The sequence below is a fragment of the Microtus oregoni genome, unplaced genomic scaffold, assembly GCF_018167655.1.
Source record: "Microtus oregoni isolate MIOR12 unplaced genomic scaffold, Mior012 000028F_ref0000031, whole genome shotgun sequence".
Taxonomy (NCBI): domain Eukaryota; kingdom Metazoa; phylum Chordata; class Mammalia; order Rodentia; family Cricetidae; genus Microtus; species Microtus oregoni.
The window spans coordinates 18,343,518-19,492,500 of record NW_024543087.1 but is presented as its reverse complement, the minus strand read 5'-3'; the positions used below and the strand labels follow the sequence as shown (position 1 = coordinate 19,492,500).

Below are 1,148,983 nucleotides of genomic sequence, written 5' to 3'. Positions count from 1 at the left end.
CGGCAGGGCCTGCACAGAGCAGGCACAGTGTGCTTGATGATGGTAGACGGTTGGAAGGCAGGAAAAGACCAGGATCCAAACTCCTTAACAATCTGCCATCCTTCTTTAGGAATGGATGGCAGGATGCCCCCACAGAGACAACAGTGAGAGGGAGCACAGGCATGCAGTGCCAGCTGGGTGTGCTGCATAAAGTAAGCCTAAATTAGTAGTGTGCACCAATTTTTCTGCTCCACATTGTCTAGGGAGCCAGCTAAGAAGACTGAAGGTTGGGGTGACTTGAGAGCTGGGGTTCCACATGTGAGGTGGTACAGTACTTTGTTTCTCTTTTCGGCTTCTTGCATTTTGTGTAATGCCCTCAAGTTTTACCCATGTTGATGCGACCAGCAGAACGGCCTTATTTTTATAGTTGAACAATCTTCCACTGTGTGCGTGCAAGCATGTATTACCTTTTCTTTAACTGTTTACCTGTTGTTGATGGACGGTAAAAGTTGTTCCTATGTGCTGAGCATTTATGAACAAAATTACAATGACCAGGGCAGAGGGTACAAAGAGCTTCACTATGCCTTGATTTCATCACTTGCAAAAATAAAGGTGAAAATAGTTCCTCCTACATTGCTTATTTTGAAGATTAAGTGAACAGCATTTTAAAGTGTTAAGAAACATTCGTCACAAACTGTAAAAACAGCATGTGTTTAACATAATTTTTAATGTATTCCAATAGTTATGTATTTATTTTAATGTGCAATAGAACAAAATACAATTGGCATGATTTCAAGGATGTTTTTGCTTAGTATGAGGCTAAGTAAAAACTGTGGGTTGATTTTGTTTTTCTTAAAAATGATCCCCAGGCGGGCTGGCGGAGCTTGCCATGAGAAAAGTGGCTACAGCTTCCCACCAGCGGGAGGGCACGCACGGCGCGGGTGGTGGCAGCAGGTAACAAACAGATAAACACAGGAAATAGCCATAAGTATTTATTAAGGAAGAGGGAGAGAGAGAAAGAGAGAGAGAAGAGATAAAAGGAGAGAAAAGAGATAAAAGGAGAGAGAGACAGAAAAAAAACGCATACGCGTGTCAAGGAAACAGAAAAGGAGGGGCCCAAGATGGCGGCGGGCAGGTCAGAGGTAATGGAAGTGGGCGTGGCTTGTCCCTTAAAGTGACAGGAAAGCACAACAGATTTCAAACAAATATTAAGCAAATACTATTGAGGAAGAGTACGTAGGCTCGAGAAAAGCCAACTGCATGGAAGCCAGCAGCTGATGCAACCTCAGAGTTGTCTGACAATAGGGCATCTTAAGACCACACAAATGGTAAAAACCAAAAACCAAACCAAAACAAAAACCAAAGCCAGGCAGTGGTAGTGCACACGTTTTAATCTCAGCACTCCAGAGACAGAGGCAGGAGGCAGGTGGATCTCCATGGATTCAAGGTTAGCCTGGTCTCCAGAGTGAGTTCCAGGACTTCCAAAGCTACACAGAGAAATCCTGTCTCAAAAAAATAAACAAGCAAACAATAACAAAATAAAAATAATAAACCAGAAAAAGATTATCTCAAACCAGTTGGGGTCAACATGACCAACCAAGATGTCTGCTAATTCTGCTACTGCCTTTGCTTCAGCGTATCGCAGTCTCTGTATCATTAGCCTTGCAAATGGCTTCTCCCATTTTCAACGGACACCACAACACGTCCAGAAAATCCTCTGCAATGGCAGAAACATTTCTGGAGGAAATTCTGGCTGATTCCTGGAATTTCCCACCTTCCCTCCACCCTGTTCTACCTCAGGAACATAAATCTCTCACCCACTGGAGCTTTTACCCAAGAGTCTGGGTGGTGAGGGGTGAGGCACTTCTTTGAGAAGCAGAAATTCCCGGCCATGGGTGTGTACTTTTAGCCTTATCTTATCACAGGATTCTTGGGTGCGGGCTAGAACCTGGAAAGTGGGTTAGGTGAGGACTCTGCTTGTGGCCTCCAGCTCTGAGACCTCAACCAGCAGCCTTAGCACAGGAGACGCGCTGTGGAAATAGTAAAAGTTATGCCAGGAAAAAGTGAGTGATTAGGTTTGGGAAATTCCGAAAATGATGGGGGCCGGGAGGTGGTGTTTAGAATGATAATGGATCCAGGTCCCTGAAGGATTTCCTGAGACACAGGCGCTTAGTCTTACCACGTGGGAAGTCCCTTAGAAAATGAGCGTGATTGGTGACTACAATCCATTAGTTATCCAACAAACCGGTTTTTTTTTTTTTGAGTTCCAACATGGCCCCCTGCATTGGAGAGTTTCCAAAGGGTACTGCCTTTGAGGCACCTTGAGTAGAGTAGCCCCTTCCCTGATACACCAGTGACCTTATACCCTGTACTCAGTCTGCAAAGGAAGTGATTGGAATGATCTCTAAATCCCCCCAGGCACTGGGGTCCTTCAGTAAGAAGCAAGCACACTGCTCTACTGCTACTGTTGAAATCTCAGCTCCCACTGATGCCAAAGAGAGGAAAGAACAAGGAGTAAATAAAGCATACGCTCTGAGTCTTAGCTCTTCACAGTGTCAGGATTTGAACACTTACCCCTCGCTGGTGGGGCCTGGCCACATGTCCAAAGGCATTTCTTGTTTTCTAGTTGCCACTGTTAGAAACAAACCAATACTAAATCATCTTGGTGTTGCCCAAGGGAACACATAAGAGTGAAAGTGGCAATTTCTTTCCTCAGAAAGGGCACACCAGAGCCAAGGCCCAGCTATCAAGCAGTCAGAGGCAGGACATTCACTTGGTTGTTATTTTATTACCTGGAGTGAATGTCTTTTCCCTGATTGGATGGGGTCTGACTGTTTACCTTCTCTCCCAGTTGACTGGTTTAGAAAGAGTTGGTAAAAAAGAAAAGAAGGCAAAGAAGAAAAGGCTGCTGTTGCAGGCCGTCAAGTTCTAAGAATGCGGTGGGACCTTTGTGTAAACAGAAGTCTATTGGAGTTGGGGGGATTAAGAGGTTTGCATGAAAGTCGTACAAGGCAAGGGGATATGGAATATTGTGGTCGGTTGGCGATTCACCTTGCATAGAACAAAAATTTCTCCCACCATCATGTGAACATTTTCCAGCACACAGCCCACCGCCACAGACTTTCACCTTGCTATGCCTTGCCTTCTGTTACAGACCAAACGTCTCTACGATCATCAGCTAAAATGAATCTTTCTTCTCTTAAGTTGTGTGTATCAAGTATTTTGTCAATGATCCGAAGTAACTAATGTTCTCATTTTTAGTGCAAGGCAGGGTGTCCAAAAATGGGACGGAGTCTCTTCTCGCCACAGCCTTCATACGGATTGATTACTCCCCAAATTAAGATTCTTGAGAAAGACCTAAATAACGCAGAGGGCCTGAGCAACTGTCAGGAGGGACTCCCTCATAGATGCTTACACATGGGTTTCCATAGGAGGCCTCAGTGAATGTTACTCGGGAAGAGGAAGATGTCGATGAGGTCAAGAAACACCGGCTGCTGGAATTGGGGGCACACTTGGGAGTTAAAAAGAAGCTTTGGCAGTGGGACTGGGGTCGATAATTTAGTTAGTGAATTGTGAGCCTCTAGTGTCCATTCCTGTTTCTTGAATCAAATGAGCTTTCAGGGTGGACAGTACTGCAGGTTTCTGGTGAGTTGTGATATATATAACCTAGTATTTATATTACATAAGAGTGCCACTGATCATCTATTTTCAGCCGACAGAAATCATTTACAGTTATGGCTCAGGACAGCTGTCTCTCACCCATTGTTTTTGAGATATATTGAACCCCCTCCCCCCCATTAGTCAATGTAGTGCTATAGTTAGTTATCTTCCAAGCGCCAGTTTGGAGCTTTGTTCTGTGACAGCCTGGAGAACAATGAGGACCCATGTAAGTAGGAGCTGAGTAACCATGTTGGGAATCCAATCACTCATATTTTATCCATGTTCTCAGCTGTGGTGACACTAGTGGTTTTTCCTAGCAAGTCAGATTTGCTTTATACTGAATATAGTCAGCAGGAATGGAGCTTTGAATACTGGCCAGCCTAAAGGAGATTTTTCTGGGCCCTGTGAACTAAGCTCTTCAGATCCCTGTCTTGTTTCATTATAAATCTCCTCTACCGCTTCTAATGCCCAGACTCCTTCTAGGCAGCACTCCTAATTATAGCTCTTCTGAGTCACTGGAGGCTTTTAAGAATCAGAATGCTAAGAGACAGATACACTATAAAAACAAACTTACCTTACTGGGGGTATAGCTCAGGGGTAGAGCATTTGACTGCAGATCAAGAGGTCCCTGGTTCAAATCCAGGTGCCCCCTGTCCATTTCTGATTTTGCTTTAGAATATAGATTGAATTTGACTTTTATTATTCTCTGTGGTTCATGGATGACGGAAGAGTTAACAATTTCCCTTGAGTTATTTGGATATTATGAGTATCAGTCTAGGCTCTCCTAATGTTCACTGTCTTCTGCTTTTTTTTTTTTGTAGTAATTTTACAAGGTATGTGCTGTCTGAACTTCATTCATGGAGATGGATATTCAGGGATCATTAGTAACTTGTAAAAGTCCAAAGCTGCAAAGGGGAAGTTAGGATTTGATCTCAAGACACACCTTCCATGACCTCACTATTCTGCTCACGTTACCATTCTGAACTAAAACTCTGTCAGACTTGGTGACACATACCTGTCATCTCAGCACTTGGAAAGCAGTGAGGGGAAGATCTAGGCCATCTTTGGCACTGTAATGAGTTTGAAGCCAGTCTTGGCTAAGAGACGCCGATCTTAAAACCAAACCACCAAACAAATTCTTCTGTATGATGTTTCCAAGGTCCCCTGGTTCCTACAACATTCTTACTGTAAGGACATCCAAGGAATTTAGTGACAGTGTATATGTGTGTGTGTATATTTATCTTTCCCAATGTGGTCCACATTGAATAAATTTCCCCTTTCTGCTTTTCATTATGAATTTGGCTCTTTTATTGGCTTATTGTGGATGGGTGACTAAGCTTGGCTTGTTGGATCAGAGGCTGTGATCGACCTTAAGTTTGGTAGTATTCTGATGACATTCTGAGCATCTACTCTGCGTGGGAACTGTACAAAGCATGAACCCAGAGATGGCAGAGACTCAGCTCTCTCTGCTCCCGATCAGAAGGCAGGCATGAGCTGTGCCAGGTGTGCCAGGCTTAGCAGAGTGAAGAGGCAGCGATTACATTCATCAAAAGGAGGGGAGGTTAGGGGAGGCTTCGGAGAGAGAGGAGCTTATGGCCTGTCGGTCTCAGAGAATAATGTCCCACAGGTGGAGAGTGGATGAGGCGGGGATGGCTGGAGACAGATGGTGTAGGCAGTTCTTGGCAAGAGCAGCAGCAATGCATTGGGAGAGGCTAGAGCCAGGTCGCTGCTTAGAGCGTAATGTAGGGAGTGAGAAGAAGAGACAAGTAGAGATCAAGGGTGAATAGCGTTGTGTGCAGTCTAGGAGACTCAGAGTTTATTGGAAATGCATTTGCAAGGGGTCTGTAAATAGACTTTGTTTTCTGACAGGCTCTGAACACAGTGTGGGTGGAGGGGGCAATTGGAGGTTGGGACAGGGAAAGGGTGGCAATCGACTTGGGCAACCTCAAATGTAAAATCAACAGCACTTGGTCATTAGCTGGAGATGGGCACGACCCAGAGTTGCCTGAAATATTTGGCCCAGATGACAGTGGTGTCACCAAGCAAGACAGAGATGGGGAAGGTTTTCACATGATTAGATACGCAGGTCAGCACTCAGTCCTGAGCCTACACCAGAATCCTGGCCTGACAACCTGCTAATTCTGGGAGCTTCGACTAGATACTTCACCTATGTTGTGCCTCTATTTTTCACATGCCAAATGAGCACACTGTCACTAATGTTTTTGTTTTTTTTGTGGGATTTTTGTGGGTAAACATTCAGTCCATGGTGAGGCACACTGCAAATCACCAGTGCATTTGAGCTATTGTTCTTTCCAACAGAGCAAAATACATGGAGATGTAGGGCAGGAAGATAAGAAGCTTAATTTGGGGCACAACCAGTTTTGAAATTTGAGGTTCTCTTTGGGCATCAGAATAGAGAGGGTGGAAGTGGGTAATTTGGGGCTTTCAGAAAGCTATTGAGCCCCAGCCCCAGCTTCTTGCTGGTCACTCACTGGTCCTACAGTGTCTGACAAACAAGGCTGGTTTGTTACAATGATGAGCGCTTCTCTGACTTTTTGGCTCAGTCTTAGCCATGCACAGGATTGAAAGTTCTGAGATTAGAACCAAGGTACTAGGAATCTGGGGTGAACTGTGAACTTCCAACTATTCGTCTTTCTTCGCTTTGCACAAAACTGATGTCCCTACATGGAAATCTGGCGAAAGCGCGCACAGTACATGCACACAGCAACATTTGCCTGTAGTTTCAGAGTCAAGTGTGAACTTCTGAAGACATATGTGGACAGACCTGAGTCCAGATCCTTTCCTAGCTCCACCCTAGGAAAGGCGGCAACGCCTTATATGGTGGCAACATCTGCTTAGAACACTCTTTGACTCACCTGGAGCTGTGTGTACACCTGATGATAAAGCTCAGGAGCTGGGCCTGAGCTCTAGGGGGCAGGAAGAAAATAAATGCTTAAGTTCTGGGAACATCAGGAGGCGGTGTGCCGAGAAGCTAATCAGGGATGAGTCAAGTCCTAGAGGAATCTTAGGCATGAGAAGCATTTTATGAGGTGTGATGTAGGTCGTAAGAGCAGCACAAATATTTACAGGAGGCCTGAGTTTGCTGTGGGGGTATAGCTCAGTGGTAGAGCATTTGACTGCAGATCAAGAGGTCCCTGGTTCAAATCCAGGTGCCCCCTGTCATCAGGCTTTTTGTTTCAATCAGCAGCTTCTATGACAAGTCCTCACTAGGATACAGCAAACACTTGTCTAGAGCTCCAAGCTGAAAGGAGCATTTCCTCTGAGGTTCATGTTAACCTGTGCCTCACTGATTGCCTGGCAAGGGAGCCACAAGCTCACACACACACACACACACACACACACACACACACACATCTTACATGCACCTTTAGTTTTCCTTTTCTGTTGGGTCAATCTTATTAACCATACCCTTGGCAACTCCTTTCTTTAAGCTTAAAATAACTTAATTCTGCAAACAAGAGTTTTAAGGATAGTACAGAGAAGTCCCTTACTTCCCCATTAACATTGGTTAATCTCGTATAGAACCCTGAAATGTTTTTTAAAACTATCACTATAATTCATCTGTATTAAATAAATAAAGTTTGCCTGAAGATCAGAAAAGCAAACTAGTCAGCCACTGGCTCTCACCTCTACCTCAGTCTGAAATGGTGATCCTGCCACTAGGAATCTCAGAATGAGACGTGTCTGAGAGCTGTCTTCTCCTGTCTTATATCCTCGCTAGGACTGGGATGAAAGGCATGCACCGCTACTGCCTGGTTTCTATGGCAAACTAGTGTGGCTACTGGGATTAAAGGTGTGTGTCTCTGCTGCCTGGTCTGTAAGGCCAGTGTGGCTTTTTTACTCTCTGACCTTCAGGCAAGTTTTATTTAATAAAATACAAGTGAAATATCACTACAATGAAATAAACATTGGTACAACCCTATTAATCACACCACAAAATTTATTCAGATTTAAACTTCTTTGTCCTCCTCTTCCTCTTCTTTCCCCACCTCCTCCTCCTTTCTTTTCCTTCACTTTTTGGTGCTATTCTAGGACCTGGGCTACCACATTACTGTTAGGAATATTTCCTAATGCGAGCTCCCTGCCAATGCAAAATTTCTGATCAAGTCAAATCAAAACAAGCCAAACTAAGAAATATCCAGGTTTAATGGTAGTTCTGTGCTCTCGGGTGGCCCCGAGGGGGGAACCAGGAAGCCATACAAACGAGACCACTGGGAGGAAAAAAGGGAGACCATGTGTTCCTCTTTTGGGGACTCATTTAAATACCCTGGGAAAGTGGTACTGACCCTACCCCCAGGGAGAAGTCAGGACCTGGCCTGCTGGGATTTGGAGTCCAAACCAGGCCTGGGGGCTGGGATAGATGCCAGGGGCTGGGGCCTATGCTTTCAACTTGACAGTCACATTTACTTTCTATGTGCAGTGGATGGTGGTCAACACAGACACTCACAACTGGCCCAAGTGCAAAGAATAAGTAACAGGGGGGTGCTCAGCCACAGATTAGACATGTGTGCCATACATCTTCCCCAAGGCTCAGGAACCATGGACGAAGCAAGATTGTACAAACCAGATGTCAGAAAGGACTGGACATAACAAGACTTCTGCACTAATGAACTCAAAGCAGCTGCCTACATAAGATCAAGGCAGTCAACATTTTAGGGTGAAGGGTCATGATGGTTTAAATGGGAATGGCCCCAAAGACTCACATTTTTTAATGTTTGGCCACCAGTTGGTGGAACTGTTTGGGAAGGACTAGAAGGGGTGGCCTTGTTGGAGGAAGGGTGTGACTGGGGCAGGCTTTGAGGTTTCAAAACTGTATCATTCCTAGTTAGCTTTCCTTCTCTCTGCCTTGTGCTTGCGGATGAAGATGTGAACTTTTAGCTATGACTCCAGCACCATGCCTGACTGCATGTTGCCATGTTCCCTGCCATGCTAGTCATGAACTCACTTTCTGAAACTGTGAGCCCCAAAATTAAATGCTTTCTTCTATAATTTGCCTTGGTTGTGATATTTTATTTTTAATATTTTATTTTGTTGTTGGTTTTCTGTTTTTTTCAAAGATTTTTTTTCCTATTATATATACAGTGTTCTGTCTGCATGTATGCCTGCAGGCCAGAAGAGGGCACTAGATCTCATTACAGAAATGCTGTGAGCCACCGTGTGTTTGCTGGGGTCCCGGGTAGGTTAAGGAGATGCCATAGTTGAGGGGCACATTTTTCTCCTTAAGACAAACAGTCCTGGGATGCAGTAGCTCCTACATTTGGACAGCTTTGAGATCAAGCCATCCTTGCATGAGCTCCCATGCGATGGGCAGCTTGGAAACACAGCTTTGAGCTTGCTTAACTTTCCCTTCCTGCTTCCTGGGATGCACCCTGAAAAATTAATGCTTGTGTGCATGGAGGGAAGGGGGGAAGCCTATGGAGATTTATCCTGGTTTCTGTTTGATGTTTTCTTGAAGGTTGCTCTATCACAGGGGTTCTTAGAGAAAAATCAAAAGGCTCTTGATTATATTCCATTTTAAAAGAAAATGAATTGCACCCAGGCTTTCACTAAATAGGGTGCAGACTGGTCTCATCTTTCTTGGAAGAGAAATGACAAATAAAGCTCATTATATAGTACTTGATGGATTTTGTTTTACTCTGGGGCAAATTGGGCTTTCCTGCTTTGAAAGGACTATCCCTCTCTCATTGTAATGCAATTAGGAAGATTTGGGGGTGGGGGGGTGGTTTTGTCCCAGCTCTCCGCAGTGGTTTCAGGCCAGCTAGCTCACCCATCTGAGCGAGCTCTAGTTCCTTTTTTGATGTGCTTTAGGGTTAGCAATGGTTCACTCTTCCCCGAGTTCCACGTAAGAACCGAGTATGTCAATTGTGTGCACAGCATATAGTAATGACCCCGTAAATGATGGCAGTTCTGTTTTCAGCACCCCCACTCTATGTGTGCATGTATGAGTGAGTGTTCCTTAGCATCCGTATGGAAGCTCCAGACAATCCATGCTGGTGCAGTTGAGCCTGGGGGTCCACTAAAGCACTAAAGTCAGTGGTGATCTGTATTCTTCCCCTCAGAGCTCTGGGAGCAGAAGTTTCAGCTCCACTCAAGTGGGCTAAAGGCAAAATGTTAGCAGTGCTTTACCCTCGCAGACGCCTCTAGGGAGAATCTGTCCGTAGTACCTGTTTCCGGTTTCTTTGGCTCGGTGCCTTCTCTTCCGTCTTTAAAGGCAGCAGCACAGTGTCATCAGATGTCCCTGTCACATCCCTTCTCTGTGTGCGCTGTTGTGAGCAGCTGAGGGTAGCTGGGATGGCGAAGACTGTATCCCGGCTGGAATGGGATGCAGAAGGGCGAGGAAGTGGGGCGGGAAAGCAGTGCTCACAGTTCGCTGCAGAGTTCTGGGAAATGTTGACAAAGGGGAAGGTTTCCACCAATCAGGAACCTGACAGCCACGCCTCCTTTAATTCTCACTGCCACAGTTTGCAAGAATAAGACCAAGTAACGGAAAAACCTGCCCTTCCTCAGGCGGGTTAATCAGGGCTGCTAACAGGATTATAACGCAGGTAGCCGGGTTCTGAGCAGAAGCTGCAAGCAAGCCTTGCTACTGGAGCATGATTGGCTGCAACAGGCCTAGCCTGCCGTCTGTGCAGTATGCCAGTCGCCCAGAAGCTTTACCGGGCCAGATGGCACAGGCCTGTAAGCCCAGCGACTCTGGAATCTGAGGCAGGAAAATGGTGAATTTAAGGCTTGCTTGTGTTACAGAATTCAAGGTCAGCCTCGGCAGCTTAGTGAGACCCCGTGTCAACATGGAAAAAAAAAAAAGGCCGTGTGGAGTGCTTGCCCAACAACATTGTCCGAACATTTAGAAAATATCTTGAATGACTGCCCGACGTGTCATTCTTTCAGAAGGACGCAGGAATGACGTACAACATGACGTACAACGCATGACAACTGCCTTTTGCTTGCTAAAGCCTCTTCTAAGCTCGGCCCCCTTTCAGAAGGACGCAGGAATGACGTACAACATGACGTACAACGCATGACAACTGCCTTTTGCTTGCTAAAGCCTCTTCTAAGCTCGGCTAAAGAGCTCTGCAGTCAACTAAAGAGTTCCCACACCGGGAGTCGAACCCGGGCCGCCTGGGTGAAAACCAGGAATCCTAACCGCTAGACCATGTGGGAGGTGACGGCAAAAGCTCCCTCTTGAGGCAGTCGCTTGTGCAGCTGGGGCAGGTCGCCTCAGATCTGCCTCCCTGAGGAAAGAGTGTAGGGGTTCTTAGAGGTTGAAGGCTCTGGAGTGTGGGAAAGGCGATTAAAGCGCGGGAAAGTGAAGTGACTGTGGTCCATGTGTGCTCAGGAAAGCCTCGCTGCTCTCCCTAGGACACTCGGAGCAACAGCGTTAGCTGGCTCCGAGGATGAAGTTTTGGCCTCTGACGTCAGAAGGTGTGCGCCACCTGCACGTCTCAGAAAGCCAGTTTAGGTACCCTTTACTATGGTGGCCAATTTGCCAGAGGCGCGGTCTGTGACAAAGCTCATGGGATTTCATTGCTTAGAGAGCCGGGCCGTGAAACTGATGTCAAAAGCAACCAAGAAGGGCAGGTTAGTGGCCTAGCGCAGGCGTGACTGGTGCTTTTACTAGGAGCTTAACTGAAACCACTGACTCTGATCTGCGTGCTAAACTTGAAAATGAAATTTCAACAAGAACCCCGTGATCATAAGCGTGTTCAGGTTGGACGAGCGCTGTTACCGAGCATCACCGTTGGCAGGAAGCAAAGTTAGTTTTAGCAGCCAGGATGCTTGCAGAAGTCTCTCCCCCCAACCCCCGCCCCGCCGCCCCATTAGAGAATGATTAAGAAATCAGGTCAGTCTGGTGCATCTTCACTTGGCTAAGCAAATAACTGAAACAAAATTCTGCGAGATCACATCTCTAGGCCTAATAAAGTACACCACAATGTATTTGGAATAATTGTTGGGTGCTTAACCATTTGCCGACTCAGCGACTTATCGTCTCTATGTGCTGCGAGATCTTGTGCGATAGATCATAGAAGAGAGGGTTATTAAATTGCTACGTTCCCTTGCACCCCATGCTACTGTTAGACGTATATTGGGTACTGCAATCATCAAACTGCAAAGAAGAGGGCATTTCTGATAGTTAGATGCTTACTCGAGGAAGCTTGCCCCTCATCCCCGACTGCCCTGGTTTCTAAACCCCAGGGTATTTACTTTGGCTGACTCAAGATGTAGAAGAAACGGATAGAAGATGGCTGGAACCTGGTCTACAGAGCTAGTTCCAGGACAGGCTCCAAAGCCACAGAGAAACCCTGTCTCGAAAAAAAAAAAAAAAAAAAAAAAATGGCTGGGAGCCCAATGTCTCCCATGGACCTCTTCCGGTCCAATTACAAGGTGCCAGTTAAAAATGAGTCTCTGGGCCCCATCTAGAAAATCAGAGTCTCGAGATGCTTAGGAGTTTTAATTTTCAATAAGCTTCTCGTGCAACCATATAAACTAATCTTTGTGAATTGCCCGTTTGCCGTCAATGATGACGTCAATGGATGAGAGAGAGTATAGAGTCACATATACATGGCTCTTGCATTGCATCTGTAGAGGTGTCTGGCGCCAGGGTTTTTTGTTTTTTTTTTACATCTTAGTATCTAATGATGCAGGGCTAGCTGAATGGAGTAGCCAAAGATGAAATAGGTAAGAGTTAACAAAACATAGGGAAATTTGAAAACATTTCTCATGTGATATCTATCATCTGTCTATCTCTCTCATTCATTCATTCATTCATTCATTCACCTATCCTCTCTCTCCTCTCCCTCCTCTTGCTCTCCCCTCCTTCCATTCCCCCCCCCCCCCCCCCCCCCCCCCCCCCCCCGGCCCTCAGGCACCACCAATCTACCCAGTGAAACTGGAATTCCAAGCTGCAGGGCTGAATTCCTTGAAAGACTTGATGCAGTGTCCCAAAATTGCCAGAAGGGAGCAGCAGAGAGCTACCAAGGGGTTCCAAGAGGCCACGCGAACCAAGGTTGTCAATTAGAAAGACGTTGGCTTTGCAGCACCGACCAGGCTACCTGGGGAGTGTTTGCGAAGAACACTTCTACCTAAGCCACTCTTAGCCAGGAGAGAGCTGAGTCTGAAGGGCAGGCAGCCGTTTCTCAGGAGGAAAGACAATGCCCTGCTAGTGGGCGGAGAAGAGGGGCTGCAGCCAGGGATGCCAGCTGACGAGGCAGAAACTGGCTCAGGGGCGAGCACTGAGAGTGGGGTTATCAGGCAGCTCAGGAGCCCGGGGCTCTTCCCAGGCAGCTATCAGGACTCAGTATCCCAGTGGTTCATTGCTGTGATAAGATCAGGAAACAGTGAGCCACCAGCAATGAAACACGTAATTATAACACATTAACCTATGATTATGGAAAGGCCCGGAAGCCAACCCCTTACTGAGAAACCTTATGGTAGGTAGTGAGATCTTCCAGTTCTTTTTGGAAAATGCCTTTGCATAAAACGAAGAACTTAAGGAATACATGACAATATGTGATTAAATACTGCAATTACGGTACAATCGATACTTGCTCTAGAAGTTTCTGTGAAAGGAGAGATCACTGGAGGCTTCTCTAAGGAAGTGAAATTTGATCTGCGCAGTAATGGAAGAGGATGATTCAGAAAGCCCAGTAGGGGGAGCCCAGTGGTGGCTTGGTTTTCTGCAGGCCTGCCAGGACGCTTCTGTACACGTAATATATTGGGAAATAAACCCACCTTTTGGGCATTGATAAGCTGTGTTTTTCCTGGATGTTTACCACATGTTCTGAAGAACATAATTCACTTTCTTCAAGGATAAAGTGTATCATTAACTTTGGAAAAGTTAAATATGAATGGCACATACAACAGACACAGCAGCTCCCAGCGAGACCGTTTTCAGGGCACGTACGTTCACTTCTTTCCTAGAGCCAGCGGGAGCCCTATAACCTTGACTCTGAATAGACGTGGGTCTGCTCAGTTTCTGTCCAGATAAATAAGAATATACCTGGGTCTTTACAATGATGCTAAAGGGGTTAGCTGGGAACTCTGCAGGGAGAACCAGGTATGGTTAAGTCCATTATACAACGCAGGATACAGAAGTACATCTTCTGACTGCTTGTGGGGTTGTGATCAGCATTCACGATCGCGGCGCAGGGGGTAGTTAAAACTCAGGGTGTGGGCTGTCTTTGTATATCCTGTCTCTCTGGGCATGATTACTTTTTACTTTTTTTTTGTTGTTGTTTTGTTTTGTTTTGTTTTTCGAGACAGGGTTTCTCTGTAGCTTTGGAGCCTGTCCTGGCACTAGCTCTTGTAGACCAGGCTGGCCTCGAACTCACAGAGATCCACCTGCCTCTGCCTCCCGAGTGCTGGGATTAAAGGCGTGCGCCACCACCGCCTGGCTTACTTTTTACTTTTTATACATAATCACCCATAGATCTTCCCCCCCCCCTTTCTTGTGCTTACTTACACAATTGTCTAAATAACATGCCCTTTCCACGGAATTTTTGTAAAAGGCTTCCTAGTTTCCCAGGACATTTGCAAAACGTTAGCTTTTATTTGAGTTTGGAGACACAACAGATCTTGTCTGCCTCGTGTAAAACGTTTCTATTTTTAACATTTTCTTGTTTTGTGTATATGCCTAGATGCACGTGTGTTCACGTGTGTGCAAGTTCACTCACTTGTGTATACAGGTGCACATGCGCATGTCTGCATGCATGTGGAGCCAGAGGATGGCCTTGGGTGTCATTCCTCACGAGTTGTCCACATCATTTTTTTGAGACAGGGTCTTTCACTGGCCTGAAGCTCTTTGATTAGGCTGGGCTGGCCGGCCAATGAGCCCAGGAATCTACCTCAGCACCCGTGTCACAGATGTGTACACCATTGTTTTATTTACTTACTTACTTATTTTTTAATGTGAGTTCTGGGGATTGAACTTGTTCTTGCAAAGCAAGTACTTTGCTGACTGAACCGTCTTATATTTATTCTTTTTCCTCCCCTCCTCCTTCCCCTTCTTTCTCTTCTCCTCCCCCATCCCCTCTTTGTCCCCCTTCTCCTCTTCTCTTCCTCTTTTCCTCCTCCCTCCCTCCTCTTCTTCCTCCTCTTACCCTCCCCTCTCCCTCCAATTATTTGAGCAACTTGAAAGCAAACTGTTTTCCCACTGGTCGCAGTAAATCCCCGTGGCGATGACTTCCGTGGGAGTGGGAACGAGGTGGCGGGCGGAGCAGGAAAGCACATGCCTGTCACTGTGGGATGGGATCTGGGAATTTAGGAGACACCACAGAACTCCTGTGAAATTTTCTCCACTCTCAGAGGTGCTTTTCCTGAGAGGCAGGGCTGTACTGCCAGGATTCTTATCTCTCCCTCCCTCCTCTGTAGGTGTTTTATGGCAACACTGTTTCTCTCTCTGCTCTCGGATCAGGAGCCCCATAAATCTTATCAATGAATCCTTTTGGCAGGTCAAATTGCTTCCCATTTGGGATCCAGGTGAAAGCAAGCTACTCACTGGGCAGCACCAGCGTTGTGCCAGGGTGGGTCTCGGAAAGCACCTCTACGGTTCTTCTTGACAGCAGGAGTTAGCGGGGAGCTCAGAGGTAGTTACCTAGAGACTGCTAGTGAGATATGCAATCTTTTAAGAAGGTATTTATTCCCCTTAGACATTTGTCAGGGTGTCAGGGCATTCATAAACATTGGAGGAAGGGAAAAGAGAAATTACAGCTAATTATCTGAAGCTCTGTGAAAGAAGGGGAAGTTTAGATGTGAAGAAAAGAATTCCTTTCTAGTCTTACTGCCCCACAATGAGGGTAGCTACAGGCAGTTACAAATCTGCAGTCACGGCTGAACCCAGGTTGACTAAAGCCAGGCCAGTGAAAAATCATCTTTATAGGACTATGTGTCTTTTCTTAAAAAAAAATATTTATTTTATATATCAACCACAGTTGCCCCTCCCACCCCTCTTCCCAACCCTCCCCCCTTCCCCTAACCCACTATTCACTCCTTTAAAAGGGTAAGGCCTCCCATGGGAAGCCAACAAAGCCTGGCATATTAAGTTGAGGCAGGACCAAGCCCCTCCCTGCTGCATCAAGGTTGAGCAAGGCACCCCACTATAGGGAATGGGCTTCAAAAAGCCAGCTCAGGCACCGTGGATAGATACTGGTCTCACGCCTGGAGTCCTTCAAACAGACCAAGCTACACAACTGCCTTTGCTTCTTGTCTCCAGCCACGTGTGTCTTCGAAGTGGTGGTTGTGTTAGAGAACGTGGCTTCATGGTCTTGCCTGCTGTGTTGGGGGTGGGATTCTTGGGCCAGTACATGCATGGTTTTCTGGAACCATCCTGGTTTTGTCTGTGGCAGAGGGGCTAGGCTGGGATACTGTACAGCTTGGAGAAAGCCAAGGCCAACTAGTTCCATCTGGGGAGTGTTCAGCTGGCTAATGGCTACTGTTGACATTTTTTGCATTTGTGGCCAGTAGTCTGGTCTTTTTGGCTGCACTAGGTTTCCCTGTTAACTTAGTTACCAGCTTCCTGGGGTATGGTTGGTGCCCTTGTGCTCTAGTGGGAGCCACACTCTGTAGTTGCCTAGGTGGGACTCCCAGGTTGACTTTCAGGAGATAAGTGAAGCTGTTGAGGCCATCCACCGGAGCAGAAGGCAGCTTTGGGGAGTCATCAGAAGCCTTTGGGGAGTCAGCAGAGGTCTTTGGGGAGTCAGCAGAGGTCTTTGGGGAGTTAGCAGAGATCTTTTCCCATTGTCTAATTTTATGTGGGGCCAAGGGGCTCACTCATGCAAACTAAGACACATGTATCCCAGCATTGGCGGTCCGACCTAGACAGCATTTTCTCCTTAGGACATTTCCTTGACCCTTTCTTAACACACTGATGATGTCTAGTCTGAGATCCAAAGAAGGGAACTTAAGGTACATCTTACTGCCTTCTCTCTCTTTGTTCATTCTCCCAGTCCACAGTTTAGGGGGGGAAGAGACTTGGATTTTTCACTTCCTTAGCATTGAAATTTCTCCTACCTGAGGGCAGCCTCATGGAGAGCCACCAAATACTCCAAAGTAATCCTGTGGTATTTCACTGAATGTGCAGTCCCTAGGTGCACAGTGGCATCACCTGGGGATTTGTGGGCAATGAGGTCTCAGGCTCTACCTGGTTCTCATGGATCAGAACCTACGCTGTAACAATGTCCTAGGTGACTTGGGTACGCATCGAGATTTGGGAAGCACAGAGGTAGAGGAACATGTATGATTAGCTGACTTAGGCTTAGCTCTTACTAAGTTGGGGAGTTAAAGAGATTTAGAAAATTCCCTCTCTCCTGAAAAAGCTTGCTTCTATAAGCCGTTAAGTTGTTACAAAAATCCCATTTTGGATCCATGAAGCTGAATATTAACAGTTTTTCCTTTTATATTCTTGGTACAGCCACCAGTCACTTTCTCTAGGGAAATAAGCATTTCAGATCGATCAGGGCGAGTTCAGTGTGAGGAAATAAGGGAAAGATGCTCAGTCATGCTAAAATTATTTGTTTAACATTTGGAAAATAAGGAGAAGAAACAACGAGAGAAGAGATGAGGAAAACGCCGAAGTTCGTCACTATGCAACTTGTTATATTTGAATTTTTCTTGTTTATCTTTACCATGGCACTGAGCAGCTTGTTAGTAGGAACCTGAGTTAATTGATTTGTGTGGCTATATCTTATATATCTTAAAGCTTGTTTAAGATATCTTAAAGTAGGAGCATTTCACAGAAAAACTAGTTTTGGAAATGCTGTGAACCACATAATCCTCTTGCATACACACAGTAGACATTGTCATGAAGGGGTTGCCAAGTTCTGCCAAGAAATCCCTCCAGTTTACCTGTTGCTATCTCACGAGTTATCCTCTAGCATGCCGTACACTGTGTGTTCTCTACACAAATTTTAGAATATTTTAATCTAAAATCAATCTCTTGTATATGATCATCAAATCTGTTTGTGCTGTCTCCAAGCTCCTTCTGGCAGATCTTCCCTCATGCAAATTGACCAGTGTACCTTTCATGTCCCAAGCTTAGATGTGCCTTATATGTTCCCAGCCAGTTCAGAAGCCACCTTAGATGTTTCTGCTGAGATATCCCCGATAGTGAGTTCCATTGGATGAGAAAGAACCTGGCACCTCTCACACACATCCTAGCACGGGCTCTCAGGTTAGAGTCCTGAGATTCTGACTGACCAGTACGCGATTTGGATAGTTCCCATTGTAAATCTACCCCCTGAGTTGGCCATAGACATCTAGTGAGAACTGCAAGAGGCAAAGGCATGGTCTTGAAAATCAAGAAAGACACATAGTCTGCAGAGACTTGCTGTGTCCTTTCTTTGTGTAGTCTTGGAAATGCTTACAAATTATGTGTGATATCATATAGATAAGGCACATAGATGGATGCTTAGACTGAGGTCTAGAAGGTTCTTTCCATTTTTTTTTTTTTTGCAATGGGAAGGGGCTTAGGTGCACGCACAGAAAATAATCTTCATTCTATGGCAATACTTCTAGGCTAGAAGAGCTTCATGTATGTTCTATGCAACTAATTTTAATGACTATTAGAAGAAATTATTAGTCTTGCCTGTGTTCAAAAGAGTTGTGAATTTCTGAGGATGGGGGTGGAAGTATTGGTGTGGTCATGTTGCATGAATTCTAATTGGTCTTAATAACAAAAACCCAGAGCCATATGTAGTGGCAAATGCTGAAAGATCTGAGAGAGAAAGGAGAAAGCCATAGCTAACTCTTACCTTGTTAACTCCTCAGCTGAAAATGGCCGAGCTCCTGCCTCCTCCTGCCTCCTCCTGCCTTGTATTCCCCTCTCTGCCCAGCCATATCACTTTCTGTCTGTCTGTACAGACTTCCATACTTCTATGGTTAACTAGTGACTAACTCCACCCTCTGATCTTTAGGTACACTTTGTTAGAGCACAAGTAAAATATCATCACATTTCCCCATTTTTGTCAAAAATAAAAAAGGTTATAACTGATATAAGAAAAACTCTATACAGTAAGTAAAATAACGATGTACAATATATACAGGCAATAAATACATCAATGATATCTACTCCATTAGCAAATGACAAATTCAGAGAAAATACTTCATATCTATGCTATGATGATGAGTCGAAAAAGTTGCACCCAATTCACTTTCTATTCTAACTTGCATTTTACCAAAATTATCTTTTAATCTCTCTCAACTTTATACACATTATACCTCTTTAGGGAATTTCTTTTCTGAATCTGGTAACATGAAAAACTATAACTATCTAGTCTTCAACTCCATCAGAGACCCAAGAAAGAAATAACATTACCTGAGTAAGCAGGAATTACAAGAAAGTGATTTCCAAAAATGTGAGATATGACAAAAACAGTTGCCTACCTGGACAGTCACCTGAAGTTCCTCTGCAGTGTTGGGGCATCCATCTTCAGCCTATAGCCCTAGCATATCTGACAGACTTTTCTGTGAAGCAGGATATTCTGAAGGACTTCCCTACCTTGTCTTGGTAAAGTTTGACAGTCCTTTCTTTTGTGTTCTGCTTGTCCAATTTGCACTGAAAACTGTCAGCAGTTGAGGCAAGAGCACTTTCTTGCCCAGTGGCTAACTTTCACCACAAAGAAAGAAAACTCCATGTGGAGTTTCTTTGATGCCCATCATCTTCTCTGAAGTAGATTGGTGCTTCCAGGAACAGACATATCTCATTGTCATATAAAATAAAAGAACCTATCCTATTAAAACATCTTAAATGACATATTCTGTAGAGTTCTGAAGTGTTTGAAGAAACCTGTCTATCTAAAATATGCCTCTGTTTGACCTTGAAAACATACCTAATATGGTCACAAGTTTGATTGTAATGACTAACTACTAACTTGTATTTCTTTATATCCTAATTAGCTGGAAATGATAACTTTCAAGAACTAGAGATTTGCATTACATCATTAAATGAGGTATATAGGTACAATACCTTGAATAATATGAGAAATGTATGTACACTATGTTCTAACAAAATTAATCTCAAGTTTGTATCCATATATAATATATTGGATATATCCAATGTAATATATTTAAAACAAGTAGTTGCTTTTTTTTGTTTAAAAGTAGCTTCAATAATCTACCTTTTTATCCTGTTTCTATATCCCCTCTTTTCCTTTTCAGAATAGATGCAATAATCTACCTTTACATCCTTTACTGAATGCTGGGAGGAAGAAGGCAGAGTCATAGAGAAGCCATGGAGTCCCACCAGAGACAGATGCTGGTTGGAATCTTGCTGGTAAGCCACAGACAAATGGCGATACACTGATTACTAGAAATGGGTTAAATTAAGAAGTAAGAGGCTAGCCAATAAGAAGTTAGAGCTAATGGACAAAGCAGTGTTTTAAATAATATAGTTTCTGGGTGGTTATTTTGGTTCTGGGCAGCTGGGATGAGTAAGTGGCCTTCTCCTACATCCCACCTCTTGTGAAGGTGGAAATTTTCCATATTTCCTTTTAATAACAAATATAGAAGAATTCCAAGCACTGGTTGATTCTTCAATATGCTCAGCATATAGCTGCTCCTGTACCAGCTGTTCTAAGGCCTGCAGTTTCTCTATTGTTAAAGGTCATTGCTTAACCCATACAGGTTTGTCCATCAACCATTTTAAAGGTAGTGCTATTGATGCCTTTAGAAGATCAGCAGCTGTTGTGCCGTGTTCTTGTACTACCTGAATGGTCAGTGACTGTTCTTTATAATACTGTCTAATAATTTCCCAGAAACATGTGTTAATTTATGGTTCATTTCTAAGACTGGGGGGAATGTTAATCTGAGTATTCCATTGCTGTAATAAATCATGTCCTCATGAATTCATTCTATGTTAGCCATATATGGCTTTAATTTTCCTTGGTCCCTCTAGCCCTATATATTCTACCCATCTTGTTCTCTGTTTTACCTGAGATAACATTCAATCCCTAAAAGCTGAACAATTATGTCCTGAAGAGGCCATTTTGGATGCCAAGATTCTGGTGCAATTATTGTTACATCAGCATCTGTGTCTACAGATGTCTTCAATGAGAATGTCATTTATTCATATTTTTAATTTTGGTCTTTGTTCACTTATAGAAGTTTGCCAAAATATTTGCTTTATGGTTTTTCCTGATTTTTTTTGTTCTTTCTTCTGTAGCTTTTCTGTTATCCAAAGCAGTATGATTTTTTATAATAGGCATTAGGTCTTTTAATTGCTCTGGAAAGGAGTTTCCTCCATGGTTACAGGAAATAACTGAACTGAATTTGACTTGGGTCCCAAAGAGTTTCCTGATGGCAAAGAATTACCTTGACTGTCCCTTGTTGATCTACGTTCATTAGTCCAATGCCTGCCTTTGCCACACCTTCTGCATAATCCAGAAGGGATGGTGTTGTGTTTGAATTATGCTTAGAAAAATCATTGTTTCTAGGGATGCCCTGTTTACAATACCTTTTTAGGTGACCATGTTTGCTGCAATTGAAACACTTGACATTTTGATTTTTCTTAAAACCTTTGGAAATCACCTCTCCTATCCATGCATCATCATGGTCATGAGATTCAATATTGATTGTATCTTGAATACATTCTTCCAAGGGTGCTGATCTTGCCTTTAATGGCCTAATTATCCTTTTGTATTGAGAATTAGCATTTTCAGCAGCCAGGTTCAATTATTGTCTAGCTTCTGAATTTGGTATCATTGTATTTATTGCTGAAGTCAATGTTTGTAAGAAATATATGAAGGTTTCCTTTGGACCCTATATAGCTTTAGTAAATGATTCAATTTTCTTTCCAACTTCTTCAATTCTGTCCCAAGCATTCAAAGCTGCTGTATGGCATAAATCCAGGGTGTGGTCATCATATAGAGATTGCCTTTGTACATCAGCATAATCTCCCTCTCCAAGAAGTTGTTCTATAGTCATGGTGCCTGATAGTCAATAGTCAGAGGTTTCTTTCTGGGTCTGTCCATATGTCCCTTATGAGTGAAAAGCTTTTCCTGCGAGGGCCTAGGGCAGTGAGGCTGCACCTGCTCTCCACCTGAGTGCACCTGTTCTTGGACTTCCCTTGCCACTGGGTGATGGAAATAAGACAAGGGCATATAGAGACTGTTGGCTTCTGGTCGTTGGGATGATAGCTGGGAAAACGTTTGCTATTTGTCTAATACAGATGATGGTAGTCTCTAAGACAACCACTTATCACTGTCATGGGAAGACAGTCAGGAACAAACTTAATGAATGAGTGAGGATATGTTCACCCAAACTTGAATTATAAAGCCAGACATGCACTTGACCCCTTGGGCCACAGTTTGCTGTTCTGGCTAAGTGTTTCTTTATTTTATTTAAAAATATTTGATTTACTACTATGTCTTTGTGTCTGTCTGTGTGTATCTGTGTTTGTGTGTATGTATATATGTATGATGTATGTAAGTATGGGCACACATGTGGTACAACGTTTCTGTGAAGGCCATAGGACAACTACTGGGACTAGATTCTCTTCTTGCATTGTGGGATTCAGGGATCCAACTCCAGCCATCAAACTTGAATAGTAAGTGCCTTTACCTGTTGAGCCATCTTATGGGTCCGTGACTTTTTGTAATTGGTGTACAGGGATGCATGAAGCCCTTGGAGATGAACTGTGAAACTACTATATATTTTTCAGATATTCCCTCTACAAAGCCACTCACAAACCTAGGACACAAACCACTAAATTTTCATGTTCTTCATCTGTGTCATATTTCTTCAATTTTATTTACAGACAGGACAAAAATTTTTGATGTTGATAAATTGGACCCATAATAAAATTGCCTCTATCTTGCAAAATCCTATGTTTATTTTTGAATTTTCTTTAAAAAATAGAATGTTGAGGAAAATGAGTAAGTAAAATGGATTGCAGTAGATTAAATGGTATAACTTGTTTGCTTGCAAAAAAAAAGTACATTAAATTTGCAAGGCCAGGGCAGGAGAGACAGCTCAGGTGGTAAAATGCTTGCTAAGCAAGCGTGAGGACCTGAGTCTTGTCCCTAGATCCCAGGTAAAATAAAACAAATCCGGGACCAGCAAAGCACACTAATAATCTCAGTGCTGGGGTAGAGGCAGAGGCAGAGATTGGAAGGTGCCTGGGCCTCTCTGGAGAACAAGTCTAGCCTACTTGATGAGCTTCAGGCCAATGAGACCTCATCCCGAAAACCAAGGTGGACAGCAACTGGACCACAACAGCTGGGGTTGACTTCTGGCCTCAACCCCTCCCCTGCAGGCAGCAGCACACACATGGCCATGCACACATCCATGCATACATACCTGCATACATCTGTAAGGTCACTGAAGCCAATACCTGTGTGTTGTAGAGGTATCCACCTACCTACCATTCCGTAGAACAGCTGGGATAAGCCTGGATATTGCTCTTCCCTAGTGAAGCCACACTGTCTGCACAGAGCCTTCCTGGTTTCTGTGCACTGGAACATTTTTAACTTTTTTATTTATGCTTTGTGTCTTTGACACCATGTATCTCGATCCCATTCATTTATCCATCCCTTTGTATCTGCTCTGTGCCCTTGCAACTCTCCTCCAAAAAGATAAAATAAAATTTAAGAGAGAATAAGGGGGAAAAAAAGGAAAATCTCCTCATGGAAGCTGCAGTGTGACAAATGATTCACACAGTAAATCCTTTTATCCAAATCTTTACTTGCAAGTGTTCATTGTGGAGTTGTTGATCTGGTTCGAGGCCTCTGGTTTCTGCTACACTATCGATGCTGGACCCTCACTGAAACTCTTCTTGGATATCCTGTTGTTTGTCTGTTGTCATGGAGATCATGCAGCTTTGCTTCTGCAGGACTGTTTCCTTCATGTGCTCCAGAAATTCATAGTTGGGGTGGGTCAACTCATAATCCTGGTTCTGGCCTGGGAAGTTTCAGGGTTGGCTGGTATACCAGCTCTCCCAGTCTTCATCACCAGGGTGAACTGGCTAGCATCATCCTAGCTAGTTCACCCCTTGCAGCGATGAACAAGGGGCAGGACAAGCTCCCCTGTGCCCTCAGGGTGGGCTCTCCCACACCTACACCACCAGGGCCAGCTCCACTCTGTTGCCCAGGTGAGGTGCAGGGGCTGCTCGCCTGAGTGCTGCAGCTGGTGAGGGGCAGGGCCAACTCTCCTCTTGTAACCTCATGGTCAGCTCTCCCACCTGCCATAGGCAGTGAGGGGCAGTGGGTAGGGGAGAGGGGTAGGTGATCTCTCCCTGCCCACACCGCCATATGGCAGATGAGGGGAGGGCCCAGATCTGTTATGTCTATGTTTTTGGGTTAGTTCACCACACCCCTGTCAATAGGGTCAGGTCTACTGTGCTGCACAGGTGAGGAACGGGCGACTTTTCTGAGTGCTGCCCTGCTAAGGGGGAGGGTCAGCTCCCTCATTCCTTGCAGGTGGTGAGAAGCAGGGAGTAAGGGGGACACCATGTGACAGCCGAGTAGTGCGGACAGCTCTCCTATGCTCATAACTTTGGAACTGGCTCACGTATGCCTCTGCCAACAGGGTTGACTCTGTTTTGCCGCCCGCTGAGGTGCAGGGTCTGCTTTTCCGAGTGCTGCTGCTGGCTGGGGGAAGGGTAGCTCTCCTAAGGTTATGACCTCAGTGTCAGCTCTCCTACCTGCTTCAGGTGTAGAGGGGCAGCGGCTGGGGGGGGGCGTTGGGGAAGAGGACCTCTCCTCCCCCCTCCCCCTGTTCCATGCCACCTATGGCAGATAAGGGGCGGGGTCAGATCTCCTAAGCTCACCTGTGTCCCTGTCAACAGTATCAGCTCCACTGTGCTGTCCAGACAAGGTGCAGGGCTAACTTTCCCAAGTGCTGCAGCTGGTAAAAAGGGGTGGGGCGGCTCCCTCGCCAGCTGGGGGTGGTAGGGGCAAGGGGGGAGGGCATCTTTCCCTCACCCCCACCACTACACCGAAGATGAGGGAGGCAGTACCAGCTATGCCCCTCTCACACCCTCAGGGCCAGTTTGCCCACCCATGCTCTTGTTCACAGGGTCAGCTCTAAGGTGCTGCCCAGGTGAGGTGGAGGACCATCTTTCCTGAGGGCTTCAGCCGATGAGGGGCAGGACCAGTTCTCTTTAGTGTTACAGCCAGGGATGGATGGGGCCAACTGTGAACAGTCCTATCCTCTCAACCTTTGGTGGTATCAGGAGCCTTGGACATGAACACAGACCACAGCTACCTCAGAGCCATGAACCCAGACACGGGCCCCAGCAGCAGCCCAGGCCCAAATATCACCATCACCCTGGGTGGCAACCATGCCACCCTCCTCAGCCCTCTCCTCATCACTTTTCCCTTTTATACCTCTGTCCACAGGAAATGAAGCCCCCCCCCACCTCTGTCTCCCATACCACACCATACACGGGCTCACTGTAATAGTACCCATCTGCTTGGTGCCATGTGGACCAGAAGGCTCATGTTTTTTCCTAGAAGCCCAAGGGTGGACTGCCCTGGACCTGCGTGTGGATCTCTTTGCCCCACTCAGTCTGTCATGGCGTGGGTTTGGTGGGTACATGCTTCCTCCTTGGAGCCTGGGGCTGCATTAGAACATTTAGTGGCCTTTACCTCCAAACATGGCCCAGATTCTTTTCATTTTGTGACTCACCTAAGTTTTGTGCCTGCAGCGCTTCTTACAGATAAACTGCAGGTGAGGCGCCGGAGCGAGCTGAAAGAGTTGAACATGAAAGCTTGCCCGCTGGTCGCGATCCATTTTGCTGTGGGCTCTGCCAGACCACCCATCATCTAACGCTAAAACTCTCCTAAACAAAAGGCCAGAGTGACAGCGGAGACTTGGCCAGCACCAGGTCTGTCACTAGCACGGGGCTGAATTCTCAGACTTGAGAAGACAAAAACGTCCCCAGAACCTCTGTCCCTTAGCATCACAGGACGTGAAGGTTCTCTTTCTCCAGGGACCGGGGAGGTGGGGAACGCAGGCAGAGAATCCTGGCTGATGATGTAAGAATCCCTTCTTCAGTTCTCTCCTATTGGCTCTCCTCAGCTATAAAACATAGTAATTAATTTTCTGTCTGATTTTTTTCTCCCCAGACTGTGTGTGCCTTTGAATCTTCTCATTTCAATGCTGGTATAAAAGCGTATCAGCTTGTATTCTTGAGGTCTGCCAGGGGAAAAAATATAGCAAGCCACAGTTTTGATTTGGAGAAAACATCTTTCTAAGGCAGAAGCTGAGATTCGTTTTATTCCGATTGGTTCTTGCGAGGCGGCTCAAGAATGAGATGAAGTCTATTGAACATGTTAAAGGCTTTGAGGGATTCAAACAAAGACACACGATGGATTATCATAATACTTTCTTGATTTCAGTTTTGTGAGAGTAAGTTGTGTGAACCCATTGGCACGGAGGAGTTTTTAAAAGCAGTTTTTGTATATCTAGAACTCATTATGTGCAATACACTGACAGGGCAGATTTTATTTGCCTTTATTTGGATGTTTCTCTGTCTCGCTGCTGTTACCAAGGGTTGGGATTTAATTGATCACTCTCGTTCTCAAGCTCTAGTGAGGAAGGTTGCACAAGCCATTCAACTCGTTGTATGCCTTTTGGCCACCCAGGTGTGTTTTCTGTGACCAGACCAGTGAAGCCCCATTAGACCGTCACTGAGGGTGGAGCAGAGGCAAGGGTTCTCCTCTGACTTGGGACTGGAGACAGTGCATGCCGCTCTCACGGGGATGCTAAGACTGAGGTTTATGCCTAAACAGCAGAGCTCAGAAACGGAGAGGAAGAAAGGCCTCTTCAAAGGAATACCCCCAAAGCCCTGACTAACAAATCTCATTGACAAACTCACTATTATTAGGATGTGAGACACATTTAAGGATGTTTCAATCTCATTTTAACATATTATTGTTTAGCTACTCCAGTTCTGGTGTTGGTTCTTAGCTTTCTTGTCTACAATAAAATCTCAACAGGTTTGCCAGCTATGAGAAGGGCAAGTTTAAGCCGGGTATGGTGGGGTTCTTTCACAGTGAGTTCCAGGACAGTACTGTCTCTGCAGCCCCACTTTGTCTGGAATGTGTGGCCTGCCTCGTCCTCTCAAGTGCTGGGATTACAGGTGGATGTCACTGTCCCTGCTTTGATTTTTGGTTATAGCGACAGCCTGAGATGTTTCTTCTGTTGCATCCTTTTATTTTGGCCAGAGACACCTGGTATAGAATCAATACAATCCAGAGTGTCTTTCTCCAGAGGCATTTTCATGGTCTTTGTGAAATGCAGGGTGTTGGAAGAGGGAGGATGAGGAGGAAGGTAAGCAGTAAACAGTAAGGAGAATATCCCTGTTCAGGCCATGAGTTTCACTGGGCAGTTTGCCTCATTTGCATCAGGCTTAGGCGGCAACTTCCTGGATCACCCACTGAGTGGACTTGCAGGGGCCTGGGACAGGGCTTCCTTTCCCCCTCACAAGAAGGGGTCCAAGGAGATCCAAGATTATTTCTCAGATGTGATGCTGTCATGAGAAGAGCCAACAGTTCTCATAATGTCAGAGTCATGCAATAGAGGAAAAGAGGGTGGCCAATGCACTTTTTTCTGATGCCAACACTGGGTATGCGCGATAAAGGCTTTGAATATCCTGGAGTCCCAAGGCTTATGCTGGAGGAGATAGAAGGAGACAGCTCTGAGGAGCTAGTGCTCCAAGTCTCCATGGTGAGAGACAGACACATCAGCATGACTCACGAGCCGACCAACAGGTACAGTGAGAGCAGTCACGCCCTCCTGAGCTCCTTCATCTCAGGGGAGTGTGCGCCGCTTTACAGCTCACTTTAAATCGGTAGTTTCTATAACAACGGCGCCAACTTAAACAATGCGTGCTTGTCTCTTTGTTATGGGGGAAACAATGCTTCAAAGGCTTTGTTCTGCTTTATTAATCGCTTTCAAGCCTGAAAAAGATGTTCTGACTCCGAGCTTCAGAGGGGGACCGAGCCTGCCTCACTAGTCAGCTCCATGGGTTCTGAATTACTATTTTGGGGCCAGAATTCAGCCACCTCTGGAGACCAGAAACTCATTCTCTTTGTGTAGCTGTGTAATTAAATGCATTTGACATCTACAGTCTGGGCTGAGACAGCTAAAACTGTTAAGATTCTCTGAGGAGGGATGGCTATTCACGGGCTCTTTAGTGGAGCGGAGGGAGGATGGGTCGGGTTGCGATGTAAACATCTCTAATCATAACCAAATGACCACAGGTATCAGGATCATTTTTGACTTTTCAAAAAGGCTTCTGGGTCTTGACTCAATCCATTCCAAATTAGAGTTCCTGAGGACGGGACCCAGGAATCCAGGCTTTGTAGACACAGCTCCTTACCTGTGTGATTCTGACGCCCCTTCCCCAGTGACTAAGCTCATGAACTTGGTTTCTTTTCTGGTAGCTGTGATAAAGTCCTCTGACAAAAGCAGCTTAATGGAGAAAGAACTTATTTTTTCTCTCAGTTCAAGGTACGGTCCACGAAGATGATGAAATTAAGGCAGGGGTGGTTGAAGCCGCTGGACACCTCACAGCCGTAGTCAGGAAACAGAGGGATGAGTGCATGCATGCCTGCACTCAGCTTGCTGCCTTCACCTTACACAATCCAGGATCCACAGCCCAGAGAATGGTCCTATCCACGGTGGCCATTCTTCTTGCCCTGGGAAATGTAATCAAAATAATCCTCTCTGGCATGCCCCGGGGCACATCTCCCAGGTAACCGGATTCTGCCAGGCTGACAGCACTCAGCATCACATGTATCCTTTGTCCCATTGCTGTCAACTTCAGTCAGGGGAAGACTGCTCCTATGCCCATCAAGAACAATCAGTCCCGGGGGCGGAAAAGAAAGGCACGCTGATATTTGAATTCTGGTGGATTTGACAATTTAGGGATGTGGTAATGATGCCGATGGTTTATGATCTTGTTTTTGTGATCTTGCAGGCCTTCAAAATTTATTCAACAAACATTTGAACATCTATCAAGTTCCTCCTATATTGTAGGCAATGCACTAGGGTCTGTAGGTTCAGGGAATAGACACGTTCTCTTTCTGAGTAGTCACAGTCTGACAGATTTTTTTTGTTGTTTTATTTTGCTTTACACTGTATTATCTACATAGTGTAGCTCAAAGATATTAAATAGTTTACACAGTTGGACTGGGAAATTCATAAATGGGTCACAGTTCTGACCCCATGACTTACTGTACAGTGTTCTTTTTAGTCTGCATTCTATCTGTTTAGATGAAATGAGACCATTTTAAAAAATAGTCTAGATGTTGGCACAGGCTTTAATCCCAGCACTTGGGAGGCACAGGCAGGTGAATCTCTGTTGGAGGTTAGCCTGGTCTACAGAGTGAGTTCCAGGATAGTCCGAGCTACATAGGAAGACTGTGTTTCAAAAGATGCCTCCCCCCCTCCAAAGAAAGAAAGAAAGAAAGAAAGAAGAATCAAAACAAAACAATCCATCTTAACCTGAACACGCTGAGAACTCCACAACTCAGCCAGTTTGGTGTCCTACACCTGTAATCCCAGCACTCAGGAGGTTGAAGTAGGAGGATTATGAGTTTGGAGTCAGCCTGACTGTCTTAAAAGATGATCTCAACAAAACCCTTAAATACCCAAACAGCAAAAGAACCAAAATGTTGGATCACAGGGGTGTGCAAACAATGAAGTCTTGGAACCAGAAGCAAATTTTATTCCAGTCACTGCAGGGGTATGGGCCAGGTGAGGAGGAGGAGGGAGGGGAAGGAAGACCTTCCAGCTCCTGGGACCACAGGTTCGGGCTATGACAATGGGAGTTGGTTTTGAGCTTCTTTTTAATTGGTCAAAGAGCCTTTACAACCTTGAGGTCAGGCTTAAGGTCGTGTTATATTTTAAGACTTACACCGTTTGAGTTTAGGATGTTAAGATGTCTGTGAAAGCCTATGACCGACACAGCTGCTTTTCGTTGCCCCTGAAAGAATGCAAGGCAGACGGTAGAGTCACATAGGGGGACAGTTAGAAGTGAAGGGAATACAATGCAGGGGGTCCCATAGAGGCAATAGTTAGAAGCTAATCTTTGTCCACTGTAACTGCCTAACTTGAAATTGCCTAGCTGATAGGGCAGGAAGCGATGGTTAAAAGTTTACCTTTTGGGGGAGGGAGTGGGAACTGTGATTAGTATGTAAAATGAGAAGACAGTTTAAAAATAAATGACTAAATAAAGCTTACCTCTGTACATAGTGGCTGCCAGGATGTCAGCTCTTTTTTAAAATACTTATTTATTTATTATGTATACAGTGTTCTATCTGCATGTATGCCTGCACACACACCAGATCTCATTATAGATGGTTGTGAGCCACTATATGGGTGTTGGAATTGAACTCTGGACCTTTAGAAAGATCAGGCAGTGCTCTTAACCTCTGAGCCATCTCTCCAACCCCTAGGATGTTAGCTCTTGAGACAGAAAGCAAAACAATTGTTGAAAGATAACAGTGACTATCAGCTCCAATTTCCCCAGAAGGTGTTTAGGCTTACAATTTTATTTTTTGGGCTCTTCACAAAATAACTCAGATTTTGCATATTTCCTCAGGTCCGTCTTTGGAAAAGAGCACACTGTTTTCTTTAGAAATATGGTGCTAGTCCTTTATGATGACCATGTTTAGGCCTCGAGACTTTTTTTTTTTTTTGAATAAAAGGAAGGTTCTTCAGAAGTTTTCCTAAGTAAGTCCCCTTAAGGTGTAAAGAAGTCTCAAGTACTAAAATAATGTTGACTAAGAAGAAAATGGATATGGGGCCATTTAGCATAGGACTTAGGAGGCCATTAGGGGCCCCAGGGGAACAGATCCCAGAGGTCAGAAGACAGGGAAGTGGATAGGACCAGGAAGAGGAGGCAGACTGCTGGTTCCAGTCAGACCATCAGGACAATTGGGCAGGTGAGTGGCAGAAGCAGAGCTAGCCAGTGAAACTAGGCTAAAGAAACAGAGAATGGAGAGCACAAGCAGGAATGGCCTGGAGATGGAGTTCCTTCCATACATGGAGGAAGGGCTTCTGTAGATGGATATTCCAGCCATCCCAGTGGGAAGACCAAGACTGTCCGAAGACAGCTGACTGGTGCCGAATCTCTGTCTAGAATTGGTCTTCGTGTTTGCTGTCTCTTAGATGCCAAAGGCTTTGTTTCTCTGGCTTCCTCTTGCTTCACTTCCCCAACCAGAACGGAGTATGAAATAACTCACCACAGAGATTTGCTGCCTGGGGAACCATGTGGAAATTTAGTAGTTTACATTGACATTTACCACATTAACTTAATTCCCAAACTTAAGAGTTGGAGACTTAGACTTAGGCTCAGGTATGTACCTGTACAGGGTGAGGAGTTGGTTTGGAGGTTCTAAGTCTGAGTTGTTGACTGAGATGTGGTGGGAACTGGACCACTTTGTGACAGGAGGCAGCGGGACATCAAGAGAGAGAGACATCAAGATTATCTTGTTAAAGTAGCCAGTTGTTGGAGGTCTGGAAACCCCTGTGGCCATGGGCTGCAGGTAATGAAAGAGAACCTGTGTGAACCCATGAGATCTCCCAGAGAAGATGTGGGCTAGCGGCTTGTGGATCTCAGGACTGACCTAACTCTCTCTCCTGTTTTCATTCTTGACAGTGTTTTTCTGTTCTCTGACCGACTGTCTTTATTTCTATCACCCATATGTTCCTGGTTCAGTGAGTTGGTCCAGCCATAAAAAGTCTCAGCTGACACCCTCTCTGGACTCAGATCCACATCTATAATTGTTATGGTTTTTGTCTCTTTAAGAGACAAGCACACCCACTCCTGGTAACACCTGCCCCCCCTGACATCTTGGATCTCTTACTGTCCCTCTTTTGGCACACGTGTGCCTCCCTGCTTACCCCACTTCTCTGTCTTTTTCTTCTCTTCTCCTTCTTACCCCCAACTCTCTCTCTCTCTCTCCCCCTCCTCTAAGTAATAAATATCCAATTCTATTCTGTACAATGTGTCTATGTGCCTTCTACCCACTACCTGCTCACACCTGCCTGGGACCGCTGGGAGCTGCTTGGGACTGGCAGCCTGGGACTGGTTGCCTGTGGGCCTGCCTGCCTACTGCCACCAGGGATGCGCCAGCAGTTCCCGCTACCAGCTGCTTGGGACCTGCCAGCCCTGCCCCCGCTGCTTGGGACCTGGGACCAGGACCCGCCGCCAGCTGTTCTGTGGGCCCGCTGGGGATTTTTAAAAAAATCATAAAAATAACAGTATGTATTTTTGTTAACAAGCAGGCTAGCCTGGGCTTCTCATTTGCATGGTATCTAGGAATGGTTCTAAGAAAGAATTCAGGTCTTTTCAAGTACAGGCTGGGAACTGGCCTGAACTTACTGTAGTAACATTCCACAGGCCAAGCAAAGCATGAAACCGGGTCAGACGCAGGAGGCTGTGATGTTAGCAGGAAGAACTGCCGAATCCTACTGCAGACAGGGATGGATACATGGGGGAATAATTGAGGCCACTTTCTGCAAAGAGCAGGCAGAGGCAACAAATCGGAACCTAAGTCACTTTCTAGTTTGTGCGGAAAATCAGCTCTTCCCCGAGAGGCCGTGTCTGTTCAGGCACCCACTGAGTGAACTGGAGGCAGTGCAGTGATTACTGCTTCCCTGTTTGGTCTTGAGTTTGGAGAGCAGGCTTCTTGGTCCTGATTACCTTGAATATACTCTGTGGGCCTTCATATTTGAACAGCTTTTGGTAATTGCTTGCTACCCAAGGGAACCATTTCTGTGAGGAATGTAGAACACGGACTGAAGGAAGAATTCAAAAGATGCAAGCAAGCCTCATGGCTTCTGAGACAAAAATGTCACCCCAGCGCAACTCCTCCATCCCGACTTCTTGGGGAATGACCAACAGCTCCACAAAACCAAAGTAATTAAGCAGGCAGTTCCCTGGGTGAGTGTCTTGACAAACCTTCTCTGTAAAGACTTTTGCCTTCCTCCTTCACTGTGCTCATGGAAACTACCTTTAGGATTTCCTGGAGATGCAAACAACTGAAGGAGATCCCATTGCATTCCACGGGCCTCTCCCTGGGACGGCCCTTGAATATGAAATATGCCACAGCTTCTTTGCATGGCATGCGGTCACCATTAACATCCCCTGCCTGCCTTTTGTGAGAATTACAAACTAATTACAGAATGCATAATTAAGTGTTTTCTGAAAAAAAAAAGCAACTAAGTGTTTCTTTCTTTGAACTAGATTTTGCTACTGGTGATTGAGGGCATGATGTACTCTGAAATGGGAAAGGTGTGTTTTGAAACATACAGTTCCCTTTCACACACATAATACAAGGTTGGAACTTCAGGGCAGGTTTAACATTTCCTATCATGAAGACAGAGTTGATTGGAAACTTCTTCTTGTTCTCTTTGAGTTGATGGAGCAGGACTTGCACTCACTGGCCAAGGTATAGGTAGTGGGTCCATGAGACACACAGCGATGACTAGTGTCCATGGGACATTTTACAGTTGGTGAACATGCATTTTTACCTGGTATTATTTTTTGCTATTGCGCAAGATGCCTGAATTAAATTATAAGGTAGAAACATTTATTTGGGGGCATGGTGTTCGAGCTTTCAGTCCCTAGCTAGCGGACTCCATCATTCCTAGGCATGTGTTGAGGCAGAACATTGTGCTGGAAAGGGCTGATGGAACAAGGTTTCTCATTATGAGGTGTCCAAGAGGCAAGGCAGAGAGACAAATAGGAAAGAACCTGGACAAGCTACATCTTTCTAGGATATACCAATCCCTGTCCCCTGAGATCTGCTTTCTCCAGCTAGCTTCAGTTTCCCAATAATGTCAGCATTATTTGAGTCCATCAGAGGAATGATCCATTGATTAGGACAGAGGTGTCAGGATCTAGACACTTCTCAGTTGTTGGGGACCAGGCCTTTAGTACATATAGAAACCATCATTTATCTGTATCCCATTTAGTACTTTCAACAATCCCCTAAGGAAGGTATTTTCATCCCTGTTTTATAGTTGGGAATCCTGAAGCTCAAGGCATTTGCCTGACTTACTGTAACATGACTAGAAAAAGAATCGGTGAGGTCTCCAACAAGAATCAGGATCACTCTGGAATTCTATGGTTGTCTTCTGAGGAGGAGGGTGTCAGCTGGCTAAGTTCTATTTGGAGCATCCTTTCAGGTACCCCACGTCATCCCTGCAAGTCTTCTGAGTCTGATACAGTCCAGACATTCTCTTTGTGTTATGTGATGGTTCTCATTGCTCTGCAGACAACAGTAGAATAGTGGCAGCACCAGGCAAATAGGCAAACTCATCCACTAAAGCATGTAGATGGAGCGTTGCATCAAGGGATTGGAGCTGATCTTCGGTCTGATCTTGTAAGGTGATTTTCTCTTTAAAATAACAAAGGCAAACACACTGTACTTAGGTGTTAGGAATGTATTTCTTCCATTTATGCACCATAGATATGTATGCAACAACAATAAAAAAAAGGGAAGGATTTGAAAAGGAGCAAGGGGGTAATATGGGAGGGTTTGGAGGGAGGAAAGGGAAGGAGGAAATTATATAATTATAGTATAAAAGAAGTGATATAAAAACTAGCAAAAATCTGTAGACCTGGAGTTGTTCCAAAGCATTGCACTTACTGAGCCTGTCAATGGCTCTCTCTCCTCCCCATCATTCTGCCATCTCATTATCATGCTTGCTTTTGTCTTCATGAGATAAACAAGTGGATAAGGGTCTGAATAGAATAATCTTTTGTATGAAGAGTGCATCAGGTGGAAAAAGAAATGCCTGGCAAGCTCCTCAATGTCATTAGCCTTTGCTAATGTGATCAATCTAAATAGAAATCAGATATAAATCCAAACCACAATGAGATGCAGCCTCACACCTACTAGGCTAGATACAATAAAAAAGATGAATGTTCAAGGTGTGGAAGATGTGGGCTTTAGCATATTTCCCATGGGAAAGTGAAATGATGCCATTCCTTTAGGAAACAGATTGTTTTGTATATGTAATTTTACTATGTTAAAGTTAAAACCTTCCTTTTTCATTAGACAGAAAAGGGGAGATGATATTGGAAGTCCTTCTGTATATGTGTTGCTTTTGTTGGCTAATGAATAAAGCTGTTTTGCCCAATGACTTAGCAGAGTAAAGTCAGGTAGGAAATCAAAAAAGAGATAGAGAAAGAAAGTAGGCAGAGTCAGAGAGACACCATGTAGCTGCCAAAGGAGACAGATACCCAGAATTTAACTGGTAAGCCACAGCCTTGTGGTGATACACAGATGAAAAGAAATGGAGTAATTTAAGATATAAGAACTAGCTAGAAATACGCTTGAGCCATTGGCCAAACAGTTTGTAATTAATACAGTTTCTGTGTGATTATTTGGGTCTGGGCAACTGGAAATGAAAGAGCAGTCTCTGTTTACAGAATTTATTTTAATCAAACAAAAGTTATAGGCTAGACCTTTTATTATGGTCTTCACAAGAAAGAATGGATGAATCAGGTTAAGTAGGGTGAGAGATTCAGGATCGCCTGGTTTGAACAGTGGGCTCTGAGGGCATAGGGCTTTCTGGATTTTAGCCCTAGGATAATTAAAACTGGAACAGTGTCCTGGACTACCAGAGATGAGAAAAGGAGGCCTGCTGGTTTGTACCTGAGGTGTTTGCTCTCAAGCAAGCTATATGCAGTCCCTAGAGATTGATTAGCTCCCCAATCTCTCCTAGATCCACAAGATATTAAACATAGAAAACAAAAAGCATTTTCTTGGCAGATGCCTTGCCTAGCATGTCTGAGGCTTTGGGTTCAATCTTCAGCATTGAGAAACAAAGCATTGTGAATATGATCCAGATTCTCAACTCCAGTCCCTTATGTATACTGCAGGCCTCACATCCCAGTTTGGTCTCAGAATGCCTTGTCTAATGGCTCCTTTGAAGACCACGGAAGAGCTGAAGCTCAGGATCTTGGGTCTAATCCCTGATTCACAGCTTGGGAGATTTGAAGGTACTTCCCTGCTCCCTGGATTAAAAAATTTTGACTAACCAAGAAACACAGGATCAAGATTCCAGTCTGTCCCAACCCTAGTGCTTTGAACCCAATGAACAGCCATGTTGAAGCTTTAGAGCATGGGCCAGTTGGCTCTGGGTCAACTTCCAGCCAGCTGGTAGCACCAGCTCTAGGAATGAGGTGACACAGGCTATGCACTGAGCTAGGGTAGCTTTTTTTTTTCTAGGAAAAGAATCCATCTCGAAGGGGTTCTTTATCTCAGTAGACTGGGTATTGATGGGTAGTGCCTTTGTTTATGGCCTATGTCTGAAGCCTTCTGGGATTAAATAGTTCAAAGGAAGGAGTCTAGCCCAGTGTTTGAGATGTAATAATTCTTCCACAAATGTTAACTATTCCAGGAAACCATCACTTATGTGCCCAACTCAACAGAACACCAATAAGCAAGTTACCTGTATTACTGACTCAGGCTGTCCTGCATACCCCCACAGAATATATATGAGTTCAACAGAAAAAGTGGTTATGTAGGCTTTTGGTAACTGATAAGGCGTGGGACAAATGCTATGGAGAAAATTCCTGTTAATAGCCATTTTCATAATGCTCAGAGTAATATGAAAGAATAGTAGATATGTGCAAAAATATTTTAAATGACTGACCCCTACAGGGGAGCACAATATGCTAACTGAGTTAAAGTATGCATCACCTTTGGCAAAAATCTAGAACTAGATTCACAGGAATTAATACTTTTTAATGACAGAATAAAACCTTAATCTATTTAAGCACAGACTTTTATGTTGAAAGACATTCTTAGATGTATATTTTAAGATATGTCATACCAATTATTCCTTGTATTTTCTTTTTCATTATCTTGTTAGGATTGAGAAAGAAGATTATTTTTGAACTTGGAAACTATGTAAAAATAATGGATTTGCCCTGGTTCTCAATGAACCCTAGTTACTTTAGGGAAAGTCAGCTGGGAGCTAAGGATATTTTATAGAAATAATGAGTTTGTTTTGGCCTTTGCTCTCAGTTGCCTTGTGGGCTATTGGTTTTCCCGAAGTCTTGGCGGCACATCTCATATGGCTTCGGTTCCTCCACAGACTCTGCCTTCAGTCTCAGTCCCCTCATGCTATGATTTGCTGCAGTGGCCCTTTGAGGCCCTGTGCTGAGGCTGCCTGATTAAATCTTTGCTGCCTCTCTGGGGCCATCTCTGTCCAGAGACTGCTAGCTAAGCAAGGATCACCCATCACCTGAGAGCCCAGCACTCCTACCATCTTCTTGACAGCAAAAGTAGTTGGGAAGAACTAAAGCATCATTTACCCATTGACTCTGGCTCTCTTTCCCTGACCAAGCCTACAAAGCTTAGCAGTCAATCAGAGGAGAACGACCCGCTTCTCTCACCAGCATTTCCAGGCTACTGATCCTGGGCTGCTCTGCTGTTCTGGAACATCTTCTTGCTTCTCTTTCTTCAGGCTTGCCTCCACAGTCCAAGTCCGATGGTGCACATGAGCTTGGGACTATTCTCAGGCTCCCGGTGCTCCGTTACTGAAGGTCAAGTGACCATTAAATTGTCTAGCAGATCTTCTTGTTTTCTTGGAAGAAAGGCCATCCTGCTTAGATGGTGACAGGCCTATTTCTAGAAGATTCCTCAGTGTCTAAAAGGAAAACTTCAAGGCAATCTCTGTGGATAGGATTTTCAGCAGACACATCCCACTGTGGGTTCTGGGGTCTCACCTGGGTTGGAATCCTGTCTCTGCCATTTATTCACCTATGTAACCAGGCAAATACGTCCTAGGAAACCTAACTCATTTGTTTACTGGATATTATGAGCACTTTCTTGGTTTGATTCTGAATGGCAATCTTTTTGTGCGAACTGTTGGGTGGAGAATAGCTTGTGGTGATTAGTGCAGAACCAAGACAAACCCTTAGTCACCCTGGCAATGGATGGCAACTGCACTAATTCAAAACAAGACCAAGACCCTTCTAGACAATAAAACATGGGAGGCTTTTCTTAATTACTTCTGTAAAGCCAAAGGAAAAACAGAAGATGGACTGTCTTGAGTCTACTTCAAAGCATGAAAATTTGGACTAAAAGTAATTTGAAATGAAAAAATATATATACGCACATGTGCATATATACATACATACTTACGTACACACTTATATGAATGTGTATATATGTATATATATAGATACATGATACATATATATATGTGTGTACATTATATATATTTCCTTTGTATTAAACAGGGGAGCATAGGGGCTATCACTATGGAGGGGAATAACGTAGACAGATGCTCTACTCCCTATCTAGGGGAGCTCCTTCTTAAGGTTCTCAGATGAAACAGATAAAAATGCAGGGCACAGAGTCTGGAGACATGGCTCAGTAGGTAAAGTGCTTGCTATGCAAATATGAGAACCCAAGTCTGGCCTCACGTCACTCACATACGGAGTCAGGTATAGCCGTGGAGTGGTGTGTCTATAATTTAGTATTGTGGAAGTAGAGACAGGAGAATCCTGGGGTTTGCTGACCATGTAGGCCAGCTAGCCAGTACGCTCCAGTTCCAGTGAGTGACCCTGCCACAAAAAGTAAGGTGAACTGATTAAGGAAGATACCTTACATTGAGCTATGGCCTCCATATCAACGGGCACACACACACACACACACACACACACACACTAACATGTGATAACGTGTGTCTATACACATACAAAATGTGTAATACAGGATACCAAGTTAAATTCATATTCATAATAACTTATTAATGTAACTATTACTTGAATGTTACCGGATGTCCTTAGAACCCTAATCCTTTTATCAATATCTCCTCTTGTGAGATTCTTGTATCACGAGACTTTCTGAACATTGTACCAGAGATTTTGGTGTCTCTTATGTTCTCATTCAAAGATCAGTAGCGATGATTCTGCAACGTGTCTTCTAAACTGCACTCGAGGGTGTCTGCTATAATGAAGCTGTTATGTGTACTGATGGCAGGATGCTGGCTGGAAGGTTCCTACCTGACTCAGATATTGAGCATCGTTATAATCCTTATGAACAAGTCAGAATATACCAGCTTGTGTGGCTGGGACCAGCTCAAGAAAATGCTTGATAAATAATGGCACTTATTAATATCTGGCCCTATATCATGTGAATCTGCTAATCACCTGACGCCATCTGGGTAACGCTCACTCTGGGAGCAGCTTTGATGGAAATGCCCATTAATCACAACTGGGGCTTTGGGGCACTGTGATTAATGGAAATTGGTTGACAATATTTCTTTGGGAGACTGAATTACTTTGTGATAATTACTGGTCCATGAGTAAATCACACTCCCTCCCCCTTTATTAGTGCTTAGAACCACAGAGACTCGTAGATAATGGTGACTCAACTGTATTTCTCCAGGAAGCCATTTTTCCTGGACAGCTGGCATGTGTTGTGGAGGAGGTTGGGAAGCCTCAGTGTAACACTTCTCATCCTTGTAATCGAGATCTTCCTTAGAGTTTTTCAGTGTCATCTGCTTTTCTGAAGTAGACGTGATGAGGAAGAGATGGAATTATTAATGAAAACTCATCGAGCAGGAGAAGGGATTAGGGATGTGCACAAGGCACAAACTTTATGTAGTGAGGAGAAATAAGTATAGAAGATCTATTGTACAACATAGTGTTTACAGCCACCATGCATTGAGTCCTTACAAAAAGCTAAGACGGTTGTTTCTAAATGTTACCATCATAAAATGAATGTGAAACAATGTGTATGTTATTTGATTGACTTAGTCATTTTACAATGTAGCATGTTTCAAAACAAAAACATACGCGACCAATACAATGAATGCATACAAATTTTGCCAAATTAAAAAATGTTTTAAAAATCTTTTTGAAGTCTGCAGAACTGAGTAATCAACTTTTGATTGTTGGGGGGGCCCTCAAAAGACTCCTTCATATATTTTGTGGTTTTGTGGATTTACAATTGCCATAGTTCCCATTTCACAGATGGGTGTAAGTGGAGGGGCTTCCTAATGCAATTTCTCGTCTAGGATTAGGTTTTGATCATCTGCACACTGACATCTGCCCACTGCCACAGTCTGTCTGATGGCCTGACTTACTTACTAATTCTTAATAACAAGGTTTATTTTATTTCTTCTTTGAAATCGATGTTGTTCTAATTGTTTAAAAATTTTATTAGATTAAAAAACTTTCTCATATAGGTGCATATTGTATACTCAGCGTATTATTCCCACCCCTTTCCTTCCCCCACTTCCAATTTGTTCCTCTTGTTCTCTTAGACATTCCTATTTTCATTTCGTATATATAAACATGTTTTATATGACTCTACAAATACCAGAAACCAAAAAAGTGAGAGAAAATAGAAGATATTTGTTTTTCTGTTTTCTGAAACAGACTGGATTCACTTGGTATGATATAACTATGGTTATATCTATTTTCTTGGAAATGACATGCCCCCCCTTCTTCATTATGGTTGAAAACAATACACGGTGCATACACCACATTATTTTTTACCCATTCCACTGTTGTTGGGCAGGTAAGTTGGTTCTAGAACTTAATTATTCTGGATAGTGCTGTAGTAAACATTTATGTGCGCATGTCTCTCTCCTATGTTGACTCAGTTCTTTCAGCGGGTTTAGTCCACTTTTATGTTTTTGAGAAACGTCTTTACTGATTTTCGTAGAGAGTGGACTAGTTTGCATTGACAGTAGCAGTGTGTAGGGTTTTCCTTTTGTCCACATCTTCACTGATGAATCTTTGCTATTACTTGTTTTCTTAATGATTGCTACTCCAACAGGGATAAGATGGATCCCAGCGTAGTTTGGTTTGCATTTCTCTGATGGCTCATGAAGGTGAGCATTTTTTGTATGCTTATTAGCCATTTGTATTTTATATTTTGAGAACTGTCTGCTTATTTCATTAGCTCTCTCATTGACTGGTCTATTTGACTTCCAGTTGTTGAGTCTTTTGAGTTCTCTGTATAGTCTAGATATTAATCCCATGTTGGATGCACAGTTAGCAAAGACTTTCTTCCCTTCTACACATAGTCTGTCTTTTTACTGGGGTAACTGTATTCTAAACTTTTTAATTTCACGAGGCCTCATTTGTTTCCCAGGCGACTGAAGTTCTATTTAGAAAGGCTCTGACTGACTTTTGTGCTCCCCTTCCAGAACTGAGAAGTTTATTTCATCAGCACCCAAAGAACAAGTTAATTGTCCCAAGAAAAGTGTCATGGTAACGCAATATTTGATTAGATCACCATGGAAATAAAACCCATGACCAATTATGTACGTCCCGGTCACCAGTTGCTAAACAACCACCGCTATGTCATTGCTATCCCCACAACACAGAGCTTCTCTGTACTGTCAGTCTGTGTAGTTATTAACTTATAAAATAATGACCTCCTCTATTAATTCTGTGCCATCCAATGTAGAAGCGTTAAAGACACAAATCTACTGACTATTTTAAATTATTATATTTTTCTCTCACTTCTAGTTCACCCTCTAGACTTCCTGTTGGGATGAAACTTGGTCATCCAGCTCTCTACTCCTGTAGCCTGCCACTATAGCTTGTCTCCCATTATGGGTATCTTAGCCCTCTGGAATCGGAATCCCAAAGAGACTCTCTCTTCTCTAAGTTGCCTTTAGTCACGGTGTTCTATCATGGCATCAGAAAAGTAACTGATGCAGGGTTTTGGGGCAAACTGCACACCGAGGTCACAGCACGGCAACCTAGCGAGGCTGCACCAGAGTTCCTTGGGATGGCTTTAATTCACTCGTTACAGTACTAATACATACTGTCACCTATTTGTGAAATGCAAGTTTTTTTTTTTTTTTTGTGGGAGTGCATCTTTCCAAAAAGGGTTTTTTGGAGAAATTCACTTAGATGACTCAGAATAAAGAATAAAGCAGACCATTACACCTGGGTGGACAAAGCCACAAGCCATGGAAGTCTCTTGGTAGAACATCTTCATAAAGTACTGGCTCATTTTGGCCTTAAACCCGCTTTGGTTAGCCCTACAAAAGTACAACAGAGCTCATTAGCTCTTTTTTTCATATAAGGAACAATCAGAATCCACAAGGCTGAGGTCGCTTCTCAGTCCTTCGTTATCTCTGATGACAGCCGAGGTGAGCACACCAACGGACTCATCCTGGTTTCAGCCACTGCCTTAAATCCCAGCAGAACTCCTTGCAAAAGATATTCAGTAGATTTGTAAACAGTGACTGTATTAGTCAGGGCTCTATAGAGTAATAGAAATTATAGAATGAATCTCTATGTATAGAAAGGGGATTTATTAGAATGACTCGGAGGCTGTGGCCCAGTTAATCCCACAATGGCTGTCTATGAATGGAAAGCTCAGGCATCCAGTAGTTGTCCAGTCCATGAGGCCGGGTCTCTCAGCTGGCCTTCAGTATATTCCAGAATCCCAAAGAAGGAGGTGATGGAGGAAGGTCATTGGTTAATTATAATAAAGAAAACTGCTTGGGCTCATAGGTTAAAACATAGGTGGGAGGAGTAAACAGAACAGAATGCTGGGAGGAAGAGGAAGTGAGCTCAGACTCGACAGCTCTGCTCTCTGGAGAGATACCATGCTCCCCTCTCCTGGGAAGATGTGATAGCTCTGCTCTCTGAGGCAGATGTATGAAGCTCAGACCCAGGATGGACGTAGGCTAGAATCTTTCCCGGTAAGACTGATGCCACACAGATTATTAGAGATGGGCTAAATTAATATGTGAGAATTAGCCTAGAAGAGGCTAGATAGAAATGAGCCAAGCAGTGTTTAAATGAATACAGTTTGTGTGTTGTTATCTCGGGGCATAAGCTAGCCAGGCGGCCGGTGTGCTGGGGACACAGCCCTGCCGCTCTTATTACAACAAGGAGGGGCTAGTGCCATTGAAGAAATAAACCTACAAGTGAAGCTAAATCAATCTGGCAAAGGGTGAAAGCTCTTCTTCCATGTCCTTACATAGGTTTCCAAAGAAGGCGTGGCCCAGATTAGAGGCAGGTGTTTCCGCCTCAAAGATCCATATTAGAAGTAGATCTTCCCACTTAAAATGAAGCAAAAACTCCTCAGAGCTGTGACCATTTGGGGTTTTAGTTCATTCCCAATGTCGTCAAGTGGTAACTAAGTGCGGTCATCACCGCCACCAAGGCAGGCAGGCACAGCTTGGATGCTGGTGATGGCTGTGAAGCTTTAACTAGGATAATTGGCTATCCCCCCCCCCTCCACTCCCAAACATGGTTGTTCTTTTGCTTCATGGGAGAGGACCAGGGAATACCTAGCAGCGAATAAGTCTGGGTGAAAATGAAAGGTTGTATAGGGTTATAAGGTTCTTCAAATCACCAAGTCACACCAATCCCTGCTCTTAGTGTTCTTCGAAACAGGTCTCAGCAGCTCCGCTGGACACAGTCCTTTTGCTGTTAAATAGCGTGATTTCAGCTATCCCTGGGCTTTTTTACAACTGAAGCTGGTCTGCCGGGCCTTTTGTCTCCAGTGGTTCACTGGGAAAGAGTAGCATCATTCTTCTTTCAAGATGGCAGAGTCAGTCCATGTGGTGCTGCTTTTTCTGGGGGGGGGCTTTGAGGTTTTATTTTATTTTTTATTGATTTTTATTGAGCTTAACAGCAATGTGTGTATAACAAATACAACTCCACACTTCCACACACGCTTAGAGATCTCACCCGATACTTTGACTGTCACATTTTATCACCTCAAGAACTCTGGGAAATACTTAGTTCCTGCTTTTTACTGACAAGGAGAAAATTTGGCCTCATAAACATGGAAATGTCTTATCTAAAACAAATCCTAGTGGTAGTGAAGTGGGCGGGACAGCTCTGTATTATACAAAGCCTCTTTGCCTGTCTTCTCGGCATTTTGTTGTGTTTTGTAGGAGACATTTGAATGCTCTCTTTTATTCTTGTTCGGCAACTGTCTTCCCAGTTCCCCAAATATTGTTCTCCTCAGATTGCCTTGCTGTGTCCTTGTCCAGGAATCTACTTTAGTTCTTTGCCTTCTTGGAAAATATTAGCTCAATTTAATTTTGCAAAGATTGACTTTTGTTATATGAGTACGAATGTATGGCGGCAGGTGTGTCTGTGTACTGTAAGTACACCTGGTGTGCAAGGCAGCCACAACAGGGCTCTAGATCTGTTGGAACTGGGGCTACAGACGGTTGGGAACGGCTACGTGGGTGCTAGGACTCGAACCTGAATCCTCTAGAAGAGCAGTAGGTGTTTCTAACCAGTGAGCCATCTCTCCAGCCCAATCTGGACATTTAAAAAATTCAAGAACACCATAACATTCTCCGAGTTGTGACTTGGATGTTAAACATCCTTCCCAAAGCTCTTATATTTGAATACCCGGTCTCCAGCTCGTGGAACTGTTTGGAGAGGGCATGGACTCTTCTGGATGTGGGAGCCTATGTGATGGACATGGGGCTTGAGGGATTTTAGGCTGGCAAACTTCATCTCTGTATCTCTGCTTCCCGATTCCCTGAGATAAGCGGAACAGGTCTCATGGCAAGCTCCCCATGTCAAGGACCTGGTAGCTCCAGCTGCCATGCCTTCCCTGCCATTGTGGACTGTAGTCCCTGAGTAAGCCCCTCTCCTCTGTAGTTTCTGTGAGGTATTTTGGTCACAGCAATGTGAAACATAGCTAACATTCTGTGTGACCATCCCATAGCCACCACTTCATTCATAAAAGGCCTAGCAGACTATGCACGACCGGGATCTGATTTCCTATTTTTCTCATTAGGCTGTGAACAGAGGATGGGTAGCATATAGCACTCTTTGCCTTTGTATGGCCAACACCTACCCTCATACATCCAACTAAATAAACATCGTTAGAAAAGCAAGGGCCGCAGGTGCTCCTAATTCCCAGGCATAATTTGATTTGCGAATGGATCTTTCCTCTCAGTGATGGGCGCAGCATGTCCTCGCAGAGGGTGAACATATGACTTCTCCCACGGGCAAGACCATCTCACATAAAGATTCACAGTGATCCCATGAAGAAACCCAAAGCACATTTTAATCTCCACATGACAGTCACGTGAAGATCCTCTTTCTTCAGTGACCAGCTCTGTGGCTTCTACAACGTCTCGATGTTGTAGCGTTTATTAGCTTATTTATCTATACAGAGTTGTCTTGAATATCAAGTGCATCTGGTAGGATTAGTGGTCTTTATTTCTTGGAGAAATTTGAACAATAGTTTGTTCTTGACTCTAGAATGCTGGCCAATTTGAAAATTTCTCCTTTATAGAAATATGAAAAATTATTTTCTCAGTAAAACAAATTTCATAGTCATTGTGAATCTTACACTATCCCTCTCTCTGAGATAACATCACTTTTCTAGGTGAGAAAGAGGAATTACATGTGAATTGCCTTTGGGTTACTATGGATTCTATGGGTTACTGTGGATTATTATGGGTTACTATGAGCTGTTCTGACCGGAGCTTTCACATCTTTCTGGCCTCACATACAATTATGAGAATCACCTGTGTTCCCATTTAAGCAAGAACCTTCTAGCCAATTACTTGCAAAAAGGTGGAGGATCATATTTAAGAATCATAAAATAAATATCACAGGGTTGGTGTGTGTGGTTGGCACTGAGCTGCCTTCCCTTGGTCCTTGCGGACAGTTCTGACAGCACCTGGACGCCTGTGACCAATGTAAATGTCATGGCTTTCTAGTTTCCTTTTGCCTCCTTGAGAGCTAAGGGTAAAAATCACTGCTCATGGCGTAAAGGAATATTCTAACTGGCCCTCCCAGCTCCTGCTGCCTCCTTGGAATCTTCATGGTAACAAGGTTCAGGAAACAAACAAAATTCTTAGGTTGGTGGTAGGAAAAGTAGCCATGGCTTGCTCCTTGAAGACATGTCTGAGTTGCTGAACCAGCCACGGCCTCCTCCCCAGGGCTTGCTAAGCAGGCAGTGAACGGCTCTTGGGTTTAAATCAGTGTCTTTTTGTTACTTATTGCCTAATGCAAGCTGATGGAGGAGATGCAGGTGAGCACATCCGAGCCAGATTATGAGGCCTTCCTCTAAAAGGTCTCACGTCTCCTCTGCCTAAGCACAAGTTACTCATTCTTCATAAGGTCATCCTGCTTTCATTTGTCTTAGACCTGAGTTGTTTTCTGTGCCACTTAGGATCTCCCAAGAGCACTTTGCCTTAATGTTTCCAGGCAAGAGCAAGTAGCAGGTGAGCAGACGTCCCTCCTAGCAGTCTAATGGGTACTCCACTTCACTTTTCTAGCCTCGTGACTGGCTCTCGGGTCTAGAATATAAAATAGAATGAAAGCCACATGTGTAGTCTACAAAGGGACGTGCAATGTCATTGTGGGCAATAACCTGGCTGAAGTGTAATATAACGCTTCAAAAAATAAAGTTATATTTAAAGGAAAAAATTGTGTTCTTTCAGCTTTAAATTTTAAATGAATTAAAATTAAATCTAACTATTTATAGTTTCTCAGCTAGACCCGGTGATGAAGGTCTGTAACCTCAACACGAGGGAGGCTGAAGCAGGAGGATCACATGTTATAATCCTGCTTGGAGGAACAAAATTAGTTCAAGGCCAATGTGGGCAACTTAGTGAGACCATGTTTTTAAATAAAAGGTAAAATTAGGGTTGAGGATGTAGCTCAGTGGTAGAGTACTTGCCAGCCCTAGGTTCAAACCACAACACCTTAAATTTTTTTTTATTTATTATCTCCAATCATGGTCAGATTTCAAGCACTCAATAGCCATGTGTGGACAGCTTGGTGTGTCCTCCTGCACTAAGTCTTCTGAGAAGGGCAACTTCATGCTTTTCAGTTATCATTTTTTTCTGGGACCCATTTCTACATTCCCCAAGACTGAGTTCAGTGCCCTTCTTCTTCTTTGATAGTTCATGGTGTTAAGGGTTAGGTGTGGTGCAAGCACTTGTAAATCCAACACTTGGGACGGGGAGGCAGAAAGACCAGGAATTCAAGGTCATTCTCAGGTACATACATAGTAAGTTTGATCCCTGGACTACATGAGACCTTGCTTCAAAAACAAAACAAACAAACAAACAAACAAAAAAACAAATGCCAAAGCACATATAGTCCACTGGCTGTAACTAATTATTTGTTTGTGACTAGCCTTTTGCAGGCCTGGACTGTTTCTAGTTCACTGAAGACTCTCCATTGCTTACTACAGCAGTAGATACATAGAAGGTGCTCACTAAAATTTATTGATATTTTTAATGATTTTACACAGCACCTAAAAGGTGTGTTGGAGTTTTTTTTTTGTTTGTTTTTAATTCAATCCATGAATCCCTGATGTAAATCATAAGCATGGCCCTACAACCATCATTTAATCCTTATTCCTCTTTGCTTATTATAGCTTCCACCTAACTAGTAGTAGAAACCCAGTTTCTGTCTGTAGCTTTGCACTACTGATGGCTAAGACGGGGTGATCACTATCTGGAGGCCTACCTTCTTCCCTACTCACGGAGATGGAAAGTCACCTTCTGAAGATCTGCACCTGATTCTGCCAGTGAGCCTGCCCTGCTTCCTCAGTCTGCTCAGTGCCTGGGCTTGAGCTGAGCTCCTTCTGCCTCCATTCACAGCTGGGTGTACAATCAGCCTTGCCCCAGGGACCAAGTCCCACTGGCTTCTGCAGCTGGGTCCCTGTTGGATTGCTTTGTCTGCTTAGTCCTCTAGTTTACATCTTGTCCATGGTGTAGAGTAAGCTCTGCCTGCACCTTGGCTCGCTCAGTCCTGGAATTCCCCTCTTTACCTGCCAGAATTGATTTCCTTCCAGGGCTTTCTCCTTGTGTGTGTGTGTGTTTTGGGGGGTGTGCAGCAACAGGGGACACCTGCAGGAGGCAGCATTCACTGGCAGCCACTCTGGGTACCATGAGTTATTTTGACAACATCCCAGTAGATGGCGGCAAAATATTTTGAGCAGGCACTTTTTTTTTTTTTTTCTAGTTTCCACAAAATCCCCAAATAAGCTAGCACCTGCGCTGCTGATGGAGTCTGCCCACTAATCTAGCAGAAGGTTCTGGCCAGTTTCCTGCCTCTCTCATCTCACCCTGTATCCTTATAGTTAACTGGACAATGCCTGTCTTAGCTGTGATCAACAAGAAAAGCCTCACACTTGGAAAAGGAGCTGCCCCTCTTTATCAGCCCCCAACTTCTGTTGCCAAGATGCAGATGCAGCCCCATACTGTGTCATTAGCCTCAGGCCTCAGTTCTTGCTCTCTGTGATTCACCTGTAATGTCTGTGTTCTAGGGTGAGTCAGATTAAGACATCTTTTTCTTTATTTTTTAATTTAAAGAGATTTATTTTATGCGTGACTATTTTGCCTGCATGTATATATGTGCACTATGTGCATGTATGGTATCCTCTGAGGTCAGAAGAGGTGAGAGGTCCCTTGGAACTATAGTTATGAAAGTTGTAAACTATCATGGAGATGCTAGAAATGGAACACAGGTCCTTTGTGAGAGCAATGAAAGCCCTTAACTCCTAAGCCATGTCTCTAGCTCTGGATTAGGCTTCTTATATAGGGCACCAGTGTCTGTATGGGAACCAATGACACATGACCCTAGAAACAGAAAAGATGTTCTGTTCTATATGAGGTTGTTTCTTCTTCTCCTTCTTTTCCTCCTTTTTCCTTCTCCCTCTTCCCCTCGCTCTCCATCTTCTCCCTCCCCCTCTTCCTTTTTTTTTTTTTAAGAAAGCTACTGACTTAGTGGTTTCAAGATAACAAAGATGTCTAATTGACAATTTTCTTTCCAAACTGGCTTGTCTACCCTGCTGGCATTGCATCTAAGTGGGACATCTATGAAGCTGGAGACACCTTAGTGTGAAAGTTCGTTAGGAGGAAGCCACTCATCTCGCTGTTGACTCCGTGAGGAGAATCCATAACCCCACAGGGTTAGTGGTGGTCTCCATCCCTCAGCGGAGGGACTTCCAGGCAGGAAAACGCGGCAGCATTCATTGTGTTGTGTCTGTTTTGTTTCACAGAGCAGATGTTGTCTCAGAAAACCGTCCTTGCCTACGCATTTCCTGGAAAGGTGTCTGTCTCGAGGAGTGGAGCTGGTCATTAACTGTCTTGGTTATTTTAGAACTGCTCTCTTCTGGATTATTCCCTGGATGGCTTGGATGTCAAATCTGTTGTGGGGAGCGGGGAGTCTCAGCCTGCAGCACAGGACATCCGGCCTCTGACTTGGCATTGAGGGGATTTTTTTTTTCCTGATGTTTCTTCAAGAGCTGTGTAACAAATATGGCTTGAGTTAAAGGAAATTGTCTAATTGCGAGATGTTTCTATGCTGTGCAAGAGAGCTGGATGGGGAGGAAATCAATGTTTCTGCTGTTGGTCTGCATCAGCAAGTACGCATGCATCTTTGGGGGATTCATCCTTTCTGCACCAGCTTCTTGTATATTAAACGTGGGATATGGAAGAAGAGAGGTTCCCACAATTCTCTGTTAATGGGTGCTGTGTGACCTGGGAAGAATTTCCAATGCAAATACAGAATTTCTCTGAGCAAGGAGAGCAAACACCAGCTACTGTGTCTCCATGCTTTCAGGATAAATCCCATCTCTTCCCCTTCAGGTGGACATGGGCTAGGAAATCTCTCTCAGCACAGTGCGCATGCCAGTTCATTGATGTTGACCTAGACAGATCCCCTCCCCCCCCCGCTGCACTTGGTGTAAGAACCCCGAGTTCTATATCTCTCATCACTCTAGGGTTCTCCTCCTTCACAGTTCCCAGAGCTAAACGAATTGCTGTCATAGCTGAGCAGAGATGTCACCCTTGACTGCCAGCATATGTCAAAGAAGTGATGTCTGCATGTGAAAAAAGAATAAAATAAGCAGGAATGATGACATTTGTGCCAAACAGAGAGGAAATAAGAAAAAAAAAAAACCAGTTCTCCGTGCTTCTCAAGTTACGTACCCTCACATTGCAGTGTGTGGGCAAATTCCCCCTTGGGAATAACGTGTTAGCAATTCATGTTCTCTGAGGACAAGATTCACCTGCCCAAGGTTTTGTGTCCCGCACACCCTGTACTAATGTCTTGAATCTTATTTAGATACAGTACTGTGCACTTAACATTCATTTCACAATATCTGTTTTGGCAGTTGCTCTCAGTCTTTAGGAGTCACAGAATCACCCAAAGAACTTAACTAAAATTGCCATTTCTTGAGTCTCCTCTGCAGAGAGTCTGACTTAATAGAATGGAGTTAGTCACTAGGAATATGATCTTTTTTAAAAATTAGTTTCTTCAGGATGAGTGTTGTGACTCATTTCTGTAATTCTAGTAACCAGGAAGCAGAGGCAGGGGGATTGCTGTGAGTTCAAGGCCAGCTTCGTCTACCTAGTCATTCCCAGGCCAGCCAGGGCTATAAAGTGAGATCCAGCATGAGTGAATTTGATCCCTGGCACCCAGGTATAAAAAGCTAGGCATGGTGCCATGCACCTGGCATCTCAGTGCCGGGGAGGCAGAGAAAGGAGCATCTCCGAGGCTTGCTGGTCTACTAGCCCAGCTAAATACATGCACTCATTCCTTTGCCCTCTGCTCTTGACTGTGTGTGCGGCTACCTGGTCGTAGTTCCTGCCTAGTCCTGTCTGCAATGATGGACTGTAACTGGGAACTGTGATCTAAAAATAACCCTTTTCTCCCTTTTAAGTGGCCTTTTCCCAGGGTATTTTATCACGGTGACAAAATAAAACTGGAATAATGCTTTTCTCTCTAATGAGGCTCTGTGTCCCAGAGCCGTACTGAGATGGTTTGGGGAACTCTCCGCCGATGCTGTCGGACACTCTGGTCCTGAGAACCTTTCACAGCTACCATTCAACCCAGGGTCTTTCCATCACCCTTGCACACAAGCACAGCGACTCTGGGAACTTACCGTGTGATATTGGAGTGGGATCCAGAGGTCATCAGTAGCTGACACAGTTTTCCATTAAAAAGATTCTGAGCCTTTGAGGAATGATACAGAAAAAACAACCAATGCATCCCCTTTCACTAGAGGAGGAACACAAGGAGTGTCACCCATAATTAGTCTTTCTGTTCTTAATGTCCCCAAGCCAAGACTACAGATGGAGTCAGGCTGTTTTATCCACACTGTGGCATTCTTTATTGTCCTCCTGGGGAGCTAGCAAGAGAAGGTTGTGTTTCTTCTGCAACAAATCTACAAGTTGACACCAAAAATACTTAGGCTGGAGGCTTAATTTGAATATCTATGGTATAAAATTACCAGTGTTCACATCCCCTAGCATTTTCCTGACAAATTAATTGCCAATACAATTTGCAGCAGCGGGTGTGTGTATGTGAGGCACAGTGGGGTTGAAGGTTCAGCTTAGGAGCGGTAATTATGGGTGCCCTTGGCTGGGAAAGAGCCGAGATGATACTAAAAGAGCCTGTGTTTTCCGTAAGCAGCACCTGCTCCTTTGCCTGCTCTGTAGACCTGCGGATCAGAAAAACACACATATAATTTGGTCCATTAAATGTCTACCTTTGGCACACACGATTTAACCTCTTAATGATCAGGAGATCTGCTGCCGCCGTAAGCTCCCTGAACTACACTGTGGATTCCCGTCTGTTCTGAAGCCTTTGCTCTATTTATTTAGCCTTTTAAATCTTAAAAAATATCAGGATAAGGAAGCAAATGGCACAAACCTTCTCAGGTTGAGAGTCAACCAGGCTAAGAAGAGATTCTCTTTGGGTGTGGGTCTGAGGGAAGAGAAACTTTTGCTTCTGTCCTCATTTCTGAAAGTTCCTGGTCTCCTGGGGGACGGGGAGGAAAACCAGTCTTAGACGAAGCAGCCCTTCTTCCTGGTCTTCATCTCTGCCCTCGTCATCATTGTCTCTTTCTCCTCCATTTTCACAGCAGTGTTGCAGGTTACCCAGGCTGGTCCCGAACTTGCTGTGTAGTTAAGGATAACCTTGAACTTCTGATTCTTCTGCATCCACTGGTGCTGGGATGATAGTCATGTGATACTGCGCCTGTCTCAGAATCTGTCCTTCAGTGAAATAGTTTCTCCTTATGTATAAGCTTCTACAGAAGAACCATTTCTTCAAGATATATATCTTTAGATGAGATGCGCAGCTTCCAAGATGCAGAGAATTACAATGGCTGAGGGCGCAGCCCCAAACAGGGCCTGTGTACCACTTCCTTTAAGACCCAGGGAACATTTTAGAAGAGGGGTTGGGAAATGTCTGAGAGCCAGGAGGTAGAATGAAGGGCTGCAAAGCACCTTTCCGTAGGCTCCAAATAACTATTACGATTAGTAACTCATCACAACTATTTCACTTGCCCTTGGCTCACACAGGACTGGCTTATCAACGGTAAGTCACCAAAAGTGGAGGAACTCAAGGCTCCTATTCGTCACCTCTGAACTACTGGCTATTGAAAGACTCTGGAAGAGAGGGACCCCTGTCTTTAGCATCATACTTACTGCTGGGCTCACCAGGCTCCAACATAGTGTTCCAAACATGGTCACACAGGCCGCCCTGGTTAATCTCAGTAGTTCATAAAACAAGAGAAATAATCATGGACATAGGACATGTTTGTGAGTATGAGGGAGGGTTGACAGGGGTAGTGGAGAAGCAGGGGTGAGAATGATTGGTGTGAATTGTGCACATGTGCAAAGTTATCTAAAAGCAAATTTAATTAATAAATTCATGTTTTAGAATATTGACATTGTATTAGTCAGGGTTCTCTAGAGGAACAGAACTTATAGAATGAACACATGCACGCACACGCATGCACACACACACACACACACACACACACACACACACACGAGATTTATTAGAATGGCTGTGGTTCAGCTAGCCCAGCAATGACTGTCTTCCAACAGAAGGTCCAAGAATCCAGGAGTTGTTCAGTCTGTGAGGCTGGATGTCTCAGCTGGTCTTCAGTATATGCCAGACTCCTGAGGAAGTAGGTTCTAATGCTAGTGAAGGAATGGATTTGCTAGTGAGAGCGAGAGCAAGCAGGTAAAGAAAGCAAGTTTCCTTCTTTCAGGCCCTTTATATAGCCGGCCAGCAGACGGTGTGACCCAGATTAAAGGTGGTCTTCTCACCTCAAAGATCTGGATTAAAAGTGGGTCTTCCCACTTCAAATAATTTAATTAAGAAGAAATTCCTTACAGGTGTGCACAATCATTTGGGTTTTAATTAGTTCCAGAAGTAGTCAAGTTGACACCCAAGAATGGTCATTGCAAGCACATTTTACAGATTTCTTTTTGTCTGAAGGATTTTTTTAAAATAGAAATAAAGCATTTTAACATCCCTACGTGATGAAGAAGGAAGGCACACATTTGATTCCATTAAGGCTTGTTCTCGGGTTTTCCCTGTGATGTCAGCTGCTTTTAAAAATATTAAAGATTGAGTAAGGATGAGATAATATTTCTGGCACTCTGGTTCCTGGAATAATGGGATTGGAAGGAAGTGGATGAGGATGTGTGATGGCCAAGGTTAATGGGTAAGGATTTCATGCCACTTCCCAAAGAATTTGGATCTCGTGCCTCAAATGTCTCAGCTGCTGGGTTCCTGCCATCTTTCTTCACAGAGAAATTAATCCTCTGAGACTGAAGTTAACCAACCAGGTTTGAAAGATGCCATGGTCAAGTAGGACTATCTACTCCAGGACTTTTACTTAACAGAAAAACTTGTAGCCTTTGCTTGTCTTGAGGGTGTGTTAATGTCTTAGTCACTGTTCTATTGCTGTTAGAGACACAGACCCAAGTAAATGTATAAAGGAAGCATTTCATTGGGGGCTTGCTTACAGTTTCAGAGGGTTTGTCCAAGATCATCTTAGTGGGAAGCAGTCAGGCATGGTGCTGGACCAGTGCTTGAGAGTTTACATCATAATTCACAGTCAGCAGGTAAAGAGAGAGACACTGGGTCAGTCCTGGGCTTTTGAAACCTTGAAGCCCATTCCCAGTGACACACCTCCTCCAATAGACCTCTTCCAACAAAGGTTGCACCTCCTAATCCTTCCAAAATTGTTCCACTCCCTGGTGACTAAGCATTCAAATTTATGAGCCTATGGGGACCATTCTCTATCAAACCACCACAGTCCATCATGGTGGGAAGTCATGAAGACAGAAGCTTGAGGCCACACTGTATCTGCAGTCAAGAAGCAGAAGGAAACAGATGCTCATGCTCAGCTTGCTTCCCCTTTTTCACTCAGCCCAGGACCTTCATCTAGGAAATGGTGCTGCCCACAGTTAGGGTGGGTCTTCCCTCTTTGGTTGAACCTTTCCGAAAACTTCCTCACAGACATGCCCAGAGTTCTATCTTCCAGGTGTCTTCAAATCCCATTAAGTTGACAATCAAGATTAACCAACACACACACAACTATTTTGAAATGATTTCTTCATCTAGTGGATTATTTCATTATGGCCACAGAAAATCTGAAAATTCCATTTATGTGTAAAGAAGGAATTGCGCTATTTAGGAGTGAAGCATTTTGGTGTGTAATATAGCATTCTTCTCCTTCCCACCCATCATTCTTCTCATAAGCCCTTCACATTATTCCAATACAGGGCAATCCTGTTCCCAGTGGGTCTTCTGTCCCCAATAGCATTTGGTTGTATCAGTTTCCTATGACCATGTTGACCTCTTCTTTTCCTTTCCATGCTTGTCCAGCCTCTCTCAGACTGTGTGCAGCTCACAGACAGCAAAGGCTTAACAAAAGATTGTCTTGAAACAAGAGCTTGAGCCTAGTTGTGAGAATTGTCACAGTATTGACAGGTATGACAAGGTTAGGGGAACAATCACCTACTTTATGTGGATGCTGGCTCTGCATTTCTGATTTGGAAATTAACGTGCTATACAATGCTCACTGATTTTTTTGTGGTATGATAGCAGATATTTATTGCATACTTCCCATGAGCCAGGTATTGCCCAAATGGTTTATGCAAATGCTCTCGTTTAGCCCCCACAATCACCAGCTCTAAGGGGCGACTTTCCTAGCTGAATCTGCACAGGCGTGAAATCCCTGTACTTTGCTTGGAGAGGGAATTTGGTTTGGAATTAATATGCTCTTCCTGCCAGTGGCACACAATAACTCTTAAAATAAAAAGCAGGCAGCTGTTACTCTAACCACGTTATGTATGAGGAGACAGATTCTTAGGGAGGAGGAGTGCCTTGCCCAAAACCACACAGAGTGCAGGGTCCTGGGCCTTCCAGGTCACTTGAATTCAAATTGACTACACACTCTTTATTCCTAACAACTTTTTATAGAGATAAAATTACCATGCGCTACAATTTCCATATCCAGCCTGAACAATCTGATATGTGTTGGCTGGGTTCAATCTTTAGAGACACAAAGAAGGAAAACATTATCCAACATATCCAGGTATAATCTTTTAGAATGACAACATTCACGCTGTGATTTTTGTGTGCTGGAAGTATATAATTTCTACTTTGATGTTATAAGGACTCATAATTAAGAGATTTCATGGGTCTCAGCAGACATTCTGCACTTACACTTTTTTATATAGACATCATTTCTTTTATCGTCTGTGGATGATGTGTGTTCATATGTGTGAGTGTAGGCACACACATGCCACACTGTGTGATGTAGGTAAGAGAACAACCTTAGGGGCTGGTCCTTGATTTCCATTTTGCTGGGGACAGTGTCTTTCTTGTTCACTGCTGTGGAGTCAAGCTAACTGACTCACTGGCCTGTGGACCACTGGAGATTCTTCTGTCCCCACATCTATTTTCCCATAGGAGTGGTAGGATTACAGACCACGTTACTGCATCTGGCTTTTATATGCATTCTGGAGAGCCAAACTCAGGTTGTCTGGCTTCTGTGTCGCGCCATCTCCCCAGCTCTCCTTACACTTTTGAGCACTGCTGGAATTGCTAAAGACGGTACTGACTTGTGAAGCCGGTCTGGGTGCATTTTGCATTGGGAAATGGCCCTGAGTCTATGGAGATGGAGGTGCAAGGTTATGAAGAAAACTGATGTGCTTATGTCATTAACCTGAGAAAGGATGGAGGAGTTGTGATGGCCAGTATTTAAGGTCAACCTAACAACATCTAGAACCGCTTAAGAGAGAAACCTCTGGGAATGTCTGTGAGGGTATTTCTAGATCAAGTTATATGAGGTATAAAGACCTAGCCTAAATGTGGCCAGCAATCTTCCACGGTGCAGGAGTAGATACCCTGTGAATGTATCCCACTGAATAAAAATGAAAACAACGGATGGAAGGTCAACATTCATCTCTTTCTGGTTCCTAACGGAAGATGCAGTTGTCCAGTTGTCTCAAGCTCTCGCTGCCATGGCTTCTCTGCCATGATGGGAATGTGAACCAAAGGGAGCCCTTCCTTCCTTCAGTCGCCTTTGTCAACGGTCTTGTCCCGGCACTGAGAATAATAACCGATACCGATTTTCCCTGCTGTTGTGATTGTCAACAGTTTTCTCCTTTCTATTGCTGAGTAGTATTCCATTTTGTGGTTCTACAGTTTGTTTCATTATTTATATACTATTGATATTTGGAAAACTTTCAGATTTAAATACCATGTTGTTGACATTGAAGCGGATTTGAGGTGGAGGAAAAGAAAATGAACATTTATTGAGTGCTTATGAAAACATATAACGTATGTGATTTTCATATCTCCCCTAATGAAATAGTTATTAATCCTATTTTTAAATGAAATAGAGTGCTCAGAGAACTTGGCCATCTGCTGAAAGTCCTTTTAGAAGCTGGTGAGAGATGGGATATCAGAATTAAAGCCTGTGTGTCTCTTTCCCATTTACTCCTATTTCTTATTTCATTTCATTATTTTTTGTTTAAACTTCAGGAATCCATAAAGCAGGGCCCACCTAATCATCCTTATCTTTTAATCCAGGCATTCACAGTGCATCTACTAAGCACTAAGCTTTGTGAGGTGTATGGAAATATCAAAGAGCTGTGACCTTTAAGTCACCCTGAAGGGCTTCACAGGTCAGAAGAGCATCAGATAAGCATGGTTTTCAACTGTAGCTAGTGGGAAATTCTCTTCTACATGGCATACAAGTTTCCATATCCTTGCCAATCAAAGTGGGCCCCATGGACCGTCAGCATCAATGTCTCCTGGGAGTTTGTTAGAGATGAAGATTCTCAGGTCCCACCCAGACCCACTTAGTTAAGGGATTCTTATACGCAGCTTTTCTGACCTTACTACCCCCACCAGAGTACCATTGCTTTGGCTTCTAGGCAAGTCTATCTAGTTCCTACCTTAGGAGCTTTTGATCTCTCTTTTGTCTGATGGTTTCTTCCCTAATGTTTGCATGGCTCTATTTTATAATTCAGATTTTAAAAACATTATCACAGAGGACCTAAGAGTACAGACTTTAGGGGCCTATGTTTTGTTAATATTTCCCATGGCACATTTATTATCTTCTCATTAGAATAATAAGCACAATGAGCACAGGGAATTGGGACTGTCTCATTCATGGTTGTACCCCCATACTTAGAAGGCTGCCCGGCTCAAGTTAGGCATTCAGTAAGTATTTTATAAATCAGCAAATGAACAAACAATAGAGTTTCTTGCTGACACTGAAATTTCAATATGTTGATAGTAAAAACTAAGACTAGCCAGGCAGTGGTGGTGGCATGCACCTTTAATCCCAGCACTCAAGAGGCAGAGGCAGGCAGATCTCTGTGAATTTGACTGATCTACAGAAGGAGTTTTAGGACTAGTGCCATAGCTACTGAGAAACCCTGTCTCGAAAAACAAACCAACCAACCAACCAACCAACCAACCAACCAACAAAACCCCCCAAACAAACAGAAAAGTTAACGCTATTTGCAAATGTTTCCTATGTGCTAGGTAGACTTTGGGAGTTTACTGATTTAAACCTTTAAATTAATGTTCTCTGAAATTATGATTTATGAGTAAAGAGAAGGGAAACAATTGGTGGAGAAAAATCTTTCTCCTTGAACTTTGGGAAGGTGTGGTGATATTTTGTTTGGGATCTCACAAATAAAGCTTGCTTGAAGATCAGAGTGTGGAGCTAGCCACTAGTTAGCCATAGAGGCCAGGCTGTGGTGACACACACCTTTAATCCCAGCACTCAGAAGGCAGGTGGATCCCTGTAAATTTAAGGCCACACTAGATCCATCCAGTCTCAAAGAGAAACAGAGCTAGGCGGTAGTGGCTCACACCTTTAATCCCAGTACTTGGGAGTCACATACCTTTAATCCTAACATGAGAGAGGTGGAGACAGAAAGGGGTATGGCTGGGCAGAGAGGGAGGAATAGAAGGTGGGAGGAGACAGGAGCTCAGACATTTGGTCTGAGGACTTGTAGAGACCAGAATATCCCATTCTGTCTGAGGACTTTCTGTAGAGGTAAGAACTAGTGACTGGCTGCTCTGCTTCTCTGATCTTTCAGCTTTCAAAGCTAATATCTAGCTTTGTATTTTTATTATTATGACCAATTAGAATATATGCTGCAGGAAAATCAGGTGAGTTGATTTGTTAGGATAGCATCTGGTTGTTTAGGCAAGTCCCCTCATGAATGTGGTTGCATACCTTAAAAACATGCAAAAATGTGATTATAAGCTTTCCTGTTTATTGCCAGACTCCTACATTGGAGTGGTTGTTTTCGTGGGCGAAGATACTAGTTTGCAGAGGGTTTGTGCATGCTTTAAGAGCTGACTTGGTAGTTCTACTGCAGATCGTCCTGGGGTGAGATAGCAAAGGTAACCTCAGAGTTCTGATGAGACATCCTGGGTGGATCTCTAACACCTGTTCACAAAAGTCTTATAAAGAAGAGAACAAGATATAGAGTGATTTATGCTCAGTATACACCAGACAACTCAAACAAGACCTTAAATATCATATGGTGAGGCAATGCTACCCCATTTTACAGAATAAGAAAGGAAGATTCTAAGATGTAGATCTGTGCAAAGTTGTCCCCCTAGCAACCGAGCACAGTGGAACTCAGACAGGCTCTTTGTACTGTATTGCTGTCCTACTCCTAGGAAAAATTCCATCCTCCCTCAGAAGGATACTTCTGTTGCTATTGTTTCATATGAACAGTCTTCTGTGTGAGTCAGATTTTCTTTTGACTTTAGATATCACCCCAGAGACTAATAGTGTCATAAAGGATTCATGAGCAAGACAGGAGTGACTGTGCAAAACTCCGCACCTCACAGGCAGGAAGATATGCTTAGCTCGGAGGTAAGGAAACCCAGAAACAGACATTTTCTTTACCTCATAGACAGAACTGTGGCATTTTCAGTCAGAGATTACAACCAGAGTGAAATGGAGTCAACTTTGAAAGACCACCTACACTGGTTTCACCCCCCCCCCCCCACACAAATGCATATTCATTGTTTTAGCCAGGTGATGATGACCATAGTGAGGAATTAATTCAGACTTAACATCTCTCATACTATTTTGTCACTAGAGGATAAATTGATGCAGAGGACATTATTTTAGGAGGAAATATAAGTCTGTTTTTACAAAACAATAAATGAGGATTCTGGGATTACCATTTATTGAGAATTGTCCCTTAGGGACTGGACCTTGCGTCCAGCCAGTTGAAAACAGTGGGACGAGCAGGAGAGGTTGCATAGAAACGCCTCAGCCTGTAAGATTGCTACCCTTGAATTATAGCCATTTAATAAAGCTGCTCTCTGGGCCTTCATTCCCCACCTGCTTCCCCAGAAACCTTCAACTCTATAAGAAAAAACTAAGACAGTAATTTTAGATGAACCCAAGATGCTGCCAGATTTCCAGAATATTCCTTAAATATACTAAAGGACCATTGTGTAACAGGGACCCTGAATTTCTTTGCAAACTTCATGGAAATATCCCTAAAACAGAGTTTGGGTAATGCCCAGTAGATGGTGCTCATCATCAATTTAGTCAAAAAGTAGCCTGAGTTTTTACAGAGTTACTAAAATGTGATTTGATTTGAACTCAGAGACTTCCAGAAGACTAGAGCTTTGTAACAGGAATGTTTGTGCTCCTTACACATTAGTTTTCCTCAGAAATCATAATCCAAAAAGCATGAGGGAAAGTTGCTTCTCTCTCTTTCTCTTTCTCTCTCTCTCTTTGTGTGTGTGTGTGCATGCATATGTGTGTGTAAGACTCCCAAATCACCCATAGTCCAGAGAGGAGAAGATTCTCATTAGAGACTGTGTCTTCTTCCCCAGCTACTGGGTAGGAGTGTACCCCTGCCTTCTGTATACAATGGGCTCCCAAGAGATTTTATTGAGATCACTTGCCTTTAACTAAAAAGTCCCCTACTCCTTGAATTTTTCCCCCCTAAGTGGTGGCAAGGTGACCACGAATATCTTCTTAACCCCTGAGGTGCCTGGAGTTCGAAGCCCCATGCAATCTCAATAGGTACAAGTATATAAGTGTGTTCCAGGAGAACTCATCCTAAATTCTTCTCTCTGTGAGCTGATGGGGCCACAACAGTGAGCCTAGAAACAATAACCCAGCCAATCATTGTGAATTATAGAGGGGAATTTTGTAAATGTTGTTACTCTTAGGTGGGCCAGGGAGGACAATTACCCTTGAGGTGGTCCTTATCCTGCCCCCTCATCCAGAACTTTGAGATTTACCACATTTAAAACTGGGCTTTTCTTTCCCACAAACCCAAATCTCCTACTGTGTCTACAAGTTTTTTTTTTTTGATAATTGAGTAATCCCATCTTTTGCAGGTAAAGGGCCATAATATATTATCATATTCTAAACACAGGTTTTATTAAAAATCATTTATAAAGGATAACTCGGCGAGGGCTACTAAGAATGTAATTGAAAGGGTGGTGGAATCAGAGGAAAGCATTGCCAGCGGGCAAACCCCCAAAGTCTTTTAGAAATAGTGTGTTGCCAGAAATTTTTGGGAGTCTTGTCTGAATTGCACTATCTAAAGGGGAGATTGGAGTCCTCTTTAGGGCTTCTTAGTGTCATTAATAAAGAATTTAAGAACAGTGAATAAAGGAAGCTCAAGAACCATTTGATTAGAGACCCTAGCTGTAAATTTCAGCAGCTCCAGGAGGAGGGAGATGGAGAAGAGGAGGAGGAGGAAAACCATGTCCTTTGAATTAAGCTGGCATGGAGGTAAGTCGTACCTCAGACAGATGGAAAAATGGTGGGGAGGAGGGGATGCTCTAGAGAAGAAGTTATGGAAGCCCAAATTACCAGAGAAAGCACACTTCGGCTCTGGCCAATGTCCAAAGGATAGAGACAAAGGAAAAGAAAAAGGAAATGCTATAATCAGAAAGGCAGACCAACTCAGAACCTCATGGGGGTTCGTAGGTACTGTGGTAGGGGTCGAATTCTGGAAAAGAAAAGTATGTTGTCTCATCAAAGGGATAATAATTATTACCTCTTACAGCATGGTATAAAGTGACCCCCAACTTCCTGAGCAGCAGTTGCTTGGCCAGGAGAAGACTGGCTGTTCCAGCTAGACTGACCCTTAAAGGGGAGACAATGGTACTCTCCACTCAGAGATTAGGGAGCCGGGAGGTAATACCTTTTCCTCAATGAGCCTCTTATGCTGCCGTACCAAGTACATCATTTGCTTATCCTGAGATGAGATATGCCACCCTTTGTATACTCAGACCCTTTCTGATGCAAGCACAGAAAGGGGTCTTGCACTTGGCTCTCAAGAATATTCTGATGCCATAGGGTCTAGCTGACCCATCTGATTTTAGTACACAACATGTTTTCAGTTCTTTGATAATTTTTAGAGGGACTGAAACACTAGCTTTTAGTGTTTTAAAGAGGCAATAAGGCTGTGCTAATAATCATCGATTGCTAGATGTGTTTAAGAGACACCCTGCTGATACTTGTTTTTTTTTCTTACATTTTATTTAGTGTTGTGTGTTGGTTCTGTGCTGCCATTCTTTTATGCATATAATGCTCAATAAATATTTACTGAACACTCCCTATAGTCAAGTGCTCATCTAGATGACAGGCTGGCAAACCATGGGCCATGGGTCCAGTGCAGCTGAGGATCTGTTTTTGTAAATACAGATGTGTTCATGTACTTCGATGGTATTTGCAAGGCAGAAACAAAGCCCTGCTGTGGAATCAAGGTGGTGTATTCTAGGTATCAGGAAAGGGTCTCTTTGTTTGAATCAGAGAAAGGAAGCAAGATAGAAGATAAAGTTAAACAGACAGGCAGAGACTGGCTCAGCAAAGAGCCTTATGGGCCACAACTCCACATTTGTTCCAAGCACTTTGGCAAATTTTTAAATAGTTTGGACTAGAGTCGTGGCGTGGCCTGATGCATGATTCTAAAGATCAACCCGGGTGTTAAGAAATGGGCAAGAGAGGAAACAAAGAGGCTGACTCAGGAGGTGCAGCAGCGAGAATGGCATGTAGATTGATATGGCACAGTTTAACATTATGGGCTATGGAACATGCTAGTAGATAGGATGTGAGGTCTTAAAGCAAAAGAGCATTACATGTTACTGGTTGCTTTGAACTGAGCAAACTAGTAAAGGGTTGCGTATTTATCAAACTATAGAAAGATGAAGGTGCAACAAGTTTAGGTAGAAGATCAGATGGAGTTCATATTACACAAATTAGGTGGAGATGTCTGTTCAGATCCAAGTAAAAATGTCAAGGAAAGGCCAGAGAGATGGCTCCGTGGTTAAGACTGCTTGCTGCTCTTCTAGAATACTGAGTTCAGTTCCAAATACCCCCTATTGGGCAGCTCCCAGATACCTATAACTCCAACTTCAGAGGATCCAACACCTTCTGTCCTCCATCAGCACCTGCTTATGCGTGGCACACACACACACACACACACACACACACACACACACTAGAAAAGTTGAGTGAGCTGCCCAATATGCACGTTCTTAACTCAGAAGAGAGATGAGAATTGGAAATAGGGGTTTTCAGGCCTGTGTCAGGTGAGTAAGTATTGTCATAGTCATGTGACTGGAAGAGAACATGGAGGAAAATAATCCCAGTGTTTAAAAAGAGGAAGCATATAACTGGGTTTAAACACATCAAAGATAACCTCACACTCCAGACAGGAATGCATTAGATTCAGGTGCTAATTCCTGGCTCCTTACCAGCCATGGCTTGACCCTTTTACATCATTGGCTCCCTGACTTTGACTTTGACAAATCTTACAAAGCTATGCCTCTTCTAGCCTTTGATTTCAGCAGTAATTGTCCACTTAGGGGAACAAAGCAGCTTGATTTCCATGTCTTTTTATTCAGGAACATCTCTTTGCCTCCACCTATCCAGGTACTGGGCTGTAAGAGATCCATCCAGTATTGGGAAAGCCTTGCAGCTAGACTCACGGGACACCAGTAGAGACTCCTAGTTTCCCAGCAGTTTTGGGCCCTGTTCTGGCAATGCCACACACGTGGTGATGCTCTGGTGTCTGCAGTCACGTGGTTGCTGCTGTGTAGCATCCATCTCCCTGTGTCTGGAAAAAAGAGCTATCTTCAGAGAGGTCAGAAGAAACTTCCCAGGGCCCTGAAGCTCCATGTGTGACTGGAGAGTGGGCAGGAGGTTTAGAACTGGGCTCGTCTCGGATCACTTCTGTCAGTATTTTCAAATGGGCTCAGACACTAGAGCCAGCTGACCTCTGCCCCCATTGCATCATCCTCTCTCTGCTGGCAAAAGTGGATATGATATTGCAGCCCATGATGTGACTTGGCCACCAGAGCCAGTTTCAGAGGGTTCATGTCAGGCCACCTTGGACTTCTAGATGCTAAGATTCTGAATCTCCAAAGTGACTTAGACAAGTTAAGAACATATTTTGGACTTAGATTTCTTTGCCTGTGATATGTGAATAATTCCAGCCTGCGCTTATATAGGAGTTAAAGGAAATTACCTCTGCAGAAAAGTATCAGTATTAGCTCGTAGTATCAGTACTAGTTTCGGAACGTGGTAGACATTCCAGGGTTTTTTTTTTTTTTTTTTTTTTTTTTTTTTTTTTTTTTTTTTGTGCCCTGTTGTGCCCTGCATGGCATTGTGAAACGATGGGAAGCTGGAGCAGCCTTGGAAGATGGGGGGTGGCACTAGGACATGAGAAGGAAGATTTACATGTGGCCCTGGGGTGCTGCTTCTGATCCTGTAGCTCCTAAAAATTTCCACAGGTTTACTAATGTATTCCTTTTCTCATTAAAGATCCCATCCTGCCATCCTGCCCCCACACAGACACTAAATGCATCCGATTTAAACAGACTCAATTTGTTGTGTTCCTTTGGTGCTAGGAAGAGGCTCTGACACAGACAAGCATCAGATCCCCTTGCGGGTAGGACTATGATTCCAGGCTGGTTTCTAAGCAAGTCTTGGGGCATCTTGGAGACTGTCAATGATCTACAGGGCTGCTATGTCTGTACCATTAGAAGAGGTGATTCCGGACAGTGCATCTGTATTTACCCTCATGGGCCATCTTGAGATCTTACAAAAACAAATATCTTTAATTTATTATGTCTTAAGTGAGGTCTGAGGTTCTTTATGTGTTTTCAGTTCTTGGAAATTCTGACATTGGCTGCTTCAGAAAGTAAGTTTGAGTAGAAAGGATCTAGATGTAGTTAAGGTTTAAAAAAGCAATGATTTTTATTAGTCCAGATCTAGAAAGCCTATCTTTGTCTCCATCCATTTTTCCATGCGTGTAGCCATCCAATAAATACTTGTCTAGTGCTCATGGCTGGGTCCTGTGGCAGAGAGTGGGATTGCAGAGGGGGCGGGGAATATGGCTCATTGTGTTTAGAACACCGTGATATTCTAGCCAAGGAGACAGACACAAAAGCAAACATTTTTTTTTTTTCTCAAATCCACTCTGACCCAGATTCTTGAAACAGTTATTTCTTTCATGTCCTAAAAGCCCTTATCTATTCTCTGGCTAAATTCCTTTCATCCTCTCATACCGAGGCTAGCTCAAAAGACACACTGTGGGGAAGGAAGGTAACTGGCAGTTTTGTCCCAAGGGAACCAGACCTAAGCACCACGGAGTTCATTTGAATCTCAGCTGTTTGATAGCCACGAAATTCTGGTCAAGAGTCTCTATGCTATAATTTCTTCTCTTTGTTCAACAGTGAGGCTCGCAGCAAGCTTGCCTTTCACACACGATTGTTGTGAGCTTAAAGTGAGATAATGGATTAGGAGATTGTCGACTTATCACATGCAGACACGGTGTAGTACTATCTGTGATGATGGGAAATAATTAAAATTATGGAAATGCCTCAAAACAAGACTGCAGTAGGTTGGGACTCACCTTGTGAATCATCCCAGCCAGTGCCCGGTGAGCAATAATGATGTGTTTCCATGCCTAGGCTGCGTTAGTTAAAAGCTAATGGGCCCCGCTCCACAGTTCGTCTCCCAGGTGTGAGCAGGCTAAAGGCCACAAGGGCCATATTGTGCAACTCCGCGATGGAAGCAAACTGGATTGCCAAGCTGCCTTGGAGGGGAACCACATAAGCAAGCCTCTTGACCCCTATCACATTTTCTAAGAGGACAAAATAGACTCTTATGCGAAATGGTCAAAATTTCAGAGTTGCTTATTGCAATATATCCAGTTCTATCACGAGTATAAATGCAGTTAACCTCTTCAGATTGTCAACACATTCAGATATGTAAGCAATAATATAGCACAGGATCTATCCACACGTGTATTGTTATGCGTATGTTTGCTATTAGTGCTCTTACTCTGCCTGCTGTAGTATCACGTTTTATTATTATCACTTAGTAATATATGGGGCGTGTGTTCTATGTAGGGTCCTACAGCTCCATTGTGTCAGTTGGCTTAGGCTGTCAACTTGAAATAGCCTAGAGTCGTGTGAGAAGGCAGTTTCTATTGGAGGAGTGTCCTGATCATATTGTCTGTAGGTTATTGTCTTGATTAGTAATTAATATAGGAATACCTTCTGCTGTGGTAAGCTCCATTCCTCCGGCAGATGATCTCGAGCTAGAAGTGATAGCGGTGAGCTAGGCAGCAAGCAGAGTTCTTTCATAGTTCCTGTCCCCAAGACTTGGCCGTTATTTCTCTCAATGATTGTAACTTGCAATGTAAGCCAAGCAAACCATCACCTCCCCAAAGTGGTCTAAGGGTTTGATCAAAACACCGGAATGAAACTAGAATATACTTTATTCTTTTTTAGATTATTATTTTATTTTTGTTTTTTTAATTAATTGTTTACTAGAGATTATCCTGGCCACAGTTTCCCCTCTTTCCTTTCCTTCCGGTCCCTTCCCCCACCCCCTCTGTTCCCACTGCCCAATCCACTCCTCCTCCATTTTTGTCTAGGAAAGGGCAGCTGTCCCCTTCCCATGGATATCAACAAAACATGACATATCAAGTTGCAGGAAGACTAAGCACCTCCCCATGTATTAAGGTTCCGCAAGGCAACCCAGTATGAGGAGTAGGTTTCCAAAGGCCTGTAAAATAATGTGGGAGTCCCCTCTGTGCGCTGTGATTACTATTAGTGAATAAAGAAACTGCCTTGGCCTGTTGATAGGGCAGAATTTAGATAGGCAGAGAGGACTGGATGGAATGCTTGGAGGAGGAAGGCGGAGTCAGAGAAAGCCGCTAAGGGGCCGCTGCCAGAGTCAGACACGCCGGAACTTTTCTGGAAGGCCATAACCTCATGGTGATACACAGATTACTAGAAATGGGTTAAATTAAGATGTAAAAGTTAGCCAATAAGAAGCTAGAGTAATGGGTCAAGCAGTGATTTAATTAATACAGTTCTTGTGTGATATTTCGGGGCTAAGCTAGTCGGGTGGCCAGAAAGAACAAGAGGGCCCCCTTCCTACAGTAAAAGATTTGGAGACAGCCCCTGTTCCCATTGTTAGGAGTCTCACAAGAAACCAAGCTACACAACTGTCTCATATATGCAGATTGCCTGGGGCAGTCCTGTGCAGGCTCTCTGGTTGTTGGCTCAGTCTCTGTGAGCCCTGGTTAGTTGATTCTGTGGGTTTTCTTGTGTTATCCTTGACCCCTTTGGCTCCTACAATTCTTTCTTTCCCTCTGCAGGATTCCTTGAACTCTGCCTAATGTTTGGCTGTGGGTCTGTCTGCATCTGTTTCCATCAGTTGCTGGATGAAGCCTCTCTGATGATAATTGGGCTAGGCACTAATCTGGTCACAGGAGATGGCCAGATCAAGCTATGTATCTGCTATTCCTAGAAGTCTAAGCTGGGGTCATCCTTGTAGATTCTATTAATGGTGTCCTTTGCCTTATAGAAACTTTTCAATCTCATGGGGTTCCATTTATTAATTGTCAAACTTAGTGCCTGTGCTATTGGTGTTCTCTTCAGGAAGTTGCCTCCCGTGTCAATGTGCTCAAGATTATTTCCCACTTTTTCTTCTATAAGTTTTGGTAAATATATCTTCTTCTTTTAGTAGATAAGTATATTAGGTGTGTGAAAATTCCTTTATTGGTGGATAATCTTTTTTTCTTAAAATATTTGAGATAAGTCTGTTTGTATCTGTTCCTTGGAACATGTATGGTTGATATCTTAGATTAGGCACTTGGAAGTAAAATTGCTGAATTACCATGGTATACACATTTGAAATAAGAATAAGTCCTTCCAAACTACCTACTATAACCATATGAATCTTCTCCCACCTGTAGACTGTGAGTCTCCATCCCCCACATCTCCATATTAGTTTTTAAGTAGGAATTTCTAAGATTTGTTGTTTGTTTTTTAGTGTATAAGAAAATGCCTCCAAACAGTGCTCTGAAACCACTGCCATTGCACTCTCTTATGAGTCTACAGCTTATTGGATGCTGTTGGATGTGTCCCTACTCCTTGTTACATGATCAAGGGCTACATTTTTGGAACTCACTGAGCTAGCGAGATGGAGATAGCTCATCTCTTTAGTGTCAATGTTGGCTGTCTCCTCCATGTGGCTTAGATCTTTCACAGAAGAGCTGTTGGGTACCTGGAGAAGAAGCAGAGCTACCTATACACATTGGTCTGACCCCTGAACTTCAAGAATGCTGCTTTTCCTGTAATGCATAGATCAAAACATTCCTAACACCATCCAGACGTAGGAAGAGTGTACAAAGACATGGACATTGTTAGTGGAGGTATTAGCTACTTTTTGAATCACTGCAATCAAGGCTTCAACAGAAAGGATTGTGGCTTCTGCTTTCTATTCGGAGTACTTGTGTGGAACATTATGGAAGGAGAAGCATGTAGCAGGAAAACATGTCATCTCATGATGGACAGGAAGAGGGTGAGGAGGAGGGAGAAGGAGAGAGGTGAGTGAAATAGGCAGAAACAGGCTCCAAGAACCCCTACCCCACTGCCTTCTTTGTTCAACTGGGTCCACCTTCTTTCACTCCCTTCTACCAATGTTAGCACAATATAAATCCTCCCGTATTACTCACCCATTGGTTATGTCAGGGGCCCCATGATTCCATCATTACACACCCAGATATGAGCCTAAGCATTCCTGAACCCAATCAGTTTGCAAAATGAATCATTATAGCAGCCATTTTTAGGACTACATAGTTACCATACATTATCAAAATTGTATCTTCGACTCTGAATGATGTTGAAGAAATAGTATCTGCATAAAAAGAGGGGTTTAAAGTAATTGATTCTTGAAAGTTAAGTGAATGTGCTCATGGTAGTCAGGCTAGAGGAAAACAAATCATATTGGGGATTGTATCACCTCGAAGGCCAAAACGCCTACCGGTGACTACCTAGATGAACAGTAGCTAGGTTACAATTCTTTCCCAGTATAAATCTTTCTAAAGTATCAGTAGATGATAAAATGAAAAAAAAAATCAGGTTAAAATGCATGTCAAAATGAAAAAAAAATCAGGTTAAAATGCATGTCCAGCTATCTATTATACACCTGTGAGCTCAAGGTTAGATAGAAGAAGAAGTGTTCAGATTAAATGGCTCAGACGTGTTCAAGGTCTGCATTTTTCAGAGCGATAGTTTGTCCATTAATCTGCTTCTGAGATGGGATAGGAAGTGAAGTAGGCAGTAGGGGGTAGGGATTGTTAGAGGAGAGAGGAGGGGGCTGGAAACAAGTTCTTGTATACCACAGGCAGGTAGATCAGAAGCTTTTCCTGAGTTGGGCTCAAGATTTAGTCACACTGTTGGGCTGGTAAGTTTGGAATGCTGGGAAGAAAAGAACTAGAGAAGTTTGGGCAAAATGTGGCGTGGGGACATGTTTGTCTTCATCTCTTCGGCTGGTAGGAAGGGCCCTTTCTTTTAAAGTATTTGTGATCTCTGTTGTATTATTATTATTTTTTTTGGTAATAGATGATTAAACATGACATTTAGGGTTTTCCAAAAATGTTGGAATGCTGAACTAGAAAGATTTACCCAGGAACAATTTGGCGGAGTAGAGGAGGGACGGGGCAAGGAAGGGGGAGGGCTGTTCAGGGAGTGTCCACTCTGATGCTAAGCAAACAGACTTTTAGTCTTCTTTCTCTCTCTCTCTCTCTCTCTCTCTCTCTCTTTCTTTCTTCCTTTTTTTGGGGGGGTTGGAATTGCTTACTAGAATTCTTCATTGAATGGAAATTGGTATGTGATGTTTGGTGTTAAATTTCAACTTGATAGAATCCAGAATCACTGGGCATGCCTAATGAGGGATTAGCTTGATTTACTTAACTGAGGTCAGAAAAGCCACCCCACTATGGGTGACACTCTTCCCTGGCTGGGATCTTGGGTTGAATAGGGAGAAAGGGCGCTAAGCAACTGCTTGCATTTACTGCTCTCCTCTTCCTGACTGTGGATGTCGCATGACCAGCTGCTTCCCTTTCCTGCTGCCTTGACCTTTCCCCAGCACCCAGAGAAAAAATCAAGCACAGCGGCACACACCTATAATTCCAGCTCTGAGGATAGAGGTAGGGGCAGGGGTGGAGAGAAGCGGATCCCTAGGGCTTGCTGACCAGTCATTCTAGCCATATTAGTGAGTGCTGGGTTCATCGAGAGACCCTGTCTCAAAAAGTTAGGTGGAAAGCAACTGAAGAAGTTACCTGAAGTCAATCTCTGGCCTTTCTCCTGCACGCACGCACGCACGCACACACACACACACACACACACACACACACGCACACACGCACACACACACTCACACACACACACAACTTACCAACAAATTTTAATCTTCCCAGTCCCCAAAACCTCCACTGCCACTGCTTTGAGAACCAAGACTAAGATTTTTTTTTAAAAGAATGTTCTTATCCCTCAGTTATTATAACAAAACAACACTCTAAAGTCAGTGGCCTCAAGCCAAGCATCAGCTTCTTATAAAAGCCTATGAGCTGGGTAAGTGTTCCTCTGCTTCAGTCACTCTCTCCTGCAGCTGTGCTCAGTGGTGGCCCGAGTGGCACCCGATCATGGCACAGATAGCTCATATGTTTGGTGTTAGTTGCCTGTGGCCCGCTCCAGGGGCTCACTTGGGATGCTGAGCTGGTCTCTATTGCATAGCCTCTAGCAGACTAGCCTAAGCTTGTTCACACCCCAGTGAGAGGTTGCACACCCAGGCTCAGAAAGGGACGAATTTCAGAGCAGATCCAAATTTAAGTTGTGAAAAACCTCAATTCCATGTTTCAATCGGAGAAATTGCAGAGCCACGCTTCATAAGATGTGGATGCAGTAAATAGGCAGATCTGGGTCCAGTTGTGAAAATTATTTATTATATGCTTTTAAATACCAGAAACTCGGGGGTGGAGAGATGGCGCAGTGGTTAAGAATATATGTTCTTACAGAGGATCCAGATTCAACTCAGCATCCACATGATAGTTCACAACCATCTGTAACTCCAGTTTTAGGGGATCTGACATCCTCCTCTCCTGACCCCTCAGACAACAGGAACATATGTGGTGCACATATATACATGCAGGAAAAATACTCACACATACCAAATAAAATAAATCTGCAAAAATTAAAAAAACCAGAAACATTTTAAAGGTATTCTAAATATGGCCTTGTGACCTTCATACCATACTGGCTTCTTCTTTGTATTTGTGTCTGAAGCATCTGCCACCATTCTCTCTCTATCCATGAGACACTCACCTGTCTATCAGCTACTGCTTGGAGGGGCTAAGACTAAACAAGAGACTGGGTGGTAGGACCTACTGTGTGCATGAGGAGGTTGGTTCAGAGGAGCAGGTGCAGGCAAGAGAGGAGCAACGTGAAAGGAGGGGATGGGCTGACTTTCTAGAAATACTATCACATGGCATATATTAATTTTAATTTTATTCTCTGCTCTGTCGTTTCCCTGTCTGAAGGGACTGCATCCTCGAATCACAGAAGGGGCCAGCCAGAGGAGTAGGGACTCAAAGGGACTCAAAGCATACAGCAGAATAATCAGGGATAGGAAAAGGAAGTTAAAGAAAGCAGGAAAGGAAGAGAGTACTTCATGAGTGCCTCTGATACGCTGAGCTCTGAACTCTGAGGTTACCTTGTACTTCAGTTTCTTTGTAGCTCTTGTACCTATCACACAGTGAAATCCTTCCTTGTTAGAATAGTAAGTAGGGCAAAAGCACCGTGTTAGCATCCTGTCACGGAGCAGGAGGGGTGTCCCACTCTTCATCAGGATCTGGAGCAGTGGCTGAGGTTGACAGACATGTTCTTCAGTGATGTAGCCACTATCAACTTGCCCTTGCTTCTGGAAGAAAACCTAAATAAATTCAGTGGGTCACCTAGGGGAAAGCAATCGGGCTGAGGAGAAACCCCAAGTCAGCAGAGAGCTCATTTCACATGCATGAGGACCCGAGTTCTATCTTTAGAGCCCATGTAAACATGTCAGGCTTGGTGGTGATACATGACAGGCATAGTGGTGGTACACGTCAGGGATGGTGGTTGTACATGTCAGGCATGGTGGTGGGTACATGTTGGCATGGTGGTGGTACATGTCAGGAATAGTGGTTGCACATGTCAAGCGTAGAGGTGGGTATATGTCAGGCATGGTGGTGGGTACATGTTGGCATGGTGGTGGTCCATGTAAGGTATGGTAGGGGTATGTGTCAGGTATGAAGGTGGTATATGTCACCATGGTGGAGGTATAGAGCATGGCAGGGTATATGACAGGCATGGTGATAGTGTATGTGGGCATGGTGGGGGTGCATGGGATGGTGGGGGTACTTGTCAGGCATGGTGATACATGTCAGGCATAGTGGGGGTGCATATTGCTATGACAGGGTATATGCTAGGCATGGCGGGAGTACATATCAAGTATAATAAGGGTACATGTCAGGCATGGAGGTGGTACATGTCAGGCATGCTGATGGTACATGTCAGATACATGACAGGTACATGTCTTTTATCTGTCATTTGATTCTAGCCATTGGCTGGAACCATGGCTGGGCTCTTATCTTGTACATTTTCATGTGGCCTCTCCATGTGGTCTGGTACAGCTCTCTTGACAGTGGCTAGGACCTAAAAGTAAACAGCCTACGAGAACATGGTGGATGTGAAGGTGTTTGTACGATCTAGTTTCATCTCTGCTCTGTTGGTCATGGAAGCCAACCAACAGGGTTCTGCCAACATCCAAGCAAAAGCCACATCATAGATTCTACCCATTCACTGGAGGGACGGCAAGGTCATGGCGTAAGGGCAGAATAAGATGAGGGCATCGTTATAATAATCTTTGGACAACAGCCAGAGATAGTTGTTCCTTTTTCATTGCTCATGGTTGGGGTCATCACAACCTGTATCTTTCCTGGCATGAGAGTCTGGTTGCTTTGGCCCCATCCTGGGTAGAAAGAGAAGGCTCTGAACAAACATATTCTGTAAATGGAATAGACAGAACTCCAGACTCACTCCTGCCACAGCCAGCCGGACCTCTTTCTCTCCAAAGCTGTAGAAATCTGAGACCTTCTGGCCCCTGTCCTCATGTTATTAAAGAAACTTTCACCATCCCCGTGAATTTTAGTTGCCTTCCTGAACAACATGAATGTGATCTCTTTCAATGTGACTGCTTCATGCTGTTTCTCTAAAACAACAACAACAACAACAACAGAAGCTGGTGGCCCTATTTGGGAAGGTTATGCGACCTTTAGGGCATGGGGACTTTGTGGAGGAGGTTTGTCACAGGGGATGAGCTCTGAGGTTTTCTCTCTACTTCCATACTGCTCATGCAGCATGACAAGCAGGCCTCATGTGTTTGCTGCCATGCCTTCCCTGCCGTGATGGAACGTATCCCTCTCAACTGTAAGCCAAAGCAAAGCTTTCCTGTCTTACATTGCTTCTGTTGGAGTGACAGAAAAGAAATGATGATGGATCCTTTGCCCTACACCAAAGAGCAGGGCTTTGGACCAGTTGCCTCCCTCTCTGGTAGAACTTAAGCTGACCTCACAGAAGTCTTCTCCTAGAGATATAGGACAGGTAGGTAACGGTTCTGATGGTGAACTGGGACAACATGTTAAACTATTGCTTATGCTATGCCACTGAAGCATAGGAGTTTGATGGAAGGTGTGTGTGTGTGCGTGCGTGTGTGTGTGTGTGTGTGTGTGTGTGTGAGACAGACAGACAGACAGACAGAGAGATGTAGGTTAAAGGGAATGAAGAAACATGAGTAAGAAGTCAGGGTAAAAACAGTACTGATGGTGCGATGGTCCTGAGTTTCAGCTCCTTGTACTATCTAGTTGTGCTTCAAATTAGGTTTCAGAAAACCACTGCCACTTCTAGAACTATTTGTATTTGCTTGAGAAGTACCAAATGTACAAACCACAGTTGATCAAGATGTATTTCAACTTTATATAACATGAACTTGATACAATAGCTTAGATGAAACCCATTCATCTGAGCTGTCTTCCTAACCCCCACCAGACATAGCCTGGTGCCCCCCCCCCCCCCCGTCCTCCGAGACACAGCCTGGTGTCCCCCAGACACAGCCTGATGCTCCCCAGACACAGCCTGGTGCTCCTCAGACACAGCCTAGTGCCCCTCAGACACAGCCTGGTGTCTCCAGACACAGCTTGGTGCCCCCCAAACATAGCCTGGTGTCCCCTTGACATAGCCTGGTGCCCAAATTGCAGGATTCTTGATGAGTCTCACCTGTAATTTATTATTCTTTGAAGATGTTGAAAAGACAAGCACAAAGGTTGTAAATATCACCCTGGAAGAGACATTGGGTAGACAACGTGCCCCCCTCCCACGATGCAGAGAAGGGAATTGAGGACTAAGAGGGAGGTGACTTGCCCAAGGTTGGATATTAGCTAACTTGGGCGTGGGATTTGGGGATGAAAAATCAGTTCTGATTGCCATTCAGGGAGCTGAATCAGCCACAGCCCCCTGAGAGGGAGCCTGGAGCGGATTGAGGGAACAAATACATATTTTACTTCACTTTTCTCTGCACCTGTTGGTTCTCAGGGTCAGAATCTGTGTGGCAATCTTGCTGCCAACAGCGACAGTTCGGTGACTGTCCTGATTCAGGGGGCATGGAGAGTGGAGAGGTCAGATTCAATGTGAGCAAACGCAGCATGCTGCTGCAAATCTAGGAGCACAGGCCAGGTTACAGCAAGCAGACACATGGAAATCACTGTGGCTTTTCCCACCAGGGCAGGTGAGCCCACACCATGCTTTTTCCCAGCCAATTCCAGTTCCAGGAGGCTCATAGAGCTGTTTCCTTTCAACTTTTTATTCTGGAATTATTAAATGCATGCAGAGTAGATAAAATAGTCAAGGGATCCTTAGACAGCATTTAAGGAAGCTTTATAGGTATATAAAACAAGCAGTTGCATGCACTGAAAGCATGTAATTTGAAAGGTCCTGATGCACACACAGCTAAGATAATGGGTGTACATTTTAAGCATCCCTGACCACTAATATTTTTATATCCCCCTTGTAATCTGTGACCCCTGTGACCTCTTCCATCGCCTTTCTCCACTCTTCTTGCCCCTGTCTGCAGGAGATGACCATCTGCTTTCTGCCCCTCGCTGACTTGAAATCACCACTCTTGTAAGCAGGGTGGGAAGGTCAGTGAACTCATGTGTCACACACACATCTCTGGCCCTGCATGTGCTCCATCACGAAACACAAGAAAAAAATCAAGGCCATTTTCAAGATAGTGGCTTGAAGAACACAGACACAGAGCCAGTGTAAGTCTAGGGTTCTGTGACTGCCCCTGTTGTCACACCAGGATACAGAGTAAAAAGTTCAAGCTCACTTCTGGGCTTGAAAACCCATGAAAACCACCAACCCCTGAGTTTGAAATCCCACCAATTCATGGTCTTGCCCCAAGATCAGAACTTGAAATCCCACCAATCCCCAACCACGGAAGTCTCTACCTGAAAAACTCCTCCCCCAAGAAACCCTATATAAGCTCATCGCCTGTCAGTTCTCCTCTGTGTCTTGCCCATTCAGAGAAGCCATCCTTGTGTGTCTTTCTCAATAAATCTTTTGCATGAGGTCTGTTGTGCAGTGTGACTCTGTGGTATTCCTTGGATCCAGATGGCCAAGTTACATTTCCCCTCAGAGCTACAACACGTACAAAGGAGGCTACACTTGTGCCAACTCAGCACTTTCCCAGTGTATCACAATTGTCAAATGCCACTTGAATCGGCCCAGAACTTGTATTAGTCAGGTTCTCCAGTGAAATACAAACCACACACACACACACACACACACACACACACACACACACTTACTTGGAATCATTTGATCATTTGAAGAAACTGGCATCCTATAAGATGGTGTGGGGGTTTGAATGAGAATGACCCCCATAGACTCACATATTTAAATGTTTGGTTTCCAGTTAGTGGAAGTATCTAGGAAGCATGGTTCTGTTGGAGGAGGGGTGTCATTGGGGATGGACTTTGAGGTTTCAAAAGCCCATTCCATACAGACCCAGACTCTCCGTTTGCAGGCTGCTTATTCATCCGGATGTAAACTCTCAGTTACTGCTCTAGCACCATGCCTGCTCGCCTGCTGCTATGCTCCCTGCCATGATGGTCATGGGCTCACACTCTGAAGCTGTAAGCAAGCCCACAACTAAATGTTTTCTTTGGTAAACTGCCTTGGTCATGGTGTTTCTGCATAGCAGCAGAACAGTAACAAGACAGATGGTCGTGGTCAAGATTGTACAGCTTTGGTAACTGTATCCTGTTAACTTTAATTATGTTGTCTTTCTTACCTCCTGAGGCCTGGTTTTGAGGTTACCTTGTAAGGATAAAGTAAACAATTGCAGGCTCTCCCTTTCCCCCACTGTTCCTAGGATGCTACTGGCTTGCATCTCTGGCTGGAGCATGAATTAGGGATGGTCCTCCTACATCTTCTGGCCCCAGGCCGTGGCTGTGGGTGTCAACAGAGTTGAGTGCATGCAAAATATTTCAAAGCATCTTCTGTGACTTCCCTAGAAATAGCATGGGTCCCTGGCCCCCAGTCTGTAACTAAGCTCTAACCATCCAAGCTAAGCTACTACGTAAGGGCAGGCTGAGGCCCTTAGGGGAGAGGATTGAAATCCTGCCTGCTAAATGGCTGTTCCTTTTGCTTTCTTCTGTTAACCTTTAAAACAAACCTCACAGCCCATCAGATGGAAGTAAAAATAGCCTTCCTTGGCATTGAATAATCTGGCTTCCCTTGACAAAGAGGTCACAGATTCCCTTCCTTGGTGGTTTCTTCTTTTTGATTAACTAGGCAAATCTGTTGAGGAAAGCACATTCGACTGTTGTGAGGAAGAAAAATGGAAATGCTCTGGCAGAGGACATCTTTTTTTAAAGCTGCCTTCTTTGGGTGACTTCCATTTGATCTTCTAGAACCCGTGAAGTATAGATCTGTGGGTTGGAATGATAGCAACAGAACTAAATGTTTTTTATTTGTTTTTTAAAACAACTACAACGTACCAAATATGTCCTAATCACATTAGAAATTGAAACCCAAAGTCAGGAGGGGAGGATTCAGTGTTCCAAGTGTAAAGCCAGTGGATGCAAGCAGGACTTAGCCCTTCTTCCTGGCCTTGTACTCTGAGATCTTAAACTTCATTTCCTCAGCTGCAAAAGAGATAGCACCAGAATGTGAGCCTTTCTTTGGGTTCAAGGCCTCTCCATCCGTAAATATATTTCTAGTGGAGCACTTTACTAATCTTCAAATAATTAAGGATGAAGATGGACTTCAAAAGTCTGAGAAAATTAAAATGATTATTAGGTCTCATGTTTAATTGTCACACTGAGTTTAACTTGGTAATGGTAACATGACAGCTTACTGGGTTATTTCATTAATACTTTGGGTTCTAGATAAGACTTTAATTTTGAGTCAAAATAATTAGAATGATAATATTTATTTTTTCCAGTGCTAAGGCATTTCCTGTTGGTACAGCCAAAAATAATGTACTCACTCTATGATTGAAGAGCTTTGACAAATCTAGATGCCCATGTAATCATCACTGTAATCCATAGAATATATTTCCATTACCCCAAGAAATTTTCTTAGGCCAATTTTTGTGGTTGTCAGTTCCACTTTCCAGCTTCCAGACACTATAGATTTTTTTGTTATTAAGGATAGATTTCTCCTATAACCAATTTTGAATAAAAGAAGTCATATAATATATACTAATTGCATTTGACTTCCTTCACTTAGCAGAAAATTTCTGAGGTTTGTCCATGTGACTAGGAATAGTTCCTTTTTTGTCACTATGGTGTATTCCTTTCTTGGAATATGTCATAATTTGCTTATCTATTCACCTATAGATGATGGGCAGAGTTTAGCATGATTAATAAAAACCCAGAGACAGAAATTGGGGTTCAACCTGAAGGTCAGAAAAGCAAAACAGCCACTGACTCTTACCTCTACCTCAGTCTGAAATGGTGATCCTGCCTCCAGGAATCTCAGAATGAGACTGACTGAGAGCTGTCTCCTCCCGTCTTATATTCCTCTCTAGGGCTGGGATTAAAGGTGTGCGCCACTACCTCCCAGTTTCTATGGAAACTAGTATGGCTACTGCGATTAAAGATGTGTGTCACCACTTCCTGGTCTGTAAGGCTGATCAGCCCAGCTGTTTTACTCTCTGAACTTCAGATAAACTTCATTTATTAAAATACAGATGAAATATTATTACGTCAAAGGATGGTTGCTTCCACCTTGATGGGATGAGTAGGAGTGAAACTACCAAGAATATTTATGGGCAAATCTCTGTGTCATATTTTCTATGATTTTAGACATTATTGTATGTAAGCATATATTTCACTTTAATAAAAATTTGTTCAACTGCTTTCTTTAGTAATGACATCATTTTAGATTTCATCTGTAGTGAGTGTCTTTGCACTTTTTTCAACAACTTTTTTTTTTACAATTGTCATTGTAAATGTTTTAACTTCTTAGATGTTCTTACATGTATCAATGATCTTCCATCATCTTATTTATTTCCATTTCTCTATGGATCTCTTTACATGTGTACATGGTTGATTTGTACATCTTCTATTTTGAAATTTTTGTTTATATATGTTTCTCATTTTAATTGGTTCTTTGCTACTTTTAAAAATGAAGTGAATTAATACAGAATAGACGGTATCAGAGTGCATTACAGCTAGTAAACTTTGTTTCTAAACATAGACACCTTGTACCTATGTGTGAACAGATAAAATGCAAGCGTTTATGCTGGGGAGATGGCTCAGCAGGTCCAGTGGTTGCTATGCAAGTATGAAGGCCCGAGTTTCAATCCTAGCAGCGATGTAAAAGCTGGGTGTCATGGATCCTGCCTGAAATACTGTTTCAGGAAAGCAAAGACAGGCTCTGGGGACTCACTGACCATCAAGTCTAGACAAATATGTGAGCTGCAGGTTCAGTGAGAGACCATGTCTCAAAAAAAAAATAGCGTGGACAGTGATCAAATAAAACATTTAATAACAATGTCTGACTTCTACAGACACTGATACACACATATATGCACACATGCATACACACACATGCATGCACATGTGTGCACATACTCAATACAAGATGTATAAAAATATAACAAAATAAAATATATTAATAGTATGTTGCAATATTAAAAATATTTACCCCAATATTGTCAGATGTGTACAAAACAGTTACATTTATAACTTAAGTCAACTGAAAGTCATATTTCCCCATTCTCCCTGACCATCTCTTTATTCCCTCTCTTCTATCAGCACTAAGGATGGAATCTAGAACCAACACATCACAGTCAAACATCTGCCAATGAGCTGCATCCCTGGTCTTCTCTTGACTTTTTATTCTGAGATCAGGTCTCTGTAAATTGCTTAGCCTGGTCTTGAACTCACTCTGTCATCCAAGTAGATTCTTTAATTTGCAACCTTCCGGCCTTATCCTGCCTCCCAAATAGCCAGGTTTACAAGCCTCCATTAGGGCCAATTCAGATTTTCCGTTGTTTATCCCAAGAGCATTTAGTCCCATCTTAGCTCCTCTGAGATGACCTATCTATTTCTGCCTAAGGGCAGGGGCAGCCTCCAGCAGCACAGGGCTCAAAGGGAAATCCTCAGAGTAGCATACACTAGACTTTTCTATCTAAGAGGGGAAAGGGAAAAGATACATGCCCTCTTGATGGTTTCCTTCCTTATTCTCTATTCTTGTGTTCTTTCTGCTGTATACTATTTTCCTATAGCTTATATACTCCAACAAAGTTTTTCAGGCAATATAGAAATTACAATGTGGTTACATTGTTTTTCAAGGGAATGATTGCAGTGATACAAAACAAACAATAACCAGCATGTTTTCCATATCCTTTACATGATTAAACATTTTATGCATTACAGGTGGAAACAAAATTATCCCAAGAACATATATATATATATATATATATATATATATATATATATATATATCCATGCAGTCTAGGTTATCATAGATTAACTGTGTGGGCAAGCAAAGTATTCTTCTCAGTTAGGTCTTTTACTGGCAGAATGCATTTTGCAGTTACAAAGAAAGGGTCAATTATTATTTAATTTGAAAGGTAATTTGCAAGGTAATCGTAAAGAAATCACAAACCTAAACTTTCATACATATAAAGAGAATCAGTCAGCTCTACTTTAAATCTTTAGGGTACATATTCACTCATCAATTACTTTTTATCAGGTGATTGAGGTCAAAAATGGGTACAAGGAATTAATCATCACCTTTGTCATCAGCCAATCCTAGCAAGAAAAGCACCTTAACTATGATAACTGGGCTGTTTTGTTCTTGTTCTCTGACCTTAACGAGTTCCTCACTCAACTCTGTGCCTTTCTAAAACTTTAGATTGTCTTCTTGGGTTTTTCACCTCAAAGCTATTTGACAAAGACATCTTAGTCTGGCTTAAAGTCATTTTTAAATCTTTGTTTCAGCTATCGTGCCCTCTGAAACCTGTGAACACATATCCCAACATTAAGGTTAAAAGAATTTAAGCTAGTAGTGCTAACTGGGACTCAATTGTTTTTCTTAATCATTAACCTAAGCGACAGTCTATATGGCTCCTCCATAGAAACTCACTTGCGCTAGCTGTGTGACACTTCCTTGGCTATATTTTTATTCATCAAAACTCTATATAAACTAACATTTGCCACACCAACTCCAGTGTCATCTGTGTGACATGACATATGTCATTATGCCGGACGGGAGCTACGTGTCCCATGGGACTAGGCTTCCTGGAGGTCAATGGCAGACAGCCTGGTATTAGCCACAGCTGAGGCATAGATGGGTTTCTCAATTAGCTGGCTATGCGGGATATGAGCTTTGCACAGTCTCTTTTATAATAATGATATTCTATATATATATATATATATATACAAGACAAGGATTATCTCTTCAGGAACAGCTCTGGGATAAGGAAGCACAGTATGGGAATGTATAAGACTACAGCAGAACCTTTGTCATACACAGGGTGTATGATGAGCAAGGGAATAGATGGGTTAATGTTGATGGATAAAGACTGTTATATTATACTTTAAACTTTTTGGATAGGCTTGCTAGACCCCAACCCCCATGATGTCTGCTGCATAAGAAGGTATTAAAAAGTATAGTTCAACAGGTACAGAGAACTGATTAGGTATATTTGGTCACTAGATGAAATAAAGGGTTCGGAAGAGGAAGGGCCATGATAGCAATAATGAGACAGAAACTTTCTATTCATAAGATGAAACCACTTGCCTGAGGTTTACATTCCCAAGGACAAGATTTCCTCTTCTAAGGATGTTTTATGTCTAACACCCGTTCCTGATAATGTACTTTTCTTAAATTTTGCTGATGTGACTAAAAGAAGCTTTCATACTGTGCCAACTAATGATACATGACCTTCTGATTTGTTCTTTGTTTGAATACTATATAATGAAAACATAAATTCAGTAAAATCACAGCAGATTCCAACCACTCTCTTGTGTGTTGTGTCTGTCTGTCATTCGTCGAACTTGTGCCTTCCTGTTACCCTGCTCCTCCCACGGTCTAAGTGGCTCCCCTGAGCCGGTCCGTGGCAAACATTATTATCAATTTGACAGTACAGTTTAGGAATGAATCATTCTCATAATAATCCACAGGTAAAAATGCCCAGTAGGATGGGATGTTTCCATGAGATAAACACACTATATTACAGGCAGTGGCGAACCTCTCCATTCACACCATGGCAGATACTAGAGAAAGATAGCAGCAGCAAACATGTAAAAGTACAGCAGAATCAAAAGACATTCTGGGGTCTGGGGTCTTGGGGCCCTGCCTATCCGAGATTGGCCCATCAAAGAGTTTCCTCCTGGAGGGATGACACCTTACACTTCAATGGTCACTCGCTGCTCCTCCGAGAAGGCCAGGGCACCTATCTGCATTCTATTTCATCCATTAGACTGCCTTGGAGCTGTGCATCTGAATGGGTCTACAGTAAAGCTTTCCTCTCACCTGCTTGATTGCTAAGTGCTTGATTGCTGACGGTGGAAATCATCTCTAGCTATTGACATTTGGATTCATGAGAGTCGATGGAGAAGCATGGTAGGGAAAAAGTGTGACGTATGACAAAAAAAGACTAGGGCAGGAATAATATAGGTTACTTTATGCATCTTTAATATTCTATTTATGCACTTTAGTTAATTTTAATCAGTTACTTTTCAATTTGATAATAGCAGTTTCAGTTTTCCAGAAGATTTTAGAGATTATTAGCCATATTGGTTTTGGAACTTTGTACTGTGGGGGGAATTTACCCCTCTACTCTAGCTTTACAAAGAAAAAGCAATTGTCTCCGTGTGATTTCAAAAGGAGAGGAACTTCTCTGTTCATTCCTAAGATTTCTTCACATCAAAACTGAAGGCTAAAAGTATCCCTTTTATGGGTCTGAGTTGTTCAAGGGTTAGCTTTTTCCTGAATGTTCCCTGCCTGCAGGATATAGTTCTTTTCCATATTAAGCACCTAGCAATGGGGCATGCACATCCGCCCAGCAGGAAAAGCCGCTTATTGAGGTGCTGCTTAGCTTAGGGGAATCTCAGGTGAATTCCCGAACAGATCGCCAGGCTTCAGGGTTTAACACAGAACTTTGTTTCTGTCTGATGGAAGAATCTGGAAGGCTATTCCTAACTGGGAGGGAGCTGGGTCAGTGGGAGTCTGCTTTGCAATGCTCATGTACCATTGAAGAACCAAACCAATGCCATCAACTGTGTTCTTCCCCTTCTTCCCCTGACACTGACATCTAGCTAAAGGAAGCTGGAGAGTCATGTGACATCTGTGCTTCTCCTAGGCTGGATGTGAGGTTGGAAATAATGCTTTTGCTCACATATGATAGGCCGGAACTCAGCCTGGTGGCCTCAGCTAGGGCTCACATCCGGGTCTCAGGAGTAAGAGATGAGCTCTGACTTGATGTACAGTCTATGATTATTGCCACGCTGCTTTTTTAAAAATTATTATTTCTCATTCTGTCATTTCTTGTTGAGAAGACAAAACAGAGACTAAATGAACAAATGGAAACAGAATATTGAGGATGGCAACTATACCCAGCATGAGCGGCCTTCTTTCTCTCACTTGACCTCAAAGGGTCCTTAAGCCACCCTGCATACGGGGCTTCCAGTTCCTCTAGAACTCCAAGACCCAGGCAGTCACATGGGCGCTGGACCTGCCTGGACACTCTTACTAGTTGTATGTTTCTATACTGGTCAACTTTTGGGTCTCAACTTTAGGGTTTGCCCCCAAGTGTTCTCTGAACTCAAAGTCTAAATTTGGTCCCTCAGCTGTCAGTTCTCAGGTGCCTTCTACATTATCTTTGAGACAAGTTTCTTATTGCCCTGGAACTGTTCTACATAGGCTGCCTGCCCATCTCCACTTTCCATCTTGCAGATGCCCTACCATTTTACGTGGATTCTAGAAATCTAAACTTGGGGTTCTTATGTTTGAGAGGCAAGCACTTCACTAACTGAGCTGTCTCCAGCCCATAGCAATGGTTCTTCTTGACAAGGAGGGGGATCTTTGCTTTCACCCTCTCCTGAATATCTGGCAGTATTTGGAGATGTTTCTTGTCACAAGAGAAGAGGAAGGATGGTACTGGCATCTAGTGGACAAGAGGCTAGGGATGCTGCTAAAAAATCTCATGGTACCTAGAGTGGTCTCTAAGACAAGATCATCTGGCCCCAAATGGTCATAGTACAGAGGTTGAGAATCCCTACTCTTATCTGTGTTGATACATATAAATACAGTGTATTTGTGTGTCTATTTGATGCTGATCCCCCTGGCTAGACTGAAAGGATGCCAATTCATTGATTGCAGCCCTCACCGTGCCATGTGGCAATTGTTCAAAACTTTGTTCAGAAAAATTAAAAATTTCCAGAGATAATCCATGCACACACATATACATAGGCGTGTGTGCGTGCGGGTACACACACAAATACTGCAGTCCAGAATGGCCCCAAACTTGCAGCTCTCCTGCCTCAGTCTGGGATTCCTGCAAAGTGTCCCCACATCCGGCTTCACACTATTCCTGAAAGGTTCTGTGTTTGTCTTTCTCTATCATGTTGGCAGGACGATCTTGTCTGCTATTGCTGTTCTGTAAAATTTTAAACCAGAGAAACTAAAATCTACCTGTGTGTGCAATTCAGAGTGAGGGGGAGCCTCCAGGGCCTGCTTTCTGCTCCTCTGAGGCTCTTCTCTTCATGCTGCCCCGAGCCGCAGTGCTTGGCAGTGCCCATGTGCAGTCTCTTCATAGCTACACATGGTTTCTGGTTTCTGAGAAGGGACAGCATGAGTTAGGGGTGGGGCCATGTGAGTCTGTCTCTTGTCTCACTCCCAGGCCATCAACACCACCCCTTCCATTCCATCAAAGCTCACTGCTCAACATGCGGAGTCTTCCTTCTATGAGAGCTTGCCTTCCTATCAGACCTGAGGCTGACATGCCTGCGATGTGGGGACTGATGGGCATGAAGCACCAGAACAGACAGACAGTGCTCTGCTTTCCAGAAAAGTGTGGAAGTTCCATCAGTTTGTTTGGAAAAGTCCTTTGTTGTCAGTAGAAAAGGAGCAAGCGTTCACTAAAGGAAAACAAAAAAGAGGACTAGGCATTTTTATAAAAGCCATTCATACTCCTGCCTCCTGGAGAAGAAAACACTGTCAACATTCTTGAGCCTCGTCCCCCCAATTTTCTCTACATATAATAGCATGTGGGATGTGTATTTGTTGTTGGATCAAGCTCATTGTATGATTTTCATCTTTTCCTTTTTATTCACTGTTAGTGGAAGAATTGGGAACACTTTTTTTTAAAATTTAGTATGCTGTCAAATGGCTATATATGTTTCTCTCTCATCAGACTGAATTCTCATAGTAGGGCTGATAAGCCAAACATCATAAGCATTATTCAACAGGGCAGTTGTATTTCAAGTGAATAAAAGTTGATTTCCATTTCTTCTTGGGAATCTAGAGTGTTGACCAATTGATTACAAGTAGGAAAGAAAAACCGGTGGGAAACGTTAGCTTTTATGGAAAGTAGATTGGGTTGAGATGGTCTCAAGCAGACATTAACAGACCAAAGAGGCAGAGGGGCTGTAGATCTAGAGAGTAAGAGAAGAGGCACCTAAGACACACCCAGAGAGCAGTGGCCTTGACTATGTAATCTCTTTTCATAGATAGCATTGAGCTGCTTATGTAGATGAAGACTACAGCCAAGATCCCAGCTCCTGTCCTGATCCGAAACTACTGAGAAGGGACAACCACTAGAACTTGTTAGCATAAGTCAATGAGGGGTAAAGAGAAACACACAGGATCATGTCATATAGGCAGAGTTTCTGTTAGGACCTTAAACTCCAAAATAAACACACAGAGGTTTATATTAATTGTAAATGTTCGGTTGATAGCCCAGGCTTGTTACTACCTAATGCTCACATTTAAATTAGCCCATATGTCTTATCTAAGCTTTATCCTGTGGCTCATGGCTTGTTTCCTCATTTTCTACACATCCTGCTTCCTAGTGGATGGCTGTTATCTCCCCTGACTTTGCCTTCTTCTTCCAAGGGTCCTCTGTTTCTGGCTGTACCCTGTACTTTCTGCCTGGCTACCTAACCAATGAGAGCAATACACATCCACAGTGTACAGAAAGACGATTCCACAGCAAAGTCAAGTCTGAGTCACAACTTTTGTCAGGGTCCAAGCTTCCCATTCTCATTCCAGACATTTTAGTTTCCCCTTGTTCCCCTGGCAAGGCGTTAACTCCACAGTCAGGGAAACTGTAGTATTCCGGGTACTGCCAAGGCAGAAGCCATGAGGGAGATCTTATGTTCCTGGGTGGCAACTCTCCAGCGACCTAGTGATGGATGGCGGAGGCAGTTTTACAAGCCTGCTGCTGCCTTGAGCCAGAGTTCTGTATCTTAAATGAAGACGAAAACAAAACACTAGCACTTTCAGAAGGCCATGGCCAAAACAGGTCTTCCCGGGAAGCTGGGAGTCACAGATCAGGCAGAGGACTGACCAGCAAGATGGAAGGATGCATTCCTGACAGGCCTGAACCAGGTGAATCGCTGCTATATGATACTAATGCTTCTTAGGAATTAGGTACAAATCCTGGGTAGAAGAGGAGTCACTGTCAGCACGACAAAACTGTTATCAAATATTACACAGAAGGCAAGAAGGAAAGAAAAACAACTAATATTTATAGAAGTTTCATTAAATGCTTGGACCCTGTTTGGTAGCATCCATGAATAGTCTTGTTCATCCTACCTTATGAGGTGGGTGTGAAAGTGATAGGCAAACACATTTTATAGTGTGAGGAAAGGAAATTTCAGAGAAGCTATGCTGTGTGCTGAGGTCATAGAGCTGATTGGGGTGGGAACCATGATACAGAGGCTAGGTTGATGCCTCTGGTTATTATATACATAGAAATGCTTGGAACGTACAGGGCCTAGTGCACTTTGGGTGCAATTTATTCAGGAGTATTTATTAAGGTATGATATATTCAGGCAAAATTTATATTTTTAATACTTTACTAAAACACTTCTGGTTTTTACATTAAAATCCATCTTTGTAATAATCTCATCAAGTGTATAAACCTGTACAGCCATCACTCTAGCTCAGATTTTGAACATTTCTATCCAAGTCTACTTTTATGAAACTAGGACTTGTTAGAAAGTGAAAAGTGAAAATATTATATTCTTGGGGCTAGGCAGACAGCTCAGAAGTTAGGAGCACTTACTGCTCTTGCAGAGGACATGAGTTCAGCTCCCAACACTCAGAGCACAGAGTTTGCAACATCTGTAACTTTGGTTCCAGAGTGCTGTGGGATAATGTTCTTATTATCCTGCAAAGATTTGTCACTTGTATTGGTTTAATAAAATGCTGATTGGCCAGTAGCCAGGCAGCAAGTATAGGCGGGGCGACAAGACAAGATGAAAATGCCTCAGTGAGGAAAGGTACCAAGCCACGTGGTTAAACATAAATAAGAATTATGGATTAATTTAAGTTGTAGGAGCTAGTTAATAATAAGCCTGAGCTAATAGGATAACCAGTGTATAATTCATATAAGCCACCGTGTGTTTTGTTGCAACTGAATAGCTGTGGGACTGGGCAGGACAGACACTTCCACTTATACCAGGGAACCCAATATCCTCATTTTGTCTCTGTAAGCATGTATACACAATACACACACACACTATTACTTAAAAACACTATAATTTTATTGATTGCATATATACCTTTAATAGACTTTGGAGGAGGTATCATAGTTACCTTAAGTTGTCAACTTGACATGAACCTAGTATCACATGGAAAGAGGGAACCTTAACTGAACAATTTTCCAGATTATTCTGGCCTATGGACATGGCTGAGCAGCATTTTCTTAATTGCTAATTGATTTAGGAGACCCTAACCCACTGTGGGCAGTACTATTCCTAGACAAATGGCTTGGGTTGTGTAAGAAAGACAGCTGAGCAAGTCAGAGGGATCTAGCCAGTAAGCAACATTCTTCCATGATTTCTCTTTCAATTTCAAGCTTTTACCTTGAGTTCCTGGCTTGGTTTCTCTTGATGATGGACTGTAAGCTATGAGATGAAATAGACCCTGTCCTCTCCAAGATGCTTTCGGTCATGGTGTTGATCAGGTAACACAAAAATAAACTGGAACGGCAGAGAAGTGAGTGTTGATTTGGGGAACAACACCACCATTCAGCTTCCTTGAGTCAACCAGAAGCTTTCCAGAAGGGCAATTCTAGAAATCAACGGTGGCTGGAATAGCCATGTGATAGACCGGTGCACCAAGTTGTGTGGGGCCTCTGGTGCTTACCAAATATTTACCTATACTAGTTCTTTTTTTCCCCCAATGCTCTGACAAAAAGAAAGGAAGGAAGGAAGGAAGAAAGAAAGAAAGAAAGAAAGACAGACAGAAAGAAAGAAACAACGTAGTAGGGAGGGCTTAATTTGGTTTCAGTTTGAAAGTGTAGTCTATCATGGTGACCTTGCATCTGTCTGCAGTCAGAGTATAGAGGGTAGACAGGTAGTGGAAAGCTGGGTTATGGAACTCAAAGCTGGTCCCTGGTGACCCACTTCCTGTAACCACTTCCTAAAAGTTCCAGAGCCTTCCAAGACAGAGCCACCATCTGGGAACCAAGTTGGAAGAGCCTATGGGTGACACTTCAAATTCAGACCACTACTTTATGCAAGTTAAAAATCTTCAAACCACTGACCAGCTCTTATAAAGCTCCACTTAAATTCATTCCGGGATTGGTGAAGCATTAGGGTATAGGAAATTGAGATCATAGCTCTGAGTATATTACTCTTTCTTTGCCTACATCTGGCATGCTTTTCTAGTTATGACTTAAGGATCATATCCCCTAGGCAATGGCCTATGATCTTCTTCCTATCCTTTCCCAAGAATAGCTTATATTCTCCCATAAAATCTTACAATCATTGATGCTATGTAATTCTCCCTCCAGTATTGTATACCCTTAACTTATCCCAGCTTCTTCCCCACTAGAGTGTAAGTCAGTGGCACAAGACCTTTCCCCCTTTCAGTAGTAAAAGTGCATGCGGAGATTTCATCTCCATTCTGTTTCACCTGGAGAACTGAAAAGGTGCAGTAACTACTGATTAGAACACATTAAGAGTTTACTAAGAAGACTGGCTGCAAAAAGTGAGAGCTCATTGCTATTTCAAGGATAAAAGCCACCAGAAAAGGATCTAAAATTACGTTCGTGTGTGTGTGTGTGTGTGTGTGTGTGTGTGTGTGTGCATGCATGTGCGTGCATGGTGAAATAAAACAAAGAGCCAGTAGTTGTAGGATTGAGGGATGGAGAATTGTTTAAGGTTTCCAGATATACGAAATACTTCACAGGGCTCCTGGGGTTCAGCTGGTAAAGAGGCTTCCATTTATGAAAATCTCAGTTAGGATTTCAACGCCAACATAAGAATATGATGTGGTGGCACATGCCTGTAATCACAGAGCTGGGAAAGTAGAGACTGGAGACTACCTGGGACTTACTGGCTAGCAAGTCTAGCTAAATTGATTATCGCAGGTAGCAAGAGACTCTGTCTCAATAAAACAAGGTGGAGAGTGATTGATAAGACACTTGACTTTTCAATCTTACCAAAAGCAATCTACAGATTCAATGCAATTCCCATCAAAATCCCAACAAAGTTCTATAAAGACCACAAAAGAATGGTACTCAACTTCATATGGAAAAACAAAAAACCCAGGATAGCCAAACAATCCTGTACAACAAAAGAACTTCTGGAGGCATCATAATCCTGGACTTCAAACTCTATTACAGAACTACAGTAAAGAAAGTAGCTTGGTATTGGCATAAAAACAAACAGGAGAACCAATGGAATTTAACCAAAGACCCAGATATCAATTCACACACTTACAAACACCCGATTTTTGTCGAAGAAACAAAAAATATAAAATGGAAAAAAGAAAAGCATATTTAACAAATGGTGTTAGAATAACTGGATATCAACATGTAGAAGAATGTAAATAGATCCACATCTATCGCCATGCACAAAATTCAAGTACAAGTGGACCAAAGACCTCAACATAAAACCAACCACACTGAACCTCATAGAAGAGAAAGTGGGAAGTACACTTGAACAAGTTGGCACAGGAGACCACTTCCTAAATAGAACCCCAGTAGCACAGACACTGAGAGTTAATTAACAAATGGGACTTCCTGAAACTGAGAAGCTTAGCAAAGGACATGGTCAACAAGACAAAATGGTAGCCTACAGATTGGGAAAAGATCTTTGCCAACAACACATCGGACAGAGGACTGATCTCCAAAATACACAAAGAATTCAAGAAACTTGACATCAAAAGAACAAATAATCCAATTTTAAAAAATGAGGTATCTAAACAGATAACTCTCAACAGACAAATCTCAAATGTTTGACTCCAAGGGAAATGGGAAGTTCTAAACATCTTTAGTCATCAGAGACATGCAAATTAGAACAAGTCCGAGATTTCATCCTATGTCTGTCAGAATGGTCAAGATCAAAAACACTGATGACAGCTTATGTTGGAGAAGATATGGGATAAGGGGAATAGTCTTTCATTGCTGGCGGGAGTGCAAACTTGTACAGCTTCTTTAGAAATCAGTATGGCAATTTCTCAGAAAATTAGGAAACAATCTACCTCCAGACCCAGCAATATCATTGTTGGGTGCTGGGTTCTCCAGCAGATAGGGCTGAGGCAAAGGTGGTCCAGCTGATCTCTCCCTGGGGCTGAGTGGAATGGTGAGTGTCTACCACCCTGACCTCCCTGCTGGCCATGGGGGAGAAACACACACTGAGCTGGGAGTCTGTTGAAGCAGGAACTCACTTTATTGCAGCAGGGAAAGAACTTATATAGGGCTGTGATAGTGGGCAGGAGTCTTGGGATGGGGTGTAGATGGGTCACAGAGAGTCTAGATTATGTACATTGTGTTTTCTTTAAGCCAATGACCCTAGGTTTCCATTTAATAAAATTTAGCGTAACTCCAGGTCTCATTTTTAACATATGTGTGTGTGTTGCCTGAGAAACTCTTGTGTGGTATTTGCAAATGTTCCGTCCATAGCAATGAGATTTTCTTTTGGCTGCCATACAACTGTGTGTCATAAATTTTAATGAATACCTGCAGCTTTATTTTAAATAAGAATGTATCCTTAAACAAGGATTTAAGTTGCTTGTCTTCCTTCCTTCCTTCCTTCCTTCCTTCTTCCTTCCCTCCCTCCTTTCCTCTCTCTCTCTCCCTCCCTCTCTATTTTTTTTTTTCTTTTGAGATAGGGTTTCTCTGTGTAGCCTTGGTTGTCCTAGAGCTAGCTCTGTAGACCAAGTTCGCCTTGAACTTTCAGATTCACCCGCCACTGCCTCTGGATTGCTGGGATTAAAGGTGTGTCCCACCACAAGTTTTATACTTAATAGGCTGGCTTCCAGCTAATTCGTTTTTTACAGTTTGATACATTTATTTGGCCGCTGCCTCTGTCTGCATATGAGTGTGACAGTGCATTTGTAGAAGTCTGAGGACAGTTTTGGGAGATCAGACCTCTCCTTGGGTCACCAGGCTTGGCGGCTGTCACCTTCATCCACCCAGCCATCCAACAGCCCCAGCTGACTTATCTTCAAATACACGCTTTGTTTATCTTCGCACACACCAGCTAAATCCCTCCCATTGTTATTTTACTTCATATGCTAAAAAATATTGCTAACCTGTTGAGGGTTTTATTAATTGCTTGTTGGAAGCGAATGTGACTACTGCTGATTTATTTATCTGCTTGCTTATTTGATTGTTAGCAAGAGCAAAAAAGCAGGAGCCTTGCAGTCTGGTGATTTGGGAAGATAATATCTTCAATTATATTCCTGAGGATTTGTGTCTTTTCTGATTGTTTTTTTTTTTTTTCCTGGAATTTCTCAGCCTATTCGAGGGATAACATGGGAACCTCAGCAGAGTGCCTCAGTGATCAACAGTCTTCAACTTTGGCTGCAGAGGTGCGGTGACAGGCCACCACTGAGGCCAGTGGGCTGCTCTTCCCCCATAGCGCTCGCCAGGGTTTCATGTCTCCTGTCTGTCCTTAGCAAAGGATTTTATTCTATATTAAGATGCGGTGCAAGTTCAGGGTATCTGTGACATAATAGTTATTTGTGTTGGTCAGCTCTCCTTCCGAGAGCTGGTAATAGTACAAGGTCCCAGGGAGCACTTGGTGTAGCTTGGAGCCCTTGAGTAAGAGTCACAATAGGAAAATAAGGTGAAATGAACAGCTAGCAAAACTTGCAGTTCATCATTTTGGCAAGAAAAGAGATTATCATTTTAAATCTCAATGTTTCTGAGGCAGTGCCCTTCCTGGCTTGTGTTCCCATGGCCTCCCAGGCCTCCCAAGCCTGTGCAGGTGCCCCTGAGATGGCGCCTTGCTGAGGCACCAAGGGCAGTGAGAAGCAACACAGAGCCGGCACCTGGCTATGGTGAAACGGGGTACCTTGGGCAAGTGTGACAGAGGGGCTGGCCAGCTGCTCCAACCCTGGCCGGCCGCTCCCGTTTGCCCCAGCCCTTTGGCACAAGCCCCCACTCTCTACTACCAAGGCTAGGCTTTTCCTAGCTCAAGGCCTCACTAGGCCTGAGTTCCAGTTTAGTTTCAGTTTTGGTTTCTGTATGAGTCAGCACCACCGTTCCAGCCAATCAGGTTCCAGATGATCTAATCTCTCCCCCCCACTCCCCCCCAATAAAAGGAGCCTATGCTCCCCACTCAGGGTTGCAGCCATTTTGTTGTTTCACTGGCAGACTCCAGCATGTTGGAATAAATAATACTCTTGCTGATTGCATATGTGGTGGTCTTTGTGCTGCTGGGTGGTCCACGGACCCTAGCAGTTCTCGGGTTACCCCTTTATCATTAACCCCCCCCCCCCAACTCCATGCAACCTATACCTTATTGACTTGACCTCCAGACGCTTGGGTTGTCATTGACCTTCTCAGGTGATGGGCACACTAACACCACAGTTCCTCTCTTGTTTTACTTTTATCTATTGTTTTATGCACTGGTCTCATTTTCAACTACCTTTTGTCTGTGAACCTACTTCTTTGCAGGCCGCTTCTCTAACATATTCGCTATGTGTTACGGACCAAGTCTGGGGTTCTCGTGCTCAACCTGGATAGAAACTGTGGGTAGGATTTCTCCGCATTGAAAGACACCTGAGCCCTTCCCTGCCCTGGGTTTAGAGTCTGAACTGAAAGACTCAGAGTCTATAGAGCCTAGAGCTGGAGACTAATTGCTTGAGCTTTAGACCAATTGCTTCAGGCTTAAGAAGCCAGACCCTACTGCTCTTGGCTTTCAGGAGTAAGGCTTATTGTTCTATGCTTGAACTTTCAATAGCCTGAGCACTTGGCAGCTATTACAATCCTCAGCTTTCTTCAGTGGTGAACTGGGGGGAGCAGACACCAACCAGTAGCTGCAAACATCTGGTAGCATTGCCGTTCACAGACAGGCCCTGGGTAGGAGGGTCTTCCACCCATGACAGCCAGGTAAGGATTATCATGCAGCTTTCTCAAGGCACCAAAGGAGTGTTCAAAGCAGCTGTTGCTGGTAGGAAAGCAGTCCTAGTGGGATTGGCTAGTGAGAGTCCTTCACTCCAGGCAAGCAGAGCACAGAGAAGGGGCTTGCAGCTGTCAGTTAGGGAGTGAGGTTATCAACGTCCAACATCTCAGCTTACTTAAAGGGAAAATAAGCATTAAAAGGAGTGGTTGGAATAAAGAAATCATTAACACTGACTGATTTTATGGAATTCAACAATAGTCTGATAATACCTGACTCTTAACCCAGTGTTCTACAGAAATACAGCACCCTCCCCTCTGATCTATCTTATTGCCTTGAGTGCACACACATTCTTGGAAAACACAGTGAAAGTGAGTACGTGTGTGCATGCCTCTGTGTGTGTGTGTGTGTGTGTGTGTGTGTGTAGGCTAACACCTATGGTGTTATACTATAGCCTTCATTCTGGTTTTTGTTTTAATCACCCAAAATTAATTTTTTTGGAGATTTAGGCATGTTCTACATTTTTGTTTTAATCACCCAACATTAACTTTCCACGATTTAGCCATGTTCTACACACATTTAGTTCATTGTTTCTGCTTCCAGGTAAATATTCCACAGTTTGAGGCAGCAATGTATGTTATTCTTTTGGTCCCTGCCCTGGCCACGCCCACTCCTTTTAACCTCTGACCTCGCCCACCATTCTCTCTCTTTCTGTTTCCTCCCGCGGTGTACACAGGGGACTCTGCCTCTCTCCTCCTCTTTCTTCCTTTCTCTCTCTCTCTCTCTCTCTCTCTCTCTCTCTCCCTCCCCCTTTTTAATAAACATTTATGGCTATTTTCTGTGTTTATATGTCTGACCCCCCCCCCCCCCCCCCCCCCCCCCCCCCCCCCCCCCCCCCCCGCGTGCCTGCCCTCCTGCTGGTGAGAAGCTGTAGCCGCTTGCTCTCTGGTGCCGGACCCTAGAGCCGGCGCCCGGCACTGCTGGGACCCGCCAGAGTTTGCTGCGGGGCGGGGGAACCCAGGGATATTTTTTAAGAACAAGAATGTATCTTTCCATTTTTCCTAATGCTAGAGAAATCAGTTTACATCTGATTCTTTGCTTCCAAAAGCACAATTCTGATAACTAGTTCTTTTGATCTCAGACACGGACTTCTTGAAGGAATGAAATGGAAGGACATACACTCTTGTTTTCACATTGGACATAAAACTCCCATTCAGGTCACAGTTCCAGTCCTACTGCATGTGATTTTCATGCCAGCACAGCCTTGCCAGTCCCCTGCAGCACAGGACTCTGATGCATATTAAGTAGCTGATTAGCATATTTATCTTGCATTCTCTCCTTATTAGCTTTGCTAGCTTTGGGGTTTCCTTGTTTTGTGAATTGCCTAGTCATATTTTTGTCATAATTTTTATTCTTAATAAAATAACTCTTTGCATTTTTTTTATCAGATTGCATTTTGTTACAAAATCTACACTCACACATAGCAGTTAGTTGGTTTTCACAATATAGTGAGCACTTATATCTGCTTAAGTTTTTACCTGCTGACCTTGGCTTTCTACCAGCTGTTAGAGTCAATAAGTTAATATGCTTTCAGTCCAAATGATAATGGTGCATCTATTGGTTTGTACAGCCATGTTCTGGTAGACATGCCTTTCCCCCTAATCATTAGATATGCTTAATTAAGGGCAGACCATCTATGGTAGAGCTCTGAGAACTCTTGGTGATCTTCTGGTAGCTGTTGATCTAATCCTGTAAAAGGAATTTAAACAAAACCCTTCCTAAAATTGCAGCAGCGTCTCTGTATTTAAGGATCTATAGACCTGCTCATTCATCTAAGTAATAAAGTGCTATTGTTCCATACTGGACAGGAGTAGGCTTTCTAAACCAATGATGACATCTATATCTATCTATATTATTCATATCCATTTCATATCTATCTATCTATCTATCTATCTATCTATCTATCTATCTATCTACTTACCTACCTAATGCTTTAAGTTAGATGTGCAAATGCTGCTTTGTGTTGCTCTTAATAAGTGGAGGTAAGCTGTTCCTTCGTTTGGTCATTGGTATTCTTGGCAGGCTAGTGATTAATAATTGAAAGTTTACCTCCATTGGGACCTAAATTCATTTCAGAATCATAGCAAGTTTCACAGAGGAGCCTGTGTTCTGGAATCCGGAAATGAAGGATCCCAGAAACTTAAGAAGATTATGCTCTTGGTGTTTAGATGTGTCTAGAAGGGTGAGACTCTGTCCATCCCATTCCAGTCAAATTATCCCAATGATGCTGCTATCTGTGTGGTAGAGACAGTCTGTGTGGTGGTAATGATGTTGACATCGGGTGATTTCAGTTGGAGCTGAGACCTGCCAGTCCCAAGTGAGAGGACTCTGTTTTCACCTGAAGTAGGTCTATTCACCATCTCCTTCCTTGACCTTGGCACTTGGCGCTGAGAGAAAGTGCATGGCTGATAGTAGATTCTAGAGACAGGTTTGTTTCCTGTCTTTTCCATTCAGATAAACCAACTGTGGACTTTTGACAGTATGGCCATCACTGATGACATTTTAACATTTTCTTTAAGCTCTTATACAGGTTCTAAGAACATAGTGGGTCAGATCCACCAAGGCACTCCCATGCTTCTCAGCCACAGCCTCAGTCTCTCTGAGTCTCCCACCCTTCCTTGTTTGTGAACACGGACAACACACAATGACCTTGCCTGCTGTTCCAAGGATTAAATGAAACAATTGCCCTACCCCCCTCCCCCAGCATTTAGTCAACCACATTCTAAGTCCTTCACCACATTCTAGGTCCTTCGTTTGTTTTATTTCCTAGCTAATCACAAGAGCAAGTGGATTGCTCTGGAGGTGGGAAGCCGGTGTGATTTCAAGTCGGGCCTCCTTCTCAGATTCCTGTCAGGTACTCTTAAGCGCGTTCCTATTTTGACAGATGCTAGACTCTCTTTGCAGGCCCAGGGCTGAGGCAGCGCTGCTATGCAAATGAAGCCTTTGCAAGAAGAGCTGCTGAATGTCAGCAGACAGCGCTTCCGCCAGAGACTATTGATGTGCTAGCTGGTGCCACTGGTGCGCGAGCCTTCTGAGTACTTTTAAGACTTAAAGTCAAAGAGCTTCCAGGGTTTGCCAAGGCAGGCCTTATTTGGCACTGCGGCAGGGAGAAACAGCTGGAGGTCTGAGGACTGACTCAAGGGCACTGTGATGCAGATGTGGGCTGGGTTTCTTACACCCCAAGGCAACAGTAGTTTTGAGATAGAAGAGTAAATGGCAACCTTTGGAAAGGGAAGTGTTAATTCCCTCTTTAGGTGTGTGTGTGATGTGAAATTGTCCTGTTTTGTCCATATTGAGAGGCTCTTCTTAATTATTTTGCTTGGATCCATTTTCCAGGCCAGGACATCAACAGCTAGGTCATCACTCAAGGGTGCAAGGAGCTGAGGCCTGTCTAGGCAACATGCTTCACTAGAACATGCAGTCTGAGTCTGAGTCCTGAGAGCAGGTTGGACAGTGTTAGGTTCTGGTCAGAGTCTGAAAAGCTATGATGACGTCATCTTAATGTATCCCATTGGTTCCACTGTTAATCTCTTCAAGGATAGGAACACACATCCTTGTTTAACAGCTGTTTCAGCATCCCCCAGCCCAGCTGAGTTAACATGCAAGGTTACTACCACTATTATTATTTCTATCGTATTTATCATTACTATCATTTAAAATCTGGAAAAGCTACATTGTATATGAATTTGTCTATCAGATTAAAGAAATCAGACAGAATTATACAACTTGCTTATATTGTATAATACATATTACATAATACATGCTTCTGGATTTTGACTTTGGTAAGTGTATTGTTAGCAATTACCATGTAATGAACAACTCCAAAAAAAGATTCTCCACTGTATAAAAATAAGTACTTGTCTGTGCATTGTGGGATATTTCTGCTTCAATTCCCAGACCCTACATGGTGGCTAGCAATAATCTCTAACTCCAGTTCTAGGGAATCTGATCCCGTCTTCTGGTCTTTGTTGGTACTGCACACATATGATGCACATACATATGTGTAGACAAAACACTTTCATATATAAAACAAAACTAAATGAATCTTTAAAAAGATGTGGTACAGAAACTCCTAGAATACCTTCAAAGCCTTAAAAGGGAAGCAAATTGTATGAGGCCTCTGAAGGGCTAGGATAACTGGTATACTGTCTCTTTTATATATATATAATTGGTCAAAGAAAGTCACATGGGTAAGCCCAAAGGCAAGGGGAGGGGATATGTATTCTATTGATATATGCACACAAGTGACTTGCTTTTTTTCAAAATCTCATAACATAGGGCATGAATATGTGGGAAAGTGGCTAAAACCCGAGGGCAAAGATGCTAGCCAGGAATCAAAAAGGAGAGCCTAAATTCACTGAGGACCTATTTTATTAAATGTCTTCATGATTTGCTGTACTGAACTGTGGGCTCATGTTTTCCTCACATTCCCACAAGGCCAAGCATAATGGATAGGAAACATTTGAAAGATAAGGCAAGAACTGAAATCAAAGTGTGGAATCTGTGCTTTTAAAATATTTGTTCATGAAGAATAATATACATTTCCAAAACATCCAAACCATTAGGGTACAGCTTACAGAATTCTCATGAACTGAAAAAATGAAGTGCACGGTGTCTAAGTGAATCCTCAGAGTCAGCATCTCAAAACTCCACGTGGTGACAGTGTCTAGCTACTGTCTCCCAAGGGTAGCCACTGTGCCAGCTTCTAGCACTGCAGCTGATGTTTAGGACTCTGTGGAGCACACCTTGCCCTTTCTGAGGCTTTTCCCATCTCAGAAGCTCTCTCGCTATTCAGCGTCTTTTGCGTCCACATTTCCTACCGCCACAGATTTCTGCTGGGCGCTTTGACTTGGCATAGCAGAGGAGATGTGTTCTCTATAGAGCTGTGTTGTGTACAATTATGTCCAGGATGGGGAGGGGGGTGGTGGTCAGCTCTTCAGATCTTCTGTATCTCTACTGACTGTCTTAAGCTACTCATTCTGTCCCTTTTGGAAGATATAGGTTAAAATCTCCCACAATAATCTTAGAGGCAATTTGTGTATCTCCCTTTAGTTGTCAGTTTCTTAGTCACAACTTAAAACTGTTGTTATTAAATGCAGACAACATTTATAAACGTTATGTCTGTCTGACACATTGGTCCTGTTATTATTTTGAAAGGTCTGCAGCCTATCATCCCGTGTGTGTATGTATTTGTATTGTTTGAATATTTGTAAGTGTGTGTGTGTGTCTGTGTGTGTGAGTGTGGGTACACAGATCCCTGCACACATGTGTGCAGACTAGAGGTTTATGCTGGGCATCTTCCTCTGTCGCTTTCCACTTTAATTTTTGAGACAGGGTCTGTCCTTAAACCTGTCGCTCAGCGATGGGCTAGACTGATTGGCCAGTGAGTCTCAGGGACCCACTTACCTATGTTTTCTCCATCCCACCCTTCCCAGTGCTGAGGTTTAAGGTATATGTTTTTCACTCAGGTCGAGGTCCTCCTGATTTTACAGCGGGCACTTTGCCCCAATTCCCACCATTCTGTTTTGAAGAAGAACTAAAGGTGAATGACATGTTCTTTTTAAATATGGAGCTTGGTGTCGGGATTGTATGTCCTTTCCTCTAGACCAAAGATGGAATCTTTTTAATATGACAGTTGTATAGGCCAGCATCCTGAAAGAAAATAGCTAACATGCTTCAACGTTTTATGTAGTGGCATTTCACTTGTATTTTAATAAATAAAACTTGTCTGAGATCAGAAAAAGTAAAACTTTTTTTTAAACGTTGTCCAGCCTTATAGACCAGCAGCATACATGTTTAATTTCAGTAGACACACTAGTTTGCCATAGAAGCCAGGCGATAGTGGTACACGCCTTTAATCCCAGCACTAGAGAGGATTCTAAAATGGGAGGAGACAGTTCTCAGACACAGTCTCATTCTGAGAGTCCTGGAGGTGGGATCGCCATTCCAGACTGAGGTCAAGGTAAGAGCCAGTGGCCTGCTGCTTTGCTTTGCGGATCTTCAGACTGAACCCCAGTTTGAGTCCCTGGGCTTTTATTAATCCTGCTTCAGTTTTAGATGTTTAGGGTTTCCAGCAAAATGAACAAAGTATGAACAGAGTTCAGGGAACGAGCGAAGGTCGGAAAATGCCTACAGGCTGACAAGAGAAGGCAGAAGTTGTCCCCAGGCTTAGAGACAGAGGGGAATGAAAGAGTCCCTGGAGAGCAGAAGCGATGGGAGACTTGCTTCCCAACAGGAGCCGAGGCTGTTGAGGAAGGGGATGTGTTTTGAGTGGTAAGGAGAGGAGAGAGTGTGTGTGGGGGAAGACTGGAGCAGAAAACAAACGCCCCTTCTCGCTTTCTTATCCCCTTCTAGTCATTTCCATTGGCCAACTCCAGCTGGAAGCCAAAAAGAGAAAGGAATTTACTAATTCAACTACAGTGTTTAACCATCTTTCAGAACACAACCAGAGCAGGTCCGGGCTCCAGCATTGAGGAGGAGAAAGATTACTTAGGATGCTTGGGAACCGAGGTCCAGCAGGGTCCACAGAGCTCACAGGAGAGAGAGGATAGCGTTGACATGCTCCATTCCTGAAGGCAGACCACCCGGGTCAGCACTGTGCACCTGACATTTCCCTGTGGTTGCTGCTAGGTAACGACTCACACCCTGTACCTTGTTCTGCACCTCCAGAGTGTGATGGCAGCCTCTGACTCACGGTGCTGTTCTGTGAAGACAGGATGGGTGAAGGGTGTGGAATTCACGAGAGTGCTGAGTACAGCACACACCACAGAGTGGCATTTTTATAGTCCAATGATCAGAAGTCACACTTTCAAAGCTCGGCAGCATATGTGACAGATGGCTCTGACGTCTCGGTAACCTTGAACAATACAGAGGAGACTGGTTGACCGGATTCTGCTGTATGGACGGAAAGAGAAGAGCTCGTCCCTTGAGGAGCTTGGTGAATGGAGTAGGGCCCTGGGAGGGCAAAGCAAAGGCAATGGCCATTGTACTTTGCCAGGACTCTGACTGCTTTATCTTTTCCCAAGAGCGCGGACATGTGTATAAGGGATGATGCTAAAACAGCACTTCCAAAAACTTGACTGCTTGCTGACTGTAGATGTGAGGAAACCAACCACAGGAGGAGAAAGACAGAAAGAGTTGTTTACTCGTATACAGCATTTACCATCATTCATGTGTGCTAGTTACCAGTCAAATAAAGCCATCATCTCGAGTAACATGACAATAGTTAGCACTGGCTTGCCTTAGATGTGCAAGTTTTTATCTTCTAACATTTTAGTATTGCTACCTGTGTATGTATGTATCCAATGCATCATGATGGCTTCTGCCACACCTCCCATACCCTCTTACCTCTCTCCACTCCCTCTGATCCTCATTTCCTTCCCAACCAGCCTCTGTTTTATTCTCCCATCCTTCTTTTCCTATTTCCTTCCAGGCTCCATGCAGGGTGTCACAGCCACCGTGTGCTCATGACTGTAGTGCTCACATCACATCGATTGACAGTGTCCCCAGTTCTCCCTCCCGTGGGCTCTCACGGTCCACCCAAGCACTTAGCTCTGTCTTATTCTCACCACTTTGGCCAATGAGTTCCTGCTTTGACCGTTGCTCACCACCTGAAGAGGCTTCATTTTGTTAGCGTTAGAGAGTCAGCTCATCTTTCTGCTGGTGTTCAGCTCGCGGTCTCTTGGCCTTATAGGATGACAATCAATACAAGTTTAAAAAAAAAGCCAGTTGAACAGACATGTATTCTATTACTTCCTAGGATGCTGAGTGAGTCGGACTTAGCGGCAGTTCTCAGTAGATTAGGGCAGGACATTTGTCCCTGTAGTCCTTGCCAAAGCATTTTAGGATCCCTGGAAGAGGGCTCCTTTGTACCACTGCAGGATGGGATTAAGGAAAAGAGGCGGGGGCAATGCTGGGAACAGATGAGACTTAGGTAAATGTTCCTAGGTTAGTAGGTTGAGGTACCCTGCAAGACTCAATCCCCAAGTTTGTGCCTTTTAAATGCCATCAGACCTTCCTATTAGCATCAGGATACTGATGGACATGGTAAACACCACTCCCTCTGGGCTGTCTCTCCAGAATTTTCTTCTCCTTCTTTGCGCACAACCCAGCTTCATTGTTGTCTTCTCAGTAAGTGAGTCACAGGAACTGCGATGGATCTGGCCAATTAGAAATATGCTCAGTTGAAAACAAAAGGAAGGCTGACTGGGAGAGGACATTCATATATGGAGTTTGTCTTCCTAAGCTAATAAGCTCGCTGGCAGGCAGTGCGGAGCTGGCACAGTTGGCCTGCGGTGCCCCGAGAACCCAGGCCTTTCCTTCACATTCTCTACCCTAATTGGGTACTTCTCCATTTGTGCTTTTGTCAACACACTGCCAGAAAGATGGTTATGTGACCTCTGGGCACAGTGAGTGTCATAAGCAGGAAGCACAGTGTGCGGTGGGCGGTGGAGTGGCATTTCCGAAAGACAGCCCTTTTCATCCAGGCAGAGGTATGACTTGGCTCTCTTGCCCAGATGACATCAGTCATATCTTCGCCACTGGCATGCCATGGAATACAAGGGAGGTTGGGAAGTCATGTATTTTTAGTCGGCTATGTTGCCAACCTGAACAAATCAGGCTAGGAAGGAAGAAGTGTGGAGGGTGGCAACGGGCAGTGGAGAAATGGCCTTGGTAGATAATATTTAGAGTCAATGTGCGGGCCTATAATTTATCATGCTGTTTTCACAATTGCTTCTGTGTCTTTGCACAGATTTCAAGGTTATTTTCATACGGGAGGGGAGAACCCAGTAGACTTTTCTAATAGACAATGTAAACCTGTATTCTATCAGTGCCTCTATTGCTAAGTGTTGGGTACACTGTGCTTAGACATATCTTAGTGTGGCATAGGCAGACATGCGTCGTCATTCCGAGTTCCTGCCCTTGCTAGGCAACCCAGTGGGTAGTTTCAGGCAAAGGCGCTGGATGGAAGCCAGTAGGCATTTTAGTTTTCTCTCGCTGGTTTTTAAAAAATTTACAAAGAGAATACACAGGTGTGAGACGTTTGTCTGAGCTGCAGCGAGCAGTCGAGAGTGTAACTGGGGTGGAAGCTTCATTTCAGAAATGGAAACCGACCCTCTCGTCATTACAGGGAGAAAACAAAGACATGGCTAGTCTAACTTTGGTGTCTTGGATAACTTGTACATACGTTCTGGCCAGATTGCCTGGACATCTTTTTTTAAAGCCGCTGTCCCTAAAATATCATTTCTGTCTGTTTTTCCCCCTTTCAGATTAAGAGTCACAGACATGCCATTCCTCTCATCACGCCAGCACAATGGGGTCGAGGTAGAAGAACCATGACGCCATAGTAGTGTTGTGCCTTGCCTTTGAAGAGGCCCTTGACCTTCATGGCCTGTTCTACAAACATCACCGTCTTTATATATATTTTTGAGACAGGGTCTGTAGAGCCCAGGGTGGCCTTGAGCTTGCGAACCTCTTACCTCAAGTTCCTAAGTTTTGAAATCTGATCCCGACGATCACTTGGTGGTGGCAGACATGGCAGGAACATCAGGAGGCCCAGGATTCAATCTTGTATACAAGCAGCCTGGTTTTGAAAGGGCAGTAATCCATTAGGCGCTTACTGGATACCTATGCGAATACTGAGATTAACACCTGGAAGTTCACTTATGGAGCCTGCTCTAGACTGCTGAGGACATCGCTGGCCATTTGTTGACCACCTTCTGCTCCCCTCACCTTTTCTCTGCTTCTACCTTCACACCTTTCTGCTTGGCCATAGTTGAAGTCATTCTCGACATTCCTTTTGACCTCCTGTCCAGGTTATAAATATAGTTACTGATTCAACGGCCTTTCTCCTTCATCAGGGGAACCCACACACACCCGCCTAGTAACCCAGGGTCACTCATCTCTTATGAGAGACCAGTACACTGCTTCCTTTGTGTTGGCTTGCCTCCTTCTCATTAATCCACAACACAATTCTGCTCAGAGCAGAGCAATGACCAGATCTTTGCTTGCATCCCAGCATTTAGGATATGGAGCCAAGATTAACTGGGTTGACCGCAGGTCTTCTACCCAGCTTGTTACAGTGCCCACACAGCACCTGTCCCAGTCACACATCAGAAGCCAAACGTGTTCCCTTGATTTTGCTTTACAGATGTGTAATTAACTTTCTTCCATCTTCCTTGTAGGTATTTCTTCTCCCTTCTATTAATTCTGCCCGCTGGTCTCTGAAAGGTTTCTGTAAAACCTTTGTAGCCCCATGACTTCTGTTCTCCACCTGTCTCTGCTTGAGAATTAGCCGCTCAGAGCTGATCTTTTTCTGCTTTCTTGGACATCTTTTCTAACCCCAACCCCTCTGCCTCTGTCACTGGAACATTGTTCCTAATCCCTTTGCCTGGTTTTAATTTCTCTATTTTGTCTCTCGCAACGAAGCTGAGCGCTAATGAGGTGGAAACCTGGGAAGGCAAAAAGGCCCTGATGCCGGCAGGCCCTTGCTGTGTCTCTATTCTCGATTCCTCCTCTGCCTGCCAGCTGTCCCCACCATTCCCTTGCCTACTGTGGCTTCTGTAACAGGAAGGGCCATGTCCTATTTCTAGACGTGGTTTCTATTGACATCACTTACTAAGTTCTTCTCCAGTTGATAAGAATGGAGGAAGAACAGGTGGCCAGCTTCCTTGGCCCCGAGACAGGAGGTGGGAAGGCTGAATTTAAAGATCTGAACTCTTTTTGAGACTCTCAAAGTGAAAAATCATGTCTGGTTCCAGAGGGTGATCTGGGAAGCAAGGCTGTAGCTACTGGTTACTTTGAAGGATGAAACTGGAAGAAATGGAAGCCGAGATGTCATAGAGGTTTAGTAGAAGCACAGGCTAGATTTCCAGCTGTTGCTAATCAGATGCTTTTGTGGCTTGAAGCGTGTTCACTCACCTTTCTGAGCCTTGTAGCTGCCTGGGTACCAGTCTCTTTCCAGATTTAAGATGCTCAGAAATAAAGACCCTGGATCATTCCATCTCATTCCGAGTTTTGGCTAAGCTCTTTCACCTCTCACCCCCACGGTGTTTTGTAATTAGGACTCTGTTCCTCAGTGTTCCTCAGTACCCATGCTAGAAGCCACCTAGTGCCTATTCTCTCTCTCTCTCTCTCTCTCTCTCTCTCTCTCTCTCTCTCTCCCTTTCTCTGTTTTATTGAAGTAAAACTATGACTAGTGGAACATCCAACTTGAAAAGTGATGTTTCAATACATGTACACACTGAATCTACTGTAAATCAAACCAAGCCCACATCCATCATCGCACACAGTTGCCTCCTGTGTGAGAGAGAGGTGAGAAGACTTAAGATCTCTTCTGAGCGGGGCTGGAGAGATATCCCAGGGGTTAAGAGCATGGGCTGCTCTTCTAGAGGACCCCTGTTTCATTCCCCTCACATTTACAGTTAACTGTAAATCCAGTTCCAGGGGATCTGATGTCTTCTTCTGGCCTCCCTGGCTCCAGGCACAGACATACACGTAGGCAAGATACCCACACATAAAACAAAATAAAAATAAAACATATTTTAAAAGTCTGCTCTTAGCAAAGTTCAGGTAGCAGTAGTAGCAGTACAATATCGTGGGGTCTGGTGGTCTTGGGGAGCTCACTTGGCTACCACATCTCTTCGAAACACCAAACCTGAATTTGTAAATTGTTTCCACACTGTTTAAAGCGTGAGTCTCCCTGTTTGTAAACTGTTCTGGCAGGTTATGGCGGTTCTCAAATACAGTGTTTCCTAATTATCCAGAAGGTTTGTAGGACACATTTCTGTTTTCCAGAGGTCTGGTGGGACTTTTCTAACACATCCGAAAGGTCAAAGGGCATGCTGCTGCCGCTGGTGGTGGTGATCTAAGCCCAAGCTATTAGAATTTTGAAAGTGGTACAAGCTGAGATTTTGCATATACACATGAGTTTAAAGGGTATCTCAGTCATTGACTAATTGGTCAACTTATTACAGCTTTAGTATTGGTTTTCTCTTAAAATGGAACAAAACTTGCTTCTTATGGTTGATACCTCCTAGCACCAAGGTCTTCAAATCTGTCGTAATTCATTTCCTATTCTTTTCTTTCCTGCTTCCATTTGAAATCTCCTAGGAAAATAACCAAACAGTGGATTTGCTGTGTAGAGAGCAGCCATACTCTTACAAGTAGAGTATTTGGGGGCAGAGAATACACTAACAAGTTTTTGAAAGAACGTCATCCTAGAGGGTTGAATGAAAGCACTTCTGAACACCCAAGCAAGTATTCTCCAGAAGTCTTCCTCCCTACAACTCTCAAGCATAGCATGTATTTCCCAAAACAACATAGTTTGTCATGTACCTAACTGGGGCTGGATAAGGCCCAAGCTCCTTGAGGTCACAGGAAGTTATAATTCTTTCCTACTATTTGTAAGCATCTGAGATTACATAGGTGTATTGGAGTGGGTTACACAGGAGTATTTGACATTCTTACTATTGGATGAGTGACATGTTCTGTTAGCCTAATTGTGTGAGCCATAGTAGGCAAAAGGTAGTCCATGGCTTCTGGAGGATGTGACCAGAGGGTGGAATCTGACTACAGAAGATGGCCAGTTTGGGCATCATTTCCACTATTGCTAGGAGTCTTAGCTAGGATCATCCTTGTGGATTCCTGGGAATTTCCCTGACACCAGGTTTCTCCCTAGCCCTGAAATGGCTCTCCTATCAAGACATCTTTCATTACTCTCCTCCTCTGTCCTGCTTCCAACCCACTCAACCTGATAACTTTCACTTCCATAGTTGGACTTATTCTAAGATTTTCTTGGCAATTGTTTATTGTAGTGATTCCTTGATTTCTTTCTTGGCTTGCTTGTCATCTGTGTATTGGAAAGCCATTGCTTTGTGTGTTAATTTTGTATGCTGCTACTGTGTTGAATGTGATCATCAACTGAGTATTATGATGGAGTCAATACGGTCTTTTGTGTATAGAATCACATCATATGCAAATAAGGATACTTTTCCTATGTTTTTCTTTTCTCCTCCACTTGTCTTGTGAATTTTTCCTTTAATGAGTGTGAAATGTCCTCCTTCATTTCTTTTTATTTTTATTTGAAATCTATTTTTGTTAGATATTAGAATAGCTACACCAGCTTGGTTGTTAGGTCCATTTGTTTGGAAAACCTTTTTCCAACCATTTACTCTGAGGTAATGTCTATCTTTGATGTTGATAGGTGTTTTTCTTGTATGCAGCAGAAGAATGGACCCCGTTTTCGTATCCATTCTGTTCTTTTTATTGATGAATTGAATCCGTTGATATTTAGAGATCTTAATGACCACTGATTGTTAATTACTGTTATTATGTTATAGTTGTTGGTCGTAGTGTGTGTGTGTGTGTGTGTGTGTGTGTGTGTGTGTGTATGTATGTGTGTGTGTGTATTTCCCTTCTTTGGGGTTTATTGGTGTGGGATTATCTATTGCCTAGATTTTCATGAGTGTAGTTAACTTCCTTGGGTTGGAGTTTTCCTTCTAGTACCTTCTGTAGGGCTGAGTTTGTGGATAGATATTGTTTAAAGTTGACTTTGTCATGGAATATCTTGTTTTCTCCCTCTTATTATGTTCAAATTTTTGCTGGGTATATTAATCTCGGCTGGAATCTATGATCTCTTAGAGTCTATAAGAAGTTTGTGCAGGCCCTTCTGGATTTTAGAGTCTCTGTTTTTAGTCTTCTGATATCAGAGTCCCTGTTGAGTGCTGTGTGTAATTCTAATAGGTCTGCCTCTATATGTTACTTTGCCTTATCCCATTGCAACTTTTAATATTCTTTCTTTGTTCTGTGTTTTTAGTGTATTGATTATTATGTAACTTGTGGATTTTCTTTTCTGATCCAATCTATTTGGTGTTCTGTAAGCTTCTTTTACCTTTATGGGCATGTTCTCTTTAGGTTAGGGAAGTTTTCCTCTATGATTTTGTTAAATATGTTTTCTGGGTTTTTATGCTGAGATTTTCTCCTATTTTTACTATTCTTAGGTTTGGTCTTTTCATGCTGTCCCAGATTTTCTGGATGTTTTGTATTAAGAGTTTTGTAAATTTAACATTTTCTTTGACTGATGAATCTATTTCTCCTCTTGTATTCTTCAATGGATGAGATTCTTTCTTCTATCTCTTGCATTCTGTTGGTGATGCTTGCATCTGTAGTTCCTGTTCACTTACCCAGGTTTTCCATTTCCTGAATTCCCTCGGTTTGTGTTTTCTTTATTAATTCTATTTCCATTTTCATATCATGAATAGCTTCCTTCACCATCTGTTTTTTTTTCTTTCTTGGCTTTCTTGGAATTCTTTAAGGGATTAATAATTCTTTATTGGCTTCCTCTAATTTTTTCGTTGTATTTTCCTTGATTTCTTTAAGGGAGTTTTTCATTTCCTCTTTAAGAACCTCTCTTATCTTCATAATGTTCTTTTTGACGTCATTTTCTTGTGCCTCAGTTGTATTGGAATGTTTAGGTCTTGGTGTTATAGGGTAGCTGGGCTCTGATTATGTCATATTGGCTTGGCTGTTACTGATTGTATTTTTACACCGAAGTTTAGGCATGAAGTTTGGGATAATTAGATCTAGCCCCAGATGAGTTTGCCTTTTTGGATGGGTGGTTTGTTTGTTGATTTCTGTTTTCTTTTTGGTGTTCTAGTCTTGTTGCCTGGTTTTCTGACAGCCAGCTTGACCTCTGGTCTAGTTGAGAGTCTCTGTCCAAGGTTGGAGTTGGCTTTCTGGAAGTTAGCTTGGCCTTTGGTGCAGCATGGGGTCTCTCTTCTTCTGATTGGTGTGGTTGGCACCTGAGCAGCTGAAGTCTGTTCAAACTGGTGTAGTTTGTGTCTGCTGTGACTGGTGTGACTTGTTCCTGCTGTGACTGGTGTGACTTGTGTCTGCTGTGACTGGAGTGACTTGTTCCTGCTGTGACTGGTGTGACTTGTTCCTGCTGTGACTGCTGTGGCTTGTTCCTGCTGTGACTGGTGTGACTTGTTCCTGCTGTGACTGGTGTGGCTTGTTCCTGCTGTGATTGGTGTGACTTGTTCCTGCTGTGATTGGTGTGGCTTGTTCCTGCTGTGACTGGTGTGACTTGTGTCTGCTGTGACTGGTGTGACTTGTTCCTGCTGTGACTGGTGTGACTTGTGTCTGCTGTGACTGGTGTGACTTGTTCCTGTTGTGACTGGTGTGACTTGTTCCTGCTGTGACTGGTGTGACTTGTGTCTGCTGTGACTGGTGTGACTTGTGTCTGCTGTGATTGGTGTGACTTGTTCCTGCTGTGACTGCTGTGGCTTGTTCCTGCTGTGACTGGTGTGACTTGTGTCTGCTGTGACTGGTGTGACTTGTGTCTGCTGTGATTGGTGTGACTTGTTCCTGCTGTGACTGCTGTGGCTTGTTCCTGCTGTGACTGGTGTGACTTGTGTCTGCTGTGACTGGTGTGACTTGTGTCTGCTGTGACTGGTGTGACTTGTTCCTGCTGTGACTGGTGTGACTTGTTCCTGCTGTGATTGGTGTGACTTGTTCCTGCTGTGATTGGTGTGACTTGTTCCTGCTGTGACTGGTGTGACTTGTGTCTGCTGTGACTGCTGTGGCTTGTTCCTGCTGTGACTGGTGTGACTTGTTCCTGCTGTGACTGCTGTGGCTTGTTCCTGCTGTGACTGGTGTGACTTGTGTCTGCTGTGACTGGTGTGGCTTGTTCCTGCTGTGACTGGTGTGACTTGTGTCTGCTGTGACTGGTGTGACTTGTTCCTGCTGTGACTGGTGTGACTTGTTCCTGCTGTGACTGCTGTGGCTTGTTCCTGCTGTGACTGCTGTGGCTTGTTCCTGCTGTGACTGCTGTGGCTTGTTCCTGCTGTGACTGGTGTGACTTGTTCCTGCTGTGACTGGTGTGGCTTGTTCCTCCTGTGACTGGTGTGACTTGTTCCTGCTGTGACTGGTGTGACTTGTTCCTGCTGTGACTGGTGTGACTTGTTCCTGCTGTGACTGGTGTGGCTTGTTCCTGCTGTGATTGGTGTGACTTGTTCCTGCTGTGACTGCTGTGACTTGTGTCTGCTGTGACTGGTGTGACTTGTTCCTGCTGTGACTGGTGTGACTTGTGTCTGCTGTGACTGGTGTGACTTGTTCCTGCTGTGACTGGTGTGACTTGTTCCTGCTGTGACTGCTGTGGCTTGTTCCTGCTGTGACTGGTGTGACTTGTTCCTGCTGTGACTGGTGTGACTTGTTCCTGCTGTGACTGGTGTGACTTGTGTCTGCTGTGACTGGTGTGACTTGTTCCTGCTGTGACTGGTGTGACTTGTTCCTGCTGTGACTGCTGTGGCTTGTTCCTGCTGTGACTGCTGTGGCTTGTTCCTGCTGTGACTGGTGTGGCTTGTTCCTGCTGTGACTGGTGTGGCTTGTTCCTGCTGTGACTGGTGTGGCTTGTGCTGAGGCTTTCATTGTTGTTGTTGTTGTTGATTCTTTGTGGATTTCACACCATACATTCCAATCCTTCTTTTCTCCCTCTGCCCTTACAGCCTTCCCCCAAACAAAACAGAATCTCTAAATGAAATACCAGAACCTAAACAAAACAAAGCAAGCCAACAAAAAAGGAGGAGCAGCTCATTGTGGAAGCTGTAGTGTTTGCCATTCAGTCACACATTTCACCTTTTAGTCCATTCATCTTTACTTGCTGGTGTTCATTCCCATGAGTCACTGGCTTGAGGCCTCCTGTCTCTGCTACACCACTGGTAGTGGGCTCTCGCTGGGGCTTGTGTCATGGAGATCCTGCTCTTCTGGATCAGTAGGTTTGTCTTTTTCACCTGCTCCAACAGTTCACAGATTCAGTGGATGTTGGGGTGGTGCCAACTCATAGCCCTGGTTCTGGGCCTGGGTGGAAGCTGGATCATGGTCACTACCCAGGCGAATTCTCCAGCACTGCCCCAGCTAGCTCACCCAAGGCAGCCTACAGCAAGGAGTGGGCCAGTTCTCTTCTCTCAGGCCCTCAGATCCAGCTTGCCCACACTTACACCACCATGGCCAGCTTGACTGTTTTGGCCACGGGAGGTGCAGAACCCCCCTCCAGATTACTGTTGAGGGAATAAGGGGAGGCTTGGGGCTGCCCAGATAGGGTCCGAAGCCCACTCTCTTGTCTCCTGCAACCAGTGGTGGTCAGTAGCTCTCCCCTGCTGCAGATGGTAATGGGTGAGGAGGCAGAGCATCCTTCCCTCACTCATGCCACTCATGGGGGCCGGGGGTAGCTCTCCTGCTCTCACATCCTCAGGGGCTGCTCACCTATGTCCCTGACTGCAGGGTCAGCTCTTGAGTGCTGCCCCAGTGAGGTGCATGTCTGTGGTGAGGGCTGGGGCCATCTTTCCTGAGTGCAGGTGTCAGTTCTCCCCTGAGCAGTGGGAGCCAGCTCTCCGGCTACAGTAGCCAGCCAGGGACAGGGACAGCTATACTAGGGCCAGTGAAGAGTGGGGCTGGATCAGCACAGCATGGTTCCCATTGTAACGACGTAAGCGAATGCAGACAGATTGTAAAAATATATATACAGCTTTAATGGAGAAATAGACTTACAGAACCACCGTTCCTGTGGAGACCAGGAAAACAGAAGCGACGGCTGGGAGCATGCTCGCCAAATTTATAGGCAAACATTAGCCCGAGGCGAACATGCCCCCTTAGGGGCGGGACCTATTCCTACATCTCCCCTTTTTGTCTAAATAAGACAGAACTAAACCAAACACAACTATATACAATAATAACAAATAATAAATATAACAAACAATATTGAGAATAAAAGTTTTGCTAAACATTCTATCTTAAGGAGTCTAAATAATGTAGAGAGTAACTACAATTATATAATCTTCAACTCTGTCAAAGATCTGAGAAGGGAATAAATATTACTTAACAAACGAGATATATCCAAAATATGTAACAATTGACAGAGACAACTGACTACCTGGGCAATCATCCAAAGTCTCATTTGCAATGTTGAGTCAACCAACTTTGGCTAAGGCCTAACATAACTGACATACCATTATTAAAGGCAAGGAACTTTTCAAAACTATCTTACCCTGTCTTGGCAGGATATGACAGTCCTGCTTTATCCATTGATGCACACTCTGTATCTCTGTCAGTGGTTGAGGTATGGGCATTTCTTTGCCCAAAGGCCAGTTCTGCCAAAAAGAAAGGCTCCAGGTGGAGTGTCTTTGGTGCTCAACATTCTCTCGGGAATAGAGCGGTGTTGCTAGGAGCAATTGTGTCTCACTATCACGAAACTCTGAGTTAGATTAAAGGCCATTTTCCACAGCTCTTTGAAGAGGTTGAAGATTATCTAAACTGAGGATAATCTCTATATATCTAGAGAACCTGATTAGTCTGATTATAAATGACAAACTTAGATGACTATTTATCTATGTAATTCTCAATATCTATCTAACTTAAAGACTAAGACAATAAACAACTGTGTAACAAATGAAGATAATGACCTCCAAATATAAACACTGTACAAATATACATTGCAATATGGTAAATATATATCAATACACAAACATTATATAAGTATCTTAATCAGAGGTAGAAATGTACACTGCAATATGGTAAATATATACAATATATATTTATCAATACAATATATGTCAATACATAAAAATGTTTTAAACAGAGATAGAAACATGCATGCATACAATAGTCAATATAATTTAACTTTGTATCAATATACAAGAATCGATACCAATATATTTGTCTAAAAACAGTAACTCACAATTATAAATCTATTATCCCATCATTCCCTCTTTTTTTTTTTCCAAAATGATCCCTGAGCTTATAAAATTCCTCCCCCAACCTCCCAACCCCTAAATGATGTCCCTAAACCCAGGGGTAAATTTTACTGGGAGAGGGGACGTCGTCCTCTAGAATTACTTCCAGCTGTCATGGGGGCGACGTTCTTTCTGGGGGATCCTGTGAAAGTAAAATGATGGTTAAATTTCAAGATCAATGTCCTTTAAAATTGCAAATAGTCTCTGAGTATTTTGTGCAGGTCTGGCCAGAATGTTGTACAAGATTTGCACCATTTCAGCTAACCAAGTTGGGATCGTCTTGTGCAGCTGGTATCCAAAACAGGTCTTGTAGTAGCACTATCAGTATCATGACGTCATATCAACCAGGTAGAGTTGTTGTTGTGGGGCCCCATCTTCTTCCTGGAAACTTCAAATGTCACTTCAGGAAAAACTCATTGTTCATTGTGAAAAACTTAAACATTAGTCATATAGACATATATAGACATACATATATATATATTCAATGAAAGGCATGATAGATATATTCAATGAAAAGTATGATAGATATGAAGAAAAGCAAAGATGTTTTCTAAACTCATATTTCTTTCTGTCCCATATCATGGCTCTTGACATGAGACAGAAACTCCAGAAACTCTGGGTTTTTCTCTTACTAACAGGCTTGGAATTAGAGAGGGACTGAGCCAGAGTCCAACTTCAAAACCAGCTCTATATATTTATAAAGAAATGTTTAATAAGACATATATATATATGTATATAAATTAATACTTACAAAATGTGTCCATCCATCAGTAATTAAATATTCAGGGTCCCTCAATTTCTTTGAAGATGAGTATTTTCCTGTGGAGATAAGAAAAGAACCCTGCCTCCAACCTATCTGTATTTCTTACCATCAGTATGCTCGCCATCCTTATGAAAGAATTGTTATTTATCTTTTCCAAGTGGCCTCTCTTCTTCAAACCGAACCTTTATTAATTTTGATGGTATCCACAGGTATCTCACCTGTGGAGATAAGAGCAAAACCCCTTCCCCAACGTAGCACATCTCCTGGCTTCCATTGTGAGGTCAGCACATCCTTGAAATAAACTGGTTGATTTAGTTCAGTAGACTTTTCCATTATCCAATGTCTTTCTGCAGCCGTTGTTCCCTTCTCATTAGCGTTGAGAAAATTCAAGGTTAACAAAGCATTATGTAACCTATTTCTGGAGGTATTTTCCACCCCTTTCTGTTTTGTTCAACATATCCTTTATAGTTTGATTTGATCTTTCTATGACTGCTTGACCTGTAGGATTGTATGGTATACCTGTAACATGCTTGATATTGTAATAATCAAAAAACCGTTTCATTTTCCTAGAAACATAAGCAGGACCATTATCCGTCTTTATTTGTGTAGGTATACCCATGATAGCCGTGACTTCTAATAAATGAGTGATCACTGAATCAGCTTTTTCTGAACTTAAAGCAGTTGCCCACTGAAAGCCTGAATAAGTGTCAATGGTGTGATGAACATATTTTAATTTGCCAAATTCTGCAAAGTGGAACACATCCATCTGCCAGATTTCATTCCTTTGGGTGCCCTTTGGATTAGCCCCTGCAGGCAGTGGCGTTTAGTTATAGAAAGAGCAAGTAGGGCATTTCTTTACAATCTCCTTAGCTTGTTGCCATGTAATTGAAAATTATTTCTTCAAACCTTTGCTATTAACATGATGTTTTTTATGAAATTCAGAGGCTTGTAGCACACTGACAATCAATAATTGATCAATTTCTGCATTACCTTGTGCTAGAGGACCTGGCAGACCCGTATTGGATTGGATGTGTGTTATGTACATAGGGCAAAGCCTGTTCCTGATCAAATCTTGAACCTGGAGAAACAATGAGGTTAGTTCTGTATCATCAGGTATAAATTCAGCAGTTTCAATATGTAAAATAACTCTTTCTGCGTATTGTGAATCAGTGACTATATTAATAGGTTCTTTAAAATCCCTTAGCACCATAAGAATGGCATATAATTCCGCCTTCTGGACAGAATTATAAGGACTTTGTTCCACCTTACCCAAGTCTTCTGATTTGTAACCTGCCTTCCCTGATTCATTGGCATCAATATAGAATGTACGGGCTCCAGTTATTGGAGCATCACGGACGATTCGAGGAAGAATCCAAGAAGTTCTCTTTATGAAGTTAAGCCTCCTGCTTTTTGGATAGTTGTTATTAATGTCTCCCAAAAAATTAGCACAAGCTCTTTGCCATGGTTCATTATCTTCCCATAATTTCTTTAGTTCATCAGCAGTGAAAGGCACTATAATTTCTGCTGGGTCTATGCCTGCTAGTTGACGAAGTCTCAGCTTGCCTTTTATAATTAACTCAGAGACTTTCTCCACATAAGTTTTCAGTTTCTTACTTGGTTTATGTGATAAAAAGATCCATTCCAAAATAATATCATCTCTCTGCATTAAAATTCCTGTAGGAGAAATTTTTGATGGTAGTATGACGAGAATACAATCGAGCTCTGGACTCACCCTGTCCACATGTGCCTGCTGTAATTTTTGCTCAATCATTGTCAGTTCCTTTTCTGCTTCAGCTGTTAATTCTCTGGGACTGTTTAAATCTTTATCACCATCCAAGGTTTTGTTTAAATGAATTATTAGATCAGGTGTTATTCCAATAGCTGGTTGTAGACTGGAAATGTCTCCTAAGTCTTTGAAAGTCATTAAGAGTCCATAGGCGATCTCTCCTAATTTGTGCTTTTTGTGTCTTAATATTTTGCAGACCTATTTTGTAACCTAAATAATTAACAGAATCTCCCTTCTGAATATTTTCAGGAGCGATTTGCAATCACCATTTAGGTAAAAGTGTCTTTATTTCTTCAAACAGTCTGTTCAAGGTATCCATGTTTGAATCGGATAACAAAATGTCGTCCATGTAATGGTATACTATAGATTTGGGAAATTTCTTGCGTATTATTTGCAATAGTTGGTTCACAAAACATTGGCACAGGGAGGGGCTATTTAACATACCCTGGGGGAGAACGGTCCAGTGGTACCTCCTCGAAGGTTGAGAATTGTTATAAGTAGGCACTGTGAAGGCAAATTTTTCTCTATCTTCTTTTTGCAAAGGTATAGTGAAAAAACAATCCTTTAAATCAATAACTATGAGAGGCCATCTTTTTGGTAATAAAGAGGGCAAAGGAATTCCAGATTGCAGAGGGCCCATAGGTTGATTAACCTTGTTGATGGCCCTGAGATCTGTCACCATTCTCCATTTACCTAATTTTTTCTTAACCACAAATACAGGAGAATTCCAAGGGCTGGTAGATTCTTCTATATGTACAGCATCTAATTGTTCTTGTACCAGCTGTTCTAAAGCCTGTAGCTTTTCCTCAGCTATAGGCCATTGCTTTGTCCATATTGGTTTCTCAGTCAACCATTTTAGAGACAAGGCTGTTGGTATCTCTGAAGGCACATCAATTGCTTGTTCTTGTACAGCCTGAATGGCCGGTTTTCTCCACTTGTAATATCTTTTAATATTATTCTCAGAAATATAGGCTCTAGAAGTAGCAGGAATGTTAATTTTGGTATTCCATTGTTGTAATAGGTCACGACCCCATAAATTCATTGCAATATTGGCTACATATGGCCTTAATTTTCCTATTTGTCCCTCTGGCCCTATACATTCAACCCATCTCGTGCTCTGCCTTACTCGAGATAGGGTTCCAATTCCCAGGAACTGAACATTTACATTCTGAAGAGGCCAACACGGAGGCCAAGATTCTGGGGTAATGATATTTACATCAGCACCTGTGTCCAGCAGGCCAGTAATAAAAATGCCATTTATACACACTCTCAGTTTAGGTTTTGATCATTTATAGAAGTTTGCCAAAACACATGTAGCTTATCTTTCTGATCATTATTGCTTGTAACAGTAGGCATGGGGCTTCCTAATTGTCCCGACGAGGCACGTTCTCTGCAGAAACTGGAAATGACTGAACCATGTTTGCCATGGGGGCCTGTGAGCCCCCCCCCCAAGTTTCCTGACTGTATCAGGTTGCCTTGTCTATGTCTTGTAGACCTGCATTCATTCGTCCAATGTCTGCCTTTTTCACATCTTCTACATAAACCTGAAGGCTGAGTCCTCATATTTCTGTTATTTCTAGAAGATGCATTATTATTATTATTTCTGAAAGATGCATTATTATTATTATTTCTGAAAATCCGTTGTCTACAATTCCTTTACATATGACCCATTTTGCCACAATTAAGACATTTGGTATTCTGGTGTCTCCTTTTACCATTGGAAATTGCTTCTTCTACCCATGCTTCAGTGCCATAATCAAATGTTTCAACATTGAGTGTATGCAAGACCCATTCTTTCAAGGGCGCTGATCTGAGCTTTAAAGGCCCCAAAATCCTTTTGCATTCCACATTAGCATTTTCATAAGCCAAAGACTCAATCATTATACGTCTTGCTTCTGGGTCAGATATCCCTATTTGTACAGCCTTAGTTAATCTTTGTAAAAAGTCACTAAAGGGTTCTCTCTGACCCTGTTTAACTCTGACAAATGATTCCATTCTCTGTCCTGGGTCTTGTACCCTGTCCCAAGCCCTTAAGGCTGCTGTAGTACACATGGAGAGTGTGTTTTCATCCAAATTAGCTTGTTCCTGAGGGTCGGAAAAGAGTCCTTCACCTAGAATTTTATCTAGGGAAACGTCAATTCCCTTCGCTCTTTCCTGCTGTTCTAAAAGTCTAGCCTCTTGCCTGAATAAGCATTTCCATTTTAATTGCAGTCCACTCTCAAGTCCCGCAGAGCTCAGCAGGAGCCAGTCCAAGGGGGTTGCTCTGCTTGTCATGGCCCAAGATCTTAGCATCTCTTTAACAAAAGAGGCTTGCATCCCAAAAGTCATGACAGCCTGTTTTATTTCCTTGAGATCATTCATACGGACAGGCTCCCATGTATCCTCCTTGATGACCCTAGGGTTTCTGGAACCAATCACCTTCTCTGTTGTTATTACTGGAAAGGCAGGTAGAGCTGTAGGTAGAGCTTTGTGGAAATTGTCCCGGAGAGATTTACCCACAGATGTAGTTAAAATTTGCCTTTCTACCCTTTGCTCTTCTTCATCAGAATTTAGAAATTCCTCAATCTTTTCAATTCTATTCACCATTGCCTTCTGCAATGTCTGAATCTCTTGTCTAGAATTATGTTCCAAAGCCTTTACTGAGGATTCTAATGTATGAAGTTTGTCCATTAGAGATAACATCTCATCTTTGGACATAATTTTATGGCATAAACCGTGCCTTCTTGTATTGACAATCTTTCCGTCAATCTGTCATAAGCTTTAGACAAAATCTGATTGTCACATTCAGCAGTTTTGATTCTCTCAGTTAATGTTTCATTTCCTACAGAAAGGGACTGAAGCTTACCATCCAGATCAGCTGTTCCCTCTTCCATAGTAATGAATTTCTCCTTAACATCAGCCTGGAGAACTTCAAACTGATTCTTGAGAAGATTGTTGTCATTCTCAATTGTTTTTAAGCGTTCAATCTCTGCCTTAAGAATCCTGGATTCGTCTTGTAAAGACTTTATCATATTTCTATTATCAAACCATTTCGTGCCAATGAAAACTACGAATCCCAGAAGGATCCATAGATGTGGGGTGATAGACACCTCTTGTAAAATCTCCCACATGGTACAATTAAAAAAACTGTTAAATTCTTGAATACTAATGTGTTCAGACATTTTATTTATAAAAGAAAATTTTTTTACCTGCAATGATCGGTTCCTGCCAGTGGTGGTCTCTGTGTTTTTGGAGCCTGTCCTAGAACTAGCTCTTGTAGATCAGGCTGGCCTCGAACTCACAGAGATCCACCCGTCTCTGCCTCCCAAGTGCTGGGTTTAAAGGCGTGTGCTACCACTGCCTGGCCGGCCTCAAACTCACAGAGATCCGCCTGCCTCTGCTTCCCAAGTGCTGGGATTAAAAGGCATGCGCTACCACTGCCCGGCCGCCCTCAAACTCACAGAGATCCACCTGCCTTTGCCTCCCAAGTGCTGGTATCAAAGGCGTGCACCACCACCACCGTTCCCGCGGAGACCAGGAAAGCAGAAGGGAAGGCTGGGAGCATGCTTGCCAAATTTATAGGCACACATTAGCCCAAGGCGAACACGGCCCCTTAGGGGCGGGACTTATCCCTACATCCCATGACCCCCTATGCTAACCCAGGCCAGGACCAGCATCACAGACCCCAGGTGCAGCAGGACCATGGACCCAGAAATGGCCCTTGGCAGCAGCTCAGCCCAGCCACCACCATGGCTCCAGTGACATCAGAGACCACCCAGATCAGTAAGACCTGATATTTTTGCTGCCTTATGAGTTTTTTTTTCCTCTGAGCACTTTGACTTCTTTCATTTTTCATTTTGAGTTTTGTTTCTATTTAGCTTTTCCTCCAGATTTTTTTTTATTAAATTGTAATTTTGTGTCTTGAATTGTTTTTCATTATTTCATTCAACTATTGTTTGTAGTTTTATGGTCTTATTCAGGCATTTATTTTTATCTTCTTTGAGTTAGTTGACCATATTTATAATTGGTATTTTGAAATCATTGCCTTGTACATCATATAAATTGCTTTTCTTATGATGATGGGATTAATATTGTCTTGATTGTTTAAGTTGCTTGTCTTTTTACTATGGAACTTAGGTATCTGGAGTTAGATTGTTGGGGGTGTTTCTTAGTTTGGATATCTGGTCTCACCATTGTTGAGTTGGTGTTTGGGTCTTGTTTGGTGATCCTCTACTTGTTAGGCTAGAGACAAGCTGAATGTTGCTTCACGTTCAGTCTTGGGGCAACTCCGTGTTGTTGAAACAATGGGGTATTTTACGTTGTCCCAGCTCAGCTAGGGACAGGTGCAACTTCTTGGTTCAGGAAAAGAATCATCTGCAGTTTTAGAAGATTCCTGCTACCAGTCCTTGGAAGTCTGTAGCAGGCTTGCTGGCTTCTATAGGTGGCTCTTTTGTGGCAGAGATTATGGTCACAGTGAGAGTAGCAGTGAGGTGCACACCTGTAATGAGGGATAGGACCATCTTTCCCTAGTGCAGATGCCAGCTCTCCCCTGAAGAGTGGGAGGGGGCAGCTCTCTTGCCTTAGTATCCAGTGGGGGCAGGGTACAGGAGGGTGCATAGTCCTCACATGTGGAGGTGGGTGTGGTGGTGGCCTGCTTAGAGGTCCCTATCTGGGATCAGAGGCACAGGATATCACATGGCCCTGGAGTAATCTGGTGTGTTTTGATAGTGGACTGTCTCTCGTCCCTCTCTGGGTTTGATATGGCAGAATGCCACGCCGTCCATGGGTAGCATGGTAGGTGAAGTGGCTAGTGGATGGGTGAATAGATATTTTTTTCAAGATAAGTGGGAAACGAAGGATTTTCTGTGAAGATAATATTATAATGTTACCAATAACATGGACCATCCCCATCCCCAGCCCTGGGATTGTAGAATAAAATTTGCACATTGCTGTCATGGGCTTTCAGTTTTCAGTCCCTAGTTCGATACACTTTTAGGTTTTCTGTGAAAAGGTCAGACAAGCCTTCATCACCGTGGCCCTGGAGGCTGAGAAGCAAATCCAGATCCAGAGACGGCGGCGGTTCATCACCGCTTCACGAGTTAGGTCTCCTGGGGCAGCTCTCAGGCTATGAAGTGCTGCTGACACAACCCGGGAAAAAGGAGAACCTGCGCGTGGAGTAAGCTGAGGTCATGTCTGAACATCCCGAGCTCTAGGACTCAAGGGAATGTTTTGTGATGGATGCTGACATTATTTTCCTTTCCTTTTGCTTTTTTTTAAATCTTAGAATTACAAAACTAAAGAGAATAACTTCATAAAGTTGTTGGGTAAATATACTTCCACAAATGGACTCACTCTTACAAACTTGGTATAGTTTCTAGAATTCCTCTATATTTGTATAAATATATAAATATAAAAGTATAGAACATATATTTAATAACATTTCTGATTTATTTTTAGAAATTTTATATATTACCTATACACATCTTTCTGTGTGTTTTAAGTACTCTTTAGATTATTTATAATATTTATATAGCAGTTACCTTGCACTGTTTAGAAAGTGATGTCAATAATAAAATGTTCGTCCATGTTCAGCTGAGATGCATTCTTCTCTTAGGTATTATTTTATCCATGGTTCATTGAATCCAAGAACACAGAACCCTATATGAAGCGCTGGCAGTAAAGAGTCTTTCTGGTTAGATGGATACGTACATTTGATAAGCACAGGAAGGTAGGGGCTGTGAGTCAGCAGTGTCTCTGCACAAGCATGAAGACTCTGTTCCTAACACCAGCACCCATGCAGACATGAGGACCCTGCAGTTCAGGTCCCAGCCCGTCAGTCTTGCTGGATCTCGAAACAAATGGGATTAACTAAGGAAGATTTTGTCTTCTCAGAAAAGAGACAAAAGATGTAAAGAGAATCAAACTGAAATGCTAGAACTGAAAAGTGCCACATTGAGAGAATTTTAAAATGTGATGGGCTCGATAACCAAAGGGCGGCAAGGAAAAGAGGATCTGTGGGCTTTGTAAAGAGAGATTAGCAAAAATGACCGAAGAGCTAGCGTGGAGACACATACCGTTAAATAATACGCACCTTTGAGAGGAGGGCAAAGTGTCCCCCATCATTGTCTCCAATATTTTGGAAAGAGAGGTAAAAAAAATGAAGAAATAATCTCTCAAGTCTTCTAAAATTCTGCAGATAATATAAATGTAGAGAGGCTAAAGCTGAAAGGGACCAGCAATGGGTCCGAGAGCAAAGATCTCTTCAGAGATCAAAGAGTTTGGTTAAATACGGCCCTGCATTATTGCTGCAAAATAAAAGAGCCCAGAATTATTTATTCTGCTTAAATGTCCCCACGAATTAAGATAAAATAAAGGAAACCATGAAAATCTGTCTTCAAAAGAACTGCAATGAAAGTACTGCCGAAGAAAAGGCTTCAGATGGGAAAAGAACAGTGATAGCAAAACGGGCCTTTGAATACCAGTAAGAAAGCAAGAGTGGTGGAGAGCCCAGACATGACTGCCTGCTCCTTTTATCGCCAATGCTTGATGGCTGGAGGGTAAAGTTAAAACATTTTTGATGTGGTTTGCAATGCCTATAGATGTAATTGTTGTTCCTTTTGTGTGTTGAGGATTGAACTCAGGACCTCCCACGTACCTACAAATGTAATTATTATTGTTTTTATGTTCTGGGGCCTGAACTCAGGCTCTCCCCCATGCTAAGCCTGTCCTCTACCGCTGAGGAGCACCCCATCGTCAGCTCTTAGAACTGTAATATTTAAGACAATTATGTGTTAAGCAACGCCAAGGTGCTTACTTTCCACTAGTGGTAATAAAGTGTTCATACTGACAGATTGGTAAAGTATGACTAGGTATTTAATTCTCAGAACAAGCAATAAACTCTGTGTTGTGTATGTGTGTGTGTGTGCGTGCGCATGCTCATGTGCATATACCTATCCTTCAAAACAATACATGTACAGGGTGGTGGAATGTAAAAATCGGAAGAGGTGTCAGGAAGACTGTAAGAGCCAGAATCAGGGGAACTTTTCGGTGAAAGAGTCTCTCATAGAAATGGCTACAAACAAGATCTCACAATAGCAATATTGGTAGACAAGCTAACACAGAAGGAGGGTATCCCACAGACTCCCATCCCTGGACAAAGAACCAATGATTGCTGAGAGAAGGGGGATTAACTTCTTCCAGGGGTCCCCTAATGGTTGGTTCAATGCAAAATGCTCAATCCTAAAGCCATAACACAAGCAACGAAATGGCTGAGCAATTTGTATTTTTATATTTGTAGTTTATGTATTTTTGAATTTTTAGATTTTTATACACAGGCACACACACACAAATAATCTAGGAAGCAAAGTCTATCAGTCTGAGAGTGGGGGGACATGGGAGGAGCTTGAAGGAGGACTTTGGAGGGATGGGAGGGAAGAATGGGAGGGGGAAAAGTGATACAACTACATTTTAATTTAAAATGTATATTATCGTTAAAAAATACCTTCCAGAAATTCACAGGAAAGCAGGAAAGGAGAAACAAAACCAAAGAGGAAACATTTTAAGATAATAGTCTTAAAAATAACAAGAATTATATATCAGAATCTATATGAAAATATATTCTCATTGTGGTTTTAATTTTCATTCTATTATTAACTAATAATACTGAACCTACATTCTTATGCTTGACATTACAGTTTGATCTTTAGCATAATTTCTATTCATCTCTTCTGCCTATTTTCTAGCTTTTAAAGAGTTTTTTAAATTAGCATATGCTAATTATACATAATGGGTTTCATTATGGTATTTTCAGGCATGTACATGATGTATTTTGTTCATATTCCCTCCACCATTAACCTCTTCTCCTCCCTTCTGCCCTCCTTCCTCTTCCCAACTAGACCCTTTCTGCTTTTTAAATTACTATTATTATTGTTGATATTGTTTTTATTGATATTTTTATTATTGTGTGTGTGTGTGTGTGTGTGTGTGTGTGTGAGAGAGAGAGAGAGAGAGAGAGAGAGAGAGAGAGAGAGAGAGAGAGCTGATGCATTTCATCAGGGTTACCTACAGTACATGGGTGAAGATGATGACAGATGTGCTCATTCTATAGCAATGAAGAAAATAAAATGTCACTTTCTTCCTTGGCAATGATTAAACACATTGAAATTCTTAGGCAGGTGTGGTGGTGTCTCACAACTAAGCCCAGCTGTGCGCAGATCTTCTGTGTTAGTTGTAGCTGCCATGAATTGAGCAAACCGACCATTCCATGCCTGGGTGGTAGGGTTCCACAACATTCCACCCCCTCCTTCAGCTCTCAAATGATCTCTGTTCTTACTTCCATAATTTTCCCTCAGCCTTGGAGGGTATTCTGCAGATGGGCTATTGAGGGACGACTAGTCAGTAGACACGTATCCTCAGTGCCGGGAGCAGTCGTGAGTCTGAGTACTGAGTACTCAGTACTTGTGCTCGTTGCAAAACACAACATCTCTGACCAAAGCCAACAGGAGCAGTAGTCTGTGGGCATAAACACAATTATCTAGAAGACAATTTGATAGGCGTATTATTTCCATTTAGTAAAATAACCATGGTGGTTTCCCTGCTAGAGCCTATGATCTTTCTAGCTATGCACTTTTGACCAGGTTTGTAGCACTAGATATAGTAAAATCTTAAGCTCCTTCATGTGGAGTGGGACTCAAACTGAAGTTTGTTTTGTTTTATTATTTTACTTTGGAAGTTTAAGGGTTTTTTTGTATATTCTGGAAAACGAAATCTTGCCAAATATATAGTTCAATATTAATCTCCTACTGTATAACTCATGTTCAAACATTCCCTGGTTTATACCTCAGGATTTTAGTGTCTTCACAGCCTCTTTCATAGAACGAATGGGTTCTTAATTTTGATGTAATGTGTTTAGCATTTTTACAGTGTAGGAATTTAACCCCTTCTAATAATTTGCGAACTCGCTATATAGGAAGTTAGAAAGTGTAAAGATAGCAACACAGACTCATAAGGACCTCAGGAACATATACACACAATTGTGACCAACAGTGTTTTAAGAAAGGCATACAAAGACTTTCCACGGAGAATGAATGGACTTTCAACAAACAGACCACAGTGATGAAATTTTTTTTTACTTCCATTGAATGATTGTACCATATTTTATTAACCCCTATATCCTCTGAAGGATTTAAATCATATTGTAATTATAAATAAAGGTGTAAAAATATGTGTGGGTCTTAGAATGAATGTACAATGTCATTTCTCCTAAGAAATAGCTGGAGTGGAATTGTTGGATCACATGGTTTTATACACACATAGCTTTTTAAGTGACTGCTGAGTTGTTTTCTACAATGGTTGGCCCATGTTGGGTTCCTGTAAATACTGTACAAAGATCATCAACATCTGCACTTAGTGCTGGGATTATTTTGAAATTTCCTCTTTTATTATGCAGAGTAGAATCTCATTGTGCTTGTTTAAGGGTGTTTGTCTGTATTGGGTTTAGAGCCCAGGGCGTGTAGAGAAATCCTCCACTATGGAGATACGTCCCTTTCCTCAGTGTGGTTTTAATTTTTAGTCTTTTAAAGTATAAAGATCATGCACAATGGTTTTCATGAATAATTATTTAAGATCCATCTGTTTACTTTGGTGAAGTGTTTCAAATATTTTATTCATTTTTTTGTGAATTTATTGTTAATGCATCGTGAGTGTTCTTTATGTACATGAGTTAAGAATTCCATGTCAGAAATATAAGTTATGAGTCCTTCACCAAGCATGTGGCTTGTCTTTTCACTGTATATGTGCAGCCCACAATGCCCGTCTGCACTCAATGCGCTACCATACAGTTCCCGAGCTTCGGGAAAGGGGCTGGAGGTTGAAACACACAAACACTCACAGACAGACAGAGACATGGACCTCTAGTCACTGGTAAGAAGTCCTTTATTCAATAGCACTACGGAGGCTTACATACCCAACATAGTCAGGTGGACCAACAGGTGAAAACCTCATCCTCTGATCCTCAAGGCCAAGGTGACACGTGCTAGTGACGCAGAGCTGGTAAACAACTTTGACACAGCTTTCAGTAACTCAAATCAGAAGGAAAGTAAAGATCTCTAGCAGGGAAGAGCAGCTGGAGGCCAGGACTCCAAATGGTCCCAACATTTGTGCTGTGTCTTTCACTGGATAGCAGAACTTATATGTTCTGATGAAGGTCAGTTAAGCAATTGTTTTATTAATTGTGGTTTGGTATTAGAATTGAGACACTGGCCTAACCCAATGCCAGATATATTTTCTTTTCAATGTTTTCCAAGCTTAGTTTTTATTATTAGGTATATCAGCCATTCTGAGTTAATTTTTTTCATAATGTGTGAGGTATAAGTCAAGTTGTTTTAAATATGGATGCTCGGCTGTTACTAGCCCACTGATCTCTCCAGCTGTAACAACACTCTTTTCTTTAGTATTTTCAGTGAGCTTCTATTTTAAATCTTTTCTATCACTTTATTTCTACAACTTTAATTTGGTTAGCTTTCAATTTAAAGTCTTTTTTAGTATACTTGTTTTTATTTGCTCAATTCTGCATTTATTCGTTTAAACATTTAGTTCATGTTACTCTGTATCTGGTAATTCATATTTTACATGCTAAGTCATGATGGTTTCTATCTTTGTGCATTGGTGATGTTATACTGCGGGATCATGTTTAATTGATCTTATGAGGTGCCACAAGATGGAGTTGCTATCACCCGAGGGCTACTTCTATGTCTCTTGGGAATCTGACCCTGTTGTGTGTGTGTGTGTGTGTGTGTGTGTGTGTGTGTGTGTGTAGGTCTTCTCTCCCACCTTGCTTCAGAATCCATTTCCCTGTTTTGATGATGGCCTTGGTATTTATCCTTCAAACAAATGCTGACTTTTGTTCTCCTTGGTCATTATTCTGGTCAGGGCTTACAAACTATCTAGTGTGCCTCGCTTTGTCACGAGCTCAGCAGTGTTTTGAAAAGATTGATCGTGTGATTCACTCAGGATCTACTTATATTTTAATGAGCGTGCACTCCAGAATATTTATTAGCCTCACTGCAGACAGCAGGGATCTGTTTTATCCCTTTTACATGTTTCTTTTCAGTACCGAGCCTGGAAGCAGTCACAAACATCACATCTGGGTGTTTCGTTTCTGTTCAGTAATGATGAGAAACGTTATTTAGGGTCAAGTCCAAGGAATTCTCAGTTGCCTTTTGCTTGCCTTCCCAAAATGCACTGCCAGTCAGTCATCTTCAGAGGAGCCATAAGAAGGAGCGGTCTGAAAACAAGCCACGTGGTCCTCAGGACTGGGACCCTTGGGATGGAGAATTTTAAGTTCCTTTTACTAGGGCATCATGACAAAAGAAAAATCTGCTATCCCGTAGTAAGAAGCACCCATGACTTCTGGGCATTTAGCATCTATGAAAGGCAAATATAGTGACAGCTGGGAGTCTGGAAACTGCTCCCTATGGTAGAAATGTAAGTCTCCTCCACCTGAGAGAAGTCACTCAGGGCAACCAAGAACTGACCCCGGGGTGGACTCTACCATCTTGGAACAGTAGTCAGGGCACATAGCTATAGACCAGGTCAGAGGTCACGTCTCTAACAAGCAGGACGATTTTCTTCTCCTTGTGTTCTGTGCTTGGTTTTTCCCAGGATCTACCTTGTTCAGCACAGAGCTGGAGTTTCTCTCTAAATCTAAAGTCAAGTCTCCTTTTTTTTTGAGAAGAGAAGAGCTAATCGATTGAGTGCGCATCCATTTGGGATTTTCATCACATCTCTCTTCCCTCTTCCTGTGAAGGGACAGAAAGGGCTCGAGTTTCTAATAAAGATAACACTTTCTGACATTTGCTCAAAGTGTGCAGTGTTTTTGTAGGGTTACCAGATAAAATACAGAATGCCAAAACCACCACACCACCACCACCAAAACCCAAACAAACAAAGAAACAAACCCAGAACAAGGTGGATCCTGGGAAAGACCAAATACAAAACACAATGAGAAAAAAAAAATCTGCTTATTAGAAACCCAATGCCAGAAATATTTTACTATGTTTTCTTTTCAATGTTTTCCAAGCGTAGTTTTTATTATTAGGTATATTATCCATTCTGGGTTAATTTTTTTGAACTGGTGCTCCAGTTCTCTGCTCTGACTATAATTTCAAGACGTCATACAGAGTCCACAAGAATCAGTGCTTGGTTGCCTGAGCAACAACAAGAAAATCACAACTCTAGTCAAAAAACGTGTGTGGTGGTTTGAATGAGAATGTCTCCGATAAGCTCTGGTGTTTGCTATTTGGTCCCCTAGTTGGTGGAACTGTTTGGAAAGGATTAGAAGGTTTGGCTTCACTGGAGGAGGTGTATCGTTGGATGTAGGCTTTGATGCTTCTAATATGACCAGCTTTTTTCTCTCTGTTTTGTGCTTTTGGTTTGAAGATGTGAGCCCTCAGCATCTACTCTCAGTATCCAGTTCCTGCCACATACTGCCTCTGCTCCGCCATCATGGCCTTTTATCCCTTGGGAATCACAAGTTCAAAGAAATTATTTTTTTTGTAAGTTACTTTGTTTATAGTGTTTTATTACAGTAATAGAAAAGTAACTAATACAATGTCAAAGACATTTTTTTTTAAAAAATGTATTTTATCTTATATGTATGAGTGTTTTGCCTCTACATGCATGCCCAGTGCTGAAGGAGGCCACAGAACGGCACCAGATCCCCTGGAACTAGAGTTAAGGGTAGTTGTGAGTTACCACAACTCTGGTAGGTGCTTGAACTGAACCTAGGTCCTTTGCAAGAACAAAGAACAAGTGCTTTTAACTGCTGATCTCTTCCTCCCCCTTCCCTCCCCCTCCCTCCCTTTCCCCTCTCTCCAGGCTCTGTGTCAAAGAGGGTTACAAGTTTGAATCCCTGTCTTGTTTCTGAATGACACTTCTGTTCTGCGCATTTCTGGGCCCCACTGAGGATGTGCAGAAGCTCACCTGAGCTCCCTTTCTAGGGAAGAAGATTCGGCTCCTTTAGCACCAAAATATTTATGCACAGCCAAGCAGGAGCCCGAAAAGAAATTGTCAAAAGGTTTAAATATCCAGAAGCATGAGTGAGAAAATCTTACATCTTTGGCCATTTTTTTTTGCTCCCTCAGTTTGACACATAGCATGTTCAGAACAATGGCATCTCTAGGTGGCATATCGAGAGCCAAATCAAGAATAATAAGTGCTGTCCCCCTCAAACCCTTCCATAGCAGTTCTCACAATCATCTCTGGTCTCCTTTGAGCAAATGTCCTATAACTTAGTAATCTTTAATGCAACAAAGATATGATGCCTATTTTTCTCTAGCTTTAACAGCATGGAAATCTTAGTTCAAATAAAGCCATAGATGTGGCCATACGACAGTTGGAAGAGTTAAACATAGCTTCCTCGTGTGAAGCAATCTGTGCAGCCCTTTCAGTTGTGTCTGGAGATCTGACATGGCCTTTCCCTGGGCTCAGTGTAGTGAGAGCAGGGACAGACGATGCGAGGGCAAACAGTGGCCGTGGGTGGGATGTCACTGCAGCTCATACGTTGTCAAAGCCTGGACAATTTAAATACTGCCTATATTTTTTTTGCAATATCTTCATCTGTTTGTATTTTATCTTTCTTTAAATGAAGTCTTTTTTTCCCACTTAAAATAAACTTAGCCTTATGCTACTAAGTAATATAAACATATGACTTATCAAGTTTGGAATCAAGCTTGGTAAGTCACATGTTTGTTTTAAGGAAACACTAAATTATAAACATTTTAAATTTAAAAACAGTTTTGTGTGAGCAACCCCAAATCCAGCAGTACAGCCAGGCTTGTATGCACACAATAGTTTGAGAAATATCGGCTTATAGCAGGGGTCTGCAAATGTCAGATGACTGTTCATAGAAACTAAGTGATTCACGCAGCCTGTCCCTTCACTGCAGTATGGTCTCGTCTGCTTTTGAGATATAATGGTAGCATCGAGCAGGTCCTAGAGAGACTGCATGTCCCACCAAATAGGACATGATTAATAAGTGACACTTTAGAGCCAGGGTGGCAGGTGCTATCTTTGTTTGATTTTGTTCATTTCTATGATCAAGTCTTTCTTTTTGGATGTATACATGGCAGGTGGTTTGTGTGTGTGTGTGTGTGCACACGCGCAGATACTTATGTACATATGTGTGTGTGTGCATGAGCAGGTTAGAGGTTGACCAGGTGTATCTTCTATCATCTCTACTTTATGTATTATTGAGGCAGGGTCATGAAAATTTTATTTCAAATAAAGCTATAGATGATAGAACTCACTGTCAGTGAGTCTAGCAAGCCAGCTAGCTCCAGGGATCCCCTGCCACTGGCTTTAGGGATTGCAGGCGGGCCGCCATGCCGGCCTGGCTCTTTCATGGGATTCTGAGTATCTGACCTCCAGTCCTCACTCTTGCAGGGTACATCCTCTGAACCCTGCTCTTTAGGAGTATCTTCCATGAAATGAGAATGCTTGGCTGTTTGTGAAGACGGAACTAAAGAGATCTCGCTTGTGTGGACTGAGCCAGCAAGGTTGACCAAGCTTCATTGTATCTCTGCTGGCCCAAGGAAGGTGCACTTTGATCTGCTACGGAGCCTAGCTGTTTCATTATTTCACAGCCAGCTGGATTAAAAGTCCCTGCACTTTCCCCTTCTCCCATGATCAGGAGCAACACAAAGTGAGGTCTAAAACTTAAACGCTAACTAAAAAGAAACCCCAACACTGGTGTGGCTGCCATCTTATCTCCTGTATATGTATACCCAGCAGTTGTAGGCAGCTTCTGCTGGAGAGTGCTGGGCAGGTAAGCCGTGCTCATCATGTAAAGGAGAGGAAGAAAAACGTTGTCACCTGATAGTATGCTGTATGGAAATTTTTTGTTCAACCATAATGTGGTTGAAAAAAAACAAAATATTATGCATAATATATATATATAATATATATAAGTAAGTAAACAATGCCAATTTCAGTACCAAAGCAAAATGACTATGTGTGTGTGTGTGTGTGTGTGTATGTATATATATATATATAATATATTAGCATTTCCTCTGTAAATATATTTTAATTCTATTACAGTGATTGCAATCATCAGATGCATTAAGTTATTTAATATGTATCTTATTATAGTTTTTTTTTATTGAGAAAAGGGAAAAAAAAGTTTCCCCCTCCTCCCAGCCTCCCATTTCCCTCCCCCTCCTCCCACCCTTCTTCCCCTCCCCCCACTCCTCTCCCCCTCCCTCTCCAGTCCAAAGAGCAGTCAGGGTTCCTTGCCCTGTGGAAAGTCCAAGGTCCTCCCCCCTCCCCGTCCATGTCTAGGAAGGTGAACATCCACACTGGCTAGGCTCCCACAAAGCCAGAACATGAAGTAGGATCAAAACCCCGTGCCATTGTCCTTGGCTTCTCAGCAGCCCTCATTGTTCGCCATGTTCAGAGAGTCCGGTTTTATCCCATGCTTTTTCAGTCATAGAACAGCTGGCCTTGGTGAGCTCCCAATAGATCAGCCCCACTGTCTCAGTGGGTGGGTGCACTCCTCGTGGTCCTGACTTCCTTGCTCATCTTCTCCCTCCTTCCGCTCCTCATTGGGACCTTGGGAGCTCAGTCCAATGCTCCAGTGTGGGTCTCTGTCTCTATTTCCATCCATTACCAGATGAAGGTTCTATGGTGATATACAAGATATTCGTCAGTATTGCTATAGGATAGGGTCATTTCAGGTTCCCTATCCTCAGCTGCCCAAGGAACTAACTGGGGACATCGCCTTGGGCTCCTGGGAGCCACTCTAGGTTCAAGTCTCTTGCCAGCCCTAAGGTGGCTCCCTTAACTTAGAATTGTGCTTCCGTGCTCCCCTATCCAGCCTTCCTTTATCCCAATCATCCTGTTTCCCCAAGTTCCCCCCATCCTCCCCTTCTCACTTTTCTCTCCCCATCTCCCCTTACCCCCAACCCACCCCACCCCCAAGATCCCACTTTCCTCCCCGGCAATTTTGTCTACTTCCCATAGGCAAGAGGATAACTATATGTTTTTCCTTGGGTTCACCTTCTTATTTAGCTTCTTTAGCTTCACCAATTGTAGACTCCGTGACCCTTATTTATGGCTAGAAACCAATTATGAGTGAGTACATCCCATGTTCATCTTTTTGGGTCTGGGTTACCTCACTCAGGATAGTGTTTTCTATTTCCATCCATTTGCATGCAAAATTCGAGAAGTCATTGTTTTTTACCGCAGCATAGTACTCTACTGTGTATATATTCCACACTTTCTAATATATATACATATATATTAGCATTTCCTCTGTAAATATATTTTAATTCTATTACAGTGATTGCAATCATCAGATGCATTAAGTTATTTAATATGTATCTTATTATGTTATTATTATTAAACACTTTAGTATAAGCTTTTTTTTTTCAAGTTGTTTGTGGACTAACTAACTGAACTACGTAGAAAGTACTGAAGTGTTACAGAGAAGAAAATGTGTGTATGTTTGTGCACATTTGTGTGTGCACGTGTGTGTGTGTGTGTGTATTTGTGCACTATCTGGGGAAGGTAGGAATGTTTTTATAGAGGAAACTTTGTTTGGGTGTTGATGGATGAGGAGGAGCTTTCTCGGTAGAGAAGCAGATGAAAGGCATTCCATGCCGCAGGAACTGTCCTCGCAGGGAGTTGGGGACAGTGATAGGGCTTTGCTAGGCATTGGCTGCATCCTCACTGCCCACAGCAATCTTAACCTGTGGGAACCTCTTGGGCATAGGCTGTTTGGTGAAGCTGTTCTGTCAGTCTTTGCACATGAGCCACGCATTCTCCGGAAAAAGATGTTTCATTGTTTTTGGGTAGAGAATATGTAAGTATATGTTCTTATTTTCATTTCGGGACAGGGTCTCATGGAGCCCAGGCTGGCCTCAATCTAGTTGGGGATGACTTTGAATGTCTGATCCACCTGCACCTACATCCAGGATACTAGGGTTACAAGCATGTGCCACCAAATCTTGTCATGGAGTGCTGGGGACTGAAACCAGGACTTTGTGCACACTGAGCAGGCACTCCCGAGCTATATCCCTAGCCCCTCCTCTCATCACTGGCACATTGACTTGACTTACCAAACGACATGTATGATTAAGAGATGGAGGCTCATATTTAAGGAAGGAAACAAGACTATACCATGTGCACGATTGCTGGAAGAGTTTCCTCCCTGGGTGACTTTGGGACAGTGCAGTCTACCACACACCTGCTCCTCACACGTTGATATAGCATTTTGATAACCTTTATCTCATAGCCAGTTCTCCATCTGCCCCTGCAACATGAGCAAGGGCCTTTCCCACAGGGCTAGGACCCAGTGTTTCCTTCAGCTCAGCACATACCCCTTTCTCAGGACAGCATTTGTTTTATGTGAGTAAAGCAGACACATTAGTGTTTGTTCTAAGGATTCTATATTCAAGAACAGAGACCTTCATAGGACCCTTTGCTGGCATAGGTCGTAGGCACAGTTTTGGCAATTATACCATTGTTATAGAACCACAGGATAGCAGGGGAGTAGGGTCAAGGCATAAGTATGACCCTCCTAGTCTAAATAAGTTACATTGAGTGATACATTCTGAATTTGGCAGAGACTTATGTCTCTGGCAAATGTTTTATGTTCTCACAATGAGGCCTCTGGTTACATAGCCTGTGCCTTGGAGGTGGTGTGGGATGATGCCCCAGCATCTCTAAGATCAGTGTCATATGGAGGAGGGCTGAGGTGGTTCAACCACGAAAGCCCCACAATGGCCTCACTCAGTCTAGCAGTCTTCCTACGTGTCCTGAGAGTTTTGCACCACAATAAGGTCCATGTGTTCTTTTTATCTTTTCTGAACTCCTTCAGCTTGACATAGTTCCTAGAACCTTTAAATGCAGAAGTGGCCAGGATCTTACAGTCATCTGCTTCAACTCCTGCCTTCTATTTCAAGATGGAAACAGAGGTCCAGAGAGAGCAGCTGCGTTGTTTGCGAATGGACCTAAAATCCTGCACTGTCCCTTTCTTCCATGCCCTTCCCTCGTTCTCCCCTTTCCCGTCTTTCTCCCCTTCTCCCTTCCTTTTTGCAAATGCATATTAATTAGCTCCTGTGTATTCTACTAGATAGGTGGGAAATGTCAGAGAACACAATGGCTTAGGGTTCCTGTTTTCATGAGTCCCACATGCCTCTGGGGGTGGTAGACAAGAAACAATGCCCACATAGCTAATGATATCATGTGATGCAATTCAATGAGTGTGACGGGGAAACACCAGAGCAGAATTACTACAGGTAGGAGAGAGAAAGGATATGATTTTCAACAGAGTGTTCAGAGCCCTGATCAGTTCTAGAGTTGACATTTGAATGAAGACTGGAATTGAGTCTGTGTGTACATGGAGATGTGTATTCTAGGTAGAGGGAGCAGCTGGTGCAAAGGCCTCAAGGTGGGAGTGTGTCTGATGGGAATAGCACGGAGCCCACAGAGACTGGAGAGAGAGAAGGAAGAGTGGAAAGTGGGAGATGAAATCCGGGAAGTAGCTGGCTTACAATCCCATGGTCATGCTGTAAAGGAACTTGATTTTATTCCAAGTAGGAGAGGAAACCACTAGAAGGTATTCTAGCCATGGAATAACAGAATTTGATGGTGTTTATGGAGGATAAGTGTATCTACTGTATGAATGTAGATTATAAGATGGCAATTGGAGGATTGGGGAATCCAGGTGGGGTTCTTCGCACAGAAAGAAAAGTTATATTTTGCATGTGGATTGAGTTATGCTGTGATAAAAAGATATGCCATAAATAACTCCAGAATTTTTGACCTCCATGACAAGAAAGATGGGGACACTCTCAACTGGAACTATTATGTTTTGTTTCTGGATGGAGAAGGATTGAGAGACAAACCAGTTTAGTTTTAAGCATACTGGAAAGGAAACATTTATAAGACATCCAGGACGAGGTAAGCAGGCACCAGATGCTGAATCCTGGAATTAGCAGAAAGCTCTTGGCTGGAGATGGAAATTGTGAAGTGAATGTTGGATGTAGAGTGTCTAAATCCACAAGATAACATGAAACTGTCAGTGGGGGAGAGAGAGAGAGAGAGAGAGAGAGAGAGAGAGAGAGAGAGAGAGAGAGAAAGGGAAAGAGAGAGAGAGAGTCAATGGTGATTGTTATTCTTGGTTGTTGACTTGATGGGGATTAGATTCACCATGGAAACACATCTCTAGATAATATGTAGTCTGTGTGGGATTATCTGGATTAGTTTAATTGAGGTGAGAGACCCATTCTGAATGTAAGTGGTACTATTCCATGAGTGGGTGTTCAGGATTAAATAAAAAGGAGTAGTAACTGAGCAGGTTAGCATCATTGCTCTCTACTTCCTAACTGTGGTCATGTGACTAGCCTGTTCTGGTTCCATGCCTTGCTAGGCAGGATAGACTGACTACTCTCTAGGGCCATTAAGACCCTTCCTTCCTACAGTTATCTTGTTGGTTATTTTGTTGCAGCAACGGACAAGCAGTTAATGTAGTAACCAAGGTCCCAAACCTGGTACATCACAATTTTAGGAGTTCAGATATCAGAGAAGCCTGGAAAGAAAACAGATAATAAAATCTAGGAGGTCGCTGGAAGCCAGAAGAATGCACTGCCCTAGGACCCCAGGGAACAATATACATAAAACAGGGGGAGTGAGGAGTTTGTAGATGTTGCTAATGGATCAAAGGAGATGTGGGCAGAGGGCTGCATTTAACATGCCTGGGAGATGGGACTGGGAGAGCAGCAGTGGGGAAAGCTGAGTTGGAATAGATTCCTGCAATACCAGTGGCTCGAGCAAGGTCAGAACCCACACAGGATGAAACGAAGGGAGTTGAAGCTGCTTTACAAAGCCTTTGTGCTGTGGATTAAAAGTAATTCCTCTGGCAACAGCATTAGTAATAATAATAACTATTATTAATTGTAGCTGTACTGATGACAATAATTATAACATTAGCTACATTTGCCAGAGAACCATCTATATGCCAAGGACTTTATTACAATGAGCTCTTCAGACTTGAAAACTATGGAGTAATGTAGGCGTTTCAGTTCTCATATTTTTGGAAGTCAAAATGATGGTTAAGAGATATTAATTTTATAGAGATCACAAACGTATTAATAATGGAACTAGAATTTGAACCAAACAGACTAGGTGTAATAACCTATGCTCCATCTGCACCGTCCTTGCATCTGCCCTGGGGAACTTTGGATGACTGTGGTGAACTTCAGAGGCCTTCTTGGGAGATAAAGATGTTGGAGGTTTGGCGTGTCAAGGATCCTCTGGGATGAAGTAGTTGGCAAATTCCTGACAGCTCTCTTCCCTAACTTTGTGATCTAGAAAGTAAGTGTTATATGAAATCATAGGACGGTTGGGATATCTATTTCCCTGAGAAAGTGAGTTCCTTTTCTGAAGATTTCAGGTCAGCTGCACTTTGGAGCTCCGAGTCTCGCAGGTGGTAGCCTTGAAGCCTTCGCGTGAATGGGTGGAAAGGAGTTGAAGGCTGTTTAATTTCATTCTGGGAACATCCTAGATGAACTCATTTCCAGGTTGTAAATGGTAATTCTAAAAAACTCTGTGAAATCCATGCCCATGAAACACACACCAACCCTTTTATGAAACATGATTAGTAAAAACTCAGAGACAGATATTGGGGTTCAACCTGAAGACCAGAAAAGCAAAGCAACCAGCCACTGGATCTTATCTTGACCTCAACCCGAAAATAGGGATCCTGCCTCCAGGAAACCTCAGAGACTGAGACTGAGAGCTGCGTCCTACCGCTTTATATTACTCTCTAGTTTTGTGATTAAAGGCTTGCACCACTACTTCCTGGTTTCTATGGCAAGCCAGAGTGGCTACTGGCATTAAAGGTATATGCCATTGCTGTCTGGTCTGTAAGGCTGGCCAGTGTGGCTGTTTTACTTTTCTGATATTCAGGCCAGCTTTATTTATTAAAATACAAATGAAATGCCACTATGGTTTTCTATTCATTTGGCTTCGGGCACTATTAGATTTACCTGGCTGCTTAATTATGCTCTGTAAAGCCAGTATTTCAAGTATTCATATTCATCAGAGGCTTACATGGTCTAAAGTTGAATAACATTACAGAATTTATTACGGAAAGCAGGAGTGTATACTGTCTACCCATTTCTCTTTCTCGAGGGTTGACATATTCTAGGCAAATGGTCTATCAACTGAGCTACAGCATTTTGTAATGAGTGGAAGTTTCCACACTCATCATCCATTTGGCACAGTCTATAGATGCTTTTTCTTTTTTTCACCTGAAGCACTAGGCTGTTGGCATCTGCTGGGCTGAGGGTAGCGATCATGTTAAATATTCTGTAGTATAAAGATGGTTCCTCAGCAAAGATTTGTCTGAGCCAAAATGTCAACAATGCTGAGATTGAGAAACTCTTTTGTAAAGCATCCTTAGAGGACATTACATCCAGAAGCTTCCATGACCATGAAGCACTTCAGGTGGGACATTATATCCTCAAGACTTCAATGAATGGACATTCTTTGTCCCACCATCAGCCCTATTCTTTACTTTGCACCTTGATTGCCAACTATATTGCTGATGCAATATGTTACCAATGCATTCTGAACCCTACATGGTCAGGTACAAGACAGATAGTTGAGTAAGTAAAAATATTGCAATGGCCGAGATTTCCCCTTAAGTTACTTGGCTAGGGGGAATGTGCTTTTTGCTAGAAATAGACCCTGCTCTCTAAGATCACAAGATACAGTGAGCATATGCTCCATCCACTTCTTTTTCTTTTCAGTGATAGGTTCATGCCTTGCTTCTTGAAGTCTTTGTTTTATGAAGGCAATCTATAATCCTAGTCTGGCTTCTTGGGTGGCAGCAGCTCAAGGGCCACTGGAATGATGAGTGTGTCTTTCTTTGGACATATGTAAAAAACTAGATCACAGTGGCTGGTTTTCCCAGCCACAATGTTTACATTATTAGACTAAGACAACCTCTGTCTTTAAAATATCCTATGATTTTTAAACTTAAACTTTTTACGTCTATGTGAGTGTTTTGCTGGCGTGTGTGTATGTGTGCAATGTGCATGCATATCCGAGGCAACCAGAAGAGGACATTGGATCTCCCTGGAACTGGAATTGCAGGTGCTTATAGCTCCCATGCAGGTACTGGAAACTGAACGTGGGTCCTCTGTAAGAGCAACCAGACCTCTTAATAGCTAAGCCACATTTTCAGCTCCAAATTGAATAATTATTATATTAAACTTCTCTTAAAACAGTTATAAGTAATTCAGAATTAGTGTGCAGTGTTTTTTTTTTTGGCTAGAAAGCATTTTTTTTAAAGGGAAGAAAGAAGCAAAACTGGTTCTTATTGACAGTGTGTTGATTGGATGGCCCAGGTATTGGGTAAAGGTTCATTTCAATGCTCAGCATGCCTTCAGAATACAAGTGGATGACTAGAATATTTGAACCCTGACACATGGAATCATTGCCTTTTAAATTGTTGAATTTCTTGTAGAAACCACTCTGTTCTAAAAGGATGATATTTTTTAAAACTTGAGTGTCCAAGCAGATGATCTAGACAGTCTACCCTCCAGTGTGGGTCCATTTCTGTTAGCACATCTTGTGATTTTATGCATTATCTTTCTGTGTTCCAGATAACAACTTTCTCCCGTGGGCTTCACCTTGATCTACAGATACCCTGTCAGAAGCAATCCCTGTGTAACATGTGGGCCTGCTTGTTGGGGTTTTTGACCTGCCTGGTTCCCATAGTCGTTTAGCCCCAAAGAAAATCACACAGAGGTCTCCATAAGTTATAAACTGATTTGCCCATTAGCTCAGGCTTCTTAATAACTCTTGTAACTTATATTAGCCCATTATTCTTATCTATGATCGCCACATGACTCAGTACCTTTTTTAGCGGGGCAGGTCACATCCTGCTTCTTCAGTGTCTGGACAGGACTGGGGAGGAATGGGCTTCCTCTTTCCCAGAATTCTCCTGTTCTCCTTGACTTGCCTCTTCCTGTCTGGTTGTCCTGCCTATACTTCCTGCTTAGCTACTGGACAATCAGCATTTATTTAAAACATAATTGACAGAACAGAATTGTCCTACACCAATCCCTGGATACAGATTTTCCACTTCTATTGCAGAGAAATTCTGGTTATTTTGATTTGGCTCTTTTATGTCAGCTTAGTTATAGTTTCTCTTTCTCTCTGTTAATATTTAATCACTGTTGAAAACAGATACCCATTATCTTAGTTGCTGTGCTATTGCTGTGAAGAGACACCATGACCAACACAACTTATAAAAGAAAGAATTTGACTGGGGCTTGCTTACTGTTTCAGAGGGTGAGTCGCTGACCATCATAGCATGGAGTGTGGCAGTAGGAAGGTAGGCATGATGTTGAAGCAGCAGCTGAGAGCTTACATCTTATCTACAATTTGGCAGCAGAGAGAGAGAGCTAACTGGAATGACATGGGCTTTTGAAATCTCAGACCAAACACTAGTGACACACCTCTCCCAACAAGGCCACAGTGCCTAATTCTTCCCACACAGTCTCACAAACTGAGGACCATATGAGCCTTTGAGGATGATCCTCATTCAGACCACCATCCTTGTGGTCCAATCTAGATGGGAAAGATCTTGGCTTTGTTACATCTCAGCTTCGCTGCTAACTCATTGTTGAAAAATCCCACTCACCTTGTGCCAGAAGTTGTTCATCCAGAGAAGAATACCAGCTGAAACCCAGGGTCTTTGAAATGGTCAGAAAGTGCTATGAGGTAGACAGAAACTGTGGCAAGCAGCACCACAAAGCTAGAGACCAAAAATCACGTTCCAAGGGAAAGAAAATTCAAACTTAAAATTTCATTCAGCTGAGCAGAAGGGAAAAGACAGAAAAACAACTCTCCAACTGCCTCTAGGCCTGGTGTATGCTACAGCTACACATTTGCTCCTTGTTTAATCTTTGTCCTGGTAGGGGACAGATGGGGGCACCGTTATGTTCTAAAATAACATATGGAGATGCCATGTTGTGAGAAGGAATCTGCACATACACTGTAAATAGCGCAGTGCATATATGCTGGGAAGAGTGTCTTTGTTCTAAGTTGATCTAGATATAATCCAAATGGCCACACAGGAGGAGTGTGAGACTAGCAGCTTTGGTGTATGTGAAGCAGCCATCACACAGACAAAGATGGCAATGAGGAAAAGCTGTAGGAGGAGACAAGGGGAGACACACTAGCACCATGGATCTCACAGACAAGACTGACCACCTGACCAAAGACATAAGGCTAAACTTTGGAACAATTGAATGCCATTGTTTCTACTTACCACACAGTCTTCTGGTCAGCAATGAGATGGAGGAGGGATGCTAATCCCGTCTTCTCAGACTGCCATCTGGATAAAGTGCAATTTGAAGATTCAGTTCCTGCCTCTAATAATTGAGTTCTTGGTGACAGACAGCTGCTCCTGTATTCTGGTTATAGTCCTGCTGGGAAGACAATGGATTGTTCCTTTGTTAACTAATCTATTGTCTTTCCAGCCACTTACAGCATTTATTGCTAGGTGCCAAAGATGAGCTGGATTCATCAGATTCCTAGGAGACCGAGATGGAGAGAAAAGTAGAAAGAAGGAGAAGGGAGAGAGAGACAGGGGAGCACCAGAAGTAGAGAAGGGGCTCGAGATGATATAATGTGACATAATGGCACTTTGGACTTATCAGGACCTGGGCATCCCTGCATAGAGTCAAACAGGAGGATCAGAGAGAAGGTAAAGTGAGCACAGAGCTCATGAGAGGCTTGGGAGATGACACATCTGATCTCTATGGTTGTGGAGATTCTGTTAATTTTGCAGCTCCAGGTCAAGCTTCCTTACTGTATCCCCACCACACACGCACTTATTCTTTGGGGGAATCTTAATTAATATCATTGTACTATAAACAAACGGATACCTACTTCCCCAGCAAGCTTCTGCTAAGGGCTGCATGAAAGTCAGGTACTGTGTCTACAGATATGGATGGCATCAGACTATTTGGTTGAGATTTGCCTAGGGGCTTCTATTTGCACATTTTCTGACCCCTAAGTCTGTGAAGATGAGTGGCAGAGGCATTGCTGACCCTCTAGAGTTACGCACTGTAACTAGAACCAACCCATGAGCTATCGATGCCTGATCAATTCTCCTTCTTTCCGGTGTTCATTGCTGAACCTGCCTATTGTGAGGGAGCATTGGGTCTCCCTCCAGAGTATGTTTTCAACACTTACACTGGTGGGCAAGACCTCTGAAGAGAGCAGCCTACACTGGGAGGTTGTGTCTGCAAGGGACTGATGTGTGAGAGGTCACAAACTTGAAGCCAGGTTCTTGGGTGTCTTGTTAGTGGTGAATACCTCTCATCATTAGAGACCCAAAATGGTAGGAAAGAAATCTGGTGGGTGGGACTTTTTTCCTGGAGCACCTAATAACTAAGGTAGTATGACAAGAACACCACATCACAGATGACTTGATTGATGGCTAGGTCCAGTCATTCATTCTCTTGTTTATCATGCATACATAAAGTACCTGTCCTGTGTCTGGAACACAGCCCAAAATTCTCTTCTGCTTCTGTGAAATTCTTCAGCCATTCCATTTTCAAAAAATACACACATGTGCTGTGGCCAGATGTGAGGCCAAGAGGATGAACAGGAAGACTGAATTCCCAAGCTGTGCTGGAAAGGACCAGGACAATTAGATTCACTCTCTATTCCAAGTAGCCAGCTACGAGGAGTGATCTTGAGCTCTTGCAAAGGACGCATGAGCCTGTGAGTCAAGTTCATGTGTCAGAAGTTCCCTGTCGAAAAGACAAGTGAGCCAGAGCAGGGTGCTAAGCCCTTGACTTGGCCAGTGCCTGTCTAATAGTTAGGAATAATGAAAGGTATAATATTTATTTCTTGATTGTGTGGAGAAGCATATATGCTATCTGGGAAGTGTGTGGAGGTCAGAAGACAGCATTCAAGAATCCATTTTATCCTTTAACCATGTGGGTCCTGATGGAAGGAGGGAAGAATTGAACTCAGGTCACTAGATTTGGCAGCAAGCACCTTGACCTGCTAATCTATCTCACTGCCTCAAATTCAGAAAGTTTAAAGGCATCCAAAGAATAACTTTATATTCACTATAACCTCATTTCTAAGCACATCTCTGTAAATAAAATAATATTTTACTTATTTTACAATAAATATTTATCAAATGGTATTTATCTATATTTTTGCTACATATACATAGATTTCCCATTAATAAATTTATTTATTTATTTTTTTGAGACAGGGTGTCATACAGCCCAGACTGGCCTAAAACTCTCTACATACCTAAGGCTGGCCTTGAACTCTTGATCTTGCCGTCTCCACTTACCAAGTGTTGAAATTATGGGCATATGCTCCCATTCTGACCATAACATTGTATCTTGAGAACTTGTCTGTATTGCTAAATATATTTACAGCACAATTACAATGTTCTGCGTATTGCACTTAACTATTTAACTGATAACGTATTTCTATTGATTTTTATTCACTATAGATAGTAGTTCTGTGAATGCTGTCTCATTTTTGATTATTCATATCGATTCTTAGAGGAACTACAGGGGTTCATATGTTTTGACTTTTTGAAGCTTTTTTATCTATACTATCTGTGCTACAAAAGTTTCCTCTTTTTTTTCAAGGTAAAGTACCAAAGTGCACTTCCTCAGCATTGTATTTTGGCAGCTGGCAAAGGGTACTACCTCTAATGCTGTGTTAGCTGAGGACGTTCCCACTGTTGAATTAGTTATTGGGTCATCCTCAGGAGCCTGGGAAGACCCTGATCCTAAAGGTGAATGTTTATTACCCTGCTTTGAGTCCTCTGCCAGGAAAGATAGAGAAGAGGCAGCTGTCCAGAAAGTCACCAGTGCTGTCTGTGTTCTCTGATTTTTCTTCATCTTACTGCTGAGAGATGTTCTGAATGGTTTGTGCTCCCCTGCACCTCAGCACTCTCAGAAAACTTGTCTGGGTGGTGTACTGATTTCTTCCTTATCCTTCTGGTTGATGAAGAAGTAAGATGTTCTTGAAGATGATATGATTTGAAGCTGTTGACTGGAACTCAGGAAATATAAGGTTATTGCAAATTCCTTAACCGCTATGCATTTTGATTCAGACTAAAATTGGTGTAGGGGCCAACTTCCATCTTTTAATTCCTTGAGATGTATAGAGTCAAAGCCAGCAGTGTCATGAGATATTTCTCAAAATCTGTCACACATGCCTTTTATTTCTGAATCCAGCAAGTGTTTTTAGATGTAGAAGTATGTGCTATAAAGTGGACAAAGATTCCCAGTTTGTTGAAGCTGGGCAGACACCTGTCTTGTGTCTAGGTTGTACATACACAGACAGGTCTGTCTATATTGAGGACAAGAAAAATGGTTAACCAAGATGGCACCACAGCTGGGGTTATCTGCTTATTGGAATGAGTCAACACTTTATAGAATGGAACCACTTTCAGAAGCTGGAAGGAGATGCAGTTGAGGTGTAGAACACAGTAGCTAGATAATAAGGCATAAACCACTATATAGTATGATAACACCGCTGCAATGGGGGTAGATTTTATCGGAAAATGATGGTAATGGCTTAACAGATGAGTCCAGCACAATGTGGAAATAGATGGCTGTTGACTGAGATATCTGACCCATCCAGTCCTGCAGCTGTTAAGTCCCAAAGAAAACACACAGAGGTCTACATTTTTCATAAACTGGTTGGCCTATTAGTTCAGGCTTCTTGTTAACTCTTATAACTTACATTAGCCCGTAATTCTTGCTGTGTTAGCCAGGAGGCTTGGTACCTTTATCAGTGAGGTGTTTTCATCTTGCTTCCTCTGTATCTGGGTGCTGACTGTAGACTGAGTCTTTCCTCTTCCCAGAATTCTCCTTTTCTCATCACCCTGCCTCTACTTCCTGCCTGATCACCCTGCCTATACTTCCTGCCTAGCTACTTGTCAATCAGTGTTTTATTAAAATACAAATAACAAATCTTTATAGGGTCAAGACCATTGTCCCACAGCATTCGTACCCCCACCCCCGATTTTTTTCAAACCAAAAGCTCTGAATCTAATCTTCTTTATTTAGCTTTTTTTCTGGCCATTATTCATAACAACTTGTAACCAATAATCTAAACAAAGACAAACATCCATAATCCATTATTTAGGAATGTGGATGTAGTTTTACAGGCTACTTCCTGCTGATTGGGGGTGCTGATAATCTTATGGGAACCTAAAGATGAATTAGAATCATGATTAAGTCCTGACTGGAGTATTCTGTGAGGCTTGATCATCGCGGCCAGCAGTCTTGAAACTGTTCTGGATGTAGAACTCAGACATCTGGGCCATCTGCTCCTATTGGAGATTTATCAGGGAGTCTTCCTTGATCAAACCTGATTTTTCTTAGCCCAGAATAAATCCACAATCTCTTATTTCCTGTGGAAACAAAAGCAAAATCTCTTCTACAAAGTAACATACTGTTTGACTTTAATTTTGAAGTCAAGGCATTTTCAAAATGTATATGTTGGATTAATCCAGCAGCATTTATAATCAAATGTCTTTTAGCAGCTTTTACTCCTCTTCAAGTCATACAATTCAAAGGCAACACAATAATATACAGTATCCAGATTCTCTGTGTATTTTTCATCTTTACATGGCTTTATTTTAAACTCCATTTCTTTTATTTTTAGCTTTTGGCTTTTTGAGACTAGATTTCTCTGTGTATCTTTGGCTGTCCTGGCACTCATTCTTTACACTAGGTTGTCCTTGAACTCACAGAGATCCACCTGCCTCTGCCTGTCAACTGTTGGGATTAATGGTGTATGCCACCACACCCAATTCCCTCCCCCTCCTTTAAGGACTTTATCCTTCATCGTTTTTTTCTCCCAAGCTTACATTTAATTTAAACACACTGTAAACTGTTTAGAGGCTTTATTGTCTGAAACTATCTTTACTGTAAATCTCTTTTTTTCTGAGCACATGAGTCTTTAATTTGCTAAGCAATATGGCTAGGAATAAAATATTAGCTTTGATGACTGAATCCATTCCATTCTTTAGCTTTTTGAAAGTCTAGCCTCATGGAGGAGGTACTGATTGGAGCCATTTTTATTGCCACAACTCTATGGAGTTTCAAGGTCCCTGTCACTACCAAAATCATGCAGTCAGCTATTCATAAACACAATTTAAGTATTTTGTGGCAGGGCCTTATAAAGGGCTGCAAAGTTTTCTCAGCTAAAGTTGAGTCAGGAGGCCTCTCTTAAATGACATATGCTTGCCTCTAGTAAACAGAGCTCATCTGAGAATATGCTGCTACCAAGAAGCTGCACTTAACTCTGTTCTTTTGTGTCTAGAGTTGCTTCCCAAACTCTCTCAGGTTTTAAGTGGATTTAGTTGCCCCACGTTGGGTGCCATTTGGTGACTGAGATTTCTGTCTCGCCCAGTCCTGTAGCCGTTCAGTCCCAAAGAAAACACATAGAGGTCTACATTAATCATAAACTGGTTGGCTTAGTAGCTCAGGCTTCTTGTTAACTCTTATATTAGCCCATAATTTTTGTCTGTGTTGGCCATGTGGCTTGGTACCTTTATCAGTGGGGTGTTCTCATCTTGCTTCCTCTACATCTGGGTGATGACTGCAGACTGAGTTTTTCTTCTTCCCAAAATTCTCCTTTTCTCATTGCCATGCCTCTACTTCTTGCCTGGTCACCCCACCTATACTTCCTGCCTAGCTACTGATCAATCAGCATTTTATTAAAATACAAGTAATAAATCTTTATAGGGTACAAGACCATTGTCCCACAGCAGGTGGCTAGAGTGACCTGGCTGTAACAGTCAGTATTTCAAGGGATGTTTTTAAATGATTGAAGACAGCCAAACACAAATATAGGAATTGGGATGCTAGTTACCACCCAAAAGACAATGTTGAATAATGGAATATTGGGGCTGAGGATAACCTCCTGGCTCAGCTCTGACTCACTTCTCGGACAAGCCTGTTACTGAGGGGTCAGAAAAGGCCCTGCTGTAGGATGGAGTTATTGTGCTTGGGTTGGGAGCTGGGCAGGCCTGACTGCAGACTCTGAAGATAACACCAATAAAACAATTTCTGCTTTGTCCTTCCTTGTTGGGGATTACCATGGAATCTTTTGAGTGTGCACACTGCTTGTTTTAATCTGTTTCTGCTCTCTTCCCTTTTTGCATGCATCCTCTAAAAGCAATCAATCCCCCATTGAGGACAGAAGAGGTCAAGGCCTGGAATTCATAGAAGTCCTCCTGCCTCAGCCTCCTGAATGCTAGGCTTACAGATATGAGCCACTATGGCCAACTAGACCATTTACCTTTTCCAAAGCAGTTTTCCATGGTAGAGAAGTATCCTGTCACAACACAGTGTTTATCCAGTCCATAATAGAAAAGCTCTGTGCAAGCAGAACTTGGAAAACAAAAGCAAAGGGTTTGAATTTAAGGGAAGCATCATTGTTGTTTTCTCTCTATTGTGGCTAGACACTCTGCTCCTCAGAGGCTCTGCAGTGTTGAGTAGTGGGCAGAGTACAGACCAGGAGGCTGACAAAGCCAGAGCTTGAATTCAAATTGAAGCCCATGTGAACAGAAAAGCTCCTCCTTGTCATTTGTAAACTGGCATTGACTTTGTCAGCTCTCAGGATTGTTTGGTGTTTTCTGGACCAGGAAGTGGATATGTTCTGTTGAGTGAAAATGCCACACAGACAAAAATTGCAGCTGCTGAGTGTAAGGACAATTTAAATCGTTGATCCTCCACCTCCGCCACTAACTTTATCCATAATTGGTCCTCAAGCAAAGAGATGTTCTGAGGAGCCCGAATTCCCAGAACTAAGCCAATAAAAGGACAATATAAGGGGGCTTATAAGTCAGGGGTAGGGAGGAGCCAGCCTATAATCAATCCAGTTTCTTAATTAGGGTAATATTCATGGAAAGGAGACGGGGAGAAAGGGAGAGTGTGTGATTTTTGTATAGCATCTCCTTTCTTGTCTTAGAGTGGCTACCTCAATCCTTTGATCTGTCCAGCTCACCTTGGAGACTCTTGCTGTCTTTATTCTTATTTCATGCTATGTGTCGAGAGGACACATACAGGTCTACCAAATGCAATCAATTGTTCTACACATCACCACTGCCTGTCTTCACCACTCACACATAAGCACCTGGGTGAGTTCTCTTGTATGCCTGAGGTTGTCTCAGTCTTCATCCACACCACTGCGCATCCTGCTGCACCTGACTGCTGCAGCCTAGGCTTTGATGAATGGGCTCACCCTCATGTGCTGCTCGACTTTGTTGGATACATTTTATGACAGGTGTCCTTGTTATTAAAAAAATTGGTGTGAGAGGGAAAAATGTTTCTCCATGGGAAGAACGCCACATGTTTTTCATTTTTATGTTTTCTGAAATCTTTGGAAGGTGAAAAGGTGTATGCATGATGACTATTTCCATTTCGTAATTCCACAGTGTCCCTTAAGAGGACAGGAAAAAGGGGCAGGAAGGAAGTTAAAGGACTAAGTGCCACAGTGGTGTATGAGGTTATTTCCTTTTTACCCATTTAGAGATTATGTGATCTGGGAACCGTTGTTTGAGCCTCATTTGTCTTATGTGTAAAATTGAAATAAATACACATGCGTGTTTGAGAGGGAAACATATGATTAGCTATCTATAAAGTATGGACATATTTTCTTGCTGTCTCAAATAAGAAAGGGCTTTGATAATTTGTTGTCTTCTGCATTGTCCTTCCTCTCTCCTCTCACCCTTGATCAGAAGCACAATAAACATTTAATGTGGGAGGTTAGGCTTTAGCAGGCTTGGAAGACCATCTGCTAGAAGACTTCTAAGATTTATTCAAAATACAACAAAAATGCAAGAGACCAAGGCACACAAATGTACAGATCAGCACAATGCACACACACACACACATGTACGTGTGTGTGCATGCTCACAGACACCTGGGTGTGCATAGACATTACACCTGCACACACAGACTTCTCTCTTCCCTGAACATCAGCTGTGATTTCTTCAAGTTGTGAGATGAACAAAAAAGTTTGATTTTTCCCATGGCTAATTTTAACTCCACTTGGGAAGTGGAGCTGGTGCCACTGGAGCCGGCGCTTCCAGGCTGACTCAGGAGTTCATGGCAGAAACAGGACACCCCCGCAGAGACGGTCTCTTTGTCACAGAAATCAGGACTAGGACTCCATGGAGAGGGGCTTTGACATCTTCCAGTGCTGGATTATATGGGACCAACCCCTCAGTGCTGTTTCCACCAATGTGGTCTTCTATATTATCGTATGGGATGGCAGAGAAGACGGTAATCCCTATGTGTGTCCTTGGGATGTTCTGTCATCCTAATAGGGCAAGAGCCAGTCTGCAGGGCAACTCAACGGGCTCTTAATTGTCCAGAAAATTGTTACCCAATTACTGCTTGTAAAGATCCTATCTGAGATATTTACTGCTTAGTCTAGACTTGTATGGTTCAAGTCCAGTGTGTATGAGTATGTAGGCTGGGCTCCAAAATCCTTTCAACTCAAACAGAAGTTCTTTTATTTTTTAAGGCATGTGGGAGTGTATGTGAGTGCAGTGGCCACAGAGGCCAGAAGAGGGCATCAAAGGCCCTGGAGATGCAGTTCCAGCAAGTTGTGCACTGTTGCCCAACATGAGTGTTGGGCACTGAACCCTGGTCCTGAGCAAGAGCAAGACAAGTTCTTAACCTCTTAGCCATCTCTTTAGCCTTTCATTTTCCACCAGGCAAATCTTAGGTATTGATGTTCAGATAGGAGTTGAGAACAGGAGTTGGAAAGTTGCTTGCTGAATTACAGTTGCTCTTTGTTTCAGTTTCCAGACTCTGGGTACAATGGAACTACACAGAGTCAGATTCAGGTCCCACAAACAATTTTTGGTTCATGACCAGCATAGCCTGCAGTTGTACCTTCATCTATAGGGTGACCCCTATTCATTGCAACCCCTGGGGTTCTTATAGAACAAGGAGAGGGAAGCACTTACAGCTGCCTGGGCTGGTGTGGGTGCTGGAGACTGTCCTCCCCCTTGCCTGTCACTTCTCCAGGCTCCCTTTGTTGGCTTTCCTTCAATGACCCCTTCTTCACACAGCTGTTTCTTTTCAGGTCTAAACTGCTCAGGACTCTTTCAGTTATTTGTTCAGCTGTCTTTACACTAATCAGCATTACAGTAACAACTAATGGTGCACATCTTATGATTTATTTCAAAGAATAAATGGTATCTTACAGTTAAAATAGCATGGGGGCTTGGTCGATAGTACGTGAATATACGTTAGTAAAATGTATAACTTTCCTAATGAAGAGGGGAGAAAAAGGAAGGATGGATATATCTTGAGCCTCATATTGACTCCATCTGTAATTGTCTCTGAGGGCACAGCTCAGGGCACAACTGTCCACTCCAGTAGTCGTCAGCCCCTTACAAACACTATAGAAAACTCTCCAGCCAACTGCAACCTTGGCTGTATTCTGACCCAAACTGTTAATTGAATTTTTAGAGAACATTTCCCCAAGACAGTGTAGTGTTTCTGGAAGTTTCTTCCAGTAAAGTGGGTGAGCCTAGAAATTCTCCCTTTGACCAAGGAGCAGGCATGTCTTCATTGTAGTCTTTTCTGGCTCTAGCTTCAGATAACAACGGAAGTCAAGTATACTTCCCCCAACACACCAATGGCCATGTAGAACAGCATACGGCTGCAAATTACAACTCGAGGTGCCAATTCCTCAGTTCCCACCCTCTTTACTTACTGATAACACTGAAACTCTGGATTTTTCTTCCCAAGGGGACACAAAAATAATAATGCTAATAAAAGGGTAGAAATGTCTATATCTAAAAATACATTTGTGGCATATGAAGCATGCAGATCTTTTCACATGTATATAGAATGGGCCATTTAGCAAGAAAATATTATTTGCAAGTGCTTTCTTTGTGTCCATTCCTTAAATTCAGTATGTAGAGAATAGACGTGTATCATATGAACAGTGATATTTCTATTTCTTTATTTGTACAATGGAAGTAAAATGCCTTTTGAAACAGCAGGAGAAATGAATGCAGTGCTTTGTAGGCTAAGGGGTGTTTTGTTTTCCATCAAGGAAGGTAGAACTTTACAAATCTGTCTCAATGGCTTCTTGGAGGGTTGGCATCGAACTTGTTTTCTCCCAGGGCATCATTCTGAAGGAGAGAACACCAGTCAGGGACAGCAGTGTTGTTCTGCATGTTAAAGCAAAATCACGGCAGGGGATTTTTAATTTCTGAGGGCTGTCTGAAAAAAGGTTCCATTGGTGAGGGGTGAGGGAACTAGAAGACAGACAGATCGAGGGGAAGCTGTGGAGAACTGGGGGCCCAAGTTGGAAGGAAGCTGATGCCAAAGAGAAGCATCATAGCCCCAGGAGCATCATAGCCCCACGAGAAGAAAGGATGCATTTGTACCACAAATGCCAATTTTTGATTTTCAGATGAATGGCTATTGTCTCCATTCTATCGCTTCAAACCTCAAGTGGTGATTGTTCACATCAGAGGCAGTTATATTGCACTCTTTACCCTGTGCTGTAGATTTCTTTGCAGGACTTCTGTACAGACTATATTTTCCTTCCTCCTTTTCTGTTCTTCAAGTAGGAACCTTCTCGGAGCAGGGAGTGGAGAGCTGACTTCGACCTCACTGAGCACAGATGTGTGTCTCTCTGCAAAGCTCAGGCCAGGGCTGCGGGTGCTACAAGCCTCAGAATGCCCTTTGTTGACTATTTCTGCAGTACCCATCACAGGCCGACTAACATTCTACACACACAGGCACACACATGTCCAGACCACATTGCAACTGGATTTATTTTCTAGATGAGGGCTGAGTGGTGGTGAAGGAGAGCCCTACTTTCTCTTCCCCATGGCTGAGAAGACAAGATTTCATCTGGAGTCAACTGTTAATGGCCACCAGAAGCCCGAGAAGAATAGTGAGGCCGTAGTTGGACTGTTTTCAGTGCGGATCATAGTGATCAATTAACGATGCCTGCCGTGAGTGCGCAGAGTGTGGCTTGCATACTGCAACTTACCCAATGCTGTCCTGAGTACTCTGTAGGGCTGAGTGAGGGGATAGACACTCAGTAAAAGACTACTTTGCTGCATGAATAAAACTCATAAACACCCAAAGAACTTACTACTACTCCACTTTCTCTCTTTTGGAAAAGGAGATCGTGCCCATGGCCATAATGTTCGAATTTGTGTGTGTGTGTGTGTGTGTGTGTGTGTGTGTGTGTGTATGTGCATGAACATGCTGCAACATGTGTGTGAAGGTCAAAGGATAACCTTGAGTTTCAGTCTTCACCTTCCACCTTGTTTAAATCATGGACTTCTATTGTTCGTCACTGCATACACCAGGATAGCTGGCCCTGGAGCTTCTGAGCCTCCCACCTCATCATAAGAGCACTGGGATAGAAAGCACACGCTAAAGCTTGGATTTTGTGTGGGTTCTGGGGATTCGAAGTGAGGTTGTTGTATTTGCACGGCATGTGCTTCATCCACGGAGTTGTCTGCGCAGCTCTTTACTGAACACTCTTGGGAAAGGCTGGTTCGGGTGCATTGACAGTTGTGCTGGGACAGCAGACTTATAGACTCAAACTCTGCTGAGCCAGCCCTTCCTCCAGCCAGCACCTCTAAAAAGAGCATGTCTCCCCGTCTAGGTCAGAGCTAGCCTTTTCCCAGAGTCCCATGCACGTTAGGTCAGGGTACTTATCACAGTCTAATATACTTGCCTGCTTTCCCAGCTGTGTCCCTCCCTAAACCTTTAGCTTTCTTGAGTATTAAAGCAGTCATGAGGATGGAATCCCCTGTGCTTAGCTATATGTACAATATGCATAGGCTGAACGCCTGTGGACCTCGAAATCCCCATGTTGGAATTCTAACCCCACACTGTAGTGGTCTCTGGTATTTGGGGGAGGCAGGTCTTGAAAGTGAAGCCCTTGTGAATGGGAGACCCTTCCACTATGTAAAGACGTAGCCAGAAGCAACCACAGATGACAGAAATTGATCCCTTGTAAGCCTCAAAAACCATAAGAAATAAAGTGTTCTTGTTCATCACCCACCCAGAGTAAGGAATTCGGTCGCCACAGTCCTGGCTGACTAGATACAGGAGGTCCTTAATGAAGGCTGAAGGAATGAAAATCTGCTCCTTGCGGTAAAGTTGCCAGGCCCTTCCCCCACCCTTCCATTCCTACTTCCCAAGAGCAATCTGGAGGCAGACAGTGGGAATGTTATTAGCAAACATCCTTCTATACACTACCACATTACTAACCCTTTTGTTTTTAGAGAAACTTGTAGGCAGGGAGCCTCCTCTTTATTTCTTCTCTGGCTCTGTCTTCGGCTGTCTGTGAAAGTGATTGCACTTAACAGACAGGAAACTGCATTCCACCTCAGCTGTATCTGTATACCTGAGATCACAGAGCAGCTAAGGAGTGACTGGAACATAGCAGTAGAACGAGTGTTTTCCAGTTCTAATCCCAGAATGCACCTTGCCATTCGGACATAGAACAACTTGGTTAGTGTGGAATGAAGGAAAAAAAAAATGAGTGCAAAAAATGCTATACTAGGTTGAAGAAAAACTTACGATAGAAGCATTAAGTTCTTCCAGATACAGCTGTTTGATCCTGCTGTACCTTCTTATGGGCACGGACATCCAGGGGAGAACACACCGAGGGGTTTTAGATGCTGGTGACTATCCACAGGTGGTTGACCGATGGATCTGGCCAACAAGATAGTGGGTGCTCAGGCAGAGAGTGTTCTCTGTTACCATACGGATTAGGCGGTGTTTTGTAGAGGAATAAAACTCTGGAGATAGAGAATGTGTGTGAAGGGGGTGATGATAATGATGATGGCAATGATGATATTATTGGTTTACACCACAAGAGCTAGGAAGTGCAATGGCTGTCTCCACGTTAGAGAGGCAGAGGTCCTGGTAGCTGTTCACCAACACGCTAGACATCTCAGCTGTCTCAATGCTGCTCTGAGGGCCTGCGATACTCCAGGAGTGTCTCTGGTATTGAGTCCATTTTGGGAGGCCAGATGAGTTGACGGTGGTGGAGGAGAGTCACAGCAGTAGCAGGAGTGGCAGGGATGAACCCCTGTTAGATGGCCGTGAGCTCAGGCACATGTGTGCTGCTTTCTCCTCGACTCTTTATAACTTGACCATCAGTTGGAAGGTGCTTCCCACATGGAGGGTAGGTCTGTCCCCCTCAGTTGGCCCTCTCTGGGGATGCTCTTACAGACACGCCCAGAGGTACACTCCCTATATGATTCTAAATCCAGACAAGCTGACAGTCAGGATCAACCATCGGACCCTCTTTTCTAGGGAAAAGGAAGGATACAGGGTAAATCTTTAAAATCAGCAGAGTTGGAAAGTGTGCAGAGTATTAAGATTTAGTGTTGTGTATCTTAACGAGGGAGCCATACCTTATCTTGAGTTATAGCTCCGGGGGTGTCAAATTAGGAACTATTTTATGGTTAAACTATGGGACAGAAAGCTTTCAAGATCATCCTCTCTGATTTAGCATAGACGAAATCGTTGCAGATCCTCATCTAATAATCTCAGTGGCCCATCAGCCATTGCTCACACTCCCAGTCCTCAAGGAATTCCGATCCAGCTATCAGGTACCGTTGCCAGTTTCTCTCCCCTCGGGCTGTGTATAGTGACTCGGCATTGATGCTTTTGTTACCTTTCATTTCAGTGGGAGTTACACCATCCACATCTCAATCACTGATGGGAGACGACTGTAAGGTCAAGGTGAAATTTGACAATTGGTAATGGCTTTTTAATATACTTACCTTTTTCTCATTTTCTGCTCTAGGGGAAACCTGAGAAATACTCCTTGACTTTGGGGGTGGGCTTCTTGATTTATCACCATGTTCAACAATGTAACGGAGATGTCCTGAAAAAACACACTCAAAGGAGAATTCAAACCAACTGGGAGAAAACAAATGTTGTAGTACGTGCCCAGGATGTGGGATGTGGTGTCCAGAAAGTCAAGACTTCAAAGTCATCCTTGTTACCTAGTGAGCCTGAGACTATCTGGAACATGTGAGATACTATATTAAAAATGGAAGGGATTGTGGAATAACTATCTTAGGAAAGACTTTAAAAAGATAAAGACAGCTTTTATAAGACCTAGAGATATGAATAGCAGAGGGGATACATAATTTCAAAGAATATGAAAATCTTAATATGGACTTAGTCACCAAATTTCCTAAGAAATTGAGAGAGCTAATTTCCAGATTTTAAAGTCAGCCTTAAATTCACACAAGACCCATGTGAGACTTATAAAAGACCATGTGGAACCAGAAGGCTATCTCTCTTCCAGGAAATATGTGTGACCTTGGCTGATGACTCTGTAGAATGGCTGGAGGGAAGGTGTTGGGGTCGAGTGGTCAGTATCATGTGACTGTCGCCAAGGGAGGTCACCATGATGTTCCAAACATGAACTGGCCATACTAAGAAGCTGAAATCTTGACTGAATAATCATGAATTTATAGTTTATTGTTATGGCTGTTAACAACCTTAATATTCTTAAAAGTGTTTCATAAGCTACTTTCTAAAAAAATTTTTTAAAAACTGTGTGTGTGTGTGTCTGTGTGTCTCTGTGTGTGTTTGTGTGTTTAAATGTCCCCCAAATGTTCTAATACCTTAAATGTTTCATAGCAGAGATAACTGCTTAATTATACTTGCACAGCACCCTAGTTTGACAAGACAGTCTTGGGTCAGAATTTCTTAAACCCAAACATCTGTAGATGATGGCTGGTCTAGTTCTGTTCTGGTCAGACTTGTCAATTTGATACAAACTAGAGTTATCTGAAAAGAGACTTGATTGAGAAGTTGCCTCATCTGATCATGTGTGGGCAACTTTGCAGGGCATTTTGTGATTAATAATGTGGGTGGGCCTAGCCCACTGTGAGTGGTGTTACCATGCACAGTTGGTCCTGGACTGTTTAAGAGAACAGGCTGAGGGAGCCATGGGGAGCAAGCCAGCAAGCACCACTCCTTTGAGGCCTCTGCTTCAGTCCCTCTCTCCAGGCTCTGGTCTGAAATCCCTGCCCTGATTTTCTTCCATGATGGATCGTATGTGTTAAGCTGAAACAAATCATTTCTTCCCCAAGTTCTCTTTTGGTCACTTATCTTAACAGCAGGGAAGGAAACTAGGACCACAAGTTCAGTCTTTAAAGTTTGCAGTGGGGAATCTGAATCTAGTGTTGGTGGTTTACCTTGCTTCATTTCCCACTAAATATCTGGGGAGTTCTCTTATAGTCTCAGAATTCGGTAACAACTACAATTCTAGCCATTTTCTCATTGTTATTACTTTTTACTGGAACATTCTGTGTATTTTTAGGATATAGAATGTTTTACTTTATTTTAAGGAAGGTCGCTTCTATATATTTTAATATATTTTGTCCTATTATTGAATTTTCTATTTTGGTAATGATAACATGCCTTAGGCTGGCCATTTTCCTTTTTCTTTCAATTTATTATCTCCCCCCATGTTGTTTTGAGGCTACTTGTCTTTTTCTGTCTATGCCCACTGTGATTACAAATTCTCCTATATTTGTAATTGTTTTCAGCTGTGTCTGTTATGCTCAGCATTCCACCACAGGCTGTTTTGGTTTGTGACTAATTGTCTTGTCTTTGCAATTTTGATTTTCATCTGATCCTCTCCCCTTATCATCCTGCATGTGGTCTTGTCTCTAAACTGACAGAAATGTAACAGCATAAAGTATTTATTACCTGAGGGTTTTCTTCTGTGTTAAGATTTTGAGCAGTTTGGGGGATACTTATATATTTGACCTCTGCCTCTCCCCTTTCTCATTTGGTTGCAGTATATTCTTGTTACAACACTGTTTCCTTCCAATTTCTTTTTGAGTAATATGGAGAGATGTAATCAGAATTCCCACTTGTTTAATGGTGTAAACAGATTCTCCCTAACCATTCATTTGTCAGTGCCTTTGTTGAGCTACTGGGTGCATACATGTTGGGCACGTTTCTGCATTTGCGCACATGTGTTTTGTGAGTTCACATGTGTGTGTGCATGTGTGCATGTGGCAGCCAGAGGACAATGTCATGTGTCAACCATCATCCCTCTCCGCCTTATTTTTGAGACAGGGTCTCTCACTGAACTTGGAGCTCATCAGATTCTAAAGGTTAGCTGGTCAGTGAGATTTAGGGGTTCTCCTGTGTCTGTACCCCATCCTTGCCAGAGATGGTTAGAGGGGCAGGCAGCCACACTGAGTTTTTTATAAAGTAGATTCTGGGGATCAAGCTCAGGTTCTCATGCTTGTGCAGCAGGCTCTGTACCTACTAAGCAAACTCCCAAGTCCAAGAGCTACTTTTTAAATTGTAAGTTTTATTATTTTTAAACAGCCTGGAGTCCTGAGAGAGATTTTGGAGAGTTCTTCGTGGGTTGACCTGTAGCCTTTAAAGGACCTGATACCTCTCTTCTTTGGAGACCCTTTCAGATACCCTGCATCACGGCTAACAATCCTCGGCTGGTTCAGCCGCATATTTTCTTGCAGAGATGAATGGGGATGGGATTGTCACTTTTCTTTGCATCTGTCTTCTAAGTCATCATGGACCATGCTAACATGAAGTTGGTCAACATGAAGTTGCTGTTTATCTTATCATTTCTACTCATTGTCCTTGAACTTAGAGTTGTGTCTATTTCTGTTAGTAGAGGAAAAAACTAAAACAGTGTTTGGAAATTTTACTCCTGGTTCTTGCTCTGAGGGAAAAGTGAGTCCTCACATGGAGACCTGGGTGTACCACTGATACCCAAAGAAAAGGATTTTGTTGCTGTTATTGCAGTCGTCAGTCTTACTTGATTTTTGCTTAAGTTTCCCTTGTGGCTGGGGATGGTAGATATGCCATTTTCCTCCAGTTCTCTTGTTTCTCTTGGCCTTGATGGTGCCCAGGTGAAGTGGTAGCAGTCTGTCTGTCCCTTGGCGGAGTCTCTACAACTTCTGCCACACTGCTGACTGTGAACACCTGGGGCTGTTAGTCATGATGCTCAGGTTAACCGAGTCATATACTTTACCCATCATGCTGTGGAAAGCCACAGAAGCTCATCTTTCACTGGCCCTGCTGCTATTATAAAAATACTTTATTTAATATTCATACATGCATAAAATGTATTTTCATCAAATTCACTTTTCATTCCTTCATTTCCAAATCTTCCCTTATCTCCTCCAGCACACGTCCCTCCCAACTTCATAAGCTTGTTTGCTAGCTTCCTTCCTTCCTTCCTTTTCTCCCTCTCTCCCTTTCCTCACCCCTTCCTTCTTCCTTCCCTCCCTTCTTCCCTCACTCCTTTTCTCCCTTCTTCTCTCCTTCCCTCTCTCCCTCCCTTCCTCCCTCCTTCCTTCCTTCCCCCTTCCTTTTCCTTCCCTTCTTCCTTCCCTCCCTCCTTTCCTCCCTCCTTCCCACTGAATCCACTTGGTTCTGACTGTAGCTTGGGTGTGGACCATCTATTGGATCATGGGTAGCCTCTCAGGGCCATGAAGAAAACTGGCTCTCCATCTCCCAGCATCCAGAAATTGCCAGTAGCTCCTTGGATATGGGCAAAACATGAGCTCTTGCCCATCCATGCCATTATTTTGGCTGGGTTGATCTTGTGAAAGTCTTCTGCATGGTTTCATTCTGACTGTGAGTCTGTGTGTGCAATTGTGCTGTCCTGTCTGAAAATTACTGTTTCACTGTAGACATCCACTCACTCCGACTCAGGTGGGTAGGTGCTTTACTCCTGAGTCACCTCCCAGCCCAACACTAATGTTGGTGATGCAGTCTCCTGTGGGAATTCCAGATGTTGGAATACACTAACTGAAAGTTCTGCCAGAAAAGGCTTTTAAAACCATTCTTAAAAAAAGAATATCCACATTAAACAGTAAAAACAGAAAGGCTTGAAATCAAAAGGTATGTAAAAAAAACATGAGTTTCTCCACACCTCCATTTTCTTCCAATTAGTGTTAGATTAAATTTAGTCTTCATCACATGAACACATGAGATGTTTCCAAGGGCTTTAACCTCATTAAACTTTAGATATGAAAAATACCTCTTATTATGAAGATTATGGGGTCAAATTAAATGAGAAGACATATTCAAAACATTTACCACCCATTGGAACCTCTCTGGTGCTGGAAAATGGTTGTCTCTGCCCTCCCAACTCCTCCCTCTAACCTCTGCCTCTCCTTCCTTTCTGGTCTGCAGACCTGGCTTCCCTTCAGAGCTAAGAGGATAGAGGACTCGGTGCTCAGTGAAGGAAGGAGTTTGGGAGCCTGAGACACAGCTGAGACGAAAACCTTTTCACCTCGTACCATGATCTCCACCAAATTAAGTGGTGGGCAGCAGTGAGGCATCTGCCTTCAGATCCAATCCCTAGACAGTGAGTGTTACTTTCCTTTCAAATTCTTTCTGTGTGAAATGCAGGATATCATCAAGAGCAACTGGAGACTAAGCCAATTGTATTTCCAGGGAAAGGACTTGATAAGGCCCAGCGAGGGTAAATACGTATTAATGAAATGAAGACCCCTAAAGCCAAGGTGCTTGGGTTGAGCTTACTGAAGTGGGTGTATTTCCTTCTGGTTGCCCACAACCATCCACGGGGAAAAGGGAATGCCGGGCTGAGGGCTAGACTTCCTTCCTGACTGGACTGGAACCAAAGCTTTGCAATTCCTTGAGACTTGTTCAAAAGTGGCACATGACCATGATGACCTCTGTTGGCTGAGATGTCATCTTAAAGGTCCCTGAAAGAGAATGCTGAAAGGTCATTTGAGGGGCAGATAAGGGACAGTGGTGATCAGTTTGTAGCTGTGGAGGTGATGATTTAAGATGAGATCCTGTGGAAATATATCTCATGGGGAGATGATGAGCTGGACCAGGTTCTTGCTCTGTGAAACAGCCATTGCTTTTCCCATAGCAGCAGCCTGGGAATCTTCGGGAGAGCTGCTGTATATAGAGACCTACAGATTATATATAACAAACAGAACCATTCATTGATTAAATCTTAGATAATGGGAGATAAGCGTGGACCAATTATATTTCTGGTAACGAGTGAGTCACCTGGTAACCCAATTTCTTGCTCCCAAAGTATATGACTGTGAACATAGAATTGCTGTTAGGAAGGTTTGGTTGTTTCACTGATGTTTGAGGCAGGGCTGCTAGCCTAGTCTGATCTTAAACTCCAAAGTAGCCAAAGAGAACCTTGAATTTCTGGTCTTTTTGCCTCTACATACCAAGTCCTGGAATTACAGATGTACATCACCACAGCCATTTTATATGGTGCTGTAATCAAACTTAGGGTCTCATGCATGTCAGAAAAACACTTTACCAACTGAGGCAGATTCTTAGCCTCAATTGAGTTCTTACTTCAGTCTGAACAAATACCCTCAATGTTTGAGAGTGTTAAAGCTGTCAAGGATTATGGATTGTTGTATGAGGCTATAACATATCCTTATAAATGTTTTGTTTTTCTTAAGATATGGGGTTAGTGGATTCTCCTAAAATTTATATGTTAAATTCTATAGTCTGGTATCTTAGAATGTGACTGAATTTAGAGATAGGGTCTTCGAAGAGTTAATTTGAAATGAGGCCATTAAGTCAGGCTCTACTTCAATAACATATATTCTTACCATGCTTTCCCCCGATACCTGCTTTAGAAGGGTAGGAAAGGTGGACACAGATGTGCACACACAGAATTAAGGTGAGGAAAACACAGCAAATGGTTTTATGCAAACCAGAGATTAAGGCCAGAATGGAACCTTCCCTTGAAGCCCTCCGAAGAGCCCTGGTTGTTGTGTATTCTCCTGGTCTGATCCTAGGGGTCCTGGTCAATGGTTGTTGTGTATCCTACCAATCTGATCCTAGGAACCCTGGTCAATGGTCTCTGTGTACGCTCCTGATCTGATTCATAATGCTTTATAAATGTATCTCTCACCCATGAGCTTACTCGTGTTTCAGTGTGCCTGCTCACCAGTTTCTCAGGTCTTATGCCTTTCCCCATCTCCTTATCGCGAGTCCTTAAAATGTGTATTTCTTTCTGTGGTGTTGAAAGTTGGGAGAAAATTTTAACTATTAGAAATTCTGGTTGAATGGGAGGTACCGGAGATAATTTTATTTTTTTTAAAAATATATGATTTTAAATATTAACTTTGTGTTTTTACCTCTTCATGTCTACTCAAAGCATATTTTATTTATACCATTTATGAAGCTGGAGAAATGGTTCATTGGTTAAGAACACTTTATGCTCTTGTAGAGGATCTCTGTTCTCTTCACAGCGCTGATATGGCGGTGCACAAATGTCTGAAATTCTAGTCTTAGGGCCTCCTTCTGGCCTCCTTGGGCACTGCACACACAATATATATATATACAGGCAAAGTATTCATACACATAGAATAAAAACAAACTATTGAAAAGAGTTTTCCTATGTCTGTTCATATCAGAAGTGACACATAAACACAATGAAGACAATGTATTTAGTGGAAATTGTCTCCTATTAACTCAGAAATCTCTAAATTTAATATTTTAAGGAATTTTTTGCTAGTTCTGGTGAGCTAACACATTGTCTGACTACATTTCTGTGCTGACTGGAACACACATAAACTAAGTGGAGGGGGACTGGTCATCCAGATACTTTTGATCTTTCATCGTTGATACCTGCACAAAATCCTGCTTTCAAGTTACCATGGCTGTGGAAAAGATTCCTCTGGGAGAGTGATGACTGGGGGAGCAGGCAGCAGCTGCACAAACCCTCGTGACCTTGATGTAAGGAGAGTGGCTTCTGCTGCTCCCATCCTTCTGTCCAGAGCCATGGCCAAACAAGTCCTGTCTCTTAGACGTTTGATAACAGAGTCACCACCTTCGTCAGGAGTGTGGGTGCCTCCTGGAGATGCTGTGGTTGGCGACAGCAGTTGAGAGCACTGTGGGGAAGGAGTAAGTACGACCGAAGTTCAGGCTATGGGTGACGTCATAATGAAACCCTTGTTTTGTACAATGAACAAACCCTAAGAAAAAGCTTTAGATTTTGGAGCGTTTCAAACATCTTTCTTTTGGAGTTGGGGTGCTCAACCTCCAGAAGCAGTTTCTGCTTCCCACTTCCATAGAACCCCAAATTAACTTCTTGTGTCTGAAATAAAGGATAGAAAGGGGGTTATGTTAACTGCCGCTTAAGTCAGGCAGAGAAGCCCCCTCCCCCTTCATTGCCTGTGCCCTGTAGGGTCAAGATGAGCTTGGTCACAGAAGATGAGGTGGTGACAATGGAGGCTTCTTACTATGACATCCCGCACACATCACACAAGTCACTATTTCCCAACCCTCTTCAGGGGTGAGTAGGAAGCTTAACCTACAGCACAGATTAATGCATTACTCTGGCCTCAGAACTGGCTTTTTACTTGTCATGTGACTTTAAAAGATCCAATCAGGACTCATGAGCATTTTCAGCAAATTGCTTCTCCTTCATTCCAATGCCATCTACAAACTCATAAGCTCCGTTCTAGACCCACCGCCCAGGATCTCTCTTTGATGGTGAGCCATCTCTGCTTGGTGTGAAGGAGAGGAGCAGAGGTCAGGGGAATAGCAGGATACAGCTATGAATCCTCAAGTGGAAAACTGAGGAGAGGCCTCCAGCTATGGCAGAAGGGAGAGAGGTTAATACAGAAGGAGATGGAAGGAGAAGGAACAAAACTGTTTGATAAAGCCTCAAGAAACCTTATTATTTTATATTTAACTAAAATTATACACAATGCATATAAGTATATGCATACACACATATACATACACACACACATATATAACTTAAAGGAAGTTATGCTACTTGGGCTGACAGAGACTAACAGAAAACTCTGGGACCAGGCACAAGAAACCTCCTTCAAATGTTATGTCAGTGTAGTCCAAGTGACTCTCAAAGCAGTGTAGACTTTTGCTATTTCCCTTGGTTGCCTCTCAGAGGTTGAATGTAACCTCCTCTTGCTGAAGAAGTCACATACTTCAGACACAGGACTCGGATAATTTGAACTGGACCTGACCTAAAAGCCTCCTTCCTGCGGTCTGATTTTCACAGTATCAGACAATATTACACAGGCTGTCAAGGGCAGTGAACCAATTGACAGTGCTATCCTACAGCGACACCTAGGAACCACAGCAAAGGACCAGCATGTCAAGATGTGACAAAGACCCAGCAACTGTCTGAGCAGACCTAATGCCCACTCAGTAGGAGGGGGATAATCCCTGGTCCTAGAAACCTAACTAACTTCCCAGTAAATGAATGTAATATTAAATTCAACAGCCTGTGAAGTAAAAAATGGTATGTATCCATTACTTCCTCATTCTGGGCAAGCCCGAGTGCGTGTAGTTCTCTTTGCATCATGATCCAGGTGACATGAATTTAAAGGAAGAACGATTTATTTCATTTCAGAGGCTCATTAGTCAGCCTTCTTTGGAAGAACAGAGTTGAAAGAATAAAAATATATTACAAAGGGAACTTGTTCGATTGGCTTTCATGGGCTATGGGGTGGGTGGGCCAACAATGGTTGTGTGATACCCGAGAGGCTGTGAACCCAGTATCACCCAGTCTGAGGCTAGAGGCCTTGGCAACCCCAATCTGACGTTGAAAACTTGGAGGGTTCCTGGTTAGCCGCTGATCTTCAATAGCTGGGTTCAGACATCAGTAGATAGCAGCAGAGACGCATTGAGTAGATGTGGTTGCATACTGCTGGCAGGCAAATCACAACATTTTGTCTGGGCTGCAGCTGGAAATTGCCAGCCCCAGTGGGGAAGGGTTCTCTCTCTTACATAATCTTTCTGGGAATTAGCCTGGCTGCCCTTCCTGGAGTTGTGTCTTTGTTATTTCTAAGCAATATTAAGCATCGTAAGAGGTATAGGTCCATCATGCAAGGACATAGCAGAGTAGAGAAATTCACATCATGACCACCAGGAGGCAGAAAGAGGAGCATGCATGACCCAGGACAAGATACAGCCCCAAAGACACACCACTAGAGACCCCTTCCCCTAACTAAAGCCTACCTCCTACCTCTCAGCACTTCTCAAAAGTGCCATCAGATAAATGGACTGAACCATGCATGGAGTTAGAGCCCTCACGACCTAAATCATCTCTGAAAACATCACAGACACCTTTAGAGATAGATATCTCATCTTCTAGGCATTCATTCCCCCAAGTTGACAATTAAGATTACTAATAAAGGTTTATGGAGCTGGCTCACCGGTGTGTCCATGGCCAGTGGAGGGCTGATTGGGGTCTTGGTCTTGCCTGGGCTCCTCACACATCTGAGCTTCCACCGCAGCGGCCCATCTCTCTGGTCCCTCTCTCTCTGATCTTTTGTCAAGAAAGCCTGTGTGTGTTCTCATCATGGTGGCTGGGTAGAAATGTGCCAGGTGCCTCTCAAGCCTGGGCTAAAAATGGACAGAGTATTCCATCCACAGCACTCAGCTGACCAAATAAATCACAAGGCCCCCCAAGAATCAAATGTGTGGAGAAGGAGCCCTCCTTCCACGGGAGGAGCTGTGGAGGCATTTTTGCAAGGGGCATTCCCTGACAGCGGTTGTTTTTCAGAAGTCCACCCTGTTATTCTGCATTGTTGGGGGGATTTTCTAAGAACACAGCTGGAGGTATCTGAGACAGCAGCCGGCACACAGATGTGTGGTGCCTATGTCCACGTCTTTTTTCCTACAATAAGAAGCCAAGAGCAGGGGCCAGACACAGTCAGATCCTTCTGGCACACAGCAATAGGGTACTGAGCAGGGGCCAGACACGGTCAGACCTTCCTGGAACACAGCAATAGGGGTACTGAGCAGGGTTCAGACACGGTCAGACCCTCCAGGCACACAGCAATAGGGTACAGAGCAGAGGCCAGACAGGGTCAGACTCTCCTGGCGCCCAGCAATAGCGGAGCTGCAGGAACATAGCAGGTGGACTTTACAATGTGCGCGTGAGCACTGCTTATGCCTATTTCATCAGGCAAGTGTTCTCAAAAGGACTTTTCAAAAGAGCGAAATTACAGGCCTCGCTTTGAGGAAACCTTGGCCATGTGGTGTCTGTCTTGCCCTTCTTTCTTTTCTCCCCCAAGAATACCCGCTGGAATGGTAGGACTTTGCCTTCTCGTCTCGAGGGGAACAATGCGTTATTTTGGTCTGCCTTTGATCACCAGTGATTCACTCTAAAGGCAGCGCTGCTGGGGAAAAGTGCAGGAAGCCGACTTGCAATCAGAAAAATGACTATGTAAAAATGGCTTCCTCTGTCTTTCTGCCCTTATTTCTCTGGGAGTTCCCCCACCCCGACTTCCTAATCCTTGAGAACCAACCTGCCTTGGACGGCAGGCTGTGTCTTATTTATCTCTCCAGTATCCTCCCTGAGTTATGCCAGGCGTTAACTGGAGAGTATATTATTATGTAATTCGCCCAAAAGACTTTTCACTTAAGGCTGCCAAGCAACTGAAGTAGGGTCTTTACTTTTAAAAAGTTGCCCGAAATGATACATTAAATTACATTCCCACAATGGTAATTGCACAAAATGTATGGAAAACCTGAAAATTTGTCAGAACTCTCAAAGCAACTCCCTACATTTTATAATCCAAAGGAAACAAGCAAAAAAAGAAAACTTTTGGTCTTTAAATATAAAAGTTGAAAGCCAGCAAGATGGTTCATTGGGTATAGGTACCTCCAATCAAGCCTACAACCAGAGTTCCTTTCCTGGGACCTGTAGGATGAAGGGAGAAAACCGACCCTCAAAAGGTCCTCTGACCTCCACATGCGCACTGTGGCATGCACCCGCGCACCCACGCTCAAGTAAGTGTAAAAAAATATTTAAATAAACGTTGAATTTGTGATATCCTTAGATTTGCGGCAAGGTTTTAAGGATGTCCAGGGGTGTCTCATCTAATCATCAACCATTTTCCCTGTGTTAACAGATGACATCACCATGGGAGAGCTGTCATAGCTAAGTGACAAGTGACTAACGGCAGAATCCAGACTCCACATGACTCTCCCTGCCCCCCCCCCCCCCAATACCCACTCACTCGTTGTTCCCGGTGCAATCAAGGGCATCGTGCTGCATCTGATGACCACGTCTCCCCGGTAGCCTCTGTCCTGTGATGATTTCTCAGACTTCCTTGTTTTTAATGATGTGGACAGCTTTGAAAAGACTGGTGGGGGTGTTATAGAACATTTGGATCCTGTTGGTACTTTTCTTGTGATTATACTTGATTATGGGCTTTTGGGGTGAATGTTACAAAGTTGCCATTCTGGACATTCTTGTCATCATGTTGGTGGTTTTTGACATTCATGCTTGCCAGTGACTGCACTGTGTATAGTACTGAAAAACTGGAAACCAAGGCTTCACCACAGGGGAATAGCTTAGCACATGTTTTTGCTAACATGTTTGTTTTTTTTCTCATTTTTAAAAAATTATTTAAATGTGTTCATTGACAATTGCACACATATGTATGATGTATAATAATCACTCTTATCCATTACCAAAACTTCCCATTTCCCTATTACTTTTGTAGTTCTCCTCTTTCTCATGCCCTTGTCTATTTTGTTCTGCGATCGGCAGAGTCACCTAGAGCCTTCTATGTAACTGTGGGTTGGAAACTATACTTGGAAGCCTGGATACGCAGGGGAAGACAACGATTCTCCTTCTCCCAGACTGTCACTTGTCAATAATTCAGCAGTAGGGGGAAGGACCCATGAGTCCTGCCTTCTAAGATTGATTGTTTACAGTTTCAGTTTTGTGCCAACCCCATGCAGGTAACAGTAGTCATGGGTTCATAGCTGAAACGACTTATCTAGACTGCGACATTTCACTGTAGTCTTTCCTCTATCTTCTACACACTTCCCACCCCTTCTTCTGCAGGGTTCCCCGAGCCTTGGAGGGGGTGATGTAAAGGTCTTGTGTAGGACACCTATTCTCAGCATCTTGAGCCACCGTGGATCTCCTCTGAGAGCCTTTCCTGATCAATGCTGATAGTAGTTCTTGTCTACAGCAATAAAGTAGATATTTGGCATGCATTTTGATGCTACAATATGATGGGGGGAGAGTCTTCTGTTTTGTGTTAATTTCATTGGTTAAGTAATAAAGAAACTGCTTGGCCTCATAGGTTAAAACATAGGTGGGAGGAGTAAACAGAACAGAAGGCTGGGAGAAAGAAGCTGAGTCAAGGAGTTGCCATGATTCTCCCACTCCAGGCAGACGCAGGTTAAGATCATTCCTGGTAAGCCAGCTCTTGGGCTACATAGATTATTAGAAATGGGCTAGTCCAGGTGCGAGAGTTAGCCGAGAAAAGGCTAGATATAATAGGTCAAGCGGTGTTTAAAAGAATACAGTTTCCGTGTAATTATTTTGGGTAAAGCTAGCCGTGCGAAGCTGGATGGGAACGTAGCCCACCGCAGCTCCTTCAACACATCAATTTAGTTAAGCAACGTGAATTTGTTTCCTTTCCTATTTTTGTGTCAAAATATCATGACCAAAGCAGCTTATAAAATAAAGCTTTCCATTGGGCTTATGGTTTCAGAGGATTGGAGTTCATTATGGCAGAGCAAAGGCACTGTGGCAGGAACAGGTGAGAGCTCACATCTGGATCAGTAACCAGGAGGCAGAGACTCTACTGGGAAAGGCATGAGGCTTAAAATCTCAAAGTCCGCATGACACATCTCTTCTCACAAGGTCACGCCTCCTAATCCTTCCCAGATAGTTCCACCAACTGGGGTTGTTGTCATTCAAACCGCCACACAATTGTAGTAAGTTCCCCATTTGGGTTTATGACCTCCTCAGGCATGGGTTATTAACCAAGCTTACAATACCACGCATAGGTTCCCTCCCATAGAGTGAGGGCTTGGATCCAATCAGAGGGCAGTTGTTTATCCCATACCACGGTTGTGCCACTGTTGTATAGTGGGCACAGCTCGACTGGAAGATTGGTTTCTTGGGCTCATAGCATTCACAGCTGGGCAAGACCACTGATACCCTCCAATCCTGGCCCCCTGCTTAGCGCCTCCTGGCTCTGTGACAGCTAGTCAGCAGTGAGGGAATTACAGCTGAATTCCACTTTGCTTTTCTATATCTGACAAGAGCCTGCATTGTTTTAGGGGCCTCCTAGATCTCCTTGATCAGCTCCTGTGCAGGTATCTCACCTGGGACTGGAAATTCGGTTTAGCAACCCTCTGTGTTTAAGGGCAGCCTTATCTAGTCTTGTAGGGTAACTCCTTTATTATCTCTTTTCTGATTTGTGTTATAAGATAGGCTTCCATAGAGCTTTTTAATATGCCTTTTATTCCACTTAATTCCCCTCCTACAGCTTCATCTCCCCAATTCCCTCACCTCCATCCCCGCTTAAGCCTTCCCACTCCAATGTTCCTCTCTCTGTTTCCCTTTCGCCTGTGCTCTGCTTGCCCCCCCCCCCCCCAATTAGGAAAGTTCCCTAGCTATATCCCCTTTCTAGGTCCCTGGCTTTCACAGATACTCCATGTTAGACAAAGCTAAAGAGGGTTAGGACCCACAAAGAAGAGTGAATATCCAGCATCTGTTTTTCTTGTTCTGGGTTACTCAGCATATTTTTTTCTAGTTTTACCTACTTACCTGTAAATTCCTTATTTTAACAGTATTCCATTGTGTAAATGGATCACATTTTTATTATCCTTTCATCAGTGATGAACATTTAGGCTGTTCCCATCTCTTATCTACTGTGGGTAAAGTAGCAATGAATATGGGTGATCAAGTGTCTTTATAGCAGGGTATAGATTTCTTTGAATATATGCCAGTGAACTTTACATTGGGACATACAGTAGTTTTATTCCTAGTTTGTTGAGAAACCGCCAGGCTGTGGTTTCCATGCCTACCAATCATGCACCAAGGTTTACTTCCCCCCACATTCACAATAGCCCTTGTTGTTATTTGTTTTCAGGATGGCAGATCTTCTGACCAGGGTGAGATGGAGTAAATCCTAAAGCAATTTTCATCTGCATCTTCTTGATGGCTAAGGATGTTGAACATATTTTTAAGTCTTTGCTAGCTATTAGTAACTTTTCTTTTGAGAAATCTGTTTATTTCTATATCCTTTTTAAAAAAATAGAACATTTACTTGTGGGTTTTTTTTTTTTAGTTCCTCATATGTTCTAGAAACTGACCTCCTATCAGAAGAATGGTTGACACAGACTTGTTCCCATTCTGCGGGCTGCTTATTCACCCAATGGATAGTTTCCTTTGTTTTACAAAAGCTCTGCCTCAAAAAACTCAGGAAAGCTCATGTAATCTCTTAATTGCAATCCCCTATAAAACCAAAATAAAAAAGTTAACATACTTCTAACATATAATGGCACAGGATATAAATTACCTTTCTAAAACATAGGGAAGGGAGCACAGTGAGGAATACCGGAGCAAAGCAAGACTGAGAACCAGCTGGGCAGACTCCAGACTCTGCGTTTCCACATCTCATGTCAAAGCAATCTTCAGATCTCCAACTCCATTCAGTTTTGACGAACTGCAACACACTTCTTTCTCTTGGTTCCCCTTTCTGCTGACAGCAGCTTTCATTAGCCAAGGAGGCAAATCCCGTAATCCCTTTCTTCTATTCTTGACTCTAAAAGCCGGAGAAGCGCATGGCCGAAGCTGTCAAGTTCTGCTACTTGTTGGGGCTGGAACATGGTCCCTTTGTTCAATTACATATTCACCAACTTTTTGCTTTCCATGGTTTTCTTCACTGCTTAAGATCGGCTGTTCTGGAACTTGCTTTGTACATTGGGCTGACCTCAAACTGAAAGATCTCCCAACCTCTGCCTTCCCAGTGCTGGGATTAAAGGAGTACACCACCACACCCTTCTCTAAATTTTCTTTAATTCCTTTTCATAAATTGGAAATTTTACTGGGTGTAATCTTTTCTTGAGGTCATCATTCCCTTTATTCCATTTCTTAATCTGTTAATTTTCTTGAAGACAGGGTTAATCATCATTCCATCTTCTGGTGCTCCTTTTCTCCTCAAATATGCTTCCTTGCTCAGCTTGCTTCTTTTCGTTATAAATCTTCATTAGAGTTAACACTGATAATCACATGACAGCGTCTATACTGGGCTGTTTTGAGATTTCCTCTGCCAAAGCCTCAGAAAGACATTTGGACAAGGATAATATGCTGCCACATTATTCATCAAAGTATTACAAGGCCATTCTCTAGGCCACATACTAACATTCTTTCTTCTGAAACCTCTCGATCCAGGCACCCACAGTTCATATCCCACCCGGCACAGCTATCTTTCATGCTTCTACTAATATGGCCTATTAAGTAGCACTTAAAACATTCAACACTTTTCTAATCCATAAGGTCTAATCTAGTCCAAGGTCCATATTCCTTCAAACAAAAGCATGGTCAGGCCTATCACAACAACACACCAGTCCCTGCTACCAACTGCTGTCTTAGTTAGGGTTTCTAGTGCTATGAAGAGACACTATGACTGCAGCAACTCTTATAAAGGAAAAAGATTTAATTGTAGTGGCTTACATTTTCAGAGGCTTAGCCCATTATCATCATGGTAAGACATGGTAGCATGCAGGCAGGCATGATACTGGAGAAGTAACTGAGTTTCTTACATCTTGTAGGCAACTGGAATTGAACGGAGATATTGGGTGGTATTTTGAGCATATATGAGACTTCAAACCCACCTCTACAGCGACACACTTCATCCAACAAGACCACACCTGCCCCAACAAGGCCACATCTCCTAATAGTGCCACTTCCTATGAGATTTTGGGGACTAATGACATTCAGACTTTCACAGCATCTCATGCAGCCTGGGCTGATGTTGAATTCACTAAGTAGCTGAGAATAACCTTGAACTTTTGATCCATTTGCCTCTACCTCCTGAATATGGGAATTGCAAGTGTCTTCCATTACAGCTGGTGTACTAAGATAGGAATCACACCTAGGCCTTCATGCATGCTAGCAAGCACTTCACTTAACAACATCTCTAGTTCAACCATATTTTTTTGTCATAGCTGTTTATTTGTTATAGCTGTGTATTTTCTTGCTATTTCAAGTTATGATATCAATTAATATTTATTTCTCTAAATGGCAGATTGCAAAGTAGGATATGGAGAAACTTCCTTTAATACTTTGAAATATCTACATATGCATGTAGTCTTAGAACCTCTGTATACTACATCATCTCAACCGTCTGAGGAGGATATCCTCATCCTGAGCCTGCCGTTGACTCCCCAATGGTCTGCTCCTTGATGCTGGGTTACTATTCTCTGATGGGAGCTGGTGTTGATTGCTGTGAGGGCTCATAGATGAGAGCCTGTTCCACCTTGACTGGAGGTCAGAGAGTTTGAGCTTATTTTTGCTCTTTCAAAGTGGTTGTCAACAGATGTGGCTACAAACAAGAGATCCTGACCTAGGGTGTGGTAAATTAATACTTTGGCTGTAGAGGTGGATCCACTCTACCTGGACCAAAAATTGAAGAATTCAAGTCTGTTTCTTATAGACTTGTTATTGTTAATTAAATCTGTTGCTGCCCTGGATTCAGTATTTACTGAATGCCCCTCCCAGCACTGTTCTGTTTCTGTCTCTTATTTCTCTCATATCTCTATTCCCTTTGCTTAATAATTCTAATCTTCATGCTCCTACCCTGGAATGTATGAATGTTGCCAAGCTGGTCCTTGACACACTGCCACATAGGGGTTTGACTCCATGACCTAGGAAGCAGCAGACCTCTCCCAAGTGTATCAGTAACTTTTGTGTTCCTGCAACTAAACACTCAGGAAAAACGCCATAAAGGAGGAAGGGTGTATATTGGCTCACCATTTCAGATGGTTTGATTCCCTTCATGGCAGGGAAGGGAAACACAACAAAGCATCACATATTACAGTGACCGAAAAGGTAAACACAGGAAGGACATACTCCAAATGACCTACTCACTCCAAGTAAGCATCATATTCTAAGTTGTACCGCCTCCAATAATTCCATTGTATAATCAATATAACAACCAATGGATTAATTTATTCATTAGATCAGAGCCCTCATAATTTAATCCCCTCCACAAACACCCTCAAAGACTCACCCAGAGGTGCACTTTACTGATATCCTTGGTATTTCTTATTCCAATCAAACCTACAGGGCTGATCATTGCAAGAAACAACCAGCTCACATCAGGAAAATGCCTCTCCTCCCAGGTAAACCACATATTTCTCAAAGACATGTTCTGTATACCGAGGTCAGTGGTGCCCTCTAGATTTATTGTAGAGAAAAGAGATAGCAAACATCCAGATAACACACATGAAAGCATTTGATAGATGCTGGTCAAATCTGAAGAGTCATTAAGAGAACAGATGTAATGGGAATTGAAGGGAGCCTGCTGAGGCAAATCCTGTTCTTCCTTTAGGTCCCCTGTGTGCACATATGGACAGCCGCCCCCATAAATAACCTCCTGTGTGTTGGTTTCCTGGGCTCTCTGCCCAGAGCCCTTCTCCTCTAGTGATGGCAATGAGAGCGACTGTCTCTGTAGACTGTGGATGGAAGTTATTTCTAATCAAGGCTCCTTTGGGTTTTGATTCCTGTGCTATGCCTCCTTTGGAGCGCTAATGTCTTAAAGAATAAAGATGTTGTTTTGTGAATCTTGGTATCTAAAGTGGAATTTGGCCCATACTAGATGCTCAAGTCATCCAATTAACGAAAATAACAAATCTTCCCTAATATGACGCTCCCCATAAACTTTTTATCCTTCTTTCCTCTACCCCTTCTTGAGTCTGGCATCGTTTCCTCGTCCTCTGTTGACTAAGCCATTAGGACTGGCTATTAAGGATGTTTTCCACCTCCGGCCTTGCTATTCCTTCTGTCTTGAGTATGAATTCCCTCCAGCTCTTTTTTTATAGCCCACGGTTCTTATTAAAGAGGGCTTTTAGATCATCCCCTAGGAGCCATTTCCAAGTGACTACTTAGCTCATCGTCACAGGACTTACCTATGTTTATAGTCTTTCCTCTTCAGTGTTCCCAATCCGTTTGTGTCTCCTTCTTTGTTTCTTTTGAGTCCCCTCTGACTTGATTAATAAGCACTGTCTTGGTTATCATTGTATCAATGCAATGATATTATGAGGTTGGGCCTCTGAGAGGTGATGAGGTCACAGTTTCAGAAATCCTTTTATGAAAGCGATTTCACACACAAGTCAGTCCTCTTGTTGTTCCTCCTGCAATGCCGGGTGAAGTCATAACATGCATCCTCTTCCAGGAATACAGCAACAGTTGCCATCTTGGAGGCAGATAGAATGGACCTTCTCTGGCTGGGAGACCTTGTGGGTCTTGGACCTTCCAGCCTCTAGAGCTGAAAGGGATAAGTTTATATTCATTATCAATAACCACATCTTTGGCATTTGATTGCAGCAGCAAAATGAACCTAGACACAATGGCTCCTGTTTTTCATGACAGCACAGAGGAGGCAGAGACAGGAAGGTTGCCACAAGCGTGAGGCCAGCCTGGACCATATACCAAGTGCCAATTTAGCTTGAGCTGTAGAGTTAGACAATGTCCAAGAAAAATAATCTAGAGACAATAACCAAAGAAAATCATAATATAATTCTGAGTATTATAGGTTAACTAAATTTATTGCTGCTATTTTATGTGGCTGAGGAAATAGAATGGTGTGTTTGGGTTGCCTCTTGTTATTGGTGACGTTCAATCGGTAGAGAAAGGAGGAGATAAAATTGAAGATGCCTCCGTGTGGCCTTTGGAAAAGGACTCTCTTCTCTCCTTGAGTGAAGATGGGCTGGATATAGACTTAGGAGAAATGGTGGTATATGAACCTGTGATTGTACCAAAGGGCCACAGGGACATCTTAGGACTTAGTTAATTAGTGACACCAGATCCAAAATTTGGCTGAATCCCCAACTCCTGTTAGGAGGTATATATTTTCCTGGTGTGTCCTATTTTCACATATTTCTCATATACTTTTACTATATCAGGGTCGATTAGATACAGGTAGCTGGACAGAATTGGACATTTGTAGGCTGGAGGGTAAGGTGGCCTTAAAATAGGCCCTCACTCATCAAGGGGCAAGTGAAAGTTCCCTCTCTTTGAATTTAAGCTGTTCTTAGTGATCACTTGGTCTCAAATACCAACTTAACCATTTTTTTAAAATGTCTTTATAAAGAAATTCAGAAAATTTATTTCTTGTTTCTTAATAAACAGTTGAGACACTCAAAAAACTTCTCTGCAGTAATCCAGGTCATGGAGAATATCAGTTGTTTTCTGATGCTTTTTGTTTGGGGGTGTATGTTCAGTTTGCTTCCAGTTTCAGGAACTGTGCTCATCTCCTTATATTGACTGAGGTTTCTGTCCCATCCAATTCTGCAGCCATTTAGTCCCAAAGAAACACACAGTGGCCTACATTGATTATAAATTGGTTGGCTTATTAGCTCAGGCTTTCTTATTAACTCTTTTAACTCTTTTTTGTCATTTTATTTATTTTTTATTTATTTATTAAAGATTTCTGCCTCCTCCCCGTCACTGCCTCCCATTTCCCTCCCCCTCCCCCAATCAAGTCTCCCTCCCTCATCAGCCCAAAGAGCAATCAGGGTTCCCTGTCCTGTCCAAGGACTACCCACCTCCTTCCAGGTCTAGTTAGGTGAGCATACAAACTGCCTAGGCTCCCACAAAGCCAGTACGTACAGTAGGATCAAAACCCAGTGCCATTGTTCTTGAGTTCTCAGTAGTCCTCATTGTCTGCTATGTTCAGCGAGTCCGGTTTTATCCCAGGCTTTTTCAGACCCAGGCCAGCTGGCCTTGGTGAGTTTCCGATAGAACATCCCCATTGTCTCAGTGTATGGGTGTACCCCTCGCGGTCCTGAGTTCCTTGCTCGTGCTCTCTCTCCTTCTGCTCCTGATTTGGACCTTGAGATTTCAGTCCGGTGCTCCAATGTGGGTCTCTGTCTCTGTCTCCTTTCATTGCCTAATGAAGGTTAATATTCAGGAGGATGCCTATATGTTTTTCTTTGGGTTCACCTTATTTAGCTTCTCTAGGATCACGAATTATAAGCTCAATGTCCTTTATTTATGGCTAGAAACCAAATATGATTGAATACATCCCATGTTCCTCTTTTTGGGTCTGGCTTACTTCACTCAGGATAGTGTTTTCTATTTCTGTCCATTTGTATGCAAAATTCAAGAAGTCATTATTTTTTACTGCTGAGTAGTACTCTAGTATGTATATATTCCATACTTTCTTCATCCATTCTTCCATTGAAGGGCATCTAGGTTGTTTCCAGGTTCTGGCTATTACAAACAATGCTGCCATGAACATAGTTGAGCATATACTTTTCTTGTATGATAGGGCATCTCTTGGGTATATTCCCAAGAGTGGTATTGCTGGGTCCAGGGGTAGGTTGATCCCGAATTTCCTGAGAAACCGCCACACTGCTTTCCAAAGTGGTTGCACAAGTTTGCATTTCCACCAGCAATGGATGAGTGTACCCCTTTCTCCACAAGCTCTCCAGCAAAGGCTATCATTGGTGTTTTTTTTATTTTAGCCATTCTGACAGGTGTAAGATGGTATCTTAAAGTTGTCTTGATTTGCATTTCCCTGATCGCTAAGGAAGTTGAGCATGACCTTAAGTGTCTTTTGGCCATTTGAAGTTCTTCTGTTGAGAATTCTCTGTTCAGCTCAGTGCCCCATTTTATAATTGGGTTTATTAGCATTTTACAGTCTAGTTTCTTGAGTTCTTTATATATTTTGAAGATCAGACCTTTGTCAGTTGCCGGGTTGGTGAAGATCTTCAGTGGGTTGCCTTTTTGTTTTAGTGACAGTGTCCTTTGCTTTACAGAAGCTTCTCAGTTTCAGGAGGCCCCATTTATTCAATGCTGTCCTTAATATCTGTGCTGCTGGGGTTATACGTAGGAAGTGGTCTCCTGTGCCCATGTGTTGTAGAGTACTTTCCACTTTCTCTTCTATCAGGTTCAGTGTGTTCAGACTGATATTGAGGTCTTTAATCAATAATCAACTTTATATGGAAAAACAAAAAAAAAAACCAGGATAGCCAAAACAATCTTATACAATAAAGGATCGTCTGGAGGCATTACCATCAAACTCTATTACAGAGCTACAGTATTGAAAACAGCTTGGTATTGGCATAAAAACAGAGAAGTCGATCAATGGAATCGAATAGAAGACCCGGACTTTAACCCACAAACCTATGAACACCTCATTTTCGATAAAGGAGCTAAAAGTATACAATGGAAAAAAAGAGAGCATCTTCAACAAATTGAGCTGGCATAACTGGATGTCAATCTGTAGAAGAATGAAAATAGATTCGTATCTATCACCATGCACAAAACTCAAGTCCAAATGGATTAAAGATCTCTTATTAACTCTTATATCTTACATTAACCCATAATTCTTGTCTGTGTTATCCATGTGGTTTGGTACCTCTTATCAGTGAGACATTCTTATCTTACTTCCTCTTGGTCTGGGTGTCAACTGCAGACTGAGCCTTTCCTCTTTCCAGAATTCTCCTATTCTTGTTTCCCCACCCATACTTCCTACCTGGCTACTGACCAATTAGCATTTTATTAAACCAATACAGGTGACAAGGATACAAGACCGTTGTCCCACAATAACCCTATAAATGGGATATGGCATGATTTCAGTTAAATATGTCCCCACAGATTCATGTATTCGAACACTTGTTCTTCAACTGGCCATGTTGTTTTGGGAGGTTGTACATTAGGGGCAGATTCTAGCTGGAGGAAGTGGGATGCTGAGTGGTGGGACTTAAGGGGGTAGAGTCAGGCCTTGTTTTCTGTCAATTCTCTACTTTCTGATTCATGGTGTCTGAATAAGTAGCTACCCCAAGCTCCTGCCACCGTGGAGTGGCTCACTGCCATGCCTTCTACACCATGATAGACTATGCTTCCTCAAATTGGGGTCTAAATATGCTTATCAAGTATTTAATCACAATAATGAAAAGAATAATTAATACATGAGGTGGATTCTGTACCATTGAGCTACATTCTCAGTTCCTTCTGTCTTTAACATCACCATTCTGCTCTTGGAGAGATTGTGAATTTAAGTTCTTTAGTGATATTATTTATCTCTAATTTTCTTCATTAATTTATGTTCCATTTGCATGGCTTTCTTATTACATTAGGATGGGTTCATGAATTAGAGTGCAATTTGGTTCCTTTTCTTTCTTTTATGAGTTGCAAAAGGAAAAAATTAGTTAATTTCATTCTGAACTTGAAACCCTTTCTCTCTGCCCTTCACATCTTGGGTTCTTCAAATTGCTCTCTGCCCCTCTTCCAGATTCCGGTAATGAGAGCACCCCTCCAACTCATGTGAAATTCTCCATCCCTAGCCTGAATTCCCCCAAATTTCCAGAGAAAAAACTCATGTGTTTGTGATTGACAGTACCTCTGAGTCCATACAGATAAAGAGAGTTAATGCCTCTTTATGATAGGGAAGAGTGAAGCATGTTCAAAGATATGAGAGCAACTGGACTAAGCCTTGAGACGAGTAAGCACAAGCCAGAACCTAGTAGCGTGAACTAGTGGGTGATGTGGGAAGTCCTTCTGTATATGTGTTGGTTTTATTGGTTAATGAATAAAGCTGCTTTGGCCTACAGCAGGGCAGGATGGAGTAAGGCAGGGATTCTAAGCAGGCAGAGGAGGAAAGAAGGCAGAGTCAGGGAGACTCCATGTAGCCACCGAAGGAGACAGATGCCCGGGAACCTTACCAATAAACCACGAGCCTTGCAGTAAAATGTAAAATAAAGGAAATGGGTTAATTTAAGATATAAGAGTTAACTAGCAATATGCTTAAGTGATTGGCTAAGCAGTGTTTTAATTAATACAGTTTCTGTGTGATTATTTTAGGTCTGGGCAGCCGGGAAACGAACAAGCAGCCTCCGCCCACCAGTGGGATTTCATTAGGAAATGTGGCCAGCACCCATAAGATCTGGATGTGAAACTCACACTGGAGCTAGCTAGCTGTGCAGCCTTTGCCAGGCTACAATCCCTGGGGCTCAGTTTATGAAAAAAACAGATGATGATATGGGTGCTTAGTGTGTTGGATTGTCTTGAGAGGCCACCATGATGATGTCGTCAAGTCCCTAGCCCCAGTATGTTGTTTCACTTTTCTGTCCACACCCACCAACCTCCCTTCCAGGAAAAGTCATAGCTGCTTTTCAGCCGAGTGATAAACTGGAAGACATTCATCTCAGCTGCTGCTAATGCCCATATGCTCTCCTTTCGTCTTTTTTGGCATTTTGAAATGAGTGCTCCATAATGCTCTCTCTGGTGAACACGTTACTTTGTCTCCTTTAGCTAACATCAAGCCTTCTACTCTGACCAAATAAAGGAAACCAGAAAAGAGCCTTGTTTGCTTAAAACCATTAATACAAAGTTGTCCGCATAATGTTCCGAGGACATATAAATTAGAAATAATATTTGGTGTTAAGGAAGAAAAAGCTGAGATTAATGGCTTGAATCAATGGATGGCTTTCTTTTTCTCATAACAAACAAACCTGGAGATAATGGTTGTCTTCTGGGTATCAAAAGCCCAGGCTCCTTTTATCTTTCTGCTCAGCCTGCCTTAGCAAATGCTACTCTGTGGCCTTATAGTGTCGGACCCGCTTCACTCTGGGTAGAAGCAAGAGAGGGGCCACCGTGGGAAATACATGCTGCAGTGGCCTCAGTCACCCCGCTCCCTTCTGCAATGCTCCTGAACAGCCAGCAGCAGCGGAACCTCCCACAGTGCTGGCAGGCTTCTGTGTGGACTCTTCAAGATGTTAGCTACTAGCCACCCAGGACTTCCTGCCTTTTAGTATGGGCTAGGAAAACTGCAGAAACACATTTTTTAATTCTACTTAATGAGCGCAAATGTATTAGATCCGAGTCACGTGACTAACCAACCCAGAAGCAAGGCTGGAAATCATAGACTCGGGGGCTGGGAATACTGATCTCTTTCAGAAGATTGTGCTTTTCTTCATAAAACAAAACAAAACAAACAACAACAACAACAACAAAAAAGAGATATTAATAGAGGCAGGGAAACAGCAGTATGTACAAGGGGCTAGATGCATGTGAATGTTCCTTCAACCCAAAGGAATGAGGTCCTGAGGGCTTATTGCAGACACGTAATAGGAGATTTGTGCCTGGGAAGCAGGGTCCTAAGTCTTAGAGTCCATTCAAGAACCTGCTGTCTACAATGTGGAAACTGAGGTTCAGAAAAGTGAATGAGTTTTTCTTCATAGATGATGGGATGACCTGCCATGAATAACAGGCTCAATTAGCATCCATCCAAACACCATCGCAGGAAACCGGAAAGCCTCAGGGAGAAAATGCCCTGTGCTCATGGCTTTTAAAATTTAGGGAGGAAAAGCTAGAGAGATTTTGATGCCACCTATTGGCAGACAAACGTATCAGGTTCCCCTCCATAGAGTGACTTGTTATCGAGTATTAGAGGCATTGACAGGTCATACTGGGTCCTTGTAACCTCTGTCTCAGTTTGGAACATGTGATTCAGAATTCATTTGGCACACGAATTCTCCCTTGACTCTTCACATCTTAGAAAGGCTTCCCTGGAAAAGTCCTTTTTGCTTTCCAGCAACACCATCCACCTCAGCAGCGCATGGAAATATAAAAGGAAAGCTTATTCCCAGTTCTCAAAATTCCATGAAGTAGAAAAATAAAAAAGACACACCTTCGGGCTATAAATAACCCTGGGGTGAGATTCAAGGCTTTGCTTTGATCCACGGTCTCAAAAATAAATCCTGTTATTTACAGCCATCGCCTTGACTGGTTGAGTGTGTAACCATCCTACAGCTCAAAAGAAAGAAAACAGAGACTCCATTTCAAAACAAAATGCTCACCCTGACTCACTCAGGGAAGGAGCCAAGGTTTCTGATGCAGGGCAGCGACTCTCCGTCTGCTTTTTCCCTTCATCATCTGCCACCCTTAAAAATGCTCTCCACTGCACTGGGAAGAGTTCACATCCCTTCCCTCTTGTTCCCTGGCTCCCTTCCAGCCTTTGACTTGTCATCCTGATGGGTGAGATGCCTTTCATACTGGCACAGGACACAGAGCGGATGCCTCCCCTTATGTTATCAAACGGACCCAGCGAGTGAAGCCACCCAGAACTGAAGCCCTCCTTTCAGCTTGGGGAAGCTGGTGCCACCGAGTTCAGCAGCTTGGCTTTAGATAACCTTAACCATGGCTGTAGAACCCAGCAACACAGAATCCATGAAAAGGAGAGTCGGGAGGCGGTGAGTGACCCGGAGCAAAGGAGGGTTTGATTTCACAGTTGTTGGGGGGACTCTGGCTGGTTGGTGGGCAACTCGCTGCGGGGCAGTGATGGAGAAGACAGCCTATTAGCTGGTTATAAATTGTTCGTGCAGCTCAGCTGTGGGTTTCATATGCGAGGTGGGAGTAAGTTCTGCCCATGTGCCCTGCAAAAAGCCTCTTTGCATTTACCTTCAGTGTCATGCCTCAAGGGGAAAAAAATACCCTGGCATAAAGCTGCACACGTGTTCTGCGCACTGGCTTGCAGGCAACTGTTTCTAATTAGGGAACCGAAGCCTGCTGGCAGTCGCAAGTTTTGGTGTTGTGTTTAGTTAGCATGCCTATACAAAGGGGGAGGGGTAACTGTACTAGGGTTTTCTCTGTTGGTTTTGACTCTAACTTCTCCATCGTCCACGGTTAGTTGCTGGGCACCTTCAGAGCTTGTTTCAAGTAATATGCAGCAACTAACTGATTCACGGTCTGGTTATCCCAGCCCCCTGAATCAGGTTTGCGGTAGACATGATAAAACTTACTTGGGAAGGCTGCCTTGAAAATGAGATGGGCTGATAAGAAGAAATACTGGATAAGGAAATCACACGTGTTCAGCAAATCGCTACTGCCTTTCTCTTGCCTATAAAATAAGAGGTTTGTGTTAAATGGTCTATAAGACATTAAAAAACTTTTAAATTTAATAACTGTGTATTAAATTGTCTGCTAAGTGGAGATGCTCTCCTAGGTTTTGTGGTTCCAATCATGAACAAGTTAACAGAGGTGATCCCCTCAGTGGAATTTCAAGGTTAGAGTTCACAGTCAACATGCAAGGAAAACAAATTGGACCTTTTTTTCCCTTATTTCATCTCTGCAGATTTAGTCCAACACAGACTTCATCTCTAAGGCCATGTGCTACTGAATCCAATCTAGGAAGGATTGGCAGGCATGATGGTGACTGCAAATGGGTTTCCCAGAATCCACCCCCCTTCCCTAGGAAGAAACCCTGAGTGTTCCTGGGAGGTTAGTCCTTCCAGTGAAGTCTGTGTTTGTTATTTTGTTTCCAGGGGTGTTGTGAGCATATTTCAAGCTCCAAACCTGGGGCTTGTCTTTTATTGTGACCTCACATGCCAAGGCCTCAATGACTGACTTGTGCATAATCACATGACCCAAGTGTTTACTGTCAAGGCAAACCACAGGCACATGTGTAAGCTCCATGTGCAGCCAGATTTTCTCAGGGTTATTTTCCCAGGCTGTGATTTAATATGCCATCATAGAATGGCCTGTGAGGTGAATGGAAAAAGGAAAATGTTGATTTTTTTCCTGGAAGCTGTTTCTTCTCAAAAGTCTTCCCATTTCCTTTCTGGAACCATCAGTGAGGCTCCTTTGCCTCAATCCTGTCATTTATCCTTTTCTGGCCTTTGAAACTGAGAACTGTGGAGTGGTGTGAAGCTGACAACCAAGCCCTTCACCTAAAGAGAGATCTTGCTGTGTTGTGTACTATTTCAACAAGCAGAGAGGGAGACCCCTTTCTCCCGCACCCTGTGTGCTTGCCCATCATTTCTAACCCCTATGTAATTTCCAAGTCCAGAGAGAGAAACTTTTATTCATTTTACTTTATAGATTCTAAAGTCTAATTTATTCTGATTATGGCAATGTGCAGGGAGGTTTTGCTTGTCTAGTTTATCTACTTCTGCAGAGACAAATGAAAGCAGCCTGGTGTGTCTTTTCATCATTCCTTTGCCTGAATTTGACTTTGAATATGTTTATAACAGAAAAGCCATCATTTCCAAACTGCCTCCTGAGGACTCAAGATGTTGTTTAGCGGTATTACAAAGCAAAACAACAAACCCAGCCACTTCTTGTGTAAATGCTTAATACTGTGCTCAAAGTGCTTTATAATATGTGGCAGTGGTTGCGCCTTAAATAAGACCTATCATTTTGGTTTGGGCTTTTTGAAACAGCGTCTCTAACTGAAGCTGACGTCAAACCTCCTGTGTAATTCAGGGTAACTTCAACTTTCTGAGCCTTTCGCCCTTCACCTCCCAAATGCTGGGGTTACAGGAATGCAGTGCTATGCCTGACTTTGTATGATGTTGGCGCTTGAACCACAGAGTACCCTGTGTGTTAGGCAAGCATTCTACCAACTGAGCTAAAACCACAGCCGTAAGGTCTATTTTTAAACATACATCCTCTAAGCATTTATTTGTTGGCGAGGTTTTGTATTCACCAAAACATTCTGAGGTGAAGAGAAGACTAGCTGTCCATTCATTTATTCATGTCTTTATTGACATGTATGTATCAAATTAGTATTCAACGTCACCCCCACTTTTAGTGACAGTTGAGCTGGTCAAGAAGTTTCCTTGAATGTATGCAAAAACCAAAAAAGTATAGCTCCTATTCTCTTCTCTCTGCTCCTGTGATTTCACTGCTTTATCAGGGACTAAGGAGAAATGAATCACGTGCCTCCTGGGAGCTGGTGGGAGTTGCAAAGCTGAGCTGGGAATCAGGACTGAGGGCGCGGCAGGACCATGGAGAGCGCCAGGGCCGAGCTCAGGGCGGGGCGTCGCTCAGTCCCTAGAATCCCCCCAGGGGGCGCTGGAGAGGAGGTTTAGGAACTAGTATCTTGCCGGGCTGCTGGGCGCAAGGGTTTCGTCAGAAGGTGGAAATCTCAGAAGCTGCTATCTCCCACCCTCACCCCATTCCCTTCCTCCTTTCCTTCCTTCCTCACTCCTCTGCTCCCTCCCTCCTTCCCTAGTTCCTTCCTCTTTACTCTGCGAGTTTCCGAGCCTGGCAGCTCCCTTCACGCTGTTCACCTCTTCCCCCGCCCCCATCCCCAAGAATGGAGTCGGGGTTTCCAGAGCGACCAAACTCTCCTCCCAGCATCTTTATCTTCCTTGGCTGTTGCTAAACTGGCCCCAGCTGACCAAAGAGGGAGGAGGGAAGCCCGACCCTCCTAAGACCTCTTTTCAACTACACCATCCAGGACCTCCACTCCAAAGGCGGATTTTGTATCCTTGGGGGCGGGACAGACCTGTCCCGGGCTGAATTCTCTTTCTAGTCTCCGAGGCTGGCACACCCAGGTGAGTAGATGCCAACTCCGAGCCCCGCGTTCTTGCAAACTCGTCAGGGCTGCTGCGTAGCCAGACCAACTTTTGAGAAGCACTGGGTTTTTGCCCAGCCTGGCTTGTTTGTCGTTGCTGTTGTTCTGAACGGCGGCAGGACCAGCAGTCCTTCTTAAAAGGCAAAAAAAATAAAAATAAAAAAATTAAACTTTCAACTGTTTACATGCTTTCTCACATAACTCTACTCTCCCAGGTGGAGTGGAGAGGGAGACCCCAGGCGGGACCAAGGCACCTCGGTGAGGTCCGGCTGGGGAAGTCCTAGTGGCTTGGGGGGAGGATTATTATTGTTTTAGAAACGGGAAGGGGGAGGGGATCAGAGTCCAGGCTGAAGTTTCTGCTTCCCATCTGACAGAAAGAAAGGGAGAAAGGTGTGGGACATGGTGATGTTAGCCAATGGCTTGACCTCCTACTGTTTGGATCCATTCTTTGCCAAGAGGTCCTAATGATATTTAACCACGTCCATGACTCTCAGGCTTACAACTCACCCATGGATTTGCCCATGGATGTCTTTATTTGGCTCAGTCTCCAGGATTTGTTTTTTTCTTTTTGGTAAAATAAAATAGCAAGGTGGTAAAGAGGAACCAGAAACGCCAGAAAGTGGTTCCGACTAGATGGTGGTAACAGAATTACTAGAACTGAGTCCAAGGGGGTCCATTAGAAAGTGGTCCTCACAGAATTGAGTTGAACAGGGTCCAGTGGGAGCTGGCAGAATCTAAGAAATATTCTTAGGAATAGGCTCTTCTTCTTCCTCTTAGGGTAAGCAGGCTTCGAGGTTCCTATTCCCATTCTGTCTTCCAGGTTCTACTGGAGAAGAGAGAGGGGGCTGCAGGGGGCTGTAGACATGATGTAAGGACAGAGGCTTAGGGAAGATTACCTGTGAAAAGTCAGTGAGCTGGAGGAAGGAAATGAGAGCACCAGAGGTGAAGTGGGGGTGGGATGGAAGAGGGCACAGAGCCCTGGGAAAGTTTCTGAGAGAGGTACAGCCTCCTTCAAGCCCCCTTGCTGTGGACCAACCAGTTCCTAGAATCTCCCTGCCTCTGGAACCGAAATGCTTCAAAAATTCACAGTTTATCTTTGAAACACCGCAGACCAAGCCTAGGGCTTCCTCTTATTACTGCTTTGCAAGGATTTTCCAAGCGCTGCTCTGGTTTCTCATGGATCACTTGTTTTTCCATTTCCTGAACAGCGTTTGGGGCTGTCACAGAGTCCTTAAGTGTTCTCAGCTGGCAAGCTATCTCTTTAGCCCCTGCTTAAGTGTTCTTAAACTGAGACGAAACCCCATCTTTATTTAAACAAAACCCACAAAACCACCTTGGCTTCAAACAGAGCTCTCCTTACTCCCAGCCTCTGAGCACTCCTTCACAGTCTCTAATTTTAAAGGCATTTATGTTCGTTTTGCTTTATAGCAAAGCAGTTTAAGCCCCGCCCCTTCAAAGTTTCTTTACAATATAGGTAGGTATTTTTGCATCCATGGTGTTACTTTATAGTTCACAGTAACGGGGTAAATGTCCTAGCCATAGTTGCCTTAAAGCCAGTGTCAAAGAGCCAACTTTATTTAATGCCTTTCAAGTTTGGAAGACTGCATTTCTTAGCAGAAGATGAGACAAGACTCAGAGAGGCTTCTCTGAAATTAGATAACTTCTGATGTTTCCATTTGCCTCCCTGAACTGCCCCTGGGCCGAACTCATTTGATTTCCCTGTCTGGTAGGAAAGAGGGCTGGCCAAAAGTCCATTTAGCAGGTCAGGGTTCTGAACTGAGCTGGTCAAAGCTTCTTACATACACAGAGAGAGACAAAAATTGAGATGACGCTTGGGAAATATAGTTAGGACACCTGTGTGTGTTAGGCCAAAATTTTCTGACAGTTTCTCAGGTTCAAATTGAAACCACATCAGAAGTAGGTGATTCCCCCTGCACATTCTATAGAAAGATCTGTTGGTCCATAGTGAGGGTGGATACTGAAGCCTGGACAGTTGCCAGTGGTTGTATGAACAAAGCTGCCTGTGATGAAACCAATGCTCCACTCACACAGTCCCGTGTAAGAACTCCTGTGGCCATCGACTCCATTCTTTCCCTGAGTGGTCAGCCTGGTTTTTACTCTTCCCATGCAGGCCTTACATTGGCTCTTGGGCATAGACAGATTCTCAGCTCCTGAGCAGCAACTTTACTAGAACTTAGAAATGTTTACTTTAGGATAGATGGTCTGGGATTTGTGAGTTGCTTCTCAATTGTAAGAAAAAAGAAAAAAAGAAAAGAAAATGACTTCCCATTTATCTCCAGGTGTAGCTATGGGACATCTTGGTTAAATTGTCAGCTTCCTTGGAAGAGGACCCTGCTTTTTACAGGTTTTGGATTAAAAGTTGTCTTGTTGTAAAGGTTCTCTTCATCTGCATGCAGCATTTTGATGAAAAGGACCAAAAGTTGTGTGTGTGTGTGTGTGTGTGTGTGTGTGAGAGAGAGAGAGAGAGAGAGAGAGAGAGAGAGAGAGAGAGAGAGTTTTCAAAAATCTAATTGTTTGAGTCCATTATTATGAGTGAAAGCCTTCGGCTTACCTGACCGTGAGAAACTGGGTCAGCGTTGGAATCTTTTTCACATCTCTATTAGAATCTATCTTTTGAGACTCAGCTAAATGTATTTATAAGCTGTGCACCATGATTCCCCTTGGTGCCTGGAAGGTTAGGACCACCTTTACTCACACAGGGAGAGTCGCAGCTTTGGAGGGTTTGCGCCCAGAAGAGAGACTGAGAAGCACATTCTGAGGATGTCCACCAGGCTGATGGAATGTCAGTTTTCTAGCTGGGAAAAATCATGTGCTGATTCTTTGCATTCTTTAAATGTGATCAGATTTGTATTTCGTGGCTCTTGAAGAGGGAGAAGGAAGTAAATTCATTTCCTTTATTTGATCTTTCCATTTTTGTCTTCTTAATATTTTAAAACAAAACAAACAAACCCCTTTGGATCCATGGCAGTAACTCAAGTCACATTTCCTTGGCAACGGTAGTGATACACTGGAGTTATGAAATAGCAAGGCAGAAAATTCTAAATGCATTCAAAATAAAATGCCACCAGGTTCAGGACCATCCTCCAGGGCATTGAAATTGACCTCCCAGCACTCAGTAAGAGTTGTTTGCTTAAGCCAGTTGGTGGTGGTGGCGGCGGTACACGCCTTTAATGCCTCTGGGAGGCAGAGGCAGGTGGATCTCTGAATTCAAGGCCAGCCTGGTCTACAAGAGCTAGTTCCAGGCAGGACAGGCTCCAAAGCTACAGAGAAACCCTGTCTTGGAAAACAAAAACAAAACAAAACAAAAAAAGCAACAACAACAAAATAGTCAAAAAGAAAAGAAAGAGTTGTTTTATCCAGATCAAAACACAGATAGTCAGAGCTGGGTTTTTACTTTTATTCTTTTTAGAATTCTTCTTCTTCCTCCTCCTCCTCCTCTTCCTCCTCCTCTTCTTCTTTTTCCTCCTCCTCCTCTCCTCCTTCTCCTCCTCCTCCTTCTTCTGGAGGCATGTCATGAAAGTAAACAAGCTTGCCATTTCAAATCCATTCTCAAGGTTGGGTATGTAGAGGTTGGCATTATGTTGAAGACCAAACTCAGTAAGTGTGTGAGGGTCAGGTACATGATCACTCCTATGATATTTGAGCTAGGCAGTCTATAGTAAGGACTCAGTTGGCATCCAACTCACCCAATGAACATCTGCTAATGCTTGTGTCTACAAAACACAAACATGGTAGTGCCGAGATGAGCTCGTAGGCTTTTCTGTGCTAAAAATCTTATTCCTAAGTGGCTTCTGTTATCTTGTGAATTAATAGGATATGTCATATAACATACTTCATATATAAAATATTGTTTAACATATTTCTGAGTCAGTAAATCCCAATAAGTCCTTAATCTGTTTGCTGAGTTCTTTGAAAGCCTCCAAAGGACCACTAGCTGTTAGGTCAGTACGTATTGAGGGCCTTGAGGCTGCTCTTGTAAAGAGAGAGTAGGTGAGAGTATTCTCTTTTTCCAGTCCTGTTATTTTATTGTGCCCAGAGGTGGTGGAGGTCACTGACATAGCTCTGTGGCGGATTCACTGCTAACTGGCAAAGAATAGCTTAGCGTCCTGGAACTATGACTCTCCAGACTGGCTGAGCCTGAGGATAATCTACTGACTCTAATTGGACAGATGTGGAAATGAAAACTCAGGGAATTGACTTGTGCAGGGCCAGGAGTCTTATTCGACAACCGTCTTGATTACTCCTCTTGTCAAGAGACTCCAGTTCCCTGCAGGCCATTACGGCGATGGCGCCAATCCCTGGCGCCATGTATACTGATCATCTCGGTGGCGCATGAGTTGGAGATGATGGGGGGAACCCCCACCCCCACTGGGGTGTTTAGAGAAGCAGAATTGGGAGTTTATTACATTTTCTCTTGGAGACACTGCAATATTTACCCAGCAGATGTGATTACATTTGTACAAAGTCATTGTCTGCAGCCATTCCTGCTAGTGTGCATGCTCTGTGAAGAACTGTCCTTGCTGCATAGGTTTAGACATCTACTTTAATGTCACATGGAGTCAATAAAGTAAACAGAGATGTTCTAAGTGTTCAAGAGTCTAAGAATCCACGGAGGAATCTTAACTCTGCTTTAATTAAAGAGCTATTTAAAATGAGTAAACTTTCTCAAATGTTGCTTTTACATGCCTGTTTCAGAACACAATATATATAGCTTCATTATTCTTATTTTTAAAAGAAAAGTGGGTATTTTTTCCTTGGAAATATCGGGGTAATACAGAATTTCAATGGGACCCTGGAAAACTTCTCTGGCTTAAAGTGTATGGATGAAATACTTTCCCGTCTCAAAGATCTAGCTTTTAATGGATCAAATTACTTCTCTCTGAAAGTGTGTGTGTGTGTGTGTGTGTGTGTGTGTGTGTTGGGGGGGAGGGGGGATGAAGGAAGCCCAGAAGCTGCCTGGCTGGAGTTCAACTCCAGCAAGCCCAAAGTTGCCTAGATCAGGCTGGGCTTAGGAGGGTTAGCATGAGGATGGACTGTCGGTCGCTAGAGGGCGCCGGAGCACCGGCAGAGCCCACCTCCTGGGGCTCATGAGCCTGGCTTCTAAGTTCAGAACTGTACCCAGGTGCGAGGCACCCATCGGGGTTCTTGACTCCTCTGTCCCCCAGTGCAGGTCCCCTCTGTCTCTTCCACTCACTTGCTCATTAAGAGGGGAGCAACAGGCTCTGTTCCAAAAGCCACGGGTGAAGACACCGAGGAAAGGGGCAAAGCAACGTGTTGAAAGTCACAGCTGGAGGAACAGAGAGAGATGGCAGGGTGAGAGAAAGAGGGCCACCACTTGGTCTCTAGAAACCTGGACAGGGTTCTTTACAACACTCGTTACTGTTCGGTGTCTTTGTCTCCTTGTGTATCAAGGAACTTGGTCAGTGGAGGGTAATTCAGAGAGAGAAGGGTGAGTGGTAGAATCTTATCCAGCAGGCACTTGAACGTTTCCTATACCTACCTACCCACCTCTCTCTCTCCTTCCCCCCCTCCCTCCCTCCCTTCCTCCCTCCCTCCCTCTATCATCTATCTATCTATCTATCTATCTATCTATCTTCCATTCTTTATCTGTTTTTCTGCGACAGTGTTTCACTGTGTAGCCCAGGTTGTCCTCCAATTCTTCATCCTTCTAACCCAGTCTTCTAATATCTAGGATTATAAGTATGCTCCACCATCTTCAGCTACCCTTCTGTACCAAAATGTGTGTGTGATATGTATGCACACACACACACACACATGTATACCTAACAAATATATTCAACATATTATGAATGTGTTAATATTCATAAATCAAACCAAGTTGCACTACTGCCTTGTATCTACTAGTTTCATCAATACCATAATAAAATAAATGCTTAAGTAATTGATTTAATGCATTTATATGGAAAATGATTTGGAAAGAAATTCAATAGAAATGTAACAAGCATCCTAATCCCTAAATGGTATGTCTGAAACAATCAATCAAACCATGATTTCTATTTTAAAATATTTAAAGGTAAGACTGGGAGAAGAGATGGCTCAGTGGTAAAGAGTACAGGCTGATCTTCCAGAGGACCTTAGTTCAATTCCCAACACCCGCACAGTTGCTCCTAAAAGTCTGTAACTCCAGTTCTAGGGGATCACATGCCCCGTTGTAACACCTGCAGGTACTGCGCATCCATGTGGTTGACAAGCATTTATGCAGGCATAACAACCGTAAACATAAAATAATTTAAAAACTCTTTTGAATATTTAAAGGTATATATATATATGTATATATATATAGTCAATGTAGATACTATTAAAAAATAAGAACAGTAAAATACAGGATGTCTTATCATTGCCATTAAAATGACAAGTCCAACACCAGAGTGCAGGACTCCTCCTTTTATGCCTTTGTTTCTTTTTGTGTTGACTCAACAGGTGACTCAAAGGCAAAAGTTTAGAGACAAAATGAAAACCCCACTGGTTTGCACCTGACACTGTGTCACTGAAAACCAGGTGCCTGCACCTCTGCCCTCACGGTTAGTGCTCTCTAGCTAGAGCTGGGCTCTGGAGAACACCCTTCTGGTTTTCTAGATGAGGAAGACTGTTTTCTAGAACAAAAACGAAACTATGGCCAGACTTCTTCTGCATGTACCTCCTCAACTCTGTGATCTGTAGTGACTGAAAATCATATCCAGAGCAAGGGAGCATAAGAGGAAAATCTGGAAACAGTAGATTTGGGGGCCACTATTAACATTGACCATAGCTTCTGGCCTGATTTATTTCCTTCTATTTATTTATTTATTTTTGTATGCGACTAGGAATTGAACCTAGGACCTCACACGTGCTAGATAAGCACTTGCCATCGAGCTACAAGCCCAGTTTCTATGTTTCTTTTTGTTTTGAGACAGCATCTTACAAATTCCATAATCTGGCCTTGATCCTCCTGCTTCAGTCTCCCAAATAACTGGCATTTCAGGCCTGTACAATCAGGCTGGGTCTGGCCTGGGCTGATTTAATTTTAAAGAGATAAAAATGTATCTTCTATGGATGCAAGAAATGCGAGCCCCAGACAGCCCCATGAAATTAAGAACACCCTTTTCCTTAGTCATGATTCTATTGCTGTGAAGAGACACCATGACCAAGGCAACTCATAGAAGAAGCATTTAATTGGGATCTTGTTTACTGTTTCAGAGGTTTAGTCCATTATTATCAAGCCTGGAGCATGGATGGTGCTGGAAAAGGAGCTGAGAGCTATATTCTGATCTGCAAGGAGAGAGAGAGAGAGAGGGAGGGAGAGAGAGAGAGAGAGAGAGAGAGAGAGAGAGAGAGAGAGGCCTGTCAAGGGTTTCATTGCTGGTGACCAAGTGTTAAAATATATGGGCTTTATGGGAGCCAACATCCAAGCCATCATGCTCATCTCTTCTTCTAGGTGAGGGAACAACTTCAGTAAATTACAGATACATGAACCATCTGGAGCCCAGGTTACACCAGAGGGAGCTTCCTCAACTCTGGGCCTGGGTTTCAGCTCATCCTTCTGTCCCTGAAGAATGAGGGTAGATCCTCTTGTCTATTTCAGAGCTGACCTGAAAACTGTCAGCCTTCTAGCATTTCTGTTGTAATGAGGAGTGGCGGGGCTACGTTTCTGGCACCCAGCCACCTGCACGGCTAGCTTTATACCCGAAATAATTACACAGAAACTGTATTCTTTTAAACATTGCTTGGCCCATTAGTTTTAACCTCTTATTGGCTAGCTCTTACATATTGGTCTAACCCATTTCTAATATTCTGTGTAGCACCACGAGCTGGCTTACCAGGGAAGATCTTAACCTGTGTCTGTCTGGAGTGGGAGAATCATGGCGACTGCCTGATTTGGCTTCTTTCTCCCAGAATTCTGTTCTGTCTAATCCACCTACCTAATTTTCTGTCCTATCAGGTCAAGCAGTTTTCTTTATTTGTTATCCAATGAAAGCAACAGATAAGATACAAGACCCACCTCCATCATTTCCCCTTTTTCGGTTTAAACAAAAAAGAAAGGCTTTAAGTTTAACATAGTAAGATTACATATAACAAAACAGTTATCAAGCAAGAATTACAGTTACAATATTTATATCTATTTTATCTTTTATCATAACTAAGGAAAACTATAATTATCTATCCATTCTTCAACTCCATCAAAGACTCCAGAAGGATATAATATTACCTAGGTAAACAAGAACTAAGAAACTTCAAACTCTAGAAATGACAGAGACATCTCACTGCCTGGAAAGTCACCCAAAGTTCTTTTGTACCGTTGGGGCTTCCATCTTCAGCCTACAGGCCCATAGTATCCAGCAGACATTTCCATGAAGCAGGAAATTTCAAAGACAGTTCAGTCACTATCTGCTGTGTCCTGCAGAATGTCTCACAGACTCTTTTATGAGTCAGAAACCCCAAAAGACGTCTCATCTTTAGGCAAGTTCAGCAGTCCTCTCTCTGAGGGTTCTTTGTGTCCAGTTTATGCATCAGTCCAGGCAAGAGCAGTTTCTTGCCCAAATGGCTATCAAACTCCATAAGGATCCTCTTCGATGCCCATCTTCCTCTTGAAGTCGACTGGTGCTGCCAGGAGCAGATGTGTCTCATTTTCATGAAAAGCCCTAAGTTATTAAAATATCTTAAATGCCATGTTCTGTAGTCTTTGGAAGATATGAAGAATGCCTATCTAATTGAAATATATCTCTATATATCCAGAAAATCTAACTAACATGATTACAAGCTTGACTATTATCGATGATTATCCATCAACAACGTGTATTTCCTAATTATTCATTACATTTTTAAAATGAACTACACAATCACAATACCTTAATCAAGATTAGAAATATGCATATAATATAATGAAATTGACCTTAACTTAATACCAATAAAGCAAAATTTATACCAGTGTAAATTATTCATATCTATATCACATTTCCTTCAAAAGCACGATGGGATGGTGTGTGTATAGAACACTCTAGGTTCTTTGTGCTGCTTAGAGTATATGCCAGAAAACCACTGGGCTGTGATATGGTTTAATGAGGACAAATGAGTATTTGTAGACTTTTGGTCTACAGTGAAGGCTGTAACACTACAGACTTGCTTTCGACCCTGACTCTACCACTCTGTGGGTGTCTGGATTTGGCTGAATTGCACAGCCTCTTTATGTCTTATTCCTTCATTCATTAAAGAGTGGATGGGCAGACTGAAGGTAATCGGACAGTGGGCCCATCCTCACTATGTGCTAAGGGTTGCTTTTCTCTGACTTCTTCAGGAATATTTTTTTCTAACAGAGTCTCTCACCAAACCTGCCTCTCACTTATTTCACTAGACTGGCTGGCCAGCAAGACACAGGGATCCCCTTGTATCTGCTTTTCCAGTAGCAGGATTGCAGATGCTGGTCACTGTGCCTGACACTCAGGTCCTCATGCTTACGTGGTAGCCATCTGATCAGGCAAGGCCTGTCCCCAGTCCCCAAATAGTGTTGTTGCTTTTTTATTTTTTTAATTTATTTATTTATTAAGGATTTCTGCCTCCTCCCCGCAACTGCTTCCCATTTCCCTCTCCCTCCCCCAATCAAGTCCCCCTCCCTCATCTGCTCGAAGAGCAATCAGGGTTCCCTGACCTGTGGGAAGCCCAAGGACTGCCCACCTCTATCCAGTTCTCGTAAGGTGAGCATCCAAACTGCCTAGGCTCCCACAAAGCCAGTACGTGCAGTAGGATCAAAAACCCACTGCGATTGTTCTTGAATTCTCAGTATTCCTCATTGTCCGCTATGTTCCAAATAGTGTTTTTTAAAATAAGCAATTTTATTACTCACATTTGCTTTGCCTAAAAGAGGAAATTATTCATACACACATAATTGGTAAAAGTCATGTTGTATGGATTAGTTAAGCATAGTCTTGCTTTACAGATGATTTTTGTTCAATGTCCCATATAACTGGGGAGGAAAAAAAACAAATCTGGGGTCCTGGAGAGATGGCTCAGTGTTTGAGCTGCTTGCTGCTGTCACAGAAGGCCTGGGTTCAGTTCCCAGCGTGCACATCAGGTGGCTCACAGTCTCCTGTCATTTCTGCTCAAGGACCCCCTTGGACTCCTTGTGCAGCCATATGCACTGGTGCACATCAACCCATGCAGGCACATGCACACATACGCATCATTTAAAACAAAACGAAACAAATTTTGGATGCCCTCTCTCTCCCTCTCTCCATTCCTCCCTTCATTCCGTGGTTCTAGTACTGACCTTCAGCATTCCATGGTTCTGGGGCTGCAAACCAAGACTTTGCACCTCTAGACGAAGTATTCCACCACTGAGACACATCTGAGTTCCCTACTTTTTCCTCTTTCTTATGGTGTCATTGCTTTGTAATGTGAATATGTATGGACACACCAATCCCCAGGGTACATCACAAGCTCTTACAGGTAGCAACTATACATGGAAGGTTTTAAAAGATAAATTCAGAGAACCGAAAGTCAATGTACACAAAATACATCACTCCTTGGTATCCTTGGGCTATAGGTTCTAAGACCCTGATATCCATGGATGCTGATGCCATTGGAGGCTAACATCTTTGGGTTCTCACTCCCTTTTATGATACATTATTTGCATGTATCCTACACAATCCTTATATGTAATTATTTCTAGTTACTTTACCTAATAAAATGTGATTATTACATAAATAGTCTATGCTACTTAAGGCATGACGACAGACTAACTTATATTGTACTGCATTCTCTAAACATTTTCTGTCAGCTGATCATTGGTGTAGTTCACAGAGCCAGTAGGAAGCCCCTCTCCTCCACCTACCACCCTGTGTGTGCTCTTTCTGTAGCAAGCACACTGTGTGTAGCCCATGCATGGGCTCACCTGACATCTACTCTGTACCACTGAGATTTGTTTAGAATGCTCCCATGCCTGATTGTTTGCTCAAAATCACATGATGTGAGTAGATGCGTGAAGTTCTGCATGTCAGCATTTGTGGATTTGTCTGTAAGTACATTAGATATCCGGCTTGCAGATCATAGAATTCTTAAAAGGCTGATTTTCGTCCTCATAAATGTCCCACTCTATCTCTGTGCTGGTTGGGTTTTTGTCAATTTGACACACGGTGAAGTCATCTGGGAAGAGGGAATCTAATTAAGAAAATGCCTCCATCAGATTGGCAAGTCTGTGAGCCCTCATGAGTGAGGGTCCAGTTCACTTTGGGTGGTGTGCCACCCCTGAGCAGGTGATTGTATAAGAAAGTAAACTGAGCAGGCCATGGGGAGCAAGCCAGTAAGCAGTGCTCCTCTGTGGTTCTGCTTTGGTTCCTGCGTCTAGGTTCCTACCATGGCTTCCTTCAACAACGAGCTATGATTTAGACATATAAGGCAAATAAACCCTTTCCTATGCATGTTGCTTTTGGTCATGGTCTTTGTGATAACAATGGGAAGCTCACTGAGACACTCTTCAGGGCAATGCTCTGTATAGTCATATAGTCAGATAGGTTGCCTGAGGGTGATGGACATAAATTCTGAGTGACATGTCCCTGGGTTTAAGATTCTGGCTCTGCTTGTCCCGTTGAAGTGTCGTAGATGTGATCGGAGGATAACAACGGTGCCACGGTAACGGTGAGGCTTGTAGACTCATACTGTAGCTATTCTTGGCTGTGCACATCTCTCAAAAGGTAGCCTGAAGTGACTCCCTAATGGTAGTGGTTTGCTGTGTTGCAGGTAAGTTGGAAAAGTTGGGAGTGTGTTTATAAAGCCAATGAAATCAGCATCAAAACGGACACATTACACAGCTTCTTGCTAGCCAGTACCCCTCTGTCCTGTACCTCTTCTTCCTTTCCTCTCTTCCCAACCCCCGGCACAGAGATGATGCAACCAACACCCAAGTTGGGGGTTCTCCTCTAAGTTCAGAATTCCCGTTTCTCCTGGTTCCAGTTTTATTTCAAATGCAAGGGCATGCTTACCCCTGGCCTCAGGAACACAACTGAGCACAGAATCAGCCCTTGCCCTCCTCAAGGCTAGCAACAAACAGTTACTACATTAGACTTAAAATCTCTTAATCTGTGTTCAGAGGATGTCCAAGGCAACCAGCCATAGTGAGGATGGTGGGCATTCTCTTGTCATGAAAGTCCAAGTTGGTGAGATGACTTGGCTGTTAAGAGCATGTACTGTTCTTTTGAAGGGCATAATTGAGTAAATACCCTTGCTGAACAGCTCCCAACTATTTGTAACTCCAGCTACAGGGGACATACACATACACAGCAGACACATGAACACATGCATGCACACACACATGCACATGCGTGTGCACACACCCCGTTAGACATAAACCTTTTAAAAGAAAGTATCAAATACGGCCAGCCTAAAATATTATTTTCAAGCTGTGGATGTCACAGTTGTTGATGAACAGGAACCTTCTAGACGGATGCCTGAAACACAGTTGATTGATTGGCTCTCCACTTCTGACTCAGTACACTCAGGGCGGGAGCAAAACACTTTGTGGTTCTGTTTCCCAGGTGATGCTGAGCTTCTGGTTTAGAGGCGACACTCTGAGAGCAGGTTTCTTAAATATTTACTTAATATAGGCTAGTTATGTGTTTTCCCTCCTGTGCTTTACCTGGGAAGAACATTAGTGGTTTAAAAAACAAAAAGCAAACAGAAAAGGCCCTGGCATTTGTTGAGCACCTATGGCATTTACTGTGTGCCAGGTGCCTTCCAGGGTTCTGTGCACACATTATCCTGTTTTCCTCAGAGCCACACTGCTCAGTGGTCCAGGATTATCTATCAAGTGTCATGCAACATGCTGTATGAGGCTCTGGGGGACATAGAATGGGTGAGAGGGACATAGCCCTGCCCTTACGACTGCTCTATTTCAGCAGGGAAGATACACATGGGCAAATAATCGTAGGGGCAATGGGTTTGATCTGCACAAAATAAGCATCTCAGAGATGCTGGCTAACTTGACTGTGATTGCATACTGAACAAGGGATGCACGAGACAAAGGCAAGCACCATTTACTCCAAAATGTACAGTCCTGCTAAAACACGACGGCTCAAACTCTTCGTGAAGCTTAAATGCTTCAATGCTCCTTCCCACTCTTAGCAAAGATCTCAATGAGGTTTTGTTCATGTATGTTGCTATATTAGTATTTACTATATTATAATTAAAGGCACTCACCCTTTGAGGATTGCTGTATTAAATCCCGTTTCAAATCATAACACCTTTCCCAGACTCCGAGTCCTATTTTTTTTAATGACTTTTGGAACCATCAAAACTGAGAAATATCTTGTTTCCCCCCAAACTGGTTTTTTCCCCCCACAAGGCTCAGTTTTAAAGCCTTGCTTGCCTGCATTCTCTAATGGTGATTTCCTAAGCAAAAGGCCAGTGTGCTTTGAAGCTGTACTTTTCAGTATTGAAGTATTTGTTTGTATAACTGGAAAGCAAGAGTTAACCTGTCTATCACAGGCCAAACTAAGATGCAGTTTTGCTCTCCACTGAGGGAGTTCTGTCCTAGCTGAGGGCGCTTAGAAAGGTGACAACTCATATACGTTTGTGAAACGCATTGCATCCATGTCCCCCAGGGTACATGCCACTGAAGGGAAGCCCAGGAGGGCTGTCTGAGGGATCACTTATGCTACTTCAGTACATTGAGAGACACAGATTAATGGCTGCCCTGAAGAGGGAGGCCTTTTCCTCCATTGCTGCCCACTGGTCTATGTTTAATCGAAGGTTAACGGGGGAAGCACTGCATATCCCTATTATCTTAGTTCCTCATCTGATGGCACGAGGGGTTCTAGTAGATGTTTTCCCTTGACGTGTAATGGTCCATGGTTGTTGAGCATCAGCTCTGGCTGACTCCGAATGCTTTATGGTGTCGTTAAGTGCTAGTGAGTAAATGCAACCCAACTGGAGCTGACATAATTCAATGTACTTCTCAGCTGATGATCGATGAGTTCAAACCTCCGTCTATCCTAATAGAGAAATGAATGAGAGGGGTTCCTGTCTCAGGGTTGTGCGATTCTTCAGCGGTAACAGCTCCTTGGACGGGCAGTTAGGGCAAAGGGAAGGTGGTAGCCATCTGACTGTGACCTTTTTCATACGAAACATCTGGGTGGCTGGTTCCCGGGGCAGCTTTTAAAGTGTCTATCCAGATGTTTTATGTCACAGGCACCATCCGTCACGCAAATAAGCAGACCCACGACAGGCGATGCTGTGTGGCTGTTTGTCATTGTTCACAGAAGCTGAAATTTGCCTGCTGACCTCAGGCTGTGTGGGTCCTTTGGCGCAGCTCCTGTACGCACAGGAAATGCAGAGAGAGGAATGTATGCAGGAATACCCAAGCACGAGTGAGCGGGCTGGCAAGTCACGTCTTCTTGCCTTGTCACATCAAGCAGGAGTCTGTGATTTCTCCCATGAGGGCCATCTCTAGAACTCTTTTAACTTAGTTTCTCATGCTGTTTTTAGGATGTGAGCTGCTTGTTCAGAATTCCAAAACACTGGAATCAATAGGTCCAGGTGAACAATATATACCCTCGCTCAAAATAATGAGCCCCCTTGGGTTTGCAACTAGGCTGCCTGTGAGAGCCCCCTTTCTCCAGCAGGCACAGCAGGGGAGACAGCTGGGTCCTCCTTCTCATTTTCTCATCACCCCTGCCTGTAGATGCGCTCCTCTGTTTAAGGAAGCCTGAGAGTGAACCGGGAGCCTTCAGCAGGAAGGAATGAGAGTCATTTCCCATGGAGATGGGGCAGTGAGAGAGAACACGCATGGTACTGGTGTGCCTAAGCTGGGAGGAACAGAATGCCTAGGGAAGCTCAATGCTTAGTTCATCAGAGGGTACCAGTTTTACTTCTAGGCCTGGAAGGCCAAGTGACAATCCCTTTCGGATCCCCATGCCTTTCCCATCTTTTAAGTAATCCCAACTTCTCACTATGATCTAAACTCTCCAAATGTTCTGTTCTGTGTCTCAGAGAAGTTTGAGGTGAAATAAGACTTGGTTTGGGCAACTGGGGGTTGGCTGTACCCCGAAGTCTTTGTCAAATGTGATCTATTAAAACACGGGCCAGAAAACTCTAGCCTGTGATTAAACTGAATTATTTTTTGTAGATATTTCATTTTTTGTAAATTAAGTTTCATAAGAACATACCTATATCCATTCCTGCACGTTGCTTCTTCCACTTGACAACGGCAGAGCTGAAAAGCTGTGATACAGACTGACATGCCTGCCTAGCCTGCACTCTAGAATTCTGTAGAAACATCTATGAAGTCCTTTACTTAGGGTGTCTTGATTTGGCCATTGCCAGATAAGAAATACACTCGCTCTTCAAAATGCCCAAGGGAGTATTATCTCAAAGAATAGATGCTGGGTCAGATAACTAAGTGCCTGACCTTGGTTGCAGTGCTTGCACACAGTAGGTGCTTACGGTTTGGGTAACTGTCTGGGTGTAGATATGTGATTTGTGATGCATGATTTATCATTTTATTTGTAAGATCTAAATATCTTACTTTCTGATGAGCTCTTTTGTGCATGGTTACTCTGTAGAATACAGAGAGAGGAGATGGATAACAGGAGCATCCTCGGGGTCACTGTGCCCTAGTGTGCCCAACAGCAGCTGCAGTCTCTTGAGTCAGCCTCAGTCAGAGGAACTCAGCATCAGTTTGAATTATTAGATGGACACAAAGCCCATGAGTGTCTGCTGTCACAGTGTCTCACCTAGAGAGAGACAAGGGAATCTGGGGGTTGTCACAATCCTGCCTGGTGTTGGTTCTGACCTTATCTATAGTGATGGGGTTGGAGAACATGCTTACAGTGTGTAATCCACAGTTCTGTGGATTGACAGCCCTCTGTAACCACAGACTCGGAGTGCCTAAGGTCCCTTCACTCATGGGCCAAAATCGCAGGTGGAAATGGCGTTTCCCGTAGTTTCCAGAAATTACGGGGAAGACGGCTGTTATAAATTCATTGCTTGTGAAGAGGGGTGTGGAGCAGAAGTGGTAGCGAGGGTAGCCTGTAATGTGCTTGAACCTCCAGAAGAAAACGAGATTTGTCATCCTGGGAGACAGGCTGGTGTTCTATAGAGAACTCAGGGTAGCTGACTCTTAATTCAAAGAGTATGCTAGAGTTCCCACTGCCCTCTCTCCCGAGGAGACAGCCGGGGCTCCCATCTGCTCAACTCCATAGATTTGACCATGGAGTTATTTATTAATTCCGACATTTGGGAGGCAGCTACACTGGCTCAGCTGAGAGGGGAGCAGAGCTCTGGCTTCAGCCTCTGCATCCCACTACGGGGCTGCAGGGTTTTCCTTGTAGGCACTCCAACCTTAGGAGCACCGGGTGCAGACACAGCAACTCAGCCTGCCTCCCGTTTGTGGTAAGTGTCTCACTGCCTGTGTGGGATGGCTGGCTGAGGACAGGCAGATGGCAAGGAACCCTGGGCTGAGGCAGGGAAGCCTGCTCTTAGGATCTTGGCTTAGATAGGACCCTGACCACTTTTTCCCTTTTTGGAAAAAAACATAGAGGGATGAAATTTTGATTCTTGGATTCTTAAGTTCTAGTTTGCAATTGGCTTCCTTTAGAGACCGTGGTGGTGTGGGAATATGCTTAATGGTCCCAAGTTTGAATGGTCTTTCTGCTAGAAGCTGGCAGGTACAGACAGACATACAGACAGGTGGACAGTCACACTCAGGTATGCTGCTTGAATAGGCTGTTTAGTCTTTCCTCTTGAGAGACAGCTTTGGTTGAGGCTGTTTGTGTCTGAGAATTCTTGATCTTTTTAGAACTTCCAAACACTGTCAGTGATGGGGCTAGAGGCACAGAGGTGACTTTTTGGTCCAGGATGTGAAAACAAAAGTTATGTTTGTATGATAGATGGCTCCATACAGTGACATCATTGTGTCAAGGAAGAGAATGATGGCAAATTTTTCTGAAGCCCGTGATTTCCATTATTATTGTATCATTCCATTTTTCAAAGTATGAAGAGAAGCCCAAATTATCTGATTTTAAACCTCGTCTTCCATTCATATATGTGTATGTGTGTATATATATAATATATATACATATATTATATATATGCTGTACTAATGAACACTTCATCTAGTGTATTTTCAGATCATTTTCAGATGGATTATATCACAGGCAGTTATGATTATTATTTTGAATCACAACCTGGGTAGCTTCTCCAAGGGATTTATGACCTAAACAAGATCTTACTTTGAATCAGATTTGTTTAAATTTCTGCCCTCACAGCTCTATATCTATATCTATATCTATATCTATATCTATATCTATATCTGTTACTCACCATGAAGGGTTGTACCCTAAGATCAGGGTAAAACCTCAGTGGGGGGAAATGTTGCTGTTATTTTGTAAGGGCTAGGATCATTTTGTAGCTTGGGAATGAAGATGCTCACGTTTGAGCTCATGCGGCTTGAGCGCATGCGGCTGACCTTGTTTGTCAATGTTGATCCTAGCATAACGAACTTCAGAGCCTTCCTTCATTTCTTGTCTCATGGCACACAGAACAAAAGAAAGGTAATAGAAAAAATTTTTTCAAGATAAGACATGATTCATAAAGGCGACAGTCATGCCATATGTGAATAGTGATTAACGAAGTCTGCAAACTACTTTTTAAAATAAAGCGCTAAGGCAGATTATCCCATTATTTTGGGTGTCGGTGCTTGCTCACGAGCATTGTCCCGGTTTTCCTAAGCTTGATTTTATTCTGTAACAGTTGGATCTGTCTTCATATGCTCAGTGGCTTGTCTGGGTCAGAAGCCCTTTGGAAAAGGTGCTCCAAACCTGACATACGTATTTGCACTCCCAAGTCTTTGTACTACATAGATCTCCCGAACGTAGATGCTATCTACTTTTCCCTTTGAGAGTCCCTTTCTCATCATGAAAAATGTCTTTTAAAAAAGCGTGCCAGCATTCTTTATGTTGTGGCACTTGTTAGAGAGAAAAGGGGGCAGTAGGACTGAGAACACTGCGGAGCCTGGGCTGGTTTTGCTTTTAAGTCATTATGAAGAGCTGCATTATGAAGGTTTAGGTACTTACCTGTCTTCATTGTCTTGGGTATTCTTGTTTCCAGTCACTGAGTCCTCGCAGGGAGCTAGAGGAGAGATGTCACAGTCTAGGGGACTTGGCAGGGAGGGAGCCATGGATTCATGCCAATGAGTATCCTCAAAGGCCCTTGCCCTTGCCTGCCCCATGGAGCCTCTGAGCCTGGATTCCCTGATGGGCTGCGCAGGAAGCCAGTGGACTGAGAATGTCATGTGATTCCTTGGGACTAATAAGAGGAGAGGACCTCCCACCACAGCTCCTGGCGGAGGGCCAGTCCTGCCCTAGCTTTTGCTTATATATCCTTCAGCGCTTTCTATGCTGGGTCAGGAAATACAGCTTCCTAGAAGTGACTCCCGAAGATCCGTGACAGCTCCATACTCACAGGACACAGGTGTTAGCCAGGGAAGCACCAATCTAGTACTAGAAGTGATTCACACAGCCTTCTGGTGGTGGACCAACAAGCTTGGAACTAGGTGCTGTCCACCCTGTAAGGCACCAAGAGCTGTTTGGGAAATAGAGGAAGAACGAGAATAAACATGGAAGACTCAGAGGCACAAGGGTAAGTCCTTTCTGCACGTTTTTCACATTTTCCCATCCCCTATCCTTCACGATTCCCTTTTTGTCTTTACCTCCATTTTCTTTTCTTCCCTCATCCCTCTTTCTTGCCTTCTTCCTCCTCATCATTTAAATTAATCTCCTCTCTTTCATTCCTCCCATCCACTTGTACCTCCTTCCTTCAATTCAGACCATAATAGCTACACCTTTTGTTGTTACCGAGGGGCCTTTTTGACCCATGTTTACCTCCAGCCCCTCTTCCTGGCTTGTCTTCCTTAACCACACAGCCAGCTAGCACATACTGGACGTCTACTATGAGCTGTTAGTTCAGAAAAGAAGGCTGAAATGGTGATGGACTCTCCAGCGTGTTAAGATTTAGTTCAGGAACGTTGGTACAGATATGTGCAAAACTAAATAACCGCCATGGTTATGTAATCCTGCAAAACCATAACCAGGGCTGCAAGAGCATCTGAGCAATCTTGTTAGATGAGTTTCAAGAATGGAACAATTTTTCATGGTGTATGTGTGTGTGTGTGTTTATGTGTGTGTATCAATTTAATAGACCCTTTTAGACAGTGAATACAAATTTAATTTCTATGTGTTATTAATATTCAGAGAAGAGACAAAACCCCAGTCCTGGTCGGGAATGGATGTAGACAAAAACTCCATGTTATTGATGTATATTTTTGTTATTCCACTTTCCATGGGAAAATATTGCCCTTCCTCAGGGCTCCTGTGGCTGACTAACTTCCCTTCATTCCGGAGCATGAACGTAGTTCTCCTGAATGCTTCTCTTCAGCCAATGACAGGCACGGGGGTTAACCAGACCATTCCAAACTCCAGTTGGTCCATTTATATTGTGACTGGAAAATCCACTGATATAGAAGGTGAGGCTGAAGAGAAAGTGTGAAAACAGAGTCCCCCATCATAGGGGGAGAAATTCCAACCCATAATTTCTGTCAGATTTTTAGGTAACCAAAGCTCTCAAAGCTGAATCTGACCAATTAGAGCCCAGGGAGCCTAGAAGTTAAGATTTGGGTTAGTTTGTGCTTGGCATGGCATTGGATTTTTTTTTCAGTGTTAGCACTCAAACCTAGAACCTCTTACATGTTAGGCGAGTGCAGTGTCTCTAAGCTATACCCTTTACTTCTGTTTCTTCTTTATTGCAGCACTTTGGCATTGAAAAGCTTCAATTGCCTTGTCATTTGCATTGCCTAACTCTGTAGGTCAGAAAAAGTCTACAGTTTTACATGTCTGCTGACAGGTATATTTAATCTGCATTTGTGGTTTTCATAGTGGACGTGTAACTGAAGCCAATTCAAATTGTGGTTTTTCAACATCCCTCACTCATAGACGGCTATCTTAATGCTGCTATAACACCCGTACAGTAAGCGGATGCCCAAAGAGGAGAAAGTATGCCGTACTGTCCGCGCATCTGGGTCATCAGCATGCTTTGTCATATACCTGAGAACCTGACAAAATGCAGTGGGAATGACAAACTGATACCTCCAGATATAACTGTCAAATATGCTTTTGCCTCGGATGAGATGGGTATATAATGTGAACAGGGGGCACTGACGTGCAAATCTTCTATTATACCAAAGACAGAACATTAAATAAATATGCAACAAAAGTGTGCACCCTGGGAAACACCCTGTGCTGATGAGCGCTGGTCCTAGCCCTGTGTCTGCATCTCTTTCCATGGAAGTGCTTATATGGAATCCAGCTGAGGCGCCGTGTTATCAGCCTCACTATGGGAGCTGATGCTTCTAAGTTTATTCCCTCTGAGGCTAGCATTTCCCTGTGATTGCTCCATGTGATGCTTAGATGTCTTAGCCTTACCTTAGTGTTGCTGGGGAGATGGAGGGTGGTTGGGGGGTCTCTTCTGCTCATGACCTTTGGATTTTTGCCCTGAAGCAAAGGAAATAATCCCTTGATCAAATATTTGCTGTCTGCTTAGAATGTAAATGTTCTCCCTGCTCTGCTTCCATTGATTATTGAAAAGTTCATGACATCACACCGCCTATGATGTGTGTGCCGACTGTGGGTGTGTGTGTCTGCTGCGTTAGGAAAGATGCCTGTCAGTCTAAGAACACTGCGTGATTCCTAGAGTCTGTCTAGATTTTGCTTTCTCAAGTGAGACCTGGTTGAAAAAGTGGCCCTGTAGAGGAAGGAAGGGGGATGAGGTCTTTGGTGATGTATGTACCCCATCATGTGTTAGGATGGGGGTCATTAAATGGCAATTTGAAGACCACGCTCCTTCCTATGGTGAAGGGGAATTATTTGGATTAAAGTGATGTGGCAGAGTAAAGATGAGTTAAGTTGATGAGTTCAAGGCCAGCCTAGTCTACAGATGGAGGTCCAGTCTCAAAAAACAAACAATAACAAAAATTAAACCAGGATACAAGCATGAACTCTTTTGCATCTTGAAATAAATAAATTAAACATTTATCCTCAATTGTGAAGATGTATTAGGCAAAGAATAAAATGATAAATAAAATTAAATATTGGAGCCGGGCGGTGGGGGTGCATTCCTTTAATCCCAGCACTTGGGAGGCAGAGGCAGGTGGATCTCTGTGAGTTCGAAACCAGCCTGGTCTACAAGAGCTAGTTCCAGGACAGGCTCCAAAACCACGGAGAAACCCTGTCTCGAAAAAAACCCAAAAAAAAAAAAAACCCAAAAAAACAAAAAAAAAAAACCCCAACAAAACAATAAAATTAAATATTGGGTCAGCAGAATAAATTGACTTTTGTTCCCAATTTGATTAGAAGTGATTTAATAGAAATTCTAAGAAATCTTTAAACTATGGGATTTTTAAAAGAATACAGAGAATTTAATGAAATACATATATGATCAATTAAAAAATATTCTCGATTAAATAATGTCAGACCTATTACACATTATATTATTATAACCTCATGCAAAACCATCAGAGGTAATAGTAAAAAAGCCAAACCTAGCCAACTAATCGAAAACTGTCAAATGACTATTTTGTGAATGACAGAAACCAAGAACATAATAATTAAAAATCATATGGAATACAACCAAATTTTAATAAAATTAGGTTTTCTACTTGCTAGGCCAGTGTTAAAAAAAACCAACAGATTAAATAGTTTAAGGGAAAAAAAAACGAAACAAAAAAGAAAGAAAGAAAGCAGTCCAGTGAACACAGTCATACCTCTAGCCTAGGTTTGTTTAAGTGCTGGGGATTAAATCCATGGCCTTGAGAGTTCTGGGCAAATTCACTACCTCTGAGATAAACCCCCTCCTGCCCAAGTACCTCTTCCTGCTCCTGATCAGCTCCCCCACAGCTCTTACTGGAAACTCAGCAGCTTGATCCCCATCCTTCTCAGAAACCGAGGGTTCAAGAATGTGGAGCAGGCTCTGGGACTTTTGCTGGACCCATGCAGGAGGGTATCCCGTTTCTGTTCTCAACCCTTCAACAGCGGTAGCTGAAGAAAAAGCTTTCCCTTTCCCCTTTCTTCAGGTGTCCTGAGCTGAAAATACTGTTTTGAAAAGACAGCAGACATTGAAGCATGGTTTGTTTTCCACACATGGCTAATGCTGTCTGCACTCTGAGTTTATCGGTGCGACACTAGTACATGTCATTTTGAGCAAACCCCTTTCTACAGTGCAAGGTGGCTGTCTGCTAACACTGGGACACTCAACGCTCTGCACACAAGTTTCCCTGCCCAGGCTTGTCTGCCTCCACCTGCGCTCGCAGATTCTATATCATCTGGGGCTGCCTTTTTCATGGAGACCGTATTTCTCTCAAAGCCCCAGAACAAATTATCTGGCCCTTTATAAAAAAAAAATTGTTCTGATACTTAACAATTAGAAAGTTGATCCTAGAAGGAAGAGAAGGAAGTCCTGGTCAGCGTAGTTTGCAGGTAGAAGTCCACAGATAGGGTCTGAAGCCTCTTATGAGGTGAGGCTATAAAGGGGCACCTGGGCATGGTGGCATACGCCTTTAATCTTGGGAGGCAGAGGCAAGCAGAACTCTGTGAGTTTGAGGCCAACCTGGTCTACAGAGAGTCTGGGACAGATAGGGCTACACAGAGAAACACTAGAGAGAGAGAGAGAGAGAGAGAGAGAGAGAGAGAGAGAGAGAGAAGGAGAGAAAGGGAGAGAGAGAAAGGGAGAGAGAAAGGGAGAGAGGAGAGAGAGAGAAAGGGAGAGAGAGAAAGGGAGAGAGAGAAAGGGAAAGAGAAAGGGAGAGAGGAGAGAGAATATAAGGAGGCTTGCAGAAAACAGGGTGGGTGAGGGATTACCTGCAAGACGCCTGAGAAGAGCTCCTGCCACCTAAGTTTAGGATGCAAAGCTACTCAAATCCTAGTCGGATTTGTCCTTAATAATACGCCAACTTTTTTCATCACAAAAGCTACATATAATAAAACACTCCAGTGGACAGGGAGCTGAATAGATTTCTTTCAAATGAGGCTCTGTTCTCCCACAGCCGGGCCACGCTGGCTTTTCACGGTTTCAGAAAAAAAAATCTTGTGTGATTTGACCTTGCGTTTTTAAAGCATTGATCGTGAACTAGATGATTGGATTCCCTTGCCCCAGCAACCAGAATCTTTTTGCCACTTTGCAGGTGTTACGTTTTCTGGGTAACCAGCACTGTGTAAAAGGTCCCCAAGGAATCCACAGCCATGGCATGCTCACCCCCTCCATCATTAAGGAGGCGACAATGGAGATTGCTAACAATGAAGGGTGCAGCACAGGCTTTTGGACCAACAAAGATGGAAAGCTTTGGGTACTATTTCTTGTCCATACGTGGCTAATGTCTGTATTAGAAGGTTATTAGTGTGAACCCAGCTCTATGCCAAGTCATTCTTGTCATTTTGAACAAATGACAATGTTGCAGTGTGAAATGTCTCCTGTAGATGCCTCTGTTTGAGCACTTGGTCACTTGGTGGTGCCCTGTTAGAAACTTCAGGAGGTCGAGCCTCTCTGAAGGAAATGGGAGAGGCCCAGCTCCAAGTTCCATCCTTCTTCTTGATTCCTGCCTCTGGATACAAGGTGATCAGGTGTCTCCTGTGCCCGCCTCCATACCTTCGAGCCATGATGGGACTGTATTCCGTCCTAACTCACGATCCAAAATAAACCTGTCCTTCCTTAAGTTGCTTGTGCCAGTAATTTAAATAACTAACATGTTTTCTTAGCTCACAGGTGTCCTGTTTGCTGTCCTAAGTGTCTGGGACACTTAGACTCCACAGGAAATTGACGTGGTTCAGGGTTGCCCCACGCAGGTGGGCAGCACTGCTGACGAGCACACAGGAGCTCTGTGGGCTAGGGATCCTCTTGACCTGCCTCCTTGTGGGCTCCTCTTTACCCACGAGGGGGAAATCAAACTAGATAGTTTCCAAGGCATCTTCTGGCTCTTTGGCTTGGAGGCCTTCTGAGGCCATGGGCAGGGCTCTTCATGCTCTGTGGTGCTTCTAGCCCCCGGGGTGCCTTTGAAACCAGCAGGGAAACCAGTAGTCCAGGAAGTCCCTGGGGCTCGGAGAGAAGGGAGCTCTTGGATGTTCTAAGAACAGGGCTCTGGAGGCTGGAGGTGTGGGATGGGGCATGTATCAGACCTCAGGCACATGTGCCTGAGTCTGGACTAATTTTGCCCAACTTTGGAGCAAAGGAGAGAGAGCACAGCCCCTCAGGATCCAGGAGCTAGAGAAGCACCCATGCAGAACAGATTATGATCTTTTCCACCTTGCTCAGACCGGCGCTGGGATAACACCTGGCCTTTGCAGATTTCATACCTGGACCCAAGAGTGTGGTGCTTAGACTAAGGAAAGGGGATAGAGTCATTAAAACAGGTCACTGGGGGCCATAAGTACACAATGCTGGGGCTCCTCTTGCTGGGGCCAAAGAACCCTCCACGAAGAGAGATAACAGGTCTAGGCACACTCAAGTCAACCATCAGTTTCCTCCAATTGCCCAAGAAGACAGTCTATTTCTCTGGGGAAATGTGAGTGTGCGTGTGTGTGTGTGTGTGTGTGTGTGTGTGTGTGAGTGTGTGTGGTATGGATACCTTTTAAAAGAAAAGTAATTAGTTAGGTTTGCATTTGACCAAGGAACAAACAAGCTCCCTAAAGCCAGCTCCCATGGCTGCTGCATCAGGACATTTTACATTCAAAATTCAAACCCAGCCTGGAGGACTCTTTCTTCCCAGTGCACACTTCTGAGTGCTGCAGCTGCAGGCTAGAACAGTGCCCTGCTTTACACAGTAATGTATTTTGGGGTTCAGCACTCTTACACGTCAGGTCCCAGAACTGTTCACTATTGGAGACTTCCCTGAGCATCACAGGATGCCTGTGACACCATCCCTGGCCTCTAATGCATTTGTTGCCAGTAGCAGGCCTTTCCCCCAATGCTCTCACTTAGTGATAGCAGCATCCCAAGTTCGCAGACTTTTCCATGTCCCAGCCTCACCGCAACAAAAGGAGACTCAGTCACGTGGCCCACATGGACATCTGCCATCCAAAGAAAGGTGTAGAAATATATTTTAACTTGTGTTCCATTTTGTTTTCCTTTATACCAAAATTCTGTTGCTAATGACTTAGGCCCCTCTTCCTGGCTGGCTGAGATCCTGGTGTGTGTCACTAGGAAGCCTTTGCCTGGCTGGCACCCTCCCAAATCTCTCCAGCACTTTCTCTTTGAAGCCTGGAGCCTCCTAAGGAAGTATTAAGAGCCAGCCGACTATGAGAGCAGTGTGCTCGTCTCTGGGCTAAGTGCCTCTGCTCAGGCAGTAAAATGCTTCAGCGGCGTGAGCATATGGCATCAACACAGCTTCTGAAAGCCATCCTGGGAGGTTAACAAGCATAGAGGAAAGGGAGACAGGTTGTGCTAGGCTCAGAAAGTTGACAGACTGGGACTTCCCTTTCCTTAGGACTGGGCTGGCTTTCCTTAGGGTACTTGGTTCTGTACAGTCCATGCGTTATGTGCAAGAGGGTTAGTGCCTTGAAACTATGATGTATTGTCCCTTCAGTAAGGCTTGCTCCAGACCCTGACATCTGCCTCAGAGAGGGACTTGGAGCAGCCGTGTGGCCCAGCACTAGCCCTTATGTCTGAACACAGGGAGGCATCTACTTTCCATTAGGCAAAAGGATGTGAACAGCTCAGCAGCAGCCCACTACATTCTGTGTGCATGAGCTCTTCATGGTGACATCCATCACCTGGGCGACTCTCGGCAGACAATTAGCCTACGGGATTGGTCAGAGAACAGCTGTGGAGGTTGCACAGTTTAATAAGCCCAGGACGAACAAGGCTAGAAAAGGCCATTGGCATATTTTATCCAAAAAGCATATTGGCTATGAAGTTTCATGATCATACCAAAAGTGATCATACCTGGGTGCCGTCATCAAGGCATGATGATAATAGACATTTTTTTTTTTTGATACAGGGTTTCTCTGTAGCTTTGGAGCCTGTCCTAGAACTAGCTCTTGTAGACCAGACTGACCTCATACTCACAGAGATCTGCCTGCCTCTGCCTCTGGAGTGCTGGGATTAAAGGCATGTGCCTCCCAACTGATAATGGACATTTTAAAATTGAATTTATTTCTCCTTCTGCTCCTGATTTGGACCTTGCGGTTTCAGTCCGGTGCTCCAATGTGGAACTCTGTCTCTGTCTCCTTTCATTGCCTGATGAAGGTTAATATCCAGGAGGATGACTATATGTTTTTCTTTGGGTTCACCTTATTTAGCTTCTCTAGGATCACGAATTATAAGCTCAATGTCCTTTATTTATGGCTGGAAACCAATTATGAGTGAGTACATCCCATGTTCCTCTTTTTGGGTCTGGCTTACCTCACTCAGGAGAGAGAGCATGAGCAAGGAACTCAGGACCGCGAGGTGTGCACACACACACTGAGACAATGGGGATGTTCTGTAGGGAACTCACCAAGGCCAGCTGGCCTGGGTCTGAAAAAGCATGGGATAAAATCAGACTCGCTGAACATAGCGAACAATGAGGACTACTGAGAACTCAAGAACAATGGCACTGGGTTTTGATCCTACTGCACGTACTGGCTTTGTGGGAGCCTAGGCTGTTTGGATGTTCACCTTACTAAACCTGGAAGGAGGTGGGAGGTCCTTGGACTCCCCACAGGACAGGGAACCCTGATTGCTCTTCGGGTTGATGAGAGAGGGGGGAGTTGATTGGGGGAGGGGGAGGGAAATGGGAGGCGGTGCCAGGGAGGAGACAGAAATCTTTAATAAATAAATAATAATAAAAATAAAAAGAAAAAAATTGAATTTATTTATCATTATTATTATTGTATATGTGTATGCTGGCAGGAGAAATACAGCAAGGTGTTTGTGTGGAGGTCAGACCACAACTTTGCCTTTCTTTTCACCTTTATGTGAATTTTGGGGATCAAAGTCAGGTCATCAGGACTGCATTGTAAGTCACAATCTCACTGGTCCTATAACGGATAAATTCATGGGGTTTATTTTAGGAGTGGATCTTTTGGAATAAGTAAGAATCATTGGGAAAATGTCCCCCCTCTTCATTTCTTTTTTGAACCATGGTCTCATGTAGCCCAGGCTGGTCTTGAACTCCCTATTAGCTTAGGATGACCTTGAACCCTGATTCTCTTGCTTCCCTTTCCTATTTGCACAGTGCTGATGATGTAACCCAGGCCTTCACGTCCTCTGCCACCTGGGCTACATGCACAGCTTTACCTAGAAAAACCTTCTCAAGACATTTTCAGCGGGGATACTCTGAGCCATAGTTGAAGGTGGGCACTGTGCATGTATGTGACAAGGCATGAGAGTATCCGTGCCTTACCACATACATACACAGTGTGAATGTATGGGTCAGATGGCTCAGCTTAGTCACTTCCTGCTTAGAGTGAGTGGATGAGTTACTTAATATCCCTGGCCCTGGTCCTTTGTGGTTATAGATGATGCATTAGGTGTTGAAAAGCACAGAAGGCTCTTGATGATAGGTATCACTGTCACTCAGTGTGCTCTTATCTGTGGTGAGAAAATAGGTACCATGTCTCGATTTAGACTCCTCAATGGCTTACATATGTAATTATATATAATGTATATAATATATGTACATTTACAATATAATATATTATATACACATACAGTATGTATACATATATAATTATGTAAATGTGTATAAATACATATACAATACACATGCATATAAAACGTATTCACTTCACTGAATGCTTGGTACTGGGTGAGGAGGTTCTGTATCTTGGAATGCTTTCTTTCAGTAAGACTAGAAGACCGTATTTCAGACACCTGAAATATCTTCCTACTAAGTCTCTAGGGCTCCAGCTTTTCATTCGTTCCATGACCATTTATTGAGCACCTACTGTGTGCCAGGCACTCTCCTAGGGGCTTTGGATTCAGCTGTGAAAATAGACAAAAAACCAATGATACTTTTTTTTTAAAATAGTGTTTAAAACTTTTTTGTTTTAGTGCGTTGGGGTATGCGTGTGCATGTATGTGTATTAGTCTGGGCATATTCATGTAGAGTATCATGTAAATGTCTGATTTGTTCCCAATTTCTCTCCACCTTAATTTTTTGGGGGGGACAGGGAAAGGTCTTTCATTGAAAATGAAAGCTCACTGAATTGGCTGCCAGCAATCCTGCACCCCATGTTCTCTTGTCTCCTCCTCTCCCGGTGCTAGCCTTTTACATACGTGCTGGCGATTTGAACTCAGTCCCTCATGCTTGCGGAGTGATGCCTTCATTCACCCAGCCATCTCTTCGTCTCACTTTCTCGGAGGTTATGTGCCCAGTGTGGTTCTGCCATGCCGCCAGGAAAGAAGTCTGGTGCTCAACATTGTTAGAGCGTTTGTGAACAAACTGTGCCCTGCTCGTTCTGTGTTGGGTGCTGGGGAAGAAGGGTGTACTGAGAACAGAGATTCTGGAATCCAGCCTCAGTGGTGGGCGAACTGGATAACTGGTACATGAGCAATTAATTTGGAGACAGAAAATGCAGATTCATGACAGGTGTCTTGATAATCTTAGAATTTTTAAATACATTTCTGGATGAATAATTCATTAAGGCTTTTTACTGAGGCACGTCAAGGCATGGTGCCTGGAATATACTACGTAAGACTGTGCATGAATGAACAGTTCACTGAAGGAAGGGCTGCCATGTATGGTTGCATGGGTACTGCATGTGCAACTCCAAGGGCATCCCATTGAGATGGTGGTTGCGGGGCCAAGGACAGCAGCTCTGTTCATCATCTTGCTCACAGAGTCTCCTTAAGTCCATCCTACATCCGACTTACTGTTTGAGTGGCATCTCCCCACACTGTGGCAGCTTTGGAGTCTCCAGCCAGGGAGGTCAGTTTTTCCCTAGGTTCATGAAGTATAGCAGGGAGGGTCAGAACCCAGTTCCTGCGTGGAGAACAGAAAGAACAGCCCCTCCATGATGAACTGTAAGGGAGTCTTGGAAGCAGTCAGGTCTTTGGGGAGAAAGAGGAAGACACAGAAATGGAGATTTTCTAGGTCTTGGGCTTCCCATTGTAAGTTTACGAGCCCTTTGTCCTGTTTTCTCTTGCTGAAACACACCATATACTAAACTCTTCTTTTTCTCAGAAGACTTGAGAAAGACCCCAGGAAACACCAGCTGACCAAGGCTCTGGACACACTGCAGGCACTGTTGAAAATCAAGGGAGTCAGCAGAACTGGGGAGAAGAGAGACAGCTTCTATCGCAGTTTCTCTTTGAATATCTGCCCTTCCTTGGAGTCCGCAGTAAAAAATGTGTAATAGAGAACTGTGTGTAACAAGAGGGCCTGCTTGTTGGGGTTTTTGTCCTGCCCAATTCTCACAGCCATTTAGCCCCAAAAGAATCACACAGAGATTCTGTGTTAGTTATGACTGATTGGCCCATTAGCTCAGGCTTCTTATTAAGTCCTATAACTTACTCATTATTCTAGTATATTTTAGCCAAATGGCTCAGTACCTTTTTCAGCAGGACAGGTCACATCCTGCTTCTTTGGTGGTCTGGGCAGGATTCAGAGCAAGCTTCTTTCTTCCCAGAATACTCCTTTTCTCATTGCCCTGCCTCTACTTCTTGTCTGGTTGTCCTGTCTAAACTTCCTGCCTGGCCACTGGCCAATCAGTGTTTATTTAAAACATGATTTATTTATTTAAAACATGATTGACAGAATACAGACAATTCTGCACCAATGGTGGCTGTTGCTTCTCTCCTTACGTCTTGGGTAGTTGCGGTTGTAAGCAGGATTTTACACCTCCTGTCCTGTTCCTCCTCCTTAGAACAACATAAGAGGAAGGGAAAGGAGGACACTGCTGAGTCACACATGGGGTTCCTTGAATATTTCTCAAGATCCTGAGGGGAGTCTGCCTTTCTGTGGTCTGGGGGTGCCACATACAGTGAAACTGTGGGAACCCAGTCTCCAATGATGCTCCTTGCTCATCATTTAGTTAATTCTCAGTAAACACTCAGACAATTAGCTCCCAGGGGCCACAAAACATAAAACTGAGGCTTTCATCATGCTGGAAAAGGTATAGATAGCGATGGAGATGACGTTGAGGTTCTAGGAAATGAGGTTTTTGAGCTCTCTGATTTCAAGACGGTACGGTATGCTTCTTGCGGACACATCTGGCTCCAAGTGCTGTGAGCACCTCTTTGAATTTCAGAGCCTGTAGAACCTACAGATAATCAACTAGTGTTTAACAGGTTCCATGATGCCTTCTGTGCTGATCTTCCTAATAAAAATGGGGAGACTGAGGCAGAGATACATGCTGCACTCATGAATCCTTCCAAGGAAGAGATTATTACCAAAGTGTTGCATGTGAGGAAACTGAGGTCTTCAGCAATTGTGCATCCAGAGCGTTTGGTTCGGGATTTTTCATCTCCAGTAACTACTGTGTAACGTGTGTTCTTTATGCAGTATGAGTTCTTATGACCAGGGAGGGTGCTAGTTCCCTAAATGGAAGGAAGGCGATGATGGTCACACCCCCTGTGAATAGGTAAAGACAAGAGTGACCCCTACTTAGTCAGCAATCACACTGGTCAGGCATTGGGCTTGATTTTATATTCTGAGAGCATTTCAGTGAGGAAGGTACTGATTTCCATCCCATTTGACAGATGATGATGTTGAGGTCCAGAGAGACAAATGGCCTCTCCAAAGTCACACAGTTGTTAGAAGTGCCCCATCTTTTTGTATATGCATGCGTGTTGGAGGGTATGTTTGCACATGTATTTGCAGATACACATGTGGAGACCAGGGGGACATTAGGAATCTTGCTTTGTCATTCTCTGCCTTATTTCCTTAAGAGAAAGTCTCACACTGATCTTGGAACTAGGTTGGTAGGCGTTGAGCCCCAGTGAGCCTCCTGCACTCCTCCACCCAGCATTAAGACTGCAAGAATGCAGGGCCATGCCTGAGTATTTACATGGGTGCTAGGGATGCAAACTTAGGTCCTAATGCTTGAACAGCAAGTGCTCTACCGTGGAGCCAATCATCCCAGCTTCATACCCTTACATCTTTTTGTTTCCTGTTGGATTTTATGTTTCTAGAAATGATGATGAATTACTTCTAATTAATCCCTCCATCCCTCAAACTATCTGAAAAATATTTTTCTCTCCACTGAGAGAAATTCTTTGGCTTCCTATTCTTACTAGCCACGGCAGATGTCACTGGGTCAGACATTGGCCTCTGTGGAATGCTTTTCTTCCTATCTTCTGTACCTCAGGTAGACAGGTGAGAGGAAGGTGTGCAGCAGATGGCTGTCTTGGTGTTAGGTATAGCATCTCATAATCAAAATTCAGCATTGATTCATTTTGAGTGGCTTTGTTAGCCATCAGGTCGTGCCAACTTGACAAATCACCTCAATGGCTCGATACGATGGAGCGACTACAGCACATCTACCGCATTATCAGTGACCAGGGACTGCAGTCAGTGGAAGATCTGCCTCATGGTCAGCGCAGTGGAGCTGGGTGCCGGTCTGTTCTGTGCCAGCTGGAGAAGAGACAGCCCTTGCTCATCTCTGGGGCCTGGTAGGCTACAGAGGACGGGGAGGAGAGGAGTTCCTTTTGGTGGGAAGAAGGAGGAAGACCATGTTAAGGGCTCCAAAAATCTCCATTCCAACAGGGATGACTCTTATTTTATTGCTAACATGGAGACAGAACGAATTTGAGGCAGCTCTTGGATTTCCCAAGATGGAATCTACAGGTTTGCAGTTCGATTGGGCATGCAGTATTCATTTTGCTTCCATGGTAAACCACTGTCGATTTCCACTTGTCAGCTTGACGACCTGAAGCCCCTCAGTGCTGGTTACACCTCTAGCTGCTCTTGCCTTTCCTTTCCCGTCTGTCATCTTTTAGAACTGTTTGCCCCACACTGCCAGGAGTGCTTTAGTTCAGGGAATTGTGCATTTTCTTTAGACTGTCTCAGAAGATGACATGAGTGCTTGCCTTTAAAAACTGCCAGGACAGGGCTAGTTCCCATTAGACAGTTAAGCTCCTTCACAGTAAATGCTAAGCGTGCATTACAAAGTAGAAGACGACAAGGTACAGCACTCAGTTTGTCTCTCTGTTTGGCTCCTCTTTGTAAACACACACACACACCAGGAAATATTGACAGCCATTATTTATGAGCTTAATTTTTATTTTCTTTTCTGTAACTTTTCTAAATTAAAAAAGAATTTATATGAAAAATACCACCTTTATTGCTGAATTATGATATAATAAAAACGATACATTTCACACATGCATATTATCTGTTTGCCCTGTTTCTTTCTTAAAATTGCCCAGAGCGTGTAGGACCTTCTTAAGGAAAGACATACAAGGCAGGAAGAGAGAGAGGTGCCATTCAGAGATGGGGGGGGTATATCATTTATACCACAAGACCCAATTTAATCAGGGTCAACCAGCCCCTCACCCCTCTCCTCTTGTGCTTGTTTAGGTTAAGTATTCTCAGGCATCTTCTGATGGTTACCATATTGCAATTAAAATGCCGGGACTGGAGTGTTTTTGCATCTCCTTCCACAACCCCAGCTGTCAACAGCTGCCCCTGTTTAATAAGGACCCATATTGTTCCCTTCCATCAAGCAACTTTCAACTTTCTCAGGTGACAACGGATGGAAGAGAAAGACATCAGCTGAATTTTAATTTCATCTTGCCACTTAGAAAATACACTAAAGAAGTAGCCTTAGGATATCTTGCCAATGGCGGGATGATGACACACCTGTTGGAGGTCTGGTCACTGCCATCTTCTCATCCACAGTGGGATGCTGTGGGGCAGGAGAAGGACTGGTACCCAGAAGCATTTGATGAAGAGCAGAGAAAGGGCCCTTGGCTATAAATATCATCACATGCCAGCTGTCTCAGTCATGGAAGAAAGGAGATCTGAACCTCATTCACATGGTCCCTAAGAATGAATTAGTGTGAGTCTTGCAGGCTTTGTGAAAAGACAATGAGACTAGCACCCCAAAACTTCCCAACAGGCAAGCATTACTCCAGGCTGTAAAATTATTCCCTGTAACACGTGGCCCTGATACCCCTGACTTCTTTAACTGTAGAGTTTCCCTACAGTGGAAGCCATGACATCCTCTGTACTGGCTATGTTGTGGATGTACTTCTAAGCGTGATGTGTGGGCGCACACATGATCATCATACACAGAAGCCCTTCATGTGTCCATCTGTTACAGATGAGTAAACACACATGCTTCATCCAGAACCCATAGCTCATTTGTGAACTTGGTACTTCTTCAACCCTAAGAGGCACGTGGGACGCTTATAAACAAGCAAGCTCTCAGGTCTCGTGGCTGGAGTCTGAAGAGCCTGCCTTTCTGGACAAGTAGAAGGCTGTGAATCCAGGGACCACACCTCCAGTAAGAAAGGTGTAATCAACAGCTTGTCTCCCTAGGGATCACCAGCTATTCAAAGGGGCTTTGGAGAAGACTGGCTTCTGTAGTTTTTCCTTACGTGTTTTTTTCTTCACAAGCATAATTGTTTCTTATGTACACTTTGATGTGTAAATAACTCGGTTGGTTAGTTGGCTTGTTGATCTGAGATGTGTGTCACTATGCACCCATGGAGGTCAAAGGACAAACTAAGTCACCTGCCGTTTTCTCCTGCTGCCTTGTGGGAATCAGGGGATCAAACTCAGGGCATTGGAGGCCTCCAGTAAGTAAAAGAGCTTTTACCTGCTGAGCCAAGTTGGGTTTTGTTTTTTAAACCAGAATGGACTTTCCCGAGCAGGTGTCATTGACTGACTTTGTACAGGCTGGGCAGGTATACTTACACATGTCAATCCCTCTTCATTCCCCATAGACTGTGAGCTTCTGGAAGAAGACAGGCAAGGCCTGGATCAGGATTTGCTGTTCTCAACATGCTTATCATTTTGATTGTGGTCTGTTGGAATGAGCTTGGGAAAAATGCATTGCAGTAAGATGTAGCACAGAAATGTCAAGGAATTTCTGCTGGAACTTCCCTGCTTTGCACTCCTGCTTAAACTGGAGCTCAGTTTCTTTCAAGATCCCTGTGGTGTGACAGTTGGAAACACATTAATGAAAATCTCAGTCCACGTCACTTTTTCCCCCTCCCTTGAGGCTCTGTGGAAGTCAAAGGACAAGCTTCTCTGCCTTGGGGTTTAAAGTAAAACCCCCATGACCAAAGCAATTAGTCATTGGCCTCTGAGACTCCCCAGAGAAGGCTATAATGAGCTGTTGGGATGACTGGGTGGAGCAAATATGAGAAAGAAGATATAGGTGCTTGCTCAGTGGTGTGGGTATGGGCTCAGTGGTGTGGTAACGGGCTCAGTGGTGTGAGTACCGGATCAGTGGTGTGGGTATGGGCTCAGTGGAGTGGATACGGGCTCAGTGGTATGGGTACAGGGCAGGCAGATAATTTGCTGTTGAAGCTGTGTTGTGATGAAGCTCACCCATCTTACTGAGAGCAGCATGACCTGGGTTAGGAGAACTGAAGCACTTGGAAAAGCCTAGAGGGAGATGGTGATTCTCTTGTTCAGCAGCAGATGATCATGGGAAGTTAAAAATGTGAATGCAGTTGGCTTTGGTCTACTGGAGTTCACGAGGAGTGATACCAATAACCACATTGGAGTACCCTAAATAACCTTCACAGCCACACAGATAGCATCTTCTTGGATTCAGCCTTTAAATTTGTGGGGTGGATGGGAGGACAAAGGCATAAGACACCCCCCCCCCCAACCCCACCACCTGCTTCACGTAGACTGAGACACTTTCAAGACTCAGTGCTTGGAATCTTACACTCAGTATGGATGAGATTTTTTTGATTTGTTGTCTAATCTATCATCTATCTATCTGTCTGCCTATCATCTTTGTATGTCTGTGGGAATGCATATATCATGGGGCACATTGGAGGGTAGAGACAGCTTGCAGGGACAGGTTCATTCCTTCCACCATGTGGGTTCTAAGGGTGGAACGCAGGTCCTTAGGGTTGGTTTGAACCCCTGATTCCCACAAGCCTTTACCCACTGAACTATCATGCTGGCCCACTATTTTGCTTGGATTGTTTTTTATATACTGGGTATTGAATACAGGGCTGACACAGTCTGGGCAAAGGTCTACCACTGAGTTGTATCCTAGCCCTCCTTTTTCCTGGTTTATTTTAATTTTGAGACAGTATCTTACTAAGTTACTTACGCTGCCTTTGGACACACCCTATAGCCAAGATAGGCCTTGAACTTGTGACTTGTCTCATCTCCTGAGTAGGTGGGGTTACAGCTCAGACCTGCATCTCTCTCTTTTTTTTTTTAATGCTGAAAACCATAATACTCAGTCATCACATCAAGTCCAGTACAGTTTAGGGTGGTTTGTTGATGTTCTTTTGTTTTGCTTTTGTGTGTGTGCATGAACATATTGATGCATGCATGGAGTGCATGCGTATATGTGTGCACATGCATGAGGACATGAGAAGGGGACCTCAGGCTTGTTCATCACAGGACTGGGTGGTATTCCTCAGGAGGGAGCCACATACCTTGTTTGTTTCTGTGCTTCAAGATTTTCATTTTATTTTTAAAAATTATTTCTGTATGGGTGTCATGTATGTGTGTGTGTGTGCTGTGTGCCCCTGTGTGCAGGTGCTCGGGACCCTGCACATACGTAGAAGCCAGAGGAAAATGTTGCCTGTCCTGCTCGACCACACTCCACTGTATACCCCACTCTCATTGAACCTGGTGTTATTCTGGCTGTCAGCAAGCCCCAGCGATCCTCCTATCTCTCCCCACCCCCAGCACTGAACTTAGCACATTGTAGACACCTTTGCTTTTTAAAAACATGTGTTCTAGAGACTTAAACCCAGGTCCTTATGCTTGTATGTCAAACACTTGACCAAGTGAGCCCTCCCCTCAGTCTCAGCTTTGGATTTTGTTTTTTTTTCTGGAAACAGTTGCTATTCATGTTTGTGATGTTTTTGTGGTTTTTGTTGGCAGTCAGGTTGCCTTTATCATTTCATCTGTGGTCTATTGATTAAAATAACCACAGTGCTGACATTACGCATTCATCATAACCGGGTAAGGCTTCCCCTCTGCCCCTTCTGCGAAAGTGTTTTTATTTCTGCTCTTCTGAATTAAGATGAATCACGCTGCTCATCTGCTCAGCCTTCAGATCCTGTGGTGGACCTGTTTGACCTTCTTGCCCCCCAGCCAGCAGATGGAATCACTTGGCAGTCAGAAGCCAACAGAATCTGCTTTGCTTGTGTGTTCAAATCATACTGTGAAGACTGCCCTGCACCCCAGCTCTATCTTCTCTCTGACACATCTGTCTGTAAAGAGAAGAGAAGCTAGAATTAGAGACTAAAACCACTTTGCCTTGAAGTAGCCACACAGAGTGTCTGTTCTGGGCGGAGCTAAGCAAGGATCTTCACACTTTTAGGCTTTAGCTTCCCCTGTCTGAAAGATGTGATGGTCGCAATACTCAGCTTGGAGACTTGCAGGTGTAACAAGGGAGGTGGGGATGCTTTTCTCGCGGTTCATGTGTTTGTGTGTCCTAGAGGCCACTGCCTTGGGGCTTCTGCACACTTTCACTCTGTCTGCCCGTAGTGTTTTTCCACCCGCTCCCCAATTGTCTGCTCGCCCATCCCTTTAAGATTTTACTCAAGAATTTCCAACTCAATGAAGATCGGACTTTTCGAAACTTGACCACCTCCATTAACGCTCACCCTTCCCTCCTGGTCCATTAGCTACTTACCATTATCTAATCAACTGGGTGTCTCTTCCGAACTGGCTCTTGTTTCCCCTGGAAAGTCATAAAGTCAAGAAATTGTGTGCCCTGTTTTTATTCCTAATGCCTGGAGAGACAATAAATATTTGTTAGATTAATGTACTATGCTTAGTGCTTCTTAGCATCTCATAAGCTTCAGCCTGTGCCTGGGTGATCTCGAATTGCCTTCTCCTCATTTATGACCCAAGCTCCATGGCTGAACAGAGCAGATAAACACTTTCTGCTTTGCCTCAGAAACTCCCCATTGCCTGTCTCCTTCTTCTGCCTTTAAATCCCATTTGATGCTCGCGGTATGCCTTCTGGTCTCCGCCCCTGGTTTCTAGCAATCTCACATGAGTGAGGCCCATCTTCCCAACTGTTATTGGCAAGCTTCTTGCTAGCAGGAACAGCTCCATTCCTCCCATTCCTCTGTTTTCTTCTGCGTGCTGCTCTGAACGCAGTGGATGTTCGGTGGCTGCCGGAGCTGCCTCATTTTACACCGACGATGTGCTGTGTGACTTCGGGGTTTATCACTTACTAACTGGAGACCTTGGGGCCGGCTGAGGGGAGGAAAGGAAATATTGCTGTCTAGAAGCAATGCCCGCATGAGTGAAGTGTATTTGCTGTGTAAACCCGTCGGGCTGTGCCTCTCTATCCCACCACAGTGCTCACATTACTCTGGCCCAGAAGTTTAGAGTGGAAAAAAAAAAAGAAGTAACTCTAAAATTCAGAACAGTCTAAAGGGTTTTATGGAAAAGTCCCATGAACTTACCAATTAGGCTCTAGCATTATGATTTTAATTTAATTGCTTTATCTCAGCTCTCCCCAATCATCTACCCTTTTCTGTATTAAGCCATTATATTTGATGCATTTTGAAGTAAATGGCAGACATTGTATATTTCCCCTCATCATATCACCATGTGCTGAATCAGAGTATTGCAACTGGCATCCTGATATTTTCTAGTGTGCAATTATTTTGCTTTTTCTAGAACTTCATATAAATGAGAGCATGTGGCGAGTAGTCTCTTATGTAGATTGCCTATTCTCCAATTTGTTTCTCCGAGCTCCATCTATGTCATTATGATCTTGTTCCTTTTATGTCTTTGCACCGCTTGGCAGACATGATGAGCAAAGCGGCTGCTCGCGCATGTTGATGTGTGAAGGTTACCTTTACATCTCAGACACATACCTAGAAGAGAGCCTCCTAGGCCAGAGACTGCGGTGTTCCCATCGTACAGTAAATTATCCCACGTCTCATAGCATCTGCATGTATTTCCTCTTTCCTTGTTCAAGATGTTGTCATCCGTGTGTGATGCTTTCCCTGTTATTTACCATCATGCACCTGCCTCTTTCGCGTTATTCGTAACTCACTCTTCCCTGACCACTATTTCACAGTAATGACAGTGCCACCCCTAAGATGTCACTCTTTTCATTATATGCATGACATCTTTTTCCAACCATCTGATAATTCTGTCTGCTTCCATCATAGTATAAACTAAGGCTAGAGATCATCTACTAGTCTAATGTTGTCCAATAATCCCAGGATTCCTATAATAGTCTACTTTTAAATGTTTTAAAATATTCTATAAGTTAGAAAAAGCAGGATGAATAGGATAGTAGTCATGATGTAAATTTTTGACAGACTTGTAGACACAGGAATGATGAACAAAATCCTGAATTGCCAGTACCACATTCAACTTAGTCCCCACCATGTATGAACTGCACACTGTGTGGCTGGTAGATGCACATGTGGCAATGGCTTCTTAGTAGGTCAGAATGCAATTCTGCAAAATGTCCTCTTTCCTGCCTTGGCAGTTAATCTAGTTCCTAAACTCGGCTATTGCTAGATTTCATTACCTGGATACTAAATGAATCACAGCTGGGTGAGAGGCATCCAGGAAGAAAATACTGCTGGCAAACTGGAAAATGCCTGGGAATGCTTGTGAAGGGCCTAATTTCATGACTTTGACTTTCAGTGGTGCCAAATGTGTTTCTCCATGCTTGGCTTCTTGGGCTCCTTCTAACTGGGGGAAAAGGGTAAAGAAGGAAGTGTTTATTGTCCAGATATTGAGGGTGCATGATGGGATTTGTGATTGGACATGATTTTCTTGTCTTGATCATGGGTTGGTGTTCAGGACACATGTAATCACAGTTACAGAACATCTTTGATATTCAAGGAAAGCAAAAATTGGCATCTCTTTGCTTCAGATCTCCTGATGTGGCAGAGAAAGGTAAGAGAAATGATGTCTGGCGATATCTATGTCTAGAGTTTTGCTTCCTCCACCTAGCAGACTGTACTGTGCAGGATCTACTGACACTAGGAATTAAGAAGGAACTCTCAGTCTTTTAGCATCTCATGGTGTGGACAACTAGTGAGGCCATTGGGAGAGAATCCTCCCAGCATCTGCTTCTCCTTGTACTGACCATGAATATCCATGTGGTTGAGTCTCATAAACAGACATGATGACAGGCAACTGCTTCAAGGTGTAGGGGACATCACTATGAAAGCAAGGACAGAAATAATGCAAGAATCAGATGAGCATCATAGTTTTTGGAAGACTGTCTTCAGCAAGGCATGAGCTCAAAGTAACTGTCAGCACTGCTCAAGACTTGTGTAAGTCTGAGCTTAGGTACCATTTGTCTCTGATTAGGGAGTGGTTTGCATGACTCCATCCATCCCAAAGGTCTTATAGGTAATTAGTGATTGTTGGTGACAGAGAGACATTCTCTTCAGGGGTAGCAGTGTCATCATTGGGAAGGTGCCCATGCTCCTGTAAGGGACCCTAATGACCCTGACTGGGTCACAGAAGCAAACAAAGGTCAAATCAAACCAAAATCCATAGGAGGAGGAAGAAAATCAGTAGAGGCAGAGGGAGACAAGAGAGGGCAATGGAGAATAAATATGACCAAAAATATGTTATATAAATGTACAGCAATACCATGTGAAACCCATTATTATATAAAATCAGCACATGCTAAGGAAACATAAAAAATAAAATTGCGGTTCACACTGCTTCCATCCCCAGAACCAATGCTCACCCTTTATGCTTAATCTTCCACCCATGCATAGGCAGGAAAGAGTTGTTTGAAATGGAAGAAGCCATCTTCCATTGTGCCTTCCCATCAACATCCCACTTGCTTTCCTTTCCTTAATGGAGAGTAAAACTCACATTCAATTAAGACCTCACTCAACGAGGAAGTTGAGGAGAACCATGTCTGGCCAATTCCTTGGTTTGAGAGAGAAAGATAGATATTAATACCATCAAGACAGCTGGAAGGGAGAGGCTAGAGTTGAGGGTTGAGGGAATGCTGTGGGCTTGGTTCCTGGCAGGCATACTGTGAAGAATAGCATTCTCTGAGGTTCTGAAGGTAGACTCCTGTGATCCTCTGGAGGTCTAACTGTTCTTCAGTGCCGTGGTTTGCAAAGCAAAGCTGGGGCTGGATGTGAGTAACCCACAATCTACAGTATATATTTTAGGAACTAGGGCTTTGATCTTTTTGAATGATTAACTTATAATTTTCAAGGGCTTGTTGAGGTGATGGATTCTGGGAAACGACAATCTAGAAGAGAATCTGCATCACCACCAACTCCCATCTGATGCATCTTCAGAGTCACGTAACAGGAGCAATTGATGCATTGGAAGGCACTGGAGTCACCAGCCTGGCTTTTTGTTTTGTTTTGTTTTTGTTTGTAAAAAGAGCAGGACTTTGTGTCAAACAGTTTCTAAAGAATTCAGAAACTGAGCTAGGCATGTAGTTTGTTTGGTAAAGAGGATGCCTGCCTCATGTTCCCACAGCCCTGGTTTCAGTCCACCAAACCACATAAACCTGGCATGGTGGTTCATATTTATCATTATAGTGAAGATGAGAGATCGAAAGTTCAAGGCTTATATGTCAAAAACAAAACAAAACAAAACAAAACAAGCTAACAAACAAACCCCAAATCCAAACCAAAACAAAGCACACACATGTGTGAAAAGTGGGAATGTGGGGGAATCCAGAGGCCAAGAGGTCAGCAGTGGAGAATGTTGGGTGTGGTGGGTCCTATAATTCTAGCTCTTGGGAGGTGGATATAGGAGGATCAGGAGGTAAAGGTCTTTCTTTGCTAATACCAAGTTTAAGACTAATATTGGTTATATGAGGCCCTACCACAAACAAACAAACAAACAAACAAAAACCCCCAAACCAAAAATCAATGACAACCCCCAAGAATAAAAACCCCAAACAAACAAACACACAAAAACAACAAGGAAAGGGGGCTATGGATATGGTTCACTTGGCAGAATGCTTGACTAGCATGCATGAAGCTCAGTTCCCAGAAGTGGATAAACATAGGAGCAGTGAGGCCACCTGTAATCCGCATTCAGGAGGTGGAGGCAGGGGGATCAGAAGTGTAAGGTCATCTTTACTAGTTTGCTAGTAAGTTTGAATCCAAGCTGGGCTATGTGAAACCTGACTCAAAACAAACAAACAAACAAAATAGAGAGAGGGGAAGGAGGAGGAAGGGAAGGAAGGAAGGAAGGAAGGACAAAAGGAAGGAAGGAAAAGAGAGTAGCAGTAAGAAACTGGCTATGGGGAAATGAAATTCTGAATGTCTGTTGACAAAGAGTCCAGGGCTGATCTGTGGAGACCCAGTGGATCTTCTCCTGGGAAATTGCAGTTACTCCAAGGTCCTGGGTCTGGGCACCACTGACACTGGCAGTTCTGCTGACCCTGGGGGCGGGGTTACTCTAGGAGAGTGAGAAGAGGGGTGGGTTCCTTCAGGTCCTCTGAAATGACTGTTGATTCCGTTGCCTGGAGGTTTTCTTCCATCTAGGAGAGCTTCCATGTCAGAGGGGGGCAGGTAGGTGGAATAGGGAGAGAAAATGGAGGAGGGTCACACAGAATGCCTAGCACAGATGTCGCATTGTCAAACTGATGCAGAGGTACAAGAAGACCAGTGACAATAAGAGTACTTGGCAAATGGTTCTGTGGGTAAGTGGTTGCCATGCAACAGTGAAGAGCAGAATTGGGAATCACTAGAACCCACGTGAATGACAGGTGTGCATGGCAACCCTCCTGTAATTACAGGTTCTGAAAGCATAGCCATTGATGTGCTCTGGGTTTGACTGAGAGACCTGTCTCACCCAATCAGGTAGATGAGCCCTCACCAAGTGTCTGAGGTTGTGTTGAACGGTATTTTTAAATGTGATAGAAGAAGTACAGGAGAATAATGACAATGAAGAACCAGAGGACTGGCCTCGGAGACAAAGGGACAGAAATCATTTAAAGCAGGAGCAACAGGATGCACATATTAAAACAGTGAGGAATGCTCAGAACCCGGAACACAGACCCAGTCCCCTGACAGGCATTCTAGAAGGTCCACAGAGAGACGGATGGAAGACCGTCATTTGAAAGTAGTAAGAAACAGAAATTTCTGTAGTTTGAGGAACTCAGATCTATCGTCCAAAAGCCACCACCGAATTCAAAACAAAACAAAATTTAAAAAAAAAAGCCAAAAAGGGAAGAACAAGCTTGGAGTTTTAAAGCTCTTCGACGCAAAGTCAGGATAGGAGACATGGAAGCTTCCGAGTGGTCAAAACTACAGCGAGAGTAAGAGAGGGAAGCAAGAGTCAGACTGACTGGAAATTGCTGACCTCCAATTTTGAAAGCTATAGTACCATGCAAATAACATCTGTGAGAATTTGAAATTTTATGCCTCATAGTAGCCTCTCTGAAAAGGGTGTGCTTAGTATGAGGCCACATGACTTTTAGAAACGCCCACTGGTGACAGAGATAGAGCCAGGAAGACAGGCGCTCCTCCCCGGTCGATATTTTCATCGCAGCTTGGGTCACAGAGACGACCAAGCAGCACAGAATCCCCAGGAAAGCCTTGGATGTCCCTATTTCTCACTTCTCCTTTGCCACACCCAGTGTCATGGAGAACAACCCTGGGACACAGAACCATTTGAAAATGACAAATCTTAAACGGATTGCTGTTTTGTCTGATCCAACCGCTTCCTTTTTAAAGACTAGGGCAGCAGGAAGCAGTGAGTTTGCCCGCGTTTCACAAGCAACAGAAAAGCCAGGGTGGGAGCACAGAGCTTGCGTTCAGCAGAATGGGTCGTCCAAATTGAGCGATGTTTTCGACTTCTGCCCAGTAGATTTCTTTGCCGAGAACAAAGGGGCAGATTTCTGTTGTTTATATCTGAAGAAACCTAGGCCGCCCTCATGCTTCAGAAAGGCATTTGCTCCGTGGTCAATGAGTCGGTCTAGCCAGGCCTGGCTTTTCTTCACGGTGAAGTATCTCAGGCTTCCTCAACAGTGCTTCCCTGAGGACCACTTGTGCACCTATTAGCTCTAACCCGGCGGCAAACTCGCAGAAGCTCCCAGCGTCACTTTCAGAGTGGTTGTTTGCTTACTGCTCTCACTTGATACTGTGTCAGTCCAGAAATACAAATTGCTTAGCAAAGAGCACCCTCATTATGCCACTTAGCTGCTTAAAAAAAAAAAAAAGTTCCTTCCTCTGATGCTTGCAGGATGGCGTTTGCACTGCAGCTTAACGGTCAAGTCCCTGTTAAATGTGACAACTTTATTGCCATCCATCTAATTTTGAAAAATATCTCTACCTGTGGCCGTGCTAGACATTCCATCTTGAATGCCATCTCCCTGTTGTAAAAAAAAAAAATAAATCTTCATGTTGCATGCAATAAAAAAATTCTCCAGCTTCCTGCTTTAAATGAAAGACATGGGAATTGATGTTTATCTCATTCCTTCTGTGCATTGGTTCTGGAAGCTATTGTTTTATTTTGTTTGTTTGTTTTTCTAACCTGTAGAAACAGTCTTTTTCTCCCCCCTCCCTCCCTCCCTCTTTCCCTTCCTTTCTTCTTCCCTCCCTCCCTACTTACCCCCCATCCCTCCTTCTCTTTCTCTGGGATAGTCCTTTGTCTTTATTCACATAAACAAAGAAAAATGAAGCAACTACAATTACTTGATCGACGTTATATAGTTTCCTAGTAGCTGACTGAGGACCGAGGGAACTCTTCTGCTCACCCCTTTTCTGCTGGTGGTTGGAGCAATGTGCACCTGTAGCTGTGAGGATCAAGCCAGGCAGTGGGGGAGGAGTGGGGAAGTTGACTTACCAAGCATACCTTTGTGTTTGGGGTAACAGTCACTGTTACAATTATCTGAACATCTCATGCCTCAGAGGTCTGCCCTTTCCACTGCTGATAAAAACAGGTTTCAATATTAACTCAGTTTCTTTCCTGGTTGCTGTGATAAAATACTTTGATAAAAGCAACTTAATGGAGAAAGGGTTTGTTTTGGCTCTCAGATCCAGAGGGATAGAGTCCATCATGGCAGGGAACACAGCAGAACAGACAGGACGTGGTGGCAGTAGTGGGAGGGAGATGGTTGTATTGCGGCTGCATTGCTGAATGGGCAAGGGGCCAGGCTGTAAAGCCTGAAGGTCTCCCCCACACTTCACTTCCAGTGAAGTCCCACTTCTTAATGGTTCCAGAGCCTTTCCAAACAGCACCACCAATTTGGGGAACAAGTGTTTAAACTCTTAAGAGACTGTGGATTCAAACACATGAGCCTATGGGGGGGGGGGCATTTCACATTCAAACTATAACAAATATTCTGGGTAACACAGACACACACACATACAGACACAAATACACACACACACATACACACAGACACACACATACCACACACCTTTCGGGCAGATGAATTACAAGTTAGAGGGACACTAGAACCCAGGAGTCTTTCTGTAGGCAATGGTTTGCATCCAGCCATGATGGAGAGACAGGCTCTTATACCTTCTTGTAGCCTATTTCCCTCACCACCAGCCTGGCAGCACTTTAATTCTTTAAAGCAGACACTCTGTACATTTTAGAACGTTCCAGAAACACCGGTGCATACTTTCTAGCACTAAGATCCTAGGCTTTTCCATTTCTATATAGGAAGACACTTGAAGCGATGTAGCAGTTTCCTTCCTGCTCCTCTCCCAGCTCACAGATCCCACCTTGCAGGATGTCACACACAGTCCCATGAGGCTGGGGATTCCACACTATGTCCACACCTACTGAAAACTCTTACAGTAGTAACCCCTCAGGCGGATCTGCTCATCCTATCTCTGCAAAGCAAGCAGGTGACAACTGGGTTGAAAGGCAACAGATAAAGTGCCAGTCCAAACTGGTACCCTCACTCTGCAACCCCAAGTGAGACAAGGATGCTCTCAGGTACCTGTCTGTGCCTTCTCCCTCCTTTTCCTCTCCAGCTAATTCCTCCATTTCTTTGACACCACTGAGTGTCTCCTTTTTAGGCAGCATCTTTCTCTGCCTTTGCCACGTGCTGATTCCTCTCCCTTCTACTTGTTAGCTTTTTCATCTCTAGCCCCTCTGCCTTCCTGCCAGAGTTCACCGTATTTTTAATGGACGTTCTCTGCTGGTTCTCTTCCCTCTCCACCTCCTCTCTGTGTTCCTCCACAATCTCCCAGCTATAAATAACCCAAGGCACCCAACCTTTTGCTCTCACGGAGAAATGAATAATTAAAACTCCAAAGGAAGACACGTGGATTAAATCAGGCACTTGATTTCTTCAAAACACAGAGAGCATTTTATGGGGTCCTGTGCAAATGAATGAGTCACAGCCAATTACTTCAAGAGGGAAGAAAGTTGTGGTTTGTTTCCATCAGCAGCATATTAAAAATGGAGCTTGCTAATGAATGTCAGATATTAGGCAAGGATGACACTTCCAAACTCAGCAGCATGAGCCACAGAATCTCAACTATGACACGTGTGACGGTGGCAGTTCCCTGACCAATGGTGCTCTTTCTTTATGTTTCTTTTCCAAAATGATATCCTGCAAGGTGCTTCCTTGCTTAGTGTTCCCTGAACACAACTTATCTGTTGGGAGTGATATAGGTAGGAGCTGCGGAGAGAGCTCAGCTGCTAAAGTGCCTGCCATATAAGCACGAGGACCTAAGCTCAGAACCCCAGTACTCAGGTTTAAAAGTCAGTGCTGTGGCCTGCGTTTGTAACCACAGTACCATGGAGCAGAGACCAGCAGGTCCATGGAGCTCATTGGCCAGTCAGCCTAGCTTCTATGGTGAGGTCCAGGTTTAGTGATAAACCTGGGGGGAGGGCTCTCTGGCAGTGGGTTTGCTGCCAAGCCTGATGACCTGAGTCTGATCCCTGGAGCCTACATAGTGGAAGGAGAGGACTAGTTCCCAAAGATTGTCTTCTGTGTGTGTGTGTGTGTGTGTGTGTGCGCGCGCGCGCGTGTGTGTGTGTGTGTGTGTGTATGGTTGGTGAAATTTGATAATTGCAATTCTTCTTTCCTAGACTATATCGCAATAATGAGTTTGTGAGACAAATCCATGCTTACATCAGCAGACTTCATATAGATAATGTCTCAGGGATGGGTGGTCCATGGAGTTGGTGGGGAAGAATCCCAGGATTCCTAGCTGCCAAGCAGTTGCCTGGCTAAGGGCTCTGCATTAGCCCTCTCCTTTTCTTTGTCCTCAGGTTGGTTTTCTCTTAGAGCCCCATTGTTTTGTATCTTCTCTTTTGCTGACACATTCTTCTTAGACAGGAGCTGAGAAAGTGCAGGGGTCAGGATGTGCTCTCAAGGTCAGATCTGCTGCTTTGTGAATGAACTTGCTGGAAGAACTATAAAGCAGCATTTCCCTGCCAGGGGGAGTTTGAAGAACCTTATATTGGAATGAGAAAGGCCTTTCCAGAGACACTGATGGGAAAGTAGTAGAGGCTCAAGAGGGAATAGAAGTTTGATTCTTTGGTAACAAAGAGACACACAAACTTGAAGAAGTATTGATAACTTGCTGATATACTGCCCAAAGTCTCCTATCCTCAATTAGGACAACCAGTAAACTAGCAAAGAATGCCCAGGTGTGTGCGTGCGCGCGCGTGTGTGTGTGTGTATCTGCGTCAAGAAAAATGCAATAAGATGCAAGTTCCACCATAGAGGAAACTGCGAGGTGAACTTTTTTTTTGTTTCATATACTTCTTTTTTAGTTATTTATTTATTAAAGATTTCTGTCTCCTCCCCGCCACTGCCTCCCATTTCCCTCCCCCTCCCCCAATCAACTACCTTTCTCTCATTAGCCTGAAAGCAGTCAGGGTTCCCTGCCCTGTGGGGAGTCCAAGGACCTTCCACTTCCTTCCAGGTCTAGTAAGGTGAACATCCAAACAGCCTAGGCTCCCACAAAGTCAGTACGTGCAGTAGGATCAAAACCCAGTGCCATTGTTCTTTCTTGACTTCTCAGCAGTCCTCATTTTCCGCTATGTTCAGCGACATCCCCATTGTCTCAGTGTGTGGGTGCACCCCTTGCGGTCCTGAGTTCCTTGCCTACGAGGTGAACTTTAAGGACAAGTGGAAACTTTAAGCAGAAAAGAAGGCGATGTGTCTTCCACTTTATTGATCAGACTGCGCATCTGGCTAACACAGTCTTGATCTTGTTCTTTTTAACATTGATTAACTCCTTTAATGTACAAAGGACAATTTCATTATATCCCTCTCGACTCCCAGTAAATACATTACTGTAAAAGTTTAGGTCCTTGGGGGGAGGAGTCTGCGCTCATGAAGCTAATTACTTGTTTTAACCTGCTCAAACCTTAGAGACGGCTTTAGGGTCATTCTCAAAGACATAAGCCTTCAAAGGGATTTAATTAATTTCCTTTGCTTGCCTGTCTGCACTTGGTGGCCTGAAGGAAGGGAAAGTCTTTGCCTAACAGCAATTTGTTTTAAGGACGAACTGGAAATAAAAATCACACCCAGCTCAGCTCTTCTAGAACTTTCGGGAGGATGGGAATTGTATGCCTGAGAGTCTGGTTAAGGAGTCTGGTTGTCATGTATCACATGCCATGATAAGCCTTTTAGCCAGACTCCCAGGCTGAGTGTATGAACCAGTGTGTCTCCGATTCTTATGCCTTCTCTTGGGATCTTTTCCTTCTTTGCCTTGTCTTGTCCTACTTCGATGTGATACTTTTATTTTATTTTATTTTGTCACGTCTATTATTATCCTTTGGGAGTCTATTCTTTCTTAATGGGTCATAAAAAGGGGGTCGATCTGGAGGGGAGGGGAGGAGAGGTAGGGAATACTGGGAGGACTAGAGGTAGAGGAAACTGTAATCAGGATATATTATGTAAGGAAACAATGTAGGTTCAATAAAGGGAAAAGTGCATATCACGGCTGAGCAGGTGAGGGGCAGCTGTCAGGTTATAGGGGTGCTGCTCCATCAGACACACTCAGGCATTGGCATTTCAACTGTAATCCCGTTATATTTGGAATTTGGGGTTGTCTTTAATTCTTTTATGTAAGGTTACGAGTTACAGAAAGATCTAATCACAAACTCATTGGTATTTTTGGTTGTGAATGCAACAAACGTTAATCCTTCAGTCTGAAAAACGCACACCTGTACCTCCAGATATATGGGGCTTTGATTTTTTTTCTTATTAAAATTTTCCAGTTCTTAGCATGCAAATCTTGAGCATATATAGCTGCATAGTTTTTTTTTAACTCATCTGTACGTACGGCAGACTGTATTTTAGTACATTATAAATAGCACTTTTCAAAAATTTTAATTTCCTATTCCATAGTTAGCACCCAGAAAGACTGACTGTGTGTATATTCATGTGTGGTATATGTACATATTCCTGTGTGTGTGCGCACGTGTGTGTGTGTGTGTGTGTGTGTGTGTGTGTCCATGTGGGTACTTGTACATGGACACATGGAGTCTAGAGGCTGAAGTTGGGGTTCTTCCTCAGTTGCATGTCACTTTTATTTTTAAGTCAGATTGCCTCAGTGATTCTGGAACTCACTGATTCAGCTGGATGCCTGGGAGCTCCAGGCCTGTTTTCACCCTCACCTCCAAGAACTTTTGAGGCAGCGCTGCTGACCGAGCCATTGCCATAAATTCTATTATTTTATATTGTCTGTACATGCTTTTGTTTCTTCTGCTTTTGTGCTTTTTTTTTGACAGGGTCTCCCTGTATTAACCAGATTAGCTTCAAAACATTGAGCCTCTCTGAGGCTAGGATGGAGTGTTATTTGTTCCAGTAGACTCTTTGCCAACTTTTGGGATTTTTGTCACTTTCTGTGCAGTTGGGGACAGTTTGATCTCTTCTCTTGTAACCCAGATGCTTTTCTTTGCAGTTTTGCATGAGCAAATCTGCTGTGTACGTGGTTGAATATGAGCCCTGACTGCTTTTCACTCTTGGGATATTTAACAGGCAGTTTGACAGAAGTCTGGGGATCGTGGCTTAGGCCCAGGGCTCATTGCCTCGTCACATGTTTGGGCCGTGGCTTTCATCCTTGCTGTGTTGACAAAGGTAGTTTGCCCTAAGTGAGAAGTCCTTTCAGAGTTCAGGGTTGACCTGGGTGCTTAGTTTCCGCTTCTGCTGTCTTCAGCACACTGGATTATCCCTGCCTTCTTGCTTTCATGGAATCACGCTAGGGATTGTGGGAAGCCATGCCTTCTCCCCTACCATTCTTCCTCAAAAAACCGGTGGTTTTTGCTTCAGCAACCCATGCTTAAATGTTAGCAGCATTTCTCTGTGACTGTCTGCTTCTGGGAAGAAAATGCTGATCATGAAATACAAATTACAAGTGTCCTGTGCCCTTCTTTAAGGTCTTGAACCAGGCTAGTGTTTATCAATCTGCCTGGCATCACAGGAACACATCCAGTATGTGGTAACCAGAGTCTTAGGACAGAGTCTCCACTCTGTGGGGTGGGGCTGTGTCCAGCATGTCAGCTCTTCCCATTACCAAAGGACACAGGTGCAGCAGCCAGAAAAGGCTCAATACAGCTGTGCTGTGAAGACAGAAAACAGGCACCCCAGGCATCTCCTGGGTTCTGGCATGAGATTAAGCTTTCACCAGAAGAAGAACTGGGCCATAGAACAAGAGGTACACACTTCCGTAGTCTTGGTTAGAACATTGTCTAGTTGGTCCTTGTTGCAGTCCTGGTTCTGTGTAGGAGTCCAGGAATTTCTCCCGAAGGTGGAAATTCAGTTCCTACAAGATTGTTGCTCCTGCTTGGGGCTGATCTGTCTGGAGGTTCTGTTCCTAGAATCTCAGTTGGCAGCATGTTTAGAGCAGTGACTGCAGGCTTCAGGAAGGTTTTCTTTTTCTTTCTTTTTCTTTTTTGGTAGGTAAAGGTCTCAGAAAATGACCTTGTAAAAGCTGACAGATGACTCAATTTCTCTTCTGTGCCTTCTGTCTCGGAGGGGATAAGGTAGGCGAGGGATTACTAATGTTCAGACAGACACTTTGCAGGAGTTGCCTGCCTGTGTACAGCCTGCAGCAGGTGACTGACCCAAAGTAAGGGAGAAAGAGCCAAAGGAAGGTAGAGATGTCATGTGTTTGCTCTGCTGTCCGTGACTTCATGATGTCCCTGCCCAAGTGAGGAGTCATCATCCTTCCTTTCCTCTTAAATACTTTTAAGTGCTTGCCCAGCTTTCCTTACAGTGTACTATCCACAGCAGTGAAGTGAAAGGGTGGACCCATGACCTACGACCATGTGCGGCAGCTCTCATTCTCAGGAACTCTTCCGAAGAGTCCTGCTCCAACGGGGCTTTCTTTCTCTTTCAGCCTCCGTTTCTGTCATTCTTAGCATATATATGCTGGATGAATTATATTGGGACAGAAAGAGAAAATGACAGCAGTGGTTATTCTAATCTGTTTTTTAAAAAGTGGATTTCCAAATTGGATATTTATTTTATCACAGAGGATCCAAGGCATTGTAGGCCTTGTTCTGTTTCATCCTAGTCTTTCAGTGTGTGTATTCGCCGGGTAATAAGTTTCTTATACATATCACTAAGTATGTCCTTGAAATTCTTTATGCAATACATTTGTTGTTTGTTTTTTGGAGGTCTTAAAGGAGTGAAAAGAATAGGGGACATTTATTTTAAGCATAGCCAGCTTTTACTCCATCTTTGTGTAATGATAGCTATTTGGACTTAGTCACTAAAAGCCTGGGTAGAACTCAAACCTCGATTCAGTCCTAAGTGGAGAAATTTTAGGGGCCATTGAGTTGGCTCAGCAAGTGAGGAGCTTGATGTGAAAGCTGATGTCCCGAGTTCAGGCCCTAGGACACACGCTGGAAGGAGATAGCCAACATCTCTAACTTGTCCTCTGAGTGCCTCATGGACCTGTGTATGATGTAGCATGTGCACACCATGAACACGTGCATGTGATGCACACACACACACACACACACACACACGGTAAATAAATAAATGTGTTTATTACCTGAAGCCTTCAGGAAGGTTTTCGGGTGGGGTCTGGAACAGGACGTTGTAAACTTTGGCAAATGTTTCAGATACTCTCATTTCACCTTCAGTCTTGAAAAGGGGGTGAGGTGAGGTAGTACCAGTCCATAGACAGATACTTTCCAGGCTTAATACGCCTGCATGTGGCTCGAGGCAGGTGACTGACCCAAACATTAAAAAAAGAAATGGTTAAGGAAAATAAAAAAAAATCCTTCAAATGCAAATCCCAATTAGAGACTGAAATTACACTTTTGCAAACTGAAACTACTGATTGTGTTCTGTTTTAGAAATCTGAATAGATTAGAACATTTTATTTTTCAGAATGTAGTCATATAATTTACAAAAGTTGGTAGAGAAATGTTAGGATAAGCAAGTTGAGTAATAAGGTATGCTATCTTTGGACATGAGGTCTCGTTATGTAGCCTGGTCTGGCCTGGAATTCACAATGTAGATCCTACTAGCCTCAAACTCACACACACGGTGAAGGGCAGTAAAATGATTTATTTAATATAACAGTGTTAGAAAGATGAGTGGTTCAATAATCCGTTATGTTCTTTGGGAGATAGGAATATGAGCTTTTAAAAAAAAGATTACAGATTTGGGAAAGTCAGGAAGTCTTGGAGAAGCTGTGGATTGGTTTGTAAGGTGCTGAGAATGTCTTAGCTATCACGTGAGCAATTCCATTCCCATTATGAGATGTTCCTACCTGGGGGTACAGTCTTAATATAGATAAAATGCCCACAAGATTCTTTGTTCTTGGTAAGTCTAGGGAAATGATTGGAGATGTTCAGATGGTATCCTAGTGGTCTTGAATAAGACTTTGTAAAACATGGCGCTTGGGAATGCTTTCGTTTCTCCCATCTTACTGTCCTCAGCCTTGAGGAGGGAAGAGGACACCTCTTAAGCAATACACACCCCGTGTGCAAATTGGGCAGGAATCTGACCCAGAGTAAAGGAGACAGGCGCCAAATTCAGTCAAATATGCTATGTATCATGAATAATAAAAACCCAGAAACAGTATTGGGGTTCAAGTTAAAGATCAGAAAAGCAAAGCAGTTAAGTCACTAGAGAGTTCTGACCTCTATGGAATCTTCAGACTGGAAAGAGAGAGAGTTTCTGTCTCATCCTGCCTTTTATTCCTCTTTAGTGCTCATATTAAAGATGTCCACCATCACCGCCCAGCCTCTATGGCTAACTAGTGTGGCTGCTGGGATTAAAGGTGTGTGCCATTACTGCCTGGCCTGTGTGGCTGGCTAACTAATGTGGATAGCTTAGCATTCTGATTTTCAGGCAAGCTTTATTTATTAAAACACAATAAAATATCAATATAATGCTAAGGTCTGTCCTGAACGTGGTTATCTATTCAAGCATGTTCAGTCTCAAGTAAAAATCCCATGCTTCTAGAAGAGCAGCAACCCAGTCCTACAGTCAGTAGGCCCAGGTTCCATCCTAAATATTTGTAAACCAGGTCCACCCCTGTCTCTACAGAGGTCACTCTTTTCCAAGCTGATAACATCCATCTGGATCCTAGCCTATGTTCTGGCCCCCATCCAGTAAGTTCTCCACACTGTGGTTAGAGTGATCTTTTTAAAAATGTAAATCTGATTATGCCACCACCCCGTGCTTAAAACCTTTCAAAGGCTCCCCATCGCTTTTAAGATAAGACCAGAGTCTTTACTGTAGTTCCCCAAACCTGACTGTCTCTGCCCCTGAGTGGATCAGCCACCTCATTGCTTACCACCATCCCCCTATCCAGCCACACCTATCTTCATTCTGCTGAATGCGGCAAAGCTTTCCCTTCTCTTGTATGGATGGCGTGGTTCAAATTGGATGAATAAACATGTATGTGCTTTGTAGCCCAATACCCACAAACCTGGGTTAGAAAGGGAGCAGGAGTCGTCCCTGACTTCTTCATGTCTATTTTATCTGCTTGGAACACACGGCAGAGACCTACTGCAGGATTTATAAACCACAGATGTATTTATGAGACTACTTATTTGACTTCACCTGTGTGTCTTGCTGAAATGGAGCGTACAGCATGATGGTTACTTATGGCCTGATTTTGAGCAGGTAGAGTAGCGGCAGTGTGATAAAGACTAGAAGAACAGCTCCACCCTGTCATCCACAGAAGCTCATGGAGCTCTTTCCAGAGACCTTCCGCCCAGGGGAAGCTGGGATTCTTGACTGAAGGAAGAACTTTAGGAGGCATCCGTTTGAGGCCAAGATGGAATTTAAGCATAATTTTTAAGTGTGGGGAGTAATAAAGAAGCCCCTGGAAAAAGGACAAAAGACTTAAAAGTCTGGGTGTGGGATTCCTAAAGGTCATTCACCCTCAGAGGTATGCTCAATAGCCGTGTGTGTGTGTGTGTGTGTGGGAGAGATCTCAAGGTTCCTCAGGAACATTTTCTTTTTGGATAAATGAGAACAGACAATCGTTCCAGGCACGCATTCCAGGGTTACAGCTGTGAGGTGAGCTTAGCGAAAAGGATTGCAAGGCAAGTTCAGACATTTATTTATTTATTTATTTATTTATTTTATTTCTTAAAGATTTCTGCCTCCTCCCTGCCACTGCCTCCCATTTCCCTCCCCCTCCCCCAACCAAGTCCCCCTCCCTCGTAAGCCTGAAGAGCAATCAGGGTTCCCTGGCCTGTGGGAAGTCCAAGGACCACCCACCTCCATCCAGGTCTAGTAAGGTGAGCATCCAAACTGCCTAGGCTCCCACAAAGCCAGTATGTGCAGTAGGATCAAAAACCCATTGCCATTGTTCTTGAGTTCTCAGTAGTCCTCATTGTCCGCTATGTTCAGCGAGTTCTGGGGAGCGCAATAATTAAGAGCGCAATAATTAAGACGATAAGTTTTTGTTTACAGCAGAAACAAAAACTTATCATCTTAATTATTGCGCTCCCCAGAAAATTATAGGTTTATAGCTAGGAATGGAATAAGGCCATAGTCAAAGGTCATGCGTTACTATACAGTCATCTGCTCATTGCTAATTTAGCATCCTTTGGAAATCTTTATGTATAAGGAATACTGTCTCTATGTAGGCTGTCTTCTTAACAAAGGTTAACATCACTTGAATTCCTGAGGGTAATCTGGTCAACCAGTATCCAGAGGGGAATCCTTTCTCTTCTTATGTCTCCTTGATTTTTTTCCCCCATCTTTCTATCCCACACTGTTTACAGGGCTCAAAACAATGTCTGGTACATTATAGACCCTAGGTAACCATCTATAGTACTTTGACTGTACGTCACTCCTGACAGTGATCCAGAGCCTGTGACGCAAAGTGGGATCAGTTCTATCAGCATTCCTGGGAGTTTGTCAGGAATATAGAGTCTTAGAATCCAGAATCTCAGACTTTCAGGAGTTCCAAATCTACTCCCAGCAGCACTACTGTTTACATTATAGATATACAGCGAGTCTGTAAAAATACATAGTATTGTATAACTTTCTTTCCTTTTTTTCTTATTTAATTATTTATTTTGAGACAGGGGCTCGAACAGTCTAGGCTGTCCCCAGACTTGCTGAGACTGACCTTGCACATCTGATCTTTCAGCATCTGCCTCCCAAGGGCTGGGGTTGTAGGCATAAGTCACCATGCCTGCTGAAGTATACACTTTAATGTGTTGCCTCCTATATCAAGGGTCAAACATCTCTAGTTCACCAGATGGTTCATTCTTCCTCTCTCCAGAGGAAGCCACCAGCTGTGTTTCCATCACTATAAATTAGTTTGCCAGTGTTTCATGTTCTTGAGTCTATAAGGTGTTACTACAGGTGCTTAATATTTTAAAATTCTACCTGTTTTCAAAATGCCCGGGTCACTTGTGTATGCATCACATTTGAGAATTACTGCTGTGATGTGTTCACACTGGACGGATGTGGATACTAACTGACGCCAGGGTAGCACTCACCACTGTGATGTGTTCACACTGGATGGATGTGGATACTAATTGACACCAGGGTAGCACTCACCGCCGTGATGTGTTCACACTGGATGTACATGAATATCAACTGACACCGGGGTAGCCCTCACCACCGTGATGTGTTCACACTGGACAGACATGGATATTAACTGATGCTAGAGTAGCAGTCCCGGTGAATCTGGCTTAATTAGCCTCTGTACGGCTTGGACATTGGGGTTAAGAAAAATTCTCAGGGAATTCTAATTTGCAGCCTAAATTGGAAAACATTCCCTACCCATTCCTTGAGTTCTACATTGCATAGCTTCGTCTATCTTCCTACTCCATGCTGGCAAAGTATCGTTTTTTACCTCTCAAGAGTAAAGCAGGGCTTTCTCATTGTAGATTTGCCTGATTTTCTTTCTTTCTTTCTTTCTTTCTTTCTTCCTTCCTTTCTTTCTTTCTTTCTTTCTTTCTTTTTTATTGTTTATTGCCTTTTCTCTCACCTTCCCTAGAGCTTGGAGGAGATGCACTTAAGCTATTTGGAGCCCATAGGAGCAGCGATGTGCTAGAGCTAGCTCGTATTGTCTTGTGGTGGGCAATTGCATGATCACCCCACCCTCAGCTATGCATTCAGTGCATCGTTTTGGTGACTTGAACTTGGCTATAGTGGGAGTCTTTGCACCTTAGAAATCTATAAATAGGTTTTTTTCATCTTCCACGTCTTCCTAGGGAGCTGCATTTCTCCCATATATTCCCTATAGGCAAAGACTGTTAAAGAAGAGGGCTTGAACTCCCCAAGTTGTCACTTTTTCTAGTCTTTAATTTGTCATTTGTAATGACATGTGTAAGCAATGCTAGCAATGCTTGTAGCATCTGTGGGTCCTAAGAAGATGAATGAGATTATTGTGTTTCTTTCATCCAGTTTGGTTAGGAACCCTTAGAATCCTGTTTCCAATAGTTACTACTGCCCAGGTTTGTTTAAACCATTCTACACAGGGCTGCTCGTAGTTCTTGGAAAGGGAGTAGACACTAGTGATGGCTTTTATTATTGCATCTTCCTCAAGGCTTCTCACTAAATCTAGTGCCCTCCTGGAGTTGCCAGGCATGTCCACACACATAATGTATATACACACGATATGTATGATTTATTTAATTTCTATTCACTGTTGAGTTTCACGAATTCGAATTCAAACACTCAAAAGACATTGTCTATGTAAACCTTCAAGGCAGCAGTTCTCAGCAGATCCATTTCTGATTTCTGTCTCTTCTACTCTTTCAACCATCACGTGCCAGTTACAAAGCCTTTTAAATTTCATGATTCTTATCTGAAAAAATGAGTGTTAAAATATTTCTGGGTGTGTGATGGTTATTAAGGTAAAATGGTAAAGAACATAAGCAGCAACCTGGCAGAGTAAAACAGTACCTTAGGTTCATCCCCAGGAGCTGATCCCAAGACCAAGATTTGGGTACAAGTTGTTTGAGGAATTGTTATAGACTTAAGGCTTGTGCTTCCTCCCAATTCGTGTTTAAATTTTAATCCTCACTGTATTGCAATTAGGAGACAGAAGTAGGAAGCTCATGAGGCTGGATGAATGGGTTTAGTGCCTTTAGGAAACACAACCCGTGGAGATCTCTAGCTGGCCATATAAGGACACAATGAGAAGTTAGAAGTCTGTCACTTGGAAGAGGGCTTTACTGGTACCCAGCCTACTGGCCTTAAATCTCTAGCTACAGAATTATAAGAAATAGTTATCAATTGCTCATAAGCCTCCTGGTGTGTGGTGGTTGCCGACAGAAACCTCTGGGCTAAGACAGAGGCTAACCCGGTGAATCCTGGGGCTTAGGGTATAGGAGTGAGAAGATGAAGAAATGTATGTGTTCTTTGTCTTGTTGCTCTGACAAAATATTTGACAAGAAGCGGTTTGAGGGAGAGCCCATTTATTTTAACTCATAGTTAGAGGGTACAATCCATAATGGTGGAAAAGATGGAAGGCCACGGGAGTGGTCCTAGGTTGTGTTAGCACAATTGTGAGGCGCTTGTTCACATGTTAGACAATGAGGAATCATGTCAAGAAAGGGATTTGGCTAGAAGCTGCTAGGACCACAACCCGTAAGATCCACCCATGGTGTTCTGGTTTCTCTAGCTAGGATCTTCAGCCTAAAGGTGCTGGGACTCCCACAAAGAGTTCTATCAGCTGAGCACTGTGTCAACTTGGCGCAAATTGCCATCACTGGGAAGAGAGAGAGCCTCAACTGAGAAAACGCCACCATCAGATTCGCCTTTAGACATTTTGTTGGTTAATTATTGATGTGGGATGGCTCAGCCCTCTGTGAGCACTGCTAGCCCTGGGTAGTTGGTCCTGGGCTGTCTACGAGAGGGTCAACAAGCAGCACTCCTCCATCATCATCTGCTTTAGCTCCTGTTTCCAGAGTCCTGCCTTGGCTTTCCTGGAAGATGAACTGTGATGTGGAAGTGTAAAAACAAACAAACTCTTTCCTCGCCCAAGTTGCTTTTGGTCATAGTGGTTTGAAGCTGCAGCAGAAAGCTAACTAGAATAGTAAGCACCAAGTATTCCAATGCACGAGCCTGTGGAGGACATGTCACTACTAGGAACAGACAAACAATTCATCAACTCTTGCTGTTCAGGTACACATATATTTTCATGGTGTCAGGGGAAAAGATTAGGGCTTGGAACACGCCTGGTGAGAACTTAACTGCTAGGCTCCACCTTGGGCTCTGGTCACTGGTTGTTAATGAACTGCTGTCGCACATGTCCACAGGTATGAGCAGGTGAGGAACCAATGGCTGGAGAAAACACTTGACAAAGAACTGTGACTAGGTGGTGGCTGTTAGAAGGATGCGAGGACCAAAGGGATCCAGGCAAGCCCTGACACCTATGCTGCTCAATAAACAAGTTCCCATCACAGAAACTAGTCCATCAACTCCTGGGAGAGACGCAGAAGAGTTTTGTTAAAGGATTATTAGTTCATCTCCAAAGGGTCATCCGAGCTCTAATATTTACTAACATTTTGTGACATATTTTCTCTAACCAAAGAAACATTGCTGCTTTAATCCCTAGAGGGATTAAAGTCTAAGAAACCCTATGCAGTCTTCTCTTTTACTTTGGAAAAGGGTGTTGTACCTTTTAAACTCTTCTGAGATAAAGGATGGGTTTATTTAGAAGCATTGACTCAGTGCAAAGACCCCGGGGAATGAGCAGTTAGGAGGTCTCTGTGGGGACTTAGCCTGGTCACTGTTCTTATTGCCGTTTGTGTGGTCACTAAAAAGAGCAGAGTCTCCCCGAGTCAGCACTGAGGAGAAGGATCTGTTGCCTGGTTATGCTGTGAGAGAGAGCTGAAGCAGAGTCCTGCAGGAGGATTGTCACAGACGCTTAAGTCTACACACACCCCGTCAAGCCTTCTATCAGCAAACAGCGGCTTCTTGGTGGCTGTACTGTACTGTAGATCTGGAGTTCACTGCAAGGTTTGGTGTTATCTCAGGCTTTTCTTGCTTTGTGCTGAAGTGATTTGTGGTGTGAAGACACATTGCCTCTCATGGGATACCTCAGACACACGGCTGTCAATCAGCCAGTTCTGAGGTTTCCGTGCAGCACTGATCTTCGACAGTGTGGTAGCTACTGCCTGATTCATTTCCCGTTCTCGTGAGTTATTTCTGTGGCTCACGGGTTGTCAGCTGGGTAGAGAGGGGCCTGGTAGATTTGTAAAACATACCTCTGGGAGGGCGTTTCCCCTGAAAATTAGCAAAGACGGAGAGAGTTGCACTGAATGTGGGTGGCACCAATTCTTGAACTGGAGGAAAGTGGAGAAAGGTTGCTAGCATAGGCCTTTCTTCCCTCTGCCCTTCTCTCTCCTCCCCATCCAGTGAAGTGTTCCTGTGTTGCTGGGTCCTCTGCACCCTCCTGCCGCAAAAGACTAAAACCATAATATCAAGGAGCGAAAATAAATTAGTTTTTCTTTCCTTAAGTTGTTTTGCTAAGGTATTTCTCATTGGGATTAAATGTGACCAACACCTGGCCATGCTTCCTTGTCCCCAAATCTAAGAGACAGTCAAATAAATTGTCAGAGGGGGATGCTTTTGCCTCAGTATGACTACAGTATTCTGAATTGTATTCTACCCACCTGTAAGGCACTGGTCTTGAGATATTGAGCTAATTTACAGCTGAGTAGATATTTAAGTAGAAGAATCTGGAGCGCCAAAAAAAAAAAAATTGAGTGGACACTGTGAACCTTTAAAGAGCTCTTCTTCAGGGATGATGAGATGGGTCAGTGGTTCAGAGCACTTGCTGCTCTTACAGAAGATGCAGGTTCAACTCCCAGCACCCACATGGTGGCTCATAACCATCTGCAACTCCAGTTTCAGATGATCTGAAGGCCTTACTGACTTCCACAGGCACCAGGTACCTACATGGTAAACAGACATCTATGCAGACAAAACACTCACAATGAATAAATCTGAGTTTTGAAATTTAAAGAGGTCCCTGATAAATTAGGTTACTCAGTGTAAGTCCCACGGCTTCCCATCAGAGCAAATGATTTATAGTGTGTGTATCTCAAGATGCAATGTGGCATTCTGGCAACCAAATACTCAGAATGATGGGAATGTAAATTAGTCCTGCCAGGGTTTGTGTTTTAAATTGCAGCACACAATTTTTGTACATTTTAGGATCATCCCACTTATAGAGAGAAATAGCTACATCTCTCTCTCTTTTTAGTTTTTTTTTTCCAAGACAGGGCTTCTATGTGTAGCCCTGGCTGTCCTGGAACTCTTTCTGTAGACCAGGTTGGCCTTGTACTCAGAAATTCGCCTGCCTTTGAGTGCCGGGACTAAAGGCGTGTGTTACCACCACACAGTTGTGTTACCACCGCACAGTTGTGTTACCACCGCACAGTTGTGTTACCACCGCACAGTTGTGTTACCACCGCACAGTTGTGTTACCACCACACAGTTGTGTGTGTCACCACCACACAGTTGTGTCACCACCACACAGTTGTGCATCTCCTTTGGCTCCTTCACAAATTTAGAAAAATCCACAGTCGAACAGAATTCACTCTTAACAGCCTAAACTCGGGTACTTTTAGATGTTTAGATATTTCCAGGCTAAGGAATCTAAAATTCACCAACATCATTATTTGGTTCTTGTATGCTCTTAGTATTTCCTAGTTTTAATTTTTAGAAAGAGATTGAAAACTGACTTAGAAAACCAAAGAGGTAAGGAAATTAAACCCAGGAAATAATCAGTATCTTTTCCTTGCATTTGAAGGTTCTGTTTGCTCAACCCAGGATCAGGTAGCACTTTAGCAAAACCATGAGATTTCAGAATATCCACAAAGATAATGTGGCTAGAATATTTCTAAATAATATCTACTCTGTGTGTGTATGCATGTGTGTAAGACGGTTGCACTATAAGCCAATTCAAGGTCATTGAATACGATAAACATGCCTCCCAGAGTAATTTTTGGTCTTTTAAAAAGCAATATGTATTCATGTATGACCTAAACATATTCATATAAGCAAATAGCGATAGTGTACCATCAATGATACCAGCAATAAAGCACCTACATAATGAAGCCATGACCTTGTGTTAGCCACAAACTCTAAATCCCAGTAAAGGTAAAGAGGGCAAAGTAGGTTGGCTGCTAAGTGAATAAACAGCAATTGCCCTCAGCAAACCAATTGTTCCTTTTATGCTATTCCATTTTCTAACTGTAGCATTTCATTTCCTCAAGTTAAAGGACCTGCCTGTGTTTGTATCCTACGCGTAGGAAGCGCACAATGAATTGCTGCAGACTGACTGACTCTTGTGAATTCTGATATTTTCATTAACTTATCTCTCAGGATCAACTTATTCATATGTTTGAAGTGCTTTTGCTGAGTTATAATGTATGTGTATAACACTTGGCTCACCTAAATTGCGCCTTTGATAAGAACTCTGAATGGAGACATTTTTAGTGGTAACACAATTTATCTTGTAGGCTAGGCTGGGGAAGGAAACCAAGTGAGGTACATGCAGGAAATATCCAGGCTTCAGCAGTCACACCAAGGGTACTTTAAAACGCTTTCGATTGATAAGAGTGCATGTATTTATAATTATACCATAGCACGTAGCATTTGGACACGTAAGGATTGGGTAATGTTTAAGACAGCTCTTTCCTCAAATATTTCTTTTGTGATGAACACATTTACAACTATTTTCTTACAACATTTTTATTGGTTTTTTTGAAAATTTCTAACATATGTACAATGTATCTTGGTCATACTCACCCCTATAAGACCACCTCTAACTCCCCATGAGATTCCTCAAAAACATCTTTCTCCCAACTTACTTTTCTTTCTCCTTCCCTTTTCCCCTCCCTCCCTCCCTTCCTTCCTTTCCTTTCTTCTTTATTTTCTTCCTTTCTATTTATTTATTTTCATGACCCTACTAAGTCTAACTAGTATTGCCCATATGCATATGATTGTGGGGTCATATGAAGCACGTGAAACCCCCCAGTGACCATCCCTAAGAAAGAAGAGTGACTCGACCTTCTCTGGCAGCCATCAACTGCCAATAGCTCATCAGCCATGGGTAGCTCCTCCCCAATCCACACTGGCATTTTTAACTGGCTTGATCTTGTGTGGGTCCTGTGAAGGAAATATGGCTTTTTGTTTGTCTGTTTTTGTTTTGTTTTGTATTTCATTGAAAGAACTATTTATAGGTGATAGCTGAGACGCAACAACACGCCTGGTTTCCACTGGCATACAGGGAAACACATCAGCATGGCTGGTTTCTGTTGGTGTTTGGGGTGGGTGGTGGGAGGGCGTGGGCTCTATCAGGGGAAGGTGGCATATACATTAATAGATTTTTTCAGCCTGGACTATGACTTACCTTCCAAGTTCTAGTTGAGGTGTGAGATTCTCTTATCTTGTGCTGCTTTTCACAGTCCTGGAAGGTGCTGGGAAGCTAATTAATACTGTATTTTGTCTGTAGTGTAAAGGGGAACTGTGTCTCGCTTGGATGAAGTATTAGCCAGTGCACAGAGGACCTCCTCCAGGGACACACTCTACAATGTTAGGTGACTTCAGGAAGATGTGTGCTTGCAACCTATTTGTTGCCGTGGCCAGGATTTTTCAGGAGGGAGACTCTGATCTTCATGTCCCTCTTACAGTCTCCTTTACCTTCCTCCTTTGATTGCAAAGTATTGAAGTTTTACTGCTTAAAAAATTCCATTTGTATCTGACTTGCACTTCTGCCAAGATTATTAGAGAAAAGCATCAGGCAAGTTTCACCTAAAGTGGGCTTGGTAAGAACAGCATTTTCATTTAATACTTTAGTGTCTGACTTTTTTGTGTCTGTCTATGTAATTCCTCTGATTCATCGGTGTGTCCCTCTGAGCTTGCCTTACTCATGTTTCTAACAGCCCCTTCAGTCAGTGAGTTCTGTAGAGGACACTAGAGTCTCTCCTCTCATCTTTTGTCCCCCTCACCACCTTCACTGTCCGGAGAAAACAAAACCCCTAGTGTTTTCTTCCCTTGTGATGTCAGCCCCATAGTGTACACAGTGTGAGACCTTGGAGGAAAGTAGGTTAGGGACATTTTAACACAGCTTTCTGTTGGTATTGTTGGGTTTTGATCATCTAAAAAGAACTTAAAAATCTACCACGGACATACTGTTAAAAACATGAAACTCTCCAAAAGTCGGTCCTCCTCCAGTCTCAGACTATTTCCTAGGGTGTTAACACCCAGGCCAGCTCATGGAAACCTTGAGAAAACCTTCAAGGGTAGAACACTACGTTTTCACAAGAAAAGGAATGGTAGAAGAGTCTTGCAGTTTTTTTTTTTTTTAACTAAAAGTGACAGATTGTTTTCCGCTTTTCAGTCTAAGCCACCCTCTGTCCCCGCTGCCTCATGGGGAGGTGCTAATCTCTTTTACACTGTGTGATCAGCCCAATCGGTGGATGTTTCAGTGGCTTCATTTCTGACTTCTGTTTGCGTATTTTGTGGTAACGAGCCTGGCTGCTATTCTTATCCTTACGGAGTACTGTTTCCTCATAACCTGGCACGTTTGTTGCCTGAGTTCTATATACACAAGGCAGACGTGTCTGGGCATGGATAAACGCCTTTCAAACACCCCGTGTACTCCAGCATTAGAATGCAGGGTCTGTCCCTTCATTTCCTTTCTTTATATGAGCCCTTAGGACAGTGATAGGTATAACACCACCCTGATCTTTGTGGAGGGGTCACCTTTCATTTCCGTTTTATAGCTGTGTAGTTGCAGTATAGGCATTCACGCCCTGGAGAGGCAGCAAACATAGTTTTCTCTGGATATAAGACACACCGGGCTGGGGAAGCTGGAACCAGCCACAGAGAGGTTTCTTGTGGCTTTACTCAGAAGTTGAGACTGATAGGAACAGGAGATGCCTGTGGGTGATGCGTGCAATCCCTCATGCTCACAGTGAGGGACTGGACATCTAGGAATCATCAGTCTCAAGCCTGGATGTCAGTCAAGGATGCGGTGAATCACACAGTAAAGCAGTAGAAGTCAAGTTAACAAAAAGGAAAGGTCTGTTTTGTCCCGGATTTTTGGGAGCTTCAGTCCATGGTCATTTGGCCCATAGTTCTTGGGTTTATGGGTAGCAAGCCCATATGGACAAGAAAGAGTGGATTTGCGTCATCCATTCTCTTCATGGCCAAGTTACCCAAAGGAAAAGGAGTGGCCAGCCCAGCTGTCCCCTCAAGAGCCTGCCCCAGTAAAAACACTTTTTTAAGGTCCTACTGTTCAAAATTTCTGTTGTCCCAAAAGTGCCAAACTTTAATATATGGGCCATTGGAGACTTCTGAGGTGAGGACTATTGTCCTCCTTCAAGTGGGAGGCAGGGACCCCTCACTTCTCATCAGGGCTCTTATAACTGCACAGTAAAACCCGGTGCTCTCCTCTCTGAGTCTCCTGCAGGGCGTCTTCCCTGCTCATCATGTCTCCACTTGAACTTGGCTGGGTTTTCTTGACTTGAAAACTCGGAGTAGAAAGGAGCATGTATAAGCCACCTCATCCAACCTCAAGAACCTAATTAAAATTTGACCAGCAATTCCTTCTTGTAGAAGAGACTTTGCCACCTCCTCCTAGGCTCTTGTTTCAATTGTTGATGACTTCAAAGCCACTGCTAAGGCTTCGTGCTAGAACTTTCCTTTTGAAGGATGCCCATTCCTGTATTGCTCCTTTGCACCCCTTTTGTGCAGTCAGAGCCTATACTGGACAGACTGACCTGGCCCTTTTGGCGTAGTGTGTGTGTGTGTGGAGGGGAGCAGGCAGACTCCTTTTGTTGCCAGTGGTGACTATAATGGATCCGATCATTTTGAACTGGCCCTTTTCTCATTAGAGGACGGGAAGAGTAATGTTGCTTTGGTTTCTGCCTCAGCTAAATCTGCTTCCAGATGAGCAGCTCATCCTTCAGAGTCCTTTAAACTGAGGAGAGATTGGGAAGATGGCTTTATGTATTAGGTGTGTGCTTGTGTAAGTTATCTCTGTGTGTATACATTTACCGCATATGTGTACATGCATGTATTTATCTGTGCGTATATACATGCAAGTATGTGCATAGACAGATACACACAGGCATGCACACAGTAGATTTTACAATATATAATTGCAAAAGAAAGGAGTTGAGGACTTTTATAAACCTCTTGTCTAGAGAAATAGGGAGGTGTATGAAGACCCGAGGACAGAGAGTTCTGGCAAAGGCAAGTATATTTCTCATCCTAAAATGATATGTGTTCAACGGGATGACTTTTTTCTAAATATTCCCTTTCTTCCATAATGGATTTTAATGACAGCCCTTCCTCTGTATGTTTACATGGGGACATCTCTAAGGAAGCTGGTTGCCATAGTGATTAGAGACCAACTAGTCCAGTTCTTCAGATTTGGATAACGTTCTCTGAACAGTTGAGGTAGGGAGCCAGAGAGTGTTGATTTTGTGACTTGCTGCCTTGTTGATCTGTGCTTAATTCTTAGAGCAAAAAAGATCAGTGCTGGACTTGGTGATCCATTTTTTTAAATAAAATTTTTATATGTATGATGTGTATATCAGTATATGCATGATCACATATGTGTGTAGGAACATGTGGACATGTGTGTGCGGGAGATATGCTGGAAGTCTTTCTTGATCTCTTTCTGCTTTATTTACTGAGGGAAAAATCTATCTCTGAACCCAGAGCTTACTAATTTGACTAGGCAGGCTAGCCAGGCTTGTCCTGAAGAGCCCCTGTCTCTCCCTTCCTAGTGCTGAGATTACAGGTGGCCACTACGCCTGCCTGGCTTTACATAGGTTCTGGGAATCTTAATTCTGGTGAGCACCAGTAGGTACTTTATTCACCGAGATCTCTTGTAGGCCCCAGTTAATGCTTCAAGCATGTCTACTTTTCTCAGGTAATTGCTAAGTGGATGTAGAGATGAAAGGAAATTGACCTTAGGAACACAACTTCAAGCCTTCTCATGTCTTCCTAAAGCGTGTCAAAGCATTCCATCCAGATTTCTTTGTAGTCAGCTAACCCGCGTGGGAGAAGCTGGTCAGCATGGACCTACAGCATGAATGCTGGAATCGAATCACATGGGAAGGAGTGCCAGCTTTGCCACCAGCTCCATTATGAGACTTAAAGAAAATTACTGAACCTTCCTGAGCCTCAGCTTTCTGTCTCATTTTAAGGATGATGATATTATAGCATCTATTATTTAGAGCTCTACAGAAGAGTAAATTCACATATATATATATCAGAACCATGCCTCGGCCATTCTAGTGGTTGCAGATACGACAGATCGCATTGCCACAATTTCTATTGGTATTATTACACTGAATCACAGTAGGTAAAATTAATACCATTCCCATTTCCCACTACTCTTTAATAGATTCTGGGAGAATAAGAGCCATTAAGTCCACAGAACACAGGGTGAACAGAACTTTGAAATGACAGATCGATTTTTTTGAGATCCCTCAAAGTCTTCTGAGCAACTCCAGGTTTTCTTTTCTCTTCTGAATTTGTGGTTTAACTTTGGAGGTGGCAGTGATACCACTAACTAGTTATATGGCATTGCTTTCTCTGAGCCACCAGAAGCACTCTGAGTCTCTGCTAAGTCATCCTCTGCTGTTACTACTGGGAATGTTGGAGCCATTGGTGAATTGAGGAAGATGAATACATTGATGGGAAGCGACATAAGGCTGACCCTCAGGTGTAGATCTTTATCATGACTCAACTATAGAAGCATTTCAAATGTATTTAATAAAATAAAGACTGCCTGAAGATCTGAGAGTAAAAAAGTCCCACTGGTCAGCCTTACAGATCAGAGAGTATGGTAACACATACCTTTAATCTCAGTAGCCTTAATGATATGCACCTTTAAAGCCAGCAGCCACTCTAGTTGCCATAGAAATCAGGTGGTACAGGCCTTTAATCCCAGTGGTGCATGCCTTTGATGCCCAGCCCTAGAGAGGAATTTAAGGTGGGGTGAGACAACTTTCAGATGCAGTCTCCTGAGATTCCAGGAGGTAGAATCGCCATTTCAGACTGAGGTCGGGCTAAGAGCCAGGGGCTGGCTGTTTTTCTTTTTGAATCTTCATGTTGAGCCCCAGTTACTGACCCTGAGCTCTTATTAATCGTGCTTTACTCAGCAGTTTGGAAACATACACAACACCTTACAAATGGGTGCTGGAAACTCCACCCGCAGGAAACCAGAAGGCTTCCGTGCTCACATCACTTTCCAAGACACAGGAGAAACCTGGGAGCTCAGGCAGGATTCCATCCAAGTCAGACCCCGTGTTGTGTGCTTGTGGGAAGGTATGCTTTGACACCTGGGCTTTCAGGATACACTGGCGAGCCTGTTGATAACATCTGACCCAGCCTTTCCACATATAGAGGAGAAAGCCCACGATGGTTTAACACTGATTGTCAGCTGGACAGGGGTGAGAATCACCTGGGAGATAAATCTCTGGGTGTGGCAATGAGGAAGTTTCTAGATTGAATTAGGTGAGATTAGCCCACGATGGGTGGCACCACTACATAGGCTGGAGTTTGGGACTGAATAAAAAGGAGAAAACGAGGAGAACATCAGAATTCATCTCCCTCCTATCCTTGTCAGTGGGGACAGTGTGACGAGCTGTCACCTCTGTGCTGCCATGACTTCCGCTCTTGGTGGGCTGGACCCTGAAACTGTGAGCCCAAATAAAGATTTCTTTAAGTTGCTGTTTTCAGGTAATTTGTCACAGAAAGAAGATAGACAATCAATACAAAGAACTCTTGGGAACGTGAATGGCTTATTCAAGGTCAACAGAGAGAATTAAATGCAAGCCACTCCTCTGGCCTGGCCTAGAGCTGCCTCTAATAGCGAAGCTATTAAGGCCAGAATCTTGTGTACCGCTTGTCTTCTGCTCTTTGAAATCTGCTACCAGGTCTTGGTCTCACCTGATTCCAGACACTGATAGAGGACTACTCTTAGACATAAGGGCTAGGAGAGGCAACTTCATGCTCATCTAAGGTTCATGGTTTGGAGCGCTAACAGTAGAGACAGGGCTCTGTGCTCTAATCAATTCCATCTATTTATTTTAAGGGACATGAGTGGTCACTGACGATTGTCACTTATCCAAGTTCTTTGCCTTTCTTCTATGTCCAGGGAATGTCTGCTCTTCATGAGAGGATGAACCTCCATGTTGTCTGTGGTTGGGGGATTCATCAGAAACAAAGCTGTAGCCTTTCCCGTCTTTGCCGTATTTATCGTTAGCAATAAGGCCTTGATGAATGACTCAGCATTCTCGCTAGCTTCACAGTGCCTGAGAGAGCGGACTTGAGCATGCTCTGAGAAGCTAGCATTTTTCTTTTTGTTTTCAAACCTGGGGTGTGAAGATTCGAAGTTTCCTTAATCCTGGCCTTTTCCTTGGTTGTCATGTATTTTCCCTTCTCTTCAATGCCACCTCTCATCCATGTATTCATCCAAGTATTCCTCTAAATCCATTCACTACACTTGTCCCAACTGCTAAACCAGAGCTAAATACAAAGTGAACACAAGCAAATCACACCTACTCCCAAAGGAACAAGAAATGACAGAGATTGTTGGACTAGAGAAAAGAACTCATTCTAGAGAGATCTGCCTATCAGGAACTTTGATAAGAGTTCAGCTAACTGAACATGACTAACCACAGGGATTGAGAGGTTGGATATGGGGTAGAAGACTCTGCACATGATCCTCCTGGTGTTTACCCCCCTGCCAGGGCCTCTGATTGACTGCACCCAACTGGAAACCAAAGGGTTAGGTGTCATTGAGGTGGCCTAGACGGGTGGATCCCATATCTGAGGATTGTAGAAAAACTGGAGAGTCCATGGGATAGGCAAGGAAAATACCCAGAACATTGGGGTTTTATAAACGAGTCCTAATAACCCACCGTGCCTGGAGGGAAGACATTAGAGTTTGTAAATAAAGGGATTGCTGTTTTCTTCTAGAAGCTTAATGTGGAGGCTGAGAGCTTTGGATCCAATGATGCCTTAGACAATCAGAGAGGTCGTCAATAAGTCATGGTTCCATGGTGTAAGAAAGATGATTGAAAAGGCTTTTTCCATTCCTTCTAAAGAGACATGGAATTCTTTTTCTTTTCATATGACCTGGATATAATCTCATTTGGTCTGTTTTGGCTTTAAAAAAATAAAAGAAAAGCCTTAACAGATGTGAAATTCTAGCACTTACAAGTCTACATTTAAAGAGATCTTGCATCTCTAAGATGTCTTAGAAAAGATTTTCTTGGGAAACTTGCTCTACTCTATATGAGAAATTCAGCTATCCAAAGACCACCATCTTGACACTTGAATTTACAGACAAGGCCGAGCATGGGGGAAAATTATATATTTTATTAGTTGTCTTGAAATAAAAAGTTCATTAAAAAACTTTAACACATTCTATGCTCCTTACCCAAATGCTTCATCAAGACAAAAACCCTGGGAGGGTGGGGGAGAAATGGATTAGTAATTATGAACAGGGATTTCTCTTGCAGAGGACCTGAATTCTACTCTTAGAATCTATATAGAATGGCTCACAACCACCTGTAACTAACTCCAGAATATCCAATACCCTCTTTTGGACTCTATAAGCATATCTACTCACATGTAAATTCACCCATATTATTATGTATATATGACATATATAGCAAAATATAAATATTAAAAATGAATATATTTGTGCCATGCTAAATAGTGAGGTTAGACCACTTTTTAACAGAAAGTCTGCCAGGCCAATGTATAGTTAATGAGATTTAATGGAAAGGAAGCTTACTAAGAATATTACTAAAGTTAGCACTGGTCAGAGTACTACTGAGGTTCTTCTTCTAGGGTAACAAGTAAGCGCTGCACCCCTGTGACTTAGTAGAGAAATCCCCTTTTCCCAGTGGCTACTAATATGTGTATGGGAGGCAAATCTCTGCTTACCAGATGCACTCAGACAAGCATCATGACAAATGTCACAATGGCATGCACTTCCAAGGCCTCTAGAGCACTGGGAAAGTATAGTGGCGATTCATATAACCAGTGCTTCAAACTTCACTCAAAATCAAGTAGACGACCCCTGTTCTACTCACTGGGAAAAGAAAGCCATACTGAAGTGAGGGCCCTGGGGATGGAGGACCTTGAAATGCCTACAGGACATCAGCAGATACAAATGTCTGCACCTGTTATATAACACAGGTGCTTTGGTAAGGGGAGTCTAACAAAAACCAATGCGGCCGGGCGATGGTGGCACACGCCTTTAATTCCAGCACTTGGAGGCAGAGGCAGGTGGATCTATGTGAGTTCAAGACCAGCTTGGTCTACAGAGCTAGTTCCAGGACAGGCTCCAAAGCCACAGAGAAACCCTGTCTCGAAAAACAAAAAAAAAAACAAAAACAAAAAAAAAATCCAATGCGTATATTTTCTGATGCTGGGGATAGAAGGCGAGTGTGCTCCAACACTAAGGCAGGTTCCCAGCTTCAAATAGACCAACCAACAAACAGCCCATCTTATAGGTGGAAAACAGGCCTCTGGAAGCCAACCCCCCATTCAGGACCACAAAACAACTGAAGGAGGGAAGCTGCAGCCCGAATTCTTAGATCTGATATCGAGGTGTGTGTTGTTTGTTAGGACATGATGTTTATTAAGATGCTCACACCCTTTAGGAATTAGCAAGGTCAAATGAAGCAAAGGGAATTTAATAATTATATTTGCATTCTGGGGTCACTTTCATCTTAATAAAGCGGTTTGCTTCTCCTTAGACGTGTGCTCTGAAGTGCTTGGGCATGATTAGTGAGTCTCAGAGTCCCCACTGTGTTCAGATCAGGAAATAGCTCTGTCCTTGTACAGTTTAGTACACCGGAAGAAAGAGGATAGAAATATTTTAAGGAAAGGCTTGAAGGCACTTGAAGGGTATACTTATAAATTAATACGCAGTGCATCTCTTGACACTTAAACAAGGTGGTTTTTTTTTCCCCTCAAAAAATATTCCTTTTATACAGCCAGTAGAAAAATCTTGGAACTTGTTCAGATATAAATATATGTTATCCCAAGCAGGATTTGGAACCATTTAGAATGACAATTTTTATTTTTTCCTCTTTGAAGCAAGGCCTCTGGGAAACTGCCAAAAAGTTATTCTTATTCTCATATAAAAATGTATTTACACGCTGAGGTTTTTTTCCTTACAGTTTCAGTATAAATGCATTTCCTACCACAAGTCCATCTATTTGCTTAGTATTTTGTGGTTTAGGTAAATATTCAATTATTTAAGTACATAACACTGTAGGAGCATCTCCCAAACACAGCTGATTCAATGAATGGAAAGAGGACACATTTGAGATGCATCCGGCTTGTGATCTTTGTGGCTGTCACACACAAAAGTGAGTCTTGTTTTGCTCTGGGGTATCAGCACAATATTATTTTATTTTATTTTAATGTTATTATTCATCAGATGTAAACTGAGCCCAGGGGAACTGAGAGAAGATCAAATAGTAAATGAAAATAAAGTAGTGGACTGATTATAGCTGATAGATCTGGCCCCTAGAGCAGTGTTGACACATGCTACCCACTTTAGACAATAAGGGAAAGTTCTCTGATCATTTAGCCTTGATGGATCCCCAGATACTTGTTAAGCATGAAGAAAGAGAAACCACCCACCTCATACCCAGAAGGCAGTGTTTCCTAGTACTCTTTTCCTTCCTTTAGTTCTTAAAATATTTCCTCCCTCTTTTTACTTGTGTCTTTGAGGGGGTGATATTGTTGTCCCATGCAGGGCTAACCACTGTCACTTCTTAGCAGTTTGACCAGTTATGAGTCACGGTGTTTGTCATCAGCCACTGTACACAGAGACTTCACTGGCCAAGGTAGTCAGCAGTGCTAGCTGAAGGGTATACATCTAAGTATTTTGAAGACAGTTTGGCTACATATCCATTTAGCTTAATATCAAGTAGGTACTTTCATACACTGTGTTATGAATACAATGCACGAAACTGTCAAAAACTAAATTTAAATTAGCCACAGCGAAAAGACATGCAACTTGCTTTGGGGCTGTAGAAGAAGACAAGGCGACTGAAGAGCAAATAGGACTTTCCAGGGTTAGAAGCGGGATGTAGTTGAAGAGAAACTGCAGAGGCAGGTCGTGCGCCTGTGCATGGGATTCTGAGACCTTCAGGGAGCGCGTTCCTTTTTGTTGTTTGTGTTGGAAGCTAACAAGGCCTTTCATAACAGATAGATCCCAGGGCACAAGACTAGAATCAGAGACCTGTTATATCAGTACTAACATGAACATCTCCTTGAGAGTCAAGGATATTTTCAAATGAACTACCCCAGACATTGGTACCCACCAAAAATGGTTAGCAGGGTCAATGAATGAATGACTAGTAAATGAGGGAATTTAGTTTGTCCAGTAGGGATGGAGACAAGATAAGGAACTGATTAAGATTCTGTATATTGGATGGGGAAGACGTGGTGATAGGTACCCGAATCTGGGTCTGGGTTAAGGGAAAGAGAGGTGGGAGAGAGAAACCAAGTGACCTCTCTGAGATGTTTAGTGTAACGTGGTGATTCCTCTTGTGGCTCCATACTCTTTCATCTGGTGGTCTTTCTTCAGGACCAGGTTTTGAGGATTGTAGTGAGGGATCACGGGGCTCGTTTAGCCCAGGTGTCCTGCCTTTCATCTTCAGGGTTTGTGTCTTGAAGATGAGAAAAGGACAACAGGTAATAAAACTGTGCTTTTGGGAGATCAGGATCTGTTCCCTGTGATATCAATATGGGTTGGCTATAAATTGTGGCAGTCAGGCTGACCTAGTTATAATAAACTCTCTGGATTGAAAAATAATAAGTCAAATTCATCCCCAAAATAAATATTGTCACAAGGCATTATCAGCATTTCCCAAGCAATAAGAATTTCTGAATGTGATTATATATCTATTTTGTGCTAATTAGCATAAACCAATCCCTCCCTCTCATATACTTAATTAGCATAAACCAATCCCTCCCTCACTCTCATCTGCTTAACACAGAGTGTTATAGGGCTCACAATTCTTTTAATGCCATTTGGGGGCCATTTGAATGACCTATATTTTCAAAACTCAATAATAAGAATTACTACTTGAATTTATGATAGGGTTATAATATCTGAATAATATATACTTTTTGTTTGCCATTCATATCACCTGGGAAAGACTCTCTAGAAAGAATTAGGTCAACCTTACGTCAGTCTGTGGGAATGTCTGTGGGGGATTGATTGTATTGGTTTTACTGAGTGAGGCCTGTAGACCTGCCCATCCCTGATAGAGGCACTCCATGGCTTTGGGTCCTGGATTTCATATCTTTGTAGAGGTGAGCATGCATTTCATTCTTTCTACAATCTTGACTGTGGATGTGACTCATAACTTCAAGTTCCTGCGTTATTTCCCTGCAGTGATCTGCTGTAACCTGGAATTGTATACTAAAACCTTTCCCTTTGAAAGTTGTTTTTGTCCTTTTTTTTTCTTCCTTTTTTTCTTTTTGTGGGGAGGGCAAGGTCTCACATCTCACTCTATAACCCTGGCTGTCCTGGAAATGGCTATGTAGACCAGGTTGGCTTTGAACTGAGATCCACCTGCCTCTGCCTCCTCCTGAGCACTGGGGTTAAAGTCATACGCGCACTGCTAGCCCCTTTCAGAGTATTTTATCCCAGCAACAGAGATAGAACTAGGGCAGGCCTTTGCTATGAACTACATTTTCTTTTGAGAAGAACTGATGCTTAGATGGGGACAGAATTGATCAGGGCCACAAGGCTGGCATGCATAAAGGTCGGAGTGACACTCCAGATCTCTTGTTTCAGAGGCTGGGAGCTGCAGTGTTTCTCAAGCATTGATTGTGCCAGAGCCACTTGGAAGGCTTGCTGAAGCAGCTTCAAGCGCCTTTCCCACAGTTCTTCTGAATCAGCAGTTCTGGGGAAGGGCCTAGAAACTGACACTATGGCAGACTTTCATATGATGTTGTTGCGCTGGTCTGAGGACCACACCATAACCCCTGTGCAGTGCAGAGAAATGGGTTTCTAGTTAGGCTCTTGGGAGCTAAATACTGGCTTCATTACTTACTTGGGGAAAGAACCTGGGAAAACCCACTTTATCTCTGAGCTACTTATTACTCAGTACACTTTTGTCTTAGGGTTTCTATTGCTATGAAAAGATATCATGACCATGGCAACTCTTATAAAAGAAACATTTAGTTGGGCTGGCTTACAGTTCAGAGGTTTAGTTTTTGTGATGGCAGGAAGCATGACTGTATGCAGGCAGACATGGTGCTGGAGAAGGAGCAGAGAGTTCTGTATTATGATTCACGAGAGGCAGAAGGAAACTATGTATCCCCTGCATGTAGCTTGATCATATGAGACCTAAAAGCCTGCCCTTACAGTGACACATTTCCTCCAACAAGGCCACAACTCCAAAAAGTACCATTCTTTATGGGCCAAGCATTCAAACAAATAAGTCTTTTGGGGGACATTCTTATACAGACTCCCACAACCTGCCTGTTAGAGTTTCTGTGGGATGAGGTGGAACGAAGCTTCAAGAAAGCATGGAGTATAACAGTCACTGTAAATTTCCTAATTGTTTTTTTCTTATGAAATTATTCTTTCTAGCCTTTGTTCATTTTTTCTTTGCCAAGACCTCATATGTTCCATTTCTGAAGCCCCATTATTTTTGTTTTATACCACCTACATCAATTTTTATCTATCTCCCAGGTATTCATTTCTTCCTTTTTTATCAGTCCCTGCCCCAGCTCACATTTTTCTTCTCCCAACCAAAAGTAAACTGTTTCAAATCTTCTACTTCCCCATAGAAGATAAAGCCCAGCCCTCTCTCTGGCTTTTTGATTGTGCTCACTCAACTGTGAGTCCATTTGTCTTCTGCATGTCTACGATACAACCTAGAAGACATCGTGGGATCATTAGAGATCCCCATCTAGAACAAGTGTCTTCAGGATTGGGGCTATGTGCAGGAAACCAAAGCCTTCTGTTAGTGGGAGTCTAATCAGAACATAGTGAAGTGAATGGCTACATGAGGGAGCTGGACAGCTTGGAGTCAGAAGAGCCACAGCACCTGAGATGAATTACTTCCTATTAGGGGATTTCTTTTCCCTTAGAGAAAGTCCTGCGTTAGAATTATACATTTAAATGTACTGTATCCTTTTCTGTTTCTGTTGGTTCACTCTCTTTCCTTTCTCTCTCTCTCTTTTTCTTCTTCTTCTTCTTCTTCTTCCTCTTTCTCTTCCTCTTCCCCTTCTCCCCCCTCCTCCTCCTCTCCTCTCTCTCTCTCTCTCTCTCTCTCTCTCTCTCTCTCTCTCTTTGGTTTTTCAAGACAGGGTTTCTCTGTGTAGCCCTGGCAGTCAGGAAACGCACTTTGTAGACCAGGCTGCCCTCTAACTCTGAGATCCACCTGCCTCTACCTCTGCCTCCAGAGTTCTGGGATTAAAGGTGCATGCCACCATCACCCAAATGGAAAACCGTTTCTTATCCGACTGTTTGGTTGTGATGCTGGTAGCACAAGGTGTCTCCATAACAGGGCTCATGCCTGGGAACCTGTTGTCGAATGGGTAGTGGGCTGCTATGCTTGTGCACGCTGTGAAGAATTTCCTTTTTTGAAATCCCTTTGGCTCGGTTTGAGAAGGGATCATGTTTGTGTCAGGATCTGGCAGGTAGGCATAGAGACACTGTTTTTCTTTGATGGGGCTGCTTTCTCACAGTTTGAAGGATGCCCTAGATGCATCTGACAGTACTAGGGCTCCGGTGTTCATACTCAGAGGCAGTCACTGTTGTCAGCGATTTCTCTCTGACTTTCTACGTGGGGTTACTTTGCATCCCTGCTCAGTCTAAGTAGGACATGACACGGAGTGAGAGAATGCTTTGGATGCCAGCTGACCTTATACCCTGTTGTAGCAAAACGTGGCTTGAAAACATCTTTGAACTATTAGTGACTTTTAAGTATGCTTGGAAAATGTTTGGTTCCTGATGAGAAGAGTGTCCTTCCTCATCACTGTGATAAAATTCTAATGACGATTGTAACAAGTTTAGAAACTGGGGCCCTGGTTGTCTTTCCATCTATGAACAAATCAAGCAATAGATTATCTGATAGTTTTTACTTGCAAAAAATAAGAAGTTTCTCTCAGTCTTTACTTGAAGAATATCATTTGTATTAGATATATAGTATTCATTTGGGTTCATTTAAAACACTGAAAAACCATTCTCCTAGATATTGATATAGTTTCCAACTTACTGATATTTCAATAAATGTTTTGTCGAACTTCTATTCAGACATATACATTTTATATACATTCATGATAATTTCAATTAGTATGATAGCTAGTTTTTTGACAACCTGACATTGACTAGAGTCATTTTGGAGGATGGAACCTCAAATTGGGGAATTGTTTCCATTAGATTGGCCAGAAGGCAAGTCTATAGGTTGATGTGGGATTCCCCTCTGTATGCTATGAATACCATTGGTTAATAAAGAAACTGTCTTAGGCTTGTGCAGGGCAGAATAGAGGTAGGTAGGGAAAACTAAACTGAATGCTAGGAGAAAAAAGTGGGATCAGGAGAAGCCATGTAGCCACCACTGGGAACAGATGAGCTGGAACCTTGCCAGTAAGCCACACAGACTAATAAAAATGGGTTAAATTAAGATGTAAGATTTAGCCAATAAGACACTAGAGCTAATAGACCAAGCAGTGACTTAATTAATATAGTTTCTGTGTGGCTATTTTGGGGTTGAACAGTCGGGAACAAATAAGTGGCCTCCACCAACAATAGGTGTATTGCTTTGGTTAATGATAAATATGTGAGGTCCCAGCCCTCTGTGGGCAATGTCACCCCTGGGCTGGTGGTCCTGGGTTATATAAGAAAGGAGGCTGAGAAAACCACAGAGAGCAAGCCAGTAAGCAGCAGCCTCTATGGCGTCTGTTTCAGTTCTTGTCTGTTTGTTCCCACCCTAGCTTCCTTGGGTCCCTGCCCTGGTTTCCTTTAGTGATAGATTTATAAGCTGTAAGATGAAATAACCTCTTTCTTTCTCAAGTTGCTTTTTTGGCCAAGGTATCACAGCAACAGAAAGCAAACTAGGCCAGTTAGGAATCACAAAGATTGTAAAGTTTTTCCCTGGATTATATGGAAGGAGTGTGCTTTAACATATCATACATATTTCAAACTATATTTTAATGTAAACCATTTTGATATTAAGATTTGATTGACTGATAGAGACATAGGAAACCTCAGTGAACCAATATTCATAAAATTGACTTAGTACTAAAACATTTGATCCCATCTAAAATTATAGTAATATGTGGTTCTTAAGAGAAATGATCTTAAATATACCAAAGTTTTTATATGTGTTTCAGATAATACAGAAGAAAATATATTAGCTCAATTTACAGAGAGGAATTACTTTGATGCTGAAATGAATAGTGATAGTAAAAGAAAAATATGATTCAGTTAAAAATCACAAGTGAGTAATCCTAAATAAAACCATGTAAAATTTAGTGTAGTAGCTGGAGAGATGACTCAGTAGTTAAGAAGTGTAGGCAGAGATTTTTGTCAGAACCACGAGCTCCCCAAATAACTACACAGAGACTTACTGTTGATTATAAATGATTGGCTAATAGCTTAGGCTTGTTACTAACTAGCTCTTCCAAGTTAAATTAACCCAGGTTTCTTATCTACACTCTGCCGTGTGGCAGTACCTTTTTAGAACATGGCATTTTTTATCTCCTGTTTCCTCTGCATCTGGCTGGAATCTCTCAGTACCTAAGCTGGGTCTTCTGGATCACAGAACCCAAATGGAGGTTGTAAATGAATGTAAGGAAAATGGAGTATAGAAGACAAAGGCACACGATGTAATTGTGCTGCTGTGCTGGTCTCCACTTCCAGTTAAGTTGCAAAGACATTCAGCTACAAATATGCAGTCACATTCCCTCAGCTAATAGAATTCTCTCCAAAAAATAAAACTCTTCTTTTTTTTTTGACTATAACTCATAGCACAGAGACCTCATGCTTTGTACATCTGGCAGTGTGATAGTATTCAGTAGGTGGCTTATATAACATGACAAATACATCTATTGAAAAACCATGGCAAACTTCATATTGATGTAAGTTTAGATATAGTCAAGTATAAGAGAAGGTGCAATGCACACCATTCCACCTTCTATTCAAGATTTGACACTTAACAATGAACACAGGGTCTGGGGGTATAAGCCAGTGGCACAGTGAAAAGCCCTAGTTCAATCCTGAACACTTAATAAGTCAATCAATCAATCAGTAGAGAAAAAAAGTCTAGGATATAAACAGATAACCACAAGAGAGATGAAATATGTCATTTCTAGGTGGTGTCCATGAGCTTGCAGGGAAGGCAGTCTGCAAGTAAGGGACTATGCAGTGAGGGGCTGTGCAGTGAGAGGGTGTGCAGTGAGGGGGTGTGCAGTGAGGGGGTGTGCAGTGAGGGGGTGTGCAGTGAGGGGGTGTCCAGTGAGGGGCTGTGCAGTGAGGGTGCTGTGCAGTGAGAGGCTGTGCAGTGAGGGGGTGTAAAGTGAGAGGGTGTGTAGTGAGAGGGTGTGCAGTGTGGGGGTGTGCAGTGAGGCGGTGTGCAGTGAGAGGGTTGCAGTGAGGGGGTGTGCAGTGAGGGGGTGTAAAGTGAGAGGGTGTGTAGTAAGGGGGTGTGCAGTGAGAGGGTGTGCAGTGAGAGGGTGTGCAGTGAGAGGGTGTGCAGTGAGAGGCTGTGCAGTGAGAGGCTGTGCAGTGAGGGGCTGTAAAGTGAGGGGGTGTGCAGTGAGGGGGTCTGCAGTGAGGCGGTGTTCAAGAGGGCTGTGCAGTGAGGGGTTGTGCAGTGAGGGGGGTCTGCAGTGAAGGGGTGTGCAGTGAGAAGGTCTGCAGTGAGGGGGTGTGCAGCGAGGGGCTAACAATGAGGGTTTTGTACAGCAGGGGTGCAGTGAAGGATAGCCAGGGCACACGGGAATGTTGTCATTCACAACAAAAATGTAGCAGCTCTATGCTGGTCTATGATTAGTAGTTCCTGCCATAGTTATGTAGGGCTGAAAAACCAATGGAATCAACAGCAATTAAAAGAAAAGCTCAGAGTTTTTCAAGATAAAATATTAAAATTTCCAGTAGTGAACCATATACTAACAGCAATCAATTAGAAGAGCTACAGTTAAACATATAATTACAGTCACACAAAATTATAGAACACCTATGAATAAATTCATTCCCCACATGCACTGTGTCCTTACAGAGAAGATTACAGAACAGCTCTTAAAACTGCAACAGAGAAGATAGTAATTGATTCTTTTAAGGGTGTTAATTCTATACAGATTAACCTATCATTTTAATGTGGTCCCAGTAAAAATTCCAACAGGATTTTAAAAATTAAAAATGGAGGCTTTTCCAGTACCTAACTCTCTCTCTGCCGGCAGCAGTGGTTCAGTGTTAGCTGAACATAAATCCTGCATATACTGCATATATTGCTTGTGGTCATCTATGTGCGACATTAAGAAACTCAGGAGGCATGTATGAAAGCACACATTGTGATGGGGACAGTGTGCATACAGCCTTGGTGTTCTTCACAAGGGGAATTGGATGGAAACATGCTGTTCTTCTGTAGAGTGACTTCATTGCTTTAGTACTTTAGGGGTGGAACGCAGGATAACTGGCATCACCCTGTGATGTATATTCTGCGTTACAGCTGTGATGGTGCCTGTCTGTAATGCTCAGGAGGGAAAGACAGTAGCATCATCCATGAGAGTTCAAGGCCAGCTCGGTCTACATAGTAAATTCTTGCAACTCAGGGAGGCATAGCAAGGCCTTGCATATAAGATAGATAGATAGATAGATAGATAGATAGATAGATAGATAGATAATAGATAGATAGAAAGACAGACAGAAAGATAGATAGATAATAGAAGGAAGATAATGGTGAGTCTTGGGAGGGAGTTGTTTTGAAAATTTGAATAGATACTCCATGATACACCTTCTTGCAATGATATATAGAATGTGATGGTCTCTCATTTCATAAGGTCTAGAACTTACTAAAACCATAATGGCAGACCTTTTTTTCTGCTTCACAATGTAGCAAATAGTATGTGATATATTAATATTTACTGAACGAATGCTTTTACCTTTTACTTTTTAAGAATTACTTTTCATTATTCCATTTCAAGTCATCTTAAAACTCGACTCAGTGGTCAATACGCTATATGTATGCTATTTTAGTTCTTCATAAAGCATATATTGAGGTAAAATTATTCATTTATAACATAGGATATGCTTTATAAAATTATTCTGTTTGTTGTACATCTATTAGCCTGCTAGCAGCATAAGAATTTATGAATAGGGCACCGTGCATCCATCCTTTCTCTTTCTGAAGGATGGTAGCTTCTATGCACATCCTCACCTTTGGTGTCACTGTAAAGAGCAACAGAATAAATGAGCGTTGTAGGTTGGAAGAGCTTTAGACAGGAGCAGGCCCACGACTTGTGAGAAGGAAGAGGAAGGAAATGGGATTGTGTGGGCAGGACACATGATTAGCTCTGGGCAGGTGCAAGGACTAGGTGCCCAGCCTGGTCCTATATGCTACGCATGTTTCATTCAAGCACACCCCTACATAAAAGTGTATTCCCTTTGGAACTGTGCACTGCACCAACCCTTCATAGTCTATAAAATTGTCCACAGAGGAACATCTGCAGCCCAGGGTGTGCACATATGCGGGTCTTCATTTTCTCATTTCTGACTTCCCATCCACACACCACAGAGAACTGCCAAGTGACTTCTCCTACCGTCAGAGGAAAACTGGCATGTGGAGTTTTTGGAAGGATGGCCATGGTTTCAACACTGAAATATTCATCTTTGAAAAACACGTTCTTGGGAGGAAAAAAATTAAGATGTAAATTGGTCTCATTTAAATCTCACCACTTCCGTCACTCAGACTCACTAAGCTGGTAGAGCCCGGCTGGAAATGGCTGTTTCTCTCCTGCATCATCTGGAGGGAGGCAAGGGAACCCCAGCTGCTTCTGTCTGGGTCAGGATGTCAGCTGAGGAGAACTCTAGGCTCCCAGTGGCTACTCCTGCTAGTGTGGAAAGTATAACAGTAATGTTACTAATAGCCAGGTGCAACCTATGCACAGGGAAGACCCCATGGCCACCAAGCACCCTGCAACCTCTATGCCGTGCATCTCACTTGCTTTCCGGAAGGCAGCTCACCCAGTTCCTCCCCTTCTCAAATGACCAGGAAGTCATTTGTCACCTTCCACTGTAGAGGGGATGAAAGCTACCTGTTCTCTCTGGGCTTTGCCTGAACTGATTCGTTTCTGTTATGGAAAGAGGAAGAGGTCCAGCTTTGTCATTTAGGCAGTAAACCTCTGCCATCTGTTGCCCTTGGACCACAATGCAAACCTCTGACATCTTAGCTTTGGGGCACAACGTAAACCTTTGACATCATAGTCTTGAGGTACAACAGAAACCTCTGCCATCCAGTTAACCTTGGGACACAATGTTAGACCTGAACTTCCATTATACAGATGTCAGTTTTCAGTGCTGACAGTAGTCAGGGGTTAAAGGTTTCCTTTTGAATAAATGCTCCAAAAGTCTTCTGATGCACAGTGACACAAAATAATCTCATGCTTGCCTGTGTTGCATAATGTGATGTCACTGCAGCCTTGGTTCTGAACACATATGTGCAGTTTACACTACATTTATACCCTGTAGCACCAGTGCATGCTGTCTGTAACTATTTTGCCCAGAGTTGAGAGTTCTGTGTAATGAATCGCTGTGTTTTTACTGTACATGCAAAGTATTTTGCATTTGAAGAAATGAAATAGCTTTCTGACAGAAATCAAAGACTTGTTATGTTCTCTGAGCATATAAGTTACCAGATTAGTATATCTTTGGGTAGTATTGTGCTACAAAACAAGCAATGTATCTCATTAGTACGCAAACTGACTCTCCTCTTCAATGAGTGGAAAAATATATGTATATCAACAATTGTTTTAAACAACATTTCCTTATGATGTATTACCAGCGAATGTTTGATTTATATACCTGTTTTTATGTGCCTTTGTCCTCTGGAGTCATATAAAATTTTCTTAAAGTATATGGAAGGATGTGTCAGCTGTTGAAGAAGGTCAGTTAAGAACTGGTTTTGTAGACAATGCCCAGCAAGTCAGGCTTCATGAAGTCTGTGGTGGAAAAACAGTGGAGACTCAGGGAGACTCAAGGTCACACTGGTATGTACTAGAGTAATACTCTGCTGACAGAGGAGGTTGGTGCTCTGGAGGCAGAAGGGTGGAGAAGAGAGCCCATAATGGAGACCAAGTAAGAAACAGTGAAGACCAAGCTGGGGATAGTGGCTCATGCTTGTAATCCTGGCACTCAGGAGGTAACGGCAGAGGCATCACCAGTTTGAGAAGGCTACACTGCACCACAGCTCTGTCCTCTCAAAAAGAACAAATTGGATATAATCCCAGCATTTAGAAGGCGCTGGGGTGCTGTAATTCCAAGGCCAATGTCCTTTATATAGAAAGTTCCAGGCCGGTCAAAGTGACATAGCAAGACACAGCCCAAAACACCAAAAACATGAAGCTTGGAGTTGATGCACGTAACAGCTGCATAGGAGAGAAAAGGCTACGTGTACGAGATAAGTGAGCTTGTGGATCAGAGCTAACCAGAGCAGTAAGCAGAAACAGTGCTGGGGGTGTAGTCAGGGTGGCTGCTGTTGCTATGGTGATACTCATTAGATCTCGAGTCTTCACCAGGCCACTGACAGCTAAGCTCTCATCCCCCATGATGACCTAGGAGCTCTTATAGGTTCCCACTCTCTTGTCCATGATTTAAAATATTCTAAAACCCCGAAATTGAAGATATCCACACTCATTTGCATTAACACTTGACAAGACTTTTGGCTCCGCTCATTGGAAAATTCTGACCTGAAATGACAGGAGGCCAGCCATAACTTTATTTCTGTCACCTACAACGGGTCTCCAAGCATTGTGACTTGGTAATATTTATGTGTTTGCATGGTGCTGCTGAGACACTTCTGAAGACACCATCACACATACAGTGGATGTTCTATTGCCCTCTATGGGGCAATGCTATCTCTCACGAGTCATTGTCATCTTTGTGAACTCTAAAGCAACCTTGTTTCCATAGGACACTTAGCCACACCAGTTTCAGGTAAATATGTGGGTGTCTACATGTTCCCATGCCTCGCTGCAGAAATGGAGGCATAGAAAAGAATGTGTAGAGACGCCACCAAGAGATGGCAGAGACAGGATAAGACTCCCTCGTTTGGGGACAGCAGAACCTGTCTCCTCAGACCTTCTCCTGTAGTCTGCAGAGTTTGGCAGAAATAGACCCTAGAGATGACTTTTCAGATGGGGCAAATGGTATCTCTCTTTTACTGGATTCTGGGGATGAGAATTTCCAACTCCTAATGGATGTTAGGCAAGACAAATGATTCCATCACCAACTTCACCTTTTGGGCATAGAAAAAGACCATGGAATCATGGGAAAGATTTCTAAGATACGTATATTAGATGTAGCTTAGTAGATCATTGGTGCAGATAAAGATTCAGGAGTGATTCGGTGTCAAAAGGTTGATGGGAAATCCTCTTCTTCATTTTTATAACCTAGCAAGATGAAACGCACACAGACATAGTTTTAAGCAGGGGTGGATTTGGGATGATGAGAGTGTCAATGATTTTTTTTTCCTGTAGTTCTGAAAATAAAACACAGATCGCACAAATGCTAGACAGGTGCTCTGCCTTTGGGCTACCCCCCAGCTCTGTGATTTGGGTTTTGATTTGGAAAGTGTTGTAAGTATTTTTCACATGATCTGCTTCTTCTTTATGAGTTAGGTAATCTGCTTTTTAATTTCTCTGTTACAAGGGACATAGTGTAATAAAGCAAGAAAGTCTCTAACTCACAGATATTCAATCAATATGGGAAGATGGGTGACTTGCTTAGGGAATAAATTATTTTTTTTTAAATTCCATTTGCTTGTAAATACTGGGAAGTTAAAAAGTAACTTTTTTTGTTTTCTTTTTGTTTTTATTTTTTAAAACTGCTTGGAATGATCTCCTGTTTTGGGAAATATTTTTCTTATTTTTAAAGTTATAGTTGTTCCTTTTATTGTGGTTAAAAATATTTTTAAAGGATTTCTAGGTTATAATAATTCATTTGGTAGAAATAAAGCAATACTTTCAGTAACATATCAATAATAGGAGAAAGTTTAGGTGGTCTTTTAAAAGTTTATTATAACCTCATTCTATGTAAATGAGGTTTTGTACGATTTGTTTAATTAAATGTGTATTAATGTGGCCCATGTACTTGCTCATGTGTGTGGAGCATAGATTGAGTTAAAGTGTCTTCCTTGCTTTCTTGTAGCCGTACTTTATGAGATCATTTGTCATTGAGCCCATAGCTCACAGCTTAGCTAGGCTGCCTGCTCAGTGAGCTTCAGTCTGCACCCGTATCTCCAGTATATCTGCATCACAAGACATGAACGCAACTCTACACAGGTGCTAAGGATTTAAACTCTGGTCCTCAAGCTTGTACAAGAGGCACTTGACTGAAGAAACTGTCTTCCCAGCCCTGTGTCAACAGTTAATTAAAGAAAAAGTATTTCTAGTCAAGCAAGGTATTATTTTAATTATTACTGTTGTTGAATTTTTTTTCTGTTTCGCTACAGCATCTCGCTATGTTGCCCAAGATGGCCTTGAAATTTCAGTCAACCTCTTGCCTCTGATTCTTGAGTGCAGGGATTACAAGCATGCTTGGCTCAGCAAAATATTACTAGGCTGTCTAACCTACATTAGGAGCAGACAGTTTTCTTGAATTAAATGCCTAAGGTTTATTTTACTACTTTATGTATATGGGTGTTTTCTTTGCATGTGTGTAAGTGTACCACATGCATGCCTGGTTCCCATGGAGGTCAGAAGAGGGCATAAAATCCCTTACAGATGGTTGTGAGCTACTATGTGGGTTCTGGAAATTGAACCTGGATCCTCTGAAAGAGCAACAAGCCCTCTTAATGGCTGAGCCATCTCTCCAGCCCGAACACCTAATTTGTATGAGGTAGAGGAGGGGACTTTGAGAAAGTCACTGCTTTAATCTTTAGATTTAAGATGTTGTCTCCCCCAGAACAGAAGTTGTCACTTTCTTAATTTGTCAATAAGGCTCCTTGATGACGTCTGCACGGATCTAACAGGTAATAGCAGAAGATGGACTGAACTGTTGTTTTGTTTCTTTCAAACATGGTCTCTCTTGTTTGTCTTCAATTTCTCATCTGTAGATGGAGGGGCAGGCCTAGTAGGGTGCTGTTAAATGTTTAACAGCCTCCTCCAAAAATGAAAACAGGAGGAAAATAAATAAGAACATCGACTTTCAGTTAACCTAGCTTACATGGTGTAAATACCCCAGAGTGGCTGATTCCAAGCAACCAATGTAACATCAAAACATAATTGGGTAGTGTTTTCTCTCTTGCTACAATGCACTAAAAGTAAAGAATTGTAAGGATATAAATAAGAGGAAAATGTAGTAAGTATTACTGGGAAATGATGAACTTTAAATGCCTATAACCTATGTTTTTAAGTTAAAATTTATATAATCTAATCTTTAATAATAGCTACACTTAGTGACCAATTTTCAGAGTTCCTGGGAACTTACACATGGTTCTTGGCACCAGCCCAGGCCAGCTCATCTCTCACTTCCAGGCATAATGAAGGTTAAAAGTATGCAATGGTGCCTTGAAGTGTCTGAGGTCCGCCACAAATGGTCATCTTGTCTCCTTTTCTGTTGTGTTTTCTTCTGATCTGTTTTCTCCTCATTGTTCTTGATAGCACCCCTAGTTTTACCACGATGTCTGAGGACAAGTTGACTTGATGCAACTTGAGATTTTCAAGAGAATGGGCTGAGAGGCATTGAGAAAGTTCAGCCTGCATGAGAGGAAGAAAGACATGGGCATCTTCATCTTTCTTTGTTAACATCTGTTCCTCTTCGAAAAACCTAGGTGTCTGGTTCACTGCCCACTCCTCTGTATCAGAGATTCTTTAATTTTGCTCATCTTAGAGCAAAATTAGCAAAACTAGCAGAGAGATCAACTTCATTTGAGAATCATTCAACCTCAGGGTAAAAGCCTAAATGTTTCTGGTTGGAAACATACATATATAGACACACACACACACATACACGTGTGTGTGTGTGTATGTCTAAGATTTTATATATATATATATATATGTATCTAAGTATATATATCTAAATATATATATATATTCCTAATAAATTAACACAGGCATTATTCCTTGACTCCTTAAGGCTTGCATTTAGTTTGATCCTAATTAGAGTATCAAATGGATCCAGTACTATTCAGTAGTATATGCTACCACTTTTAAGTGGCTGATATTTGTACCATGCATTTTTTTCAAGACAGGCACCTAAGTGCAACATAGCCTTCATTCTTACAAACTCATAAAATTAGTCCATGGCCCCTCTACCCAGAAGAAAAATGGACTTAAAATCCTTGGCTCATTGTTTCAGTCTTTGCAAACCCTGTTGGTGTGGTTGTCTTGTTTTCTGTTGTGGAGTTTCTCTGTGGGAAATACGTCAGGCTCATTTATCGCCCACGGTTTTGTGTGTTGCCCGAATAACTCTATAAAGTGTGATGGCCTTTTCTAGGAGACACCTCAGACTTGAATGTCTCTGCAGTGACTGCTGTTCCCTTTAAGTAGGCACATGCAATGCTTTTATATAGTTAGACTTTTCTTGATAGGGCCTTTCGTTCCGTTCTCTGTTTCATCCATTGTTTTACTTTACCGGTATTCACTGGAAATGAGTGAGTAGGATGGACCTCCTCCTTTCATGTTTTTCTTTGTCTCTCACACCCTCATCTGTGAGCTTTTTCCCACTTTCCACACATCAAGCATCTCATCTTCACTGGGCTCTGTTACATCCCCACTTTGAATATTCATTCTGCTTCTTTCCTTGTAATTGTTTTCCTTCTGTTGCTTTTTTTGAGTTCTACAAATTCTCCTTCTCGCTCTTCACTCAGCTCTTTCCTGATGTCTTTTGTTTCCTCTCTGTAGTCTTTCCTAGTAAGGGAGATGATTCCTTCCATGCTTAAAATTGGTGGTAAAGCATTCTGATCACAGCTTTTACAGACTATGTAATGACCACGCTTTGTAAGTGTTTCTCTGCCCTCTTCAACATCTCAAAGGTTATTTTTCTTGTAGCATGCCTGTGCTGGTGCACGTTTTCCCCTTGTCTCTGACAACTTGGATTTTCTTGAGTTAGTTATAAGCAGAGAACGTCTCTTTGATGAGAAGGGCCAGATCGGTTTCCCCTTCTCTGCAGCTATGGAGACACCTACCCTAGTGCTTCTGTCTACCCCACTCGCATTTTCTCTGTACAGGACTTTGGCCACCCCTCCCCCTGCTCCCCCTGCTCCCCCTGCTCAGCCCATCCACACCCACTTCACCAGATCAGAAACACCTTTTACACTCCAGGGGATAGCTTCACGTTCAAGCAAATTTTGTTGATCCTTCCCCAAAATCTGTCCATGCTGAACTCTCTCATCTGTGTTGATTCTTCTTATTCCTCTCTTGGAAGAGCCCCTGCTTGCTCTCAGCTGCTCTTGGCAGCTCTTTTATATGTTTGGAGGCCCTGAGGATTAAATATGTCCCCTGGTCTCACTAAAAATGGAATTTGACAGTTTTCTTCTTTATTCTCTTGGTGACTTTTTTATGATTCTCATGTGGAGAAAAGCAGAAATTTGACTTATGCAGAGCCGTGATCGTATCAGGAGGCCTGCACATTATTTCTGTCAAAACAAAATAAAACAAATAAAGCAGAACAAAGCAATGCAGGAGGCCCACAGTCTTGGGCAGTACATTGGCTGCCAGCCCTCATCATTCCTGGGCCTTTCTTAATCTATAAAAGGCAGTCTCTACCCCTGTGTTAATCCACATGTTTTCTTTACAGATCCCAAACAAACACCCCCTCACTTCTACTTGCTGTTCTCAAGACTTCTCCCAAGAGAAAATTTCTTCAATTGTGTAATTTGCACAGATATTGGGTCCTCCATCTTGCTCAGAACAATAGCTGGCTGAACCCTAAGTAGCACTTCCTCCATAGTCTCTTCAGAGATTTAAAAACAAATCTGTGCATGTGTGCATGTGTGTGCAAGTGTATAGAAATCAGGCTAAAATTCCAGTGTTAGTCTTCACCTTTCACCTTGTTTGAGACAGTCTCTTGTCATTGGCTACTTGCTGACTGAAGTTTCTAGATATCCCCCTGCTTCCACCTCCACCCCTTCCACAGGAGTGCTGGGATTGCAGGTGTATGGACCACTAAGTCTAGATTTTATGTGGATGCTGGGGGTCCAAACTCAGGTCGTCAGGCTTGCACGGTGAGCACTTTACCCTGGGACATCTCCCCAGCTCCACACATTCTTCCCATCCACACTTGCTTCTCCCCTGAGTTCCTAGTCACACCCCTTTGGTCACTGAATACCTTCAGCCTCAGGTCTTTACTTTTAGCTAAAGTTTAGCATCTACGTAGACATCCCCGCAAAGGACCCCGTCTTCTCATTTCATTGCTACATCCTCTCTGCAATGACATCTTGCCTTCTTCCTGTTTCATTCCCTTCTGTCTTTCTGCTTTTGAGTCTGGTCATCAGCCCACTGTGACACATTTCTAACAGTGCTGTGTATAGATCCCACTGTCCAGCTTACTTGCTCGGTGGTGGCTCTACAATCACCCCGTGACCTTGTGGTGATGTTCAAGTGACTGATTCTCCCAGTTTCTTTATTGGACCCTTCTTACTTCACTCCACTCCTCTCCACACCACATATGGCGAGCCTCTGTTTTCATCCGTAATTATGCATAACTTGTGTTACATTTACTGAAGAGATGTGAAAAACACCCAGTCACTCTGGCTTGGGATGGCAGTGAGAGACCAGAGAAACAAATGTTTCTTGGTTGGGATGACTTATAGGAGCATAGGTGTCTCCTAGGTAGTTGCATAACTGAAAAGCACACTCCAACACGAGCAACCACTCATGAAAGCTGCATTCCTAGAGTTCCCTGGGCCACTTGCGGGTGGCTGCTCCCCTGGGAAGTTACCTCCTTACCCAGCAATTCTTACTGCATATAGAACTTGGGGGAAGGAATCTCTCTACTCCCTTGAGAATCTCTTTCAATCTATAGGGAGCAGCAACGCAACACTTGCTCTTCTCTCTATTCATTTCAACTGTATGACTGAGACACCAATAATCCTCCATGTACACACTCAAAGTTCTTGTTCACATTTTCAGGAGAGACTAAAATATAGGGTAAATTCACTATCTCCAGCTAGCAAGCCCACACCAAAATCAAAATACCGTATCTACTTTTTGTTTTATCTTTTCTTCACCACTATATATAGTGATATTTCATTTGTATTCTAATAAATAGAGCTTGCCTGAAGATCAGAGAGTAAAACAGCCCCACTGGTCAGCCTTACAGACCAGGCAGTGGTGTCACACACCTTTATTCCCAGTGGTCACACTAGTTTGCCATAGAAACTGGGCAGTAGTGGTGCACACCTTTAATCCAAGCCCTAGAGAGGAGTATAAGACTGGAAGAGACGATTCTCACACACAATCTCATTCTGAGATTCCTGGAGGCAGGATCGCCATTTCAGACTGAGGTAGAGGTAAGAGCCAGTGGCTTTTCTGACCTTCAGGTTGAACCCCAATATCTATCTCTGGGTTTTTATTAATTGTGTTACAATTGCTGCAATTATATACTTATTTTACATATCCTTTAATCTCCTAGGTCACTAAAGTTCTTCTCTCTCCCTTTATCAAATGCTGTTTTTTGGGCCACCACGGGAATGGCAGCCATCAATGTAGGGCTGTTCTTTTCACTGTTATGTCTGCAGCATCATCTGTCTCCCCCATCATGCCCAATGAAGGCAGCATCCCTCTTCTATCTATCAGGCAGTTTTCCACAGGCTTCTCCTGGCATCATCCGTTTCTATGCATTAGTAGGCTTTCCCTTCAGCCTATGCAACTTAGTCTCTGCTGTCCCATTGGATTCATTGCAGAATCCTTCACCATGGCATCATTGGCTATGTCCGTAGACATAGTACATTTCTCCTCATTTTATATATTTCTATGGCATTTGCTACATGCTTCCTTTGAAACTTTTGTATAAATATTATACAACATCCTTACTTTTATTCTGTGCCTGCAATTTGAAATACATTGATCTTGTTAGAACTGCCAATAGTTCAGCTAACTTTGAATGGCCACTTTTAAACCTTCATCTCAAAGTACATAATAGCAGCATTTAACATAGTTTATGGAAATAGAAGCTCTTTTTATTATTTTTAATCTTTTTATTGAGATATACATTTTTTCTCAGTCCCACACTTCTTCTCCCTCCCCTTCTATCCTCTCCTGCCACCCCCACATTCCAAATTTACTCAGGAGATCTTGTCTTTTTCTCCTTCCTATGTAGATCCATGTATGTCTCTCTTAGGGTCGGTCTTCTTTGTTGTCTAGGTTGTCTGGGGTTAAGGACTTTGCTTTATGTCTAGAAATCACATATTAGTGAGTACATATTTTATTTATTTGCCGCTCTGGGTCTGGGTTACCTCGCTCAATATAGTTTTTTCTAGCTCCAACCATTTGCTTGAAAATTTCAAGGTGTCATTATTTTTTACTGTCTTGTAATACACCATTGTGTAAATGTACCACATTTTCTTTATCCATTCTTTGGCTGAGGGCATCTAGATTGTTTCCAGTTTCTGGCTATTACAAATAATGCTGCTATGAACATAATTGAGCACATGACCTTGTGATATGATTGAGCATCATTGGGTATATATCCAATAGTAGTATTTCTGGATCTTGAGGTAGATTGTTTCCTAATTTTCTGAGACACAGCCATACTAATTTTTAAAGTAGCTGTATAAGTTTATATTCCCACAAGCAACAGAAGAGTGTTCCTCCTACTCCACATGTTCTCTAGCATAAGTTGTCATCAGTGTTTTTGCTCTTGGTCATTCTGACAGGTATAAGATGGAATCTCAGGGTTGTTTTGATTTGCATTTTTCTGATGGCTAAGGATGTTGAGCATTTCCTTAAGTGTCTTTCAGCCTTTGAGATTTGTCTGTGGAGAGTTCTCTATTTAGGTCTGCATCCCATTTTTTAAATTGGATTATTTGTTCTTTGGATGTCAAGTTTCTTAAATTCTTTTTATATTTTGAAGACCATTCCTCTGTCCAGTGTGGCGTTGCTGAAGATCTTTTCCCATTCTGTAGGCTGCCATTTTGTCTTGTTGACCATATCCTTTGTTTTACAGAAGGTTCTCAGTTTCCATTTACTGATTGTTGCTTTCAGTATCTATACTACTGGGGTTATATACAGGAATTGGTCTCCTGTGCTAATGCGTTCAAGTGTACTTCACATTTTCCTCTTCTATGAGGTTCAGTGGGATTGGTTTTATTTTGAAGTCTTTGATTCATTTGACCTTGAGTTCTGTGCATATCAATAGATATGGATCTATTTGCATTCTTCTATATGTTGATATCCAGTTATGCCAGCACAATTTGTTGAATATGCTTTCTTTTTTCCATTTGATATTTTTTGCTTCTTTGTCAAAAATCAGGTATTTGTATGTGTGTAGATTGATATTCAGGTCTTTGATCAATTCCATTGGTCCTCCTGTTTGTTTTTGTTTTTCCAATACCAGTCTGTACTCATTACTGTAGCTCCACAGTAGAGTTTGAAGTCTGGGATTGTGATGCCTCCAGAAGTCCCTTTATTGTACAGGATTGTTTGGGCTATATTGAGTTTTTGTTTTTCCACATGAAGTTGAGCATTAGTCTTTCAAGATGTGTGAAGAATTTTTCTGGGATTTTGATTGGCATTGCATTGAATCTGTAGCCTGCTTTTGGTAAAATTGTCATTTTTACTATGTTTATTATACCCTATGGGCATGGGGGTGATCTTTCCGTTTTCTGGTGTTTTCTTCAATTTCTTTTTTCATAGTTTTAAAGTTCTTGTCATAAAGGTCTTTCACTTGTTTGTTTAGGGTTACACCAAGATATTTTATGCTATTTATAGCTATTGTGAAGGGTGATGTTTCTATAATTTCTTTCTCAGCCTGTTTATTATCTGTGCAAATGAGGGCTACTTTTTTTTGAGTTTATCTTGTGTTCTGCTACATTACTGAAGGGGGAAACATAAACTCTTGATTTCCATCTTTGGTGTCTATTTCTTCCTTCCTAGTGTCATGCCATTCAGAACATATTTACAAATGTCTAATTATTCATAATTTGGATATAGACATGGTTTTAGCACCTCTTTCTCATTCTGTTCATCAATTTACTTTTTTTTTGAGATAGAGTCTCTTTCTATAGCCCAGTAGGATCTCTAATGCAGTATGTAGCCCAATCTGGCCTTGGTCATGCAATACTCCTGCCTCAGCCTCATAGGTGTTGGGTTTTCAGGTGTGTAGACCTACGCCCTCTCATTTGGCTTGCTCTTCACAAAGCTTGTGAGGCACTCAGTCATGTATCAGATAGCCAGAGTTGTTTTAGGGTTGAATTTTGTGACCTTATAACCAAATCAGTAGATTTCATATAATGAGGCCTTTCAAATTGTCCAAATGTATGTACTCCAGTTTCCACTGCCAGCCTTTGCCTTGTAGACCTTGTTATCCTGTTTGGACATGTGATCTAATGTGTGAGATATCTCTGGTATGTATAGCAGTACTGCTCACCAAGCCTTTCTGTCTACATTGCCCTCTGATGGCTCTGTACACCTGACATGCTGCCACTGCAGCTCTAGCCATACAATATTTATGTATGTCATAATGGTAAAATTGAAGTAGAAAAATAAAGATTTTCTAAAGCCCATAGGCCTTGCCGTATAAGAAACAAGGGGAATCCTTTAATTTTTATTAGAATCACTGGCTGTCAGAACTTGTACATAACCTTACAGTAATAATCCAAACTCCCATGGAAAAGATATGAAATTGTAATCCCAGAGAAGTGGAACAGTTGTTCTAAGATCATATGACCTCTTTGTTGGCTGCATTGCGCACTTGTCTTCAGGACAAAACTATGCCTGCTGCTTTGAGACTGCCTTTCTAGAATTTTCTTTTCCTGAGGTGCACAAAGGTTAGAGGGAGTGAAAGTAAGAGCTCAATGGTGCTGGAAGACAGTGGTGTTGTCCGTGATCACTGGGAAAGACCAGATTCCTCATCCCTCAACACTGAAGGAGTCTGTAGAGGTCACATCAGCCACAAACAGAGGACATTTCCAGACCCATGGGTGCACTGCTTAACTGAGATAAGTAGGGGTGAAGGTTGATCTCTTACATGTATGATTTGTTTATAAAGGGTGTTGCTGGTGAAAATAAAGTTAAGTTAGCCCTTCTTCTACTCAAGAATGCCCTAGCTCCATCTCAATTGTTGGAATTAAGTGGGTCCACTTTTTCAGTTTTCATTCAAGTTGCCTTTCCTGAGATATCTCATGCTGCCTTTATTCTGAGGCTGGATTTTATCCAGTGGTAATTGAATTTCAGGACCATATTGAGTAAGATCCTCCTTGCCTGATCATCAGGGCACACGTCACTGGCTGTCCTCACCATCACAGAACCTGTCTGCAATCGGGAGTGAGTAAGTGTGAGCTTCCTTTGCTAAAATATCAGGTAGTGACATTTCCTGCATGAAGCACTGGCTCTTGAACTGCTGGGAAATATTTCTAATCAACACTCTTAGTGTCCTGTGTGTGAGCTCATTCTTTCTCACTTCCCATCAGTTCATCTGCCTCCTCTCACCTTGGGAGACTGCGAAGCGTTCAGGAGGGAACCATCATTTTGAAAGCACCCGTCTGTGAGAATTCTGTGAATGCTCAGGTTTGCTTGAGACTCTGTTGCCATTCAAGGCCTTTGCTACTTATGGGTATGAGATCGTTTAAAAGGTGGCTTATATTTCAGCTTCCACCTGCGGGGTCAAAGGCCCATGGGTAAGTGGGCACTGCCAATTGAGTCTGTCCCAGTTAACAGAGGAGAGGGAGTCTGTATTCATGCAACATTTGTCCAGTACTGGGCTAGGAGCTTAGCAGGCTTGCCCTGTTGTGGGAGACTGTGCCAAGTATTGGGCTTGGTGCTTAGCAGGGTTGGCCTGTGGTAGGAGTCTAGGGAATATCACTCACACTGTCGTCTGGTAAGATGTAGAATGTAAAGTTATACACTGTGGTAGTCTTACCTTTATTTTCACAGCTACACAACTGCCTTAGAAATATCCCACCGATCAGTAGGTCTTTTGGCTCCCTTTTTTTTTTTAAATTGGAAAATCAGAAGGAGATTAAAAAAAGGGTGGGGTTGGGGTTTGTGTTCCCTTGGATTCTTTTTTTTTGAAAATTAGTTTGGACTGCATGTATTTTGATCTCCCTCCCTTCCCCCGATGTGCGCGCGCGCGCACACACACACACACACACACACACACACACACACACACACACACAATTCCATTAGCTTTTGGACCACAAGGGTTGCTGAAACATCCCTCTTAACTCCCCTGCATCACAATTATACTAGTGTGTCATCTGTTTCATGACTCGACAAGCTGTATTCTCAAGACAAAGTCTTTCTGACTAGAAGGCGAAGACCCTTGCCCCCTGTTAACACTCACTGAAAAAGGTCGATGCTTTAACATGATTTGCGGATCTCAGTGAAACTGATAACAGTAACCTCCTACACGGACATGTTAGGTGTTTACTCACAAGCTCTCCACCCACAGCATGTCTCCAGTAGCCAGTGAGCATGTGCATCTCATAGGTGGTGCTTAAGGGGTCACACACTGAGACACACTAGACAAATGCTTCCTTTGTAAAGTGCCTCCCAGCAACCAGAACCTCACCAGGTAGCCAATGACATGAATGCAGAGCCAGTCAAAAGCAGGAAGAAGCAAATCCAAGAACGTTTAGTATAACACAAAACCTCTTGTCAGGAATAAGTATTCTTGACGGGAAAACTAATTAGTTGCTGAGCTTTCCAAAAAGACAGCTGGTGGGGGATGGAGAAGATCCTGATGGGACCAGTATTGACCAAGAATGGACAACATTCAGAATAGGACCCACAGACATGGAAAACAGACAGATGTGAGACATGGGACGGAACTCAAATTTCCCACTACCTGGCTGGCTATGGAAGCCTCTGTAGCTCTCTGGTAAATATCAGAGCACAATCTGTGTACATGAGCACAAAGAATCCCTTTATTCCAGTTATATCCCAGAGAAGGTCAAAGCAGGCAGATTATCAGCAATTAGTCCACGCACCAAAGAAGGTCCCCAGAAAAAAGTTTCTAAGAGTAGGAAGGACTGTAATATTTTCAGGGGTGTATATCCATTCTTTATGTTGATACCCCTAAACTCAGTGCTTCTTAAACTGCGTTTCAGCCTCACATAGGCAACATAACTGAAGGTGGGGGTTGTGAAAATTTGACCCACAGTCAAAATATGTCTGAATGTGCAATAGCCACAAAGTAATTCAAAATTAAACATCCAGGGTGTTTGTAACAACATTCTCCTGTTTTGCATTGTTCAGGGTCCCTGCATCTTTGATTCTGAACACACATCACATACACGGTGTTGTGCCTGCCATCCCACATACAGCATTATCAAATGCTGCCTGAGACACTGCAGCTCAGATTCCAGACTACTTATGAATTACAGTGTTTTCATTGCATGAAAGTACTGCTCTTGGAGAAACGTAATAGTTTAATTACAGAAAAAAACACGATATTTTTCTATTATCATTCTTCAGCCTAGAAGTACCAAATTAGTATGTTTGTAGATTGTATTGTGTTAGACTAACATGAACATTTATCTCATTAGCATGAAAATTTGCTTTCATGTTTCATAATTGGTAAAATTATATGCATATCAAAGTATTGTTTTGAAATAATTTTCTTTATGATAGGTTATCAGTAAATATTTTATTTATATACCAATCTCCTACACATTTATATCCAGGGTTATGTAGAAATTTCTCAGGCAAAAAAGTGGTGTGAAAAGAAAAAGTTGAAGAACCCTTCATGTAATTTAGACTCAGAGCTATCACAGGGACCCGTGTTGAAACCGCTGGCTCTTGTATCTGTGCCACCCCTGTGTAATCTCTATGGATGAAAGAAGGATGAAAGAGGAAGGAGTGGAATAAAAAGGTTATGTGCAGTGAGGTGGGGGCTGTAGCTAGGAATAAGCCCTGGTGTCAAAGCTGGCTCCTTGATTAACATCTGTCATTGTCTAAGTTTCATAACCTGTTGAGCTTGAGTTCTTTATCATTAGGATTGTATAACATATACCTACCTACCTACCTACATACATACATACATCGCAGGTTTTCCATGAGAATCCAGATAGTTAATCAGAGTTTGGTATAACTCCTAGCTCATTTTAAAGTTCCCCTCTAAAGCAGATGGGAGAATTATTACTATGAATTCAATAAGAAAAAATATCGTTAACAGTTGGTGGGTTGGTACCAAGAAGGCCTTACTCAATCTTGGGTTTGTTGGTGTGTGTCTTGCTGTGCAATTCAGAACCATCTTGCAGGTTTTCTTTGTTATTCATCCAGTAAACAAATATTGCTTGAGGGTTTGCAGAATGATAAGCACTAAAAGGGACAATGGGTCTGCGGGAGGATGCAGAGCCACTCTCTTGGCCTTCATCCCTGAGAGTGGAGGAGTCAAGCTTGGGAGCATGATTAAAACGCAGGATGGTATGTGCTATAGGAAGGGCAGAGTGGACGTGTAAAGAAGGATAAAAGAGATGGGAAATTGAACTTGGCTTTGCGTGTCAAGGTAGGCTTCTTGCTGATGGTCACTAACCTTGACTTGAAGAAAATGGTACAATGAACTACAAAGTCAAATTTTAGTTACTTTGATTACAAAATGTTCAGTGACCATTTCCTCCCTACCAGGCATCAGACTAATTGCTGCTTCATGAAGGTACAGACAGTAAGTATCTTTTCTGCTAGTTTTGGTAAACATCTCTGACTTGGCCGAATGGCAATGTGAAGGAGTTTAGATACCTACATGGTGTGATGATCATATGGATATGATCATATGTGCTCCTGGGCAGGAATGAGTGAGAAGCAATCAAAGGCATTGATGATCTCAATGGAGTATTCCAGAACACAGAAAATCTTTGTGTGTATATGAGGACAACTTGGGGGGCTGGAATTTTGAAGAGAGCGGTGACAGGACAGATAAACTCTGAATCTGGCCAGTCTGAGGAATTTTAACCATTTCTGGAGCTGCGTGAGATGTCTGCAAGGCCTTTTTGACAGAAATACTAGAAGCCACAGGGGGAGTTCTTGCTGTTAGAAAGCTCTCTGGCTTTCTTCGACAATTGGAGGATTGGCCTTCTCTTCTGGACCGTGTCCAGAGCCTTGTTACTCATTGTCAGGGCCAGAAGTTGAAGCTAGGCTCTAGTGCTACAGCAGACAACCTACGCTCAACTTCTTCCGTTTTCCGCTATCTTGACAGACATGTCAGGGAAACAATAGCTTCTATTGACAGCTTCGCCTGGCTGATGCTCAGAACTTTGCATTTCTTCACATGTTCCAGGCCAGTCCTGTCTGAGAGTGGACAGCATAATGGCCACTCTGGGACATTGTATTGACGAGTGTGGCCAAGTACAATGTAGTCAGAATTCAGTTTTTTTTTTCTAGGCACACACATTGGAACACAGGTTGGGGAAAATCATTTTCATGGGCTGTCCAGATTTAAGTCATTGTCCATTTAGATTTTATTCTATGATAGGCAGGGCACTTGTATTGTCAAATAATAAGAAAACTTGCGCCAGGAGCTGTTAGCTTGAAAGGCTTGCTCCTTTGAAGGGATTTTCTCTGCTTTCATGCTGAATATTTTAGACTCCACAGCAAATCAGATTTGAAGAATAAATTATGATGCTTTTGCATTAAGTATAATCTTCAGTTATGCCTTTGGGTTTCTCAAGAAAAGTTGACTGCTTAAATTTTTCAGTGCATCTTTAAAATCATTATTATATTAAATAATGGACAGATGCTTATTTTAAACTTGATAATATAAAAGAACCCATGTTTCTCATGTTTTAAAACATGATTATTGATTTTTGTAATGAAACATAAAGCACATATATGCCTATTGCCTATAATTTAGAACACACCAAAATGCATAACAATAAAACTTAAAATCACCTACAGTCATGAGTCTCAGACAAATTTTATTAGTACTCTAATATGTTTTCTCTTGAGCTTTTACCAAGTACTTAATATTGTTTATACATAAAGCTATGATACCAAGAACACACATAAAAAAGAATGTAAATTTGTTTTGTCTATATGCATGATTATTATTGTTGTTGTTGTTGTTCTTAACTTTTTGAGATAAGGTTTCTCTTTAGCTTTGGGGCTTGTCCTGGAACTAGCTCTTGTAGACCAGGCTGGCCTTGAACTCACAGCGCTGTGCCTGCCTCTGCCTCCCGAGTGCTGGGATTAAAGTCATGCACCTCCACTGCCTGGCTGCATGATTCTTCTTGAATGCCTTGTCTCTTGATCCTACACAGTCACTTCTGCCTCCTGCTACAAACCCAAGAGCAGGATGCAAGAGTGGGAGGAGGGAGTCAGCACAAGTAAAGCAAATGAAACTCTGTTAATAGCTAGGAAGGGACAACTGTCCTGCCTTGTGTTGAGAAGGCCGTTTTACATAGGTGATCACACACTGCTGAGGAAGGGTGAGTTTGCTCCCTCTGATTGAGAGTGACATCCATATTCTGCTCTGTGGCCACACTTCCAGCTCTAGAGCCTTTGGATTCCAGTCATGGTTTATTTACACTTGTCTAAATCTTCAGGCATAGACCGGGAATGCCCCACTGATACTCCTGGGTATCTATCTGGGTCTTCCCAGCCTCCTCAATATTGTGAATCTACTCTACGTATTAAATCTTTTCCTATATATGTCCAGCTCTAAACACATATGTATTTCTTACATGTTGTGCTTCATTATAGAAGCTTGGCTGATGCACATGATCATACCAACATCAATGAAATAAAGGAAATAAATGCCTTATAGTAACATTATCACTTTAATAGACTGATTCATTCATTTCCCATTCAGTAAACACTAATTGGGCCTTCACTGATTGAGTCAGGGTCCGTGCTGGCTTGATCTATGCTGTGTAATTGACACTAACAAGCTCACAGTGGCATTTAGAAAGCTGAAGAAAGGGGACTACATGAAGGAACTGAGGGTGAGCAGAGCAGAGATTGCAACTATGGTCTTGTTGCTTGAGCCTCGGGGACATGTAACTCTCTATAAGTTGTTCAAGTGCAGCTGATCAAGAACATCTAGATTTTGGGGGGGGGGGGAGTTTGGGGTGATGACAATGATATTTAGGTAAGTATGTGAATAAATTTCATGTCTGAATTCTGTAACTCAAGGGCCTACCTCCTTTGCTCATCCCTCTCACGCTTCACTGTCCGATCTGGTAAGCTGGAGGTCAAGGTAGAGGAAGGAGATGAAGAGATGTCCAAGGAAAGGAGAAATGAGGATTCGGAGCTTTGAGGGAGACAGAGTCCTCATGTAGATATATTGCTATCCGTGTTCTAAGTAGGACGCTAGGGAAAGATGCTGTAGGCAAGCACATTTGCAAGGTCTGCCGTTGACCCAGATGCTTCTTCTCAGATCTCCTCTTCCACCGAATTGCCCTGGACAGGAAGAGTTGTTAAAATGTCTTTGGTCTATTGAGTAGGGAGATGAATTGAGACAGCTAACTTGGTCTCTGGTCTCTTTGTCTTCATTTTTGACCTTTTACTGGTGGAGAAATGATGATTAGAAAAAAAACTTAGGACATGAGGCTCAGAGGGCATGAGCTGCTCACCCATTGAGACATCATTTTTCCCCCAAAATTTCTTTGGTCCTGTTAGATCTTAAGCACTAGTCCCTTGGAGTCTCTGGGCCAGATGGTCCCTGATTGCCACTGATAACCACAAAGCAATTTAAATTGGTATTTCGAAGCTAATGCCCAATATATCTTTGGGGCACTGATAAATATAAATAATATGCATGCCATTACAGTATTTTTAAGTTAGAAACACATTGAAATAAAAAAATAGGCAAGGAAAATAGGTTAGCTGAATAAATTTTGTTAAAGAATATTAGTTATTAATATTCATGTTTAAAAACGTGTTCTTTAATACATGATTAGGTTAAAAAGCAGAGGGAAAACTACATACAGACCTCAACTCCTTTTAAAACACGCAAGCATAGAAAAGAATAATAATATATACCAAAGTAATGACTGTTTTTTATTTAAATAGTAAAATAATAAATGAACCCACTTCCTCTGTGCTTTATTAATAGTTTCTATTTTTTCGCCCATAATCTTGATTTATTTTATGTATGAGGAGTATTACAAAATATCAGTTGCATTTGAAGGAATAGTTGATTTTCTGTGAATGGCACTTGAGGTAACATCCAAGGACAGATATGTCTTTGATGCTAAGTGACAGGTGCTTAGCTACTGGTAGCAGAGAAACTGGAAGAGAGATCAGAGGGATTTAAGGTGTGGATTAATGAAAAATAAGAATTGGTTTCTGAGGCACCCTTCTACTTCAAAGCCATTCTAGGAATGGCCACTCATGAATACTTGGTTGTCACTGCAGATAATGGATCCCAGAAGACCTTCATCTGACGAGGTTAAGTGACAGAAGCCAGCATACCTGCACATTTTGTTTGATTCAAAAGAGAGCAATGTTATAATCAGGGAAAACTAAACCATGTTGTAGTGCAAAATGCCCAAATTGCCACAGACTAATACAGCTTTAAAAATGTTTTATTGCATCTTAGTTACTTTGTGTGTGTGTGTGTGTGTGTGTGTGTGTGTGTGTGTGTGTGTGAATGTATTGAGGTCAGAGGATAACTTCCAGGAGTTGGTTCTTTTCCTCCACTGTGTGCATTCCAGAGATCACACTTGGGTTGTCAGGCTCTGCAGCAAGCACTGTCACCCACTGAGCCATCTTGCCTGTGCACATAAAGTCTTTGACAAACCCTGATCATTCTTCAGCGATTGTGTTTTCAGTAGCACCTAACTGACGGCAGCTGCTTTGGTATTGTTGCTTCACTGCCTGGGCTGCTTTGTTAGTCCAACTGGCATGGAAAAGGGCAGCGTCACACACTGCCTTTCTCATCCTTACCCCCGAAGCACACTGCTTAGCACAAGGAGACGGTGGCTGTGCCTCGCTGTGTCTGTGCTGAGTGAGTAGATGAGATACTTGTTAAAAGGGATTTACACAGACAGTCTTCACATCTACCTGTCTGTTGCACTTTAACCGTTGTTTCCTTTGTCCTATTAGAGGATAGTCTTACAATAGGCTTTAGTTGTTTATTTGCTATAGTTTTGAGAATTTCATGCAGAAGTACGTACTAAACTGAGTGTTAAACAATAATAATTAGCGAAATCATACCAGGCTTTTAATTGACCCTTAAGTAAGAATGAAGCTAACTATTTTATAATTTTCAAAGCAAAATTCTTATAAAGAAGTCATACGTATCCAATGAAACACTTTAACTTATAATTGAAACTGGTTGTTCCAAATGTTTGGTTCAAATAAAAATACGTTAATAACTTTTAACACTAATGGATTTTAAATTTAGAATCTTAGTTTATCACAATGATTTATCTTTAAATCATAGCTCTTACGTAATTCGAAAATTACAGACATAATTTGAAATTTGCTGTGATCTGTAGCACAGTACAGGAGCAATGAAAATAGAAATAATATTTTTAGACAGTCTACTGTGTTGATTATTATGCTTGGTTTTGTAATTGCTCTATTATCTCCTCTAATCCCCACAGTAGCCTGAGAAGCAAGTATTATTGATGTTGTTTTTAGAGTGAGAAAACTCAAACTAAGGAAAATTGTAGCACCGCTGGGAAATCCCAACACAAACTAAGGTCTATGGTTCTATAATGTTCTTCAACTCCATCCTGTTTCATCATGCAATGGTCAATGATGTAAACAATTGTTGCTTTTAGATACAGCATATTGTTTGGGGCATTTGTGGGGTGAACATCATATGTATTGTTGTTTTTTGTCATCTTAGCTTTTCCAAAATCTTGGAATTAGCTTAAGAAATCCCTCTTCTGTTTTCCAACATGGTGGTGATGACTCAGTTGAGAGCACCTGCTGTTGCTCCGGGAATAAGAAAGGCTGCTGGATAGTTTTTAGTTTCTTCTCTATACCAGTCTTTTCTTTCTGACTTAGAAATCTCTTCTTTAGTAATAACTGAAACTACTGGTTTTGAAAGTTCCCTGCCACCAGAAGGTCTTTCACTGTATGGATTTGGAAACTTCAATTCTAGTCCGTTATACTTTGAGTCACTGGATAGTCTTTGATCTTTAACCACCAGGACTTTTATAGACATGGAGGCCAATAGATCAGGTATGTGATAACTTGTTTGAGGGAACTATAAACAAGGACCATATGGACATAGATTAATCAATGTCCATCAAGAATGAGAAGACATTGTCAAAAGGTTAATATTGGGGCATGATGTATGAATAAATAAGAACTTTTCGTATGCATAAAAATCTTAACACAATCCTGTGAACATACATGACAAGGGTAAGAAATACTTGAAGTTTCTTTGTGTACTGGATGGTGGTTAATATAGAAACTCACAGCTGGTCAGTGAATAGACAATAAGTATCTGTGAAGTGCTCAGCCACACGAGACATCTATATCACACCCTTTCCCTGGATGACTTAGAAATCATCTCAGAAGAGGGGCAGAAAGATTATAAGAACCAGAGGTTGCCAGGCATTGAGACATATGGGTGTCACACCCATAATCTTTAATCCCAGAACTTATGTGGCAGAGGTAGGCAGATCTCCATGAGTTTGAGGTCAGCTGATCCTACACAGTGAATTCCAGGAAAACCAGGGCTACGTAAATGGCCTTGTCTAAAAACAAAAAACATCAAAAAGAGCCAGAGGCTGAAGAGAACCAGAATGAAGCAGTATCTTCTGAACATGACAGGACCCTTGCACTTGTGAACTCACAGTGGCTTCAATCATCTACACAAGATCAACCCAATGAACATTCCAGCATGGAAGAATGATCCCACCCCTAGTTAAGGAGCTATTGACAGTTGATGGTTACTGGGAGAGGGAGACTCAGTTTTCTTTAAGGATGTGATTCTTGGTAGGTGTATGATGCTCCAATGGATCCCTGAGGTTAAGGGTAACTCAAAAAGGACTATATATATATATATATATATATATATATATATATATATATACACATTGAAACATGTATAGTAAAAACAAATAAGGGGATAGAGAGTTTGGGGTATCTTAGTTACTTTTCCATTGCTGTGAAGAGACATCATGACCAAGGCAACTTAGAAAAGAATTTATTGAGACTCATGATTCCAGACGGTTAGAGTCCATGATCATCATGATGGGGATCATAGCATCAGGCAGGCAGGCATGGCACTGGAGTAGTAGCTGAAAGCTTTGCTTGTATCCTGATCCACAGACACAGGACAGAGAGAGAGAGAGAGAGAGAGAGAGAGAGAGAGAGAGAGAGAGAGAATTAACTGGGAATGACATGAATTTTGAAACCTCAATGCACACCCCTAGTGACACACTTCCTCTGGTGAGGCCACACCTACTAATCCTTCCCAAATAGTTTCACCAACTGGGAACCAAGTATTTAGATATATGAGCCTGTGGGGGGCATTCTAATTCAAATGACCACCATGGGGGTCGGGTGGGATAGAGGGTGGATCTGGGAGGAGTTAGGGGAAAGAGTGAGAGCTAAATATGATTAGACTACATAGTATTCATGTATAAAATTCTCAGTGAATTAGCAAGAATATTTTATTTTAAAAAGAAACATTAAAAAATATGAGAAATATTCTCAAATACAATATGCCTCTGCCCATGACACGTCAACCTTTACTGTTTTTAATACTATTTTGTCTGTGTCTTAATTATATATATTATAATGTATCTGGTGGAGGTTTTCTATGATTAAATAATTTGGAGAATTTTGTATACCTCACTGCTGTTTTTAGAGGCTCACATATTGATTACAGAAATATCCTGCTTTGAACAAACCTACTTGAAGCTATAAACTCTGCAATTTCCTTTTGAGAATACTCTCTGGTTCCTCTTCCAGCATCTGCTTTATAGTTGCTCTGTGGGAAACATGGGGAATTCCACGTGCATAGATTTTCCTTTGCAGTGTTAGAGCTGCGTTCTAAGTCTCTCGGTGTCTGTTTTAACGAGAATGCAGCAGACAGTAGAGCAAGCAAAATGTATCTATTGTAGATATTTGTTCTCCTGTCATTTCCCCCACCGGCCTGTTAGTACCATGAAGGTGGCAGCCCCATCTTTTCATCTTCATGTCTCCCAGCACTCAGCATGGTTCTCAGCACATTCTTGAAGTGTTCAATAAATATTTTATGAATGAATGAAGGAGCTCTAACATTCTCAGACTTCCAGCACTGACAGTCTCAAATAGAGTGAGCATCAAACTTAGATGTGAAGTCTAAGGAAAGGAAGATGTTGAGTTTTAAAATGTGATTCCTCTATTTCTGACCCAAGACTGAACATTTTTTCATAGATTTTCTGAGTGCTCTCTTGTTGTTATTTATACAGTAGAACTATCATCAGTTTACCACTGTAACCCTCAGGATAAAGTGTGATAGTCCCGAAAGGAGGCAACCAAGCCTCTTGGAACAGTACAGCTTTGGTGTCACTGTTGCCCACTCCCATTGTCCCCTGCCACAGGTCACTTGTTTCTCTAGTCTGGGCTCGCAGCAGAGACCATGGGGCTTCATGTACATTCTTGAATTCTCTTCATAGTTGATGAGGATTAGAGGGGCAAAGACCTCTCAGCTACCCAGCTCATGACACTGGCTAAACTTCTTCATTTGACGCTGCACACTAAATTGTGTGTAGGCACACGGGCTTAATTAATTCAGTCAGCACCTGCCCCTCTGTCACAGGCTCCTGAAATTTCCCCATGCTAGTAGGGAATCTCTGCCTTTTCTGATCATCACTGCTGATCTCCTCCTGTCATGGCACAGGTCTCACCTGCTTCCAAGGGGATGCATCTCACCAGGTAGATACCCTTGTACCAGGAATTCATATGTCCACGTGTGCTCATGGATATCCAGGTACCCCCCTCTCCATCTTCTGTGACTTGCCTCTTCCATAAATGTTGCCCATGTGTTCATGAGACTCTGAACTTGATGGATCTCTGAGATGACCATGATGCCGGCCTCTAACACGTCCTTCCTTTAAACCCACTTTCTCTTCCACTCCAGAAGTCTCTGGGGTTTTGTTATTGTTGTTGTTGTCATCGTCAGTTTTTGTTTTGTTTTGCCAAGACAGGGTTTCTTGGTATTGCCTGTATGTCCTAGAACTCCCTCTGTAGATCAGGCTGAACTTACACTCACAGAGATCCATCTGCCTCTACCTCTTGAGTGCTGGGATTAAAGGTGTGAGCCACCATGGCCAGCAGAAGTCTGTTTTAATCAATAAATGCTCCAGGAAGCCCATTGGATGTGAAAACTGATGTTCTGTCATTTTGAACTCTCTTTATTTTTCTCTTTTTAAATTTTATAATATTTATTTTTTAAATTTAATTTTACATTTCAACCACAGTTCTCCCTCCCACTCCTCCTCCTACCCCTCCTCGCCTTCCTCCCAACCTCCCTCCCCATCTACTCCTCCCACCGGGAAAGGGCTCCAATGGGGAGTCAACAAAGTCGGGTACATTAAGTTGGGGCAGGACCAAGACCTTCCACCCTGCATTAAGACTGAGCATGGCATCCCACCATCGGGAATGGGTTCCAACAAGCTAGCTCATGCACCAGGGATAGATTCTGGTCCTTTTGCCAGGAACTCCTCAGAAAGTCCAAGCTTCATCACTGTCTCTTCCTCTCTCTTTCTGTGTGTGAATGTGTGGTTTGAATACACATGTACATGTATGTGTGGTTTGTATACACATGTGCATGTATGTGTGTATGTGCTGATGTACTCACTCATGTAGTTCAGTATGGAGGTCAAAAATTTACATAGTGAATTCTTCCTCAATCACTTCTCTGTCTTCCCTTTTAAGGCAGGGTCTCTCACTGAACCTAAAGCTCATTCCAGCAAACCCAAGATCCGTCTTTGTACATTTCACAGTGCAAGGGTTTTTGGTGTGTTACCTGGCTTTTATGTGGTGTTACAGACTCATGTCCTTGTGATTGCATAGCAAGCATTTTACCCACTAAACCATTTCCCTAGACCTATTTTGAAACTTTAGACAGAAATATCACTGTCCGTTGGAGATTAAAGTCCAAGAAAATTTGTTTCAATATTGTACCTAGTTTTTTTTTCTGCATGAGCTGTCCCATCTTTGTTCCAATCACTGTGAGTCAATCAGGTGAAGTTTTCCCATGCATCTATCTCCACACAGGACTTTTGGCAACCAAGGGAATGGCAGGAATCAACCTTTGCCTATGTCCTTTAGAACTTCTGAATCTGATTTATACCAAATAATGGAATATTGATGTCTCTCATGATTCTTGTTTACACGGGGGAAAAAAAGTCACCAATAGTAGCCCCAAATGCTAAGCACACTACATATCATATGCAGTAGTCATTAGCACAGGTGGTAATTTAAACCTAAGATGACATAAATTACAAATCTATTTCCTCAGCTGTACTAGTTGCCTGAGCGCCACCTGTAGCTGGTGGCTGCTGCATTGATCCGAGCAGGCATAGATGATCACATGTATTTTTGTTGGACAGCGCCAACCCGGAGACTGTGCTCCATATACTGAAAAGGCATTTCTTTCTGTATTAAATTAAAAAAAAAATCTACCCCGTCTCTTCTCTTTCCCTAAACACTCCATGTTGTGCTCTGCTTCCAAAGTAAAAGCTCGTTAATGCTAGGATATAATTAAAAGCAGACGAAGCAGGCTCTAAATGAGAAAGAGTAGAAGCTGTACACGACCCCTCCATTGCAATCTCTCCAGGAAATTGGCTTCTGGATTCATCTGCTGTCTGTAACATCTCTTGTTGAATACAAAAATAATCTTGCTCTTTTTTTTCTTTTGAGCGTATCTCATGTCTGAGACGAGAAACCTCAAATTCGTCTTTTGAGCCCCCAGCTTCCTGTTAACATGGCATTTGCCGAAAGACTCAGCATATGATTATATTAAAAAGGGAGAATAACAGAACAAAAGAAAGCTAGGGTTTGATCTTCCTACTGGGTAAAATTAGTTGCCTGAGAAACAGGAGGAAATGGTTTTAGAGCCACAATAATGAAACATCATTGGGATTTGCTTTTTCTGTCTCATTCCGGAACTAGAGTTGCCTTTGACATAATATGAAAAGGAGGGACTGTGGCAGGGAGGAGACATACATTCTTATTATTTCCCTTGGTGTTTAGTTGAAATTTTCCCTCTAAAAGTTTCTGTCAGCCTTTATAATTATCTGGTTACATTTATGCACGCAGTTAGTTCTCCTAAGAACAGCTGACATTTAAGTGCTACGAAATTAATATGAATGTGATGCAATGGACATAATTGCTTTCTAGAAAAATCTCATCTGTGTGACTCACTGCTAGAGCTCAAATTATATGCCCAGAGTTTCCTGAGAGCATCAATACATCAGATTCCTTTTGCATATTTCCCCAAGAATGGTGTTTCTCAGGAAGAGGACTCTGCCTTTCTCTTTGGTCTCTCTATTGGTTCCCACAAGAAAGTTCAGGAAATGGCTGAAAAAATGATTTTCTCATACTTGAATCATGTGGGTATAGGATATTCCAGAAAAAAATTCTATGTGCATATTGTCAGTTTTGAATACCCATAACAATTTTCATAATTGTCAATTTGTGTAATTGAAATCATATCCCTGTGTGACTCACGTGGCTTGCACTTCCCTGTTTCTTGCATAGTGCAGCTTCTCCACCTGTGATTTACCATGTTTAGTATTTGGGAAAATTGTAGCAGGAACCCTAGGTTCTCAGAGTCCGTGATTTGTTGAAGTTACACTGCAAGTGGGCTTGGGTGATGACTTGAGCTGCTTCGAGACTACCTGGATAGAAAAAAGTGAATTTAGAAATTTAAATTTATTTTTCTTTACATGGGTGTTTTACCTGCTTGTATGTTTGTGTGTTGTGTACATTCAGTGCCCGCAGAGGTTGGAAGAGGACACTGGATCCTCTGGAATTGGAGTTACAGACATTTGCTGAGTGCCGCATGCTTGCTAGGAATCAAACACAGGTCCTTGACAGGAGCAGCACATGAATCTCTTTACTTCTGATTCATTTCTGCAGCCTCAGGAAAATGCATTTTTAAGGAATGCTAAATTACAATATCAGTAATGCACATGTCACACCCTAAATATTTATTAATATCACACAACATTGAATGTTGTCTTTTATGACCTGGGAAGAAATTATTAGAAAAATTAGTCACTTTATATAAAATGATTTGTAAAAAAAAAATCTATGCGTTTCAGGATTTACTAGTCATGAGCTCAATTCTTGGCTCTGGCAGGTGCCAGCTGTGGTGATGGACTGGAAGTGAACCAACCATTTGTGCCCCATTATGCACTTCTGTAAAATAAGGTTGACAGTGCCTATCTCAAAAGAGTGTGTCAATGCCAAAATGAGATAATACTTGCATAGTTTCTTCTTTTTATCATTAATTATCAATATAATATAGTTAATAGTATTAGCTAGAAAAAGCAAGAATTTTTTCCTGATCAAACAATTTATCATTGCATTTCAGTTGTACAAAATACTGGGTTTCATTATGTTTTCATAATACTCATATAATTCTTTGATTTATCCCCGTTATAATTGTCTCTTATTCCCTCAGCCTTCCTCCGACTCCTTCCTCTTTCTCGGCTGTCTCTATTCTACTTTGCCCCTGCTCCTAGATTCCACCTATGAGAAAAAAAAGCCATAGTTTTCTTTCAGATTCTTTCTCAGTCTGGCTTATTTGACTTAATATGATGGTGTCTAGTTCTTTGTGCCTGAATAATACTCATTTGTGTGTATAAACCACATCTTCTTTTATCTCTTGATAAACATCTAGATCTCACTGCTTGGGTATGGGAGTAGCTGTCACAGTAAAATAGATATGCAGATATCTCCTTGGTATGGTGACTTTGGCTTTATACGAGGGCTGATAATAGCTAAGACATCTTGTACTTCTAATTTTAACTTTCCTTCTTTCCTTCTTTCTTTCCCCCCTTTCTCCCCTTGTCCCTCCATCTCTTTCTCCCTCCCTTCCTTCTTTCTCTCTCCCTCTTTCTTTCTTTCAAAACCTGCATATTGATTTCCATAGTGGTTGTACTAATTTACATTCAGACCAACAGTATACAAGCCTTCATCTCCGACTTTCCCTCCACGATAACCATTTTGACTGCGGTGAACCAGAATGCCCAAGTATTTCTGATTTGCCTTTCCATAATGGCTTAGTGTGTTGAACATTTTTTCATCTATGTATTGCCTATTTGTTCTTCTAATCCTGAGAAGTATTTTTAAAATTTATTTTCTATTTGTTAATTGTATTGCTTGTTTCTGTGCACCACATGTAGGCCTGGCGCTGACAAAGTCCAGAAGAGGATGCTACATCTCTTGGAACTGAAGTCAGAGATTGTTGTGAGCTGCCATGGACCTACTGGGAATTGAACTTAGGTCCTTCAAGAAAGAAGTCAGTGTTTTTAACCCTGACCGTCAGTTCCAGATTCTTTATTTTGACGTTTTTACACATTTTGAACATTAACATCTTGCAAGATATTGTGTTTCCCTATTCTGTAGGCTTTGTCTTCAATGTTGTTTCCTTCCCTACACAGAGTATTTTAGTTGGTTGCGACTCCATCTGTCAACTCTTTCTGATGCATGTTAAACTCCTGGATTTCTATTCAGAAAGTCATTGCCCCCTTCTAAATCCTGAAGTGATATCCTGCAGTCATCTCTAAATTTCAGTCTTAGCAAACTTTTGGTCCATTTTTGAGTTGATTTCTGTGTAAGGTACGAATAAGGGTTTCATCACAGTCTTCTGACTGTTGACATCTACTCTTCTCAGCATCAGCACCATTTGTCCAAAGAGGCTCTGCTTTCTCCAACATATGTATTTGGTATTTCTGTCTTTGTAGTTTCTTGGGTTTGTTCCTAGGTTCACTTCTACCTACCATTTCCCTGTGTGTTTGCTTTTAAGCTACTAATTTCAATATAGTTGGAATTCAATATTGTGGTAGCTCTAGCTTCACTCTTTTTGCTCAGACGTTTTGACTATTTGGGATCTTTCCTGCTTTCTTTTTTTTTAAGCATTGGGAGGAATGTCCTTGGTGTTTTGATGGGGATTAGCTTGACTTTGTATATCACCTTGGCAATATGGTCATTTTGGCAATACTAATGCTGCAGTCTGTGAGCATGGGAAGTCTTCCTGACAACTAGAGAAGCCTGCAGTTTCTTTCCTTAGTGTTTTATATTTCCACCATGTAGTTACTTCATGACCTTGGATAGGTTTGTTCCTCACATTTGATTCTTTTGGGGGCCTTTATGAATGTGATTTAGTTCTTGATTTCTTTCTCAGCAGGTTCATTATTGGTAAATAAAAAAGCTACTGGCTTTCATACATTGAGTTTGTATCTTGCTACTTGGCTGAAAATATTTATCAGATCAAATCTCAAACGCTCTCTAATTCTTTGGGGATTTTAACTATAGGATCACATCATGTGAAAATAGAAATAATTGAACTTCTTTTTTTCCCCCTTTCTTTCCTTTGTCCTATCATCTGGCTATAGCATTTTATCAAGCACTATAAAAAATAAATGAGAACAAACATCCTCTGCCTGCAGATTTTACAGGGAATTTTTAAGATTTTTCCCCATTGAGTATAATATTGACTATGAGTCTGGCATCTATAGTTTTTACTATAATAGTTTATTTTTTGTAACTAGTTTCCTCAGGAATCTTATCAGGAAGTGATGTTGATTTGTTTCAAAAGCTATTTTCTTAATCATTGTTTGGTGGGCTTTCTCAGAGGTGGAGTCTGAACTGAGATAACTCCTAGGGGAGGAGGCTTGTGGTGGAACTTTCCACCCAAACATTCCAGACTCTTTGGGTATAGGGATGCCAGGGGCTGAGGTGAAACTTAACCCAAACATTCCAGACTCTTTGGATATATAGATGTCAGGGGCTGGGGTGATATTTCCAACCAAATATCCCAGACTCTTTGGGTATGGGGGTGCCCACTCAAGTCTAGCTATTTCCTGCAGGTATGGGGCAATATGGGGGAGGAGAGAATTGGGAGTTGGTGGGCTCATGCTCAGCAAAAGGTGTAACTGGAGAGGCATCTGGTTAACTGCCATCTGGAGACCTCAGACATCTGTTTTTTGAGGGAGATGAGAAGGCAGGTGGCTAGGAGAAGAAATCGATTTTTATTGCTTGCCCTATGAATGGAATAGCCATGGGAAGGGTTATTAACTGCCAGAAAGGTCAGAGAAGTGCCCTGGTTGTACAGGAGAGGCACAGGTGAATAAGTGAGACGCAAGAGCAGATATGCCCTTTGAAACTAGATTTCAGTTGTTGGGTAGGTGTCCATTTGAGCCAGAAGAGGTACCAATGCTGAAGTTTCAGGAGCTAGTACAGGTGTTGGCATTTTCTAGAAGGCCCTCTGTAAGTTGGTTTGGGCCTAGACAGCAGGAGTGACCTGTAAAATATGTGTGAAAATGGGTGGGGTTAAAATAGGCTCTGGAGACTATTAGTTTTTACCAGACCAGATTCCTTGATAAAGCAGCAGAACTTCTTTTTAAGAACCTTCAGGTATCTATGAGACAACTGGAATAGATTTACATTTTGGTATCATAGCAAAAGGCTATGACTTAAGGTTAAAAGGCATGAACAACTTAGAAGATAATTAGACTTCTGAAGATACATCTGAAATCTTTTAATTTTGGACTATGAGGCCTGTGAAAGAGGTACACCTGTCTACATTCTTTTTTACTACTGTCCTAAGTTATCAAATGCCATTAGACAAATCTAAGAGGAATACATGAGCAGAAATGAGACAGGCAATCTCAAGTCTCTCCATTGTCTTTGGTAAACATCAGTCTTAGAAGCAGTACTTGCCTTTAGCTGCTGAGCCCAGTAGTCCCAAAGATTTTCCTGTGTGTGGGGTAGGATTTAGTCTACCTGTCTTGGCAGGATGAGACGATTGATCCCCCAGAGTAGTATCTAGGAAGCTAATGAGGTGGAAGGCAGCTTTTTGCTGTGTGGGTGGCTTTGCCATACTCAAAGGCAAGTCTCTAGGCAGAAGGTCTTTTGCAACCATGTATCTTCTCTGAGGAGCTATAGGATGCTGCAGGAGCTGGCATGGCTCTCTGTCAGAAGAAGCGCTTTTGTTAAATGCCATATTCTCAGATCTCTAACAGCATTTGGGAGTTAGGGTACCATTATTTGTCAGGTATATATAAATTAGACATAAGTTAAATTAAGACATACAATTTACCCAGTCAGTTACAGCTTACCGATGCTAGTAGAGGCAAGAAGAGTAGAAGGAATATTTTAGTAAGTCAAATAATATTGGAGGCAGGACATCTCCTTGATAGGTCCAGCACATGTGGGTACTCTTACCAAAAATAGTGCTGAGGTCAAAATGACAGCTGTCCATGTGTTTGTATTTTTCCAGAGTTGTAATCTAGAGCTACAAGTTTTACAGATTTTAAAACAAGTACACATACACACAGAGACATAAACCAAGCATACTTTGGAAACACAGACATAAAACAAGCATGCTGTGGCCACATTATTTTAACAGACAGATAAACAAAACTTTCATAGGAACCTGTATCAGTTGGCCAACTTAAAATCCTGGTTTAGGCTGCAGAAGCCAGGCAAGCACACAAGTGGTCCCATTAAGGACCAGATTAGCAGATGTCGTAAGGGAGAACAGAAACGTAAGGATGGAACACCTATGCAGTTTTAAAGTGGAAGGATGGGGGAAATGGATCCATTGTAGAGAGAATCCCAGCATGAGACTAACAGCAAACAGCTAGAGAAGCAGAGAGGAGAGTTGGGGAGGGGGAGTGGGAGTGGGAGAATAGCATCCAGAAACCATGGGCATATGGCGGCTTGTTTGTTTGATGTTGGCAAATTTTTTTTAGGCATTAAGGGATGTAAGGTGTCAGATAGCCTCAATTTAAAAAGATACTTTGGTAAAAAGAAGTCCAAGGGGATTTAGAGATCAGGCCTTGAATCATAAGTGTTCCTTTTTTTAAGTTTATGCCAGGACTCGGGACTCAAAACCTAGTGCAATGCATCCACTGTGATAGACTTTGGGTCAAAAAACCAGAGGGGTGTGGGAATTCCTTGAAAGGATGTCTCCTGATGAAGGAACCCTACAGGGACAAGGCAGACCCTTGTCTCCCCAGAATAAGGCAGGTCCTTGCCGGGTCATGTCTGGTGCCTGGTATGGCCTTGACTTCTACAGTTTGGCCTGAAAACCGAATGAGGCCCTGGGCCCCTCAGGCAATGATTTGGAACTCAGAATTTACCCAGATGAAGCCTATCTTAGATTGACAGAAAACAGTGCAAGGGAGGGTGCTTTCCAACACATGGCCCTGGACCGGTGGGAAAAACAAACCCCCTTGGTAGGACCTCCAAATGAAAAGTTTTTGCACCCTGATAAATCTCTCTGCTGATACAATAATCCAAATCAGACCAAATATAGCCAAATTAGAAAAGCCCAGGTTTAATGGATGCCAGTGCTCCTGCGTGGCCTTCCAGGCCCTCAGAAAGGAGATGGGGAAGGAAGACTGGCAAACCATGTGTTTGTTCCCTGGGGGGGGCAGTTTAAATACCCTGTGGGAGTGGCCTTGAGCATCTTTGAGGAGGGGTCATTGTTTGGCGGACTTTCTCAGAGGCGGAGTCTGGACTGAGACCCCAGGGAAGGGGGCTTGGAATGGAACTTTCTACCCAAACATTTCCAGACTTTTTGGATATAGAGATTTCAGGGGCTGTGGTGAAGCCTTACCTCAAACACATTGTTTTTATAATACCTTGAGTCACTGCTTTTCTAGTCTCTGATTTTCAAATATTTTCAAAGATGTATTTATTTTTACTTTATGTGTGTGAGCATTTTTGCTTGCATGTATGTCGGTGAACCTTGTGTCTGAAGAAGCCAGAAGAGGGGGTTGGATTTCCTGACCTAGAGCTACAGTTGATTGTGAGCTTTCGTGACTGTGCAGGAAGTTTAGGGAAGAGATGGAAGAAAATGACCTATGACATCCAAGGGCACCAAGAAAATCAAGAGAATTTGAAAGGTGTATGGTTTAAGTCTCCACTTCTTTGAAGCATCCTAAACATCTAAGCCTAGGAGAGGCCATAAACAGAGTGGTTGAAGACCCTGACTCCGGTTCTGAACAGTTGCTAGGTTTGCATCTGTTTTATCTTATTGCTTTGTGGCCAGGTAGCTGTGTGAAGGGTTTATCCTTCTCTAAGCTGCGTTGTCTTCCCTGGGAAATGGGCCTCTTACACAGAAAACCACCGCAGCATTATCCTGATGATCTGATGACTTAATTGCTGAATGCTTGGCAAATATGTCAGGGTTTGATAAATGTTACATGGGCTTAGTGGTGTGATTAAAATCAACAGTAATCCTATTAAATATTAAAACATTCCCTATGGCCCAGGTACTCTGCTGAGAACTCTATGTGAATTCATTCATTAAATCCTAAAGACTACAAAGGACTATTGCCTTCATCTGAAAGATGGCAAATCAGAGGCCCAGCTTCAAGTGAATTGCTCAACGTCACAGGGCCAGTGAACTATGGAGCAGGGATTCAAACACTCATCCTCTAATGTGAGATCTGTGCTCACACCTGTGCCCATGTGTACCTTTGTATGAGTGTGGTATCTGAAGAGAAGCAACCTCCAGGGTAGTTTGCTTTGTTGAATAGACGTCTGGTTTGGAGAGATGGAGAGGGAGGAGAAAGAGTGGAGAGAGGAGGATGGGAAGAAAAGAGAAAGGAGACAGAGACACACAGAGAGAAACAAGGACAGGGATATGTGTGCATGTGTGTGTGTGTGTGTGTGTGTGTGTGTGTTTATAGTTCAGGTGTCAAAAAGTGCCTTCCTCAGTTACTCTCCCCCTTACTTTTTTGAGACAAGGTCTCTCAATGAACCTGGAGCTTGCTGATATGATTGGACTGGCTGGCCAGCAAATTCTCAGGATACTTTTGTGTCTAATTCCTTAATACTGGTACTAGAATTACAAGTCACTGAGCCTGGCTTTTCTACATGAGTTCTGGATGATCAGCTGAGGTTGTCATGCTTGAACAGCAAGCACTTTACTGACTGAGCCTTTGCCAAACCCTATGATTAATATATTATATGTATATAAAATATATTACATAATATATATATATATATATACATATAATATGTGATATAAGTTGTGTGTGTGTGTTTACAAATGCATTAGCATGGGTATGGGAACTCTGGGATTTGGAATGTTATTCTCTCTTTCCATCATGTAGGGCTGGGGATCAAGCTCAAACCAACAGGCGTAGAGGCAAGCACATTTACCCACTCATGATCAGGTTAGGTCTAAGGAGCATTGTTCAGAATGGAGCCTCCAGTCAGACAGATTGCTTCGTCTTGTTCACACCACTTCCTCCTCCAGTGTCCTACAGAGTGCTTGCTTCTTACAACTGAGAATAGATCTATTACTGACTTGGCTGGTCTCTGGGTGACCTAGGTGTTCCTGGCCTCCACTGCCACCTGACATACCTGGAAGATGCGTCATGAATTTCTTAAACTGAGATTGAAAGGTTGCATGGTGGTGACATTCAGCACCTCTGCCTTCCTTGGATTTGCTGAGATATTTAAAAGGCTAAATAATGCCATGGCAAGCAGAACAGTGATTATGCACTTATTTTTAATGGTCTTGGGACAAGCTCTGCTCAATTGGGTCCCTGGTGAACTCCAGCTGATTTCCTTCCCTCTTGAGCTCTCTATTGTCTTGGTGTTGTTTGCGACTCATTCAGAAACTAATTAAGTTCCGGGATCAGTCTGTCCTGTAAGAGACTGTGGGTATGCTGAAGTGGTAGGTTTTTTTATACCTTAAATTATCTGAGTGAAAGGACAATTATAATTTACTTCTAAAATTGGCCAAATGTCAGCTTTCATCAAAATAATTCTCAGCAGACATCAGTCTCTGTAAAACCAGGGTGTTGTATGAAAGGCAACAAAGAGGATTTAAATAGGCCATGGAAAATGTATTGATAATCTGGCCCTATTAATCCCGGGCTCTAACAGAGTGTGAAATTACTTGTTTATTCCACTTATCCAGGGCCATGGGGGAAGCTGATCACTCGTTGACAGAGCTACACTTGGTGATCACCTTTCAGCCCTGAGCTTCAGCTGGGTCGAGGCCAAACAGTCCCATCACCAGAGCCAAGGTCAGGGTTGCTGATCCTTCCAAGCAGCCTCGGGTACTTAGGTATTCATGTGATTCCTTATATCCAATCAAGGCTTTCATCTGAGCCTGGGCAGAGAGAGAAACTGGAGGCTAAGTAGAACTATGGAAATTTGGGACCTTTGTCTTTAATACCCCCACATTTCTGCCTTGTACCCAATGCCCCAGGAAGAAGGTGGGGTTTGCAGAGTGGCATAGCCTGATTCAGACTGCATGATCAGGCTTAAAGGCACAAACCCATGTTTTAGCAGTGATTGCCCTGACTGTCTGGGGCCTAGGCCTCTGGTCATGATAAAGTTACAGTCACTGTTTCAGAGTCTTGTGAGACTGTAACCTAGGTATCAGCCAGGGCTACTGTCCCATCTGAAATTCGGTTTGGAATCTATATGCTTTTATGCTCACATGGTTGCTGGCTAAATTCATATCTTTGAGCCTATGGGACTCAGTTTCTTGTTGTCTGTCAGTTGAGGGCTACTTTTTGTTCTTTGACTTCCTGACATGGCTACTACATCAAAGCCAGCTAAGGACCAAGGCTCTTACTTATCAAGATGGTGTCACTAATGTAGAAAAATCATTAAACAAATGTTCTCTTACCTTGACATATTTCAAAGGTGAAAAATAAGTCACAGGTCCTACCTGCACTCAAGGAGAGAAGGGGATGTAGTATGAAAATATTAGGAAGTGGACATTTTAACTTCTACTGTAATGATGGAGACAAAAATTAGTCAGGTAGGACAGGGACAATATCTCCAACAATAATATCCTTGCTGTAGATCATGAATTCTGGAAGAGGGTTCCAGTTCTTGTGTCTTTGTTATCTCCTAAATGGGCACCTCTGCCATAAGGCTGCATGTGATCATATCTGATCCTGAGAAGAGGTATCTAACTTTGTTGGGCCAACTGATTGACCAGATCATCCTTCTCTCTATACCTCAAACCACATTTTTCCATAAGTCCTTTAAAAAGTCTCTGGACTAGCATATCTATGCTCTCTCTCCTTCTCCCCCTCCCTCTCTTACAAGCTCCCACCTATGACTATAATAAACTTTTCTCTAAAACTCTAGAGTGGGGGAAATGGCTTAGCAGTTAAGAATTCATACTACTTTTGTAGAGGATAGGAGTTAGAGTCCCAGAACTTACATCAAGTAGCTCACAGTTGCCTGCAGTTCCTGACCAGGGAATCTGACATGTCTGTGGCCTCTGCAGGCACATACACATACACAGAGTGCATGTATATACATAAATAAATAATAATAAAATAAATATTAAAACTTACCCTCTGTGGTCTATGAATTTCAAGCTTTGTATATTTGCAACACAAGAATTTCAAAGCTTGGTGTTTTTTGGTGACATTCAAGTATCTGGTACCCAGTTTCCCAAGAAAGATTCTGTAGTTACCTCGAAGATACCTCAATATTTCTTTGTCACTATCACACCTGATTTTTCTTCCAGGTCTACTGCTTTTATGTAGTTCTCTTCTAAGGAGGAACTTGAGGCATCTCTGTTGATTTAAGAACTTTTTTTTTTTTACAAACAAACAAACAAAGAATGTTTAAAATGAGGCATCGAAAGTCAAATGAATCAAACGACCGGCTTTCAGAGACCCACGTCTGTAAGTCAAATAGACTCTGGATACTCTTCTTGATCCAGTTAGTGTACCCAGCCCTTCTAGTAATAAGTGTTGCTGCTACTGGGTCACAACTTTCCTTATCCTGGAGAATGTTTGGTCTCTCTCTTCTCTGCACATTTTACCAACTGTACATGCTTTCCCGTTTTCTATTGCATTTTATTGATGCCCAATTAAGACTGATTAGGAGCCATTGCTAACCCATAAGCCTAGAAGAGCAAGGGGAGGTGAGGTCTGATAGGAAATGTGCTCCTGAGTTTGGACTAAGGCAGGAGCTGGGAAGAAATAGTCTGTACATTCTCTCCTCTTTTTCTTAATTCTGTTTCTCTTTGGTCAAACACAAGAAAACCCTCACCAGCAATCGGTGTTAGCAATCAGTGAAGGTTAGCCTTTTGGGACCCTGAGCTGAAGGAAGAAGAATCAGTAGGAAGGGAAATAATAGACAGTGACCAGCACAATGATCTTTTTCCCCTGCAGTACAGCCATCGTCCTGGTGTCAGACTGATCTTCAGAGTGTTTATTCTAACATCCATCATTTAGTTCCACATCATCCAGATCATTCCTATTGCTTAAAATTGTGATCCACGAAAGTCTGGTTTAGATATTAATAAAAAAATCTCTAGCCATGTACAAATAGATTGTTTATTCATTTATAAACTGCTTAAATTCACTATTGTTAAGCCTGGGGTTTTAGTTTGATTCATCAAGTGTTTCCCTAGCATTCATGAAGCCCTGGGTTTGATTCATGCTAGTAAGCTTAGCACTTTGGTAGAAGCGGAGGATAAAGACTTCAAGGTCATTCGTGGCCAAATAGAAAATTTGAGTGCATATTGAACTGCATGTTTAAATGAAATAATTAATAAATTTAATTAATAGGATGATTTACTCTTGTTATATAATATTTCAGGATAAGGCATACCCTTAAGATATACCATGTTGTGTGACAACTTTTCCTGGGGAAAAGCACCAAAATCTCACCCAGGAGGGGATCCCAATAAAGACCAAAGGCCAAGTTGGTGTATCAATGAATGAGTCTTATTGGAGTTACTTGCAGGAATATGAATGAGGGATTACTTATAGGTGGAGAAACAACTCAAAGACAGTTGCATTACAAAGGCCCACTCTAACATGGTGACAGTTCACAAATCCTGGGCACCAGTGCATAGCCTGCAAGGAGCTCAATGTGTTGGAGAGTATCGTTTCCAGGTGGCTCAGTTGGTCTGAGCCTCTTGCAGGCAGCTCTGTTTGTACTTGCTTCTTCTAGGCAGTTTGGCTTCCTGAGAATCTTTACAGCTTGTCTTGTCTGAGAACGACTTGCAACAATATTTCCTATCTATTTTTTATTGGGAGGGAGGAGCCTTGTGAATCTCATCTGTTCCAGGTACTTCCTGTGGAGGTTATTTTTAGTTGTTTCTTTACTGTCCAAATAAATGCCCCTAGCAGATGGAATGTATCAATTTTTGAGAAAATTGCTACACAACCATCATTAATTATCTTGAAGAAACCCTGATAATTTTCAGTTGTTTTGGACAACTTTGGGCACATCTGACTACATTGGTGCCATTTTAGAGTAGGTGAGAAGGCTAATGGAAACCTCATACCAGGAGCAGAGATGTGTGTCACCTCTGACCGCCCAAATGGATTTTTATCCGCATGACTGCATTATAATCAGAGGTTTCCTTTGCATTTATGGAGGCTCAGTAGTTGAAACTATTTATTACCACTTGAAGCCCAGTGGACAAGGTCCACGTGGGAAAAAAAGCATTGTAGTGATATGCAGATAGGAAACTGAGGGAAGATGAGACCATGGAGCATTCGCACTATTGAACTCATGCAGCTCCCATCAGATCCGCCATGCAGCACCCAGGGCCTGTGGTCACCTGTCATAAGGACCAAGAGATGTCTTCTATGGTATACGAGATTCCCAGGGAGTCAGCTGCCGCTACAGAAAGAGCACTGATGGAAGGGTAAATGACCTGTCCTGGAAAGCTGAAGACGCAGCTCCACAAAATTAGCAGAGCAGACATTGCTGTTTTCTCCTTGCTTTGAAAACCTGTGAAAAAAATAATAGCTCATGAGTGTGACTTCTCTGGTGCACTGCTGATTTGAGAAGTGGCAGTGAGCGTTTAGAGGGAGGGAATGCCCAGATTACACGGCCTTCAAATGCAGAAGGACTTTACAGGAGTGAGTTGAACTTTGCTTTTAAAATAATAGGGAGAAATCTTAAGAGATTTTTGAGCTGGCAGTAGAATGATTTTATCTTGCAAGAGGCTAGACAATGAGAATAACAGCCACCAGTTTGAGAGCATTTACGATGTGTCTAGCGTTGCATAAACCACTTGACATGCATTATTTCATACACGTGCTACTATCTGACAGATTGAGGGGGGGTCCTATTCGATGTTTTGTAGTGAGTGGAAGAGCTAGGATTTAAGAAGTTGAACCTAGAACTACTTTTCTCTTTCATGGAGACTCTTGCAGTATACATCACCATTAAGACTGGCATTAAACTGTAATTTTATTTTATTTACTGTATCCTTTTCCTTACAGAAGTTTTTCAGTTTCAGGGGGTTCCCTTTATCGATTGTTGCTCTCAGTGTCTGTGCTACTGGTGTTATATTTAGAAAGTGGTCTTTTGTGCCAATATATTCAAGGCTACTTCCCACTTTCTCTTCTATCAGGTTCAATGTAACTGATGATCCTTGATCCATTTGGACTTGAGTTTTGTGCATGGTGATAGATATGGATCAATTTGCAGTCTTCTACATGTTGGCATCCAGTTAGGCTAGCACTATTTGTTAATGATGCTTTCTGTCAAAAATCATGTGTTCATAGGTGTGTGGATTAATGTCAGGGTCTTCAATTTGTTTCCATTGGTCCACTTGTCTGTTTTTATCCCAATAGCAAGCCATTTTTATTACTATAGCTCTATAGTAGAGTTTGAATTCAGGGCTGGTGATACCTCCAGAACTTCCTTTATTATACAGGATTGTTTTAGCTATACAAAATGACAACTTGCAGAATGGGAAAAGACCTTCACCAACCACACATCTGACAGAGGACTGATCTACAAAATCTATAATAAACACAAGAAATTAGACATCAAAATACAAAATAATCCAATTTAAAATGGGGTACAGAGAACAGAGAATTCTCAGTAGAAGAATCTCAAATAGCTGAAAGACATTTAAGGAATTGTTCAACATACTTAATCAACAGGGAAGTGCAAATAAGAATGACTCTGAGATAGCATCTTACGCCCGTCAGGATGACTAAGATCAATAGTACTGAGGACAGCTTATGTTAGAGAGGATGTGAAGCCAGGGATCACTCCTCCACTGGTGATGGGAATGCAAAGTTGTACAGCCATTTGGAAATCAGTATGGTGGTTTCTCAGAAAATTGGGAATCAATCTACCTCAAGACCCCGTGATACTACTCCTAGGAATATTCCCAAAGAATGCTCAATCAATCACAAGGACACTTGCTCAACTATGTTCATAGCAGCTTTATTTGTAATAGGCAGAACCTGGAAACAACTTAGATGCCCTTCAACTGAAGAATGGATAAAGAAGATGTGATACATTTACACAATGGAGTATTACTTAATTGTAAAAAATGATATCATGAAATCTGCAGGCAAATGGATGGAATTAGAAAAAACCATCCTGAGTGAGGTAACCCAGACTCAGAAAGACAAACATAGTATGTACTCACTCATAAGTGGATATTAGATATAAAGCAAAGGATAATCAGACTACAATTTAGAGACCCAGAGAAGCTAGTGTAACAAGAGAACCTAAAAGGGACATATGGATTGCCTAGGGAAGGGGAATTAGATGAGATCCCCCAGGTAAACTTGGGGTAAGGCGGTGCAGTAAAAGGGAGGGGATGAGAGATGAAAAGTTGAAGGAATGGGATGGTCAAGGGAGAGAGGGATGGAGGAAAAGAGCAATGAGGGAGAGATCTTGATAGAGAGAACCACTATGATGTTAGAGAGACACCTGGTGCTAGGGAAATTTCCAAGAATAGACAAGGATGACCCCAGCTAAGACTCCTAGCAATAGTGGAGAGGGAGCCTGAACTATAATCAGATTGGTGAATATCCCAACTATTATCATAGCCTTCTTCCAGTAATTGATGGAACCAAATGCAGAGATCCACAGCCAAGTACCAGGCTGAGCTCCGGGAATCCAACAGAAGAAAAGGAGGAGGAAATATATGAGCAAGGGAGATCAAGATCAAGGTGGAGAAATCTATAGAGCTAGCTGCACCAAGCTCGTAGAAAATCATGAACTCTAGACCAACAACTGTGGGGCCTCCATGGGACTGAATTAGGCCCTCCATATGTGGGGGACAGTGATGAAGCTTGGACCACCTGTGAGGCACCTGGAAGTAGGACCAGGATCTATCCCTGGTGCTTGAGATAACTTATTGGAGCCCATTCGCTATGCTGGGATGTCATGCTCAGCTTTAATACAACGGGGAGGGACTTGGTCCTGCCCCAACTTAATGTGTCAGACTTTGTTGACTTCCCATGGGAGCCCTTACCCATTTGGAGGAGTGGATGGGGTTTGGACTTCAGAAGTAGGTAGAGGGTACAGGTGGAGGTGTGGGTGGGAGAACTGGGGATGAAATGTAAAGTGAAATTTAAATAAATTATATTACAAACAAACAAACAGAAAGACTGGCATTAGAGGAGTTAAAAGCATGACTGCTCAGTTTAAAAGCATTTGTTGGGTCTTACCACAGGGCAGAAAACCCTGACTGCTTTTTGGACTGGAGAGGGAGGTGGAAAGGAGTGGGGGGAGGGGGAGAAGGGTGGGAGGAGGGGGCGTGGGGGGGAGGAGGGGGAGGGAAATGGGAGGCTGGGAAGAGGTGGAAACTTGTTTTTTTTTTCTCCTTTTCTCAATAAACAAAAATGGGTTAATGAAAAAAAAAAAGCATTTGTTGCTCTTTTAGAGGGCCCGAGTTTGGTTCCCAGCACCTACATGGCAGCTTACATCTGTTCCTAACTCTAGTTCCAGGAGATCTAGAGCTTCTTTGGATCTCCGTGAGCACCAGGCACACACAGAGTTACATATATGCAGGCAAAAGACTCATGCCCATAAAACAAATGTAAGTAAATCTTAAATAAAAGACTGGCATTAGAAAAGTCGCTCCACTCTCTAGGGAAAGCTGGATTATTCCTGACGGAAGTTGCACAGCTGGCAAAGGTCAGGTGTGAGCCTATGAAGGACAGTGAGCGTGGTGCCCAGGGAGAGGAGTGGCCTCCAGGATGGCAGAAAGAACATTATGGATTCAAAGGAACCGACGAGTGCATTGGGAAAATCAGGCATTCAGGATGACACTGACCTACTAAGAGCTAGCAAAGTCTACTGCACCCTCCCCAGCCTGCCTCTCCACAAACCACCCTCATTCCAGCCGATTCTCTCTCTCTCTCCTTCTGCCTTGTCCTGGACTTCACTTCAGGAGTGCTTTGTCTCTTACATTGCTCACAATTCACACAAATACAGGAACTGTAATTTATTAAGCTATGGATTTGCAACCTGACTGTTCCCTATATTTGAATAACAATTATTTTGAAATGGAAAGGCAGTATGGCTATGGAGACCGGCACAAGTCAGGGAATGTTGGTCTTGTCCATTGCACCTTGGTAGATCTGGATGTTTCTAGACTGAAGATTTTGCTTGCTGTGGTCTGGGAGAGAGAAAGTGGCCATGAAGCTCCAGCTCTGCCATTAGAATAATTATGCGACCTGGGCAAGCAGCCAATCCTCTCTAAGCTTAAATTTTCTAATATGTAAAAATCAAATACCCCAAACTCTATTAATATTCACTGGGTAGAAGACAGTGTTGCTCTCATTCTTGAACTAATTTCCCGACAATTTTGAAAAAAATAGTTTGGCAATTCTCCTCGATCACAAATGCACCTTCACCTCACATTTTAAAATGGGGTTGGCACATATTTGCTGACTACATAGTAAATATTTCAGGCTTTGTTGACTCTGTAATCTCTAGTTTGGCTACTCAGTTCAGCCACCGATAGTAAAGAGGTGGACATGCATATATGCCTGCATCTCATTTCAACTTTACTCGTGTATACTTGTGTGCTCATCTCTCTGTACAAGTGGTGTCTGTGTGTGCACACACATATGTTCAGGGCTGAGGTATGGCCATCAGCCTGCGCAAGGTGGCACGTTGTGCTTATTTGAACTAATATGGTGATAATAGGGAGAAGCTAAATACTTGGGTGGAAGGGAAGGAGACAGGGAAGAACTGCCCCCACTTTACAGGAGTGATTTCAGTGTAAGACACCAACTCCACATGAAGATTAGGAAACCATTGCTGGTTTCCCCACTGAAGCTAGAAGCATAGAGCATGCTGGGAGGAGTCTAATCCCAAGAGCATCTTCACAGGCTCACTGTGCTCAGAGGAGGAGTGAGTGGGTAGCCCCTGTCTGAGCAATGCATGGGTAGCCCCTGTCTGAGCAATGCATGGGTAGCCCCTATCTGAGCAATGCATGGGTAGCCCCTGCTGGAGCAATGCATGGGTAGCCCCTGCTGGAGCAATGCATGGGTAGCCCCTGTCTGAGCAATGCATGGGTAGCCCCTGCCGGAGCAATGCATGGGTAGCTCCTGCTGGAGCAATGCATAGTTTTGCTGGGAAAGACACCAAGTTGAACTGGGTTGGGACCTGTCATGCAGACCCATGTCTGGTGTTTCCAGGAGTTCAGAATCATAGATTTGTGGGTTACTTTATTTTATTTTTGTCTCTTCATTTTCCCTTTTTAATTTGTAGTTCTGATATGGTAACTGGGAGCCTAGGAGCGAAGGGAAGAGTGGACTTCTACACTTGAGATAGAAAAGCCCATGCTGAGGTTTCCTTGGGTACTGTCTTGCCAGAAGCATTTTAGAAAAGCAAACTAGAGTTAAGAGGTCAGAAACTTGGATTCCTTCCAGAGATAAGACAACAGGCTTATCTTCTCCACTACTTAGGAGGAGAGTTAGAGTTTAGAAAATTATAAAAACTTGTGGAGCCAGTGAGTTGGTTCAGTGGATAAGGAGCTTGTTGTCAAACCTGCCGACCTGAATTCTATTCCTGGAATCTCTCTACATGTGGAAGGAGAGAACCACCTCCGCAGTGTTGTCCTCCGACTTCTGCACATGCTGCATGGTGAACCTGAACCTGCGCTCACAGACACACATTATAAAAAAAAATAATACATACAACGCGATAAAATTGATGATCTGAAAGACCAGTAAAAAAAATCCACATAAATCTTTTACTTACTATAAATCTGAATTGCGCTTTTCAGTCTGTTTCACTAATTTATTAATTTTATTTCATGGATTAAGTTTTCACTGTGTGAATCTGCAAATCATACCAGAAAAAGCTGATGTTAGCCAAGTGTGCCAGCATCTGTTTGGGAAGCTTTATTTTGGTGGTGGCAGGAAGGGCTGTTTGGTACCTGCTTGGCTGAAGCGGCTAGTCAGTTGGAAAGTGATAATGAAGACTGTCAATGTTCGAAAGTGGGTGCTGAACAGGTTTCCCGAATGGCGGTCTGTGGCGGGAAGGGGAGGACTTCCCCTTTGAAAAACACTGCAGTGACTGGCATGTCATTTTTTATTCTCTTTATTTCCCTAACACAGAATGAAGAAGATGAGCAACATTTATGAGTCAGCTGCCAACACTCTGGGAATCTTTAACAGCCCCTGCCTGACCAAAGTCGAACTGCGTGTGGCGTGCAAAGGGATTTCTGACAGAGATGCTCTGTCCAAGCCGGACCCCTGCGTCATCCTCAAGATGCAGTCTCATGGGCAGTGGTTTGAGGTAGGATTGCCCACGGAGACAGACAGAAGTCTGGCTGGATTATCTGTTCAATTTAAGAACAAAACAACACAAAACAAAAACATTCCCTGACTTGAGCTGGTTTATTCCAAAAAGATAGAAAGTTCCAGAAAAAATTGAAATAGAATCATGTTTCTATTTATCTCATGATGTTTTAATACGGCTGTTTTGAAAGTGTGATATTTTGACAATTTGTGAGCCTGAAATTTTCAGGATGTTTACGATAACTACTGAGTGATAACTATAACACACTCTGTCCTATACCCACTATCAACAAAATGCTAACAGGTCAGAAACACCTGCATCCAGGACCCAGCCTGGACTGGAGTAACACGATGGATGCTATAAAACCTGGCTCCACAGAGCCAAGGCAGAATCCATTAATTATTATATAAACATCAATATTAATAAGCATACTCCTGGGGGTGAGAGGAAGGAGGCTCATTTTTCGGAGGGAGCACATTTGGGAAGTTGAGAAAGAAGTAACTTCTCTGATGGGGTTGGTACAGGGCATAGGTTTTTCTATGTTGAGAGAGGAGTCAAGGGTGAAAGGCATAAGCAAGCCAGTACTGTGAAATCTCTGGACCCTGGCCCACAGTCTGAGGACCTGGGATCTGGGCTCCAGGGATATTGGTCATAATGAGCCAAGACTAGAGGTCAGGTCTCTGAAGAAGCTGTCTACATCACAGGTCTGTGAGGAATGGCCCAAATTTTCAGGGGTGCTGTGGATCTCAGAACCAGGTGACAGTGAAAGAACTCAAGACCCAGAGGAATCATTCCTAGTCCTTGGCACTGGGGTGCTATGTTGGGTATAGAACCTTAATCTGAGTTGGTTGGGGACTAGAGAAAGTGAAGTGTGTGTGTGTGTGTGTGTGTGTGTGTGTGTGTGTGTGTGTGTCCTGAGGGGATTTGGTAGTGAAGGGATTCACTGGGATAGTGGATGTGGGGGGAAGAAGGAAGGAACTGTGGGGTATCATGTTCATTAAGTGTTGTTGGAAGGAATTGAGTCCTGAAAAACTCTAGAGTCCAGTGGCTCACTGGGTAGTGGTGAGAATGGAAAGGTTTTTGCTATAAATTAGTCTTTGCGAGTGGTTATTTCCAATTTGTCAAGAGATGAGTTGGTATTTTGTTTCATTTGTCTGGGGAAGGATTTGATCTTTTTGTGGTTTGTTTGCCTGTTGGACTCTAGTCAGTCAGTGACCCAGGGAAGAACAGCAGTGGGATTCTTTGCATCCCGCGGACTGGCTTAGCTAGATGCTATGCTGATAGATGTTCATGTAGACACGACGGTACTTGATGAAGAGCAGAGATGACTGCCATACAGGGATGCATCACCTGGCATTTGCGGTTTTGAGTGAAACTTAAAATAATGTGAATTATATTATATCAATGACTTATCAAAGGTTGTAAGTGACATGACGTAGTAATTCCAGGTTCTGAATGAAAAACAAAAAACAAAACAAAACAAAATGGACAGAAAGACTATGGCTTTGTCTAATACTGTTCTGCTTGTGCAGGCAAAAGACAGTATTTAAAACCAGGCAGCTCCACAGCCCAAAGATTTTATTGCTGTTTCAAACTTACTGAAGAAACTGGTATAGTCTTTGCTAGAATATTTAGAAATACTAAAGGTTGAGTTCTACAGATGGAAAATTTTTTTTGCTAGTATTGTTTATTTATAAATCAAAACATTGCATCTAAATACCTGTTTTAAATAAGCATTTTTCTTTACAGTTTTACTATTTTTCCAGTAAATGATCAAACTAAGGGTGTGTGTGTGTGTGTGTGTGTGTGTGCACGTGTGTGTGTTTGTGTGTATGTGTGTCTTAGACAGTATTTTCTGCTGTGAAATGATGCTAGGACTGTGGCAACTCTTATAAAGGAAATCTTTTAAGTGGAGGCTTGCTTATAATTGGAGGTTTAGTCCATTATCACGGTGAGAAGCATGTTGGCACCCAGGCAGACTCGGAACTGGAGAAGTAGCTGAGAATTAATTCTACATCTACATTGGTAGGCAGCAGGAAGAGAGAGAGAGAGAGAGAGAGAGAGAGAGAGAGAGAGAGAGAGAGAATGGGCCTGGCTTGAGCATTTGAAACCCCAAAATTCACTCCCAGTGATACACTTCCTCCAACAAAACTACACCTACTCTAACAAGGCCACGCCTCCTAATTGCTGTCAAGTAGCTCTACCCCTTAATGACCAAGCATTTAAAGATAAGGGCCCATGGGGGCTGCTCTTACTAAACCACCACATTATATACTATTGTAGCTTTCCCTTATTAGTGCCCAACAAGGTTCACTCCATTTCCTTTGTCACAATTCTTGTGGTTCCTTTCCTCCCCCAAATATCTCTGAGTGGAGTATGTGTGTGTGTGTGTGTGTGTGTGCATGTGTGTGTGTGTGTGCATGTGTGTGTGTGTGAGTGTGTGCATGTTCAAGTGTAAATTTTACACATGAGCAAAAATATGCTGTATGGGTCAGTGTTCTCTACAGGAACATAAAACAACAGGATTAATATGTATGAAAAAGAGATTTTAGATTGGCTTACACTATATAATCTGGGACATCCAACAATGTCTGTCTTCACATTGGAGAAAGATTGAGAATCCAGTAGCTCCTTGCAGCCTCAATTTTGTCAGTCCCACTCTGACACTGAAAGCCTCATCTTGGAGAGTCACTCGCCCTCTGTCCTCACTGAACCCAAATGAATCCGGTTTCCAGTGTCAGGAGATGATGACAGCCACAGCAACAGAACACAGACACACACAGTGGCCTTAGGAGAAAGGTAAGCAGCTGAACAAAAACAGCCCTCTTTCTCCTTGGATCTCTTTCTTATCTGGGCTGCTTTTAAAGGATGGTACAGATCCTGAGGAAGGGACTTTCTCTCTCAGTTAATCATTGCAGGAAATCCCTGCCCAACACTGTGTCTTTTGATCAACCCCAAATCAACCAACCCGTTTGCAATCTCTTAGGATCATCCCTGCAGCCTTCCCTCCTTTTTTCTGCTTAGGGACAGGTCGGAGTATCCCCAGCGGACAGTCATCCCCTACATGGTAGGAAGGAGCACCATAAGCTTGGAGAGGCAATGTATTTACTCCTGTAAGCCTATGCTAGCAACCACTTCACTGAAAGGCAGTTTTGATAGCTGCTCATGAGCAGATGGGATCCAGGTGAGGGGAACCATGCTTGGAGAACGGATGACAGGTGGGTGGGAATCTTAACTCTTACATTGTAACAGCAAAACCTTCATTCACTGGGGTTTTATGTGTCGGGGCATATTTTTCTCCTAAGCGAAGATCTTATAGATCTTTTTGGTGAGCCTTAAAAAAAAAACTTAAGTAAACAAAATTAAATGGAATGAGTACAGTAGGGGAAAGTCACTTTTTGAAAATTAGCAGAGAATAAATTGGCTTCTAAAACACCTTTTATGCTTTAACTACTGTCAACTCTTGTATATATAGCTTTTCTATTTTTCTCTTCTGACATACCTATGTTAAACCTTTCAAAAATTTTTATTTTTAATATTTTCTTACTTAGTTTGTGCTGATGATGAGAACACATTCCTGCCACACACGTGTGAGGGTCGGAGGACAAGTTGCAGAAATTCACTCTTGCCTTGTTCTACTTGGGTTCTCGTTATAGAAGTCAAGTTGTCCTGCTCGGTGACAGGCGCCTTCACCCCCTGGGCCATCTCACAGGCTCTATTTTGACATGATTCTTAGCCATGTAAAAATGTTCTTTTCTGATTTTAGTGCCGAGAAGTATATGCCTTTTCCATAGTATAACAACTTTGATAAATGTAATTTTCAAGTTGCATAATATCCTACCGAATAGATTCACTTAAGCTGCTGTCCCATTTCTTCACTTTGAGACTGCCTTTTGAAATGCCATCCTTTAAGTAATGCCAGGCTGAACATCTTTGTGCACAAAATTTTTCACTTATTTTTGGATGGGTTCCTAGAAGAGATGCTATCAAAATAGAACTGGTGGGATGAAGAATAGGATGGTTTATTTTGTTTGAGTTTTTGAGAACTTCACACATGGGCACCGGGTTTACATCACTCCGGCTCCTCCCATGTCTTCCCCTCCCTCCCCAATTCATAGCCTCTTCTTTACTATTATTGCATATATACATATTGTGTGTGTGTGTGTGCATGCATGCATGTGTGTGTATGTGTGTATATGACCTACCGAGTCCATATAGGATTGCTCATATGTACATGTGTCCAGAACTGGCCACTTGGCATTGGACAACCTATGACCAAGTTTGTCTCTGCCAGAAACTCATTCATCCTTTCTCAGCAGCCATTGACCACCTGTATCCCTTCATCTAGCAGTAGGACCATGTGGGATTTCTGCTCTCTAATTGACATGTCAAGTGGTATTATTATTACACCAGTCTAGTCAGACAACCATATTGTTGGAGAGCATTCTACCTGTCATGTCTCAGGGACACTATCTAGCCTTAGGCATCTTGGTCTGCTGGGTCTTACACTCCTTCTTTTCCCTCCTCCATTATTTTACTTGAGACACAGGTGTATGGATTGTGCTGTAGAAGTATCTGTTAGGGCTGGGTACTCTCCAGTTCCTTATTCTCTGCCCTTCTGCCAGTTGTGGACTTCTGTAATAGTTTCCACCTGTTGCAGAAAAGAGGATTCTTTGATTAGGGATGAAAGCTACACTTTTCTCTGGTATAAGGAAAAACTAAGCACAGTCACAAATCACATTAATTTAAGAAAGTGGCTGTAGTCAGTGCTTCTCTAGAGCACATGACCTCTTTGGCCACAGGTAGTTGACTGGGTTTACAGTACTAGGAATGACTTCCCTCTCATTGGGATAACGAGGAAAACAGATCCCATGCCAAGCAGCTGCCAGAATTTACTTTGAATGACCATTGATGAAGAAGTTAAAACTAAAGAAAGGATGAGAAGTAACTCTGAGATAAGGACCAAGAAATCGGTACTTTGCTTAGGACTGTAAAAGTGGCATGTTAGGACAAACTTGTGAAGTTGTCAAAATACTCAGAAACCATTTGGGCCAGTGTGTATTCATTGCATCAACAAAACAGAGACTTGGTTAGTAAAAATGTACCAGTCTACCCCTGGACAAGAGGAACAAAAGGAAGAGTTTAATATTAAAAAAAACCAAGCAGGTGCATCATCAAGGAGAAGCTGTATCCATGGAGATGGGGATGAAGGAAGGACCTATCTGCTGGAAACTGGAGAAACAGTGGTGAAGCACACAGGGCTGGAGAAGCCATCTTAAAGTCAGTGGGGATAACTTGTCATTTCCCTTTTTGTTGCTCTCCCATCTCCCACCAATTCCTTCTATTGGACAAACTTTGCTGGAAGTCTGCTAGCAAAGTTTGAAAGAAGAGAACATAAAATGTGTTTTAGAAGAAAGAGGCAAGTAGACCACACATAGACCTTCCAACCACCCACTTGGAGAATCATTTACAGTTACCAAGTGGTGAGTGGTTATTTAGTGACACCACCTACTTTCTGATGCAAGTTCCAAAAGTGACTTCTGCATCTTCACATCTATGCTAGAGGAGAGAGTGACATGTTTAGTGGAGGCCAGCAAGCATGAGCTGAACTCAGTTGGAAGATATACTGAAGGGTGTACTTTTCTGTGGCCATCTCCTAAAGAGAACCTTGGTGTCAGAGAGATTCCTATGTACAGAATCACAGAATTGGGAAAAGGGCTTCAAGCCAAGGCTTAACACTGTTTAAATTTCTCAGTATTTTCATCATGGGGAATCTGAGATGTTAAATAATGAAGAGATTGTTGAGGAGTTTTTGGGTGAGACTCAGAAAAATAAAATATGCTTACCTTTCGTGAGAACATTAGGGTTTGGCAAAAGAGGGGCTTTCTCATGAGTGTTTAAGCTTTTGACATATCAACGTGACACTACGGTCTACAAGCATGTGGGGCCACACCCTTCACTATTGGGAATGCATTTGGCCTGTGGGCTGAAGGTCATACTTGCCCGCTGGCATGCCTGGCAGAATTCTCTGCGAAGAGTGGCATGTTGTAGACCTGCTCTGTGCAGTGAGTGGCAACTGAGCTCATAGATGATTGCTAGCATAACTAAGAGTTAAATTTTTAAAGAAACATTTACATTCATTGTATTTGTTACAAGCCAGCATTGGACATTCCTGGAGGGGAGGAGAGCAGCCTGAAGTGGGGCATGAGTGATAGAATTAAAATTTGACATATTTTTTTTTTTTTTTTACTGCTTCTGATGACTGTGGAGTTTTCCCTAATGTTTATGTATGGGTGTTTTGCCAGCATGTCTTCTGTGAACCAAATATACGTGGTACCCAAGGAGGCCAAAAGAGGGAAGAGAATCCCATCTAGAATGGGAGTAACAGAGAGTTGTGAGCTGCCATATGCATGCTGGGAGTCAAACCTGGATTTTCTGGAAGAGCAGCCAGAACTCTTAACCACAGAGCCAGCTCTTCAGACACCATTTTATTTTAAAATGGAATTCCATCAGGAAAGGGACCTGTGGTACTGTGTTAACAACTCCCGTTACTGCTATAGCAGATAGAACTACTTTCAGTTTAACCTTCCACATAAAGGGTGCACATTTAATGTTTTCCTTGCCCTATTAACAAGGGAAGAGACCATTTGACCCCTACCGGGGATTATAAGAGCCTGGTGTTTAATATCAAACAGACCTACACTCTGACCTTCTGTGCTGTTGATTGTACTGATGGCCAATGACACAGTGCTAAGGTGTCTGTGAAATATTGAGAATCAATTTCTATGAAATGTACCATGCATGGCTGCTTTTGGCAGATTAGCAATGTTTGGAGTATATGTCTAAGAATTAAGAATTCAGAAGCAATGCTGTTTTTTTTCTGAAGAAGTGTGTATATATGTGTGTGTCCACATGTGCAAGCATGTCCAAACTTTAAATAAGTCTTTTATAGTGCTATGTACTTTACTGACATGACTTTACTGAAGTACTAGAAAATTTGCAACTTGAATGTACTTTCCAAATGGTAGGTTTCAGACCATGCTTCATGTCTTTAATTTTGCTTCATACCCATTATTAAAACCTCTCCTGTACTCTCCATTAGCCACACCAAGATGAACATATATAGTTAATGAAAATGTACATTTTCTCAGCTTCTGATGAGGTGTGGGAATAATTCCTTCTTGTCTCTTATAAGTGCCTATGCATTCATTACCTCCTGGAACTAGACATTTTAACCAGGTGTGATAAATGAAACCTTCCCAGAGAGCCGAAAGGCAGATACTCATGACCTGAAGGTTTTCCCTCTGTTCACCAGAACATAGGCTCTCCTTCTAGGAAGCATTGGATGTTTTCCATGAAACAGGGCCAAGCTGATGATTGTGTGGCTTTGGGCCCAGATTCTATGAATGGCAAGAACTTGTTATCATGGGGAAACCCAAATTGCATTGCAGACTTCGAAAATTATACTTAATTTGAAGATATGATTATTGGGCTCATAGGAGAGGCTGAGCAACTCAGGACTCATCACCCTTGGATCAATTCCATATGAAAATATGTTTCAGTGAATCCTGGGCTTTGACATTAGCTGGGAGTAACAGTTAGAAATAATTAGCATTATTATATTTAACACATCATTAGTGAACTCTGACATAAGGTTGTTATTAATGATGATAGCATATGCAGATAGCCCTTTATATTCACAATCTCTGCTTACATTATGTACTTTGCTTCTCATCCAAGCCCAGTGAGAAGGCATCATAGACATTAAAATTAAGCACAATGTGTATTGAGTACCATGAGGAAAGCAAGATGCAAGTCCCTAAATGTGTACATGTCCAGCAGCACTTACTCTGCTGTGGAACAATGCTCTTGTATGATGTAAAGATTTTTCACTCATATTGGTTTAATAAAATGCTGATTGGCCAGTAGTCAGGTAGAAAATATAGGTGGGATTACCTGCCTAAGAGAATTCTAGGAAGAGGAAAGGCAGAGCCAGATGCAGAGGAAGCAAGATGAGAATGACTCACTGAGAAAAGGTACCCAGTCATGTGGCTGCACATAGATAGGAACTATGGGTTGATTTTAGTTGTAAGAGCTAGTTAATAATAAGCCTGAGCTATTAGGCCAAACAGTTTATAATTAATATAAGCCTCTGTGTATTTCTTTGGAACTGAACAGCTTTGGGACCGGGTAGGACAGAAACTTCTGTCTACACTCACTGGCTTGGAGACAGAGGACTGGAGACTCAGACAGACCTTGAGAAAGAGTTCAAATAGTTCTTGATTTTGATTTGTTCTTATTCTTGAATGTAAAGTGGGTACAGCAGGGTGATACTAAAAATTGATCAGTATTTTGCTGCTCTTTCAGATTAAGCAGGAATGTAGGTATATCTACACACTGTCCTCTGACACAGCTTGGGGAGTTCTTTTTCAGAGACTTCTACCAATGCAAACCCAAGATACTTGGCTTCAACCAAAAAAGAATTCAGGATGAGCCACTATAACACACAGTTGGGAGTTTATTAAAAGGTATACACAGAAGGGTTAAGAGAAAAGAAGTTCTGGGAGAGGAATAAGATAAACCCAAGTGAATGGATGTGAGATTCTCAAAGAAGAAACCTATCAATTTCATGTATATTTATTATCTTTATAGTAGCCATGGATACCATTTTGGTGACTTTTGAAGTTATTGCCATCAAAGCATAGTCAAAAGACCTAAATGAGAGCACAAGTTGGTTTTTGATGGGCACCTGATAGGACTACAGTGGAGAAGGTCAATCTCTAGGGCACAGGGATCCAGGATGGTAGTATATCATCACTGTAATAGTCTTGTTTGTGTACATCACAGAGAATATCTGGAAGAAGAGTGAGTTCATATACATTAAGCCCTAAGCCTAGTTCATAGCTATTTTAACATAAAATGTCTATATATGAAAAAAATATTGTCTGTATTGGCAACTTTTACAGTCTGTTATAGTTGGGCTAGAATTCCTGATTCTTAGATGGTGAGGGTCTCAACCAGACTCCTAGGGGAAGGGCTCATTTCCTTTCTCACATCGTCACATTTCCTGTCTTTCTAACCTTTCTCAGCTCCACTATTTTTCATTTTCTTTTCTCCTTCCCTACTTTCACCTATCCAGATGTAGGCTTTGATCCCCATGTGCTGCAGTTTCCCTATCAGCAACACAGAAGGGGGCATAGGAGTCCTCATATGTCCCAGAGAGTGGGTGATGGGACATGATATTTTAGTGATCTCTTTAGTGTGTGTAGAAATAAACTCTGTGAATCATGGCTCTTTCATACTTAGAATGATTATGAGCCATGACTATTTCATGAACAGAGCTACGTTGACAGATCCCAAAAGAGTAGTTGATGTGGGATTTACCTCTTTATGCTGTGGTTACAATTAATAAATAAAGAAACTGCTTTGGACCTATTGCAGGGCAGAACTTAGCTAGGTAGGGAAAATTAAACTGAAAGCTGGGAGAAAGAAAGAGGGAGTCAGAGAGAAGCCATGGAGCTGCTGCCTAAGACAGTCACTGGGAACTTATCCTGTAAGCCACAGCCATGTGGTGATATACAGATTAATAAGAAGAGGGTTGAATTAATGTAAGAGTTAGCCAATAAGAAGCTAGAGCTAATGGGCCAAGCAGTGATTTAATTAATACAGTTTCTGTGTGACTATTTTGGGGCTAAACAGCTGGGGACAAACAAATGGCTCTCTTCTCCAACATGTAGTTCTGAGACCTAATTGTTTAAAATCAACTTTAATGAGACAATTTGCATATAAAATACTTCCTGTTTCAGTTGTTTTCCTGGATTAATTTTGACAAAATGTGCACTCATGAAAACATTATCCCAACTAACATATAGAACATTTCCTAACATATATTTTAATATATACAATGCAAATAAATCACACTTAATTTTTATTCTTAACTTTATTAAGGTCTAACTATTATATAAAAACTGCATATAATCAATGTATATACTTTGATAAGATTAGGCATGCTTGCTAATATCCCCATAATCTAGCTAATAAATGTATCTATTACCTTATGCTCCATATGCTGTCTTAGTTTTGTTTATTGTTTATGATGGTAAACACAATATGAGATTCATTTTTAAACAAAATTTTATAAATATTGTAACTAACCACAGGCACTATGTGCTAGTACTCACCTCTAGAACTTAATTTACTTAATACACCTGCTACTTTATATAATTTAAACAGAAATTCACCATATATTCTCTGTGTCCCCTAGCAATAAGCATAATATTGTCCTTTTCTATGTTTTTGATGACATGTGACCCTCACACAAGAGTTTTCTTAAATTAGTTCTAGCCTTATTTTTATTTTAGGCAAAAGGGGAAATATAGTGGTATTTCATTTATATTTTAATAAATAAAGCTTACCTGAAGGTCAGAGAGTAAAACAGACCCACTGTAGAGCCTTACAAATCAGGCAGTGGTAACACATACCTTTAGTCCCAGTAGCTACACTAGTTTGCCATAGAAACAGGGTAGTGCAGGCCTTTAATCCCAATGGTACATGCCTTTAATCCCAGCCCTAGAGAAGAGTATAAAATGGTAGGAGACATCTCTCAGACACTCTCACTCTGATATTCCTGGAGGCAGGATTGCTGTTTCAGAAAGAGGTAGAGACAAATTCAGAGACAGAAATTGGGGTTCAACCTGAAGGTCAGAAAAGCAAACCAGCCAGCCACTGGCTCTTACCTCTACCTGTCAATTTCATGTACATTGTTTATTTTTAAAATCAGGTTATTCGTTTTCTGCCGTTATTATTTTGTTTAGCTGCTAAGTTTAGGAATCCCTAATGATCTTAGAAATTAATTCCTTGCCTGGTAAGTGACATGAACACGTTTTCCCCATTCTATCAGTAGTCTTTCCATTCTTCTGACTGTTTCCTCTCCTGTATAAAAATGGTTTAGTTTGAACAACATGACTCATCTCCTTTTGCTTTGGTTGCTTATATGACTGGTGTGAAAGCGAAAGCAAATCCTTGCCCAGGTTAATACCAAAAAATCCTCCCAAATTTCTTCTAAGTTTCTAAAATTTCCCCTTAAGTTTCTACTAGAAACTTAGAGTTTGAGGTCTATATCCATTATGAGTTGATTTTTTTCTTAGATGTGAACTAAGGATTCAATTTCATTCTCCTGCTGTAGATGTCCAGTTTTCCCAACAGTATTTGTTGACAGGGCTATTATTTCTCCATTGTGAATGGTTGGCCCCTTATCAAAGATCAGTTTAACACAAATGCTTAGATTTCCACAACATTTGAAGCCACTGACTCTCAGATTGTGTGTCCATTAAGATATTATAGTTAATTGACAGAAATTCTGTATTATATTGCTAAAATATATTAAGCTATTAAGCATAATATATAAAATTTTGGTTTAAAGGAAAGAGATACAGTTTCATTTCTAAAATAACATTGGAGAACTCCAGAAAGAACACCAGAGGAAAAAACCTAAACTCAAAGCTGATCTACCTCACAATTCAACTATTTATGGCACAGACCATCAGACTTCAGCCCAATCTGAATTATCTTTCTGGACAATTCAGAGAATTCTAGAAGCCTTGCTTGATCTGAGGGTAGTATAAAATGAAGCAGAAGTCTGCCACAGATACACTGTGTAACCTTGGAAAAGTCCCCATCACCTGTGAGCTGCTTATGTGACCTTATCTCTACGTGGTTGTAAAAACTGGGCTGGCAAGATAATGAAGTGACTGAAGATACAGAGTCTAGAATCAGATCGCTTCAGGTTTCCGTATGAGCTTATACAAACTCACCATTTTCCCTGTGCCTACATTTTTATCATCCACACAATGATAGAAACAGTAAGGTTGCTGTCCAGGTGAAAGTTATAATGCTTAAGAATTGCTTAACATAGTACTTGATGCACACTGAGCACTTGGCAGATTTCAGATACTATTTTGTTTTAATGGAGATAATTCATGAAGACTGATACCTCTTGAAAACTAATATTACATTTCAGTTGGCACTGGGTGTTGACTGAGGTTTCTGTACCATCCAGTCCCTCAGCCGTTCAGTCCCAAAGAAATACACAAAGGCCTATATTAATTATAAACTGATTGGCTTCTTAGCTCAGGCTTCTTACTAACTCTTATAACCTATATATTAGCCTATAACTCTTGTCTGTGTTAGCCACGTGGCTTGGTACCTTTGTCGGCAAGGCAGTCACATCTTGCTTCCTCTGTGTCTGGATGATGACTGCAGACTGAAACTTCCCTTTTCCCAGAATTCTCATTGTCCCACCTCTATTTCCTGCCTGGTCACTCTGCTTCTACTTCCTGCCTGGCTACTGGCCAATCAGCATTTATTTAAAATACAAGTGACAGGGTACAGACCATTGTCCCACAGCAACTGGGTATGTGTGTGTGTGTGCTTCCATATCTGTATAGAAATATGAAAATACTTATCTTGTAATGCTTACATCTAAATGTGTGTAATGCCCAAGGCAATGTTTTGGGTTGTTGTCCAGCCCAAGAATTCTTGGTCCTATTGTTTCTATGAAGTAAGAGACCTTGCTATAAGAGGATTTAACAGTTTCATAAGTTTCAGCCACATGCCTGAATAACCACCTGATTGATGTGTTTTGGCTCCCTGGTGGGGAATTATCTGGCTCTCCCTATCCCCTGCACTTTGTGCATTCTGAAGAAGATGAATAGGCATGGACAGACTCATTCTGCTGTTGTGCATTCTCTAATCAGTAAGCTTGGAATCTCAGAGAGGTCATGCTGATAACCTCCCTTCCCATTTCTGCTTCTTTACCAACACGGACCTCTACTGTCTGGCAGACTTACAAGTGACAAGAAAATTTCTTGACTTCTGGAAGCTCCAGATGTTCTTGGGGTCAGCTTACAGGCTAATTAAATATTTTATCTTGACTGAAGCTTGGAAATCTTCAACTCCCTATCTTGGATCCTATTTTCAAACACTTGATTTCTTTTGACAGCTCTCTCTCACCTAACGACTTAGTCCTGAATCTTTTCCTCTTGAGTACATAGGCAAGTTCTTGGTGAGATCACAGCTTAGAACTGTGTATCAAAGGAGGATCGGACACTCTTTTTCCTATTTTGCTCAGTGTTAACCTTTTCAAAACAATTTCTGAGCAAGGAGGCTGCAGTGTAAGGAATTTATTTTATCCTTTATCTGCTGAAGATTCCCTTCCTCCAGTTTCCTCTGGGTATTACTATTGTATAACAAGTACCCAGAAATGAAACAGCTTAAATCAACTCTCTAGGATGAGGTCAGCCAGGGCACAGTGGTAGGGTTCATTCCTATTCCACAGTGCCTAGAACTGTAGCAGTGAAGACTGAAGGACTAGGCATGATTTAATGGCCAGTGTTTCAAATTCTCTACAAGTGACTTCACCCACACCGGAAGCCAGTGCTAATAGGTGGAGCATTTGTATGTGGACTTCTGAGGACAGGCCCAGGATAAGGATGTGCACCCTCGGTTTAATGGGAAAGGCCAAGTTTTCCCATATAATAAAGCCCTGGGCTATACCTCGTTGTATCAGCTGACTGAAGATTTCATCTTATTATCATATGAAACAGGATTGCTTTAAAGTGTGTGGGTACGAGGGATGTAGTCATACTTCAGATCTCCATTCCTCTTTAGAGAGCTCTCTTGGAACCTTGAATGAGTCCGTGTAGAGTTTGTGAAAGGATGCATTTTCTACTCTGAATATTCAGCTTAGACAATGGACAACTTCAAGAAGTATTGAGAGGAAGAAAATATGGATTACAGTCTCTCTCCTGCTTTTAAGATCATGTACATATGTATTATCACTACTGGATATAAGAAAAATGAAGAAATAGAACCAGTTCCTGGGTAGTCCTTTGACATGTCATTATTGTTTTTCTCATCAGTTCTGACCCATCAAGACTGGTACTACAATTTCAGTCACATATTCATGGATAGGAAAACTGAGACTCTGAGATGCCATGGTCACTTTTCCAAGAGCAGGTGGCCATTGTAGTAGATCCTGTTTGCTAAATCCTCTGACTTCAGAACCCTAGTCACCCTAGGAGCCCTCCTCTGCTTGTGCCCATGGTGACAAGTCCTGATTTCTTACTGGATCAGCACACACATGGCTATGGAATCACAATCAAAGCAGAATACTATATTGAGGGTTTTGATTTTATTTACGTTTTAGAAAATGACGTTTCTTTTTTCTTTTTAATTTTTTAAAAAAATTCATTATTTTATTTTATTGACATTTGACTTTTTAAATTTATTTTACATATTGGCTACAGTTCTGTCTCTCCTTCTCTGCTGCCTCCCATCTACTCCTTCCCCATCTACTCTTCCTCTGTCTCCATTCAGAAAGGAGCAGGCCTCCCATGGGCTAGCACAAAGCATGACATGCCCAAGCTGAGGCAGAACCAAGCTTCATGCCTGCATCAAGTCTAGGTGAGCTAATTCAGCATGGGGAACAGGTTCCCAAAAGCCAGCTAAACACCAGGGACAGGTCCTGATTTCATTGCTAGAAGCCTTACAAACAGACCAAGCTACAAGACTGTCACACACATGCAGAGGGCCTAGGTTGGTCCCTAACTGTTGTTCCAGAGTCCATGAGCTCTCATGACCTCAGGTCATCTGACTCTGTGGGTTTCCCCTTCATGACCTTGACCTCCCTGACTCAATCTCTTCCCCCTTTCTTCAGCTGGACTCTTGGAGCTTGGCCCAGTGCTTGGCTGTGGATTGCATCTGCTTCCAACAGTTACTGGATAAAGTCTCTCTGATGACCACTAGGGGAGTCACCAATCTGATTGCAGTAGATGGCCACTTCAGGCACCCTTTCCACTGTTGCTAGGGGTCTTATCTGGGATCATCAGTGTGGATTCCTGGAAGTTTCCCTGGCACCAGGTTTTTCCTAACCATGGAAATGCCCCCCTCATCAAGATGTCTCTTTCACTACTCTCCCCAACTACCTCCTGCAAACAGCCCAGTCTGCCTAGCCTGCCTAACCTGTTCCCTCAAGTTCCCACTTTCACCCCAATATCTACTCCTTGCTTTACCCAGAGATCTCTTCTATCTCTCCTTCCCATGGAAATACATGCATCCCTCTTTGGGCCCTCCATGCTATCTAGACTCTCTGGGGCTGTGGATTGTAGGTTGCTTATCCTATACTTTACTCACAATATCTACTTATGAGTAAATACATATCATGTTTGTCTTTCTGGGTCTGGGTCACTTCACATTTTTCTTATCCATTCTTCAGTTGAGGGGCTTCTAGCTTGCTCCCAGGTTCTGGTTATTACAAATAATGCTGCTATGAACATAGTTGAGCAACTACGTATCATTGTGTTATGATTGAGCATCCTTTGGGTATATGCCTAAGTTGGTATAGCTGGGTCTTGAGGCATATCAATTCCCAATTTTCTGAGAAACTGCAATATTGATTTCCAAAGTGGCTGTACAAGTTTGCACTCCCACGAGCAGTGGAGGAGTGTTCCCCTTACTACACATCCTCTCCAGCATAAGCTGTCATCAGTGTTTTTTATCTTAGTCATTCTGAAGGGGGTAAAATTATATCTCAGAGTCATTTTGATTTGCATTTCCCTGATGACTAAGGATGTTGAACATTTCTTGAAGTGTATTTTGGTTATTTGAGAGTCTTCTGTTTAAATAAAACTACATTTTACTACTCAAATAGGCACTCTATACAACAACTCAATGGCATAAAATAATTCATCTTTTAGGTGAGCCATAATTTAACTACCAGTCCACTATACTTTTTTATTTGTTTGTTTAATTTGGCAAACATATATTCAGTTCCTGCCATATCCTAGACACTTTTCTCAAGAATCGGGATACATACAGCAGGGAAGAACATGGTCTCAGAATTTTTTTCCAGAGACAATAGAAAATATGCAATAAATGTCTAATCTATTATGAGAAAATGGTAAGTATGCTGATAAAAATCTAAAGCAAGAAAGTGGATGGAGTGTGATATGAAACTGATTTTAACACTGTAGTCAAGAAGGACTTCCCTGAAGACATAATATTCATACAGAGATAATAGAGAGTGCATCAGAGGGTGGGGGGAAAACACAAATAAAGGAATCCACACTAGCTCTGAATAGAGGATAATAAGGGGTTCCCTATTAAAGGTGAACTCATAGATCACAATGGGGAATAGGAACAGAATCCAACATCCTGGTGTGGTGAGCGGGCAGAGAGAGAGTGAGTAGGTGGACTTGCACCTTTTTGGTACTCAAGGCCATGCCCAACCTGGTCCAACAACTTAAAGGCCATTGGCTGAAGGAGGTTCCCCATCACCTGTCCCTCTTGTCTAAATAAGAGAGTTCCAAACCCAATACAAACCTATATACAATAAGAACAAATATCAAGTATAACAATTAGAATTACAACAAGCATAAACAATATTAAGCAAGAAACACATGCAGAATGTTTCAATAATTTTTCTATCCCAAGGAGTCTAAGTCTTGTATTAGAAATGACTTGGCTAAGTCAAAAGAGGAAAGTAACTACGACTGTCTAGTCTTCAACCCATTGAAGACCTGGGAAGGGAAATAACATTACTTGAGTAGGCAGGAAATGCAATCAAACAACTTTCAAAATGTGCAGTAGATGACAGAGACAATTGGTCACTTAGGCAATCACACAAAGTCTCATTTGCAATGTTGGAGTAACCAACTTTGGTTAAGGCCTAGAGTAACTGACAGACCATTTTCAGAGGCAGGAAAATTTTGAAAATCATCTTACCCTGTCTTGGCAAGGTTCAGTAGTCGTTTTTGTTTTTTGTTTTGTATCTTGCTTGTCTAGTCCATGCACCCTGCATTTTGTCAGTGGTCAAGGCATGGGCAGTTCCTTGCCCAAAGGCTAGTTTTGCCAAGAAGAAAACAAGCTTCAAGTGGGTGTTTTTGGTGCTCAACATTCTCTCGGAAACAGATTGGTGCTGCCAGGAGCAGTCTTGTCTCACATCAGCAGAAACAAAAGTTATTTAAATGTCATATTTTACTGTTCTTTAAAGTAGTTGAAGATTACTTATCTATCCATAATATAATATACATATAAAGAACCTGGTTAGTCTAATATAAGTTTGACAAACATGGATGACTATTGACCTAAAATACTTAATACCTGTATAATTTAAAGACTAAGACTTCATATCAGAATGTTAAACAATCTTTAAACAACTGTGCAGCAAATGAGGACACCGACCTCAAAATGTAAACAAAGTATAAGTATCAGAGGTAGAAGTGTATGGTGCAATATGATAAACACATAATAAAATTATGTCAATATACACAATGTCTAAAACAGAGGTATAAACATGCATGAATACAATCTGACAAAATAACTTTCCATAGGTGTACAAATATTGTAAACATAAATAGGAGCATATTCAATATAGCAAATATAATTTGAATTTGTATCAATATACAAGAATCTAAACCAATAAAAATTGTCTATAAATAGTTCACAAGTATTCATTCTATTACTCACTATTATTATTATTAGTGTGAGTAAGCTCACACTAGTCTACCTGTTATCCCATTCAATTTCCTTTTTTGTGTGTGAGATCCATGATCCTACAAAATTTCCACCCCAACCCCCACCCCTATACCAGTTATAATCAACCTCTAAATGATATCCCTAACCCTGAGGACAAGCTTTGTTGGGAGAAGGGTCATTTTCTTTTCGAATTACTTGCCCTGATGGGCAAAGAATCAGTCACTTAAATACTGGGAATGGTATTCTAACAGAAGTGGGGGCTGAAGCCCTGCCACAGGCTGTCTGACTGTATCAAGGGAACATCTGAGGTTATGCCAGATAGGTGCACCATAGACCCACTGTGCAGCGTTGAATCTAGAGTCAATATTACTGTACCATGTACATAAAAGTTTAATAAGAGGCCAGACCTGATGCCAATTGCTCTTATCACCTTCATCATCTTCATCCCCATCATTGCCAAGCAATAAGAAGGCAAGGTGGCTTGAAGTCAATGAGATAAGAAAAATAATAGAAAATGATCCTGGAGTTGGCAACCATCAGATCATAAAAAGCCTTGTCCATCAGTGGGAGAGATTTTGGAGCATTTTATTACATATATAATGGGAGTTCATGTGTTGTGTGATTTTCTTCCCCGCTGGGAAGATGTGAACAAATATCTTTTCACCTCAAACAGGGCACCAATATGACAGACCAAAGAAAAAAATCTGTCCAAGTTTTCTTTAAAGAACCAATGAGTTTATTGAATCTACTTATAAGAAATTAGGTGACTTGCAAGTAACTGCATTAATGAAAACCCCACAATAGGAGTTATGTCTTAGTTACTTTTCTATTGCTATGAAGAGACACCATGACCATGGCAACTTATAAAAGAAAATGTATATTGGGCCTCATAATTTCAGAGAGTTAGAGCCCATGATTATCAAGGCAGAGAGCATTGCAGCAGGCAGGCAGATATGGTGCTGGAGCAGTAGTTGAGAGCTTACATCGGGTTCCAAAGGCACAAGGCAGAAAGAGAGAAAGTGTTACTGGGAATGACATGGGCTTGTGAAACCCCAAAGCTCACCCCCAGTGACACACTTCCTTCAATAAGGCCACACCTCCTAATTATTTCCAAATAATTCCATAAAGTGAGGACCAACTATTCAAACATAAGGACCTATGGGGGCCATTCTCATTCAAACCACCACAATGGGTGGCAACTAACCAAGGATGCATTCCTGCCGTATCTACATGACTTACAGACAACTCAATTGGTTGTGTTGCCTCTTCGCCCAGCAGTTGTTACTGCTTATACAACCTTGGAGAGGGGCCTTGTGAGTCCTGTAAATGTCTTCTAATTTTGTAAGAATCTCCTTGAGACTTTTGAGTTGTGTTTACTTCCTGGACCTCAGCCAAATACTTCAACTGGCAGGAAATCATTTCACAACAGGATTGGAGAGCTTGGAATAGAAATGTGCCTTATTTCACACTTGCTTGTGGTAGAAAGTGCACCGATGCAAATGCTGCAGAGGGCTTGGGTGGCCCTTGGATTTGTCCTTCTAAGAGTTGTGATACTGTGGCTCAGGAAGTAACTGCAGAGAAGCTGAACGTAGTTGAACATGAACTTCATTGTAAAAGCAACCCTTATGCTTTGTACTGACAGGTTGGCTGAGAAAAGCTTAGGAGCTGATAGAGATTCTAGAGCTGTGAGGTTGAGTAATGAAAGAAGCATTGGGGGATGAGTGAGTCACTTTTGGATTGGGGTTGCAGAAAAAAACTCAGCAGGAAATGCAGTTTTTAATGTTTGCAGAAATATAGCACGCTGGTACAGTTCAGTTCTGGCAGAGACAGTATGTGTTTGAGCTCTAGAGCTATTATTTACTGTCTATGAGGTCTTGTAAAAGTAAGTTACCAGCATTTGCTCTTTCATAAATGGAGATAGTAAAAGTGATCTATATCATATAGTTATGGATTAACTTATTATTAATAATAGTATTAATATCTATGAAGCTGTGTGATTCCTTGTGAGAAGTCATGTCAAATAATATACTCATTTTTTAAACTTTAAAAATAACCTAAGTCTCTCTCTGAAGTAATTTTAACAATGTATGCCTACTAGCAAAGTTAGATTCAGGAGGGTAATTTAAAGAATATTTAAAGTATCTCCAGGGTGACAGATATTCTTGCCCCAGTCACAGCAGTTTTAGAGTAACATTTAAATAAACTGCTGTGATCCCATACCAACAGGAACACCAATGTAAGGGAGGAATTGTTGGCTTTGGCTCATGGCTTCAGAAGGTGCAGTCCATGATCACTGTACTCCATGTCTCTGACCCTGTGGCTACTACCCCACATGGTAGTAGGGGCTTGAGGTGGAGGAACTTTTCCATGGCAGTCTTCTAGCAGACAAAGGGGGGGAGTACAGGGAGGTGCCCCGTTAGATGGAGACCTAAGGTCAGACCCAGGGTGATCTACTTCCTCCGTATGGGTCCCACTTTCTTTTACCATTTCCCTACACCAACACATTATGAATCTGTCAAGAGACTAATCTATTGGGTACGTCAGGACCCTCATGATCTATATGTCTCTTAGTGCCCTCCCAGAGAGACCTAGAGCTATGTGTTACTGACAGAGGTATTGTTCGGTTTAGTCAAAATGACAATTGAGATTAACTGTCACATTTAGTTTGACATGATTTGAGCTCACTTAAGTGATTCTAACCAATTTCTGTCCTTTTTATAAAACTGATTTTATGTCAAGAAGTACATTGATTATTAATAAAATAAAATATGGCTGGTATTAGAGTAAAATTCTTATATAATTAAAATCTAACAAACCCATACACTGGTAATATACAATGTGTATGCGTTGACAAAGTGTGGGCTGGATATATGTGTGTTATAGCTCAATGATGAATCCAAACATTTTTAGTTGTCATCTTTAATTCTGAAGGATCGCTGTACTTGATGCTGTGTGTTATTTAAAGAGAGGAAGAGAAATTGATTTAATAACCTGTCACATTATACAACACAAGAAGAAATTGAAAAGAAAAAGCACTCTGGTAATCTTAGTGGAAAGAGAAATATTGTGACAGCTCCGCAGAAACCCTCATGCAGGAGCTGGTAGAGATCATGGGGATGAGTGAGGATGTGGGGGAATAGGCTGCTCCCGTGGACATGGACCATGACACTACAGAATGCCACATGCAGATGGCTGCTTCTCTCTTGTGTAAGGAGAGCAAGGAAACAGAAAGCTCAATTGTTCCTTAACAATAATTTATTCTATTTTGTATTGACCAACTTCTCCTTGATGTGGATCCTGCCATGGAATGTGGTTGATATACCCCAGTGACCCTTCGTTGAAACAAAACAAAACTTATTTTCCATTTTCCAGCAGGCATCAGTTACAAATATGTTTTTGGTTAGAGGTGAGTTTTGTTGTTTGTTTTGGTATTTTTTGTATTATTGATGCTTTGTTGGAATTTTCATTTTTATTTTTATTCTAAGTTCTTTTAGGGAGGAGAGAAAGAGCATAAAGTTGGGAAGGTAGGGAGGTGGAGAGGATCTTGGACGAATTAGGGAAGAAGAAAGAATATGATCAAAATGTATTTAAAAAAGCTTTAAAATAAAATCCAGAACTAATAATTTTCCATCATTATTTCTTCTGGGAATGTCTATTTGATGGAGGAAGGTCATTGGCCAATAAAGAAACTGCTTGGCCCTGTGGGTGGAGTAAACAGAACAAAATGCTGGGAGGAAGAGGAAGTGAGGTCAGAGACTCCACCGCTCTGCTCTCGGGAGCAGACACCTCAGGGAGACGCCATACTCCCAGCTCCCAGGCAGACACAGGCCATGAAGCTCGACCCAGGATGGACTAGGCTAGAATCTTCCCGGTAAGACCTGTGCTCACCGATTATTAGAGATGGGTTGATCGGGATATCAGAATTAGCCAGTAAGGGCTAGCTAGGGCAGAAGGGCCAAGCAGTGATTAAATGAATACAGTGTCCGTGTAATTATTTCGGGCGGGGCATAAGCTAGCCGAGCAGGCGGCCAGGGTGCCGGGGACGCAGTCCCGCCGCCCCTAATTACTACATCTATTGACTCCATTTTTAACTGAAGTAGGGCAAATTATGACAAAAAAATATAGTAGTATAGTATTTCTTCCAAGGAATCTAATTCTTTAGTATAAATTCTGACTTTTGGTGCAAATGACTGAATAAAGTTGTTGAAGAAGTGTCCATACCTCCCAGAGAACTACAAAATGTTCACCATTGTGAAATATGTTGGATTTGTTGCTTATTGATTTAGAGTAGATACAACTTGTGGGGAACTCAAGGCTCCTTAGTAAGAGAGTTCAAAAAAGATCACAGAATTATCAATCAGCATTGAGGAGAGGACTTACATAGGATGGCTTTATTCTAGATTACTGTTGTCAGGAAGGCAGGGCATTCTGAGAGTGTACCTTAATAAATCTTATCAAAGTAGGGAGAATAGACTATGGATGAAGGTGAAGAAATAGATTTCACTCATCTTGTCCAGGGAAAGGAGATATTTGTGTATGTTTGTAGTTTGGACAATGTTTGGGTCTTTGCTGCAGGCATGGTCATGAAACTGTCTCGTTTTTGCCATGCCCCACCATGGGCACAGAATGACCTTGTCTTTGTTAGTGTTTTGTGAAAATCTTTGTTAGACAGGAGAACACAGATGCTCAATTGTGGGTACCAGGTCAGCTCCAGGCTGCACCCGGTCAGGTAGACAGAGCCAAGTCAGCTCTATCAGTGGCCACTTTTCTCTTAACCAGAATGAAGCTCAGATGTTTCTCTGCTACCCTTCTAATGTAACCACAGACCAAATGTTAGCTAAGCATCAAAAGAAGGGAAAAATCAACTACAACAAGTTTTGTGTCCAAAGTGACCTTTCACTCCCAGCTTTTCTCTTTGTCATTCCAAGAATGGTTCTGATGCTTAGAGTAATTATCATCTATATGTTAATGTTTTATTTGACACCATTTTCCCCTCTGTTCTTCTTCTACCTTCCTGATCATATAAAGGAAAGAATCCCACAAATTCTTTGGAAGATATGCAAGTCTCTTTTCATCTCAATTTGTAGCTCTTTAAACTTAAATTTATCCTGCGTATGTAAAGAATACAGTCTGATTTTATATATAGGTATGAGAAGATATCTATAATGTGAGGCAATTAACACATCTATGACATTACAGTTATCTCTGTTTTTTTTTTTGTTTTGGTGATAAGAGTGTGAAAATCTACATATTTCACACAAATTCAAAATGTGGTATGATTTCACCACCTCAATTCCTTGTGCTGTACTGTAGTTAGAATTTTAGGCTTATTCATCCTATGTACCTCTTTGTTTCTTTATAGTCTTTGACCTAAAAAAATAAGCATGTGTACTTTTACCAGGGTTCTGGCAAGGAGAATACCTCACTTTTTCTTCATGTGGGATAGATGGCTTCATTTCTGCCTCAGTTCTTACACTGGGTTGTTGTAGGGAGAGGGGGCCTGCTTTTGGTCCCAGCTGCCCGGCTAGGTTACACCCAAAATAATGACACAGAAATTGTTTCAATTAAATTACTGCCTAGCCCATTATCTCTAGCCTCTTATTGGCTAACTCTCACATCTTGATTTAACTCATTTCCATTAATATATATCTCCACTTAACTATGGCTTACCAGCATGAGTCTAACCAGCGTCCATTTCAGGCAGGCGAATCATGACATCTACCACACTGTCCTTCTTCCCAGAATTTTGTTCTGTCTTCCCCACCTACCTGAGTTCCACCCTATCAACTAGCCCAAGACAGTTTCTTTAATGATCAATGAAAGCAACACAAATACAGAAAGACCTCCTACACCACCGGGTTCAGTTGTGGTTTTGGAAAGGATTTCACTTTCAAACCTCTCATTTTGTGTCGCCTGGGCGCTGGCGGTCACTGAATACCTCCCATATGCTAGGTGCCCTCCTTGTCATTTGTGTGTCCCTCAGGGGACAGAGGGATGTCTGAATCACAATGCTCTTTGCGAGCTTTGATGGGGGCATGAGGGAAAAGTACATTCCACACTAGAGTAGGAAGATGAGACAAGGAAGACTTCATCGAGAAGATATGACCCGAACTTGATCTTAGGTGGTGAACCAGAGAGGAATAAAGGGTGGAAAAGGACTCTGCTTTCAAAGGAAAGCTTAAACTTCTTGTGAAACTCTGGCCCCAAGAGAGAGAGAACCCCAGTGCATAAGCCTTGGTAACTCGATGATGAATAGCTCTGACAAGACTGTACGCAGGGGGAAACAGCATCCTGGCTGGGGCCTTAACCCCCAGAAAAGATATTCTTTGCTATTTTTAAAGACTGAATGAGAAGAAGAGGCCTGGGCATCCAGGGCCCCTGCTGCTCCTGCGTCCTCCCTTCAGCACAGATGGTTTTCAGAAGAGCTCAGCTGGAGAGAGGAAGGGACTTCCCAGGAGGGATTGCTGCTTTTGAGCACTAAGTCCTTTGAATAGAGAATTACCCCGATGTGGTTTCCAGCTTGTGTGAATTCATGGAGTTCTTTCCTGTGAATCTACCAAGGAGACAGCCTGTAGGCACGTCAGATACGGCAACCGACATCTGCTCTATTGCCAGGTCTTGAGGAAGAGTGAGAGAGAGAGCTGGAAACTTCTCAATGAAGTGCACTAGGTTAGAGCAGTTGTGTGGTTCAGCCTGTCACATGTGACCCCACTCACGTATCTCAAATATCTCCTGTTACACTGGACACTCACTTCATGAACGCCTTTGAATTCCATTTTGTCTGAGATGATCTCACACACTCTGCAGTCAGCCCTCCTAACAAGCCACAGCAAACACCCCAGCTGCCTCCCCCCTTCACACACGCACATGCACGCGCACACACACAGGAACACACACATGTTAATACATTGTTCCGTTCAGTACAGAGCTGTTTGGGGGCGGGGGGTATCAGATAAAATGAACCTTCAAAGTCAAAGCTAGAACAAACAGATTCAGTTGTAAATTCGGTGGATTTTTCAAGGATTAACAAACCCATTTTTTTTAAATTATTGTGGATTTAGGAAATAAGGGCAGAGTACAGTAATCCCAAGAGGTTGAGAGTTTTCTCTCAGCATTGCTACGCCCAGATCTTTCTACACTTCTTCATCCCTACAGCCATTATCAGACTAATTATCCTGTGGATTTTTGAGCTTTCGCTATTGTATCCATTTCCATTGCCTTTCTTGTGTTGTGGAGCTTTATATGGTTGTGTTTAGTATTTGTTTCCTTTCCAGCCAACCTAAAACCAGTATGCTGTTCTTGACTCACATATATTGTGATCCATGTTGTGTCATAAGCTTCACTGGAACCAAAGCTAAATTTCTGTACCATTCAAAACACAGCAACTTACAGTAAGAAAATGGGCTAGACAATGATAAATACGATTATGTTTTCTCATATAAAGGTGTATCTGATATGGCCCAGAACCTCCTTATTACTACTGAAATCCACATTGTTTTTCCTGTGTTATTTTACCATATTCTTAGCAAGTTGAGTCCTTATTATCTCCATAGCTATTCCCTAAAGACAGAATGGTCGATGAATTGCTAGATATCTTGTCTATATTCTAAACAGGAAAAAAAAGTGAATGAGCAAAAGGCATTACCAGTTATGTTTGGAATTTCATCCCTGGTACTCTATCAGATGCTCATATTTATGGCTTTAAGAAGTTTTATTATTTTAAAACAAATAATTTAATTTATATATTTATAAACACATATTTTAAAATAATAAAAATTGCAATATGATAAATATGTATAATAAATACATAAAATTGTATATAAGTATATATTTGTTTTGTAAAATAAATATGTCTGTATAAGTATATGCCTCGCATGTGTAAGTAGCCCCAGAAGCAAAACAAAGATGCCCTGAAACAGGAGTTACTGGAGGTTGTGAGTGGCCAGGTGTGAGTACTGGCAACGGGACTCAGTCCCCTGCAAGAAAGCCGACTTCTCTTCAAAGCTGAGCCATAACTCTAGCGTGTTAGGTCTCTGTCTTGATGACCACTGAGCAATTGATCAGTACTGGCTTCTGGGAAGGCTGGGAAATTGGTGGGTGCTTTCCAAGCTACTAAAACAGAACAAGGGAGAAGATGTCAGTCTAGTGCCAAGGCAGAAATTAAAAATGATGTCTGGTGTAGCTATTGGAGAAAAACATGCCCAACAATGTGACTTACTCAACTCCTCTTTAGCCATGGGGACAAAGTCACTGGAATTGACAGTGCCCTCTGCTGGCTCAGGTACACATTTGGCATGGTGCTCAGGACATGGGCTTATGGGGGCACTCACTGTGCCTTCTCTGGCTGTTCCTTCTGAGGGGTGATGCTGTGCTCAAGCCTCATTAGGTTCAGCCACCTTTCCTCCGTTGCCACCGATTGATTGACCTTTAGTAAAATAGATGATAACACACACCATTGCACACACGCTCAGTGGGAAATGGGAAGGTAATGTTTCACGACAAACAGCCCTCCTCCCCCAGTGAATGGCAAGCCTTCCACTTGGTTAGGCTTGGAATTCTATGTAAATCAGGTAAATATTTGCTTTTTGTTTTCTATTGCTAAACAGGGGATCTTTTTTTCCCCTCTGGCAAACTAGCCATTTCTAAGTTTTACTGAATTAAGAAATAAAAATACCAACCAACAAAAAAAAAACAAGAGCCACTTTCACAAACCCAGTGAGACTTCTGATGGCAAACAGCAGCTAGCCAACTAGAGGTGGGAGACTAAAAGGGGGAAACCCGGACCTGAGTGCTAGTTGGGCAAGCCTGCCCTTAGCATCCCTCACTCCAGATTGTTTACATAGTAAGAATACCATCTAATTCGTCTGTTTCCTGGGACAGGCAAGAGGTATCACACTGTCAGATTTCCTTAGCAAAGGCCAAACAGCACCGACTTCCATGTCAGTTTAAGGACCTTACAGCACATTCTCTAGAGGGCTCAGGTTCAGGAATAGATGCGAGAAAGCGCCACTGTCACCGACACGAAGCATGCAGTCCTCCCCCTTTTTGGTTTAATTTGACTTTAAGCCAAATTCTTTGCAACTTCTCCCATTGTGACAGGGAACACCAGCTGAGAATTTTTAAATCGAATTATTGAACATGACATAAAGCAGCAGTTCAATCATTTCAGTGAAAAGACTTTGCAGATTAAACGGGCACATGAAGTATAACGAGGGAAACGAAGTGGGCCTGGTTCCTTTAAAGGCCTACCGTTCGTATGCCGTTCTTTCCTGAGCACGGTCGTTCCCTGTCCACAACAATCTAGCCAGACTGGGATGTTGGCCTTCATCTGTAGTTGAAGAAACCAACGCTCAGAGACCTTGTGATTTACCAAGGTTACACAAGCAACAAGAGGGGTCTTAGTACCCCCAACTCCAGGGCAGTCTGTTGGCAGGAGGAAAGGAAAGGGTGTAGAGTGGGCTTTTGTTTGTTTGTTTTTAATACCCATTTATAAAGTCATCATAGCATTGTAAGGGCTGAGACCTTATCTCATTCCCTGCTTTATTTCCAGTGTTTGGCCCAATGCCCAGTGGTAGCTGCTTGATATGCATTTGTCAAATAAACACTAAACAGCTGGATAAGTGAGTCCTAAATCATAAGCAGTAGAAGTGGTTTTCAATCAAGATTAACTGGCCAGAGAGTACCTCCCACAGGACACAGACGCTGTGCTACTGATTTCAGAACCTCAACAGACTGAAATGACTTAGGAGTGGGAGGATAGATACCTAGATATCGTCTACTTTGTCTACCATCTGCCTGATGGACTTGCCTTTCCCTTAAGAGTGGCCTGATGAATGAGAAGCAGGCAGGGAGGAAGAAAGCTGAGGATCCAGGAGAAGGCATCCGAGATTGCCACCCTTTTAAACTACTCCCAGGGCCCACTGTGTTCCATTCTGGGTGGAGTTGAGTTGACCTGTTCATGGATGATGCCCTTTTTTAAGGACGGGCTTTTGGCATGCACGATCTGATCATGTGTTATTACTAAATTTTCACCATTTAGCCCCAGTCAGCGTTGTATAGATACCTGTGGACACAAGTAGGGTCACTAGTGGGCTAGAAGAAATGTTTACCGTGGACAAGTCTGACTTCGGCTACTGAAGTGTCAGGAACAGCCAGCGCCTCATTGTGGTCTCCGGTTCTCACTACAGAGTCAATAAGGGATGACTTGGTATAAGAAGATAAGGACAGGTGGGAAGAAGTCATTTCTAAGAAAGGAAGAAAGACTACAGCATCCTGAACTTTGCCAGGATAATCATTTCCATCTCTCCTCTATCAGTCAGCATCTGGTCAGAAGACAGAAACCATGCATTATCTCAAAAGGGGAAATTTCATCTAAAAAATTGAGAAATAGGAGCTAAAGATGTGATGTCATTGGTGAGTTAAAAAGACAGAAGCTGCAGGCAGGCAGCAGCTTCCACCCTGGGGCGGGGAGTAAAAGCAGCAAAGGGTGGAGCTGTTAGCAAAAAATCAGCCTTTCAAGGAGGGATGTGCTGTCTCTACAGAGATGGTGTGTGGTTGGTATGCATTGTCATCTTGGTGGGAATATGGAGCCACCCAGGCGGGCATGTCTGGGAGGGCATTCTAGGGAAGCTTAACTGAGGGAGAAAGACCTACGCTGGATGTAGACAGCACCTAGGACTGAGCTTAGAAGAAAAAGCGAGCTGAGCATTGAACTCCCTTTCTAGTGTCTGCTGGTTCCTACCATGGTGCACATTGCTCCCACCACCACCATGATGAACAAACATCTCAATGAACTGTGAGCTAATACAGAATAAACCTTTCTCTCCTTGGCCCTTTTTCTCAAGCACATGAAGGTAGCTAAGCAGGGATCATTAAGGCTGGTTTCAGGACGGCCAAGAAACTGCTAGGAAAAGAAAGCAAAATCTGTAAACAGGGATCTACAGGTGGTTGGGGAAGGTTGCTGATGCTCATGAGACCAGGAAGGAAAACCAACCTGGATGAGAATTAGCCTCCATTTCTTCCTTCTCCAGCCTCGCAGTTCAAGCTTAGTGATTAGCACACCCCTCTAGTGTCAGGCGGTCTGACAGTCACAGGCATGAGTTTTCTGCAGGTATTCTACAACACAGCTTAACACCCCTGTTGAGTAATTTGATGCCATCTGTATACTACTAGCTGTCCTAGATAGGGGAGGATAGCTTACCCATTCCTGCCTGTCCTATCTCAGGTCCCAGTCTGTGCTCTCTAATAAATTGAAAATATTGAACTCATGCTGATGGAGGAAGGTCATTGGCTAATAAAGGCACTGCCCTGGCCCATTTTATTGGTTAGAAGATAGGTGGGAGGAGAAAACAGAACAGAATGCTGGGAGGAAGAGGAAGTGAGGTCAGACTCGACAGCTCTCCTCTCGGGAGCAGACGCCTCAGAGAGATGCCATGCCCCGCTCCTGGGATGAAGCTCCGACCCAGGACGGACATAGGCTAGAATCTTCCTGGTAAGACCGGTTCTCACAGATTATTAGAGATGGGTTGATCGGGATGTCAGAATTAGCCTGTAAGTGCTAGAGCTAAAGGGCCAAGCAGTGTTTAAAAGAATACAGTGTCCGTGTAATTATTTCGGGGCATAAGCTAGCCGGGCAGACAGCCGGGGTGCTGGGGACACAGCCCCGCTGCCCCTATTACTACAGATGGCACCCAGACGTGTGGACAACTGAATCCACTGAAAGCCTGAGAAAGCTTGGGAAAGAGTAAAGCATGTTTTCTTGGTAGCTGCCATTTCTCGGTTCTACTCTGCTTGCTAGAGGCAAGCAAGCACTCTCATCTAAGAGAAGCTTCCTGACTCAGCTTTAGCTGCAAAACCCTGCAGCTCATTAAGAGGTCCTGACACGAAACACTTAAATGATGTTGACGAAAAGCTGAACACATGCTTTTCGGTTTTCAGCCGTAGCAGGAAAAAAGCTGTGCCGTTTAAAAATGCCAGCTTTCTGGGCTGTCCTGCCAGGGCAAACTCTGACTATTTGAGGCAGGAGGGCCGGCTACCGAGAGAGGACTTGAGTGTTGTCTGTTGTAGCTCACTTGCTGGCAGGGACCTTGAAATGCCATACAGTTGTTGCAGTAAACATGGCTACAGCCTGTATATCCGCCATGAGGCTAGAAAGCTAAGGAATGGACTGGATCTAGCTGGCAAAGCCACGCCTTTAGTCCTACTGAGATTGCTTGGTAAATTAAAGATTCATGTGGCCAGAAAAAGAGAGATATACAGTAAAGAGAGATTCAAAGACAGAGAAAATTTCTGAATGGTTTAAAGTGTGTTAAAAATATATGCAGACTAAAAGTTGAAGTTCTTAAAGTAAAAAACAAAAAAAGGAAGAGAGTTGTTGTGTGTGGTAGCACACGCCTTTAATCCCAATGCCTAGAAGGCAGAGGCAAACAGATCTCTGTGAGTTCAAGGTGTAGTAGCTTACACCTTTAATCCCAATGCCTGGGAGGCAGAGACAGGCAGATCTCTGAGAGTTCAAAGACAGCCTGGTCTACAGAGTTACTTCAGGTCAAAGATACAGAGAACCTGTCTCAAAAAGTAAAGAGTTAAAAGTAAAAATAAACGAAATAGAGGTTAAAACAAAGCTGTACAAAGATGGAAAATACACAGAGAATCTTGATACTATATGCTATTATGCTCTCTTTGAATTGTTTGAATGCTGAGGAAGGAGCAACAGATGCTAAAAGATATTTATTTATAAATGCTGCTGAACTAATCTGACATAGATATTTTGATGCCTTAACTTTGAAATTTGGATCTAAGGACATGATGCTTTGGAAAGGAGTTTCTTATTTTGTTTTCACAGAGGATGAGATGCTGTTCATTTCTTCTATTCCAATTTGGTATGATGGACCACGCCCTCCTGAAGCGTTGCAGTGAACATCTTCAGAAAATTGCTTCGCTCAACTGCCAACTGAGATGAAACTAGCACACAGGTTATACCATGAAAGACCTAATTAACGACGCCCCCATTCAGCAGGAAGCAGTTTGGAGAGAAAAAACTGCGCCCATGTTCCCAAATATGGTTTATAAACGTTCTTTTACTTTTAAAGGGGGATATATGATATAGGTATGAATAATTTGCATTAGTATAGATTTTGCTCTATTGATAGGGATTTACGGTCAATTTTGTTATATGTATATGTATTTCTGATATTGATTAAGGTGTTGTGATTGTGTAGTTCATTATTATTTTTTTTCATTATTTATTTTTTTTTCAAACAGGCTCTGAGGCTTGAACCTTACCTAAAGTGTTTAAGTATGTGTGTTTACATGCATGTATGTATGCATATGCGCATACACTTTACACGTATACAGAGGACATAGGTCAATGTCAGTGTCTTCCCTGGTCACTCTCCATCTTATTGTGTGAGGCAGCATCTCTCATTGAATCTGGAGCACACAGATTCAGCAAGACTTGCTGGCCACTGCACCAGGAGTCCACTTGGCTCTGTCTCGCCTGTGCTTGGTTACAGCTCATGTTACCATGCTTGGCTTTTTATGTGGGTGTTGAGATGTGAACTCAGGACCTCACGTTTGTGTGGAAAACACTCTACCCATTCAGCTATCTCCCCAACAGCTTTTGCCTTGGCTCTGCCACTGACTATCCAGGCAAGGATCTAGTGCTGTCCTTTAATTTCATCAGTAAAAGGACCACCCTACACAGCTGGAGAGGGTATGGATTCAAAATAAATTGGTGCACAGTATTAGTAGAAATTTACTAAATAGTAATTCTTCTTATTAGGTCTTTGATTTCTTTCCTTGTATGTATGTGGTGGGGGGTGTTGTGGGCAGTATGTAGCCTCATATAGCCCAGGCTGGCCTGAAACTTACTAGATAGCCATTGCTGGCCTTGAACTTCTGATCTCCTGCTTTCATTTCCCATGTGCTAGGATTATAGGTCAGGGACATACCCAGCTTTGCCTTCGAGCTGTACATGATGGAGTGTGGCAAGGGTTGACGGACTGAAGAGAATGGATCTTCTGTAAATTCACCCATCCATCAGTGTCTTGATTGCTGTGTTCTAGGACTGGGACGCATATAGGCAAAAAGGCATGGATCCAGCCATGTGAAGGCTCCCAGTCTTATGATTCTGAAAGCAAATAGAATGACAATAACAGTATGTTAGGAGATATGATTTATTAAAATTGGTACCATAGGCACAGGAGATAGAAGTCCCATTCATTTATGTCGCTGTGCAGAGCTTTGCCTCATAATCAGCACAAGGGAAGTCGTGTGTTATCCTTTCCATTTTCTACAGCTCTATTATTAAAGCACATCAAAGATATCTTTGTGATACTGGAACCTTTGCTAGAAAAGGCTGAAGGCTGAAATTATCCCATATCTCATTTAGTCATGTGTATGGTGTGGCCACTCAGGGCGCCTAGCTAGTGTTGTTTCTCAAAATGTCTACATTTGGCCTCTATATATGGTCTAGGCTAACTCATAATATAATGGTTGTGCCTTCAGGGTGATTATTGGAGGGAGAAGGGACTATGAGGCACAGGCCATGTAGCATTTTGTGATTTTCATCTCATTTCATTTCATCATTTGTGATAAGTTATTTTATGTGTCAACTTGACTGAGCCAGGGGGTAGTCAAATGTTCTTTGTGTGAAAAAGTTTTGTATATTAACATTTAAGGTTGTAGATTAAAGAAAGAAAATTTCCCTTCCCATTGTAAGTGGTTTCATTCAATTAGTTGAAGGTTGATGTAACAGAAAGCTTCCTTTCCCTCAAATGAGAGAACCTATCCTGCTTGATTCTGCATATGGACCTGACCTGAAATACTAATTCTTTGGAGGTTTGAAGCCTGTTGGGCTTTTCAAGTTCTCAGACTTCTGATTGCAATATTGCTTCAGGACAATGGCATCTTAGGACAGATGCCATTCGAAGTCTGGCCCATCCTGCATCCTCTTACTCCTTTCTGGACCTCAGGAGGTGTGCTGAATAGCAAGTGTGCTCATGGTAGTGTAATAGTGACATTTCCAGGGCCAGGGAGGGTGGGAACAGGTGGGAAGAGAGCATTAGGATGTCAGCAAATTGCCTCCAATGTCTTTATTTAGCTGCTGCTAGCATCCTGATGATGGTTCCCACTTTGAACATCCGCAGCTATAGTCTTGTTTCTGAAGTTTGCCAAGGGAACTCCTCCACCTTCCTTGAGATATCAAGTTCTATTATCCATCAGTTCTAATGCTTCTTAGGGAGAAAAGTTCCAACAGAGTTTTCTGTGCTCCCCTGCTCGCCTCCTGCTATAGGGAAAACGCATGCCTATGTTCTGCTTTTACCTGGCGGCTGTTACTTCTGCAGCGCTGTGACCCAAATAGGCAACAGCACAATGTAGAAGGCAGGATTTATTTTGCACTATGGTTTCAGAGGGTTCAGTCCTTCATGGTGGAGAAAGTGTAGCAGAGAAGCTCAGTTTATGGTAGTAAAAGTGTATGGCTGGAAGACAACTGTTTACATCACAACAGACTGGGATGTAGAAAGGGCTGACAAGAGCCATAGACTTCATAGAGCCTTCAAAGATCCTCCCCAACTGATCTACTTCCTTCAGCCGGGCCAGTATCTCTAGCTAGGGAATCAGCTTTCAAAATTCGAGTTTGTGTTAGGGACATTTTCAAAATATACCATAACAGTGGAATTACAAGACAGTTGCCACCCCCTATAGAACAACCAGTTATAAATAATTACATGTTGCAGGGTCTTTCTCCCTTGCTCTTCCTAACTGAAAATCATTTTATATCTAAATACTGCATCTTATATTTAAAAAACTTTTAATATTCTCTTTACCCTCCCTAAGTCTAGATTTCTCAAAACTCACCCTAGACTATTGAAGCTACAGTATAATTGGTCTATCCTTCTATTGTCTCTCTCCATTGCTTCTCCACTAAACATCAGAAGGACCTCTTCACAGAGGACAGTGAACAAATGGCTCCCTGTGCTTCTCTAGCATGGCTTCGTGTCATGTCTCCTACTTAGAGCCAAGCATTTGCTAAATAGAAACCTTCTGGTATTACCATCATTAATTAGCATCCTTTCTCAGAACATCTAAAAGAAGCTTGTTGGGAGAACAATGTGCTCCCCACAAAGCTAATGCAGTCAAGAAGTTGGCTGGCTTTGAAGAGAAGAAAACATGCAGTGCCTGCTGTTTCATTTTCCACTCTTCTCCTTTCCTGAATCCTTTTGACGATCCCTCTGTCCTCATTTATCGCTGCCCTGTCCTTTCCTCTCAGGATTATTGTTGCTTGCAATTTATTTATTGGTCACACTGTGTACCATTTATACCTTTTATTGAGGCTGGAGGCAAGGGCTGCCTTTGCTCATAGGACTGGTTGCTCATTGATGGCCATTATTGTGTTTTTCCACGCTAGAGCTTGGCAGTTCTAGTATGCAGATAGCATAGGGTAAGTGCTCAGAAAGCATATACTGAGTGAATGCAGGAGCAGATTGTCGGGAAGTAGTGGTGACTTGTCTGCTTGGGGGTAAGGCAGCCATGTGAGACATGCCTGAAAAGGTGTTCTGACAGAACCCCACTAGAGTACTTCTGAAGAGTTGTTCATCCAATTCCTCTTTCCATTGTCATCAGGATAGCTCCTGCTTCTTGTAGGTAGGTTAGAACTCAGCTCTTATTCCCTTGAGAAACTCCTTAAACCATCTCTCCATCCTTTGTTCTCCCTTCCTTCCTGTTGAGACAGAGACCATATCTGCTCCTTTACCCCCTTCACATCACAGGAGGGGATGTATCTTAGTGTTGGTTCTTTATTATAGTCAGTGTCAATACACCAACCCTGTAAAAGAAAGGTGTGTAAGTTTCTTGCTCTCATTGTACTTCTGGTGTGGAACAGACTGCCTGGGCTGCTGCTGTTCTTAGGAAATACGAATAAAAGTGTGTATGAGTAATTAATAAAAAACCAAATTCTTTCTTATGCATCTCAGAATAGTCTTTTCCTTCTTCTTCTCCCAAGATGCAACTCTAGTTATCTATGTAGTTATGATGGTACCATGAAAAGGTAAAGTCACAATAAAATACAGGATATACAATGTACTGTTTAAACACTCAGGAACATTTTTTATTTATGCTTTTATCTAAAAATATTCCATTACTATGAAATATGCAGAAGAAGAGGATACATGACCAGCAGTTTTCCTCACATTCTAAAAAGCGGAGTTAACTAATGGGTTCCTGCTGCCTCCTCTGTTCATTTTGAATGGGCTGTCCAAGCTATTTTGAGAATTATCGTTAGTATTCATCTACTTCTTAGAGGAGACCATCATTATTGTGAGAAATATGGAAGAATTTTATCTAAAACTGACAAAAGAAATTAATAGTTCTAATATAACCTATTTCTGGAATAATTTTCTCTGTTCTTTGTATTTCAGTTGCTATGAGCTTCAGAACACAGTATGGCAAGACCGACTGGCAATGCGAAAGTTGGGGGCTCACTAAATACAATGAGAAACAATGCCCGCCTCACCCAGCCTTTGTGGAATTATAAATTTACTTTATTGAGATGTCTGTTTTTAAGACTGGTTTTGGAAAAGAGGGGTTAGGAAAATGAAAGAAAAGTTACTATCTTCTTCTATTTTCTAAAATCCATTTGGGTCCTTGGTCTACATCATATTGCCTTTAAAATGCACGTGTTATGTGTGTGGAGTCTTTGACCGTTAATATTCCGAGGCTCTGTCTTCATACCCTCCTAGGTTTTAGATACTTTGAAGAGAGCGGGAGTCCTTCATAGAACTGGTGTCCACTAGCTCCTACTTAATTCTAGACAGATGGTTCTCCTCTGTATTTTCCATAAGAATATTTTTCTATGTGGAGGCAACACAAGCTGCTCTTGAGACGTTCCAGTCTGATTTAAGATTGTCTTTCATTTGACGTGCACTAATGGTTGCCTTTACTTATTTATAGAGAACTTGGAGATATGATGATCCTAGTTGTTGAAGTTGTTCAAATGCTAACCCCATGGACATTTCCAGCAAAATTTCTCTTAATATGAGATCAGTAATCCTTGTGTTTTCTCTATTCCGGTTTCTTTGGGTTGGGCTGTGTGTTAATCTGAGAATGTCCCCCATCTGCTCAGGGTTTTTGAACACTTGGTCCTGTTTGTGGAAGCTGTGAAACCTTTAGGGGATAGAGTCTCATTAGAGGACGTAAGACCCAGGAACAGGTCTGGAGAGTTTAAAGCCTTGCTCAACATCCTGTCCTTTTAGATTGTGAGAATGAAGAAAGAGGAAAGCCATGTGTGGCTGCTTCTCTTTAAGGACCTTGCTTCTGCCAGAAGTTGGTACCCAGATATAGTGTGAAGGTGGAAAAGAATGCCTGGTGAGGCAAATCTGAACCTAGGAGCTGCTCCTCTGAAGGCGAGGCACAAAGAGAGATACTTTAGGGGAGTAGAATTTGCTTACTTAAGTCATTCATTCCTCCTTAGCAGATTTTATTACTAAAATATTATCAGAAGTATTTTTATTAGTAGGAATCCAGGGGGGAAATGAAGGGTAAAGTAACTGGGGTTGCCTACTTCTCAAAGGGAAATTATTAGGTAATGTTTTGTTCTGGAGAAGTACTGTTGAAATATATTTTTTGAAGGATTGTTAGAAGGAAAACATATCCTTCATTATCCATTTACATAGAGGCTGAGGGAGCCAAGAGACAGATGGTCTAGCTCTTTCATTTAGCGGATGAGGAAATGAGGTCTGGCAAATGAATGCTATTTTTCTGAAGTCTTAGAGCTGGTTAGTGGCAGAGCCAGAATTAAACTTAGGATCCCTGCCAGGCCACTCTGTGTCATGTCCACTGCAGAGGCCCTACCTCCCTGAAATAGCAATCAATTATAAAGTGAGGGGATAGATCTTAAACTTTCAAAGGAAGTTGTGGTCAAGAAGTTGCTAGCATTTTCTCCGAATGGACAGAGCCACCATTCGCACAGAGGACTGCATTAGTTGGTGCATATAAGTGACCTTAACCACTAGCATTCTTTGATGCCTCTAGTGAAAATCCATAATGGCTCATTCAATATTTCTTTGCATCCTTTCTTTCCTAGCTACAGAAGTGACCCTGGCTATTCCTCTGCTCTCTGACTCCATCCTTACTGTGCTCTTGAGCTCTCTTACATTTTGCTTGTTTTTCATAGCTGCAGCACTATGATTCCAGGGACTCTTAGTCAATCAGTTCCTGATGATTTTTCTTAAATGGTACCTGCTCTTGTAACAGCTGTGCCAGGGAGGTGGTGGTGTTGGGAGGGGGACTCATTTCCTCTTCACTATCACAGCTCTCTTTGCAGCCCCATCGTCACATCAAGGCAGACTATTTCTATCTTCAGAACGTGACCTTTCCCTTCTTTTATGAACACTGGCAACTAGCTCCAAACATACTCCCAGCATCCCCAGCTGTCTTTTTGCCTTCTCACTTGAAGTTCTAAGGAGGCCGGCGTATGTGGCTGACGTCCTTGCGCCTCTGCTCTGTGTTTGTTTTATTTTAATCCTAGGTGGTATCTCGTTCCCATTTTGCCCTTTCCTTCACTAGTCTCCTCTTTGCCTCTGTAATTGGAGCTGACTTTGATTCTTTGTCCTGGCAATCTATTTCTACTGTGTTAGGCTCTCTTTCCTCTGTCTTGTCTAGAATTCCTTATTAATTTATATGATTTTGTTCTGCTAAGAGGGAAAGAGTCACTTTACAAAACAATTATTTTGTGCACCTGCCAGGTCTCCATATTATCTCATCTCATTACCTGTCACTTGTTTTTCTTTTAACCTGGATTCCAAAATCTGCATTTGTATGGCAAATTTCTGCTTCCTATACAATATTCATTAGTTCTCTTTTCCCAAGCAGGATTCTGCCATGGGGACACTACAGAGAGAGGTAGTTGGCCCAGCTGCAGAAATAACAGCTTCTTACTTTCCTTGTATCATCTGGTGCCCTTGCCATGACATCGTGTTCCTTGCCATGCTCTGCTTGGTAGTGGGATGCCCAGGAGCACACAGGAGAACCAGGCACAGTCCTTGGTCACATGTTACCCTGGTCCAGCGAGAAATCAGACGCATAAACAAGTAATTATGTTCCAGGAACATTTGTTCTATTGTAGGATGGCATGTGGGACTACAAGGGACAGATTGAAAAAGCAAGACAAAGTCTCCCAGAGAACATGAGGATTAAGAGGACTCTTAACGGATGTGATGGTGTTCAACATACAAAGTGGGAGGAAGGGGACAAGGAGGCATTTTAAACAGAAATAGCATGGCTTTTTTTTTTAAATGTGAGAACTTGAAAGGATACAGGAAGATTGAAAGGGACAAATGATCTTCTGTCAGGAGGGGAGATAAACTTAAACAGAAGAGCTGAAGGCAGATGACAGGAGACGTTAGGTCTTTTGAAAGCCATCGGTCCCTTTTGGGACGAGAACTGAAGCTGTAGAACACTCTAAGGTTGCTGACAGAGAATCTTTGGCCACTCAAAATTAGCTTGAATGGACAGAGACTATACATGGGCTCTAAAACCATTGAAGAGCCTGGTGGGATATTTAGGCATCAGACTGGATACTGAAGTATGGTAAGGACTATTAGTAGCGATAAGATGTGATAGATTTAGGAAATTTGATAGAAAAACTAACAGGCCCAGAGTCCAGGTTGCCATGTATAGTAAGAAAGAAGCAGGAGTTGACGAGGACTGAGAATTTTGTCTGGGGAGACTGAATCTGACTATTATCAAGAGTCAGACAAAGATATGGAGAGATATGAGCTACCAAAGATATCGAGAAAACCCCAACTAGAAAGCAGGCATCTCCGGGCCCCATGTTTAGGTTTTTAATGTACTGAAATGTTTCTTTACTTGAAGCTATACGCTCGTGTCCCACTTTTCAAAGACAAGGATATAAACTACAAAAAATGCAAAATGAAGAGTTTCTGGGAAATGTCTGTGCCAAGTAAAACTTGAATAAGTACTGCTTCATCCTGAATGGTACAAAAGTGCTAAAATATTAATGTCCTCACTTTTCTTCACTAGTGTGTGCTATAACTTGGTTCTAGCTTTATGGTTTATCTTTCTTTATCCTCTGGCCTAAACTCGCCCATTTTCTGTTCCTATGAATCTCCCTGGTACTGTCTTTAAAGGGATGTTTCGGCAGGCTTTTTTTCAGATCCAGTAACTCCAGAATCTTAGTTTCCCTTTTCACAAGGTAGGACATCTCAGGCCAAGCCAGAAGATGAAGGGTTTGCAGGAAAAGCCAGAGGCATTTTGCAACACAAATCCTACATTCTTGAACAGGAACAGTCTTTGACAGCAGGGTAAAACTTAGTCTTTTATTTGTTGTTAAGATTCTGAAACAGCTTTTGGGTCTGCGGGACAGTTTACAAGTGACCTTGAATTGCACTAAAGCAAATAGAACTGAGCCACAACCCTCATCTGAATGCTTGGTTTCCTGCAAAGGTGAGGTGCAATAAATAATTATCTATCCACTACAGTCAAAATATCTGACAAAGCAACTTCAAAGGGGAATTTAGTTTAACTTGGGGCTTCAGAGATTCACCCACCGTCCTTGGCTTCATTGATTCTGAGCCCATAGTGAGGCCAGTTGCCAATGTAGTAAAGGCTCTCAGAAGAGGAAACTGTTCACCTAGTGTCAGACAGGAAGCGGGAAGGAAGGTAGAAACCAGAGATTGGGTATAACTTTTAGAGGCCTGCTGCCAGTAACCAACTTCCCAGCTAGGCCCCACCTCCGTGAGTTCCTAGAACCTTCCAAAATACCACTATCAACCAAGGAGCAAGGCATTCAACACATGGGCCTGTGGGGGACATTACGCAGTCAAACCATATTTCTTATATAATAAAGGCAAATGTGAATATATTTGTATTACAATCAAGATCAAAATTCACAAATGTACCTGCATGTGGGTATAGTATACCATGTAGAAAAGAGAACAAAAAGGGCTACTTTCGGGGGATGGAAAAGACTGGTCTGGGTAATAGGCATGAGATAGGTAAGAGAGTAGAAAACTAATTGTTTTTCTAGTACTAACTTTGTTGTGGACTTTTCATTTTTGGTAGCGGATAAATACATAAAATTGTATTTCACGGTGAGAGTGTAAAATCCAGTGTGAAGTACTACAGCTTCAGAATGGTTATTCTAACTGTAGAGAACTCTTTGGGATATGCGGACTGCCTAAACTATTTCCCATCTCATATCCCAATATGTCTTTTATGTGTTTCATAAGAATAATAAAAAATAGGCTCAAGGGAGAAATGGGGTTATTGGTGTCTTGTCCCTCCTTCGCCCTGGGTTCTATAGAACAGTAATTCTAGGTTAGTATCTGAACTATTTCCGGGACTTCACTGTAAGTTACTGAGGTGTTGGCTTTTGTAGACTGTACAGCCTTAGGAACTGCAGGCTCTGGTGGGTAGATCATCATTGCTTGTGATCATCATTCTCACCAGGTGTACCTTCTGAGGCAGTTGCTGCTATGCTTTGCGGTACACGAGCATGGCTTTATAGCTACCCAAAGGTTAACTGGGGGGTGAATAGATAAAGACACAGGTGCCTTGGTGTGTTGAATGAATGAGCTTCTCATAAATCTGTACATTGAGAAGCCAGGTGGAAACTGGAAGAAGTTGATTTGCAATCAAAGAGAAGAACTCGGGAGGCTGTGACTGAGCGAGAATGTGTGGCATGCTCGAGTTGTTCGGCGGATAGATTGGTACTGGCCTCCTTTATCCTATGAATTCTTCATTTTATTCATTCCTGGCAACATTGTAATCTCTTTATGCTGATCAGTGTCTCCCTTTGCGTGTTTCTTCCACTAGACAGTCCCTTCCAGAATTTGATTCTTGAGAAATAAACAAGTCTAGGCACCAGCAGACTCTTCGACTGAATTCAGGTACCCTTGGAATCCAAGTCAGTGATGCTTATTGGAATCTCCTGGATAATGTGGTTACATGGGCTTGGATAAACATTCAAATTACTTAGAGACCCTTAAGAAGCTGATTGCGACTTCTGCCCCAAGAGATTCTACTTTTCTTAGCCTGAGTTATGCCCTGACTGTGAGGTATTTCTCTCTCTCTCTCTCTCTCTCTCTCTCTCTCTCTCTCTCTCTCTCCTGTCTGTCTGTCTGTCTGTCTGTCTGTCTGTGTAAGAAGTACCTGTGCACTATACATAAGTGTGGAGGTGCAAAAAATGTCTTCTTCAATTGCTTTCTCTGTTTTGAGAAGGGTCTCTAACAGAATCTGAAGTGGACCACATTGGCTAAGCTGAATTTTCTGCCTCCCTAGCACTCAGGTTATAGATGCCACCACACACAGCTTTGTCACAGGGCTGCTGGGTATCTGAACTCGGGTTCTCATGCTGATGCTTACAGTCAGAGCCATCTCTTCCACTCTCATAGTAACTTTCAGTTGTATAGCAGAATCATTTGGAGAATTTCTTAAAAAAAAAAACAAACAAAAAACAGCCAAGCAACTCATCTTCTCACACACACCCCTACCCTGCAAGAGATTCTGACTTAGGTAGGTTGATTCCAGTTATAGCTATTCTCTTGAAACTTTCTAAGTGACGTTAATTGGCTACTGTGGTTGAGAATGGCTTCCTAAGGAGTAGAGGGTATTTGCATTCCTTTCGCGGAGAGTTGATGGTTGACAAATAAGTTGATTCTGGTAGTTTTTATGATGAGATCTATTGCTTTAGAGCCATAAGTTCTAGAACTAATTTACCATCTAAACAGTGAGCCATATATGGTGGCTTAGAGACTCATGGCCTTTATGTTGCCATGGCCTTGGGAAGAACTTGACAGTGGTGGTTTCTAAACGTGATGAGACCCCAAAGAGAACTTTCAGTATGACTGTTAGTGGACTGTGACAGGGCCTGAGGATACCCTCTAGGCTCACTTGGAAAATAGGCTCTGAGTGAAGGAAAAAGTGTCCCACTTTAGTATGACCATAGACTGCCTCTTTGTGCCCATAACTATCCTCCCCATGCAGTTCTGTGTGGAGCCTGAGCTTCCCCAGCTCCACTGTCTCTTTGTTGAGCTGCTTTTCTTCGAGTTCACTGGCATCCATCAGAAAAAATCCAATAGGCATAAGTAGCAACTCAACTGGCTAGGCTGGGGAGATGCCTCAATGATTAAAAGCACATGCCACTCTCCCAGAGGACCTGAGTTTAAGTCCCATCATCCATGTCTGGCATCTCACAGCAACTTGTCATTCCAGCTCCAGGGGCTCTGGTACCTACCGTCTTCTGGCCATTGTGATCCTGGGGATATATATGGCTTGCAGATAGATGCAGACATATACATAAATAAAAATAATAGTAAGAAGAAACTCAGCTATCTTAGCATTAATGGACCTGGTGATAGGGTGGGATGGGAGAAGAGTGTGAGGCTGGGTTTGAGCACACACTTTCACACCTGAAGTGATAAAGACATTTTTTTTAAAAAAAAAAAGAAAAAAAGTTCTTATACTGTCTAAGAGCAAATCACCATGACCAAACCTTTAATTTTCTTGACTTGAAGAGTTTGAGGGAAATTTGAAGTCACAATTGTGTGAAAGCTCTCAGAAACATAGAACATTGAAAATTTAAATTTAATAAGACATCCTTGAAGAAATGTGTTCCACTGTTCAGAAAAGTTGAAGTGTCAAGAAAAAGAGACAAATTTGTATAATTAGGAGAACTTCCCCCCCCCAACACCTGTGTGTAGTATTTATATGGGCTACATCTGGGTTGGGTTTTTTTTTTCTGTTTTAATTTTTTTAACCACCTAACACCTGCTGGGAATTGCTGTGCAGTTAGGAGAAATGAAGGTGGGATTCAGTTTCTCGGTGGATGCCACAACATAATTAGTCCCAAAGTATAACTGAGTGAGCAGCAGAAAGCTGGGGAGGCATGGGCGGCTACCACAGTGTTCCCCTGTGCCAGACCACAGAGGGTTTCTTTCACTGACCTTCTCAGACGGTGGGGACCAGAAAGAAAAGAACATTTGGCCCTGAGGTCAGCAAACAGCAGTTCAATGGATCTATAGGATGCCGTAGCCAAGAATTTAGAGACTATCTGGACGTCCAAACCTTTCTATAAAATGAAGACATTAAGACTCAAGGAGACTGGAAACTGTTTCCCAAATCAACTTAATCAAGTCTCCTAGGCTCCAGCTTATTGCTGTCTCACAGCAAACACCCTAAAGTTCAGACAGACAGTTACCAATTCTAGCATTGTAATGCCTTGTTTGCAGAACCCTGCGAATGAGGAAGCTTTCCCATCTCCCATCTGGCAGCGAGGGATGAAATGGCTGCTGGAGGACCAACTCTCTCTTTTACCCAATTCATATTGCAGTCTTCCTGCTGTAGTCTGCAGGGTGGAAGCAACTGCCCTGGCTTGTGCTGCTAAAGATGTGTGACACCTAGTAGCCTACAGGTCACGTTCTTTCAATACGGTCTTGAGACCTTAAAATCTGTTACTGGAGTCAGCACAAGATGTGTTTCTAGGAGCTTTTGTTTAGATTATATGGGGAGGAACAGCTGACTTTTTATCTTTGTTCCTTTTATTCACCTGTCCTTGAGGCAAGCATTGACAGATGATTCAACGTGGTAGGTTCTCCTAGTCTACATCAGGGAAAGCTGATATTTGTGTGTGAAACACCATGATGGAAACAAATTTTGAATAAAATTCCCACTTCACTGAATAAACGCAATCATAGGCTAACTTAGAGAAGAACAAGGGTTCTTTAGTCTGGCTGGGTTCAAATCTCAGGCCCGCCATTATTGCTAGTTGTGTGGTCCCAGGTGAGTTTTCAGTGCTTAACCTTGCTCGTGTGTAAAATGGAGACAGTAACAACTCCATTGTGGGAAGGACAGTTGCTTTAAGCACATAAACATTTGCTTTTATTATATCTATCATCTTAGGGTTTTATTGCTATGAAGAGAAACAATGACCACAATAACTCTTATAAAGAAAAAGATTTAACTGGAGCTCCTCTTTCAAGGCCACATCTTCTAATAGTGCCACTCCCTATTAGCCTATGGTGCCAATTTCATTCAAACCACCTCATCTATCTATCTATCTATCTATCTATCTATCTATCTATCTATGTCTATACATCTATCCATCTATCATCTATCCATATCTATCTATCTATCTATCTATCTGTCTGTCTGTCTGTCTGTCCGTCTGTCTGTCTGTCTGTCTGTCTGTCTATCTGTCTATCCGTCTATCCATCTATCATCTATCCCTATCTATCTATCTGTCTGTCTGTCTGTCTGTCTATCTGTCTATCTGTCTATCCGTCTATACATCTATCCGGCAATCATCTATCCCTATCTATCTATCTATCTATCTATCTATCTATCTATCTATCTATGTTTATTTGTGTGTGTGGACATGCTGCAGCATGTATGGAGAGGTCAGAGGACAACTTGTAGGATTCGGTCCTCTTCTTCCACTCTGTGGGTATCTAGGATCAATCTCAAGTCCTCAAGTTTGGTGACAAGTGACTTAATCTGCTGAGCCATCTCACTAGTCCCAAGGCATTTGCTTTTAGGAAAGATCCTGTTTGGAAAGTTATTTCATGGACAGTCTTTCCAAGTGTTATTTCCTGTGTGTTTTGCTTTCTATTACCCAGGTTTTCCATCTGTGTGCATCTTCTTGTCTTCTTCCCTTACACTGGTGTAGAAATGGAATCCCGCCTTAAAGACAAAGTGCAGATCCATTAGCCTCTGAAGGGGTAAAGAATGCTATGCTTTTACACCCTACTTTCCTGGTTTATTCACAGACATATATTTGAAACATTGTTTTATAAAACTTATAAATTTTGAAAAGGTGAATATATGATCATTATCAGAGATGGTTGTGTAGGAAAATGTGTTCCTTCCAGGCTCTCCACAGTGGGTGCTCCACAAATGTGTAATTACTTCAAGGGACTTCCCAAATCAAGCTTTATGATTGTTCATTTCCTTTTCACCATGTCAGATGATGGGATGAAATGTTTCTGTCTAGGGAGAAAGCACAGTGTTCCAGCAAATAGAAGAACTACTCTAAGCAAACTATCCATTAGCTTTCATCTCAAGTATTGTTCATGTTTTCATGGCTATTCATCCAGGGAAGAACTCAGAAAGACAGATATATGCAATTAAGTGTGCCAGAAGCATATAACACATTTGATTTTATATGAACTCGGTATCGATTTACTAGAAAGAGTTGGGCATGAGGGCAGTAATAGTAACTGCAGATATTAGCCAGATAAAGAATTCAGGCCTGGACAAGTCAAGGCTGAAAATGGAGGTCTTTATAAGCGAAGGCCCGAGGCCTTCCTCAAGATGAAATGACTGAACTTCACAATGAACACACACATTGCACCCCCACACTCATATATACAATCTCATGTTTTCTTAAAAACCAATCAAGTCATGAAATAGAGGATGCATCTTTGCAGTAGAGCAGACCTTTTCAAAAGGAACAACCTTCCTGAAACCCAGCAAGGACCCCTTTGTAGTCATAATACTGTGACTGATGGTAATTACTGACAAGTGACAAGCTAAAGATACCTGCTTGTGCCCAGAAACTGTAACTGGGCAGCCTTAGACACCTGTCCTCTGTGTGCCAACCTTAGTGGGCCCAAAGCCATTGCTGCTTCTGTGGTGAGGGCCAAGCGTTGACCAAATCTACATTTCTCATCCCAGGTCAGTCTTTGACTGGAGTTTGTCAGTCATCAGAATCTTTTTGCCATGGATGACTGTATATCTTAGCATCCGGAAGAGGGAAATCCAATAACTTCAAGATGTATCAGTTAAGGTCAAGCCTACACCAGGCTTTCTAGAATATTGACACATCAAACACAAAAAAGGGCTCATAAGAATCACACTAATAAAAAGTAGAAACTTTTTTTCTCTTGCTTCTTCTTCTATCCCTCTCACCCGACTCCCTTTGGAAGGCACTAGAAGAGCTCTCTGTCTTAATTGGCTAGTATTGGCAATGGGAAGAGATCTCATAGACATATACCTGGCTGTGTATTTTTATGGTACCACACAGTCTTAATTACTGGATTATATGAGAATGAATTCTTGATAAACCTTGTTCCAATTTTCTAGGCATACACGTAAGAAAGGAAGGGGGAGTTTGGAGAAAGACGGAGGTGTGGAGAGAAGACAGAGGGAGAAACAAAGGAAGGGAGAAAGACCAAATAGAAGAAAAACCAACAATCTTTCTGTAATACTGTTGGCTAGCTTTCCTTTCAGTAATAGAATGAGAAAATATACATATTTCATGTAGATGTGCACTGCAAAGTAGGATTCTGCATCCCGTAGGTATTAATAATGCAATTGTCTTTCTTCAGTGGGGTTTGGTAAAATATTCTATCCATTTAAAAAATTATGTCTGTCTTTTTTCTGACAGAATTCTCATGTAGCCTAGCCTGGCCTTGACTTACTGTGTAGCTGAGGATGCTCTCAAATTCTGATCCTCCTGCTTCTGCCTTCCAAGGGCTACCACTCCTGACTTCCTTTTAGCCATTAAAATGAGCACAGACAGATCCATTTAGTCTGATAGCCAATGCATACTGTTTTCACTCTTGTATATACTTAGAAGAAATGATATATAGACTAGCTGCAGCTAGCAGAAAGTCCTTCGGTGCCTTTTCTCCTTTTCAAGCCCACCCTCTCCAAGAAAACAGTCTACATCATGAGTCCAGTCCTGCATACACACTTTTTAATGTATAAACATGTTCTTTTGCCTAGCTACTTCCTCTCTCAACATGATGTTGTAGAGATGTTTCTGGGTTGTCTTGAGTGTAGTTTCTCCTAACAGTCCTTCACTTGAATATAAAATATTTTCACTTCTTCATCTGTTTTAGACATGTATGCTTTACCAGTTTTCAGTTACTAGAAATAGTCTTATACAAGTATTTTACCAAATAGATATTTTTAATTCTCTTATGCCAGTACATAAACATGAAATCTCTGAGTCAAGTAGTAAATGTATGTTTAGCTTTCTAAAAAAGTTCAAGTAGTCTTCCCAAGTGGTTAGTTTGCTCATTTGCACTCCCAGTGGAGTGAATGAGATCCCCACTTGTTTTATATTCATGCCAACATTTGATATTATCAAACGTTTAAATTTTAACAAGTATAATGGTCATAGACTTTTATCTATGCTAATATTTCAATATTGTGTTATATAGCTTAGTTTTTTTTTGTTTCCTAACATGCCACTAAAATGAAAAAAAGTTGAAATTTGATTAACTCTAAATCTTTGAATGTCTATTGAAAATCAATTCTATCTAAGAAATCATTGTCTTTCTCTAAGTCACAAAAACATTGCCTTCTGAAGCTTATAATGAGAGTACAAATTGCATGGTACTAGGTGTCTTTATAAAAATGGCTGTATTTAAGAAATGGCATGAGATGGACTTCACACTTACCATTGTTGCTTTATTTCCTTAGGTGACTGGAAAAGACTTGTGGGTGTTTGCTTTATTACTGGTGCTCTGATTTTATAGAGATTCCTGTTTTATATTAGAATTAAAAGACTATAGAGATGATTGACAGGCTATTACAGAGAAAGCTGAAGCCCAGAGACAGGCAGGGACCTATTTCTTCTTGCCTGTGAGAGGAAGGGTCTCTGCTCCAGGACAGATGTTTGTAACCTGCTCAATTTTGCTGACTCATGCCTTCTGCGTTTTAAATAAAATTGGATAAGCAATTTTTAAAAAAATATTACCTTCTGTTTTTTCATAGATGGTTTAGAATCCTAGTTTTTATTTAAGCCTATGATCCATGACAGATTCATTTTTATTTATAGAATGAGATAAGATTTGTTTTTCTTTAAAGTACAGAGAAATACAGATGTCCAATTGTTTCAGTGATACTTTGTTTTTGTATTCCTAAGAATAGGAATCAGGGCCTCACTCAGGCTAGGCAAGGGCTTTGCATTCCCCACCCCTGCCCTAGTTATTAAATGTTTTAAACATTTTTTCCCATGAATTTTCGTGACTCCTTTGTTGAAAACCAGTTAAAGTGCTGCGCAATAGTAATTCTGGTTTCCCTAGGCTCTACCTTTTCAATTTGTCCACTCTCTAGTGTTTGCACCAGTATCACCTTTTTAAAATTATTATTATATTTTAGGACTAAATATTAAGTTCATATAATCTAAGCCAGCTAATATTCTTATTTTTTAGGGTTATTTTTACTTTTACATTATGTAAAACTTTCTAGAATTCTAAGTTCTGGAGAACAAGTTCTTTAGAAAATTCTCCTGGTATTTTGATGGAGGTTTCTCCATCAATTTAGTGAAAATTGATGTAGTAACTATATAGCTTAACATGATTAAGCTGTATTCAAAAACACTGCCAGAGAGATTGCTCAGTGGCTGAGACCACTCGCTGCTCTTGCAGAGAACACCAGTTTGGTTCCCAATATCCACTGTGGGCTCACAGTAGACTGTAACTCTGGTCCAGGAGATCTGATGCCCTCTGCTGACCTCCACAGGTATCAGGTGCTCAGGTAGCACACAGACATACATGCAAACAAAACACTCATGTATACAAAAAATTAAAAAGTCTAAAATTGGTTTTCAATATGCAGAAGGCAATGCAGGGGGACACTCATCACCTTCTGATGCTTCTGCAGACTACAGAGCTGCAAGATCATGCACAACACAAATGAGAAATATACCTGGTTTTGGTTATTGTTTTCTTTTTCCTCTTACTCTTTGGGGAGCCCACCAACCAGCTCCCAAATAAATCACACAGAAGGTTTTTTCTGTCTTATGAATGCCTGGTCTTAGCTTGGATTGGTTTTTGACAGCTTTTCTTAACTTAAATTTTCCTGTCTACGTTTTGCCTCTGGGCTTTAAACTTTATCCTATATACTTTTCTTTACTTCTTACTTTGTAGCTTGCTGGGTATCTGGGTGGTTGGCCCCTGGAGTCCTCCTCCTTCTCTCACTCCTTGATCCTCCTTATTCCCAGATTTCTCCTCCTAATTATTCTCTTTGCTTGCCAGCACTGCCTATCCTTTCTCTTGCCTTCTATTGACCATTCGGCTCTTTATTAGCCTAATCAGGTGTTTTAGGAAGGCAAAATAACACAGCTTCACAGAGTTAAACAAATGCAACATAAAAGAATGCAACACATCTTTGCATCACATCATTAAACAAATGTTCCACAGCACAAATTTAACATACCATAAAATAATATTCAACAACATACACCACACACACACACACACACACACACACACACACACACGGTAAAATGTGTTTTTGACAATTACTTTTACAATTTTCACTATATAGATTATACATGTTGTGCTAAAATTGTTCCTAAGCATCTTATTTCATGTTATCTTAAGTTGCTTTATATTTGGATTATTTATTATATAAAATAAAGTAACTTATCTATTCGCATGCATTATGTAACTTTGCTGATTTATTCGATTAGCTTAACTTCTTAGCTTTTAAAATTACCTCTGATTTTCTGAGTCCTCAGTACTATTGTGTCAGTAATGACAGCAGTCTAGTGGAGCTAAAGTGGTTTTTTTTCCCACCTAATCTGCTGTTGAACAGATAACAGTGAGAACAGACATTTGCTTTATTCCTGGTCTTGGGAAAAAGTGTTTGGTGTTTCACCATTAAACAAGGCACCAGCCCCAGGACTGTGGAAGATTTGCTCAGAAAGAGTCAATTTCCAGTGTTCTGAGAGCTTTGGACATAAACATTACATTTTGTCATGTGCCTTTTCTACATCTCTTGCTCATAAGGACTTTTTCTCACTTGTTTGCTTGCTTGTTTTCCCCTTAGTCATCTTGTTCTGAGAGGAGGAGACCTGGACAAATGCTTTAAAACCTAGTTGCATCTGCAGTCTGCTGTCCCCTATTTTTCGATACTATGCATTAGATGGATTCATGGTTGGATGCTATTCAGCCCTGCACTCGATGCTGAACTCCATTTAGTCACAGCTGTATCCTCCTTTGAACATGTTATGAGATATTAGTTTTGCCCTGCCCTGTTTGATAATATTGCAAGAGCACACAGCCCTCATTAGATTGAGCTCCTGAGAAGGGATTTTTTTTTCTAATGACAAAAACCACCTTCACTGAAACATACTCATAACACCCAGCAAGTGTAGAAAGGCATTTTTAAGAAGAAAGAATTCATGAATTAGCAGACTAACAGGTATGACTCACTTCTCTGATATCTCTTCCAGGAGTAGGTTCGCTTGAAGCCTTGTGCCTTACGTAAGTGCCCTGTGCAGGTGCAGGTGATGGAAGGTTTCCCACAGGGTGGACCAGGACACTCTGGTTCTCTTCTCATTCAGAAACCATCAGGCGATCCCATCAGACATACAGTGAACAGGAAAAGGCTAGGATTGCTGCTTGGGATCCCCTGCTAGCAGGAGACCCTCCACTGCCTGCCCAAGCCTCTGTTTTCTCTTCTGTGAAATAGCAAAGATCTGCATGACACCTTTGGTGTGTAAGATTCCACACATGTGGTAATGGAGCCTGGACCATGGGAAAGCTGGGGATGTAACTCAGAGCAGTTCAGGCCAAGCTGACTGTGTCTCCCACTAGGTCATTCCGCCATCTGCTTTCTAACTCTTTCGTGCTGGTTGTTTAGAAGATTACCAAAGTCATTCCACACAAGGCTAGCTATTATTCTGTTCTTTTGTATCTCATGAAAGGGAGAGCATCTCATAAAGATGCTGTAATGTGAGATTAGGAGATAAACCTCTATGGATCAAAACTTCCCAACTATTTATTACACAGTGGGTATTAAGCTTGGAGATGATTCTGTAGATCAAGCTTTTGAGTTTCTCATTGAATCTTTTAAGGAAAAAAAATGAAACTATGAATTGCAACTCAATGATAATACACAAATGCAATCTCTCATCTTTAAAGCTTTAAACATTATTGATAATATCTGAATTCTTTTGAACCTCAAAGCTCCCATCCCGAACACCTTCCACATCATTTCTCACATGGGGGCTTTTCCTTAGTCATTTGCATATATACATACATGTACCTAAGGCATCCAAAATATTAACATAAGTAACAGTGAGTACGTGTGTTTCAGTACGTTTCCTTGTTACACTCTTTGTGTTTATCAGTATCATAAATGGCATATCATCTTTCACACAAGTGCAACAGAGAAATGGATGGGCAGAACTCTATATCATGAAGCGGGCTCACACTGAAGTTAATAGATAGTAACAGAGGGGTAAGACAAAGGGGCTCTGGCGTTACACCAGCCAAGTTGGAGTTCTTGTTTTGTCATTTATTAGATGTGTGATTTGGGTCTGCTTGATCATGCTACAGGATTGCATAGACTGTTAAGAGAATTAAATATGTTTAGCACAGGTTAAACACTTAGAATAGTAGTGGCCAGTGTGTCCTACACTTTCAGCTCACTAAAGCTTGGATTTTGTGTTGTGTATCGGTTAGCTATTGCTTCCATGATGCTGGAGAACAAATGCCCATGAAAGCTGCTGCACAGGAATACAAGTGTTCTTTGGCTAAGGTGTTTGTGCTGGGCTGGTAGCCAGATAGCTCAAATTGGGCTCCTTTCGTTCTGTTTGATTGAACACTTCTACTGAGTCAATTTCTTATTTCCTCCTAGGGTTAGAGGGCCATCCCATCCATATTTTATTTGTTGTGACAGCAAGAGTCCCAGGGAGAGAATCACAGACTCAGTCCTGACACACTGTCCCTTCTATGTGTTCATAAAGAAACTAAAAAGGACAAAGGCAATGTGTGGGTAAGTCCACAGTTCACTTTTGGGGAGGAGATCCCCATCATTACTTGGCAAATAGGAAGGATCCAATGGTGGTGAAAAAATGGTTGCTGATATTGCAACCCACACTGAGTGTGGCCGGGGTGCCCCTGGGGACTTGCATCTGCTCCTCTCATTTTGTACAGCTAACACGATGACAAGGAGGTGGCTGGTGTCTCTGTTGTCCTATCCCAGCCTGCCCTCCTTGATACATTTGGAATCACCACTGCCCTCCCACTAGTGAGACTGTAAGAGAGAACGCCTCCTCCAATCCTTCCTCTCTGACGGGCACATCAAGTGAAGAGTAATTTAACGTGAGCAAAGAGCAGACTGCATGTAGATTTATCAGAACACCTGCATCTTATTTTAGAAGCAATTGATGCTCTTGGCCTGGTTAGTGCTTGGGCAATTTGGAGTGATTAAAGAATTTTGCATTTCACAAGTGCTTCTGTGTTCAGATGAGCCAAATAGGAGTTGGGCACAAATCTTCAGGGCTTTTTTTTTTTTCCTTTTTGATGCACTTTTAATTACTAACTGCCTGAAAAACATGGCAAAGATGTGAAGTTCCCAGTGTCCCAGTTTGAATTCACAGCAGGACAGATTTAGAAGCCTCCCTGGCAAGACTCGTCGACTTGGTACTTTCCTCTGTTTCCTTTCTCATATTTAACAACAAAAACTCCACGCCTCTGTGCTTGTCACTTTTGCTCACATGGTGTAGGCTTGAAGGAAGTCAGCTCAAAACCAGTGTTCTCTTAAGTAACGATTATCCCTCATTGATGTGATGAAGTGGAAGGGCTGGGAATGAAGGAGGAAGGTGCCAAGGAGAAACACGGTGAGGGCATATTGTAATATATTGATATATATTCTGTGTTTTTGTTTGCTTATGACCTCAATATTCTGAAAGGAGAAACCTTTGCCTTAAGGAAGATTGGTATTATTAAAGTCACAGACCAACAGGAGACTGTGTGCAATGGCCTTAAATAAAAGCTCTGGAGATGCCATAGCTATACTTCAAAGCAGGGATTCTCAACCTGTGTGTCACGACCCCTCCATAGGGGTTGAATATCAGATATCCTGCATATCAGATATTTATATTGTGATTAGTAACAGTAAAAATTTACAGTTTGGAAGTCACAATGAAATAAGTTTATGGTTGGGAGTCACTACAACACAAGGAACGGTATTCAAGGGTTATAGCACGAGGAAGGTTGAGAACCACTACTTCCAAGCAATTCTCAAGCCTGATGCTGAGGATGAAAATGTTGCCTTAGATACCCAGGCCATGAACACAAGAGAAGTGCTGGCAAGGAACAGACTTAGAAGTCTTCTTTTATGGGTCTAAAGGATAGCGAGGATGTCTAAAGCACCACCAGTAACACTTATAGTCTAAATATACAAGATGCTAGTTGCTAGCTGCCTGGTCCTGAGGGAAATGAGCTTCCTCAGCCTTGAGTTTCACAAGAACCACAAAGAACCAAGGCACAGGAACAGGCAACCCAACCCTGCTGCCTGGAGCGTGTGTGCTTCCCCTCTTCCCACATGTGTTTGTAGCAAAGTGGGAAGTGGCTGGGGAGATGGCCTGGTGGATAAAGTACAGGCTGTGTAAGCCTGACGACCGAGTTTGGATCCCTAGAACATACAGAAAACTGGGCAGGCATGGTGGCCTTTCTGTAATCCCAGCATAAGGAGACAGAGACAGGGGTTCCTCTGAGAAAGCTGGCTGGCTAGAACGGCTGGGATTGGTCAACGAGAGATGCTGCACCAATAAATAAAGTGCAGAGCTATGGAGGAAGATACCCAACATCAACTTGGGCATCTACGCTCACATACACATACATACATGTACACCTGCACACACGCACACATACATACACACATCACAGGAACCTGCACATGTGCAGCACACACACACACACACACACACACACACACACACACACAGAGAGAGAGAGAGAGAGAGAGAGAGAGAGAGAGAGAGAGAGACTTTAAGATAGAGTATTCACAAGTGTATTTGGGGGCTGAAGTGGGAGAAGCATGTGAGTCTAGAATTTTGAGGCCAGTCTAGGCCACTTCGTAAAACCTTGTCACAGTCTTTTGCAATCTGGTTTGAGTGAATTCTCTTTCTGGTCTGTTCACCTCTGCAACCATGAACACTCCTATGTTTCCAAAAACTTTTCAAATATGGAGTACTTTTTAAAATTTTTTTTAAAATATGGAACATCATAGTGTACAGAATTGGAGCCCCTGAACTTAGTGGGCACCCATAACACAGCTGATATGTGACTGACACCAGACAGGAGGCTTCTGAATACTTTTAAGTGGCAGCTATTGTATCGGCATCTAATATATTATTTAAAATAACCTTTACTGAAAACCCTGTGAGTTAGGTGGTGGTATTTCAGTGCCAGAGAGAGAGAGAGAGAGAGAGAGAGAGAGAGAGAGAGAGAGAGAGAGAGAGAGACTTTAAGATAGAGTAGTCAGCCGGGACACCAGAGGCACAGGAAGGCTTACTTAATGCAAAATGGCTAGCAAGTGATCCCACTTCCCTTCTAAGCCAGCCTGAGCTCCAAAGTTACTACATTTTCACATTCCATTGTTGATACTCTCCCCAAATGCCTGTTGCCTGGTAAGACTGAAACAGCGTGCATTTCCCTTCCCTATGTCCTTCCTCTTCTAGGTCCTATGTTTTGCTGTGCCCTACTTTGCTTCTCTGCCCAAAGTGATGCTGCTATTTCTCTGTGTCAGTTGGTGCATCTGCCCATGGGTATCACAGATCTCGTGCCAGGCTGGTTCCTGTGCTTTGATGGGCATTTTATCCTTGGCAGGGGAAAGAGCTCACACTGCTCACCTCCAGAGACACGTCATATTGTCTGCTATTTGGGACAGTTACCAGCACCTTGGCCACCCTTGTACCTCTGAAAAGTGGAGACCATGACACTGCTGGGATGCTACCTTCAAGTTAGATGATGTGGACTTGGGTCATACACAGCATTTTAGTCTCATTATCCCTAAGAACCATGAAACCCAAATCCTTTCTTGACTTTGGCGACTGTATTTACAGTGGCTGTAGCGAGACAGATTCTATTATGTGGGAGCTGAGGAACTGTTTCTATTGTTGGATCCCATATTTTCCCGATTGTCTTGTTTCTCTGTCCTCGAAGCTCATGTGGTAGGAAAATCTAAGAATCTGATGATTAAGGAAGGTAGTTGTATAGTGAGATGCTTAATCTCAGCTATCATACTGATGAGCTCTAGGACCACCTGGGAGATAATCAGGGCTTGTAGAATATTACGTTAAGGTGTGCTACGTTTGTTTATGCTCTGGAACATTTGTTTAACAATGTAAAGATGTGTTACTTTTGTCTATGCTGCATCTGTTTAACTCTATGAAACTGTGATTCTTTGCCTGTCTAAAACACCTGACAGTCTAATAAAGCGCTGAACGGCCAATAGTCAGTCAGGAGAGAGGATAGGCAGGCCTGGCAGGCAGAATAAATAGGAGGAGAACCCAAGAGAAGAAAGGAACAAGATGGAACAGGGAGAGGAGGGCGTCAGGGGCCAGCCACCCAGCTACAACAGCCAGCCAATAAGAGGGAAAGTAAGATTTACAGAAGTAAGAGAAAGATAAAAGCACAGAGGCAAAAGGTGGTTGGGATAATTTAAGATAAGAAAAGCTGGCTAGAGACAAGCTAAGGCTGGGCGTTTACAAGTAAAAATAAACCTCCATCAGTGTGTGAATTATTAGGGAGCTGGGTGGTGGGCCCTCAAAAGAGTAAAGAACAAAATACCAACAGCAACATTTTGGCATTCCAACATGGGACTTGAGTGAAAGATAATACACAAGCAGCAGGCCTCAGATTGTCTTCACTGGGCGAACTACAGTGGACAGACTTCTCCACTGTAGGAGGCACCATTCCCTGGGCTGGGTTCCTGGGCGGTGACAAAAGGAAGGCCCTTCTAGCCATCTGCTCTCCTGTTGTTACCTTTGCTGTATTCTCCTCTAATCACTGGTTTTATTTTATTGTTACATTACATGTTTATGGATTAGCTTTCTTGTGTGTTTGTGGTAGGATAATTGTCTTCTCAAACTTTTTGTTCTCTGAAAAGTTTCAGTCTTCTAAAAACAGTGAAGAAAGATCACCGTGAACGGCCACATATCAGTCACTGGAATTTGTCACCATGTTACCATGACAACTTGACTGCAATGTTGATCTATTTGAATGTATGGAAAATAAATTATGAATTTAGCAATAGAAGTTGTGATGTGGTGTGTATGTGTATGTATGTATGTATGCATGTATGTGAATGTGAGTGAGTGTGTGTGTGTGTGTGTGTACTAGGAGATATATGTACATGTTTGTGTGCTGATGTGCTCACCTATAATAAGTTAAAAATGTGTGTGGAGGTACATGCTTGCACTCTGATGCCTGGGCATGGGAAACAGGTAGATCAACCCAGACCCAGAAAGACAATTATTACATATACTCACTCATAAGTGTTTTTAAACATAAAGCAAAGAAAACCAGCCCACAAATCACAATCCCAGAGAACCTTGACAACAATGAGGACCCTAAGAGAGACATACATAGATCTAATCTACATGGGAAGTAGAAAAAGACAAGATCTCTTGAGTAAATTGGAAGCATGGGGACCTTGGGAGAGGGTTGAACAGGAGGGGAGCAGAGAAAAATGTAGAGCTCAATAAAAATCAATAAAATAAAAGAGCTACAGTGAGAGCATCCTCTCAGGTGTCTCTTTGCTTACGGTGATTCCACGCATCCTTATCATCTCTGGTTTCTGTCTTGTTTATTACTGTGGTTAAACCGAGGGTGAAGACCAGGGACTCTTGGCAGACATTTCATTTTTGTTTCAGCTGCCCAGTCTCCCCTGACCTCTTTCTTTTGGGAAATCTTTGTAAGTTTCAGGGAGGAGACCATGGCCTCTTCTTTTTCATTAGCGGTCTTGGGTTCCACAGATCTGTCAGGCCAGCACTGGATTTGGGAGTTCAATTAAACAGAGTGGACAGGGACCTCTTTCTCTCTTGTGGCAGCTGCCACCAGGACTGCAATTCTTCACCAGAATTGGTTGAAAGGGGAGTTATTAGTTATCTTTTCCTAGTTGTTTAGGCCTGAGGTTAGTTTGCAAGTCTCCACAAAGATCTAGTTGGTCTACTTTAAAAGATTTCAACAGCTATTTTTCTTCACCTTTCCTCCCTCTTTCCTTGTACAATTCAGAAATCCATGCTTCAAATATTATCATACCCTGCAGATTTGCAAAAGATGAAAATTCCACAGGTAATTTAAGCAGGCATCTAAATGCTTTCTAAACATATAAAAGTATCTGCTATATTCATAATCAAGTAAGTGTTAATTTTGAAGGCATAAATATTCAATTATCATAATTGCTTGGAATTTTATAAATTATAATATCCAGTATTGTTGAGAATGCCAGGGAGGGATGTTCCTTCCTAGCTCTGATGAATGCCAGGGGAAAGAAGAACTCAGAAATGTGAACCTTATGTCTACAAGTTGAAGCCTCACAATGCTATTCTTAATGGTGAACATATGAAAACAATTTCCACTGAGAATAATAGGGAAGTGATTAAAAAAATTCTGACCATATAACTCAATAGTGTTCACTTGGTTACAATGAGATTTGCAAGCAGGATTTAATGATATAGTTCATAAAATAATGCCTCTTAAATTAAAATATATGGGTAGGGAGGTAGGTCAGGGAGATCAGACAGGAAAGTGCTTGAAGACCTGAGTTTAATCCCCAGAAGCCATGGGGAAAGCTGAGTGTGTTGGTGCATGCCTGCAATTCATGTTGGGAAGGTGGAGGCAAGCGAATCTGTGGAGCGCTCTGGCTTCCTAGTCTATTCGAATCAGTGAGCTCTGAGTTCAGGGAGAGACCCTGTCTACAAAGCTAAGGTGAAGAATGACAGGGGAAGAGGCCATCATTCATGGTCTCTCCAGGGCAGGCATAGACCCATACACATGTACATTTGCATAAACATGTGAACATGTACACATGCATATGCCATGCAAACACCCATATACAAACAACAGTAAGATGTTTGATTCTAGGAGTAATATGATTTCATTTTAGTTAAAATTGTGAAAAGGAGAAAATGTATGCACTGTTGCCTCTGAGTTATGAATGAACGGGTCTTTAATTTTCTTCTTTTGTCTTGCCAGTATGTTGCAAATTGCCTTAAGTATCAAGAGAGATTACATTTTTAAGACAGGGGCAATCATTTTCTTCCTCCTAAAGTGTCTTCTAACAGCTTCTCTCCTGCAGGAAACAGCTGCTTTCCTCAGTCCATTTGACTCCTTTTGTCCTCTCTTTAAAGTGACAGCTTTGAAATGAGGGCATCTCTGAGGTGGACATGTAATCTGAGTGTTCTTGTGCTGGCTCTCAACACACATTCTACCTACCTGAACAGATCCAGGCTATGAGGAATTGGGACTCATGTTGATGTAACACTGTAATACCTGATCAGCCACAGCCCCGGACCCCGTCCCTCTCCCTACACACTCAGGCTTCCTTTCCAGCTATGCCCCTAGCCATGAGATAAGCAGATTTGCTAATAGTCAGGGCTAGCAGTACATTCCCTTTTGCTCAATCACTTATGCCTGGGGCTGCAGGAAGTTAGATTATTGAAAACACGGGTATCTGGAACTAGTTATACCAATTATGACTAGATTTATTGAAATGAAGGGAGCTTGCTTCGTTTCTGGAGGAGTGATAAGGACATGGGGTTGGAGGGGATAGATTAAATTTAGATAAAGCTGTTACAAGTGGCCAAGCAGGGATGAGCAAAACTAAGTAGAGATGGGCACTGGATTCAGGGCACAGCCATGGAGGATAACTGGAACTAAAAAATTTTGGACTAATGAGAGACTGCTTCAAAAAAAAAAAAAAGAAAGATGAATCATACCTAGGCAGCAAAACACATGGTTGTCCCGTGGTTTCCACACACATTCACCACATCTGTACACGGAGGAACACACACACACAGACACAAGTGAGAGAGGGAGAGAAAAGACAAACAGACAGACACTCACACCCCAAATAAGGAATAACAGCTTTTGACTGCGTTTGTAGGAATTTAGCCACCATCCTGTTCAGACCATCCTGTGTCTGCATGGAAAAACGGACAGGTCATGCATTGGTTCAGTTTGAAGAAAAAGAAGCAGTCTTTCCCCTAATCCATTCACCAGGGTGATAGACTCCCAAAATCTTCCCCTGCCCTGAGAGTCTAGCTCCCCCCACTGATCATGCACCTCTTTACTATGTGAGTATTATTTATGAAACAGCTTGTGGGATTCCCCTCTGAATGTTGTGAATACCATTGGTGAATAAAGAAACTGCCTTGGCCTGTTGATAAGGGCAGAATTTAAGTAGGCATGGAAAACTAAACTGAATGCTGGGAGAAAGAAGTCAGAGTCAGGGAGAAGCCATGGACAGATGCGCTGAAACTTTGCTGGTAGGCCACGACCTTGTGGTGATGCACAGATTAATGGAGATGGGTTAAATTAGGATGTAAGTGGTGGGGAAGAGACAGAAATCTTTAATAAATAAATACATTTAGAAAAAGAGTTAGCCAATAAGAAGCTAGAGCTAATGGGCTAAGCAGTGATTTAAATAATATAGTTTCTATATGATTATTTCGGGGCTGAACAGCTCGAAAACCAACAAGCAGCCTTCACTGCATCAGCAGCTGGTGTATTATATCTTTGCATAAATATCTCTAATAAGTAACCACCTATTCGGATCATAACCATCTCCATCCTGAGCAAAGCCAACACGTTAGTATTTCTCTGCATCTCTACTGAGACATCTCCCTATCAACACACAAGGAATGAGTGTACAGAGGAGTCAGCTGTGCTGGGGAATCACGGGTAATGCAATAAACTTCTTTGGTGGACTTCCTGATAGTCACATGTAGTGATAAAGGGGACAAGAAGAATCCATGTAGTTACCCATGCCAAGCATCTTCTGTCTGTTCCTTCAGAAGCACTGTTAGAGAGTTTAGGCAGTAAGGTGGGAAGAAGAAGGCAACCCATTCCAGACATCTGTGTAAAACTAATGCCTCTCAGATCCTCAGGAACATAGTACACAACCTTTTTATTTTTTCCCAAACTTTTTAAAATTGTTTTTATTGAGTTATACATTTTTTTCTCTGATGTGGGAGTGTCATATATCAATCTGTTGATTTCATTGGTTAAGCAATAAAGAAACTGCCTGGCCCTCATAGGTTAAAACATAGGTGGGTGGAGTAAACAGAACAGAATGCTGGGAGGAAGAGGAAGTGATCTCAGACTGACAGCTCTGCTCTCTGGAGCAGAGATGCCATGCTCCCCGCTCCTAGACAGACACACGCGATGAAGCTCCGACCCAGGATGGACGTAGGCTAGAATCTCCCTGGTAAGCCACCTCGTGGGCTACATAGATTATTAGAAATGGATTGAGGCTGAAACTAATGAGCCAAGCAGTGTTTAAAAGAATACAATTTGTGTGTTGTTATTTCGGGACATAAGCTAGCCAGGTGGCTGGGGTGCTGGTGACACAGCCCCGCTGCTCCTATTACAACATTTCTCTCCTCTCCCTTCCTCCCCTTTCCATTTCTGTCCTCTCTTGTGACCCCCCCCCCCCCGCCCCATGCTACCAATTTACTCAGGAGATCTTGCCTTTTCCTGCTTCCCATATAGATTAGATCCATGTATGTTTCTCTTAAGGTCCTCTTTGTTGTCTAGGTTCTCTGGGGTTGTGGACTGCAGACTGGTTTTTCTTTTTCTTTTTTATGTCTAAAAGCCACTTATGAGTGAGCACATATTATATTTGTCTTTCTGGGTCTGGGTTACCTCACTCAATTTTTTTTTCTAGATCCATTTATTTGCCTGCAAATTTTAAGATGTCATTTTTTACCAATGTGTAATATTCATTGTGTAAATGTACCACATTTTCCTTTTACATTCTTCAGTAGAGGGGCATTTAAGTTGTTTTCAGGTTCTGGCTATTACGAATAATGCTACTATGAACATATCCTTGTGGTATGATTGAGCATCCTTTGGGTATATACCCAAAAATGATATTGCTGGATCTTGAGGTAGATTGTTTCCTAATTTTCTGAGAAATGGCCATACTGGTTTCCAAAGTGGCTGTACCAGTTTGCACTCCCACCAGCAATGAAGGAGTGTTTTCCTTACCCCACATCCTCTCCAGTACAAGCTGCCATCAGTGGCTATTCTTAAAGAATATATCCTTACCAAGTGCCAGAGATTTCTAAGTTATTTACATGTTTTCTATTTCATTAAAATATCTTTGTAAGCCAAGTATATAATTGATACCATTTTATATATAAGAATCAGGTTATTTATCTTGTCCCCAACTGCATAGACTATAGACTTTAGAATTGGAGCAGTTCAGACTGTGTACCGTGTTACACGCCTGTAATCCCAGCCTTTAGAGGCTAAGGTAGGAGAATCTCAATTTCACATTCAGCTTGGGCTACATATAGTGAATTTTGGTCAATCTACAATTCACAGAGAGAGACTGTTTCATAAAACACACCAAAGAATCAAAGCAGTCTGACTGTCATCCTTCTGTTATTAGCTCAGTGCCATCATATTTATGTATCTAATTTAATTCCAGTTAACTGGGTTTTTATTAATTTGACATATATTTATTGTACATATGGTGCATTCCATAAAGACATCTTTATCTAAGTGTATCATCAAAATGTATACTTTGAATGTGACTCCATTCATCCCAACGTTCTCTTCTTCCCATTAATCCCCCTTCCTTCCTTCCTTCCTTCCTTCCTTCCTTCTTTTCTTTTCTTTTTTCTTTGTTTTTTGAGGCAGGGTTTCTCTGTAGCTTTGGAGCCTGTCCTGGAACTAGCTCTGTAGACCAGGCTGGTCTCGAACTCACAGAGATCCGCCTGCCTCTGCCTCCCAGTGCTGGATTAAAGGCGTGCGCCACCATCGCCCAGTATGGTACTCTTGCTTTTTCATGTCCTATGCACATATGCAATGTTATGTGTCTATAAAATCTAGGACTCACAAATGAGAGAAATTGTGGTAGATGTCTTCTTGAGCCTTAATTATTCTGTTTAATGCAGTGATCTCCAAATGCACCATTTCCTTTTGAACAACTTTATCTAAGTGTATCATAAAAAAAAAAAAAACTCAGCTCTGCTGCTTGCAAGCCGTGAGACCCCAGGCATGCTATGACCCTCCAAACACAGTCCATGGAAAATAATCCAGCGTCCTCTGGCGTGGCTGGCATGGCATCCTCTCAAAGTGCAATAAGGATTGAGAAGAATAGGAAAGAACCAGCCCAACACAAGGGGCAGAAGAGGAATTCATCAATGCTGACTTTATTCTCTTTCCATAAATAAGAAAACTTGTGATGTGTAGAAACAGGGGTAATTATTTTGGAAATCCTTGCCCAGATGAAAATGTCATCTTAATGATTTGAAACAGGGATGTTTTCAAAATGATCTCGGGTTGATGGATTTTTCTAGGACTTTGGGTGTAAGGATGTGGCCTGGATCTGTGCTACAGCTCTGCAGCCTAACTGCCTACTAACACTGTGAAGCTGTGCTGGGAAGGCATTCGGTTCACTGTGCAGGGACCCAAAGTCAGCTGACTTCCTAGGAAGACAAGTGTGTTGGTTTTGATAACAGTAAATTTAGAAGTAAGGTCTTTCCTCCTTGTTAAATCAATAAGTTCTGAGTCACATGGATATTTTGTATTTTAGGAATACAAGAGAAATGACAATTTTCCAAGTCCTTTCAAATCACTACTCCTATACAATGAGGAGTCAGGTTTTAAATCCATTCAATCCAACTTTTTAGTGACTGCAAGGCCTGGTGAATATACATAAATAGAATCAGAACCCTGATTCTGTTTTCTTGGTCTTGTAGGTATTTCCCCAAATCATCATTTTATTTCCCCTGATGTTCAAATGGGTGAGCGCGAACTAGGAAAGGAAGTGATTATCTCCAGGGAAGGTACAAGCTGGCAGCGGCAAATGAAATCAAACTCACAGGCCACACAGACCGTGATTATTCAAGAGAATGTCTCAGGAGCCAGGGGACTACGCCTTAGCAGGGTGTATGATCCGGTGCTGGGGAGTCTGGAAGAGAAAGAAGCCTGAAGATGATAGGGAAGATGCAATGTGGTTAGGTAGGATGCTGGTTGGCTTCCATCACTGTTGCAAAATACTAGAGGAAATCGATTTATAGCAGCGGAAGGATTGGTTTGGCTCTATTTTTAGACATTTCAATTATTCAGCCCTGTTTCTGTGGGGCCTGGGGGTTAGTCAGAACACCATGGCAAGAATGTGTGGTAGAGTAAGCTATTCAGCTCATAATATTCAGAGAGGAAGGAATGAAGATCGGTGTCCTATAGTCCCCATTAAGGGCACAGCCCTCACAACCCAGGATTCCCACAAAGTTCCATGTATTAAACATCTCTGTGACCTCGCAATACCTGTCCAAGGACCTAGTACATGGGCATATCAGGGGACAGGACCAAGTACATGGCCATATGGAATCAGGACCGAGTACACAGTTATATGGTGTCAGGACCAAGTACATAGGCATATGGGGTCAGGACCAAGTACACAGGCGTATGGGGTCAGGACCGAGTACACAGTTATATGGGGTCAGGACCGAGTATACAGTTATATGGGGTCAGGACCGAGTACACAGTTCTATGGGGTCAGGACCGAGTACACAGTTCTATGGGGTCAGGACCAAGTACACAGTTATATGGTGTCAGGACCAAGTACACAGGCATATGGGGTCAGGACCGAGTACACAGTAATATGGGGTCAGGACCGAGTACACAGTTCTATGGGGTCAGGACCGAGTACACAGTTCTATGGGGTCAGGACCGAGTACACAAGCATATTGGGGGAGGTATTCAGCAAAAACATTCTTTTCAAATTGAAATTAATTGACCAGAAAGAACTGAACATCAACTAAATACCTGTATCTCAAGGGACTCTGATGTGGAAAGAGCCAAGAGAACACAGCTCCTAAAAGTTCAGAGCCATGAACCGATGTTCTGTATTCAAACACCATTCTTTCCCTTGGTAGCCCTATGTGTTCTTCAATACCCTTAGCCTTTGTGAGCCTCCATTAGCTACTTATAGGAAGGGGATAATAACACTTCCTAGTCCAGGAGCTGCTGTGAACCTTTTGTGAGGCGATATCCATTAAAACTGTCTGGGGCTAGGGATAAAAACACCATCAAGCTGGATGAGCTGAGTTTGAACTCAAAGAAACACCTAGTGGAAGGAGAGAACCAAATCTGGCATGTAGCATGTTCACACAGACACACACACACACACACACACACACACACAGTGGGGCTGATAAGTATAATTTAAAATTTTCAAAAACCTGTTTGGTATAGATTAATGAAATAATACATTGACAAATTATAATATCAGTCTGACTTCAAGGAGGTCATGATGGTACGTTTGATCAACTTGACCTAAGCAATGAGAACATGACACACACAGAACATACAGAGATTCTTGGATTCAGTCATGACAGAAAGGAACTGCCGTTTTGTTGATCTTCCAGCCCTGGGACTAGAACTTAGGGCTTTGCATACACTGGGCAAGTACTCTACCACACAGCTATGCTCTTAGCCCCTTTTATACTCTGCATGTTTCTCATATAGAGTCTTATTTAATATTGCCCATGCTGGCCTTGGACTTGTTCTGTAATCCCACAGTTCTATTCAAGTGACATTCCCTGGTGCGTTTGAGGCCCTGTTTAGACTGTGGTCAGAAGTGGGAACATTGCTTTTTAGAAGCTTCATGGAAAAGTGTCCTTGGTTTCTTCCAACGATGCAAACCTGGAGCAACCGACAGTGACTCGTCTTTGACCTGGGGTTAGAGGGCAAAGGCTGCAGTGTGCCAGCCCCATCCCACAATAGCTTTGTTTTTATCAGTGTGTCTTACTAGCCTTCTAGCACTTCTGGAATGGAGTCTTGTTCTTCTCTCTTTATACATGAGGAAACTGAGGCTCAGGGGGATCAAATGCTGGAACTAATGCTGAGTTCTAAACCACAGGGGAGCCTGCAGAACAGCAAGGGTGGAAAATCACCCCTGTTCACCATGGACGTAGCTTCGGCTTTTAAATGTGTATCTAAAATCTGCTGAATTGATTACTAAATGTGCGTGCATTCGGGGTAAACACTCCTTCCTTTCTGCACGCACCATATCACTCTGCCCTGTGTTTGAGCAGTGTGCCCTGCAGTGTGTAAATAAGAAATGATGACTCCTCAAACGTGCGCGGGGGTGGAATGGGGTTGATAAAACAGAAGCATGCATAATTCAAATAACGAGCCCTGTCCCACTCCATTTTTGCATACATAATTTGTAGACTCTCTGGGTCTCTGCCAGCAGCGTACCCAATGCTCCCACCACTGCCTTCCAGAAATCTCTCAGAGTCATGTCAGTCATGGTGTACTCCTCCGAAGGTGCACGAGGTAAAATTATTGTTTTCATTTAGCACTTTAAAAAATGATTTATGAAGACTATGATTGTGTTTTCTGTTGCTTTTGCTTGAAGGCAAGTATAGACCCAGAGAGAGTTAAAGGTGGTCCAAGGAGCTGTTGTGGATTGGCGGCGACAATGAAGTTGGGCCCAAGCCATACCTGGGTGACAATCAACCTCTGACTTGGCGCATTCATCAAACATGTTTCATTTCCTCCTTGGATAAATGTTATTCTTGTCTCTGATTCTTCCCATTATGTGCCCTTTTGTAGATGGGCAGCTGTTAAGATTAAGTATTTCCTTTCAAATGCATATAAGTAGTTTAAATGTTTTTGGTAACAGCCTATCTGTCAAAAGTGGGACCTGGCTTTTCTCCATAGGACCATAACTTGCTTCCAAGCCATATTCGTAGTCAGTGGTTGGTGATGGAGACCCCAGTTTGTCATCTCTGGTTTGCTATAGCCTCGTCAAGATTTGCACACTTATATTGGTACAAGTGGTCAGTTGAGCATTTAAAGGTAGTCCGTTTAAACTGCTGTTGCCTTACCTTTGTAATCCTCTCCTTTCAAAAATTCCCTCCTTTCCTGCTCCTCTTTCCAATATGGTGTATAACCACATAACATTGGGAAGCATCCATATTGGTAAACCCACTGGATCCCTGTTGGTCACCTCTGAGTGGATGTCTGTGTCCAGTATTACGTTCCTTTGTATATCAACCCCAATTAGAAGTGGAGTGCTAAGATCTGTTAATGTCTGTGGTCCCTGTCTTGCGCCCTTTGTTCCAAGTAGAGGTTTCTGTTCCTTAGTTGGCATGTTAGAAACCTCTGACAGTCGATCATTCACTGAGGGTGCCTCCTTAAGCCTTTTGAAGATGCCCCCAACTATGAAAGCTCTCAAGTAGTAGGTGAATTGGCCCATCTATCTGCTCTAGAAAAGTCAGAAGCACAAGCCCATTGGGGGTTTCTATCCCATCTCTTCCAAAAGAAGGAGCTTGGAGCCTGGGCTCAGTTTATGTTCACACCCATATTCTGCATTCTTCCCCTGCTGCAGGCTTCAGTAACCAAGGCAAGTTTTCAATTGCTTGCAGTATGGCTGAGAGCCACCTTCAGCTTCTTGCTATGACAGTGCCTCCTTAGCTGGGCGCTGCCCCAGAAGGCTGTCTGCTGACTGTGCCTCCTTCTTCTTGGGGCAGTGAGCATGAAGGAAGCTCTGGATGCTGTACCTCTTTGTCTGACAGCAATGAGTGATTTCTCTGCTTGCTTCCTGGTGTGATTTCTCCCTGCCTTAACTATCTGGATCCACGTCTGAATGCCACATGGTTCTTTTCATATTTAGGAATTGTTCCATGCCATGAAAGGAGAAGGAAACAACCCTCTCCTCACAGGGAGCTGACTCCCTGTGTTTTCCTCCCCACAGAGAGGTCGAGGGTGAAACAGAACCTGGCACAGAACGTCTCGCTCTCGTTTCTGTCTTCAGTAGTTCTTTGATTTTCCTTTAAGCCTTGAGCTCTGGGATGCAGTTGTTTCAGGGACTAAAATGGGCACGATTTCTCCTCCTCAGGAAGGGGTGCTAGGCTGGAGAAGAACTGTCATAAGGAGACATGTGTGAGTGCAGTTAGGATCAATATAGTAGGGAGACATAAAGGTTAACAGAAACATCTTACTCTTGGAGAAGGTTCCCCAAAGGGGTAGCATAGCAGGTAGCCCATGGTTAGATGTATAGTTCGACTCATGGCTGAACTGTGTCAAATGTCTAGGTGTGCCTTTTGTTCAAAGCAGTTCAAAGCTTGTTTTCTACCGAGTTTATATTAAGAAGAGGCCAGAATGTCTGTTCTAGAAGCCCAATATGCAACTAGAGTGATCTAAAAAGCTAGCAAGTAAATACCTCTAGAGACTTCCATAACAGAGGGCAGTGACAGAAGGGGATGTCTGGAGGTGCTCAGGAGCCCTGCCACCAAAGTCAGCAATGGCAGCATCAACGCAAACGTTTGTCTTGCTGCTTCGACAGTCCCGATTAGGAATCCAGAGTTTGCCAGCTTGATACACCCCACACTCTGCTAAGTAGAAATTTAAATCAAACTGTAGAATTCAAATCCTGTTGATAAATATTTTGGCTGGCTGTTTCCTACTTGAGGCCGGCATTTAGCCAACATATTTGTTAACTGAGCTGCGACTTGTTCTTTTGGGTTCCAATTCAGCCGTTCCCTGTTACCCTTTCACTGCTGATGGGGCTCAGCACAGAGCAAAAGGGAATCCAAACCTAATAAAGATCCAAACGACTAATGGGGTAAGATGGGAAGCCAACTGAGAAAATTATAGAGGAGACAGACTAGGAGTGGGAGAGAAGAGGCTGGTGGCACGAACTCTTTCATGAAGACGCTGCCAATGTCCTAGATACAGTCTCCCTTTGTAGGCCAGATCTTCATGGCACCCCTCCCCCAATTCTCCCATTGCTGAGGGAATCCATATGAACACATGATGATTTCTTCCTGACTAAAGTGAGGGGCCTTTTAGTTAGTCTGCCTCAATCACCTGATGATTCGCTGTACAGAATCTCACACAGTCTAGGTGCCTGCACTGTGCAATCAGAGACAGAAAAGAACCATGGAGAAAGCATGACCACAGCCTCCATCCCACTGGTAGCCGAGTCGAGGTCTTGCAGCAGAGGGAACACAGGCACCTCAGGCCACATCTCCACGCAAGCCTTTTGTTGATTATATTGTCATCGTAATAAAACCATCTGGGACAACAATATGCAGTAGAAAATCAGTTCAGGGCTGGGGAGAAGGCCCACTGAGTGAGGCTGCCTGTTGCTATGCTGTAAGACCTGAGTCTAATCCCAGACCCACATGATGGAAGTAAAGGACTGATTTCTGCAGGTTAGGCTCTGACTTTCACTCATCTGCATGCAAATAATTAACTAACTAAATAAATAAATAAAAATAAACAAATGAATGTTTAAAAAAATCACCAACTTATACCATCTTTCTGTCAGCCAGAATAATCACTACCAATATTATATTAAATGTGCATATATATATATATATATATATATATATGTGTGTGTGTGTGTGTGTGTGTGTGTGTGTGTGTGTATGTATATGGTAGGCAGGTATAAAAATATAATTCTATACATAAATATGAATATATACATTTGTTTTTTAATTGAACATATATATTAAACAACAAAATTATAGGAAATATGATTGTATATAACACATATATATTATGCCCTGGTTTTAAGAATTCATTTTGCATTGAATTATCAGCATCTCTCGTGATATATTTTCTCTATCAATATGATCTTTAAAAATTAAAAAGTCAATCCCAGTTCCCTTTCCCTTGGTATGTAAAATAAGGTTATTTTAAAAATAAATCAATTTAAAAGCCAACTGCCCAGGGCCAAGAGTATGGTACAGTTGACAGAGTACTTGCCTAGCACGCACGGAGTCCTGGGATTCAACCCCAGCAGCACATAAACCATGCATGGCAGTACACGTCTGTGCTTATAACACTTAGGAGGTGGAGATAAGAAGAAAATTCCAAGTTTAAGGTTACCCTAACTGAATAGCAAGTTCAAGGCCAGCCTGGGCTACATGAAGCCCTTTCACACACACACAAAAGCTCATTGCACTTCAAATTTGTTGGCTTGTTTCTATAATGTGGATTTTGAACGTATTTGAATACTTGCCATTATAATGCAATTTCTTCTCAATAACTTTTCCTTCAGAATGCACAGTGTGAGATCATGTTTTCACATAAAAGTCGCCTGTGCCTCACGCTTCTGCACAGGTGATTTCTGAATCCGAGCCATGATGTAGCACAAGGCTTTTCACACGTATTAGAGATTGTTTTCTAAAACTTTCCCCAAGGCATTCTCCCCACCCTCACTGTCATCACTTGGCATTTTAAAATAAGAAGTTATATTCAAATGTTTTATTTTAAAATACACTCATTTTTACTATAAAGAAAACTGAGAGTATTATTTGAATAAGTAAAATTTCAGGTCAGAATTATACTTTTTAAGTCATAAAAGTTCACAATATATATTTATGTACATGTTTGTCTATGCATACAAACAAATATATGTAGAACTTTAGACTTTACCTTTGTGTGTGGGTATGTCTGGACATGTGTGTCATGTGTGTGGGGGTGAGCATGCACATGTATGCTGTGCATGTACAAGCCAGAGGTTAGCTTCAGTTCCTCAGGATGCGCTAATTACCAGGTAATTTCAGTCAGGCCATTTACTTAACGTGGTGCTCACTGCTTTGGCTAAATAGGCTTCTCCCAGCCTTCTCAGCATTGGGATTACAAGCAAGCATGACCATACTTAGTGATTTTTGTGTGTTTTGCTTTGTTTTGGTTTGGTTGTTTGGTTTGTGTGTGTGTGTGTATGTGTATGTGACAGGGTTTCTCTGTGTAGCTTTGGAGTTTGTCCTGGACTTGTTGTGTAGACCAGGCTGGCCTCGAACTCACAGAGATCTGCCTGCCTCTGCCTCCCAAGTGCTGGGATTAAAGGTGTGCGCCACCACCACCTGACTGTCACAGTCAATATTTTTTTATGTGGGCTCTGTGCTCAGACTTACTTCCTCCTGCTTGCAAGGCAAGCACTTCACTAACCTAGCCATCTCCCAACCTGATGCTTAGCATGTCCAGAAGTTACCAGAGACCTTACATCATAATACCCTGTCATATTACTTGAGTTTCTTTTGTTTTTGTTCTGTGAGATTTTTGGAACACGTTTTCGTCTCATGGACGTTAGCAGTCAGCCTGAGCCTCCAATGACCAAGGCAACTCTCCACCCCGGTGTTGCTTTCTTTTGTATAAATGTTAAGTTTCTATTTCTCCAGCATAGACTCCTAGGATCAGGGCTGCACAGAAGTAAGGTGTTTTGATTTTCAAGAAATTCCCACTTTGTTTTCCAGAATGGCAGAGTCATTTTCCACTCCCATCAGCAGCAGGTGGAAGAAGGCAGGGTTCTGCTGTCTCCCCAGTACTTGTTATCAGTGAGTGTTAATGCTGTTTTTGCCTTTCCAGCAGATGTGTAGTGTATCTACCTGTGGCTTTGATTCACGTATCTCTAATGTCTAGTGATGCTTACTATATCTAGTGATTCTGATTATCTTTCCTTGGGCTTCTTTCATGTCTGCATATCTTTGGTTAAGCATATAGTCAAGTATTTTATCCAACTGAAACTGAGCTGTGTGGCTGTTTACTGTTGAGTTTAGAGAGTTCTTTTTGGGGGTCGGGTTTTCAAGACAGGGTTTCTCTGTAGCTTCTGTGCCTGCTCTGGAACTCATTCTGTAGACCAGGCTGGCCTTGAATTCACAGAGATATGCCTGCCTCTGCCTCCCAAGTGCTGAGATTAAAGGTATGCACCCCTACTGTCAGACTAGAGAATTCTTTAAACATTCTGGATGCATGCACCTTGTTGGACATGTTGTTTACATGCATTTCTCCCTGATCATTTCATTCTGTTAACAGTGCCCTAAGCAAAGCAGCATATTTCATTTCAGCTGAGCCCAATTCATCAATTCAATTTTTTCTATCTTTTGAAGTCATGCCTACAGTCTTATCATGATATTTTTTCCTTTCCAGGCTTTTTTTCTTTTTTCTTGTGTTGTTACATTAGCTAGAACATACCACTCCGTGGACAATGAGTGCCAAGTGTTGACCTCTTGCCTTGGCATTTAGTCTGTCACCGTTGCCTGTGTTATTAGTTATTGATAATTCTATCAATGCACTTTATCACACTGAGGAAGTCCCCTTCTTTTTAGTTGCAAATATTTATTCTGAATGGTGCTAAATTCTGTCAAAGGCTTTTCTACCTCAGTGAATATGATCATGTGGACTCTTTTTCTTTAGATTAAGTATGAGACACTGAACCGGTCGTGTGTGTGTGTGTGTGTGTGTGTGTGTGTGTGTGTGTGTGTGTGTATGCGCTTCTGTTTATAGACTTATGGAGACCAGATTTTAGCAAAGAATATCTCCCTCTACAGTCTCTCTCACCTTTGATTTTTCAGACAAGGTTTCTCTTTGTGTCTAGAACTCACCTGAGTTGTTGAGGCCAGCTGGCCAGTGAGCTGTTTGCTTCAGCTTCCCCAGCCCTGGGTTCTGGAGACCTAATCACGTTCACACAGCAAGCACTAGACCGAGTGAGCTCCCCTCACCCCAGCCTCACATTAATTTGTCTTCAACAGTGAAACCAACTTTGTGTTGTGGATTAAACCTCACTTGGTAACTGTGTATTATTCTATTTATGTATTTCTCAATATTTTGGTAATTTTTGGTATCTGTGAACATATTGCATACAGCCCAATTGTTATTTTATTCTCCAAGTGGTGTGGAACAATTCTGTATCTGTCAATTACATTTTAAATAAACGTTGATTGGTCGATAGCCAGGCAGGAAGTATAGGTGGGAAAACCAGACAGGAAGTAGAGGTGGAGTGATGAGAACAGGAGTATTCTGGGAAGCTCTTTCCCCAGTCCTTCCCAGACCACTGAAGAAGCAGAATGTGATCTGCCCCACTGAAAAAGGTACTGAGCCATGTGGCTAACATAGATAAGAATAATGGGTTAATATAAGCTACAAGAGCTAATAAGAAGCCTGAGCTAATGGGCCAATCAGTTTATCACTAATGCAGACTCTCTGTTTGATTCCCTTGGGGCTTACAGGCTGTGAAAACTGGGCAGGACAAAAACCCCAACCAAGTAGACCACATGTTACATCCAAGTCTTTAAAGTGCTCTTCTGGTATGCCCAACTTGTGTAGGGGCCTACCTCCCTCCTGAGTGGTATTTTCTACTGTACTCAGGCTCTCAGAGCTCCTCTTATGGTGGTTACTCTGTAGCTTCGGTGCCTGTCCTGGCACTCACTCTGTAGACCAGGCTGGCCTCAAATGCACAGAGATCTGCCTGTCTCTGCCTCCCAAGTGCTAGGATTAAAGGTGCCACCACTCAGGAGGCAGAGGCAGGCGTATCTCTGTGAGTTCAAGGCCAGACTGGTCTGTAGAGGTCACCAGCTTCTTAATTCTATCTTTCAGAGATTTCTGCCATTTCCTTAGTTGGACACAGGGTTTTAGTTTAAGTTGACAGGATTCTAGGACATGTTTGGGTCATACCCAGGAACCATTTATGCTTTCATAAGTAGTAAGACAAGATTCATTTTATATTTATATTTATTTTAATTTTTCTGTCTTCCTTTTACTTCGTTTTCACTGTTAGGCAAACTTCAAATGAATTCTAAATGTTAATTGAAATGAACATTTTCTATATTTCTACGTAGCTTGTCAAATGATTTTACTTGCTTTCTGTTTTATAGAGTCTATAGATTTTTTTTAACCTACTTTTCATATCCTCAAATAAGATAAGGTTATTTCTTCCTCTACTTTGGTTTACATTTAAATCATTGTCCATTTTGAATTTATATCTATTTCACGGTGAGAAGTGGTCTGACTTTATTTTCTCCTAAAGGTAATTGTCTCAGCAGCCTGTGTTAGGTGGTGAGCCTTTCCCTCTGTCTCTGCTAACAAATATAATTACTGAAAGAATAAGCTCTCTCTCTTCAAGGAATTTCTTTGCCACCCACACCTTCAAGCCTAACAAACAAATGCTCTCCACATTTAAATAAGAAACTAAAAGTCTGACTTCCCTCATGAAAGGTGACACCCTATCTCCTTGTCTTCCCTCTTCCAATCCTCTCTCATTAATCCAATGCAAGAGAATAAACAAGCAAATGAAGCAAGCACAGAAACACGGAGTGTGTGTGTAAAGGGAGATAATTAAGTCTGCCCATCCCATGATGCTAATAAAAGCAGAAAATGCAGGAGGTGAAGATTATTATAAAAATCAAAAAATAATTTAAACCTCGGGCTTTCTTTGTAGTTTGCATCTCTGTGTTTTTCTTCCTATCTTTGAGAGAGAGGGAGGGATGGAAGGGGGAATATGAATATTTATTGTCTTTTTGAAATGTGGAATTAAAATTGATGTTTCATGAATAAGTGAAGTAATTACATCTCTCTTGGTTTTTGGAAATTCCTTCTTTATCTGGTGAATTCTTTAAATTATTGAAATGATTTTAACTGCCTTCTTTAGTAGTTACTTTAGACCATACATTACCTTTCAGTTCTGCCCCCTCTTCTGTGCAGATGGGGAAATATATTCCCACATGTCATGTTCCTCTTTTTTAAAAATGTGTCTCTCTCAGTAGAAGCAGAAAGTGTATGAAACACAGGACTATGGGGATTAGTTGGCAACTCTGGTTTTATTGAGTTAGTGGAAACCTTCACAAAGTTCCACAGACTTGACAAAGTTCTTTCATCTCGGCAGAGTTCCTTGGTCTTGACAAGTGAACCCAGGCAAGCTTCACACCTTGGTGCCCTTCCCCAGTCCTCCTTTGACACAAATGGAAGAGATCTGACACAGATTACTGTGAGACAACGGTTTTACCCTGTAAAGATTTGTTTCTTGTACTTGTTTAATAAAATGCTGATTGGCCAATAGCCAGGCAGGAAGTAGAGGTGGGACAATGAGAACTGGAGGATTCTGGGAAGAGGAAAGAGTCAGTCTGTAGTCGTGATCCAGCCTCAGAGGAAGTAAGATGTGACTGCCTCACTGAAAAAGTTACCAAGCCACATGGCTAACATAGACAAGAATTATGGGCTAATATAAGTTAGAAGAGTTAATAGGAACTCTGAGCTATATACAGTTAATGGTTGCTAAGGAAGGGAGAGATGTTTTCTTTAATGGTCTAGTCATGGGCATACTCTTAGCCATGCTTCTGTAAGCACCCCTAATGAAAGTCACTCAATTTTTTTTACACAAAAATAGAAGGGGGGCAGACTGGGAAGAAGTAAAGGATCAGAGAAACTGTGCTGGGGACAAGCGAGGGTAGTGAAGTGAGATGACTATAATCTGAATACGTGGATGGAAATGTCATTCTCTGGGCGGTGGTGGCGCACGCCTTTAATCCTAGCACTTGGGAGGCAGCGGCAGGCAGATCTCTGATTTCGAGGCCAGCTAGTTCTAGGGCTGCCGGGGCTACACAGAAAAACCCTGTCTCGAAAAAAGAAAAAATAGTCATAATAAACCCATTACGTCCATAAATATATACTCATAAAAGTAATGCTAAAAAACTGCCCAGGTTATCATAATCTGTTCAGGGTGGTATAACAACAACAAAAATAAATAAATTAAAAGTTAACTTATAAACAAGAGGAATTTATTTCTCATAGCTGGGGACATGGGAAATCGAAGGTCACAGCATCACAGTTCCATATGGGAAGACCCACTTTCTGCCTTATGAGGCCACTTTGCTGCTGTGTCTTCCCCTGGGGTTTCTTTCATGCTTCATTAATCCTACCCCTGAATGTGTTCCTTTCACTAATTCCTACCCCCAAGATTCCAATTCCTAATATCATCATCTTTTGAGGTTAGGATATCAACATTTTGAGAAGATACAACATCTAATCTCTTTCATAGTATTCCTGCCCATGTTCATAAATTCTCCTCCTTCTCACAGGTGCTATTCCATCATTAAGTGCTAATTTCTCTGAAAGCCTTAACTCTACTCCAGGTCTAAAGGGGGGGGTCTCAAGATACAGTTCATCCTGACAGGCATTTTACTCCAGCTATGAATCTGTTAAATCCAAACAAAACCACATATTTCTAAAATACGGTCTAGGGACAAACAGAAGAGATATTTCCATTCCCCTGAGAAAGACCTAGAAAAAAAGCAACAAACCAAAAGTAAGGTCAAAGTACAGAGTGAAGTCCATGTGACCTGAGATATTAGAATGGCTGTGTTGTATAATAAGTCTTCACCAAGCACTGAATGCCTCTAGTGACACACCAGTTACTTCAGGAGTAATCTGGTCACACTGAGTATCACAGTGAGGCACTGTTTCCTTTGTGGCCTGATGACATTGAATGGGTGTTTGGGTTGTATTTTTGCACTTATTTTGGTTCTTTTATATATGACGTTTTGATTGCCACACCTCTGTGGTGTGTCTGCTTATGTCACAGACAAAAGAAGTGGACACTCTTACTTAGCATTTTATGTTCCCTATCTTCCACAAGATCAACCTCACACTCAGAGCATAGGGATGGCATCAGTATCTTGCTGGAATTTAAGGATTTTAAAATTTATCCTGACATGTCATGTTAGTTTTCCTTCATATTGATACAAAGTTTAAGTGTTCAGACAGATAATTGTCTTATCAATTTAAAGAAAAAAAATCAAAGCTTCATGCAAGTGTTGTAGATTGGGAGGATAGATGTGTGGGAAATATTTTGTTTTAGGGTGATGGTGATGGAAAAAGTTTCTGGTGTGAGGCTTTAGGAACATGATGTAACTCCTCCCCCTGGGTTTCTCAGCATCTACCCTGTGCCATAGGCCACTCCTCCTGAGAAAGACAACCAGAGCATTACTGTGGTGCCCTTGGAAGGCTCAGAACAGCTTATTTTCCCAAGGTTTGAGGCGTTGCTAACAATAGTATATATTAGATGAACTATCTAGGATAATGATCAATTTTCTTTCTTTAAAAGACTTATCCTGCCACATACGATGATGCTTGTCTGCAATCCTGACTGTAATGTGGAGGCATGATAATCAGGAGTGGAAGTCATCCTCAGCTACATAGTAATTCAAGGTTAGTCTGAGTTACATGAAATCCAGTCATGAGAAACAAAAGACTACAGTATAAAAGTAACAACAGATCAGCATCAAATTAAGATAACCTTTACCTGGAGGGCTACATAGAATTCAACAGCTGACCTGCTACAACGGTGTCAACAATGTTCAGTTTATTTCCTAAATTCCATGCTGAAGTTAACTTCAAAGAAGACCTTCATTGCCACAAACTGCCAATGCAATGTTATTCCTTCATGCAGCAAGTATTCCTGCCTACTCTATGCTGAGAATTGGACATTTGGAAAAGATCAATACAGGAAAAATAAACACAAATTTGTAGACTTTGCCTTGGCGAGCTAGTTGGAAAAGAGAGCCAATAAAAATATCCAATCAAAGCTAGTGAAATGGCTCAGTGGTGAAAGGCCCTTGCCACCCAGCTTGGTGACCTGTGTTCTATCCCCAGGACCCATATGGTGGAAGGAGATAGTTTGTTCCCAGACCTCCACTCATGTACTATTGCATGTGTGTACATGTACATAAAGAAATAGGGGATAATGTATATAATGTATATATTTATATAAGAATACTAGTAAGAATGAGGTTGGTGCTTTGAGATACAGAGGCCTGGGAAACAGGGAGTTTGCAGGCTTTCTCTGCAGTGGTCAGAGCAGGCTGCAGTGAGGAGGAGATATTGAAGGAAGGTGCACAGAAGGGACATCCAGCAGAATACTGAGGGAGGAACTCTCTTGGTGCACTAGGAAGAGCAGGGAGGCTAGAGCAGCTGGAGTAGAGAGCGTAAAGCAGTGGGGTGGAGAGATATGAAGTGTGAAGGAAAACAGAGCAACAATGATCTCGCTTTCCCCTTACAAGAATCATAGTGTCAGCTGGTTTGAGAGCTGGATGAGAAGAATCAGGATGACGGCAACAAGACCGGGTAGACCTGTATTCTAATAGTACACACACACACACACACACACACACACACACACACACACACACGAGAAGATAGTAGCCCAGGGTAGAGGAAAGCATAAGTGGTGGTGTTCTGATTCATACTACATGCTAACAATTTATCGACACATTATATATAGACAACGACTGTAATAGATTGTATATAGACCATGATTGTATATAGATTGCATACAGAAAATGATTGTATACAGATTGTATATAGATAATAATTATATATAGACAATGGCGGAATTTATCTACTAGGACAGAGTACAGCCAAATGGCATAGATTGGAATTTTTCTGTTATATCTAAACTGTATGGAATATACACAAAAAGTAGAAAGGGCACTACAGGCAAGAGGGAGGAATGGAGGCGAAGAGGAATAATGTGAGGAGGTAAATGCAAACTAAGTATGTCACATGCATGTCTGAAGGTGCCACGGTAGAACTGCTACTTTGGATGATGAGTGCATGTGTTTAAAAGATAAAAGACTAGTGCAGGACCAAACACTTGAGAAAGAACCACTGTAAGAAGCCATAAATCCACTGTTGGTCTTTGGCCCCAAGGCAGCTTGATTTTAATGAATCTTCTAAACTCCAAACATAGTTAATTCAAGAGATAAACAAATCTTGAAAAGACTTAGTTTGTCCCTAGATAGCCCAACAGACCTAAGTGATGCCCATCTCCTCTCCCTGTGCGAGTCTGGATAGCATTGCCAGGCGGGCGTGTGGGAGTGTGTGTGTGTGTGTGTGTGTGTGTGTGTGTGTGTGTGTGTGTGGTCTTGTTAATTCTCAGTCTGAAAATCTGAAGCCAGCAGCCTGATTAAAATGCACCTCATGTTCTGTTGATTAACAGCCCTGACTGCGGTGATATGTGTGAAGTTATTTCTACAACAGATGAGGAGAAATCCAGCTGATCTCCCCACGTCTGCTTGTAAAAGGTGTCACTTCAGGTTTATTCCAATTTAATATCATCAACATTTACCAAACCATGTCACACTGGGCCCTTTACTCCTGGATTTGTTGATTATTTTTAAATATTAGTTACTGTCTCGCTTATAGGGCTGTAAAGTTAATACGTTAGACATTTTTACCTTGCATTTATTTTCTCACCAGGTGCACTTTGGAATTGAATATCAAATCTGGACTGTTGTAATTGTACATCTTGTGCTGATGACATGGGGTTGTGGACACCAGGGGCTACCTAGACTGTACCACGGAAATGTCAGTTTGGTGTTCTGTCAATGTTCATCTTAGGATCTGACCACATCCCAGGCACAGAGATCAAAGTCCTAAGCAGTGGTGGTATTCCTTTGGAATTATGCCTATTTCTATTTTAGAGCCATGGCATTGGCAATAGATGAGACAAAGGGTACATTTTAAAATATATTATCTATGTACATTAAAATAAAGATATTATGTGTATATTCTCAGGAAGTAAACAATTTCTCAAGAACACGAGGGTTTATCCCTATAAATCTAATAGAAAAGAGGCTGAGGCATGAGAATTACCATTAGTTCAAATCAGCCTAGGCCACATAGTGAATTGCAGCCAGCTTGGGACACAACATTACATTCTTTCTCAGATACATAAAATGTGTGTGTGAGAGAGAGGGAGGGAGATAAATTTAGATAGAAACTCAAGAATACAATGTGGAAATGCATTTTCTGACCTTCATTGAAGAGAAAGAAATCTATCCACATACGTTCTTCTCAAAGAGAGCTGGTAACAGCTTTGTAAAAATCAAATGGCTTTAACTTAAGAACACATTAACAAATAGCATTTTCATACAATGAAACAAAAGAACAAACTATAATAATGGATATACCTCAGCGACATCTTTGAGTAAAGAAAGTTAAATATGAAAAGTACATACTTTAAAGGACATTAAGCTGGGTGGGAAGGGAAGAGGGATAGACAGATCTAGGAGGAGCTAGAAAGAGGCGAGTGTCATCAGAATGCATTGTTGAGGGAAGCTCTTACAGACTTGACTTTAGAAAAGTCCATACCTTTGATCCCATTTACATTAAACAGAAATGGACAAAATTAACTAAAGTGATAAAGGTTAGTAAAGGAATACATTGGCCTGGGTAATGGAAACGCTCAAGCCTTGATTCTGTCTTCTGCCCTCTAATTGAGGAACTAAACCACCATTCATTTCTTTAATAAGAATTCACTGTGAGTGTCCTGGGTACCAAAGTATGAAATGAGCTATAAAATACTTACAGTGCCCTACACTGACAATCTAGTTACAGTTTCATCATGCAGAGCAGTAGCTTTCTTTCTTTCTTTTCTCATTTAAATTTGTTCTATTTTGTGGAAGTGCGTGTATGGGCACACTCACAGGTGCATGCGTGTGTGTGTGACTGTAGCCGTGTGAGCATGCCATAGCACGTGTGTGGTCAGAGGACAACCCTGAACAGTCACTTCTCTCCTGCTGCTTTGTAGGACCCAAGCATCCAACTTAGGTTGTCAGGCTTGTGCCAAGAGCCTCTACCCACTGAGCCATCTCACCAACCCTCTTTTAATTTCAACAAAAGAAGAAATACCTGGCTGTCTTTGCTTCATACCAGATTAGAAACAATAGTTTGTTTTTTTTTCAACTCTGCAACATGGGCTCGTATTTAAATCTGATTGCACTGTGGCCAATGAAAGTCAGCTGTCCTTTCTGCATAACCTCTCACGAGGGGGTGGCTGCCTTATGATTTATAACTTCAGAAAGGTTTGCATCTACTAGCACATCAGAGCTCATCCGAAGTGTCTCCTTTACCATTAGCTTGCAGGAAGGTATTGAAAGTTCTCATGCTCAGTAAAAATGAAAGCCTCATCCTATCTGTATTCAGAGGCTACTGCACATGCCAGTCCCATCCACAGCGGAGGTGCTGTTGGTACTGATGCAACTCTCCCCAAAAGGCCAATTTCCAGTTCATAGTTTTGCCGAGCTTGTGGTTCGATAAGTGTGTCCTAGTGGAGGGCTGAGGGCACTGAGGTCAATGTAAAACTCAGCTCTGCTGCTTGCAAGCCATGAGACCCCAGGCATGCTATGACCCTCCAAACACAGTCCATGGAAAATAACCCAGCGTCCTCTGGCGTGGCTGGCATGGCATCCTCTCAAAGTGCAATAAGGATTGAGAAGAATAGGAAAGAACCAGCCCAACACAAGGGGCAGAGGAGGCATTCATCAATGCTGACTGTCTTCTCTTTCCATAAATAAGAAAACTTGTGATGTGTAGAAACAGGGGTAATTATTTTGGAAATCCTTGCCCAGATGAAAACGTCATCTTAATGATTTGAAACAGGGATGTTTTCAAAATGATCTCAGGTAGATGGATTTTTCTAGGACTTTGGGTGTAAGGATGTGGCCTGGATCTGTGTTACAGCTCTGCAGCCTAACTGCCTCCTAACACTGTGAAGCTGTGCTGGGAAGGCATTCGGTTCACTGTGCAGGGACCCAAAGTCAGCTGACTCCCTAGGAAGACAAGTGTGTTGGTTTTGATAACAGTAAATTTAGAAGCAAGGTCTTTCCTCCTTGTTAAATCAATAAGTTCTGAGTCACATGGATATTTTGGTAGAGGTGGGGTTTTAGGAATACAAGAGAAATGACAATTTTCCAAGTCCTTTCAAATCACTACTTTAGAAAGCAAACAATTACAGCCACCCTTCTGTGCTGTTCTAAGGACCAGGGCAACCAGCCTGAGGGACACACAGACACCCCCTCTTTGAGAGACTTGCCAAGAGCCAAATTCCAAATTCTACAATGGTGATCAGGTACAAATAGTAAGAAAATGTATTCCACTCAAATACCTTTGCTATAGCCTGGCTAGTGATTTAAAAAAAAAAAATCTAAGGAATTTAATTTAGAACTTGAAAACAGTATCATTCTATGTAACTGACCGAGGCACCTGCTGACTATTTAACTCTTGGCTGTAAATTAAGATCCTCCAAGTTGCTGAAGTTGGGAATTAATTAGCTTCCCCCAGGTTACTAGGAATAGATATAAAATGCCAATGTCCTTATTATATTGTATTTTTACCCAGTCCTAGTTGCTTCCTGGAAATAGTAGTTCAGACTGTGCCATTATTAGTGAGGAGAGCTTGACCCCCTCTTACTTCCTAGAGGGGTCTATCAGATATCAGTGGGAAGTGTAAGGCCTCGGGAGGTAGCAGAGAGGTCTGATAAATAGCACGCTGAAAGAATTCGGGCAAACTATCCTTTGGATGGTCTTCAGGGGAGGAAACGTGTATGTATCTCCATCCACAGTGGAAACCCAAGGATTCTGCTCTTTATCTTCCCTCTGGGGCAGCCATGGGGAACACCCATGTGATTCTCCTTCAGACCATTCTATCTCAAGAGGACAAAGTGACATGGCACATTTGAGGGTTACTTATTGCTCAGGATGCATCCACAGAATAGACAACATCTGCCTAAACTTCTCCCAGTAAGAAGACTTGCTGGCATTTTGCTTGCTGTTCCTCTACAGTAGTGGTTCTCAGCCTCCCTAATGCCACAACCATTTAATAGTTCCTCACGTTGTAGTGACCCCCAACCATATAATTATTGTCATTGCTACGTTATACCTATAATTTGTTGCTGCTTTGAATAGTAATATAAATATCTCAGTGGCCCTTGTGAAAGGGTCAGGGACCCACAGGTTGAGAACAACTGCTCTAGGGTCAGGTGGTCCTGCTGTTTTCTGAATCCAGCCACCTGGCCTTCTGCAGACTTCCTCCATTTACATTGATCAGCAAATTCCCTTTTGTGTAAATTAGCCAAATCCAGGTCCTATTGCTTGCCACCAAAAACCCCTAAGTATTCTAGACTTACTCTAAGCTTGTCTCAAAATACAAAATCCCTGTCAGTTAATATGGCAGATGCTGGTAGAGGATTCTGGGGAGGAAATGAACTCTGGATGTTCTATAACCTGACCGTACCCTTCTGAAGTTCTCTGTGGGGACAGGGAGAGGAGACAGTTTGCTTGCACTTGAAACCGTGAGACTATTGCAGTGTAAAGCAGAACTGAGTCACCTTTGTCAGTGGAAGGAAGGAACAGAAGCAGTTCCCGTGAGAACACTGGTGTCCAATTGTTGATGGATTGGGTTGACGAGATAAAGAGGCATGAAGTGACAGGCTGGAGCTTGCCAAGTCTGACCAATGAGCCCTAGGGCTCTGCCTGTCTCTGTTTCCCCAGGTCTAGGATTACAATGCACGTCTAAGGACTGAACTCAGATCCTCATACTTGCAAGGCTGATGCTTTACTGATTGCACCCCTCCTCGCCCTCTGCACTATTTTAAAGAATAGAAATTGCTATGCTTCTCATCGTAATTAGCTCTTTGGAAATGTTTATAATGATTACATAATCTATGGGAAGAAAGCAAACACTATCCACATAGTATACAATGGATATAGATAGTCAGTATGTAGACCCTCCCCCACTTCGCCTTCCAGGGACCCAGAGACCAGCTGCAGAGATAGCTGGCAGCTGGCAGCCCTTTCAAAGACTGCCTCCATTGCACGTCCCAGTCACCAAAGGTTCTGTCCTCCATGGAGAAGCTCCACCTACTGAGTGACTGATTGTGGTACAGGGAACATTCTTAACCTTCTGTTCCATGCTTGGTCAGCTCTATTGGGCCACATTAGCTCCAGAGAGTCCCAGGAGATCACCCCAGGCTGTGTAGAGGACTTCATCATGAACAACCTCTTCTGCCCCATCTTTCTTCCTTCTTTCTGTTCACTTTTTAAGCTGTTGGCTTGTAGGGCATCCTGGCTCTTAAATTCAAAATGTGCTTTCAGAGGTACACCACCGACCACACTATATCTGGCATTCTACATTTGATACGAGAATATCACAAGTCATCCCCCCCACCCCCCATTCTTTACAGCGGAGAGAATTAAGGCTCATAGACATCAGAATGTTGTCCATCATCAAGCGACAGACCTGGGAGGAAACTTCAGTTCAGACTGACTGCAAAGATTCAGTCTCTTGGGAAATTATTAATACATCTCCTTCTGGCTTGATGGCTTGAACAATGACCTCACCCAGAGCCAGCAGTTGGGCTCTGCACTTAGGTCCAGCTCAGAGTCACATGCTCCACATTGCCATTTTGGTTGGTTCAGGTGAGATTTTTTTTTCCTTTTTTTTCTTTTATTTCCAAGTGTCTGTCTCTACTCCTGGAGGTATTGCCCATTGTTTTAACCCAAAAATAGAAACGTCAGCTTTTACACATTTTCAAAAATTTCAATGTAATTATTTTAAAATAGGCTCTGAAATTTTGTTTTCTCTCTATTGGCAACCGCGGTTACCATGGAGTTCAAGTAATAGATTGTGATGTTTAACACTGAATTAATTACTACTTCCCACTCCCAGGGAACATCTAATTATACATATTCATGCCGGGCAGGATTTGATTTTAAGGGGAGGAGAGCGAGGGAGAGAGAGAGAGAGAGAGAGAGAGAGAGAGAGAGAGAGAGAGAGAGAAGCACACAGGGGAAGAGAGTATAGCCTGCAGAAGACATGCTTCTCACCCTTCTCCCTTTCATTATTTCTCCTAGATCTACATATGTGTAAACACATTGTCTTTTCTCATGCTTGATGCTTGTCCCCCCAATTTGGTAGTGATTCATTTCCGTTATTTTGAACAATGAGAGGAGAGTAAGCACAGTTGATGCCCCCATGTCCTCCCTCGGTCTTGCCCTGTGGTCACATGTGTCATTGGGTTGTAAATTACTAGAAATACCATCTACTTTATAGAATCAACTGCTTCTGAGTATGAATCCTGGCAGGTCAAGTCCAAATTAAGCCTCAAAATCTGAATCGATAAATTGGAATAACATTATCTATATGTAGAGTTGATCCAGAGATTATATTAGGTGTCTGGGGGGGGGGGTTGCATGCTCCTAGGTGTTTGTGTATGTCCACCCACCCGTCACAAACATGCAGTGGTCACAGGAGGATGCCAGGTGTCCTCCTCCTCCGTCATTCTCGCCTTATTACCTGAGGCAGGGTTTCTCCCAGAACCAGAAACGTGTTCTTTTGCCTAAGCTGGATGATGAGCAAGTTCTGTCTCCAACCCCTACTGCTGGGGTTTCAGAGGCATGTAACCAGCCATGCCTGGCTTTTTCCATGAGTACTGCAGATTTGAATGCAGGTCCGCAGGTTTACAGAGTAAGCACAATTACACACTGAGCCATCTCCTCAGACCTCATTAGGCTTTAGGTAAACTTGGTTGGCATTGCACTTCTTCTTTGTTAGTGTAGAAGATGGAGGTCTTATGAAAATATAGATTCTAATCAACTAGTTAGGGATAGATACCCCCTCCCCAAATTAGTAATTACTAACATTCTTCCAACTCAAAGCAATACTACTGCTGGTCTATAGAATGATGAGAAGATATATATATATATATATATATATATATATATATATATATATATATAGTGTGTGTGTGTGTGTGTGTGTGTGTGTGTAAAATGCATGTGAAACTATTAGTATCCATCTTTAATAGTCCTTACTGTGGACAGAAGAGCACAAAACTTCACACTTATTAACCACAAACAGAAACTGAGGCAGAGGCAAGCAGGCCCTATGACTGCAAGATGACTCCACCGGGTTTCTCTGCTCCTTATTGTAGACTCACCCGGTGAAGCTTCTATTTTCTTCCTGTGTGGGCTGTTACAATCTCTGCTGTTACTAATGGGAGTTACCCAAGCATGTGTTGTGGGGAAAGAACATAAATCCTGTAGTGTTTTTATAGACCCAACTAATAAAGCAATTTCATGTTTTGCTGAAAAGCAAGTCTTTCTTGACAAGGACAGCATGACATGGAGAAATGATCTTTGCTTTTTGGTCCACTTATCAGATGCCTACTCTTTAAAAATTGAATCTGGGTTGTTCGTTTGAAAAAGGGAACTGTGTTAGTGTGTGGGTGCACCCCTCGTGGTCCTGAGTTCCTTGCTCGTGCTCCGTCTCCTTCTGCTCCTGATTTGGACCTTGAGATTTCTGTCCGGTGCTCCCGTGTGGGTCTCTGTCTCTGTCTCCTTTCATCGCCTGATGAAGGTTAATATTCCTGAGGATGCCTATGTGTAAGACAATGGGGATGTTCTATTGGGATCTCACCAAGGCCAGCTGGCCTAGGTCTGAAAAAGCATGGGATAAATCCGGACTAGCTGAACATAGCGGACAATGAGGAATACTGAGAATTCAAGAACAATTGCAGTGGGTTTTTGGTCCTACTGCACGTACTGGCTTTGTGGGAGCCTAGGCAGTTTGAATGCTCACCTTACGAGACCTGGATAGAGGTGGGCAGTCCTTGGGCTTCCCACAGGTCAGGGAACCCTGATTGCTCCTCCAGCAGATGAGGGGGGGGGGACTTGATCGGGGGAGGGGGAGGGAAATGGGAAGCGGTTGTGGGGACGAGGCAGAAATCCTTAATAAATAAATAAATTAAAAAAAAAAAAGAAAAAGGGAACTGTGGCTTAGACACTTAGGAAACCTTAGTCGTTGAAACTGTATAAAGTGACACGGTGCATTTTATTTTTTATTTATTAATTTTTTTTTTGTAGCCAGAAAATAACTTTATTTGTTCCAGGTCAGAACTTCTGGAACTGCTTCTTGGTGCCAGCGGCCTTGGTGACCTGTAACTCCTAGCTGAGAAAGGCCGAGAGTCTTACAAAACAGAAACTGGCAACATTTCAGATGTGGGTAGGCAGTGTTTGTTTTATTTATACTCTTTTCATTTAGAGGTGGTGGGGAAATGCTTCTTTTTTTGTGAGAAAGGATGTTTCTGCATCCCTCAGTGGATCAAGAAGACTACTTCTCTCTTCTGATTTCTACGTAAACATCAGCAGCACCATTTCCATCTTTTCTGGCACTTCTAGGTTCATCTGGCTTCCCCTTTTCATTTATTCCTTCTTTGCTAGTCTTTGGGCTCCATTGTTTTGGATCTGGGGCCGAGACTAGGATGCACTTACCCCTATTTCGTTAGTGGTTGACTTCTCTGGCTCTAGGCTCTATAACATTAGCTCAGTCTTCTCTGGCTCTAGGCTCTGTTACATTAGCTCAGTCTTCCAATTGTTCCTTGGTTCAAAACGGTTCTGTTTACTAGCCCTGATGGCACAGCTGCCACCAGCACCTTGTGTGGCCTCCCTTTGGCTAGATGGCCATTGTGGTCTCTTTGTTAAAGAGTAGGTAGGGATAACCTCAAGGGTTGAGTGAGGACAGTGGCCAAAGGGCCCACTGCAGATCCCAACACTCACAGGATGGAGGTGAGCAGCAACCAGAGAGGCCTTTGTGCTGATTCATGTTTCTGTCAGGTTTGATACTATGTCTAAAGCCTCCGGAACAAACAGCTTTCCAAAAGAGTGTTGTGTGTCCAGGTGATTGACACATTCATTTAGATCGACTCTTCAAGAGAGGGTTATGGTAAGTCTTTGCTTTTTCTATAAGAGAAAGATGCCTACGAGACAAGAACCCCATAAAGTTTAGAGCTCTTGGAGCCAGGTATAGATGATTATTAATTAATAACCTGTCTGAAAGTTCAAAATGGCCTCCGAGGCCAGGTATATGACTTGGGTCCTATTCCTCTACCAGTAGACTCTTGAGTCCCAGACGTTGGCTTTACCAGGGCTGTCTTGTACAAGGGAGAGGGTTGAGCCGTAAGTCCATGAAAGCCAGATAACATCTTACTCTGAAGTGAGCTGGCCTTGTTTCACTCCTATATTGGGACAGGAATTAGAATCTGTTAATTTTGAAAACACACAGCTTTTCATGTTAGAGGGGAAACAAAAGCCTTATCTTTTCTTCTTGGAAAACACAATAGGAAAAAGCAAACAATAGATCATGTCATCTGTTAGTAACTCTCAGGACATAAATAAAATATTTATTCCAGATGGTCGTCATCTCCACATCTGAATGTCTCTCTGAGTCAACTCCTCTGTGGGTTCCTAGTCTCTGGATTTCCCCCCTCCATATTCTCAAGTATAAAGTAACCCAGACCGCTTCTCTGTCTTTCACCTGGTCCACCGGCTGTCGGTTTGTCAAGTCCCGGGATTCCACAGCCCCCTTCCCCATTGCTCTCTCTGGACTGCCCAGTGATCTTTCTGATTTTCATGCTAAACAATTCTTCCTTCTGATCTTTCTGTCTCTGGGATATTTTTAGATTGCAAGTGTGTCCACCTCCACCACCCACGGTGGCTCCCTACTGGGTCTGCTCAGACAAACTCTGCATATTTAATTCTCTAATCTTCCTTCATCCACCAGACCCACCAGTTTCTTAAAATTGTGTTGCTTTTCCTTAGACCTCCTCTTGATTGTTGATGCCCTATGCTCCCACAGTTCTAATTTCTGAGACGGCATCTGAAGGCTTTAGCTGAATCTTATCTCTGTATTTTGTGCCTCAGTTAAAGACAAGCAATGCAGAAAGATGGACTCCTGTAGTAGCCATGAATGGCGTTTGTTAACCATTTAAAGTTCTGTGTTTTGGACATCCTCTAGTATTGCAACCCCCAGGTCCTTCCTTATATTTGATAGGGCTTCTCTTGTGACTCATTTCAGCAAGTGAAGAATGACTTAATGGGTCACTTTCAAAGCAGTGGAAGACTCCAGAAAGTTGTTTTTCTCCAGAGAACAGCAGCTGCTAATAATGTTTAAGGTAGTGACTTCTGTGTATGTCTGAACCCTGTGTGACAGCGAACGTAAAAGGCCCTGCCCCAATGATGCTGCCTCTGTAGCCAGGGAGAGTATACCCTTAGATTTTAAAAGTTGAGATTGGAACTCTAGTTGTTATTGTAAAACAGATATTCTGTCCTCAGAAGACATTGCTATTGTACCTACACCTTTAGATCCAGCTTCTGGATCAGTCTGGTCTGCAGCCCTGAGCCACCTTTGAAGCAATAGCCTTCTCTAGCTCTTGCACACTCTTGTCTGGTTTCCACAGGCCTCTGCACTGCCTGGTAAGAACGGTGGGTTACTCTGCGACCGATGCTACTGGCGGAACTTAGGCGGGAGCAAGTCCTCACAACCCAAGCGTGCTGTGGAGCAGAATGAATAAAAGATGGTGCGTGCTTTCAGGCAGCCACAGTCCCACATGATATGTGATATTTATTTTCAGGCCTGTGAGTCCCCAGGCAGAGTGCAGAGAAGCCTGAATCCTTTTGTTTTTATTTGAAGATGTAGTCAGGGTGCTTTGGGCTAATCAACAAAACAGCAGGCTTCTCTCTTTTTGGTTTTGCCCTTGAGCCTGGATCTCTGCCTTGATTGCATATTCACCTTGCTTTTTGCATCAAATAACTATGTACTGGGTATTATCTTTGACTTCCCCTTTCTCTAGCATTTGTTTTACCCGCCCCCTCCCCTCGGGAAGTTAAAGGTCTTTGCTATGCTCTCGTCTTATTATCTCTAATTCTATAGATTCTTTGACTGGAACTGAACTTCCCATGCTCCGTGTTGTTCCTTCAGTTTGACTCTCTTAATTTTCATCTCCTTTATTTCTCCTTGGGAACCACAAACACCAGATCTTAATTGCAATCCTAGGTGATTTAGACTCTAAGTTATGGCACAGGAATAAAACTCTTAATTTGTTCTTTATTGACCTGAAAACACCCAGGCAGGCAGCAAGCTGAAATTCCTAGCAAGTGCTATTGATTTCCAAGTCATCCTTTATGGCTTGCTCCCCCGTACTTAAATAGTGAGCAGTACCCTTTAACACTGTCTTTCTGAAAAGTCATATTCTTCCCTTGGTCAGCCAGTAGCCTTGTAACCTTGGGCAAGCTGCTTAATCTCTTTGAGACTGTATCTTTTGATGGGATTCTTTATAGCATCACATAAAGATGAGGTTAAATGAGATGGTGCGCTCAACATTTAAACGTTTTAGCCAGAAACTGCCAGGATATTGTTTCTTCTGAAGAAATATGTGCGTTCTTTATTTTGGAGTGTGCGCATCTTGAAATTCACTATAATAATTGTTACATTGAGAAAAATTTACATGAAACACCCCCCTGGGATACTCAGGGGCATAAGAACTTTATATTGGGACTAATTTGAATAGCATTCTCACAGAAAGGATGAGTGTAGGGATTGGGATAGAAGGAAGCATGGAAAGGCAGAACTGTTGAACATAGTAGAAAGCTGAGCTTGTCCAAGGTCATGTTCTTTCTCGGTGTGAAGCCATGGACTGTCCTTTATTTCCTCTTCTATGTTCCAATGTTCTAATCCAATGTATTTATTTGGATTATTTCTAGGAATTAACATATATACATATACATACATTTATACTATTATACTATATGTGTGTGTATATATATATATGCACACTTATTGAAACATCACACATACATATGTATGTGTTCAGTGTAAATCACTTAGTAAATTAGGGGAAAACTATCCAACCCAAACCACCAGTCTCAAGGTCATTTGTATATCCATCGCTTCCCAAAATCTCCTTTGTTTACCTTCACTATTACTATTAAATTTTGTGTGTGTGGTAAGAACAGTGAACATAAAATCTGCCTTTGAAGCAAATTGTAATTGTATAATATGGTATCATTAGCTTTAGGCCTTGTGTTGTCTGTCTAAAAGATCTTTAGAAATTATCTTTTGTATAACTGAAATTTTGTACCTTTATCGAGCATCTATCAACTCCCTGTGTTAGCTCTGCCTCCTAACGCTGGCCACTCACATTTTCTTCTTTCTTTTATTTTTGCTCAAGGACCACATTCTGGATTCCATGTGTGCAATCACACAATGTTTGTCTTTGGGGGTCCAGATGATTTCATTTAGCACAATGTGCTACATCCTCATCTTTTGCAGTCATAAGTGGCAGGACTTCCTTCTTTGAATTATAGCACACTCTTTGTAGGTGGACAACATTTTCTTAGTCCACTCATTGATGACTGTATGCTTAGATTGTACCCACATCTTAACTATTGTGAATAAGCCTACTCTAAATTCAGAGATACTAGTTTTTCTGGCAGGCCCTGGTTTCAATTCTTTTGCAGACCTTGACTGAATCAAAGAGTAGATCAAATTTTAAAAACTGTTTTCTGGGAAATCCATAGTTTTTCCATAACCAGGTTATATTTCCAACAACTGTGAATATAGTTTGTCCTCTTTCCTCTTTGCCCCCATGGTGACTTGTTATCTTTTGGGATTTTTGTTTTGCTCTTTTGTTTGTTTGTTTATTTGTTTTTTGTTTTCTTTTGCTAACAGACATCCTCATAGGCAATATCTCAGGATTTCTTAAAGACTGATTTTTTTTTTCTTTTTAACTAAATGTGTATATCTTTGTATGGGTTTGTGCATATGAGTGCAATGCCTGTGGAGACCAGAAGAGGGCATCGGATTCCTTGGAACTGGTGTTACAGGCTGCTATGGGCCCCAGACATGGGTCCTCTGCAACAGCAATAGGAGCTCTTAATGGTTGAGCCATTTTGCCAGTCTACATGTTTTGATTTTGCTGCATATTTTCCTAATAATTTGGTGAGCATATGTTCACAAGACTTTTGGCTATTTTTATATGTTCTTTGGAGAAATGTCTTTTGTCCATGTTTTAATCAGATTTTATTCTTGTTTTGCTATTGAGTTTTATGAGTTAAGCTACGTGTATATTGGATTACTAGTGTGTGTGTGTGTGTGTGTGTGTGTGTGTGTGTGTGTGTGTGTGAGAGAGAGAGAGAGAGAGAGAGAGAGAGAGAGAGAGAGAGAGTTGCCTACAGATATTTTTTCCAGCGGTGGATATTACCCATCAAAAGTTCCTGACTTTTTGGGTTTATGAAGTCTCCATTTGTTTACCTTTGCTAGCACTGCTTGTGGTTTTTAACATTCTATCCAAAGCACCATGGCCAAGATTGATTTCCAGAAGCTCATCCTTTCTCTGTTTCCCCCACCCTCCCCAGGAATTTTATAATTTCACCTCTTACTTTTGACATCCTTGGACATTAGTTTTCATCTCTTTCTTTTCCTCCTCTTCTTCTTACTGCCTTTTGCTTCCTCTCCTGATCTTCATTTGCTTCTCCACTTCTTCATTCTTCTCTTCTTTGACTCCTCTGCAACGTGTGTGTGTGTATGTGACAAAGGATTTTCAAGACATGTGAATGAAGCCTAAAATACCAGCTGCCTGACCCAAACTATATTGCTCATTTGATGACTTCATAGCATAGTCCAGTTGAAGCTGTTTATTGCTTTTATGTATTAAAGTTCACAAATTTCTATAATATCTGCTGGATGATTATGACCTGTTCTCACTTGCTCAAGTAAACACTGCCCAGTATCTGTCCACTTTCAATTTCTTATTAGCACACGTTCTGCTGGGTTTTTATTAACCCTGGTGTATTTTCATTTCAATCTTATTCAATTTCTGTGACCACACAGTTGTGGGTTGACCCTTTATCTCCTGATATCTCGCTTCTCTCTAAGTATTTATTGAAGTTTTGTAGATAAGGGGAGAGGTCATATTCATTTTAAATTGCTATTATATGAAATTATCACAAATTCAGTGGCTTGTAACTATACAAAATATACTAGGCCCTGAACAGCATGTTCAGAGAATTCAGGACTTTAAAGGCTCAGTGCTTCATTGGTACAGAGAAACTTACTCAATGTGTCTACCTCCTTTTACCCACACTTGCCATAGCTATCTGCCCCTTAGAAATTTCCTGTGCCCTCAGCCTCCCAGGGTACCCATAGATAGTATAAACACCAATCCTTGACCTCTAAGTGTTATAGAATATTATTTTAGGGTGTGTCACTTTTGTTTAGGCTGTGGAACATTTGTTTAATGATGTAAAGATGTATTGCTTTTGTTTATGCTGCATTTGTTTAACTGTGTGAAGCTGTGATTCTTTGCATGTCTCAAACACCTGATGGTCTAATAAAGAGCTGAGCGGATAACAGTGAGGCTGGAGAAAGAATAGGTGGGCCTGGCAGGCAGAGAGTATAAACAGAGGAGAAATATGAAAGAAGGGAAAGCAAGATAGAACAAGGAGAGTAGGACAACAGGAATCAGCCACCCTGCCACCCAACCACTTAGCCATTCACAGAGTAAGAGGGAAGGTAAGATTTACAGAAAGATAAAAGCCCAGAGGCAAAAGGTAGATAGGATAATTTAAGATAAGAAAAGTTGGATAGAAACAAGCCAAGCTAAGGTTGGACATTGGTAAGAAAGATTAAGACTTGGGAACTGGGTGGTCCCTGCCCCTACAAAAGCAAAAAGAGCAAAAAGTGTAAAACAACCAACATCTTAGTTCTCCCAGGTCTCTGAATTTGCCAGGAATGCAGGCCTGTTGCCTTGGTGACATGCACACCTTTTCTTTCTCTGTCATTATCTCTTCCTTTATAATCTTGGAAAACCTCTGGTGTGGGCAAGAAGACCTCTACATTCCACCACCTCAGCATCTGCTTTGTGTGCAATGAATTTTGGGAACCATAAACTTTCTCCTCTTCAGTCCATCTCCCTGAATAGACGTCATGGTTTGAGAGGCAAACTCAAGAAGACGCACCTACTGTTCTTTTTCCCCTACCAGATCCCACTTCAGAGGAAAAGGGCTCAGGTGATTTGCTGGCTACCAGAGCAGGGAAATCACTGAAAAGCACTGTACTTTTGTGACTTCTTGACTGCCTTATGAAATTTAATTTTTTCCCCTACACCTGGGTCTTAATATCAGCTGATGAAGTGGACTGTGTTTTCATGCCCCGGGCTTTACAACTATAAAATTACTGTGTTCTGATTAATATCTCAAGGTGAAGTTCATACTCTAAATTAAATGTCATTTAGTTGTATGTGGGAGCGATGGCATCGGGCCAACAGAAAGGTTCTCATTAACTTCTAAGATGCTTTTTAGAAGACCCAGATGAAATTTCAAGCATCTAATTATATTTGAGACCTACTTGGCTATCACCACAGAATATTCAATGCCTAACTCACTAGTTCGCATGATTCCAGATGCAAGTCCATAAAGGCGAAATGACTCTGTTTTTATGACTTTCCATGATTTACATGTAAATCTGTCAGATGTAACTTTCCATAGCAAGCTGTGATAATTTCTTCCACTCCACATGCTCTCCTTAAAGCCTGACCTTTCCGTATTGGTACGTGTGAATGCTGGAGTCTTGGTCCTCCTTTTATGCAGCTGGCCATCACTTCATGAGACCACCTCACTCATTGCAGTGCAGGACGTCTGAAACAAGGAAAAAACAGCAGCTTCTGTCTAGCTCTTAGAAAATGTGTTCCTGAAGCCAAGTTATCACACAGTGCAAAAAGTCCTAGGCCATGTAAAGACAACCAGTTGTAGGTGTTCTGGCTGCTAACCAGCAGCCAGCACCAGGAAGAGGCATGAGGAAGGCTTTCATGGGATGCTTTCTACCATCTGGCTACAACCTCAGGAGAGGCCTATCTAAGAATCATCTAACTGAACCTCTCCTGTACACAGAACTGCACTACACTGACTGATATGGTTCTCTTTCCAATGGTGAGAATTGGAACCACAGCCTTGCACATGCTGGGCAGGCACTCTCCTATTGGGGTGCATCCCCAGTTAAATGATGGTTCTTTTACCACCATATTCAGAGTGATACTTTTAGAGGAGAGGATATGGAAAATTGGAACAGGGACAGAATCAACCTTAAATTAGAAGGTGTAAGATTTGTTGGAATCCCTGCTCATAGCTTTGCTGGTGTTGATTTTTCCACCTGTCTCTCTATCTTGCCACGGTGTTTTCACACATGCATATTACATATTCTCCTTCAAATTAGTTATCCACAATAATGTCTCTCCCCAGGGCATCAAGAAAGCAAGCTGTGGACTTTCTAAACTACACAGTTCTCAGGTTTGCAGCAGCCAGTACGTGATTCATCCCATTAATATGAGTATGAGAATAGAAAATTCACAGAATGGGTAACAAGAATTCTTCTGGATTATCCTCAAGGCAGATGAATATGGAAAGTACCCAGGATTATACTCCTTTGGAAACCAGACTATCTCTAGATATATTCTTTCAATAGTACCTCATCCAAAAATAGCTGTCTTACACAGCTATTTCTATATCTCCCTGTTTTGTGGGTCAGCAGTTCATATTGTACTCAGGTGGGCTGTTCTTTTGGTTTCCTGTGGGTTTCATATGTTGGTGCTTAGCTGCAGGTAAAGCCTGGCAAATGACTGGGGGGGGGGGTTAACTAAGTCACATGTTTCGTAAATGTCATCAGGTTAGTTTGGCCTTGATCATACAGGACTATAGTTGGGTACTTTGTTGGAGAATGTTCTTTCCTTTTCTCTTTCTTTCTTTCTTTCTTTCTTTCTTTCTTTTCTCTTTTCCTTTTTATGGCAGGGTCTTACTATGTAGTACTGGCTGTCCTGGAACTCATTATGTATACAAGTTGCCTCAAACTAATAGAGATCTGCTTGCCTCTGCCTCCCGAGTGCTAGGATTTAAGGTGTATACCACCAATGCTGGGCATATTATCCCTTTTCATGAGATGAGTTAAAGATCACACTGTGAAAAACCCTGCACGCAGAAACTAGTGAACACTTCCTATTATACTCATTCATCTCTGGTCTTGATTGAGCACACTGTTAGTTTCTGTGGATCAGATAAACATAATGGGATGCTAGAAATTTATTCACAAGGCTGAAATCATCCTTAAGAGAGAGATGTCTATATTTGTGAGCACTTTTCAAATCATATATTTTATGGGCATCTGCAACTTGTATTTTTTGTGATATGTGTCTATCCACTGTCATTAAAATTTCTTCTCCAATGCCCCACTACATTTGGATTCTGTTGATAGAAGCCAAATTGAGTTTATAAAGTATGAATCCTAATGATAAAACTGAATAAGAGTGATATGACTCTTAGGACTTCTACTTGCTGACAGAAATCAAGAGTCACAAATATTTGGTGCTGGCAGGGAACTTCAACCATCCCTTCTAGGATGGAATAGGCCAGTCAGCATGTTAGAATCAGAGGCACAGACTTATATTAGGCCAGTGATCCTCAGCATTCATAATGCTGTGACCCTTTAATACAGTTCCTCATGTTGTACTGACCCCCAATCATAAAATTATTTTCATTGCTATTTCACAACTGTAATTTTGCCACTGTTAGGAATCATAATGCAAATATCTATGATTTCCATTGGTCTTAGGCAACCCTTGTGAAAGTGTCATTCGACACTCAAAAGAGTCGCAACCCACAGGTTGAGAACCACTGCTCTAGGTATCTTGAGACATAGAAAAGATATGGGGTAAAGTAAAAGAATTAAGATTTATTAAGTCAAGAGTCAGATCTTATAAACTCAGATGTTCAGAGGAGAAGTCAAACCTGAATAAGAACTTTAATTGCTTTAGTTTTGAAGGTGCTGGTGGGTTATGGAACCCAGAACATTATGCATGCTGGGAAAATGTTATGTCAGGAACCTATGCTGCCTGTTCAAGAACAGATTTTTTTTATTATGCTGCCCGTTTTCTTCATAGCCATCATCTTGATCATTATATAATGACCCAACAGCTCAAAGTACATGCTTAACCAACATTCTTCTTGTTCAATACTGATGCTGTGTGTCTCATTTCTTTTACCTCAAAATAGTACTGCAGTCAGCATTCCCAAACAGTGTGTTCTTATTACCTGTGTATAAGCTTCAAGAGGATCCTAAGGATACAGGCTGGCACAGAATAGGTACCTAAGTAGGTTTTTTTTTAGTGTTAGTGTTTTTTAACCTGGTAGCATGTTTCTCATATTCTCAATTATTTACTAAGAAGAAATTCCTAGACAGTGATTTTCTCATTCAAATACAATATATAGCTTAGAGAATGCACCAACATATTTATTTATAACTATGGTATATTATTGGTGAAATTTCCTCTTTATTAATAATATGTGGTGGTCTCCTTTATCTTTTCTAGCTAACTTTTGGTCTGAATTTGACTTTACTGGATATTCAAATAGTTGTGCCAGCCTTTTGCTTGATATTTTGATTTTTCCCCTTTGTTTTTCAGCCTGTGGGTTCCTTTGCCAGTGGGATTCATTTCTTGAAAATAATAAATACTGTGTCATACTTTGCAATCCAATCAGTTAGTCTGTATCTCTATAGTGGTGAATTGTGGCCATCTGCAGTTAAGATTATTATTGAGAGGGGCTTACTAATTCTTGGAATTTTGTTGCTTGCTTTTCTAGTTATCCGAATCACTGTTTATTTCTTCTTTTCTTATTAGCATCATTAGTTCATTGATCTACTGTGTCAGAAATTATTTAAGTTCTCATATTTGTCATCTATTCCTCTTATGATTTTATTCTTTCCTGTTTTATTATGATTGAGATTGTTTTTCTCCCTTGTCTGTTTATAGTTCCTTAAGTATTTTCCACAGTCCCAGCTCAGAGTTCAGATGCTATAATTTCTGCCTGTCCTCAAATGTTCTTAATATTAAACATCATAACAATCTAATCATTCACTCAACACCTGAATTCAATAGTTCTAAAAATAAGAGATACTAGAGGTCAGTAAATATTTAAAAATGTATTCAATATCCTTAGATATCAGTAAAAAATGAACATTCAGTCTACACTGAGATTCTATTTCACACCAGTCAGCATTACTATCATTAAGAAAATCAATGGCAACAAAAACTGGTGAGCTGTGGGGAAGGAGGAACACTACTGATAGGATTATCAACTAAGATAACAAGCATGGAAATCCATAGAGAATTTCCTCAAAAACCTAAAATTAGAATTACCATTACTACATTACTTTTGGGTATGTACATGAAGAGTTCTAAGTCAGTTTATTATGGAGATATTATCACTAGAATTTTTGGGGATCCCTACGTTGGGTGCCACATGTTCCTGGGGAAAATGAGGTCACTTTCAGGGTTCTTAGTCTCATTAGTAAATGATTCAAGGATGGCTACAAAAGAAAGCTTGAAGGCAATTTTACTGCCGTTTGAAAGAATAAAACCCATGGCAGTCAAGCTGTACATCTCAACAGCTACCCAAGGAGGAAGAAGAGGAAGCAAGAACCCCATCAGAGCAGTGATAAAGCCCAGGGTGCTGGGAGGGCAAGCCCACTTGCGCATCACTGGGTATTTGAAAGGAGGAGGTAGAAAGGAAGAAAAGGAAAAGGTACACCTTTCTGATGAGGACCCAGAAAGGCAAATCAAACGGAACTTCATGGTGGCCCCTTAGGAAGTGTATCTGGAGTTGTTATGGGAAGGCATAGTGTATTTCATAATTAAAAGGACAATCACTCCTCCCATCCTTTCAGCACAGCTTAAGGTGAACCACCTTTCCTGACGCCAGGCAATTGATTGACCCAACTGAACTAAGACTTTTTAAAATAAGCATAGTTTATGTATAACAACACATTTTTCCATGTTAAATAACACTATAATAAAATGATTCTATATAATTTTAAACAGAAGGATGGAGAGAAAAGTCTCATGTTACAGAACCACTACCCTGAAAACAAGTTTGTAAAAAAGTCATTTTTTTCCCTCAGTGGGTCAGAAGGACAAATCATGACTAATTGCTGGTCAGTGGAATGAAAAGAAGCCCTGACTTTCACAGCCACTGACTCAAAGAAAGAACACATGTTGAATTCTTGTGAAATGCAAAACTGGCCCTTGCAACTTCAGTACACAACAAATTGATGGGCTAGCTTTTTAGGGAGAGAACAATGGTATGTCTCCACTCAGAGGTAGATTCTGCTTCCCTGGTACACCCCCCTTTTTTAAAAAATTGGAGAATAGAGATTTCTTAAAGGCCCTTAACAGAGCTTTAACCTTTATTGGTATTTATACTGGCATATAACCTTTATTGTAACAGTACTTTTCCATACATGTTTACTGCTGCACTATTCAAAATAGATAAGCTATATAACCAACCAGCCTAGATATCAATCTCTAGATAAATGGGTAAGGAAAATATGATACATAAAATGGAATTTTATTCAGCCATAGAGAAGGATAAAAACACGCATTGGCAGCAAATGGTGGGACTGGAGGTCCTTGTGTTAAGAGATGTGGTCAGCTCAGCAAAACTGTATGCTTTTTTCTCATATGCGGACTATAGATATAAATACATATTTATGTGTTTGTGTGTGTATATATATGGGGGACATGAGAATAAAATGGAATTATGAGGGGAAAAGATCTTAAGGAAACAAGGAAAAAAGAGAGTAATGGGTACATCTACATGATTTCTGGAGTAGAACTATCCGGTTAAAGGAAAGGGAGTGTTGTTGTAATAAGAGCGGCGGGGCTGTGTCCCCAGCACCCCGGCCGCTGGCTAGCTTATTCCCCGAAATAACAACACACAAATTGTATTCTTTTAAACACTGCTTGGCCTTTAGCTCTAGCCCTTACTGGCTAATTCTGATATCCCGATCAACCCATCTCTAATAATCTGTGAGCACAGGTCTTATCGGGAAGATTCTAGCCTACGTCCATCCTGGGTCGGAGCTGAATCGCGTCTGCCCGGGAGAGAGCTGCATAGCGTCTCTTCTGAGGCATCTGCTCCCGAGAGGAGAGCTGTCGAGTCTGAGCTCACTTCCTCTTCCTCTGTTCTGTTTACTCCTCCCACCTATGTTTTAACCTATGAGGGCCAGCCAAGCAGTTTCTTTATTGCTTAACCAATGAAATCAACAGATTGATATATGACACTCCCACATCACTTTCCCTTTTTCTGTTTAAACAATAAAAGGAAGGCTTTAACTTTAACATAGCAAAATTACATATAACAAAACAGTTATCAAGTAAAAATTACAATAATCTTTATCATAACTAAGGAAAACTATAACTATAACTAACTATTCTTAACTCCATCAAAGACTCCAGAAAGATACAATATTACCTAAGCAAACAAGAAATAAGCAACTTTCAAACTCTAGAAAGTTGTACGAGAAGAAAGGGCGATGACAGAATAAGTTGGGATAAATTGTGATAACACGTATATCTAAAACTTCTATCTTGAAAACTGTTACCTTGTGTGCTGTTCTGATTTGGTTGCAGTTGCTGTGATAAACACCATGCCTCAAAGCAGCTTGGGAAGGAAAGGGTTTATCTTAGATTCTAGGTTAGAGTCCATTATCAAAGGAAGCCAAGGCAGGAGCAAGAAGTAGAAAGCAACAGGGAGACACTGCTTACTGGCCTGCTCCCAGCTGTCTTCCTAACCTAGGCCCATTTGCAAAGGGATGACGCTGCTCAAAGTGGAATGGGCATGCCCTCATTGATTAGCAACAAAACAATGCTGTAGATGTTCCAGAGACTGATCTGAGAGGCATTTGCTCTACTAAGGTTTCCTCCACCCAGGTGACTCGAGTTTGAGTCAAGAAAAGGCCAGGCATGGTGGTACATGCCTTAAATCCCAGCACTCTGGAGGTAGAGACAGGAACATCTTTATGAGTTAGATAGAGACCAACTTCGTATATATCGTGAGCTCCAGGCAACTAATGTTACATAGTAAGATTCCTCCTCAAACATAAATAAATAAATAAGAAAAGATTATTCTCCAACAAAATACTGAACTATAATCCAGTATGCATCTACTTACTCTAAAGCCAAAATATTAAACCCAAGGCAACCGCTTGAAGTTCGTATCCAGGATGGCTATTTCTGACTGCTGACCTGTGATAATAAGTGAGACTCTGTGTTATCATGACCGGGTGGTCCCTCTTTATGGTTGATAACAAGTGGCATCTTCCTTATATTCATAACGTATCACTGTGATTCAGTTCTGTACCTTCAGACACCGTAAAAACTTTGGGGGAAGTTCCAGGATTGTCCTTGGTGAACCATTTGCCCCTTCCTGGTGCTGCTAACAAGCTCAGCTTAGATATCTGTTTGTGATGTCATTCAGTCTTGCTGGGAGAAGCTCAGTATGTTGCGACTTAGGCCTTGACATTTGATAACGCCTGTCAGCACTATGCTGAGCCACCTTGGCAGACCCAGCTTCTGATGCGGCCTCCCCACACTTGAGAAGAAATAGCTGGGCAGTTTGTCAACATTTTTTTTCTTTGCTAAACCGAAAAGTTTTTAATTATCTAATGTTCTACACCCAAAACTAGAGGTTTGGGACATTTGCTTGATAATTCCTATTTTCTTGGTTATTTCCTACCTTGATCACCCAGCATTTCTTTGCAATACCTTTCTGTTGCAAAGGAAGCCTCCCTTCTTCATTGCTCTGACCAACTGGTCAGAAATGGATTCTCACCAAAATTCCCTGGGTTCTATTCTGTATGATTCTCTTTCTCTCTTGTGCTGTAAGCATATGTATTCTGATTTGACACGAAACTGGCCTGCTTTCTATCCTTCTTCCTAGCCTCTCACCCTATTTCCTTGACATATTATTATTGCCATCTCTCTTCTGTGGGTCCTACCGATGCTTCTCTCTCCTGCTTGTCTTCTTCCCATTGCCAGTGACTTTTGAATCAGATCTTTCTGATGTCTAGTATAGATTGGTGGTAGTGCCACTTAAAAAATGTACCCAGGCTGAGCACTGGCCTGGAGCATTTCCTGTTTCTTTACCAGTCCTCCAAGGCCAATAGAATGGCCATAAGTTAGCAATAGTGTATGCCGTAGAGTGTCTTACACTGTGATGCCCTGCATTTGAAAGAGCTAATCTGTAACTGAGTGGTCATCTTTGATGAGACCATAGAACCCAGAGCTCAGCAGTGTCCCCATTTGTCTTCTCTTGACTCATGACTTTAGTGAAGATCTGTTAAGACATCTGAGTCTGATTCAACTTCTATCTCTTTAGTGTCAAAGGCAGCGGCAGCTTTTTTTTTTTTTAACCTTGATTTTATAGATTGAGCTCTTCTGCGGTGGTATATAAAGTCTTCAGGAATTGGACAGGAATTCATTGGAAAATGCAGCGAAGTGCAAAAATAAACCTGACCCCGTTTCAATCAGGAAAGCAGCATGAGCTTTTTACAGAATCCCAGGCACTGCCTAGGTTCAGATTGATTGGCCTGCTGTGGCCATTACCAATAAAAACAGGCCACTTCTCCAAGGCCCTTGGAACAAATTATGGAGGTTGTGTGCATGGACAACTAGTGGAATTCCATTCGGGTAGCACAATTGAGTTCAGGGTTCTAGATACTTATATACTTGACTTAGGACCCTACTGATATACTTAACACTAACCCTTTCTTCCGTTCTGCTTTCTTCTTTACAGCTAAAGTGGGAATTATTGGAGAATCTTTTCGGATGATTTCATACTATGAAGATCTGATGAGTGTACCCTAAAAGATCTCTTGAACCCATATTCTTTTCTCTTTCCACTCTTACCGAAACCTCCATAGTTCTCATGGAAAATTATGTAGTTGCCTAGTAGACAAGACTGCTTTTGGTCTGCTCCCGAAGTAGCTCTCCAATGTCTAGTCGCACTAATTACTTCCTCACAGAATGTAAAATCTCCATCATGAGCCAGCTATGGTATCACATGCTCATAGTTCCAGAAACTGGGAAGTAGATGTAGTGGGATTTCTGTGAGCTCAAGGCCAGCTTTGTCCATATAATAATTTTCATACCACCCTGCACTACATAGTGAGAGCCGACATTTAAAAGAGACTAGATTAATGAATTATGAAATTAATACCATATACAAAGGATAACATTAAAAGCATCCCCTATAAACCCAATGTCCCCCTTTTTAATTTTGTCACATCCAGCCTTCCCAAACTTCACATGGAATATACCCATGGGAGATATAACATGAGAGCCTCACATAGACTGAGCACCTCACAGAACGTACTGCACTAAGAAGAAAATCAACCCTATTTTCTCACTTGTCAAATATTTTTGGTAAGCATTAGCTCATATTCACCCTAGCCATGATATTCTGGGCATCTATGGAATAAATATGTTGATATATTTAAGATCAGAATTCTGAATATTAGTTCCCTTTTTACTGGCAGCAAGTTGATAGACTGCCAGAATTACCAGGATCATCAGGTTTATTTATACAAAGCAGGGTTTTTTTTTTCCTTCCATACTCCTTGTTTCCAATTCCATAGTCAACACAAATTCTGTCATTTATCCATCCTTCTAATTATCTTTGAATAGCTACTACGTGCTAGATCTTTGCAAGGCGCTGATGAAGTTTTTCTGTGTAATGGAGCTACCAATCTCTAAGTAGACCTGCAACTAGTGGATGTTAGGAGATCTTCAGGAACCATCATAATAGTTATACTGGGATCATAAACTCTAGGAAAGCTTTCTGAAAACAGAAAGTAAATTAATAAATTCACACACAAACCAACAAAGGGCAGCACCGTGTTCACTCAGACCCAATGCTGAAGGTCCTTAGAGTCTACAATTTCCTCCATCCCTTGTCTTTGCTTCTTGCTTCAAAGGTAGGGAGGAAGCAGGAACCAGCCACTTCTTATTAAGTCTAGGTAATCTGCATATGCCAACCCTCAGAGGGTCACTGTGGCCTGTCTTCTAACGACTCTAGTACATTGAAAACAGTGATTGAAGTAAGGAATGCCAAAAGTAGGAGAAAGAATCTTCCCCAGCAGAGAGCACACCAATCTGCTATCCCAAAACAAATGGTCAACCCTGAAAAACATATGTACAAGGAGCATTACGCAGACTGAGCAGGTTGTACTTGTCTGTTGTAGCTATGTAACCCTAATTAATTGTAGAGGAAAACAAGTCTGGAGAACTGACTGCTGGACATGAGAGAGGTCATTGCTGAAGGTGATTCAGGCTGGTTTGTAATGAAAATCAGAGACTGAGAAGGAATGAGAAAACTTCATAAACAAAATTAAGACTAAAATCAAAACAGAACACTAGAGCATGGAGGATCATTTTTTAGCATAAAGCACATTTTTGTGGACAAATCCTGCCTAAAGGACAGGCTCGGTGAGAAAGGACAGAACGCACTCTGACAAAATGTGTGTGGGAATTCTCTGCATAACTCAGCATTCAATGGGTTATGCATTCAATGTATTTACTATCGTGGGCCCATTTAGAATCCCAGTTCCATTCATCGTGTTGGTTTAACCACAGCTCTAACCGTGCATGAGTTTATCTTGCCTTTGGGGAGAGGTCCTACTCCAGCCTTCTGTTTCTTTTCTAACTCAATTATATCCAGTCTCTCAAGAGGTGACTTGAGAAGTGAAAAGCACACCCACAGTAACATTCACGACATTTGCTCCTCCAGGAGCCAGTATTCAAAACTTCACAAAGTGCATAAGTACCTCTGAAGATCTCTGTAAATGCCTCGACTGGAGAGCTCGGAGAAGAGTGTCTTTAATTGACTGTGAGGCACACAGGTTCAATTTGAATTCTAAAGTGGAATCGAGTTAAAACTTGCGCCATTCCATCTTAGTGATTTTCTTTTGGATTTCGGCTTTAAAAAATAAAGAGAAGAAATATTAACTGCAAACAATGACATTGCTTTGTAAAATCTGAGCTGTGGTGCTCTTGGCATTAAAGCCTCATGACCGACTGTCACTGGTTTCCCACAAGTCAGTGTTGATTTGCAGGCCCCAGATTCAGTTCACAACTTGATTGGAAGAGCATCGCGAGAGCATCGAAACTGACCTTTGGCTTTCCAACGCTCTCCTCATTTACAACTTTCAGGTTCTCCATAAACTGCCACATTGGATTCCACCAAAAGACCACATCTGCTTGGACTTATCCTCACCAGCCCCACAGGCCAGACGGCTTGATAGTCTTCGCTGTGAAGTTTCATGTTATGCACACATCTCTCTCTTTTTTTTTATTAGGTTTGTTTTTTGGTTTTTTGGGTTTTTTGTTTATTTTTTTTAGTTGTTGAAAAAAAAAATTTCCGCCTCCTCCCCATTTCCCATTTCCCTCCCCCTCCTCCCACACATCGCCCCCTCCCCGCACTCCTCTCCTCTCCCCCTCCCCCCCCCCACTCTATTCCCCATCCCTCGAGAATGAAGAGCAGTCCAGATTCCCTGCCCTGCGGGAAGTCCAAGGTCCTCCCACTTCTATCCAGGTCCAGGAAGGTGAGCATCCAAACAGGCTAGGCTCCCACAAAGCCAGTTCATGTATTAGGATCGAAACCTAGATGCACACATCTCTTAAACTGCGCCTACACCCTTTGTGTATGTTTCTCATTACCTGGTTTCATATGTCTGTCTAGCTTTCATATGCCAGCATGTTGACAGGGCTTTAGGCATGTCTGACTGAACTTTTCCTTGTCTGGACCAGTCAGGTCATGAGTCAGTGTAGGCTGTCCTGGTGATGACTGAACCAATGCTGTCCACGTCTCTGTAGCTACATCGCACTCGGCACAGTGTCCATACTGTTCCTGCTTTTGAAATGTGTCCCTGACATAATCATAGAAGAGGTCCAGGGACAGCACAGTTAAGGTCATATTTTCTGTAATTTTCCATTTACTGGGCATTATGAGTCAAATGTGTATGTCTTCCCGAATTCACACATGGAAATCCTTCGCCTAAATATGACTATGTTTGAAGATAATGTCTGTAGATAAGTTATGAAAATTAGATGAAGTCATGACTGAACCCTTAATCTCATAGAGGAAAAGGCTGAGCCAATCTCTTAGGACCAAGTCCTGACCAGGAACTAAATTACCTGGTACTTCATTGGGCCTCCCAGCAGCTAGAATGCAAGAAAATTTACTTCTGATGCTGAAACCACCCCGTGTGGTATTTTGTTTCAGCATCTGGAGCTGACTAATGCTCTAAGCAATTTCATTTGCTTGGTGCACATGCAGTGGCTCTGATGATAGAGGCATTATTGGGTCGCAGCTGAACAGGAGAATTACCTATCAGAAAGCACCTATTCTAGCATTGATGAACAATGATCTTTCATTTCACCGTTGGCAACCAGGGTGCTGTAATTAACCAAACTTCTCTATCTATTGAATCTGAGGACTCCAGTAACGTTTGCACCTAGAGCCCCCTCATTTCCATGTTTCCTTCCTGTAGCACAAGAGAAAACATGTAATAGGTGGCCCTCCTGGGTTCAGAAACTGTTGAGACCTGCGCATGGCAGGCTTGCAAATGAAGTAAAACTTTTCTAACAGACTCTCTGGTGAACACTGTTGGCTACACTCTGTGAGGGTGGTCTCTGGGACAGAAGGAACTACCAGGCTGGATTAGCCAGTGGTGTGAAGCTGTGCACCATGGTGATTCACTCATGTTCAAGAGGTCATGGGCTGCTTCTTGGAAAACTCAGGATGTCCTGTCCTGCATGACCAGATGCCTTGATTATTTATCTGAGTTGGGAAATCCTTGCTCAGGACTTACAGAGTTGAATATAAACATTAAAACCAATTGAAGGCACAAGAACCACAGAGAGTGGAGATACTACGAGTCCAACTCTTAGCTCATCTCTTCTTAGTAATGACATGCATGGGAATTAAGCTTGGTGGGGCTAGAATTTTGGATTTTGGTCCAGAATTCAGACTTCCATGGGTAAAGAATACCAAACCTACTGGGACCTACAGAGTTTAAGTTATTGGTGTGGAATGAAGCTGAGGTAAGACATGTCTAGAAGCTAAAGGTGATTGGCCCAATAAGGGATTTGAAAGGAGGTTTTTTTTTTTTTGTTGTTGTTGTTGTTTTTTTTGCCTGTTTCCAAAGAAAGAGAGAGCAATCTATGGTCAGAGGGGGAAAGTTGTTACCTTTGCAAAGGAAGTTAGACTTCCCTACCATGATTAGATGAAAAGAACATATGTGTATTCTCTAACAAGAAAGGAATGGCATCCTGAGGAAGGCTCATGTGGGCTGCTTCACTGAACCAGGGTGGCATGGATGCTCTTTGAGTGGGCAGTGTCTGTTCATTTGCAAATACGATGACATTTTCAGCTTTTTGTACCAGGAACAGAAGCACCTTAGGAAGCCCAGGTTGAATGCCTTCTCCCTACAGAGAAGCAAATGAGGTTAATCTATTTATTGATGGAGGTTCTGGGGGTAGGGATAGGAAAAGGCTGAGGAGGAAGGGGCTGTGTTGTGTGGCTATGACCAATGATTGAGACAGAAATGTTTACATTTGTGTCCATCTCCAACATGATTATTTTCTCCAGACACAATAAGCACAAGGCTTAGAGAACAGGCCCCTCTTTGTGGAAAGCTATGGGGTACTTGTGTCCTCTTAACCCGAGGGAGCAGGCATAGAATCAATAAATGTGTTTGTAACTAAGCCCCTGGGGATAGAACATTTGACTTCAAGTTAAGGACTCAATTCATGACAAGTCTGATGAAGAAGGAAGTCACTGTACTCAAACCACCCCCTTGTACAGTTAGTGAAGCTGAAGAAGACTCTGGAATGGCTTAGTGTAGCTGAAGGCGCCTCTCAGGGTGATTTTTATTCACATGACACTTGGCAGCTGTGATGAGAGCGAAGAGAGTATTTCCTTACAGATGGCGCCAATCTTCTCAAGCCAAGGAAGGTAGAACCCAAGGAAACTGCTAATCCTGAGATTTTCAAGAGAAAGACCAGTTCCACAATTCCGAGCCAAATTTGAAGCACACTTTAATTAAATACTGGCCAGAATGATGGACTCTGGCTAGGTCTACCCCTGGGTTCCTAGGAAACCACCACAAAGCCACCTCCTGCAGAGACTTAAAAAGGCAAAATCACCCAGCCATCATCCTTCCTTTCAGGTCCAATCAGGGCAAGCATACATCTTGATGTATTTCTTGCCTGTGTACTTCCTGCCCGTACCCAATCAAGCACATCTGGTGCAAGCAAACTTGCTTAGGGAGTGGAAACATCTGGCTTGTTATCACAGTCCCCAACGTTTCACGAAGTTATCTGTCTTTGGGCAAGTCGGGTTTACAGGTTAGCTTTGGCTCTTAGAAAACTGGTGCTAAATCTGTGTATGGCTTGACCAGCTCTTTGGTTTGGAACAGGGACTGGATTTCACTCCTGAAACTTTCATTCCATGTCCACTTTTATGGCCCATAAGCTATAAAGTCAAATACAGGGACCTGGTGCTAGCCTTGGTCACTCATGGATTTAAGGGAGAACAAAAAGAGGGATGCTGTGGGAATTCATTCTGCCAATAGCTTTGGGGTACCAGCCTTTGAGCATGGCTTCTTGTGGGCATGATCGCTCTTGACAGAATGAATTCCCACAGAAGGACATCTAAGGGAAAAAGAGGTGGCTCAGTGGTTAAGAATACTTGTTGCTCTTCTCCAGGATCTGAGTTCAGTTCCCAGCACTCTATCAAATGATGAATAATCACCTGTAACTCCAGCTCCAGGGGACCAGAGGACCTATATTCACATACAGGCACACACACTCACACACACGGCGGGGGGGGGGCAAGAGATCTTTTTATAAAGGACTGCTATTTGTACATGTAACATGTAGTATCCTTTTTCCATGTAAGCCCTATTAGGATACTGGATATGATGGAGCACAGAAAGATTCCTTTAGAGTAAAATCTGGGTTTGGGCATCAGAGCTCCTTCTACTCCGTCTCATCTTTAAACCCTTGTTAACTCTCTCCCTAAAGGAATAGTTTCTGAAACTGAGCAGGATTTTCACTGAGTATGCTCTCGGGAAAAGTAACTGAAGGGTGACTAGAAGCGTATGTGCCAGGGCATACCCCAGGAGGAACGTCATTCCTCGGAGGCTAGCACACGTTTCCTCTCGTTAAGAATCTGATAATCCCAGTGCTTTTTAGGACAGAGACGCAGCAAAGCAAGGAGATGGAAGAGCAGCTCCGGATAATAATGGAGTCCAGAAAAATGGGACTCAAGGGTTCTGGTCTCACGTGTGTGGATATGAGGGCTAACAAACCTGTTGGCCTCCCCATGATCCTCCTGTTTGAATTCAGTCCTGAATGGCAAGAGGGGCCAACAAATGTGGGCAAAAGCATTCCAGAAAGAGAAAATAGCTATTTCACAGTTCTGGGCCACTATAAGATTTTTAGCATACTCAAAACTCAGCAACAAGGAACAAAGTATGTAAATAAGTAAACTTGATCTTGAATGACTGAGATAGTAAAAGAAAAAAGCCGAGTAGTGGCTGGACATCAGGGCACTGACTGTCAGTTCTCACTGCAGGTAGAAATCCTCAGGCCGCTAGTCTGAGATGGAAGCCACTTACTGATGGCTTGGGCTTTGTTGCTGTTGCTACTCTCTCGTGGTTATTTTAAGTTCTCCAGGTGATTCTAATTACAGGCTAAAAATCACTGATGCAGAGTCCTATCAGCTAGGGAAGAACTTTGGGTTTTATTTTTAAGAACAATGGAAACTAGCTGCCTGTGGTGACTCTCTAATCCCAGAACTTGGGAACTAGGGAATCAGAAAGAGCAACGGAAGTTCCAGATGAACCTTAGGCTGCCCAGCAGGATCAAGGCCAGCCTAGGCTTGTGAGACTCCAAGGATGGAAGGGACAGGACAGAAAACGAACAGTGGGAAAGCACAAACAATTCCAAACAGGTTTCGTGGCTTGGCATCTATGATTAAAATGGCCCACAGAATGGACCGAAAGCTCCAGGAAGGCAAGGATGAGGGAAGCTACGTACTGGTGTGCCAAGCATCCATGGAGTCTTTATCTGGTTGACAGAAGTAAGACAGCATATGGAACAGGGTGAAACTGTAGTCTTCCATGTAATCAACAGTGTTTGCTTGCTGATGTGTTGGATTTGAGGATATGGTAAAGACGGGTGACTAATGGTGTTTTCATTGGAATAATGCTGTGTGTTGTGACAATCGTGGAAACCGAGGCTCTTAAGAAGTTAAGTATTTTTGTATGAGGAGGAGGAAATAATCTTGTTCCCTGTATATGAAGATTGAAACACACGTGAGATTGTAATAGGAGTGATGGAAGCTGTAGAGTTTCTTTCCTGGCATGAGCAGAGAATTGAACAACCAGGAAAGACCAAAGACCAAGCCACAGGAAACTGGAAAGCAGTAGCTTTGTACTTTCACTGGGGGTCAAGCCTAAGACTAGAAGTTGGCTAAACTGACATTGGCTTAAGCACTTATAGGGACCCTGGATCCTCCCCCTTTCCTCTCTTGGTCCTGTTTAGATACTTTCCCCTGTCACGCCCTGCCTTCTCTCCTTGCAAGTGCCTCTGGGAAAAGAAGCTGCTCCTCTAGGAAGCACACCTTTGTTTCCGTTGTCTATAGATACCCGAATAACTGTTTTAAGACTTCCAGCTTTAATCATCTGGTCAGCACACAAACATTTACTCTGGGAATTTAGGAAAGAGATCAAAACTATTCAGAGAATTTATGAGTTTCTACAATATATCTTTGGTATTTCAAGCCATAGATTGGGATTTCCTTAAGACCAGAAATTGACGTTTTTTGGGGGGATGGGGGGCTGTGCCAGATCTCAGGCATACAGATGTTTTTGAATGAATTAAAGTTGAGAATAGTGGCTCCCATTCAGAACAATCTAGTATCAAAATAACTTTCTTGAATTAAAAAAAATAAATCTGAAGCAGAAGGAAACTGAACCAAGAGTTTGTTTTATATAAACTCTAGTCAATTTATTTTCTTCTTAAGGAAAAATAGAATCATATATGAAGTGTGGGGATAGGTAGAGGGTTCGAGTAAAGACTTTAGTAATAACCTGCCAGGATCAGTTTATGTTATGATTGTCAAAGTACCAGTCATTAGAATCATTAAAATCAATTTCTCCAGCCCTATGTCTCTTCTCAGGCTGGTCTCCCCCACTATCTCCCAGGCTGGAAATTCTCTGGCACTATTGGTTCTTTGGGTCCTTTAATGATTATCTCAGTAGGAAAGTGCAAACTCAGTTACTGGATAATTGCATTTCAACATCCCAAACAGCAGAGAGATATCTCTACTAGTGAAAATGACCCCTGTTGTCAGAGAAGTCATGGCTGAAGTAACGAGGAGAGCAAGGCCTGCCTGCAGATGATGCAGGGGAGATGAAGTCTTCACCAGCATGGCCACAGGGCACACGTGCCCACAGGAAGAGTGTCTCCAGAGAATCCCCATTAGCTTCTGCCTCCTGAAAACATGTCGGTAATTTACCTCCCCCGTGGCCCATGGATTGGTTGACCTCAGGTAGCCGTCTTGAGTCTTAGGAAGAGAATCCTGGGAAATTTGAAGAATCCCAAAGAGTAAATGCAGGCTTGATTTGAAGATTGTCAAATTTCATCTGAACTAAAATTCAGAATTGAAAATTTAAAGTTCCTAACATTGAACTGTCCAACAACAGAGGACGAATAGGAGAATTTGTCAGAAGTGGCATGCTAACTACGGTACAATACCTCAGGTTAACAGACATCTCATCTTCCAAATTCTGAACAAGCACTCATTTAAGGTACCGTGGGCACTGAGAAACTAGATCACTATCCTGGCACAGTAATCAACAAGTCTTTCTCCAAGTCAGGTTCTCTAGTTGTTTTCTTTACTCAAAACTTAGTACAGGCATAATTAACTTGTCACTTGATAGATCATTAAAAATATTTTTGATGATAAATCACTATGAAGTTTTTGATGTGCAACTTGGAGGGAGTACAGAAGTTTGAGTGACACAACCATTATGAAACTTTTGTGTCTATTTATACTCACAAGAAAAATGCAAGTAAGGATAAATTTTATTTCTTCTAGCAGTTGCTCCTATTCACACACAAATATATGAAGCAAGTGTGGGAGGCGCCACCATTTATCTCATTGAGAAATATTTTGAACTGACTAATAATGATTCATCAATTTTTTATAATCCATTGTTGTGACCAATTCTGTACTCATAATGCTAGCTCAGTCCAAATGATATGTTTAATCCTAAGGCTGGCAGAACTGTGCTTCAAGAGACTTATATTTACAAACGTGTACTTGTCTCAGAGATATGAAAGATCAATCAATAAAACATTTTAAGGTATGGAATTACATTTTCTCATTTGGCTTCAATTTCATGAATAAAATAAAATGGAAATGCAATTAGAAGGGGAAAAAAGTAAAGGTTACAAAAGTCATGAAGGAAGAACTCATCTATGTTTTTTTTTGTTGTTGTTTTCAATCAATGATAGCATTAAATCATTGTGGCATCAGTGGCCAGTCTTTAGAATATAAGTAGAAAATAGACAAGAGACTAGAAATCAAAAATACTAAATATTATATGATTTGCACTAGATGAGACACAAGATAGACTATTTTAAATGCCAGCTTTGCAGTGTTTAAAGGACTCAATGACTTAACAGAAGTTTCATTTATTGGTGGCTTTGTTTTTTTTTAGAGCAAACTAGGCACAGGAAATCTTTCCCTTCTTTTCTGTATAACTCTGAGAGTTTTATTACTCTGAACTACCCAGTGGATCCCATGTGAAAATATCCCTTGGCATTCAAGTCTTTGAATTGGATTTTGAAAATGTTATTAGATATTAAACTCTGTGTTTTTTTAATAGTTTTATTTATTTTTGTCATACCAATTCCATTTTCTCCTCCTTCCTCTCCTCCTGCTCTCCAATTTTCCCCTTACCCCACCACTCCTCGGAGAGGGTAAGGTCTCCCCTGGGAAGTCAACTCAGTCTGCCCTACCACCTCCTTGAGGTAGGACTAAGACCCCCCCCTTGCCTAGGCTGAGCAAAGTATCTCTCCATAGAGAATGGGCTCCACAGTTAGTTTGCCAGTGGCCCCATATACTGCCCAAGCCAAATCATTATCACCTGTACTCAAGGAGCCTATGCTGGTTCTCCAGTTGTCAGTCCAGAGTCCGTGATTTCCCAGTAGCTTGGGTCAGCTGATTTTATAGGTTTTCCTCATCATGGTCTTAACTCCTTTGCATATTATCTCTCCTCCCTCACTTCAATTGTCCTCCAGGAGCTCAGTCCAGCAGTAATTGTAAATCTGCATCTACTTCCATCTCTTTCAGGAAGAGGGTTCTAGCTTCTCTGGGGTTGTGGACTATAGGCTGTTTATCCTTTGTTTTATGTCTGGTATCTACTTGTGAATGGGTACATACTATATTTGTCTTTCTGGGTCTGGGTTATATTACTCAGGATGGCTTTTTGATATGGGAAGTCTTTTTGTATATGTGTTGCTTTATTGGTTGATGAATAAAGTTGTTTTGGCCAATGGCTTAGCAGAGTAAAGCCAGGCAGGAAATTCAAACAGAGATATCTATATAGAGATCAAGTAGGGTCAAGGAGACAACACATAGCTGCCTAAGGAGACAGTTGCCAGAACCTTACTGGTAGGCCACGGTCTCATGGTGATACATAGATTAATAGAAATGGGTTAATTTTAGATGTAAATGTAGGTTAATAAGAAGTCTGAGCTAATAGGCCAAACAGTGCTGTAACTAATATAGTTTCTGTGTGATTATTTGGGTCTGGGTGGCTGGGAAATGTAAGAACAGTCTCTGTTTACAGTTTTTTTCTAGTTCTGTCTATTTGCCTGCAAATTTAAAGATGCGTTTATTCTTTTACCACTGAGTAAATGTACCACATTTTTTATGTCCATTGTGTAAATGTACCACGTTTTCTGTGTCCATTCTTCTGTTGAGGGGCATCTAGGTTGTTTTCAGTTTCTACCTATTACAAATAATGCTGCTATGAACATAGTTGAGCAAATGTTCTTTTGGTGTGAGTGTACCTCCTTTGGGTATATGCCCAAAAGTGGTATTGCTGGGTCTTGAGGTAGATTGATTGCTAATTTTCTGAGAAATAATCATACTGATTTTCACAGCAGCTGTACAAGGTTGCACTTCCACCAGCAATGCAGGAATAATCCCTTTAATCCACATCCTCTCCTGCATAAGCTGTCATCAGTCTTTTTGACCTTAACCATTCTGACAGGTTTAAGATGGTATCTCAGAGTTGTTTAGATTTGCATTTCCCTGATGACTAAGGATGTTAAGCATTTCCTTAAGTGTCTTTCATTCATTTGAGATTCTTCTGTTGAGAATTCTCTGTTTAGAGCTGTACTCCATGTTTAAAATTGGCTTATTTGGTAATTTGATATCTAGTTTCTTGAGTTCTTTGTATATTTTGAAGATCAGCCCTTTGCCAGATGTGAAGTTGCTAAAGATCTTTTCCCATTCTGAAGGCAGCTATTTGTCTTGTTGACCATGCCCTTTGCTTTAAAGAAGCTTCCCAATTCCAGGAGCTCCCATTTATTAATTGTTGCTCTCAGTGTCTATGCTACTAGAGTTATATTTAGGAAGTGGTCTCCTATGCCAATGTGTTCAAAGGTACTTCCCACTTTCTCTTCTATGAAGTTCAGTATAGATGGATTATGTTGAGGTCTTTGATCCATTTGGGCTTGAGTTTTGTGCATGGTGATTGATATGGATCTATTTGCATTTTTCTACATGTCAACATCCAGTTATACCAATACAATTTGTTGAATATGCTTTCTTTTTTCCTTTTAATATTCTTAGCGTCTTTGTCAAAAATCAGGTGACCATAGGTGTGTGGGTTAATAACTGAGTCTTTGATTCAACTTCTTTGCTTCACCTGTCTATTTTTATGCCAATTCCAAGGTGTTTTGATTGCTGTAGCTGTATAATAGAGCTTGAAGTCAGGAATGGTGATGCCTCCAGATGTTCCTTTATTGTACAGGGTTGTTTGCCTACCTGCATTTTTTTTTTGTTTTTCCATATGAAGTTGAGTATAGTTCTTTCAATGTCTGTGAAGAATTTTGCTGGTATTTTGATGGGCATTGCCTTGAATTTGTAGATTGTTTTTGCTAAGATTGTTGTATTTACTATGTTAATCCTACCTATTCATGATTATGGGAGATCTTCCATTTTCTGATATTTTCTTCAATTTCTTTCTTTCTTTTTTCTTTTCTTTATTTATTTATTAAAAATTTCCATCTCCTCCCCTCCTCCCATTTCCCTTCCACTCCCCTCACTCCCTCTCCCCCTCCTTCTCCAGTCCTAAGAGCATTCAGGGTTTCCTGCCCTGTGGGAACTCCAAGGTCCTCCCGCCTCCATCCAGGTCTAGGAAGGTGAGCATCCAAATAGACTAGTCTCCCACAAGGCCAGTCCATGCAGTAGAATCAAAACTCAGTGCCATTGTCCTTGGCTTCTCGGTAAGTCCTCCTTGTCTGCCACGTTCAGAGAGTCCGGTTTTATCCCATGCTCCATCATTCCCAGTCCAGCTGGCCTTGGTGAGCTCCCATTATATCAGTCCCATTGTCTCAGTGGGTGGATGCACCCCTCGTGGTCCTGACTTTCTTGCTCATGTTTTCCATTTTTCTGCTCCTCATTTGGACCTTGGGAGCTCAGTCCAGTGCTCCAATGTGGGTCTCTGTCTCTATCTCCATCCATCACCAGATGAAGATTCTATGGTGATATGCAAGATATTCATCAGTGTGGCTATAGGATAAGGTTAGTACAGGTGCCCTCTCCTCTGCTGCCCACGGAAGTAGTTGGGGAAATCGCCTTGGCCACCTGGGAATCCCTCTAGAGCCAAGACTCTAGCCAACCCTAAAATGGCTCCCTTGGTTAGGATACCTTCTTCCCTGCTCCCATATCCACCTTCCTCCACCTCAATTATCCCATTCCTCCAAGCTCTCCCAATCCTCCCCTTCTCCCTTCTCTCTCCCCATCTCCCCTTCCCCCCAATCCACCCCCAAGCCCCTGCTCCCAACTTTTGCCCGACAATCTTGTCAACTTTCAGTATTTCAATTTCTTTCTTCAAAGACTTAAAGTTCTTGTCATATAGGTCTTTCACTTGTTTGGTTAGAGTTACCTCCAAAGTATTGTGGCTATGGTGATGTTTCTCTGACTTCTTTCTCAGCCCGTTTATCATCTGCATATAGGAGGGCTACTGAAGTTTTGAGTTAATCTTATATCCTGCCACATTACTAAAGTTGTTTATTAGCTGTAGGATTCCCTGGTAGAATTTTTTTGGTCACTTATTACACTATTATACCATCAGCAAATAGTGAAAGTTTGACTTCTTTCTTTCCGATTATACCCCCTTGATTTCCCTTTGTTGTCTTATTGCTTTAGCTAGGAATTCGAGTACTGTGTTGAATAAATATAAAGAGAGTGGACAGCCTTGTCTTGTTCCTAATTTTAATGGAATCTCTTTGAGTTTTCTTCATTTAGTTTGATGTTGGCTTTTGACTTGCTGTACATTACCTTTATTATGTTTGGGAAACATCCTTGTAACCCTGTTCTCTCCAAGACTTTTATCATGAAGGGGCTTTGTATTTTTTTCAGAGTCTTTTTCATCATATAATGAGATGACCATGTGGATTTTTCTTTCAGTTTGCTTCTATGGTGGATTTTCATATATGGAACCATCCCTCCATCACTGGGATGAAGCTTATTTGATCATGGTGGATGATTTTTCTGATGTGTTCTTTGATTTAGTTTGCCAGTATTTTATTGAGTCCATAAATTTTATTTCGTGAGGGAGATTGGTCTGTAATTCTCTTTCACAGTTGTGACTTTGTGTGGTTTGGGTATCAGGTTAACTATGGCCTCCTAAAAAGAGTTTCACAGTGTTTGTTCTGCTTCTATTGTGTAGAACAATTTGAGGAGAATCAGTATTAGCTTTTCTTTGAAAGTCTGGTAGAATTCTGTGCTAAAGCCATCTAGCCCTGGGATTTTTTTTTTTTTGACTTGGGAGGCTTTTGATGACTGTTTCTATTTTCTTGTGGGTTATAGATCTATTTAAATTGCTTCTCTGATTTTGATTTTATTGCGGTATGTGGTACTGATCCAGAAAATCGTCCATTTCCTTTAAATGTTCTAATTTTGTGGAGTATAGGTTTTGGAAGTATGACTTGATGATTCTCTGGATTTCCTCGCTGTCTGTTGTTATGTTTTCCTTTCCATTTCTGACTGTTTATTTGGATAGTCTCTCTCTGTCTTTTGGTTAGCTTGGATAAAGGTTTGTCAATCTTGATTTTTCTCAAAGAACCAACTTTTTGTCTTGTTGATTCTTTGTATTGTTTTCTTTCTATTTTATTGAGTTCACCCCTCAATTTGATTATTTCCTACCATCTACTTTGGGGTGAGTTTGTTTCTTTTTGTTCTAGAGCTTTCAGGTATTCTGTTAATACCTGAAAGTGTGGGATTTTTCCAGCTTCTTTATGTAGGCACTTGTGCTATGAACTTTCCTCTTAGCACTGCTTTCATTGTGTCCTATAAGTTTGGGTATGTTGTGTGGTCATTTTCAATGAATTTTGGGAAATATCCCATTTCTTTTTATATTTCTTCCCTGACCCAGGAGTATTTCAGGTGAGCATTGTTCAATTTCCAAATGTTTGTAGCCTTTCTGAAATTAGTGCTGCTGTTGAATTCTAACTTTAAGCCATGGTGATCCAATAAGGTGTGTGGGGTTATTCCATTTTTTTTTTGTATCTGTTGAGGTTTGTTTTGTTACCAAGTATGTGTTCAGTTTTTGAGAAGGTTCCATGAAGTGCTGAGAAGAAAGTATATTATTTTATGTTTTGGTGGACATCTATACATGCCTGTTAAGTTCATTTGAGTCATAAAATCTGTTAGTTGCCTTATTTCTCTGTTCATTTTCTGTCTGGCAGACCTGTACAGTAAGAGTGGGGTGTTGAAGTTTCCAACTATTAGTGTGTGTGGCTTAATGTGTGATTAAAGCTTTAGAAGTGTTTCTTTTACAAATGTGGGTCCCCTTGTATTTTGGCACAGATGTTCAGAATTAAAATTTCCTCTTGATGGACTGTTTTTGTGATGAATATAAAATGAAAATGGCCTTCTTTATCTTTTTGAATAATTTTAGTTTGAAGTCTATTTTGTTAGATATTAGGATAGTTACAGCAACTTGTTTCTTAAGTCCATTTGATTGGAAATTATTTTTCCCAACTTTTTACTCTGAGGTAATGTCTGTCTCTAAGCTTGAGGTGTGTTTCTTATATGCAGAAGAAGGATGGAATCATACCCAATCTGTTACCCTGTATCTTTTTATAGGTGAATTGATTCTATTTATATTAAGGGTCATTAAAGACCAGTGATTGCTAGTTCCTGTTATTTTTGTTTTTGTTGTTGTTGTTGGTATTGTGCGTGTATTTCCTTTTTCGGGATTTGCTGCTGTGATATCATCTATTGCCTGAGTTTTGTGGATGTATCTGACTTTCTTTGGTTGGACTTGTCCTTCTAGTACTTTCTGTAGAGCTGGATTTGTGAATAGGTATTGCTTAAATCTGGTTTATCATGGAATATATTGTTTTCTCCATCTATGTGACTGAAAATTTTGCTGGGCACAATAGTCTGAGTTGGTATCCATGGTTTCTTAGTGTCTGCATAGGTCTGCCTTTGTATGTTATTTGGCCTTTTTTCTTTGTAGCTCTCAATATTCTTTCTTTATTCTGTATGTTTAGTGTTTTGATTATTATGTGAATAAGGGAATTTTGGGTTTCTTTTGTCCAGTGTATTTGATGTTCTGTAAGTTTTTTGTACTTTCATAGGCATGTCTTTCTTCAGGCTGGGAAAGCTTTCTTTTATGTTTTTGTTGAATTTATATTCTGTGCCTTTGAGTTGAACTTCTTCTAGCCCTATTATATTTAGGTTTGGTCTTTTCATGGTATTCCAGCTTTCCTGAATATTTTGTAGAAATAATTTGTTGGATTTAACATTTTCTTTGACCAATGGATCTATTTTCTCTATTTTATATTCAGTGCCTTCCATCTTATGTATTCTGTTGATTACGCTTGCTTGCATTTGTGGTTCCTGATCCTTTACCCAAATTTTCCATTTCCAGAATTCCCTTGGTTTGTATTTTCTTTATTACCTATATTTTACTTTTCAAGTATTGAATCATTTCCTTCACTTGTTTGATTGTTTTTTCTTGTTTTTCGGGGGGGGGGGGGATTTGTTGATTTCTTCCAAGTTTTTGTTTGTCTTTTCCTTTCTTCTTTAAGGGAATTTTTCATTTCCTCTTTAAGGGTCTCAATCATCTTCATAAAGTTGTTTTACGATTGTTTTCTTCTATTTTGTCTGCATTGGGGTGTTCAGCTCCTGCTGTTGCAGAAGTACTAGTTCTGTGTTGCAGTATTTGCTCTTTATGCTGCTGAGTGTATTCTTACCTTGTTGTGTGCCCATCTTTTCCTCCAATCGGTATAGGTGGATCCTGTGTTTCAGGCAATCCCTCTTCCTCCAGCTGGTGCAGTGGGGAGCTATGGATCCATTGAAGGTTCCTTCAGGTGCAGGCAAAGCAGAGCCTCTGGTGATCACCCTTCCATGTGCAAGCAGGCCTAAGGCAAAGATGGTCATTTCTTGGTGTAGATGGAGCAATAGCTCTGATGGTTGCTCCTCTAGGCAGGGTCATGATTCCACGGATCACTCCTCTAGGTGTGGGTGGGGCTGGAGTTCTGGTGGTTGCTGCAATGACAGGGTTATCTCCTATTGAGAATGGTAGTTACTGCTGGCTGGGACACAGGGCCTCTTTCCCAGAGGAAATTAATTTTTTTTGCTTTTAATTTTTGTTTATTTATTTATATCATATAAATAAACTGAAAGGAAAAAAACATATGATCATTTTATTAGAGCCAGAGGAAATTCTTAAGGTAGTTTCTGGAAGCCACTGCTGGAAGGTCCTGCTGTTGCCTTTCCCAGCAGTCACTCACCGCTCCTGTCCTTTGCTAGCCACTCCCGGAGTTCGCTCACCTCTAAAGCTCCTGGGAGGGTAGTTTGGGCCTCTGATGCTCCCAGGCAGGGTTGTTTGGGCCTCTGATGCTCCCAGGCAGGGTTATTGGGGCCTCTGATGCTCCCAGGCAGGGTTGTCGGGGCCTCTGATGCTCCCAGGTAGGTTGCTACCTCTGCTTAGGGGCCTCTGAGGCTCTTAAACAACCTAAGTTCAATTGTTATTCCACTTCCTGGGAAGACTGTCTTCATCTAGCTGGTGAAAATCCTGACAGAGCCCTGGGCAGCCTCCAGGACTAAAATCTCCTTACTCTGTGCTCACCCCCCCCCCTACAACTTTCTCTTTGGGGTTCAGCCTGGCAGCCTCTAATTGTCCTGCCCAATCCCTGAATTCTTTTTCTTGTGACCCCAGAAAAGTCACCGCCTCCTCCTGAGCCTGTTTCCACTCCACTAAGTGGGCAATATTTGTCCCACAACTCCTGAGTGATGTTAGGAACTAGGTAGCCTGTGCTTTTAAACCTTTAATGTGAGTTACTTATCCAGTAAAATAACAAATAAGAAGGTAAATTTGGACACATTATTTTTCCATAGGAGGTAAGCCATGCATTGTATGCCCAGATCCCTATCACTAAGGATCAGTCTTTGAAGCTTTAGAGACTCAGTTAAGATGGTAACTTCTGCAAAGATATCCTTACCCTAGAATGGCATCTGTTACTCTTACGTTAACTCTCTATCTGACGTATCTGGGAACTTCCGTTTTTCATTCACTTACTCACCAGACATTGATTAAACCATCTGTATGCAAGGTCACCACTATACGGGTGCTGGGCGCAGACAAAAGGTGTAATAACCGCATTCAGAACACCTGGCCTACTTGGCCAAGTGGAGTTCTCCTGAGTGATGTCATGATGTAAGTGCAGATGATAACTGAGCCAGGGAGAGAAGTCGAGGGCAAGTTTCCAAGAAGAGCTGTCCAGTGAGTCTCATACGACCAGTAGGAAATCAGATACAGAAGAACAGGGCTTATAGAGAGGCGAGCACCCACTCCCTGTAGCATTCCCTGGGCTCAGCCTGTTCTTGACTTGTATTTGAGAAACTTGAACTTTAAGTTGGGCACCACTGAGAACCCAGAAGGGTGAGTGGCAACTGAAACCAGATGTGTTGGGGTGAGGTATAGTCATGAGACTTCAGAAAACAGAAGAGTCTTTGAGGAAAATGAGCTTTACCCATTGTTCCAATGTATGAGTGTCCCTAAGCCTCTGTGACAGCAATACTTGGGTATTTACTCCTCTACGGACATGGGAGCAAACAGGGCTTCTCATGAAAGGTCAGAGCAGCTCAGGGAGGGAGCATAATTCCCACGCCTGGGTGGCAGCAACTGAAGAAGGACCTTGAACTTTAAAAGTGTGCACTTATGGCTACAACGCAGTGTGGTTCTGCCAGGCTGCCTAAGTCAGGAGGGAGCAAGTAGAACTGGGAAGAAAACACACTTGCCCTCTCCTTCTAGTTGTTTTCCCTGTTATTTCTTGTTGCTCTGTCACCTCTTAAGGGTTTGACGAGAGCTGATTCAAAGGAGAAGGGAATAGAAGGAGAAGGATGGCTACTGCTACATGCCCCAAGTTTCTATCAGGTCCGTCTCCTTCTTAGTGCTCCTGTGACAGAGGACAGCTTGCTTTTGGAGCGTGTAAGGTGCCCCATATAGAAGGGTGCCTTGACTTCCTCCACTCAGCTCAAGTTGTGTTTCTATATGTACATGCCTCCCCTTCAAGACTTTAGCAAAGATGAGGGCCTTTCTGATACCCCTAGACCTCTAACAGAGCTTGGCACATAGCAAGCGGTCTTCAAGAGCTTGATTAACTGAATTGTCTGTCTATGACGAGTTTTGCACCAAGTGCCCCAACTGCATAATCATGGCAAATGCTGGCACAGGATGCAGCTGGTCCTGGGATTGCTTGGAGCGCTTGTTAATCTTCAAAATGCTTCTAAAACCTTGCAAAGCAGATGCTTTCATTATCTCTTACTACGTGAGTCATCAGTCACAGAAAGGTTAAACACTTGGCTATAATTCCAATTCTACAGTCGGTAGTAGCAAAGATAGCATTTGGGGCAAAACAGTCTGGACCAGGTCTGTGTCCCCATGAAAAGAAAACTTGGTGGATGCTCATAACTTCATTTTGCAAAGAGGAGAGTGAGTCTCAGAGCTCAAGGGTGTGACTGTTTCATCTGGGAGTTGGAATTAAACATGGAAGTTTCCAAATCCGCATTCATTATACTGCAGAACAATTTGTGCCTTCTCAGCACAGAAACAGCTAAGTGTTTTGACTGAGAAAAATGAGAGGATTAGGACATCCTTTAGTCAAAGATGCAGGATAAGTAGTCTGAGATCAATGACCAGAGCAGGGAACAGAACTGTGCTAGAGTTTCATCTATTCCTGGCGTCTTGCTCACAAGCCTTGGGGGCTGAGGGGGGAGGAGTTGAACTGGAGAGTAGGTCTGGTTGATTCATCTTAATGCCAAAATAATACGTACAGAATATGAATATACTGAAATAAGAAAAAATAATTATCATCATTCTGATATAGTGATTAATTTCTATTCATCTAGGATGTAGAGATAAAAATATTCATAAATATGCTTTGATTTGCCTTGTTTATATTTGACTTTCATCAACTTAATATTATAACTTGATTTCAATAAGTTTTCTTCAACAGGGTGAATTTTAATAGCTGCATAGTAAGTGAATAAACTAATTTATTTCCCTCTGAATCTTTCATTGCCTGGTATTTATCACTGTTTATATCTCAGATGACTTCTTTAGGGAAAATATTCAGAAGCAGCATGGTTGGCTCAAAAGCTTTATATTTGTGTGACCAAAATGTCCTCATGAAAATTGTTGAAATTGATTCCAGCACCAAATCCCTATTAGATATAAACTCCATCTCCCTGCCCTCTGCCAATGCTATTGTGCTCTCAAGACCTGCCATTTAGATACACAAGAATCTGTCTCTTCAGTTCTGAAACCGAAACTCATCAATTAAGAAAAGAGCCCACCCTTTGCTTATACCCATGGCTCAGTTGTTTTTCTCCTTAAAAGTGAACATCCATATCCTTTGCCCTTTTTTCTCCATTAGGGGATTTTTATTAGTCCAACGAATGTGTATAAATTCTTCATGAATTAATAAGCCTTCATCTGTTACAAATATTTTCTCAGTGGTTCACTTTTCTTTAATTTTTAAATGCTTTCTGGATTATGAAAAAATTAAAATGACAGCAACATTCTCAGTAGACTTCTCCTTTGCTTCTAACATTTTAATACTGCAAGAAATCAGAGTCATACTTGCCAATGTTTTCTGAAATTTATGATTTCAACTTTATATTTGTAATTTTAATATATCTGCTCTGTGTGGGTACCAGTGAATTATTCTGCTTTTTCAGCTAAGTAATTGTTCAAAGTTGACATAAGGGGCCACCTTTTCCCTTTAAAAATTTTTGTATAATTCTCCTCTATTTTGTTTAATAACCACCTGCTCTATCTTCATGATCCAAAAGGCACTGTGCTATGTATTATGGGGTCTACAGAGACATAATCCCTAGCCCACCAAGAACTTCTAAAGGAGGGGGCAGGGCGTTGGCTACCAAAATAACTCTTGAACCAGAATACAGAGAGGAAGATAGCAGCATCTTAGAGATCCTACCTCTTCTGTTAGGCTGATGATCTCTCGTGTCTAGTTTTAGATCAGAGAGGCACCACCTCTACCCCCAGGGCTCAATTAGATCCCTTTCTTGGAAAGTTGAAGCCCAGTTGCAGGGAAATTGATGAGCAGGAAGCCATCAGCTACCACATCCTCAGGGTTGTGCCTGCACTGCAAGATGCCTCCCAAGTGCGCATCTTCACTGTGCCACTCAGCAACCGAACAATGTAAAGTGTAAAAGCCTCACCACGTGTGTTTAAGGCAGAGCAACTCTGATCATGTTTGCCCCAGACTGAAAAGCAAACAGGGTAAGAGTTCATCCTCCCTGCTCTTTTCTGAATCCTGCTTCTTGCCTTCTTCTCACAGACACCAATCCCCACCCACAAACCGTTCCCCAAAACACACCAGAATTCCCAAGTCCACTTTAACATCTGCTTCTACAGAGCCCTCTGTGACAGCAATATCCTTCCTCCCCGTGTACTGGTCTGGAACATGGTGGGAAATCAGCTCTTTCTGAGTGTCGTCAGAGCAGTAATTACAAAGAGTTGTGATATACTAAGGAATAAGTAGGGGCATGGCGGGTGAATCAATTAGCAACTCATTTGAATTTAAAATGTGTGAAGATACAAATAGAGAGACAGAAGTTCAAGTCAGTAATAACGGATGTGCTCACAGAAGGTGTGCAAGGATGTTCCTGGCAGCCAGAGAGTACAGGGACTGATGCTCAGTGCTCAGAACTCAGAACTTGAAGCAGAGCAAGGGAGGCATCATCTCTTCATGTCCAAAGAGAAGGCTTTCTATTTTCCCTGAACAGAGAAAGTGTGATTTTTATATGGGTTACATAATACCCCTAAGAATTATAGGGTATACTATGTGCTAATCATCACCCAGACACTTCCTAAATATACTGTTTGAAAGAAAATGGTCCTCAAAGGGAGTGGCACTATTAGGAGGTGCGGCCTTTCTGGAGTTGGTGTGGTCTTGTTGGAGGTAGTGTGTCACTGTGGAGGTGGCCTTTAAGGTCTCTTATATGCTCAAGCCACACCTAGTGAGATAGACCACTTCCTATTGCCTGCATATCAAGAGGTAGAACACTCGGCTCCTTCTCCAGCACCATGTCTGCCGGCATGCCACCATGTCCTGCCATGATGATAATGGATTAAACCCCTGAACTGCACACCAGCCCCAATTAAATGTTTTCCTATATAAGAGTTGCTGTGGTGTCTCTTCACAACAATAGAGACCCAAACTAAGGCATATTGTCATATTGAAAAAGACTAATCTTCACAGTGAGAATTAATGTCACCTCTGCTTTCCTTAGGAAACTCACATATCCTGTCTAAAGTTTGACCTAAGATATTATCTCAGTAGCTAAACCAGCACTTGACTTTAGTTGCTTTGGCCATCAACCAACTAAGTGTCTGTAGAAAGTTACACTGACTTCAGTTTCTTCTTCTCTGAACTAGGATATTTCATACTTGTTTCTGTGTTTCAATTAAGTAATATGATATACAGGCCCTAGGATTTATTGGCCACAAAGCAAACTTTCTACTAATGTCAACTGCCAATGTTTCTTACTGTTGACACTTGTTGTTTCTTAGGATAGTAAAAGGCTGTTACTCTGGACAGTGGAGTCCAGTTGCTTTGGAGATGATCTGAAAAGCTGTATAGTCTACACTCCAGTATTTTTTCCAAAGACTGGTAGGCTGAGAGATTCACTAAGCTATTCCCGACTCACTGGTGAAGTGATCCATTTGGGAGCTGTAAACCACCATGCTTCTCACTTTTATGTCAGCTTGGAAGAAGCTGGAGTAGTTTGGGAAAAAGGAACCCTCAACTGAGAAAAATGTTCCCACCAGACTGGCCTGTGATCAAGCCTAGGGGACATTTTTTCTACTGATGATTGAGGTTTGATGTGGGTGAACCCAGCTCTGTGTGGGCTGTGCCACCCGTGGGTTGGTGTGATATAAGATGGTAGAAAGAGGCTGCTTTAGTTCCCATCTCTAGGTATCTGCCCCATGTTCTTGTTCTGACTTCTTTGGATAATGAACTACAAACTATAAATTGAAGCAAACCCTTTCCTCCCTAAGGAATGGACACCCATCTGTTATCAGATTGTCTTCTATGTGGATTTCCCTAACCTCAGAAAAAATCCAGAGGCCAAAAGCAGCAGAATCTATCAGGGGCTTGATCTAGGTACTATAATTATAAAAGAAGTTGGAGCTGACTGGTCAATCTAGGTACTATAATTATAAAAGAAGTTGGAGCTGACTGGTCAAGGGGTGGAGGTGCTATTAGAAACCTCCATATCCAAAGCATCTAGAAGTAGATATAATTATTCAATTTTATGTAAGACATCAGTGTTGGAACCAATTAGAAAGTACTGTGTGGGTTTATTGAATTAATAAAAGTAAAGCTTGATTGGCAATTAGAGTCATTAGGAAAAGGAGCAAGTAGTTTATAAAGTAATATGGTTCCATCATAAAAAAAATACTAGGGATGAGGCTCACTACTTAGGATCTCAATATTGGTCAGGCAAATTAACCAGTTCACTTCAAAGGGTTTTCCAGTCCTGAGAGTCTGTGTCCTTAAGTATTTCTTCAATCCATAGAGTACTGAGATGTCAGCATTAACTTTAAAACTTAAAAACAACAAAACTTTCTCAAATAAAGTTTTCTCTGAGGAAGCTTTGTTACTTCCTTGTGGTATTGGTCAGCCTGAAGGAAATCAAGTGAGTCCTGTTGCTCCCTGGGTACATGAGTGAGAGAGAAGTGCTCATGTCCTTTGGCCAGAATTTCTAGGCAATGGGCAGAAACTGAGAAGGTGGGAGCAAACAACCAGCGGCTTTCCAGAAGGCACTGGGCCCCAAGAAACGGATCTGATATTGGAGGGCAGACTCCAGTTCTGACCCCAGAGTAGAGAACAGGAAGCCACGTTCCCTGTGCAGTTTTTTAAGAATCATTGAGAATCAAACTTCAGTGATGTTTAGAGGGCTTGGTTTAACAAGATCAGAATCTCGTGGGTTCACCTGGGTTTGTTTGCTGAAGACAGAGCTTTGGGGTTCCCTCAAAGTGACATCAACCAGTCCCATCCATGCACTGATAACTCCACAGTACAGCAGTAAGGACAGCATTCCTTCCCAGAATGCTCAGGAAGAGCCCTCCAGATGATTCCTTTCACCCTGACCCAGGAACATATGCTGAGCAGTTTCCATCCCACATCCTCACCACCCCTCTGTGCCCAAGGGCCATTCTCCAGGAATGTTGTTCTCTAGGTGTCGCTGCAAAGGGTAGGACCAATAGGACTTCATCATCTTGGGAATATATAGCAAGTCTCTGGGACCCCTAATGATGACACATTCTCCTCTGGGAGGGAAGCTGTCTATCTTTTGAGGAATAAAATTCTTTATACATATGCAAAGTCTTCCCTTGGGTCTTCTGTTCTTAGGTCTCCAACTGGATCCCTCTCCCAGTAGGACAACTCTTAACTAGCCTCTGCAGAGGTTATCCCTCCCTTGTCCTATTTATAATAAGCTTTATTTTTAACATTTGAAATTCCTGGGCTCTTTAAATTCAACTACATAACTAACTGAATAATATATATATATATATATATATATATATATATATATATATCCAGATAAGACAGTTACTTTTTTCTTACTGCTGTGATAAAACACTCATGACCAAGGAAACTTATTTTTAAAAACATTTAGTTTGAACTTAAGCTTCTAGAGGGTTAGAGTCCATGATGGCTGAGTGAAGGAACAGCTGAAGGTTCACATGGTCCACAACTGTGAGGTAGAGAGATCACACCGGGAATGGCATGAATCTTTTGAAATCTCAAAGCCCAGGTCCAGTGGCTCATCTCTAAGAAGTACGCACCTTCTAATCCTTCCCAATCATCTCTGCCAGCTGGAGGCCAAGTACTCAAATATATAAGCCTACAAAGGTCATTCTCATTCAAACCACCACACTAATCATCAAATAGTCAAAATTTCTAAAATAGTATTGCCTCTGACCAGTCTATTTATAATCTCAAAGTTGACCACTGACCTTTCACTGAAGTTACAGTCCTAACTTAACACACAGTGTCTTGGAAATTCTTCCTTGTGATAAGGAGAGGTTGGGTTCAAGTCATTATAGAAGCAAAACTTACATGCACTACCAGAATTCCCCCTTGCCATCCTTTTCTCAAGGAGAAATAAGGAGAAGCATTCCCGCATTAAGCTAAACCTTGCCTATAATACAAAGTCCTTTCAGTAAGATAAATGTGGGCATTTAAAAAAGATTTTGCTCCAATTTTGATTATCAGTAGGTATGTATGTCTTCGTGCAGGCATGTGCATATGAGTATTGGCACTACAAGGGCCAGGAAGAGAACATCAGATCTCTTGGAGCTGAAGTTATTGGTGGTTGTGAGGCATCCTACATGAGTGCTAGGAACCGAACTTGGGTCTTCTACAGAAATATTAAACGTTTTAATCACTGAGCCATATCTCCAGTCTTAATGTATGCATTTTAGAATGCATATTGATGGCCAGCAAGGTACCTCAGTTGGTAAAGGCACCTCCCATTGAACCTGGCCACTTGAGTTCAACCCCCAGGATCCATGTGGCGGAGAGAACCAATTCCCACAAGTTGTCCTGTGACCTCTACACTTGTGTACACACTCTAAATAAACACAAACAAAATTGGAAACTGTGTGTTGAATGAGGCAAAGTCTCCAGGCAGGGTATAATCCAGTGGCTGAATCTCTGAGGGCAAGAGGAATATGCATTTCTAACCAAAAAAGATGAAAATACAGAAGCTTCTCGCCAGCTCTTTGGAGCTCCTACGAGATTAGAGTAGCTGTAACTGATACAAAACTCAAGACATTAGCCTGATACTCCCTAATTCAGTCTATATACATGTCTCAGTATATTTGTTAATGTTTAGAAGATCTCCCTAAATATCTCCATGGCAGGTGGAGGATGAAGTTGAGGAGCTCTTTTCTCTCTGTGGCAAGGCCTTTAATCAACTGTCAACCCCTGATGAACAAGTCATTGTCCAACAAGATGCAATAGATGTGTTACATGAGACAGCCCCATTTCCCAGGTTCATCTAAAAAAATGTTGGCTTATAGAAACACTGATTGCTTCTAGTCAAAACATTTTTTTTGTTGTTGTTTGAGGGCCTTTCCCACACTGGCATCTGCTTTATCTGCAGGGGTAATTCTTGCTTGGCTTTTCTTCATCAATTTAAAGTTGACTGAAATAATTTTGTCTGAAATGAAGTTCCCATTATCAGTCTCTCCCTATCTCCTGTGGGTGGTGACAGGAAGCTGAAATGAATGTTCAACAATGATGCTATCTGGCTCTCCCCTCTCTAGTTGCAGGGTCTGAGTTCTCAAAGCCTGATAGCAGGACTTTAACAGTTCTTCATGCCACGAAAATAACATAGCTGCCTGGATCCTCGTTGGCAACCCAGTCTGCCTCTTGTTGCTTATGTTCCTTAAGTCTTATCAAAAGAAAGACAAGGTCATTGTAGGTTTGAATGCTATATCCCTGAGAGATACATTAGGAGACAATCAAATCAGGTATGGTGGAACAAACCTGTAATCCTAGCATCTGGGAGAGGGGTGGGGTGGAGGTCAGAGAATCAGACATTCAAGGTCATCCTTGGTTATGTAGCAGTGAATTTGAAGTCAGCCTGGAGTGCATGAGATCTTGTCTGGAAAGGTAAACAGGGAGACGCTCAACCATCATCACCCGAGTAGCGTGTTTCATGGGTTTGCAAAGTTATTTCCAGTGAGAAGTAGAAATGAGGTAATGTGGCGAGCATGTCAGAGACCCTCCGGGGCAATCCAGGAGAAGGGTCAATAAGAAAGGCTCAAGTCCAAAGTAGAACACCAAGACCTCCTTTCTCCTTTCATCCTTTACCTTTCTATTCTCATTTCCGAACACCTTCAAATAGTTATCGTCTATAAACTGCCAAAGACAGTTGTTTTTGTTTGCTTGATTTTGGAAAAACAGAAAAAAAATTATTCCTGAATCTCAATATAAGAAGAATTAAAGGCTCCAAAGGTTTGGTACTCTATCAGCCTGCCCGAAGGTCCTCACTCTCTTTTCTCCTCTGTAGGACCAAGGTCATTCCGCTCCTCATTAGGGCTTTCCCTAGAAGTTAAAAACAACGAAATAAAAGGCAAAAGACGCACACAAGCCCAAACCCTAGGATGGAAAGGGACTGATTTAGCTATTTAGTTTGTGGCCTTGGGAACTAGGCATCTAGGTAACAAAAAATACAGACTAGGACAAGTCACGATCAATAGCGGAACTCTCTCTGGGTTTCACCTTTCCCAGCTCCAACAGCCAGAATAATTTAATGAGCATTAGACTGAACCTTTAAAAATCTTCTTAAGTAAAAGACATCTTTAGGGTTGGTCTTTAAAACACAGGCCTTCTTAACACAAAAGGACCAATGCATATATGAACTCACGAAGACTGAGGCAGCGTGCACAGGTCTGTACCAGATGGAGTCCTAGAGCTGAAAGGAGAAGCAGACACACGCCCCCATTCCTAACACAGAAGCTATCTCCAAATGATCGCTACTTACAAATGAAAATTTATTTGTTTTCCATGGCAGCCTCACCAGGGAAACAAACTATTCTTAATAGTAGGCTGCATGCCCAGCTGTCGACAGCCAACAGAAAAGGAAATCATTTCTTCAAGTTCCTTGTCTCATAGTGCCATGTCAGGGCTTTTTTTTCTTATTATTTAAAATTTTATCTTTCACTATCTTTTATTTTTATTTTAATATATTTCCCCCTTTCCCCTGCAGGTCCTTTACATATATATTATGGCTTCTGGTATCCGTGTTTTGGGATCCATGTGAATGGGTGGGTCTCTAAATCTATATCTGCTTCTTGTGCCTTTTCTTGGGATCTTTGCCTTCTATTTTGTCTGACTCCAGTATGTCTGTTTTTATCTTTATTTTTATTATATTTTATTATTCTCCTTTAGAAGCCATTTATTTTCTAATGAGAGACAGAAAAGGGATGGATCTTGCTAGGAGGGGATGTGAGAAAGAACTAGGAGGAAGAGCAACCAGAATCAGGATCTATTATATGAAAAAGTCTATTTTCAATTAAAGAAAAATCACAAGTTTTTAAAAAGAGCTCTTTGCGGTTTTCTATTATTTTTAACCAGAAGCACTTGAGGAACAGTCTCAAACCCTGAACCTCTGTGAACAGAGGGAGGGATAGTGGTGGGGGAGGGGACAGCTTGGGCTCTCTTCACCTTAGCTGCTCCTACTCTGGTTTACAAATGTTTTTATTAATTCTTTGAGAATTTCATATAATGTACTTTAATCTCATTCACCCCATCTCTTCCCCTTAACTCCTTCAAAATCTGAACCTACCTTCCTATACCCCAAGTTTATGTCCTTTTCTTTTATAGTTAATAACCCATCCGCTCTAGCTTATGCTGTCCATATACTCACAATTGTGAGGCTATCCACTGGAGTGTGGTCGACATAGGAGCCACACCCTTAAAGGAAGCTGACTTTCAGCTAGGCAGTAGTGGTGCATGCCTTTAAATTCAGCACTTGGGAGTAAGGGGCAGGCGAAACGCTATGAGTTTGAGGTTAGCCTGGTCTATGGAACGGGTTTCTAGGACACCCAGAACTGTTACACAGAGAAACCCTGTTTAAAAAAATTTAAAAATGAAAGAAAGAAAGAAAGAAAGAAAGAGGGAGTAAGGGAGGGAGGGAGGACGGGAGGGAGTGACAGAGAGAAAGAAAGAAAGGAAGGAAGGAAGGAAGGAAGGAAGGAAGGAAGACCTGACTCTCCCTCCCCAGAAGCCATCAAACATCCATAGCACCTCAGTTAGGGTCGGACTCCTGAGCCCTTCCCGCCCCATGCTAAAGGGTTAATTGGCTCATCTTGTGTAGGTCTGCAGGTGACCACAGCATTCCTGAATGTAGCAGTCCCATGGTGTCCAGAAAACACTGCCTTGTTCCTGTCGTTCCCCCATGCTAGCTCTCGTGATCTCTGTCCCCACTTCAGCAGTGGTCCCGGAGCCTTGGAAAGTGGTTGTGCAAACCAGCTGTCTCATTTGGGGCTGAGCATACCACTGACACTTATTCTCTGCATCCTGATCAGTTTGGAGCTTCTGCATTAACTACCCTCTACAGAAAGAAATCTTCCCTCATAAGATCTGAAGGCATTCTCTCAAGCATCTGAGAAAGGTAATCCCAGGGGGCCAGCAAACCACATGACCTGGCTAATTTCATGCATCTAGTGGTCAGTCAGGCTTGGGTTTAAATCTCATTTTGGTCACTGGATCCGCTGAAATGCCTTTGGCTGCAAGTAATAGAATATTCACTTTTTTGTTAATTATTAATGTCTTTGTGAGCACAGGTACTTTCATCCTTTCCTTCCAGCCAAAGCATGCTGACTTTCACATTCATCTGGTTCCACATCGAAGCAAGATGGCACCTACAGCACACAGCATTTCATCCTGACTCTCCCTTGTTCAGCAGAAGAAATGAGGCCTTTCTATTTGCTTTTCTTTTTTATTTTCTTTTTTTTTAAATTCAGGGCAAGAAATATATGGCAGAATCTTTTCAATGGCTGTGAATATCACTGTATTTTTTCCTGGGACTTCATACAGGCTCATCTCTGAGTCAGTCACTGCCGGAAGAGAATGATAGAATGTAGATAGTACCATTTTGGGTTTTGACCAACCATAATTCACTTCCATACAGGAGTAACCTTTTGTGAGGATAAAGCTGGAGATTTTTAGCAAGGAACTGGAAAAGGACGGCAATCCGACAGGCAGCCTGGTGGTCTGGTTTCTGGTGGCCTCAAGCCTCATCTTCCTCATCTGTAAACTAGGGAAGCAAAGTCAATGTCACACAAGTGTCGTCATACTCGGCTCAGGACAAAGTCAGCAAGATGCTCAGAAAATAGTTTTGTGTATCATCTTCATTGTCCTTTTGAATCTCTGTAATCTTAAATAAAGGCTTATTTTTTATATGAAATTCAACTGCCTTTCTTATAAAATAAGAGTCATCACTTGTAAGGTTAAGGGCTCTTCTGTCTTCAAAACTCCAAGGAATCCACTTCTTCCTCTGGTCAAGAACATAGATTTGAGTATTGCTATCTGGGACACCATTGTAGTTACCACAGAATTTAGTCCAGGAGAGTTCCCACTTCAGTCAACTCTTTGTGTACAAAAACAAAACAGGGCTGGGAACATAGCCCAATAGTAAAAGACTAGCCTACCATGTCAAATAGTCTATGATTAACTCCAGGGACACACACACACACAGGGAGGGACTAAGGGGGACAAAACTGAAAGATGCCTCCTGTCCTAAAACAGAATAATTCTAACATCACATGAATATTTTTACATGATCAATGACTACTAATACTTCTGCGGCACTTGTTAAAGCATGTATTACTAAAAATGGAAAATGTTGTTTAAAATTTATGTTTCTCTCTACAGAGATAAATCATGGTGTGTTCTCTGCTACACTGCCTCATTTGGCAGGTTGTAAAAGTACAAATTGATAGTTCAGGATGTTTTGCCTACATCACATCCTAAGACAGACAGTATTGCCCAATGTTGTGTCTAAATAATTCTATCATTGCTGATACATCCCTCACTTAAGTCTAAGAAGAGACTAGGGGCGTTTCAATTAGATTTTCCGTAAGTGAGTGCTGGTTAGTCCTTAAGAGGGTGTTGTCTCTCGTGGTTGTCTGTTAATGGTATAGTTAGGAATGCCTGAGTCCAGGTTCATCTCCACTTTCAGTGAACAGCTCTAGGGTCCCTCTAACTCTGGGATTTCCTCATATATATTAATGATGTAGCCAGACAAATCCAAGTCCTAGGAAGGAACAAGATGCCCACAGGAGCGCAAATGGAAGAAATGTACTAATACATCACACACAGTAAGATGGGGAAGAAACATCCCTCCCCACGGCGTGCATTCTTTACGACTGACAAGGCATTACCTGGCCATCTGTGGTTCACAAATGTGAGGAGGAAGACCAGGTGACATCACATCAATCATTTCTATCTCTCGGTGGGAATTATGGCATTTGTAGCTATCTGAGGAACCCATGACATGAGGAGATGTTACCCATGATTCTGGTGCTGTCAAGGGACCCCAAGTGAATTTCTTTGACCATTGACTAATATGGAGATATCACCTCAAAGCTCACATGCTGTGGAGCTTGTCTGATGGATGTTCCATGAACACATTTATTATGGCAAGACTCTTTTAATTCCAATCAATACAATTCATTCCATCCATCCATTTGTGTAACATATGTTTATTGAACACTTACAACTTACTAGGCAGTTTTTGGTCTAAGACAGGGATGGGCCAAGTTGCCTGTTTGTCTTTGTAAATTCTTCCCCTCAACTGAATGGAAGACAATTCAGCCAACCCCTTGTGATGTTACCATCTGCAGGGGCCCAACTTGTTCTGAAGAATAAGAGTCCTGATAAAACTTCCTATGGCATCTCTCTCTAGGAGTTGATAGTAACTGTCTTCCATCTCTTTCCTGGTCATTTGTATATTGAAAGAGTGCTGGAGGAGACTCAGAAATGGACCCCAGCTTTTTCAAAAATCAATAGAAATCAAGGCTGAGGAGATGGTTTATTGGTAAAAGATGGAGGGGAAGAATAACAAAAGAGACATCTTGATGGGGGATATTTCAGGGTTAGGGAGAAACCTGGTACCAGGGAAGCCCCCAGGAAGCTCAAAGAAGACCCCAACTTAAACTGCTATCAGTAGTGGAGAGGGTGCCTGAATAAGGAGGAATACCTGAGCTCACTCTCCCCAGAACCCACGTAGAAATCCAGGGATCATTGCTGTCCACACCTCTATACCTGTTATCTCTGTGCATCATGGGTTTTAAGTGGAATGGGCAATGTGTGGAGTCATCTTCAATTAGGACCAGCCTAGGAGCAGAATAAACTTTTAAAAAGTTAGTTAGAGGACTGGAGAGATAGCTTAGCAGTTACTGCTCTTGAAGAGGTCAGAAGTTTGGTTCCCTGCACCCACATGACAATTCATGACTATCCAGTTCCAAGAGATCAACATCCTCTTCTGGCCTCCATGAGTATTGCACACATGCATATACATAAGCAAAACACTCATGCATGTAAATGATTTCATGTCCAAATTTCTTCATAATAAATATACCCACATGCCTTATAGTGTGCACACATCCACTAGTAACTTTTTAAATATCTATTTTGTTTTCCAATGAGTGTTTTATGTGATGGATGTTTCTACTCGACACTGGAGATGGAGCCTAATGACACAGAAGTCAGACATTCTTCCAGTTTTCATAGACTTTAATACTTGCTGGGTGTAAAATGTGAACAAAATAATACACGAGGAATTATAATGAAGGCAAAGGCTTTCTGGATCAGATCACGTCTTTAAATAGGTTTCTATGTGTTCTAGTTTGGTTGATAAAATGAAATACCAACCTCTGAAGAGATTTGTGATGCCTTTGTGTTTTTATTCCTCTATAACATGGGAGATTCACATGCACAGACAAGATGGCCAAGACATGGACTGTTAGACTGAACACATCAGTGTAGACACTTATTTAGAGATTGCCCTGTCTCACTGTCAGAAGAAGTTAACTTGAGGTTTTTCATATCTTCCACCATCCAAATAACTACCAGCACTAGCTCTGTGTTTCCACTTACATATTAAGTTTATTTTAGAGTCCTTCCTGGAGTTTGCTATCTGATGATCTCACCTACCACTTGTGAGTCTGCAAGCACTGGAAGGTTCCACAGGCAGCAGAATGTGTGTGTATCTGATAACAGCAGTAGATGAACCCAGCTAGGATGTAATCAATGCTTCCAATACCCGATGAAAATCCAGGCCCTCAAGCCATCATTTGAATATTAAAATATGCTTATAATTATTTTCTCTTCCCTCGTCATCAGCGCTGTGAAATATTTGAAACACCTCATTCTATCAAGGAAAATGAGATTAGCATTTTCCTCAAATTAGCAAATTGCTCTAAACGTGCTGGAGGGTGACTTTCTCTTGAACTACTGCCTAGTTTGCAGCTTAAGTTTCATTTCAGGGTCTCATTCAGAATTCATCTCCAATCTGGTTGCACTGCAGGGAAGTGTGACATTGGATTCTTAGAGTAAAGAATAAAAACAGCCATCCACAGTGACAGAAGGAATCGATTCTGTTTTCCCATACTTTTGGGCAGTTGACCAGAGGGAGCCAATCCTGTGTTGTTTGGGATGAAGCTGTTTAGTAGGTACTTTCTGGTAAATGCTGTCTTTGCACAGTTAATTCAATTATGGCCAGTATGTGGTCCTTTAAATCCTGTGATTTTTTTAAAGTTGAGAGATTCCATTGGGATAGACTGACAGCATTGGATGGAAAGCAAAGATCAACAAGAAAGGCATGTACCTGAAGGAGCATTTTTGAGTCAACTCCACTCTGATTGTTGGAGTTCTTTTGGGTTCAGGATATTATATGTGTATATATATATATAATATAATATATATTAGAAATGCAAGTATTTTTATTGATTTTATTGAGCTATATATTTCACTCTGATCCCTTCTTTTCCTCCCCCTCCCCTTCAACCCTCTCCCAAGCTTCCCATGCTCACAGTTTACTCAGAAGATCTTGTCTTTTTCTACTTCCTATGTAGATTAGATCTATGTATGTCTCTCTTAGGGTCCTCATTATTGTCTAGGTTCTCTGGGATTGTGATTTGTATGCAGGTTTTCTTTGCTTTATGTCTAAAAACTACTTATGAGTGAGTATGTATATTTGTCTTTTTGGGCCTGGGTTACCTCACTCAATATGATGTTTTCTAGATCCATCCATTTGCCAGCAGATTTCAAGATGTCATTATTTTTTTCCTCTACTGTGTAAATACTCCGTTGTGTAAATGTACCACATTTTCCTTTTCCATTCTTTGATCAAGGGACATTTAAGTTGTTTTCAGTTTCTGGCTATGACAAACAATGCCGCTATGAACAAAGTTGAACACATATCCTTGTGGTATGATTGAGCATCCTTTGGGTATATACCCAAAAGTGGTATTGTTGGGTCTTGAGGAAGGTTGCTTCCCAATTTTCTGAGAAATTGCCATATTGATATCCAAAGGGGCTGTACCAGCTTGGAGAGTGTTCCCTTTACCCCACAACCTCTCCAGCATAAGTTGTCACCAGTGTTTTTGGTCTTGGTCATTCTTACAGGTGTAAGATGGAATCTCAGAATTGTTTTGATTTGCATGTCTCTGATCACTAAGGATGTTGAGCATTTCCCTAAGTGTCTTTCAGCCATTTTAGATTCTTCTGTTGAGATCTCTCTGTTTAGGTCTGTACTCCATTTTTTAAATTGGATTATTTGTTCTTTTGATGCCAAATTTCTTGAGTTCTTTGTATATTTTGAAGATCAGACCTCTGATATGGGGTTAGTGAAGACCTTTACCCACTTTGTAGGCTAATGTTTTGTCTTGTTGACTGTTTCCTTTGCTTTACAGAAGCTTTTCAGTTTCAGGAGGTCCCATTTATTAATTATTTCTCTCAGTGTCTGTGCTACTGAGGTTATATTTAGAAAGTGGTCTCCTGTGTCAATGTATTCAAGTGTACTTCCCACTTTTTCTTCTATGCTAAACTTCTACTATAAGGTTCAGTGTGGCTGGCTTTATGAGGAGGTCTTTGATCCATTTGGACTTGAGTTTTTTGTATGGTGATAGATATGGGTCTATTTTTATTCTTCTACATGTTGGTACAGGATATTATATTTATGATAAGATTTTTTCCCCACATCTCCAGTGTGTACTGTTTAGAATGTCCAGGAGTCTGTTTTTACTTCTAGTTCTTACAAATGGAAAAAAATTGAAATTATCGGTCTCAGACAGAATGTCTTTGGATGAGCTTTCTTTGTGACCTGTTCTGGGCACCAGGAGTCTGATTGGCACTAAACAGGGTACCACTTGAAACCAGCCCTTAGTTTTATGTAGGAATTGCAGGGTATAGGAGAAAATTGAGACTTCTTGTATATGAACACTGGAGAAGCTTGATTACAACCACAAACCTCAGCTTTGTCTTCTACTAGATGTTGATCTCAGATCTACCGGTATTGACTGTAGCAGGGGAGTTTGTTTTGTCTTGTTTGGTTTTAGTCTCCATGTTTGTCTTAACTAGACTTGAATGAACAAGGAGGTAGAGACCTATCATAGAAGCCTAAGGCCTGGGAAGAGTTGAGGGAAGGAAACTGTGAATAAAAAAAATTCTCAAAATATTAAACAAATCCTTTTAAATATTCCAAAATAAAGTTTTATATATAACAAAAGTCCTCTAAAACAAAGAAATAAAATACCTGTGACCCCAATGGCCTGAAAACTAGAATCCTGGATTCCATCTAGATTAGGATATAGGCTGTGTTTGGTGGAAGCCCTTGTCTATCGAAAGTATTCAAAATCTGTCTGTCCTGAAGCATACACACACACACACACACACACACACACACACACACACACACACACACAACTAAATCACAAAATCTAAGGGTGAATGTTGAGCGAGAAGAGATTCAGATAACTGGGAAGAAATCTCAATAGCCCTAAGCTATCTTCTGGGTGACAGATTGGAACTGAAGCTGTTGTTTTGAAGAAAGAGTTCACCGAGGTAACAGAGACAAAAATGTGGCTATGGATCTTTTCCTTTTGAGTTTGACAAAGCCTGAATGATGAGCTCCCCCTTGCCCAGTAGGGAAGTGGGGTGAAGCATAGCTATGTCTCCAACTCCCCCATTGGTGCTCCAGTCAGCCTGACGGGACCAACGGAACTGCTGATGAAAACATACCATCCGAGGAGTTCACAGAAGCCCAGCCCTTCTTGCTGAACCCTTCTTGGTGTTTTTTTCTTTTCTTCAATCTAAACAAGTTTTCCCTTCAATTTTTTTCTTAAAAGTACAGTTCTAAATAAATACTACATCATGGCTTAACATACACACACATGCACACACACACACATACATGCAAACGCATGTGCACATACACACAGAACCACACATACTTAGGATCTTCTGCTCTGTTGACTTTACTATCACATAGCCAGATAATTGCAAATAGATTATAGACCATAGACCAAAGTGGAGGGAGACAAAGATTAATTTATTAATAAGACTTTCCCCTCCCCTCACATATGCATCAGTGCCCAGGTTCGGGTTCTACTTTCACCTTCCTGTTTTGCTTTGTGGTGCAGACGACCAACATTCTCATCACACGAGAGGGAAATTCGCAGGCAGCCCTGACAACAAGTGAACTGTTTTCTCTCTCCTCGGCCGCTTTACTCTCCCCACCCCAAAGCCGGCAGCATTTCATCTGCCATCGAACCTTAGTTTGGGGACAGCACTGCTTATGATGAACGTCACTGATTATCAAATGTTGAGGACAAAACATGAAAGGTGACAACAAGTCCAGCAGTCACCGTATCATCCACAGAGAAATCAGCAAACCCCGAGGACTGTGTTAGACTCCAGGGACCGTGTGACTTCTCATCTCGTCATAGATTAGATTGCTTACTTTTATGAGCATCACATATGGCTGTATTTAGGACTGATGTTATTTTGAGACAATGTCTCACCATATGGCCCTGGCTTGCCTGGAACTCCCTTTGTAGACCCAGCTGACCTCAAACTCGCAGTGATCTACCTACCTCTGCCTCCCAAGCGCTGGGATTAAAGGTGTGTGCCTCCCTTCCCCCACTGAATTTTGTGTTTATAGTTCTAATGTTTGTTACAACATATTGCAATATCAAGGGCTACCCTACTGACATTCCATTTTGCAAGTGTTTAAGCCTCTTTCTGGTGATACAGATGCCATGCTAGCCAATACCAGCTTTTGGGAGTCAAGTATGTCTATCTCTTTCTCCTTTGTGTTCAACCATTTCACACTGATGAAGACATTTATACCAGAAAAGTTGGCCAATGTTACAAATTTTATTTGTTTTGGAAATAGAACATCAGAGCTTATTTCCAAAATTTCACGGTTATAGTAAATCTTGATTGTCAACTAGACTAGATGTAGAATCATGACGGAAACATCTCTGGGTCTGTTATTGAGAGTATTTCTGGAAAGGTCTGACTTTGGTGGGAAGCCTAACGTTGAATGTCGGGGGCAGCAGGCCGTGGGCTGGTGTCTCAGACTGAATAAGGAGAAAACCAGCTGAGGCCCAGCCTTCACATCCATTTGTTTGCTCACTGGGATGCAATGTGGCCAGGTGCCTTGCCCTCTTGCCGTGACACCTTCTCTGTCATGATGGAGATCCTATATTGCATATTATACTAGAATATATAGAGAATATTTACTAGAATGTATATTCTAAAACTGGAAGCCCTTCTTTATGTCATTTCTTGTCAGGTATTTGATCTCAATCATCAGGAAAATACCTAATACAACCATGATGAGTAACTTTGCCCAGGCTTCCCAATGTCCTCTTTTTCCGCACCTGGCAGGATCCCATCATAAGCAAGATAACAATAAGCACAGTGGTCAGGACAGAACAGCACTGAAGAGAAGGTTAACACTGTGTAGGTTCCTTGTGACAGATACAATGTCAGCTGTCTTAGCCAGAACATGTTGCTGCAAGTGAGTTCTTATCTGCATTCATTTTACAGATAAAACTGGGTTTTATGCCTGCCCAAAGTCTGTTGGGGCTTGCCCCAAGCCACACAACCAATCTCAGCAGAGCCAGGGTCTGAACACAGGCAGCATTTGTAGCAACCTAACACCGGAGACACTCCCTTGAGTCATAGTCCAGCCAGTGGCAATTCTAGAGCTTTAGCTATGAGCCTCAAAGAATGGACTCCTGGAGAGATGGCTCAGAAGTTAAGAGCACAGGCTGCTCTTCCAAAGGTCCTGAGTTCAATTCCCAGCAACCACATGGTGGCTCATAGTTATCTGTAATGAGATCTGATGCCCTCTTCTAGTATGCAAGCAGAACACTGTACACATATTAAATATATCTTTAAAAAAATGGACTCCTGGGAGCCTGAGGTTATCAGGACCCCACTCTTTCTTGATCTAAATCCACCAGGTCAAATAATCTTGACAAAACTGCCAATTCTCTTCCTGATTCTTTTCCATTACTATAGTGGAATCCCTGAGGCAGGCTAACTTTATAAAGAAAAGAGGGGTACTGGAGCTGACAGGTCTGGAACCTGCCTAATTACCTTCAGGAAAGTAACACAAAATTATAAGACAAACTTGAACCAACTAAATCTAATAAATATCAAAATGCATATTTGATACTGTGTAAGCCATTCCTTGCTCTAGTAATGACAGTGAGTTTACAACATAGCCTACAATGTGATAGTGCTTAGCAGAGGAAAACAGATGGCATGTACAACAGCATCAAAAGACATGCAAGCAGTTGTAATGTGCCTGCCTAGCATCCATGAAGCCCAAGCCCCGTGTTCAATCCTCAGCACCATGTGGAAAGGCAGACATGGTCATGGTCCCAGCAGATGGAAGGTACAGGCAAGAGGACCGTGAAACTCATGGTCAGCTTCTCTTACACAGTGAGTTTAAGCCCAGCCTAAGCTACATGAGATCTTATTTTCCTTCCTTCCTTCCTTCCTTCCTTCCTCCCTCCCTCCCTCCCTTCCCCTCTCTCTCTCTCTCTCTCTCTCTCTCTCTCTCTCTCTCTCTCTCTCTCCCTCTCTCTTTCTCTTTTACAGATAACCATCCTTTAAAGGTCCCATATCCCCTCCCATCCCTGCATAGAGGAATCACCCTCCTAACATGTGAGCCTTTGTGAGGGGTGTCTTGTCCATACCACAGCCATGAGTGAGCTAGGATGCTTCCCTGTCCCCAGATGTCCCCAGCCCTCTCCCTCGTCGTTCTCCATTGCTGTGCCATCCCTCCCAGACTGTGAGGTTTATCACATTCTCAGCAATCTGTCTTCTACCTTTCTCTCCTAGTTTCTTCTTCCATTCCTTAGCCTAAGGAGGAGCAAGCTGTTTCCTCTCCAAAGACACTCAGGAACTGCAGAGATTAAACAAAGTTAGTTGAATTTACTGACATGAGGCAGAATGCCCTTTGGCAGGGTCCTAGGGTGGCATCTTTAGGGTCTGGGCTTTGTGACTTGTAGTCAGTCAGCCCACTGGGACAGGGAACTGTCTAGGACAGGAAAGAGTTCGAGATTCACCTTCCTTTGGGGTGGGTAGAGTTCATGAGTGGCACATAGCAATGCTTGACAAGCAAGCCATTAGTCTTCATAAGTAAGCTGCTGCATTTGTTCAGCAAATATCTCCCAATACTATTGCTCCTAGAGTTGTTAAATGCCTTCTCTTTGCTCCAAAAGGGGGGAAATAAAACAAAAACAATTCTCACTCCCACCATCATTTATTATAATGGTACATCCTGTTATTTTTAGTTCTTGGCTGAGGGACTTTCTCCACTAATTCCCATAGGCTCCCAGACAAAGAGGAGGTATGCTGTGGTTTCTCACAGTGACCCTTGTGTTACAACTCACACACTTGCTGTAGCATTCCAGTTCCTACTGATTGCCCACTAGAAACTTCTGTACTAAGATCTTAAACAGGGACAGCACAAGTCATCCAGTTTAGGAGTTCTACCTCTCAAAGCCTCTGGCACCCTGGGTTTAGATCTACTCTATAGTTTTCTAGGGCATCTCCTGAGATACCCAGTGCCCTGCTGCAAGACCTGCTGCGCAGTCTTAGTGCTCTTGAATAGGCCTCATTATCTTTCCTCATGGGTTTATGGGGGATGGTTTGTCCTGGTACCCAACTCTCAGTGTCCTTTCAAGGCATGTACTAATGGACTATTTTGTGTTGTGTTTGAATGTTTGAGCACGTGGCAGTTCTCTTCTTCTGAATTTTGATCATAGGATCATTTCCAGAAGTGGAACTGCAGGATAACAGGAAATGAACATTTTCTAGGCTCTTGATTTATGTTAAAAGTAACTCTCTATCAAGGGAGGGTTGTGAATATTTACACTGCCAGGATTAATCCAGAAATACATCCTTCCTACCAAATTATGACTAGCTTTAGATTTTAGATGTAAACTGGTGTGTATATGTGGAGATATACACATATGTAAATATGAATAATTTAAGTATATAATATTTCTCCTATTTAAATTTCTATGATATTTGTGTTAGTTTGAAATCAAAACATATAGTCTTTGTAATAATAATGAGGATGGAGACATTAGCATAAAGAAATTCAAGTACCAAAAGATTCTACTAAAAGTATCAATTTAGTTTGATATATCTGTTAATATATTGATATATTTTGATAGACATATTTTTTCATAATAAGTTTACTTTTTATCCATAAATACAAGGAATACTATTCAATATTTATAACCTACTTTTACTTTTTGCCACTCCTTTACATGTTTTAAACATATTTCCACATATCAGTGTATCATGCCTTTGGTCATGCCTCCTGGGCATTTTTCTCTCTGTTATTGCATCGAGACAGCAGTAACAGTGACAGAAAACTGGCTGTGACACCCAAGTGTGGCCTCAAACACCTGGCCGAATACCAGGTCAGCCACAGAGAGGTAAGTTATTGGGTCTCCATGACTCATCTGGCCATCTGAGAAATATGAATCAAAACATCATTGCTCCTAAGGTTGCATGTAGGAGAAATAAATGGGGATATACAATTCTTAGAGAGTCTTCCACATAGGACACACCATGCAAGTGCTTGGTCTACAGACAATAGTAGATCTTCTACAATAATTTAATCTAGTCTGTGTTGGTAGACTTTACTGTTCTTCCTTTTCCCCTCAACTATGGAAATGTTCTGAACATTCTAAGATAAATTTCTTAACATTACACTGGAGAATATACAGTAGTTGAGGCTTCTACCGCACACTTTCTCCCAAAGAGAGCATCCCACGCTTGGTGTGCGATAGTGCGGTAATGCTTTCCCTTTCGTGAGCTACAGCTCACTTCCTTCAGGTCCCTTGATGCCTGAAAGATGTGAAGTTTGGGGAGTAAACAGGATCTGATTGCGGAGCCAGGGGCACAATTTCCGGTGGCCTCTTTGTCCTTCTCATCATCATCTCCTCATTAGCTGGCCCAGGATGTTATCTACAGGAGGGAACATTAGCCACTTAGACGCTACTATGAAGGGAGAAATCCTAACTGGTAATATTGCATTTGGGGTTATCATTAACATGAGCTACATTACAGTGAGACATCCCAGAGAGAGACGGAAGACTTGGAGAAATAATAATCTAATTTATTAAAAAGTCATCCCAGGCAGAGAGAGCCCAGGACATGTTTATCACAGCACACTCTTAGGAAGGATGTGCTTATCACCCAGGTCATCACACGAGGCTATGTGAGTGTGGTAACTGCAGTTCCTAGTACCTCTGCTCTTAGGTCAGTTGCTTCATCACATTCTTTGTGGTACTATATTACGAGTCTAGTTAAATGAGGAGAAAATCATTGTACAGTTGAATCAAATGACAACCACTTATCATAAGCAAAGACATATGCAACAATCAAGAATCTTCTAGGTGAATTCATGTTACTCTTTCTGAAGGTAATGCTAACTGGCTGCATTTTCTATAGAAGACTGTAGTGCTTTCGAAAGGAAACTACTTTATGTTACATATGATCCTTCTTGCCTATTCTGCTGCCTGCCCCATAGGAATCTTAAGGGTTGATCAGCACTTTTCCCCCTCTTTTGACATGTGCATGTGTTTTACTGTAATGATAAAATGGCCACAATGAACCTTTGACCTCACTGTAACTTGGTTGAGGAAAAAATAATGTGTAAGTATAAAGAAAGTAGGACGACATTTGATTTTCTTTTATATTATCACCCTAACTTTCCTGCAAAGAGAATGAAATTGTGCTTAGCAAATCTTTTTTATTTGAAAGAATGGTTCTCTGGTTCTGCCTTGATATTATTTAGAGGTCAGCTCTCTGCTATTCTAATCAACCCCTTTCAGGTCAGCTGCCCCTGAAACCCAGAGGGGGAAAATGTTAGAACAAGGACCTCATCATACTGCCTTTTTAAGTTGCCTGAAAAAAAAAATAACCAGACATTTAAAGAGGGAGAGTGGAGTTCTTGGCTCCTAGATCACTGCCTCGCCTCTGTCCCTGATCTGCTCCCTCCAGAATGATGCAGACATACAGGGGACACACATGGAAACACAAGGGTGCAGCTGCAGCCATACAGTAGACTTTCCCGACACTCAAAATGATCAAAACTTAGATTATGCATCTATCTTATTATTTAAGAAATAAAGCTCTAGAAGACTGTGCTGAGTAAGTTCAGCAAAGAGGAGACAAAATGCTGGCACTCACTCACCCGCTGAGTGCCAGCTACAGATGAGCCAGTACAATTAAGCTACATGATAAATGGTAGATTCAGTATTATATCAATGATTAATGAGTATGTGATGGAGCGTTTAACCTCGACTCACAGCAGTGAGATAAATATACATTCTGGGGGATTATTAATTATGCCTTTGAGGGATCAGAGGTGTTTTCATGCCAAGCCATTGCCAAGAGAATCCCAGGATTCCTCCGAGTCTTTAATTTGTTCATTAGTATTGCAGATATTCTAAAAGTGATCAAAATATATATAACTTAGAGCCCACTTAGTGCTGCTTCCCCTCCAACACATCCACACATCCACACTTGAAACAATATTTGAGCCGGGCGGTGGTGGCGCACGCCTTTAATCCCAGCACTTGGGAGGCAGAGGCAGGCGGATCTTTGTGAGTTCGAGACCAGCCTGGTCTACAAGAGCTAGTTCCAGGACAGGCTCCAAAACCACAGAGAAACCCTGTCTTGAAAAAACCAAAAAAAAAAAAAAAGAAAGAAAGAAACAATATTTGATCAAGTATTGTTTCGAAACCTATGGCTTCAGAATACCTGACACTAAACTGAACACGAACAGTTATGGTATTTAACAATAATGCCCCCAAAGTGGTGAAAATGTCTCAACTCTGACGATAAATATTTTTCCATTTGGTTTCTACACACACACACACATTTTAATTCCCACGTTAAAGTTAGTTTCTAAAGAAAACATTTAGATACTACACTTTTGCTAAGAAAGGTGGCATCATAGGGAGCTGGTCCACCTCTGGTTTACTCAGTGATTAAAGTCTTTAGTTGTGGCTGGCAACCTGGCTTGTGTCTTGGCTCTGCCATTTAGCTTCAAGACATTTAACAAAGTCACTGTGCATCCATGCTTTACTCAATAGGGTGAACTCTCTCTTGTCTTGCAGGTTCTTAAGGAACAGCGGGGAAGTATTTGTGATACCAGGTCATCCACTGGGTTTAAATTCCCACAGCTATCACTCAGCTTACAAATTATATAATATATATAATTATATAAGAGTCCTAGGATGTTTTGCAACAATGATGTCATGTCTGCTTGATATTTCTGAGCCTGTCTCATAGTGATCTTCCCTTCCTAAGTCTGATCTAACCACACTGGCTTCCTTGCCATTTGCTGAAGGCTCCTAGTCCATTCCAGTTGGGAGGCTGTTTCTTCTGCCTAGAAGGCATTGCTTGAAATAACTCCTTCCCAAGCAGGCACAGTGGAATGTGCCCATAGTTCTAGCTCCTCAGGAATATCACTTGAGATTGAGTCCTGCCAGAGCAACAAAGGGAGGTAGCATAAACGTGACTCACCCTTTATTCCTATACTGCTACTCCGAACTGCCTCTGTTCTGCTGGTCTGACATTGTGTAATGAACTGCCTCAAAAACAATGGTTGAGAGCTGGGAAAAAGGCTTAATAGATAAGCATGCTTGCTGCCAGAACCCATACGGTGGAAGGAGAAAGGCAGCACCAAGCCAATTTGCCCTCGGATCTCCATACATGTGTGAGCATACAGACCCCTCCCCTATCCACTAGGATAAAAACCTTTTCAACACAGGGATTAACCTATAACTCCACCCGTGATCCAATGGACACTTCCAATTGAGTGGGCACACAAATGGCCCTGGTTAAACTAAGTGGGTACATAACAAAACCCCTTGTCATGAACCGGAGAGGGACTGGTCAGCATGGGAGTAGCTGATAGAGCTCCGAGAGAGAACATATTCTATTCATGGTGAGATTGTCAAATAGCAAAATTAATCAACTGAAAACTTTCCTAAAAAAAGCAGTGATTTGAATTCCAAGAAGTTATTATCATTATGGCTTATGATTCTGGGTCAGGAAACCGGGCAAAGCCCAGAGGGGGTCTGTTTCCTTTCTACCCCACTTTACCGAGGCCTCCTGGTGTGTGTGTGGTGTTGACCTCATCACGATGTTACTTCAGAGCTTCAGGACACTAAAGTGGAAGTTTGTACTCATCTTAAAGCGACACCCACAAACTGTTCAGAGCACAGCTTCTGCCAAAGGTTATCAGTTAATGTAGACACACACCCTGAATTCAAGGGTGTAAATAGCCCCAGCCTTTGGATAGAGGTTCCCATGAAGTTGAAGAAGGTTTTGCCTGCCGTATGCCTCAATGTTGCCTTTCCTTTCCATCCATTAACAATTATCTCATCTCTAATGCTTCCCATCACCCATTCATTCTTTGTATGTAAGGCAATTCTCATCATAGTGTGTATCTTATCTATTTGTCTGTTTCATGTCTTATATTTTATTTCATGTTTTGGTCTCCTGGCGCATGTAAATGCCACAAATCTAGGGACTTTGGTCTTTGTTCTCACTGAAGGCCCTTGATGAAGAGTAACCGGGAGGAAAGTGAATAAAAGATCAAGTTAAATTAGTCATGGCAGCCCTCCCCTTCCTATCAGCAAAGCAAGAGCAAACTCTCTGCACTCTAGAGCCCTTGAGTCTGAATGAGATGGGGTGTATAAAATATGTAGCCTGGAACCTGGGAAAGAATAAATTCCTGTTCATTTCAGTGTCTTCTAGGCACAGTTAAATCAATTCCAGAAAGGTCATAATATAGCAGTAGGCATGGTGCCACCAGCCTGTAATCCTCACACTTGGGAACAGAAGGAAGTAGATTTGCTATTAAAGCCGTCATCAACTACTCAGTGAGTCTGGAGCCTGTCTGGACAGCGAGAGCCCCTGTCTCACAACCAAATGAACAAAAGCACAACGTCTTTGGGGATGTGATCATTTTCGGCACACTGTGATGTATGGAGGGAAGGGATAACTAAGGCTTTTTACCTATGGTCGGTGAGCCTTACCAGAGCGAGAGGGAAATACAAGTGCAGGAAATCGTGTATCTTTAAACTGACTTTCCTTTTACAGTAAAGTTGCTAGACAGCTCGGTAATACAGTGGGCATCGTGATGGACCAGTGTTTGTTTTTTACCACACAGCAGACCTCTGCTAACTGCTCTCGTGTGCTTCTCTACTGAGTAGAATTAGCATCTCGTCATCTATTTCTACACGAAAGACATCCTCATTTGTTTGTTTAGGCAGCGCAAATACAGATTTTTATTTCCCCTCCGAGGGCGAATCACCAGGCAGTTTTTAGCTGCTTCCATTTCTACGCTCTGCTCTGGCTTCTTTCTCTTCATAGTATAATTGAGAATTAACCTAAGATTTCCTGGGGAAAATCCTAGAGATGAGAATCAAATGGGCCCAGACCAGCAAGGACATAGGATTGTGTTGACATGAGTACAGATGGTATCCTTCAATGTCTCATTGGACATGATTCGTGCTACTTGTAGCCTGTGGGAGTCTAGAATCGTCCCTGCTCCCTGCCAAGTGACTCAATTCTTAGAAGTGCATCTTCTTGTGCAGATTTGCCCCTGTGGTCCCCATCTTCTCTTGTATCCGCAATGTCTGCCTTTTCAGACAATATACTAAGGCTTTTCATAAGAATAAATTCATTTCTCTCTAATTTTGTAGCTTTGGTACAAATTAGCCATTGGGCAAGCAGTATGAAAGGAGTCTTCTCTAGTTCCACACCCAGTTTCCATACCTGGATGGCCTTCACTTTCCTCTATTTTCTTTCTTTCTTTTATCTTTTTGAAGAAAGAAAGAAAGAAAGAAAGAAGTAAGGAAGAAAGAAGAAAGGAAGGAAGGAAGGAAGGAAGGAAAAAAGGAAGGAAGGAAGGAAGGAAGGAAGGAAGGAAGGAAAGAAAAAAAAGAAGAAAGAAAGCTTATCCAAGTTTCAGGGTAAATAGTTCACTCTCATTCAAGCTCCAAAGCCTAGCCAGAGAGAAATTACCCAGCTTTCTCTCCTAATGGACCCCTTTCTTCCTTCAGAGTTATTGATTCATCAGCTGAGAATATTAAATCATCCAGTTCTCCCAATCAGAAATTCACCAGCCACCTTGTGAAAATCCACACAATTGTTTCAGAGCAGAGGGAACAAGTCCTAGCAGACTTACCATTGTGTTTTTATATGATGAAAATAAAGCAAATTCAACCTGTTCTCTCTCTCTCTCTCTCCCTCTCTCTAAGAAAGAAGTTTAAATTGTATTATTACATCTCTTCTCTTTGCTTTGACTAACTTCATACCCCAATTTTATTTGCTCTTCTTTTGACACAATCACTACCTCAGGACATGAGAATAGAGGGAACTGGTCATTTCATTTTGTGAAATGGGGCTACTACTTTGTAACTGAAAAAACAAGTTGCCACATACTTAAGCTTTCTTGAGAATGACATATCTGGCTGTTCAGAACATAGGCGATAATGTCAAAAGCTCTGCTCATCAAAATTTCCTTGGAGGCAAAGTGATATATTTTACCTCTTCCCATGAAATATGTGTGTGGACATGTAGAGGGCAGATCAAGTGATTTGGAGAAACAGAGGCATAAAATTCAGGGTTTCTGTTATATCTAATGCCCAGAGGGCTACACATAGCATAGGAACACATATCACATTGGAGTTGGGGTTGATGACAGTGACTGAGGAACTGGCATAGTACTCACTTGTTGGTCGATTGCTCTGTTGTTTTGGCAAACCAGTTAGTGCAGTGGGGTCACAGTCTAACACTGAATCTACAGTTTGGTGGTTATGCAGCCTTTGGTCAGTTCTAAACTCTTGCTGAGTATCATTCTTCTGCCTGGAAGAACAGGGTAAGCATGCCTACTTCACATAAATGATATGAAGGTGGCATATATAATAAGTTCTCAGCAAAAGTCTTTGCATCATTTAAACAAGTCCATATCATCATAACTGAGGTGGGGCTGGTAGGCATGCATTTTCATTTCCATAAAGTCATTCTTAATAGCAACAGAGACAGTCCCAGTATTGATGGAATTGACCCTGTGTTAACAAATCCATGCCATTAGCACTCAGACCAAATGTATCAAAGATATCAGTAGGATTATTAGATAAGTGGGTATTGTGGTACATCACACTGACCAGGGCACTTTCCTTATAATGAGAAAGCACTATTTCAAAAGTGACAAAGCCATTTGGAATTGGTCCTATAAAATGGATGCTGGATGATGTCGTAATATTAATGACCTCCTGATCTTCATAGCACTTAGGGAACATTAAAGTGCTGCCCTTAGGATGCCCTGGATTTATTTACATTTTCCAGAGAGATAATCCTCATTTTCTATTTTCATTTCTCATCAATGTTAATCATTTCTTCAGAAGAGCTTCCCTACAGCTATGCTTTTATGAAGCACTGTAGGAGGAGGGGCCGCTTGTTGGTCCCCGGCTGCTCAGCCCCCTAAAATAATCACACAGAAACTATGTTATTTAAATCACTGCTTGGCCCATTAGCTCTAACTTCTTTTTGGCTCTTACATATTAATTTAACCCATTTCTATTCATCTGTGTATCACCACATGGCAATGGCGTAAAGTTCTGGCGTCTGTCTCTGGCAGGGCTACGTGGCATCTCCCTTACTCTACCTCATTTCTCCTAGCATTTAGTTTAGTTTTCCCTGCCTAGCTCTGTTTCCCTATAGCTCTGCTATAGACCAAAAGCAGTTTCTTTGTTAACCAATGCTATTCACAGCATACAGAGAGGAATCCCACATCACCTCCCCTTTTCTGTTTAAATGTAAAGAAAGGTTTTAATTTTAACATAGTAAAATTCTACTACGGATGTTCTATTGGGATCTCACCAAGGCCAGCTGGCCTAGGTCTGAAAAAGCATGGGATAAATCCGGACTAGCTGAACATAGCGGACAATGAGGAATACTGAGAATTCAAGAACAATTGCAGTGGGTTTTTGATCCTACTGCACGTACTGGCTTTGTGGGAGCCTAGGCAGTTTGAATGCTCACCTTACGAGACCTGGATAGAGGTGGGCAGTCCTTGGGCTTCCCACAGGTCAGGGAACCCTGATTGCTCTTCGAGCAGATGGGGGGGGGGACTTGATCGGGGGAGGGGGAGGGAAATGGGAAGCGGTTTGTGGGGACGAGGCAGAAATCCTTAATAAATAAATAAATTAAAAAAAAACATAGTAAAATTACATATAACAAAATAGGTATCAAGTAAGAATTATAGTTATGATATTTATATCTATTTTATCTTTTATCATAACTAAGGAAAACTATAATTATAACTATAAATTCTTCAACTCCATCAAAGATTCCAGAAGAATATAATGTTACCTAAGTAAACAATAAGTTCATTGTAAGCAACTTCAAAAACTCTAGAATTGACAGAGATTTTTGCTGCCTGGACAGTCACCCAAAGTTCTTCTGTACCATTGTTTTTTTATGAGTTTTTTTTTAAAATAAGGGTTCCATGCTTGCCTGCTGGTCTGAGTGGCAAGGCAGGGATGAGTGTCTATTTATGAACTAGGATTTGAGATTTGGTGGAGGAGAAGAAATGGTATTGTGGCTTGTCTGTAGGAACTAAGAGAATGGGAGGAGCTTTCAAGGACTTAAGTCTCTTGGCTTTGACTTATGAGATCTGTGGAGTAGGCTGGCCTTGGTGACGTATCTGATGGGACCACCTTACAAAGAGTTAGCGGCTGTCAAGTCTACCCAGACACACAATGTGTCTGACAATGGCTCCCAAACCGGCAGGCCATCTCCAGGTTCCACCAAGCTCAGTGGCTTTCATCAAACATCTGACTTATTTTCTGTTGCCCAGTGACTTGTGTTAAGACTGTCACTCCTAATTTATTTCTTCTTTCTTATTGGGCCCCTCCTACTGCCTGGAGTTTCATTCTTCTTATTTTATTTTATTTTTTTAAGAAAGCAATCTTTTATTTACATATCAATCCCAGTTCCCACTCCCTCCCCTCCTTCCATTGCCTCCATTCCCCCCTCCACAACTCCCCATCTTACTTCCCAGAGAGGACAAGGCACATTGTTCCAAGGAAAGACCAAGGCCCTCGCCACTATATCCAGGCCAAGCAACGTATCAATCCAAAGAGAATGGTTTTCAAAAAGCCAGCATAAGCAGCAGGACAATCCTGGTGCCATTGCCAGTGAACCTGCAGTCTGCCCCAGCTCTTCAACTGTCACCCACATTCAGAGAGTCTGTCTTGGTCCTATGCTGGTTCATTCCCTGTCTGGCTGGAGTTGGTGAGCTCCCATTATTTCATATAGACTGTTCCAGTGGGTGTCCCCATCATGGTCTTGACCTCTTTGTATTCTCACTCCTCCCACTCTTTAACTTGACTTTGGGAGCTCAGCTCACTGCTTCGCTGTGGGTCTCTGTCCCTGTCTCTATCAGTTGCTTCATGATGGTTGTATGGTGACATTTAAGATATTCATCAGTCTGACTACAGGGCAAGGCCAGTTCGGGCACCATCTCCACTGTTTCTTAGGGTCTTAGCTGGGGTCATCTTTGTGGATTCCTGAGAATTTCTCTAGTGCCAGGTTTCTTGCTAGCCCCATAATGGCTCCCTCAGTTAAGATATCTCTTTCCTTGTTCTCCATCTCTGTCCTTCCCTTATCTTGACTATCTTGTTCCCTCAAGTTCTCCTCCAACCTTCCCTTCTCTCCTCTTCCCCTTCCATCCTCCCTTCTCCCCCCCCAAAAAACTCACGCTCCCAATTTAGTCAGGAAATCTTGTATATTTTCCCTTCCCAGGGGGATCTACATATGTTTCACTTAGTGTTCACCTTGTTACTTAGCTTCTCTAGGGTCATGGACTGTAGGCTCGTTATACTTTGGAAATCAAAACAACTCAGAGATATCATCTTACATCAGTCAAAATGGCTAAGATCAAAATCACCAATGACAGCTTATGCTGGAGAGGATGTGGAATAAGGGGAACACTCCTCCATTGCTGGTGGAAATGCAAATTTGTACAAGCATTCTGGAAATCAATATGGCAGTATCTCAGAAAATTGGGAATCAGCCTATCTCAGGATCCAGCAATACCATTCTTGGGCATATATCTAAAGGATGCTCAGTCATACTACAAGGACATTTGTTCAACTATGTCCAAAGCAGCATTATTTGTAATAGCCAGAACCTGAAAACAAACTAGATGCTCCTCAACTGAAGAATGGATAATGAAAATGTGGTACATTTACACAATTGTGTACTTAGCGGTAAAAAAACAATAACATCTTGGAATTTGTATGCAAATGGATGGAACTAGAAAAAAAAACATCCTGAGTGAGGTAACCCAAACCCAGGAAAATGAACATGGTATGCACTCACTCATAAGTGGATACTAGCTGGCGTTCCAATCTTTTGGCTAGACCCCTACCTCTTTGAGTTATTCATGTTTCAGACGTTAATCCCATGCCTCACACTCAGGACTTGCTAAGCTCCTGAGAAGAATTACTAATGGTCTAGAGGCAGATGGGATCCACTAAGGGTGGCCCTTTCCAGAGAGATGATCTTCTTTGCCCTCTCCTGTCCCAAACTGCCCAATGAGACTGAACAGCTGCCTTATGTCATTTGTCCTTTTCAGTCTAAGGCAGGGCATGGGTGAAACTCACATTTCTAGGCGAAAGCATCTTGATATAACTGTGCTGGCTACGAAGTGAGGCCAGCACTGCCCTTTGATAGTCCTGGCAGATTCTGGTTCTGCATTATAAGGTTTCCTTCCAAGCAGAGTCCTTTATGGAGATGGTGAACACTAAACTTTAAAATTTGTGGAATGAAAATGAGAATCTGATCCCTGAATAAGACGGCACATGCCCGAAATCACAACACCTGGAACATGAAAGCCAGAGGATCATAAGTTCAAGATCAACCTGGGCTACATACTGAATTTAGGACCTGCCCAAGCTACATAAGAACCTGTCTCAACATCAAAAGGGGAGATAAGGAAAAGGGGGATGTCAAGGATAAGGATCCTGAGCTAAGAATAAGTGCCTTCAGAAAAACACAGGCTTTTCTCAGCACAGGTTATAAGAACAGTGAGCAGGGGAAGCCTAGGCTATTAGTGCTCTGAGTTTGTTGTCACTGAAGAGGCAGATGGGCTCCACTGCTGAATCACTAAGGAAGATGTGAGACCTAATAGCAATACTCCCTGAGTTTGGCACATGAAAGACCATATGCTTCAAATACCACAGCTTTTTAACACTTTCTACCGTGTCTATAGATGCCCATAATAGCCTGGCACAACACTTGGCAGAATGCATTGCCCTCGGGTGCCTGGCTGGTAGTGAGATAATTGGATCATGAAGAGTTGGATCAGCACCTTGGCATCTCTATGAAGGGAATGGAGGCACCACACAAGTGCGACATCCAGAATCACTCTTGACTGATCCGGGGAAGTTTTGCATTTTGAAATTCATTCAGGGGAATCTCCATAAAAGGTGCTTGGAAATCTAGCAAACCTGCCAGTCTCTAGCCTGAGGACAACTAATGCAGTGAGACAGATGATGCTAATGCAATTTATTTAATGATAATATAATAAGGTACCACAAATGGCCTTTGTATTTGACTATTCCCCTTATGAAATGCATGGATGAAGTAATCAACACCAGAATGTGCAAATTCTGACTAGATGGCTTCTGAATATTAAGAAACTTGTCAAATTTGCTGTGTCTCCTAGCAAAGCAACTCTCAGATTTATGACTCTGGAAAACCCCAGTGTAACTGTAATTGATTTGTAATTGTTTTGTTGTCTTTCATTCCTGCGGGTTATCATGGAGGCAGTGGGTGGAATACCAATTAGCTTCTTGCAGTAAAAAGGAATAAAGGTGTCAGTGGTACCTGTAGGACTTTGATTTTGTTTTGTTTTATGCATAAAATGGGAAGAAATTATATCACTGAACAAAAGGCCATTGGTCGCAGACCCACATAGCTGCTTTTGTAGTAGTTATAGCCACTGCCTCCTTCCCTATGGGAGTCTGCATGGCTCTTTTACCCCTAAGGCAATTGCTTAGTTTGTAGCATCCTTTAGCAAATGATAGTCTTGGCTCCCCTAGTTGCTCAGTGATTTTTCCCGTAAGAGTCTAGTCTTAAAGAAGTGCCTAACTACTCCATTTATTAAGTAGATGAGTCCAAACTGATGGCCAAGTCATTTATAAAAGTTACGTACAAAAAGTTAAAGAAAAAAAGTCATTTAACCCCCTCCCAGTCATATTTCTTTGACCTTTGAATGTGTGTGCCTGTAGGTCACTGTAGAGCATCTCACACCCTGGAGTCACACCTGGACCCACCAGCAGCAGCCTCCTTTCCCATCCCACAGAGAAGCAAATACCAAAATCTAATCCCGCAGCAGTAGCATGCCTTTGAAAGGAGTGTAGCAGAAACACTTCGGTGTACCCAAGTTTGAGGCCAGCCTGGGCTCCCCTTCAGTTTATACCCATATACCCAAACATGCCTGTTCTTATCTGAAAATATAGAATACTCTTCAAGCTAGCAGTTACCAAGGCATCACTAGACACAAAACATGTCTTCTTTTCTCCTCAAAATGTCTGGTGCTGCCCCAGAGTTCATGGAGGAACCCTGGAGTAGCTTTGTGTCCAAGTTGAGAGCTAAGGCACCAAGTCTGATTATCACAGGAGCAACTCACTCAGGAGAGCTCCCTTGCTCTCTTGCTGCTGGAAGCTACTTTGAGCTCAAGTCATTTGGTTTTGGTTCCATGTGAAGAATCAGAGTCTGTTTTGACGTGGAAGAAGTGGGTGTTTTGGAATATGAGTGTGTTTGTATTTTGAGGTAACTTAAGATTTATATTTCCTATCCTCATGTATGTTAAGACCACTCCCCCCCACCACCACTTAATTGGCTTGGCTCTATTGATCTTCCTGTCTTTCTTGATTCACGTCCTCATTCCCTACTATAACTTAGAATATAACATTCCGTATTTGTTCTGTGTTCACATAATCCCATACGCACAATATGGGCACCGGTCATTGATTCTCATGATAAAGATACACACATCACTTTTCCATTACAAGTGGTGTGTCTCTAACTCATTTCAAATGGCAGTGTAATAATGTGCTAAAACATCGCTTGGGTGAACACAGCTCATCCTCCTGTTGAACACTCTTGGTAATGGGCGTCATGATGTTTTTAGTGTATCTGGCACTGAAAATAATGGTGCTGTCAATACCAATACTTTCTTTCCCGCAAGTGGTTTTGTTTACCAGAGATAAACTCTCGTATACAGAATGGTAGACTATAGGGATATGCACACACTTAAGTTTTTGTTGTTATTTTAAAGTCTGTGTATGAATGGGTGCTGATGTGGCTGTGCATCTGTGTGCAGATGTTCCTGGAGGCCAGAAGTATTAGATCTTTCATAGCTGGAGTTACAGACCATGGCTGGCTGCCTGATGTGGGTGCTGAGAAGAGAATGTGGATCCTCTACAAAGGCAGTGTGTGTTCTGAATCCCTGAGCCACCACTACAGCTGCCATTTAGACAGTCTTAAATTGATGCCACTGAAAAGCTCTCCCCAAAGGCTTATCACATCTACCTTCCTGACCAACACTCTGCAAGTGCTTTTTGGAAAAACCAACAAATAGGTAATATCACCCTACAATTTTAACGAGTCTAGTGAAAATCAGTGATTTTTTTTTGTTGTTGTTGTTGGTTCAGTTCCTAGTTATTGAGCATTAGGACTTGAGAATTCTTAGGTATGTTGGACATCAACTTTCATTCCTATGAGTTTATCTTCTTATTCCCATTATCCATGTTTCTGCAGGGTTATTTGTCTTTCACCAGCTCACAGGTTTCCATCACATTGCTGGCATTAACTTCCTTATCTGAATTTGGTGGCACCTGAACTTCTTCTAAATCTATTATTTGTTTATTGACTTTCTTTATGATGTTTTCATTATATAATTCTTAAAATATTTTATAATAGGGATGGAGAGATTGTTCAGCAGTTAAGTGCAGCTTCTCTTTTTAGAGGACCCAAGTCAGTTCCCAGCATCGTCACTGGGAGATTCACAATCAGTGCCTTGACTCTGGTCTTTGGGTATCTGCTCTTATGCCCACATATACACTGGCAGTTTAAAATTAAAATAAACTTTTAAAAATATTTTTGTAGCATCAAATATGCATACTTTTTAAAAAAAGGATTGTTTTTATTTTTAAGTAGGGGTACCTGTCTGTATGAGGTATGCATGTGACTGCATGTGCAGTGGAGACCAGAAGGCTTTGGAACCTCTGGCCCTGAAGTTACAGGCAGTTGTGACCAGCAGGTCATGGGTACTGAGAATTGAACTCAGGTACTCTGCAAGGGCAGTATGTACGTATTCTTGATGTCACTGAGCCACCTTCCAGCTTCTAATGTGCATCCTGTTTAAGCCATCAATACTTTAATATAATTTATTTTACTAATATTTTGACTTTTAAAATTTGAATGTAATTACACCATTTCTCCCTTTTTATTTCCTCTCTTCAATTCCTCCCAGTCACCCTTGCTGCTCTCTTTCAAATTTATGATCTCTTTGTCTTTAACTATTGCTAAATGTGTCTGTGCACATGCGTGCATATGCATGAACGTGTGCGTCTGTGCACGCGCACATGTGTGTGTTCCTAAGTACAATCTGCTCAGTCCAGATATTGTTTAGGTAATCATGTTGATGAGACTCTGGGTACAGCTTCTGACATTTCTAGGAGACACAATCTCACAACAAACTTCTTGTACTTCTGGCTCTTTTAGTTTTCCCACTTCCAAACAGATACCAAACAATGATATCTGTGTACACTTTTTTAAACCTTTGTGTTTGTACACTTAACCAAGAATGACTTCTTTTACACTAAGCAAGACACGTGTAGTTACATTGACTTTCTTGAAATAGTGTTGTTTTTTCTTTATTACAGCTAAACATTTAAAAGTCTGTAGGCATACTTTTAAATTTTTATATAAAACAAGACAGGCTTCTTAAATTATTAGACAGTTGAGAGTTTAAAGCATAATACATTTCTCTCCACTGAAGTGGATTTTATCATGTGTAAATTCTCATTAATATTTGAAAATTTTCTGACATCTTAACGATGTTATGTTGATCTATTTGTTAATTCTTGTACTGAGACTTTGTTTGTTTGATGAATATCAGTTTTGTAATATGTTTCACTGTCTGGAGAAGGAATTTTCTCACTGGTGATTTTGTATTCATGTTTTTCTTATGTAGACTCAGGAATGACATAAACATTTCTTATCCAAACACTATACATGTGCACAGTGGAGGGGCAGATCTTGGTCGTCCTATTAGAACCCACTTTCTTCACTGAGATATTGTGTCTTTTGGGTCAAAATTAGTTGGAAAAAAGTACTTCCACTATTAAGATGCGAGATGTACTTTGTCCTATTTTTCTTCTAGTTATATAAAAAAGAAACCCTGAACATTAAATATTAAGCAAGCATAAAAAAGACTTTAGAAATTGGGAAGAGTAAGTCACACTAGAGCTGAAAAAGACGATAAACAACACAACAAAATGACAACAAAAAATGTTGTGGCCGAGAAACGGTAAAATGTGCCGACAAAGAAGAGTTCAGCGAAAGCCTATTCAGAGGCCAAGGAGAGAGGCGGCGGAGAAATGTTCAACCCCAACGTCCCAGACAAAACATGGCTCCATTTCGAGACCAGCCTGGTCTACAAGAGCTAGTGCCAGGACAGGCTCCACAGCCACAGAGAAACCCTGTCTCAAAAAACCAAAAAAAAAAAAAAACCAAAAAAAAAAAAAACAAAAAAAACATGGCTCCATTCCTTTTGTGCCAGCAGAGGCTGCAGCAGGGTCCAATACCCCCTGTAGGCTGGTGTCTGAGAAACCTAACTGGGGAACTGGAGTCCGCTCCTTCCCTCCCCGACCCCTTAACTGGTCCTGGCTTTCAGATCTGCTGTGGGAACGGCGAGCACGTGATCAATGCAGGTTTCCCCACTGCAGGGTAGGAAGTGGGTGGGTACCCATCCTTGCCCCCAGGATTGTATCAGAGGAAGCCTAGTGTAGTTTCAGGCCTGTAACCATTGTCCACCGGACAGTGAGGACTGGTGGAGATCCACAACACCATTGCTGGGCAGGAATCACAAGAAACCTCCTTCAGGGCATTTACAGACGCCAGTGGAAAACCTAGACTTCAGCTTCCACCCAGTAACAATGAGGTCATGTCCTGTCTCTACTTACCAGAGCAATATCCTGTAAGGGTGGGGGAGAGACAAAAACCCAACTAAAACAAAGAATTTAAACAAAATCTAAAGTCTTGTAATATAAAAATGTCTAGATTTTATTTGTCATCTCCAAAGCTGGGGGGAATAAAAAACTCAAACCATTTTTATTTAAAAAGTAATTAATGGATGTCAGCATTAAGATGACAGTGATGTTAAATTTACCTGACAAAGATTTAAAACAGCTGTAATTAAAATGCTTGAAAAAGCAATTACACTTAAATGAAAAGGCTGAAAACCTAAGCAGAGAAAGAGAGGATATAATGAGGAAGAAAATGAGAACTCCAGAGCTGAAAGATTGGATGGAAGAGATCAAAACTCAGCAGCAGGATGGAGGGCTCAGCGAAAGATGCAGTGGATTGGATGGTGTAATAGAAAATTAATCAATATGATCAATAGGGAGAGAAATGAACTAGAAAAATAATGAACGGTGCTTCGGGAACTCACGGGTATCTTAACAAAGGTGTCACCATGACATTACCAGTAAAGGGAGAGGAAACACTGGCAGAAAGTTTGGGGAGGTTAAAAACTGCAAATTCTGAAGGTAAGTGAATTCTAAGCTCAGCAGACCACGAGAAAACAGTGTCAAGAGACATAATTTATCTCTGGAAAGCAAGGGAAAGAGAGGACAACTCTGACAGCGGCTGAAGAGAAGTACCACTTTCCCCAAACCATGTGAATGACAGCAAGCTTCCCTTCAAATGACAGACAGGAGAGAATGGAACGACAGTGGGGCTCAACTCCTGTAAGAAAGGGCCTGTCAACCTAGAATTCTATCATGGTTAAAAACAAGCATCCTTCACACAGAAGGGGGAATAAAAACACTCCAAGATGAGGCAAAAGTCAATACAATGTTGCCAGCAGAGGTACACCAAGAGCTGAAAAATAGTTCTTAGAGAGAAAGGCTATTTAACTTTTTAACTTTTTTATTTTCAAGAATTTCATACGTATCCAATGAAATATGATCATAGCTAAACCCATGTCCCTCTCTCATGCACCTCCCCAACATGTCCTGCTCCCAACTTCATGTCTTTATTTTATACTCCACTAAATCTGCCCACTGCTGCCCAAATATGCATGGATAAGGAGCCACCCACTGGAACATGGGAAGCCCATGAGTCGCCATATCCTCAAAGAAAAAAAAAAACAACTCTCCATCCCCCATCCCCTAGTAGCTATTTACTACCAATAGCTCCTCAGTAAGGGGTGGGGCCTGGAGATGATTGCCAGTGTATGCTGGCAGTTTGGCTGACTTAATCTTGCATAGATCTTGCTTGCGCGTGTAACCACACTGCTATGAATTTGTGGTGATTGATGCCATTTCCAGAGGACAGCATTTCAGAGCTCTCCTCCCACCCTCTGGTTCTTCCATTCTTTTACCCTCTCTTCCACAGTGTTTCTTGAACCTTGGTGTGGGGGGGGCGGTATTGTTGCTAATACACATGTCCTGCTCAGGGCTGAGCACTGAGGCTCTTGTCAGTACTCTGACCAGTTACTCATCTCTCCACTGACTGCTACCCACTGCCAAAAGAGGCTTTCCTCACCAAGCTTAATAGCTGCTCAGGTCTAAGGGTATAAGTAAAATTATTCAGAAGGCAATTTGACACCATAACCATTTGACAAAATAATAGTAATATGTTCTACCCTAGGGCCTATAACCTCCAAAATCACGGGCTCTTGACGAGGACTACGGTGCCAAGCATGAACTGTCCTCCTGTGGAACAGGCCTCAAATCCAGTCAGAAAGTGCTTGCTTACCCCATGACAAGTCATGCAACTATTGTACAAGCAGGAATATCTTGCCTGGCATATTGCAGCCTATGGGGTCCAATGCTGGGTAAAACCACTGGTGTCTTTTCCCCCAGCAGCCTGCATAGTATCTTCCAGTACTAACATAGCTACCTAGCAGGCAGAAAGTATCCTGGTTGCTTTGAAATTGATTTCTATATATCCTGTAGCTACAGTGTGTGGTGTCTTCAGCAATAGGGTCTCCCCACGTTGTAATGGTGACTAATCAAGTTTAAGGACAATAGAGAAAACAAGTTGGCTGGAGATACTTACATATTCATTCTCTCTCTGTTCTTGACTGTGGATATAACAGCTGCTTCAAGTTCCTGCCTTGACTTCCCTGCAATGACAGACTGTATTCTTGAATTGTATGCCAGACAAACCTTTTCTCTATTAAAATTGCTACTGTGCAGATATTTTTGTCACAGCATCAGAAACAAAACTAGAAAAGTGCACATAGAAAACCTTTAGAATTAGCAACTAGAGACTAAACTGAATGTTGGGAGAAAGAAGGGCAGAGCAGAGAAGAAGCCATGTAGCCCCACCAAAGACAGATTCTGGTTGGAATCTTGCCAGTAAGCCCCAGCTATGTGGCAATACACACATTACTATAAATGGGTTAAATTAAGATGTAAGAGTTAGCCAATAAGAAGTTAGAGCTAATGGGCCAAGCAGTATTTTAAATACAAAAAAAAAAGAATTAGCAAATAGAATTTATTATATAACAAAAAATGGTATGCCAGAACAAAGAATATTTATCCCAGAGATGCAAGATTGGTTAAAAATTGAAAAATCCAATCAAACCATGCCATGATATATTAACATATTAAATGGCAAAAGAAGAAAAATCACAGGATCACAAGTTCTCATACTTATCCTGTCTACCCCATCCCCCCAAATCAGGAAAATAAAGATAGGAACATCTGAACTTGATGAAGAGCATGTCAGAAGTACTACAGCTGACATGATACTCAGTGATGGGAAGCTGAGAACTTTCCCCAAAGATAAGAGCAAAGCAAAGCTGTGCATTCCCACCGCCTGGATACATCGTGATGCTGAAGACCTAGCCAGGACAGTAAGGCAAGGGAATGACCAAAGAGCATAAGAAAGAAAAAAGTAAGAGTGTCCTATTTATAGAGAGCAAGAATGTGTTCTCACAAGGAACCTGCAAAGAAGTTCCTATAATTAAAAGTGAGTTCATCAAAGCCTCAATGTTCGTTGCATCTGACAGTAAATGTGTGGAAAACAAAGCTTTAAGGGCAATATTAATTATGGTTCCTTAAAGAAAAAAAGACCAAAGATTTCTGCCTCCTTCCCTCCACCGCCTCCCATATCCCTCCCCCTCCCCCAATCAAGTCCCCCTCCCTCATCAGCCTGGAAGAGCAGTCTGGGTTCCCTGCCTTGTGGGAAGTCCAAGGACCTCCCACCTCCTTCCAGGTCTAGTAAGGTGAGCACCCAAACTGCCTAGGCTCCTACAAAGCCCGTACGTGCAGTAGGATTAAAACCCAGAAATCTTTAATAAATAAATTTAAAAAAAAGAAACAAAAAAGAAAACTATCTATTTTAAAAGAATTCATGCATTGATATATTTTAATTAAAAAACTTTTGAAATATTATATTATGTCAATACACAGATTTTTGTCTTGAGTGAGCTATTGAACTAATAGACCACTAAAAATAATTATAGAATAATTAATGAAATAATATACTTCATTCATTCATTTAAAAAAAAGAAAAAAGAAAAAAAAGACCATGGCTGGAGAAAAAAAAATGACTCAGTGATTAAGAGCATTGGGTGCTCTTCCAGAGGACCTGGATTTGGTTCCCAGCACCCACGTGGTGACTCACAACTGTCCGTAACTCCAGTCCTAAGGATCTGATTTCTCAGACCTCCACAAGCCCCAGAATCCAACGTGATGCATAGACATACATGTAGGCAAAACATTCATACACTTAAAACAATTTTTAATTAAAATTTCAAAGCTCGATGGTAAACAGCAATCCAGTTAGAAAATGAGAAAACACGAAGAACCATTTTACCAAAGATGTACAGATGGGAATTAAGCACATGAAAAAGTGTTCGCAATTAGGGAAATTAGAATACAAACCACAAGGATATTTCTATCAGAATAGCTAAAGTGTAAAAACAAATTATGCAGGGGATTTAGGAAAAACCGGATCGTGCAGACACTGATGCTGGAAATATGAAGCGGGGCAGGCATTCTCAAAAACAATTTGTCAGTCTCTGCAAAAATTAACATGCAACTACCACATGACTCAGCAATTACACCCTGGGCATTTATCCCAGGGAAATTAAGATTTGCGCTCCAATGAAAACCTGCATCCAAGTGTTTGTAGCGCATTATCCCTAATAGCTCCAATCTGAAAGCAGATGTTCCTCAACAGGTGAATGGCTAAGCTATGCTATGTACATAGTGCCATTGCGTGTAATAAAGGACAGACTGCCAATGCAGACGACAGCCTGCACGTCTCTAGACAGCTGTGCGGTGTGAAGAGACCGTAGCTCACACACTATATGAGTCCATTTAAATAGCATTTCTAACGGACAAAATTGAAGGGACGGAGAACAAACTAGCGGATGCCAGCAGTTATAAAGAGGGTGATTGGGAGGGAGAGATAGCCCATAAAGTGTTTGTCTTACAAGCAGGAGGATATGAGTTTGTTCCTCAGAACCTGTGTTTAAAGAGCTCGGTGCAGGGCAATGGGCTTGCGATTCCAGTGCCTAATGGGGTAGAGAGAAGGATCTTTGAGGCTCGCTGACCAGCCAACTTAGCCTAGTTGGCAAGGGCCAAGCCCATGAAAGATGCTGTCATGAGGAACAAGGTGGATGGGTGCCTGAGGAAGGGTGACACCCAAGTGTGTACACACAGACATGCACACACATCCACACACACGAACACAACCCCCCCACACACACACAAGATGAAGAGATGGAAAGAGTAGAAGTTCTTAGGGTCAGTGAGAAGATCCACAAAAAGATCACCAGTCACACAAGTCAGTAAGAGCGTTTATTTTTTGAGACTATCCATGCATGCAAGGGGTCAGCCATCAAGCAAATGAGCAAATGGAGAGACCCGGTGATGCTTGCAGGCCCCTTTTAAGCAAGGGGAATTAGGAGAACTCCGGGGTGGGTGAGTTAGTCTTTAGAATGATTGGTGAGAAGAGTTCCAAGGGACTCGGGTTGTTATAGGATTGGTTGCTGGTTTTAGTGGTTAGGGGCGGTCCAGCTGCAGGGTGGGAGGAGCTCTCTCTAGTTTTCTTAAGCTAGCACCAGGCTGTGGACTGGCCCCTGGTTGGTTGCCCCTGGGTTAAGGCTTTCCCAAGAACTACTTTCTCAGCCTGTTCATTCCTAGTGAACCAAAACTGAAGACTCTGACAAGGTCACTAGGAGCCTGCCATGGCGTTGGTTTGGCTCTCTCAGAAGTTGCTATAAACGGCAAATGAAAGGCTTAGCAATACTGAATATCAAGTCATTGCACTTTTATTGCAGGGAGTTACTGTTGGGAAACTGGGTAAAAGGGATGGGATTGTTTTTATTCTTGCAAATTTTGAATGAAAATTTAATACTAAATAAATATAAAAACATATTTATGATATTTACATTTTTAAATTGATGGTAATAAATATACTAGCATTCCCATATCCATTCCTGAGTATTTGCCAAACCGTTTTTATGAAGCCTGACAGACTTATTGAGTGTCTTGGCTCTTAATAGATGTACAGTCCTATAATCAGCAGCAAGGAATCATTTTAGCTCGTTTTTTGTAAGTGTCTGCCTATGTTAACATATTCTTTTCATATTGCCTTCAAATGGTAGTCTAGACAGGAATAAGAATAATAATGAGCTTTCCTACTCCTTGCTTATTTTAATTGTAATAATCTCGTTGTTTTGCTTATCCTATTTAGTTGTGATTTGTCTTTAGATGTGATTTTTCTCTGGTTGTTTTAAGTGGTTTCCAGCCCTCCATCTCTCACTCAGCATCATTTTCACGGCTGTAGATGTGGTCATGTGGAACCACAATTGGAATTGGAACCCAATTCCCTTTTACCACAGTTTTGCACTGATATTCCCTATGGGGCTGGTATATACTGAAAATATTTGCTATTTTCTTCTGTTCTTTATTGAGTTTTGCTATTAAATTTTTGCTTGTGCCTTGAAATTAATTAGTGAGCTGCCTGGCTTTCGGTCTGGCCTGGAACTGTTGGAGTAACACCATAATTACCCACCCTGTAAAGGTTAAATAAACCTCAGCTGTGAGCCCATCTGGTCCCAGTGCCCTTTCCACAGTGGATCCAGTCACCTTCACAGGCTTGTCCATACTTACTGGTCTGTTCAAGCTTTTCTGTTTCTCTTAGATGCATTTAAGTAGCTTATAGTTTGTTTAAAAAGATTGTATATTGTTTAAAAAGTCATTTCTCTGGGAAATAATTTATACATAATATTCTTTTCATCTTTGCTGCATCTGCCATTGTACTTTCCCTCTCATCTGTAAGCAGACTGTGAGGTCTTGGTCTAATTCATTTTGTTTTTCAAAGGATTTCCCTTGGGTTTCCTATGTGTGGTGTAAGTGTGTGTGTGTGTGTGTGTGTGTGTGTGTGTAGTGTGTTGTGGTGTGTACTCACCTATGCATGTACAGATTGAGACCAGAGGTCAATGTCAATATTAGAATATAAGATATTTTCCTCTATAACTACCATCCTTATCTGAGACCAGATCTCTTCTGAATCTGGAACTCAGAAGCTGGATGAACTGGATGACCATCAAGCTACAAGAATTCCTCAGTTACTCTCCCTTGGTGCTGGGGTTTCAGACTCACACTACCCCAGCCCCCTTTCACATGGATGCTCGAGGTTTGAATTCATGTCCTCATTATTGCACAACAAAAACACTATCCACTGCACTATCTCCCTAGCTCTCTTGCTGGGTTTTTGCCCTTTCATTGTTGTTTCTTGTTTGTGGGTTTTGTTTGGAAATATTTTTAGTGGAATATTTCTATGTATCCCTGTCTGATCTAGAATTTACTATGTAGCCCAGGCTGGCCTTGAACTTGTGATCCTTGTGCCTCTTTCTCCTAGGTGCTGGAATTACAGGCATGCACCACCACACCTAGAACTTTTTATTCTTTCTGTTTCTCTTCTCTTTTGAAAAGATATGTTTTTTTCCTTTTCAGAGTCCACAGCCTCTTTTAATCTATTTACTGATCTAGTTTCTTATAGTGATCACTGTTTCTGAATTTTTAGTTTTCATTTTTCTGCAGTAGAGATAAGTAAGACTACTAAAATGTAGTTGTTTTTCTGAGTTCTGTGATTTTTATAAGATGCATTTTTTCCATTTCATTTCTAGACTTATTGAGATTCTCATTTTCATTTCTCCTATACCACAACAATTATCAAGGAATTCCGGATTGAACCATTCTTAATTATTTACTTCGATTTTATTGAATTGTCTTTAGAGCATGTGTACTCTAAAATTCTCATCATTTAATTTTATTAAGGTTTACCTATTGTATATTTATTTTAAGTAAGTTACATAAATATAGACTTAAAGGAAAAAGAAAAGATGCCTCTTTGACTGTTAGCGATTATAATAAAATAGTCCCACACTAGCCCAGAATGGATTATAATAAACGTTCCTTTACTTAGGAGTAGACTCACAGATCAGCAGTTCTCTTCATTAGCAGGAAACAGGACCTGAATCCAGCAGGCAAGGGGCTGCACACATTTTTACGTCTGTATATATACTACATTTGAACATGCCCAGAGCGGGCCAGTATCTTAAAGACTATTTACTGAAGGAGTTCCCACAGACCTCCCCCTTCTGTCTAAAATAAAAGAGTTTTAAGTCTAATACAAAACTATATACAATAAGCACAAATATCAAGTATAAAAATTATAATTACAACCAGCATGAACAACATCAAGCAGGAAACATAGGCTGTTTTTAATGTTATCCTATCCGAAAGAATCTAAATATTGTATTAGAAATGGCTTGGCTAAGTCATGAGAGGAAAGTAACTATGATTATGTAGTCTTCAACCCCATCAAAGACCTGAGAAGGGAAATAATATTACTTGAGTAAACAGAAAGTGCAATCAGGCAACTTCCAAAAGGTGCAATAAATGACAGAGATAACTGGCTACCTGGGCAATCACCCAAAGTCTCATTTGCAATGTTGGAGCAACCAACTTTGGCTGAGGCCCGGAATAACTGGCAGACCATTTTCAGAGGCAGGAAAAATTTCAAAACTATCTTATCCTGTCTTAGCAAGGTTTGGTAATCATTTTTTCTTATAACCTGCTTGTCCAGTCTGGACACCATGCATTTTGTCAGTGGGCAAGGCCATGGGCAGTTCTTTGCCCAAAGGCCAGTTTTGCCAAGAAGAAAACAAGCTCCAAGAGGAGTATCTTAGGTGCTCAACATTCTCAGGAATAGATTGGTGCTACCAGGAGCAATTGTGTCTCACATCAACAGAACCCTAAGTTATTGGAATGCCATGTTCTACAGTTCTTTGAAGTAGTTGAAGATTAGCTGTCTATGCAAAATACAATCTCTATGTATCAAAAGAACCTGACTAGTCTAACTATAAGTATGACAAACATGGATGACTAATAACTCTTGATACCTATATAGCTTAAAGACTAAGGCTTCATATTAGAATATTAAAAAAATGTGCAGCAAATGAGGACAATGGCATCGAAAACTATAAACAATGTATAAGTATCCTGATCAGAGGTAAAAATGTTTAGTGCAATATAATAAATATATCCTAGCTGGGCGGTGGTGGCACACGCCTTTAATCCCAGCACTCGGGAGGCAGAGGCAGGCGGATCTCTGTGAGTTCGAGGCCAGCCTGGTCTACAAGAGCTTGTGCCAGGACAGGCTCCAAAGCTACAGAGAAACCCTGTCTCGAAAAACTAAAATATATATATATGTACATATATACATACATATGTATATATGTACATATATATATATATCCTAAAATTGCACCAATATACAAAGTATCTTAAGTAGAGGTAGAAACATGTATACATACAATATGACAAAATAACTTTGTATAGGCATACAAATATTGTAAACAGAAATAGGAGCATATTCAATATAACAAATATAATTTGAATTTGTATCAATATACAAGAATCTATACCAATATAAATTGTCTATAAATAGCTCACAAGTATTCACTCTATTACTCACTGTTATTATTAGTGTGAGTAAGCTCACACTAATCTACCTATTAGCTCATCCAATTCTTTTTTTCCAAAAGAAATCCGTGAACCTACATAATTTCCAACCCCCAACCCTATACCAATTGTAATCAACCCCTAATAGATGTCCCTAACCCTGAGGACAAACTTTGTTGGGAGAGGTGACATTGTCTTCTAGAATTTGTCATGGGGCTATGTTCTTTTTATGGGCTCCTATGGAACTAAAATGATGGTTAAGTTTCAAGATTACTGTCTGGTATAATTGCAAAAAGTCTCAGAGTAGTTTGGTAGAGGCTAAGGTACATATTTCTATACATGATTTGTGTGCTGTGTATATGCATGTATATATCTGTATACTGTATGGCCCAACACAGTAAATTAACTATCACATCCCTTATGATTGCAAGAAGATGGTTTCACCTTCAAACATCATATTCTCATACAATATAGACAACATTCTAAGTAAGTAATTGAAAAATACTCTGTGCATATGTATTTTCATCAATGGAGGAGATCCATATTCTGAGAATTCCCCCAAAAGCTAACATCTCCAATCCTGCTGCTCTGCTCAGGACAGGGTGACTTTAGTTATCCCTGGGGCACAGAATTTTTCTGGTCATCCCATGTTTGACTCAATATTTTGCTTAATGTACTTCAGTTAGTTGAGCTGTGAAGTCTTCTCTGTTGAGTATAGGCATCTGTGTGTGCCTTGGGGATGCCGTCAAGGCTACCCTGAACCCCACTTCAATTCTACCTGAGTCATTCAGCATAGGGCACACACACAGCATTCCTGATCCCTAGAGATAAGAAGCTTTCCCTTTTCCTGGTTCTGTCAGTAAAATTGCTGGCTGCACCACTAGGAGACTTGTTGTCTTCTTTTAATTGCTCTTTATTAAGATCTCCTGGGTGCCAACAAGGCTTTTAGAGGTCTCTAAGCTTTGAGCTAAGGATTACCAGTTCTTTCCTACACACCTTTGTCCCTTCCTTTGGGTAGAATCTCTGTGCTCTACTCAGAGCAGGGCAGGAGCAGTTCTGTTATGGTACATGTGGCTGATGTTAAAGAAAGATGCCTGGGTTTGAGATATCAGATTGGAAGTCATTAATTTGTCTAGTAAGGGAGATGCCTTGTCTGAGACATCAGGTTGGAAGCCATTAGTTTGTCTAGTTCATTTGAGCTTGGATAATGACCTAGAAATTCAGTAGTAAAAAAAGAAAATCAAAGCCTAAGAATTAATCCATGGTTAATGCCAATCCCCAAGCCTTTAGATTAGATTATAGAGCTAAATTATAGCTCTATATTAAAGAGTTCCTCCCTGAGACCAAGTCAGAAACACCTATGTAATCCTTGAGCCATCTCAAAGGAGTAGTGATAATGTGAACTTCAGGGACTTATGCTATGTTCTCAGATTTGGCTGTAATCTTCCAACCATCAGTTCAAGCATGTGTCTGTCCCAAGGAACTTACCCAGTTCTGTGAAAAAGAGATAGACACATCCTTTCCCATTTGCTGTGTTTGTGATCTTGGAGCAGAATCGGGGATACCATTTTGACAGTCATATTTGGTATGAAGAGAGATAAACATAAAGAATTATAGAAAGAAAGAAGGCAGGAAGGGAAGAAAGAAGGAAGGGAGAAAGGGAAGAAGGGAAGAAAGGAGGAAGGAAAGAAATAAGGAAGGGAAGAAGGGAGAGGAGGCAGGCAGGCAAGCTCGGGAATGACATCTGATTCATGTTCAATATTACCAAGGGCAGAGTGAGCAACCTTGGCAAATCCCTTAACTCCTTCAAGTGTCGCTTTCTTCACATTTAGATTGAAGATATTTCTTGTATCCATTTTGCAATGATGTTTTGTTCTAGAATACAAAGTGGTATAAAGTATAAGACAGTATGTAGTAGAGATTCAATAAATGTCAGATATTTCCTTTGTTGCTTGTAGAGGGTGAAAAAAAAACATTTTTTTTGAGACAGAGTTTCATATAGTCCAGGCTGGCTTTGAACTTTATATATAGTCAAGGACAGCTTTGAACTTCTGCTCTTTCTGCTGCCATGATGTTTTGTATGATGCTGGGGATTAAAACCAGAGCTTTGCCAATGCTAGGGAAGAACTCTTTTTTCCCCTTCCTTCCTTCCTTCCTTCCTTCCTTCCTTCTTCCTCCCTCCCTCCCTCCCTCCCTCCTTTTTTCCCTCCCTCCCTTTTCCTCTTCCTCCTCCTCCTCTTCCTCCTTCTTCCTCTCTCTCTCTCTCTCTCTCTCTCTCTCTCTTTCTCTCTCGTTTTTCAAAGGCAGAATTTCTCTGTGTAACTCTGACAGTCCTGGAACTCACTCTGTAGACCAGTCTGGCCTTGAACTCAGAGCTCTACCTGCCACTGCCTCCAAGTGCTGGAATTAAAGCCCTGCGTCTCTATTTCCAGTGGGAAGTACTCTTTCAGCTGAACTAAATCACCAGCCCTGTGAAAGGTAATTTAAATCCATAACATGATCCCCAAATTTTTGTTCATTCTATTAAATTTGCAACCTCATTGTGGCATTGTTTATTAACTATTTCCTGACTTGTTTTAATCTGGTGTGGCAAGGCATGTAGACATAGAAAAGACCATCACTGGAGGAAAAATTTCCACCTTTCCATCCCATAGAATGGGGAGGAAGGGAAGGAGGGCTCAGGCAGGATCAGTCGTTCCACTGCCCGGAGTCTCTATTGTAGCTTCTATGGAGAGAAACAGTCCTTGTGGGGTAAGTCGTTTGAGATGGGGTAATTAGTTTAAACTACAACTAGGGCTACTGTGCAAAAGAGCCAAGTCTGTTGGTCTGATACCTAGCCTCGGGGTAGAGCAAGGGGACGTGGTAAAGGAGGTACTTGGAAGGTGGGCTCCTGGTTGGTTGGTTGGTTGGTTTGTGTATGAGAGGGCACTCATGGGTTGATAGATAAACTGGCCTGTCTCTAAGAACTAGTAGATCTGGGAAGGGTAATATTCCAGGGTCAGCAAGGCTCCAAGCCATCAGAATATTAAACATATGAGAAGCAAGAACATGGTTAATTCACTCCCTCTGCTCTGGAGATGCGTCTGTGCACATACTTTGTAGCAGGCTAGAGACAAGCCAGAGATATTCCAAACCACGATATAGATTTCTATAGGGGCTCAAACCTAGTCACTCTCCTGCAATCAAAGCCTGGGTCTGAAAAGCCCACATTTGAATCCAGTTATGGAATTAAAACTCCAAATTGTGGGGCTAGAGAGATAGCTCAGCAGTTAAGAATGCCGGCTACTCTTGCAGAGTTCAATTCCTAGCACCCACCTGACAGTGCACAACTGTCTGCAACTCCAGTTCCGGGGGATCGGACACCCCCACCCAGACATGCCTGAAAGCAAAATACCAATACACATAAAATAAAAATGAATTATTAAAAAATATACTCAGTTTTAGGAGAAACAGCATGCATTTTAAATCATTCCTCCTACCTCGAATCTATTTTTCAGAAAGTCTCAGCTCCCTGCCCACTAAATAATTCCTTGATCTTTTTTTGATTAATTTTATTTGATCTTTCTAATATTGGAAGATCTTAGCCCTTATGGAACCAAAATGGCTTCATTCTGGTCCATGCCTGTTAACTCCTAAAAGTTTGATGTCTTTTTGTACATATTTGAGAAACATTTATCCCATCTCTTGTAATAACTGCCAGATCAATAAATTGTCTACACTGGATTAGCAAAACTGTTTATGATGACAGTGAAAAGTCACTTGCATTTAGCACACACATTGTTCATCTGAAGATGCTCATTATGAGCACATTGGTTTCTCTCTCTCTTTCTCTGAGTTGTGGCAGGAGAGCCTCCAGTGCAAGACTCCATAAGTCCCAGCTGCCACCCCACAGAATGTCTCCCTGTGTGTCCCAAGCTTTCAACCCTGAGCAGAGCCTCTACCATACCTTTGGACTCTGCTATGAAATGGATGCATGAGCCGAGAGTAAAACTGAACTTGTAGGGCCTCATCCAGACCTAAAAAAAATCACATAAATTCATTATGCTTTCCCCGAGTTAATGCATAGAAATTAAAGTTTAGAAAAGAATTTGCTATATAAAAATAAATAAGATGTAAGAAAGAAATGGTTTAGTTGTTATCAAAAGGGAAAAGCAGTTTCTGGAAGGCCACGTGTAGACCCTGTATGTAACAAAGACATATATTTTGAGTTACATTTTTGGAAATCCCTAGCCCTGTAAGCAAGAAGCAAACAGAAGTCTATTTCATAGTTTCACAGAGCCAATGAATATCAGAAATTTAGCACAGAACTTGTGTAGACCTTCAGAGAACTCCAGTTATTACTTGAAAAATTTACTATAAAGCAACAGCTTGACTTGTGGAGGCTTCGCTAGCACCAGATTGCAAGGTTCATGTTTGTGCAGTGCGCATGTGTGGTGCAGATTGGTAATTGATGATCATTTCAGTGATGCTGATGGTGATGATGGTGTGATTGACAGGACCACCACTCACAGACCTGGTCTGGCTTACTGACAGTGTTGGTTGTGAAGGGCCCAGCAGCAAAAGCTCTTCGGTGTGCCAACAGAGCCATGAAGGATGAGCAGGAGTGATGTCACACATGCGTGGGAGATGCCTCGAGGCGAGACTTGAAAACAATGGATTTGTGACAAGACATATGTACTTATTTAAGCCTTTGGGTGGCACAGTTAAAAACGGGAAAAGGAAAAAACACGTTTTCACCTCTTCTAATAGAGCCATTATTGATGACAATCTTAGGGTCGTTGTCATGATGATTCATTTTACCTGAATGGCTGCTCATGAATTAATACTCCACTGAAATTAATCTTCTGACTACAGATCCTGTTTGTCCACCAGGGACCATTTCCGGTGTTTAAAAAGTGGAACATTTGGAGATTTTGGTGATATATGGAACAGCTTAAATTATCTGAGTGAAGAGGGAGTTATCACCTGTAATAGTCTAGAACATTCTAGTGTTCAAGAAAGAGATTGCAGCTTCTATACTCTGGGTGTGCACCCCACAGTGTTCCTAAACTCCGGGTGTGCACCCCACAGTGTTCCTAAACTCGGGGTGTGCACCGCACTGTGCTCTTAAACTCGGGGTGTGCACCCCACTGTGTTCCTAAACTCGGGGTGTGCACCCCACTGTGTTCCTAAACTCTGGGTGTGCACCCCACTGTGTTCCTAAACTCTGGGTGTGCACCCCACTGTGCTCCTAAACTCAGGGTGTGCACCCCACTGTGCTCCTAAACTCGGGGTGTGCACCCCACTGTGCTCCTAAACTCGGGGTGTGCACCCCACAGTGTTTCCTCTCATCCACTTCACACAACTGAGACCTTTAAAGCAGCAGCTGTATAAAACTGAAAGTTTCCGACTTCCAGAGTAAGTGTTCCAGAAACTAGGAAAGAGAAAGAATCACGGGTGAACATGAAAAGGATTAGGTGTGGGTTACTGAGCCTCTGTGGTGACAAAATCCAGGTGTACAGTTAGTGACCGCTACCTGGGTGTCTCCAATTTGTCACGTGGACAAGTCATGTGACACTCACCTGACAAAGCTGTGTGACCCCACCAAGCATAGACAAAAGCCAGTAGGCTCTGTGTACACACTGAGATCCAGGCCCTACTCCACAGAAACCTAGGTGTTTCTACCAACTGCCTTCTCATCTTTGGGCTAAAGTGTCACGATAGTAAGAAACTATGGTAACCTGTAACTGGAATGTGGCTTCTGGTGGAGTTTAGGGAGGAGATGAGAGAAGAACTTGGTCAGGAGAGACAACAAGGAATATTAGAGGCAGGAGCTTTTGGAACATAAACATGTGTTTATATAAAACATAAACATCATATGTTTAGTATTTATGCATTCATAAGCTAATAATCATTTGTTTATTGCTTTGATATGAAAATATTGAACAAGCTATGGTTTCTGATAGTATATGAAGGATACATAAATTAACTGGTTTAACTTATTTTTTTTTAACATTTTTACTCAGAAAATACCCAAGATATTAAACAGATACCTAATTTACTAATATTTTGGTACAAACTCCTTGAAATGTTTTGATATCAACATGTATATATTTTAAGAAGAAAAATGAGGGATAAATATGTATGGAAGCGTTAGAAAAGGCAGAATATTTATTTACTGCAGACTCAAATCTCTTTTTCAAGACAGGGTTTCTCTGGATATCCCTGGCTGCCCTGGAACTCACTGTGTAGACCAGTCTGACCTCAAACATCCATCTGTCTCTGCCTCTGCCTCTCGAGTGCTGGGATTAAAGGTGTGCACCACCTTGCCCAGCCAGAGGGCAACAGATTTTAACATAGGTATCCTGATTGATTATGTTCTGAGATCTGAACACAGTGGAAAACACTTTCTCAGTGTATCTAACTGCAGAAGCCTTTAGTGATAGCTGCTTACAGGGCTAATGTTTTGGCCAGAGTCACTGAGACTTTGAATTATTAAACATCTTTCTTTGAGGACACCCATGACACCCACCCATGCAGTTTATGGTCAGTTGGCCATCCCAGTCTGACGTAGTTTGAGGTCCTTTCCCCACATTGTTCATATAGTAAAGGTGAATAACCTGGCCCGTTGCGGGGACCCTGCTTCCTGGCATTGCCTGCTTCCACAGTGTTGATTCCTTCAAGGAATTTTTTCTTCTTTTCTAATTTGTTTCAGTTGTTGTAAGAGGTTGGCTTTCACTGACAAAACCCGCCGAAGGCTGAATGAATGTATGCATGCATTTATGTTTAGAATTAATGCCGGTTACCAGGTCCTCTGGGTATGTTGTATAGAAAGTCATGGACTAGAGAGTTGGGGGAGGTGGAGAACAAGCCTCAGAAGTCAAGGAACCAGCATAACTCAACTGTCGATGTGTAGCTAGAGAAATTTCGGATCATAATTTCAATTTCTGTAGGTTATAGTTCCCTCTTCTGAAAATGGAATCAGAAAACACCCACGGAATTACATCCATGTGGCAGGGAGCCACCTGACTGCCCCCTGATGACATTGCTGAGGGATCATTCTCACAAGGATCACAGACAGTCAGAAGTACCTTCCGGACTCTGTGTTCCCACTAATGGCTCAGAATTAAAGGGCAGGAGAAACCCACCGTTCTCAGCTTCAATAATACACCTAAAACGACTGCTGTCAATGGCTTACATTCAAAATCTGAGGAGCTGTAGAGGTGGTTCAGTGGTTAAAACCTCTATGTGCTTTTCCAGAAGGCCTAGGTTTGATTCCCAACTCCCACATGGCAGCTCACAACCATCTGTGTGTCAAGTTTCAGTTTCAACACCTTCTTCTGGCCTCTTCAAGCACCAGGCATGTATGTGGTGTGCAGACATACACACAGGCAAAAACACCCATACACACAAAATAACGTAATAAATAAGAAATTTTTAAATGACGAAGCCGGGTGCTGTGGTTCATGCCTGTAATCCAGGCATTAGAAAGCCAAGGAAAAATTGTGAGTTTGAGGTCAGCCCAGACTACCACATAGTAAGATCATATCTCAAAACAAAAACAACAAAATAAACCACTGGGAAGGTGACCTGTTTCCCTGGTTGGAGCCATCAGGAAAAGGTGACAGATAACAGAGTCCCATGGGCAAGGGCAGTGGGCATATAACTTAACCTGTTTTTCCTTACCCTGCAGCACCCTGAACGGGTCCATTTGGACCCTGTGGTTGATTCACAATCAGCACAATTAGGAATTGACTCATAAGCAGAATGGATGATTATTCTAAAGAAGTTAGGGTAGACGAGAAAGCTACAGGATAGCTGCAGAACCTTGCACAGGATACCCATAGGGAAGAGGGCTGAGGGACCCCCACCCATCTCACCTTCACACCTTCGTCTGGTGATACCAATGAAGAAGAAAACCAAGGCTCTCCAGCCTCGAATGACCTCTCTGGAGGACTCTGCGGAGGTGCCAGAGTCCATACAATGGGAACATCCTACTAATAGCCAACATCCTGTGCAAAATGAACACTGCTTCACCGCTTTGCACTTGAGTGGGGTGAGCCCCATGCTCCCCTGTGCTCAAGATCTGACCCTGGCTTCACTTTGAGTAAGCACAGTCCACCGCATTCCTGCACTTGATTCTGGAACATTCTGTCCTCTCTTCACAGTGAGCAGGCAAAGACAGCTAATTTAAAACGGAGAAAATGGATCCTTCCTTTTGCAGTAGATTCTCTTAAGCACGTTGGGCCTGGAGCATCTGCATGTCTCCTGAGCCATTGGAGAGAGGTCCCTGTCTAAATAGGAAGAACTTGAGGAGTCAAACTTGGGGAGAAGGCTTGGCAGGTAAAATGCTTGCTGCCCAAGCAGATGGATCTAAGATCAGACCTCATAACTCCCAGGTCAGAAGCTTGGTGAGTAGTGAACACCTGTGTGGAGAGCGTGAGGAGCCAGGAGGATCCCAAAGGCTTGCTAGGCTACTGGTCAGATTGTCATGAGACATCCTGATGTCAACCTCTGACTTCACATGCATGCATTCACAAGCGTGAGTACACCTGCACACACATGGACACACACACACTCACATATACACATACACTCAAGAACTTGAGTAAAATACATCAGGAGGAGAAAGAAGAATGAGAAAACTTAAGATCCAAAACCCAAGAGGGCCCTGCTGGACACTCAGCAGCCGCACTGAGCAGATTTCTAAGGGACAGTTGCCCAGCTGGAGTTGGACAGGATAGGATAGTCGTTCCTATCTCAGAAAGCATGTGGAACACTGATCCATCAAAATGGCCTTTTCTGAGAGAGTTGTGGGGAGGGATACCTGGATAGATTGATCTTCTCCAGGAGTGGAGTCATGCCTCAGGAAAGAGCTCCGAGGGAGATTCTAGCTACATCCCATCATTTAATAGTTGGGTCAATCGCACAGTTAGCCTTTCCTCGTGTGTAAAACATAGACACATATGACGTCATAAAACATATGACGTTGGGATAGCTATGTGGGAAGAGGTATGTGAAGTGGTTAGCATAGCTATGGAGCACACTAAGTTGCTCTGCAGATGTGTTTTGTGGCCCCTATTGAACTTGGCTGTGGCCCAGGGTACTGCCGCTGAAGAGAGGTGACCATGGGTATTACAGATGGAAGTTCCCAAATCTTAAAAGCCAATAAAATTTAGGAGCCACCAGCCACATATTTACCTCTGTTGACATTAGCAGGATTTTTATGGAATGTTTGGTCCCTAGGAAACTAAATACTCATGGGTGGATAGCAAAACATAAAATACCATAGAACTGATCAGAGTTCCCGGGGGGAGGGCGGTCAGTAAAGGGTCCCTGTTGAGCTGTGCAGGTGACATTGAAGGAATTGTCAGGAGATGTTTTGGTGCACCGGAATAGCAATATTGAGAAGCTTCTCTCACTGTGACATGGCACACAGGGGGCCGGGGAAGTATTGTTATTCTTGAAAAAGCCAGAGTGGTGGGGTGGGAGATAGAGTCATTGCCAAATTTGCTACACAGAGAAAGGAGGGAACAAGCAAAATCCACTAGCAAGACTATTCCCCTAACTCTAAAGATATGGATTGTCTTAGTGTAAAAAGTGTGGTGCCCACAGTAGGTCTACACAAAGAGTAGGCCTGGTCCGTACTCTTCTTCCCCTTGGGAGCTGAGTCAACACAGCCGATAATAAGGTGCTGGTTCTAAAATTTAACTACACATTGGAATCACCTAGGTAGATTTATGAACTGCTGGTGCCTACATTTCAGCCCTAGGGAATCTTAATTTAATTGGTCTGGAAATCCCCCAAGCGGCTTTAAGATACAGCAAGGCTCGAGAATTACTGCCCTATATTGAAACCATCTGGGAATCCCCAGCCTCATTATGCGAGTGCATGCAGATCATACAGGCTTTCATTAAGCCACGGGGAGACAGATCTGACACAGGCGAGAACGGTGCTGTCCACCCACGAGTATTTGCATCTAAAATAATTACATTCAGGTAAAATATAAAAATCAGTTCCTAGGTCCCACTGGCCCCAATTTAAGTTTAGTAAGACGCATGTGGCTAGTTGCTGCCGTTTGGGCTGTATTGGAACACCATGCAAAGTTCTATCAAGCAACTCTAAGACAGTGGCAGGACCTCCGAGATAACTGAGCAGGGACCCGAGGCAATAGGGCTTGGAATAGTAATCAGGAAACTGGAGCCTGACCAGCTGAGTGTCTGTGAGAGTGAAAAGTGGACTGTGGAGGACGGAGGCACTCAGCACCTGATGGCATAGTTGAGGCTGCATGTATATGCCAGCCCATTGCACGATTGAATGTTCCAAATTCATAGAGCTGGTAGCCTACAGGAACGGTACTAGATGGAGCGGACACCCGAGGCCCATTGCTGACACTGTAGGCGTCTCCGAAGGCACCAGCCGAGCAGCACTTAATGTAACTAAATTTTGGACCACACTTCCAGGCAAGGTGGTGCAGTTCTGCTGGCTGTTTTGAACAATATCAAAGCCTCAGGGTGTGTCCATTGTGATAGCAACATCCAGCTATGTGTTCAACAGCAGAGTTGATTCCAGGACGCTAAAACAGAACACCTCTAGCACCAGAGGCTCTGATATCGAGAGGTGATCGAGTGTAGGGCGGAGGACAGGAAGGGAGGGGGGGCTCAGTGAACTGCCAGTAGGAGAAAGCCCCTCCCCAGCCTGCTCAGCCTGCTCTACAGGGCTGGGAGGTTTTACCGCAGGGCGGATGAAGAGTGCTGGTTTGGAGAGGAATCTCTGAGAGGCACCTGGCTGGATGTTTCTAGAAAGAAGGGTGCAGTCATTTTCCAGGATTGCTTTAAGTAAGTGCCTCTAGGTGGGTGGCTTAACGGAGACACAAATTCTTGCAGGTGCTGGGCGACAGCTGAGGTCCAGGGACAGAGCAGTGTATTTTTCTGCCGGCCCAGCCATCTGTTTTAGTATCAGGATTTTATGTGGTTTAATATACCCTCTTGGAAGTTAATATGGTTTGAAAAACTGTCTGTAATAGCTCCTTTCTTTCTAGTGCCTAAGCTTATCCGTTCTTCATTCTGAGAAAATTAGTTTCTCTCTATCCACCCTGAATAAATATGGAAAAAAAGAATACTTAGAGAATTTCAGTCTGAGGAAATATCTAGTTTGGAGCCCTGGTCAAGTTCTCTGGTCTGTGATGTCATTCTTCACCAGGGTCTATTGGGAACAAAGTTTTGTATTCTCCTAGAAACTCCAGAGCATTATTGACTGGCCTCAGGGACAGGGGCCCACCTTTCCCTCTTCCTCACTCACACCAGTGAATTTTTAACTTTGTATTTATTTATTAGGGACCACACATGTCCCAGTGTGCACACAGAGGTCAAAGGACGACCTGCAGGCGTCTGTTCTCTTCTTCTCCCGTGTAGGTCCTAGGACTAGAACTCAGGTCCTGAAGCTTGGTGGGAGGGTATTTATGAAGAAAAGCTTTAGGTTTGCAAGACCAGTGATTAACATGAACAAGGCTAAACATGCCAGCTCCAGAGCTCAACTGCCTGGGTTCAAATCCAACTTTTTACTTGTAAGCAATGTCTAAACAGGAACGTTTGGCTCTCTTTCTCCTGCTGAGTATATAATCTTGTTATCATAAGGATAAGTAGCCAAGCAATTGCTTGCCAGAGATTTGAATGGCTACTTCCAAAGTGGGCATTCAGATGACAAATCACTTATGAAACGATTTCAGGCATCATTGGTTTAGGGAAAATGCAAATGAAACCCACAATGGAAGCACTGCCTACCTACTCAAACTTGAAAAGTTAAATACACCTCTTCCACTCCTAGGCGTGGATCTACAAGATAAACAACACATCCATGCAAAGGTTTGCACATAAAGAGACTTGCAGGTTTATGTGCAATAATCAAGAACTGGAAACCCTCTGAATGACCAATAGTGGAATTGTGGAACCCACAAAAAAGGGGTGCATGTTTGTGGAGGTGCACCTATATGAGGGTGCACATGCTTGCAAAGACCAGAACACAGCCTTGTGCATTTTTCCCCAGGAGCCATCCACCTTATTTTTGAGACAGGATATCTGATTGGACCAAAGATTGTCTATTAGGCTAGGCTGGCCAGCAAGCCTAAGGAGCTGCCTGTTTCCTCCTTCCCCATGGCACTGGGGTAGTACATGTATGTCATCACACCCATTACCCATGTGGGTTCTCAGTAGCAAATTCAGCTCCTGATTGCATGTGAGAATTTTCCAAACAGGCTATTTCCACCTTCCAGATGAACAAGCCATATGACAACAATGGACAAAACTCAAAATAAATATGCTGGCTGAAAGACAAAAATATATGGCATATGTACATGTTAATATGCCTGTTACATAGTGTTTGTGTCATGATACAGGGGTTACAAACAATCTCTACAGACAGAAAGCAAATGCCAGTTTCCTGAGGATGTGGTAGGGAGCTGAGAGGAGGTTATAATGAGAACGCTTGGAGAGATGGGGATGCGTTCACAGCCTTGACCATGGCCATAGTTTTACAAATATGAGTATATGTAAAAAACATTAAATTGCACACTTTAAAGAAGAATTCATGGGGCTGGAGAGCTGACTCGGTGATTAAGAGTATTTGATATTCTTGTTAAGGACCTGGGTTTGGTTTTCGGCCCTCACAACCACCTGTAACACCAGTTCTAAGCATGTGGTTTTGCACCCTCTGCTGGCTTCCTTAGGCACTGCATTCATATGGTCTACAGGCATATACTTGAGCACGCACAGAAAAGAAACTTTATAAAAATGTTGACTACTCTTAGTGACAATTATGCCTCAGTAACACTGGCAGTGTTTTAAATGAGTGCCCATGTGAAAAATATTAGTTATTTGAAAGTCACTGTATTAAAATCCATTTGAGACGAAATGTTTTCAAAGCATCATTACCTGTGATTATTTGAGGCTGGGTTCTCTTCCCATCTCTCCATAACCTAAACACGCTTGCCTTTCCATGAGGGACATGAATAGACATGAAATAAGGGCCAGGTGATGCAGCCAATCATCAGGCTGAGTATCAAGAGCCTACATTATCATCTAGGACCTTGCACATATGTCCAGGAATTATCTCAGGTGGAAAACAGTATAATGCTACCCCACACGGTTGCTGCAAAAACCCAAGTTAGCACATGGATGTGCGTGAGAGCTGGAGACGTGGATCAGTGGGTAAAGACACCTGCAGCCAAGTTCAGTTCCCCAGACCCACAGGACAGGAGGAGAGAACCGACTCCTACAAAGCATCCTCTGATCTCCGCAGAAGTGCCCTCAAGTATAGACACACACATAAACAAATAAATTATTTAAATGGATATGAGCATGTCCTGAGAATTCTAATGCAATATGGATATAGGATTCATGATGATGACTGAAGAGGGGAGCTAGATACGCACTGATGCCTTTGCAAACCCGGTGGCAGAGAACAAGCAAGATTAAACCACACTTTAACAACAATAAGAACCTCTCCTCACAGGGGGACAGCTTGTTTCTCAAAGACTGGCCAAATCCACAGGGCAACTGCCTAGAGAGTGGTTGCTCACACCTTCAAACCCAGCCCACAGGAGATGCAGTTCTGCCTGGATAGCTTTTAAGACTTTGCACTGCTGGGTCCCACCCTCTACTCATGAAAACAGAGTCAGGGGTTGGGGTTTTAAGGACTGTTCCCTTGTGGGAGCTGATAGTACCAGTTAGTAAGGATCTTTAGAGATGCTTGCCTTGAATGTGACATCCCTCACAGAGGAGCATGCGCTGCTCGAGGCCATTGCTCTGAGAACTCTGTCTTCAACCTCCAGAAGGATGATGCATCTCTTGTAATGCCTGGGGGTGCAGAAAACTTAGAACCTTCCTGAGAACTCTCCTCACTGCCTTCCCTCTGCATCTGAGCACTCTGCTCTTGGGGTTCCAAGTGGCTGCCGATTATTATTGCAGATCTCCACAAGTACATACGTATTACTTCATTTCTTCCCATTTCTCATTTCCATGGGATAGGGTCACATGCTGGTGGCTCACCTTGAGTAGCCTATCGAGATGTGTAGCTTAATGCCAATATGAACCATATTTTAGTGTGTGAATTACACTTGAAAATTAAAAAAATGACCCATTTGTGTCAACTGAAGCGTCTAACTCAAGTAACAAAAACCAGAGTCTCCATCTCCTGTCTCTCATCATTTGAGCCTGTCCAAGATACTCTTTGTTCAATCACAATGGGAGAATATATTCTTTTCTCGGCCCTGAAGAGGTCAAATCTACCTGTAACCAATTTCTCTATCAAAAGATACCAAATGAATACACTTAACTCTCGTTTTGTGATTCATTACTTTATGCATTTGGCCCAGGTGTTAAAATAAAACAGGTCTCTCAGGGCCAATTGGAGCCATTCCATGAGAGATGCAGAAGGGCTTGAAAAGACATACAAGGCCTGTGGAGTGTTTGCCCTCTCTTATTGTGGTAGCCCCTGGCCATGGAGAGGAATGAAGAAAGGTTGTCAGCTGTTCTGACATCCTTGTCCAAATGGAGAATAGAAAACAGCCCTTTATCCACTGGAGTTGGAGGGGAAAACACACTGAGCGAAGGAAAAGAGCTATCTCCACATCACCTTTAACTGGTGACTCACAAGCTTGTAACCTGATGTCCACCATTACTCAGAACAAGAAAAAAAATCAGTCAAAAATTATGCCAGCAAATTCTTGTACTGGCACAGTCGGTGGAAGCATCAACTCTGCCCCCAAATGAGTTTATATGTGTGTATTAAGTGTATATGTATGTATATATGTGTATATATATGTACACATGTGTATATACATATGTGTTTATGTATAGTGTAAAATCCATCTAAAATAGGAGCTGAATCATGAGGTGTCAGAATAGTTAAATAACTACCAATCTGAGCAACAACTTATAAAATCCTAAGCACAGTGGCCCTAAGACAGGGCTTCTGATGCACACATCGCAACACAACAAGGGCAAGGTCTTCATTTTCCTCAGAACCTGGATTGTTCACCTGTGTATGCACAACAGGTGCCCCTCATCCTTAGGTTCCCTCAGACAGAATCCAGCATGAGGAGGCAGGTGGCCAGGGCCAGGGTCAAGACGTTGCACCAAGTGTTGTGAGGGACAGATGGAGCAAGACTCTCTTAGTGGAGCAACTCGGGCATGGATGACAGGGTTGAGGCCTTTTTTCTCTGGAAGGATGTTGTTTTCCCTTACCTATGGGGAAGCAGGGACGTGGTGGACTAATTTGTGCTAAGAACCAGCACTTGAGAGGCAGTCAGCAGACGAGTCTACTTGAAAGCTGGCACGCTGTAGGAGCAGTGGGCTCCTGTTGATTTGTGGAGCATGAAGAACCGCTCTCTCCCATTGGGAACTGCTGGAAGATTTTTTTTTCCAGGTTTCCAAGAACATTAATGGCTTTGTGTGACAGATGCAAAAGAGAAGAAACATAGTGGCCAAGGTCTGGGCAGGAAACTAATAACAGAACCAGAGAGAGCCCAGCCCCTGAAGCTGAGCCCCTAGAGAGTTAAACTCTCCCGGGACAAGAGCAAAGAGCTAGCCCAGGCAGATAAGACATTAGGAGTATCACAGCAAAATGCCATGACCACCTTTGATCTGACTGGGCAAGAGATGGGAACAAAAGGCGAGATGTGACATTGCATGCCTGTAACCCCAGCACTCAGGGAGAAACTGAGGCAAGAGAATTACCATACATTCCAGGTCTGTCTAGATACATAGTTATTCCCAGCCATCCTACACAGAAAGGCCTTGTCTTAAAATTAAAAGTAGGTGCTGAGGAGATGACTTAATGGAAGCCTACCTCAGGCGATTAACTACTCCAGGAGACAGCACTGCCCTCTAGAGTCTGCAAGCACGGCTCTCACATAGTATACACACATGCGCACAAAGACACACATGCACAATAATACTTTTTAAAATCTTAAAAACAAGCAGTAACAAAGCCTGAGAGGGGGCAAGGAAGGATGAGGGCTGGTGCCAGCAGGTTCCAGCACAAGCTCTCGGGATGGATGGAGGGGAAGAGACTGCAATGTATGTGTGTGGGCGGGCCAGAATCTCTCTGCTCACTTGTCACCTGCCCAGTCCTCTTTCTACAGGCCCCTTCCAGAAGAGCTCAGGAAACTCTTGTATTGAGACCTACCTCTTCAAAGATTTTGATCTGGGAGGAGGGGCCAGACAAAAAACAGGAAGAATGACAGCTCATGGCATGTTGGAACAGTAACCGCCTCTCATCCTCCTCTCCTCTAGTTGCCAGTTCGCTGATGAGAAATGAAGGACTAGGGATTGCAGTGAATGGGTGAATGCCCGCCTATTGATGGACATATGTGATAACAAAGGCAGCTTGATCTTCATTCTCATGGCCTTCCTCTTCGCTGCCCTGGGAATCTTGAGATGGAAACCGCTATTAGAGTAGACTTGGCTGACATGAGACAGCTAGCCTATCATTTGCCATCACTGTGCTCAGCAGACATCATTAATTGATCACAGATGTCTTTCCAATTGAGCCCAGATGTTCTCTCAGGCTCTCCTCCGCTAACGAGGATCTCATTCTGTTCCATCATCCAGTCCCTATAGCATGATTGAAATCTCCAAACACAGAACCTCAGACTGTCATGCCTAGTAAAATTGTCTGCACCAACACTTATTTCATTCTCTGGAGTAGCTGGCAGAGTTTCAGTTTGCCAGCCCTAAGGACTCTCCGGAGGGTATTTATAGTTTGGAACACGGGGATGTGCCACAAGATTAATCTGCCTGAAGGTTGATAACAAAATCCTAATCCCTGTGGGTTTTCTCTTTCTTCTTTCAGGTGGACAGGACGGAGGTGATCCGTACCTGCATAAACCCGGTGTACTCCAAACTGTTTACGGTGGACTTTTACTTTGAAGAGGTTCAGCGTCTCCGGTTTGAAGTCCATGACATCAGCAGCAACCACAATGGGCTGAAGGAGGCTGACTTCCTGGGTGGCATGGAGTGCACGCTTGGCCAGGTAGGCAGGAGATGTCCCTTGGACCCTCCCATCTGCAGGCCTTCCTCCCCTTAGCCTTCCTCCCCACATCTGATTTTTGCTCTTTCCTTCCTTTAGTTCTCCTTCTTTCTTTTTCTAAACTCTTGCATTTTCCAATACTTTCTGGCTACTGTCCGATTTATTATATTTACCAGAAGATGATCATACAAATAGGTGACATTACTTATTTTGCAAAGTTAATTATCTTCCTTTCTGAATGCCCTCATTATGTTGGTCATTTAAACAACTGTGTGTTGGGCACCATCCTCTATTCTTGGACCTGTTAATAGAATCCTATCCCTTTACAGACTTCCCATCTCCCAACTGAACTGTAAGACTCACGCATGTTCTTCATTCTAATTTATTCCAAGTCTCCTGAGACAAAAAAATAAAATGACCCAAGAAAGGGACTAAATATAGATACTTTAATTTAATCCTAGTGGGAATATGAAGTAAATATCATCATTAGATTCCTAGATCAAACAAAAATCCGATTCTGACTGATTATATGACCAAGTAGCGGTTCTCAACCTGTGGGTCACGACCCCTTTGGAACTGCATGCCATATATTTCCATTATGGCTCATAACTAACAAAATTATAGTTTTAAAACTGGCATTGATGCTGAGACGGTGAAGAGGAAGCACATTCCCCGCAGATGGAAAGACTCAGGGAGGAGCGGCCATATGGTAGAGAGCACCTTTATTTGATATTGCCTAAACCCTAGCTCTGAATTAAGAAATGAAAACAGTTGACACACACACCATAATGGTCTAAAGATGTGATCCGGTGAAAGAAAAGCAACAGTCAATGGTGTACGGTCAAGCCAGTTGCCACTATAACGGGAACTGAATTTTATTAGGAACATTCTGGAAGCCTGTGCATAGCAAATATCAGAGTATGTTTCCTAGAGCAGAAAACAACTGGACTTCTATACAATCTGGCTGAAAACACTCTGGACGACCTTTGGTTAAGGTCTGTTCCTAGGCTGGAAACATCAGGCTCCCAGCATTCCTAGCTGGCTGCCTGGGTAGCAAAGGAGGCTTTAAAGATGGGCAGAAGCGTCAAGCAAAGCAGTTCAGGGACTGGGGGTCAGAAGGCAGGAATGTGTGCTCATTTCCTGGTGACTGAAGCAGGATGCTGATGGGCTTGTTCTTTGTTTCTTATTATAGCTTGCCAAGGCAATGCCATTCGCCCATTCTCTTAGCAGTCAAACTTTGATCATTTTGGGATCATTATTTTTTGCCATGTGACTATAGAAAATAGCTCCATCCCCAACCTAGCAGGGAATCCTGCCTAAGCTCAGCCACAGATCTCACCCCTCCACTTAGCAGAGTTTGACGCAGAGCTATGACTGTGACCAGCACTAACTAGTGAATCCTGAGAGCATTTGAAAGCTTCTAGTGTAGAGACACAAATAAAGACCATTTCCCCTTTTCCTGAGATTCCGGGAACACCGTAGCGTCTTGCAGCTAGACTAGGGGTATGTATAACCCCACAGGGGGCCAGAAGCTAAAAATAGCCACTGAGGCACAGGCTTGACATACTGCCCCTGAAGCCTAGTCATGGATGTACAAGCTTGCCATACTGCCCCTGAAGCCTAGTCATGGAGGTACAAGCTTGTCATACTGCCCTTGAAGCCTAGTCATGGAAGTACAGGCTTGACCTGCTGCCCCTGAATCCAACTCCAGATGAAACGGTTGCCTCTGTCATTGATAATTCACCTCATTCTGTTGGCCATGTGATTGGCAGGATTGGTTTTCCCCACACATTTGCATTCAGCACTGCTGGCTTCAGTCAACGGAAGCATCCCATTTTTTATGACTAGAGTGATTGGTTTGGGGAGGCAATATAACATTCATTCATTTATTCATTCAATAAGCATTTGCCAAGTTCCTCAGATATGCCTAATACCATACTTGGTGCTAGAGATCCAAAGACGAAGAAGATAGGGACCCTACACCCAGAGAAGCTATACTTGGCTGGTGGCATTGACCTGTAGATAAACAAAGTGCATGTGGTTAAATGCTACAATGGAAATGTGTTCCAGGAGTGGTAGGATAAAGACTTCCCTGCCCAAAGGGCATCAATGAGAACTCAAAGGAAAGATGACTCTGAACTTGAAACTTGAAGTTAATAGCAGTTCACCAGCACAGAAAAAGAAAAAACGGAACCTTCCAAACAAAATGACCAGACTATGCAAAGACACAATGTGACAGGGTGTCAAGACAATGACAGAGAGATCTGAAGAGACCTAGCTGGGTGGTCAAATGAGAATAAAGTTGCTGATATGAGAGGAAGAGCCAGGCCAAGCAGCCTTAAGCATTCTTTTGTTTGTTTGTTTGTTTGTTTGTTTGTTTTTCTAAAACTGAAAGAGCTTAGATTCAATGCATCTTGTTCCCTTGGTAACAAGGGGAAGGACAAGATTGGATGCATGCATTAGAAAGAGCACTTTGGCATGCTCACTCACAAAGTAGGCACAGGAGAAGAGAGATGTGGAGGCAAGGAAAGCACTTAGGAGATTAGTTCAGTAACAGAGGAACAGTGAAGGAGAGTGGGTGGAGGAGACCCAGCAGAGAGTCTGCAGTCAGCAAGCCAGGAAGACTATGTGAGGTAGGGTGTGTCTTCCAGGTGACTAGAGGAGCGCTATGACAGTCCCTGAGGGTAATCGTTCAGGAAGGGGCAGGGAAGGAGCGTAATACCTACCTGTAATTAAACTCAGGACATTTGTGCAAAAAACAGAGGAGTTGCCAGTGCCCACTGCCCACGTGAGTCTGGAATAGATGCTGAAGCTTCAGGAAATCCCCCTGAAAGATGATGGTAGGTAGCATGGAAGAAGCGGTTAGCAAGTCTCTATATCTGTTGGGTCCAGGGGGGTAGCGCAAAGATGAGAACACCACCAAGTCTAATAAACCAGAAGCAAACTTGATTCCAGAAACCAGATCCCAGGAAAACCAGAAGCAAACTTAAAAATAAAAAATTAAAATTTAAAAAAAAAAAAGAGCAAAACCGCCACGGGGCACAGAAGCTTATTAGCTATCTGAGACCACAGCCAGAGATGGTGTTTGTTAGGCTGAGGCCCGGACTAGTTTCTGAACCCACCTTTTATAGTAAGGGTACCAAGCATTAGGTCTGGGCAAAGGAATTTATACAACCTTGCCCTGACCCTTGGGTTGGTCAGCAGAGACCCTAATGAGAGGAGTGAGTGCTAATGTCAGTGGGTAACTAGGCAGCCATCATGAAATATGTTTCAGAGAAGATTATAACAAAAGTCACTAATTGTGAGAAAACAGATGTCTTTAGCAATTAGTCAGAAAGGGACTGCTAGTAATACTAGAAGGTTGATAAATTAGGATTAACTGGTTCTTAGGCTGAGAATTTAGAAGACAGTGGAAAGCTTTTCACACTATCTCAAGGTAAATCTTCAGATACTGATGCCATATTTTACAACCTCCATTACCAGAGCTCATTAATTAAACCATTGTATTTGTCCACTGCCTCCTGGTACCTCCAGGTGTAAACTGGAGTTCCATGCCTCTCCTCTGGTGGTGCCAGTTTTCCATAACAGAGACAGTGTCTAACCCAGAGGTCAGTATCTCTGTCTCCTAAAGGTTAACTCAGTTCACATCTGTAGTTTATCAGGGTTGGCCAGGACACTACTCTCAATTTGCAGGGAGAAGCTCTGTCCTTGTAAATAAAACAGCTAGTTGTGAAATGACCTAAGCTCCCCAAGCATCTGAGAAAATAGTTCACTGTGAATGAATGATCCTTGATCTGCTGAGAAAGCTGCTGACAGTCTGTTCTCATTCTCCTAGACTTATAACTTTCTATTTCTTTATTTCTACCTTCTTATTTTTGGAATCTACATTTTTATTTTCTTATTCTTGGACTCTTCAATATCCTCATGCATGTGTACATATGTGCACACGTACTGGTGCGTGCATACACACAGTCACACTTATGTACACATGAATGTGAGTACACACATACATCCACCTATGGACACACAAGATCACAAATGATTACCTACACATTTAGTGAGCCAATGTTTATAAAATGCTGGGCAGATTCCCTGGCATAGAGGGAAGTACTTGGAGTGTTGTTAGAAGTGGTGTGAGAGACATTCTTCATGTAGTGAGGGTCTAGGGATGGATGAGAAGGATTAGCATTGTCAGGGGGAAGGAAGAGCTGTAAAGGATGAGTTCCCACGCCCAGGCAGTCACCAATATTGAATGTACAATTTCACCTCGATTGTGATCTCCTTCAGTTCAAAGATTCAAGGCACATACTGGATCATGTGACTGGATTTCCTAGCATTTATTCTTCTAGGAATAATTTATGTAAATAATTGTTTTAAAATAGAATGTTGAAGTAATCTGGGCAGGTATTTCAACACTTATCTTGCTACAGCTAAGGCCCACTAGCAGAGATGAAGTGAATTCACCAAAACCACACAGGGAGTCACATGCAGGGAGCCTGTCCCCTCAAGGCTTCCACGGGTACTTGAGGTGCTTGCTGAGTTTGCTACTTGCCTACTCTGCCATGAACAGTCTGACTTTTGGTTTAGGGACGAAAAGCTGCAGCCCTCAGCAGGCTAGAAACTGGCATTGACTGTGCAGTTGGGTCCTAGCACAGCAAGTGACTCTGAGTAAAAATGCCAAGTGAAGCCAAGGGAGGTTCATGTCCTCAGAGAGGGCTGTAGACAGAACCGTACATTCTCAGCAGATGGGAGATGGGGGCGAGTCATGAGGACACCGAGTGATCAGAGAGCTCAGCTTTCCTTCTGGAGAGCTCGGAGACCATCCTGCCCCAAGCTAGACACAAGGCTAAGCCATCTTCTTCTCTACCCTACCAGGGGTTCTCGGAAAAGATAGGATCCCTCACTACACGGAAGAGAAGCTGCCCCTTCCGCTGACTCTCTTTCCCTCTTTCATTGCTTGTTAGCTCGTTCACTCATCCTTCTGTGTCCATCTTTTTCACACACCGAAGACAGTGGTCATAAATAACAAAAGTGACGTCCCCAAGCTGCTGGGCTAAGGAGCTGCTGTGCCTCGCTTTACTGACTATCCCAGCCCCCCCGCAGAGAGAGACACTACCCACTACTGTTATTGTCATTAAACAGTTGAGAAAAATAAGACCAAGTAACACAGGTGCATTGTCTAGCGTTCCGTGGCTCTTTATGGTCCTTTCCAATTATTCTAGTTGCTAGTCCATCACTAACCCGTATAAATGAGAAAGTAGTATTAGTGCAAAGCCAAGTCAGAGCTGACCTTGGTAGTGTTTGGTAGAGCATTTTTTTTCTAGTAAAATTTGTTTTATAACTTATATAAAAGAAACTTAGATAATCTATAAACACTTTCACAAAAGCTCAGCATTAGTTATCGTCCCTTGAGAAGGACACTTGATTTAGGATTATAATATAAGGCCTGGAGAGATAACTCAGCAAGAAAGAGCACTTTCTGCTCTTGTAGAGAACCTGAGTTCATTTTCCAGCACCTATGATGGGCCCCTCACAGACTCCTGTAACTCCATTTCTGGGGATCCAACAACTTGTTCTGTCATCCACGGATGCCTGAACCTAGCAGCACAGATGTACACACATGCACATAATTAAAAACAAAATAAATCTTAAAAAAAATAAAATTGAAAGACTGCAGCAATGTAGCTTCTTGAAAACTGTTGGTGTGACTGCCAATCCCCTAAAGCCAGACTCTTATAAAATCGGTATGCAGGGACATCCCCACCTGACAAGAATTCCTTCCTTGCCTAGCCATATTGGACATACTCATTGCGTAAGTTCTTACAGCCGTTTTCTCTTCTCTACGCTGCAGCAACATTTACAGCCATATGAACTCCTCTTCTTTATTGCCATGTGGCTGCTCCTCAATGTGTTTTCTTCTTGAAAATAACTGAGAACCCCATCGGTAAGCCATTGAAGAAGTACTGGACTCAGTATCACTGGGTTCTTTGATTCCTGTTCATAACAGAAGGCTAGCAAACCACATTCTGTGTGTGTCTGTGCATCATATCAATGCCTGGTGCCTGTGAAGACCAGAAGAAAGGCATAAAATCCCCTGGAACTGGAGTTACAGGTAGTTGTGAACCACTATGTGGGTGCTAGGAATCGAACCCCAGTCCTCTATAGGAATAGCTACTGCTCTTAAGCACTGACCCATTTCTCTAGCCCATGATTCAGAAACTTATGAAAATGCAGACTGTTGGGCCTATCCCAGAGCATCTGGTTCAGGGGATCTAGAGTGAGGCTCCATGATGAGAATTTCCAAGTTTCCCAGTGATGTCCCTTGTGATGGACCAGAGACTATGCTCTGAGAACCCTGCACCTGCTAAAGAGTCAGCCTCTGTCATCGGCTTTAGTGATGAAAGAAACCAGCGATACAATGAAATATCTAGAGAAATTAAGGACAGAGAAGCAAGAACAACATTCCATCAAAAAGTTTACATCTCTACAGCATGACTCATGGGTTATATGAGAAAGAGAGAGAGAGAGAGAGAGAGAGAGAGAGAGAGAGAGAGAAAGAGGGAAAGAGAGAGAGAGAGAAAGGGAAAGAGGGAGAGAGAGAGATAGAGAGAGAGAGAGAGAGAGAGATTATATATAGATGTATGTTGTAGAGAGTAGTGTATGTATATATGTGTGAATGTAGAAGCTGGAAAACCATCTCTTATTGCCCTGGAACTCATCAAATAGACCAGGTTGGCCAAGCCAGCAGGGTAGGGTGTCATGCCCACCCCATATTTACCTGGGTTTCTTATGATCTAGACTTTGGTATGGACCAAAGCTTATGGAAGCTTTGCATGGTGAGCTGTTTAACCACTGAGCCATCTTCCCAACCCATCCCTGCCTTGTAAAAATATGGGTCCAAGGGATAAATTAAGGTCCTCAAGGTTGCAAGGCAAGCACTTTACCAACTGAGCTGTTTATGTCATCAGTCCTTGATGGAGATCTTGGCTGCCACTGTTTTTGCTATCATTAAATATAGTCAAATAGACCTATTATCCAGATGATGGGTTTCCTTCCTGACACAGAGAGCTGTCCAGATTATATCAGCTCAGTGACCCTCGAAAATAGCAGTAGACCTCAAATTGTCATCATCTACGTGAATTTGGTCTAGGGTCACAATGGACCCATTTGTGAACACCAAATATGTCATCTAAACTTACTGTAATGCCCAGAGCAAGATCCAAGGTCAGCATTTTGTTCTATGATATCTAGTGTTTTTGTGCCTTAAAATTTACACCTGGGGAAGTCAAATTTACATATTCTAGCAAGCAACTCATTTCCCCTTTGTTTCTCGGAGGAAAAGCTTTTCCTAATTTTGCAGAATCACTGCAGTGGCAACTGCATAAGTGATGAATGATGTCACAGTAAACAGTGTTCTTTTGTTCCCCTGAACTAGCCATGGAACCCCATAAAGCAGTGCCGCTCCCTCCTGCTGATGCTCTGCTCAAAATATGCAGGATTCAGGGTGCTTGTGGCCAAGCAAGTCCCCAGGTCTCCAAGGAGAATAAAATCCTCTTTCCTCTTTCTTTGCTAGCTCTTTCTGACTAGCAACCTTCAATTCAAGTCCCAGGAAGTCTCCTGTCACAGCTTCGCACCTCCTTCAGAGGGTCCACAATTAGAGTCACGCATTACACCTGGGGACTGCCGCCAAGTCACCATGGTGTCCCTGGCAAATTGCTTAACATCTTTGTAGCATATGGCTCATAGACTTTATCTATCTTTATAGAATGTTCTAGGTCAATCCCTTTATAAGTTCCTTCACATTCTGAGTCAATGACTGCCACTCATTTCTTACCTTCCATCTCTCAGACATTAAGCATTCTTTTCTGTACTCATTCACCTGAAAAATGGTCCCTCAAGTCCGCACCACATAGCCCACATGCTCCTGCTTCCTTCCAACTGTGACTCAGTATTTGGTGTGAGACGCCATTGAATGACAGATGGCATTGTTCTACCTTAGCACCCCTCTTCCCAGGAGAAAGCTAGCCTGTGCCCATTCAATTTCAAAGATACTATTAAAAAAGATATACTCAGTAGCATTTTAAATGAGCTTGTGTTTATGGCCCTATTTCACATCTATAACTATTTGATACCTGTCTTAGCCTTATCTGACTCAGAGGAGGAATGTAAGACAGCCAGGACTGAATGAGACTTTACAGGCTTCTATCTCTGTGTTAAAGACAGCTCTAGGCATTAGTCCTGGTAATAGCCCTTTTATTCAGGCTAGACAAGGCACTCAGCTCCCAGACCAGGTTACTGAGACAAGGAGCCGCATGGTATAGCTGAGACAACCTCAAGTTCTGCTTTTTTATCCCTAGCCAGCTTTCCTTAGATTCTCAAGTCCACCCAGCTCAGAACTGGCTGCCCATGCAGCCTGGCCCTGTCACCATGACACTTAGCATACACTTCCCACCAGCTGTCACTTGCCTTTCCTCTGAAAATGCTGTCTTGAAGCCCTTATCATATATCAGCCTCCTGAGTATCAGATAAGACTTTGCTATCTTTGTCCCAGCATGGAGCCGGAAGACACTGTATCACCTTAAACAGAATTATCAATATGCCAAATCACCAGTTGGTGAACCCCAGTAATCAAAAAGGTAGTTTCCCCCAAACCATTCTCGACAAAATCTTTTTATGTATTAAAATGAAAAATTTTTTACCTTATAAAGTTTACTGTATTTATCTTAAAACTATGAGTTGTTTTGATTTCTTCTTCAAGCTATGTATGAAATTCAGTTAGTGTTGATGACAAACTTTTCTGAATATCAAATATAGTCATAAGAGAACTAAATAGTCTCTTGTGTTTTCTTCCAAAGCGGTGGGAAAATATGGTGATAGTCGTTATGCTTCCCACTTTTCCAAAGGACAAAGCCTCCGGAGGATGCATGTCTAAGCGCTAACAGTGATGGTGCCTGGGTTGTATGATTGTGGTTGGTTTGTAGTGTTACAGCTTATTTTCCTATATTTCCCACAATAAATTTATATCATAATTGCAATAAAAATTACAACAAAGGATCTCTCAGCAGTCAGTAAAGTGTTTGCCACTCAAGCGTAAGGACTGGAGTTGTGGTTCCCCGGACAGACGTAAAACCCAGGCTAGTCAGAGTGTGTTTGGAATCTCAGCACTAGGGAGGTATAGACAAACAGAACTCTGAAACTCACTGGCCGGCCAGCCCAACCCTACAGAGATCTCCAGGTTTAGTGAGAGACCCAGTCTCAAAAAATACAATGAGGATCAATTGAAAAAACTACCTGACATCAACCTCTGGCTTCCATATGCATGTGCACACACATAAGTACCTGTACACACACATATACAAACACACTCATATGTCATACATATTCACACTTAGCAAGAAATAATTAGTGCCTATCAGTAAAAACAGAATCATAAACACTCATAAATAAGCAAAAGAGGGAGTAACATACTTTATAAAGACTCTTAAACCCACCCCACTCACACAATGGATGTCCACATAGATTGAAACACACATGTAATACCATGTGCGCACACCACACACACACACACACACACACACACACAGACTCTTAACCCACTGATAAACTTTTTCAGTATGTGCAGAATTTCAGCCCAATATGTCAGTAGGAAAAGCCTGCTATGTGAGGTATTTGTAAGATTCTGAGAATTCATCATTGGATGGTGTTGGGAAAACCTTGGTCCCCAACCCTCTGCCCATGGGAAGCAGAATTGGCTTGGGTAATCTGATGCTGATCTTTTGTAATATTACTTTTAGCTACCGAAAAGACCTTGGAGGGCCTGGGGCACTAATAACAAATAAGTTAAGGAGCCACCATTGGATCTGCAAAGAGGCTGTAAGATCCTCCCAGAGCTGATTCAAGTCAAAATTGAGAAACATAATATTTATATTTTGAATTAATCTAATAGGATTTAGGGGGAGGAAAAATACCTGCTTGGTTTACAAAGTCACTCCCAAGAGTCTTAGATTCAGATCCAAGGACAAAATGAGGCCAGGTATGAATTAATTAGTTTTGTTTTGCATGGAACATAGGCCTCTGGGGCTTCTCCTTATACCAGCACAGGTCAGCCAAGGTGCACACTCCTGAGTCCCAGCTCCCAGAGGCCCAGACTCAGCTGACTAGAGTCGCAACTCCTGTTCTTGGAGCATCTGCCCACCTGAATGCTCAGGGCAGCACTCTTGGCCTCACCAGTCAGAGGAACAAAGGAGCAGAAATCCTGCCAACTTCTATCCCCTCTGTTAAAATTCAAAGCAAGAAATCTGCTGTTATAGTTAATTTGCTGACAGGGCCCCAGTGGAATCAGACAGCTGAGAAGTGAGGAGACAAAGCAGGGATGGGTTTAGTCCCACAACAAAGCAGGTTCAATCTGCCCTGGTACTCCTGGCCTCTCCATAACACTTGGGTGGAGGGGCGCTGTACCCTCTCTAATCAGATATCCACATAATGAGAGTGTAGACTTTGGTCCCACCTGCCCAAGTCATATCTAACTTAAACATATTATTTTGTGTTAGATATCTACATCTCCTTAATTTCAAAAAATGCCCCAACTTGAAAGGTCTATTTTATGGCCAATTCATAATAATAAATCACTTTCATATCAAGCCATCTCAAAGAGATGATCAGGCTTGGCATTTATGCTGCTATTAATGATATCATCATCATCATCACCATCTTCATCACCATCGCCGCCATCAGTTATCACCATCGTAATGATCACTTCACCACTAACACAACCATTACCATCACCATCAGTGCCATCACTGACATCATCGACAGTTATTATAGTCATCACCTTCATTATCACCGCATCCCCACTACCTCAGCTACCGCCACAACCACTAATCGGCATCATCACCATCACTGCCATAGTCACCGTCACCGACACCACTACCATCATCACCGTCATCATCACCAGCACCACTCTAATGATCATACCATCATAACCCCGCCTCCACTACCTCCATTGCCATCATCACCGTCACTGCCACAGTCACCGTCACCGACACCACTACCATCATCACCGTCATCATCACCAGCACCACCCTAATGATCATACTATCATTCCACTGCCTCCAGTACCTCCATCGTCATCATCACCGTCACTGCCACAGTCACCGTCACCGACACACTACCATCATCACCGTCATCATCACCAGCACCACCCTAATGATCATACTATCATTCCACTGCCTCCAGTACCTCCATCGTCATCATCACTTGGTAAAATAATACAAACCTCCAACCTGGCACAACCAAAAACTAACATCAGACATCTGGGTTCACAAAAGTCTAAGCTGCTTCTCTCCTGCTTTTAAGCTATGTGACCTCTGGACTCTTGTTTCACATCCTTAATAAGAAATTAAAAAAAAAAAAAAACTTGAACATTTCCCAGGTCTTTCCACTGGCTTCTTCTTAAGTGGTAAGCTGAAGAAAAAAAAAACCAAGTTTCATGAAAAGTATTAAGTTAAATAAGAGCACCGTTGTCTCTAAGTGACAAAGGATCAGCCATGGGAGCCTAGCTCCATCACCCAAGATCACACTGAAAGCAATTTGCATAGCTCCAATTCAAAACTCAACTGAGCTTATCTACACATGTGCCTTTCACTCTACCACATCGCTTACCAAATGGAATGCAATTTCTACAAGCCTTTGGAAATATCTTTGGTTTTTTTCCTTTAATTTCTGCGTATGGATGTTCTGTCTGCACGCATGTGTGTGCACCAGGTGCATGCCTGTTGGATCCTGTGGAACTGGGGTTACACTTGCTTATGAGTCCCCTTGTGGGTGCTGGGAATTGAAACCCTGTCCTCTGAAGAGCAACAAGTGCTCTTAGCTGCCGAGTCTTCTCTCCAGCCCGACCCTTTGTAAACGTGAAGCAGTCCTTCCTGAGTGCTGCCACCGTGAAGCTGGTCACAGAGGTCAAGCACAGGGACATTCTTTCCCACGGGTTGATAAATTGACTCCTGGGTCTGAAAACAGTAGTTCTCCTAGCTCGTCAGGGAACTCGTTGGCACTCCACCTGTGCAGATTTATCAGAAATACTCCAGCACCAGGGAATTTAAGCAACTTGGAGTCTTTTTGCCTGTTTTGCCCATGGCAAGGATCTGTTAGGCTCATGTATTCACTCATCTCATATCAGGTAATACCTTGACTGAATTCTAAAGATGAAAACCAAGAGGTGATACTGTTACTAGACTCAGTGCTGAAATATTTGCACCAGTTACCTCACTCACGCTCATAAAACTCCAGAAGATACCATGACTTCCTTGTCTGTGTGCTGCACTCTTGAACCTTGAAGTAACCTGCTGTGCCAGTGTAGGGATCATGATTTTAGCCCAGGCTTTCTGACTCTTAGAGCAGATAGCTGTCTCAATACAGAGCGATTCTGCAGCTGGCAGGGAACTTTTACCCTCCTTGGCAGCACTTTCGTGCAAGCTCTAGCGATGAACTGATCCCCAAAAAAGAACATCCACAAAGCCTATGTCACTTGTGGGTCCACAGGACAAAGCCATGAAATCTCCAGGCCCTTGAGTTCACGGGACAGTGGACTGTGACTACTTCTGAATCCTTGTTCCCCAGCCCCACCCCAGCCCCACCCTCAGCTCTCTGTCAGGTTTGCAAGGGCTGAACCCCAGGGGCTTTCTACAAACACCCAAGATCTTCCACAGGGCAGCTGCTCAAGTCAAGAAAGACTCCCTTTCCCTCAGCCGCATTACTTGTAGAAAATGGATTTATTGTTTTGCTGCCTAAAAGGGATTATCTGCTTGAAATTCACCCCTCTTCTTACTTCTGAGAGATAGTTCAAGGACTTTGGTACACACTACAGATTTTCTCCCATGATGCACGCATACACAATTCTGTTTTTAAATAAATACTTGGTCACTTATGGATGCTTTTTTGCTGTTGGGTCTTCTTTTGTTTTTATTGCCATGTTTCATTTCATTTTTATTGTTTTGTTCATTTTGATGGGGACTCATGTGTTTCTGTCTGGCCCTGGATTCTCTATTCTGCAGATGACCTTGAAGTTGTAGTGCTGAGGATAGAATCCGGGGCTTTATGCATGCTAGATTTGCCCTCTGCCACCTGAAACACATACTAGCCTTCTCGCTTGACCTCTTTCAATAAATAGCGACAAAGCTGTCAGTGTGAATGTTCTTCCTTTTGCTTCATTTATTTTAAGGGATATATGACAAAATTGGTATGACATGTTCTCTGTTATAGACATTAAAGCTGTTGCCAGTCCTCTGTCATTCCGTACAACATGTGGATGAACATCATATCCTATGGACCTCTGAGTACCCTAGCTACTGCTTTTCCCTTATAACAACTTATCAAGAATGTTTTGGCACTGATTTTAAGGACATTGACACAAATTGCTGATGATCCACACAGAAACTGAAGCAACTTATGCATGTCCCATTTTAGTGCACAAAGGTCCCCTCTACTACATCCTCAGTAACACTGCTCACTTCTTATCTTTGAGTGAGTTTCTCTTCAAAGTTTTTATTACCACACAGAGGACTCACTCACTCCATAGCCCTGGAGGTTACTTCCCCACTGATGGGTTTGTTCAAGGGTGTTGTGGGATAATCTTTTTGTATACGGTGAATATGTCTCTGCCAAGGCACCTTCTGTTTGGCTTAATAAAGAGATAAGCAGCCAATTGATGTGGGAGTGTCATATATCAATCTGTTGATTTCATTGGTTAAGTAATAAACAAACTGCTTAGGCTCATAGCTTAGAACATAGGTGAGTGGAGTAAACAGAACAGAATGCTAGGAGAAAGAGGAAGTGAGGTAAGATGCCTCAGACAGAGACGGACAGCTCTGCTCTCTGGAACAGAGACGCCATGCTCCCCGATCCTGGGCAGACACATGCGATGAAGCTCCGATTCAGGATGGACGTAGGCTAGAATCTTCCCTGTAAGCGCACCTAGCTGTGCTACATAGAATATTAGAAATGGGCTAGTCCAGGTGCGAGAGTTAGCCTAGAAGAGGCTAGATAGAAATGGGCCAAGCAGTGATTAAAAGAATACAGTGTCCGTGTAATTATTTTGGGTAAAGCTAGCCATGCAGGCGGCCTGGTGATGGGACGCAGCCCCGCTGCTCATATTTCAACAGCCAATAGCTAGGCAGGAGAGAATGGCTGGGACTTCTGGGAAGAGATAGAAACTCTGGAAAGAAGAGAGGCAGAATTCACCAGCCAGACACAGAGGAAATGGGATGCATGGTACTGAGCAGAGATAATGGAGCCATGTGGCATAACATACAGTGATATAAACAGGTTAACTTAAACTTTAAGAATTAGTAGGAAATAAGCATAAGCTAAGGCCATCTTTCACAATAATAAGTCTCTGTGTCACTGTTTGGGAGCTGGTGGTCCATAGAAAGTCCTCCTACACAAGGGTTGAGTAGGCAGTAGAGTGAATTATAATGACATTGCTAAGTACTCAACATAGAGGGCTGCCTCACTGTTAGCCCTGCATTCTTTGCCTTTCATATACTCCCTACCAGCCCCTTCTTTTCATTCATTGTTCATGCATTGGAGACTCCCAGTTCAGGACACTTCCTCAGATATCCAACAGTAAAGCTAATAACTCCGCAGATGGCTCACAGACATCTCAGATTCAACAGCCCATTCCAAACTCACCACCTCCCCTTGCATTTCTCAGAGCCCCTTCCATCAACCCTTCCTTTAGAGGGACCATGCAGTGAGTGGAACCTTTCTTCTCCTGGGTGCTGGAGAAATGCAACCTGGAAGGAAAACTTCCCTCACCTCTTTCTCCCTACCCGACCGATCATCTGATTGTGTAGCCCAGTTAATCCGGTGTCTTCAGGGCCTCCATCAGCCCGTTTCCCCTACTTCAGGCCCCAGTCCAAGTTAATAGATGACTGAAATTCTCACTAAATGGTGATGGATTGGATAGAACAGAAGGGAAGAAAGATGTAGTGTTTCTAAGCACCTATCACCTGGTTCTGAAATCTTTTTAATGGTCATAACGCACACGAGAAATCCATGCTATAGATAATATTATCACCAACGTACAAATCAGGAAACTGAGGTACAACTGGTGATGCTGATTAAGGACCCACATTTGGCCTGGCATCCAGAGCTTTCTGTGTGATTATTACTTTAGATTGTGTAGTGACACCTTATAGTCCTTGAAGGAGATCCCCAAAGAATGAGGGCTCCCTCCTGGACCCCAGATTATGCACAAACCACACCCAAACACCTGTTTTCACGGAGAGATCCTTTATTAAGCAGGGAATAAAACTAAAAGTGGCTGATTTCTGACTCAGGCAGAAAAATAACAGCAAATAATCTTGCAGGTGGAATTTTAAGAAGAGAAATGGCAACGTGGCCTCACCCACAAGTGTCAGGCAAAGGTGAGCAATTAGTGCACAGAAGGAATTAAACCTTAAATCCCCCCTTCCTCTCCAACTCTTGCTAATAAAGTCAGACAAAGGGGAAAAGCCTGTAATTACACTGAAGTAATTGGAATCCTATTTAATAGAAAACTTAAGGCAGGAATCCCAAACCAATAGATGACCCGTTGGGTCCATCCCCTCTCTACCCTTCTGGGTCATTCTCCCCAGGATGGTCTTTTGGTGGGCTCCACTTAAAGGCTGAGAACTGTACTTAGTCTGTGTAAAATCTGTGGTTTTTAAAATATTATAACCATTTTCCCCTTCCATGTTAACATGTCTGTTGATGTTGCCTCTTTTCCAGTCTTGTTTGTGCACCATGTCTAGAAGACACTGTTTCACAGCAGACTTCTGCTATTCCGGCTCTTACAATCTTTCCTCCTTTTCTGAGGTGTTCTCTGAGCCACAGATGCAGGAGGATGTATCCATTGGAGCTGGGGTCCCGCGATGTTGATCGCTGCCTTGTGTCCAGTTGTGGTTTTCTGTGATTGGTGTAAAGACAAGTTTCTCTGATGAGAGGCGGTAGCTATGCTTCTCTGTGGTATAAGGATAAGATATAGCATGTGGTAAGGATTGATGCTGTTCTAGTCAAGTGTTGGTCATAGATTCTTTTCTAAGTTCCATGACTCTCCTTGCCCCAGGAAACTGGCTAGGTTTCCAATATCAGGCTTGATTTCCCTCCTGTGAATGAATGTTAAGTCCATGTAGACAGCTGTTGATTGACACCAACATGTGAGTGCCACTTATTGTACTTTTATGCATTTCTTGCCAGGCAAACAACTAGAGCCAACTAGTTACTGCTGGGAGAAGGAGAATCAGCTTCTCCCAGGGGTGATCCCTCTTACTGGCTGTCCAGGGCAAAGGGAACCTTGAGTCCATGTATGCAAAAACTGACTCAACAGACACACACACACATATATATATATATATACAGCCTACTGAGTATGTATATATGTATATATACATATATGGATCTATACATATATATGCATATAATACATATATAGATATAAATATTAATGCTATAACAATAATGAAAAAAGGGGCTACCACCTTGAGTGGAGGACACAAGAGGAGTTTGAGGGATGGTATCTGGGAGGGGCTAGAGGAGAGAAAAGGACCAAGGAATGTGATATATCCTGTTTAAATTAAAAATATTAAAAATACATTGTAATTGATTTCTCCCCACCCTTGTAGCCTATGAACCGATGTTTGACACATAGAAGATATTCAATAAATATTTGCTACTGTAGCAATTTATAAAAAGAATACTGAGAACATTTTCACTGAAAATGGCCTCATGACAAATGTGTGTCTAGTCCCCAAATGACTGCTTTTGAAATATAGACAGTTTTTGAAATATAACTGATTATACACTTGCTACAATATGGGCTTAAATGTTTAGTTTCCTGGCTTTGTTCTGATTTGTTTAAATGAAACCCTGGGCTTTACTGAATGGAGACCTGCGCTGTTTGACCCTGCTGTCGTCCTCACTAGAAGAGTCTTCCCTCCCCCTTGACCCAGGGCTGATGCAGACCAGATTCCCAGTGGTGCGAATGGCCCTCTGGTCCAGCTTTGCCAACCCGGGGTAGATGGGTGTCTGCAGCTTCCATCTCTTCTTTCTTTGCCGCCCTTTTGTTGTATGCCAAGGTCTGCAGCTGTGACCCTGCCACAGGGTGAAAAGAATCAAATTAGAGGACTTCTGACAGGTACACCCCCTTTAGCCTTGCAGCCATGCAAACCTTATTATTTGTTGGCCTCAAATGTCAGCTACAGCCAGAGTCGGTCCTTGTCACTCTGGCTTCCTCATTCCAAGGCGTGACCTAAGGTCTCCTCCCGCCCAGTGCAGTTGTTTCAAAAGCAACAGAGCATGCGTGATAAGTGGGGTTTGCAGAGAACAGGCTTCTCTATAGATTGACACCCCAGCTGGGCATCCCTGCTATTTTTGCCCAAGAGCCCCAAGAACAGCAACATCAGTGACAGCCTATTGAATGCCTATCATTGTTACCATGGAAGCTTTGAAACCTTAATTATTACTCGGTCTTTGAAGCTGAGTTGGAGGCCTGGAGACTATGAAGCAGGTTGTGATTGCCCACTTGGTTAGCCACTTGTACCCCAAATGCCCACTTCCTAGCATGAACAGAAGGAGAGCGCTGGCACAATAACAGGCTATCCACGCCTGCAAATGAACCGCTGGTGTGATAAGATAAGATAAACTGATAAGAGTGGAGAGGCACTTGGGGCTGGGGAAAGGACTTGGTAGGTCAGATGTTTGCCTCACAAGCACGGGGTAATCCACATTCTTATCTCCAGAACCAACACTAAGAAAATAAATAAATTGAAGCCCGGCAGTGGTGGTGCATGCCTTTAATCCCAGCACTCAGGAGGCAGAGGCAGGCAGACCTCTGTGAGATCAAGGCCAGCCTAGTCTACAAGAGCTAGTTCCAGGAGAGGCTTCAAAGCTACAGAGAAACCTGGTCTTGAAAAACCAAAAATAAATAAATAAGTAAATAAATAAATAAGCAAGCCAAGGATGGTAGTGTGTACTAATAATCCCAGTGCTGGGGAAAGAGAGACCGGCAGATCTCTAAGATTCACTGCCCAGTTAGCCTAATGAAACTGGTGTACCAAGCCTGTGAGAAACCCTGTCTCATGTCAGCCTAAGGTTGTTAGGATCAACAGGAGCCAGGGGTAGGTAACCAATGGGCATGAAGCACAAGGGCATTAGAAAGAGAAACCTCTGGGTAGCAAATTTCCTCAGTCAGATGCTGTCCCTGTTGCTGCTCAGAGATAATACCTGGTTCATTTTTTCATGATGTACTCTCGCTGCCAGATTCGTAGGAAGAAACGGTGTGCTTCGCGAGGCCAGGTGTGACATCTGGTTTTGCTTCTGTGTCTATTCACAAAGTCTCACACGTAGTGGGGACTGGGTGAATGTCTGCAGGCACCTGACACACGGATGCGCTCCTCAGGTGGGAGGCTTTGTCAAGGCTGTCACCGAGGTTGTCATGGTTATCACTGGTGTTACCAGCATCACCAGTGTGTCCACCAAGTGGTTTTATGTTGGGAATACTCTCTGCTCTTTGGACCACAGCATGATAAGCATCTTGAGAATATGGTCCTGATGGACCTGTCACTGCCCAGCCTGGGACTGTCTCCCAGACTTCTTCTCTCTGCCCAGAATACTCTGTATTTCCACGACTCTAACTGAGACCAGGAAACACACAGCATGAGGATTTCAGAGGATGAGGTTGTCTCCCCTGCCTTTCACAGAGACCTCCTCTCCTATCTTGCTGCGATTAGCAAAAAGAAAACAATCCCCCCCCCAAATGTGGTAGCTTTAAAAAAAACAACACATTCACTTCTCATTTCCAGAATCAGAGTATGGTTTTCCTAGGTCTTCTAGACAAGGGTCCATCGAAGGTGTTGTCAGGGTGCTGCTGTCCCTGGGCTCAGCTTAGAGCTGGATTTCCTCCCAGGCTCATCAGCACAGCTGTCAAAAAGAGCCGTGTGCTCTTATCCATGTGAGACTTTGTACAGGGCTAACTTACAATCCCTCAGAATAATAAGAGAAATGGGAGTTCCCAGGCATACGTGACATCTCCATCCCTCAGGTGTCCTGATGATTAGAAGCAGTCACTGTACCACCCCACACTCAAGAGAGAGGCTCACACACTAGCACCACACCCAGAAGCTGGCATTACTGGGGACCATATTAGACAGAAGCTGCCCACCAAGAGGGCGGTTTCTCTCCCTAAGTAGAGGCAAGCAGCACATTGATTCCCTTCTCGCCATTCCCCTTTTGGACATGGCCTATGTAGCAACCCCAACCATAATGCCTCGCCAAGCTCACCTTTCACGATAGGGAAATAAGAAGCAGGGGAACCAGAGGGGCAAGCAAGCTCTTCTAAGAGTAACTTCCCGTGTGATGCCATAGCTGTCCCTGTGAGCACACACTGACCCTGGGTCCTGAAAAGCACCTCAGTCACTCCCGTGGGCTTGTCTGAGCATCGGTTTCCTGATGAGACTTAGAGCTCCCTGATGGATATATTAAAAATAGAGCTCCAGAGATGACAGACCCAGAAGTCACGTGTTTACACGTTCCCCTCCCTGCACCTACTTTGCAAAGATTTGATGCTAATTTCAGATGATTGTGAAATCTCCTTGATATACATGTTCAACACTCTGCTCCTAATTCTGATATAAACATCTCATCAGCAGTAATACCACTGCCCAAACGAGTTATCTAAATTCCTCACCCCCTTTCCTTACAGCACACTAGAAGGAGGAAATGGGGGTGCTAATTTGTATTCAGAGAGGCTCAGGGACAACATATGTATATAATTTCAGGTGGAGCTGCCAATGAAGCATTTTGCGGAGGAGAGTGTTTCAAAATAGGTCTGGAGTTGCATACATAGCGTTTTCCTTTTGTTTCCTTTTGCAGATTGTGTCCCAGAGAAAGCTTTCCAAGTCCTTGCTGAAGCATGGGAACACAGCGGGGAAGTCCTCCATCACGGTAAGCTGGCCCTGGGGTGGCAACAGGTGTTAGGCCCCATGTTTGGATCAGTGAGTACTGGTCTGAAAGAGATGCTAGGATGGTGAACTCCTCTGCCTGCTGGGAGCTAATTGAACTGCCCAAAGAGTCTCTATATTCTTTTTTTTCTGTTTTTCATCTTTTCCTTTCTTGTGAAAACCATTTTGATCCTTCTCCCCTTAGGGAAAATGGGAAGGAAGTAGATTTGAAAGTGGGGTCACTCACTTCTGCTGAGAGCTTCTGCAATCACAGTAGAAATAACAAGATAGAGAAGGAAAGAGAAGAAAGTTGACTCTGTTGGACACAGTAAGAATACAGAATTGGCTGGAGTTTTTGGATTGGCAAAGCGCCCCCTCCAACAATTTTATTTTAAAAGTATTTAGTTCAAAGTTTGATTTGCTTGCCAAGAAGAGGCCAACCTTAATATTTTTTATTGACTAATGAATTTGAGCTCTGTGACTTTGTTTAAGCAAATTTCTTCTTTATTTAAAGGAAATAGGTGCCGAAATTCAGTTTCTTTGTGACACTGGCAACAAATGAATTGTTCAACTGTTAATGAGCCAAGTGACTTGTTAAAGAAAAGGCAGGTGCTTTTAATTTTTTTTTTTTTTTACTTGTTTTGAGACAGGGTCTCACCAAGTAACCCTGGCTGGCCTGGAATTTGTTATGTAGACCAAGATAGCCTCAAACTCATAGAGATAAGCCTACTTCTCTCTCCTAAGTGCTGGGATTAAAAGCAAGCATCTCCTCATCCGGAAAGGAAGGTTTTCCTAGCTGCTGTTCCTGATGGCTCCACCTCCAGCCTGGGCCCCAACTCACACTCCACACCCAGCCTATGAAAGTTAGCGACCCACTGCTGTGTAGACTAGTGAGCTCCTTTCAGAGCTGAAAATGGTGCACCCTGTGCACAAGGAGTGTGGAGAAACACCTGCCCAATGTCAGTGTTTGTTCATTTTGAGATCAAAATTACCCAAAGATGCTATCAGGCTCCTGGACTGAGGGTCCGCCCTCTACAGCAGCTGATGTGTGCTTTTTCCCCTAGGTGATTGCTGAAGAGTTATCAGGCAATGATGACTACGTGGAGCTGGCTTTCAATGCACGGAAATTGGATGATAAGGTAAAACGTTTCACCTTGACCTCACTGAAGGAAGTAATAAAGCTAAGACACACAGTTTAATCAGATTCCTCCTCGCAGCTCTTTTCCCCTTCCACCCACATTATTAAACACATCAAAGACTTCAGAGAGGTCTGCAAGGCAAGATTTTCCCCAAATGGAGGAACCTTTGGTAAAACAATTTGGTAAGACTAAGTCACCATTTGTTTACAAATGCCGGGGGTCGGCTGTGCCCAGGAAAATATGACTTTCCCGCATCATCAGGAAAATGTGAAGCCCGGAAGGGGTGTTTGATGGCACATCAGGAGGCATCCTTGTTTGCCAAGTTCAGGGCTAAGAGCATCACATACACTGTCTGATTAAGTCATGTGTACAATTCCCATGAGATAGGAGTATTAATGCAGGTGAAGAAAGAGATTAAAAGATGAAATAACTAGTCCAAGCTTCCCCTACGTCATAGTCCAGAGCTACTGAGTAGCAGACACCAAGGCAGAATCAAAGACACGGGTTTGTACTTATGCCTGTGGCTTGCATAAAGGGAAAACTGGGAGAAAATGGACAGGTCATGAAAAAATTCTGACCCTGAAGGAAAAAGAGACCAAGAGGGATGCTGCAAAGCCATGGGGAAGTTCCAAAGCCAACAACTGAGAACTGTCTCCCAGCGAAAAGCCTGCCATAATGTCCCTTCTGCACTTAGTTACTAGACGAAGCAATCCTAGGTAGTCTGGCCACACTGCAAATGCAAGGATGGACATCAGAGTTCAGAAACCTATAACCCTTGGTCAGTTCTATTCCCTAGAGAAAGAGTGTGCAAGGCGTGTTTCCATGGCCATCACAGCCTGATGGTAAGCAATGAAACTGAAGATCTAACCCCATGTCAAAGGACTAGGAAGGAGACACACCAGCCTCACACCGCAGCCTGGGTTTCACCATCTAAGTTAGATGTAAATCGCAAAGCTACATAACATACAATGATACAGTGATGTGGAAGATATAATAATTGGTGTATGAATAAGAGTGTCTAGAAAAGATGGCTGATCATTCTGCCTGGCAATATCGGGAGAGACTTTAAACCCTATGAATTCTCTCTCTCTCTCTCTCTCTCTCTCTCTCTCTCTCTCTCTCTCTCTCTGTGTGTGTGTGTGTGTGTGTGTGTGTGCATACATGCATGCATGTGTGTGTATGCCTATGTGCATGATACTGTGTGTGTGTGTGTGTGTGTGTGTGTGTGCATGAATGTGTGTGTGTCTTTGAACACTGTTCCTCAGGAGACATCCATCTCCTTTTTCAAGACATGGTCTCTCACCAGGACTTAGAACATACTGACTGTGCTGGACTAGCTGGCCAGCAAACCCCAGGGATCTACACATTGCTGTGTCCCCAGTGTGGAGACTACAGACCTATATTACCAAATCTAGATGTTTTTCTCCTATTTATCCTTTGAAAGTTTTGCACAATGTGTATCTTGATCATACCCCGCTGGGGCCCCTGTCAACACATTTCCCTCCCAATCTCATGTTTTTCTTCTTAATTTAAAAAGATTATAGATTATAGCCCACTGCAGAGTCCAACAAATGCTGCCTATGTGCACACAGGTGTGAAGCTACCCACTGGGGAATGGGCACCTACCAGTCACCAAGTACCACACCTGTCAAACCGACACTCACTCCCCCAAGACGTGGTGATAGTTTGTCTCTGCTTTAATAAATAAAGCTTGCCTGAAAGTCAGAGTGTGGAATTAGCCTCACTAGTTAGCCATAGAAGTTGGGTGATAGTGGCATAGACCTTTAATCCCAGCACTCGGAAGGCAGAAGCAAACGGATCCCTGTGAGTTCGAGGCCACCCTGGGCTACACGAGGTTGATCCAGTCTAAAAGAGAAACAGAACCAGGCTGTGGTGGCTCGCATTCTTAATTCCAGTACTTGGGAATCACAAGCCTTAATCCCAGCACTAGGGAGGTGGAGACAGGAAAGGATAGGCTGGGCGGAGAGAGGAATGTAAGGAGGAGGAGTAAGGAGCTCATTACATTCAATCTGAGGACCTGCTGAGACAGGATACCCCTTTCTGTCTGAGGATTTCATAGACGTAAGAACTAGTGGCTGGCTGCGCTGCTTCTCTGATCTTTCAGCTTTCACTCCTTAGTATCTGACTCTGGTTTTTTATTATTAATACCAATTAAATTCATGCGACACCAAAAAAACCATCAATTGCCAATACCTCAGCTAGGAGTGAGGCCTGGGGATCTTCTCCCCACCTCAACACTGGAATTTTTAACTGGCTTGATTTTATATAGGTCTTGTGAAGATGACCACGGCTGCCTTCAGTTCATGTGGGCAACAGCCATGCCATGTCCAGAGGACAGCATGTCACGGCACTGCCCCCATCCTCCGGTGCCTACATTCTTTGCATCTCACCTTCTACAAAATCCCTGAACACGGGGCGGGGGGGGGGGGGGCGGGGAGCATTGATAAAGATATCTCATCTATGGTTAGGCACTACCAGTCATTTATTCATTTATTTCCAATACTTTGGCCAGTTTTGAGTCTCTGCATTACCCATAACCCACTGCAATAAGAAGCCTCTCTGGCCAAGGCTACACAGATCTATTCACAAACGTGAATGCTTAGAAGGCAGTTTGACTCCCATTTAGCAAAATCGCATCAAGAACTTTTCCTCTCAGGGTTATGACTTCAGCAGCCATGGGTTTTAAGTATATTTGTGAAACCAGACATGGATTCCCTTTTGTAGACCAGCCGTCAGATCCAATAACGAAAACAGTCAGTTACCCCATAAATAATTTTGCCACAATTATACACGTGGGTACATCCTGTCTGGTAAGTTGGTTTTGTAGCACCGAGCGTCCGGTGTTGGATGAGACCTTTGATATTTTTCTCCCCCAACAGCCTGCATGGCGCATGCCAGCGCTACGAAAGCTAGCTGTTGGGTAGAGAATTTTCTGGTCAATTCACAACTGGCTTCTCCATGTTCTGCAGTCAAAGTGGGTGGCATCTTACTATCACAGATGTTCCACAGATTAAACATAGTCCTTACCTTTATTAAGCACTATATCAACTGAGCTATTTCTTTAGTCCCAGAAGCTAAGTACAGATCAGTGGGTTTTTTTTTATTGTTTATTTGCTTTGTTGTTGTTTCGTTTTATGTCTTATGTAACGAAAACTTTACTATGAAAACTTTACAAAGTGGTTCCTATTGGTGTTTCTAGCTGAATACCAGGTCTGCAGTGCACCCAGTGGACTCAGGAATGGACTTTAAATCCCCACCCTCTCACCACTTTTAAGCCCCTCCTCTTCCAGTGTTGTCCTGGTCTCAGAGGAATTCACAAAGTGCTCTGCAGTCTCTTTGCAGCCAGTATAATAGTTCAAGGTTGCTCCTTTAGTGGTTCGCAATGGCTTCTCCTCACTAGTTATCCCCTAAGCGTCTCTCATTCGTTCTCTCAGTAACTAATGGTGTGGTACAAGGGAGGGGGCTTGAGGTTTGTTAGTGGCCCTGGGGTCTCTAAGGAGCTTGAACAGTGTCCCTCTTGTCCTCTGACCACTTGTTCACATGAAAGGACCTCTGCACTTTTCACGTACTTCTAAAAGGTTGCTAGCGCCTGGCACCTGGGCTCCCCAGAGGCTGGGCTCAGCCAGCATAGTTGGCAGAGTGCCTGCATAATACATGTCCTGTAGCATACATGGCTTCTCCCAGACAGGGCATCTCAAGAACCAGGTAGGAAATTCAAACGATTTGCTGACTCAATCTGAGAAGTCATACATAAGACATAGGAGCAGAGAATTAGACTCCAGGTCAATGGGAAAATGGGAAAACCGTGTTATAGGAAATGTGTGTGCCCCAAACATTGTGGAATCCATTTTTGGAAAATGTGAACTTCCATTGTGTTTTTGCTAGGTACAGATAATACAGTACAATTATTTCCTTTCATGAGTAGAAAAAAAAGTAATTTCTGGATGTTCTCAAGGAAGATTCCTTCCCAGCTTTTTAACTTTTAAGTAATTTTGCAGCCACTTAGGTGGTCAGCAGATATAGTCACTGGCTAGAAACCAATGACTAAAAGCCGTGGTGTTACAAATATTTTTTTTTGGATTTTATTATATTAGTGAATAACATTAAAGTAACTGATTTTCATACACATCTAAAAATCATAGTATGTATCTATGGAAAGAATGGGCTGTATCCAGTTAATATCAGTCACAGAACATCTGAATTCTGTTTCCTGGTTAGTCTGGTAACCTCCAAGTTTTTAAATACTGCAGATTTAAAAAAAAGCATTGCCCTGTCCATCTGCCTTTGTTTATAGATGGCAAATTGAGATTCTGAGATGTGAAATTATTTACCTAAAGCTACATGTATACACTCAAAATAGAAAACAAAAATCAGGGACAGAGAGTGACCCAGTGAGTCTCCTGACTGCCAGCCAAAGCTTGGGTTACTTCCAGGAGGTAGGACTGTTGGTTCAGAGGAACAGGAAGCCAGGAGAGAGAAGGTGAGGGTAAGCTGGAGGTCAGCCATTTTCAAGGGGAGGTCTAGTATCCTTGCATCCTTCAACGGAAATCCCTAAAATGAAACCTGTTTCCATAGTAACACCAAGACATCTTTTCTCTTTTGATTCTCGCTCCCTCATGAACAAAGAAGTTTTCCCAAGGGCAAATAAACCACTCTGAGTACAGGAGTGGACATGAGAGCCCAGCTTCCTCCTCTTCCTGTTGAGGTCACTAAACTATTGTGTACAAATGTTAAATAGCATTCTCCTCACTATGTTCTTGAAAATGGCAAATACGTTTATTTTCTCGGCAAAATGCTGCTTTGTTACGGTGTGGGTTTTGTCATTTAAAAAATAATATACCAGATGAATATTTTTAATGTTTTTAATGCTTTATAATGTGGTATGTATTAACTAATACCATCATATAAAATTTTGGGGGTCCCCAGAAATTTTTTTTTTTGAGTGTAAAGAAATATTATGACCAAAAATCTGAGAACCACTGTTGTAGGCTTTACCGGGGAGTGCTAAGTACTTTTGCAAACCACAGGCTCAAAGACGTGTGTCCACTCTTCTAGGTGGGAAGTCATTTTTTTAGCTCACTTTATCCTGTTCAGCAGCCATCTACCCAGGGTGGACATCTTTGAAGTCTGACAAGCATTTGTCATTAAGAGCCAGCATGTAAATAAATGACATTTGTGAAGAGTGACTTACTGACCCATGCACCTCGCTTAATGGAGAGAGAGAGCCTTTAGAACTTCCTTGGTTACATTAGCATACGTTTCTTACGTTGGTAGGCAGTTAGCAATTAGCCTAACAGGTAAGCACACGGACACGTGTGGTACCCACTTTGGACCATGAAAGCTAGCAGGATGTTCCTTTTCCCTTCCCTGAGAAAGTATCCATGCTGGTGCAGAGAATCTACTTCTTCCATTGGCCTCCACGTCTGTAAAGGATGTCATTACAGACTTGATTTTAATGGTCCTATAAAGCCAGCTTGATGGAGTGGTGGATGACAAAGCAGATCTGTCTCTAAAATAGAGGTTGTCAAACTTTTCCTCTGAAGGACCAGATGGCTAAGTACCGTAGGCTTTGCAAGCCATATGGTCTTTGTTCCTATCACTCAGCTGTGTCTTGAGGCATGAAGACAGCCACCAATGAAGCATAAATGAATGGGTGTGGCAAAGGTCCAATAAAACTTTATTCATAAAAGCAACGGCTAGATTTCTCTCATGCTGTAGTTGGCTGACTCGTGCTTTAAAGAGACTCGCTGTCCTGTGTTTCACTGTGTTTGTGTGTGGCTGCCTGGGAACTATGGTCCAGTCTGCATAGATGATGGAAAAATTGTAGTTCCTGAGAATCCCCAATGTACCAGGGGTCACATGTCTAACCCACATCATCCCTAAGATGCTGACTGTGTTTCCAAAGGTAGGCATTTTTATTTCTAACTTACAGATAGAACACAAGGAGCTTAAAATTTTGCCTATGCTCACAGAGCAAACTATCCATGGAGTCCGGATATGGCAGCCACTTTCTTCCAGTTCTTCTACAAAGACTACAGCAGTGGATATGTACTGCTTATTTTTCTCTGTGTTTCTTTATAGAAGCTATACTTTTAAAATTTGTTTTCCAAGGAGTGGGTTTCCTCATGATTTTTTCATGCATGTTTGGTTTTGGCTGATTCTCCTCCCTCATGCACACATATTACCCTACTCCCCTTTCCTCCTCTGCACCCCTTTTATCCCCAGTATCCCCCCTTTCCACTTTCTTCTATTACCTTCTCTGGTCCCTCCTGTTTCTCATGGACCCTTTCTGGATTTCTGGCCTTTATCCACATTTAGTTCCACTTAGACACACACATGTAACAGTCAGAAGCTAGGAGTCATGTATGGGAGAGGATATTTGGTATTTATCTATCAGAGCCTGGATAGTTTGGGTTAATATGCTGTCTTCCAGCTCCTTCCAGCTTCCTGCACATTCCATAGCTTCCTGTTTGTTTATGGCTGAACAGAACTCCATTGTGTAACTGTGCCTCGTTTTCCTTATCCATCCATCAGTTGATACTTCTGGGCAGATTTGATTTCCTGGCTATTGTGAAAGGAACAATAGAAATATGGATGTGTTTCATATCTCTGTTAAAGGATGTAGAGCATCTTGTTTTCTTTCCTTTTTTGAAAAATGGACAAATATTTGTATGATAATCTCATATACACATTCAGTGTATAATGAGCATATGATGGAAATTAACATTTTCAACTCCTCAAACATTTGTTATTGCTATTTGTTGGGATCTTTTTCAGTCTTCCTTTAAAGTTCTTGAAAGCACCACAAACTTCCTAGTCACCCCATGTTGCTCTAGAACACTAGAGCAGGCCTCTCTCTGTATTTCCTTTTCTCCACGTCCTTCTACCCACTCCTCTCTCCTTCCCAGTCTTTAGTGACCATTACTCCGCCCTCTCACTGAAGCAAATTTCTCTCATCCTGGATTACAGAGCAAAGTAACATGACCTTCAGGATATTAAATGACCCACTTTAGCAGAACTTGATTAAAAGGCCCAATTTATTCACTTTCATCAGAGCAAATTGTCCCCAAAGCCTGCTTCGATGCAAAGAAAGCTGAAGAGTGCAGATTAAGGTGACCAAACAACTAAGTGTGCCCAGAGTCATGGTTTTGAAGATAACTATTATCTGCCTGGATACTTTTTGAATTGCTTTTGAGTGGTTTTGTTTCCAGGAATCAAATTATCATTATCTTCATATTTGGATAGTTCTTCACAGTGTCTCCATGACTTCTCTCTCCCACTGGTATGTCCCAGAAGCCAATGTTTATGAGTGTAGCATGTAGCAGGCACCAGATTCATGTGGACAGCTCTTCTACCCTCCCCACACTGCTGTGGAGCAGGAGCGAAACTCGGCACTCTGTGATGGGAAACTGAGGCCATAAGACATTAAACCTAGGCCCAGGACTATCCAGAGTGGAAGTGGGAGGGTTCGAACTTGAGAGTAATGCTAAAGCCATGCATAGCATTGAAGGCGTCAGTCACAAACAATGCCACACCAGTTTGGAATTATGATTAATAGGGTGGTATTTATTTAAAGGGGAAAAAACTTACAGATCACTGTCCCAGGCAACAGCCCTCTACGCAACCAGGAAGGGAGTCTAGTCGCCAGAGGAGCAGGAAGTGACGAAAGAGAGGAGAGGGAAGTGGCCGCTTTTTTAAAGGGAGAGAGACCACGCCCCAATGGGCTGGTATCTCAGCAGCTATAGGCTGGAGGCGCGGGAGCACCTCCTGCAACCATAGCATATTAGATTTCCAAATACATGAAGCTGGATACTGCATGTAACTCCTCTTCCTTTCATATTCTGATACCTTCACAGCATCTTTATGTGAACCCTTGTCAATTAAAGAAACTGTTCTCGTATCATGGGAATAACAGGGATGGTTTATTCCAGAGCCACATATGAGGGACCATGGCCTCATGCTGTAGTTGGCTAACTCGTGCTTTAAAGAGATGTGAACTCTTTACTCGCTGTCCTGTGTTTCACTGTGTCTGTGTGTAGCTGCCTAGGAACTGTGGTCCAGTCTGCATAGACGACAGAAAAATTGCAGTTACTAAGCAGCCCCAATGTGCCAGGGGCCATTGTACCAGATTAAAATTTTTTTCTCAAACAACATCCTTTAATGAGGGAGCCATTCCATAAAATGTTTATAGCAGCCGGGCGGTGGTGGCACACGCCTTTAATTCCAGCACTCGGGAGGCAGAGGCAGGCGGATCTCTGTGAGTTCGATGCCAGCCTGGTCTACAAGAGCTAGTTCCAGGACTGAAACCAAAAGCTACAGAGAAACCCTGTCTCGAAAATCCAAAAAAAAAAAAAAAAAAAAGAAGAAGAAGAAGAATGTTTATAGCAATACAATTTAAGCAGTCATGAAAGAAAAACACTTTTCAACTCCATTGGCAGGTACCTTAGGCAGTCAGTTACAGCAAAGCCGGGGGAACTGCTATTGGCCTCTGATGCTGTCTGGCAGCACTCTTAGCCCTTTGGTTGGTGGAACTAGGGCTCTGTTCACACATTCCAAGGAATCTACCTAACAGTCACAAAAGATGTTAGGTCATGTACAGAGAGAGCAATCAGTGGCTACTAAAGGAGTAAACGTTCTCTCTAGGATAATTTGGCTCTGCATTGGCAACCTTTGCCCATTGTTAAAGTTTTAATTAGTCAATCGCCTTGGCAGTCCCAGCTTCCTTCCAGGGATTCTTATTCATACCCCAATACACATTTTTAAACAATGTGAAGTAAGGGCCTGGAGAAATGGCTCAGTGGTTAAGAGCACTGGCTGTTCTTCCAGATGTCCTGAGTTCAATTCCCAGCAGCCACATGGTGGCTCACAACCATCTCTAGTGGGCTAGTGGGATCTAATGCCCTTTTCTGACATACATGCAGATAGAATACACACACACACACACACACACACACACACACACACACGTCTTCTTTAAGATTGTGAACTGAAATATACAAAACATTTAAGTTGGTTATTATGTCTTCATTCTCTCTCTCTCTCTCTCTCTCTCTCTCTGTGTGTGTGTGTGTGTGTGTGTGTGTGTGTGTGTGTGTGTGTGTGTATGTGTTAACTTTCAGGAATCTACTGTCTCCTACTACTACATTTTGAGTTGCGTAGACCAGAAAGCTGTTTGACTTGGTGACAGGCAACTTATCCCACTGAGACACATCTCTCCTGCCTTTTAGTTGGTTGTTTTGAAGGAGGGAAATGGTGATATAAAGAGAGAAATTGTGGCTTTACCTTTTGCCTCCCCTCTCCATCCTTCCCCTAATCTTTTAAGGATCCATCCTTTTCAGCAGGCAGTCCTTGTAAATCCTTCATCTCCAGTGTCCCCCCATCTCCTCTGTTCATATGAATTGACTCACTGGAGAGTAATGCATTTCTCTAAAAAGAAAATGCAGACACAGCCCCATGAGATCAATCTGTTAATGACGTCCAAGAAGAGAACAAGGAGACAATCGATCTTATAGAGAGAAGGGCCTCTCCTCAACCCAGCAGATCCCACCCATTATCTCAGTGGAACCCTTCTGTGTCCCATAAGACCTTTATACCCTGTGTTGTGAGACACTGTTCCTGGGGGGACGTGATGAGACTTCTGCTCTTCTCAGATGAGGAAGCACTAGTACGATAACAACCCAAAATACGGATAACACCGAAGTCTGACTTGGTGGACCAATGAGCTTTATCAGGGTTATTTACAGTGGGTGAAGGGTTATTTATAAAAAAAAAGAAATGACTCAGAGATAGCAGTATCACCAAAGTCCATCCCAGCATGAGTGACATCTCACAAAAGCTGGGAACCTGGAGGACACTGTACTGTACAACTTGCAGGAAGCTCAACAGGTTGGTTGAGTGTCCTTTCTGGTGGCCTGGTTGGTCTGACTCTCATCCATACAGCTCTGCTGGTCTCTGCTTCTTCCAGACTGCTTATCAGGTCTGAACCTCTTCTTAACAGCTCAGTTTGTCTGGTACCATCTCTCAGCAAACCTTAATACTTTTAAATGCTCTTGGGAAGTGAGGGCCTAGTGAATCTGCTCAATTTTGGGAACTTCTTGAAGTGATTTTTTAATCGTTTACTTCCTGAGTTTAACAAGTTTCCCAGTGGATGGAATATTTCACCTCCCCTTCCACCATCCCCTTGTTTCACCTCCCTGTAAACATTTTGTCTTAAGATTTTCCACTCTTAGGGCTGGAGAGATGGTTCAGCTGTTAAAGGCTGGGCTCACAACCAAAAATATTAGATATTCCACTGTTTTACCTCCCTTAACAGCCAGTGTATTAATGAGCTTCCCTCATTAAGGTTTTTATCTGGAGGCCAGGAGGCAGCATCTATATAACACGTTGGACTACTGAGATGATAGATTTAAATGAAGTACTTTTTTTTTTTTTGGTTTTTCGAGACAGGGTTTCTCTGTAGTTTTGGAGCCTGTCCTGGAGCTAGCTCTTGTAGACCAGGCTGGCCTTGAACTCACAAAGATCTGCCTGCCTCTGCCTCTGCTGGGATTAAAGGCATGCACCACCACCACCCGGCAACTCCAAAGTCTTGAATAAACCTGTTGTCTCCCACCAATTTCTTTTTTGTAATACAGTGTTTTAACTACTTTTTTTTTTGAGAATTTCATTTATGCCTACAATATATATTTTAGCATATTCATCCCCTAATTTTTCCTTGGTCTACCCATCCCAATCCTTCCCAACTATGTGTCTGTTTCTCTGTCTCTCTGTCTTAAATAATCAAGCGAGTCCAATTTGTGGGGCTGTTTACTGGAACATAGGACCACACTCTTAAAGAAAACTGAATCTCTGCCCCCATACCTCCGTCAACTGTCAACAGATCCTCAGCTCTGTGTGAGAGTTCATAGGCCTCTCCCCTCTCCACGCTGGAATATTGACCAGCTTGATGTTATGCAGGCTTTGTGCAGGCAAGCACAACTTCTGTGCAGAGGTCATGCTGTGTCCAGATGTTTTCATTCTGATTTTCCCTGACCTGTGGCTCTTACCATCTTCCCTTCCACAAGGGTCCCTGAGTCTTATGGACAGGAATAGGATATAGGTGCCCCATTGGTGGCTGAGCTCTCCTCCACAGACATTTATTCTCTATACTCTGGCTACTTATAAATTCCATATTAACCACCATAATCTGCACAAAGAAGCTTCTCTGAGGATGTCTGAGAGCTACAGAGTTCTATGAGGCCTCTTACCAACTTCTGTCTTCTTGGTTTCCAGGAGAGTAATGAACAATACAAACTTCATCTTCCAAGCACCATGTTACAGATGACTGTTATGCTTGTTTTCCAATATTTCTATTTTTATCTTGTATTTTTCTACATTTTCCATTTTGAAGTAAAAATGATGTTAAGAAAAGTTTTAAATTTTCAATAAGGAGGACAAATTAAAATAAATGATGGAGTTCCTTTACTGTGGTCAGCAATTTTTAAGTATAACTCATAAACATCCCCTGAGGGGACAGTAATCTATTTATGGAGGCAAATCAGGGGCCCATGGGCACACAGGAACAAGCAAATGTGGCTCACATCCATAAGGGAAGGGGGAATAGAGGGTGGAAACAATATTTTTAAATGTATATATGGAAACAGAAATAGGCTAAGATGAAAATGCCTTGACAGGTGCATGCAAATCAGCTACAAGTGTGTCTGAAAGATAAATGGGTCATTTGAGGATGAGACAAGATTTGTGGGTTAGGCTAATGAAGACAGTAGATATTGTGGGTTCTTGGTAAGAGGAAGGCTTTTGGTACTTCCAGATATTGAGTGAAAGAGCTGGTGTTTGATTCTCAGGTTGAACAGGGAGGGATGTAGTAGAGAAGGGAATTCCCATATTGCCCATCTCTTCTCTTTCTAGGTTGCTCTACAAAGTTTATATGCTTGTATTCTTTGTAAAAATTATTTGAATTTAAATATTTATTCTTAAAATATATTTTTATTGTGTTTTTCTATGCCCAACTCCTCCCAGATCTTCCCCACCTCCAAACCTACTGAAATTAATGTGCCCTCTCTTTCTCAAAAGAAATAAATAAACAAACCAAGCAAGCCTTGAAAATTAAAATCAAGATAAATAAATAAAAAATCAAAATATGCTTAAACAAGATAATCCCCCACACCAAACCATGGTATCTGTTTCGTTTGTGTTGGCCAACTGCTTCTAGGCTACTAGTGGTCTTCCCTAGAATGTAGTTTTTTGATAGACCCAATGATACTCCATTCAAAAAACTGATCAATTTTTCCTTTACCAATAGGTATCAATTGCAAATAGTTTCTTGGTTGGGTGTAGGACCCTATGTCTACTGGTCCCTCTCTATGCTGGAACCCCACCTGACTTGAACCTCTGCAGGTGTTGTGTGTGTTTCTACAGTCTCTGTATGTATGTATTACTTAGTGTTTCCATTGCTGTGAAGTGACACCATGACCATGACAACTCTTATAAAAGACAGCATTTAATTGGATGGCTTACAGTTTTAGAGGTTTAGTCCATTATCATCATGGTAAGAAGCGTGGGCTACATACAGGCAGACATGGTACTGGAGAAGGAGCTGAGAGTTTTGCATCTTGATCCACAGGCAACAGAAGTGAACTATGCACCACTCTGGGTGTAGCTTGAGCATATATGAGTCCTCAAAGCCTGCCTCCATAGTGACATACTTCCTCCCACAAGACTACACCTACTCCAACAAGGGCACACCTTTCAACAGTGGCACTCCCTATAGGCCAAGCATTCAAACTCATGAGTCTATGAGGGTCATACCTATTTATACCAACACAGTGTTCATATGTACAGTGGTCCTGTGTAGACAGATATTCATGACAGTTAATTGTGCTGTTTTCTTCCTCGCGGTCCTTTGCTAGCTCTGTGCTTTCTATATGTGATAGCAAAGACCTAATGAGCATCAGTGGCCTTTACTATGGAGCCTTCTTTGCCAGCATTGTTTTCAGCCACCAGCCACACACACAGTTAAATTAGACTGCTTCCTCTACTCCTCTCCATATTTATTCTTTTACAGTATTCCTGCTCTAGAATACAGCCTCTTCACAGTCGCTGTCTACAGTCAAGCAGATCACATCCCTCCTCTCTAAAGAACCCTGCATACTTACTCCTTCATTCTTTAGCTAAGTCATGTCTCTTCTTATACTTCCCACCAAACTCGATGACATTTAGAGAGTGCAATGAGGTACTAGTGTTCCTTTGATCCTAACGCCAGCTCAAAGACCGTGGCCTTCACACACCCTGAAAACTCTTTGCTAAGCTCAACGTGAGGACAACTGGCAATACTTGGGTAGAGAAGAAAATGTTACAAAAGGAAACCAAAGGGAAATAGAATAATGTCAGATGACAGCTTGTAAACTTGATGACTGTTAGGGCAAATATAGATTGAATTCTATTTTGTTACAGATTAGATGGGGGTGGGGCTGACAAGAGTGTGTGAGTAAGACTGTGCAATAGATGGCTTTCTATTCTATACCAAGGGCTTGTTCATTCATCCGTTACTTCATCATTTCTGTATTCATTAATGCCTGTGTTCCTTCAATAAGCACCAGGTGTATACTACTAAAGTGTATACATTGGAAAACACCAAGAAAGTATGCACTGTGTAAATTGCTGAGAAAGTAAATAGTAAACGTGTAGGTGACAACCAGGCATCACTCCTCCTTTCTGAGAATTTGCCAACTACTGTATAAAAAAAAATTATAAGGAGGGTGTAAATTCTGTAGTTTCTGATGCCGGTAATGAAGCGCCTGTTTGTATGGGCTCTTCCACCTGCTAGAAGCATCCATAAGTGTTAGAAAAGACACAAGGGACATCTGTCTGTGGGTTCTCAGGCAGGGAAGGGATCCAGATGAAGATGAAGGGACCTAGAACTGAGCAGAGAAGAAAGCCAGTAAGATAATTCAGATAGTCTGTGCAGCTTTCCCATGCAAGCCTGCTTCCTTAAATAACATGGATATAGAGTCTGTGAAGCTCTCAGGAAGTGTCTAGAAAAAAAACTGAGCACAACTTTTAATAGACTTCTGGGATAGGAAAAGGAAAGCTGGAAGTTCAGGACCACTAAGAGAATAGGGATGCTACAGAGGAGGGGCGCAGCCATGGGCTTCGCCTCGCAAGGCTTTCATTAATTAATAGACAGCAACAGAGAAAGTGAACACAAACCTGAAGCCAAAAGAGGATAGAGACTAACAGCCCACAGGGAGCCTTGCGTTCTCACCATAGAGACTAACAGCCCACAGGAGCCTGCTCCACAAATGCTGACTCTCAGATCACTCCAAGGACAGCACCCAAGGAGGAAAGGACTCGGATATAGATGGATTCCTTTTATGAAAGACTTATGGAGGAATCCAATCTTTGAATAGCTTAATCCTGATTAGATTCAAGGCACTGCCTCCATTCTAGCTTCTTAATAAATGCTGAGGATGAATCTAAAACCTTTGTAATCTTCTTTATGTGGTGATTATTTCATCACAAGTAACAAACATACCAAGAAGCAGAACCAAGGAACAGATAACAGAGACAGATACGTAAGTGATCCGGACATCACAGTGGTCAGACAGTGGCTCTGCAATAATCACGGTCGACGTATTTGAGACAACAGCTATCTCATTTCTCAACAAACTGGCATTTGAATCTCTCTGTGAAGAGTCCTTCAGAGTCAGCCTAACAGATACTTTACAAAGACCCCGGAGTTCAGATGCAGCTAATTCCAGGCCAGGGAGTGGATTAGAGGGGACGAGAACACAGTAAATAAGAGTGCTGTGCACTGCTTCAGGGCAAGGGAGTGAAAGCGGTGAAGTTGAGGCTGAGCTTTCGAAAAGAAATGGGGTGCCGACCCTATTCCACAGAAAGTCAGAGGTCAGTTTATGGTAATTACGACTCCCAGGGCTCAGCACTAGATCAAGTTCAGAAGAGAAAAAAAAAGAAGAAGAAAGAAACCTTAATTCTGTTTATCTATTTTAGGATTTCTTCAGTAAGTCCGACCCATTTCTGGAAATTTTCAGAATGAATGATGACGCTACTCAGCAGCTTGTGCACCGGACGGAGGTAAGAAGCCTGTGGTGTCCGCCCTCGGAGGAGGTCAGCAGAGAAGCATCCAGATTCCTTTCCCTTTTCCGCAAACCATTTTCAGTGTTTCTGAAGTTAAAATATAACTATACCATTTCCCCCTTCACTGTCCTCTCTCCAACCCCGCCCATGTACCTTTTGGCTCTCTCAAATTCACTACCTCTTTTTCTTTAGTGTGTGTGTGTGTGTGTGTGTGTGTGTGTGTGTGTGTGTGGTATTCTTAGATATAGAAGTACAGCCTGCTTAGTCTATAAAATGTTGCTTTGTGATTTCAGAGGTGACCGCTTGGTATTGGAAAAGCAGTTGAGGGGCTCTTCTCTGGGAAGGCTATTTCTCCTGCTTTGACCACTCCTTTGTGGTCTGTAGTTCTTTGTCTGGGCTTGGGGACCATAGCGGTTCCCCTTCCATGTTGGTTTACACACAAATATCTCAAGATAATCCTCTACATTTTAGGTTTGGGTTTTTACTCTAATTTTATAAATTTGAAGAAAAGACATCCCCCCCTTTCAAGATCCATTTTTACATAATTGACTTCCAACACAGCCAATCAGCAATTTTTTTTTTTTTTTTATTTTCGAGACAGGGTTTCTCCATAGCTTTTGGTTCCTGTCCTGGAACTAGCTCTTGTAGACCAGGCTGGCCTCGTACTCACAGAGATCCGCCTGCCTCTGCCTCCTGAGTGCTGGGATTAAAGGTGTGTGCCACCACCGCCCGGCTCCAGCAATTTATTTATAACAAAGTAAGAATACTAGGACCAGCAAGGTGGCTCAGTCTGGTGACCTGAGTTTGATCCCTAGAACCTACATGTGAAAAAAACAAAAAACAAAACAAAACAAACAAAGAAAAACCCCAACCTTTGGCCATGTACTGCAATGCACTTGTTCTCTGACCTCTGGCCATGCAATGGGTTGGCAACCACATGTTCACATGTGTGTATGCATGCACACACACACAGTAAATGTAGAAGACATTGACTATGGTACGAGCTAACATTTAATGAGACAAGCGGGAAGGAAGCATCATCTGGAATGATTTACATGCAGTATTTTACTTCTTATTCCTTGATAGAAATACTATTGTCCCCACTTTCCAGTCAAAGGAACTGGACTTTGAGACAGTCACACCATTTCCCGTGTTTCACAATTGGTGACAAGTGGAGCTGAGATTTATGTAGGCACTGTTCGCGTCAGCTTCACTGAGTTTGTAAGGCAATATGGTTCCTCGGGGAAAATGCTTACCCTGAAGCTGTCATGTGAGCTACTGCTCTGTTATCACAGCCACTGGGTCAAGCTGTGCTCCTTCTCGCACATTCTGCCTCCCAAGAGTCCCGTTTTCACTACTTTCATTATCCCTGTGCCCAAATACCCAGCAGAAGCAATATGACGGCTGAGAGCTTTGTTTTTGCTCTTCCTGTCAAGGAATACAGCCTGCTGTGGGAGAGGAGGCAGAGCAGCTGAAGTGGTGCTGTCAAAGGCGCAGATTTGTGCAATGGGGCTTATCTACATCTTGGAGGATCAGGAAATGGAGCCAGGACCAGAAACGGGGCCCTGCATTGTGGTCAATGCCTCCTAGCTAGGAAGTATTTCCCAAAGGATCCACAGGTGTTCAGAAGATGCCACCAACTAGGAAAAAAATATGTCTGCGGAGACATTTTAGAGCTATACTGTAACAGGTCTTATCCTATGTCATCCCCTACCATAAAGCCCTGGTATGACTGTTTCACATATATGACCAGTGCCTATGGTAGCTAACCTCCACTGTCAACTTGATAAGGTTTAGAATCACCTAGGAAGAAAATAACAATAACAATAACAAAAACAAAAAACCAAAACACCTATGGGGTTGTCTTAATAAGGGACACCATGACCACAGCAGCTCTTATAAAGGAAAACATTTAACTTAGGTGGCAGCCGACAGGTTCAGAGGTTCAGTCCGTTATCATGGTAGGGAGCATGGCAGCACAGGGACAGACATGGTGCTGGCTACATCACGATCAGAAGGCAACAGGAAATGGTTTGTCACACTTGGCGTAGCCTGAGCCTAGACCTCAAAGTCCACCCCACAGTGACACACTTCCTCCAGCAAGGCCACACCTACTCCAACAAAGCCATACCTCTTAATAATGCCACTCCCTTTGGGGGGCCATTTTCTTGTGAATCACCACAGGGGCATATGTGGACAGTTCCAGAGAGGACTGGCTATGCTGGGGAAGGAGCTGATATGAGCAGCACAATCCTGTGGGCTGGAGTCCCAGAATAAATAAGAAGGAGAGAGCAAGCAGAGTGTCCATATTCTCGTTGCTTTCTGATTCTTATGCAATGTGACCCCGCACTCCCACTGCCATGCTCTCCTTGTTACAACGACAAAATATACCTTCCTGTGTTCATTGCTTTGGACGAGCATTTTGTCATCATAATAAGGAAAGTAATTAATGCAGCGACCAACTCCAATCTCCGTTATTTTATTAGATTTGCAAGGCAGAACACGAGAAATTCTCTAAGAAGGAAACAGAATAACTGTGCTGAATGACCTCACACTCAGAGAGACTGTGTGTGCCAATGGCAAAGGAAAGGAAGCGGGAACGTCAGTGATTTTTCACGGGGTGACAGTGGAGGCATCATATTCCTACCATGTCGCTTTGCCAGTCGAATTCTTTTTTTCCTGAAACAGCAAAGGGGAATTCTGTCATATTTAAGGTTGACATAATTGAGTAGTCTCAAATGGGTCAATAGCAGATATGATCTGGCATGTGGCTGGCACCAAAATATGTGCTTAATTAAAGAATAGCTAAGTGCACAGAGTTGGCTGTATGAATGGAAGACCATGTGGGTGCTGAAAAGCAGTGTGATTGTCCGGGCTCCAGTCCCTGGAAACTTGGCTATGGGTAGAAAATACAGGTCCCCTGAGTGCTCCCGTCTCACTATCGCCAAATGCTTTCCTGCTGCTATCAAGGCTACCATGGTAAAAACAGCTTTGGGGAAGACAGAGCAATGGTGTCCATTCATGCCTTTTGCTGAGTCAGTGAACGGAGGAAAGGAGAAGAGATACACACAGCATACTGTTGGGTTCTTCTCTCCTAAGATCTTCTTTTCCATGATGCCTACCAGTTGTCCTGCAATTGTTGATATTGGGAACTTTTTCTGTTCCCAAGAAGCTATGTAACTTCTGCTCCCTGTCCCAGTGCTGGGAAATTCTTGGAATCTCATAATATTGATGATCACGTAGCTTTCTAATAGATCAAATAACATGGCATTGATGGTTTCTCTTGCTTACTCAGCAGGTTCAAAATAAACACACAGCTTTACTTTCTTGGTGTACACATATACACACACATGCATACTCATACATGTATACTCATGCATGCCTATAGATTTGAAATTTTTAGTTAAAATTTGAATTTCTATTCAATTTTCCCAAAAAATCTTCACTCCTTAATATTTTCATCAAAATGTTGCTGATGAATGTAAGCAATTAAAATGAACACAGCCTTACTATTCAGCTCTCCTTCTCACAATAATTTGATCATGCCCAGGATATCAGGAGATAAGACACAGTCACAAAGGAACATTGTTTCCGTATTTTAACATGTTAAGATAAACTTAACAATGAATCTGTGATCTAATCAATAATTCATGGTAAAATAAAGAATTCAGTAGAAGTGGGAATCATTTGTGAAATAATTACATTATTTTGAGACAGAATTATTTTTTCAAAAAATCTGCAAAGATGTCTACATAAAAACTTCATATCAAGGAAGATTAACATGGCAGAGTTTAATTTAACAATTTAAACTTTATTTGTGTGTTCCAGAATGCACTAGTTCTTAGGCTTCATTAAGATAACCTGGAAGATCTTCCTACAAAGCCTCTGTTTATAGGACTGGATAAAGTCCAGAATTTCTGTTTGTGAGAAGTCCGGGAACCACAGTTCAATAGCCCCTGTCCTAGAGTCTATGTTGGGTACTTTATTCACACTGAACCATGCCGAATTATTCAAGCCATCAAAGGACAGGATAAGTCTCATGGACCCTTGGTCAATATTCAGCCAAGTTCATGGCTAGTAAGCTGATTTTAAATAAATTGTCCTATATTACTGGCTTAGTTTATAATTTGAAGAGTGGCTGTAGTAATAAGAGTGGCGTGGCTGCGTCCCCAGCACCCCGGCTGCCTGGCTAGCTTATGCCCGAAATAACAACACACAAACTGTATTCATTTAATCACTGCTTGGCCCATTTCTATCTAGCCTCTTCTAGGCTAATTCTCACATATTAATTTAGCTCATTTCTAATCATCTGTGTAGCGCCCCTAGGTGCGCTTACCGGGAAGATTCTAGCCTATGTCCATCCTGGGTCGGAGCTTCATCATGTGCGTCTGCCTGGGAGCTGGGAGCATGGTGTCTCCCTGAGGCATCTGCTCCCGAGAGGAAAGCTGTGGAGTCTGAGCTCACTTCCTCTTCCTCCCAGCGTTCTGTTCTGTTTACTCCTCCCACCTATCTTCTAACCAATGGGGGCCAAGCAGTTTCTTTTTATTTAACCAATGACCTTCCTCCATCAAGTGGCCATGTTATTCTAATTGAGATTGTGATCAGCTAATGGAAAATTGCTGTTGGTATTCTTCATCTAGAAAGTTCTCTGACTCCCCGATCTAATATGACTCAAGGTTGCAGATTACCAAAGCTCTCCTGTATGTATGTATGTATGTGTATATGTATGTGTGTTTGTATATGTATATATGTATTATTTATGTATTTATGTGTATGTATGTATTTCATATATGTGTGTCACACATACATATATACAGTGTATTTTGTTCATTTGTCAACCCTTAACCCTCTCTTAACCTTACACCCCCACTGGATGCCTTCTGATCAAAAGTTCGCCTCCTACTTTGACGTCTTTTTGTGTGTTCGTGTGACCCACTGAGTTTAACGTGGGCTGCTTGCATGAGCATGGTTGTGGGGTTGTCTCCTGGGCATGGACAACTCACCAGGAGCTATACCACACGACTAAAAGACTCCCTGGCCCCAGCAACCGTGAACTGCTCATAGTTAGTGATGATGATTCTTCAACAGTACCCCTCCACCCTTGCCAAATACCTTTCCTCTGCTGGCTCCAAGGGGAAAGAATTTGTGCCATAAGATTGATGGTCCTGTAGGACTGGGGAATCCCTTATCAGTGGCCAGAGGCAGCCAGGCCTCAACCGCAGGCCTTTGGCTATAGAAGCGGTCATCTTCTATTGCCACATGCTGGGCAATGCCACTGTCACTATGCATGGAACCACATCTGGGCCAGTGACCACAGGAGTTATGCCCATAGTGATACACTTTGTGGCCGCTCTTAAGATACTCACTCCTTCAAGTTTTCATCAAACGACAAGTTCTAGACACTTGTCCTTTTCGTAAGCATGGCTGTGGCTTCTCGAGTCGTTTTTATGTTGAAGTATGAAAATGTCAAGCCTTCACTCTTCAAATCACTATTCATGCCTTTCTCTTCACAGGTTGTGATGAATAACTTAAGCCCGGCCTGGAAGTCGTTCAAAGTATCAGTGAATTCTCTGTGTAGTGGAGATCCCGACCGCCGGCTGAAGGTTAGATCCATATCCAAGAGATGTGAATTTGAGAGTGCATTCAATCCTCCCTCTTTTTTACACATGAACGTTGGCACACTGGATTTGCTGTGTCACTTTTTCCAAACCTCACCTTTTAAAATCTTAATGGAAGAAAGGCAGGCTGTTTCTACGGCCAGAGCTATTGACGCTCACACAAAAGCCCAAAATAAATCCTACCGTATTATGTCAAAAGACAGCCTGGGGCTTCTCAGAAACAAAATGTGATAATAACTTCAGAGTATAATTGGAAGTTTCTGGAAGGAAAATATTTCTGCCTTAAGTATCTATGACTATATAATGTGTGACTCTCCAACCCCAGCCCCTCCAGTGTGATAGTTTGAAATAGTAAGCATGTTTAACGTATAACTTTGTGCATTGGCAAACTGGTTTGGGCCAGTTTGGTGGTTCTTAGACTGAGCTTGCTTGGTCTCTGTTAGGCATCTGTGTTCCGACACCCATGAACAGGGTGACAACGTCTGGAGGTTGTCAGGGTGTCATATGGTGGAGGGTGGGAGGGAGATTGAGCCTTAGCTCTCATCAACATACATGCTACCTTAAACTTTCACGTAGAATAACCGTGTGTTCCAAGAGGCCAAAAACATGCTGCGAGGCCTCTGAGTACAAGGCTAAGAACTCAGGCACTTCCTCCACTGTCTAGAAGCCGAAGTATGTGACATGCCTACTCAAAATTCAAATACAATAGATTCTGTCTCTCCATGGGAAGAATTGCCAAGTTTTAGGACCATTTTTAAAAATCTACCACAAATGTTTGGAGCACTATGGGAATGGGAAGTTGGGGGTGTAGGGTCAGGGATCATGAGCGAGGACAACAGACTAACTGCCAGAAATCAGAGCCTATGGACATCCGCTGTGGTCAATGGGCTGGCCTGTGTTTGACCGTGGAAGCAGAAGTTCCATTGCTAATACCACAGAGCTGACTTTATTGATTCCAGATGACTCACTAACTCATTGGACACAAAGTGTCTCTAAGTCAGACGGTTGATTAAAGTTCAGTGAGAACACGATTATCAAGTAGATCCAGGGTCCCACTGGCTTCTCTAGAACATTGTATGGTGAGCAAACCGGGAAGACAGTTGTTGGAGGGAAATGGGAAATAGAGTCTGAAGGCATAGGCAGGGGTGTTTGGAAACTCAGCCATTAGCTCCAGATGCTGAAAATCAAGAGCATCCCCTCCACATGTGGACAAAAGGTATGGTTCACCCACTACTCCAAATAAACCTTCATGCTTGCCCTTTAGGGAACATTCTCGTAAAATTATCTTGGTATTTACCCTGTTGCTATGATAAAAAAAAATACTTTAACAAAAGCAACTTAAGGGAGAAAGGGTTGATCGCAGTTTGCAGTTCCAGGCTGCAGTCCATCATGGGAGGGAGAGAAGGCATCAGGCAACTTAAAAGCAGCTACTCACAGTGTATCTGCAGCCAGGAGAGCAATGAATCACTCGTATGCAAAGTGCTCAGCTCACTTCTTCCGCTCGAACACAGTTCAGGTCCCATCCACAATGAAAATGGGTCTCCCCTCATCATTTAACATGATGAAGATACTCCCACAAAGATGTGCCTACGAGGTCATCTTCCTCCTGAGCGAGTCTCAAGTTTGTCCGGGTGACAGTCAACACTCATCTTAGGCCCTGCCACCATTTGCCTTTGGGACTGCATTCCCCTCACCCAGTTCACTCTGAAGACTGTTCTGATAGGTGACGTTCTTCCGGTTTCAGTGTTATTACTCAGGGTAAGATCCCATCTGCTTGGTTAGTCCTAGTAGTCTCTTTAACATTATGTATCTCTGTTTAACCCCACGCTGTGTGAAATTTGTGGTCGAATTGTCAAGTAAATTTGCTAGCTTCCATGGCGGAGTCCAAATTCTACCTCTTTCTCTTAAGAAACATAGTTACTTTAGGAAAACCTCTGGAAACTCTCATTCATGCCAAAACATGGGACTTCTGCCTGGGTTTCTTGGTAGAAGGTCCTTTTCAAAGATGCCTGAGAGCGACAGCTTCAGGTACAGGTGACAATTACCAACTCTGCTCTGAGCCGTGCTCAGGACGATACATGTCTTCCTTGGGCTGGGAATAAAACAGCTCCTCCTTTGGCGTTTGTCACTGGGAGTTACTGAGTGGGTAAAGAAGATTGTTTGATACGGTTGAATGCATAATAACATAAATAATGTGGGTTGTTGAGGGCTCTGAGATCTCTGTGGGAACAGGAGCTCATAAGAGATAGATATGCAGATAATCCGATGGAAAGAGACAGAAACAAGGGAGAGAGAGAGAGAGAGAGAGAGAGAGAGAGAGAGCTGGAAGGATAAAGGAAGAAAGGAAAAGAAGGAAGAGTGAAACATGGATGAAGGCTCTGTTTCTCAGCATCTTCCCAGCTAACACATTGGGAATGTTCTGGGGGGACTGTGGACTGTGCTGCATATTATAGGAAGCTTAGTATTGTTTCTCTCTCTCTCTCTCTCTCTCTCTCTCTCTCTCTCTCTCTCTCTCCCCCTTCCTCCCTCTCATCAATTTGATAACCTAAAATATATTTAGACATTGAAAAATGTTCCCTAGAGGGTAAAATCACTTTTAATTAAGAATTGCTGGAACAGATCAATGTTCTCAAACTCCTGACGTACCCATAATGCCTATAGGGCTTGTGAAAATGGCAATGGCTGAGCGGAGCCCCAACCGCCAGTTTCTGACTCAGGGGATACAGAACAGGCATAAGAATCTGCATTCCTATCGGGTTTCCTGATGGGATTCATACGCCTGTTCCAGCATTTCTGAGATTAGGCGTTGGCGGCTTTCACTAGTTTCCACGTTGACTTTCTCTTCCTGCCTTCCTCCCTGCCACTCTCTCCCTCTGCCCAGTGCTCAGACCCAAGCTGTACTCTCTCCACATGCAGGATTAGCTAGAATCGGCTCTCTGACCTGGGATGCTCGCCTTATTCTTCCGCTTTTCTTGGAGCATACTGCTTGTATTTGAGTCTCTTCAGTTTTCTCCCACTCACAGAAAACCTTCCTGGGGGCTCTAATACCTAGCCATACTTATCAATACTTTATAAACCCTTGTGGGAGGGAGAATGCACATATAGGGGTGTGTGTGTGTGTGTGTGTGTGTGTGTGTGTGTGTGTGTTTCAGACACCCAGCTCACCCAGGTCTTGCCTGGAGTTCACGTGCACTAACTGTTTCTGGCAATGACCTGTGAAAGCATGAAATGGCACGGAAAGCTGGGAGGGACATTCCTGAGCCTCAGGAAGAGCCCAGCCCCCACGGACATGCTGGCCCCCCAGTGGCATCACCCGCTCACTGTAAAATGGCCTCCTCTGAAAGGCAGATGGATTCCTGTGCCGGCTTTAGTTTGTATTGATTGGTTATTTTGCTTCAGGAGCGGCTATGGCACTCTAACATGGCCTTCTCCAAAGACAGCCATGCTGCTGCTAGCCAGGAGCTCTGATCATATGGGTGTTATTCTCCCGACCAACAAAAAAGAAAAGTGAATTTCTTAAACCATCTGTCAGGTTAGATTTTTTAAATCCAAGCTTAATAGTTACATTTTTTGTTCCAATACATCATCTTAATGCCTTTCTTATGTATGCATCAGCTACATGAATATCAACTTTTAAATAATTGGCTTGATTATCCATTTGTTTGTGTGTTGGTTTCTTTGGAACTCCTATCCATGATAAAAGTCAAAATAGTGACTAAATGACTTTTTTCAAAATGTCTTTATTTAACATGAAAGTATTTAAATACACAGGCAGTTTTAACAGTGCTATGACACTCCCCTCTTCATACCACCACACAGATCCAGCAGTTATTCGTTATGGCCAACTACATGTCATCCTGTCCCACTCATACCTCCGGGCCATTAAATCGAGACCAGGGTCAACGCCTATGAAGCCCAGTGAGCAGACAGAAGGCATATGGTGCTCTCAAGAACACCCCAACCCACCTCCAATTTCTCTTGTTTCTTTTAAAATTATCAGGGAAAAGAATATTTCAAACTGGAGGAAATATTTACATGTTTTGCTACATCATAAAACGATGATGTTTTAAAGGCCTGTGGGACTCTCCTACAGAAAAAAAGAGCCTGAGGCCAAGCCATACTATGCCATGGCCCTATCTTAGCCACCATATTTCCTGACCTGAAAATACTCCAGGATTTACCTACTGAAAGATGAAGGACCTTCCAATAAACATAGCCATGAAACCATCCCATGCCCGAGAATATTAACTAGAGGTTGTTAAGGCTATCAGCTATGCTACGCCCTCTGCCTATCTGCCTCTCTCCTAGTGATTTACTCACTTATTAAACAGTTGGATTTTCTGTTTTTTAATGTGTGCGTGTATATGCATGTTGTTGTGTATGTTCATATGTGTTTAGGTGCATGTACCCAAATGAGTGCTGTGGTTAGAGGAGAATGTGTGGGTGGGTGCCCTGCTCTATCTCTTTCTACCTAGTTCCCTTGAGACAAAGTCACTGAATCTGGAGCTAGGCTAACAGCCAGCAAGCCCCACCAAACCTTCCTCTAATCCCACTCCTACAAAGTGCTGAGGTTACGGGCACAGACACAGGAGGCCACACATAGCTTTTTCCATGAGTTCTGTGGCTTTGATCTTATGCCTACACAGCGAGCTCTCTTATTCACTGAGACATCTCACCAGCCCCTCTTTTTCTGGCTTTTGTTATTCTTTGAACAAGGACCAGGATGCAAATGAGACCAAATGCAAATTAGTTTTTGTTCCCTCTTGGTGTTTTTAGTTTTGTTTTGTTTTGAACAGTTTTCTTAAAGAAAATGCCAGTATGGTCTCTCCTGAAGTGTTTCCTACACTCTCTGTTGCCTAAAAATGGGTCATTGGGGCCTGAACACATTCAAGTTCTGTTTCCTGATGAGAATGCCCTGGGTATTATTAAAAATTCATGGATTTTCATATGAGTGTTTCAGTCTATTTCAGCTACTACTAATCTTTAACACGCTGCATCATTCCCACATTTGAGCACAGAAAATTCCTTTGAGTTGGCCCTTGAATTCTTCTAACCCACACATCATATATCAAGTGCTTAATAGTTTTCCTTGCTTTCTAAACCAAAGCTTTGAAATCATGAGTTTTAAGGTTTTATAATTCTCTTTTCCTAATATGTCTTTATGTGAATGCCAAGTTGTTGACTACCTCTTGAATCCATTCCTCCTGTATTTGATTTATTAAAAAAAAATAAATCACCACGATAAGCATATTTTTCATCTCAAATAAAATGCTTCATTTTATGTCATTGTAACAGTTAGCAAGAAAAATGTCTACATGTAAGATATTTCATGAGGTCTGAGACCCTGAATCACTCAGTGTTCCATTAAGGGAAAAGTACTCTCCAAAAAAAAAAAAAAACAGCTCGGTGAAATGTTGTATTCATCATTTCCTTTGATTTGACCAGCACACAGCTCCTCTACAAGACTTAAATTTTTAAGAGAGAGTATAGTGCTTACCAAAGATTTTTCCAGATGGAGGCTCTTAGAGAAATAGAGGGTTGGGGACCACCATCAGAAAGTATTTATTGACACAAAATTGTGCTTGGTACTGAGAGGAAATACCACATCAGAGCAATCTCGACAGACTCTATGAGCTTACACTGAGAACTTTGAACTGCCCACACTAAAGGGTCAGATTCTATCTGTTTTTCTAATAGCTCAATCCCAAAGGCAGCTTGGAGACCCCCCCTCTATAGAGTCCCTGTGATGTCCTTGGAATAAGAGTAGATAACAACTAACTGCCCTGAAGAGAGACAGAGAGGAGGGACTGTGATTTCTGTGACCCCAGCCCCCATGCCTTGCGCAGGCAAGAGGCCCAGCTTGGTACCTGAGGTCAGGGTGAGGTAGGCACAGACAAAACATGGTCAGGGAATTGGAGTAACAGAAAGGAAGGTGTGGAAGCTGAAGTGGAAATCAGACCCGTGGGTGTAAGAAAGGAAGCCCGAATGCAGACCAAAAGCGACCCCCATGTGATAGCGGTTGCCCACCTCCTGCTTTGCTCGTCTTTCTGCTCTTCCTTTTTGGCTGCCATGCTGATTGACTTAAAACAGCCATATTTCCAAGTTGTCACCGGACACTCCCAAAGCTGGACTTCTGAATGATCATTAGAGTGCTCTGTTAAGTCAAAACCCCAGAACAATAAGGGTACAGTCTTCTTTTTTAATAGCTGTTGAACAGTGCTGAACTCAGCCATGTGCTAAGCCTGCCCTAAATGACACTGCCTCCTTCTCAGTGCCTCTGCAACCTCGCAGACTTCCCACCCGCCCCTCCATTTGGCACCTCAGCTGTCTTTCTGCCGTCTCAACACAGAGCTAAGCGGACATGTCTGTGAGTGTTCCGTTCTTGTCACTCTGCGAAAACCTTTGCATTTGTCCCTTTACTCTTACAACTATCTGTGTCTCCCCCTTTTATGTATGGCTGCGCTGTCTTTAATTGCTACTCTATTTTCTCTATAAATTCACTGTTTTGCCTTGGACATTTGCTTTTTATCCTCAGTCCCACATGGTTCTTAACTTCTGGATTCCAATGTACCCATTATCTTCTGTCTATCTCCATCCTTTAAACACATTTTTCTTCCTTATTGCTGACTATCTCTAATAAACCTGATTTATTATAAGGGAGAAATGGTATGACACCCCAGTTTAACCTCCCCCCCACAAGTTCTCATTCTGGTCCATAAAACCCCAAATCTATAGCAGGAAGCTTCATCACTATACTTTCCACGGGCTATTTCAACATTTTCTGAGTTTTTGATTTGTTTATTTATTTGTTTGGGGGGATTTATTTATTTTTTTGTTTTTAATGTGGTTCATGCAAACTAAGGGGAACCGGAATTGAAGAGGTCATTACTGTGCTCAGTATTATTGGAAATAAGAGCCTGACATTATTGGGCAATTGAAAGCAACTCTTCTGCCCTCTCTACTGCTTTCTAATGCTGAGTGGGGGTGGGACTTGGATGTCCACAGTCCTATTATGTTTTCTGGAAATCTGTTCAGATTCAAGTGCTTTCCTTGTGGCCTTCTGGGCTCAGGGCTGCTGGTCTTGTGCCTGTCACTCCTTCACTCTTCCTAAATGATCAGAAGTTTCCGGGAGGATTGAAGACTCACCCAAGTCTCTCTTCATTCAATTATCTGGGGTGCTGGAATTCTTGACTCCACTTGAGTAAATGGCACCCCTGATCCCTGATCCTACCTGAGATTTGCAATCAATGCCATGATGTAGAAAGCAGTTTTAATAATTCAGGAGTCAGCTAAGCTTCTGAACTGAGACGGGGTCATGGCTTCTTTTTAATATTTCTTCCTTTCATTAATATTGTCCTCCTTCACAAATGAGGAATTAGAGATCTGCTATGTAGAAAACAATTCAAGATTTCACAGCTACGTAAGCATAGTCTTAGGTTAAACCCGGGTCTCTCGTGCCCCAGTGTCTCTGCTAAAGAACAGACAATATTTACAGGGTGCTTGTCAGGCTCCAGAACTGTGCTAGGCACTTGGTTTAAGTTTTCTCACTAAACTTTGTCATTCTCTTAGCTTAAACAATCCAGCAGGGGTTGAGATACCTCAGTGGGGAGGCTGTTTGTTATGCAAATGTGAGGGCCTGAGTTGGGGTCCCTAGTGCCCATTAAAAGGCAGGCACACCTGAATGCATCTGTAATCCCAGCACTGGGGCTACAGGGATCCCCCAGCCCACTAGCCAGTTAGTCTAGAGATAGACATCATCTCAAGACATAAGGGAGGAAACAATTCAAGAAGACACTGGCACCTTCTACCTGTCTACACAGGTATGCACATACACAAGAAATAAAAGAGCAATCCCATAGTAACAGAGAGCTGCCAAGTAACAGAAGTTTATGTCTTTCTTATATAACAAGCACAGACAAACCATTCAAATCAATGTCTGCTTCTCCATGATCCAAGAACTCAGGCTTCTGCTGAATGTGGTTGGCGCACACCTACAACCAGGGGAGGCATTGGCAGGTGGATCTCTATGAGTTTGAGGCCACCCTGCTCTGCATAGCTAGTGCCAGACTTGCACAGGCTACATAATCAGAGAAGCCTTGGGCTGGTGCTCAGGTTCCTTGTATTTGTGGCTCACCCACACTCCGCTACTAGTTTGTGTCCAGGAAACAGAAAGCAGAAACTTTGGGTCTCCAGAAGTTTTAGCTGAAACCAATTCCTAGGACTCAGTAACATAGCCCAGTCACACTGAGCGGCAAGGCAAACTGATCATTGCAGTCTAGTTAGATGCCTATAAAGAAGAAGAAAGAGATTTTTGCGATCGGCTATTTGACTTTCACATGGAGAAATGTTTTTATTGACCATTTTGTGGATGAGAAAACTGAGGTGAAAAGGAAGAAAATAATATTTTAACACCTAGATCCAAAAAGTTTGAAAATGGCATGAACAGAACCAAGTCTATTTGACTTTTGAACTAGATTTCACACCAGCATTGTACAATTAAACTTTCTGAGTGATGGAGGAAGGTCATTGGTTAAGTAATAAAGAAACTGCTTGGCCTCATAGGTTAAAACATAGGTGGGAGGAGTAAACAGAACAGAATGCTGGGAGGAAGAGGAAGTGAGCTCAGACTCGACAGCTCTGCACTCTGGAGAGAGATGCCATGCTCCCCTCTCCTGGGCAGACGCACATGATGAAGCTCCAACCCAGGATGGACATAGGCTAGAATCTTCCCGGTAAGCGCACCTAGCGATGCTATGCAGATGATTAGAAATGGGCTAAATTAATATGTGAGAATTAGCCTAGAAGAGGCTAGATAGAAATGGGCCAAGCAGTGATTAAATGAATACAGTTTGTGTGTTGTTATTTCAGGCATAAGCTAGCAGGTGGCCGGGGTGCTGGGGACGCAGCCCTGCTGCTCATATTACAACATCTGAGGGGACAAATACACCTTAAGTTAAGTCTCCACGTTCAGAAGGGCAGTGACTGTACACACATATACCTGTCCAAACCAATTGTCTCCCAGCCTTTCCCTTTCTCTTTGAGTCCCCTCCTGTTTTCAGCTGTCCTGTGTTAATAATCCATTCCTCTTTCTCCAAACATCACTCTTTCCATTCACTGAGTAAAAAATTGCCCCTCCTCATGTGCCAGGCCCTGCTGCTCAGGAAAGCCCTCCTCTGCCTCTTGTGTTTAGTAGCTCCAAAGGGGGGGATGGTGAGGTCTCCTGAAAATGGGGTTGGCAGTAGGTACTGCTTCAATATCAAGGTGATTTATCAGTGAGAATTAGAGAGAGAGAGAGAGAGAGAGAGAGACCATCTTCCCAAATCAAATCCTGTTTTGTTCAGGAAATGTACGAAGCAGACTCTTTAGAGCTGGCATTGAATGAGCATGGGTTTTAGTGAGGAAGACAGAGCTTTTCCAGTGATGGGTGCTGATAAAGGTTATACCACAGTACGACCATGCTTAATGCTACAGAGCTATGCACTTAAAAATAATTGATGGTAAAGCAGTATGATAAATTTCTGTCACAATAAATAAATAATCCAATTCCTGTTAGCATGACTGAACTTGAGACCAGACAGTGCTGGTCTGTGGTGCCTTGGCTCCTGCCTGCACTTCCTGCATCCTGTCAGTCACCTCCTATGAGGGGATGGCAGCTCCCCAAGTCCTTCTGACGCTCAGGTTCTTCTGTTTCATAAACCCCTGTGGGAAGAAGAGGAGCTCTCCTGGCCCAGCCCTTATGAATGAAGAGCACAGTAGAGGTGGCGCCAATATCCCATCCTTTTCCCCACACACCAGCCTTTCAAACATTCATTGAATAGAAAATCCCCTCTCTGTGTGTCATGGCCCTGATGCTAATGAGGATCCCCCTCTACCTGCTGTGCTTAGTAACTACCCAGCAAGGGACATGAAGTCAGTGGTAGGCACTGCTTCAATATCAAAGCAATGACAAACTCTTTCATTATTAGCAAAATTGTCCACGGCCATGTCATGTCTTTAACTGGCTGTCAAGATAACCTGTCAGTTCTCGACTGGTTTAGAATGTTTTTGAAGACATCAATTGGGTTGTGAACTTAGGGTTCTGAGTGAGCCCCAGTCACTTCTCTGGTGAGATCTTCAAATGAAAGTTGAGAGGGAGTCCTCTTGTCCCTCTGGATACCATGTTTCCCCAGTACAGGTGACATCCAACTGAGTAACTTATAGTTGTTCTGAAGGGAGGCAGTCTCCTTACATTGAAGCTAGTTCTATGCTGGAAAGTGATAGGTGGCCAGCTTTCAGGATGAAATCAGAGCAGAGATGACCCTGCTTCGTGATAAAAGGAAACAGGGATGTGATTTGAGTCTAAAAAGCCCTCCACGGACTCATATTTGGGTGGCTAGGTTCCCCACTTGGGTGCTAATTTGAAGGCTCAGAAGTCTTTAGGTGTGGGGTTGGGGTTTAACTGGTGGGTGTGATTCACTGGTGGAGGCCTTTGAAGGTTATGGCCAACTCTGGTTCCAGTTGTTTCCTGGTCAGCCACCAGGTGAGAAGTCTCTACCACACATTCCCAGGCCGCCATTAATTCCACAGTGCCTTCTGGGCTGCGGTAGACTGAAACCATCTGAACCAGGAGTCTAGGCAAGCCTTTACTCTCCTAAGTTGTTTCTGCCAGGTGTTTTATTATAGCAACGAGAAAAGTCGCTAATGCAGAAAAGAATAGTCTGAGTGGGAACTCAGGGCATCCCTTGATACGCTGTAGGATAATTCTAACTGGCCAGACTGCTGCTTTATTCAAAGGATGCTGTGTGCTACCCACAGTGATTGCTCCTTCCTGGGTTTATTTGTTAGTTTGTGGGTTTGCTTGCTTGCTATTCTAAGCCACTCACTCCATCATGTGTTGTGCTACTTTGTTAACACTGAAACGGAAAATGTGCCTCCAAATATTTTGCTGTTTGTTTCTGCAATGTTTGGAAACGTCTTAATGTGGCCTTGTCAATAGGGAGGTCAAAATGGAGTGGACTTCCTGAGAGGTCTTTGCCTCTGAGTCAGTTCTGCAGGGTATGCATGCAACTCCACTCCCACAGCATAAACATTAAATAGCTAGCGATGTGTTGGGGTGGGTGCACAGTGTATGGATATTCTGTGTGCTTTTCCTCCAGAAAATATTTTCAATAGAATCTTCAAATAAACACTAGGAGAGTTATCTCTAGGGAGAAGTTAGCTTTTGTGAGGAGAGTCCTTGAGGCCCAGGGTAGTGACCCTCACTCACTAGGATGCTAAGCAGAGCATCCTCTGGAGCCAGAGGATGTAGCAGCTTCTCCTCCTAGGTACAGTGTTCCAAGGATCTCATCTGCCTGCAACAGGTTTGGTCATCAAGTGGGGCTGTAGAAGGTCAAGGCAATGGTATGTGGGTAGACATGAAACAGAGCCTTAAACTGAATGCCAAGGAAGGAAACTAGAAACTTCTTACTAACCTAGCAAGGAACCAATTATTTGCTCTCTGATAACAAGGGGGTTGTCTTCTTTTGTGACTTTTTTTTGTTATTTAGAAAGAGAAGAAACAGACAGACAAGTCCAGGTAGGTTCATGGTGGTACTAGCCGGGCAATGGTGGTGCACGCCTTTAATCCCAGCACTCAGGAGGCAGACGCAAGTGGATCTCTGTGAGTTTGAGGACAGCCTGGTCTACAGAGCTAGTTCCAGAGAAGCCCTGTCTCAAAAAAAAAAAAAGAGAGAGAAGTGGGGGAAAGTGTGTGTGTGTGTGTGTGAGAGAGAGAGACAGAGAGAGAGAGAGAGAGAGAGAGAGAGAGAGAGAGAGAGAGATTAAACAGTACATCGGCCAGCCACACCTCTGCCTCATGCAGTGAGAGGTGAATGAGGAGATGGCTCCTCACATTTGGAGTTTCCAGCCAGAGGCTGGTGCAGACTCCAACTTCTTCAGTGCAAGGAATAAGAATTTGTCTAAATGCTTGACAAGACCTGGAAGAATTGACTCACACAAGAGGCAGTATATAAGTCCAGAAGCCAAAATGCTAATTTATAAAAAATAAATGAAGTGTTAATAATTTTATTTGACAGAACTATGTTCCTCACAACCCATATAGAGAGGGATCTTCTCTGGTATCTGAACAAAAGTAACCAAAGCACAAGGAACCTGGTCTCGAGGGCTGTCTTTATAAAAGCTGGTGTTCTTCCTCAGAGATACTTTCCTCCCGTCTTGTTCAATGATTCTGTTGAAGATCCTTTCCAGAGAGAAATGCCCAGGATAACCATAGATGGTGGTCCCCACCCCATAAACCACGCTCCTATTTAGTGCTTACGTTGTAGGATAGAGGCTGCATGTGTATCCATTCCCTGCAGAGCAGACTCAGAGGCAAATGCCTCTGAGGAGGTCAAGTCCACCTCTGAACGCCTCCCTATTGACAAGGTTAAGTTAAAAACACATCTAGCTGTGCAGAAATAAATACTGAAATCTTTCAAGGCAACTTTCCAGACCTCTGACTCAGACTGTAGATGACCCTTCTCAAACTGTAGTGCTGAAAGCAAGAACAATATTCTCCATGGCATTCCAGATGAACATGTTCACTGCATTGTAGTCTCCTCACCAATTAATGAGAAACCCAAGGAGATGATAAAACCGAGCACTTTCAGGAATTCAGTTTACACTGTCCTTTCCTCTAAACAGGACCATGACTGGGATTTCTCCCTTTTGAATTTGCATCACTTTTTTTGATTTTCAACAATTCCATAGATGCTTACAATACATTCTTATTACTCTCACCATCCACCCACTCACCTTTCTCCCACCTTTGTATCCCCTCATTTCCCTCTAAGCCCTTTCCCACAATCATATATTTCTGCCTATTGATTTTATTTAGGGCCATTTTGTGTGAAGATAGGTTTGGAACTGTCCATTGGTACCTCCTGGGCTCCTTAGTGAGTGTATTGCCCCCTGCAGAATCCATCAACAGCCAATAGTTCAGCAGAGAGAAGTAGGGTCCATGAGCACCTCTCCAGCCTCCAGTTGACGGCTGACAGGTCCAGTCATGTGCAGACTCAGTGCAGGACCACAGCTGCCATGAAATCATGTTCGCAGTAGCCTTGCCCCCCGAAGAAAGCCTTTCCCAGCTTCCCTCCCTATCGTCTCTCTTTTACACTCTTTCTGTTCCGTCTTCTGTGTTGCTCTCTGCATTTCTGATGCTGTAGCATAAATGTTCTGTTTAAATACGTCACTCGCACCCAGCTGTCGCTTGTTCTCAGCACCTTGGACAGCGGTTCACCACTCACCGTGAAGAGAGCTTCTCTGTTTAAGATTGGGAGTAGCATTTGTCTCTGGGTGTAGCCTTAAGTGTTTAAAGGCAGTTTGGTGCCATGCCAATTTCATCGAACATCAATAGTAAGCCCCCTCACCCCGGACTGAGACCTCCTCAGCAGTGGGTTTTTACTGGGGATATAGTACCAATCGTAAATTCCATCTTAAGAAATGAGCCTCAAATTGAATCCCAGAGGGTTGGTCATTGCTATAGCTGTTGTGCTATTACTGTTACTCCAGTTGCACACTTTTCGCGGCATGTTGGTCTTGTGGTTCATAAGGACACTTTTCGTGGCATGTTGGTCTTGTGGTTCATAAGAACAGTTTTCGTGGCATGTTGGTCTTGTGGTTCATAAGAACAGTTTTCGTGGCATGTTGGTCTTGTGGTTCATAAGGAGCACGTCTGGTCGATAAGGCCCCTGATTCTTTTTCTTCTCTGGCAGCAGGCACGGCATCCCCAGCTATTTGGAAAGCCAGCCAGCAGGCGGAAGCTTCTGGTTAAGTTCCAGCGCAGTTTCTCTATATTTCGCAGCCAACAATAATGCTGTCTTAAGTAATAGGACCTCATCATTTAGTCCTGGTAGGCAACCAAGTAGAATGGCAAGAGTTTGTCTCATTCGGATGTTCTCTGGGGCCTCCCTGGCCAGTAACTCATAAGGAGCTGGCACATACTTGCTACTGGAATGTTTTAATATTCTGTGGCTTTGGGGAGTAACATCATCCAGTCATGCAGGAAACTATTTTCTAACTCCTTTTTAAACCTTCCTTTTTAATTGACTTTCAGAGTAGCAGAATTCCGTAAGTTTTTCATTCACCCTTCATTTGGTTAGCCCTCTCTCCCTGCCCCTTTGTCTCCACTGTGCCCCATCCCTACTCCCTGTGGCCATCCCATCTCTGCTTAAATATGTCTGCCACCATATATCCCCTCTTTCCTTCCATATCACCTATGAAGAACTAAGATTTCTACATAGAAATGGGTTAGTATCCTCAGGGCAACTGACTCTCAATGTCAGGGTTATCTTGGTTATTATACACAAGTTATTGCATCATACACATGCATACATATAAAATTCACACATAGATAGTATTCAACATATGTATTTATAGAGTGTGAGCCCTCAATTTATAGTAGTAAGTTTTTAAATCAAACGGTATTGTGTCCTTGTAGGGAAATAAATTACCCTTGGAAGGACTTGATAAACAGTTTCCCTATGATATTGAAAGGACACACAGCCACACCCATGTCTTTAAGCCCATATTGTGCATAATATTCTTAGCATATTCAAATAATCCATTGAGTCCACATTTCTAAAGGCAGATATAAACCTGAAAACCCTATCTGTCCCTTAAATATCCCCGTCTCTGCATGGCTGGTGAATTCTTACCCTTCATGTGTCAGTTTAGAATTCACCTACTCAGATGTAATCACACATGTCGTTCCTATTCCATCTTCGGATGGATGGATGGATGGATGGATGGATGGATGGATGGATGGATGTGGAAGCCTATAGTTATATTAGATAGAACTTTTGAAAAGCATCCCTGGTAGGTTTTACTATTTGGTCTGCCCTTTTAAAATATCCCAAGAAAAAGCAATGCCCTCGCCCGTCCATATCTGTTGATTCACAAATTAGAAATATGTCCATCTAATTACTTTGAACATGGGACACATCCTATCACCTATGGCAGATCTAAATTCAATATGTAAATGTTTCCATTGTGTCTTGGGAACACCCCCACTGAAGCTCACTATCACCACATTCTCTTCTAAGAGCTCCTTTCTACATTACCAGATATTTCCCTCCAGATCTCTCTGTATATAACCAGCTCAAGATTACAGGGTGGGGAGAGGTCTGGATGGGGAGGAAGGCAAAGGAGAAACAAGCCTTCAGGAATGAGGGGCTACAGGGAGAGTCCCACAAAGAAGAAAGGTATTGTGGACAGAGCTGGCTCTCAGAGCACAACTTTTGGAGGATACGGAGGCTAAATTATTCTCAGAAAAGAAGTGGAAACGAAAGTAGCTTCGTGGATTTTCCAAATGTCAGGTCCCTTTCATTTCAAAGCCGTATTTTATGGGTTAGTTCTTTGCTTCCTTTGAAGAGTCTCTGAAATGGCATGAACCAAGTCTGGGGCTAAGAATGATAAATCCTGGCTTACCTTTAAGCCATGAGACTGTCGGTGGAATAAATCAGGAGGGGGTGGGGTGGGTGAGACAAACAGGATTCAATTAAAAGTCTTGAGGAGAGCGCGAGAAGAGCCGTCCCTCAGATGCTAGTCCTCAGAACTTTTCAACTTATGCATCCCTCACCCCTCCCTTTCCTTCCCCTTAGCAATTAAACCTGCACCCGGCATCATTATTGTTCTCTACCCAGCATGCCTGACTGCACTGGCATTTAAAACACATTATGGCAGACATCCCATGAAGGAATAAAATCACTAAATGGACTTGTCAGGAGGCATTACCTCCAGCTCATCTCCCCTGCAGGCCAGCTGGCCCTTCCCCTAACCCTCCCTTACAACTCCCTCAGCTCTGCTACTTCCAATGATGAAATCGACTCTTGACAGTCGATGATACACCAAAGCACAGCAGACCTTCCAATGAGGTCAGCATGGGATCCCCAGCAATCCTGCCAATTTTGAGCAGCATCCAGAATTACCCAGGGAGCTTGTTAAAACACAGATTCCTGAGTCTCTGATACCACAGGACTTGGGGGCTGAGCATGCACGTGACTGATGGGTTCCCAGGTGCTGCTGGTATTGCTGGCTGTTTGCACTGAGAGAACTAATAATATAGAAGAAATGAGCCACAGCCATAATAATGTATTTCCTTCAAGTCCTCCTCTCCTCCCCCTAGATTTCTTTATATCTGCATCTTCCAAAAGCAGCATTCATCTGCCCACTTCATTCCAGCTGCTGAAGTAATACTCTTCCCCCGGCTAGGCCTTGGCACAAGTATTTTAACACTAGAAGGAGGCTTTGGGGTTCTATGTCAGTCAGGGACTCTCGGCCTCCCCATGACCCACATTTTGGGCTGGATAATTGTGCAGTGGATCCTAGGACGTTAACTGACATCTTACTTTGAACAGTATCTTACCATGAAAGGTAAGATGGGTGATGAGTCTCTACTCAGTTGTTGAGGCTGGCCTCCAGACACTGCCAGATGCTCCCCACAGGATTAGACTGTCCCCCTTTGAGAACTATTATTTCAGTCCTTGTAAATTTAATCTCTTCCTCTTGGGGGAGGGGACGGATTTAAGAGTGAAAATTCATTCACCCCATCTTGGTCCAAGTGAAAACGAAAGACTTAACTCAGAAACATGGCAACCAAAATGTCATTTTATTGCTGCTAAAGATAATCCTTGATGCCCAGGTAAGAAAGACTTCTGGGAGACTTTGGGTTATGATTAACTGTGGCTCACACACATGCCATTCCAGCTCTCCAGAGTTGGAAGCAGGAAGAAGAGACATTCAAGGCCACCCTCAGCTACATGAAACCGTCTTGAAAAGAAAAAAGAAAAATCAACAAGTGAGAAAAGCCATAGTTATTTTTAAGATGGGAAGACAAGAGCTATGTAAATGCCAAGTTCTCCCTTTATGCATGGACATCCAGCAGCCTTTGAAGCATAAATCAACCATGGATACATATTAGGATCACCTGGGGAGCTTAAGGAATACATTGATTCCCAGACCCGCACCTCAAAACAATTAAACAATATTTCTGGGCAAAGAGCCAAGCAGTCAGACCTTCTTAGATGCTGCCAAAGTAAATCTAATGTGCACTGGGAAAGTCCCCTGCCTAAGTTAATACACTGAGAAATTGTAGTCCCCTGTTGGCGCTGTTTTCACCGCTGAGGATTGAACCCAGGGCTTCAAGCATGCACTCCATCAACGAGCTATGCCCACAGCCCTTTTCGTTTTCTTAGATTAGATCCCACTGTGTTGTACAGACTGGGTTCAAAGTCACAATCCTTCTGCCTCCAACTCTTGAGTAGACAGTACAACAGGCTTGTGCTGCCATACATGGCTTTTTTGTATGGGGTGGAGAAGGGGGGAAGGCTTTTTCTTAAAATCAGGGAGGAAAACAACCACCCAGAGTCATACAACATTGTCCAGAAAGCTTTCTGAGACGGTCCAGTCAGTGAGTCAATCGATTGTGCTGCCATGTGAGTTACAAAGTAACTGGCTCGAATATCAGTGCTATGTGTTTGCTTCAGAGGCTGCAGGGTTTCCTGGGAAAATACAGTGTTTATGATTCTGTGTCCCAGAGGCCTAGGAGTTTGTAATGAATGTGCTGGAGGCTATACTGTTTCAGTGTGTTGCCAGAGGCCCCAAGAACAGATAGGAGATTGCAAAATTAGTAAATTAAACAGAGCCCCATGTTTCAGCTTTAAAAGTTTAGGTTTTTAATCTCAGGAAAGGAGAGGCAGTGGTTTTACATTGCCAGGTGATGGAATTCTGTTTGAGCTCTGGGGTGGTCCTTGGAAAGAGAGAGGATAAGGTTAAGGTAAGTGATCCAGTTAAAAGTCATGGCAGTAGGAGGTGATCAGAACTCAGCCCCAAACTATATGCTGGGTATAGAAAGAAGAGAAGGAGAAAGTCTAGAGTGGGACTCTGATCCATACCTTGCTCGTGTGTGTGGAGAAGGGACCATACTTTAATATGAGCCACTGGAAGAACAGGTTTGGGATGGGAAATATGATTTCAGGTTTGTAGTTGCTGTGTTTGAGGTGTTTCTGAACATCTCAGTAGACAGCCCCGAATCCTCCCAGTGTATCAATGAAAATTACATAGTGGAGAAAGCCACAGGGTCCTGAACAGACCAGGACAGCTGTGAACATTGCAGCTGGATAAACGAATTTGACTCATGGAGAAGAGATGTAAGCTGGGGCATACATATAAGGCCCAGTGAATATAAATTTATGTCTCCATATATCTATATCTATATGTGTGTGTGTGTGTGTGTGTGTGTGTGTGTGTGTCTGTGTGTATGACTAGAAGAAAACAAATAAAAAATGGTAACTATATATTTCTCAGTGGCTAAATTACAAAAAAAAAATATAGGGTTTCGTTTTAATTTTCTACCTTAGAATGTGTTACATTTGCAGTAAGGAAAAGGCAAACACTTGTTTAAAATCCCCACACGTTTTTAATATACATGCCAACTTGTTATATTTACTTAGACCTTTTTAGTTCCTATTTAAAAATTCAAAATTGAAGTGACTATTTTTAAAGTCCCAGTGGGTTTTCCTGCTGATGAGCAAGTGTGTCCTATTTTTGTACAGTGACATTATGCAAAGTTATTCAATTTGCCCTGATCTCCACTTAAATTTGGTGCCTGTAGAGACCTAAAGTGACCCGCCAAGACGTGACCAAAACTGACGTGAATGCAAGCAAGCCAAGGCTACCAACTTTTGTTTGTTTTCAAAATTGAATTTGTCATGTCACACACTGCAGTCTGTGATCAATAATCTGGGGGGCTGGCTCAGCAATCCATCGTGCTTGTTACCCTTGGAGAGGACCAGAGTGTGGTTCCTAGCACCCGTGTCAGGTGGCCCATGCATGTGCCCCCCCCCCACATACACACAGAGATAGGAATTAAAAATCTTTTCAATCTGTTTGGGGCTAAAGCCACAGCACTTCTTTTCAAAGCACATGGCCGTTGTGGCACATTGGCTATCTTTAAACCAAGTCAGTCAGGACTGCTAACACCGATCTTCACCTGAAGTGAGAAAGGGGACAAAGTGTCCTCCCAGGTTCTTTGCAGCTGTGTACAGTGGCTATGAGCTGTGAAGTTTCAGAGTCTTCAGAGAGTGGTTAGGATCCTTAAGGTGTCCCAACCGTTGTATGATCCCAATGACAAAATCCTTGGGGATCTAGAAAAGAGAAATGGTTTGCTGTGAGCCACATAACTTATTAGATGCCAAAACCAGATGTTAACATGCATGTATAGATGGAAAAGGCATTAATCCACCAATATGCTCCTGCTGTATGGCAGAAATGATGCCGGCACTTTCCCACATGCTATCCCTTTGATCCTCACAACAAACCTGCAAGATTAGCAAAGAAGAAATTGGAGCTAGGGAGTTTGAGTAAACTACTAAAAATAAATCACAAACCTCTTAAAGACAAAACCTGAAGTCTAGATTTGATTGAGTCCCAGATTCGCTCTTTATCGTCCAAAGTGTCCCAAGACTCAGGGGTCCTTCTATTTGGCCACACTACCTTCCTGAGAGCTACCATTCTGATGTTAGGGTTAAATAGGGGTGAGGGAACAGATTCAATGTCTGTTTTAATGTAACAGGAAAAAAGATGACAGATTCATGTATCTGTTGTGGTCAGTGGTTGAAAGATGAGGGAATACAGGAAATACAATGGCTGTTATGACACGAAGACTAGGAAGTGATTTGTTCCTTGCTTTAAAATATTGTCCTTACTTTAAAAATCCACAAGGAGCTTTGTTGTGACATTTGTTTGATTCTCCCGTTTCGCTTAATAAAAGAGCTGATTAAGGAAAACCTTTCAAGGGGGGCTCAGGCAGTCCCAGATGTCATAGACTCCAAATAAACACCTGTCTCTCTGTTGCTGGTTTCTAGAAAACCAGGAGCAATGACTATGCACAAATTCTGCCATTAGTCCCACAGCCCCAGGGACGATAAACACCTACATTTTCTTAGTCAACCAAAGTGAAGATGCAGCCAGACCAATACCTCCATCCCAGCCTGAACAAGACCCTGAATGGCAGAAGCAGATAACATGAGTGGACTCTGGCACACAAAATTATGAGATACCAAATAAGTGTTCCTTTGTTGCAAATCATTACCCAACAGTGTACAATTAATGTTACACTGTAAATGATTGCTTGTTGCTTTTAATTAAGGAAGGGGACATTAAAGATAGGTGGTTCTGTATTCTGGCACAATCACCTGGAAGTAAGCCATTGGCCCTAGGACTTTACATATTTTAAGCAAGTGTTCCACCATAGAGTGACATTCCCAGCCTCATTATATTTTACTTTTGGGACAGGGTCTTATTTACTGCATTGTCCAGGTTTGCCTTGAATTCACCCTACAGACCAAGTATGTCTTCACCTTGAATTCTTCCTGCTTTAGCCTTCCAAGTATCTGGGATGACATGTCTCTGCCACCATGCTTAGCTTGTATGCTTTATTTTCTAATGTAGGAATTTGATGATCTACAGGGAGTGGCATGCTCCCTATAGCTCTGGAAGACTTGGTGGTTTTGTTTCTCTTTTGAGGCTGAATAGTAATTTCTCCAAGGTCTCTCAGATAGACCTGAAAGGGAATGGACTGAACCCCAGTCTGGGTCTGAGAATAAAGCCAGTTCTGTCTTCCTTTTCTTTACAATCAACTGACCCTGCAATATACCAGGATAACACACACTTCCCTCCATGCTAGTGACGCCTAACATGGAAGCAACTCTTTCAATAAGTTTTAGCTGATATCTTACCCATACACTGATGCTGTTCCAAGACAGATGTATTTGAGGACATCTCTTTGGTGCTAGCAGTAGATTCTAGATGCAATTGTTACACATGAGAAGGAGTTCATATCAGGACTACCTCTCAGCTGGTGTGGCACATGCCTTTAATCCCAGAACTTGGAAGGCAGAGGCAGGAGGATTTTTAAGTTCAAAGCCAGTCTGGTCTACAGAGTAATTTCCAGAACAGCCATGACTACAGAGTTCCAACAGTTGAAGGTCCCACATGAACTGGAGGGGTGGCTTGCTATAGTTTTCCCTATTGCAGCGCAGTGTGCCAAAAGCTGCTGCCTTCTGCAGATCAGCTTTCCACCCAGATACAGCTATCCTGGCAGCTGTGTTCTATCTGTCTCCATGTGTCCAGACTCGTTGGCCCATCTCTACTCAGACCCAGCAATGTAGCCAATGAGGAAAACGCTTGGTCTCCTTGTTGGTTGGACTAGGGGCTATATGGCTGCCATGAGAGAGACTTCATGACTGCCTTCTGGCTCAGTAACCTCCTTACAGGCAGCAGGGTCCACACACAGTACCACACACCTTAGGCTTCAGCTTATAATTTAATCAGATGGAGACAGCAGTGTTTCTAAGGGTGATTCACCCTTCCCACAATGTTAAATTGCCTGGTATATTCTGAGACCATTGATAATGTACTTGAAAGAATGGTGATCAAAGATCAAAGCCAGAGTTCCACTTCCATCTTAATTTCAGGTATTTAAAACTTTTGTTCAGAGCCAGTGAGAAGGCTGAGCAGGTAAAAGCCAAGCCTGATGACCTGATGGAAATCCCTGAGATACACATGATAGAAGGGAAAAGAGATGTAAGGCAAACTCTAATTGGTCTTAATAATAAAAACCCAGAGTCAGATATCAGGATAAGTGCTGAAAGATCAGAGAAGGAAAGAAGCTGGCCACTAGAGAGACCTTTTACCTCTAATGAATCCTCAGACCAAAGCAGGCAAGATCCTGTCTCCATGAATCCTCAGAATGAATGCTGTCTCTATGAAACCTCAGACTGAATTCTCTGAGCTCCTGTCTCCTTCCACCTTATGTTCCTCTCTCCGTCCAACCATATCCCTCCCTGTCTCCACCTTCGTATTGCTGGCATTAAGGTGAGTGCCCCCCAGTACTAGCGTTAAATACGTGAGTCATCACCACCTGGCTCTGTTTCTCTCTTAGACTGCATCAATCTTGTGTAGCCCAGGCTGGCCTTGAACTCACAGAGAGCCATCTGCCTCTGCCTCCTGAGTGTTGGAATTAAAGGTGTGTGCCACCACTGCCTGGCCTCTGATCCTCAGGCAAGCTATATTTGTCAAAGCACAAACAAAGTATCTCCGTAGAGACAACTCCCACAAGTTGTCCTCTGGATTACACATGCACATGTGTGTGGGTGTGTGCACACATGTGCACATGTGTACATGCAAATAAACAAAAATTAAAATGTTTACTATGTATTTGTTCCTTAAAAATAACAAGAATTCACAGAATATCTTTGAATCCCAACCTTTTTATGTTCATTGAATGCATGACCATTCATTCTGCCCCATATAAAACTACACTGAAGACCTGTGCTCTGTGAAGCACTATGCTGGGTCCTGGATTTGCAGAGATGATTGTCTCTATGTCAGAACAATTCAAATATTGTGCAGAAACACAATGCCCATTTATTGTGTTTTTTGAAGCTCAGAAATAGTAGGGAAAGAGAAGTCCTTGGGGCATCTACTCTGGGGGATGAGACAAGAAGAGTGACGTCACAACCATGTTTGTGATCTGGTGCTTTATACTTGCAGAGGAGAGCAAGGAAACAGTGATGGTGCCTTGTGGTCCAAACATGAGATGGTGAGACCTTGAAGTCCAGCGACACTGAGGATAAGAAAGAAAAGGGACATTTTTAGAAGTCTATTTGGCTAATAGATTCCCTCACCCCAAGGAAATGAGATCACCTTGATTCCTGAGAGAGCAGTTGGGAGATAAGGTGACGAGTTGGGAATCAAGAGGACTTTCTAATTTCTACCTTGAAAAATTATTCCCATCCACCCTGCATTGTAAGATGTTTTTATCATTTAAAAAAAAAAACTCTGAGTGTAACTGGAGGTTTCTCTCTCACCAATCAGTTCCCAAATAACCACTCTGCAGCTTAATTGTAATTACAAACTGTTTGGCCAGTGGCTTAGGCTTCTTACTGGTTAGCTCTACATAAAAATTAACCATATCTAATAATCTATATATTGTCACATGCCCCATGGCTTATGGGTAATGCTCTGGTATCTTATTCCTCTGGCAACTGCTGGTATCTCCCTGACTCTGCCTTCTTTCTCCCTGTATTTCTGTTTGAATTTCCCACCTAGCTATATTCTGCCCTGCCATAGGCCAAAACAGTTTATTAACCAATGGTAGTAAAACATATTTGCAGCATATAGAGGGGCATCCCATATCATCTGGGAACTCCTAAGATCGTACAACCTGCATTATCAAGATTTAAACCCAAGTCATCTGTCTATAAAGTGCAGGATTTCCCACTCAAACCCCTGTTTCTCTGTTCTTTGAATCAAAATTTCTCCCCTGGGCCCCTATGTGGTACAAGGGGCCAGCAGGGACATTGGAGATTTGGAGATAAAGGATGGAGTCTGACAGCCAAGCTTTCCTCCCTCTCAACATCCCTTCTGCACTGCTCTTCTCCACCAGGTGGGGTGCAGAATTCATGAGCTCACCTGATCACCTTCTCCGTCTGTAGAAGTCAAGACAGGCAATCAATCACTTCAGCTGCCAGCAGTCACATTAGATTTGGCTACTCAAACAGCTCCATATATTGGGATGTATCTGGCATGCTTCATTAAGAAAGGCAAAAGATAAAGCATTTAGGAAACTTGAGCAAGTTTCTGAGCTGATTGGCAGAGTTTCTCGGGACCCAGCATCCTTCATTGTAGGAGTCATTTACAACATGGACCTTCCTGTCTGGTCAAAGCCATACTTTGACAATGTGTGTATAGGAGTTATTCTGTTCCCTCTAAATCAGCGCAACAATTTCAATACAGTTGTAAGTGGTGTAGAAAGTCCTTCTCCTCTGTCTTCTCTATGAGACTCTGATCCCCGTATCTGGGAACTAATAGCTTAGGTAGCAGAAAGGCACTACCTGTGATCTACAGCTTTAACAGCAGTGGTTTCCAAGGTAACAAAGATGCATAATGGCAGCATCAGATATCTCTGGCTCTCCAGCCCTTTCCTCATCCTGATACACCTATGTACGTAATTTTCTTCAATGTATCCATTTACTTTTGCTCTAAGCTACTCAATCAAATTTGAGAGAGTAGTAATGGCCCCGTATTGAGAAGAAACCCTGGTGTTACAACCTTTGACTGCCTTTAACTGGATTCTTTTTCTGAATTTGACCTGTTATTTCCATGGGACCTTGGAGACATGGGAGAGATTTTACAGTGAAGGTTCCTCGGGACAGAATTGGACCTTGTGACATTTTTTTGCTATGGTATTATACAGGAAAAATAATTCCCCAGGTTTTGTAACATAGCTAGATTTCAATGAAAGTTATCACAAAATGCAATCTCTATTTTCCTGCTGATTCACTTTACAATAAGAAATATATTGGTGCAAAATGTGAAAGACCACTCTGGCCCGACTCTTGACATTTGGGGCATTGTGTGTTTTTAAAAGAAGTGTAAACACCTTTAATACTCTGGACTGATAAGTTTAAAATTCTCTGTTTCTTTTGCTGTTTGTCACCTTAGTGCACAGATTTTGTGTTCTAAATGAGTCACAAACCAGATCTGAAAGACTTTGTGCCCAAAGTAACCCTGGAACTAGTCACCCTGGTGCTGTTGAATAGAGATACTCTTCCTGGGTAGCTTTCTGCTCACAGTTCAGAAACTCCTCTCTGAGAGGAGCGGCCTTCCTGTGCTTAAATGGCACGAACCAAGATGGCCATGCCTGCCTGCTCTTGCCCACTTCTCAGCGACATAATTTTCATCAGTGAGAAAGACTAAAAACAGCACTTTGAATTTGTCTACATCCCCACTTAGCAGTGAGAACTTCATAGAGCAATTAGGCCATTAGAGCATTGAGACCTCAAAAAGTGAAAAGCTGCCTCATCGTTAATTTTACAAAGACAGTATACTTGAGATTTGGGGTGCTTCTTAAATCTTGCTGAGTCTAGTTAAAATATGTCTCTGTACCTCCATTGTTAATAAAGTGAAAATATAACAAACAAAACCCTGCCTCATGGAGGTATAAAAATTAACAGAGAAAAGTAAAAGCATAGGTGGTCAGGAAGTGTGTGCTGATGCTAGTTTTCAACATTGTGATAGATCATTCGCCAAGATTCTTTGTGGCCAGATACCAAATAAGCAAGTATAAGTAAGTTCTCTAATTAATTTGGTACTTCAGGGATGCCTGAAGTACCAAAACACTATTGGTGTCAGGATTGTGGGAAGGATGCTAACTCTAGAAGATTAAAAAAAATAGTCTTAAAAATTAACAAGATGTCTTCTGGCTTGCAGGGCCCTGCACTTAGTTCTGAAACCTGGTCTCTTTTAGTCTGGGGTGATGCCCACTTGGACAACACAGATGGTTAATGGTGACAGCACATACATAGTCTAACACATCCTTGGTCCTTTCATTGCAGAGAAAGTCTCCCCAGAATGATTTCAAAACTTGTTTTCCTTTTCCCTTCAGAGCATACTGAATCGCTATTTGCGACCAATTCCCAGCCGTAGTTCCTGAACTACAGAGCTGTTTCCGTTCGTGTGGCATTCATTACTCTTGGTCTTTTATTCCTCATCTGAAAACTAGTTTTTATTGAGCCGCGGGTAAATTATCTAAAACTGAAAAGGTTGTGTGCCATGTCTTTGCTCTTACCCATTACTGAAAGGACACTGCGGTAACTCTGGCTTGTGCCCAGCCTGCCTTCACACGTCCTTGGCCATGCCCTCTCCTATCCCTGATACTTTTCTCTGGCATCTGCAGTACCCTTAGACCTTCTATACTCTCCTAGGCCCAGAAGATGACAATGACTCTGGGAGCTTTCATTTCCAGCCCACACAGTCTTGTCTCCCAGAAGCACAAATATGGTTTATATCTAACCTGTGAACACAGAAAGTGACTTAAGTTGAAAAGAAGGGACAGTAATTACATGAACTAGTATTTCTCAGGGTACTATTCTTTCACTAGCAAGCAGTGATGTCACCTTGAAACACATGAGAAATGTCATACCTCAGGCCTCACCCACCACCTCCCAACACAGAGATTTCAGCCTACCGGGGATTCAGATGCACACACACACACACACACACACACACACACACACACACTGAGAATGGATGCTGCCGACTGTACTGCTCTGTATTGTCCAGTTCCACAGAGACGCCACTTTCCTAAATGCCATATTGCTTTGCATAGCATTGCTGTCTTCTTGGCCTCTGAAGAGTTTTGAGATTTCTTCCTATTCTAAATGCTATTTAATCTTCATGAAGTATGTTAGCTGCAACCCAGGTAATGGGTCAATAGAATGTTTTATAATGTTTATAAGCATTCATAAAATGTTCGATATTGATGCTGTTCAGTAGGGTAAGCACCGAAATTGGTGTTGCTATTTAGTGCTAATTCAGCTTAGCAAGAAGGGAAGAATTTAAATTTCATTTAATTTTAATGAGTTTGCATTTAAATGGTGTTGGGCATATTTAATGCTTGATAGATTCAACTAATATCATCCACTATCATTTATCAAATGGAAATGTGATTGTGCATTTTTGAAGAGTACTTAGAAAGCTTACAAATTGGTAGTCTAGAATGGGCTATTTATGAAAACATTGATAGGACATAGAAGGGGAGGAGGGAAAAGCAAGAGTGATGGGAGGGTAAAGATGATCAAGGTACGCTGTGTGCATGGGTGGAGATGTCATAATGAAGTCACTATGTACAATGGCATAGGCTGATTGACTGTCACGACACTTGAGCTGGAGAGGTGAATCACAGGGTAAATTGCTTGCTGAGCAAGTACGAAGATCTGAGTTCGATTCCCTAAAACCCATAAAGGAGACATGTCAGGGTGCATCTTTAGCTGTAGCACTGGAGGATGAAAACAGGTGTGTAACACGTCGGCCTGCTTGTTGGGGCTTCCGTCCTGCCCAGTTCCCACAGCCAGTAACCTCCAAAGAAATTACACAGAGATCTATATTAACTATAAACTGATTGGCTCATTAGCTCAGGCTTCTTATTAGCTCTTGTAGTTTATATTAACCCATTATTCTTATCTATGTTAGCCACATGGCTCAGTACCTTTTTCAGTGGAGTAGATCACATCCTGCTTCTTCTGTGGTCGGGGCAAGACTGGGGGAAGAGCTTCCTTCTTTCAGAAATACTCCTGTTCTTGTTGCCCCACCTCTACTTCCTGTCTGGCTACCAGCCAATCAGCATTTATTTAAAATATAATTGACAGAATATAGAACTATCCCACACCGCAGGTGGATCCTGAGGAATACTGGCAATCAGTTTATCCAATGGCAAGTTCTCTAGGTTCAATAAAACCTTGTGTTCACAAAAGAAGGTGGAAAAATGTTAAGGAAGGCATCCCAATATCAACCTTTCATCCCCTCAAGTGTCTATATAAGGTTATGTTTGTGTGTTTACACAATTAAAATACTGAATGAGGTACCTGTGGAGCCAGTTATAGGTGTTTATCTCTAAATCCACAACTAGGATATTTTGAAAAAATTAAGAGCCTTCCATACATAATGGGTACCAACTCATTCTAGAAACATTAGGTTTTCTGAGACTTTTCATGACGTCAGCTCTTTGATAATCCATGTTAAATGGGGAAAGATCACTGGACACAAATTAGGTGGAAATAATAGAATCTGTAAACAACAGTTCTTCAACAGAGTCATAGAAATCAAAATCAAAGTTCACTTTGTGACTAAGCAACAAGTCACCCACTAAAGAGCTGTCTTAAGCAAGTGTTTCAAAAGGATAAGCTCCCCATGAAAGAACATGAACCTTAAAACTCATATGCAACTGTGGTTGATAAACACCCAGTGTTTCGTATCCAGCCACCTTCTAAGCCAGGAAAAATGAAACCAGTGTTACTTGTTCTTCACTCAGGATGATTCCAAAAGTGTGTGCTTGCCTGTGCATGTGTGTACATGTGCGTGTGTGTATGTGTGCATACCTGTGTGTGCATATATGCATGGATATGTGTGTATGCATGTGTACTTGTATGTATGTGTGTTTACCTATGCATGTGTATACATGCATGTATATGTGTGTATGTAAGTAGATCTCTATGTATGTGTATATCTGTACATTTGTGTATATGCATTTATATGTGTGTAGTGTACCTGTGTATGCATGAACATGTATGTGTTCAAGGGAGTGTTTATGTTTGTCCAAGCAAGCATACACATTTGTACCTGTATATGGGAACCAGTGATTAACCTTGGGTGCTGTCCCCCATATTTGTGAGACAGTCTCTTATTGGCCTAGAATTTACTGAATAGGCTAGGCTGAATGTTCAGTGAGCTAGCCCCAGAGATTTCTCTGCCTCTACCTACCCCAAACTGGTATTTCAAGCATGTGCTACCATATCTGACTTTTTCAACTGGGTTCTGGGGATTGAACTCGGGTCCTCACTCTTGCCTAGTCTGAACTTTACTGAATGAGACATCTCCTCAGTCTTTCAGCTTTTGATGTAATATTGTTGTGTGGTCTTTCCTAAACTATGGCTTGAAACCCCTTACAATCAACTATTTTCCACAGGGAATCAGAAAGAGCATTGATCCACCTTTGCCTTCCAATCATTTCCCCCTCCAGTTAAAATGTATTATCAGGATCAAGATGAACATTTTTGAAGGCTTGATACTTAACATAAAGGTAATCACATTTACTCAATCTAAAAACGTTACCTCAAGAATAGAGATCAACAAATAAGAAGTGACTAAGTAATTGTTGAATATCACTGTTTCCTTAGCTGGAGACTCTGGCTTAAGCATCCTTAAGATTGCTTTACTGGCCAGAAGTCTGCAAAATTGGATTGTAATAATAAGAGAGTTTGATTACTTACTTTCTCCATTGATTCTGACAGCTACACCTGGGGAAATGATTCCAAATAAAGTACTCCTCCCTAGATTTCATATTGCTAAAGCTTTGACAGATTGTTTTTGCCAGTCTCAGGATTCCTAGATTCTAAACACAGTCAATTAATGAGTGCTCAGAGTATGAAAAGTTCATATTATTAAACCAGTTCCAGTATCTGAGAGGTGACCATGTACATCAGTCACAGGATACATCAATATACCACACAGAGGGCAAGATCAGGAAGGGTCTGGTGTACCAAGCGTGGTGGAATGATTTCAGCATGCAGCCAGATAGGTGTGGCTACATGGCGCAGTCCCCAACAGAGGAAAGGCATTAAGCATGGGACACTTTTGGTCTCATAATTCTAATTTTAATCTTCTCATGAGATTAACTGTGCATTTTGCAGTTATAGATGACTGGCATGGGTAACTAGTAACTACAATAGTGGAAAAATAGTCCATGTGGCTTTAAATATGATATTCTTGATGGACAAATGAAAGAGAAAAATCCAAACAAATCTGTTTTTTTCTGTTATTCTATATTTTGGGGTATTATTCCTTTTTTAAAACTAATTTGAACATTTATCATCAGCTTTACTCTTTGGTACTAGTATTTAAGTCTTAAATTTATTTGAAGGATTGTTTAAACAATATCATATAGACTTTAGCATTTATTCCCTTTAGTTCCAATCAGATCAAAGTAGTTTTTAGTGTTCATTATTCTCTCCCTTTTTATATACTTCTGTTTCAATTCATGGGTCCTGTTTTAATCCACAAATACAAAGATTTGTGGATTTTATACAGAAAGACTTATGCTGTGTGAAGTTTTACTATTTTGACCTTTTGGGGGCCCACCACCCAGCTCCCAAATAAGTCATATATGCAGGTTTATCATTACTTACAAATGCCTGGCCTCAGCTTGGCTTGTTTCTTGACAGCTTTTTGTAAATTATCCTGGCTCTTTTCCCTCTGGGCTTTTTCCTCTTCGTACTTCTGTGTATCTTACTTTCACTCTGACTCCATGGCTGGCTGACTGGAAGGGTGGGTGCTGGTCCCTAGCATCCTCCTCTCCTTGTTCTCATTTGCTCTCTCCTATTCCTCGTGTCTCCTTTTATTTATACTGTATGCAATAAGAACAATTATCAAGTAAATATTACATTCACACTATACTCTTTCAATACTAGGTCTTTCAGCAGCTGTCCTTTGCTTTTCAGCAATCAAAAAATTCAAAATCAACACAATACTATACAGAATCCAAATATAAAAACTCTCTGTGTTTTTTCATTTTTACATGGATTTTTCTTTTATATTACTTTTACTGTCTCTTTAAAGGTATTATATTAATCAATTATTAAATTATAATTAATTATTAAAACTTTCTTTAACTGCCTGTTCCCATTTTATTTTCTCATGCATATTGTAAAACACAGTGGAATCTGTTTAGAGGTTTTCTGTCTGAACCTCTTTTTACTGTGTATTTCTAGTCTTTTTTGACCAAGCAAACTTTAGACTGTTAAGCTACACTTGATCCTCTGCATGCTCTATAGGCTGGTTCCACATTCTCTTGGGTCAGGTTGTGAAAGCCAAGTCTAAAGCCTGCAATCAGGATAGAGGTACAGGACCAGGAACTGCATTTAACATTTCTAGAGCTCTAGAATGCCAATGTTTGTGTGTTAGAGGAGGCCACTTGTTAGTTCCCAGCTGCCTGGCTAGCTTAGACCCAAAATAATCACACAGAAACAAGCTCCAAGTGGAGTGTCTTCAGTGCCCAACATTCTCTTGGGAATAGATTGGTGCTGCCAAGAGCAATCGTGTCTCATGTCAACAGAATCCTAAGTTGTTTAAATGCCATTCTACAGTTCTTTGAAGCGTTTGAAGATTACCTACCTATGTGGAATACAATCTCTATGCATCTAAAGAACTTGATTAGTCTAACTATAACTATGACAAACATGGATAACTATAGACCTATAATTCTTAATACCTATATAGCTTAAAAAGTAAGAGTTCATATTAAAATAGTAAACAATCTTTAAACAAATATGCACCAAATGAGGACAATGACCTCAAAATGTAAACAATATATAGGTATCTTGATTAGAAGTAGAAATGTATAGTGCAATATGATAAATATATCCTAAAATTGCATCAATATACAAAATATCTTAAGCAGAGGTAAAACATGTATGTATGTATATGACAAAATAACTGTTATATGTAGGTACACAAATATTGTAAACAGAAATAGGAACATGTTCAATATAACAAATAGAATTTGAATTTGCATCAATATGCAAGAATCTATACCAATATAAATTGTTTATAAATAATAGCTCACAAGTAATAATCGAATCTACCTATTATTCTATCCCATTCAATCCTTTTTTTCTTTTTATCAAAAGAGATCCCTGAACTTTCTTCATTTCCACCCCCAAACATATACCACTTATAACCAACCACTACTAACCCTGAGGACAAACTTTTTTGAGAGGGGGGATGTTGTTTTTTTTATAATTACTTCCATCTGTCATAGGGGCAATGTTTTATCTATGGGATCATGTAAAAACTAAAATGATAGCTAAGTTTCAAGATTAATGATTGGTATAATTTCAGATAGTCTCTGAATAGTTGGTATGGTCTTACTGAAGTTCTTATTTGAAGTTCTGGTCAGAATGTTGCAAGAAGGTGTACCATGTCATCCAGTCAAGTTGGAATCATCTTGAGTAGTTTATAACCCCAAACCAATCTTAAATTGATGCTCACAGCATAGTGGCATCATATCCACCAAGTGGAATCATTGTGGGTCCCCATCTTCTTCCTTGTGGAGAATATTGGTATCTCACAAGTCAGATTTCTCTTTGCTTGGTGATTCCTTCTGGATAGCTATCTTTTCTTTTTTAGGCATCTAGATATTCAAGTCTCTCAACTTTTTGAAGATGGGTATTTTCCTGCAAAGACAAGAACAGAACCCTGCCCCTATCCTTATGAAATTTTCTTACCACCTGTAGGATTGTTACCTCTGTGAATGAGCTGCCATTTCTCTTTATCAAGACATTCAACCAAAGGCACATTGGTTGAATTACTTTATTGATAGCTCTTAGATCTGTCACCATTCTCCATTTTTCAGATTTCTTTTTAATAACAAATACAAGATAATTCAAAGGTCTGGTTGATTCTTCAATATTCTGAGCATCTAGTTTCTTCTGTACCAGCTGTTCTAAAGCCTGCAGGTTCTCCTTTTGTTAAAGCCCATTGTTTAATCCATGTCGGTCCCCTAGTTAAACATTTTAAAGATAGGGTCATTGCTATCTCTGAAGGTTTGCTAGTTGTTTTGTGTTTTTGTACTGCCTGAAAAAAACTGGTTGGTTTTTATAGTACCTTATATTATCCTCCCAGAAACATGAATTGGTTTATGTTCCAGTACCTTATGATATCCTTCCTAGAAATTGACTTATGTTCCATTTCTGAGACTGCAAGAATATTAGTCTTGGTATTCCATTACTGTAATAGATACAAACCCCCCATATATTCAATGCTATATTAGCCACATATGGCCTCATCCTTCTGTTCTTTTGGCCCTATGAATTCAATCCATATATTTCTTTGTTTGACTTAAGATAGGGTTCCAATTCCTAGGAATAACATCTGCCTCCTGAAGAGGCCAATTGGGATGCCAAGATTCTGGAATAATAATAGTCACATCCACACCCATGTCCAGTAATCCTTCAATTACAATGTTACTTGTTCGTACTCTCAGCTTTGGTCTTTGATCAATTATAGAACTCTGTCAAAATATACATGTCCTATTTTCTATTGGAATTTTTTATTCCTCCTTTATGTTTATGTTTATTCTATAATCCAGAGAGCAGTATGGCTTTTTTTACAACAGGCTCTAGATTTTTAATTTTCCTTGGAAGACATGTCCTCCACAATGACTGGGAATGACTGGATCACATTTGACCTGGGGGCCTGCAAGAGCCCCCCCAAGTAGTTTCCCAATGGTAACAGGTTGCCTTATTTGTCCCTTGATGATCTACATTCATTGGTCCAGTATTGGCCTTTGTCACATCGTCCACATAATCAAGAAGATTGAGATCTTCTATTTTTGTCATTCATAGAGGAAACATTATTTCTATGAATGCCTTGTCTACAAACCTTTCTCAGATGTTCTATTCTACCACAATCAAAACATTTGGTATTTTGATATCTCTTCATAATTACTTCTCCTACCCAAAACTCATTATTATAGTCAAATGACTTAACATTGACTATGTGCAGGATCCATTCATCCATTGGTGCTGATCTGATCTTCAAAGGTCCAAGTATCTGTTTTCATTCTAAGTTGGATTTTTCAATAAGTACTTATCTAGCTTCTGAATCTTCTACCCCTAATTGTGCAACTTTAGTTAATCTTCATTTTAAGTCACTAAAGGATCCCCTTGGACCTTGTATGAGCTTAGTATGTGATTCAATTCTTCTTTCTGGTTCTTGAGTCCTGTTGCAAGCACTCAAGGTTGCTGTATGGCATAGGGACAAGATGTGTTCATTGTAAATAGCTTGGCTCTGTGGGTCAGCATAATGGTCTTTGCCAATAATTTGATCTTGGGAAGCCTCAAATCCTTTGACTCTACCTTGCCATTCTAGGGCTTTAACCTCCTCTCTCCAATAGCACTTCCACTGTAACTGTGGCCCATCTTCTAGCACCATTGAGACTAATTGAAGCCAATCATAGAGTAGCACAATTGCTTGAATCCCATGTCTTTGCCGTCTCCCTAACAAATGGTAAAAGCATACCATAAGATACTACTGCTTGCTTAATTTCTTTTAGATCTTTCATACCTATAGGTTTCTATTTATATTCTCTGCATCCATTTGGGTATTGGGTATTTTCTGGCTTCTCAGATGTAACAACAGGATAAGTTGCTAAAACTCTTGGTAAGTCATTTCTGACTCTGAGAGGTACTGGTAACACTAAATCCTTCTTGTACCTCTTCTTCTCACTTATCAGTTCTGACAGCTTCCTCAATCAATTCAAATATTTTTATTATTGTTTTTTGTAAAGCCTGAATCTCTTGGCCTATGGCTATTTCTAATGATGTCATGAAATCAATTAATTTCTGGTTCTCATTCTGAACATGTGATTCCAAAATTTTAAAATTTTATATTAATGATACTTTCTCATCCTTAGATATTATTGGGATGGCATATAGATTGCCTTCCTGGAGGGATTTTCTATCTGGTAGTTTATCATAACTTTTTAACAGATTTTGATTTGTATTTTAAATAGTATGAATCCTTTCAGATAATCTCTCAGTACCCTTTTATAAGTTTTCATAACTCACTGACATGGATTGAATTTTGCCCATCATATTAAAGTTATCATTTTCAATAGTATGAATCCTTTCAGCTAAAGACTATATCCTTCCTAAAAATTTCTCATTCTTGACTCTGTTATCAAGCTATTTCTTTAATGATATAACCCAAAGAACAAAACTAATGGCCACCATGATCATAAAATATATGTAAAATGTGAAAAATTAGTTTTTAAAATATAAATTAAAAATTAAAAAGATTGCAGTAAAAATTGTGTGTATATGTATACAAGGTAGCTCATATAGTTCTTGCAGAATTCCATCCATAATAGAAACTAAAAAGTTGTTAAATTTCTGGGTGGTGATAGTGTCTGCAATCATCCTGGGGTTTGTTTACAATTTCCAAATTTATTTATTTATCAATATAACTTTCCACCATTATAATTTTCAGAAAATTGTTGTAGGTGTAATAACCTTGATTGGCCAGCAGGTGTCACAGTTGTGGCAGTAAGGCAGGTCATAGATAGTACCTGAATTGCCTGAGACTTAATTACTTGCAAATTTAGTTAATCACTTAAGAGAAGCACATCCGTATATGGAAAGGTTTGAGTTGGACAGAATATCAAGGAACTCAGAGTTTGCAGGCAGTTCCAAGCTGTGAGGTGACTGACTGGGACTCGGGCCAGCCATTTGTGGATCCAAACTGGGAACACAAGCTGGAGCAGCTCCTGCTCCTGGATTCAGATGTTGTGTTAAAAGTGGTGGGGCTGCGTCCCCGGCACCCGGCCGCCCGCATGGCTAGCTTATGCCCTGAAATAATTACACGGAAACTGTATTCTTTTAAACACTGCTTGGCCCATTGGCTCTAGCCTCTTATTGGCTAGCTCTCACATATTGATCTAACCCTGTAATATCCCTGTAACACCACAAGGTGTCTTACCAGGGAAGATCTTAACCTGCAGCTGTGTCTGGTGGGAGAATCATGGCAACTGCCTGACTCAGCTTCTTTCTCCCAGCATTCTGTTCTGTCTACTCCACCTACCTAATTTTCTGTCCTATCAGGCCAAGCAGTTTTCTTTATTAGTTAACCAATGAAAGCAACCGATAAGATACAAGACCCACCTCCATAATTCAGAGCTAGACTTGGCTAGCGAAGGCCTGTCAGAAGCCAGAGAAGCTGTAGAGGAGTTTCAGCAAAAAGCTGCCAGAGGCAGTAAGTCAGTCACTTAGTCACGCTGGCCCAGGGGGTGGGAAATTGCCAAATCACCACATGGTGGGCCAGTTAAACTGTGTGCAGCTACATGCCAGAGGGGTAGTTTAGCTGTGGAGAGGTAGTTCAGCTCTGTGGGGTAGGAGAATGTGGCAGACAGGGGGTCTGGGCAGGGCCCAGCAATGGCATCAACTCTGACCATATCAGGCGCCAATTTGTTGTCATACAAAAGAGTTCCAAAATAGTCCAGAATGGAGTATAACAAAGGTTTATTTATTGGGGATAAACTCTCAGAAATCGTAGCTATCCACAGTCCTCTGTGTGTGCTAGGAGCTGGAACTGAATCCAGCAGCCAAGAGGTCCACACGCTTTTCATCTACATTTATAGTACATGAGACCACACCCAAAGTGGGCCGGATTCTTAAGAGCTATTGGCTGAAGGAGCTCCCACAGCGGCTGTGCCTTAGCAGTAGCCACCACAGGCGCTGAGGAAGAAACAGTGAAGGGAGGTTGCCCAGCTTCCTCCTCAGACCGCCTACTGGGTGATGATTTCTACCATGAAGATGACCTCACAGATATCAGGGGTGTGTCTTCTAGGTGGATTTAAATCCTGGCAAATTGACCATGAAAATGAACCATCGTATTATGATCTGTAGGACAGCACCACCCAAAAGAATGAACGGACCTACAACGTCAACAATCCTGAGGATGAGAAACCTTGGCTGGCAGTAGAAGCCCCACTAGAGAAGAGAAAGGATTCAGGGATTAGACATGCTCATGTCTGGGAAACACCTTACTACGGTTGAAAGAAACAGAACCACTCAAGAACTCTGTATAGTATAACTCTGAATGACGTTTTGTCTTAGAAGTCAAGTACAGATAGTCTATTAAAGAGAAGAAAGTGATCAACCTTCTCTAATGCTACAGAGAGTCAAAACAGATAAGGCCAGAAAACTTCCCATTGGGCTTTTCATCATGAGGTCACTGATAAGACCGTGTGACAAGAGCAATGATGTAAAGTGGTGTTAGATGGCTCTGATGCTTGCTGAAAATTGACTTCTGGCAAGATACTTACTTAGCCTCTCTGGGGTTTAAAAGACAAAAATACACTCCAGAGAGTTTTGCAGGAGAATGTGAACAGTGGGTGTGGAGCCCGAGGCACAGAAATGATGCAGACTCAGTATTCAATAATTACCTAATACCTCTACCCACAGCCTACCCCTTCCTACCCCTGAAAACCCATCCCAGCCCAGCCTCCAACAAAAACTGCTGCTTCAATATTTTATCCCATTCTAGCAATTATTTATCACTACACGAGGTGGTTCTTTCATTAAAATGCACTTCATGATGGGGACCACTCTCAAATTGCTCCTTGTTATGAACTGAAGCAAAAGAAAGTGTTAGTAATTTTCATTTTCTGCATGAGATGATTAAAAATATAAGTCACCCAGTAATTTCTCTTGAAGTTAAATATCCCATTATTAAATTGAACTGTGTATTAAGTCATTCTACAGTTTTAAAACTGTGTAAAGTCAAACTAGGCCTAATGTAGCTCCACATCATTCCCTATAGAAAACGGCCATATTCCAAAATGTCAGCCGTAAAAAAAATAAAAATCATCAGAGATATGTCAAAGAATGAGGCTGGGGGAGAACTAGACACCAAGAAAATTGCCTTTACAACACTACACTTGGGAGTCTCCTGCTGGCTCTGTATTCTTTTGGGACTCAGCAAATGATTTTATTACTCTAATGATTACACCGTAACGTTATAAAAATGAATTTAATTTCAAAAGGTTAAAGGTAGCCATATTGTGGGGGGAAAGATATCCAAATATGTGTCAGTTCTAATTTCCACAGAACAGGGTCCTAGAAGGTCATCCAGGTAATGAGATTTCTGTGCTAATTCCCCTGTTAGTCACACAGTCTCCTCAGCCCATGTGGCTCCTGACAGCACTGGCCTCTCTCCGAGGAAGGATTCACAACTTAGAGCTTGTGCATGCCTCTGCTCAGACCTAAAATACTCTCCCGGGCTGATCCTCACACCTGCTGCATCCCTGGGCGTTACTGTCTCTCCACTTCCACATCTGCTGGTTCAGTGAGTTTAAGGAACATGCATTTCTCACATTTTTGAATCTCAAAGATAAAGCAACATCTTATAGTCAATATGACCATTGCTGTTGGTGGTGACAATCAAAAGAACAGTTTCTGATTTTCATCTTTTAAAAACAGCACAAATCTATAGGTATAAACCTAAATAATTAGAGGGTAATTTGACAACATGACCCTTCAGTAAAACACCTCTCTGGGGTTTCTGATTTTTCCAATCATGGGCTTTTGACCCAGTTTACAGCACCAGAACTGATTCCCCAAAAGTTCTTCTCTGACTTCTACATGCATGTCATAAAGCATGCCTACCTGCACACATGAATGCACACACATACAAAATAACTAAAAAATAAAATCATGAATTTTTATGGTGGAGGAGAAATCTCCGTTGAACTCACCATCTGCATGATTTTACTTTCGTATTGAAACCTGAAATAACAGTTTCCTTCAGTCAGTCATGATGTGAAAGGTGCTTGTCTGTCTTATTCATGGGCTTTGCTGCTGCGATGAAACACCATGACAAAATCAGATTGGTGGGAAGGGTTCTTTTGTTTTCTCTTCTAGGTGACAGTCCACCACTGTGGGGATTCAGGACAGGAACTCCAGGAGGGACAGGGACCTGGAGGAAGGAACTGGTGCAGAGATCATAGAGGGCTGTGTTTTACTGACTTGTTTCTCCTAGTTTGTTCAGCCTGGTTTCTTATACAACTTAAAACCACCACCCCATAGGTGGCACCACCTACAGTGAACTGTCCTCTTGCCCATCAATCATTGTATGACATCATAATATTCAGGGTAGGTCTTCCCCCTCAGTTTAACCCTCTGGGAAGTGACCTAGAAAATGCCCTACAGACCTGCCTGCAGCTCAGTTTTATGGAGGCATTCTCTCAGTTGGGGTTCCCTCACCTCTGATGGCTCTAGCTTATGTCAAATTGACATAAAAACTAGCCAACATAATGGAGATACGATTTCTGCTGCATAGTAGAAGTTTGGTAGACATGTTGGTGAAAGCATGAGAAGAAAGTGAAGGGTTCTAAATTGAGGACTCTAGGTGTACTGTTAACTTCTGTTTGGCTGGAAGAAATAAAGGATCAGAAATAAATTATGTTTAAGATCCTGGGAAAAAAGATGAAAACTTCAGTAATTGTAGAAAACTTTCTTATGAGCCACCAATCAGCTCCCCGGTCAAGACATGGAGACTTATTATTAGTTATGAATGTTTGGCTTGGCCTTATATTATGCTTGTCCCGCTAGCTCTTAAAACTTAATATAACCTGTTTATTTTCATCTACATTTTGCCTCAGGGCCTTTTTAACCTTCATTTTGTATGTCCTGCTTTTCTGCTTCTTGTCTGGCTTACTGGAAGCTGCTTGGCTGGTTGGCCCTGGGTGTCTACCTCCCTTTTTCCTCATTCTCTCTTCTCTTGTTCTCTCAAGCCTAGATTCCTCCTCTCGCTTATTCTCTCTGACCACCAGCCCTGCCTATCCATTTACTGCCTAGCAATTAGGCAGGCAATGTAAAATAGCAATACATATTTACATAGTTAAACAAATGCAGCATAAGCAAATGTAACATACCTTTATATAGTTAAAATACTATTCCACAATATAAACAAATGAAACACATCTTTACATAGTTAAAGTAATATTCCACAATAGGTAATTAAAGCAGACCCTTGACTTGGAATAGAGATTTGTTGGTACAGAGTATAGACCATAAGGACCTATTTTGAGTGTCTTCATTGGCTTCCATGCACAAGTGTAGTACTAGATACCATGTGACAAGGACAAACAGCTGAAATGTCACAGAATCTGTCTGTCTGTCTGCCTGCCTGCCTGCCTGCATTTATTTATCTGTATGTCTGCCTGCATGTCTGCATGTATCTGTCTTTTTATCTATCATCTCTCATCTATATATAGATATATCTGTTTATGTGTGTATGCAACATATTCACACATGTATTCAGGTATCTATGTCCATATGTGTACATATATGTAGACAAAGGGAGGGATCTACTACTTTTTACCATACTTTTTGAGACAGACTCTCACTGAACCTGAAGCTTGACATTTCATCTTGAATGGCTGTCTAGGAAGCTGTAAGATCCACTTGTCTCTGCCTCCAACACTGAAGTCATAGGCACATGCATACATGGCCCGCTTATATGTGGATGTTGGGAATTTTAATTCAGGATCCCCTACTTTCACATCAAGTGATCTTATCCACTGAACCATCTCCCTAGGCGGTGACAGGGTTTCTCTATAGCATCATATAGAATCATAATATCCTCACAAGGTGTTATATAAGTGCAGAGAGAGTGGACGTTTTCAAATGGAGTCACTCTGAGAGGATGCAGTACCCCATTCAAAAGAACAGAAAGTGTAAATGACATTTGTCTTCTTAAAAAGAACTCCAAAGGAAGAGTTATAGTTTCTACTGTAATTTCTTCACTTCACCAAACCTGCTTAGAGCTGGAATCCATTAAATGTATAGCAAATTCTGTGAGTGATCAAAGAGAATGGGGGGAGAGAGATAGGATGTTAGTGGACTATCTAGAAAACACCTTTTTGTTTCCCTAATTGAAATTAATTACTAAGCTATTAAAAAGAAGCAGGACTGGGGAGATGGCTCTGTCACACACGTCATGCTTGGAGCACAATAGCTAAGTATGAGAGAAGTGATGAAGGACGGCTCTCTGATGGAGGAAGGTCATTGGTTAAATAAAAAGAAACTGCTTGGCCCTCATTGGTTAGAAGACAGGTGGGAGGAGTAAACAGAACAGAATGCTGGGAGGAAGAGGAAGTGAGCTCAGACTCCACAGCTCTCCTCTCGGGAGTAGACGCCTCAGGGAGACGCCATGCTCCCAGCTCCCAGGCAGACGCACGCTATGAAGCTCCGACCCAGGATGGACATAGGCTAGAATCTTCCCGGTAAGCGCACCTAGGGGCGCTACACAGATGATTAGAAATGGGCTAAATTAATATGTGAGAATTAGCCTAGAAGAGGCTAGATAGAAATGGGCCAAGCAGTGATTAAATGAATACAGTTTGTGTGTTGTTATTTCGGGCATAAGCTAGCCAGGCAGCCGAGGTGCTGGGGACGCAGCCCTGCCGCTCCTATTACTACAGCTCTCTACTTCTTAGACTGCTTTTCACTGGTCAGCTGCCCTGATTTGGTACATCAATCTTAGCTATCAGCTATCAGCTCATACCTGCTCATGTCTGTAATCTAGGAATTAGTCTTAATGGCTTTCAAATGAGTCTCACTTTGGGACTTGATCCATGACATGCTGCTTCAGAGAACCACATGCACTAGAGCATGGATGGGTGGTCTATGCTCTCATTTATTTACCAACTGAGCAAACTCGAGCTGCCGCTCTCCCTGGTGTAGAGCACAGGTAAGCCACCTTCATGGTCAGATGTTCACTACACTCTCTAAAGCAAAAACTAAGAGGAAAGACATAAGGTTAAAGGAGATTTTTTAAGAGTAATGGAACCAGAAAAGAAACTACAACCAGACCAATGCCTTTGCACTTACGAATAGCTCCTCTGAGGTATAGAGTCTGTCACGAGGCATGGATGTCAGCATAAGTAGCCATTTGGCTGTCATCAAAAAAGGCACAGTTGCAGTATGAGCCACAGACACATACCACTAATGAGCTGTCTGGGCTGTTTTTCTTAAGATCCACAAGCTAGAGCAATCAGTGGGGAAGTGTCTGAAGCTCACTGTGAAAGTGCTGTTTGTTAGAAATGATAGCTTAAAAGACACTCGGGGTGCCACCGTCAAGATAGGTGCTGAAGAGACCACAGGAGAGACTCTGAGATGTACCTTTCTCTGTGATTCTAAGAAACACAAACTGCTGCTCTCACACTCTAGGGAGGAACTGGGTTCATCCTCTCGGTGTTTGTTTCTCAGTGATGATCACCATCATCAAACTTGAACCTGGATCCCCCTGGGTTGTGAAAGCCCTCCTTCTTAGTGTAGGAATACCAAAGAAGCCAGTGGGTGATGGTATATTATTATCATATTGTTCTGTAGTAAATCACCTCAAAGTTGGTTCTTAAAAACAGCACAAATGTTCTGTCTTGCGGCTCTGCAGGTCAGAAGCCAAAATGATTCTAGGCTAACTTAAGAAAGTGGACAGCTCCTTTCCTTCTGGTGGCTGCAGGAGAAGCGGCTGATTTCCAGGTGGGGAAATTGTTATTATCTTTGGATCCCCTGACTCCATCTATCATTCAAAAGAGTTGAACTCAGCTTCTCCATCTCTGGTCCTAACCCAGCTTCCTCCTCCTCCTCAAGGCTTCTTTTGATTACATTAGGCTCACTTGGATAATCCGGATAATCTTCCTATCCAAGTACATCAGCCATGTAAATGCAACAAATCGCATGTGGCAATTCAAGAGACCGGGATGTGAGCATATTTGAGGAACCACCGCATAGATGGTATCTTCACTGAAGATTTAAAGAAAGAAGAAAAAAAAGCACAAATCTGCCCTGGAAGAGGCAAGTAGCTGAGGGCCTGAAGAGTTCAGGAAAATTAACCTGCTGTGCAAGAAGAAACCTGAATTATCCTACTAGTTTTGCCAAATTGAAGCCTTTAAAAACTCTTACATAATTTCTTATTCCAAGAAGTTCTCTTAAAATCATATCCATCATCATCATTATGTTTAATCAGCCAAACAACTACAATAATTTCTGTGTTCTGAAAACAGGGACATGCTAGTTGGCTGCTCTCCCAGGAACCCGTCTGCATTTCTTTTCACTTCGGAGTGTGAGGGAACCATCTCCTACCAATTACGTAACCAGGGCAGGACAACTACATGCAGCTGGGCCCTGGCCAAAGTGCTTTTTGGTTCTCAAACCCAAGGGAACGTGGCAGAGTGGCCATTCACTTCTTCACCTACAAGGGACTTCGTTAGGAGACTGTAGCCTACAGCCCACAGAACTCTAAACAGAATCACTGCTAGAAACAAAGACTGTCTCCCTCACAACCACAGACACATCTGTCAAGTCTACTTCCTTCATCTCTGTGTCCCTCCTAGCTGCTTCTCCAGTCTCCTGCCACCTGTCAAGATGGTGGAATGCATTGCACGCTCCCCACGAGTGATCTGAGAAGAATAGCCACCTGGAGTATGTACTCGGCAGGCAGGTACTCAGGCTCCTCACCTGGAAAGTCTGACTTCCTAGCTCTTGGTGGAGATCTTGTGATCTACTTGAATAACAAACACTCTCAATGATTCTTTTTCTTGGACAAGGATGAGTAAGACTGACAGGATGAAGCAGGATGGGCTTTGAGGGCCTTGGAAAGGAGGCACACCTTTGAAAATATTTCAAGCTGAGGGAGGCTGACAATTTGCTCAGCTACTCTGAGCCTATACGACAACGTATAGGTTGTTGGAGAGCTGAATAGGATGGTGTATACATTTGACTGTATATAAAGCATCTGTAGTTTATCATTTTCAATTATTAGTGTTCTCTCTCTTTCTCCCTTTCTGTCTCCACTTCCCTCCAGTATCCCTGGGATAATGGCCATACTGTGACTTTCACAGCAGAGGAATGTCTATTGACTCTGTAAATGTCATTCAATGACAGCCAGCAATATTTGGTTAATTCGCCGGGTGATGGTGGCGCACGCCTTTAATCCCAGCACTCGGGAGGCAGAGGCAGGCGAATCTCTGTGAGTTCGAGACCAGCCTGGTCTCTAGTTCCAGGACAGGCTCCAAAGCCACAGAGAAACCCTGTCTCAAAAAAAACCAAAAAAAAAAATATTTGGTTAATTCTTCTGCCAGGCCGTTTTCCATTCACAAGTTGTCAACTTCATCATTGAAATACATGGTTCCTCAGCACTCTCTTCCACATGGCTTCCTCATATTCACAAGGAATTGTTCATTAATGTTTCCGATTTTTTAGAGTACCCAGCTGCACAAAGAAAGCTAATCTTCAGGCACAGCTGTGGCAGCCACTGTTTCAGCAAGTGTCCAGGTGCCAATTGCTTTTATTCTGTAGGGAAAAAAAAAAAAGCAAACCTGGTTTGCTACCCAACCACATGAGGTTACAAGTAAAATTTGGGTAGACGCTCTTGGATTTCCTGTCACCACACACATGGTCTTAAGTCTACCAGCAGCAGGGACACCACAGGAATCACATGATGTATCCAATCTTGACATGCATTTGGCATTCTCTAGGACATGAGGTAGATTTTTAAAGACCACTTTCTTAAGTACTTTGGAAGCTTTAGGCTCAACAAGAATTAGAAAGCCATTCTGTTCTTAGTAACCACAAAGAATCTTTGCGTGTGTTGCCCTCTTCTTAAAGTGGCAGATTCACAGGGACCTAACCACTGTGACTCTCTTCTCTTTCTTCTCCCATTCTTGACACTATATGTTCTCCCCAGACCACCAGCAGTACCTGAAGAATTGCTAGAAATTCAGACTCCAGGGTCATGAATCAGACATACTGAACCAGAAATTCTAGGAATGAACTTAAAATATTTAGGGAAATGTGTGTGTTTGTGGGTGTGTGTGTGTGTGTGTGTGTGTGTCTGTGTCTGTGTGTCTGTCTCTGTGTGTGTGTTTGTGCACATAACAAAGATTAATGAAAAAAGAGGCCATGAATTTAAAAGAGAACAAATAGAGCTATACGGGAAGGTTTTGAGGAGGAATAGGGAGAGGGGATGGTGCAATTCTATTATAATCTAAAGAAACAAAAGAAATAATCTCTAAAAGTCTTAAAAGATCCAGACATGTATTGGCTTGAGATAGCCATACCCAGCCTATCATCCATCTCCTGAAAGTAAACTCACAATATAATGCTGGCTTAGAGAACTGCTGCCTGGCCTTAGACTTCATAGGAATATTCTTACTATTCCAACTTCACCGTCCTCCCAAGAATATATTGGAGATGCTCTTAGAAACTCCAGATACTATAGAGCACACGGTGAATTACTGATAGATTAATGCAATTTTCCAAAAGAAACATGATAATAAGGAAGGAAATGGGTGACTAACAATACACTGAATATTTTAAATTGTAGAAAGAACAGATTTTTTCTTAATTCTCACCACAAAAAATATTCCCATGCATAAGATGACAAATATGCTAATTATCTTGATTTTACTGTTTCTACAATGAATATGTAGATCAACTATCACATTGTATCTTATGAATATATATAATTATTAGTTTTCAATTGGGAATGAAAATAGTTTTAGAAATGAATCCATGTGTATTCATTGTGATCAGTGTTGCCTCTGCCCTCCCAAACAACATCAGTACTCACTTTCACACTCTAGAGCTGCTCACCTTAGTCTCCCACTCTGGGTCCCTTGATAAAGTCTGACCATCTCCAGTACACACTTCCAAAGTGGCACCTCCCCATACCCTGATCTCACTTCCCAACTCATACTGGGACAAGGTACCATGACTCATTATTTAACACCATACCTGACAATAGTCATTGCACAGGAAATGGAGAGAGAGAGACAGAAAGAGAGAGAGAGAGAGAGAGAGAGAGAGAGAGAGAGAGAGAGGGGAAGTGTAAATGAGTAAGTGAATGCCTCGTGGTCATAGGCAAATACTGGCATCAAAGAAAAGCCTTTGGGCATATTGTGATGGCTCATGCTATTTATTCCAGAACTCTGGTGGCAGAAGCAAGTGAATTTCTGTGAGTCTGAGGCTAGTCCAGTCTTCATAATGACTTCTAGGGCAGCCAAGGCTACATAGTGAGAGCTTGTCTTTTTCCTTAATATTAACTTTATTTTTCTTATTTTATTTTACATACTGACCACAGTTTCCCCTTCCCCTTCTCCTCCTGTTCCCTTCCCCACCCTCAACTCCCATCTATCCCCCTCCTCAAGTCTCCATTCAGAAATGGGCAGGCTCTTATGGGCTTCAACAAGACACAGCACAACAAGTTGAGGTAGGGCCAAGCTCTTCCCCCTGCATAAAGGCTTGACAAGGTAACAATTTCCCAAAGCCAGCTAAGCACCAGGGACAGGTTCTGATCTCACTGCTAGGAGCCTTGAAATAGACCAAGCTACATAACTATCACCTCATGCAGAGGGCCTAGGTGGGTCCCATGAAGGTTCCCTAACTATTTGTACAGAATTTGGTTGCTCCCACAAGTTCAGATAAGCTGTCTTTGTTGGCTCCTCCATCATGACCTTGACCCCCCCCCCAATGCAATTCCTCCTCCCTTTCTTCAGAAGGACTCCTGGAGCTTGGCCCAGTGCTTGTCCATGGATCTCTGCTTTTGCTTCCATCAGTTACTAGGTAAAGGCTCTCTTATGACAATTAGCATAGTCACCAACCTGATTACAGCAGATGTTCAGTTCAGGCACCCCCTCCTCTATTGCTAGGAATTTTAGCTGCACTCATCCTTGTGGATTCCTGAGGGTTCCCCTGACACCAGGTTTCTCCATAACCCCAAAATGCCCCCATCAAGATGTCTCTTTCATTACTTTCCCCCTCTCTTCCACTTCTAACCCACTTCCTAGGACCAGTCTGCTCAACCTGTTCTGGCAAGTTCCCATCCCCCCATCCTCCCCACCCCTAACCCCAGTTTACCCAAGAGATCTCTTCTATTTTCCCATCCCAGAAAAATACATGCATCTCTCTTTGGGACTTCTTTGTTATCTAGCCTCTCTGGGGCTGTGGATTGCAGGTTTGTTATCCTGTACTTTATTCCTAATATCGACATATGAGTGAGTACATACCATGTTTGTCTTTCTGGGTCTAGATTACCTCACTCATAATGATTTTTTTCTAGTTCCATCCATTTGTCTGGAAATTTCATGAGGTCATTGTTTTTTACAGCTGAGTAATACTCCATTGCATAAGTTACATTTTCTTTACCCATTATTCAGTGGAGAAACATTTAAAATTGTTTCCAGGTTCTGGCTATTCCAAATAATGCTGCTATGGACATAACTGAGCAAGTATCCTTGTGGTGTAATTGAGCATCTTTTAGGTATATGCCTTAGACTGGTATAGCTAGATCTTCAGGTAGATTGATTCCAAATTTCCCGAGAAACCACCATATTGATTTCCAAAGTGGTTGTACTAGTTTGCACCAACCAACAGTAGAGGAGTATTCCCCTTACTCCACATGCTTGCCAGCATAAGTTGTCATCAGTGTTTTTGATCTTAGCCATTCTGACAGGTGTAAGATGGAAGCTCAGAGTTGTTTTGATTTGTATTTCCCTGACGGCTAAGGATGATGAATAATTCAAGTTTATTTTGGCCATTTGATATTCTGAGACCTTGTCTCTGATAAAAGGGAAGTTCTGCCAGCATCTGCTTCAAATGCTATTCTAAATATTGTGTGTGCCATCACTGTTTAATCCCAGGGCAGACCTTGTTAGTGAGTTTGTCTATCACCACCCATTTTTCTGTACCCAATGCTAGCCCTCACATGCTGATTTGTACCTCAAGAGGAAACACGAGGCATCTAAGGCATGTGATCTAGGGATCTAGGGACAGTCAGAGTGTGAATACCTGTGATGTATGGACAGCACATCTGCTTTCTTGTGGTTATGTCTCTTCCTACAATTAACAACATGTGTTCAAATTGATGGATCTTTCTCTAGTCCTGAACCCTAGATCTGTGCAGTGGCATAGGATCTTGAATATATGGGATCTTGAATAATACATAGGATCTTGAATAATACATTGCTGTGGAAAATTCTACAGCCAGTAGCTACCCGCCCACTGGGGCATGGCCTCTTATACTATTTATGCTGATGTAAAGCATGAGTCCAGCCTTTTTTTTCTGGCTGCAGGATTGAGTTTCTGTTCTCTGTTCCAGCAGAGGATTCTGACTTGTGAGTCTAACCCTAAATAAATAACCATCTGTTATTTTCAATTCTGATCTAGTGTGGGATTTCTTTTAAGCATCTATCTTCAATACATAGGACCTTGAATACACAGGATTTTGAATATATGAGATCTTGAATACTGATCTCCCTTTCAAGATAGAGTCAGCATCATTTACAATAACTTGTTCCATGCCTTGCTCTGTCTATAGATTCTAGACCTTTAAATTTGCTCTTTATTTGTCGTTTCATTTCTCTCATTGCATTTGCAACAATGGGGAAGAACTTCCTTTCCCAAAATTAGAGAGTTAGTTAAAAATACCACCAACCTGCAAGGAAGGGAACATTTTGGTAGGGAGAGAGAACTCAGGGACCTGCTGGAGGCAGCAACAGCTCTTGGAATCATTCATAATTCTACTCAAATGCTACTTTAACTGTAATCCTCTCCAAGTTAGTTTGCTTCTGTCTAACCTATTTTATTCATTGCAAAGGTCAGAATAATATTTGTGATGTTTGTTTTTGATTTTCAGCCTGATTTATCTTAGAGGTGCCTAGACAGGGAGACTTGGATGTTTCTGTGGGGATCTTACTAGAGAGGATAACTAAGGATGAAGACATGCCATAGCTATGGGTAGCACCATCCCCTGGACTGTATGAAAAAGGGGGAAAGGTCCAGGACTGAATGAAAAGGGGAGAAAGTCTAAGACTAAATGAAAGGGGGGAAGAAGACCAGCTAAGGGCTGGTACTCTGTTTTTGTTGGTTTCCTAATCAAGTAAGATGTCAGCAAGCAGACGCTTGGTACCATGGACAGGTCCCACCTCCAGGCCTTGAAATTGAGGGACTGTATGTATCCCATAACCTGTGCACCATCTCCTCCTTTAAGGGGCTTTCTATCAGGTATTTGGCCAAAGCACACATTAGATTGACCTCTTCTCACTCCACCTCCTTGAGTTCATCAACAGCAGCATATTGAGAATGATGCTGGCAATCAGGATGGAGAAATGACTTCGGTCCTTGCTTCTGGATGCTGATAGCAGATTGCAGGAGACAGACAGATGTGCAAATATATAAGGGTCACACAAAGTGCAAATGCCAGAAATGGAAGTTGAAGGAGGTCTAGGAGTATTCCATACAGACACTCAGGAAAGGCATCCTTCTGAGAGCAAATAAGAAAATAGCACCTGGTAAATGGCATATGCAAGAAAAACATATCTTTGCTTTATTTACACAGGAGAAAAAAATGTCTAATATCAGAACCTCACTAAGCATAGTGTGAGGACAGAGCAGGCGAGCATCCAGGGTCTGAAGGGGGGCAATTAGATTAAGCAAACATACTTTCTCCTTGGTTTTGTCTGCATGCCATTCTGCACAGAACTGGAATGTAATTTGTCCGGCTGAGTCCTTTGCCTTATGATCTTGTACCTCAGAGATTCTCATGAGCCCTGAAATAATCTCTTTAGGACCTTGTGCTGTGCTATAGTGAGTGCCTCAAAAGAGGAGGATGAGGATACTGTGACTCAAGAATAGACCTTGGGAAGCGCAAATTCGGGTCTCCATGTAGCATTTGACGTTAGCTTGCTATGAGACATATAATCGAAGGACCTTTCACCTCTCTGGGTCTCAGTCTTCGTCTGCAATCAATATGATTGGTTTGCATTGTAGGAATAATAATAAAAATTCTTTACCCTTAAGAATTTAGAATATCCAAAGAAAAGCTTGCTAAATTTCAGATTTCAAGTCCCTGCCTCCAAAGGCTCTGATTCAGTTGTGTGGAGTAGAGCACAAAAGACACACTGAAGTAAACACCTTGCAGGGTTGGATACACTTGTTTGCTGGATGGAAGAGTCAGGAGTCTATGCTGTAGGATATGAAGGCAGGAGTTGCCATTATATTCTGGCTTACACTCACAAAGTCTTCAATTTAATTAAAAAAAATCCTATTCCTAGATAGAAAACATTCAGAGACTATCTTGAGTTCTTAGTGATTGTGTTGTGGAGCAAGGCTATAATTGGACAAATGGTACCCTAAAATTTTTACTCAACAAAGAAAGACGAAGAGGTATCCAAGAATGAAAGACCATGGGATGTAGACTTTTTCAGGCTAGGTCACACACATGTCTGGGGGGAATGTAGGCATGCTACAGGATATTTCAGAGAACTGTTTCTTTACTGGAAGCTTTCTTGGAGATTTATGACCCTAGGAGGGTTGACTAGTTCAGATAATTGTTGAGGGTTCCAGAATGTTTGTCTAAACCTCTGCAAGGTCATACTTCAGTGCTCTTTAGAAAGAATGAAGCCCCCATGGCTGCATGAGCAGAGCAAGGAGGCAGGCTTTGTCGGTCTTCATTACCAATCACTATGCCCTGCCTCAGACTGTGCCATCGTCTTCTACCAAGTTTACAGGTGTAAGGAAGACCCGAGAATCTGGGATTTGATCTGAGACCTGACAGGTGGTTGGACTGAGAGAATGGCCCATGTGAATACAATTCCTAGCCAGCGCAGAGGTGTTGAAGAACACGAGCAATCCAGTTGCTGCTGGGATGCAAAGCACACCATTTTCAGTGTGTGATGAAACACTGTTATTTTTCTCTGTACCACATGGCCTGCTCATTCACTACTGAGTGGACTTTGGTTACAGATCTACCATGTTTTTTTTTTTAACTTTGAGACCTTTCTTATATACTAATTGAGCCAGGTACTGGAAACTGAACTCCAGTCCCTGATAAGAGTATTAAACACTGTTAACTGCTGAACCATTGCTTCGTGTATTTTACTTATATTTTTATGAAGTCAGTCTATCTTGACTTGGTATTTGCCAAATGCTGGGGTATTCTACAGAATTCCTTGTAGGATTATCAGTGTGTAGACAATTTAGAAAGGAAAAACACTTGAAATAGAGGAGTGCCGCATTAAGACAACAAATTGAGAAAGTTAATTCTTGCTGTTAAATACAGAATGAAAAAGAGATTGCAAGGAACAGAAGCCCACTGGGGTGCTGTATTAAATATATGGCCCTTCAAAGACTGTGAAAAGACCAAGGAAGTGTGAACTAGAGGCCCCAATATCTGAGTAAATGCTGGGATGGCATGCGAGGAAAAGAAGGAAGAAGAAATTGAAGATTGTCCTCAAACAACTAGCTTGGATAACTGAGTGTACCATTCACAAAATGTGATTCCACAGAGAATAGACCGAGGACCCAAGGGTACTTTCACATTTGGTCACAGAGAGTCTGTACTCTTGACCTGTAATAAACACAATGATTCTCAGATCCCATGACAGGTAATCATTGTTTCTTCTAGCAAAATGCCCATGTTTCTGACTCTAAATGAGCCGTGCTGTGAAAGGTTTATGGATTTCTATAATTTGATGCTTGGAGACAACCTCCTGTTGGGTCCCCGAGGGAGAAAAGGCACTACAAGACCTAGAGAGAACGGATGGTTTCATTTGTATGGCTTAATCAGTCTGGAAACCACAAGTTGGCAATGTGGCATTCCCTAACAGCCAGGAGGAAATCTTGGCAGAGTCAGGCAAGTTGATTACTGTATCTTTCTAACATAATCTTCTTTATTCATTTCTCATATTTAATTGGTGCCAGTGCTTCGACCATAGGTATTTTAGAATTGGAGTTTCTTGTCAAAGGGGAAAAACAGATCCTAAAAGCATGGGAAATTTACTAGTCCTGTCCAATCACACAGAATGACCACACTAGTGTTGTAAGGATCTTGTCTGAGCCAATAGTAAATACATAAGTAAGACTGACCACCCATCCATCAGACGATACAAAGGAAACACAAGCATTCCACTAGATTCTTGAAAATTGTTGTAGACCTTATTTTATTATTGTTATTTATCTTGATCCCTGCCCAGGTCTAGTGTCTATAGTGCTTCACTAACTTGCTTGGACTCTACATCTTATTTATCCATGAGAACAGTAGCACTAAACTCTCGATGTCCAGGACTTTTCAGGGCCCAACTAACCTTTGGGATTCTCACACTTGTGCTTTTCTGTAGGGTAGCAATCATGTCTGATCAGATCCGAATCCTTGAGTCTAATTGAGAATAACTTGTTGACAGAGGTTTATGTCCTGCTCCAGGCCCAAATACGTTCAGTCTCAAAGGAACACACAGAGGCTTACATTAATTATAAACTGGTTGGCCTATTAGCTCAGGCTTTCTTATGAACTAACTCTTACATTTTGAATTAACCAATAATTCCTGTCTGTGTTAGCCACATGGCTTGGTACCTTTTATTAGTGAGGGATTCTCATCTTGCATCTTATGTGTCTGGGTGATGACTGCAGAGTGAGCCTTTCCTCTTCCCAGAATTCTCCTATTCTGGTCACCCTGCCTATACCTCCTGCCTGGCTACTGGCCAATCAGCATTTTATTAAACCAATACAAGTGACCAATCTTTACAGGGTGCAAGACCACTGTCCCACAGCAATAACTTACTGGGCTTTGTGTAGGCCTACCCCAGCCACTCTCCAACTCTCCAATAACACTCTTGTGGAAACGTATATGTATATATATATGGATGTTCATTTTTATGCAGATGAACTTGTTTGCAAGCGTGTTTGTGTGTGGAGGCCAATATTAACCTCAGCAGCTGTCCTTTAGAAACCACCCATTCTATATTTTGAGACAGGGATCTCATAGGTCTGAAGCTCACCAAGCAGGCTTGGCTGGCTGGTCTGCAAGCCCCAGGGACCCACCTGTGTCAGTCTCCCCAGGGCTGAGATGAGTGCACAGCACCACAACTGGTTGCTTTGTCTTTTTCTCTTTAATGTGAATTCTGGGGATTGAACTCAGGTTTTCATGTTTGCCACACAACTACTTTACCAACTTACCTATCTCCCTAGCCATTAATATTCTTTTTCAAGAAAATTGATTGATTGGTTGATTGATTGATTGATTGATTGATTGATTTGCTAAGACGGTGTCTTTTCATCCCTTAGCCTTCCTGCCTTGATTTAGCCATTTGTAGGCAACTTCACTGAATTGTGTGTGATACTTCCTTAGCTTGATGTGTAAGACAGTTTGGAAGTCCTGGATGAAATGAGAAAATTAAAATTTGCATTCAGTCGTAAAGCCTGAAATTTCTACTAGGTACTCTCTATTGTCAAAAAAAATCAATTCTCCTCTTCTTGCGAACAGACTCTGAAGAACACATCCCTAAGAGATAGGGTTTTATCCCGTGGTCCAGCCAGGGAGACACCCATTCCTTCCAGCCAGATAAAGTTAGACATGTATTTCTAAGATGGACAAGTGGAACGCAAGTTTTTGACAGTGTTAAGTAGGGTCACCGACCTATCTTATCAGGCTATTACCCCAGTAATTGAACTTTTCTTCTCATTCAGTTCCTATTACTGGATACACCAGTAGCTTTATTTGTCTTTGTGACTATGTAACACATCTTGCTTGCCTAGAGGTGAAAATCCATTCACCAATGGCAATGACCTTTTCTGTATCCGTTCCTCTAATAACCACTTTGGGATGCCAGCAAAAGGATAGGAACTTAGTTAGACACTTCCCTGACTGTCATAACATTCAGTGTGTTTTCAAAAGTAGTTTTGAGAAATGGACCCACATTTCCATCAAAAATTCATCCTCTACATCAAGGCTACAACTTGTAAACACAAAAATATTAAAATTCATATGGCAACAATGTATTTTAAATTTTATTTCACAGAGCACCAGTTCTATGGGAGGTTAATAGGTATTAATAACCAAAAGGACTATATCTTCAAATACATCTGGCTTGCCTTGGAACAGAAGTCAAACCATTTTGACTCTTGCAGGAAGTCAGAGCTTTTGGCATGTAAATGCGCAGAGCATAGTAACAGAATGAGGTGTCCCCACTGCCAGCTCAAGCAGCATCTCATTCTTAGGATGCTGTAAGTGCAGGGTTGGCACACGCATGAAGCTGAGGGTGACTGTTCTCTTCAGTTTCCCACCCTGATTATCTATTCGCTTTACTCTGGCCAGGTCCTACTAAGGCATGCTGTGAATAATCTTTGAGTTTGGGGCATAATAATACATGATCTTTCCCCATATTATTTAGTTTGTATATGTATATTTGCATTTAGATAAAACTTGCTGTCCAATTGTCTTGTGAAAAGAATTTTAAGAAATAAATTAACTTTTTTGCTTCTTTAATTAATACTATTGAGTGCCTGCTACTTAAAAAAAGCAATGACATAGTATTGGCATGTGAAAGTGGAACTACCTCTTTCTTTCAACTAGCTCAAATAAACCAAGCATACAATCAAGTAAGTGCCATGCTAGAATGTGCGTTTAACAGAGAGTATTGTGAAATTGGAATAGACACCATCTGGTTCATCCAGGAGTTTGAGGAAAGATAGGGAGGTGTTCGTAATAGAGCTGCATTGTTTTCTCTTCAGCACCATGGCTGTACCTTAATCTGCTGCTATTTCAGCCAGCAATTTTGGCTTCACAGTTACAGGCCTGCTTCTTTGACAGCAGCCCAGCCACTCAGACTGCAGCCTGGCAGGAATTCTCTTCCCCCAGGCATCTGCTCTGTGGCTGTCACTAAAGGTAGCTTTAACAAAATCTCTATTGTTCTATTTATAAATAAGACTTTAGATTCAAAGGCTCAGGTGAAAACCCGCTAGCTCAGAGAGATGGAGAGCAACTAGCTAATCTTCTGTCATTGCTGGCATCCCCCCAGAAGTCTGTTCTTCTGCTTCGCCAAAATAAAACAAAACAAAACAAAAAAAAAAAAACACTGAACCACTCAAAATCCCTCCTTACTACTTCCAATGTGCCTTTCTATCTCTTCCATATGCCCTCTGAGGCTCCCCGATTACTCTGTCAACTAGTTGCTAACTCAGCCTCCTGACCCAAGGTTAATTTTATTTAATTAGTGCAGATGCTAACTCGGGCTTCACAGTGTGATGGAATATCTACCAACCAAGCTGATTAAGAAAGCTCAATTTGGGATAAAGGTTTCAATGAGGCCTGAATTATGAAAGGATGATAAACCTTCCAGGCACAAGAAACATCAAGTATGTGCTTTGTGCAATAATGTGTGAAGACATCAAGTATCAAACACCCGAGGACTTACACAGACAGCCAGCAGAGACAAATACAAGTGTCCCTGAGACCAAGTATCATTCAACAGACCATACTTAAGGTTCATCATATAGGGGAATGGAGGACATGAATCATATAAAGTTAGTACATGTATATCAATTCCCTTCACAGATCAATATGCACCCATTGGATATACAGGACATTCACAATAAGAAATCACTAGAACTGGGGCGATGACTAAGATAATTCCCATGGCTCATAGACTCTTATTCTCGGAACTACAACTAGACAGACATTTTTCACACCACTTTTGTGTCTCAGCTCATGCGGTTCCTACTCTTGGAGTGTTTTCCTCTCCACTCTTTTTAGCTATTGCTCCTCAAGTCCCAGATATCTGCTCATACGCTTTTTCCTCAAGTGCTCAAGCTAGTTCTAGCTTGTTATAAAATTTATTTTCTCTCTGAAGTTTTCCTTCAATGTATATCTGGGATTATAGATTTCCAGGACTGCTTGATGAATTCCTATCTCCTTTGAAAATACTGTTAGTTCCAAGAGGCAACAACCACTCCCATTTCACCGACCATTTTATGTGTAACAGTTAATACAGAACTTTACGTATCCTAGGTGCTTAATAATTTAAACTTTTTCATTTTAAAATATGGTCTCACTTAGCCCAGACTGGCCTTTAGCTCACTATATAGTGAAAAGTGACTTGTAACTCTTTTTCTTTTTGCCTCTGGTCCTGGTTAATAATAGATATTTGTTGAATAGTAAAGCTGTTAAGCTATTCACAAACATTTATACTCTCCAGTGTAGCATAGGCAGTTTTTGTGACGCAGACCTCAAATTCATGCATAGAGCAGTTGGATACATCTCTAACGGTAATGCCACTGTTGCAACAATAGGCATATTTTGCCTAGCATGTTGGTATTCTGGTTCATAACAGTCATATCTGGGTAAGACCATTGATTTGTTGACTATCTCAGCAGCCTGCATGGCAACCACTGAGCCCTATGAAAACCAGCCAGCAAAGCAGAGGCTTTCAGTTGAGTACCAGCTTAATTTCTTCATATCTTGTATCCAAAGTGTGAGGGATATTCAACATTAAGGTCTTATCAACTAGTTCTTGTGGACAACCAAGAAAAGGCAAGAGCCTGCATTGTTTGGAGGTCCCCTAGGGTCTCCCTCATCAATAACTCCTTTGGTGGTATCCCTCACCTGGTACTAGATTTCTGTTTTGGTTTGTTTTTTTCTCGTAACCCATGACTTTTAAGACTGGCATTGTCTAGTCTTGCAGGGGATCTGCCTTCAAACTCTCTTTTCTGTTTTTAAATTGGGTTACCAAACAGTAGATTTCCAAGAGGCTTATTTAAACCCCATTCATAGTAATCCTCCTGCCCCATGTCTTCATACATGTGCCCCATTTCTCTCCCTATTTGAGTTTTCATGGGTATTTTTGAAGATTATGAAGACTAGCCAGGGGCCAGAGACCAGAGGCCAGGTGCCAGGGGCCAGGGACTAGGTTTGTCACTGATGATAAATGATGAACAAACTATGGTTTAACCCACAACGAGACTTCAAATCTATAGGAAAGAGAGATAACTAACCAAGCAATTATAAAACAGCATGATCAATTTTATCATAGTCTATCAAGTACTCTAAGAATATTTTCAGGGTCAGTGAGGCAGACACTCTCAATATGTCTTACCCATGTCTCATGGTTGCTTTAGAACTTAGCAGCATGCTTGTCCCTACATTCTTTCTGTCTTAACACTTAGTACAAATATCTCCACTGGAGGACTATCCTAAGGCTTCCAAGACAGCTTCACTGCATGTGTTAAACTAAAAAGCTTGCAACAGCCCTTTACCAGTGACTAAAACACAGTGGGGCTTAAGTATCCAATCCTGAATTAGAACTGGCATTTTATACCTGTAATCCTAGCACTTGAATAGCTGAAGCAGGAGAAGAGTGGTAAGTTTGTGGGCTATAGAGTTAGTCCACGTTTCATTTCCCTTCCCCCAAAAGTTCAATTCCAAGGTGAGAATTCACCTTGGGGGTATACCTGAAAGATGAACACAAAATTCCTTTCTTAAGGTTTGCTTGTCTCCTCCCCTGCTCTCTCCATTCCCATGTAAGTTTCCAGAAGTACCTTCGAATGTATCTTGTGTTGTCTTCTAGAGGATCCTGCACAATACAGGTGTCTCCAAATCCAGTAGTCAGGAAAGACTTCTCAGAAGATACACTTGGGCAGATGAGTGCCACTCAGGTGCCTTCAGAGTGGTGGAAATAAGAGTGTTTCAGGATTGTGGGCTAGCTCTTTGGTATCCTTTGGTGGAGACCACAGCTGGGTATAAGTGGACTGCCAGCATCCGTCTTCTCTTTCCATTTTAGCAACTTTTACAATGAACCCAAGTTTCTCTTAGGCTATATCTTAGAGCTATAAAATTCATATTGTTTCATGATCAGCCTTTATAAAAGATTAAGGAAAATCAAGCTACATTTATTTCTCATTTATTGACAGATTCATTGCCTGTATCAGTGTGAATGATAAGTCAGCAAGAAGAAGAATGGGACAGCCAATATGCTCAGTGAGATAAATTACCCTTGATAGGCTTGATAGGGTAGACTCATACTGATACATCAATGCTGATGTGGTTGTATTGTCAAATTAATAGTTGAATGTTAAGGGTCATTACATTTAGCACTGTTTGCCATACCATTATATATAATAATACTCAAGAATAATGTGTAATTAACTGTGGCTGACTGACAAGGCAAAATATGGAGTAACCAATCATATTGTATAAATACACATCACTGAGTACATGTGGGAAGCCAAGGGTAACTTGAGATGTTTCAGGACTTTCAGCCTAGACTGTGGTTTTGTAAGGCCATCAGTCATAGAGACTCTATTTATAGGTCTACGCTGGTTGCAGCATCTTGGTATCCAGTCTACCTTGCTGTTTATCTTGATCTTTTACTTATATTCTCTGTAGGGGTGACAAAGAAGAGATCCCCAGCTCCTCTTTGTCTAGAATGGCTTTCTCTGTGTGTTTTCATGATTCATGATATTTTCCTTCAGCCACCAGCACTTACTTTCCCTTAATCTCCTTTATGTGGTTTGCTTTGAACATTAGCAGTTTATAACCCTCTCTCATTGTTCCCAAGTCCTCTATGTGTCTAAAGCTTCTCTTATAGGTAATAAGGAATGATGAAAGCTTATTAATGACTTTCACCATGAGCAAGGGTGGACGAGACCAATCCAGGCCTTTCCTTTCACAAACTGTTTTATGAAATTTACAATGGCCTGGAAGGACCATCTGCTCTGCCCAAGATAGCTACTTAAATCTTCAGAATCATTCAGGTGTTATGTGGTCACAAGGAGGGCTGAGACAATGCTGTAATTCATTTGTGAGAAAAAAAATCATTTTCTTTTTAGTATGAGATCCTTCTATGAAGCTGATATCCAATAGTCTTACATACTGGCCCCTTTGATTAGGGGTGTGTGTGTTTGTGTGTTTCCTATGAAGTAAGGAAGAATTATTTAACTTATCCCTCATGAAAGAGAAACCAAGTCCTCAGAGCTATGAGAGACGCTGTACCTCCCTCCCCCCTCCTCTCTCTCACCCTCTCTCTCTCTACATCTCTGAACTAGGTTTATTTACAATATAAAATGCCTTGTAGAATTATTGTTCCTCTCCCCTTCTATAAACTTTCTCCTATGCATTCCTTATTTTTTCCTCTGCAAATGCTACCTATGAAGTCTACCCTTTCCTCAATGATAAATCAACTGTCCATGTCCTCCTCAATTCAGGGTCCTACTCAGGCATTATCTACTGATCAGAGTTATAATAAAATATAAAAGCAGCTTTCTCATGCTGGTCTCAAGTCCAATGAATTGGGATGCATGCCTGCCACACACACACACACACACACACACACACACACATCACTTTATATACTGGTGTGGAACTATAAGGATGGAGAATAGCCTCCCTTGTAAATTAGGTCATTTTTAGCTTTGTACTACTCTTGGGTTGATTTTGTCTTTGTTCTCTCTGGTGGTTTAATGGTTTGGGTTTCCATGTCTAGCCTGTCATAGCTGGACCATAGAGTACCAGCAGAGTCTACAGATGGGTCAGTTACCTGGGGAGCTGGGTTACTATGAAAACAAAGCACACCTGAGGCTACTAATTAGCAAGTCTAGGTCCCAGAGTTCAGTACCTTTCCCTCATTCTGAGAGCCTTCCTCCTGCTGGCAAGTTAGTCACCTTGGGTGTCCTTTTATTCAAGATGGTGGCTTTCCTTTTATATGCCTTGCCAAGACTGTCAAGAACTCATAATCAGACAGCAGGAAACTACTTTCTTCACAGAATTGCCCTGCTGGTTCTCTTCCTCTTGCTTCCTTTCTTTTCTTAACAAAGTCATGCATGTTCTATCGCAGGTTCTTCTAGTTTCATATATTGCTAAAGCCAGATGATTAGGAAACAAATACCAAGGACTCTTCATGATGAAGACCCCTGTGTTGACCAAGGTTTCTGTCCCGCCTGGTCCTGCAGTTGTTCAGTCCCAAAGAAATGCACAGAGGCCTACATTAATTATAAACTGCTTGACCTAGAAGCTCAGACTTCTTATTAGTTAATTCTTATGTCTTCCATTAAGCCATTATGTTAGCCATGTGGCTTGGTACCTTTTTCAGTGAGGTAGTCACATGTGGCTTGCTCTATGTCTGGCTTCCTTTCTGTCTGGATGATGACTGTAGTGTGAAACTTTTTTCTTCCCAGAATTCTCATTGCCCTGCCTCTACTTCCTGCCTGGCTACTAGTGAATCAGCGTTTATTTAAAATACAAGTGACAGGGAACAGACCAATGTCCCACAGCACCCCTGCATCTCACATCTTAACTGCCTCTGTGTAAGTTTCTAAAACAACATAGAGAAATCTTCCTGACTTCTATTTCTGTCTTTAGCTAGAGGCATAGCTTTTAAGAAATATTTTAATATAGGGTCCCTATAAGTAGATCAAGCTGGACTTGAACTCGTGATTCTCCTACCCAAGCCTCCCAAGTGCTTGATTATAGTCAGGTACCATCTTTCCTAATGAGAAGTTTTGGTATTAGGGTGTTCTCTGGGTCTTGATGAGATGGTTTGCTTCTATAATCACAGCCCCTGAGGACATGAGATAGGATGATTGTAAGTTTGAGTTCCAGACTAGCTTGGACTACAGAAGAGAGGGCTGGGGGAGAACACTCTGTATCTTTGCTCTATGGAAAGGAGCCTTGCATGAACCTTGAATAGTGTTGCAGATATTTGCAAATTCACCTACATGGGCTGGGATATGCTCTGTAAACTAAGTATTGCTTTGATTGCTTTGGTATGTAACTCACAGAGGAATTTCTAAGTAACCCTAGGTAACCACTTTCAGAGAATGTATTGTAATTTGAAATGTAATGTAGTTCAGCCAAAAGATTTGAGAACACAATCATTGCTAAGCAGACTACCACTCTCCTCTGGGTCTCTCTTGTAATGCACAAATCATTTACTTGGCAGGTTCTTCATAACCCCACAAATTGAGGTCCTGAGTCAGCATTCCACAAAATGTGAAAGTCCAAACTTCATCCCAACCATAGGCACTAAGACACACTAAGATTTATGTTTAACTAGAAATCTAACTAACAGCTATTCCACTGTGAGGTATATAACTAAAGAAAACCAATTTCACATGGTAAAGAGACATCTGTATTCGTATGTCTAGTGCAGCACTACCTACAGTTGCCAAGATATGGAACAACCTAGGTGTCCATCAAAGGATGGATGATAAAGAAAATACATTATGTGCTGCTATGGTTTAGATCCTAAGTGTGTCCCCCTGCCAAAGATGTGTGTTGAAGTGTGGTACTCAGATTATGGTGATATTGGGAGGCAGTGAGTGGGGCCAGGTTAAAGAAGGATATCATTGAGGACATGCTCTTAAAGATGATAGCAGGAGCTCAGCTCCTTCCTCTCTTTATCTTTCCTTTCTTTGCTTCCTGATCAATGTGTAAGTCTTCATCTCCCAACCCCAATGCCCCATATGCTTCTGCTGTACTGTACTACCCTCCTACAGACTTAAAGGCCAAACGGCCATGGGCTGAATCCATGAGCCAAAATAACTATTTCCTACTTTTAAGCTTATTTCCTGAGGTATTTTACCAGGACATCATCAAAGATGCTGATGCTAAGTGAATTCTAGAACAAAATTTTGCTTATTTTCAATTTATAAATAATAATATCTAGGTGTTCTTTTTGTTTACAGTTAGTGTACTCAGAATGTTCTTTTTCCTTGATGCGACCATACTGTAAATAGAATTTAGATCTCCTGATTATCATATAAGCTCAGGTCACCTGAAATATACTCAAAGTTCTTGGTACTGTTGTAGTAGGGAGCGGGGCTCCTTGTTTGTCCTGGCCACCCTGCTAGCTTACACCCAAATAATCACACAGAAATTGTATTAATTAAATTACTGCCTGGCCCATTAGCTCTAGCCTCTTATTGTCTAACTCTCACATCTGATTAACCCATTTCTATTAAATCTGTGTATTACCACATGACTGTGGCTTATTGGCAAGATTCTAACCTATGTCCATCTCAGGCCAGAGATTCACAACATCTACCATTCTGCCCTTCTTTCCAGAATTCTGTTCTATCTTCCCCGCCTACCTGAGATCCACCCTATCAACTAGGAAAGGCAGTTTCTTTAATATCCAATGAAAGCAACACAAATACAGAAGGACCTCCTACACCATATTATAATAAATATACACAGAAAGATAACACTAGGGCAATACTTCTAGTTAAACAAAATGTAACCTTGAAATTAATTTTTCATCCAGCAGATGGTCCTTAGATGTAACTATTAAACTTTGAAAGATTTTATTGTTGATTCAGTGGACCATGCTCTCCTGCTGTCCTCTATCTACTCTGACTCCTACAGTCTTTCCTCCCCCTCTTCTCACATGGGCTCACAGAGACAGAAAGGGGAAACACAGAGGCATTGGTCTGCAATAGGTCCTCTGCATATATGTAACATATATTAGCTTGGTGTTTTGTGAGACTCCTAACAATGGAAGCAGGTGTTTCTCTGGCTCTTTTTGCCTGCTCTTGAGACTCCTTTCCTAATATTGAGTTGCCTTGTCCAGCCTTGAGAGAAGGGGTTTACTATGTCTTATTGTGTCTTATTTTGTCTCGTTTGGCTGTCATCTCTTGGAGGACTGCTCTTTCTGAAGAGGAAATGGAGTGGGATTAGATCTTGGAGAAAGGGGGAAGTGGGATGAGCTGGGAAGGGGGCAGTGGGGGAAACTATGGTTGGGATGTATTGTATGAGGAAAGAATCTATTTTCAATAAATTTTCTTCTTTTTTATACTTTTAATTGAGCTATACATTATTCTCCACACATTTCCAATTTTAAAAAGAAAGATTTTGGTTTTTTTTTAAAACATCAGGAACTTCATTAAAAATCCCTTCACCAAAGAATAGTGAAATAATATAGGATGGATTATAAAAAAATGAAGTGGTATTTAATGGAGCTCTTGAAATCTTTACTTAGGTATTTTGAAGAAAGAATTTATTTTCATTGGTTGTAGTTTCTACATGAAAGCAGTTTGATTTTAATTGGCATCTGGGGCTCTGCTAGGGTATTGACTTTGTATCCTTTGCTGGACAGTTGGCATTTCCAAACACATGTTACTCACAGTTCCTGTTCAAGAGCTTCCCTATCTGAAAGTTACCACTGGTGTCTTATACCCATTCTTCCACCTCATTTTCTGATTCTCTCTGTTAGTTTTGTGCCAAAAACACCTGAGGCTGTCAACTCAGTGAGAGAAAAGATTGCTGTTAACTTGCAGTTCTGGCAGCTGCAGTACATGGTCAGTAGGCCCACGGCTTTTGGGTCCAAGTCAAAGGTCCAAGTCTCACCATGGTGAGAGCAGATGACCAAGGAGACCTGCTCATCTCAAGGTGGCTGGGAAATGAAAAAAAGGAAGAAGAAAGTCCAGGGTCTTGTGTTTGAATGAAAATGTTTCCCATAGGCTCACATATTTGAATGCTTGGTCCCTGGTTGGTGACAGTTTGGGGAGGTTGTGGACCTTTTAGAAAGTGGAATCTTGTTAGAGGAAGTACATCATTGGGGAGCAGCTTTAATAGTATATAGCCTTGCCCTGGTTTCAGTTTGCCCTCCGTTTCATGTGTGAGGATAAATATGTGACCTCTCAGCTTCCTGCTCCAACAGCTGTGCCCATCTTCTGTCATGTCCCCGACCATTACAGACTCTCCCTCGGGAACTATAAGTCAAAATGAGTCACTTTCGGTCATGGTGCTTTATCAAAGCAACAAAACAATAACTCATACACATCCTAATATCTACTTCCAGGGCACAGCCCCGTCACATAACTTTCTTCTTAGCCCAACCTCCTGAAAGTTACACCATGTTCTACTAGTGACCCAGGGTAGAGACCAAACATGGGACTTCAATGCATGGGTCTTGGAACACACTTGAGTCCCAATGCACAGGAACCCATCTTCAGACTTCTGGTGAAAACTTCTGGAATTATTCTCAGCCCTCACCCCTGGGTCTCTAGTTACCAGCGGAAAATTAAGACTATCCTTACTGTTTCAGCAAAGCAATTTAGTTCCTTGCCTCTTCCATTCTAATCTGCGCTGATACATTCTTTTATCACAGAAAGTATTATTAATATTTTCTAAGCAAAGGGATTATCTAACAAATCCTCCATGCTTAAGGAGAGAGAAGCTGAGAAATTAGTTTTTTTCACAATGCCTCAAACAGAAAAATTAAAGTCTTAGCAAAATAAGTCTTTTACATTTCCACCCACATCACTTTTTATTGTTTAAAAATTATTTTTAAAATATCATAAGCATGGATTGTGAGGGGTAAATTTGGAAATACTGATGGCAAAAAGATCCTGGAAGGTATTGGAAGACCTATTAGCTGATACTCATTTTTACTCAAATGAGGTAATTAGCGTAATTAATAGATCATGAGGATGGAGGAATACAGGGAGGCCAGGAGACCACCTGGGTGGCTATTGTAGTAACAGGTTAAGAAGAAGCATAGAAAAGAAGAAGAGTGGAGCCAAGCAATGCGTAGCAGACGGCATGGAGAGAACCAGTGTGTGACATGGGAGGATAAAGACAAATACTGGGAATGGAGGCCATTTTCAGTTTGTAGTAACTACATGGATGTGGGTGCAATTTATCTTAACAAAAAATTAAATGTGTAAGCCTGTATCTGAGGGTAGGACATATTCCTTTGTTCCTAATTATCTAGTGATGCAGCCAATCAGAGAGCTTGTTGACTTAATCTAGTCACTATAGAAAGTATTGCTAGGACACCCAGAATCTAACCATAACAGTTGTAGATGGATCTCTCTTGTTAGATGTGAACAGCCACAACTGGGTGATGAATGTGTGCTATTTAACAGTGTGGTTTATTTATTTATTGGTCACTGCGATCCATCCATTTCTCTTGAAGGGGCCATTAAAGCTTTCACTTTTTGACCTTTTCATCTGCTTTTGTTGGCATTTACTTTTATCATCCACAAAATAGAAAAAATAAGAATAATGTCATTCAATCAAAATCACTAACAGGCCACTGTTCTGAAAGCTATGAATCCATGAACTCAGATATGTTCTCTGGCTGTAAACCAGAGATTATCTGTGATGGTCTTAAAATATTTTTTTTATCATAATCAGGGAGAAAAGGCATCTGAATTGGAGGCCAGACAACTACCTTTAAGACTCAGGCTGACATTCGCTAGACAGCCCTTCCAGCTGGTCACAACTTTCTCCTCTGGGTCTCACTGGCTTCTGAAAACACTGCTAGGTTAGCACAGTGACTGGTGTTGTCGCTAACAAAGACAAGTAAAGCGCTACAGAAACCGATGGGATATTACATCAACCTTTTATTACAGACCAAACAGCATTGATATACTCCTTCTCATAAAGTTCACTCTGCCTGTAGCTGCTGTGATAAAAATCTTAGGGGAAAACAATCATCTTTTTGTCTTACAGTGCATAGTGTGGGATTGGGACTCCAATGGCAAGCATGACTTTATCGGAGAATTCACCTCCACCTTCAAGGAGATGAGAGGAGCCATGGAAGGGAAACAGGTAGGTGGTTATCCCAAACACTCTCTAGAGTGCACCTTTAGCTAAAAATGGAAATGCTAGCCAGATGGTGATGGCACACACCTTTATCCCAGAACTTGGGAGGCAAAGATAGGCTGGTCTCTGAGAGTTCAAGGCCAGCCTGGTCTACAAAAGCTAGTTCTGTAGGCTCCAAAGCTACAGAGAAACCCTGTCTCAAAAAAAAAAAACAACCAAAAAATGGAAATTCTAAAGGCAAATCTTCCATGATTGAGTCTGATGGAAATGGAGGATTGTGGGATATGATTCTAGAACAGTCCTAATGAAAACCATTCGGTGACCTTGTCAAGACATCACCCTGAAATAGAAGTCTCTCTATTTCAATTCATTGAGTGGTTCAATGAATAAATGCCTAATTTCCTTTAGCTAAGCAATTTTGGAAAAGTAGCATTACTTTCCCAAGGGCCACAATTAAAGTCAACACTAAATGATAAGCCATCACTCCCTGGATAATAAGGAACACAGCTTAGAGAAACTGCTGCTGCAGTGAACGTACAGAGTCAGGCCCTATCGAGCTAATAAGTCAATGCCAGCTTACCAACACCACCTGCTGCAGCTCCAAAGTGTCTCATAAAGCTGCATCCTGCCCTCCTCTATAAACAGAAATAGTCAAATCAATAAGGAAGGGAAACATTTCATCTTTCGGTTCCCAAGAGGCCATTGAAAGTAGAATTCTAACATTCATCATGACTGAAGACCACCAAGCCTAGACGCTTCCAGATAAACAGAGATAAATCTATAACTCCCACTGAGGCCATGAAATGCAAGGCACTGCACTTTTCTCTATTCCGGAGATACCAGGAGAATTTGGTTCCACCTCAAGGCTCTGCACCTCTGCTGACACATTTATATGGCAGGGGCAATTCTTTTCTTTGGTGATTTTAAATCTGCTGTGCCTGGCTATAGGTGGGCAGTGACCAGCCATGCCAACATTGTCTCTTCTCTCCTGAAGCTAACAGACCGATAGGAGCCAAAGTAGAGTCTAAATATGAACCAAATAAACAAAAACCTAAAAGACATTTACAATTTGTGAAGGGTGTTATTTAAAAAGAAAGACAGGACTGAGAAGCTGGCTCCTCCAGGAAAGGTACTTGCTACCAAGCCTATGAGTTTGACCCCCGAGGATCCAAAAAGTAGAAGGAGAGAACCAACTCCTGTAAGTTATCCTCTGACATCTACATATGTGCATGGATCATTCACATGTGCATATATATACATACACAGAAACACACATGCCTATCAATATATATAGATCTATGTGATTATTTTAAAAATTAGAAAAAAACAGTTTAGTTACAAAATGAGTTACAAGGTAAAAGGTAACATTTAGTTTCAGATCCTTTAAAGATAAGAAGCCCATCTGGCAATGAGTAAGGGAAAAGAGAGAAGAATGATTTGAGGTACTGAGGTAGGAAAGAGCTTGGTGTGCTCGAGGACATGGAAAGTGACCAGTACAACAGGTACAGAGAGGATGAGGTGACCTTACATGGAAAGTGGTCAAGATAGTGGGGGCCAGGATGAGCTGGCTCTAAGCGCATCACCTGAATGCTAAAAGGACATATTCAAACTGTGATCTGTAGTACAGTGACCACCAACCACGTGACTATGTTATTGGATCCACCTGTCAGTAATATTAGCGCCCCCTTCAAGTGCTTAGTAGCCTCATGCAACTGGTGGCTGTTATATTGGATGGTGAGGACATTGATTTCTCCATCAATGCAGAAAGTTTCATTGGGTGATGCTGGAAAAGATCAAATTGGTTTGAATTTGCTAAAGTATTGTATTTGCAGTCATGGGGCAATAGCTAAGTTGGTAGAATGATTGTTGTATAATCATCAAGGCCTGAGTTTTATCACCAGAGCCCATGTTAGAAAGTCAGGCATGGTGGCATGCTCTGCACTAGGGAGGTGAAGACAGGAGGGTAGCTGAGGCTTATCAGCTGGCCAGCCTAGCCTGGCCAATAAATGATCCTATCTCAAAAGAAAAGGTGGATAACCCCTTAAGATCAACACCTGAGATGGGTCTCTGGCCTGTACATACATGTGCACCCATACACACACACACGGGGGGGGGGCTGACTAGTGTGTAAGCATTTACAGAAAAGAGGAAGTACTTGGTTAGGCAGCCACTACCATAGTAGGACAAGATACAAGATGTGATAATGACCTGGACTGCATGACACTGGACAGGGATGAAAGTAATAAGATTTAAGAACTGTAAGATTTGTTGAGAGATGGGGAATGGGAGGGAGGGAAAGGACGATGCAATGATCCTGAGAAGGGAAGTTTTGTGGAAGAGGCCCAGTTGGTTACGAAAGTCAGAGAATCAGGTTTTAGAGGAACTACCATCTATCTGAAAAGGTGTTTTAGGTTCCATCAAAGAGAAAGGGTTAAGACTGAATGAAGGTGTTGAGTAAATAGGGAGAGCTGACAGACAGGAGAGCGGAAGCCTTGAACCTGAGAACCCAGTGTCTACAACAGAGGGAAAAAGAGGAGCCCCATTGTTCACCCTCCCTTTCCTTGCCTGGGTCAGCATGCTGACAGAACAGGGTAATTTCTTAACTAATCTTCATTAATTCTTGAGTATCTCATAAGCATCTTTAGTTTGAGGAGACCAAGGGAAAGTTTTGCAGCACCAAATAAGAGGGCAACCCCAGGACCCTGCTGGAGAGGGTCATTAGAGTGATAATACTGATGTGTGAGTCTCAGAGTCACCAGGGAAGTGGTTCAGAGTCACATCCGCGGCCTCCTGGGTGGTAAGGCACTACTGTTATCTGCTGCTGAGTAATTAATTGCCCACTAACTTCCTACATGAAAACAGTCATTATTACTTCACGTTTTCTTGGTTGGCAATTTTGTCTGGTTCACCCAGGGATGTGGGATTCCCCTCTGTATGCTGTGAACAGCACTGGTTAATAAAGAAACTGTCTTAGGCCTGTGATAGGGTAGAGTAGATCTAGGTGGGAAAAACTAAGCTGAATGCTGGGAGAAAGGAGGTGGAATCAGGGAGAAGCCATGTAGCCCCACCAGAGACAAACACCAGAACTTTACCTGGTAAGCCACAGCCATGCGGCAAAACACAGATTAATAGAAATGTGTTAAATAAAGCTAGAGCTAATGGGCCAAACAGTGATTTAATTAATACAGTTTCTATGTGGTTATTTTGGAGCTGAGCAGCCAGGAACAAACAAGCTCCCTCTTCCTACTACAACCTAGGATAGTGCCTCCTATGATGCCATGAAACTTGCATGCTTTTGAGTATAAGCAGCAGAGAGGGCTGGTGAAGCTCTCCATGTGATGTCTGGATTTTGTTGTTATGTTGGTGGTGGTGGTTGCAGCAGTGGTGGCATTAGAGGCAGAGGTGGTGGTGGAGGTTTTATCCTGCAATGTATAAATATTTTTACAAAGTGGCAGAACAAAACTTGCAAGCAATAAAAGGCAGTTTCAGAACAATGGTGATTTTCTAGCTTCTATTCTCACAACATTTTTAGTGTCCCATTGGCCAAACCAAGTCATATAACCAGTGCATGGGCACTGAGGTCACTAGGAGGCCAATGAAGTGTCAGTGTAGCCTGCTATGTCTTCCTCCAAAGCTGCTTCTTTTTGATTGTCAAGAATAAACTTTTGTATCCCAAGTGGATGGACTCGGGGTCCATCTCCTTCAGGACCATGAACAGAAACGTCCAGGGAATGTTGAGTATTTGACTCTCAATTACTTCTGCCCCGTGAAATCTTCTGTAGTCTGGAAGAGCTAAAAATTGTTCTAGACAGTTATCAGTTAATTCCTCAGTTCTTGGTCCTTCCCAAAGCTTTGATTCTGTCCTTCATGAAGTGTCCTCTGGGGTCAGAGCCTAGGGAAAGGCTCAGAACTGAGGGACCATGAACTCAGTTAAAAAGAAGAGAAATCCAAGGTACAGAAGAGTCAAACAACCCAGGATAGGACACATAGCTGGAAAATGAAGGCATGGATATGCACCAGGTGCCTTGGTCTCTGTCAATTGCTCTCCCCTGCCATTTTCCCGAATGCCAGAGTTTCCACCTTGAGGCCACGTTCAAGCTATCCAGTTCCACATGCTTGTCCCCAGAAGCTTGACCTCATTCAAAGACTTGACTTCTTCTTGAAGGTACTCACTTACATGTGACCCTTTATGCTGTAGGTACAGTGGGAATGCATCAACCCCAAGTACAAGGCCAAGAAGAAGAATTACAAGAACTCAGGCATGGTGATTCTGAATCAGTGTAAGGTATGTATGTGTAATCCTATCCCTGCCAGGAGCACAATGCTAAAGTAGTCTTGGGGAAGAAGTTCAAGTTGTATGATCAAATGGGAAGAAGTTTTACAAGAGAATGACCTTCTCTAAGACAAAATTCATAAAATCAATGTAGCACCAGACAAAGGAAATGAAATTTGATGATGAATGGCCTAGAAGCTGTGACAGCCCAATACTACCTTTTCCTTCCCAGAGACAGTCCTGGCCCAAAAGAACAGCAAAGTGGAGGTGATAGCTCAGGCCCTTCTATGCACAGGGCAGTGCTCAAGAAAGATACTCAAATGGTGTGAGGAAGAGTGACTAAGTATCAGGCATTCCTTGTTCTAAAATAGTAATGAGTATTGAAAACATGGTTTAGGCCTCAGCCCAAAGGTAGTTGTCAATTAAAGCAATAGATAAGCCCAAATAAAGGGGAGCAGAGGGTAGGAATCTGCAGAAGTCCTGGGCCCATCTGTATGGACATTGAAGAACCCTACACAGATAACTTTTTATCCCTTTTCTTGACATGGAAGATGTCTTAGTTAGGGTTTTTATTGCTATAAAGAGACACCATGAGCACAGCAACTCTTACAAAGGAAAACATGTAATAGGGGGTCTGGCTTACACTTCAGATGTTTAGTCCATTATCTTCATGGTGGCAGGGAGAACATGGTAGCATACAGGCAGACATGGTGCTAGAGATGAAGCTGAGAGTTCTACATCTTGATCTGCAGGCAACAGGAAGTGAACTATATTCTTCACTGGGCAGAGTTTGAGCACAAATCCTCAAAATCTGCCTCCACAGTAACACACTCCTTGTTGTCATGCAACAAGGTCACACCTCTTAACAGTGTCACTCCCTGTAGGCTAAGCATTCAGAACATGAGTCTACCGGGGTGGGAGGGGGGCGTACCTATTCACACCACCTCAGCAGCCCATACTTTCAGTCTGCAGGGAGAGAGATCATGCTGTTACTAACCCAGGCCTCTCCCATGTAGATTCACAAGATGCATTCCTTCTTGGACTACATCATGGGTGGCTGCCAAATCCAGTTTACAGTAAGTTGTTTTTATGTTTGTTCTTATTTGGGGAATAACGGGTGGGAATGGTGTTGGGTTTGAGGACATGCAGAGACAAGAGTTTTTCAAACTCTTAAGCATGTTTTTAAGCCCTATTGCTAGAGTATGGCATGGGACCCTGTTTTGAAAGTGATATCATATTCCTGCTCCTTCTGGTGAGTATGATCCCTGCTCCTCAACCTCAGATGGGTTGGAAAGCCCCCCTTGTGCTTTCATTTTCTAAAGCAACTTCATGAGTTATAAGATGCTAGGCAGGCTGTAGATTGTCAGATCCCATGGCTAGGCAGAAGGATGGAAAGGAAGAGAGCCAAGCTGCTCTATTCAACGGAGCTAAGACAGATGCCTTAGTTGTGTTCATGTAACTGAAACACGGGCATCATTGTCAAACCCACTGAGCAGTAGCAAGGGAAAGCTATCCAAATGCTTTCTCAGGCAATGAAAAGGGAATCTCAAAGACCAGAGGACCAAGTTAAATCAGGTTGAGAGAGAACGGGTAACTAGTCTCAGCAGGTGAATTGAGGGTCATCTTCTATTTGTAATCCATGGTCTTGTGGGATTTAGACACTACTATGTATGCTTGGCTTAGATGGTTGATTCTCTTTTAATCACAAATGAAGGAGACTGTGATATGACTCAGTGGGTAAAGGAATATGCCAGAAGGCTAATGGCTTGAGTTTGCTCCCCAGGACTTCACTCGGTGGAAAGAGCAAACCAGCTCACACATGTGGGCCCCATCTTCTACATGATTGACATGAAAAACATGCACACACAAAAACTGTATCCATCTGCCCTGGAACAACTTGTCTTCACTCACTTGGCATTCAAAAATGTTCTGAGATATAGGCAGATGTAACTTTCAGGAAGAACATACTCAGATAACAAAATATAGGTCTACTGAATGCACAGGAAAGCAATATGGATTATAACATTGAAGAGATGGAATTTGTACTTAGCTATCTTCTTACAGGACTGTACTTGTGAAGCTGAGCTCTCTTTAGTTCTTGTGACCAAATCAGCCACATGAGGAAAACATGAAAAATGAGTTGTTTAAATTTTGTATGTGTTTCAGTACAACAAAATTGACAAAATCCATTTATTCCCAGGACCATGGATAGTGGGTCACAGGACTAAAAGAGGGAATTGAAACAGATGACCATTTGATGGGTCAGTGTCTCTTGAACAAAAGACTTACATGGCAGTTTGAATGAAAATGTCCCCCATAGCCCATAGGGAGTGGCATTATTTAAAGGATTAGGACACGTAGCCTTGTTAGAGTATGTGTGGTTTGTCGGTGGAAGTGTATCACTGAGGATGGGCTTTGAAGTTTCAGAAGCTCAAGCCAGGCCCAGTGTCACTCTCTCTTCCTGCTGCCTGCAGATTCAGATGTAGAACTCTTAGCTCCTTCTCCAGTGCCACATTTGCCTGAGTGCTGTCATCCTTCTAACCATGATTGTAACGGGCTAAACTTCTGAACCTGTGAGCCAGCACCAATTAAATGTTTTCCTTTAAAAGAGTTGTCATGGTCATGGTGTCTCTTCACAGCAATAGAATACTAAGATAACTTAGTTGTAATGTTGTAATGTCAGAAAGGTCACCCTATCAGAACTCAGCATTGCCCATTTACTTTGGAATGCTTACTGAAGCTGGTCACTGCTAGAAAGTCTAAGATTCTCAAGTGATGGAGCCACCTGCATGTACATGGGTGTATAATGAAGGCAACAAAAACATGTCCTGTGTGGTGATCTTATTTCTGATCTATGTCTATCTACAGGGCAGTAGTGAAGCAAGAAAATTTGTCAAGGAGAGTCCCTGAAATAGTTTCCCAAGATATTAGGCAAAAGACTGATGTCAGAAAACTATTTATAGGTTTCCAAGGGAAAGCTCTATTGATTTCAGTTTGTTTTAGATTCTGTAGATCCTAGGCTCTTGAACAATTCCTTATTCAACCTTCACAAGCTTGCTTTGCCCTTGGAGCTGTGCTGCAGAGCATCAGCTACCCCACAGGCTTCCTGGACCATATCCCGACTCATTTTATTAGTTCTTTGAGAATTTCATGCAATGGATTTTGATCATTTTTACCTAATTCCTCCCGAATTCAACCCATTTTCATTCCTATTGAAATTGTGTCCTCCTTTTCCACATCAAAGTCAATTTGTGTCACGCAGTTATTCTGAATGTGTGACCGTCCACTCATCAATGAACCAGTGTCTACACTCTTGGGGAGGCCTGAGACTGATTGACTTTGGAAGCTGCCTTTCATGCTCTATGTTCTTCAACTTTCTCACTTTTTTGACCTTCCCCAGCAGGGTAGAGGCTACCTCAGTGTCATCAACATCACCCAAGTCCTAATTTCCCATCTTCTCTGGGGCCAATTGATAGACCTCTGGTAGATATGAGTAGAGATAGCAGTCCAGAGCAGAAAATAAGGAGAGGAGAATGTAAGGTAACACTGAGAAGGGGCCAGGCCATTAAGGGCTCCACCACCAAACCCTTCTGTGGACCTCAGGTTAGACTCTCGAAGGAGAGTGAGAATTCTGCATGCTGGTCTAAGAAAATGCACCCATCACTCCAACAGCATTTGCTTCCAAAATGAAGCCAGCTTTCCTATTATAAAATTCTTACTGCTTTCATAAGACAAACTGATGTAAATTTTAAGCTGTAGTGCAGTTAATTAAAAGTAGCATGTGATTTAATTGGGCTTGATAGTGCCTATGTTTCACCCAGTAACTTTCCTGCAACATGAAAAGGGGTGGCAGAGACCTGAGAAGTGAGGGGAGGAGGGCTTCCTGGTGTGGAGATGGCAGGGAAGACACAAGAGGGAGGAAAGTCATTATACCCCTGCATCACCCTGAGGCAAAGATGCTCATAGGCTCATGATGCAGCCATGGCTGCTGAGCAAGACAAGTAGCTTTAGTCCTGAGAAACTCAGGTCCTGGAGAGTGATATTCAAGGATCAGAAGTGACACAAAGTTCTAGGTGTTCTCCATTTCATCCTGCAGTGAAGGACTCTTCCTTCCCTCCCACCCCTTCTGAACTCCAAGCACCTGTACTGGCCAGATACCCCTGCTTTTAGCTGTTTCTTGGGTTTGCCCTTTGATGGGTACCAGTCAGAGAGCAAAAGGGAAAAGCAACGCAGAAGACTCATTTCTCTAGATTTTCACTTCCCTGGCTGGAAACACAGAGACCTTTTTCATCCACAGAAGGTCACTGTTCCTAACACATGCCTTGTCCTTCATACTCTTCTTGCTGAGTTCTAGAAACTGTCCTTCCTACCCTTTATGATTGGTTTTACATACCCTTTCCCACACATTTGTGGGCCATCTCTTTATTAAACTCTGCCCAGTCTCCTCTTCTGAGTGAGCTATTTTCTGGAGAGACTCTGAGCATCTGGTGTGACATGTCACAGATGGCTAAGAGCAGCCTTTGTGACTTCCATGGAACTCTGGTAAAGCAGGTTTACCACTCCCAACATCAGACTGTTTGAAATACTGTTACTTAACCCTAAACTTTCAAGAAAAAATAATCAGTTTTAGCTGAAAGAACAAAGTGCATGAATAAATATGACCCTAGGGATTTGGTTTGAAACCACCCCCATGAACTAAGCATTTATGTAGGTGAATTCAAATGAAAATTGCTAGAATCTTACTTTATTATAATGAACAGCAGAGTATATTTAGGGGTGTGTTGAGAGATATCTTTGGATCAGCAGTTGAGGTGATTTGAGTGTTGTGCATAATGAAATCTTCAAGTAGATAACGAACAGGACAGGAAACAAGAGCCATGTGTTTCCGAGAAGTGAATCCAGAGGTGTTGACCACATACTACTTATCAAAAGTTACTGATGGTAGTGGAGAAGGGTGGAAATGGAGCACAAAGCAGATGCAACAAATCTAGTGGAAGGTGACAAGAAGGTGACCTAGTGTGGCAGCAAGAGAAAGGGCTATGTGGAAAGTAAGGTACTGAGTCTGGGTCTTGGATACAAAGAAGAAATTTTGGAAGCCAATGAGTTTAGGATGACTTGGATGGACTTGGTGCCTGACTAGCAAAGCCTGGCAGTGTTATTCATGGACAAATGCAAGAGAGCTACAAACAAAAGGATGGATTTGCTTAAGGGGATGTTGGAAGTGTGTTTGAATGTCCCCATGGATAACATCTACAAAAATGAAAGTCTCGGTTCCAAGAAACAGGTGTAATTGCATGCATCTCCATCTGGATGAGATAGACAAAGGGAATAAATAAAGGCAAGGGACCCAATGACAGGAAGTCACGGAAGTCCTCGATGGACAAAAGAAGAGATAGCAAAGAAGCAGAAAGTCCAGAAACTCAAATGACCAGGGGATGGGGGAGTTATAAGATCATGGGAACAATTCCAAGTGTTAAAGAAGAGGGAAAGAGAACAAGCAAGGACCGAGGGATGTGGTGAGCAGGCATAGGTCATCTCTAACAGAACACTTTCAGCAGAATAAGGTAAGAGAGACCCTGTGTTAGTGTGTAAACAGAAGATAAAGAGCATCATAGGTGTGAACTTAAGAACATCAACAACAAAGGGAGGATGGAAATTTGAGGGTCAGAGAGAAGCAGCGTTGGGCTAGGGTCAGGCAATAAGCAGAGAAGTGAAGTAAGGCAAAGATGCTTTGTGGAGCTGTGATGTGATTCAGAGAGATGCATTTGCCTGGAGTGTCAAAGTCCTGGGTTCAATCCCTAGCATCGCAATACAAGAAAGACAAACGATGTTAAAGGAGCCTTAGTCAACAATTCATTTTTGGTTATTTTAGAACATTTGAGAACCTGATGCACAACCTATATTATGTCAGTAGATAATGTGCACACTTGATGTACACACGACCGTGAAAAATTGAGATCACCCTGAGGACAAGCTTTATATATGCCTCATGAGAATCCTGGAGACATAAACACCAAGATCAACTATGGTGTCTCAACCTTAGAGGAGGTGAATGGGGGGTGGGTGAAGCAGATAACAGAGGGAGGCATGTGGTTTGACACATGGCACTGCAGCTAAAAATAAAACAAGATATGAGAACTTCATAGACAAAATATAATTATAGACAGTGCAGAAGAGGCAGGTGCTGTGCAGTGCTTGGAAAGGAGATGGTGGAGGAATTAAAGGCTTCCTTTGAAAGCTGTGGCTTTTATATAGATGCATAAAAATGTTCATTGTCACATAGATTTCCACAGATAGGAGCTTCTACAGCTTAAATGTTCAACAGTAAAATAACACCTGTGTAAACTACAGTACTTCATCTAAGTGGACTCTGATGAAGCCATTTTAAATTATACTTTCAAGGACTAGGTAATCAGAGGAAGCCATGTCTATGATAGCACCAAGGGAAAAGAAAACCAGAAAGACTCTGTGACTACAGCTGTACAATAGATCATCATGAAGCATGTCTCTGAGTGGTATATGTTTGCATATACATATACATATACATACACATATATTATATTTGAGTGGGTCCCTAGGAAGCATGTTGACCCTCAAAGCAATAGAATTGGGAAGTGAGCTCTAGGATCTCTCTGGAGGTTTATAGGTCATAAGGGTTTTACCCTCTTGGTAAATTAGAGTAGAGTATAATTATAATTCAAATTATAAAAGAGAATGTGTCTATGTTCACTCTTACTCATGCCCCTCTCTCTTCCACAATGGGAAGAAGCAGTAAAATAGCCCTGGCCAGGTTCTAGCAGTGAGCCCTTGGGTACCCCAGCCCTTGCAAACATGGCCCAGTTCCATCTCTATCATCTGTAAACGACCCAGCCTATAGGATTCTGGTATGGCAGTACCAAACGGATGGAAGAAACATTGAATAAAACTGCTAGAAAAAGAAGTAAAAATCACCTCCTAAGCTATAGAATCCCGAGCAGCAATTTTTATTGATCTTTTTGTAAAGCTACTTGTGTGATTTGTGATTGTAAAAATTAAAGATGCTATTTCCCACTTCCTTCTGATTTTACAGTGTGTTTAGTAATATGGTATTATATATGAAGCTGAATGTGTGTTGAAGGGAGACCGCTAGTTAGTTCCTGGCTGCTTAGCCCTGAAATAATCACACAGAAACCATATTATTTAAATCACTGCTTGGCCCATTAGCTTTAGCTTCTTACTGGCTAACGCTTACATCTTAATTTAACCCATCTCCATGAATCTGTGCATCACCACCAGGTCTACCAGCAAAGTTTCAACACATCTGACTCTGGCAGCAGCTCCATAGCTTTTCTTGACTCCACCTCCTTTCTCCCAGCATTCAGCTTTGTTTTCCCCACCTAGCTCTGTTCCCCTGTAGCTCTGTTATAGGCCCAAAGCAGTTCCTTTTTTTTATCAATGGTAATCATAGCATACAGAGGGAAATCCCACATCAAATGTGGATTCTCCCACTCTGACCATCAAATCGGAAGCCTGGATTATTTATTCAAGACTTTGTCAGAAAATCTTTTTTTACTCTAGCACATTTAACATGGCTTATAGCTACTGAGTATCGTGGCTTAAGCTTCTAAATCTTTATTTTAGACTCCATATTAAATACTGATAGACTCTGAGATACAAGACTAAGCCCTACCTGCTCACACATACCCTGGGTACAATAAGAAGAGAAGACAAATGTTTTACCATTTCCAAGAAATGAGCCAAGTGGGTTCAGGAAAATATTTTTTTTTTCCATGACTGCCTTGTGGAATTTTGTGGAAACAGAAAACAAGAGTTTAGCTTATCACAAATAAAAAAAAAAAGACCAAAGTCTGCATCTCCTATTACCTGGTTTATTGCATAAGTCTGAATTGTGTCTAATTTTTTATAGCTGCCTCAGAATGTGACCATATACATGTGGGGTCCAGGTAATAAAAGATTCAGCAAGTAACTAAATTCTGCAACCCAGTGGCTTGTGTCCAACAGATTCCACCAAATGACTAGTTAGTCCAGTGTTGGGCAGGTATCTGAAGAGCAGGTTGCTTGGTGTAAAAAAACAAAAATTGTCTGAAGATGCATTCAGTCTTCACATTTACCCCCTTCCCAGAAGCAACTCCACACGCCAGAGACTCGGCAGAATCCAGGGAATGCTTGGCTTTCTTCCTACGCCCCGTTTTCACAGTTGCTCCCCACATCTGCTTCAAAACGTGAGCAGCTTCCTGGGAGCCTGCTCTCGGCTGCCCGCTGAGAAGATTGGCGCACCGGCCAAAGACCAGGTTTCCTTAAGTGCTCTCTATCAGAAAATGAAAACTCGCCAGCTCTGCTAGCTTGCTGGCACTCAGGAAACCGGGTGTCTGCAGCCACCTCCACAGACTGGCATTTTCAGTCATTTCCTTGCTTTTAATTCTCAACTTAATCCCATCTTTCACTGCCCCCCGCCCCTGTTGCTTTCTAAAATAAATCTAACCTTTCATTGCATTCTCTTCCCACCATGGCTAACTTTAAAGAGCATGGAACTCCTGGTGGAAGGCCACCTCCTGAAGATGGATATTTTATCTCCAGCTTCTGGAGGAACACTTTAGAAATAATTGCTGGGCAGAGGAAAAAAAGAAGCTGCTATATGCTTAAGACTGTCCATAGGCACATGATGAAAGATCTGTATGGCAACTGCAGGAAATACTAGCTGTTGCAGGTTTATTTCCTTCTTCACCAGCTAATGCTGTAAAGCCTGTCCCTGCCTCTCTGATGGACATAGATAGATACAAGTACTAATCCTATGGGTGGCTTCAGGCCACTAAAACCAAGTAGCCCGATTCTAACCTTCTAACCCAGCCTTCATATTAGTCTATTGTCCAGCGGGTGTATTAGCTTCTTTTCACCACAAATAAACCTGTCTCTTCTTTCTCCTAAGACATCCAGCTCCACATGAAATAGGTCACTAAATCCTATTGGGTTCCCACCCTGCATGTGTTTAGTGACAATTCCCTTCTCACCACCATCTCTGTTCCACCCTAGTTTATTAAAACTAATGAGGTTCTTCCAAGCCTGAGGATGCAGGAGTCCTAGAAATGACTTAACAGGGTTCCTTGGGGTTTACAATATAGGCATGTTTTTTGCTACACCCCAGTTTCAGCTCTAAGATATGTTAAAAATCACTTTTAAATGTATCTTTGCTAAAATTCTATGTCTTCCTATCTGATGTGGTACACACTTCTCCGTGTATCATGTCACCATCTAGATGAAACACCCAGACTCAGACACCAGCCATTGGCAGGAGCATGACTAGAGCATCTCGCCTGCCTGGGGAAAACAGGAGAGGTACTTCTGTCTCCAGTTTCTGCTTTTCTGAACGGGTTTTTCTCCATCCATTCTACCTGATTTCATCTCCCAGTTTCACATCACCCCACTGATATGTGTCTGCGGTCACATGATACCCTTGACATTGCAGGTTCTGAAGACCTGAGGTTGACTGGCAGCTTACATTGACAGTCAGAAGGCACAGGCAGGATGCCTTCCATTGTGAGGGATACTGTCATGATAGTTTTGAAAACAGAAGTAAGATGGCTTAGCAGGCCTGAGACTCTGGTTCAATCTTCAGCATTATTTTAACAATAATAATAACAACAAAAGCTGTCAACGTTTTCCAATGACTTATTCTTCAGATAATGTATCATCACAGTAAGAGCCATATGTCAAAATAATCTCTGGAAAAGGTGGCTGTTTGGTCTGGGGTTTTGATTTGACAAGGTCTTACTACATAGCCCAGGCTAGCCTAGAACTGATAATCCCTCCGCCTCGGTCTTCTAAGCACTGCAATTACAGGTGGATGTCATCACACCAAGCTTGGGGTTTCCAAGAGTTTTTAACTGCTTTTCTCAGTAGGAAGGAAAGTGGTGACATCACATCTGACCACCATAGCCCTGGCTTACCTTTTAAACTCAGTTGCATCTGTGAGGAGCTGTTGCCTCCAAAATTTGTCTGAGAGAAAAAAGTTGAGAATGGTGGATCTCTGAGCTGAATTTATCTAACCCAGGGACCTACAATAGTATGATAAATGTCATCTCTTGTTCCGTAGCCCAGGCTGGCCTTGTTTTACAACCCTCCTGAATCAGCTTGCCTTCCCAAGTGCTGGAGTCAACAGCGTGTACCGTCACTCCCAGTCTCTGAGCCCCTCTTGCATGTTCCTCTAAGAGATACTTTTCTAGAATTGTCTGCATGCATTTTGACCATATTTTTCTGGCAAGAGCCTCATGAGCAGGTCCCAGGGTGCTTCCTGTCTCCTGCTCAGAAGTCATGGAGGTTTCAATTATCTCTGGCTTGCATCACAGTGCTGGATTCAAGGGAGTTTCTTTGTGAAGGTTGGTTCTCACTTTCAGGATGAAGCCCATCCCAAAGGATAGAGCATTTGAGGTCTCTTTGGGGCCACATCCATCCACCCTCAGTAGACAGTCTTCCCATCCTTATCCATCTGCCATACACATTTTGATTGTCCTTCCCGTCCCTCCACAACTGTTTAATCACAGGGAACTGATTGATTCAAGACCACTTCCTCTGAAGTTTCAGTTACATTCTGCCTCCTACCTGTCAGTCTCTCTACCTCTGATCATTTTTCAGTGAGGACATTTATACCCCAGTACATACATTAGGATTTTTGAAAATATTATCATGTATTTATTGTACATAGTGATTGGCTTTATAAAGATATTTTCATTCATTCATAGTTTGTATTTTGACAAAATCACTGACCAGACTTTCTCTCTCTATTCTGCTAATAGTCATCTTCCTTTGCCAAGACAGTCTGACTTCAGTTCCTTTATCATGTGTGTGTCTGTGTGTGTGTGAATCTATGTATCTATCTAAAATCTAGTATCCACAGGCAAGAGAAAATGTATGGCTTTCTGAATCTGAGTTATTTTGCTTAACAAAATGAATAGGATCCCAGAGCCATCTAATTTTCTGCTGAAAATATAATTTTATTCTTCTTCATGACTGGAAAGGACTCCATTGTATATATGTATACATACACCACAATTTCTTTATCCTGGTCATCTACTGGTGGATGTTAAATAGAGACTTGCATGCTCTTTAGAGGTATAAGAGTATAATAATGAAGCATTGTTTTTGGAGGCATATAGACACAGCTTTAAACACAACTCCACCCTATAGTACCTATGTGATCTTCAACACATTTGGGCATCATGATTATTAATAAAATAAGCAACAATCTCTACCTTATAGTTTCATGTAGGAGAATAATGCCAATAGATCAGACTGTAGAGAGGGAAGTTTTAGCAGGAGTTATTCCTCCTTTTCCATGATTGTTCAGTAGTGACTCTCTTTCCATGATCTTCCCTATTGCACACCTCCTACTTTCATCTTATCAGTAGATATTCCTTGTCAAGCATGAACATGTTATTCTGAAAATAGAGTTGAAACCTTCCTAAGTTAATTTTTAACTAAGTCCTGTAGAGAAGTAAGGAAGGAAGGGGGGTAACTTCATGAAAGAAAGCAAAGGAAGTTTTAAGTAACTCACAATGGCTTATTTTTATTTTAATTGATTACAGGGCTACAACCTAAGACAAAGTAATGTATTTTCCAACCAACATTACTCTTTAAGTGTAGCTTTTTATCCTTCCAGAATGCCCCATTTTTAAGCCCAGGGAGCATCTCAGTTACTAGTTGTAATAGAATTTTCTAATATAACACAGCCAAATAATTCTTGTCTTATAATCCCCAAGATCATATGAGAAAAATAGAGCTTTCTTATTGTTAGGGAGCCAGGAAGCACATTCTATTGTAGTATGAAGAGAAAGAAAAGACAATATAACATAAGCATTCTACTCTCTCCCATGGCATCACTTTGTAACTTTCCCCACCCTAAGCTAAACTGTTTTTGAGAGGTCTTTGCTGTCTGGGTTATTTTGATGGTGGTACTGTTGGAAATCTGAGATGCTTCCTCTCACTTTAACACCCTGGGCTTTAAGTGTTCAATGTTAAGAAGTATTTGATAAAGAACCATCTGAAGACTCTATCAAAAAGTTGACCTCTTTTAAGGTTAGAAAGGTGGCTTGGTGGTTAAGAGAACTAGTGTAGCGGCGTAAACGAATGCAGACAGATTGTAAAAATACATATAGTTTTAATGTAGAAATAGACTTACAGAACCACCGTTCCCGCGGAGACCAGGAAAGCAGAAGAGAGAGCTCAGAGCACACTCACCAAATTTATAGGCAGACATTAGCCCGAGGCGAACATGTCCCCCAAGGGGCGGGACTTATCCCTACAAACTAGCTTTTCTTCCAGGGAACCTGGGTTCAAGTCCCAGCGCCTACATGGTGACTCACACCCGTCTGTAACTCCAGTTCCAAAAGATCCATAAACAATATGAAAGCAGTAATAGTAGTCACTGCTAAATTCTACCAACTCTTCAAAGAGGAGCCAATGTCAATGCTTCTCAAAGGGTTCTCTGAAATAGGAAGGCAAAGGTCATTACCAACTCATTCTAAAAAGCCAGTGTCATCCTGATGCCAAACTGGACATGCCATATGCTGTAAAAATTCTCAAAAAAAATTTTGAACTCAAAAATTGAACTCAAGAGCATATTAAGAAGAGTACATACCATGACCAAGTTGTTTTGAACCCAGGGGAGCAATATTGGTTTAACAAGCAGAAATCCGAAAGTATGATCAGCAAATGATTAGATTTGAAGATAAAAAAATCACATGATCAATGCCAAAAAAATCTTGACAAACTCAGCATCCCTTTATTATAAAAGTACTGAGAAACAGGACTGGAAAGAATATAATTCAACATAATGAAGGCTATTATAAAACAACCCTATCACAAACATTATAGTAAATGGATAAAATTTAGACATTTGCTTCTAGAGGTAAGGGTCCCCACCGTTCTTTAATACAGTCTTGAAACCTTAGTTAGTGCAATAAGACAAGAGAAGTCAATGAACGGGATACACAGAGGAAAGGGAGATGTCAAATTTTCCAATTTTAAATGACATGGTCCTGTACTTAGCACAGAGACTCTAGGTACTCCACCAGAAAACTCTTGGGCCTGATGAACACTTTCATCAAAATAACAGTAGACAAAAATCAATGCACAGAAATCAGTGGCCTCTCTATACTTCACATGGAAGTGAGGGTGGGGTGGATACCATTGACAGTAGGTTAAAAATAAATAAGACAACTAAGAAAAATCTAACAACAGAGGTGGGAAAGCTCTCTGAAAGAAATTGAAGAAGACAGTAAACCTTAGAAACCCCCCTATCCTAATGGACTGTCAGAATTAATGTTGCAAGTAGGATGAGGGCAGTGAAAGAGATCTATAAATCGAATGCAATAAAAATCCCAATGACATTTTTCTTCACAGAAAAAGGGAAAAATACTAACCTTAATACAGAAACACAAAGCATCCCAAATCGCAACTATCCTTATGAGAAAGAATAGTATTGGAGGTACCACAATCACTGGCTTCAAATTACATTACAGAGCTATAGTAGGAAAACAGTACCAACAGCATGGAATTGATACAATGTCAAAAACATCCATTGGAAAGAAAACAGTTTCTTTAACAATGGTATTGGGACAACTTGATTTCCACATGCAGATGAATGAAACTTATCATTAGCCCTATGTAAAAAATAAATTCCAAATATATTAAATACCTTAATGTGAGACCTAAAGTTTTGAAACTTTTAGAGGAAAACCTAGAGAAAATATTTCAAGATGTAGTCATAGCCAAGAACTTTTTGCAAAGGACTTCAGTCGCACGAGAAATAAGCCCAAGAATTGACAAGTCTAATTACTGTGAGGACCAGAGTTCCGATCCCAGATTCCATGTAAAAGCCAAATGAGTGTAGCCATGATCCTAGTGTGTGAAAGGCAGATACCGAATCCCTGGACCAAGCTACTAGCCAGACTAGCCCAACAGCAAGCTCTGGGTTTAGCAAAAGACACTGCCTCAATGTATAAGGTGCAGAGTGATCAAGAAAAGTATCCAACATTGATGTACATGCACACTTGCATGTGCACTCACACACATGTACCATACACTATTCAAAAAATAATGAATATAAGTAGCCAATAAATACTTAGAAAGCTATCCAACATCTTTAGCCATCAAAAAAATGCAGGTTTCAACTGCTTTGAGATTCCATCAAAAAAACTAATAACAAATGAGAATGAGGGAGTAGGGAGAGAGGGACCCTTATTCACTATAGGAGGGGAGCATAAACTTCTGTAGCCACAATGAAAATGTGCATGGAGGCTCATCATAAAGCTGAAAACAGAACTACTATCTGACTAAAATACACCACTCTTGGGAATATACCTGAAGGACTCCAGCTCAACATCCCACAGAGGTGTGGCACCCCATGTTTGTAGTTGTACTAGCTACAGTAATGGGGCAGTACAACCAGATGTTCCCCCAACAGATCAATGGATAAAAAAGTAGGATAAATAATGGAATTTTATTCAGCCAAAAAAGTAAAATCTTAACACGAGTGGGATGCAAGCTGGAAATCATTGCATGAAGTGAAATAACCAAACTCAGAAAGACAAACATCATGTTTTCTCTTATATATGGAACTTAGATTTAAAAGTGTGTGTGTGTGTGTGTGTGTGTGTGTGTGTGTGTGTGTGATGAAACTAGAGGACCATGAGAGGAAGAAGAAATCCTAAGGGATGGGGAAAGAGGGTAATAGAATCAAAGTGATAAGCAAGCAGAGGATGGGACTCAGCCAGAAGGGGCACAAGGCACTGTGCAGAAGGATAATTAAGAATAAAATATGATGCCATTCATGTACACAAACTCCATAAAGAAACTCATTGCTTTTTATGCTGTCTTAAAATATTAATTTTGAAAATTTTGAGTTGGGAGTTAGACTAACCTCAGGAAGTTGGAAGAGAAAAGACTATTGGATGGCCAGACAGAGGCTTCTGTTTTCTAACTCCAACTTGAAATGCTAAGCTACCCAGGTGTGTTCCTCATTGCAAAAGGAGTTCTCCTGTGAATGGCGAGAATGCTTACAGGGTTACTCCTGGGAGAAAATTTGTTAAAACCAGTCCAATACATATCTCTGCAGCAGACCATTCATGGAAATATGCATTGGTTTTCTTGGGGATATGGGATATTCTCTACACTGAATTTGACCATAAGGGTTCTTGACTGTCCTTCATAGGTGGAGGTGTTCTGCCCATGGAGCACAGAAGCGTTTTTTGTTCGTTTGTTTGTTTGTTTTTTGTTTTGTTTTGTTTTGTTTGCGAATTGAAAAACTGGAACCAGATACTCTGCCCTGACCCTGGCTGCCTGGAGACATGAATCAATGAGGACTAGGCTTTCCAAATTATAATCTCAAGTTCCACTTGGTCAGGAAGAGATGGGGATTAGAAAAGACAACAGAGCTGACGCCAGTCAAATTAAAGCTAGTTGTTCAGAAAAGTAATTAACTTTTCTCACTTTCCTAATGAGCCGGATATGTCACGTGCTCTTCATTTTTCTCTGTCTGAGGCCAGGTCTCTCTCCAGGTTAGTCCTAGCTCCTAAACAATGCACTTGACTCAACCCCACCTATTCTTCTGGTTTTCCTCTTCAGGTAGCTATAGATTTCACGGCCTCTAACGGAGACCCCAGGAACAGCTGTTCCCTGCACTATATCCACCCATACCAGCCCAATGAGTACCTGAAGGCCTTGGTGGCTGTGGGAGAGATTTGCCAAGATTACGACAGGTAAGAGGCTTCGGGCATCAACTGTGGTCTTGTCTTTTAAGTGGGGTCCCATAGGGGTTGGCTGACTCATGGCAGAAGAGTGGCAATCCGTTCCAGCAAGCCCTCATGCAGAGGCTCATGGAAGAACAGAATAAAGCCTTGGGCCAGATATTTCATTCTCTCTGTACCTAGAGAAACTGAGTTAGTGCCATGTTCACTGTAGTGAGCCGACAGGTCCCTCTCTCAGCTTGCCACTCCTATTAGGCTTGCGAAGTCACTAACAGCAATCTAACTTTCATTGTGTGGACTGAGTGTGAAGGGATCCTTGCCACTCACACTCTGTCCGTGAGCCAGCATCGCCCTTGACCTACTGAACTGTTCATACAGCCTAAGGAGGTTCTCAGAGGCCCGAGTTTTAGACATGATTTTATCGGATGTTGCTGTATTCATTCTCATACTTTAGACCCCTTCTATAACAGCCATCACTTTTGAAAGCACAAAACTAAAGGAAAGCTGAGTCATTTGTACACCACCACACGGACGGAGACGGTGTTTGAACTTCAGTCTTTCTCGCTCTGTACATTGAGTTCAAAACATCACTGTTTTAGAGTTATGTGTCTGCCCAGGTGTGCACCTATGTGGCCAGGAACGTGTGTGTGTGTGTGTGTGTGTGTGTGTGTGTGTGTGTGTGTTCATATGTATGCAGGGATGATCTTGAGAGCCTGTCAGTAGCACTACTTTCTCCTTGACTTCTCAATGATAAATGCTAGCCTTCCCTGCCACAGTATTTCCCCCAGACAGGTGCTCAGCTGGATTCGGGCTGTCACCCCAGTGTCACCAGACAAAGCGAAGGAGCGCAGACATTTGTTTAAGGCTTTTTGAGGTAGAACCAGTGTAAACATAAACGTTTACATCTCAGAGGACCCCCTGATGTGAGTGTGACACAAGGCTAGTCAGTAATGAGCTGTGGTGAGCTGACCTTTTCATCCAAGAAAACAAACAAAACAACTTTATCCGCTGGGTTTAGAGAAATTTCAGCACATAAAGTGATTTCTGTTCTTCCTGAGTTCATTATTGGTAATAACCATGCTAAAAACAACAATAGCAACAAAAGAGCCTGTTACTGCCACAACATAGTAAAGGCTGGAAAGGCTTGTGGAGCCCAGGTCATGGTTATAAGAAAGGTCAATCAGCCTCCTGCCTGCTGAGGTCTCTGCATTAGCCCTGGTCATTCATGTTTTTGCTAAAGTACCCCGATGTGTCATAGAGACACATAGAGACACTTAGAGTGTACATTAGCGGGTCCTATTAAATCAATGAGCAATGAACATGCACAACATTCCTCTCCAACGTCTTCTGCTGCACCCATAAAGCCTCTTTAAATGACTTTGTTGAAGTGTGTGGCGATGGCTACTCTTGGTCGTGTTTACTTGACTATATCTGGGATTAACGAAACTCCAAGTGACTCAGCACACCTGTGAGGCATTTTTTTTTAATTAAATCATTTAAAAGTGGGGAAACCCACTTTTAATCTGGATCTTTTGAGGGAGGAAGAGGCACCTTTAATGTGGCCCACATCTTCTGGTGGCGGCCTATATAAAGGACATTGAAGAAGGATGTTTTTGCTTTTTGCCTGCTTGCCCTCACTGGCAAGTCCATTCCTTCACTGGCATTAGAGCCTACTTCTTCAGAATTCCAGTGTGTACTAAAGACCAGCTGATAACGTTCAACCTTGGGAACTGAACAACTCCTGGATTCTTGAACTCTCCACTGATAGACAGCCATTGTTGGACTAGCTGGACCACGGCCTGTGAGCCATTCTAATAAATCCCATTTATTTGAAAATAAAGGGCTTCCACTCCGATTTCTTCAGGCTCCAATTCAGGGATGATATCTGGAGGGGTTTGAACCAGGGGAAGATTTTTACTAGGGAGGAAAGAGTCTGATGCACTGCATCTATGCAGTGTTGGAGACTTCTTCAAGCTTCTCCAAGATAGAGGCGTGAGAATGGTCTGCCTTCCTTCACTCACATAGAAGCATGTTAATAATCCAGTATAATCTTGTGTGTACACATAAGGAGATAAGAAGGAAGGGAGGGAATGTTTTTAGAGCCCCTAATGTTTGGACCTTGAGATATAGATAGTAGAAAGTAGCTTTCCCAGTGGAGTGTTAGGTAGACACTGTGCTCAAGCCCAATCTAAGCAACATAGTAAGAACCCCCATAAAAAATCAAAGTTAAATAAGTGGATAAAAACTTGAAGAAAACTATGGAGTATATTACAAGAACTATGAACCTGCAGGGAAGAAGGCATCCAATATGAAATTTTAAAGGGTGGTGTGGTCAGTTTTTCAGAACTGAGATGCTGAGACCCAGAGTCTGCATCATGATCCTGTATCACCTTCCTTTGCTGCTCCAGATATGCATCCATCATCAGAAAGCATTTATTGACTAATCCCTGCTGAGTGTGTTCACTTCCTGGTTGCCTCACATGCAGAATGATTAGTCAGAGTGACTGGACATCCTTTAAATTTTTTTATCCCTTTAGAATGCCAATCAGACAAAAGTTGACAGATATTTTGCATTCTGCCAAAAACACAGATTCCATATACATAAGCTATGTCATCTTAGGTGTGACATGAGGAGTCATTAGAAATGATTCCTTTTAAATTTTAATAGGGTAAGTCTGAGGTCATCATGCCCAGCTGGACAAGTAAATCACCTTCGGGCAGCCCAGGAAAGCAGCATTTTGTGTCTAAAGAAGGCAGGTCTTCGTTAAAATGGCAAATTCTAAAGAAGAAAAAGAGGTTTGAGAAAAACCTCCATGATCTTTCAAGAGACTCCCTGGGAGAGCTTGGAATGCAAGCTGCTCCCTTTAAAGCTGACAAGGTTGGACAGTTTCTCTTTTGTGTGGGTGGATAGACAGTAGACAGGCAGAGTCGGAAAATTTCAAGTCAGGGCTCTGGAATTAATTTATTCTTGCATCAAAGTCAGAAAGGTTGGCACTTAAAAAGAAACAACTCGCATAAAAACTGACAGAAGGCATCACCCCCCTCCCGCAACCATGCAGGGGTTTCAGTTCCCATGAGCCTTAGCAATCCCTCTCTGCCTCTGATGGCCAAGGGTTTTCTCCCTGCCTTGTACAGTCATCGCTACTGAATCATTAGCGGTGACCCATTGAGGAGAACAGCTTGAGGAGTCATAAATCTCTTCTCCAAATGACCTTGAAGAGAGGCTCCCCCAACCACAAGATAGCTGTCCCCAAATTCAGAAGATACTGCTGTTGGCCTGTGCTGTCCTTCACCCTCTGCAAGAACGACCCCAGCCCACATGCCTCGACTGCCCACACAAATGAGTGTGCGCACACACATGGACAAAGACATACCTGCATGTATGCATGTGCACACCTGGGCACACACATATACACATTCCCTGATGCAGTATAGTTCCGGTCAGCACTATCAAGACAAAATCCAGAGCGCTCATCTTATAGAGAAGGAGAAACCATTTATTCTGGAGCCATTTTGAATGACCACAGCCTGAGAACACAGATTTAGATTACTCCAAGTGGCAGGTTCCAGTGTGGAAACAGCTTCATGAAATTTTATAGTTTCACAGAACAAATAAAGTCATAAATTAAGGCAAGTTTAAAGTACCTTCGTGGGAACATCAGTGAGGGAGTTACAGTAAGATAGGGGAGGCTTTCTATAGGCCCAGATTGCTATCTGATGCTATTCTTAGCTTTCAGATTGGTGGAATTAGCTCCAACTTAGAGTTGGGTAAGGAATGGCTATCCCAGGAGCTAATGCTAGCCGAAGGTAAAGCAATTAGCCAATAGATGTAAGCACTCCAGTCTCTCCACAGTACTGAAATCCTGATCAGTCTCTGCTGCCACGGCTTCTTTCAAGAGCGTTCACTCGCAGCATCCACGCTGCTTCTACACCTTTGTAAAGGACTTTCTTTTCCACCACAAGCCCCAAAAAACGACATGGAGATTGATTATGAAAATTAGGCCTTAGCTTAGGCTCATCCCAACCCCACTTGCTCTTATAACTTAAACCATTTTTTAATATTAATCTACCTTTTATCACATGAGTTTTTACCTCTTTTCCACTCTGTGTGTCCAACTCATTCCATGTCTCAATGGCATCTAGACTCATTTCTTACTTCCTCTTGTTCTACCCAGAAGTCCCGCCTTATATTCTCGCCTAGTTATTGGTCATTCAGCTCTTTATCAAACCAATCACAGAAATACATCTTCACACAGTAAACAAATATCCCACAGCACACCTCAGTGTCAAAGTAGCATACTTTTCTTGGGGCCAACATAGTTCTGGGTCTCAAAAAGCACGAACAGTCCTCTAACGAAAAGCCTGGCCTAGGCCTGCTGGCCACCAGCCTGTGATCTTAGCTACTTTGGGAACTGAGACCAGGAGACAACAGAAGATCCGGGTTCTATATCAGTATAGCCTTTGCCATACTCCACCTCATCGCATCAGGAGTCTCTTCTTTGTCTGCGCATCACAAAACACTTGGAAAGCTTCAAACATGCTGGCACTTGGATCTCACCAAGAAGTCACCAAGGCTGATTTCGTGGTCTGCTGTGCACCTTGAATGGGATTTGATTGTTGTTGCTTTAATGGTTATCCAGCCTTGAAATCCACCATTGAGTAAGGAGTGCTGGGTCAGTTAGAATGGCAATGTCCCTGCTGGAACTCCTGGATACCAATCCCCTTGTGTGGGACAGAAAAAAAAAGGCAGAATTTTTCCCCGTGTAGCTCAAAGTCTAGTGGATTGCAGAGGTGTGTCCATAAGCCACAGTAAATCAGGTGTTGTGGCTCATACCTGGAAGCCCAGCACTAGCAAGGCTAAGGTCAGAGGACCATAGGAGTTCAAGGCCAGCATGAAATATGTGGAGAGACCATATCTCAAAACAACAAAAACAAGCATAATCCCAGCTCAGCATGGCCCAGAAAACCCTTCCTATGCAAGAGAGTGTGTAAAGGGAGGAAGGCCCACTCTGCCCTGCTGGAAGGAGGATGGACAAGGAGAAAACCTTCATGGTGGTGACTGGGGTAGTCAGTGTTCTGACACACACGGCCTCTGTTATAAGAACATAGATGAAGTTCTTATTCTGAATTATTAGGAGCAGGCCAGCCTCTTGTGGAGAAGAGTCAACAAGCCTAATAGAAAGAGTATGATGACATACCCTTAAGGGTCCTGGTGACAGGTAGACCTGGTACCTCTGTTCTCGCGAGATTTATGTCTTTGGCTGCAAACTGAAGGCTCATCTAGTTTTCTTTGCAGAGCCCATGCAGTTCTGCCTGTCATAAATAATCAATGCTGGAGGGTGTTATCTTTAAGACTCAAAATTCAATCTTTAAAAATAAACTGAACACAAAAGGAGAAAGGATTCCAGTGTCTAAAGGTCAGGTTGGACAAGTGACCTCTAAGGGTTTGTCCCTTTGTTTGATTGTTTTGTTTATTTGCCTCTGAAGGGATTCTGTAAAGGTATGCAGCTCTCACACATGTTTCACTGGAGACATCTTTCTTTGTTGTAAGTTTAAGTGGAGATAAGAATTGAAAATTCTGGAGTGTTATAAATACAGGTATTTAAAAACGAGCTCTCATGTAACTCTTGTAACTGCCCAATATAATTTAAATGCTGTGCTGATTGAGTATTGGCCATCTTTTTTTTTTTTTACAAAAAATACCTTGTGCATGCCAGACACTCTACCATCTGAATCCCTTCTCTAGTACTCAGGGTATCATTATAAATTTGGTTTGAAGTCATTTTGAAGTCATACAAATATATAAGGAAAACAAGGATATTATATGCATGTAATTTTTAATTTCTAAAATGATTCATTATGAAGAGATTCAAATTATTCTAAAAATATCTCTGGATTGAATTTTTATTGCAGCCTTAATGTGAATATTATTGATCTAAAACATTCATATGTTAAGAATCTCAGACTTTAATTATTGTATATAAGAAATATAAAGGTTTTGGAAATCAGCTCTCAACAAAACAGATGGTGTGTGTGGAGGTGGGGGAGCCCAGTTTGCTTATATATCTATGGGTGGTAAGGGCTACCTATTGCTCACAATGCAGAATCTATCATAAATTCTAACCAATTTTTTTGTCTGTGTCAATATAAATATTAAGAAATTTGCTCTTATAAACAAGTATGTGAAAGTGGCTTTTAACCTATAGTATTGCTCAATTCTTCCAATGACATAACCATCCCTCCCCCTACCATAATAGTTTATAACCAAAACTCTTTAGGGGATGGAGTCTGGAGAGATGGCTCAGCAATTAAGAGCACATACTGCTCTTGCAGAGGACCTAAATTCAGTTCCTAAAACCCCCATCAGGAGGCTTACAGCACTTGTAACTCTAGCTCCAGGAGAGCTCCCTCTTCTGGCCTCTGCCACTCACATGCACATGTCACAGACAAACACACATACATACAAACACACACACACATATATGAGAATGAATCCTTAAACAGCATTGTGCCATGGTACACATGTGGAGGTTGGAGGACAGCTATTAGGTGTTGGTTCTCTGCTTCTACCATGTGTGTCCCAGGCCCAGCTCAAGCTTGGTCTTCAGGCTTGGTGTCAATCACCTTTACCTACTGAGATATCTTACCAACTCCAAAAAAATTATTTTAATGATTTAACGATTGACAATAACAACATCCTAAATTCTTTCTTTTACACAGTACTAGTGATTGAACTCAAAGTTATCTATGGGATGGGTAGGTGTTCTGCAACTTAGCTACAACCCACAATTTTTAAAGTGAAAATTGGCAATGAGTTTCTGAGTTGCAGAAAATTTGGTTCCTACTAACCTTTGTAGAAGTTTTCCTTTTCTTGATGTTTGAATCTTGTGTTCAGTAATTGAATCTTGGTACTAGGTACTTTGATTTGGGATCCTGGTACTCTGTATTCAGAGCTGGGTTCCTGGTACTCTGTATTTGAAGCTGGGATCCTGGTACTCTGTATTCAGAGCTGGGATCCTGGTACTCTGTATTCAAAGCTGGGATCCTGGTACTCTGTACTCGGAGCTGGAATTCTGGTACTGTTGCAGGAGCTGCAGGCTACGTTCCTAGCACCCGGCCGCCCACATGGCTAGCTTTATACCCGAAATAATTACATGGAAACTGTATTCTTTTAAATACTGCTTGGCCCATTATATCTAGCCTCTTCTCAGCTAACTCTCACACCTGGACTAACCCATTTTTAATAATGTGTGTAGCACCCCAAGGTGAGCTTACCGGGAAGATTCTAGCCTACATCCATCCTGGGTCAGAGCTTCATCATGTCTGCCCCAGAGAGCAGAGCTAGGCGTATGAGCTCACTTCCTCTTCCTCCCAGCATTTTGTTCTGTTTACTCCACTCACCTATGTTCCAACCTATCAGGGCCAAGCAGTTTCTTTATTAATTAACCAGTGACCTTCCTCCATCATGGTACTCTGTACTCGGAGCTGGGATCCTGATGCCCTGTACTTGGAGGTGGAATCTCTGTACTCCATACTGGGTGCTGGAATCCTATAGGATAGTTCCTCTACTTGGTACAGTCAGTTTTTGTTCTCTGAAGCAACACAGCATAGCAGTTGAGACTCAGAAGAGGTAAAGAAAAGAGGAATCGTGAAGGGAAAGGGATGAATGCGACCAGGTTTCACTAGCAAAGAGCTCCCAGAAGACTGATTTCAACAAATTATATGTGTGGAAGTAGGAGAATTGAATGCTGATTTTGTTTTTAAAAAAGAAAGTCACACCCTCATGTCCCCAGAAGACTATTGCACCTCTATCCCTGGACCTCAATTTTAAGATGACTGCGTGCAAAATTCTTTTTACCAAGACCCAAGTGCTCTGGAAGGCCACCATGTTTGAGCTGACCCCCACTGGCATGCACACTGCCATGTAGTATGCATCCCTTGGCGTGTATTAATGTCTTGCTTTAGCGCAGTGTTTCCTTAATGGACACAGTGAAATGTACTTAAGATCAAATTTCCCACCTGGGGGATATTTGGACACTGGACATGGCCATTTCCTGGGAAACTAAGGACAGCTGATACGTCACCATGGAAGGACATGGACCCTTTTGTTGTGTTTTTTGTTTGTTTGCTTGCTTTATGGTGATGGTAAGAAGTGTAACCTTTACCAGCATGGTAATATGCTTCTGAAATGTCCACGTAGGCAGCGTTTGCCTGGGTTTTTCTCCCAATAGTTGCTAATGGTCCATTTGCTCAGTGCCCAGTGGATTGGGTTCTGACTTCTTTGAAGTGTTCTCATCGAAAGCTTTCCTTTATTCCACTTCCTTCCCTTGGTCATTGCATAATACTCCTTTCTGCCTGATCTTATTTTCAAGTAGGAGGAATGGGCTTTAAATCTATTGTGCTAGGCTGGGAATTTTTTCTTCAGTATGTTTATTAAGTAGAAGCTTTATAGTGGCTGACTTCAGAGAACTGAGCCCTTCTGCAGCATTAATTATTCTCCTTGTAGGTGAGGTGTTTCCTGACTGTCTCACTCTTGAAACTCAATTATGTAACAGGGCCTGAACCTTCACAAACTTCAAATTAACAAGGGTGGTTTAGCGGGTGTGAAAGGAGCATCATTAAGGCACCAGGGTCAGTGATGGGAAGTAGGTAGAGCATTAGATCTGCACACACCCTTACCAGATGTCCCCTAAAAGAGAGAGAGAGAAAACTCATCAAAACAGACAGTAAGTTAAGGATGTAACACCTCCCAGGCTTCCTGGTTCGGACTCCTGAGGCAACCCTGCTGTGGATGGTCCAGGACCCATGCTCGCCACCAGGAATGTCTTCTAACTTAGCCAGCAAGATCCTCCCTTGCCTACCACTCTTTCTTTGGCTAAGGAGGAAGAGTTGAGGCAAAGTCTTTCAATCTTTCCAAGGACCAGGAGTCCTGTTTTTTTTTTTTTCTCCTTGGAGCTGTTACTAATCCTCTATAAGCTATGATGAGTCTCCGATTTATTTGCAACCACACTTTCTCTAAGGCATGCCAGATGCAGTGAATGACAGAGCCTGGCCTGACACAGCTATGAGCAGACGAGGGAGTGTGTGGTTTCATAGAGGACTTCCGCCTTCGCTTTAGAGAACTCTGCTTTCTCTAGATCTCTAACTCCACCTGTGTGCAATTGACTACGCGTTGGAAGGTTTCATCAAAGCTGTCACGGGTTGCTAACAACTTTTAAATAGGAAGGGATGGGAGAGAATCTGGTTTTGTTACTTCAATTTTCTTGAAGTCCCTCAGAAAGTGGAGCTTGGCCCAGACTGAATGTCCTCTTTTCCGATAGAAAATCTAATCTGAATTCCTTCTTTGTCCTTGACCAACTCTAGGGAGAACTGAAAACTGTAGGAACAAACCTCAGTTGAGTTCTTCCTAGGAGAGAACCCAAACAAAGGTACTTGGCAGGAGAAGGACGCACCTTCTCCCAAGACCGGTATTTCAGAGCACCACTGTGGCACACAATTTGCTTAAGAAAGGTCTTGTGTGTTGCCTGTTTGGGGACCGAGGTCCTGGAATTGCTAGTAGCTGTTTAACATTACATGTAGTTATTCCATTATAATGGTAAATAGAATATCATGGACTCGGGATAACATTTACTCTGTCTTCCTAAGATTAGAATAAGTGGAACTCCCAGGGCTGTGTAAGTATTTACAGCATCTGGGAGAGAGCTAGCGCATCATGTGTGTCAATAAATGTTAAAGCCCCCGCCCTTCCCCATCCTCTTAACTGGAGTGCAGTACAGTTAGGTTTAAGATATAACACACGAAATAGAAGAAGTGATTGTAAAAGACACCAAGACAAACAAAGGGTGGGTGTGACTCGCATGGATCTTCATCAGAGTTGTGTTGTGTATACCCATGTCTTAGTGACTTTAAAAGTTGTGTGGACTGTACCATTGGCTATTTATTGAGCAGACCTTCAGTGAAGAAATACAGCAATGAAGCTGAGGGGACAGGGCAGTCAGCGTCAGTGGGCAGTGAGAATGTAAGATATTAATATACCTGGGCACTATGGCATGTGTCTAGAGTCCCGGCTCTTAGAAGGCTGAAGCTTGAGGTCTGCCATGCATTAGAAGCTAGTTTAGACTACATTGCAATTTCTAGACCAGTCTGGGCTATAGGGTGGGGCCCTGCCTAAGAAACATGTAAATGAAAAAGATCTTTTTTTAAAAAAAATTATTTATTTCTTAAATTTTATTTTACATTCCAGCCATGGTTCTCCCTCCCACCCCTCCTTCCGTCCCCTGTTGCCTCCACCCCAGCCCACCCCTCATCCACTCCTCCCAACAGATAAGGGTCGCTATGGGGAGTCCACAAGGTCTGGCACATTAAGGTGGGGCAGGACCAAGCCCTTCCCCCTCCATTAAGGCTGAGCATGGCATTCTACCATAGAGAATGGTCTCCAACAAGCTAGCTCATGCACCAGGGATAGATTCTGGTCCTACTGCAAGGGGCCCCTCAGATAATCCAAGCTGCACCACTGTCTCCCACATATGGAGGGCCTAGTTTGGTCCCATGGAGACTGCACAACTACTCTAAACTCTAGAGTTTATGAGTTTCCACGAGCTTGGTTCAACTGTCTCTGTAGATTCATCCATCATGACCTTGACCTACATGGCTGCGGTATTCCCCCTTCACTCTCTTCGATTGGATTCCCAGAGCTCAGTCTGGTGCTTGGTTGTGGATCTCTACATCTGGTTCCATTGGTTACTGGATAATAGTCGAGGTATTCAACAATCTGATTACAGGTGGAGGCTAGTTGGAGCACCCTCTCCACTATTGCTAGGAGTCTTAGCTGGGGTCGTTCTTGAGAATTTTACTGGCACCAGGTTTCTCCCTAGCCCCATTGTGGCTCTCTCTATCAAGATCTCTCTTCCATTGTTCTCCCTCTCTGTCCCTCTCCCCACCTCAACCATCCCGTTCCCTCATGTTCTCATCTCCCATCTCCTCCCCTTTATCCCACCCCCACCCCCACAAAAGTTCAGGAAGTAAGAAAAGACAACGCAAATAATTAGTTGTTTCGTATGTGTATGTTTAAGGTGAAGGCACAGGGACTGCTATGAATGAGATCATGCCTTGTGGGGTAGCAGCCTACTGAGCTTCCCTGTGCTTTTTGATATCTCCTCAGATCTGGGTTGTCTCTGTTTGAACCCTCTAATCAGCAGCAGCATCTTCGGGGGTGCTTCTCTTCAATGTGTCTACCTTCATGAAAAATACAGAATAATCATCTTTTTTTTTTAATTATGTATATGGACAACCCTAATTCAGTCATTGATTGGAGTTGCCAAATTCCTCATCATTCACTATGTCAAGGAAACATAAAATCACAGCTACAGGGGTGGGTTATATACAAATTTTGGGTCCGTTTTACTCTTGGTTATCAAATTTAGTAAAAACTAAAAATTAAAAAAAATTGTTAGAGAGTATATGCTAATGAGTACTGAACGGTAAGGAATGTTTCTTCATTTTGATTATTCGTGCCATTGCGTCAGTCAGCACTTAACCTAGGGAGGTTAAGCAGGCTCATGTTTCCCTTCCTTCTTAGATGAATAAATGAAGTGGCTTCTTTTTTGTTTAATTCCAGTGACAAAATGTTCCCGGCTTTTGGGTTTGGCGCCAGGATACCCCCAGAGTACACGGTGAGTGAGCGGAGGTGGGATCGTGTGCCGCACTGTGGAATCTCATCTTGGCAAGCTTGCTTTTGCTCTCCATGAAGCTATGGTGGTCCGAGAGTGCCTTCGGCAAAATAGATAAATAAACAAATAAATAAATAAATAAATAAATAAATAAATAAATAAAATCTAGGTATTCTTGGTATGTATTTTAAAGGTCTGGTTACAGGAATCCTTAGTTTAACTCACTGCCAATATGGTGAAAGACTCAGAAAACACCCCAAACCACTGGGTTCCAGGGATTCAAACTGTGTCCATCCAGATCTTGCAGGCTAAAGAAAAACTTGAGCTAAATCAACCAAGTAGGGCAGCTCACTTGCCTGGATAGTGGGCACACACCAGCTGCTTCACCTGTGACCTCCCACGAAGAAAGGAGGCGTCTATCTTTTAATGAAGTGACCTATTTTTTAGTGCCCAAGAGATTCAGTGGTCAGAAATACCTTCGAGGTGGAATTTTCCATGCAATTCCAAGTGATTTACTAAAACTGTCCAGATGGCAGAAGAGCCCATTTCTTTTATCAGATTTTAGGGGGAGGAAAATAGCAGGCAGTGTATCATCAGCCCTTCTGCTTAGGCACTGCCAGGCAGGGGGCCTTGGGATGGATGATGGCAGGCTATATCATTCTATTCATTTTTTTCTGAAGTAGAAGTCATTCTAGTTCACCTGTGTGTACATGAAGATCCTCGTGCTCTGTAATTCTGTCTGTCAGAATGATCCCTAAATGTCAACAGCTTAGCCAGAGCCTCTGTAAGCAGCACCATGCCTATCAGTCAGCTTAGCCAGTGCCTCTGTGAGCAGCACCATGCCTATCAGTCAGCTCGAGTTCATTGGGTGCTTACTTTCTTACACAGGTGGACACAGAGCTCATTCAACTTGAACCCTTCAGTCTGTGGCCAGTTAATCTAGAAATGATCTGTAGTTACCTTTTTCTGAAGCCTTTTCTTTTTCTTTCTTTCTTTTTTTAAAAAAAAAATATATATGATTTACTTTTCCCTCCTGCCAGAATTTATCAGATCCTAGAAAATCTTCCTGTCACTGCAGCTCCACAGGGAGCTGAGAATTCACCCTCCATCTCAGATTGATTCTATAACGGCTTAAAACGGTGCCTTCTGCTTAACTCACAATGAATGAAAGGGCATTTGTTTGCAAACCCTAAGCCCCCAGTGCCTCCTTATTGGATCCAAGTTATAATTCTCCTTTCTTCCTTTTTTTTTTTTTAAAAAATTTTAATCGGTGTTTAGGTCTCTCATGACTTTGCAATCAACTTTAATGAAGACAACCCAGAGTGTGCAGGTAAGTCACAACAAGAAAGGGAACCAGTGTCTCAGAGCCTGGCTCTGTGCACCTCTCTAGGTTCAGTTCCTATCTCCTAGAGCGGCAGCTCAGCTGGGAGTGTCCACAGCACAGAAACAGGTTCGGAGAATCCAAATTAGCCACCTTGCTCCATGGGAATGGAGGATTACATTATAGAGTGGGGCGGTGCACCCTGGAGGAGACAAGGCTGGGAAATCCTGAGCTTTCAATAAAATTCTGGGTTCTTCTAACCAAAATAAAGTTAATCAATCCATTAGCTTTACTGAATTCATTGATTAAAGATTAACTTTAATTTTTTTGAAATAAGAGAATGGCCCATGATGAACCAAGATGAGACATTCCTCTTTCCGCTTCTCAACTTTTCATCTGGATTTTCCTCAGCGTCCTCTCTGTGTAGATTTAAAGAGAGAGCGAAAGGCAGAAATCATTTGACACTTCCAGCACACTGACCAAGGTGATTTAGAACAAAGAGCTTCATGGTTTTGTTCAAGAAAGAGCCCCAAGGCTTAAACACTTGGTCTAGCCCATGTGACTGTGTTTTCTCCTGGCCAGATTCCCACATCTGGTTTCACAAAATAATGATGTTGAAAGAACAATGGAAATTATCATACATTCCATGCAGTATTTATTTTACAATCAGCACCATGGTAAAACACAACAGGAACTTGTTTGGGGCTTCTCTGAGCCCGAAGACCTGGATGTATTTGTTGAGTCGGCAACTCACATTTTCCAGAACTTGCGGCAGACTGTGTAACCTCTCTAAGCCTCTGCTTCTTCATTTAGAAAATGGTTGCAGCTTTTGCTTCCTTCAGCTATGGTGACCTAATAAGGACTTAAGTGGGACAAAGTTTGTGGAAACAATGGCTTTTGATTTGGCTCACACTGTGGTTTGATTTCAGTGGGGGAAGGGAGGCAGCAGTACACTGACCTAGTATTTCCTTTTGCTTTAAGAACTACATGTGACTGTACCTGTTAGCTTGGAGTTTTGTGGGACTCCTAACAATGGGAACAGGGTGCCTCTGACTCTTTTGTCTATTCCTGGGATCATTTTCCTCCTATTAGGCAGTCTCATCCAGCCTTGATATGAGAGTTTGTGCCTAGTCTCGTTATATCTTGTTATGCTGTGTTTGGCTGATATCCTTGAGAGGCCTACTCTTTTTTAAACAGAGAAGTGGGTCTTGGGGAAAGAGAACAGAGTGGGTAAAGAACTAGAAGGAGTGGAGGGGAAAAACTGAAATTGGAATATATTGTATAAGAGAAGAATAAATAAAAAGAAAAAAGGGGGAAACCTATGTGTGGTGTAGATAAGGACTATTTGGACAAAGCCAATGTTTTACTTTTGTGCGTGTGTGCAAACCCATTTGAAGGGACTATGGGCGTGTTGATTTTTCCCATCTCACTTTAGGAATTCAAGGAGTTGTGGAAGCCTATCAGAGCTGTCTTCCCAAGCTCCAGCTTTATGGCCCCACCAACATTGCTCCCATCATTCAGAAGGTTGCCAAGTCAGCTTCGGAGGAGACCAACACCAAGGAGGCATCGGTAAGGAGAGGGACAGGTTACTTATACTGGGGACTTACCCTGCCTCTTTTGGATATTGGTCATGACACCAGTTATAATCTGACAATCAATTCTAGTTTTCTTTTGTTTTTAAATTAATTACTTGCTTTTATTTGTATTTATTTTTATTAATTAATTAATCACATCTTGTGCTTCAGCTGTATTTGGAATAGTTGAATCTTGCTATCATAGCTTTTATTTGTATTTATTTTTATTGATTTGTATTTATTTTAATTAATTAATTAGTTAATTACTTCTTGTGCTTCAGCTGTATTTGGAACAGTTGAATCTTGCTGTCAGAGGGTAGCTGGGTTCTGGTTGTACCATATTGCTCTTTCTATTATTGATTATGTTCTTACACTGGTGTACAAGCATCTGGATATGGGACGACTGTAGGTTTAGGTGTTGATTCCTGATTTTGTCTTTATTGAATGGGTGTTTTATCCCTTTGTTTCTGTTTCCTCTCTGGTCTTCTGGCCCAAGCGGCCAAGAGTTCTGGTGACTGGTGAGTCTTTAGGCCTAGTAGGGTGTCTCCACTGGGGTTTTGGAGGCCTCGGGTCCCAAGATCCTGCCTAGCCTCCAGTAAAGCATTCTTCTTCAGATGTTGTAGACCAGAGTATGGAGCCCAGCAGAGAAGGTTTGTTGGGCTGGCTTTAAGGAGTCTTAGTGGGCAGTAAGTAGTGGTCTTACCTGGGGTTCCTAGGACCAGCTTTACCTCTGGTAAAGCTGCTGCTGCTGCTGCAAACAAGGGTTAGGGGCCAAAGGATATGGCCTGGAGTCAGGGTCTGGGTGATGTGAGCAAGTGGGGGAGGGGGAGCAAAGGATATGCCCTGTGAACAAGGGGGAAGGACCAAAGGGGAAGGGCCAAAGGATGTTCCCTGGATCAGGGTCTAGGAAGTGCCCAGGCTCAGCTGGAAGGTAAGTCACTTACCTGTTCTTCCCACTGATGTTAATTGAACCTGGGCCAATGGAGTCCACTGGAGTTGTGGGAAAGGGATGGCTGCTGAGGTTGATAAGGTGAAAGGGGTTGGGTAGTGGGGTGTTACTTGAGAGAGCAGAATCCAGAGGATGAGGGGAGGCAGGCAGGTCACCACTGGTGAAGACTTCCCAGAGCAATGAAATTCCATGATTTCCGATCCTAGTATTTCTAAATGGCTTAACTTCTCTACCTTCAATTTCTTCATCTGGAAAACAGTGGGTTAATGAGCCCCAAATCTGCCAGGATGGAAAGTTCAGGGCAGACACAATGGTCTGCCCCTTTGCCTGAACACAGACACTCAGTGGTGGAAGCTACTGTGGTCACCTCCTGTCCCAGGAAAGAAAACAAGTCCAAAACTGAGCTTGTTTTCCAATATACCCAGACTGCATAAATAAAGCAGTAGTTGAAGGGCTGGGGAAACGCTCAGAGTCAAATAGTGCTTGATATATAACCACAAAAAAAGTGAATTTGAACCGACAGCACCTAGACAGACATTCAGGCATGGCTGTGCACCTACAAACTCAGCATTCACTTGGGGTGGAGACATGCTGATATCTAGAGTTCTCTGGCCTCTGCATCTCGCTGAAACCTTGAACTTCCAGGTCAGTGAGAGACTCTTTCAGGACAGTAAAGTGGAAGGTGACAGAGGAAGATGCCCAATATCCTACTCTGACCTCCATCCACGTGTCGTGTGTGTGCACATGAGTGCATGAACCCTCAAACTCCAGTGAAACACGCACACACATACACACACACACACACACACACACACACACACACACACACACAAAGGTGATTCTACCTCCTGGTGATGAAGAATAGTAATAGAAAATACCACAACAAACATTTGCTTCCATTGTTCGGTTTTGTTTTTTAGGAAAGATACAAACTACAGCTCCAAAGCCGAGACAAAACTGGAGCCTTTCCTTTGACATTTTAGAAGTAAACATGTCACCCTTTCCTGCCTGTTATTTAATGGTGTCAGCCTGTTCCTATCTAGCTTTATGATGTTTTCCAAATGGAGCAAGCACTATAGCTGTCTGGAAGCTCTGTGTAACTTGAGCATGGCTTCCGGGATGACACATTCGCATAAAGAAGATAGCCTTTTACCCTTATCCTGTAATAATTCCCCTGGTTGCTGGCTCTGTCCCTCTGTTCCCTTGGGTTCAACTGGACTGCAGACCACATTTCTACCAAGTGTCAGCCGCTACTTTTGTGTGCCAGAACACATCCTCCCTCCCTCCCTTGTGTAGACATTCCTGAAGTATCTCCCATTTAATCCAAAGCTGTGCCTCCTTGGCCCTACTCTGTCTGTTAGCATTTGTCCCTAGTGTTCTAACCCTGTGCAGCAAATTCCTTGTGAGCACAGTGAACTAAAGTGAAGTTGATCTGAAGGTTAGCAGAACCACGGATGCTTGGGACTTGATAGTTCAGGAGTGAAAATGTAACTGTCACCCAGAGCCAAAACCCCTAGTCTATTTGAGATAGTAACCAAATCAATAGATAAGAACAAATGAATATGAAAGGAGACAGAGTTTTGGGGATTGGTGGAGGTAGCTTGGTTTCTTTTTGGAGGAGCCTTTGAGGGAAAACTCCTGCATTTTGAAATGTGGGTCATCAGGAAATAAACTGCTATGTTTTTTGAAACCAAAAAGGTTTTAGTTTAGGGCAGAAAGTTAAAGCAAGTGAAGGAACTTTGTGTACAGAAAGCACAAATAGCCTGTCTTTTTTTCTCAATGGGTTGGATTATAACCTTTAGTTTCATATATAAGATATTATTTTTATTAGTAGAATTTTATCTCTATGCATATTTTTATGAAAATGCTGTAATATATGAAATATATTTCAAAAATAATATAAAGTAGTTAAGTGTGAACAATAAATAAAGCAAGATTGACCATATGCTGATAATTGTTGATGCCCAGTAATGAACCCATAGATGTGGCCAGGCTATTTTGTTTTTACATTACATTTTTCTTAACAAAAAAGTTAAAGAAATAAGCAAAATGTCTATTGTCCCTGCTGCCATTATTCACTCTACAAGGAGGCCACCTGGCTATAGATATCTAACTGATACTGTTGTCATTTTCTCCCCCCCTCGTCCCTCATTATCACCTGTCCCGGACTCCCGACTCCTGCAGCAATACTTCATCCTGCTGATCCTGACAGACGGTGTCATCACCGACATGGCTGACACCCGGGAGGCCATCGTCCACGCCTCTCACCTCCCCATGTCAGTCATCATCGTGGGAGTGGGGAACGCTGACTTCAGTGACATGCAGATGCTGGATGGTGACGACGGAATTCTAAGGTCACCCAAGGGAGAGCCCGTCCTTCGAGACATCGTCCAGTTTGTGCCCTTCCGGAACTTCAAACACGTATGCATAGACATCATGGGGGCGTCCTCACATCTCTCGCGTGTCCACCAGTGTTGATAGTGACTTGTTCTAAGCAGCATTAACAGACCATGTCTAGGATGAACAAATCCTGTAGGAAGGATATACAGATCATAACTATTTGGGGAAAGGAGCATATATGGAATTAGAATTAGGAAGTCATGGTGGCTATAGTTGCCAACATTTTGCGAACATTTGTCTTCACTCAGGAATTTTAGGACCTCTGTTTGCTTGAGGTTGCTATAGACAGTTGGGAAGTTGGCTCAGGGATAGATGAAAAAGGAGCGAGGATAAGCAGAAATTTTGTCCGAAGACTATGTGTTTGTTGTGTGCGGAATGATAGACCCTCTGTATAGTGAGCCGCATTGGCAAGTTAGTCTGCTCACTCAGGAGCAGTATGGTCAAGCTGATAATAATGGGTATTGATGTAGTTTAGTGTGGTCAGTGAGGGGAGAAAATAGGCTTCTCAAAGCAGACTGGTTCATGATCAAGAAAGAAAATACAAATGCATAATCTTTGAAACACATCTCTGCTAGACAGAAATCACCTGTATCCTCAGTTTGTACACTTGTGGGGCATTTAAAGCAGAGTTGTGTTTCCTGATTGGCTGGAGAAAGCCCTCTAGAGCAGTGGTTCTCAGCCTTCCTAAAGCTGTGACCCCCCCCCCCCCACCATAAAATTGTCTTTGCTACTTCATAACTGGAATTTTGCTACTGTTAGAAATTGTAATGTACACATCTGTGTTTCCCAATGGTCTTAGGCGACCCCTGTGAATGGGTTATTTGATCCCCCAAAGGGGTCATGACTTTCAGGTTGAGAACCACCGCCCTAGATAATGCCTAGTATGATGTTACAAACATTCTCATTATACTCTATCCAAAATTCCAATTTAGGGATAATTATCAAGTTCTTGGAGACAGACGTACCTTGAAATTTCCACAAACCCCACCCCTAATGAAACCATGAGAACCAACATTAAGACTTTCTTGGGTTCTTTCTTTCTTTTCTTTCTTTGGCCCTTTCAAAGATGCCTAAACAGTGTCTAAGAAACCATGGAAGTACTGTAAGTGGCCACAGAGAGTCTCCAGTATCCTTTAATTTGTAGGCCCTTGTAAACAATGTCCAACAACAGAGCCCAGTCCCAGCCCCTGCTATCCGCTACAGTCCTGGATTCTGCCCTGCTGCCATGGCCACCATTCCACAGGGAGGGTCTAGACTTGAGCTCCTGACACGAAGTCTTCAATGTCCTTTACAGTTTCTCCTCTGTCACCTGTCCCATGGGTGCACATATGTGTGTATCCCCTCTGGAAACATTCCTGTTGGCTTCTCCAGCAGTCCTTTCCCTGTGTGGGGCTGCATTGCTGTTGAGGTCACAGAGAGAGGCGGGTGTAGTGTCTTGTCATCCAATGTAGGCACTCTCCCACTGGATGTCTATTTGGAAAAGCCATTTTGCTCCAACGATGCTCACTCAAATGCGTTTCCAACATTCTTCACAGCCATTTTCTGAGCTGTGTCCAAGCTCACCAAATGCAATTTGACCTCACCCCAGCCACACTAGTACAGTATCAGTGACAGAGATATCCTCTTGTGCTCGCCAGGCATGGCTGTCTGCACCTCTGTCTTTCTGTGACAGGCTTTGCGGTGATCATTTAAATCAAGTATTCACCACATAGTCTCAGCTGAACCCTAGAGTCCATGGCCTGCCCAACCTCTAAGGGAAGGGACTGTACACTCCAGGGCTCCCTGAATCTGTCAGTCATCATCCTGCAATGTGATCACTATTCCCCTTTTAAAGATGGCCACAGTGTAATTAAAATCATTAAGCAGGCAGGAAACCAATCCCCTGCTGCCGAGCCGAGTGCAGAGGGCATTTTCAAGTTACAGCAGCAGACAATCTCACCACAGGTTCTCTCGTCAGCGTTGTGAGGGAAAAGTAACTGCCCCGGCAGCCAGCCCGTCTTCTGCTTTCCCATGGAGAAGGTTTCTAAAGAAAAGTACCAAGTTCCCAAGTTGTCTCCTTATGGACAGCAAAGTGTGGCATCAGAAAGGCCCAGCATGGGCATTCTGGCTCAGTTTGCTGCAGCTGTGGTGTGTGATGCTCTCTGCTTCCTAATGCATCTGACGTAGAGGGAAGGCTATTCTTAAAGACTTGCCTTGCCTTCCATCACTCAGGCCAAATAAAAGTAGATGTACTGCCACCAAGTTGATCCATCAGCCGTCACACTTGCCATCATGGGACCCACGCAAGAGCAATGCCGTCAAGCCATAAAAGGTGCTGGTCTATCCTGTGCCTCCTGCTGACCCTCAGATTCCCAGAGTATTCCCAGCACACCTGACACATTGCTTTCTCATCCAACGTGGCTCCCAGAGAAGCCTAATCATGGCAGCAAGGGGATGAAAAAAAGATAGACAGGCAGATATATGGAGACGTGGGGGGGGGGGGGGCGGGTGGTCAGACTTGGTGCTCTGGCAGAAGTTGCAGCGTGCCAGAAGCAACGGAACAAAGAGATAGGTTTAGGTAGTCAAGGTGGTGGCAGCCTCTATAGGGTACAGACTCGGGCTGTACAAATGGTGTGGAGAGTTGTGATGGGCATTTTCTGTATGTACTATCAACATCCTCACTCATAGCAGAGGACGGCTTTGCCATCCCTCCAAGTGAGCCTCACCTGGAGAAGGCTTTGCCATTCCCGTGGGACTGAGGCATTGGGATCCTTTACATAGCCATACCCATGTCAACAATGTACATGGGCTCAGGACTTCACACACTCGGGGTTCCTCTGCTCTCCACACACCGGGACCCCTGTGAGCTAATGAAGCAGGAGTCCAGGCTTTGGAAAAATTTTCTGGAGACGTGAATATTTAGGAGAAGGATATCAGAGGAAAATCCACGTGCTAAGAAGCCCATGGGTGGATAAGGATTGCTAACAGTTGTGCCTGATGTGTGTGTGTTGTGTATGTATGTGGTATGTGTTTGTATGTGTGCATATGTTCATGTACACATAAGTAGGTATATGTCTATGGTGGCCAGGCATTGACATCAGGGGCCTTCCTCTACCTCTTATATTTCTTCCCACCTTATTTTTGAGACAGAGTTTCTGATTAAACACAAGCTCCATGGCCTCGCTGACCAATGAACCCCAAGAACCTGTTTGTCTCCCTCCTACCTAACCACACCATACCATAGCCACAGCACTTCAATTGCAAGTGCACAGGAATATTTATACCCATCTGTTTACATGAGTGCTGGAGACACAGATTCAGGTCCTCAAACTTTCATGGCAAGCACTTTAATGACTGAGCCATCTCCCCAGCTCTGTCCAACATTCTGACATTGTAACAGGATATTGTGATCTACAGTTTATGTCTGAGAACCGTGCCATTGAATTCCAGGAAGAACTGCAAAGAAAAACCCTCCCAACTTGAAGTCAGTTTGTTGTTTTAGTTGGATCGCCTTTGACCCTGTCCTAACTACGTGCAGCCTAACTACTTATGGCCCACAGCTCACAGGTCTTACACCCCTGAAATGACTTCATAGCAGAGAGAGATTCACGGGGAAAACCTTGCAGCTTAATCTAGGCATTGGCAAAATAAAAAAAAAATGAAGGGTTGTTGAGAGGGACTGAAGGAGAACTGGAAACAAGGGACCTGTCCCATAAGAGAACTGCCCCAGCAGAGCAAGGACATGGTGTTCCTCATGCACTCTGTGCTGTGTCTTTCCAGCCTCCCTAGGGTGACACCGGCAGAGCGCTGGGAACATTTTCACCTACCTTATCTTCATGGATTTCAAATTAGATTTCGAAAAGCATTTCATTATCCAAACTAATCTACTCAGAATTCAATAAGCCATAAATAAAGGGAGGTGAGGAGCTGATGTTTCAGACACGCCAGTAACCCATGCGTTGCCTCTCTTTTGCTGTTCTGCATGGTAGCACGCAGTGCTAAAGTGCACAGGCTTCGAGCTATGTGGCTCTGGGCAAATTGTTTAACCTTTCAGTGACACAGACTTTCAGTCAAAGGCAAACGCCATGGAAGTATTGGGTGATAGAAAGTGGAGTTTCTGCACAATGCCTGTTCCGTGGAAGTGGTTAGTGTATACTGTCCAAATTACCGTTATTACCAACTGAGGTTGTGGTTTGGCTTTTTCCCATCTACTCTTGTTCCTATAACTGTGTGCATGCACCAGCACATATGTGCAATGGCAGCGGGGTCTTAGGACCGGTGCTTTCTCATGCATCAGGACCACTAACCACGTGTGGATATTTTCATTCAGATTCATTGAAATTGGGGCTGGAGAATTGCTCTATAAAGCGCTCCCTGTGCAGATGTTAGGGCCTGAATTTAATCTCGAGCAGCCATGTCCACTTATTCAGGGCAGACCACATGGGACTGGGTAACCTACTGGGAGGCTCATCCCTGGAGAAGACTGGCTGTCTTCTCAACAGTCATTGATTGTATGTAGATCTTCTTCTAGGGACAGGGCCTTCTGAGACCCCCACCTATCCGCATTGGCTTGTCAACTGGCGTTAGCCTGCAGCTCTTGTTTAGGTGACCATATTGCTGAGATTTAAATAGTATAGCTCCCCTGTCATATATAAAAGACACTGTCTCAGCAGACCGTCTGGCCCACTCATTCTTAAAATCTTTCCAAACCCTCTTCCAAGATGGTCCCTTAGAGCTGGGTATAGGGGTTGTGTTGTAATTGCACCAGCTGAGGCTGGGCACCAACTACTCTTTGCGTTTTGACCAGTTAAGACTTTCTGTACCTGAAGGCTGCGAGAAGGAATGTCTTTGATAAGGAGCATGCAAACTTATTCTTAGGTAACTAAATGTTGGGGATTGTGGCTCAGACAACTCCATTCCTGATTGATTCTGTAGTGTGAAAAATCAGCCCTTTATGGGATCCTTCAGTGGTTCCTCCTGATGATAAAGGGGCTGTTACCAGGAACCACAGTCTCATTCAAGGGAAAAAGAAGGGGGAAATGGAGCCAACTAGGTCTGTCCCCTGGAAGCAGGAAGGAAGGAGTCCTAAAAATTCATCTAGAAAATTTCCACTTATGTCTCACAGGGCAAAATTTGGTCATGTGGCCACTCCTACATGGACGGAAAGCTGGGAAATCAAGTCGTTTTTGGCCTTCTTAAACTTTCTACCAGGGGAAAACTAGAGATGATTTTGTTTCTGACCACGTATACACAGACCACACCCTAAACCCAACCATTCATTTGTAAAGTAAGCGAGTGTCTGCCGGCCAGATTTGGCACAAGCTGCAACACCTTCAGCCCACTAGGGTTCAAAATTCTGCGTGATGTTCCTGGATTTTTCAGATACCTTGCTTTTTCTCTCTGTTAGACAGAGTGGCTTGTTTCCTTTTAATTTTGTTTCTGAGATTGGCGCTTAGTGTTGCATGGTTCAGGAAAGAGCAGATCAGAAGAACAGTCCCCCGGCCCTTAGGGCAGTTCTCCTTCATTGAGAATCTCAAGTACTTGTTAACTCACCAACCTTCCAGTTCCTTCCGTGGCAACTATTGTGGCTCAGACTATTGAAGCTGCTTGCCTAGGGGTTGTGCAGTAGTAAAGGTCAGATCCAGGAGTCAGGTCCAGTTCTCTGCTGCAGAGGCAGCATTCTGCATACTGCGGGGCATTCAAGCTCATTTTCTAACTAAATGACTACCAAATTCACTCCCACTACTGTTCATGCCCAACACACACACACACACACACACACACACACACACACACGCGGACTTTTCCTTCAACTCCGTCAGATGCCTGACTGTCTCTAGAATCATCGAATGCCACTCCCCCCTCCCTTCCCTGAACTTGAAATATACACCCAAGTTAAATATTGTTTCCTCTTGGAGGTGTGCTGCCAAAGAGAAGATGTCTTGGAGGTGTGCTTCTAAGATAACTTTGCCTTACAGTGTTTGTACTTTCTACAACAGTGCACCCCAGACTTCAGTAGGAATCACCAGGGCATCATGTTAAAAATTCAGGTCCCCATTCAGGAGCTCTGGCTTCATTCTAAGCAGCTAACCTGATAGGACGCATGGGCGTTTTGCGTTTTCCATCACTGGTGGGTAGCCTTTACAGCTTGTTACCTTATAAGAAGCGTTCGGTTTCGCCATGCTGGGTCCCCTCACATGATTCCCACTGCTCCTGGCATAGTGAATGGAACGTGTTTAAAACTGAGTGAAAATGTAAAGAAAGCAAAATAAATAAATAAATAAACAAACAAACAAACCTGCGGGAAAATTCATCTTCAGGTGTGAATTGGCGTCTGTGGACACAGAACGAGGATGGTGAGTGGACAGGTGGCTGTGTGACTGAGTGAATGAGACCCGCTGAGGAGAGCAGGGCTCCGATCTGTGAGGCAAAGTCTGCATCTGCTTCAAATCACGGTCATTTCTTCTCCCCTGCAGGCGTCGCCAGCTGCCCTCGCAAAGAGTGTGTTGGCCGAAGTCCCAAATCAAGTCGTGGACTATTACAACGGTAAAGGGATTAAACCAAAGTGTTCATCGGAAGTGTATGAGTCTTCCCGGACACTGGCACCATGAACTCCACACTTTTACAGAGTTCTCAAGCACTGTTCACTAATATTTACTACTTTTATTCCTGTACTTTAAAAGAAAATAATGATAATATACATTTAAAGATAGCACGTCTCGGTGATTTTTGACTAATTGATATTTTTTTTTGCATGTGTAGCCCCAAGGCCTGATCTGTATTGTAAAAGACTTTTTACAATGAAATACAGTCGTAACATCCACTTTACAGCATGTTGCCTTGAAACAAAATGGTATACGTATCCATTTTTATACCGGTTTGTTGAAATTTTGCTAAATTTCTTATTATCTTTACACTGTAAAGCATTTTGAAACATTTCTTGAATGTTGATAGCCAAAACGTATTTGGCTTAATCTCCTATATGATGAGAGACTTTTCAAAATGGCAGATGCATGGACTGTATTTTGCATGTTTAAAATAATAATAAAAAAATAATCTTACACTGGTTTTGCAGTTGTTATCTATAGCCCCTCCCTGCTGAGAATGGCCTCTCTACTAAATAAATTTATCTACCTAGAGGTAGCCTTTTTGAAGTGGAGCTGGGCCGTTTAGCCCAGTACCCAAGTTTACACACTACCATAGACACAAATTCCCTGAGAATCTTGTTCTAATGGAGCTTTTTAATGCCAGGCCTGAGGCTCTGCATTCCTCACAAGGACTGGTGAGGTTCTGAACTCAAGGCTTTCACAATAGAGATCATCTCAACCAGGGCAGCTCCTCGCCTGCTTGCCAGCGGCACCTCTTCCCTGCCGGTAGCATACAGGGGCCGGCCCATCCCAGAGGTGAGAGTAGCAAGCAGTGGGGCTGATTCCAGAAGCTGCACCCCTCACATCAGTCTCACTGCTTTCCAGTCACACCTCGTCCTCCACCCAGACAGAGGAGCGCTCCTTCTGGCTTGCTCCTGCTTGGCTAAAAGAGGAGCCACAGCCTGCTGCATGGATGGTTCCAGTGCCTAGAAATTATTTCCTGAAATTCTTCCTTGGATCTTGAATGGAATCTTGTCCATGCCAAATAGCAACGTGGCTCCCCAGATTTCTATTCTACTCACTTGGTCTTTGAGCTCACTGTGGGGGCACCTTTTGGCCTCTTTAATCACTTCTGAGCACAATCTCCATAAGTGGAAATGACTGTGTAGGGTCAGGGTGTTTTGTCCGAATCTACGGTAGTCTTGAACCAAAACAACGACTTGTTTTTGCTTTTCTGATCTTCTCTCGGAGAAATGGACAAATGTTTTATAAGCTTCAAAAAGCACAAAGTGAAACTTAGTTTTGATCAGAAAGAATGGTGATGTGTATCCATAGCAAAAGAAATGTTTTGTTGGGGTAGGTTTAGGGGGAGGGCAGTAACAATTAATTAATCAAATCAAATGTACAATTTCCAGAGCTATGATTATAGATCCTAATCTTGCAAATACATGTCAATCAAATGCATAACATTTTGGGAATGATGGTTAAAAAAATGTAAGACTGAAAAGAGTCATAAATGTTTAAATTGTATTGTTTTCTGAATAAATTGGGTACTTACAGAATTCTTTTTCTAAGAGTTGTGGTCTTGTTCCTCTTTTCAAAGCAAGCTCCTGCCAGTGAGGTGTATATTTCCCGTGTTTGAAGGGGCATCAGAGGAAGACTGGTGCTTCCATCGCAGATTCAAAACTGAAATAGTTACATTCTTTATTACGGAAATACCTAATGACCATTTCTAACCCAAACCAGTGTATGAACATCTGTGTCTATGTGCCTGGCGTGTAGGAAGCACTCAGTAGTTGACATGTTTAGTCCATGCAGAGGGGAACAATAGAATGAGTGAATAAACAAATAGTTTTGTCAATGCGGCCTCTGATCCATCTCATACCCATGAGCACCATGGCATGAGGTACCATGCCATGCTCCAATATCTGCGGGATGTTTTCACTTGATGCGGACTCCGTGGGATTCCAAGTTGGTAAAGATAGAGTTCAATTTCTCTGACAAAACTTTTAGGTAATTTCTTTCCCTTTTCATAACTAGACTCAAGTTCAGCTCCAAAGAATAATACAACATCACCAAACAATCATTTAAGGATATCTTATCTCAGGTTGTTAGAACAAGATACCATAAACATAGTAGCTTAAAGAAGCAGAAAATTTTTTCTCATGGTTTTGGAGTTGAGGAAGTCTGATCAAGGTGCCAGCCATCTGGGCCCTCTCTTTCTAACTCACAGTTAGACATCTTCTTGCTTTATCTTCCATGATACAGAAAAAAGAATTCTCTGGTCATTCTTACAAGAACACTAATCCTACCACAAGAACCCCATTCTCATTACCCAGACACCTCCCAAAGTCTCTGTCTGCCAATAGCATCAGAGAGGACATCAGATCTTCCATGTGAGAATTGTGGAGGGGCACAAACACCCATTTTACAACAAGAAGAGATTGTAACAGACACTGTTCTAAGTCCTTGTACGATCTCATTCCATCCGTCCAGCATCCCCAGCTAGGCAGTACCAGGCTCTCTATGAAGAATGGAAATTGTATTTTCCTTCCTCCTGCCACCCATTTCCCAGGACAGGTTTTTGAGGATACACCTTCTAAATGGAGAACTCACAAGTAGACACTCTACAGAAACTGAAACTGAGAAAACTCTTCCGGCCCTAGTGACAATTTGACTAAATCTTTTCTGCTGGTGGAATGAGTCTACAGTGGAGCCTGTGGAGCTGAGCCCTCCATCCCAGGAGCCAATTGTTGTTCTTTTTCATGAAAGTGCTCCAAAATCAGATACAAAAGCCTCACCATTGATGTCCCAACTCTCTTCTTAAATCTCGCTTGTTGGAGGCAGCATCTTTCTTATGAACCGTTCCAGCAGACAAAAAGAAACAAGAGAATATACATAGATGTGTGTATGATGTGGGCAAAGTATGCACATAGTTTACACACATGCATTTATGTACTTGGGGATGGGGAATAAGAGGGTGCACACATCTGAAGAGTCATTACTTGACCCCAAAGAAGCTTGGCATTGACAACATGTATGCAGCCAGAAAGGGCACACATTCGATACTTGAATGTACCTAATAATGTGTTTGGCATAGGTAAAGCTAGCCCCAGGATTCTGCCCTTGTCAGATAAGAAAGCCAATATTAATTAAAACAACGTTTTTGGGTTTTTTTTAGCTCCAAGTGGAGCCCTCCCTTTTTAACTGTAATGAATTGGCTGCTGGTAGGTGCATAGTTCTGACACCCAGAATGGAAGCTTTGGCTTTAAGGCAAATGCAGGATTTCCCTTGACAGTGTCAACCACACAGACAGAGTCAGAGGAGGACACCTAACAAGGAAATGCACTGCCAGCAAAGCCGGGGCAGCGTGGTGCCCACGTGGTTTTCAGGATAGCACGTCCTAACATACTTTCCCTTGACTAACAGGCACGACACACTGATGAAAAAATTTAATGAAACAAAATAGGTCAAAGAAAGAATTAATAAGAAATCAGGGATACAAGGTTTTGGGGAAATTATCGTAAAATGGAGGGAAGCTGTCACCAGCTGGAAATGTCATTGGCTGTCTATAACAAAGTCAGAATTGGAATAACGGATACTGTGAACCCTGAACCCAAACCCCCATCTCTACCCTCTCGGTAGTGTACTCACTCATTCATCTATAATAGATCTGCTATATTAACAGTAAAGTGTTAGGGAATCTGTAAGAAAGCGGGGACAGTGCTGGCCATGTGAGCAAGGGCCTGAGCTCAAGCCCACAGAACCTACTGAAAGTCAGACATGGCAGACTGTGTCTGTAATCGCCTCCCTTCTACTGTGAGGTGGGAGGCAGAGACGGGAGAATCCTGGGAGCTCACAGGCTTGGCTATCTTGCTATACAATAACAAGCAATGGGAGATTTTGTCTCGGAGTGGACGAAAAAGATGGACACCCAACGTTATCTTCCAATATTTGTGTACACACCTGCATTCACAGATAGAAACATGGGAGACACACACAGAGATTTAATAAAAAAAAAAAACAGACCATTGCCCCAAATTTGGAAATATCTCTCTTGTCTGAGGACATCATCTTCCTTTCATAGGCTCCGCACACTGTGAGGTGGGGTTCAGTAGATCCTCAGGATATTGCCAGCTCTTCCCACCCTCTACCCACTAAGGATATCATATAGATCAGACACATTCATGGATGCTTCCAGGAGCTGAGCCAGCCCTGTGAGCAATGCAGAACCTTGAGAGCAGAGGGTAAGAATGGGGGGGGGGGGGTGAGGGGAAAGCAAACAGAAATATGGACCCAGTGCAGAAATATGGACCCAGTGCAGACTGTCTTCAGGATAACTGAAAACCCTGCTGTTCTGCACGAAACCCTTTAATATTACGTATTAAAACACTTGCCAGTTTACCAGTTTTTCAAGGCAGTGCAGGAGCCTAACTGTGCCAGTCAAAAGAAAAACAACCACATTTAAGTTGGCTCTGGAAAACGAATTTGGCACCACAGAGTTATCTGGCCCTCTCCTCATCCCATCTCACAATTCTTGAGGTCATGCTCTTTTTTGAGTTTGTTTCTGTGATATTTGTTGTATTAGAAGTTTGAAACTAGAAGTCAAACATGGTGGTACCCAATTATAATCCCAGCAGTCAAGACACAGACCCACAAAGACCAAGGGTTATAGGCTATCTAGCACATTCGAGGCCAATCTGAATTAAATGAGACCCTATCTCAAAAAAAGATTACTGAACATGTAATAGGTAGCAACAGTCAGCTCATTATATGCTATCATCTACAAATGTTTAAAGGGTTGGAAAGATGCTCAGTGGTTAAAGAGCTAGCAAGTGTCACGTAAATTTGAGGATCAGAGTTCAGATTCCCAGAAGCAATATCAGGGGCAGGTGACTGTGGAAGCCCACCTTTAAATCTACCCTCTGAAAGTGGAAATGGGGGATTCCCATAGCAACCTGGCTAATGAGACCAGTCATATTGGGTTTGGTTGAGAAACTCTGCCTGAAAGAATAAGGTGAAAGAGCTATCAGGAGGGATTCCTAGCCAGGCAATGGTGGTGCATGCCTGTAGTCCCGACACTCAGGAGGCAAAATCAGGCAGATCTTTGTGAATCTGAGACCAGTGAGGTCTACAGAGTGAGTTCCAGGATAGCCAAAATCACACAGAGAAACCCTATCTCAAAAACAGTGATTCCTATCACTCACCAATGATTTCCACTGGTATGCTCACACACATGTGCGATGTGTGAGTATCCCCCAAACACATGCCCACATGTGCATGCACATACCACATACATGCACACATAAAAATGAATAAAACAAATAAAAATTATATTTTCAAAAAATAGAACAATACCGATAGTCTTCTAATTTTGCAAATCTTCAGTGTCCTTCTCTTGTCTTATCAATTTTTCTTTTATTTTTATAAGCACATACTAGTGGAACATATTCATCTTGTGCAGTGTGATGTTTCAGTACATTGTAGGATGACTAAGTCATGGCAATGAGCATATCCATCAGTTTATTCTATACTGGAGTAGTGTTCAGTCAAAAATATTGAATTCTGTCCTTTGAGACAAGAAAGGTGAATTTGGAGGATGTTATGTCAATTGACACATGCCAGACAGAGAAAGACAAATGTTACATGACCTCACTAACCGTAGAATCTTAGAAGTAAAGAATAGAAAGTGCTTACCGAAGCTGGGGATGGCAGAAAGGTGGGGTGTAGGTTAGTCTGCAAGGGGAGCAATGCTCCAGCTGGAGTACGACCTTGAAAATCGCAAACCACCCGTTTCTATTGCTGTGATTGAACACCATGACCAAAAGTGACCTGGGGTAGAAAGGCTTTATTCCAGACTATACCTCTCAAGTCACACACTCACTGAGAGAAGTTGGCATAGAGACTACTGGCAGGAACTGAAGCCGAGGCCACGGAGAAGCGCTGCTTTCCGGCTTGCCCAGTCTGGTTTCCTATACGATGCAGGACCATCTGACTAGGGGTGGCACTGCCCCCAGGTCCTTCTTTATCGATCATTAACCAAGAAATGCCCTCAAAGACTTGCCTACAAGCCAGAATGATGGAGGCAATTTCCTAATTGATGTCCCTATTTTTAACTTTTGATTTTAATCATTCATTCTATTTTTCCATCTCATTCAAAGTCAAGCCATGGTAATGTTTGTAAATGCAGAACACAGAATCAGCAATGAAACCTGCCTGGCCCTTGCCAATAGCGTCTTTGCTTACAGTGGATTTTGCAATGCTGTGCATTGGTCATCGAGAACATATTTGTTCACTCGGGTGTATTAGTCTCGATGTTTAACACAGTTGATTGAACAACAACAAAGGATCAGGTGATCTATCGCTGTGTAATATCGCCTGATCTCATCAAAAAGTATTGAGAATCTGTCAAAGTGTGGCAGCAGATTCAATTTTTTTTAAATCCTAATCTTTGCTAGAAAGCTCAAATGTTATCATTGGCAATAAACCCTGTCAGATGTTCTTCTTGGAGTGGCAGGCTCACTTCACTTAACTTCAAGAAAAATGTCTCCAAACATTCGTGTCTGAATAGCAGTGTCTGTCAATCACTTTTTAATGTTTTTGGAAGAATGATGCTCCGTGGGGGGAAAAGCCACTATCCCACTGCAAACATGAAGACAGGCTTACTCTTCCTGTGAGACGGGGGGCTGATTTTAAATGGAAATGAAGTGGAAGCCCTTCATGGACGTCTTGTGATTTGTCGCCAAGCGCATTAAAGGACATGGACTTGGAAAGATCAAAATGTAATGAAATTGCTGGGTGACAAAGGTTTTCCTGGGGAGATGCTACACTCATCAGCTCACCCCAGATATGGCGCTCGTGGGAGACCAAAGTTCCATTCCACCGAGGTCCAACTTGGTGGGCCATTGAGTTTTATTGGGGTTCCTTACAGGAGCATAGGGGAGGGGTTCCTTACAGGAGCAGAAATGACTCACAGACAGTTGCATTACCAAGGCCTACCCCAGCATGACTTGACAGCTCACAAAAGCTGGGAACCTGGAGCACACCACACAGCCTGCAGACAGCACACAAACTGAAGGGTGTTCTTTCCAAGTGACTATGGCAGCTCTTGGATGTGTGCCCCCGCCTACCCCTTGAGTGTGAGTGTCACAGTCAGCAGGGGAACAATCCACAGGAGGTAAGAGGGAAATTTAGTACAGACTGCCTTACTTGGACTGGTTCAAACTTCTGGACATGACACCAGATAATTTAATTTAGATATATTTAAATACAATAAAATTTTGGAAAAAGGTTTCCTAGTAACAGTTATCGATCCCATTTACACAATAAAGCTTAAGGAGTGAGTACACTGGAACTCTTTTACAAAGTGCATGCGGCCATGAAAATGGGTTCTATAGTGTAAGGGCCTAGGATCTGGTGTGGTCTCTGACCAAGAGCGTATAGAGGTCAACAGGCTATAAAGTACGCGTGACATCCCCTAAGAATGGGTTCTATTGACTGAGAAACAAATATAAAGGTCTAGGGAGGGAGAGTCTGGGATAAATCATTCTGGGGGATTTGGGTGATGTCTAGGCCTACGGCAAAGGTCTCCGGAACATTAACGACACCCATTCCCAGAATTTTGGGTGGAAGACAGGTGTGCAGTTCCTACACTGAGGAGACAGCCTGGTGTGATTGACATTCCTGGTTTCTCCTGTGTTTATCTGTGAGCTCTTGTGCCATCTACACCTGGGTGTGTGCCCCACCTACCTTGTGGGTATGTGGGACTGTCATTTCCTTTATAAACCCCCAGTTAGCCACCCCTCCTGAAATTCATGCCTGCAGAGCAAGTCGAGATCCTGGCCACACCTGAAAAGGAGATATGATTTCAAGTTCTAGAATCGTCTCTGGAACCTTGCCTGGAATTTGTGACATGAGGGAGAAGGATTTAAAAAAATACATATGCAGGTTTCATCTGGCATGCAATGTCCTCTGTATATTATATATGCACATATATTCATTGGCCTTGGCTTCTGTGAAGCTGACAAAGAGAACTGAATTGGAAGGGCTCCCTTTAAGATGGCCAGACACCTGCCCCCTCATCATCACTCCCATCTAGATGGTCAGGATAAGGTTTCCAAAAGAGAGATTTATTTCCCTGGTGATTCAAAGACTTAGTAATTTCAAAAGAAAGATATTTTCTTCCCTCTTATGCATTGAATGTACCCCCCTCCCCCAAATAATGTAAAAATGCTGGAAAGAACTTCCTACATATATTAACAACACAAAGGTAAACCCCTGGCAACACCAGCATCCCCTGGGATCTCAATCCTCCCATCATGGAAAGCAATCAGAATGCCAAATGTCAAACACAGGTGAACTGGAGTGTGGAATATTAAAAACATGTATGCCCACAGGGACTGAATTAGGTTGAGAAAATAATTTCATAATCTCTCAGATTAGTTTATAATTAATTTACAATTTAATATGAAGCCAATGAATTGAAAGTGACTAAAAATATCATTGAGCAGAGCAGCAGCTCTGCGGGTCTCTTTGTTTAATCTTCGAATCAACGTGAGCTGAGCTGAGCGAGTTCTCCAGATTCGAGTTTATTTTCACAAGTGCATTGATTTCATCCTAGAAAACTGAACAGCAAGCTGGCCTGACCTTCCGAAAGAACAGAATCATTATGGTTACCAGTGAGAGCTTTGAGGTCAGGCAGACCCCTCCTCCAGCTAGCTAGCCATAATCCACTCTGACCGCACGTTCCTCTTCTGGAAAATGGAGACATATAGAAGGGCATTATAAATCATCAATTGTAACAGAATGGTCCATCAGCATTGTTACAAGGATTCGCACTGGAGACCATTGAGGATCTCTCTCTCTCTCTCTCTCTCTCTCTCTCTCTCTCTCTCTCTCTCTCAATCAATCAACATTGGACCCCACCTCATGGTTCCCTGGAGAGATGGCTCAGCAGTTAAGAGAACTTGTTTTTGTGGCGGACTCAGGTTCAATTCCCAGCATCAGTGTGATGGCTTACAAGCATCCATAACTCCAGTTCCAGGGGATCTGGTGTCTTCTTCTGGTCTCCTTGGGCTCAGACATGTGGGTGTACACATACATGCAGGCAAAAGACTCAGACAAATAAATTTTAAAGAGGAGTTTGTGTTTCCCAGGTGCAACCTCCTTCCTGTTGAGTGTGACTTAAGTCCACTGTTGACTGCCACCTCCGTGTGAGTGGCACTTCTTGCACCATTTCCCATATACTACCTTGCTAGTAGTTCCCACTGGCTCGTAGGTGTTGCAGCTGACTAGAACTATTTAACTGCTTCCTGCCTTGAAGGCTTGTATAGTATTTTCTGGAACCATGAAAGTTAAACTTTCATGGTTTTCAAGGCAGATCTAACTTAAACCATCAGAGTCCTGTGTCGTAAGTGGGTAGTATCTTCAGCAATGTGGGCCCAGGCTCAACCCTGAGAGGTAACTAAGGGCTGCATAATAACCTATATTGCCTGGGGAGTAACTTGGACTACCTTGAGAAACCACTTGAAAGGAGGGTTCTTGTGGAAAAGGAGGCAAAAAGGTTGTAAGGTCACCAACTGTCAGAGATACATGAGTATCGTGGGGGCTAATGATCGTGGAGGAGAAAGAGGCTTAGAGGGTTTATAGCTTGCCTGGTTAACTACAATTGCTTTGTTTTGCTAGGTACTGAACCCAGGGCTGGTTGCAGGCTAAGCAAGCATGCAAGCTCTGAGCTACCACCCCCATCCAAGCTAAGTAAGCTTGTAACCTTTGAGATACCACCCCGACCCTGTGAGCCGAGTTTTACTGAGAGGCGATGGTTTAAGACTAGGAGTCTTCTCACTATTAAATGAAGGTGCAGCCATGGAAGGGCATGGCAAATGTTAGGAGAGGAGAGGACTCAATAGCCAGGGTTATCAGTCACAAGAGCACTCATGCAGGAGACAGAGCCACAGCTCAGGGAAAATTGGAGGGGAGCCATGAGCAAGGAGGGCCATCAGATGGAAGGAACTGTCAAGCTAAATTACCTATGTGTTAAATTCTTATTTAGCATAGCTATTTTCACTACAGAGATACTGCCAGGACTTCAGTAGGCTATAGAAAAGAGATTAGATGAAGCCCAGTAATTTCAGATGGAGACTGCCTGTTCTATTTGGAGGCCATTTATGTAATAGTGACCAGCAACTCCAGGAACTTAGGTGTGATATTCATTGGCTTCAGTGGGATGGAAGCTTTGTGCAGTGGAGACAATGATATTCTCACGTTAAAAAGCCATTTTGTTACATCTTGTTATAAAGTGAGTGTGAAAGTCAGGCCCCATGATGCTACATGGCTAATAAAACTGCAAAGGCATTTCTGTCTGGGCATAAAAGATTATTTTAAGCATCATCTCCCAGCTCCTCCGTTACTAAGGGAATCCTGTCTCAGCTCAGCGGTGCAGATGGGCAAGTTGCCATGACGATGTTTCTGGGCCTGATTGGAGTCTAAATGCCACAGATGGAGAAAACACAGTCACCACATGACTCCTGAGCAGCCTGGCAGCCGTCTTCCCATCCTTTGTAGTTCACTCTCTCCCCCCTGGACATATCTCAGCTGCCAGAAGGGCATGCAGAGACCGCAGGAAACAGCCCTGAGGTCAGCAGCCTGCCCTGCCCTGATAGATTCCCTTTGGTTCTAGTCTTAGATGCTCATGCTGGCCCACTGTCATGTCCTCCCACCCTTTGGACCAACAATCTCTTTTGCTCTTGCCTTTGTCTCTCTAAATGGAAGAGGTACTAGATCTATATCTAGAAACTTCTCTGGAGCCAAGGAAAATATGGAACAGGTCATATTGTCTCTCTTGCAAGCCATCTGGGCCTAATCTGAAAGTTTTCACTGGACCATTCTGCCATGGCAGTCAGCCACCAATTGGTCCCTACAACCTAAAAACCAATCCTACTCATTGCCGGGACATATGGTGTCTATGTCTCTGAAGATGCTCACAATGTCTTCCAGCCCACACACTCTTGTTACAGTGTACCTTTGCCATGTCCCCACTCAGAGTGACCATTCCCCTTGAATATGAAACAGTGTGTGGTGGCAGTGAAGTCACACCACGTGTCTCACGTGGCTAGGTCAAGTTGGATTACACAGTCTATGCGTGTTCACTTGTAAGGCTTGCTCTTAGAAGCCACCCACCATACTGTGAGGAAGCACAAGCAGAGCAGACATGGGTTTCAGCCTCAAAGGCAGCATCTACCCATCTATTACCATGTAAGGAGTAACTAAGCCTGAAAGGTGGTTTTGCCCCCGCCCCATTGATATTAGCCCATGTCTTTGTTCCAGCCAACACCTGAGAAACTACAGAAGAAACAAACTATCTGGACAATATCCTTTCTACAATCCTGGCAAAGAGAGTCCATTCGAATAATACAAAAGTGGTTGTTTTGTGACCAAAGGCATGGGTTGGTTTATTGTTTGGCAGGAATTGTGTTCCTTTTAGTTATAATATCCTTTCTCTACTCCTAGGCAACCTCCTCTTCGCGCAAAGAACAATTCACTCGTGTTATCTCTTCTAGGAGAATCCTTTTCAAGTAGTCTGTATGTCTCTACTTGGAAATGAACATTTTGACTGTTTGCTTCCCCCATCTTCCCTGCTATCAGCTCCTCTTATGCTGATGATTGTTTCCCCAATGTTTCAGAGCAGAAGCTAAGTGGCAAAGCTGCAATCATTTATTTTTTAGGTGTGTGGGAAAGTTACCTATTCTTTGGGTACCATGCATTTACAAATAGAAACGATGATCACTGGCCTGGCATCAGGATGGAGACAAGCCAGATGGCCTCAACAGAAGGCATGTGGCCCTTGGTATGTGGTTTTCTGTTTTCTGATGCTAACATTTTTATAACAATAAAAAATTAAGGAAATGCACGTTGGCATAATTACATTATATCACAACCACACTAAAACAACAGAAGGGGACAAGATTCTGGGAAACTTTTAAAAATATGTATAACATGTTTTTAGAACCACACTGGTGGCAGCTTCCTCTTGCTGTTCTTCTCATCCTTCCTTTGTCCTCCTCTACCCTCATCTTTTGTGCCTTCCTCCTCCTGTTCTGCTTCCATTCCATTTCCTCTTATTTGCACCCTTCTTCACCTCTTTCTTTTTCTTTCTTCAAATAAAATATATTTCCATTTGATAGTTCTTTGAAACTGTAAAGTCTGGGGTCTGAACTAGTAAAAATAAAAATTGTATCCTGAAGGCATTCTAGAGAAGCTGCAAATGTGATTTGATCTTGTTGGTGAATATTTAAAAGAAGTTCATTTTCTTGGTGAATGAGCATCTGGGGATTTTACACTATGGCTTCTTGGGCCATCAATGGAATTCCCAAGCCCAAAATTTCTTAAAGTGCATTTTGTCTACTCCACTACCAGTGAAATGACCCATCTTCATAACCTCTCTAACAATTTGTAAATCTTCTAATTCTTGACAATATAGGAAAAATAGGACGTAGTCTAGGATAATTCAATTAAAGAGCTAAATTAATTTATTAAAGGTTTTAAATGTCAAGTATAGGGTATATTATTAAATAATGCATAAATATCCACTAAAATATAATTGCCTGATAATGAAAATGTTACTATCCTGCAATAAGTCATCCACACAAAACACATCACAAATACTGTTAAAATTTCATGGCAGAACCAAATGGTCAGAACACACAGGAACAGTCAGCACATCTAGTGAAGCTGTGCCTTGAAACTACTCCTGTGGTGGTCCTCATATCTGGATATGGATGTAGTAATTCAGAATTGGAAATATATTAACTCTTACTTTAATAACCACAAAGCTTCTTTTTCATCAGCCCTTGTCTGAATTAGTGGGGTAAGAACTTCAGAAGTGTCAGAATAAAAAGAGACTGGGCAGGCTTTCTCTGCTCCAGTGAAGAAAATGAAGGAAAGTGGCCTAGGGTCCTGGCATGTAGGCAGTTTCTGAGGGATAGCAGCACCAGTTATGGGAAGCTTAAAATCAATGCCTGCGTTCCCTAAGGAAATCTATGCTGACTCTCTTGGGACCTGGGACTGTCGCTTAGAAGCACTCAGCAGTGACTAAACAAAGAATAATGACAACTCCTAATCCCAGGAGTCAATTGGGACAGTAAATTATGGTTTTCCTTCGACTCACTTCAGCAGCAGTGCCTGCCGGCAGCTTCATCCACACAACAATTCCATTCAGAATCAGGTAGAACTTGGCACTCAAAACAAAATTTAATATGGATTCTCCCTCATCCTGGACCATTGGGTGTGATACACTTACTCATTTTCCTCTCTAAGAGAAGTTCTAAGGCAAGGATGACAACACAGATGCTACAGAGAAACAAATAAAGTGTCTTGGAAAACATCCCTATGGTGACACTGCCACAATTTAGACCTTGGCTTACCAACTTACTAGCTGGACAACATTATTTAAGTTATGCAGTCTCCCCTTGCCTACAGTTGGGATAATGACAGTATCCATATGTGGTCATTGTAAAGATTCCGTGGGGGAAAATATACTGAGAGAATGAAAATAAATCCTTTTACCACCCATACTGTTGTGTTTACAACAGAACACCAACGTTGGGTATGTCTAAAGGCTGCTAAAAAACTCATCAATCATTCTTAATGCCCAAATTGGCATTCCTGTCTCCAGATTAACGATTTAGGAGCCTAATTGCTGAACCGTCTTTAATTCTTCATAGCATTCATTTTCAAATAAGTTCATTTCCTTGAAAGTACCTTTAAAATGCCCAGTGTAAACCTAAATCTTATAATAAGCATCTCCTTGTTGTTGCATCAAGCTAATTAAACTTAACTTCCTATGAGTTCATTATACGCTTGGTTATCATTGACTGATGAACAGATGCAATACCAAGCACATGCTACTGTACACTACAGGCATGCAAAATACTAGAATTGGTGATAGTAGGGAGCTTTTCTTATTCTCATACATAGTATATGTCAGGACTCAACGAAAATGCCTCTCTTAAGTATCTGTGAAGCCAAGGAGCTAGGATAAAGAGATGCAGTATTTTCTCTAAGGATCAACACATTACTGAGACATGGCCAACAACAGTGCTGATTGGGATGTAAGAACAAGTAAGGATTTCAAGACTGACTACAAGTTCAAGCAGTAGTTAGGTCCTTCCCTGAACCTTTTAAACCAGGCTACCCAGATCTTTAACAAGAAAGAAAAAAAAAGGAAGGAATGAAGGAAGGGAGGGAGAGAGAGAGGAAGGAAGAAGACGGTGAAAGGACAAACTGATATTTATGCCTTTCCAAAAACACTCATCTGATCATCTGACCGGGAAAGACACTTTTGAAGTGGAAAAATGAATGTACCATGCATTCTGGGGCGTAGAAGACACAGAAACTATCGGTAGCTGTGTCACAAGCACTCTGAAACTTTGTGATAATACCATTTTCTGCAGCAATCACACCTGATCTCAAATCCATGAACCACCTCTCTGGATGTTTCAAGCTCAAGATCTTCCACGAGTCAACGAACTGCCTAGAACTATGTAAGCCCAGCCCTGAAAGTCGCATGCCATTGTATTGGTTTTGGTCCCATTCTATTGTTAACACACTCCAGACTTAATTCAGTGTTAACTCTATCCATCTATTGTTGGCATGAACATAAAATTTAAGTCTGTGTCCCCTCGTTTATAATATAGAAACAACTCCTCTTCGGGACTGTTCTTAGGATTATCCAATATAAAACTGCCAAAGTGCTGCTTAGCACTGTGAGTTGTCCCGTCCCACAGTGGGGACTTTTGGAGGTGAATTCTCTTTCCTTAGCTTCCTAAGAAAGTTTGATCCTTTCTTGCTTCGCTCTCTAAAAATTAAAGCCCAAATATTTTCTTTCCCATTGCTAAAGAGAGAGAAGTCAGTCACCGCGTCCATTGGCTAAGTAGGTCCATTTGGAGACGGAACCATTTTTCAGAGAGGTGGGCCTCCGCCCGGAACGCATTGAGAAACGGACCGGAAGTGGCCCGTCTGTTCTCTTCCTCCGCGGAGGGCATGGGCGATCTAGCAGCTTGACTACTGTCCCGTGCACGCTTCGAACGCGTGGTACTCGGTTTGGGGACTCGCTGGAAGCTCCGCGGCGTCGCGCCGGCGGGAATTGCGAGCCGATCCCTGCTCGGCCACTCCATGCCGGGTTACAGGCTGCTGGCGCAAGCCGGCGCCCAGGTGTTGGGCTGTAGCACCAGAGGCCTAGGTTCTGCCCCGGGCTTAGGGAATAGGTGGGTATGGGCAAGAGAGTGGGTGGAGGGGTGCACAGCCATCACAGCTGTGTCCTTGAACAGAGACTTGGCCCGCGCAGACGGTCTGTTAGGAGCGGAAGGGGTCCTGTGTCCAGGGGTGTGACACTGATTAAGAAAACGTCTTTTAATCCAAAGGCTCGAAGGGGTAGCGTTTTAGTATTTAAGAAATTAGCTATTAGCTGCGACTCTTATCAGCAGCAGTAATGTCTTCTAACCAGTGTGCACTGTACAAGACGAGTTTGTGTGTATTAGGCTTGTGCCCTGTAGCCAGCCCCCTGTAAGCAAACCACTGTCATAACAGTTTTTTAGATAAAGCTGACACCAAACGGAAATAGGTTGTCCAGAGTCACTCAGCTTGTAAGTAGAAAATCACTCTTGATTCCAAGCTGGAACTTCCTAACTACCAACCAAAGGAGACTGCCCAAAGGTTCATTTAGGTTCTGGCCCACTCCGTGCAAGAATTACACACACTTTGGTCTGCCTCAGAGCTCACTAAGATCCTTCTTGGTGCTTGGTGTGTCAGCTGGTCAGAGGTTTGCATTCCGTGGATTTTAGTTTTGTTTCTAAAATTTCGTATATTTGGTTTCTTAGCGTAGGCCATGTCATTACAAGGAGGAGGAAAACTGAGAGAAAATCCAGCTTCCCTCGTGCTCCATTGGCTCTAAGACTGTCAAATACACATTTATTTGGGCTAGTATTCCCTCATATGTTTAGGTAAGATCGTTCTTCGCGGAGGCAGCGGAAAAGCCTTCAGACTAACCTTGATGAAAGTAGAAGCCCCAGAGTTCTCATAAGAAATGTTAGGGAAAGTACATAATCCACTCCATTCCCTGGGGCCTTGAGTTATTATCCTAACACGGTGGCCTCCCCTACATTAAACGGAAATAATGATTTGGTTTTCTTGTTGTTGTTGTTGTTTTTTTTTTTTTTAGAACGAATATCTGGTTTTGTGTGAGAACTCGCCACAGCAACAGTAGCACTTGGTGGGATGAGCATCTTTCTGAAGAAAATGCCTCGTTTGTTAAGCAACTGGTCTTTGATGAAAATAAAGCCCAGTTATCAAGTAAACTAAACCCCCTGAAAGATGAACCGTGGCCTTTACATCCTTGGGAACCAGGTGATTTGGGGGGCGTCGAAACATGACCTCTTAATCACAGTATGGCTGGATGCATGAGACTGGTAACTGCTTTATAAATTTGACATCTCGGATTTTCATCTCTTGAGCCTGTCGGTTTCAGTCTGTTTTGGTTGCCAGCTTATTTCCAAACTCCTCATCTGCTGCTAGTAAAAGACCTCAGGAAGGTGTCTTGGGAGAGGAAAATCCCTCTGGATATACGACCTTCTTCCCCTAGATACATAGAATGTAAAATGAAAGGGAAGTGCCATGAAGAAAAGGTTGGAGAAACCTAGTGTAAAGTGTCCTGAGTGGGTACTGCTGTTTTCAGTTGGAACCCTTGTGTACCCATCTGGATAAGCGTAGTTCTACACTCAGCTCTGTTTCAGTTGGAATCCTTGTGTTCCCATTTGGACAAGCATAGTTCCACACTCCGCTCTGTTTCTGGTGTGAATCTAAATTCATGCGGGACCAGACCAAGCAGGATGGGGCCTTTCCTGTTGAACATGTGGTCTCTGAAGTTACTGAGACACTTAAATTGTTTAGTGACAAAAGTTCAAGTCTAGCCTGGCTTGAGCTCTCAGTAGTCAAGAGTGGCCTTGAACTCCTGATTTTCAAGCCTCTACCACCTAAGTGCTGGGTCATAGCTTATGTAGTTCATGAAATCAAACTCAGAGCCTTTCCCATGCAACATTCCTAGCTCCAGAAGTTCTCAATAGAGTACATTAGGACAACCTGTGGCATCTATATAGTATAAGACCATCTAACATCAATACCTTTTAGAATTTGAATAGACTTTTGGTTTTTCGAGACAGTCTTGGCTATCCTGGAACTCCATTTGTAGACCAGGCTGGGCTCGAACTCACTGAGATCCTCCTGCCTCTGCCTCCCGAGTGCTGGGATTAAAGGTGTGTGCCTCCACTACTGCCCAGCAGATGTTTTCTGATAGATGATGTTGGACAGGATCTGAAACTATTAAAGAGTAATGATAGATTTATATGCTCTGTATAATTCTGTTATATTAAAACTGAGTGTTAGAATTGTTTTACATGTGCTCATTTTATAAACATTTATTAACCACCAGTATATTGTGCCTGATATAGTTAAAGATATTTAAATCTGTAAATAGTCTTGAATATATTGTATTTATTGCCAGGTTCTTCCAGAGTTGGCCTTGTCGCCCTGAAGCTAGGCATGATGCCTTTATGGACCAAAGATGGTCAAAGACATGCAGTCACATTACTTCAGGTAAGAAACATAGAACATAGAAGAACACATAGGACCATCTGTGTGTGTGCCAAGATCTGTGTACATAAGCTGTAATGTTTGAATGTGTCTCCTGGACAGAAAACCGCATGGGAAAGGGGAGCGGGACAGGTAATAATGAGGACCTTTCCCTCTGATGGTTCTGGGGATGTGGAGTCTGGTTTAAACCAGTCTTCCCATAGTTCAGTTAGGAGACCTGGAGCAGTGCTCTGGCAGAGAGGGATAACTAACAGATCTTCAAAGATCTGCCACTTAGTCCATTCTTAGAAAATATCTCAAGCCCCTCCATCACTTTCACGTAAGGTTCTTCCAGTCCCTGATTGTAGCTGTGATCACGTTGCTGTCAGCGTGGATAATGAGTTAAGTAACTCTGAAATCCTAATTATACGAGGCCCTCATGCTGGCTGGGGAATCACACTACAAGCTTAAGTTTTGTGAATTTTATTGTTTTCAGGTACAAGACTGTCATGTGTTAAAATACACTCCCAAGGAAAGCTATAATGGAAAAACAGCAGCCCTCACTGTGGGCGGGAAAACAGTGTCGCGCTTATATGTAAGTACATATTCCCATTCCTAAAATAGCGCATTTTATTAGCTTCCGCTCTGCCTGCTTTCCTGTTTGAAGAATATTCTGTAGTCACAAAGTGCGACTTCCCTGAGGACTGTTTGGGAGAGGCAGACTAGCAGAGGCTTCTGGACCCTGAGAGACCCTAGTGCCTCCTCCTCCGCCTTCAAGCCTATTTACCCTCACAAGATGTAATGTTTGTACATCTGTAAGGGGACTAAAGGTACCGCCCACCTAGTAGGCTGTCGCAGGACTAAATGAGGTACTCTGATGTGCCTGGGCTTCATACATGCTCCGTAGATCTTGGCTTTGTTTATTCGTTTTTTTTTTTTGTTTTGTTTTGTTTTTTTTTTTAGTGTGTGTGTGTGTGTTTTAACATATAGAAAAGCATTATTTCCTAAGTAGAGTGTTAACAGGGTGCTGAATGTGTAGCTTGTTAGGAAATGCCCCAATTATTACCCTCTGCCAGTGTCCTAGACCGAACCCTAGAAGTCAAGATGGTGTTCACCAGTAAGTGACTAGAACACAGCACTATCTCCAAACAGTTTTTTTCATTGTTTACAAAATAAACATGGGCAAAAATCAGGATGTACTCATAACAAGTAGCAAATATTTCTTGTAACTGTGTGACTTTTCCTGAGGAGACACAAACAAACATCCACTCCCCGCAAATAGGGAACCCACAGCAGACCAAAGACAAAACCAAGGCCAGCTTGGCAAACCAGTGCTGTCACAGGGTTACTTAGAGGCATATGAGTGAAGATTGCATACAGGAGTTTGGGCAGCTCAGTCCAACCCAGACAGGGTAACAGCTCTAAGTCTGCAAGCCCAGAGCTCCCGGCACGAGGTGTGGACTGCTCCAGGCTGAGGAAATCTCCTGCATGCAGTGGGCTGAGCAGTGCTGTCGTAGGCAGTTGTTGGCTGCTTCTGTGGGCTCAGGAAGGCCTTGTGAAGCCTCACGAATATAGTTGGAAATTGCGAGACTTGCTCTTGTCTCATGAGTGCCCCCTCCTTTCCTGGAAGGAATGCGTCATTCAGAGGAAATTGCTACACTGCATGTATGTGCTTGTCACAGTTAACTTCTTTTGAGTGCCTACTATAGGCCGGTGACATCATGTGAAGCCTCTTGCATCCATTCATTACCACACATGATCACTTTAGCCTCTGGGGTGGAGGAGTGGAGTCACTGGTCAGGACTGATTGACCACAGGTAAGAGCAGGGCAGACTCCACAGACTTGCGTACTTACATGTTTCTGGATATTAACCCCCTGCGAACCCTCAGACTGGTAATAGGGGTGACTGAGGTAGCCATCCCATAAATCAGCATATATTCAGCAGCCACAGAACTGGAGACAGCCAGTCCACCTTGGAGAGGGCCAAGGCAATTCACAGGGAGGGAACAGAAACGAACAGTGAATGTAAAAAGAGTGCTTGTGGGAGCCATTTCCTTGTTTTTTATATGACTACTGTCATTTTATTTTCATTATCAATTTTGTAAATCCATGACCTTATGTTCTTGACACTTATAAATTAAGCATCATATTGGGACAGTTTGTTCTGCTCCAAAAGATAGATAAATAGTGACTCCTCGGATACTGCAGATAGCAGGGCTGCTCTTGCAGAGGACCCAGGCTCAGTTCCCAGCACTACATGGCATTTGATAACCACCTGTGACTCCAGTTACAGGACATCTAATGCTGTCTTCTATCCTGTATAGGCACTAGGCATACACATGGTGCACATACTACATGCAAGCAAAACACTTTTATATATACATATATAAAAAAAATCATCATTTTTTAAAATAAATAGGAGATGATGGGGAACACAGGGTTGACCCTGAGTGCTACCATTAGTTCATCTTCATCTGCTTTCTCACATCCTTCCCTCACCCCACCTCGCCCCCCACCCCAGCCCTCCATACCCTACTCATAAAAGTAGAATTTGGAGATATCTGAATTCTGTTCCAGTTCTGAAATGCATATCAATTCTCTGAATCTTTTAGTTCTCAAAGAAAACACACTTGGAAGCACAATTTAATATATTCTATTTTACTTAATAATAAAAATGTAGTATCAGTCAGACACTAAGAATATTTCCAAAGTAGCGCAGTACTTACTAATAATTAAATTTTTTCAGAAATGATAGCACTCCACTTTTACACTCAAGACTGCTGTCCTCCCTTTCCTCTGTATATAAGCCTTAACGTCATTTGCAGCACCGGGGGGAATTTTGACATGGGAGTGCTTTTTCTTACATTGTGGTAAATGCTGACCACTCAGCTACATGGTCTGCTAGAGACAAGGAAGGGGGTTAGAGATGGGACAAAGGGTAGAGGTCAATGAGAAGGGAGATGATCAGAGTATGTGCTATGCATGTATGGAATTGTCACAGTAAAACCCGTTACCCTGTGTCATTGATCTGAGCTAACAAGAAGAAAAAGTTGCTTTGCCAGGGTGGGAAGCATTCACCATTTATAAGTGTTTTTGTTTAAAAAGAAGAGATTTTTTTCCAAACTAAAAATACCCTGGCTACTTACATGTTTTGCCCTCGGGGAAGCTGCATACAGATTGACTATATAGAGGGGTCTTGGTTTTATCTGTTGGTTTGCTTGCTTTTACAAAACTATGAATAGAAAATATTGGACAGTTGGGCAATCAAAATAAGTTGATTAAAATGGTTTTGTGTATAATAGGGCAAGCACCATTGTGTTTATTTAATCTGTAAAGAATTTACACCTCTAAAAACCTACACTAGTTTGTTTTTGTTATTCCTGTGTCTTATAAATAAAAATTGATGTGGTACATAGTGTTTCTTCATAAGAACATTAAGTAGCCCTAAAAGTTGATTAAATCAATTCATTTTGGGAGCAGAGCAGTGCTTGCACTGTAGGAAGGATAATTGCAGAGACATTCTGCAGAGGGAAGACAGCTCCATGGATGGGGTTACCCACGTGTGACAATGCTGTAAGCCTCCAAATTGCCTTTTTGAATCATTTATTTGGAAATTTAGAGGGGAAAGGAGGCAGGGCCAACCAGACTGTTACTGTGCTTCTGGTTTCAGTTTAATTTGAGCATTTGGTTTTTAGCAGGACTAAAACCTAATTTTCTTTTATATTTTATTTTTTTAATTTTTTATTGATTCTTTGGGAACCCCACTCCATGTACCCAAATCCGATTCATCTCTCAGTTGTCTTCTCCTACCCCACCTGCCCCCCCCCCCCACCTCAGCTTTTTTTTTCTCCAAGGAAAGCTAAAAAATAAAAAGCCAGGAGTGGTGGCACACACCTTTAATCCCAGCATTCCAGAGGCAGATGCAGGTGGATCTTGTGGGTTCAGGGCCAGCCTGGTCTACAGAGTGAGTTGAAGGACAGCCAGGGCTGTTATACAAATAAACCCCATCTCAAAAAACAAACAAAAAGATAAAAATAGACAATAAGAAAACTCTCCTCCGTCCTTAGACCTAGTATTATAATATTATAATTTTAGTTGAAACAATTATTCATTTCTAGTGAAATTAAAGAGTAATTAAAAAGTATATATTTTCTTAGTCCTTTTTATGTTTGAGCCTACTGTTAATGTAGGCTATGATGTTCATTTTATCATTTTGTCCCAAATGTAAGGGATTTTTCTCAGAAGCGTCTTGATACACTCCAAGTTCAATATTAATAATATAATATTATGCCTTATAAATCAGCTGAACTATGTGAATGTCAAAAGCAAATTTGAAATCTTCTAAATGAAATGCATGTGAATTCGAAACATCAGGAAAGTAATTCCAGGAGCCAGATTTGTAAGGAAAGCTTCAGTGTTTGCTCTTTTAAGAGCGAGTGAGGGTGAAGAAGGGGGCTTTGGTATTCTCAGCAGGAGAGAAGGGAAAGAGCAGAGAACGAGGGCAGAATCTGGCTTTCAGATTTCTGTGTTTCAGAGGGAACAGTGGCTTCTCAAGAGAACAGTGTTCACTGCACAGCCCATTAGAACAGCCGTGTTCTCCGTGTTCACTGCACAGCCCATTAGAACAGCCGTGTTCTCCATGTTCACTGCACAGCCCCATTAGAACAGTGTCCTCCGTGTTCACTGCACAGCCCCATTAGAACAGTGTCCTCCGTGTTCACTGCACAGCCCCATTAGATCAGCCGTGCCCTCTGTGTTCACTGAACTGCAGGTATAGATGATTTAAGCAATTTTTAATTAAGTGTATTATTATGGACATAGATAAAAGATCTAAGGAATAAAAAAATAGGCTGAGGGGTTGGCAGGTGACAGTAATTCAAGAGGCCTGAGTAATTAAGAGGGCAAATTACCCAAAAATTTGTTGGAAAGGCCCCATGAACAGAGATCACGGACCTGTGACCAGTGCCTGTTGTGCTTTCAGACCAGTGAGGTCATCCATTCTGTCTGAGACTGGTACACCGGCTGGATCTTAAGCAGTGCGTTTATTTGTTCTTAGATGTAATCTCATCTCCTGTAAATGGGGACTTAGATGCTGTTGGTTCATTAGGGAAATAAAATGTGCTTTGATTTTTATTTTTCTGGGTGTTTGTATCTTGATTTGGGTCTCTGCATTCAGGCCCTTGTACTCTTAATGTGCTACTTATATATGCTACTTTCCCCTCTAGAAACCTGATTCAATATTGGAATTTTACCGAGAACTTGGATTGCCACCGAAACAGACAATTAAAATCTTTCATGTAACAGATAATGCTGTAATTAAGCCAGGTAATCTGAGGTCGGGAGAGAAGGGAGGTAAAAAATACCCAAATATGTGGTTTGTTTAATGTCAGCCCTTTCAATACAGCTAAACAAAATACATAGTCCCAAACACTTATTTTTAAATATAAAACCTATCTGATTTAGTCACTAGGAACAAACAAGTCTTTGTCCCTGGTAAGAGAGGAAAGCTGTAGGATCCTCTTTGTTTTTCCTGAGAGGGAGGAGCTCTTGTTTGCTAATGTGGAGTGTCACATTTTTTAAAAAGCCTCTCCAAGTCAGTGTTCTAGCTTTAAACTGTGTTCCTGATTTGCGAGCTAGGATTCTTCTAGGAATAGTACACTCCCCTGGAGAGTGAGAAAATACAGCCTTGAAAGGAGAACCGCCAAACATATCCCTTGGAGAAAGATTCATTTCCCTGTTCGTGGAATGTCAAATTAAGGTTTGACATGTGATTTTACTAAAGCATAAGGTTACTAACGTATGATATTTTGGTGTGTTTTGACCTTCAAGAGAGCTCCTCAGTTTTTGAACTTGAATTGCAGCAAGAAGATAGTGAATTTTTTAATTTTAAGGCAAAATAAATTGGATTATAAAAATTTCGGTAAGACTTTCAGTAGTGGATATTGATCTGACTTATAATGGGCATATATTCCACTTGGAATATAAAGGATTTGTTCTGAAGCAAATTTGAATATCCACCAAATTTGCTGAGTCCAGGCACTGATATTAGCATATCTCGTTTGTCTAAGATCATGTCTCTGGTCATGTCTAGGATGATCATAAAAGTCAAGTCCACATTAATTTTTGCTCTAGCTCAAACCATATTAAATTACATTTTTGTGAGGCGGTGATGGTCAAACAGCAGTTTGAGTTGCTCAGCTTGGCAAAAATGAGGTCCCTTGTAATCCTTTAAATTTTCTTTTCTAAATTAATAGTTTTGACTGACAAATCATTTGTATTCATGTATAGAGTATAATGTGATGTTTTGGCATACACAGAATGAAGTTTCTAGCAACCCTAGATTAATCTTACCTTAAGGCAACCGCTCTTAAATACCACTACACCCTGCTCTGTGCACTAATTAAACAAACTAAAACTGGCTTTCAGTTTCATTCTCAGCTACACTGAGAATCTGGTCATTTTTGTCATTTTTTTTTTAAATTTAATTTGGCTCCTAATTGATGGTATACTGTTGACTCTTAACCAAAAGTAACCCATTTTTTTAGGTCAGGGCTGTGATTTACACATATTTCTAATATAGATTTAGGAGTATCTATAAGGGCAGGTTTTATCTAATCCAAAGACCTAGGCTTCTGCTCGGTGAAAGATTTGTTCAGCATGTGCCTAGAACAGAAATAATCTGACATGACCGGTACTGTCTGAATGTCCCCTCTGTAATCAGTGGCCAGCAAAGGAGAGGCTGAGTCCAGGCAGTGCATCACAGTCCACTGGATGACGGAGATTGCATTAGACTCCAATGCATTCATTCTTCTCATATTTTCTCTTTTCCCCTTGTGTGAAATGGATAATATACTTTAATTCAGCATGCTTATTCACTGAGACAACTGGCCATCATTAAATCTGTTTGCCAGCAGGACTGGATGACCACGGGACTCACTCATCTTGACCGGTGCTTCATGAGCCCATGAAGGTGCTTTAGTCAGATGTGGTCTGTGGCTCACTCTAGCACGTGCGCCTTGAACAGGGTTCCCTTGTCCCTCAGCCTTCTCAGTGATAGCTAGAACTGTTTGTGGATAGCTCCATTGTTTGGGTATTTCTACTGTTCCCAACTGCCCATGATCTACAAGCATTTGAAAGCACAGCTGGGAGCCCTGTGGTGGAGGAGTCTGAATAGTCCTTTCTGTGCGGTAGATAACATGATTTCTCCTTTTCTTTTTATAAAGGGACCCCTCTTTATGCTGCTCACTTTCGCCCTGGACAGTATGTGGATGTCACAGCCAAAACGTAGGTCTTCAGCACTGCACTTCTCCTTTGCTTTGGTTTCTTCCTATGTTAGAGATCAGTGGGTGAAAGTGCGGTCATTCAAGTCAGTGAATAAAAACCCATGCCCTCCCCGCCTCTCTGTAAGTCACTGACTGTCAGTTTTAAGGGTGCACTGGGTTAGTTCCAAGCAGTTTCCATCCGGTGAACTGAGATGTGCGCTTCCAGACACGGGGCTCTGAGCAAGGTCCTGAGAATTAAGTGCATCCCCAGTTAGGTCTGCTTTGAAGACCAGGACAGCACACACTTCAATTGTGAAACACGCCTGAGCAGTGCTGATGTCTTCTGTGTGACCAGGGAGTAGTTTAGTTGGGAGTGCTCTTTCCGGTTTCTTGGAGTATAAGATTTTATACTGTTTGTGAACATGGTTGTTGTGTTTAAGTGTCCCAGTGTAACTGAAACCTGTTTGCAGTTGTTTCTTCAGAAACCAGAGGAAATTCCACACATGGGTCTCGTTCGGAGCATGAAGCTTTCTTGATTCTTGTGTTAGCTGGTGAGACTGCTGTGTGTGACTGCCACTCTAACAGAAACGCTGCCTTTGATTCATTTAGTCTGGGCTAGTATTTGAGAATCTTTAACCATTTCTGCCCCATGGTGTGGTGTCTGTATGATTCTAGGAACTCTCTAGATCTCAGAGAAGTTACTGCTGTAATAGAGTACCCAAGTCTGTGTAGATGTCTGGAAACTGTTCCTGCTGGCTGCTGGAACTCACACAACCTAGAAAAGCCAAAATTACAGGGGCACCAGTTGTTATCAATTCTTGTCCTCTCCTCATGGATTCTGACTTCAGTCCTTTGTCTGTTTACTTCTCTTAGTCACATGATAGTGCCTACCCGGGCATTCTCACCAGGAGCCCGCTGACAGGTAAAGGTGTCCATAGACTCTGGGAGAGAGCAGGTTGTTTGCGTTGACTCTATGACCAAACAGCTGCTTTACCCAAATACACCTGGTGAGTGTCGGGCTTGGTTTCCCTCCAGGCCCACCTCAGGTCACACATAGGCCACTTCAGAAGCAGCTGGGTGCCTTTATGCCTGTCCAGCTTTGTAGAAATGACATGGGGTAGATCGGCATTTAGAAGTCTGACCCTGTCCCTTTGTTTCCCTAGTTACTAAAGATCACTTGACTTGTCTCTTGGTGACACTATTCAGTTTTTCTAACCTTTGGTTTGGTTAACCAGTGAAGACTGGGTTATAAAGCACATTATTTTACTTTTAAGTTTATGAGTTATTACAAATCATAAAATACCACACACTTCTCCTGTGAACTTTACATACAGTGCTCTGTGAATTCCATTATATAACTTGCAGGACATATGGAGACCCTGAAAGGACTTGCAAAGCCAGATGCCTTGGTCAGCAGCTATCTTGTGACTAGCTTGGTGTGCAGCTTAGCTTTTCAAACACCTCTGCTCAGTGGATGCTTTCAGTTCATGTGCTACCATTGAGTGTCTTTGGCTTTTTTTTTTCTTTTGGTAACTGCAGTTTTGTGTATCAAGTAAGAGTGGAGAATGTTTCCTTTGTAAGGTTCTGTTTCTAGAAAACAAGATGATTTGAAATTATATGGACGTCTTAAGTCTAAATAGCAGATAGGCGTGGAAGAACAGATAGCCTCAGGATTAAGACAGTGATGGTCAGCTCTGGAAGAAAAGAAGATCGCTTGGAGGAGGTCCTCGCTGCTGCACATCTGCAGCTCAGCTTTCGTTTCATTGCTGTGCAGGAAATGGGCTACCCCCATGGAAGCATACTGCATTCTGGTCTGTGCATCTTCATGCAGACTGCCTTGCATTGGACCTTATGTAACCTAGTGCCAAGTGTTTCCAGGGACTGTTCCACTTCTAGCCAGCATTACTGCATTTCTCTGGTGCCTTTAAATGCTTGTGGACTGACTGCTCGCATGGAACTGGATTGAACTTCCGAGTACAGTGTTGGCTCCGTAGCTGTGTGACTCATCCTCGTGGCCACAGACTTCCCGGGCTGTGGGGTGTCTGGACAGCACACACGCATTTGCGCATTTGCTTGGTTTTCTTTATTCCTCTTACGTTTTCTAGTGCCCGAACTCAATGCTTCTTATTTGGAAGGCAGTTCCCTGTTCAGAATGTAAGCCCTTCAGTGTCCGTGGGAGTATTGTTTCCCCTTATCTGTGGAGACTTGTCTTTTGAGTACAGGTTCTGTATCCTCTTGTTCCCCCTCCTGTGACTGATGTGAGGACAGGCTTTTCTACTTTGTCCTCTATTTCTTGTCCATTTTCAATAATTGATCTACTAGCTGTTCAGAGCAATAAGTTTTTAGACATTAGTGAAGCGACGAGTAGTTGGGTTACAAAGAGATAATCTCTCAGGAGCCACCCTAAGTCACGGTTGAAGGCTAGAGTTTGGGAGGAATTGTCTCAGAGTTGTCTCTTGCTTTGTTGTTTGAACATATTTTAGTGGCTGTCTGTGTTTCTATAGTTGCTTTCCTAATGCAAACCTACCAAGCAGCAAAAACCAATTCAGCAAGTGACAGGTGAACAAGGTCACACCGCAGTAGCTCTGTGACCAAGGCAAGTTCCGTGATCTCTTTCTACTTCATCTTTAACGTGAGCGCTTCGAGAGCAGTGAGTGGTCCTCAACCTTCCTGATGCCGCAGCAGCTCCTCATTTTGTGCTGACCCCAGCCATAGATTTTTCATTGCTGCTTCATAACTATAATTTTCTACTGTTGTGAATTGTAAATATCTATGTCTTCAATGGCCTTAGGCAACCCTAAGAAAGGGCCATTTTATTCCCAGGGCTTACGACCCACAGGTTGAGAACCACTGTTGTAGCTCCTGGCTCAAGCCTGGCACTGAGTGCTACCTCCTCAGGAGCATTGGCTCAAGCCTGGCACTGAGTGCCACCTCCTCAGGAGCATTGGCTGCCTTCACCATGTTGTCACTGCTTCTTGTTTAGTTTAAAAGGAAGCTCCACCTTGGGAAGAAACCTTGAGAAATGAACAGAAAACATGAAATCATTAAGAGCTCAAGTCTGATATCGTCTAACACATCAGACATTTTTCGACATAATAGCTCTAAAACAGAGATGTAGCCAACACGTAAATGATTGTGCATTTCTGTACCCCAATAAAACTTCATTGACAAAACCAGGTTGCTCAAGCTAACTCATGCCAATCCATGACTTAGACCATAGTGAGAAGAGAATCAGAAGCAGGATGCTCAGTCTACCTTTTCGTGTGACTTTAGGGAGAAAGTATATCTCAAAGATTAAGGAAACCACAAAGTGTACATTGATGGCAGCAGAAGAAGGGCAGAGAACGCCCTCTGAAAAGAGAACACTGACTGCATGTTTGGTGTTAAGGAGTCATTCACTTTTTAGATTGTGGTAACCATAGTGTGGTTTTGTAGTTTGAACGTGTCCCTACCTTTCCTTACTGTAATATTTGTAATGTAAATGATAGACTCTCTGGAGATTGCTTTAAGTACCCTATTGGAATTGCAGAGCAAGAGAATCAGGTGAAATATGGAAAGCCTGGAGTCAGCAATTGTCAGTGAGTGATGGATGCTTCAGGCTTCATTATAGTCTCCATTCTTCAGTAGGTGCAACGATTTCATATTAAAAATTATTTTACAAAAAAAACTCTTGCATTTTTAGATTAGATTAATCTCAGAGTAAATTCCAGAAAGAGGAAAATCTGTTGCAAAGGTGTGGATGGTAAACTTGAGGAAAAAAGAGGAGAGAGGTGTCACAGAAGCCAGTGACAAGGAAGAGACTTGGGGTGGGACTGTGAATGGTCCTTAGAGAACTGAGCACAGGTGGTTCAGAGTAGATATGTAGTCTCTCCTTGCCTCAGACATGTTTGCCCCGGGTACAAGTATTAGAAACACGTAGAGAAATACCTGCTGGGTGTGTTTTAAAACTGCTGGTTGTCAGTATTTGGGCATTTGTCATGACAAGGCCAGGGAATAAAATTCCCATATATTAACCTCTAGAGATAATAGGATTCATTGGGAAATGGTAAATCATGCATTACCTTCTGGAAGAGTCTACGGTTGATCGTGTAGGCCTCTCAACCTTTTCTCTTTCTTCCCACGACACAACAGTAGTAGTGTTAGGTTCACCTCTCTAGCTGGTCATTGGGCTAAGTCGTCACACCAGGGTAGGCTGAGTAAAAATTTGTTGATTCCTTGCTCTTGTTTTCCTTTTGTTCTCAAGTTGTTTAGCAACTGGGAGAAGCCGGAGTCTCTCTGCCCTCTATGCAGTCATATGGGGAGCATGGGCCAAGGAACGGGGCAGTAGTCTGCTAAGTGAAACCTCTGAGGGGTTTCTTGTTTGTAAATGACTTTGCAAATGGTGTAAGCATCCTAAATAAACTTAGTTTTGTTTTCCTTGTTTTCACATGAGCCTTACTGTAATTAGAATATCTAAAATTGCATCCTCCCTGATTTGGATTTTCATTTGATTTATTTCTGCAGACATAGCTAGACGAGCGGTGCACACCTACAAACACAGCACTGGTGGAGACAGGAGGATTGCCGTCAGTTCTGAGCCAGCCTGAGTTAGACAGTCAGCTCCAGGCGGGCCAGGGCTGCAGCATGAGACCCTGTCTCAGACAAACGAGCAGGAAAAGGCCCACAGTGGGTGGAGGGCGAGGGAGGTGGGCATCTGTGTTGTGTATAAATTTCTGTTAAGTTTTTCTTCTGTGACTCACAAAAGTATTATATTTGAGTCACACCAGGGTAGGCTAAGTACAGATTTGTTCATTCCTTCCTTTGCTTTCCTTTTGTTCTCAAGTTGGATAGCAACTGGGAGAAGCCAGAGCCTCGCTACCTGTGCCTCCCACGGATCAACAGGTGCACTCTCTCCCTGCACCCTGAGCGGAGCCAGTAATTGTCATGTCACTTGTGGTCTTGCCTTTTGTTTAAAGGTTATTTACTGAAGAGGTTCCATTGTACACAGTGGAGCTCATGAAGTGTTCCAGACCAGACTGGAAAACAATATGCAATTAGCTGACACATAATTAGCACTTTGAGGGTACCACTTTCATCTTGTAATCATTTACTCTAAAATGAGCTCAATTATCTTCTGTAATTTACCTGCTTGCGTTTGCTGGTGCGTGCACTCAGCTGTCTTTTTAAGGCAGATAATCAGTTTGAGAACTCTGGAGGCAGTGGTGAACGTCTACAAAGGCAGCCATGTTTGAATGTGATATTTTTAAAGCGTGTTCTTTCAAGATGAGTATTGCTGGCCGCTCTCCCCTGTTGCTCTTAGCTGCTGCTTGCTAAATGATAGAATACTTCAAAATTATTCTTCACTTCCTTCTCTTCATTTGTAAATTGCTAAGCTTTTTGCATTACTTTGCAAGTATGCCCTAAAATTCATTGTTAAGTGGAAATATTAATAATATCTGAGATACAATTTCAGTGTTTGATTTTCATAGCTTCTCTTTGGAGTGCATCTCTATATGAAATTATCCAGTACCTTTTCCATTGAATTTATGTTACACTCTAGTTTAGCTTTTTGTTAGGACGACTTATTTTTGTAGTTATTGAGGGAAGAGAGGGTAGTATATATGCTGGCAGAAAGAGATATAAGCTACGTCTAATTTAGTTCTGAACCAGTCTTGATGTGTGACTTGAGAGCGCATGCCTCTTGGACTCCATTTATAGCTTCTAATTGTTTTCAAGTTCAGTTCTTGATTTATCTAAAGCTGTTATTCAAGGGACTTTCTTCAGCCCATTGTCCGATGCGTCTTCATTAATAAGCGTGTAGCAAAGTCCTTGTAGAAAGAGTGTGGTTTTCATGCTATTTTGTAATTGGTCTGAACAGTGCACGTCTAGACATAGCTGGCTTTGTTGAAATTCCACAATATTGCCTTAAAGTGTATCGCCACTGTCTGGTGAAAGGTGAAGAAAATCTCCACCTTAAGAGTATGTAGATGATGTCTGGAGTAGACTTGCAAGTCCTCAGACCTGCACAGCATCACTTGTAGGGATGGATGTACTTGACCTTCAGAGATGGACTTTAGTATAGAACCTTGGTGTCATTAGCTTGTTTCTTTAGCTAACAGACTTTGCAAAAAAGTGTTTTCATTTAATTTTTTTTTTTTCAGTTTTTCGAGACAGGGTTTCTCTGTAGCTTTGGAACCTGTCCTGGAACTAGCTCTTGTCGACCAGGCTGGCCTCAAACTCACAGAGATCCGCCTGCCTCTGCCTCCCGAGTGCTGGGATTGAATGTGTGCGCCACCACCGTCTGGGTTAAATGGTGTTTGGGTTAGTAAGAAAGTGTCTTTCTCTACTTCTGCTTTTCCACTAGCTTCCTATCAGCCCAGATCAAGATCATCTGGTGTCCTCTAAAACTACTTGCCCATCATCTAGAGCAGTGGTCCTCAGCCTGTGGGTCATGACCCATCTGGGTTTGCATATGATATATTTATTTACATTATGACTTATGACAGTAGCAAAATTACAGTTATTAAGTAGCAACAAAATAATTTTATGGTTGGGGTCAGCACAGCATGAGGAACTGTACTAAAGGGTTGCAGCATGAGGAAAGTTGCGAGCCACCGTGCTAAAGGCTCACCTTGTAGGTGGCAGAGCCAGACTAGAGGTGCATTTATTCAGTGCTCTGTTCTGTGCCCCATCTGTTGCTCCCTGACTCGCAGCCCTCACACAATGGCTTAAGTAAATCTACAGCCTCAGTGTCTGTGGTTAGAAATTCAGCATACCTTGCCTGGCTGTACCTGGCACAGGTCCCTCACAAGGCCACAGTTACATTGGACCCTGACTAAAGGAAAATTGCCTCCATGCTCAGTGGCATGGCTGTTGGCAGCAGCGGCAGGGCCTCAGCTGATGACAGGAACTACCCTCTACCTTCTGCTCCATAGAACTCCTTGTTTAATGCAGGGACTTCTTGCAGAGCAAGAGGAGAGAGTACCGGAGGAGTCTCTGCTAAGCAAACCTCAAGCTGACAGCTCATCTCCTAGCATATTTTTCTGTTAGACTGAATCAGCCCTAGGCTCCTGGGAAGGGGATTAAGGACGGCATAAATACTAGGAGATTGGGACCTTTGGGGCCCATCCTACTGGCTGCCTGCTGTGTCTGTTAGGAGACTGACAAGGTTAGGAGGGTGAAGCTTTCCTAGGTAAATTCCCCGAGCTTAACTTGCTATTGTCTCACAGTCTTGACCTAACATTTGAGACAGAGTTAGACTCCAGGGGGAGGTGCAAGCCAAGACAGACAGAGGAATGTTCATTTGCAGTTTGGCTTGTATGGCCTTTTCTGGCTATTTAGATAAGAAGTCTTGTTAGAACTCCAAGGTGCTGTCAAGAAAGTGTAGTCAGAAATATCTTATACTCCACTCATTATGTAAATTCTAACTTTTTTCCCCCAGTATTGGTAAAGGTTTTCAAGGTGTCATGAAAAGATGGGGATTTAAAGGCCAACCTGCTTCTCACGGTCAAACGAAGACCCACAGGAGACCTGGAGCTATTTCAACTGGAGTGAGTATAAATAGCAATGCTCATTGAGGGAGGTGGGAGGTGGGCAGGGTCTCACTCTGTAGCCCGGGCTAGCCCAAAACTTGCAGTACTCTTCTTGCCTCAGTCTCTGACATGCTCGAAATGCAGGCCTTAGCCATAGACTAGCGGTGTTGTTCCGTTTAGCGCCAGGTGCTCCACCTCTGCACAGACTTTGCTGTTTGTCAGTCAGGGCAGATGACTTCAACCTGACTTCAGTGGGTTCCTGTAGTCGTCCCCTTTTGTAGGCTAGGCTTCCCCAGTTCTCTAGTGCGTAAATACCCATGGGCAGCACTCTCTGTTCCTACCTTTCCTAGCGTCCTATCTGCAATCCTAAGGCAGCTGCAGGTAGCTACTCCATTTACTGGTTCACATACTGGTTTTGCCCTGGGGAAACAACTAAGATTGTTGAGGATAGCATTATAGTGTATTGGGGGGGCATTGAGATTAATGGAGAAATAAGCAATAATAGCATAAGAAATGAAGAAAAGACCCTCTGTTTTGCTAATTCAGTATTTCTTTCCCAGAGGTAGAGCAGAGACTGCCTAGGGTGCTTTTGAATAAAACCTTTGGAGCCTCAGAGGAAATGCAAAGTCCCTGTTATGGTTGGTAGTTGGTTACATATTCCATTTCTTTCTCAATAAGAAAGAGATGATAGCTTCCCTTAGATACTAAGTTCTCACCTAGCAGGTTGTATTACCAAGAAGTGGAATTTTTGTCTTACTGTCTACCGAGAAGAGAAATCTGTTCACAAGAATGCCGGGACATCAAAATCAGTGTTGGGAACACAGCGAAGGGGAATGGGCAGAGCCCTGGTTAAACTCGGCATTTTAACATAGCTGCCTGGTGTGCTCCTCATCATTTCCTCTGGGGAGTGTCAGCCTCTGAGAGTGTGCCTGCCACACAAAACTGTCTGCTCACTAAGAGCTCAGCGAGTGGGCCCCTCACTTCACATTCAGTTGCTTCAGAAGAGGGGTTAGTATCCATGCTCAGAGCCAGCTGGAGCTAGATGAACATTATTCTAATGATGCAGATAACAGGAGTCAAGAAAGTAGCCTCTCAGGTGAGGGAGAAGCCCATTCAGGCTGTGGGGGTGTGGGGGGGCCAAGTAAGCCAGGAAATAGGATGAGGTGAAATCAGCCCACTGGTTTCCCTTGATATAGTGATGTGGTATGTTTGTGTTTACTGTGTTTCTTATTGCTATATTTTTAACTCCTGTCAGAGTTAGATCACTTAGTATTCCTGCTAATGAGTTCGTCTCCTGTCTGCTTCTTCATCTGTCTTTATTTCCCGTCTGGGAGTGCCTATTGCTCTAATTGGCACCGTGAACCTCGGAGAGCAGGGCCTAAAAATGAGGCAGACTAAAGTCTCATGCAATAGCCAGCTTTATTCAGAGCATCAGACTGTTAGACTCTGAGGGTTAAGAGGAGTCACATGAGAAAGTATTCAGTCACGAGAACAAGCCACTGCATGCAAAAACATATTTTTCCAGAGGCAATGAATAACAACAGCTGACGGGAACTCGCTCCTGTCCACCATACCTGGGAGGAGCACAAAACACTCCAAGAACAGTTCTGTGTTCTGAAGAAACTGAGGTCACAAGACTCTTGTCTGTTTTCTTGAAGTTTTCTCACAAGCACTCAGAATTCTCACATGACTTCCTTCTTTGACTGTGTTCCAACATAGGAGTAATAGATAAACATCCGTATTCAGTTAAAGAACTGACCTAGTCGAACAAAGGATTTGGAAGAGTAGAACTTAATCATTCTTGTTTCTGGTGTCCACTGTGATTTAGTCCGTATTGTTTCAAATCAGAAGTACTGAAAGCGTGACCTTTTTTTTTGTTGTTCAGGATGTTGCCAGAGTCTGGCCCGGAACTAAAATGCCTGGGCAGATGGGAAACCAGAGCAGGACAGCGTACGGACTGAAGGTAGGTCTGTAAAGGACTGGCTGTAAGCTTGTATGCAGAAGCCTAGAGGGTCCAGTGTCCTTGTGTGTCCTGAGCAAGTATGCTTCACCACTGTTAGGGTGTGGGGTGTGGGGTTGGTTTGTAGGTGTGAGCAAGTGTGCTTCACCACTGTTAGGGTCTGGGGTGTGGGGTTGGTTTGTAGGTGTGAGCAAGTATGCTTCACCACTGTTAGGGCTGTGAGGTGTGTGGTTGGTTTGCAGGTGTGAGCAAGTGTGCTTCACTGTTAGGGCTGTGAGGTGTGTGGTTGGTTTGCAGGTGTGAGCAAGTGTGCTTCACTGAAGGGTGTGAGGTGTGTGGTTGGTTTGCAGGTGTGAGCAAGTGTGCTTCACTGTTAGGGCTGTGAGGTGTGTGGTTGGTTTGCAGGTGTGAGCAAGTGTGCTTCACTGTTAGGGTGTGAGGTGTGTGGTTGGTTTGCAGGTCTGAGCAAGTGTGCTTCACCACTGTTAGGGCTGTGAGGTGTGTGGTTGGTTTGCAGGTGTGAGCAAGTGTGCTTCACTGTTAGAGTGTGAGGTGTGTGGTTGGTTTGCAGGTCTGAGCAAGTGTGCTTCACTGTTAGGGTGTGAGGTGTGTGGTTAGTTTGCAGGTGTGAGCAAGTGTGCTTCACTGTTAGAGTGTGAGGTGTGTGGTTGATTTGCAGGTCTGAGCAAGTGTGCTTCACCACTGTTAGGGCTGTGAGGTGTGTGGTTGGTTGCAGGTCTGAGCAAGTGTGCTTCACTGTTAGGGTTTGGGGTGTGTGGTTGGTTTGCAGGTGTGAGCAAGTGTGCTTCACTGTTAGGGTGTGAGGTGTGTGGTTGGTTTGCAGGTGTGAGCAAGTGTGCTTCACTATTAGGGTGTGAGGTGTGTGGTTGGTTTGCAGGTGTAAGCAAGTGTGCTTCACTGTTAGGGTGTGAGGTGTGTGGTTGGTTTGCAGGTGTGAGCAAGTGTGCTTCACTGTTAGGGTGTGGGGTGTGTGGTTGGTTTGCAGGTGTGGAGTGAGACTCACTCAAAGGAAATGAAACTGAGTTGTACTGTAATGGGGGCTGCATAGTTAGATTTCACATCTAAGCCGTGAAATGGATACTTGTTACAAAGAAAAGAAAGAAACAGTGATTTACTATTTGAACTGGAGTATTTTCACAAGCTCCTGCAGGAGGAAAGGGACTCTAAGCATTAGATTGAATCTTCTCCTTTATAAAGAGAACGGGAGCTCCCCGGCACTGTGCTCCTGTGTACTGTGCAATCACAGAGAAGTTGAAGGGTGTTGCTGAGCTGTCTCGGATTGTATGTCAGGTGTGTGAGTGAGGTAGATGTGGGTAAAAAATGGAGGGGACAGTCCCAGTAGAGGGGAAAAGAGCACTGCATTGTGGGACATGCATATTCAGAGAGAGAGAGAGAGAGAGAGAGAGAGAGAGAGAGAGAGAGAGAGAGTTAAAAAAGAAGTTATATTTAATCTACTAGTCTGAGAAAAGACAAAATAAGTTACACATACCAACAACACCCAGAAGTAGTCGCTGTTGCATTTTATGTATCTTCTTCCCAAGTTGATTCTACATACATTTAATGTTTAGATTCTGCATGAATTTATGTAATTATGTTAGACTTCTCCAGTGCAGGTGACTTTGGATGCTTGACTAGACAACCTGATAGGTAAACAAAGGTTATTTTTAGGATTCCCTTCTATGATTGTTGTATGAGGCTGAGAAATCCCACTGGAGGCTTCCTGCAGACTGGAGCCCCTGAAATGCCTCTAGCCCTGACTTAGCCCATAACATCAACCAGAAACCCAGTGTGAATTCTCAGTCTGAAGCAGAAGTCCTGAGAATGAGGCAGGGGCATTTGTCAGGCGCTGAGTCCAAAGTCTGGGAGCCTGAAGCTCAAATGACCTGGGGCAGGGCTTCTAGAGCTAGTCTCTCTCATTTATTGTGGCCCCAGCTGATTGGATGGAGTTCACCCGCTGAATGAAGTCCACACACAGACTCCCCACAGGCATACCGGAAGTAATGTTCTTAGCATGCCTTAATCCGGTCAAGTTGACACCTGAAGCTAATTATCAGATAAGTCTGTTTCCCACTGTTACTATTTTACCCTTAGTAGGGATCATCTGCTTGTCACAGGTTTCTGTGTGGTATTATTAATACCTTGATAGCCCATTTATTCTCTTACTGTCATTTTTTTAAAACCAGTGTGTGTGTGTTTTCCTCCATGTTGAGATGTTTTCAAAGGCAGTCTGCTTGCCTGGCTTATTATGGAGATTAGATTCGATGAGTTATGAATTCCCAGTTGCTAGTTGTAGAAAAGAAATAATAAGCAAACCAGAACTGAATTTCCACGTGTCTGTCTTGGTGTAAGCAGACTCCATGGAGTTGAAGTGGTCATCAGGGCCACTCCTAAAGTAAGGCGCACTGCGATCTTCAGTCACTAAATAAGACTCAGAGCTTTTCGGCCTTTGCTTGGTCTTCAGTAGCAGGTGTGCTCACAGCTTTGTGGGCACTTTCTCGGCTTTTAGTAACACATTTGCTACTTCCTGGGGCTTTTATCTCTCACAAGTTGTTCGCTTCATGTGTAGGTGTGGAGAGTGAACACTAAGCACAACATAATCTACGTGAATGGCTCTGTACCTGGACATAAAAACTGCTTAGTGAAGGTATGTACAACTATTCCTTTCTACCACTCGTTCATCTCTTCTGACCTGAATGTGTAGCTTCTGAAGCATCTGTCCTTCCGCTACGAGTTCTCTGCCCGGTGTCCGAGCAGCAGCTCGGTGAAAGGAACACTACAAAATAGCTACACCCTGGAGTTGTAAAGCCAAGAGCTTGTGGGAAAATGGGCTTCAGGGAAAGAAAGGAGCCGGTGCCAAAATGTCATTATTCCTCTGTCCTTTCAGGGATAGATGAGTTTTGCTTTGGGCCAAAAAACCAGAAGTTCTATGGTAGGAATCATGAACCAGAAAGGTGACCAGGCCAGGGCTCCCAATGACAGCATCGCTCTGTCACACCTGCCTTCCCAAATACCTACTGTCATTTTCAAAACTAAAAAGAAAGGGAAAAAGGAAATACAACTAACATGTTGACCAGATAGAGTAAAGTGGAGCCTGGAGCTTCCAGAGACTTAGTTCTATCCAGTAAAACCCACAGTGCCGACTCAGACGAGCCTTGGGGATGCAGGGTAGAAGCTGCCGCCTGAGTGTCAGGAGGTTCGTGGTTGAGTGATCACAGAACATTCACCGTCGGTTTCCAGCAGAAACAAATGAAAGTCTCAGTCTTAACTGTTGCATTATATATTGATTTACACTGAAAACATCATCAGTGATTTGTTATGGGAAACCTCAGGTCTGTAAAAGTGTAAGCGTGACTGGGGAGTCACTACTTGGACCCCTTGTGAAAGATTTTATCAAATAAGCACATAGTTTTCTTATTGGGTATTTTCCTGATTAATGCTGAGTCTAAGGTTGGTGAAATGGAAACAAAACAAAACTGACCGTGATGGTTTCCTTCTGCGCAACGTCCTGCTCATTTCTTGAAACAATCATAATGAGGGCATTTAAGAAAGAACTGTCTTTATACACTTAGTGTTCCTAGCAGCTGTCATTTTGACTATTATTCATTTCTTCTTGCTAAAATGAATATATCCTATTTTACTATGTATATAAGTGTATTTTCCTTCCCTGAATGAGGTGTATGGAAGCTTTGTGGAGCCCAGTAACATCCAAAACTAAAATAGAGCATTTTAAATCATATCAGTATTTCTGCTAAAATGTGTCAGCTATGAATCCAGACATAATTTGAAATATTTTCAGCCATAAAATGTTCTCAGAGCTACTGTAAACACTTATGGCTTTCTTTTATTGCTGTTGTCATTCTGTCTTTAACCTCTTAATAAAAATGCTTTTTGCCAAATGTAAGCTAATTTCTTTAATAAAAGTGACGTTTTCCTTTTTGTGCTCTTAGAGTTAACTAAAAATTCCATGTTTTTAAGCCTCACCTTCAAAATTTGGTTGTAAGTATAGAAAACAAAGTAATAAAAACAGACCAAAAAAGTAGATAGTAAAATGGATAATTATTAGGTATTAAATTTGTATTTAGTATGAGACCTTCATATTTGAAAAATAAATGTGGATGTAAAAGATAATTGTGATGTGATTTTAAAATATCCATTCTGCTGGACAGTTATTGTAAGTATAAAGTATAATTGGTTTCATTCTTGTGAGGTAGGTGGTTCAGTTGAGGAAAATTGATTAATCAAGCTTACTAGAATACAAAGAGAAGCAACAGTAGAGTCATTGATCACCTCTGCGTGGAGTGGTTGCATTCCTGTTCAAACACACAGGAACAGATATTTTTTATTAGTGGTAATTTTAAATACCATAATTGGTTTCATTTATGAGTAAGAATTTTTCCTTTATTCCCTCAGGTCAAAGACTCTACGCTGCCTGCATATAAGGATCACTGTAAAAGCCTGCCATTCCCTACTTACTTTCCTGATGGAGACGAAGAAGAACTTGCCGAAGACTTATATGATGAGGATGTGCTGCAGCCCAGCGCACCTTCTATTACATTTGCCTGATGTCACTGATGTGCCAGAACTCTATGCTCTGCACTCGAACCAGAAAGTAATGGAACCAGTGATCCTGTCCCTCTGCTTAGTGCGATGCTGTGCTCTTGTTTTTATCAAAGGAAACAAATGCATCTCTTCCTCCTCACTTCAATCTGATTAGCAAAATTCCTACATTAAATAATGTAATCATGTGGATTAGATTTGTTAAAGTTGTCAGTTAACAAAGAACAATGTTTTGCCATTTGTAGACATCACTCTCTAGACACGTTTATGTTGATCTTAAGGGTTTTTTAAACTATATAAACAACTCTTATTTAACAAATATATCCCTTAACGTGTGATTTTGAAACATAGAACCCGGGGGGAACCACACTGCTACCTGTTGGGGCAAAGAGATCATTTCCTTAAGAGTGCCATTCTTAGAGTTCAGAGACGCGAAGGGAGGATTTGGTTTTTAGTCTAAGTTGCAGAAACCTGTTTGTTCAAATGAGCACTGGGTGGGCATGTAGCCCCAGCATGGCCTGCTCTGGGCGAGCCGTGCTCCTCTCTGCTGCTGAGCACTGTAAGCAGTGGGCGCATCACTTCTTAGATGTCCTTGGCTGCTGATTTGGGTCTGAAATGCCATTTCAGGGTTTTGTCTTGAAATCGGGGACCATTTTTTGTAGCCACACTACATTCCAATTAGCCATTCTGACCAACATTTGTGCTGGTTATAAGCAGTAAAATAGGGATAGTACTAGCCTTAAGTAATTCCACAAGCCTCAGGAGGACCAGCTGATAAGCAGACTGCTACACACCATGATCTCGGCTCTAGAGAAGCTGAGGAAGGTCATGGGCTTAAGCTGAGGGCCAGCTAGAGCCACACAGCCAGACTGTCCAATAATAAGGAAGCCAAGTGGTCAAGGTCACCAGCTTGGACAAGGATGAGCCATTACTTTTTAGATTTCTAGGGCCTCTAGCCCCCTGCTAAAGCAGCCAAAGCCAAAATCAATGTGAGTCAGTTGTTCCCATGGTAGTCCTGGCTTGGGTGATTGGATGATGCAGTTGTCATGACCTGAACTCTGAGCGCTTCTCACACAGGACAGGTAAAGGACAGAACTTTATGTCAGTACTAGTTGACTGTAAGGCCTTCAGTACTGAGGTGAAGACAAGGGATAGCCTATGGGAGTGACCTCTACAGCGGTCCACAGGTCAGTTTGAATGGATGGGAATCCAGAGGAAACTATGGCCAGGTGTCTTCTTTGGTGTCCAGAGCTTTGTGATTTACAGTCTCAGACGAGCCAAGTCAGCCCTGAGGTTCTCGTTGCAGGGCAGACTCCACCAGTCTGTGGCTGGTCGGAAGAACCCTTTTTGAGAAAGGATGTTAGTCACAGGGAGAGCATCTGTTGCTTACGGTGATGTTGCTCCGGCCTCCGGCCTCCGTCCTCCATCTACGTAAGCCCCTGCCTGCAGAGGCCCTGCTGGCCACTGCAGCAAACCAGCGTGGGAGGAAAAGGCTGTGTTCGGGTGCTCGGGTTCCTGGCAACATCATTGTTTGAGCCTCTGAGATGATACTGTGAAAACCTTCAGACACATGACTCCTCACTGTCCAGTAGAAATTGTCTCCTAAACAGGAGCCGTGGTGCCACCTGATTGGCTTTCCCCTGGCAGAGACCTTTCCCTCGGAAGGATGGCATGAATCTAAAACTCGCTGCCGTCTGCTTTGCTGAAGTATCACCACTCCGGAAAATGGCTTGGACAGGAAGTGTGTCGGGAGGGATGGACTTGTATTGCCTACCCTGTGCTGGTAGCAGATCTGTAGTGAAACACCCCTGGAAGAAGGGGCTCGTTCCTGTTACCTGTCGGGCTAAACTGCTAAACTACGAAAGCATTTGGAGACCCAGAAGTAGGTCGCCATGCCATGAGGCTGAAGTTGGCAGGCATCTTCAGGGACTCCACACTCATGTCCTTATGGCTACGTTTTCTGTATAAGAAGTCTCCTTCACGAGAGGCTACCAGATAACAGAGAAAGTTGCTCCTGCTTTGGGGAATTTTCCATCCATTCCATTCTCCCTACCAACAGTAGTTCTTCATTTTCAATGTTGTTACGTCTGCTGTGAGGCCTCTCCCACTATCAGACTGGTAAATGACGGTGGTCTCTCGGTGTGCGCTGTCCCAGACAGATGTGCCACTCAGATTCTGCCCCTACAGCTGCCCAGGACTCCCTGAAGGGAGAGGACTCAAAATGTTCTTGCTGTCCTAGCTGAGTCCTAGCCTTCCCCTTGCACTTGGAAACATGGTGTGTAAGGCCTACGGACGGTCCATGTCTCTTTCTTTGTGGATGAATGAGGTGGTCTGTTTCAAGTTAAATGAGCCAAACTAATCCTAATGGATGAGTCCGGACCACAACAGAAGCTAATAAACCAACTCAGCTGGCCACAGTGCCCTGGCATGGCCGGGGCATGTAGGAGATTGCAAGGAGATTGCAAGCCACAGTTGTAATCTTGATTTCTCCCAACAAAAGCAGACTTTGGGGAAGTCGCTGCACCACTGGGTTGTGAACACTCTGACTAATGTCAGCCCTGTTTAGAGTTGGGTAAAGTTGCTCTTTGTCATTGCTGTCCTTGTCCCCAGAGGAAGACACTTGAGTAGTTATTTGAGGAGTTGATGGTGGGGTGGTAAAGATAAAAAAGGATGAAAACATCTCTCCTTTCCATATGGCTGACCAAGACAGTCCTATTACCCTCTCAGCGAACCCCAAGCTAGATGAGCAGGGCTTGTGTCTGACTCGTAGAGATTGACTACATTTGCAAGTAAAGTCGGGCAGCAAAACACCATATGACTTTCTTTAAGAAAACAAATCCAGGCATCAAAACTTGTCAAAGGGGTCATAACAGCTAAAACAGCTCAGTCACCTTTCCTAAAAACAAGTACTGAGTCCCAATTACTTCAATAGAGAACTCTTGCAGTTTTTAGAGACAATATCCCAATTTCATCTCTGCCTAGTGAGGTGGTGAGGAACATAGGACAGACTCGTTTTGATTTTTTAAACTTAGTTTTTATTATTAAAATTTGTCAAGAACACAAAATTTATTATATAATTATTCCATGGGAGAATTACACTCATGTCCTTATCTTAAAGGACAGCAAAGAAAAGAAATAATAGGATTGTTTTAGATTGAAAACACTTATTTTGTATCATGAAGATAATAGTACAGAAAAATTGAAAATACAAGTTGAAAACACAAACTTTATGATCCCTTTTTGCAGACTTACTAAGACTGCTTACATCTCTTCAAACTTCTAAGACTAACACAGGCAAGGCCCTACATTCAGTCCCCAGTACTAGGATGGATGAATGGATGGATGGATGGACGGACGGACGGACGGACAGATGGATGGACAGACAGATGGACTGACAGATGAACCAGGAGTGCCATTTTGCAGTCATCAAGAACCATCCAGACTAAGAATTATCAGTGGATACCAAATTAAGAGGAAGGGACAGACTAATTGTCTTGGTGGTGATTAGAATATTTATTTATATTGTCTTAAAGTGTCTCCCACTGATTACTTACTAATAGCAAATCAAAACACTAAAAGTAGTCTTATTTTTGAGTGACAGATGACTACCATAGTTCACCAAATATGACACACTGAAGGCAGAACATCACTCTTGTAAAAGTCTGCTTGGGAATTGTTATGATTGTTTGTACAAGCCACACCCACTCCCTCCCCCATCTGCTGAGGCAGACTGATCTTCAGCTTCCGGCATGAGCTCGCTCTCTTCCACCTTCCTCTCAGAGAGGCAGCTTCGCTTCTGCCTCTCTCCCCACTTCTCCGCTCTCCCCCTGCTTTCTCTCTTTCTCTCTCCTCTTCTCCTTCTTCCCCCCTCTCTCCTCTCTTCCCCCTTTTCCCCTTCCCATTCCATAATTCAACTAATAAATATCCAATTCCATTCTGTATGATACGTCTGTCCATGTGTCTCCCACCCGCTCACCCACCCAGCCTCTCGCTGCTGGGAACTTGCACCTTCAGGGACTCACTGTCATCTGCCCAGCCAGTTGCCTCATGGCTGGGCCCTGCCCAGGGCTGGTGGCTTTCCTGGTCAGGGATCCTCACTGCCACCGAGACCAGCCCACCCCGCCACAAGCTCCTCGGCCAGCTCTCCCAGTCAGGGAACCTCACTGTCGCTGGGACCAGCGGGACCTCCCAGCAAAAATCATAACAGGAATGCTTACTTTAAATCTAGTCACTAAGAAATTTAGTCCCCAAAAGGAAAAGAAATATGCCCTTCAAAAATTCCAATTGTTAAAAAGCAAAAAGGTGTGTGTCTTCTAGAATCACAGACTATCACAGAGGCTAAAAGAGTTAAATAAAACTATAAATTTCATTCAACATGGCAATAAATTACAAGATAAAACCAGGCAAAAAGGAAATGGGAATTGATTATCTTGAGGAACTAACATAAACACTAAAAAACATTATCTGCTGCAAACTTTATACAATCATCTTAGCTTCCTTTTCTGTTGCTGTGATGAAATACCAGGCATTTGCTCAGAGTTCCAGGTTACAGTCCATCCCATCAGGGAAGTCACAGCAGCAGAAACATGAGAGAACTGGTCAAGTTACATCCCAGTCAAGAGAAGAGAGCAGTTAACGCATCCATACTAGCACTCAGCTTGCTTTCTCCATTTCACACAGTCCGGGACCCCAAGATGGGTCTTCCTACGTCAATATAGTAATCAAGACAATCCCTCACAGACATTCTCAAAGATGAGCCTCAGTCCAAATAGGTGTTGACAATACTAACCATCATACTCAAAGTCATGAGATTATATCTAATGTAAGTGGATTAGAATTAAAATATAGAGATTGTGAGATTAGATAAGAATTTAGTTACGTGCCATTGATGACAGATCTCTTAAAACCATAAAGGTTTGAAGTCTTTTGAATGGGAAAAAAATGTATCCCAATATAGTATTAGCAAAAAGAAAGCTATAAAAACATCATCTATATCAAACAAAGTAGAAGTCAAAGCAAAAACTATTACCAGGGATAAAGAAAAGCAGTGAATGATAAAAGGCAAAACCATTATGACACGGTATGCACCTATGCTTTAACTTCAACATACATAAAGTGTACATATAGACACACAAGAAAAGCACAAATCCATGAGAACAGGAAAAAGTTTTAACATTTCCATCACATTGGTTAAGCTAACAGAAGACCCAGAAACCAATAAAAGAATTAATGAATGCAATTAATGGGTTGGATGGAGATTTATTGAACAGCTACGTCCTTGGAGCACAATACTCCCTCTGGACTCTTCCAGGAATTAATTAGTATTTGATTCTGGTCTGGGAGATTCATTCCAGCACTATCCCATGGTGAGACTCCTATCATTTTTTCCTTTATTGTACCAGTGGCAATAATAGTAGCTAAGATTTATTGAGCCAGGCCAACAGATAATTAACTCTTGCTCGACTCAGACTTCAAACACTTCTCTACAGTTGTGTTTTCCAATATGGCAACTACTAGCCACATGGTCTGCCTCGACCATATGGGTTTCCAGACTTTTCCCTTGCCAACTCATTTGTTTTCTGTGCTGATTTTGTAATGATTGTTCAAGGCTCCCTCACCTGCCTCTTTTCTCTTCTCTTCTCTTCTCTTCTCTTCTCTTCTCTTCTCTTCTCTTCTCCTCTCCTCTCCTCTCCTCTCCTCTCCTTTCCCCTACTCTCTCTCTCTCTCTCTCTCTCTCTCTCTCTCTCTCTCTCTCTGGTGTGTGTGTGTGTGTGTGTGTGTGTGTGTGTGTGTGTATGTGTGTGTGAATGTGCACACACATGCTCTATTCTCCTGCCTTGGTCTTGAGGACATGAACTTGTACTATCCAGGGGACCTTACATACAACCCCATTTATCCTGCTACAAGGAAGGCAGAGAGAACCAATAGATAAAAGGGCAACATGGTGGGGAAGGAAGATTGAAAACTGGAAGAAGCAAAGGACAGATTCTTCCCTCCTCAGAGAATTCCAGAGGGAGCACCCCTCTTTTAATAACTTGCTTAGGCCTTCTGTGCCCCTGGAACTGAGAGGAAATGTTTTTATGTGAGCCACCAAGTGTGTAATTTGCTACTGCAGCCCTAGAAAACATGCCAGAGGAAATTCTCACCTTTCTTTCTCCCCAGTTCCTGCTCAAGGGCTCAAAAGGTTGAAGGAGTCTGGTGAGCATACTCCTGGGCGTCCTGACACAGAAAGACAGCATATATGTGGAGCAGAAAGGCTGATTGCAGTAATTCTACCACCGTCCTACACCTCCACTCTGACCCTGCCATTGGCGATGAGCAGTTCTGTTTCCACAGAAAGCAGCAAGTTACTGATTCAGATGAATTCAGAACCTTGGCTATAAAGATGCATCTCCTTAGATGGGGGCAGGGTTCACTTTGGAGTCTTCAACGTTCTCAGGGAATGCCTTTGGTAGCAATCTTCCCTGAAATGTACTGGCCTACTGCAAGCTTCCACAGGCAAACATCACAGCCTAGGGCTGAAAAAGAAGGAGGCCAGGAAATTTGATTCTGGGAGGATTGTTTTTTCAGAGGCCAGGAAGCACCAAGGACTAAAACTTTCAGAAGCCATTTCCTGAGATGATCTCTGAGTCCCTCCAACTCTTGTGTTCTCTGTCAGGTGACCAGGAATCCAAGCTTTCAAATAAATAAACTTGTTTCTGGTCTCTGCGATCTGCCTCTTCCCCATGCTAGTGTGAGTAGAAAGGAAGCAACAAAACCAAACCAAAACCTCTTCCAGAGAGTGGGGGTCATGTTCAGCCTCTTAAACCAACAGTTCTTCACAGCTTAAAAAGATTTAAGAGAAACCTTTGATAGAAATGGTTGTGGAATATTTGTTTACACTGTAAAGATGTATCTTTGCCCAGGCACCTTCTGATTGGTTTATAAAAAGTTGACTGACCAATAGGTAGGCAGGAAGAGGTTAGGCAGGACTTCCAGAGAGACAGAGGACTAGGGGAAGGAGAAAGACAGTCACCAGACAGACACAGAGAGGAAATGAGAGGTGCAAGATGGAAGAGAGGTAACACCACCTGACAGATAGACTTTAAAATATGGCTTAATTTAAGGTATAAGAGCTAGCTGAGATGAACCTAAACCAAAAGTCAAGCTTTCAAGATTATTAATAAGTCTCTGGGTCATTATTTGCAAGCTAGTAATCCAAAAAGAAAGCTTGCTATATATGGAACCCAACATGGGACACGTATTTCCACATAGAAGCTGAGAAATCTTAAAACAAACAAACAAGCAAACAAGAACAGGGCTTCCTAGAAGCCAGTGATTGTGTCTTACAGAGGCACAGCTGTTATGCAGCAGAGCCCTTGAGCAGTCAATGTACTAGGTACAAACTCCTGCTGCACCTTGGACTCAACAGCTTCCCAGAGCCAGGGCAGTTAGGCATTGTTGTTGTTGCTGCCTGCAGACCTAGGGGGTGGAGCCCACCAGCAGCCTACCATGCACTAATGTGCTAAGTAGAGCCATGCCATGGCAGCCTAGCAGTTTACGATTTGGCTCACACAATCAGAGGAGAGTGCAGAAACACAGAAGTCAGATCCAGACAGAAAAAAAAAATGAACAGATAGAATAAGTTTAAGAACATGTTTAGATGCTGAAGAAAGAAAAGAAAATATTATAGACACTCATAGAGAAAAATAAATAATTTAAAAATAATGAAGTCTTTAAAGAAAGAGTAAAGTAATATTTTTAAAAAGTCATATAAATTTGAGGAAATATACAGGGCATCTGGATCCCGCACAGTGTCTTGTTGGCTTTGAAGTTTTTGAATGATGATGACCAAATAAAATGGCAGTGCCTGAGAGACACTGACTTATGGAAGGGACTGCTGAATTAAACCAGTCTATATACCTTAGAAATGTCTCAGCTTCAAGATGGAAGCCAGGAAATACATTGTATTGTGAGAGAGGTTATGCCTTTGTTTCCATAAGCAGCAAAAAAATTATGATTCACTTCAGAATTAATGAAGATCATAATTGATCGAGGGAGGCTATACTGTCTGGTTTTGTGTGTCATCAGAGGTAGGATCCTCAGTTAAATGCCTCAATGAGATCCATCTGTAAGGCGTTTTCTCAATTAGTGCTCAATGGGGGAGGTGCCATCCCTAAGCTGCTGGTCCTGGGTTCTACAGGAAAGTAGGTTGAGCAAGCCAGGGGTAGCAAGTCAGTAATCAGCTCCCCTTCATGGCTTATGCATCCCACCTCCGGGATCCTGCCCTGTTGGAGTGCCTGTCCTGACTTCCTTCGGTAATGAACAAGGAAGAAGTGTAAGCCAAATAAACTCTTTCCTCCCCAACTTGTCTTTTGGTCATGGTGTTTCATTACAGTAATAGAAACCCTAACTAAGACAGAGACCTTCTGAAGATCTTGACTACAGACATGAAAAAAGAAGCCAAAAAAGCTGACAGGACAGGTGGCATGCATGCTGATCCTTTACTATGGGAACAGCTCTGAGACTGTTAAGACATGATAAATCTTGTTAACTAGAGTCCTCATGACTCATTATTACACGTCACCCTTTTTTTTTTTTTTTTTTTTTTTTTTGGTTTTTCAAGACAGGATTTCTCTGTGGCTTTGGAGCCTGTCCTGGAACTAACTCTGTAGACCAGGCTGGTCTCGAACTCACAGAGATCCGCCTGCCTCTGCCTCCCGAGTGCTGGGATTAAAGGCGTGCGCCACCATCGCCCGGCACGTCACCCTTTTTACAGCATGATAGGGGTTTGGTTATACAGCCCAAACAAACTTATAAAGTTGACAGATACCTTTTACCTGTTCAAACATAGAACAAAACGTTATCGTTAACTGACTTGTGCACACTGCATATTTCCATACTTGTGTTAATACAGATATAAATATTAAACTTAAAAGTTTATGTATTTTCAAACAACAACAACAATCAGGCAACAATAAAGACAAGTATCTCCAGGTGATCCAACCTCTCAGAATGGCTCTGTTGAAGTTTTCTCAAAATTCTGCATCAGTTTCAAAACTGCTAGCTGAGATGGTCAAATCTCCCAGACTATCCAGCCAAGACCTCAGATAAGCTCTATACTGTTGTAGGAGGCCAATTGTTCATTCCTGGCTATCCAGACCATGAAATAATCGCTCATAAACCATATTATTTGCAATACTATTTGGCCAATAGCTTAAGTATATTTCTGGCTAATTCTTATATCTTAAACTAACCAATCTCCATTAATCTGTGTATCACCACATGACTGTGGCTTACCGAGTAAAGTTCGGTCCAGTGTCTGTCTCTAGCAGGGCTACATGGCATGGCTTCTCTGCCTCTCTCTCTCTCTCTCTCTCTCTCTCTCTCTCTCTCTCTCTCTGACTTTCAGCCTGACATTGCTCTGTTAAGCCATTGGCCAAAAGCAGCTTCTTTATTATCCAATGGCAATAAAGCATATTCACAGCATACATCACCTCTCCCCTTTTCTGTATGAATAAGAGAAAGATTTTAACTTTAACATAGTAAAATTACATATAACGAAACAGTTATCAAGCAAGAATTATAGTTACAATATTTATATCTGTTTTATCTTTTATTGTGACTAAGGAAAACTATAACTATCTGTTCTTCAACTCCATCAAAGACACCCCTCCTCCAGCCAATAACTTTAAAGAGGTTAAACCAGGTTAGGGTGAGACCTTTTGGGTACCCAGAGAAAAACCACTGGCCAGCCCAGGGCGCTCTCTCTCTCTCTCTCTCTCTCTCTCTCTCTCTCTCTCTCTCTCTCTCTCATTTCCACATATTTCCACATTACACACCTGAGGTTGGACTTCTTGCTCCTGTTCCATGAGTTTGCCCCTGATAATAAAGAAATATAATTGAAATATTTTGGAGTTAGCTTGGGATTCTTTGATATGCAGTCTCACTTCCCTTTCCAGTAGCACTATATTTTCCCATCATACAGAAACTAAACAAAATATAATACAACTATTATTTTTTGGTCCTATTATTTTTGATCAAATCTCTCAGGGACTTGACCCCCAATTTTCTCAGAGACCCCTAAAGATGCCATTATAGTAGTATGATGTTATGTTCTTTGGCTTTTGAGGGGGCTGTGACCCAGCTCCCAGATGACTCACACACGGAGTCTTCTTATTTATAATTACATTGGCTTGTTTCTTGCCCACTTTTCTTATATTGTCCCATCTACCCTTTGGCCTTTGTGTTTTTCTCATTCTCTTACTTCTTTAAGTCTTACTCTTTCTCCATGGATGGCTGGGTAACTGGGTGGCTGGCCCCTGATGTCCTCCTCTTCCTTGTCAGGCTACTTCTCTCACCACTTCTCCCAGTTTTCTCCTTCTGTACATTCTCTCTGCCTGCCAGTCCCACCTATCCTTTCTCTTGCCTCGCTTTTGGCCATTTAGATCTTTATTAGATCATCCGGTGTTTGAGACGATCAAAGTATCACAACTTCACATAATTAAACAAATACAACATAAACAAAAAGCATCACACCTTAAAATAATATTCCCAATATGTCATTGCCCCACAATGGGAAGCAGTCTAGAGAACATGATGCCCACATTCCCAAGATGTGGGATGGGTGGTTTTGGTCATTTGCTGCATTATGAATGTTTATCATAAATTGGGACGGGGTTACAAATTGTTACTGGCAATGGTCAGGGAGATTAAATTCAGGGCTCTCTTTCTGAAGGGGAAATGAGAGATGTAGTGTAGAAATGATGGGATAAAAGGGTGAATTGTTGAATCTACATTGAAACAGTCACTAATCTCAAATATCTGACATAGGTATGAATTTTTGTATATTGATACAAATTTAAGGTTATCTTTGTTTAAGTATACTGTATATATGTTTTTACTCTTGTTTAAGGTATTGCACCTAAGCAGCTCATCTTAAAATACAATGTAAAGTTTTAGTCCTTGAATGTTATGTAATTAATAGCTGAGTGGCCCATAAATAGCTAGGCAGAAGAGGTTAGGCAGAAGGACTCTGGGAATAAGAAAGACAGAGTCAGGAGACAGACATGGAGAGGAAACAGGAGGTGCAAGATGAAAGAGAGGTAACACCACGTAGCAGAACATAGATTTAAAAATAAGGGTTACTTTAAGGTATAAGAGCTAGTTGAGACAAGCCTAAGCTAAAAGTCAAGCTTTCATAATTAATAACAAGTCTCTGAGTCATTATTTGCAGGTTGGCGTTCCAAAGATGTTCCAATAAGAAAGCTTGCTACAAGAAAACCTGTTTTAACTCACAAAACTTGAAAATAATGTTAGCCAAAAAAAAGTAACATTGAAAAAGATTAGAAAAAGGAGCCTTTAAAGGTGTTTGAAAGGGTCACTGGCTCACTGCCCTCTTTCCAACAAAGTCACATTGAATAAATCTCCCTTTTCTGCTTTTAAGATTATTTGTTTGTTTGTTTGTTTTGAGACAGGGTTTCTCTGTGCACTCACTCTGTAGACCAGGCTGGCCTCGAACTCACAGAGATCTGCCTGCCTCTGACTCTCAAGTGCTGGGATTAAAGGCGTGCACCACCACCACCCAACAACTTTTTAGAATTTTTTAAAAAGATACAATACTCCTATTTTGAGAATATATGAGAAATCATTTTTGAGTATTTGTTTATTTAGCAAAAGTTTAATATGAAAACATGCATGGCTTGATTCTAACATCATAGTGAAATGAGCCCTCTATAGGGGGATGTGTGTTTCTGAAGAGAAGTTATTGTTTAAACTCATCCCCAAGCCTCTAACTTGGTGATAGTGTTTCCTGATGTGGCCGGCATTCAAATATTATCACACTGCCCCTGGGCATCGTCTCCACATATTCATCAGCCATATGAATCATTTAACAATCAAATCCTCATCAGATTTACTAGCTATGTCTGCCATCATTTAATCCCATTGATAATTTTTTGTCCATTACTTTATTAACTAGGTAGGGTGGACCTTGTTCATATCATCTCAGTGAGCTCTGCGGTTTTGAGTGGAGCTGGAGGTCTCCCTCTCTCCTCTTCACCTTTGTTATAGCCATTATTCGTAATTAAAGATATATAAGAACATTGCAGAATTTGGAGAGTTGGTTCAGTCATTAAGAACACTGGGAATTTTTGCAGCAGACCCAAGTTCCGTTCCCAGTATCACATAGAAGCTCACAACTCTCTGTAACTCAAGTTCCAGGAGATCCAATGCCTTCTTTGGGCTTCCACAAACAACAATACACGCGGTGCAAATATATGTAGGCAAATATTCACATACATAAAATAAAATCTGTAACTATATAACGATAATAGAAAACATAAAATAAAGACTGTACTAGAAAGGTAGAAAGTCCCACAGTCCTTGCTTCGGTGAATCTATCTTCTGCTAGGATTCAGTCTTCCTGTCACGCTGTTCTTTCCTGGCAGAAAGCTATGGTCAGCAAAGGCTGTAGCTCCTAGCCATTCCTCCCAACAGCCAACCACCCTTACATGACCCTTATCTGTGGCTGTCTATTGCTACAGGTGGTTTTCACTTTTATCAGGTTGCTTCTCATTTTTGTGTCTGGCTATCATTTCTTTGTGGATGAAATGTGTCTTCACATTAGTCCAGGAGAGATCTGGTGTTAGGCCTAGAATGCCCACAGCAACTGTGCTCCAAGGGAGCAAAGCTACACCTTGAGCTGGCAGCAAAATTTGGCATCATCATCCCCCTGGTATTGGGTTCTAGTTGTGAAAGATGGAAGTGTGAGGGGGTCATTGGAGACTCAGATTCCCTGAACACAGTCCCTTAAAGTCTATCGCATGAAGCTGTAAAGGTGAAGCCTGGGTTGCAGTGTAGACCACAGGATGTTGGCGCTATCAATGCCATAGGTTATCCAATCACTAAGGAAAATTGCAGACAAGTTCAGAAATCAGAGTTAGAGGGGCTGAGAGTGTCCAAGTGCTTTGGAATCCAGATGACTCTATCAAGAACCTCTCAGAAAGAGAGAGGATCAAAATTAAAGATGAAAAGAAAGGCATTACAACAGACACCAAGCAAATTCAAAGAACCTGAGGACTGAAGGACTGTTTAGTGACCCTAAGTATAAGTATATCTTGTCTTGTGATCCTCCCAACTCAACCTCCACAGTAGTTTAAATCTCTTAAAGGTAGATAATAATCTTTGTCGAGACTCATGGAATTGTGTGTGTGTGTGTGTGTGTGTGTGTGTGTGTGTGTGTGCATGTGTATGTGTATGTGTATGTGACGGGAAACTCCAAAACTCAATTTGTTTGAGGAGAGGAAATAGTGGACTCTAGCATTTATTCTGATATGACATGATTCCCAGGGCGTAACTTTGAGTAAAACTACCCAAGTCTTTAGCTTTACTTTTTGATATATTTTTGTTAATAACCAAGGTTAATGTCAAAACTTGTGATCCTCCTGACTCAACCTGCTGAGTAGTTTACATCTCTGAAAGATAGATAATAATCTTCCCCTTAAAAATTACAGTATGAATTAAAGAGCAAAGTCCTTGACTATACAATGGTATTTGCAGTTAATAACGTAGTAACCCTTCCTTTAGCAAAATATCTCATTGCTTACTCTGCCCCACACAGTGTTCCACATAAAAGAAATATCTATCAAATGCTTAAGCATCAAAAACTGGAAATTATACACACTTTTCTATTTAATATCCATGGGAGCCTATAAGGTGGTTGTCATTTATGCCTCCATAAATGTGTGTGTGTATGAGAGAGAGAGACAGAGACAGAGAGAAAGAGAGAGTGTGTGTGAATGTATGTGCAGTGTACATGCGCAGTGTTAAGTATTGTGTACATGTATGTGAGTAGTGTGTGTTGTGTATGAGTGTGTGTGCAGTGTTTGTAGTCTATGTGTGTGTGGCTTGAGTATATGCGAGAGTGTGTAGTGTGTGTGTGAGTGTATAATGTAGAGAGAGAGTGTGTGTAGTGTATATGAGTGTGAGTAGTGTGTGTGATCAGTGTGTGCAAGCAGGTGTGCGTATGTGTAGTGTGAGTGAGTGTGTACCCGTGTGCCATGAGCAGAAGGCAGGGAGAGGACTGTTTAGGTAAGCACTGCATAGCTTCCTTCCCTTCCTCTAAAGCCCAAGCTGCCCTGTTCCCCAGGACAGAAGAGCCACCGAAGGGGTTTCTGGGGCAAGGAAGTCATACATATGAATGGCTCTGCAAGAATCTAACCTTTTCCGTCTTGCAACTGCAGTAAAAATAAATCTGCCAGTATCAATTCTTAATGAGATTAGCCCCTGCCTGCTAATGAAAACCTCTGCTAAGAAGTCACCCAGAGGGAAGCTAACTGTCAACCAGTAAGATAGGATCCCACCACCCAAAAGCCTTGGCAGCTGGCAGAGACCCTCACCGCAGTATGTGGGGACAGGAGCTTGACCAAGACATCTCCCTGACTCTCTCCCACCATCCCTGTCAGGAGAAAAGCACTTGGGAGGCCCCACTCCAACTTCTCACAGTGAACACTAACCTAGCCTTCTAAGGTTGTCCTCTGCGGGGGAATTGGCAGCAGCTGGTTCAGGAAACCAGGGGCCAAGAGAACCCGGAGTTACAAACAAGAACGCCAGCAGTTGCCTGCCTGATGAGAAATGTGTGTATGAGTGTATGTGTGTGTGTGTGTGCGCATGTGTGTGTGTGTATGTGAGAATAAGTGTGTATGAGCATGAGTGTGACAGTGTGTGTATGTGTGTGTGTGTGTGTGTGTGTGAGAGAGAGAGAGAGAGAGAGAGAGAGAGAGAGAGAGAGAGAGAGAGAGTTTTTGAGACAGGTCTCACTTTGTATTTCTGGCTGTCCTGAAACTCACGTAGATTCACCTGGCTCTGCCTCCGGAGCACTGGGATTAAAGGCGTGCACCACCGCTGCCCAGCTGATTTGGGTCTTTGACAGCAGCAGCATTCTGGTGCCTGTTTCCCTCCAGTCCTGAGCTCGCTGGGGATTTCTCCAGAAGGAAGATTAGAAATGAATGTGTCTGGAGCAGAGTGGGCACTTAGCTGTCCACGGCTCAGCCCTTCCTGTTCACCCCTGCTCCTGAGTCAACCCGGGAAGGATCCAGGTGGCCCAGCACGGACACAGAGGAGGCTTTAAGCATCCATTTCCCAAGTCCATCAGCAGGCCTTGCAGACAGGAAGTGTCAGAGCGAAGGGTCACAGTTTAGTACCAGGGCTGATCCCATCCAACAAGATCCGGCATCCAGGAAGATGGCACTAGACGTTACAGACTGATTTATTCAACCACTCACTAAGTACTGAGCTACTCGCAAGTGAAGACGAGGTAAATGTGGTCTTGCAGGTTGCTTAGACACAGAGCGTTAAAATAAATGATGTGAGGCCACTGCTCGTCGTTACCCTAAATCTAGCAAATGATGAGCTAAAATGTAAAGGGCCTTATTTTTCCTAAATGTGTTTTTTTAAATAGCAAGTTTAAAACTCATCAACCCATTAACTACAATCGTTGCTGTCCCAAACATGGCAATTTCCTAGATACCAAATCAATGATTTCCAGCATAAACGAGGCAATCAGGGCGACAAAAATGGAAAGTTCCCAGCAAAATGCACTTCTGAGGGATGAGGAAAGCTTCCCCCAGCGAAAACGTGACTCAGAACAAGACACAAATATGCTGGAAATGATCATTTCTCCCTGAAACACGTGGTTCACTCTGCTGTTTCCCACGAGGTAGGAACGTGTGCAGTCAGGGTACAGGAGAAATGCGTGCAAACTCAAGAGAAATGGAGCGATGGTTTCTCCCACGGTACAGTGTGCAGTTTGTTCTTTCACACTCAGGCTGGGCTGGCAATACGTTGGTCTCATAGCAACTGCAAAATTGCTACAAAATAGCAATAGGAATAGACTTGCCTTGTTCCTTTAAATGAATCTTCAAGTGTCTTTGTGTGTGTGTGTGCCTGTGTGTGTGCATGCATGTGTGTGTATGAGCACATGTTTGTGTGTGTGTGTGCAGCAGGACCCCTCTAGCACTCCCCACTTATACTCTTTTGACGTGGTCTCACACTGAACCTGGAGCTAAGGCAGTGACCAGCTAGCCCTGGCGATCCTATATTCCCCATAACGGCAAGCACAGATGTGCCACACCCTACTTTTACATGGGTGCTGGTGGTTCAGTGAGGCCCTCATGCTTGCAGATGTGGCTCCATTGGGAAACCTCGCTCTCCAAACATATCTACACCACAATTCATAACAGCAACAAAGTTACAGCTATAAAGTAGCAATGAAAATAATTTGATGGTTGGGGGTTCCTACATCATGAGGAACTGTGTTAAAGGGGGCAGCATTAGGAAGGTTGAGGACCACTGACTGCCAACTCTATCCTCCACTCCTGAAACTGCCCCAGCTGCTCTCAAGTTTCTCACACTCTGGGAAACCATCATCACTTGAGTCTGGGAAATCTGACATTTTCTCCTTGGTTTCTTCAGCTCATCTGCAAACACATTTTTCAGTCTCCAAGTATTTGTGCTTCTTTCTGGGGTTTCTTGGGATGTTCATTTCTAATTTTGCTCCACTGTGATCTGATAGAAGGAATGAGGCCCATTCTTTCCCATCTTCTCTGAAGGCCCGCTTTGAGCCATGAAAAGTAACTCATTTTAGAGAGAATCCCACAGGCTGCGGGAAAGAAGGTGAGTTCTGTGTCTGCTGGATAGATATTACATGTGAAGTCATTTGATGACACTGAACTATATTTGTTGGTGAACGATGCTTCTATAGATGAGTGTAGAGCACTGAAGTCACTCTCTGCAATGGCTAATCTTGGTTGTCAACTTGACTTCATATGGAATCAACAAAACGCAGCATCCATGAGGGACTTTCTTGATAGGATCAGTTGATGTGAAAGACCCAGCCGAAATCTAGGCCAGCCACATGAGAGGACATGGCCAAGAAAGAAGCTTTTGCTTTGTGGCTGCTTGCCCTGACTCTTGTTGGCAAGTTCATCTGTCCTGTTGCTGAGACTGGCACTCCTTCTGTGGCATCCAAACTTACTTCTTCAAGATTCCAATGCAGACCGAAGATGATCAACTCCCTAGGAATTATCCGGGGCTCCAGCACCAGCCTGGGGACTGAGACATCTGGTCTCGTGATCGGAACATGTCCTGGATTCTTGGCCTTTTCACCAGAATGTGCGTTATTGGTTATTGGATTCCTTGACACAGCCTGTAAGCCTCTCTACTAAGTTATGTGTGTGTGTGTGTGTGTGTGTGTGTGTATAGTAATAAATACTATATATGTGTGTGTGTGTGTGTATATACACACACATAATTCTACCAGCTCTGTTCCTTTCCCTGACGATTTCACTCACTGTTACTTTCTCACAACCTATCTGAATTCCCTTTAGTGTTTCTTTATGTATTAAGAGTCTACACTTGTATTGATTATAATAGACTTGTGGTGAGAAGTCACACAATAGTTACTTCTAAATGTATCTCCCAAAGTTCCTAGCTCACCGTGTACCCAGTACATGGCCAAGCACACTTCATGATCAAACAAAACTCTCAGCCAGAGACAATGGAACTCACATTAGGCAACTAGCTGTCAGTGTGCCTGGGGCATGTGGAACAGGCACCTACAGCCTACACTGCCATAGACCTAGGGACTCCCAGCTCAATAACTCTATGCATCTCCTTCAGAGAAGGAGACATGCTCACTCTCCTGTGGCCTCTCTAGGTATCTAAAACTTTCCCCCTGATCCAGTTCTAAAGCCACAAGGTTCCATTAAAACCTTAGATTTAACATTATGATTTTGGAATATATTGAAGGGTTTCGTCAGTTTAGGCTCAGGAATGCTTAGCCATAAAGGAAGCTAGATGTCTGCAAAATTTTATCAAGATTGTATAACATCTCAATTATAAGCAGTATGAGGTTGGTGGGACTCCTGCCTGCTTGACGCAGCTGCTTCTCTGTGCATTTAATGTGCTCCCTGGCTCTATTTAGCATGCAGGTCCAGTGTTCTGGAGAGCAGGGAAAGGGGAATGGCGAGTGACGGAAATCAGAAATGTTCTTCATATAAGATATCCCACATGTGAATGGGGGAGGGGCTCATACTCCTGAGAATGGGGTGCTTGAATGGAGACCAGACAGGAATACAGCTCTGGGGGCCCAGTGAGCCGTGGCAAATTACAACCACAGCGTTTAGCCACCAGTGTGTCAGAATTACTTAAGCTGACTGTGCCATGTTTATGAACTTCCTAGTATTAATGGCACAGCCCTGGAAATAGACAGCCTGGATGGGAAGCAGCAAAGCCAAGAAGAATCTAGACTCTGCAGCCAGGTCTGCCTCTGACACATGCTTGCTGGATGACATTGGGAGGACTGCCACTGGCAATGTACTGTAGCTGACTCGTCTGGCTCCTGAGAACTAATTCCATGTGCAAAGACATTCAGCTACTGTTCTTGTACTCGCTATAGTAGCATTGGAAACCAGCCAAGTTCTGGTCTCCTGGCTTCCGCCACACCACCCTCATCTCACCTGCACCCTCCTGGGCTGCTCACGGGGCACCGACCAGCATGCCACTGTTCTTCACTAAGGTTTATGGTGCTCCGAGTAAGAATATAAAAATAGACTTGTAATTTTTAAATATTTGGATTTACTTAAAGTTACTGCTAATATACTGAAACACGGGGGTGTTTCTGTTCTTTATAGCATCCCGGGACGCCACACTCAGAATCCAAACGCTCTTCAGGGTGTCACACTAGGTGGCAGTGATAGAAGCACCTGCCTCATCCTGTTTTCTCTTCCCATCGCATCTCAGCTCCATCCCTTTCCAGAGGGACTCCTAGTCTGCATGGTCCAGATACTCCAAACCACATGACAGAGGATATCAGCTTCTTGTCCATGTTTCCGGCATACAGAAATAGTCATGCCAGAGGAGGTCCACCGTGCAGCGCTGACCCCAGAGAGGCTGCCTGCACCAGACCTGGCCACAGTGCAGGGCTTAGGAGAGAGAAGCCCTGGATAACTGGCTGTGGTGTCAAAGGGAAATTAGAAGGGCAGAGCCTCCAATTACTTGGGCAGCCTGTCGCCTCCTATTCCTCATCCTGGAGAGAACAGGTCCAGAGGACAGAGTGGGACTCAGAGCCAGGGACCCTCTGTCTCTGGCTTCAAGCCAGTTCCTTAACCCCTCAATACCTCAGTTTTCTTTTTCCCCAGTAACATGAAAATAAAAATAACGCCCATCTCGTATGATCAGCAAGAAAATTAAGTATTTAATATGGTATGTGTTCAGGAAGATCAGTTGCCCATGGGAGCATTATAAGGATTATTATGCAAATTAAAGAGGTACCTGGGAGCAAGGGATAGGGTCTCTAATAACTTACAGCCTAACTCCTGATCTCCCCATTAGCTAAGACACAGCTCTTCTTCTGAGACTCGGCTTCCTTATTAATAAACATGACAGTTAATCTTTAGGTTTTCCTTTGAAGTTTCTCACAGTGTGGTGTTTGGAATGAGAAATGTCCCACTTGGTCTCCAGTTGAGCGGGGCTATTTGGAGAGGTTGGGCAACCTTTTGGCAGTACAGTGCACCCTTACCCAAGGTAGCATGTCACCAGGGACAGGCTTTGAGAGCTTAGAGCCCAGCTCTGTTCTCCACTCAGTCACACTCTTGCTCTCTGCTTCCTGTACATGGATAAAGATGTGATCGGCCAGCTTCCTTGCCCCGCTGGCATCAGTGACTTTCCTGACAGTGTTTTCCAGCTTCATGAAACAGTAACTCAAACTTTTTCTTCTACCGGTTGCCTTTGGTCATACTATTTAATCACACTAATAAAATTAACTGAAAAAAATGACTTATTGTTCTAATAAAGAATAAAAATGGATCTTGTAATCACAACAGATGGAAATTGAGATGATTTCCAAGGGTGTCGAGTTGAAGCCTTTGTCTAGAGCTGGCTTGTTGTTTTGTTTTGTTTTTGTTTTTGTTTTTTACGACAGGGTTTCTCCATAGTTTTGGAGCCTGTCCTGGAACTAGCTCTTGTAGCCCAGGCTGACCTCAAACTCAGAGATCTGCCTTCCTCTGCCTCGCAAGTGCTGGGATTAAAGGTGTGTGCCACTACTACCCAACGAGATCTGGCATTTCTTTCCTTTTAAAAAAAAAAGATTTTATTTTTTTAATGAAAACAAATTATCTTTTTTCATTACAAATACCAATCCAAGTTCTTTCTCTCTCCCCATTCCCTCTCCATATCTCCTTCCACAATCCACTCCTCAGCGAGGGTAAGGCACATTGCTTTGGGGAAAGTCCAAGGCCCTCCCTACTATATATAGGCTGAGCAAGATTTCATCCAAAGAGAATAGGTTCCAAAAAAAGCCAGTACAAGCAGTAGGGATAAATCCTGGTGCCACTGCCAGTGGACCCACAGTCTGCCCCAGCCATGTAATTGTCCACCACATTCAGAGGGACTAGTTTGGTCCTGTGCTTGTTCCTTCCCAGTCCAGCTGGAGTTGGTGAACTCCCGTTAGCTCAGGTAGACTGTTTCAGTGGGTGTCCCCATCATGGTCTTGACCTCTTTGCTAATATCCTCACTCTTCCCACTCTTTAACTGGACTTTGGGAGTTCACTCTCGTGCTCTGATGCGGGTCTCTGTCTCTGTTTCCATCAGTTGCTGGATGAAAGTTCTATGGTGACATTTAAGATATTCATCAGTCTGACTACAGGGCAAGGCCAGTTCAGGCACCCTCTCCTCTATTGCTTAGGGTCTTAGCTGGGGTCATTTTGGGGGATTCCTGGGAATTTCTCTAGTGCCAGATTTCTTGCTAGCCCCATAATGACTCCCTCAATCAAGATATTTCTTTCCTTGCTCTCATCTCTGGCCTTCCTCCACCTCGACTATCCCATTCCCTCAAGTTCTGATGTACTCAAATGCTTTTGAAATTTCTTTGTCCTGAGGATGTGCTTAGCAGTTTTCTTTACATTGCTTATGGAGGTTTAGTTTTGTTTCTTTGTTAGTTTGTTTGTTTCTCATAACATTTTCCTTTAAAGGACGCCAGGGTGATCCTCCAAAGCCAGACACAGTAATGTGAGCTGCTATTTGGCATGAGTGTGGATCTGACAATGAAGTCCCATGTAGATGACAACCAGTCTTGACAATCCCTCTGGTTTGCTCCTTCCTGGTCACAGCAGTGCTCAAGGACCCTGTCACAGTCACCGCATTCTGAGTTATAAACACCAGCTACCTTTTTCTTTTCTATCACAGCCTTTCACAGGTCGGATGCTGACCATGCACAGTGATGGATTTTACTCAGGATTTCTCATGTATTTATACTCAGATGGTAGCTGGACCTGAGGTCATCTCAAAGGCTACTTCATCCACAAAACATGTGTTCCTGCATTGTGCAGAGCTGGAGCAATTCGGGGAGTCTCAAACCATTTTCTCTGTGACTGTATCCTTCCACTGTAACAACTTTAGCTCAATCTACTTCTTCCAAATAGCCCAGAGAACCAATGATGCTCCAAACAGAGCTCAGAAGAGACCCTGTGTCACCTTTAATAACATACATATGGCAATTGCACATCATCACTACTCCCCATTCCTTGGAAATGAGTTGTTATCTGTATTAATCCATTCATTTTCCATTGCTATAACAAACTACTTGGGGTTGGGTACTTTCCTTTTTTTTTTTTTTAAAAAAAAGAGGTGTCTTTAATTCATGATATTATAAGTCTAAAAATGTCGCAACTTCTGTTAGATTTATGTCTGTTTACCCTATAGTGGGGCATGTGAGAGGGGAGGGTCACTCAGCAAGACAGGGAGACAGAGACCAGAGAGCAAAATATCTTACTCTTTTATATCAAATTATTCTCAAAAGTATTTACTCTGTGGGACCAGCAACAACCTCTTCCCCATCCTACCTCACTTCTTAAAGGCCCCACCATCTCTCGCACTGTTGCCCTGAGGACAAAGTTCTAATACTTGAACCTAAGAGATATACCACATATCAACCACACTCTGTGGCCATTGGCAAAGGGAGGGCATTAGACTCTATCCCCCAACACACACCCTGTGCCTGCCTTGAGTCTATAAATACAAGCCCTGGAGGCCTGCTCTCTTACAGTACCGAACCCTGTGAAGTGTGAAGGACTTAAGATGTGACCAGCTTAAACATGCTGTTCTCAGAACTTAGCTGTCTTTGGGCTTCTCTGGCTGTGAAGAGACACCATGACCACAGCAAGTCTTATAAAGAAAAACATTTGATTGGAGTTGACTTACGGGTTCAGAAGTTTAGTCCATTGTCATCATGATGGGAAACATGGTAGCAGGCGGGCAGACATGGTGTTGGAGAAGGAGCTGAGAGTTCTACATCTGGATTGGCAGGCAGCAGGAAGAGAGAGTGAGTCACTGGGCCTGGCTCAAACTTCTGAAATCTCAAAGTCCATCCCCGGTGACATACTTCCTCCAACAAGGCCACACCTCCTAATAGTGCCACTCCCTATGAGCCTATGGAGGCCATTTTCATCCAAACCACCACACTAGCTTAGAAAGTTCTGACTCGGGGAGCCAATTAGACCTAAGGTGTATATTTCCAGCAAAATCACCTGGCCCTGCTGTCAAGTCTGAAGTTGCTATACTCAATGTAGAGTCTTTGGTCAAGCACTAACCAATGCAATAAATAAAGAAATAAAGAAATGAAGGGGTCATGAAGTAAAGAGTCTCATATCCATATACCTGATATCAAGAAATATTATCAAAATTCTACCAGATCCAAAACCAATCAACCTTGGACAAAAGCAACAACAGCTTGCATAGAAAATTCCAGTCTAGAAACCCTGCTCAATGCTGGACTGATCCAATCCTTCTTATCGACCTCTTTCGTCAATGATATTTGATCTCAAACAGTTCATGCAATGCCCAAGCTACTCCTTGCCTAGATGTGATGGGTGTGAACACTCCTACAACTTATTATATTGTGCACATTTTCAAATACAACTATTATCTTTGAATTCCATCTTTCCATTTGTTATATAGGCTCATAACCCTGCTTTCAGGAAGCATAGTGACACCACCATGCTGTGCAGGTTGCTAAGGACACAATGATCCTAAAGAGTTGTGGAGTTTGTGGGAATTTGTCGCAGAACAGGACACCTTCAGGTTTTATCAAGGCCAGGTGGTGTTGGAATATAATGGAGAAAATGCTTAGAGAATAGCATGTTTCCTTGCAGGGGCACAAGGCAGGGACCCCGTCAACCTGCTAAGCAAGTGTGTGTTCCCAGGGCAGCTCCACTTGCAGAGATCTGTCTACTCTGTGGTGGTTAAATCCAGAATTGATTTCTCAGAAGCTGAATTTTGAAACTATAAATTCATGATTCCCCACTCAGCACTGGTTTGACCTTGCTCAGGTCTGTCGGTTACATTAGTTACAAACACTAAGGAGTACCTGCCGAGAGCCTCGCCAGCACTCCCGATGCTCTCACTGTCTCTGCCCTAAGGAGAAGCCAGTGACAGCAACTTTGCTTCCACCTGCTCCTGTCACTGTCATTCAGCCTAACTGGCCCTCGCCACCTCCCCACAATGATTTGTCTGCATTCCCACTGAATCCCCAACTCACAAACAGGCACCACCAAGAGCAGTGAGCAATTGAGAATCCACTGCTTCTCAAGTTCAAGGGTTTATTTACACAGTCTAAAAGAATAAGGACGCAGACAGTATTTTAACAGTATTTGCTAGTTCAAAGGTCTGGGCAGCTGGCAGTGGCTTGGCAGTGGGGACAGAGAGAAGTTGGAAACATTGATTGGCAGGTGGAGTGACAGCAGCTCCCACACTAGTTTGTTGGTTTGGGGATTTTTTCCCAGATTGTAAAAACAGTTCTCAGATTATAACTGAGACTTTTAACAGTTAGAGAGATGCAGGGTGTTCTCCCAGAGGACAGAGCATCTCAGCCCTTGCCAAACTTTATTCCTAACCCTGAGGATCCACTGAGAGCACAGGAGTCTCCGGTCGAGAGATGGGAGGGCCTAGCAGGAAGAGAATGCAGAAAGGGCACCAGATGAAAGAGGGCAGCAGCAGTCAGCCAGGTGCTGAGGACCTGGGTAGTGCAGCACGCACAGAATGACAGGATCTGTGCGCTAAGGGGCCAGGGAGGAGGCAGTGTCACCAGACTGGCCCCCTGCAGCCATGTGGCAAGATGGCCCACTGTTGCTGGACCTCAGGGGTTTCTAGGCATGTGGGATGGTTTTCTAAAGTATGAGCACTCTGCATCTTTACACCGTGGAAATTAATTTAAACTTTGAAAAAAATATTTGAAGGGAATGTGGTTAAGGATCCATCAGTCAAACTTCCCACTGATTTAAAAATCTCTAGCCTAGAATGTTCAAACGCTACCTTATCTAATACGTGCCTTGATTCTCTGTGGTTAAGGGTGGTGTTCCTATTCTGTGAATGAGAAAACCTAGGCACAGTGAGCATCAAGCCTGTCCCACATCAGTATGAATTTCTGTTATCAGCAATATGAGCAAGGGACAGCTCCCAAGGCCCCTGAAGGTGAATAGAAAGTTTGGTGCAAGTGGAAATATGCATTTTTCTTAAAGAAAAAAAATCCATAGACTTCATTTTATTTTTAAAGATATCCCTGAAAGAAATATCACCCATGGGAAAGAATAAATAGAAGGTAGGCAGGTGACCAATGTAGGAAAAGACTAAGTCTCTGTCACAGGGAAATACTAGGGAAAGGAAGGCACTTGTCTCAGAGATGAAGCCAAGTGGGGAGGGAGGAGCTGCAAGTGGCTCATAAAATCAGGTATGATTCCTTTGGTTCCTCAGCCTTCTTACTCAGATGACAGTGGTGTTCTGCAGATAATCTGTACCCATAGAGCCCACCAGAGTCTCACTCTTTGTAGGCCAACTTTTGTTATGCCCAGATCCATGAAGCCCGCCCCCAATCCAAACCAACAATGAGACCGAGTTCCATATGTAAAAGCAAAGAGACTTTATTTTATGCAAGTTTGCAAACTCGGTCTCTCCACATGTCCAATGTATTGTAATAAACAGAGAGCCCCGTACTCAGTTAGAGTTGGGTTTTTATAGTAGTAAAGGTGGGAGTGAGGGGTCTCTGAGATTCAGGACCCCTGATGGGCTGACATTTGTCTAGGGGTGTCCTGGTGAGTGTGTGCTGGCAGGTGATCCTATCTACAGAGGTTGCAATGTTAGGCACTTCCTTTGGATGTTTTTTTCTTGGGTGGTGATCGGGTAATCTCAGTTTGTGGTTCTTCCTACAACCATGTATTGCTTCAGGGTAAACTACTGAGACTCAGGCCTCAATTAAACTTATCAAGTCCTACTCTGGCAGGTGATAATGGTTGGAAGTGAAGAACTTCCTTTGAGTGGTCTGTTTCTATTTAGCTTATCATGGCTGACTCCTACTTTTCCCCCTTCACAAGCACCGATGACAGGACCCAATCTTGGGTCCTGCTTATCCAGTCTTTTAAGGAGGTATTATTGGGACCTAAGAACTACTTAAGTTAATAAATCCATTAATTGACAACTCTGGACTGTAGTAGGGAGCTGCGGGCTGCATTCCTGCCACCCGGCTCCCGGCCGCCTGGCTAGCTTATGCCCCAAAATAATTACACAGAAACTGTATTATTTTAAACACTGCTTGGCCCATTAGTTCTATCCTCTTAATGGCTAATTCTCACATCTAGGTTAACCCATTTCTCTTAATGTGTGTAGCACCAGTCTTACCGGGAAAGATTCAGCATGTCTGACCTGGCAGCTGGCTTCATCGCATCTGCCCTGGAGAGGAAAGGCACTTCCTCTTCCTCCCAGCATTCTGTTCTGTTACATACCCCCACCTATCAAGCCAAGCAATTTCTTTATTAATTAACCAATGACCTTCCTCCATCACTGGACCTATTTTTCCGGTATATCAACAGGCACTATAGGTAGTTATCTTGTCCCCCATGCCAGGGAGTTCCCCTTTGTATCAGCCTTTCAACCTATTCTGGGCAGGAAGCATGGGATGATATGTTCCTTTCCACAACTACTTCCAGCTGACATTGGGATGTCGTTATCCAGGCCCAAACAGGTTGGAAGGCTAGCCAAAGTAGGGAAGAAATTTAGGCAATGAGGCACTCATTGGACTTCATTGAAGGGAGAGGGAACGTTCATATCAGCTGAACTGGTCCACATCAGTTTTCAGGAAGTTCAGGGCTCACCACCATTCAGAGCAGGTTGTAGTCAGCAACTGAAGCTTAGATGTGTCTGCCAGCCAAGAAGAAGCCTATTGAGATAAATTTAAACTAGAAACAGAAGTTAAAATTTATGTACTTAAAGAAAAACCTCTTTTTATGCTCTTAAAAAAAAGAGCAGATAACGGGTATCTGTAAACAGTTGGAATAGATTCATACTTTTGAGTCCTAGCAAAACTACTAATTTTGGTTAAAAGCATGTATATTTTTCTGCTATCCAGAGAACCATGTATGGTTTGGACAGAGATGTCTTTGGCCCAATGAGAAACACCTTTTAGTTTATATTTAAGTGGCAACTAGAATAAATCTAAAATCTTGAGCTTGTGATCCAAACAGTTAGTAGTCATTGATCTGTTAGCTTATTAGAACTATACCATAGAGGGAGAAGAAATTAGAAACAGTTTCCATATTTTAGCCTGTATTTACATCTTAAGTCATTTCTTTTAGACCCTCAGAGCTAAAGAACTTTTGTACCCTCCGGCCTTAAAACATTTTTTACAGAGCTAACAAGCTGGCTGTAGCTTTGTGGAATGATCTGGATACCTTTTGCTGCTAAACTGACTTTATAACTGCCCTAGCCAATACTATCAGAGATCCTAGAAGGATAAATAAAGTATATCTGAGTACAGACCAAACAGTTTCTGAATCTATTTAAAATGACAGGGACCAGAGTCCATAAACAGTTAGTCATATCCAGGTCTCCATAGCATTGGAGGCAGAAGTATCCAGAACAGCAGTCTTACAGTCTAAGACAGGCCCATAAGGTGGATTTTTTCCTATGGAAAAGGGACATGGAAAAATCTGACCTTATTTTGCCTAGGAAAAAGTAGTTCAATCAGTTCTCCAAGTCCTGCTGTTTGTCCACAGTCTGGACCGGGTCTGGGCAGCAGGTGTTGCACCTTGCCCAGTGGTCAGCGTTGTCGTAATCCAGGTGGAGACATCATGGTGTCCCATAATCTTCTTTGGCAGACCTTGGGTTACTGCTAGAATCTCGGAGTCTCTGTCTAATATAATAAGCTTTTAAATAATTATTTGAAATGCCATATTCTGCAAATCTCTGAAGTATGAGGGCTGCCTAGGTATGTATGATTAGGCAAACTTTGTTTCTCATTACTTGTTTTGAGTTAGACTTTAAAAACATATACAGGGACCTAAATAATATTTATTCCTGTAATTAATTATACCAGTACTTTAAGGATGCCTGACTAACTTGTATTTCCTAACCGTCTATAATAAGTTAGCAGCTTTCACTAACTTATTAGTAATGATCTTGAATTGAAGCTAATAAAGAAACTGAATTAGTCATTCCAAGGGTAAACACAGAACAAGTTTGTACCCAGCAGTTAATGCTGTCTCCTGAAAAGCAAGGAAAAAGTCCCAGGGTGAATTGGGAACAGGAGGGAGTCTAAGGGCTAACATTGCCCTTATGCAAACTAAGACTCAGGTCTACCTTCCTGCTGATCTATAGAGCCCATATTGGCAGGTGTGTACCAAGTTGCCCCGGGAAAGCTGCCCTGGGCTGTACATCTTTCCCCCTTCATAAGCACCGATGACAGGACTCAATCATGGGTCCTGTCTGTCCAGGGACTCAAGGGGTAATACTGGGACCTCAATACCATCAGTCAGACAGTATTGACCCATTCTTGAAAAAAAGCCGTCAAGTCTGTTGATAAGAAGAAGCAAGATCATTAGGGCCCTGTTAGAGCTGGAAGCAAGGTTGTTAAGGAGACCAGATTAGCAAGTTTTCATCCAGCTTCCGCGTGAGTGTTCTGTTCTCCAACAAGGCCATTGAATCCCTAATTACCCAGAGTGATTGACATAGAAACAGCACCCTTTCCCCTGAAGAGGAGGTCCAAACCTCTTAGTATCAATACAAAAATGTATGACTCAGTTTATCCAAATAGCTTAAACCCAACAAAGTTAGCAAAGACAAGGAGGCTAAACATAAATTTTAAAGCCTGAATAGACCTTGAACAAGAAAATACATTTTTAAACCATTAGTTAATATTTTTAATGCTTTTACATTTTAATATAGTTTTCCATGTTATAGTGATCCTACCATTACAGAATTTTCCTGTTGCTATTTTACAACTGCAGTTTTGCCTATGTTGTGAATCTCAGTTTAAACATCTGACATATGGGTGGTCCCAGACTACCCCTGTACAACCTCTAAATGACTGAGATTCATAGGCTTGGGGTGCTGTTCCAAGCCCTCTATCAACTTGCTTAGGCCATTGTCTTCTGCATCACATGAAATGAACACTTTTGTTTCTAGTTAGCTATTGGTGCTTATGGCTCTGACCCTAATTTTTAGCTTGTTATTTTAAGTTTAAATATTAACAATATAACACATAACATAAAACATTTTATAAGCACAGATGTCTCTCAGCCTTATAAAGTTGTTTAAAAATTTTTTCTAAAAAATTAAAATCTCTTAAATGTCTTTCTGCCATATCAAGAATATCAAAAATCCCCCAACAAAAGAAAAGTAATATTTTAAAATGATATTAATGCAAGTTTTGAAATAAGAGACAAAATTACCTCATCTGGCCTTGGCAATGAAGTAAGAAAGTCACTGCTTTGAGTTTTAACTTATGCAAATGTCAATAATTTTGCCAAAAATTTCATGTTCGTATTCAATAGAGCAATTAGATTTGTCATTGTATTTTCACTTGTTATTCAATAGGGAATTGATTTTTATTAATTTCAGATTGAAAAGTGTCTTTCACATGAAATAAAGTCATGGCAGGATTAGTTTGTCAGAGATTCATAGAAATACATCCTCAATAAATCTCCCAAATTGTACCACTTTTTACACCTTCGTCTCCTTGGAATAAATCTTAATACTTTGCCAGAAAGTTCATCACATGTCAGTATTACACTTGGTAAAACTTCCAAAGGTCGTCTTGTGCTAAGATAGAGTGCTGGATTGTGGACACTGGTCTGACTGAATCTTGTTCTAGAATAAGGTCTGGGTGAAAACTATCAAGGTTGCCAAACTGCCATTTGATTTATTTATTTTTATTTTGGTGTGTGTGTGTGTGTGTGTGTGTGTGTGTGTGTCTATGGAGGCCAGAAGAGAGTGTCAGATTCCCTGGAGTTGTGGGCCTTTGTGAGTCACCAAGTCAGGTCCTCTGCAAAGGCAACACGTGCCCTCTGAGCCATTTCTCCCAGCCCTCGCCTTTCGATTTCTCTCAATGAGAGAGCAGCACTTCCTGTCATGCTTCTTGGTGCCCTTCTTTAGAATTTGGTTCTATTTTTCATTCTATTTCATTCTAAGAGGAGTTGGACACACTTGGTTTATCAGAGAGAAGACAGGAAAAGGGTCAAAATGAGAAAAAATAAACTGCAGATAAAAGATAATAGTCTTACATGTAACATGTGAAATGTTGTTCCACGTATACAAAAATACATGTATGTGTGTGTGTGTGTGTGTGTGTGTGTATATATATATATATATATATATATATATATATATATATATATCCATGGAGTTGTGGTAAAGGCCAGAAGACTGCCTTCTAGAATGTCCCACAATGATAGAAATGTTCTCTTCCTGTGCCATGAAAAACAGTAGCCAGGAGGCACATGTATTTTCTGAGCACTGAGTAACCAAAATAGTGAATCTTTAATTTGTTTAATTTGAATTTTGAAACTAAGTAGTGTGTATAGCTGCAGACTATAGTCTTCAAAAAAACAATAGGCAAATTTTATTTGTATTTTCTTTCTTCTACTTTTCTGTAGTGTTTGAATATGTCTACAGTTAATTGTGTACTCAGGAAAGAAACTGAGAAAAAGCAGTCTTTATAATGTTTAATAGCTTATACTTAGGGAGCTGGAGAGATCGCTCAGTGGTTAAGGGTACTGGCTGCTCTTCCAGAGGATATGGGTTTCATTCCCAGCACCCACATAGTGGCAAGCAATCATTTTAAATTCATTCCAGAGGATCTGGCTCCCTCTGCTGGCCTCCAGAGGCACTGCACACATATGGTGCACAGACACACATGTCAACAAAACACCCATCCACATAAAATAAAAATAATCTAAGCATTTTAGAAAACATTTAGACCTACCCTGACAGCCTTATTCAAATCCTGGCCTTACTATTTTCTTATTTGTTTTGGAACACATTTCTCCAGCTCAGATTTTTTTCCTCACTGGATATAATTCTCTGACCTGTGGAGTACATGTATGAAAACTGTCTTGTATTGGGGGGTTATTGTGAGGAATAAATGAATTCATGAATGTAAACTATGTAGTATAATTTCTAGCATGGAAGTCCTATCATGTTCAGTAAGAGTAGAAAATATAAGTTTTATTAGTTGTACTTGCCAAGGGTTTGACTTGGGAGTAAGAGAAGATTCTGGCTATGGAATTAGATAATGATGAGCTTACAAAAATGCTATCAGCCTTGAAGGAGACTTTAACTGACTATTATTACCAATTCTGGTGAGGAAACCACTGATGCTATTTGTCTTATATGAGAGCAATTATTTGTCTTTTGGGATAAAGCCTGCCTGGGTCTATCAAAGTAGGAGAGCCTGAATAATTTTGGTGACCTAGCTGCAAGGGAGTCTGGAAAAGAAACTTATCTCTACCCAGCACTTTCAACTTCTACAGGAAAGGTGGCCATAAGTTGAGAGTTTTCACCAAATATAAAAGACGTCATGTGCTGGACAGCAAAAAATAATAATAATAAAGATGAACATATATGTATGTATACATCCCTATACATACTTTTAAAGATTTACAAATCTTTAAGTATGTGTATATGATTGGGCCTGTGTGTAGATATGTATGTGCACTAAGATACTGATGTCCTTGGAGACCAGAGGCATTAGATCTCCCTGAAACTGGAGTTACAGGGAGCTGTGAGCCACCCAATGTGGGTGCTGGGGATTGAACTTGGGTCCTCTTCAAGAACAGTCTCACTCTTAACCACTGATCCACCTCTCCAGCCCATATCTACACATGTGTGTGAGTGTACTAAAAATGCTATTCAAACCAGGGGATGGCAGAGGAAAGCAGGAATTAACATAACAATGTTTAGTAGACCTGGATTCTTACTGGATACCATTTAAGGGTTGTTATGGAATAATATTTTTGTACATTGTAAAGATGTGTCACTCTGATTCATTTAATAAAAAAGCTGAATGGCCAATAGCTGGTCAGGATTTCCAGGCACAGAAGAGGCTGGAAAGAAAAAGTGGAGATGCCAGGAGACAAAGCAAGCAGGGTGGGCACTTTGGAGATGAGCTAATAAAGCCACAAGGTAGAAAACAAATTAATAGAAATGGGTTAATATAAGTTATAAGAGCTAATTAGAAACAAGCCTAAGCCAAGTTTTTAAAATTAATAAGAAGTCTCGGTGTCATTATTTGAGAGCAGGCAGGACAGAGAAAGACTTGTTGCAAAGGGCCACCTGAAGCTCTCCAGATTCTGGTTTTTCAAAACAGAGTGTTGAACTGTAGCTGCTGAGATCTATGAAATACAACATGATCTGAGCATCTCTGTGATTGGCATGATTTGAAATGAAGGATCGGGAAGTAAAGTCTCCCCAAATTTTCCACAGCATGGTGATCCTAACAATGAAATTTGGGAGGATGGGATATATTTTAGTAGTGGTGTGCTGGCCTAATGTGCATTGCTTCCCTAATATGTACAGTACCATCACTGGAGGGAGAGAGAGAGAGAGAGAGAGAGAGAGAGAGAGAGAGAGAGAGATATTTAACGGGAGTTTACTTCTGATCCTGAGGTGACTGAGAAACAGGCAGTCTTAGCCTCCCTAGTCCTAAGAACCAGAATCACGCTGAGTGAAAGTCAGCCACAAAAGGAGCATTTTCTATTTTTGAATATATGAGGTAGGGTGGGGGAAGTAGGAATTGACTAGGGAGCATAAGGGAACATTCTAGGGATGATTGCAACATTTTTCTAAATCATGATTGGGATTTAGCTTGTAGTAGCGTATGCAGCTGTCACATAGGATTAGTATAATTTTCAGTATGTAACTTTATTTTAAAAACAAAGCACTAAGCCATCACTGAACTTCTGGTCCTCCATGTAAGTGATTAGATGTAAGTGATACTGGTATCCATGACTTACTTTGAAATAGATCAAAATGCCATTGGATAAAGGAGGGGCGAGGGGATGGAGGGATGGACAGGAAGGACACAGGAGTAAATCGGTGATACCATCGAGGAGGTGGGTACATAGACAATCAGTCTTCAATTTCTTCTTTATGTTTGAAATTTGGGGAATGTAGAATTCATTAACATCAATAAAATGCTAGTAACTAACAACTCATAAAGTACGGAAGACTTTGTGTACTTATAGATGCTATAGAATTCCACAGCAGGAGGGAGCTCAGGAGCTGTTTCAGCAAACTCACTGAACACAGGAGGACACTAAGGCAGGCACCGAGAAGGAACTTTCCTGCGGCCACACAGCCAGGCTCAGGCAAGCAGGTTCTGTCACTTTTGGCTCTGGAATGTAGGATGTAGGAAAGGGTTCAGCATCAGATCGAAACACTGGGTACTAAATACATTAAGAATCTCTGTACTTTCTTTGTAACAATACACTGCTGCAAATTATAATCTCTGAGATCCACCCAAGCAGTTAGTTCAAGAACCAGTTTATACGGCTTGTAGACACCGGGTTCAGAAAAGGGAACGAAACAGTGCTTTATTTTAAGACGCTTAATTAAAGTCTTTAGCTACTCATCTGTTTATTGCTGTATTCTAAAGTGGTTTTGTAACACCCGACTGCTTTGGCAGGGTGTAGAGAAACGCGGTTATTAACTACTATTAGAACTGTCTCACCAAGCCGTTGCTGCGTAGAGCTTCACCATGCTTCCTGGGAGCCAAAGTTTCACACCCAACACTCTTCAAAGGCGAATGACTTCAGAAGAAGATATGCAAACGAATCATTAAGAGCTATTATTAAATCCTTCTCAGGGCATCTGAGTCATCTAAAAGAAGATTTAGGTTTGGCTTAATTTGAGGAGAAAATAAAGGGCTATGTAACATTATGTAACACAGGACTGGCTGGCTGACACCCGCCATTCACCCATTCACTCTTCCTTACTCAGACTCCCAGGACAGCAACACGCAGCATAGAGCTCACTCCAGACAGGGTGGTGTCACACAGGGATAGTCTTTTCGTGGGTAAAGTGGCTTCTCAACAGATCAAGTACTGATTGGAACTTGTGAAGCAGTCGTGCCAAGAAAACACAAAAGACAGTTCACAAAGCTGGGTCATGTGACTCATGCCTGTAGCCTCAGTTCTTGAGAGGTTTAATTAGGAGAATGACAAGTTCAAGGCCTGCCTGGGCAACTTAGTGAGACCCTGTCTCAAAATAGAAAGAACTGTGCATAGTGCTACACACGTGTGATCTCAGAACTTGAGAGGGCAAAGCAGGAGGGTTAGGAGTTTAAAGCTTATGATGAACTTGATTGAGGCCAGTCTAGGCTACATGAGGTCCTGTCTCAAAAACAAAACAACAACAGCAACAAAAGAGTTAGCTATAAGCCTGTGGTAGAGAGTTGCCTAGCACACATGAGTCCTGGACTCCATCACCAGAAAGAAAAAGGGTGAAAGACAGGGAAAGAAGATAGAAAAAGTGAAGTATTGTAGTGAGATTGATATCAGGTAATATCAAGTAAAAGACAGAGTGTAAATTCTTTTAAGAGTTAGGAAGAAATTCCACAGGGGAATAGCAATAAATATGAAACCAGATGTCCTAACAGCAATACTGGATTCAACAGGCTCTTAATTATATGGAGAAGTACTTTGCATCTAGATATTTTATAGCTGATTAAAATGTCTTTTATGTGTGAGTGCGCAATAAAATTTTTCTTAGATAAACAGGTGCTCATATTTGCAACCCAGACAGGGGCTGTTAAAAATGAAAATAAAAGCCAAATAGGCACATCGAGAAATAAAGAAGCTAGTAGCAACTCAGGTGTTGTAGCAAGATCTACTGCCCAAAAAATACCAATAAGGTAGATGAAGGGAAAGAAATAAAATAAAATGAAGCCAAGCCAATGTATTTGTCTTGTTAGTAAAAAGATGATAACATGATAGAATGAAGATAGTGGAGATAGATAGATGATAGATAGATAGATAGATAGATAGATAGATAGATGATAGGTAAATAGGTAGGCAGTTACATAGGTTATAGGTAGATAGATTAATGTATAAGAGAAAATAATTCATTCCCATATAGGCAGATAACTATGAATATGGCTTTAGACTAATAACTGTAGAAATTAAGGTGTATAATATTTAACAAACAATATTATAGATTATTGAATTATATACAAGCAAGAACATGAGAAATGGGAAGAAAATAGAGTAGATGGGGAAAATTATAAAATATACATACTTATAAAATATAATTTAGGTTAACTATCTTGTACACAGTAGACATTTGATTGCCTCTTCATAGTGAGCCCATATGGTAAATATGGCCAGACACACATGTACATACATGCACACATGTATGTGCATAGACATACACATACATACATATACAAACTTGTGCATACACATATACACACAGGTACATACATATTCATACAGGCACTGATATATAAACATGAACACAAATGTACGTGCACAGACATATAGAAATGTACAAACATTCACATACTATGTCATTGGATTCTAAAGCAAATATGTTCAGAAACATGCCTCCAGGCCCCCCGGGGGAGGCAAGGCTCTTTCTTGGTTGTGAAATCTTGATGACTGGCTGGTTTTAAGGATGTTGCAAATCAATGCAAAAATGTCCTAACCTAGTGCAGGCTGTGAGATAAATTGAAAGACAACACTTGAGCTTTAATTTGACCCTAACCACATTACTAATTTTATAGTCACTTAAGCAAAAAGACGCTCAAAACATCCTTGGAAAACGGCCTTATCTCGTTTTTCAATTGACTGCTTGAGATCTGGATGTGGAGGCTTGGATGTTGTTCTCTGACACTGAGCTTGCCAGCAGGGCCGACAGAGATGAGGCTGTTTGTCCTTTGTGTCTCCACCCAAGTATTTTAAACAGCAATGGAAGTGCTGTTAGTCATGTGATCAGTTACCATGGTACAGAACCTGGGGATCCTTTCTGATTTCAGGCTCTGAGAAAACACAGGCACGGCGAGGGGTCTGCCTAGGAGGACAGTGATTTCAAATAAATCCTTTTGATGTGGGAGTGTCATATATCAATCTGTTGATTTCATTGGTTAAGCAATAAAGAAACTGCTAGGCCCATATGATAGGCCCACCCTTAGGTGGGTGGAGTAAACAGAACAGAAGGCTGGGAGAAAGAAGCTGAGTCAGTGAGTCGCCATGATTCTCACACTCCAGACAGAGGCAGGTTAAGATCATTCCTGGTAAGCCAGCTCGTGGGCTACAGCAGATTATTAGAAATGGGCTAGTCCAGGTGCGAGAGCTAGCCTAGAAGAGGCTAGATAGAAATGGGCCAAGCGGTGTTTAAAAGAATACAGTTTCCGTGTAATTATTTCGGGTAAAGCTAGCCGTGGGGGCGGCCGGGTGCCGGGGACGCAGCCCGCCGCTCCTTATTACTACATCCTTTAGTTCTGGGGAATTGTTGGAAATCAGGCAGAACAATACAAGTTTCATTTTGTGTCTTTTGCACTTCAATTGACAAGAAATAATAGTGTTTAATTCAGAGCCAATCTCATGGCACTGTTACTCCTGATTTGAATGTTGTAGTTTTTGTGCCCCGCACCCCCCCTCATGGAAGAGCAACACACGGAACAACCCAGACCAGAACAGCTAACCCAGGTGGACTGGCTGCAAGCTGCAGACACAGGACTGAAATACATGTTTATGCTGCATGCTGCTGTTGATATATGAAGACACAGCTTCTGCCTCACAGTAAGAGAGTTTATTCTGCAGGCAGGTATGAGTGGCCATGTAACAGTCTCGTAGCAACATTGCAAAGAGAGTAATGAACCTTTTCAAATACAATGGTGGGTACCTCAGCTACAGCAATGGGGAAGCCTCTACTATAGGCCCTGTATGCTATTTTGACATTCTTAGCCTTTGCGTAGGTGGAATTGAGGTGTCTGTTATACAATTCCAGAAGGATTTACCTGGTACTCACCAAGATGATAGGTTCCAAAGAGAAGTGGGCAATAAATGTTCTTTCAAAAGCAAAGACAGCAGAAGATAAATTATCAGTAGGCTCTGGACCTGCAATGTCCCCACTGCCAACAATCACGGAAACTCTAATTCATCCATCAGCCTTGTAGAATGTTAATATAGATGTCGTGTCTTTGGGGGCACTTCCGTGCACACTGCCGGGATGGCGAGTTCCTTACATAGCGTTATGTGATCGTTGCTAATTAGCTGGGAGTTAATTGCTGGTACATTGACTCAGGTTCCTTAATCGGAGTCAATCTGTCCAGAATCTTCCTCCCACCTTAGCGACTGGCCCAACGACGATCCACTCACTGCAGAGCAGAGGACACAGGAAGATGAGCCGGCTTTGCCTTGGAGCTGTTCTTGTACACGTGAGACTCCGGCGAGAGAACAATGGACTCAATAAGCCTGACCGAATAATCCAAAATCCTGTGTGCCTCTGAGAGTCTCTGGTATGAACTAATAAAAGGTTGAAATTGAGCCTTGTGTTATTTATAAGTAATACACGCCCATCAGCAAATGGAAATGTATCTGCAGTTCCAAAATGATATCTGCATGCCTACATTCTTGAGAGGAGGGAGGCCCACAGTCTTCTGCTGTGGCATCCATGATAAAGGAAGACGGCCTCACTTAAGCAAGAATGGTTTTTCCTTCACATTTGAAGTCGAACATAGCTCCTGAATTTGCAACTTTAATTGGACATTTGACTAAGGAATTCAAGGAATTTTGGTGGCCAGGAGCAAGGAAAGGGAGAGAGAATGGGAGAATGAGAAAGCAAGAGGAGCAACAGGAGGGGTGGAGGAGGAGGTGGTGGCAGTTAGGCAGTATTACTACTGCCCTACATGTAATGAATGTAATGTCCTGCATGTATTACAGAACAAGAGTGAGCCCAGACACCTGCCTGAGCGACAGGGCACAACATCGGGGGCATGAGCATCAAGAACCAGCTTTATTTATTTATTAAGGATTTCTGCCTCCTCCCCACAACCGCTTCCCATTTCCCTCCCCCTCCCCCGATCAAGTCCCCCTCCCTCATCTGCTCGAAGAGCAGTCAGGGTTCCCTGACCTGTGGGAAGCCCAAGGACCGTCCACCTCTATCCAGGTCTCCTAAGGTGAGCATCCAAACTGCCTAGGCTCCCCCAAAGCCAGTACTTGCAGTAGGAACCAAAACCCACTGCGAAATTTAAAAAAAAACGGACTTGCTGAACATAGCGGACAATGAGGACTACTGAGAACTCAAGAACAATGGCAATGGGTTTTTGATCCTACTGCACATACTGGCTTTGGGGGAGCCTAGGCAGTTTGGATGCTCATCTTACTAGACCTGGATGGAGGTGGGTGGTCCTTGGACTTCCCACAGGTCAGGGAACCCTGATTGCTCTTCGAGCTGATGAGGGAGGGAGACTTTATCGGGGGAGGGGGAGGGAAATGGGAGGCGGTGGCGGGGAGGAGGCAGAAATCTTTAATAAATAAATAAATTAAAAAAAATAAAAACAAAAAAAAAGTGAATAAGGAACAGATATTTAATTAAAAAAAAAAAAGAACCAGCTTTAACCCCTAGACGCCAACAAATGGGCTAGCAGAAATTAAGCCTGTACTGGGCTGCCCTTGAGAGGCCAATTTCTCTTTCTTGTTTGTCATTTTAAAAGAGCAGACAAGTGCCTAAGGAGGTGGCTCAGTGGGCGAAACACTTAGCACACAGGAGTGAGGAGCTGAGTTCAGATCCCAGACGGCACCTAAGGACAGAAACAGCACCATTTTCCTGTAAGCTCAGAGTTTCTGTTGAAGGAGGGTGGCAGGGACCGAATGCTTGAAGCTGGTAGGCTAGTCTGATTAGTGGAGGTTCAGGACAATTAGGCTTCAGGGATGCCTATGTGTGAGCTAAATACATGCTTATGCTTAGATTACATATTGTTCTACAGCATTATTGTGGTCATGAAATCAAGGATGCCACTGTGCCTCCTTAGACATATCTAAATATCTTTCCTCCTCTATCCCTCTCCTTCCAGCCTCTCTTCTTGCTCTTCCTGCTCTCCCACACTCTCTTCCTTTCCTTGCTCCAGCAATTACAAAGAATGGACTCTACTTCTAGCTGAAGATGAGCCCTTGTCCCCTGTTAAGGGTTAATCTGGGGAGCAGGCCAGGGATCACTAGGAAGGAGGACTCATGCAGGGTGGTCATTGAGACAGGGTTTCTCTGTGTAACCTTGGCTGTCCTGAGACTCACTATGTAGACCAAGATGGCCTAGAACTTAAGAGACCTGCCTGCTTCTGCTTCCTGAGTACTGGGATTAAAAGCGTGCACTATGTACCTTGCTATGATAATGTTCTTTTCTTTCTCATAATTTCTAACCTTCTGATGCACTCCCTAGGATCTGCCATGAGGATCAACTGGGCCTGGGTCTAATTCTTTTCTTCTCTTCTTTTTCATTCAGATGCTGACCAGAACCCAAGTAGATTTTAAAGTCCCCAAGCAAGGTTCTTGACTCCCTTACCCTTTTTTCTAAACTCCCCTCCCCACTATGTGGACACCTACACCTAGTGTCTGAATGTTAGGTTATCCCTGAGCAGTGTGGTTTTGTCCACTGTGTAGACATTCACACTTGGTATCTGAATGCTAGGTTATCACTGAGCAGTGTGGCTTTTGTTTTTCTCCATTCTCTAACATTCCAAGCAGCCGAAAGATTGCAGGCTTCCTGTCCTGGGGTTTGCCTTTTAAACTCTAATAAATTGTCCTCAAACTTATGTTTGAACCCTATTCTGGAACCTCTACCTGTGGCTGTTCTTAAATTCTATATTTAGCAGAGGAAACAAATCCATTCCTGCATCCCCAATGGCATTATTTAGCTATACATAATATGTAGGCAGAGTTTTCCTGTCCTGCCCGCCTGCTCCCAAATAACTGGCAGCTGCTCCCCCAAATAACTATCTCAGAGACTTAATATAAATTACAGATGCTTGGCCAATAGCTCAGGCTTATTACTAACTAGCTCTTACAACTTAACTCATTTCTGTTCATCTATATGCTGCCCCGACACTCATGGCTTTTACCTCTATCCCGTTTTGTGTATCCAACTCAATCTCCATCTGGTAGATGACTCTGACTCTGTCCTTCCCCATCCCATCATTCTCAGTTTGGCTTTCCCACCTAACTTTAACCTGTTCAGCTACTGACCGGTCAGCTCGTTTATTTAACCAATCATAGCAACATACATTCACACAGTGTACACAAGGATTATTCCACAGTACTATTATGTGTTCTTACAGACTCCAACTAGCCACCATGATCAGAGTAAGACACACTGTCATCTGATGCTAGTGGCTCTGACCAGAGATTTACTAAATCAATTACCTTAAAATGATACCTCCAAATTGAAAGAATATAATCCTTTCGTTTAGTCCATGTTAGTTTTAAAAGCTCTGTATAGACAATGCAGAAAGATACTTATGTTGCATTGGGCATAATTGAGAATAAAATCATAGAGGCACTGTTTTATTAAAGGATATAAGGCTTTCAGACTAAGAGAATGAATGATAGAGGCTTTCACATTGTCCTACTTAGAGTTTCTATTGCTGTGAAGAGACACCGTGACCATGGCAACTCTTACAAAGGAAAAACATTTCAATGGGCCTGGCTTATATATTCAGAGGTTTGGTCCATTATCATTATGATGAGACATGTTGATGTGCAACAGACATGGTGCTGGAGCTGAGACTCCTTCCATCTTGGCTCAGAGGTAACAGGAAGTGGTTTCCCTAACACCTTAAGTGAAGCTGGAGTAAAAGAAACCTCAAAGCCACCCTTCCTCCAACAGGACCACACCTACTCCAACAAGGTCACACCTCCTAATAGTGCCACTCCCTATGGGAGTCATTTTCGTTTATACCACCACACACATTAAGAAAATGAAAGACCGAATCTCACGGACCAGTTAAACAGGTAGAATAGGATGGGAAGTCATTCCTAGCACCGTTCAGAGGGAATCAATTAATAGTAAGTCTGGTCTCCAATTCAAAGCTCAGCATTAATTGTGCTCCTCTGTACCATGCCAATCGCTTGAAGATTAGAAAATGTCACAGTAACAAATTGCTAGGAAACCTGCGGGCAACCTTGTGAGTTGATATGTGTCCTGCAGATTTGAAAATAAGTGTTCTATTGCATGATTTAAGGGGGAAGTGGATTTTTGCTTTTTGTTTTTCTCTAGGGAAATCTTCAAGATGACTTAGCTTCATTTTAGAGCATATTTCAAACATATACTTACACTGCATCCTAGGAAGAGGCATGTTTAGGTTGCCATGGCAGCCCATGAGCCTATGGCATCCTTCTACCTGTAGATGTCCAGTTTCACCAGTACCATTTGTTGAAGATGCTGCCTTTTTTTTCTAGTGCATATTTCTGGCTTGTTTATCAAAAATCAGGTGTCCATTGGTGTGTGGGTTTACATCTGGGTCTTTGAGTCATTCCATTTATCAACCTGCCTCTTTTTAACACCATTCATTTCATTTTTATGACCATAGTTCTATAGTACAACTTGAAACCAGGAATGCCTCCAGCAGTTCTTTGATAGTTCAGGATTATCTTAGCTATTATTTAGTTTCCCTGTACTACACTAAGAAGTTCCTGCATTTTCCAGAGAGCTCATGAGCACTATCCATGCTCATGGGCACTATCCATGTTCATGGGCATCATACTATCCATGTTCATGGGTGCTATCCATGTTCAAGGGCACTATACTATCCATGCTCATGGGCACAGTGTCATCTTTTATCCAGACAAACTGGGATTTCTGTGTTTAGGAATTTTTTTTTGACCCTAAAATCCTATTTCTTTTCCAGATGACTTGTCTGTTAGCACATCCATTGGATAAGCAACAATCATCATATTCTATTGTCTGGTCTCAATTCTACCATGTTCTATGGTCACTGCTTGTTTTTTCTTTTCCTAGTATTTGAGGACATTCATTCTCCTGTCTGCACCAGAGGAATTTCTCCCTGGGTTGAGGTGCTCTTTGTTCTTCTGAGGCTCTATTAAGTTTTCTTTTTTAAACAGATCAGTTTCCTTAAACTCCTCCCTTAGAGTTGCCTGTGTGTCTCACCTCTTCCTCCCCCTCCAAGCTCCATGCTTTCCTTAAATCCCCCGAGTAAGAGCTGTTTCTGTAACAAGATCAAGCCAGCCTTTCACCCCTTCTATGATTCACAGCCCTTTCTTTGTTGCCATGTGGAACAGACCCGATGTCACCACATCCCATTCCCTGAAGCCGACTGGAGTTAGTTCTTCCACTCTCTAGCATGAGATCCCTCAAACATGAGATCGTTCAAAGCCCTCCACCTGTTCAATAGACCTTTGCCTCCATCCACAACCTATAACTATTGCAGGGTGTCAGTGAGTGTCAGGATGTCATAAATCTGGTCAGGTGTGACCTTCTGTAGTCTGAGAGGGTGGAGACTGTGAGGGTGGGAACACCTGCCTGGGAGCTCCTAGTCCAGGGCATAGATGCTGTATAGAGTGAGGGATTATGACATACCCACACATGCGTGTAACACGCATTGATCATATTCATGCCTGCTGCTCCTCTTCCTTGGAGTGGGCGATTGATGAGCATCTTCTACATGACTCCAACTCCAATGTCTCCTGTAAATTTCATCACAGGTGAAATGTTCTCGTCCATTTCACAACTTCTTATCTTCTGTTTCACCTGTGTGTTGGGGTACAGAACGTTTTCTGTGAGACGAACCTCCTTTGCCACTAGCCCCATCCATTTCAGGCAGTCTCCCTCAGCATCAAAGTTCACTGGCAGGAGACCACCCTCCTTCTCCATATGGTCCTGCCAGAAAACAGCAGCTTTGCCTCACCCCTGGCAACTGACAAGGACCTGGGCTCAGGACAAAATGAAGTCTGAAAGTGATTTCTGCAAACAGGGAAAACACAATGTTGAGAAGTAGAAACTTCTTGCTGATTCTGCTGAGACAGGCATCAATGTGTGTTAGTCAGGGGGAAGGGGGAGAATGGGGTGACCAGGGCCTCCTCCTTCCTGGGAAGGAGCAGTAGCAGCCTTTGCTGACATAGTTCAGGCTGATCTGAACAAAGCTAATGCCAAGGGCTCCCTCCATTAACCCTCTCCCCAGGAATCACAACCCCCAGCTTGAGATAAGGAAGTCCAGTGTTCAGCTGAAGGTCCTGCCTGCTGGGAGCAGGGTGGAGGTTGCAGGGGCTCCCATCTTCTTCCCTCCCCAGAGCACTGTGCTTAAAGGGGCACAAGGAGTCCTGTGTGCTTTCCACCCTGGCTGAGCATCCCCCAGCAGGATGGGAGAGGAGACATGTATAGTCTAACCTGCCTCTCTCCCTCCTGCCAGGCAGGCACCTCCAGGACCAGGTCAGGGAAGAGTGTGATGGCTGATGGTGAAGGACCCCTCGGCCTGGGAGGAAGGATGCTCCTTAGAGAAGGCAGGGGAGCTGTCCTAGTTTCCTTTTTGGTTGCCATGAAAAAATACCCCAATAACTGCAACTTAAGTGGAAACAGGGTCTATTTGGCTTACAGTTTAAGGTACAATCTATCAAGATGGGGAAGTCAAGGCATGAGGAGCTTGACGCAGATGGCCACACTGCAGTCAGAAGAGAGGGATGGATGTATGCTAGCGTTCAGCTACTTTTCTCTGTTGTTCAGTGCAAATCGGGGAAGCAGTGGCATCCACAAGGGGGCGTGGCAGTGGGGGCGCAGGAATCTTCCCACATCTGTTAACATAATTAAGGTAATCTCTCACAGACATTCTCAGAAGCCCTTCTCCCAGGTGACTTTAGATTGTGTCAAGCTGACAGTTGTGTCTAGCTTCCACACAGAAATTATAGACACAAAGCCAGGGTCAGGTTAGTAGAAAAGACAGGGTGATGAAACCCATGCTAGGGACTGCCGTGTCTCCGCATTACACGGGCTCATTTTTTCAGTTGCAATTGTAGTAACTGATAGGAGACCCTCAGCAAGTTTCGGATTGCTGACTGATATTTCCTCATAGAGGGAGGGAGAAGGAAGGGTCATTACAAGCTCAGTTGAGGGTCCAGCCCCTTGTTCCCTCCTGCATACCCATCCCACCTACATGAGGTTCCTCCCTAGCTGTATGTGGTCTTCGGAGTGCGTGAGTACACAGGAGATAAAATATTGACAGAAGGAGAGACTACATGTATGCAGCTATGGGAGGTAATCGCTCACGCTAGGTAGGATTTTTTAAAAATAATTATCAATGTAGCTTTTTGGGAGGGCCAGATACTTATCTCCCTGTTTGATCAAATACCCTGACCAAAGAAACTGCAGGGAGAAGGTTCTCTTGGCTCACAGTTTGAGAGTGCAGTCCATGACATCACGAAACTTGGGGCAGCAGGATCTTGAGGCAGCTGATCACACTGCATCCGTAATGAGGGAGCAAAGAGAGATGAATGCTGGTACCCAACTCGCTTTATTCAGTCCAGGGTCCAGCCCTCTGGATGGTGGCACCCACTGTAGAGACAAGGCTTCAAAATCTAATCTAAATAATCACTCATGGCTACTCCTAGAGGCTTGTCTTAAAAGTGATTCTACATTCAGTCAAGTTTACAATCTTAAATGCATACACACACACAATGCACTCCCCTCCACACACACACACACACACACACACACACACACACAAACTCTCTCTCTCTTCTCTAAGTAACCCCTCATATATGTTCCTGTTGCTGAATATTTGTATACTGTGAAGATGTGTCTTTTCTAGGGGCCTTCTGATAGGTTTAAGAAAACGCTGAATAGCTAGGCAGGAGAAAATAGGCAGGACTTCCTGGAAAAGAGAGGAAGGCTGGGAAGAATAATTTGGCATGGTGGGAGAAACCAGTGAGATGTGGGCACACTGAATGGGGCAGGCATACAGAATGGAAAGGTAAAAGACTCACATGACAGAATGTAGTTTAATAGAAACAGGTTAATTTTAGTTATAAAAGCTAGTGGGATAAGCCTAAAGGCCAAGCTTTCATAATTAATAATAAGTCTCTAAGTCATTATTTGGGGGCTGGTAGTTCTGACGAGAAAGAAAAACTACATGCTTCTCTAAGTAAGCATGATAAATCTATTGGTTGGCAAAGCTAGACTTGGGTGTACTTGGTACTTGGTGTTTTGTTGGTGCCCTGTCTGGAGTGAGTAGACGTTTGTCTCCTGAGGAAAAGTTAACACCACAGCCCTGTAGGAACAGTGGGATCTCTATGGCTTCTCTCCACCATTCAACCCATCCCGTGGCTGGCGTCTACGTGACTCTGCATTGCTTTCCAGTGCTTTGTCCAGCTTCCCCATTTTCAAGTGTTACTGACCTAGGAGACCATGTGTTGGTATGTCCACACTGTCCTTCTGTCAGCTCTGGTCATTTCTTCGTCACCAAGGATGCTGGCTCCTGATTTACACCTCGTCTCTACCATGTGTCCACTTCTGACTTCAAATATACTTGGCAGCTCACCCAACTCTCTGCCTCTCCAGCCCAAGGTGTCACCCCTTAACAGCTGTCTCCCACGTCTGGCCAGTCATCCTGTGTTCTCACTTGGTCCTTAACTATCCCTGAGTTCATTTCAGCTCCCCAGACACAAGTGCCTCTCCCTGTCTGAGATCCACTTCCTAGTCCCTATCTCATTAAGATGACTCGATGATCATGCTCAAGACAACTGTCTCTTTGTGCCCATCTTACCCAGACCAGACTCTAAGCCTCACAGCCCACCACTGCAACTTCTCCCCTTATTCCTCCCTGAAATAAGCTCAGCACTGTGGTGGGTGTCTCCATCTGAGTTTCTGAACACTGACTAGTATGGTAGCCAGTTCTTTTGTCAACGTTTTGAAATTTTTTTTAAGGGGAAGGATTAATTTCAACTCATCTTTTCAAAGGCTTCAGTTCATGCCTGGCTTCTTGCATTGATTTGAGGCCCAAGGCAAGACAGAAACAGTGTAGGAAAGGATATAGTAGAGAAAAATGGTCAACTCATGGCGACCAGAAAGAAAAGAAGAGAAACAAGATTGGGCCAACACCAGGCAGGCTATATATAGCTCCAAAGTCCCACTTTTTACAACCAGGCCACACCTCTTACAGTTCCATTAACTGCCAACAGTTTATTCCAATTTTGAATCCCTCAAGAGATTATACCATCGAGTAGGTCAAGGCTATCATGATGTTTCTGGAAACAATCTCACAGCCACACCTAGGTGTCCTTTACTAATCTCATAGGCATCTCACAATTCAATCAAGCTGGCAATCAGCATCTCCTCATCACAGGTGGGAAGGGAAACAGGGTGCATGTACAGCACCCCCCCCCACCTGCCCCAATAGAATGCCTGACTTCCCACTCTAGCAACCAGCTAAGGAAATGAACTCTGAATGTATAGGGTGGTTTCTCCTTTAAATTGAACGCCTCACAGCTCAACCCTGCTTCAGAAGTGTGTTGTCAATCCTCTACCTTCACATTCCCTGACACTGCTTACTGCTTCCAACAAAGCCATCAAAAGTTTTGATGCTCGGTCCGATGGACTTCTCCGAGCTAAGTCACTAAAATTCTCTGAAGCACCTAGAAGTGTTGAGTTTGTTAATCCAGCTTTCCCCCCTTGTTCCTTGTCTCCTTTACCGTGTCCTACCCGTCCTCTCAAACCTCAGGGCTTTGACCTGCCCACCTCTTTTCTCTACCGATAATCTCAGAATAGTTTTCATGCTGTCTACTGAGTTAACTCACAGATGTATGTCTCCATGTCTTCAAACCCTGTTCCCCTATGCACTGGGTTTTGTCTTCATCCACAACATGAACACCTTGTAGTTCAAAATTTAAAGCCATCTTTGCATCCCCTGCTTTCTTCCAACAACCAGACAACCAGGCTCTATCAGATAACACCATGACCCCTCCCACCTCCCATGCCTGTCTGAGTACACCTTCACTGCCCAGCCCTGATCCAGGTCACCATCTTCTCCCATGAAAACCTGTGTCCAATTTCTGATCCACACCAGAAGTGCCTGAAACATGCACTTGGCCATGCCCAGGCCTGTATGATCTTGTACCAAAAGGGCTGCCACCTCTGAAGCACAGCCTCCCATTGCTTCCTGATGTCTAGTTATAGTGACCCTATTCTGTTCTACACTAGGCTCTTGCCAATGTTGGTGGCAGATCCTTTATCACTTCCCCCATTATACCACCAGCAAGAGAAGGAGTGTAATCCCCAACCCTCAACTATAGTATTAAACAACTATCCGTCATCCTGTAGCTTCTACCCTAGGCTCTTGGTACCCTTCTCTGGGCATCAAGTTATGGAGGAATCTCATCTAACTAGATCACCATATCCGGGAGGTAACATACAGGCACTTTGGTCCCAGGCGAGCCTTTGAACCATCTCTACTAAGGTGTCAGATCTATGAATGAAGCTACCTGAATTCTCCTGACAGGCCTTATCTACCAGTTCAATACTATCTAGACTTTTGTTGTCTTGGCAGGTTGTCACGGACTGAAGGCTGGCCTTGTAGCCAAGGATGATCTTGAATTTCTGATCCTCCTGCCTGAGCACTGGGGTTACAGGTGTTATTTATACAATGCCAGGGTTTAGACGTGGGGTTGCATGCATGCTAGGCAAAGCTACATGAGCTATATCCCCAGCCTCCACTGAGAATTTTCAAAGATCTACATCCGTCATAGGAATGGTCTTGAAATAAATAAGTTACTTGACTGTGAAACACGTTGCAAGATCACGATTGGGAAGTCCATGCTGGGGACATTCCGACAAGGTCTTCCCACGGCCGGCCCATCACACATGCCCTTTCAGACACTTCTTTCCAGATTTCTTTGTGATTAGCCCTCTCTTCTTTCTGCCTAATGTTCTCTACCAGGGCCATTCAGGACCAACCCAAGTAAAAGGATGTCAACAGAACCATACCCGCTCCATCATTTACTCCCTTGTAAACATGTGCACATACGGGTACCGCAAGCAGTCACCTAGTTTTCCCAGCAGAGCAGTCACGGAGCTATGGTCTAGTCTGACACCTGCTTTTTCATCAGTGCTTTATTGGGACACAACAACACATGGCGCATGTATCATGCGGGTAAGTTTGACATGACAGAGTTAAAGAGTTCCTGAACACCACGTGCCAGACAAGGCTTATAGTATTTACCATGTAGTGCTATTTATGTATAATGCGATGTGCCTACTCCTCACTTAGAAGTCTGGAGGACAAGAGTAACGGGCCTCCATTTCAGTTGCCATACCTGCCACCGAGCAGGGGTTAATTAACCCATATCTGTTGAAAGAACTGGAGGGAACAGAGCCCCAGCCTGCCTTTTTGGATGACTGTTTTTGGCAGGGCAGGCTAGACAGAAACAAAGGGAGCTGAAAGATGAACACACTGGAAGAAAGGCATCAGGACTGGAGTCTCAGGTCTAGGTTCAGCCCAAGAATTCCCTGCCATGTGCCAACCCTCAGCAGTTGGGGAAGAGTACAGGGCTGCCTAGGGCCTTACCCAACTTTCTGAAAGCCACAGCTTTGCTTGGGCCTCAGGTAACCCCCCTGCCCCACCCCATGGCCATTCTCAGAGAGAAACCCCCTCCTCTGCTTCCCTAACAAGAATGGGCTGGGCTGGATCCTGGACCGCAGCCCTTGCAGCAGGTGGGAAAGAACCCAAACCTTACCATCAATTACCAGGAAGGAGTTGGATGTGCCTGATGCCACATCACGGTTGTGATGAACAGACGTGTGATGGACAGCTGTGTAATCACAGATTGCGTGTGCATACCTGGAGCTTCCAGGCTGTTTATCCACGTATAAGGAGGGACTCATATACAACCAAGGCCTTTGATCCCTAATGCCATCAGACAAGGTCCTCTGTGGAAAACACACCTCTGCCTTTAATCTTGTATCAACTTTCACCTCTCAGCCCCCAAAGAGAAAGTATTTGCCTCTCCCTCCCTCCCTCCCTCCTTCCCTTATACCAAAGCCCTTATCTTGGCTTCCATGGGTCCGTGGTGGGCAGCTTCTACTTAGAAGCTGTGTTCTTGAGGTTTGCAATAGTGCCAGGATTCACAAGTTCCAAGTCCTGAAGGGCTTCTAGTAGCTGTTCCCGGGCAGCACCAATGAAGGAATTCTCCAGGAAGGTGGGCAGGCCTCCCACACCATCACGAAGGATGTACAGAGGCACCCGCACCAGGCCCAGCACCTACGAAAAGCAGACAGGCAACATGCGGTATTTCAAGTATCTCAACACATTCCCTTACCTACTGTGTTCTGCGGAGCGGAGATCTAACCTAACAACCAGATAGAACCAGGCCCAATAATCCCACCTCAGGAAAGCTTACAAATGACCCATGCTGGGTACCAATCTCCACCCACACTAGTCCTGCTCCATCTTCTCCCTCATCCTCGCTGGCTACTGCCTCCAGGGGCCAGGCATGGCTGTAGCAGTATGTCCAACCACAGAACTTACACGACTGTCTAGGTGTCACTTGGGTGATCAAGAAAAAGGCAAAATACCCAAATCTTCCTCTGACCTCCTCACTCAACTAGTGATTGATTCCAAGAGACTGTTCGGTCTACACACTGCCAAAGTACGCACGGTGACCTGTTTCAATATTGTCCCCACCCGCAATTGGACAGTCACCTACACCTTTCCCTAGCACTAGGATCACTAGCACACCTCCTGCTAAAGGAAAATAAGGGCCCAAGGTCAAGCTTTGGAGTGTCCTGGGTATTAGCATACAGGGCAGAAGAAAGCCTTGCGTGTGTGTTCTAGAAATCTCTCTGCAAAAGTTACTAAGGGAGACCAAGTTGGTGGTGTTATCCAGCCTGGAAATGACCACGATCCCAATAGTTCATGCCACTTGAGAGAGTGAGTGCCATGTCAAAATCTCCACCCAGTGGCTTTCTCCGGTGAGAGACATAGGAGAGGGTCCCAGGCTGGTCCCACCTCCAGCCCGTGGTCCTTGGCTTGAGGTGCCCTGGCTTCCACCGCCTGCAGCTGCTCCGGCGTCAGGCGCTTGGCATAGAAATGGGCCACCACGCGCTGTCCGTCCATGAGGTGTGAGCTCCGATAGTCGGAGCGCTCCACGCGGAAGGCGGCCACCGCGTCGCCCAGCTCCTCGCGCAGTTCACGGTTCAGCCCGTCCTCCAGGCTGCTGTCTTGCGCGTCCACGAAGCCGCCAGGGAAGCCTAGGCGCCCGTCGAAGCGCATCTGCATCTGGGGGAGGAGAGGGACGATGGTTGGCCTGGACGCTCGGGCAGCGGGGCGGGGAGCAGGCCAGCATGCCGCGTCCTCACCAGCACGGCGAAGCGCAACGGGAAACGGCCGAACAGCTTGCGAGGGTCGGGCGCGTAGAGCAGAGCGTGGCAGGCGTGGCGCCAGCCCTGACCCAGCGCCAGGGCCTCGCAGAGCTCCACTTTCCGATCCCCCGCCATCTCCAGGCTCGCTCTTCCGGGTTCCCACAGAGGGCAGCTCCTCGGGGCGGAGCTACGCGAGACCCCGGCAGCAGCCAATCAGGATGGGGCTCTCAAGCTGAGCCAAAGATACCTTAGGGCTTTCGGAGAAACTGAAAGCCTCCTCAGGATTGGCCCTTAGGTTCCTGAGCCTCTGGTGCTGAAGCTTGGTGGATACAGGCTCAAGTAGCCATCTGGAGGGCTAGGTGGAGCAGGCTTTGGAGCCAGAGCAGAAATTTATTCACTCAGGAGTCCAGGCAGCTGAAGGAACGACGCAGTGTTCAGGAAATTGTCTTTGGGTTCTTCTGGAAACTAGGGCTAGGAGGGAGGTAGTCTGGCTTCAGAGACTATGCCTTCCCTAGGGCAATGGGGGAAAAGGAGAGATGGGTGTAACAAGTGTTGAGTCCTGGAAATGTGGGGACTAAGTGAAAATAAATGGGGAGCAGGGTCAGCGCCAGGACAGGTTTCGTCCTGGGTGGTGACACTTTTGGGAAGGGAAGAGGCCAATGATAGGTGTGGTTACAACGAGCAACTGCATTGGCTCTGGGCTCTGGGCAGTGGTGTGGAGCCTGGTACATAGGGTATATGGATATGCCACCGGTCACAGTTAGGTGGGGGCCTGAATGTGGACATGACAAAGACACAGAGAAGTGTGGGCAGAGGAGTCAGAGATAGGGCACTGCCCCACCCCCGGAGTTTAGCAGTACGTTCAAATGTCTTCAGATCTTTAATTTCTGAAGAAGAATGGGAAAGTAGGGGCTCTTTAGGACCTAATGCTGAAAACCTGGGGTTCAGGACCTTGGCTTCAGCGAGGTGCTCCTCCCCCGAAGATTAGTCCATATATCAAGAACCTGTGAGTGTTTAAGGAAGGGAAGAGGTGGCTTTGAAGAAGGTCTGAGTTTCAAGCCATAGCCTGGAGTTGCCAGTTCATTGTAGAACTCACCCAGACTCTGGTCCACGATTTTAGTGGAAGCCACTCAGCTCCCTCAGGTTCCCAGGTATGGATCTGTTAAATGGAGATGGTACCAGGCTAGGATGGAGAGATGGAAAGTCCCCCTCAGGCCCCAGAGCCGGACATAGTAAATGCAGCTGTTCTTGGAGCTGAGGGCAGAAGCTCAGTGCTGTGTCTTCTGTCAAAGTTTGAGGCCAGCATCCTCAGAAAAGGAGCAGCAGCAAGGTGCCTGGGGATATCTTTTCTTAGTCTCCTGAGTAGCAGGATTCAGAGATGCCATTTACTGAGATAGTCGTTGAAAGACCCTCAGAGAGGACTTTTTCTCCGATGAAGACCCCAGAACCAGGACACTCCGAGACCAGGCCACAGGATGCAATTAGCAAGAGGTTTACTGAGTAAACACAGATACCTGCGGGCGGCAAAGTCTTTCGGAGGACTTGCGCGCCTGCAGACTGGGGGGAGGTCTTTTTATAGGAAAGAGGGCGGCAGAAGCAGATTACAGAAGCAGATGCGTGGTTAGTGGTCGGTTGGAATGGGGCAAGGGGCATAAGTGGTTTTTCCTTTCCCAGCACAGATGTATGGGAACAGATATCCTGTTCCTCTTTTTGATTTTCCTTTCCCAGCACAGATGTATGGCCACAGACATCCTGTCGTATAGATGTCCTATCTCATAGATATCCTGCTTTGCAGATTGTCCTATTTTATAGATATCCTGCTTTGCAGCCAGGGACCCTGATCTCACTCTGCACTTACATTTGTTCGTCAAAAGCCTTGTCAAGCTGGGATCTTTCATAGGGGGAATTGTTTCTTTTGTGAACTACTGATATTCTAAGTTTGGCACATGTGCTGACTATAGGCATCCTGTTTCCCTAAGCAAATGGGATGTTCTCATGAGAGCCGGCTAGCTGCAGGTCCTGTAAATCTTTCAAACAAACAGGGCATTCTCACGGGAGCATGCTAGCTGGGGTTTTGAGGGGGGGGTCTGTAGGGTCCTTCAGTCGTAGCATGGTGAGGTGATGAGTGTTATACAATTGCCATCCTCTGGCTAAAGTTCAAGGGACTGGCAAATAGCCTGGTTAAACATTAGGGTCACCTGGCAAAAGGCCTATAAAACCCTTTCGATAACTTCCAATCCCAGGGTCACATCCCAGACCAACTGCAAGAAAATTTTCATGAGGTATTAAGGGGGCATAATGGCTTTTTGTTGCTGTTGTTTGCATGTGTGTGTGTGTGTGTGTGTGCATGTTAGTGTGGGTTTGTGTAATTATTTGTGTGTGTGTGTGTAGTATAGGTATGTGTAATTATTTGTGTGTGTGTAGTGTAGGTATGTGTAATTATTTGTGTGTGTGTAGTGTAGGTATGTGTAATTATTTGTGTGTGTGTAGTGTAGGTATGTGTAATTATTTGTGTGTGTGTAGTGTAGGCATGTGTAATTATTTGTGTGTGTAGTGTAGGTATGTGTAATTATTTGTGTGTGTGTAGTGTAGGTATGTGTAATTATTTGTATGTGTGTGTATAAGACATGCAGGCACATGTTCACATGTGCAGGGAGGCCAGAAGTCAATGCTGTGTGTCTTCCTCTACTGCACTCTCCCTTATTTTTGAGAAAGTGTCTGATGCTGAACGCTGAGCTCACTAGCTATCTAGAATGGCTGGTCACTGAGCACTGGGGACCCTCCCACTCCAGTTCAGGGTTACAGGATGTCCACTGCTCCCAGCTTCTGTGTGGGTGTCGGCGATCCAGACTCAAATCTTCATGCTTGTTATGACAGGCATTTTATTGGCTGGAGATTCTTCCCAACTTGGCTTTTAAAATCACATCATTTGTGAAACCACTGAGATGAAGAAGCAGCTTTGTCGTCCTCCGTGGTTTCTTCCTGACTTCCTCTCCTGACTTCTCTCAGTGGCAGACTGTAATCGGGACCATATAATCCAAATGAGCCCTTCCCTCCGCAAGTTGCTTTTGATGACAGTGTTTATTACAGCAACAGGAGAACAAACTCGGGCACCGTGTCTTTCAGATGATGCTTTGCGTCTGTCCTGTCCCTGCATTCCCGTCCCCTACCCTGTCACACAGAAGCAGCTTCCCCAGTGGTCGGGGCTAGAGGGAAACAGAGCCATATGCCCAGAGCTGTTCCATGTGGATAGCTGTTCAGAGTCAAAAAGTAACACCATGGCTATTCTTGGAAGATGATAGGGGCCCCAAATGATTATTTTTTAGAAGACAGAGAAATAAATTACACATTGCCTTTCTGTTTAAAAAGAAAATGGACTACTGTGGGAAGGTGTATAGCTAACAACTACCCGCCTACTGGAGCGTGGCCTCATAGACTATTTACCTGGATGCAGCGTCTGGCCCTCTTCCTCTCTGTCTTTCCCCCTGGACCCCGGTTTTGTTGGTTCAGTTTGTTTGGATCTCATCTTTATCTATCGTTCACACAGAAAATCCTGATTTGTAAATTTTATCTATTAATAAATACCTGTATATTTCTTAGTTCTGAGCTAGTTGTGGGATTCCTTTTATTAAGCACCAGAGCTCTCCGCGTTCAATGGACTCCTCTCAGGGCTACAATATTGTAGAAAGTTAACCCAGAACCTCATGCAAGCAGAGTGTTAAGAATTATGGTGTTGAAATAAGAGCGGCGGGCTGGGCTGTGTCCCGCCACCCGGCTAGCTTTACTCGAAATAATTACACAGAAACTGTATTCTTTTAAACACCACTTGGCCCATTTCTATCTAGCCTCTTCTAGGCTAGCTCTCGCACCTGGACTAGCCCATTTCTAATAATCTGCTGTAGCCCACGAGCTGGCTTACCAGGAATGATCTTAACCTGCCTCTGTCTGGAGTGTGAGAATCATGGCGACTCACTGACTCAGCTTCTTTCTCCCAGCCTTCTGTTCTGTTTATTCCACCTACCTAAGGGTGGGCCTATCAAATGGGCCTAGCAGTTTCTTTATTGCTTAACCAATAAAATCAACAGATTGATATATGACATTCCCACATCATTATGGTACTTAAGATTCTTACATCAGGTTTATGATTATTACCACTACTATAAAATGAAGTGTGAATCTTGGTCCAATATATAGTAACTCAAAAGACTACCTCCAAAACATCCCGAAGATAGTATTATGATTATAATAACAGGTTAAAGCTTGATATGAATTTGTAAGTTTATGTTTGGCCTGTGTAAACCTACAGGCATCAAACATAGAAGCATTTATGGGAATGTCTACACTCAAGGATTAATAAACATCTTACTTTGTTGTTGTTCTGAGTTGAGAGGCCCACAGAGGCAGTGATTCCTGAGGATAACAACCCACTTAGGGCCCAGATGTTGCTTATAACATCATATCCCAACAAAGAAAACAATGTTCTGTAGCACAATTAATGAAGACCCAGAGACAGATATGGAGGTTCAACCTGAAGGTCAGAAAAGCAAAAGAGCCAGCCATTGGCTCTTCTACCTCAGTCCGAAATGGTGATCCTGCCTCCAGGAATTCTCAGAATAAAGACTGTGGCTGAGAGCTTTCTCCTCCTGTCTTACATTCCTCTCTAGGGCAGGCATTAAAAGCATACACCACTACTGCCCGGTTTCTATGGAAACTAGTGTGGCTACTGGGATTAAAGGAGTGTGTCACCACTGACTAGTCTGTAAGGCTGACCAGTGCAGCTGTTTTACTCTCTGGCTTCCAGGCAAGCTCAGTGAGTGTACAATGAACATCAACCATCTTGTAATGTCAGGAAAGAAGCTCACCCCGCCACACCCCAAAAGAAAAAGAAGAGCAAAAATGTAAGAAGAAACCCCACACTGTTTTCATATAATAGAAAGGAAGTCACCACCACTGATGGAAGAGTTTCCAAAGCAGAAACAACTTGAGCAAAAAATTAAAGCAGTTTCACTTTTGGTTTGTTTATTTATTTATATTGCAAAGTAGAAAATCAATATCCATACACCTGAACTGATATGGAATACATGTAGGCAAAGAATCCTCCACGTGGAAAAATTAGAGGTCATTTTCAAAGTTATTTTGTTCTCAGAGCATAGCTGAATAGTGACTTCCTTCCCACAAGCAGACAGTATAAAGAGAGGTGAGCCACAGAGCAACTTGGCAACTTTGGGAGAACTTGACCAACAACGGCCTGACAGCCAAGAGCAGCATCTGCATGGGTGTGTCCCATTGACAGAGGGCAACCAAGGTGAGGTGGTGAGCACCGCTCTTTTGCCTGCGGCCTTCCCCATCAACCGAAAGAGTTCTGGCCTGAAGTGTGAGGAAAGCACCCAGCCAGTCTCAGCAGAGGGAGGTCATTACGTAGTTGACAGACAAGCTTTAAAACTGTCAAGGCATAATCTTTGGAGTTGCTGGATCAAAATGGCCTAGACTGGATGGCTTACGAACAACTAAAACTTATTTCTCACAGTTTTGGAGACATGGAAGTCTAAGATGAAGGGGCTGGCAGACTTGTTGTCTAGTGAGGTTCCAGTTCTTGATTCATAGACCAACTTGGAGTCTCCTGTAAAGTCCCTAGTGCTATTCGTGAAGGCTCCAGTGTTACCATCTGGTCCCCTCCCAAAGGACCCCACCCTCAAACACCAACACAAGGGTATAATATCAGCATGGGATTTTTATAGCAATCATAAAATAAAAATGGAAATTTCCACTGCCTGTGGAATGTAAAAAAGAGCATCCAGGATCAAAGATACCAGACAAGGGAATCTGAATAACACTTTGGTGAATAATAATGCTTCCAAACTGGCTCATTGTGTTAAGAACTATACTATACTAATTTAAGATATTGATGGGGAAACACAATGACCTATGTGGGAATGCCCTGTACTAGTCTCCCAAATTTTCTGTAAATATATAAATTGCCTAAATTTAATTTTATTTTTGAAAAACCAGGAGGGCAGCTGCAGAAGATTCTGGTTAAGGGGTGTTTACAGGGTGATCGACCTAGCTTCTGCCATAACTGAATGACAAGGAAGAGTCAGATACAGAGGCAGATCTTACCATGAAAGACTGAACTGAAGCCAGGAAGGGAAAAATGGTGAGATATGCTAAATTTAGTAACACGACCTGAGGATGGAACCGAGCAGAAACGAGAGAAGCTGGACAACTTACAGCCTTGGGCCCAGGAGAAAATAGACTCTTTATTCTTCATTTCATGTTGAATCTTTGACTTAAGCCCCAGAATGATGACCATGCACGCGCCATAACTGTCTGCCTATACCCAACCAACTAACCAAGGAACAGCAAGTACCCTGCCTGGATCTGCCGGCCCCAAGCTTTCTTAGCGTCACAGGATCCCGCCTCTCTCACTGAAGTCTCCATGCAAGCAAAGATTTCTTTTTCCAATGTTAATTTAAAAACACTGAGTTTTAGGTCCAATTTACATTGCCAACTATTACCTGATAACCTTGCTGTTCGATATTCAGAGAACCCATTCCAGGACTTGGTTGATTTTTATGATATATATATATATATTGCATCCAACCCTTACTTATGGAAACAAAATTGCCAAAAATTACATTTCCAATCGAACTATGTTTATTAGGAGTCTGACCTGCAATGACCTATGCCTCACACAGATGTCTGGAGCCTAACCCCTAACAATTCCGAGAACCTTGCACAAATGACTGGGTTCAAGAAAAATCAACTAAAGCAACCTGTTACTCAACAAGACAAGGAGAGGTCCCTCCACCCACAGGATCATGGCAGTCGGACCATGAGGATAAGGCCATGTAACTCCCCCCTCAACGACTGAACAATTAAAATTTTTATTCTCCTCGTTCTGGAGACTAGGAAGTCTCCAGTGCTATGCTTCTGTGTGCTGTGAAAGAATTTCTAGACCCTTTTTATCAAGACACCTTCTGGTCCTGAGTGGTTGGGTTTAACAAAGAAACTGGACTTGGGTGACATTTGGGTTTAAAACTGAACAGACAATAAAATAATGAGAACCTTGTGAATACTACTGTGAGAAATGTCGCATGGAAGGTTGGTGACATGGGTGGTAAAAGAATTCACCAAGACACCAGCAGACAAAGAGAGAATTTTTTGAAATACACTGTAAAAAAGCAACAGGTGAATGCCCAAGGGAAGCCTGTTGCTGAGAGGAAGGGAGAGGTTTTTTGGTTTTGTTTTTTTGTAACAGTTGAGAGATATGTTTGGGGCAGGGGGAGTTCCTCTGCCTTATCCTCATGGCCTCTGTGATAACTAAAGTTATATTTTAAGTTTGTTGCTGCACTTAGGAGTGCTATAAAGCAGAAACACCTCTAACCTGTAAGTCCCACTTGCCCAAGGACAGATAACTTCCTGGGACACTGGGAGCTGTTCATGTAAAGTAACAAGCCATGGAATTTTACCTCTGTAGACAGCTTGGTTGTTCCAACTGCACAGGATGCAGGGGGTGAGTAGGCCGGAAGTACATCAAGATGTTCGCTTGCCCCTGATTAGCCTAAAGTAGGAAGCACGTAGCCTTGTGGATTTTGCCTTTTTCAGCTCCTGAGTAGTGTAGTTCACCACTGTTCTCTGGGAGTTCCAGGTATGCTCCTGGCCAGTGTTAAATGAAGCTTCTTTCCAGTTCAGTCCAGAAGTTGTGGCAGTGGTCTTATTCTCCCCCAGCGGAACGGACAGCCTCCAGCCTGAACGGTACCCAGTGGGCAGATTGAGCTTGTTGAGTAACAAGGCTTACAGAATTAGCTAATTTTCTTGTGCAAGGTTCCCTGAGTTAGTAAGTTATATGAGGCATCATGGGTCACTGAGGGTCAGGCTCCAAAAGGTCAAGGCCTGGTTATTAAAATGTGAGAATGTTGCTTTCATTCGTTCATTGCAAAACATTTCATTTTGTATCTATAGATGGGGATCAGGTGCTTGATGTATAGGAATAGCATAATTATTTGAGGTAGGATAATAGTGCTGTTACAATTTTAAGAATTCTTTGCCTTTTATAGCTACATACTGAAATATGTATGAACCACACATTAAAAATCATCCTCCGAGAGACAGGCTGAGGGTATGAATACAATTTTAGAAGCTGGGTTTCTGGGGACCATTAAGGGCTTATTATGTTCTTTTTTTTAATATAACATAGTTTGAAGTTTCCTATAGTAAAAGTTAAAAGTAGAAAGTCTCCTGGAGTTGAAGGTAAAGGTTGTAATTTACATTTGAATGAAGTGTTTGCATTTCACAAAACCCTTTAGCAGATGGGCTCCCTCCTGGTCAAGGAACAAGAAAGGGAAAGGAGGCTCCAGTCTCACCTCTTAAAGGACCAAGACCATGTCTAGGAAGACTAAGGGGGCTTAAGATGGCCAATGCCTGCCACTTGCCTCCAACTGCCTTCAGAGTGAAACCAACTCACACAGCCCCCACTGGATTCTCCCATGTGATTGATCAAAAATCCAGTGTTTCAGACTATAGATTAATATATTATATATTAATATGAAGGGACAAGGGGGTGCTACCAGAGAGAGCCAGTAGAGCCCTATAATGTGTGTGTGTATGTGTGCATGCGTGTGTGCACACACATAAGGGTATGTGTATGTGGATATGCATGCACTCTTGAGTTTGTGATGAGAACATTCATGAATGCTATTCTTTAATCACTGCCCATTTTTCTTTGGAGACAGAGTCTCTCATTGCTCTGAAACTTACCAATCAGACTAAGTTGGTTAGCCAGGAAGCCCCAGGATTTACCCGTCTCCATCTCCCCAAGTCTGGGGTGACAGGTGTGTGAAAACATGCCCAGTTTTTTCACCTGACCTTTAGGAATTCAGGGCAAGCACTGGAACTGAACTAGCCCTCGCCCCACGAGGGACATTGTGATTGTCTCCAGCTTGATCATGGTGACAGAGATGGGACTTGCACTTGCTGGGGTTGATGGGACTACAGCCACTACTGAGTGCAGGATAAGTCAATAGCAGAGGCCAACACCAAGCCCAGATATGGCACGATTCCCCAGGGTGACCAGCCACTGACCTGGGCAACTTCATTCACAATGAAGGACAATGTTGTGTCCTTACTAGATTAGGTACTTATTCTGGTTATGGATTTGCCTTTCCTGCATGTAATGATTCTGCCAAAACCACCATCCATGGACTTATAGAACGTCTTATCCACAATCATGGCATTATGCACAGAATTGCTCCTGACTGAGAGCTCACTTCCCAGCCAGAGAAGAGCAGCAGTGGGCCCACAGTCATGGAATCCATTGGGCTTACCAGGCTCCTCAATTCTGGTATCAATCTCTATCTTTTGAATCTTCAAATCTTTTGAAGAATCCAAGAATAGGAATATAAAAAAATGTAGATTATAAAAATAAGAATAGAGAAATAACAAAATATAAACTTGTAAGCCTAGGAAACTGAGAGCAGACTGTCTACAGCTTTCTCAGCAGCTTAAGGATTAACTGTTAACAGTGGACTACTCTGATATGGGTTGTAAAAAAAAAAAAAGAGGGGGAAGTGGTGTGGGACAATTCTGTATTCTGTCAATTATGTTTTAAATAAACGTTCATTGGTGAGTAGCCGGGCAGGAAGTATAGGCTGGACAACCAGACAGGAAGTAGAGGCAGGACAATGAAAACAGGAGTATTCTGGGAAGAAGGAAGCTCTTTCCGCAGTCCTGAACAGATCACGGAAGAAGCAGTATGTGACCTACCCTGCTGAAAAAGGAACCGAGACATGTGGCTATCATAGATAAGAATAATGGGTTAATATAAGTTATAAAAGCTAATACAAAGCCTAAGCTAATGGGCCAATCAGTTTTTAACTTATGGAGACCTCTGTGTGATTTTCTTTGGGGCTTACTGGCTGTGGGAGTTGGGCAGGACAGAAACCCCAACAAGCAGGCCCTCATGTTACACATAGCTCTACTTAAGAGGCTAAAGTAGCCTCTGCAAACTTAGGGTCGCTCTGCAAACTGAGGACCAGCTTTTAGATATGCCCTGGCTACTCATGCCCAGCAATTGATGTGAGAGAGATAGCTTTTAAATGATGGAATATACGTGACTTTTGATTTTTTGGTTTTATATTGTCCCATACCCTTCCTGGCCATGTGAAACTGGCAGGGTCAGGGGAGTGTGGAGCCTTGGTAAGCACTATTAAGGAATGTCAGGGAAAGACAATGGGCTAAATACAAACACTAGTTTAACTGAAAAACCCTGTTGGAAATAGCAAAGAAGGGCAATTTGTGTCTAAGTTTCACCTCAAGATTGTAAATATTCCTTTGTTACTGCCTAATGATTGTTGTTTCTTAATCTAAAAAGGGAGGGTTTGACAGCTGCCCTTTGCCACAGCCTTACAAATCCATCTCTGGCTGTGGTCTCAACTAGCTGATAAGATTTTTGTGCCCCATGGAGATTTATTTTTTTTTATTTTTTTTTTCCTGGAATAAAGTTTGCTTCTGGTTTACTAAACTTTGGTGGTCTGTCCCTATCTTAGCATGACCTCCATGGACCCAACATCTTTGTTAGGGTTTCTATTGATGGGATGAGACACCGTGACCAAAAACAATTTGGGGAGGAAAGTTTCTTTAACTTACCTATCCTGAATCACAGACCATGAGGGAGAACCAAGGCAGGAACTCAACTGGGTGGGAGCTGAAGGCGGGAACTGATGCAGATGCCATGGAAGGGTGCTGCTTACTGGCTTGCTCCTCATGGCTTGCTAAGCCTGCTTTCTTAACAGAATTCATAACCACCAGGCCAGGTTGGCACTACCCACAATGTGCCGGGTGCTCCCACATCAATCAGTAATTTGAAAATACTCTACAGGCTTGCTTATGGCCCAGAGTTACTACGCAGTTTCTCAACTTAGGCTCTCTTCTCCTCAGATGACTTGACCTTGTAACAAGTTGACATAAACTAGCCAGCCGAAGTCTATTACAAAGGGGGCAAATATCCCAAATCTCTCATGAAAGCTAAGAGCAAGCAGATATTCCCTTCCATCCCTGCATGCCAGACTAGAGGCTCCTGATGAATCAATTAATCTGATGCCCCACCACCCGGCCCGTGGGCATGTTGTGGGTGGAAGCAGTACACATGCATGATTAGAATTAATGGTGAGGCTGCCCCGGAATGCATTTGTAGTGATTGGGGTACACTCCTTGCCCTCAAACATGAGATTATTCGGTTGCTCTTCTCTCCTGCTCCATAGACTTTTTTTCTCCATCCACAGCCTGGAACTACTGATGGGTGCTTGTCAATCTATCGGGTGGAAACTTTAGAAGCCCTAGAGGGAGGAGAATGTGAGGATCAGAAAGCAATTCCTACCTAGAATGTCCCATTTGCATTTATATTTCTTGCTTATACTTCGTGAGCCCCATGTAGAGTTTGCCATGCTGAGGGGAAGATCTTTGCCAACGGTCCATGGAGAAGGGTCGAGGTTGGGTCTGGGTGGCCCTGGTTTTGCTCCAGAGATTAGGGTGAACGCTGTACTTTGGGGATGGGTCTGGAATGTAGATCTCCTCCAGCCAGGGGCTGAGGAGCAGACAGGAGCCTATTGTGTCTTTCATGTCCCCAGTGTTCCTTCACTAGTTCACGTTTCTGAGTCTGAAAGTGAAGGCAGGCACCAGCAGGGTCACATCGGTAGTTAAATTCTCCAATGGTGTCTCTGACAGACTGTGTCCAATACAGCGAGCAATGGGAACTGCCATATGGAATAAACCTGGCAGAGGGGACCTGGAGGACCTGAGGAGAGGACTGTTTCTCTTTGGTGACGTTCTATGGCTTGAAGAATGGTGACATTCCTTCCCTGCACTGCCGACACCCTTCTACCTCAATTGTGTTAAGCAGAGTAGTCCCCTTTTTCTTCTTCTCTTCCCCACACCCAGCATCTTCCAGACGGCTCAAGCTCTGCCGTTCCTTGCAAATGTTATCAAGGGTGAAATGTTCCTGTCCACTTTTGCTTTTCTGTTCACCGGCACACTGGAATATTGGGGTACAGGATTTAGATAATTCTGTGCAATAAACCTCCTTCCTAGTTCACTCCCACTGCCCCATCTGTTTCACGGAGCCTCCCTCAGAGCCCAAGCTCATTGGCAGGAGACCACCCTCCTTCCCAATGTGGTCGTGCCAGGAAACAGGAGCTTTGCCTCACCCCTGGCAATTGACAAGGACCTGGCTCAGGACAAAATGAAGTCTGAAAGTGATTTCTGCAAACAGGGAAAACGCAATGTTGAGAAGTAGAAACTTCTTGCTGATTCTGCTGAGATAGGCATCAATGTGTGTTAGTGGGGGTGGGTGGGAGAGTGGGGTGACCAGAACCCCCTCCTTCCCAGGAAGGAGCAGTAGCAGCCTTTGCTGACATAGTTCAGGCTGATCTGAACAAAGCTAATGCCAAGTGCTCCCTCCATTAACCCTCTCCCCAGGAATCACAACCCCCAGCTTGAGATAAGGAAGTCCAGTGCTCAGCTGAAGGTCCTGCCTGCTGGGAGCAGGGTGGAGGTTGCAGGGGCTCCCATCTTCTTCCCTCCCCAGAGCACTGTGCTTAAAGGGGCACAGGGAGTTCTGTGTGCTTTCCACCCTGGCTGAGCATCCCCCAGCAGGACGGGAGCTGGGGAGAGGAGACATGTACAGTCTAGCCTGTCTCTCTCCCTCCTGCCAGGCAGGCACCTCCTGGACCAGTCCATAGAAGTGTGTGATGGCTGATGGTGAAGGACCCCACTGCCTGGGAGACAGGGATGTTCCTTAGAGAAGGCAGGGGAGTTATAGACACCTGCCCCTCACCAGTACCAGAGAGCACAGAAACTAAATCAGTGTCATACAAGTAAAAACTGGAACTGAAGCCATCCAAGGAGGTCCGGGAGCAGGTTAAGAGAACATTTAACCTTGCCACAGCAGAGCATCATGGGAACTGGAAAAATAATCATTAGCAACCTCCAAGGATGGGCTCTGGGTTCAGTATTCCTTGCAGAACCATTACCTGAGCTGGGAGGTTTTATGTCCTTGCCCAGGGATCCTCATGTCCTTTTCAGAAGTGGCTGACGTCCTGTAGTGTCAACCTAGATGTACTTAGCACAGGCTGGGTACCTGGCAGGATACACACACACACACACACACACACACACACACACACACACACACTTCCCTTCCCTTTGACTAGCCAGCCACCTGGGAGTTTCCAGATGACATGTGACCCTTAGATCTGGGTTATATCAGAGGATAATACACAATAATTGAATCTTCTAGGCACCAATGCTAGAGCTGTTTCTGATCATCTACCCCATATTTGAAAGGCCAAAAGTTGGGACCCTGCTGTAGTCCACATGATCCTGCATTACTCTTCCAGGCCTCTATTCACCCTTCTTCCTTCAAGAGATCCTGTCTCAGGAGGGCATGTCTTGGTGTGGCCACTTTCCCCTTCTGCTGCCATATTGTCTTCTGTGCCTCCTCTTTGTCACTGAGGATATCGCCCGGTTTACCTGACTTCTCTAACATGTCAGTTCCTGATCTCATTATCCCCTCAACTGCTCATTTCCCTTCTACCTCACCATTCCCCCTGAATCTTTACTGGTGTAAGAGGTTCTTCTGTTTGAGTGTTGCTTTCATTGGTTGAATAAAGAGACTGTCTTGGCCTTTTGATAGCACTGCCCTTAAGTGGGCAAAGTAGACAGAACAGAATTCTGGGAGGACAAAAGCAGAGACAGGAAGATGATATGAATCTCCAGCCTGAGATGGACGTAGGTTAGAATCTTGCCGGTAAGCCACAGTCATGTGGTGACACACAGATTTAACAGAAATGGGTTAATCAAGATGTGAGAGTTAGCCAATAAGAGGCTAGAAATAATGGGTCAGGCAGTAATTTAATTAATACAATTTCTGTGTGGCTATTTTGGGGGGTTAAGCTAATCGGGCTGTGGGACGTGGCCTGCTCCTCCATACAACACTTTACAGCAGTACCCTTGGCTGTGACCAGCCATCCCATGTTCTCACTTGAACCTGGAGTAAGATCTCCCGGGTTCTCCGTAACCAAACACTCCTTTCTTTTAAACCCACCGCACTGCACCCTTTCCACATCCAGCTGCCATGTCATTGTCAGGCTGTTTCACAAAGTTAACCGCTCTCCGTCCCCGTATTAGTGAGAGGAACTGGTGACTCTATTGTCCCTCATTATATCCTCTTCTGGGTGTGACCTTCGAATTGACTTGCCTTTCTCTGCCTCATTCTTTCAGTGGCCTAACCATCCCACTTCTTAAAGGTTTTCTTTCAAAACTGTCATAGTGAGGGCTAAGTCTCCAGAATACGAACCATCAGTGGACAAACCTTAGCAAATAATTTCAGTCAACTTTACGAAAATTTTGTGCACAAAATTCATGTTGAAAGTAATCCTCATGCGAGGTATAAAGAAGTAGGATCAGACTAGGCATAGTGGTACAGCAGGTGGAGTTTGAGGCCAGCCTGGTATACATAGTAACTTTCAGGACAGCCAGGGCTACATGGTGAGATACTGTTGAAGAAAAAATAAGGAGGAGGAGGAGGAGATGAGGATCAGGTTCTCCTAAATCAGGAGAGATTAATCTACTCATGGACTAATAGATTCATGAGCTCTTTGTCAGGTGGAGTTGTTCTGAAAACAATTGCTCTCTGACAAGCTTTCTCTGTCTTTTCATGCATGCTGTGGGCACTTTGGAAAATGACAGCATCCTTACCGGTAAGAATGTCCCCACCAGATGCAAAGCACATATCAGAGTCATGTTCTTAAGCTTCTAGAACAGTGAGAGAAACAAAGATGCTTCCATTTGCCCCCATAGGCTCAGACACTTGGCCTCCAGCTGCTGCTGTTTGTGTAGGTTAGGGAACCTTTAAGGTAAGACCTTTCTGCAGGGTATTTGTCACGAGTTGGGGGCTCTGAGACTTTATAGCCTTGCCCTACTTCTAGTTCATTCCCTTGGTTTCCTGTGTGATGAGAAGTGACCAGCCAGCTTCCTGCTCTTCCTCACATTACGGAAGCCCCTAAACCCTCTTCCTTCTATAAGTTAGTTGTTCCTGGTCATGATATTTGATCACTGCCACAGAAAAGGTTCTAATAATAACCCAGCAAGCACTACTCAATTCCTTCAACAGTGTGCTATGAGGTTGACCTAGCAGGCTTCCTCTGTCACCTGAATGCCTAAAGATACAAACTTGAGAACCCTCTACCTTCCTTCTACCTGGTCTCTTCCCACAGGGATCAGTAGACTCTGCCAACACCAGTTCCAAGACCTCCCTCCATACGGATAATTTTGTCCATTTCCACCACCCTCTCCCTGGTCCAGGTCACTACCTTCTCCCATAAGAACTATGGGGGCAACTTTTCCTGTCTCCTTGCTCTTTGAGCCCCTCCATATCCGCACAATATTTCCTTGAAATATCACTAGGACATCTCCCAGGCCTGTAAGGTCCTTGTGGTAGTTATTGTTCTATTGCTATGAAGATATGAAGATACACAATGACCAAGGCAACTTTTACAAAGGAAAACATTTAATTAGGAGATTGCTTATAGTTTTATAGGGTTAGTCCATGATTGTCAAATCAGGAAGCAGACAGGCATTGTGTTGGAGCAGTAGTGAGAACTTTACATCCTGATCTGCAGACAGCAGGCAGAGAGAGAGAGAGAGAGAGAGAGAGAGAGAGAGAGAGAGAGAGGAGAGACAGACGACAGACAGAGACAGACAGAGAGAGACAGAGACTGGGCCTGATTTGGGTGTTTGAAACCTCAAAGTTCTTTCCCAGTGACACACCTCCTCCAACAAGGCTATTATCTTCTAACCCTTCTCAAACAGTTTCATTAAGTTGGGACCAAGCATTTAAACATATGAGTCTATGGGACCATTCTCTTCAAATCACCATGGTCCTGTACCATAGGGATCCTGCACTAGTTTTCCAACATTGTTTTCCCTTTTTACTGATGTCTAAAAAACTAGAATTTATCTACTTCTGGATCTTGATCTCGTCAAATCTGGTGACGAATTTTTGTTAGTGCTCTGGCCCATCACTTGCCCCCGTGTCCTAGATAGGGTTTCCATGGCTGAGATGAAACACCATGACCAAAGCAACTTGGGGAAGAAAGAGCTTCTTTGACTTACACTTTTCTATGATCATCACAGGAAGCCAGGACAGGAAGTGAAACAGAACGGTACTGCTGCCCGAGGAACCACCCTCCAGCAGCACAGCGCTCAAAGGGAAACTCACAGAGTTGGTACACACTAGACTATCTATCTGAGGAGCTTAGGGAAAAGGACACTCACACACTCTCTTGATGGTTTCCTTTTGGGCATTTTCTTTATTCTTCTTTTAAATTTTCTATTCTTTATTTTCCTGGTCATTTCTTTCTCGCATTCTTGATGTATTCCTTCCAACTCTATCTCTATTCTTTCCCTTACAGCTTACATACCTCAGCAACATCTTTCAGGCATTATAAAATTACAGTGTGGTTACATTCTGGTTCCCAAGTGAATGATTACAATGAATACAAAATAAACATTAAAAAACATGTCATCCATATCCCTTACATGTTTAAACATTTTACATATTATAGGCGAAAGACAAATTATCCCAAGAACCCATGTTCATTCATACCCAAGAAACTTGTTATAGATTAACCATTTGGCAAGCAAGGTGTTTTTCTTAGGTCTTTTACAGGCAGGCTGCATTTTTCAGTTACAAAGAAAGGGTCAATTACTTCACTGCTTATCTTGAAAGGTAATCTTGTAAGGAATCTTAAAGGAATCACACACCTAAACTTTTATATATGGAAAAGAATCTGTGAGCTCTACCTTAAACCTTTACGGTACATACCCACACATCAGTAGTTTCTTCTATCAGGAGATTGAGGGCAGAAATGGGTATAAGAAGTTAATCATCACCTTTACTCATCAACCACCAATCCTAGCAAAAAAGACATGTCTGCTAATGATAACTGGGCTGCTTTGTTCTTGTTCCTGACCTTAACGCATTCCTCATTCAGCTCTGTGCCTTTCTAAAACTTTAGATTGTCTTCTTGGGTTTTTCACCTCAAAGCGATTTGATGAAAACATTGTATTCTTAAGTTATTTTCAAAGCTTTGTTTCGGCTATCTTGCACCTGAAAACCTGTAAACACATCTCCCAACATTAAGATTAGAATTTAAACTATCTGGACTACTGGGAGTCCATTTTTCAAAATAATTAACCTATGTCACAGTTTGTATGACTCCTCAATAGAAGCTCATGTGTTCTAGCTGTGTGACATGTCCTTGTTCTTTTTTTAATCATCAAGACTCTATTGACACTAACTTTATCAATTAGACAGTGCAGCCTAGCAAGAAATCATCTTTATAATGATCCAGAGGTAAAAATGCCCAATAGGACAGAATATTTCCATGAGATAAACACACTACATTATAGGCGGTGGGGATCTCCCCACACCCATTTACACCATACCAGAGAAAGAGGTGGCAGACATGTAAAGGCACAGCAGAAGCAAAAGACATTCTGCAGTCTGTGATCTTACAGTCTTACCATCAAGGATTTTCCTCCTCTTGGGCTGACACCTGAACTTCTATTGCCACCTGCACAACAGGAAGCTGGAGGCAGAAGCTGATGCCAAGGTCATGGAGGGATGCTGCTTACTGTCTTGTTCCCATGACTTGCTCAACCTCCTTTCTTATAGAACCCAAAAACACCAACTGGGCCCCTCCCCTGTCAAGCAGTAATTAAGAAAATGCTTTGCATCTGGATCTTACAGAGGCATTTCCTCAGCTGAGGTTCCCTTCTGTCAAGTTAACATAAAACTAGCCAGCGTACCCCACATCAGCAAACGACTTTCAACCTACTTACCCTTGAGTCTTGGCTGGCCTTGAATAGCTTGAAAAAGTTACACTGCTCATGTCTAAGGCCAGATCAGGGCCTCAAAGTTGCCACCATGGTCTCCCGAAATACTCTCTGGCAGCTCTGAACCACCATAAGAACAAGAACCAGAAAAACACATCCCACCCAAACCAAAAGACAAAACATCATAACCAAGTCTAAAGGTGTGAAGATTTATAAATTGCCTAACAGAGGAAACAATTGTTTTAAGGAAACCCAGTAACAAACAAACAAACACAACAAACACACAACAAAAACCCACACACAATTCTAGAAAGTCAGGAAAACAATACAAGGCTAAAGTAGCATTTTAAGAGATAAACATCACTAAAATGCTTACAAATTCTGGGGCTATGAAACACAGTATATGACAGGCAAGATGAAGCAAGGCTGTCTTAGTCCACACAGAAACTGGGAAACCATGGTTCTAGAGCTTGTGACGTCCAGAAGGCACAGCACCTGACTTTTGCTCAGCTTCAGGTTAGCAGCTCCTGTTCGTCAGCACATACAGGAAACCACAGAGCAAATGACCATGCCAGGAAGAGACAGACTTCTAGAACTGTCTTCACTTTATGCCAATTCACGCTGTGGTAACTAAATCTTTACAGTCTGGGAGAGCTGCACGAATCCCTCTTTATGACAAAACGAACCATCCGTCAATAATATTACGGCGGGGGTTTCAGGGAAATTGTGAATGTCTAAGTGCAAGAAGGGCAAAGATTGCTAGTCAGATACAATACAAACAACAGCATCCCAAGATTTAGTGGAGTGCGTTCATCCACGAGAGCGGCACACGTTAGCCCCTACACAAAATGCACAAACTTTAACCATGCAGTACATGAGCATATATTAGAACCATCTGAAACCAGATTTAGGAAAATGTGTGGTTCCCAAAGCTTAAACGGGTCACTATCTGGCCCTTCAGTGGAGTCTTCACCAGTAGGGCTGAGTCTCTGCCTTCTTACGACACCGGAAAGCTGAAGAGCCCAGAGGCTCCATTCACAGCGTCTTTCCCTAGAACATGGCAGGCAAGACAGGCTGCATCAATTCCCTTCCTAAATTCTTCAGAGAGGGCAAAACACTCAGAGGTCTTATGTTCAATCAAAGTCAAGCCAAGATGCCGTCTCCACCTTCTGGCCCTTAGGTTCAGTTGATAGGGGAAGAAAGAGAGGGACAGAGCTCGTTAAGGCCTCTCCCAACTCTATGGAACCTGCGGGTTTGGTGGAGTCTCAGGTAAAGCCATTTTCAAGGGGAAATCCCCCGCCTCTGCTCCTCCAGCGAACATGAAGCTGGATACTAGAAGGCAGTATTACAAAAAGGGAAGGACTCTCCCTTGCTTAGCAAGGAGGTGGGGATGCTGGTTCCTGGTTAAAGTGGACATGAGCGAGATGGCACATGTGCATATCTGGGGTTCCCCGGGTCTGTGTGCACATGCGTAGGGAAGGACTCACATGTGCAGGCCCCTGCAAAGGGCTGTAGAATTTGATGCCATAAGACAAGATCTTCTGTTCAAAACACATTGCGTTACACTTCTGCCTTTTAATCTGGTATCCGTTGCCATCTCTCAGGCCCAGAAAACACTCCTTCCCCCTCCAGACTCCTACAACCAAGGTCCTTCATCTCAGCCTCCTTTGTATAATTCGTTCCTTTAGGGTTGAGATGGTTTCAGGATCCAGAATTCCCAAGTCCTGGAGGGCTTCCAGGAGCTGATCCCTGGAAGCGCCAATGAAAGAATTCTCTAGGAAAGCGGGCAGGCCTCCCACGCCATCCTGCAAGATATACAGGGGCACCCGCACCAGGCCAAAGACCTGTGAAGGGGAGCAAACAGGACAAGACATAATTCTCACTGCAGCAGCAAAGTTTCTAGAGCAGATACCGCTGCAGAACAAGTCCCAAGTATTCCTATTTCTGTGAGGCCCCTTGGGTATAACCCTGTAGAGGTAAAGGTTCCCGAGGCATGCTGGGTCCATCTCCATGCTAATCCTGCCTACAGCGCTATCCTGTGGCCTGAATCCAGGCATGGCAGACGCAGGCATAGCCCTGTATGTGAAGAGTTCTATTCCAGCTGTGTAGGCCTGGCTGGGGAACTCGAGACAACTGCAGACTCACAGGCCTTTTTAAGGAGGGTTGTCGGAGGGAAGTCTCCAAGTTCCTTTCTCCCTAGGGAGCTGCCAGTGTGAAGGCAGGAGTCGCTTCTCCCCTTCTCCCCAGGAGTTTGGTACTTGCCAAAATTGGAGAATCCCTTCCATGTATACACCTGTGCCCCTACTCCCCTGGACCCAAATCGTTATCATACTTGGGAGAGTGTGTTCTAGAAAAATCTCTGCAGAGGACAGTCATGGTGTGTGTGTGTGTGTGTGTGTGTGTGTGTGTGTGTGTGTAATACTTTCATAGGTGGCCATACTGACAATATTACCCAGCCTGGAGATGTTTAGAGTTTTGACTAGTCCTGCACACTGGGAAGGACAAAATGGCCGGGGACCAAAACCTCCCTTGAGAAGGGACCACAGGGAAGGGAGGTAGGAGTAAGAGATCCCAGGCTAGTCCCACCTCCAATCCATAGTCTTTGGCTAGCGGTGCCTTGGCTTCCACAGCCTGGAGCTGCTCTAGGGTCAGACACTTAGTATAGAAGTGGGCCACCACTTTCGACTTGTCATCGCTGAGGGTGCTTCGGTAGTCGTTGTGGACCACACTGAAAGTGGACACACCCTCACCCAGTCTCTTCAGCAGTACATCATTCAACCCATCCTCCAGGGTGGGGCTGTTATCGGACACAAAACCTCCAGGGAATCCCAGTCGTCCATCAAAGCGCATGTACATCTGAGAGAGGAGGGAGTGGGGAATATTTGAGAGATGGAAAGGTGAGCCTCAGGTAGGGCGCAGAGCTAGGGCAGTGAGCAGTTGTTCCTCACCAGCATAGAATAGCGTAGTGGGATGCGGCCACCGAAGAGCGTCTTTGGATTGGGCGCATACAGCATCACGTGACAAAGATGTCGCCAGGGGGGCCCCAGGGCCAGTGCTTCCGCCAAATCCATTGTATTAACCGCAGCCATAGATCTTTGCTTTCGTTCACTCTCGTGGTTCGGCAGAAGATTCTTACCCCTGACCACCAATGCCTGCAGGGTTCATGAGCAGAACGAGACACCAGTGCGGGCTTTGCTAGGGGAACGATGGCAGCGAATCAGGCTGGGGCTTTTAGGCCCTGCCGTGGAGAAGAGCCTAGGGAAGCTGAAAGCTTCCTCGGGGTTGGGCCGCAGACCAGGGCGTGACTAAAGGTGGGGCTGCAGTACTAAGTCATAATTAGGAGGGCTACAAAGCTGCGGGTCTCAGGTTTTCTATGTCGGGCCAGAGCAAGTTACCAAGCCGTGCAGAGAGCTGAAGGAGCAGTGTTGAGAGCCACCTCCAGTTTGGTCTTGAGAGAACTGGAGAATGGGGGTTGGGGTTGGTGTGGGAAGAATGAGTGAATTTTTGACCTTATTAAAAAACAAAATTCCGGAGAGTTCGCTGGTCTCTTCTGATGTGTGAGGTGTCACAACACGAGGACCTCACCAGACAAACATGCCTGTCCCTTGATCTTGCACTTGCCAGCCCTAATCTTGCCAGGCGGTGGTGGCACACACCTTTAATCCCAGCACTCAGGAGGCAGAGGCAGGTGGATCTCTGTGAGTTCAAGGCCAGCCTGATCTACAAGAACTAGTTCCAGAATGGGCTCCAAAGCTACAGAGAAACTCTGTCTCGGAAAAACAAAACAAAAACAAACAAGCAAACGAACAACAACAAAGAAAGAAATCTCAGTTTTTGGCTCTTCCAGTCTAAGGCCTTCGGTTGCAGCAGTGACAGTGGACTAAGATAACAACCGTCAAGACTTTGGAGCCTACAGTGAGTCACCCTGCAAGCAACCCTGCTCTGAAGGGCTTTACAGTTTCCACATTACTAACACGCCAGTGTGAAACAGCAGATTTGCTAGGGTCTCAGCCTCTCTCTCCTCTCACAGATACACGTGTGCACACGCACACAGATTCTGCCTCTTTGCACCTTCCCACGTTTCGCAGATGTAAAACAGCAATTTAGTGCAACTGTCTGGGTAGGTGGCACACTTCCTCAGGGGCCATATCTCGAGCTGCCTTCTCCATGACCTGTTTGGATTTGTCTTTATGCATCCAGTGACGGTGGAGGTAGATCTGGCTGTTTCAGGACTTTCCACAAAGGGGGTCTAACTTCTTTAGATCGAAGTGGGACCTGCTTCTGTGACGGCGGGATTGGTGGTGCTGTCGTTTGTCAGACAGTGTTTCGGCTCTTCCAGGACTTACTCTGCCCTTCCTTAACCTCCAGCCTCTGCTCCTGTGGCTGCTGGCCCCTCCTCCTCCCCGACTCCTGTGCTCTTCTTTACTTCACCGAGCACAGCTCCTACTCCAGGGCCGGTTGGTTCCCACTAGAATACTGTGCCAGACACCAAGACTGTCTAGGTAGAATTTAACTGTGTTGTAAGCTCTAGGCTCCCTCAGTTGGAAGACGAAGGAATTATGTGTGTTCAGTGACCCTGACCTCTCTCACCCCCCTCTATATATGTAAATATTCCATGTGTAAACATCTACATCTATATTAATCAGAACACGGCTTCACACTGACGTTTCCAGGTCTGACTGCTGCAGCATGGACCACCCTGGTCCCCCTCTACCTTTCAAATATATTCATTTGAATTTCTTATAAATGGGTGAATTACAACTTAGCTTCAATCTTTCAGCATTCTCTGCTTTCAGACACACACTTTATTTAGTTCTGTTGTTTGCTTGGGCTCCTTCGAACAGCTAAGCTTCTTTGTAGATCTTCGATTACAAGGTAAGTCACCAAACTCCAGCACTGTCTTCAGCAATGCTCGCGGTCACTGCTAAGGAGCCTTGTTTATAACTTTAAACATAGCAGAGCCACAAGCAGTGGTTCAAACCCACGATCCAGGACCTGGCAGTTTGAGGTAGGAGGACAGCTGGAAGTCGGAGGTCAGATGGACATGGAGAATTCCAGGGCACTGTGGACCACGGAGTGAGAGTGTCTCCCTGATACACACACCAGTGTGTGCCTAAACTTAGTACCTAGGAAGAAATGTAAACCCAGTGTGCATTTGGCAGGGATACAGAGTGCACCCTGTCTTGGAAGACACGGTTCCAGTAGATTCTATATCCTTTCTTGAAACATTCTGAAAGCCACAAAGACAGGGTCCATGCTTTGTCTGGGCTTCTTGGAAAAGGAATGTCTCTATTTTTTCTTTGTGAGACAGCCCTCCCTATTTGTAAACTTTGTAAAAATAATTGCCCCCGTCCCAAATAAAGTCTGGGTCTTTGAGTATCAGGGAAAGGACAAGAAGCTAGAAAGTTAGCTTGTTGCCATGGTGACATATGATGATCAAGCACAGGCCCCGAACAGCTTGCAGTAAAACACAGTGGTCTCTTGCCCTGGATTTGTAGGTTGTATGAATGGCTGTGTTTTGTTGTATAGAGGCTGGGCTGCTACAGGGGACTCTGCTTCAATTCCCACATTCATGTGTCATATGATAGATGGACAGGCTAGAGATGACAGCAGGGTGACAGAACATATCCGGGACCAGCACACTTCCAACTCGGCCAAATTGGGCTCCATGGAGAGTCAAGGCTTTGAGAAATAGCCTTAAGGTTATAAGGTCACTGTCAGGAAGTATAGGGAGGGGTGAGGTGAACCAGACAGCTCCATCTCTTAGAGCAGTGAAAATCTCATTTCTGAAGAACAAAAATGTTTCTAGCTGCTCAAGTGCTGCCTCCCGGACTAATGTGGAGTCCAGTTGTCCATTCTGCGTGTCTTAGTCTGTATCCTGTTGCTATAACAACTGCATTAGTGCCCACAGGCCAGGCCATTTATAAAGAACAAAACACTGCTCACATTAGTTCTAGAGATTGGAAGGTCAAAGGTTAAGGCGCTACAGCTTGTGCTAACCTTCTTGCTGATGGAGACTCTTTGAGAAATCACCAGGTGGCACAGGCATCACACGGCCAGAGGAGCCATGTTTTATGACAGGTAGATGATCCGCGGACCAATAACTGCGTGCACCATCCAGGCAGGCAGATTTTTTTTTCACTCAATCACCGCTTAAAGGGCCCCCCTAGTCTTGCTTTTTACTGTCTCACTAAGATTAAACATCAACAGGTTTTGTTGGGGTCCTACATAGATTCTAATGACCACTGTATTCCTAGTCAATATTTACCAATATACTAATTATTTGTTGAGCCATATTTATGAACAGTTTTCTGAAATTGGGAAAAACCTGAGGATACCATGTGATGATTGTTTTGAGGCTATCCTGGCAGCTTAGCAAGGCGAAGTGGGTGGAGATTGTTTGGAAAATAAAGCTGGTCCCGTGAGCCAGCCACTCATCCGTATCTGCAGAGCAGCCTTCAAGGATCACTCAAATGTCTGCAAATGATTCTCTTTGGGGATGTGTTTGCAACGGTAACAGTAGAACCTCAGAAGTGAAGGAATGCTTGTGGATGAGGGTCCAATGACAGAAGTTCAAGTAGGCTAACCCCAGTCACTGGGTCTTCCTTCAACACAACGAGCATCTACAGCCATCTGAAGTACCTCTACACCAAGACCACACCATGACGACAATTTCCCATGATTCCCTCTATTAGCTGCACTCTTCTCAGTGCTAGTCACCGGTAGACAAGAAACAGATTCGGAGGAAATGAATTGCTCGAGATCACAGTAATGGCAGGAGAAGGCCTAGGAGCCACACCGTCTGGTGTTCAGCTTCTTCCTCAGACAGATTTTGGGAGGCAGAACTATTGTTAAATGTTGCTTCTTTACTGTGTCTCTAACCCTGCTTCACCAGCACACACACACAGACACCTGTTCCTTCTCTTCGTTTCTCTTTTACTCTTCCTGGTCCTCCTTGCTTCTGACACCCTAGTTAAACATCTCATCTTCAGGAAGATTGCAATGTCTTCACTCAGGAGCTATAGTTTAATGTGTCACTCCCCTTTATGCTAAGCCCAGGGCAATGGCTGGACTCTTAGAAGACCTAGGACATTTCTTCCAGCCCCAGGCTTGAAGCCTTTAAATAATTAACTTTCATTCCACTTCTTGGTGAGCTTTATCTCTGCATCACTCAAAATAGCTGGAGGCATTTCTTCTGTATACCTAGAAGGCAGAGTGGGGGGGGGGGAGAAGACAGGGAAAACCAGGGGAGGAAGAGAGAGCAGCATGGCACAAAATCCCTTCAGCTCCCATTTCTGTGACTTTTATTCCTGTCATCTTCCTTGATTAGTTATTATTATCAGTTATCCACACTGAAGTAGCCCCAAATTAAGACTAAAGGAGAAAGAGGTGACAGATGCTCTTTTTCAAGTCAGATCAAATTTTGCTGCTCACTCCCACACCAGTGAGCGAAAGGGAAGGTAAACCCCAGTGATTGTCTTTAAGTGGCTGTGCTCCCAAAGCCTGCTATTCTGGCTCTCCCTTCTTCTAAGGCTGGTGTGGCATTCACCACAAGCCTCTGGGGAGTAGGATATTATCTGCACCTGTCTTCTTGGAAACCTGTTCTAAAACACAAGACATTGTTCTCAGGGCATACTGCAACTCCTCTCAGACCTAGTAATTCACACAAGCATTATCCTGTTCTAATATTATAACCATCATCAAGGAGACTGGATACATTCATTAACTTGGCTTCTTTTGCAGCCCCTTCTCTTCAGACCACTTTGCCATCTGGTGGGTCATCAAAGGGCTGGGGGCATCCAGAGGACTCTTCCTGAGGTGAAGACACAAACTGTCCTCTCCTCTCCTCTGAGTAGAAATTATCAACAACAACAGGAGGCTGTGAATTGGTAGAGTGACAGGATGGGGTGCACAGGGGAGGGCAGAGGAAGGGAGTGGAGGACAGATGTTGTTTTAGTTAGGGCAAAACCAAAATCAATGTGTGGAGGGAGGAATGGGTTTGTTTCAGCTTTCTATTCCACAGCATAGTCTGTCACTCAGGGACATCAGGGCAGGAACTCAAACAGCGCAGGAACTTGGTGGTAGGGGCTGATGAGGGCCATGGGGGAGTGTTGCTTCCTGGCTTGCTCAGCTTGTTTTATTATACATTCCAGGACCACCCGCCCAAGGGTGGCATTGGACCTTCTCATAATAATCACCAGGGAAGAAAATGCACCACAGATTTGCCTACAGGCCAGTCCCATGGTGGCAGCTCTTGATTAAGATTCCCTTTTCCCAGATGACCCTACTTTGTGTCAAGTTGACATAAAAATACATCGTATTTTTCATGTATATTTCTTGTATAAATCCATGAAATTAAAAAAAATAAAAATATTATTTAAAGGGCTGGAGAGCTGGCTCAGAGGTTAAGAGCACTGACTGCTCTTCCAGAGGTCCTGAGTTCAATTCCCAGCAACCACATGGTGGCTCACAGTCATCTAGAATGAGATCTGGTGCCCTCTTCTGGCATGTTGTATACATAATAAATAAATAAATAAATAAATAAATAAAAACTTTAAAAAATATTATTTAAAAATGAATAAAATAATTGATGCCTGAGGAGATAGCTTGTGTGATTAAATATAATATTAGCACACACATGCATACACACACATGTGCACGCGCACATACACACACATCTTGGGGCTAGAGGGAGAGCTCAGTGCTTAAGAGCACCTGCTGCTTTTACAGAGGACCCAGGTTCAGTTCTCAGCACCCACATGGAGGCTCACAACCATCTATAACTCTAGTTCCAGGCTCCAAGAATTTCTCTGGCCCTGGCTTAATGTTAGCTTGACACAAGCTAGAGTCGTCAGAGAAGGAAGCCTCGGTTGAGAAAACGAATCCATGAGATCAGGCTGTAGACAAGCCTGCAGAGTATTTTCATAATTAGAGATTGATGGGGAAGGCACCCAGCCCATTGTGGGTGATTCCATCCCTGGGCTGTGGTCCTGAGGTCTATAAGAAAGCAGGCTCCTTCATGAGATGAGCAAATCAGGAAGCAGAACTCCTCCATGGCCTCTACATCAGCTCCTGCTTCCAGGTTCCTGCCCTGTTTGCGTTCCTGTCCTGGCTTCCCTCAGTGATGGACTACCACGTAGAAGTCTAAGTCAAATGAGCCCTTTCCTCCCCAGCCTGTTCTTGGTCATGGTGCTCCATCACAGCAATGGTAATCTTAACTAAGACACACATGGTACACACACATACATGGAGACTCAAATATATATATAAAATCCTTAAAACATCAACTCATACCTCATCCACGTGTAAATTTTTAAATGTTTTTAGTAGCAACAAAGAGCAAACAAAACAAAGCAAACATCACCTTTACAAAATGTGTTACATTTGGCAATATATTGTTACAAGAAAAAGATAAGAGCTGGAGAGATGGCTCAGCAGTTAAGTGCACCGGCTGCTCTTCCATAGGTCCTGAGTTCAATTCCCTACAACCTCATCATGGCTCACAACCATCTACATTGGGATCTGATGCCCTCTTCTGGCCTGCAGGCATACATGCAGATAGAGCACTCACATAAAAAATACAAGTAAATAGAAAAAAGATAAAATAGGTGATTTGTCTTATAATGATGAGATCTGTATTTATCATGAATAAAAGGCTTCATTGCTCCATGAATGAGTTTTGGGAATAAATCACAGAAGGGAATCACTTTGGGGATTTTTCGATCCAAGCCCATTATTTACATACTACATGTACATTAGTCATAGAAAGGAAAAAAAGTGTTGATCAAAATAATCACTGAAGATGAGCAGGCCAATGTCCAGGCTGGTGTCTTGTGTCCATCACAAGCACATTGGCCATACTTCCTGGAGATTATGGTGGTGGTGCACTGAGCATGTCCTGGATGGACACAGCACAGAGCATCTGTGTTGTCAGAGAGTTTCCACCCCCCTAGAAACCCTGAGTGAAGATTGCAGGCATGAAGGAAAGCCTTCCAGGACCCCAGACATCATCTATGACCTTGACCTGGGGCTCCAAGCACCAGCAGTCAGATAACCAAACTTCTTTTTTTTTAACAGCCAAGGCAGTTTCTTTATTCATTATTCAATGAAAACAACACACAAACAGAAGGAACTTCTACACCACAATAATACAGTTTTCAGTCCATATGCCCACAGCAGAGCAACACACAACTGCATTTTCCCTACCAGATTATGCATCTGTGTTTTATGCATCACATTATAGGCCTAAGACTCATGCACCCTTCTATTATTAATTTTAAGTCCTTCTCAAGGTTGGACTCAACACAAGGCTATTGGGTGGGTGCTCATGTTTAAGATTATTTCAGGGCAGCTTGGGCAGCTGAGGATTGGGAACCTGAAATGACCCTATCCTAGAGCAATACTGGCGAATATCTTGCATATCATCATAGAATCTTCATCTGGTGATGGATAGAGATAGAGACAGAGACCCACACAGGAGCACTGGACTGAGCTCCCAAGGTCCCAATGAGGAGCAGAAGGAGGGAGAACATGAGCAAAGAAGTCGGGACCATGAGGCGTGCATCCACCCACTGAGACAGTGGAGCTGATCTACGGGTAGCTCACCAAGGCCAGCTGGACTGTGACCGAAAAAGCATGGGATAAAACCAAACTTCTGACCAGGGTCGAAGGTAAAGATGGCGGCTCCAGTTGCGCACTGGTTTCCCACAGTGTAGTTCAGAGTGTAAACCCCATCGATTGTCACAGAAAGTTATGTGCTTCTTTGGTGGCAGCTTCACAGTGGCGGCTCTGGAGAGTGGGCTCTCTTCCTTCTGTGGTCAGCAGCTGGTCCTCAAAGTAGAGGAGCTGGTCGACTTCAAAGCAGTCGCTGGCTCGAGGAACCACCGTCTCCAGGTGCTCCCGGATCTCTGCTTCACAGGCCTTCTGATGCCTTGCTCTCCTGAGGTAACTGTAGACCTCCTCAAACACTTCCGTTCCTAGCTTCTGCATGGCTGATCTGCCAAGAGAGGTAGGAAATATTACACGGCACTCATAGAGACTGTCTGCAAGAAAATATACTTTATAGAAACGAAGCTGTAATCCTGGCATTCAGGAGGGAGGAGAGCAGAGGCTAAAACACAGTATCTCACCCCCAGCATCCAACACTGGGCAACAGCAATGCTTGAGTGTGGGTTGATTGTGTTCCAAGTTCTCTTTCGGAGACCTTGAACGCAGCAGAAAGCACGTGAGGTACATTCTTGCCTTCATCCATGTGTTTATACACAGTGTGGATGTGTTGGTGTTTCATCATGGTAATAACCCACCCAAGGCTACTTATGATGAAAACGGAGATTATATAGCACATATGCTGGAGATCTAAAGTCCAAACAGCATAGCATAGCTGCTCTGTGTTGATGCTTCTCCTCGGTTTGAACAATAATGGTAAAAGTATACGATTATACAGGCATCTATGTAAGCATGCGGTTTTGACACTATTTAAAATATATCTTTTATCTTCTCTAGATATATTGGGCTTTTGGGGGGGGACATTCACAAAGAGGCCAGTAAGTGGTAAACACATGAAATTTTATATTATAATGAAATCTAAGTTAAAAAAATGTATCACACAGGCTATTCTTCAGGCACAGTATAGGAGCCCTCCACATGCATGTCAGCATATGTACAGTGTACGAAGCCCTTTACACACATATCAGCAAAAGACTCATACCCAGCTTTTTATACACCCTGAAAGTGGTTTATGTACTGTAAGGCATCCCTGCACATCAGGTGTAGAGTCACAGACAAAGAACATTACACATTTAGCACTGCCATCTTGACTCGTCTGGGGATGACAAGCATCAGGAATCATTAGGAATGAATAAGGTGTCCTCTGTTGGTCCTAGTATCACACGCAGCGGTCTATGAACAAGGCTGGGGTAAAGACAGAAGAGCTCTGCACAAACAGATGTGCAGTTCAGTAGCATGAAGCTCCCCCATGGGACATTTGACCTTGGAGTCTTTCCCCCCAATATTGCATCTTTTCTATTCTGTCAAGTCAACTCTTGAATGCAGTTGCTGGCGTGGTGCCCTATTGAAGCTAATATTCCTCATAGGGTCATCCTATTTGTGACTGCAATTCCATCCACTACTCTAACCACCGTCACAGTAGACAGATTAGACCCAACTAGAGTAAGATCCAGCCAGGTACTGCTAGAGACACTCCAAAAACAAATCTGAAAAAATTAAAAAGGACTAAAGGAAAACACCAGGAGGATCATAACCAAATGAAATCTGAGGTGGTCATATTAATATAAGCCAGATTTTGAGTTTTAAAAAATAGTTGCTGGATTGCTCAGCAGTTGCTTAACAATCATGAAGACCAGAATTTGGATTTCAGTATCCAAGTAACAACAAGGTGGCTGCCCCAGCCCCAGGTTAGAGACCCTGTAACTTGGTGGTTTCCAGTCTGTCTGGCCAAGAAAATGAGTCCCAAGTTTAGGGAGAGATCGTGCTTCAAGGGGATAGTTGAGAGACCATAGAGGAGGGCATCTGGCCTTCATGAGCATGCAGGTGTGAATATTTGTACATATATGTGCACACACCATCACACATAAATAAATAAAAGTCCTTTAAAAAACTCATTATTAGGGATAAGGACTTACTAAACAATGATATCACTTCAAACCTCAAGGAAAAATAAAAATCCTCAACAGGCATGCCACTGCGAATTAGAAGTATATGAAACATTATAAACCACTTACTGGATATGTCTTCTTATTATATATACAACTTTCTGCCTCCATGTATACCCACACGCCAGAGGAGGGCGCCAGATCTCATTACAGATGGTTTAGAGCCACCATGTGGTTGGTGGGAATTGAACTCAGGACCTCTGGAAGAGCAGACAGTGCTCTTAACCACTGAGCCATCTCTCCAGCCCGTGGGATATGTCTTCTTAATACAGGATTTAAATTTGAGTGGCAAATTTAAAGCTTTAGTAATAGGACTGGAGGGATGGTTCAGTGGTTAAGAGCATGGTTCCTCTTCCAGAGGATGTAGATTTGATTCCTGGTACCCACAAGGCATCTCATTGTAATTCTATTTCTAGAGGATCTAACGCCCTCTTCTGGTCTCCATAAGCACTGCATTCACACTGTGCACAGATATACACACAGCAAAATGCTCACACGCAAAATAAAAATTTAAAACAAAATACTAGCAATGGCACAGATGATCTGAAGAGCACACTTACTGAACACAGACACACCCAGAGGCCAGCCCTCACTGGCACGAGGGAACACAGATTCTTCTCGGAGTCGTCTCAACCCTATTTATACCCGAAGCCAATTTTAATTGTTTTCTAAATTATAGGTCAAAGAAAATAAACCATTCAGGCCATAAACCCATGTGCAGCCAGGAGGAAATGGGCAGGCAGGGTCTTCCACACTGTGACACTGTGGTGATGTAGGCTTAGACTCGGAGAACGTGTTGCTATTTCTACAATGATGCATTGGAACCCTCAAGATTCATAAAATCGAAACTTCTATTTAAGGGGATGTTCTTACTGTTGTTTGTGATTTGGAAAAGGAGGGCAGCATCCTTTAGGCTGTTCATGTGAACATGGCTGTCATTTTTAAGGAGGAGAAGTGGGGTGTGCCTGGCGGAGGGCTATCACTGCTGTTAGTCACAGCTCATGAATGGAAAGAACTTCCATCTTAATTTCCTATCCATTTTTATGTACAACTTCCTTTCTCAAAAGAGGGGGGGAGTCAAAAGTCTTTAAAGCTGCTTTAAGGACTCTTCAATCCATATCAAGCCACATTCTTTTATTTAGTGCCCACTAACTGAGTCTCTAAATTTCTAAGGCCCTGTAGGACAGCTGAATAGGAAGGTGATTGTGGATAAAATCATTCCACCCTGAAATGTGTTTTTATGATACATGCTGGCTTCTCTTTCTCCCCATGATCCCAGGGGTTTCTATTTCTTGTGGGTCCTAGGGGGAGGAGGTCAACCCAAAGTTCGGGTACAGTCCAATTATTGTTATACTCCATTATTAATAATGAAACTTCATTTTCTCACAGTTCTAAAGGTTAGAAAGTCTAAGATGAAGGTGTGGGAAGGTTTGGTAGCTGTGGAGGACTGCTTCTCTGATGTTAAGATGGTGCCACGCTCCTGGATCCTCAAGAGGGGAGGACTTTTGTCCTCACATGGTGGAGACACAAGGTCAAAACGAGCAATTCCCTCTGCAGCTCTTCCTAGGAACATTAGCTATTTAGGATCGTGCGGCTTCCATTACTTGGTCACCCCCTAAGTGGTTCCTAATTCCTAAATGGTAATTCATTTCCTTCTTCGTTCCCTACGTCCCTCCCTCCTCCTAACACTACCATGTGTGTTTCAAGTATCAGTGTGAATTTGGGAGGGGGTGCTGCCAGACTACAGTGCAGTGAGGGGATGGCTGAGAAGAGGAGCCCCAAGTCCTGCTGGCTTCACAGACTTCTTACTCCAGGGAAGGGAGGTGGCTCAAGGCTCCTCCCACAGTGCACTCTACAGCACTGGGCTGACTCACCATTAGTAGGAAGGCTGCTTGTTTGTTCCCAGCTGCCCAGACTCCCAAAATAACCACACAGAAACTGTATTAATTAAATCACTGCTTGGCCCAATAGCTTTAGCTTCTTACTGACTAACTCTTACATTTTAATTTAACCCATATCTATTATATCTATTAATCTGTATATTGCCACATGACAGTGGCTTACTGGCAAAGATTCTGCATGTCTCACTCTGGTGGCAGCTCCCTAGTGTCTCTCTCCACCCCTTCTTCCCAGCATTCTGTTTAGTTTTCCCTGCCTAGCTCTATTCCCCTACATCTCTGCTCTAGGTCCCAAACAGTTCCTTTATTAACCAATGAAAGCAGCACATAGACAGAAGAACCTCCTACACCAAACATGTGCAGATTTCTTGTGGCATATTGACTTAAGAGTCTTTCCAGTAAATACCCAGGAGTGCTAGATATGAACCACAGGGTGGATTTGCTTGGCTTTAGGCTTTCAAAGAAGCTCCATATTGATTCTCACAGGGCCTGCAGCTGGCTCACATATGCACTAGCAGTGTGTAAATGTGCCTCTCCCCTACATTCCCACCAGCGTTTGTTGTCTTTGTTGTTTCTGATGATGTCATCCTGATTGGAGTGAGATGGAATCTCAGTGTAGTTCCAGTTCGCATTGCCCTGATGACTAGCCATGTTTTTCCCACATGTTTATTGGCCACTGATGTTTCTTCTTTTCATGATTATCTGCTCAGTTCACTTGCCCATGTGTTGACTGAATGACTTGATATGGGGTGGGGTGCAGTGAGTTCTTTACTGTTTTTAGATGTTAGTCCCCTGTCAAATGTTTATAGTAGACAGAGATTCTCTACTGTTCTTCAGGCCGTCTCTCAACTCTGTAAATTGTTTCCTTTGCTATACAGAAGCTTTTTAATTTTGATGCAATTCCATTTGCCAATTACTGTGATTATTTCCTGAGACACTAGAGCCCTTTTCTGAGAGTCTTTTCCTGTGTCTGTATCTAGAAGAGCCTCCTCTGTGTCTTCCTTTAGCACTTCCTGTGTCTGTATCTAAAAGAGCCTCCTCTGTGTCTTCCTTTAGCACTTTCAGACTTTTAAAAAATGTCTTTGAACCACTTTTGTTTTTTTTATTTTTTATTTATTTATTTATTTATTTTGGTTTTTTGAGACAGGATTTCTCTGTGGCTTTGAGCCTGTCCTGGAACTAGCTCTGTAGACCAGGCTGGACTCGAACTCACAGAGATCCGCCTACCTCTGCCTCCCAAGTGCTGGGATTAAAGGCGTGCACCATAAAATGATTTTTCTACTGGGTGAAAGATGGGGATATAGCTTCATTCTTCTGCATGTGAATATCCATGTCGTCCACACCATGTCTGTTGCTGTGTCTCTGTCATCCACACCGTGTCTGTTACTGTGGCTCTGTTTTCCACACCGTGTCTGTTGCTGTGTCTCTGTCGTCCACACCGTGTCTGTTGCTGTGTCTCTGTCGTCCACACCATGTCTGTTGCTGTGTCTCTGTCCACACCATGTCTGTTGCTGTGTCTCTGTCATCCACACCGTGTCTGTTACTGTGGCTTTGTGGTTAATTTTAGGACAAATGTTTTGCCACCTCCAGCATTGTTCTTTCTCCTTAGAATGATTTAGCTACTCAGGTTATAACTATGCATTTCCTTATAAATTTTAGAGTTTATTTGTTTTTTTCTAATTCAGTTAGTAATGCCATTGGAGTTACGGTGAGGCTTTTGTTTCATCTTTAGATCACTTATGATAATATTGCATTTTTCCACTATGTTAAAGTTGCCAGTCCATGGAGGTTGTCCTGTCTTCTAATGTCTCCTTCAGTTTTTGTTTCCTTGAGTGTTTAACGTCTTCATCTAAAGGCCAGTGAGATGGCTCAGTGGGTAAAGGCACTTGCCATCAAGCCAGATGACCTCAGTTTGATCCCAGAACACCCATGGTAAAAGGAGAGAACCAGTTCTTGACAACTGTCCTTTGACTTCCAGATATGGCACCATGGTGCATGTGCACCCCCCAACATACACATACACACACATACACACACAAGCATACGCAAACACACTAAAATGTGACTTTGTAACAAATAAAGAGGCCTTGCACCACCTTGGCTAGGTGTAGTCCTAAGTTTTTGTTTATATGAGGCTGCTGTGAATGGGATTTTTTTCTCTAATGTTTTTCTCATTAAATTTGTTATTGGGTTATTGATTTTATGTCCTGCTACTTTGCTGTAAACTCTTACATCTCAAAATTTTCTGGTAAAGAATTTAGGTTAGAGAGAGATTTGTGGCTACTGTGGTGTATTGGTGCATCACCCAGTGTTGACCTCTGGCCTCCAGATGTGCTCCCTAGCCTGTGCATGAATACCCAGACACACCCATATACACCTGGATGAATGTGCACACATGTACCAATTCACCCTGTGAATGAACCATGGCAGAGAATGCTGATGCTTTCCTTGAGTGGCCAGCTTTCTAGGCTCAAAGACTGGTGCCCACTGCCAGTTTCCTCTGCCTAAGCACTCAGCCCACATTTGTATAACTGTCGGATTCAGGCTGATTCAATGCCCCTACCCTTCCTCTGGTGCGAGCAGAGCTTTACCTACTAATAATTTCAGGAAATGATGAGTAGCGAATGATAGGTCTGCCTATGACCATGTAGTCGCTAAACAGTGTGTACGTGTACTGAAATGGCACATCGTGCTCCACCGCTATTCACCATTGCTAGTACCAGACAAAGATAAAGTGATAAGGAGGGAAAAGCATTTTTTGGTGCATAACACATCGGGATCAGTCAGGCTCCAGGCCAGGATCTGAAGAGCACTGCAGCCTGGCATGGGCCGGAAAATGGATTACAACTTGCTTGGTGGGGTCCTGGGTCTGCTAGCCACATGGCTCCTACGTCTGTATGCCGTAGGGAGCAGAACTTCCACTGCTGCTGACTAAGTAGTCACCCTTTCCCACTGCGGATCTGGAAACACTGCCTTCTAATTCTGTTTTCCCGATGATCTGACTGAAGGTGTCAAACAAGCAGAAGCCGGTGCTAATGACGTTTTTCTTCTTTTATTTGTATCTGGGGCAAGTATTGCAGAAACCATTTGGTGTGAAACAAAGTTTTGATTCAATATAGATATATTGATAGATAGTCATATAGATAGTCTTGCGAAGAATTAAATCATGGGTTTTATATTGAACCATTAGAATTTTTTTACAGGTTCAAAATAATAAAATATTGGCAGCTGCATATTGTGGTAGGACTTCCTGAAATATATACTTCATAAATACATGTGTATGCATAATATATATGGGAGTGGAGATTGGGAAGGCAGCTTAGTAAAGTGCTTGCTTTGCAATCAGGAGAACATGAGCTCTACCCCAGAATAAAATAAAATAAAATAAAATAAAGCCAGTCATGGTGAAGCAAGCTTATAATTCCAGAGGGAGGAAGAGGTGGGAGGATCTCTGGACTTGCTGGTCAGCTGGCATAGACAATGATAATCTTCAGGCTAGGAGAAACCCTGTCCCAATAGCAAGGTGGAAGAGGGCATCCTGAGGTTGACTCCTGCATGCACTAGTATACACACGCACATGTGCACACACACACACACACACACACTCACACACACACACTCACACACACACACACTCACACACACACTCACACACACTCACACACACACACTCTCACACACACACTCACACACACACACACTCACACACACTCACACACACACACTCTCACACACACACTCACACACACACACTCACACACACACTCACACACACACTCACACACACACACTCACACACACACACTCACATACACACTCACACACACACACTCACACACACACTCACAACACACATACACACTCATACACACATACACACTCACACACACACTCACACACACACACTCACACACACACTCACACACGCACTCAAACACACACTCACACACGCACTCACACACGCACTCACACACACACACTCTCACACACACACTCACACACACTCACACACACACACTCACACACACACACACTCACACACACACTCACACACACTCACACACTCACACACACACACTCTCACACACACACTCACACACACACACTCACACACACACACTCACACACACACACACACACACACACACACTGGGAAAGGAAAGGAAAAACACAGAGTACAGACTGCTATCTGTGGCAGCTGCGGATTTGCATTTCCAGGTCAGAGGCAATGCTTGCAGCATCCTGGTCTCCATCTTCTGCCTATGCAGCGCAAGAGGCGGAGGTGTTGGGAAATCGGGCCTGCTTACAGATTCAGGATGCATGCATGTGTCCCTGGAAGGAACCTTATTTTTGGATCTGTGAAAGGAATGCATAAATGGTGCCAGACCGCGACAATACACTAGGGGACATGTCTGAGATTCTTTTCCTGTTGCCGTGTTAAAATATTCCGACAAAAGCGACTTAAGGGGTAAATGTTCATCCTGGTTCACAGTTCAAAGCCACAGTATGCATCATGGCGGGGAAGTCAAAGCGGCTCGTGTTGCACCCGACTCAGGCCACACAGAGAGAGATGAACGAATTCTGCTGGACTCCCTTTCTCTATGTACATGTTCAGGATCCCGCCTGGGGAATAACACTACCAATAGTGGAGGAGTCTTCTCGCCTCAATTAATATGAGAAAGATAATCCCCCAGGGGATTCTAGAGAACACCAAACTGATAGCTAACACTAACTGCCACGGTGAATCTCATTTCTTTGTCCTCATCAGGTACAGTTCATACTTGAACTCTAACAGGAAAGAAGAGCAGCTCTTCCCCTGCAGGTCTGCCCGAGTTAAAACTACCCTTGGAAGGCGGGAAAGGACCGTCCGATGAAAAGTATATTATCTGACCCGTCTGGTTCACCACCACAATTATGCCCTCAGTGTGCTGAGTTCCCATGGCACTCTATGCGCCTGTCAATCACATCACACGGCAGTTTGCTTCTAAATGTCTGTTTCTCCGACATCAGGCTGAGCTGCCACATGAGCAGAGAGGTAGGAATCGTGTCTTCCTGCATGGGGCGTGCCTTTAAAGACACTGCACTCTAGGACCAGAAGGCATTAATAGCTGTTTGATTTCCAACTTAAAAGTTTGCTCAATAAATTATAAGTTGAAAAATAACTAAGACTACTGGCAAAATTTGAAGCATCACATAAATCTTTGTGGATTATGGAAACCAATTTGGCAGAATACATCAAGGGTCACACCCTATGAATCAGTAATTATAATAAAAGGTCACCTTTTCTAAACCAGTAATTATAAGACATTTATCAAAGGAAAAAGCCTGAACCTGAAAATAACGTTAGGTTAAAAAAAAAGTTTATGTCAACATTATATATGAGTGGGAAGAGCTGAAAACAACCCAGAAGGATATTACAGAGTAGAGAAATTAATTATATTTTTGAAATACTTAATAACTTTGGAAAATACTCAAGAAAGGTGAACAAGAAACCAATATTTTGCTTTTTTTAAAAAAAGTTTGCATTACATCTTAAGAATGTTCCAAGTTATACAAAGAACACCAAAAAAATCTTGATAATGGCTCTTCACCATCCTGCTGGCTGTGTTATAAACTATGTCAGCTTTGATTATAACACAGGTTCGGGGGACATAGTACAGCCGCTCTTCCGAAGTTCCCTCTGCTCAGGCAATGGAGATGTCCAGAGAGCTCACCACACGACCACAACAGGTGTGACCACACACAGGTCTCCCCTCCCCACTTCTAGTCAGGATCATGTTTCTTTGCAGAGATATTTGTATCATTAGCATATTTAGAGCTTCTTGCTCTTGAAACAGTCCCAACAGTCTGGCAGTAATGGTGTGTGGCTGTAGTGCCAGTATTCAAGAGGCAGAGGCAGGGGACTCATTTGAGCCCAGGAAAGAGTTCAAGGCCAGACTATGAATAGTAAGACAAGGCCTCAAATATCAATACTAGCAAACAAACCCCAAATGAACCTTGTGAGCGGTATCTTCTGAATAAGGCATGGCCATTGCATCCATGACCTCACGGCTCTTCAGTTACCTGCACAAGACTGGGTCTGAAAACATTTCGTCATAGATAGGGCAGGGCAGCGTGGAGGCCACCACTCTCTGAGGACTGGTAGTGGTTAATAGGTGCTGGGGACAGGGCGTCATCTTCCTCAGCGGTGCAGCTGCTGACAAATTGCTGTGCTCCACCCAGAAAGAACCCCCACCCTCACCGTGCAGGAAACGCTAATTAAACTTGGCTGGTCACACCCGATAAGAAAACAAGAAAGTAGGAAAGAGAGCTCTTGGGAAGAAGTCAGATTTCAGAGACGAGAATGAGGGTGACGATGACCTAAATACACTGTATACAGAGGCAAAATTGTCAAAGAGCAAAAATAAACTTGAAAAGATGAAGGAAAGGGAGGCTGGATCTCCAAGGCAGGTAAGTGAGGCCTCCTCACTGCTTTCTTCTGTCCCCACCTCCACCTCTTCTCCCTCCCCTTACTTTTCTCTTCGTTTCTTTTATTCCTCTCTTCTTCCTTATTATTTCATCCCATAAGAGGAGGAACCTACAGATAGTCAGAGTGAAGGCAGTTGCTGAGGGTGCATGGCCTTCACCAGGACACAAATGAGAGGTGAAGGCACAGGCGGTGAGCATCACTGTTCAGGGTCAAGAATGCTTCTTGCAAATGTGATATTTAAAAAAAAAAGACTAAACACAGACTAGTACATCTTCAGGACGTTCTCAGACAGCGAGGCCACGAAAGGGCCTTCTGACTGCACCTAGGGAAGGTGGTTTTGCATTGAGAAATGGGTCCAATGTGAAGAGGCTGATGTGATTCTCTGAAACCATGGAGAACGGGTGGGCCTGGCTTTCTGTGTGATACAGACAAATGAAGGATCCATGCAAACACATTCTAATATGCTTGTATTCTCTTTAAATTTTACTCTAATTATGGATCACTTGAAAATACAGTGATTGGCAATTAGATTGTTTTTACTGTTTGATTCGGGCTTTCATCTGAAGCACATTTAATTCCAGTAGGAAAGCAGAAGGGGCTAACATTTCCCTCTCTTTTCAGGAAACCGGGCAGTTTGAATGGCCTGTTTATAACAATCACAGAGGAGCTGTCTTCCTGACTAGGTGACAGAGGAGACAGTCTTTTGAGAACTACTTTTGCATATAGGTACCCACTTCTTAAAGCTGTCAGCGTCCTCATACCTGCGTGTTGAGAACTAAAAACGATATGAGAGTGGCAGGATACAGCACAGCCCCATTGTCTGTCATCGTGTGAGGGAATAAAGAATAGCAGGATGTGTGTATGAGTGTGTACAGAAACAGCCTTAGTAGCGGTGACTCTTCCATTGCAGTGACACAGATATCTAGAAGAATTATGCTAGAGGAAATCGTCTAGGCACACATAAATTCTGTATGATCTCATTTACATAATCACACTGAATATATAGAAGTAGAGTGGCTGGGGTGGTGGAAAAGTCAAAGAAAGACAGTTGAGTTATCGTTACAACAAAGAGTAAGTCTTCTCTCGTATACAGGTCACGACCCAGCCTAAGGAATGTACTAAGTTACTGGACTAAGTTACTTAACCATCAAGAAACTCTCCCACAGCCAAGCTCACACGCCAGTCTTATCTAGTTAATTCTTCAGCTGAGGCTCTCTTCCCACGTAATGCTAGGGTGTGTCAAGTTGACAGTTAAAACGAACCCATACAACTCTAAAGCCTTCCTAGGACTTGTCTGCCTCCTCTGCCTCTGATCCTTGGTTTTCCTGCTTTAATTACTCTGGTGGGCATGTTAGAGGTCCTGAGAGTCTGGATGAATTATTCTTGCCTCACTCTAGATTAGGAGGGCACAACTTGAGTCTTTGCTGCTTGTTACAGGTATGGTCATATTCTATGGTAATAAGAGAGTTGTCCAAATGCTCATTCAATACAAAGTAAGTGTATTCTAAACAAAAAACACCAATTAGGATCAGATACTTAGAAAGCTTTTTGGATCCCTGAAAACTTTTTGAATTTTCCTTAAGAGACTATAAAACAAACATTCATCCATCCTAGATAGGATGCCAATGACAGATCAAAGAAATTGTTCCATGGAAATCTAGATTGGTGAGCCAATGAGTCTATCAGGATTACTTCCAGGTAAGGGGTTACTTACAGGAGTATGGGTGATCAAAGGCACAGTTGCATACCCAAAAGCCTCCAAAATTGCATCCCGAGCCTCCTCTTGTAGTAATAAGGGCGGCGGGGCTGCGTCCCTGGCACCCCAGCCGCCTGCACGGCTAGCTTATGCCCGAAATAACAACACACAAACTGTATTCATTTAAACACTGCTTGGCCCATTCTCTTCTAGGCTAATTCTCACATATTAATTTAGCCCATTTCTAATTATCTGTGTATGGCACCCCAAGGTGCGCTTACCAGGAAGATTCTAGCCTATGTCCATCCTGGGTCGGAGCTTCATCCCGGGAGCGGGGCATGGCATCTCTCTCAGGCGTCTGCTCCTGAGAGGAGAGCTGTCGAGACTGAGCTCACTTCCTCTTCCTCCCAGCGTTCTATTCTGTCTACTCCTCCCACCTATCTTCTAACCAACTGGGCCAAGGCAGTTCCTTTATTAGCCAATGACCTTCCTCCATCATTCTCTGTATTCATGACCTCCTCTGCATCCCTGGACTCCTCTGCACCCCTTGACCTCCTCTGCATCCCTGGAGCTCCTCTGCACCCCTTGACCTCCTCTGCATCCCTGGAGCTCCTCTGCATCCCTGGACCTCCTCTGCATCCCTGGAGCTCCTCTGCATTCCTTGACCTCCTCTGCATCCCTGGACCTCCTCTGCATCCCTTGACCTCCTCTGCATCCCTGGAGCTCCTCTGCATCCCTTGACCTCCTCTGCATCCCTGGACCTCCTCTGCATCCCTGGACCTCCTCTGCATCCCTTGACCTCCTCTGCATCCCTGGAGCTCCATGTATAGATTGCAGTCAATTCTACCTGAGCTTTGGCTTCTTTAGTCTTGAGTCTCCTTCCTCTCCTAGGAGGGAATGTTTTCAATTCCAAGGAAACAGTCACACCTGAGACCCACTTAACATGTAATTTCCAGGATTTATACTTGGGAGACCTGGCTTCTAAGTGAGCTCTGCACGTGGTGGGAGTTGAAATGTCATACCATCGCTTGTAAAGTGGTCTCATCACCACACCACTTGTACCCATTGTCCCCAGGGTCAGTGAGCTAAGAAGATACTGCGACATCTCCAAAGTCAGAGAACTATTTCTATACACTCACAGTCTATTTTAGTCAGATACTAGGATTTAAAACATCAGTTGGACCAGTAAGCAGCATACTAGGCATTGACTCTGACTCACAGGAGAAAGGCAGAGAGTGAAGTAATAAATGTCATGGACAGTGACCGCTTTTCCCATGCTCCAGACACTGTATACTCACGTCACACATGGGGCTTAATTATACAACCCCAGGAAACAGGCCCCACTGTCCATATTTTTGTCGATGCCCATACAAAAATCTCAATGAGGCAAGGAAAGCTTGTTCAAGACCATAGAGTTGTTAGTGATTTTTAAAAATGCATTAGAGTCTGAACTCAGTCTGCATGACTTCAGGAGCCAGGCTCCTGAAATCTCGGCAGTCACACACCAACAAATCTCACCCTTTTCTGCTTGAGCTTTGGGTATTTTCTCTTCAGCAATTAAAACTTACTAAAACCAAATCCATGACTTCCTGGCTCACTGTATCCCAGTCACCTTCTGAGATGTCTAATTCCTAGTGTAACCAGTTCTAATATTTCCCTAAATTACATCCAACGAACCAGTTCCTCTAAAAAGTTCAGGCGAGAGGGGTGTGGCTCAGTAGTAGGTCAAATACTTAGCAATGTCCTTAGCTTAATTCCCAGCACTGCCAGAAAGCAAACAATCAGCTCTAATCTCTGCAGCTTTTGGGGGCTTCCACCTAAAGATCCATCAGTTCCCTGAAACACAAACCAGTAGCTTAAACTTCCACTGAATCTCCAGATTCTCCAGGATGGTTTTCTCAAGATCATGCTTATTCCCATACACCCACCCTTGCAAGAGCTGTATTCTTCAGTCATAACCTGTTCAGTGCTGGTCAGGAGTCTCAGGTTAGAGCAGCCAATGTCAGCTACCTCACCAGGTCTGCCATATTTCTGCTCGTCCACAGGCATCCACACTCCCAATGCAACCTTCCAATCAATATTCAGTAAATACATGGGAAACAACAACGTATTTCTTTTCATTGATTCATTTTGCTGTTTGACAATTTCATACATGTATAGAATGTATTCTCATTACTGCTCCATCCTCACCCTCTCATATCCCACCATCTCTCTCAGCCTCCCCGCTTCCCCTGCACGCCACTCCTCCCAGTTCCTTTCCCAACTTCGTTACTTTTGGTTTGGTTTTGTGAGTAACCCAGCTTGATCAAGGCTCTCTGACATGTATTAGCTTGCATCACTGATACAATTCAGCATCCACCACAAGCCAATGGGGAAAGGGAATACCGTTCCTATCTCTTTCTGTTTCATTCATTTTACATCATCATTCCCATCTCATGGGGCAGGAAAAATGGAAGTTCAAAAAGTTTGAATGATCTTTCCAAAGCAAAGCTGCTAAGTCACAAATGTGATTTACATGTCTCGGCTTCTAAATGCGCCCCACCCCCAATCCACTAGACAGACACAGTTCTGCATGTATGTAACTAAGAGATGAAAGATTCTAGGGTCCTACAGAAGACTTTACAGACAACAGGGCAGCCATTATCCCCGACTCCCCACAACCCAGGAAGGAGTCTGTGATGCTGGTGCAGGAAGCCAGCAAGCTGCTGCCCAAGTACAGTGCTCTGTCCTGGGTGTGGGCAACAGCTGCGTTCAAACACGGAACCTCTTCCCTTTGGAGCAGAGTTTGAGTGCTGCGAACTATGGAGAGACCAACAGTGTGCTGCTACACAGCTTCTGTCTTTCCACGCACTTGTTATTTTGTACGGATATAGGCTGTAATTCTTCCTGCAGCTGTGCAGAGGCAGCCCCAGGCACCCGCACTGCAGCTGGCGCTCAGAAAGTGTGAATCCCAACACCTCTGGCACCACCTTCACTTTGCAATACGTGCTATGTATAAAGTAAGAGGAAATGGGGGCGGAACCGAGATTCAAGAGGCTGTTATAAAAATAAGACTGCCAGAAGATAACATCTCCGCTGTCCATTGCAGAGGTTGTCTACAGCTCCCTGCCTAGCTGAGAACTGGCCAAGGCTTTACTCAGGATCTATTTAGGATAACCAAAGATCTGTTCTATTCCCGCAGATAACCGAACAACCTTTTGGAAACCCACGTGTGCAATAAAGAAGATAGCCTGCTTATGTCTGACCCTATATTCCACACATCTGCCCATTGGCTCACACACGGGCTATTCACTGAGCATTCAGTGGGCTGAAGAGTTGGTGGAAAACCAGCGGAGATATCTGCCTAAACTATCCCTTCTCTTCTCCTTTGTAAAAAGATGCAACAAGGAAAGCATGTCATTATGCCTCTAGAAACAGGTCACATTCCTGGATGAAAGGGGAGTTCATTCCTCACGCCACCTGGCAACACTCAGCCCCTAATGACATCCTCAGCAGACAGTCTTCTGTGTAGGCAGATGAGGCAGTAGCTGACCCAGACCCCACCGCACTGAGGAGATACTGACAGTGGCTAAATGCAGGGTTAATGAGGGCTCTGGAGTACCAGCCTCAATTCCCTCTCAGGGTTCTGAGAGAAAGACATGGCGAGTGTGGGGTTTGGGATCTGAAGGCGGAAAAGGAATCTCTCCCTCTGGACTTTTTCATGCCTCTTTCCTAATTCTCCTGTCCTCCTTCTAACTTCTCCTAGTGTCGTCTTCTATTCTAAAATCTCTTCTCCTTCAGGAGCCTTAAAGCAATAAAGAAATTACAAGAGTTACCTTCTCATTGGTCAGTATCACATTCCTAGGGTAAGTGATTAGGGAGCTGAAGCATTGTCATGGCAACATAAGATCCCGAGGCCATAGGAGCAAGCCCATGACCAGATGTGGGGGAGCACAGTGCACACTGACAACTCTGAGACGTAGGTCTATTGTTAGTAGACTGGTAAGCAAAGAATTGGTACGCTTTCCTTAGTAACCTTGGTTGGACATCTGCGACTCTGTCCTTGTACAGAGCTGTACTGTTTCAAACTTACTAGCTGTTTACAAACTACAGGGCAGGCAAAGAGCAGCCTCGCGGGGATAAAGTATCTCCTGGCACCTTGTCCAGTTTCTTCAGCCACTAGAATTTATTTGCCTAATTTTATATTCACAAATTGTTTTTAATGATGTAGTGTAAAATTGACTAATCACAAATCCTGGACATGCTTTGGACAGCTGAGTTAAATCCTTCCATGCTTCGTTACTTTAAGACTTCCCTGGTCACTGCGGGGAAGAATCTATTGCTGAAAGAACCGGCAAAGCAACACACAGAGGCACAGCTGAAGAGTGATGAGGCTCCGCCTTGACTCCATAATGTTATCCCACATCCTTCCTTCTCAGAACATCAGTAGCAATAACCATTTGTATGAATGTGACCCTAAAAATAAAAAGTCAGGCAGTGGTGGTGCACACCTTTAATCTAGCACTCAAGAGGTGGAGGCAGGCGAATCTCTGAGTCTGAGAGCAGACTGGTCTACAGAGCATGTTCCAGGATGGTAAAGACTACACAGAGAAACCCTGCCTTGGAAAATAAAAACCAGAAAATCAAAACATTTCTATTAACTAATGCCTGAGAGTAGAAACTATGGGGCCTGAATTCTTGCTCTTCTAGTGGACCCAGGTTCAATTCCCATCACCCACATGGTGGCTCACAAACCATCTATAACTCTCATCCTAGGGAATCTGACACCCTCTTCTGACCTCCATAGGTACCAGGTAGTTCATATACATAGTGCAGTAAAACATCCATATACATAAAATATTTATAGAGAATATAGCCATCCAACCAGCCAGGAGCACCCCGTCACTTATTCCCCAAAAGATTTAAACCAAATTCTGCCTTCAGTTTTGTGCCTATCTCTTCTTCAAGGGTTACATATTTTTAATTTGAGAACTGAGAAGCAAACATACTTAGCTAAGCCCCCCAAATAGTGCAAGGCTTAGTTCACCATTGGGTGGTTGGTTTTTCATCCAGTGAGCCACCTTTGTGAAATTCACAAGTATGTTTCCCGTGAAACCACCCAGGCTGATACAGTCAGCATGCTGTATGTCCAAAGCCATGTGAAAAGCTTGGTCCTGCCTGAAGGACTGCTAATGCTTTGGCATTCTTGATAACGAGGGTTAGAGCTGGGCCGTCTTGATGCCCGTTCAGCCTGGCTTTGTAGAAACTCAGAACTTGGCTATTCACACAGCCAGGCAGTGAATTCACACAGCACCCTGACTTCCAAAATTATCTTTCATTATTTACTTCCTCTATATTATTCAACAAGGTTTATTATCTTTTTCCTGATACTAACAGAGACTAAAAATTTTTTTCAGGTGTAAGTGTTAAGCCCAGATCAGCAAAATATGTTATTCAGATGTGCTAACTGTGAGTCATTTTTTAAAAATGATCCTGATGAAATATTAGAAAATAAATATATCCTTAAATGAGGTCAGCTTTCAGTCTCTCAAAGGCAAATATATTTCATCTTTTATTTCTCTGTGCTCCCTCTAATCGTAAGCACTAGTTTCTATAAACAGCGGGAGGTCACCAAATGCTACTAAATTAAACAAAGAGATGACACTTGCTGTCCTGCTGTGTCCCACCACCCTATGAAACATTTGAGGCTATGAAGAGAAAGGTTTCTGAGTGCATAGCCCAAGAGTTCAACGGGCTTGAGAGCATGGCACCAGCTTCTGTTCAGCTCTGGGGCAAGCGTCATGATAGGAGGTGCTACAGTACAAATGTTTAGGAGGGAGGATACACTGAGAAGGGAGTGGGGAGAGACAGATAGACAAAGAGACAGACAGACAGAGAGAGGGAGGGAGAGGAAAGGAGGAGTGATAGAGAGGTAGAGAGAGACATACAGAGAGAGTGAGAGAGAGTCCTCTCCATTGCTTTCCTAGTCATTCTAAATGACTAACCATCTTATCCTGGATTCCCCCCAAAGGCTCCATTGTCTCTCAGTATCACCACACTAGGGACTAAGCTTACAACAGAGAATTCCTGTGGAGACACAGCTCCCCTTTCTTGAGAGTTTGGTTCATTCTGGGACAGCTCAGCCCTGGAGGAAAGGTGTCCTGACTGGGAAGCCAGGATACCTGAAGCTGGGGTGCGGTGGGGGATGGTCTCTGCGCAGGTTATAGGGATCCTGCTCCTGTCCTGGAGAGCCACTACAGCTGAGTTTTGCTCTGCTTCCTTATGGGAACATCCTAGCAGAGCTATCTGCTTCTTCTCCAGCCCAAGATGTTTCTTCTGCTAACACTCTGCTAGGGGAACCCCCCCTGCAGAAATATAGCAATCTCCTCCCCTCCTCAGCCTTGCTCAGCCCCCTTAAGGCACATCCTAGCAAGGTTCTTCTGTTCTGCTCCTCTGCCTTGCTAAGGCCCCCTAAGGAGCATCTGAGCAAGGTTTTTCAGCTCTGTCTGCTAAGGGACTTCCTAGCCAGGTTCTTTTTCTCTGCACCAGGAAATGAAAGTCCTCACCCAAGACTCTTTTGAGAAAGAGATTTATTTGGGAAGGAGGAATCCAGGAGAGTGGCTGCCTTGGCCACTTAACAGCAGCTCTCTATAGAAGGGGTGGAGGGGCTTATATAGGGGTAGAGTTTTCCCAGGAAGAAAGGAGATTGGTGAATTTTTTCCCTGCTCAGGAATTGGAGGTTTAGCTGGTCAGGGGCAGGATGACTGACTTCATGGCCAATCTGTGTTTCTTTCGCTGGTCCTTTTCAGCTTTTTGACTCTAATCTTAGGACCAGGGCATATTTCTTTCACTGGCTTTAATTCTAGGGACAAAGTGTGTTTCTTTGACACTAGTTTCAGAGCCAGAGCACCTGTCTTTAGTCCTGGGTTCAGGGATTAAGATGTTTTCTTTCCTGGCTCAGCTCTCAAATCCAGGCTGTGTTTCTTTCTCTGGATTCAGAGTCAGGGTTCTCAGTGATTGGTTGGTTTCTTGCCCCAGTTGTCCTTTTCACCCTACAGCATGTATATTCTATGTGTAGATATGTATGCATGTGTGTGTTCTATGTGTACATATGTGCACATGGGTGCACTATGTATAAATATGCATACATGTGGGTATGTTCCATTGTGTATGTGTGCATGTGTGTGTGTTTCATGTGTATATATGTGAGCATGAGTGTGTTCCATGTGTATATATGTGAGCATGTGTGTGTTCTATGTGTATAAGTGTGAGCATGAGTGTGTTCCATGTGTATATATGTGAGCATGAGTGTGTTCCATGTGTATATATGTGAGCATGTGTGTGATCCATGTGTATATATGTGAGCATGTGTGTGTGTTCCATGTATATATGTGAGCATGAGTGTGTTCCATGTGTATATATGTGAGCATGTGTGTGTTCCATGTTTATATATGTGAGCATGTGTGTGTGTTCTATGTGTATATATGTGAGCATGAGTGTGTTCCATGTGTATATATGTGAGCATGTGTGTGTTCCATGTTTATATATGTGAGCATGTGTGTGATCCATGTATATATGTGAGCATGAGTGTGTTCTATGTGTATATATGTGAGCATGTGTGTGTGTTCCATGTATATATGTGAGCATGAGTGTGTTCCATGTGTATATATGTGAGCATGAGTGTGTTCCATGTGTATATATGTGAGCATGCGTGTGTGTTCCATGTGTATATATTTGAGCATGTGTGTGTGTTCCATGTGTATATATGTGAGCATGCGTGTGTGTTCTATGTGTATATATGTGATCATGTGTGTGATCCATGTGTATATATGTGAGCATGAGTGTGTTCTATGTGTATATGTGTGAGCATGTGTGTGTTCCATGTGTATATATGTGAGCATGTGTGTGTTCCATGTGTATATATGTGAGCATGAGTGTGTTCCATGTGTATATATGTGAGCATGTGTGTGTTCCATGTGTATATATGTGAGCATGAGTGTGTTCCATGTGTATATATGTGAGCATGCGTGTGTGTTCTATGTGTATAGATGTGAGCATGTGTGTGATCCATGTGTATATATTTGAGCATGTGTGTGTGTTCCATGTGTATATATGTGAGCATGCGTGTGTGTTCTATGTGTATATATGTGATCATGTGTGTGATCCATGTGTATATATGTGAGCATGAGTGTGTTCCATGTGTATATATGTGAGCATGCGTGTGTGTTCTATGTGTATATATGTGAGCATGTGTGTGATCCATGTGTATATATGTGAGCATGTGTGTGTGTTCCATGTGTATATATGTGAGCATGCGTGTGTGTTCTATGTGTATATATGTGATCATGTGTGTGATCCATGTGTATATATGTGAGCATGAGTGTGTTCTATGTGTATATGTGTGAGCATGTGTGTGTTCCATGTGTATATGTGTGAGCATGTGTGTGTGTTCACACACAAGTTGACCTTGACCTTTGGTGCCATTCCTCAGATGCCATTCACCGATTTTTAAGACAGACTTTCTCACTGGCCTGTAACTCACCATGCAGACTAGGCTACTTAACCAATAAAGCCTTGGTATCCTCCCATGTCTACTTCTCCAGCACTGGATGGCCAAAATATATCAACCATGCTCACCTTTTAAAATAACAAGAAAAAAAAGCACGGATTTTTTTTTTTTTTGCCAAGTTGGCTACCTCGCCAGCCACCATTTACTTCCAGCTTTTTGAACCAAACTTTCAATTATGCATTTGCCCTCATAAGATCATGAGTTGTACACTGACTGCCCATAGCTAATGCCTCACACCCAACAAACTCTCAAGAAAAGAGTAACTAATTGACCCCAGCCCTTAAGACAACAGGGAAGGAGGCCTGACCGGATCCTGGAAGGGTCTCTCACTCCGCACAGGCATGCAGCCCCGCCTCTACTTGTACTCTACTTGCTGGCTACCAAGTGTTAGCCAAGTGCTATGTGTATACAGAGCTTCACTGTCCTAACATTGAAGTGCCAGTTTAATCAGCTGTCGCCTCAGAGCTGCTCCATGACACCTGTCTTTTTTTTTTTTAAGAAATGAAGTGGTGGAGCTATGTCTAACATCGCTCAGATCAGATCTGAACACCTGAGGAAAAGAACCATAGCTTCATCTGTTTTTCCACGGAAGGGTTATTTCAATCAGTATGACAGAAATGGCTTTATTCATAAGGCACTGGAAATGCTGAAATAGTAAATAGAATAGTAAGCTCTTCACACACAGAACAAAAAGCCTGGCCTGAACAAATGAGATGCTATCAAAATATGTCCTGACACAGGACAGCAAGCAGAAGGGGACGGAGTGTGAGCAGAGGCGGTCCTACCTGCCACATTTAGAATAACATTCCTTCCATTCACCCTTTCCTTATCGCCAATCCAGTAGAGTTGCCATGTGCTAACAACCACCAAGTCAGTGACCAGGCTCCAGAGAGTGCTTCCGGGCACATAAAATGCTCACGGTGACAACAAGGCTCCACTAGAATTCCTGATGGACCTCGCCTGCTTTGTCACCCAGATCTCTTCCCAACCTCCCTGGGCAGTGCTTACCAGTATTGGGTTTTAACCAGATTTAACTATACTCTCAGACTCTCAGACATCTTGATCTGTAGCCTGCCACTTCTGAAATGTCAGGCAGTGGAAAAGTTTAGAATTCTGCGAATATCACCTAATTGTTGATAAGACAGGAGGCCTGCCCATCCCATATGTAGAAGGCATGAGCGACATGCAATAGCAGGTGTCTGCTTTAGTGCACTCCCGCAGAGAGGAAGGTGTTAAGAGCAAGCCTCATTCCACATCACAGGGACACAGCTTTGGTTTGGCTCAGAACCTGACCCGACACTAGTACAAACTTCATGTCCCTCCTCGGGGCAAACATTTTCTTAACAAGTGTACTGCTAAACCGTGATGCTTACAAGCCACTGGTACTGCACCAGACACCACGGATCAAGCTGCTGAGGACAGTGAAGGCCACAGGCTTCTCACCTGCAGTGTAACCCTCCTTGTTAAGCTCTTACCATGATTGACAGTGAAGGGACAATTTCAACAACAGGGGAATGAGCTACTGAATGCTGGACCAATTACTGCATCGGACCTCAGTGCTGCTTATGGAACCTTCTCATGCCTGCCACAGCCTCTAAAGAGCTGACTTCAGCCCTCTCTGCCAGGGCTGCTTTCTGACCTTGGTAAGATATCTCAAACAGTTTATAGGCAAGTTCAAGGAAACTCCCAGAAACGTTTTCATAGTTTCTCCCTCCTTCTCTCACCTGTGCCCTCACACAGCACTGAGGGAAGGCTCTGCAGACATAAGGCCTACTGCCATCTGGCAATGTCACACAAGGGGAAGATGAACCAGTGTGCAGCATTGGGAGGTGCACACGCTGTTCCAGCTGTACTTGCACAGGGACATTGATGACTGTGGCCAATTCCACATACCAGTGTGATAGGCAGCCTCTCCTATGAGGCACTAGGGAGATGGCTCAGTCAGAGAAGTGCTTGTTGTGCAAACATGAGGTCCTAGGTTCCAATCCCCAGCACTGACATAAAAAGCTGCCTTTAAATCCAGTGCTGGGGACTCAGAGCCAAGTGAGCTGTCGATCTTTCTGGCCATTCACTCTAGCCACAGCCATGATGACCTCCAGGCTCAGCCTCAAGATACAAGGAGATCTCAGCCTGGCTCAAACCTTCAGGTCTTTCCTATGGCTTCCCAGTATCAGGTTGAGTCTTGGTAGAGTAGATCTAATCCCTAGAAGTCTCAGTTGTATGACAGTGGAGGCTACTTTTATTGTGCCTAGGTACTAAGAGCTCTTGACAGTTATAAAAACCTGGCAAGTCTCTAGCATTAAAACCAGAAGTTCAGCCTCACAATCTGCTAGGTGGCAAATTCCTTTAATGGAACCCTTGGAACTAAATGATTTAGGAACAAATGCTAGCGAGGTGCCAGGCACTAGCTCAAAACCTGCCTCCCCGTGTAATAATTCAAAGAGGGACAAAGGAATTCAGAAGCGCAGACTCCAACACCTGCCAAATTCTTCATCTAGACTCCTATCCACTGTCCTAGTCACAGTCACAGTCTATGATGGAATAGTTACTCCACCTACGTGACATTTTGGAAAAGGAAATACAGACGCAGACAGCAGATGGAGGCCGCCAGGGACAGGATGTGATGGAAGGATCTGACCCACGAGGAGACACCGGGAAAGAATTTGGGAGGAGATCGCACTGTTCCTTAATCTTGACTGTGCTGTCAAAACTGATGGAACTATGAACTTGGAAGTGTAAATGGCAATGGAATTTTATATTTTACATAAGTAGAAGTGGTGCTACTGCCAAAACTCAGAACTGCACGTTAAAAGGGCCCAGAAGGCTCACTGGATATCAATAATACATCTTCCTTATTAAAATACATGCAAACAGCCATATTTTAAGTCCTAAAAATTTGAGAGTCATAACAAATACATTAATATGAATATATGTTATGTGTCATTTGACTTTTGTTATGATGTGTCATTGGTAACAAACATCCCCAACATTGGTGTGACATGACTCTCCAGACAGTTTGTTACAAGGCAAGTTCTGATTCGGGAGAGGCAATTCCAGACGCCTGCATTTGTCATAGCTTCCCGGCCATGCTCATGCTGTTATGAGGTCTGGGACACTAACGAGACCATTGGCTGTGGAAAGCTGAGGCTAAAAGAACAGTCTATTGAGGTGGAATGAGCCCTTCTTGCCGCAGCCTATGTGAGCCAAAGGAACCATCTGTTGGTGACTGTATGTCACTCTCCTCAGGTGAGTACTGCCTAGCTGCCATTGCACAGGGTCTTCTTCTCCAGACACAGCCTAGATACAGACATGGGCCAAATCTAGCTTATGGTTGTAAAAAGGTTCTTCTCAACACACATTTAGAAACCTTGCTCTAGCACAGAGGTTTTAGGAGGTGAATACACACATACATACATATTAAGTAGCACGATCTTTGAATGTACATGGAAATTGCTCAGCAAAAAGAAGTCCATACTGATTTCTTGTCATTCTTCCAACATTCCAATGGCTTTGAGGCCTATTCCCAAAAGAGGACATTCATTTTTGGATTGGCCTCCTATACAGGAGCAAGAAGAGGCTGTGGCAGAAAGCGAGGTGCTAGAAGATGAAAAATGGTTTAGGTTACATAGTCACTGCCTTGCTGATAGTTTCCTACCAAACCGGCATTAATGCTTTGTCTAAAGCGATGTGTATCTTTACAAATAGCTTCTTCACTGGCAGATGCCCTCAGGTCAAAAACGTCTCTCAGAAGACCAACCCTTGACTACACTTCAGATACTTGGCTTGAGGCTTTCCAATAGGAAGCAAACACCCAGGTATGAGGGGCTCATTATAAGCCACCAACAGCTATTAAATGCTTGTAAATTTCCATAAACCACGAGGAGTGAAGGAAGCCTGTGTGAGTTAAGTCCTGAGTGAATGTGGAGGCTAATACAGCACAGCAACGCCAAGGAACCTAACCCCAGACTCCTGGGTGAATGGCAAAGCCTTGCCCTGGGGTGAGTCTCAAGAAATGGCAAACCCTTCCTCGAGGATCCAAGTGTGAGTGTCAATAGTGTGTCTAGAAAACATCCACCATGGCTTTCCCCTCCAGGACATTTATGGCCTGAAGACTGTTCCCACAGAGACTGCTTCTGCCTAGATCAGCAAAGACTACCCTTGCTGTAGCTGTGCAACAATCTGCCTCTGCTCAAATCTAAGCCATAACACGCTGAGCATCCAAGGCCCTGCAGCTTCTCCATCAGAGGGTCCCGACCACCAGACCCAGCATGTTGTGTCTGTGCAGTCGTCTTTTCTTTATTCCCTTGATGTCCCATTCAGGGCTATCCCTGGACCTGAACTGAACATGACAATAATCTGTGTTCAATGTATTGTCATGTTTTTTTCTTTTCTTTTTTTTTGGATTTTCGAGACAGGGTTTCTCCGTAGCTTTTGGTTCCTGTCCTGGAACTAGCTTTTGTAGACCAGGCTGGCCTCGAACTCGCAGAGATCCACCTGCCTCTGCCTCCCGAGTGCTGGGATTAAAGGCGTGCTGTCATGTTTTTTTTCAAAGCACCTTAAACACAGGCCTCTGAGGACATCACACGTACAGGAGAGAAACCTAAGGCGCAAAGACGTTGTGAGACTCTTCCAAGCACGCACACTGATCATTGGTGCCATAGTTTGACTTCTGCTGCTGTAGCCAAACACTGTGACCTAAAGCAGCTTAGGACAAGAAAGGGTTTGCTTGACTTAAATGTCTAGGTCACAGTCCATCACTAAGAAAAGTCAGCACAGGAACCCAAGCAGGACTTTAAATAGAAAGCAAGGTCAATGCTCCTTGCTGGTTGGCTTCCACACTCAGCTCCTTCTAAGCTAACTTTCTCATACATCCTACGAGCACCTGCTCTGGGAATGGTGCTGCTCACAGTTGGCTCTTCCACAACAAGACAGTCAAGCGATCCTCTTCAGGCAAATCTGAATATGAGCCATCCTTCAGTTGAGACTCAAGTTGACAATGAAGCTAGGACAAGCGGCAAGCAGGATTATGAATCCAATCACTGCGTCCCCTCACCCTCCCTCGACTACTGCGCTCAGGTTTATTTTGTGTTGAACACTGAATATACTAAGTCACCTAGCTGGCACCTGTGGGCACTCACACACAATTTGCTCATGTTCGTGTGTGTGTGTGTGTGTGTGTGTGTGTATGTTTCTCTACAGACAGCCTGCTTACTTCTCTTTTTAAATTACACATGTCAATCTCAAGAGCACACCCCTCCAAACCTGTATATTAAGCTCCATCCTGAGTTGGCACCCCAAGGGTTCAGCTGTAGAAATAATGTTACCACTTGGCAGACCAGGAAGCCGAATCTTAGAAAATCATGGTCCACACCTATAATTCCATCACTCATTCAGCAGACAGAAGCAGAAGGATAGTGAGTTTCAGGCCAACCTGTGCTATGATGAGAAAACCTGTCTCAAAACAGAACAAAGAAAGAAACTCACTCAGCAAAGGTTGTGAAACCACCTATTTTAGTAAAGCCAAGGACTTGACCAAAACTGGCTCCCTGGCAGCCTCTCCTCCCTTCTCTTCACCTCTCTGAATCCCACTCCTCTGGGAGCAGCTGACCAACACAAAACAAACTCCATGGTTTGGGTTTGCGTGTGCCCACGTGTGTGTGTGTGTGTGCGCGCGCGCATTTTCGTTTTGTTTCGGTATTTCTGTATGTTATTTTTTGCTTGCTTTCTTTGGCCTTATTTTATATTTTTTTAGAGAGAGAGAACATATGAAGTTGTGTAGGTAGGTGGATGGGGAGGCTCTGGAAGGAATTGGGGGAGAGGAAAGAATGCAATCAAAATATATTGTATGCAATTAGATATGAGTATCAATCCATGATCGAAACTAGACAAAAGTGTCAGCACAATGCACCCAAGGCCAGTGTATAAAACTGTTCAGCTGAGTGGCTAAATGGTTAATGATTTTACATCAATGTTTGGAGTTGATTTGTTGTGTTGAGTGATGGATATTTTCAACATGTAAATGAAGCCTTTTATGCTTTTTATTTTAAAACCAATAAATGATAATCAGTAGTAACTTATCATATATATATATGTATATATATATATAAAATTAAAAAAAAACTAACAAGAGAACAACCTACCAATGTAATGAAATAACTAGAACGAACTTTGGTCATTCAATTTGGCAAAGTCTCTTTGATTTGAATTATTTCAAGTATTCTTTAATATGCTAGGTAACGGGACATTCTGTGCAATGCAAAAAGTAATGAAGTCTTAAATGACAAAAACCCTCATGACCATGAATGAAAAACGTCAGCCACTGTCTTTCTCTTTAAAGATCATCAATTGAGAGATTAGTAAATCTTTCTCTTCTTTCTCATCAGGAGAGATGGAGGTAGGAAGAGATGGGAAAAGGAGCCCCAAGTCCCCCACTTCTAGTTCCTGGGACTCAGTTGTTGTCATGGTAACTGAGTTACCCTGTACGTACCCTGTTGTAGGCAGAACTCACAAACACAGCTTTCTATTTGGAAATCGTTCAGCGAGTTTTCTTTCAAGCAGTGATTGGGATGACACAATCTATTACAAGAACAATTCCTAAGCAATCTGCCTGGGAAACAATTCTCCCTCACCTTCCCTAACTATTGCTCATCTAGACGATAGATTTCAGAGGGAAATTCAGTTGTAATACTGGTAGTATGAGCCAGGAAAACACACAGTTCACAGGCCAATTCCACCCCCTCTTGCGTTCATACAGCCTGTGAATTAGGAATTGTCGTATTTTCAGCAGTTGGGGAAAAAATTGAACTGTGGCCATAGCTCACTGGCAGAGAGCTCTTGCCTTAACATGCTCGGGCCTTGGATTCAATCATCAGCACTACAAAAAGAAAAAAAACAATAAAGAAAAGAAAAATCTTTGTGAGGTCTGAAAATTATACAAAATTAACATTTGCTCTTAAAAATAATGTGGCCAAGAAAGATGGCCATGTACAATTATTGCCATATTGCCTGTGGCTGCTTTTGTATTGTAGGACAAAAGTTGAGAAATTGTAACAGAAACTGTAGGCTTGTGAAGCCTAAAAACATTTACTATGTATTCCATTGTGGGAGTAATTGTAACAGAAACTGCAGGCTTATGAAGCCTAAAAACAATTACTATGTATTCCATTGTGGGGAAGGCATGCTGGACTCTGACCTACAGACATGGACCAGATGGGAGGGGTTAGAGTAGGAAGTTAAGCACCTCTTGTCACAAGACCTGTCACAGGAGCTTGGGATGGAGATCCGGGCATCTTCTGGCCAGTGTTCCTGATCCCATCTACCACTGCACATACTTTTGTGGAGGAGGCCAATTGAAATGCATCTGTTTGAATGTTGTGCTCCCCCAAAACACACAGTGAAAATCAACCTCAGTACCACTATACGAAGAACTGGGCCTATCTGGGATCTGATCAGGTTACAGTATTTCAACAGTCATGAAGAGGTTTACCGAGCTGATAAAATGGCTGGAGGGAAGCGGCTAGGCCCCTTGTTTACCGTTCTGTCCCTTCTGCCCTATGAGTATATAGCATGAAGTACCATCTGGGAAACAGAAACTGAGCCCTTACCAGGCAGTGAACAGGCCGGTGCCTCAATCTCGGACTTCCGCACTCACAAGAAAGTTCAATGTTTACAAAGAACCAAGTTTGAACTATTTTTCTACAGAAACACAAGAGGACAGACAGAATTTGTTTCCAGATGTCACAGCTATCTAAACATGCGGTGCAACTTTGGGACAGGCTAACAGGTGGAGGCTAGACTGTGAAGTGCTATCCTGATGAAGGGCCAGAGAAGGAAGCTGTAGAGAACCTCAGGCTGCTCAGAGATGGTCTCAGCTCATGAACCGAGTACTGAGTGCGAGGTGGATAGCAAGGACTGCTCTGATGCCAATCCAGAAGGAAGCCGCCATTAGAAACGAGAGGCAAAGTTGCCCTCATTATAAAGAGGCAAAACCCTTGGCTGAACTGCAGCCATGTTCAAGTTCGTTAGAAGTAAGAACTTTTGCTGCTGCCGAAACATCATATTTAGAAGAAGAAATCTTTAGGCAAAGTGTGACGGTGGAGGCATAATTTTGTGACTACTTGTAGGAAAATGTGAGAAGAGAAAAGTGAGTTAAAAATGGCATTTCTCAGCCGGGCAGTGGTGGCGCACACCTTTAACCCCAGCATTCAGGAGGCAGAGCCTGGTGGATCTCAGTGAGTTTGAGGCCAGCGTGGCCTACAGAGGGAGTTCCAGGACAGCCTCCAAAGCTACAGAGAAACCCTGCCCCCCCCCCCAAAAAAAAAACAAAAAAAGAAAAAAAAAGGTAATTCTCATCCTGATCATATAAAATAATAATAATAAAGTATGTTTGAAAGAGAATACCAATAGTATATCCAAATAAATATTTGGTAATATTTGTTTGAATAGAACAATGGAAGAATTATCCCAAAGGCATTGCAGAGATCTTCCAAGGTCCATCCCCACCACAGGGTATCAGGGACTTGGGATAACAGTTTCATAGGGGAAGCCCAGACCTCACAGAACTCCAGATCTGCTGCCCATCACTGACTCAAGTGTCCGCTTCATGTATTTGCCACAATGTTGCATGGCTCAAGTGGGCCCAGATGTAGCCTAGGCCACTGCTGGGGTAGGAACACACTCTACCTCTGGCAGGGTCTGTGCAGCTAACTCTTCAGATTCACAGAGTGTGAAATCTATGGCGAGGAGACAGTTACCTTCACCTAGATTCAAAGTATGTACTGGAGAACCTTCAAGCCCAGGCAGAGAATTGTTTCAGGGGTAGGGCTACTACCCCCAAGGCAGTATCCAGTGAAACTGTGGGACTAAGGCCACGCTAGTGCTACCAGCACGTGACACCAGCCTGGGAAAGGCTGTAACATGGGCCTTTCCATCCTGCTATGTCTAGAGGATGGGACTCAGAGTCATAGATTATTCTTAAGCCTCAAGATTACTTTTACTGGGCTGAGAAAATAGTTCAGTTAGTCAGCAGATTACCTTGAAAGTATGAGGACCTAAAAATTCAACCCCCAGCATACACGTTAAAACACCCAGGTGTGATAGTAGCTGTTTGTAATCCTAGTATTGGGGAGGTGGAGACAGGGGGATCCCTGGGACTGGATGTTCAAGTAGCTTAGCCCACAGAGTGATTCCCTGGCTGAGGAGATACCTACCTCAAAAAATATGGCAGATGATGCCTCAGGAGGACACACACACACACACACACACTTTACTTTTTTGGATTTGGGACTTGCTTGGGTCCAGTTGCCCTGTCCTCTGCAGCACTCTTCCCTTTTGAGATGGGCAGGTCTCTCGCAGGCCTACTGCACCACCGTTCTGGAAGCACCTGACTCCTTACTTCCACAGGGCCACACGCTGGAAGGGAAAGAGCTGTGGGGCTTCTGGTGGTGAACGCGATTAAGGCTTTTACAAAAGATGGACTTCAGTCAATCATCATGAGAGGATGGAGTGGCAAAGTACCCTATTGGGAGCAGAGATGTCCAATCATCACCAGACAAGGGGTCTGCTGGGACCTTGATATTTGTCCTCCCAGTCTGCAAAGCTGATGAGAAACACCTGCACTGTTCAGAACAACCCAGTGTCGGGCGTTTTGTTATACCGCACAAAGGAACTAAGGCAGCATCGCCCCGCCGGATCACACTTTGGCCGCTGTGTCCCTGGGGACAGCCAGCACACTACTTACTCCTTCATGTGTTTCATCTTGGTCCGGGCCATGGCGCTGTTGAAAACTGATGGTCCGGGGGACATGTCTGGAGCCGCCCTGGTAACGGTCTTTGTGTCTGAAATACCAATGCACAGCCCTCATTGCCTTCATCATCTCTCCCACAAACCCAAGGTGACATTCAAGGGCAACCAGAGAAGAGAAGCTAATCCACCTTTGCCCCAGGTAACGCTCCATTAATTAGAGAGTAATTCAATTACCACATGCACATTAATGAGATTTATTCCAAATAATAAGAGTTTTCATAGTTTTGAGATGCGCCAAGGTTTTAACCACCAACCCTCTTTCAGAAAACTGTTTAAACGCAGCATCGTTATTTAAAAGGTGGGTGTTTATGTTAGAAAACTCAGGAACTGTATCTGTAGAGCCAAAATTCTGGGGGGCTTTGGGTCAGTCTCTCTTTACAGGAGTGCTATGCATTTAACTAATGGAAATGTCTGCTAATAAGCACGCCTTTCCCCGTACCTCCTCGTCACACTTGGTCACTAGCTCTTTGCTGCAGTGAAAAGCAGAATGCGGACAAGGGCCACCTGCAGTGCCGAGGCCAGCAGAACGGAGGAGGTCAGAGCTGGCGCAAAGGTGAAAAACAACAGGGCAGAGATCAGGGTGCGTGTTTCAAACCGGCACAGGACTGCAATGTTATGATTGGTTATTTCATTCCACGTTTTCCTTGACCCTTTCACTCTGCCAAACACCAAGAGTGAAATTTTGAAAAACCAAGATTTCAGAGTGGTTACCTGGCCTACCTGGTCTTTGCTCTGGCTGTCCTGTCATAATTCTCTTTCCTCAGGGCTCAATGGCCAGACCCTCCTGCGTATTTTTGAACCTGGCGTCTCCAGGTTCCTCCAAGGCCTCTGCCTTGGCCTCTCCAAGTAATTGTACTATTGGTGTTTTCAAAGGTCTCATTACTCCCCCAACACTACAACAGCAGGAAGACATGTTTTTCATCAATCTTGTACCCATACAAGTGAGCCTGCTGGCCTGTCTATAAACATTTGGCTGCCTGGTTGTAGGTTTCTGCATCTTTATGGTCATTGTTAAGGAAGTGAGATCTCTCAGGGGTGAGAGCTGTGATAAACTCTGCTAGGAAACTTCTTCCCAAGAGACCCCTTGGGCCCTTGCAAAACACTCTAGAGCTGAAACACACTGGAGCTTCCCATTCAAAAGCTGAACCTGCACTAGGGAGATGGTTCACCGTATAAGAGTATCAGCTGCTCTTACAGAAGAGTAAGCTCAGTTCCTAGCACCCACATGGAGGCTCCCAACCACCCACCTGTGACCCCAGATCCAGGGAATCAAACACTCTCTCCTGGCATCTCTGGGCATGAAGGCATGAAGGTAGGATGCACGCATCCATGCTGGCAGAACACCCACACACAACAAATTATAAGTTAAGGTGCTGGCGCTCACTCAAGGGTGAGGGCTCTGTGCTTCCACAGAGTGGGCTCCCCAGTCAGCCCTGCGCTTTGCCTCCACGGGGCTGGGGGAGAAATCCTGTTCCCTTAGGAGCATTGCTAAGACGCCTCTCACCCATTGGTAAAACTCTGAGCATCATGCCCAGATCCATCCACGGGAAGACCCAGGCTCCTTCCCAGCGAACCTTACAGAAACATGGCTGATTTGAGCGCAGCTCAAGGAAGCGAGGACCAATTGCTGTTTTACATAGTAGCAAAGCTATTTTCATTCATATTTTAAAGTGTAAAAATAAACTAAATGTAGAACCTAGTTTCTTTCCACATATATTCTCCTTTTGGGTGGACCCCGAGGGCACGGGCTCTGTTCTGAACTTCTTGCTCTTATAGATTTTGTAGGGATGACATTTATCCTGCACAACTTGATGAGGCTCTGCTCTTTCCTCGGGGTCGATCCCTGGGCATAGAATTATTGGTCCTCAAGGCATGAACTTTGAAGAGGACACATTCCAATTAACGAAACAGCCTGTCTGTCCTTCCCAGTTCCTGACCACGTGCCTTCACGGTACAGTCACACGTGATGACAACTCACTGTTGCCCCCTCTATTCCTGCCAGGCCAGACACTGTGCCCAGGCAAAGCTGGGGACGGGAAAGAGGAAGGCTTAGGGGTTCAGTTTATAAAGGTGTAGGTCTTGTTTGAACCTGAAGAGTTACTAAACATATCACAAGCATGTTCCAGGTGAACTCAAAATCAGTTCTGCCAAGAGTGAGCGGTAAGCTCCATCCCCCTCATCAGGAAAGGGCTGGCAAGTCCCGAAGGCTTATATAGCTGAAGGTCAAAGCAATTTCCAGGAGCTCTATGGGCTATTTCAAGCTGGCCACTCTTGGCATTGCTGGGGAGGCTGCTAGCTCTCAAGTCCAGAGGTAGAAAAGGGGGCAAAGTGAGTTCAAGCCGCCTGGCTGGCCAAGCACAGCACTCAGTAAACAAGTCCTTCTCCTTGCTTCTTACTGAGCAGTCTTTTCCTCCTCTCCACCCTGCAGTATCACAGGGACAGTGGTGATCTTATGTCAAAGAAGAAAGATGACACATTTAAGAGTCATGGCAGAAATAATCGAGACATCCTCTGACCAGTCACTGAATCCAAATGCATATTTGGTGTGACTTGCCCAGAGCTCCTATTTAAAATACACATTTGTAAGGAACGGATCTGGACGGAGCTGGGGATTCCATATTCCTACTAAGTATCCATGTGGTGCTGAGGCTACTGGTCATGAGGTGCATTTTGAGCAGCAAGGCTCGTAGAGCAAGCTACATGATGCAGGGACCAGTGCAACCTGGCAACACAGGACTCACTCAGGAAGCAAGCTAGCGCTGTCTGGGCTTCTGCAGCCCTCTCTGGACTCATCATGGTGCTTTATTTATTTATTTTTCCGTTAAATTTTTTTTTTTACTCTTTTTAGCTAAATATTTAATGTCCCCCTTTCCCTCAGGAATTAGTGACATTCAGGGAGGTCTGGGAGTCACTCTGGTCCTTGACTCTACCCCACCCACACCCAAGCCCTCTGAAGACGGTAACAATGATGAAGGGGACCAGGTAGTGGCAGAGCTATCTTCTCAGGGAGGTGAGCTGAGGAAAGGCAGCCCCAAACACTGGGGCTCTAATCCTGGAGTTCCTCCTTAAAGGTTTTTTTTTTTTTAAAAAAAAAGGAAGAATCTTTATTGTTTCTGTTGGTTTTAAATTAATTTTCTCTTACTAGACTTCAAGAGAAGCTCCATGCATATAGAAAATAGTACGTGTGAGGAGCAGATGTCACATGTCACATGAGGAGCAGATGTACACATGTCAGGAGCAGCCGCACTGTCGATAGTCTCTTAGGGCAGCTGGAAGCTCTCCCTCCTCCTGTGTCTTGCATCACAGAGCAGGAATGACATCCTTACTTGCTTTAGACTAACCTTTGTTTTGGCTTCACCTCCATCATTTCCTAAGGTGCAATGTTTGTATATTGATGTGGGATTCCCCTCTGTATGCTGTGAATACCAATAAAGAAACGGTCTTAGGTCTGCACAGGGCAGAATGGAGGTGGGGGATGTAAACTGAATGCTGGGAGAAAGAAGGCAAAGCTTAGAGAAGTCATGTAGCCCCACCAGAGACAGATGCCAGAACTTTACTTGGTAAGCACAGCCTCGTGGTGATACACGGATTAATGGAGTTGGGCTAATTTAAGATATGAGTTAGCCAAAAATACGCTTAAGCTATTGGCCAAACAATATTGCAAATAATATAGTTTCTGTGTGATTATTTCGGTGCTGAGCAGCCGGGAACTAACTAGCAGCCTCCTACAACAGTATATATGTAACACGGTAAGGCACGGGAGATGCAGAGAAGTATGGGGGTCATGGAAAAAAATGCTCCCCTAGCTCTACTCTCACCAGCTACACTGCCCTCGGGCCACCTCCCGAATTTTACATTTAAGTGGCTTCATTAGCTGAGAGCCTCCCCTCACTTCTGTGAACGTGTGCAGGACTTGTGTGCAGGACACAAATGCATTACAGAAGAGCCTGTCTATGCACAAGCTAATGAGCAGCAGCAGGAGCCCATGCACAGAGACAACTGGCTAGGAGTCACAAGCGCCCCAAGTATTACATGATTGGAGGCAAAGGCATCGTGACGTCTCTTTGCTCTCCTGCGAAATACAGAATGATGAAGATTCCAACACCTGCACACCCCGTGGAGATGTTTTGAAAATGAGGTGAAAACACAAGGCCAGGGAGAGGCACTGAGCAAGCAGAAGCAGTGCATGCAGAGCTCAGCTCGTGACAGTGTGATCAGGATTCCTCCCGCTCCTGTGGCCTCTCCCGGGCAGAGATACCTTCCCTGTGGAAGCGATGGCTTGATGGTGCTGAATTTTACCAGGAGAGATGTTTTCCCCTCACTTCTTCCTCCAGAGTGACCTTGATCATAGAACCCAAGCCTTCTCCTTCGCTGTCCCACCCCAAGCATCCTGCACGTGGGCCGGAAAGAGCTGATACAGGCACTGCAGGGGTAGATATTTTGGCTGCAATCTCACTGATGCACCCAGGACATTGCTTACTCAGGAATCCTTGCAGACACAGACTTGGGTGTGCCGGTCTCTTAGAACATTTCCACCTAACCCCCCTGAAGTTCCCAAGGTATATTCAGATACTAGCAGTTGCTTGACAGAAATCAGCTTTTTGTCTAAAATGTTAAAGCAAGTCCTCATGGCCCCCATTTCTTCTCCTTTTTTGGAATGGGAAATGATAGAACAGGGGTCTGTTTTTCTGAAAAGGGACAGGTAATCACCAATTTAGAATGTGCGGGCCATACAATCGCTGTCGTATTCATTCATCTGCACTGTCCTACCATAAATTCAGATGCAGGTACAAGTTCAAGAATAAACATTGCTATGTTCTAGCAAAATTTCACTCACAAGAACAGGCAGTGAGCTAGGTTTGGCCTGCTGGCCACAATTTGCTGACCTCCGACCTCAGTGATGGCAAATCATCATAGTGTTGGTTGTAGAATTCCTCCAGGCAAACACTTCATTTAACCAATGGTTGAGACTGAGGTAAGGAGAACACATGAGACTTGCCCAACACTGCAGAGTCAGAAAGGGAAGAGTCTGGGCTAGAACCACAGTTACCCAATTCCCCCAAAGAGTATTCGTTCTAATTCCCTCTTTATGGATTCTGATGTAGTGATTTAATCAAATTCAGATCATCCGACAAAAATCCTACTTCAAAGGCTGAAATATGGGCAAAACATCTGCCACCTCACCCTTGCCCTCCCTGGTGGCAAGCCACGAGCTCTTACCAGAAGGCCCCTGTGTCAGTGGGGAACCAGTGAAACTACTCCACTCTGCTGAGAGGATTAGCTGACTCCAGCTTTGGGAAGATTTTTTTTTTGAGCTTTTCCTATAATGATAGTGAATTTAGAATAGCGATAAAACTGCCAAAAATTGGCAAAGCGGGCTGCTGCCTATCTTTGCTGTCACCCCAATACCCCAAAGAGGGAAAGCACTGCTCAGAGGTACCCTCGAGGAAGAATGGATGTGTTGCCTTGGTTGCAGACAACCTCCAATCGTGGTAGAAAGAATACTCTTTGGGGGAAATGGGTAACTGTGGTTCTAGCCCAGACTCTTCCCTTTCTGACTCTGCAGTGTTGGGCAAGTCTCATGTGTTCTCTTTACCTCGGCTTTCTAGAACAGCATAAAGCTGCCTCTTTCAAGCTGTGCCCTTCCAGGTGACTGACGGTGGTAGAAACAGAAAGCTGGCCCTGAGGTCTTTTAGGACAAGTGAGGGCTCTGAGCTCCCCATGGGTCTGGATGGGGTCTGTCAAAGTTGCAGTTCTGCTTAGCTTCCCATCTGCCTTGTCCTGTGTCCCTTCCTCTTGTGACTCCAAGGATCAAAGACACTCCCATAGAAATGTCCTGCCCAGTCCACTTTGTGTCAGAGGTTGCGTCCTGCAGAAGCTAGCTCCCTAAACATGGCAACTGGGTTAAAGGAAGTAAGGGGTAGGGAATGCAGACAGGTGTCTGGAGATTAAAAGCAACAGTAAAGAGGATGGTGTCATTTCTGCCACCCGTATCCATTCCAGCTCTTTCAGACAATTACGTGTTGACACAGAATAGAAGCCACCAAATAAGGAGGTCGAAGGCAGCCCTGGTACAGCAACTGTGTCAAAGTCCAGCACATTAGGAGTCTTGGAGAGAAAAGCCAACAGGAGGAAAGGGAATTAAAATGATCTAGGTGACAACAATCTCCAGTGCCTTTTACTAACTAGGAGGGACCTGAGACGCAGCAGATGAGTGTGTGGGTGGGGCCAGAGGACTGGGGTTGGAGTCCTGACTCTGTGACTCGGTTTCCTCATCTGTGCAAATAAAGCTACCTGTTAGGATTGTGATAAAACTTATACAAGTCTCTCTTGTGTGTACATTATTGTTGGTAAAGGCCAAAGAAAAATTTACACCACTTCCCTCATCCCTAGGGCACCTGCCACTGGGCACCTTCTCAAAAACAAATAGCACCCCAGTGTCTATACCAACATCAAGTTGTTGGGGGGGGGAAGTAGGTCAGCCTGAAAAGTAAACTTGTCTGCCATCTCAAAGGGGCAATGGTAAATACCAGAAGACAGAAAATGCATAAACTGTCTAGTTTTTAAGTGGATGTTTCCCACCTTAAGCTTTCAACTGAATCTTATAGAGGATTGAAAAGAAAAACAGCACTAGTTAGGGCTTTGGGAATTTTCTTCCCTCTTGAATCTACTAGTCGTGACTTCTAAGACTAGCTTGTATGGATAAAAAGAGAAGAGAAAATTCCTGGCTTTGGATTAATGCCTTGTAATCAAATGTGGGTACCAGACAGGGAGAGATGAGGAAGTCAGACTGTAACTTCTCCATCGCACAATAGCTAGTGTGTGGGAGTTCAGGATTCTATTCTGCCAGTGTGGACACACTTAGCTTTGAAGACTAATCCTGCTATTCTGGAGCCTTGGGTTGGTTAGCTGGAAGACTGAAACAAAAATCATGCCATTATCTCCCTCTCTTTCAGTTGAAAAAAAAAACAGTCAAGTCAAACATGTCCACTGAAAAACACAGAGAAGGCAAGAAATCCAGAGAGAAAGCACTTGGCTGTTTCTAGGGTGTGCAAGCGAGGGTGTGATTACGTCAAATATTGTTTTGCATGCGTCATTACTTTTATGACACCTTTCTTTCTGTGAGTATGCAGCTACGTCATGCTGCACAGAACTTTGGTTGGAGGTGTATTAGCCACAGGTGCTAAGCATTTCTTGTGACCCTAGTTATCTGCTGGTATATATAACTCTGTGTAATTGTGTGTGTTTATTTTTACACATGACTCTGAGATAAATTTAAGTTTTTAAACAAAGGCTGTCTAGGTCAAAATATTTAATTCTTTTAAGTTATTATAATGTATATATGGAAAGAAAAATATTTTTCTAAGTTGTGGATATCAAAATTTGAATATAAGGCACTTCTATTAAGATTTGGCTCACCAAAAATGTATCCAATATAAGTGCCTTTGAAGGCCTTAGCTAGCAAAGCCAGCATATCTGTCCCTGGTTTTGAATCCTGTTGGTTCCTGAGGTGTGGTCCCAGGCATCAGCAAGACTAGTTAATAATATAGCCTCCTGGGCTGCTGCTGTGTCAGAGTCTCTCGGGGGAGGGGTGAAATAGCCATCTAACGGGTCTGATGCTCTCAGCAGCGTGAGAAACACACTGGCGTATCCCATTGGCCTCTCGCTGTGTGCTCAGTGTATCTTGTCGGGATGCCAACATATCTATCCACCTGGGAGCTCCCTGACAGCATGAGCACCAGGGCCATCTGACACTCCCATCTGTACCCTGTGATGGCTTTGTATCAACAAGTGGTCCAAACGCGTTTCAGAACGAAGCAGCTTTCAGTTGAGCATAGCTTTGTGCATGTTTCTAAGTTTCCACACGAAGCAGTGTAACACTGTGATGGTCATCTCAACAGTCATTGGACCGAACGGAGGGAAGCTGTGGGATAAGCACACTGCTAGGTGTGTCTGGTGTGGCGTTTCCAGAAAGGACTGACAAGGGAGAGAACGAGGGCATCCAGGGTGAGCAGCACCTTCCATCAGGCTGGGAACCCGGGCGGAATGAATGGAAACGTCTATCAGCCAGCACAGACACACTCCACTCTTCCTGAACAAGAGTGTTTACTGCTGCTGCTCTCCCAAGTGCAGACTGCAGCTTCTCCAGCCTTTTCATGCAGGTTCCCAGCAACAGCTCCCCAGGGTGCTTGCAGGGTGCGATGTCACCACCCCACATCCCCTATTCCGAGACTTCTGGTTTCTTCGACTGCAAAACTATTGCGTTCTTGGTAGACAGCCACTGTTCAGTTCACCTATCCAGCCTCTAATCATGTAAATCAATCCGATAAGCCCATGCATATATGCATGCATGTATACATGTATGTATGTGAATGTAAGGATGTGTGTACATATGAATGTGCATGTATACATACATATGTATGTGTGTGAATGTAAGGATATGTGTACATATCTATGTATGTGTGTCTGTTTTCTATTTTTTTCATGCTTCTAGAAGACCCTAATGTATAGTACTTCTAAATAACTGGATACTTTTGTTTTACTGGCTGAACCACAAGTGATCTCAAGAAAAAGCAATCAGTATGGTGACTCATTAGTACTAGAAAGAAGAGCTTATTATTCTCCCTTGAGAGACCCTATCCTCCACAGCTCAAATGGCCAGGTTAACCTGCTGACTCACAAGGAGAACTGTGAGTCAGTAATTGCCACGGTCGGATGACCTAGATACTGGATCACCTCTGGGCTGAGAAGATGCCAGGCAATCTGCATTTCTACCTGCTCTCCTAAGCTGGATGCTGTGGAAATCCAGTCTCAGCCTAGCACTGAGCAGGACAGGCCCTGGGCACAGGGCTTTGGTCCTGTTGGCAGGCACTCCATGCTGGGCATGCCCCTGCCCCTGCTGGGGTCCCCTAGGTGAGTGAGAACACAGCACAGCCACCCACTTCACTTAGTGTCCATCTGCTATTACTGTGTGAAGCACCTGCTCCCTCTGCAGTCGGCACCATGGAAGGCAAACTATTGACTACCTAGCACCACAGTCCTCGGTTTCTGAAGAAGTCAGAAGAGGACAGGCTGTCATAAACACTGCAAGGCGTCTCTGAGTCTGCCTACCTACATTCTAGAACTTTTAAGTTCTTTGTTGACTATAACAAAAGTCTTTGCTATAGCAAATATTTCACAGTTTTGGCTTCATGTTATTCCCTAACTGTGATCTAGGGAAGGAAGACAAACATATAGGCATCCTCCTGAATATTAACCTTCATCAGGCGATGAAAGGAGACAGAGACAGAGACCCACATTGGAGCACCGGACAGAAATCTCAAGGTCCAAATCAGGAGCAGAAGGAGAGGGAGCACGAGCAAGGAACTCAGGACCGCGAGGGGTGCACCCATACACTGAGACAATGGGGATGTTCTATTGGGAACTCACCAAGGCCAGCTGGCCTGAGTCTGAAAAAGCATGGGATAAAACCGGACTTGCTGAACATAGAGGACAAAAAGAACTACTGAGAACTCAAGAACAATGGCAATGGGTTTTTGATCCTACTGCACGTACTGGCTTTGGGGGAGCCTAGGCAGTTTGGATGCTCACCTTACTAAACCTGGATGGAGGTGGGCGGTCCTTGGACTTCCCACAGGTCAGGGAACCCTGACTGCTCTTCGAGCTGATGAGGGAGAAGGGACTTGATCGGGGGAGGGGGAGGGAAATGGGAGGCGGTGGTGGGGAGGAGGCAGAAATCCTTAATAAATAAATAAATTTAAAAAAAAGAAAAGAAATAGTATAAATAGATGAAAACTTGGGAGAAATTTAATAAAAACAAGTGTAAGGCTGAAAAAAAAAGGAATAAATGAAGCTGATTCAGCAAGATGGCTCAAAGGATGAAGGTGCTTACTGTCACATAAGCCTGGAGACCTGAGTTTGATCCCCAGAACCCACTTAAAGATGAAGGGAAAAGAACTGCATTACTGTTGGGCCTCCATGTGTGCTCTGTGGCAGGCTTCCACCCACATGACAACAATAGACACATTTTAAAGACTAAACATTACCTACCTAAATGTTCCATCATAATCACAGGTTTAGTGATCCTGGCAAGAGAACGAAAGGGATTGTGTTCCGATCTCGGCAAAGGCTGCCTGTCTCCTGTCCCTGAGCTGTCTAGATAGGGGCCACGCTTCCTCCACTGCTCTGTGGCATCGCAGTGAATTGTGAGGAAGTTCACAAGCATTCACAGCACACACATTTCAACTGGGGTAAGGTTTTTGTTTTTTTTTTAAAGTAACTGCCCTTGAGAAAATGGCCACCGACTATGCTTGGGCCGTGACTAGTTTTTCCGCCTTCTCTTCCTCTTCCTCTGTCTTAATCCCACTCAGAATCACCCAATCTCCAGGTCACAGATAAGAATCGCTTTCCTTTCCTCACTGAAAATTCATCCTCCATGTCTAAAGAAACACTGGCATTTCTTGTTTAAAAAAAAAAAAAAAGACCGACTGGGTGCTCTCTGGTTCTCTGGCCACTTACTGGTGTCCCGTGTAAGAAGAGGACCTACTGGGTACTCTCTTGTATTGTTGTATGGTTTGTATTGTTCCAAATTGCCCCACATCTAGTGCACTATACAATCCTTGGACCTGCTAGACCTCCTCGATGTTTGGTTTTGAGAATTAAGCAGAGATGCAATGCAGGCTCCAAGGAAGACTTGTGTACCTTACATGAGGAGATGTCAGAAAAATGAGCCTGTGACTATACACCAGACCCATGTTTGAGGTTCTCAATGTGATTCTAGTACATGCTCCACTGTGGGAATTACCAATCTTATCAGCCCGTGATGCTATAATGGAGAGTAACCGATTGAACTTGGAGTCAGAAGGGGCACCTTCTCATCCAGGACCTCTGAAACCTACACAAACGTTGGCTCCCTTACCAAGCCAGTCACTGGTGATACAGAAAGGGAAATCTGCTAACTCTGCTCTGAGCCACAGAGAAGGTGGGCTCTGGGGAGTAACTGAAGTAGCACCTTCCAGACTTTCAGGGCTGTGCAGTGACAAGTTGCCCAGTAACCCTCAGAGAATATCTTTGTTGTTCTTTCTGTAGATGACCAAGAGATGCTCCTAGGGGTTTGGAAAAGATGTTGAATGTTCTAACATGCTCTATGGACACCTGGGCACTTCCAAAATGTGTGGGCTGATGGTGTACATGAGCAGAACCATGTGAATTCACAGAAGTTTCATGGGGTTTTTTGCTGTTTGTTTTCTGTTTTTGTGACAAGGCTCATATTCTCACACATCTAAATTTAAATTATCTCTTGGATTCCAATGACACTCTGATATCTATTAATGGTCACAGTGACTATTATTATAGACAATGAGCTGCAGTAGGCAGAGCAGTCTTGGGTTCTCATCCCCTACAAGACTAAAGAAGAGATTGCTTTGTTTCTTTAATGTCAGAGAAGCAACCAAAGTCCCAAAAGTAGTCAGTTTCATATATATAACAAGGATGGTTCTGTGAGTTCACTCTGTGGACTGGTGATTTCAGAAGCATAAGCTCGCGTCATCTCAGGGCTTATAGCTACATCTCAAAGCCCCCTCCCTTCTGAGTAATAGCCACTGTTCAACAGAGTAAGGTGGGGGTAGAGAGATTGTTCAGTGCATAAGAGTGCTTATTGTGTAAGCATGAAGACCTGGTTTCAGATCCTACACCCATATGAACACATGCCTATAACTCCACAGCTATAGGGTAAGAGACAGGAGAATTGTTAGGGGCTTGCTGGTTGCCAGCCCAGACTGAGATTTAGTGAGAGACCCTGGCTCAAAGGAATAAGGCAGAGGGGGGTAGCACAAGGCACCTGACATCCTCCTCTGACTTCACATACGTGTATTCATATACCACATACATATACACGCTGATGGATTATCTCCACTATCAGCTTGACACACCCGGGAAAAAAGGAAACTCAACAGAGAAAATGCCTATGTCAGATTGGCTTGTAGGCATGTCTGTGTTGACTGATGTCGGAATGTCCAGCTCACTCCAGGCAGTGCCACCTGGGGCAGGTTGTCATGGGGGAAAGATTGGAAGACCAGAGGACTAGAAAGTTTAGAATGTCTCATAAAAATGACAGGGAAGTACTTCTATGATATACCCGTACAATAATCTACCTAAACAAGACCTGAACAATGACAATATCAATAGACATGGTAACATGGACAGGGCTTATTTCACTGTACCCCCAATTGGTTATCAAATACCAAGTAGTCTGACTCAAAACCATATACATATAAGCAACACTAATCATACTCAGTAGATTGTATTTACATATAACTGACAAAGAAAAGGAGGCCATGAATTTGAGGGAGAGCAGGGGTGGGTAAATAGGTACTGGAGGGAAGGGAAGTGGAAAAATTATGTAATTCTGTTTTACTTTTCTCCATGGCTCCTGCCTGTTCTTGCTTGAGTTCCTGCCTGGCTTCCCTCAATATTTGACTGTGACCAGGACACATAATCCAAATAAACCCTTTCTTCCCCAGGTCGTTTTAGTCAGTGTTTTACACAATGGCAGAGACATACCATAAGCAAACACAAGGAGGCTGCCAGGGATGCGAGGCATTTTAGGCAGCAAGCATCAGCAGTTTGTTTGTGGTCCACTCTGAAATGCTTCACGACCTCTCTTGGCAGACGCTAGAGCACTCTAATGCACGAGCATCCAGCTTTGATGAACTTGTTCAGTCTTGCAATTAGAGAACTTGGAAGTGGGTTATTAGAACTTCATAGATTATGTGACTTTTCTTTGACAATCTAACGTAAGCCAAAGGTTTAGGTGAAAGTCTAAGTTTGAGGTTTGCTTGGTCTACATAGCAAGTTCCAGGACAACCAGGGCTACAAAGAGAGACCCTGTCTCAAACAAACAAACAAACAAACAAACATTTAAGTTTGCTATTGTCTTCGTAATCAAGGTGTCCAAATGTCTAAATCCAGGCTTAAGAGTAGGTTCATTAATTTTCTGAGAAATCACCATATTGATTTTCAAAGCAGCTGTACCAGCTTACACTCCCACCAGCAATGCAGAAGTGATCCCTTTACCCCACAACCTCTCCAGCATAAGCTGTCATCAGTGTTTTTGATCTTGGCCATTCTTGCAGGTGTAAGATGAAATCTCAGAGTTGTTTTGATTTGCATTTCTCTGACGGCTAAGGATGTTGAGCATTTCATTAAGTGTCTTTCAGCCATTTTAGATAATCCAGACCCAGAAATATAATATGTACTCACTCATAAGTGACTTTTAAACATAAAGAAAAACCAGCCTACAGTTCATAACCCCAGAGAACCTAGGCAACCAAGAGGACCCTAAGAGAGACATGCATGGATCTACTTAGGAAGGAAAAAAAGACAAGATCTCCTGAGTAAATTGGGAGTGTGGGGGTCATGGAAGAGTATGGCAGGGGAGAGGGGAGGAAGGAAGGGAAGCAGAGAAAAACAAACAAAAGAGAGAGTAGGTTCACTAGAGGAAAAAACAGAGTTGGTCTCTACTTTCCAATGCTGGGATGATTATGGTGATGATTTTAATTGTACTTATTTATGTAAATTACTATAGTTGTTATGGGAATATTATGGAAGTACCTCAAAAAACTATTTATGATCCAGCTATTTCACTTCTGGGTGTATAGCCAAAGAAAATACAATCTGTGTATCAAAGGGATACCCGCATGCTCATGTTTATTCCCATATTCATTTTAAAAGTGACATGAGGCTGGAGAGATGGCCTTACAGTTTAGAGCACTGGCTACTCTGGCAGAGGACCAGGGTTTGATTCCTGGCACCCACATGGCTGCTCACACCATCCCTAAATCTAGTTCTGAGAGATCTGGCACCCTTTCTGGCCTCGGTGGGTATTAGGCACACACACAGAATACAGACATATATGCAGGCCAAACATTCATATACATAAAATAATTTACAAAGTTAAAAGTCAACTTGTGTACATTCATGTACACAGTGCATTTTAAAGTCAAAATTAACAATTTGAAGAAAGAAAAGTTTTCTAACTGACCTGTGAGCTCCAGTCCCCCAAATCAACTACATTTGACATCTTTGGTTTGTATTATTTGCTCTTTTTTCTAGTTCACATGCTTACAGACCATATTTTAGTTTTCTTTTTTACCCTATCTATGAGCCTTCTGCTCTCCACTGGGGAATCTGAATTTTCCTTTTCCTTCCTGTCTTTGTCCATTTTTCTCTCCCTGTTCCTTTCTTTCCCTCCTCCCTTCTCTTTTCTCTACCTTGCCAATAAAGTTAGACCATGATTTTTGAAATTCAAATCTTTAAATCTTTATGATCAAATCAATGCCACACCTGCAATGTGTGGAGGTTACATATCCTTTCTAAGTTCCTGTTTTTGCTTTTCCTGTAGTTAGTAATTGCCGTGGTGCTTTTACATTGATTTGTTTCCTGGTTGCTTCTCTCTAATCCATCCCTAAACTTTCTTAGGGGGCTCTAATCCATCTCCAAACTCCCGCGATAGCCAGATCCGTGATTTTTCATCAGTTCCACATCTCGTTGGCAAATGTGCAGTCAGCCTTGAAGTCCTCTGGCCCTCCCAGTCTGAATGGATTGCTTTCCAGGCCTGCTGCTCAGCTGCCACCCAGAGACCTTGCTTTACTATCACTGCCTGAAGCCTTATATTCTTTTGTGTTGACCCCCCCCCATTACCCGTAGCCCCTGTCTTATTCTCTCTTGATCAACTGCTATATTTTCATATAGCGTGATTTCTAGAAACTTTCTAAGAAAAGTCATGAGACATAGATATTCTGAGACATACTTTTGAAGTTGTATGTTTCAAAGTGGCTCAAGTCCTCTGTCATGCTTGATGGTGGTGGTTTGAATAGTTGTTTTTTTTTTTTTTAAGATCTATACTTGACTAGTGGTTAGTTCAGATTTTATTATCTTCTAGCCTCCGGTATTATTGAAAAAAGTAAGAAACCATTATTTTTCCTGATACTTTATACCTGATCTGCCTTATTCTCTCTATCAATTTCTTCTTTTCTGCTCTCCCTGAAATTTCTTTAATTAGATTCTAAATCAGTTCGATTGATTTCTTCTTATTGCTTATTTTATTCTGGAAATTATTCTTAATTCTAGTGACTTTTCCTTCCTGCTTTTGAATTATAATTTTAATAGATTTTTATTATTGCATAGATATTCCTTTTGTTTCTGTAAGAGTCTCTTACAGCTTTTAGGAATCTAGCGATAGGAGAATTTTCCTTCCATCCTTTGTTTCCTGAGGCTTTTGTGTGTTTTTGTTTCGACTTTTCTCCTGTTTGTTAGATATGAGGAACATTACATATGTGTGACATGAGGAACATACATATTTTGCCCGGCCATTCAAGTCTAAGTGTTAAACTCACAGGCCATGTTAAGCCTTTCCTGTAAATTTGGTACGATCAGCTGACAGGTCTGCTCTTGGCCATGGAGTTGGGAAGACATCCACGTCATAAGAACCTTAGTCCAGTAAGAGCTGAGTATAGTGCTATCCTCTGAATGGATCCGTGCGGCTCTGCTGGTGTTTGGAAGGGGCTAGCATGAAGCGGTGTTTCGGGTTTTTACTACCAACACCGAGTTCCCTTCTGTTTTCACCACATCTGTGATGTGGGTAAATGAGGCATGTCTTCCGTGTCCCTCAATCCAGAGTGTCTGTCACTTAGTGCCCCCATAAAATCTAGTCCTTGGTGTCCTCCTTTCCTGGCAGGGTGAGTGGGGAGAAAAGGACCTGGAGTCCGTTGTTCTTTGTTCACACTGTCAGACAACCCTTCCCCCCACCCACTCCTGCTCTCAGAGTAACTGATGCTTAAGTTCCCAGTCTTCCTGAGGGTCTGCAGACCACACTAAAGGTGTATCCCCCGCCCCTCTCTCCCACACATATTGGGAGCTTAGCTTTCGGAGTTCCTTGCTTTCTAAATTAGCCACCATTCATCCATTTGCTTTCTAGCTTTTCGAATTCACTACTATAGTTCTTCTACTCTTTTTTTCCTGTAGGTTTGTCAGCTTTATCTCTTGACTGTCACTTTAATAGGGCTCCAGGCAGAGACCAATATGTGTTATTCTTACACACTTCCCATGCTCATTTCTATAAAAATTATACTGTCTAGAAAAGAAATTAGATGCTACTTTTTGTAAGGGGGGGTCTGTCTTTTTCAAGACACAATTTTAGGTAGAAACACCAGTTTGTAACACAGGTAAGAGTAAAAGCATTTTGGTTAGAGCTGGTAAGCTATCAAGGCTTGCATCTGATTGCTCCTAAAATAATTGAAAATGCTGGCTAGGGGCCTCTTCTTCACCAGACACAGTATGAGTTTTTAGAAAAACACAGGACAAATGCAGTTGCTGACCCACACTGCTCACCCCTTTGCAAAACCTGCTGGAGAGGTCTGCATTGATGATTTGACATCTAATTGAGATACAGAGGGAAAATGACTTGGCCAAGGGACGCCTTCCCAGTCCGCTCGACCATGCCCAGGATGAGGTGCCCTTAACAAGTATGTGCAGGAAATCAGATCACAGAGTGACAGCCAGGAGGGAAAGTCAAAGAGCTGCTGGAACTATGGGTTGTGATGGGGATGTGGAAACACAGCTCCTAACAGACAGTGGTGACTGTCTGTTTCCCCTACAGGAAAATGCCATCCACCGCTGGTCTCTATAGTCTTGCCATCTCCTTTGAAGGGATTGCTTTTGTTTTTATAATTAACTTTCCTACAACATTCACTCAAATGTGAAAGAAAAAAACCCAGTCATTTTCATCTAGGATCTTGAAGAACTCTGTGAAAAATCTATTGTCGAAAGCTGAAAGTTATCACAGCTGGGCTTTTTGGATTAAAAAACAGAAGAAGAAGAAGAAGAAGAAGAAGAAGAAGCAAAAAAAAAAAATAGGGTTTTATCATTGAAGCACAGCAATCCCATTTATAGAGACTGACAACACTAAAGACATTTCAGCTTTGTTTCTCAGACCAAATCTCTTTCAATAACTGACTGACCTTCAGAGCAACAGGCCTTTCAACTTCACTGAGCGTAATCTGCTTTAGCAGGAGCAGCTGGACAGGGCGATTCCTTTTCCAGGGACTCTAAACCTATTATGCACTGCCAGGCTACCATTTTGATCATAAAGGACTACCAAGTGTCATTCACTTCATCCTTGGAGACTGAAAGTCACTTGTATTAATAATAAAGGTTTCTTCCTAGAGTGTCCTGACTGTTACGCCAGACCCTTCAAGGTCTGTCGCCCTCAGCCTCCTTCTCTGTAGAATGCAGAATGGGATCAGAGTGAGGTTCCCACAAAGCTTTTGACTTCTTGGCTATGCAGTAGAAGTAGAAAGACCACTACAGCTTGAAATCTGAAGCAGCTTACTTACCTAGAGAGGTGCAACCCAGGACATTTTCCAAACACCCAACCAGGGCTTCAATATCACTGTCCTGTCAATGCAAGAAGAATGATTAATGTCAGTGCCATATTTATGCTACGTTTAGGCACATCACATATATAGAATCATTTGCAAAATTATTTTACTTTTTACTTTTTTTATTTTTTAAAGAAAGCTATCAGTCACTCTCTCTCTCTCTCTCTCTCTCTCTCACGCACACACATACACACACACACACACACACACACACACACACACCTCTGTACCTGTGTAAATGTATGTATACCAATCAGTAGATGCCCTGCTTGTTCTCTCTGATGGGAAGGATGGAAACCAGCACTGTCAACAGGGGGCCTTAGTGTGTTTGGTTTGGTTTTGGGGGTGCAAGGCAAGTGCTCTACACAGAGCTCATCCCCAAACTTTACAAGTGGTTTCACCCCAAATCCAAGTACATGAGAGCTCTGATTTCATCTTTTGCTCTGTGCTTTCCAAATTCTCCATAATAATAAAATATGATTTTAGTCTTCAAATATTATAAATGTTATAAAAATAAAAACCAAGACTTTATTAATTAATAGTGAAGCAGGAATCTAGGGAAGATTTTTTTCTACATCTTTGGAACTCCGTGACCTTCAACGAGTCATAAATCAAATAATTATCCTCCTCGTTTACTTCAGTCCTCAAGGAAAGCCAGTTATCTCCCATGAGGGTTGGGGAGATTTTGAAACTGTACTAAATAACAGATATTGTCTTTGGTGCAAAATAATCTGTTCTCCAGCCAGCAGGCTTCAAATAATACACAACAGCATCCTAACAAGCTTGGAAAATGGGACCTCTTAATGATTTTCAGGTTCATGGCCACACCGAGGGTGGCTGATCATTTATGGATCACCTGCTTCATTTCAAGTCAAGCAAACACTTCACATTGCAGAAACTGCCTGTGGGCCTAGGAGAAGCCACATAAGGGTGGCTACTCTACCACACCCCATAGGCCTGCTGGGTTTCCTCTTCTAACATTCTCTCAAGTGTGCGCAGCCATTTGTTATGTATGTTGCAAAACTTAGCACTATCTCATGCTCAGAACATATAGAAAAGGCAATAATGAGGAGGGCTTGCCTGGTTAGTGCTGGCCAGTGAGGTCAAATACCAAACAAAGATCTTTGGTGACTAGTCCAGGAATAGGGAGGGGGGATAGGTACCAGGCACTGAAATCAAAGAAGGTCAACAGACTCTTCCTTCTGTACCATCGGGGGACAACCCTGAGTCATAGACTCTGCAGAGTGGCATCCTCCACTAGAGGGGGCATCATCTGCATATCCTGCTGACACCAACCAAGGAAACCCAATAAAGTCACTGGTTTGGTGGAAGTAAATTTTGATTTGTCATTGTGACCTTAGAAGGAGGGCACTGACATTTGCCTAGTCTCTCTCAAGGAGAAAAATCTTTCAATAGATGCCAAGTGTACTTCTTTTTCCCTAATATAATACTTTTATTAATTATTTGGGAATTTCCTATAATGCACCCTGATCACATTTGCTTCCCATTCTTCCCAGGTCTACCCTCCCATTCTTATGACTCCCCCCCACCCAAAAGAAAACTGTATCAATTACAATTTGTGTTTCTCAAACACTCAGTGGAACACAGTCAAGCTCCCAGTGTCTAGCACCTTAAAGAAAACTGAATCTCTCCCATCCCCTCCCCAAATCTGCCAGAAGCCATCAACTGTGAAGAGTTACACTTCAGCATCTTTATCTCAATTTTTAAGGACTCTCTCCAGAAAAAAAAAGAAGCAGTCCTTTCAAGTGTAGCTTGTGTAGTTAACTCAAACTTCCTCTGTTTTCAAAAAACAGACAATTCACAAAATCAGCACCTGCATTTTTGTAATACATGAAAATTAGGGAACAGCAAAGAGCTCACCCCTACAATTCAAGAAATTATCACTTATTTGAACATAAGTGGTTCTGGAAGAAGCACAAGAAGGGAATGTCAAGGCTTCCCGTGGGTGTCTCCTGTGGGCACACAGGCAGAGATATGGCCACAGAGAACTCTGTCAGGCTTCTGCAGTGTGGAGACTGGCTGTTGATGAAGATTTTACATTCCTTCTGTGAAGTAATAGGGGCGGCGGGGCTGCGTTCCCAGCACCCCAGCCACCTGCTCGGCTAGCTTATGCCCCAAAATAATTACACAGACACTGTATTCTTTTAAGCACTGCTTGGCCCTTTAGCTCTAGCACTTACAGGCTAATTCTCACATCCCGATCAACCCATCTCTAATAATCTGTGAGAACCGGTCTTACCGGGAAGAGTTCAGCATGTCTAACCTGGCGGCTTGCTTCATGGTGTGTGTCTGCCCAGGAGCCGGGAGCATGGCGTCTCTCTCAGGCGTCTGCTCCCAGGAGGAGAGTTGTCGCGTCTCTGACCTCACTTCCTCTTCCTCCCAGCGTTCTGTCCTGTTTTCTCCTCCCACCTATCCTCTAACCAATAAAATGGGCCAGGGCAGTGCCTTTATTAGCCAATGACCTTCCTCCATCACTTCTGTTTCTCAATTTATTGTTGGTAGATTTAAGGAGCCTGAGAGAACAAATGCGTCTCGGTAGGTGACAAATTACACGGCCACTAGCCTTTAGTCGTGGAGGCCAAGTGCCTGGAAGACAGATTTTCTAACGCTCTGGAAGTGGCAAAAGTGACTCCTTTTTAAGGGAATTTGTATGCTCTTCAAGTCTACATTTCAGGAGCTGCTGCCCTCTCCATAAACAGGACATGCCTTTGCAGCATGAAGGACACCCCCTACCAAAAGGTTCAATTCTGAAAACTGCCCACACATTCAAATTCAAAATCAAGTGCACAGATTTTTTATATCTGCTATTCAGATATGCCACTGAAGGTTTGATCTGCCTCCCTACAGCTGTGTGGCCCACAGCCACTATAACCCACTGTAGCCAGGGAAGCCTACAGCTGTCATGTAAACCTCAGCAGATGAGGGCCAGCTTTTGAAGTGTAGGACATCAGTTCTATCAAAGTAAGGTCCATTTGGGGTGACCATGTTACACCATATCTGTTTGTGGAGTCATCTTAGATTTTCCCAGATCTAATAGTCTCATAATGGAGCTTCAAGTTTCCATGGCTACAGTAGGTTATAGTGACTGTGGAGCAGCAGCTGTAGGGAGGCGGGTTGAACCTTATGCAGAGTACTTGAGTAGCAGATAGATATACTTCTTGCTTCAAGGAACTTGTGTCTTTGGCATTAATGTTTCTTGCTTTGGGGTTCACTCTAGGGATGACTCTCTGCTCTCAGTTCTAGTAGGCATCAAGGTCAGCCACTCAGATCCTGTGACCATCAGAGCCTGAACCCTCTGCCGTGCCAGGCATGGGCTTGCTGTGGCCTCAGATAAAAATTACTTATCATCAACTCAATTTGTAAAATTCTCCCCAACTGCTACTTCCTGTTCAACAACATGAACCAGAATTTATCAAGATACCTAAAAAGAATATGTCTAAGGGATTTTTTAAAAAGATGTGTGAGAATGTCCTATATATTATATACTATATCTGGGAGATGAATAATGCTCACATGCATATTGGAAGTTCCAACACTTCTTCTAGAAAATAAAGGAAGAAAAGAAAAGAAAGATCAAATTTACTTATCACTTTCCCAGATCTAACTGTCTAGGAACCTAGACTACCATGTGAAAGTCCTGGGAACATTGCGGAATTCTCTCACAGACAACTATATTAACACCTTAGATTATACTTTGTAGAATTCCCAGTTGAAATCAGTAAACTGATTTCTATGAATTCTATAAGCTACTAGACGATATTATCGAAAGAGAGACAGAGAGAGAGAGAGAGAGAGAGAGAGAGAGAGAGAGAATTTTATGTGATGATGGTGAGTCCCAAGATCTGTAAGGTGAGTCTTCAAAATTAGAAACACAGGAAACTAATGTGCAGTTTCAGCAAAAAAGGCAGAAAAACATTCTAATTGAAAGGCAAAATATATTTAAGGTCCACCCATAACTAGGGAGGGTAACATGATTATTTCAACTGCTCAATTAAATGTTAATCTCATCCAAAATACTTCTTCAGAAACACTTACACTAATGTTTGACCAGCTATCTAGGCACTCTGTGGTTCAGTCAAATTGACACATAAATTAACATTCACATATTCTTTTCTTCTTCATTAAATATAATTTCAGTGTATTTAATAATTCAAAGTTATATTCATGAGGAGTCTAATATGGACCCTAGCAAATATTTTTTAACAATCAAGACTTGGGAATTTCATCATCTCTTTTGTCTACAAGAACAAAATGCTAACCTTTACTTTTAAACTAATCCATGTATGTTCGTGAGTGTGTGTGTGTGTGGTGAGTGCACATGTTCGTGTGTGTGTGTGTGTGTGTGTGTGTGTGGTGAGTGCACATGTTCGTGAGTGTGTGTGTGTGTGTGTGTGTGACTGGCACATGTTCGTGAGTGTGTGTGTGTGTGTGGTGAGTGCACATGTTCGTGTGTGTGTGTGTGTGTGTGGTGAGTTCACATGTTTGTGAGTGTGTGTGTGTGTGTGTGGTGAGTGCACATGTTCGTGAGTGTGTGTGTGTGTGTGTGTGGCACGTGTTCGTGAGTGTGTGTGTGTGCTTGGGGTTGGGGAGATGGCTAACTGGATAAAGAGTTTGTCATGTGTGAGAACTTGCTGTCAAACTCCCAGAATCGATGTAAAGCTGGACATAGGAGTGTGTGTCCACTACAATTCCAGTACTACCACAGAAAGATGGGCGGCACAAGCAAGAGAATGCTTGAAAGCTTGCAGGCCGGACAGCCTTTCATGCACAGGGGCAAACAATGAAAGCAAAGATCCTGTCCCAAAAGAGGTGGAAGGCAAAAACCAACCCTCAAGATTACCTCTGACCTCCATATCAGCACTGTGGCACAAGTGCACCTACATTCATATACACAAATATGCAAGAAGTGTGCACATCCCTGCACACACACATATAAATATTTATATATACATATTAGCACGTACACACACACAGAGTGAGAGTTTCTATATATGGTAGGGGGCTTATATCTATATAATGTACATTGTCACCCTGAATATTGATATTTATATGCTATATAATACTATATATTAATATTATAAAATATTTAATATTTAAATAATTTATGATATATTTCAAATGATAGCAAAGACTTCTTTTGTTACTGTTGCTATTCAAGAAATATTTGAAAGGCTTGCTTTGTAAAATGTGGTGTTAGAGGCATGTGGCAAATTATAAAACTGATCACATTTTCCCTGAAGCATTCTGGATCAATCACCATAGCATTGTGAAACCTGTACACACCGGAAATGAAAAGTTCAGACTGAACACTGGCTTTGAATCAGTACTTTGCTAATTCTTTGAAACCTCTTTTCGGTGGATTTTTAAAAAGATGTGTTCTCCTGAGCATTTCAATCAATTTTCTCATCAGCTTATTGTTGATACAACCAGAGCAATCAAATTTCTGAAAAGCACAAAATCCCCTTCAATAGGGTGGTTTTTCTGATCCAAAAAAAAAATAGTTTCTAACACAGAAATATTTTTCTTCAAGCATTACCGTTGGAATATAGCCCTCCAAAGACACTATGGACCAGTTTCCTAAGACTATTCACACGCAGAGCCCAAAAGCACACACAGGAATTAAAATGCAGCCACCAAAAGAGATGAAGTTGTGTCCAGAGCTACCTGACACCATAGAGCTCACCTTTTGTTCTGCTCAGTCCCATTACCTATTTGTTTGAAACAGGGTCTCACTCTGTAGCTCAGGGTGTCTGCAACTCACCAGGCAGACCTCTGGAGGGCTGAGGTTACAGACATAGTGCTGTGGGAACTCCTTCAGCCAATAGCCTTTAAGATATCAGTCCACTTGGGCATGGACGCTTGTACTATAAATGCAGACGTAAAGCATGTGCAGCCTCTCTCTCTCTCTCTCTCTCTCTCTCTCTCTCTCTCTCTCTCTCTGCTGCTGCTGGATTTGATTCCTGTACCCTTCTTATGCAGAGGATTGCTGATCTATAAGTCTACCCCTAAATAAAGAACCCTTCATTATACTCAATTCTGAGCTAGTGTGGGACTACTTTATCACATTCGTCTATAGTATAAGCCTATTACTTAGAGGTAAGCCCCAAATATAGCCATTTGTGCATACTTTAAGCATTGTTTTAGTCAAATTTACAATTGAACATAGACAAGATGCAGTTTTGAAATGATGATCTAACAATAATGGAATAATCTCACTATATCAATATTCCTTCTAGTATATATACCTTTAGTTTCTAGGTTCTAGTTGACACTTGCGGCTACATGTAACTAGCAGTGCATGCACTAAGCCTGAGCAAACATCTTTACTACATGACTTCTTAAGCATTCGCACAGTGCCTTCTTTCTCAAGAAATCATGCCCTCTCTGTCACTTTCTGGCTAGAACTGGATATTGTTTGTAAACCATCGCTGGGAAGTGAAATGCGTGAGCAAGACTGCAATGAATGAACTGGTTCTCCTACAAACTACAAGAAAAAGGTGAGCATCGGCACAACACTGGACTTAGGACAAATAATATCAAGACTTAGAGAGACATGGACTCTGAAGCCAGCCTGCTGGAGTTTAAATCCCACCTTGCCATTATCAGTTTATATTTTGAGCAGATTATTTAGTGTATTCACGCCTCCATTCCCCTATCTGCAAAAGGGGTTGTGAGAAGACTCAGTTGCTCTAAAGCCCATAGGCCCATACCTGGTGTACATGGACTATGTGTTTGCTAAAAGGCTCAAAACCATCACTGCAACATCCAGAGGAGATCACAGCCCAGATTTCTGCTCAAACCGGTGGGGTGGATGAGGGCAACCGAAGATATGTCATTCCAAGCCAGTCTGTTGCACAAGCTGTTGCTTACCCAAGACACTCCATTCAAGCTACAATTGAACCTCGGTGAAAACTGTGAAGGGAGGATGGAAAAGAGGCTTTGCCACACCTATTATAGGACAAAGCAGTATGAACCCACTCATAGGAGAACCCAGGACCAAAGGTTTATGTGATCACGCCTCATGTACTCAGTATGTGGATGAAGATACAGAAGAAGCAACAAAAGAAGGTGGGCGTATGAGCCTAGGATGTTCTGCCTCCCCTCTTCCATCTTCCCCAAAGAAGACTCCTCTTGCTAAATGGATGAAAAGAAAACTCACCTGTAGGCTGGTTAACATTCATGTCGTTAAGAATGTTGAGCAAGTTTGAAACTTAGGAGTCAGAAATGATAAACTAAGGGGAAGAAACTATTTTAAAAATTAGGGAACTAAAAACAATAAATGCATTCCTTGATGAAACTGAATATATGGGTGAATAAGAGAGAGATCTAGGCATTGACTTATGTAAAATGATAACTATATACAGTATATATATAAAGGGGGAATATTCGAGTCAATGAATGAACAGAACCCAGCTGCCATAAGAATTTAGTTTAGGATGAGGGTTTCTTGGGCAGACTCCAATGGCCCTTCAGAAGTTGTGTATCTATCTTTAGATGCTCTCAAGAGCCTCCTGGGGGGTTACTGCGCTTAGTTATCCTTTACCTGGAGGCAGTGAAAACTCAACCATCTGTCTACATGCAGCCTCCTCTACACTCAAGGCTAGTGGGCTATGCCAACTAACTCCCAAAGGCATAGACATCCTGGGGAGGCTTGCAGCTTGTAGCTGCACACATGCACACATACATGCATACACACACACACGCGCGCGCACACACACAAAACTTCACGGTTACAGAAGTGTTTTATATATTCCAGTGGCTAGAAGCTTCTCAAAGGGGTGTGTGGATGCCTTTGTGGTATGCCCATGTTCTCCATCTGGTAAACACCCCCGAGCAAGTTCAGCTCTGTAGATCTACACACAAAACAGATAGACCCTCCATGATGGCTCCACCGCAGGGACACCCTGGCATGTTGTCATACTCAGTGGTCCTTGGTGCCAGTGGACATGCAGAGTTTAAGGTATTGGTTTCTTTTACTTGCTACCTGTCCACTTAGACTCTATCCCACCCAGGGAAACAATCCCCAGTCATCTTTTCTACTAAGCCAAGGCCATTCTGGACCCACCTCTTCCAGAGAGATCACATCTTCCCAACTCTACAACATTCTGACTGGCCAGCTGCAGCCAGGAAGCAGCAGGACAGATGTGGCTCACGATTATGAATGCTGTCACCCAGCCCCAGTTCCTGATCCCCTCTTCAGGGCAATATTGAATCAGAGCTGCTTTCAGGGAGACAAACTCAGCAGAGATGGAGGCACACAGATCTCAGATGTGCAATAGTGACTTCTCAAGAATGGATATGCCTGCACAGACACCAGCCAAAGTGAAGATACTCCCCAGCCCTCACACAGTCCTTCTGACATCCTTCCAGTTTGCCCTGCAATGCTGTCATGATTTCTGTCACCACAGGTTTCTCTCTCCTCCTCTCTGCCTCTCCTTTCCTCCTTCCCTTTCCTTCCCTTCCTTTTTTTCTTCCACAAAAGCCCCCCTTTTGTGCCGGTGGTTTTGCTCACACTAGGCATGTGTTCGAACCCTAAGCTATGCCAGGCTCAGTTCTGACACATCTCAAGGCTTTCAGTTACTCTTCACTGAATTAGCCTCCCACTTACAATCTACTCTCTTCCTCCAGAGTTCAGGAGCCCTTCGTGGTACAAGCTATGGCCTCCTCATCACCTGGGGCTTCAGACATCAATCTACCCTCTTCCTCCAGAGTTCAGGAGCCCTTCGTGGTACAAGCTATGGCCTCCTCATCACCTGGGGCTTCAGACATATGGGTTTCTCTCTCTGGCATATGCTCCTACTCCCTTTCCTTGTATCAAGTGGTAGGCACACTTTCATCTCCTGAGAGTTCTCCTTGACTCTTCTTAGCAGCCCTCTGCACAACACCCAACACCATTTTCCCTCCAGGCTATGCTCCTTTGTCTCACTTGTTTTATTTCTGTGTTTATTTTATTTATTTCCTGGCTGCCTGCACAACTGGATTCTACTCTGTGGGTATTCATCCATTTATTTGTCATTCATGCATACATCCCCCCAATATTTACTGTGAATTTACTCGGTGACAAATATTCTTAAAAGATGCCATGAGTACAATACTTACCTTCTATCTCCCTAGAGTATGGACACAGACCTTAAGTGAAGGAACTAGCAAAGAGTAGTGACTCGGATGTTGAAAAGACTATAGAGAAAAAGAAAGCAGGAGGGCTAAAGAGTGAATGCTCCGGCTAGTGAGGGGGACTTGATTTAATGTAGCAGAGCCTCTACCGTAAGATGACACATAGCAAAGACCTAAAGACAGATGGCTCTAATATTGCTAGTGAATCTTATGGGAAGGACATAACACGCTGCTAAAGACACACGTCTGGTGTTCTCCAAGAAGAAGGCAAGTGTGATTGCATTGGCACAGTGGGGGGCCCTCAGAGACAGTAGATGGGGGACCACAGTGAGATGATGGTGATGAGGGTGAAGGAGGTTGGGGAGGGCCTCTGTATAGACTCCAAGTGAGAGGCAAGGATACAGAGAAGAAGAGGGAGAGGGAGGGGAGGAAGAGAGAGAGAGAGAGAGAGAGAGAGAGACAGAGACAGAGAGAGAGAGAGAGAGAGAGAGAGAGAGAGAGCTTTACAAGAGCTTCCAGCTGAAGTTACAAGGGTAGAGATACTAAGCTGTGATCACACGGTGTGCCACGAAGGAAAAGTCCATAGATTTTGCTGATAGACTGGATATGAGGGTGAGCAGAAGGAGGTGAGTGGAGCTTGATTCAGGAGGAGCTGCAGAGGGGCCGAGGAGCTCACGTTCAGACATGCTGATTTCAGGATATCTATGAGCGGTCTTGGCTACATGACACAAGTCCAGGCTTCTAGGAAGACAGGCTGGTGACTAGAAGACCTATCAAGCACAGCGCATCACAGATAGTACTAAGCACATGAGTCTGAAATGCGCACAGGGCAGGGCTGTCTGTTGGCTCTCTTCCACACATCCTGTACCTCTGCCACTGAGGATGTGATATGTAGGTGGACACACAATTAATAATCCACTTATTTTCTTTTCAGTCAGCTGTATTAATAAGTCATTGTCTACTGTTCTGCAAACCATATCCACAATAGTCCTAAGTCACAGAAGAAACCTAAACGACATGGTGGCGCCTCTTTCTGCATACTCAAATTGCCTTGTGGACCTTAGCTGGGTCTCACTAGCAACTTGGCCCTTGCTCCATCCATAACTCACGGGAAGACAGAGGGTGCTGCTCCCCAGAGCCAGGGCACAGAGCTACTGGCACTTCTGTGGAGCTGCCGTGGAATTAGGAGGCTGAGATCAGAGTTCCTAGCTCACTGGTGGGGTTGCCTTCTTCCCTAGTGTACTTGGTGACAGGTACACAGAGCCACATCTTCTAAACTCCAAGTGCTGGCTCCCACAACACTAAATGCCGCCTCTAAATTCAGAGCTGCTGACATGTGGCTGTCACGGGCCCACATTTCAGGCTAAAATCCTCTTTTGCCCTGCATTATTAAAGCCCTCTAGCTGTAGGTGCCTCCTATGAAGGCCCTGGGTCCCTGCAAGTCAGGGCTTATGGGCTGCTTCGGAGTCTTGAAGACATTCACGATATCCAACCACAGAACCCAGGAGACATGGACTGCGGTTTGGAAATGTAATGGGTGAGAAGAAGAAACAACCAAGTGGGGCTGATGGACTGATGGTGTGACATCGACCCAAGACAGAGGGATAGATTTTTCCAGGAGCAGCTGAGACCTGACTCCCCCTGCTGCACCCCATTCCTGGAGGTTCGGTGGTGTGGAAGAGGGACCTCCAGCCAGTCCCTCTGCCTGGTCTTTAACAGCTTAGTCTCTTTACCCAACACATGCCAAACAGTCTAGGAAGACAGGCCAGCAATCAAGGGAGTTATTGGGCCCAAAAGAGAAACACTTTCCAACCCCAAAAGGAAGTCCTTTTATTACGCACGTTTATTTTTGGCAGATGAAGAATCTCAAGGCCAGTTCTAGATAAATCCTCATTTAAACTCCACAGAGCATGCAGCAGCTTGGTCCTGTGTTTGATCCAGGATTTGAAGTCATTACACCACTACCCATTTTCATGCATTTTGGTGCTGTCTTTAGGTCCTAAGCATCTCCTTTCCTTCTTGTTTACTAACTTCCCTAGTAATCCCCCAGCTCTAGAAACAGCCTTTCCCAGTGAGGTCTGGGGATCTCAAAGTGGCCAGCAGTGAGCTACACTTTGTACTGGATGAGGAACACGGGATGGAAAAGGAGAAGAACCATGGCATCAAGGCTAGACCAGGGCAGGAGCGGAAACTGGGGCATCCAGTTCACTCCTGTGAACAGCAGTCGCTGAGGCTACAGAAACCAGTTACCCTGCAGGAATGGACCGCCAAGATGGACCAGTCACCCTGCAGGAACGGACCACCAAGATGGACCAGTCACCCTGCAGGAACGGACCACCAAGATGGACCAGTCACCCTGCAGGAACGGACCACCAAGATGGACCAGTCACCCTGCAGGAACGGACCACCAAGATGGACCAGTCACCCTGCAGGAATGGACCACCAAGATGGACCAGTCACCTTGCAGGAATGGACCACCAAGCTGCTTGAACAACAGTCACTGAGGCTATAAAGGCCAGTCACCACACAAGAATGGCACACCAAGCTGGAAGTATACCTTACACTTTAGTGGGTTTGCCTGTGACACAGCAGTGCAGTTACTGGGGAAGAAATAGCTCAACTGCCTGCAATCGCACGACAGGCCTCTTAGAAATGAGAGTGACTTCTAATGTCAATGCAGGACAAAACATGTTGCCTCCTGTGTATGCAGTTTACTAAATTAGGTCATTATTGGAATGATTTTAAAATAGAAGGCAGAGCAGTGTCCCTACTGAGGCTCAAAGTTCTAGCATCGTCTATTTGAAAAATCACAGGGGAAAATAATTTTGCATCCCTTAGCAGGACAGAGTTGGGGCTTGTTTACTTTTCACAGTTCTGCACTTTCCCTAGAACTGGCATAAGGTCAGCCTTGTATATAGCTCGGCAACTCTATATAGTAAAGCGGGCCTTGGCTGTCTTTCCACTATTGCCTCTACCTGTTGTTTCTGTCACCACAGCTGCACAGAAGATAGCCTGTGGAAACAGTGGCCCGCTCACAATAGAGCATCTTAGCAAGCCTCAGTTTCCTTGTGAGCTTCCTTACACCCCAGTTACAGAAAGATCAAGATCAGGACTCATCAGAGGGGTCAAAGGACACGGAACTCTAACCAGGAGCTTTCAGTCAATGCGGACTCAGAGTGGGTGCTAAAGCTGGGCCATTCCTGCCCAACACAGAACTCCTGCAACCACACCAACAGCAGCTTTATCCTGTGTGGCCTACCAGCCTTTCAAAAAACGGTATAACCAATCCATGCTTCTCTCCTTCCCTCCCTTCCTCCCTCTTTTCTTTCCTGTTTTCATCTCTTCTTCCCTCAGAGATGTCTCATAACCTGAGGATCTCCCACCTACTCCGCAGAGATATCCCTTGCATCTCGTACCCTGCCCCATCGTCTCTCCCAGAAGACCTCCGCTAGCCCAGAATATAAAGTACTGACCCATCAAAAGGCCACCCCAGGAACGTGGACTATGACCACTGTATGAGCTGACTGAAGCACTGGCTCTCCCTACAGCAGAAGCTGTGACAGCAACCTCAGGACAGCCTGGCCCCAGTGTCCTCAGAGGACCCTCAGGACAGCCTGGCCCCAGTGTCCTCAGAGGACCCTCAGGCCTACAGCGTATCTGCTTTTCCTAGTGCCACTGCTTGCTGGGAGAATGTCAAATCCAGAACAACTGGAGAACTTCCATATTAGCTGGAAATGCAGGCCTCTGCAACCCCTCACCTCAGGAAGCAAACACGAGGGACCTGAGGAGCCTTTTAAGGGAACTTCACTGAGAGCCTTCGTTACAGTCTTTCCCAAGAGAGCTGTGGGTCACTTCTATCGAGTGCTTTTGCCAGTATCCTTGGTCATTTACTAGTCTTGGAGAGGGAATAACAGTCCAGGCAGTAAGGGACATGCAGAATTAATGACAACATGCACCAGTCTGCAGCCCTAAGGCTTGTCTGTGAGAAACATGGGTTACTGCTCAGTGACAAGTCCCACGGCTGCCATAGAGAACCTGTTGTGATGGCAGCTGTAAACCCCACTCTCATGAGAGCTAAGAACATGGTTCCAATCTGGTGACCCAGACGTCACATCGGAGCCATCAGCACGATAATGGCTTGTAATAAAGGCATTATTGATGCTTTGCTCAGCACAGTAGAGAGACAACAGTAACTGGGCGTTTCATTCAACTGCTTTGAAGGCAATGCTGCTTAAAGAGGCTGGCTCAGAGAACTTCACAACGAAGCCCAGGGCTGGTGTCTTTCAGACATCACTTCCTCCATCAAAACAGGAAAAAGTTTGGATCTGGTTATGCACACAGAGTCCAAGGGTGTATTGCTACTTCAGCAGACCCTAGCATGTTCAGGAATCAGGAGCAAAGTTGGGAAGAAAAGAAGCGATTCCAGAGACAGTCGCAAGCTTCACGCACTTCACAAAGTGTACAGTGACTGGGGTACCAACACTGAACTCAGAAGAGCAACTTGTGTATTGTTGACACAAGGATCCTACAAGAATGGGAGGGTGCCCAGCACAGCCACACCCACTACCTCTGGAGGAAGAGAAACCATATCAAATGAATATCAGATTAAACTACAGCTGTGATTATCTGTCCTTATCACAGACTACCCTACTATAACCCCCACTTCCATTTCTGTCAGACCATGCTAATCTGCCTTGCAGAGTAGGGAAAGGCATTGGCCTGAGGCTGACCACTCAGGCTCGGAATCACAGCGTTGATCCCTCCCAGCTGTGCCACTGTGGGTGAGCTACTTTTCTCCTAGAAACTCAGTTTCTTCACTGAAAATGGGAACAAGACCACATGACTCTGAGGGACAAAATACCACGCATGGGAAGTGTCATTGCATCTAATCACAACAGACTTAAAATCAATCACAATTGGTCATGTAACATATGGCAGATACACACCCCAGAGAGCAAAATCCCCACCCTTATATTTACCATCTGCACTGAGAAAGGAGAAAGAATTTTTTAAAATATTGCAACTGTAACATCTCACTTTCACATTAAAGACTTTGGGCAGTACATTTTAAAAAGCAAGATAACTAATTTTTTATAATAGTGGCTAAATTAATATGTATTTATTAAGTATGTAATTAAGATGTGAATCAGGATCTGATGTGATAATTAAGTCTGATCTGGGCATGACTGGAAATGCTTTAAGCTGATCACTCCATCCACCCTTCTATGATGAGGAGCCACTTTCCTCCCATTGTACAGATTAGCACACTGAAGCACAGTGAAGTTCAGTAATGTGTACAAAGTAACAACATCCCATAGAAGTAGGAAGGCCTACACTTATTTAAGGGCAATCTGACTTCCCACAAAACACTGTAATAAAAGCTAGCCAGAGATGGTGCCTCTGGGGCTGGCAAAGTTCTGTTTCTTGACTCGGCTGGTATTTGTAACAGATTTTATTTATGTGTGTTTCTGAATTGGCTTTGGTATACTTAGAACTATTTTAAATGTTAATATTGGTAAGTCAGAGATCCTCGTTTGATGATCTGAGCAAGGACTGGGCATGTGTTTGTTTGCCACATGTCCCACCCACAGGCATGGGGTGAAGTTAATGCAGTTACCACAATATTTGTTTAGACTCTTTGTAGTGATGATGCAAAAGCAAATGGAGATTATATTTTTAACTTGCGGTAATAAGTACATTTTCCCCAGAGTCCCCCAGGGAGAAAGAGGAATGGGTGTAAGGAACAGACTTATCGCAGCATTTGGAACCCCACCCCTCTTCTGGCCTGCATTTTTGCTAACGATTATTTGCCCCTCTCCTCTAATATTTGTTGTTTATATTCTCCCATACTTTCTCTTTATCTTAACTTTTTTCTTTGTTTGACTCTACTTTTTAAAATCATTTGCTTATTTTTATTTTATATGTGTGAATTTTTGCCTGCATATTGGAGCTGGGAACCAAACCTAGGTCCTCTGCAACAGTAGCAAGCACTCTTAATCATTAAACCATCTCTTCAGTGCAAGCTGGGGTCCACTCTTACACCCTCCTGGTTGCCTTCTCTCTCCCTCACCTGGTCTATAGAACTTGAGAGACATTTCTTATGGATTTTGCTTAATATTATGGTAGACTGCTAATGTTTATTCACTCTGTGGTTGGCCATGGTGGCACATTCCTAAAATCCCAGCACTCAGGAAGTCAGTCAGAAAGTTGAAGGTTCAAGCTCAGGCTTGAAACAGTGAGAAACTGTTTCAACAATAAAAAAGTTGAATGACTTGTGTACAACTTCCTTTCCACTCCAGAAATCAAAAGAAAAAGGCACAAACCAGTGTCATTTCTTAGCCTATCACAAACACTAGCTCAGGCTTTCAAATTAAGCATTTCTACCACTACAGCACCTACACAGAGAGAGCCAATGCTGCACCAAACGATGGTCCCTTGGAGGCTGCTTTGCAAGAAGCTAAAAAGAACATTCTCCAGTTTCAGAATCTTCAAGTCTTAACTCCTAGATGGAATCCATCTTGATACATTTGTATTTGCACTGAATTTGTAAACCGGCCTAAAAACATGACTACAGGCAGGAAAGTGATAAAATACCCACTGTGCCTGTGAAAGTGACACCTCAGCACTTAGTGGAACACTGTATAGAGGAGCTCCTCAGTGGGCAGACACTGTAGCACGTGTCACACAGCCTGTCCTCCTGCAGTGAGTCTGCAAGCCCTTTCCCTCCCGACAGAGTGTGATCGTAGTCTGGTCATGGAGTCTACCCGCCTGCCCCCTGAAAGTGAAGACTTATTACACAGAGCCATTAGGGAGTTCCTAGTACTCCTGGGCTCCCTGATACCAACTCCAGGTTCAAGACTTCCTCTGCTCTTTCTTAGCACAAGTCCAGTCAGCACCCCGGACAGCGACAAATCCTTCTGAGAGCAGGAGGTACCTGTTGGTTTGTTCTGTAAGCAGGTGGGGCTTCCTTGTCCGTCATTTCTCCCTCTGCTTCTGAGAACACCATTTCTTCCTCCTGCTCCTCACTCTCCTCAGAACAGGAATCAAATGCATCGGTATAATACTCCTCAGCAACCAGCGGGTCTTCTGGGATCCCTGAAACAGAGAATATGCAGCAATTGCTGTCATCGGAGTCATAACGGGGTAAGCTGGGAGCCTTGTGTATCCCCGGAGACTAGTGATGACAAAGCTTCCTTGGAGCACGGTGCTGACTCTTAGCTTCCTGAAAGTGTTTGATGGATATAGTCAGCACTTGGCAAAATTAAACCAGTAGAAAGAGGGACACTAACCTTTGAAGTTAAGAGAACAGAAGCATGGGACAAGAGTAAATAATCGTCTTTTTACATGAGCCCTTATTAAAAATGAAGGGAGTCAGGGGAAAAATAAAGATAGACACCACAGCAAGGCCTTGTTATGCAACACACAAGAGTTTGTGGCTGAAAGAATGGGAAGTAAAGTGTGTTAATATTCTCCTGGAAATTTCTTTTAAGAAAGAAAAGAAGGAAGGAAAGAAGGAAGGAGGGAAGGAAGGAGGGAAGGAAATGTCAGTAATGAGACAAAGTAAGATGGGTAGGATATTTAACAACGACATTTGGCCAAAATGAGGAAGATATCACAACTCTTTTCTAACAGGCTATGGATTCAGGTTTTTCAAATGGAGTTTGCTATAGCGGGCTATATTTATACCCACATAGGACATTTATTCAAAAGAAAAAAGAAAGGGGAAGATTGTCCTTGTAAGCTGATGCCAATAAATCTAAGTTATTTGGAATGGTATCACTAGTGACTAAAACAGAGTTGTACCCATAAGAATATCAACAAAGAATGGCCAAAAATGGGTTGCATGGGGCATGGCATTATAATTTACCAATGGGGACTAGTAATAGAGGAATACCTTTGGGTGTGAGAGGAGGAAATTACATAATGATACTCTACTGCAAGCCAGGTGAGGCTTTGCATCATTCTGACTTACAAACAGAATTATTGTTCTTACTTGTGACACAGAGTAGTGTTTTTAACACAGTGCTACTGTTTTCTGTCTGCTGGGGGAGCATGGCATTCAGGGTCAGAGCACCAGGGAAGTGTGGCACTCGGGGTCAGAGGACTGGGGTCTGACTCCTGCCTGCTTGTGTATGAAACTCTGGGCAAGGTGATTACATTTACAGAACTCAGGCTTCCTCAGTAAAATTAATATACAGATACTTGAGCTATGCAACTTGCAGACTCCATCCTAAGGTGCTTATGGAAACATCTGTGCACAGAGAAATGTAACAGAACTTCTGCCCAATTTCTATACCTGTATAAAATGGGATTTTCATGAGTGGACTCTAGAATTCTCTGAAAGAGAACATTAGCTGTAGACTTATCAGCAGAAGAAGATTTAAAATTTTAAAATCACACTTCATCTTTCGCAGAGTTTTGCCATGCTGCCGTGTGCATGTGGAGGTGAGAGGACAATGTGTGGGATCAATGCTCTCCTTCCAGTGTGTGGACTGGGATGAAAGCTCGCCATCAGCCGCCCCTGCTGAGCCATCAGGCCAGCCCCCAAAGGAAGACTTTACAATCTTCTCCTTATCTACACTTCCGCTGCAAAACAAACAAACAAACCCAAGAGGCTACATAGTGGGATCAAAATTAGTCCACTGACAAAAATTACAATATTCCCAACAGCTTTTGACAATTTCTAGGGTAGAGAGCATATGCTCTGTCTAGCCAGGAGGAGCTGCACCACAGCATGAGACATCTATGAGAACCAGATCTGCTGAAGGACCTCCGGCTTCACCACCAAGCCTGTGCTGGGAGACCTGGTGGGCAGAACCACATGCTTCTCACCTAACTCCACACTTGCTCCTTCTGCCACCATACCCCGAACCCCCATCTCTGTCAAATAGTCTGTTCTCTCATCGCCTCTCCTTCCCCTCCTTCCCAGTTTCTCCTCCTCTTCCACAGTTATTATTCATTCGCTTTTTCGTGTTCTCCCCTTCTTCTCTTCCCCCTTTCCTCTCCCCTCTTCCATTCTTTGCTTTCAAACTTGAACATAGTAAAGCACGCTCACATCACTGTCCAGTTTGCAGGGGTATACTTATGCCACCTACACACTTAAACTCTAGGACTCAAACAGTTTTCAGGAATAAAGGTTTATCCACCCAAAGTCCATGAGACACTTAGGTGTTTGCCACTCTAGTCAGTGTTTCAAAATGCTGTTGGTAACTCACGGGAAGTGACTTCTCAGTTTACAGCTTGAAACACACTGGTTTAGATGCTGGCTTCTGCACCAAAACAATCCACACATCTATCCAGACTAACAGTGGCTCTACAAAACTGGGTACCAATTTAACTTTGTGCAGTTCGAGTTTCTCATCTAGAAACAGCCTGTGGGGTTATTATGAACAATCAACAGTATAACAGAAAAAAGGAAGTATGCACCCTGTCTTGGTTCTTTACTCAATAAACACCAGCTGCTATTAGAGCTGGACAGTGAGGCAAACATCTTGAATTTGCCTGTTAATACCCAACATCAGGAAAAAATACATCAGACAATCCTAAGTATATATCAAATGTGAAATTTCTTTATTTTAAATATAATTGGTGGGTGTGGATTTTCAGAACTGACTCAAAGGCACAGTAAGGAATGACTGATGTCCCATGGGTTTTCTTCCTGCTGGCCTCCAAGGGGACACCAGGGCACTTGATACTCTCCCACCATTTGCCTGTTCAACAAGGGCCTCTAAGTTCTCTTCAAACAGGTCGGGAAGACATGGGATCTACAGTGAACGGCTAACTAGTCAAATTATTGGCTTCATAGATTGCATGGTCTTCATTGCAGTTATGACTGCTTTGAAGACAACCAATATTCAAATAAAGAGTGTGGCTAAGTTCAGTAAGCCTGATCAGGTCATATCTGTATCACCCAGACATTTTCCTCTTGCAAAAAAAAAAATACACAAAAAAACAAACTACCATCTCCCTCTTCCCATAACAGTGCTCACTGTGCACAAAGAGCCAATGTTCCTCAGCCCTCGAGCCTAAAGGAAAAAAATGATGATAGGGCCAGATTTATGCTTCCTGTGTGTGGCTCGTGGAACAGACTGGAGGGCTCTGTCTACAGCATCTCCTCTGGTGTGTGGCTTATGGGACAGATGGGAGGGCTCCGTCTGCAGTGTCTCCTGTGTGTGGTCTGTGGGACAGATGAAAGGGCTCCATCTGCAGTGTCTCCTGTGTGTGGTCTGTGGGACAGATGAGAGGGCTCCATCTGCAGTGTCTCCTGTGTGTGGTCTGTGGGACAGATGAGAGGGCTCCGTCTGCAGTGTCTCCTGTGTGTGGTTGTGGGACAGAAGGGGAGGGTTCCGTCTGCAGTGTTTCCTGTGTATGGCCCGTGGGACAGAAGGGGAGGGTTCTCTGCAGTGTTTCCTGTGTGTGACCCATGGGACAGACGAGAGGGTTCTGTCTGCAGTGTTTCCTGAGTGTGACCCATGGGACAGACAGGAGGGCTCCGTCTGCAGCGGCTCCTGAGCACACCACACGCCTGGGACTGCTTAGATATGGAATTGTTTTCAAAAGAGAAAATCAAAACAAATGTCAGCCTGCTTCAACTGTGTTTGTCAAGCTGCGTGGTTTTCTGTAGTGAGCCCAATTTGAAGCCTTGTTCTGCTAAGGCTCATTTCTCCTGTCACCGAGGGAAAAACAGACTGTGATAAATCGCTTTAATTTCCTCACACCCTGAAGTCAGCCTCCTAACAGATGCAACTGGAATGGCATTCCAGATTTCTCCGATGCTGGATGGGCGGTAACAGGGCATACATATGAAGGAATCCAGTAACAGCTGCCCGAGCTTCGACACCAGTGCTGCAAATCCATACGGTAGAGAAAGGGTGGCCTTTTCCAGATCTTTCAGTCAAGGCCTAGATAAATCCCTTCCTCAGAAGACTGGGTACTGGGGTACTGGGGTCACCTATAGGAATTGTTAGTTAACACACATCACTACATCCTAATCCCTAAAATGCTGACTTGGTAGTTAGTGCTCATTTATTTATCCAGTGTGTGTACATGTGTGTGCATGTGTGTGCATGTGTGCGTGTGCGTGTGTGTGTGTGTGTGTGTGTGTGTGTCTAGAAGTTTCTGAATGCCTTGGAGCAGGAGTTAACGGTTGGTTGTGGGTCACACAACATGGATGCTAGGAACTAAACTCTGGAATTCTGCAAGACCAACAAGAGCTCCCACTGAGCCATTTCTCCAGCCCCACAATTTGCATTTCTCAGAAGTTCCAAGCTGATGTGGATGCTGCTGGCCTAGAGTCCACACCCAAGAGCCACCGCTCAACTAAAAGTTCTTCTTATGCTACACAGAATCACTTTCATAAATGACGTGTGACCCTTCACAAGCTCTACATCTTCTGATCTTTGTGTGTCAAAGACAAAACATGAATGGAAACGAACTACTCTAGAAGAGCTAAACCTGGGCTCTCAGTGGCCTCCATTGCTCCCCATCTCTATGATATAAACAATGCGGCTGTTGCTACTTTGTTAACAGGGACACAGAATTGGATGGTGAACAGCCCAAAGTAAGTCTTTCAGTCAAACACTCTGCAGTTTTAGAAACACGCCCACAATTAGTACTCCCTTCAACCACTGCATCTTTTCATTAGACCAAAGGAATATCTTTTGTCCATCGTTCAGGTAAGAAACACAAGGGCTCAGACAGGCCGATAACCAGAGAAAGATCACACAGATGCATGTAGCATGAACATGAAACTAGAATGTAAATAACCTAAACCCTATTTCTGTGTAACCAATTCTCATCTTTGCTGCTAAAACCACTTTAAAGTCATGACTAAGACAGAGAGCTGCGGAGCACATCCCTGACTAAACCTCATACCCTAGTCCCACAGGCCCACCAAGTTCAACGCCTCAGTCACAGTTACCCTAGAGTAGGATTCCACTCACTGGTAGGACTACGGGTTTCCCCAGGTGTCTCTCAGGGGCAGATGTCCGGCTGATGTAGGCTGAGTTACTACCAGTGGAGAAAAGCACCGGCACAAAGAAAGACCACCACAGCTAGAAACGAACATCTCCCAGACAGAAGTCACCAGTCTGGTGGGCTCCATCACAGTTAAAGATGTGTCCCAAACCCTTGTCCTTCATTCTCATATAGCCATGGGGCACTCAGTATCCCACCCCATGAGAATACAGAGATTCTCTTACACAGCCTGAAGAAAAAAATCTCCAGGCCTTGCTGGTTTACTAAAAGTGTTTTTATCAGTTTCTAAACTTCACACCAATGTTGGCTTATTTTTCCTTTTCAGTTTTTATAAACCATCTCTCCCCTGCTGAGACCCAGGAGATGGTTCATCAAGGCTATTTGGTGAGTCATCAGCTGGGCCTAGGACTCTATTCTCAGGGTGTCCCATCAGAACCACTCACAGAGCTCAGAAGCTGCAGAGAATGAAGGGCCCACTGCAAGAATTCCAGGCCTCATTCCTTCTCTTGGTGAGCCTGCCTTTTACTGACACCATGGGTCCATGTGGAAGTCACAGGGAGGCAGTTACTCCACACTCCAAATGGCTACTGCCTCTGTGTTTCATGACAAAGAGCCCTTTTCTGGGCCTGCGGGAAGGGACTGCAATTTCCAATGACCATAGCATTTAGCAGGCCTGGCGTCTGTGGCGGCACATTTGCTAAGGAACAGTTTAGACTGATGTACAGTCCAGGGGAGAATGGGGGTACCCCCTGTAAAATGAGCACACTCACGTGCTGAGGGAGAAATGCATGCTCCATATACCTTCCGACACCCCGCCCTGCGAAGCTCCTCAATCGGCCTCGATGGTCTTATACAGTGGGCTGCAATTCCTGCTGAACACACCAGCTCTTCAATACCCCCTGATTGCACACAGGACTCAGTAGAGAAATCTCAGTTTGACCTTTCTGTCGTTAGGTAGCAAGCAACCTGCTTTTCAAGTCTGGCCCCTAATAAAGAATTCAACAGTTTTCCTTTACAAACACAGGGAAAAGGGCCTTTTTTGGTTGGTCCAGGATCCAGGCAGAGGTATGCGGGTAGGTGAGCATGTGTGTGTGTGGGGGGGGGGGGGATATGTGGGGGGGGGGGGTGCCAGAGCGGTCATGCTTTAACATTGACCTGCCTTACCTTCCTAGCGCCCTGTAGATACTTCCCTCTGAGACCCTGACTCTGTAACCTGAACTGAACCCTCTGTTCTTCTCTGCACTGGTCTTTTGCTTTCCAACACCATTCCTCAAATGTGCTACTCCTTCTCGAATGTTCCTATCAGGATGCCAGTGTAGCTACTTAAATTATAATTGTGAAGGTGACATATCAGTCACAACTACATTCCCTGTTCACCGGAACAGGATTTTAGGGCACTCCCAGCAACATTGTGGATAATTCTCTAAGCAGCCTGGCTACAGAATGTCTAGTCTCGACTGCTCCCCCTGCCGGTCAACAGCCCTTAGCTTTAGCACTGGGTGTGTTTATTTCACCTTTCCTACCGTCTAGTTCTCCCAGGCCAGCACACTGCCCACCATCACCAGTTCCCACGCCCCGCAGGGGAATATGAAAGCCCAGGTCCGGCACTGGAATTGGTGGGAGGGGAACGGTGACTCCATCTCATGCCAGCCCTGGGCCAGGGGCCCATATGGACCCCTCAAGCCTAGAGATGCTTTCTCCACCTCCTTTTACAGAGTATCCACACAAAGATCTCTGGCAGATGGTCAATCCCACCCTTCACCCCAAGGAAAGGTGCTCCATGGAGCACCCGAGTCCCACAGGAGGCGACCTGCCACACGGCATAACAGCAATCAAGTGCACCACGTCAAAGTCTCAACCAACTGCACACAGTCAACACAGTCTGTTTCCAGTACTGGGGGTGGGGTGTGCTGACAGCTGCTAGGTTTTGCATCTCTCCCATGCTTTCTTCCCCCACATAACGAGCTATAGGTGAGTACCCTGACCTTTGCTAAAATAAACCCTTAAAACTAGGGCTAAAATTAACTAGGCTGATTAGCTTAGCCTACAGCATCACACATGAGACTGTGAAAAGAAGTGATTTTCTTAGCCAAAATGCATATTCATGACCCCTTCAGTATGGAGAGCTAAATGAAGGAAGTATGGTACCTTTTATACACATACAGGACCGCAGCTTCTACCGTTTTATTCAAAGTGACATCTCTATATTTGAACGAGTTCACTGAGGGCTCTCCGTTCTCCCTAAACACACAGAAAGGATGGGAAGGAGGGGAGGGAAAAGGAGAGGAAGAGAGAGAAAGAGGTGGGAAGGCCGCAAGATCGTTTTGGAAAAGAGTCTCCCTTAAGGTCTAGAGTCTGATTTTTATGTGTCAAACTGATTTTCCCCTTGGCAAAACTATAACATTTCTCTGAATTTTTCCTTTTGCTTTGGAGAGCAAAAGTAAAAATAACTGGGCAAATTTTGTCTTTTCTCCACCTGATTCAGAGAAAGGAGCAAGGGCTGGGATAGGCACTCTCTCGAGGGGAAATACAGGAAATTTCTCAGTGGCCCTAAAGGAGTGGGCACAATGGCTGTGTGCCATTTGCTGCCACATGACACTTTCTTCTGAGACTTTAAGAAGCCGGTTATGTTCTCTGGGCCTTAGATGTCTCATCTATAACATGGGGCTTGGCAGCCTGAAACTCGAGTCTGAACTAAATGACCAAAGGGCACTCTTCTGCTCTAAGGTGCAATAACTCATGGCTTGAGGAGGAAAGTGTGGATCGACATCACAGTCCCTCTGGGTTTTTAGAGCCGAGAACTGTGGAAAATGTGGCTCAAGCTACAGAAAAATTACCCGTCACAACCCTGGAGCCCAGGAAGTCTAAGACTAAGGTGATGGCAGTCTGGTGTCCGGTGAGGGTAGCTGTCATTGTAAACAGCGCTACCCCTCATGTTCTCACATGACAGGGAGCAAAGAGACAGAAAGGAAGTTATCCTGGGTCTATCTTATGTCTCTATTTACAAAGGTATGAGTATCAAGAGGGCTCCCGTCTCACGACCCATCCACCTCCTGAAGCTCTCTATCTCTAAACAGAATCCCACGGGGGAATGGAAGGGGGCACAGGTATGCAGAAAGTCACCTGGGACTTGGTAAAATTTGAATTCATGCATCTCTGAGCTGCCTGAGGTGATGGAGATGCTGCTGCCCCAACCAAACCACACTGCAGGTGGCAAACAAACAAACCAATAAACATTGGTCTGGACACAGGATTATAACTAATACTTACACGAAGCTTAACTGTCTACATTGTTACAGACTAAGGCTTCCCCCTCATATTTCACTCTGGCTGTGTTTACTCATTAACCGTTTATACACGAAGTATATCTGACAACTTGCTGATTGGCATAGAAAGAGCCTTGTGAACCATCTAGGATTTCCCCCTTTGACAAAACGCCGGGTCCATACTCTTTTTCACTTGTTTCCTGAAAAACTTGTCTCCCGCTGGCAGCTCCTCTGCTAACTCACCAGATGGAGGCAGAAGGAAGCTGCCAGAAGACTTGCTGGTGCAGGACATGCTCGGTTCAGCCATGTGAAACCTTAACATACACGATGAGCAGGGATCAGAAAGGAGTGCACAGGGAACCTGATGCCTGGAGAGTGTCAGTCCGGCTCTCTGGAAAATTCTCCCTATCGTACACATCAATTAAGGCACACAGTTCTGACTGAATCTAGAACTCCCTGCTTGGTGAAATGGTGATTAGTTCATAGGGGTTAAGGGAGAGGACAGATTTCACTGCTATGAAATCTGGAGACGGTCTCATTTTTATATTCTCAGAGGGTAAACAGAAGTGAAGTGTATATTACATATTTTATAAATCAATGACAGATAGGGAGATGGCAGAAGAGAAGGGGAAGAGGAGGAGAGAGAGAGAGGGCAGAGCAGAGGGTGGTGAAGAGAAAGTTTCAGGATGGCCTCCCATTGTCACAGCTATAGAAGCTGATGAGCCCAGAAGTCTACAGGACGGAGCATGGGGCATGCAGCAAGCAACAGGCTGGAGACTCAGGGAAGGGTGAGTCCTGCACTCAAACCCAACAGAAGTCTGTGGCTGGATTCTTCCTCTTTGATTGGCTAAGACTCACTCGCATTATGCTTTATTCAAATCTACTTATTTAAATTTCATGGAATAAACATTCTCACCGCAACATACAGATGGGTGTTGGAGGAAACCTTGACGGCTGAACTTGTAACAACCCATCCCAGGATCTACCAAAGTCAACCTAGGTTCTGAGCTAGAAAACAGAGTTGTCAGAGAACTCAGACCACCCTCTCAGGTTGGAGAAGTCCAGATTAGTTCCAGTACTGAGGAGCTCCTTGGAGTTGACTGATCAGGTGTGGGCAGGGGTGTTTACTCAGTCCTTAACAACCCTCTACCTGCTGTCAGAACCAGTCTAATATTGTGCAAGCCTTTTTTTTCCCTGGGAGAGTTTGTAGGGAACTGCCTCCAACCCTCTGGCAAAGTTCTCTTTTGCATTTGTTCTCAGAAAATTCTTGTTATCTTCACTCTGTCTGGAGTCTTCAAACTTCACTGGTGAGCATCTTCGGGTTGAGATTCAGTATCCACCATGGGCAGAAGAAGATCAACAGGCTGCCCTCCAGGTGTCTGGAGCCTCATTTTGGCAGGTGGGATGCCCTGTGCTGTGTCATCCCGGAGAAAAAGTGTTGGCACACAAGCTTGGTCAAAATCATGTTGTGGAGGCTGGTGGCACAGCAGTTAAAGAGCACTGGTTGCTTTTGCAGAAGACTTGGGTTCAGTTCTCAGCACTCACGTGGTAGCTCACAACCATCTGTAACTCCAGCTCCAAGGGATCAGATGCCCTCTTCTGGCCTCTGTGAACTCCATGCACACAAGTGGTGTATAGACACACACGCAGGAAAAATACCCATAAAGTAATATGATAAAATTTTAAATGAATCTTAAAACTCGTTTCGTTTATTGATTACTGAGATAGTGTTAGGTATGTATCCCAGGGCAAATGGCACACCAATAAAACTGCTAGAGACAAAACTAAAAACTATAAGCCTTCCTGCAGAAGATCTCTTACAATAACCAGAAATTACGTCCAACTTTTGGATAAGTGTCTTAGATGACGCTCTCTAGAGAATGTCTCTGAGAAGGTTTTCAGAAGTCGTTTATCTGAAAGGCTCAGCAAAGTCTCACAGACCCAGCCTCATGGATCTCTAGGGACAATATCAGAGAAGCAGTGGAGGTGTTCACAGAGATGGCCTCTACGGTCTAGGGACAGGGAAATGGGGGTTTTTACAGGCAGTTCCCTCCCCGTGAGTAATGGAAGAGGAGGCTCTGCTAGCCTGAGAGCATCCTTTCCCACAGAGCCAATGCTGAGAGACTGAGCACAAGGGAATGGTAAAGGGATCAAATGGGGTTGGGTCAGCCAGAGGCAGTGGGGGGGGGGGGCTGCTGGATTAGGGGAAATTTCCCCTGACATTTGACTCCTGTTCAGCTTTGTTGTGTTGTTCCTATCTGGCTTCTCAACTTTGACGTTTCTGTTACACACCTCCACTAAGGACAGATAAGGAGCACGGTGGGTCTTGCCCTCTACCCTAAGGGTGCCTCTGCTTCTCCCCCAGAACCACATCCCCATCTGCTTCTTGCTCTTGATTCTTGGACTAAGTTTCTCAAGGCTTGTCAATCATTTACATCTTGGTTTGCTCAAAGGATCCTAACCCAGCCCCCGTGCCAAGCTCAAATGAATCTTCAGCTCACTCTGCATCAGGTCCACCCAGCCCAGAATCTCCCTGAGCTCAGCACCGCCAATACCCTCCAGCCGCCCATCCCGTCTTCCCTTCCTTCCTGACTTGAGCCCAACTCTACATATTGACTGTTCTTGCTCAGCCAGTGTTTGCTTACTGACTCTTAATTCATGCCTAGCTGATAACTCCCACCCAAGAAACCAGCATCCACAATCAAAAAGAAAACATTAACCCCATAGACTCTGGAGTCCTCCCCATTGGTATTCCACCCCTCAATCCCTCGGAGTATTTGCGCACTGCCCTGACTAAATGCCACAAACAAGAAAGCCCAGGGCATGCCTACTGATTTGCATCAAATTTTATCTGTAAACAGTGATGCTAAGTCATCCCACTAGAAAATTAATTTTTCCCTCATTTATTAATGAGGGAATTATTAATAAGCAAGGAGAAACAGATATGGCATACACCCGCATGCTGATAGTGCTGGCGGGTGTTATTTCAGTGGAATTAAAGCCGCATTTCAAAGCGCGGAAGGAGAACATCTCAGAAGTAAGCATCTTTCCTTATTTACATTTTCCAGGGCTGTCAGTGCATCTACCCATATGTTCACAACACAGAGTTGCAGGCAGAAATCAACCTAGGCTTGGGGGGTGGGCGCAGCAAACCACAGCCTGTCCATGCCTGTCCTCACGCTTCTGCGCACCACATCAGTGGGAATCAGCCACGGTCTGTGTCATCTACCACTGCCGTCTCTCGCCATCCAGAAGGGCAACAGCAGAACTGTGTAACTGTGACAGAAGTGTACGTCACAAAGCCCGGTATTTACTCTCACTACTTAAGTAAGCTTGCAAACCTCACACGACGAATAGCTACTGATGGGAAGTACATACTGGATGGAAACCACGGAGTTGGAAGCAGCCTTTTCTTTGAAGCCCTGCCTGTTCCCAGATCTTCCAGCCATAGTAAGATTGGAAATGCCCTTGCATTTGTCAACTGAAATTCTTTCCCAAAATGTCACACCCTCTGTGGCAAACATTTTACAGGGTGACTGGCTCATTGGAACTTCTGTGGTTGTAGAGAATTAGGGTGCTGCAGGCCTAGAGCCAAACTATATTGGGCCATTTAAGCCCACCTAAATGGCTACTTACAGTCTGTCCCTGTGTGTGCCCTAACATCCCTGGGACCGTTAGGCAAATCCTTTTGGAACATACATACATGCCCTTTAGTTTCCACGAACGCCAAGGCTAAGAGAGTCACCAGATAACATCTGAGGCGTATAGCAGAGGCTTCTCTGCACTGTTCTAACTCACCTACCTCTAGCGCCAATCTAATTGGTCTTAATAATAAAAACCCAGGGTCAGATATTAGAAGGTAAAAGCTGAAAGATCAGAAGTCTTATGTCTACGAAATTCTCAGACTGAATGGGGTATCCTGTCTCTGCAAGTCCTCAGACTGAATTCTTGAGCTCCTGTCTCTTCCCACCTTATATTCCTCTCTCTACCCAGCCATATCCCTTCCTATCTCTACCTCCCTAGTGCTGGGATTAAAGGCATGAGACTCCCAAATACTGGGATTAAAGGTGTGTGCCTCTACTGCCTGGCTGTTTCTCTTTGAGACTGGATCAATCTCTCATAGCACAGGGTGGCCTTGACCTCACAGAAATCTGTCTGCCTCTGCTTCCCAAGCACTGGGATTAAAGGTGTGTGTTACCACTGTCAGGCCTCCATGGCTAACTAGTGGAGCTAACAGGGCTTAGCTCCACACTCCGATCTTCAGGCAAGCTTTATTTGTTAGATCATAAACAAAATATCACCACACCTATATAATATGTACTTTTAAAATGTCTTGATTTATGACACTCTTAGTCATGTTATGATAAGTTCCATGAAATTGATACCAAGTCAGAACATGGCATGTGGGATAACTTAAAATCTGTGTTCGCAGGTCTTGGTCAACTCATATTCAGCTCCAGAATAAATTATCTCTATTGCTTTGAGATAAGAGCTGTGTTTCCTCATCAACAATTTTACGGGCAATAATTTCAGACCCCTATGGTGAAGCAGAGGCCTTTCCCCTTGAGAGAAGCTGAACTCACTCTGGATCCAAAGAGTGAACTCGAGGAGAAGGACAGTACTTTCAGTACCAACCTCAGTTTAGCACGGTCAGTCCTGTTCAGACACTTCACCTTGCCTGACTCCTCCCTGAAGCCATGCATAGATAGGGGACAAGCCTGTGTGGGTCTGGCTGGACCCTGTGATCAGGTGTCCAGTCTCACTGATTCACGGGGCTATAAGAAAACTTTCCTTTCACCTAGGGCCTTGGGTAGGAAAAGATAAAACTCCAAATGTGAACTATGCTTAAAATCTTATTTTACACCCGTTATGATTAGCCCTTACAGTGGGTTTTCATTAGAAATTAAGATTGAGTTGTTCTGGAGCAGTTCCATGGGATGCCTGGCAGAAGAAAGGAAGGGCAGCTCCTATAATCCGCTGCTTAGCGTTTGTTCAGGGAGAACTCTCCTCTCCAAACACTGCTGCAGTGCACACATGGGTGCACATCTGCAAAGGCACAGCCATGCTGCTCTCGGCAAGGATGCACACTTAGGAAAGCGTCACGAGGGGATGTCATTGATGCTAACACGAGCGTGCTTACACAGACTAAAATGGACTTGGTGTAGCAATCATTTTATAGACCACCACCAGTATATGGTCTGTAGGCAGAGGATGAGTCCAGACATTTGGTCATAAGAACTCTCTCCAAGCTAAGTGCACAGTCTGTACTCTCATTAACTCTCCACTAAAGTGCTAACCCCTGAACTAAACCTGTGTGTGTGGGACCATAAGTCCATCACATCCACCCCCTGTCAAGATGACATCCAAGTGCATCTCCTTAAACATTAACATCCTGTCCCTGACCTCCAAAGGCTCATGTCACTTCATATTATAAAATATCTCCATTGTGCCCATGCTCAACAGCGCCATCGATGTTGTTAGTCAAAGTTTACAGCCTCCTTTGATACTTGAGCAAACTCTTAGATGTGAGGCACTATAAAAGTAAAAAGTTAGATATTTCCAAAGCACAATTACTCAAAGTAAAAATCCCATTGCAAAGATGGGAGATGTGTGATTAAAAAAGGAAGAATGGTACCAAAGCAAGACAGAAACCCCGCTGGAAAAACACCGAATCTTACAGCTCCACATCCAGTACTAGGGGTACACAGAGATGTGGGGTGAGCTCCAGAGGGCCTGCGTAGTCCGTACATAGTCCTCCCCTTGTTCCTGCTGCCTACAGCCACAGGACCTGCTCCTTGGGCTGAAGTCCTCTGGGGCAGACATGACACGCCACCGGCATCTCCGTCTTACCTGGGTCTCTCCTCTGCAGCCTTGGATTCACCATCACAACTCGACCCACCACCTTTCCAGAGACTGCCTGTCACAGTTCTGGCACACATCCCTTGGCTGTGGAACCTCCATGTCCTCACGCAATTTGCATTCTGCATTCCTGAAAACTAGCGCCATGTGGACAACACTAAGGTCTACTGCCAATTTGAGCAGTTTTCAAGCTCTTAGATTACAGCTGCTTTGGCTTCTGAGTGGGGAGCGGATGAGCATGTAAGAACAAAACCTGGAGAAACGAGTGTTTAGACAGTCCTGTGAAAGCAAGGTGCCCTGGAGAGTCTCTCCTCTCAAGGGTGTCTCTCAAATAAGTTTACTCACATTCTTGAGCCTGCAGCTGGTGGAATCTGACCAATTTCTGACAGAGCCAGTGCAAAGGATTTGGCTTCTTAGTAATGTCTTTAGTATCTCCAGCAGCTGTACCTTTCCCCGCGTCAACTTGATGGGTGCTACTTTTCTGGCAAAACGTCACAGTTTTCAAATTTTCTGCTCTGCCTTTTGCTCCAAATTCTCACTACAAACCTGGCTACACGTACCTTGCAAAACCTATACAACACCCTACATAGTAGCTGCCTCAGTTTCTCCTCTACCAGCTGAGTTATTCTATCACTAACAAGAGCTTCAACAGTCTTGGGACTTAGATAAAAATAAGCAAATTATTTACAAGAACGTAGCATGTATGGCCTCAAACTCAACTCCTGACAGAAGCCTGGCTTCCATCTGAAGCTCTGTGAGTACAGTTATTCCTGCCAGTATTCCCATCAGCACTCAACGAAGCCTCAACGAAGCCACTCATTAAGCTCTGCTATTCATTGCAGCGGTTTCCTGACACACATCTCCAAACTCCCAAATTCCTACCACAGATTAGTCCCCAAAGTCTCCGGACCTCCTCATCAGTATGAGTCACATCAATACCCCCATGTTCCTAGAATCAGCTTTCTTCACTAGCTTTTCCATCACTATGACAAATAAGAAAACAACCTATGAGGAGGGATTGATTTGGGGCTATGGTGTCTAGGCTTTCAGTCGTGGCAGTAAGGTAAGCAGTGAAGAAGTGCAGCTACTATGACGGTGGCCGTGAAGGGTTGGAGAGGAAAAGAGAGAGAGAAGGAGAAAAAGTAAGAGGGAGGGAAGAGGAACAAGGGGAGGGAGGGAAGAACAGAGGGTAATATAGATAATAGATGAATAGACACACAGACACACACAGAGAGACACACAGACAGACAGCAATCTGCCTATGTCCCCTCAGGCTTTTTCCTCTTCCTTATCATTCCATACATATTGGAGTCCACACATACTCCAGGTAGCTTCACCTTCTCTGAGTTAATCCTCAGTGCTCTCTGGAAATGTCCTGGCATACCTAGATGTGTGCCTTTCAATCTAATGACTTAACAATCAAGGTTAACCAGTGGCTATCCCAACATTTTATTTACATTATGAAGCCCTCATGTTGTTCTGGGGCCCATTAAAGCATTCTGTGTATATCTTCTGGTATACACATGCACATATCCTTCCAAGGAATACATTCTGGGCCTAAATTGTGGCGCCGTGCTACTGATGCCAGGAGCTAGTTCACACAGACTACACACCAGTGTAAACTCTTGCCAGCAATGGAAGCATTTGTTCTGACAGTTCTGCACCCCTGAAGAGAGCTGGTACTCTCCGGCTTTCAGGCTTCTGCCTGTTTTAGCAATTGTGCCTCGGTGTGTGCCGGGCTTACTCTCTGTGGATGGCAGGTGGGAGGCTTCTGCCCATGCGCTGGAGCTGCCCCGCTCTGCTGCTATAGGTCAGCAGCTGCTTTGGTACTCCCCTGAAAATCATTTCTTGTTTTTCTCTCTGGGTTCTTTTAAGAACATAGACGACTTTGCTTGTCTGAAGTTTAATATGATTAACAGTTCTATTTTTCTTTTATTTATGTTTTCCACTTGGCACCTGTGCTTCTCTAAAATTTATATAATGTTATCTACCATCAATTCTAGACATTTCTATCCATTCCTTCTTCAAACACTCTTCTCGGATTCTATCAGTCACGTAAATTTCACTACACCCTTCCTGCAGCCCTTCCTCTGTAATTCACATGCATTGCCTCTTCACATTTTCATCCTCCAGTTCATTTCTTTCTGCTTCTACTGTATTGAACCTGCTACTCGACTCATTTACAGGCTTGTAAATTTCAATGCACTGCACTTTAATGTCTATGTGCTTTCTAATTCTAATATGTGACATCTTCATAGTCTTTTGCTTTCTAAAACTGCACTCCAGTGTTTGATTATTTAAGCACAGGGAACCTTATTGCTTTGTGCGCTGTGTCAGTTTCAACGTGTGAGAGCTGCGTGACCTGTAAGCACTTTGTGATGGCACCCCCTACTGGTCATCTTAGTCCACTCTAGTGGAAACCTGCAGCAATCCCTGGCCTACACTAACAGAAGGATTCCACTGCGTTTTGTAAGATACCATCTCTAATTTATATTTAGTTATTCTTATTAATTCCCCACTTGTCTTCTGTAATTCTGCATTCCATATGGGAAAGGGCTTTTTAAAATCACCATGTCAGCAACAACCACAACAGCGCTCTACATACAATCCTTTAGGAATCAGTAAGTCAAGAAAGAACTAACCCACTATTCAGTATTCCAGGAGAAACACTTACCTGTGGCAGTCAGCCATTTGTAACAGTGAAGCAAACACAAAGTGGCCCCATGGAAAAGGAAGGAGTTTAACAAAAATATGAATTATTTTTAAATGAAGATATTTCCTTAAAACGATGCTGTTTTAGCAACAATATGTAAGTAATCCTGATGTGGAATTCCCCTCTGTGTGCTGTGATTGCCATTAGTGAATAAAGAAACTGCTTTGAGCCTATAGCAGAGCTATAGGGGAACAGACCTAGGCTGGGAAAACTTAACTGAATGCAGGGAGAGAGGTGGCAGAGTCAGAGAGAAGTCATGTAGCCCTGCCGGAGACAGACACCAAAACTTTATCTGGTAAGCCACAACCACGTGACGATACACAGATTAATAAAAAATGGATTAAATTAATACGTAATAGTTAGCCAATAAGAAGCTAGAGCTAATGGACCAACCGGTGTTTTAATTAATTCAGCTTCTGTGTGATGGAGGAGGGTCATCTGTCTATCTGATGCTTTCATTGGTTAATTAATAAAGAAACTGCTTGGCCTTTGATAGGACAGAAAATTAGGTAGGTGGAGTAAACAGAACAGAATGCTGGGAGAAAGAAGCAGATTCAGGCAGTCGCCATGATTCTCCCACCCGACACAGACGCAGGTAAAGATCTTCCCTGGTAAGCTACCTCGTGGTGCTACACACATTATTAGAAATGGGTTAATCAAGATGTGAGAATTAGCCTGGAACTAATGGGCCAGGCAGTGTTTAAAAGAATACAGTTTCCGTGTAATTATTTCGGGTGTAAAGCTAGCCAGGAGCCGGGGCTGCAGCCCTCACTACATCTGTGTGATTATTTTGGGGCTAAGCGGGCGGGAACCAACTAGCGGCCTTCCTCCTACATTATCCTGTTTTTCTCCAAGTATTATCTGACAATGTATATTCCCAAGTCTTATAAATACTTGTTGTTTTATAAAATGTGACACATCAAAATGTGAAAATTTTTACTGATTAAATAATTAGCAAGGTTAGCCGGGAAACAGAGGCCAGTGGATTCTGCTGAGTTCCAGGCCAGCCTGGGCTACAGAGTGAGTTTCAGGACAGGCTCCAAAGGTACAGAGAAACCCTGTATCAAGAAAATTTAGCAAGGTCAAACCACTATTAGTCATTTGTGGTAGTTCTTCATGAACTTGGTGATTTTCCTTGCCTATATTTTTTTCTGTTGGATTGTTCTAATTTTCTATTTTGTTATGGAAATACATATGAAGTATTAAATTTTATATATTAAAAAGTATATTAATTAAAAGAAATGAAAATATTTTCTTAACTTTGTTTCATTTTACATCTTTTATTTTATTGATATTGTGCATCTATATACATAATTCTGTAGGTCTTATATTTTATGAGTTTATGTCACAAAATGCATTTTAATATAAAAACTCACAAATAAAAACATCACATACTAAAATTAACTGGATCCAAAGTGAATATAACTCAATGAATGTCTATACAGTTAGAGTAGGCATTTGGAGTGGGAGATGTGGAACTTTTCATTAACTTTTACACTTTCAACATTGAATATATTTTATGTATCCACTACCAAAACCTAAAAAAAATGCCATGACAGAATTAGAACTAGGAAAACAGTCTTTTATCCTTTCATAACTCTTGTCCATAACCTGCATTCAGCCCTCCCCTTATATTTGCCTTTCTTGTTCTCTTTTCTTCATGTTATACTGCAACCACATGTACATTTGTTTACACATAAACATATATTATTGGCTAGATTTCACATATGAAGGAGAACATTCAATATTATACATTCTGAATTCATTCATTTTACCTGCAGTTTTACACTCAATTTTGCTGTAGTGCTGGTTAGTGTTGATATATATTTCCATTATCCATCCACTTGCTGATGAATAAGGAGGTTGATTCCAATTCTTTGAGATAGTGAATAAACTAGCAGTAACATGGTGGGTACAAGGATCTCTGTGATGGGGTGTGGAGATGTCTGGGTATATGCCCAGAAGTTAAACTGTGTGGTCATGTGGTACTTCTAGATATATTTTTTTGAGATATATAGAAAAAGATTTTCACAATGACTGTATTAATTTGCACTCCCACAAACAGTGAGTAAGTGTTCCTTTCTCTCCACATCCTCTCCAACACTTGTCAAATTTGTTAATGATAGCTATTCTGATTGGGGTGAGGTGGTATCTCAAAGTACATTTAATTTGCATTTCCCTGATGACTGGGGATGCTGAACACTTTTAAAAATAGTTATTGTCCATTTGTATTTCTTTTTCTTTTTGAAAACTGACTATTCAATGAATCTGCTTATTTGCTAATTGGCAGTTTTATTCTCTTGGCATTTAGTTTCTGTGTCATAATTATAAAGAAATTTCATATTCCAAGATTAGAAAATTATTCTCCAATACATTATTTTATTATTTAATGTTCCATACATTTTAATTTATTATAACTTATTTACTTATGTAGGAAGCTACCCTTTTTCACAAGGAGTTCTTTCCAACATCACTTACTTCAATACATCATTTTTTACTAAATAAAATAATGCATTTTCTATAATTCACATGCACACTGTGGCAAGTGTTTGAATTCATCATTTACTACCATACCTTCCTGGAGAGTCTTGTGCTATTTTAAAGACACTTAGAAGTTTTATTCCGCACTAGAATCTAGGCCCTTTTTAAATCATCATTTTCCTATTTTACCATTACCATAAAAATAGTTATTATCACCATTTGAACTTGCAAGGGTCTTTCAGTTCTTAACATACGAAAGTCATCAAATCCATATGAAATGTCTGTTTTCACACATTTATTAGCATATATTTATTTGCTGGCACATAGGCAACAAATCAGTAATTGTGTATTAGTAGGATCAAATCATAGAGATTTACATGAAACTTGAAGCCAATGGACTACATAAAACTTCTTAAACATATGTATATATTTTAAATATATAGTACACGTATATTTTGTATATTTTAATTATACATACTATATGTACACCAACAACTGTTCTCTGAGGGGAAAGAGCAGGGTTCCAGCATTGGCTAGCTGTACCACTCCAGGGAATACATTCACATCATCTACTTGATCACTGATGTTCTGCAGTACACACCAGGTAAAACTGTGTGCAGTGGCCCTGGTGGTGCTAAGACAAGTGAGAATAACATGTAGGATCTTGTTTCTGTCTGTCATTCGAGGGAGAACGAGCTGACATTTAAACTGGAGGCTGGAGAGTGGATAAGCATATGTACATGGTGAGATAATGAGATTTCCAGAAGAACTTTTAAATAGTGAGGAAGAGGGGGACACACCGAAGGATGAGGGAAAGAGCCAGCAAGGCTGAACCATCCATAGGGATTAGGGAAGACAGTCATTCTGGTTCTTCATGATGAATCAAGCTAACTAAGTCACCCCACCAGATCAGATGCTACATGGTACGGGATGAGATGACAGGGCTGAGGACAGGAGTAAGGAAACAGGGGACACTGTAGATATTGATGTATTTTTATGTTTTACCTATCCATAAGATTCCACTTTACAGCTGACAGTGCCAAGGCCTGGTCTTATACCACTCAGCTGCTACTGGGATGGATGGACTTGACCTTAAATCTTGTGCTAATATCATAAGCCTCACTATATATACTGCATAGCTTTCTTTGCTTGATTATATATATAAGTAAGCTCCTGAGGCGGGGTAGATGCCTGCAACTGTATGATGGATAAGATGAAAGTTTCTTAAGGAAATAAAGGGGCAATCATTTGTTTTACAAATATTATGCCTTCTATTTAAACTATTTTAAGAGTCTACTTAAAAGATAAACAAAAATCAGTTAAAGTGGTATAATAGTTCACTATTAAAATGCTACTGGAAAAGATAAAATGCTGGGGCTAGAGATATGGCTCAGTTAGTTAAATGCCTGTCCTGCAAACACAAGGACCCCAGTTCAATCCCCAGAATCCTTACAAAACTCTCTGTACACCAAGAAGGCAGAGAGAGGCAGGCCTGGGGCTCACTGGACCAGCCTAACTCTCACTGGCAGAAAGCCAGCCTAGCCCTCATTGGTGGGCAGTCAGCCAAGCTCTCATTGGTGGGCAGCCAGTCAAGCTCTCATTGGTGGGCAAACCAGCCTAACCCTCATTGGCGGGCAAGCCGGCCTAGCTTTCATTGGTGGGCAAGCCAGCCTAGCCCTTATTGGTGGGCAGTCAGCCAAGCTCTCATTGGTGGGCAGCCAGCCTAGCCCTCATTGGCAGGCAAGCCAGCCTAGCCCACAGTAGTGGGCTGCAGAGTGGGAGATCTTATCCTCAGGAATGACACCAGAAGCTGCTCTCTAGCCTCCACAGGTACATGTAAACACATGTTATCACACACAAAAGGTAAATGTATAGAACTTAATGCAATGCAAATGACATTAATACAATAAAATTGACATAAATGGAAATGGGACTGGACACGGGTTCAGTGCTAGTTTGGCAAGCTTAAGGCCCTGGGTTCAACCCTAATTACAGCAAATACAAGCAAGCACATAAACCACAATAAGTGTGAATTTAATAATGGGGAAGAGAAATATTAGCAACAGTAAAGTAAGAAGATGTGAGTCAATCTAGATCCCAATGTCCGGATCATCCAGGTTCTAACAAGGGAGCCCTAGGAGACTCTATAGGAGCTAATACATCTAGACAATGGAGAAACAGAGAGAAATAGCAAGAAATACAAATTCCGGATCACTGGTATTTTTGTTGTGCACTCAACTAGAATCGTGTTTATTCAATCTGCACATTAAATGCATTTGCCCAAATGCACCAATTTTTCCATAAGCTATTCAACTAAAAATAATTTCATACTTTCCCAAGAGAGAATCAAGCAAAATGGGAATGTATCCATTTAAGATTATTCATGGATAAGCCAAAATATAGATGGTTGTGTGTTCCATTCATCAATGCTGACATAGAACAATGCATCTAAAGACACTCTCTGAAATGCCACCAGGGATAGTCACATGTCACCCTCACCACTCCTGCAAGTGTCTGAAGGGACCATCTCCACAATGAGAAAAGCGAAAACAGACCAGCTATAATGTATTGGTTGTACTTCCTGATGCTATGTCTCTTCAAGGTTGTTTACTTGAGATTTGAAGAGTAATACAAAATACACTATCAGATAATTTGCTTCTTACATGGAATTCCTTGAGGATGATAAAATGCTGTACCTATAAAGCGTTGGAACTGGGCATTTGGGTAGTTGACTTAGAAACTCCCAAACTCTTTGAGAGAGGTAAGTCGAGAAACTATTTTACCACATACTTATCCCTGTAGGAGACCCTCTCAAGCAATTCCAAGACCTTGCACTACCTACTTAGCATATACAGTGCAGTCACTGAGAACATAAAGTGCACCATCACAGTAAGACTGCACATTTTATGACCATTATAATAATATCGGCAACATTAATTCTGCTTATTAATGATTTCACACCCATGAAATTTAAATAAGCAGAGCTTTTACCTTAGAATACCCTGTTCATAAAATAGGCTCCTACTGCCCCATTATCCTTCTCAGGATTATTAAAGATTGTTTAACAGAGCAGTATGAGTAGAGAAATTATTTATGATCTCCTGGAATATTTAATACCCCCTCTTTTAGTGTCTCTACTTTGTGCCTAGAGCAGCAGTTCTCAAAGAGTGGTCCAGGGACCCCGGGGAGTTCCTAAAATGCTTCGAGCAGGGAGTCCAAAGCTTTAATATTTCATAGCATCTGCCCTTATCAAGCTTCTGGAGTGACTAGAACTTCCCAGAGACTATACAGCATGTAATATGACAAAGGCCCAAACACAAAGCAGCCGTCTTCTATTAGAGTAGCTATTAAGAACTGTAAATGTAAAAAATAACAATTCTCAACTCATTACTAATTTTGGAAAACACAGCTTTAATAAGAAATATGCTATCTCTATCAACATGCAATTGACATACTGTTCTTACTTTAAAATGATTGTTTTGCATGTGTAATGCATGTGTGTGTAGCCATGAGTATTGCACATGGGTGTGCAGGTCCATTTATGCAGGCAGAGGCCAGATGTCTTTCTCAATCACTCTGTATTTTGTTTTCTGAGACAGGGTTACTCACAGAACCTAGAGCTGACTGGTTCAGTTAGTCTGACTACTTAGCAAGCTTCAGGGCCCTGTCTGTCTCCATTCTCCCTGTACACTCCAATCTCCTCAATGCTGAGCTTGCAGATGCCTGCCACCAAGCCCAGCATTGTACTCAGGTGCTGGAGATATGAGCTCTGGTCCTCATGCTTCTGAGGCAAGCAATTTACCATCTTCCTAGTTCTGAATGAGCGAGTTTTTGTTTTGCTTTGTTTTTTGTGGTCTCAATTTCCCTATGTGGCACAGACCATATCTGTATCAGGAGGAGGAGGAAGCTCAGTAGTGCTCTGAAGGATTTTTAAAGAGTGTAAAGGTATCCCGGGATGAAAATGCTTGAGGAATGCTGAACTAGAGATCATCCAACAGCCAGGGACAAGGGGACCACCTTGTTGAAGAGATCCAGGTCAATATCAGTAACAAACAAGCACAAGAACATCAAGTGCCCCCACGTGACACTCAGAAGGACACAATGTCAGATCCACGGTCATCTTATCTGGAAGACACAACTTCAGTCTAACCATGAGAAAATGCGTTATGGAAAATTCACAAAATATGTGATGGGCTCCCACTCAAAATGCTAAGGTGCCATGGATTAGAACTGTCCCAGTTAGAAAGCCTGTGCTCGGACATACAAACCAGGTCGCCCAGGTACCAGATTCAAGGTCAGTAAGATCATTTTAGTCTGGAAAGCAAGACTGAGCCACAGACTTTAAGGCAGAGGGTCACATCTATCCCAAGTTCCTTAGAGTAGCCATTTCATACCTTCATCCTGATAAGATGAATGCTGTCACAGGCCTAACCCACTCCATGGGCAGTCCAAAGCACAAGCCACACACCATTTTAACCACAAGGCGTGCTCTCTCTCTCTCTCTCTCTCTCTCTCTCTCTCTCTCTCTCTCCTACTTAAAAAGTGCGGATTATCTTGTTTTAGTTAAAATAATCTAGAATTGGCTACAATTATTTTTAAAAAAATCTCTCACATCTAGTCAGCATTCCAGCATGGGAGGTACAAGAGCCCCCGCCCCTACAGCAGAGGAGTTATTGACAGTTGATGGCTAGTAGATGGGGGGGGATCAGTTTCTTTATGGGCATGGGCCCTGTACATTAACCCTGCTCCAGTGGGTAGCCCGATATCTAAGTGCACATAGGCAATACTTAATAGATTCAGTAGGTTATTCTTTAAAAGAGGACATGAAAATAGGAGGAGTACATGGGAGCATTCAGGAGGAGTTGTAATGAGGAGTGGGATATGTATATTATCAAAATATATCAAATGTCCAAAGATTTAAATAAAGAATCTAAATATACTGTATAGCTTTGTGACTCACAGTAACTAAAAGTACCATTTCAAACATGCTTTCATCATGTTTGAAAGAAAGGTATGCTCTTCTTTCAAATAAATTTGATCTGTCTGTCTCAATAGATTTGTGATATGATTCAAATGTGAAAACTATGGATAGGAAATCATTTCTAGAATATTTTAATACCAGATATACTTCCGAAGGGAACAAAATTCCATCCTCCTTTGAATGGAGCATCAATTTTTATGTCTTAGAAATCTATACTGTGGGAAAGGAGATTCCTGAAGTCTCTTTACCCTCTAAGTAAAAAGGAAACTAATAGAAGGGATCCCAAGATGCCTCGCTGAAGGCAGGGGGTACACAGCCTCTGAGATGGAGAACATGCATCAAGGTATCAGCAAATCACCCGACTTCATTATAATCCCAGAGCAGAGAGAGTTCCATCAAAATAACTGCATGAACAGACTGAATATTTCCATTGCAAGGACATTATCAGGCTCTGCATTTTTATCTGATAGATTTGCCCTAAATCCCAAATGAGATTCCAGTGGGAAAACTGATGTACATTCTTGCTCTTATTATACTCCTTAGCACAACCTGCATTTGCATCTCTAATGCATTTAGAGAAAGTACTGAATTTTTATCTGTTGGCGTATGGACTCCAGATGGCTGGCAAAGGCATGTCTTTAAAGAGCTCTGGTCCAAGTCTTGCACTGGGCACAACGAGGGCATCACTGACCCTTGGGCAGGGGCACACTCTGTAGACAGCATTCCTGGCTTGGATTGTAGTGCTGCCAGCTCTGCCCACACACCTGCAGGGACTTGGTGGGATTCCTGGGCACTGTCCAAGATCCTGACAAAGAAAATAATTTATCTTGGTGCTAAACTAATTCGCCCAAATGGACAGCTTTATGGCCACAGTTTGACAAGGGGAACTAACCAGGCCAAGCAAATTTCTATTTTTCAGAAGCCAAAAAAAAAAAAAAACATCAAATTTTGTTACAGGTTACACATAACTCACAAAGGAAGATGTTAAAGAGTTGTAATCAGATTTCTGGGTGATTCAAAGTATCCATGATAATCTCAAAAGTTTTATGTGGAACTTGAGAAAACATGAATCTTGCCTGAACATTGCTTACACTTCTTTCGTGGAAAGTTACTGGGTGCTTTTTATGACTTAAGTCCTGTGCTAAACTTGCTATTTTCATTAACTCAAAAATTTGGATTATTATTATTCCCATTATACAGATGAGAACACTTAGCCTTGAAAAGGTTTTCCCCATGATCCATACAGCTTGTATGTGGTAAAAATGAACAACAAGAACAAGAACAACAAAAAAAGATAAAATGAGAAAGAAATATCTGACTTCGAACCTCCTTTAAGTATACTAACAGCTTTTGGCCTGGGGGTGCGGCATATCTATGGATATTCTAGATTTCAGGAATTCTCGCTTTGAACATACTGAAGGTAATATGGAGAAAATAACTGGACTAAACTGGAGTTTTATCAAAACACCACGCTATTCATCTCAAGCACAAGAAATGATTCTGGTGGACTACTGCAGTATCTATGGAGATGCCTCTGAGATTTCCTTCCTACAATTTGTTAGTTAGGCCGGGCGATGGTGGCACACGCCTTTAATCCCAGCACTCAGGAGGCAGAGGCAGGCGGATCTCTGTGAGTTCGAGACCAGCCTGGTCTACAGAGCTAGTTCCAGGACAGGCTCCAAAGCCACAGAGAAACCCCGTCTCGAAAAACCAAAAAAAAAAAAAAAAAATTTGTTAGTTAGCTCAGCACACACAACAAGCCAAGGTTCTCCATCTGCAGTACATTGGTGATCAACTGAACAGTTGAGCTTTTACTGGAGACCAGGCCCCAGAATTTCAGCTCTATATAGCTTTATTTTGTGGGAAATCATTGGCAGCAGCTGAGTGTGACTCTGCCCACTCCTCCTCCCTTTCCACCCGCCTTTCACAGCGTTAGGCTGGCTCCATGATCTGAAGACTCTCAGCTACCACCGATGCTACGGCTTTCTTTTAGCTGATGATATGCTCTATACTACTCCCCTTGGCTTTGAACTCTGTCTTATATGCTCACAAAAGTACACTAAGTATTTTCAGAATGGCCCTCAAAAGTCTTATTACTTAAAAAAACAAAAATTACTCACCAAACAGTATTTGCTCATATCCTGCCATGGAGACTGCTGTGGATTTCACGGACACACGCGAGAGACACACTATTTCCCAAAACCTCTTAGCACCTTTAATTTTTGGTGGAAAATACATTTATGAGGTCAGGGAGAGCCAGGTGGGTTCGCATATGCCTTTAATTCCAAAACTCAGGAGGCAGAGGCAGGAGTTCAAAACCAGCCTGGTCTACAGAGTGAGTTCAGGACAACCAGGGCTGTTACACAGAGAACCCCCCCCCCAAAAAAAAGAGGTAAGGGAGAATGATTCTGTGACGAGGCCACTTCTAGGGTAAGGTGTGGTCATTCTAACAAAAGCACACATTTTCATCCTGTTGCTGACCTGTAAGATAGTATTTGGACATAACTCTATTTGTAAAGAAAGAAGCATGACCAAGGAACTTAGATAGTATATGCAGGGGATCATGTCCCCCATGTCTCAGGTACTCATTACTTTCTACCTCTCTGGTATATAACATATAGAGTATATACCAGAATACACACACACACACACACACACACACACACACACACACAAAACAATGATCTTCTCAAGAAGAAAGAGAAATATATTTCAGGAGATACTAAGCACACACATTCTGCCAACTTGTTTGAACAATTGTCTAAACAAATTAATCCTTACAAGAAAGGTATACTGACATATAATTTTTCACAAAAAAATAACAAAAAAGTAGTACTGCTTATAGTATCCAGATTTAGCCTGTTATTCAATAATGTCTAAGCAAGAATCATCTCAAAGCTAGTCATTGGGAAAGGTGATATGGTGACAAGACAGATGCCATAATAGGGCTTAGAGCCAAGCTTGGTGCTTTTCAAACCCTTTAATAAGAACACAGATCACTGGAATTCTGTTTAAAACACATCATCTGATCCAGTCAGTCAAGACTCTAGACTTCGATTGAGTGTCAGCATGCCAGCGATGCTCTTGTAGAGATAACGCGTCAGCAACAAAGGACCAGCTGACAGCTGTCAGCTGATAGGCTATGCCAGCCTCCCATTTCTGAGCCCTGCTCAGGAGTACCACCCCTGAGAACTAAAGCCAACAGATATTGGTGGCATGAAAATCAACAGATATTGCTAATACAAGAGAAGATCTATGATTTTACAGTGATGAGTTGTCAGAGAAATATTGAACTTGGAACACAAGGGCTGTAGGAGTAGGAAGCGTGCAGTGACATCATGGTAGCTTCAAAGAAAAATGGGATTCTCAGGGACAGGTAACAATGTGGCCTATGAACATGCCAGCAGTCAGGACATTGGCTCAATCTTCTCATTAGATACAGAGCTAATGGAACCCTCATTCCTCCCCTTCTTTCTCCTTTCCTTCTCCCTCCTTCCTTCTAGACAGTGTCTCACTGTGTATCCCAGGCTGGCACTGAATTCCCAATCCTCAGCCCAAACAGTACTGGGACCTCAACTGAGTGTCACCACTCCCAGCCAAGTAAAACATTTAAAAGAAATGTTTAGTCCTGACAAGGAGGCCTCTAAATTTCCTCATTCAAAGTGCTGTGAACACACAAAGGCTGCTCTTACTCAAAACTGTAATCTCAGAAATAAAAGGATGCTAAATACGTAGCTGAAGGCCATATGTTCATAAGCATCTGCTTGTATAAGTTGTCCAATTATATCTGAAGATGAAGCCGTGAGGAGGTTGGGGGCAGAGGGAGGGGACTCTGTGCTATTTGAAACCAGAAAAACAGGTCACATTGAATTTAGCTGGCAGAGAGGTTGAATTTCTTCCTTTTTCCTGAGCTAACAGGAGGAAATCAATCCAGGTCATAAAAGGGGTAAACCGCCTTGATCTTCACAAGTCCAAACACCCATGTGCAAAATCTAAGATATTTGCTTTCCTGGCCAATCTTTAATAGTAATAACGCTCACTAAAGATTTAAAGGAACCAAGAAGGGAGAAAGAAATACAGATGCATCAATGGGTTAGCAGGAAGGAAAGATGAAAGTACTGGACGTGTGTAGTCTACATACTGATATGAGTGTATTGCCACATGTGGACCCCATACCTCCAGAGCAACAAGACTGGGTTTTGAATGTCCAGTCTTGCTAGCTCGGAGACCACGCCAGGGTGAGCTACCAATTCTGGCAACCTTACAGACATAATGCCCTGAAGTTAACAGGAAAACTGGATTGACTTTAGAAAAACTCAAGTTCATGATGGTGTTCAGACACAGACTGCCCCTGCGAAACTGACAGTTGGATCCTTTCGAAGGCTTCTAAGTTTTATGTTTTGATAGTTATTTTAGAAATAAGAGAGACATGTTTGGTGAAAAGTGGTGTCAGTCATTCACGGCAAAGGCATTAGATGCTGCTCCCATGGTGCCTTGCCAAAAACTGCTATGCTTCCTCGCCCTTTGTAGAAACTGTTCTCGTTTACTCCACAAACCACAATTTTGACTAATGGTCAATAAAGGAAGCGCGCCTGCCTACAACAATTTAATTAGTATCTGGTGTGATGGGGTGCTCAACTATCACAAAACAAAATAGAAAAGTGACATGGATTGGGAGGCAAAATTTTTGAATGCCTATCAGAAAAATGTAGATTAATGCCTAAAACCAAGCAAAATACTCCAATCACACACAGAGAGAGAGAGAGAGAGAGAGAGAGAGAGAGAGAGAAGAAGAAGGAGGAGGGAGGGGGGGAGGAAGGGGAGAGGGAGGGGGGAGGGAGGGGGAGGGATGGAGGAAAGGGGGAGGGAGGGGGGAGGGAGGGGGAGGGAGGGAAGGGGGAGGGATGGAGGGAGGGGGAGGGAGGGGGGAGGAGGGGGGGAGGGAGGGAGGGGGAGGGCACATACAAAGCAATATGGTGGCTGCGGCTATTGACTGGAAGCCAGTATAGCTGTATTAGTTTTCTATGAGCATTAGTCACAAGTTACCATAAATTTAGTGACTCACAAAATAATACAAAACTGTCTCCTCAGAGCTGTACAGACCAAAGTCTGACACGGATCTCTGAGTGAGGATACTTCTTTGCTGGAGGTTCTGTTATCTCGTCATCTTCCTCTTTTGAAATGTCACCTATTTCCCCTAACTTGTCACCTTTCCCTGGATCTCCAGAAGAGCAATGGGGGCTAAGTTCTCCCACACCACCTCTCTGATCTTCCTCTTTGCCTTCCTCTCCCATTAAAAAAATTTAAAATTTATTTTTATTTCATGGGTATGCACATGGGTACAGTACCTGTAGCAGTCAGGGCAAGGTGTTGGATCCCCTGAAAGTGGTATTACAGAGGTCATGAGCCACCACATAGGTGCTGGGAATTGAACCCTGGCGCTCTGGTAGAGCAGCTAGTGCTCTTAACCACTGAGCTATCTCTCCAGCCCCCTTTCTTGTCTAAGGACTCCTGAGACTACACAGAGGCTGTTCAAAGACTCAGAACAGTCTCCCATCTTGAACTTAGCAGATTCAAACCTTAGTTCCATTTGCAACGTTAATTCACAGCCTCTCTCATGTCTACAGACCCAAGGATGTGAGTGTCCTTGTCCTTTTGTCCCCACTCTACTGCCTACCATAACAGCTTTTAGCTGGTGGAGATGAAGACTTAAGCTTAGCTTATAAATATTTCCTTTGCACATAAAATTTGTCCACCAGCAATTTTGGCAAAGCTCTGTGTGGACACAAAATAGAATATTTTATATGTCGAGGACTGAATTAAGAGATTTAAGGGCTTTCTTAAATGCTTCACATTTAGTGAAAAGTTTTGCTTTTCAGGCTTAATTAGATAATCTAAAAGACTAAAAAGACGTGATGCTTTAGTAAGTAGGCTCACGAGATCCAGTCACATAAAGAAGTCGGACCATTTTACTTCATAATAAGATCAGTGTGTACTACTGAAAAGCAGGTCTTAAATGAGCCAATTATGTACATGAGTTTTGTTAATTATACCATAACTAGGTCTAACCATAATGCTGTAATACCTTTTCTGGCGTACATAAAATGTCTATTTACCCCTGTTAGAGAGGGCAATGACAGACCAAGAAACAAGACCGGCCAGGTCTGGGTTGGGTGAACCAGTGAGTTTATGAGGGTGACATACAGGAGCTGCTGGGTGACTGTGATTGCGTCATCACTGAAAGGCGCACCCCGATGTGGGCAACAACGTCTGAGTCTAAACCACTGAGTTCTCTGCATAGCTGGCAGACAGCTACAGCTCCCCAGCCCTAGTGGCTGTTTCCTACTCTTAGAACCTTGGGGAGGGGGAGGGGCCTCCAGTGGCTTATGATTTCCATGAGCCTCCTTAGTTCCCCTGCCCTCTAGGAGGGAATGTGTCAATCGGGAGGAAACAGCTACATGGCACACGGGGAGACATGCAAACTTTTCCCCCACTTTCTAGTAAGTATATTATTTCTAATAAGAATATTATAGCATCACACTATTAGCAATATAAATTAAACAGATAAATGTCTGAGTGCAATATTCATTGCTAATTTGATAAATTTAAAATTCTGTTCCTACACCGTATAATGAAATACATTTGGAGGCAATATTGTGTTTCCACTCTGAAATGTCATGAGACTCAATTATTCAAACTCCTCACACAGACAGAACATCCCTGGCGCGACTCTGGACTCTGACCTCTGTAGAGTCATGCAACCCAGGTTCCGAGAGCCCTTACAGTAAAGACTGGTTGAGCATCAGCCTTCTCCTCCTCTGGGCAGCGGGTTGCCATTTTTTAGTCCTAGTCCACTTGTGCTGCTACTGCAACACGTCACTGACTGGGCAAATCTGAAAAGGACAGGCCTCAATTCTTCAGTGCGAGACGCTACATTTCCAACTCCCAGGCCTCTGGCTGGATCTGAGACCTGCTCCACAGGACGGAATTTCACATCTGGTACTTGAACTCTGGGCAAAATCCCATGGCTACGGAGGCTATAGGCCTAGGTAGGACCTGCAGTTACTATTTTGCTAAAAGGCTATATTGACTAATCAACTTCTAAGCATGTGTTCCTAGCCTAGACCCAGGCTGCTCTCAACATTGATCAGAGGAGCTTCTCTCTGCAGGGGCAACAGTCAATGACGAGATGCACAGCTGGTCAAAACATCTTTCTCACCCCTCTGCACTGAGGCTCAGGGAACACCATGGAAGGGGAAGAGACTATGATGGGGAGGGGAGCTATGGCATGTAAACTACTGGACATGGCAGGACTGTCACACACATGAGAGAATAGACACATGACGGGGAGGGGAGCTATGGCATGTAAACTACTGGACATGGCAGGACTGTCCCACACATGAGAGAATAGACACATGACGGGGAGGGGAGCTATGGCATGTAAACTACTGGACATGACAGGACTGTCATACACACAAACCCAGAGCAGCCATGGTTACTTGCACAAGACCAAACCAGCCAAAATTCTGTCTCCAAGCCCTCCTGTTCATTACTGAGGAGTAACTGACAGTTGATAGCAGTCTTTATAAATGTGTGGCCACCGGTACATTTCACATGCTCTATTGGATGGTCCCAAACTCAAACACATAGGTAAGTATTAACTGGGACTTAGTGAGAGATGGAGGGGGATGAGGGAGATGGAGGAGGATGAGAATAAAAACCATCCTATATTAGTGTATATATATTTCAAGCACAAGAATAAAGAAAAATTAATACAAGTTTTTAATTAACATATAATGAAATTTACATCCTTAAGAAGTGATTCTGAAAAGGTCTGTTAGCAACAATATCCCAGCTTTAGAATTTAGGTTAGGGCATGACTCAGATACAGACTCACGGTACTCCAAAGCAGCGAAAAGCAAGTCCTAAGGAGAACACAATCATTGATGACAGTCAAGGAGTTCCAGTGGTAGGTATCAGAACAGGCTAAAGCAAGCGAATGTCTTTGAGCCAGATCTTCAGGATATCAGAATGTCAGCCAGGATATCAGGCATCCTGGAGGCAGTAAGAACCATCTACCATTCTGTCTGGCTGGGTAAAAACAGCCCCTATTCAAGTGAGCCACATGCTGGGAGTGCCATTTAGTGCATCCAATCCCATTTAATATTCATAGTGGCATCATTAATTCCACTGCATGATTTATAAAAACTATAACCCGAGTAACTGTCTTATCCAAAATCTGAGTGCTAGCACATAGAAGTCAAGGCTCAAACATGAGTCTAAATTGGTCTTTTTCCTGAGTCCCATGGCAACTTAGGAATTGCTGAGCATCAGAGTATAGTCTCCAAGTAGGAGAACCCAGAGTGCAACTGTAGAATACGCATGCATGCGGATTGAATGCACCTACTGAAGGAGAATCCTGTGGTCTGTTCAGACCGCTGTAATGTATATTGCATAAGATTTTACCATCTAACCTTAGGCTGCAATGGACATTGATAATTTTCTACTTGACTGGTTCATTCCAAACTTGAACTATAATGGGCCAGGCAAGGTAACAAGGTAACTCTTCTCCAGCAGTGTGGCCTTTAGTTTAATGACTGTGTTTTATTTTTATTTCACTAGGACGAGGGTCACAGCCTTCTCAGATGAGAAAGCTTACTTTCTGAGGTCCACAAGCACTGCTTTCCTATGACTGCTGATGTTCTGGGGCTCAACCGTCCTATTTCTGTGACTCTTTCTTAGGCTATGACAGCAAAGTGGCAGGCCAGGCCAGTGTCAGTCTATACCCACTTTAATTTTTCAAGTTGAATATAACTTTTAAATTTTAGTTAGAGACCAATCATGCAGAAGAAACACTCTAAATTATTAATTATGCTTCAGGGTGGAGAATATACCATTTTAATTCAATATTATATTCATTCTAATTATCCTCTAGAATGCAGAGAATTAGTGAATGACTGCAGGGGCCTTTATTCCTGGGAATTAATTATTACAGTAGGAAGAAACACTGTAATAAAACACACATAACAATAAAATAGGTGGCAAATATTAATAAAACTACCATCGATGTTCCTCAGTCATGCTTGAAGAGAGCCAAACTTTAATAGTGAGGAAAATCTAGGAATGCCTAAGTGGCCCCAGTGTTTGGTATTCTTTTCTGAGCCAGCATCTCACTGGCTTCTCTGTCATGAGCTAGATTTGCAGTCCGGGCTGAGATTGCAGCCTACCCCACCACACCCAGCTCCAGGCTATCATTTTCTGCTCTATTATGCCCAGTGTCTTCGTTAGGTTTCTAATGCTGTGATGAAACAGAGTGACCAAAAATTAAGTTGGGGAGAAAAGGGCTTGTTTGGATTACACACAGTTCATTATCAAAGGAAGTCAGGACAGGAGCTCAAACAGGGCAGGGATCCGGAGCAGCAGGTGATGCAGAGGCCTTGTGGGGTACTGTTTACTGGCTTGCTCCTCGTGGCTTGCTCAGCCTTCTCTCCTTCCTTCCTTTCTTTCTTTTCTTTTCCTTTCTTCCTTTCTTCATTCTTCTTTCTCTTTCTTCCTTCGTTCCTTCTTTCCCTCCTTCCTTCCTTTCATTTTGTGATTTCATGGCAACAGTTTTATTCACACAGAAAGAACATGTAATTGGCTGTTATAAATAAGCCGGAGATTATTGCTCAGAACAAAATTCAGTTTAAAAGCACACACACACACACACACACACACACACACACACACACACAAACTTCTCCTTAAGTTTCTTGCTTACTTTTCTTTGTAAAAAGAGTGCAGTACTAACAAGTCCACTATCATAACACACTTTTAAGGCAAACATCTTCCATTTAAAAGCTATTTGAAATGTTCGATAAAGGTGCCTTTTCCCACTTAGAAATTCAAAAGTCTACAGTGGTAGTCATTTCTCTTACAGAAGTAAATCATGGATACCTAACAGTTGGATGGCAAGATATTTGTTAAGTATGCTAACATATGTAGGCAGTGTGCACTCGCCGTCAAGCTGCGACTATTAAGTACTATTAAGACTAAGTACTCTATCATCAGACTGAAGTGGGCCTTTTTGTGTTTGAGATTGCTACGTGGGTATCATAAACTAAAGTTAATGTGTTCTTGTTTTCTTTGCTAATAGTACTTCATAAAATGCCTGACAAAAACCTGAAAATAATTTTTAATATTTGTAATATTATTTGGTTAGAGATAGAACCAAACATATCAAAGATTTCTATTTAGGTCTGAAAAACTTTCAGTTCTGAGTTTACCCCATGAATTTCCCTGGAAATTTTCACAAACTAAGCTGTAAGCATCACTCCCAAATCCCTGAATACAGTTTAGTAGTCTATAAGTTCTTAGGTGTATGTATATGGCCAGACAGTTTTCTTTAAGTAGCAAAGTTCCACTAGTGTTTTTATACCATTATTCTACCATATTTTGTTGGTATGGAACTAAAGTAGTTATTACCAATGTGTGCAGAGAGTGGAATTTTAGGTCCCGCTTCAGTGTGAGTCCGATGCATGTGCCACACTTTAAGAATGTATCTGAATGACTACTACTTTATTGGCAAAGTGAGGAAAATTCAGGATATCACTGGGCCTTTTAGAAACTAGAAGGACTGGTCATTGTTACCAAGCAAACTTCCAGTAATGGTTCTTTTTTTTTTTTAGATTTATTTATTTATTATGTATACAATGTTCTGCCTCCATGTATGCCCACACGCCAGAGGAGGGTGCCAGATCTCATTACAGATGGTTGTGAGCCACCATGTGGTTGCTGGGAATTGAACTCAGGACCTTTGGAAGAGCAGCCAGTGCTCTTAACCACTGAGCCATCTAATTTGGCTCTTAATGCAGGAAGTCAATTCATGCTTTTAGGCTAAATTATGAATCAAAGTATTTTTTAACTTTTAACACACTAGGGCAGTGTAGACTCCAGTGGAAAAACTATGAACTACAAAGTCTGTTAACAAAACTATGGGCAACTAAGAAATTCTGAGAGTGAAAATAGTCTTTTCCATGGTAGACCATGCCAACTGCTTATCCAACATCAAACGGTCAGTCCTAAAAACACACAAACTGAGCAGATTGCATTTGTGTATTAAGAACACATATGCACATGCTTACAAACACACACATACATACTCACACCCCTCACCACTACCAACAACAACAAAGACAAAGAGTCCATGAATTTGAAAGAGAACAAGGGTATGAGGATTTGGAGGAACAAAAGGAAGAGCGAAATGTAATTAAATTCTCCAAAAGAACATTTTTAAAAATTAATGTGCAAGAAGTCAGGAATTAAATGGAGATACAGTCCTTAGTGTTCCTGCTGTGTGTTCTCATTTGACTATAATGGTAAGCCATGACTAGCTAGATTAACTCAAATAAATGCATATCAAATGTAACTAATAGCTTATCCTGTCTTCCTTTGCTACAGCTAGCTCCATACTTCCTAGGGAAATAAATTTTCCAGTTCATTATCAAAAACTGATTAAATAATTGGGGTAGGAGCATTTAAAAATGACTGCATAATTTATGTGTCCACGCTAGGCAAATAAATAATGGTTCCTCTAGGTGTTGAATTAAAAAAAAGGATCCTGAGTAAAATAATTAACCATTTCAGGGTTAATCAACAAATTAAATAATCCTATTACAAAATTTCACAATTACCTAATATGCTCACCAATAATCTTAACCTCAGTCACTTACCACTTTAATACTGTCAACTCCAAATGTTACATACTTCTAAGCTTTTCTTTTCAATTTAATGTTTGTGAGAAAATATTATTTATAAAAATATGAATTTACAGAAAAATAAGGGAAATGTTCAAAGTATTTTATAAGGCATCTGACCCATTAAAGCTACTGTGTGTTTCTTCTATTCTGAATTTTATGACTTACAATGGAGACTAAGCATGCAGGAGGTGGTTCGGGGATAGGGCTGACCAGTGGCAGTTGGCCTGATAAATCAAGATATTGTCTACCCCAGTGAAACACACCAAACAAGTGTGCTCCTCTCTCCATGGCAGACAGAGCTAGCCTTAGCGCAGAGACCCACAGCAAACAGCAGGATCTCCGAGTCCAGGGCTAGCCTTAGTGCAGAGACCCACAGCAAACAGTAGGATCTCTGAGTCCAGGGCTAGCCTTAGCGCAGAGACCCACAGCAAACAGTAGGATCTCTGAGTCCAGGGCTAGCCTTAGCACAGAGACCCACAGCAAAGGCAAACTGTGAAAATCTCAGTCAGTCTCCACACTTGACTGTTTCTCCACACTGCAGTGCAAGTGGATGGCAGCCGAGGAGAGACTGAAGAGATGTTGCTCTGGAATGAAGTTACACGATCCTTGAGCGAATGTCTTCATGTCTTTGGTTTCTCTTTGCAGAAACACATTTAAAGTTACCATTTCCTCTTTGAAATCAGAACAGACTGACTTCTCTATCTCAGACAATAGTTTATTATCCTATGCTGGGCTGTATTCATAGCAAGGACTCTGCCATCCAGCATAACATCACCTACATCAGGGGCTACACAAGCTCTAACTTTCCAACTCATGGAAAGAAAAACCCTTGGAACAGTTGATCCCTCCACTTTCCTCAAATGGAAACAAATAATACAGTACAAAATACTTCAAAAATTACCACAGATCCATCTGATATAAACATTTCATCATCGTGCCTACTGTAGGATGGCCTCCACAACATTACTTTGAACTTGGTAACTGGCAGCTTAAAGAGCGTTAGGTGCTAGTCTCCACACAGCAGAAAGAGGTAACCCGTACTCCACTAGTTCAGGGAACCCCAAGTGCAAATTTGGGCTGAGATGAAGACACAATCCAAGTTTCATTTCTTCAGTGTTCGATTAGTGAAGAGTTTATACATGGCACCTCCAGTTCCCTTCCTCCCAAACAGTTTACAACCTTGTAACACAGGCATTGACAGCACTGCCTTGCTATTGTGTGCCAGAGTGGCTCAGCTGCTGCCCTGGAACCATCCTGCGTTCTCTCAGAAGCTACGGCTCCCGTTGGCAAACACTGCTAACACACAACAGCGATTCGCTACAAGGGCGGGTACCTGGCAGCTGGCCTGGCTCTGGACTTCCTGAGTAGAACAGTTCATTTCCACTGAGCATCCCCTCCTCTTAGAGCAATAAGATTTGGGTTGCGGTCTACCGGCTCTCCTAGCCTCACCTAGTTCTTTTCTTTCATGCAAGTATTTTTTTAAAAAGTTATTCATTTTAGTCTTGCATTGTCATTTGCTTTTTTTTATTTTTTTCCATTCAAAAATTTACACTTCCTCCCCTCCTCCCATTCCCCTCCCCCACTCAACCTCCTCCCTCCCCCCCCCCCTTAAGAGAGGGCAGGGAACCCTACCCTGTGGGAAGTCCAAGGCCCTCCCCCTTACATCCAGGCCTAGGAAGCTTTGCATCCAAATAGACTAGGGTCCCAAAACGCCAGTACATGCAGTAGAAACAAGTCCCAGTGCCTTTATCAGTCAGCCCCCATTGTCAGCCACATTCAGAGAGTCCAGTTTGATCGCAAACGCACCCGATCTCGGCTGTCATTTGCTTTTTAAGGGTCTAAATTAATATAGCATCCATTCATTTCTTCATCTACTCATTAATTAATAATAAATTCATTCAAGAAATACTGAGAATAATATTCCTGGTTGTTAGGAGCCAATTTCCTCCTAAAATCATTACAGGAACCATCACCCTGGGGAGTCTGCAGAGAACCCCACACCCTTAATTGTGTTAGCAATCGTTCTATTGACAGAGCCTACCCCACACCCAAATTGGCTGTTTATGGAGAGCTATCTGTTAGCGGAACCCATCCCACATTCCAAACTATCTAAAGAACTAGGTGTGTCATCTCCTAGTTGTGACTTCTTGGCCTACAGTGACCTGACCGAAGATAACCTCCTGCCTATGTGACCAACTCGGACCATGTGACCAATGTGAACCACGAGGCAAGAGCCCAGGCCCCTGTGCCCATCCCCCAACTCTTTACCCTATAAAAGTTGTACCCTGTCTCTAATAAACGGAGGCTCTGACAAACTTAGCATGGCCTCCTTCCTCTCTCTCAGCTCATATCTTACAGACAGTGCCTCTCCGGGACCCTGGAATAACTGACTGCCGGGTGGGTTACAACCCCTAGACTGAGTAGCCCACCCAAAGGCAATCAACACCTGGTGTGTTATTCTAGGCAAGAGGGATATTGGTGAACAAGACTTTTGCATTCAAAAATATCCTCAAAGTGTTGTAACTGCTTCTTTTTTCCATTCTTACTATGCTAGGCACTAAGCTAAGAGAACATCCATGCCCAACCTTGTTTGCTCTTGAAAATAATCAAAGGAGGACTCGTTATTCCTGTTCTATGGGTAGGGCAGCAAAGACCCAGAAAGACCCTGTAGCCAGGGCCTTCCTCTCTAGAGGGCATGCAGCACCTCCAGCTGGGTAACAGCTCTGAACACTCTTACTTTCCAGCAAGTAAATACCTCTGAACAGTGGCTCTTGCAAAGTCTGCTTCATGCCTTTAATTTAAATATATCAAAGGAGCAGGGGAGCCATTCATGAAAAAGGGGAGTAGAGCTTTGGGGAATTCCCAATCAGGTTAATGACAATATTGTTTAACCCAGGAAATGAAGTCTCCCACCAGAAGTTTCTAACCCATCTTCACTATTGCCATGAAGACAGAAAGGACAAAGGACCTGAACATCACAGTCCAGGGCTGGGCAGCAATGGCAGGTAGTCACATTCATGGGGACAAGTACCTGCTAACAGGTGACACAAACACATACCATAATGTCCAAGGCCAACTATGGTGTCGTCTAAACTTGACTCTACTTCGCCGAGGTCCAGGGAAGGAAGGGACTGAGGGTCAGGCAGGTTCTCGGAAGTCCGTTCATCTAATTCCTTGTGGAAGGGAATCAATAAATGATGAGAAGCAGACAGAAGAAAACGGCCCTGCCACAAATGAAGCAACCTTTTTCTCCCTTAAGCCTGGTAACATTTTCAAACTTTGGGTTGGTAACTCAGGATAAGTGAACCAGACTTGGGCAAAGCATTTAACCTCTCTCTGTAGGAATCAGTTTCTAGGCCATAACTAGGCGAGCCAAGCAAGCTAGCCAGGGAGCTAAGTCAAAGGTTCAGGCAAATACAGGCTCCATCAGCATCTAGAAGCAAGCATCTCTCTCCAATGTGCACCCACTGTATCCCACCTAACTTCTCCTCATTCCACTCCTTCTCGGCTTCATTTCAAAACTAACCAGCTTGAATAGCTCCCATGTCTCATTGGGATTTACATGTCCTGAGTCTGAGAATTTCAATTTCCTAAAAGACAAATATCTAAGAAATGATTAAAGAATTCACGCTTCGAAAACATAAAAGATAGGGTTGGAAATGTGTGTTAGTTGGTAGATCGCTTTCCTGGAATAAAAGAAGTCCTGTGCTCGATCCCCAGCCCTGTGTAAATGCATGCCTATAATTCCTGCTGGAGAAACTGTCCTAGCTACTGCCCTATTGCCATGAAAAGACACCAAGACCAAGGCAGCTCTTATTTTGAAATGCATTTAATTAGGGGCTTGCTTACAGTCTTAGAGGGTTAGTCCACGATCATCATCGTGGCAGGAAGCAGCCAGCAGGGCAATGGAGCAGTAGCTAAGGGCTTTACATCTTGATTGGCAGGCAGCTGGGAAAAAGAGGAGAGGGGAGGGAGGCAGGGAGGGAAACTGGGCCTCAAAGACCACTCCCAGGGACACAGTTCCTCCACTAAGGCCACTCCTACTCCAACAAGGCCATACCTCCTAAGGTTAATCTTTCCCAAACTGTTCCACCCTCTGGTGACTAAAGCATTCAAATGTATAAGCCTATGGGGGCAGGGTGGGGCGGGGTGCAGGTGGGGAGTATTCTCATTCAAACCACCACAGAGGTGGAGGCAGGAACATTAAGTAATCCTGGACTAAATGGCAGGTTTGAAGTAAGCCTGTGCAATGTGAGATATTGCCTCAACCAAACAAAACAAAAATTAAATAAATAAAAATAAAAGTTAAAATGCCCAGATTTATGAATGGGAATTTCAATAAGCCATTTGTAGTTTACTACTTTTTTTTTACATGGGTGTGTGTGTATGTGTGTGTGTGTGTGTGTTTGCAAACTACACATAATATTGAATTGCCCTATTTTCTCATGGGGGTAACTATTCAAAGACTGCCTTGTTAAGAAAGACATTAAGTCCAAAGTAATATTAAATGAGTAAGTCCTATGAAGCCAGGCCCCACCGCAGCAAGGCAATTTTATAAGAAGGTGTTCTGAAAGTATTGCCAAGAAGTCTGCTCTCTGTATGGTCTGGTCATTGTTTAAGGAGGTACAGCTGGGTCCAGATTGCAAAGTTTCACTGCTGGTCCGCACAGAATCCAAAGAACAAGGAGACTGCGGGCTATCAATGCTGCATGCCCTTCAGAAGGCATCTCAAAAGAATCACCGAGGTTCTCTCTGGAGAGGACAGGATTGCTAGAGCTGCCACTCTTAGGAAGAGAAGCACCGGACTCCCATTCCCAGCACACATTGGAGCCCAGGTCTAGCGCCAGTACAACTGTACATGCCACGGGAAAAGGACAGCCTGGGCTTGGGCTTGGGCTTGCCTTGTATGGTACTGTGGGTTTTCTTTGTTTCTCTTGTTTTCTAAGCTGCTATCCTCTTAAGAAATGGAGTCAAGCATGATTCCACACTCAGCTGGGCTTCAAGATTTCAAAACCCCAATTCAGTCAAGCAGAAAATGCCAGTCAAAATAAAATCATTGTCAAATAAGTCTGAAAACAAATCAAGCCACTCCCCTGAATGACTTAAGGAATTTTCTTATCAATGACATACTGGGGGGGGGGGGGCATTCACTCTCAAAACTGTCCCTCTTCTAACTGTTTCTGAGTTATATGAAGGGGGTTCTGGAGATATGGCCCATGAGGACCTGAATTCAGATTCCTAGGATCTGGATTTAAAAGAAAAAGGCAGATGTTAATCCCAAAGGTGGAAGGCAGAGACAGTAAGATCCCCAGGGTTTGCTGCCTGGCCAGCATAGCGTGATCAACGAGCTCTAGGTTGAGTGGGAGACACGCACTCACAAAATAAGGTCAAGAGGAATAGAGAGGGAGCCCAATATTCCCCTCTAGTCTTCACATACATGCATGTATGAACATGCACACACATGAACACACTCTCCACAGTGAAGCACAGAGGAGTTCATTCCAGCCTGGCAAGAGAGGAAGAAGGAATTGTGAGAGCAGAGCTTCAATGAGCTTAGGAAGAAATGAAGCTATCAAAACGGAGAGAAGAGGAACGAGGAAATGCATTTGAAGACAAGTCCATTTTTCCTTTATCGGGTTTTCCTTCAGCCTCTTGCATCTGATTAATCCAGTTTCTGTCATATTTTATTTCATCCTTTTTAGTTCAACAATGCCTTTCCCCGAGATGATGAAAACCCTTCAGGCCTCTGCAGAGTGTTTAGCTTCTTCCTTTGTTCTGTGAATATCATTAAGCCTGTCTCCAGCTTGTGCCTGTGAGTATAATTAAGTCTTGCCTCTTCCCTGCCTGACTGCCCTGCTCCCTCCTCTGCCTGGGGTGAACAAGAAAGTCTTCCCCTCAGGTCATGCCTCCTTTTCTTCCACTCCCATTAAATGATTTTTTCCTCTAAAGAGATAAGAGATCTATTCAGTGGTGCCATTCCAGTTCTTCCTTCATCTAGGGGAGGATGGTCATGTTCAGGAGCCCCGCTTTCTGCCCCTGACTAATGGGATATAATTCTTAGTCAGCAGCATCGGAAGCAAGGCAGAGCTTATTAGACATCTGACAGCCTATTGTTCCTATGTTGCCATGCTAACAGTGCTCCTATCCATATACAAACTCAGAAAACACTCCTGAGAAGTTCCGAACCAGTGACAGTGGTACTAAACCTCAGAAAACTCAAAGAATGAACCAAAACCTTTAGCCAGGACAGGACTGTGTGTGCATGTATGTACACACTGGGGCACATGCACAAACACACACACACTACTTGGTGAGAGAAAGGAAAGCATGAGGGTCAGTCTTACTTATCTACTGGATGAGATTTAGAATCACTATGGAAACACACTTCTGGGTGTGCCTACCTAAGTGCTGGCAGAAAGGCTGAACAAGAAACGCCTACTCTGAATGTGGGCAGCATCAGCCCACAGGCTGGGTCCTAGGCTGGCTGAAATGAGAAAGTCAGCTGGGCAGTGACAGTCCCTGCGTCCTGAGTGCAGTCGCAATGTCCTTGCCATCACTACTCCGCAGCCATTATGGACTAGAGTTTCAAATTACAAGTTCCTCAAAACTCTTCCCCAAAGCAAAAGCCTTCCTTAAGTTGCTTGTGTTGGGAATTTTGTTACAGCATCAAGAAAAGTGACTCTCCCAGGAAGTCACTGGGGATGTATGCTGGGAACAACAGGATCTTAGTGTGACCTCTTCCTTAATCTGAGCTGGGCCAAATTGAAGATGCTTTCTCTGGCTCCATGTTCTGTGTGGTAACATGTGGATAACAAAATCTCTTCAGGTTCTGCCTGACATGCAGCCTTGAGATCCTTGTTATTACCTTAATACCCCAGTTTGCAGAGATTACCAAGGGCTTTGGCTTCCATAGCTGTTCAGCTACACCATGTGTCATATAGTCTGCTCAGAACACTGGCAATAATTACATCAAACATCAAGATGATTATCTTAAAGGTCAAAGAATAAACCAAACAGGTGAAGTAGATTATCAGTCTCTAATACAAAAGACCTTACTTTTTATTTGCCATAGATAACTGCGAAATAAAAGCAGGGCTTGGTGTGGCTTTTCATGCCTGTAATCTCAGCCCCTGAGAGGCTGAGGCAGGAGGCTCATGAAGTTAAGGACAGCCAGAGACACATAATAAAACCCTCTCTGGAAGGAAGGAAAGAAGGGAAGGAGGAAGGGAGAAGGGAAGGAGGAAGGGAGAAGGGAAGGAAGGGAATGAGGGAGGAAAAGAGGGAGGGAGGCCATTTGGGCATCATAATACAAAAAAAGAGAGACCATATCTGGTTCTCAAGCTCCAGTCTTAGCAAAGAAATGTTTCTGATCTCAAGGGTTCCCGGTATTCCAGAAATAAGCACCCCAATTTATTTTGGCGATTGAGCAAACAGTTTGAACACATTAACACACACAGAATCTTCATAACCTTATCAGCTTGGAAATGCCTGGTTTTCAGTCTTGTTCATCCTCTGGGTGAACATCACAAAGGTTTTCTGCCCCAATGAATGTGCTGTGTGAGGCTGACGTCAGCTGCCCCACATGGCCCCTCACATAGACTACCTTAGTATCAGATCCTGCCACCAAGGCCCAGAGAGATATTCTAACCATGAATGAAAACAGTGTTTGCCACTCAGAGATTTCAAATGCAGAAGTACAGGAAGAGGGGTCCCGCAAATCTATTTATTCACTATCAGATATCTGTGGTAGTTCTTCTGTTTGAATGACATTCTTATCACAGTGCATGATAGATGGATAGAAAACAGAAAATAAAGGGTTAAAAAATAATAATAAGACAAAAATGGATTGACAGACTGGAGAGGTAAAACACACAGGATAGAAGTGAAAATCAGATATGTGCATATTTGTTCTATTAATTAATCATCTTAACCATAATCTTTGCATTCAGGGAAATTCAGTTATTTTGTAAACAGTAGCCACTGGCTGGGTGAGGGCTGAATCAACTGGTCCACTTCCAGACATAAGCTGCTTTACGCTAGGGTCACCATCCGCTGTGGACTTACTTGTAGAGCCCTCCCTGAGCTGGGCCAAGTTCGTCTGGGGGTTTTCTACCCTTTTCCTACACATCTAGCTCAGTGAATCTGAAGTACCCAAAGCAAGAAAACATTCCATGTGAACATGAAATAGGGATGCTTACATGGGGCACACCAACTCCTAGAGGTTCAAACTCCTGGAATCTTGAGTCTTTCATCTGCTTGCTATTTTCTTTATATTTTTCTTCCACAATCTTTCTGTAAATTTAATGTGAATGTATAAAAATCAGTACAAGATGTTTAAGCATATCTATAGGATACAAACAAGCATGATCACTATTTTAACAGGCAGACTGGGTTATCAGGTCTGTCCCTCAAGGTGCGGCACCCTAAATGAGTCTTTCTCTCTTTAAAATTTTAAGTGAAAGTGCTCTTCTGAAGCACACACAGGGAAGCTATGGCTCCTTTGTCAACTCTGGAACCTCTGGAATATCAGGAGAAGATAGCACTCGGCCCTGAGCATCCTGACTGTGAAGACACTGATTTATTCTGCTTCATGATGAGCAAACCTGTATACAGGACAATAGAAGCACATGTCAGGGAACGTGTGAGCACTGTGGAAGTGGTAACAGATCTACTGCCCAAGTAGCTTTCAACTCTCCAATTCTGTATTATTAGTCTCCATAACGCATGACAGACTTCTAGGGCTTAGGATTCCTTTTGTCTAACATGCCCGCCTCTCTCCAGAAACCACTATAATTCTTTACTTCCACAAGCTTCAGTTTTCATACTATATAATAACTAAGATTGTGCACAGTGTTGGCATGTCTCAATGACATTAAATAATATATATGGCCCCTTTAGAATCCTAGAAACAATGGTCAAAATTCTAATTCAACTAATTTATAAAATTAAGATCAAATTGCAACAATATTAGTATAGCCTGTGGAATATTTATGCTATTCTTTTGCCTATAAATAATTTTAATCTGTATAATGATTTTAATATGCATGCAAAATATTACATTTACCTTTTTTATATCTTCCTTTCAGATTGAATCCCCCATAACATTCAACCAATGACATGAATTTTGCTACCTCGGAGACATTAACATTACTTGCATTTAGACACAGATTTGAAGCTCTGAGTTGATGTAATAATTCAAATAATTTCAGGGCATATATTTCCTCAGTTAGAGCCACAATCAGTGGTTTATAGGGACCAGCATGCTTTGGCTCTCAACAACAGACTGCACATAAATCTTCCCAACTGAATAACCCATAATATCACCTGGTAACCTGAAACTGGCCATGATAAGAACATTTACCCCACAGAGTTCAGCAAACAAATGAGCTGCCTCCCAACCCAAGGATGCTCAATAACCATTCTTCACAGTCCTACTGCCTGTGACTTCACTTTGGAGGACTGCACCCTCCAACAGCGAGCCAAAGCAGGCCTTTCTCCCTTAAGTTGCTTCTTTCAGGGCACTTCATCAAACAATGGGAAAAGTAACGAAGGCAGACTAAATTGTAAAGCTGTTCTGTTCGGCTTCTCGATGGGATAGGTCCAAGTGTCAGCAGCCAATGAAGTTTCCTTTAGAGCCTGCCCACATTCTCATCACTAGTAACCTCCCTACCTTTCAGTCCACCTTCACACAGGCCTGAACATCTGAGGTAAACAGTACTTGACATCCAATCTCTGGCTCAGGAACCTTGTTCGGGGGAGCAGGTGAACGAAGGCATAAGTGATCATGTGCGCCTTGGTTTTGGCTTTTGCCTTCCTTGTGTGAGTTCTTTGAGAGCACTGTTAGGCAGCGCAGGGCACGGGGCACCCAAAGGAAAGGCAGCTTACTTCAGCTTCCTGGCTTTCTCATCAGTGGCCTGCAGCTTCCTCAGTTGCATCCCTTCCCTCGGAGTCATTTTCTGCACTTCAGACAGGGCTTGCAGAGTCTGCAGGTGGATCTTTTTCTGCCTAGAAGTAATAAACATTCCCCAACATGCAACTCATACCAAACATGCTCAGAAAAAAAGAATAAACAAATATCTTACAGAAGAATCATTGCTCTATGGAGAGAGCGGCAGCGTCTCAGGGCAGGCCAGGAAAATCTAATAAACTCCAAGTGGGTAATGAGCCAATAAGGACTGGAGTTAATCAGCATTATTTTTCAAATTAGATTTCTGCTTAAAAGCAAATTGTGTACATTCCAAATTCCTGCTCATTTCGTTGCCTATGGCTGGCCTTTCTAATGGAAGCCAAATTAGGATCATGCCGTTAGAGAGGAAATAGGCGGCCACAGTCACTCGTCTCTGGGCAGGATTAGCTCGCGGTCTTTGGAAAGATGGTGAATCCTACCTCCGCTAAGGTAGGATTCTACCTACCTCTGCCACCCATCCTCTCTGTAGCCAAGGGCAGAAAGAGGACCCAGGTTTCTACCTCTGTAAAGAGCAGGCTGTGTTACAGTGAGCATCATGTGGGATAATGTATGCACACTGCCCAAGGGTGACATTATAACAACTGTATTTTCTTCAACGGCTTATATTATCTGGGCTCACTCCCATAGACATTTTATGGTAGCATGGTCCAGTGGGTAACTACGAAGGTTAATAATACTCCCTAGGCTCAAATTGTAGCTCCGGGGTTACACACCGCATGTCTCTTGGAGGTTACGGACTGTCTGTGTAACTATGAAAGAGAACATTGCCACCTACTTCACAGGGCCATCCCTCATTTATTGAAGAACCTATTTTTTTTTAAGTTGAAGAAACCACTCACACTAAACAAGGATGGCAAGGCCTGAGGTTACATTCCCAGTGACCTCAGCTTCTTCCTTAGGAAACACTGTGAGAAACTGAATATCATCCAGACCACAGTGTCCCAGGAAGGGACAATTTATCAGGAATATGCACTCCTTATTTTGTAGGACTTAATGAACTCCTCCTGCAACATAACCACAGATCTTGAAAATAAAGGGGACTATCTGAAATCAATATTTTACAGTGTGAAGTGCCCTCCTGACAATTGATTTCCAGCATGCAATTGACTGTAAACTGTGCTAGGCAATCTGCCCCGCAACTGCTGTGCAAAATGATAGCTAAATTTGCTATTTTAAAAATAAGATAACCTCTATTCTCACACCTATAAACAAAACTAAAACTTAGACTTTCTTGAAATAATGGGTAGCAACACAAGAAAATAATCATTAGAAACCTGTCTATAAATTTACCCCAAGGGACCTTTCCAGGTGCGCGCTTGTTAGGTGGACTGTGAGGCTGGGAAAACATATAGGACACAGTAGAGAAACCACTGGGGTGTGTCAGAAAAGAGTGTCTGCACTGGTGTGTGTGTGTGTGTGTGTGTGTGTGTGTGTGTGTGTCAGAAAAGAGTGTCTGCACTGGTGTGTGTGTGTGTGTGTGTGTGTATGTGTGTGTGTGGAGAGCGTTTGCACTGGGGTGAGTGTGTGTGTGTGTCAGAGGAGAGTGTCTGAATTGGGTGTGTGTGTGTGTCAGAGGAGAGTGTCTTCACTAGGGTTAGTGTGTGTATCAGAGGAGAATGTCTGCATTGGGTGTGTGTGTGTGTGTCAGAGGAAAGTGTCTGCATTGGTGTGTGTGCATGCGCACATGTGTGTGTCAGAGGAGTGTGTACATACTGAGGTGTTTGTGTCAGAGGAAGTGTTTGCACTGGTGTGTGTGTGTGTGTGTGTGTGTGTGTGTGTGTATGTGTGTCAGAGGAGAGTGTCTGTACTGGGGTAAGTGAGTGGGTGTGTCAGAGGAGCGTGTCTGCCCTGGGGTGTGAGTGTGTCAGAGAAGTGTGTCTGCCCTCAGTGTGAGTCATCTGAGAGTAGGAGAGTATCTGGCTATTTGGCCTTGAAGGTCAGCCTGGGGTTCTCCTGTATCAGCCCGGGGGCTTCTTATCAGCCTGGGAGCTCTTCTTCTCATACCACTGGGGAGGTAGAGCCATTGCCTTTGGATCCTTATAAAATAAAGCAGAGTCCCATCAGCAAAATCATAGGTTCCATCTTTAAGAAGGGGGCCCCTGGCATCTGTAATTCACTGCTTGTACAGGTGCCCACCACTGCATTGGAGCTGCCCACCATCTGTACTTTGACAAGTTAAACCAAAGTAATTTCTTGAATGAGAAAGGTGTCAGGCCCAGAAATTATTGTTGCTCTTTTGGAAAGTACCTTATCTTTTTTATTTTTCTAGAGAGATAGTGTGTATAATACGTAAAGAAAGTGAATTTTGGCTTTACCCCCCAAATGCCTACAGCACTCTCTTCCCATAGATACACACTCTTGTCATATACCATATGAAGCCACTTAGGTTTCTGATAGAAGACTCATTAGCAGAAACATTCCTAAATGTCTGAGATATTCACTACTCTATGCCATCACAGGGTAACTGTGGTGCTGCCCTGCAGATCTGTGAGTGTGTGGAGGTTTAGACAGTCAGGATTTCAGCCTGCGATCACCCGGGGCAAATGGCTCTTGAATGCCACGTTACCGAAGCTTCTTAATTTCCTGGCAAGATTTAAGTGCAATCTAGGATGCCCTGCACAGTCAGCTTAGCGCTAATAGATTTTTAAAGATGGACACACTTAACATTTACATGGAATGGGCTTGTTAAAAATAAAGCAATTACTTACATGGCACTAATTATATGAACAGCATCCTTCTGACAAACCGAGTTCTTGCCTTCCAGCGTCGCGTCTGAATATTTACACATCAGGTGCTGAAATGAAGGAAACCACCATGGCCTTAGAACCCCTTTCCAGCAACGGAAGGGCACGAGGACTGATCTTCCTGACCACAGCAAAGCACTGAGGTAAACTCACAGCAGCGGTTCTTTCTCTCTCTGAAGGGTTAAATTAGATGGTGTTGCAGGTTGTGTGAGATCCCCCAGAAGGAGCTCCTGCCTTCTTCTCTAACTTCACCTTGTCCTTGTCTCTCCCTCCTCACTCATCCCCCACGATGCACCAACAGACCTTCCCTCAGCTCCAGGAATACTCACTCATCTCTCGGCCTTTAACCGTCAATGTCAACCCTCTCACCCCGACGAGATGGACATTAGGCAAATGAGACACTTAGCTAAGGTACAAGATTCAAAGGTGTAACCCAGACCTCAGCAAGCAGGGGAGGTACTTCCTTAATACACGGCAGCATCTGTGAAATGAAAATCAGTGCCCAAACCCATGAAGAACAGAATTCCATATGCTTACAGACAAGGTCCAACCCTAAACCCTAAACCTATACCCCGTGTGCCTCTCACCAAACTTGGCCTTGGTGGAGTTTTCTTTAAATTTTTATATTTTGCTATCAGGGTGATATTGATTCTGAAATACTGCAGAGCTAGAGAGATGGCTCAGCAGTTCAGAGCACTGGCTGCTCTTCCAGAGAACCCTGGTTTGTTTTTCTGCACCCACATGGCAGATCATAAACGTCTGTGACTCTAGTTCAGGGGGATCTGATACCTTCTTCAAGTTCTCCTCTTAGACTGTTTACATGGCTGGCTGCGTCTTCCCGCTGTTAAGATGTGTCAACATCTAAGACTACCAAAGAGCCCTTCTCTCTCTTTATTCTTAGTGAAGACCCAGTCCCCTTTCTTCTTGGTTCTTCATGTTCCTTACGTTTCCTCGGCTACTGAATTCTTACTCTAGCAGACAAACGTCAGCAGAGCAGACCATGCCTGCCCCTTTCTTTTTAGCCTTCCTGGGGTCAGCACTGTATCTCATAGTTGAGCACACCTCACTGTTGTCTTTGCATCCTCTGATTTAGATCTTACCCCACTGGTGAAAAGTAGGCACCCGTGACAAGGCAGATGACCCGGTGGTTCCTGTTAGACTTATTCATAACAGAGGAAACTTGCTGAGGAGCTGGCAAATGCCTGAGAGGGTCATAAAAGGGAAAAGCCTTGGAGAGAACAGCTAGCTTCTTACATCCTAGACAGACCCTCTGTCTAATCAAGCTCTCCAACGCAAAGGAAAAGAAAAGAGACACCTGGTCAATTGAAGACGCTAAGTCGTGTCCTAAGGAGGGAATAATAACAGCTCAGTGAAAATCCCAGATTTACATATTCTTAGCCGTATATTCCTGTATTAACAGGGATGGATTTCAAAGTGTTCAGGTAAGATCTGTCAATCTCAGAGCCACTGGGTAGATAACAACGGTTTTAAGCAGAAAATTAGAACTCCAGCTTCCCATGTCTCATGGCATCATGCAGCCAGAGTTTGTGTAGCCTGCTTTGTAGAGAGATTTTCCCAGTGTTCCTCTTGGCTTCGCTTAAGTCCTGCTTTCCTCCTTTCTGGCTGATTCATATATATATATATATATATATATATATATATATATATATATATATGTGTGTGTGTGTGTGTGTGTGTGTGTGTGTGTGTGTGTGTATAATTTATTTTATATATTATATATAATTTATTTTATTTTTTTCAGAAAAAGAAAACAAACTATCTTTTGTTCATTTTACATACCAATCCCAGTTCCCACTTCCTCCCATCCTTCCATTCCTTCCACCTAACCCCTCCCCACCTCACCCCCCATCTTCCACTCCTCAGAAAGGGTAAGGCACATTGCTTTGAGTAAGGTCCAAGGCCCTCTCTATTATATCCAGGCTGAGCAAGGTATCCATCCAAAGAGAATGGGTCCCCCAATAAAGACAGTACAAGCAGACTGCCCATGGCCCCTCAGTCTGCCCCAGCCATACAACTGACACCCACATTCAGAGGGACTAGTTTGGACCTACACTGTTTCCTTCCCTGTCCAGCTGGAGTTGGTGAGCTCCCATTAGCTCAGGTAGACTGTTTCAGTGGGTGAACCCATCATGGTCTTGACCTCTTTGCTCATATTCTCACTCCTCCTGACTCACTTCAACCTGACTTTGGGAGCTCAGTCCAGTGTTCCACTGTGGGTCTCTGCCTCTGTTTCCATCAGTTGCTAGATGAAGGTTCTATGGTGACATTTAAGATATTCCTCAGTCAGACTACAGGGCAAGGCCAGTTTGGGCACCCTCTCCTCTATCGCTTAGGGTCTTAGCTGGGGTCATCCTTGTGGATTCCCAGGAATTTCTCTAGTGCCAGGTTTCTTGCTAGCCCCGTAATGGCTCCTTCAATCAAAATCTCTCTTTCCTTGCTCTCATCTCTGTCCTTCTTTCATCTCTTCTATCTCATTCTTTCAAGTTCTCCTCCCCTTCCCTTTTTTCTCTCCTCTTCCTCTTCTGCCCTCCCTTCTCCCCCACCCCCATACTCCCAATTTTCTGACTGATTCTTAACCATATCTGAGTCCCACAGCATAACCTTGAGACACAGAATGGTAGGTGGCCCTGATACCACTCTCATTTCCAGTACCTGAAGGTGCTCTTCGATGTAAGGGATTTTTAAAACTTCTATAGCAGATGGTCTCAAGGAAGGACTCTTGTTCAACATGCTGTAATATTAAAAAAGAAAATTACTTTTCAAATGAACAAAAACCAAAGTTCATTTCAAGCAGAGGAATGAAACTTCAATGGCCTCTCATTCAGACTTGCTGCCATACCATTCCATGATGGTGTTTAGTTCTCGTGAGAATCTCTCAGGAAGTGAAGGTGTGTTGCCTTCAACAATATTTAAAACCACAGACAAGAAACTGGAACCAGCAAACGCGTGATCCAAGCAACACATCTCGTATAAAATGCATGCCAGTGACCTGCAGACAAAAATCAAAACATTTAAACAGAGAACAAACATCCCATATAAAATTTGTCTATCAAGAAAAACCTCACGGATATTGGGCATTAGCTTGTTGTAAGCACCACTCTGGGCTGCCGTCTGTCATAAGGTTCGTACATTCCAGGCTAGGGGCATGAGGATTAGAAATGTCAGGTAGGAAGAACAGAGATTTGAAAGAAACACAGAGACATAGGACAGTACCAGGAGGGGCAACTCAGCAGATAATGAATGCTAATTCGCCCACATTTATTTTCCATACACTTTCATATTCCGATATAAAACAGGGGGAAGAAGGTAAAAGACTACTTTAACATGACACAAAGGACAACCAGAACAGTTACTTGTTTCAATACTTGAGACATCAAGCCATTATTTCCTGAGTAAAGTATTTAATGTTTGGGCAGGAATGTGCAGTGTATCAAGTATCCTGTAGGCAGCCACCCCTTATGTCAAACCTCATATTTTAGAGAAGAATCATAGGAGTATGCTTAAATTCTCTGACCGATGGTCACGGTGGAACAGATCCACCTCTATGGGCCATTTTAATGTCCAAAACACCAAGTAATCACACCCTAGCTCAAGATATCTTGTTTTGTAGCCACAACTTTGAAACACAAAAATAAGCTCAAATTCTCTGACCTCCAGACAAGGTGGAACAAGCTCACATGTGTGTGTGTCCTCATATTAGAGCCAATGTACCAGCATCGATTTGAGTTTGTTTACAGACTACCTATTCTCCTGGACCCAAAAGACAGACAGACAGACAGACAGAGACACACACAGAGGGAAACACACATACCCAGGGACACATAGGCACACACATATGCATGTAGGCACGCTGCACACAAATCCAAGACCCAACAAAGGATGGAGTACAGAGAGAGACCTGAACACTACTTTCTCCAAAGGAAAAATAAACAGTCCAATAGCAAAATGTCTGCACAGAGTAAAGAGTCTAAGATTTGATTAATGTAGCTGGGAATTTTTAAATTAGCTCCTGTGAAAGACAAACAAAATGAGGCTGCATATTACCTGCCTAAGGTAGTTTTTGAAAGCTATGTATGCAGAAGGAAATTTTAATTTATCAGCCTGACCTGGCCTCTGTGTGCGCTGTGCATGTTGAAAAGCAAGCAGGCTTATTTACTCGCTTTCTGAATAGAATCCATTTGCAGGTAGAAAGGGAGGGAAACTATTTGCTGCTCACATTAAAATGTCTAACTCTCCCTTGGGGACCATGAAACAGGGGCTGAGAATCAGTGACCAGCCCAACTCTGAGGTGGATTCACCGTGTCAAGTGGTCACCTCTGAGCCGACAGGAACATGTTCTTAATGGTTCCACATTACAAAGAAAATGACCATGACCTTTAAAGTCTTCCCTGACCTAGTATTAAGAAACAATAGGCTGTTTTTATCTTGTGGGCATTGTGAATGATTTAACAGCTAGATCCCTCTTTTCATAGTGGTTTTCTGAAAGACGAAAAAAACGAGTTTGTAATAGAGTGTTTATAAGCTATATTTATATAACTTCTAACACAGTGTTTAGTAAGGGGAGAGTATACACAAATAAACACATGAACACAGAATTTATTCCATGGTTTGTTATGGAAATGCATACATGTAAGAGAATTCTGAAAATGGTTCTGTTCTAATAAGCAAAGCAACATTAAAGCTTTCCAGTTGACTACAAAGCACTTTCATGTGAATCACAACAAACTCAGACCTCCCCAGTGAAACAAGCCAAAATCAGATACTTGTTTCCAACTCTTAGGTGAGGAAACTGGCTGTGAGAAGCTAAATGACTTGGTCAAGGTGATACAGTAGTAAATGGCAGAACTGACTCTTGATTAAAGCATTGTCTGTCCAAACTCTGTTAGAAAGACAATATCAGAAGCAATTACACAGTACTGACTAGAGCAGCAATATCAACATAAATATTATAAATCAAAATATTTGAAGCTCAATCTATTTTGTGTCCATCTTTAAGAGTATCAAATGGCATCTTACATAGGAATTTTAATATACTTAGATTTCCACCAGGATGATAAATTTATTCAAATAGATATAAAATAATGACATTTTTAGAACAATAAAAACAGAGTGTCCATGTCAGCAGGAAAGCACTAAACACGTTCAGGAAGGGAGTTCTTCTAAAAAAGAAAAATGATCCTAGGCAGAAACAAGCAATGCTAGAACAAAGAAACAACATTAAAGAAACACTCTGTGAATATGCATAAATAGACATTAATGTTACACGACAGTATAGATAATATCTTGTTGGGCCAGAAAATTGTATATAATAAAATGTATGGCAGGATAACACAAAACACAAAAAAGAACAAGACAAAGTGTTTTCTGCTCCTTCTGCTACTGAGAAAGAGGTCATAATGACATCTTTACTAGACAGTAATAAGGATGCATGTTGTATTTTCTAAAGTTATCATTGAAGGATAAGATAACACAGAAGCAAAACAAGCTAAAGGAAGAAAAATCAACTACCAAATTTTAAACTAAAAGGAAGAAAGGAAATAAAAATGAAAACAAAACAAATGGGACATGGAGAGATTAAACATAGTTTAACCACAAACATAGTTACACTAAATGTCATAGTAGTAAAATAGTTCAGTTGAAAAAGGCTTATCAGACTAGATTTAAAAAATAATGCTCTCCAAATAACCTTGAGTATCTGACCTGGAGCAAGCCTGGTGGAGTTGTACACAGAGCCAGTGAGACACCTTAGCAGGTGAAGGTGCCTGTGGCCAAACCTGATGACAGGAGTTGAATAGACCTACCCAGAGGAGAACCAGCTTCTGAGGTTCCCCCCCATCTCCACACTCACACCATGACATGACCATGCTCCACAAATAAATAAAAATTCAAAAGACAAAGATATTTCTTACAAGCACTTGCCAAAATACTGCTAGTATAGGTATATTCATATCTCATGAATCAGGCTTTGAGGTAAGAATCACTATTAAAATTAACATGAGGGATTAATAAAGAAACCAAGCTATCAGGAGTATATGATAACTTTAAATGTGCATTCATCAAATGTGTGTGTAAGTGTGTGTGAGAGACAGAACAGAATTAAAGCTCAATCATGGTGTTTCGTAATCATTCAATAGCTAACAGAACACACAGATATCAAAATCAATAAGAATGGAGAAAATATACACAATAACCCAAATTGACAAATTGCTATTAGGGAACCCTATAATGACAAAATTCAGATTATTTTAAAGAACTCATGAGCCATATATCAAGACTGGCCATACACAAGGTCACAGACAAGCTTCAATGAGTTCAAGAATCAAAATCTTGAGATCATACTCTCTGACTACAGAGCAAGTAAGCTAGATATTAAAAATGAGAAGAAGGGAGATAGGAGAGGCAATGTGGGTGCAGGGGAGCTGGGCCCCCTGAAGGTGTGAGAACAGAACTGGCCCAGCTCCTTGCTACCTGCTTCATTGGGTGAGCTAGCCTGGGCAACTCTGGAGAGCTCACCTTGGTGGTGAGGATGAGGGAGAGCTAGCGGGATGACCAACCCCACTACCGCCCAGGCCCAGAACCAGGGCTATGAGTTGGCCCACACCATCTATGATCTACTGGAGCATGTGAAGGGGCCAGTCCTGAGGATCCAAAGCAGCAGGGTCTCCATGACACAGGGCAACAACAGGATATCCACGAAGAGACCCTGTGAGGGTTCAGTACTGATGGTGAAGCAGAAGCCAGAGGCATCAAGCCAGACTAATGACTCAACGCAATGAACACCTGCAAGTAAAGATGTACGGACTAAAGGGTATACTGTGTGACTCGCCGGCCCATACTACAGCTTCCATGACGAATTTTTTTTTCTTTTAAATTTTGTTTTATTTTATTTTGTGGGGGGTGGGGGTGCAAGGGCAGAAGGCAGATATAAAGGGACAGGGAGATGAATAAGATCGGGATGCATGATTTGAAATCCACAAAGAATCAATAAAATGTTTTTAAAAACACAAAATAAATTTTAAAAAAAGGAGAAAGGGATAAGAAATCTCCAACAGCTTAGAAATTAGGAAACACACATTTAAATTCCTTAGATTAAACATGAAATGCACATCTAAAGCCCTTGGATTACACAGGAAAGCTTACTAAATGAAGCTATAACAAAATTGAAAGTATCAGATATATAAGGAGATAAAAGTTTAAATCTATGACCTAAGTCAAACTTGATCATTTAATATATATATTAATATATATAAAATTATCAAGTTTAATATATCTCAAATTAGAGATATATTAAATTATCAAATATATATCTCAAAATAGGGATAGGGACAGGGTTCTAGGGGTGAAGAGGCAGTGTACAGGATCCACGAAACAAGTTTTCTTTGAAAATGTTCTGATGAGACAATGCTTTGTATGCAAAAGAAAGATAAAGAAAAGACACTCCCATGAAAGAAAGGTTAGATAACGAGTTTCCTTTTTTTTTAAGATTTATTTATTTATTATGTATACAGTGTTCTGTCTGCATGTATCTCTGCAGGCCAGAAGAGGGTGCCAGATCTCATCACAGTTGGTTGTGAACCATCATGTGGTTGCTGGGAATTGAACTATTCGGGAACCTCCCGAAGAGCAGCCAATGCTTTTAACCACTGAGCCATCTCTCCAGCCCTAGATAAAGATTTTCAACAGCAGAAAAAACAAAAAGACAATAGCTTGCTAAATAAACATGCTGTCAAACAGTCTTCTAAACATTTATGTTTCCATACATAAACTAACGCTGCCCTCAATCAGAGGGAAGCTTCTCTTTACAGTGGACAGTAGTTAGTGCAGACATTCATAATTGGCCAAAGAGCTGAGAAGTGACTACTATATATTCAGCCCTAAATGGGACTTTTATGTCAACCACTCACCAAAGCTCAGGGGATGCCACAGGAAGGGGTAAAAGAATGTCAGAGCTGGAGGAGGGGAGGGGTGCTATGAAATGCTGTCCTCTGGACATGACAAGGCCACTGCCCACACAAATTCACTAAAGCTAGGGTTAGCTGCACAAGAGCAAGGCAAGAAGATGTGTCAACAGTTCAACATGCAGCATATTTTGGATGGGTAACCAAGGGAGGAACAAGGTGTGGGCTACCTGAGGAAAGTTGGAGGTGGATATAATCAAGTTACATTGTTTGCGTGTATAGGACAGTCAAAGAATAAATAGCGATTCTATTTTTAAAAAGACAATAAAAGTAGAATGTATAAAACCAAGAAAATTTAATAGATCTCTAGCAAGACTAATAAGAAAACCAAGTAGGAAAAAACGCATCAAAAATCATAGGAATGGGGAAAAGCATAACACTGCAGACTCCACGTGTCTCAGAAAAAGGCACAGGAAGGTGTCTCCATGAGTCAAGCACTTGCTGTGCCCACATGAGGCTATGAGCTTGGGTCACCAGCACCCACAAAAGAGCTGGGCATAGCGTCACAATCTGTAACTGCAGTGCTGGGGAAGTGAAGGATTCCTGAGGCTTGCTGTTGCCAGTCAAGTCAAAATGGCAAGACCCAGATTCAGTGAGATAAACCATAAAGTGGAGATAAGATATAGAGGAAGATACCTAATGTCAATCTTAGACCTTAGTACACATCTCACGTGCTCACACGGCCAAGTATTAGAAAGTGTTAGAGCAGCATTTCTAAGCACGTTTCCCTCAAATAAATTGACAGTTCAGATGAAATCATCTTTCAAATATAGTATATCAAACTGACATAAGAAAAAAAAACAGAAAACACTCCCTATCCAATTTAATTGCTATCTATTACCTAAATAATAAATCTGAGTTTCAAAAAAAAATCTGTGGTTCTTACTATCAAATTCTTCTAAACATTTATTGAATGACTCATACTAATCAAACTCAATCTGTTCATGTTATAAAGTCAGAAAAATATAGATAGTAAAATACAACAAATGCATTATATGAAGTAAAAATTATAAATTTTCTCATGATTATAGGTTTTAAATCCCCAATACACACACACCACAAATAGAATTTTATGATATATTTAAAAGGTCCATAACATTAACAAGTGATTTTTATTTCAGGAATATGGTATTGACCTAAAATTCACATAGCCAATCAATAAAAAACTAGAAGAAACAAAAGAAAAACTGTAACATCACCTTCACATATTTGGAAAAAGTGGGCTGGAGAGATGGCTCAGCCATTAAAGGCTAAGCTCATGACAGACTGGGAAAAAAACATTTCACTCAATAGTCAACATTCATCTGTAGTTTTGTAAAGAAGAATAGATAAGAATTCTCAACAGAATAATCTCAAATGGCCAAAAGATATTTTAGGAAATGTTCAAAATCCTTAGCCATCACAGAAATGTAAGTTAAAACAACTCTGAGATACCATCTTACACCTGTCAGAATGGCTAAGATCAAAAGCACCAATGACAGCTTATGCTGGAGAAGATGTGGAGTAAGGGGAACACTCATCCATTGCTGGCGGGAATGCAAACTTGTACAACCACTTTGGAAATCAGTATGGTGATTTCTCAGAAAATTGGGAATCAACCTACCTCAGGACCCAGCAAAAGATGCTCAATCATATTACAAAGGTATTTGTTCAACTATATTCATAGCAGCATTATTTGTAATAGACAAAACCTGGAAACAACCTAGATACCCCTCAACCAAAGAATGGATTAAAAAATGTGGTACATTTACACATTAAAGTACTACTTAGTGGTAAAAAGCAATGACATCTTGAATTTTGCATGCAAATGGTGGAATTAGAAAACACTATCCTGAGTGAGGTAACCCAGATGCAAAAAGATGAATAGGGTATGTACACACTCATAAGTGGATACTAGCTACAAACAAAGAATAGTGAGTCATGATTCTAGAGAAGCTAAGTAATAAGGTGAACCCTAAGGAAAAAACATATAGAGTCACCTGGAAAGTCAAAATAGACAAAATCACCTGACAAAATTGGGAGCATGGGAATGGGGGAGTAGGGAGGGTAAAAGGAAAAGACAAGAGGAGAAGGGGAGGTGTGAGGAGAACTTGAAGGAATGGGATAGAAGATATGGAGGAAGGACAGAGATGAGAGCAAGGAAAGAGATATTTTGATTGAGCGAGCCATTATAAGATTAGCAAGAAACCTAGCTCTAGAGAAATTCCCAGGAATCCACAAGGATAACCCCAGCTAAGACCCTAAGCAATAGAGCAGAGGGTGCCAAAACTGGCCTTATCTTATAGTCAGACTGATAAATATCTTAAATATCACCATAGAATCTTCATCAGCAACTGATGAAAACAGAGACAGAGACCCACACTGGAGACATGAGCTGAGCTCCAAAGTCCAGTTGAAGAGTGGGAGGAGTGAGAATATGAGCAAAGAAGTCAAGACCATGATGGGCAAACCCACTAAAACAGTGTACTTAAGCTAATGGGAACTCACCAACTCCAGCTGGACTGGGAAGGAACCAGCATAGGACCAAACTGGTTTCTCTGAATGTGGGTGTCAGTTGCATGGCTGGAGTAGACTGCGGGGCCATTGGCAGTGGCACCAGGATTTATCCCTACTGCTTGTACTGGCGTTTTGGGAACCCATTCTCTTTGGATGGATACCTTGCTCAGCCTGGATATAGTAGGGAGGGCCTTGGATCTTCCTCAAAGCAATGTGCCTTACCCTCTCTGAGGAGTGAATGGGGAGTGGGGTGGAGGGGAAGGTGGAGGGAATGGGAAGAGGGGAGAGAGTGGGAATTTGGATTGGTATGTATTATGAAAAAAGTTTGTTTTCTTTTTAAAGATAAATTCTTTAAAGAGAAAAAAAAGAAGAAAAACGGACAGTGGAAGAAATCCATATTTCTATTTGTAGGGTTTTAAAATATAAAGCAAAAATATACTTATTGGTAAAATACTGAAATTTACAATTTTCTATGATTGGGATCAAGATAAGAATTGTTGAATTACGGAGCGGCGGGCTGTGTCCCGCCACCCGGCTAGCTTTACCCAAAATAATTACACGGAAACTGTATTCTTTTAAACACTGCCTGACCCATTAGTTTTAGTTTCTTATTGGCTAGCTTTTACATATTGATCTAACCCATTTCTATTAATCTGTGTAGCCCACGAGCTGGCTTACCAGGAATGATCTTAACCTGCGTCTGTCTGGAGTGGGAGAATCATGGCGACTCCCCAACTCAGCTTCTTTCTCCCAGCATTCCGTTCTGTTTACTCCGCCTACCTAAGGGTTGGCCTATCAAATGGGTCTAGGCAGTTTCTTTATTAATAAGAAATCACTCCCACATCAAAGAATCAATATATCTTATCTATACTACAGGAAATGACTACCTAGACAATAAGGTTAGAAAAATTAATTGTAAAGATAAGCTAAGAATATTAAGTTATCATTAATCATGCCTGATGGAGGAAGGTCATTGGCTAATAAAGGAACTGCCCTGGACCATTTTATTGGTTAGAGGATAGGTGGGAGGAGAAAACAGGACAGAACGCTGGGAGGAAGAGGAAGTGAGGTCAGAGACTCCACAGCTCTGCTCTCCGGAGCAGACGCCTCAGCAGAGACGCCATGCCCCGCTCCCGGTATGAAGCTCCGACCCAGGATGGACTGGGCTAGAATCTTCCCGGTAAGACCGGTTCTCACAGATTATTAGAAATGGGCTAAGTTAATATGTGAGAATTAGCCTAGAAGAGAATGGGCCAGGCAGTGTTTAAAAGAATACAGTGTCCGTGTAATTATTTCGGGGCATAAGCTAGCCGAACAGGCGGCTGGGGTGTTGGGGACGCAGCCCCACCACCCATATTACTTCACATGCCAAAATGACTGAGTACATGTAAACACTAGAACACTCTAAAAACCTTTGGAAATAGCAAACAAACTCAGCAATCCTGCTAGATACAAAGGTCATTCTTGTCTCTAAGTTGGCAAAAAAATGCACTTTTTAAATAAAATTAAAATTAATTACACTGGCATCACAAAATGTCAAATATCTAGAAATAAGCCTAGTAAGAGGAATGCCAGATCCTACAGTGTCAGCCATGATATAGTGATAAGGGAAATTAATTGTCAAAAGGCAAGAGAGGCAGAAGGAAAGATAGATGCACTTACACTGGAAGATACAGTAAGAGGAAGATATCAATTTCCTAAAATAATCTACAGACCCAATGCAATCATGGTCAGAATCTTACTGGGTTTGTGTTCTTACACAGGATTGATAAAATGACTTGAAATTTAAATGAAAATGCTATCAAAAGAGTTTATTTAACAATTCATTCCTGCCGGGCAGTGGTGGCGCCTTTAATCCCAGCACTTGGGAGGCAGAGGCAGGCAGATCTCTGTGAGTTGGAGGCCAGCCTGGTCTACAAGAGCTAGTTCCAGGACGGGTTCCAAAGTCACGGAGAAACCCTGTCTCGAAAATAAAAAAAAAATCCTTCCTTATAAGAGTGTGGTAATGGCAAAGAAGAAAGGAAGATGAGTGAAGAAAAAGAGAACTGTTGTCTAAGGACATGCAAATTCTATCACTTGATTAAGGCAAGGAGGGAAACCATAACTGCATAGGAAAAGAGAGAGAGAAAGTGGGTAAAGATCTTCAACAGATACTAAAGATCAAAACTCATGAGATGCTCAACAATATTAGACATCAGAGAAATGCAAATAAGCACCCCAGGGTAGTAATTCTGCATGCTCCTAGAATGGCTAAAAACTGTCAAGATCAAATCAGTACTTGTTATGCTAGGAATAAAAGTTTTTAAGAAAAAAAAAGAAGTTGAAAGAACAAAGCCATACAAACCCCACCTCACTCTATCAGATCAGAAGGGCTGTGTGAGAACAGTAGTCTCTGCCTTGGTCAGTGTTCTATTGCTGTGAAGAGATGCCATGACCATGTCAAGTCTTATAAAGGAAAACAATTAATTGGGGCTAGCTTACAGTTCAGAAGTTTAGTCCATTATCAGCATGACAGGAAGCATGGGTGCATGCCAGCAGACATGATGCTGGGGAGTAGTTGAAAGTTCTACATGTGGTTTAGCAGGCAGAGAAAGACACTGAGCCTGACATGAGCATTTGAAATCCCAAAACACACTCCCAGTGACACACTTCCTCCAACAAGACCACAACTACTCCAACAAGGCCACACTTCTTAATCTCTCTCAAGTAGGGCCACTTCCTGATGAACAAACATTCAAATATATGAGCCTAAAGGGACCTATTCAAGCTACCACAATCTCTGACCCAGGACATCCTGAGCTGTCATTGAATCAGAGTGGTGAATGTATTTACCAATAACACAAATGGTTACCATGACACCAATGAAACTGATAGCTGAAAACTTAATGTCTACCAATGAGCTAAATCTGCTTTCTTTACACACACACACACACACACACACACACACACACAGAGAGAGAGAGAGAGAGAGAGAGAGAGAGAGAGAGAGAGAGAGACAGACAGACAGACCGACAGACAAATAGACAGACGGAGACAGAGACACAAAGAGACAGAGACAGAGAGAAAGAGAGATACATACATCATATATGTATTTCTGTGTACATGTCTATGTGTAGTGTGTGTGTGTGTGTGTGTGTGTGTGTGTGTGTGTGCCTGTAGAGGCCCAAAGCTGACACAGGTTATCTTCCTCAATTGCTCCACACTTTATTTATTGAGGTAGGGTCTCTCACTTGAAACAGAGCTAGCCAACTTGCTCCAGGGATAGCTTGTGTCTGCTTCCCAAGTGCTGAGCTTACAAGTGGCCTCCATGATACCCCAGCTGTTTACACGGGTTCTGGGAACCCAAACCTGAGTACTCATGCTTGCATAACAAGCACTTTATCCACTGAGCCATTGCCACAATGCTTCCTAACATATTTTAACTCACTGAATTAGCCTCACAACTATTACTATAATTGCAATTGGGTCAGGTAAGAGGTTCAGGGCACCATCCATACTTAGCAGGTGGTAGAACTAGGATTGCGACCCTGACTGCCTGCCTACACAGACATGAGCTCTGGGTCAATCTGCCTCTCAATGCTGCCTCTATCTGAGTATTTCAGATGCTCATTATAAGCTGTTGAGTTAGAAATTGGGGCTGGCTCCAACAGAGCCTTTCAGATAGGGTTTGGCTTCAAACTTACTTCAGGAGCTTATATAGAGTTGTAATCCACCTTTAATGATTGCTGGGGCCTTAGGCAACAGCACACAGGGCATCTGATCAAGGCAAATACAGGCTATGCTGTGAGACCCTGTGGGAAAGGGAAAGGAGGGCCATGAGCATGGATTTTGATTTTGCATGGCTTAAAAGCAAACAGGGATTAGATAGAGGTCTATGAACTGTGAGCACATCACAAAATAAACCCTGGTGTTGTGGAGCCCTAACTACACCTGAGCCATTCTTGGTGAATTTATTAAGGCTGTAAAATGATGAACAATTGCTTTGCTAAGCAGATGATGGAATAATTAGATCCACAGTCTGATTAAGTAACCAAAGAGTATTAATGTGACTACTCTTTTATGGAAATCCTCTTAGTTACACTTCAAGCATGCTGGTTTTTCGTTACTCAGATCACTTTGATCTACTGCTATGTGCTTGTGCTTGAATGTGCAGAGGCTTCATTTATCAGCCAGGAACTTCTAGAAAATAACCTGCAGTGCTACTGTACACACACAAGTAGGTGCTAGCAAAAGAAATATGAGACAACGTGACTGGAATAACTTCTATGACATTTGGGGTCAAAGATGTCTTGATTGTCCAGTCATAGATTTTTAAACCTATCTTCTGGATGTGCTGTTTATTCTGATAACTGTAACTGCATCTATCTATGCTTTTATTTTCTCTAATTTCCAACCAGATATTTTTATATGACACTTATAGCACCTCCTAACTCCCATCCTTTTCAAGACAGAAAGCACATTTTGGAAAGCAAAAATAGAGAAACACACACACACACACACACATATGGTGTAGGAGGTTCTTCTGTTCATGTGTTGTTTTCATTGGTTAACAAATAAAGAAACTGCCTTGGCCTAGCTGATAGGGGAAGAACTTAGGTAGGCGTGGAAAAAAGAACTGAATGCTGGGAGGAAAAAAGCAGAGTAAGGGAGAAGCCATGGATCCTCTGCCTGAGATGGGAGCCGGTTAGAATCTTGGGTAAGCCACTGCCACTAGATGATACACAGATTAATGGAGATCGGTTAAACTAATATGTAAGAGTTAGCCAATAAGAAGTAGAACTAATGGCCAAGCAGTGTTTTAATTAATACAGTTTCTCTGTGTTTATTCTGGGTGTAAGCTAGCCAGGCAGCTGGGATAAACAAGGGCCCGCTCCTTGCAACACACACACACACACACACACACACACACACACACACACACACCAAGTGCATTTTACTTTGAGGTCTGTGATTTGCATTCTTTCCTTTTCCAAAATATATACAACTTAGAAGAGCTAAACACATATATCATGAGGGATCACATTGTATGAAGTGAAAGGAGAAGTGGGGATTAGGTAAATATGAGACATTCCCCACCTTAAATCTCCCAAGCTGCCATCTGTCCAGGTTGCCAGACCTAGAGAGAGGGTTTCCAAGCACGGAGTCATAATGAATCGCAAATGGAATGACAACTGCCTTGCCACTGTGTAGCTAAAGTTACTCCTTTACAGATCTTCCAGACCCTCAAGCAGAAAACTGCCCCAGCGTGCATGACCATGGTGTGCTGGAAAATCTTATAATCGTTTAAGTACTATTTCCATTCAATGTGATTGAGAGACATTCTGACGTTTTCATTAAAAAGGTACGTATAGAAAGAGCTGCAGGCAGTCAAGAGCTGCTGAGAGAGAGAGATTCAATATTCTCCAAGGACTGCTTTCCTGATAGGTTAACCAGTTCCAAGGATGAGCAGCACTAAATGGGCTCAGTGGATTTTAGACACACAAATTATAACAATAATAATAAAAGAAGAGGTCATGAACTTCAGAATAGGGGTATATGGGAGGAGTTAGGAGATGCAGGAAAGATGGAAATAATGTAATAAAGTACTAATATATGAAAGTCTCAAAAAGAAAATTAATATTATTCAATTTTATTTTAGAAAGGAATGGTTTATTTATTTTTACATTTTAAATTAAAATACAATCATATCACTTCGCCCCTTCCTTTTCTTCCCTCCAGCTCCTACTAAGTCCCTTGCCTCTGACTCTTCCCATGACTCCCTATTCTCAAGTTATTAATCATAATCGAACACAAGAAGGTTATTTTATTTTTCAGTCCAACATAAAGTGAAAATTTGGGATCAAGCTTCATTAGTAAACTGCTTGCTACACAAACACGAGGATGTGAGCTTGATTCCCAGAAAGCTGGATGTAGCCGAATATGCTTACTTGTAACTGCAGCAAATCCCTGAGCCTCTCTGGTGAGTCAGTTTAGCCTCATGAGTGAGGCCAAAACCAGTGGAAGATCTTGCTTCACAAAAAGGGTGAATGGTAGCCCAAAGTTACACTTTGATCTACAGACACACACATGCACACCTATACACAAATGAATACATATGAACACACACAAAAGCTGATAGTGTGTGCATTATTGAATATAACATATATCATTTACAGGTAGACTTTGTGATGGTTTGAAAAATGTCCCCCATAGGCTCATAAGGAATGGCATTATTAGGAGGTGTGGCCTTACTGGAAGAAGTGCATCACTGGTGGGTGGGATCTAAGGTCTCAGATGCTCAAGACCATGTCTCACTATCTTCCTGCTGCCTGCAAATCTGGATGTAAAACACTCAGCTAGCTCTCTAGCACCATGTCTGCCTGTGTGCCGCCATGCTTCCTGCAATGATGATAATGAGCTAAACCTCTGAACTGTACACCAGCCCCAATTGAATGTTCCCTTAGGGGACTGGAGAGATGGCTCACTGGTTAAGAGCACTGGCCGCTCTTCCCAAGGTCCTGAGTTCAGTTCCCAACAACTGTATGGTGGCTCACAACCGTCCCCAATGATATCTGGCGCCCTCTTCTGGCCCGCAGGCACACATGCATGGCAGAATACTGTATACAAAATAAATAATAAACAAATCTTAAATAATAATAATAATAACTGTTTCCTTATAAGAGTTGCCGTCGTCATGGTGTCTTTCAAAAAGAAAATTAAAATTTAAAAAGCATACATAATGACTACAGCTACATGTCTAGAGAAAGAAATAAAAAGTTAATACAAGAGGAATGGGCTTCCCTTTAGTGTATAATAACCTAAATAACTCTTAGAATTGAAAATTAGCATAAACTGCCCAGGTGTAGTGAAACTTAAAAAGTTAAAACACACAGGTCTTCCACTTGCTTGGTTAGAGTTACCCCAAGACATTTTATATTGTTTGTGGCTATTGTGAAGGGTGTTGTTTCCCTGATTGCTTTCTCGGCCCTCTTATCATTTGTATATAAGAGGGCTACTGATTTTTTCTGAGCTAATCTTGCCATCCAGCCACTTTGCTAAAAGTGTTTATCAGCTGTAGGAACTCCCTGGTAGAATTTTGGGGGGTGCTTATGTATACTGTCATAGCATCTGCAAAGAGTAACACTTTGACTTCTTCCTTTCCAATTAATATACACTTGATCTCCTTTTGTTGTCTTATTGTTCTAGCTAAAATTTTAATTACTATTTTGAATAGATATGGAGAGAGTGAATAGCCTTGTCTTGTTCCTGATTTCAGTGGAATTGCTTTGAGTTTCTCTCTATTAAATGTAATCTGTCAGCTTGTTGTATATTGCTTTTATTATATTTAATTATGTTTCTTGTATCCCTGATCTCTATAAGATTTTTTCTCTTTTTTTAAAAAAGAAAACTATCATTTTTCATTTTATATACCAATCCCTGTTTCTACTCCCTCCCCTCCCCTCCCTACTCCCATTCTTTCCATCTAATCTCCCTGCCCTACCTCCCATTCTCTCCTCAGAGAGGGTAAGGCACATTGCTGAGGTCCGAGGCCCTCCCTACTATATCCTGGCTGAGCAAAGTATTTATCCTATGAGAACAGATTTCTCAGTACAAGCAATAGGGATAAAATCCTGGTGCCACTGCCAGTGGCCCAGCAGTCTGTCCCAGCCACACAACTGACACACATTCAGAGGGACTAGTTTGGACCTATGTTGTTTCCTCCCCTGTCTGGCTGGAGTTGGTGAGCTTCAATTAGCTCAGGTAAACAGTTTCAGTAGGTGTACCCATCATGCTCTTGACCTCTTTGCTCATATTTCTCATTCCTCCCACTCTTCAACTGGACTTTGGGAGCTCAGTCCAGTGCTCCAATGGGGGTCTCTGCCTCTGTTTCCATCAGTTGTTGGACAAAGGTTCTATGGTGATATTTAAGATATTCATCAGTCTGACAGGGCAAGGTCAGTTCAGGCCCCCTCTCCTCTTCTCTGTCCTTCTTTCATCTTGACTATTCAATTCCCTCAAGTTCTCCTCACCCTTCTCCTTCTCCCTTCATCTTCCCCTTCCACCCTCCCTACTCCCACCAACCCCATGCTCCCAATTTTGTCAAGCAATCTTGTCTATTTCCCCTTTCAAGGTGGATCTATTAATCTTCTTTCCTTAGGGTTTGCCTGGTTTCTTAGCTTCTCTAGGAGCATGAACTATAGTCTCAATATCCTTTGCTTTACAGCTAGTAACCACTTATGAGTGAGTACATACCATGTTCATCATTCTGGGTTTGGGTTACCTCACTCAGGATTGTTTTTTCTAGTTCCATACATTCACATAAAAATTTCAAAAAATAAGACAACAAAAGGAGATCAAGGAGATTCAAATTGGAAAGGAAGAAGTCAAACTTTAATTATTTGCAGATGACATGATAGTATACATAAGTGACCCCAAAAACTCTATTAGGGAACTTTCAAAACTGATAAATGCCTTCAGTAATGTGGCAGGGTACAAGATCAACTAAAAACAAACCAGTAGCCCTCCTATATACAAATGATAAATAAGCTGAGAAAGAAATCAGAGAAACATCAACCTTCACAATAGCCACAAATAATATAAAATATCATGGAGTAACACTAATCAAAGAAGTGAAAGACCTGTTTGACAAAAACTTTAAGTCTTTAAAGAAAGAAATTGAAGAAGATACCAGAAAATGGAAAGATCTCCCATGTTCTTGGACAGGTAGGATCAACATAATAAAAATGGCAATCCTACCAAAAGCAATCTATAGATTCAATTCAATCCCCATTAAAATCCCAACACAATTATTCACAGATCTTGCAAGAACAATAATCAACCTCATATGGAAAAACAAAAAAACCTAGGATAGCCAAAACAATCCTATACAATAAAGGAACTTCCGGAGGTATCACCAGCCCTAACACCAACCTCTATTATAGAGCTATAGTAATGAAAACAGCTTGGAATTGGCATAAAAACAGAGAGAATGACCTGGCAGGCAGGTCTAACAGATTACAGAAGGTAGGTAAGGCTGCATACGGGCAAGTGTTAACAGATGAAAATGTAATTAGTATTAGACTAATTCTTTTTTTAAGTGCTATAAATATAGTATGTCCCACTATTAGTGCTAAAGCAAAGCTCTATAAATTATTCATATATACTCCCAGTTCCAAGAAAATTTTGCCCGGTACATAGATGCTACCCACTCAGAGGCTGAGATGAGTTCCCAGCTCGTGCAATCTAATTTTCCTGAGTGTGTCGCTAAGATCACTTGTCACACTTCTCTATCTGCACTATAATTAATAGTTCTCCCATATTTGTCCCACTTTAGACTTGGCAGCCGAAATTTCATTACTAGATAAGCCTGTTTTGATTTAGATACAAGCAAAGTAATTACTAAATTCATAATAAAGTGGTTATTTGGGGTCAAGATGCTGATACATTCTCAGCTCACACTTGCTGAGTAGTTTATAATCACGGTAGGGGGCTGATCCAACGCCAGGATTTTGTGTGTGTCAGGTACTTCTGTAGCCACAAAACACCACAGGGATACTGCTTGATATTCTTATCATTTCCCATGTAATACAAGGATAATTTGTTTAAAAAAAAAAAGTGGAATGGGCACAGATGAAGTGAAGAAGAGGCTTTGTTTCCCTTGGGGTTCTACTGCCTCCATTTCCTGGGAGTCATCCCTCTGATCTGGCAGAAAGGTGTGAACACCCAGTCTAAAGGAATCAGGCATACTGCCACACATCATCCCTGACACTTACACAAAGGCTTTCTGAACTTTCTGTTCCTAACCAGATGGAATGGCACAATAACTTAAGATGACATAGTCATAAGTCATAAAGACATTACATATTTGAATCTATTTTTATTCATCTGTTTATTTTACATCCTCCCCACATCCTTCCCTCCAAGTTCCTCTCCCCCATTGTCCTCCCCACCCCTATTTGAATTTATTTTAAAATCCATAGTATTTTAAAAGTTAAGTGTGAAGAGAGAGGTGGGTAGGTAACTAACAGCCACTGCAAAGCCCAGAACTGCTGTCTTTGAGCTGAAAACGGAATCACAAAATGAGCAAGGCTTTTCACAAGGAGCCAAGAGGCAAGTGTTTCTGCTTTTAGACCCAGGGTACTGATCAGTGCTAGGGAAGAAGTATGCGCTCAGTTAAACGATGTAAAGAAGGAGGTTCTTGGTGGCATTCTTTTGTAGGTTTTGTTTTCTGCTTTTTGTTTCAGTTTTCTTTTTACTTTGGTGTGGGGTGCACATGGGGAAGGACTAGGGAAAGTGAAGGGAGAACTGGAATGGACCTCTAAGACAAAAGACTCTAGCGAGAGCAAGCTATAATGGAGAACCTAAGAAAACACAATCACAAGACAGAAACAAAGGGATGGGATTATGTGGAGGTCAGAGACAGAGCAAATCTTGACAGCTCCTCTCCCATGGGAGGCACCAGAGTAAAGAGAGAAATAACTCTTACAAGGGCCCTCCACCAGCTGCTCTGTGGTGGTTCACTCTTCCCTAACCACACCAAAGGGCATTTTCTACCTCATCATCTTTAGAAAACAGAGTGGGCATGCCTTTCACATTGCTCACCCTTGAAAGTTCAGAGCTACTTAATGCTGATTTGCATACAATAATTATTTTTACTTAATGAACAAGCTCTCGGCTAGATTGTCATTCAACCCTTGGATGCTGAAAATTATGTAAGCTCCCTTCAAAGCACAACAACACTCCCTGAACAGGGCCCGCTGCTGACAGCAGGACAGACTGAGGCATTTTCCCAGTGGCTCTGCCTGATCCAAGAGCGCCACGGAACTGGAATATCACAGAAGCCTCTTTCACTGAAAACCCAGGAAACGGTAAATGTTGGTTACCCATAAATCCAGTATCTTTAGAAAAATTCTTTAAAAATGCAGAAAAGCAGCATATTCCCTACAGAGCTGGGAGTTAACCTTAAAATAAAATAAAGCCTGGTCTTTAGGATGACAAATGCCTTATTTAACAGGCTATCTGAAGCACATTAAAATTTAATGTGTCTGCCGCATTAAGAACTTTCCCCTGTGGTTCAGGAATGACAGAATCCAAACCCGTCGACTCATCTATGAATAGAGAGAATCTTTGAAATGAATTTCACAGAGTATAACAAGCTCCAAGGCCTCATCTCCCTCCGGCCACGGAACAACTCAAATGCCAAAAGGGACAGAGTGAGTAGCTGGAGTAAGCAGATGAACTTCAAAACAAAGCGTACAGCCCTCTTAGATGGCAGAGAAAGAAGTCCCTGGGCAGCCACCACCTACTTACCAGATGTCAGACTTGGCATCATAGCCTTGGTGCTTCAGGGCCTCAGGACTCATATAATGGGGAGTCCCGGTTAAAGTTGTAGCCAGCTCACACGATCCCATTAGCAGTCGAGAAACTCCAAAATCCCCTGGAAATTGTGGTTACTTTGTATAAATATTTTAAACAGACAAAAAAAAGCACCATTGGAAATTAACAACTAAAGCTGATTTAACAACTTCATCATATGTATCGCAGTGCTTCGTGCCATTTAAAGGAACAGGAAAGTGACATTTTAAATGACATAATGGTGATCAATAACTTCAGACATATGTGCTCTATAGGAGAAGGAAAACTGAACAAGGAAAGTGAATTATATAACCTCAGATTCCTTATTATTTCTAGAATTATAGAAAACTAGAGTCACCTGCTGTTAAGCCAGTTGAAGTATAATAAGAACTAACAGAAGGATTCTGGTGGATTGAATATGAAGACATGAAAGTTCACGAGCAGGGAGAAGAGTTTCATCTAAAATCACAACAGAGGGAAAATTCTAAAGATTTAAACTATTCATGAATATACGTACAAAAATTTGAACCAACTGACTTTTCTAATTAGTCACAACCTGTTTTCTTTACTTCCCTAAGAACACCCTGTGAGATGCTTAGACAGCTGAGTGACTATTTGAATGGAGATATTGTTCCAAAGAATTAAATATTAATAAAGCCATTATAGCGGCATTTAAATTATGTATGGTCACTGCTCACTGATCATACTAAAATAAGTGAGTGGGGATGGAGAGATGGCTCAGTAGTTAAGAGTACTCATTGGCTGCTCTTCCAGAGGACCCAGGTTCAATTCACAGCACCCACAGTTTCACAACCAAGCTCTAACTGTAGTTCCAGGGGATCCAAGGCCCCCTTCTGGCCTCAGTGAGTACTGCATGTAAGAGGTACACGAACATACATACAGGCATGATGCTCATACACATAAAAATCATACAACTTTTAAGTAGATGAAGAACCTACAGCAGTTCATAAAACCAGCAAAACAAGTCAACTGTTTACAAAGTGCCCCATAAAGGGGAGGATTGCAAAGCATGCCTATTAAATCAACCAGCCATGGAGCAAGGGTTTATGCTTCAATTTATATCAGACAATCACAGACAAAATAACTGGAATTTGTTGGTCTCATCCAGGTCAGAGGAAACATTTTCAAAGACTGAAGAAGCCATGGCTGGATTACTTCAGTACCAACTTGAACTATGCACTTCAGCTTGCTGTGACTGCATCTAGGATAAACTTGCTTGGAGCTTTAGAGCAGGCATTTGAAACATCTTACCGATTTTAAGTTGATTATTTTTCAGAAATACATTCTTTGATTTCAAGTCTCGATGGAGTATCCTCCTACAAAGGGAAAAAAAGATGACAAAACAGAAAAAGCAAACCCAGTTAGAAATCAAGAGTTTGGTTGTATATGGGGAGTAAACATAGATCCACAGATCCAGCTTTCACTGTTTAAAGGCTGCAAAGCCACACTTCTCATTCTCCAAGGGAAGAAGACTTTGTAAATGGGAGCTTTAGAGGGGAAGGAACCTAGAGTCTTGCTTTTTTACAAGTGTTTCAAGGGGTCAGATTGTGCTGAGGGTTTTGTTTGGTTGGTTTTGCTTCATGGTTGTTGTGGTAAGGTTGAGGTAAGGTCTCATAGCTCAGGTTGACCAATAACACTCCATGTAGGCCAGGCTGTCTACTTTTTTGTAGCACAATATACGTAGCACCTCATCCAGTAACAATACCCTCAGCTGATGGGCAGGTTAGCACAGAACTTTATATTATTACCAGATGTTTACATTCTGTAAAAGCAACAATACAGGCAATGCTACTGGTAAATACTTATTGAGTCTTGCTATAAGCCAGCAGTGTGAAATATGTACATTAAGACTTCTATTTTTGGGAAGGCGGCCGGAACACCGGGCGGCGGAAGGCAGTCGGAACACCAAGCCTTGGAGGACGCCCAGCACAGCCAGCCGGGACCGACTGGGACAGGCTGGAACCAGCTGGGACCGGAGCGGCAGCAGAGGACACAGGCTGCTGGTGGCGGGAACCATCCCAGCAGCAGAAGAAGGCTGCAGGGACCGCGCGAAACACCGAGAACAGATCGCCCCACTACAATAAAACCAAAGAGGTAAGTCCCTGGCAAAGGAGGAGCCGGGTCGTATTCCTGAAGACCCTTCTGAGGGGTAAGAGGGATCTTGGCCCCTGGCAGGAACCAGGAAACAGAGCAAGGGCATTTTGTAAGAGGAGGCCCTGGCCAGCAGGGAAACCTGAACCAGTTTTAACAGACCCCTTAGATAGCATCGATAGGAGGAGATGGGCAGGCACCAAGGAAAGAATTCACCCAATAATCTGAAAATCAGCATGAAAACACCAGAACCCAATGATCTTACAACAGAAGGTCTCCAACACCCTAACACAGAAGAAGTGGAAAAATTGACTTTTTGAAAGCAGTAGAGTCCCTTAAACAACATGTGAAAAATGCCCTTATAGAAATGGATGCGAAGTATAACCAAAAATTTGAAGAAATGAGTAAATACGTAAATAATACCCTGGGAAACCAAGAAAGAACAATCAAACAGGTAATGGAAACAGTTCAAGAATTGAAAACTGAAATGGAAGCAAGGAAGAAAACACAAACTGAGGTCCAGCTAGATATGGAAAATCTAGGTCAATGAGCAGAGCCTACAGAAACAAGCATAATCAATAGAATACAAGAAATAGAAGAAAGAATCTCAGATTCTGAGGACACCATAGAGAAAATAAACACTCTGATCAAAGAAAACTGCAAAGCCAACAAATTCTCATCACAAAACATTCAGGAATTATGGGACACAATAAAAAGACCAAATCTAAGAATAATAGGAATAGAAGAAGAAGAGTTACAGCTCAAAGGCCCAGAAAATATTTTGAACAAAATTATGGAAGAAAACTTTCCCAACTTAAAGAAAGATATTCCTTTGAATATTCAAGAAGCATACAGAACACCAAACAGACTGGATCAAAGGAAAACATCCCCTCGCCATGTAATAATCAAAACACAAAATATACAGGTTAAAGAAAGAATACTAAAAGCTGCAAAGGAAAAAAGCCAAGTAACTTTTTTTTTTTTTTTGGTTTTTTTGAGACAGGGTTTCTCTGTGGTTTTGGAGCCTGTCCTGGAACTAGCACTTGTAGACCAGGCTGGTCTCGAACTCACAGAGATCCACCTGCCTCTGCCTCCCGAGTACTGGGATTAAAGGCGTGCGCCACCATCGCCCGGCTAGGCCAAGTAACTTATAAAGGTAAACCGATCAGACTTACACCTGATTTCTCTATGGAAACAATGAAAGCCAGAAGGTCCTGGATAGAAGTACTGCAGAAGCTAAGAGACCATGGATGCAAGCCCAGACTACTATACCCAGCCAAGCTTTCGTTCACTATAAATGGAGAAATCAAGACATTCCAGGATAAGAACAAATTTAAACAATACGTAGCCACGAATCCAGCCCTACAGAAAGTAATAGAAGGAAAATTGCAACCCAAGGAATCCAACATTGCCAACACTGCCTACAATAACTCAGGCATCTAGCGACCCTTCACTAGCACAACTCAAAGAAGGGAGACACACAAATTCTACTTCCAAAAACAACAAGAATATCCGGCATGAACAACCACTGGTCATTAATATCACTTAATATTAATGGTCTCAATTCACCTAGGCACAGGCTAAGAGATTGGATACGAAAACAGGATCCAGCATTCTGCTGTTTGCAAGAAACACATCTCAACCACAAAGACAGGCATCTACTCAGAGTAAAGGGTTGGGAAAAGGTCTTTCAAGCAAATGGTCCTAAGAAAAAAGCAGGTGTGGCCATATTAATTTCTAACAAAACTGACTTCAAACTAAAATCAATCAGAAGAGATGGAGATGGACACTTTATACTCATAACAGGAACAATTTGTCAGGATGACGTCTCAATCCTGAATATTTACGCCCCTAATATAAAAGCACCCACGTATGTAAAAGAAATAGTACTAAAACTCAAGGCAGACATCAAACCACACACACTAGTAGTAGGAGACTTCAATACACCTCTCTCAGCAATGGACAGGTCAATCAGACAGGAACCTAATAGAGAAGTAAGAAAACTACTGGAGGTAATGAAGCAAATGGACTTAACAGACATCTATAGAACATTCCACCCAAATAGGAAAGAATATACCTTCTTCTCTGCAGCCCATGGAACCTTTTCGAAAATTCACCACATACTCGGAAACAAAGGAAACCTCCACAGATACAAAAAAATATCAGTGTCCACCTGTGTCTTATCAGATCACCACGGATTAAAGTTAGAATTCAACAACAATCCTACCTCCAGAAAGCCGACAAACTCATGGAAACTGAACAGTCAACTACTGAACCACACCTGGGTCAAGGAAGAAATCAAGAAAGAAATTAAAGTCTTCCTTGAATTTAATGAAAATAAAGGGACAACATACTCAAACCTATGGGACACTATGAAAGCAGTGCTAAGAGGAAAGTTCATAGCACTAAGTGCCCACTTAAAGAAAACAGAGAAAGCATACATCGGAGACTTAACAGCACACCTGAAAGCTTTAGAAAAAAAAGAAGCAGACACGCCCAGGAGGAGTAGAAGACTGGAAATAATCAAACTGAGGGCGGAAATCAACAAAATAGAAACACAGAAAACAGTCCAAAGAATCAATGAAACAAAAAGTTGGTTCCAGGAGAAAATCAACAAGATCGACAAACCCCTATACAAACTAATTAAACGACAGAGAGAGAACACACAAATAAATAAGATCAGAAATGAAAAGGGGGACATAACCACAGACACAGAGGAAATTCAGAGACTCATTAGATCTTACTACAAAAGCCTGTATGCCACAAAACTAGAAAATGCAAAAGAAATGGACATGTTTTTAGATAAGTGCCACATACCAAAGCTAAACCAAAACCAGGTGAACGATCTAAATAGACCTGTTAGTCGCGAAGAACTAGAAACCGTTATCAAAAATCTACCTTCCAAAAAAAGCCCAGGAGCAGATGGTTTCAATGCAGAATTCTACCAGAACTTCCAAGAAGAGCTAATACCTATACTCCTTAATGTATTTCACAATATAGAAACAGAAGAGTCATTGCCAAATTCCTTTTATGAAGCTACAGTTACCCTGATACCAAAACCACACAAAGACCCAACCAAGAAAGAAAATTACAGGCCTATCTCACTCATGAATATCGACGCAAAAATTCTCAATAAAATACTGGCAAACCGAATCCAAGAACACATTAGAAAAATTATCCATTATGATCAAGTAGGCTTCATCCCAGAGATGCAGGGCTGGTTCAACATACGCAAATCTATCAATGTAATCCAGCATATAAATAAACTGAAAGAAAAAAACCATATGATCATTTCATTAGATGCTGAAAAAGCATTTGACAAAATTCAACACCCCTTTATGATAAAAGTCTTGGAGAGATTAGGGATACAAGGGTCATACCTAAATATAATAAAAGCTATTTACAGCAAGCCGTCAGCTAACATTAAATTAAATGGAGAAAAACTCAAAGCCATCCCAATAAAATCAGGAACACGACAAGGATGTCCACTCTCTCCATACCTCTTCAATATAGTGCTTGAAGTTCTAGCAATAGCAAGAAGACAACATAAAGGGATCAAGGGGATTCGTATCGGAAAAGAAGAAGTTAAGCTCTCGTTATTTGCAGATGATATGATAGTATACATAAGCGACCCCAAAAACTCTACCAAAGAACTCCTACAGCTGATAAACACCTTTAGTAATGTGGCAGGATACTCCAAAAAATCAGTGGCCTTCCTATACACTAAGGATAAGGAAACAGAGAGGGAAATTAGAGAAGCATCACCTTTCACGATAGCCACAAATAGCATAAAATATCTTGGGGTAACTCTGACCAAGGATGTGAAAGATCTATTTGACAAGAACTTTAACTCTTTGAAGAAAGAAATTGAAGAGGACACCAGAAAATGGAAAGATCTTCCTTGCTCCTGGATTGGGAGGATCAACATAGTAAAAATGGCAATTCTACCAAAAGCAATCTATAGATTCAATGCAATCCCCATCAAAATCCCATCAAAATTCTTCACAGATCTGGAGAAGACAATAATCAACTTTATATGGAAAAACAAAAAACCCAGGATAGCCAAAACAATCTTATACAACAAAGGAGCGTCTGGAGGCATTACCATCCCTGACTTCAAACTCTACTACAGAGCTACAGTATTGAAAACAGCTTGGTATTGGCATAAAAACAGAGAAGTCGATCAATGGAATCGAATAGAAGACCCTGACATTAACCCACAAACCTGTGAACATCTGGTTTTCGATAAAGGAGCTAAAAGTATACAATGGAAAAAAGAGAGCATCTTCAACAAATTGTGCTGGCAAAACTGGATGTCAACCTGTAGAAGAATGAAAATAGATCCATATCTATCACCATGCACAAAACTCAAGTCCAAATGGATTAAAGACCTCAATATCAGTCCGAACACACTGAACCTGATAGAAGAGAAAGTGGGAAGTACTCTACAACACATGGGCACAGGAGACCACTTCTTACGTACAACCCCAGCAGCACAGACATTAGGACATCATTGAATAAATGGGACCTCCTGAGACTGAGAAGCTTCTGTAAAGCAAAGGACACTGTCACTAAGACACAAAGGCAACCCACTAACTGGGAGAAGATCTTCACCAACCCCGCAACTGACAAAGGTCTGATCTCCAAAATATATAAAGAACTCAAGAAACTAGACCGTAAAAGGCTAACCAACCCAATTATAAAATGGGGCATTGAGCTGAACAGAGAATTCTCAACAGAAGAACTTCAAATGGCCAAAAGACACTTAAGGTCATGCTCAACTTCCTTAGCGATCAGGGAAATGCAAATCAAGACAACTTTAAGATACCATCTTACACCTGTCAGAATGGCTAAAATCAAAAACACCAATGATAGCCTTTGCTGGAGAGGTTGTGGAGAAAGGGGTACACTCATCCATTGCTGGTGGAAATGCAAACTTGTGCAACCACTTTGGAAAGCAGTATGGCGGTTTCTCAGGAAATTCGGGATCAACTTACCCCTGGACCCAGCAATACCACTCTTGGGAATATACCCAAGAGAGGCCTTATCATACAACAAAGGTATATGCTCTACGATGCTCATAGCAGCATTGTTTGTGATAGCCAGAACCTGGAAACAACCTAGATGCCCTTCAATGGAAGAATGGATGAAGAAAGTATGGAATATATACATATTAGAGTACTACTCAGCAGTAAGAAACAAGGACTTCTTGAATTTTGCATACAAATGGATGGAAATAGAAAACACTATCCTGAGTGAGGTAAGCCAGACCCAAAAAGAGGAACATGGGATGTACTCACTCATATTTGGTTTCTAGCCATAAACCAAGGACATTGAGCCTATAATTAGTGATCCTAGAGAAGCTAAATAAGGAGAACCCAAAGAAAAACATATAGGCATCCTCCTGAATATTAACCTTCAGGAAGCGATGAAAGGAGACAGAGACAGAGACAGAGACCCACATTGGAGCACAGGACTGAAATCTCAAGGTCCAAATCAGGAGCAGAAGGAGAGAGAGCACGAGCAAGGAACTCAGGACCGTGAGGGGTGCACCCACACACTTAGACAATGGGGATGTTCTACTGGGAACTCACCAAGACCAGCTGGCCTGGGTCTGGAAAAGCCTGGGATAAAACCGGACTCTCTGAACATAGCGGACAATGAGGACTACTGAGAACTCAAGAACAATGGCAATGGGTTTCTGATCCTACTGCACGCACTGGCTTTGTGGGAGCCTAGGCAGTTTGGATGCTCAACTTACTAGACCTGGATGGAGGTGGGGGTTCCTTGGACTTCCCACAGGACAGGGAACCCTGATTGCTTTTCGGGCTGAGGGGGGGGGACTTAATTGGGAGACGGGGAGGGAAATGGGAGGCGGTGGCAGGGAAGAGACAGAAATCTTTAATAAATAAATGAATTAAAAAATTAAAAAAAAGAAAAGCAATTATTGTAAAAAAAAAAAAAAGACTTCTATTTCTGAAATTGAGAGAATCACACAAGAAGTCTTTTCTATAAAGGCCCCAAATGCTGAATGAACAAAGCTTACAAACGGGCATCATGAGCTGAGCCCACAATGCGGCAAAGCACCTGGGGTTCTATATGAATGAAACTGAAAACAGAGTGGACAGTTGGTATGGACTGCTAGGCTGCCGCTGGGAATGCCGTGGTCTCAGAAAGCTGTGGGTGGGCTGTAATGGTCACAGCAGAAGATGGAAAGTCTGGACAAAGCATCAGAGAGTGCTAGGGCACGCCCAGAGAGGCAGAAGCCCACACGTGCTGCAGACAGACAGTGACCAGATGACCAAAGAAGGATGCCTGTGTGCGCACAGAAGGGAAGTTGGTAATCTGAGTGAAGGACAGCACTCACCCCAGCAAGGGGTTCAGGTATGCAATAGCTGTGTGGCCACAGAGGCCCTGACCCAAGAGAATAAAATCTAATGTGATCATTAACATCTTCTTCACTCCTCTGGCAGAAACAAATGCAGGCTAGGAGCCAGCAGAGAATAAGCAATGGTACCAGATGCCTGGGCTTCTCAGACAAGCAAATGAGATATAGACTCCCAGTGCATTTCAAGTGCTCAAAACCACAAAGGAGACAGAAGAAAACTTGAAGCAGAAACATCAAAAGGATGGGGCTGATTGCCAAGCAGAACTTCAAAGGGAACATGTGACCCCTGAAATTAGGAGCTGCAGATTAAGTCATATGTCTTGGTTTAACCCCATTGAACACATAACAACATGTTCAGTGGGGATAAATCTTAGATTCACATCAAACTCTCATTGATTAGCTGTATTCACAATGGTTAAGGCATGGAGGTAAATAAGATGTTCTTCAGTAAGTAAACAGCCAAGCCACTGACACTGTGGACAACGAGGTGTCATTCAGGGCTAACATGAAATAAGCTATCAAGCCAGGAAAGGACCTGGCAGAAACTAAACCCATACAGTAGAATGAAATAAGGCAGTCTGAGAAGCCTGTATATCATATGGTATCAATGAAGTCTGAGAAGCCTATATATCATATGGTACCAACAAAGTCTGAGAAGTCTGTATATCATATGGTACCAACAAAAGGGACATTCAGGAAAAGGCAAAATAACCAAGATGATAAATACAAGAGTGGCTGCCAGAGGCTAGGGGGAAGGAAGACTGAGTAAGCAGAGCCTAAAGGATTTGGCCGCCAACCCCTTCTTCAGTTTGATGCATTCATGCCACCAAACATTCTTCCCAATCCCTATACAACACCAAGAATGAGCCCAGGGTAATCTATGGACTTTGGTGGTGGTTTGAATAATAATGAACCCTACAGGCTCACATACTTGAATGCTCAGCCACTTGGGAATGGAAGCCTTTGTTAGACGGATTAGGAGGTGTGGCCTTGTTGAAGGAAATGTGTGGCTGGGGGGTGCTTTGAGGTTTCAAAAGCCCATGCCAGGTCCAGTCCACTCCCTCCCCTGACCATGGCTTAGGATGTAGCTATCAGTTACTTCTTCAGCTCCATGCCTTCCTGTCATCATGCTCTCTACCGTGATAATAGACTAAGTCTCTAAACTGTTAGTAGGGCCCCAATTAAATGTCTTCTTCTAAAAGAGTTGCCTTAGTCACAATATCTCCTTACAGCAATAGAACAGTAACTGAGAAAAGTGGTAATGACAGGTGAATGTAGGTGCACTGGCTAGAGTAAATGTACCACTCTAGTAGGGAATGCAGATAAATGTGAATGTATGGGATGGGCACAATGCATGCTCTAGGTCATAAGGAATATAATAAACCCTAAAGGATGCCACTCAAAAATAAAAGCAAACTAGAACCTGGAACCAGCTACTCTGGGAAGTTAAGACAGGAGGACCACCGTGAGCTAGAGGGTAACCTACACAACATAGTAGGGTCTCATCTCAACACATACAAAGATAACTGAAGAAAGGGAGTATAGGGAGGGGTAAAGAAGAAGAGGGGGGTATATGAAAGTGGAGGGGAGGGGAGAGCCTAGGAAGGGAGGGAACTAAAAGAGGGAAGAAAAGGATAAGAGAAAGTTAGAGAAGTATGGTTCCTTTAAATTGTTATCCTGACAAAACTCTAGGATCACTGGGGAAGGGAGTTTCAAGGGGGAACTGTGTAGAGGAGGTTGACCTGCTGACATGCACGCCTGTGCATGTTTTCCTAACTGGGTTAAATGGGGTAGAAGACCCAGCCAGACTTGGTGACACCATTTCAAAGGCTATGCCCTGGGATGAATAAAAAGGATAGAGTGGTCTGAGGGTAACATTAATGGATTCTTTGTGTTTGCCTGGGGGCTTCACCCCAGCTCCTCCAGGGAGGGTCAAGAAAGCCCACCAAACAGTAACCCCTCCCGAGGGAAGGTCAAGACCACTCCCACAGACTATTTAAACTGCCCCCCCAAGAGAATGAACACGTGGTCTCTGGGTTTTGCGTGGTCTCCCCTTCTCTCTCTCGTTCCTCTCCATGCTTTCTCACTCGGGAGCACTGCATTAAACATGGGCATCTTTTATTTAGTCTTATTTGGTCTGATTGGAATTATTTGTGTAGGCAGAGAGGCTCGTCTTAAGAAAAACCGAACACTTTGTTCTCTCTTTCTGATTATGATGTAGCTGACAAGCTTCCTTAAGCTCTGCTGCTCTGATGTCCCTACAATGATGGGCCTGGAACTCTGAGAGGAAGCAAACCCTCTCTCCCCTAAGTTGCTTTTGTTACACATTAGAAGTCTCTTAATAACTTGCCTACCTTCTTCAGTCACTCAGAATTACCAGGAATACTAGGTAACAAGCCAACTGGCCAAGACCAAAATAAATGAGAAATAACAGCCAAAAGCTCCAAGAGGAATCCATAAATGATTGACCTATTGACATCACTAGATTAGTGCACATGAGGCCCTTCCCTGGGGTTACATGGTGTAGTGTGCAAATGCTGTAGTGTGCAAACGTCCACCTTGGAATGGGCATTAGGGTAATACAGCTGTCTTTCAGTCATCCGTGAGCTTCTTAGTAACCTCAATAAACCCATTCATTCACTAAGTGTTGCTGGTACCCTAACTGGGGTAGACATTTGTTCACGTCTCTCCAGGAAAAGTCATGCAATAGAAACTTGTAGATGATATTTCTCTGTTCTTAGAAAAGATAAAAAAGGCTGGAGAGATGGCTCAGTGGTTAAGAGCATTGTCTGCTCTTCCAAAGGTCCTGAGTTCAATTCCCAGCAACCACATGGTGGCTCACAATCATCTGTAATGAGGTCTGGTGCCGTCTTCTGGCCTGCAGACATACACACAGAATATTGTATCCATAATGAATAAATAAATATTTAAAAAAAGATAAAAAAAAGGTGTGTGTGTGTGTGTGTGTGTGTGTGTGTGTGTGTGTGTGTGTGTAAGAGTGAGAGATCAACTTTATGCTTTCTGGACCCTAGTTATTGTTATAACATGGGGAAGTTTATGGAAATGTTTCAGGCAGCCTGACAACTCCAAGAGAACAAGTCTGCTCAGATAACAGAGGCAGAAAGAACAGGAACCCCAGAGGACATTGCTGAGGTCACCTCAGTTAACCAACTCCTGAACTGTCCTCATGGAAAGCAAAATGATGAATCCTTCCTATTGATTGAGATATTTCTGTTACTTGCAATTAAAGGACTCTTCTGTTGAGTCTCTTCACACTGGCCCTATTGATTCTGGATCCAAGGAGACAGCATCTTCTCTTTTGGAGCTGTAAGCATGCAAGGAGTCAGAATATCTAAGGGTTGGGCTTTGTGGTAGTGAGCTAGGGAACATGCCAGAAGACTGGCTGACAGGACATTAGGATAAGTAAAACACACATACGGAAGTTATCTGTGACAACTGGACAGGTAGAAGATGAGTTACAAATAGTAATTTATTACTATCCCTCACATACAAAGACATGAAAATATGTGAATTAGCATTATGCACAGAATATGCTAGAACACAGCTTTTAAGATCCAATGGACTGTCTCTGTGATGGAGTAAGAAGGCTTCTGTAACAGGCCAGCTGTCAAGCTATTGGGGAACTGTAAAACTGTGACTTACGACTTTGTAGTTTGAGTGAGAAAAATGTATCCTGCAATAAAAAGTCTCACTATGTCCTGGGCCAACAACAAGCTCTTTAAAATAGGCATTTAAAAATCCAGGGAACGGGCGGTGGTGGTGCACGCCTTTAATCCCAGCACTCGGGAGGCAGAGGCAGGCGGATCTCTGTGAGTTCGAGACCAGCCTGGTCTACAAGAGCTAGTTCCAGGACAGGCTCCAAAACCACAGAGAAACCCTGTCTCGAAAAACCAAAAAATAAAAAAATAAAAAATAAAAATCCAGGGAATAAAAAAGGGTAACAAACAGTCTAGACTGCTTAAATTTTTCTCCAGAAATCCCAAAGTATCTCTAATGGTTCACCAGTCACTACCCCACCTCTTATCTACGGAAGTGAAACCTTTCTCTCCTTTCGGGTCCATGGCACCCAGGTGCTGTGTAAAGATTCAGGAGCTGCTTGTTTGTGGTCAGCATCATGTTAGGATTCCATCTCTACCTCCCCCTCGGAGTATTCTCCACAGCCTCCAGGTCTTTCCTGGGGTGAAGAGCAGCTTTACAGAGGCAGAGTGCCATGAGGCAGACTTGTGGATAAAGCACAGATAACCTAGCCTTCTTTCCCTAGACCCTATGTAAATAGTGTCTGACACCTAGCTCCTTCCCCTGATGGTGTATCTTTCACCTGGCAGGGTCTCACAGTGGCCTGCAAACTCTGCTTCCCAGAGGCCAATGACTCCTTCCTAATTCTCAGTCTGGGAAGATCCTGCTCTTTTCTCTGCCATGGGACCCCTTCCTGAGCTCCAAGGTACCTGCTTGACTTTCCTCATCTGTGATTTGATGATGAGCTTCCATGCTGGAGCCCGAGACAGACATTAGGTCCTTCTAAAATATCCTGCCTATGGCCAACACACCAGACGTCTAGACTTGAAGTGGAAAAGTGCTGACAAGAACTGACCACACAGCATTCTCAAGAAGGGGAAAAAGAAATAAGTTAGAGTTCAAAAGAACACAGACAAAAGACACTTAAGGAAATGCTCAACATCTTTAGTCATCAGAGAAATGCTAATCAAAACAACTCTGAGATTCCATCTTACACCTGTAAAAACAGCCAAGATCAAACACTGATGACAACTTATGCTGGAGAGGTTGTGGGGTAAAGGGAACACCTCTGCATTGCTGGTGGGAGTGCAAGCTGGTACAGCCCCTTTGGATATCAGTGTAGCAATTTCTCAGAAAATTAGAAAACAACCTTTCTCAAGACCCAACAATATACTTTTGAGTATGTAGCCAAAGGATGCTCAACTGTGCCACAAGGACATGTGCTCAACTATGTTCATAGCAGCATTGTTTGTTATAGTCAGACCCTAGAAACATAAGCAGCCCAACTACCTTCAGTAAGAATAAGCTTGAGAACCATTGTCCCAAAGCAGCTTTTACTGGACTATGAATATTCTTGGCTTCTAACATTACATTTTTAGTTGTTTATTTTAGAAAAATCCTTTGGGATTTTATCCATTTTTAAAACAGACAATTAAGTTTATTTTCTAAACTGAAGACAGGTACAATGTCACATGTCGTAATTCCAGCACTTAGGAATGGAGGTTTGAGGCTAGCCTGGGCTATACATGGAAACCTAATCTCTGACAAACAAAAACTATTCTAAGGGCTAAGAATGTAGCTCAGTAGTAGAGTACTTGTCTAGCAGGGCCCTGTGTTCAGTGTAGTGATGGGAGCGGCGGTTGTGGCCCGGCCCTCGGCTAGCTTTACCTGAAATAATTACACGGAAACTGTATTCTTTTAAACACTGCCTGGCCCATTCGCTTCAACCTCTTATTGGCTAATTCTCACATCTTGCTTTAACCCATATTTAGCAATCTGTGTAGCACCATGAGGTGGTGGCTTACTGGGAAAGATCTTAACCTGCGTCCGTCTCAGAGAGGAGAGGCATGGCAACTGACCCCATGGGGGCTGCCTCACTGCCTTCTACCCAGCATCCTGTTCTGTTTACTCCACCTACCTAATTTTCTGTCCTATCAAAGAGCCAAGACAGTTTCTTTATTAACTAATAAAAGTAACACATAGACAGATGACCCTCCTCCATCAGTTCAGCTCACTAGAATAGCCAAAAACCAAAAAAAAGTCAAAGCCCTCTGGAGACTGAATTCAGATGGAGTTATTTGTCTTTCGAATTCAAATCAAAAGTTCCAAACCATAAAATAATTCAAGAGGGAATTGATAAATAATGTTATAAAATAAGAGCTATACGTAGTCAAGAATTTGTGAACAATTTCTTGGAAAAAATGCACAAAGAGGAATCCAAAACCTAAACCAAGCAGGAAAGAGTCCTGCCTCTATGTTGTTCTGACTGCCCTGCCCAGCAGCTCAGCTGTGCACTGGTGCCACTGTGCCCCTCTGACCACCCACCCCAGCAGCTCAGCCATGCCCTGGTGCTTCTGTGTCCATTCAACAATGGCCCCAGCAGCTCAGGTGTGCACTAGATGCTCTTCTCTTCCCTCTCTTTTCTCCCTACACATTGGTTTCTGCTTCCTGAGCTCACCTCCTGTCAGAGTGACTTTCCTATTGCTGTGGTAAGATACCATGACCAAGACAACTTATAAAAGAAAGCATTTAATTGGGAATCACGGTTCCATGGGGTTAGAGTCCATGACCATCATAATGGGGGAGCATGGAAGCAGACAGGCGAGGATGGTGCTGGATCAGTAGTTGAGAACTCACATCTTAAAACACAGTTATGAGGCAGAGAGAGTTAACTGGGAATAGTGTGGGCTTTTGAAACCTCAGAGCTCACTCCCACAAACTCCTCCAATAAAGACACACCCAACAATCCTTCTCAAACAATTCCACCAATTGGGAACCAAGCATTCAAATATATAAGGCTGTGAGGGTCATTCTCATTCAAACCAATGCATTTTCTAAGCAAACTATACCATAGTATTGGTTTCAGGACTTTAATAGTATAGGAATCAAAACAAATACAAGCGCTGGTGCTTCCCCAAGACTCACTTGAAACTCCCTTCTCTCACCCCTCCACTCTCCATATTTTACCTGCAACGGTCGCAATCTCAGCACAACTGTGCCCAACCTGTTTTCGCTCTCACCTTCCTAGACCCCAGACCTCAATTTCATCTTTGATAACCACCTCCAGTTCTGGGGACCCTCCAGAATGAAAGATGAGTAGGTCCAACCACTCTAACCCTTATCTTTGCCCTTTCTGTCATAGGTTAAAATACCTACTTCAAGTTCAGTCATTGCAGCTCACCAAGCTCATTATAATCCTCCCTAAATCTCTACTGCTTCCCCTTTGCCTCAGGTCTCATAGCCAGCACCTCATGTTACAATAACCTCACATATGGAAAATATAAGATGTTTATTATTCATAGCTCAGCTCTCTATCTCCTTTTCTGTGTATCTGTCTCTCTGTCTGTCTCTGTCTCTCACTCTCTGTGTCCCACACCCCACCTCTCTTCCACAAGTTATCATCTGATCTCACTGAAGCAAGCTCTGGCCATACAGCATCACTAAGCCTCTTAACTATATCCACTGTCCAAGCTATATAAGGCCCCTCTTGGCCCCAACTTCTCTCTGCCCATATCTCCATCCAAACCCTCACCTCAAGAGCCTTCCCAACAGAACCACTTGCCATTTACTCGACCTGGATTGTTTTCCAACCTCTGTGTCTCTTCTCACTGTTCCTTAAACCAGGAAAGCCCCTGGGCCATCTTTCACCACACTCAAAGCCTACCCTTGGGCAAATCAAACACCATTTCTCTCAAGAAGCCTTCTTGAGCATACCAAATGAAATACCTCTTCTGATCTCCTATAGAATATACATCTACTTTTCTTGACAGTCTTATCATTTGCTGTAACATACCCTGAAGTGCATAAATCCTGAGCTTAATATATTTGTATATATCACCCAGGTAGTCCTCAACCCTAATCTCCATACAGAACAATTTCAATATCACACATCCTTTCTTTGAGTCACTTACAGTACATTCCCAAGGGCACTCTCTATTGTGACTCACTATCAGTTGAATGCATCTTAGTTTGAACTTAGATTTGAACAATCACACAATAGTGTGCACCCACCTACATCCATCTTCTTTCATCCTACACTGTATATTGGAGAGTCATTCAGATCATACATTATTGCTGATGTGTTATTTTTATTATAGGCTAATATTCCACTATATTATGATACAGTTTATTTAATCATTCCATTGTAGACAAAGATTTAAGAGTGCATTAGTCATTACAAAAAAAGACATCTACAGTCATTTTTATCTATATGATCAGGCCTCATCTCTCCTCTTTTGATATTTGTGTCAGTCCATATCATTTATACAAAAGAATGCATTTTGTTATGACATTTCCACACCTGCATCTTGTAGACTTTGATCATTCTTATCCCTTCCCCTCCCCCTGATCTCCTCAATAGGCTCCTCCTACTTTCATGTCCTTTTATAAAAATTTAGATTCTACATGTGGGAGAAAACACCTGGCATTTCTCTAAGTCTGGTGTCACCTGATTTGATTATCTCTGATTCCATCCAGTTTCCTGCAAATGACACATGGTTCTTCACTATGCCTGAGTAAGCCCCACCGTGTATATAGATACTAAGTTTTCTTTACCCATCCACCCCAATGATGGGTATCTTTGATGATTGCACAACTTGATCATGTGTCGGCATCAGAAAGAGCATGAGTACAGGTCTGTCTACTGTATATTCACTATGATTCTTTTGGTCTATATTCAACTCATCATTGACCCCCCAAGGACTAGAACCCCTATTTGTATGCTTAGTCTAGCAAACACCATCACACATTTCCCCAAAGCATTTCTACCAGTGGACACCCCACCAACAATGTGACAAATGTCAAGTTGCTCTGCATCCTTGCCAACATACGTGATTGTTACATTTTAAAAACCCTGTCTGCACCTATATTTAATTATTACCACAGACGATAATGTCACAAAAGCTTCTTGTGCTCATTAGTTTCCAGTGTGCATGCCCTGCGAAACAAGCAGTGACAGTCCCTTCCTTGTTACTGTCTTACAGATGAAGAAACAAGGCTCAGAGACATCAAGCAGCTTGTCATGGTCTATCATTCAGTGAAGACAGTGACTCTGTATAGCCACCTGCCTTTCAGCTATGGCATCCTAAGTTTTTATCACTCACAGTTAACTGTACTCTGAGCTTAGGACTTACTTTAGTTTAGTGCTATTACATGAATAAAGTGAATTAAAACATAAAATTAGCATTGCATATACATAGGAAGCTTATAATGATTGGATACAATATAATGATTTAGTGAGACCATCATTTTTCATCTGAATCACAAAAAATAAAATTTCAGATCCATAGATTCAGTAACATCCATATATGTAGCCCTGTTAAACAACTCTATAAATAGTGACAGATGAAAAATGGCAATCCTCTCTTTGGAGGTTGTTTTTAAGTTCATTTATTCTTAACTATCACTAAATAATCTTAAGAACATAAAAAACATTGGGGGAATGTGCTCGGAGCATATTTTATACTGACATGGGAATAGCCTTATGTAACCCTGTATAATAAAACTAAAATAACAAAATAGAAAAACAAGAATAAAAAATAAATCAAGTCAACCAGATTCCAATTGTCTATTTGCATACCAAACAGCCCCACAGTGGGCATCGTTGATGGTATTGTTTTATAATTACATCCTTTATGTAATAAGCCAACAATATGCTAACAAGCAGTGGGACAGGAAATACAGGAAGGAGAGAAGGAGGGAGGAAGGAGAGAGACAGGGAGGAGGGAAGATGCTAGCAATGCGAGTGTACATGCTCAGCAGCTGCGAGTCAGCAGCTTCAGACCGCTTACTAAACATTATGTGATATTTCATCGTCATCTCAGGACAGAGACGGCTGGGAATCAAGCTGAATTAGTCACATCTGTGCTACCAAGTGTGTGTTTCAGCAGATACAAGGCCAGTTGCAGGGGAATCTGATTACTTTTTGCACTATCAGACCACAGATAGCACACGTAAGCAATGACATCCCTGGACCACCAAGCCTTGCTGTGCCCTACGATTATCGCTATCACTCAAGATGGCTGTTCCTGGGTGTTCTGCTCACTCCCACAGCGAGCATGCCATGACCACCCACTTTGCAAGACTCTATTCTTACAAATTCATCGGTACTATTTGTTGAGTCTAAAAAGATTTAAAACCTTCACATCTCAAAAGATCATACAATGTTTTAAAATGTATTGTTGAGGCAAATTCCATAAATAAGGCTGGCAGATAACTGAAACTTGAAGGATACACTTTGACTGTTGCTTGACATTTTATAGCAAAACTGACTATTTATCTGCCATGACCTGCTAATGATGCCTGAGTATCATCTCTAGTTCCCAAAAGATGGTTAGATAAGGCACCCACCATACTCAATACAGTTTCTGCTACAGTGAGGATCAACTTGGTTTCTAGAGAAGAAGAAGAAGAAGAAGAAGAAGAAGAAGAAGAAGAAGAAGAAGAAGAAGAAGAAGAAGAAGAAGGGGAAGAAGGGGAAGAAGGGGAAGAAGGGGAAGAAGGGGAAGAAGGGGAAGAAGGGGAAGAAGGGGGAGGGGAAGAAGAGGGGGAGGGGAGGAGGAAGAGGAAGAGGAAGAAGAAGAAGGAGAGAGAGAGAGAGAGAGAGAGAGAGAGAAGCAGGAGATATGGCTCAGTGCGCAAAGTGCTGACTGTACAAACACGAGGATCTGGGTTCAAATCCCAAATACCTACATAAAAAAAGCTGAATATAGAAACTCCTGTCTGTAAACTGAGCCCTCCTGACAGGATGGGAGGTAATAGAAGATACTCAGAGGCCAATAGGCCTGGAATATTCAGCAGAGAAAATGAGCTATCCAATTGCAGACAAGGGGAAAGGTAAGGACTTACCAAAGGCTGTCCTCCACACCCAAGCTGTGGCATGCACACATCTGCACACACCTGCACACACCTGCACACACCTGCACTCACATACACACAACTGATATAAATAAATATTATGTGAGTAAATAATTAATCAACAGTTTCCTCAAGAAAAAAATGTCATATTATAAAATACTACAGATGTTTGACTGTGGTGATTCATCTTCTGAACCTGTTTGCTTTCAAATCAATGAAAAATATTCACCTTTCAAGTTCAGACACGAGCATTAAAAACTATACCTGTGCCCAGAAGCAAGTCAGCATACCTCTCGTGCATATAATCAACTCCAAGCAACAACTGGATAAACCATTCCACAATCTGATTTTCAGGAAAGATTTTCCCAGCTTCTTTGTATTCCTGAATTTTATAGTCCAGATCTCGGCCCTGAAACAAAATAACATAATCTTTCATACTGTTATAGATAAAAATTTAATATCAAGTTCTGTGAACAATGTAAGGTAGGCAGGCCCAAGAAGAAGTCACCTAAGGAGACACCAAGATGGATGACTTAGGAGGGGCCAGCCACTCTGGGGAACTGAAAACTGAACACTTTGCACATCTCAGAAGCCATCTGACCCCACCTTCCTATCAACCAGGAGATCCGTCCTCCTAAAAACATCGTTACTCCCACAGAAATCCAAACAGAGCTCCTATTCCTATTGTCAGCAGTCAACAAGCAAAATCTGCCATCACTCCTCCAGTTCATGTCCATCTAACCGGGTTTTATCTTTGCCATCAAACAAGGAAAAAACAAACCATATAACAGAGAAATAGTATCAGGTGTAACATCCATATGACATCCCCTTAATCTGTGTTCATATAAGACTAGAAATAGCGTTCCTAGTACCCTAATTTTGCATACAGAACCCTAACATGAGGGAAAGTTAAAAATGGAAGACAGTAAAATTTAAATCAGAGATATTAATTGAATTACAGTGATGTTTGCAAGAAACGAAATTGGTATTGGCATGGGGCACCAGTGCTGGCTGTCATGGGAGACACTTTAGAATTTTAACTTATTTTGTTGTATTGTTAATGTGTGTATAAGTGAGGTGTATGTGTGGTACAGCTGGAGGTCAGAGGACAATTTCAAGAGAAGATTCTTTTTGGCCATCAGATATGTGGCGTAAGTGCTTTTCCTCACTGAGCCAACTTGCAGCCCCAGATTATTTTGACTCTGGCATGGACAGACAGACAGTGTCTTGGAGTGAGTGAGTTTCCCCTTCTCTATTAAATCCCAGCACACCCCTCAGGAATACAAGGGCTGGTAGTGAGCGCACAGCTCTCCACACAACAGTGAAGCATTCGGTCATTCAAGTGTTGATGAAATAACAGTTATTAAAATTAAGACCAGACACTGACAATCATGAATGCCTCGATCTGCCTGGCAGTGTCTGATGTGACTCTGATGATTACATGTCTTAATATATTTTAATTGCCATAGAAAACAAAACATAAAGTGTTAGATTCTCTTAGAGAAACCATACACCTCAAAAGTTTTATATTAAAACACTGAAAGATTAAAACTTGTTTGATATATGTCCTTGGAAGAAAAGGCAAGGAAAAATGTTCTTTGTGGGATGAGAGGCACAGGTCCATGGAGCGTGCAAACAGTAAGAGGAAAATGAAGTCCTCCTCAGCAGCAGAGCAAAGGTATTTCTAGCCAATGAGGCAACTGGGAGAGATTACTTGTAATCAAACAACATGTGGTCAACTGACAAACTGCTTGTAATGCAGTGTTTAATTTCCTTTCAGTGCAATGTGTAAATATTTGCTTAGCATTTTCTCTTTCCAAATCAAGAAATAAGAAGTCAAAAGCATATCCCACATTCACAAGCAGGCTTGATGAAATCGTCTTCCTTGCTGGATTTTCTAGGCCAAGGGGATCAAAGCTTCTTGGAATTAAAAACTGAAGTGAATTAATATTTAACTCTTGGCAATAAAAAGAGAGAGAGCCCAGTTCCCATGTCCTTCGCCAGCACTCACTTTCCAACCATGGCAAGCCTCAGAGTTCTGGGTCAGCACACAAGTTGTGCAGTAATAATATTTTTGACAGTGGATCGTTGTGGCTTCCTAAAGAGTGGATGAGAAAGTCCTTCAGACAAAAGGCAACCCATGTCTACTACACGGTCTCTATTATATACAGTTTTATATTCCCATCCAGCAACTCAAACTCTGACCATAGTAAACATTTCTAATGTCAGAAAACAGTGTTTCACCTCCTGGGGAGGGAGGGAGCAAGGGAAAAATGGATGGACCCTAAAAATATATAAATGAGGGGTGAAAGTGAGAGTTCAGTTGGTAAATTGTTTGCTGTGAAATCCTGAGGCCACGAGTTTGATTCCCAAAATGCACATGAAGAAGCAGGGGATGGTGATAAGTAATCACAGCTCCAGTGCTGGAGTGGTAGGGACACAGAGACATGCACACTGCAAACACAGGCATGCACACTACACACACACATACACACACACACAAGAAATATCATTGAAACTGCCTTCTAGTTTCTTATATCTTTCCAATATTTAGCACTTTAGGACAATCATAAGTATAGCTGTCATCATAAATTTAATTTTCAAATATATAATTATCTATCTCACTTATAATAATACTGAGATTTCAAAACTTCATCTGTGAATTAAAATAGCATTCCTTTTAGGAATTTATTCTCAAACTACAAGTTCCTATTGTTGATGCAGAATATTCCTTTACACTGTGTGAAGATGTGTTACTGTGACTGGTTTAATAAAGAGATGACTGGCCAGTAGCTAGACATGAAAAGATTAGTTGGGACTTCTAGGGAGAGAGAGGTCTCAGGGAAAAAGAAAGCAGTCTCCACACAGAGAAGAATCAGGATGTAAAGGTAACCAAACCATGTAAAAGGTATAGGTTAATATAGGTTATAAGAACTAGTTAGGGACAAGCCTAAACTAAGACTGAGCTTCCATAATTAGTAATAAGTCTCTACCTTGCTTTTTGTGGATTGGCAGCCCAAAGAAAAATCTGTCTAAATATTGTCGTTATAAAACCATGTCAATTGAATATGAAGCTCTGTATACTCATGGTGTCTGCACTGTCTTCTTTGAGAATGAGCAGAATTGTGTTTCCTGTGGTGATACTGACTGATACTCTGCTACCTCTCTCTTCAAACCCTCTATCACCAGTAAACCCAGAACCTCTCAAATACTAGGCAAACCCTTTACCACAAAGGTGCATCCCCAGGCCCCATCACACTTTAATCCCAGCACTCGGGAGTCAGAGGCAGGTGGATCTCTGTGAGTTTGAGACCAACCCGGTCTGTAAAGCAAGTTCCAGGACAGCCAGGACTGTTACACAGAGAAACCCTGTCCTGAAAAACAAACCAAAAAAGAAGGAAAAAGAAGAGAAAGGAAGGAAGGAAGGAAGGAAAGAAGGAAGGAAGAAAAGAAGGAAGGAAGAAAGGTCTGAATGCTTTATGCTAACTTCTTTGTGGTTCAATATCTAGACCCAAGGTGTGATTTGTAAAATGAATGAGAACAACTCTCATGTGTTGGAGTCTGAGATGATTCATATAATTACACTGAGTTTCATGCAAAAGAAAAATACTTCACCAGTTAGAGATATGGGGGTGCAAATGGCTTCCAGCCAATGACTCCCCCTATTCCTCCTTGCATTCTCACTATACATGTGAGAGGAGAGCCTTTCTTATGAAAGGAAGCCTCTGGTTGTGAGAGAAGAGAAACCTGGATAGAACCTGAAGATGTGGGGCTAGAAGACAAAGTGTTAGAAAAGTAATGGCTAAGACGAGAGCTATGAGACTGTGGAGGAAGAACAGGAAGGAGAGGGCACATAGCTCCATTTCCTTCTTGTGTGGAGGGGAACAGAAGACACCAGGGTCCAGAGTTCTTCTGATTTGGTGGCTTTGGAACTATCAGGCAGTACCTGGTTCTGCAGCTCAGACTGGCCTTGAATCTGTGAGCTTCCTGTTTTTGATCCTTCATCCTGGGATTATAGCACCACAACAATACCAATTGATGGATGTTTTGCTTATGTATTTATTAAGTGCACATGTAATGTATATATGTGCTTGTGTATGTATGTACATGTGTGTGTGTATGTATACATATGTATGTGCAAGGCATTTGTCCTCTATCACTTCCACCTCATGTTTTGAGACAGTGTGTCACTGAGCCTGGAGCTCACTGATTGCACTGGCCAGCTCTGGGCATCCACCTGTCCACACCTCCCCTGTGCTAAGGTTATAGATACATGCCACCATATTCAGATTTTACATGAGTTCTGGGGATCTAAACTATGGTTCTCAATTCTTGTGCAGCAGGCCCTTTACTGATTTAGTCATCTTCTCAGCCCCTGGCTGCTTGTATTTTCACACACATAATCTGAGGTGCCCAGTGGGTTGAGCAGCAGATATAGACATATCAGAGATGAATGAATACATTACAGACTTGAAAGGTCCCAAATTAAATTTCACAAGAGGAAACATGGACATAGAGAGATCAGCTACTGAAATGGTGATAACCTTTTTTATGAGGCCAAGGTTTAGTTTTAGTTATCTGCCATTTCCTATATCAATAACTTTACCTCAATTAAGAAAAAGATAACATCAGGCCTGAGCAAGCTAAGAGTGAATTTGCATCTGAAGATGAGAAATATCTCTGTTAACAAGAAACATGCACACATCATTTCTCAGGAGCCTGAGAAGAGGATCCATAGACCCCTGGATGCCCAGCAGCTGTGTAGTGCAGCTGGCAGCCATCACCATGGCAACATTCCTTCCCAGGAGAGCAGCTCGGTCCATGGAAACCAACCATCATTTAAAAATTAACACAGATGATTCTGCATTGGATCCTGCACAACAAAAGCCATTTTTAGAGAAATGCCCTTTCTAAGGACATAATTGGAACAAATGAGCAAATTTGAATATAGATTGTGAGTTAGATGGGTGGCTCTCAAACTTCAGTTTGTTTCAGACTCACCTGGTGAGCTTGTCAAAGCACAGATGGTTGAACCCCACCCCCACAAAGTCTGATTCAGTATAGCTGGGCTTCCGGCCAGGATTCTGTATTTCCACCAAGTTACTAAGTGGGGTTGGTGCTGCAGATGTGAGATTCTGCTTGAGAATTACAGTGACTTACATGTTCACATTGGTTCAATGCTAATTTCTTGAGTTCTTATGACTTTAACAGTTGCTATGAAAGAGAAGGTCCTTTGCCTTAGATATTCTAATATGAAGCTTTAGCCTTTAAGCAACATAGGTATATCATTCAAGTCTGGTGGTCCACAACTACCTGAAATGTATGCTCCATGGCATCTGATAACCTCTTCTGGTGCCAGTGGGCACAGGCACACAAATGGGCATAGGGCTGCACACACACACACAACACACATCCACACACAACACATACACAAACAACACATACACACACAGAGACCATTAAAAGTAAAAATAAAATGTTACTCATTGCAATGATATTATTTAAAATTTCCTGTCTTATAATATTTTATACTTACCACAACATTAAAAACAAGTCTATAATAAACAAAAGAAAATACAGTAGCTATTTGGACAAGATTAGGGCTGGAACTTAGTCTTCATTAACTTTCTGTTGCTGTGTGGGGGAACCCATAGAAGTGGGTCCACTCCACCTTGACTGAAGGACAGAAATCTTAAGCCTACTCTTGCTCTTTCAAAGTTATTGGCAAGAATTCTGACTTAAGGTGTAGCTACAAACAAGATATCCTGACCTAGGGTGTGTTTACTTGGTGTTTTGGATATTAAGATGGCCTGTAGAGGGAGAGCCACTCCACCTTGACCAAAGGTCAGAGAATTCAAGCCTATTCCTGTTCCTTCATTTTTAAGAAAGGAGGTTTGACCCAGGAAGTGGCTGCCCACAGTATACTTGATCTAAGGTGTAGTAGCTACATGTCCTACCTAAAACATCAGAAGGCTTAACTCAGAAAATAGTGACTTGATGTCTCAAGTATTGAAGCAAGTAAATGTTCTGTTTGTCCTTTGTATCATATTAAAACAGTCTTTTGCCTCCTTCCCCATTTTTGGATTTTGGTATATAAGCATACGGAAAATAAATACGGGCATATTCAGGATTACGTATTCCCTGCTTGCCCTCCCAGTACTATCCTATGTCTCTGTGTTTCTTTTATATCTCTGTTCCTCTTGCCTAACATTTCTAGTCCACATTCCCCTACCCTGGAACATACGAACCCATCGAGGCTGAACCCCAACGTGTGGCTATGACAGCTATCGCAAAATCCCTGAGAAAATCAACTCAAAAGCAGGAAAGATTTATTTTAACTCCTGGTTTCGGAGGTTCCAGTCAGCAGTCAGTTACCTCTATTGCTGTGGGGGCCAATGAGACAGGTTATTATAGTGGGACGCATGTGGCCGAGAGAAGCTACTCATGTCCTAGCAGCTGGGGGGAAAAGAGTGAGAAGGAGGCTTGCATTCTGACACCATCTTGAAAGGAATGATGCCAATGGCCTCACCTTCTCCTAAGGTCCCACTTTCTAGAGTTTCTGTCACTTTCCAATAAAGATGCTGGCAGCTAAGCCTCTATATTACATGGGTTTCTGGGAGATGTGCAAGCAGTTCAAGATGCAAACTACAACATGTTTATTCTCAAGTAGTTCAGGAAAGAGTTAGGTAGAGTGTGTATACATGGACAAAAGAAATAATGATGCAAACATGGGAAGCAAACAAGAAAACTGGGAAGTCTGAGGAAAGGAGATGTGGGAGATGCAAATAGTCTCACAACCTGTCTGAAAGCTCAAAATTACAGTCAATTTTAGAAAAAAAAATCAAAATTAGTATGGGAAAAGAAAGTTAGACCATGTCATCTATCACCCACGGCAGCCACTAGCTGCACAGGCCAATTCATTTTAAGTTAATTAAAATTAAACATAAATTTTGCTTACATCAAATTCCTTAATTTCAAAGACAAAAAGCCAACGTGACTAGAGGTGACCGTGGCAGAAGGCACAAGCACAGGCCACTTCAGTTTCCCAGAGCCTTCTACGGAACACTGCTGACTTCAGTCAAAGGTGTTTTAAGAGGAGGAGAAGTGTCTTTAGAAAAAGTTCGTGTGCCCCTAGGTGTGGTGACCAACACCTACAATCTCATTTCTTGGGAGATGGAAGCAGGGGGATCAGAAGTTCAAGGCCAGCTATGACGACAGAGTGAATTTAGGAAGAGCCTGAATTACAGAGACAATATAACATCTTACAAACAAATGAATGTGCCAAAATCAGCAGTGGGGAAAGATCATCATCTTATGTACTAATAGCCAATTGTTTTTTCTGAAAGTTTAGCAACTAAAGGAGCTAAAGAAGAAAAAGTCTTAAATAATAACAGGTAGATTATAAGAGAGCTACATTAGAAACACATTTTCCAGAGCGGCTATTCAATAGTTCACTGCTACCACCCTATACTCCTCTTCATCTTACTGATTTTTTTTAACAACCCATTAGGTAAAGAAGTTACATATCTAAGTAACTGGTGTTCATCACTACCACCCCTGTGTGTGTGTGTGTGTGTGTGTGTGTGTGTCTGTCTGTCTGTCTGTCTGTCTATATTTCTGCCTCTCCCTCCCTCCGTCCTCAAAGCAGAGAAGGAGCAAACCAGGAGAGTAATTTAAAGTGAAAGGCCAAGGTTTAGATTACTCCAGGTTCATTCAGAGGAATGTGACAACTGGTATCTTAGTGGTTGCACCAGCAAATGGGGAAGCAGCATGGTGGTTTGGGTACAGTCTCTACTCTTCCTTCTGCCGCTCAAACACAGGGCACCCTCAGCTTCCATCTGCTTGTCCAAATTCTCAGAGCCAAGCCTGCTTGTCTTCTGTTCCAAAAAGACACTTCTTTCTTCCCAACATAATTTCTCTAGGGCTACCCAAGTGATGAGCTGACTAATTCCATTTTCCACGGTTTCAAATCCTCCTAAGAAGTATTTGGCTAGCCTAGCTCAAAGAGCACCTGAGCATAATTTTAAGCATGGCATCTTCTTTTATGCTCTGCTTGACACAACCCCAGTCACCCACCCTACGCCTAACCTCTGAGTTGTAAACACAAAGATCCACAATTCATATTGCCGTCTTCTCCTCTCTCATCTTTCTAAACTTCACGTTTGTTTCAGACTCAGTAAAGCACAAAGATGTACTTAAGAGAACAGAGAGCAGCGGAGAAAACTGCAAATGCTATGCCACAGTTCACAAGTCAACAAATAGGAAAGACTTCTCTAGGAGAAATGAGATGTAAGTCAGATCTTCACATATCAAACAACAGAACTGGAAATCAAACTGTGAGCTATGCCTCCACTGTATCCAAGCCTTGGTTAAGAGTCTAGATGTCCAGCTAAGCATTCATGATACTATCATAGGAGGTTTGGGCAACCTGCCCCCCATATATGTAAAAGCACTCCCCAATCATGACACAGAGAATTATTATTAATATCGAATGCTTCACCTTAGCTTAGGTATTTCTAGCTAGATTTTTTTTAACTTAAATTAACCCATTTCTATGAACCTGTGTCCTGCCCCAAGGCTCGATTACCTCATTTTGAACTGTTTATTCTGCATCCCTGCTTCCTCCGTGTTTGTCTGTCTCGACCCTAGCTGGCTGGCCACTGGTTGGCTGGCTCCCTTCTCTTTCTGCCCACCAGTACCACCTATCCCTCCTCTGTCTAACTATTGGCCATTCAGCTTTTTATGAGACTAATTAGACCTGTCAGGTGCCGTAGGCAGGCAAGGTGAAACAGCTACGCATCTTTACATAGCTAAACAAATGTGACATAAACAAAATCAACACACCTTTATATAGTTAAACAATTATTCTATTCCACAACATTTGTCAGTTACTTAGAGTAGATTATTCTTAGCCACAAGACATGAGACACTAGGCTTTTAGAATTCAACTTGCTGTTTGATAATAAAACTGCTAAGATATCTCTTTATATAATTTTTTTTACCATGCAACAGATTTTTACAAGTATTTCTAAGAGAGGAGAGTCTCACCTCACAGTATTCTGTGATAATGCAGAAATTATCCTGCTCCACGAAGCTTGCATGGAACTTGACAATGGCTGGATGATTTAGCTTGGAAAGGAGCTGGGCTTCCACACTGGCCTGAACAGTTTCATTTGGGTTTAATTCTCCAACAGAGATTTCCTTGAGTACCTTTCTGCAGTCAAAAACAGAAATAAAAAGAAAGAAAGCGGACAATGAGGAATACTGAGAACTCAAGAACAATCGCAGTGGGTTTTTGATCCTACTGCACGTACTGGCTTTGGGGGAGCCTAGGCAGTTTGGATGCTCACCTTATGAGACCTGGATAGAGGTGGGCGGTCCTTGGGCTTCCCACAGGTCAGGGAACCCTGATTGCTCTTCGAGCAGATGAGGGAGGGGGACTTGATGGGGGGAGGAGGAGGGAAATGGGAAGCGGTTGCGGGGAGGAGGCAGAAATCCTTAATAAATAAATAAATAAATACATCTTACAAACTTAAAAAAAAAAGAAAGAACAGAGAAAAGTGAAGAAAGACATTAAGAGTTGAGAAGTACATTTAACACATCTGAGCAAATAGTACAGAGCCCCCTCATTGTGGCCAGGTGATCGGCTGCTCAAATGTCTAGTTCTGTCTGCTAGGATGCTGATGCCCTAGGCCTGCTTCCTATCCTGGTCAGTACCATGGTGTCCCGAAGTCTCTGACTTCCACACCTATACCCTTTACAAGTGAATGTCAGTCAGAATGTGTGATATTTATTTATTCTAACCTAACTGTCCTTGGTGCACCATGTTTTATTGCTAGCAGGATTTAAGAAGACAAAGTTTTAACTGAAAACACTGATAGAGATAGTAAGAATTTCTATCCTGGGAGAGGATGTAGGGTAAAGGGAACACTCCTGCATTGCTAGTGGTAGTGCAAGCTGGTACAGCCCCTTTGGATATCAGTGTAGAAATTTCTCAGAAAATTAGTAAACAACCTTCCTCAAGACCCAGCAATACAGTTTTGAGTAAGTAGCCAAAGGATGCTCAATCGTGCCACAAGTATGTGTGTTCAATGATGTTCATAGCAGCTTTGTTTGTCATAGCCAGACCCTGGAAACACCCTAAATGCCCCTTGACTGAAGAATGGATTAGGAAATGTGGTACATTTACACAATGGAGTACTACACAGCAGAAAAAATTAACGATATCTTGAATTTTGCAGGAAAATGGATGGAGCTAAAAAATATCATTTTGAGTGAGGTAACCCAGACCCAGAAAGACAATTATCATATTTACTCACTCATAAATGGTTTTTAAACATAAAGCAAAGAAAACCAGCCTACAAATCACAATCCCAGAGAACCTAGACAGCAATGAGGACTCTAAAAGAGACATACATGGATCTAATCTACATGGGAAGTAGAAAAGGACAAGGTCTCCTGAGTAAATTGGGAGCATGGGGACCTTGGGAGAGGGTTGAAGGGGAGGGGAGAGGCAGGGAGAGGAGCAGAGAAAAATGTAGAGCTCAATAAAAAAAATTTTAAAAAAAGAATTTCTATCCTGGATAAATGGAAGATTTCATTAAATCTCCAAATCATTAATTTAAAAATTTGTGATAGCACCATGAAGAGTGGACCAAAACACTACCTTTCCCTATCCAAGAAAAGAAAATAGTCTGATGAGCCAAGCAATTATACACTGTACACTAGCTCGCCCAGGGGCAGTGTTTTAGCATGCCAATTACACTGTGCAGACAGATGCTGCTGATTGCCAGGGAGCCTGGCTGCTCATTAAGGCTGTTCTGTAGAACTCCTGCTAGAAAACACTTTGCAAAAACTGTTAAGAGTTACTTCTTGGGCATATTAGTAGAAATGCTTAATTAAAGACTGTAACTGACTCATAGACTATCCGGCAGACCCCAGTCATGTCGAGCAGGTGTTCACTCTGTCCTTGCCATATGGAGTGCCCGAAGCTGGTAGTCTGGCATGCCCATGAACTTCTGTCTTCCCTCTGATTGGGAGATGCTTATCCAAATCCCTGGGTCTCATTCCAGGTCCATTTCTGCCACTGTGCTCAATATTATGAATTTACATATAATATAAACTGATGGAAAATGAATACCCTTGCTAGGAAAAAATAAATCAAAGGCTTACCAAAAACGTCTGACAGTGACAAATGGAAAAAATCATACTTTCATGTCATTGACAGGCCAGTTCTTTGTTTGTTTGTTTGTTTTGTTTTGTTTGTTTTTCAGTACAGTGTTTCTCTGTGTAACAGTCTTGACTGTCCTGGAACTCACTCTGTAGACCGGGCTGGCCTTGAACTCACAGAGATCTGTCACTGACTCCCAAGTGCTGGGATTAAAGGTGCGTGCCACCACACCCAACCTTAGGTCAGTTCCTAATGGAGCAAACTTGTAAAACTATTGTCTGAACTCAGATTTCTAAGTTCTCAGTCTAGCCAGTAAAAGATAAACCTGGAAGACTAGATATACATGGGTGTGCTCTATGAAAAAAAAAAATGAAAGAGAAACTAACCAAAGGATTTCAGATTTTGGCAATACATAATAAATTTTTCTTCCAATGGATGTCGTTCCAATTTACTAATTGTCTCTTCTACCCAGGCAAATACCAGCTTCGATTACACCGAATAAGAGGGCTCTTCCCAGTCTCTGAGGAGTGCTCCAAGCTTTTCATTCACTTGGACAAGCCTTTCCTTCCAGCTGTATTACTGTAAAAGAACAGCAATTGTCTTGGGCAACGCTAGACCTTAATACTCAGCCAGACCTGGGGTCAGAAGGTTTGCGATTGCAGTCAGTACCCTAGTGTGTACAGCTGAGTGACACTCTGTGGGTTATGTTTTCAGTGGCATTATAAATGAAGGGGGCAGGGAGATGCTTCAGCATCAGCTGCACAAGCATGAGGACCTGAGTTTGGACCCCCAAATATCAGGTATAATCTGAGTGTGGCAGACAAAGGGATCCATGGGCTTGCTAGTCAGTCAGTCTAGCCAATCAGTGAATTCCATATCTCAGAAAGGAAGGTAGAGAAGTGATTGAACAAGACATGTCTTGTTCAACCTATGGCCTCCTTACACACCTGCACTGATGTACACACACACAAGAAATAAAATTCTAAGTCAGAAACTTTGTCCTGCGAGTTGAGAATGTAAATATGAAAACTTGAAAAATGACCTCTGGTGTTAGAGGATTAACATTTGACTTTTCTGCTGGACCAATAAAAAAAAGTCATATTTTTCTTCTCCAAAAGAAAGAAAACGCTTCAATGCTGAGATGAACATCACTGAGAATACAATTTTCTTAAATGCAAGCATGTTAGCATGTTCAGTTTAAAGGCTTTCCATAGTCTATTAATTTTAAACTCATCCCATTTCCAAAGAAAACCAAGAAAGAACTGTCAGTTCACACAAAGAACACATGGACTGTGGCAGGGGTGGGCCCTCTCCAAGAGATGTGCAGGCTTTGGCCTCCTCCTCCATTTTACAGGAGTCTTTCTGTGTATTGTAATTTTAAAAATCATTTATACATTTGCTTCTCTTCCCTAGTTTCATTAGATGCTAAAGAAACTATTAGACCCCTTCCTTGATAATGAAGTAGAATCTGCAGAAATGCATGGTGGGTAACTAACATTGTATTTAAAAAAAAAAAACTCTTATATTAAGACTTTTTCAGAGAGTGGGGATAGTCCTGTTTTTAGAAGTGGTGGCTCAGACCGCTAATATGCCCCAAAGAAACAAAAATGACATATAAAGACACATTTTCTTCTCTAGCTTCTGAAGGGTATACAGCAGCAGCAGGCCATTTAAAGACATCTTCATAGTGCTTTCAGTAATCTGCATGCCCCAGCTGGTATGCAGCGGTAAAAGTCACAGTGGTTAAGCATGCCAATATAAAAGCCTTACACAGACTTGCAGTGTTCTCTTACTGCAAAGGAACATGTACTATAAAAAGACTGAACACACTTAATTTTCAGGCAAGCACTAACTACTTGGGATTTTCCATGGGATTTTACCCAGGCCCTGCCTGACCACCCAATGACAAAGCATAAGACTGTATTTGCCCCTAGCTTAGCAGATGAAGCTGGGACTATTATGACAGGTGGTATATACCACATCATCACTAGGGGACACAAACACATTCTTCCTTCCTTGCCTAGAACTGTGTCACTGGGTCAACAGAGGGAACTTTCATGGCAGATCAATGTGAGAACCATATCCACTGAAGACGCGTGGAAGTTTGCCAAGTCAAGGGCAGCTTATCACTTGCTCAGTAGCTCTCAGCCTGCCATCCCTTCCTAAATAACACGACAGATACTTATTTTATCAATGCCCTGACTGTTTGGGAGGAACTCTGTGACATCAGAGAAGAGAGCTGTCCCTGGAGACCCATCTCATTTTTGCAAACGGCCTCTTCTCCCGCCTGAGTGGCATGCTGCTTTCTAGAGTTTGTAGTAAACTGACAAACTTTGTAAAAGGATTTTTGAAATTTGGGATAACTGTCAGCAATTTGTTTCCCTTGAAATCAGTCCACTGTTTCCAAAAATGAGACAGACAGATAACATATTCGAGAGATTAACCCTGCATTATTCTCCACCAAATGTCTGTGTTCTCTCATGACCTCCATGTTCAGTCAGAAGCAGACACTGCCTAATGACCAAGAGAACACTACAAAACTGTAACTCAGACTTCTGGCCCATTGGTCTTCAGGAGATAAGACAAGCCTAAAACACAAGACTCTGGAGGAACTCTTAGCCAGAGGGTGAGCACTGTCCCTAACCAGTGCAAGGGTCAGGAAACAGATAGGAAACAAAGTGCTTCTGAGCCCTTGAAAGCAGCTTTGAGATGCTGAAGGCCAGGCCCAGGGAGGGAGCTACATGTGGGAATTCCAGAGGGTTCAGAGCAGAAGGCTTGCATGCTTCCCTTGGTGAGCAGAGCACAGCACAGAAACCCACATTTTCTGTGTCCAGATAAAGAAAGGTCTTCAATTCAGGCGCCCTCTTCTCGGCTGCTCAAGGAACAAGCTGGGGACATCTCCTTGGACACCTGGGAACCCCACTAGAGTCCAGTCTCTTGCCAACCCTAAAATGGCTCCCTTAATTAAGATATATATTTTCCTGCTCTAGCCACACTGATGAATATCTTGCATATTATCATAGAACCTTCATCTGGCGATGGATGAAGATAGAGACAGAGACCCACATTGGAGCACTGGACTGAGCTCCCAAGGTCCAAATGAGGAGCAGAAGGAGAGAGAACATGAGCAAAGAAGTCAGGACCATGAGGGGTGTGCCCACCCACTGTGACGGTGGGGGTTATCTAATGGGAACTCACCAAGACCAGCTGGACTGGGACTGACGGAGCATGTGATCAAACCGGACTCTCTGAACGTGGCTGACAAGGAGGGCTGACTGAGAAGCCAAGGACAATGGCACTGGGTTTTGATCCTACTGCATGTACTGGCTTTGTGGGAACCTAGTCTGTTTGGATGCTCACCTTCCTAGACCTGGATGGAGGGGGGAGGACCTTGGACTTCCCACAGGGCAGGGAACCCTGACTGCTCTTTGGACTGGAGAGGGAGAGGGAGAAAAAATGGGGGGGGAGGGAAATGGGAGGAGGGGAGGAGGTGAAAATTTTTAATAATAATAATAATAAAAGAAAGGTCCGGGATCCTGTGTGAGCCTTGCTTGAACACTGGAGATGGGAATAGCCTCCAATGACAGCAATGTCTCAAAGAGTCAGGGCAACTAAACAGCTTTCTAGCAAGCTTAAAGAAACTAGGATCATTTCCTTTGTGATTTAGCCACCAACATCCATGCTGGACACAGTGGTAAATGCTTACAAGATGTGGCAGCATGTGAACACTGTGTGGTTCTGGTCCCTTCCCTGTGTGCACTGGGGAAGGCAAAAAATAAATAGAAATGTGTGCATGGATAGAGCATAAATATATGCTTTTAAAACCGCAAATTGAGAAAAACGTCTAGATGTTAGAGTAAAGGGTATCTGACTTCAAGACTAGGAAGGCAATGTGGTAAGCAACTATGGTTCCTGTTTAGGACAAAATCACAGGAAATAGATTTTAACCTTAATGAAACAAAGTTTGGATTTTTGTTTGCTTTTGAGAAATATCCAGTGTTTAGCAAAGAAGAGTAAGATAGCCCTTTCCCATCAATCTAACAAGGTGGTAGGTATTCTTCATGCCTTTCTTAGACAGGAAGACCTCCATTTGCCCGTTGCCATCTCTGCAGCACATACCTGTTATGAGAGCCCGCTTGTTTGTGCCTGGATTCTTGGCCCCAAAATAATCACATAGAAACCATATTATTTGCAATACTGTTTGGCTAATAGCTTAAGCACATTTCTGGCTAACTCATAACTTAAATTAATCCATCTCTATTAATCTGTGTATTGCCATGAGGCTGTGGCTTACTGGGTAAAGTTCTAGCATCTGTCTCTGGGGGGCTACATGGCTTCTCTCTGACTCCATCTTCTTTCTCCCAACATTCAGTTCAGTCTTCCCCACCTAGCTCTACTCTACCCTATCACAGGCCAAAGAGAGTTTCTTTATTTACCAATAGTATTCACAGCATGCAGAGGGGAATCCCACATCACCTACCTGTCATTTCAGCAGCCCTGCATCAGACACCTTCCTTACATTGAGACAGATTCCTGGGCTGAGAACCCAACCTTCTCCAGATGACATGACAAACACAGACAGGTGCCCTGCACCACACACACACACACATCATTTTCGACACTGATGGGTAGGTAGCCCATGCTTTGATGAAACAGTTGTGCCCACCTAAGATCTTAACATGGGGCTGAGTCATATGAAGAGTTGGTGGGGCAGGGCTTTCCTCATGCTGAGGCAGGTGTTGGACAACATCTGTGGTAGTGTTGTGACCTCTACCTGGCTCCCCATGCCAACAGCTGTGAGCTATCTATTGCCTTTACCATCTAAACTAGGCAGGCTTCCAGCTCTGACCTACACCTAGAAGCCCTGATGGATGCAGCTAAGTACCACAGCAGACCTTGCAGTGACCACAAGTCACTGCTAGACGTGGAGTGGAACTGCCAGAGGCTTAACTCACTTGACTTAATTTCTTTTCTTCTTAAAACTTAGACTCTTCTAAAGGACTTAAGGCCATAGTATTGCTCTCTTACTTTATAACTAGAAGCATCATGATAGTGTTAACATCCTGTTTTAATGGTTTCTCATCTCCTTTAATAAGACATATAACTTTATTAAGTATAAAGACATGAAATGAAATGGCAGAGATGCATCATTTTTAGCTAGTACATTGATTTAAAAAACAGAAAAGTCCCTCTCTATCGGCGGCGGCGTGTGAGGAGAGATGTCTCACAGGAAATTCTCTGCTCCCAGGCATGGGTCCTTGGGCTTCTTGCCGCGGAAGCGCAGCAGCAGGCATCGTGGGAAAGTGAAGAGCTTCCCCAAGGATGACCCTTCCAAGCCTGTTCACCTCACAGCCTTTCTAGGCTACAAGGCTGGCATGACCCACATTGTCCGAGAGGTTGACAGACCAGGATCCAAGGTAAACAAGAAAGAAGTCGTGGAGGCTGTAACCATTGTGGAAACACCACCTATGGTAGTTGTGGGCATCGTGGGATACGTCGAAACCCCACGAGGTCTCCGCACCTTCAAGACAGTATTTGCTGAGCACATCAGTGATGAGTGTAAAAGGCGGTTCTACAAGAACTGGCACAAATCTAAGAAGAAGGCCTTCACCAAATACTGTAAGAAATGGCAGGATGACATGGGCAAGAAACAGCTGGAGAAGGACTTCAACAGCATGAAGAAGTACTGCCAGGTCATCCGCATAATTGCCCACACTCAGATGCGTCTGCTTCCTCTGCGCCAGAAGAAGGCACACTTGATGGAGATCCAGCTAAATGGGGGCACTGTGGCTGAGAAGCTAGACTGGGCCCGGGAGAGGCTGGAGCAGCAGGTTCCTGTGAACCAGGTGTTTGGGCAGGATGAGATGATTGATGTCATTGGAGTGACAAAAGGCAAAGGCTACAAAGGGGTGACCAGTCGTTGGCATACCAAGAAACTGCCCCGCAAGACCCATCGAGGGTTGCGCAAGGTTGCCTGTATTGGCGCTTGGCACCCTGCCCGAGTGGCCTTCTCTGTGGCTCGGGCTGGGCAGAAAGGCTACCATCATCGGACAGAAATCAACAAGAAGATTTACAAGATTGGTCAGGGCTACCTTATCAAGGATGGCAAGCTGATCAAGAACAATGCATCTACCGACTATGACCTTTCTGACAAGAGCATCAACCCACTGGGTGGCTTTGTCCATTATGGTGAGGTAACCAATGACTTCATCATGCTCAAAGGCTGTGTGGTGGGAACCAAGAAGCGAGTGCTCACACTCCGCAAGTCCTTGCTGGTGCAGACCAAACGGCGGGCTCTGGAGAAGATTGACCTGAAATTCATTGACACCACCTCCAAGTTTGGCCACGGTCGTTTCCAGACCATGGAGGAGAAGAAAGCATTCATGGGACCACTCAAGAAAGACCGCATTGCCAAGGAAGAAGGTGCTTAATGCCAGAATTTGCTTGACTGGTGTGGTTGGTCTCAATAAAAACTTTTTCAGTGAAAAAAAAAAAACAGAAAAGTCAAAATCTAAAGACACTTAAGGGAAAATTACAGAGTAGAGAGACCAATACAGATAGAATTTTATTGCTGATATTTTTCTTTCCTTTGAGAGTCCCAAAAAAGTATCTTTAATTTAAGACAGAATTCCTTAATGGGTTATCTTCATGTGCCTTAAATATGACATCACATTTGCTTTTTTTTTTTTTTTTTTTTTTTGGTTTTTCGAGACAGGGTTTCTCTGTGGCTTTTGGAGCCTGTCCTGGAACTAGCTCTGTACACCAGGCTGGTCTCGAACTCACAGAGATCCGCCTGCCTCTGCCTCCCAAGTGCTGGGATTAAAGGCGTGCGCCACCATCGCCCGGCTCACATTTGCTTTTTTAACAATTAAATCATTTTTATTTTTAAAACAACCTTATTTTACATACCAACCACAGTTCCCTCTCCCTTCCTTCCTCCTGCTCCCCCTATCATCCCCCTACCCCACCCCATTCACTATTCAGAGAGGAAGAGGCTTCCCATGGGGAATCAACCAAGTCTAGCACATCACTTTGAGGCAGGACCAAGGCCCTCCCTACTACATCTAGGCTGAGCAAGGTATCCCACCATAGGGAGTGGGCTCTAAAGAGCCAGTTCATGCACTAGGGATTAATACTGGTTCCACTGCCAGTGGCCCCACAGACTGCCCAAGCCACACAACTGTCACCCACATTCACAGGGCCTAGTTCAGTCCTATGCAGGTTCCCCAGCTGTGTCTGGGGTCAGTGAGCTCGCACTAGCTCAGAGCAGCTGTAAGAATTAAATCTTGATTCCAGCTCATGTGGGATTCTAGTTCATCCTGTATAGTCCTCGGCGCCTCTTATCACAAACATGCAGCAGGTCGCAGCAGGGACTTCAGTGACATTAAGGTACAAAATATGGACAGCCGACAGAAGCTGAGGAGCAGGCTGCTGGCATGACAACTCGGGGTCCCTCTGGGTCTGTACAAGGTCCCAGGAAGCCACTACTAAAGACCTAAAGGTAGGAAATGCCACACTTCTGTTACCTTGCTGTCTATAGAGTACTTTCTGTGAGGCAGACACCATGCTGTGGGTTGAGGACACAAATGTGGAGAAGGTAACCTCCTACCTCCTGAGCGCACAGGAAGCAAATCTAGAACCCTTGTCAGCCTCATAGCAAAACTACAGCAGAGCTAGAAATGAGGCTGAGACCCCCGACCATTCACTGAGGAGAAAAGAAAAGCAAACATCTTTGGTCTTGAATGCCAGGACCCTGACTTTTGTACATACAAAGTTCTAAAAAACTAGCCGAATCATCTTTTCCCAGGCAAATCCCACAAAGTGAAAAAGGTGAATTTATCATTCTTCACTATTTTGCCCATACAAATCAATACCCAAGAGAGGAATGATTGCATTTGTAGTATTTAAATAGGGTATTAAAGTTAATAAGCATATAGCTTTTAAAATAAAACTACTTAGTGCATTATATAATATGAAAATATTGTGGACACATGCTTTTTGCTGAGAGGAGATATCACACTATTTCTTTTAAAAATATTTTTAATTCTTTAATAATTTCATCCATTGCATTTTGATCACATTCAATCCCCTCCTCCTAGCCCTTCTCAGATCTGTCACATTGCATACCCACCCATGTTTGTGCCCTCATATTTTAAAATCCATTGAGTCCAATTAGTATTACCCATATGCTCTTGGATGTGTGGTCAACCTACTATGGAACATATGCTTAGAGAAAGCAGACTCTCCCATTCCTGGGAGCTGTCAATTGCCAATGCTCTTCAGTTGGGGTGGGACATTGTGCCCACCTCCTCCCTCCAGGCTAGGATTTTGTCTGGCCTAAGCTTACATAGACAGTGCATGCTTTCTCACCTGCTGTGAGCCCAAATAACATTGCCTGGCTATAGTCACCAACCACCTCCGGCTCCTACAGTCTCTCCGCCCTTTTCTCCTCTGTGACCCCTGAGTATGATAAATATGTACCAGGCAAGGCTGAGAACTCTGAAGTGGCAAAAATCACTTTTTAAGAAACATGTAAAACCATCAGATTCACAAACCACTCCTTCCTTTCTCCCTACCCATCTACCCCAGACTTTTAACCAGAGAGTCTAGAAACTCCAGCATATTTCGGGAATAAGAGTGAGACAAATTACAAGTAAGCTCTACTGTGCTCCAGAGGACTCCTCATGCTCTTTCTCCAGAAAGCAGGTCCTGAGATAAGAATTTGTGTGCAAGCAGTCAATGCGGAGAAGTGATGGGAAAATAAGGCGAGCTAGAGAAGGGGAGGAGGCCATTGCAGGGTTCGTTATCAAGAGAGTTACCAACGTGAGCATTGCCTTGCCTGTGGGGAGCAACGTTGAGAGCCAGTGACTATGTGATGCACAGAGTTCTGCTTCACATCAGAGAGCTGGGGAGCTGCTCTTACCCCACCTCCTATTGCTCCCTAGTTACCAATCCTTCTGGAGGGAGGATGGAAACTCAGCAGACTGAGAAAACCAATGAGGCTCTGGAAGCTAACACAGCTCAGCAAATTACTAAACTCCTGGGCTCCCTTCCCAAGGTCTAGAACCACTGCTGGGGGTAGATAAAGGGGGAGCTTGCAGGCCGTGCAGGGAGCTCAAGGAATGGAGCTCTCGTGAGTGTGAGTCCTTACCTATACCAAGGTGGGCTTTTCAGTGATGCAGCTGCCTTTGATCACCCACACTCTTGGGAGTAACCCCAACAAACTCACTGACTCACCCCACAGACTTGAGCTAAAACTCTTTTTGGTATGTCATTGTTCCCTATCTGAGGTGAATAGACGTTCATTCGTCTCTCCCCAGGAAAAGTCACACAACAGGGGCTGCCTCCTGGGAATACAAATTTCCCCACCCTTCTATCCTGCCAGAACACAGTAGGCCCAAAACTGCAGGAGAGCCCGCAGGCAGAGCTGCAGGCTTTGCTAGTGCAGGCTGGGAGGGGCACGGAGTGTGTTATGTGCTCAGGAGACACAGACAGGATCCCAATTCTGCCTTCCACAAGGATAAAAATGAAGGAAAAGTCCCATTTTAGAAGCTGGTCTACTGCATATTCCTGAAGATGGCGGGTGTTTCACTTAACTTTGCATTTCTGAGTTGACAGAAAAAACTCAGGGGAGGGTTCCTTCTGACTCAGAGTTTCCGAAGGATTCAGTCCGGTGGGTGGGTGAGTGGCTCTGTCCCTAGGGAGAGAAGCAGGAGGCTGAGCAGCTGTTCACACAGAACTGAGGACAAGCCAGAACGGGAAGGGGGGGGGGGTAGACTTCAAAGGGACTACTTTACCAGCCAGGGCCCACCCTCCTAAAGACCCAACACCCTCCAAATGTGGACCCACAAGCTGGGGTCCACATTCAAGGCATTAACCCATGGGAATAGTTTACGTTTAAACTGTGTAGTGGTTTGAATGAGAATAGCCCCGATAGGCTCATCTATATGAATGCTTGGTTCCTATTGGTGGAACTGTTTGGGGAAGGATTAGGAGGTGTGTCACTAGAGGTGGGCCTTGAGGTTTCAAAAGCCCATGCCTGTTCTTGTTCTCCCTCTCCACCTGCTGCCTGTAGAACAGGATGTGAGCACTCAGCTTCTGCCTTGGCACCATGCCTTCCCGCCTGCTGCCATACTCCCACCATGGACTAACCCTGAAGCTATAAGCAAACCCTCGATTAAATGCTTTCTTTTGTATGCTGCCTTGGTGATGGTATCTCTTCACAGCAATTGCAGTAGCTAAGAAAAATGAATAGTAGGACATAGTGATTCCTAGACAAAGTGAAATCAAGTGTCACAAATATAGGTAGATGACAGATAGATAGATAGATAGATAGATCAGAGAGATGATAGACAAATTATAGATAAATGGTAGATAGATAAATGAACAGACAGGAAGATTATTGAATGGATGGATGGACAGATGAATGGATGAAGCAAATAATACTACAAGTAAGACATTTTTCAGTAGCAATTTCACTATTCCTGGGTATGGTCTGGGTTATATTTCCAAGGCTGGTACTACAATACATTTCACATGTTATTTCTCATTTTTGAGAAAAACAGAGTAAATAGAACTTTCAGGAGGGGGAAGTTTGAAGATGGGTGTCGCCTCATTAAAAAAATCACTACTCATGAATTCAGTGATTTTATTTTTGGCCTTTATGGATAAGAAAAATAAAACCAAATGTGTCATAATTAGAGATGGGCTAATGCTCAGTGGACATTCTTAGTGGAGCTCCGACAGTGTCAATGCAAGAATAGACACAGCTTCAGGATAGTCCACATCCAGCCCCTAGTCACGTGGAGAAATGAAAAACCTCAAACTACTATGTTGTGTAAAGCCCTTTCCCCAGGACCCCCTATTTGATCAAGAACTCCAGGGCTGTAAGCATGAACAGCAGCATTTCCCGGGCATGAGATCAGCCAGTGTGCTTGTACACCCCTTGAAAGCAGCCACTCTCTCCCACCTCTAAAGAACAGCCTCCGGCAAGCTGCCAGGACAATCCCCAGAAGGGCCATTGAGAGCAATGCTTTTTCTCTCTTTAGCTCAAATATGAGTGGGTTCCCTTACAGAAGCCAGCTTCTGGAACTTCTCGTTAGTCTGTTCTTTACAACTCTGTGTATAAAAGGCCTCTTCCAACCTCACCACTCAGTTGTCTGTGGGCCCTCCTCTCCCCACCCTTCCTTCCCTGTGTCTTGAGACAAGCAGTCAGGCAATCCTATGTTTCTTCTTCCTACAGATGAGCAAAATCAGCAAATATTGAAGCTCAAGTATTTCAAATACCATGGAAGTTATCTCTGCCAACAAGTCCTTGTTCCCCACCCCCAATGCCATGGGCTCTGGAGGACAAACCTCCTGCCCCAGAGCAGAGCCTGACTTTAGAAAGGCTGCAGAGTTCTGGCCTGAGAGGTGTGAAGAAGTCTCCCGAAGAGCTTTAAAAAGAAACCAGGTATTTCTATTATTATTTGTCTGATAGTGGAAAAGAAAGAAAATTCCTCAGATAAAGAATCACTTTGTCCAAAGCCTAAGCTTGAGACATTAAAAATAAATCTAGCAGGTGATAGAGGCACAAAATTGATCACAATCATTTTTATTTAAAAAAAGTAAATCAAAGTTCTAATAGTAAGCAAAACATAGTGGTTCACAGCTGTAATTCTAGTACTCGAGGCACGAGACAGGAGGATCACTGCATGCTCAAGCCCAGCCTAGGCTACAGACTGAAAGGCTGTCTCAGAGAAACAAAACAAACAGAACAAAGGAGTTCACAGCCCAGCCCAGATCCTCCTACATCATGTTACTCTACGCTAATCCCACTAACAAAGATATGAACGTGCCCATCAGCTGACGGATGGATAAAGAAAAGCACCTTCTGCATACAATATAACTTACCCAGTTGTTTAGAAAAAAATTGTAACAGTTGCCAGAAAATGCATGGAACCGGAAACTGATGTGATGTAGCCTCAGAAAGACACAATTCACATGACTCTTTTTCGGGTGAGGATCCTAACCTTTAATGCTTGTATGTAGGCAAATAGGGCTTGTAAGAGTGGCTACAGACTATCAAACTAGACAGACGACGGTGAGAGGGAAACAAGAAGTGTAGAGAGCCGAGCAAAGGTCAAATGTGTGTGATGTGAAAATGACTGTATTGGGGGTGGGAGGTCACTAGGGAGGAGGAGCGTAAAGAAGAGGGGAAGAGAAATAACAAAAAAAATTGTTTGGAAATGCCTCAATAAAATCTAATCCTTTGCAAGCTAATAAAAAAATTAAAAATTGTTCGTTAACTTTAAAAGACTATAGGTAGCATTTATTTGTATTGAAATACTGAAAAAAAAAGCTTTCCTCTCAAAGCCTTTCTTAACTCTTATAGGTGTAGGCCAGAGTCCTCCCCTGTCTGTACTCCCTTACTCTGTTGTTTAAGACATTTCTTTTTGGTTTTGGTTTTGCATAACAGCTCTGGCTGTCCTGGAACTCACTTTGTAGACCAGGCTGACCTCAAACTCACAGAGATCTGCCTTCTTCTGCCTCTCAAGTGCTGCGATTAAAGGCGTGCACCACCTTCCTGGCTAACAATGTCTACTTACATTCTTGGTCAGCACAGAGATTTCTCTTGCTAGACTGTAGACGCTCAAAGGCCAGACTGATACTTATTTCCCACGGAATTCCCAGTTCCTAGGAGCACCCAGGACGGGAGCACTCCTCGCTGTCAGTCCACTCCACCATCGCCCTCTAAACATCATTTATGTCCGCATTTATTTCTTTGTCTTTCTCCGGCTGAGCATCATCACGGTTTACATGGCAACAATCCCTGGTACATAGTAGCTGCCCCGGAAACATCGGTTACTGACTGCATGCTCCAAGGTCCAGTTGAAGAGTAGAAGGAGGGAGAGTATGAGCAAGGAAGTCAGGACCACGAGGGGTTCACCCACTGAGACAGTGTGCCTGAGCTAATGGGAGCTCACCAACTCCAACTGGACTGGGAATGAACGAGCATGGGATCAAACTGGTCCCTCTGAATGTGGTTGACAGTTTGGGCAGACTGAGGGGCCAATGACAATAGCACTAGGGTTTGTCTCTACTGCATGTACTGGTGTTTTGGGATCCTATTCTCTTTGGATGTATACCTTGCTTAGCCTGGATGTAGTGGGGCAGGCCTTGGATTTCCCACAGGGCAGGGTGCCTTGCCCTCTCTTAGGACTGGAGGGGGATGGGGGGAAGGGAGGAGCAAAAAGAAAACTAAAATTTATAAGAAATTAAAAAAAAATCAAGAGCACCCCAAACACTGGAAGCAAAGGTCCTATAAGTCACAGCTCTTACACATGAGGCCCACTGACCCTGAGATACACTTGTTAGCAGGACATCAAACAGAAAATATAAATTTATTTTTAAAATCTGCTTTCTAACACATACTGGAATAGAATTTTCCTAGGAGTTGACATACCCACAGGAGCTGACAAGAACATTAACATAAATAAAGAAAAATAGAGGTGAATGACAGCAGACAAATGGCTTGGTTTAGTCACTTCATAATACGGAGAGAAATGGTAACACCCACAGCAGTCACCCCGCCAAGCAAGTACAAGGCTACCCAGTTTTCCGAAGGCCACGCCCTTATTCTACCTCTTTTCTAGTTTGAGGGTGGACTTGCTTCATTTTAACAGGAGGCACTGAACTCAGGGATCAGACAAGAGCAACACCTCCAGCCAGGAAGGTCCTGAAAGGTTAGGGGGGTCATCCAGGAAGGTCCTGAATGGTTAGAGGGGTCAGCCAGGAAGGTCCTGACCGGTTAGAGGAGTCAGCCCCTTCCTAAGGCTGGTCCTAAGGGGCATCTCAGCAGAGGCAGCACTAACTCTTCCAGGATGAACCAACCACTGACTCTAAAGAAGAAATTCTTGTCTCTGAAGGTAAGATCTTTTCTTTCCCGCTTAGTCATAGAGCTCCTGAGTGTCTAACAATTAAGAAATCTAAAATATGTTTTTAAGGATGAAAACACCTGCCACCCACTCTCTTCCTGTCTTTAGAATCAAAGACAAACAAAAACAAAAATCACACTCAGTGATTTGGAATGTGGGCCTCCTTCTGATGAGGCGCTAATGAGGCCATGTCTCCTGTTCATTAGTTATCTTTTGAGACGTAGAGAAAATCTTACTCACTGTCAATTAGGAAGCCACAATTGAGGCAAGCTGGGTGGCACACTCCTGTAATCCCACTACTCGAGGCTGGAGACAGGACCTAAAATTCAAGATCAGCCTCTGCGGCAGGCCCTCAAACTGAGTTAAAATACACCCTTCCTTCTTTTAAGGTGCTTTTGTCGGGATATTTAATTATAGCAGATGGAACAGTAACTACTGAATGCATTCTGAAAACTACTGAGTTCTGAGTAAACAAAGATTCTGTTTATGTCAGCATGGAAATTAAGGAGCATAACAATGTCAGTGAGGAGATGAAAAAATAATTTACCATGAATAATTGGATTATCTTTTGATATTATTGTTATGGGATGCAAATTCATAATTAATATTAGGTTAATATTTAAAATGCAATATTGGGATGAATAATTCATGTCATGCCTTTATTTTTAGTATTACAGGAAAATATCAGAATTGTTTACTTCAATAAGATGATCTGTCATGACTCAAAGAATGCCATGAAACCAGGCTACAGGGACAAATTAAGTTTTTAAGAAGCAACAAAAAAAGCCCCATTTTCTTAGCTAAGTAAAGCTGATCAAGCAGAAGCACCGCTGGTGCAGGACAATTGTCTATATTCTGTCAATTATGTTTTAAATAAACGCTGATTGGCCAGTAGCCAGGCAGGAAGTATAGGCAGGACAACTAGACAAGAAGTAGAGGTGGGTCAATGAGAACAGGAGAATTCTGGGAAGAGGGAAGCTCCCTCTGGGGTCCTGTCTAGACACAAAAGAAGCAAGATGTGACTATGCCGCTGAAAAAGGTACTGCATGTGGCTAACACAGATAAGAATAATGGGCTAATGTAAGTTATAAGAGTTAATAAGAAGCCTGAGCTAATGGGCCAATCAGTTTATGATTAATGTGTGATTTCTTTGGGACTTAACAACTGCGGGAACCAGGCAGGACAGAAACCTCAGATAACACACTGCATAATGCAAAATTAAATTATGATGTAGTAAGATTTTGGTTTTCCAAATATAAAATGGAAAAAAACCTAAGCTTTGGGGATGTGGCAAAATGGCAAGAACACTTGCCTAGCATGCCCTAGGCCCTGGGTTTCATTCCCAGCACTGCAAATCATTATCACCACCACCACCATTATCATCACCATCAAGAGTTTTAATAAATTCCCATAATTATATTTGTAACAGGTGCTAGTTAGCCTCAAGTTATAAAAGGCAATTTTCTTTGAAATTTGTAACTCTAAATTTTAGTCTCTATAACCATCATTATGGTGAAGAACCTGAACTAAACAAAATCTTCTAACTTTAGCATTAAAAAAGTTGTTCCTTTTATTTTTAATCCTTTTGAGCCTTTTCTATTTCTGTGTGTGATTTGTATGGTGTATACGTGTGCACTTGTGTGTCTATGTGCCACACATGTGGAGGCCACACATCAAGTCAGCTGTCTTCCTCTGTCTCCATCTTAGTTTTTGAGACAGGGTCTCTTTACAGAATCTGCAGCTCATGAGTTAGCTAAACTAGTGAGCCAGTGAGCCCTAGGGATTTATCTGTCTAGAGAGACAGAGAGACACACAGACACACACCATATACACACAGATACCCACCACATACACACCACTCATACCACAAACACATGCATATCACACACACACACACACACACACACACACACACACACACACACACAGCCCAGAAATGGAATTCCAGAAGTTCACAGCCATGAATGGCTCTTTAATGGGTACTGGGTATCCTAACTCAGATCCCAATCCTTTACCAGTAAGCACTTTACCCACTAAGCCATCTTCCCAGCCCCTTCTTCATTTTGATGAAAAGAGGAGGAAATGAGGTCTGGCTAGCATTCCTCCATTAGAGAGTTTAAGCAACTGATTTTGGGTATTAATAGTTTTGCTAAATTGTGCTTATACTAAAATTAAGCCTGCTTCATACAACTAAAAGGGTAAAGCCTCACTTAACAACAGAGCTCAAACTAGAACCTACAACTAGGAAAGAGTGTGTGTGTGTGTGTGTGTGTGTGTGTGTGTGTGTGTGTGTGTACGTGGTGGATGTGCCAACTTACAGATTTAGTCATTGTTTCTAACACATCATGGACAGTTAGAGGAATCAGAGACTGGAGAGGAACATGGCTACCATCTCTGGTCACACAGGCCTTCATTGCTGAGAGGAGCCTAGCTGAAGAAAGTACCCAGGCCTCAGAGCACACAGTGGGCCTCACAGGAAGGGCTGTGTACGTTATCCTGCACACATACTCTCTCCAGAGGAACTACATAGATGAGATTGGTCTCACATGTAACACTGACAACAGGACGCTAAAGAAGGAGTCCCCTGGGAAACTAGACCAGTTCTGTCTCCAGAGTTTCTGGAGTTTATTTGAGGATAAGCCAAAGTGTTCCATGTTCAGATGTTGAGAGGAAGAACGTTTTTAGGATCCTAAGGTGTGATACCCAGTTAGGGATTTAATGAGAAACGTGGAATCTCAAAGCAGTCCTCACATTCAGCGTGTGTACTAATCACCACAGGAGCTGCTAAACGCTGCCTCCCAAAGTGGAATAATGCCTGCTGGGGAAACTGAAGGAGGGCGGGATGGAGAAAAGATAGAATATTCAGGCCTACAGTCGGATGGCGGGACAATGTCTAATGCTCTGTAGTACAGTAGCCTAACTATCATTCACAAAATTAACTGTCTATTTCATGACAGCCAGGACAGTGCCTTCTGGATTTCCTCAACACAAAGAAAAGATAAATGCCTGAGGCAGTAGCCATGCCAGTTACCCCAGCTGATCTTCATGTACATGAACACACTGTATTCCATTAAAAAGTACAGAATTGTGTTATCACTGAAAATGTTCTTAACTGCCGCCTCTGGTGTGGCGGGTCTAGGGAGGGCCTGGGGAGCTGGCTTTCTAACACAGGCCCAGATGCTGGCCAGGGCAGCTTCTTCAACCAGAACCACTCTTTAAACAGCAAAGCTGTAATTAGGGATCCAGAAGCCTGCCACGGATAAGTGTCAGATAGCCCTGGTCTTCCCCAGCGTCAGAGGGAAGAGGGCTAATTTGAAGAACAGGCCAAGTGAGAGGGCGCGCAGGCGCTGAAAGCCGTGAAGCATGCACTCTCTTCTGATAATGAAGGCCAGGCTGTTAGAACAACTCATTGGTCACACGGGGCAGGACGACACGACAGAATACAAGGCTGAACTAAAGGCTCCCGAGCATACAGGGTTCTGTTCTGTTCAAAATGGAGTCTTTCCAGCGAAGTCCAAGATGGTCTCAAAAGTGACATCCTCCTGCCTTCAGAGAGCTGAATTACAAGTGTGCACTACCATGTCTGGCAACCTGCAAACTTTAAAGCTCAGTTAAGAAAGTCTGTACGGTTTGGCCCATATGTTTCAACTGCAGGTTCTACTGACTTCCTCTCATTCCGTTCCCAGCAGGGACAGATTAGAGCTTCCCATTGACCTTCCCAATTTTTCTTGCTGCACAATTGATTAATTTAATGTATCCATGCTCAGTCTTATTTCTCAGGTAATTTGACATAATTTATATAATAAAGGAGAAAATTAGGACCAGCATGACTAGATGGGACGGGGAAATCAAGTAAAGAATGCAGATACATTGACCAAACATTATTGCTAACTGAAAAGATTTATTTTCATCTTCTGTGTATGGGCACTCATACCTGCACACATGTCTGCGTACCAGTGGAGAGCAGAAGAAGGCATGGATCCTCTGACACTGGGGTTACAGTTGCCTGTCAGCTGCTATGTGGGTGCAGGGAATCAAACTCTGGCTCTCCGCAAGTGCGGCTGGTGCTCTTAACTACTGGGAAATCTCTTCACCCATTGTTATGATGTTTGAGGTTCAAAGGAAGCTCCAAACTTCATACAATATATTACTAGAATCATTGCTACTATACATACTGTGGCTGCTATTGACAACAATGTCACAGGTGCAATTCTTGCCTGTTGTAAGAGGCCACGTCAATCTCTGGTTCCTGTGACATATAAGCCAGTTTTGATTTTAGTCACAGAGTAATGGAGGACATTATTTGTGCACTCAGCTGGGCACGGTGCTGCACATGTCTCTAATCCTAGCACTAAAGAAGCTGAGGATCAAGTTCCAGGCCAGTCTAGACCATATAAGAAAATTCTATCTCACTAAATTTAGAGGGAAAAAAATGTACCTTAAACAGAACAATTTTTTGAGAAAACCAAATAGAGGTAATTATAAGAAAACATCAACACAAAAAATGGTAGCAATGATGGCAAACACCACTCATGGACCAGTTATCTGACACGTGAACTGTGCCAAGAGATTATTATCACAACCTCCCATTTAAAAATTCTTTAAATATGTTTGAATTAAAATATGATCAAATCGGGAGAGCGGACCCCAGAGAGCCCTGAGAGCCCCACCATTTACTGTTCCCAAAACCTTCGTTGTGATGACCTTCTTGTCCCCGCCGGCGGGCGCCACCGATGTGAGGCCGCCCGGGGCCGCCACTCCCCGTGTCGCTGCCCGTGGAGCCGCGTTTGGTGTCGGCGGCGCTGAGGGCAGCGGTGGGCGGCTGCTGGGTCTCGGCCTCGCTACTCATGGTTGTGGTGGTGGTAACTGGGGCTGGCGGCGACCGCTGCGGCTCCTCCCGGGGTGTGATGGTGAATAGGCCGGCGGCGGTGGTGGGGCTCTCATACTTCCCTACAAAGTTCAACTTGTCATCCAAATTATGCTTCAAAAATCATAGACAGTCTTAATTGGTGACGAAACCGATGGCTCTGAGCCACTCCAACATGCAACATCAGGCTCACACGGGCTTCTGAAGAATAGGCCAATTTCTTTCTGTAAAAGCGTTACTTGATTGGTAGACCAGAGAATAGTCATCAGTCATACTTTATCCTGATTTTAGACCATCTGATGACACCCTGAACTTTCTCATAATGCCATTTGAATCTGTCCCTAACAGTGAATCCCCCACCTCTGGTGTATATGTGCTCATGGGTATATGAGCAGGTGTATACACCCGTACTGGTCAGGATTTAATGACGTCTTCCTCAATCAATTCTGGGCCTCACTTTTTCCTTTTTGAAACAGGGTCTCTCATTGGGCCTAGAACTCACGGTTTTAGCTAGACTGACTGTCCAATAGCCCCCAGGATCTTTCTGTCTCCACTCTCCTTCAGAGCTGGGGTCACGGGCACACGCTGCCTTGCCTAGCTTTTATATGGATGATGATGGGGTTCCAACCTCAAGTCCTCACACTTGTGCAGCAGGTGCTGTACCCACTGAGCCACCTCCCCTGCCTTCTAAAGATATCTTCACCAACAGTTATTAATAATTTGGACTAGACATAAGAAGATATGTCTTAATCTCAGCACTCAGGAAGCAGAGGCAGGTGGAGCTCTGTGAGTTCGAGGTTAGCCTGGTCTACAAGAGCTAGTTCCAGGACAGGCTCCAAAGCTACAGAGAAACTCTGTCTCAGGAAAAAAAATTAGATGTGTCTATATCTTTTCTTCTTATAAAAAAGATATATGTCTATGTCCATAGGTGCTTCCCCAACACTGGGCACACAGTACAGGCTCAATAAGCAGAAGTTATAAAGCACTTGTTACAAAACTACCACAGCTCATGAATCCCAGCTGATAACTACAGGATCAAATTTCCTAGGCTTGAAAAATCTCTATCCATTTGTAAAAGGATCAGGGGTGTCTGCCTCACTGCAGTAGTTTGAATGAGAAAGGTTCCCACCCATGTATGTTCACGTATGTGAACACTTGGTTCCCAGTTAGCAGTGCTGTTTGGGAAGGTTACAGAACCATTAGGAGAAGGAGCTTGCTGGAGAAAGAATTAACACTGGAAGCAGATGTTGAGAGTTATAGTCACACACACACACATACACACACACACACACACACACACACACACTTCCTATTATTTCTCTGTTTCATACATAAGGAAGAAAACGTGATCAGCCAGCTTCCTGTTCCTGCCCCTTGCCTTTCTACCATGATAAACCCACTGGAACCTTAAGCTAAAATAAACCCTTTCTCCCCTGACTTGCTTTTTGTTGGGGTATTCTATTATAGCAATAGCAAAGTACCAAACACAGTGAATCAGTCCTTTAACTGGATGAAGATTCTTTAGATACCCTAGGAGCCGGGATGATTCAGAAGTCCACATGATCTGTGTGGTTCTAGACCCCAGCAGTAGGACTCATGGGCAATGGAACCTGTGTATAGCACTGTAAGTGTAGTGTTGTGGAGTCACAAGTAGCTAAGAAACTTGGCAACCCATAAGCTCTGAGCTCTGGAGACACACACACTGAACCAGGGAACTTCTAAGAACTTCTAAGTTAAATATCCACTCTTTCCTTTGCTCAATTTGCATCACCACAGTCTGTCTTTAAAATAAATAAATTTATTTTTAAGTGTGTGTGTGTGTGTGTGTGTGTGTGTGCCTGACTGAGTTTATGTGTACCTCAAGAGTACAAGTACCCACAGAAGCCAGCAGGCATGGATCTTCTAGAACTGGAGTTACAGACATGTGAGTCACCATGTGGGTGTTAGGAACCCAACCTGGTTCCTCTGCCAGAGCCACAGCACTCATGACTGCTGGTCCATCTCTCCAACCCCCATAGCCCTGCATAGTTGACTCTGTAGCATTATAATGTATGTGCAATGAAAGGTCCCATTTTAAGTGTACAGTTCTAATAATACTGAAATGCTTATGTATTCTGCTAACTACAGCCATGGATAAAATGTAGAGCTTTCTGCTCCCACCCTAAAGTTCCTATCATCCACTCTTCTCCATTTCGCTCAGGTCTAGGCCCCACTTTCAACCCAAGTACTGGTAGGAAACTCTGGCATTTCCTACAACCCAGTACCGGGAGAAATGGAATAAAGGTTCCCAAGAACACGGTGGACCAAAACCAGTAAAGATAATGTCCCCTCTGCCAGGATCTCAGATATGATGGGAGCTTGTATGCTATGGGTCCCAAGGCCCTTATTCTCCGCCTAGGATATTTAAGCACCACAGCATTTATTCTAGGACCTGAATACTAGATCTATTTACAAAGACAAATTGCAGGTGGAGAAGTCCACAGACTTGCATCCTTTCTTCCAAGAACAACAGAGAAGAGTGAGACAGAAACAAGAGAAGGTAAAAGGAGGGGAGGTAGATGGGTTAGATGCTGGTTATTGATCAGCCAGCCCAGCTGACAAGAGTGCCTCAAATATGGGACTTCGTTTAAGTTTTGTCTGACAAGATGATTCAAGAGCTAGAAAGATCTTTACCAAGGGATTGACAAGATAAAAATAGTATTCAAAAAATCATTATCCTTGATCTTGAGGAAAATAAGAAGTAATTGGCAAGCCCAAGAAGTGGCTGCACTTGTGAATTATTAGAGGTCTGAGTTAAGGTGACAGAGGAAAACAGAAGCAAGGCAGAGAGACCCTTGGTCGCCTGGGCATGTGGAAGACAAGCAGACAGAAACAGCAGTCCCCAGTCTTCAGGCTCTGGGGTGCACCATAGGAAAGGATCTATGTCTTTGATTTTCTAAATCCTAATCTAGACAGTCCAGTGAAGATTCCTCTCAAGGCTCTAAATGTATGAGTGCAAAAAATAATGTGGCCAAAAGGTCAGAGAAGTCCAAAAGGCCAAAGGTCCAAGCCAGAGAAGTAGGCGTTAGGGATGCCTGCTTGCAGATGAGAAGGAAAATCAAGAAGGAAAATGGCTCCTTCAAATCTTCTCACAACCCTGGATCTAGATGACCACAACTCAACTCTGTCAACATAGCTATGTTTTCTTAAGAGTTCTGAGTCAGTACGGTCAGTGTAGTCACACTTAGGTGCGTATGGCTTCTTCCACTCAGCACAGTGCTCTAGCCCAGAAAAGCCTGGTCTACGGGGTGAGTTTCAGGACAGCCAGGGCTACACAGAGAAACCTTGTTTAGAAAAGAACAAATGCAGTACAATACAATACAATACAATGTATTCTCAGCAGGAAATCAGGAGTTAAGAAACCCATCAGAACCCATCTGAAGCCTGTAACACTGTTTCCTCCACTTCGCTCTAACCTGCCTATGAGTCCTACCTTTATTTCTGACTTTACTTGCTTTATAGTAATGAAATCTCAAGCAGCCATTGCCACAGTGAAACACGTCTTTCATGAATCCATATTCTCAGGCCACGGGCACTCATTCTTGACTCAAGAATGAACTATAACATATTCCCTTTGTAAGAACTGTGCTATAGTTGCATTGACAATATTTTAGAGGGGCCTTCACCCTTAGAGATATTCTTCCAGATAAATGTAGAACCCACTAATCATCAGAAAGTTGGATAAACTGTCCCAATGAGAAAAGCAATCAAGGCCCATAGTCCATGGTGAGAGTTTACTACCTTTATGTCAAAGAATCTCTGGTCAATCTGCCCAAATGAGATAATTTCATCCTTAAAATCAAAATATTGCAATTACAGTGACTATCCAATCTGTGCACAATGGCAATCATCAGGGACATTGTCCTGCTCCCCACCAGTGGCAATCCCAGCCTACGCTGTCTCCAGCTGCTTTCTTAGGCTTGTAGCTCCACAGTCACATGAAAACCTGTAATCAGGAGGACCCTGAATTTTCACTGTATTGGGTCCCACGAGCTATGTATGTGTGTATCTGGTCTGGTTGACATTATCCCGGCATAAATGTATGGTCCCACAAGCTATGTATCCAGTCTGGTTGATATTACTCTGGGATAAATGCCATTTCTAATTACTCTCACAAAAGTAACCAACCTGATTCTTGGTCACTGGGTCGTTTGCTTTTATATGTTCAAGAAAGTGAGCTGTGTGGCTCAGCTCTAGAAATCCCATGTCTTTCAAAGCTATCAACGGCCTTCACGTATAAGCGGTAGAGAACTGTGTTGCAGACTAGAAAGTTAAGAAGGCCACAGAACACTGGGAGAAAGGAAAACACCGTGTCTATGCCTATGCAAATGAGGTGTTTAAAGGAATACTGGCACCAAGGGAGCCACTTTAAAATGCACTTTTTTGAGTCTCCAGAAACGCCTCATCAAGTGGAAATAAACTGCATGCATATTTGATACATGGGCCATTAAACACATGTACCTCACACCATGCTAATGGATCTTAATTTGGCTCGCCTCTTGAAAGGACTATAAAAAATAACTAATGCACATATCTGCAAATTGACAGAGCTTTGATAAATGATTTACAATTCATATTTAGGATACCTTATGGCTCACTATTTTAATTTTTAAAATTTATTGTGTGTTTATATGTGGGCATGCATGCCAAGTCAAAACTGCTCAGTGGGTAAAGGCACTTGCTGCCAAAACTGATAACCTGGGTTCAATCCCTGGAGTCAATAGGTAGGAAATATATACTTCTAACAACTTTTTTAAGGTTTACTTTATAAAGAAAAACTGCACTTAAATGTGTACAATTTGACACGTTTAAACATGCATAAACCCATGATAGAATCGCCATACACATCCTTCTGTAGCCTGGAAAGATGGCTCAGAGGATAAAGAATGATGACATGAATTCAATACCCAAGACCTACAGTAGAAGGAGAGAACCAAAATCCAAAAGATGTCCTCTCACTGCCACCTGAGCACCACGGCCCCCACACATATGTCCATATACACAATAAATAAAAAAAAATTAAATAAATTTCTCTAGTATTGAATCACCAGTACCAGAGAGAAAAATACCTTGAAAAAAATATTTTTATGAAAACCAAGCAAAATAATGCCTTAAGATAGGGAGATACTCTCTAGGCCCAGCCCCCCGGTAAGGAGATATGGGCGGTGGACAGCTAGCTCCTGGGGTGGGGGGTAATCATTCTCTTTCAGGGGTGTTCTCACTGGTAGGCATCCAGTGCTCTACCAAAGGCGCCACCCACACGTATGCACACATGTGACTGTTTCTTGGGCTTAGCTGGTTGTCAGAACACCAAGAAAGAGACAGACAGACATGGGGTTGGGAGGGCCAACTGGGGAAATGGAAAGATTGGTGGAAGAAATGGGGGGTTGATGATAATTCATTGTATACATGTATGAAATTCTCATAAAGAAAAATTATGAATAAAAAGAGTAACTGTGGTGGTATGTCTAGATGAAAGTTTTCACAAAAATCACATTTTCTAGGACTAAAACCTGAGCTATTCAGCTGTGCTTTACGTTCTACATTAAACACACTGGTAACGTCCCATCTCCTTTGGTGGTGGTTACATGTGACCAATGGCCTTGCTTTGAAATAGTGTGTGTGTGTGTACATTTAAACACACAGCAGATTTCCTTTTCCATTTATTCTATTAAAATTAAAAATGTCTATGGTTCTAAATAAAAAATGATGACTTTCACTATGAGAATTTGGAAACGGATCTTCACTGTTAGGCATTCACAGGTCAGCGTGCTGAGGGTTACGCGGTGCTCAGAGGTCAGCATGCTGAGGGTTATGCAGTGCTCAGAGGTCAGCGTGCTGAGGTTTATGTGGTGCTCAGAGGTCAGCGTGCTAAGGGTTACGCGGTGCACAGAAGTCAGCGTGCTGAGGGTTATGTGGTGCTCAGAGGTCAGCGTGCTGAGGGTTACGTGGTGCTCAGAGGTCAGCGTGCTGAGGGTTATGTGCGTGCTGAGGGTGACTTGGTAGGTTCGGTTTGGGTTTCTATTTAGATTTGTGCTGCTGGTCAGTAACTGAGAGGACGTGTACATGCTAAGCAATCATTTCTCACTGAGCAGCAACCTCAGTCCTGGGTATTTAAAAAACATTTTGTTGGGTGTGGTGATTCATGCATTTAATCCCAGCACTTGGGAGGCAGCAGCAGGCAGATCTCTGTGAGTTTGAGGCCAGCCTGGTCTACAGAGTGAACTCCAGAACAGCCAGGGCTGCACAGATAAACCCAGTCTCAAGAAAACAAAATGTTATCATTAAAGTACTTTTTGTTAAAAGAAAAAAAATTATACTATTGTTAATACAGAATAGAGTAAAATGCATAATTTCTGGGATTAAAAGTATAAGCTTTGTGGAGTGTTACTTTATGCACCCCATATTGTAAGAGAATGGATAAAATTCAGTCATAAAAATGAGAAAAAAGAAATTCAATATTCGCTTAGATACAGACTTTATTTTTGACATTTAGTGGCCAAGCCCACAATTAGACAGAGGAAACCTCAGTTTAGGGATGATACATGATGTATAGTGTTTGCCTACAGACAAAGGGCCCTTGATCCATTAAGACTTGAGGGAAGAGAACACAAAAGGGGCCAGGAAGAATAGTTGTTCCCCAGCACGCCCTCCATCTGGGCCCAGCCCCTCTTGTGGCATACCTCTGCCTTCCAGATGATCTCTGTGAAGACCGGGGTTCAAACAGGGACTGACTTAGAATAGCTCAGGATCTTAAATTACAGTCCATTTCCCTCTTTTGTCTAAATTCTCCTGAGAGTCTTTTGAGTGGCTGTGGGGGCGGCTTTCTGGGCTCGTACAGAGAGAGGTGAGTCAGTAGGTTTTATTTGTAAAAAAACAAGATGCGTGATGTTCAGAGAAAACACCAGAGTCCTCAGTATGAGGGGGAGAGTCTTCACCTTCTTAATGCCATATAAGATCATTAGTAGTGACTATTGGCTCATATAATCTGCCAAAGACTCATACCAAGCATGTAAGACTTTCTTTCTTTTTTTTTTTGGGGGGGGGGGGTCAGGACAGGGGTTCTCTGTAGCTTTGGAGCCTGTCCTGAAACTAGCTCTTGTAGACCAGGCTGGCCTCGAACTCACAGAGATCCGCCTACGTCTGCCTCCCAAGTGCTGGGATTATTTTTTTTTGAAGACTTTCATTTTTATCTATAGCATTAACTAATATTTCAGTATTGCATAGCTCTATATATGATCCATCACCTTCTACTATCCCACCAGAATGTCCTGTGTCTCAAACACTGTAGAGAGCACTGCCTAGGACAGTGGCTGCCACTGCCATCAGCCCATTCACTAGCCAGGACTGAAGAACGATAGTCACACTAAGTGTTCCTTGCCATAAATGCTGTTTCATCACTTGGTACTAGCCAACGGTCTCCTCTGCAGTAAGCAGCTGTCGGATAGAAGTTCTTCGTATTTCTTTATTTTTAATGTATAACCTCGAGAGATAAGTTCAAAAGGGTGATTTCCTTTCACTTGAGGAGCAGCAAGCCATCAGGACCCTCCTTTCCAAAGAGGTGAGGTGGTGTGGCCACTGTGTGGAGGGCAGTTTATCAGCTACCAGTGAGAGGGCTCAGCGAGCAGAGGAATTGCCACCAAGTTGATGACCTGAGTTCAGTCCTAGCCATCCCCCACAATGGGAAGAGAGAATTACTCCTGTCCTTTGGCCTCCATACATACATCACAGCACACATGAGTATACATGTACACACATATACAGACACACACACACACACACACATCCATGTGCACAGTCAATAATTCACAGATGATGTACCTATGCGGAAACATCATCCCTACCTGAAGCTGCTAGGTTACTTCTTGAAAGTAGGGGTAAGAGCCACAGAGAAACCCTGTCTCGAAAAACAAAAAAAAAAAAACAAAAAAAAACAAAAAAAAAAAAGAAAGTAGGGGTAAGAAAGCGCACTCCTGGATCAAGGAGCAGAGGACAGGCAGGAAAATTGTACCCTTGAAGGGTCGTGGTTTTATACATTAGGGGACACCCGTTTGTGTAAATCATAACACCCCCCCCAGGCCATTTCTATCAATTTCTTGTCTACCGGTAGCTCCAGACCACCTTTCCTGGGAGAAGAGCCATCCTGCAGCTCTCTAAGCTCATCAGTCTACACCAAGACTCCAAGATTCACCTCACAAGTAGCCAAGAGTCTCGCTCAGGGATGCAGACTAATGGCTTCAGATGCTCATCTCCTGTCACCCCTTCTCTCTCCCTCCTCTCTCTCTCTCTCTCTCTCTCTCTCTCTCTCTCTCTCTCTCTCTCTCTCTCTGTGTGTGTGTGTGTGTGTGTGTGTGTGTGTGTGTGTGTGTGTGTGTGAAAGGACAGAGGTCATCAGGAGTCTTCTTTAATCTCTCTCCACCTAGTTTTTGAGATGGTGTCTCTCACTGAGTTTGGATTGTACCAATTTGGCTATACCAATTTAAAACTGGCTGGCCAGTGAACCCTAAAGATCCACATATCTCTGCCTTCATCACGCCTGGCTTCTTATTGCATGGGTTCTGGGAACTAAACCATACATATCCCCAGCCCCAAATGCTACTCTTCTTGTATTACTACATTTATTAATCCATAGTGTGCATGTGGGCATAGGTGGGGGTGTGGTGTGGAAGTCAGAGTATAACTTGCAGGGGTCAGTTAGTTCTCTCATTCCACTGTGCAGGTTCTGGGGATTAAAGTAGGTAGTCAGCTTGGCGGAAAGTGCCTTTACCTTCTGAGTCACTATGCCCTGAATGTTCATTCTTAACAAGACCTATAATCCAGGACACACCTCTGTCATAGACACACACTGACGGCCTGAAAAGCTCTTCACCACACATGCTCAAACGGGTACCCCATTTCTGGCCTTGACATACTGTGAATTAAAATTCATAGTAATCTGTAATTCTCTTATTAATAGTATACTCAAATTTTATTGTATTTTTGTCTTCATCTTATTCAATGTAAATATTCAAAGTGTATCAAATATTTCATTGTCCTGTCGCAGTTTTTATGTAAAAAGAATGGAAGTGAAACACATGCCTCTCAGCATCCAAGAGGCCATACCTGTCTCACGCCACTGGCTTGTCGTTCTCAGCTAAGTGTCATTTTAACTGACATGATTGTTTCATCACTGAGATCACAGAGTGTCCCTAACAGCACCAACTAGCAGCTTCCTGAATGATTGCAACTGCTCTCCGTCCTTCTATGGGCAGTGGAGACTTCAGGTTTTCTTTCAAGAGAAAGAGAGCACACATACATCTGTGTGTGCATGTAAGGTAGGAACGCCCAGCCAATACACCGAGGGCATGACCACACAAATCTATCCCATCCCATAGAAAATGCTCTGTGAAGATACAAAGATTTCTCCAAGCTTATTTCTCAGCTGATCTGTTCTTTTCCTAGAGTATGTTAAGCCTTTATTTACCTAATCAGCAAAACGAAAGGATTGGTAGACCTTAATTAAATAAAGACATGTTGGACCTGGAACTAATGCTGCCATTAGAAATACTGTCATGTCATAACAGCTGATGTACATGTCGCATTACCACCATCTGCTGTTCGTCATGGCCAGCTTTCAAATGGGGACCTGCATTCTGACTTCTGCTCCTTCCTTTAGCAACACTATGTGTGCTTATAACTTCTGATTTCACCATGCCATCCCCAACTTGGCTCCTCAGTTTACCAGTGTTAATAAAGCCTGCGGTGGGAGGAATAAGTTTGGGTACTGCCATGGGATCTGTCCAGGTCTTTGAGCCACAACCTGCCTCAGTAGATCAGTACCCAGAGTCCTTTGGAAAGGAGTCTGCTCTAATTCTGTGGAACCCAGTGTTTTACAAATGTGTTTCGCATGAAACCCTTTTTAATACAGAAACTTTACTAGCAATTTCCAAAGTTCAGTGTTGGGTGCGCTAGGGTTTAAAGTGATGGGGCCCTGAGCTTGTTATGGAAACAGCTCTAAATGTCACCGTGTATCGAATGTCTGCAAGAAAGAGAGGCTATTTTCCAAGGTCTCTGCTTACAGATAAAGTGCCACCACACTCACACCTTTTCTTAGATAACCAGGAAAACAGGATGGGAAAGTGACTGCTGCCACCCTCCCTCCAAAGTGGAGTCATTTAGGAGAGTGAGCAGTCATCCAGCAGCCAAACTCAGGAACAGTCTCTAGCAGGGCTTCTCAAAGTAATGCACCCCAAACAGCAGAGGATTGGCTTGTCCCCCTGGAATAGGACTGGCAGGGCATGTCCCCCAAATCTCATGTTTTGTCTTAAGAATCCAAGCAAGAAACAGTGACATATTTGTGAAATGACAAATATCCAGGCTTGTTCATTGTGGCAGTGCTTGCAAAAACAAAAGAATTAAAGCAATCCAAATGACAGCAATAGAAAAATAGTTATATTCTACGAGCTTACCATGGAACATACTATTGAGCTGCTTACAAGAAAAAAAAGAACAAGGTGTTCCTTGTAAGGGGCGTAATAACCAGGCTAGCTTAATATGAAACAGCAAATTTTAATGAAGGGATAGCTTACAACACCAGGGACCCAGCGATGAGCAGGAAATTAAAAAAAAAGAGAGTGGTGGGGCTCACACTCGCCAGATTTATATGTAAACATTAGCCCAAGGCGAACACGCCCTCTAAGGGGCTGGGCTATTCCCTACAGTTCCCATATACAAATATGGAAATGCATTCTAGATTTTTTACAGACTAAAAAGCATCAAACACAATATGTAATGAGAATTTATCATGGGGGAAAGGAGAAAATAAGACTCAATATTCTGAAGCTATTTGTGTATGTATATACATCAGTTCTAGGAGCATCTATATTCAGAAATTCCTTTTTGTTTAATAAATTTGGTTTGAGTTTTGCTTAGTTTTTGAGACACGCTATGATACAGCCCCAGCTGGTCTGTACCTAACAGTCTACCTGCCCCAGACTCCTAAGTACTACAATAACAGGTGTGTACCGTGTGTGTGTGTGTGTGTGTGTGTGTGTGTGTGAGAGAGAGAGAGAGAGAGAGAGACAGACAGACAGACAGACAGACAGACAGAGAAAGGACACCCTCAGGCAGTCAGTCCTTGCCTTTCTACCCTATTTGAGATAGGATCTCATTCACTGCAGGGTAAGCCAGGCTAGCTGAGGATCTTGCACTACTACTGAATCGGGGCTTCGTAGATCAAAACTCTGGACCTCACACTTAAATGTTTCAAGCATTTATCCATTGAGCCATCTTTCCAGCCCAGGGAATTCCCAGTAATGGTTCTATGGGGGGGGGGGCGGTGTGAGAATAATGGTTCTATAAAGGAGGACAAGTATAAGAGATTTTTAAAATTCGCCTTTTTATATGAACCATGCAGATGTATAACATACTAAAATTAAATTTAAAAGCCACAGAAACTTTACTCTGCTTCATGGCATATTCACATATGTACTTTTATAATAGCAAAACTCATAAGTAGTGAGTTCTGGAACACTATATATGGTCTAGTGTATATTCGGGCCACTTTAAAGCAGTCTAGCATTGAGCTCACATGCGCTGTGATTACCTGCTTAAGAACTACACAAGACAGGCGTAGGTAACATACTGTCATGGAGTGGGGAGGGGCTTACAAGCCCCACCTCCCCCAAGATCTAGATGCAGTTCACAGTCACCCCTGGACAGACATACTTTCTTCAGTGGTGTAGTCACTAGGGGAGGTGCCTATTATGCTCCTGGAATAACCTGTCACACAGATGCTCACGGGCAACTCTGATGAAATGGACTGGGTCATAAAAATATGAACATAGAAGGGGAACAAATTGAAAAAGTAGAGAACCAACAGGACTAGGAGGAGAAGACAGTAAAGAGGGCTGAATATGACCAAAATATATTGTATACATGCATGAAAATGTTATGATAAAACCCATTATTAGTTTACCTCAGAAAAGACAGTCTACAGGCAACTTTTATATCTCTGTGGACTTCCTGAAAATGATTTCATAAACCAAGAGAGCTATAAATGTCTTCTACATCCCCTCAAACTGAGATTTTATTTGTAGGTGTAAATGAGGCCAGAATTCAAAAGACAAACAGTGTGAGGAGCAGCGGGGAGGTGGCTGTCACTTTCATGAATTCTGATTCTCTCTCGCAGGCTGTTCTCTTTGGAATCCCTTCAGAGGAATAAACAGGCAGAGGGGATAGCAAGGACTTCACCCCACCGTGGTCTCCTGATGACCTCTTGGATATTCATAAGTAGCAGAACGATTGCACCTTTAGGTTTTGGTTCGGTTGTAATAATGAGTTATGAATAATTGATTACCATATGATCAATTATTCAGGCAGGCACACAGTTTCCAAGAAATCCTGGGGGAGCCTGGTTAATGGCTTAAGAGGAGCCAAAGGCAGTTGCCAAGGGGACACATTGGCAAAAGCCCATGCTGCTGCGGTGTGGGCAGCTATAGTTAATGCCCCTCACTGTGAGCCTCTCAGGGAGGAGCCATATGAACACCTTTTGAATTTTCATGAAGTAGGAGTTCCCACTGGGTACTTCTAGTGCCTGTCCATGTGTGGTACGAAAATATTAGCCCCAATCCCTCCACCACCACACCGGATCTGGTATGCTAAGTACAGCTTTGCCAATGAAACCCGTGGTAAAGTGAAAACCTACAGAATCAAGATGCAGACCAGGACTCATACAAGTGCATACACACACACACACACACACACACACACACAGAGAGAGAGAGAGAGAGAGAGAACAGACAGAGACAGAGACGGGGAGGAACAACCTGAGGGTGACAGTCCTTGCCTTTCTGCTTTGTTAGCAATAGAATCTATTTCACTGCTGGGTAAGCCAGGCTAGTTGAGGAGCTGTGTGTGTGTGTGTGTGTGTGTCTGTCCTTGCACATGTGGGTACACTCGTCTGTGCCTGCACATGCAGAGCCCAGAGGTCATCACTGAGGCAGGGCCTCTCACTGAAGCTGGAGCTCATTCCTTGGCCAGTGACACCCCTCCCCCACACTTCTGCCTCCACCTACAGATTACAGGCACAGGCTGCAAAGTCCAGTTTTTGACCTGGGTGTTGGGGATCCAAACTCAGACCCTCACATTTGCAAAGGGAGCACTTCCCCCATGGAGCCACCTGCCCACTGTGATTTCACAATTCTCCATCTTAAAACAACTCTGGAAATAATGCTACTCACCGAAGTACAGCAATCACAGCACTGACATCTCTAAACAGCAATACCAATCAAAAGCAATTGATCAGTAAATAGCAAATCAAATATTATAAAACGTGGAGCAGCAGTTTTGTTTTTAAACTCCCAGCACGTACATTTGTAGGCGGCCCAGGAGATGGAAGACACTGAGAGGAAAGAGCAAGGGCAGCTGGGCCCCACATCTGGGGAAGCAGGGAGAGAGCTAAGTGATCCAGTTTAAACGGATTTTTGCATAAGAAACTAACGAGAAAGAAGAAACTTGGGCCAAAGTTTAATTAAAATGCTAAGTGACTAGCGCATGTGGGCAAAGCTAAGAAAACCTCCTTCCAAACGCGTTCTGATAAGAGACTCAATATTCCCAACTCTCCACTCTTCAAAACTCAGGATAAATGTGATAAATGTTGCTACGTTACAACCTTCCTTTCCCACACGCTCAATAAAGGTCAAATAAAGCAAACTCTATAATTTTCTCTAAATTAGAAACAGTAAGATTAATTAGAATGAACTTGAGGTTAAAGACCACTCTAAACTATTAAATTTCATAATGCTCAACACTGGCAAACTATCCACGTGAATTTAACCAGCTGAACGGTCTCGAAGGTCTCAGGTGTCGGAGCTTAGATTTTCAAAAGGTAAATATTATGGTAGAGCTAGCACATGTCCTACAAATGCACATGGTCCATATGTTAAGTGTGTGGTTTTAGGGAGTTTGATGTAACATCTCCAGAGTCACAATAACAGAATATCCAATTAGCCCCAAAGTTTTCTCATACACACAATTTAACCTCCCCACAGCCCGCCTCCAAAGACAGGGTGTCAAGATCCCAGGCTGACCTCAAACTAATTATGTAGCGAAGAATGACCTGGAACTCCCATATTCCTGCCTCAACCTCTCAAGTGCTGGGATTAGGGGAAGCTTTGTTAACTAATTATCTTCGTGAGGTGGGACCAAGTTAGGGTGTGGCTTTCTGGCACCTGGAGAAAAAACAGGCGCACGACCCAGGTGCTCTCTTTCTCTGTGGTTTCCTTGTGGCACAGCTGAGTTTGGACTTCTTGTTCCGATTTCGTGAGTTTTTCCCCTTATAATAAATAAAAATATAATTGTTTATCTTTTAGCTAGTTATTTCCCAAATCAAGCTAACTTCTACAGATTACAGGTACGCACAACCATATCTAGTTTATGCAGTGCTGGGATTCGAACTCAGGACTTCATGCCTGTTAGCCTTTCACTGTACCAATTGGATTCAACTTTGACCTCTAGGATTTGCTTTTTAACAACTGAAACTTTGAGTTTTTCACATAACCACCTAAATACAGTTCTCAGTGTGTTCTGAAGTACATCAAAGGTTCACAATTAGTTTTTCATATTTGTGGGTATTGATAACAGGGTTTGAAAGGGCAGCTGAGGAGTAAGAAGCCACTGTGTTCTTAGTAGGCTATGTACAAACAACCACTAAAGGTTACATAGTAAATATTAAGTGCTTGTTTTCAATACTGTAGGAGCACTTGCAGTGGAGAATAAGTAGAGGACACAGGCTACTTTTAGAATCTTTATACCAATGATGTTTACTTCCCATGTAAATACATATTCACAAACCATTCTTTAAAAAGAAAAGCTAATTTTGATTCTACTCCATGTACTGGCTTTGTGGGAACCTAGTCTCTTTGGATCCTCAACTTCCTAGACCTGGATGGAGGGGGGAGGACCTTGGACTTCCCACAGGGCAGGGAACCCTGACTGTTCTTTGGACTGGAGAGGGAGGGTGGAGTTGGGGGAGGGGGAGGGAAATGGGAGGAGGGGAGGAGGTGAAAATTTGTAATAATAATATTAATAATAATAAAGAAAAAAAGCTAAGCTTGGAGAATGCTAAGCAAGAAGCTGTTAGTGCCATGTTTGATCTTGTGTTTCTGTTTATAGTAAGGTGCATACGCACATGTATGTAAGGACCAGAGAGAAACCTCTTTCTCAGCAAAGCTGCACCCTCCTGCAAGAAAGGCCTCTCCTTAGCCTGAGGCTCCTCAATCAGGCCAGACTGTTTGGTCAGTGCACCCCAGGGATCTGCCTGTCTCTGCCTCCCCACTCCGGGGTGACATGGGGCAACTGTGCTCAGCATACTTAGAGGGTTTGGGGAATCAAACTTAGTTTCTTATGCTTACAAGACAAGTATTTTACTGACTGAGCAATCTGCCCAGCCCCCCACCATCTTATATATTTAAGTGGATATTTCTAATTTCCTTCAGGGGACATTGAGCGTTGGCAGAGCTGTCGGCTTCCCTCTTCAAAAATTCACAAGACAAGCAAAGTACCCTGCGAGGCCGCTGGCAGAGGGGTTTAAAGTCTGAACTCTCAATCGTCTATAGTAATTCGAAGGCACTCTTTACTGTCAGCACTGACCTGAGTGTGCTGTCTGAGCAATCACTTGCTTTCTTTTTCATAATGGTAACCTTATTTTGTTAAAGAAAAGAATGCTTGAGTGTTGTCTCCAAACAAGCTTCTCTGGCCTCCTGCCACGGGCAAAAAGAAACCCAGAGTTTCCCTGCATCCCCGTCACCCTACAATATTGTGCTCATCGCCATCACTAGCCCATGAAAGCAGGAGGAAAGGTACACAGTTTCTTCTATCCCAGATGTGCAGATCAGAAAGGTACACGGTTTCTTCTATCCCAGATGTGCAGATCAGAAAGGTACACGGTTTCTTCTATCCCAGATGTGCAGATCAGAAAGGTACACGGTTTCTTCTATCCCAGATGTGCAGATCAGAAAGGTACACGGTTTCTTCTATCCCAGATGTGCAGATCAGAAAGGTACACGGTTTCTTCTATCCCAGATGTGCAGATCAGAAAGGTACACGGTTTCTTCTATCCCAGATGTGCAGATCAGAAAGGTACACGGTTTCTTCTATCCCAGATGTGCAGATCAGAAAGGTACACGGTTTCTTCTACCTTGGGATGTGCAGATCAGAAAGGTACACGGTTTCTTCTATCCCAGATGTGCAGATCAGAAAGGTACACGGTTTCTTCTATCCTGGGATGTGCAGTGGAGCTGAGGGAAGTCCCCTATCTCACAATATGGCTTCTTTACCAGGGTTGGAATAAATGAAAACAACTGTCTGATTTCGCATTTTCTTCTCTTGTTCACCCCATCCCAATCTCCCCACACTACAAGATGGCCACAGCACAGTTCTGAGCCTTTTACAGGCAGGGAAAGGGGAAAGACCAGTATTTTAAAGACAATTTTGGTACACTTTCACTTTATCATTTATCATAGAAGACAAGACTGATGTTTTTGAAAAATGATCACTATAAAATAAAACTGAAGAAAACTGTTTTGATATCTAGCAAGACAATATGGAAAGAAATCCTGGGTCCCTCTAATTTGCTTTCATAGTTCTCCACTACTAAACTAGGTCAGCCCACTCATCAACCTCAGTCTTCCGTTACAGATCCCCACTGCAGAGAATTGGCCAGAATATAAAAATCATAGCTTTAATAAGGTATATGGAATGAGCTCAAAGTTAAGCCATTAAACCCACTGACGCCTTTCTTAGAATGACTCACAAACAGTAAGCACATGTTAAGATGATTGAGTAATTTTGACGGAAAGATGCACTAAGTAGTGTTAGCGGGTGCCATACATAAACACCCGCTTTGCTGAGGGCTGCTCACTATTAAACAGCTCACAGCTGAGTTGCTGAAATTTGACTTGGTTATCTCCTCTCTCACCCCGCCCTCTGCCCTACCCTCCGGTCCCTTTCTCCATTTAAACCTCCCTCTCCTTTATCCCCTCTGTCCGCTTTATATCACCTCCATTCTACTATCCCCACTTGTCACCAACAGTGTCTTCTAGTTCCCTGGATGCTACTTTAAACACAGAGGGCTACAGCGTTAACGCTAAGATTTGAGTAAGACTCAACTGGATAGACCAGGCTTAGCTGACTCTACCTGTGGATGTCTTACCCTCTCTAAGGAGTGGATGGGGGTTTGTGGGGGAGGGGAGGGAGGGGAACTGTGGTTGTTATGTAAAAATGAATAAAAAAGAAATGAGTGAGAACATGCGATGCTTCTCTTTCTGGGTCTGAATTATTTCATAATAATGTTTTCCAGCTCTGTCCATTTACCTAAAAATTCCACAAATTCTTTTTCTTTCACAGCTGAATAAAATTCCACTGTATACAAATACTACATTTTCATCATCCATGCAACAGTGGATGGGCACTTAGGATGTGTCCACGTCTCAGTTATTGTGAATGGAGTCAGAATGAAAGTGGATGCACATGTGTCTCTGTGCTAGAGAACAGACTCCTTTGTTACACGCCCAGGGGTGGTATAACTGCCTTATATGGCAGCTGTTTTTCTAGTTTTTTAAGGAACTGAACACCGATTTCCATAGTAGTGACTTATAAAGTTCATATATACTTTGTGTGTATATGTAAGAAGAGTTTAATTGGAGTTAACTTAACAAGAGTATGTTCTTCCTAAAAATCAAAGGTTGCCAAATAAAAAGCCCAGTGCTAGGTTTGGGATACCTTCCCTGAAGTTATTGGTCAGGTGTGTTCTGGAGAGCAATTGCCATTGCTCCTGGATATCCAACAGAACCTGATGGTAAAACCACAGTGCTGAAGACACAGCACACTCTAGCCACGGAACATGAAAAAGTCAAGCTGGTACTGACCAGGGAGCTGCCTCCTTGGTGGCTAGCTTCCAAGTATCCAATGGTGCTATGCAGGGCACTAGTGGAGAAAACATTCACAATAGCCTTACACAGCTCTGAACAGAGCAAGCTATACAATAAAGACCTGGCAAGACATGACCATGATGCAACAGTGGCCCCCAAGCTTTAAAGACAACACTGCTTTCTGACCCACTCCACAGGAGGAATTTCATGCCGGGCACTATAAGTCTGACCAATAACCCACGGCTGAAACGGCCCTCTTCGTTTTTATCTCAGTGCCCACAGAAGAGTGCAGCACTCAGAACGCATCAGAAAAGATTCTCTGTGGAATGAACAGTGGGTAACACAGAAACTCACAACTAGTCAAAGCACAGAGAAAAAGTGCCAGTGGGATATTCAGTTATGAATGCGACATTTCTAGCACATCCTGGGCAGAGGCTCAGGGACCATCATAGAGGTTGGGGTGGAAAGATTTTAAGAGTCAAAAGTTGAGGAGGACCAGAGTAAAACAGTGTCTGCTAGAGATGGCAGGACTGCAGACCTCATGAGCTGCGGTCGCCTGCAGAAGACCTGAACAAGATGGAGCCAGTCAACATGCTAGCCTGGGGCGCTCATGAGCCCCCACTTCTAACTGAAGAACCATGGACAGGTAATGGCTTCCGGAGAAGGAAGAGTCAGTTTTGTAGAGGGTGCTGAGTCCTGGCTGGCTGACCCCATTCCAGTATATGGGCTGCACACCCATGAGTATCTGAGCAGCATAAATTGGACTCTTGGTGGGTTATTTTTAAAGAGAGGGGGGTAAGAAAGTAAGGGTGGACCTGGGAGAAGAGAAGGGAAGGAAGGTGGAGTGAATATGATCAAAATACATTGCATGGACCTCTTTGACAATTAATAAAATACATTTAAAAAGCAAATTGTCTTATTGTATTACAAAACCTATGCATTCAAGAAAAAATATTCACTTAAAATTGGATTTGGCGATATTGAGCTATTAACCTCAAATTATTAATCCTTTGAGAATAATGTCCTTTTTATGAACAGTGAAGCCTTATACAGAGAAAGGAGGGTGTCCTGGTTCACTCCTAACAATTTGAACCTGTTTTCTCCATTTCTTAACATGTCATAAATAAACTTGAAAACAAATGAAGTGCTTTACTTCTAATTACAACTGAGCCCCTTGGCAAATAGAGTCATAATTTATATCTGATTCTCAAATACATCCAGTGAATGATGCAGAGTGCCTTCGACTTTCCAGTGACTGCAGCCGAGTTTCCCATTAGCCTGCAGTTATGCACTGCAGAAAGGGTGTGCTGGAGGAGGCCAACGCACCCTCTCCAAGCACTTGAGCAGCTACAGCTAACAGTCGTATAGAACAGAAGCTGGATGTGCAGCCAGGGGGCTTGCATAATATAAATCAGCACGGTAAATCACTATGTAGGAATTTAAGATAGGGTGTTTTGCCTGCATGTATGTGCACCACGTATGTGCCTGGTACCCTCAAAAGGCCACAAAAGGACATCAGACAGCCTGAAACTGGAGTTACAGACATTTGTGAGCCATCATGTGGGTGCCTGGGTCTTCTGGAAGAGCAGCCAGTGTTCTTAACTGCTGAGCCCTCTCTCCAGCTCCTGAAATGATGCTTTTACACAGTAGTCAGCAACCTGGGAAAATACTTAAATCTTACTGCTTTAAAAATGATGCAGCTAGATACACACTGAACCCCTGCCCCATTTTAGGGTCTCGTGCATGGAATGGAATCATTCCTCCACAGCTGTGCAGAGTTCAGTGCGCCTTAAAGTGCACTCCTCTCAAAACCAGGACGGCCCCAGCATTGCTCATTCTTGAGCCCTCCCACCAGATCTGCTCAGTCAGAAGCCTTGCAGGACGAAGGAGCCAGCCATGTATTTTTTTATAAGCCTTCTTCACAGTTCTGATACCCAATAATGCATGAAAATCAACTCCTAGCAAATCCTTCAGGCCTCACATGAAATAATCCTTTCCAGGAAGCCTTGCTCCACATCTGAGCCTGCAAGCTTAGACAGATCTATGTTATGTGACAGCAACCAAAACTTTTAATCCCTCAGAGTTGTAGGTGCCCCAGCTTTTTCCTTCTGGTTATAAAATCACTGTTTTCAGCTTCCGTCAGACCAGACACTCTTGATACTGAATGTACACTCAAATCACCTGTAAGTACTCAGGAATTCAGAGGCCCACATCAGACCCCAGGCCAGGCAGCGTCTACTGCAAGGTACAAGCATCTATACTTTTGAAATGTGAGTCTTCTGTTCAGCCAGAGTTAAGAAAACACTCCTATGTACTCCAATTTCTTGAGGATTTGGTAACCAGTAAATAGTGACCAATATGATGTGTTAATTAGGTTTTTGGTGTGTTTGTGTGTATGCATGTTTTCCTTTTAATTTTTTGTGAGTTCTTCCCCTAATATTGGACATAATAGAAAGCTGCCAAACCACATGAAGTTCTCAGGGAAGAGTCAGTCTCCTTTGCCACTCATCTCTTAGGCAAGATAATGTTTTCTTACTTGCTAATCCATACAGGAAAAGACCAAAAGTTGTAGAGATTATTCTCCTGCTTTTGTAGGCCCATCTGCGCTTCTCATAAAATGCATACACATTGCATTCAGTATCAGAAAGGGGGAGCCCTAAAGACACCTGTGTGTGTAGCCAGAGCTATTCATAAGATAGAGACACTGAGAATGTCCACAAAAATAGTGCGATGAAGACACTATTTGTCTGGTATAAACAAGTAACGGTCAAATTATCCCACTGACTTTGTTTAGAAGTATTTTCACTTTGGATTGAATATTCAGGATTTCCCAAAACTGACACCAGGAAATATGGAAGACAGGCACTACTCGATATAAGCTTTGAGCTCAATTAGAATCAAAGTTCCAACCTTCCCTTGTCATGGCTCACACCAGAACTACCGCAGCAACACCCAACATGGGACATCTTGGTATACAAGATGAGTAGCTGAGGAACATGGGACATCTTGGTATACAAGATGAGTAGCTGAGGAACATGGGACATCTTGGTATACAAGATTAGTAGCTGAGGCCTGGCTTCCAGAGAGTGATTCAAACATGGTCTGTTCTTCAAAGACCTAGGTTCCTTCAAGGCCATGCCAGAAGATGACTGTATATCACAGCAAGACTGCTGTGGAATAATGCTCCTATACACTGTAAAGATTTGTCATTCATATTGGTCTAATAAAATGATGATTGGCCAGTAGTCAGGCAGGAAGTATAGGTGGGGCAACCAGACTAGGAGAATTCTGGGAAGCAGAAAGACAAAGAGTCAGTTACCAGCCACATGCAGAAGAAGCAAGATGAGAATGACTTACTGAGAAAAGGTATAAAGACATGCAGCTAAACATAGACAATAATTAAGGGTTCATCTAAGTTGTAATAGCTAGCTAATAATAAGCCTAAGCTAACAGTGCAGCTGGTTTATAATTAATAAAAGTCTCATGTGTTTCTTTGGAACTGAATGGCTGTGGTGGGAAAGGAACTTTCATCTATATAACACTACACATGCCTGAAACCTCTTCTAGAGAAATGGACTGATATTGAAGTTTGGACTTGGTTGGACTGATTTGGCTGACTTGCTTTTTGTCCTCTTCCTCTCCAGCTCTACCACCACTTCTCTCTGTTGTCACTCTTCAGTTCATTCTATGAGGTACTCCTGGTTCTGGAGCTCCTCTGGTTTGTGTGCCTGAGTGGGAAATCAGCTTGTTCAGACTTTGAAAATCACCCACTACAGAGCCAAGAATTCTCCAGGGAGATAAGAGCCTTGGGGTTGAAGCTTGTGCTTGAGAACATTTCTTTGAGGACTAGTGAGTTTTTCATCTTTAACTCCTCATCCTCAGCTCATGCTATAGTCATAGGAGATCAGGAAGAAGTGACCTAAGAAAAGATCAAGTATTTCCATGACTGCCAAGCTGACAATGTTATTTTGGTAGTGGTCAAAGTACCATATTATAATTAATGGGAAAATGTTTGATATTTGAATGGACAGGACTATGGGAAAAATATTAGAACTCTTATGTAATGTTGACAACTAGAAAGATAATGACTAAAATTACCTAAAAGAGAGCCACTCAGCTCCTCTGAGAGCAGCCTACCATACAGATACTTGTACTTGACCTGTACCAGTGCTATCTACTTTATGTATGTTTGTTGTGTCTCTCTTCTAACCTAGAAATGAGTGGGGTGGGGGAAGCAGACCTTCTCTCCTTATGCCTCAGTTTCTGGTGCTGAGTCCAGGGCAAAGTTCTATTAAATTCTGTTCATTATACTAAATCAAAGTAACATGTTAGCCCACCCAAATTTTTTGTGCTTGCCTTTACATCTTTCCAAGGGTCAATATCTAGAATATATAAGAAACTTAAAAACTGGGTAGCAAAAAATAATGAAACAATATGGTTTAAAATGGAGACTCTGTCTCAAGGAAATTCTGCCTCAAGGTGAACAGATGGAGCAGGACACCCAATGTCCTCCTTTGTCCTCCTTGCTTATACACAGGCATGCACAGTGCACATACATGCACATGATTACACCATGCAACATCCCCCCATAGACATACATAATGGGAAATAGAGACATTTATCAAAAGAATACAAGCAAATCACCAACAAATACATGAGAAGGTACTTAGCATCATTAATCACTAGGAAAATGTAACTTAAAGCCACAATAAGTTACTTCCTCATTGTATTTAGTGTGGTTATTATCAAAACCACAGAAGAAAAAGGTGATGGCATGGATACAGAGAAAAAGAAACATATTCTGTAGGTAGGCATGTAATTAGTACAGCTCTTATGAAAAATAAGGTGGAAATTTTTCAGAAAATTAAAAAAAAGAACTATTCTCTGATCCAGCAATAAGCACAAAACCAGAGGAAAATGGTTCAAAAAGACATCTGCATCCCCATGTTTACTGATCCTAATCGCAGAGAAACAGAGTCAACTGGAGCATCCATCAACTGGCAAGACAGGAAGTAAAGTATGATACACACATATGAACATAAACAATGAAACACTACTCAGTCTTAAAGGACAAATCGTGTCAATACAGCATCATGGACACAACTGGAAGCTAAGCCCAACGCTGCTCTGGGACAATAATTTGTACCCTGTCACTTGTATTTTAATAAAATACTGATTGGCCAGTAGCCAGGCAGGAAGTATAGCTGGGACGATGAGAACAGGAAAATTCTGGGAAGAGGAGTCAGTCAGCAGTTATCATCCAGACACAGAGGAAGCAAGATGAGAAAGTCTCGCTGATAAAAGGTACCAAGACATGTGGCTAACCAGACAAGAATTATGTGTTAAGTTAATAAGAAGCCTGAGCTAATAGGCTACCCAGTTTATAATTAATGCAGACCTCTGTGTGTTTCTTTGGGACTGAATAGCTTGTGGGACCAGGCAGGACAAAAATCTCTGTCAACACAAGACCCACACAGAAAGATAAATACCACAGGATTTCACACAAATGTGTAATCCAGACGTTTACCTCAGAGAGGTAGAAAAGAAAGCCAGCGGCAGGGCAGAGGACTAGGAAGGTCTAGCAGTGATGATGAAAGGAGGGAGAAATAAGTCCATTTCATTGCAGGAAGATTGTCCATAATGACAATGTGGAGAATTTTAATGTCTTCCCACAAAAATGATAATATTTAGAGAGAGGTATGTTTATCCTGATTTGAACATTATACAATGTATACATATACCGAAATATCACATGGTACCTCATAGATACACATAGTTTTATGTATCAAGAAACCCTTGGGAATTTTCTTTTTAAAATGCATTGACAGCTTGGTGAAAATATAAACTGAAACTATGAACTATAATATTCCTTTAGAACATAATTACAGCCATTAGACCAGAGCATCTATAATTATGAAAGAAAATACTCAACAAAATATATTTCTAAATTTTATGAGACATAATTTCATAATGCAAGAAACAACTTTCTGATTCACTACTCAATGTAACAATTTAATCTTATTATAACTGCAGTAACTAAAAATGGAATGTCAGATATCTGTGCCCAAAGAAAATTCTCTCCAAACATGCACTAATCAAACATAATGCCTGCAGCTTTATTTTTAACCCACAGCTAATCTGGAGAGCAATAAAAATTTAAAGGAATGTGGTATTTACATTTCCACTGTAATTAAAGTTCCCAGCATACACAAAATGTCACTGATGATGTGGTGCCCCCAAGTGGTAAAATGATGAACTGCAGGACTCTGTTATGAGGATCAAAAGTTATTTTGTCAAGTTGATTGTATATATGAGTGTATTACATAAACCTGCATTTCACAGGAGCCAATAAGAAGTTTCTTACATCCAAGTTCAGAACAGGGGGCTGTTAAAGTCCATTTTTAAATATTTAATATTAGGGAGCTCTGCTTTGATCCACTAAGGAAACAGTAGTCATAACATTATAGAAATCTTCTTAGTAAGCATTCACTTTTGCCTACTCATAACATCACTTCCTTCTATTTGTGGTCCAAGACATAAAGCAGAGATCAACATCTTTCCTAAAGACCAAATTTTCAGATAAGGAGATCAGTCAATGAGGTAGCCCTGTTCATAAAACAAAAGATATAAAGTCAACAGCACAGGGGTGAGAGGGGTCATTGTAAAAAAATAATATAAGCCAAACTACCACATTCTCTTTTAGAACATAATTACATCAAGTAGTTATCAGAAATTTAGCATTCATTATGTGTGACTAGAAGACCACCCTTAGGACTGAAGTTGAAAATTCTTTTCAGAAAGAACACGTAATGTTTAATCTTATTGTCAACCTGACAATTTAGAATTTACCTAAGAGGCATACTGATGTGCTTTTATTGGATAATAAATAAAGCTGTTTGGCCAATGGCTTAGCAGAGTAAAGCCAGGTAGGAAATATGAACAAAGACATATAGAGAAAGTAAGAGGACGCACAAAGAAGTCATGTAGCTGCTGAAGGGAAAGGACGCCAGAAACTTACCAGTAGGCTGCAGCCTTGGGGTGATTCACAGATTAATAGAAATGGGCTAATTTAATATGCAAGAGCTACCTAGAAATAAGCATGAACAATTGGCCAAATAGTATACAATTTCTGTGTGATTATTTAGGCCTGGGCATCCGGGAAATGAAAAAGCAGTCTCCATTTACAAAATGGTACCCATCTCTGAGGTATGGATCCACAGAAGACCTAGAAAAGTTTTTTAAAAAAGGAGGGCTTCTAGGTCCACAAAAATGGGAGTCAAGCACAGCTTCATGTTAACATTTTTTTTCCAGATAAGCTCTGTTTTCTGATGGCAAGCAGAGGCTTGGTTCCTTTAAGAGGTTTCCTGACTCAGCATTAGCAGCAAAAACTGCATGGTTTCTTTAAGAGATGGCTTCCAGATTTATGCTTGCAGCTCTTTCAGGAGGTCCTGCATTTAAATGGGTTTTGTGAGCAGAGTGCTACAAGCTGATTAATAGTGACATAGACCCCCTGTGTCCTTGGAGCTGAGACAATAAGCATAGCTCACAAAGGAAGTGGACTGTATTTTTGCAATATTGGATGGGACAGAGCGAACAGGTAGGACTGCAGACTTGGTCCTAACCATGCCCACTTTTTAAAAAAAAAAAACTTACCTCTAAATGGGTCACAGTATTGGATATATATATATATATATATATATATATATATACTTAAGAAGGAAAGATGAAAGAATATAGACAATCATAGATTAAAGGAGTAAAGATAATAAAATAAATACTTTGGAAAAGAAGTTCTGCTTTTGGTTCCACAGAAGATGAGAATCTGTGGATTCCTTCCAGGCTAATGTGGCTTGATAAAACAGGACCCTACCCCAAAAGATCTACATGAGCCCTAAAAATACTTTGCCCAACAAACAGCAGAAAGCAACTTGGAGAAAACTATGCCCAAATTCTCAAAATGATTGTTTATAAATGTTTGTTTTCATTTAAAGGGAGAGATGATATAAAGATGAATACTTTGTATTGGTATGGATCTTGGTCTATTGACACAAATTTAACATCAATTTTGTTACACTGTGTATATATATTTTTACTCTTGTTTAAGGTATTATGTTTATTCAGCTCATTTAAAATATAATGTATAATTAAGAAATACAGACTAATAGATAGTCATAATAATCAAAGTTGTAGTCATGTTAGGTTTTCTAGATATACAGAGAAATATTTCAGTTAGATAGAAATGATTCTCAAACCTTTCAAAGACCTACAGAATATGGCATTTAAAATGTTAAAGAACTTAGACTTTTCTTGACAGTAAGGCATGTCTGCTTCTAGCAGCACAAATTACTTCAGAGCTAGGTTGATGGGCACTGAAGAAACTTGTTATAGAATATGCCTTCAATGGGACAAGGGTAATCATTTGGGCAAGAAACTGCTCTTGCCTGAACTGCTTGATGGTATGCTGCATGAACTGGACACATGCAGGACCCATAGAAAATAGACTGCTGAACTTTCCAAAAGATGGAATGGTCCTTCAGGGCTCCTGCTTCATAGAACAAACTGTCATACATTCTGCAGGACACGGAAGAAAGCAACTGATGAACTTTGCCATTACAAGGCATAACAGGTCTTCAAGTTTCCTGTTTCATGGAAAAGTCTGCCAGATACTATGGGCCTGTAGGCTGAAGATGGATACCCCAATGTTACAGAAAAACTCTGGGTGACTGTCCAGGCAGTAAGATGTCTCTGTCAATTCTAGAGTTTTGGAAGTTGATTACAATACACTTTTTGTTTATTTAGGTAATATTATATCTTTCTTGAGTCTCCAAAGAGTTGAAAACAGATAATTATAGTTACAGTTTTCCTTAGTTATGACAAAGGATAAATTAGGTATGAAACTTTAGACTCACAAAGATAGGATAGATGATAGAGTATTTTCCTTAATTTGCCAAATGCAAATGGACTAAATATTGTAACTATGATTCTTGCTTGAAAACTGTTTTGCTTATGAATTTTTCTGTGCTAAAGTTAAAACCTTTCTTTTTATTTAGACAGAGGAGGAGATGATGTGGGATGCCCTTCTGTATATGTGCTGCTTTTATTGGATAATAAATAAATCTATTTTGGCCAATGGCTTAGGAGAGTAAAGGCAGGCAGGAAGTCTGAACAGATATATATATGGTAGAGTCACAGACAAGCCATGTAGCGGCCAAAGGAAAAGGCCATCAGAACCTTTCTGGTAGAACACAGCCTTGTGGTAATATGCAGATTAATAGATATGGGTTAATTTAAGATGTAAGAGCTAGCTACTAAATGCCTAGGCTATTGGCCAAGCAGTGCTGTAATTAATATAGTTTCTGTGTGATTATTTGAGTCTGTGTGACAAGGAAACGAAAAAGCAGTATCCATTTACAGCAAACCTCTAGGCATATCTGGAAAGGTGTTTCCAGAGGGGTTGAACTGGGGAGGGAAGATCCACACCAAATGTGAGCAACATCATCTGATGAGCTGTGGTTCTGGACCCAATAAAGAGATAATGGAGAGAGATGAGTACTGCTTTCGTGGTGCTCTGTTTCCTGACTGCAGAGACAATGTGACCAGCTATTTCACACTTCCACTGCCATGCATTACCATGATGGACAGCATTCCCTCAGTCCCTGGGTCAATAAACCTTCCTTGTTCAAGTTGTTTTGTGTGTTGTGACAGCATCAAGAAAATTAGCAAATATATAGTATAAATCATGCTTGAAGAACCAGGAAAATACCAGATTTCACCCTTCTTCATGCTGGACTGATTGAAAATGCCAAATTCTAGAAAACTACAACTTGTTCAAATGTTATACATGGAGACAATTTCAAAAGTTGATCTTTAAAATAAACCATTGGTAACACTTTTATAATTCCTACAATATAGCAAGACATTAAAAGTCATTTATCATGTTGATTTCAACCCATACTTAAATATTCAATGGCAGGAGCCAGAGGCTGCTAAAGACGAAAATAGACACTAGCTGGTGTGCCAATGTGGGGCAGCTACAGCCAAGTAACACTGGAGAAAGCTTGGAAAGGAATTCTAGGCACAAAAGAACAGAGTTTAGCAGTTTCTTGGAAGCCACATTTTTTTTTTTCAGATGAGCTCTGTTTGCTGGCAGTGAGCAGAGATGCCACAGCTCCTTTAAGAAAAGGGTTACTGACTCAACATAAGAAATGGTAGGTGGCTTCTGGGTTTGGGCAGCACAAACTCTGGCTCTTTAGGAGGCTGAGCACTTGAATGGGACTTGTGGGCAGAATGCTGCAAGTTACTTGGTAGCAGCATGGGCCAACTGGTTACCAGGGTTGAGGTGGTAAGGATGGCTTCCACCTGGCAGTCTCAGAGGAAGTAAATGGACCCCCACCAAGTTGGACTGAGTGGAGCCAAAAGACAAAGCAGCATTAGTCCTAGCCACACCGCTTAGCATTTTAAGAAGTGGTCCTGGTCAGAAAACCATTACAGATACACAATAAAAAGAGATGTAGCCAGGTGGTGGTGGCACACGCCTTTAATCCCAGCACTCTGGAGGCAGAAACAGGCGGATCTCTGTGAGTTTGAGGCCAGCCTGGTCTACAAGAGCTAGTTCCAGGACAGGAACCAAAAGCTACGGAGAAACCCTGTCTCGAAAATCAAAGAGAGAGAGAGAGAGAGAGAGAGAGAGAGAGAGAGAGATTCAGATGAAAAAGACCCCTGAATGGGTCACAGTGTTGGATAAATGTACATAGACTTGGGAGAGAGTAAAAGAGTATAGAGAGTTATAAAAAGAAGTAAATTGTTTAAAAAAAACCCAAAGTCTTTAAAGAGACAGACTACAATCATAGATTAAAGAAGAAAAGAAAAATAAGCCACGTAAAGATGGAATATACAGAGAGCATCTTGATTATATATATTATTGTGTTTTCTTTTAATTTTTTGTCTGTGAATGAGGTAAGTACAGAGAGACATTTCATTGTACAGGCTGCTAAGAAAAAGCAACATACATATTTTAAAGGTAGCTTGACTTCAAAATTTGGGTCTAAAAATATGTTGCTTTAGAAAAGAAGTTCAGTTTTCGTTTCCAGAGGATGAGAACCTGTGGATTCCTTCCAGAGTAATGTGGTTTGATAAACCAAGACACTCTGAAAGGTCTCCATAAAGCCCCCCAAATACTTAGCCTAACAAAAAGCAGGAAACAATTTGGAGAGAACTACATCCAGATTCCCTAATCAATTGTTTATAAATGCTTGTTTACATTTAAAGGGGGATATGATTTAGAGAGGAATATTTTGCATTGGTATGGATCTTGGTTTATTGATACAAATTTAAGGTCAATTATGTTATATGTATTTCTGTTCTTGTTTAAGGTATTATGTTTGTGCAGCTCATTTTAAAAATGTAGTGTATAATTAAGATATACATATTAATTGATAGTCATTTAGAATAGTCAAACTTGTAGTCATGTGAGTTAGGTTTTCTAGACGTACAGAGATATATTTCAGATGAATAGTTATTCTTCAAACCTTTCAAAGAGTAATTGAATATGGCATTTAAAATGGTTAAGAACTTGGGACTTTACATGACAATGAGACACATCTGTTCCTGGCAGCACCAATCTACTTTAAGAGGATGATGGGCATCCAAGAGGCTCTTTATGGAGTTTCTTAGCCATTTGGGTAGGAAACTGCTATTGCCTAGACTGTTTGATGGTATGCTGTATGAACTGGACACTCAGGACCCACAGAAAAATGATTGCTGAAGTTGCCTAAAGAAGGTGAGGCAATCCTTGAGGGTCCCGCTTCATGACAGAGTCTGCCAGCCATCCTGCAGTACACAGAAGAAAGTGACTGACAAACTGCCAATATAGGTGGAACTATCTTTGAAATTTCCTACTTCATGGAAAAGTCTGTCAGATACTATGGGCCTGCAGGCTGAAGATGGGTGCTTCAATATTACAGAAGAACTTTGGGTGACTAACCAGGCAGCAAGATGTCTTTATCAATTATAGAGTTTTGGGAGTTGCTTACAATGCACTTCCTGTTTACTTGGTAATATTACATCCTTCTTGAGTCTTTTTTTCATGGAGTTGATGAACAGTTATAATTATAGTTTTCCTTAGTTATGATAAAAGATAAAGTAGATATAAATATTGTAACTGTAAACCTTGGTTGATAACTGTTTTGTTGTATGTAATATTACTATGTTAAAGTAAAAACCTTCCTTTTTATTTAGACAGAAAAGGGGAGGTGATGTAGGATTCCCCCTCTGTATGCTATGAATACCATTGTTTAATAAAGAAGCTGCTTTGGGCCTATTGCAGTGCAGAATAGAGTGAGGCGGGAATTCCAAGCCGATAGAGGAGGAGAAAGCAGGTGGAGTCAAAGAGAAGCCATGGAGCTGCAGCAGGAGACAGACGCTGGACTAAACCTTACTGGTAGGCCACAAACACGTGGTGATTCACAGATTAATAGAAGATGTTAGAACTAGCTAGAAATATGCTTAAGCTATTGACCAAACAGTATTGCAATTAATACAGTTTCTGTGTGATTATTTCAGGTCTGGGCAGCCGGGAACAAACAAGCAGCCTCCGCCTACATACTAGGACAGACACTTGATCTTCCAGAGCAAAGACCTTCTTGGGTACATCATTTGTTTTATATTCCTTCCATGTTACCTCCCTTTCTTTCTCTCTCTCTCTCTCTCTCTCTCTCTCTCTCTCTCTCTCTCTCTCTCGTGTGTGTGTGTGTGTGTGTGTAGAGAAAGAGAGACTAGGAATCAACTTTAGGTGTCATTGTTCTTCAGTTTCTAATCACCTTGTTTTTGAGACAAGGTCTCTCACTGAAACAGGAGTTTGACAATTTTGCTTGGCTGATGGCTAGCTAGCTCCAGGGACCAATCTGTCTCAGACTCCACAGCACAGAGATTATAAATACATGTCACCACACCTAGCTTGTTTTGTGGAGGTCCTAGGGATCAAACTCAGGCCCAAAGCTTGCATGACAAGCATTTGTCAACTGAACCACCATCCCAGCCTAACTTCAGTTCTGACTAACTTTAAACTGCAACAAATAGAAAACAGATTAATCCAAAATGGATACTGTAAGAGAGGATCAAGCAATGGTATCAAGAATTTTCCAGAGTTTACAGGGTCTGAGCAAAATTATAGGTGACAAGGGTACCATTAATGTGAACTATTTTGAATGAGAAGATCCATTTGTTTTAAGTTTCTAGCTTCTGACTACTGATTCTGGAGGGCTCTTCAAAGAAGCCAAAGAAAATACCGTCTTTCCTTCAGCAGGCATTTATTTGGCATGTGAATTATTGTTTATTTTCATTTTGTAGCATTTCTAAAACAGTCATCATCTTGAAGAATTCAACTTTTCTCAGTAGAGAAGTCCTGACCAAGGTCAGTGGGGACATACTGCCACTGAGACTGTGGTATGCATTAAAGAGTCATTTTTACATAATCTACCCTATTCACCTTCTCTGCAACATCTGAATACTTTATCTGGATCTGAAGTGATTATTATTGTTGTTTTTTATAATCTTACCTGGGGCTGGGAGTGTAGCTCAATTTTAGAGCAAAACCCTGTGAGTTCAAAGAAAATGGGATGGGGGGGATCTAAGGAGGAACCAGTGATGGGACGTTTCTATGATTAGCAGTTTCTTGCTTCATATAAAGTACAGAGCAGATATGACGGCATGTTCTAAAATCAGCCTAGCCTGTGGCTATGCACAGATTTGAACATTTTATTACTTACAGCTCCTCCCCCTGTTTGGCTTTCTTGTCTGACACCAGATAGACAGTTCCAAAACTTCCACTGCCAAGTTTCTGCTGAAGAACATATCTTCTTGCAATCAAGGGAGCTGGATGCTTGGAAGTGGCTGTGCACCCTCTTGCACACTTAGTCTCTTGGAATTTCAGCATTGCTCCAAGCAAGTTAAAACTGGCTTGTTTATCCACAGAAACAGTCAGGCCTCCCAGCTAGTGGTCAAAGAGTCAAGCAGGAAGTGGCGACTGATGCCGGAAATATGGAAAATCCACAGATCATGTCTAAAGGCAGCTATAAGATTCCTACAAAAAAAGTATAAGCTTTTGAAAATGATACCTGCACCATACCTTGTGTTATCACACCAGTTAGCGTGTGTGTGTGTGTGTGTGTGTGTGTGTGTGTTGTGGTGAAAATGCTGCAAACTCTTTCTTATAAAGACAGCCTTACTTGGATTTACAGTCAAAACTTTACTGACTTCTGAGATGTGTATACTTCCCATCAATGTAAAGAGATTATCCAAACACAGGACCATATCTTCCCTTAATGCACAGATTGTATCAACTTTCTTGTGGTGATTTCTCCCTTCTATGTCTAATCTGGTTTAAACCAGGAATTAGCATAGTCTGCTTTCCTTTGCATTTCTTCCATGTAGACTAAAGTAAATCACAGAGTTTTTTTTAGTTTATTAGACTAGATATGTGAAGGAATATTAATTTGGAGTGGGTTTTTTCTCCCTTTCATCCTAAGCAAAGTTTGATTCTGTTTTTATTATACTGGGTGCAGTTATCTCCTTGGATTAGAAGTCACAAAATACAACTCGAACCTAAAGCTGCGTTTTAAAAGTAGCTGAATATGAATAGAATATATTATCGGTAAAACCATAATTCCTCAATATATATATTCCTTGAAATATACAGCAGTGATGAACAGCAGAACCGTTTCATGAGAAGATATTCCACAGAACATACCCTTGTTCCATCCAAGTGTTAAATGTTTTCTTGAAAATTTTGCTTTGTTTTAAATTTGTATGAAAATGATTTTATGCTGAATACTATGTATTGGCCTTAGGTTTTCATATTCAACAATTCTAAAGTATCAAGAAAATGTACTGTTATTAATGATGACCTCTATCTAGGCTTGGCATTAACCACAAAACCTACCAGGGCAATCAAACACGAAAATTTGCAAAACAGAAGCATAAGGCCCAGTTGTAATTCTGTCTTCTTTAAAGAATATACTAATCTGCTGTTTCACCCAGTTCCAGTGACAGCGATACCCCTCCTCATGGAAATGTTAGAAAAATCTACAGCACCTACAGTGTAGGCCTCTAAAAGGTACCTTGTTTGCTTTTTGATTGCCACAAAAGTGGTCATTTCTAGATAAAATTAAGCCGTTTGGAAAAGTGTATGGCGTAACCACAGCCTTTCAGATCACTAATAATTTTCCTTATTGTGGAGAGGAGATTAAAGTTTAGTGAAGGCCCTAACGCAAGATGGAGTTCTATAGCTTCTATCTGTAATGGAGAAGTAAACCCGGCAGTGTGTAAGCAGCCCCTCCAGGCTAATCTCACAGACTCAACTCTGTCACTCTCATCCCTGTCCATAACCACAGAATGTACATATAGGGCAGCGTGGATCTGAAACTAGGGCGGTGGATGAACTTGGGTGATGGGAACAAATGTTATCGTTGTATCCCTGGTGTCTCGCTAACAGCTAATATACAGTTATCAGTAAACGTTTGGAGAGCAAAGAAGGGTTTAGAAAACCAACTGTGGTCCAAAGACAAAAAAAAAAAAAAAAAAAGCAGGATGGGAACTCGGAGAAAGCAGAGAGATGCCCACTTTGTGCTAACCATTCCTAAGAAAAAAAACCCATCCCACTGGGACAGGGCAAGGAAAAGGCAAGTGTTGACCGCGGTGGGGACCGAGTGGTTTATGCCCACATAACAGGCATTAGGAAGCGGTCCTGACCTGGTTCTGCTAAATCTGACCGGAGAGGTAAACGCTAACTCTGAGGTAAAAGGAACAACTTCCTGTCTCTTCAACAAATAAACCCTGATTTTCGCAAAGCAGGTAAAAGTATATAGAGGGGCTGAGCGCTTATTCTTCCGAGGGGAAATAGGGTCCGGGGGCTGCGGGGCCCGGCTGCCCGAGCTCCACTTTTGTTACCTTTCCCGGTCCCTGACCGGCGACCGGCCACACCTCAGTCTAAAGCTTCTTTGCCTCGGCGGGCGTGGTTGTTTGACGCCGTCGCCACGGAGACGGCGCGGGGGCTGCTGGGAAGTCGGGATTGGGCCGCCAGGCCCGCGGAAGGGTGTGCAACCCTACGAGGCGGCGGGAAGGGTCGGGGCGAGGCGGGCAGAGAATCCCTGAGGAAAAGGTCGTTCTCGTGAGACAAACACCTCATCCTACACCAAGTTACCGCCACTGGCCCGAAAACACTTTCCCTACCAGCAGCGCCCTCAGCTTCTCTGAGCCAGGCTTCCCAGTGACGTCCAGGTACTTCCGGTTTCCGCTCGTAGTCTTCAACTCACCTGTGGGCCTGCCAGGCCACCCTGGGCTGCTGATGAAGGAAGTGGGGGGCCAGGAGGAAGCAGCAGGTGGGTCGAGGGCTGAGATGGCTTGGGGTAGGAGGTCTGTGTATGAGCAATTAGATCCTACGTCTTTTGCGCACCTTTGCCCTACCCGGCTTGCATTTGTTGAGCAAATGCAAGGTCATGTCATTAGCTCACATTAGTCGTGAGTTTGCAGAAACCACACGACAGACCGGGAAAGAAATGACTGTTCAGTGCAGAGGTGTCGACTGAGGTGGATCTGAAGTGAGGTGAAATGTAGGCAGATGCCAAAACCAAAAAATTCTGGGTGATGAATTTTTACGTAGCATCTCTAAAAATCAAAGTGCAAGAATTCTAAGACTGAAAAAACATTTCACAATTTTAAAGAAAGGCAAGGCTGGTAATAGTGCCACACTAAGCTAGAGGGAAAATCAGTAGCACCAACCAGTCCTATGAGTCGTTAGCCAGAGATAGGCCAGATACTGATGTAAATAATTGGGGCTAAAATTGGATAGTTGGGGTTTTAGAAGCATAAAGCTGTTGCTTTTTCTTACCCCAAACTGCATCTAATGGCCCCACACTCAAGACCTGTAAGAAGGGTCCATAAGAAAAACTGGATCCTTATGTGCCCAACACTTGAGATTTAAGACATTGATAAGGATGTCATTTTTATAGGTTAGGACTTTTTACCTTGACCCTCACCAAACAGATACTCCACCTTATAAAATGGAAACATAATACCAGTAGCAGAATCCATAGAATTCCTGTTGATGTGACCATGCTGTTCCAGTGAGGCCAGGAGTAGCCTCCACCATTAACCAAAGATCAAACCCCATGAAATGATTGGGTTTTTGCCTTGTGAATGCTCAGCTAGACATGCTGACGGCCAATATAGTTTATCCGAAGAGCAGGTCTCATTTTCTCCTGAGGCGATGATCTGGTGCCACTGAGAGCATTGTGCTAGTCAGGATTCTCTAGAGAAACAGAACTGATGTCTACACACACATGCACACAGGGCTTATCAGAGTGACTTAAAGTCAGTGGCCCAGCTATTCTAGCAGTGGCAACGAAAAGCCCAAGAATGCAGTAGTTGTTCAGTCCATGAGACTGCATATCTCAGCTGCTCTTCAGTGCCCTCCAGAATGCTGAAGAAGTCGGCTCTAATGCCAGGCAAGGAATGAACTTGCCAGGGAGAGTTAGCAACCAGGAATGGCCTTCGGAAGCACCGTCCACTGAAATTGTTTTTTTTCTCGTTTCCCAGGCAGCTGTCAGTCATCATGGGCATCAGAGGACTCATGAGTTTTGTGGAAGATTACAGTAATGAGTTCTTCACTGATCTGAAACTGAGGGACACAAAAATTATCATCGATGGCTATTCTCTTTTCCATCGACTTTGCTTCAACTCAAACTTGGAACTCCGGTATGGAGGGGACTATGATTTATTTGCAGACGTTGTACAGAGATTCTTTGAGTCACTGTTTGCTTGTCATATCTGTCCCTATGTTGTATTAGATGGAGGATGTGACATTTCAGATAAGAAGCTTACAACTCTGAAGGCTCGAGCTAGAGAGAAGATCCAGGCGGCCCATTCCCTTTCTGTCGGCGGGGGTGGGAATGTGTGTCCCTTACTCATCCGAGAAGTGTTTATACAGGTTTTGATCAGGCTTAAGGTATGTTTTGTTCAGAGCTTCTCGGAAGCAGATCGGGACATCATGACACTTGCCAATCACTGGAATTGCCCTGTGCTGTCATCAGATAGTGACTTTTGCATTTTTGACCTGAGAAGTGGGTTTTGCCCACTGAATAGTTTTCAGTGGAGAAATCTGAACACTGTTAAGAATACACAGGATTACTATATTCCTGCCAAATGCTTTTCCCTCGATGCATTCTGCCGTTACTTCAGCAATATGAACAAGACTCTACTACCTCTCTTTGCGGTGCTGTGTGGAAATGACCACATTAATCTGCCCATCATAGAGACACTCATCAGCAAAGCACGGCTTCCTCTTAGTTCTAAGGGGAGGAGATACCACCGAGTTCTGGGACTTCTGAACTGGTTGTCTCACTTTGATGACCCCGCTGAAGCACTGGAGAATGTCCTGAAGCATCTCCCCAGAAAGGGCCGAGAAGATGTTAAGGAACATCTCTGCACTTCCATGGAGGAGTACCAGCCATCCCAGGTGAAGCTGCAGGACTTCTTCTACTATGGAACTTATGCCTGTCCAGACGCTTTGAATCTGGGCTTGCCAGAGTGGGTACTAGTAGCCTTAGCCAAAGGCCAGCTACCACCTTTCATCAGTGATGCTCTGGTGCTTCAGAGGACCTTTCTTCACACACAGGTAGAAAACATGCAGAGACCAAATGCCCACAGAATAGCTCAGCCCATCCGGCAATTCATCTATGGGCTTCTTTTGAATACCTCATCACATCCAGAAGGTATTTCCCAGAATGCAGCTCCTTCTCAGCCTCCAGCTTTCAACGAAGTGGAAAGAATTGATAAAAATATCAAAACATCGGTTGTTTATGCAAAACAACTGCTCAAGAATCATTCTGACTTGAGCAAATTGACTGAGGTAAGTTTGTAAAACTAATACAATTCTTAAAAATCTATAGATAATAAGTTGCTTTCATATGTTGTAGCATGATTAACAAAAACCCAGAGATAGATAGTGGGGTTCAAGCTGAAAGATCAGAGAAGCAAAGCAGCCACCTACTAGCGAGCTCTTACCTCTACGAAATCTTCAGACTAAAAGGAGAGTGAGTTCCTGTCTCATCCCGCCTTACATTCCTCTAGTGCTGGGATTAAAGGTGTGTGATCCCAAGTGCTGGGATCACCTCTGTGTGTTTAGACAGATTCAATCTTAAGTAGTCCAAGGTGGCCTTGAACTAACAGAGATCCCTTTGCCTCTGTCTCCCAAATCCTGGGATTAAAGGTGTGTGCCACCACTACCTGGCCTGTATGGCTGATTGGTGTGGCTAGCTTTGCACTCTGATCTTCAGGCAAACTTTGTTAGATCATAAACAATATCACTATAATATGTACTGTCTCTCTTAATGTAACACATTGTTTCCCACCATGCCTTAATGTTGTGTTTGAAAACGAACTCCAGGGAACTAGGTAACCTCTTAGTCACCTAGTTAGTGTCAGTACTAACAGCAAACCTAGCACCTGTAGCGCTAAATTTGCTATTCTCAGTGCTGTGTTCTTCAGTAACCCGTTCCTTTGCAGTTATTGTACTATATTGATCCCAACTAGAACAGAGTTATATAACTTGAACTGTAAAAGGAGTGTACATATAGGCACTTGATACGGGCCTAACAGCATCTTAGATTATCTCAGAGTTGAATTAAGATTGATACTGATGCTTCTATCTAAAGGTTTTGTTTTTATCAATGAAGGTCTCTTTTTAGGCTTTAAGCTTGTGGCATCCTGGCGACTTGCTTAAACCCATCCTTAAAAGCATGCCTTAGCCTACCTTGTTGTTGCTTAATTCTAAGTAACACTCAAATCAGTCATCATTTCAAGGAAGAAAATATTCTCATGGATTCCAGTCTTGCCTTTATTTTGATAATATGTCAATATACTAAGAATAACAGATGAAACTATTTTGATAACACAATTAAACATACAAATTAAATATAAATGAATTTATAAAGCCAGTTGCAGTACCCACTAGATTTTTGTTTTTTAGCACCAACTAAATATTCACTTGCATATTCACAGAGTCATTGACATGAGCCTACTCAAGTATGAAAGTCAGCAGCCTGTTTCCTGGCTTCCAATTCGATTCCCAAGGGACATATGGTAGTGATCGTCACTTCCTAGGGAGTGGAAAAGGTGGAGCTGCCACTAAGATCTAGTTGGGAAAAGCAAGAATGTTCAGCTTCTTAGAATGAACAGATTGGCACTCCACAAGAAAGAATTATGTGACCCAAAATGCCCCTTGTGTGTCCACTAGTGACAGCATAGGCACAAGAAAAAGAGATTTGGAAGTGGGTATCAGAAGCATCCTTGGCACTGGGAATTAACTACTTGCAGGAACAGTGCTGCTTTTGGAGGTGATGAGATTGTTCTGGGATTAATAAAGGATGCACAAGCCTATAAATATACTAAAACTACTGAATTGTGTACTTTAAAGGGGTGAATTTTCTGACAACAGGATTTATATCGCAAAGAAAGCAGAGTTTCAGTTAAAAGTCCCACAGGAAGAATGGATCTTTTCCACCAGGCATCTTCTGTTCAGTGTATCTGTGAGACTCACTTATAACTCCTTCATTCCTCAGTGTATCTGTGAGACTCACTTATAACTCCTTCATTCCTCAGTGTATCTGTGAGACTCACTTATAACTCCTTCATTCCTCAGTGTATCTGTGAGACTCACTTATAACTCCTTCATTTCTCCTGCTGTAAACTCACTGCTCTGTGACAACGGATATAGCACGAGTGACTTTCCTTCTGGGTGGTTTCCAGTAGTGCTGTTTCAGACAGCACGTGAATACCATGGTGCGCATCACCCATGACATACTTCTGTTGCACATATGTGGAATTGCTGGGTGGAGTGGGGAGACTTTGTGCCCAGCTCTTTAGAAGTCTTGCCAAAAGATCTTGACAGTGGACCCACTAACATTCCCACCAACAGCACAGGAGAGTGCTTCTTCCTGTGCTCTTGCCAATACTAGGTGTTTATTAGCCCAGGAAACATTCCGGCTGTTCTAGTGGGGTCACAGCATCTTAGTCATTTGGGTGGGCAACTTGCATTTGTCTGATGACTTCCTTGTGTTCAGTAGCCATTTAGATATTCTATGTAAAGTCTTTTGCCTACTAATCATTTGTCAATTAACACTGGCTGGAACCTCCCATTCTGACTTTCACTGTGGTATATTTTATTAAACAGTTTTAGTGCAGTCATTTAATTTTTTATTACTTACGATTACCCTTTTGTGATCTTCATATGAAATTACTACCTACTCCCAAGAGCATGAAAACAACTACCTTTCCCTTTCACATTACACCTGCAATCTGTCCAGACGGCAGGATATGAAATAGGGATCGGGACACTTTTTCCCTATGAAATCTGATCCGATCAATGAGATGTAGCATGCTGATTGTATTTCCTGATGAGTGTAGCTAAAGCATTCTCGGCAGTTAGTTGTAGTCACAGTCAGAGGACGTTTTCACACACTTTGTACCATTCTAGATCCTTTGGCTTGAGTTAATCAGTTCTGTGTTTAGCTCAATGGTTTTAATCTGTAATTAGTTCTTAATTCTAAGTGCTGCCAGGTGCAAATGTATTTCCAAACACAAACGCAGGTTCAACTACAGAAACCCTGTGATCATTCCTGCTTTTAACATGACGTTATTACTGTAGCTTTGTGTCAGCCTCATGAGAGAGACTTTACATATTGGCTCATTTCAGTCCCATCAAATCCAAATGGGATGTTGTAGGATATTTTGATCGCATTCTGACACTCCTGAGAATTCCCAATAAAGTTATATGTTGAATCACAGAGTGGAACTAGTGACTAGCTGACCAGAAGCCAGAAATTTGGATAGAGAAGACCCACAGGAAGGAAAGAGAGCAGGGACTACAGGGACTAGAGTTCGAGTACTTTTGGTTCTGGGACAAGGGAAGAGACCCATCCCTTGAGATTTCTCTGACCTAAAAAACAAGGTCATCTAGTTGCTTTTCACCCCAGCCTTTGACTTCTGAGCGTTATTGATAAGTAGAACAATAGAGACTTAATTTAAACCTACATATCCACGCCACAGGATCAGACGTCCCACCAGACCTTAGCTGGCGAGATACTGACTGAGGAGCTATGAGGCAGCAGACAATAATTAAAATATCAGCAGATTCATGTACAGCCACTAAGCCAACAGAAAAACATCAATGGCATAGTGCCACACAGGCCTGGGAGCAAAACAGATGAGACTACCAACAGAGTAATTCCTTCTCTAGAAGGCGCTGAGGACAGAGCAGTTAAATCAAAGAAACAAACAAACAAAAAAAAAAAAAAACACCCGGTGCAACTCCAACACGTACAGCTCATTTTACAGATGATCAAACTAGAAAAAACACTTTAGAAACTTGCCCAAAGCCACTTACCACGAGCAGAATCTCTGATGTCAAATCCTAGACTACTTTGTTCATAAAAGTTCTAATTTGAAGTTTAGATTTGTTTTCACTTAATGTATGAGTCCTGTAGGGTTTGCTGCTATACTATGAAGAAATCGTTTATTTCTGATTATAAAACCAAATTACTGAAACAATATTAAATTGCTGAAACTATATTTAGAGTCACTGTACTATCCAAAGACCTCCAACATTAATGATGTAACTATTATGTCAATCATGATGTTGTTTGAATTAACATTTCATCTCATCTCTCAGTCACTATACTAACCACCCGTTAAGTGCTAAGGATGTACGGCACTGGCTCATCCTCTGGAAGGGAGGGTATTTCTCTGACTGCATAGAGACACTAGGAGTCTTTCGTAAATGTTCATCAAAGTGTGGCCTATAAGGCCCTTTATGATTCCCAATATCTTGAGATTCAAAAATTCGGCGAGCAGCCCAAAGCTCCAGGCTGTTTCCTTCTCCGCCTGTGTTTGAAGTACTTTCTACTATAAAGTGTAGGGAAAGTGAGTGCGTCCATGTGCACTCATGCATGACACAGCATGGTACTTCACTAAGACTGTCCTATCTGACTTCAGTAGATCTCTCACCCTGGAGCAGCCACATGCCAGAGGTATTTGTAATTTATTTTGTGGAGATGCTTAGTTATGGCATCAGAGAAAGTGGTAACAGATCCACTAGCAAGTAAGAGCAGAGCGGATGTAGATCTTTGTTTCCCATAATAAAGTATGTGGGCTTCAGTTACAAGTTCTTAGGCTCCCCTCAGATTACTGAACCAAAATTAAGGGGTAGGGCCTCAGAACTGAATTTCTAACAAGCTTCCTGAAGGATGTGTGTATTGAATATGCAGTACAGAGAGACAGGGCAGAAACACAAGAAAAGCTATTTAGAGGGCATAGAAGATACATTCCTTCAAAAAACCAAATGTAATTTATTAACTTCTATAACTCAATTAGATCTCTTCATACTACCACAAAAAAAAAATCCCTAATTTGCGGAATATTTGATGTTTCAGCTCCCCTTGCCTAGGCGGCGGATGCTTCTGTTAGAAGCCCTGAAGGTCAAACAGGTTGTCCTGGAGGCCATCCCTACTTTGCTGAAGTTGCCCATTGCTGTCACTTGTTACTGGTTGCAGTCCACAGAGGCCAAGGCAAAGCTCCATCATCTGCAGGCCTTACTGCTGGGGATGCTGATGGAGCCCTTGCATGCCATCATCAACTGCCCTGGTAGGTTCTAGAAACCCAGGAATGTTTTGTCAAGTTGTATATAAACTGTACATCCTCAAGAATTTACACACTCACACACACACACACACACACACAAAATTGACTATTACAGAACTTAGACGTGAAGGTGCCAAAATGCCCTTCACAGATAAAAATATTCCTAACAATTGCATATACCAAACTTGGAGCCAGGAGTTTGGCCACAGGAAAGAGCTGAGATGTACTAGTACTGCCTAACTGTCTGCTATGAGGTAGTTGATGCCCCATCGCCACCAGTGCAGCAGCAGCAGCAGAATACATGACTTACACTTGCCCAGAAAATGAAACTTCTCAAGACTCCAACCTTAGCATTCTTGCTTGTATTATTTTCTTTCTTTAAGGATATCAAGTTTCAACTAATATGTAATAATAGAAAGAAAAAATAAAAACTTGTTTCCATTAGAGAAATAGCCTGGGCAGTTTTGTCTACATTAAAATATTGGGTGAGGTAATAAGTGAAGCATTGGAACATTTTAGTTCTTTAATGCAACTTTCTCCTTAAAAGATTATGAACGCCATGTGTGGACAGAGAATAAACATCATGGAAAGAGTTTTGTAGATGGTCCTACCTTGGGTGTATTCTATGTTAAGAATGAAACAGCATGGACTCAAAACATCCCAAATATTCAAGCTCAAATGTGACAAGAGGGACCACTAATATATGACAATCAAAACAAGTCAGGCTCATGGCTGTAAGAACACTGTTTGAAGCTATGTTCTGTTTAAATAAACACAGAAACTCCCATAGCATGAGCCCGTTAAGATTTTGCATGAGTCCTATAGAAGGGGCATGTCTGTTTGTTTTCTTTTAGGAAATATCGACCCTGCACCAAGGCAGGCCCAGTGCCTTGCTTCCTGCTAATTGTGAAAGGTGGGCCTCCTTTTTATTACTTTCAAATTGGTCCCAAGGTTATTTTGTGCACCTCTGCTCAAACAAACCTGCCTAAGTTGCATCTGCTAAGGCTGTCAGTTCTTGCCCCTTCTGTTAAGCAATGAAGTATTCATACTTTAGTTTTCCTCCTGTACAACAGGCAAAAATGTACTTTGAACCTATATGAGCTGTCTTTAAGCAAGTGTGCTACCCTCATGGGGGCATTTGTGAAAGGAAAGAGCAGATAAAAACAGTAAAGAGAATGGTGTTTAATGTGATATTTTCATAGACACTGATCTTAGAGAATTACATACAGATTTGTTTAAGGTCAGGTAGCATACTACTATAGGAGAGATCTTATTTCAAGGAAAAATAAATAATTTGTAATTGAATAAAGTCATGAAAAGGGACTGTTAGTGTAAATATTTCAGCTTTTATAAGACATTTATGAAACCAAAAGAGAAAAGCAACGAGTTTTCAAACTAACTGTCTTTGGGGCTTTGATGCTGCTATGTACAAAGAGTGCCCACAAATGCAGTGCTTGGGAAATGCTGCCTTTCGGTGGTTTCTTTATCTAGGTGAGGAAGATCCACAGGCAGGTGGTGCCAAGGTGCTGTATGAAGAGTTACAGCGGGTGAAGGCGCCCATGCAGCCAGGTGCAAGATTGGATTTAGACACAGCTCACGTCTTCTGTCAGTGGCAGTGCTGTCTCCAGATGGGGTTGTATCTCAACCAGCTGCTGTGCACTCCTCTCCCAGAGCCAGACCTAACTCAGTAAGCACCATGGGTAAAAAGATTCCTTTCTTTATGTCTACAACAGGATGCTCTGACAATAGTCAGTGTTACTGTTCTCAGTCTCAGAGCAGTTAGAACTCAAGTTCTGGAAATGGAAAATAGTCCCAGTTTCTACTGTCTCTAGGTTCTCAAAAATCAGTTAATAGGATATAACTAATTACCTCTCATTTCTTTTGGGTGTTTGAATGATTACTTTGTGGAGAATTTTTATGCCACTCTACTCCTAGGCATATCTTATTACTGGTGTAGTGTGTGTGTGTGTGTGTGTGTGTGTGTGTATACATACATACATATACGTATGTATGTATATGATGACATTTCTTGCCATTTGACATTCACTCAAATAGTTAGTAAATGCCTACTTTGTGCTAGGGTGAGGTAAACAACAAGAAAATCTCTGTTCTCTTGGAGCTTTCTCTGGGGATTTGTCTTGTCAGACAGTATAGGAAGAAGGGAGCTGAACATGTATGCCTGAGTTTAACTCTGGAGTTTAAGCTGGGTGGGACAGACGTGAGCCCATGGGAAAGTGATAGTAACAACGGATTAGGCATCAGGGTAACTGTCCATCAGAAAGTATCAGAGGGAGAGTAAGATAATAAGGCAATGGCTAGGAAATGGGATTTGAGGTTGTATACATGCTTCATCTGTATTCCATGCAAACTCAAGTACAAGTCCAGAGCCTGGTGTATTTTCAATGAGTAAAAAGATGTGGCACCATAAAGTTTAGCAACAAAAGGGTTGCTCGCTTGGTGTTTGTGTGGTACTAGGAACCGAAGACAAGGCCTTGTGCAAGTCAGGCAAGCACTCTACCACTGACCTGTAAGCCCAACCCTACTTTTGTTAATGTATCTCTGGACCGCATGTCTGAGCTAACACAAAACCCTCCACACAAGTCTAATAAACTGGTCTTTTGTCTTTGTGCTTGTTCCTTTGATAATTTTGGTCATTCTTAACTGGATCTTCGCTGGGTACACATGCCACAGTTCCCTTCACATCAAAACAGGAGCAACAATATCACATATGTTTTTGCTAATATGTTTTCCGCAGGATTATTGTTGCATCTCAGCATAATCAAGACTTCCTAAATGATGATTTTACACTTATTGAGGACTGCACTGATTGCCAAAGTACACCAGGTTGATCAGCTCTGTCCATGATTCATTAAATTTAGGGGTTCTAGTTAATACCCTTTTGCATTTGTGTAGTGGCTTTTTATTCCAAATGGCCATACAAATGATGCCACTGCAATTTTCTGATACTTTAATAAACTGCCTATTTTGTTTACCAAGGCCATTTCATTAAATTCCTTTCCTCTGAAGTGTTAGAGAGGCCTATTTAACTCTGGTCTAGCATCATCACAAGGTTTCATGTCACTCGGTTCCAGTAAGTAATTTTACTGTTTATATAGGAGCAGTAAGCTGAGTGTTTAGATACTTCTATTGGAAATGTTCATCGTAGTTATCCCATTGCATTGAACTGATGCTTTCAAATCACGTTCTCCCACTGAACAGGTTGTACAGTGGAAGCTTGGTACACGGACTCTGCCAGCAACTGCTAGCATCCACTTCTGCAGAAAGCTTCCTGAGCATGTGTCCTGAGGCAAAGCAACTGTATGAACATCTGTTCAATGCCACAAAGTCATATGCCCCAGCTGAATTATTTGTACCAAAGACTCAATCAAACTCAAAGAAAAGGAGGCAAAAGAAAAAGGTTGCCAGCCAGTCAAAGAACAAAGTGGTAACCACTTCAGACAGCAGGCACTGGTATGACAGAAGCAATCGGTTTGGGCTGTTAATGGTTGAAAGCTTGGAGGAGCACTTAGAGACCTCAGAGCTTGAATAAACAGTCTGTGTAGCACATGAGACTTGTTGTTCTAACTTTGAAAAAAAATCTCTTACCTCCCTTGAAACTAACTTTTCTTCAGGAGTTGCCTATTATGGGATAAACCTTATAACAGATCATCTGAATTCCAAGATATTTTGTACTCTACTTTTAATACAGCCTAATTTAAGAAATGTCAGTATCACTTATTTACTTGCATGTGTGTTGGGGACGCAAAAGCCATGGTACTTGTGTAGAAATTGGAGAACAACTCAGGAGACTTGGTTCTGATTCTATCATGTGGGCTCCAGGGATCAAACTCAGGTAGTCAGGCTTAGAAGCAAGTGCTGTACCTCCTGAGCCATCTTGCTGGCCCAGAAACATCTATATTTAAGCGGGTTTTCACTCTTCATGGTCCTTCAAAGCAAACACTAATACTTTATAGCCTTTAAGTTGCAATAGCTTAGCCAACTATATTCTTAAGAATAGGAATCTCACATAGTAAATTACCACAAAATCTAGTAGTGATCGTTTCGTTAAAAAGTTTTGTTTTGTATTTTGAGATTGGAAAGTCTGGGTCATATAAAAGACAGGAGGTGATGGAGGAAGGTCATTGGCTAATAAAGGAACTGCCTTGGCCCATTTTATTGGTTAGAAGATAGGTGGGAGGAGTAAACAGAACAGAACGCTGGGAGGAAGAGGAAGTGAGCTCAGACTCGACAGCTCTCCTCTCGGGAGCAGACGCCTCAGAGAGACGCGCCATGCTCCTGGCTCCTGGGCAGATGCACGCTATGAAGCTCCGACCCAGGATGGACATAGGCTAGACTCTTCCCGGTAAGCGCACCTAGGGGCGCAACACAGATGATTAGAAATGGGCTAAATTAATATGTGAGAATTAGCCTAGAAGAGGCTAGATAGAAATGGGCCAAGCAGTGATTAAAAGAATACAGTTTCCGTGTAATTATTTCGGGGCATAAGCTAGCCGAGCAGGCAGCTGGGGTGCTGGGGACGCAGCCCCGCCACTCATATTACTACAAGGAGGCCTAAGAGAAAGTTAGAAATGTGGTAAATTAGACTACATATGATCGATAAAAGCACAGATACACTGCAGGTCTTACAGCATAAACTGCAACTGTAACAATCCACAAACAGTATTCTGAGCTGCTACATCTAGAACAGAAAAGAAATGAAAATCTCAGATCCACTCTGGACTTGAGGTCTTCCACATGCTAGGTTTTGACAAGGGCTCCAACACTTTGTTTTGTTTTGAATTTTGCTGTGATGGAGATCCAACCCAGGCCTGGCACATCCTAAGCAAGCATTCTACTACTGAGATGAACCCTCAACCACAAGCCAGCATTTTATAAATCAAAGAATGAGGATGGAAAGTAGCCGAATGAACATCTCCTACTTGGCGGTTCTAAAAATGTATATCTTTGCATATTCAAAACAGTTTGAGCTGGGTGTGGTAACACATGTCTCAGGAAGCTGAGACAGGAAGAGTGGAGGTCGGGTAGCCTGATGTTTGAGAGGTGCTATTCTAAAACTCCTAATACCAATAGGTTTGTAAAGATGCTAGCTAGTTCCAGAGCTCAGGCAAACAAGAATTAGCAAGTAGAAGTACATTGGGGCAGGTGCCAGAGTATAGTCTAACTTGTACAGCTGTGCGTTCTCCTGCTCTATCCTCCCACTAGTATATTCCAACAGTGATAATATTCATTATGGCTGTAAGTTGCCAATTTTAGCCTGCCCATGACTAGTTCTTGACAGTTGACAATTCTCTACACTAGGTAAACAAACACACTCACAGAAAACAAACTGGGCATCAACCAGTAAGTATATCCTCACATGACTTCAAATGTTTCCACAAATAATGCAATGCTATTTGCTCCTCAAGTATTTAATCCTAAACACTATCTTCTTTTCAGCTATTTTAGGAGCGTTATGTTCCTTAGTGGGGTTGATTATGTATCTATAAAGACTGTTTTTACTAAAAGGATCAAGAAAAACATTGTTGTGCATCCATGTTTGAAAAGAAACATTCTTTACCCACAGTAGGTCTAATGGGGAGTATGTTAGACCAAAGTGTTACCTTCCTTGGGTCCTAGACATAATAATGTACAAATTATGCCAGTCCAAGTGTCCCACTCGTGGGCTAATCAACACCACTTTTCAAAACTGCCAACCTTGCATGGAGCTCTCATTTTGGCAAATAACTGGCTTAACAGGCACTAAGGAGGAATGTATAAGCTACAGAGTTTAATTGAAACTCATGAGACTAATAGCAGGCTTTCCCATTCATTAAGATTGTTACCACCTGTAGTCTCAGCACTCGGAAGGTTAAGGCAGGAAGGCTGTGTGCCAGTTTGAACTATATAGTGAAGTTGGCTGGCCTAGGCTACACAGTAATATTTTCTCAAATAAATTAAGGAATGAATGAGTAAATAAATAAATGGTCCCTCCTAAACACCAGTCATTTGGTTTTCCTTTTCTTACCATTGATACCAGGTGGCCCGGACTACAGAGAAATTATTTCCTCAGACAGACAGATAATGGAGGGAGAAAGATGGATGATGGATGGGTGGGTGGGTGGATGGATCTTTTAAACAATAGTCATTTGGCTTTCCTTTTCTAACCACTGATAACCAAATGGGCAATTCCCTTGAAATCTGCCCATTCAGTAAAGGAAATAGCGTCCAGTAGTCTCCCATTTCTTGTGAAAATCAAAACGTTTTCCTACCCTGTTGTATAACTGTGTAACAGAGTAGAGGCCACAGGCACTCCACAGGATATTCAGTAGGCTTCGCCAGACAGTAAGGACCTAGTACCTGATTCCAGGAGTCATACTTGCTTAAGCTGCTTGGGGGAAAGCACACAAAGAAATAAGGAGAACATTTTATCAACAGTCTGCCAAGTACAAAGACCAGACTTGACTGCTGTGTACTGAGACAAGAAGTCACCAAGAGGCACGGTTGAATCAGGAAGATTCACTACATGTGGCGTTTGGCCTGGCCTTTCTTTTCCTCCCTCTTCTATTTTCCTTTGGTTGACTGGCCTTTTAAGACTGAAAAGAAAGAACAGGGATGAGGCAATGAGGGCACCTCATATAAAGAGAACGTGGTGTGTTCCGTATTCCCAAAATCTACAGTATCCCGTGTTTTCAATCAAGTCTTGCTCTGTCTGACTCAGTTCTAGCAAATGAAAACTCATGAGGCTCTGGATGCGTCAATCTTCAGTGAGCAGTTCAAGTAACAAAAGGAGTTCTGGACAGCTAAGATGAGTAAATCTTGGGGTAAATCTTGGTCATGAAAAAGGGACTCAAGTGGACCTTAGTATTTCAACTTGAATTCCTAATTTAAATTAATTTTAGCAAGCAAAGGAGCTTTATTACCTAAATGACCTTACCATTCCCTCCTTTGTGCATAAAGCAATCAGTGACTACATCTCAGTTGCCCTACCTGTGAAATAGAATTGCTACCCTCAGATCACTGCACAAAATCAAAATAATGTGCCTATATGCATTTCGTATCAGTACTAAAACACGGTAAGTGGTGCCTGGCACTAAAATGTGCTAAATCACCAATAATGTTACATCTGTACATGAAAAGAAAGGAGCCTGGGGAAAAGGTGAATGCCAAGTGGTAGAAAAGGATACCATGGGACAAGGGATGTCTAAACTAAGAGCAGAATTCTGCAAAGGCAGTCAAGATTATTAGATATGGTGGCGAATGTGAGAATTTTCTAAGAACGAGGTGTCAAGTTCAAGTCAGTACAAAGACATGTAACTTGGATTAATCAACATGTTAGCAGATGAATTTGCTTTGAAAAAAAATGTAGGCACTAGGTTGAAGACAGCCCAGTTGCAAGCAGAAGGATCTAGTCAATTTCCAGACTCCCATGTTTGGTTTTGCTTTTTAAAAGCTGGCATGCTTGTAATCCCTATTGCCTGGCCTCAAAACTGTAGACACATTGTGAAGGAGGAGCTGAAATCTAGGAGTGGGAACATCCCCAAACCCAAGTTTCTAATAACAAAGTTCTATAGGCCTTTTAAATCCAGACCTAAATGAGTTTTCAATAGACAAATCCAGGCTGGGGAGATGGCTCTGTGGGAAAATCACTTTGTACACATGCATGAAGACCTAAGTTTGGATCCCCAGAACCCGTGTGAAGCTGGACATGGCTGCATACAGTTATAACCCTAGAGCTGAAAGGGTGAAGACAGTGGATCCTGGGGGACTTTCTGGCTAGCCAGTGAACTTTAGGTTCAGACAAGAACCTGTCTAAAAAATAAGGGGGAGCATGACAGAGGAAGACAACCAGTGCCAACCTCTAGCCTCAACACAAACACATGGGCAGCCATATCTACACACACACATAAACACAAACACATGGGCAGCCGTATCTACACACACATTTAAACACAAACATGGGCAGCCGTATCTACACAAACATTTAAACACAAACACATGGGCAGCCGTATCTACACACACATTTAAACACAAACACATGGGCAGCCGTATCTACACACACATCTAAAATTCACACACATAAACAAAGACAGGCGTGGTAGTGAGCATTTGTAATTCCAGGACAGGGACGTGCAGACAGGCCAGCCTAGTCTACTTGCTTGTCAGACGGCATGTGAGGATCGACATCTATGCACACAGAGAAGACAAACTGATTAAACTGGCTCTGCAATAACTAATTATAATGTGTTTAATAAAGAATGGGGAGAAAAGAATGAATGCTAAGAATAATTCACTAAAAAGTATAACAGTTTTACCTTTTATAAAAGCTGTATAACACATTTTCAGGTAGAATGTTCTATGAAAATGAGGTAAGAGTATGCTTTCCCTTAAGACTAGGCTGTTGGGTTATTTTAATTTCTACTATTGAAGTTTGTTTTTTCTAAGCAAAATAATAAATTTTAGCTTACTCAAATTAAGCTGCAGTCCCTGGGAGGTTGCCATTTCTCTTGTGCACTAAAGAGGGTAGGAGAGCAGATGATCAGACAGGACACGCTACATCAGAGGGATACACGCTTGGATGAAGGGATGTGGGAGCAGAGGAAGGAAATGCATGGAGGGAGACTGCAAGTGCAGGTGTAGTGGTGCAGCCTTCAAAACACTCGACCCACTGTAAGAACAGTGGCCAACCCTGCTGATGAGTTGAGGACAGGCTGAGACACACCTTCTCTACACAAAAGCCTGGCATGCTCACTAACATCAAATCTGCTACAGAATGGCAACTTAGAGATGGGCAGTTGCATAACTGGTGCACTTCCTAGCCAATGAGTGAAATACACATACCTATTTTCTTGATATTTAAATATTATAGGCAAATATTTTCTATAAAGGACCAGATGGCATTTTAATTTTTTATTATTAATTTTATGTGTGTATGGGTGTTTTGCCTGCTTCTATGTCTGTGACTGGTTTCTTCCATGGCCAACTGAGGGCATCCAATCCCCTAGAACTGAAGTTAGAGATGGTAGTGAGCTACCCTGTGAGTGCTCAGAATTGAACCTGGATCTTCTGGAAGAACACCAAGTACTCTTAACCACTAAGCCATCTTTCTCCTGTTCTGGTTAAGTAGTCTAGGTATTTTGAGCCTTGGCATCCCTATTTTTTTAAGCCTTGCAATCCCTATTCCACCTACCCTTGCTGCTGGGGCATGTAAACAGTAATAATCAATAAATGAATGCAACTGTGTTCCAATAAACTATTTACAAAAATTTTAAATGTAGCATGCAGATTTGGCCTAGACAGCATCACCTGTCAACTTCTAAATAACAATTCCATGTAAGTGATGCAGCTCACTGCCATCTGTAACTTCAGTTCTAGGGGATCTGATGAAGAATGTGAGATGTAGTTCCTCATGTCTTCTCTATCAGGCATACAACCAGCTATGGAAGAGTAACTTTTCCCATATTGTTTCATGGCTAGTGTTTTATAAGCCTTGCATATCAGCCTCATCCATACTATGCTGTAAGATGCAGAGTTGACTGGTGAAGGTATAGGATTTTCTTTATGACCATAAGATGGCACCAAAATGCCACTTCTCAGCTAAATACACTTCAGTAGGCTTACAACAGGAAAACTTTAGTAGGCAATCACCTACCTGAAATATGGGATATGTATTTTTAAAATATTTAAAAGCACATTTTGTCAGAGTTCTAATGCTAGAAACACAGCATCTCTGAAAATAATGTAACTATTTGCCCAATTTCTGCTCAATGATACTGGGAGATGTGGTTTCTATAGAAAACATTACCAAGAGGAAGAAATGTACCCAATACTTTGAAAATAAACTGGGCATGGTAGTGCACACATTCCAGCAGTCAGGAGGCAGAGGTCAGCCTGGTTTACAGAGTAAGTTCCGGGACAACTAAGGCTACACAGAGAACCCCTGTCTCAACACTCCCCCCTACTTCTGTATGCTGAAAGAAAAAAAAAAGGTTTTACTTTTGATGGAGCCATCACAGAAATGTGAGCTACAAAGAATATTTGTCAGTTTGGCTAGAATTGAGCAAAACTAACAAGAAAATCATGATGTGGACCAGTCCTACAAACTGACCTTGCCTGCCTCCCTGGATACACTCCGTACACAGGAACACCGACAGGCATGGAGACAAACAAACGAAGGCTATGACTCAGATCGCTTCAATTTTCTCTTCACGCTCGCCAAACTTCTGCCTGTATTTATCAACCAAGTGACTTGAACTTGCATTTCTAACATTTTCTAAAAGATGAAAACTTTCCATTTTCCCCACTCAAATTTATAGCTGTATTTTTTTTTTCCCTTAGCAAAGTGTAAGGTGCGGCACCGGAACCACCGCACACAACCCCTTCCCTTCCAAGCAACTGGAACCATCCTAAGCTGATGTTTCTGCAGGGCCTTAAAAGTACAGGTGAAATTTGTAATTCTCACAACCAAGGCTAATGAACATTGTCCCCAGAACTGGACACAGAACTGGAGAACTGTGAGAGAGGAGGCTAGAGAGGGCCTCGGCTGACACAGGACACAGAACTGGAGAACTGTGAGAGAGGAGGCTAGAGAGGGCCTCGGCTGACACAGGACACAGAACTGGAGAACTGTGAGAGAGGAGGCTAGAGAGGGCCTCGGCTGACACAGGACACAGAACTGGAGAACTGTGAGAGAGGAGGCTAGAGAGGGCCTCGGCTGACACAGGACACAGAACTGGAGAACTGTGAGAGAGGAGGCTAGAGAGGGCCTCGGCTGACACAGGACACAGAACTGGAGAACTGTGAGAGGAGGCTAGAGAGGGCCTCGGCTGACACAGGACACAGAACTGGAGAACTGTGTGTGAGGAGGCTAGAGAGGGCCTCGGCTGACACAGGACACAGAACCTCACTGATCTGCTGCCACCACTTGTCAGAGCATGTCACTGTTGTCTGATGCTAATCCTGCTGTCCACCACACAGCAAACCAAACCACAGGACTCTGACTCAGAAACACAGTCATTCATTATCCCTGCCTCACCTAAGAGAATCTAACTACAGATACTAAAAAGGGGTACTACCAATGGTTCAGACAGGTGTTCCCAGCTTGTTGGCCTTAATAAAAAGATTCAATGTGGAGGCTCTGTAGCAAAGGAGACTACAAGGTTCGTACTTCCACTTTCTTAACGTATCCAGCTGCATGCTGTGTGAACTAGGTCAAACTTTAAAGAATCAAGTTATTTATTTTACTTGTTTTACTTGTATATGGGTATGTGTGTGGGCACAGGTGCTATGGTGCATACAAGATGGTCAGAAAGCATCCTGAGGAAGTCAGCCCTCTCTTTCTATCATGTGGGCTCTGGGGATTGAACTCAGACCCTTCAGGATTAGTGGTAATTTTTACCCACTGAGCCTTTCTGCCAGCTCACTCATTTTATTACCTCCAAGAAACCATGAGCTTCTCATTTCAAATGAGCCTGTATCCCACTAAAGCCTGCTCTGCTTTGATTACTATCTCAATAGCTCAAAAGCATGTCTTCCAGCATGCCACAGCAAACAAGTTCTGCCTGTCCTCAGCCCTTCACACTACAGACCTGTAGCCTTAGTAACAGAACTTCTGTGGGTCTCAATGTTCCTTCATCTCTCTACCAACCTCTCTTGGACACTCTACTGTCCAGCTGCAAAGGCCCACTGCTTCTTGGCTAGAACATCCCCCATTGAAAGATTTAATAATATGCCACTAGTCCTAGGACATTTCTTCAGCAAGACCCTTCCACAAAGTCATTTGTCTCCTTCACTCACTACTATTTTAGATGGTATATTTCACGCTGGTCTCCAGTGTGAATTAAAAGCTTCCTAGAAGAAGATACTTATAAATCTAACACTACAGCAGTATTTTTATGTAGGGATAAGTCCCACCCCTTAGGGGGCGTGTTCGCCTCGGGCTAATGTCTGCCTATAAATTTGGCGAGCATGCTCTGAGCTGTCTCTTCTGCTTTCCTGGTCTCCGCGGGAACGGTGGTTCTGTAAGTCTATTTCTACATTAAAACTATATTTATTTTTACAATCTGTCTGCATTTGTTTACGCCGCTACATTTTTAGAAAATTATGTCTGTCAATCAATACATTATCCATTATCAGCAATAAACAACTCTGACAACTATAAGCCAAAGTAAGACTATCAAACAAGAGTCTAACTGAACTCAATAGTCACATCAAATGCCAACTGAGTTCATCAGGATAATGTGTATGTTCAGTCACAGACAAGTGGGATTAGTATTTTATATCTTCATATGTTAGTGTACACATCACTTGCTATTTAGATCACTGAGCTTAGTCTGAAAAGCCACTTCAAAGATTTTCAGATGCTAAAGGGAAATGTGTGCAGTATTTAATGTATGAATTCTTTTAAAATAAATGTACAAAGATCACTATTAACATTAATAAAGTAGCTTTTAAACAGTTTGTATCTGCTTTTCCTGTCCAAGAAGTACTGATGGGCAAGAATGCCATTGTATTCCTAGTACATTCAGTTTACTAAATGAAAAACTGATCAATTTATCACACTTTTTGGATGAGTTATACAAGCCAAACAAACTGTACATACATTACCAGGCAACAGGCAGAAAGCAGTGTAATGTTAATTAATTCATAACCAGATAGTTACTGATGCTACTGACTCATCTCAGTGAAAATTTGCTTATGTACTACATCAGAGATCCAAAATTACAGCAACCTCAGAAAGATCACCATTTACCAGATGTACAGTGAGTGAGTGTAAAATGTGAAGAACAACATGTCTTATCCTCATGGAGGTAGTTAATGCCTTTGGATAGATCCCATACCCCGGGTAGGGGGCGGGGCGATTCCTTGGGTTGAGCAACTTCACTGTTACTTTGCCTCAGATCTCCAATACCTAGCACAGGTATGCTCAGACTTTATTTTTTTTTAAATATTTATTTGTTTATTATGTATACAATATTCTGTCTGTGTGTATGCCTGCAGGCCAGAAGAGGGCACCAAACCCCAATAATGATGGCTGTGAGCCACCATGTGGTTGCTGGGAATTGAACTCAGGACCTTTGGAAGAGCAGGCAATGCTCTTAACCTCTGAGCCATCTCTCCAGCCCCCTATGCTCAGACTTTAGCATTTGAGAGATGTCTACCTAAATGGTCCATTATGTCAAGGTCATTTCTTTTTTCTTTGAAGCTTAGCTACTATGGAATTGAATAACTTAAAGAAGTAGTCTTAATGGGGGTAAAAAAAAGATACAGCCAAGGACAAGAACTAGAACAAGGAGAATGAGTGAAAATTAACACAATGAAGTAATCCACACTAATCTGGACTAATAGAATTTAGAAAACTGAAATCTGAATCTGTATTACACACTTAATATTTTTTTCAAAACTATAAAAATTTCTGTGTCTTTCAGCATCCACAGACATAACTTTATTATTAACAGTACTAAGTGGGAAGTCATTAATGAACTTATGAAAAAAATCATTTTATTTTTATACTTCAAAAACCAAGTGAGAAGATAGGCACATTCATTTCATGAGTTATGTTCTCAACCTCTAATGTAAAACAAAGAAGACTGAATACGCACTCTAATGTATTTTTCAAGTCTGTAACAGAATGTAAAAACCATTATAAAATTTAGGTATGAGACATCAAACCTCTGAGAGTTGATAGGACAATGACATCATGTTCCATCTAATCAGACAGAACAATGTACATGACAGCTCGGCCTCAAAGAGTGAGAACGAAGAGCAGACGTTCTGGCTCCGTATACTCATGCTTCAGTAGTAAGGACTCAAACAACAGACTCCTCCTATCAGTAACAGCACATCAGTGTTAACATTCACCATTAACATTGAACAAGCTCAGGAACAGTTTATTCTGATAGGTTATGAAATACAAAACTTAACACTTACCTTTATTTTGTCAAGCTTTTATAAAAACTGATGGTATTACACAGAGCAAACCCATCAATCTCCAAAGCATGCCCAGTGAAATAGAAGACAGAACACAAACAAACAGTAGAAGGAACAGACTCAGGGTTGTGCTACACTCTAGGCCAAGGCAGCTGCCTAGAAAATTCAGAGGAGCAAGGCCAGCACAGGATCTCCCAAGTACACCCTGGTTCATATACTATCTATATGAGTTTGGGACTTTTTATTCTGTAAGTATAGTAGTCTATACTCTCTAAGAAATAGGCTTAAAAATATACATATGAAACAGTAATAAAGGTTAATTATTCAGCTGAAGTGTTTGATTTATGAGCAAGGAATGACAAAATAATATTGACAAAGTATATTTATATTAAAATAAAATGGAGACAAAGACGTGTTACTATAATCTGTCATAAATTCCAACCCGGCCTTGTTTTTTACTCTATGACTGTGTGTTAACTACAATTACTCTAACTGTAATACCAATGACAGCCCTGAACTAATTCTGCTAGAATTAAAAGACTCACATCTCTATGAAAAACAAAACAACTACAAAAAAACAACCATTTACACTTACAAAGAAGAGCAAACATTTACTTCAATTGCAGTATATGCTTTTCAGTCACAAGAAGAAAGAAAAGAAAGTGATCAGACAGTGGTCATATCTTGTGCAAAATAAAAAAAAAACGTAAAATACAAAAATGGTAGCACAAAGTATCAGTCTGCTTATATTGCAGGAAAAAGGTAACATGGGAGCTGAGATATGGCACTCCTGGCAATTTCTAAACCAAATAGAATGCCTTTGAAATGATTAAATTTATTTGTATATTAGTAAGAAAGCCCCACCACCATAAATAGTACAATATTTAAAAATAAAAAAAATATTTATATCCATCTAAGACAGACAGTGTATTTGTACATTAGAACTCTTTAAGTGCAGAAGGTGGTTCAGGTTTTGTCTTCTGTATTTTTAATTCAGTGTTTGCCCATATGTTTACAAAGTTCCACTCAATTGCAAAGCCAATTCAAATCAAGGATTATGTTATCAAAGCTGCATAATTTCATTTGGGACTACCAAACAGGTTAAAGGCTGAAATCAAGTCTTTAACATTAATGTTCATTTTTAGTCAATGGAAAGGTAAAAAGTCCTTAAATCTTCATTATCCTCTTGAACTTGCCCTTTTAAATGATCCTTGGACTGCAATTCCTAGTTTGCAAATTAAAAAAATGCAATATGCATCATACTTCAAGAAAAGACGATGATGTCGAACTCGCATTCTTCTGGATCTTTTCCCTGCTTCTTTCAACCTTCTTTATAATTTCAGACACAATGCACACTGACGAGGTAAGACCCAAAAGAAACAACAGATCTGCAAGAGAAAGCAAACTGAGATTTACAATTCTTACACAGCAGCAGCTTATGCATTAAAACACACTGTTTCAAGTATTTCATGTGGTAGAGACTATTTCTATGAACTAAAAATGCTGAGATAGAGGACAAGCAAGGTGGCCCATACGTAAAGGCCTTGCTAGCAAAGCTAGAGTACCCAGTTCAACCCAGAACCCACGAGGGAGGGTGTCCAGACCTCTGTGCGGGGCTGCAGCACAAGCGCCTGCACACAACACACACCAGTGATGAACCTTAGAACATGTATGGAAGGGAACGCTCAAATAAACTGCCCAAAGTCACACAGCTAACAGAGCAGTCAGAGCCAGAACCCAGATTCCAGGCCACCTCCTCTGAATCCTAAGTTCACATAGTGACTTTAATAGCAACATCAAGGGTTTCCTATTTGATAGAACAGGTCTTTCGCAAAGCACTCTTCAAGCAGTGGTACTGAGGCCTGACTGACAGTGCCTACCTAGTGTGAGAGTCACTGCATCTCTAAACCTAGGACTGTCTGTTAGTAGTCACACAATCTCTACTCTTATTTGTTTAAAAAAATGGATCTGTGCTTTGAAAATTCTGCTTTTTAAAAAGTGGAAGCAATATGAATATAGAATTAGAATATTAAAATTAAATTAGCTCAAATTTTAAGGTAAACAACTTATACCAAAAAAAATAGGAATCATAAAACTCACTTCATAAATACACAAATTAACTTTTAAAAAAAGTCTAAGAAATAGGGCAGGCACAAGCCTATAATTCCAGCACTCAGGAGGCAGAGGCAAGTGGATCTCTGTGAGTTCAGGCCAGCCTGGTCTACAAGAGCTAGTTCCAGGACAGGCTCCAAAGTTATAGAGAAACACTGTCTCAGAAGAAAAAAAAAAAAACAAAAATAAAGGCACATTTACAAATACACTCTCCACATACTTAAGAACATTAATTTTTGATGCATCTGATGGAGGTGGTTGTTTCTAGTGCTGAAGATAAAACCAAGGACTGCAAAGCGGTAGTGGCAATGCCTTTAATCCCAGCACTCAGGAGGCAGAGGCATGTGGATCCCTGTGAGTTCGAGGCCAGCCTGGTCTAGAGAGGATAGCAAGGGCTGTTACACAGAGAAACTCTACTTACATAGAGAAACACTGTCTTGAAAAAAACAAAACAAAGTAAAACAACAAAAAAAGAAAAAAACCAAGCACCTTAGCTTGCCAGCCAAACATCACCAGCAAGCTCTATAGCTAGCCTTGCACCATATACTTAATGCATATGAAAGAATAATAATTTCCACAGAAACATTATAAAAGTTAATGTCTCTTGGATCAAACTGAGATTTCATCAAGTAAGAATGTATGAGAATGGTGAAATATTAAATATTAAGTTTATTTAAAAATGACTAAGTTTTAAGAACAATTTGATTTAATATAAGCATAAGTATAGTTCTCTCATTTCATGAAAGAAATGTCCTGATTTTTTTAAATAAATTGAAATATAAACTACAATTAATCTACAACAGGTTTTGTGAGTTGCTGTATTTCAAAATCACCAAACATGATTTTATAACAACTGATGTAATAAATAAATAAATAAATAAATAAAAATGAGTTTTCCTCTGAATGTCCTGAAATGAAAACATTTCATTTGTTACAAGTAAAGGCAGTTGTTTTTCTATTTCCTATTTTAAAATAGTTTTTTATTATGATAAACACATGAGAAAATACAACAATCATCTATTGTACATAGACAGCATTTTCTTTACCCAGTATACTTAGGCTCTCGGTCTGAAAAACCTTCTGAAGTGGAGGGAAGTAAATAACAAGTAACTGTCCCATGATGGATCCAAGAACTGCATAGCAAAACATCTTATTACTGCAGAGTCCAATCTCAAACACAGACTTGGTCTGTTGAAAAATAGAGAGTTCTAATTATTCCACCCTGGTCATAGAAATGACACCATTATAGTTTGTTCAAGTCTAAATAATCGGTATCATTGGATTCTATCATGCCAACACCATAAAGACTAAAGGAAATTCTAATCCAACTTTTATTTTCCAAGGAGTTTATGGGGGGAGGGCAAAGAGATTCTAAGAACCAAAAGTAGTGAATGTCTGTAGCAAAACAGCATTTGTTGGCTCTGGCAGGACTCTGCACACATGTCAAGGATACTGAGCATGCACTCAAGCAGGTCTGACTGCATGGACAAGATCCAGCCAGTTAAACCCCAGCATGAACAAAAGGGTTCATGAAGCTCCAACCCTAGCTAGAAAGCTATGGACAACTGATTGCTGGGGGAAAGAGTAAGTTTTCTCCAGATAAACTAGCTATGCTCAGGAAGAGAGGCTTACAGTCATGTGTATATGGGCATCACGAAGCAGACTCAATGAGTATTTTAAAAAAAGAAAAAAAAATGAAGTGGGGAGGGAGCAATAAGGGAGGCTTTGGAGAGGAGGGAATAAGAAGCAGATCTGACCAAAACACATTATATGAACATATCAAATTCTCAAACAATAAAAAATTAAATTTAGCAGATTATATTTACTATATCTTTACATATATGTACATCACAATAATAGCCAATAAAGAAAGACCACTTTGAAAGGAAGAGGATATAAAAAGTTGGAGAAAGGGTACATAAGAGGGACTAGAGGGAAGAATGGAAAGAGGAAAAGAGGTAATTACATTCTAATTAAAATTAAAGAAAAAATTGCACACTGGGGAGTTTAGATCCCCACCCACAACATGAAAAGCCAGGACTGAGTACTGGCTATAATCTTAGCCAGCCCCAACAGGTGGAGACAGGTAGATCTCAAGGGTTCCTGTAGGTGGAGGCTGCTTTTTCATTCCCATCCACCCAGATCCGAAATAATCACACAGAAACTATATTAACTGCAACACAGTTTGGCCTACTAACTTAGGCTTCTTGTGAACTAACTCTTACATCTTAAATTAGCCTATTTCTATTATTCTTTGTATCTCCCCAAGGCTGTGGCCTATCGGGTAAAGTTTTGGCGTCTATCTCCTTGGTAGCAACATGGTATCTCCCTGCCTGACTCCAAGGCCTTCTCTCTCTCTCTCTCTCTCTCTCTCTCTCTCTCTCTCTCTCTCTCTCTCTCATACACACATCAGTTCACTGGTCAACAATCTCACTAATCTGTGAGTTCCAGTTTCAATGAAAGGCTGAACAAACAAACCATCAAACAAAGATATACAGTGAGGTAATCATCTCAAAAAAAAAAAAAGAAACAAAGGCAAAAGCAAAAGGACACTTACTAAGAAGCTTCAGTTATAAAAATGAGTCCATAAAAAGAAAAATACTTGAGTACTTGCGGTGCTTTAAATAAGAATGGCCCATAGGCTCATATACTTGAATGTTTAATCACCAGTTTAGCACTACTTGAGAAGGATTAGGAGGTATGGCTTTATTAGGAGAAGTGTGTCACTAGGGGTGGGCTTTCTGTGCGTGTGTCCCTGCCCCCCCCCACTATTTATGGATTAGGATGTAGTCTCAGCTATTCTCCAGGACCATACCTGCCATGCTCTCTGTCATGATTAAGAAGGAACTAAGTCTGAAACTGTAAGCAAGCCTCCAACTGAATGTTTTCTAAAAGTTGCCTTGGTCGTGGTGTCTCTTCACAGCAAGAAAACACAGACTAAGATAATACCTCCAAAATATTCATAAATTTTATTCATATTTTGTGAACTCTTTTCTAACCATTCACTAAAGTAGACAAACTCAAACACTTTCTCAACAAAAACACCTAATTATGTGTATATGAAAAAGGTAAACCACCTTTCACATAACAAACACAAGTACTAGTTTCTAAAACAAGTAGTCTAAATTAGTGATAAATCACTGTCCTTGGAAAGTTCTAGTATAATAGATGCTAACAGATATAGTCAAGGACTCATTAAGGGTTAAGGCTTTCAAGCCAGGTAGTGGTGGTGCATGCCTTTATTCCCAGCACTCAGGCTGCAGAAGCAGGCAGATCTCCATGAGTTAGAGGCCAGCCTGGTTCACAGAGCGAATGCCAGGACAGGATCTAAAGCTATAGAGAGAAACTCTGTCTTGAAAAACAAAACCAGGGCAGGGCAGGGGGGCACTAAGGCCTTCAAAGGGTAAAAGACTCCTAGAAGTCAAAGAGAAACCAGAGTGTATAAAGCTTTGAAGCTGCAGTGAATGCCGTGTACACAGAACTGGTTTTCAAGGACACTATGCTCTCAGGAGGACCAGAGGTTCTGGTGCTGGCACAGCATTCTTTATTGAAATGGCAAACATAGTTTAATGTAGAACATGGGAAGAAAAAATAAGAATCTAAACGTTGACACAATGACAGATGTAAGGAACAATAAACTGTCCTTTTAACAAGGCTTTCTAAAATGAGACTAATATTATCTTTACAGCCCCGTGAGGTTTGTCCTATGTTCAGATATTGTACTGACTGGTTTTGTATGTCAACTTGACACAAGCTAGAGTCATCAGAGAGGAAGGAGCCTCAGTTAAGGAGATGCCTCCATGAGATGCAGTTGTATCACATTTTCTCAATCATTGATCAATGGAGGAGGGCCCAGCCCATGGTACGTGGTGCCATCCCTGGGCTGGTGGTCCTGGATTCTCTAAGAAAGTAGGCTAGGCAAGGCATGGAGAACAAACTAGTAAACAGCAGCAACTCCCCTCCCCCATAATCTCTGCATCAGCTCCAGCCTCCATATTCCTGCCCTGTTTGAGTTCCTGTACTGAATTCCTTCAGTGGTGAAAAAACTGTAGAAGTATAAGCGTTTCCTACCCAACTTGCTTTTTGGTCATGGTGTTTAGTTGCAGCAACCGGCACCCTATCTAAGACAGATGTTAGCCTAAAGCTACTCTATAGCTATAGCTAATAACTGAAGAAAGACCAGATCTCCTCTGAGATCAAACCCCATCCTTATTGTTGACCATAGACCATCTCTATAGTAAAATGTGTGGTGCTGTAATCTGTGGCTACAAAATCAAAGCTAAAATATTTATAATCTGTCTACTTCTTATAAAAGGGTTCTTCTCAAACAGGTGAACTAGATAAGACCATTTAAGCATACCTGAGATCTGGAACTCAGTGCATTGAACATGTCAAAAAACACAAAGCAAGTGAAAGTCATTGTTGTGTCTCGTGGTGTTATCACATTGTCTCGAAGCTGCCAAGAAGAAAGACAAAATGACCTCTTTTCCCCCTCTTTGTGGCAGAATAAAATGGATAAACATTAACATTACATGTTTTCAAAATGAAATAGCTTCCGTCCAAACAGGACACTTAAAAACTATCTGAATTTTCTATAAACCACTTAGTGAATAAATACAGTCTACATGAAAGTTAAAAAATCTCTCATGGGCTAGGTATCAAGAAATTAAAATACTGGCACTATTTAACACAGCCATGTAAGATTTTGTTTTCTGATTTTCCCAAATTTCCATCCACATGATACTTTACTATATACTTAATGACTTTAGATTATAATTCCTTAACTTGTATTTTTCAATCAGATGGCTCTTCACTTGCCAAACATCTGTACAACACACCAAAAAAAACTAAGAATCCTACTACAGAGACACATGGTAACACAGCAGTTTATCAGTGAATATACCTCTCGCCAGAAGACAAACAAAGTCCCACAAACAATGATTATTGATGAAACAAGTATTTTAAGTATCAAATTTTTTGTCAAAATGCTGTCCTTCCAGTTTCGAGGAGGTTTGCGAATGACGTCTTTATCCACTGGCTCTACTCCAAGGCTTAAAAACAGAAAACAAAGTACTTTGAAATGTTTACACTCACTTTCATAGTCTAACTAGCTTCAATCATCTAGTAAACTAAATGTTTTCTTTTAAAAATAAAATGTTGAATATAAAGAAAATACTCGCCATGATTATTTGAAAACCATCACTGTTGGACATGCTGATAGTACTAACTACTAGCAAGAAGAAGGAAGGGAAGGTAAGAAGGAAAGGGAGAGAGGGCAGGAAGGCTACTGATTTTGTCATCTTCTGAATTCTTACACTTATGCTTTGGGCGAGGTATGACAGACAATTGATAGCCAACTTTCAAAAGACCATCCAATTTCATTTACATATAAATTGATTTTTCAAATCCATAACCTACCAAGGAAATGATATAGTTCATGCAAGCATGTTTTTGATTAGAAGGATTTACTGGGATGACCATGACAGATATCACCCAATTACCATACTATTAAAAACGACACTGAAATATTTGAACATGTATTTTAGCAAGGCTCTTAAACAAAATTCAGATATAAAACTTGGAGAGATGGTGTTGATGCAGTATTATGAAAGTATCCCCTTTGTACTAAGAGCCTGGAACTTCTGCCAGACTTCAGCAGAGTTAACAATACACCTTGAGGTAACCTAACAACTGCTATCCTACTATGTACTCAGCATGTATAACCTGCATTTAAGAGAACAGTAACAAAACCAATCTTGTCTTAGACTTCCCATGTAATCAACTTTTACAGTTTGAGCTAATACGTAGCTGTAATCTTCAGTTACATACTTTGCAATGCTCCGACCCAGAGTAATGCATATGTGTTTTCATGTGTATTATAACCATTTGCTGGAAACAGCAAATAAGCTGAAAGCAACCTTATAAAATGAATATCCATAAATGCTAGACACACATTAGGATATTGCTTGATAGTGTCTATTATCCGGGTCAGTTGGAGTAAGTGACTTAATTCCTTATAAAACTCTAGTTAAAATTGCTGTAAAGTATCCACCTTTCCTTCCACATGTGAAGCGTTCTGTGCTGTTCAATAAGAGCCCTTTATTAGGGACAGATATAACAAACACAGATACACAGCACACAATACAACTTTCAGGCAAGTAGAGATTCTCAGATTCATACATCTGTCATAAAACAGAAGACACAGGAAAAATGAAGAAGGAATGTAAATACTGGCTTGCTCTTGGTTAAATAACAATGACGGGGGGGGGGTGATTCCTTCCCATAGTGCAACATCAATGCATTGGTGGTGATCAAGTTTATTGTTAATGTGTTCAAACTGACTGTAGAAAATTTCTCCATTATATCCAGTTCTGTCCAAAAAACAAGAAAGAATTGCAATTATTCCATGATCTGTTTGGACCCAAAAGCTGGCACCTCAGACAATGTAAACAATCAGATCTATGCTGAATGAATGGGCAATCAAAGAGAACAAATGATATGCAGACATGACAATTCCTAAGAAGCATGTTGCTGGAAAGTGTACATGATGAAAGTTTGATAGATCTTATTCACAGCTGCCTTCTCTTTTCAGTTCATCCATGAAGAAACTCTTACCTCTGAGCTGGCGGTCCATCCATAATAATATTGATCCACAAAATTTGCATTGCATTCAGAGGGTTAGGAAAGTTCATTAACGTAGCCAATGAGATTAAAGTTAATGCTGCTATACTCCTGTTGAAAAAGAGTCATTTAAAAATTAGCACAATAAATTTTATACATTTTATTAGCACTTAAGCCTCATATTACTAGGGCTGGGAAACCAGCTCAGCTGGTAAAATATTTTCTGAGTAAAAGCCTGAGAACCTGAGTTTAGATCCTCAGAACCAAAGGTGAAAAGCTAGGGGCAGTGGTGCACAGCTGCAATCCCAGTACTGGGGACAGAGAGACAAGAAGGTCCCAGAAACTTGCTGGAGGAGCAGAATGGTTAATCAGTGAACCCAGGTTCAGTAAAGACATATCATCAAAAATTAAGGTAGAAGATGACTGAGAAAAACATCTAGTGTCAATATCTGGGCTCCACATGTAAGTACATACATGTGTACACAGAAATAGGTACATTAACGAACATATTCACTACATAAAAAAATCATGTTCTACATATTTTAAAGAAATCCTATTAATTCAACTGAGCTATGCTTCATTCATATAAATATTTTGTTAAGAAACTAAGGGGAATTTTTGAAAGTGAGTCTGATTCTGCAGCTCAGGGTCTTGCTGTATCGACTGGGCTGCCTCAAACAACAATCTACTTGGTCTCCCAGGTGATACAATAAAAAATGAGAGCCACCTATCAGGCAAGCTAAGAGTATTTTAACAGAGGACTTTTCTAAAAAAAAAAAAAAAAAAAAAAAAATTCTTATGCAACAACAACAAAAATACAAAGACCTCCTAACCCTGACAGAGGCTCTCACCTAAGTAATACAGACCAGGCCTCTTGAATTCTCCTGCCTCAGCCTTCTAGAATGCTGGGATTACAGATGGGCCACCAAGCCCTGATGAAAGGAAGGATTTTTTAGACCTACCACAAAATCAGCTTCAAAAATATTTAACAACCTTGACTAGAGAAAACCTATTTTATTTTTAGAAAAAGATACCAAGAAACATTACTGAGATTTGACACAACCCCTTTTAGATTTCAGAACCAATTAAATAAATCCCAAAGGTTTATGCAAGCATCCTTTACTTGGGAGTTGGTCGGGTTGCAGGATCTCCTTCAAATGCAAGGTCCCAGTCACTTACATAAATGGCGAATATAAAATGACAAAATATCTACCTATTATTTACACATTTCCTATTATATACTTTAAATCATCCCTTTGAGAGCATCTAATATGACCTAAACGGTATGTTCATAGTTGCTAATACTTTTTTCTTTTTAGAAAACTACTTATAAGCAATCTTCAAGAATATAAGTAGGGGGGGCTGGAGAGATGGCTCAGCAATTAAGAGCATTGCCTGCTCTTCCAAAGGTCCTGAGTTCAATTCCCAGCAACCACATGGTGGCTCACAACCATCTGTAATGGGGTCTGGTGCCCTCTTCTGGCCTGAAGGCATACACACAGACAGAATATTGTATACATAATAAATAATAAATAAATACTTAAAAAAAAGAATATAAGTAGGAAGTTTCTAGACATTCTGCTCAAGTTTTACTTCTCAAATAATTTCTCTAGAAGACCCATTGGCAAAAGTTCTTGCAAACTTACGTGCTCAGTTGAAATCTAACAAAATTCTTAATGTTATTATAAATGCCTTTACCCTCTTCAATTGCAGACCTGAAATTTAAAAATAATGAAATAAGAAACTAACACATAAAATATACCCATATGAAAACATTTTAAAACTAAGTTTCCAAATAAATAATAATTAGCATGTTTTAAAAAATTTATTATTAGGTAAGAGTAGGAAAGATGGGTTTGTTTTGTTTTTCAAGATAAGAGTTTCTCTGTGTAGCCCTGGCTGTCTTGGAACTCACTCTGTAGATCAGGCTGGCCTAGAACTTACAGAGATATACTTGTCTGTGCCTCCCCAATGCTGAATTAGAGGTGTATATTACCACCACAGCCTGGCCCAAACTCTTACTCTTAAAAAAAAAGAAAAAAGAAAAAAGGTTGGCTAGAAAGATGGCGATGGCTGAGCATTGAGAGGGGCATGCTGCTCCTGCAGAGGACCTGGGTTCTACTTCCAGGACCATGTCAAGTGGCTCACAACCATCCGTAACTCCAGTTTGTGGAGGAATACCACCTCTGGTCTCCAGAGACACCTGCACCATTATGTACAATCATACATGTAATTAAAAATAAATCTTAAAAAAAAAACATGTATTATCTCTCTCCACACAAGAGAGATTTCTATATATTTCTGGTAATAAAACAATGACATTCTATATCCTTCATAGCTCACTTTTCTTAGGAGGTTAAATTAAAACATGTGAAAAATTAAATGGCAGTGAGTTATATAATAATTATGAAATTTATTTATTGTTTCTATCTAACTATGAAGAATTTAAAGATATGGTATACAAAAATTTACTTAGGAATTCTCGGATTCACTTGGTTGAGTATAGGGAAAGGTGAATTCTTAAAACAACTGCATTCTCCAAGATTTTTAGATAAATGGGGGACGAAAACATCACTCTTCTTGCAAAAAGTTGGCATATGCAGAGTCCTGTGCTTCAAAGTGAACCCCTTTAGGCCATATTTGGATGATAAAGCCTGGCGGGACTCACTAGAATTCATCACTGTGGGGAGTTATGGACAGTGGGATTCACACGATCTCCCCCACTAGCATTAATCTGGAGTCTCAATCAACTGAAAACATGGACTACCAAAGGCATTCGGGGATAAGGTGCTGTCTCATGAAAACGAAGGGCAATAAGAACACTCACTAATATATAAAAATATTCATGAATGTGAACTTAACTTTTAATGCTGCATATATGTCTCCCATAAACTCAACCTAACTAAAATAAAGACTCTGCAAGAAGGGTCACTGTTGTGCCATCATTCTATGCCCAGAAAAACATGGCATGTGGCTGTCACTCAGTAAATACTCCTTAAATGAACAGTCTTCTCATTTATTATGTGTGTTCCACTGACACAAATAATTTTCTCTTGAACTACATAAAACAAGATTCTCCAAAACAAAATCATGTTTTAGTTTGCCCAATCCTGCTAATTCTTTTCAAACTGAATTATCTGAAGGTAAGATGCATGTAGGCAAGGAAAACCAATGTCTCACATTATTGTTTGAAAGTCATCATCCACCAAGATCATGTCTGCAGCCTCTTTGCAAACATCTGTGCCAGTCTGGCCCATGGCAACTCCAATGTCTGCAGCCTTCAGAGCAACGGCATCATTTACTCCATCTCCTGTCATGGCTACAACTGACCCATTCTTCTGGAGAGACTAAGAGGGCCAGAAAAGAAGAGCAGAGAGAACTGTTCTGATTTTTTGAAATTATATAATAGGATAAGGAAATATTATCAATCACTTTTCACATAATTAAGAATAGAAAAAAATACATAACCACTTTTTTGGTCAACTTAAATACATCAAAGTCTTTATAAAATAAATCTTAGAAAATACTGTTAATAGCATTCCCAAGCAAGAGAAATGTATATCTGAAGTGTGACAGTCAACTATATAATGGTTCGTAATTAGGGGTATTTTCATTATCCAGAGACCATCTAACAACGTTTGGTGGCATTTTGATTATCTTAAGTTGTAGGATGGCACTGGCATCTACTGGATAGGAGCTAAGGATGATACTAAACATTCTAGAATACTCAGGAGAGCCCTATCAGTCCTACCTACAAATAACCCATCCTAAGATATCAACAACCTCAAAACTCAGAAGTTCTCAACTATACAATGTCTGGCTACTATATGTAACAATTAAATCGGCTTATCTGTTGGATAAAATTCCAGTTGATTTATACAATTAAACAGAACATAAAAATATTCCAGGAAATGATGCATACATACAGCAGGTGGTGCTAAAACATTGCTAATGCCTGGTGACATGCAAGTGGTATTGGTGTTCAACACACTAATCACTAATTTGTGGAGCATGCTATCTATTGAAAACATAGCTTGGTTAGTGAACTGATGGAAATAATAAGCTTTCTTGATACTGCTCACTCTTATAAAACATCTTTCTTACACTGACACAGTGTCTATCACTATTCACGCTGGGATGATTCGGCTATGCATCCCTGCCATATTACACTTCTACACTCTGTTTAAAGAGGCTGTACTGGAAAATGCTTTATAGCTTTCTTCTATGTCTTTATATGCCAATCATCTATTTTAAGGTATAACTCTTAAAGAATTATACCTGTTTTGTCTCATAATACCCTAAAACTTTGCCATACTCACGAACAAAAGACAAAGTAGCATCATTTTGTAAAGAGAATTCAAAATAATTTAGTTTTCAGACACCCACCTTAATAATTTTCATCTTGTGTCTTGGGCTTGCTCTGTAAAATACTGCGACCTGTTAAAACACAGATACACTAAAAATCTCTGATGCTAACAAGTGCCAGTGTTTCTAAGAAACATTTTTAACAATTTAGTTTGGCACAAAGGCTGAAATTAGTTAATGCCATTTATGTGCCAAGATACCTACCTTGTGCAGGGATTCAATCTTTACCAAAGAAAAGGGTATATTCATCATAAGAAACACATAATCTAAACATGTGTGTCCTCACAACACTAGTGTACAACAGGAACTGCTTTTCTCTTTGGTGTGTCTCAGAGAAGAATGGCTGCTTCCCAATGTCTGAGGGGCTATTTTCACAGTGTGATGTAGGCGCCCCCTCTTGATCTGGAATAATGCATAAGCCTCTCTTCAACTGTAATTCAAAGCTACTTAATGATCACAATTATTTCTTCATAACTCTTCTGTGTAATCCTATCACCATGCCAAATGCCAGCCAGAACAGTGAGTCTTGTACCCTTAACTTTCACCTTGTTTTGGTAACATTGCCAGCCCTTATACCTCTCTCACACAGTCCCAGTAGGGAAGTGAGAAAGGGGAGCTTCATGGCATCCTCCTTCATAAAACCAGTTATGAGTGTCACATCAGTTCATACTTCTCACTAACTGTAAGCATCCATATTGCAAATCATAAATAATCCTTTGAATTTTGTTATTTGTTTCTCAGTCTAGCAAAAGGGAGCAGCAGTGACTAAAGAACAAAACATAACCACTGTGGTTTGGAAGTAGAAATGAGGAGAGAGGAGAACAGACAGTGGAAAGCTGCATTATAAAAGAAAAGAATACAGGGAAATACTGGGGTTGGGAAAAACACCAAATAAAAATCCACAAAAGGCCTCCACATTTTCAGGAGGACTCTTCAAGGGCATTTCATTCTTCTTCTTAGCACTGCTCTGGGAACTGAACTTGTGGTCAGCATTCACAGTTCTTTAGAATGGCATAAACTGACAGGGTGAGATGGGGAAAGGAAGTCAGGGAGAAAATAGGAAAACATTAAAAAAGAGGTTGATGAAAAAAGAGATTGAAAGATTAGAACAACCTGTCACAGTCCTCAAATCTAGGAGACTTCCTACTGATGTACTGGATAAACTGTAGGTGAACTACAGAAAATGAAACCATGAGTGTGAGGATTTGTTAACAGAGTAAACAAAAACAAGTACTAATATCAAAAACAGAAAACAGAATGAACAAGGACACTCAGTTCTATCTATGGACAACGGGACAGAATCTAAAATAAATCACAAATGGAAAATGCTAAGAACTTTCAGGAATACTTCACAAAGCAGGCACAAATCAGCTTCCATATTGCTTTCTAATTGGTTCTAGGTAAGTGAATAATTCCACATATAGAAGTTAAAAGGTTGGAATATATTCCCCAGAATCACAAAAATAAAATACGGAAATGACAAACAATTACATGATGTTAAGATGTGGGAAAACTAGTAGGCTAGTAATTTAGAACACTTTTATCTACACACTAAGAAAACAGGCTCTGCAAGTTAACTGAAAACAAAAGCAGATGAAATAAAACCTGCCAGTTGTCAGAGGTTTTCATGAACACAAGATGAAGGGTGGGGGCAAAGGGGGAGGAAAAACAGCCCTGCTCACTAAAAAAATCATTAGTACTTGGAGAACAGACTCACTTAAAACACATTAAGTTCCATGGTATTATACAATTCCTCTTTTAAGTTGAATACATTTAACCGATTCAATAAACTGACTTCAAAGCTTATTTGATTCAAGTCTCTTTAGAATAGTGCCAGTGTATCTGCCATCATTAACACTCTGTCTATTTGGAAAAGAAAGATGATGTCATCTGTCCAGGCTAATGATACATTTCGGAATTTGCTTCTCTAAATACCTTTTAGGCTTGTTTCCAAAATGTTTTATCAAAAAAACAGAAGGGGAACAAGACGAGGCAAACACAAGGCTGGCAGCTCTAGAAAGAAGGCTGCACAAAGGTCTAGTGGGAAAATGGTTAATTAACTTTATATTTTACAACCACTTAGTAATGTACACTCTAGCCCATACCCAAGGAGAGGCCAATGAAGGATATGTTCATTCATAAATAAACTATAAGGTAATAGGCACACAGAAGCTCCTATCCAAATAAGTAAACACTTTCTCCCTTTAATCTCAAACAAAGAAAATGTTTGTGCTGCTCTAGAAGATAGGGAAATAACATTCACGAATGGGTAGAGCTTGATTAAACTAATTTTGGCTGAACAAAACAGTGACATTGCTGGCAACCACATCCCCAATCAGTTTACTAGAAGATGGAGAAAGTACAACTGGAAGTCTAGGAACTCAACACTGTAGTAATAGGAGCAGCGGGGCTGCATTCCCAGCACCCCGGCCGCCTGGCTAGCTTATGCACCGAAATAATTATATGGACACTGTATTCTTTTAATCACTGCTTGGCCCATTTCTATCTAGCCTCTTCTAGGCTAACTCTCGCACCTGGACTAGCCCATTTCTAATATTCTATGTAGCACAGCTAGGTGCGCTTACCGGGAAGATTCTAGCCTATGTCCATCCTGGGTCGGAGCTTCATCGCGTGTGTCTGCCCAGGAGCAGGGAGCATGGCGTCTCTCTCTGAGGCGTCTGCTCCCGAGAGAGAGCTGTGGAGTCTGAGCTCACTTCCTCTTCCTCACTTCCTCCCAGCATTCTGTTCTGTTTTCTCCACCCACCTGTGTTCTAACCTATGAGGGCCAGCCAAGCAGTTTCTTTACTTTTTTAACCAATGACCTTCCTCCATCACAACACCATTGCATAAAGTACAGACTGTGAAAATATAAATTGAAATCTCTTCAGAAGACAGTTCAGCAGTAAGTTTTAAGAGGTCTCTCAGTGCACTGAACTTTGGTCAAATCACTTTAGATTCAGGAATTTGGTCTACAAAAGAAAGTGCATCTAGATGCTGCCAGTACAGTAATGTTCAGAACTACAAAGAAACAGATGGTGAACATTTCGGAGTAGCAGACATGGGCTCCAGTATCAGTGGTATCCCCTCTCACTGGCTCTAAAACATCAGCCAGACTTTATAACTGCCCAAAATGGAAGTAGCCAAGATGCCCTTCAAAATGAAACGTCACCATCATATATATTAAGGAAGAATCAGATGCCAGGTGGGTGGTACACATCCTTAATCCTAGCACTCAGGAGGCAGAGGCAGGTAGATCTGTGGGTTTGAGGCCAACCTGGCCTACAGAGCTAGTTCCAGGACAGCCTGGAACACAGTTACACAGAGAAACCCCATCTCTAAACAAAAGAATCATAGTAAGCAAGTTCTCAATCCAGGGCTTGGTGAAATAACAAATGTATACAGGTTAGTCTAAAAAGCCAGCATGAAAAGGTGACTTATGACATAATCAACCCCATGACACTTTTGAAAGTATGAGGAACAAGTAAACTACCAAGGATTTCTTAAAGCAACAGGACAGTTCTACATAAAACTAATGGTTGACAAAGTAAATACTCATTTGTCAAAACCCCTAGAAATAGTAGAGTTGGACTAAGTGTTATTTCCTAAGTTTTTTTGAAAATCAAAACTTGAGCTAACAAAAATCTACTAATTACTTGAAAATTTTTAAGTGATCCAACCTTTAGAAGGTGATTGTAGAGTAAATAAGATATGTATAATATATGCACTCCTGGTTGCTACTATTATCATTAAAACATTATTCACAGTAAAAATATATAGACTAAAACTTCACTAAGAAAATGACTTTATAAATACATATATCAAGTGTTCAGAGATTCATGCACAGTAAGCAGCCACACAAAATATAGGAGAGCCATTAAAGGCATATTTTCTAGTATTAATTTGTGATTTCAGAAATGCTGAAATTACATAAAATGAATATTAAGCTTGTGAATATATGAAGTCCAATATATGTTTCTGTTTTTTTGTTTTGTTTTGTTTTTGTTTTTCGGGACAGGGTTTCTCTGTAGCTTTGGAGCCTGTCCTAGGGCTAGCTTTCATAGACCAGGCTGGCCTCGAACTCACAGAGATCCGCCTGCCTCTGCCTTCCAAGTGCTGGGACTAAGGGCGTGCGCCACCACCACCCGGCTCTATGTTTCTGTTAAATGTGTATTTGAAAAGTCACAGTAGGTTAACTTATTATGCTAATGATATGTGGGCACATAACTTCTAAGTGTCTTGATTATAAATAGTTTGAATTGACCTTACTGTTCAATTCTTTTACAATAATTATATACTATTATTGACTTTTTCTAATCAGGAAAAAGTATTATAAAGATATATACAATATATATGCATCTAAATACATAATGCCATAAGTCTATAAAAAGCCGTAAGTGAAGATACTGAGATAATTTAAGAAAATTCCATATTCTCAAAAGGCAGCTTTTAAGTAGCACGTTTTATTATTAATGGCAACAGACAGCTAAAACTGCTAACCAAATAAATGCCAGGTAAGTACTTATTCTGAAGGACATATAAATACATACACTCAAATATTAACAACATGGAAAAATAATGCTGCCCAAATCTCATGAGGCCAACTTCCTATGTGTCTTGTATATGTGATAACCAGATTCTATAAGACTTCCCCAAAGCAGACTTGGATAATAAAATTAATTTCATTTAAGGGAAACTGGCTTATAGAAGTTACTATGTTATACAAAACAGCACTATTTTTTATTTCCTATAAATTCCTACAAAAAGCATTAGAATCAAAGATTAAAAAGCATTTCAATGCCAAACAACCAGCCTTTTCAACAGAAGGTGCTGGAACAAACGAATACCATGCATAATAAAATCAAATGTGACCACTGTAATATACATAAAATTTAACTCGAAATGATCACTGGACAAAGTAAAAGAAAAAAAAAAAAGAAAAAAACCCAAACTATAAAACTTCTAAGAGAAAATACTCTGTAACTATAGTTTAGATTGGTCTCCTAAAAAAGAATAAGCATGATCCATGAAAGTAAAGATTAATAAGCTAGACTTTATCAAGTTAAATAGTTCTCTGTAGCCACACTAGAAAAAAAAAAGGCTGAAAAGGGCTATAAATACACTTAAAAAACCAAACCAAAAACAAAACTCTGAACTAAATAAGAAAAAAACATAATTTGTAAAAATATTCAGAAGGTGTAAATGCCATAATATGTTAAAAAATATTTAACATGAGAAGTTTTTGAGAGAATGCAAAGGAACACCACAATAAAGTCTTCCTATACCCCATGAGATGAGCACTCACCAGGCAATGGGACTAAAGATGGGAGCATACCCACATGCTACACTAAGCTTCAAATGGATGCTGTCCTGTCGCCCAACCTGAGTGAAGTCCTTAGGAAGCCGTATGATCATTCAAGCATTTACACAACTTTCACAAAGAAACTGACACACACAGCTTTATTCACTGACAGCAAATACTAAACCAATCCAACTGTCATTGAGCTAAAACGATACAGTCCACCCCTTCAGTCAAACATTGCTCAGCAATTTAAGTGGGGGAAAGAAAAAGGAGTAACGTACACTAAGACACACAGCAACACAGCCAAGTGACATCTCCAAGGCATTCAAAAGCTTCATACTACATGGTCTTATTCTTGTAGAATTCAATAAAAGATGACACTATAGGAACAGAAAGTGAATCACTGCTGCCAAGCTCTAGGCCAAGGGGCAGATGACTATAAGAGGTCATGAAAGCATTGAGAGGTGGGAGGAAACTGCTCTATATCCTAATTGGGAAAGACTTTGTGAGATACCACGAATCAGTCCAAACTCAGAACTATAAACCAGAAGAGGTGTGGTTTACTGTCTGCCAACAATACCTCATTTTTAAAAAAGTAAAAACTCAAGCTAAAATAAAAACAGAACTAAAGTATAAGTAGCAGTATCTCTCCATCTTCTACCTCACACATATAAGTCCTAGATTACCACAGTACTCTCCTCAGAGAAAATTCAGTTTTTATCAGAGTTAATAATTTTATAACATTTTCATAATGATCTCATCATAAATAATAATATGGTTTATTTCAAGGAAATTTCATTTCAGAATCTGGACCAGCAAATTTGGTAGGCATGTCTCATTTGTAAGTGAGCAGTTTCCCCGAGACAGTAGCAATATCTGAGGTTGAATAAGGGCTTCAGTATTTCCTCGTGCAGGCTCACCTTTGGTACTATCTGTGAAAGCTGCTGGACTTCCATGGTATCTACTTCTTCTCCAGACACTGACTGGGAAGTTTTAGAATACAATCCCAGACGACTAGCTAAAGTAAAAGGTAACAAAAAAGTATAATTAAATTTCTTTGCTTGAAAAGTTAGTAAAATTATGCTTATTAGACATTTTTTATTTACTTATTAAAGATAAAAAGTGTATCAAGGAATCGTAAGACAAACAACTGGTAAGACAAAACTATCTGAAATTTATAGTGAGTCTGAAATTACTGCCGTGTATTTTATTTTTACTTAAATTTAAGAATAAAGAATTGTCTCTACGTGAGCAAAACCTAAAAATTAAAACTATACTAATCAGTTTCTGCTCAGCAGCTCAATTTCAATGACAATCAGAATGTACTATAAGCAAAGTAACTGAAGCCAGGAAAACTGGTGGCAGATTTAGCTGCATGCAATCATGTAGCTGCACAGAAATGAAAATACATGCTGAAAAACGATCCTCCCAGTATCATGACTCTCGTGATCCTTTGACACTTTAGTCCAGACCTATCACAAATTAATAAAGTCAGAATGGACAGACTTGGCAAATGCTGAATGTATGCTTTACGGGCACCAAGGCCAAGACTCTGCACTTCCGCTTCTTCCACCTTACATTGCACCTAACGTTCAAACCATACAAGTCCATCTCTGATGAGAAAAAGAAGAAGTACACAAAGCTATCCTCTTAGTATTTATGCTCCAGTCTGCTTTGAAAGTTTCACTGAAATTAAAAAGAAAAACCTCAACTCAACTTTCCGTTCACATCCCTAAACTAGTGTTTTATACCTATCAGCAAGTGGATTATAAAGTTAAAAGTCAGCTACTTTTCCGTGAATAAATACACAAATGATTTCATGAGCTAGTCATATGTTTTTAATATTCTTTTTAAATTCAAATCCTATGTACCTGTAATCTTTCTTAAATCTGAGCAAAAACAACTAAATTATTATATAATTATAATATTATATAAACATATTTCCTAGCTAACGTTCATAAAACTATACACTGCAGTATTTTATGAAAACCAAAATGCAGCAGCTCAGTTATACCGATTGCAATTGCAGTCTCCTGTGAATCTCCAGTGATCATTTTGATGGAGACCCCTGAGGCAATAAGTGTTGTGACCGCTTCTTTCACACCAGTTCTAGGAGGATCGATGATTCCTACCAGGCCAAGGAAGGTCAGCTGTCCCAGTTCCGGACCAGAAGCCAGGGCAAGAACTTAGGAAATAATAAAATACAAAACCAGAAAGCATTGGCTGTGAAAGCATTAAACTTAGCTGATAATAATCACATACGGCTATAATGTCATCTGAAGTTACTGCCTATTATTTACAATTCAAATTTATCACATTATGGTTCAATAGTTCTGGATACAGGGTTGCTTTTAAGCTATTTAGAAATTAAAAGGGGGGTGCTGGAGAGATGGCTCAGTGGTTAAGAGCATTGCCTGCTCTTCCAAAGGTCCTGAGTTCAATTCCCAGCAACCACATGGTGGCTCACAAACATCTGTAAAGAGGTCTGGAGCCCTCTTCTGGCCTTCAGGCATACACACAGACAGAATATTGTATACATAATAAATAAATAAATATTAAAAAAAAGAAATTAAAAGGGATAAACCATAGATTTTAAAAGGGATAAAACCAAAGAACTACTAAGCATATAAGACAAATGAAAAAGAATTATAACATTCTTTCCTAACAACCATATGGAGCTATTCTCCAAAGAAACTACAACCTCTATAGAAAATACATTCATTATTTAGGGGCAAAGAGAGGTTATCAAGTCAAATTTAAACAAACAGACTCCTTTGAAGGAAGCTTTTAACATATCTTCATCTGAGAAAGCTTTATTAAATATACACCGCCTGTATATACACAATTTCATACACGCTGAACACTAGAAAGAAAATTTCATCTATAAAGTGGTATTAACACCATTAATACCAATAAAGTCAGTTTCCACTGCCTCCAAACATTAACAAACATTTCTTGCTCATAATTTAGGTCTCTAAGAGCTCAACTATCATATCCTTATGTTTAGCTTTCTGTCATCGTTGGGCAACAAGATATAACAAAGTCAGGCTCATTTCCCAAATAGCGCTCAGTTTACTCTCAGAATTCTGGGTCTTTTGATCACTATCCTTATAAATTAAAGGTTATTCCTCCATCAGGGAGATTATTAGACCAAACACTTACTAACAAGCATCCACAAAGGTACACTAAACCTAAGTGTCTCAGAAGGAGCCTGCGAAGTCCCAAAAGGGACAAAGGAGAACTTATTCCTACTCAAGCAAAAACTATGGAGGACTAAAAAATCAAAGTTGAAGGCAAACCACTTCTGTTTGAGTGGCAGACAAAACCCACAAAGGTTTTTTCACTCTGAAGGGGAAGCGATTCCTGGCAACCTCTGATGTTAGGATAGAGGCAGAAGTCAATACAAGGACATGAAGATTATCAGTTTACATGCTCCCAAATCCTGAGAAAGGAGATTATTTCTGCACACTAGGAGGGTGATAGTAGCCCAGGAATTGTTACCCTACATTTGAGCACTCTTTAGCACAAAAGACCGACTTAAACTATTCTTTAGATCAACAGTAGACAAACAGTGTTTATACAGAAGCCCTCTGATACAAAACAGCTATCATGGTTTGAATATATTTCCCATACCCTCAGAGTTACAACATTTGGTCCCCAGATGGTAATGTTTTGTAAGGTTGTGGAACCTTCAGAATATGGAGAAAGTGGGTCTCTTCAGGACAGATCTTAGTTTTATAGCTCATTATCCTGCCCTCCCCCCACTGCCTCATGATATAAAGTAGCAACCTTGCTACCTTAAGCCATTACTACCACCACGGATCCCCACCATGATGGACAGTAACCTGCATCTATGCATCAAAATAAAGTCTTCCTCACTTAAGTTGCTTCTTGTCAGGTCATAATCACCAATAAAAAATTCCAACTAAAATATGTTAGAATTTCAAAGTTTATGACCACAAGCATTTCTAAGAAACTACCTTGTTAAGATACTGTATAACCACATGTATCAATTAATATTTTAATGTATACACATTAATATTTAGTATTTTATTCTTCCATTACAGTAACAAAAAAGAGGGGGAAGATGAAAAAAGGCCTAAGAGACAAAGATCACAGTATTTCCTAAAACTCTATGAAACAAATGTTTTCCTCTAATAATTCAAGTCTACATTGTGAAGTGCAGCACAAACCATACACAAAAACATCAACAATTCTTCAGCGAAATGGCCCAACAGATAAAGGCACTTGCTATAGACCCTACCAACCTGAGTTTCATTCCTGAACTCACACAGTAAGTATAAAACAGATTTTTATGTGTTATCTATTGTGCCGTCTCCTGCCCCTCACACTCACACACACACACACACACACACACACACACACACACACTCTAAATAAAAGTAACAGAAATCCATAGAAGATAAACTTCTTGAAAGTAAAATCTCAATCCTAATCAAAGAACACTGCAGAGCCACAGAAACTCAAGAGTTCATACTTTGCTATATTCTTGACTTTCCATATCTGAGGGCCAGTTCCCCAATTATAAGAACATGACATCTCAGCAATTTCAATGGTTCTGAGACTTGAAATAGAACTGGACTGCTCAGAAGTGAAGTGGGAATTCAACTGCAATTAAAAGAAGGCCCTTTTTTCCCCAGAACAGTGAGTATGCTGAAACAGCCTTACCTCTGAGTCCCGCAGAGCCCATTCGTGCCTTCTCTTGTTGATACAGATCTCTCTGCTGCTGGTTAAGTGCCAAAGTCTGCCCTTTGTTGTTATATGTAGTACAATACTTAATCACCTGTTCATAAGCACCCTTCATAAAACAAATCTCTGGTCTGTCCTATAAGGAACAACATACAAAGTTTATATTCACATTGTATATATATCCTACATGAATCCAAAAAGAGACCTCAATCTCTCATAATCCTTCGCAAAGTAAGTCATTCGAACATTAATTCTTTGAGTGGCATTTAAACTCTGAAGATCATTAATGCATGTGGGAGCATATTCTAAAATAAATACATAAATAAACAAATAAATATTTCTGTGGTGCCATACCTTGCACCTTACACTATAAGCAATGTTTTACTACACCACAATTTGCGTACAGTGAGATTTGGGAAATTGTTCTTCACCATGCAGCAGGGAAATGAAGGAGATCTAGTATCAGTCTGGGGGTTATGTTTCAGATTCTTTACAAATGACTGTTTACATATCTCTATCTATGGCAATCTACCTATGATGCTTCTGTAATGCTAATAATGACAGATTTCTTCCGTTTATCATAATAGAAGTAAAATTTAGACTAGTATATACAAGGCCCTAAATTTAATCCCCAAATGGGAAAAACAAATACAAAAGAATCCCTAGGACCTTCTACTGAAACCTGTAGTCTCTACCTGCCTGTTTCATTTTAGGCACTTCTCCAACAAGGCAAACTAATTTACAATTCTTTCAGCTGTCTTCTTTGTTTTTTACCTCTGAATATTTAATACACTTACATTGCGACTCCTCTGTTAACAATTTTACACACGTCTACGAGGCAGTGGTGGCACACACCTTTAATCCCAGTGCCCAGTGTTGTAGCACAAAGCACCAAGGAGCCAGATTAGCCCTAACACCTCTCACCTTTCCTCTTCACATGGCATTGCCTCCTATTGAAAACATCTCTGGAAGCTTTACAAATGCTTTCTCCAAGTATCTCATAACTCTTCAACATAAGGGAGCATCCCTTCTTGATTATAGACCTTGTATTTATCTCCTTACTCTATCCTCCATTTAACATAGTTTAGTGCAGCAGGGGAGAATTTTCACTATAAAACCCAAAATCTTTCTGTTTTGAAAATATTTCAAGCATTATCTGGTAAAATTTCATTTCTTTCTTCTTCTTTTTTTGTTTTGTTTGGCTATGTCTTTTTTCAAGAGAGGTTTCTCTATGTAGCCTTTGGCTGTCCCAGAACTTGATATGCACAGACCAGGCTGGCCTCAAACTTACAGATCCATCTCGCTCTGCCTCCTGAGTGCCGGGATTCAAAGTGTGAGCAGCAAGCCTGGCACAATCGTATTTCATGTCCTCTATGCTATTCCCATTATTACATGTGGTCTCAACCCCAAAATTTAATCTCCTCCTTCTTATCATCTCTACAGCTACTCCTCTCTGTCCACTCTACTTTCTCAGAGTCCTTACTTAAATAGAGCTTCTACTTAAGCATTTTTCTGTCATTTTTCATGATCTTTAGGAATCTCCTTCAGCATGTGCACTACCTTTGCTTCTCTGAACCTTAGCCTGCTGTTCAATCTGCATCTTTATACTAAATATTTCTCTGGTTACCAGAAAGAAAATTCACCTATCAATTTACACTCACACTAAAAAACTAGCAGCTACCTGGGCACTGTTAACACTGGTCAGCTGGCAGACCTTGCCGCAGGGGGCAGGGGAAGCCCAAGAGTAGGGAAGCTTTTGTCCTTGTTATTGAAAAGAACAGGGAGCTTTTCCAGAACTCTCCACTATTCTGAGGGAACAAGTGTGGGGCAGGGCCTGGCTGCACATACTCAGAGAGTGCAATTGGAGCCTAGGAATTTGTCCTTCATAATGACTTCCCTTGCTCAGCTTTCAGTGTTAAGCTTGCTAGCACACCACCCCCTGTATTCCTCATATCTTCTATATTCCACAAGGATAAAGGAATACTGAAGGTCTAAAGAGGCAGAAAAGGCATTTGGGGAAGAAAGGTTCCTACTGGTTCCTCTTTTAGACCTCAACCTTCCCTCCCAATATTTGTCTTAGTACTTGCCTTTAAAAGTACTTATGGATTTTTATCTTTTTATTCCAGAGATTGAGAAAATATATTCTTATTGTCATATTCAAAAGACACTTCTAAAAACAAACTAGTTGAGCCATTCTAATTGTTTTGAAATTAGTAAGTTTGTCCAATCTATGGCAGGCTGACGTCCCCTCTCCATCTACTGAGTCTCATTTGTGTGTTTAGGTTTTGTATGTTGAATCCATTGGTTGCTTTCATCTTGCAGCAAGTCTTTAGGTTGGAAAATGACAAGAATCACACAATTAGTGGTGTTATCTATTATAAGGATAAGACATTCCTTTAGTGAAGAGCAGTCCACCAACACAAAAACAGCAGAGACCTATAGTGAACTATCAATGAGAAGAAAATCAGATCAAGAGACCTGGATGTCAAAGTCCTCCATACCTAAGACCGGGCTAAAAAACACTTAAGCAGGTGGCTTACAAACAACACTAAATATTTCAATATAGAAATTTTATAAAGAAGACTGTCACAGTAAAGAAGACTTAAGAACACTGCTGATTACTATGCTTTAAGGCAGTGGTTCTCAAGTTTCCTAATGTTGTGACCCTTTAGTACAATTCCTCATGCTGTGTTGATGCCAATCATAAAAGTATTTTTGCTGCTGATTCATAACTGTAATTTTTCTACTATTATGAATCATAACATAAGTATCTGTGTTTTTCCGATGGTCTTAAGCAACCCCTATAAAAGGGTTGTTCAACCCCAGCAAAGACCGTGACTCAGAGATTGAGAACCACTGCTCTTAAGCCAGAGGATTTATTGATGCCGTAATTCACTAAAATTAATGTAGACCCCTTCCCCAAAAAATGTCACCTAAGCTGAAACAGATGTGCTGTTATTATTTTATTATTTTGAAAGCCTCACCCTATATCCCAGGCTTGTCTGGAACGCACTGTGTAACTGACCTCAAACTTGTAGCAATCCTGTCTCAGCCTCCCAAATGCTAGAGTTGTGTATAAATATTTATTTTAAAGAGAGCGATACCTGCTGTGTTCGGTGTACACACTTAACAGCCATCCATTTCTGCTCAGAACTAAAAGGGTATTCAGTTTTTCTGATATAATCCTGTTGCAGTCCATCAAGACCCATCTATAAGAACAAAATAAAAATAAAATTAATTCTAATCAACATGTACTGTTTTTCCCTTTAACACGCAATGTAAAGAACCTATGACATGGTGAGTTGATAACTGGTTACTCTTCCAGTTTTATTTATATGGACTGCATTTTCTAAAGAGAGCATACAATTACAACATGAAATCCTGCATGTATAGATAGAATACTAGGCTATATGTATACCAAGCCTTCATATATTAATCTCTCTACCAGATCAAAATATGAAAGAAAACAAGATACAAACAAAAGTGCCTAATACTGAAGATGAACTTTGCCAATCAAGAAAAGTTTCTTATTTAACGTCACTTATTAGCAATGGGGATCTTTCTTGCCTGTTGCTATCATCTTCATTCTAATCCTTTAGGTCACGGTTTTGTAATACTTTCCTCCAGATTGAAACATTGAGTCCTTAAGCAGGAAGGTAAACAAATCAAAATTGCTTTGAGTCCTGAAACTGACCAGATACACTAGACTAAATAATGAAGATTGCTGAGAACTACTCTCAAACAAGCCAGACTCTGTGCCTGGAATAGGAAGAGGTTCAGATCAGAGTGGCTTGGAAAGGACCCAGACTGTTCAGATGCCTACAGGCTGTGCAGCATACTCCAAGTTCCTAGCTATTGTGAACTATCCTCCGATGATGTACCAGTCTTTGAGTCATTTCTGTTCCTATAAGTAACTCCTCACCCATATTTCCGTGAGCAACCCCAATAAAACTCATTGGTTCACTAAGTTGGACTTTGGTAGTATCTACAGTTTGGTCTGTTGTGGCTTCCCTATCTGGGATGAATACATGTACTGTGTGTGCATGTACGCACGCGCATGCATGTGCAAATTGTGTGTTATATCTCTACGAAGTTTTGTTACACAACAATACCACTGTAACTAGTAACTACTAATGTCATGCATTTGTTCTCATTAATCCCTTTTGAAACCTTTGCCTCTTATTCCAAATATCTAACTGTATTTTAGAACTAGTCAAAAGTTGATGTTATTAACTTCTGTTTTCTTTAGAAATATGATCAGAGTTCTCTTGGTATTCACATAACCACCAAAATACAGCCTATTTAACAATTTCCCTCTTTATTCGAACACCATTCATTCCTTCCATCTTAGCTGACTGGCCGTGACCTATTCACTCCATGCCGATTTCTTCCCTCCCTCATGCTTTCATTTTAGCTCCTTCTAGCTATCCTCACTAAACCCTTTCTGTCCTTTAAAGTCAAGCCTCCAGCTCTGAACTTTCACTGTTCAAGATAGGTAGAGGTAGCTAGGTAGGTAGATAGGTATGTATGGAGACAGACAGACAGATAGATATGGCTGTTCGGTACTTTAGGTTTAACTATCTTGCCCTGCCTGTTATTTGTTCCTGGAATGTCAGTATTAATGCCTCTAAAAAGAAGCTCGTAGCTTGTTAAACAGAAACATGGGAAACAGCCGACACTTCCGTCATATTTTATTAATCTTCCAAAAGCTATACATTACTTTTAGTTGTAAGGCCAAATGATAGAGAAATATAGGTTTCAAAAGAGAAAACATACATATTTTAAAACTAGTGGGCAGAGTTGGAGTGCTTACCCAGCACATAGAAGGCCCTGGATTTGATCTCTATTATATATATTAAAACGAACAAATGAATGACTAAGTAAATCTAGTGATGATCTTCTGAATGAAAACCTAAAATAACTTGCAACAGTATAATAGTTCTCATTCCCAGTAATCTCACATAGAAAGATACTGTTTCATTCAAATTTCGGTGTTTTCTCAAACTGTTCTTAAAAGTGGGAAAGGCTACTCTAGTCATGTAAATACCAGGTTTCTTGCTGAAAGAAATGTAAATATAGGATGCAGGCTCAATCTGAATGGAATACAGGAGCAATACCTCCTCCCAAACACAGATTTCAACAACATACATTCTGAGAAATGGAAAAGGAAGCAAACCTTGGAAGGGAAAAAATTGACTTCTACCTTTTACTAATGTAAAGGTACAAAAGTATTTCAGAATAACATCACTTATTCACTCACGTACAAGTATTGAACAGCAACTACACACATTTTTAATATCTCACTACTAAAAACACATCCAACACTGGCCATTAGTTTGTACCTTGCAGTGAGGAATAAGTTATACTGAAACTGTTCTAGTCTCTATATTGAACTGATCCCCAATACCAGTTAAAAATAATGGAAAAATGAGTCTTACTGGACATTTAAAAACACAGTATGATGAATCTGAAAGGCCTCACATTCTGCTAACAGGATAATATCCCACATGCCAAGGACACTAAACACATACCTTCATTGCAAGAGCAATTAAGGCTCCTTCAGTTGGCTTTCCCATCAGAGTGTTGTTCCTAATTACAGCATCATTGCACACACAGCCCGCCTAAAAGAAATGCATATGGACTATAAATCCATCACTCTGGCTGAAGTCATTATGAACTAAGTTAACTTCTTGAATATATTTTTACCTCAACAATTCTGCTAACAGCTGGGTTATAGAATCCATGAACAACATCGCCATCAACAATGACTTCACCAAACTGATTATAGCCAACTCCAGTAACCTAAGGGTTAATAACACACACAGTATAGTAGTAAGGCTTAATGGCAGCCAAACAACAGCCTGAGCTATATTCATGCCATTTTCTAGTCATGCTGTTGGTAATACAAATGCTTATAATAAATCTAAAACACAATTTAATATTAGAAGAACAGAAATTCTATTTAGGGTACTAATTAACCTAAAAAGATATTTTTGCCTGCTCAATAATACATTATAAAAAGACAAGAAAACCATGGACAACATCTCTACATAACTGAGCTTAAATTAAATTTATATAACAGTACACTACAGCTTGCAAAAAAACAAAACAAAACAAAAAACCTCAAACCCACTATTACCACATCTAGCCTCTCACACAGACCCAGGATCAGGTAATAGCTGAAACCTGGTTTCCAGGCAAACAGTCTAACAGTCTTAGGGGCAGTGAAGGACTCACCCTGGAACTGACAGACTGCTCTGAAAGCACAGTACACGGCCATATAAAAATTTAAACAAGCCAAGTATCCCAAGTAGCTAGAGTCTAGGTAAAACAACTATCATAATAAAAATAATAAAGTTTAAAGAAATAATTAAAATTATTGTCTAATATAAAAAGATAGACTCTGAAGAGAAACTACTACCCTGTAGTCCATACACAAGCACAGGTGCTGCAGAATAATCCTTCTTTTGCTGTGACTATGTGTTGCTCTCATTGGTTGATAATAATAAGACTAGGCGGGAACCCCAAACGAAGATGTAGGGAAAAAGAAAGGCAGAATCAAGAGAAATGTGACCCATTATTTTACCCGCTAGAGAACAGGTAAAGCCACAAAACCACGTGGCAAAAAATGGAGTAACAGAAATAGGTTAATTTAAGTTCTAAGAGCTAATTAGTAATAAGCCTGAGCAATAGACCAAGCATTCTGTAATTAATGTAAGCTTCTATGTGATTATTTGGGACTGGGCAGTCTGGACAAAAGAAAAGCTCCAGCTCCATTTACATATGGTGCTTCAACAGGGCCAGAATTTCCACATAAGACATAACAAAGTTTAAAAAAGGGTTCTAAACACACAAAAACAGAGCTAAGAGTAACTTCATAATTCATGTCTCTCATTGGCGGTCGCAGTACAGAACTGTGTCCCTTGGCCACAGCAGGCTTGATCTGAAACATGGAGGACTCCTGCAGTCTCTCATAGGTTGCAATAAAAAAGGCTCCTCCTAGCCACTGCATGCAGGCTTGAGAGCACAGCTGTGCACTGCATGGCAGATTTTGAGTTTTTGCTCATAAAAACAAACAGGGTTAGAGATTCACAGTAAGGGCAGATTCAAACAAAAATGTCTCTGAACAGAGTACTTATAAATGTATGCAGGCTTAGGAGACAGAGGAAAAAGGGTAGAAACAGTCATAGATTTAAAAGAAAAAGTTTTAAAATAGTAAAGTCCTTAAGGGAACAGAGTAGTAATGTATATATTACACACACACACAAACATACACACACAAATATGACATGCAAAAATGAAAAATACAGAGAGTCTGGATATTGTTTGTTATTCTGTTGTATTTTAATTTTTCTGACTGTTGAGGAAGGAACAATAGCTACTAAAACACACTAGATTACAAATGTTGCTAGATTAAACCAGCCTATATAATTGAAAATATTAAGTCAAAAGATATGATACTTTGGAGAAGAGATTATGTTTAAGTTTCCACAGGAAATGAGAAGCTCTGGATTCATTTGTGGTGAAAAAAAAAATCCGATTTGATTAAGAAGACACCCTAAAAAATTTCTGATGGGAACAGATGGCCTAGATGATCCAACGTGTCAGTGCACCTCTGATGTAATTTCCTCTGAGTTCTACGTCTAAAACAGCTTCAAGGCTACTGGCTGAGATGAACCAACCTCACAGAATATTCTAGCCAAGGCTTAACAATTATCCTGATTTTCTCAGGGCCCCTCAAAGATCACCAGCACCCACCAATCAGCAGAAAATAGCCTAGAAAACTAAGCACACATTCTCAAAATATTGGCTATAAATGTTTGTTTTTATTTAAGGGGGCAGTTACAAATTATTACTGGTCACAGTGAATGTCTTTCAAAAATAAGAAAGGGGGATATGATATACAAATGATGGGAGAAAGGGGTAGATTACTGAATTTACTTTAATCAAAAAACTATTAATCTTAAATATTTTACATTGGTATGGATTTTGGTTTACTGATACAATTTTAAAGTTAATTTTCTTGTATTGTATGTATATTTCTATTCTTGTTTAAAGAATTATGTCAATGAAACTCATTAAAAGGTATAATGTATAATTAAAAGTACAAATTAATAGTCATGTATAATATATAACAATATAATAGTCATCTGTAATTGTAAAATTACAGTCATGTTAGGTATGTTTTCAAGTTAGCACATGGACATATTTTGAGATGGTCTCCAAATACTTCAAAGATGTACAGAATATGGCATTTAATATATTTAATAATTAAGGATTTTCATTACAGTGAGACATCTGCTTCTGGCAGCAACAATCTACAGCAAGAAAAAAAAGATGATGGACATCAAAGAAACTGTATGGTGTTTATTTTCTTTATGGCAAAAGCTAGCCATGTGGGCAAAGAAACTGTCCTTGCCTCAATATGCTGACAGTATGCTGTCCAAATTGGATAAGCAGGACACAAAAGAAAGTGACTACCAAACTTTGCCAAGACGAGACATCCAATAAAGGCAGATTCAGATCAAAGAAAACCCATAAACTCTTTACAGTGTGTTTTAAAATATATGTAGGCTTGAGAGAGAAAAGAAAAAGGATAAAGTCCGAGAGAGAGAGAGAAAGAGAGAGAGAAGAATCGTTGGGTGTGGTGGCTCACACCTTTAATCCCATCACTTGGGAGGCAGAAACACGCAGATCTCCATTAGTTCAAAGCACAGCCTGGCCTACAGTGTGAGATCCACGATAGCCAAGATACACAGAGAAACCCTGTCTCAAAAAAACAAAAATTAAAAAATAAAAATGAAAGAAATAGAGTAAAAAAAAATAAAAAGATATGTAAAGATAAAAAGTACAAAAAGAGTGCAGTATGTATATTATTGTGTTTTCATCGATTTTTTTTTTTTTTGACTGTGAATGAGCTAACTACAGAGAGACATTTCATTGTAGGGGCTGCTAAGCTAACTCAAAACATGCATTTTAAAGGTATCTTGACTTCAAAATTTCAGTCTAAGGATGTGTTACTTAGGAAAGAAGTTCTGCTTTTGTTTCCACAGAGGACAGAAAGCTGTGGATTCCTTACCAGCTAATACAGTTTGATAAAACAAGACACCCAGAAGCAATGGTAGCCCACATTTAGGACAGTTTCAGGACTGCTGGCTGAGACGAACCAAACACACAAAATACATGAAGGACCTAATTAACAGTGCCCCCAATCAGAAGGAAGTAGTCTGGAGAACTATGCCCAAATTCCTAAATATTGTTTATAAATATTTGTTTTCATTTCAAGGGGTTGATTATAAATAGTTGATGGTCACAGTCAATTTCTTAAAAAAAAAATAAGGGAGGATATAATATAGGTCAAGACTTTGCATTGGTATGGATTTTGGTTTATTGATACAAATTTACGGTCATATTGTTGTATGTATATTTCTGCTCTTGTTTAAGGTATTATGTTTATACAGTCATTTAAAAATGCAATGTATAAAGCCAGGCGGTGGTGGCGCACGCCTTTAATCCCAGCACTCGGGAGGCAGAGGCAGGCCGATCTCTGTGAGTTCGAGACCAGCCCGGTCTACAAGAGCTAGTTCCAGGACAGGCTCCAAAACCACAGAGAAACCCTGTCTTGAAAAACCAAAAAAACAAAACAAAAAAAAAAAAAAATGCAATGTATAATTAAGAAATACAGATTAAATAGTCACCTAAAATAATCAAAATTTTAGTCATGTTAGTTAGGTTTTCTAGATATACAAAGATATATTTCAGTAAGATAACCTTCAAACCTTTCAAAGACCTACAGAATATGGGATTTAAAATATTTTAAGAACTTAAATCTTCTCAAGAATGAGACATGTCTGCTTCTCACAGTACCGATTACTTCAGTGAGGTTGATGGGCATTAAAGAAACTCATTATGGAATTAGACTTCAATGTGACAAGGGTAGCCATTTGAGCAAGAAACTTTTCTTACCTGGACTGCTTAATGGTATGCTGTATAAATTGGACATACAGGACCCTCAGAAAAATGACTGCTGAACGTGCCTAAAGAAGGTGAGACAGCCCTTCAGGGCTCTTGCTTCAAGATAGAATCTGCCAGATATTCCTCAGGATGTAGAAGAAAGTGACTGACAAACTGCCAATATAGGCGAAACAGTAAGAAGGAGTCTTTCAAATTTCCTGCTTCATGGAAAAGTCTGCCAGAAACTACGAGCCTGTAGGCTAAAGATGGATGCCCCAATGTTACAAAAGAAATTTGGGCAATAAGATGTTTCTCTCAATTCTAGAGTTTTGGAAGCTGCTTACAATGCTCTTCTTGTTTACTTAGATAATATTAAATCCTTCTGGGATCTTTGATGGAGTTGAAGACAGATAATTATAGATTTCCTTGTTTACATGACACAGTAAGTTATGGTAGAAAGTAAATTAGGTACAAGAATTTGGAGACACCATATGGAGTATTTTTTCTGAATTTGTCAAATGCAAATGGACTAGATATTGTTGATGTATTTATTGCCTGTATATACTGTATAGTTACTACACTTATTGTATATAGTTTTTTATATTAGTTATAGCCTTCTTTCTTATTTTAAAAATGGAAACTAGTGGCATTTCACTTGTATTTTAATAAATAAAACTTGCCTGAGGATCAAAAAAGTAAAATAGTCACAATGGCCAGCCTTATAGACCAGGCAGCAATGACACGCATCTTTAATCCCAGTAGCCACACTAGTTGCCATAGAAACTGGGAAGTGCATGCCTTTCAATCCCAGTGGTGCACACCTTTAATCTAATCCCAGAACTAGGGAGAATTATAAAAGGGGAGGAGACAGTTCTCAGACACAGTCTCATTCTACAATTCCTGGAGAAAGGATCACCATTTTGGACTAAGGTCAAGCTAAGAGTCAGTGGCTGACTATTTTGCTTTTCAGATCTTCAGGTTGAACTCCAATTTCTCTCTGAGTTTTTATTAATTGTGCCATACAACACAGCTTCTGCTCTTAACAACTCATCGTCTAGCAGGAAGGAGGGAAGGAATTTTCAGTTGGGATAAAGACTGGAATATATTTGCAGCTCACAGCCAGTTCTCAGTGCTCAGCAAGGGTTACCTTAAGAGTGGGGAGAATCAATACCAAAGAAAAAGAGACATTCAGGTATATTACATAGTGCACCAGTAACAAAGGTCATGGGTCATATTTCTGTTTTGTCAAACAGAAATATGAAGCTAGTATATTTCATGTACCATAGACAAGGGGGATTAGCTAAGGCTGGAAAAGGAAGGAAAAGGCCACGTGGAGCCTTAAGAGCCACAGTTCAGAATCCTCTGCACAACGGAGACAATTGGGGTGGGGGATCTGCAATTCTACAAAAGGCTCTCAAAGTACACAGAGTATGAGAAACAAAAATAAAATAAATACAGGAAGTCAAAAGGATCCATCAGAAAGCCAGATGAAAAACATGAAACATAGTCTAGAGAAGCTGGCTAAAAAAAGGAAATTTAGAAGGTCGAAACTGGCAGGACTTGGTGATGAGTTAGATGGAGGACGATTTAAAGGATGCAGAGAGATTCAAGTTTCTAAACTGTACACGCAACATGAAACAAGCGATAAAATCACATGTAAAGAAAAGAGATTTTGAAGATAAGAACACTGGAATTGGTAAGCATTTTAAACACTACGTTTCTTTAAAAGAGTAGACTTTTTTTATAAAGAAAAACCTCAGTACCTCAGCATGCAGACCATCTGAAGTAAATATGTGAGTAACGGTCATTTCATTCTTCGTCAGTGTTCCAGTTTTATCTGAACAAATCACATTGCAGCAGCCTAAAAATAAATCACTGGGCGTCACCACGAGAATCAGAGAAAAATATATTAACTTAGAAAATAAATAAAACACCTGGAAACAGTGTTCTAGTACTCTGAATTCCCAAGTCAACGGGAATTATAATTTCTTACACATTGTGTTTGCTTCATCATAAGGTAAACTTTCTGAAGTTAGAAACAAAATTTAGATATTTACTTTTTCTTAGTTCCTAGAAACCTATTTCATATTGCTTTGGTCAATGACTTTCAGAATGTATTTTATAGGTAGTTTAGAAGATTCTGACATGTTAACCCACATAATTTCTTTAGTCAGAGTTTTTCAAGGTATTATAAACAAAAAAAATGAATTTAAAAGAGTTTGGATAGATAAACTGCTCTTAAAAGAAATTTTGTAATATTTTGAGAATAAAGTTGTCCAATCAATATAACCAAGATATATTTATTGTTCTTACTATAAACAAAGTCAACCTAAGCAGGAAACTGAGTTCTATAACAATCAACTAACAAAAAAAAAATCTTCTATTAATTTTGCTCTAGGACTTCATTTGCAACATGGATATCAAAAATATGATCTAAGCATTAACACATTCCATAATGCATAAAGATTCCTCTTGAGAAATGAATTTTTAATTGCCTATTTTGGTTGTTAAAACTGTCCATCACTGCTTGGCCCCAATATCATTATAATGTTCCTAATGGAGAAACTGTAAGGTTTTGTGATTCTGCCGTGTGCACTGACACCTCACAGCACTTACCTAGCGTTTCAACAATAGGCAGTTTCTTCACGATAGCCCTTTTCTTCACCATTCTCATAACACCGAGGGCTAGCGTCACTGTGACCACAATTGGCAAACCTTCAGGAATTGCTGCTACAGCCAAACTATACACAATGAATAAACAGTATTAAAACTGAAGTTGACTAACATCACAACAATATTCCTAGTCCTACTTCCTAACATTAACATTCCGTTGTACTTCTGTAATCATAATTTACATTTTCATCCTTTGTTTAGATGTTGATTACAAAGGATGAAAGGAAGCAGTATTTACAAAACTACTTGGCAGACTGAGTATCCTGAAGGGTTAAACACATGCACACCCTCTACCTCTCATCTGAGCAATGGTGAAACGAAATCCTTTGCTCTTGTGCTTCTACTATGCCTTACTGTACCAAAAATATTTTTTAAAAGCACATCATGATTTATAATCCACATCTACCAAGGCTTCTCAATCTTTTGCTCTTTAGTCATTTTACAAATGGCATATAGAAAAATAGGTTATGAATAACTTCATTAGAATTTTTAAATCTTAATCCAAAACTATTCCTTGCTTTTTTGACAGTCTATATGCCTCTGGGTACAGTGGACTGTTCAACTGCAATTAAAGAAGCAAAAACATTCTAAACACATTCCTAACAGATTCTAACTTACAATCCTGGTTCTTCTTTGATGGTCTTGGTGTTTTGTGTGTTTGCTTGGGTTTGGGGGTTGCTTTTTACTTTTTATAAGACAGTGTCTCATTACCCTGGACTAGTCGCAAATTCATGATCCTCCTGCCTCAGCTGGGTAGCAGACATGATCCACAAAACCAAACCAGATACTTTTGCAGTTGTTTTATCAGCAAGCAGCACTTCTAAAAATAATGAGGTCTCTTAACTTGGTGGGAAAGGAAAATCATATTTTAGGTAACTGTGAAATATTTCTGTTCTTAGATTTTGAAACATCAATTATAGTAGTAATTTTCCCATTTCTGCATAACATTTCTTTGTAATCACCTCTATACTCAAGACATTTCTCCACTTCCATATAAACAGTATGAAGTGAATAAAAATGAGCATTAAATATGAAAGAATGTCATATTGTTTTGGCAAAAAAGGGATGGTTTAGATTCTTATTGGAGATATTACATCAAAGAAATCTTTGCTGCAAAAATAACCAGGAGAAAAGGCCTTTTTCATTTTACCCTAGAAACACAGCACTCACTCGTCAAGCCGGAAATTTAGAGCCCTGATACTTCAATTACACGGGTAACTTCATGCATTTTGACAGTCCAAAGAATTTCTATCTGGTTTCCTGTATTCTCTTTTGTCTGGTAACTGTCTAGTCGTCTGTCAATTTTCCTCTTTGCCATTACAGTGCAAAACTCAGAATTTTCACTTTGTTTAATGAAGGCTTCAAATATTTAGGGGACTCTAAAACAAGCAAACAAAACAAAACTTGCAAAAAAAACCTTGAAAACCTATAAAGACCATCTCTAAGATTTCTTTTATTCTTTCCTATCTGGTAATGGGATATACTGATCAAAAACCCTAAAGGACTGTAAAATAATAATGGTTTATTACTATAACAATCTTCCACTTTCAGGCCATCCCATCATTCTACTTCTTTATATCAGTCATTGTTGGTACATAAAAAAAAAAATCATTGCTAAATTAATTCTTAAAGAAATAAAAGCAAAATGTTTAAAGAAATGAGAAAAATTAGATCACTAAAGTTTTCATCATCAATCATATATTTATACTTGAGTCCAATGGAATGACAGTTTTTATCCTGTTAATTTTTTTTTAATTTTTGGAATGTTGACATATCCTGAAGAAATAATAAAAGCAATACTGTGAATCCTTATGAATAGAATGACTTAAAAGAAAAAATACTAAAGAACTAAACTTTCCCTATCATATGTAATGGTATCTCAAACACATTTCCATTTTTATTTTTATGTCATATTTCATGAGCCACACACAGGGAGACACGTTTTTTTAAAAGTAGAGTATCAGCCTGTGCTCTAGCTCCTTTACTATGTCACAAATACCTTCAAGAGACGCTATCTCCCTGCTTATTCCTTAGAATATACTCAAGTTCTTCTTTGGAAATACTGATTTTTGTTTTATTTTTGTATTTGAACTTTTCCATCCTGATCTACTATACAGAGATGCTACTCAGACTTTCTTTTCCTTAAGCTGACTAGGTAAGTTCTATTTCTTACATACCCACACATCATTTCTCCCTTTTCTTCCCTTCACAAATATCCTGAGCATCTGCTATTTATAACTGACTGAACAAATACTTGGGCTAAGCATTAACCTTCAGACTTGTAATCACTTTCCTTTGTTGTTGATACTGTCCCACCATCTTACAATGTAACCCGATGTTGCTATAGATGAAAAGTGAATAAATGTTTCCCTTTCTTCAACTGATTAACTTTCTAATGCTGTTTCCCTAATGACCTGATATGAGGTATTGTCTAGTTGATGCTGGGCCACAGCACTGATAGTAAAGGAGATCACTAGCAATCTTTCTCTGGTCTAAGAAAATCATAAGTATCTCATAAGAAGTCACAGTTATATAATATCCAGATACAGTGATTCTTTTAGCTACACCTGTATCTTTGCAAGCACTAAGGTAAATGAGGCTAACTGTAACTCAGTGCAATGCCGAACTCGGAACCTTCATGACTGTGTGCCTGAGTGAACGGCTCACTCTGCTGCAGGAACACCCAGAACTGGCCCTGCTGTCTTAAGGACACAGATACAGGATGGGGTCTGTGAAAACCTCAGTTAAAACATTTAGTGCATCTTGTAGTGGGGATCCACAGATAATGAGAAGTCTGAAGACAACCCAACTGTACTTCTTTTGTAGATGGCTTGTATCCTACAGTCTTTTCCATCTATCTGGGTATATGATGAATTCATTCAGTCTCCACAGACCCAGGGTGCACTTTACCCTGCATGCTTTGTCCTGCGAAGATTTCCTGCATGGTTTTCTCTTACTTCTCCTTTAGAAATAATTCTACTCTGCTTTTATCTCATTATAGGTTATTATTATCTTTTTCATGGTTTTTTTTTGCTTATTTCTTTTAACTTCCTGCTTTTTCTCTTGAACTTCATACTGAATTTTTAATTTCAGCAATCAAGATTTTACATTTCTAGAAATTCTTTGTTTTCTGATGCTTTTCTACAATAACATGTTCCTCTTCCATGGATGACAAAGAATACTTGATGTTTAGAGATTTTATTTTTCTTTGGAGGCTAATTATTCAATTAATACAGTGTGGTTTTCTATTTCATACTATGAGCTTCTGAACATTTCTTGTCTACCTACATACAAAAATGCAACAGCCAAGTCTGCTTTTTCTCCACTGACAAATAAATAGGTTTCCATTTTCCCATGAGATCACTTCAATATATGGCTTTTGTGAGGCAATTCTTTAACTGTATAGTATACATGTGTGTGTATATGTACACAGTTACAATGTTTATATATAGTATATCTAATATAATGTACATTAGATATGTATATTGTGTATATATATATATATATATAATATACACAACAAAAACAGAATATGGCTTTTAAACTACTTAAGTAGAAACATTACATTCTTATGGGCTCCACATAAAACCAATCTCTATAATGAAAAAATTCCCCTAGGGAAGAGATAAGAGACTATATCCACAAATATTAGAACTTACCTTACACTAATAGTAAACATTTCCAGAATGTCTTTTCCTAGTAACCAGCCAACCAACATGATGATACCTAGAACAAAATCAAATACTAATTTTTCCTTTTTCTATATAATCACCTACAAAGGCTAGATTAACAAGCTCAAAGGTACATCAAAAAAAAAAAAAAAGTATATCCCCTAGAGGCTGTCATGAATGGGCAAGTACAGAGACTACAGATTCATCTTTAGCTCTGATGCACCCATTCATCTCTCAAAACAGAAACTAACAGTCAAAGAGCATCGACAACATTTCATAGGATGAAATTGGAGGCAGATCTATAAAATACATAGGTCTTATATTATCAACTTTACAAACAACACTGCGATTTAACTTTACATAAATCAATAAGAGGTACTATATGTGAGGTATGTACTTCCTTTGGAGGTATATATGTAGGACCACCTCCTGAGGTGACAACTGATCACCACACAGATACAAAACAAATATTCTAGGGACTGTTTCACTGAAACTACAGAAGGGAAAAGACTGCTTTAAAATGCATTACTGACTTTAAAACACTAAGAACTATAATAACTAAAACAGTAGGAGAATTTCTACATTAAAATTCTAAATTAATATATGTGTTGTATATAAATAAGATAAAGACATCATTTCAAAATAGTAAATAATGAATTATAAAACTAGTAGTGCCAGGATAATTAACTTTTGAGTAAGAAAGTTACAACTCTACCTTAACCTACATAATTTTAAAAATAAGTATTTTATTTAAATTTAAATTAACTGATTATGTAGAAGCAAAAGGCATTTTTACACAGTTTCTGATGCCATCTATAAACTACACAATGTTTACAACAAAGAAAATACAGCTTCCTCCTTGGTTACCATTCCATTCTGATTTTTTTATTTGTTCTTTAAGAATTTCACACATGTATACAATGTATTTTATCCAGCTACCCTCCCCTCCTCCAGCTCCTTCCTGGATACATACTCCCACACACATATTTCCCCCTCAACTTCAAGTTTTCAATTCTTTTATAACCCAGGGAGCCTAAACAGTGTTGCTCTTATGCACATGGGTGAAGGGCCATCCACTAAGGCATAAACAATCTACCAGGGGCCAAACCCTAACCAGCAGCCACAACTGCCACTCTTCAGTTAGGGGGTGGAGCTTCATGAACCTCTCCATACTAGAATGTTCACTCACTTTATCTTGTGCAGGTCTCATTCAGGCAATTACAGCTGCTCTGAATCCATGACACAGGATCATCATTGGATCCTGTCACCTTCTGGAGACACTGTTTGTGACTCTTACAACCCTTCTGCTACCTCTTCTACAATATTCCCTAAGCCTTAGTGGGGTTTGCCACAGACGTCCTGTTTAGAGATGAGCACTCCAGTCACTGATTCTGGACTTGGACCAGGTGAGCCTACTACTCACTGTCTACTAGAAAAAAGCAGCTTCTCTTTGAAGATGAGAGCTGCACTCATCTAAGGACATAAGAATAAGTATTCAGAAGGCAGCTTGATACTATGTTCATTTAGCGAACAACAGCAGCAGGCTCTCCTCTAAGCCTATGACCTCCTCAGCTATGATTTCTTGTCAGACTTACAGTTACAGGCATCAGTACCTTGCTGCGAAGCTGATAATCTTTAAATGAAATAGTAAAGTAAGCCAGGCATAGTATTATCGTCCTGCAATCCCAACCCTTGTGAAGTACAGCAAGACCTGGAGTCCATCTTTGACTACAAAATAAGTGTGAAGTCGCTATGGTCTACATGTTACCACAGTAGTAAAATTGAGCATTAAAATTTAAACTTATATAGTGGCTAGAAGGACAGCTCTATAGTAGACCATTTGATTGGCACGTGTGAGGCCCTGGATTCAATCACCAGCACCAAAAACAAAGAAACGTGAAAATTTAAACAAAAAGAAATTAACCTATAGCACTATTCTTAAAGTAAACATCTTTCTAAATGTGAGGATGATATATTCCTCAGATGATCAAAACTTACAACTACTTGGATACCTGTTACCTTAATAATTTTATTTCTGAAAGTGTATCCCAAAGAAATGAACAATGTTTACAATATGCTATTAATAATCTACACTGGAAGGATAATACATATGAAATAAATACAATCAGAAAATCTAAGTAAATATCTGAAAAGATACAAGATTATAGATCCAGAAAACAGAATAGTACAGTATCTTTAACTCTGCTGTTGGTCAAATGCCCCTCGACCAAAGAATGGATAAGGAAAATGTGGTACATTTACACAATGGAATACTGCACAGCAGAAAAAATGACATCTTGAAATTTGCAGGCAAATGGATGAAGCTAGAAAACATCATATTGAGTGAGGTAACCCAGACTCAGAAAGACAATCATCATATGTACTTACTCATAAGTGGTTTTTAAACATAAAGCAAAGAAAACTAGCCTAAAAACCACAATCCCAGAGAATCTAGAAAACAATGAAGGCCCTAAGACAGACATACATGGATCTAATCTACATTGGAAGTAGAAAAAGACAAGATCTCCTGAGTAAATTGGGAGCATGGGGACCATGGGAGAGGGTTGAAGGGAAGGGGAAAGGCAGGGAGGGGAGAAGAGAAAAATGTAGAGCTCAATACATCAATTAAAAAAAATCTGCTTTAGGTCATTATCAACTTAACAGAAAGAAGGAAAAAGAAAGACAAAAGGGAAGGGAAGGGGGAAGGATGATGGTGAAAGAGGAAGAGAGACAAAACTAAGAAGAGCCATCGACACTATCATAGCTGGAAAGACAAGTTCTGAAATGTTTAGAGAGATGCTCACTGACTACACATAGGAATTACAGTTCTGGTTTTATCTGTTCCCATAATTTTATAATTTTATTTTTATAATATTTATAGTTTTATAATTTTAAAAAAATGAGAACTAAGCTAAAAGGAAACACGGGAGCAAAATAATATAGCCTTTATACTCAACAGAAAACAGATTTCACACTCGCATTCAACAGAAAACCCAGGAAGCCAATGAAATGACTCAGTGGGTAAGGGAGCTCGCCATCACACCAGACAGCATGAGTTCAATCCCCAGAACCCATGGAGACCTGAATCCCAGAAGTTGTCCTCTGGCCTCCAAATGTGTGCAAATATATGTGCAAAATAAATATGTAAAAACAACAAAAAAAGAAAACACAAGTAAGAATTGCAAACATACTCACTCTTCTCTTACCTATTATACCAAAGGAGTAAAAGGACAGCTGTTTGCCTAAGAGGTCCATGCTCTTCTGCAGAGGGGTTTTCGGGGCCTTGACAAATTAGAGAAGATTGCCACAGTAAGTTAACTGCCATACATTTTCCAGGTGCCAGGAACTCTGCAAAGCACTCGAAATGCATTTCTGAGCTGAGAACAGAACTCTGCTAGAGATTAACACTTTTACCTTCATTGAAGAAACTGGGGCCTATGCTCTCGGTGCAGGTCACACAGGAAGCAGTGACAACTTTCTGCTATAAAGACCTGGCTTACCTGAAAAGGTTTATTGCTATGCTTCCCACTAAGTTAAAAAAAAAACTCTCTCCTGCCAGCCTCTAGCAGACTTCACTACTGTCAGCTATTCCTGCCATTTTCCAGTTCTCCTCTCTGTACCCACAAACATGCCTAGTGCCCAAAGTTTATGTTTTATCCTGTACCTCCCTGATCTGCTAATCTTTAGTCATCTCGCACTGCCAAGCTTCGTGTTTGACATTATACCACAAACTGGAGTTTTGGAAGGTTAGCTAAGAAATCCAGATGATTGTGAAAGAACATAGCACTTACAGAATGCAGTTTTCACACACACACGCACACACACACCACAATGAAATTGTGTTAGAATTCTGGGTAAAATGTATGTAATCCTATGGTCAAAGGCCATCAGTGGCAGAACATGTGCTGAGTATATGCAACACATTCAGTAAAATCAGGTTAAAATTAGGTTAACAACAAAACAGAACCATTTTCTGTAAGGAATAATACCTATCCAAAAAGTGGCTATGAATGGCTTCCTAACAGAAACAATGAATAAAAGTAAGAATCTTTCAGAACAGTAACAATGTAAATTCCAGCCCTTCCAATTTTAAAATTCCCAATTGATTTTGTAAGCAAAAACAATGAGTAATATCCTGAAGAAAATAGTCTTAATAGTATATGCAAGAATCTATATACACTTATATTCTACTTAAGATAAAAAAAAATTACAGATTTGAATAAACCGCTGACACTAAGTACTCACTTCTTCTGCTTGCATCATCTTAAAAACCTCTCCAAATTCAGAATTTTCTCCTGTTCCAATAACAATACCCTAAGGGAAAAACCAGGAAAATTCATTATATTCAGCTGGAATCACTGATAACAAAGAAAGAAAAAAGGAGTGAGGCTAAGTGGAGAACAAAGACCGTTCATTTCCTTTCTTCACTCTTACCCCCAGATCTAGGAGATATATAAATATTCAGATTCCCATTGCAAATGTACATGTTTATGTTACTCCTATTAATAATCACCCCTTTAAAATACAGACCCTGGAAACAAACTGATCCAAATGTGAGGCCCATATTTTAAATTTTAATGTCTTATACTCAATAAACATTTAACATTGCTTCTTGTAGTCCCCCACTCCAACCCCACTTCTCTGAATGAACTTGTGCCTTCTTTTAAAAAGTTATTTATTTGTGTATTTTTTTTTTAGGTATGGACACTATGTCTGCATGTATGCCTGTAGGTCAGAAGAGGGTACCAAATCCTACTAAAGATGGTTGTGAGCCACCATGTGCTTACTGGGAATTAAACTCAAAACTCAGTGCTCTTTAACTGCTAAGCCATCTCTCTAGCCAAAATGGCAGCTTTTATAGTGGTAAAATATTAGAAACCAGGAAACAAAATAGCTGAAATACATCATTAGGTGAAAAACATAGTGAGAATATTATAACCAGTGCTACTTAAAAAAATAAAAAGTAACCAAAAGGGAGAGAGAGAAAAAAATTTAAAAAAAAATTTCATCAGTGGTGTAGGTCAGCAAGTAAAGATTCCTGCGGTGAGGCTGCTGACCGTGCAGCTATACAGAGCTAGAGACAAGTGACTCCACAAAGTTGTCCTGACCTCCATGTACATGCTACGGTGCCCATTTACCTAAACATACATATTCTAGAAAAAGTTATGTTTTTTAATGAAACCACCTTTTTTAAAGAGAAGAATCATAATCACCTTTGCTTTGCCACATCTGACCAGTGTTCCCATGAAGGCAATGTTACTTCTGGATGCAAGATCTCCATTAGCAGCAGCTGCCTGAGGAGCTGTCACCTTAGAACAAGGAGTTGTCTCGCCTGTCAAGCTGGACTCATCAATGGAAAGATCCACAGCCTTGGAAAACAAGTGTTCCATAATTTTAATTTATAGTACTTTTCACATTTCAAGAGTTCAAGACCACCTTATTTTATATTCATTACATTTTACATCTTATTTTATATTCATTAATTTAAGACAAAAGACTAGATCAGTATAAACAAATACCTTAAATGAGTCACTAAAACCTGATGCATGCAACAAGGAATGCTTACCATAAGAATATGTTAACCTAAAATTCAAAATACAACTAAAGAAATGGAGACATCAGGTGAACCTACAGCTAAGAACCCAACTTTCCTAACAAAACATATTATTGTTTAGTTTTCCATGACTCAAAGTATTCACCTTTTTAAGTATAAAAAATGCTATTTTAGGTGAGAAAACTACTATCTATGTGACCTAGATCAGTTTCTGAAGCCAGAATCCACAGAAGAATATTGCCCAAGAGTAGGGAGCAGAGGAAGCCCTACATGACTGCAGTACTGAATGAGTGAGAGCTGCTGACGGGGCCATGTCAAGGATGACAGCCTCAGTCCCATGGGAATGGCAAAGCCTCCTCCTCCTCCACCCTCACACTGGGAGGAGGATTTGAATTTAAGTCCCAGCAACCACATATGAAGTCAGGCATGGCGACAGGGGATTGTAGTCCCAGTGTTGGGGAAGTACAGACAGCAGCCTAGGGCTCACTGGTCAGCATGCCCTCTTCTAAACAATGGCGTCAGTTATTCCAAGCTCCTGATAGCCTGACTTGCCTGCCACCATGGACTGCAATCATGAACTGTGAGCTAAATTGTTTTTGACAGAGGATTTTATCATAACCACTAAAAAACAACTAAGACAATGTGTCCATGCTAGCAAGCACCAGATCTGCCTGTTTCTACCATAATTCTGGGGTTCCAAACATGTGCAGTCTTGCCCAGCTTTACCATGGGTCCTAGAGATCAAACTCAGGCCTTCTTGCTTATAGTATTCTGATCCACTCAACCATCTCCTCAGCCCTAGGGAGCACAACTTTTAAACTACAGTCATAACACAGCTTGAGATCACATTAATTATTAATTAATGTGAGGTCATGAAAAATTTGACAACAGTGAAAGATTTCTGAACATCCAATAACCATACAAATATTTAACATCAAATGCATAATAAATCTGAGGTTTTTTTTCTGCCAGGACTCACCCATGTTGAACTGTGCAACTTCACTGCTGCCTGGTTCTAAACACACAACATACATTTTGTGCATACAGTCACACCACACACTGCCTAAGTATTTTATGAACTGGAAGGCTTTTATTGTCCGTAGAAAGGTTTCTGCTGTTGCATAAACATAACAGTTTACTAATGATGAAGACTTTCAATATTCTTCTGGCATCAGTCCTTAACAAGTAGGTATCAAATCAGTATAAGTTTTGTTTGTATAACGATAATGTTAGAATATTTTATCTTAAACATTACTATACGAATTGTTAACACAAGTTTCACAAGAAATGTTGAATTTTGGCTTGGGATTAGGGCAAATTTTTCAATAATTTCAGAAATAACCTTAAACATACTTCTGCCATTTTGTGTTATGTGTTTATGCAAAGTGGCATTCTCAGCATTAATAATTATAAAATGAAAATATTGATCAATTCTGGAGAATATTCATCTTGCTCAGGCAGGATTTTTATTTTTAACAAAAAGTTTGTTTTTATAAGTGTTTGCCCCGGCATGTATGCTGTGATGACTATTATTGGTTGTCAACTTGACAACAATGGACCACTTCTTCCATGGAAAGACAATGTTTTGTCCTTCCTTACTGGAGTAGATACTTATTCTGGTTAGGAATCTGTCTTTCCTGAACATAATGCATCTGACAAAACCACCATACAGGAACTTAGAGGATGCCTATTCCACCACAATATTGTATTCCACAAAGTATTGCTTCTTACCAAGGATCTCACTTCTCAGCCAGAGAAATATGAGATCATGGAATCCACCTGCCTCACCATGTTTCCTACCATCCTAACGCAACTGACCTGGCAGAAAGGCAGAGGGCCTTTAGAAGACACAGTTACAGCACCAAATAGATGGCTGGCAACAGCCATAGGGCTAAGGGCAGGTTCCCAGGAGGCAGGCAGTATGTACTGTGAATTGGCATCCAATACATGGTCCAATTTCTCCCACAGCCAGGACCCACAGGTCCAGCAATCAAGGGGTGAAAACAGGAATACTTTCACACTCACTATTACACCTAGTGACACACCAGGAAAATTTTAGCTTCCTGTCCCACCAGGGAGAAGTCTGAGCTTCCAGTCAATGGCATGTTTGCAGTGGCTCCTGGCAGGAGCACTCCCCTCTAGAAGCAAAACTTCTTGGCATGACCTGTAAGAATGTAACAGGGGTATGACAGCTTGGTTGACAACTCAACAAATTAGAGACACTTCTGAGAAATTTTTATTTTCTTTATTCAATCATTTGAAGTGGGAAGACCCACTTCTAATCCAGACTTTTTGAGGTGGGAAGATCCACCTTTCATCTGGGCCACACCCTCTGCTAGTAGTCCATATAAAGAACATGAAAGAAGGAAGCTTGTTCTTTCTCACTGCCTGCTAGCTCTCACTGGCAAGTCCATTCCTTCATATTTCTTAGGGATTCCAATGTACACTGAAGACCAGCTGAGACATCTAGGCTTGTGGACTGAACAACTACTGGACTCTTGAACCTTCCACCGGTAGACAGACAACCACTGCTGGACAAGCTAGACCACAGTCTGCAAGCCATTCTAATAAATCTCTCTCTGTTTCTCTGACTGTGTGCGCACGTGTGCATGCATACGTATATTCATTCTCTGGTGCTAACAAAGGCCACAAGAGAGCACTGGGTCCCCAGAAACTGGAGTTACTAATGGTTGTGAGCAAACCCAGTTCTCTGCAAGAGGCATAAGTACTCTTTAAATACTCAGTCATCTCTCCAGTCCAAAATTTAATTCGTTATGCAAAAAAGTATTCCCATCTCATTGGTTAGCTTGCTTTCCCTTTAATAAATGGTAAATTATATGCATACTGAAGAACTGTCATTTTTGTGATGTATTATCTGTTAATGCTTCATTTGCAGATATATTTTATATGCCTACATTTGGGGTGACAAAAAATTTCTCTGGCAAAAGAAGTCATAAGTGGAGGGGCCTGGAAACACAGTCCCACAGGTAACAGCACTGCAGTGACGTAAATAATAAGGCAGCAAAAGCCCTTCCCTACATAAGCGGATTAAATTTACTATGTGTATATCCATAAAACAGAAAATCCTATGGCAATAAAAGGTAATAAAGTACTAGATGAAGTACCTGAAAATATGTTAAGTGAAACATACAGACAAAAAAACCCCTACATGTTATATGATTCCTTTAAGTTAATAAAATGTCTAGAATAAGAAAACAGTGGCTGAAATCAGTGGCTGTGGAGGTAGAAACACAGTCAATGTTAGAAGATAAGGAAAAGATATGAAACTTTATAATTAGCTTGTGGTAATGTGAACAGACTGAAAACCACTAAATGTTAGAGTTTACTTGTGCATGTCTTATCATATGTGAATTATTTCTCTAAAAATACTTAGGGCAAGTATGGTGGCTTCAAACTTATGCTACACTGAGGAAGGAGGGGGCCAGACTGATCAATATTTTAAGAACCTCTTCCAAAAGAACCTGTCTCAGAATATAAACAATGGATTCTTAATGAATTGGTAATGAGGTGGGTGAAGCAGCACTTTGGCAGGAACTGGTTCATGTTCAGAATCTTGCACTTCCAGACCATGGCCCCAGATGATTTCTGTGCACTTCCAGAGGAGGGATGCACTGTTAGGCAACTCTGCCTCTCACCAAGAAAGTAAAGTACACATTCAGTAGAAACCACACTTCCATTGTTTACTTAGCTCTTTTCTAAGATTACAATAGGATATTCTCGTGTGATTCTGAGCAGTGTAGTAAGCCAGAGTCAGATGTACAGTTTCACTGGGATGTACAGTTTCACTGGGTAAGCAATTAATACAGTGCACTGTATGCCTTAATCCCGGTTAGGTACAGGCAATTGTTTCTGACACAGTATTTTAAACTTTCAGTGGGTCTTTTGAGACAAAACCTCCACACTGAGTCCAGGAGTACCTCTACTCCAATTGTCAAGGAGGTTAATACTCTTCTCCTTTCCTCTCCCACACTGTTTTTCAAATATCATGGCTACATTGCATGAAGCATTCTCTGTTCGCTGCTATGCCAGAAATAATGTCTCTTCTCTCAGTTTCTATTTTTTAACTTCTCTTACCTGATTACTGACTTCTATCATATACTGATCTGCGTTCACAAATACTGGATTCCCTAAACAACATAATTCTATCACCTCTGTCTGCTACAGTACCTAACTCAGGCTGTCATAAAGGTATGCTAACTGACTAAGCAGATAACTCTAAAGACTTTACAGCAGAACAAATATATATATGGGGGGACATGCTTACACTTGTCACTATTTCAGTCACAATACTAAATATTTCAAGTAAACTATGTGTTAATCATTAGATCTGCTAACCACTTAATTAACTGATATCCATGTACCCTCAATTTACCTCAAATAAACGTAAGTCCGCAGGAACTCTGTCTCCCACAGAAAGGCAAACTGTGTCACCTGGAACCAAGTCTCGGGCGAGTGTATGCTCCAATTTTCCTTCACGCACACTGTAGCATGAAATAGAAATCATCACAGTAAGAAAACCATACTATTTCCCTTTAAGACTACATGAATCTGTCTTAAGAAAAACACTGTTACTTCCAAAGAGATAAGTCAAATATAAAAACTTAGAGCAGGCTAGAAAGAAGGCTTAGTAGTTACAAAAGCACATGACGTTCTTGATGAGGACCCAAGTGTAGTTCCCAGCACCCACATCAGGCAGCTCGCAACTGCCTAAAACTCCAAAACCAGAGAATCCAACACTTCCTCCTCAAGCACCGGAACTCACATGCATATACCCACACAGACAGACACACATAGACACACACACACACAATTATTTAAAACAATTTTTAAAAATTAATCTTAAAAAAAAACAAAAAAAAGCTAGACATCATCACACATTCCTTTAATTCTAGCATTTGTAAGGCAGAGGCAGGCAGATCTCTGAGTTTGAAGATGGCCTGGTCAATGTCACAAGTTTCAGGCCAGTCAATGCTATGCAGTAAGACCTGTCTTAAAAAGAAAAAAAGGAAGGAAGGAAGGAAGGAAGGAAGGAAGGAAGGAGAGAGAAAGACTTAAGCACTTGATTAACTGTATGCTCTTATAAAAATTACACAGGTAAGAGAGGGGGAAATCCTTACAAAAATTGATTAGTTACTCAAATACGAACACTGAGGCTAACATGAGATTAATTTCTTGACGTTTAATCTCATGACACTGTTTCCAAAAGAGAGTGCCTACAGGTAAAGCACGGGAAGCACAAGTGAGCCAAACTGAACAAAGTCCCATCAACTGCATCCCTGCCCAGCTACAGGAAGACAGAAGGCAGAAATAGAGAATCCCCACAAGTCCCCTCAAGGCCAGCACACACGGTGATGAACAAGACAGACTCTGCCTCAAAAAATGTGGAAGGTGAACGCCAACACCTGATGACCTTCCCAGGTGTGTCGAGGCACCTGTAGGCCCACACTCACAATAGGAATATGCGCATACCTGAACAATTAAAAAAAAGACTGTTGAACAAAGCTTTCTCAAAACCACCAGTAATGCAATGTTTGCTATACTGATCAGACTTTTTTTGTCATATTCAATAGTTTTCTTTATGTTAAAACAAAGCCGGAACAATAATGCTTACAACGCTAGTCACATTCAAATTCTACTTTTTTAAGGTGTAGAACTCTAAAGTAAAAGGAACATACCAATGGCATTCTGGTGGGACAAGTTTACTCAATTCTTCAAGAGATTTTTCTGAACGATATTCCTAATTAAAGAAAAAGTAGAATTTAATATTAACACAACACAAAGGAATTTGCATGGTCCTTTTATACTTATATATTAATCATTATCACTTAAAATTTTCTCCCAATTCATATCTTGATTTACTTATCCTTATATTAAATCATAAAAATTTGTTCCTAAATTATTATAATCAAACAATTATGAAAATTATATATTCCCAATTATACACTTTAAAAATCAATGTGCAAATCTAAGATTGTTCAGAAGGAAATGAAATCCAATTACTGCATCCAAAGAATACATTAAAAGTTAACATAATTGAGCCTTAGTTTTAACATAATTTTACATTTGAGTTTAGCGACCAATAAAGCCAAAATACTAATCTGTACGTAATTTTACTTTGAGGACTTAAGTCCACACTAACTACACTCGTTTGTGGAATATATTTACTTGGAAATAATAGTGTGGCTGATAATATTCCGACGCTCGCTTTTCTTGCCAACCTGAATTATATGAAAGGGAAGCTGCCGAGAGGCCCTGTGCTGCTCTGCAATCACACCCTTCCATGCACACAGCCAACAGCTATGGGGCAGGAGCATCTTCCATCTCACTGCACTGCTTAGCCTACGCTTCCATTAGCACTTGTGCTTCATATGGCCACAAGGCTATTCTTGCTTTGTTTCTAATCTTTTGGTCTGAAGTTAAAAGGTGAGGGACAAAAGCAAAATAGAAGATAAGGAGAGTCTTGAAATACCTGCCATGTTAGCAATCACTAAGTCTACCTGTCATCAGCTGCAGAGTATCTCAGAACTTTATCAGTCACTACCCAGACAAGAGGGACAAATGTAAGCACAATCTACAAATATAAAAAATTAATAGGTATGCCTCTCAATCCACCAACCACAGTGTAGAATTTGGAAGTTTTATACAAAATTCAGTAAGGGTAGAAAATACTAGCCAACTGTAGTCTCCAGTAACTAATCAAACAGAAGCTATCGGTCTTTATCTCTGTAAAGCTGTTGTAAATCAGGTCATTCTATGACAGTGCTAGGTAGCCAGTGACTTGAAGGGCTGGGCAGAAGGAAAATGGTGGGAAGAATGGTTTCGATTTGTTTGTAAAAATATTTTGTTGCTTTCTTAAGACATGTTTGAGGAAAGGAGTCAAATCTGTATAAAAACATACTTAATTATAAAAATTAAGCTTTTCATAATGTTTTGGAGCTTTTTTTATTTCTCAGTTGTTTGTGGTTTGAATGTGAAATATCCCATAGGCTCATGTGGTGGTATTTTTGACAGTTGTAGAACCTGTAGGAACATAGCTTCATTGGAGGACATGGGTCGGTCACTAAGGCTGGCCTTCAAGTTTTATATTCTAACCCACTTGCTGCCAGCTCTTAGCTCTCTACCTGCAGGTTTAAATGCAACTAGCCACAAGCTCTTGCCTCCTGCCGCCACATCTTCCCTAAACTCAATTCTTTCTCCCTCAAGTTACTTCTGGCCAGACACTGGGTCACAGCAATAAGGGAAGCAGCAATGCAGCATCAAATAAAATACCATTGAAATAGCAACAAGAGACCCCAGCTACATTTAAAACACATAACACACTCCATGTAAAACTCTACGTTGATTACGTTGATGACTGAAACTCTGTGGGGTATTTTGAGGATAGGAGCTCTTTATTTTCCAAAGACAGCAAGTTGCTAAGGCTTTTCATACAATAGTAATACCTAAATGAAATCTTTCATACATCTGATATACTAAAGAAGATCTAAGAGGGAGCTGACTGCCACAATTTAGGGGAGGGGTTATGAGAGAACTCCAGTTACTGGCCCTATACAGATCACACCACTCGCTTGACTGGAAGTGAGTAACTTCCTTAGATGATGCACAGCCTGCAATGGCTTAAGCCGCATTTACTAGCGCCAATAGTCCAAAGGCAATACTCTGTCTCAAGAAGATGCCCCGCCTTTGACCCTTCAACCCTGAATAAGAGCGCTGATGGTCTCCTAAAGGAGCTCATAAATTTCCAAGTAATCAGACTCCAGCTGGCTTCTTACATTCAGTTAATATAGAATTAGAAACTTAATGTGTCAGGAACTACTTTAAGACACCAGGACAGTGACAAGTTATCATGAAATAAATTATACACGATGTAAGAATAATTACAATCACTGTCTTAAAAAATCAGAGCACTGACCTCAGGACATACAGCATCATTACATTTATCTCTACAGTGAATTAATCCTTCCACTCTTATTAGCTGTATTCAAAGTAAGACCTGATAATTGTAGAAACTTAATATACAGAAGTTTGAAAGATTTAAATAAACATAAAACACACTTATAAAACTAAACCTCTATGTTTTTATTCCTATACTTGTTGACCTGACACAATGCCTGGTATGTTATGATCCCTCTCTTCTCTGCCCCCTTCTTTTTCCCTTCTTTGTTTAACCTTAGGGTTTTAGCATGTGGCCCATGTTAGCCTTGAGTTGACAATCCTCCTACCTCTCCCTAAGCGTAAAGAAAGAAATCATGACCTCATCTCCACATTATTCAGAATCATCTTTAAAAGAGACTTCTTATCCCTTTCTTTTGCTGTTGGAATGACTATAACGAACAGGAAGTAGGACCATTCCTTTTGAGGAAAGTAAGAAATTTTAGAAGTGGAGTAAGGGATTTATCAATACTGAAAAAAAAAACTTTAATCCCAAAACAAGACTAATAAGGCAAAGAAATAAATTCAGTGAAAAAGTGTACTGCTAACTAAAAGAAAGCAGTCTCAGTACTCCACCAGGTCTTCTTCAGATGGGATCTAATAAACTGCTCACTAACTTTTCACTCACCTTTCTGTTTTCCTCATCTAGACATTGCACTAATAGGTACTGGCCCAATTCATAACTAGAAAAACATTTTTAAACTTAGTGGATTATATTTATATTGCTCTGCTTTTTTTCTCATCTGTCTCTACCAAAAATACAGGCTATGTTCTTCTCACTACCTACCCAGTGCCCTCTTCTCATGAACTATCCGCAGTTGGCTATTAGCTGAGACTCTTTCAAGACAATGAATTAGGAATACACTACCACCCATTAAGTTCAGATTATTTCACATAAGTCACTTTGTTTTTAAGCAATCAACTAATATACCACTATTAACCTGGAAAAAATAGATTACTCACCTGAACAAAGGCCACAGTGACGACAATAAGTATTGCCTAAAAAACAAACAGCCTTTTAAATCAGACATTAACAAGAAATAACTTTTCGTCACAATGTGTTTCTCTGGCTGTGCAGCCCAGGAGATCGGATTTTTGCACTAGCTAGTGAAAGAAGAAAGCAATTTGCCTGAGGGTCTGAGGGAGAAGAATATGAACTTAAATGGCTAACCATCCCCATGACAGCTTCCAAAACTTTCTGAATCCACCCAAGTCCTCCCAAATTAAGGACTATGTTTTAGTTATGTGGATAACATTTGCTATAACAGACATAATAATTACTTGTTTAACCTTAGTCCCTACATACTAATTTATGAAAAGAATTTAAAAATCTGATAAGTTAACACATAGCTTTCTCCAGAAAAAAAAAATTTTTTAAAAATTGGTCATTTTTTTCCCAGTGCTGATTTGTAAAACAAATGATAGGCAAGAGCTCTCTATTGCTTAGTTAACCGTAATCCTACTTTTTCATAGAAAGCTGTAATCCAATTAATGTTTTGTTAGGTAAAAGCAGCATAATATGAGAATTTTTTTAATAAACTAAGAGAGGAAAAAAAAAATCAAGCCTCAGACCAAAAAATAAAAATTGGCAAAGGAAGAAGTATTCACTATTATTGTACAATACAAAACTGTATCAATGAACTTTTCATAATCTGAAACATTAAACTCTATTATCTACCTATATTTTTTCAACTGAATCCATTGATCTATTTCCCTACTGAAATTTGATAATCTCAGATATCAATCATTTGGAAAATACTGGTCCACCTAATTATTTAAATATAGATGCTGGCGTAATTTCTAAATTTAATAATTGTTAAAATTGCTACTAATATCATTAAAGTTTTAAATACTTCAAAGCTATCAAAAGTTCATGGTGAAAAATGGTATTTATGTCCTGGCAGTACCGAAGCATGCATGGGCAGCCTGTATATGGCGGTTTCCTGGTCTAAGTTCTAAGTATTTATGTCCTGGCAGTACTGAAGCATGCATGGGCAGCCTGTATATGGCGGTTTCCTGGTCTAAGTTCTAAGTATTTATGTCCTGGCAGTACTGAAGCATGCATGGACAGCCTGTATATGGCGGTTTCCTGGTCTAAGTCAATAAGGATGAATAACCAGGTCTCTTGCTCATCGAAAATCCCAAGTTCATGGTAATGCATAAAAATTTGCAGTAACTTTAATTATTACTTGAAAGTTCTTATCACTAGTAACATTATTCTTTTAAGGAAAAGGATCGTTATCTCACAGCTGCCCTGCCTTTGGACAGGTACTGCATTTCAATCTATTCACGCTACCCATCCATCACAGATGTATACACTCAGGGGAAAATTTTTATATATTTCGTTTTACTCCTCTATCAAAAACATTCCAGACATTTGAGGAAGGGCTTCCTTCACTGTGTTGCCCTGAGACTTGTTATCCCCGCCTCTGCCTCCCAAGTAGCACAGCTGGTGTTAGTAGTGTGTGCTCCCACACCCGGCTACTGACTTGTCTAAAGAGGACTAAAGAAAACAATGACTACTGATACAGCTTAAGGCCATTTCCAATTGTGCTAAAGCTCTAACAGTTTCATACACCGTAACATTTGCCATTAAGACAAAAAGCCTATAGTAACAAGAACGTGTTATTAAAATAGCTTTGACATCACATATTCCTTGAGCAATTACTGTTAGTCAAAATATTTTCAACTGAAAAGCATGAGGAATTTTGATTTAACTAGAAAATTATAAACTATTTCTCATCTGTGAGACTGAGGGCACAAGCCTGTAATCACAGCTACCTGGGAAGCTGACAAAACAGCACAGCAGAGCCCAGGAGGGCAAGATCAGCCTGAGGAACACAAGAAGACCTCCATCTCAAACCAGAACTAAAGAAAATTAATAAAACTAAAAGTGGATTTGATTATTTTTTAATCTGATTCATTTTGATTCACATTAATTTCCAAAGTAAAGCCAAATCCAACTCATAGAATTAACTAACAGGTTAGAATTTTAAGAACAGAGGAGTGTACTTACCACAGTGATGCTGACAGCATCATCAAACTGATGCATTAAAATACTGATGACTGCAGAAGCCAGGAGCAGCATAATGAGGGGGTTTTTAAACTGGAGGTGAAAAACAAATAATTCAACACTCTCAGATGAAGGACAATCCCACTCTACCTCAGTAAAAGCTTTTTTTTATAAAGGACGTCATTACAAAATTACAAGAGTCTATATGTGGTTTATTTTCAAGCAACAAAAAAGTAGAGATCATGCTTAAAAGCTATGTAACAGCTCCTTTCAGAAAAAGAAAATCAAATATCAATATTTACAATAAAGAATTTGCTAAACTGAGTAGTGGTGGCACACGCCTTTAATCCCAGCACTTGGAAGGCAAAGGCAGGCAGATCTATGAGTTAAAAATCAGCCAAGTTTCAGGAGAGCCAAGGAACACAGAAAAATCCTCTACAAAACAAGTTTCAGAACAATCAGGGCTATACAGAAAAATCCTATCTCCAAACATAACAACAAAATTGTTAATTTTTTATAGTATGTATGTACCTGCAGCAGTATATTAATTTTTGGCTCTTTTATGCTTTTATGTAGTTCAGCCTAGCTTCAAATAGATGATCTTCTTGCCTAAGCCTTCCAGTATTGGAATGATAGGAATCCATTACCAAACCTGGCTTACAGTACTGTATTAATGTCACAAAGACAGGGTCCTGCCTGAATTTCTAAGACTAAAAATGAAGGCTTTTAACCTAAGTACTGAGACTAAAAACTGATAGCAAAATAAAACTATAGCTAACATACAGTGTATGGCTGAATAAAAGTAACTGGCTGTGGTTCCAGCTGTGTCACCTGTGTGCTAAATAATTTTTTAGAAAGATTTATGATAGAGGAAGGTCATTGGTTAAATAAAAAGAAACTGCTTGGCCCTCATTGGTTAAAAGATAGGTGGGAGGAGTAAACAGAACAGAACGCTGGGAGGAAGAGGAAGTGAGCTCAGACTCCACAGCTCTCCTCTCGGGAGCAGACACCTCAGAGAGACGCCATGCTCCCAGCTCCCAGGCAGACACATGCAATGAAGCTCCGACCCAGGATGGACATAGGCTAGAATCTTCCCGGTAAGCGCACCTAGGGGCACTACACAGATGATTAGAAATGGGCTAAATTAATATGTGAGAATTAGCCTAGAAGAGGCTAGATAGAAATGGGCCAAGCAGTGATTAAATGAATACAGTTTGTGTGTTGTTATTTTGGGTATAAGCTAGCCAGGCAGCCGGGGTGCTGGGGACGCAGCCCCGCCGCTCCTATTACTACAGATTTATTTATTTATTATGTATACAGGACTCTGTCTGCAAGTATCCCTGCCCACCAGAAGAGGGCACCAGATCTCATTATAGACGGTTGTGAGCCATCATGTGGTGGCCAGGAACTGAACTCAGGACCTCTGGAAGATCAGCCAGTACTCTTAACCTATGAGCCATCTCTCCAATTCCAACTTAAATAATTTTAAGTGCCATAATCTTCGAATAGACCCTAAAATGAAGAAATCTGTCATAACTAAGAATGAGACTAATGCTGTAGGAAGTCTAGTGGTGACTCGCCTACTGGGGGGTGGCCTCTTATACTATACATGTTGATGCAGTGCCTGTGTCCGGCCTCTTTTCCGGCCTCTCTGTTCGGGTTGTGGATTTCAGTTTCTGATCTTCGTTCCAGCAATGAACTCTGATTTGTGAGTTTACCCCTAAATAAATAACCATCTATTTCTCAATTCTGAGCTAGTGTGGAATTTCTGTTAAGCATCCTTCTTCAGACTAAAGCATTGGGTAAACCACAGAACTCTCTTTAATGTTAAGTGCTAACCATTACACCTTGGTGGAGACCCTTTTACCAGCCCTAAGAAAAGCTCTGCCATGGTTCTAATTAAGTATGTCACTTCACAGGAGTACCAGACGGATGTTTACAGAACAACAAACTCAGTATTCTCCTAAAGAAGAAGAACCACCCAATATTGAATGACTAACAGATGATAGATGTTAACTGTTATTTATACTTAACTATATCTCTGGCACTGTCTAATTCTTACAGGAATCCTAAGAGTCAGGTACTCTGGCTAGAATAACAGGATCAAGAAAGAAAACAATTCAATTACATTGCCAGTCAAGAGCGATAGGTCCAGATGAACTACAGTAGGATTTCCTTAGAGTAGGGTGCAAATATGAAGCTACAGCTACGAACGGGAAGGCACCACAGTCAGTTATTCAGTTCTTTACACAACCACGTGTACAAGGCTTATGGCATTAGCTGACGCTGTCTTTTAAACAAGTCAAACCCAAACTTTCTAATACCTTCACGAAGTATTTCTTTGTTTAGCACACCAAACTTTTAACTAGTTAAAACCAGCCACAGAATCATCCAGCTTTTTACACTAATGCAGCTGTTACCAAATTTTTAAAAGCTATAGTAAGTCTTTGCTAAAAATTAAAATAAAGGTAATTATGAACGACCATAATCTATTGTAAGCTTACTATTTCCTGAGGTCATAACCAATGGAGGCAAATAGAAATCACAGAGTTGATAAGGTATAACTTATACCCTGGCAGTTAGGATTTAATTATGTATTTAATAATTTTCTAAGACAGCATTCTCCTATCACTATGAAGCCTAAGCTCAGCATTCACAAAGAGGCCACTGTCTAGTATTGCTTATAAGGAAATTTTGAACATTGGTACGGAAAATGCTGCCCTGTAAGTAATTTTGCCTAAAATCAAATGAAAAAAATCATGCTGTGGGCTAATGCTCTTATACCCTGTAAAGATTTGTCACTCATAATGGTTTAATAAAATGCTGATTGGCCAGTAGCCAGGCAGGAAGTATAGGCAGAGCAACCAGACTAGGAGAATTCTGGGAAGAATAAAGGCAGAGACAGTCACCAGCCAGACACAGAGGAAGCAAGATGAGAATGCCTCAATGACAAAAGGTACCAAGCCATGTGGTTGAACATAGATAAAAATTATGGGTTAATGTAAAATGTAAGAGCTAGTTGGTAATAAGCCTGAGCAATAGGCCAAACAGTTTATAATTAATATAAGTCTCTGTGTGTCTATTTGGGACTGAACGGCTGTGAAACCGGGTGTCTACAGATTCAGAACTAAGACTACAGAAATTCCAACTTAACATGCAAATTTTTAGGGGAAGACATTACAAAAATATTATTTCCTTTCTCTGTATTCAGGGAATTCACAACCATAAAAGTCAATGTAAGTTATACCACAGAGATAGAGAGGGAGTATCTTACCTGAGAAATATACTTCTTCCATAGTGGTTCATCTTCACTAATATCAAACTCATTCCAGCCATGGAAGGCTCGCCTATGACTAACTTCAGATTTGTTTAAGCCATTCTGAAGATCAGCCTATTAAATTTTACATTAAAAGTTATTTAAAATGTTGGCATAGAGCAAACAAACACAAAAAAACACACAGTATATTATTCCATTAAAAGAAGCTTTTTAAAAATGTATATAAACATTCTGCCTGTTTTGTGTATCACATTCTTGCATTGCCTGCAGAGGCTAGAAGAGGACACTGGATTCCCTGAACTAGAGTCACAGACATCAGAGTCACTGAGTGGGTACTGTTTGCTAACTGAACCTGGGTCCTTGGCAAGAACAGGAAGCGAGTGGCCTTAACCACTGAGCCATCTCTCCAGCCCCTAATAATTACAGAAAGTGTACCAGAGGTTTTGCATGGGACTTGCAGCCGTAATACTCAGACATGGTTAACTATAAAGAATTATCATTTGTTGGAGGACAACCTGAGATACACAGTGAGTTCTAGACCACCAGTCTGAGCTACAGGGTATGATCTTGCTGGTCCCATTTGTCAAAATACATACTTAAAACCAGTGTAGGGTGAACTTACTTTTATTTTGGTAAGTGAGTATATCACACTGCTTCTTAAATACTTATTTATATCCACGAACTAGTGCTGTGTTCAGACTTGATCTTCTCTTTACCACAAATGGCAGTAAATGAAGACCTTCAGAGCTAGTCAAGGTTCTGAGAATAAGTGACTTCTGAGAGCTTAGCATTAAAGAGAACACCCAAAAACATCCCTTCATGGAAGCCAAACGAGTAGAGGAGGGCCCAGAAACACCATCTTACAGGTATGGCATACCTACTATCTTGGGCCATGGCACTCATGAAGTCACAGCAGCTATAGCTGCCTGCATAGGCCCTATGCAACACTGAGTCAGTAAATCTGCAGTCACAAACTAGGGTAGGGGTTCATGGAGCCCCATTCTACCCAGGGGACCTGACAGCAGTCAGGAGTTGACCGAGAAGTCATTGTCATCAGTGATATAGCCACTGGTGAGTTATCCTTGCTCTTGTACAGCACCACACTCAGGCCCACCCAACTAGTCCTAGCTAACCCGTGGGGCCACAAAGGGAAACAAAAGGCACAGGAAGTGGAATGGGGACCTGGTGGAAGAATGCCGGGGCTGGTGAGTAGAGAGGGTAAAGGATGAGTGTAACCAGAATATATTATACCCATGGATGAAATTATCAAAGATTAACTTTTTAAAAGTACACTGATATTTATATAAATAATAGCTCAATAAGCAACAAGATGGTGTTTTCTTTTTCTATGAAAAAAGGAATAATAAAAGTAAGCCGTAATTCATATGAACTTTAATTAGATTTTAATTATTTTTTTCTAAAATTTGTGTCTCCAAAAGAATATTTAGTGGGTTACATGTACCCTTCCTGTTCTCAGAACTTATCACTGAGATTTATACTTTTGCTCCTATATTATATCAGAATGAAAATTTTGGTGTCTTAAATTAATCAAAATAATAAAGTTAACATGAACTTTTTCATGTCTTGGGACATGTCTTATAGTTATTATCATAATTTTAACAATCATAAAAAATGAAATTACAACATCCTAGAAATGGCTAATTTCCCTGGTCAGAAAGTTGGCAGGAGTTCAGTAATAAAGCTTTCTAAAACTTAAATTTACTTAAAAAGTGGTTTTAAAACTAAGTATAAATATACCAAAATAAAACTTGCTAAAAATGGATACCAGTGTCTTTGGAAGAACAATTAAAATGGGTGAATGAAAAATATTCTTTTCTTCATGTTACTAGACAGTACTTTTTAAAACTAGGACGAGACTGAAATTATATAATTAACACTTATTTGCAAAGCTGTACTTGTACTTAGCTTTCATTTTACCTTAGAAAAATCTATTTAAATTAAAAAAAGAAAATCCTGGTGGGCATGGTGGCGCAAACCTTTAATCCCACCACTGAGGAGGTAGAGATAGGCAGATCTCTGTAAATTCTAGGCCAGCATGGTCTACAAAGAGAGTTCCAGGACAGCCAGGGCTGTTACACAGAGAAACTCTGTCCTGGGAAACAAACAAACAAGCAAAAAAATTCTAACACCATTTAGATTACTAATTAAATTACTTTCCCAACCCAACTGATGGAGCGTGCACACAGACGCTGGCCATACTACTCATCTTGAGCTGTACTGCCCAGCAACCACACAGCCATCACTCCAGCCACACTTCCTGCCCTGTCGCAATGTTTACCCGGGGCTATTGTGCTAGACAGCACAAACCAGTATTTCTATCACTAAAGACGCAATAGGTCAGCACTGACCTAAGCTAGATGGCTGCTTTACACTTCCCGCCTCCTCCTCACCAACCACTTACTTGGAGAATGCCTGCAACCTCACTGACTGGTAATTCACTTGCTTTCTTTGATGTCAATACAGGAATCATTGTTTCATTTTCACCATTTGGTATTTTTTGAAAACGTGCAACCTAGGAATAAAAACAAAAATTACTTGAATATACTAAACAACTAGAATGTAGTATAGAATAATAAATGAAAATCCTAATATTCACAGCAACTTACTTTCCACTTAGGAATGTATACTCAGATTAATAATGAGTATCTAAGGCAATTCGATACTAACATTTTTTGAAGGCAAATTTCAAAATTATTAACACAAAGTATCATCCAAAATCTTCACATTCTATTTTTTAAAGATGCTAATTCTCCAGCGATATAAGATTAAAAAAATAAAACAAATGCTTTTCCTGTCAGATTCTGATGATTATGCACAATTATAACCCTATAAACTCATTATATTTAATTTGGAGAACAAGAACTGCTAAGTTTTCTCCATATTGATTGCTCCCGTGCTCTCACTTCTCTTCCTGGGACACCTGGCTACCCTTCCATACACCTCAACAGCATGCAAGACTTCAAAAGTCATTCTCAAACCAGGAGGAAACTGAGCCGCTCCACAGACGAGACAAGCAGAGGCAGCTGGCTGGGTAGGAACACACAGAATAAGAGGCAGCAATGATGCTAGCTATTTCATACAATTTTATAAACAAATACCCAAGTGTTTAATCACAGTTCTGAGTTCAGTCCTCAGAACCCACAGAAAAGCTGAGTGAAGCAGTGCACACTTACAATCCAAGAACCAGGAAGGTGGAATGGTGGATTCCTTGAGCCATCCATCCTAATCTAACCGGTGAGTTCCAGGTCAGTGAGACACCCTGTATCAAATCCAAAGTAAACTGTATCCAAGGCTGGCCTCTGTCCTCCAAACGTCATGCACCCACACACAAGAACAGGCACAAAGACAACACATGAACTACCCAATTATTAATGCACTCATTCACTTCTATCATTAGCTCGTGGACATCAATACAGAAGTTAATTATCAAAATAAGCTAAATGTACAGTGATGTTCCAATTAAACTGTAGTTTCTATCATCAAGCTGCTGGCTGGATGTAGAGCTCTGTGGTAGAGTGTATGCTGCATGCCTAACATGCTTAAGACTCTGGGTTAGGACCCCAGCATGAAAAAAACAAAGGTATTGAAAACTGCTAACTCTGACACTCAATACACAGGATAAGAGCCTTATTCAAAAATTTCACATCATCTTTTGGCAAATGGTTCCTATAAAGGGTCTCCATTTGAGGACACTTTATATAAAACCCTTCAAGGGCATTCCACTGGCCCCAAAGAGCTGAAAAATCTCAAGAAGACAGACTTCACTTACTAGAGGTGAGACAATCAGGGGTGTGACGACAACGCTCTAAGCACATCCAGGGCTGTTTTGAGACGTTCTCCAACTGCAGCCACATCTACTGTCTCAAGTGTGTTCACAAGTGAAGGAGAACTAAACAACCAGAAAGCAAAACATCCGAGCCCTGCCCCAATGCTGGATGGAATTTATTCGTTTACTGCCCTCATCCCAGTGAGTACTCAGTGAGGCAGAAAGCAACAGATGCTTATCTGGAAACAAGGAGACAATGACAAGGAATGAGGGACCCCATGAAGGAACGGAGCCTGCCCATTTGGAGGGAACATTCTCCAGAAGCCTGCTTACCCTAACTGCTGAACAGAGGCACCACAGAACATAAAACAGATGCCATCCCAAAGAATGAGAGCGAGCAGCAGCCCCACTGATGCCCAGGAAGAGCCGTCATCCTGAGCACACAGGGGCTCACACTGTTGCACAGGTAGAGAAAAGTTTCTTAAGAATAAAACCTGTGTTAGGAAGAACTGAAAGCGCTTTATGCTTTTGTTTTACAACAACACACTAAGACATGAGAACTGTGTGTCTCAGACAGCAGCGAGCTGGCCTCTGGTGATCTGCCTGTTTCTCTCTTGGGCAAGCCAATCAAATTTCAGGTACAGTCACAACCATTTCTACTCAGGCCTCCATCTTCCTCCTCCAGGAAAATGCTGTTTTCACCTCTATTTAAAAAACTTTCAAAAATAAATCTTAAAGACAGTATCCTACAAGCTGATATTTACTGCCAATGTAAGCTTACTCGATCTGTTTCAATCTGATTCACTTTCCACACTCACTCTGAGGACCCAGGTACAAAAGTAGATGTGCTGACCCTCCTAAGGACCAAGAAAGGGATGATTAGGCAGAACCCCTGATCTGGAAAGTAGGCGGCCTTTAAGGAGTACAGACATAAGGCTCTGGTAAAAACCTGTGTTTTTAGGTCTACCATACACACCTGGTTAGTGGTTTCTGTTTCTTTATTTCATTGACACAGACATACTGAGTAATCAGCCTTAGGTCCAAGTGTATTTGGGTATTTACTAGGTTTTATAAGATAAGAAAATGGGAAAGAATAGGGGCATAAAATAGAGTTGGATGTTGATCCTCATGGTACAAAAATTGTTTTGTGAGTCTGAACATTCAACCAGCTGCTTATCCATGCACAGATGCCTATTCTTAACATTCCTGGGAAGTCCTGGTTTCAGCCTAGTCTAAGATTTTGTACAGGGAGGAATGGAAATAGGGTCTCTCTACCAGGCTAGCTTGATTTCAAGAGATCCTCCTGCCTCTGCCTCCAAAGTGCTAGGATTAAAAGTGTGCGACACTCCAACCCACAAGAAGCAGAAATTAAAAGATAAAGTAGTATACTAGTGTATTAGCAATGCTAACTTTGTACACATACAGAAAGGACAGGACTAACCTAGGGGTGAAAAATGATCTCATTATCCCATATATGAACACAAACTGAGTTCAGGACACACAGTTTAATGCATTATGATCTTCCCGTCAGTCCGGGAACTTTCTGGATACCTGTGTCTGTATTTGAGAAATTATATTTTCAGTTTTTCTGTTTGTTCTTCTGAACATCTGCTTTACTTCACCTCTAAAATTTTGTAGATAGATAAATGTTAATCAAAAATCCATTCTAACGTATTTACTGCGCTGGAGTAAGCAGTTTGCAGTAACAGATCATGCTTTCCCACTAAAAGGAAGAAGATAGTAGCCTTCAAGTTGTTAGGGTTAGGAACTGGATTTCCAGGAGAGAGAGGAGAGACATATCTGTGTCAGAGATTCTACAGGGCTGACAAAGTAGAATTACAATTTCCATAACTGCAGAAAGATGGAATATTGCAGAGACAGGCCCAAGTTATATTGAGCTACTATTAGCGCTCTTAATAGCTATTTACCGCCCATCTCTGGTTCCGACTTAACACCTTAAGACTACCAGGGAAATCCTTTTAGAATGAACAGACAAGGCACTAATTTCCACCAACCCAAAGACTATTATCAAACAGACCTAACAGGATAGACTAATAATGCAGATACGAGATGGTACAGTACAAATTAAGACCACAATAAGACACCACGCTGAAATACTAGACTCCACTAGGTCCACTACAATAGTTACAGTCAAAGGACAAGAAAAAGATTACAATGCTGGTGAAATGCAGATACAGTGGCCTCCTACTCTGGTGTGGCTGTTCAATGTGTATCTATTACAGGAACTAGCTGCTGCACGTTAGTCTCATGTTATTAAGCAATCATCTGATCTTTCTTAGTTAAATGAAATGTTATTTTTAAAAAACTGAATGACTTAGTTAGGGCTTAATTTTGAGAATTACAAAACATAAAAAGATCGCATTCAAGCCAGGCAGTGGTGGCATGTGCCTTTAATCTCAGCATTCAGAAGGCAGAGGCAGGCAGATCTCTTAGTCCAAGGCCAACCTGGCCTACAAAGTGAATTCCAGGATAGTCAAGGCTACGTGGAGAAACTGTAAACCAGGAAAAAAAAAAAAGATCAAGTTCAGCTGAAGGTAAATATATCTTAAGAGCTACTGTGACTAGCACAGCCTGTTTAAAGAAGTCCACTGTCTATGGTCTCAACTGTCAAATATGCTTATCTCCTACTCAGTCTTAAACTTATCCTAATGGCTGGAAGGTAGCTCAGTGAGAGCCTGCCCTGCAGCTGAGACTGGTTTTAATCTCCAGTGGGGTGTGGAGAAGGCACCTGAGCTTCAATTTAAATTCCCTCCTCAGAGCTTTCATTTTCTGAACTACTACATTTTGGACCACTAACTCAAGCAACAAGCAAGCCTTTTACAAACAAAAGCACACAGATACAAACACTCCTTCCACATCTATATCCTACAGGGCATATTAATTCAAGAGATTAAAATATTTAGAGTGTGTAAATAATTAAATGTTAGTCTTATATGCATTAGACTCCTTCAGAGTTCCACTGAAGCCAGATTTTCATTTTACAAAGAGTCCAAGATTTTATTTTAATATTTATTTTTAATAGTAAGCACTGCTACACAGTTTCTAATCTCACCCATATCAGAACTACACAGAAGCTACTGTGCCCCTAAAATTCACATTGAAGTCCCCAGCCCTTAAAGTGATGGAATTTAGAGAGTCCTTTAGAAAGTTAAATAGGTTCTGAGAACAATGTCTCCAAGGTAGGTTTACTACCAGACACATGAGAGCAGCAGAGGAAACCTTCTCCTGGAACTACACTATGTAGAACCTCCTGACAGGGCTCCTCACCTCCAGAACCTAGAGAAATAAATGCTGTTTAAGCCTATGAGGTCTGCCACGCTCTACTGCATCAACAGAAATGAGCTAAGATGCAGGCTTTTTTATGCTTTTTATAAACATAACCATGCATCCACCATCTCCAGAGAGCATAAATCATTAGGTCTTAAGTGGAGCCAAAACATATTTAGTTTTAAAAATTCCCCTTGCTGAGTCTAACATGCAGCCAAAGTTAATAATCACTGACTTCACAGGGCAGAAAACACAGTTCCATTTTAAGAATGTGAAGAAGATATATTATAGACAGAAGAAAAAAGCAAGATGACCGCAGGTCCAAATAAGAAATGAAGTTCACAGTGATCTCCAGAAACCAAGCAGACTTGCTCAATTTAAAAACCAAGTGCTTCACCAGCTGGGGATACAGGTTAATTAGCAGGACGCCCCATCCACCCCTACCCCACCCCACACCCACCCTACTTCAATCTCTAGAACTACATGCGGTGCATTCTTGTAATCCCAGTACTCCTGAGTTGGAAGTAAGAAGTCATTCTTTATAGAAAGTTTGAGGACAGCCTAGGCTACATGAGATCCTGTCTTTAAAAAAAAAAAAATGCATGTTGATTAAAGCCCAAAGTCAAGGACACTAAATAATTCGATCTAGAACAGAGCTTACATACATGAACACAATCCTGGTAGAATTTGTACTTTTGCTACCAAGATGTAAGCAATATATACAAAAAGGTCCACACATTATCATTAAAATTAGTAAAATTCTTGGTCCCCAAAATATCCTAACAATTTCCAAGCCCCACCTCCACAAATTCCTTTCACTGATGTTCTGGTTGAGGAAGCAGTCACACCAGCCCACACTGTACCACAGAGATAACAGCTTGGAATAACAAGCATCAAACCAAACACCTTTAGAGCTTAAGACAGGACAACACTGAAGGCTCCCCCAATTTCAAATGCAGGGGCTTGGGCGTTAACAAAAGTTAAATTTAAGCAAGGAGTTTTATAACTTTAAAAGAGGAAGGAATGGGAATCCTTCGGTTCATTGTCCTCACTGTTTACTAGTAAGCAACAGCAAGATTTATAAAGCAAGGATTTACTGTACTAACTGCTCGGCACTTCTGCACCAGCAGGTCTGAGTGAGACCCAGAAGATGCATCTTTAATAAGGTCTAAGTAGTAGGGATGCTTCTGGTCTAGGGACTATACCTGAGAACCACCACTACAGTCAAGGTCAGACCTCATCAACTCCAATTCATAATTCCATGTCTGTTTTCCCAGCTGTGTGACCAGGAACACTTGTTTATCTTCTGAGTTCCTTCCCTCAGTGAAAAACTAGGAAAAATAGTTATTTTGATTTCAAGAAGAATAAAAGTCAAGCTGTTTATTTAAGGTGTATATCAGAGTATAATGAGAAGTATTCAAATTATGAACACTAGTACATATGGCCGTACCATTCTAGATCTTCGGAAGGGTCTAACCATGTTTTTAACATCTTGGTATCTTTTGAAAAGTTTGTTTGTTTTTCCATCCAGGCTGCAGTTTCCCCTTCCTCCTCCCTTCCCTGCCACTTCCTCTTTGCAGGGGGGGGAGTAGTAAGGAGGGAGTTGGGGCAAGGTGGGGACGAAGTGGGGGTTGGGGGCTCTCCCCTATCATCTCCTCCTCCATTTCTATTCAGAAAAGGGCAAGCCTGCCATGGATACCAACAAAACAAGGTATATCTATCAAGCTGCAGCAAGACTAAGCACCTCCCCCTAGGAGAGGTAACTCAATAGGAGGAATAGGGTCCCAAAAGGCAGCAAAATAGTCAAAGACAGCCCCTCCCTCCTCCCAAGCTATAAACTGTCACATATGTGCAGAGGGCCTAGACCAGTCCCATGCAGGCTTCCTGGTTGTTGCTTCAGTCTGTGAGCTCCTATGAACCCAGATTAGTAGATTCTGTGGGGTTTGTAGTGTCCTTGACCCCTATGGCTCCTACAATCCTTCCTCCCTCTCTTCAGCAGGATTCCCTAAGCTAGTCTAATATCTGGCTGTTTCCATCAGTTGCTGGATGAAGCCTCTCTGATGACAACTGGGCTAGGCGCCAATCTGGGAGTACGGCATAATATCGTTAGGCATCATTACCTTGACATTTTTTTTCTCCGTTTGGTTCTATACTAGGTCTCTGGGTCATCCAGATTCTAGGTTCTGGCTCTCAAGGCTGTGTCAGTGGTGGGAACACTCTCGTGGTATGAGTCTAAAGCTTGACTAATCACTGGCTGACCATTTCCACAATCTCTGTGCCACCCTTATCCCAGCAGATCCCATAGTTAGGACAGACTGTAGATGGAAGGTTGTGTGGGGGCATTTCAGGGTGAGGTAGAAAACTCCCAGCAATCTACAAGGATGACCCCAGCTAAGACTCCAAGCAACATGGGATACTAGACGGAACGGGCCATCTCCTGTGACCAATCAAGACTTCCAGTGGAAGGACTGGGATACCAACCCAGCCACACAACCGCGAAAAGTTCTTATAACATCAAAACTACTAATGGGGAATGGGGGGAATCAGCAGGCTTTTCTTCTTAATAGGCAATTATGCAACAAACTTTGAAAGGGAATATTATCCTGAAATTGACCTGCACCTTTTAGATGATCTTCCACTGAAAGCAAAAAAGATGAAAACTGATCTGAAAAATACCCTCCATCATCTGTGAATTAGAGATATTTCCTAAAAACACAGGCAAAGCTATGAATCCCACTGAAAGGGCCAAGATTAAGGTTTTTAGCCACCAAACATTATTTTATTGGCAAATGCAGCTGTGTAAACAGAAGGTAAATTCTCATCTGGTTGAGGTCTTCAAGGACTACACTCTAGCAAAGGACTGGCAGTGGTCAGCAGGAACCAGGATGGCAAAGTCCCCTTAGATGGGAATCTCTCTTCAGCCCTACCAAGGAGGACATGACAAAGGCAATGTGGATACAGTTTATGAAATAATGCACAGGTGTCTAGAAACTGGTAATACCAAAATATTCAGGAATATGCACAAATGCTTCTATAATATTCAAGCTGACAGATGGCCTGCCAACTAACTGTACTTGCCAAAATTACCAACATAAAATTCTGACTTAGAGTCTAAAGGGCAGGATGGAATGTGTTGATTCTCAAACTAGATCTAGATCAATGCTTCCTAACTTTGGCTGTGCATTAAAAATCAGAAGGGAAGCTGTTGTTATTTTTCTTTTCTATGATCAGAAATCCAGACAACCTGGATCAGAATCCACATGCCATCCTGAGGATGAGTGGGCTCCAGAAATGGGTCCTTCTTTATTCTCTCCAATTAACAAGAAGTCCAGGAGCCAGAGGAACAGACTAAACTTTCCAAACAACGAGTTCAGCAAAGTACAAGCTGTGGAAAATCCTACAGAATAGCATGTTATCCACAGATAAACTGTGAGGAAAAGGAGAAACAGTTTCAAACTTTATTAAAAAAAAAAATATTTCAACCAAAGGAGTTAGAGGTAAGGGACTCAAACCTCAATCCAGACTCTGAAAGAATACCTTAAGTCCTTTTATCTTGCAGACCTTCACTTTTCTGTTTAAAACAAGATTAATTTTATAGAACAGTCCCATTTTATATATCATGATTTGGATTTTTCCCCACTGATTCAAGTAATACATTCTGAAGGGAAGGAAATACCGGTGAAGAACTGGTATATCCTTCTCAGCATATACTAACGGGCACAAGATGCTTTCTCTGGAATAAACTGTGTCCCTGTGCCCCTCCAAAATTTTTATACTGAAACCTTAACTTCCAGTGTAACGGTTGACGGTTACTTCAATGTCACTGTATTAGAAATGGGGTCATTACAGAGATAACGGTGGCTCTACAAGAAGAGAAAGCAGAAGAATGAGCATACAGAAGACAACGCCAGGGAAGACAGCAAGAAGGTAGTTGTCTTCGGCAAAGAGAGGCCTCACCAGAAGCTAGTGCTGTAACTGTACAACTTTAGACTTCTAGCCTTAAATCTGCAGGAAAGTAATTTTTGTTTAAGCACACAGCAGCTCAGGCATACTAATACAATGTGATTGTCCTATTTACAGCAATGTGGATTTTGATTACTTTACTTGATGGCTTACTTATAAGGTTGGGTTTATTTGGCTATCAAATTACTGTTTGGGGATTTATAATTAATGTATCTCGTGTACTTAGTTACCATGAGAGTATGTAAATATCAGGCATTTTATCATACTTCGCTGAATAGATATTTCTTTCCAGTAGTACTATTATAAATTGCTTTGTTTATACAAATTCATGGACTCTTCAGGTTTCTTTCCTATTTCAATGCGTGGCTTTAAACACATGGATAGCCCCATTTTTATGTCACAGACCTTCTATTATTCTATGAATTACATTACATCACACAATCACTCTACTGCTCCCAATTGTGGCTCACAGAAAGCACTGAATAAACCGGTTTATAAGGCCTTCTGACCTGTGCTCACCAATTTTTAAGTACTTCCTTATTTTCTAGTGCAAGATGTTCCAAGATTACCTTTGTATTTTCTTAGCCACAGCACTGGAATTAACCATTTCTCAAACAAGCTTTGCTTCCTTTTACTGAAAAGTAATATTCATAAGTGTTATGGATTCTAGGGCATCACAACAGAGTGTTAAGGAATTTTATTTACACGTATGCGTGCACGCATACAACCAGAAACACCCATCTTTGCTAATCCTGAATGCATGAAAACATAACTTACTTCTAACTGTAAAAACTACTCACAAACAGAAGTGCTGTATCCCCTGCCCCCGCCTCCATGCTTCTCATCTCTCTTCCATTCAGGAAACTTTCTTCAACATGAGATGCATGTTTTATGGTTCGCTGTTTCCAATTGTTGAAAAAACTATGGTTATTTGCAAACTCGCAGTAGTAAGAATAAGGAAGCTTTCTGAATAGCTGGGTGATGTTGGATATACACTATTTAGTAAAAGGAAGGTACCTGCAGTCAGAGTTACCCTAAATCAAAGAAGAGGAAATAAGAAACCATGTACTTTATCTGTGCAGAAGGAAACAGAGGAAGGATGTGTTAGAAACAGATTGGTGGTAAAGAGATGGAAAGAATGGCTCTCCTTGAATGTGACCCTTATAAAATGCAGCTTAATGTGCTGTATTACCTCTAAATAGACCAAAAATTTCCACATATACCCTTGAATTAAAGTCCCTACTAGTATACTTTAAAGTTAAGCTTGAACTTTTTTTCTTGAACAAAGCAGTAAGAATTCAACTATACATACATTCTATTGTCAGAGTTCAACCATCTAATACCAAAACTTAAGGGATGTAGCAAAAGTAGTACTAAGAGGGAGGTTGATGGCAATAAACACATTTAAAAGAAGAAAGTCTCAAACAGCCTTACTTTATACTTCGAGAAAAAAAAAAGTTGAGAATATAGCTTGACTAGTGAATAGTTGTCCAGTGTACACAATACCCCGACTTGAAGCAGGAAAACCACATTCAAGGTCATCCCTAACTACACAGAAAGTTAAAGGCCAGCCTGGGTAACAGAAGACCTTGTGTAAGAGAACAACAAGAACTCCAAGGACAAGGAAAAGAGGAGAGGGGAAGAGAAGGAGGGTAAAGGGAAGAAGAGGAGGGGGAGGGGAGGAAAAGGAGAGCCAAAGTAGGCACAAAGATTAGAACAGAAACAAATGAAATCAAAATGGGTGGAATCAACTAAAAGTTGGCTTTTTAAAATGATAAAACTGCCACACCCTTTACTAGACTAACAGAAAAAGACTGAAAGTCAGAAATAAAAAGAAGACCCATTATAACACTGGAGACACAAAGACAGTAACTCATAGAGTACCACTATCAACAACAGTCCATTCATAAATTGAATAACCCAGAAGAAATGGGTAAAATGAAATAGAACAGGGCCCAAAAATAAGTCTGTGCATATGCTGTAATTGAATTTTCAACAGGGGTTCTAAGAATATACAACAGGAATGGTGTTAGGAAAACTGCTAACCCGCAGTGCAAATAACAAACCCACTCCTCATCTCCCACCATCCAGATACTACAGAAATGGAGTCCCAGTCTAAATTTATGATCTGAAACTGTAAAACTCTTACAAGAAAACAGGGAAAACTTGGTGTCATTGGTCTTAACATTGGTCTTAACAATACATGCACTTAACATCAAAATCAAAAACAACAAAAATAAGCAAGTGAAACTTTACCAAACTAAAAAGCAAAATCTAGAAGCAGAGAAAGGAAAATATTAGTATTAAAAAGGTACAGGAGAAAACATTTGCACACTGTGAATATGAAATAGGTTAGTCTATAAAGTACATAAAGAATTCTTAATCACTGAGCGGGTACAAAACAGTTACTCCATTAGAAAATAAGCATATAAACAAATATTTCTTCAAAGAATATATATGAATGGCCAATAAGCACATCAATATACTCAATACCATTAATAGTGAGGGAATAGCATCAAAACCACAGTGAGATATCTCACACCTATGAAGATTACTACAATAATGAAATACAACCCAAGTGTCAGTGAGCCATTGAACAATGTTGGCTTTATAGTTTAAATATGAAATTCTGCTACAAGTTCATATGTTGACTGGTTGGTCCCCAACTCTCCTGGTCCCCCAAGTGCTCCAGAAACAACTTTTTTTTTTAGTCTTGATTAGCAAAAATTAAAATCAGATGTCAAATACATTAGTATTCCAGTGTTCACAGCACTATTCATAAGGTAACAGAGACAGGTGTGTGAACACCCTAAATATCCATCAACAAATTGGTAGATAGAATATGGTATATGCATACCACATTGGAAAAAATAAATTCTGCAAAATATCAGAACACAAACCCTAAGGCTACTTATATAAGCAAAATAAGATAGATGCACAGAGACAAACACTTCAGGGTTCTGTTTACATATGAGTAGAATTCATAGACTTATAGAATGGAGTGGTGGATGGGGGGTGTTATTAATAGCATAAAGTTTCAGCCTCAAGGAAATCAAATCAAAAACAGTGTCCATAATCAACAAATGGATGCTTAATATCTGATAATAAAGTGCACCGTATGTTGTTGTGTTCTCACCATGTGCTGGGTAGTTTTTTGTCAATTTGACACAATGAAGGGGAACTTAAGAAAGAGAACTCAATTGAGAAAACATCCCAGGTAGGACTGGCCTGTAGGCAGGCCTGTGGGGCATCCTCTTGATAAAGATGTGGGAGGGCCCAGTCCACTGTGGGAGGTGCCAACCCTGGAAAGGTGATCCCGTATTTAAAAAAAAAAAAAAAAAAAAAAAAAAAAAACAGGCCAACAGGAGCCAGCCAGGAAGCAATGCTTCTCCCTGGTCGTGGCATCCAGGTTGCCCTCTTCAGTTTCCTGCCCTGCCTTTCCTCGATGATGGGCTGAGTAAAGTGCAAGCCAAAGAAATCCTTTCCTCCAGGAGTTGGTTTCTGTCAGTGTTTATCACAATAGAAAACAAAACATTACCACAAGAGAACATTTTAAGCAAAATTTACATAAGCAAAATTACACCTCTTGATGCCAAGTTTGAGCAGCTTTATGAACTCTCACAGTAAAATAAAAGAGCTACATTTCAATTCCCAGCAGAGAGGGCACTGAAAGCAAGTGGTGGCGTACCCTTTAATCCCAGCACTCGGGAGGCAGAGGCAGGCGGATCTCTGTGAGTTTGAGACCAGCCTGGTCTACAAGAGCTAGTTCCAGGACAGGCTCCAAAACCACAGAGAAACCCTGTCTCGAAAAACCAAAAAAAAAAAAAAAAAAAAAAAAAAGATTCTGAAACAGACTCTGGTATTCATCCCAACTACTGGGGCTGAATACAACTGTCAACTATCTATAATCCAACTGAACCATGTCTGACTTTCATAAAGCCAACAAACCAACTCCAAGATGCTTAGCATTATTAGTCTGGGGGAAAATACTCTTTACTCAGTTTATTCTTTGTAGAATCCCCCACTGTGCTTCGATTCTGCCAACCAATGGTTGGCAATGACCACTTGAGGGCACACCCCAGAAATGAATTCAACCAGTATACACCAACAAAAGTTGTCTAGAAAAACCAGTCCCCAACATGAATAAAGGCAAGCAAAAGGAAAATAATGATAAAGCAGGCAAGGAAACACCACACATGTTTTTATAGGCAATAGAGATAGCTCACGAGTGTGTGTCAGGTGACACAGAGAGCAAGCTAGGACACACAGTTCTCTCCTCATTGACTAGTCAGCCTGAATTTTACCTGGCTGGCAACCAACCGTTTTCCTCTCAAGTAAAAGAAACCGATATTGCATTTTCTGGCATATGATGGTTCTGAGTTTGCTTTTGGCTGGTTCCTTGTTTAGTTGGTTGATTTTGTTTGTTTGTTTTGGTGGCAGGGTGGTGAGACAAGGTCTTCTGACTATGTAGCAACAGCTGGCCTGGAACTAGCTATGTAGACAAGGATGGCCTCAAATTCTGCCTCCCAAAACATCAAAGGTGTCTGCCACTATTTGAAAAGCCCTTAAAGAACCTGGAATATATAGGCATCTCTATTATTCTGACTCTTTAGGGTGTAGGTCAGTGGTAGAGTACATAGCACACATAAGAGCAGCAGCAGGAGTGCAGAGGGAGTGAACAGGAAAGTGGATGAGGACACAGTTCCTTAGGACCTGTGTTACTGCACAGTCCTAAGAAAGCCCTTTGAAGAAGGTATTGCTTTGTTTTCCTATTTCATAGTTGGAGCAATTAAAAACAAAAGAATAACTTATCCAGGGTAAAGAGAAAATAACAAGTAGTATGAAAAACTGAGCCAATGTCAGACTCTCAAAAATTTCCTAAGTCCCACAGACAATATTTAAACTAAGCAGGTAACACAAAAGCTTCAAAAAACCAAACCATGCTCAGAACTAATTTAAGAAAGGTGAGACCAGCTTTAATTACAATCTGAAAACAAAATTTACCTAAAAGTAAACTGAGAACCAAAGAGTTTTCACCCTCTTTTTCACGCACGCATGCACGAAAATTCCTCTAATAGATTGAGTTGATGATTTCTAAAATTTATACAAAGCACACAATGATAACTTACAAGCAGGATTCATCTAAGAACTCTAGGATTATACTGTCTGCCAACAAGACATTTTATCAATTCTGTCACACTGAAGCCCAAGGCCAAAAACTAGGTAATCTCTGGCTAGGTGAGTCTACAGTCCTAACAACTCAGTATACTAGATGTTTCACTAGGCTGCATCCTGTTTAATACTTTATTACTTATCCAAGATGACATCAATGTGAGGCTTTATTATGGAAATAAAATTCAAAGGAGCTTATCAGGATGCACCAATGTGTAGAAGCAATACACTTCCACTTCCTCTTTGCAACAGTAAATACACATTTATTACACACAAATGTAAAAACCGACTACTAAATACCGATGGAATGACTCTAGAATAGCACTTCAGGCAAACATGAAGGTGAGCTGGCTTTATCCACCACGTAAAGGCACTGTGAAAGTCTCTCCTCAGTGTGACTTCAGTCCTAAAAAGGCAAATACCAACCCTACACTACATCACCAAAAAGACAGCTTTTCCAACTGGGTAGTAACACGCTCAGAACACCTGACAATAATCTAAGAATGTCTTAAGGAGCCTATGTGCATTGTAGGGCATTACTGGAGCTTACTCTAAAACATGTCATATCACTGTAATGTTTCTGGAAAATACTTTAAAGAAGACTTGAAGGGAAACAATTAAATTTTTAAAAAGAATTTAATGGGAAGAATTAAAATGTTTGGTCTGGAAAAGAGACTTATGAAGGGCAGTGCCTGACCATTACCTGGATTCCAATAAGGTTTTCTATAAAGAAAGAACATGACAGAAACAGTCAAATACTTTAAAAGGAAGCACGACATGTGTAAGAACAGAATGAATACCACCAACTCCCACAGTTGCCAGAAAGTCCCTAGGCGAGCACTAGAGCCACTTCATATGGGGTAGGAAGTTGGCCCCCTTCTGGCCCCAATCATTCTAGAATTAACATGGCAAGCGCAGGGGATTTCACTGCCACTGATAGCCCATGGTAAGGCCCCAGGTAACACCAGCTTCCAGCATGAGTGGGTGGCGTCTCCGAGGAGATGCTATGAAACGTGTCCCTCCATCAGAGCCCTAACTTCCAGAGCATGGCCTGCATGGGGCTCACAGTCAGGCTAGTTTGTAGATGCTCTACACAGAGAACTGAGTCTGGCAAAGTCAGGACAGCTCCTGATCAGGAGAGCACCTGTTCAGCACTCACTCGGCCCTAGCACCACAGAAACAAAACCCTAGTGGAATCACTTTTAGAAAATCAAGTTTTGCCTCCAATGCATGCAATACTTAGGAAGGAAATAAAAGGTCCCAAATGCTTAAAAATATTTGTACTTAAAGGCTCATTCTAATCCATTTGAAGTTGAGCACATATAAATAAAAAAAAAAAGCATTACCTCTGAAGACCAGCAGGGATTATGCATAGGGAAAAACATCTTATTCCTAAACTATAGTATAATTTTATTTTAATGAGTTTTCTTACAAAACTCCAAACTTTCTCATTTAAAAAAAAAAGGAGGGGGCAAGTTATAAGAAAACGAGTTTGAGGAGGATGAGACAGTGTTATGCATCCCAATCCTATGGCCAGAGGGAAGCTGTCTCTCCACACCGTATTTCCACCTTTGGTAGACATACTTAAATACTTTTGATTTCTTTTTTATCATTATTACAAACAGAACCAAATAACTACAATTATTTTTTAACTCAATTCATCTTGGACCCAGTGTCACCACAGCTGCTCCAATAGACATCCCAGCACAGAGCTATGCTGTTCAAGTATAGGTTATATCCCAGAAGAGACACTATTGATGTGTTTGTTATTCTGGTAGTTACTGCTAAACTGACCTCCACAGAACTGCATCAAGCCTCTCCCACAATGCTCAGAAGTTTCTACTGTGCCTGCAATCTGGCCAGGCCTAGGTACCAACTGCTACCAATCAGATGCGTAGGCAATCATTGATATGTAGACTGTGGGGAGGGTTTCAGACAGGATTCTGTTATGTAGCTCAGGCTGACAATGAACTGGAGATCTTTCTGCCTCAGCTGCAAGCATGTGCCAGCACTTAGCTGGTACTTGCTCTAACGGGTCCACTTCATCATCAGCACTGAAAACCTTTCCAGGGTTCTTGTGGCCATCTGCAATCTCTTTCTGTGAAGGACTTTCTTGTGGCTTTTGTCTTGTTTCTCTACAAGCTACCATTTCTTATAGATTAACAAAGTCTTCTGCAGGAAAGTAACCCTCTATAAATTATTTCAAGTGTGTATAATTCATTTTGAGATTTCACATTATGTTTGGTTTTTTTTTATTTTTTTAACGTTTCACTATTCCAACTTCACATTGCCTCCCTAAGGTCAGCTAGCCATCTTTGCAACACTGGATAATTCATCAATAAAGAGGAATAAAACAGAATGAATGTAAGCTCTTAGACAGACTCCTTGTACACTACCTAAAATAAGGTCATAAGCAAATACCCCAAAAGCCCTTCCTTGAGGAGCTGGAGAGATGGCTCAACAGTTTACTGCTCTTGAGGACCCGAGTTTGGTTCCCAGCACTTATATCAGGTGGCTCACAACTGACTGTAACTCCAGTTCCAGGGAATCTGACACCCTCTTCTGGCCTCCTAGGGAACCAGGCACACATGTGATACACAGATATCTCTGTAGGTACTCAATCATACACACACAAAAAAAAAATAAAAAAAAAATAAACAAAATCCCTTTTTAAAAGCTTTATTTTTGGCCTTGCAGTGGTGGCGCACACCTTTAATCCCAGCACTCAGGAGGCAGAGGCAGGTAGATCTCTGTGAGTTTGAGGCCAGCCTGATCTATAAGAGCTAGTTCCAGGACAGGAACCAAAGCTACAGAGAAACCCTGTCACAAAATACAAAAACAAAAACAAACAAAAAAAGAAACAACTTTTTTTGTACCTATGTAAGAATACTAAAATCACAATAAAGGACAATTCAATGTAATATCTATAAAAATTCCAACTAACTCTTTTACCGAAACAGACAAGCAGATTTTAAAACTCACACAGAAATGCAAGGGGACCAAAGCAGAAGAAACAGTCTGGGGAGAAAAAAAAGTTGGTCTCATACTTTGTTTCAGAATGAACTATAAAACTATACATTAGTCAAAATAGTGTGATGCTGGCAAGAGCAGACAATGAAACAGAACTGTGCATCAGGAGATATGGAAAACAGAGGGTACACAGACAACTCAATGAAGAAATAGTTTTATAAATGGATGACACTGATGATATTCCCTACAAAAGAATACAGCTGGATTTTTATCTCAAAATTATCAAGTACAAGAGCTTACCTGTAAAATACTTAGATAAAACAAATCTTTCTAAGGTTTAATCATCATGGTCTACAATGAAAGCACAAACAAGAACGAAAACAAAAATAACCACAATTTAAAGCTTATCATAAATGCAAGGAAAACCACATGAAAAACTAAAAAGAAAGTCCACAGAACATAGGAACTACTTGAAAGCCATGCCTCTGATAAGGGCCTAACAAATAATTGGGCAACTAACTCTTATTTATATAAGTACAGCTAAAGTATGCATTTCTATCAGTATCCAGGCTATTCAGAGAGAGAGAGAAAAAACTTCTATTCATGAACTCTTAACTAAAAAATAAAAAGCAAATTTAAAAAAAATTATGAAGTGGTTAGAGACCTGAGCTTCTCCAAAGACACACAAGTAGCCAAAAGTACACAAAAAGATGCTGGGCATCCTTAGTGATTGGGAAAACACACACCGAAACTACAATGTCCAACACTTACACCCTGGGATGGAGATTTTAAAACAAAGGAGTAAAATGTAGGAGAGGATGTGAAGGAAATACTTTGACACCTGCATTGCCAGAAAGAATGAAAATGATCAAATACTGCTGCAGGTCCTCAGCTAAACATAGTATCATCACACGGCTCATCATGCTACTCCTACAAGTGTACCCAAATAATGGGAAACATACTCAGGAAAAAAATTTATATATGAATATTTACAGTAGTATTACTTAAGTTGCCACAAAGTAGAAACAGATCAATGTCCATCAAATGATGAGTAAATATGATACAGCCATACCTTAGAATATTATTCAGTCACAAATATAAATAAAATACTAATACATACCTAAACAAGGATAAACTGAAAGAAGTCAAACATAAAAAGTCACATATTGTTTGAATACATTTATACAAAACGTACAGAGTATAGGAAAATCCAAACGCAGAAACTAGATTAGCGGCTGCTAGGAGCTGGGGAAGGAAAGAACAGCAAGTAAATTTTAGTAAGTAAAGATTTCTTTGGGGAGGTGATGCAGAAGCTCTGCAATCAGACTATGCAGGATGCTGTGAATGGGCTGGAGCACAGGGAGTTACACTTCAGAACAGGACTGCATGGCAATACAAACGGACTGTATCTTCTTTAAAAAGTAAAGATCAAGTTTTACAAAGCAAATCATGAGTTACTACAACAACAGAATAAGCACAGTCAAGTGACTCTGGATCTAGAACATCCAGAGCAAAGATATTCATCTGGGAAGCAACATCAAATACTGACAGTCATGGACCTCTAGCTGATACAAATCCCCCAGTGTGGAAGGAAGATGGAGACAGAGGGCTGTAACTAGGGAACCAAGCAAGCCATCCCAGGGGAATGAAGGCTCCTATGATCCAACTGCTACCTGGCACACGATGCAGCTCTGCCCATCTGTAAGCAAATCCAGTGCTTTAACAAGCAGCTCTCTACTACAAATAAATCAGAGAAAGATGCAGTCACCATTTACTTCAAATAGATTTAAAAATAATTAAAAACCAAGCAAGATGTGGGAGGAGGCTAAAACAGAATACAAATGGTAAGAAGTGAACCTAATCTGCATTGCACATGGAAACCCAAGTAGGCAGGGATGAAACCAAGCCAAGGATCTTTGGAAAGGAGAATTTGCCTACACACTCAAAGCTAATGAAAAAATAGTGTGTTCTACTTTAAAATTTATTTCCTGGACCAGGAAGACAGCTCAACGGATAAAGGCGCTTGCCACACACGCCTGGTGACCTGAACCCACATAGACAGAAGGAGAACAAAATCCACAAAGTTCTCATCTAGCTTCCACATGTGTAACATGGCATGCACAACCAAATATAGCCACATTATTCACATACACTTAACAGTTTTTAATGTATTTCTTATGAGGAAGTGGTTGTGAATTAGGACTGAACAAGTCAATCAATTACTGTGGATGAGACTTTTGAAAAAAGATATAAGAAGGAAAGTGCGGGAGCAGAAGAAGCCTTGAATGAATGTATAAAGAGTAAATGAAGTCCTGAGTGTGTGTACTGTTGATATGGGAACAGCCAAATCCAAATGCCTCAGACACATGGGAAATTGGCAGACACACACACACACACTCCCATATACCCCAAGTTAGGCTCAGAAGTATAGCAAAGCCTTCCTTTGGTCCAAGTGCAAATATTAGCAGTGTATGCAAACGCTGGCACCCACAGATTCCTCCTCCCAGATGTTTATATCCTGAGACTGCTCACCTAGGGATACTAGTTAATGCACCACATCACACCCCTCGGCGCTGTACATAATTAATGCTGAAGTGCCAGGTTCCTGTGTAGCTGGAGCGGCTTCATAAGGGCATGCACGGCCCACCTGATCCCAGCTTTTCTGTATGTCTATGTGTCTGTGCTTTCCTCATCCCATCACTGCCCCACTCCAGTTTCCAGAACCAAGCAACACAGGTAATCGTAGGAAAGAAAGGTTTCAACAAATTTTAGACTAGAATGAAATCTGTGGTTCCACAAGTTGAAACAACCATCAGCATCCACTCACATAACTGATATATAGTACAAATGACAAATAGAGAAATAAAAACATGTAGCTATGCATGCTATTGTATGTGACCTGCTAACTCAGTTCAACAAGACCTCAGAGCACTGAGCTCACCCACCACCCACATGTTGGTTTCTAGACACTGTTCTCCATATGCTCTCAGATCCTTTAGGAAAATGGTATGATGCCATAGTTGGTTCAAACAAACAATGTAACAACCAAGATGCACCTGCAGCATGAGGAACCAGAATGTATACTAGTACTGTCAAAATAAAAAAGGACACGGGAACAATTTGCTCAAAAAAATATATTCCGTGTTAATTCATAAGGTAAATATTCAAGATTTCACATAAAAAACAAGCAGGAATACAGAACAGTACTTTCTTAAGAACCACAGGAATGGGGCAGGAGAGATGGCTCAGTGGTTAAGGGAACAGGCTGCTCTTCCAGAGGTCCTCAGTTCAGTTCCCAGCAATCACATGGTGGCTCACAACCATCTCATAACTGTCATGAGATCCAATTCCCTTTTTCTGGTATGCAGATGTACATGTAGACAAGAACATATATATAAATAAATAAATTTTTTTTTAAAAAAAGAGCTACAGGAATGAGGAAACTGGCAGTAGTTAAGCAAACATCACAGAAGCAACTGTTACCTCAAAGAAACAATACAGATGGGAGAACCAGCCTGAGACAGTGAAAAGCACAGATGCAAAGTGCTTCCCCACTAGAGGAAGTGTTCATGACAAAGAAATTATTAACTATTCTCTCACAAGAGTAAAAATAATATGCATTATGAAATGCAAAGGGGAAACTGACTTTAAATAGACGAACCTGGCAGACACTATCTTAATCAAGTGATCTTCCTAACTTCACCAGTCATAAGAAATACTAACCATGAATAATCACTCATCCAATAAACTCAAAATCAAGAGACAAGACGAAAGCAAGTGAGTGACCATCACTCTTCAAATGTCCAACTCACATACAATGAGAAAGGAAAAGTTAGAAAACATGACAGATGAAGGAAACAAGAACAATGACAAAAAGAGAAAATGGATCCTGAATTGGGCTAGAAAAAGGATACTGTAGAACTGTGAATTTCCTAGTTTTGATAATTACACCATGATTATATACAGTGCAACCATAAAAGAAAGGAACCTTTAGGAAGCAGACACCTGGGAATTCTTTGGACTAGTACTGTACCTTTAATGTAAGTCTAACGTTAGCAAGACACAAAAAGTTTAAGCAATCTTAGAAAAACTTTTCTTTGACAATTAGATTTATATCCAACAGATAATTACTCTAAACTATATTGTTCGGTAAAAAGAATCTAGCATTGTTTTTTATTCAAATTTCAAGGTGGGCATATTTCATTAATATCAGTTTATACAAATCACTGAAGCTATCTGGTAGAGAGAAGAGGTTATGTCATGTTACCTATACTTTTTCAAATCTATGACTTTTTTTTAACTACCCACATTCAGCACTTGAAGTTTTTGTTGCCTCTCTTTCATCAACTGCAGAAACAAATGTTAGATCCCACCGTATTTTCTAGCAACATTTCTATGCAATATTCACTTTATTAAGCAACTAACTGGTGACCTTAACTTCGCAGGTTATCGCAAACCAAACCTTGATGAAATCAGTCACTGCTGTGATACCTTTCCACCTGCTGGCCAAGTTTGTAGTTAGTTAAGGGGCAAGTGGGAGCTACTAAGTCCTTAAAAGTAGTTCACCAGCAGATATAACTATCATCAAATATAATCAAATCTGAACACTATACGTTTTAATTGAAGGAAAGTGTTTTGCTGACATTAAATACACAGTAACTTCTAACCTCAAAGAAGTATCAACTGAGATTTTGTAAAGAGATAAAAGGGAAAAAGTATTACAGACCCTGGAAGTCTGGCATATTCACAAAGAAACAGTTCAGAGGGCTGGGGAAATCATTCAGGGGGTAAAGTCCCTGCTATACTAGCATCCCCAGCACCCATGTATACGGCCAAGTGTGGCTGAGCACATCTATAGCCCTAGCGCTGGGGCTACAGACAGGTAGGCTCCAGGGCTCAATGAAAAACCAGTTCAACAGAAGTGGCAAGTTCAGGTTCAGTTAAAAACCCTTTCTCAAAAATTTAGTGAAAAGTAAGAAGAAAACAACCAACCTGAACTTCTAGCCTACATAAGCATATGCATGTATGCACACACATGCACGCATGTACATACACACACACATACAATTTTATAATACTTCAGTCTTGATCTAAAAAAAGAAAAGTTCTGGAGCAACAGATAATACCTGCAATGTATATATAGTCTAAAAATAAAATTAAGAATTTGACCCTGGTGAACAGAAGCTAAAACATTAATCTAGTTTCAGTATGTTTGTCTACTACAAAGTTATGAAATACTAAAATTCCAAAACAAAGCAGCAGCACTCTTGATAAAACCACAAGAAAAGCAAGCATCTATAAAAGCTACTACAGGCTTCTTAGACATCCAACTTAAAACTCAGACAAGTACTAAAGTCTTTGAATCCTAAGTTAATATCAGTGGCCAAAATGCCCCTCTTTCCTTAAACTAAGTTAAAGAAAATCTGCATTTGCTTTGCAGCCTTTGACTGCTAGGCACCTGTACACATGTGACCCTATTTAACCCTGACAAACTTCCTTTACAAAGGCGGAAACCAAGGGTCAGTAGTAATTTTCTTGCCTTTGGTTAGCAAAATGTTTCTCAACAGCTACCAACCTCTGGGGCTAAATAATGCCTTAAAGGAAGAAGGATGAGGAAGGTGCTAACTGTGTACAGCACAGTGCTTCTCAGCCTCCTAGGAGTCTACCCACTGGATGCCAGCAGCACTGCGGCAGCTGTGGCAACCAGTAATGTCTGCAGACATAGCCAAATGTTCTCCGGAGTGTGAAATTACCCCCAGATGAAAGAACCAGAGTGAAAGCCAACTTTTATATTCAATCAACAATACGTATGTGCCAGACCCTGCTCAAACTAAGTAAGAGACAACCTGAGGTTCTCTACCACAAGAATACACGTTGAGCCTTGGTCTTCCAACAGAAGTGGTATTTATTTAAGACCTCTCTCCATACACAGCTCCCTAAGACTCATTTAAAAAAAGAAAAACAAGCCGGGCAGTGGTGGCGCACGCCTTTAATCCCAGCACTCGGGAGGCGGAGGCAGGCGGATCTCTGTGAGTTCGAGGCCAGCCTGGTCTACAAGAGCTAGTTCCAGGACAGGAACCAAAAGCTACGGAGAAACCCTGTCTCGAAAAATCCAAAAAAAAAAAAAAGAAAAGAAAAACAAGAAAGAAGAGAAGAGAAGAGAAGAGAAGAGAAGAGAAGCAATAGTCACATCTTTTACTGGAGAGGAAAGGAAGCTGGAGTTCACACAGGTAGTTTCTAGTTTCACAAGGCAGGATCAACTCTGGGTAATAGCAGGCCTCAGCAGCATTAAGAAAAGCACATAGGAAAGATTAGTTTACATGACTTTACAAAGTGCACCACATGCTGTTTCTGGCTCTCAGAGCATGAAAAGCTTTGCCTCCTCTGAGGAAACGTAGCTATGATGCTCCATAGAATGAGGAAGGTCTGACTCCCAAAGAAAGCCTGAGGCTAATACTTCTCATCTCACCTACGGAAAAACTCAAATGAAGAAAAGCAAATAATCTACTAAGCAAACACTAACACAGCCAAGCAAAGTCTACTAGAGTTATTGTACACTAAGAGGGAAGGGGGGGGGGTCCATCATTACATATATGAATGAAAAGGCAACATGAAAAGCTAAGTCTCGGGAGCTATGAATGAAAGGTGACAGGATGAGAGAAAAAAAAGAACACATTGTAAGTTAACTTTGCCCTAAAACATTACTGCAGTGTTTCTTGGGAAAATGTTACCCTTCCTGATGGCCGACGGCTGGGGATCTGACCAGCTCGGCCAAAGGCAATGAGCTCTGAAGACACCACAGCATTCAAAACCTTTCAGTGTTCCACTTCAGCTGTTCCTTCTGTTTTTCTGTAAAGGACTGAACATGAAACAGCAAAACATTTCCTGCAGCCCAATTCTCGAGTAAATACAAGTAACTTTCTACAAGGATGTCATCAAGTCCTCCTAAGAACACCATGCTAGATTATTTCATGAGTCCAAGGAACAGGAACATACAACTTAAGGTCAGCACATTTACAAAGTGACCACATGTCAAAGCCAAAAGGCTTTACTTAAGCAATTATAATTAGCAAGGTATAGTACGTAAGTCCAACTCCTAAATTCTTTAATACCTGTAGCAGAAAAAAAAAGCAAGTAGAGACAAATTAGACGCCAATTACAGCCACCCTGAGATAATGTTCCTGACCCCTGCCAAATCACTAACCTTTTCACATTTCACACTTTTTCTAAATGCATCACAAGTCTAGCCTATGGAACCATCTGAATAATTGCTTATATACTAAAATTTATGTTCTTGTCAAAAGCAGCTTAAAGCCAGAAGACAAAGGAAACAGTAGCAAATGCATATAAAATGAACAAGTGAATAAACCCTAGTCATTAAAATTCATAAAGAATTGTATCAACTTAATCTAAAATGTTAGAGAAATTATTTCTCGTGTGAAATTACAGCACTAGCCCGAGAGCTCACTAACCAATTTTACTTCCTTTTACCAACATTTGTCCTCAGAAAAGCACAACGAGCCTTGTCATAATGGATGCCTGAAATTATTAGTAAAGACTATCTTTCAAATAGGTCAATTCAGGACCCTTTTGAACTAATCGTACGCTATCTTTATGATATTACCTGTAATAAAAGTGCAATTTAAAATTATCCTAACTTACTTTACCAGCAAGATAAAATATTCTTGCCACCTTTAAAACAAAATTCAACCTTGTAAACACACCTGGTTAAGTAAGCTCTCCAAGGAGAAGCAGCTCTGGGCCTCAGGAGTATGTCCTCCAGACAACTATTTTGTTTTATAATGTTTCAATTAACAGAGCTTGATTCTGTTGACATTAACTGGTCAGAATATTAAGACAAACCAGGGCTCAAGTTTTATTTCGCAGGGTACCTATTTCACAAGCATGAGAACACACATTTAAAATTCAATTGTCAAAGACCATTGCTAGTCTAGTGAGATATCTCAGGGGGTAAAGACACTTGCCGAAAAGTCTGACAACCTAAATTTAATCTACAGAACCCACAAGATGGAGATCACCAACTCCCACCTCTGCCTCCTGCAAGCTAGGATGAAAGGCATGCACTACCACCACCGGGTGTGTGTGTGTGGGGGGGGGGTGTTTCTAGATAGATGTAGCATTTCTGAAATCTTGAAGATTATTACATTTCTATTCAAGAATTAAAGATACATTTAAACTTAAGAAACATTAAACAGCCAGCTCTTTAGAAAAGGCTAAATTTGTTACAAAGACTAAAGTAGTTTAACAGGAAGGAAAAAAATTATCTACAAAACCCTCCAGCTAGAAATATCTTCTCTACTAGTCATCCTTTAAATTATCAACAACTATTAAAAAACAAAAAGCTATATATATATGTGTGTGTGTGTGTGTGTGTGTGTGTATCTCAGATTGTTAAATGATAGTTATCTTGTTAGTTTAGACTTGTAATAAGCATGCTAAAAGGAGTTTCAAAGGATTAGGACGCAAATCCCCACAACTGGTTGTCTAGGACTAATCCTTGAAATTCCAGGAAATAAATTAAGGCTTCAATTGCTCCTACTGACTGGTAGGCAGTATTGGTGAAGCATCCAGAAGACTATGGGTAAAAATAGGTCAAGTCCTGACAAAGTTCAAAGTTCAAGTAGTCTAGAAGAATCAAAATCTAGTGCTGAGGCAAATACCTCTACTGTGAAGTAAATGGATAAAAGCCTTTTCCTCCCAGGATGTGACCACTGTAAACATGACTGCTAAGAATTCTTCCTGTGCAGATGCTCTCGAGGGCCACTATCAGATAACACACACAGTTCACACCTAGCAGTGTAACTTAGCTGAACTTACTGGAAACTCTTTCTGAACAACAGTAGCACGGCTGAATCACTCATTAAAGCCTTGCCAACCACTTCCCTGGCTTCACTTAATATAGCAACCCTCCAACAAGGCAATATCCCATTCACAGACAAACTTAGGCTGAGAAAGCTCAGCACAGTGTCAGTGTCAGATGCTGGGCGAGGGAGCACGAGGACCTACCTCCCCCCTACTAAAGAAAATTCCTTAACCTCACCCCATACTGAACTAGCAACTTCATTCTGAGCATTGTGGCCAATATGATTTCCAGTTCCAACAATGGACTGTCATGACATTAATACCAGGTGGCATAATAGCATGCATCAAACAGTGAACTAGGCTATTCACAATTACCATTTATTGAGTATCTGTTGTATGCCAGAAGCTGTATTGAGCCCTTACAACAACCTCATAGGTAGCTACCATTACCCTCATTTTATACATGAAGAAACCGGAGCACGAAAAGCACTGCTAATTTGCATAAGGGCAAATAATGTGAAAATGGAGTATTCACAGTAAGGTGCCTCGCTCTGCAAGCCATGCTCTTTAACGCCAACATTCCCCTCTCCCAGGAGAATGTCTGCAGTGTTCTTACCCTCATCTCAACTTTGTGAGCTGCACATTTGCAATCCCAATTATAGATGAAACTCAGTAAGGTGAAATGTTTTACCTAAAGCCATTCTTACATTAGGGCAAGAATTTAATATTTTGGAGCCACACTTCTTTCTGAGCTGTTAATAATCAGATCAGAAGAGGGTACAAACTATAAAAGGAAAAGAAATACAAATCTATTTTAGGACAGTCAATTGCTTTGGAAGATTCTAGGCTATCTTCAAGTTTTTTCTAAAAAATAGTTAAATAGGAAAAAAATGCTGACCTACTAAGAGATTAACAAAAATGGTCTTTTGATGATCAAAAATAATTGGGCAGAAAACCTGTCAAGTTTTAAGACAATATAATCTTTTACTATGATGCCACATCATTCTTGCACGCCATAAAATAGACACACTCCTATCTAACAACCGCCCCTTGCACCTCACAGATGAGTGCTAGCTCCATTACTCATGCTCTGATTCCTAGGACACCAAGAAAAAACCAACAGCCAAGTATCCACCTACTCCAGGCTACCCCCTAATCTGGTAACACCCTGAAAATAGTTCCACAGATGTACAGCAACGTTGAGATGTTACAGAGATTTCTAAATAGAAACCACTACACGAATGGACTTAATAGGGTCTTATGAAAAATAATCTGCCTTTCCTAAATCTACAAAAGACAAGAGGAAAGGGGCTTAGAAAAACAATTTTCCATACCACCAGGAAAAAACACAACTGCTTTCTTCAAGACCCAATTAGCCTAAGTCCTCTGCAGTTCCACGCTTCGGTATGTCAGAAAATGCCTTCCACCAATTATCCATCTAGAATGGAACTGGACAAGACCATCATCCTGTCGTCACTTTTCCTACACATGCCACCGTTCTCCAATAGCACAGCGGATTACCACATCCACAAGAAACACCTCTTTTAAAATTTCCAGTCCTACTTAGCCAATCAAGCTTACATCCTCAACAATGGAAAAACATCAGCTTAGCTGCAGCTCCTGGGTAACAGATTTTAAAACCAAAAGAATCAGGGAAGAGGGGGGGAAAAAAAGCAACCATTTGTCCAGTATCTTTTCTAGCATCTTAGAGCTCAAAAAAAGGTTGAAAAAAAAAAAAGAGAAATGATCACACACAAGCCAGAAATCGGTTCAAACAATAAGCACGGTCCGTACAAGAGGGAAGAAAAAGCATTTATTCAGTTATTCAATAATTTCTAAAACAGCAGTGCTATTATATGAAAAGCATTATTTTAATGAGGCCAAAGTAGTTGAGTAACATGCAACAACCGAACGCGTCCAGATGCAATGTGTAATAGGGACAAACAGGTTCCACTGTCAGCCTCTTAAAGATGTTTTGAAATAGGGAGTAACTTTAAGAAGGGAAACTGTTTCGAAAGATTTCATTAAACTCAAGGGTATGTTTCCTGAGAGTTTTTTTCTATGAATTTTTTTAAAAAACCGCTTTTTTTTTCAAAGCCAGAATTTATTTTTAAAAAGCTTTTTATAACTGATTCAGTCGCACATCTTTAACAAAGCTTGCTATGCAAATATACAGAGATAGGATCCATTGCCCTCTCTTCCCATTCCCACTTCTCATCTGCCGATTCCTTTCAAAGAGCCTTAAGGACATGCACAGATGATATCGCAAATGAAAACTTCCGTTCCATTCCCGATACTAAAGAAAATAATTTCCCAGAGAAGCAGAATCAAGCTGTCACCCGCAGAACCCTAATCCCCGCAATGCCCATGTAACCAAAATAAAAGCTAGATGCTCTTAGGGAAGCAATCCTCAGACATTTCACATGCAAGGGGGGGGGGGGGGTGAAATCAATTAAATAAAATCATGAAAATAAAAAGGTGGAAAAAGACAGACAACTTAAAAAGCAAACCACCACACCCTCAACTCTGCTCTGCAAACCCATCTGCCGGGGCCTTTTTACCTTCATTTTCCATCGAAACTGCACTCGGGTTGATGGCTACAAAGTCTTTAGTGTCAGCAACGGCCACACTGGGAATAGAGAGAAGAGGAGGACAAGGAAGAGAAGACCCCGGAATCCCAGGCTGTCACCCCCGCTCCCGGCCACGCGTCCCACGGCTGCTCCCACCACCCCTAGCAGCAGCATCTGCAAGAGAAACCAGGAGAAGCGGAGCTGAGGAGAGGGGAGAGGAGCAGGGCGACCCCCTGCCCAGCCGCCACCTCCCTAGCCCACCCCCTGCGCCGCCCGCAGCGCCAGCGCCTCCCACCAGCCGGGCGGCGCCCGAGAGGCACCCTACGGACAGGCAGCAGTCCCCCGGACGCCCCCTTCCCTCCGGACCTGGAAGTTTCTGGAAATAGGGGCAGGAGTGGCTACCCGGAATCCTTCCCGACACCCTAGACGCCCACCCCGCCTCCAGGCTGCGAGGACTCACTCGCGGGGCTGCGGGGGGCGCCCCACGCGCCTCGGGCGAACGGGCGCTGCTGGCGGCGCGGGTAGCGCCACACACGGAGCCCAGGCGCGCGTCCGGAGGAGAACGGAGATCGAGCAGGACAGCGGGCGGGGAGGGAGGGGAGAGGAGGAGCGGCAAGGGGCCGTCAAGCTCGGCCCGTCGGCTTCGCGCGCGCGCGCGTCTCCGCGCACGGCCGAGCAGCTTTGCTCCCGCCTCCGCCTCCTGCGCTCCGCCCCTCCCCGCCGCCTGCCGCCCGGCGCGCCCTGCACTCCCTCGTCCGCCGCCCACCGAGCTTTGTCGCTACCACTTCCGCCGGGAGAAGCGCGCGCGCAGGCGCACTCAAGCTCTCTGCGCGGATGAGCGGAAGTGCAGTGAGGCCGAGGCTGCGGACCGTAATGGACGTTGTGCGGGGATGGGGGGGCTTTCTGGGGGAGCGCGTGGGACCCGCGGCTCTTCGGGAGCTCTTGGGATGGTGTCTGCCCGCTTTCTACACACCCGCCGGGTGTAAGGGGCGGAAGCACGCCCAACCCCGTCTCCCTCCGGCCACACATCCCCTCGAGGCGGCCGTGGGATCGAGATGTAGGGACGGACACAATCGTTCATGGCCGTGTCCCAGAGTCACCTGGGCACTCTAAACACTGTCCTGGAAGTCTCTCCTGTCCCGCGGCCGTCACAATCTCCTCGGACGACGCAGTGAGAAGCTGGTGTTCCTTTCGGCGGCCTCCCACGCGTCGTACCCTCCCGTGCAAACACCATCGCTGGCTGCTTCTTGCGAGGGCCAGTAATCATGGAGCCAGTTTCCAAAAATTCTGTCCTGGTCAGGAGTGTGCTCCGAGGCCCGTGTGTCATGAAAGGGCAAGGTTCAGAGTGACAGCTCACGGAAGGACTCCTGGCCTTTTTCATTGAGTGTATGCAACCAGAACAGCTAAACTTAGCAACTAGCCCTACCATCGAAGCTGAAGAACCGGTATTACATTAACCGCTATCATTTTCCAAGTCAGCCTTACACTTAGCACCTCACACAAACCCCTAGTAAGTAATTTTTAATGAAAAATTGCTAAACTTGATGAGCACAGGTAGCAATTGAACCGATCTCTCACCTACATCCACTAGAGGGCAGAACTACACCTGTGGCCAGTTCTTGAGCATCCTCGGAAGACACCCCTTACCCCCAACTCTGCACAAAACAAAAAAAAACAAACCTACATGTTACAGGTATTTGTCTTCCGTCACTAAATAACTATTACAAAGTTTCTCTTTTATATTAGGGCCTGTAACATGCTTCTCACCACACGTTCAATATAGTGAACCAAGTCCTCTGTCTTCCTTTGTTACTTACATGCCTGGTAAGTTAAACAAAATTTAGGATCAGAAACTCTGGACAGTTTTGAGGCTGACATACACACACCACTTCCATTTTGAAAATAACCTTTTTCCGGTTGTAGTGTTTCATGCTACTATTAGGAGACAGAAGCGGAGGATGGCCACAAATTAGACTCCAGAGTAATCTAGAATTAAAAACAAAAAAAAAAAAAAAACCTGACAATGCTGAAGCATGAATGGGCAGCCCATATATGGCGGCTCTGTTGAACTTGTCCATATTGGATTTCATGGGCTCAGTTGATGAGGACAATAGACCAGGTCTCTTCCTCAAGAGAAGCTAATCTAGAAATCTATAATAATTCTTATTATCTCCACTTTGGTTTGTATGCTTATTTATGTTTGTATGCCCAGTGGCATAAGCTTGTGGTTTCTATAGTAAATTTGCTGTTTTATGCTAAGTTTTAAAATCAGTTTGTAACAGTTATTAGTATTTAACAGAACCTTAATGGTACAACAATCACAACTAACAAACTATATTTGTAAGGTAGATTACATAATATGAGCAGACTTCAGAAATGCTTCCTTATTTCCTCCTCAAAGCAGGCTGGACCCTTCTGTGAGGCGTTGTATAGCCATTCCCACCTCAGCATGTGTTAAAGGGACAAACACAACACACAGTGAACTGTAAGTGTAAAATACATGCACATATATGAGACTCCTTTTCCTCTTACGTAATGAAACTCTTGGTGGAACCGAAAAACACGTGAAGTTAATACATTAAGTACAAGCACTGCCAGGGTGTAAGCTTGGCACATCAAAAACAAGCAGCGTGGCAATGATGAGACTGGTGGCAATGAAATATAATGTGTTCCCTTGCAGCCAACTGTTGGGGAATATTACTTTAACTATGTAAAGGTGTGTTACATTTGTTTATGCTGCATTTGCTTAACGATGTAAAGAGAAACAGGTTAAATTAAGTTAAAGGAGCTATGGGACAAGCATAAGATAAGGCCGAGCATTCATAACTAATAATAAGTCTCGTGTCATGGTTTGTGACTTGGTGGCAGCTGAAAGAAAGCCTGCCACAGTCCACCCCCAAAAGTTCCCTTAGAAATCAACCTCCTAAAATTTGAGTTTTGCTCTTTTTGTTTTGAATATTTAACCGACAAAATTAAATGCATCTTGCGCAAAAGTAGTTACAGGAGCTGAGGATGTTCCTTAGTGGTGAGGCACTTTGGTGCAAGAAAGATAGAACGTGGGATGAGAAGAGGAAGAAATGCGGTCCCATGAGAGATAAGGGGAGAACTGTAGGCTTCTTTTCTTGGGGGAAGTATTACGGTTGAGAAAGAGCAGGGATGAACGGTCAGAATGCTCAGTGTTATCATACTGTGCCTTATTCTACACAGGATAGGAGCCACCTTGTTTCTAATGTTAAATTAGAATAAAAATTGAACATTAAAAGTCTATGAAGACAAAACACATTTTATAAGATAGCCTAGTCAAACTAATATTTTCCCCAAAAAAGGACATACAAAGTGTAAAGTATGACAGCTGCCATTTATATAAATCCAGATGATAAAGGAATGTGGATTATAAAACTTAAGAAAAGTTACTTTTAAATCTTCCTTCTACTAATGTCTTAAACTTTTAACGTATCTGAACTAAAGCATCAAAATGTAATAGTTCACTACTTCCTAGGAAAAGTAAGCAGACAAAGACATATGCCCTGAAGTTCACTATCTAATACAGATGGTCTAAAAATTTAATGAGCATTTTTATGCATATGTATGTATGCTCAGGTGTGTGTGTGTGTGTGTGTGTGTGTGTGTGTGTGTGTGTAGATGCCAACCTTGGACACCATCCTTAGAAACACCCTTCACCTTCATTGAGACAAATCTGTAATGGACTTGAGACTACCCAGGTATCCTCCCATTTCTGCCTCCCTAGTGCTGGAATTATAGGCACATGCCACCGTGCTCAGCTGGAAATGGAACTCAGTACGTTTTCACACTTGCAAGACAAGCATATTACAGACAGAGCTATCTTCCTAGACTCTCAAAGTTGCACATTTTTCTAAGAGATGCAAAGACACAAGCCTTTTTGTAAATTAACCTATGCCAACTATACAACAGAGTTTCCTTATGCAATAGAGGGCATGTGAAGTGTCAAGTATGGGGAAATGGGGTCCCTGCAAAGAATGTCATATGAAAGCAGTACCCAGCAGCTGCCTGCCACAATCACCAGAAATCTTTTTGCAGAGCTAACGTAGAAGTTGAAAGCAAGAAAGAAAAAGTCCAAGGGATCAAATACAAGTTACCTGTGTTTGGTTAGTTTAATTGCACACAGATCCCTACGTACTTGGCAAATACTTTTATCTCCCACAGAATTCCATAGCCTCGTTCACATTTCATGGCATTCAAAATGCGAAACATTTGATGTGTCTGTGGAGACGCCAGGGAAGTTTAAAGTGTACTTTGAATCTTTATCTTCCAAGTTTGTGCTGAGCTTGACTCCCTAGTCTACAGATCTGAACCTAGTGGTATTTGGAATTGCTACTATATATTGCCAGACTTCAGATTGGAGAGGAAGCTGCCAAAGGATGCAGATGAGGATAAGAAAAGGAAAAGTAAAACAAGATGAATGTGAGTGGTCACCCAAGAGTCAACTCAAGACCTCACTATTTCCATATGAAATAGACACACAGTATCCTAAGTTTTGTAAACCTTAAGATTTGTTGTGAAATGTAACTGAATCCTGCGAACTGGTGAAAAAGCTCACTGGTAAGTCTGAGGCTAGCCTGCACCAAGTCCTAGCTCAATCACTAGCCCTCAATAAAGGAAAAGATGAGAGGAAATACCTTTCTATCTCATTTTCAAACTTGCATAAATCATCTCTATCTCTAAAACATTTGACTGTAATATATATAAATATAATAATATTATTATAATGTATATATTGCCACTTAAGATATAATTATTTAATATTACAATAAGCTAATATAAATATAATTATATTGAAATATATGTATATATGAGAAGATTTGTTGAATAAATGCTAATCTGAAAGACTGCCATTGTAAGTATTTATTGAGGAATAAATAAAGGTCATTCCATCTGGACTTTGCTACTGAGCTTTTCTGTAGAGCAACAGATGGGGTAAGGGAAGAATTTAAGGTGTTTTCAAAATGTGACAATGTAACATTCTTCTCCAGTTAAGTCGGACACTTGATCAAAGCAGGAGTAAGTCTTGAACAGTATCAAGCCTTGGCCCAAAACAGAGGCAATGATATGAGTCTTTAAATCTAAGTAACAACCTCAATTAGAAGCCATCAATGCTGAGGTGCACGCTTCCTTACACATGGGAAATTTCCTCTTTACCTGTGCTTTGGATTTTAATGGCGTGCCTCCAGCACAAGTTTCAGCCATTAGCTTAGGGATCAAGGAATATATTCTTCATCCCCAAACAATCCAGGGATAAACAGGCTGTTCAGAAGCAACAGGCTGCCAGACATGGTGGCACATGCTTTTAATCCCAGCACTTGGGAGGCTGAGTCAGACGGATCTCTGTGAGTTCGAGGACAGCCTGATCTACACCGCTGAGTTCCAGGACAGCTAGGGCTGTTATGTTGAGAAACCCTGTCTCAAAAAAAAAAAAAAAAAAACAAAACAAAAAAGCAAAAACCAAGCCATGGGCCTTAGAGGAGCCAAAGAAGTTTATACGCCACTGGTGAGTATCTTCTACTCAAAGTTTTGCTGGTCGCTTTATTGTTGGATATTTGTACACTGTGCGAAGAGATGTTACTGTGATTGATGTAACAAAAAGCTGAACAGTCAATAGCTAGGCAGGAGGTATAGGCAGGATTTCCAGGGAGAAAGGAAAAGGAGAAGGAATCTAGGCACGCAGGAGACGCCAGGAGACAGGGAGAAGAAACAGGAGGTGTAAGATGGAAGAGAGTTAACACCACGTGACAGGATGTAGATTAATATAAATGGATTCATTTAAGTTATAAGAGCTAGTTGGGAACAAGTCTAAGCTATAGGCTGAGCTTCCGAAATTAATAAGAAGTCTCCATATCTATATCTGTGAGCTGACAGCCTAAAGAAATATCATATAGGAAACATTTCAGGCTCTTTATCCTGCTGAGTTCTGGTCTGAGAGCTTTGTGAAAGGTGTTTCTTCATACGTTCAAAATGGCACATTTTCTATTTTGATGTTTTCTACTCCAATTAGAAGTCAGTATATGTTTTTCTTTCCTCTGTCTGAACTTGCCCTGTGTCCTTCCTTTTCCCTACAGAAATCATTTCTCTCTACTGTGTTTCCCATTGTGAAAATAAGTGAGAAAGGGGGCCATTATGATAATAAAGTTGAAGGGGAGACACTCTAGACAGAACATAGCCCGAGGCTTATGAGAATTCTGAAGTTTAGCCCAAATCAATCATGCAAGCAGACTGTTACAGCCAGTAAACAAGCTACAAAATACGGACCCCATATCAGAGAGATGGTCAACAAGACAGTTAATTTAGAAGGAGCAATTATAATTTAGCAAAAAGGCTTGGAAGAAAGAAGGGAGAAACACAAATCCAAAATTGGCAGGGAAGCATTTGTGCAACACAAACAAATTGTCAAGACCTTTAGACTAGAAAGTTCTTTGCTACAATTATATGGAAAACCAGAAGCATTTACAATCTGCCTTCAGGTAACTTTATTTTTGGTTTGTGGTTCTAAGAGTCAAGGCCTGAACATACCCTTGTCATGGGACTTCATTCAGCCAACAGCTTTTGGAGTACCAGCCCTAGGGAATCATCTGAGGTGCTACTTGTGGACTCCTAAGTGGGAAGAAGCATGCTCACTCTCTTGTTCTGGCTCTCAGTGTGAGGGGAGACCCAGGATGGCAGAGAGAGAGCAGTGCAGGAGGCTCAGACTTAGGGCCTCATACGTTCTAAGCAAGCATTTCAACCCTAGACTCAACCTCTAGCCCAGGCTGTTGGTTTTTCTCTTCTTTCTTTTCTTAACTAGTAATATGGCAGATTCTATGTCAGACCTGAAAAATGAAGTTGAATATGTGCCTTCTAGTTGACTTAGATGATCTTTCTCCAAATGAACTTAAAGACAGTTAATTGGGTAGGATTCGTACATCAACTAGTTTTTTATTATCTTATTTAAAGCAGGTGAAAAATCTACAGCACTTGGCATTTTTTTTCTTAGAAAGCCTACATGTGCCAGGCAGTGGTGGTGCATGCTTTTAATCCCAGCACTTGGAAGGCAGAGGCAGGCAGATGGATCTCTGTGAGTTTTGAGGCCTCCCTGATCTACAGCACTAGTTCCAGGACAGCCAGGGCTACACAAAGAAACACTGTCTCAAGTGAAAGAAGGAAGGAAGGGAGGGAGGGAGGGAGGGAGGGAGGGAGGGAGACTACATGTATTTATTGTTCCATAATGTAAAAGGTCGGACTATATTTTGTTTGTTTCTGTAACAGAAGGGAGTACTTTGGATTGAACCTAAGGCCTCATAACGCAAGGCAGACACTTTACCACTGAGCTATACCGCCAAATGACTCCTGTACACCATGGAAAAATACTAATGTGCTGGGGAGGTAAAGACGCCAACATTGCATGTTTCGATTAAAGCATTTAATTTTAGGAAAATAAAAATCAATTTTCACTGAATAACCCAACTTGTTTATTGCTTTTCAGTAGAGATAAAACAATTCTCTGAGGTAATTAGACCCAGTCATCTCAACCCTGTGAGGCAAAGAGCTCCATTGCTGCTTCGAGCTGATTCAAGCCAGGACCCACACAGGTGAAGCTACTTGTACAAGGCTTTCTTCCTGTCCATCTCTGGACAGTCGGATGTCCATCTCTGATTGCCTGCGCATGCCCACAGTGCACTGCCAGGGAGTACACGGGACATTACCCAGCTTATTGCATTTCCCCTCAGCTCCCGATCCTGTTTCACTCAAGTCTTGTCTTATTCATTTCATTATGAATGCATACAACCTTGAGAGGGACTAATTCCCGAATCTAGGCCATTTGTCCTGCAGCTCCCTTGATGACAGTGAAGACTATATTATTTAATTATATAGTCGTTGTCTTTCTTGGTTGCTCTCAGTTATTGTCTCCAATCTACTTGTTTGTTTTTATTTAACCTTCAAATACCATTACTGGGGAATTCATGCTCCAAGCAGAAGCTCTTCAAATACCCCTTGGGTTTATCTTCTCAGAGTTGCTAAAATGAGAATGTAATCTTAGGAATAAATAAGCAGTGATAAGTATTTTAGAGAGATTGATTATTCAGTGGGTAATTGAGACATGTTCATTAACATGCTCTATTGAAAAAAATAAGCAAAATACATATTAAACATATGTCTAGGATCTAAAAGCTACTCGGCAGTATCAGGAATACCGATTTCATCTTTCTGGCTAAATTGTTGTTCTGAGTCTTTAACATCCTATTTGCATATGAAGCAGAGGGAAGTAGGAGCAAGGGAAATTTATTTTTTTAATATTAAGACTTCATGGTGGCTTAAGTTTGGATCCTATAGAGGACAGAACAACTATTATATCCCCTTGATGTCCCATAATTTAAATCTGCAATGAAGCTGGAGAGATGGCTCAGTGGTTAAGAGCACTGGCTGCTCTTCCAAAGGTCCTGAGTTCAATTCCCAGCAACCACATGGTGGCTCACAACCATCTGTAATGAGATCTGGCACCCTCCTCTGGCTTGTGGGGCAGAATGTTGTATACATAATAAATAAATAAAAATAAATCTTTAAAAAAAATAAATAAATAAATAAATCTGCAATGAAAAGTCTCAGTTGCCCAATCAGTTTAATCAGTAAACATCTATAAAAGAAAGAAGTAAATGGTTATGAATATGTATGTTAGAGGCTTAGAGCAAAGAAACTGCCTAATCATTTCTCGCATTAGTAAGTATTATGTAATGCTAGTCACGGGACTGCTGTACTTGAAAATGGTCAATTAAGACCTTTCCAAGCCGTAGGTCCTCATTACTGCTCCCCTGGCTTTAGCAATGATATGCCATCTTCCTAAGTGGCACCAGGGCTGCTCTGCGAAGGCATGGCAACCCCTATCAGCTCTAAGAACTACGCGTCATCAAATGACCTCCATCAGTAGTTCCCAAAGCAGGGTCCCCGCCACCTGGGAACTCGTTAGGAGGGCAGATTCTTGGACTTCATCCAGCCCTACTGAATTAGTAACTCTGGAGGGGAAGTCCAGTAGTCAGTGTTTTAATTAGCCCCTCGGGTGATTCCAGTGCATGCCTGGGTCTGAGCACTGATTCTCAGGAAACATGAAGCATTCATCTAAAGAATGTTTTGATGGTGATAGTCTTTAAAGAACAGTGAGGATGCATACCAGCATTTAAAACTCTCGTCATGAAATCATGGAGGGCACAAAACCCTTTCAAAGAGATGTGTATTGGCCTAAAACCTGGTGTCTTAAAACGTGAGGGGAAAGAGCATTATGATCATAAAGGGATAGTATTTCTCCCGTGTAGGCCCCTCTGCATATCATGCCAGCCACACTCTGGGCACTAAGGACAAAGGACAGAGAGCAGCGCAGCGGTAAGGGCTGGAGCTGGGATGGCGGTTGTACAGCAGCCTTTGTTTCCTGATTCTAGGCAGGCCCTTTGGAACAATGCCTCTTTGACCAGAGGTTATCAGGCTTTTTAGCCAGAGCAGTAAAGATGAAAGGAAGAGATTTTTTTTTTCTACAAAGTAAATAGAAAATTCAATTCTCTTAAAACTGGATCCTCCCTAGGGAAATAGTTCCATTTAAATATATATATATATATATATATATATATATATATATAGAAGGATTTTAGTCATGTAACAAGAGGATACAATGATTTTTCGGAGATTTTATGTAAATTTTTTATTGGAGACAGAGCAAAAGGGAAGGTTTCACACTAGTGAAAAAGCATATATATACATATATATACATACATAAGCATAATATACAGATAGTATTTCACTATTCAGCGTCTTTTGGAAATTTTTATTTTATGTGTATTCAGTTTTCATCTACATATGTTTCTATGCACCCCTTGTTTTTCTGATACCCTTGGAAGCCAGAAGAGAGCATTGGATCCCCTGGAACTAGAATTCCAGATGACGGTGAGTCACCGTTAACAATGCTAGAAATTGAACCCAAGTCCTCTGGAAGTAGTAAGTGCTCTTAACCCTTGAGAAACCTCTCCAGCCACCTATACAATCATTTTAAAAAATTTTTCGTGGGCTGGAGAGATGGCTCAGTAGTTAAGAGAACAAGCCACTCTTCCAGAGGGCCTGAGTTCAATTCCTAGCACCTATGTATTGTTGGCTCACAACCACCTGTAACTTTAGCTTGAGAGCAATCTGATATGTGATTTTAAAAAGAGCAATAATATACTGCTTTACAGAGGACTCAAGGTCAGTTTCCAACACCCACACCAGGTGGCTCTGAGGCACCTGTAACCTCAGTCCTAGGGAATGAGTCATCCGGCGTTGGTTGCCATGGATACTCACTGGCACGTTCATGCTTCTACTCATACACACACGGAAAGACAGAGAGAATTTAAAATTGTAAACGTGTATATTTGATATATAAAGCTAACGTGTTTTTATAATTTGCTTTGTTTTCTGAGCTGTTTTTATTTATAAGCTATGGCCTAGCTGAGCGATAAGGATTGTCAGCTCAAATGATGGTACAGACACAATTAGAAGTGCTGCTTACATTTTAAGACAGTTATCCGTGGATGCAATGAAGGTTTAAAGAAAAATCAAGAGTTTCTGCTAAGAAAAGAACCCAGGGAAAAGCGGGGCCTCGGAAGGCATGAGCAATGAACACAGCAAGAGAAACAAATAAAAAGGTGCCTTTTTATGGGACATCGGGCCAGTTACAGTAACTATGTTATAATTGCAAATAACAGATGGGTTTGCAAAAGCTTGATTATGCCTTAATGAATTTTTAAAGACTTCCTTTAGCGCAGTCACAATTTTTCTACTATGGGGTCTTTAACAGAATAACACGCTCTTACCCTCTCCGTGGTAATGCGCCTCCTTGAAAGAATAGTAAACGGTGCGTTTAATATTAATTAAGCCAATATAGGAGTTTGAGACCTATTTGTATTTGCAAACAATCCCTTTGCAAATAAAAATCCCTTGTCAGAGATCAATGGGGACAGAGACGAGAACCTCTGAGACTTGCCAGTGCTAGGACAGCTCCAATTTACCTTACTCTGTTTACAAAATACACTGGGAGAAAAATGGCCCCCACTTCACTCTGTGAGGTTGGGCACTACAGTTGCTCAGGATAACCCTGTAGAGCATCTTTTTGCTGCATTGATGACATCAACTCGTGTGTATTACAGTATAAGACCCTCTTTAAATTGTGTATTCCCATCCAGGGCAGGTTTTCTTGGAAGCCAACAGAAGCTACCTTCAGGGAACCTCCCTCGCAGAAGTCCGTCTCAGAGATCAGCTCCAGCATGCACTCGCAGTCTTGCCTTTGGTTGACATTTGCAGATTATTTGAATGGCAGTTGACTTTGGGGTGCTTGCTTTGCTGACTCTTCTCCATCCAATGCCATGTAAGTGATCACAGGTATATTCTCATCCTGACTCAAAGGAGCGTGAGTTGGGGAAAGCGTTTAGATTGTGCTTGGGTTTAGTGGCATATATAAATGTGATTTGCCATCAGTATGTATGGTCAAGTGATGGAGAAAGGTCATTGGTTAATTAAATAAAGAAACTGCTTGCCCTGATAGGTTAGAACATAGGTGGGTGGAGTAAACAGAACAGAATGCTGGGAGGAAGAGGAAGTAAGCTCAGAGATGCCATGCTCCCCTCTCCTGGGTAGACGTGATAGATCTGCTCTCTGAGGCACTCGCGATGAAGCTCCAACCCAGGATGGACGTAGGCTAGAATCTTTCCCGGTAAGACTGATGCTACACAGATTATTAGAGATGGGTTGATTGGGATATGAGAATTAGCCTGTAAGGGCTAGAGTTAATGGGCCAAGCAGTGTTTAAAAGAATACAGTGTCTGTGTAATTATTTCGGGGCATAAGCTAGCAGGTGGCCGGGGTACTGGGGACGCAGCCCCGCTGCTCAAAGTGATGTGGGAATGTCATATATCAATCTGTTGATTTCATTGGTTAAGCAATAAAGAAATTGCTTGGCCCTGATAGGTTAAAACATAGGTGGGAGGAGTAAACAGAATAGAATGCTGGGAGGAAGAGGAAGTGAGCTCAGAGACGCCATGTTCCCCTCTCCCAGGCAGACACGATCTATGAAGCTCCGACCCAGGATGGACGTAGGCTAGAATCTTCCCAGTAAGCGCACCTTGGGGTGCTACACACAGATGATTAGAAATGGGCTAAATTAATATGTGAGAATTAGCCTAGAAGAGGCTAGATAGAAATGGGCCAAGCAGTGTTTAAATGAATACAGTTTGTGTGTTGTTATTTCGGGCATAAGCTATCAGGCGGCCGGGGTGCTGGGGACGCAGCCCCACCGCTCCTATTACAACAGTCAAGTTGTTGCTAACTGCCCTGGTGGAGAAATGACAACCGGGACTACTCTGACTACCTGAACTAAGTCACGGAACTGGAAAAGGGGCTGTAAATGTGTTTTATATCATGCAGAACCTGAAGGACATAGATAGTGCAGGAGAAAACAGAGCCAGAAGCTCATCTGAGGTCCTTTTTGGTCTTAATTTAAAAACAAATATAAATTAACCATGCCCAGGGAGTGTCTGTATAGTGGCATTTCATTTGTATTTTAATAAATAACACTTGCCTGAAGATCAGAAAAGTAAAACAGCCACACTGGCCAGCCTTACAGACCAGGCAATGACACACAACTTTAATCCCAGTAGCCACCTTAATTTGCCATAGAAACCAGGCAGTAGTGGTACACACCCTTAATCCCAGAACTAGAGTGGATTATAAAACCAGAGGAAACAACTCTCAGTCAGTCTCATTCTGAGATTCCTGGAGGCAGGATCACCATTTTCAGACTGAGGTTGAGGTAAGAGCCAGTGGCTGGCTGCTTTGCATTTCTGGTCTTCAGGTTGAACCCCAATATCTGTCTCTGAGCTTTTATTAATTGTGTTTCATGTCTGCATTCCTAGATTCTATTTAAAGAATATTAGGAAATTTCTGTCATGCGAGGGGTTGATTAAACATCCCAGACCCCTAAAAGATAAAGTCATTTTAGGATATCTCAGCTACTTAGTAAAAAATGTTTTTATCCTCTACATTTTCTGATCTTTGTGGTGTTTGTCACTCAACTTTGTAATTGTTGATTTAGTTTATTCTAAATAAATATTGACTTTGTATCATCTTTGATATTTATAGCTTCTGATGTTTATGTTTCAATTCACTGGGTTAATGATGGCTGGTTGGTCAGCACCTGGTAAGACATTATTTCTGATTATACATTTGAGGATGATTCAAGAATAGATTATCATGTAAATTAATAGGCTGAATATGTGTAGTAACATGGTTGGTCATCATGCAACCCACAAAGGGCCAAATTGAACTCAAAAGCATAGACACAGCATGTTTGTTCCCCCTGTGCTGGAACCCCCATCAGTGTTCCTGGCTCTCAGGCCTTCTTCCTTGAACCAAATTAAATCATCAGTTCTCCTGGTCCTTCAACCCGCAAAGGAAAGACCATGGGAATTCTAAGCCTCTATAATCATATAGGATATATATCATAAGTACCCATAATAAATATAAGTATCCTGATAGAAAATAAATGAGAGATAGATAAATGATTGATTGTCTCATATGTGGTATGTTTCCCTAGTTAACACTAATACACATCTTATACTTTTTCCTAAAGAAGTTTCCAAAAATTGAATTAGCTGCAAATAACTCTAAAATCTGGGCCACTACTCATATTCCTGATACCAAAAATCCAAAATAAACAAACAAACAAACCAAAACAAGAAAAACCCCCCACATGTTCCTAACATAACGATTGCCACAGTTTGATGTCTAACCATTGTCATTTTAAATTTTTATTTATTTTATGTGTATGGTGTTTTGCCTGCATGTGTGTCTGTACACCATATGTGAGTTACATGAGGATGCCGGGAATTGTACCTGTGTCCTCTGGAAGAGCAGTTAGCACCCCAAGCCACTAAGCCACATGTCCAGTTTTGCTATCTCTAATAAGTTTAAGAAAATCTAATTGCAAGAGGAAAAAAATGAAAGGAAGGAGGGAAAGGGACCAGGCAGTAGCTGTGGCAGGTGGCGGATGGGGTGGTGGGTGAGGAGAACCTGTCTCACATGGAGAAGCTTTGTCAACAAATCTGGGATCCAAATCTTACTGTCACTATTTATGATCTACATACCCAGTCATTTCACATCTTTACCCACAAGGTGAGGGTGACACTACCCATTTTGCACTGCTCAGAGGACTAACTTGTGGCAGATCTAAAAGGACCTGGCCAAGTGTTTAACACAGGTGAGTCATTGGATTAAAATCCTAAGATTCCTCATTCTAAAATGTACAATCTCATTACTTTTCCCAAACCATACTACCATTAGGATATGCAAGCAAAAATAATAATAATTTCATCATTTTCCCAGCAAATTTTGAGCAGTACGACATATGTAGAAAGTTCATTTCTTTTTCTGTCAAGACATGGAACTGTCTGTACAAGGTGTAAGAGTATGTCCTCTTCTGTTCTGAACAGAACTTAGCAAAATGTTTGCACAATCTGTTGAAGGAGTGAAATTGGGTAGCAAACCTCTATATTTGGGGTCCTGAGTTCTCCTGGAGAACTGTGTAGTATCAAAGAACCCTTACCTGGTACTATTGAAAGATGGTGGGACCATTAGGAGGGTCTAGCAAAAGAAAGGCTCCTGAGGTCATGCCCTCAAAGGGGATATTTCAGGTCACAACCCCTCTTGCTCTCTGGCTCCCGGACAAATTAAGTAAACAGTTTTCTTTGTCTACGGCTCCCAGCATGGTGTGAGAGAACTGTGTACTGAAATCTTCCCGGTATTTTATCATAGAGTCTGATGAACACACACTTCAGGGGACTTCACAAACACCCAGGGTTTTGAAGCTGAGTTCCTAAACTTCAGAGACATAGTGCCAGTTCAGGCAGTCACCTGCTCTGTGTTTCAAAGACAGCTGAGTGCAGTAAGTGGGAAAAATTCCCAAGCACATGACCGGATTGCTAACAGCTCAGAATTCAGCCCATAATCCTGGTGTCCCTTAAGTAGATATGCATAGCCATGGTGATAGGAACAATAAGGATGGAACAACTTTATAAGTTCCCGTTGAAAAACAGAAAATTGGCTGTGTTAAATTCAGGGAAAAAATGAAAGTAAATGAGAGACTTTACACTGGGAGGTGTTAATGGTTAAAATGTCACAAAAAAAAGAGCCTGAAATTCCTCAATGTCCCTATCCATCCGTGACTGTGCATACACAGTTATCTCTCCCTAGACTGGAAGGCGCTATAACAGCTCCACCGCTGTGCATAGAAGTAGCCAGTGGTCCAGTAGGTTCATGAACACTGGTCCTGGTACATGAGCTTTTCACCTGAGGTCTTTACTAGACATCGTTATATTTCATCTCTTGCTGGAGGATTTGCATTCCACCCAAACCTCCAAAGCCATTAGATTCTATCTTCCTCGCTCTTAGACTTTGGAGCATAGTTCATTCTACAGAATTTTTAACAACTAGATAAATAAAAAAAAATCCATCTGTGCTTTTCATCTTTCTGCTGCCCACTGATCTAGAATCTTAGGGCTAGAATGGGCCAAATAAATCATGTAGGGTTCTCTTTGATGATCAGAAGCCGTTGTTACAGTGATCGTCGAAGAGGGACATGTAACGGTGTGTTCTGTGATAGGCAGTTCATTCCTTCCTTTCTCGTCTGGCTTTACTATTACAACGCAGCCCTTCTCTGCAATTCTCTACCCTCGAGTCATGCTTAATTTTCTCCGTAACCTCCGAAATACACCCAAGCTTTCTAAACAAATTAGCCCTGTGAATCTTACGAAACACATACACAAGCACAATTGAAAGCAATCACACCCTGCCTCTTCTTCATAAAGCCTAGCAGCCAGGATTCTTTTAAGCACTTCTGTCTCAGGGTCAAATCCATGACATCCATTTTATCCTATTCATTCATTTCCATCAACCTGTATTCAGTGTCCCACATCTGACAGGCCTGTTGCTAATTGTCTAGGACCTATTGATATTAAATAGCTCCACGGATGGATGGAATTGCTCAGGACAGGGACAGCAAAGGAGAATTAATTACAAGGTTTCTTTGGAGCATTTATTAGACACAGGACTGCGGTAGGAAACCTGCTCGAGAGCTGGGGATACAGCTCAAGGTAACAGCACTTGCTCGGCCGGGAAAGCCGCCCACCCTGGGGGAGTTAATAGGTAATGGATTGTTGAAGGGAGAGTAAATGTTAACACAGTGGAGGGACGAGCCTGGCCAGGCAGTGACAAGGAAATGGGGTAAGTAGACAGGCAGTGAGAAAGGACATCAGTGTCCAACCAAATTAAGCCCTTTGTGACAGGGTGTCAGGGAGCTTCTTCCTTATCCCAAAGCAGGGGGGAAGTCATTGAAAGATCACAAGCAGGGGCCTGGGAGGTCTGTCTCTGAAAGACAGTCTGTCTCTAGTGGAAACGCAGGAGGCTATTCTGTGTCTCAGACAAGAAGTAATGATGGTCTGTGGGCTAAGGGTCTGGGAAAGAGAAGACTGGCATCCGGGTATAAGATTGAAAGGACATGGCGACAGCATAGATGCCAACCGAGGAAACACAGGCATCTACCTGAATACCAGGATGGGTGGATGGCACCACTGCCCTAAGATAGGTGTGTAAGGAAGGCAGGTCATGAAGCTGGGTGATGGTGACTCAGAACCTATTAATCTTTCTGCACCCTCTCAGTTATAGGCTCTTGGGATGTTGGTAATTACAACATCCTAAAGTACAGCATTTTCTTTCCTAAAATACAGCATTTCCCCCTCCCCTCATTAGAGGAATTTTGTAATTACCACAATAAAATGCTTCTACTCTTAATGTCATATTTAATAGTCAGAAATATTAAAGTGCAGCTTCATCTTATCGCAGCAATTGACTTCAATGCTACCTACATAGAGTTACTCCTACGCAAGAGTGCTGTAAAATCTCTGCCTTTTGTTTGAAATTCCACACAGATAATCTTTTACTCCTAAACCTAAACCATTAAATCTTTCTCTTTTCAAACCAACTACAAGGACACAGGCCACTTTCCAGTTCTCTCAAGTGTTACTTAACTACCAACAACACTGCAGTACTCTATAAATGTGCACACACACATGCATGCACACACAAGTGCATACAAACACAATCACACACATACTAGACACAGCCCAGAGCTTTGTGGTACTAAGTGGATATTCTGCCATTGCTCCCTGAGATCACACGACTTCCCTTTCACATTATTTGTGTGTGTGTGTGTGTGTGTGTGTGTGTGTGTGTGTGTGTGTACACAGAAGAAGTTTCAGTCCTTTTCTTCTATCACGTGACTCTCGGAGAACCAACTCAAGTCACCAGTTGGATCATCTCATTGACTAGACTTAAAACAAATGAACAAAACCCCACAACTTTTAAAAACTTTGGTGCAATCCCAAGCTAACCATTTCCCCTAATGAGCTAAAAAACTCTTATCATTCCTTAGAACATGTTAGAGTAAAGTGTGTGTCATTTCACCCAGGGAGGCTGCGCCTGTATCAGCAATCCTCTAAAACTTTTTGAGAATACTGAGCCTCAACATAGATTTATTCGAGAAGGGAAATTAGAGCGGCCTCAAGATTTAGAGTGTTATGCAGGTCAGGGATAAGAGCCAAACTTCTTAAAGTTCAAATTCAATTCATGTTGGAAGTTGTTTGCTCTGCACTTCCTGTTTATTCAGGTAATATTACATCCTCTGGAGTCTTTGATGGACTTGAAGACTAGGTAGTTTTCCTCTGTTAGGTTAGAAGGCAAATTAGGTACAGAGCTTTGGACTCACCAGGATAGAAGAAATAATGGAGTATTTTCTCCAAATATGCCAAATACAAATGGACTGGACATTGTAAAAGTAATTCTTACCTAATAATTATTCTTAATGTTTATAGTTTTATGTTAGAGTTAAAAACCTTTCCTTTTCGTTTAGACAAAAGGGGGGAAATGTTGCAGAACAATCTTTTTGTATATTGAGAATATATGTTACTCTGATTGGTTTAATAAAACGCTGAATGACCAATAGCTAGGCAGGATTTGGAGGGCAGAGAGAATGCTGGGAAGAAGAAGGCAGAGACAAGAGGAGATGCAAAACAAGCAGCATGGACATTACAAAGCAGAGGTGATAAAGCCACGAGGCAGAAAGTAAATGAATGGGGATGGGTTAAGTTATAAGAGCTAGTGAGAAACAAGCCTAAGCTACCAGCCAACTTTCATAATTAATAAGTCTCCGTGTTGTGATTTGGAAGCTGGCCGGAGGGACAGAAAAACCCACCTACAAGAGAGCAAGGCTCTATTAGCCCAGATCATCTCAAATTCTTAATCGGTTAAACTTGTCAGTCTGTGTTTTCTGTTCCCTCTTATTTTCCCTTTGCCAAGGGATCTGTAGAAGGAGAGATTTAGGTTGGTGAAACTGCTGGAGGGAAGCACTAGCTGAAGGCCACATTCTCAAAAGTAAGCTTTTCTCTGCCAAAGCCTTATGTCATTGCCATTGCCATCTTTTGCTCTGAGTAACAGCATCCTACCCCTGGGAAGTTCCTGGCCCCACTTCTCCAACAGTGATGAAGTTCATTCAACTGTATAAATGTGTCTCGTTTGTGCCAGATATGTGCTTGGTATCGATGCAGAAACAACGACTGTGCAGAATCATGTTCCTTCATTGAGGTGAAGGAAGATTTCATTTGGAGAGGAAAACTCTGAATGCTGCCAAGAATGCGGATTGCAGCAGTAAGAGCAGGTATGGGGCACAAACCGTAAGGCTATGGTTGTAAGAATCCAATGAGGAGAAGATGGTAGGATGATGGTGGCAAATTTAATACTTATTTGTGAATTGTCTAGTGTATTAGTTGTTTGTCACCTTGGAAACCTTCTGATGGGTGGCCCACGTATACAGAGACCTGAGGGAAAGCAGTGTTGCTTGCCTGCCTGCCTCTGCTTCTTGCTGGTATGTTTATGTGTTCCTGCTGTTGCCATCAAACTCCAGATTCTTCAGTCTTCCAACATGGACTGAAGAGAAGTAACTCTTCGCGAACTTTCTAGGACTGCAGCACCAGAATGAGACTGTTAGAGGATTCAGCTTTATAGACGGAACAGCTATGAGGTTCAGTGTGATAGTTTGAATGTAATTGGCTCCATAAACTCACAGGGAGTGGCACTATTAGGAGGCGTGGCTTTGTTGAAGTAGGTATGGCCTTGTTGGAGGAAGTGTGTCACTGTTGGGGTGGGCTTCAAGGTCTCAAAAATGCACACGTGACATCCAGTGCTTCAGTCCACTTCCTGTTGCCTTCTGATTAAGATGCAGCCCACACCATGTCTGCCTGTGTGCCACCATGCTCCCTGCCCTGATGATAATATACTGAAACTCTGAACTGTAAGTGAGCCACCCCAATGAAATGTTTTCCTTATAAGAGATGCTGAGGTCATGGTGTCTCTTCACGGCAATAGAAACCCTAACTAAGACACTCAGTGTCTTCCTCGTAAGTGTGTGTGTGTGTGCGTGTGTGTGTGTGAGTGTGTGTGTGTGTGTGTGTGTTTTCAGTTCTTTTCCTTTAAAGGACACAGTCTTTTGAAATGGTCGAGAATAGGAGATAGTGAGGAGGAGGAGAAAAGGAGAAACCAAGACAAAGCTAAGTTTTCATGGTCTGAGCTTTCAGGATGATTAATGGAAAAAGTGGAAGAGGAATCAGCTTAGGGGGCATAGTTTGTGAGTTCTCTCTGCATACATTCAAGTTGCCATGTTTGCAGGACGTTCAGATGGAGGCATTGAATAGGTGACTGGATATACAAGCCTGCAGGGCACTCGCAGGCTACATTTGAGAGCTACTGGGTTGAAGGCAGTGGTTGAAAGCTACGGGAATGGCAGACCTCATCAAGCAAAAAATAACAGGCTTTCCAGATGCGCTCACAAACTAGCTCTTTATATTCTCACACAATGTCTACGCCAGTCTGCCACCCTTAAGAGCAAGCAGTACAGAGTTCCAGATACCCATAGGCCACCCTCCATAGGCAGAAGCCAAGGAACAGCGTACAAGAGGTAGAAGAAATTCCCCTTTCCCCTTTCAGTGTCCAGCTTGGTCACCGAGTCACAGAGCAGCTCGTCTCTGGTGTTCAGAAGAACATGGCCTACAAGTTGTATTCATTCCCCCACTAACTGAACTCTGACATCTGAACCAGACCTAGGCTGCTGCCCTGAGGCCAAAATAAAGTTATAGCAACCACACAGTCTTGCCTATGTCTGACGGACCTTCCACATTCTCCTGAAGGACCATGTAGGCTCAGGCTACCAACTCCTACCAAACCATCTCACGAATTTTGAGAAAAATTACCTCAAATCTTCCCAATCTTTAGCATCTTCACCTAATCATGACCTTAATCTTTACCTGTTTAGGGACCTAGATTTGTGAAATATTCGCTATAGAATATCTAGGAAGGCAAGGGATGAGAGACTTTGTTCTCAGTCTGATGGACAACCATCTATTTTACCTGTTGGTTGTTGCACACCATCAGAAATATCACCCACCAACAAAAACTACCACACAGACCAGGCCCTGTGTCAAATCCTGTCTCTATAGCACAAGGTACAAGGGGAAGAACATTGAGACGTTTCAAAACATCTGTGGATAAAAACAATGACCATTCCTACAGGTTCCCTTGGCCTACTCAAGACATGGGTAAAAGTGATATGTGTCCCAGACAATCTAGTGTGTCTCATCTGTCTGTGGTAAAGGTGTCTCTTACACCAGCTTTTGCCATGTGCCAAAGTGAGCCTGAGAGAGTAAACAGCACATGAGGTGGGGTCACATATGCATATGTATATTGACATATAAGCAAATAATTACCACACTGAATATAGTAGCAACATCTAGTAATCAAAGCAAACAGACTGTGTCTGGAAAGAGGGAGTTGTGTGTGTCTGCCAGCAGAACCAGAGAATGGTTTCCTTTCAGTCTCTGTAACCTGAGTATAAGGAGACAGAGGGCATATAATAAATAATATAATCCAGGAAGGCCAATAATAAGTAGGAATTCTGAGCGAGAGAGGAGTGCGTTTGAATGCACAAAGGAGCAGAAGCAGATGGCGTGTCTGGGATACCACACCTCTGCTAGTACTTGAGAGTGAAGACATTGGCGTGCAGACATTACATTCAGTAACAGTGACTCATTCAAAATTGAGAGAATTGTCTAACCTTCTTATTGCCCTCATCTTCATTCAGGAAACCGTCTCAGCCAGCCTCAAAGGAGGCTCTAAACATTTCTCCTTTGGGTTGTAGGGGGCACTTTGTGTCAACCCTTGGGCCTTGTGCATGCTAAGTGACTACCACCGAGTCACACTCCCAGTCCCAAACACCTCTCTTGAAGTCAATTGTCCTTTTAAAAAGTAAGTTCCAGGCTTAGAAGGCTGTTTTGACGTGTTTTTTTGGGTCCCTTCACACCCCCCCCCCCCGGCACTATGTAGCTCAGTCTACATACAGGAACTGCAGTTCTCAATCCTCCTACTTAGCTTGCCAACAGCTGTCAGTACAGGTGTGTGCCACTGCACAGGTAACACTGTCTGTCTGCAGAATTTGCTTTGTGTGCCATCCATACTAGTATGTGTACTATGATACTACGCCTGTGTTGTCTGAGTTTTCTGTCCTGCCCAGTTCCCACATTCCTTAAGTCCCAAAGAAAATCACAGAGGTCTACATTAGTTATAAACTGATTGGCCCATTAGCTCAGGCTTCTTATTAACTCTTATAACTTACATTAGCCTATTATTCTAGTATACATTAGCCACATGGCTCGGTACCTTTTTCAGTGGGGTATGTCACATCTTCCCTCTTTTGTGTCTGGGGAGGACTGCAGAGGAATGGGCTTCTTCCTTCCCAGAATTCTCCTGTTTTCATTTACCCGCCTCTACTTCCTGTCTGGTTGTCCCACCTATATTTCCTGCCTGCCTGCTGGCCAATCAGCATTTATTTAAAACATAATTAACAGAATATAGACAATTGTCCCACACCACACCGGTAGTGGAGAGCCTGCACTACAGGACCATTTGGAAGCCGGGCAAGGGCCTGGAGATTTAAACACTCTCACAGACAGAAACACAGGTCATCCTTGAAGCAAGAATGCCCCCTTTACTGTGTACCAAAGCCGCTTATATAGGGATCCTTAGCTGATAGCCATGCCCCAGCCAAACCCACCAGAAACCACTCCCTTGCCATCAGGAACTCCTGAGGGTCTCATGCTCAGAGCAGCTGTAAACACAGGAAAACAAGTTGTTTTGCTCAGAGCAGTTGTATGCATAACAAGTTGTTTACAGGAAAGTCAGGGTCTGAGTCCACAGCCCAACAGCTTTGAACGTATTTAGTCTCCTAGTTAGAGCAAATGCCATTGATTTTTGTACTTACAGTAAGAATATGAAGTTTTTCCTAAACAAATTTGCTAATGGGTGATTTGAATTGACAGTACAGAAAAATAGGAGTTAATCATAGACAGGGTAATTGCAGTCAGGATTATGACAGTGGTCAAGCTTTTAGAATACTGCCTAGGAGAGAGGTCAGTGGCCCCCTGTTATGAATGGCTTGTTATAGGGGGTATGGCAAAACGGATAAAGTATGAAAACCCAAACTTAGGCATTCCTGTTCCCTAGCTGTCCTGAAACTCTCTCTGAATGCCAGGTTGGCCTCAAACTCACAGGGATTCATGTGCTTCTGCCTCCTGAGTGCTGAAATTATAGGAGTGTGCCACCACTGCCTGTCTCCTGTCTCCCTTTTATAGTTTCTAGCCAGGTGACTTCTAGGACAGTGCTCATACTCTCCACGTCCCTGTCCTTGTAATTTTCTATTGCAGGTCTGGTTTACAGGACTGTAAGGAATAGAGACAATAAATGTGATGGCCATTTGAACATTGATATCATTAGCTTTGTTTGTAAGTTTTCAACATGCTTTCCAAGGTTAACCAGATTGGCCCAGTTTCTCTTACTCTGTTAGGCTGCAAATCTGCACAGCTGCAATTTGCTTTAGAAAGGAATCAAATATAGCATTTCCCATTAATATATTCAGAAAATTAATAATGTAGCATAATGCTCCCAGCTATTCCCAGACCATCCAGTATGGTAGCCCAAGTCTCATGTCCCCATACTGGGTGCTCATGTTCTTCTGAAGGCACAATTGTGTAGCACTTTCAAAATAAACTTGCAGCAGTTGGGTGTGGTAGTGTACGAGTAATCCCAGCACTTGGGCAGTAAAGACAGGGGGCATTTGAGGACAGTCTTGGCCAACTTGGGCTATAATGAGACTCTATCTCAAAATACCAAAAAGTTAGGCCTGGGGAGATGACTCAGTGGGAAATGCACTTGCTGTGCAAGCTGAGAGCTGAACTCTGATGCCCAGAACCCATGTGAAGAGCTGTGCTCAGCAATGCATACCCATAATGCTAGCACCAGAGACAGGGAGGCATCCCGAGGGCTTGCTGGCCAGCCAATCTAATCACAATGACCAGCTTCGGCTTCAGTAAGATTACCTCAAGAAATAATGAGAATAATAATAATAACAATAATAATAATGAGGAGGAGGAGGAGGAGAAACTAAGAAAAGACATTTTGTACTCAACCACTGGCCTCCTTGTCTATCCCATGGTCACTCACACATAGCACACACACATACGGATATGTGCATACATCACACTCTCTTCATACATGCATAAATACACACAGCACACATTAAAATAACTTCGTAAATAAGTTAACAGTAAGACAAACTTCCAAAAAGAAAAAAAAAGACCCGCAGGATTATTTAAGCAACATAGCCACCTCTCTACATACACAATACTCAGAAGGGGGAAGAAATCAATGCACCCCCCCCCCCCACCCCAAACAGGGTCAGCCACTCTTCCCTCCCCGCTCCCATGGAAGAAGCCTGTGACATTGCTACTGGGGTAAGCAAAGACTCTGGGGACCACCACATGGTCCTCCAACTTCCCACTTCAAAACCAAGTACATGCTGGGAGGAAATGGAGAGATGGATTTGGCTGGCGTGACCATACACCGGAGTGAGAGGGGAATGGGACTGGCCTAGCTGGCCTAGCTCCCTTAGTGCAGAGAACCCGACTCTCTAGCACTTTTTAAAATGACGTACGTAGGAGCCTGAAAGCCGTTTCCTCACAAACCATGATCTATCCTTTTCCAAATGAGGCTTGAGCTTTGGGGGAAGGGTCACAGGAGGGTTTTCCTCCACTGTCCTCTGCTTCCTTTGCTGGGAAGTGTATCCATAACTGGGTCATCCACCACAGAGGAAGACAAACGCAGTAAAGACGTCGGCAATCTCCCGACTAGTTCTGCCATTCTAGGTAAAGTCCAATGCCAAAGGCTTGTGGCTGGTCATCTTCAGTGTCGTGACAGCCGTGCCCTTTACTTCATATCCCATTGCCGTATTTCAAAATAAACTGCTGGATTTAAATGGACCAGATGTCGCTATTTCTTCTAACAATACAGTACAATTATAAAAGCAGTTTTTAGATATATAGAGTGCAATCGGTGTAACAAACACACATGTTTTTAAATGAAAATAACCTGACCTTTTAAACGGGTTTTAAAAATGCTTACACACCCACATGCTGTTGGATTTGTTTTGATGGGCTAAAAGGACTGAAAATTATTGTGCTCTGCCCCTACCCGCCACATACAAGAAATTACCTGTTACATCTAAATGATCTCATCGGCCCATTAATGATCTGATTATGGTTATGGAAATGTTTTTCATTTTGCAAATCCTGGTGACATTAACTTAATCACAGAAACATGCAGGAAAACAAGTATGTTTCTAGGGTATGATATTTCATCTATTGAGCTATTAATAGTTTCAGAAACTGTCTTTGAAACACTGAAAACATTATCAAAGCATCAAAGAGTAATAGCGGAAGAAAGCAAGGCATGTGTTTCCCCCAGAGAACATTTGCTTCATCTCAGAATCCAAATGTTCCGAGTTCAAGTAAACCCTCCCAGGCCTGCCTGTTCATCCGATTGTCAAGTGTGAATAACCACAAGCTGGAACCGACCCTGTGCCTATGAAAACAAGCAAACCAGCAGAAACAGAGTTCCTAAGCATCGCAAAGCCACACCCAGAAATAAACACTAGCTATTTTTAAAGTTAGCACAAGCAAAACAATACCTGCTCTTCGTCTCTTTGGTTTCTCAGCGTTGAGAAATACTTCCTAATGAAGTGGAGAGGATACTTTTTAAAGTAAGAAAATCTAGACGGTGGCAACAAATTCTCCATAGTGAAGGAAGCCAGAGGGTCTTCGTCTGCCCCTCCCTGCCAGCAACCAAACGCCAACTGTGAAACTTGGCCTCTGACGCCTAGTGGGTTGAGGCTCCAACACTTCCACGCAAGCAAACAAAGCAGCTTCCTCCTTAGGGTGTGAGTTCCTGGAGAAAGTAGACAGCCAGAGTGTGGTCGATTCTCTAGAAGCCTCCAGAAATGCAATGCCCAGGGGCCAGAGCTAGGAAGAAGTTCAGGGCTGGCCCAGGGAATGTAAACAGCCCAGTGACAGCGATGTGACTGGCTGTCCTATTTCCAGCAGCAGTGCTCTGTTGCAAGCTATGTTAATATTAGCTAGCTGGTGACTTTCCATACCCACAAACTCTCGTGAGGTTTAATTTTAATTCTTCCAACAGTCTTTCTGTTTTTTTTTTTTTTTTCTTAAAGAGGGCATGACTTGCGGTTTTCCCAGTTTCCTTTTCCATTTCTTGTCATTACCAGCACAAAACCTTCGGCTGTGTTTCAACTCAAACGTGTCTATTCTTTCATCCCTAGAAGCACTGTTCTAGGGGGCTTCTTTTTTGAAACTGATCTCACATCATACACACACACACACACACACACACTTGGGGGCATCATGGAGTTGGCCCGCTCTGAGGACATTCACTGTGCTCTGTGTTGCATTATGCTACACGCCAGTAACCAGATACTTTGCATTAATTGGACAATGGCTGCAAACAGATTCTTTTCTGAGTTAAAAGGTTTCTTGCCTTGAATCCTTATCGCAAATCCACAGGCTGAATTTGGAACCATTAAATTTCCTCAGGCTTTCTCCTGAATGTTTGGGAGAGGATACTTCTATTACAAAAGCAATTGGCACTTTCAAAGGAGGGGGAAAACGGGGGGGGGGGGGGGTAGGAAAGAACACGACAAGAGGTCTGGGGTCTTAAAGGATATGAAATTATAAATTTGAAAATTCGTTTTTGCTGTCATCCATAGAGGTCACAGGGTTTGTAATCTGAGTCCTCATACCCCCCTTTCCCACTGTGTGTGTGTGTGTGTGTGTGTGTGTGTGTGTGTGTGTGTGTGTGTATACAGACCCATGCTGGACCATAAGGCCAGGGGATCAATATCCTGCTTTCTTCCTTTCTACCTTATTCCCTTGAAAAAGGGTCTCTCAGTGAACCTGGGGCTAACTGGGCAAGCCAGCACCTTCCAGCCTTCCTCTTGAGTTTGCACTCCACAGGGCTGCAGTTACAGAAATATACAACCATGCCAGGCTCTCTATGAAGGTGCTAGGGGCTCAAATACAAATCCCTGGTCCAGCACAGCAAGTACTATTGCCTACTGAGCCATCTCCTAACCCCCATCTCTGTTCTTTCCTAGGCTTTTAAGCCCTTCAGTAGCTGAGTTGATTGGTGAAAACAGACCGTTTCAGTTGGGGACTGTCATGTAGGAACTGGGGTGGACATCCACCCACCAGCATGTAACTCAGAGATGTGCTTCAAGGTGAAAAAGCTAGTCTTCCCCTCCAGTAAGAGCAGACCTTGGGAGGAAGAGGCGGTAGGCAGAGCTCATGTCACAGGCTGAGAAGTCCCCCAGGACAGCCTCTCTGACACTCCTGGATGGGTCACTTGCCTTCAGGGAACACACCTGGCAGCCTGAAATAGAGTGTGCTGCCAGCAGTAAGACCATCTGTCAGACTGGCATGGGGCCCACCAGCGAGGTGGTTTTCCAGACTCACCAGAGCCTGGAAGCAATTCCAAGAAGTCTTCTCCCTATTGTTGCTGGGATTGACTACTCAGAGGCCCTGCCCTGCTGCCAGCTCTCTGGGTTCACTGCTGCATCCTCACGAAGCTCTGAGTGTCTCATGCTGGAGACTGTAGGCTCTAATGAGGGCAGGAGAGAAGCGGTGTGCTCTTTGCCAGTCGATGACCCAGAAAAGCAATCAGCTCCCAAGTCCAGACACCTGGGCCACCCCAAGTCCCTAGAAAGAGAAAGGGCCCCAGGGATAATAGGGACAAGTTCTGCTCACATCCATTCTGGGATCCACAAGCTGCTTCCTGCTCCCTTTTATAGCCCTTCTTAGGATATTTGAACTTTTCTGCCTTTATTGTGGGCAGAAGCCCACAGCTTGCCCAGCATGGCTGCTGATCAAAACCTTCTCCCAATGAGGAACACAAAGCAGACTTCATTTTAGACCAGATGGCTGTTTTGTGATCCCCGTTCCCAGGCCCAAGGAGAGTGATGAAAAAGAAGAAAAAAAGAGCACAAAACAAATTTCTGTTCTATTATAACATTAAACAGAAAACATAAAATAGATGTTGGTGAGCTAGCGATACGGCTCGGTGGTAAAGCAGGCCCCTGGTATAGTCTCCAGTGCTGCAAAAAAGAAGAAAGAAAGAAGGGAGGGAGGAAAGAAAGAAAGAAAGAAGGAAGGAAAGAAAGAAAGAAAGGAATGAAACAAATGTAACTAAGATTCTTTTAGGTGTTTAATAACAAATATAAATTATAGGGAGCATTTATCTGGCCTTTGGACACTACAGTAAATTATTTGTTCTGTGGCAATGTAATTTTACAGCACCCCTCAAATGAAGGTCCAGAGAAGGTAGTAAGACCACACAGCAAAGAGAAAGGGGTTCTAACCGGAGAGGCCCTTTTCCAGAGTCTCCCTGCCCAACCATCAAACAGGCTCTTAACCAACCCAGAAACACACCAAGGCTCAAAACCCGTGAAGCTGTTAAAGAGAAAACCCATGCTGTCTGATAGGAATCTACTCACGAGGATGATAAGATTTAAGACCAAATGCATCTTTGTGGGGAAAAAAATCATACAACTTCTATCCTGAATTTTCTATAAATAAAATATGCATCACCTATATTTTTATCCTCTTTGTTTCACTAGGAATCAAACCCAGAGACTCACACATGCTAGACAAATGTCTGCCACTGAGCCACTTACTCAGCCAGCCCTTCTGAAAACTTCTATTTTATTTGGAGCTAGTATCTTGACAAATGGCCCACGCTGGTCTGGAACTCGTGATTCCCCTGTCTCAGCCTCCAGAGCAGTTGAAATGATGTGTGTGTTCTTGCTTTACCTAGATCTTAAAGATTCTCTTATGCTACGATTCTGGTGATGACATAGAGAGGCTGTGTCTGTGGAGACAGGCATTCCGCTCCCAGATCTTAAAAACTATGCACTTCCTCTTTCTGTTGACATGAGTTGCAACAACCCTTCTCATGCCGATACAAAAAAGGAGTAAGGATTTTCACATACGCCATTTCTCGGGTGGGAGTCATAACCAGCTTGTGTTTCTAATGTGCACTTCTCTGCTGCTGTGACCTTCGTGAGGGCCAGTTTTGATTGGCACTGTAACTCGGGTGCATTGGTGTCCTTGTGACTACAGTGTATATCTGCAAGGATCCAAAGGTCTCTGGCACAGCAGAACAATAGGGGATAAGGACAATTATCTGTTACTGTGTATAGCTCACCCCCCCACCCCTTGTCTACTCTATAGGAAAATAACTAACAGGAACCAAACATCTAGAAAAGTCATGGACTTAGCCTGGCAGTGTTGGCTCATGCCTTTAATCCCCACACTGGGGAGGCAGAGGCAGGAGGATCTCTGTGAGTTCAAGGCTAGCCTGGTCTACAAGAGCTAGTTCCAGGACAGGCTCCAAAGCTACAGAGAAACCCTGTCTTGAAAAACCAAGAAAAAAAAAAAGTCATGAGCCATGGATGAGTTCTCTTTTATTTCTAAAAATTGTAAGTTTTTTTTTTTAAATAAAATAGCTTTAAATCCCTTTTCCCCACTGGAAAAGCAACACTGAAAGGCCAAATAATGGCAAGGGGTTGAAGCTAGATATATTTCAGTTTTCTCCTTTCCAAATGTTAGAGGAGAGGGGATGGAGATGTGAGTTTGGGAACCGTCTTCCCTGTGCATTGCACAGTTATGTGCATCATCAATGCATACCATTGCGTATTTATTAAAAGGAAGAGGCACAAAGAGAAGAAAGGAACCCAGGAGTTAAATCCAGGCTGGGATTTAACAACAGAAAACGTATCTCCAGGATACCTTTGTTTTTTCCCCAATTGCATCAGGACAAAAACTAAAACCTCACTAATCTCTTTGTCCTTCCAATCAGTGCTGAGGGTTTCCGTTGGGAAAATGACTCCACTCTCTGGGAATTAATCCAACCTAGAAACAGAGTGACAAGCAGGCAGGCAGAATGATGGAGAAGCTGCTAGCCCCGAACACAGAAGCCATGTTTTATTATAAATTCTACCGAGAAGTCTCGCGTCCCTCCCGATCTGCAGACACTGACCTGGCCTCTTCAAGGACAGTGCTAAATGAGGTCAGCGGAGGGGAATGGAAGCCATTTAACCCCGCTCATTAGGACAAGTTAATGCAGTATCAGATTCCGCCTCACAGCAAGATTGCAGTCCGTCGGCAGCTGCGCAGGGCGTTTTCTTAGAGAGCACGCCACACGGGCCATGACTATACTACAACAGATGTGCAACGTTTTTGCTTTTCTGAAAGCCACAGCGAGAATCCCTGGTCATCCCCTCTTCAACCACAACTCAGAAAATTCCACGTCTAACTGTTCTCTAAGCTGTAGAACATTTGATACCTCTAGCTTTCTAGATCCACGTGCTAATGTCTCAGGTTTAACAATATCCAAGAGACTCTTGCATTCTATTTAAGAAACAAAGCTATTTTTCTGCAGAGTTTAGCTGCAGTGGTTCTCAACCTGTGAGCCACAACCCCTTTGGCAAGCCCCTCTCTCTCTCCGAAAATATTTCCATTTTAATTCATAACAGTAGCAAAATTATAATTATGAAGTAGCAACCAAGTTTTCTGGTTGGGGTCAGCACAACATGAGGAACTGTATTAAAGGGGCGTGGCATTAGAGAGGTTGAGAAGCACTGGTTTAGGGTCAAACGTGAATACACATCAGAATCACCTGCATGGTTTGTTGATGCATCTGTGAGGCTTTTCTCTCAGAGGTTCTAATTCAGTTACATCTAGGGTGAAAAGCCTCTGTTGTTTTTCTGGTGGTGCTGATGCTGCCAGGCTGGGACCCTCACTTTGAACTGCTAAGTAGGGATGTAGATGGAAAGGGATGCCTGGTGCCTACAGGTAGGCCAGAGCTGTTTGAGAGTTTCCATCCAACACACCTCTGTAAATGCATTTCCCAAATTCGTTGTGTTCCCCCAAACCAAAGCCCATCTCTTTTCCTGTAGCCACTCCTCCACGAGGAGGCTTGTGTAGTTAGTTATCAGGTGCCACACGGGCATCCCATGAACTCCTTGTCCTCTCTGGTACACCTTGACTTAATATTGGATTGCTTTTAAACTCTCAGCTCCTCTTATCGTGTTGCCGTGACACAATCAGTTCAGGTGCTAACACAGAGAGGTCAGCCGTCAGTCGCTGGATGGGAAACCACGGCTCTCCCTTCTCTTCTACCACGGGTCCTGGTACTTTTCAAATTGGGAAATTAAGTCTAAAACCAAGACTTCTCAAATTCACAGCCCTTTAGAAGCCCTCCCAGGCATAATCTGCCCACCTGTCTTAATCACAGCTGCGTTAGGTGGACCCTCTACAATTGTACATCAACGATTTAACTGCAAACAAATTCTTTAGAAGAAACACAAGGAGCCACCAGGATGCTTACTGTTTGCAGAGGATTTCGAGGAGTGTCATTGGAGCTGTGCGGCCTTCTTCTCACGCCCTTCTCCTGCATGCTTTGCTGCCTCGGGAGGCTCAGCCTCAGCCCAGAAGAGGCAAGAGGCCTTTCTGGTCAAGGGAAGTGGTTCAATTCCAGGACAGTTTTCAAACTGGTGGCCATACCACCTGTCATTCTCTATGAAATTCAATAATGTGGTTTTAGAAAGAATAGTTTTTATTTTTAAGTTAATAGTTCTGCCTCCGGAGGATGATGGAGCGAGTAGGCGGTTTGGGGCGGGGGGTGGGGGGGTAGCCTTGGTTTAAAAGCTAAGGATGTAAATGAAAGCAGATGTGTATCAGGCTGGGCCTGCTTCAGCAGGTGAGGGCCATCAGGGTTAAAACAGTGACACCCCCATCCCGGGAAACCCCATCCAGTCTTCCTTCCCCGTTCTTTGATTCTAATGCCCAGGAGGAAGTTAAGGGATCAGAGAACATGATACTTCAAGATGAACCTCAGATATTTGCCTTCGGCCTGGTGGGAAAACCCAGGTCTAAGGAGCTTATCTTCCACCTCAGATGGAGGTGAGGCCAGAGGAACCCGAATGAAGTGGTAGATGATTTAATCTAAGGGACAGATAGCATGCGTGCCATGTGAAGTGGAGAAGTTGCTACAGCAAACCTTATGAAGTTGTGTGAATTTTTTAATACAAAGAAAATTTCCTTAAACATGTGTGTGAGGGGTCCTTCTTTGGCTGGATCAGACGCAGAATCAAGCCCAAACTATGCAGAGGCTCAATGACGTAAGCCATAGTCACCGCAGTGTCAACTGGTCTTTCTTGCTGAAATCTTGAGTGCCAAGGATAGGGACATGAGGGCATGTTTATTTATTGGTTCTTGGAGTGAGAGTGAGTTCAGGTGTAGTGACACTTGCCTATAACCTCAAGACTTGGAAGGCTAAGGAATGAGGTCCTATATAGTGAGTTCTGAGTCAGCCTGAGCTACATAGTGAGACCCTGTTTCAGAAAAGCCAAGCTAGGACTGGAGGGATGGCTTACTGGTTAAGAACGCTGACTGCTTTTCCAGGAGGACCAAGATTCAGTTCTCTGCACCCGCATTGGGGCTCATAACTGTTTGTAACTCCAGTTCTAGAGGTCCCAAAAGCTTCTTCCTGTCTCCATAGCCTGTAAGTGGAGGTATGTAGGCAAACACCCACACACATATGATTTCAAAATAATAATAACAAATAAACATAGGCATATTTATTTCCCCCAAAAGGACATGTTAGATGTTACCTAAAGCCTTGCTACTCTGAAGGCCCATGGACCAGCAATACTCATGTCTCCTGGTCCTGGAACTTGTTAGAAATTCAAGATCTCAGGCCCTGCACCAGAATCAGACGCCATATATTTCCAAGGCTCCCAGGGGATTTGTATGATGTGAGAAGTTGAGACTTACCACCAGGTAACAAGGATAGCTTATAACTTGGTCCTACTTATCAGCCTATAAGAGGACCGGTTTTACTGGTCAGTAGCCCCTTGGCTGGAAAGCTCTTCCCCAACCTGCCTTGGGGTCAGTAACCGTGTCTTGTCTGTTGTTCATCAGAGTCCCCTCGTGATCAACAGACTTGTTAAGGGAACAAGTGACTAATTGCACATAATGATTCTATGCAGAGTGTAGAATTTTGATGTGACCACCTTGAGTTTTCTCCTGTACTATTGGTTTCTGAATCCAGCCCAGTTATAATAATGCTAACCCATTCATATCTTCATATGTACATACAGGTTGCTCTTTTGCAAACTGTTGGCCCAGTACTTGTGGGAGCCATGAGTGTGTCTCTGTATAGTTTCAAGCAAATGTTTGCCCTTTGCTAGGTAGTGTCCACTATTCCCTTTCCTGTTCACACTCTGGTGCCCCAACCCTGTGCACCTATCACTGCAATAACACCCCAATAAGGCTCCCTCTCCCAAGAGAAGCCTTGAGATTCTTCAGAACCGCAGACTCTTCCAGGTTTCTGTCATTTGATTCTCTATGATCTGGCCCACTGTATGCTGTCATAAGCGGCTTGCCTGGGTGTGCACCTACTCATTAATTCTTAGGAGGTTCTTCAACTACAACTCCCAGGATCCTCTTCCAACCTTCAACTCTCGGTACAGCCCACAGATTTTCCTCTGTGTTTCTCACTTGGCCTACTGCCCCTCGCACAGGATCCTTTCTATGGTGATCTCTGGACAATACTTCCACCCCGGATTCCCCACTTAGGCCCTAGAGCTTGATGACTATTACAGGACCACACCTGCAAGAACAACACTTGGGAGCCTAAGAAAGAAAAAGCCCAGTTCAAGCCTAGCCTGGGCTAGGAAGATATTGCTCATAAAATTATTTCTTTCTTTCTCTATCACTTGATTCTCTGACCTCCAGTTGAAAAGGTGTCTATCCAAAGTCAGGCTCCTCTGAGTCCTTTATTTTATTTATTTATTTTTTTCTAGACCCCCAACTGTGGGCTAAACTTGGCCTGTTTAGCTCACTCTTACCAAGAATTCTGCTGGTCATTTCAGCAGAAGTCATGTCTCTCTGTTGATGCCTGATTAAATTCCTTATCCTTCTGCCCTCAATATCACCCAGACTGCCTCCTGCAAAAATCCAATTGAGCCTTCGAACAAAGAACCCTCCAGACTGGATGTTTCCTCTCAGTGATTTTCCACTCACAGACATCGAATCTGCCCTTTGACTATGTATCTTCCTATCCTTATTGTATCTGGACTTGAGCCCAGTCTCTCTCCCCTATTACGACGTCCAGATTCTAATAGTCCCTTCATTAAGTGTTCTTTGTCATCTATGACTAGTGTCAGGAATATTATTTTCTTTTCCAGTACTGGAGATGCAATCAGAATCTTGTACATGCTAGGCAAGTGCTCTCCACTAGGCCTCATTCCCAGCCCTAACAGTGATTTTTTTTTTTAAACAGATGAGATAAGATTCAATAGTTGTAAAATACATTATCTGCTGAAGCCTTTGGAACAGTATTGGTGTTGGGGGCTGAGAACCCTGGCCCCTTTGCCTTTTTGGCCTGCCTCAGACCCTTTGCCTGTTGGAGTGAACTGAGCAACACAACTTGTTTACCTGTGCCTGCAGCTGCTCTGAGCACGAGGCCTTGATGGCAGAAGAGTGGGTTTTGGTGGGCCTGCAACTGAATGATCCCGAGAGCTGCGGTGTGGCCAGAGCCCAATATAAGCTGACCCTGAGCACAATAAAGTTGGCATCCTTGTATCAAGGATGATCCATGTGTCTCTGTCTGTCTGTCTGTGTGTGTGTGTTTTTAAGTCTTCAGCTTAGTTCCTGGCTCACGCTACATATAGGATCCTAGTATAATGCTTCTTGGCCTTTCAAATGTACCCCTTTGCCTGGTTGGGATCAACATAGAGCCTAGGAGTCTTTATTTATAACAAGCTTTACAGTGCCCTGGGTGTTTATGCACCCCACTTTGATTATTAATACCACTCCTTGGAAGCCTTGATTTCAAAGCCCTGGTTACATTGGTTTCCCCAATAACATACACCTAAGCTTTTAATTTTTTCTATTTGTGGTTTATCTAACTGAAGTAATAAGGGCAGCGGGGCTGCGTCCCCAGCACCCCGGCTGCCTGCTTGGCGGCTAGCTTATGCCCCGAAATAATTACACGGACACTGTATTCCTCCAAACACTGCCTGGCCCATTCTCTTCTAGGCTAATTCTCACATATTAATTTAGCCCACCTCTAATCATCTGTATGTAGCACCCCAAGGTGCGCTTACCGGGGAGATTCCAGCCTAGTCCATCCTGGGTCGGAGCTTCATCCTGGGAGCGGGGCATGGTGTCTCTCTCTGAGGCATCTGCTCCCCAGAGAGCTGTGGAGTCTCTGACCTCACTTCCTCTTCCTCCCAGCGTTCTGTTCTGTTTACTCCTCCCACCTATCCTCTAACCAATAAAATGGGCCAGGGCAGTTCCTTTATTAGCCAATGACCTTCCTCCATCATCTAACACTCACTTGCTAAATTAGCTTATTTGTTTTTGACTTCTCCATTGGTGTATGTATTCTAGGAACCACAGTCACCTCAGTCTCCATTTTTATAATAGTTTATTTTGTGTGTGTGTGTGTGTGTGTGTGTGTGTGTGTGTGTGCCGGAGGCTTTGGCGGTCAGGAGGGGGTGTTGGATCCCTGGATCTGGAGTTTTAGGCAGTTGTGAGGCACCATGTGGGTCCTGAGAACAGAACCCAGGTCCTCAGCAAGAGCAGCCAGTGCTCTTAACTGCTCGGTCAACATTTTATCCCCAGCACTAAACACAAAATAGTAAAATCATGTGGAAGTCAGGGACGAGAACAAACGGCATCTCTCTAGCAGAAGAAATAGGATGAACCCTAAGGTAAGTGTAAGGAAAGCCGTTGGTTTGTGCTGCAGAACCTCCAGACTCAAGGACCTGATCCGTGGTTCTGGAAGTAGATGGGGGAGCGGAAACTTGGCTGAAAGCATTTAAGAGGCGCTTGGGCCACACCCATCTTATTCCATCAAGGAAGGGATTGACATTTCCTTGCAGAGGAATGAAGTATATCTTCTCATAATCTCTTGGTTCTTGGAGCGTGGGCTTTTAAATTTTCTGCCTATGTGTGGTTGCTTTTGTTTTCATTCGACTGGCCTCGGTTTAAATAAGGCTTCCATTGAGAGGTTTTCTAGGTTGTCGTATTTAAAATAGGACCCGTTTGTTTCTTCCTCCTTAGCTAAGTCCCTTTTTCATGAATCCATTGAACATGGCATGACGTGAAAAGAAGAGTTTTTGCTCTGGTATGGTGGCCACATCTGTCATTCCAGCACGAGGAAGGCTGAAGAGGAGGGTTGCTATGGTTGAAAGCTCATAGACTGGGCTACAGCCAGCTTGTCTCAACAGAAAGCACTAAGGCTATAGCCCAATAGGTGAGTGCTAGCAGCAATGAAACTCCAGGTTCCATCCCCACTACTGCATGAGGCAAGTGTGCTGGCCCGTGCCTTAGTACCATGCACTTGAGACTCGGAGGCAGGACTGGAAGCTTGAGACCATCCTTGGCAACGTAGGAAGTCTGAGGCCAGCCTGGAGTGCATGATTCTCTGTATACATACGCACATTTGGACACACGTACACGCACACACACACACACACAGCATATTTAAAGAGATGAAAGAAACAGAAATCCTTTCCTCCATGTACCTACCCCTTCTTCCTTCCTTCCTGCTTCCCTGTCTCTGTCTCCTCCCACCCCACCCACCTGTCTCCTTTCCCATCATTCAGGAGGCTGTAGCAGTATGGTTATGTAGTCCAGACAGCCTGGGCTACATAATGAAAGCCTATATCTCTCAACAGCATGATGAAGGGGTTTTTGTTCAAGACATGAATAAGTAATGTGTGGTGACTTGTGCCACCCAGGAAGCTGAGGCAGGGAAGTGGCCGTGGGGTTGAGACCAATGTGGGCTACATAGTGAGGTTCAGGCTAGCCTGGGCTTCAAAGTTGAGACCCTATCTTAAAACCCAACAAAGCAATAAATAGATGAACAAATATTACAATTAAAAATAAATATGTAAATAAAGTAACTGTGGGCTAGATTAAGTAGGACATAATAGATATCTGTGTATTTGTTTGCTAAGAATACCATGGAACAAAATATCATGGCCTGGGGGCTTAAGCACTTCTGCTTTCACAGGTCAGGGGGTGGGTAGTCTGAGGTCAAGGTCCTGGATGAGGTGGGATCTGCTTGCCCCTGCTTGTAGGCGACCTTCTCCCATGGCTATCACTTGGTCTTCTTAGATTTCCTAACAAAGTCACATTCCAAGTTCCAGGCAGCTCTGACTTCAGCAGGTGAATTTCTTGAGGTCACAGGTCAGCCCTTAGCCACCTGGACTGCTTCAAATGCTGTATTTATCCATATTTATCCATGCCTCATCTTCCCAAGCCTAGCTTGTACTCAGAGACGATCTGCTGTTGACATTTCTTAATAGCTCGGGTGTTTCGTCCTGTATAAGACATTTTGCAGCTTCTCCCTCCTGCTGGAAACAAATGCTTCTGAATGTACTTTATCTGAGTTTCTACTGTAACACTGTTTAACTTATAGTAATGTCAACTTCTGCCTTCAAACTGTATTATAAGATCCCAAGGCACAGATAAATATTTAAATTATTCTTTGCTGGTGTGCTGTAGTGGCATTTCAAATGCATTTTAATAAATAAAGATTGCCTGAAGAAAGATCTGTGAGTAAAACAGTCCCACTGGCCAGCCTTACAGACCAGATTATGGCAACACACATCTTTAATCTCAGTAGCCACAATGACACACACCTTTAATTCCAGTAACTATACTAGTTGCCATAGAAACTGGGTGGTGCATGCCTTTAATCCCAGTCCTAGAGAGCCATATAAGATGGGGGAAGACAGCTCTCAGACGCAGTATTATTCTGAGATTCCTGGAGGCAGGATCACCATTTCAGTCTGAGGTTGAGGTAAGATCCAGTAGCTGGCTGTTTTGCTTTATAGATCTTCAGGTTGAACCCCAATTTCTGACCCTGAGTGTTCATTTAATCATGGTTCAGTGTGCTGGATAGTTTTATGTCAACTTGACACAGGCTTAAGTCATCTGAGAGGAAAGAGGATCAATTAAGAACATGTTTCTGTAAGATTGGGCTATAGGCAAGCCTGTAGAGAATTTCTTAATTATTGATTTATGGGGGAATTTCCAGCTCATTGTGAGTGGTTCCATTCCTGGGCTGGTGGTCCTGGGTTCTATAAGAAAGCAGGCTGAGCAAGCCAGGAAAAAATGAATCAGTAAGCCGCTTCCTTCCATGGTTGTCTCTGCATCAGCTTCGGCCTCTGGTTCCCTTCAATGATGGACTATGATGTGGAAGTGTAAGTCAAATAAACCCTTTCCTCTCCATGTTGCTTTTTGGTCATGGTGTTTCATCACAACAATAGTAACCCTAACTAAGATAGTTGGTGAGGTGGATCAGTGGCCCTGAGTTCAAACCCTGGGACCTGCATGCTGGAAGGAGAGAACCAATTCCAGAAAGTTGTCCTCTAACCTCCAAACATGTACCATGGTTAAGTTATTCTTAAATATTCATATTTGATATTAATAGCAACCATCTATTGATGACTGACTACATCAGACTCTGTGGGCATCATTTATATGAGTGGTTCTTAACCTGTGGCTCGTGACCCCCACAGGAGTCACATATCAGATGTTTACGTTATGATTCATAGCAGTAGCGAAATTACTGTTATGAAGTAACAGCAAAATAATATGGTAGGGGTCACCATAACATGAGGGACTGTATTAAAGGGTCGCAGCACTAGGGAGGCTGAGAACCACTGATCCACATCATCTCGTGACTGCCCTGCAAACCAGGAACAGAAGCCATACAAGTCAAATGACGAACTTGTGCCTGAGAGCACTTAGGAAACAAGTGACTAACTTAAATCCCAACTTTTTAGCCCATCATGCGTTACTGTTGCCATGGCCGTTCTGTATCTTCTAGCTGTAAACAGAACGCACACAGTAGATACATACAAGAACTTAAGACGAAGCCAGCTGAAAAGTAGCCCAGCCAATTGTTATGATGTCAGCCTTTCTATTTAAAAGTTCTTGTCACTGGTGAACTATTTTCGGTCTGGATTACTGTGACTGGAGTCTTCTTCATTCCCACGTTACACAGCATGTGCTTACAACCAAAAAGTCATCTTTGCCTTGCTGTGCATTTCGGGTCTTGTTGTGTTCTGAAACACAGCTCATGGCCTGTTTTCCGGATGGATTTCTCAGCATGCCAATCAATAGCATAAAAAGCCTTCATTGGGAGATGTAAATAAAATAACCACGAGAAAGACGATTTAAGATGGGCAGTGGTGGCGCATGCCTTTAACCCTAGCATTTAGGAGGCAAAGGCAGGCGAATCTTTGTGAGTTTGAAGTCAGCCTGGTCTACAGAGTGAGTTCCAGTACAGAAACCCTGTCTCAAAACACACACACACAGAATTTAGCATATAACTGGTCAGTTTCGATTCTTCGAGGTTGTTATGAATACGTGTGTGTTCACCTATAAACACAATGCCGAGTAGGTAGACTTCAGCGTGGCATGTTGCTGCACGGCGGAAGAGCAGGCAGGTTGTCCTTGGTAGTGACCCATTGTTGGCTCTGTGACTTAACACCGGTCTAGACCTAACTTGTTCAGCTTAGAGCTTTCATAACATTCTGAGTAATAAGACCTTAGAATTTATGTACAACAGGCTTAAGTCTGTTGAAATGCTCCTGTATTATTTAATGGTATAATACATTTCATCAAAATGAATAAAGTTTCTACGTTTTTATCTTCAGCATTCCAATATAATTCTTATTCTAATTCAAAGTTAAGGGTTTTTTGCTGTTGTTGTTATTTCCTTGGTCTGTTGCAAACAATTTCTTTCTTCCCTTCACATTAGTTTTTAGAACACAACTCTCTCCAGGTGCCTTTGTTTATACTTATAACATTTTTTTTTATTGCTAGAGCATTTCCTTTATCCTTTTATGATTTCTTTTGATCCAAGGTCCTGTCTAGTTCTGACATCTTGTGATTCTAAGGTGCCCCATGATGAAAGCTGTGTTTGAAACTCTGGGCTTGTCAAGCTCAGAAAGAATAGAAGGTCGTGGAGGTGGGCAGGACAGCCAAGGACTAGGACTGCTCTGCTCTTCAGAATTGGCACAATACCTTAAAACAGTGTGTGCCTGGGCTCCTCTTTATTTATGGGGCTGTAAATCCAGAAAACAGTCTGCTCTTCAAGAGCACGTCAAGATTTTCTCCTCCCCAGGGACTTTATGTGCTTTTGTTCCTGGAGTCTTTAGGCTCTAAGCCTGGCAGTCCTAATGAGCTGCTCTCAGCTCCCCATCTTCAGCATGGCAATTCATGAGACAAGTAATAGTGAAAAGTAGAGATCTATCCAGTGAGACGGAGAACAAAGAGGCCTGGTGACTTGGAAGTCCATCTTTGGGCCCTGACATGGGATTTAGGGTTGACTAGAAGACAAAGGCATGCTGTGATTAAGCAGGGCTCGCTCCTCCCATCACCCCCATTGTTGTTTTGGCTCTGGCTCACGGCCAGTCCTGGCTGCAGTCAGCATTGTATGAAATTTCTTTGCGGGTACAAGCTCCAGCGCTGGTTGACCCCAGGGCCCTAGCTTTCTTCCTCCTCATCATGAGACCCAGGGAAGTCCCAGTTAATTATTTCAACAGCACTACAGCGAGAGAGAGGCTCATGTTCTCTTTGCCTATCTTTGATCTTTCCTGGACAGTTACATCTTTTATGACTCCCTATCAGGAATATCTTATGCAAAAACTGGCAGCCTGCCCCCCTACCTCAAGTACCCAGCTTTCAGACTCCATACGCATGACTTCCAACTCTTCTGTCCTTATTAGGTAGGAGTTTGCTTGTTTTGCAGAGGCTGCTTTGTAGCAGGTGCCTCCGCTTGGCAGCGAACACTGCCAAGTGCCAGTTTCTCCGTCTGGGCCTGGGTTCCTTGCTACTGATAGAGGCAGATGCAATGCAGAGACTAGCATTTGAAATTTAATATGCTTCAGATTGGCTAGAGCATCTAAGGAATGAAGAATTTCATCATGCTAATTTTAAACACGGGGTAGCTAAAGAACACGTTTGTCTTAGTCAGTTTTCAGTTGCTTTCACCGAACCCAATATGGAGCAGGTTATAAAAGGAAATGTGTTTTCGTGTTTGGGGTCACAGCTTGTGCCCCAACAAGACAGGTTTGGCCACCCATCTTTGATTAGCCAATTAAGACACATTAACATGGAAAAAGCGAAAAAAAAAGGCTATTTATTCAATGTGTCTACACTGGGAAGCAGGACTGAGATCCAGCAATCTGGTGAGCCTGCCTTTCGGTTTATTGTTCTGGAGTCAAAGTAAATGGTACAATCATTTGCTGGGCTTGCAGTAAAGGCCTTTGTGCTGCTTTTATTCATGGTTCGCAGGCAAGAAATGTGAAAAGGGCAAGTAAGCGGGGGCAGGGAGGTCTTGCTTTGTAACAGTCTGCTCGCTTCTGTATTAACTACTTTTCTTGTTGCTGTAACAGAATGGGCAGCAAAAATAGCTTAAAGAGTTTTTTACTGCTAAAGATGTAAAAAGAGATAAAGGCCATCATGGCCAAAGCACAGGAGGCTAGTAATAGCGCTACTGCAGCCAGGCATTAGGGAGTGGGCAGGAAGCAGGGAGGCTCCACCCTCAGAAAATTCCAGAATGTTGTATTGGGGGGGGGGGCTGGGTGTTCAAACTCAGGAGCCTATAGAGGATGGTTCACAGTGAGACATAGAAATCACTCAGGCCTGAGGGTGAGAATTTTGTGAGAAAGGCAATCAGACTTCCTCACCACTTTCAGAGGGGATCAAGTGTATCCCAAGCACAGCAATACTTTGTAGCACACAGCCTCATGGTTGTCCTAGCTTAGACTTTCTCCCTGTATGTCAGCAAATGCAGAGCAGAGTGTGTCTTGTCCCTGAAAGAGAAGGGGTCACAGGAAGAAGCTGTGCTTTATCTTTGCTTTGGAAAACACAACCAGAATCGACTGGCCACTAAACAGGGATGGAAACGACCATGCCCGTGGCTCAGGCCTACAACGTCTGCACTTGGGAAGGTAAAAAGCAGGATCGCTAGGCATCTAAAGTTAGCCCGAGATACAGAGCAGAACCCTGTCTGCAGCAAACCCCCAAACAAAGCAAAACCTTGGCTCAGAGCGATGAGAGCAGTAAGGTGTTTATCCGCTCTCTCCCAGAGTAGGGTGTGCCAGCATTAAGTTGCTGGCTCTCGTTTCCAAACTTGCCGTTCTATACCCAGTGATGCTGGCATTCTAAAATGCACTTCTGATTTGCCAGCTGTGTCCCATTAGGCGTTCTGAGGGGAAGCAGCTGTGCATTTGAAAGACGAAGAAGGGACTTGGGCCTTCAGATTCCACATTTTCTTCCTGTTCTCGACAATCACCCCAGCACCTACACTGAGGTGCAGCAGTTTGTGTGTCTAGTAGAAAGTGACTCTTCTGTGCAGTTTGCCACCAAGTCCTCATCACTGTCACTCCTCCAAGCTACTACCATGACTCTGTGCATATACATAGAAATAGAATCCAGAATATTTTGTTGGAGTATATTGAAGATAATGATGTCTGGGTACAGCGGTGTACACCTGAAATCCCAGCATTTCTGAGGCTCAGTTGGGAGTATTAGGAGTTCAAGGTCAATCTCAGTTACTTAGAGTTTGAAGCTACATTGGGCTTCATGAGACCCTGTTTTAAAAACAGTAAAATAACAAATCATTAAAGTAATGATGTCATAAGCAGGCTAAGGGACTTTAGAACATTAGTTCTGTGTGTTAGTGTCCTAAACCTGTAACTGTATGCCAGGCATCTTGCCCAGGATTACATAGAGAAACTGTGCACACCACGGAGTCATCATGTTTGAAATTAAATCATTCTCTCCCCTTATATCAATGACTTTTAATATTACCAGCCAGTACCCCATAAGCAGTGTGCTAATCATAGTCCGCCTCCAAGTTATGTTCATTCTAATTCTTACCTCTCCACTTACAGCTACTTCAGGGCCCTAGTTCAGATCTGACTCACTGGCAAACAATAAAACCCATGTTTATCTCTCTGCCTTCCAACTCCTTACCTTCTAATCTTTCTAGAGTGTATGATTATAAAAACATAACAAAAAATGTACTCCAGGACACATTCCTAGGTCAATCCAGGGAGCCTAAAAGACTCTTCCTCTACTCTAAATCATTTAAGACTTTTCTCTTGTGTAATTTGTTGTTTTTGTTCTTGAAACAGGGTCCCATGTAGCCTAGGATGCCTCAAATGCGGGTGTAGCTCAGACTGGCCATCCTCTTGCCTCCACCTCCTGAGCACAGGGATTGCATGCCCAGTCTGTGGTGCTGGAAGTTGAATCCGGGACTTTGTGCATACTACTAAAGCACCCTGTCATAGCCCCACACACCCAGCCCTCGGCCCTGGTTTTGAACAATCTGATTATGTGTCTGGTTCCACTTAGTTCACGATTCTTGTGCTTATTCATCAGACTTGGATTTGTATGTTTATAGTTTTTGTCAACTATGTCATTTGCGTATTTATATTTTTCGCCAAAGATGGACATTTTATTTCATCTTCTTCTTTTGGAGTTCCCAGTAACATGTGTATTATGTCATCTGACGTTTTCCCACAGCTCACTGACTTTTTAAAAAATTCCTTTGTCAATTTTGTATCTTCTTATTTTATCTTCAATTCACTAATCTGCCATGTCAAATCTGCTGTTAGTGCTAGCCAGTCTAGTTTCTCCACCTCTGTCATCTTAGTGTCTATCTACGTGTTCTACTTGGGTCTTTTAATGTGCTTTTCATTTTACACTTAACATTTAAAGCTTGCAGAAAAAAGTTGTTATAACTTTATATATATAAAGGGTGCCTCAGTGCCATCCTTTAATTCCAAATCTGTGAGTTAATATCACTAGATTATTTTCTAGATTATGACTTATGTTTTACTACTTTCTTTGTATGCCTGGTAGTTTTTGTTTGGGTGGAAGATGATCCAAATGTGCTCAACATTTCTGTATGCCTATAATGTAGTGACCTTCCACTGTGTGTGTGTGTGTGTGTATGCAGGCCTCTAACTTGGTGCCTGATACATAGTTTAGTCTCAAACATTTTGTGAATCTGATTTTGATCCCAACTTGCAAAATATCTTTAATATTTAATATCTCACTACTTTTTTCTATCTGACATCTATAATTTCTGCCAATGATGTAGAATGTCAATCTTACTACAGAAACCGCAATGCCAGGCTCTTATTTTTTCTGTTATTCTTGGTATCAAAATGAGAGTCTCTGAGCTTCTATCCCTAGTCCATGACCTTTACCAATATCTAGATTTAGACAGATGAGTCTGTTGGGGAATATTATTTTCAGGTGTGTGACCTTTGTTTACCCTGCATTTGTTTAACCCTGTGAAGCTTTGTTCCTGTCTAAAACACCCGATGGTCCTAATAAAGAGATGAGGCTGATAGCGAGGCAGGAGCTAGGATAGGAGGGGCTAGCAGACAGAGAGTGTAAATAGAAGGAGAAATTTGGGAGTAGAGAGAATGAGGAGCGAGAGAACAAGGAGAGGAGGACATCAGGGGCCAGCCATCCAGCCAGCCACGGAGTAGGAAGGAAAATAAAACATAAAGAAACAGAAAGATAAAAGCCCCGAAGCACATCTGGGGATAATGTAAGAAAATCTGGCAAGAAACAAGCCAATCTAAGGCCGGACATTCATAAGCAATAAGCCTCCGTATGTATGTGTGATTTACTTGGAAGCTGGGTGGCGGGACCCTCAAAAAAACCAAAAGAGTAAAACATCATAGAATATGAGTTTAAGAAGAAGCAGAGACCACACTGCATTGATTCTCAGGACAGGATGCAGCAGTAGCAGCCAGAGCACCTGTAGCCATCCTTTTACGGTATGTGCATGCCTAAGTGCAGAAGTCAATGGACAAAATTGGTGCTCTCCTTCCATGATCTTGCCTTCCAGGGATTTGACTTTCGACATACAAAGGTGGGATAATGCAAAGGTCAGAGATCTCCCAGGAACCAAGACAAGACTCAATACTGAAGACCTTGGGAATGTACAGTCTGAATAAACCAGGCCCGGAGAGACAACCCTTGTGCTCACCATTGTCCTGTCAATAAAAGTTTAAGTGGTTTCTAGGTTGTTTCCAGGTTCTGGCTATTACAAACAATGCTGCCATGAACATAGTTGAGCATATACTTTTGTTGTATGATAGGGCCTCTCTTGGGTATATTCCCAAGAGTGGTATTGCTGGATCCAGGGGTAGGTTGATCCCGAATTTCCTGAGAAACCGAAACACTGCTTTCCAGAGTGGTTGCACAAGTTTGCATTCCCACCAGCAATGGGTGAGCCTAGGCAGTTTGGATGCTCACCTTACGAGACCTGGATAGAGGTGGGCAGTCCTTGGGCTTCCCACAGGTCAGGGAACCCTGATTGCTCTTCGAGCAGATGAGGGAGGGGGAATTGATCGGGGGAGGGGGAGGGAAATGGGAAGCGGTTGTGGGGACGAGGCAGAAATCCTTAATAAATAAATAAATTTAATAAAAAAAAAAAAAAAAAAAAAAAAAGTTTAAGTGGTTTAAGCTTTGATTAATGTAAATAATATTGTTTTGAACAGGCTTGTACGTGTGTTTAGGGAGGACTTGTGTGCTTGATATCGCATAGAAGTAGGAATAGAAGGCTAAAGAGTGTGACCTTGAGGAAGAAAGATGGTGAGAGCCAGAGGTGGAGGACAACCTCAGGAAACACTGCTCTCCTGACCCAACAGGGCGGTTGCACATCCGAACTCACATGATTTTGACAGCACTCATGAGCCCAGCAAAAGCTGGAGCCTGTGGAGGGGATGAATGAGCATGAAGTCCCAGCTCCAGCTGAGGAGTTTCTGGGAGCGGGGAGTCTGATTTCTTTCAGGATGGATAGAACACATCCCAACACACCCAACAGTGTATGGTCAGCACAAACTGATGAGTTAAAATTTAAAAAAAAAAAATGGAGGTCCCAAGTTGGGTGGGTGTGAAGGTGAGGATGGATGTTGAGAGGAGTTGGCAGGGGAGAAGTGGATATATTCAAAGTGCTTTAAAAAAAAAAAAACTTTGGGGCTGGAAGAATGGCTCATTGGTTAAGAACACTTGTTGCTCTTGCAGAAGATATAGGTTCAGTTCCCAACACCCATGTGGTAGCTTACAAAGTCTGTAATTCCAGCTCTAGAGGACCCGACACTCTCTCCTGCACAGACATACATGCAGACAAAATACCCATACACATAAAAACAAGTATTTTAAAAAATAACTGTTATTCAACTTTCATATATAACAACAGAGTTTTCCCAAGTCCTTAGCTGCTAAGCAAAGCAGGGGCCTTTATAGGGAAACCCCTGTGTTGACACACTTTCAAAATGGACTCTCCTTTTTTTTTTAAGTAAAAGTATTTATTTATTATTTTACATCACAGCTGCAGTTTCCCTCCATCTTTCCCTTCCAGTCCTTTCCCTCAACCCCCACAACCCCTCTGTTTCTACTCTCAATTCACTCCCCCTCCCTGTCTGTTTAGGAAAGGGCAGATTCCCTGTGAGTATCAACAAAACATGGCATATCAAGTTGCAGTGAGACTAAGCACCTCCCCGTGTATTAAGGCTGGGAAAAGCAACCCAGTATGAGGAGTAGGGCCCCAAAAGTCAGTAAAAGAACCGGAGACACCCCCTGTTCCAATGTTAGGAGTCCCACAAGAGTACCAAGCTACACAACTGTCACATATATGCAAAGGGCCTAGGTCAGTCCCATGCAAGCTCTCTGGTTGTCGGTTCAGTCTCTGTGAGCTCCTATGAACCCAAGTTATTTTATTCTGTGAGTTTTCTTGTGGTGTCCTTGATCCCTCTGGCTCCTACAATCCTTTCTCCCCTTCTTCTGCAGGACTCCCTGAACTCCGTGTAACATTTGGCTGTGGATCTGCATCTGTTTCCATCAGTTTCTGGATGAAGTCTCTCTGATGACAATTGGGCTGGGCACTAACCTGGTCACAGGAGATGGCCAGCTGGGGATACTTATCAGCTATTGCTAGGAGTCTTAACTGGGGTCATTCTTGTAGATTCCTGGGAGATTCCCTTGGGCCAGGTTTTTACATGGTAAGGTAATGCCGGGTAAAATCCCCCACCCCCATTTCCAGTAGTCTTTCAGTACTCTCCCCCCCCCCCCCGCCTACCCACACCCCTGACCTGATCACTCAAGTTCCTATCCCCACCCTCCCCCAGTCCACTCATCAAATGTTTCCTATTTCCCCTTTCCAGGGAGATCTGGGCATCGCACATGAACCCTCTGTGTTATCTCTTTGGGTCTGTGGATGGCAGCATAGTTATCCTTTATTTTATAGCTAACATCCACTTAAGAGTGAGTGTGCACCATATTTGTCTTTCTGGGTCTGGGTTACTCAGGATGATTTTTTGGTTCCATCTATTTGCCTTCAAATTTCCTGGTGTCCTTGTTTTTTAACAGTTGAGTAATACTCCATTATGTAAATGTACCTCATTTTCTTTATCCATTCCTCAATTGAGGAACATCTAGGGTGTTACCAGGATATTTTTACTATGTTAATCCTACAAATACATGAACACACACACATATATATGTATGTATATATGGAGAGCTTTCCATATATAGCAAACCAAATGCCAACATCAAATTAAATGGAGAGAAACTCAAAGCAATTCCTCTAAAATCAGGAACAAGACAAGGTTGCCCACTCTCTCCAAATCTATTCATATAGTACTTGAAGTTCTAATTAGAGCAATAAGACATCTAGAGGATACCAAGGGGATACAAATAGGAAAGGAAGAAGTCAAAGTATCATTATTCATGGATGATACAGTAGTATACATAAACAACCCCTAAAACTCTACCAGGGAACACTCCTGCACCTGATAAACACCTTTAGTCTAGTGGCTGAATACAAGATTAACAAAAAAAAAATCGGTAGCCCTCCTATATACAAATGATAAATGGACTGAGAAAGAAATCAGAAAATCAACACCCTTTACAATAGCCTCAAATAATATAAAATATCTTAGTGTAACTCTAACCAAGCAAGTGAAAGATCTGCATGGCAAGAACTTCAAATCTTTGAAGAAAGAAATTGAAGAAGACTTCCCTTTCTCTTAAGTTAAACTTCTCTGGAGAAAATTGAACTCATCTAATAGTGGTCCTGTCCATTGTCTTTATGACACACATTGGTGATGCTCACAGCGCTCATTGGTGATGCTCACAGCGTTCCTGTCCACCACTGGCATCTTTTGAACATAAAGCTGAAACCAAGCACAGCCAAGGCATAAAAGAGCAGAGAAAGATCTGTGGCCTGCATCTGCATAAAAGTTGGCTAGAGGAGGTGGGCGTCAGAAATCCCAGCTCTCAGGACACAGAGGCAGGATCCTCGGGCAAGCTGGCCAGCTAGACTAGCTGGAACTGGTGAGTTCTAGATTTAGTAAGAGAACCCTGCCTTAATAAATAAAGCAGAGAGTGATGGGAAAAGGCATTGAATGTCAACTTTAGACCCCTTCATACACAAGAACCTCACCACGCCTTGTTCTTTCTTTTCTGTCTTCTGCATTAACAAGCGAATTCAATTTCTAGCAGCTGTCTGTGGGGAACACATGAACTCCTTCCACTTGTGGTGATTGTGATCTGTTCCCATTGGAGTGGGGGCACATTTTGGAACGTTTTCCTCCTGGGTTCTTTTTATAAAAATCTTTCCCAAACCAGAGGGTTAATAAATTCGTGAGAGGGAGAAATTCCTCGAAATGTTGTCATTGCCTCTAATCAGGTCACCTGACAAACCACCTTCAAAGAAACTCACTTTAGGCTGAGTCCTTGTAAGGACTAGAAGATGCTGCTTTATTAAACTCCCAGAATTCTTATTTGCCGTGACAGCCAAGCTTTTGATTAAAGAGGGAGGATGAGGATGACAAAGAGAAAACACGGGGGAGATATTAAATGCAGTCAGAACGGGTGATTTATTACCCTCTCAATTCAGCTCGGTAATCATGAGTATAATAAATGCATTTCCTAAGAAACTTCTCTTCCACCTCGAGTCCGTCCTTTGGCAATTTGTAGCCTTCAATCTCCACCCGCAATGTTTTTTTTTTTGTTTTTTTTTTGTTTTTTTTTTTTTGTCCTTTAGTTTGATTTGAATATATCCCAGCAAAGTTGCCCAAAGTCCTGTGAGGTCGAACCTAGGAAGCCAGCTCTTAAGCACTATATGTAGCAAGCGCCGCAGGGCCCCCTCAGAACCCCCTCAGGATATCTCAGGACCCCTCAGGACCCCTCAGAACCCCCTCAGGACATCTCAGGACCCCTCAGGACCCCTCAGAACCCCCTCAGGACATCTCAGGACCCCTCAGGACCCCTCAGGACCCCTCAGAACCCCCTCAGGATATCTCAGGACCCCTCAGGACCCCTCAGAACCCCCTCAGGACATCTCAGGACCCCTCAGGACCCCTCAGGACCCCTCAGAACCCCCTCAGGATATCTCAGGACCCCTCAGGACCCCTCAGGACCCCCTCAGGGCCCCCTCAGGGCCCTGCTTTGGAGCTGCTCAGGAGCTGCCTAGGATTGGCTTCACGAAGAACGGTGAACTACTTTCCCCACAGGGAAGACCAAGAGAACAGCAGCTACACGCGGCGTCAAGGTTGCATATTTCAATTTCAGCGTCATGCAAACACAGTGATTTCTAAGAGCCGTGGGGAGATGAAGTCTCTGAGAATGCTAAGTACAGAGAAGAGCATATACGGGCCTACCATAGGCTGAACACCGTGTACTGTTGTACTGTATTTTGTTTTGCCAGTTAGTCATCGTTACAACATAATGGAGAAGATGCTAGCGAAGCCCCATTTTATAGAGGGGCTAACTGAGCATCACTGAGGTTAAGGATATGACCTGCTTGGCCTAGTCTGTAAAGCCAGGATTTAAGTGCTGGTAAACACCGTAAGTCCCACCTGCAGAAATTTAGGAGTAAACACAGTAGATTTAAAACGAGACCAAGTCCTTGAAAAGCAATGAGCTGCAGAACCAGAGACTTCTTTTTGTTTGTTCTTTGTCTCAGAAGAAGGAGACTTCCATTTGTGCCAATGATCAGAACAGTGTTTTTATGTCGATGATCAGAACGGTGTTCTTTTTTGCTTTCTGTTGTTGTGATGAAACACTGACCAAAAGCCAGTCTTTGAGGGAAGTCAGAGCAGGAGCTCCAGCAGGGACAGAGGCAGGAGCCATGGGGGAAAGCTGCCAGGATCCTGGCTTGCTTCCTCTGGCTTTTCGGCTAATTTTTTTTATACAGCCCAGGTCTACCTTCTTAAGGATGGCACTGCCTACAGTGGGCTGGGCCCTCCTACATCAGTTATAACCAGGATTGTTCTTCAGGCCAGGATACCTACCTACTCAGGTGATTCTAGTTTGGTCATGTTGACAAAAGTTAGCACACAAGGCATCCAGTAACCCATGGTGTCTGTACAACAGTGTCTGATTCTCTCGTTTCTGACACATCGCTTTGTGCAGAACATTTCCATTTCAAACTTAGAGACAGGGTCTTTCTAGATAGCCTAGGCTGCCCTTGAATTTACAAGAATCCTCCTAGTCTACCCTTCTGAGAGCTAGCGTTGTGGGCATGTTCTACACACTTCACCCCCGTTCATACTTTAACAGGCATGTTCTGGGTTGTGTGCTGCTGTGCACATGTGCCTCTCTCGGCACAGCTCCAGGGCAGCACTGGATCCCTGCTGCAGACGGGGGATGCATTTCAGAGGGAGCAGGGCGCTCCCTATTTACAGAGAAGAGAGCTTCCTAAAGCCAGGGTTCTAAAGCCACATGCTGAGACTTTTCTTACAGTAAGGCACAAAGCGGAAGTCTGAATGCATCAGGCTAAATAACTCAGAACTAGAAGGAAGAAGCTGTTCTGTGGCAGAGTTGAAATGAGGCTTATTTATGGGTAATGAGGCAATACTCTTGCCTCGCCTCAGTGGTTTAAATCTCCAGCTCCCCGCACCCGCCTCTCCAGACACAGGCGGGTGTACCTGAGTTTAAGGAGGGGCTATTTCAGAGCACTGAAGCACAGCCACAAAATGATGACATTACGGCCACGTCTCAGGCCATTTCAGCCAGCCTCGGGTTTGGGTTGGGCTTGTGCCTGTTTTGATCAGAGTGTTGGTTTATGTGGCACTTGATGTTTTCAAGGACAAAACAAGGTTGGAGCCTGGGCCACAGAAAGCCAGTTACAAAGCTTTTATGTGGAAAATTGCCATGGAATGATAAAAAAGAAAAAAAGAAAAGAAAAAAATGGAAGAAAAATAAGGTAAAAGCGAAGTGAAATTGATGTCATAAATCTAAAGCCCATGTCAGTGGGTGAATTTATTCTTTACCATGATGGTTTTGCTTCCTGCTCAAAGAGTTCAAGGCAAGAAAGGCACATTCCTAGAATTCCAGCTAGCTGGGAGGTCAAGGCAGAAAATCATCAGAGTCCAGGCGTTTGAGGCCAATTTGGGAATTACGGTGAGACTTTGTCTCTAAAAATTGATGACAAGAACCAGGGTCTTGCTTTTAAGAAGGGAGTGTGCTACTTGTAAGCTTTTCAGAGGCAGTGAAGAGGGTAGGATCCCTCATCTGAAAGGACCTAGTGTCTGTGGAGATGCTACCACTGAATGGCCAGATTGCTGCTATTATTACATCGGTGGAGTCTGGGCCCCTTTCCAAATCAAAGCACACAACTTCAGAACTCAGCGGCACGTGGGAGCCCTAAGAATAGCCATTGCTGCTTGGAGACCTGGCCTTTGGGAGCGTCCCACTTCACACCTGAGAGGAATATTAATTTTCTGGACGTATCTTCATTAATGGTTGTATCTTGACTTTGAAGAACAGATTCTGTGATTTCTGTCTCCTGGGATTCACATCTGTGTGTAAACCTCTCTCTGAGTGGGGGGAAAAAAAAGAGATCTTTTTGTTTCTTACACTTTTTTTTTGAGTTTGTGTATAGTGGCAGGGAGGGGAGTGGCGAGTGCCACACACAGCGTATGGAGGAGGGTGTCAGGGGACCCCACATAGGCTCAGTTCTCTCCTTCCATTTTCACACGGCTTCCGAAGATTACCTCAAGGCAGGCTTGACCGGCAAGCCCGTTGCCTACAGAGCCATCTTGCCAGCCCCTGCTTCTCATCAATGGACTGGAATAAAGATAACCATGCCTATGATTATAGTATGTTCCTGTAAGGCCTCGTGATTGCATAATGTTCTGTAAGAGTCCAGCTCCGAAGACTGCTCTGCAGACTCCCCTGGCACATAGGATTAAGTAGAGGACTGCATGGGAAATCCTCTGCAGGCAGCAGGTAGGTGTTGGGGGCGTCCCACATCAGCCACACCAAGAAGCTGCGCCCTGGTCCTTTGACTGAAGATAAAGGAATTCTACTCGCACCTGATTCAGATGGCTTCTCCTCCAGCTCAGCCTCCACCTGGAACCCAGCACAGCCAACACCTTGCTTACAACCTTCCTTAGTGCTGAAAAGAAGGCCTCCCTATGCCACACCTGAATGCTGAACCCCCAGAAACTGCAAGCTAATAAAGGCATGCTGTCTTAAGCTACTAGATCAGTGGTAACTTACCACGAATCATTTACATGTTTTATCCACTGATTTCATAGGCACAGTTGTAAATTAAATACATGGTCCTGTCCAACAGCCATGAGATGAATGGTAGAGAGCTTTGAATGGGTGCCACAGTTTCACAACGTGTTTTCACGGTCTATCAAAAGTACTTCTGTTATTATTTTACATGATGGTCAGCTCTGGGTTGCCATAAACAGAGTCACGGGCGAAGCTCAGGAGAGCACAGTGTATTGTACCCACAGGTCCTGAGACAGGAGGTCAGAATCCTATGAAGGGCCTCATGGGAAAGCCAGCAGAGTGGTAGGGATGCAGAAGACAGGAGAAGAGGGATGTGTGGACCTACAGTCTCCAGCAGGGTTTCCTTAGGAAATGCAAAGCAAGGTGGGGCCGTGTGTTTAGGGCTGAGCATTCTGGCAGGCTCCACAGACTGTAGGTGTGGTCCTTAGGGTTTAGCCCCCGGTCTAATTTGTATCAGAATATGATTTCCTGGGGAGGGGGGAGTCTGGGTGTGCAGTGGCTTCTTGGCTTTTTCAGAGGCTTGTGCTAGGCTGAGCTGGGCCCTTCATCTCTAAGCCCTTGGGCGGAGCCTCAGCTACAAAGATTTCTTGTGTGTACGTGTGTATCTATGTAGGTGTCCATTGGGTGTATGTGCATGTATATGTGCATGTATGTGTGCATGTATGTGTGCATGTATGTGTGCATGTGTGTACACGCATGTGTGCATGCATGTGTGCATGCATGCGGAGGCCAGAGGTCAGCACCTGACGTCTTCCTCAGTTATTCTCTTACTGAGCCTGGAGCTCACTGATTCCTCTAGGCTCTAGGGATCCACGTGTTTCTGTCTCTAGCTCTGACCTTACACACTCACAGCACCTGGCTTTTAACATGGATGCTGAGGATCCCAACTCAGGTCCTCCTATATGCATGGCAAGCACTTTGCTGACTAAGCCATCTACTCTTAAAAAATATCGTCTATAAATATGGCAAAATATAAGATAAAAAATCAAAATATAGACTATATAAAATAGCTTTCCATCCTGTAATTTGTTAATTCTTCTAAAAACACTAACTACCTTACCCTATCCTGAACATAAAAGAAATGTTTCTATCAGACTGAATTAAAACGGGGTGCTGGGGCCTTTCTAGTTTGAACTTTTTTCTTATGTTAATATGTATTGATTATTCAGACTTATTATCTCTATTTAGGTAGCCATAGATGGCCTCTAGCTTTTGACCAAGAGGAGTTTAGAAAGGAAAAAGATCTGGAAACAAGTTTCGGTGCACTCCTAATATCCATCACTCCCATCGTTCCACAGAAAGCAAACTCTTAAGACCTGGCAAAAGAGACAATCCAACTGATACAGTCCCTGAGCCAAGATGCTCCTGCCTCATCTCTGTCATCCCGTCTTCCTCATCGCTGGTCCTTTCCTCCTGCACTCTATCCAGTCTCCAGGGTTTGTCCGGGTTTTTACACTGACATTTGGAATGTTTTGACTTCTCTTCAAACTTTGAAATGTGTGATTACATGAAACATTCTTTAAAATTATACAAATATATAGGATTTTGGCAAGTTCTGATAAGTATAACATTCTTAGAAATGCTGCTTTAAGTTCAGAATGGTGGCACCCTTTTTGACTTTTAATATCACTCACAAATGTTCAAAAAAATCATTTTTAAAGATCACATAGAGAAATTGCTCAGGAAATCATTTCACACCTGTTACCTGGCAGTGTCTACACTTATTAGTGGCCCTGTGCAGTTTTTATTGTATTTGCTTGCCTGTATGCACGTTGTCAAGAATCACGCCCTGGTCACACCTACTACCTGGCAGTGTCTACAGTTATTATTGGCCCCATGTGGTTTTTACTGTATTTGCTTGCCTGTGTGCATGTTGTCAAGAATCATGCCCTGGAAGAAGCCATGCCCTACCATTTTGGATAGAGAAGGGAAAATCTGTGGGGAAGATCGCCCATACTTGGAATATGGCCCCAACACAGATGAACATGTTGACCATACCCTTTACCAAAGTAACCTCTGTGATGGAGGTGGGTGTTGTATCTTATCTGTTGCTTTCATTGGTTAAGTAATAAAGAAAACTGCTTGGCCCTCTGATAGGGTAGAATTTAGATAGGCGGAGTAAACAGAACAGAATGCTGGGAGAAAGAAGCTGAGTCAGGGAGTTGCCATGATTCTCTCACTCCAGACAGATGCAGGTTAAGATCTTCCCTGGTAAGCCACCTCATGGGCTACACAGTTTATTAGAAATGGGTTAGATCAATATGTAAGAGGTAGCCAATAAGATGCTGGAACTAATGGGCCAGGCAGTGTTTAAAAGAATACAGTTTCCGTGTAATTATTTCGGAGCATAAGCTAGCCATGTGGGCGGCCAAGTGCCGGGGACGCAGCCCCGCCGCTCCTATTTCAACACCTCTGGATATGCCAAAACTCAAGACGGACAGCCTGCTTTCTGTGCTGTAAAACAAAGTGGCTGGGGATGCCTAGTCTGCATTTGGAAAGGAAATTGTGGTATAATCAGAGGGAGACATGGATTTGTAATCAGCACCTTAGTTTTTGGAACCATGTGGACACTCCCCAGGGACCTTACGTCTAGCTCTGAATCTTTGCCATTGATGGGTCACAAATAAACATACGTTATTCAGAATTCCTGTATACGGCCAGATTGTCTGTATTGCTCTGATTTATGGTGAATACTTTCTGCAGAATAGTGAGGCATCACTGGCACCTGGTCCCCCCTTTTCTCATTCCTAGGTCATTTTTGGATGCCAGTTGGAGTGCATCTCCTCTACTGTCGCTTTTCCTTCCACATCCAATCAACTCCTCACCCTTTCTCTTGTCTACTCCTAATCCTCCCTCGGCCCCAAGAATTGTTTGACCTCCGGATACCTTTCCTCCTGGAAATTAGGATACCAGCTGGGTCCTTTCATCTGAGAGCACTTTGCTCATGGGCCTACGGTGCTTAAGATCCATCTCCTGCCTCCACAGAATCAGGTGACAGCCTAAGTAGCAATTATTTCCCTTTCCCAACAAAGAGAAACAAGATTAGAGTTTAGCACCTGGGCTGTTATTTCATAAAGAGTTCAGGGCTTCAGCTCAATTGTCAGATCTTTATCATCACAATTCAATTTTTTTTCAGGTGGCAAAAGAAGAGGGGAAAAGAAATATTCAAGTTACCTTTCTCTCGGATAAGAGCATCCAACAAGAGCCCCACTCCCACCCCTTCTGATTCCAAGAAGAGAGCAGCAGCCACCACCACAGTTCCTGGAGGATGCTGAAAATATCAAGAGGGGTCCTTCAGTTTCAAGACTGGATGGCTTTGCGCTTATTTCAGTCAGAGAGAGTTGACTTTCATCTGATAGCCTTCCGCAGCACCCTGCAGAATAACCGGTCCTTGGCTCACACAGTGATTTACAGCCCTTCTCATTTGCTTTCATATCTCCCCTTCCCAGAGAACAGGAAGCCTTCCTTTCCTCTCTTGCCTCAAAGCAATTTTCCTTATCTCCCGTAAGTTCAAGGCCCTTCTCCTTTATGAGCTGCTGAGTCCCATAAATAATGTTTGTCTGTTTTCTTCCTCTCTTCTCCTCCCCTCCAGTTCTACCAATCATTTCCTCCCTCACCCCCCCCCTAGCATCAGGGTTTTTATCAGAGAGGCCAATCTTATCTAAACATATAATTCTTCTATTCATTAAAGAATACAAATTCGAGGCTTTTTGAGTGTGTTTGCCTTCTCCCCAGCTCACTAGTCCTTTCTCAGGACTGCCTTTCTCATTCTTAACATTCTATTGCAAAGGGGGAAGTAACAATGTTTCTTTAATAATTGAGAGACGCTGGCTAAGCATTTGCCACCGTTCTTCTGAATCACAGGATATCGTGGTGATTGTTGTGGCCCTATTCCTGACAGGTCTGGAAAATGGTGCACCAGCATTCAGCTGCAGAGAGATGTGTCCCCAAGCTTCCTTCCCCAGACGCACTGAAGACAGAGGCTGAGGGCGTGGAGTTGAGCTGGCAGGTGTGTGGGGAGTGGGGGGAGAGTGTGTGTTACTGCACACATGTGGGGGGGGTTAGTGTGAGTGTGTGTGTGTGGTAATGTGAGGAAGGGAAGTAGGTAAGGGGGACAAAACTAAGGCAGTTACCATGGTGTGCAAATGAAGCTTAGTTTTGTGGAGAAGGTTTTAAAAATAGTATTAAACACAGACTTCATTATGTTCCTAACTGTGGGGCAAGGGGGCTTGGGAATTTATAAGCTCTAGTAAAGAGATGCTTCTAATGATTATAAGTTAATTATCCAGGCTGCCTTGCGTAGAGGTAAAGTGGGTTGCCGACGAGAAGTCGTGGGTGCTGGCTGTTAGGAGACAAGCTGGCACACAGAGAGGGGAGACAGAACAAGCACGTGTCTGTCTGCTGTCTGCTAGAGCAGCCAGAGAGAACCTGAAGGGCCTGCCTTCTCCTGTTGTCTGGCTGACATGCCATCAGTGGAAAGTCGTGGTGGTGGTAGATTATGTTGCCATCCAAATGTCATATACAGGTGCCCCAGGTCTGCACAGGATCAACGCAATAATGGATGTCTGCTGTTCCTCCAGCCAGCTCTAAAAACCGTCTTTATCTGAGGGGTTGGTAAAATATTCCCACTACAGAAGCAATGGCTTATTTTCCAGGACGCAAGCAAAGATGCAGAATCATGGGAAGCTATTCTCTGGGGTGCTGCTGGAAGTCCAGGAGGGAGTGGAGGGGTCACTGGCTGCCACCAATAGCAGCTGGCTGGTCCGTGGCTATCTCTGCATGTCCCAGCCCCCAACACATTCATCTCCCGTTTCTCCTGGCAAGTGCTGGCTTCTCTCACTTGCAAATGTAAGAACAACTGGTCCTCTGAGAATGGCAAAAGCCTGGCTTCCAGCAACACCCTGCTCTGTGCAGACACATTTCCAGCCTTTAGAGGAGGCGTGAAACCAAGGCAAGAGACGACAGGTATTTGGCCTTCAACAAACTCACTGTCCAGTTGGACAGAGAAGAAGCTAGCAATCACACGTGTGTGCACGTGCCAGATCTGGTGGTTTAGATCTGTAATCCCAGCACTCAGGAGGCAGAGGCAGAAGGATTAGACGTTCAAAGTCAGCCTTGGATCTATAAGAGTCTGTCTCCAAAACAAAACAACCAACAAATCCTGAAATATGCTCACACCTTTAATTTATATATATATATTAAGTCCTTTAGGTAAACATTAGCTTTCATAGACTAGTAACAGAACAGTGAGCTGTGCAGGAAGTTCTGAGGCCTGGGAAAGTTAAGTCATATTCTCTGACTAGTACAAAATTAGGTAATATTCCCAGAATGCTCCCGTGGGAATAGGCCGTGAAGACAGATCCTATTGTGTCTGCTCTGCCGTGAATTCTTCCCATCAGGGCTCTGTTCAGCATTGCCTTGCTGACATAGGCAAAGAAACTAGGACAGGACTTGGGCAAGCCGCTTGGGCCAAATCCAGCCAGCCAATTGTCTTTGCAAATAGCCATCAGCTGGAGCACAGCCACAGCCACTTATGTGTGGATTACCTGCGACCGTTGTCAAGCTCGGTCGCCACGGACCGTTCGGCTGTCAAGACATTTTCATGAAAGCTGGCAAATGCTGGGCTAGAACACAGTTTCAAATAATGAACTTCATTGAATTAAGTGTTAAGGACTCTCCTCCTACCTGGAGTCATTTGATCTGGACTCGGCTAGAGATGCTAATTACTGTAATGATACGTCTCGGTGTACTACAGAGCAGTAGCCATGATGGGAATTAGCAATAGCCCATTCCTAACAATAATGCTGTAATGGCCATCATCAATGAGGACCACCCAGGCCCTGGGATGAATGCTTCTCTAACATGGTGCTACTTGCCTGATTTCGGCTTCATGGGGTTTAGTAAATAACGTCAAAGCAACAAGGTGGGAAGTGGCAAAGATGACCTAGAGTTCTCCCTCATCAGTCACCTCTCAAGATGAGGCTCTGGCCCCCCGTGCTTCTACTGGTCTCCTGTTCATCATAAAGAGCTAGCACCAGGAGTCTAGTTTTCTCTGCTTCTGGGGAGATGAGCCAGTAACTATGGCCACATGAAGAAGTGTGGTAGCAATGAGACAGTGGGTACCAGGTTGCTCAGAGGAGGACAGGTTGGGTGTGATAGGTGCTTCCATCACCAAACTAGGTTCCGGCTAGTAATTAACAAGGCCACCTGCTATTTTCTCAATGAAGTGTGTTGACAAACCACTCAAGGTCACACTGACAGATAGCTAGCCCACAATGGAAGGAAACAACTCCCAAAGGTTGTCCTGGGGCATGTACTTTTCTACTGGTCTACACACATACACACACACACACACACACACACACACTCACACACTCACACACATATATACATACATACGTTCATTTATAAGGCAGTCTCTCCACTCTTTCCATACCAATGTAGCAAAAGGGTAGGGCATGAGTCCTCTTACGGAGGACTGAAAATAGAGATGCCTTATCTTGGAGTTCCTGTCTTCTGGAAGGAAGGCTCTGGGTTCATGACTTTGGGGCTAAAGCCTCCTATGCCTGGGTTCTCACCAACTCCCTGTAAGACATCACTCATGGGTCTCTAGAAAGCTCAGCCTTCCAACGCTCAGATTCCCAACGATGTAAACAACCGCACAGTCTCTCTCTGTACCACATAGGTGTGTCCCTGTCAGAGTCTAGGATCTCAGTCCTGAGGACAAATCTCCAATGTCAGCCTTTTCATATGACTTGTGGGAAAGAAGAACTTCCCATTTCTCTTGGCTTTGTATCTTCCTGGGCACAGAGTATGGGATCCGGAAACAAAAAATCTAGTAGACCATGGAACAGTCTCGGGAAGCTAGAGCATACGGATGTGTCTGTGTTCGCCCTTGACTCAGGCCTGGGTTCCCTGGGCTCTTGTAGGATAAGGACCAGGGTGAGATTTTTGGCTCTTGAAACCATTCTGGGTCTCCTATCCTCTCTGGATAATACTAATATATATTTGTATGTATATTTGTGTATGGATGGGTTTGTGTTCATGTGGATGTGTATATGTGGGATGAGTGCACACTTGTACACATATGAATGGACCGAGATCAACCTTAGATGTCCTTGTTTCTCAGGAACAATCCACCTTGCATTTGGAGACAGGGTCTCCCGTTATCCTGGAACTACCTATTACGATAGCTGGGCTGGTTAGCTAACCTCAGGGGTCCACTTGCCACTGCCCCTCCAGTGCTGGAATTGCCAGTTTGTGCCACCATGCCCCACTCTTTCTGTCAGCTCCACAGGTTGAACTCAAAGTCTCAGCTTGCGAGGCAAACAGTTGACTGGCCGAGCTGGCTCCCCACTTCCAATAGTATACTAGAGACACGCTAAGCTGTGTCTGTGACAAGCGCTGAATTGTCTGTGACAATTCAGTGGGATTTAACCAAAGTGCCCTCGGTGGCTTCTTGTTGCTGTGTGAAACTCCTGAGCGGATCCGCTTATGGAGAGGGCAGGGTTATTTAGCCCACAGTTTTGGATGATCCAGTCAGTGGTTAGTTGGAGCCATGGCTTTTGGGCCTATGGTCAGATAAGACATCATGGCAGAGGCATGTGCAGAGAGGCCCATTCAAGAGAGAGCCAAATGAATGACAGACAGAAGATGGACTGGTGTCCTGCAGTCCCCTTTGAGGGCACGCCCACATGGGAGCAGCTGGGCTCAGCTTGTCTAGGCCTCTTCTACTCAGAAACCACAATGCTGCTATGAAGGAGTTGGGCGGATCATATCTTTGCCTGGATACAGGTCTGAGGAAGACTCCACTGCTGAGCTCCCTTGGATTATCGGAGAAATTCGTTTCCTTATACTCGATGACTGAGGATCCCAGCTTCTTATTGGCTCTTGGCCACAGAAGTCCTTTATGTCCCCGTGCCTGCCCACTGTCTCCATCGCGTGGCCCTCTTCACAGGTAGATCCTACAGTTTTGCTGAAGCTAGGAGGATTTTCCCTGTGTCTAGTAAGAAGATTTGGGGGTTGTTTTTGGTAAAAGGGTGTGATACAGTCCAGGCTGGCCTCAAACTCAGCATGTGGCTGAGAAAGACACTGAACTCCTGATCGTCCTTCATCTGCCACCCAAGCACTAGAATGACAGGCATGAGATTACAGTGTTCAGTTTAAGATGAAATCTTGCTTTGTTCTATGACATAGGTTCTTGCTATGTAGCCCAAGCTGTATTTAAACTTAACTATGTAACCCTCGTTGGCTTTCCGTTTATAACAGGTCTGCCTCCGAGTGCTGGGAGGGTAGGCCTGTGCCTCCAGGCTGGACCAAGGTGGGAGCCTTTCCAGGGGTCGGAGTCATCAGGGCACGGCAGCATCTTCCCGCTTCCCTCCTAGACGGAAGCAGGGACATCCCATCAGGTCTGCCATAGTCTGTGGTCTACAGCAAGTCGCAAGTCCTCTCTGCTCTCAAGGGGAGAGGGTTACACCAGAGGGAAGGTCACTGAAGGCCAGCCAAGTCTCCTGTAATCACATCACTGCTAAGTGATGGGTCAGGGGTCAGAGCCATGTGGGCTCTGGCTCCCTGCAACCCCAGTTTCCTTTCCCTCCCCGTCTGCTTCTGTTGCCACACCAACCGTCCGGTCCCATGAATCTCAAACGCTGAGGACTGCAGGCGGCTTTCTCTTGCCCTCAAGGTCACAATTAAGACCTTTTGAAGACAAAGACTTGTCAGTTTTCTAGCACAAACTCATTTAAAGTGTTTTTATTTGTTTTTGTCTATCTTGGCGTGTTTGTTTGAGACAGGATCTTATATAGCCTAGGCTGACCTCAAACTCAACCTCACTTCTGACCGTCTTTGCTCCCTCCTGAGTGTTTGGTTTGTAAGTGTGCACCACCACACCCAGAGCTGGGGGTCAACCCAAGGGCCTTGTGTATAGTAGGCCCTCACTCTGCCAATTGAATTGCATTTTCTGTCCAGGAGAAGGTTTAAAACAAGCCCTGTTTGTCTTGGAGTGTAATTGACATGGAAACCAGTCTTGTCAAGAGAATCTAGGTGGTTTAAGTTAATAAAACAAGGAGCAGAGCCACGGATCAAACCCTAGCTGATATTTCATATAGATCCAATGATGTGCAGCCTCGGGCTGAATTCTATTTTTCCCGAGGACAGCTTCGGCAAACTTAACAAATATTCAAACTTCGGCAGAAACACTTAACAAATATTCAGGGAAGACTTACTGCCGCATTTCTGTTTAAATCAGCTCAGAAATATTCATGTCTGCAGAGAGTTTGAATTCCTCTCCCAGTGGAATCCAGCAAAGGTAGGATCGGACCCGAAGGCTCTTTGAAGAAAGTAGCAAATGTGCGTATTAGGCACGTTCTGTCGCAGTGCCAACTCATCTTTCTATTTCTGGGGAGACAGACTCTGTCTCTAATCCCTCACGACAACCTTTGCCACGTGTCTGTGGCTGATGTCTTAGCCTTCCTCCGTTTTAATTTTCTACACAGTCAACACAGCAGAGATCTGATGCGGGGAGCAGGCTCCTTGGAGAACATAGTCTGCCGTTTATTAGCGTGTGATGAAAACAACCCCGCAGAAACATAAAGTATATGCCGCTCCTGAGGCGAAGACAGACTGTGGGCTTGTTCAGACTCATAAAAGAAGGCTCAAAAAGGCAATAGCAGCCCAAGCTGGTCTTGATAGAGAACAATATCGCCAAGATCACTTAACAGGTATACTAAAGTGTTTTTTTTTTTATGATTAAGCTAGGCAGCCCCAATACCGTTTTTAATATGCTAGCACATTGTACAGTACTGCCATCAATCATAGAAGGATAATGTCACTGTAAGGAAACGACACGAGGGAAAGCACGGGACTTAGCAGAACTGAATTTATTAAGTTTTGTAGAGGCAGACATCAAGAATGGATGCAAAGTTCAAGCCCATAAGGCACAATTATGTACGAGAGAAGACAAGATATTTAATTTTTGCTACCAAACTTGGAAAAACTGCAATCAATTTCAGAAGCATATTGTTTTTTGAATTGGGGAAAGTATTTAACCAGATAAGACCATCATAGTACATGAAGAAATAATACCCGGTCTTTTTATGAAACTAAAAACTCAAGTTCTACAAAAGAAGGACTCTTTTTTTTTTTTTTGGTAGGAAGATGCTAGTGACCTCCAGCTATGGCATAGCCCCATAGTGGGCAAAAGGAACTGTCCTCTGGGAAGGTGGGTCTTGATGCCAACAAAGCCCTTAGTTTTCAGAGCTCACGAGTGTCTGGACAGGGCTTGACTGCGGAGGGCTGGGAAGCTGAAGGCTTGGGCAGAGGTAAAGAAGGAGAGAGGCAGGAGAGGTGCAGATGAGAAATCCGGAGCCTGTGCTGATAATCACGGTGGGTTTGTAAAGAGGGGAGCTAAGGTGAGATTTCCCTCCAGAAGCGCTGTTAGGAGAGGAACAAGCTCCCAGCCACAGCCATGATGAAGCCTTAAAGTGACAGCATTAGGTGAGTTAGGACACTCAACTACAGATAGCACAGTGTGGTTTGAAGGAGACAGAGCCTCCAATTCCAGAATATCGAGAGAAATACAACATCATGGTCCTAGGCAGCTGCTGTGAAGACCCCTGAAGGGAGACTAGATCCCTCAGTTCCCTTCAGATCCCAGGACAAAGGAAGTTCACCTGCCTTTCTTTCCAGATATGCAGAGGGCAAGTTCCATACCATGTGACCCAGCCTGTGTCAGGAGTCACGGAGGCAGACACGATGTGGGACCATAAACTTATCCTGCCAGTTGGAGGCAGGGCAAATTAATTGTGTGTCTATAGAGGTGGGGCCTGGCTTCTGGAGAGAGAGCGCGTTGGAATCTGTAACCTAGCATGTATGACAAGGCTGTGGGTAAAGGACAGGCAGGGAAGACGCCACCCTCCGTCCCTCTTCCGCATCTTCCGCAGTCCGATGCTGGTAAGACTGTGGAAGCCAGGAATAAACAAAAAGAATGTGGTATCCGTGACTGCTTGACCCATCAGGACACCATCTGCCTTACTGGAACCC

General features: G+C 42.4%; 8 protein-coding genes and 3 non-coding genes across 19 annotated transcripts; 6 read left to right on the top strand and 5 right to left on the bottom strand.

Annotated features, from left to right (window-relative positions):
- The first annotated feature begins 4,219 nt into the window (after positions 1-4,219).
- Trnac-gca lies at positions 4,220-4,291 on the top strand. Its single transcript has one exon. It is a non-coding gene; the product is annotated as a tRNA-Cys (tRNA).
- A 2,455-nt stretch (positions 4,292-6,746) lies between these two features.
- On the top strand, positions 6,747-6,818 carry Trnac-gca. Its single transcript has one exon. It is a non-coding gene; the product is annotated as a tRNA-Cys (tRNA).
- A 3,931-nt stretch (positions 6,819-10,749) lies between these two features.
- Trnae-uuc lies at positions 10,750-10,821 on the bottom strand. Its single transcript has one exon. It is a non-coding gene; the product is annotated as a tRNA-Glu (tRNA).
- Positions 10,822-176,750: 165,929 nt separating this feature from the next.
- On the top strand, positions 176,751-641,204 carry Cpne4 (copine 4). Of its 3 annotated transcripts, none has more exons than XM_041677389.1 (16): positions 176,751-177,081; positions 305,536-305,716; positions 488,614-488,793; positions 508,699-508,770; positions 509,831-509,905; positions 524,933-525,016; positions 530,533-530,622; positions 595,058-595,156; positions 599,349-599,435; positions 600,440-600,499; positions 615,042-615,175; positions 626,781-626,835; positions 628,111-628,162; positions 629,589-629,722; positions 632,861-633,097; positions 639,532-641,204. In XM_041677389.1, the coding sequence occupies exons 1-16, from the start codon at positions 177,029-177,031 to the stop codon at positions 639,664-639,666; spliced, it is 1,728 nt and encodes a 575-aa protein (XP_041533323.1). In that variant the 5' UTR covers positions 176,751-177,028; the 3' UTR covers positions 639,667-641,204. The 3 variants fall into 3 exon arrangements, with proteins under 3 accessions (XP_041533323.1, XP_041533325.1, XP_041533324.1); XM_041677391.1 differs by lacking the exon at positions 176,751-177,081 and adding an exon at positions 179,617-180,168; XM_041677390.1 differs by lacking the exon at positions 176,751-177,081 and adding an exon at positions 198,664-198,833.
- Positions 641,205-654,658: 13,454 nt separating this feature from the next.
- Mrpl3 (mitochondrial ribosomal protein L3) lies at positions 654,659-678,895 on the top strand. Its single transcript, XM_041677289.1, has 10 exons — positions 654,659-654,905; positions 655,859-656,043; positions 657,197-657,288; positions 657,761-657,859; positions 662,491-662,590; positions 664,489-664,549; positions 671,948-672,056; positions 673,924-674,001; positions 676,586-676,663; positions 678,430-678,895. The coding sequence occupies exons 1-10, from the start codon at positions 654,814-654,816 to the stop codon at positions 678,580-678,582; spliced, it is 1,047 nt and encodes a 348-aa protein (XP_041533223.1). The 5' UTR covers positions 654,659-654,813; the 3' UTR covers positions 678,583-678,895.
- Positions 678,896-725,951: 47,056 nt separating this feature from the next.
- Positions 725,952-728,397, bottom strand: LOC121464346 (U8 snoRNA-decapping enzyme-like). Its single transcript, XM_041677249.1, has 3 exons — positions 728,227-728,397; positions 727,877-728,146; positions 725,952-727,129 (listed from the first exon to the last, which is right to left on the bottom strand). Exons 1-3 carry the CDS (start codon positions 728,362-728,364, stop codon positions 726,950-726,952), a joined length of 588 nt encoding a protein of 195 aa, XP_041533183.1. The 5' UTR covers positions 728,365-728,397; the 3' UTR covers positions 725,952-726,949.
- A 19,376-nt stretch (positions 728,398-747,773) lies between these two features.
- Positions 747,774-749,210, bottom strand: LOC121464538 (U8 snoRNA-decapping enzyme-like). The gene is made up of 3 exons (XM_041677569.1): positions 749,070-749,210; positions 748,708-748,977; positions 747,774-747,965 (listed from the first exon to the last, which is right to left on the bottom strand). Exons 1-3 carry the CDS (start codon positions 749,208-749,210, stop codon positions 747,774-747,776), a joined length of 603 nt encoding a protein of 200 aa, XP_041533503.1.
- A 7,580-nt stretch (positions 749,211-756,790) lies between these two features.
- Nek11 (NIMA related kinase 11) lies at positions 756,791-972,258 on the bottom strand. 2 transcript variants are annotated; one of them, XM_041677504.1, is made up of 15 exons: positions 972,092-972,258; positions 919,473-919,638; positions 910,715-910,833; positions 892,586-892,650; positions 891,269-891,395; positions 872,365-872,514; positions 872,178-872,256; positions 869,469-869,554; positions 866,679-866,798; positions 864,992-865,085; positions 859,853-859,967; positions 820,715-820,875; positions 804,601-804,661; positions 787,143-787,239; positions 756,791-757,117 (listed from the first exon to the last, which is right to left on the bottom strand). In XM_041677504.1, the coding sequence occupies exons 1-15, from the start codon at positions 972,256-972,258 to the stop codon at positions 756,862-756,864; spliced, it is 1,863 nt and encodes a 620-aa protein (XP_041533438.1). In that variant the 3' UTR covers positions 756,791-756,861. The 2 variants fall into 2 exon arrangements, with proteins under 2 accessions (XP_041533438.1, XP_041533439.1); XM_041677505.1 differs by lacking the exons at positions 869,469-869,554; positions 872,178-872,256; positions 872,365-872,514.
- LOC121464482 (60S ribosomal protein L3) lies at positions 926,790-928,025 on the top strand. Its single transcript, XM_041677507.1, has one exon. The coding sequence runs from the start codon at positions 926,814-926,816 to the stop codon at positions 928,023-928,025; it is 1,212 nt and encodes a 403-aa protein (XP_041533441.1). The 5' UTR covers positions 926,790-926,813.
- Positions 972,259-974,408: 2,150 nt separating the features above from the next.
- On the top strand, positions 974,409-985,605 carry Aste1 (asteroid homolog 1). Of its 3 annotated transcripts, none has more exons than XM_041677411.1 (5): positions 974,409-974,600; positions 975,918-977,229; positions 981,809-982,019; positions 983,508-983,703; positions 985,236-985,605. In XM_041677411.1, exons 2-5 carry the CDS (start codon positions 975,934-975,936, stop codon positions 985,564-985,566), a joined length of 2,034 nt encoding a protein of 677 aa, XP_041533345.1. In that variant the 5' UTR covers positions 974,409-974,600; positions 975,918-975,933; the 3' UTR covers positions 985,567-985,605. The 3 variants fall into 3 exon arrangements, with proteins under 3 accessions (XP_041533345.1, XP_041533344.1, XP_041533346.1); XM_041677410.1 differs by having other exon boundaries at positions 974,409-974,701; XM_041677412.1 differs by lacking the exon at positions 974,409-974,600 and having other exon boundaries at positions 976,025-976,076; positions 976,169-977,229.
- Positions 985,606-995,491: 9,886 nt separating this feature from the next.
- Atp2c1 (ATPase secretory pathway Ca2+ transporting 1) lies at positions 995,492-1,111,304 on the bottom strand. 4 transcript variants are annotated; one of them, XM_041677405.1, is made up of 29 exons: positions 1,086,178-1,086,490; positions 1,085,709-1,085,891; positions 1,058,339-1,058,424; positions 1,057,567-1,057,677; positions 1,055,142-1,055,258; positions 1,051,871-1,051,960; positions 1,049,818-1,049,853; positions 1,046,598-1,046,659; positions 1,045,295-1,045,403; positions 1,040,561-1,040,716; positions 1,039,593-1,039,661; positions 1,038,554-1,038,629; positions 1,035,336-1,035,402; positions 1,031,620-1,031,744; positions 1,030,767-1,030,864; positions 1,024,756-1,024,851; positions 1,024,581-1,024,670; positions 1,022,154-1,022,258; positions 1,019,029-1,019,185; positions 1,016,354-1,016,524; positions 1,015,260-1,015,357; positions 1,009,062-1,009,112; positions 1,007,856-1,008,022; positions 1,006,322-1,006,390; positions 1,004,670-1,004,786; positions 1,002,958-1,003,105; positions 1,002,415-1,002,510; positions 999,101-999,242; positions 995,492-997,330 (listed from the first exon to the last, which is right to left on the bottom strand). In XM_041677405.1, the coding sequence occupies exons 3-29, from the start codon at positions 1,058,384-1,058,386 to the stop codon at positions 997,200-997,202; spliced, it is 2,802 nt and encodes a 933-aa protein (XP_041533339.1). In that variant the 5' UTR covers positions 1,058,387-1,058,424; positions 1,085,709-1,085,891; positions 1,086,178-1,086,490; the 3' UTR covers positions 995,492-997,199. The 4 variants fall into 4 exon arrangements, with proteins under 4 accessions (XP_041533339.1, XP_041533342.1, XP_041533343.1 ...); XM_041677408.1 differs by lacking the exon at positions 1,058,339-1,058,424; XM_041677409.1 differs by lacking the exon at positions 1,058,339-1,058,424 and having other exon boundaries at positions 1,085,709-1,085,776.
- Between the last annotated feature and the right edge of the window lie 37,679 nt (positions 1,111,305-1,148,983).

What these genes read in the sequence shown, in the direction of transcription:
- Nek11 (XM_041677504.1), bottom strand. Translation starts at nt 972,258, where the DNA reads ATGCTGAAATTCCAAGAGACTAAGTGTGCAAGAGGGTGCACAGCCACT. An exon ending in GATGCCAAGTCTGACATCTG is followed by an intron (nt 872,515 to 891,268) that starts GTAAGTAGGTGG and finishes TTTTGTCTGCAG; the next exon opens with GTCACTGGCATGCATTTTAT. An exon ending in AGTTGGCCTTGGACATTATG is followed by an intron (nt 820,876 to 859,852) that starts GTATGTGTTTGT and finishes TCTCTGTTTCAG; the next exon opens with GGATCCCAGAAGACCCGCTG.
- LOC121464538 (XM_041677569.1), bottom strand. Translation starts at nt 749,210, where the DNA reads ATGGCTGCGGTTAATACAATGGATTTGGCGGAAGCACTGGCCCTGGGG. An exon ending in CACTACGCTATTCTATGCTG is followed by an intron (nt 748,978 to 749,069) that starts GTGAGGAACAAC and finishes CTCCTCTCTCAG; the next exon opens with ATGTACATGCGCTTTGATGG. An exon ending in CCAAAGACTATGGATTGGAG is followed by an intron (nt 747,966 to 748,707) that starts GTGGGACTAGCC and finishes TCCCCTTCACAG; the next exon opens with GTCTTTGGCCTGGTGCGGGT.
- Cpne4 (XM_041677389.1), top strand. Translation starts at nt 177,029, where the DNA reads ATGGCTGTAGAACCCAGCAACACAGAATCCATGAAAAGGAGAGTCGGG. An exon ending in TGGAGTGCACGCTTGGCCAG is followed by an intron (nt 488,794 to 508,698) that starts GTAGGCAGGAGA and finishes TTCCTTTTGCAG; the next exon opens with ATTGTGTCCCAGAGAAAGCT. An exon ending in CCAACACCAAGGAGGCATCG is followed by an intron (nt 629,723 to 632,860) that starts GTAAGGAGAGGG and finishes CGACTCCTGCAG; the next exon opens with CAATACTTCATCCTGCTGAT.
- Atp2c1 (XM_041677404.1), bottom strand. Translation starts at nt 1,111,023, where the DNA reads ATGGAGAATTTGTTGCCACCGTCTAGATTTTCTTACTTTAAAAAGTAT. An exon ending in TTACTCCTTTGGTATAATAG is followed by an intron (nt 1,035,403 to 1,038,553) that starts GTAAGAGAAGAG and finishes ATTTTGTTCTAG; the next exon opens with GTATCATCATGTTGGTTGGC. An exon ending in GGAGACTGCAATTGCAATCG is followed by an intron (nt 1,015,358 to 1,016,353) that starts GTATAACTGAGC and finishes CTTTTACTTTAG; the next exon opens with CTAGTCGTCTGGGATTGTAT.
- Aste1 (XM_041677411.1), top strand. Translation starts at nt 975,934, where the DNA reads ATGGGCATCAGAGGACTCATGAGTTTTGTGGAAGATTACAGTAATGAG. An exon ending in TGCCATCATCAACTGCCCTG is followed by an intron (nt 982,020 to 983,507) that starts GTAGGTTCTAGA and finishes TTCTTTATCTAG; the next exon opens with GTGAGGAAGATCCACAGGCA. An exon ending in CCAGAGCCAGACCTAACTCA is followed by an intron (nt 983,704 to 985,235) that starts GTAAGCACCATG and finishes CCCACTGAACAG; the next exon opens with GTTGTACAGTGGAAGCTTGG.
- LOC121464482 (XM_041677507.1), top strand. Translation starts at nt 926,814, where the DNA reads ATGTCTCACAGGAAATTCTCTGCTCCCAGGCATGGGTCCTTGGGCTTC.
- LOC121464346 (XM_041677249.1), bottom strand. Translation starts at nt 728,364, where the DNA reads ATGGCGGGGGATCGGAAAGTGGAGCTCTGCGAGGCCCTGGCGCTGGGT. An exon ending in CGTTGCGCTTCGCCGTGCTG is followed by an intron (nt 728,147 to 728,226) that starts GTGAGGACGCGG and finishes CTCCTCCCCCAG; the next exon opens with ATGCAGATGCGCTTCGACGG. An exon ending in CCAAGGACCACGGGCTGGAG is followed by an intron (nt 727,130 to 727,876) that starts GTGGGACCAGCC and finishes TGCTTTTCGTAG; the next exon opens with GTGCTGGGCCTGGTGCGGGT.
- Mrpl3 (XM_041677289.1), top strand. Translation starts at nt 654,814, where the DNA reads ATGCCGGGTTACAGGCTGCTGGCGCAAGCCGGCGCCCAGGTGTTGGGC. An exon ending in ATGCAGTCACATTACTTCAG is followed by an intron (nt 657,289 to 657,760) that starts GTAAGAAACATA and finishes TATTGTTTTCAG; the next exon opens with GTACAAGACTGTCATGTGTT. An exon ending in ATAAAAACTGCTTAGTGAAG is followed by an intron (nt 676,664 to 678,429) that starts GTATGTACAACT and finishes TTATTCCCTCAG; the next exon opens with GTCAAAGACTCTACGCTGCC.